Source organism: Hyperoodon ampullatus (genome assembly GCF_949752795.1).
Source record: "Hyperoodon ampullatus genome assembly, chromosome: 4".
NCBI classification, from domain to species: Eukaryota; Metazoa; Chordata; class Mammalia; order Artiodactyla; family Ziphiidae; genus Hyperoodon; species Hyperoodon ampullatus.
The window spans coordinates 4882765-6036197 of NC_136917.1; the positions used below are offsets into that span (position 1 = coordinate 4882765).

The 1153433-nt window shown below is 41.9% G+C and overlaps 12 protein-coding genes and 3 long non-coding RNA genes across 16 annotated transcripts in view; 8 read left to right on the forward strand and 7 right to left on the reverse strand.

The window, feature by feature from the left end:
• The window catches only part of PWWP2A (PWWP domain containing 2A), a gene marked incomplete at both ends in the record, with an annotated part of 20104 nt that extends 9096 nt beyond the window's left edge, over positions 1-11008 (reverse strand). Inside the window, one exon of the mRNA XM_079703369.1 lies at positions 10422-11008. Coding sequence (XP_079559495.1) covers positions 10422-11008 — 587 coding nt within the window. The remainder of the gene's footprint in view (positions 1-10421) is intronic.
• Positions 11009-99683: 88675 nt separating this feature from the next.
• On the forward strand, positions 99684-105007 carry FABP6 (fatty acid binding protein 6; the record flags this gene model as incomplete). The annotated part of the gene is made up of 4 exons (XM_079702290.1): positions 99684-99750; positions 100881-101056; positions 102391-102480; positions 104954-105007. 4 exons carry the CDS (start codon positions 99684-99686, stop codon positions 105005-105007), a joined length of 387 nt encoding a protein of 128 aa, XP_079558416.1.
• Positions 105008-113385: 8378 nt separating this feature from the next.
• On the reverse strand, positions 113386-167869 carry CCNJL (cyclin J like; the record flags this gene model as incomplete). The annotated part of the gene is given in 8 exon segments (XM_079702078.1): positions 113386-113905; positions 115428-115587; positions 117166-117468; positions 136604-136817; positions 167115-167229; positions 167608-167621; positions 167623-167751; positions 167753-167869. Coding segments are annotated over 8 exon segments (1476 nt in total). The 3' UTR covers positions 113386-113481.
• Positions 167870-196637: 28768 nt separating this feature from the next.
• C1QTNF2 (C1q and TNF related 2) lies at positions 196638-201415 on the reverse strand. 2 transcript variants are annotated; one of them, XM_079703295.1, is made up of 3 exons: positions 201163-201411; positions 197346-197363; positions 196638-197141 (listed from the first exon to the last, which is right to left on the reverse strand). In XM_079703295.1, the coding sequence occupies exons 1-3, from the start codon at positions 201404-201406 to the stop codon at positions 196750-196752; spliced, it is 654 nt and encodes a 217-aa protein (XP_079559421.1). In that variant the 5' UTR covers positions 201407-201411; the 3' UTR covers positions 196638-196749. The 2 variants fall into 2 exon arrangements, with proteins under 2 accessions (XP_079559421.1, XP_079559420.1); XM_079703294.1 differs by having other exon boundaries at positions 196638-197363; positions 201163-201415.
• Positions 201416-246163: 44748 nt separating this feature from the next.
• On the reverse strand, positions 246164-257337 carry SLU7 (SLU7 homolog, splicing factor). The gene is made up of 14 exons (XM_079701416.1): positions 257261-257337; positions 256836-256916; positions 256098-256262; positions 254020-254088; positions 252078-252125; positions 251749-251880; positions 251388-251485; positions 251154-251221; positions 250880-251019; positions 249874-250035; positions 247661-247765; positions 247431-247502; positions 247203-247316; positions 246164-246535 (listed from the first exon to the last, which is right to left on the reverse strand). Exons 2-14 carry the CDS (start codon positions 256863-256865, stop codon positions 246356-246358), a joined length of 1383 nt encoding a protein of 460 aa, XP_079557542.1. The 5' UTR covers positions 256866-256916; positions 257261-257337; the 3' UTR covers positions 246164-246355.
• Positions 257338-265166: 7829 nt separating this feature from the next.
• PTTG1 (PTTG1 regulator of sister chromatid separation, securin) lies at positions 265167-272324 on the forward strand. The gene is made up of 5 exons (XM_079702588.1): positions 265167-265261; positions 265610-265794; positions 267144-267237; positions 271266-271424; positions 272177-272324. Exons 1-5 carry the CDS (start codon positions 265171-265173, stop codon positions 272254-272256), a joined length of 609 nt encoding a protein of 202 aa, XP_079558714.1. The 5' UTR covers positions 265167-265170; the 3' UTR covers positions 272257-272324.
• Positions 272325-351680: 79356 nt separating this feature from the next.
• On the forward strand, positions 351681-380450 carry LOC307052176. The gene is made up of 4 exons (XR_013810855.1): positions 351681-351735; positions 362911-362979; positions 363392-363575; positions 380386-380450. It is a non-coding gene; the product is annotated as an uncharacterized lncRNA (long non-coding RNA).
• Positions 380440-392754, forward strand: LOC307052177. Its single transcript, XR_013810856.1, has 2 exons — positions 380440-380556; positions 392611-392754. It is a non-coding gene; the product is annotated as an uncharacterized lncRNA (long non-coding RNA).
• A 99-nt stretch (positions 392755-392853) lies between these two features.
• LOC307052654 lies at positions 392854-564107 on the forward strand. The gene is made up of 3 exons (XR_013810869.1): positions 392854-392900; positions 532127-532229; positions 563873-564107. It is a non-coding gene; the product is annotated as an uncharacterized lncRNA (long non-coding RNA).
• On the forward strand, positions 423497-425845 carry LOC307052534 (ubiquitin carboxyl-terminal hydrolase 1-like; the record flags this gene model as incomplete). Its single annotated transcript, XM_079703494.1, has 1 exon — positions 423497-425845. The coding sequence occupies one exon, from the start codon at positions 423497-423499 to the stop codon at positions 425843-425845; it is 2349 nt and encodes a 782-aa protein (XP_079559620.1).
• Positions 447264-449612, forward strand: LOC307052439 (ubiquitin carboxyl-terminal hydrolase 1-like; the record flags this gene model as incomplete). Its single annotated transcript, XM_079703365.1, has 1 exon — positions 447264-449612. The coding sequence occupies one exon, from the start codon at positions 447264-447266 to the stop codon at positions 449610-449612; it is 2349 nt and encodes a 782-aa protein (XP_079559491.1).
• On the forward strand, positions 477215-479563 carry LOC307052277 (ubiquitin carboxyl-terminal hydrolase 1-like; the record flags this gene model as incomplete). The annotated part of the gene is made up of 1 exon (XM_079703128.1): positions 477215-479563. One exon carries the CDS (start codon positions 477215-477217, stop codon positions 479561-479563), a length of 2349 nt encoding a protein of 782 aa, XP_079559254.1.
• Positions 564108-565093: 986 nt separating the features above from the next.
• ATP10B (ATPase phospholipid transporting 10B (putative)) lies at positions 565094-903218 on the reverse strand (the record flags this gene model as incomplete). The annotated part of the gene is made up of 28 exons (XM_079703067.1): positions 903132-903218; positions 856133-856199; positions 804559-804678; positions 776565-776628; positions 665139-665433; positions 664017-664211; positions 646352-646556; positions 614144-614229; positions 611894-612000; positions 607649-607780; positions 604087-604214; positions 601864-602183; positions 601578-601642; positions 600603-600841; positions 588168-588359; positions 585857-586457; positions 582766-582917; positions 580727-580853; positions 579963-580251; positions 579463-579514; positions 579133-579154; positions 577250-577434; positions 574535-574584; positions 572043-572109; positions 570208-570529; positions 567320-567396; positions 565848-565973; positions 565094-565225 (listed from the first exon to the last, which is right to left on the reverse strand). Exons 5-28 carry the CDS (start codon positions 665411-665413, stop codon positions 565094-565096), a joined length of 4146 nt encoding a protein of 1381 aa, XP_079559193.1. The 5' UTR covers positions 665414-665433; positions 776565-776628; positions 804559-804678; positions 856133-856199; positions 903132-903218.
• LOC307051466 (ubiquitin carboxyl-terminal hydrolase 1-like) lies at positions 636603-638949 on the reverse strand (the record flags this gene model as incomplete). The annotated part of the gene is given in 2 exon segments (XM_079701837.1): positions 636603-638885; positions 638887-638949. Coding segments are annotated over 2 exon segments (2346 nt in total).
• Positions 734804-737166, reverse strand: LOC307052727 (Krueppel-like factor 10; the record flags this gene model as incomplete). The annotated part of the gene is made up of 1 exon (XM_079703841.1): positions 734804-737166. Exon 1 carries the CDS (start codon positions 736244-736246, stop codon positions 734804-734806), a length of 1443 nt encoding a protein of 480 aa, XP_079559967.1. The 5' UTR covers positions 736247-737166.
• Positions 903219-1153433: the final 250215 nt, after the last annotated feature.

Here is a 1153433-nt window from a genome sequence, read left to right on the forward strand (position 1 = left end):
CTGGGACAAAGTGAGAGAGTGGCTTGGACATATATACACTACCAAATGTAAAATAGATAGCTAGTGGGAAGCAGCCGCAGAGCACAGGGAGATCAGCTCGGTGCTTTGTGACCACCTAGAGGGGTGGGAAAGGGAGGGTGGGAGGGAGACACAAGAGGGAGGAGATATGGGGACATATGTATAGCTGATTCACTTTGTTATAAAGCAGAAACTAACACACCATTGTAAAGCAATTATACTCCAATAAAGATGTTAAAAAAAAAAAGAATACTAGTCTCTTAAAAAGACAAGACCAGTGAAGGCTTCTGATTAAATATAGTGATGAGACCAAAAGTGTACATCACTTCGTTAAAAAGTTTAGCTACTAGTCTGTTCCCACCATTTAATAAGTACAAAGAACACAAAAACATCTTCCTTTCCCTAACTTTGAAGTATGTCATTCTCAAATGTGAGTCCTTCTCAATTATGGGTTTTTTTAAAATATTTATTTATTTGGATGCATCGGGTCTTAGTTGTGGCTTGTGGGATCTCTCGTTGCGGCACGAGGGCTTCTAATTGTGGCGTGCAGGCTCCAGAGCACACGGGCTCAGTAGTTGGTGACCGGCAGGCTCTAGAGTGTTCGTGTGTGGGCTTAGTTGCCCTGCGGCATGTGGGATCTCAGTTCCCCGACCAGAGATAGAACCCTAGTCCCCTCCATTGGAAGTTGGATTCTTAACCACTGGACCACCAGGGAAGTCCCTCAATTATGTTTTAGAAGCATGTAAGAAGCAGAGACTGTAAGGACTAAATTGCCCTAATGAGACTATAACTTTCTCTTCGTGACAAAGCCCAAAATTTCCTCATAAGCCATCTGCCCCAAGGGGTATTGGGAAGAAAAGATTGAGACACATCCCCTACCATCCATCACAAAACTCCTAGTTATCTCATTCCCTCCTAAAATATAAATGTCATCCTTCCTTATTAAAAGGGGAAAGTTATACTTCACCAGTATTACCTGAAGCTTCCACAGACTTTTTCAAGGTATTTTGAAAATGCAGATTATACTGTAGGCCACAATGCATTTAGGTTGAGTGGCTATTCAAGCAAACCCATTTAAGTGACTATAATAGCTGCTGTCACCTTAGTGCTGCCACTTAGTAGCTACTTCATACAAGTATTATTAGTTAACAACTATATAGCATTTACTATGTGCCAGGCACTATTCTAAATATGTACTTATTTGCATCAGATGATTTAATCATCACAATTTATAGCTGATGAAACTAAAGCACACAGAGTGTAATGGCCTTCCCAAGATCACACAGCTAGTGAGCAGCAGAACCAAGACATGAACCCAGGCAGTCGGCCCAAAGTCAGGTTCTTAACCACTACTACTACTATTACTGTTTCCCCTCACTTCAAGTCACTTAACGCCCCTCCCTCCACCTCCACGCCCCACCAAGGAAGTGGAGGAGCTGACAGGTGCACATACTCTCTTCTGAACCCCATGGAGGTGAACAGGCTTCAGAATTCAGAATTTTCCCAGTTTTCAAAAGATAATAAGCACCCTATCATCAAGCATATTACTATTTCAGCAGTAAAATGAAATGAAAGAACATTCACACTAAATGGGACAAATACAATATGCTCACATAATTTCAGCCAGGTTAGGGTCTGCCACCAAAAAATTAACAGGAAGTTCAGTTTTCAGAGCTTTCTGGATATCGGAATTGTGGTTAAGTAACTTGACAGAACTGTCAAGATTAATTAAGAATATACATAATTGCTTACCATACAGCCTAGTACACAGTAAGCAGGCATGATACATGGTAACTATTATTAGAGTAAAATTAAAACATACTCAATTTTGTTAACTAAGTGAATGGATGGTGTTTTTAATTAAAAGCCCCAAGTATTACAAGGGCAATCTGCAGGGACTGTGGGTACCCAAATGGGTGAGGAGGGAGGGAGGATGACTTTATCAACATACAAACAAAACATCCACCAATTATGAACAAGAATGCCAGGAAGTATCTTTCAAAATTAACTGAGGGTGGGCTGCATAAAAGTCTTAAAAGAATATCTCTGTAACCGTAAGAATTTACTCAATCTTTTAAAAAGTCTATGCAATCCCCTTTTATAAATATAGCTTTGCTTTTGGAGGGAGGGAAAAAAGAAGTTAAACCCGAATTAATTCAGATTTTAAGCTCCCACTCACGTACCTTCAAACAATCCTCTAAAAACAACTTACCTGGATATTTTGGAAATAAAGATGGAAACAACTATAGAGAAAACACTGACGCTTCAGCCTTTATAAAAGCAAAAATAGTCACAACACCTGTATGGTACTCATATTATTTAACTCCCTAACAGTAAATTCTTCTTTTAAAATAACCATCCAAGAAAATGATAATGACCACAAAGTGGCAAAATACTTTTAAGAGCAGCCAGATCTCGACTTCACTTTTGTACAACATCACTTAGAGAAAGATACTGGACATTTTCCCAAGAAAATGAACACTGATATAAAAGAATCTTTTTAATTATTAGCATAAATACTCATCACAGCTTTCAAACACTTGAAAAGAATTCCCTTGGTCCTGGCCCTAAGACACCAATAAGCAGTTTTAAGTTCTCTATGTTTCCATTATGATTTCTATGTACTTTTGATATTTCTTTTGTATTATGTCCAATAGAGTCTACCACACAGAGGTCTAAGTTATTTCTCAACAGATGGACTTTTTCTAAAAGGCAAATTATTCACTTTATTTCACTATTTCTATTTTACCAAAAACAGGTTGTCCAGCAACTTACTATATGTTAGTCTTTAAATTCTTTTCCAATTCAATCATCCAGCACTTAATGCTGATCTCGTGCTCAACAAGATTCAAATCTGACATTTTGTGATTCCTCCCATGATGAAGTGGACTCCACTGTTGCCGGGGTCAGGCCAACCAAGGCAAAACATTTAAGACCTAGGACCATATATGAAGAAGAAACCCCATTTTCAAAAATGCCTGAAGAATTCACTAAATTGAACTGAAGAGCAATTCTTATTTTAAAACCAAGCTGCTATTCCTGGTTGAGTGAGGAATAGAGCGCTCTGCCATTTCTACCTACCAGGGTAATTCCCCACCAAAATCATAAGCTACGTGGTAATGGCAAAATACAGAAATGTATTAGAACAGGGTTGTTTTCAAACCTTAGAGAATTGTATATCATTCAGAAAAGCATCTTCAATTTCTCAGTGCTTTCCTCTTCAAATCACAAAATGTAACTCTCACAAACTGCTGTGACTCCCAGCTGTTCATCTTATTCCATAGGCAAAAAGGCATCTCGATACACCTACTAATATCTACCACTTATAGTTTTAGGCAATTGAATCTCTGAGCCTTCCTGTCTTTATCTGTGAAATGGGTATTAATAGAATTTACTTCATTCGATTTTCTAGAGTAAAATGAAACAATGTACACAAAGTGCACAGTGCCTAAAACAGGAGTGGGAAATACATAGTAGGTATTATTAGTTACAAAGTAAAACTTGGCAACCTTCCTAGATGGTGGGAATAGGCAGAAAAGTGAAGTCAAATACTATGGAAGGTATGTGTTTTAAAAAGCTAAAAAAACATTATTCTGTTTTAAGGCCAATTGGTACAAAGGGAGAGAGACAAAAATTATGGACTACTTAAATTTCTAGTGGGCAGCCGGATTTAAGAAACAATTTGCAAGTCTAATTACCAGTTCTACAAAAAGTATCTGGATCTGCCACCCAAGTGGCCCATCCCCATATGTACTGCTTACTTTACAATTACATTCCAATCAAATTACCCAATAACTTAAAAAACGGGTTTAACGGGCTTCCCTGGTGGCGCAGTGGTTGAGAGTCCGCCTGCCAATGCAGGGGACGCGGGTTCGTGCCCCGGTCGGGGAAGATCCCACATGCCGCGGAGCGGCTGGGCCCGTGAGCCATGGCCGCTGAGCCTGGGCGTGCTCCGCGGCAGGAGAGGCCACAACAGTGACAGGCCCGAGTACCGCCAAAAACAAACAGGTTTAACAAATTTACGGTCCCACTATTTTGGCAAAACTATCCCCTAAAAGTCAGTTATCTCCAAATATGCTCTAAGAATCATCTGCATCGGAATCACCTTGTTAAAAACAAACTGGTGGGGGCTTCCCTGGTGGCGCAGTGGTTGAGAGTCTGCCTGCTAATGCAGGGGACACGGGTTCGAGCCCTGGTCTGGGAGGATCCCACATGCCATGGAGCAACTAGGCCCGTGAGCCACAACTACTGAGCCTGGGCGTCTGGAGCCTGTGCTCCGCAACGGAAGAGGCCACAATGGTGAAAGGCCCACGCACCACAATGAAGAGTGGCCCCCACTTGCCACAACTAGAGAAAGCCCTCCCACAGAAACGAAGACCCAACACAGCAAAAATAAATTAATTAAAAACAAGAATACCAATGCCCCCCCCCCAAAAAAAACTGGTGGAGTGGAGCTCAGAAATCTTAAGCACATTCGTTTTGAGAACAACTGCCCAAAAGATGTTTAGCCAAAACATTCTATATTAAATCCACCCAGAGTATAACTTAACCTCCACTTTCCTGCAAGATCTGCCACGAAAGCAAGCTCTGTTCTGCTGGTGTGCCTGAATTAATTTGGGAATTAAGGTAGAACAGGACGAATAAATATCAAGAAATAAGGATGCACTTCAGAGGCACAAATAACTACTAAGAACATCTTTCATTTTTAATCAATGTGAAATTAACTCAGCCATAACAGAGAAGATGAACACATAATACACAAATTCTTTAATGGCCCCCACAGAAAAACTGATCTTAGGAAGATTAAACCTAGTTTCATCAGCTTTGCTTTAAAACAGTACACTGTGAAGTATGGTCTTATTTACACATAAAAGGCTGAAAATTAACCTCATTAGAGACCCAACTCCAATAAAACATGCCTGGCATAATTTGTGTGTAACACATCTACTTACCTAGTTCATGAAATTTATTTAATACTGTGATGTTACACAGATTCTTTACATTCAAACTAGACTTTTAATGTCCAACAACTAATCATTTCCAAAAAAAATAAATCACTGCAGTCCAACAAGTGATCAACAGCTCACTCTCAATACTGTATATACAAGTACAGCAGTAGGTGTCCTAAAGCTGCCTAGGTCAGAAAGTGATTAGCACTTGTCTCAGTGCTATTTCACTGTGGAAACCTTTTATCAACACCTTGGGGTATAAGCAGAATAATCATCAAAAAATATTAAAAGTGTTTTAAATAGGTACAACTCAACACAATCATTCAAGCATACTACTTGAGGGCCTAAATTCTCAACCTGGACACTCAGTATAAGCTACTCATACCACTACTCACTGCTTCACCAGAATGGCTGTATATTTTTCCCACCAAAAGTAGGGCTATTGCACCATACGTTTCATGATCTCTGTAAAGAAAAAAAATCATTGTCTTGGTTTATATTTCCTTAAAAAACAAGTAAATCTACAACTTGTCTTAAGAACTTAGTGAAATCTGAAGATTTCTAAAGAAATCACCTCAATTCTTTTTAATGCAACCCGCATACACACACAGAAAAGGCAGTATTTGTGAAAGATCAATTCTGAAATACAACCAGCTACAACCTTTAATAAGCATGTACCACAAAATTAAAATGCACAAGGGTTTTTAAGCATAAGCATTTACTTCATGATCCCTTAATTCGTATCACGTACCAAACAAATGGAATCAGAAAGGTTTTTCAGGATTTCAAAGCAGCTTTATAACTTTAAAGATGTGGAGAACAGTAACAAACCGTTAAAATGATCCCTCTTGTAGGAAGGAACCACAGGTCCCATTGAATATGTCCCTTCAAGAATAGATTGAGAAGACTGAGAAACTACCATTTCAGAGGACTGGGCTGAAGGCTGGTTAAATTTTTCTACGTTTGGAATTACTTAAGTTGGAGGTGTGTTTAAGGGATAGGCCTAGAAGTTTGCAGGCAGGCAAGAGATATTGTATCATTTCTACTGACCCAAAACAAGGCCCTTAGGGGACTACAGTTGTCCCTTCTGTTTGCTCTTGAGGGAAAAGGCCTATTTTTTTAAAACGTTATGGAAATGCATCCAAGGGGATGCAATCGGAAAAAAATCCAGAATGTGGAAAATTCTACCAAAAAAAGTCTATGGATTAACAAATCAACTGCAAGGAAATAAAAGTAATGGCAGGAGAACTACAGATGAAAAACTTAGGAAACTTCTCAACCAACTGCAATGTATAAACTTTACTTGAGTTCTAATTTGAACAAAACTTAGATGTTAATTTTGAGACACTGCACATGATGATGTAGAGGAATTGTTGCTATTAATTTCGGTGTAACAACAGTAGTACAATTAAATTTTTAAAGTTCTTATCATTTTACAGATCTCTACTGAAATACTTATGGTAAAATTATATGTTTAGGATTTGCTTCAAAATAATCCATTGGAGGTGGGCATATGATGAAACACATTTGGCTAACAGCTGATAAATGTCGAAGCAAGGGACATTCATTTACCATAATATATAATACATGGATGTTCATTTACCATAAGAAAATTAAACAAATATGATACAACCACTGATTATTCTGTCTAAAATAAGACAGTTTAGCAACCTGAAGGAATGCTTATTATATAATGCTAAATGAAGAAACAAATGTACCTATGTCAAAATTTCAAAAAAGGTTAAGGAAGAAAAGAGAATAGGAAGACCAAACTGAATTTGTGAGTTAGTTGATTATCTACTTTATCTACTAGTATTAGACTACTGTCATTAGACATTGCTAATGAATTCAGGAGTAGGCAGGTAATTTAAACTACCTAAGAGGGCTGCGTATAAAACTATAGTGGAGAGGCCTAGAATAAGCTAGAGAACGCATACCTCAACTTAAAGGCATTCAAATAAATACTCCACTACATAAAATCCATTTTTAACCAGATATTCAAATATCCTCATTTTTAGGGTGACCAAGTCATTTATTTGCCAAAGCAAGCTACTTTGAATAAAGAAAGGAGGAGGTAAGAATCAAACCAGGATGGTACAGGAAAACCAGACCACCTGGTCACCCTATTCACTTTATCTATATCAACTGAGGCATTAAGTTTGTTTGCTTATTTGTGTTTAAAGTGAACTGCCTAAACTCAAAATGAATTAGCTTCATACACACTAGAGACTGAAGCCCAGCAAGGCACAGAGATTTGCTCAAAGTCATGGTGTTAATTGAAGAGGCAGGTGCTAGAAGTCAGCACCCGGTACCCTGACACTGTCCAGATCAATCTACTCTTTAGTACCATTTTCTTCTCTTTAGGTTTTGGTTTTTTTTAAATTACATGTGTCCTGCTCCTGTTTTCCACAAAAAGAGTCTCTTCAAAATGTGTTCTTCAATCAAATAATTCTAAAAATAAGGCAAAAAAATAATACAATTAACAGGAAGGTGAAGAATGTCCAACAAATGCTTACAAAAGCAGACTCTTGATCAATCCACATGTATATGAAATCCTGTACTCTAAGATCAAACACTTTTTCTACATGCTGGACAACCCTAAGACATTTCTGTACCGTGCATGTCAGAATAAAAAAATAAAAGCAATAACTGGACCCTTGGAAGACCGGAGAAAAGCACACATACATTGATGCACCTAGTAGCCTCCCAAATGTTAATTCTTTCCTGATGATCTCACTGAAGAGGCAAGAACCAAGACCTCAGAGCCTACTACATTCCCAGTAGACAGCTAAGGAAATGGGGAGTCTCCAGAGCAGCTTCTATGGCTATGAGCTGACTAAAGAATCTCTTTGCCTCCAACACCCATACACAACCTCTGATTATCCCATATAGCTATTAACATCAAGATAAGCACTATATTTCAGAAATATGCAATTCTTTACTTACTGCTTAACAGGAAATCTGCCAGCCCAACTACCTTCCTAATATGAAATTAGAAAAAGCATAGACTTTAGAATCAGATCAACCTACATTTGAGCCCTTACTTTGCCATTTACAAGCTAGCCAAATTGAAGGAACTTCAATTTCCTCCTATATAAATGAAAAATACCACCAGAGTTATGGAGGTTAAAGCATGTGGTACAAAGCCTGGTGCTTAACAGGCACTCAGTAGGAAGCTCTTGCTTTAATTTTTATTGGAGTATAGTTGATATACAATATTGTGTTAGTTTCACATGTACAGCAAAGTGATTTAGTTATACATATACATATGTCTATTCTTTTTCATATTCATTTCCCACAAGAGGAAGCTCTCGTTATTTCTACCTAATGGTTTCATTCAATGGCCAATTCAAATAGGATACAAACTTTTTTTTTTGGCTGTGCCGCCTTGCGGGGTCTTAGTTCCCCAACCAGGGATGGAACCTGGGTCCGGGCAGAGAGTACTGAGTGCTAACCACTGGACCGCCAGGGAATCCCTGATACAAACTATTTTTAAAGCAACTGATGACTACAGTCACGGTCTTGGTGAAGTCTGTAAAGAGTTATCTCCTGGATCATCGGTTAACCCCAAAACTGTGCATGAAAGTATGCAGTCAACGTAAGCACAGATTACAAAACATATTGGCAGATCTATTTTTCCAAATTATATTAAATTATGAAAAAAAAAGATACTCAACTAGTCAATCACTGGTCCAATAATAATTCCTTGAAGTGCTAAATTTTAAAAACACTGCTTTATTTCCTCACCACTTCCACAATGTGTGTGACTCCCATATAAGCTTCTAGAAGGCACAGACTGTCTCATATATATAATATTCAGAATAGCTAGGAGGGTGCCTTATACAGATGTGGTCAATAAATATTTGTTGAATGAAAAGTTGATATGGTTCCCTTAATGGTGTTTTAAAAAATACTTTAATGACAGGATCCTTTCACTTCAAAACATTAAATTGTAAAAGGTTCATAATAAGAGTAGCACCCCCAACAAAAGAAGCTGCTGTTTATAAGCACTGTAGGTAAAACAGACCAAAACTCAAAAAACGAATGGCTTTCCCTATGAAAGAAAATTTTAAAAAACAAAACACCAAGACAATGAGCACCTCAAAACAGGACAGCACTGTCCATTCCATTTCCAGAAACAACTTACCTTTTTGCACCTTCCTTTTGCAGATTTGAAATCCAGATTCTCACACAATCACTGGCCTTCGCTTCTGTTTGATTCAATAGCATACACACTACTGAACATACACATTCTGTCTCTTGCTATTATTAAATACATCAGTACTGGTCTTATTCTGCTTTCTAATTCCGAAAACAAAAGTCAAAAGTCCTAACCCAAAATTCTTTAAAAAAAAAAAACTAATTAAAAAATTTTTTTTGAGATTTAACAATGTTTGAAGTAACTGTAAAGGCTCCCATCTTTTCCCATACTTCAATTATGTATTTTAAATGGCTTTCTTCCCCAAATGAGAAGATTCTTGTGTCCTGATGGGAGGGCAAGCAGTTACAAGTAAAACATACTAAAATAAGCCATTTCTAAACAGGTGAGATACCATCAGTGTGTGCTGTTGCAGGAAACAGAATGGAGAGCCGTGAATGGGAGCCTCTGCACTTCATATCTGCAAAAGAGAATAAAAAGGTTAACTTAACTCTAGACTTAGAACACAGTATCTTCATCTGTTTAAAGCAATGCCCATAAACAATTTAAATTAAAAAATGAAAATGTGCTAAAACAAGAGGTTTGTGGGTGAACTCAACCGTTTAAACTGTATCTACAGTTTTAGAAGTCAGTATCTTAACACTTTTATACCACACCATCTTGATATTAAAGGTTTAAAAAAAATCCCATCTCTTCTTTAGACCTTTCTTAAAGTTATCATTAGCCAATTAGCCAAATGTGCCAGGGGGAATTAGTTCTAACCGTAAGAATAACAGTCGAAGAGCTCATTTTTAATAAATGTTCTTCCCTTTATAAGGAGTGGCAGTTAACCTTTTGGGAACCCCAATGCTCACACCCCTTTCTCCGACCTCATTAAAGTTAAAGGTTAATTTGAGAACAGCGCAATCTCCCCTACCCAGCACCGCGTTCTCTGCGAAAATCCTTCTGCGTTTTGCACTGACCCACCCGCCGCAGTGTGGGTGAGCCAGTGCCAGGTCACGGAAGGAGGCCGGGGTTGGAGGGCGGTGAGACCCGCGAGCCCGTCAAGCACCCGCGCCCCCCCCCACCCGGCGGCACACCTGCCTCGCAGGCGCCCACCTGGGGCAGGGACCGCCCTCTGACAGCCTCGCGCGCCTGCCCCACTCGGAGCGCGCGCCACGCGCCGCGCGGGACCCGAGGGCGGCGCAGGCGGCTGGGCGCCGGAGAGGCGGGAGCCCGGCGTGAAGGGGCCGCCCGGGCTCGCTCCCTCCCCGGGGATCGAGCGGGCCGGGGCGTGCTGGGGGCGGGCGCGGTACCTTTTGGACAGATCCATGAGGACCCCGGAGAAAAGCTTCTCCCCGAGGCGGAACGACACGACGAGCGCGTCCTCAATGATGTGGTCCAGCGTGACCCGCACCTCCGAGCCGGGGATCAGTTGCGACACCGCGGAGTCCCCGCCCGCCGGTGGCACGAGCGCCGGGGCTGAGGGCTGGGGCAGTGGCGGTTCCTGGCGCTCCTCGGGAGCCGCGGGCTCCTCGGGCGGCGATGCAGGGGAAGGTGAAAGGCCAGGCCCTTCCTGTGGCGCGGCTGCCGCCGGCTCCACCACCCGGGCGGGCAGCTTCTCCTCAGGCTGCAGCTCCGGCCCCGCCGCCTCCGGGCTGCGGGCTAGCTCCCCCGGCGGCGGCGGCGGCGGCGGCGGGAACGGCGGCTCGTCGGCCTGAGGAGAGGACTGCTGCCCGTCGGCCTCGCCGTCCGGCACAGATGCTTCAGTGGCCGTGACCGGGAGGGGGTCAGTGCCGGCCTCGCTGCCGGGAATGGGCTCCATCTCCGGCTCGGCCTCGCCGGCGCCCCCCTCCCCGGGGGACGCTGCAGTCGCTGCCGCCTCTGCAGCCACGGCCGCCATTTTCTTCCTGGCTTCTCCCTCCTCCAACTCAGTCTACAGCGGCGGCGGCAGCGCTGCTTGGTTCCCTAGGCCTTCCCCTCCCTCCAGCGAACAGTTTTGTCCCGCCCTTACCCCGATGCTTGTTATTGGCACCGCGCCATTGGTTCTGTCCTACAGCCCTCCCGCACTTGCAATATTCCATTGGCCACGTGGGGACGTCTATCATCCAGTCAGTCCATCCCTCCCATACAGAGTAGGAACTTCTCATTGGCCGGACTAGTTGTCAAATGGAGAATCTTAGAGGAGGAGTGGGGGGCGGGCTCAAAGGGGGCGGGGGGAAGTCAAAAAGCTGAGCCTTATACTTATTGCCTCTTTCTATTGGATGGAAGAGAAAATATAGTCTTATGGTTGGACTATGCTCCTGCCCATTATCAGCCAGGGTTTCAGAGGTGGGATAAAGGAGGGAATCACGTGGCGTGCCTGTTCTTTCAAAGGCTACGGAGGGGAGGAGTAACGAGGTAATGAGGGAGGGGAACCGCTTCCCAAGAATCTCTGCGCAGAGGTCCTTAGAATAAATGTTATTTCTAGGCGCGGACCTGCTTGCAGCCGCGTGTGGGCACGACAGGCTTCTTTGGGAAGGACAACTAAAGTTTGAAGATAATTCTACAAACAGTTTTTGAGCTCCTCCTATGCTAGGCACTGTGCTAGGTGCTGGGGATAGAATGATGTGCAAGACGTTCTCCATAACCTCATGGCAGCCACTTCAGCTCCCACACAAGGGGTGTTTCCTTGAGTTCTCTCCACTTTCTAGGAACAATGCACCTACTTATTTCAAAGTAGGAAAATGCTAATGAAAACAGGAAGGATACCATGCACACTGGATTAAGCTGATGAATGTTCCAGAGAGCAGTACAGAGGCACTGCTGAACTTCCACGTGAACACCAATTTTCAACCCAAATTCACTGGAAAGTGGTCGCACCTGGTTACTTGCTTCAGCCTTTATCTTTCCTTGCCGCTCGTATGCCACAGGTGCAAAAAGCCTCTCCAGCGTCCTAATGCCTCTACTTCTCTATTCCCACTTTAAGTTTCTTGATCTGTTTTGTCTGGAAGAATCTACTGAACCTATTTCTTTCAAAAGGCTCAGAGTGAGCCTTTTCTCCAGAAGAGACTGTAAGCACTGAGAATGCCTGCAAGAGCGAGCAGAGGAAAGTTGCCAACATGAGGGGGAGTAAAAAATGAAATTCTAAAGACTAATTACAGCCAGCATTTATTGGGCACCCCCTATGTGCCAAGCACTAGTACAACTATTTAGTATAACACCTCATTTAATCCTTACAATACTCCTATAAGGCAGGTACTGTTATTATACCCGTCTTATAAATAAAGAAATTGAGGCACAAAAAGGGTGCTCAAGGTCACTCAGCTAGTAAGTTGCATAGTCAGAATTCCAGTTTTGTTTTTTTTGGGGGGGTGGAGATAAATTAGGAGATTGGGATTAACAGATACACACTAGTATATATAAAACTGATAAACAGCAAGGACCTACTGTACAGCACAGGGAACTATACTCAATATCTTGTAATAACCTATAATGGAAAAGAATCTGAAAAAGAATATATCTCTCTATATATATCTGAATCACTTTGCTGTACACCTATAACTAACACATTATAAATCAACTCTACTTCAATTAAAAAATAAAATAGCAAAAAGAAAAAAAATTCTAGTTTCACATTGATAGGACTGAAAATGGGAAAAAGTAAATATCAGCATATGCTCTATTTCAAGCCCTGGGGCTCTTGGGAGAGGCGCATAGGAAATCCCAGTCAGGGCAGGATCAGCATCTGCAAAGTAACAGAAGGAAATAAATTTACTGAGTGTCCACTCTGTACCAGAGATTTTCCCATAAGCTCCCATTTAAAATCCTGTGAGTTGTCTTCTCCCTCTTTTACAGGTGAGGAAACTGATCCTTAGCCAGGTTAAAGGTCTTCTTAGCAGTCACACAGATAGCTAGCAGCAGATCCTATAGAACCCAGGTGTTTCCAAGTGCATGATTGTTTCACTCATTCACTGAACAAATAATTTATCCCCTGCAGGCTAGATGTCTGCAGAAAACAGGCATGGATCCCACCTTACAGAGTTTTTGCCATGATCAATTTTCTATATTTCAACATAATCAATTAATTAAACATAACACTTAGTCCTATGAAACTTGTAGACCCACACTGAGTTCCCACATTGTATAGTATCCCACATGAAGAAAAATACAGTTCAGGTCCTACGACCTGATTACCTCTTGCAGTAATTCATTGCAAGACGCTGCAGTAAATCATTTAAATTAAGGATTTATAGCAGATGGTGGCATATCAAGTCACCCTTCTAAATCACCATTTTCAGCCTGCAACTCAAGATCCTCTACTGGTTCCCTACGTTCACATCAAGTGTATCCTCTTCTGCTTGTCATTCAAGGCCCTCTCTGTTCCTACTTTATCTTTCAAGGTCTGTTCTCTACTATTCTTCAAGCTTTCTAATACTGGGAAGATCTTTCATCGATTTATTCCACAGATAAACATTCAAGGCCTACTATATGTCAGTTACTGGGCTAGGCAGTCAGAAGCCATGCAGAAAGAACATGAAAGCCTCCTTGGAGTTATTTTTCTAGTTAGGGAGCTAGAAAATAAGCAGTGAATAAATAACATGATTCACAGATTATGAGCAATGCCATAAAAGAAATCAACAGGGTGAGGTGATAGGGAATAGCTGGGGGAGGGGCAGAGAGTGTCTCATTTAGATAAGATGGTCAGAAAAGACCTCTCTGAAGACAAGACATTTTAACTAAAATGCAAAGGATAAGAAGGAGCCAGCTATTGACATTGCTGAATGAACACTTGGGTCAAAAGGAGCAGCAATTGCTAAAGTCCTGTGGCGAAAGAGGGCTTGGCTTACTCTAGAAACAGGAAGAGACCAATGTGGTTGAAGAGGAATAAGCAAGAAGATAAGTAGCTGAGATAAGTTTGGAAAGGAAGACAGGAGTCAAATCATATTTTATGTACGGCAAATACAAAAATGAGATTCTGCCCTCGGGGGGGGGTTCCATATATACTGGGACCCCAGCTTTTACATGTGCTGTTGTATCCTAGTCTCCCCTGCCTTCTGTCTCCTCCTGGCATAGGATCAGCATAGAAGAGGCCCCTGGTATTTGTGGAATGGATAGCCACATGGTATTTGGTGCTGAATGGATAGAGGTTTTCATGAATGGTTGGAAGGTTGGATGATGTCTTAGTCCATTCATACTGTTAGAACAAAATGCCACAGACTGAGTGGCTTATAAACAACAGAAATTTATTTCTTACAGCTCTGGAGCCTGGAAGTACAAGATCAGGGTGCCAGCACAGTCAGGTGAGGGCCCTCTTCCAGGCTGCACAATTCTTGTTGTATGCTCATTGGCAGAAGGAGGCAAGGGCGCTCTCTTGGACCTCTTTTATAAGTGCATTAGTCTCTTGGGCTTCCCTGGTGGCGCAGTTGGTTGAGAGTCCGCCTGCCGATGCAGGGGACATGGGTTCGTGCCCCGGTCCGGGAAGATCCCACATGCCACGGAGCGGCTGGGCCCGTGAGCCATGGCCGCTGAGCCTACGCGTCCGGAGCCTGTGCTCCACAACGGGAGAGGCCACGGCAGTGAGAGGCCCGCGTACCACAAAAAAAATAAATAAATAAAAATAAAAAATAAAAATAAATAAATAAGTGCATTAGTCTCTTTCATAAAGGCCCTGTCCTCATGACCTAATCACCTCCCAAAAGCCCCACCTCCTAATAAACACCTGGATGGTTAAGATTTCAGCAAATTAATTTTGGAGGGACACAAACATTCAGACTGTAACAGATGAATAGTTGGTTGATTGGACAAATCGTTGAATGGATGGATGGGTGGATGGAGGGGTGGATAGATGAATGGCAGGGATAAGGAATCCAGCTGACTACCCAAGTGCATCCTCACTGTCACAAGCCGACTTTGATCTCTGAGCTCTGTGGGTACTACAATTTGGTGGCTAAAAACTCAGAAAGTGGAACGAAGGAACCTGTATGTGACTCCTCAGTTGGCCTCTGACTAGCGTATGATCTGGGCATAATCTTAGGCAAGTGGCTTAACTTCATTTATAAAATGTCTTAATAATAACTACCTTCCAGGACTTCCCTGGTGGCACAGTGGTTAAGAGTCCGCCTGCCAATGCAGCGGACACAGGTTCAAGCCCTGGTCCGGGAAGATCCCACATGCCACGGAGCAAGTAAGCCTGTGTGCAACAACGACTGAGCCTGGGCTCTAGAGCCCGTGAGCCACAACTACTGAGCCCGCGTGCCACAACTACTGAAGCCCGCACGCCTAGAGCCTGTGCTCCGCAACAAGAGAAGCCACTGCAATGAGAAGCCCATGCACCGAAACGAAGAGTAGCCCCCGCTCACTGCAACTAGAGAAAGCCCGTGTGCAGCAACAAGGACCCAATGCAGCCAAAAATAAATAAATAAAATTTAAAATAATAATAATAACTACCTTCCTCTAGGGCTTGTTTTTTAAATTATGTAACATATATGAAGTGTTTAACATAGAACCAAAAGCATAGTGAGCATAGCTCAATAATTGTTAGCACCTAGATCTAGAAATGCAGAATTAGGACTTCCCTGGTGGTCCAGTGGTTAAGACTCGGTGCTTCCACTGCGGGGCATGGGGGTTCAATCCCTGGTCTGGAAACTAAGATCCCACATGCTGTGCAGCATGGCCAAAAAAAAAGAAATGCAGAATTATCATTGCATCTGGGGTTGATCATACTCCAGGGGCTCTGACTCCCAATAACCAAACTTGTGAGAGACTAAGTAAAAACCCAGACACTGGGGTGACATGAAGGGGGATAAATGGCTACTTATGGCTTAGCAGTTTCTGGTTTTGTTTTGTGGGCTTGGCCTCTCAGGAAATCAAATTACCGACACACAGAGCATGGGTAGTGGAGACTCAGGACAAAAGGAACTAACTGACAGCACGTGGCTGAGAAGTCACAGTGCCAATAAATCGCTCCTCCTGTTCTAGGCCTATTTTTGTCCAAGTAACCGATATTTCTCTTCTAAAATCAGATCGCCCACTTCCAGACCAAGATTGTGATAGATAACTACTGACAGACATGTCAATCACTGGCTCTCTCTCCATGTGTCTCAGCAGTTCTCAATGTATTGAGGGATCTCTCTGAGAATCCGCCAAAAAGCTATGTTTTACATACTGTGTGATCACATTTATATAAAATACGAAAACAAGCAAAAGAAATTTATGCTGTTAGAAGTCAAGATAGAGGTTATTCTTGGCCAGGGGAGGGGGGCAGTACAGGGAGTGACTAAAAGGGAATACGAGTGGAGTTTTCTGGGATTCTGATAGTTTTCTGTTTTTCATCTACTCACTAGTTATACAGGAAGGTTCAGCTTATAAAAATTCATCAAGCTGTGTACATATGTGCTTTTCTGTGTATAGTTTTGTATTAGTTATCTTTTACTGCTAAGTGTCTTAAACAACATATATTTATTTTATAGTGTCTGGGGGCAGGAATCCAGTCATGGCTTAGCTGGGTCCTCTATTTAGGGTCTCTCTCCAGGCTATAATCAAGATGCCAGCAGCGGGCTTCCCTGGTGGCGCAGTGGTTGAGAGTCCGCCTGCCGATGCAGGGGACACGGGTTTGTGCCCCGGTCCGGGAAGATCCCACATGCCGCGGAGCGGCTGGGCCCGTGAGCCATGGCCGCTGAGCCTGCGCGTCCAGAGCCTGTGCTCCACAACGGGAGAGGCCACAACAGTGAGAGGCCCGCGTACCGCAAAAAAAAAAACAAAAGATGCCAGCAGGGGCTGCAGTCTCTTCTGAAAGTTGGACTAGGGAAGGGCCCACTTCTAAGTTCATTCATATGATCTTGGCAGGATTCAGTTCCTCGGTGGCTGTGCTCAGCTTGCCAAGTGGCCCTCTCCATAGAACAGTTTGTGATTTGGAGCTCGCTTCATCAGAGCAAGCATATGAGAAGAGCCAGAGAGAAATGATGCAAGGAAGAGAGAAGTCACAGTCTTTTATAGCCTAATCTCAGAAGAGGCATCCTGTCACTTGTGCTGTATTCTGTTCAGAAGCAAGTCACTAGATCCAGCCCAAACACAAGGGGAGAAGATCATAAAGGGGCATGAATACCAAGAGGCAGGGATCATTGGGAGCTGAGGGTCCCATCATTTAAAGTTTTTAAAACAAGAAAATGAGAAGTATTCCAGATGTTTCCCCAAACCTCCCCCCACCCCAACATATTCATCCACAGATGCTGCCAAAGCCTCTTGTTCGATGTGGATGCTTTCCACCCCACACTACCTGCTCCCTTGTAACAGACCCTCACTTCAAACTGGCAGGTGGAAGAGGCCATCATATTACAAAAGTAAATCCCAGTATTGAGGACAGTCCCTATAAGGAGAGCCATCATTGACCCAACCATTATTGAGTACCTACTATGTGTCAGGCTGAGACAGCAGCCAGATTAGCCTGGGGGGGAATCAAGCACATCAAAGGTGGGCACGTCCTGAGACATCTTCCTCCAAGGTCTCAGGTGTCCTTTCACATGCTCCCCTCCCCTCTCCGTATATTCTCAACAGCTGCCATGTCAACGTAGTTCCTTAAAAATGGACCCCAAGAGAGGGAGTAGTTCTAGGCTGATCATCTCAGTTTGTCTGGGACTGAAGGGTTTCCTGGGACACAGGATGTTCAGTGTTAAAAGTGGGACAGTCCTAGGCAGACCCTAATGGTTGGTCAGGGTTCATGCTTCATGTTCTGCAGAAATGAACACTGATCTTTGCAACAACCCAGCAAGAAAGGGAGCCTCAGAGAGGTTAAAGAAATCTTCCAAAGCTAAAGACTGGGCCCCTCGGTCTCCAAAGAATGTTCTCTCGGCAACTTTGATCTTTTGGCTGTTTCTTGTATTTCCTTAGCCATCCCCTGGGACAGGATCCTCGGGTAAGTGTGCATTTTTGTGTCTAGTCTTCTAGTTCCAAGCCCACAGGTTAAATCTGACCTTAAAAATAAAAGTAGAAAATTTGAAAAAACAAAAACAAAACCTGACCTTAGATTCTAAACACCCCTGATTGTACCCACCCCATCAAAAAATTCTAAGAACTTGTATTTACTTGACATTCCTCTAGGTTGGGTTCTACCATCATTTCAAATGTGATAGCTATTATTAGATTTTTAGACCCTTGTAAAGTAAGGACTTTATTTTATAGCTTCCTTAGCACAGTGCTCGGCCAAGTAATATCTAATATTTATCAAGTGCTTACTTCACATCAGGCCTTAAATCAATTAAGCCTTTTATATCCCTATGAGGTACATTGCATAATTATCACCATTACAGATTAGGAAGCTGAGGCACAGAGAGGTTAAGTAAGTTGCCCAAGGTCACACAGCTAGTAAGTATAGGTACCAAAGAGTAATATCTATTTGCTCATTGATTATAAAGAGTTCCCTGTGTTTTTTTCTGGAAAGACTATCATTTGTTCTGACAGACTTAAGTGAAGCTTTCTGAAAAATGGGTGGAAACCTCAGCTAATGAGCTACATGTGATATGCCATCCATTCTTGAAAAATCATGAACCCATGATCATTTTGATAGAATTGCTTCTATGTCATCACAGTTTCTCTCTGTCTTGGTTTCCTCATCTCTACATCAAATGATAATAATCATCTCTACCTCAAAAAAACTGGACCAGGTCTAAGAAGCAGCAACTATTCTTATTATCCCTCCCAAAGGTCTAGAGGCCTGGGCGGGAGCATGGAGGTCATTTGGTTCGTCCAGTGTAAATTCTGAGCCAGAAGCTGCAGGCCAGACCCTGGTCTTAGCATTTAGTTCATGGCTATTCACTTCCACGCAGCTATTTCAGTGTTTACGCCCAGTCATTTCTCTCACTACACACTTGCTACATATGCAAATAAAAAATGAACTGAATATTCAGTTCTAAGTAGCTTTGGTTCATTTTTATACCAAATTCCTACTCTCTGTTTTATTTGTATTTGTTTGTTTTTAAAACAGCAGAGATCTTTTAGGAAGGAATGTATGTACAGCTATACATAGAAAAAAACCCTTGTGATGTCTGTCTTGTGCATCATTTGCACCTCTCCTACAGAGCACAGTGCCTGGAGTACAGTAGGCCTTCAAAAATATTTGTAGAATTCATAAACAAATGACTAAATGAATAGTTATTTCTAGGAAGTAGGATCGCTGTGGGTTTTTTTTTCTTTTTGCCCATCTACATGTTCCAGTTATCCTAATTTTCTCATTTTTCTACAATGAACATGTATTTCTTACGGAAAATGTTTAAAATCTTACTTCAGCAAATAAATACATAAATAAGTGAATAAAATGGAGCCTGGGTAGCCTTGTAATAGGAAGATTCCAAACATGGGCTGCCTGGACAGGGTGTGCATGACTCCGTTGCCTGGGATCTGATGGGGAGAAGGAACAGGAGTCCCCATCCTAGAACCCAGAGGCTCCACCAGCCTGCCCTTTCTGTTTTCCTTTGGCCCACAAGACATCGTTTTTTTGCTCTCGTGTGTTTACTGGGTGAAAGCAAGAAGCAAGTCCCCAAAGTGTTTTTCGAGGATTGTAAATGATTCATAGGGAGCTCATAGACCTTGGCTGTCTTCGCGTTGCTGCGTTGGAGGTGGTGCCGCTCCCACGCCCTCCCCCCCACCCCAACAGTCCCTGAACCCTCAGAGGCCACCCTCTTCTGTAAGTGTTGGCCCCCGTGTCCAAATCCGAATTCCTTCCAAACTCAGCCCACTCCACCCAGGTCTGTGGATGCTGACGAAGAAGGGAACAGACAAGCCAATTTAGCTGTCATCCTCTCTTTGTTCCCTTGACCTTGAGGCACTTAACTCAGCAGAGCTAGCAGTGGGGGGAGCCCGGCAGAGTGCGAGGACGAAAGACTAGAAACCTTGAAGGGCTCTTGGAGCCCGCGCTCCTTCTCTCTGCTTTGGTCACCATAGTGGCTTCTCTCTGAAGCCTCAACCCTATGGTTTCTGATGGATATTCATTCATAATAAGGCCACCTCTGCGTTTTCCGCCCACTGCGGAACAGGCACCAAGTGCATTCACAGTCAGGTGGCTGACGCACTGGACCTTTAAACTGCGGTGGCGGGGGTGGGGGGTGAGGAGAGTAGGGGGGTGGCGCATGGCGGGGAGGTGGTCCTCTGCCGTGCAGAGGGAAGGTTCAGAACTGGGGAGGGGTTCAGACCCCTTGTGGTTCTGTCCCCTTGGTTTACAGAGGAGAAAGGACTTGCCCAAGGTTTCTCAGCCCTTCGAGAGACAGCCCCAACTGGAATATGACAGCCCTGACTCCTGGCCAACTGCTCACTGCACTCCATCATCAGGGGTGCGCGTAGGGCCCATGTTCTCACTCCAGATTTTCTAACTTCTTGGCCTTTTGTGCCAAGCACTGGGCATACTTTCTGGGACTGTTACTAAACATTATCGAATTTATGGTAATCAGATCGTGATGAGCCCCTAGTGAAAGGCTAGAACTAGACTTCCTGTAGTGACACAAAACCCTTCCATTTCCAGTACAGATTTGCAAGTAAATTAGCTCATTTAATCCCTAAAATTACCCTGCAAAGTGACGGTTATTATTCCCTTTTAAATTGAGAAATCTGCGTCTTCAGAGTGTGTGAATGGGTAAACTTGGAGTCAGAGGTGAATTTGAATGCTAACTCTGCAATTTACTAATGATAAAGGATGGCACAATAGCTCATTAGTACAGGCAATGACTTCAGATTCACTGAGATCAAATCCTGCCATTTCCCTGCTGTGTGACTTTGGGCAGGTTACTTAACTTCTCTGAGCGTCTATTTCTCCATCTGTAAAAACATGATAATAGAACCTACTTCATAAGTCATTGTGAGGATTAAATAAAGTAATGCATGTAAATCACTTAGCCCTGTGCCTGAGGGTTAATAAGTGGTTTCTGTTATTCCAAAATTAGAAAGTACTCTCTCCTGCTAGAACTTCTGGTCACACACAAAAAGAGAAAATCTACACCCCTCTTCCAGGTTCACCCAGAGCCCAGAGCCTTTCCTTTGTGTCAGCCAAGGAACAGAGCACATGAAAACATGACATTCCAAAGAGAGGAAGGTGAATTTGAAAGATGCTTTTCATAGCTTGATTTCACATTTTTAAAAGATTCAGACAAGGGAAGAGTGGAAATCTGTATCTCTCTATAGCCTTGCTGCTAATACCTCCAGAGTTATGCTGCCCAACACGGTGGCCGCCAGCCTCGTGTGGTTACTGGAAACATGAAATGTACCTGGTCCAAATTGAGATGTGATGTAAATATAAAACACACACTGCATCTTAAAGACTTGGTACGAGAAAAATATTATAAAATATCCCATTGGAAACAACAAGGTCCTATTGTATAGCACAGAGAACTATACTCAACATCCTATGATAAACCATAATGGAAAAGAATATATAAAAAGGGCTTCCCTAGTGGCGCAGTGGTTGAGAGTCCGCCTGCCGATGCAGGGGACACGGGTTCATGCCCCGGTCCTGGAGGATCCCACATGCCGTGGAGCAGCTGGGCCCATGAGCCATGGCCGCTGAGCCTGCGCGTCCGGAGCCTGTGCTCTGCAACGGGAGAGGCCACAACAGTGAGAGGCCCGCGTACCGCAAAAAAAATAAAAAGAATGTATATGTATGTATAACTGAATCACTTTGCTGTACAGCAGTTATTAACACAACACTGTAAATCAACTATACTTCAATAAAAATAAACAATTAAATTTAAAAAGTAAATATCCCATTGATAATTTTTATCCTGATTTCCCATTGGAATGATTTTTTTTTTGGCTACATCATGTGGCATATGGGATCTTAGTTCCCCGACCAGGGATCAAACCCATGCCCCCTGCAGTGGAAGCACGGAGTCTTAACCACTGGACTGCCAGAGAAGTCCCTGGAATGATATTTTAAATAAAACAACATTGGGACTTCCCTGATAGCTCAGTGGTTAAGAATCTGCCTGCTAATTCAGGGGACACGGGTTTGAGCCCTGGTCCAGGAAGATCCCACATGCCACGGAGCAAGTAAGCCCCTACGCCACAACTACTGAGCCTGTGCTCTACAGCCCACGAGCCACAACTACTGAGCCCGTGTGCCATGACTATGGAAGCCCGCGCGCCTAGAGCCTGTGCTCCGGGGCAAGAGAAGCCACCGCAGTGAGAAGCCCGCGCACCGCAACGAAGAGTAGCCCCCGCTCGCCACAACTAGAGAAAGCCCATGCGCAGCAACAAAGACCCAATGCAGCCAAAAATAAATAAATAAATTTTAAAATAATAATAATAACTACCTTCCTCTAGGGCTTGTTTTTTAAATTATGTAACATATATGAAATGCTTAACACAGAACCAAAATCATAGCGAGCATAGCTCAGTAATTGTTAGCACCTAGATCTAGAAATGCAGAATTAGGACTTCCCTGGTGGTCCAGTGGTTAAGACCCGGTGCTTCCACTGTGGGGCACGGAGCAGCAATGAAAACCCAATGCAACCAAAAATAAATAAATAAATAAATTTTAAAAATAAAATAAAATATATTATTAAAGTTAATCTTACCCATTTCTTTTTTTTTTTTTTTAAGATTTTTTGATGTGGGCCATTTTTAAAGTCTTTGTTGAATTAGTTACAATATTGTTTCTGTTTTATGTTTTGGTTTTTTGGCCGTGAGGCATGTGGGATCTTAGCTCCACGACCAGGGGTTGAACCCGCACCCCCTGCATTGGAAGGTGAAGTCTTAACCACTGGACTGCCAGGGAAGTCCCCTACCCATTTCTTTCGATGTTTTTAATATAGCTACCAGAAAATTTTCAGTTATATATGTGGCTCACATTGTATTTTTCTAAGGCTGAGCTAGTATAGAATACTCTAATTCCAGCTCAGCTGACCTATGTAGGACACCTCCTCACATTTCTGTAGTTTAATTATCACAACATTATCTGGAAAGTATCGTTATCTACATTTTACTGGTGGAGGACAAGCTTAGGGATGCCAGCCCTTCATTTTGCCAGGTAAGGTCACCAAATCACTATTATTATGTACTATCATCATTTCATAAAGAAAAGACTTCTTTAATAAGAATAAAATTGAAAATTTCAACTATGTAAAATAAAACAGTACATTGACACCAACAACTGTCTCCCATAAAAAAAAAAAGCAGCGGCATTCCTTAAGAGTTTATTATTTTGCAGGCACTGGGTTAATATATGCTTTATTTTATTCAGTTCTGTAAAATCTATGAGGTCAGTACTATTATCACCCTTTAACAGATGAGGAGACTGAGGCTCTGGCTGTGGGATTGTAAGAAGATAGGTTACAGGGTCCCTGGAGAAAGAGAACCGGGAATGGCTTTCTTGACGTAAGAGAAGCCATTTTGGCCTAAGCCATTTTGTAATCTAAGCCTGGCCACAATGCTTGCCCTTGAACAGGTCTCAGTAATCAATGATCTTCAAGAACAAAGGAATGCAGGAGCAGAGAAAAGGCAGTCAAACAACAGTGCAGTGATAAAGCAAAGTCCTAGTTCCTCCTCAAGGGATATACATAACAATATATCTTTGAGTTCTTCATGAACTAAGGCCTCCACCCAGGTGGGGAATGGAATGATGATGTTGACCCTCCTGACTTCAATCAACTAAAGCTTAGACTCTGTGACCTTGGTCCCAATTCTACGGTGAATCCTCCTTTGCTCAAGACCCTTCATGAATATGTATGTACACTTAGCTTAAAAATTCCCCAATTTTGCTGTTGGGGAGACACTGCTTTGGGAAAGATCCCTAGTGATCGCCTTACTTCCTGCAAGTAATAATAAATCCTTCCTTCTCCCCATCTTTGGCTTGGTGTGTGTCTTTGGTTCAACACCCACCAAGAGGCAAACCCATTTTTCAGGTAACAGGATTTGAACTGTCAAATGACAAAAATAATACAATTTCATAATGAGTATCATGTCCTTTACTTAAGGGAAAACAACCCATGGATTGGGGGAGTACAGTGCCTCACAAGCAGTGGAGCACTCCTTTTGAGGGATTCTGGGCAAAAGCGAGTTTTACAGAGCATTAGATGAGGCAATGCAGAAACAGGGTATGATTGGCTAGGAGGTCAGGGATTCCTTATAAGGCCAGCAGGTCCTGTTTTCTAGGATAAGGTGAACTAGCTTTAGCTGAGGTGGAGGACTGTTACTGGTGTAGTTATGTTTCCTAGACAGTGAGGTGTTTCCAGTCCATGTGGGCTGACTTAGGTTTAGATTTGTAACTTGGGCCAGGCCACTGGGCAGCCTCCTTTTTGTGGGTACCGATATAGGAATATCCTTTATCAATTCCCCACTTTTGATCAATACTCTCAGTTGTACTAGAGTATTGATCAAAATTTAAGGTGTTAACTCAGCTCTGAGCTACTGCTTTTTGTGAATGCTGGTGTCAGGTTGGATCTCTGACTGGAATTCATGCCATTTTTGGCGTTCTAGGCAAAGGGAGATCATTTGTCTGGTCCCCAGCGGCTGCATGCATGCATTTATAGCCTTTGAGAGAACATAGCACACAAGGGAGACTATTAGAATGATTATAAGCAGGATGGTACCCAACATTTGGAGGGCACTCTGAGGCCAAGGTGCCATGACCCAAACCAACTCAGATCAGAAAGATCAAAGAAAGACCCTGTTGAATGAGTCACCTTCCTAAACCAAATGGCTTGCTCAGTGATATGTAGCTGAGTCTCAACTTCCTCAGACTATTAATCCAAGTGTAGAAAGTGGTGTTGGGCACAGAACAGATACCTTCTTGCTCATCTAAAAGATAATCAAGGGCTATCCTATTAACAACAATTTTGGCCAGGGAATCCAGGGATTTTTGTTGGACAGCTATTGCTTCAGCAGCAGATTCTGTGATGGCTTCGGGAGTTAAGGAAAGATTCCTGATCATAGCCTCCTTTGCACTTACTTCAAGCCAGAGGAGGAGGGATCTGCTAAGGGAAAGGAATTCTGAATCATGAATGCCTCCTGGTAATTCCTGTTTTGTTTAATAATGCAAATTGAGGGGAGTTACAAATGTTCAAATGGTACCTTTGGGGGTGGAGCTATTCCCCCAAAACTTGGATGGTTTTACCAGGATTATAAATTTGACAGGTTAAGCACCGATTAAAAACTATAGTTGCAGGCTTATGGCATAATTTGGGCCTTTTTTTCCCCCAGTAAATTAGTTCTTTATTCTAATCAGAAAGGTCTGAATTTTATTTACCTGTTGCGATATTAAAAGAAAACTTTTTAACAGTCAAAAAATAAATATCATAATTTCAATTTTAACTTTATAGGCACTTTCAAGTTCATCATTCCATTTACAGTATCATATCAAAGCTACATTTAAAAACTTTAGAGGGACTTCCCTGGTGGTCCAGTGGTTAAGACTCTGCGCTCCCAGTTCAGGGGGCCTGGGTTCAATCCCTGGTCAGGGAACTAGATACTACCTGCTGCAACTAAAAGATCCTGCATGCTGTAACTAAGACCCAGTGCAGCCAAATAAATAAATAAATACATATTAAAAAAAAAAAAAAAACTTTAGAAAAGTTTTCCTTGTAGAAAAAGAAATAAGTAAATTCTTTTAAAAAAACTTATTCTTTCTCTTAAAAGAAGTGAAGTAGACATGCCAAGTGATTAAACTCCTTAGGGGATGAAGTAAAATAAAAAAGCAAGTTCAGGCACTCAGAACTATTTAAAGTTTAAAAGTCTGCTGCTGTTTGGTACTTTCCTCACTCCTTCCCCCAAATGAAAGAAACGTGCTGATACCTTGTAAACGCTTTTTTCTGTTCCCATGGTGTGTCATGGAACATAAGGTATGGAGAAATGGTACCCTGAGAGATTATGGCAGAACCAAGTGGCCATCCTGACTCTCCCAGAGTTTGGAGGTCTTACTTATATAAGACCCTCTGATTTCCAGTATCGGTATTCCCCAGAAGGTGAAGAAGTGTGTTGTACAATGATGACCTATGATGGTAGAGGTTGAGTTAGAATATTAATGGACCTTTGAACCACGCAGTAAATTTCATCCATCTCTGTGGACGCAGTGGCTTTGGCATGAAAATCTGCCCATGCCTTTCTCTGATATTCAGGCTCAGTTCTTTTAGTGTGAGCCTTGATCTTCATGAGAGCGAGTTTAGAAGGGAGGAGAATGGCAGAGAGAAGTACTTCTACTTATGCCCTCTTCTGAATAGGAGTGCCGCTTGAAGTTGGAAAACCTCTTTGTTTCCATAACATTCCAAAGCCATGTTCCACACCAGAGGCACAGCAGCTATCAGTGTAAAGGTTAACTGATTTTTCTCGAGCGATCACGCATGCTCTTCTGGTCAAGGCAAATAATTCTGCCTGTTGTGCTGAATTACCTTGTGAGAAAGGTATGTGTTCAATGAACTCATATTGAGTAGGGACTGCATCACCAGCTTGATATTTTCCCTGTTTATTTTTGGTATAAGACCCATCCACACAGAGAATTAAATCTAGGTTATGTAGGCCTATGTCCTTTAGATCTGGACGTGGGGTAACTAATTGGAAAGTGACGGTCTCACAGACATGCTCTTCTTCCACATCTGATAAGGGAAGCAAGGCAGGAGGATTAAGAATGTTGCACCAAAAATAAAAAATAAACAAAAATTAAAATTAAAAAAAGGGAATTCCCTTTGGGAGATTGGGATTGACATATATACACTAATATGTATAAAATAAATAACTAATAAGAACCTGCTGTATAAAAAAATAAATAAAATAAAATTCAAAAAAGAAAAAAAAGGGAATTCCCCAGTAGTCCAGTGGTTAGGACTCCATGCTTCCACTGCAGGGGGGAACAGGTTTCATCCCTGGTCGGGGAACTAAGATCCCTCATGCCTCAGAGTAAGGCCAAAAAATTAAAAAAAAAAAATTTTAATTAATTAATTTTAAAAAAAAGAACGTCGCAGAGTTTAAGATGTATGTTAGATGGACATAAAAGCAGGAGTCCAGGACTTCCCTGGTGGCGCAGTGGTTAAGAATCCACCTGCCAATGCAGGGGACACGGGGTCGAGCCCTGGTCTGGGAAGATCCCACATACCATGGAGCAACAAAGCCCATGCGCCACCACTACTGAGCCTGTGCTCTAGAGCCTGTGAGCCACAACTACTGAGCCTGTGCACCTAGAGCCCGTGCTCCGCAACAAGAGAAGTCACTACAATGAGAAGCCCGTGCACCGCAACAAAGAGTAGCACCCACTCGCTGCAACTAGAGAAAGCCAGCACACAGTGACGAAGACCCAACGCAGCCAAAAATAAATACATACATATTACAAACTAAGCAGTTTAAAATATTTTTTTAAAAAAATTGGAGTCCAGGGACTTCCCTGGTGGTCCAGTGGTTAAGACTTCACCTTTCAGTGGAGGGGGTGCGGGTTCGACCCCTGGTCGGGAAGCTAATATAAGTGAGCAGGACCCTATGGGGCCTTCCCAGGACAGTGCTTCCCCACGTCCTCTGCTTCAGCCCTGTTCTGAAGTACCTAGGTAATAGTATTTGATGCACATTTCCTGAGTTGTTTTGCAGATGTGAACCACTCCCCCCCACCAAATGGAAGAACTACTTGATGACCATGAGCACATAGCTCCAGGCCTCCTGGAGCCTAAGGACTGATAATGTTAACCCCTGTGACACCACCCCGCTGCCTCACCACCAGCCAATCAGAGAACTGAGTACAAGCTGGTCACGTACCCTGTGACGCACCCCTCTCCTGGCCTTTAAAAATGCCTTGCCAAAACCCTTCGGGGAGCTTGAGGCTTTACAGGGCATGAGCCACCTGGTCTCCTTGCATGGCCTTGCAATAAACCTTTCTCTGCTCCAAACTCCGACGTTTCAGTTTGTTTGGCCTCACTATGAGTTGGGCACACGAACTCGAGAACTTGGCTTAACACTGAGATCCCACATGCCTGGCAGCCAAAAAAAACCAAAACATAAAACAGAAGCAATATTGTAACAAATTCAATAAAGACCTTAAAAAAAAAAAAAAAAGGAGGAGTCCATAAGTAGTAGGTCTACTTGAGGAAAGATGCTGATCTTAGAACAACAGCAGAAAATGTTGGAAGATAAATACATTTCCTAAGGTCAGATCTGTTGAGGCTTCTATTAACTGAGTTGCAGCTGCAACTGCCTTAAGCTGATTTGGGTCAACTCTGGCTACTGAGTTTGGCGGCCTGCTATAATATTCGGCAGGTCTCATTCTTCCACTGGAGTCTTGAGTTAACATTCCTAAAGCCTGATTATTCGTTTCTTGGACGACTCCTGTCAAAGATTTGTCATAGTTGGGTAGACCCAGTGCCGGAGGATTTTGGAGGGCTGTCTTAAGATCAGTAGGTGCTTGTTTGTGTTTGTCTTCCCACGATGGGGGTTCTGGTGTGGTTTTGGTGAGTTCATAAAGCAGGGAAGCTTTTGAGGAAAAATTAGGAACCCAAAGCCTGCAATATCCTGCCAGGCCTAAAACCTCTCTAAGTTGTTTTTTTGTGGTAGGTTTTGGACAGTTTTGTATTCATTGTATGTACTTTAGAGAAAAGTGAAATCCTCTAGTGCTTTTTTTTTGTAATTTATTCATTTATTTATTTTTGGCTGCCTTGGGTCTTCGTTGCTGTGCACAGGCTTTCTGTAGTTGCTGCAACGTCGGAGTTTGGAGCAGAGAAAGGTTTATTGCAAGGCCATGCAAGGAGACCAGGACTTGTGACCTTTGCTTGCAAACTGTTGGAGTAAATGCATTGAGTCTAATTTAGAGGCTTCCTGTGTGGAAGAACACAGCAACAGATCATCCACATATTGTAAAGGTTAGGGAATGTAGGGTGCTCAGATCTTCCTAGAGGGCTTGGGAAAATGTGTGGAAGTTCCAGTAAGTCCCTGAGGCATTATGGTCCAAGTATCTTGCCGATTGTTCCAGGAAAGGCAAGAAAATGTTGGTGATTTGGGTCCAGAGGGATGCTAAAGAAAGATGAGCTGAAGTCTACCACTGTGAAACACTTAGCAGTTTGAGGGACCTGTGATAATAACGTCTTTGAATTGGGTACCACTGGAAGATGAGGAATCACAATTTTATTTATCGCCCTTAGGTCTTGGACAAATCGCCATCCTTGCCCACTTAGCTTTTTTTTTTTTTTAGTTTTATATTTATTTTTGGCTGTGTTGGGTCTTCGTTTCTGTGCGAGGGCTTTCTCTAGTTGCGGCAAGTGGGAGCCACTCTTCGTCGTGGTGCGCGGGCTTCTCACTGTCGCGGCCTCTCTTGTTGCGGAGCACAGGCTCCAGACACGCAGGCTCAGTAGTTGAGGCTCACGGGCCTAGTTGCTCCACGGCATGTGGGATCTTCCCAGACCAGGGTTCGAACCCGTGTCCCCTGAATTGGCAGGTGGACTCTCAACCACTGCGCCACCAGGGAAGCCCCACCCACTTAGCTTTTTTTTTTTTTTTTTTTTGCGGTACGCGGGCCTCTCACTGTTGTGGCCTCTCCCGCTGCAGAGCACAGGCTCCGGACGCGCAGGCTCAGTGGTCATGACTCACGGGCCCAGCCGCTCCGTGGCATGTGGGATCTTCCCGGACCGGGGCACGAACCCGTGTCCCCTGCATCGGCAGGTGGACTCTCAACCACTGCGCCACCAGGGAAGCCCCCACTTAGCTTTTTAATTGGGAGGATGGGAGTGTTACAAGGGCTGGTGCAGCCAGCCCTTGTAAAATTTAACCCTTGTAAAATTAAAGATTCAACAATGGGGATGAGTCCTTGTGTAGCCTCTGATGTTAGTGGATATTGAATCAATTTAGGCAAAGGTTTGGTGGAGTGTATTTTTATGGGTTCAGCACTCTTGATTTTTCCAATGTCTGATGATAAATTTGCCCACAGATTCTGGAGAACTCCAGATAACTCCTAGGGTGAAACATCTTCGATACTATCTATAGCAAATTGTAGAGCACATAATAATTGTGATTCGGGTTGGTCAGGGAATTCAAGGGTTATTTCTCCATCGGGCATGACCTTTATGTGCCTTTGTAATTTTTTTTGTTCTTTTTTTTGGCCGCTCAGCTTGCAGAATCTTAGCTCTGCAATCAGGGACTGAACCTGGGGCTACAGCAGTGAAAGCTCCAAGTCCTAACCACTGGACCGCCAAGGAACTCCCCTTGTCCTTGTAATTTAGATCAAAGATCTTAGCCCATTAAACTCGAAAGAGGTTGAGTCACAAAGTAGAAAGGTATGATTGCTGGAGATTGGTCCTAGGGTCATCTGGACCAGTTTTGATAGGTATTCTCATTGTACCTTATTTGAAAACCCCACTATTTTATATTGTTTTTCACTCTGAGGGATAGGTTGTTTTTATTTTTTTAATTAATTAATTAATTTTGGCTGCGTTGGGTCTTCGTTGCTGCGCTCGGGCTTTCTCTAGTTGCGGTGCTCGAGCTTCTCATTGTGGTGGCTTCTCTTGGGGCAGGGCATGGGCTCTAGGCACATGGGCTTCAGTAGTTGTGGCTTGTGGGCTTCAGTAGTTGTGGCTTGCAGGCTCTAGAGCACAGGCTCAGTACTTGTGGCGCACGGGCTTAGCTGCTCTGTGGCATGTGGGAGATCTTCCCAGACCAGGGCTCGAACCTGTGTCCCCTGCATTGGCAGGTGGATTCTTAACCACTACACACCAGGGAAGCCCAGGATAGGTTGTTTTTAAAAGATGGGGGCTGACTTAGGTTTAGATTTGTGACTTGGGCTGGGCCACTGGGGCAGCCTCCATTTTGTGGGTCCTGATATATGAATTTCCTTTATGAGAACCCACATCTGGTCAACCAAAGCCTGTTCTCTATCAGTTCTACCTCCCCATAATTGTCCTAGGAAGTGATTGCAGTTTGCATTAGGTTGTAAATTTGATGAGTTTTTGTTGTTGTTGTTGTTTGTTTGTTTAGAATTCCATTATAGATTTATATCCTTTCCCTCCCCACCCCAGTCTGTACTTGAATTTGGGGAAAGGTAATTACAGTTGAAGTGACACATGTACTTAAAAAGAAATCAACACCTCTGCCTTCATCCTGCATGAATATGAAAGAGGGATTTCTATCTAACTAGCCCTTCTCATTTTCCCTTCTGATGAGGAAGCTCTAGAGAAGTCCAGGCTGTAGTTGGGCTGCCTGCCTCTTTTTCACACACGGCTTCATCTGCATCCTTCCAGGCAGAGCCTGAGGCCCTGGAGACCACTCCACTTCAACCCTCTTTCCACCTGACAGGGGATTTAGAAACGAGCTTCCCATGCCTGATCAACAATTGATTTCTAACTTGTCCACCTCCTGGCTTTCAGCTCTCAGAGCTCAGCCCTCAGGGAGATCACACTTGACTTTGAAAGCTGAGGGGAAACCTGCTTGGCATTAACCTCCAAATTCAAATCCTGAAGTTGCAGATTTGCAGGGTAGGTGATTAGGGAGGCTGGCATTTTAAAGCCACAAGTATAAGGGTAGGCCCTTATGTCTTTTAGTCATATTGGGCTTGTGATTATAATGACTATTGCTTGGCAGATGCTTTGCAAACATGGAATCATCATGGAATCATAGCAACTCTTATTCATCATGCAAATGAGGAAACTGAGGCTAAGGGAAGTGAAGTGATTTGCCCATGTCACATAGCTGTTGATGGCTGAGCCAAGACCCCAAACCTGGTCTATCAGACTCCAAAGCTTAGAACTCAAAACTAGTTTACCCAAGGTCATGTCATGGCTAGTAAGTGATTGAGCCAAAATTCCAATTAAAACAAAAATGAGAGACCATGACTTCCCCAGCAAACTTGTAGAGATGAAAGAAATGATGATATCAAATGTGAGTGAAGGTGAGTGAGATGAGCTTTCCTTCAGGCACTCAAGCCTCTGCAATTTGATGTTTCCCCTTTGAATAGCAATTTGATAATATATACAAAGTCCTTAATTTTCTTTTCTTTTTTTAAAAAATTAATTAATTAATTAATTTTTGGCTGCATTGGGTCTTCCTTGCTGCACGTGAGCTTTCTCTAGTTGTGGCGAGCGGGGACTACTCTTTGTTGCGGTGTGTGGGCTTCTCATTGTGGTGGCTTCTCTTGTTGCGGAGCACAGGCTCTAGAGCGCAGGCTCAGTAGTTGTGGCACACAGGCTTAGTTGCTCCACAGCATGTGAGATCTTCCCAGACTAGGGATTGAACCCATGTCCCCTGCATTGGCAAGTGGATTCATTGGCAGGTGATTCACCACCAGGGAAGTCTGATGCAGCTTTAAAAAAAAAAAATTCTATATTTATTTATTTGGCTGTACTGGGTCTTAGTTGCAGCTTGCAGGGTCTTTTAGTTGCAGTATGCAGGGGTCTTTTAGTTGCAGCATGTGGGGTATTTTAGTTGCGGCATGCGGGGTCTAGTTCCCTGACCAGGGATTGAACCCGGGCCCCCTGCATTGGGAGTGTGGATTCTTAGCCACTGGACCACCAGGGAAATTCCTCACTATGTACTTTATTAAAGGGGAGGGAAAAGGAACAACCTAAATTTCACCAACAAGGTTTGGTAAATTAATTATAATATGGCCACTCAATGGTATATTATGCAACTTTAAAAGTTGTATTCATAAAGATTTGCATTAACATGAAATGTGCTTATGACATAAGTCTAAAAGGATAGAAAGTACTACGATAATGTTTAAATGCATAAAAATTCCTGGGAATAAACACTCTAAAATATTAATATTTTACATTTGAATATTTAATATTTGAATGTTAGAAGCATTGTAATTTTTCTTCTTTCTATTTTTCTGCATGATTAAAATTTTTCATAAGGAATAAACCTGACCAAGGAGGTGAAAGACTTATATGCTGAGAGCTATAAAACATGAATAAAGGAAATTAAAGATGATTCAAAGAAATGGAAAGATATCCCATGCTCTTGGACTGGAAGAATTAATATTTTTTAAATGGCCACACTACCCAAAGCAATATACAGGTTTAACACAATCCCTATCAGATTACCCATGACATTTTTCACAGAACTAGAACAAATAATCCTCAAATTTATATGGAAACATTCAAAAGACCCAGGATTGCCAAAGTAATCCTGAGGAAGAAGAACAAAGCAGGAGATATAACCCTCCCAGACTTCAGACAATACTACAAAGCTGTAGTAATCAAAACAGTGTTGTATTGGCACAAAGACAGACATATGGACCAATGGAACAGAATAGAGAGCCCAGAAATAAACCCACACACCTACGGTCAATTAATCTTTGATAAAGGAGGCAAGAATATAAAATGGGAAAAAGTCTCTTCAGGAAGTGTTGCTGGGAAATTTGGACAGCTACATGTAAATCAATGAAGAACACACCCTCACTCCATGCACACACACAAAAACTCTCAAAATGGCTTAATGACTTAAATATAAGACAAGACACCATAAAAATCCTAGAAGAGAACATAGGCAAAACATTCTCTGACATAAATTGTACCAGTGTTTTCTTAGGTCAGTCTCCCAAGGCAATAGAAATAAAAACAAAAATAAACAAATGGTACCTAATCAAACTTACAAGATTTTGCACAGCAAAGGCAACCATAAACAAAACTAAAAGACAACCTACAGAATGGGAGAAAATATTTGTAAATTATGCAAGCGACAAGGGCTTAATTTCCAAAATATGCAAACAGCTCATACAACTCAACAACAACAAAAAAACAATCCATTTGAAAATGGGCGGAAGACCTAAATAGACATTTCTCCAAAGAAGAAATACAGATGGCCAATAGGCATGTGAAAAGATGCTCAACATTGCTAATTTTTAGAGAAATGCAAATCAAAACTACAAAGAGGTACCATCTCACACCAGTCAGAATGGCCATCATTAAAAAGTCTACAAATAACAAATGCTGAAGAGGGTTTGGAGAAAAGGGAACCCTCCTACACTGTTGGTGGGAATGGAAGTTGGTGCAGTCACTGTGGAAAACAGTATGGAGGTTCCTCAGAAAACTAAAAATAATTGGGATCCACCAATCTCACTCCTGGGAATATATCCAGACAAAACTCTAATTCAAAAAGATACATGCACCTCTATCTTTATAGCAGCAGTATTCACAATAGCCAAGACATGGAAACAACATAAATGTCCATCCACAGATGAATGGATAAAGAAGATGTGGTACATATATACAATAGAATACTACTCAGCCATAAAAAAGAACAAAATAATGCCATTTGCAGCAACATGGCTGCAACTAGAGATAATCATACTAAATGAAGTAAGTCAGAAAGAGAAAGACAAATACCATATGATATCAATTATATGTGGAATCTAAAATATGACACAAATGAACCTATATACAAAGGAGAAACAGCCTCACAGACATAGAGAACAGACTTGTGGTTGCCAAGGGGGAGGGAGGGTAGGGGAGGGACGGAGTGGGAGTTTGTGGTTAGTAGATGCAAACTATAACATACAGAATGGATGGACAACAAGGTCCTACTGTATAGCACAGGGAACTATATTCAATGTCCTAGAATAAACCATAATGGAAAAGAATATATATATATGTATATAAACTGAGTCATTTTGCTCTACAGCAGAAATTAACACAACATTGTAAATCAACTAAACTTCAATTTAAAAAAAATTTTTCCATAAGGATATTTTTCCCTTAATGGATAAACATTGGCCATTATAAAGAGTATTCAAAGAGTATGTGGTCTGGTCTTTGAAAGCTATTCCAAGAGAAGGAAATTCATAATGAATAATATCAATATCTTTGGACTAAGTGTAAAGCAGCTCAAAGTGACTAATTTGAAGGAAGCATGATAATTTATTCAGTCTCTGCACCTTCCCCTTTCCTTTCTTTACTTACTCCCCTTCACTTATTTTTTTTTTTAATTTATTTAATTTATTTTATTTTTGGCTGCGTTGGGTCTTCCCTGCTGCACGCGGGCATCTCTAGTTGCAGCGAGCAGGGGCTATTCTTCGTTGAGGTGCACAGGTTTCTCACTGCGTTGGCTTCTCTTCTTGTGGAGCACGGGCTCTAGGCATGCGGGCTTCAGTAGTTGTGGCACGTGGGCTCAGTAGTTGTGGTGCACGGGCTTAGTTGCTCTGTGGCATGTAGGATCTTCCCAGACCAGGGCTCGAACCTGCGTCCCCTGCACTGGCAGGCGGATTCTTAAGCACTGTGCCACCAGGGAAGTCCTGTTTTCTTTTCTTTTCATCACTGATCACTATAGGAAATGATTGTTGTCCCTTCTGTACCCCTCCCCCAATGTCCCCACCCCTGTACCTAGATAAGTCTCTAGCTGTCATTAGGCCTCAGCAAAGATTTGTAGAAGGAATGAATTCACTCTTACCCTGACGTTCCCCTAAGGCCAGAGTGCTGTTATGTTCACTCAAGTCAGGAGTTCAAAGAAGAGAAACTGAGAAGGGAAGGACAGGAACGTAATATAAAAATATCTCTGATCCATCTGGCCACTGGTATACGAACCACTGACAGCCTGCAATGGATCAGGATTTCCATGTCTATTGCCAACCTTAAAAAGAATAATTCATTGTTGGCCAAAAATGTTAATAAAAATAACTCCCGGGCTTCCCTGGTGGCACAGTGGTTGAGAGTCCACCTGCCGATGCAGGGGACACGGGTTCATGCCCCGGTCCGGGAAGATCCCACATGCCGCAGAGCGGCTGGGCCTGTGAGCCATGGCCGCTGAGGCTGCGCGTCCGGAGCCTGTGCTCCACAACAGGAGAGGCCACAACAGTGAGAGGCCCACGTACCGCAAAAAAAAAAAAAAAACTCCCATATTTGGAATGTTTACCACATGCCAAGGACTGTGTTAATAGAAATGTTTCTGTGTATTAATATTATTTCATCTTTATGATAGCCCTATGGGTAGATATTATTATTCTAATTGAAGAAACTGAGTCTCAAAGAGGTTACATAACTTGCCCAAGGTCACCCAGATGGCAGGTGATGGAGGCGGCATCCAAAGTGAGATCATTATGGTTTTCACCCCTTGCTAAGCATGAGGAAACGGAGATTACCAGACCCCACCTGAAGTCACCAACTCAGGATTTCCCAGAGTCTGGCCCTGGGATGTACTGAAAAGTCTCCACAGGTGACCTGAAACCCACCAAAAGTTGAAGACTTAGGCCCAGTTTGGTCTTAATCCAAACTCACCTTTTTAACCACTCACTTGGCTTGGACCCAGTACTAATCATATTTTGTTACTTCCCCAGAAGAATCTTTGGTAGAACCACTGCTGATCTTTGAAGGCTTTGGTCCAAATATCAGCTTTCAGGATGTGACTTTGTCTTTGGAGTAATGGAAACCAGCGCACAAGCTCAGAGGATTCTTAACAGAAAGGGTCTCAAAAACCCAGATGATCTAATAATATCTTTCAAGCCCAGGAACATAACTTTCACTCAGCCTGGAACCCTGCATCCTCCTCCTTGCCTCTTTAGCATATACCCCTCCATCTCTCAGATCACAACTTCCCACAGAACTTTTCCTATTTACTTGTGATTATTATTTTTTTAATGTATTTATTTTTTTATTTTTGGCTGCATTGGGTCTTTGTTGCGGTGTGCGGGCTTTCTCTGGTTGCAGCAAGTGGGGGCTACTCTTCGTTGCGGTGCACAGGCTTCTCATTGCGGTGGCTTCTCTTGTTGCAGAGCACAGGCTCTAGGCGCACAGGCTTCAGTAGTTGTGTCACGTGGGCTCAGTAGTTGTGGCACGTGAGCTTTAGAGTGCAGGCTCAGTAGTTGTGGCGCACGGGCTTAGTTGCTCTGTGGCATGTGGGATCTTCCTGGGCCAGGGCTCAAACCCGTGTCCCCTGCATTGGCAGGAAGACTCTTAACCACTGTGCCACCAGGGAAGCCCCTTACTTGTGATTATTATTTGTTTCCCCCTGCACTGGACCAAAGAGAGCAAGGACTAGGCCTTGTGTTGCTTATCTCCAAACTCTAGCCCCAGGCCTAGCATGTAGTAGGTGCTCAGTAAATTATAGCTAATCTTTATAGACCTCCTACTATGTGCCAGGTTCTGTGCTGAGCACTTCATATATATTAAGTCACTTAATTCTTACAACGACCTAATTCCCATTTCACAGATGAACAAACTGAGGCATAGAAAGACCAAGTGGTCACTTAAGGGTCGAAAAGGCTCAAACACACCATGCTAGTCAATTGTAAAGCCCAGATTCAAACCCAAGCAGTCAAGCTCCATAGTTGAAACTCTTGACTAATTAATATTATGGTGGTTGATTGATTGATGGTTTAATTAATGGCCTGTGGAGCAGCCACACCCACAGTTCACCTGCTGGAGACTAGAGCTAATGCCTGCCTGGGCAGGCCTGAACAGAATATCCAGGCAACATGGCCAAGCACCAGCCGTCAGAGAGATGCAAGTCACCCCTGAGACTACATCCTGGGTCCATCACTTATCCTCTTTGGACTCCAGTTCTCCCATCTGCTATGTAGGCTAGTAATTATCACCCTCAAGAATATTATGAAGATTAGATGACCTGATATACATGAAACAATCTCCCATGATGCATCATACCAGGCAGGAGGCATACAACACAGTGTTTCCTTTCTTTAATCAATCTTTCCCTTTCTGCAATTCAGTCTAAAGACTGTTCCAATAAGGCTCTAGCTTTTTCCGATGAACATTCTCCAGAGGAGATACAAAAGCAGCTGTGGCCTTTGCTTGCGTCTGCCTGCTCCCTCACTGAACACTTCTGCTATTTCTAGCTCATCTCTCATCACGGTCTTTTTCTTTTTCCAAGGTATCTAGGATACAGACTTGCTAGACCTGGCTCTGAATTCCCAGAGGTGGCCAAAGCAGGGCCTTGGACAAGTAGCCACATGGGGAAGCTGTAAAGGACAGAATCAGAAAAAATTTTGCCCTGAGAATGAAGGCAAGGCCAGCCAAGCCCTCTCTTCTGACAGCAGCTCAGAAGCAGAAATGGGGGGAAAAGGGGAGTGTCTTTACTCATTCTTTCCTTCCTCCCTTCATCTCTCTCCCTCCCCCATCCCTCCCTTCCTTTCTTCTTCCCTCCTTCCCTCCCTCCCTTCCTTCCTTTCTTTCTTTCTAGACAAAGGTCTTTTTTTTTTTTAAAGGACTGAATGATCTGGGACTCCAAATGACCTGAGTATTGACTAGGACCCATGACAAGCTAGGAAGGACAGTGCCTTTTTTTTAAAACATTTTTTAAAGAAGTTTTATGTATTTATTTATTTTGGGCTGTGTTGGGTCTTTGTTGCTGTGCGTGGACTTGGCTCTAGTTCCCTCGAGCGGGGGCTACTCTTTGTTGCGGTGCACGGGCTTCTCATTGCGATGGCTTCTCTTGTTGTGGAGCACGGGCTCTAGGTGTGTGGGCTTCAGTAGTTGTGGCATGTGGGTTCAGCTGTTATGGCTCACAGGCTCTAGAGTGCAGGCTCAGTAGTTGCGGCGCATGGGCTTAGTTGCTCCGCGGCATGTGGGATCTTCCCAGACCAGGGCTCGAACCCATGTCTCCCACATTGGCAGGAGGATTCTTAACCACTGCACCACCAGGGAAGCCCAAGGACAGTGTCTTTGTAGGGACAGGCTACTGTGGCATGTTTAAGCATTAGGAAAAATTAGACTCAAAAGCACCGCCCCATGGGTCTTTTGTTGCTTGAGTAAACTTCCGGCCTGGCAGTGCAAACAACTGGCAGAACCTCTCCTGCAAGGGCGATGGACCACTTGTTCTTGAAGTCACTCTCCCGAGTACCAGTGAGAATAGGGGAAGGGGTACAGGAGGGAGTCCACACAAAGATCCAGGTCCATATGTCCCTTTTTTAGGTAGGCCTCCTGATTTCTTCTTTTTTTTTTTCAGATTAAAACATTTTTCCAATAAATACATGCACATAGTGAACAGTTCAGACCACTCAGAAGAATAAAGTGAAAAGTTAGCCTTCTTTCTACGCCAGTTCTCAGGTTCTTGGGTACAACTATTATCTTCCCCTGCACCCCAAGGTGTTACATAGCATCAGATCTCCTAGTCCAAGCATTTTGCTTCCTGTAAATTATTTCCATCACCCAATATGTATGGAGCCCATTCTATATGGCAGGCACTGAGGATACCACGATAAACATAGAGTCCCAGGCTCTGGCCTCAGGAAGCCTACAGCTTAGTGAGGAAGAGCACTAATTAAGTAACCGTGGGAACTCCCTGGCAGTCCAGTGGTTAGGACAAGCTTCCACTGCAGGAGAACCGTGTTTGATCCCTGGTTGGCGAACTAAGATCCTGCAAGCCATGTGGCGTGGCCAAAAACTAAAGTAAAATAAAATAAAATAAACCAGTAACCGTACATGCATAACTGTGAAAAGTGCCATAAAGGAGAAGTACAGGCATAGAACATGCCTGGCCAGGAAATGATATTTAAGCTGGTGTCTGAAGAATTTTAGGAGTTAAAAACAAGAGGGAAAACATCTTTCTGCCAGAGGGAACAGCATGTGCAAAGGCCCTGCAAAGGGAAGGCATTTGCAGGAGGGACTGGGAGAAGGCAGTGTGGCCGTACAGAGTGAGAGGGAGGTGTGAGGTGACGTTCAAGGGCAGTCAGGGCCGGCTCACACAGCCATCTGGCAACTCTGGCAACCAGCCCAAAGCTTTTTAGAGTTGTGACTGTAACAAGGCCGTGTGCCAAGCACTTTGGATAAATCAAAGACCTTTCAGAAATTACTGGAAAAAATATGGACAAATGCAGCAAACAGCAGGAATTCGAGCCTGGTGGGTCGAACAGTCCTTGTATGGGTTTGGAGGCAGGACAGAAGCCTTCACCAGGCTGGGAATGGAGGAGACACCCAAAAGAATTGAAAGTAGGATCTTGAGGAGATATTTGTACACCCATGTTCACAGCAGCAGTATTCACAATAGCCAAAAGGTGGAAGCAACCCAAATGTCCATCGATGGATGGATGGCTAAACAAAATGTGGTCCATATAGACAATGGAATATTATTTAGCCTTAAGAAGGTGACCAATCTGACACATGCTACAATATGGATAAAGCTTGAGGACACTATGCTAAATGAAATAAGCCAGTCACAAAAAGACAAATACTGTATGATTCTACTTATGAGATACCTAGAGTAGTCAAATTCAGAAAGATAGAAAGTACTACAGTGGTTGCAACGGGCTGGGGACTTGTCATTTTATCATCTATATAGTGTCCTATGTCCACACTGCAGACAAGATACAGAATAGCTCCATCACCACAAGGATCCCTTGTGTTGCCTTTTTGTAACCACACCCACCTCCCACTTCATCCCCAACCCATGCAACTCATCCATCCTCCATTTCTAAAATTTTGTTATTTCAAAAATGTTATGTATGCGACTTCCCTGGCATTCCAGTGGTTAAGACTCCACACCTCCAATGCAGGAGACACGGGTTCGATCCCTGTCTAAGAACTAAGAATCCATATGCCGTGTGGAGCAGCCAAAAAACAAACAAAAAAAAGTTATGTAAATAGAATCATACTGTATGCAGTCCTTTGGAATTGACTTTTTTCCCCTAAATTCCATGGAGACTCATCCAGGTTGTTGTATGGGTGAGTAGTTTATTCCTTTATGTTATTAAGTGGTAAGTATTCCATGATATGTACTTACTTCAGTTTGTTTGACCAGTCACCACTGAAATATATCTGGGTTGATTCCAGTGTTTGACTATTACAAATAATGTTGCTATGAGCATTTGTATACTGGCTTTTTGCGTAAACGTAAGTTTTTATTTCTCTGGGGAAAATGCCTAGGCGTGCTGTTGCTGGGCTGTATGCTAGTTGCATAATTAGTTTTGTTTTTTTTGTTTTTTTTTTCTTTTTGTGGTATGTGGGCCTCTCACTGTTGTGGCCTCTCCCGTTGTGGAGCACAGGCTCCGGACGCGCAGGCTCAGCGGCCATGGCTCATGGGCCTAGCCGCTGTGCAGCATGTGGGATCTTCCCGGACCGGGGCACAAACCCGTGTCCCCTGCATCGGCAGGCGGACTCTCAACCACCGCGCCACCAGGGAAGCCCGCATAATTAGTTTTTAAAGAAACTCCTAAACAGTTTTCCACAGCTGTACACTGACACTCTCACCAGTAATATGTGACTGATTCATATTCTCTGCATCCTCACAAGCATCTGGTGTTGTCACTAGTTTTTTTGGTTTTATTTTGTTTTTTGATAAATTTATTTATTATTTTTTAAATTTATTTTGGCTGCGTTGGGTCTTCGTTGCTGCGCGTGGGCTTTCTCTAGTTGCAACGTGTGGGGGCCACTTCGTTGGGGTGAGCGGGCCTCTCACTGTGGTGGCTTCTCTCATTGTAGAGCACGGACTCCAGTCATGCGGGCTTCAGTAGCTGTGGCATGTGGGCTCAGTAGATGTGGTGTGGCTTGTGGGCTCCAGAGTGCAGGCTCAGTAGTCGTGGCACATAAGCTTAGTTGCTCCATGGCATGTGGGATCTTCCGGGACCAGGGCTTCAACCCATGTTCCCTGCACTGGCAGGCGGATTCCCAACCACGGCTACACCAGGGAAGCCTGTCACTAGTTTTTATTTTAGCCATTCTGATAGATATGTAGTGATATCTTGTGTAGTTTTAATTTGTATTTCCTAATAGCTAATGATGTTGAACATGAAAATGTGCTTATTTGTCATCTATTCTTTTTGATAAGCTTTTTCTTCATGTTTTTTTACCCATATTCTCATTAGATTGCTTTTTTGTTTTATTACTGAGTTTGAGGGTTCTTGATATCTTCTAGATACTAGTCCTTTGTCAAATATGTGGTTTGCAAATATTTTCTTCCATTGGGTAGCTTATCTGTTCATTGTCTTCATGTGGGCTTTCACAGATCGAAAATTTTATATTTTGACAAGGTCCAATTAATCAGTTTTTCCTTTTATGAATCATACTTTTTGTGTTAAGTCTAATAACTTTACATAGTTCTAGATACTGATTTTTCACTCTTTTTTTTTCTAAAAGTTTTGTAGTTTTACAGTCTATAATCTATTTTCATTTAACTTTTGTATAAAGTGCGAGGTTTATACTGAGGTTCATTTTTTTTTTTTTTTTTTTGCCTATGGACATCTAATTGGATTTGCTTGATTTTTTTTTAAAGACAAACTTATCCAGCATCATGATCAGACTATTAGATTTAGCCATCAACAGCACAGATGCAAAAACAAACAAACAAAACAAACAAACCCAAACCTACATTAAAACCCTTTGTTAAAACTCCTAGAAGAGATCATAGGCAAAACATTCTCTGACATAAAGTTTACCAATGTTGGGACTTCGCTGTCAGTCGAGTGAGTAAGAATCTGCCTTCCAATGCAGGGGATGCGGGTTCAATCTCTGGTCGGGGAACAAAGATCCCACATGCTGCGGGGCAACTAACCCCACCCGGAGCAACTACTGAGCCGGCGTGCTCTGAGCCTGGGGGGCCACAACTAGAGAGAAGACTGCTCGCCGCAACGAGGATCCTGCGTGCCGCAACTAAGATACCACGCAGCTAAATAAATAAATAAGTAAATAAGTAAATATTGTTTTTTAAAAGTCTATAAATAACAACTGCTGGAGAGGGTTTGGAGAAAATGGAACCCTCCTACACTGCTGGTGGGAATGCAAGTTGGTGCAGCCATTATGGAAAAGAGTATGGAGTTTCCTCAGAAAACTAAAAATAATTGGGATACAGCAATCCCATTCCTGGGCATATATCCAGACAAAACTCTAATTCAAAAAGATACATGCACCCCTATGTTCATAGCAGCACTATTCACAATAGCCAAGACATGGAAACAACATAAATGTCATTGACAGAAGAATGGATAAAGAAGATGTGGTATATATATACAATGGAATACATAAAAAAGAACAAAATAATGCTATTTGCAGCAACATGGATGCAAATAGAGAGTATCATACTAAGTGAAGTAAGTCAGAAAGAGAAAGACAAATACCATATGATATCACTGACATGTGGAATCTAAACTATGACACAAATGAATCTATTTATGAAACATAAACAGTCTCACAGACATAGAGAACAGACTTATGGTTGCCAAGGGGGAGGGGACTGGAGGAGGGACGGAGTGGGAGTTTGGGGTTAGTAGATGCAAACTATTACATATAGAATGGATGGACAACAAGGTCCTACTGTATAGCACACGGAACAATATTCAATATCCTATGATAAACCATAATGGAAAAGAATATAAAAAAAGAATGTATATAAACGTATACCAAAATCACTGCTGTACAGCAGAAATTAACACAAAATTGTAAATCAACTATACTTCAATTAAAAAAAAACAGGGCTTCCCTGATGGCGCAGAGGTTAAGAATCCACCTGCCAATGCAGGGGATACGGGTTCCGGCCCTGGTCCAGGAAGATCCCACATGCCAAAATAAATTAATTAATTAAAATAATGTATTTTAATTATTAGCCAAAAATATAAATAAATAAAAATAACCTCTTGGGTGATGTTCTTCAGTGTCTTCTTTAATGCTGCCAACAAAACCTTTTTCACTGTTAAGCAGGCATCTGGTCATTGAGAATGTTCTCTGGACACAGCCCTCTTTGGTTCCATGACCATGCCATGTGCCTCCATCCACAGCCGTGTCTTCCTCCTCCACAGTGGTGTAGGGGACAAACCTTAAGCCCTGGAGCGCTTGGTGTTTGGACCTCTCCCACCTGCAGTCCGCAAGCGAGCGTTCCCCACAGCTCAAGATGGCTCCTCAGCATCCGTTGTTTCAAAGCAAAAGCCTCTAATGAAGAGCCTAACAGCTGTTGGCCCTCTTTGGGAGCCTCTGACTAAATAGGATGGCAGTGTAGTGATGCTTACTCAGCAGTGACCACCAGGAGAAAGTGAGTTTGCTTCTTTTTTTTTCTTATAAATTTACGTATTTATTTTTGGCTGCCTTGGGTCTTTGTTGCTGCGCGCGGGCTTTCTCTAGTTGCAACGAGCAGGGGCTACTCTTCATTGTGGTGCGCGGGCTTCTCATTGCGGTGGCTTCTCTTGTTGTGGAGCACGGGCTCTAGGCGTGCGGGCTCAGTAGTTGTGGTTCGTGGGCTCTAAAGTGCAGGCTCAGTAGCTGTGGCGCATGGGCTTAATTGCTCCGCGGCATGTGGGATCTTCCCGGACCAGGGCTCGAACCCTGCATTGGCAGGAGTATTCTTAACCACTGCGCCACCAGGAAAGTCCCTTCTTGATTTTTAATCATCACCTCTCTCCTTGTTACTCATTCCCAACACACAGAGATAGCCCCACTCCTGACTCCTTTAGGACATGCGGGGTTAGGTTTTGTTTTGGTCTAAAATAAATTGACATTACCTCTTTTACAGGTATTCACAGGATCTCCCTAGGGTACTAGAAACCTTTCTAGGTGTCCCCCAAACAAGTTTGGGCACATTGCACCAGAAGCTGTTGGGGGTTTGATGTGTTGTTGCTTTTCTGATTTATTCATTGATTTCACATGACAATCATGCTAGTAGTTACCATGTGTGGTGTCCAGCCATATGCCAATTGCTTTGCACTATTTATCTCTTTTTATCTTCACAATATGCCTGCAAGGTACGTATTTTCATGCCTATTTTATGGATAGGAAATTGAGGATGGGAGAAGTTGAGTAACTTACTGATAGGAGAACTGGAATTTAAACCCAATCTTTCTGATTTTAAAACCTGTGTTGAAAGTGAAAACATAACCTGCAGAATGGGAGAAAATTTTTGCAAATCATATGTCTGATAAGGGAGCTTTATCTAGAACATATAAAGAATTCTTATACCTCAATAATAAAAAGACAACCCAATTTAAAAATGGGCAAAGACACTGAGTAGACATTACTCCAAAGATATATAAATGAGCACAGAAAGCACATGAAAAGCTGCGTAATGTCATTAGCCATCAGGTAAGGTAAATTAAAATTAAGAGATACCAATCACACCCACTAGGATGGCTATAATTTTAAAAAGATGAAGAACAGCAGGCTTTGGTCAGGATGTGGAGAGATTGGGACCCTCATACACTCTTTTTTTTTTTTTTTTTTTGCGTTACACGGGCCTCTCACTGTTGTGGCCTCTCCCGTTGTGGAGCACAGGCTCCGGACGCACAGGCTCAGCGGCCATGGCTCACGGGCCCAGCCGCTCCGCGGCATGTGGGATCCTCCCAGACTGGGGCACGAACCCGTGTCCCCTGCATCGGCAGGCGGACTCTCAACCACTGTGCCACCAGGGAAGCCCCCTCATACACTCTTGATGGGAACATAAAAACACATGCAGCTGCTTTGAAGAGATGCATCTGGATGTTCCTCAAAAGGTTAAAACAGAGTTACCACGTGACCCAGCAATTACAATCCTAGATAAATAGCCAAGTGAAATGGAAGCATATGCTCACACAAATACTTGTATGTGAAAGTTCATAGCAGCATTATTATTAATAGCCAAACAGCGAAAACAACTCAAATGCCCATCAACTGATGAATGAATAAAGTGTGGAATATCCATACAACAGAAAACGATTTGGCAATAGAAAGAAATGAAGTACTGGGGCTTCCCTGGTGGCGCAGTTGTTGGGAGTCCGCCTGCCGATGCAGGAGACGCGGGTTTGTGCCCCGGTCCGGGAAGATCCCACATGCCGCGGAGCGGCTAGGCCGTGAGCCATGGCCGCTGAGCCTGCACATCCGGAGCCTGTGCTCCGCAACGGGAGAGGCCACAGCAGTGAGAGGCCCGCGTACCGCAAAAAAAAAAAAAAAAAAAAAAAAGAAATGAAGTACTGATACATAACCTGGATGAACCTTGAGAACATTATGCTAACTGTAAGAAGCCAGACCCAAAAGGACCACATATCATTTGACTTCATTTATATGAAATATCCAGAATAGGCAAATCCATAGAGACAGAAAGTAGATTAGTGGTTGCCTAGGGCTGAGGGCAGTCAAAGGGAAATGGGTAGTGACTACTAAAAGAGGCTTCTTTCTGAGGTGATGAAAATATTCTAAAATTGATTTTGGTGATGGTTGCACAGCTCTGTGAATATACTAAAAAGCACTAAACCATACACTTTAAATGAAGGAGCCATATTTGATTTATATCTCAATAAAGCTGTTAAAAAAATAAGGCCTGGGTTATCACATGGCTTGTCAGGGACTCAGTTTCTCATTCAGTCAGTCATTCAACAAACATTTGTTAAATACCTACCGTGTGTCAGGCACCATTCTGGGCACTGAGCATACAGTGGTTTACAAACCAGACAAGGGCCCTGCGTTTACGAGGTTTATATTCTAATGCAGGGAGACAGAATATAGACCAAGAAATTTTAGAGAGATCAGGACTTCACTGGTGGTCCAGTGGTTAAGACTCTGCACTCCCAATGTTGGGGGCACGGCTATGATCCCTGATCCGGGAACTAAGATCGCGCATGGCGAATGGTGCGGCCAAAAAAAAAAAAAAAGTAAAAAAAAAAGAAATTTTAGAGAGATCATTTCAGATATCGATGCATGCTATACAGAAATGAAATGGGGGGGTGATCATTTTGTAATGAATAGAAATACTGAATCATTAGGTTGTGTACCTGGAACTAACATGGTATTGTAGGTCAATTATATTTCAATAAATTAATTAATTAACTAGCCAGTTAACTGATTAATTCGAAAGAAACTAAATGGGGGTTTTAAGATAGGAAGTGACTGGTTGAAAGGGAAGTGAGCTACTTTAAATAGGGTTGCTAAGAAAGGCTTCTTTGAGGAGGTGGCCTTTAACTGAATTATTCCTTCCTCCCTCCCTCCCTCCCTCCCTCCCTTCCTCCCTTCCTTCCTTCCTTCCTTCCTTCCTTCCATCCTTCCGCAAACATCCCCTGAGCTCCTGCAGGCCCTGTGATACGAAGTCATTCCATGGCCAAATCTCAGCTTCCACCGATGCCTTTTCTGATTGACTAATCTGTTTCCTTGTTCAACTTGGTGCCCATCTGATTTGTGAAATGTTTACATAGCACCTTTCCCTTTCTCTGTCTGGTGGGAGAGAGAGAGATAGCAAAAATTGCCTCCCCTTGGGACAGTGAAATAGAAATCATTCAGCAATTGCAGAGAAAACCAGAAAATAAAGCAAACATTTTCTCAAAATCAGTGCCATGGACTAAACACATTGGTTTTGTTGAAGTCCCTGGCAATTTCCCCAGCTCTTACATAAACCTGGTTGATAAATGAGAGAGTCCTAGAGGATGAAACTGCCAGTTGGTCAGGCTGTGGCCTCTGCTCAACAGTTCCAAGCCCTGCAGTCCAGACTCTGGCGCAGAACAGTTCTTTGAGTTTCTATGTGAGTTCATGGCTTTCCGTGTCAGGACCCTAATCCCAGTCCAGTGATACAGGCAGTGCTGGGTGGCTCTGAGACCCCTGACCCCCGAGGGCTCACCACCCATTTGAATGCCACCGGAAGTGGTATTTCTGACCGCAAGTACAGCGAGCTACCCCTTTACTGGGATCTGCGGCAGAAGGCACAAAAAGCAGACTGACCCATGGAGACAATGGGAAGAATTGGTGGCCCAAATTCTGGTCCTGGTTCTGCACTGACTAAACCTGTACCTTACTTAAATCTTATCACTTTTTTGGGCCCTTGTTTCTCCTTTTGTAAACTGAGAGGGTTGGACCAGTTCTGGAATGAATAAGACCAGATCTGGATTATGCTACACATACCCCTGCCATGCAGACGTCATTAATGGATCACACCACCCTTGAGATTCAGCTACAGAATCCTTCTCAATATAGCGTTCTAATCAGCTACCATACCACCAATGGATCAGAGTTAGCCCATAGCTTAGCACATAGCTTAGCACCTACTAGCCATGTGCCTGAACTGGGTTGTTTCTAATATCCTGATGAATCTGAGCCTCTAAGTTTGCAATCACAGCAGCGGTTGGGCCTGGGAGTGGTAGAAAGGAACATGGGCATTAGAATCAGAAAGTCCTGGGTTTGAATCTCAATGGTGCCATTTACTAGTTTTGCAATCTTGGGTGAGTTAGTTCTCTTTGAGCCTCAGTTTAGTCTTCTCTGTAAAACAGGGTCAGTGTCCCTAACACACACAGGGTTGTACAAATTAAATTAGATAATGCTTGTAATATACCTTTTGCTTGCACACGGAACACAGACACATCCAGCAAATGTGTGCACCAAGAGATTTGTCTTCTACCCTGTTCTGCTCTCCTCTCCATCCCACACAGCAGAGAAGCCCTGACAAGGGGCTCCTGACCTGTGCTGCCTGAAGTCCCCTCCTCCCAGGGCTGTCTCTTCTGTCAATGTCAGATACATCTCTGCCCTTCTAACACTCCCTGGGGCCTGCCAGCACGTCAGGGAGCTCAAAGCAGCCTCACAGTCTTCTGGCCAAGGCAGAAGCTGGAAAGAACCATCAGAGATGAGTGAACTATGGGCTTTCCCTCTGGTTTTCACACTTGGCTTCTGCTTAACAATAGCAGCACCAGATGCTGGATGCAGGTGGGAAGATAGTTTCCTAGAAGCAGGGCTGTAGCTGGGCTATTGTTTTTGTCATGTAGTATAGGTACCCGGGGCCATTGTGGGAAAACTTGGTTTATAATTTCTGTAGGCCCTAGATGGCAAGTTCATGGCCCAAGTACCACCAATCTCTTGCCCTTAGCCCACCCCCCATCACTGTGCTAACAGCTGGATTCTCTGGGAAGTAGACTGTGAGACAGAAATTTACACGTGAAAAATTTACTGAAGATGCTTTCAGAATCAACAGCTGTGGGGAGGGGAGGAAGCAGGATGGAGCACTGGAGAAGTTGAATTATGATGTACATGCAACAAAGGCCCCGGTGCATTCTACAGGGAGCTCAGGAGCTGGAGTGACCTGGGCAGCGTTGCCTCCTATTGTTGAGCCACATTGATCAGTGGGGCGGCGCTCTTCAGCCAAGGGCAAGGCCTGGAGAGGGGTCCCAACAACACTACCCCCTGACGGGCGACTAAATGACTCAGTCCTGGAGTCACAAACCTGTCTCAAGATCCATCACATGTGCTCATGCAGACATCACATTTCATTTCACTTATTTATTTATTTGGCTGAGTCGGGTCTTAGTTGCGGCACGTGGGATCTTCGCTGCGGCATGTGTGATCTTTCATTGTGGTGCGCAGCCTTCTCTCTAGCTGTGGCGCAGGCTCCAGCGTGCTCGGGCTCAGTAGTTGCTGCGCATGGGCTTAGTTGCCTTGTGGCATGTGGGATCCCAGTTCCCCGACCAGGGATGGAACCTGCGTCCCCTGCACTAGAAGGCAGATTCTTAACCACTGGACCACCAGGGAAATCTCAGACATTGCATTTCTTCTCCAAGGCAATATGGGGCTTCAGAATTCTCCTCCAGACTGTGCTCCAGGTAGCCGTCAGCAATCCATGAGGGCTGGCATGCTAGAGGAAACATATGTGTCATCCCTACCCTAATTTTTTTTTTTTTTTTTGCCACGTCGTGAGGCATGCAGGATCTTAGTTCCCCGACCAGGGATGGAAACCACGCACCCTGAAGTGGAAGCGCCAAGTCTTAACCACTGGACCGCCAGGCAAGTCCCCTAATCTTAACCCTTGTGCCAATTTTATTATTAGTCCAGCCATAGAAATCAACAAGGGTAGAGGGAAAATTTTCCCCCTCCCTGACACCCCCCTAATTACTTGGTGAGAAACGGACTGGAGAGCATGGAAGCTGGGACACCTCTGGGGAGGCTGTTGATGGTGGTGGCCATGGAGACACAGAAAAGAAGGTGGACCGTGGAGATTGGTGATGGGCTGTGGTAGAACAGGAGAAGACCTAGCCCTTGTTACAACTGTGATTGAATAACTTGTTGTGTAATTGAAACTGAGCAGGACCCTGCAGGGCCCTCCTGGGTACAAAAGGCCCTCTGTGCCCTGTTCTTGTTTGTAGAAAAAGGCTTTAGTCTCCTAGATCTTCCCTGAGTTCCAAAGAGCAGATTCAAGCTTTTACTAATTAGGGAAGCGAGGAAATGCAGAAACAAAGGAAAAGCAGTCAAGAAACAATAGTTCAGCATAAGAGTCCTAGTTCACCCTCAAGGGATATACACAACCATCTGACACATATCTTTGAGTTGTTCTGATGGAACTTAAGATCCCCCACTCAAGTGGAGGAAGGTGACTTCATGCTGAGCATAAGCACACAGACCCCAGACTGGATGGAACCAGGAGGTAGGTGATTAAGACTTCCAAAACACCACCCTGTTACCTAACCACCAACCAATCAGGAGAAAATCATGCCCTCTGCCACCCTCACCCCAAATGTTACCTTTAAAAACTCTTCTCTGAAAGCCATCGAAGAATTCAGGCCTTTTGAGCACAAGCCACTGGACTCCTTGCTCGGCACGCTGCAAATATGTGCTGTGCTTTCCTTTACCACAGCCTGGTGTCAGTGTATTGGCTTTGCTGCATAGCAGGCAAGTGGACCCAAATTCAGTTCAGTAACATAATTAACTGCTTAATGTCTTTCTTCTCCCCCCTAGACTGAAGCTCCAAGAAGGCAGGGATGGCATAACTTTTAATTCACCTCCCAGACTTGGGCAAATTAATTCTTTTGAGCTTTGGTTTTCTCATCTGTAAAATGCAGGTGATACTGATAACCCTCCTTCTTAACTAAGTATTAGGATTAAATGAACAATCCAGCAATTCCACTTCTGGGTTGTAAAGAAGAAATGTTGCCTGCCATTCCAGTTTCACAAGAGTCAAGCCATTGGCCACTGCAGGCACCCACCTGAGGAGAATTCAGGATGGAGAAAAAAACAGGAAACATTCTGTGCTTTGTATATACTGGCTCCTAGAGAGTTAAGGTGCATATCTAAGGAAAAAGTTCAAATTACCCCATACATAGAAAAGCACTAATATCATTAACTTGAGATGTCTGTTCTTTGTTCTTTGTGATTAGCAGTAATTTTTTCACGCTTGACTACATATTTTCCTGGCAAAAGTTCACAGATATTCTGGCTCCTCCCTTATCTTTTCAGAGCAGTTCCTCATAGCTATCTGAGAGGCTGTATCCCAGGCTAGAGTCCTCAGTAAGGTCCCCAAATAAAACTTAACTCACAGGCTTCCCTGGTGGTGCAGTGGTTAAGAATCCGCCTGCCAATGCAGGGGACATGGGTTCAAGCCCTGGTCCGGGAAGATCCCACAGGCTGCAGAGCAGCTAAGCCCGTGCACCACAACTACTGAGCCTGTGCTCTGGAGTCCGCGAGCCACAACTACTGAGCCCACGGGCCACAGCTACTGAAGCTCACGCACCTAGAGCCTGTGCCCTGCAACAAGAAAAGCCACTGAAATGAGAAGCCTGTGCCCCGAAACGAAGAGTAGCCCCTGCCCACTGCAACTAGAGAAAGCCCGCACGCAGCAACGAAGACCCAATGCTGCCAAAAATCAATTAATTAATTAATTTAAAAACTTTTAAAAAACTTAACTCACAACTTTTACATTACGCATTTTTCTTTCAGTCGATAGGGTATATACCCCAAAAAACTGACAGCAGGAACCTAAACAGGTATTTGTATACCCATGTTCATAGTAGCATTATTCACAATAGCAAAAAGGTAGAAGCAACCCAAATGTCCATCAATAGATGAATGGATAAACAAAATGTGGTCCATACATACAAAAGAATATTATTCATACATGACTAAATGAAATGTTCATACACGCTAAAACATGAACCTTGAAGATGTCATGCTAAGTGAAATAAGTCAGACATAAAAGGACAAATATTTTGTGATTCTACTTTTGTGAGATGCTTAGAATAGGCAAATTCATAGAGACAGAAAGTAGAACAGTGGTTACCATGCACAACAATGTGAGAGTACTTAATGCCACTGAATTGCATGCTTAAAAATGGTTAAGATGGTCAATTTTATGCTACATATATTTTACCACCACCACGACAAAAAGATTAAATGAGATCATTTTATAAGGCCTCTTAGCATAGGGACAAATATTCATTATTATCACTTTTTTCCTAGAAGTGTTCTAATAAAGAGAGGAACCAAGAGCTAGGGGTGCAGAAGCAAGCAAGCTGGCTAACTGGGTGTGGTCTGCCTCAGGGACCGTTCACAGCTGAGATGATACTGGACTGAGACTTTGCTACAGAGTTGGAGGGGGAGGCTCTGAGAGGCCAAAGCTGCAGCTCCTCTGAGCCTGAAACCACCACGACTACCAAGCTCTAGAAGGGGGTTCCGCACGGAGCTGGGGGGCGGGGGGGAAGGGTGCGGTGGTCTGCCTGGGTGAGCCCTTCCCATAAGGGCCTGAGGGCCCATACTTTGTCTTCACCAGGCAGGAATATCTGGGCCTGGGGACATCTGCATTTGGTATCTTGATTGCTGACCTGTCCCAGCAGCTGCTAAACCATGATATGCTTTCTCTGAAACCCAATGGGCAGACAGAAAACAAGTTAGCCTGGCCTTCCCGGCTTTTGTGTCATAATTAGTATTCTAGTCCTTGTGTAGAGAGAAAATAGCCAGAGCACCTGCTCTGAGAGGCGTCAGTTGGCGCCAGATCTCCCCGGGGCATTCTTTATATGTATACCATTTTAGGGGAAAGACTTTTAGGAGCCTTAGTCTAACCCACTCATTTCACAGCGAAGCCAGCACAACGCCAAGGAAGTCGACAGACTTGGAGAGCAAGGGCTATGGTTCAAATCCCAGCTGGCCACTTCCAAACTGTGCAACTTCGAGCAAGTTCTTTAACTTCTGGAAGCCTCATTCCTCCTCAGTAAAATAAAGATAATAATACCTGTCTCTTGGAGATCTTCTGAGGGATGAAGGTCAAGGAGAAGTTTCAACTCGTGGCAGCTGGCTGGAGGGAAGTTTGGCTGCACCTCCTCCGAGAATGCTCTCTGTACCAGCCACATCTTTTCACACTCCATCACTTGCCTGGTGTTATTGTCTCCCTGACATCTATCCTCACCTGAAATTGTTTATGTGTATACTCACTGGTTTTCTTTTTTTTTTTTTTTCTTGCAGTATGAGGGCCTCTCACCGCTGCGGCCTCTCCCGCTGCGGAGCACAGGCTCCAGACGCGCAGGCTCAGCGGCCATGGCTCACGGGCCCAGCCGCTCCGCGGCACGTGGGATCCTCCCGGACCGGGGCACGAACCCGCGTCCCCTGCATCGGCAGGCGGACTCCCAACCACTGCGCCACCAGGGAAGCCCCAACTCATTGGTTTTATTCTTCCCCCTTCCTCCACCAGAAAGTAACTCTGACCCACTCTGGCTCAGCAGCTAGGGCTGGATCTAGCACATTAATGGCATTTAGTAAACGTTTGTGGAATAAATGGCCCTCGAGAGTTACTCTGGGGTTAGATCAAGCCTCGTTTCTTCAAACTGCCATACAACACATGGGCATGGGCACTTTAGGTAAATTATTTCAGTAACTGTTGAGAAGTCATCAGCCTAAGAGAGATACATTTAGCTGTGTGGACCAGAAGTAGTTCATATCTCCAAGGCCTAGACAAGGAGAGTAAATAAAATGAAGGCCTCTGGTACCAGTCCCTCCTTTGCTGGAACCCAGTGTCCAGGTAACGTGGGAGAAACACTGGGATTCTGAGGGTAGAGGTGGGAAGAAGATGGATGTGAGGAGGGTAAGGCTGAGTGGGGGAAATAAGATAACCCAGAGTGGGGATTGGCTTTTCTAGGATTCTGACTCTTGGCTGTGCAGTACATTGCAGAGTTGGGTTCTTAGAAAGCACTGTATTGAACCAGGGCATCATAGTAGTGAAATACGTAGGCTCTGGGTCCAAACCTAGGTTCATCCCTTACCTCCTGTGTGATCTTGTCACCACAGAACCAGTCCCACAGTGGCCCTATTCTGGTTCTAACAAGACCCTGAGCTGTTTTTCAGAGACGACAGAACAAAACCGCAAGTCATGCAGCCAAAGCATGTGCAGAGGAAAAAATTTTGACCTCAAACAAATTTGCTCCCTTCCCCCATCCCCCCACCCCCTCAAGAAACCAAAGGACCTGGGACATGACCAGAACTTGAATGACAGAACCCAGAAGGGAAGGATCCATTGTCCAGGAAGATCTGGTGGTGAAGCCCCTTTCCCACACCTTTTACCCTAAATGGCCAAGTTCCAGAGCCCTCCAATCAGAACCTGCCTGGCCAGACCTTCAACATACCAACCCTCCTCCCCTAATTCATAAAAGTTTGACAGGGGCTTCCCTGGTGGCGCAGTGATTGAGAGTCTGCCTGCCGATGCAGGGGACACGGGTTCGTGCCCCGGTCCGGGAAGATCCCACATGCCGCGGAGCGGCTGGGCCCGTGAGCCATGGCCGCTGAGGCTGCGCGTCCGGAGCCTGTGCTTCGCAACGGGAGAGGCCACAACAGTGAGAGGCCTGCGTACCGCAAGAAAAAAAAAAAAAAAAGTTTGACAGAACCCCAGATGGGGAGACAGATTTGAGCTGTGCCTCTTGTTCCCTTGCCGGCCAACCTCGCAATAAAGTTCTTTCTTTTCTCAAATGCCGGTGCCATAGTACTGGCTTCTATGCATGTAGGGCAGTGAGCCCTTTGCTCAGTAACAATCTGGAGTCAGGTTTGTTTCCTCTCTGGGTTTCAGCTTCCTCATCTGTGAAATGGGATGATAACAATACAAGGTACTTTGAAAATACAAGGTACTTTACAAGTACCTTGGTACAGGTACAATACAAGGTACTTTATCCCCTGGTTAAATGAGATCAGTCACCCAACAGTTAGCATAGTGTGCTACTGAAATACATTTCTAGTCCCAAGATGGAGTCACTCCCACCTGGGGTGCCAAGTCAGCAAACCAAAACTTAGATAACGTTCATGTCCCAGCAAATGCTCCACCTGAACAGGAACGCAGTATACCCAGGCAGCCAATCCCCAAAAGCCGAGCTAACTCTGGGCTCTATACTTATTTCCTTGTTCCTTATTCATCTGCTAATTTGCTCCTCCTTGTCCCTTATTCTTTATCCTATAAAAGCTTCCTGCCTTCTGTCCCAGTTTGCAATTCTTTGGAAACTTGGGAACCGAGACTGCCTGCTTCATGAAGTGTTAAAGTGTTTGCATCACCTGAATTGTCCCCTTTTTTAAAAAAATATTTATTTATTGATTTGGCTGCACCGAGTCTTTGGTGCAGCATGCGGGATCTTCATGGCCACGTGCGGGATCTTTAGTTGTGGCATTCAAACTCTTCATCGCAGCATGCGGGGTCTAGTTCCTTGAACAGGGATTGAACCCGGGCCCCCTTGCATTGGGAGCACAGAGTCTTAGCCACTGAACCACCAGGGAAGTCCCTGAATTGTCTTCTTTACTCGTTTTTAACAGCACTCAGCACAGAGAAGCAGCAGAATCATTCTTAGCTATATTTTCATTCAGATGAAATGCTGAGATCTAGCATAGAGACATGACTCCAGTTGCTGGCAGAGCTTAGAACTCACTGCTCTCAGTTCATGCTCTGTCCTCTATCTGTTGTGGCTGCCATCTCTTGTCCCCAGGGCCTTGGGTCTAAGAGGGGAACCTGAATATGTAAAAAATAAATCTCAGGGGCTTCCCTGGTGGTGCAGTGGTTGAGAGTCTGCCTGCCGATGCAGGGGACACGGGTTCGTGCCCTGGTCCGGGAAGATCCCACATGCCTCGGAGCGGCTGGGCCCGTGAGCCATGGTCACTGAGCCTGCGCGTCCGGAGCCTGTGCGCTTCAGCGGGAGAGGCCACAGCAGTGGGAAGCCCGCGTAGCGCAAAAAAAAAAAAAAAAAAATTAAAAAAATAAATAATAAATAAACAAACAAACAAATAAATAAATCTCAGGAAACTACAAGGATGACAAATGAGGCTTAGTATGTGTAGTCAAGTAGACCCATGCTTTGTGATATTAGGATCTTCAGAAAGAATCTCCTATCCAGAATGATGGTAACTAATACAGTTTATTGAGTGCTTTCTCATATGTACAAGACATAGTTTGAGTGCCTAAAACGACTGTTATTTATTCTCCAGAGCAATCCTAGGAAGTAGGAGCTGTCATGACTCCCATTTTATAGATGTGAAAATTAAGACCATAAGAAGTTTAACTGGTTCAAGGCCATATTAAGAAAGTTCTAGGGAATTCCCTGGTGGTCCCGTAGTTAGGATTCCACGCTTTCACTGCCGAGGGCCCTGGTTCAATCCCTGGTGAGGGAACTAAGATCCCACAAGCCACACGGTGTGACAAAAAAAAAAGATAAATAAAAATTTTTTAAATTAAAAATAAGAAAGCTCTAAGTGGAACTATATGGCATTCCCTCCTTGCCCCACCACAGGTTGACATTCCAGTATTAAAGAGTCCTGCCTAAGGATCACAGCATCTTTTTTTTTCTTATTTTTTGGCCATGCCATGCAACATGTGGGATTTTAGTTCCCCGCCAGGGATCGAACCCGGGCCCTCGGAATTGAAAGCATGGAGTCTTAACCACTGTACCGCCAGGGATCATAGCATCTTATATGCTATACTTGGTATAGTATATAAGACTATACTAAGCCCTGGCAGTTATGGACATATTCAAAATGTATGAATCTGTTCACAGTAGAATCTCAGAGGTGACAGGAGTATTAGCAATAATAACAGCTAATACTATGTCAGCTATTGTTGTAAGTTCATGTAAACTTTAAAAGCAAGACTACAAAGTAGGAACCATTATTATTCTTGTCTAACAGAGGCATAGAGAGGTTAAGAAAGTGGCCACTGGAATGGCGAGGCTGATGGCCAATGAGTGGAGCTGGGAGCTGAACCCAAGCAAACCACAGGCAATCTTGTGTCTGCACTTTGCCCTGTTCTGCCTCTTGGTAAATGACCTGCCCAGTTGCTTGATAACCTGTTGGTAGGCTGTTTGTAGGCTCAGGTGACCCTTTGTGAATCTTAAAAACAAAGCCATAAATACTCTCTTCAGACACATAACTCTCTGTGATTTTAGGGGCTTCCCAAAGCCTCTGTCTGATATGTATCAGAAAACCTCCAAAAAGTAACCTCATTTCAATCCAGACCCTCTAATCTCCCCATAACATGCTCCATCATTGTCCTTTAGCCTGGCTCTACCATCTCCAAGAGTGGGAATGTCCTACCTCCCAGGCAGCTCATTCTTCAATCAGCAAGATTCAATAGATACTTCTCCTCTCTGGTGAGATGATGTTGCCTCCCAGAGCCTGCTGCACAGAGCCTGGAGTCTTGGAGAGCAAGTCAGCTTCCAGCTCCCAGACAGCTCTTCAAAGGACAGCCCTGGGTCCATCCCATCCCACCCCTGCTTCCTGGAAAGCTTCTGATAGGCAGGGAGCCCTGGCCTCTCATCTAGTTGTTTGTCTCCCTCTTGAAGCAAGAGAAGTAGAGATGAGGGTGATGCTGCTTCACAAAGGATGTCCTTGTCCCTGCTGAGAGCAGGTATGGATGGAAGGAGCCTAAAGAGCCCTCCTGATCCAAGAAGTGCAGGTGCGGATACCCTTCTGCTGGCTTGCTATGCACGCTTGGTCAGAGGCTGGACTGCATGTTTCTGGGCCCAGGTTAGTCTTTCTGCAAAACTAGGGGGCGTTGATTAGATTGAGGCTGCAAACCCAAAAGCTCATTGAGGCCAAGCTAATGATAGAAATATCTAGGAATATTCATTTCCTCTACAAAGAAGAAGACCACTCTCTTTTTCTATTTCTGATGGAGCCCTGGAGGCAAACTATCCAAAGTAATAAAGACAAAACTGTCAGCGGTGAAGAAAATGGCAATGAGCACTTGGTCTCAGTGGAGGGGACCAAAGGGGACTGTCGCCCACTTCCCGTCTGCAGGGGCAGCTGTGGGATGCCGATTCTTTGTCTATAGGAGCGTCTGACACTCAGCATCACCAATGTGGACACAGAGACCTGGTGATAGCAGATCTTACCCACTTCCTTTTTTTTTAAATAAATTTTATTATTATTATTATTTTGTTGGCTGCGTTGAGTCTTCGTTGTTGTGCGTGTGGGCTTTCTCTAGTTGCGGCGAGCGGGGGCTACTCTTTGTTGTGGTGCACGCACTTCTCATTGTGGTGGCTTCTCTTGTTGCCGAGCACAGGCTCTAGGTGCGCACGCTTCCGTAGTTGTGGCTCGTGGGCTCAGTAGTTGTGGCTCATGGGCTTAGTTGCTCCATGGCATGTGGGATCTTCCTAGACCAGGGCTCGAACCCGTGTCCCCTGTATTGGCAGGCGGATTCTTAACCACTGCACCACAAGTGAAGTCCCTTACCCACTTTCTAAAGAAGCCAGACACATGAATTTTTATGTGAAACTCCCAATTTTTAGAATGTTGGCTCAAATTTTTCTTAAACAGTGGGAGGGCCCAATACATGTTCTGAATTGTGATCCACCCGTTTGCAATCTCTGGAGCCGGTGTTTTTAAAGCTCCCTTTCTGCTGGAACATTCTGTGGAGGGAGAAGTGAAGAGAGCAGGAGGACAGGAAAGAAGGAGAGATGGCAGGAGCCGCAGGGGAATCTCTCTGAGACCTGGTTTGGCCTCTGCTGAGCCTCTGAACCTCTGCTAGTTCAGCAGAGGGGCGGGGGAGGAGGAGAGGAAGGCCTGGCCCTTCTAGGCCGGGAGGCTGTGTTTAGTAAACCATCCTCTCCATTGCTTTCAGTTCTCACTTGGGAGAAACATAATGGCTCCAGGCCTCAGGGGTGTCTGAGCAGGTCTGAACAGGAGGCCCAGGTCTGTGGCTGGAGAGGCGGTGCCCTGGCTCCCAGGGCTGATGGACAGGGGGAGGGGAGGGAGCACTCAGCATCCTAGGCCAGAGGCGGGCCCTGGGCCTCAGCCTCAGGCTGGACTGCTCCCTGCTCCCTGGCTTGCTTCTAGCTCCCAAGGAGCCCAGGATATCTTTCCAACTGGGCCTCTGTGTCAAGCAGGGAGTTTATAGCCCATGGTTAGCATGGCTGACCGCCAGCCTGGCAGATGGCCAGAGCCCAGAGCACACTGGGAAGGAGCATAAACAAGGCCCCTGGTGGGCAGCTGTGACCCAGAATCTTCCAGCAGAACAGAAGTAAGCAGGGAGGAGGAAGACCAGGGGGACCCTTCCCCTGACCTCTCAGGCTCCCTGGGCTCAGGCATCAGCCAGGGACAGGATGGTGTTCCCTGAGGCACCAGGCAAGCAGCTGTCACAAAAGGGCTGCAGGAGTTCACTTTTTTTTTTTTTTTTTTTTCGTGGTACGTGGGCCTCTCACCGTCGTGGTCTCTCCCGTTGCGGAGCACAGGCTCCGGACGCGCAGGCTCAACAGCCATGGCTCACGGGCCCAGCCGCTCCGCAGCATGTGGGACCTTCCCGGACCGGGGCACGAACCCGTGTCCCCTGCATCGGCAGGCGGACTCTCAACCACTGCGCCACCAGGGAAGCCCAGGAGTTCACTTTTAAGGGGCCTTTCAACCTTCTGAGACTGTGAGTCCATGACTATGATCCAGCTTTTCTCACACTGTAGGTGTCTCTCTGTAGAGAGGACGTCTGTGGTTTCCCCTCGCCTGGAACCCACTTCGCTCCTTTTGTTAGCGTCACCCCAGTTATCCTTCCAGAAACAATCCCTCCTCCACTCTCAGTCCATGTGGATCAGGTGAGGCTAACCTGGCCTTTCTACCTGCCTGGCTCCAGGGTGGAGGAGGGATTGTTTATACGTGCCAGGCCTGGCCTGGCTGATCAGCCGATTTCTACCTCTGCTGGGTCCAATGAGACCACCCGAAGGAATTTTGCTGGAACTCTTGGGAAAAGAGACATTGTCAGCAGTCAGCTTCCTGTACATCTGGAGGTGCTGGAGACCATCTGGCCATGACACCGGAGGAGCTTCCTTGAGGACGACGCCATCACAGAAGGAGACCCCATGGAAAGAGAGGGAGAGAAAGAGATGGAGAGAGAGGGGACCAGATTGATGGATGCATTGATGTGTATAAGAGAGAGATAGAGACCTGAAACTTGATGAAATGGTTTAAGCCCCTGGATCCAGCTTTAACTGATGAAGTATTGGATCCCTGGACTTTTCAGTGAAACAGTAAAGAATATGCCACTGTGGCATAAAAATTACTTGGAGCAGAAGGCATTTGAGTTCCCGATATTTTTTACCTGCTTAAAAGCATAGCTTCTCAAAAGAACTCAATTGTCCTAAATCCCTCCCTGGGGAGCAACAAGGGAGGATTGACTAGAGACGAGAATTACCCACCTAAATAGCCACTGTCATAAAGTGATCGTATCTCCCATCTCGTCTCCTAAGGGCCCATTTCTCTTTCCTCATAGTAATTTGTTTTCCTGTAACTTCCCTTCTCCCTCCTCCCTAGGGACTTCCCTGGTGGTCCAGTGGGTAAGACTCCGCACTCCCAATGCAGGGGCTCTGGGTTCGATCCCTGGTTGGGGAACTAGATCCCACATGTATGTCACAACTAAGTCCACATGCTGCAACTAAGAGTCCGCATGCCACAGCTAAGAGTCTGCATGCTGCAACTAAGACCCAGCACAGCCTAATTAAATAAATTTTAAAAAAAAAGATGGTATATAAACCCCAAATTCTTTTTTTTTTTTTTTGGCTGCACCGGGTCTTTGTTGCTGCGCACGGGCTTCCTCTAGTTGTGGCGACCGGGGGCTACTCTTCGTTGCGGTGTGTGGGCTTCTCATTGTGGTGGCTTCTCTTGTTGTGGAGCACAGGCTCTAGGTGCGTGGGCTTCAGTGTATGCGGCGTGCGGGCTCAGTAGTTGTGGTGCACGGGCTTAGCTGCTCCGCGGCATGTGGGATCTTCCCAGACCAGGGCTCAAACCATGTCCCTGCACTGGCAGGCGGATTCTTAGCCACTGTGCCACCAGGCAAGTCCCTAAACCCCAAATTCTAACCACCTCCTTGAGTCACATTTTTCTGAAAACTTCTGTATATTATGTGATTAAACCTATCTTTTTTTCTTACTAATCTGTCTGTTGTTAGTTTAATCCACAGGCCCCCATTTACATAACCTAAGAGGGCAGAAGAAAAGTCTTTCCTCTCTTACATCAGTTATATAAGCAAAAAAAAAAAAAAAATCTACCTCTGACATCAGCTTCCAGGACTCCAACATTCCACACGAGATTATATAATTATATTATGTAATTATACAGTAAATCTGTGATTTACTGTATAATTTGTTTAAGGAGTAAATTCTACTTTACCTACTTTTTTTTTAGGACATAGAGAAGCCAGCAATAACCCAGGCCTCTGAAATCCTGCCCTGGTTGACTGAAACTAGGGGAATTTGCCCAAGAAGGCTCAAGGATCCTGGCTGCATTCCTGCCCTGCCTGCACGCCCAGCATACACCCTAGACAGCCCTGGTCAGTGCCGAGACCTGCAAAAGAGAATGTCACAGGTCCCAGTGGTGCCCTTTATTCATTCATTTGCTAATTGAACACATATTTATGGAGCACCAACTGTGTTCAGAAATGATGTTCTTATCCTCAGAGATCTCAGAATTTGGTGAGGAAAACAGACCAGTAAGAAGAATTTCATCAGAATGTGATGACTACTATGCTAGAAATAAACACAGAGAAGGGACCTCTAGACTGGGGAGCGTGGCAGGCATGTCATAGAAACTTCCTGAAGGAAGTGACCCTTGAGATGAGTTCCACAGGATGAGAAGGAGTCAGCTGGATAGGGGGTAGAGGAAATGCTTTCCAGGCAGGCAGAAGGAACAGCATGAGGTACAAACTGCAGGGGATGGGAGAGGCTGTGGCCTGTCCCTGGGAGTGACTGGGGTAGAGACGGAGTGGGGGGAAGTGCAGGGGATTCCCATCAGGGAACAGGGCCTGTCTGACAAGCTGGCTTTGATGAGGGCTGCTTCCTGCGCAGACGAGCGCACAGATGGCTCAGACCCGAACCTGAGGCCAGGGCAAAGCCTGACTCGTGCCGCAGGGGAAGAAACAAACTGGAGGAGCCCCAGCCCGGGCCCCAGGTCAAGGGCGTGCAACAGAGCCCTGGCCACAGAGAAAGCCTGGACCTCCCTATTGGAAATGATTGAAGGCAGGGCCTGGAGCCTCATCTTCCATCTCCTCTCCCACTCCGGATTCCTCCCTTTCCCACACATGTCCTTGAGCTCTGCGGGGTCTGTAAGGATGGGAGAGATCATGGGTAAGAGTAGGGACTTTGGAAGTCAGGCAGTCCTGGGCCCCAGTCCTAGCTGTGTCATGAAGCGTGGGCTTCTTCCTCAACCTCTGTGTGTCTGTCTCCTTGTCTGCACAATAAAGCTAGTAATAGTACAGATTCAATAAACTAATGCCTATCTGGTGACGCAGTCGTGCATTCGTTCATTTACTCTTTCTTTTTATGTTGTCTCTTAGCATCCCTTTCTTTGGGGATCCACACCACTCTCTGTGTTTTGTTAAGACTTTCAGGGGACTTCCCTGGTTATCCAGTGGCTAAGACTCCGCACTTCTAATGCAGGGGGGGCGGGTTCGATCCCTGGTCGGGCAACTAGATCCCACGTGCCACAGCTAAGAGTTCGCATGCTGCAACTAAAGATTCCACATGCCGCAACGATAAATAAGTAAATAAATAAACATTAAAAAAAAAAAAAAGACTGTTGGTTACAGAGCCTTGGCCTCTTCTGGGCCACAGGGATGGGGCACAGACTATGTCCAGCCAGTCATGCTATCCCCTTCTTGGCAAAAGTGATTGGTCCCTAGGGTGGACCTGAGATTCAAGCAGGCCAAGCAGAGACTGGATTTCTCTTCCCCGCTGTTACTGAGCTGTAAGAATATGAGTTTGGAGAAAGAGCGCATCTACCTGTGGGTGACGTCGCTTCTTACAAGGAAATAGAGCCAAGATAACGATGGTGATGATGATGATGATGATGATGATGACATCACCATGCTTTGCTTGAAGCCAAATCTGTTCCTGAACTTCCCAGTTTGAAGAACATATTCATTCACGTTTTCCTTAAGCCAATCTAGTTTGGTTTCCTTTATATGCAGCTCCAAGACTCTTAAGCCATTTGGCATGTGAAACCCTGACCACAATATCTGTCCCCATAGGAAGAGCTCAGTGAACTGTCACTACAATGAAGAGGGTGAAAATATCTTAAGCTCCTTCACTATCACCCCTTTCCCTCCCAGAACACAGTCTCAGCCCTTACCTTCTGGCCTGGGGAAGAGGCTACTAGCTGTGTTGGCTTCCGATTTGCAAGAATGGCCTGGAGGTGAGGGATAGGGTGACAGGCAGGCCAAACACCCAGTGCCCACCAGTTAGCATGGGAGCTGCAGCAGCCCCACCGAAGTCCCCAGCTGCCCACTGAATGTGATTTGGATTGACTGCCTGGTAGAGTGGCCAGCAGCTGGAGTCCCACTGGCCTGGTCTGCATCCCGTCACTACAGAAGTGTGTCTCAGTCACTTTATCTTTCTGGGCTTCTGTTTTCTTTTCTATAAAACTGGCACAATAAAAGCCCCTGTCGCTCAGAGAAGTTGTGAGGACGAAATGAAAAAGAACTAATAATAAGCCTAGTCTTGACAGTATGCTCGATATATTCCAGGCATTGTTCTAACCACTTTACAAACTATTAGTCCAATTTACCTCCACAGTAAGCCAAGGGGTTAGGTACTATTATTATTCCCACTTTACAGATGAAGAAACTGAGGCTCGGAGAGGTTAATAACATGCCCAGAGTCTCAAAACTAGGAAGGGGTCGAGCTGGGATTTGAATCCAGGCATTCTGACCTGAGTTCACATCAGTAGAGGTCCAGGCAGGATCAAAACCCACGCCAGAGGGTTGAAGCGAAGGAATTTAATAGGGGCAACTAGTTAGAGAGGGGCTAAAAGAGATGAAAACCAAGGAAAGATGGGGCAACCTAGAGGTTAACAACTGTAGGAAATAACTATTTCCCCAGGGCTGACGGGACAAAGGGAAGAGTCAGTGTCACTGCAGTCCAAGGAGAGCCTTGGCTGCCTGGTAGGAGCTAGGACATTGGAGGAAGGGGCCATCCTCTGGAGTCACTGCCAGAGGCTGCAGGAGTGGCGGCTTCAGGGGTAGGGGATGGGGTGGATACATCTCAACTTCTCCCCACCCTCTGCTCTCTAAGCTGCTGGCACCTCCCATTGGCCAAACTGAAAAGGAAGCCAGTGGGCAGGGGAGCCTGGGAAAGATAGTTCAGCCCCCTAGATGTGAGCCCAGTGGAGGAAGGGCAAGGTATGGGTCTGAGAGCAAACAGTAAATGACCTGCATACCCACCGTGCCATACAGCCTTTTCATCAGACTGCAGGGCACATAAGGGCAAATGCACCCATAAATGGGAATTGTGAGGACAAGAATTTAGGTCTCTGACTCCTGGCTCAATGTTGTGTCTGGTACAGTAGCAGAACCCAACAGTTACCGGCATCCGGTGACACTGAAAAGCAGAGGAAGGGGCAACTGGGGTTCCTGATGGTGCCTCCTGTTCTTGGCCTTTGCACATCTGGAAGCTTCTACAGACGGCTCTACGCAGCAGAGTGCAGATCCGCAACAAGAAGCAAGCACTGTTTTTCTCTTTCAAGGGTATGAGAGCAACCTGAATATCCCCAGCAACTGCTTGGGGATCTGAGAGAAACAGATGCAGCTGCTGCTGAAAAACAGGAGGCAAGTACTTGGGGTGAAGGGCTTCTCAGCTCGCCATGCCCTCCTTTTGCAAAGGCCGTCATCTCTGTCTCTGCGGAGTTCCCTCACTTCCCTCCCCCCTGCAGGCCCCATATAACCTCGGGGAGTAGCTGGGAAGCAGCTGCCACCTGCTGCCCTGGAAGCTGGCAGGATCCCACAGGTGACAGCATGAGCAAGCGCAGAAGGTCCAAGCCAGAGCACAAGAGGTGTGGAGTTGTGCAGGTCCTGCCAGGATGGAGCAGAGATGGTCATGGGAACCCTTCCCTTTGACCAGAATTCTGCCTCTAGGGATTTATCACAGAGATAATCTTACACAAGCGCATAAAGACTTCCGGACAGGGCTATTCACTGCAGTGTGGGTTATGATTCACAGAAGACAAGGGAAAAAAAGCCAATCGGAGGTGATTGGATTAAGCAAATAATGGTGTACTTCAACAATGGAACGCTCTGTGCACTTACAAGGAATGCAACATCTACATATGCTGAAACAGGCTGATCTTCCAGACAGGCTGTTAAGTGAAAAAGGCAAGGGCCAGAACAGAGTGTCTAATATGCTGGGGCGGAGCCAGGGGTCGGGGAAGAAATGTTCTTATGTGTATTTATGCAAGCACCTCTTGCTATCCAAATCTATTTGGTTTCTGAATTCAGATAGCAGGGGTTCAAAGCAAGGGATGCTACATTATTGGAATCTTTGACTCCTGTCTTTTATTTCCGACAGCAAATAGCAAGAGTTCATTAGTAAACAGTTCATCCAAGAGGCTATCTGAATCTATTTTGTTCCTGAGTTGGAACAGCGTTTGGATAACCAGAGTAAACAGTAGGGATATCTGTATATGTAAAGCTCTCACCCTGTGTACGTGTGTATTTTCTCTCTGGGAAGATACACAGGGAATTGGTTAGCAGTGGTTGCTGCTAGGGAGGGTAATTCAGCCCTGGGAGAACGGGGTAGAAGTGAGACTTATTTTTCAGTTTACACATATGTTGTGGTGGTTTTAATACATGGCCCTGCAATTCTTTAAGAGGTGGGATCTATGTCCTGTCCTGTTCCGTCTGAGGGGCTTTGCATCTGCTTAGACCGATGAAGAATGGTGGAAGTGATACTACATGACTTTGAAGGTTAGGTCATAAAAGGTCATGCAGCTAAACCTGGGACACTTTCTCTCAGACCCCAGCCACCATGCTGGGAGAAGTCTAAGGCACGTGGAGAGGCCCAGTGGTCCCCAGTGCCACCTGGGCTCCAGCTCCAGCTAACATCATATGCAGCTATGTGAGTGAGCCATCTTGAAGTTCAGCCCCCATCAAGCATTCAAATGACTGCACCCTCAGCTGCCATGTGACCACATCAATGCCAGAGACCCCAGGTGAGAGCCACCCATATGAACCAAGTCAGCAACAGAACTGCAAGAGACAATAATACATTGTTGTTTCAAGCCACTGAGTTTTGGCGTAGTTCTTTGTATGTGAATATTAACTGGACCATATATATCATCACACATATTACCTATTCAAAATTAAGAACATCAGGCTTCCCTGGTGGTGCAGTGGCTAAGAATCTGCCTGCCTAATGCAGGGGACACAGGTTCGAGCCCTGGTCCTGGAAGATCCCACATGCCGCAGAGCAACTAAGCCTGTGCGCCACAACTACTGAGCCTGCCCTCTAGAGCCCGCCAGCCACAACTACTGAAGCCTGCATGCCTAGAGCTCGTGCTCCACAACAAGAGAAGCCACTGCAATGAGAAGCCTGTGCGCCGCAACGAAGAGTAGCCCCTGCTTGCTGCAACTAGAGAAAGCCCGTGCGCAGCAACAGAGACCCAACGCAGCCAAAAATAATAAATAAATAAAATAAATAATTTTTTTAAAAAATTAAGAATATCTTCCTTGTAAACATACAGGGATGGTGCTAAATGTTAAATGTACAGTATCTCATTTATTCCTCACAAGTTCACTGTAGTTATCTCCATTTCACAGATGAGAAAACTGAAGCTCTAAGGGGTTCTCTGGTTACCTGCCCAAGATCACACCTCACAAAAAGCAGCCCTAGGATAAGAACCCAGGAGGCCTCTCAGTCCCAGGGTAACTGTCCCTCCCGGGACCCTGCTCTCACTCCTTCCCACTGCGGGCCTCACCTTCTCCAGTGACGGGTTGGGAAGAGGTGAGGGGTGGAAACTCATAGCCCACAGGGGCCTGGTCAGTAACACAGAGGGGTGAAGTGGGCGTGGTGGGCTCAGCCCTGGGAAAACCAGCTCAGAGTTGCCAGATCGTTGGATTTTTTGAATAGAATCCAGAAATCAGATTTTTATGTGCACTTTATTTCTGTTTTAATGTTGGCAACTAGTTATGTGTGTGTGTATTGTTATTTTTGTTTTTTTCATTGTGTAGACTGACAGGCAAAACAAAAACAAAAGCCTGCGGATTTGCCTCTTTGGACTAGAAGATCTCCAAGGAGTCTTTGGCGCAGACGTTCTGACTTTCGGCAGAGCCTCTCTGGGGAGACAGCGCAATTCCAATCCCAGGAGGCTCAGATCTGAGAAAGGAGAGGGGTGGTGAAGACGGAGACGCCCCAGCCTCTCCAGCAGTGGGGAGGGGCGGCAGGGGGTTCCGGGAAGCCAGGCCACAGGGACCCACAGCAGTGCTGGAGGGCAGCTGAGCCTGTGGCCAAGCAGCCGCCATAAGCTGCCCGCCTTCCCAGAGCTGTCGCTTTGCTCCCCGGGGCCGCGGAAGGCAGCCAGGGCACCGGGGGAGACTGAATTTAAATCGCGATGGGAAAGCACCGCCGCCCGCCCACACCAGCCATTTTCTCCACCTCTTCTGCTCAGCCCACTGCTTTTCCAACAGGAACGCTGCCCCCACCTCTTCCGCATCGACCCTTCTTAGCGGAGGGGGGGATCGATCCCGACCTCAGCTGTCTCCTCGGGCCTCTCCCTCCCCACTCCCCACTCCCCAGTGTCTTCGATTCCCTCCTGAGCTTGCGGCCCATTCCATTTTCAGCTGACTTGTCTTCCTCTGAGATCCAGCCTGGCAGAGCGCCATGGAGTGATTGATGAGCTAGGGAGCTCTGGCTGGCAGGCGGGTGGGCAGCCAGCCAGAGACGCGGCTCTCACAAGACAGCCCGGCCGCCCAGGGAGAGCCCCCAGCTACTGGGGTGCTGCTCCCTGAGGTCCCCCCGCCGCCACCCAGGTTGACATGGCAGCCGCTCTGGACAAAGCAGATAAGCACAAGGGCCACTGCGTACAGTACCTGGCACACAGCAGTCCCTGAGGCAACGAGAGCGCTCTATTCTCCACTCCAAAAACAGACCCAAGAAGATGAAGACAGTGAGCTCCTTAAAGCTGGGAATGTTCTCATTCAGCCATGCCTCTCAGTCCAGGTATTTATAATTTGTACACTCACTCATTCATTCGTTCATTCATGCAGCATGAGCCTTTGCTCTGAGGTTCAGCACTTCATTACAATTGCTAGTGTGGTCTTGGGGGACAGGGTGGTTTGAATCCAGGCTCCATTGCCTCCTAGCTCCGTAAACTTGGGCTCGTCACTTCACCTCTCTAAGCCGCAGCTTCTCTCTCAGGGTTGCCGCTGTGAGATTGTTAGATAATATGGAAAAAGTGCTTAGGACAGACCCTGGTATATAAAGGGGATCAATAAATGTTTTCAGTTGGGGCTTCCCTGGTGGCGCAATGCTTAAGAATCTGCCTGCCAATGCAGGGGACATGGGTTCGAGCCCTGGTCAGGGAAGATCCCACATGCCACAGAGCAACTAACCCCGTGCACCACAACTACTGAGCCTGTGCTCTAGAGCTCGCCAGACACAGCTACTGAGCCCATGTGCCACAACAAGCCCGTGCTTGAAGCCCGTGCACCTAGAGCCCGTGTTCCACAACAAGAGAAGCTACCACAATGAGAAACCAGCGCGCCGCAACCAAGAGTAGCCCCCGATCGCCACATCTAGAGAAAGCCCGCCTGCAGCAATGAAGACCCAATGCAGCCAAAAATAAATAAATTAATAAATTAATTAAAACAAAACAAAAGAAATGTTTTCAATAAACAGCAAATAAATGAGGGCCTACCACGTGCCAGGTTCTGGGGCTACAGCTCTGAGCGAGGCAGATAAGATCCCTGCTCTCATGCAGTTCACCTTGGAGAGAGTCTGGAAGACCAACAGAAAACAAATAACTGAACGGACAAACAGGAAATAGCAGGTAGAGCTAAAAGGGCATAGGATGGAGAATGGCAAGGAACAATGGTGATGGGGGGATGGCCTGAAGGCCCCTCCAAGGAGGTGACACTGGAGTTGAGTTGGGACGAGGAGGACGGGTGGGGAGACAGCATATTAGGCAGAGGGAACAGCACATGTAAAGCTCCTGAGGCAGGAGCAAAGCTTGGAATATGTAAGAATCAGAAAAAGAAGAGAGAGGGGCCCACGTGCCAAGAAGAGCAAAAAAGAGAATGTAGGAGATGAGCTTGGAGACCTAGAATAGGCCAGAGCAGCAAGGACATGTAGGTCAGGATGATGGTTTTATTTTAAGCACAGTGAAGTGACTATGCTTGTTGTTTCTGTTTTGCTTTTCAGTCTTCACAATTTAAAAAAAGAAAATGCCACAACTAAGTAGCCCGCATGCCTCAACGAAGATCCCGCATGCTGCATCTAAGACCCGGCACAGCCAAAGTAAATAAAAATAAACAAACAAATAAATATTTAAAAATAATAATAAAATAAAAATTAAACAAACAAACAGAAAGGATTCGTTGCCAACATTTTAAGCAGGGGAGTGGTGTGATGAGGGGATAGAAGAGGGAGCTGCCGAGAGGTTCTCATGGTGACTGGGACCAGGGAGGTGGCCACGGCGGGGGCAGGATGGTCTGAGAGGTAGCAGGGACAGGTCTTTTCCTAGATTCCCAGGAGGAGAGAGATTGGACCAGGTGTCCATGATGATTCCTGGGGTTTTCATTTGAGCTGCTGGATGAACGGTGGTGCTGTTTACGGAGGTGGGGCAGCTCCATAAAGCGTATGTTGCTTTACACCATCAGTCAAGAACAGGAGGCACAGCACTCAACCAGAGGTGGTCTCTGTCCTTAGGAACTCGTGGTCTGGACGGGGCATCAAAGAAATGAGCAAGCGATGACGATTTAGCGTGACAGGTACTAGGACAGGGAAGGAGAGGAGGGGCACCTACCCAGACACGGGGGAGGAGCCCAGCTCCCCGAGGAAGGACCTCCGGGCCCATGTGCTCCAGCCCTTTCCTTCATCCTCCCTCTGCTCTCCTCCCTCACTATACTCCAGCCGCACTAATCTTTCTACTCTTCTAAAAAGCCACTTTGGGGACTTCCCTGGTGGCGCAGTGGTTAAGAATCCGCCTGCCAATGCAGGGGACACGGGTTCGAGCCCTGGTCCAGGAAGATCCCACATGCCGCAGAGCAACGAAGCCCGTGTGCCACAACTACTGAGCCTGTGCTCTAGAGCTTGCGAGCCACAACTACTGAGCCCCCAGGCCTGGAGCCTGTGCTCTGCAACAGGAGAAGCCACCGCAATGAGAAGCCTGCACACTGCAATGAAGAGTAGCCCCCGCTCACTGCAACTAGAGAAAGCCCATGCGCAGCAACGAAGACCCAACACAGCCAAAAATAAAAATAAAAATATATAAATTAAAAAAAAATAAAGCCTTTTTCTTTCCTGCCTCTGAGCTGTGCACATGTGGTTGCATCTTCTAGGAGTGCCCACTTCTATCTCGGCCTGTTTCTATCCCCCTCTATGTTCATCTCAACTTAATTTTTTTCCTGCTGAAATTGTTGAATTGACCATCTCCTCCTATAAGAATCTGTAAGGGGATAGGAAGAGATTTGTGTCTTCTTCACTCCTGGATCCCAAATCCTCAGCACAGCCCTGCACACGATAAGTACTCTATAAGTATGGGGGGACTTTCTTGGTGGTCCAATGGTTAAGACTCCACACTTCCAATGCAGGGGGCACGGCTTTGATCCCTGGTTGGGGAACTAAGATACTGCATGCCACATGGCATGGCCAAAAAAAAAAGCACTCTATAAGTATGGGTTGAATGAATGAGTGAACAGATGAATGAAGGTAAGGCCTGAAAAATGAATTGAGCTAGACAGGCAAAGAGCAGGGGAGGTAAGACTAATCCAGGCAGAGGGGATGGCTTGTGGAAAGGCCAGGAGGCAAGACAACACAGTATAATCAGAAAACCAAAAGGACCGACAGATCTGCAGCTACCTGTATTTTCTCCATGCCCTCGGCCTGGCCAGCACACAGGGCGTCCTCAGTAAGCATGGAGGCCTCCCTGCTCTCTCCCGTGTGGTGAACAGAGAAACTGCAGCAGGATGGCCAGAGCCCAGGAGCTCCCAGGGTAGGGACTGTGCCTCATTCTGTGCCAGGCCCAGACCATCACATCGTAGGTTTTGGACGTTGACTGATGCTGAGAGGACATTCACACCTCAGCTGCAAAAGTGACGGGACTTGATAATTCCAGAATGTTAGCTCCAACAAAGTCTTTAGAGCCCAACCTGCCCCTTGTTACCAATGAGGAAACTGAGGCCCAGAAAAGGGAATGGATTTGTGCAAGCTCACACAGCAAGTCAGTCAGATGGGAGCCCAGATGTCCTGACTGCTGGTGCAGAGCCTCTCCCACCCTGTGCCCACTTCTACCAGTCCCCCTCCTTCCCTCTCCATCCTTCTGCCTTTCAAGATGTTAGAAACCAGCAGATTGGAGCCAACAGAAAATCCCTGAGTGCTTTTTACCAGGGTGAAGGCATTGTGTTACAGGGAGGGCAGATGGGCGACCCATTAGCAAGTGAACACTGAGTTCCTGTGGGTTCCATTAGTGCTTCTAATTAACCCATTAGCACCCACTGGAAGCGGGAAGCACAGAGACCCCCAGAGGGGATGAGTAATGGAGTAAGAGAGCTTTGATAAGGCCAAGGGAGCAGAGATGGAGAGACAGGGAAGGGGTCTTTCCTCTTCCCTTAGAAGGAGGCTTTCCTTGGAGAGGGTGCCAGGTACCGTCAGGGATGAAGAAGACCAGGCAGGACTCAGAAGCATGGCATTTCAGAGCTGGAGGGAACCAGCTGAGCTGACCCTTTGTACAGATATGAAAACTGAGCAACAGAGAGGAAGAATTTGTCTCTGAGTCACTCATGGAGAGCCCAGGATTCCTGGCCATCACACTACATTACAGGACTCAAGTGTGTAACAGGAATTATGGCTAAAAATACAGCAAACCATTATTGGAGCACCAAGCTAACTGTTTTACATATTTATCTTATTCTCACAGCAATCCTGGGAGGCAGATACTATTACCTCAAAACTGAGGCTCAGAGTGGTTGAGTAACTGCCCCAAATCACACAGTTAATATGTGGAAGAGCCAGTATTCGGACCCAGGCAGACTGATCACCAAATTCTCATCTTCATCGTCATGCCATCTTGGGGAGCAGCAGAAAGAGACAGAACCACCATTTGATACATTTTCTGCACAGCCCTTCACTCGGTCAGGCTTTTTTTTTTTTTTTTTTTTTTTTTGCAGTACGCGGACCTCTCACTGTTGTGGCCTCTCCCATTGCGGAGCACAGGCTCTGGATGCGCAGGCTCAGCGGCCATGGCTCACGGGCCCAGCCGCTCCGCGGCATGTGGGATCTTCCCGGACCGGGGCATGAACCCGTGTCCCCTGCATCGGCAGGCAGACTCTCAACCACTGCGCCACCAGGGAAGCCCCGGTTATGCTTTTTATTTTAAGCACTTAAAGATGATACTATTGTCCTATTTTACAAGTGGAAAACCCAAGGCACAGTGAGGCCAAGGAGCCCACCTAATGTCACACACACAGATACTGTCAGAATCAGGATGCAAACCCGTTGATCTCACTTCATTGCCAAGGCTCTGGGCCACCCCACTGCATGAGTGTGAGGACCTCTACTCTAGGACAACCGTGTAAATGTGCCTACCTCTCTGCTTGGCATCCAGACTGATCCTTCTACTTACTTGGGGAACCACTGAATGAAACCGCCTGCCCTGGCCAGGCACCATAGTAAGAACTTGTGTGAGTTATCTTAAACAGGCGGTCCTGGTATGGAATGCAGAACTAACAGGCTACCACCAACCAGAAGAATTTGGGAAAGGTCAAAAGGAGAGAGGAGACTCCAATCCTCATGCCTTACCAAGCTCCCAGAATCCTTCTCGCTGGAATCCATCTTGGCTGAGTGACATGCGCACGACCAGGAAGGACCCCGAGTCAGAGTGACTGGCCAGACACAAGCCGGAAACTAACCCTATTACCGTAAAACCTGAGACTGCGAGCCACATGGCAGAGCAGTTCTCCTGCGTTCCCTTACCCTGCTGCTCTCCACCCGGGCCCCCTTCCCAATAAAGCGTCTTGCTTTGTCAGCACGTGTATCTCCTCGGACAATTCATTTCCAAGTGTTAGGCCCACTCTCAGGCCCTGGAAGGGGTCCCCCTTCCTGCAACATACTTGTTCATCTATTCATTCACTCAGACAACAAATGTAATATTGTGTGCCTGCTGTGTCTGCCAGGCCCTTGCTTACGAGACCAGTGGGATTCCAGCACTTGTGCAGCTACCATTCTACTTGGGGGGCAGGAAAGACAGATAGCAATTCCAATAGGGTAGGGATGAGCATTGGGTGTCATGGCATCACCTAGTCCTAGGGGACAGAGAGGGCCGAGCTGAGTCTTGTAGGCCAATTAAGCATTGTCCAGGCAGAGAGGAGCTAGAAGCAGCCCACACAGAGGCCCAGAGGTATAAGAGATCCCCAATTCCAGTAAAAGCTGGGTGGGAGCTTTTACCAGAGGAGCCAGGTGGAACTGGAGAATCAAGAAGTGGCTGGAGTGTGTACTTCACCCCCAAGACAATGGGGAACAACTGTAGGATATTACATGTATCATGAAGATTTGCATTTAGAAAGCTTGACTCTGGAAGAAGGATGTGATGGGCTGTGGGTAGATGTCTAGAGGTGGGTTTGGTGGTGGAGTTTCCAAAGATAAGGAGGACGAGGGTGATTGATTTGATCCAGGAGTGAGAGGCAGGGAAGTGGCCTGTTACTGACTAGGATGACAGGAGAATCAGGGTGGGGGTTGGGAGGATGAGAGACAAGTGCCTTAGACCTGATGAGTATGAGATGCCTAAGGGTGTCCAAGAGACTCTGTCTAGAGTGTGCCTGGACTTACTGGCCTGGATTTCAGGCCTACTGGTCTTAAGATTTTGCAGAGAACTGACTCCAGGCCTTCTTACCCTGTGTCTCAACTTCCTCATCTGAGGACTTCCTTGGTGGTCCAGTGGGGAAGACTCGTGCTCCCAATGCAGGGAGCCTGGGTTCAATCCCTGGTCAGGGAACTAGATCCCACATGCATGCCGCAACTAAGAGTCCACAAGCTGCAACTAAGAAGTCTGCATGCCACAACGAAAGATCCCACGTGCCGTAACTAAGACCGGGCACAGCCAAAATAAATAAATTAATTTTTAAAAATTAAAAAAAATTTTCCTCATCAGTACAATGGGTAATAACATGATCTCATAGAGTTGTGAAGATTAAAAGCATACAAAACATATAATTAGGGCTTCCCTGGTGGCGCAGTGGTTGGGAGTCCGCCTGCCGTTGCAGGGGACACGGGTTCGTGTCCCGGTCCAGGAAGATCCCACATGCCACAGAGCAGCTGGGCCCATGAGCCATGGCCACTGAGCCTGCACGTCCAGAGCCTGTGCTCCGCAACAGGAGAGGCCACAACAGTGAGAGGCCTGCGTACCGCAAAAAAAAAAAAAAAAAAAAAAAAAAAAAAAAATATATATATATATATATAATGTATAAAGCATTTGACACAGTCCCTGGTACATGGGGATGCTTCATAAAGGTTAGTTGAATAAATATGTGAATGGATGATTCTTTGGGCTGTGGCTGCTAGAAGTTATTTGGGAAGAAAGAGTTGATTTAAAAATTCATAGACCTTATTCATACACCATGATCAGGTGGGATTTATCCCAGGGACGCAAGGATTTTTCAATATCTGAAAATCAATTAGTATGATACACCACATTAACAAATTGAAGAATAAAAAGCATATGATCATCTCAATAGACGCAGAAAAGGCTTTGACAAAATTCAATACCCATTTATGATAAAAACTCTCTAGAAAGTGGGCATAGAGGGAACCTACCTCAACATAATAAAGGCCATGTATGACAAATGCACAGCTAACATCATTCTCAATGGTGAAAAGCTAAAAGCATTTCCTTTAAGACCAGGAACAAGACAAGGATGTTCACTCTCACCACCTTTGTTCAACATAATTTTGGAAGTCCTAGCCATGACAATCAGAGAAGAAAAAGAAATAAAAGGAATCCAGACTGGTAAAGAAGAAGTAAAACTGTCACTGTTTGCAGATGACATAATACTATACATAGAAGATCCTAAAGATACTACCAGACAACTACTAGAGCTCCTCAGTGAATCTGGTAAAGTTGCAGGATACAAAGTTAATGCACAGAAATCTCTTGCATTACTATGCACTAACAGTGAAAGATCAGAAAGAGAAGTTAAGGAAACAATCCCATTCACCACTGCAACAAAAAGAATAAAATACCTAGGAATAAACCTACCTAAGGAGGCAAAAGACCTGTACTCAGAAAACTACAAGACACTGATGAAAGAAATCAAAGATGGCACAAACAGATGGAGAGATATACCATGTTCTTGAATTGGAAGAATCAATACTGTGAAAATGACTATACTACCCAAGGCAATCTAAAGATTCAATGCAATCCCTGTCAAATTAACAATGGCATTTTTCACAGAACTAAAACAAAAAAAATTTTCAATTTGTATGGAAACACAAAAGACCTCAAATAGCCAAAGCAATCCTGAGAAAGAAAAATGGTGCTGGAGGAGCAGGCTTCCTGACTTCAGACTATACTACAAAACTACAGTCATCAAAACAGTATGGTGTTGGCACAAAAACAGAAATATAGATCAATGGAACAGGATAGAAAGCCCAGAAATAAACCCACGCACCTATGGCCAATTAATCTATGACAAAGGAGGCAAGAATATATAATGGAGAAATGACCGTCTCTTCAATAAGTGGTGCTAGGAAAACTGGACAGCTGCATGTAAAAAAAATGAAGTTAGAACATTCTCTAACACCATACACAAAAATAAACTCAAAATGGATTAAGGATCTAAATGTAAGACCAGATACTATAAAACTCATAGAGGAAAACATAGGCAGAACACTCTTTGACATATCTTTATGGATCCACCTCCTAGAGTAATGAAAATAACAAAAATAAACAAATGGGACCTAATGAAACTTAAAAGCTTTTGCACAGCAAAGGAAACCATAAACAAAACGAAAAGACAACCACAGATTGGGAGAAAATTTTTGCAAATGATGTTACTGACAAGGGATTAGTCTCCAAAATTTACAAACAGCTCATGTGGCTTAATATCATTAAAACGAATCATCAAACAACCCAACCCAAAAGTGGGCAGAAGACCTAAATAGACATTTCTCCAAAAAAGACATACACGTGGCCAAGAGGCACATGAAAAGATGTTCAACATCGCTAATTATTAGAGAAATGCAAATCAAAACTACAATGAGATACCACCTCACTCCAGTCCAAATGGCTATCATCAAAAAATCCACAAACGGGACTTCCCTGGTGGCACAGTGGTTAAGAATCCACCTGCCAATGCAGGGGACATGGATTCGAGCCCTGGTCTGGGAAGATCCCACATGCCACGGAGCAACTAAGCCCGTATGCCACAACTACTGAGCCTGCACTCCAGAGCCTACGAGCCACAACTACTGAGCCCACGAGCCACAACTACTGAAGTCCACACACCTAGAGCCCATGCTCCACAAGAGAAGCCACCACAATGAGAAGCCCACACACCACAACGAAGAGTAGCCCCTGCTCGCCGCAACTAGAGAAAGCCCACGCACAGCAACAAAGACCCAATGCAGCCAAAAATTAATTAATTAATTAAGGAAAAAAAAGATGTGGTACATATATACAATGGAATATTACTCAGCCATTAAAAAGAATGAAATAATGTCATTTGCAGCAACATCGGCGGACACAGAGATTGTCATACTGAGTGAAATAAGTCAAACAGAGAAAGATAAATATTGTATGATATCGCTTATATGTGGAATCTAAAAAGAAATGATACAAATGAACTTATTAACAAAACAGAAACAGACTCACAGACTTCAAAAACAAACTTATGGTTACCAAAGGGAAAAGGTGGTGGAGGAAAGATAAATTAGGGGTTTGGGATTAACATATACACACTATTATATATAAAATAGATAATCAACAAGGACCTACTATATAGCACAGGGAACTCTACTCAATATTCTGTAATAACCTGTATGGGAAAAGGATCTGAAAAAGAATGGATATATGTGTGTGTGTGTGTGTGTGTGTGTGTATGTATATATATGTGTGTACATATATATATACACATACATATATATAAAACTGAATCACTTTGCTGTACACCTGAAACTGACACAATATTATAAATCAACTATACTCAATATAAACTAGAAATTAAATTTTTAAGAAAGGAAAAAATTAAAATTAAAATTCATGGACATTTTTCCTCCTTCTTTAGTATTCAGGGCTGGGTTGGAGGGTAGGGGAGAGGTATAGTAATGCCACTATTAACCTGGAAACGACTGGGTACGGGAGGGGATGGTTCCATCTTCCATCCTCACCCCTACCCTGGAGAGACACACACACACCTCTAGGTATTGAATAATTATAAACCTATAAAACTGGGGGGAATGGTGGGAGGTGGGGGGTGGAGGACATTACAGCCCTTATAAAGGAGGCTCCAGAGAGATCCTTGTCCACCATGGTAGCACCCTGATCTCTGACTTCCAGCCTCCAAAACAGGGTGTAAGGCTTTGGGACATTGTTTTGGGAGGAAAGGAATGGCCAGGCCTTTTCTGTGCTCTCTCTCAACAGAGCTTGGGATCTTTCTGCAGGAAAGCACTTTTTAAGCTAGGGAGTAGAGAAAAGAGCTCAAGGTAGAGCTCAGAATTGAGTGCATTCATTCATTCACTCATTCATTCATTCAACTAATTAAGTGGTTCTCAACCAGGGGTGATTTTGCCCCTTGGTGAACATTTGTCAATACCTGGAGACATTTTGTCCTAACTGGTGGGGAGGGGGAGGTGTGCTATTGGTATTGAGTGGGTAGAGACCAGGGATGCTGCTAAATATCCCCAAGTGCACAAGATAATCCCCACAACAAAGAATTTTCCAACCCAAAATGTCAATAGTGTGGCATTGGAGAAATTCTGATCTAGTTAGTACTTACTGAGAGCCTGTTGTATGCCTATTAGGAGATACTAGGAAGGGGAGACAGTCAACTTTACTACCAGGTAGGGGAGACACACACTAAACTTATCAGGTGATGATAAGTGTTATCAGGAAAATGTGAGAGATGCTGGGGGCTGCAGCACAGGGAAGGGACGTTGACTTTTTCTTTTTCTTTTCTTTTATTTATTCATTTTTTGGCTGCATTGATTCTTCGTTGCTGCACGCGGGCTTTCTCTAGTTGAGGCGAGCAGGGGCTACTCTTCGTTGCGGTGCACAGGCTTCTCATTGTGGTGGCTTCTCTCGTTGTGGAGCATGGGCTCTAGGCCCATGGGCTTCAGCAGTTGCAGCATGTGGGCTCAGTAGTTGTGGCTCGCAGGCTCTAGAGCACGGGCTCAATAGTTGTGGCGCATGGGCTTTGTTGCTCCGCAGCATGTGGGATCTTCCCGGACCAGGGCTCGAACCCATGTCCCCTGCATTGGCAGGCAGATTCTTAACCACTGCACCACCAGGGAAGTCCCACCTTGACTTTTCAACTGCAAAGAGCTGGAGGAATGGAACTGCTAGGGCAAAGGCCCTAAAGGCTGTGGAGAATCTGGTTTCATTTATTCTGAAACTACTACTGAAGTGCTTCCTGTGTGTTAGGCACTGTCCCAGGTGCAGAGTATAGATCACAGGGCAATACAGATACAAATTCCTTCCCTCTTCGACAGCGCAGCCTCCGGCCCCTAAGGAGACTAAAATAATGAGGAAAAGTGCGTCCTGTGGGCACTGAGAAGGGGACTGAAACAAATATGGGAGGTGAGGGAGTGAGCTTCCCAGGAAGCAAGGACCACCAGTGCAATGGTCCTGTGGTGAGAACACAAGCATGTGGAGGGAATGGGGAAGGCCAGTGTGGCTGACTGGAGTAGCAGGAGATGAGTCAAAAAAGGTCTAGGCTCTGAACGTTCGTGTTCTCCCCAAATTTATATGTTAAAATCACTCAAGGTGGGCTTCCCTGGTGGCACAGTAGTTGGGAGTCCACCTGCCGATGCAGGGGACACGGGTTCGTGCCCCGGTCCGGGAGGATCCCACATGCCGCAGAGCGGCTGGGCCCGTGAGCCATGGCCGCTGAGCCTGTGCGTCCGGAGCCTGTGCTCCGCAACGGGAGAGGCCACAACAGTGAGAGGCCCGCGTACCGCAAAAAAAAAAAAAAAAAAAAAAAAAATCACCCAAGGTGAAGGTAGTAGTGAAACAGGAGGGAAGGGGGCAGGGCACAACCTTTAAAAGAATGACACAGCCATAGGACATGACAAAAACTGGTTAGATCAAACTAGGTCCAAGATGGCGGATGTGAGTCAACGTCCCGTAGACCTTGAGCCTCATTGCAGGCTCACTGTAACGCATCAGTACTCTAAATGACACACCCACAGGCACCATGACAGTGCCAAGGCCGACCAAAGATGGTAAAAAATTGGGTGGTGGCCCCAATTCCTGGAAATCCCCATCCCTTCCCCAAAATATTGATAGTTGGAATAATCCTCCCACTCATTAGCCTATGAAATTACTCACCCCTACAAAAACTGACAACCCCATACCCCGAGGCCTCTCTTGTCTTCTGAGATGGCCCACACTCTGTCTGTGGAGTGTGTTTCTCCCTAAATGAATCCACTTCTTATCTATCACTCTGTCCCTCACTGAATTCTTTCTGTGATGAGACATCAAGAACCTGAGCTTCATTAAGTCCTGAGGCCAGGTGTGTGATCTCAATTAATAGACTGTGGGATTAAAAGACTGTGGGTTCAAGTCCCAATCTGAGTTCCATGGTTTCATTAGGAGGTGGGAGCCTTTGAGAGGTGATTAGGTCAGAAGGGCTCTCATGGAATTAGTGCCCTTATAAGGGAGGCTCCAGAGAGTTCCTTGTCCCCCACAGTGGCACCCTGACCTCTGACTTTCAGCCTCCAGAACTATAAGAAATAAATTTCTGTTGTTTATAAGCCAGTAGTCAGTCTGTAGTATTTGGTTACAGCAGCCCTAACAGACTAAGACAAGAGGTCATGGGGCCCAGATCATTGGGCCTTATAGGTCACCACAGCGATGTAAGCAGATAGGGTAGGGGCAACCCGGAGAAAGAGAACCAGGCGTGGCTTTCTGGACATAAAAGAAGCCATTTGTGGCCTAAGCCATGTTGTAATCTATGCCTGGCCACAAAGCTTGCCCTTGAACAGGTCTCAGTAATCAGCGATCTTAAGGGAAGCGAGGGAATGCAGGAACAAAGGAAAAGCAAACAAGAAACAATAGTTCAGTGAAAAAACAGTGTCCTAGTTCCTGCTCAAGGGATATACATAACAATTTAATACAGTCTTTGAGTTCTGCAGGAACTAAGGCCCGAACCCAGGGGAAGGACAGGAATGATGATGTTGACCCACATGACTTCAATCAACTAAAACTTGGACTCTTATCAATCATGGCCCCAATTCTATGCTGAATTCTCCTCTGCTCAGGCCCCTTCATGAATATGCATGTACCCTTAGCTTAAAACTTCCCCAAGTTTGCTCTTTGGGGGAGACGCTATTTTAGGAAAGATCCCCAAGTGTTATTACTTTTGCTGCGAGTGATAAACCTTTCCTTTTCCTGATCTTTGGCTTGGTTGTATCTTTTTCTGACACCCACCAAAAGGCGAACCCAGTTTTCGGGTAACAACAGGATTACATGAGAAGATGTCTGACCAGTAAGAGCTGCCTGTGAGAAGCTTGTAGAAAAGAGTAACAAGAGGGGTGGTGGGCTGTCTAGACTGGCAGTAATAAGTCCACAGGAAGCAATGTGGAAAGAGAGGGGAGGAAAATGCGTTGCAAGAGCAAGGGAGTGACCGTACCCCCAGACCCTGATCTACGGGAGTACCTGGGAAATTAACAGCTTCCCTTGAGGGGACCGTAAGGGAACAGGGTCCTGGGGGGGTGGGCAGGGGAGGGCAGGTTTCAGGCCAGGAAGGGGAAGAGAACGTGCAGAGAAGAGGCTGAGAATCAGCAGTTTTGTGATGAGGACTGTGGGCTCCTGACATCACCATGGCAGGGTGGTCGCAGAAGGAGTCAGATTAGTTGTGTCCGGGCTTGTGGGAATCAGGGTCTCGGTTATGGAGCACAGATGCCGATGGAAGCTCGGGCTCCTGGTGGGGAAGGATGTAACAGTTCCACAAACGGTTACTCTCACAGCTCCTATTCTGAGCCACACCTTTAATAAATGTTTGCTATTACTTCTATTATTTCGCCAGGAAGCCAGAGGAAGGAGCTTCTGAATTCCTCCGGGGCGGCCCGCCCAGTTCACCCCGGAGGAAAACAGGCTGGGGCGGGTCTCGGATTCCAGCCGCACGGCTGGAGCCACCGCGCACCCCACGACTGCCCTCCGGTGGCTCCTCCCGATTCCTTATCAGCCAGGAGATCCCCCAACCAGAGGCGGATCAGTTGCTGCTTTCAGAGCCCTAGGCAGCTGGGTGTGTCTTCCCTGCTTTGCCAAATCGGGGAGAAAAAGAAAAAGAAATGCCTGGACGAACCTCCTGGCTCAGGCAGCCAGCTGGCTGAGCGTGGGACTCGCCTTAGAACCCGGCGGCAGCGCAGTCGGGGCAGAAGCCGCGTGCGGCACCAAGCGGAGAGCGGAGCGCGGGGGGCGGAGGCCGAGACTTAGGTACCTCCCTTTCCCCGCCAGCTAAGGGCCTCCGCCAGCTAAGGGCCTCCGCCAATCCCCGCTGCAGCCCCGGTCGCGGCCCAACTGAACCCTATAGGCCCCAGGGGCCGAGGCGCCCGCATCCCGGCCCACTGGCCCACTCCTCCCCGCGGGAGGCAGCCCCCAACCTGGCTGTTGGCCACATGCTGAGTGGCCTTGGGCAGGTTGCCTCCAGTCTCTGGGCCTAAGCTTTTCTCATGTTAAAAGAGGACGCTGGGACTTCCCTGGTGGCGCAGTGGTTAAGAATCCGCCTGCCAATGCAGGGGCACATGGGGTCGAGCCCTGGCCCCAAGTCCCACGTGCTGCGGAGCAACTAAGCCCGTGAGCCACAACTACTGAGCCCCTGTGCCACAACTACTGAGCCCCTGTGCCACAACTACTGAAGCCCGCGCACCTAGAGCCCGTGCTCCGCAACAAGAGAAGCCACCGCAATGAGAAGCTCATGCACCGCAACGAAGAGTAGCCCCTGCTCACTGCAACTAGAGAAAGCCCGTGCGCAGCAACGAAAACCCAAGTCAGCCAAAAATAAATAAATTAAATAAATTTATAAAAAATAAATAAATAAGAGAGGACGCTGGACTCAATTTCTCCAAGGTCCCTCCAGGTTGAGGCAGTCCCTGCAATGACCTACCTTCTCCGGATTTGAAACTCTTCCCTCCTCGTAGCCTTCAGGTGGACCCTGGGTTATCTCGGGATGGTATTTATCCTTTCTGCATCCTTGGGGGCAGAACAGTTGCAGTGCAGCTGTGCTTCCCAGCAGAGGTCAGCATACTTTTTCTAAGAAGGGCCAGATGATAAATATTTTAGGCTTTCTAGACCAGGCATTCTCTGTCACAACTATTCTACTCTGCCCTTGTAGCAAAAGCAGCCATGGAGGATAGTAAACTAATGAGCGGGGCTGTGTTCCCATAAGACTTTGTTTATGGCAGCTGATTTGAATTTCTTATAATTCTCAGGTGTCAAGAAAATTTTCTTTTTATATATTTTTTTCTTTCACTTAAAAACACAGAAAGTGTTCCTAACCTAGCAGGCTGCACTAAATCAGTTTGTAACCCCAGGCTTTGTAATGTGGGCTTTGGGGCTGATTCCTTCACTTTTCTGGTGCTGTTTCTCATCTGCAAAACACTGACAAACTTCAGCATGGTTGTGGGGGGTGGGGGGAGATGATGTCAGACCACAGATGAAGCTACTACATAATTGATGTCATTCTCCATGTTGTAGCTGGTACGTGTCTCCAGCAGAAGATGGGGCCTTAGAGGTCAGGATGGTGTCTTGTTGCATCCCACACTCCCCTCATTTCCTGAGTGCAATTATGTGACAGGCACTGTGTTAGCTGCTCAACATGCAAATCTCATTCAATCAGCTCAGGCTCAGGAGATAGAAATTGTAGGCAGATAGGATAAGGGGTCCGGGATAAGGAGAACCAGGCATGGCTTTCTTGACATAAAAGAAGCCATTTTTGGCCTAAATCATTTTGTGATCTAACCTGGGGCACAAAGCTTGCCCTTGAACAGGTCTCAGTAATCAGTGACCTTAAGGGAGGTGATGGAATGCAGAACAAAGGAAAAGCAGTCATGAAACAATAGTTCAGTGATAAAACAGTCCCAGTTCCTCCTCAAGGGGTATAGTAACAATCTGATTACGTTTTTGCATTCTGCAGGAACTAAGGCCCCCACCCAGGTGGAAGAGGGAATGATGATGTTGACCCTCCTGACTTCAATCAACTGAAGTTTGGACTGCCCAGGCCCCTTCATAAATATGCATGTACCTTTGGCTTAAAAATTCCCCAATGTTGCTGTTGGGGAGACACTGCTTTAGGAAAAATCCCCAGTGTTCTCCTTACTTGTAAGTGATAAATCCTTCCTTCTTCCTTTCTTTGGCTTGGTTGTGTCTTTTGGCTCAACACCCACCTAGAGGCGAACCCAGTTTTGGGGTAACAAGATGACATATTCCTACTTCACCGGTAAGAAGGTGAGGCTCAGGGGCTTCCCTGGTGGCGCAGTGGTTGAGAGTCCTGCCGATGCAGGGGACGCGGGTTTGTGCCCCTGTCTGGGAGGATCCCACATGCTGCGGAGCGGCTGGGCCCGTGAGCCATGGCTGCTGAGTCTGCGCGTCCGGAGCCTGTGCTCCGCAACGGGAGAGGCCACAACAGTGAGAGGCCCGCATACCGCAAAAAAAAAAAAAAAAAAAAAAAGAAGAAGGTGAGGCTTAGAGCCCAGATTTGAACTGGGTGTTAGGTCAGCCTCCAGAACCCCTTTCTTTGTTTCCTTGCTTTTTTGTCTGATAAAACTTAGAGTTGCTTAGTCTAGCAATGTGACCTCAAACAGAATACTATTTTTCTAGATATCTGTAAACTCTTTGGTCAAAGGACAAGCTATAATTAATACCCATTATGTGCACCTGTCATTTGCTCCCATTTTTCAGAACAGAAAACTGAGGCTTGAAGAGGTTGAGGATTGAAATCTGGGCCTATCTGACCCCTAAACTGAGGCCTTTCAACTGAGAACAGTTTCCACGTAACTGGTTGCATAGGCTCCAAACCTAGGAGCCCTCTAGGTCTCCTCCCGTCCCTTCCCCCGTGCCCAATACGTTGGCAAGTTGTTTTGATTCATCCTCGAAAATATATCCTGAATCTATCATTTAGGGGAGGGAGAAGAGCTGCTTTGGGGCTACCGTGATCTGTTGAAAATGCATATTAGAACCTTGGAAGCCTTCCTAGTTGACTTGGAATAAAATCCCAAACCTTACCTAGAGGGCCCTGGGCCATCTAGCCCATCTCTCTCCCCTGTCCCCTACTCATGGCCACATTCCCTTAGCTCCAGCCTCAGTGGCTTCCTACCTTCCAGTGTAGCGAGAGACTGCAAGAGATAACGCAGGCGCCGTGTGGTCACAGAGAGATCGCCTGGTAAATGGCAGTGTGATGAGAGTGTGACTGCGATCAAGAGGACAGTCTCTTCCAGGTTCTCAACCTCAGCACTGTTGACTTTTGGGGCCAGATCATCCTTTTGTTGTGGGGGGCCATCCTGTGCCTCGAAGGATATTTAGCAGCATCCCTGGCCTCCACCCACTAGAGGCCGACCCTCTTCAATTATGATAATCAAAAATGTTTCCAGATATTGCCAAATGACCCAAGGAGACAAAAGTGCCTCCAGCTGAGAATCCTGGGTCTTGGGGGAAATGCTGCAGGAGCCGAGAGGGTGGCGTGGAGGCAGCAAGAGCAGGAGGTGGAATGTGAAAGGCAGCAGAGGCTGCCTTCCCTCCTTGCACAACTCCACGGTCAGCTCCTCTGGCTCTGTCCCTGGAGACCCTTTGTCTCTGCTGGAGGCTTCCTTCCCATAAGGCTGCAGTCAACTGCGTGTGTGTGTGTGTGTGTGTGTGTGTGTGCAAGAGCTGGAGAGGGAGAAAGAGAAAGGGAGAGAGAGATTGGGAGGAGACAGAGAGAGACTGCAGATGGAGGGGAAGAGAAAAAAGCTCTTTGAGGCTGGAAGCCCCTCTGGCCCCAGGTCCCAAGCCTCTGAACACACCAAGCTACAGCCCTGGGGGCCTCTGGCAATGGAGTCTAGGGTCCTTTGCCCCTCCACTAAGTGACCTGAGGGAGATGACTCAGTGGCCCCATCCCCAGGCTGGAAGGGGTGGGGGGTGGGGGACGGGGAGGCACCAGCCTGGTCTCCATCATCCCCTCCCCACCACAGACAGCCCACCAGCCGGTCCTGTCCAGCCGGCCTCTCAGGTTCATCAGAACCTGACCCCTCCCCGCCCTGGTTTGGCAACCATCCCTCTGTGTCCGGAGGCCTGGAGTCTCCCCGTGGCTGCCTCCCTGCTTCCACCCTCACCCTTCCTATCGTTTGTGCTCCAAGAAGCAGATGGAATGACCTACTAAAATTGCAATTCAGATCACGCCATCCGGGCTCAAAGCGCTCCAGTTAACTTCCTCGGCCCCCAGAATCAAATCCAAACCCCTGGCACACCTTCAAGCGTATGTGGTCCCCAGCCCCCATCTTTTACCTGAAGTTTCCCCTGCCTGCTCTCCCCAGTCCTGTGTCCTCAGCATTAAGGTGTCCCTTACCAGACAGGCCTTCCTGCCCACCCCGTCTGAAAACAGTCTCCTCACACTCCGGCACCTCCGCCTGTTGTGTAGTCTTCAAGGCACTTTTGACCACTTGTCTTACCTTGTTTCTTTCTTGCCTGCCTCACCTGGAATCTCAATTCCTCGCCTGTCATTAATGTCTGCATCCTCATGTGGCCAGCACATAGTAGAGCTCCATAAATATTTATCAAATAGACAAACGAATGAACAATTCGATAGCCTCAAGAGCCCCTGTCCTTGCTATGGCTCCGTGTCTCATCACAGGCTTTGTGGCCTTGCGCTCAGCGAGGCTCATAGGCAGGGACGGCTCAGCCCATGGTGGTGGGACGGCAGGCGCAAACAGGACGGCCCTGAAAAGGTGCAAAGACGTCAACAGAGGCAAACGCAAGGATGTCCCTGGTCACAGTGGGGAGGACACTTGGGGGACTTGGACATCTTTCCATGACTCTAATGATGAGTCCACGGCTTCAAGAATCCTTTCCCTCCTTTTATCAGTCTCTTTGTGACTCTTTTTGAGGGCGACTCATTGTTACTATTAGTAAGCTGGCTTCCCTCCGCGGAAGGACACTTCCGGGAGAAGCCGCGGGCCCGCTTGGGCCCAGAGACGGTCCTGGTGGAAAGGAGGCGGCCCCTCCTCCCCTGGGCCCAGCCTTCCCAGGCCAGGCTGCGGAGCGCGCCACTAGAGGGCGTTCCAGGCCACCGCATCCCCGTGAACTGGCGGCCAGAGGTGGGCATGGCGGTGCTGGGCTCTGCTGCGTGTCCGCCTGCTGGAGCCTCTCTCCCTGTCCCTCTCTCTCTCCCATTCAGGTCTTCCTGCAAGAAGTGGGGCTGGACATGGCCGTCTCTGTGGAGGGGGCTCCACATCTCCACCCCCACCTGCAGTTATCCTCTCTGATTGAGCCCCTCCCTGCGTAGTCACAGACCACGTGACTTTCTGAGCTGGAAGAGGCTTAGTCAGGGTCTCGTTGCCTTACCTCGCTGAGGGTTAATCCAAGGCCGTGAAACAGAGCGTTGAGTCTGGCTTTATATCCGCACTCTGTCACTTAAGAGCTGGACCACCTTGAGTGGGTTCCCTAACCTCTCTGAGCTCAGGCTGCAGACGTTCCAGCCTTTTAGGGCTGCGGGAGGTGACACATGCAAAGTGCTTAGCACTGTGCGTGGAGAGAGCCATTATCATTATGAAAGTGGCCTGCTGAAGGCCACCTGTCAAGCTGAGGTGGCAGACCTGGGCCCAGGAGCCTCAGACTCTCAGGCTCCAGCTCTTCCTGCTGTGGTGGGCAGAGGCCACCTCTGCTTGCACCCTTACTTGGGGGAGAGGTCTGTGTTACCAGCCGATGTCACAGGACTGTCCCCATGTGCCTCATCTGTGTTTTCCTGCCATGGGCTTCCCTTGGGAATGGCTCCACCCTTCCTCCTGGCCTGGCTACACCTGAGCTCCCTTCAAACCAGCCCAGGGGTGGGGGAAGGGGGAGGCAGTCTCCAACGTGCTGGGAGGTGGCTCTGCCAGGATGTAGCACATACTCTGTCCCAGCCGTTCTACTTCAGGAGACTTAATCCTACAGACAACAGTAAATAATGCACAACATTTTCCACTGCAGCTTTTTTTTTTTTTTTTTTTGCCGTACGCGGGCCTCTTACTGTTGTGGCCTCTCCCGTTCCGGAGCACAGGCTCCGGACGCGCAGGCTCAGCAGCCATGGCTCACGGGCCCAGCCGCTCCGAGGCATGTGGGATCTTCCCGGACCGGGGCATGAACCCGTGTCCCCTGCATCGGCAGGCGGACTCTCAACCACTGCGCCACCAGGGAAGCCCTCCACTGCAGCTTTGTTTGTGATTACAATAGTTGGAAGTAACATAAACGCCCCTTCAGTAGGTGACTGGTCAAATATGGTGGAGTCATAGAATGAAACACTAGGCAGCTGTAAGAAAGGATGAGGACGTCTTTGGTATCAACATGGAACACTCTTTAAGCTGTATTAAATAAAAAATCAAAGCATGACAAAGGGGGGAATATATATACACATAAAAATGGATACATCTTTGTGTATATATGCATCAGATTGCTCTGAAGGACACATACAAAACTGATCATTTTGTTTACCTGGGGTGGGGGGGATCAGGGTGGCAGGAGACCTGCGTGTGAGGGGAGATTTTCTTTTTTCTTTTGGCTTTGCTACGTGGCTCGTGGGGTCTTACTTCCCCAACCAGGGATTGAATCTGGGCCCTCGGCAGTGAAAGTGCAGAGCCCTAACCACTGGACCACCAGGGAATTCCCTAGGGAGATTTTCTTTGCAGCTCCTTTTGTTACTCTTGAATATTGAAACGTGCATGTGTTACCTGTTTTGAAAATTAATTTAAAAACTCTCTTTAGGGACTTCCCTGGTGGCACAGTGGTTGGGAGTCTGCCTGCCAATGCAGGAGACATGGGTTTGAGCCCTGGTCCGGGAAGATCCCACATGCCGCATAGCAACTAAGCGTGCACCATAACTACTGAGCCTGTGCTCTAGAGCCCGCATGCCACAACTACTGAAGCCCATGCACCTAGAGCCCGTGCTCCACAACAACAGAAGCCAACACGATGAGAAGCCCGCACACCACAACGAAGAGTAGCTCCCGCTTGCCGTAACTAGAGAAAGCCCGCGCGCAGCAACGAAGACCCAACGCAGCCATAAAAAATAAGAAAAAAAAAAACCCCTCTCTTTAATGAAAGGAAATGGTGACCAAAGAAAAAATTATGTAATACAACATAATAGGACATGATATAATGTAATATATTTGGGTTGGAGAGAATCCACCTGGGATGCGTCTCCCCTCTCTGTCCCCCTCCTTTTCACTCCTTTCTCCTCTTCCTCTTCCCTCTCTTTAGGAAGCTGCCTTTTCTAGACCAGCTCCCATGGTGAACTGTCTCTGAACTCATTCATTCATTCACTTGTCATTGATTTATTCACCAAATGAGCTCTGGGACGGAAGCAGGATTTAGGCAGACGTAACTACTTTCTGCTGTGTGTGGGGCAGAGAGGTACTGTGAACACACAACTAGCCAACAGTGTCATTACACTTAGCATAAGTGCAGTGAAGGAGACAGCACATGGCAGCACAGAAAAGGGGACCTGACCTAGCCTCTGGGTTGGAAAGGCTTTTCTGAGGAAGTGACTTGTTTTTCCCATTCATTCTTGAACAAGCTCTTGTAATCTCTTATGAAAGAATTCAAACACATACAGAAATAGAGAATATATTATCATGAACCCCATATGCACCCATCAGCTCCCACAGTGGACAACACGGCTAATCTTGTTCTGCCTCTGCACCACACCCACTCCCTCACTTCACCCCCACCCAGTTATTTTGAAAGAAAATCCCAGGCCTCTTATCATTTCATCTGTAAATATGTATCTCTAAAAGATAAGGACTCTTTAAAAAGAAAAATATAATCACAACACCATCAACACGCCTAAACAAAATGAACCTTTCCTTAGGAGAAGAAGTGACATTTAAGCTGAGAGCAGGCCAAGCAGGTGCAAAGGCCTGAGGCAGAGAGGGGCATATATATGGGGCTTCCCTGGCGGTCCAGTGGTTAAGACTCCATGCTTCCAAAGCAGGGGGCAAAGGTTCGATCCCTGGTCGGGGAACTAAGATCCCACATGTTGCGTGGCATGGCCAAAAAATTAAAAAGAGAGGGACATATATATAAGTAGATTTAAGGAATAAAGAGAAGGCCCGGGTGGCTGAAGCAAAGAAGACAAGGGTGGTGGGCGGCGGCCAGACCGTCTGGGGCTTTGTAAGCTGCAATAAGGAGACTGGCTTTAAACGTTATCCTCATAGCAATGAGTAACCCCTGAATGGCTTTAATCAATGTTGAGAGATGATCTGTGGGCAGAAAAAAAATAATTCTAGCCGGATACCTGGCTCCTCACTGAGCCTGAACTGTGCTTTCATGTTTTGCAGGTTGAGGAGTTATTTCTCTCCTTCAAGATGTTTGGACATCTGTGTTCCTGTTTGACAGACTGTGAACTCTGGAATCAGGCCGATTGGAGTTCAAATCCCACCTCTGCTCTTTATAAGGGGTGTGACTGTGGGGAAGTCTCTCTCCCTTTCCAAGCATCCTTTCCCTCATCTATAAAAAGACCCACAAAGCCCTTGCTTCAGAGCTCACTGTGGAGATAGAGTGAAATTCCATAGGGGAGTTGCAGTGTCAGGCCTTTCCCTCCCTGCTTCCTGCCCCCGCCATATTGTCTTTACTGGGAAATGCGCTGTAGAGAGTGAAAGAGAAGCCAAGGGCTCAGGGCCTACCTGGGGTAGGAGGCCTCACCTTGCCAGCAGCCTTGAGCTCCGCTTCCTGGTCTCTCTGAAGTCCGGTCCTGAGGTTTACAGCCCCATGGGTGGGGCTGGGGTGGGGATCACGGAGGGAGGCAGTATGGCAGCTAAGCTTTCCTGTTGGCTATTGGAGACCAGTGGTGTCCCAAGTAGAAAACGGCAGGCTCTCGGGAATCAAAAACTGTGGTAGGTCTCCTCCTCCACTGCCAGCAGTGTGGTTTTAGTTTATGATAAGGCCTGAGTCTTCTGCCTGGCTCAGGACCCAAGACCTTCCAGTCAAGGACAAGTTCCCAGTAATGATTAGATTGTTACCCTTGGCCAGGATTTGCAGTCTCAGGAAGGCCACAGCCCCGGCAGGTCCACCCTATCAACTTTCCCCCTATGTATGCACACATACGCAGGCCCCTGGCTCAGGCGGACGCTTACACCTGCACACGTGTGCACACTTCCTTGTGTGTATGTGCACTTTTCTCCACGCATACTTACCCACCTGCCTGTGCATATATGCACATAAAGAGGCATGCATGTGTAAACTGACACTTACATACACACCTTCACACTAACATACACACTGCCACCTACACATAACCCACAATCCTTAAAACGCACACACACAAGCAAAACTGCACACACTCAGATACACTCACCCTCATGTTCAAGACATACTCCTGCTGTGGTAGATCATTTCTAAAGATGGCTGCCATTAATTCTTTTCTTCTCTGCATGTGCATGCTGCCCTACCTATCAGAAGGTAAATTCTATTCCCTTCCTCTTGAATGTTTGTGGAAGAAGCAACATTCTGAGATTTCTGAATCCAGGCTTTAAGAGCACTGGCAGCTTTTACTTCCTCCTTGTTGGAAGTCAGCTGCCACGAAAGAAGTGCAACGATTCTGAGACTACCATGCTGTGAGGAAGCCCAAGCTGTTCATATAAAGAGAGAGAGGAGCCATGCTGATGTGCACTAACATGTCAGAAACAGGAGGGAAGCCTTCTTAGACCTTCTAGCTCAGCCTAGCTACTAGTGGAATGTAGCTTTGTGAGTGACCGCCGATGATGCCATTTGGTGCAAATGACCACCCAGCCACACCCTGCCCAAATTTCTGACCCACAGAATGATGGTAAATAATAAATAAAACTTTAAATAGTTGTCTTAAGGCATTATGTTTTGTAATAGTTTGTTATGCAACAATAGGTCATTGAAACACCCATACATATTACATACTTATGTTCATGTATACAAACCCATGTACACAAACATGTGTGACATGTGTGCATACATGCACATACCTTTGTACTAGGCACTTCCTTTTTTTTGGTCACACCACGCAGCTTGCAGGATTCCCTGACCAGGGATAGAACCCAGACCCTCAGCAGTGAAAGCCCAGAGTCCTAACCACAGGAACACCAGGAGGTCCCCTGTACTAGGATACCCTTCCTCCAAGCAGCCTTGTGCTTTGAAAGGCTGATACCATCCTCACTTCCAGGAGAGGGATCCTGATGAGTCTAAACCAAACTTGGTGGTCTCATCCTCTCCAAGATGGGTTTAGCTTTGGCAACGTTTAGTTCTAGCCAATGAGACACGGGGGGAGGTAGGATTGGGCTTCTGGGAAAACTTCCTCATTCTTAGGAAAGTCACCCTAGAAGCAAATATGCGTTTATCAGTCGCTGGATTCTTAATGTCTGAGTGTGGGATATGGAAATGCTACAGTTGTTTTGTGACCATGAGGATGCAGAATTAAGCAAAGTGGAGAGGTGGACAGGCCCTTAAAGACATTATTGATCGAGGCAATCAGTCAACTTGAGAGTCCTCCCTCCCCACCTCTGGAATTCCAGTCAAGAGAGATAAAATTTACTTATTGTTTGGGGAGGGTTGTTTGTTTGTTTTTGCTTGAAGTCTAAGGCTTCCAACTAATATCTACCCTCCCTTCAGTAAATAAACACTCTCACGTACCTATGAACAAACAGATCCAGAGGCATACTCAGAAAGTCACAGCTGAGCACATGTGCACTCTGCTTTGCATGTATACACAAGCACATAATAATACTCCACATGTATACACAGTGATACACACCCATACACAAAGGAAGCATATATCCTTCTACATACACAGATACAGGGGGACCTACACATACTTTGTTACACATGCATGCAATTCCTGTGTACAGTACCGCAGACATAAACGCACCTGTGCCATGTGCATTTTTATACAGAGAAGCACAGAGACAAACACTGGTCACGTTAATGTCAACGTGAATTTACCTATTCCTGCCCACGTCTGAATAGCTGTAACAAACATACAGCTCTGAGGGCCTCCTTGGCTGCAGTGAGAAGCCACTGGCAGAGGCCAACAGCACCTCACATGGGACTGACAGAAAGTTCTGAATAGAGATAGGAAAGAGGGACTTGCAGACCAGAACATGGCCCAGGAGGCAGGAGGACAATTCCAGTGTGACCTGGATGTGCAGCCCCATAGTCATGGTTGCTGAACTCAACACAGAACCAAGGAAGGCTGTGAGAAGTTTGTTTCCACCCTCAAAGGGGAAAGAAAACCTCCCCCCACCTGCCCAGCATCTCCTTCTACACTGACACAAAACCTATGCTGTGAGGGAGCCTAAGCTAGTTTGCCCTCCAAGGGCCTCTTCTGGCTTTGCTCATAGGCAAACACTTGACCTGGACATTGCATGAAAGTGAATTTTCACCATTTATGGCAGTGGGCACTCTAGGGAGAGAGACAGTGTATGCAAAGGCACGGAGGTGCAAAACAGCATAGTGAGTGTGGGAGATTCCAGTGACCAGGAGTCTGCAGCAGAGAGTCAGCGTGCGACAGAAAATGAGGCCGGGGAGGTGGGCAAAGGCCATGTCGGGCCCCTGGGTTCATCTCTGCACTCCACAGCCCCGTCCACTCACCCTGACCCCCAGTGCCAAGCGACTCTGCACTTAAGCCTTCATCTTCCATCCACTGGTCTTCTCATGCCAAACTCCTGCATCAGACTGAGAAACAAGATGTTTGGTTTCTTTTTTGGGGGCTGCGCTATGGCTTGTGGGATCTTAGTTCCCCGATCAGGGATCGAACCCGGGCCCCTCAGCAGTGAAAGCGCGGAGTCCTAACCACTGGACCACCAGGGAAGTCCCTAAATGACATTTTCGAAGAAAAGGTAGCAATAAGCAAATTTCCTTTCTGTCTTGCATATGAGGCTTTTTGGACGTTATTCTCTCAATCCCCCTTCTTGTATCTTCCCATAACCCAGAGGAGTTACCAAGGAATTTTTTTTTTTTTTTTTTTTGGCCACACCTGGCGGCACGAGGAACTTCCCTGACCAGGGATTGAACCTTCGCCCCCTGCAGTGGAAGCGCAGCGTCTTAACCACTGGACCACCAGGGAAGTCCTACCAAGGATATTTTTGTTAACTTAGTTTTTATTTATCATCTGATAATGTAAATTCGTCTTCCAGAAATTTCCTATTTCTTTTTTTTTTGCATTTTTGCATTTTATTTATTTTTTATACGGCAGGTTCTTATTAGTTATCTATTTTATACATTAGTGTATATATGTCAATCCCAATCTCCCAATTCATCCTATCACCACCACCACCACCCCAGCTTTCCCCTCATACGTTTGTTCTCTACATCTGTGTCTCTACAGAAATTTCCTATTTCTAACTTTAATGAAATGCAAGTTCTAAAATAGCACATATGATACAATCTCATTTTGGGTAAAAGGTTGGCATGTATATTTATGTGTGCCAATAAGGTCTGGAAGGATACATACACCAACTTGTAAACAATAGTTATATCTGAGTGATGGGATTACAGATGATCCTTATAGTTTTTTAGGCTTTTCTTCCTTTTTTAGAATTTTATGCAAAAAGCATATGTTACTTTTATCAGCAGGAGAAAATGATTTCAAACCAAAAAAAAGACTTTAATCTACATTTTAGCCAAAAGTATGAAGTTGGTTGTAAGAAAGTGAGAATAAAGAGAAAATTTCAGGGAGAAGTGGGGAAAGGAGACATGAAATCAACTTGTGCAGGATGGAATCTTCCAGGTGTCTTCAGGAGCCCTGACCTACCCTTACCAAGGGAGTCTTGCAGCCCATCCTCTGAACCAAGGCCAGTCAAATAGGGGAAGGGGATCATAGAACCAGCTCCCACCTCAAGGAACGTCTGATCTAGGTGGCAGTATGAGTCATGTGCAGGAAAAGCATGCCAGGCAGTAAATGAGAGGCGAGCTGAAGAGCTAACTCACCTGGGGGTGGGAGCCATGGGTTCTGTTCCCAGCTCTGGCACCCAGCGACCTTGGGCAAGTCGTGTCACCTCTGTGAATCTCAGTCTCTTATTTGTCAAGGAGGTATAATGACAGTAATTGGAATGCTGTGATGATCAGATAAGATAACTTACCTGTGACTGCCTCGTGAACTCTGAGGCGTGCCATAGGTCATCTTTCAACCTGCAGCAGGGCCTCTGATGCAAAGGAATCCATCCCTATGATGGAAGTTCAGACCCAAGCAGTAGGCAAGTGGAATAGACCATTTGGGGGCAGGGCCACCTTTGAATGGTCCTTAAAATCCCACCATGCAGGCTGCAGCCTGCACAGCTCTGACATTTCAGAATATAAAGTCGGGAAGGGCACTCATGTCTTAGCTCAAGGACCCACACAGCCCATTCCTCTCTGTAGAGCAGTACACCCCAAGGAGAAAAAAATAGGAGTGGCCACTTCCTGGCCTCCTCTGAATGGCCAATCCTTTTCATAATTTAACTGCCTACTCCGGATAATTACTTTTCTCCTGCTTATGAGCTTAGAGCAATAGTAGTTCCCAATAACTTAATAAGGCTAAATTATAATGAGTGTCCTGCGGAATTACACACTGCATTAACAACAAATGAGTTCATTAGAAATTCATTAGGAGTGATTCCTAGGGCTGCCACAGGAATTAATCACGGTGAGCCTGCGGCAGGAGAAGGGGCAATGAATAATTGCACAGGAACTGGATGAAGAGCTTCCGGCATTTGACTTTGGCCTGAAGCAATATTTTTAAGAGTCATGGGGTGCTCTGGTTGTAAGTTTGGAGGTGAGGTTGTTTGGATGTTGTTGGACCTACCTCCCTTGCGTCCTCCTCCTTGCTGGCTATGGCCCCACCAAGGATCAGACCAGGAGATATGGGGGTGGGCATGCCCAGTTCTGGGGTGTTGAGAAATTATAGAGAGGACTTAGGGTTCTCGCCTGCCCGGCATGCATTTCCCCTTCCTCTGTATGAGCCTTTCCATGTTCTTTCCACGTTCCTTGAAGAGCTACCCCTCCCCTTGCTGCACATGGGTATTCATGGGACTGTCAATCAAGAGGCTCCGCCCACCCCCAGGAGTTGCATACAAACTAGCTAGGCCAATTGACCTTTGTCTCTTGGTACTTTTGTTTGTTTGTTTGTTATGTTTTGTTTTGTTCTTTGTTTTTGCGGTATGCGGGCCTCTCACTGTTGCGGCTTCTCCCGTTGCGGAGCACAGGCTCCGGACGCGCAGGCTCAGCGGCCATGGCTCACGGGCCCAGCCGCTCCGAGGCATGTGGGATCTTCCCGGACCGGGGCACGAACCCGTGTCCCCTGCATTGGCAGGCGGACTCTCAAACACTGCGCCACCAGGGAAGCCCGAAGACAAGTATTTTTATCCCCATTTAATAATGAGTAAATTAAGGATTTGGCTTATTTGCCAATCTCTCACATCCGCCTTCCCTGACCCTTAAGAGGTGATCAGGGTGATGCCTCTGTTTTCCCACAATACCCCAATGTTACAGGCTTTATCTCAGTTATCACACCGTGTTACAATTGCCTGTTTACTAGGCTGGTTCTCTCACAAGATTTGAGGACAGATACTTGGTAGTTCCAGAATCTAGTGAACAGTAGGTACTCAGTATTTTTTGAATGACTAAAGATTGTGTGTCTGAAGTCTCAAGGCTAATACTGTGACTCAAAAGCCCAGGTTTCCCCCTGAGCAATTACAAGCAGCTGGTATACACCTGGGGGATTCCTGTAAAGGACAATCTACAGGTTGGAGTAATCAGAGAAGACTCCCGGGAGGAGGAGGAGTTGGAAAGACAATTCAAATTTGGAAAGACGGTGAAAAGTGAGCAGTCATTCTACGCAGGCCAAGGCATAAAGGTGAGATTCTGCAAAGGGCACACCTCCTCCGAGCCTAGAGACCCCAGGGGATTTCGGGAGACTACACCCCTTTCCCTAAGCCTCCCTAGCCTCCCTAACCATCTTACATCGAACCTACATCCCATACTTCTGTGAAATCACAGGGAGATGGCAAATGGTCTATTGTTTCCCCATGCCCAGACCGGTATGACATGTTTCTTATTAGTGGATTTCTCCATTTGGAAAGTCCCTTTTAAGAATTAATGGGATAGTTTTCAGTTTCCATGAAGAAATAAGATCCATTAATGTCTATGATATACTGCTAAGTGGGGAAAAAAGCAAGACAAAACAGTGTCTTTGGATTTCATTTTTGTTAAAAAGAACAGGAAAAAAAAAAAAAAGGATAAGCACAAATAAGTTTGTGTGCATGTGGGAAATGTCCAGAAGGTTATATACTGAATTAAAGCGCAACTGCTCTGGAAAAGGAGATGTAGGGGTGTGGGTCTTTCACCTTTACTTTACCCAGCTTTGAGCTTTTGTCTCCTTAAACACTGAGTATGTATTAATTTTACAACTGAAAAACAAGACCCCATGGTGGGATTATAGGTAGCTTTTAGTTTATTTGTGCTTTGTTCTTCCCAAAGGATCTACTATGAACATCTATTGCTTTTATAAACAGAAAATTAAAAACCCTTTCCTCCATAAAGATTGTTTAAAGAGGAAAGAAAGAGAATCTCAAGGTGGCACAATTCATGATGTTGGGAAGCAGAATGTCTGGGGGAAAAGAACTAAAGATGTTCTAAATTCTGGGTTCCGAGAACTTCAGCACCCAGGCAATCTGGGGCTAAACCAATTCAGTCTCAACATGGCAAAACATATTAAGAGCTGTAAGAATGTTCCAGATTCCATAACTTTGTAATCCCATCCTGGGGCTTTAGCTCAAGGAACTACTTTAAAAAATTCTCTACATACAAAGAAGCTCACTGTGGCCTCTCATTTAATGGGGTAACCTGAGCTCCCCCTAAAAGTCCAACAGCAAACATTATGCAGCCATTTCTAACAATAAACATGGCAGCTTAATAGAAACATGGGACTGTGTTTACAAACTAATACCGAGTAAAGAAAAAAAGAATGGAATATTGCATTATATAGTGACTATGGCTATTATACACCTGCTATAATTAGAGTCGTGGGAAAGAAAGCAAGGATGAGAGAGGAGAGAGATGAATGAAAGAGGCAGGAAGACAATTAAAAAAGTAAAAATAGTTATAGTGTCAGGGTAATGGGATTATGGAGGACTTTTGGAAATCTGTTTAAATGGTGATGAAAGTTGCCTTGGGAGTAAATACGAACTATACACAGGGGCACTGTGACTTTGAGGAAGTTACTTAACTTCTCTGAACCTCAAGTTTCCTCCTTGGCAAAATGGGGACAATAATGGCACCTACTTCACAGAGTTGTTTGGAAGATTAAATGATATAATTCATATAGAGCACTTAGCACCATGTCCCATGCATGATAAATATTCAGTAAGTGTTAGCTATTATTGTCATTGTTACTTCATCATTATTATCAATTAGGGGAAATTCTCATATGCTCCAGGTGGGAGTGTAAACTGTTCTAGCCTCTGACAAAGGCATTACGGTATAGATATAACTTATATATAAGTTTATATATAACTTTAGATACAAAACCCCTTTGGTTCCAGGAATTGCATGTCTAGGAATTTATCCTTAGCAAATAATCTCAGTAAATAATCTGACATGTATACCAAGAGGTGTGAATGAGAATGTTTATCTCAGAGTTATTTATAATAGAAAAAGACTGGGAACAACCTAAAGACCCGGCAATAGTTACATAAATTATGAAACATACATACCGCAGAATATGTACGATATACCTTTATGTAATGATATACACGTGTACTTACATCATTACATGAAAAAGAAATGACAGAACAATATAATCTTATTTATAGAAGAAAGTATAGGTGTACATTTAAAAGTCTAGAAAGATAGCTACCGACTGTTATCAAGGGCCATCTCTGCCAGAACTGTCACTTGCTCTGAATTATGAAATTTTAATATACATAATTCAGCATCAGAAAATCCACGATGAGGTGTGGGTGAGGTGAGTGCGGGTGTGTGTTTTTGTGTTTTTTTAAAGTGAGACACCTGGCTGGGGTGAGGGATTCTAAGATTGGAGATTGCAGACTGGCAAAATGTGGCAAAGCTGGTTTCACCAGTTCAGAAACCACTCAGTCCCAGGTCTCGGGGGTTAGCAACTGTGGTGAATTCTGCTTTGGATAGAAACGATGGGGATTCTTGGAGAGCCCACTCTGGAAAAGGAGACAGATGCAAAACTTTCCTTAATTAATAACCATAAGAGTGACGGCCTTTGTAAGTGCTTCATACTTGCATGGCCAATCGGTTTGATCCAGAGAGCAGTCCCACAAGACAGGCAGGGCAGGAGTTGTCACCGAGGAGATGGGAGTCCTTAATGTGAAGTGGTGCCAGAATCAGAACAGGGACAGGAAGTGGGGGCTGAATTACTAGCCCTCCCAGTGGTGAAGCTGGAATAGAGTGAAATTCACCACGCTCCCAGCCCATGCCTGGCACATAGCAGGTCTTCAGCGCACCTGGCACTGCCTCCTCTGATTGGCTCCCTGGGCCCTTGGGCAGCTGCTTCCCTTTGCTCGCACCGTCTACACCCATCTCGTGCCTATTCTCCTTCAAGTGCTCTTTGCTGCAGACAACTCATTGTTTCCTTCCATTGTGGCCCTTCCCACCTTCATCACGTTGTTCCCTCAACTTAGAATGTTATCTGCCTACATTCTCAGTCTCTTCCAACCTTACTACTTCTGTAAACATCCAAATTCCTTCAAGACCTGTATTAAATGCCATCTCCTATGCAAAGCTACACCAGCCAGCTGGACACCATCACTCCTTCCCTAGGCCCCAGGCCCCAGATCTGCATGTCTAGGGGTTCTCTGCAGGTGTGTTTTGTCCCTGGACCAGACTGGAGGTTCTTTTCTGAAGGGGGTATGTCTCACTGCTTCCTCAGTGCTGGCCCCAAAATGAGGTACCTGAGGCCCTTTGGTCGACGAATGCAGGGGTGACTGAGTCAATGAGGGAAGATGGAAGCATGGATGGAGGGAGGGCTGGGCAGAGGTGGATGACACCTCAAACCCTGTGGCAGAGCTGGTCCTGGCCTTGCCCATGGCAATGGGATTCCAGCCAACAAGTCCCCAGGGTGAATAACCTCAGGTTTCTGCTGCCTGCCTACATCATAAAATTGCAAGTGCTTCCTCTTCAGGGGTGGGAAGGAGAAGTGAGGTGACTTTGTGGCTGAGCCTCAGCATCTGGGAGGGTTTCTAAGCTGAGGCACCAGACCCCTCAGCACCACAGCCCATCTTCCTCATCCTTCTTCTCCTGAGCCTCCAGCTCTCTGGCAGCATGGCCTTCACCGGCAATTATGAGATCGAGAGTGAGAACAACTATGACGAGTTCACGAAGCGCCTGGGTGAGGGAGCTCCTGAAAGCACCTCCCTGGGGCTGGGCTGTCACGGCCAGCTCTGCACAGGGAACCCAAAGTCTACGAGGCTCAGAGAAGTTGAGTGACTCGTGCAAGGTCACACAGCCAGTAATGGGTGAGGTGGAGAGTTGATTGGTTTATTCATTCAAACGTTTACTGAATGCTTGCTACACGCACGGCCAACCCAATGTTACTGATGGGGCGCCTCAGCAAGGCTTGCCCAAGGTCACACTGTGCATCAGCAGCAGATGTCATTAGACCCCGCTGGACCCGAGGATGAGATGATGAGTGGTGTCACCACATCCTGCCTGGGGAGAGGTGACCAAGGGGTGGGAGCACAGAGATCAGGTTTGACAAGCCACTCATTCCCTAAGTCACTGAGCAAACAGGAGCCTCTTACAGTGCTAGGCACTGTGGGTGGAGATCAAAGGCCCCACTCTTCTGACTGTTCGATTTGCAGCACTGGTTGTGAGGAACCAAAGAGACAGTGGACTTGACAATCCTGCAGAAATCTTGGTGTGCTAGCTAAGTGTGAAGCAGTGCAGTTGTCTAGATTGAGGACAGCCCCAGGGGACCAGGGCTTACTACCTCCTGGTAGGAAATGGGCCCCAAGAGCGGGATCCGTGTGCCCTGGGGCCTTGGGAAGGCAAGAGCCCTTCTGAGTCAATCACTGGTACTGGCCCTGAAGGAACAGTGACTTGGCTTCACCTACAACAGTCTAGATGTGGGAATCTTTATCTGTAAAACAAGAGCATTTCAAGACAGTCTTGAAGGTCTCATTCATTTTAGAAATTTATGAGGTCAGCAAACTTCTGTTCTACTACCATCAGAAGAGCAGCTATTATTTATTCTTAACTATATGCCAGGAGTTTTACCAGACACAATCACTGTAATTTAATCCTTGTAACAGCCCTGGGAAATGGGCCTTATTATCCTCATTTTTTGGATGAAAACACTGAGGCTGGGAGAGACAGTGACTTGCCCAAGCCACATGGCTCACGACATGGGGCTTGTGCTCGACTGTCCGGCTAGCCTGCCATAGGGGAGGCAAGCTCATGTCCAACGCCACAAGTCGTAGGCAGCTCTTACATGGCCACTCTGCTTGTCCCCTAGCCCAGGGCTCCTCAGCGACAGGATTGAAAAGGGTCGCAACCTCAAGATCACCTCAGAGGTGCAGCAGAACGGGCAGAACTTCACCTGGTCCCAGAACTACCCCGGGGACCCCTCCATTACCAACAATTTCACCATCGGCAAAGAGTGCGACATGGAGACCGTGACGGGCAAGAAGTTCAAGGTGAGAGGCAGCTAGCCACCCCTCCCTCCATCGCCAGGACTCTGGCTGACTTCTTCGTCCCCACCGTGTCCCCGGGGGCTGCTCCCCGAGCTGAGGCTTCTTCTCGAGTCCAGCCTCCAGCTTTAACAGCTTGAGTTACTTGGCAATTTAGCCTCTCCTAGTTTTTAATGCTACCGTCAATAATCGACACTATAATGATAGTAAAAATTGTTAACATTTGCTGAATCCTTCACACATATATCCCAGACACTTGCTGGATCTGTCACACATTTTTTTTTTTTTTTTAATTTTTTTTTTTGCGGTACGCGGGCCTCTCACTGTTGTGGCCTCTCCCGTTGCGGAGCACAGGCTCCGGACGCGCAGGCTCAGCGGCCATGGCTCACGGGCCTAGCCGCTCCACGGCTAGATATGGGATCTTCCCGGACCGGGGCACGAACCCGTGTCCCCTGCATCGGCAGGCGGACTCTCAACCACTGCGCCACCAGGGAAGCCCTGCCTCTTCTTTTTCAATGGTGGTACAGTATCCTATGGTATGGAAATGCTATCATTTACTTACCACTCCCTCATTAATAGATTTTTAGGTTATTTACCAGTGGATAATACAGGTTGGATATTTAGGTTGTTCACTATTACAAACAATGCTGCAATCAACACCCTTGGATGACATCAGCATCATTCTAATAATGATGATCATAACTGACTCCATAGTTAACAAGGGGTGCTCAACACCAAGCCAGGCACTGCTCTAAGCACTTTATATATATCATAGTAAATCATTTAATCCTCCCCATAACTCCAGGAAGTAGGTACAGTTACTACCCCTATTTTAGAGATGAGAAAACCGAGGCACAGGGACTTCCCTGGTGGCGCAGTGGTTAAGAATCTGCCTACCAATGCAGGGGACACGGGTTCGAGCCCTGGTCCGGGACGGTCCCACATGCCGCGGAGCAACTAAGCCCGTGCGCAACAACTACTGAAGCCCGCACGCCTAGAGCCCGTGCTCCACAAGAGAAGCGACCGCAATGAGAAGGCCGTGCACCGCAACCAAGAGTAGCCCCTGCTCACTGCAACTAGAAAAAGTCCATGCGCAGCAAAGAAGACCCAACGCAGCCAAAAATAAATAAATAAATAGATAAACAAACAAAAACGAGGCACAAAAGGTTCAGTGACTTGCACAGGTTATCTATGTCTTTGGATATATGTAATCAGATGTCTATAGGGCAAATTAATTCCTAAAGGGGGATTGCTGAGGCTGCAAGCAGGCCCTTCATCCCTGAGGGGCTGGCCTGTGTTTGGGGGCTGCTCTGCAACTCTGTGTTTTGCTTCTCTTCCAGGCCACTGTGCAGATGGAGGGTGGGAAGGTGGTGGTGAACTTCCCCCACTACAACTACACTGCAGAGATCATGGATGGCAAGCTGGTGGAGGGAGTGTCCCACTGGTTCCTGGCAAAATCAATGAGAATGCTTTTCTGCCCCCAGCCACGGCCCCCAAGAGGTGGTCCTCTGGGCAGCTGGTTTTATGGGCAACCTGCTCGCCCAACCATGGGCCAGGCTCTGTGCTGAGTACTGGGTGCACGTGACCTCATTTGACCTTCATAATCACCCTGTTAAGGACTTTTATCCCCATTTTCCTCAGGTGAGGAAACTGAGACACAGGATGGCTAAGTGATTGGCCAGAGGGCACAGAGTTTTTCTGACAGAGCAGGGGTTTGTCTCTGGGCAGTCTGACTCCAGTGCCCACACTCGGCCACCTCAGGGACACACATCTGGACCCCTCCCAGAGTGTGAATGAAGTGCGGAGTCTGGGTGGGCCCTGCAAGGGTAGCCATCACTCCATTCTACTTCCACAAGGGACTTCAGGCCCTTGCTGCTAGATGTTTTGGTGTTTCAAGAGAAGCTGGAAATTGGCACTTCCAAGTGAAATTTCCAGTCTAGCAAACGTTGCCAACTAATTAAACATTTTTTGAAACGCTGACAGGGACAACTCACACACCTGTGGACTGACCCCTCCCACACGCCATTCTCTGTAAACACAGGTTGGAGGTGCTGCCCTGGAAGGCCCTCATCTCACATCCATCTCTTCTCCCTGGGGCTCCAAAGTTTTCCCCAGGTGAAAGAAACGGTGTGAGGTTAAGAGGAAAAGGAAGGCGTTTCTACATGTCATTCCCCCTTCGTGAGCCTGTGTCCTGGGCTAGAGTCCCCCGGGGGGAGGTCTGGTGTGTCCTCCTCAAGCCCCTCCAGAAGGGAAGTGATGAGGGAAGCAGGGTTTGCCTCCCCTTGTCCTCTCTCTCTGTCTCTCCATCTCTCCCTTGTTTCCTTGTTTTCCTCATCTCAAGTCCAGTCTAGAGAAATGGAGCATGTGGCCCAAGAGGCTCAGTGCCCTCCCATTACTCACATTTTACAGAGAAGCCATAGAGTCTCAGAGACACAAGTAACTTGCCCAAGGTCACACAGCTACTTTGTGGTGGAGGCAGATCGCATCAGCTGACTTCTAAATTCTCTGCCTGCTCTTCCCAGGCCAATGGGTCTTCTTTCTCCCCTTCATTTTAATTAAAAAAAAAAAATCTAAAAATAAATAGATGTACAGTGTTTTAAAAATATATCTATGTGTATGTGTGTGTGTGTATATATATACATATATATATGTATATATATGTGTGTGTGTGTGTATGACATAAGTGACTATACATTGTTTTCTGGATGGAAATCGACCTCTTGGAGAATCTGATGAAAGCTAGAGGCAAAGCTCCCCAGCCTGTGATGAGTGCAGGGAGAACACAGGGCAGGGGAATGGAGCACATTTGTGCCCAACTGAACTGATCTTCCCAAATGGAACAAACCCGTTTCCTAATTCCTAGAGGCGCCTGACCATGGAGCCTATAAGGTGTGAGCAGAGCCCAGAGTTCAGGGCCATTATATACACACACACACGCACGTGCACGCACAAACGCAGGCAGGCACAGGCATGCACACATGCACATGCACACACACACAGACTAGGCACCAGAGACAAGCTGTCTTGGTGGCAGATCTCCCATCTCTGGAGGCCCAGAGTCATTCTGGATACCTCCCTTCTTCTCCACCAACATGGGTGCATTTTGCAAGCACCCCTCCTTCCGTCTCCACCCACCACCAGCACCCCTTCTCTCATCGCCTCTCCTGTAGACCGTGCCCCAGCCTCCTCCCCGGCCTCCCCCTCCACTTCATCTTCCATCCATCCCATATGCGAATCACACATCACTTCACACTGCTGCCCTTTTACAAAACTGCTTCCACCAAACTGCATTTGCCACCCACCCCTCCTGACAAGAAAGCTGCTTTCCTCTGCTGGGGATCTGGACCAACTGATGCTATGCACACATCCCAAGACAGCATGTCTTGGCCTGGAGCCCAGGGCACCACACACAGTGGGCCTTGGCTGAAGAGTATCCTCTTGCAGCCTCTTCCACGAACGCTTACACTTCCTGAGGACAGGGAATGTATCTTCCCATCACCAAGCACAGGGGCCCCATAAATGCTAAATGGTGCAGAGGGTGAGCACGGCCCCTCAGACTTAGAGGGGTGACTGATTTCTCTAACCTTCAGTTTTCTCATCTGTACAATGGGGACAAGCTTGGTGTCGTGCAGATGTGCCTGGCATGGGTGAACTGAAATGGACAGACGGGTGGAAGATTATCCCACGAAAAGCCACATCACGCCAACATCTGTTAGCACTTTGGCCACGTAGAGTCCACACAATGAGTCCTGTAACAAATTGGGAAACTGAGGCCCAGAGAAGCAGTGCAGCAGGCTCACTCCCACTCAGGGCTGGGACTGGAGGCTGGTCTACCTTCTCTGGGCCCCATGGTCACCTTGGGGCCCCTGCATTGACGCCCCCTGTTCCTGCTGCTTCTTCCAGATCTCCACCGCTGAAGGTGTGTCCTACGAGCGCGTGAGCAAGAGGCTGGCCTGAGCTAGCAGGCAGGGCTCTGCGGGGGCCGCAAAGCCACCAATAAAGCTGATATAACAACAGACATTCTGCTCGTTCCAGAACCTCTGTCTTTGTTCTCTGGTGTCTTGGGGAAGTTCTGGCTGGTGGGGGTGGGAAACCCCTGACGATGGTTACAGAGGCCACACCTTGGCCCTGAGATCTCTGTGGGACCTGTGTCATGGCAGAGGGAGACGGGTATGGACGGAAGACCCCTGGCCCTGGGGAGAGGGCAAAGGCGGTGCTCAGGATGCACGGCGGGCACACTTCTGTGGACCCCTAGCCCCAGCCTGCCACCCATACTCTGCGTGGAGACCATCCTTTCAAGAGACAAATATCACCTCGGAGGGGTGGCACTCTGACTCTCAGATGGGCCACAGGAAGGTGGGGAAGGGCCCCCCACTGCTGGGCCCCGAGGCTGCACAGACACTGGGATGCACCCACCAGGGCTTAGCCAGGGAAGGTGTTTCAGCATGGCTGTGGCTCTCTGCTAATCTGCTGTGGAGTCGTTCCTTTGGGTCTCAGTTTACCTGCTGGTACAAGAGGGGGCCAGAAGGACCAATGAGGAACTGAGGAGAAATGGGAGTCTATGAGATGGCACAGGGGTTATGGGAGTGCCAGGCAGCAAGCGAGCAGTCAGAGTAGGGCTTAGACAGGGGGGCCTGGGAGAAACTTGGAGAAGCTGCAGTGGGCTGGGAAAGGTGGTCAGAAGGGTCACTCTGATCCCCTGGTAGGTGCCTGGAGCCCTGCATCAGGAAGGATTCTGAGGCAGCATTTGGATTGAGCAGACATCCCTGCCTGATTACAGCGTCTGTCCGGGGCATGGAGGAAGAGGAGGGAGGTCTGCCTGTCCCGTGGCTAGATAGTCGCTAACCCTGATGCACTTTTTTTCATTCTCCTCTCTCCTTGGGAGTGTTCCCCATCTGGGTACCACCCTAACTTCTATTTTATTACTTTTCTTGGCCACGCCATGCAGCATGCAGAATCTTTAGTTCCGGATCAGGGATCAAACCTGTGCCCCCTGCAGTGGAAGCATGGAGTCTTAACCACTGGACAGCCAGGAAGTCCCCACCCTGACTTCTTTTTACCCCATAGTTTTCTCTATGGCAACTCACTTATTTTTACTACAATGGAAACTTTATATCACTTATATACATGGAAAGCCAACATCATTTGCCATAAATAGACTAAGACTATTAAAAAAAGTCAAAGCTGAACAATGTTGACTTCTAGCTGGATTCTGCTGCCAAAGCCATGACTCTGAGGCCTCCCTTAGTGAAAAGGGTAAGAATCTTACAGAAGCCAGTAGCATCAAATGGGAAACTCTCTCCTTCCCTAATCAAAAATCCTTCAGGACTCCTTGAAAAGAGAAGAATGCACTCACTATAAGAGTTGAATTATCTAAGTGTCCATCAGTGGATGAATGGATAAAGATGTCTCTTTCTCTCTCTCTGTCTCACACTCACACACACACACACACACACACACACACACACACACTGGAATATTATTCAGCCATAAAAAAAAGAATGAAATCCTGCCATTTGTGACAACACTGATGGACCTTGAAGGTATTATGTAACGTGAAATAAGTCAGATGGAGAAAGACAAATATCGTATGATTTCAAAATAAAACAAAATAAACTCATAGATGCAGAGAACAGATTAGTGGTTACCAGAAGGGAAGGAGGTTAGGTGGGTGGGTGAAATGGTTAAGGGGGTCAACTGTATGGTGGTGATCACTCTTCAGTATATACAAATATACTGCAAAGTATATACAGATATACAAAGTATAAAAATATACTGCATGGGCTTCCCTGGCGGCACAGTGGTTGAGAGTCCGCCTGCCAATGCAGGGGACACGGGCTCGTGCCCCGGTCTGGGAAGATCCCACATGCCATGGAGCGGCTGGGCCCGTGAGCCATGGCCGCTGAGCCTGTGCATCCGGAGCCTGTGCTCCGCATTGGGAGAGGCCACAACAGTGAGAGGCCCGCGTACTGAAAAAAAAAAAAAAAAAAATATGTATATATACTGCAAAGTTGAATTATAATACTGTATACCCAAAACATATACTACAAAGAGAGCTGAATGATCTAAATTATCTTGAATATACAAGTCCCACATATGGGGTAATAGAAATAAGGTTTGCCCGACACCTTGCGAAGGGTCTGGCACACAGCAGGTGCTTCATAAGTGCTACCTGACCTCAGGTCCTTGTAGCCTGTGTAATCTACGGCCTTTCACTCTCAGGGGCCAGCCTCAGCTTGGACAGACAGCACAGCTCAACTCACTGGCAGCTCAGACCTCGCCTCCCCCCACATTGTGCCCTGAAACTTGTTGCTTTCCAAGCACAGCACTCAGCCTCCCACACCCACCCACCAAGCCAGGACCCTGTGAATGCCATCATTTTGCCAAGACTTATTGCTAACTAAGTTAACTAGGTAAGCATTAAACTAGCAGTGTTGCTGTTTCCCCTCCAGACTGAATAATTACTCATAATGAGCTTGGATAATAAGTCTCTAAATAACAGAGAGGTAACCATAATTAGGCTGAAAATTGAGAGAGAGAGGAGGAAGGGCGAAGAGTAGCAAAGAAAGAAAGAGCTGAGGGGGAAGAGAGATTGTTTATACTCTGGTAACCGATTCAAGGACAAATTCAAACACTGCAGCCAGTGTTACAGAGTCACAAATTCATGGACTAGAAGGACCTCAGAGCTCAACTAGTTTAAACTCTGTATTCCACAGATATAGAAACCAAGGCTCAGAGGAGGGAAGAAATTCATCTAAGGTCACACAGCAGATTAATGGAGGGCTGGGCATCACCGGCTGATGGAGGCTACAGTTTCTCTTTCCAGCTTATGGGGGTAAGTGGAGTAAGGTGAGATGGGGTGAAGTGTCCATGTTGCTGGCATCTTGGAAAAGAGGCTTCCTCAGCCAGTAGAAGGGACAGTGGTTAAGAGCTTCGACTCTGGAGTCACATTGCCAGGGTTCAAATCCCTCTTCTACCACCTAGAAGCTGTGTCACCTCGGGGTACGTTCGTCCATTTCTCTGAACCTCAGTTTCCTACCTTGTCAGTGGGGAAAACAACTGCACTTACCTAACAGAGTCGTCATGCTACAAATTAAATACTAGCCACTGCGACTGCGACCAGCATCACCTCCATTATCAGCACTGTCATTCTCAAGCCAGTGTGATGAAAGTGTAAGGAGTGCCCCCTCCACTCACTTGTAAGGCACATGGGCACGCTGCCGTATTTCTTGGCATCTTGTCTTGTCCATGTGTAAAATAGGCTCATAAGACCTTCCCTTCCCGGGTGACAGAGGAGTTGCAAGGGTAAAAGGTAAAAATCCTCGCTAGTGGCCTCCATAAAGTGAGAGGCGCTTCACCATTTTGCTGTGCTGTTCAAGGTGCGGGAGTGACTCCCTGCTCAGTTCAGGTGCCCTTCACCCTGACCCTTGGAGGTCATCTCTAACAACCATTGCCCTCCTGCCAAGCTCATCTGGTGAAATGGGGGCTTCTCAAAGCATCTTTAAAGACTACCACTAGGTGGCGTTCCACCACACACCTGTGGCTCCCAAGGATACCAAGAGGTGCTTGTATGCTGGGGGTGGGGCAGGGGGGTGAGCAGTGAAATCCCAAGTGATTGGGCCATGGTGTGGGGGTGTGTTTCCTCTGGGGGCGGGCAATGCGGAGGCCACAAGGCTCCTCAGTCCGGTGTATCTAAGTGCCAAACTGAGTCCACACCCCTTGCCCACGGTGAGACCTTGGGCCTCTCTGAACCTCGGTATCCTCATCTGGAACATGGTGATAATGCCGTGAGGACAAAAGAAGAGCAGGGGGAATAAGAGACCATGAGGGAAGTGTCAAGTACAGGGCGTGGAACACAGTAAGTGCTCACTAAACAGGGCCCTTCTTGGAGGTTCTACTGGTGTGACTGGGAACACACTAGGTCAGAGCTTCTAGAGCAGAGAGATGTGGTCAAACCTGGCTGTGCATGTGCATCTCCTGGGGGTCCTATTAAAAGGATAGCCCAGGGCTTCCCTGGTGGCGCAGTGGTTGAGAGTCTGCCTGCTGATGCAGGGGACACGGGTTCGTGCCCCGGTCTGGGAAGATCCCACATGCCGCGGAGCGGCTGGGCCCGTAAGCCATGGCCACTGAGCCTGCACGTCCGGAGCCTGTGCTCCGCAACGAGAGAGGCCGCAACAGTGAGAGGCCCACGTACCGCAAAAAAAAAAAAAAAAAAAAGGATAGCCCAGGCCCCACTGCAGACCTGCGGAACAGAAGACCAGGGAGATGTCACTGTTCTGAAGTGCTCCCTAGCCAGGTGTGACCTTGGAGACCATTCCAGTCCCAACCCTCCCATTTTGCAGATGAAAAAACTGAGATCTAGAACAGGGGACTGACCGGCCCTCGTCCACACAGCTAGGGAGTAACAGAAGGTCTGACTCCAGTATACACTGCCTGCTGTGGCTCTGGTAAGGGCAGGGCCTGAAACATTGGTCCGAGCTGGGCCAGCAGATGGCTGACCACTTGAGTTCTTCCTCCTTTAAAGCTAGAGCTGGGATGGGGGGCGGTGAAGCTCTGGGGCTCATCTGGGCCCCTCCTCCAAAGGGAGAGGCCCACTCATCTACAATATTTGTCACAGAACTCACTGCTGAATAATGATGCCACATATTCCATGCTTTCTTATCATAAACCTGAAGTGCAGCCCAGGCTGACAGCTTTCTCACCTTACAAACGAGAAGACGAGTTCAGAGTGGAAAAGAAGCTTTTCTCAAGGTCATCTAGCTAAGAGCAGACAGACTCGCACCTTCCACCTCTCGGGCTAACGTTCTTGTCCGTACACTAGAAGCTGCAAGCTTCCAGCCTAAGAACCACCTTAACCTGCAGTGTGTTTTATTGGTCTTCTATTGCGTTGCAATTAAAAAAAAATTTTTTTAAATCACAAAAAATTAGATTTCCTAGCAAGTGCAGATATCCAGTTTCTCTGAAAATCTGAAGTTGTGGCAACATAAGGCTTACATCCCTGAAAGGTTGTAATTAGCCAGAGCTGAACAGAAGCCACACCCTCTACAGGGGACACACTGGCTTCATCAGTCCCCATAACCTCACACTGTCTCATTCATCCAGCTGATTCACTCACTATGTTACCTGCCTGGTCCTGGTGGGCCTTTGGATTTGAGACGCCTGCCAAACGCTATGGCCTTTCTGCTGAAATTTGTCACAAATGGCTTCCCTGAGGAACAGAGAATGAGGTTAATGAGATTGGTAAGATTCTTTCCCAGGAACTTGGTGCCAGGGATTACCAGAGGCAGCCCAGAAGTGGGGTCCCCTCCCAGGGGATGCTCTGGGGAAGCCCCAAGCCTGGTCCCAGGTCTTCACCTTCACAGATAGGGCTGGGGGAACCCCTCCCACATCAGAGCCTGTTGGGGGCAGGCAGATGGAGCCGTAAATCCCGTTAGCCTGTGGCAGCTGTGCAAAAGCTATGTTTCTGTACTTTTGTCTGCTGCTGAGCACACTCTGAGAATCCCCCTGACCCCGTCAATCAGCAGCACGAATGCCTGGCCACTCTTTGGCGAACCCATATCCATTATTCTGTCATGTCTTCCTCACCAGGTGAGCAGGATGGCCAGCTGGAGCCTTGCACTTATTCAAAACTCGACTGAGGCATCTCAGGGCGGCGGGGCAGCTCCAGGCTGCCAGGGTTTGAATTGTGCCTCCTTCCTTCACCACACTGTCTTTAGGCAAAGAACTTCTCTGTGGCCGTTTTCTGATCTGTAAGGTACAGCTGCCTTGTAGGGTTACTAGGATGGTTATAGGAAATAATATAAGCAAATTCCTTAGCAGAGTGCTTTACAAACAGCAAACGCTTAATAAACGTCAGCTGGGTGATTAGTGCTACGATCACCAGGTATCTATATATTCTATTGGTTGCAGGTGGTTTAGGGCACAGCCATCAAACCCAGTAAACAAACTAACAAGATCATTCCAGATGATTTAACAGCTATGATGAAAACAAAAGGGGTAAGGAAAGAGACCTGGGGGATGACAGAGACCTCTTTGGAAGGTGACCTTGTGGGCTGAGGTTTTTCAACCATGGCACAGCGGTCATCTGGGGCCAGTCCATTCTTTAGTGTGGGGGCTGCCCTGTGCATTGTAGGATGTTGAGCCGCATCCCTGGCTTCTGCTCGCTGAATGCTAACCAAGTCCCTCTCCCAACTGTGACGACCAAAAAATATGTCCAGACATTGCCAAAAGTCCCCTGGAGGGCACAAATGAGCCCTGCTGAGAATCACTGATAAAAGGGATTAAGAAAGGGGAGCATTCAGATGACAGAATAGATGGCTTTGGAGAGATGGACTTTGAACCCAGAGGGTATGAGGAAGTGGAACCTTAACCCTGACCCTAATCCAGGCATTTGCGACTGTTTAGCCGATTTCCTTCAACTAAATCACTCTACCTCCATAATGGGTTCTGTTTTTCCGGAGAATCCCACCCGATTCAGAGCCGGGATGTCAAGCCTCACTCACTCCCGCTGCCCAGCCCGTGACCCAGGGAGGCCCAGCTCCAGCTCCGAGGGCAGGAGCCCGTCTTGCTGTCACCCAAGTCCACAACCTCTTGGCACGAGTGTGGGTGCCCATCTCCGGAGGCTGACGTGGGGGAGGGAGGGAGGGCTGGCTGAGAGAAGGCCAGGAAGAGAACCCAGAGAGGCCATGAGCAGGTGATGTGTTTATTGCGGGACCACTTTTTTTAGGGGCTGGGCTGGCTGTGAGGTTCTACTGGGGGTGGGGGGGTGACGACGATACGGACAGACGGACCCTCCCAAGCGCCCAGCCCCAGAAAAGACAAACACAATAACTTGGAATCCAAACCAGTTGCACATAAATAGAAGGAGGTTGGCAAAAGAAAAAGAGAACAACAAATGAATGTGCACTTTCCTATGCTAGTGTGACAAAGCGGCCCCGCGCGCCGCCGCGTCCAGGCTCTTCTTTACTCAGCTTCCACGCTGAGGCTCCCATCTGCTCTGAAAACCGCCTTCAGATCCGACTCCTGGCAGCCCCCCTGCCAGTCTCCTGGACTGGCAACCAAGTCAAGAAAACTAAGATGGGTTCTTCTCAAAAAAAAAAAAAAACCAACCAAAAACTGCCTTCGTGGTTCTCTGCACCTCCCAGTCCTAGGGGGTGAATAATGGGACCTCTGACCCTAAACCAACCAAAAAATAAAACACGCTGAGCACAAGCCGTGAGTCAGAATAAAAACATATTGCACATGCTTCCAAGAGTCTTCCTGAGAGCCCTCTCACTGCAGAGACCCAAATACTGGCTTCTGATCCACCCTGTCACTGGCTGTCAGTCATGTAACAGACCCTGCACGCCCCCAAATCCCCAAAGCCAGTTGGCATCAGGCATACAATCCCACATTATGAGCCTCTGCTCTGAGCCAAACTTGAGGCTGAGGCTGGGTTTAACCTCAAGCAGGAGATGCATGCGGTGGAAGGAGGTGAGCATTGCTGGGTTTAAATCTTTGTCTACTTTTCAACAAGCTTTCTCCTCTGGGTGGTTATCGAAGTTCTACAGGTGAATAGAGCATCCAAGACGTGGAATCTTCTGGAACAGAGAGCCTGGAAAGTGGTTCTCCCCAACCATATGCTTTTGCAAAGGGAGCTCTGTGGTTAACCACAGGTCTGCCCCAAGCCGGGTTAAAAACCTACAGCCCTTGCGTGGGACAGGCAGTGTGGCAATCACGATCATTTTCCTCCTAAGGACTTTTCAAGTATCACAAAATCCCTGATACAGCATGTAAACAAGACCTCTTACTGAACAGAAAGCTAGGTCACTTCGGGAAGCAGCAGCATGTGAAATATCTAAAAGGCTGAAGAGGGTTTTAGGTTCCACAACAAAGCAACAAGACAGCTGCCCACTGTGCCTCGGAAGGCAGACAGACACTCGGGCATGAACACACACACAGGCCCCTGTGGATGGAGCCAGGGAAAGAAAAGCACCCCAGATAGCATCTACCGGGGGTCTGGAGACACATCAGGCTGCCCCCTTTTCAGTGGTGTAGCTGCCATCGGCAAAGAATAAAGGAGTCTTTGATGCTAAAACCTGGACGTGCTCGTGAACTGCTGGTCTGCATCCAGTCCCCAGTCTCCTGGCCTCTTCCCAGGTCTTTCTCGACCCGCTGGGCCCCTCTCCAGGGGTTGGCCACCGAGCCATCCCCTTGCATCCCAGCCACATGTGGAAGACGTTTTCCAGAGCAATGCTCTTGGGTGAGGTATGTCACTGCCTGTTTTGCCCCGGGTCAGTTTTATTTAAAAAGAGCATGCACCCTCTCCGTTCAAGGGTCCTGAGGCTCTGCGGGGACAGCCTCCCAGGCGCCTCACTGGGCTGAGCTCCCTTCGTCAGCATCCTCTTCCTCTGCCCAGATCTCCAAGGCCTCCCTGCGTGGCTAAAGGTGCCCTATCTGTCGAAACAGCCCGCAGGGAACGCGTGGCTCCCGCTGAAGTAGCTGCTCCCGTAGGTGGCGGCGAGGCAGTGTCTGGGCTCAGCTGCAATGGCCATGTGCATGCTGAGGGACGTGGGCAGTGGCACGGGACACATGTCCAGGGGCTGGAGGGTGGGGTACAGGGTATGGAGTGATGAGCCGCTGCCCCCTGAGAGCAGGGTCCCCGAGTGGTGGGCCTGCAGCGAGTCCCGATAGGCCACGCACAGGTCCTGCACGGGGGTCTGGAACTGGGCCAGGGCCATCGCTGTCGGCTGGCCGAGGCCGGGATAGGCAGGTGGCTGGCACAGCACCTGGGGGGGAGCTGGGGGTGTGCCGGGCACCATCGCCAGGGCCTGGCTCTTGACCGCGACGGCATCCTTGAGGATGTTGTCATAAGCTCTGAAAGGAAAGGACTTGGGTGAGACTTGGGAGGTCAGAGGCTCCAGCACCAGACACCTGCCTTGCTGAGGGGGATGCCAGGAGACGCATGTGCTGTGACTGCTGGGCCTCTCCCAGCCTGGGCTCACTGCCTGAAGCACTGCCTCAGCTGCTCTCTGACTAAACTCGGGCCTCAGATCTCAGCTTGGATCTGCTTCCTACAAAAACCCTCTTCTGACCCCTCAAGACTAGCCTAGCTGTCCCTGCAGCCCCTCTGCACTGCCCCACCCTGGCGGTCAACACCACAGATGATAACTTCCGGTCACTACCTGGTCCCTCATGCATAGTTCGAGCTTCGAGAGGGAGCACCCATCTGCTTTTGCTCATCACTGCATCCCCACACTGGGCACAGCGCCTGCCCTGAGAGGGCAGAGCTCCCGGTGCTTAGGTGAGCACAACCTCTGCCTTCTAGGCGCTTCCAGCCAGCTCCATCCCCGGCTAAGCTAGCAGATTTCAAGCAGGTTGCCCCCAGGGACCTAAGTGTCTCCATCTGAAAAGGGGGATGGAACAGGTCTTTTGCCATCTCAAAAAAAAAAAAAAAAAGCTTCCCGAAGTAAACCTTTCTGGGAAAACAAATCAATTAGAGGCTTCGGTAAGAAAGGAACAAGTGGAGGCTGCAGCAGGTCTGAGCAGGGGGTTACCCCAGAGGGACAGCCTTGGGGAAGAGGCAGGGCTGGTGGCTCAGTACCCAGGGGCACCCATCCTCACTCAGGCTAGACAGTGTTCTCCAGCTTTGGGCACCTTCTAGAAGGCACAGATTCTAAAATAAGGGCTAGGGAGCAGGACTGATTCCAGAGGAATGGGACAAAGGCAGCTGCACCAGGAGGCTGAGAGGTGGCTCTTCAGGGGCTGGCCCCGTGGTCAGTGGGGCCAGCATCCAGGAGATGCCACCAGCCGTTGGGTGGAAGAGAGACCAGGTGCAGCCAGGCGAGGGCTTTCTGCCCTCTCTGCCCTCCTCCCTGCAGTCACTACTGAGCTCTTTTGCTTCCAGTATCAGTTTCAGGGTGTTCTGTCTATGATGCCTTTAAGCATCCTCTCTGAAACACTGAACACTTCCTCCCCAAGATTCCCAAGGACCCTTGCAAGTAGGCTGTGGCCTCTTACGTGAAGCCACTCTGGGCTTAGCTGGCTAAGAGTCAGCTTTGTGGCCATGTCTGAGAAAAGCAGCTCATAATGAGAGTGTCTCAATATAATCACCCAGAAGACTGACTGATACACTGGGTCAAAGAGCCCAAGACACTCAGAAAGATGTGCACAGAGCCCTTCTGCTGCTGCACTCTTGACCTAAAAATTGCAAACCCAAAGCTACTCAAAATAGGAAGGACCAACTCCCCGAATCCCAATTCTGTCAGGAGTCACCATGGCCCACTTTCCGTGAGCCACCAGCCCACCATAAGCCTCCAGGAAATTGCCTGAAGTGGGTCTTATGAGCAAGTGGAACTTCGGTATTTCCGAAACACAAAGCATCAGGAGAGGAACTTACACCAGCAGGATTTCGATGCATGTGCTGAGATGTTCCAGGGAGTAGTTTGAGATCCTCTGCAGGTCTCTGGTCCAGTAGGGAGAAAGCTGAAGGCAAATCCTAGAGGCCCCGACGCAGGCTGCGGCCACCACAGAAGGCTGGAATTTGTAGAAAATATGATCTGAAAGAGAGTCACAGAGAAGGAGTCAGCATCAGAAAGCCTGGTCCTGGAGTCCTGCCTTGTGCTCCCCGGTAGACAAATGATTAGGTCCAAGGTTGTTCACTGCTCCCGCAAACACACACACACACACGATGAAAAATTAAAACAGCATGAATTTCCATTCTTGAATCTTAAAACACCTTGGCTCTCTGAGTCTGGGATTTCTTATGTCAGCCTAGAGCAGCAGTTTTCAAAATACCATCCCTGGCTTCCAGGGGCTGCAATGGGCTTGCTGATGGGCTACAAGCAGAACTGCCAAACACCTGTTCCTTCCTTTGGCTGTTAGGGGTGACCCACACAGTTTCAAAGGCTTCTTTTTGAGGTTATGACTGAAGGCTACTTAGTAACAAAGCCTGGCCCCCAGTAGACACTCCCTAACAATCTGTTGAAAGAATTAACGAATGAATGAATGCCTATAAGTGTTTGATGTTCTTAACTAAAATTGGAACTTGACTTAGGTTTACTGGGGAATCCTCCCCACCTCACCCCAGCTTTACTGACGTATAATTGACAAATAAAACCTGTACATATTTATGGTGTACAGCGGGATGTTTTGGTACATGTACACACTGGGAAATGATCTGAGAAATCTTTAACGTCCTGCTTTGATATCTGGCAACATGGCAAAGCTGGGACTACTTATGTGCAAAGGCAAACTGTTGAAATTCCCACAATTCTCATGAAGAACAGTCAGTTATCAGCGCATTATGATGCTGTCTTATCCTGTTTATGACTTTCAATGATTTCAACATTTGCCTCTTAAAGTATGAATTAGGCAGGGTGGTACGGTTACAGACACAGTCAGAGTCAGACTCCCCAGGTTCAAATTCCAGCAATGGCCTTGGGTACGTTACTTCACGTCTTGAGTATCAACTAAGGAAACAGATTCGTAAAATGAGAAGAGCACAAATGATTTTCATGTGAAGTCGTTGTGAGGTTCAAATGAGACAATGCATGCACAGCACTAAAATAAGGTGCCTGGTACATAGTAAGTGCTCATGTAATGCTTGATCTTACAATTGTTGATGTTGTTACTGAGATTATTGGTATTTGGTTTGCAGCGGGTTATCAGGTGGTTGTATCAACAGTATTTCTGACCTAGAGTTGTACTTAATATCTAGATCTTTAGACACTTCAAATAAAAGTCCCCCAACAAGGTAAAAGTTTATTGCTAAAGCAGATGTAAACATAATCCTCTCTCGCACCCTACCTGTATGATGATAGCTCTTCCGGAGTGACCTACTTGTGGATTTGCATTGTGTTCCAGATTCGTGTATAAAAAACTACCAGGTGATCAGTAAATAGAGAGGCTACCAGCTGCCTGCATACAAGCTGCTACTTCTCTTTTACACGTTACTGCTAACACAGGGTTGAATCGTCGCTCCTTCTCTGCTGATCCCTGCCAAGGGGAGTGATCTGGTGATTTGGGTGGATGGGCCCCCCGTCAGCAAGGACTCCCTGGGGCAGGTCTCTCAGGGCCCCTGACCCCGGCCCCCGTGTGGTGGGGGAAGGGCGGACAGGCCCTGACATCAGCCCCACCTTGCAGGGTGACCTCTAGGAAGTAGTGGGCGTACTCCTTGAGGCACTCTTTGGTCTTGCGGGGGCAGGTGGTGGGCCAGCTGTGGCAGTGGTGGTCCTTCTGGCTGACGGAGGCCAGGAGGTAGTAGTCGAGGAAGTGGGCGGGTGTGGGTAGGCAGAGGTTCCAGCCGAAGGCCTCCAGCAGCAGCAGCTCTGTGCTCAACAGCTCCTTCTTGGTAAGGGAGAAGTTCTGGCTGCTCAGGATCCTCGTGCTGTTTATCTGTTCCAGCTTGGGGACGTGGTCTTCCCTATCCTCGAACTTACCTGAGGGAGAAGCAGAGGTTACTGGGAGTTTTACGACACTTGCTGTAAAAGCCCACCTTAAAGTACCTGGACGGTGCTGACAGGGAGAAGAGCAAGCCTAAAGGCACACATTCCAGATCTGTCACACCTGGGCTCGAATCCCCAGGTCATCACTTCCAGCTGTGCTGTGTGGTCATGGAAAGGTGTCTCACCCTCCCTGTGCCTCAGTTCTCTCACATGTAAAAGGGAAATTATACGTCCGAAAGCTTTTGTTAGATTCAATGGGAAACCTCACACCAAATGTTCAGACCAGCAATGAGGACCACAACAGTAGTTAGCAACAGCAGCAAGGGCCTGGGGAGTAAGGTGGCCCTCCCATCTGGTCCTCACTAATTCAGCCTCAGGACTGGTCAGGGCGCCATTGTCACGGTGACCTTGCAAATCTGGTCCTGTCCCTCCAGACGTGGAAAAGTCCTTCAGTGGCTCCCCAGTATCTACAATACTGAGTTTAAACTCTGTCAATGGGTTCTTAATTTGGATTCCTCCAGACGCAGTTTGCTTGGGATGTGAGCCTAGGAAAGATCTATAAGGAGGAGAAGACAGGAAAGGGACAAAAGCCAAAAGGGCACTTGATCTTGAAGAGGTTTCTGCACCCCTACGTTCACTGCAGCATTATTCACAACAGCCAAGACAACCTAAGTGTCCCCTTTCAGATGAATGGATAAAGAAAATATGGTATTTATATACAATGGGATATTATTCAGCCATAAAAAGAAGGAAATCCTGCCATTTGGGACAACATGGATGGACCTTGAGGGCATTATGTTGAGTGAATAATGAGAGAGTCAGAGAAAGACAAATACTGTTACGATATCTCTTACATGTGGAATCTTAAAAAAACAAACTCAGATACAGAGAGCAGATTGGTGGTTGCCAGAGGGGGTGGGGGATGTGAAGACGGTCAGAAGGGACAAACATCCAGGTATAAGGTAAATCAGTCCTGGGGATGCAACGTCAGGCATACTGACTATACTTAACCATATTGCATATTTGAAAGTTCCTAAAAGAGTAGATCTGTAAAGTTCTCACTGCAAGAAAAAAAAGTCTAACTATGTGAGATTATGGATGCTAACTTATCGTGGTGATCATTTCACAATATATGCATATATCAAACCACTGTACACCTTAAACTAATGCAGTCTGCCAACTGTATCTCAATAAAACTGGAAAACAAAAAAAGTGGCGTCGTGTAACTTCCAAAGCGAGGCTTTAAGAGGCCTTGCATCTTCTGCCTTTGTCCCGCCTGAGGTGCCATTCCCAGACCTCTGTGCAAGGAATCAAGTCTAGCCTGTTGGAGGTGAAGAGGCCACAAGGAGGAGAACCAAGATGCCCAGGCAACAGCCCAGCCAGCATCGACTCTCATACACATGAATGAGGCCACCCTGGACCTTCCAGGCCAGCGGATCCTCCAGCAACTGTATGAAGGAGTCCAGGTAATACCAGCACAGGAACCACCAAGCGACCCACATCGTTGTTGTCTTAAATCACTTAGTTTTGGGGTGATTCGTTTTGCAGGAACAGACAACTGGAATACATTCATATCAATGCACAGTGGCAAAAAGATGCAAAACCCCGCAGACAGACATGTCACACAGCTCGGGAAGTACCGAAGGAACAATGACCTCAGACTGGAAGGTCCTGGAAATCATCTGCAGGAAATAAATCTGCATGAAGAAATAATCTGCAGGAAATAAATCCGCAAACAAACAGAAATAAAACACAAGCCTGGGGTTATCCCACTCAAGGGTCAAGGAACCGAGGATTTCCATAGCAATGTCCCCCTGGCAGTCATCAGTTGTGGAAGGCCCTAGTGGCAGCCTCTGCTGTGGAGGGCTCTGCAGGCAGGGGGAGTGCAGCCACCACATCCCCACTCGGGGGAACCACGCACACCTGGCTGTAGCCTCGGCCACGGAAGTTCTCTGCAGGCACCGTGCCCTCCCTGCCTACGAGCCTTTGTCCGCGCAGCCCCTCTGCCCAGAGCACCCTTCCCCATCCCCTCTTCACTCCGCCAAAAGCTCACCCCGTCCTTCACCTAGAAGCCACTGCCCCCTGGAAACCTTCCCTGACCATGGTCCCCACGTGCTGCCCGATGCCCACATCGGATGGTGGTGGCCTCGGTCTGGTCACCTTGGCCTCCAAGCCTAACCTCACTGGGTGCAGAACAGCTGCGGGAGCAGGTGTCGGAAGAGGCAGTGGGCGACGAAGTTGAGCTCCGAGCACACATCTGTGCCGATGAAGGCAACAGCCAACAAGTCATCCACACACCTGTGCTCAACTGCCAGCGCCCCCTGACCCAGTTCTCAGCAGACGCTCAGGCTCGCTGAGAGATAAGGAAGTAACCACTTCAGGCAGGCGGCCCTGCAGCAGATACAACACATTCCTCACTAAGGCCTCAAAAGCCGTCACTGAGAAACGAGACACTGAGAAACGAGACACTGAGTCTGGGAAGCCTGCATCCTTCTTCTCAGGGAGCCAGGCCACAGCCCACTGGGTGGGCAGAGCTGGTGACGAGAAGCTCGAGTGCTTGCCACGGAGGAGCAGACACGATGCTGACTGGTCCCGAAGCGGCTTACAGCAAAGCAACCCAGACTCATCTCCTTCCCGAGCCCCATCCACGGCCCCGCCGGCGGAGCACACACCTTATTCCCTTGCCTTGTACCAACCAGGGCAACTCAGGCAGGAAAAGGTGAGGACAGTGCTGCCCCCTCCCCAAGGGGAAGAGGCTCTTGAGCGCTGAAATCCTGGGTAGGGGGGACCCTGCCGACCAGGTCTCGCTGCCTTCCGCGGCCTCAGGGCCCCTCCCCCTCCCCACGCACTGGATCCGGCCACACTTGGACTCTGGCCCCTCCTCCAGCGGGCGTGCTCATTCCCTCACCCCCTTATCACCTGTCCTCCAGAGCTCAGCTCAGAGGCCGCTCGGTGTCATCAACGCACTGCTCACACTCCGACAGTTTAATCTCTAATAGTAGTAACAGTGGCCAGCACCTGACCATTAATAGGTCATTAACAAGTGTGAGCCCCAGAAGGATAGGAACCATGTCCCACATATTCGAAGGTGTGCCCCGAGGTGCCAGCACAGTCCCCGGCACACAGTAGATGCCCAATGCCTATTTGCTGAGAGAATGAATGGTTCTCTCTGGATAGTTGAATTGTCGGCCATTTGAATTGTTCTCCGATGCTCTCTGATTATCTGTATCTGCTATTTTTTTCTCCAACAATTCATTTATTCTTTATGCAAATTAAAAAGAAAGAAAATAATATTTTTCTTGCCAAATTGTCAAGGTTTCCCTGAACCTTGGGCTGACCTGAGCCAATGGCACTCAATAGCTAGAGCTCTTTTCTTCCCAGAGCAGAGGGTGGCACGGTGAAGGTCACCGCTCTGGCAGAAACCTTTGCATCTGGTACCTTTAAAATGGAGAGATCTGGTGTCAGCACCTTAACCAAGCGATCAAAGGTAGCATCGCTCTTGCATCGTGCCAGCGGTGGCACCAAGACCCTTCCATGGTCTTGCTGGCAGCCAGCAATCTATTCCGATGGCAGATGTGCTCAATCAGATTAATTTCTCCCTGCCCTCAGTGCTTTTCAAACCTTTTAGAGTTCTGCCTTTTCCGCAGCCACCAGGCCCAAAAAGGATCACCCTCAAATGGAAGGGGCCATGGATTACTGAGGAATCTCATTCATCTGCTCTCTCTGCTCCCCACACTGGGGAGGCTACATGGGGACCCACCGCACTGCAGAGCAGGGCAGAGCTGGGTCTGAATCCTCGACAAGTTGACCCTGAACCTAAAAGCACTAAACTCCACAGGCTGTTCATTTCTTCTCTAGGAATCCGCCCCACACGGAGAAAGCATGGCTATGCAGGATGCAAAGTGCTGTAAGAAGTACCCAGCACACAGAAATGGACAGAGCTTCCATGCTGGGCCGGGCACCAGCATGTGCTGGACACACAACAGATCCTCCCCGGTAGGTTCTGTTCGGAGCCCCAGAGGCTCAGAGAAAAAGCTCACGCAAGCACTCAGCTCCACACCTAGGAACGACCTTGCAGCCCCTGCTCTCACCGAACAACACACTTCACAGCCAGCAAAGATTTTATGAGTTTCCTGGTGTTGCACGTGCCCGGCAGATGTTTCCTCCCTCCTCCCATGACCGTGAGCCGGGCAGCCCTTTGTCCCCAGCCCGCCACCACCGAGCACCGCCACTCAGCTGCTTGCTCCTTATTGACAAATGGCACAGACAACAGATGCCTGGGAGTCTTTAGGCAGGTCCCCCGGGAGGGGCGGGGGACAGAAGTCCGAGTCTTTGCAAGTCAGACAAGAGCCACAGACTGCCTTCAACTTGTTTGATGTACTTTTTATTTGGAAAAGTTTCAAATCCACAGGAAAGAAGAAAGAACTGAACAATGAACCCAGATGACCCTTCCCCAGATTCACCAACAGCTGACACGGAGCCACACAATTGCCGTGTGTGTGTGTGTGTGTGGTATATAAATATTGGTTTTACTGGACCATTTTTTAATTAAGTTGCAGGCATGACGTGCCACCCCTGGATATATCAGCATCCATTCCTGAGGTCATTTTCCTACTTAATTATAATGTTATTAGCAATTGCAACAACATCAGCATTAATGTAGTTAACATTTTCTAACATTCAATCCATATTTGACTTTCCCCAAGGGTCTCAAAAATGCCTTTATAACCTTTGTTTTTTTGATCCAGATCCAAAAGGCTACACATGGTGTCTGTTACATCTCTTTGGTCCCATTCTTTGTTTGTTTTTCATGACATGGACTCTTTGGATGAATCCAGGCCAGTTGTACAATGTCCCATATTCTGGATTCCCTGATTGTTTCCTCATGATCAAACGGTTTGAGCAAGAAAACTACAGAGGTGACGTTTTGTCCCTCTTAACAGATCACATCAGGAATTCTACAACATCAGTTTGTCCCAGCAATAGCGATGCTACATTTGATCGCTTGGTTAAGGTGCTGACACCAGATCTCTCCATTCTAAAGGTACCATTCTCCTGTGAAATTAATAAGTCATCTGTGAGGTGACACCTCAAGAATAAGTGAATATCCTGTTTCCCAACAGCCTTTAACTCAATGGTTTGGCATCCATGGAGGATCCTTTCCTGAATAAATTATTACATTGGGGTTGAAAAAAAGAATTTTTAACAATTCTACCATTTTATCTACATTTTTCTTTTTGGATATTCACTGTCCCAAATTTGAACAGTGGGAGCACTGTCAACATACTAAGGTTAAAAAAAAAATCCTAAGCCTATCAGAGCACTCACCCTGAATCTGGGAGGCCAGCCACATGCACATGAGCCCTTAGTGTTGGTGGCAGTGGTGAAACATACAAAAAACACCTCTGAGGATGCTCTGCACATCAGCTGACTGATTGCTCCCACACTCCCAGGGGCTGGTGCAAAGAGAGCCTGAGCCACACTTGGCAGGTCACAGAGTTAGTGAGTAGACTGATGACTGTGAGGCCACCAAGTGACCTAAACTCTTAACCACAGACTAGGCCACAGTGGCCAGACACTGTAAGCCAGCAAGCCTCAGGAGTGACACTCACACACTGGCTTTTTTTTTTTTCTCTCTCTTTTTTTAAATGGCATTTAAAGAAATTATAGTAAAATGCGTATAACAGAAAATGTACCATTTTAACCGTTTTTAACTGTACTGTTCAGTAGCATTAAGTACATTCACACTGTTGTGTAACCAATCTCCAGAACTCTTTTCATCTTGCAAAACTGAAACTCTATACCCATTAAACAACTCCCTGTTTCCCTCCACCAACCCCTGATAACCACCTTTCTACTTTCTGTTTCTATGAATTGACTAAAGACTGGCTCTTTCTTCTTCTACCTGCTGTCCTGACAATCAAGCCTTAAAACAGACCAAACAGACTCCTGACTTTTCTGAAGTAGGGTCAAGAGAAGCAGTATTTTTAATTGCTTAAAAAATAAAACAAAACAAAACAGAAACCAAACTCTTTAGTTTGGAAAAATTTAAAAATACCAAAAAAAATATTATAATGAACCCCCACGAATGCATTATGCAGCTCTAACGCTCATCCACATTTACACTGCCTTTAGAAAAATTCTTAAACAAAAACATAAACAGCACAGAATGGGAGTCTATAAAAAGCCAGTGTTGCCCGTTTCTCAAGCCCAGGCCCAGCGCTGCCCATTTCTCAAGCCCAGGCCCAGCGCTGCCCACTCTCTACTAGACAGGTCCCAGTTAATCCCCCCAACAGTCCTTCATGCCTGGCAAGATGCCCATTTACAGACTCATTCAGGATTACCTGCTGCCCATTCAGGAGGTAAACCTAGGCTCAGACATGAGGCCAAAGTTCCCTGGCTAAAGAGAACCAGGTGGGTTTTTTTTTTTGTGGTACGTGGGCCTCTCACTGTTGTGGCCTCTCCCGTTGCGGAGCACAGGCTCTGGACGCGCAGGCTCAGCAGCCAAGGCTCACGGGCCCAGCCGCTCCGCGCCATGTGGGATCTTCCCGGACCGGGGCACGAACCCATGTCCCCTGCATCGGCAGGTGGACTCTCAACCACTGCGCCACCAGGGAAGGTTTTTTTTAAACAAATACATAAATGGCTCCAAAGTCCAGAGCTTTCTATACCACAAGCAGGAAATCTCAGATACAATCAGGAAGATCCCTGCAATTCCAGAAAGTCTCCATAGTGAGTTTATCTACCTGGGTGCAGGAATTCCCATGGATGTGAGTGTCAGGTAAGCTGCAGCCTCCCCATCTAACCCCCATGTTCTCTACAAATACTCATCTTCATCAATCCTCCTATTTACTCCAGAGCCTTTCCACTAAAGATCTGTATGATCAACAAGACTCAGCTTTTATTTCCAATGGCAGAACTGAAGTTGAAGAGTAAATCTCCAACAGGGATACTCTCTGTAATAAAGAACAGCCTCCCCTAGAGGGTGTGGAGAAAAGGGAACCCTCCTACACTGTTGGTGGGAATGTAAGTTGGTGCAGCCACTGTGGAAAACAGTATGGAGATTCCTCAGAAAACTAAAAATAGAGCTACCATATGATCGAGCAATCCCACTCCTGGGCATATATCCAGAAAAAAACATGGTCCAAAAGGATACATGCACCTCAATGTTCAGAGCAGCACTACTTACAATAGCCAAGACACGGAAGCAACAGAAATGTCTATTGACAGATGAATGGATAAAGAAGATACAATGGAATACTACTCAACCATAAAATAGACTGAAATAATGCCATTTGCAGCTACATGGATGGGCCTAGAGATTGTCCTACTGAGTGAAGTAAGTCAGAAAGAGAAAGACAAATACCATATGATATCACTTATATGTGGCATCTAAAATAAGACACACATGAACTTAACTATGAAACAGAAACAGAATCACTAACATAGAGAACAGGCTGGTGATTGCCAAGGGGGAGGGGGGTGGGGGAGGGATGGAGTGGGAAGTGGGGTTAGCAGGTATAAGCTTTTATATATAGGATGGATAAACAATGAAGTCCTACAGTATAGCACAGAGAACTATATTCAGTATCCTGGGATACACCATAATGGAAAAGAAAATATTAAAAAAAGAATGTATATGTATGTATAACTGATTCACTTCACTATAAAGCAGTAATGAACACAACACTGTAAATCAACAATACATCAATTAAAAAAAAAAAAAAAAAAAAAGCTCTGGCTTTTTGTAGTTATTGAGGCCAGCAGCTTGCTTCCTACTCATCCCCAAAGGGGCATGCTCATATGTCCAGCAGACAAGTGTCTTTCCGAGGAAGCAGGGGAAACAGATTTTGAGCAATCTGATGGAGAAGCCAGGAAACTACTCTGGGGACGGCACCCTCCGAAAGGCTGTTTGACTTTGCGATGCAGCACGGAGAGGCAGACCAAGCACGGTGCCGAGGGTCACCCTGGGTTTTCCAGAGGCTCAGCCACTCACGGGCTGTGTGGTCTGGGGCAAGTCTCAAACCTCTGGGGCCGGTGCAAGGGGAGAAACAGAAGGAGACAGAATGTTGGTGAGGATGACACAAGGGCTCGGTGTGCTCAGAACAGGGCCCAGCACTCAACAAACATTGGAACATGTGCTGCTTTATAAACCTCTGCTCGCTTCAGGACCAACTGTGCAGTCACAGTCACAGGTGCAATAACAGCTTAATTTGTGCAGGATTTGAGGTGGGAGAGAGAGAAAGCCAGGGACACAGCAAGAAAACCCTCCAGCTGTAAGACAGTGCTTCGGTGGCGGTTTTCAGGGAAGGCAGGAAGCTGTGAAGACCCTAGCGGGTGGGAAGCGGGGAGCATGTGTCTCCCCCACGCTATCCTGCTGCAGACATGCTGCGTCCAAGAGCTCCAGCCCCTCCAGAGACCTGGAGGTTAGGAAACGTCCCGCAGAAACAAGCCTGTAATCTCAGCCAGACCTGGGTGTCAGGGAGACCCAGCATGAAGGTGAAGCTCGGCTACCTTCCCTGGTTGAGCTCCCTTCCTTCTTCAGGACACAAAGAAAGGTCCTTAAGGAATGTCTACGGTCCCTGTCACTGAAGATGCCTTGCACACACACGTACCCACTGTGTGCTGAGCCTGGGAGGTGGTGGGGCCCAAGACAGATCAAGTCCCCGTCCTCACCCTGCCTTACAGAGTCTCTCCTTCCCTTCCTCACAGCAAGGCTGCATCTCCAGTCTCCCGCACAGAGCAGAGCTCAAAAAATACTGAATGCACGAATGAATGCAAACACATTTACGACAGGCTGACTCAGTTCCTGAGTCCAACTTTGGACCGGGGGTGAGGTTGCAGGTGGTTGTTTTCTCCAGGAGGAAACTGTCTTCGAGGACAGAGGTGGCATTCGGCCAGCTGGGTCAGACACTGGCTTCCCTTCTGGCTGCGAGGACTTCCCCATCTCAGGATGGTGCAACTGGTGGGATGACTTCACACGGTGGCCCCAGCAAAGCCCAGGCTCCTTTGTGCTCCTCTTGTTTTTTTTTTTTTTGCGGCACGCGGGCCTCTCACTGTTGTGGCCTCTCCCGTTGCGGAGCACAGCCTCCGGACGCGCAGGCTCAGCGGCCATGGCTCACGGGCCCAGCCGCTCCGCGGCATGTGGGATCTTCCCGGACCGGGGCACGAACCCGTGTCCCCTGCATCGGCAGGCGGACTCTCAACCACTGCGCCACCAGGGAAGCCCTGTGCTCCTCTTTACAAGGGACCCAAATAATATCATTGACTGTAAAAGCAGGGGCCATGGGATGTGGCCCCTTGTCATGTACACGGCTGGCATCTGGGGCCCGGGTTACATTACAGAGTTCTCCCCTGTAATGAGGGTCACTACTTTGCAGAATGCCCACTCCTGGCTCACCAGGGGCTGCCCTGGACTGGGCCTGACCAGGCTGCCGGCTGCAGGAAGAGCTGAGGGAGAGCTCTTCTAGGCTGCGGTGCTGAAGGCACGGATGGAGGGGTACTGGATCCTTTGTTGTTCCAACCTCTCTGCTTGGAGAAGGGAGGAGAAAGAGGAAGAGGAGAAGGAGGAAGGGGAGGGGGAGGGGGAGGGGAGGAGTGCAGAAATCTCGGCCCTCTCTCTCAAGGTTAGAAGCGGAGCCACTTCCAGACGTGAAACCCGGTCCTTAGGGCCGAAGTTTTCATCCAGGTCAGCTAAAACGCGCTCTGCAGCCTCGGAAAGCAGGGGGGCCCGGCATCTCCCAACAACCTCTCCATTTGCTGGTTTGAGTCTTCTTGCTACAGCCAAGGAAGAAAGTGGTCTGGGACCTCCCTGGTGGCACAGCGGTTAAGAATCTGCCTGCCAATGCAGGGGACACGGGTTTGAGCCCTGGTCCGGGAAGATCCCACATGCCACCGAGCAGCTAAGCCCGTGCGTCACAACTACTGAGCCTGTGCTCTAGAGTCCACGAGCCACAACTACTGAAGCCCACATGCCACAACTACTGAAGCCCACGTGCCTAGAGCCCGTGCTCCACACCAAGAGAAGCCACCGCAATGAGAAGCCCGCGCACTGCAACAAAGAGTAGCACCCACTCGCTGCAACTAGAAAAAAGCCCGCGCACAGCAATGAAGACCCAATGTAGCCAGAATTAAATAAATTTATAAAAATAAATAAATAAATAAATAAATAAATAAATAAATAAAAGTGATCTGCTGTGGGACAAATGCTGCTGTTGTGTAGCAGCTGAGAGCAAGGACTCGGGGGACAGGGTTGGGGGGCGGTGATGGCCACCTGGGTCCCCATCCTAGCTGTGTGCCCATGGGCAAGTTACCCAACTACTGGGCCTCAGTTGCATCCTCTGTCAACCGAGGAAAATAACAGTGCCTACTTCACAGGATTGTTCTGAGGATTAAATGAGCAAACCCACACAAAGAATTCAAAACACTGCCTGGCACAGAAACAATACATATTAACCGTTCCATGATCACGGAGGCCAGGACCTGCCCTCCACCTCCAAATTCTGATTATAGAAAAAAATGCAGTGAGTTTGCAAGTAGTTTTTATTTTATTCTTTATATTTTTTTCTATTTTCTACAAGGAACAAATACCACTCTCCTGCTGAGGAAAAGCAGTTTCAACTTCTCAGAAGACAAGATGCCATGGATGGGCCCCTAGAAGCCAGAACCGGCAAAGTAACTGCCAGAGAAGGTTCCTGAATGTGGATCTGCCCTAGTCCAAGACTAGGACATCGGGAAAGGCAAGGAATGCTCCTTGAAGACCATCTTGAAAATCCACTCCTAACATGAAAATAATCTCATCTCACCACCCAGAGTGGGGACAGGCTGGCATATTTCCTTTGGGCCTGGAAGGGGCTTTTGTTTTTGTTTAGAGGACAGTGATCTTTACTTTTTATTTTAATTTTTAAAAAATAAATAAATTTATTTATTTATTTTACTTATTTATTTTTGGCTGTGTTGGGTCTTCATTGCTGTGCACAGGCTTTCCTCTAGCTGCGGCAAGCGGGGGCTACTCTTTGTTGCGGTGCGCGGGCTTCTCATTGAGGTGGCTTCTCTTGTTGCAGAGTACGGGCTCTAGGCGCGCGGGCTTCAGTAGTTGTGGCTCGCAGGCTCTAGAGTGCAGGCTCACTAGTTGTGGCTCATGGGCTTAGTTGCTCCATGGCATGTGGGGTCTTCCCGGACCAGGGCTCGAACCCGTGTCCCCTACATTAGCAGGCAGACTCTTAACCACTGCACCACCGTATAGTTGATTTACAATGTTGTGTTAGTTTCAGGTGTACAGCAAAGTGAATCAGTTATACATATACACATATCCACTCTTCTTTTTTTTTTTAGAGTCTTTTCCCATATAGGCCATTACAGAGTACTGAGTGGAGTTCCCTGTGCTATACAGCAGGTTCTTATTAGTTATCTATTTGGAAGGGGTTTTAAAACCAACTGAAAGGTGCCTTGCTGGTACAATCGAGACCAATGCTGACCAGGCGGTGGGTGTCCCATGGAGGGCAGGCTGCTGTGACCAGGGGAGTGAACACCCACCACGTGGAGCCCGAGTCTCGTAGGCAAGGCAAGGAGGGGCTCTAATCTGGAAGACAGTCTCTGGGTGTGGGGAACAGTGCCTAATGAAGGACTCTGAGTCTGCCCTCTCAGACTTCAGCACTAGCAGGAGAATGCGTATAATGCAATTCTGGCCGTAAGAGCGGAGAAGGTACTACAAGACACGAGTATTCACTACAGAGAGGGTTCAAGGCTACTGTAAATAAAAAGAAAATAGAGATGAACGCCTAGCTCCCAGCAGCCAAACTGCAGACAGCATGAGGAGCAGACAGGGTGCTCAACGTTGATGTCCGGGTCTTTGTGTGAGCCGGGCTGTCCTCCTAACAGTAAGGACACTTGGATTTTCTCAGAAGGGTGACTGGCTTGTTCTTGGCAGGTACCCAGAGACCTGCTGGTCATGCTTGGCTTGAAGGCTGCTTCTTTAGGACAGGGACTTGATCTGCTTTGTGCCCTACAGTCTCCCAGGCTCAGCGCATAGTAGGTACATGTGTGTGGAATGAACCATCGTCAACGAAAGGGCCTGTAGGCACCCCTACTGTTCACCCCCGTCTCCCCGGGGCTGAACACAGTGTCTGGCATATTGCAGAGGTGGAATAAATGTTTTTTGACTGGTTTACCCATGCAGGGTCAAGGGCTCCTGAACACTGCATGATTAATGAACCCATGCAGCTCAAGACCCCCCGTCCTCTCAAAAAACCTCAGGCCTTGGCCAAACAGGTCTGGGCACTAGAATTGCTAAGGCAAATGGTGTGATTTCTGAATTTCCAGCCCAGCCAGCTATCCAACCAGCACGTCACACAAAATCCCTCCCCCCAAGTAGTTCCAGGCCTGCCAGTCTGCAGAGATGGGAACAGGAAATGGAAAATCCTCACTCACTGCGCTGTAACACTGGAGCCCCGAGCCCGGATCTGCTCAGCGTGGCCCTCACGTGACAGACCACTGTTTTCAGTCCACCCATGCTGTGTGGCCACCGCCAAAATGTCACCGATTAGAAGATGTACCACTGATGTTGCAGCAGCTTTTTGGAGGACATAATAAACTATGGTCATATGAAGCGCACACATCAAAGGCAAGGCCTATCCTGGTCTCTGAAATGTGAAACCATGGCAGGGAGGAAACTGAGTGCTGGCCACTCTTGCACGAGAGGCAGGGAGTGTTAAATTATTTCCTGCACGGGGGCAGCCACATTTCCTCGCAGATTTGGGTTTAATCCTATAAATAAATCTTAGGCTTTGTCTGAAGGACACCCCTGAACAAGGCCACCTGGAAAAATTGCTCCCTTTGCATCTGCTGCGTACAATTAGTGCCCCAGAGGGGTCCCAAGCATTCCTAGCTTTGGGCGGAGCTGGTGTGCCTTCCTTCATCCTTGTCCAGAAGGGAAATCCAGGAGGGATTAGGACCGCTTCCCCCCAGTTTGCTGTCAAAGAAGCTGCTTCTCAGTCCTCAAAGCAGGGGGAGGGGAGGGGAGGGGAGAGATGCAGGGATCAGAGAGGGGGAGTGAGGCACTTTCCTAGGAGAAAGACAGCCCTCTCCTAGCATCGCCCGAGACCCAGAGGCAGTGCCTTTTTTGGTACCTGCCCTAAGACATGAGGCTACTGATTTCTGGCTTAAGGAGCCTTAAAAGCAGTTGGTCTGGGAACCCATTTCTCACCTGGACACCCTGGACAGGACAAGGCAGAAAGGCAGGATGCAAATGTACTCTCTGCTGGGAGCACAGACAGAGCTCTAAGTGGACAGCGAGGGCTTCCCTGGTGGCGCAGTGGTTGAGAGTCCGCCTGCCGATGCAGGGGACACGGGTCCGTGCCCCCGTCCGGGAAGATCCCACATGCCGCGGAGCGGCTGGGCCCGTGAGCCATGGCCGCTGAGCCTGCGCGTCCAGAGCCTGTGCTCCGCAACGGGAGAGGCCACAGCAGTGAGAGGCCTGTGTACCGCAAAAAAAAAAAATAGTGGACAGTGATGAGGGGCCAAGATGGGGGAGGGACAATGCTCCTCTTCTGATGGTGTGTTGCTCTCGTGGAGAAGCACGTGCTTCCAAAGGCTCCCACACGTTAAGTTCAATATAAGAAAAAAGGGATCTGCTCAGCTGTTGGTCAAAACCTCTGCAAGGCAATTCAGTGCCACCCACCAAAATCTTAAATGCACACACCTCTGAGCAAAGCAATCCCACAGACATACCTCAGTGTGCAAAGATGCAGAGGAAAGGACCGCTGTTGTCATATTGTTTAAAGCAGTTAAAAAAAAAAAAAAAAGATGGCAATGTAAACATCCATCGACAGGGAATCATTCTATAAATGTCAGTGTTTATAATATGGAGAACTCTGCAGTCAGTAAAAAGAGTAAAGTAAACCCATACAGACGGGAAAGATGTTCCCTAATGTACCATGAAGAAAACACCTTTGATATTAATCCACTTGTGCAAATGTAATGGATTCTGATTACTCACTGTGCACACTGATCTGGTGAATACAGAACCACACTCCTAGGGGAAGATACAGGGTTAGGTTCCTTTGAGCCTCTGATCACAACCGATCAACACATAACCTTTTTTGTGTATTTCTGTTTACTATATTGTTGACTCATGATCACTGAACTCACAGCCAACAGCACTTACACCTTATACCTGAGCAAAGCTTACCTAACACACACATTTTCTCCTAAGGTACACACACCACAGCCTTCCCAAAGGTAGGAACAAGACACCGCAATTCAGCACGATGGTTAGGGCCCGTTTTACAGAGCAAAAACACCAACAAGCAGAAAAATGAGAAAACATGGCACTAAACAGCAAAAAAAGGACACCTGTTATTAGTATGAGAGTTGAGAAGGCATAGTGCTGCCTTGTTCAACCTCAGCAGGGAACACGCACGCCAGGCGATTCACATCTTCTGCTGCTCAGCATGTGTCCACGAATGATCCGAAAAGTTCCGGGAGTATTGATTTTGGGGTTACAAATAAATTTTAGTGAGTAGGCGAATTCACAAGTATGGAATCTTGGACTCATGAAGGCTGACTGTATGTTTGTATATGCACAGAACATTTCTAGAAAATACACTCGATCCATTTTTGAAAAAGATGTAAGGAACTGTTGCCGGAAGTTACCTCTGGAGAATGAGATGGGTAACAGATTTTTTATTTTATTCTTTGAATCTCATTTACAAGTGAGCACACCATTTCTAATTTTAAAACTCGACAGGAGGGAGACGGGCCTTTCTACAGGTAAGCACAGCAGAGCATGACAGACTCATGCTGGGCTACGGCACCCTGCCCTGCAGGAGGACCCATGTGCAGAGAGGGGTCCTTCCCTTGCAGAGGCCGTGGGACCACCCTCCTGCTTGATGTTTCCCTCTCCTGGGGAGGAGGATGAGGGCTGAGATGAAGGCTAGCATTGGACTCAGGCTCACCTACAAAAATATGGAAGTCAGAACTTTATCCCAAGAAACAAATGGACTTGTCCCCCTGAGCTTTCACAGCTTTTCACAAGCCCGAAGCCAGGAGCACGACAGGGCTCACCAACAACTCAGCACTAAGAAATCTTGTTTTCCCAGGGAGTGGGGTGGGGGTCTGGAAGTCACAATGAAAGAAAACAGAAGTTTGCAAAGAGAAAGTATGACGGAATTGGGATTAGAAAGGAAAAAAAAGAAGAGAAAAAGGAGGAAGGGAGGGAATCTGGCAATTTTGTTTAAGGGCAGTTTTTTTTTTTTTCTTTTGGCCACACCACGTGGCATGTGGGATCTTAGTTCCCTGACCAGGGATCGAACCCGTGCCCCCTGCATTGGAAGCGAGGAGTCTTAACCACCAGACCACCAGGGAAGTCCCTTTATGGGCAGTTTATACGGCTGTTAATCATGATTCATTCCCTCCTCTCACCCCTGGAAATGAAAATTGGTTTGTTTTCCCAATTATGAAAATACAGAAGTACATCTAGATCTGGAAGGATACACCCCAAACTTTGGGAATGGGACTATGGATGTGGGGGGAAACAATTTTTTTACACTAAGTCCTTCTGTATCTTTTGTATGTTTTTAACAATAAAAATGTATCTCATACTTTTTGTATCATCACATTTAAGGCCATGCTACCGTAGCAATACCACCAAGCATGCCTCTTGTCTTTCTGGTTTTCTTTCCCTCCCTCTCTCCTTCCTCAGGCTGGTCCATGTCCTGAGGCTAAGAACTCAGCACCCAGTCATCTCTGAGCAGTGACAACCAGGCAAAAGTAAAACTCCAAGTTTCCGGGGCTTCCCTGGTGGCGCAGTGGTTGAGTCCGCCTGCCGATGCAGGGCACACGGGTTTGTGCCCCGGTCCGGGAGGATCCCACATGCCGCGGAGCGGCTAGGCCCGTGAGCCATGCCCGCTAAGCCTGCGCGTCCAGAGCCTGTGCTCCACAACAGGAGAGGCCACAACAGTGAGAGGTCTGCGTACCGCAAAAAAAAAAAAAAAAAAAATGGTAGAGTCTATGTTGTGATATGAATTCTACCTCAATTTTAAAAAATAAAGCAAAATTCCAAACTGTGTGACCTTGGGCCTCTCTGAGCCTACAGAATGGTCAGATGACAGCATGATCACATGGGCTGATTGTGAGGCTTCCAAGTGATGTGTGTGTAAAGTGCTTGGCACAGGGCTGGGCGTGTAGAGAGGGACCAGTGAGCAATGAAGCTGCCCCCGCCGGGACGACGATTATTATGTGGCACTGTGAAAGCCAACTCACGTGCGAGTGGTGGAGTTTCTGTGTTGTCAAATTGTCCTTTTAATTAAACACCAACAACCAAAAGACAGTTGGGGAGGGGTGCTATGTAAGAGGAAAGACTAAAGAAGAGAGTGGCTCTTCTCTATTTATGGTATATTTGTATTTAGATTATATTTATAGTAGAATTCTCTCCTGTGTTGAGGAAGGAAATGCAGTTAACTTGGTCATAGAAAGGCAAAGGGTGGCTTTGCCAGTGGTGCCCCAAGGAACAACCCACACGCTCTTGCTTTTCTGCCCCCTTCCACAGGCTTGGAGACATGCGTCCTTGACTGGCTCCTGCTTTATGGGGGCAGAAGGGGCTACGTGTAGGTGAGAGGGCTCCACCTATGCAAAGGCCCTTACCTGGAAGCAGCTTTAAAAACCTAAGCATGGACAGGTGGGGGCAAGAAGGACTGTCCCCCTTATATCTGGGAATTAATTATTTGCCACAAAATCAGCAGAACTCAGAACTTCCTGAGGCAAGGTGAACCCCCTTGTGGCTGACAGTCGGCCTGGGGAGAGGGAGGGAGGAGTGAATAGGACTTCAGGCTGTCATGGAAACTTTTCTTTCCTGGGGCCTCTGAGCATATGGCAGGTGTCCTGAAAAATCCGTGCCTGCCGCCCAAGGCTGGCTGCTGTCCTCAGACATGTGGGTGAGGCCCCCTCCCTCTGCCACGGCAGCAGGCACAAAAGAGTCCCCAGTGCGCGCCTCTCATCCCAGCTCCCCAGATAGATGCCGGGAGCCTCGGTGAACCCATGGAAATCCGAGTCCCCTGCCCCCAGGGCCCTCGAGGCAACCCACAGATCACAGACGGCAGCAAGCCAGAGGCCACGGTGCAGACTCCTCGAGGGCCGGTGAAACGCGATGCCTGTCCTGCTCTCCGCTGAAGGGGACGTCTCGCAAACCCCCCAGCTCGTGCTGATTTGAGACTTTGAAGTAGTGAGCAGGCCGGACTCCCAGCAAGACAGGCTCCCCTGTATAACATGGGAAATCCAGCTGGCTCAAGGTAGAGAAAATCACAAGTCAGGAGGCTGTAAACCCAGAGCAGCCAAAGGGATTAAGATAACAGCAGGTGGCAGGTGGCAGGTGCCAGGGCGGAAAACAAGGCAGAATTCTGAAAACTCTAAAGCCATGTGTCTGGACCTGGCTGACTGTGCTGGAGGGTCTGTAGCAGCGTGCCGGGGACAGACAAAGCCACAGGAGAAAATGGGCATGGTGGTCTCAAAGCATCAGAGGGAATCAAGCACTGGGGAATGGGGAAGGGACCCATAAAATAAAATAGGACAATAACATATTGTAGCGGAGAATGTAAGATCTGATTGAATTTTAAGGAGAAAAGACTAGATGTCAAGGAAATGTGACTGCAGCTGGCCACTTTGGGGTGTCCCGCTCGTCTGCATGAAGGGCCACTTGCCCCAGCTCTAAGGGAAACTCTGGCTCCATTCATTTCCTTTAGCCCACAAATATTGTTTTCATTTTATTTCATTTTATTTTTTTTGGCCACACCACACGGCATGTGGGATCCTAGCTCCCCAACCAGGGATACAACTCCCGCCCCCGGCACTGGAAGCACGAGAGTCCACAAATCTTATTTTTTGAGGCCTTACTATGTGTTCCTTTCCCTCCCTGAAACTCACTGCTTAGTGGGGGAGGTGAGTGTCAATCAAAAGTCCATGAGGCCGTGGGGCTGTACCTCAGGGAGGCCTTACGTACACCCCACGTCCAAGGCGGCAGGGGAGGTTTTCTCGGGGATGTGAGGGCAGGGCCCAAGTGCCGTTTAACCAGGACCAGATGGGCAGGGGGAAGGAATGGGAAGTGCTGTGGGCAGAGGGAACAGCATGTGCAAAGATCTGTGACAGGAGGGGCTTGGCTGGAACCCAGGGATGGAAGAGGAGAAAGGCCTGAGGTCAGAGAGGCAGGACACCGACGGACGGTCCTTCTAAGACTGTCGGTAAATCAGGGGGCAATTTTTAGTTGCAGCGTGGCATGGCAGACTGCGTTTTAAGCAGATGACCAAAGTAGTAGCATATTCATTTCCTACCTAGGCAGACAGATGGTCAAAGCCATGCTGTGTTTTGTTTTGTTTTTTAAGATTTTTTTTTTGATGTGGACCCTTTTTAAAGTCTTTGTTGAATTTGTTACAATATTGCTTCTGTTTTATGTTTTGGTTTTTTGGCCGTGAGGCATGTGGGATCTTAGCTCCCCGACCAGGGATCAAACCCACACCCCCTGCATTGGAAGACGAAGTTTTAACCACTGGACCACCAGGGAAGTTCCCATGCCATGTGTTTAGTGAGGCCTCACTGGAAGATACAAACTCCAAGAGGCCTGTGCCCAGGCCTGGAGACTACATAATGGGTCCTGCTTGGGGCCCACACAAACAGTCACATTTCTAAACATGTCCAAGAACAGTGGTTGCTAGGGCTCCCCGCCCCCCCCGCCAGCAATTTCAGAAGCCCTATGTCAGAAAGCAGGTGACATGGGGTTAAGACACAGGTTCTGGCACCATGCAGTTCTGGGCTCAAATCCTGTCTGCTATAGATGAGCTGGGTGACCCAAGGCAAGTTTCTTAACCTCTCCGTGCCTCGGTGAAATGGGGGTACTAAAAGTATCTGTCTTCTAGTGTCACTGTGTGGATTCGTTAAGATCAAGCTGCTAAAGTCCTCATCCCTTGGCCTGGTACATTATAGATGCTACAGAAAATGTTGGTTATTCTTACTATGGTTCGCATTCAGCTAAGGATGAACGCGGAAGATGTGCAAAGACCGTGGAAATGCAGAACGATTCGGGAGCACCCGGGCTCACCAAGTGGGAGGAAACGGCACAGGGAAGGAAGTGGGTTCCACATACTTGCGAGCAGAAGGCAGGAGACTGCCACGGCGTAGAGCTGCTTGGAGGTGGTGATGTTATAGCGATCCAGGAAGTGGTCCAGCAGGTAGACGGCCAGGTGCCGGGCGGCGGGGCAGAGCTGGCAGTGGCTGCTCAGCAGGGTTAAGATGTCAACAAAGAACCGGCGGCTCTTCAGGAGCGGGGAGTGGGCTCGGAAGGTGGGCAGCTTCAGCTCCTGGAACAGGCAGGGCAGAAGGAGGGTCAGGGCTGTCTCCCGAGAGCCTCAGAGGCCCACCTGCTGGCTGGTGAGGAAGCATCGATTCCCTCCACACCCTCTTCGTTTTCCTTCAAGTCCCAGGATGGCAGCCCCTCTATTCTAGAAACTCCTGGACCGTCTTCCACCTGCCCTCACTGAGCATAGGCTCGTAAAGGGTCAAGAACATGAAGACAGAGGCAGGTGAGGGAGCGGGCCATTCCCAGCAAAAGCTCGACTATCTGAGATGCACGAGGCCATAAGACATGTAGGAGGCCTTGAGGTGGAGACCCACATCCAAATTTTGGTTCCTCTACTCAGCCAGTTTGACGGACCTTGGTCAGCCTGCCTTCACCTTCATTTCTTCCTCAACAGCTGAGGATTAAATGAAAAATGGATGTGAAGCACCTATTTTGAAAAAATAAACCATAAAAAAGTTGTTAAAATAACAGTACAAAGAACTCCCAAATAGCCTTCACCCAGATTAATTGTTGACATTTTACATTTTCTCTCTCTGCAGACATACACGCTTTTTTCTAAAAGTAAGCTCTAGACATCGTATGTCCCCCTAGGAGGTGACTTTTCCTTTGTAATTCATACACTGCCGTGTCACCTGAATTTATTTAGTCTAACACAATAAAAACCAACAAGAGAAATGTCACCCAACCAAGATTTTTATGACGGAAAAATTTTTCTTGTATATCTACCATATTTATAATTGAACCAAAGTAGACAAGACACAATTTATTTAGGAAATGTCTTAGCAACATTTTGTCAAATAGGGAAACAAAACTGAGGAAAAACAGGAAAAGAAAAGCTGGCAGAAAGGGAATTGTGAGAGCTCACTAAGGGCACGTTCCCTGGGGGAGGAGATTAAAACAAATTGGTGCCCATCCTCCGTGTAATGCCCTCTCTTAACCCTGGGGCTTTACTTAAATAGCAACAGCTCTGGGATGAGAAGATATCTGTTCATTCACTCATTCAAGAGATATCAATTCATTCATTTCACTCAGTACTCACATCAAGTACCTCCTATACATCAGGCATTATTCTAGGCACAGGATGTACAATCTGGAATGAGATAGACACAGACCTAAATGTAACATTAAAACTATAGAACTCTTGGAAAAAACACAGGAGCAAATCTTCATGACTTTAGATTAGGCAATGGCTTCTCTGATCTGACATCCAAGACAGAAGGAACAAAAAAAGAAAAAAATGCATAAGTTAGACTTCAAAATTTAAAACTTTCAAAAGATACCATCAAGAAAGTGAAAAGACAAACCACGGAATGGGAGAAAATGTTTGGAAATTATGTATCAACAAGAGACTCTAATTCAGAATATATAAAGAACTCTTACAACTCAGCAATAAAAAGACAAACAACCCAATTTAAAAATGGGCAAAAGGGCTTCCCTGGTGGCGCGGTGGCTGAGAGTCCACCTGCCGATGCAGGGGACACAGGTTCATGCCCCGGGAAGACCCCATATGCCGCGGAGCGGCTGGGCCCGTGAGCCATGGCCGCTGAGCCTGCGTGTCTGGAGCCTGTGCCCCGCAACGGGAGAGGCCACAACAGTGAGAGGCCCGCGTACCGCAAAAAAAAAAAAAAAAAAAAAAAAAAAGGGCAAAGGACTGAATAGATATTTCTTCACAGAAGATATAGAAATTGCCAATAAGCACATGAAAAGATTCTCACATTACTAATCATTAGGAAAATGCAAATCAAAAGCACAATCAGATACCACCTCACATCCATTAGAATGGCTATTATAAAAACCAAAACCAAAAGAGAAAATAAACAAGTGTTAGTGAGAATGTGGACAAAATGGAACAAATTGAAAGCCTCAATACACTGCTGGTGGAAAAGTAAAATAGTGCAGCCACTGTGGAAAACGATCTGGCAGCTCCTCAAAATGTGAAACATAGAGTTACCACATGACGCAGCAGTTCCAATCCTTGGTGTATACCCTAGAGATGGAAACACAGGACCACACAAAAACTTGTACTGGAATGTTGATAGTGGCATTATTCATAATAGCCCCCAAATGGAAACAACCCAACTGTCCATCAACTGATGAATGGACAAATATGGTCTGTCCATCCCATGGAATATTATTAGGCCACAAAAACGAATGAAATACTGATATGTGTTACAACATGGATGAACCTTGAAAACATTATGTTAAGTGAAAAAAATCCAGTCATAAAAGGCCACATATCCTATGAATCCCTTTATATGAAATGTCCAGTATAGGAAAATCTGTTCACCAAAACTGCCTGCCTCAGCCAGGCACGATAATAACCACCTGCACGTGTTGTCTCACAACAGGAGGTCCCGATAGGGCCCACTGCCGCTGAAAACTAACCAGGAGAATTCGGGAGGGGCCAAAAGGAGGGAGGAGACGCCAGCCCATAATATGTCCTGCCAACCTCCCAGAAACCCTCACGCTGGAATCCATCCTGGCTGAGAGATGCACACGCCATCAGGAAGGACCCTAGTCAGACCAAACAGGGGCACAAGCAAGATGACTGGCCAGAGACAACCTAGAAAGCTAACCCCATCGCCACAAAACCTGAGACCGTGAGCCACGCGGCACAGCAGTTCTCCTGGGCTCCCTTATTCCGCTGTTCTCTGCCCGGGCGCCCCTTCCCAATAAAGTCTTTTGCCCTGTAAGGATACGTGTCTCCTTGGACAATACATTTCCGAGTGTTAGACAAGAGCCCACTCTCGGGCCCTGGAAGGGGCCCCCCCTTTCGGTAACAAATCCATACAAACAGAAAGCAGATTAGCAACTGCTGGGAGCTGGGGGCAGTTGGGGAGGTTGGTGGCAGGGGGACCTGCCAATGGATATGGGGTTTCTTTTAGGGATGATGAAATGTTCTGAAATTAGATAGTGTGGATGGTTGCACAACTCTGTGAATACCCTAAAAGCAACTGAATGTATACTTCAAAAGGGTGGATGTTATGGTGTGTGACTTATATCTCAATAAAGCTGTTATAAAAAAAATAAGATGGACACATCACCCACTCTCATGGAGTTTATGGCCCAGTTAGAAAGAGATGGACATCAAAGAATAAGGCAACTGCAGAATTCCAAACCATGATCAACACTACGGAGGAAAGCTGTGGACTCTGGGAAAGCTCCTCTGAAAGCGAAGCCTGGTGGAGATTTCATGCTGGGATCTCTTTTCTTCTGGCTTATTCCCCCAGAGCCTTGAGTCCACAACACAGCTCTCTCAGTAGCCCTAGAGCTGTGCTCAAGGAAGATGCCCAAAGCCTGAATCAATTATTTCCTGTTCTTAACATTATACATGAAGAAACTGAGTTTGACAAAGTCCAAAAACCCCAGGGCTTAACTAACTAGCAATATTAGATCTGAGACTAGAAGAATTTTAATGTATGCTTTTTCTCAACCTTTTATTTTTTTTTAATCATGGAGAAAATCTTTTTTTTAATAAACAATGTTTTAATTGAAGTATAGTTGATTCACAATATTTTGTTAGTTTCAGGTGTACAGCAAAGTGATTCAGTTAACATATATATATTTTTTCAGATTCTTTTCCACTATAGGTTATTACAAGATACTGAATATAGTTTCCTGTACTATACAGTAAACAATCCTTATTGTTTATCTCTTTTATATATAGTAGTACGTATCTATTAATCCCAAACTCCTAATTTATCGACCTCCCTCTCTTCCCCTTTGGTAACCATAAATTTGTTTTCTATGTTGGTGAGTCTGTTTCTGTTTTATAAATAAATTCATTTGCATTATTTTTTAGATTCCACATATAAGTGATATCACATATTTGTCTTTCTCTACCGGACTCACTTCACTTAATATGATCATCTCTAGGTCAGTCCATCCACGTTGCTGCAAATGGCATTATTTCACACTTTTTTAGGGCTGAGTAATATTCCATTGTATGTATGTACCACATCTTCTTTACCCAGTTATCTGTCAGTGGACACTTAGGTTGCTTCCGTGTCTTGGCTATTGTAAATAGTGCTGCAGTGAACATTGGGGAGCATATGTATTTTTGAGTTAGAGCTTTTGTCTTTTCTGGATATATGCTCAGGAGTGGGATTGCTGGATCATATGGCAATTATATTTTTAGTTTTTTAAGGAACCTCCATACTGTTTCCCATAGTGGCTGCACCAATTTACATACCCACCAAGTGTAGGAGGGTTCCCTTTTCTCCACATCCTCTCCAGCATTTATGATTTGTAGACTTTTTCCATCATGGAGAAAATCTTAACTTCTTTATGGAAAACATCTGACTTCTCTGTGTATTATTCATCTTCATTGTTTGATGGATTCATGCTGCTCCTTGAAGGCGGGGGTCTGGGTCTGCTCTTGCTCATGTTTGTTTTGCCACCACCCTGGTGTGATGAGAACATGGTCAGGTGCCCGAAACTAAACAGTGAAGGAGTGAAGGGAGGGAGGGGAACAGGAAGGGAGGGACTGCAGTGATAAGCACCAACCACCCGGGGCCCAGAGGAAGGTGTGGCTATCTGTGTAGAGTAGCAGGTCCGTGGGGACTTCAAGGAAAAGAGACCTGTCTAGCCAAATTCTGGAAGGATGTCTAGGAATTAACCTGTTGAAGAAGCAGGAAGGAAAGGAAGCTCAGCAGGAAAAACAGCACCTGCAAGGCCACACTGGTGTCCCGTCTGGGGAATCTGGAGTCCTTGGAACAGCCGGAGAGGAAGGGTATGCTTGAACATAGCAGGCTGCGAGGGTGGGCAGGGTCCCAGCCTGTATGTCCTGCTAAGATATCCGGCCTGCCCTGAGGGCAATGGGGAGCCAGCGAAGGGTTTAGAGCAGGGCGATGACATGGGCGGAACAGCCATGCAGGAGGATCTCTCAGCCAGGCTCGTCCTGGGCTACAGCCAGACAGCTGGTATCAGCAGCCAACGTGTGGCTGCAGCCCCTCAACGACAGGGCCCTCTCCCCACCCTCCAGCAGCCCCCACAAGCTTGCAGCCTACTTGGGCATTTCCTCTAAGCAGAGGGCTCTACGGCTCTTGACAAGAAGCAAGCAGTCACAGATCCTTGGTGTTCCATAGGCAGCAGCTGGGGGAAATTAGCCAAGCGACCTTTGGCCCAGGCCGCGCTGCCCTCATCAAGGCGGTTCAAAGGCCCCAAACACAATAAGTCAGATATGCAATGTCTTGACTTCCCTCCCAGCTCAGCTCAGCCCAGCCAAGCTTCACTCCCTCCCTCTGGATTTTCCCTTGTGTCAAGAGAAACTCAAAGCAATACGCTGTAGGTCTTTTCCTCTGAACACTCCCCTGCGAAAAGGGCCCACTGGCTCGAGCAGATTCTCACAGGAAGCCATCGGTGCATAAAAGAAAAAGCTATGGACCTTCAGAACAGGCAACAATAGCTCCGGAAGGAGTTAGCAGGTAGAGCTTCCTGGAAAAGGCTGGTCTCAAGGGTGGGCAGGCTTCTGAACACAAGAACAGATGCCTGCGATGCTTCCCAGCCCCATTTCTTCTCCTCCCTCAGACACGGGTTTAAAGGTCACTTCCTGAGAGAGGCTTTCTCTGACCCTTCATCATTCCAAATCAGGTGCCCCTTGTTTTATCTCTTAGCACGCTGTTCTTCATGGCCAGGTATTTACTTATTTATGTGTCTTTTCCTGCTAAACACTAGCTTCAGAGAGCAGGAGCCACGTCCATCTTGCTGATACCATCTGCCCAGTGCCCGGAGCCTGGCACAGGGGCAGGTGCTCAAAAAAATATCTGCATGAGCAAAAAGGAATGAATGGCCATCAAAAGTCATGGAGGAAACTTACATGCATATTACTAAGTGAAAGAAGTCAATCTGAAAAGGCTGCATATTATGACTCCAACTGTATGACATTCTAGAAAAGGAAAAACTATGGAGAGAATGAAAAAAGATCAGTGGTAGGCAGGGGTTCGGAGGGGAGGAGATGAATAGGGGGAGCACAGAGGATTTTTAGGGCAGTGAAACTACTCTGTATGATACTATAATGATGGATACATGTCCAAACTCACAGAAGGTGCAACAATGTAAACTGTGGACTTTGGGTGACAACAATATGTCCATGTAGGTTCACTGACTGTAACCAATGGACCCCTCTGGGGGGTTGTTGATAGTGAAGGAGGCTGTGTGTGTGTCAGGGGGCGGCAGGGGTACAGGGGGAATCTCTGTACCCTCCGTTCAGTACTGCTGTGAACCGAAAACTGCCCTAAAAAACAAAGTCAATTAAAAAAAAAAAAGAATGAACACAAGGACATTCCTCCCTGCTCCAAATACACCCATCCCTGCCATATATGGGGGAGCAACTTGGCACAGATTGTAAAGTCAGGCAGTTCTGGGGTGGAGTCTCACCTTCACTATTTACTAACCTTGGGCATGTGAATTCTGCACCCGTGTCCTCATGCAAAAAACGGGGGTCACAGTGCCATAATGTAAAGCATCTGGCACTTCACAGCACTCAAGCAAGCGTCAGTGGCCTTTCCCTCAAACTGGGCAATCAAGTCTCAGGTAAGTTGAGCTTATCTGCCTCTGTCGGGCTCTCATAGAAAGCTGCTTTGTACGGTGGAACGAGACATTCTACCTGAGGGGTTACAGCTGGGCCTGGGGGTCTGTGCAGAAAAGGAAGCCTGACCACTCCACGTGCTCTGCGGAGCCCCGGAACCAAAGGGAATTAGAAGCTCTGAGCCTCTGCTTTTCTCCTGCACCTCAGAGCAGGGCGATTCTTTGGCAAATGAACAACAATGCGGGATGCCAGCATGCCTACCCTGCTTAGTTGAGAGTCCAGCCGATTACTCCCCTAACCCAATTAGCGGGGAAAGGCATTCATTACAAGGGCTTTGCTCTAAGGATCGCATTCCTCCCCAAGCACTCTTGACCTAAGTCAGCTCCGGGTGCACGAAGCCAGACCCTCTGCTGAGTGCTGAGTGGCCTGGATTCCAGAAACCAAAGAGCAGCCTGCTGAGAGGCGGCTCAGGAAGCTCTCCTGGATTAGGCAGGCACTTGGCAGGCACGCAGCAGCTGGCACGGGCGGAAAGGGGGCGGGAACCAGTCAGGCAGGGTGACTTTGCTCGAGCTGGGGCCAGGGGCAGCATCGGTGTGGCCGGCACAAAAGCTGCGGGGAGGGCACTGAGAGGAGGGGAGGAGGGGTGGAGGGGCGGAGGGGCGGGCAGAAGCTTCCTGAAACTCTCCCTCCCCAGTTCTGGCTCTTTATCACCTGAGCCAGACGGGAGAGCACCTGTGCCTGAGGTACATCTAGAGGCGGGAGCACAGGGACAGATGGCCATGATAGGGTGAGGGCCGGGGGATCCACCTTAAAAAAAACCTGCTCTTGTTATCTCAGTAGTTTACCATATTTTAAAAAATAATAACAATGGACTAGGAAAAAAACTATTAGATGTACACCAAAATGTTACAGTGGTTATCTCAGAGGGCTGGGATCCCACATGATTTTTACTTTCACACTTTTCAACACTGCCCAGATTTTTAAAAAACATTCACTGAAAAAAAAAGAAACATTCGCTTTATTATTTCAATTACTGTGTTTCCAGTTTGAAACAAATGGAGAGGGACTAGATACCCACTGTACTAAGGCCCAGCTCAAACCTTATCCCCGAGGATTCCCTGGCAACCCTGCATCATCGCTTTGACAAAATCAGCTCTTTAATAATAGCATCCGGGCTTCCCTGGTGGTGCAGTGGTTGAGAGTCCGCCTGCCGATGCAGGGGACACGGGTTCGTGCCCCGGTCCGGGAAGATCCCACATGCCGCGGAGCGGCTGGGCCCGTGAGCCATGGCCGCTGAGCCTGCGCGTCCGGAGCCTGTGCTCCGCAACGGGAGAGGCCACAACAGTGAGAGGCCTGCGTACCGCAAAAAAAAAAAAAAAAAAAAAAAAATAGCATCCCCCCTGCCAGTGCTGGGCTAAATATCCCGCTTCATCCTCACAAGATGTAAAGACCCCACCAAGGCACTACCCAGAAGTAGTGTTTTTCTTTGTTTCTTCTTTTTACTAATTATAAATTATGTGCTCACTGATACATTTTCTAAAGTAAAAAAGAATAACAGATATCACTGATAATCCCTGGTGCAGCGAGAAGCACTATTAAGTTTCACATGGATTCTTCAGATGTTTCTGTGTGCAAACTTTCACAGAACAGGATCCTCACCTACAAGCACATCCCTTTCACAGGAATCTGTGGTTTCAATGGCTGCCTGGAGTTTCATTGTGAGGTTGTGCTGTGACTTCACCAGACCCCGATTCTGGACGTTTGGGCTGTTTCTCCTATCTTCCTTGGGGTGTCGTCTGAGAGGCCTTCCCTGACCCCCCGCTGCTGCAGCATCCCTACAATCAGTAGTTACTGCTGACTCACGTGTTCCTGTCGCCCCACCCTGCCCCTACCACCCACAATGTGATCTCCGGGAGGGAGGGAGCCACCTCTTTCCGGGTCTTGGTTGTACCCCTGGTACCCGGCACACAGTTAGGGCGAATGAATGTCTGTTGAATGAGTGCATGAATGTATGAATGAATGAATGGACTGTTCTGTGATGAACACAGGTGCGACCCAAGCAAACACCAACTGGGGGACCTTCCCTCCACCTGGGGCCTTCTCTAACCTCCTCCCCCAAGTCTCCCTTACCTGGTCCTGCACCTTTCCCTGGGGTAACCAACGGGGTGGGGGAACGGCCCCCGAGTGGGAAACCCCAGGGACACCAGAGGTGCCATTTTGGGGGAGAGGAAGGCGGCGGGTGTCGAGACAGGCTTGAGCCCTTTAAAAACACTCTCCTTGCTGCCTAAGAGCTCTGCCTGAGGCTTTCAAAGCAGAAAGAGGACTACCTGAGAGGTGCAGGGCTCCAAGAGAGGCCAGGGACAAGTGAATCGTGACCCACATAAAGCCCCAAACCGAGCTACACACAGAGGCAGCAGGGCCGCCCTGTAGAGGCTTTGGAGGTTTCCATGCTTCCCCCTCCCCTTCCCCCAGCACAGAGGCGCTGACCTTGGCAGAGGTTGGCAAACCCTCCGCACCCGTGCTGGGCTCAGATGTGCGTGGGAGCATGGGCGAGGCCAGCCCCAAGTGCACTTCAACAGACCCTGAGCCCGTAGCCAGGACCCCAGCCCATCACTGTTGCAAGAGAGACGGGGAAGAAAATTCAGTGTGTGCCCCTCACACACAGCCTCTGCCGGCATTTTAAGGCCAACCTCAGAGGGCTTTGAAGGTCATGTGCACTGTGAAAGTTCAGCCAGTCACCCCTGGTTACTCATATTAGGGGAGAAAGGGAAGTCTTCATTTGACCCCTTGGTGTCCTGCACTGTTACTTTCTAATTGACTATTAACCCACACTTCCTTCCCATCTCTGCTTAAAAGTCACTTCTGAAAAGTGTTCCCTGGTCATGCCCCTGTCAGTCCCCGAGCATCCAGGACTTTCTATCCATCCATCCGTCCCTCCCTCCCCCCATACAAGCACCATCTTCTTCACCCCTGACTGGGCATCACGAGGGCAGGGGCTGGGTTCATCTTGTTCGGCTCTGTGACCCCAGCACCTGACACAAAAGAGATACTCAATCCTTACCCAAATCTCCAAATTTGGGGAACTGCAAATACTTGGAATGAAAAGGTAAGAAAAAATGAGTCGCTCCTGATCTTAGGTTGCATAAAACTATTCATCTAGTTGAGCAATTCCAAGTACTCACAAAGGCTGGCAGTGTGAGGACAGGGCAGGGGTGGGGGAAATGCTGAATTCCAGGGGAAGAGAAAGCTGTCCTTGCCTTGGGGTGGTGTGTGCCTCAGTCTACTCCACAGCAACACAGGGTAACCGAGGAGGAGGAAGGCCAGTGTTTACAGAGGCCTGGGAGCTTTAAGAATCATAAATTATGCCCTCCACACTTGGTCATTCCAAAGGTAATGCTTCCCAACGTGTGTTCCATGACACCCCAGCCCCTGAAAAAAGGGTTCTCTGGGCCATTAGTTTGGGAAATGCTACATACATATTAGCCCATTAGAGGCCCTGAAACATTTGTCCAGGAAAAAACTTACATAGTCTTGAGAAACTCTCGGTTAAATTTATTTATCCACAGACCACTACCACCCACTGTCCTTTTTCAGGGGCACACTAACAACATCCCAGAGAGCTTGTTTTGTGAAATGGTGCTTTAGGGTGCTGGCAGCTGGGCCCTGGTGCGCTGGGGAAAATGAAACCCCGGCGCATCTGCAAGGCAAGACTCTGGTGAAAATCCTTAGCTCAGTGCCTAAGAATTTGATGATTCGAAATCAAGAGATTAACTGAAAAGCTTGCTGAGATTAAAAACCACAGCTTCCACCTGAAGAATGGCCCCTGGTAAGAATTTCCACATGGCTGTGGTATTAGGGGCCTAGGAGGGGCACAAGAGGCCACAGAAGCCCCGGGCAGCCAAGTGCTGGGTGGGTGCCCTGCCTTGAGGAGTCCAGGGACTGGGCCCAAGATTAAATCTCCTGCCCCGTCCCATCTCTTATATATATATGTATATATATGTATATATTTATAAGTTTGGCAGCTCCCAATTCTCCGTAAACCACAGACCTGGTTCCTCCTTGGTTACCTTCTGTTGCTACTGGATAGACTGAGGCACATGTCACCCCAAGGCAAGGACAGAGCTTTCTCTTTCCCCTGGAATTCAGCTCCCTGAGTTTTATACCTCCCCTATGGTCTTCATGAGTATCTGGACTTGCTCATTATGATGAATGTATCCTATTTATAATTTGAAAGCTTCTATGTATGTATCATGTTATACATACCATTTTAGACATATGTATCATATTTATAATTTGAAAGCTTCTATGTCATTTGCCAGACCCTGCATCCCATGCACTGTGTCCTCTCATCCTCCAACAGGCCCACGAGATGGGGATCATCAGCACCCCAGTATTCCAGACAAGGACGGCTCAGAGAGGCTGAGTAACCTGCCGAAGGCCACCTAGTTAATAAAGGACGGATGTGAACCTGGGCTTTCTGACTCCGTGATCTTAACACTATGTTTTGGGGTCCCCATGGGATAGTTTAGGTTTGTGCTTTCCTTCCAAAATCATGCTATAGTTAACTGATTATAAAATATCTCATCACTACAGAAATTTTAGAAAATACGATGAATACAAAGAAAATTTAAATCACCAGCAATCTCTCCACCAGGAGATAACTGTGAGTATGTATGAGTGTCGATATATGCCCTTCGGACACTGTTTCTCTGCACACAGACACCCCCGACAATTTAACCCAATTTAGGCTCTCCATCCCAACACCCACCCTCTTGACACGGGCCCGGGCAGAGGTACTGCCACTAACAACAGTACCCAGGAGACTGAGGCACAGATGTTCAGTGGCCAAGGCCACATTCCGGGTTAGTGGCAAATCCTGGCTTGGACATCAGAGGAGCTGGCCGGGCCCGGGGTGTGACATTGCTTTGAGTGCGACAGTTGCTTCATACAGCCCAAGGTGCAGAGCATGGCTGAGCCACTGAAAGAAAACCACCCTGGGTCTCCTCCCGTGCTTCCCACCATGCTCATCCTCCCTGCTGCCAACGGCTACCTCCCGAGGGAGGCTGGGCCTCCAGGCTCTGGGCCAGCTGCTTGAGAAACAGCTCCAGGGGTTGAGTCGGCCTGAGAACAAAGAGCAGCAAGACGTGAAGAAACGCCATGGGTAACCAAGGTGACCAACAGGAAGTGGAGACTTGCAAATTGAAAGGGAAAAAGAAAGGGGACGAGGTGCGTTGGTTCTTCAGAGGCCTCAGGAGGACACACCACAGACCTGGGAGGCCCTGCAAAGCCGGAGGATCACTCACCCTCCCCTTCCTCTCTTGCCCGATTGCTTCATAAACCCCGAGGAGACATTTTCCGTAAAGAATCAACTTCTCTGCGGGAACATTATTGCAACATTCTTGAGAGGGTGGCTTGCAGTACATGAAGCCAACAATGCTGGTGACATCCTCTCCTGCTGATATCTGGCCTGCAGCTTCCTTCCAGCAGAGAGAAAGGTCACCCCCAGCCACCCCATCTCTCAAGGGCCCCCTGAACTCTGCAAATGGCAGGAAGACCAGCTCCAAACACACCTCCTCATTCCCAGAACCGAAAACACCCACAACCTTTTTATTAAATGCCCCCAGAGTTCTTCCATTCAGCAGCTTCCTGATATGACCACGTCCCACACCTTCTCGACTGGGGGTGCCCCTCATTCTCCCACACCCTCCATCAACTAGGGGTAGGGGTCATGATGTGCCCCCTTCTACGGTGGTTCTCTGCAACAGGTCCAACCCTTGACTCTCTCTTCCTGTTCCCCTGGGTCACCATTCCTAAGCTGTGGCCTCAAAAGCTCTTCACTCCACACTTCCAGCTCCCCTCCCCAATTTCCAGATTCCTTCTGATGGATTCTCCTGGGCACCCAGACCCTACTGTGCAGCCCAAAACGAGTCAGTTAGGGTAACCACCACTACTAACCCCCAGTCACTCCAGCTGGGACTCCAGTCCCTTGCTGACCTGGGTTTCTGCAACCGTGGTCAGTTGATCACAGGCACTGGAATCTCCTGGGGATCTACTGAAACATGGAGGCTGCCCCCAGGTACTGAGTTGGATAGCATTTCACCCAGATTCATGTCCACCCGAAACCTCAGAATGCGACCTTATTTGGAAAGTCTTTACAGATGCAATCAAGTTAAAATGAGGTCATACTGGATTAGTGTGGAGCCTAATCCAATGACTGGTGTCCTTATAGGAAGAGAAAACAGAGACGCACAAACATACAAAGGGAAGACTAGGCAAAGACAAACATATGCAGAGGGCCAGGTGAGGATGGAAGCAGAGAACGGAGGGATGCAGCTACACGCCAAGGAACGCCCAGGGTGGCCGGCAACCACCAGATGTTGGAAGAAACAAGGAAGGATCCTCCCTGCAAGCCTTTGAAGGGATCGTGGCCCTGAAGACACCTTGATTTCAAACTTTGGGCCTCTACAACTGTGAGGGAATAAATTTCTGTTGTTTTAAGTCACCCAGTTTGAGGCAGCCCTAGGAATCTATTACACTCCCCATTTCCTGACTTACTGAATCAGACGTCCTGGGATGGAGTTGGGCACCTAAATATGCTTTACAAGCACTTCATGTGAGCCTGATGCTTGACTATAAGCTCCGTGAAGACAGAGAATTTTGTTTTATTCATCACTTATATCCCCAGTAGCTAGCAGTGTGTGGCATGTGGTCGGCTGCTAAAAAACATGCGTTGAATGCAAGAATGAACCTGAGCCGATGTGCAAGAACTACTAGTGCCTTGCTTGGTCAGGACATTAAGGCAACTTTAATTATCAAATAAGATAATGTGCAACAAACATTCAACAATGTCTGGCATACTGTGCCCAATAAACACCTACTCCCTTAATTTAGAGGGCAGTGGGAGTCTTGAAAGATTACACAGAAACTAGCAATTAATTGCCGGAAGGAGCTTTCTAAGAACTCTGTTCACCGTGAAAAAGGCCAATCCCTCAGCAATGGAAAATCTCTTTGTTCCAACAAGTAAGAAACATGAAATCTTTCACTGTTTGTTAACTGGTCCTTTTGACCCCATTTCCTAAAACCCTCAAGTCTCCCCACTTCCTGCCCTGGTTCAGAAGCCATCTCCTTGGATCATTACCAATACCCAGGTCTCCAAGGCCAAGATCATTTTCCAGTGATTCAGCCCTCGCTCCTCACAGCTCTCTATGTGTCTCAGAATAAGCGTAAACATCTACGGAGACCTGCATCCCAGAGCCAATGCTCCCGGTGCTTCTCCCACTCCTCTCCTACTCACCGCACCGCCCCTGGCAAGTCACTGATGTGTGACTATCACACGCAGCCCTGAGCCCTGGTAGATGAACTTCCTCCACATCTCACCTTCTCTTGGAAGCTCTTCACACTTCCCTAGGCAATGGGGTGTCACCGCTGGTACAGTGGTTAAGAGTGTATGCTTTGGGGCTTCCCTGGTGGCGCAGTGGTTGAGAGTCTGTCTGCCGATGCAGGGGACATGGGTTCGTGCCCTGGTCCGGGAAGATCCCACATGCCGCGGAGCAGCTGGGCCTGTGAGCCATGGCCGCTGAGCCTGCGCGTCCGGAGCCTGTGCTCCGCAACGGGAGAGGCCACAACAGTGAGAGGCCCGCGTACCGCACAAAAAAAAAAAAAAAAAAAAAAGTGTGTGCTTTGGAGCCAGGTTGCCTGGGTTCAAATCTTGGCTCTGCCATCCACCTGCTGTATGACCTTGGGTAAGTTGTTTAACTCTCTAAACTTTAGCAGGCTCATCTGTAAAGTGGAGATAAAATGAAGATAATTTAGTACTTACTAGAGGGGGTTGCTGGAGGATTTAGATAACAGGAGGGAACATACATCAAGCACACAACAAGCACCCATTAACGGGGAATAGCATTGCTACATTTCACTGGCTTTTACGACCATTAACAAATAGAATGGCCAGGAGTGGTTTGAGATGATTAGCCTCAGCTGTGCTAAGAACAGCCCCCACCTCCCAACCGCCAGGACCGGAGTGGGGCTTGGGGCTGTGGTATCTCCTGGGAGAGCCTCTTAGGGTCTGCAGGTCATACACGGGGTTCAGTAAATGACTGCCTAATGAAGAAGCCATCTGCCAACAAGCCATGGGGATGGTCCAAGGAAATGAGCCAGAACTCTGCCTTCCCAGATTCACGGCCAGGCTACCTGTGGCCACCCGGCTTCCTCCCTCCTGATCCAAATGCTGAATCCCCTTCACCTGAAGCAGGCTTCCAAGGAGGATTCCTACCTGGGAAGGTGTTGCTAGTGGTTTGACACAAGTTCCCCCAGAAAGTGCTTTATGGCCCATCTTAAAAGTAACCATGCAGGGGCTTCCCTGGTGGAGCAGTGGTTGGGAGTCTGCCTGCCGATGCAGGGGACACGGGTTCATGCCCCGGTCCGGGAAGATCCCACATGCCGCGGAGCGGCTGGGCCCGTGAGCCATGGCCGCTGAGCCTGCGCATCTGGAGCCTGTGCTCCGCAACGGGAGAGGCCACAACAGTGAGAGGCCCGCGTACCGCAAAAAAAAAAAAAAAAAAAGTAACCATGCAAAATAAACCCTGAAATATTCAGGGATAATGGAGTATGATGTCTGCATCTTGGTCCAAGAGGGGAAAAAAAAACGCCTGACAGAAAAAGGGGATGATAAGGCAAATGTGTTAAAGTGTTTACAACTGTGTACTGTGCTGGCAACTCTAAGTTTGATAATACTTCAAAATAGAAAGTTAACACAAAAGAAGAGACCAACGAGAGATTTCCACTCCGAGCCAACAGCTCTGTACCACTCGCCCCAGGGTCGCCCCGCCGCTGAAGGGAAGTCCCTGTTACACATGGCTGCCTTCAAGGCTGCGTGCGACGACTCTGCCTTTTCAAAGTCAGACTCCGGACAGCAGACCGTGAGGTTTTAAGGTCCCAGCTCCCCCACTTAATGGGGGACCTTGGCCAAGTGCTGAAGCCCTTGGAGGCTGTTTCTCTCCTAGTAGATGGAGTTACTGGCAGCTGTGCTACCCACCCCACCAGACAGTGAGGTCCAGGAAGGCGATGTGTGTGTGGGCTGTAAGGCACAGACCCCAGACCAGGCATCCGTGATGAGCACACACCAAGGGGCTTGTGGCTACTCTGCTAGGAACTGGGGAAACACAGCCCCAGCCTGCTCTCATGCACCTGCCGTCTAGAGAGGGAACCAGATCCAAATGGAACAATCCCACTAAGAAGTGTACAATTACAAGTCATGCTGGGTGCTGAAGGAATAATCGAGGGTAGTCTGAGAACATCACAGGGGTGCAGACTGACCTTGTGTGCGAGTGGGAGAAGGTTCCTCTGAGGAAGTGATGTTTGACGGCCAACTAGAGAACAAGGAGATTGCAGCATATTCTAGTCCCACAGAGTAGGGAAGTATACAAGCCAAACTGTTAACAGTGAACTCAAGTTAAGGATACCATGAGGAAGTAATAGGCCAAATTAAGAACAGGGGGTGTCCCTCAGGACAAATGACCTGGTTTCTCCAAAACCCAGTGGCATGAAAAAAACAATTTTAAGGAGCTGGGAGACAGGGAGACCATTACAGAATAAAAGACTTAAGAGTAATTTTTAAAAACCTACTGAATAGAAGATATTTGCAAATGATATGACTGATAAGGGGTTAATATCCAACATATATAAACAGCTCATACAACTCAACATCAAAAAAACAAACAATCCGATTAAAAAATGGGCAGAAGAACTGAACATTTTTCCAAAGAGGAAACGAAGATGGCCAACAGGCACATGAAAAGACACTTAACATCACTAATCATCAGGGGAATGTAAATGAAAACCACAACGAGATAGATTATCACCTCACACCTGTAGAATGGCCATCATCAAAAGAGCACAAATAACAAATGTTGGCAAGAATGTGGAGAAAAGAGAACCCACCTACACTGTTTGTGGGAATGCAAACTGGTGCAGCCACTGTGGAGAACAGTATGAGATTTCCCAAAAAACTAAAACCAGAACTACCATATGACCCAGCAATTCCACTCCTGGGTATACATCTGGAAAAAAAAACCCCAAAAAACAGAAACACTAATTCAAAAAGATACAGGTACCTCCATGTTCACAGCAGCATTATTTACAATTGCCAAGGTATGGGAGCAACCTAAGTGTCCTTCAACAGATGAATGGATAAAGAAGATATGGTACATATATACAACGGAATACTACTCAGCCATAAAAAAGAATGAAATTTTGTCATTTGCAGCAACATTCCTGGACTTGGAAGGCATTATGCTAAGTGAAATAAGTCAGACAGAGAAAGACAAATACTGTATGATATCATATGTGGAACCTAAAAAATACAACAAACTAGTGAATATAACAAAAAAGAAGCAGACTTACAGAGAACAAACTAGTGATTACCAGTGGGGAGAAGGAAAGGGGATGGGACAATATAGAAGCAGGGGATGTAAAAAAAGGGTTATTACAGGATTATATGAAATCATGTATGTGAAACTTCTGAAAATTATAAAGCACTATAGAATTTAAAGAAACTTACATTCAATTAAAAAAATATAATGCATGGATCTTATCTGGATTGTGATTTTGAACAATGCAACTATAAGTGTCATTTCTGAGACAGCTGTGAGAACTGAATTATGGACTGAGCAATAGATTATTAATGAATGATGGTGAGTTTGTAATAAAATAATGGCATAGTTGTTATGTCAAAAAAAAAGAGGCTTTTATTGCTTAGTAGATATTTATGGGTGAAATGACATGCTGTCTGGGGAAGATGAAACAGGTACTGAAGCTGGGTAGAGGGTACATGGGGATTCATTCCACTTTTCTTTCTACTTTTGTGTATCTTTTTAAATTTCTATAATAAAAAGGAAAGCACAGTGGTTCACTCCAAAGAGTCAGGAGTACTGAGTTACTTGTATTTTTTTTTACAAGGATCAGGAAATTAATTGTTATTAAGCAGAAAGTTATCTACCTCATCATATTTGATAACTCCACCTATTTTAGTCTATGCATGAACCACAGTGAAACCAATTCCCCTCTGATGGGCATTTAGGTTTTCTCCAAGTTTTCCTTACAATAACTGAATCCATCCAATCCCTGATGCTTTTCTCTGTTCTTATGATCCTCCTCACTCCTTGTCAACCCAACCCACCCAGGCAAGTCAATGGATGACCATTTTTGGACTAAGTAGCTGGTGCTACCAGGGGAGATGTCCCTAGAACAAAGAAGGCCCAGGCCCTGGTACCATCTGCTCCAGTGACCTGCAAGGGAGCCAGTGCCGCAGGACAATTCAAATTCCACCTCAAGATTCAAGTTTCCAAGTAACTGCCACTTGGGGGTAGAGGGAAGCACACACTGCAACAATGGGGCTCAGAGGGAGCCTGGGGAGTTTTCTGGCCAGGGCCAAAGGTCAGCAGCCCTCACCCAGCCTGACACAGGTCTCAGGCTGGTTCCCTGCTGCATATGGGCCTCCCCAGATCCTGGAAAGTATTCAGAGTTCTGTACCCCTTCCTTTCCACCCATTAGTGCTTTTCCCATTCTGGGTTCCTGATTCTTTTAAACACAGCCAAGAGACACCATTTTGACCTACTGAAATGGCATGGACTTTTTTAAAAAAATAAGTTTATTTATTTTATTTATTTATTTTTGGCTGCGTTGGTTCTTCGTTGTTGCGTGTGGGATTTCTCTAGTTGCGGTGAGCGGGGGCTGCTCTCCGTTGTGGTGTGTGGGCTTCTCACTGCGGTGGCTTCTCTTGTTGCAGAGCATGGCCTCTAGGTGCACGGGCTTCAGTAGTTGTGGCTCACGGGCTCTAGAGCTCAGGCTCAGTAGTTGTGGCGCACGAGCTTAGTTGCTCCGCAGCATGTGGGATCTTCCCGGACCAGGGCTTGAACCCGTGTCCCCTGCACTGACAGGTGGATTCTTAACCGCTGAGCCACGAGGGAAGCCCAGCATGGACTTTTCTTTTTTTTTAAAGGCTAATATCCAGGGTTAGCAAAGTTACTGGGAAGCTGACACCCTCCCACACCACTGGTGCAAGTGCAGGCTGGTGCAACTTTTGATAATTTATTAACTGGTGAAACTCAAAGTTCTTAAAATCACACCCCAAGACCAGCAATTCCATTTTAGGCATTTATTCTCATGAGCACACTCGCAGACAGAAGAATAGGATCACCACTGTAGTGCTGTGTAAAATCAAATGGTACAGGAGAAATGACCCAAAAGACCATCAAGAGGGGGATGAATGAACAAATTATGTAATATACATACTGTGGAATATTACTCAGCAATAAAAAAGAAATAAACTCCTAATAGATACAACATAGGTGAATCTCAAAAGTGTTCTCAAAAGTGAATCTCTAAGTTAAAAAAGGCAGACAGAAAAGAGCACATATATGTAACTCCATTTATATGACACTCTGGAAAACACAAACTAATCTACACAGACAAAAAAGCAGATCAGTGATTGCCTGGGGCTGGGAGCATGATGGGGTGAGTGACTGAGAAAAGGTACCTGGGAACTTTCTAGGTTGATGGCAATGTTCTGTATCTTGACTATGGTGGTAGTTACATGAGTATATACATTTGTCAAAACTCACTGTATACTCGAAACTGCATATGCACTTAAGATCTGTACATTGTATTGTATATAAATTAACTTCAATTAAAAAAAATGAATAAGCAGCTCCATCTAAGTATCTAACAAAGAAATGAGTTAAATCATGGTATATCCATACAATAAAACATTATGCATGATACCGCAGAAAAAATAGTTAATGACATACCAAGTTACTTAGTATATGCAGTTAAGAAAAAAATTGTTATGAAACTATAATATACTATGATAACATTTATATAAAATAAAATGTATATATTTGGATAAAAAATTACCAAAAAGAAATATTTCATTCATTCATTCAACACAAATATATTGAGTATCTACACTATACCTTTATTGTTAAAATGAGCAGAAAAGATCCAAAAAAAATCCCTTCTCGTCATGGAGCTTCTGTTTGGTCGTTTCATAAAAAATATTTAAATTATTAAACTGTAAACATTAAAAAAAATCAAATGGTACAGGGAAGTGTGTAAATGCTACTACCACTTGTGTTAGAACACACACTTGGTTTGTTCATGCAGAGAACAACTCTGGAAGGATTCATGAGAAACTGGGATCAGTGGTACCTTTCAGGGAGGAAAACTAGAGCCTCTTCACCATCCACCCTTTCATATAACTTGGGTTTTTTTCCCTTTTTACCATGTTCTTTTTTTTTTTTTTTGCGGTACGCGGGCCTCTCACTGTTGTGGCCTTTCCCGTTGCGGAGCACAGGCTCCGGACGCGCAGGCTCAGAGGCCATGGCTCATGGGCCCAGCTGCTCCGTGGCATGTGGGATCTTCCCGGACCGGGGCACGAACCCGTGTCCCCTGCATCGGCAGGCAGACTCTCAACCACTGCGCCACCAGGGAAGCCCTACCATGTTCTTATATTGTCTATTCTAAATAAACACAATCGTTTCTAATTTTTTGCTAAAGTCCAATAATCAGGAATTGGGTGGAGAAGAATGATATGGAAATGTGAGCATGACATACTACAAAATCAACAAAGTGTTCTGAGAAAAGATATTTTCCATTTTTACTAAAAAAAACCTCCAAAATAAAAATGTATTGTAATGACAGGCACACAAAGGAACAGAAGAACCTACACCAAAATGTCAACAAATTACTTCCAAGGGGTGGGATTGTGGGGGGGAATTTTACTTTCTTCTGTGTGCTTGTATTTACTTTTGCAGTTTCCTAAACAAACAAACAAACAAAAACTCCACTCTGTGTGTTTAATAACTTTAAAAAAAAAATGAAGGGACTTCCCTGGCAGTCTAGGGGTTATACCAGATTCCATGCTTCCACTGCAGTGGGCATGGGTTCAATCCCTGGTCAGGGAACTAGGATCCTGCAAGTCAGGCGGCATGGCCGAAAAAAAAAAAAAAGAGAGAGAGAGAAAATAACAGACCAAAATTGTCACCTCTTTCTGCCAGGTTCTCTCAGAGAGAACTGTTGGCTACACTCTCTACCCAAGGGGCTATGTGGTTTAGGAAGACAAAGAACAAGTCAAGGGCAAGGGCACAGGGCCAACCCAAAGCCTTAACTGTCCTCCCCTCACTTAGGGAGCACAGGCTTTCCCAACCATCCAGGGTGCCCACCAAGACCCTTCCAGAGGCCCTGGAGACTGATGGAGGACACCCATTTTCTCCCAGGATACCTGGGAGGCAGAGGGCAGGGATCACTCTCCTGGTTTATAGATGAAAGGGAGGCTCCAAGATAATCTGCTTCTTCCACAGATCAGGTGCAGAGACCAGGTCTCAGCTGAGTGTTGAGGGCACACTGAACACTTCCTTATCCTAAGGCGTGTAGGACTCGAGAGAAAACGCCAAGTTCTGATTCAGTTTTGTCCCCAGCTTCCTACAGAACACAGGTGAGGCAGTGGAGTCAGGGCGTCTCCAAGCTAGACACCACTTTGAATGACATCTCATTCCACCTACAAACCCCATTTCTCAACCCACCTTCCATCCTCTGTCTGCACACACCTTGGGAGCAGCCCAGATCATCTCTTGAGGATGCATGCAGGAAACTCCTGCTTATACTAAAAGCCTCACCATTACCTCCAGGAAGGGGCCCTGAGGGACGGCTGCTTAGGGTCTCACTTGAAGACCATCACCATGTCAGTACCTAAGGGTTTGTCAAAACCAGCATGTGGGTCTGAAAGGCCTGAGTAACACATTCCTGGAACGAAGCTGGGCAGACACATCCCAGTGTCTGGAACACTTTCTTATGGGTGGATCTGGGTGTGCCTCATGATTTGGGAAGAACTGTTCCCTGGGGGTGTAGAAACCCAGAGGGAGGAGAAGGGAATAGAAAAACCAGTTAGGGGGTGACCTAGCCAAATGGCTGAGCATGGACCTGAGTCACCACCTTCTATGAGGAGACAGATGTTCAGCCTTGCAGTGGGGAAATTCAAGGAATTTAAGGGGAGGGGTGAGAAGAGAGAGTATTGATGTTGGAAAAGAGAAATAAAAGAAGCTTTAGGGGTCACTAGAAAATGGTGCAGTTTTAACCCAGGTGAAGGACAGAGCAGGGATGAGATTCTACCACATGCAGCTGTCAGAGTTCGGGCAAGAGAGGAAGGCCCCACAGCATCTCTCCCTTTCCCCAGTCAGGAGAAACAGGAACAGCCCACCAAGGACGCCCCAGGGCAGGCAACAGCAGAGGCCAAATCACTTCAAGGTGAGAAGCACCACGCACAGCTGAAGCACCAGGACCCACCAGGACCAAACAAGGGAGGCCCCGGCCGGGCAGTCAGGCTTCTCAGAATGGTTTGGGGAGAACCTAGCTCTTGGCGAACCACTGTACCATAAACTAAAATACAGAGCCTACAGTATCATGGAGGGCAGAGCCTCAATTGTTCCCTGCCTTGGACTTCCATTCTTGCTAAAATGGATGTTTTTCTCCCCAGATTTATGTTCAGACTCTGACACAATCAGGGATTTGATCTCAAGAGAGTGACTGACACCCTCTGAGTCTTGTAGTTTCCACCTATCACACGGGGTCAATCCCAGCACCGGGGCAGGTATGAGGAGTGAGATACTACACAGGGGCGTGCTTGGCACACTGCCTGAAATACGGGACGTGCTCAGTAAATAGTAGCCACTAACATCATCACCACTAAGCATCATTTTTGTTGGTGGTGTTTTAGGTCTTTGTATAAATTCAGTCCCAAATCAGTAAAAATGTCCTTTATCACTCCATTGGTTCAAAAAAACATGGTCTCACACAGCTAAAGACCTTTAAGTGTGCAAGGAGCTGGCTTCAGTAGGGAAAACACATTTGGTGGCTGGTTGCTCTGCAGATCTCAAATCTGGGGCAATGGGGAAGACCCCCAAGGTACCAGGCGACTCCGATCCTGGGAGAAGACGAATGCCCGATGGAGGAGAAGCGAGCCTCGGGTACGCGGGCTCCCCAGAGCCCCAGAAGATAAAGCTACTAGGTCATGCTAAGCAGGGCTTGTCAACGTGGCTTTGGGACGGTGGGGTACTCTTTCCCCATGTACCCACCCCAAACCCTTATATTCACAGTCTTTCACATACCCAAGAAGCCTTAAATCACAGTGATGGATGAGGGTCCTTAAACAGACTCTTTGCTTCACTAATATAAGCACTTCTTCCTAACTGGAGGGACGATTATGTGTAAAATGGACATAAGTCAAAAGGAGACCAGAGCAAGCTCTATCTATTGCGCTGCTCATTAGAAGATAAAATTCAGGAAGGAAAATGGAACTTCCTGACATAAGTGTGGGAGGAATGATCTAGACTTCTATTATCCGGGCTTAACCTGTACTTCTTTTCCTAAGATCCTGAGGCTGGACTTCGGTCCAGGTCAGTGGATCTGCCCTTGTGGGAAATTCTTTTTCTAGCCCCTCCCCTATTCCTCTCCTCCCCCCACATTATCCAAGGAAAGAATGAGACTGCCTACTATCTAAGTCTGTAGGAGGCCAGGAGGCAGCCTCTCCCTGGTCCTGTGCCTGGCACTGCAGCTGCTCACACAGACTGCCCCAGCCAGGCCAGGGGCACCTCCTGGGACATGCCCAAGACCCAACGGAGGGTCCCTGGGAAGCATTCCTGCACCACCATTCCACGTGCCCCCGCAAGTCCATCTGAGCCTCGTCCTTCCATTCTGTGCTCCCCCAGTGGCTGTGTCTGCAGCAGGTCAGGGGGTGGACACCCCGTGCCCTCCCTCCACACCTCATCACACTGGTCTGGGAATCCCGAGCTATCACGCATACTTCATGCCTGCGAGGGGCTCACAATCTAGCGAGTAGGACAAGTTACTACACAGGTGACAAGGACAATGAGAGAAGCATGAGGTTGGGGCCAGGACACATGGGGGAAGGGAGAGAGGCTTGAAGAACCAGGAAGTTGGCCCTCAAGCTGACAGCCATCCCATGACCTCATTTCATCATGTGTACCCAGAACCTGCTAATTTTAAACTTGGGTGGATGCATCTTTTCGCCAAAAAAAAAAAAACAAAAAAAATTGGCTGTCAGTCTAATCTGAACACTCCTTGGGGCATACAGCTGGTTACTAGAAAAACATCACCAACAGCCTCAGTGTCACCACCAGCATGGTGGGGATGATCTGCCCCTCCCCCCATGTTCAGTGAAGAAGTTCAAGGGCACAGGTGTGATGAGGAAGAATCCTGACTCCCCTGTACTGGCTGGCACCCCCACCCCCAGCAGAAAAGTAGTCAAAGGAGGGGGACTCTAGCACTGCTCCAGTAGAAGCAGTAAGGCCAGGTAGGATGATCAAAGGAGTAATTTAATATTTGAAAACGATGTGACCTACAAGGTCTTAATTTCCAAAATATACAAACAGTTCAGACAACTCTATAACAAAAAAACAAACAGCCCAATCAAAAATTGGGCAGGGCTTCCCTGGTGGCGCAGTGGTTGAGAGTCCTCCTGCCGATGCAGGGGACATGGGTTTGTGCCCCGGTCTGGGAAGATCCCACATGCCGCAGAGCGGCTGGGCCCGTGAGCCATGGCCGCTGAGCCTGCGCGTCCGGAGCCTGTGCTCCGCAACGGGAGAGGCCACAGCAGTGAGAGGCCTGCGTACAGCAAAAAAAAAAAGAAAAGAAAAACAGAGTCACCATATGATCCAGCAATCCCACTCCTGGGCATATATCTGGAGAAAAACATGGTCCGAAAGGGTATATGCACCCCAATGGTCACAGCAGCTCTATTTACAATAGCCAAGACATGGAAGCAACCTAAATGTCCATCAACAGAGGAATGGATGAAGAAGATGTGGTACATATATACAATGGAATATTACTCAGCCATCAAAAAGAATGAAATAATGCCATTTGCAGCAACATGGATGGACCTAGAGATTATCATACTAAGTAAAGTAAGACAAAAAGACAAATACCATATGATATCACCTATATGCAGAATCTAAAATATGATAGAAGTTGATTTATTTAGCAAACAGAAACAGACTCATAGACGTAGAAAACAAACTTATGGTTACCAACGGGAAAAGGTGGGTGGGAAGGGATAAATTAGGAGTTCGGGATTAACATATACATACTACTACATATAAAATAGATAAACAAGGACCTACTGTAGAGCACAGGGAATTATATTCAGTATCTTTTTTTTTTCTTTTTTTTGACTGCACCACGTGGCATGCGGGATGTTAGTTCCCTGACCAGGGACTGAACCCACACCCCCTGCAGTGGAAGCGTGGAGTCTTAACCACTGGACCGCCAGGGAAGTCCCTCAATATCTTGTAATAAACCATAGTGGAAAAGAATATGAAAAAAAAAAAAATATATATATATATATAAAACTGAATCACTTGGTGTACACAAGAAACTAACATAACATTGTAAATCAACTAGACTTCAATAAAATAAATAAATAAATAGGAGTACTTTAAGGTTGAGCACTGGATAAAGGGGGCCTACAAAGAGAGGAAAGGGAGCCATCTCTCCATAGCAATTTGGGCGGGAAGAGGGTTCCACCCTCCCATTCACTAGTCAGAAAGCCTTCCCGGGGCTGGGTAGAAGATCTTGCAGATGGGGTCTAGTTCCTGTGTCCTACCCCTCAGCAGGCACGTGACTTCTGGCCCACTGCTCCCCCTTCCCAGCCTCAGCCCCAACACCATCCAAAGGTCCAGTGCTGCCTTTCTTATGAAGACCCTGTCACACTTGCGAACCCCTCAGAGAGGGTGGTCACAAACTCCAAGCCTTACCCTAACCACGCATGTCACAAAAGGGGCTATTGGTCTCCCCCCGAGTGGTCGTTAAGTGGAAAAGCATAGAAAAGCACAGCACCTGTCAAGTAGCCACCATGTGCCTCACACGGCTCTCAGGTTCTCTCACTGAATCCTAACATTCCTAGAAAACATTTCCCCCAGTTTACAGAAGAGGAAATTAAAGAAGATTCACTCGCCTCATCATTCTGCAAAGGTCGGCTGTGTTCTGGACACTGCGGCCCCGCACTGAACAAGACAAACACAGGCTTGTTCTTCTGGAACGTACATTCTTGTGTGGGGGAAAAGATAATAAGCAAACAGAAAATAATCCCAGACACTCGTTAAATGCTATATAGAAAACAAAACAGGATGATTTGATTGAGGGACACAGAGGAACAGTTATAGAGAAAAGGAGACTCCAGATAGAGGGAACAACAGCCCGTGCAAAGGCCCTGAGGCATGAAGGAGCTTGACTTATTCAAGGAAGAGAAAGGAGGTCAGAATGGGATGGGGCAGGAGACAAGGCAGGAGAGCAGGCCAGGGCTGGACTGTGTCAGGTAACAGAGGTGGTGATAAGGACTGGAAATTATAACTGCAGTGGGATGACGGGAGAGGTCTTTAAGCAGAGAAGTGACACAATCTAAGTTCTGCCTGTTGTGGGAAGAATGAACAATGAGGGCCAGGTTTAAAGAGGTTTAGAGAGGCTAAATAAGCAGCTCAAGGTTTCACTGCCATTAGTAGCTTGCATTCAACACCAAGGTTTGTTTCCTCAGTGTCACATTTTATACACTGTAGTATAACACTATACTGGAATCTCGTATCTGACAAAGGGGGGTGGGCTCCCACTATCTCTGTCATTCCAGGCTTGCTTCCTGCACCAGTCAAGTGAGGATAACTGCTCCTGGTTCTATGATGCCAATTCAACAGCCTAGATGGAAACATACTTTGTATTCATCTGGCAGCATTCAACAAACAAAGAGTATGACATTATAAGCAAGGAAAGCCGTGGAGAAAAGGGAACCCTCCTACATTGTTGGTGGGAATGTAAATTGGTACAGCCACTATGGAAAACAGTATGGAGGTTCCTCAAAAAACTTAAACTAGAGTTGCCACATGATCGAGCAATCCCACTCCTGGGCATATATCCAGAGAAAATTCTAATTTGAAAAGATACATGCAGTACTTCCCTGGTGGCTCAGTGGTTAAGAATCTGCCTGCCAATGCAAGGGACACAGGTTTAATCCCTGGTCTGGGAAGATCCCACAAGCCGCGGAGCAACTAAGCCCACGTACCACAACTACTGAGCCTGCGCTCTAGAGCCCACGAGCCACAACTACTGAAGCCAGTGCACCTAGAGCCCATGCTTCCTCAACGAGAAGCCACCACAACGAGAAGCCCGCGCACAGCAGCGAAGAGTAGCCCCGCTTGCAGCAACTAGAGAAAGCCTGTGCGCAGCCACGAAGACCCAACGCAGCCAAAAATAAAATATTAATTAATTAATTAATTTAAAAGAAATGAACAGAAAAGACACATGCACCCCTATGTTCACAGCAGCACTGTTTACAAGGAAGCAACCCAAATGTCCATCAACGGATGAATGGATGAAGATGTGATATATATACAATGGAATACTACTTGGCCATAAAAAAGAATGAAATAATGTCATTTGCAGCAACATGGACGAACATAGAGATTATAATACTAAATGAAGTAAGTCAGAAAGAGAAAGACAAATACCACATATCACTTATATGTGGAATCTAAAATATGATACAAATGAACTTATTTGCAAAACAGAAACAGACTCACAGACACAGAGAACCAACTTATGGTTACCAAAGGGGGAAGAGGGTGGGGAAAGGATAAATTAGGAGTTTGGAATTAGCAGATGCAAACTATTACCTATAGCGTAGATAAACAACAAGGTCCTACAGTATAGCACAGGGAACTATATTCAATATCTTGTAACAAACCATAACAGAAAAGAATATGAAAAAGAATATGTATATGTATGTATAACTGAATCACTTTGCTATACACCAGAAACTAACACAACATTGTAAATCAACTATACTTCAATTAAAAAAAAAAAAGAAACCCAGGATTTACCCTAATAAGACCAGCTTCGAGTCACAGGTGACTCCGAGTATCAACCCGAGTGAGTTTTCTATCTCTAACCTGAAAAACCTGGACAAACCCGTCCTCCTTCAAGGTAGGCAGCCCAACAGTGAACTAATACAGCATTATGGCATGCGTGAGGCACAATTAATGGGGAACTGCCTAACCTGCTCTTTTTTTTTTTTTTTTTTTTGCGGTACGCGGGCCTCTCACTGTTGTGGCCTCTCCCGTCGTGGAGCACAGGCTCCGGACGCGCAGGCTCAGCGGCCATGGCTCACGGGCCCAGCCGCTCCGTGGCATGTGGGATCCTCCCGGACCGGGGCACGAACCCGTGTCCCCTGCATCGGCAGGCGGACTCTCAACCACTGCGCCACCAGGGTAGCCCTGCCCTGCTTCTTTGAGTGGCTGGAGGAGAGATTAGAACAATCTTGCTTATATACAGAAGGCTGAGGATTCTCAGGTAGTTGAGCTGGTTGAGTTTATACTGCTCTCAGAAATCCTTCCTGCTAGAAAGGACCAATGAGGTCAAAGCCATTCCTCCTAAGCTATGAGCAGAACTAATAACCACTCGAGCCTACAATGAACAAGGAAGCCCAATTTCCACGGCAGGCCTCACTAATTTATTTAGCCACCACCTCCAGAAAAGGACCAAGACCTTACTGCCTGGTCCACCATCCCACTGCCCCAGCTTTTTAATTGAACCATCAAGACCTGGATTTCTTCTCCAGATGCCTAAAATGTGCTTGCACCTTGGGCCATTCTGTTCTGGGAAGAAGACCAAGGGAAGCAGAGGAAAGCCACAGCCCAGACAAGCAATGCAAGATGGAGATAGACTAGGTACAGGAAAAAAGAAAAAATAATTTTACTAGAAGACAGCTACCTCCTGATGAGGAAAAAACCCTGTGGTGACTTTTTAAGCAGAACTCCATAGACATCGGGTGCAAATGCACTGGATATGAGACCTGTTTGTGTAGGGAGCCAGGTAATCCACTAAGACCTTTCCCTCCCTGTATTGGGTTGAATGGTGTCCCCCCAGAATTCATGTCTACCCAGAACCTAAAAATGTGGTCTTATTTGGAAATAGGGTCTTTTCAGATGTAATTAGTTAAATTAAGATGAGGTCACGCTGGATTAAAGTAGCCCCTATTCCAATGACAGGTGTCCTTATAAGGAGAGAAAATAGATACAGATAAAACACCATGTGACAACAGAGACAGAGATGGGAGTGATGCCTCATGAGCCAAGGAATGCCAAGGAGTAGCATGGCCTTGCCAACACCTTGATTTTGGACTTCTAGCCTCCAGAACTGTGAGAGAGCATATTTTTATTGTGTAAGTCCCCAGGTTTATGGTACTTTGTCCCAGCAGCCCTAGGAAACCAATACACACCTTTATTTCACACCTGTTCCCCAAACCACCCTTCCCAGTCTCAGCCCAGGGGCAGGAGACAAGACACACAGGCCACATCTCTAATCCACCTGGACTCTTCCACCTTCCCGGAGCCCATCAGCACTTCTCCTTTTGAGGTGAGGGGGAAAGCAGAGATCACATTTCAGGTGCCTCCACCTTCTGCCACCAGCGGCAAACTAGCAGGGGAGTGTTTGTTGTCTCCCCACATTCTCTTAGTTTTGTAGCCTCTCCTTTATTTATTTATTTTTAAATTTTTTTAAACATCTTTATCGGAGTATAATTGCTTTACAATGGTGTGTTAGTTTCTGCTGTGTAACAAAGTGAATCAGCTATACGTATACATATATCCCCATATCCCCTCCCTCTTGCGTCTCCCTCCCACCCTCCCTATCCCACCCCTCTAGGTGGTCACAAAGCACCGAGCTGATCTCCCTGTGCTATGTGGCTGCTTCCCACTAGCTAGCTATTTCACATCTGGTAGTGTATATATGTCGATGCTACTATCACTTCGCCCCAGCTTCCCCCTCCCCACCATGTCCTCAAGCCCATTCTCTATGTCTGCGTCTTTATTCCTGTCCTGCCCCTAGGTTCATCAGAACCATTTTTTCGTTTTCTTTTTTTAGATACCACATACACGTGTTAGCATATAGTATTTGTTTTTCTCTTTCTGACTTACTTCACTCTGTATGACAGACTCTAGGTCCATCCACCTCACTACAAATAACTCAATTTCGTTTCTTTTTATGGCTGAGTAATATTCCATTGTATATATGTGTCACATCTTCTTTATCCATTCATCTGTCGATTAGGTTGCTTCCATGTCCTGGCTATTGTAAATAGTGCTGTGTAGCCTCTACTTTAGTGTTTCTTAAATCTTATTCAGTCCCATCCTAGATATATTTGGGGTAGGGGCATTAACTACGTATGCCTTAAACTATCATTTACCTAATTATTCTTTATGTAAAGTCACTACTTTTACTTAAATTTATTTTAAAAGGAACTACATCGTTACAGTATATGGAAAATCATCATCAGTTAGCCTATGCAGAACTTGCTCGATATATGTTTTTAAATTGCACATTAAAGTAAATACACGATGATTATTTTTTTTAAGTTCATTCATGTACCCTTTAAAATAATCTCGGGTGACAGTACTATGGGAAATACCACCTTAAGAGGTACAGTTTAGTTGTCTGAGAACTCTGGGCTCCTAAGCAGAAAAACCAATTTAAGCTCTCCAGTCTCGTTTCTCACCTCACGACTGTCCCAGGAGGAGGATAAGAGCAGGAGGGAAAAAAAGCACCGGGAGTTTCTAGTTCCCACGCAGGGCGACCTGAGGATACTGAGTCGAGGGCGAAAGGGACTTTCTAAATACCCAGCCCTGCGAGTGACAAGGGAGGGGACAGACTGACCTTCTCGCGCAGGGTGCAGTGGACGTCCGAGGCGACACGCCCTTCCCACCACGGCTCATCCATCATCGAGTCTACAGCGCCGCGACGCGAGGCTACCGGGCTCTCGGGGCGCACCCTGTGTGGACACGGACAACTTCAGCGGCCGCAGCGCGCCCCCCGGCATCCCATCCTCTCTCGTCCTCGGCCGGGGTCTCTGCCGGGCGCCCCCTCCTGTCCCGCTCAGCGGAGCTGGCGGTCGCCTCCCATCCCGGGAAGGTTGCAGTGCCCCCTCCCCTCTATTCGCGGAACCTGAGGCGACCTGGAGCTGTGCAACAACTTGCAGAATTTTTATCTTCCCTTTTGCAAAAGTTGCAGAGAAAGTTGCCGACTTCGCTAGCTCTCCAGAGGCCAGGGCTCTGGCAGCGGCCACCGGCTCGCTGTCCCCAACTCCTCCCCCGCCGCCCAGCCTTTGTCCTGCTCCCACATCCTGCCCTCCAGCCGGGGCGAAACTCACACATCCCTCTCCGGGCGTGGGGGGCTGCGGGCGCCAGGCCCCCCCGGCCCAGGGCCGAGCTGGCTGTGCCCTGGGGTGCCTGCACGCGGATGGGCCGTAGCGCTGGGCGCTCCACGCTCTTGACTGCCGCCTCCGTAGCCCGGCTAGCCCCCGCCACCGCCGCGCCCCTGCGTGCGCTCGGGTCCCTCCGCGGCTCGCAGCCTCGGGGCCGCCGGGGGCCTTCCTCCCTCGCCGGGGGAATTGGGGGCCGGGCCTCGCGCATGCGCCGCCGGCCCCCGCACCCCGCGGGGCGGGGGGCTGGGAACTGGAAGTCTTTCTTTCGCCGGCGCTGGCTGCGTTTCCTGTCAGCCCTCCTCCCCCGCCTCGGTGGAAAGCTTCCTCTCACCTTCGCGTGGGCGCCGGGTGGCCTCCTGGGCACCCCGCGGACTCACGCGGGCAGCGCTGGGACCGCGGCGCCAGGACCGCGGCGCCACCTGCGCGCGCCACTCGTGAAAGGCGCGGACAGAATGCCCCCAGAAAGTTCTCTCTCCCGCGTGCGCTGTTCTAGCCAACCTTTCGTCGGTTCCACCTGGTGGTTTTTTTTTTTTTAATTTCTTTTTTTTTTTTTAACCGGCCCTGCAATGGGGAGGTGAATTTCCAAACGGACAGTTCTCACGAAATCGCCAGAAAATCCGCTCTTGATTATTCACGAGTCCCTGATTCTAAAGGAGGCTCAGTAAATCAGCGGATATTTTTTTGTGCTCCTGCAAGGTATAAATTGTACGCCTTACATTGGGAGAAAGCCAGTCCTTTTGGAGGGTCCGCTGGATGGAAGGCATTGTCTTTTTGATTGTTTTCGGAAAGGCACGCCCTTTAATCAGCTCCTCTGATGGCACAGAAGATTGATTGGTTTTTGTGATTCTTCTGGACGTTCACAGATCTGTTTCAAATCCAGCTAGCAGCTGGGTGACTTTTGCCATGTTCCTCAGACTCTGTAAGCTTGGAACCCTCGTATGTAAATTGGGAATAAAAATTGCACCAACCTGCTGGAGATACTGTATCATTAAATAAGATACTTCATATAAAGGGATAATCGCCATGCCAAGTATAAAACAAATAGCTGCCACTAAAGAGCCTTTGGTTTCTGACTGGTACCCAAGTACCCACCTGGAAAAAAAAAATTTAAATCAGCTTTGATAAGCTTCAGTAGGTGCTTAAAGAGAAGTTTTAATATAAAAAATAAATTTAAAAAACTACTGTGAAAGTGAAAAATATCTAAGAATAAACAATAAGTGCAGGCCCTTAATAAAGAAATTATAAAGGTTAAACATAATAAGAAAGGCTTGAAGAAATAGAAATAGGTGAAAATATCAACTTTACTCAAATTAACTCAATAAAATTCTAACGATTGTGGGTAGATGGGGGTGGGGAAGGGATGACAACACTTTTCTAACACTCAAATGGAGGAATATCTATGACAAAAGCTAAGATTTTTATATTTTAAAAACGGGGTATAGATCTATATATTGCCAAATCTTAAAACATATTGCAAAGCTATAATTCAAACAGTGGTGTTGACACAAGAATGGATGGATAAGTATCAGTGGAATAATTGAAAGTTTAGAAACATATCCTACATACTTAAAAATTAACTGTGTGATAAATGTGGCATTTCACTTTTGAGGGGAAAAGGATAAATTCTTCAATAAACTGGACAGAGGAAATTAGTTAACTTGGGGGAAAAAAGTAAAACTAGGGATTTATTTAAAGCATCATCAAAATAAATATAAGAACTTGTCAAATGACAAAACTAAAACAATTTAGTAATGAGTTTGATGTTCTTTATTTAAGGGAAAACAATTCATGAATTGGGAGAGTGCAGTGCCTCACAAGCGGTGGAACATTCTTCCCAAGGGATTTGGGGGAAATCGAGTTTTATAGAGCATTAGAAGGGACAACGAGGAAACAGAGCATGATTGGCTAGGAGGTCCTGTTTTCTAGGGTAAGGTGAGCCAGCTTTAGCTGAGCTGGAGGACTGTGATTGGTGTAGTTAGGTTTCCTAGACAGTGAGGTGTTTCCCATAAATGCAGGCTGATTTAGGTTTAGATTTGTGATGTAGGCCAGGCCACTGGGGCAGCCTCCATTTGGTGGGTCCCAACATACAATTTAACTTTTTCAAACCCAAAGAACTGCAAAGAAATATCAACACACACTCCCTAAAAAAAAAAAAATCACAAGAGAACTAAAAGAAAATGCAGGTTATTTCAGAGGAGAAGACCTAGAGCTTAAGGCATAGGAAGAAACAAAAGGCCAGGATGAGTATATATATTTTAATAAATATGTAAGCCTTAGACATCAAATATCACCAAAAGGGAAAATGACAAATTGAAGAAAATGTTTTTAACAAATGTGGTAAAGGTTGATCTTACTATATAGACCTCTTGTAAATCAATACATATTATAAAATGCTAATACCTGAAATGCAGAAAAGGATGAACAGGCATGCATGATAGAAGAAATTCAGGGACTTCCCTGGTGGTCCAGTGGTAAGGAATCCACCTTCCAATGCAGGGGATGCAGGTTCGATCCCTGGTCCGGGAACTAAGATCCCACATGCCACAGGGCAACTAAGCCTATGTACCACAACTACTGAGCCCAAGCACCTCAATTAGAGAGCCGGTGTGTCGCAAACTACAGAGCCCATGTGCTCTAGAGCCCCTGCACCACAACTAGAGAGAAGCCCACATGCCACAACGAAGATCCCACGTGCCTCAACTAAGACCCAATGCAGCCAAAAATAATAAATAAATATTTTTTAAAAAGAAAGAAGAAATTCAAATGGACAATTATCATTTTTTAAATGCTCATACTAGTAAAGACATTAAACATGTTTTAGAAACAAGGTATATCTTTGTCAAGAATTTTTAAAACACAATACACAGGATTGACACATATACAGTGTTGGTGGGAATATAAATTAATACCATCTTCTGAAAGACAATATCACTCAAAAACCTTAAAAATGTATCATTGTATCCAACTATTCCACTTCTGGAAATTTATTCTAAAAAAATAAGCAGATGAGTACAAAGATTTCTTTACAAGGGGTTTCATCAACAAATGCTCTTTTATCATAGTGAACTATTAGAACAGGGACTGGTTAAATAATAATTTGGCTCTTACCATTTTTTAAGGAATGAATAATGACTTGAGAAAATGTTCACAAGACATTAAGTGAAAAAGGAGATAAGAGTATGATCCCAATTGTATATTACATTCACACACAAACACAAGAGAAACAAAAAAAATCTGTAAAAATATTAACTGTGTAATCAGAGTGGTAGGATTATGGTTAATTCTAATTAACTTTTTATTCTAGTATATCTGAATTTTCTAAATTTCTATAAGAAACATGCATTACTTTCACAAAAAGGAAAAAAGAGTGAATGTTATTTTTAAGTAATCACCGATATATTTACTAGACTGGCCTTCCATTGAATAACAATTCACAGTGTTGTTTTGTTTTTGGTTTTGTTTTGTTTTTTTCATAGCAGTATTATTTCTTTCTCAGGCTACACCAAAAGAGGACAGACCTTTATTATTCACTGATTTGGAGTCTTCTTTTCCTAAACTTCAGCTCTCAGTTATCTGGAGTTCCAATAGGTGAGAGGGAGACAGAATCTTGTGGCTTTTCTCCCAGGGTATTTTAAGAAGATACTAAACATCATTCGTATTCTGCAGTCCTTTTTGTATCATTCTCAGGAGTCTCTCATTTTCCCAGTGTCTCTGAAAGATAAAAACATGTTGCACTGATGGTTTTGGTAGTGAGTCCTGTCCACAGGTAGAAATGATGTTGGTGCCCTTAGCAGAAGAAGCTTCCTCCGGTGCACAGCAGGGGAACAACACAACTGGAGTTACTTCTCCCACCCACTCCATCCCCAACTAAGCTAAGAAGTATCCATTCATTTATTCATTCATTCACTCAAAAACTAAAACTGTATCAAGTGCTTACTATGAGCTGATTACCACCCTCCCACTTCCAATCTCTGAAGCTCACAGGTTCGGAACCAAAGATTTAGAGCAAGGCCATCCTACCTCAAACTTTACCAGGTATAAAATGAGAAAAAAAAATTTTTTTCTCTGACCTTTCCAATCTTCCACAGAGGACAAATCAATCTAATATTATAAACTGTTCACTTTAATTTTCCTTTGTCTTTTTTTTTCCCCATAGGCTATAAGCTCTCACATTAAAAATATACATTTACGGTGAAATGAACGTGTTCTCATCCTGGTCCTAGGCCTTGTTCTCCTCCCCAAGGATAAGCAACGCCTTGTGTTTCCTTCCAGAAGTGATCCACACATTTACCGACATGAACACCCATGTCTTTCCCCCCTTTACACAAATGGCAGCATACGGAATGGATCCTTCTGCACCTTGTTTTTCCCTCTCGGTTGTTTCATGGCAGTGCCCGCAGAGCTGCACAGTTATCCCATAGTCCCATAGTATGGATCCATCATGATGTATGTAACCAGTCTTCTTTTGCTGGATACTTAGGTTGTTTCCAGTCTTTTGCTGCCATAACCACACTGCAGTGAATATCCTGGGTGGCAGGATGGTCAGTGACATAAATTCTTCAGGCACTCAGCTTTACAGGTCCTAAGCTGAGGCAAAGACTTTGAGTAGTATTTCCTTAGGGTCTTAATGGTTTGCATTGCTCCATTTAGGACCAAAGGCATGAAGCCTGGCTCAGTTTATAGGACAGAAGGAAGACATCTGGGCTATAAACTTTGAGACATAAGCCTTGTTTACCACTTTGGTCTTTAACCAAAAACCAAGCCAACCCCTTTAAACTCTTTCTAACTCTGCGCTCTACATAGTCTAAAGGACATTGGCCAAATCCTTTATGATCCTTGATTAGAAATTCTTGAGATATATTTCTACAGATTAGGTCTGAGACCCCAGCAGGAAGAATTTTAAAAAGCAGCATTTTGGAAACAAAACTCAAAACCTAGGATATTTATAAAGCTGGTCCATACTAATTTTTTCAATTAAAAAAATAGTATGAGGGGACTTCCCTGGTGGTGCAGTGGTTAATTTAAAAATCTGCCTGCCAATGCAGGGGACACGGTTTCGAGCCCTGGTCCGGGAAGATCCCACATGCCTTGCAGCAACTAAGCCCATGCGCCACAACTACTGAGCCTGCGCTCTAGAGCCTGTGAGCCACAACTACTGAGCCCTCATGTCAAAAATACTGAAGCCTGTGCACCCTAGAGCCCAAGTGCCCCAACAAGAGAAGCCACAGCAATGAAAGCCCACACACACCACAAGAAAGAGCAGCCCCGCGCTTGCCGCAACTAGAGAAAGCCTGCATGCAGCAGTGAAGACCCAATGCAGCCAAAAATAAATAAATAAATTAATTAATTAAAAAAAATAGTATGAGATCAAAAAGACACAAAAGGAATAAGAAAAAAATAAATTTCCCTCTCGCTGGGCCAGTTCCTGGGTTGAGTTGTACAGGCTCAAGCTCAGGAGGGCCTTGTGCTTGATTTTAATGTTCTACTGTCACCACCTTGAAATTCTTAAGAGTTTTGTCTTTGAACCCGTGTTTTGTAAATGAAATTCAGGAGGACAGAGGAGCATGCATATGAGCAGATGACATCCGTGACACAGGTGTCTGCTGTTCCTTGCTGCCCCGTGAGCATGGAATTCTAGTGGACCTCCTAGGCATGGGAGTTTAGTGAAATCCAAAGAAGTAGAAAGTAAGAGTGTTACCTCTCTACCTGGAGGGCAGGAGGAACTGACAACCCCGAGAGGCTACACTTTCCACTGCACTAGACTTGCTTTGAGTGCAAAAGAAAGGTGTGACCGTTTCCTAAACGCTGCTGTTAACAAAATACCACAAACTGGGTCGTTTAAAACAACAGAAATTTATTCTCTCACAATTCTGGAGGCTAGAATCAAAGTGTCAGTGGGGCTATGCTCCCTCTGAGACTCTGGGTAGAACCCTTCCTTGCTTCTTTGAGCTTCTGGTGGTGGTCGTCAATCTGTGGCTTGCGGCTGCATCACTCCACTGTCTGCCCCTATCTTCACAACATTCTTATAAGGACAGTAGTCAGCCATCTAGGATGAAGGGCTCACCCCACTCCAGTAGGATCTCATCTTAACTAACTATATCTGGAATGACCCTATGTCCAAATAAAATATTAGGACTTCAACATATTTGGGGGGGAGGACACAATTCAACCCATAACAGAAGGCAATAACATTCTGAGAAATATGAATGACCCAGGAAGCTTATCATAGCCTTTCTTACTGGTGTTGCTTCCTTGTATTAAGCTACCATGTATCATGACACAGAAGGAAAAGAAAAGGTGGAGCAACCTGTCATTGCTTTTCCTTTCCTCTCTTCCCGACTCATGAGTAAGCCAGAGGTAGAGAGTATTGATAAGATGTGCACATCTCAAGAAGTTCATTGCAACAGTATTCACAATAGCCAAGACATGGCTAAGTGCCCATTGATGGATGAATGAATAAAGAAATTGTAGCATTGGGCTTCCCTGGTGGCGCAGTGGTTGAGTCCGCCTGCTGATGCAGGGGACACGGGTTTGTGCCCCAGTCCGGGAAGATCCCACATGCCACAGAGCGGCTGGGCCCGTGAGCCATGGCCGCTGAGCCTGCGCGTCCGGAACCTGTGCTCCGCAACGGGAGAGGCCACAACAGTGAGAGGCCCGCGTACTGCAAAAAAAAAAAAAAAAAAGAAATTGTAGTATATATATACAATGGAATATTATTCAGCCTTAAAAAAGAAGGGAATCCTGTCATGTATAACAACATGGATGAGCCTGCAAGGCATTAAGCTATGTGAAATAAGCCAAACACAAAAAGACAAGTACTGCATGGTATCACTTACACGTGGAAGCTAAAAGACTGGAATTCATAGAAGCAGATAGTAGAACAGTGGTTATCAGGGGTGGGGAGCTGGGGAAAACGGGAAGATGTTGGTCAAAGGGTACAAAGTTGCAGTCCTGTAAGATGGGTAGGTTCTGGGGATCTAATGCACAGCACAGTGTCTGTAGGTAGTCAGACTGCATTGTAGGGACTTCCCTGGTGGTCCAGTGGATAAGACTCCATGCTTCCAAGGCAGGGGGCACGGGTTCCATCCCTGGCCAGGGAACTAGGATTCCACAAGTGGGCGGCCAAAACAACAACAACAACAAAAACAAAAAACAGGTTACTATGTACAATGATGGGGTGATGGATATGTTAATTAGCTCAACTGTAGTAATCATTCCTCTATGTATATGTATGTCAAAACACATGTTGTACACCTTAAATGTATACAATTTTTATTAGAAAACAGAAACAAACAAAAAAAAACCAAAACAAGAGCAAAAAGGAGTGAAATAAAAAGTTGCATTAGTTGTGTGCAGCATTTTCACTGCTATTATATAAACTAAATACATATGAACATACAAACTGTGAAATATAAATTGAGTGATTTCAGGGATCCTGCATATGAGTTAAATACTTTTACTTTTGCATTGAAAAGTGGCAATGCACAATATGAAGATGAATGATAAAACTCACAGGGCTTCCCTGGTGGCGCAGTGGTTGAGAGTCCGCCTGCCGATGCAGGGGACACGGGTTCGTGCCCCGGTCCGGGAGGATTCCACATGCCGCAGAGTGGCACGCCGTGAGCCATGGCCGCTGAGCCTGTGCGTCCGGAGCCTGTGCTCCACAACGGGAGAGGCCATAACAGTGAGAGGCCAGCGTACCGCAAAAAAAAAAAACCCAAAAAAACCTCACAGTAATATTTAAATTTTTCTTCTCTTTTCTTTTTTTAAATTTTTGGTCATGCCATGTGGCTTGTGGGATCTTAGTTCCCCGACCAGGAACTGAACCCACGCCTTGGGCTTTAGCAGTGAAAGCACAGAGTCCTAATCACTGGACTGCCAGCGAATTCCCAATTTTTCTTTACTTAGAACATTAAATAGCAAATAAAACAATGACAAGTTGAGAGATGGCAGAAGATAGGAAAAAAACTTTATATTTTAATAACTTTAATAGCACTTTTCCCTGCTTTTTGAACAAGGAGCGCCATGTTTTCATTGAGCACTGGGCCCTGCAAATGGAGCTAGCCCAGCCCCCACCTCTGGTCCCTCTGAACTCTACCCCAGAGGAAGCCCATTGCTATGGTCTGAATGTTTGTGTCCCCACCATCTCCTAAATTCATATGCTGAAATCCTAACACCCCAAGGTGATGCTATTAGGAGGTGGGGGCTTTGGGAGACGATTAGGTCATGAGGGTGGTGCCTTATAAAAGAGACCCTGGAGGGACCCCTGGCCCCTTCCGCCATGTTGAGGACACAGCAGGAAGGTGCTGGCTATGAACCAGGAGGTCACTAGAATGTGACCATGCTGGCATCTTGTCCTTTGTGTTCCCAGCCTCCAGAACTTCTGAGAAATAAATTCCTCTTGTTTATAAGTGACCCAGTCTGTGGTATTTTGTTATAGTAGCCTGAATGGACTAAGACACCCCTTTATGTTTCCTCCCAAAGATATTCTATACCTTATGGTTCTTAATCTGAACTCACCCATCCCCCTCCATGGGCAATCCTTGGGGCAAAAATTTCTCCTTCTCCCCACCATTACAATTTACCCTCACACCATTTAGGCCCCTTGAAGACAAGGACAGTGCCTTATGTAAAGGAGGTGGTCAATAGAGTTTTCCTGCATTAATAGATAAATGAGGGACATATGGGTCGCAGAGCTAATGGAGTCTGAAGGAATCAGCTGGCTCAGACTTCAGCTTGATAAGGCATTATCCCCAGTTTTCAAATGAGACTCAGAAAGTTGTAAGACCCTGGACACTTACGCTCTCTGGTAGTAAAAAGGAGGAACTATTATTTCCTTAAAAGACTGTTGTGACTATGAAAAGAAGAAAGGTGCATGGAAATACAAACTGCTTTCTAATATGTGTCACTCAAAACATGCCAGAACCTTCCTAGGACATTGCTTTTTTTAAAAAATATTAATTTATTTATTTGGCTGTGCCAGGTCTTAGTTGCCATGTGCTGGATCTTCATTGCGTCACACAGGATCTAGTTCCCCGACCAGGGATCGAACCCGGGCCCCCTGCATTGGGAGGGTGGAGTCTTAACCACTGGACCGCCCGGGGAAGTCCCAGGGTATTGCTCTTTAGAGCCTAAAACAAATGCTGTGTAAACTCACTGTGGGGAGTTGGCAAGCAGCTCTCCTTCCATAGGGCTCAGTTCCTCCTCTGTCAAAGGAGGGGATGGGATTAGATCCCTAGGGTGGGAAACAAACCCAGGGGGACCAAGGGGTCAGGAAGACAACGTGAGAGAATCTTGCTGGGTGGAAGAAAGCTCTCACAGCCCTCCTGTGTAACTTCCCTACCCCCACTTCCCACTCTGAAGGAGACACAGGGATAGAGAAGTACTCTTCTCTGTGAGGAAGACAACAGCACCTCCTAATAGCATGTTCAAGGGCCATGCAGCCGAGGCGCCAGGGGACAGCAGGGAGTGGTGAGGATTGCGGTGAATGAGACAGCTCATGGAGCATCCCAAGTGAGGTGCCCGCTGTTCTGCTCTGAGTGTTCCAGCTCCAGAGTTTGGGTCCATTATTCCCAGTTTGTTAGATTTCTCAGAGAAAGAGGAAACCAAGATATCTCCTGATTTTTAAGATACTGGCTTTTTTCCCTTTCTTTTTCTTCTTCTTTTTTTTTTTTTAAATGCTTATAGCCACCCTCAGCATCAGACCCATTTTGTGAACGCTGGACTAGGTGTGTGATAAGGAACATTCCAGCCTGACTAGGAGTCTGTGGGGAACAATGGAACAAGAGCCTAAGAGCTCCCCAGACTCCAGGAGGAAATAAAAGCAGCCATTAACTTAAAAGCCCCTGAGCCTGCCAGACGCCCCTCCCCTGACAGACAATGAACAGGAAGGAAACTGAGACTGGACAGTAAAAAGCAACCAGACAAGCCTGCTGGGGCCTGCCGGTAGGACCCTCAAGCTGAGGAGGTCCTCACCGCCAGCAGCCGGCTGCTGATTTCCTCAGGCCGTGGGATGCCAAGAGGTCACCTTCTATGAGGGGCTTCCAAAGCTTGCAGGTACCCAGGCTTGAAGAGCCAAGTATTAGGGCAGCAGCTGCTCAGCTTGGGGGGCCTGAGGCTGGGGGTTAGGGGAGGGCGCTGGGCAATCTTCTATTTTGACATTTTTGGATCACACGGGTATCACTCTCCTTGTAACACTATTCAAACTTGATTAAAATATGTTGAAGATCCTGAACAACCCCACTCTCCTACCACCATTAGGCAACTATGTGATATCAGTGTGATGGTATCTGGGGCTGGGCACATGGAAGGTGGGGGGCATATACCCTGAGAAAACCATAATTCAACAAGAGTCATGTACCACAATGTTCATTGCAGCACTATTTACAATAGCCAGGACATGGAAACAACGTAAGTGTCCATCATCGGATGAACGGATAAAGAAGATGTGGCACATATATACAATGGAATATTACTCAGCCATAAAAAGAAATGAAATTGAGTTATTTGTAGTGAGGTGGATGGACCTAGAGACTGTCATACAGAGTGAAGTAAGTCAGAAAGAGAAAGACAAATACCGTATGCTAACACATATATATGGAATTTAAGAAAAAAAAATATCAAGAAGAACCTAGGGGTAAGACAGGAATAAAGACACAGACCTACTAGAGAATGGACTTGAGGATATGGGGAGGGGGAAGGGTAAGCTGTGATAAAGTGGGAGAGTGGCATGGACATATATACACTACCAAACGTAAGGTAGATAGCTAGTGGGAAGCAGCCACATAGCATGGGGAGATCAGCTCGGTGCTTTGTGACCACTTAGACGGGTGGGATAGGGAGGGTGGGAGGGAGACGCAAAAGGGAGGAGATATGGGAACATATGTATATGTATAACTGATTCACTTTGTTATAAAGCAGAAACTAACACACCATTGTAAAGCAATTATACTCCAATAAAGATGTAAGAAAAAAAAAAAAGAGAGAGAGAGACCGGGTCAGAGGCTCCAGGTGGAAGCGGTGGAGGAGGTAAGAAGGGGCCAGACTGAGCATATGTGGAAGTCAGAGCCGACAGGGTCTGCTGATGGCACAGATGTGGAGTGTGAAAGAGGGGAATCAAGATGACCCCAAGGTTTTAGGTCTGAGCACCTGAAGGTGGTAGTTCTCATTTCCTGAGACCTTAATCCCATGACCCAGGACATTTTTGATGTCTTGCCCTCCCCTGACCCTGGCCTCTCTACCTCCTGCCAGCTCAGTGCTTAAATCAGGGCTCTGAGAGAGACTGCCCAGACTGCAGTCTTGACCTTGCTTCTTTCTAGTTGATGATCTCAGGCAACTTACTTAACCCCGGATTCTTCATTTGTAGAATGGGGATAATAAGGGGTAGCTCCTTTATAGAGTTATATGAAGATCAAATCATATCATGCCTGCTATGCAGAGGGCACTGAGTGTGAGTGCTAATTTCTATATAATCATGGAGTTGTAATCACCTGAATGCAGCTTTGTACCCTGCTGCTTCTAAGTCCCAAATTATCTCATGAGCATTTTTCATGAGATATCTCAAAAATATCTTTCAAAACTATTTTCAGGGAGTTCTCTGGTGGCCTAGTGGTTAGGATTCTGGGCTTTCACTGCAGTGGCCCGGGTTCAATCCCTGGTCAGAGAACTGAGATCCTGCAAGCTTCACAGTGAGGTTAAAAAAAAAAAAAAAAAATAGTAATAATATTTTCAGTGGCTGCATAATATTCTATCATGTTGCTAAATCATTTATTTAACCAGTCTTTTATTGCTGGATATTTTAAAATACGACTGAGGGTTATTGGTAACACATTGTGTTTTATCTGTGCATTATAAATAAAATCCTAAAAACATACTTTAAAAAAAATTTTATTGGGGTATAATTGATTTACAATGTTGTGTTAGTTTCAGGTGTACAGCAAATTTTAAGTGCCTTGCATGTAATAAGTCATTTTTTCCTCATAACAATCCTATAAGGTACTATCATCATCATCCCCATTTTCAAGATGAGAGCATGGAGGAACAGCAAGGTCAAGATCACAAAATTAAGTGGAAGAATTAGAACAGAACCCAGGCGGTTTGGCTCCAGAATCTACATTCAGAACCACTACACCAGCCTCTGAGGTCCACGAACCTCCTACGGCTGCTAATACCCAGCCATTATATCATATTGAAGTAGGCTGGACCTTCTCAGATCAGACCAGGCAGCAGATGCAACTGGAGGGCTTGTTAAGCAGATGGCTGGCCCCACTCCCTGGGTTTCTGAATCCCTGATAAGAAGGGGTGGGCCTGATCGTTTGCATTCCCAACAATGCCCAGGTGATGCTACTGTGCTGGTCTGGGGATCCGACCCGTGAGGACCAGTCCCAAGTCCATTCCCCCCTCTCTTTCATAAGCCACCACTTCATACCTTTTCTCAGCCTCCAACACTTTGTCCCCATCCTCACTCTTGACTGATGACCTTCCTTCTACCTCACTGAGAAAATAGAATCTGTCAGAAGGGAACTTCCACAAGCTCCCCCAACATATTTCCTCACCTTCCTGCTGTCCTCCCTCCTGTTATTACAGATGAAATGTCCCTCTACTGGATCATTCCCATCAGTATACAAACATGGTCTAACTTCTCCCAGCTTAAAAAAAAAAAGTACTTTAAATCCCACGCTTAGCTACCTCTCTCTGCTTTACAACTGAGCTTCCCAAAACAGTGGTCTCTACTCACTGTCTCCAATTATTCACCTGGTGTCTCTTTTTATTTTCTAAGAAAATTTTGTGATAAAATACATAATGTAAAATGTGCCCTTTCAACCATTTTAAAGTGTATAATTCAGTGGCATTAATTACTTTCACCCTGTTGTGCAACCATCACCACTGTTTTCAAATTTGTTCCTATATATAGGAAATGCCAAAGAATCCAGAAGAAAGCTACTAGAGCTAATAGCCAAGTACATCAAGTTTGCAGCTGCCTATTGTCTCTCGAATGATCCCCAACCATGTTTTTCCTCTATTTCTCCTCCCAAACTTCTCTTTCCAAAATCTCCTCTGAGCTCCATCTCACTAAAGCAATGGTCAACACTCGATCCTAATTTAATTTTTCCTACTGCATCATCTGATATGATTGTTTCTTCCTTTCTGTAACAGTATCTTCACTTGGTGCTACAGACTGAAGTTGTGTCTCCCACCCCCAAATTCATATGTTGAAACCTGAACCCTGATAGTATGGTATTTGGAGGTGAAGCTCATGAATGGGATTAGTGTCCTTATAGAAGAGACCCCAGAGAGCATCGTTGCCCCTCCACCATGTGAGGACACAGCAAGAAGACGGTTATCTATGAACCAGGAAGTGGGCTCTTACCAGACACTAAATCTGCCAGCATCCTGATCCTAAAGTTTCCCGCCTCCAGAACTATGAAGTATAAATTTCTGTTGTTTATAAGATAGCCACTCTATGGCACTTTTTTTTTTTTTTTTGCCCACGTGACATGAGGGATCTTAGCTCCCAGACCAGGGATGAACTCACGCCCCCTGCAGTGGAAGAGCAGAGTCCTAACCACTGGACCGTGTATGGCACTTTGTTATAGCAGCCCAAATGGACTAAGACACTTGGCTTCCAGCCCCACGGTCCCTTGATTCTCTCCTACCTCTGTAGGAGAGAGGGAATGAGACCAAAGAGGCAGAGGTTGGGGCAATGCAGCCACAGGTCAAGGAATTGCCATCAGCCCCCAGAAGCTAAAAGATGCAAAGAATAGATTCTTCCCTAGAGCCTTCAGAGGAAACATGGCCCTGCTGACACTTAGAGCTCAGACTTCTGGCTTCCAAAACTGTGAGAGAATCAATTTCTGTTGTTTTAAGCCACCAAGTATGTGGTAATCTGTTACAGCAGCCCTGGGAAACTAATAGAGTTGTCTAGTAGACATCTCCAACTCAACATGTCCAAAAACAAACTCTTCTTTTATTCACCTCCCACTCCCACCCATGAACTTGCCCCTCCCACAGTATTTCCCATCTCAGTAAAGGACAATTTCAGCCTTAAAGTCACTCAGGCAAAAACCTTGGTGCCCCTATTGAGCCTTCACTTTCTATCACATCCAAATCATTGGCAGACCCTGTTGGCTGTACCTTCAAAAATAGCCAAAGTCAGATCACTTATAACCTCCTTCCTTGCAACCACCTGGGCCCAAGCCACCAGCATCTCTTGCTTGGATTATGACAGTCATCTCCTGTCTCCCTGACTTTGTCCTTGCCCTTTAAACTCTTCTCAAAATACTAGCCCGAGTGATGCTGTTAGAATCTAAGTCAGACTTTGTTACTCCTTTGTTCAAAACCTTCCAATGGTTTCCCATCTTACTCAACACAAAAGCCAAGTCCTTACAATGAGTACAAAGGCCCTTATGATCTGAACCTGCACTTCCCTGATGTCACCTCCTACTACTCTTCCCCTCCATCACTTGGCTCCTTGACCAACCATGTTGGTTCCCACCCAAGGAACTTTTCATTGAGAATGCTGGGGGTTTGGGAGGGGAGCTGATAGGATGACCAGGCTACATTTTGTGCCATTTGAGACTGTGGACGTGAGTTTAAAGTGAGATCAATTGACATAGTTGTTTGTTCTCTTTAACATTCAGTTGGGAATGAGTGAATGGAGAAGGAAGAGGGTTGGGTTTGGCCAGATTAAGGTTTTGCTAGGGAAGGATGATGGAGAGAGAAGAGGGAGGGCATTATGGCCATTTATATGAGGAAGTGATTATAATATTGGACCATGAAATCTAAGCTGGATAAGAAGGAATTAAGTTAGGCAATGCATATAAAGCACTTACTACAGGGCTTGGCACATTGTTAAGGCTCAAGAAGCATGAGCTGTTACTATCACAAGCATTCATCTTAAGTACACTAAAAGAACTCTTAAACCTAAAAAGACCTGGCAAAATTAATAGCAGTACCACACTCTATCCCAGCACTTGTGATTAAATCTCAATCCCTATAAACAAGAGATGGCTTTTAAGATAGAGCAATAAAATTCAAGATAAAGATGATACTTAACAAATATGTATGTGTCTTGGGTATAACTAAATAAAAGGTATATTTTGGACTTCACTACCACCAGAATGAAAAGTCATAATTGCTTTCTAACTCTAAGAAATTATACTGGGCAACATCCAAACATATCCTTCGATTTAAATACATAAAGACTTGTTACCCCTCCAAAGATTTCAGCCTGATGATATGGTGGTTTTCTCTTAAAGGTATGCTTCATCTTACAAATTGTCACTGACTTGCTTTCAGTGATACATTAATACTGACATAGAAAGTACCTTTTCATCTGTTACCCATATCTGCCAAGAGGAAAGCTGTGGTTGACTAATTGGAAGCACACAATCAAATGGATCAACTTTATCAATGTGTTCTGGGTACCCAAGGCCATGGCTCATTTCCTGTCAAACTTAAATATTATTCAAAGATTTGGCTAAGAAAAACATACTATTTCTGTGTTCACACAAATAGAGATGTTAATGAATAGAATGTCAAAGTCATATATTTTAAAGATTAAAACATATCAGCAAAATTCAGGAGCTGGGCCATGGAGCAAAAAATCAGCAGATGGGTACTGTGATAGGAGGCTCCATCTGCCAAGGTCCTGCTAATTTAGGATTAAGACGAACCCTTTGTGTTGGCACTGTGTTAGAGGGAATGTGGTGGAGGACGTTTCTGAGCTAATCACCTAGGTGGATGGGGTTGCCCGCTACTGAATGAGGGAACTGGGGTTGGAACCAAGGGTTGCATGTTCAAGTCTCTGGTTTTACACTTCTAACTGCAAGAGCCTCAATTTCATTATCTGAAATGGATGTGGTAACTCCAAAATGCCTCAGTTCTAACATTCACGTTTTGACATTTCTAGTATTGAGAATGTGTCTCAAAATTAACCCATTTGAAGGGGTAGTGTTCGTCTTTAAGTGGATAACGAATAAAGCGGAAGGCAATTCTTTTTCTGGGTGTTGATTTAAAATGTAATGAAGCAGAGAGGCCCCAGCTCATAAGGCTGTTGTGAGGATTAAGTCAGTGGAAATGAGATGCTGTAGGTAAAGCATTTAGGGGAGCGTCTGGACCTGGGGTGGAGGGGGTTGTGAAGGAGGGGCAGCTGCAGCCCTCCGATGTCCCCCTCCCCAGCCCAGAATGCTGCTAAGATTTCCATGTCACCTTATCTGCGCAAAGACCTGGCAGAGTAAGACAGAAAAAGAAGAGGGAAAACATCCCTACCCTGCTCTGCAGGGTTACTTCTTATCTATAATTTGTTCCAACTAGGTTCAAGGACTTGGATTTCTCTGATGCTGTTTCCTGCCTCCCTCCCTTTATTTTGTTAATCACCATGAATTCGATTTCAGAACACGGTCAGATTTGGCTCACCCGTTCAACACCTCTGCAGGGGGACCTGGAGCCTGCATTTATTTCCTGTTTACATGCACATCATTTATGTAAAACCATTGTTCAAAACACTCCAGGGGCTCTCCATCTGCGTGTTAAGCCCATGTCGGGTCAATGGCCCTTAATGCCATCCCTGATCACCCCGCCATTGTTTCTCTAGCCACGGGGCCCCCTTGGCTGTACCCACGCACCCTGCGAGCTGCTATCTCAGGACTTTGCGATTATTGTTCCCTCCACCTGAAATGCTCCCCCGCCCCCTCAGCACCCTCAGATAGTCGCATCTCACTATCTGAGGGTCTTTACTCAAGTGCCACCTTTGCAGTGACACCTTTTTTGGACCCCTCGCTGAAGTCGTAACCCACCCCTAACAAGCCCCCTACGCTCTCTCCTACTTTATTTTCTCTCCATAGTAGCTAAGACCATGCAACATACTATTTTACCTTTTTACCTGGTTTATTGCTTCTCTCTATTAGAGCATAAGTTCCATGAAGGCAGGAATCTTTCTCTATTTTGTTTGCTGCTTTATCGCCACTGTCCAGAGCAGAGCTAGCACATATAGGTACTCAGTAAGAACTAGTCTTTATGTATTTAGCATATCCCTTCTTTAAGTTGGAACTGAAACAGGAGGGAAGGGGGCAGGGCACAACCCCTGAAAGAATGACATAGCCCTTGAGGCTACAATATAACCTGGTTAGAACCAACTAGGATCAAGATGGCGGAAGATTGGACTTCCAGTAGACCTTGAGCCTCATTATATGCTTCTTGTAATACATTAGCATGCTAAATGACATACTCACAGGCACCATGACAGTTCCAAAGCTAACCAAAAAAGGTCAAAAATTGGGCAGTGGCCCAATTTCTGGAAATCTCCGTCCCTTCTCCAAAATAGTTGGAATAATCCTCGCACTCGTCAGCCTATGAAATTACCCAGACCATATTTCGGGGGCTTCTCACCTTCTGCGATGGCCCACACTCTGTCTGTGGAGTGTGTTTCTCCCAGGACCATTCTCACCTTTTGAGACAGACTGCATTCTGTCTATGGAATGTGTATCTCTCTAAATAAATCCACTTCTTACCTATCGCTTTGTCTCTCACGGAATTCTTTCTGTGACTAGATGTAAAGAAGCTGAGCTCCGTTAAGTATTGAGACCAGGTGTGTGATCTCAATTAAAGGACAGTGGGTTCAAGCCACAGTCTGGGTTTTAGCTGGGTTCAAGTCCCAATCTGAGTTGTGTGGTTTCAGAACTATTGGGCCAAAGGGATGAATATTTTCTATAGTTCTTCACTTTAGTTTTTGCTTGTACCAGTAGTTTGCCCCTTTTAACCGCTGAGTAGTATTTCATAGTGTGGATGTACTGCACTTTGTTTAACCATTTACCCATTGAAGAACATCTTGGCTATTTCCAGTTTGGGGCTACTATGAATAAAACTGTTATAAACCATTGTGTACAGATTTTCATGAGACCTTAAGCCTTCATTTCTCTGGGATAAATGCCTAGGAGTGCAATTGCTGAGTTGCACTGAGTGGTAGTTGTATGTTTTCTTTTTAAAAGAAACTGCCAAGGGGCTTCCCTGGTGGCGCAGTGGTTGAGAGTCCGCCTGCCGATGCAGGGGACACGGGTTCGTGCCCCGGTCTGGGAAGATCCCACATGCCGCGGAGCGGCTGGGTCCGTGCGCCATGGCCGCTGAGCCTGCGCGTCCGGAGGCTGTGCTCCGCAATGGGAGAGGCCACAGCAGTGAGAAGCCCGCGTACCGCAAATAAATAAATAAATAAATAAAAGAAACTGCCAAATCATTTTCCAGAGATGCTGTACCATTTTACATCTCCACCAACAATGTAAGAGTGATCCAGTTTCTCCACATCCTTGTCAGCATTTGGTATTGTCACCCTTTTTTATTTTAGCCATTTTGATATGTGTTCAGTGAGGTCATGCATTTAATTTGCATTTCTCTGATAGTTAATGACCTTGAACATCTTTTTTCCCTGCTTATTTGCCATCTGTATGTCTTCTTCAGGAAAACGTCTCTTTATGTCTTTTGCCTATGGTCTGATTGGATTGCTTGCTTTTTTAATATTGAGTTTTAAAAATATGTTCTAGGGCTTCCCTGGTGGCGCAGTGGTTGAGAGTCCGCCTGCCGATGCAGGGGACACGGGTTCGTGCCCCAATCCGGGAAGATCCCACATGCCGCGGAGCGGCTGGGCCCGTGAGCCATGGCTGCTGAGCCTGCGCGTCCGGAGCCTGTGCTCCGCAACGGGAGAGGCCACAACAGTGAGAGGCCCGCGTACCGCAAAAAAAAAAAAAAAAAAAAAAAAAAAATATGTTCTAGATTTAATCTTTGTCAGATATGTCGTTTGCAAATATTTTCTCCCACTCTGTAGGTTGTCTTCTCATCCTCCTAACAGACTAAAAGTTTTTAGTTTTGATGAAGTCCAACTTAAACATTTTTCCTTTTAAGGTCATAGTTTGGTGTCAAGTCTAAGAACTCTTTCCCTAGTCAGATCCTAAAGATATTCTTCTATTTTTTTTCTAAAAGTTTTATAGTTTGAGTTTAAATCTATGATCAATTTTGAGTTAGTTTTTGTATAAAGTGTGAGATTAGGGACTTCCCTGGTGGCGCAGTGGTTAAGACTCTGTGCTCCCAGTGCAGGGGGCCTGGGCAGGGTACTAGATCCCACATGCATGTCACAACTAAGGAACCTGTGTGCCTCAACTAAGGAGCCCTCAAGCTGCAGCTAAGGAGCCCGTCTGCCAGAACTAAGACCCAGTGCAACCAATTAAGTAAATAAATAAATTTAAAAATAAAAAAAATAAAAAATAAAGAATAAAGTGTGAGATTAGATTGAGGTTTTTTTTTTAAACCTATGGATGTCCAATTTGGAGCCTGCATTTTAACAAATCTTTAGAAACACCAAGGTCTGAGAACTTCTGGGGAGGGATTTGTAGGATTTACTTGGTGATGTGATGGTAAATGTTTCACAACCAGTTCTTGGTGAGGGAGGGATAATTTCCATGGTATAAATACAGCCTTTATAGCTGATTGCAAGCAACTGATATGATGCCCCTGAGCACAGAGTTGGGAAGAGATTCACAGAAGCACACCATTATGTAATATACCCACACTTACAGGAGATGCATATGACCTAAAGTATAGATAATAAGTATAGATAATAATAAAATGTGGAAGGAAATGATGAGTTTTGAGTATTTATCAACTTTGTTTTAAATATAACTTATTTAATTTTAAATTTATGTCAAGAACTTTGGAGGTTCTAAGAGTTTACCCTACTTGCAAGCTACATTGTCAGTTTCATGGATGCTGGCAGAAGACATGAGACTCCTGGATTAGAGACAAAGGACTTTATTACTTACAGCAACTGCAGTAACTAGAGTGTCAGCATTACCTTGTACTAGTTCCCTGAGCCCCAATTCCCAAAGGGTGATGCAAAATGGCACTTATCCATGCAGTGGGTTGTATATAGGAGAGGAATTCTGAGTTTAGGGATCCGAATGCTAAGTTATCATCTTTTATAATGCTCAAAGGCAGACATTATCTTTATTACTCTGGCCAATAAGAAAACTGCCCTTTTTACCTTGAGGGAAACACTATACAAACAAGTTTGAAAAGGTAGTCCTGAACAAAGATAGTCAGTGCTTCCACTCACAGGACCAGCTGAAATGAGAGAGACTCATGAAGAATTGACTCCAAACAGCTTATATAATTTATTTTTTAATAATGGCTGTGTTTAACAACCAGCCCACAAAGTTCCTGAAAATGGAACAATAGGCCCTCAGAAGCCAGTATATTGGCTCCAGTACACTGGCTCCAGTACACCAATGTATTTCGAGGAAAAAAAAAAAGGAAAGACTAAGGGAGAGATTCTCTCTGGATTGATTTCACCAGCTGGGAGCCCGGGAAGCCCCATCCATGGAGGAAGCTGTTTTAATGGTTTGTTTTCCAGAATGGTTATTATTATAATGGAAATTCTAATAATGGTTATTAAAGTAAAAATAGCAACTACTCTTTGTTGCCTGTCAAGTACAGGTCATGTATTTTGGGGGCTTTTTATCTCATTTAATCCTTGAAATTACCTACGAAGTAAGGAGACTATTACTATCCTTGTTTAATAAATGAGAAAACCAAGACTCCTAGGGGTCAAAGAAAACAGCTGGGCTGGGATTGAGCTTGTCTGGCAAACTCTAGCTCTGAGGAGTTGAGAACTCACAGTCTCTCTTTTTTTTTTTTTAATAAATTTATTTATTTTATTATTTTATTTTATTTATTTATTGTTTCCGGCTGCGTTGGCTCTTTGTTGCTGCACGCGGTCTTTCTCTAGTTGTGGCGAGCAGGGGCTATTCTTTGCTGCGGTTCACGGGCTTCTCATTGTGGTGGCTTCTCTTGTTGCAGAGCACGGGCTCTAGGCGCATGGGCTTCAGTAGTTGCGGCACATGGGCTCAGTAGTTGTGGCTCGTGGGCTTAGCTGCTCCTTGGCATGTGGGATCTTCCCGGACCAGGGATCGAACCCGTGTCCCCTGCACCAGAAGGTGGATTCTCAACCACTGTGCTGCCAGGAAAGCCTGAAATCACAGTCTTAAAAGCAACTTTTCCACTCATGTCGACTGGCATTGGGACTCCACTTGCCTTCTCTCTGTGCCTCTCAGGAGCAGGGCTTTGTGGTGTCATGCTGGCAAGGGCCAAGGGCATAGATTTCTGGTCTCTGTTTGCCAGTGAGTTCCAGTGTGACCTTGGGCAGATTATTCATCTCTGCACCTCTATTTCCTCATCTGTCCAATGGGCTGAAGGTACTGTTCTGCCAGTCTTGCAGAGTTATCCGGAAAATCAAAGGTGCATCAAAATGGTCTGGGGTTGTAGTTTAGGTTGCATGACTTTGTACCAGCTATAAAATCTCTGCAACACCCCCCCCGCCACCTTAAAGGGTCTTATTTGTATTATGGGGGCGGGTCATATGTGGTCACCATGAGGCTGTCAGATTCTGAGTCGATAAGTGAGATAATAGCTCCAGAAGGCTCTGGAAAAGGCAGAAAGCAACCCCCAGATGTGAGGTATTGTTTTTCACTCTCCGCTGCCCCATCTCTTTCTAATTTCCTGTGGTTGTGCAGCCACCGGGCTCAGAGAGGGTCAGGTAAGCATTTGTGACCCGAGTCTTTGGACTGCAGGAGTGATGGTGGTTCAGGTGGGGCTGGCCTCCCTGGAGGCAGATAAAGACTCCCCGCCACGTGCCAGGCAGGAGGTGTCTAAGAGGCGCAGGAGCCTTGAGTATAGCCTGCCTCTGAGCCTCTCAGCTCAGAGTCTGTTCAGAGCTCCGTCTGCGCCCCACCTGAGTTCCAGGCCTAGAGTCGCCGAGTGACTGGCTGAGGGAAGGCATTCTAAGCCCAGGGACCGCCAAGTACAAAGGCCTAGAAGGGGGAATAAACTTGGCAGGTTTAAGTGGCAGCAGACCAGCCCGGCTGGAGAGGGAAAGGGGAGGAAGTCAAACATCCACAACCTGCTCCAAGCAGCCGGACCCCCAGGAAGCCAAGGAGCCCCAAGGGGGCAGGTAAGGGATGTTCCCACTACTTGTGAAGGCTCCACGTGCTCTCGAAGGAGTGGATCAGTCCCTGGTAACGGGCCGACAGCCAGCAGCAGCTCTGGCTGTGCCCACCGAGATCACCTGACCTTTTCTCTTCCTCCTGTCAACTTGTTTGCAGGCTGGGTCTGAGCCAGAGGTGAGGGGGCTGGCAGGGCTCAGAGCTGTAGCCTTGAGGGCTTGCCTCTCCCTGCCCAGCCATTAGAGCCAACAAGATGTTACCAAGCCCCCTCAGCCTCCATCTGCCAGTTCCAGAAACCCAGTCCCCTGCGGGCAGGGGTAGGGCAGGGGGAGGCTTCCGGCAGCAGGACTGGTGAGTCCTAATGTCACAGCCTATCTGAGCGGGACAGGAACTCATAACAGACTCACCTGTTTACAAAAATTCCCAAAGTCCAGGCTGCACTCTGGGCTACTTACATCAGAATCTCTAAGGGCGGAGGCTTTGAATATTTACAGCCCACTCAGGAGATTCCACTGTGCAACCCAAGCTGAGGACCAGGGCTGTGGTTCCTTGCAGCTCTCTGGGGCCTCTGAGTTCAGACAGAATTGGATTTGAACTCCAGCTCTGCAACTTCACCGAGGGACCTCAACCAACATTCTGAGCCTCCCTGAGCCTCTATTCCCTCCTCTGTAAAAAGTGCATCGTAGTAATACACCTACCTTATACGTTATCCTCAAGGCCAAAGGTATTAATCCATGATAAACACATGGCACAAAGGGTTCATTCCTAGCAAGAGCCCAATAAATGTGTTTATTGTTATTACTTTCCCAAGGTCAAGCATGCCATTAGAAAGTTCCTCTTTAGGTTAAGTTGAAATGTTCTTATGGCTGCAAGAATGATCTTCTCAAAACCCAAATTTGCTTGCCTCACCCACCCACAAAATCATTCTGTGGTTTTCCTTTATTCTCAGAGTCAACAGAAGTCTTGAATTTGACCTAGCAGCCTTCAAGGCTCTGACCCCCCACCTTCTTTTTTTTTTTTAAGTTATTTATTTATTCATTTATTTAATTTTTGGCTGCATTGGGTCTTTGCTGCTGCACGCGGGTTCTCTCTAGTTGCTGAGAGCCAGGGCTACTCTTTGTTGCAGTGCACAGGCTTCTCATTGTGGTGGCTTCTCTTGTTGCGGAGCATGGGCTCTAGGCGTGCGGGCTTCAGTAGTTCTGGCACGGGGTTCCCCCTCGCAGGCTCTAAAGTGCAGTCTCAGTAGTTGTGGCACACGGGCCTAGCTGCTCCGCGGCATGTGGGATCTTCCTGGACCAGGGCTCGAACCCGTGTCCCCTGCATTGGCAGGAGGATTCTTAACCACTTCGCCACCAGGGAAGCGCCCCCTCCCACCCTTGCCTTCTTATTTTGCAGTCTTTGCTCCCTTCACACCATGACCTGGGGCTCCTTTGATTCCCCCGACCCTCCCTGCTAGTCCCACCACCGGGCCTTTACATATGAAGCTCCCATCACTGCTCCCCTGGAATGCCTTCCCCACTCTTCTTCCTGCTAACTTACCCTGTAGATCTCAGCTTGGTTGTATCACTCTACCAGTAAAGTTCTTTACACTCTTACCAGGACAAATCCTCACCTTGTCATGCTCATGGCACCATCTCACAGCTGACATTTTACATTTATTTCTCTGGTCATTTGTCCAATGCTTGTCACCTGTGCTAGACTCTAAGCTCCAAGAAGACAGAGACCATATCTGCATTTTGCCCCATGCCTAACCCACTGAGTTGAGGTTTGATAAATACCTATGGAATAAATGGCCCAAATGGGCCTCTTGATAAAGTCCTCCAGTTCAAATTTGGCTCCTTGCAACAGTCGGTGCCCTGGACTAGAGCACTGTCCTGCAGGAGTGGGCAGGCACCTTCGGGACCCCCACTCTTCTCTCCTCTCCCTCCTTATACAAGGTGGCTCTTCCAGACTTCCATGTCTTCCTCGGACAGGTTCTGGTTGTACCACACTTGGAGTGGGACTCAAATTAGCCGATGGGGTGCTTTTCAAGAGTGATTTGCCCATAGAGTTCTGCCAAGTGGTGGGGCAGCTGAGAAGTGTTTCAGGATTTAATGCCCTCCTTAGCCTTTCACCTCTGAGGCCCTTGATCTCCATGTAATTAAGCTCATACATTAAATGTGCTTTATGGGATGAGAAAGCCCCACGTGGAACATGGACTTTTCACACCAGGAGGCCATTTTAGGTTATTTTCAGCCTCAGCTTGAAAAATCACTTGGGGTGGGGATGAATTGGGGTTGTGAGTTTACAAGGGCATCAGTGAAAAATTGACTAGACAGGATCCTGCTTTGTGGGAGGGAAATACTTGGGACCCAAACCCCACCACATAGGAGTGCTTCCAAGTCAGAGCACTTGCCCTCATTTCTCTGGCTCCCCTCCACAGGGGGCACACAGGGTGGTGGGGAGGCCTATTGCCCACAGAGGGGCCCACTCATGGCCAATGTAGCTGAAAGTGCAGTCTCTAGATGCACCCGCTTGGTTCCAGTCCTACTGCCTTGATCTTTGTCATTGACCCAAGCTCTCTAGGACTCAGCTTTCCCCATCTGTAAAGTGGGGATGTTGATTGTAGTAGCTGCTCACAGGGGTGTGGAGAAGCTGAGAAGAGACAATACATAACACCCAGCATGTGGCTAATGTTCAGTTAGATAATAATGTTATTATCTTCCAGCTCAGGAAACCTAATACCAGCAACCACTGATTGCCTTCAGTGGAAGCAGAGGGCCAGATGTGAACGTTCAATGCTTCAGAACATGCTGGCCTGATTCATCCAGCTGCTTTAATTTATGTTTCAGGAATTTCAGGCTCTTAGCTCTGCTTTGGAGACAGAAGCATAAATGTTTAGTGCCAAAATGGATTCTGAGACCATCTGATTCAATCCTTCGTTTCACAGATAGGGAAACTGAGGCCACCTGACGTGAAATGGCTTGGCCAAAGCCACACAAGGAATCAGAAGAAGACAGAGCTGGGACTGGAACCCAGATTTCTTGTTTTCCCGGACAACTGCAGTATTCCTGCACTCTACCAGTTGCCTCTGTAATTTAGAATGTGTGTGAAATCCCTTTAACTGAAAATGCTAGAAAGATGTGTGGTTATTGTGTTCTTATTCTTTTTCTTTTCTCCAGCTGAGGGTCATGGTCGAATAATACCACGGATCAGAATCTCTCTCTCTCTTTTTTCCTTTGGCTCAGAATCTAGAAAACAGCCTGGAGAAGAAACCAGGGTAGATCTTCCAGCCTCTAAGCCTCAGGACTGGAGGTTTGTGTGGTAGACGTTCTCCCCCTAGTGGAATGAGTGAAGATGACAGACAGGGAGTGAAGAAGCTTCTGCCTCCAGGACCTGGCTGCCCAGGGGTCCGATGCAGCTTGCACAGCCGGGCCTCCCTTACCTCACCCTAATGCCAGCACCGTCAGATCCCATATTTACTTAAAATTGTGATATTCTGTTCATCAAAACACTTTTTGGTATTAATTTTGATTTATTAAGTCATTGAATTAAAATATTATTTATATTGATTATTTTGGGGGCACCTCCTTTAAATTTTGCACGTGAGGTAAGTGCTCCATTTGCCTCCCCCGATTGTAGTCTTTTTAAAATATTTATTTACTTATTTGTTTGTTTGTTTATTGATTTTCCGGCCATAGTCTTAATCCAGAAGGTGGCCCTGGAAGAACCTGCAGATACTTGATGTGCTGACCCCCTCGCTTGTCGGAGGTGCCCTGAGGCCCGGCGAGGGCTGGGCTGGGCCAGCCTATTAGGGCTGTGTGGTCTGCTGCTTTTGCACTGAAATAATCAGAACTGCAGATTTCCCAGGCTTTCTCCGGAAGCGAACGGTGACAAAGAACCTCTCCTTGCCCATACTCTAGCCAGGCTCCTCTGAGCCCTCTTCTTTACTAGGCCTGTCAACCTGGGCCTATAAAGACTTGAACTAACACTAACATCGTTTCCAACAGCTCAAGGCCCCGTGACCCGTGCCCCCCTTAAAGTGGTTGCCTGAAAACACTCAAGGCAGCCAAAATAATGTACTGTTTGTTCCAGCCAACATCTGAAGATAGCGCCCCTGTTTCCCAGCCTCTGTGGGAGCGTAGGAACCCCATTTTGATAGAGGCCAGTTAGCAAGTCCATAAGGGCTTCACCTGGACCAGTCCCCTCCCCCTTTTCCCTGAGTCTACAGAGCCCCCAGTCAGCCCCATCCCCACTCCCTCATCCTCCCGTTAAAACACCCAGTCACCGCTGAATAAAGCAAAGTGAGCCCAATTCACTCTGGGCTCTTCCAATGCAGTAATATACTACAATAGTATATTACTGATTAAAATCAGTCCTTACCACTTTAACTAGTGTCAGCTTTTCTTTGAAATTTATTTTATTTATTTTTGGCTGCGTTGGGTCTTCCTTGCTGAGCACGGGCTTTCTCTAGTTGCAGCAAGAGGGAGCTACTCTTCGTTGCGGTGCGCAGGTTTCTCATTGCAGTGGCTTCTCTTGTTGCAGAGCACGGGCTCTAGGCGCGTGGGCTTCAGTAGTTGTGGCTCACGGACTCTAGAGCGCAGGCTCAGTAGCTATGGCGCACGGGCTTAGTTGCTCCGCAGCATGTGGGATCTTCCTGGGCCAGGGCTCGAACCCGTGTCCCCTGCCTTGGCAGGCGGATTCTTAACCACTGCGCCACCAGGGAAGCCCGCTAGTGTTCAGCTTTGTTTCTCTTTGATAACGGCTGCCTTTTGAAGTGTGTCCCTTATGAGAAAAGACCCTGGGGCCAAGGGCAATTTTATTGCACAAAGATGCACTGAATTCTGGGTCTTCCTCAATGCCTAAAGCATGAAGGCCTAGGGAATTCCCTGGCAGTCCAGTGGTTAGGCCTCGGTGCTTTCACTGCCAGGGCCCAGGTTCAATCCCTGTTCAGGGAATTAAGATCCTGCAAGCCACGTGGTGTAGCCAAAAATAAACAAATAAAAATAAATAAATAAATAATACTTAACAAAAGACAAAAAAGCATGAAGGCTTAAAGATAGGCCCTATTTGCAGGGGCCCACAGTAAATAGCTAGACTAGGAGGAGGGTGTGGTGCCACCTCATTGGAACACCTTCCTCAACTGGGCCTACATCCTGCATCACCTGCTGGAGGACTCCAAGTATTCAAGGCACCAAGGAGTCAGCCACCCTCAGACGTGTTAGGGGACACACCAGCCCTCCTCCTTGCCATCAACTGGCTACCAGAGACCCCCCTCAACTGTGTCACCTACTTCTGCCCACCTGCCACCAACCCAGCGCTCCCACCTCACCACTTCCAGCAGCCCTGGGCCACATCCAAGGAAGACGAGACCCCAGAACTTTGTCCTGCAAGGCCTCTGCCTCCACCTGCCCGATCCCCTACAAAGAGTGCTAAGGCTCCCCCCACTCCATTATCCCCACCACCTTCCCTGGGGATTCCCTGGCAGGCTGCCAAGGGGACATGGGTTTAGGTCAGGCCCAGAAGTGGCAACCACAGAGCTTCGGGGTCCTGCCCATCTTGCTCAGGCTGCATTTATTACCCAGGCTTCACAGAGTTGAGTCAACTGCCTTCAAATGCTTGAATCCCTGGGGGTAGGAAGAGGAAGCGGCTAAAGGTGCTCTTTTTAAGAATGTAAAATAAAGAAGAAGAAAGGGAAAGACAAAAGAATTGTTCATAGACAAAAATGCCTCGAGCTCAGAAGCGGGCCCTTTCCTACCGGGGTGCTGGGCAGGACCCCAACCACACACTAATCTGCTTGGGCCCCAAACTCCTTCCTGGGTTTCTCAGACCCATCCCAAACTCATATGTTTTGTGGCCTAAAGAGAATGGAATTATTTTAAGTAAACTCCATTTCATTTACGGAGGGGTCCACCCCTTCCAGGACCACCTCAGGCAGTGTTTCCTTTCCTTTCCTTTGCCCCCCGGCCCCACTTTTCCAGCTAGAAGATGGTCAACCCAATCTGCCAGGGACCTGCGGCTCCATCAGAAAGTTCTCTCCAGCAATCAACCTGGGAGGCTTCTCAGCACCAGCCACTCAGATCCCTGCACGCTGGAAACCCCTGGGGTGGGGGAAGAGATTCATCTGTATGCTACTCACGTCCGCCCAGTGGTTCTCAGGCATGCTGGGTAACCCAAGTACCTCACTGATTGAGAAGCGGGCCTGCAGGTGATTTGTAACTAATAATGAAGGGCTTAAGTGTGACACTGACATGCCTCACGCGTGGAGCAGATTCAAGGTCATCCCTGTATGACTGTCACGCTCACTCTTGCTTTCTTGAGCTGAATGAACTCTTTGCCACGACCTGTGAGGTTCCGTGTAACCTTCCAGCCTCGCGCCTCAGGTCCCTGTCTCCTTTCTCACTCACCCATCCCTCTGGCCTTCAGCCAGTTCCGCAGGTGTGCCAAGCTCTATTCTCCACACCTGCTGCTCTTTCTGCCAGGACACCCCTCCCCGCTTTTGCCTTGCTGTATCTCCTGTTTTAGGGCCCAGCTTAAAAATTAACTTCTTCTTGGTACTGACTTGGAGGGGACTTCAGAGAGCCTTGAGGAGTTGGGGGGCTGGAGATATTCTGTTCTTGATCTACATAGAGGTGACAAGGTGAAAATTCATTGAGCTGTCCATTTAAGATTTGTAGACTTCATGTAAGTAAACCCAAAAAGATGATATCTAAAAAAACAATTTCACCCTTTTCTCTGTCTCCTGTTCTTTCTATTACTCTCAACCATGGCATGTGCATTTCCATCTTGCCACAATAATTATACTATTTGTTGGTTTGTTTGTAAATTGTTTCTCCCATTAGAATGTAAGCCCCATGAGGAGAGAACCACTGTCTGTCTTGTTCACTGAGGTACCTTCTGGAGTGTAGCACAGTGCCCGCCACAGAGTACATATTAAGAAAACTAGCAAATGGATAGATGGAAGGATGAATAAAAAAGCTTGGATTTAATGATGGAGGGGCAGAGGAGGTCAGCCAGAGGTTAGAAGCTCCCGACTTTCAGTCCCCAACAGACAGTTTAGGGGTCTTGCTCTGGAAGCCCAAGTTCAGGAGCTGGTGCCCTCCTTGGTGACCCAGCACTGGCCTGTCTACACCTCATTGGGGTTGTCCTGGTCGGCGTAGATGAGGAAGCCCGTGAAGAGGCTGTCGGTCCAGTATGGGTCATAGAAGAGCCCATTCTGCTCAGAGTAGAAGATCTGCAGCCAGACCTCGTCACCCTGCTTGAGAGCCAGGATGGTGGAGCCTGAGGCCACATCGTGGTTGCCCGTGTTGGCGTCGAAGGTCCGGATGCGGTACTGGCCGTTGTGCACCAGGCCGATGGCCAGGTGCTTGTTGGCCAGCGTGATATCATAGGTGAAGTAGTAGATCCCTGGCACGCCGCAGACAAACTTGCCGCTGGACGTGTTGTAGTGGCCGCCCTCATTCATCAGGATCTTGTCGAACTTGATGGGCAGCCGTTCCCTTGGGTAGCTCTTGGTCACTGCCACGGAGAAGGCTGACTTGGCGTGGCCACTGCCGCAGCTGCAGGGGCCCGGGAGGCCGGGCTCCCCTTTCTTGCCTTTGGGCCCCTTCTTGCCCGGTGTGCCATGCTTTCCTGGGGCACCACTGACCCCCTTGGGGCCGCGAGGGCCGGCCCGCCCAATGGCCCCTGCTTTGCCCTTTGGTCCTGGCTTTCCCCGGTTACCTGTCCGGCCAGGTGAACCTGGAAGACAGAGCAGCTGGTGTTATGGGGGGGACCTCAGAGAACTAGGCAGAGGCCGATGGCCTGGGCTTTCCATCCTTAGAGCACAAGCCTTTGGATAAGGGAAAGAACATGAAGGCTGTGGAGTCGCATAGAAATGGGTGCAAACCCTGATGGTACAACCAGGGGCACTTCTCCCTTCTTATCTGGAAAATGCGAATGTGACACACACCTTCCAGAATCATGTGGATCAGGGCAAAAATAACTTGTAACAATGCACACCCTCCCCTCCTCCTGCCTTCTAAGGAAGAGTCTGATTTGTCTGTCAGGTCAGTCCTTCCCCCTGCTGTGCTGGTAATAGGTTGAGACAAGAATTGCAAGAAGCCTCTTGACTTCAAACCACTGACCTTAGTGAACTCCCTGCCCAGTGTCCAAGATCCCTGCCCACATGGGCAAGGGTTTTTACAGCAGCATTGCTTACAATAGCAAAACACTAGGAACAACTAAATGCCCAACCAAAGGGAGATAACGAGAAAAATCATGGTCCATCCATTATGTGCAATTCTCTGCAGGAGTTTAAAAAATGAGGCAGATTTACGTGCACTGTTTGAAAACTTCTCTAAACTACACTGTGAAGAGGAACAAGCAGGTGGCAGAAACTTCTTTTTGCTCAGAGGAAACCACAACGCTATTTCTATACCCATTTAAGTGCCTGGCACATAGTAAACACTTGCTAAATACACTTGGTATAGCCTGCAGAATATTTTCACAGTATTACATTTTCACAGTAATATGTGCCTGTAGAACACCTCTGGGTTTTTAATACCCATACTCTAATAATGTGCATTTCTCTCAATACAATATTTTTTGGCTGATGATTATGTGGGAAACATTTATATTTATGTCCCCCAAACTCAAGACAACATTTTAAACAAACTGTATCTGGGTCACGACTGGAGTCACGTGCAAACACAATGGTGGTATGGTTGATACAACTGGCAGACTGGCAGAGCTGTGGGTAGATGTTTTGGAAAGCATGCCCGATGTCAGTCAGGGAGCCTGCTGCTGGAGGGGTTGCCAGGTGCTAAGCAGTGTCTTAGCATCACAGCACACAAAGCAAGTGTTCGTTAACCATCCTACAAACTGGGTGATCAGCAGGTAATGTTGCAGATATTTTACATCCTAACAAGGTACTTGGCTCCTTACAGGGATTTTTCTGTGCTTTAGAGTTTTGTGTTAACGTGTAATGCATTTAAATTTTTCCTATTTTAAGTAACCGGGAAATAGATTTCCAAATAGCATTTTCTCACTGAACATCTAGTTTCCAGGAACGGATTGCTTATGCTGAGTGCCTGGAAGTGTTTGGTATTATTATACATACATGTAAATATATGAAAGAGGCCAGGGAGGATATACATTTAACCAATTAATAGTGGTTACCTTTGGAGGTTGAACGGAGGATGACGAGGGGTAAGAATTCAGAAGAAATCTTGCTTTATTTATACTGTTTGAATATATTACAATGAAAATGTATCGTGTATTATACATGTAATTAAAAATAAATAAAAGGAATGGGGAAAAAATAAAATGAAGAAAGGTCAAAAAGCTGTTCTTTGAAAAAATCAAAATAAATAAAAGGTGGGAGAAAGGACCGTGAGAAGAGGAGGAATAAAGACAGGGTCATTTTGGATTGGAGTTGTTTGGGAAGACAAATAGATAAGGAAGCTTATTGGGAAGTTGTATGACGTGTTATGGTGTGTGCTTCTTTCTTGATTTCCTTTTTTGAGAAACTTCTGGAAAAGCTGACTTTTACTTGTCAAGACCTTTCTGGAGGTGGGTTTGTATGTGTATGTCAGGGGGAGGGTGGTCGGAGATTATCCTGTCCTATGACTGGTCCCAGGATGACCCAGCTTTATCTGGGTTATGTGTGTCAGGACTCTGCATCTGTCAACACTGCCTTCCTTGGTGTGTTGGCTTAATGCTCAGCAGAGACTCAATACGTGGCAGAAGAGACAGCCAAAACAGCCCCAAACCTACATCCTCGGAGTTCTTAATCAAGGTGGAGAAAGTCAAGAGCAGAGATATCCTGTTTCTCTTAGGGTTCATAAGGATGATGGATCACGTCATAAAATGTCATGCAAACTCTGGCTGGCTCTGCTTGGAGCACACGCTCAGACCCGAATTGACCACTGTGGTCAGGAAATGGGAACTATGTTGTCCAGTGCCTGACATACTCTGACCCCCCTTTAGTCAAAGCCATTATCATTATTTTTATAGTTCTTCTTCTGGAAAGGAGGTGCTTTTGGAGGAATTAATTTGATCCGGTAGGAAAGGGCCTGGATTTGGAGTCTGCTACCAGCCTGTGGTGTGAGCTCAGCGAGTCTATTAAGGGACAACTACCATTTATTGTATGTCTACTCTGAGACAGGTGCTTCACATGTTATTTTATTTCATCTTCACTGCACCCGTGTGAGGGAGGTCCTGTTATAATCCCAATTTTAGAGAAGAGGAAACTGAGGTTTGGAGACAGGCGAGGTAATTTGTCAAAATTGGTATCCAGGTTTGTTACAAAGTTTAAGCTCTTGCAGCTACGACGTGCTGTTCTCAACTTAATCATTCTGACTTTGTGTCCTCATCTGTAACATGGGGATAATAAGAATACCTCATTCATAGGATGGTATTGCTGTACCAGCAAATGAGCAGCATACTCAAAAGTGCTTTGTCCATGTTAAAATGCCATACAAATAAAAATTATGATTTCACTAATGCTTCAAATGTACATTTTGGGATGCCGCTGACACTGAAAAGTGCTTGGTGACTGGGGTGAGCGTTCAGAGATATAAGGAATGTCAAGGATGAGAAGGCCTGTAGACAGTATCCAACTTGTCTGCTGCCTGCCTGGCACCCCTTCCTTCGGGAAACTGCCCTTTACTACTTCACGTGGTCCTAGGGAGGCTGTCAGTCACAGTGGCCAACTGCCCTCACCACACACTCACACGCACCAAGGGGTGGGCACTTGACCCAGTCCTAGCAAATGGTGGTACCTCACCTCCATAGTCAAAGGGATTGGTCCAGGATGCACGTGTGATCAAGGAGACTCAGTCATCCTGAGAATTGCTCTGTGGATCAAGCCATGAGGAGGTAGGCTTGAGCCCACCAGTGGGCATTTCATAACTTCCAACCTTTTTTTTTTTTGCGGTACGCAGGCCTCTCACTGCTGTGGTCTCTCTCACTGCGGAGCACAGGCTCCGGACGCGCAGGCTCAGCGGCCATGGCTCATGGGCCCAGCTGCTCTGCGGCATGTGGGATCTTCCCGGACCGGGGCACAAACCCATGTCCCCTGCATCGGCAGGTGGACTCTCAACCACTGCGCCACCAGGGAAGCCCAACTTCCAACCTTTGTGAGAACAAAACCAACACACAGAGAGAAGCAAAGCCTGGACAACAATATTTAAGCTCCTAGACCCAGCTATTCCTGAAGCTCAGCTCTTGGACTTTCTAGTTGTATGAGCCAATAAATTCCATTTGGGGCTATAAATTGGGTTTCTGTCGCTTGCGACAGAAAGAGTTCTGAATAATATTTCAGGAGACTTGCTTAAAGTCACTCAGCAAATCAACGGTGCAGCTGGGGCAGGAACAGAAGATCTGATGCTCACTGTTCCTTTCCAGAGAATATACTGCTCTGTTTTTTAAAGACACATTAATTTGGTTTACAATGAAATGGGATTCACATCAGTTTTCATAACTTTGCAAACCCCTTTCGTGTCAGATGTTGTCAACCCCAGGTGGGAACAGGAGAGACAGGCACTGGGCTTCTTACCTTCCTCTCCACTGTCCCCCTGGTCCCCATCCTGGCCATCCTGGCCATCTTTGCCTGGAAAGCCCATTCTTCCGACCATTCCTGAGGTTCCTGGGGATCCTGGGGGGCCCGGTGGGCCCTGGGGGCCAGGCAGGCTGCAGATGAGTTGAGGGGAGCCCTTCTGGAAGTCCCTGCGGGCGAAGGCACCAAGCAGCGGGTCGGCCGCACAAGGAAGGGCACAGGCCAAGAGCACCCAGGGGATCATGGTGGTCACCTATGGGAGGCAAGAGAGCTGTGAGCTCACTGGGGGTCAATCAGAAAGGCATCAAGAGGAGGAAGAGGAGGAGAGGGCATCTGGGAGAGACACAGTTACATTTCTGATCCTTCCTCTCTCCCACATCACATACAAGTAGCTGGCCAGTGTCATCACATCTTGAGGACATATTTGGATGAGCTGAGTCATGGACTCAGAATACACTTGGGAGGGCTCCTGCGGGGGAGGCACACATCCTCACACTGTCGCGCTCCAGAGTGGCAGGACTGACAGCCCAGTGACAGCTGCTGGGGAGGAGAGAAACGATCCATGGTTTCATTCAAATATGTGGCATGAATGGAAAGTTACAAGGACAGAAATATCAATACTTCCAACTGCAGGAGGTGATTTGCAACTAGGCTGCCTCTCCCAGAGAATTTGGGGCAGCACATTGGTGGGTGAGAAGTGAGGTGTCAGCTCTGAGCGAAGGTGCGCCAAGCCTGAGCAGCACTGGTGGGCCGTGGGCACAGCTCCTCTGTCATGGGCTCCCTGTGCACCAGGCCTGGGCTAACAGCTTTCCACACATTACTTAATCTCACAGCATCCTTACCGAATAGATACGGAGAGGAAATGGGGGCTCAGAGAAGTTCACAATGTGACTAAGTCAGGCAGTTAGTAGTTGGCAAGGCTGGGATTTGAACGAGGCTGTGCAAATCCAGAGCTTGTGTGCTTTGCTTCAGGCTACACTGCTTTTTTTTTTTTTCCTCCAGTTAAAAAATAATAAAAATGATACACTCACATTGTTATAAAGTCAAATAATACCATAAAGCTTATAATGAAAAATTGTGTGTGATCTTCATACCCACCCCTCAACCCCACCCCCACCCCCGCCCCGCTCCAAACTCTTTTGGGTATTTCTTCTGGCATTTATTGACATTAAAAGATAATATGCTTACATGGTTTCTTTTTATCAATTTTGGACAATTCCTTTTGAATTCCTATTATGACAGATGAGGATTCAGCCCTCTTCCATCACTCTAGGACCCTGTTTTCTCTTCCTCATGCAGTTCAGATATAATTTTTGACTGAATCAAAATTCATTCTGAATTATTATGTCTTATTTACTGCTAAGCTAAGCACTGTACTATAATTATACTTCCTTTCTTTCTTTATTTTTTTTTTGTTTTTGCGGTACGCGGGCCTCTCACCGTCGTGGTCTCTCCCGTTGCGGAGCACAGGCTCCGGACGCACAGGCTCAGTGGCCATGGCTCACGGGCCTAGCTGCTCCGCGGCATGTGGGATCTTCCTGGACCGGGGCACGAACCCGTGTCCCCTGCATCGGCAGGCGGACTCTTAACCACTGCGCCACCAGGGAAGCCCTATACTTCCTTTCTTATACACACTTTTCTTACTGGAGATATTAATAATTTTATTTGCTTAGTTCTCTACGCCACTATTTTCTACATTATCAAATGTATCAGACAATTTACGTCTTCCAGTTATTTTCTTAAAGACATAAGTCCTGGAGTCCTCCATTCTCCTTTTCCAACCTTTGTACATGCTAAGCTGTCATCCCAGGATTTTCCTTTATAACCATCATAGCGATTGTCTTTGCCTCTCTCCTGTGTTGTATCTCCTGCTTTACGAATCCCATGTCTTTCTCTTATTTTATTTTATTTTTTCACTCTCTCATTTTGGTGGCACATTTGGTGTAATAGCTTCCTGGAAAAGGCGTGTGTGCTGTAATTTTTTGGGACAATTTGCAAGCCTCAATATGTCTTAATTTCACACCGTGTCCTTAAGGCTGGGGCATGATCACACCAGAGACCAGAGTGTTATGTGCCCAGAGATTATCTACCCCCAGCCCCTCACTGGGAAGATGCAGAAGCCAAGGGCCAGAGCAGAAATAAGCCACTTGTTCAAGATCTCTCAACAAACTGGCTCAGTCACTTTATGACCAACAGCCTCTCTCCCTGGAATGAAACCAGGAGAGAGAACATTCCAGGTACGACTTCTTGCCTCTAGGATGAGCTCTGAAGTGGTAACTGGCTTTGTGACTTTAGGCAAGCCCCTTTCCCTCTCTGGGCCTCAGTTCCCCCCCTGAAAAATAAGGGGTTGGTTTCCACACTCGAGCATGCATCAGATCCACCTGGAGGGCTTGTCCAAACCCAGACTGCTGGGTCCCACCCCCAGAGTTTGTGATTCGTTAGGTCTGAGCTGCGGCTGGAAGATTTGCATTATTATGTGGTATGTGAGGGACACTGATGCTGTCGGTTCATGGGCCCATTTTGAGGACCGCTGGACTAGATGATTTCTAAGCCCCTTCACCTCTGATGCTGACTGAGGCTTTCAGACTCCACTTGGCCCTCTCTTACTAGATATGAAGTCTTGCTGGCTTCTCCGTTCCCGCACAGTCTTCAGCTGCCTCATCACAGCCTTCAAGCATGAGGGGGCTCCCCGCAGCCGTGGCGCTGGCAGTAGGGGAGGACCACTGCTCAGGTCTCACCCTTGGAGCTCACAGTTCCCTCCTGGGCCCTCAACCTCCCTTCCTTTCACATGCTGCTTTGCCTGAGGCCTGGGAGCCTGACCAGACCACTGGGCCACCTCTGGAAACAGGCCGATTCTACCTTTCCTCCTGACCCCTCCAAATCTTTAACTCTGGGAACAGATGAAGGGGAGAGAAGACCAGGCCTCCCCCGCCAGGGAGAAGAGGGGAGACCGCAGCACTGCACTGCGCTGCCACTCGGGGGCCTGGTCTAGTTCCAGCTCCAAGGCTCACCAACCTGGTGACATTGGATAAGTTACTTTCCTTCTCTGGACCTCAGAGAATAAATGTCCCAGAGGTGTCCCTGGCTAGGTAGAGATGATCTAGTACCAGATACTGCCTTAAATAACACGACATCATACAGTAACAAAGTTATTGTCTTTTCAGTTTCTGTAATCCTGATGAATTGAAGAAAAAACAGTTTCAGCTGGGTGATAGTACATTTTTCATGCCTCTATACCCCTTTCTAATATCCCTTTTCCACAAAGAGCAGTGTCTTCTGTGGCAGTGCACACCCATTATTAAAGAATTTTGAGCAAGCCTCCACAAATAAGCATGGGAACCTTGGAGACCCCCAGACAGGACGACAGCACCAGGGACCCTGGGACAGAGCATCTGCTAGGATGCAAGGAAGGCCTGTGGCACAATGTAAAGAAAGGGACTTGATAGGGGCACAGGTCAGCTCTGGGTATCTAGCCCTTGGGAGAGGGTGCAAAGAAAGACTTAGTGGGTCAGGGAAGGAGGGTGTTAAAATCGAAATTCTCACCTGAGCACCAGGACACACGAGAGGCTGCATGTTCAATCGAGAGGTCAGGCCAAAGTGAAGAAATGACAAAGGAATAGTTTGAGAGCTCATTCCATGACTCTGGGCACTCTTGGATTTTACTGAATAAAATGCAACCTGTGTGGTGGGGTAAGGGAAGGGGCGTGGAAATGAATCTGAGGCCTGCCTCTGGAAGCTGGTGGGTGGGAAAGTGGCTGGTTGCTGCATGAAAGGGGGAAGAGAGAGCTCTCAGCTGCACAGAAAGGGGGCTGACTGCCTTCTCACCTTCTCTGGTAAACAGAAGATGCCAGACATTCCGCAGCCCCAGCTGGCCTGAGCTGGAGGCACCAGGACAGAAAGTGAGGGGCCCAGCAGTGATAACCATGCAGGGTGGATGCCCGAAAACCAGAAGCTGAGGGTGAGGCCTGGACTTGCCTGCAAAAAAAAGTGTGGTGGCCCGCTTCATGGCTGTTACAGTCAGAGGGCTCAACCTGGGAACCGCCAAGGAGTCCACAGAAGGCCTCCAACAAAAGAGACATCATCTGTGTCTGCCAGGCCCAGACCGGCCGAGGAGCTTAGCCCTGTTCCTGCCAAGAAACAAGAATTCCCCTGCTGTCTGTCCCTTTACTTCTCCTTCCCCTCGTTCCTTCAGCCTGGAAAGAGGTGAGCTGAGAAGGGAGGCAGGTGGTCCAGCCAGCCTTACACCTGCGCTGGGGGACAGGAAGAAGTCTCACCTTTTTTTTTTTTTTTTTTTTTTTTTTTTTTTGCTGTACGTGGGCCTCTCACTTGTTGTGGCCTCTCCCATTGCGGAGCACAGGCTCCGGACGCGCAGGCTCAACGGCCATGGCTCACGGGCCCAACCGCTCCGCGGCATGTGGGATCTTCCCAGACCGGGGCACGAACCCGTGTCCCCTGCATCGGCAGGCGGACTCTCAACCACTGCGCCACCAGGGAAGCCCAGAAGTCTCACCTTTGAACAAAGATTGAAGAGCAGATTACCTGGGAGTGGATTCCCTAGTGGAGGGGGCAGCGCCCTCATTGGCTAGATCATAAAGGGGGAGAGGGAGGCAAAAATAAAGTTGCAGTTTGCTGTCTCTCTGGTGCCACCTGGGCTCCACATGGGCTGCGTAAAGGATGGTGGGAGGTGGGAGGCAAACTCAGTGGAAGTTACATGCATGATGGACTTTGGAAAACTGTCCTAGGCACTCCCCAGGCCCCAGGAATCTCCATCTCCTTCCCTTGTCTACTTGATGAGAATCTTACGAAACTGGTCTTAGTGTTACTTGTGAGCTGGGACGCATCTGGGGCCCCAGACGAGAAACCGACTTCTCAAAGCAGGTTTGAAATAGTTTGGAAAGTTGCAACCTGTGAATATTTGGGACAAGGGAGGGAGGGAGGGAGGGAGGGAGGAAGGAGGAAGTGAGCTGAGAGGGGGCCTCACTGAGTGATCCCGCTCAGGGATGCTGGCCCAGGGTGGGCCCCAGTGGCTGGGCGGAGGCTCTGGAACACGCAGGGAGGAAGGGATTTCTCAGAGCTGGAGCCTGGAGGTTCCCTAAGCAGCTCCAGCCAGGAACTGTTTTGGAAATAAAGGCGGGGAGACTAGGTTCTGGCTCCCAACCTAGAGGGAGGGAGCAGTGTCTCCTTGCCTCCGGGGCACCTCGGAAAAAACCAGCTCCAAGTAACCCTGCTCCCAGCCTACCCTCCACACCACAGTGGTGGAAAAACCTGGGGATGAGGGCTCGGAGGGGGGCCAAGGCCCCAAGGCATCCAGACAGGTGAACTCTTGCTGGGGCTTAAAAATAAATTTAGAACGACAAACTTGAAGAGAGCCCCAACAGGCCATTTAAGTCAACCTCATTGGTTACAGACAGGGAAACTGAGGCAGAAGCACACTGACTTAACTGGACACTTACAAACTTCCAGGCACTGTGCAAACCTCTTTATTGGAATTATTTTATTTGAAGTTTACAATAAACCCTATGAAGGCAGTAAATTATTGTCCCGTGTTTCAGAGGAAGAAACAGAGGCTCGGGGACTTCCCTGGTGGTCCAGTGGTAAAGAATCTGCCTTCCAATGCAGGGGACGTGGGTTTGATCCTTGGTCGGGGAACTAGGTTCCCACATGCCGCGGGGCAGCTAAGCTTGCACGCCACAACTACTGAGCCCGTGAGCCTCAACCGCGAGCCCACACGCTCTGGAGCCCGCGCGCCACGACTAGAGAGAAGCCTGCATGCTGCAACGAAAGATCTCGCATGCCTCAACGATGATCCCATGTGCCACAACTAAGACCCAATGCAGCCAAAATAAATAAATAAGTAAATAAACAAACAAACAAATAAATAAAATATTAAAAAAAAAAAAAGAAACAGAGGTTCTGAGAAGTGAAATGATTTTACCCCAAATCACACAATTCGAGTACTGGGGAGAACATTCGAACGTGTGTCTGAGGGGCTCTGAAGACTATATGTATTGTACTATGCCTTATTCCTTTCTCTGCTATTTTTTTTCCCTGTTTTATAGAAGAGTAAACTGAAGCTTGGAGAGGTTAATTTGCTCATGTTTATACAACTAGTTCATGGCAGAAGTTATATGTGAACTTGGGTTTGGCAGACCTTAACGCCCAAATGCTTTCCATTATGTCAGTGTTTTTTGGATTTTTCTTCCTAAATATCCCAAATTACAGAAGAGACCTTGAAGCATAGGCCAAAGCCACACACAGCAACAGAGAAATTTCTTTGATGTCTCATCTTTTATTATAGCATATAAAATACATGATTAAGAAAATGTAAAAGTGATGCTTTTTCTCCTTCAGGGTACTTGAGATTGATGCTTGAGGAAACCTCCTGTCCTTTGAGAGGCCCACACGTGGTTTAGCCAAGGTGATGGGGGCAGCCTCTGAGCCCTGACATCCCACCATTGGGATGCCCCTTTGGAGTATTAATGGGGTGTCCCCAGGGGCTGAACCAAAAGACCAAGGTGCACAAAGCACCTCCCGTTCAGCCCCATCACCTCATTCCTTGCTTAGAGCTGGCAAGAGCCTCCAGCCTTGTCTCTTGCTGCCTGCATTGGCACTCTCCAAGCCCAAGCCAGAGAGATCCTTTATAAACATAACTCAGCCACATCACTTCCTGGACGGTCTTACTCCAGTGGCTGCTGGCTGAAAATAGCAAACCCTTGATGTGGCCCTAAAGGAAATGCCCCCCTGCCTCCATCCTCACCCTGGTTCTTCCCCTCTCTTCCTGCACTTCCCCCCCTTTCAGGCCAAGCTCCATTTCACCCTTTTGCCTGCAACCTGGGGGCCCACCCTCTTGGCATGCTGGCTCTTTATCCATTGTGTTTCAGCTTAAATGTCACTTCCTCCAAGGCCTTCCTCTCAGACAGCTCTCCCTTTGGAGCCCAGCTCCTTGTCCTGTCTTTCCAGCCCTTACATCTCACCCGTATTCACTGCATTTGTCTGCTTGCCCACTTACTGGGCTCTCTCATTAAAATGGAAGCCCCATGGGAACAGGGACACCAGCTATATCCCTAGGGCTTCCAACTTCTTTGCTCATAGTGGGTATTCAAGAAATATTTGCTTGGTTAATGCGTGTTTGAGACCCAGACTCCGCCCTGAAGAAAATTCACGGTGAAGAGAAAACAGGGCTGTCGCCTAAATCCAAAAGGGCCCTGATACCCCTGGATTCAAAGAAGTTTTCTCCTTTCCCCAGTTTTTCTAACCCAAGCCCGATCCAATTCTAATCCCTCCTTCCTTTGACCTCCTAGAGCACAGGGCCCCTACCCCCATTCCAGGGAGGGGGCTTGCAGAATATTTTACATACAGCAGGTACTCCATAAATGTCTGTTCAATTGATAAGAAAAAAATAAGCATTAGTCCTTCTTCACCTTTAAAAAAACTATCTTAGTTCCTAAATTGTCCTTGCTGGTGTAAGTTGACCAGGGAAGGCTGCATGGTTGTCTTCCTGCTGAAGGGAAAAAAATGTTAGTTGGTTCAACCCTCAAAATGGAATCATGAGGTGCTGAGCTGGGATGAAGTTCTTCAGTCTGGTTTTAATTTACCCAGTCCCTGGGCTCCTCATCTCTGAGTTAAGTAGCTCATGATTCGTAAAGACGTGTTCTAGGGAAACACTAGGTGCTTAAAGGGCCCCAGCCTGAGGTCTCCTGTCAGGGGTGGAGACTTCCTCCTCCTTGCTCTTTCCCTTAGCTCTCAGGACATGAACCCCTGGGTCCCTCCCAAGGGCCCTCTATTCAGACTGTGATGTGAGAAGGGTCAGCAGTGCGGATATGGGTCTCTCAATGCCTCTACCTGAATGTGGAAACTCCAGGGACACTTGTCTGGGCCTTGAGCAATGCGGCTGAGCCTGAGTTCTGCACAATCTCCCTTGGAGACCGGAAGATATAAATTGTGCTCAAATAAATTTGACCTGTTGGTTATGAGGTTGTGACACACTGACAGGTAGGGATGGTGTTTCACTCAGTGACTAAGAGCTGTGGGAAACACAGCCACTTAAGTTTCCTCAACTATCCAATGGGAATAATAGTATACCTACCTCACAGAGTTCATCCAGGAATAATGAGATAATGTATTCAAAGCTTCTAGCCCCGAGTGTGACACAGTAACCCTCTCCCTCAGAAGCCGTCAGATAGCTGCCTGCCCCATGTTTCAAGTCTCAGGGCTAATACCTCCTCAGAGAGGCCCACCCCTGCCTGTTTGCTCAGACCACCCTGGTCCTCCTTCCAAAGCACTTGGCCCGAGTTGTGATTATATATTTTTTGTTCCTTGGCTCATTAACTTTCTGTTGTCTGTCTTCCCCCTGGAGTGGAAGGTCCAGGAATGCAGAGGCCCTGACTGTCTTGCTCTCTGTTACGAGCACAGCTTAGCACGGGGTCTGCCCTGCCCACAATAAGAGCTCAACTCACAGCTGTTCAACGGCCTTGAATGAAATGGTCACTCATGTAACAAAAGAGCAAAGGGAGCAAAAGGATGACAAAACCACACTTGGCTGCTGAGGGAAACCCAAGGAGAACACTGGTCTTGGATTCAGAACATGTGGGTCCCAGACCTGGTTTTATAACTCACTGGTCATGTGGAAAAAGTCATTTCCTCCTAGCCAGGCCTCATTTTCTCACCCGTAAGATGGAGATCATAACCCTCACCCCATCTGCCTTACAGAGTTCTCCTGAGAATCAAACTAGATAACCAATGTTGAAAGCAGAACATGATACAAAAGTTAGAGCCTTGTTTAAAATCGTAACTGCCACCAACTGCAGCGGAACTAACAGCGTGCAGTCCTGACCTCCCACTAGGAGCCCCTGGAGTGTTTCAGGTGGAGGACACCTGAGCCTGACGGAGCCGGAGCCGGGCAATTCTCCCTGTGTTTGCAGTTAAAAGGAAAGGGCTGGTGATGGGATTGGGGTGACGCTTGCTCGCAGATGAAGCTCGCTGAAAATTCGCTTTGATGGGAGTGAAATTTCCATGATGAAAACACCCCATGCCCTCCCTGAATTCCAGGAAGCAAATTGGAAACAGCTTCTCTGAGAAGCTGACAGAGGCCGATGGGAGGAGAAAGGGTCTGGCTGCCGTTCCTCCCGCAGTGCTCACGGAACCAAGCCCCCTTTCCTGGGAGCTGGAGACCGATGCCCATTTGGAAACACTCCAGCACTGAGTCTAAATACAGAGGATTAAAAGTCATGGGGCCCACTTGTCAAGAGGCCTCCGAAAATATTTGATCTGCTGTTTTCTCCTCCCCCACCCCTGTACCCCTGTTTTTGGCTCAGTCTAGAGAAAGAGGTCCAACGCCAAAGCAAGACCTAATGACGGAGCAGGAGCCAGGATCGCGCGAGGTTTGTCTCAGCGGGAACTCGGACGGCACCGCGGAAGTCAGCCTGGCGGGTCCTGCGTTACCGCCACCGAGTTCTAGCTTCTGACAGATACGCCGAAACACTTACACACCAACACGCGTGGCATGTGATGTGGTGGGCGTGGAGCCCACCCTCTGGGTCCCTGGCTGCTTCACGTGGGACTTCAGCTGTCCTCTTAAGTGAGGGCCAGAGCCAGGCTCCCGGGCGGCTGAAGCCAAAGCCGTCAAGCTTTGGACCTGCCCACAGCTGTTTTCCGCCCTGGAGACCAAGGACCGCTGTGAGAGAAGCAGGCAGCTGACGTGTGGGGTGTGAAGACGGGCGAGGAGGCCCGAGGGTGTTCAGAGCCCTGTATCCAGCTTCTCCTGAGGGCCGACCTCCAAGTGGCCGACCAGAGCGCTGCCCAATAGGAGGAGGATGTGAGACGCATGTGTCATTTTAAGCGGTCTCACTGCCACGTGAAAAAGGTAAAAAGAAGGTGAAATTAATTTTCATATGTTATTTCACCCAGTACATCTCAGATATCATCATTTCAACATGTAATCAATGTAAGCATTGTTGAGGCATTTTACATTCTTTAAGTACCACTAAGTCTTCGAAGCCCAGTGTGTATCTCACACTTGCAGCACTGGCCACGTTTTAAGTGCTTGACAGCCACACGGTGGCTATTGTAGTAGATGGAAGCAGAGTTGCTGGAGTTGAAATCCCACCAACTAGCTGTGGGACCTTCTACAAGTTACTTATCCTCTCTCCCTCATCCTCTTTCTCTCCAAAATGGGGACAATAATAATAGTACCTACCTTAGAAGGTTTTTATGAGGATTTAACTTTCCTAGAGTAAGGCCTGCCATATGGAAGAGGTATAAAAGCATTAGCTATTATTTGTCCTTCTGAAAAGCAAACAAGATGATGGATATTGAAAGCCAAACATGATACAAAAATTCAGACCTTGTTTAAAATTGTCACCAACAGCAGTTCAACCAACGGAAAATCACCCTGACCTCCTCCATGAGTCCTGTGGCATTTCAGGTGGAGGCCCTTGTAGGCTCCTAATAAATTCTCCATTCTCAGGTAAGATGGTTTGAGTTGTATTTCTGTCTGTTGCTACCAGAGGCGATTCCTACGGAGGCTTGGCCTTCACTCCTGCCGTTCCGTCCTGAGGAAAGGATGCGGGTGTCTGGCTTGGCCCTATACCCCTGATCCACCTGGCACGTTCAGGCTCCACAGTACAAAGATAGGTGAATCAATGGGAGAGTGTTTACCTCATCAAGTGACAGGAGGCCAAATGGGCTATAACGTATGCAGGTACTTGGTACCATGGCTTGGAAAGGCTGCCTAATAAATGGTGTGGCTTATTCTTATTGCCTTGGAGGCCAGATACTGGGGATCTGAAGATGAAAAGATGTGGTTGCTGCTTTTATAGGGCACACCATCTGGTTATACTGAGGGTCCCACCTGGCCTACCTATACCAGGAGGGAAAGCAAGCCTTGCTCCTCCTTTCTCTTTGATACAGGCTCCCTTGAGGAGCATCCAGGGCCATACAGAAGGCAGGGGAAGGAAATTTGGGGGCTAGATGATTCCTTGGAAAGATGTAGAAAGGACTGTGCTTGAAGATCCAGGAACTGAGGGAGAGGAACAAAGTCTGAACTCTGAAGGGTTGGGGAGAAAAAGCTAAGTTTTCCTTGACTTCCCTGGGCTTGCTGGTTTCCATGGAGTCACTTCCGGTCAGGCTGTAATGGGCATTCAGGGTAACTCTAAAGATCTGACACAACGCTAGCCTTCGAGAGCACAGAGCTGAGCTGGTGGTTAAGTAATGGTTAAGAGTCATTTTTTAGCTGTTTGACCTCTTAAGTTATTTAATCCTTCAGTTTTCTTGTCTGTGAAATGGGAAAAGCAATGCGTATCGTCTTATTTGAATCATTTGAATTTGAAATAGCATGGTATAAAAATATTTATTGTTTCACTTTATGTGTGAACGTTTGTCAAGAACCTTGCAAGGCTATTCTAATAGGTAAGCAGAAATTCTCATGGGTAAACAGAAATACCTGCCATCCTTCAGCTGTATTGAATTACACCAGTTTGAATTATTTGAGGTCTTTAGGAATGTCTCCATGAGTAATTTGATTGCTCATACTTCCATTATAGAGTAACTGTGAATATTAAATAGGATCATTCAGTAAACAGCCCACAGTAAGCACTCAGTAGTAGTAGTGTTATTCTGATATAATTACACTATATGAAAACAATGAGAGATATAATGGGAGAAGGAATAATGAGCAGACCTGGGTCTGCTGTTTCCTCATCTGTAAAATGGTGAGAACAGTGAGCTTGTGAGGAGTTGAACAGTTGTGAGCTTTGGGATAAATGGCACTGAAGGCAGTTGTAACAGCTGAGGTGATTTTACAGTGTGGCATGAATGCAAAGGTGCAGGATTTCTATGGGTGTGCCCTACTTTAAACAAGGATGTAAAATTGGAATTTTGTCATTCAGAGATCAGATTTTTGTTAAGATTGCAATGTGCAAGGACCTCTGGCTGAGAACTATGGAAGATGGTCCTGCCACCGAGGAAGTTATAACCTAGACAAGGGGTGACCAGCTGGCTTATCAATGGCCCTATGCAAACCATAGACTGCACCATGCTTCTGGTTTTGTTGTTCTTGTTGTATTTTTTTTTTTTTTTTTGCGGTATGCGGGCCTCTCACTGTTGTGGCCTCTCCCGTTGCGGAGCACAGGCTCCGGATGCGCAGGCTCAGCGGCCATGGCTCACGGGCCCAGCCGCTCCGTGGCATATGGGATCCTCCCGGACCGGGGCACGAACCTGTGTGCCCTGCATCGGCAGGCGGACTCTCAACCACTGCGCCACCAGGGAGGCCCTCTTGTTGTATTTTTTTTTAACGTTTGATATTGTTGCCAATGTAAAATTTGGGAGATTTTATGTTAAAATCAAGATTTCAAAATAACATACCTAGAATAAATCTAACCAAGGAGGTAAAAGGCTTGCACTTGGAAAACTGTAAGGCACTGATGAAAGAAAACAGATGGAAAGATATACCATGCTCATGGATGAAAGAATTAATATTGTTAAAATGACCATACTACCCAAGGCAATCTACAGAGTCAGTGCAATCTCTATCAGAATACCAATGGCATTTGTCACAAAACTAGAACAAATAATTCTAAAATTTGTGTGTAAACACAAAAGACCCCAAAACAGTAGACAAAACAATCTTGAAAAAGGGGGACAAAGCTGAAGGTATCACGCTCCCTGATTTCAAACAATACTACAAAGCTGCAGTAATCAAAACAGTATGGTTCTGGCACAAAAAGAGACACTTAGATCAATGGAACAGAATAGAGAGCCCAGAAATAAACCCACAGTTGTATGGTCAATTAATCTATGACAAAGGAGGCAAGAATATACAATGAGTCAAAGACAGCCTCTTCAATAGATGATGTTGGGAAACTGGACCACTGTCTCATACCATGTACAAAAACAAACTCAAAATGGATTAAAGACTTGGAATCATAAAACTCCTAGAAGAAAAGATAGGCAGTATGCTCTTTGATATTGGTCTTCGCAATATTTTTTTTAATATGCCTCCTCAGCCAAGGGCAACAAAAGTAAAAATAAACAAATGGGACTACATCAAACTAAAAAGTTTCTGCACAGCAAAGGAAACTATCCACAAAATGAAAAGACAACCTACTGAATGGGAGAAGATATTTGCAAACAATATATCTGATAAACAGTTAATGTGCACAACATACAAAGAACTCATACAACTCAACAGCAAAAAGAAAACCTGATAAAAATTGGACAGAATACCTGAATAGACATTTTTCTAAAGATGGCCAACAGACACGTGAAAAGATGCTCAACATCACTAATCATCAAAGAAATGCAAATCAAAACCACGATATCATCTCACACTTGTCAGAATGGCAGTTATCAAAAAGACAACAAATAAGCCAAAATGTGGGCCAAAATGTGGAGAAAAGGGAACCCTTGTGCACTGTTGGTGGGAATGTAAATTGGTGCAGCCACTATGGAAAACAGTAAGGAAGTTCCTAAAAAAATTAAAAATAGAAATTCCATATGGTCCAGAAATTGCACTTCTGGGAAAATGCACATCTGAAGATTAGAACACTAATTTGAAAAGGTACATGCACCCTTATGTTCATTGCAGCACTATTTACAATAGCCAAGATATGGAAGCAACCTAAGTGTCCATCTATAGATGAATGGATAAAGAAGATATATATAATGGAATATCACTCAGCCATAAAAAAGAATGAAATCTTGACATTTGTGACAACATGGATGGACCTAGAATGGACCTAGAGAGTATTATGCCAAGTGAAATAAGTCAGACAGAGAAAGACAAATACCATATGATTTCACTTACATGTGGAATCTTAAAAACAAAACAAATGAACAAACATAAAACAGAAGCAGACTCATAGATACAGAGGACAAACAGATGGTTGCCAGAGGGGAGGTAGGGGAGAAGATGGGTGAAACAGATGGAGAGTGAGAGGTACAAACTTCTAGTTACACAATAAATAAGTCACAGGAATGTCATGTACAGCACAGGGAATATTGTCAATAATATTGTAATAACTTTATATGGTGACAGATGGTAACTAGACTTATTGTGGTGATTATTTTGTAGTGTGTAAAAATATTGAATATGTTGTACATTCGAAACTAATATCATAACTCAGTTATACTTCAAATAAAAAAAAAGATTTCCAGCTTTTCTTGAGAATCTGGAGGATCTGGCAGCATTCTGGCAGGGCACCAATTGGCTACCTCTTGGACAAGGTGTTATGGGCTGAATTGTGTTTCCCCAGAATTCATATATTGAAGTCCTAACCCCCAGAACCCCAGAGTGGGACTGTATTTAGATATGAGATCTTTAAAGAGGTAATTAAGGTCAGACAAAGTCATATGGATGGGCCCTAATCCAATATGACTAGTATATTTATAAGAAGAGGAGATTAGGACATGACACCTAGACCAAGGGATGACCATGTAAGGTCACAGTCAGAAGGTGGCCATCTGAAAGCCAAGGAGAGAGGCCTCAGAAGAAACCAAATCTGCCATCCTCTTAATCATGGACTTCTAGCTTCCAGAACTGTGAGAAAATACATTTGTGTTGTTGAAGCCACCTAGTCTTTGTTACTTTGTTATGGCAGCCCTAGCAAACTAATACACAGGACCTATATTCTTCAGTGTCCAGTCCTCACCACTCCTAAATGTCATGCATCCTGTTCACTTATATATCATGCACAGCCTTTGTTGGCATATGATCTAGAGGAAGAGGGTATTCTCCATGTGTTTGTTCTGCATGTATGTTGTGTGTTCTTATTTCAAAGCTCTGATGTTCGTTTTCTCCTTTAATTCTCCCCACAGTTCTAAGAGGCTAATGCTATCATCCCCATTTGGCAGGAGAGAATACAGAACTCAGAAAAGTGAAGTCATTTTTCCCAGGTCAAAGCTGGGATGTAACCGAAGCCTGTTGATTCAGGGCCCAGGGCTCCTGCCCCTCTATCACGGCCCCTCTGCTTGGGCACAAGACCCACGCACATAAAGCCTTAACTAACAGGGCAGCTGCGTCTGTGTGTTATAGAAGTAAGCCAGTTACAGCAATGCACAAATCCAAAGGAAGATTATTTCCTTGAAAAAAGATTTGGCATAGAATTCCCTTCAAAAGTAAACCTAGATTAGAATTTTTTTTTTTTTTTTTTTTTTTTTTCGGTACGCGGGCCTCTCACTGTTGTGGCCTCTCCCATTGCAGAGCACAGGCTCCGGACGCGCAGGCTCAGTGGCCATGGCTCACGGGCCCAGCCGCTCCACAGCATGTGGGATCCTCCCGGACCGGGGCACGAACCCGTGTCCCCTGCATCGGCAGGTGGACTCCCAACCACTGCGCCACCAGGGAAGCCCATAGATTAGAATTTGGTTAACAGAAATCTGACTTATGCAGGAGTTCACCTCATGGAGGTAAAGCCAGCTTGGCAGGCCTCTGACCTGGAGGAAGGAGTGGAGGAAGCTGTGAGTATATACAGGGTCTGTGTTGCCCCATGATGAACATTCAGGAGTAGAAAGCACCAGACACTGGGACTGTAGGAAAGAAGGTCCAGTCATCTGTGTCCGATCTGCAGGTGAAGATGAGAGGAGGAATAGGAAGATAGGGAAGAATGGAGGGATTTGCACAGAAAGAAGTAACTTCTTGAGGAAATTCGCTGAATATTTGATGGAGGCCGAGTGGGTCTGAAGATGCCCCAGACTTGTGAAAGAAATCTCAATTCACTTGTGTAATGACACACTATACACAGGAACAAAGTACACGCACATATGGCAAGATGGCCAATGTACACTGTTAAGTGAAAAAGCAGGTTGCAGCAGGGCATGTCAAGTATGATTCTTCCTTGAGTTTAAACAAGACAGACACAGATACATAGAGGTGTGTATGTAGGTTTGTGGGGGAAATTCCTGAAAGGACACGCATCTTGTTAAAGGGTTCACCTCCCAGAATTGGGAAGGAGTGTGTGACCTTTTACTTTTCACTTTCCACCTTTTCGTACTGTGTGAATTTTTTAAGGTAAGCATTGTCAGTTTTGTATCATTTAAAACAAAAGGTAACCCGAAGGCTTAAGGATTGGAAGACGGTCAAGGCTGTGTCCCTGCTAGGGGATGGGGAGAAGTCAGACATCTGGGAAGAAAGGAAGCCTGTGCTGCACTGGATGTATTAGAATGAAGGATAGTAGTGAGGTTCTGAAAAGTGTGGAAGGTTTGCCGAGCGGCAGTTGAAAGTGAGCGTCCTGGATATGATTACCAGATGACGGAATGAATCAGAGAAAAGCCGTGCAGAGGGGAGGGCAGAAATGGAGGAGCAGAGAGGACTTGGAACAACACTCACTGAGCATCAGCCTTGGATTGGCACATATAGGACACTGTCGTTGCTATTGCTGCTGGTTCGGTGGGGTCTCTGGGAGATGGCCAGTCTAAGGAGGTGACCCTTGAAGGGTTCCACACAGGAGAGTTTTGCAGTCAAAAGGTAGAGGACAATTGCATTGAAGTTATGCAAAGGATTCAGGCTTTAGGGGAGAGACCTGGGCTGGGAGGCTGCAGGGAGCCAATGCAACCGTTTAGTTGAGAGGAACAGCCCTGGAATGGGGCAGTGGCAGTGGGGTTGGAGAAATAAGAACAAAGTAAATAAGACAAGGCTTGGAGGCAAGTCGTGGGGAGGGAGAGTGAAGAGGGTTGTGAAGGATTGGGTGCAAATCCCAGCTTGCCTGCCTGTATGATATATTTGATTAAAGAAATGTTGTCAAGAGTCAATTAGATAATGCACTTGATAAGTAACTATGATTGTTAGCTCGGATATTGGGCTCAGACTTACCAGGCTTCAAATCCCTTTACCACCAACTACTAGCTGTGCAACCTGAGCAAGTCATTAACGTCTCTGAGCCCGGTGCCCCTTCTGCAGGTGGTGATAACCTGTTGTCATGGAAACGAAAGAGCTTAAGTGGAGGGCTGGCAGGGCCTGGCACAAAATAGGTGCAGGACAAATGGTCGAGCTATTACTATCAACGATAAAACCTCTGAGCACAGAGCCTGGCACACGGTAAGCGCTGAATAAATGTCAATTCATGTTGTAATTCATAAGGCTGCCCGGCCTGCAAAGAGGGGGTGTTGGCAGTACCCTCCCTCCCAACCTCCTCCTACCCGCGCCAGCACCGCGTATCCCCCCTCCCCGCCCGCACTTTCCATCCCTGCCGGAGGGTGGCGGGGGTGCGGACTCGGCGGACCGCGCAGACACTTACCCTCAGTGCCGCCGGCCACGTCCAGACGGGTCTGCAGCCACGAAGCTCTGGGCCGTCCCGCCTTCCGTAGCTGCAGCCCAGCAGGCGCCCGCCCCGGGCATACTTTTCCCATCCCGTCATGGGCGGGAGAGCTCTCCGCCCGGTCACGTGGGCCGGCCCGCAGCGAGGCGCGCTCTTTTGGGCATCGGTTGGGAAAAACCTTTCAGCTCCGGTGACAACTTGAGTGTGTCGATGCATCGCCCTGTGCGTAGAACTTGTCAGTGCATTTGAAATTTTCTGTGCACGAGAGTGATTGTTACCCAGGCGTTTGCAAGTGTGTGGGTATGTGTGCATGTGTGTGAAGAGGCATGTGTGTTGCTTGTACGTGAGCATTCATCTCGCTGTGGATCTAGGGGTTGTGCTGTGGGCATGACAGCTTATAACAGAGTACCTCTTCCTGTGTACTGAATGTGCGTGTACTTGAGAGTGATTAGGAATCGTGTGTACGTGTTTAGTTTTGTGTGTGTGTGCATGCATAAGTGCATGTGCCCAAACATATATCAGGGCTGTGTCTGCACATATATACGCACATATCCAAGCTTGCAGCTTGGTGTGCAACAGAAGTGTACTTCAGTTTCAGTGTGTACACAGTAGTTGCTGGATATATGTATTGGGTGCACGTTTAAATGTGTGTATGAGTCGACAGTAACTTCATATCAGTGTATATGTGCATAATGCTGTGTGGCACCTGTTTGTGCGGTGGCTCATTCTGTATGTGTTTATATGTATACGTGCCTTGGTGTGGATTTGGTCCATAATGTGAGTGTGCACATACATAATAATGGACAGGCTCCCCTGTGTCCCAGCCCTCATCTCCCTCCTCCCCAGAAGATGAGGCTTCGCTGGCCTCACTAACTGTCTGCCCAGCCTCAGGTGATTTAGAGACATGTGCCTGCTCGAGGACCCCAGCTCCCAGATGGGCAGAGTGACCATGTTTAGGTAGCAAGCAGACACTAGAGGAAAGAAAAGTCATCAGAGGCCTGGGTTTTGCTTCTCCCTGTTCCTTCCACTGCTCTCTTCCACTAGCTACCAGTATTTCACTTGGCTGCCAGAGCATCAGGTGAACAGATGGTGTATGACCCAAGGTTTATAGTCAGAATTTTAATGCAGATATGCATTAAAATTCTCAAGCTGGTTCCACCACCGTAGACAAGTTAGTTATCTCATAGGTGGTATTTCATTTCTGAAAAGGAGGAAGAATAATAATTATATTACCTGCACTGTCTTTCCCCCTAGAGTTGGGACACTCACTCATAGAGATGTTTGGTAAGTAATCAAACTATGTAGAGAATTATTATTAATATTACATAAATATTATTTGAGGATGAAAGTTAGTGGGCTCAGCAAACATTTAATAAGCATCTATTACGTGTCAGTCCCTGGCTAGGTGCTGGGGATCTAGAGGTAAACCAAATAGGCTTGGTGCCTGGCCTCGTGGAACTTAGAGTCTAGTGAGGATGATACAAGTGGTTTCATGTGAAATAAGTGTTGCAGAAGAGGAAGACACTGAATATGAAACTGGGAGGCCAGGGGAAGGCCTGGGGAAGAGATGTCCAGTTGAGCCTGAGGGAGAGGGTGAGAGCTCTAAACATGACTGAAAGATGACATGTGCATTGGGGTTTAGTGTGTCAATTCACAGGTGGCTGGAAAGGGGACCTCTGTCCACCACCCTCTCTGGGTACCTTGGTCTGTTCCCAGATGTGTCAGGAATGGAAAAGGTGAGGGATCTCGGCTTAGGATGCCAGGAGGCCATTCAGAATCTAAAGGGCTCAGGAAAGCCCCTCTCCTAGGGTAGAGTAAGAATCTCCATGTGTTACCCGTGGGACTCCACTGTGACACAAGTTGAAATCACTGGCATGCCCTTATTGGCAAGAAGATGGTTAATGAACAGTATAGGGAAAGGCAGTGGTGCCACACTCAGCACCCAGTAAATAAATGTTTACTGGCTGGCTGAATGGGAACTGATGTTTTTCCAGCTTTTGGAGCAGTCCTGGAACCCAGATCCCCTGAAGCTCCCCCTTGGGGCCTTGTCCTGTGGATCCTTGCAGTGGTGATGGCATCACAGAGCAGGAAATCCAAAATACTCATGAAATGGCTATTTCAGGAGCTGCTTCAAGCTGGAACGGGGCTCAGGACTTCTTCCCAGTAGCCTGTTTATGTCTTTTATTCAGTCCACAAACATGTATTACCTATTATGAGTGTGGAGACAAGGAGATGAACTTCTGGTCTACAGGGAAAATGAATGTGAGCACGAATTACTGTAAGATGCAAAATACAATACGTGTCATAGGAAAGGTACAGTGTGTTATAAAAAAATGAGAAGTCTTTCCCCCTTTGATTCATTTCAGTTCATTCCACAGTTTCATTCATTTTAGAGAACATGGGTACATTATGACATTGATGGCCACAGAGAGTTTACAGTCTGGCAGGGGCAGCCATGTGCCAGATGGGGTAGATTTGCTTGTTCCACGCCTCTCATTGAGTGTGCCTTCCTATACTGCAGAGACCAAGAGGCTAAAAATCTGTTTTCTAGGCTCCTTGCTGCTGGGTTCCTGTTTAAGATTTAGGTTTAGCTAGTCCTGTGTGCTGTGCAAGACCTGAACTCAAAACTGAGTTAGGAAGAAAAACCAGTTGAGTTAGGTGGAGAGGAGACAGCGGCCTGGGAGGACTCCATTTTGCTGGGGCTGACCCAAAAGGTACAGCACGGCTCTGGAGTTCTGGCAGTAGCTCCCGGTCCTCCGGTTACACCTAAGGTGGTGTGTTCCGGTAGCCAGAGACTGGGCCAGTGGCTCCCTGAGCTCTTGCTTCCAGGTTGTGGGTGGGATGGGGAGGGGAGGTGGTCAGTACTGGGGTGATGTTCTAGGAATCATTCCTGGAGGCCCAGGCACAACTTGCTCTGCCCTGATTCTGAACTCACTTGATTCTCTTTATTAAATCCGTGTCTGCTTAAAAGAGCTAGAAGGGTTTTGTCTCTTCACTTGAACCCTAACTGATATGTCACGCTGTGAACTATAGGTGCCGGAAAAGTCAGAGAAGGGAGATGAGTGCACAGCAGAACAAGCAGGGAAGAAATCCAGAGGACTGCTGTTCTTTCCTCTCTTCCTCTTTCAATTCCACCTCCTACCCTCAGCCCCTCTTCGATCCTATAATCAACCTTCAAATAAATAAATTAATTGATTAAGTATCAAACAACTGCAGTGTACAAGGCACTGTGATGTTGGGGGTCACAGTCATGAACAGATACCCAGGGTCTCTGTCTCCATGATGCTTATGCAGAGACAGATGTTCTACTAGCACTCAAACACAGAATTCAAAATTGTGCTAAGAGTTATGAAGGAAAAGAAGACGAAACTGTGGGAGAGAATGACGCTGTGGAGTCTGCGAGAGAACTTATTTTGATTGGGAGATCTGGGGTGATCGCTCAAATAGGTAACTTTTAAGGTGAGCCGCAAAGGATAAAAAAGGGCCAGCTGTGCCAAGGTGGCAGAGGAGGAGGGGGAGAGGCGTCAGCAGAAGGAGCGGAATGTACGAGAGCTACGTTAACCTATCTCAGCCTCTTCCTACTGCTCCCTGTGTAACAGTCATAGGATAATGCCTCGACTCTGTAGCCTTTCTGTAGCCTCACTAACTGAAAGACCTCTGTGATTTGACGTCTTCCCAGACATGTCTCCTGTTTTTCCCGTGTGACGGCGTTCCTCAGCCTCGGCATTGTTGACATCTAGTGCTGGATGAGTCTTCCTTGTGGGGACTGTCCTGTGCCTTGTCGGATGTTTAGTCTCTACCTCTGGCCTCTACCCTCTACATCAGGGGTCCCCAACCCCCAGGCCATGGACCACTACCAGTCTGTGGCCTGTTAGGAACCAAGCCGCACAGCAGGAGGTGAGCAGTGGGCAAGCGAGCAAAGCTTCATCTGCCGCTCCCCGTCGCTCCCATTCCCGCCTGAACCATCGCTTGCATTACCTCCTGAACCATCCCCCTCTGCCCACTGCCCCGGCCCATGGAAAAATTGTCTTCCACGAAACTGGCCCCTGGTGCCAAAAAGGTTGGGGACCGCTGCTCTAGATGACAATACTAGGCCTCTGCCCCTAGTTGCGACAACCAAAAATATCTTCAGACATTGCCAAATGTCCCGAGAGGGGCAACACCGCCCTCCTTTGAGAACTGCTGCCCCGTGGGTAGCCCTCCTTTGGTCAGGTGGTCTTCTTGCTGGCTCCTGAATGCACCTTTATGTTTCTGTACCTCCCCTTAGGCAGTTCCCTCTAACGATTACCTGCTCTTTCACAAAGCCTTACCCATATGTCTACTAGAAATGCATGGCTTTTCTCTGCCCAGCATCCCTCTGTCCTTTGGGGAATGTGTACTGGATGACTCATGTGTTTTCAGTGGTAGAGGAAGAGTGCTCTGACTGCCCAGGCGTATGAACCAGGTACCCTTTCCTGTGCCCATTTAAGAGCGCAGATGGTGGACGTAAGACCCAAGCAGAGCCAGCCAGTCTTTCCATGGGCTTTCCATGACAGGGCACTCTTTTGTTCTGAATTGTTAACTGTAAGGACAGAGCCCTGGGCTGCCACCGGCAGGGAGCCTGCCATTTGGAGAGAGCCTGCTTATGGCAGGAGACAATGACATCAATACACAAGTCGGAGCAGATTCAAGAAGAACTGAGAGGTGGAGGGAGAGTTCTGTGAGCACATTATTAGAGCCCTTAGTTCAGAGACTTGTGCTAAAGCATTCACATGCTTATATTCTCTCTCTCTCTTTAAGCTAGTTTGGATTGTTTCCGTCAGTTACTATGGAAAGAGTCCTAATGTAATTTCCTTCAATGCTTGGTTCAAATCTCTCCTCTTTCATGAAATCCTCTCAACACAGGACAGTCTGAAGAAAATGCTTGCTTTGAATCCATAATTGTTGGTTTTCTGGAGCCAGAAGCCAATTCTGTGCCTCTCTTCCCAACTTTGAGTTTAGTGACATCATGCTGCCATTTGAAATCATCATAGTGAGAATAATTACACCACGGAAATCCGCAAATGCTACAAATCAAGGCTCTCTTTTTCCCACCTCAGCCTGTTGACCAGCGCGCTACTGTCTAAATCTTCTCAGTTATACCACCCATTTCGATATTAATCATGTACTAATTCATGACATCTTTTGCTTTTTGAATATGGTGAGGTTGGGAAGACAAATGCCCCCAACATACGCTGCATGTGAGTCTTCAGAATCTCAAAGGAGGAAGGGTCCTGAGAAATAATCTGGTCCATGGTCTTCATTTCACACACAAGGACAAAGAGGTCCAGAGACCTTCAGTGACTTAGTAGTCAGTTGTGGAGTCAAGACAAAGTCCAAGATCTTTTGACTTACGTGCATTAGTAAAATGTGGGCCTTCGTAGTCTTCCTGTATGTCTTTTTCAACCTTTCCTTTCTCTGGTTTTGGTACAAAAGAGCGTTTAAAATGATGTTGAATCATTCCAAACTGCTAATGGCCAAGATGCAAGTTGTCAGTGCTTACTTTCAACAAGGGACTTTGGGGCTGTGAAGTCTCCAGAATGAGATAATTCAGATGGGGTCTTACTAATGTGGCAGCACTGGGAGACAGACGTTAGTAGAGAGGACTTGCTGCCTTTGCATGGAAAGAGCATGATGTTGGAGTGAAGGCTGGCTGCTCTGTGTATTATATCACTTAGATTGAAACAAGGTGATAGTTGAACTGTAAAGAAAGTTTTGCAGATTTATAAGAATTTAAAATACACAATTTTGGGTTTTTTTGGCTGCGTTGGGTCTTCGTTGCTGTGCGCAGGCTTTCTCTAGTGGCGAGCAGGGGCTACTCTTCGTTGCTGTGCGTGGGTTGCGGTGGCTTCTCTTGTTGCGGAGCACGGGCTCTAGGTGCGCGGGCTTCAGTAGTTGCAGCACGTGGGCTCAGTAATTGCAGCATATGGGCTCAGTAGTTGTGGCGCTTGGGCTCTAGAGTGCAGGCTCAGTAGTTGTGGCAAACAGGCTTAGTTGCTCTGTGGCATGTGGGATCTTCCCGGACCAGGGAGCAAACCCGTGTCCCCTGCCTTGGCAGGCGGATTCTTAACCACTGCGCCACCAGGGAAGTCCCACAACTTATTTTTTAATATAGCTGTTCTATTTCCAGTAATTTGTCTTGAAAGTGTGCATAAGGATATCCATTGCAACCTTGTTTGAACTAATAAAAGACTGGAAACAATCTAAATGCCAAGTAATAGGGGACTAATTAAATCATTATACATACATACATAGAGGCAGAACTCTTTGTACTATTATGGAATTATCTTCAAGACAAATTGTTTAGTGAGAAAAATAAGAAGCAGAACAGTGTGTATAGTTTGCTAACATTCAAATTAAAAAAAGAAGAGGTGGGGGCTTCCCTGGTGGTGCAGTGATTGAGAGTCCACCTGCCGATGCAGGGGACATGGGTTCATGCCCTGGTCCAGGAAGATCCCACATGCCACGGAGCAGCTGGGCCCGTGAGCCATGGCCGCTGAGCCTGCGCGTCCGGAGCCTGTGCTCCGCAACGGGAGAGGCCACAACAGTGAGAGGCCCGCGTACCGTAAAAAAAAAAAAGAAGAGGTGAGGAAAACACAGACACACATGGATGTATGAACACAATTTATCCCTAGGAGGACATACAAAAAATTGCAACAGCAGATGTTGTCTCTGGAGAGAGGAACTGGAAAACAGCAGTAAGAGAGAGGCGTATTTTTTCGCTTAGGTTTTTTGGAACAATTTGATTTTTTTTTTTTTTTTTAAAGAAAACTGGTGCCATGATTTTTAAAAAATGATTAATTAATTAATTTTTGACTGCGTTGGGTCTTCGTTGCTGCGTGGCATTTCTCTAGTCGCAGTGAGTGGGGGCTACTCTTCGTCGTGGTGCGCGGGCTTCTCATTGCGGTGGCTTCTCTTGTTGCGGAGCACGGGCTCTAGGCACGGGCTCAGTAGTTGTGGCTCGCAGGCCCTAGAGAGCAGGCTCAGTAGTTGTGGCGCACGGGCTTAGTTGCTCCATGGCATGTGGGATCTTCCCGGATCAGGGCTCGAACCCGTGTCCCCTGCATTGGCAGGTGGATTCTTAACCACTGCACCACCAGGGAAGCCTGAACAATTTGATTTTTAAAACAATGGAAATCTTTTACTTACTCAACACTCCTCCCCTCAATAAAATAAAAAATAAGGCAATGCTGTATTGCACTTTTTAGAAACTCTTCCTTTGCTCTGATGGATGAGCCAGATCTGGGGATGTGGCAGAGAGTTTAGGGGGTTAATAAACCCCCAACAATTATAGACTTTCTTTTTAAAAAAACATTTTCAAAGAGCAGTCTCTTGCAGTCTTCCAAGTTTGGGACGAGTATTTTCCCCATTGTACAGTCGAAGGAGCTGAGGCCCAGAAGCAAGGCCATCTTCCCGAGGTTACACAGTGCGTGAGGGGCAAGTTGGAATGAGAGCTCAGACCTCGCCCAGGCATAAGTTCCTTCTTCTAGACAGTGTTTAGCTGGGCAGAGGGCTTCAACAAGCAGAGTAGTTTTCACGGGAAGGAGAAGAAGAACCAGAGAGTTCTAAGGAGCTCTTCTGGCCCGAGGTTTCGGAAGAGTTAAAAGCCTTGAGACAGCTACACTCCCAGAGCAAATGAAGTCAGACCAAAATAGACACCACTTGTATTCTAGGGGAAATGACCCAGAAAAGATCCAACCCGTTTCCAGATGTAGCTTGAAAGGCTTCAGTTGGAGAGACTTCATTTTGGAATCTCATGCAAAAACCTCTCTTGATGAGGTTTCTCAACTCAGTATGTGGGTCAGAAATGAACAGACATTTGATTTGAGGGAGATGCTCTGCTAAGAAGATCTAGAGGCTCGTGCTTTGTAGAATCAAGCTTAGAGAAAGTAACCTATGAATGAGTATAGAAATGAAGGCTTCGCCATGCTTTGCCAGCATAATTTTGGGAGGGGATATGAGAAATGTAGGGTCTATCCCTGCCTTTTGGCTGGGATGAAAAGCAGAAATCCCAGACTGAGGAAATGAGGCTTGATGAAACTGCATAAATAAGATTTAGCTAGTGGCTAAAAGAAATCTTTTATCTGTTAGGTGTTGTGAAGTGGAAGGAGACTAATTTCTCAAAATCTTGTATTTTAAAAGACTTCTACACATTTCTTTTAAATAATACTCAGAAGACACTTAACTCTACATGTCTCATCCACTTAATTTATTATGGGTATGATAAAAAATTAAAAACATTAAAGCATATAAGAGTGTGTCTACCGTGCTACTGCTTATGAAGAAAAAAGGTTACACACACAGACACACACACACGTTTATGTGTAACCACACTTGGAAGACATGTAGCCTGGTAGCCTTGGCTGCCTCTTGGAGAACTGTGGAGCTGAGATGGGGTGGGAGGTACAGCCTTCACTGTACTGTCTCAATTTACCAGATGCCTGTTTTACATATTAAAAATAAAACACACTCTTAAAAAACCTCAAAGGGAAAAACGTAGCTTTATAAAGGAGAGATGTGGCGGCCACTCCGTTAACCAAGTAGGGAAATTTAGCATTACCAAGGGCATAAAACCTGACATTATACAATACATCCAGGGTTTTAACCTGAATATAATTAAGCCTTCACACCTAACCTCTGATTAGCAGAAAGTATAGGGAATAGAGAAACTAGTTAAACAACACAGGAGAAAACAGTCAATTCAGAGAGTGGGACATTCTTTAAAATGTTAAATGTCATGGAAATATTAAAAGGTGGTTCAAAAAATTAGGAATAAAAGATATTTTGGGGGCAATTGGAAGAACTTTGAATATGGTGTGATTATTAGACATATTAGGGAATTATTGTTAATTTTCTTGTGTGTGAATAATGGTTTTGTGGTTATATAGGATAATGTCCTTATTCTTAGGAGATGCATGCTGAAGTATGGAGGGGAGAAGACACATGGTGTTGGGAAGTTACTTTAAAATGGTTCAGAAAACACACATGAATGCACAGACACTCACACACATGAACACCCCCCCACACACACACACACACACAAAACAGAGTTGGTTATTAAGCTATAGTCTTACCTTCAAACTCAGCTATGTGATGTCAGGGCTGGGACTTTGCAAATCACATTTCTCCTTTGCCAGCGGGCCTTCTGTTAGTCTGCCAATAGGGGACATTAGAAGGGAACTGGAAGTCTAGAGGAGCCACAAAGAGCTTGCTTCTTTCTGTTTTGCTTCCTGTTACTCTCAGCCTCGCCAGAGCAACAGTTCCGCACCCTGGGAATGAGTTATTTCCTGTAGGAGCAGCTGGTTTAGGTTTATATTTTTTCCACAGTCTTCAGACATACCTGTATCAGCTGGCAAATGCCTTCTCTAACCCAGCTCCATGGGACCCTTCGTCCAAGCTTCTAAATTCTATTAATCCCGAGCTCTTCTCCCAGCCCTAGGGATGGTAACTGCTTTCTGTGTTTATACAGTATTCCTTTTACCTTTCCAGTTCTCTGATACCTGGTTCACAGTTCTTTATATTAAATTTTCTCTGCAAAAGTAACTGGTAGCATTTGTGTTTCCTGACTGAACCTTGACTGACAGAGAAATTGGAACTAGGAGTCTCAGGAAACAGACCCTGTTTTTGGGTGTTTGGGTTTGTCTTTAGACTTGAACGCAATGTTGAGCTCCTTGTCATGGAAATGGGATGCTAGTAACTCATGGCATGGAGTGGCCCTGATTAATCTAATTATTGGCTGTAGATTATTGTGATAAAGAACCTCCTGAAGCAGGTACCTTGGGGGACCAAGTGGCTGCTGGGAATGATGACTACAAGGACTGTGGGGCAGGATGCCTCCTTCTGAGTGCTCTGGAGTGTGTACAGAAAGAAAACAACACACTCAGCGCTTTAAAGTCTCAGCCCAAGTCCAGGTCAGAGAACTAGAGAGATTCTATGGTAGCTCTAAAAGCATCGCAAATCTGTTAGAGCTGCAAATTCAGACACAAGATTTAATTGTGAAGGTTGTAGAATTTAATGTAAATTGATTTCACAGCCTATGTCTCTCAGTGAAAGTTAGGATGAGGATTGGGAGTGTCCCCAGGACTTGGAATGAGGACATCTGCGTGAACACAGATGAAACTGAGAATCTGAACCCCTAAGTCACTCTGAGCGTTCCATGCCTTCACCTTCTGAGTCTGAGATTAGGTTTCCTTTGCTTGAAGTCCTTGTAATACTCTCACCTGAGGCAGGTGACTTTCAAGGAGATGCCTGTACTCTTCAAGACCTACCCCACCACTCCTTGCTGCCACTAGACCCATAACTAGGGTCAGATCCAGCATATTCCAGGGGAACAAGTACAAAGTCTGAACCTGGAGGGAAGAATTTATAATCCGAAAGAATTGCAAGATTTTTCTAATTTATATAGGCAGAAACCAGGTGAATATATGTGGGAATGGGATTCTAAGAGCATTAGATGGAAAAAGGCAGAATGTAACAAGCCAAATTTACTGATATGGGTGTATGTATCAGGGATTCTGGATTTAATATGTTAGCTCATATAAGAATTTACTTACTTGGGGCTTCCCTGGTGGCGCAGTGGTTGTGAGTCCGCCTGCTGAGGCAGGGGACACGGGTTCGTGCCCGGGACCGGGAAGATCCCACGTGCTGCGGAGCGGCTGGGCCCGTGAGCCATGGCCGCTGAGCCTGCACGTCCGGAGCCTGTGCTCCGCAACGGGAGAGGCCACAACAGTGAGAGGCCTGCATACCGCAAAAAAAAAAAAAAAAAAAAAAAAGAATTTACTTACTTGGATAACTTGAACTCAGCAGTGACCTACATATAATGAGTTTGAGATCCCAGAACTTCCCTGGCACAATGTAGAGAAAGGAATTAAAAGACTTGGGGAGATAGAAATGTTGCTAAGCTTATCACGTGTGACCTTTGAACTTCCCTCACCCACTACCCCCCCCCCCCAACTATATGGTTGAAGAGGGCCCAGAGGACACTCATTCCCTGAGATATTGAGCAATACATTAGTGAGGAGATCACCGATATCCTTGGAAATCTCTGTGGTGGCTTTTCTCTGTGGGCTTGTATGATGGTAGCAGATGCTGCCACTGAGATGAGTTCATTGATTTCAGTGGGGTCGATAGGATCCTGGAGTAGCCGAGGCCAACGTGGCAGTGTTCAGTCATGAGAGAGAAGATGGATGCACTTAGTGCCCAGCAGAGACAAACGGAAATCAGAACGTTTTGATCCACAGGGATTGTTGATAGTAGCTGTGAAGGTTAATTTTGTTGTTGTTGTTGTTGTCGTTTTTGCAGTATGCGGGCCTCTCACTGTTGTGGCCTCTCCCGTTGCGGAGCACAGGCTCCGGACGCACAGGCCCAGCGGCCATGGCTCACGGGCCTAGCTGCTCCGTGGCATGTGGGATCTTCCCAGACCGGGACACGAACCCGTTTCCCCTGCATCGGCAGGCGGACGCTCAACCACTGCGCCACCAGGGAAGCCCATGAAGGTTAATTTTATGTGTCAATTTGACTGGGTCATCAGGTGCCCAGATATTTGGTCCGACATTATTCTGGGTGTTTCTGTGAGGATGTTTTTGGATGAGATGAACATTTAAAGTGGTGGACTTTGAGTAAAGCAGATTGCCCTCCAAAATGTGGGTGGGCCTCATCCAATCAGTTGGAAACCTGAGTAGAACAAAATGACTACCCCCCAAGCAAGAGAGAATTCTGTAGATGGCTGTCTTTGGACTGGAACTGCAGCATTGGCTCTCCTGGCTCTCTGGCCTACTGGCCCACCCTGCAGATTTTGGACTTACCAGCCTCTATAATTATGTGAGACAATTCCTTCTAATCCATCAGTCAATCCTACTGATTCTGTTCTCTGGAGAACCCTAATACAGTAGCTAAATGGTACAGGAGATCTAGGAATGGAATAGATAGGCAGTCTACTAAAACATTGCTTGATCTATGTAACGAAAAACCCTAGGGCTGGTGCCCAGAAATCTGACTGAAGTCACTACAGAGAGAGTCATAACCTCTCCTCCAGTTTCCAGACCTAAGCCAGCTGTCAGATCCAGAGCCCCTTGATTGAAGGACATGCTGAGTTCCCTTAAGAACTCCACGACACTGCCACAAGTATATACTAGAGACTTCCTCCAAGACTTCCCCAGAAACCTGCAGACTTTAATAGATGACTTAGTATTATGAAAAAAGGAAAGCCTCAGATCTTTTAGGGATTAAATAATAGGCACTGGCCCTGAATTGATGTTAATTCCTGGGACCAAAATACTACGATGGTCCACCAGTCACAAAGTGAGAACTGGTGGTGGTCAGATAATGAATGGAGTATTGGCCCAAGCTAAAATTACGGACAGCCTAGTAGGTCTGTGAACCCAGTGGTTATATCTCTAGTTCTTAAATGTGTAATTGGAATAGATATATTCAGTTCCTGGCAGAACCCCCAGATTTGCCCTCTGATCCATGGAGTGAGGCCTATTATAGTAAAAAGGGACAAGTAGAAGTCCCTAGAAGTTCCCTTCCCTACCAGGGTAGTAAACCAAAATCAACACCACATTCCTGGAGGAAATAGCAGGGATTAGTACCACCATCATAGGCTTAATATCTGTCACATCCCCATTTAAATTCACCTGCTTTTCCTGTGCAGAAGGTTGTTGGATCTGGAGATTGACTATGGATTACTGTAAACTGAACAGATAATGACTCCAGTTGCAGCTACTGTTCCAGATGTGTATATCTACAAAAGAGAGTCAGCATAACCCTTGGCAACTCATATACCATTAGTGATCTGGCAAATACTTTTTTCCCCCTCTATATCAATTTCAGTGAATAACGCAAGCAGGTTGTTTTCACCTTGCTGAACCAAGAGATCACCTTCACAGTTCTGCCCTAGGGCTACATAGACTTAATGTCTGTGATAATCTAATCTGCAGAGATTTTGATCATCTTGACATTTCACAGATCATCAAATTTGTCCACTTCACTGATGACATACAGATGGCATCTGATAAGAAGGTAGAAGCAAGTACATTAGATGCCTTGGTAAAATGCGTAAGTCAGAGAGTGGGAAATAAACCTCATAAAAAGTCAGGGACTCATCTACCTTGGTGAAGTTTCTAATGTGCAAAGGAGTGTATGTTAGTCTGCTTGGGCTGCCATAAGAAAATACCATAGACTGGGTGGCTTAAACAATAGAAACTTCTCAGTTATGGAGGTTGATAAATCCAAGATAAAGGTGTGGCAAGGTAGGTTTAATTCTGAGGCCTCTTTTCCTGGCTTGTAGGAGGCCGCCACCTTTCTGTGTGCTCACATGACCTCTTCTTTATGCGCCAGAGAGAGAGCAAGCCTTTCATAAAGGCATTAATCCCACTGGGCCAGGCTCCCACTCTCATGACTCCATCTAAACCTAACTACCTCCTCCCAAAGGCACATCTTCAGATGTCACACATTGGGGCTTAGGATTTCACCATATGAATCTGGGGGTGAACACAGACATTCAGTTCATAACAGAGTGTGGCAACAAACTGACACCTATGGAATTTATTGGTCTTGTCATGTACTTCATCACTCAGAGGCACCTAGTCTGTTAGAATGATAGAATGAGCTACTTAATACTCAGTTACTTGCAACTGGGAGACAAGAATCTAAAAAGATAAAGTTCTATAGTTCTATCTTGTAGGATGCAAATGTGCTTTGAATTGGTAACCTCTGAATATACTTTGTTTTTAATCCCCCAAGCCAGAATACATTGGTCTGGGAATCAAGGGATGGGCACCTAATAATTCACAGAATTTTTGCTTCCCATTGCTGTGACTGTGACTCTTGATATTTTGGAAGTCTCGGTTCCCGAGGGAGGAATGCTTTCACCAAGGGACGTAACAGTGTTTCCACTGAACTGGGAGTTGATACTGCTGCTGACCGTCTTTGGCTTGTGCTGTGGGGTTAATGCCAGTGGGCCTGAAATTGGTCTGGTCAAGGCATGGCATGTCCTGATGAATAGTGTCGCATTCTAACTGTGTATCTGAGGAGTTTCAGGGTGGTATCAATTTGTTATCATTGTTTACTGTAACAGTGAGATAGATGCGACTTACACCTGGAGACTTCTTCTATACCCCCTCAATCCCACAAAAAAAACCCCAAACCTTGGTGGTTGTGGCTAGTCATTAGGCAACAGAATAGTTAATGGCACTGTTACTAAATTTGAGGAGCTGAGACTGTTTTCCTCATTCTGGAGAGAAGGTAAGAGCATCTTTATTTGTACAGAGGATAGTTACCTCTTAAGAGAACCACAAACCTATGTTTATTGTATAGAAATTCAATTATGGATAGAAGGATGACTGGCCAAACAGATGGGCTGTGCTGGTTACTAAACTCTTGTCTTTCAGCCTCAGACCCACCCTCTATATGTCCTGTAGTCTGCTTTGTCATGCTGGGGCTGGGACCTCACAAAGTACATTTCTTTATCACCTAGCTTTCTGTTAGGCTCTGCAAATAAGGGGTGTGAGAGACATGGTGGAAACGTATTGGAAGGACCAGGGATTTACTCCCTCCTCATTTGCTTTCTACTGCTGACAGTATCCTCCCTGCAGTGGTTCTTCACCCTGGCAGTGAGAGTTAGTTTAGGAGCAGCAGTTGGTTTAAGTTTTCAGTGTTTTCACACTTCCAGAGCCACCTCATCCTACATGCTCAGAGACAGCAGCATCAGCAGGCTGGCACCCATTCTTCAGACTTTTGAGCTCCTAAGACAGTAATACCAGTCAGGCAGGGCCTCTTCCTCAGACACTGGAGTCTCACTTCCAAGGGACCCTCATCCAAGCTTTCACATTTTAATAATGCCAGCCTCTTTTCTTGTTCATCTAGCCCTAGTGATGCTGTTTCCTTAAAGCCAAGCTTACAATATTTTGGTATAATTTAATGCTGAAGACTATAATATAACTAAACTATAGTTTAAACTATAAATATCCAGACCCTATCAAAAAAAAACTGAGATGTAATTTATATATCATAAAGTTCACCCTTTAAAAGTATATGTCTATTTGGTTTTGATTCCCATTGGATTGTCTGAAAACACTGACCTATCCATTCACTTCAAGTGGCTTTTGGTGGCTTAGGAAAGCAGCCAAGATGTCAAAAATCCACATGGTCAAGTCAGTTTTAGGCAAAAAGCCCTTTTTATCTTCTCTTTCCCACTGTTTCTCAATGATTTCTTGCAGTCTGGTAGTTACTGGCTCCATGAGAGTTGTCACTAATTTTGTCACCACCAGAGGCTCAGGTGGGGCATTTTATTTTTATTTATTTATTTTTTTTGTGGTACGCGGGCCTCTCACTGTTGTGGCCTCTCCCGTTGCGGAGCACAGGCTCCGGATGCGCAGGCTCAGCAGCCATGGCTCACGGGCCCAGCCGCTCCGCGGCATATGGGATCCTCCCAGACCGGGGCACGAACCCGTATCCCCTGCATCAGCAGGCGGACTCTCAACCACTGCGCCACCAGGGAGGCCCGGGGCATTTTAAATTTGAGCTACTAATCCCTTTTCTAGAGATGTTTAAAATCAGGTATTTGGGAAAATCTGTAATGAGAGTAAGTTTGCTTTCAACCAGTCATGAAATGAGAGTGACATCTGCTGGTCATAAAGATTATTATTTATATTGTCTTGACTCCTTTTTGCAATTTATCGACGACCTCATATTTTGAAAATATAAGAAAAACAATTATGTCTTCCTTGGAAGACATAGAAATGAACACATAGGACTTATATATATATGCCAATATATGTACCACTGTGGGAGACTTTTTTTTTTTTTTTTTTTTTTTTTTTTGCGGTATGTGGGCCTCTCACTGTTGTGGCCTCTCCCGTTGCGGAGCACAGGCTCCGGACACACAGGCCCAGCGGCCATGGCTCACGGGCCCAGCCGCTCCGCGGCATGTGGGATCTTCCCAGACCGGGACACGAACCCGTATCCCCTGCATCGGCAGGCGGACTCTCAACCACTGCGCCACCAGGGAAGCCCGGGAGACTTTTTAAATAAAAAAAAATCTAAGTTTCCTCTTTATTTTATCAGACACAGCAGTCTCATTCATTTGATCAGGGGAAAATGAACTGTTGTAGAATTTGAAAAAGAATTAAAAACTCGGTTAGCCATTTCCTTTAAAGTGTCCTTTGGGTTTTTGTTTCAGAGCAGAAACTAATGAATTCAGTCTAAGAGAAGACTGTAGTGGACCTAACAAAAGACTGGCTATCTCAGGGTCATTTGCTTTTGGCATTTCATCCTAATCTTGCTATTGTATTGTTAGGTCCCAGGTTTCATTCATACCCTTGCTCCCATTCCTACTTCCTTCCTATCTTTAGATATGCATACATATTAAACTTTATACATACTCTTCCAGATTTATTCCCGTATTAGCTTTGGAAATTTCCTCACTGCTCTTGATGTCAGATTATACTGGGAAAAATTAGGACTTACATTTTCTCACTATATTTTTATAGAAAAGAAGGCATGTATTTATATTTATTGATAAAGCATTTTGATGGACAGTGATAAAGTTTAGTTTTGTGTAGGGAATATAAGCTTCAATTTGTGTACTCAAGTGGCATCTAAATTTGATAGTTGGACTTCATTCCCCTTCAAGTTTAAAAAAAAAAATTCAAAAGTGCTATGATTACCCACCTTATAAACTTTGTGGATACCCCTGATTCTTTCCATGTGATAAATTCCTAGAGGGAAAAATCCTCAATCAAAGTGCTATGAAGAATCGAGAGGAATGAAAATTAGTAATATCATAACAAAAAAGTTGGAAGTAGTAGGAGAGGAGATGGATGTTTTATAAATTCAGTCCTTATCTATTACCTAGAGGAGTCGACACATAACTTCTAAATCTGATAAATCAAAACTGGCCTATGTATTTGGTATAACATATTACTTAGATATATGGGTGGGACCACAAAATGTTAAAAGCAGAAATGGTTAAGGTAATTGGGTAGGAAGGGGACTGTGGCTTTTCATTATAGGACTCATTTCTTCTCCAGCCTTGAGCATATTGTACTTGGATAAAACATTAAATTTTGAAATAAAACATGTTAGTTTATTTACATTTAAATATAAATCTAGCCAAATTATCATCCAGGAAAGTATATTAACCTAGATTCCCATGGGGAACTTTTTGGTGGCCCTGAATTACTACAGTGACTTCATGTCAATTTCTTTATTATTTATATTCTGATCCATTCAAAAGTTTTGAACTATCTTAGAAAAATGCATACAGCATAAGGTGTAAAATAAGTGAGGAAACTGGGGTAAAGGAAAAATAAGTGTAGGAAAAATAAGATGAGGTGAGAGGACCAAAGAATCCATCGGAACCATATGGAAAGCTGGTTAAGAATGAAGATCCTTGATCTTGTCCAGACCAGTTAAATTAGAATCTCTCAAATAGGGCTCTGGGATCTCCTCTTTAGCAGCCCTGATGACTTGGAGTCTGGATGTAATTTAAAAGAAGACAAAGAGTGACTGACAGGATATTAGGATGTTTATTAATGTCATGGAATTTAGAGCATAGGAACTAAGAGGAATGGACATTGTGAGACTAACTCCAAAGAATACATTTAAAAATAAATCTTACAAAAAAAAAATCTTACATTAACTAGGACCATCCCTTCTCTCACTATAACATTTCATAATCCTCTTCTGATTTCATTAACCTCCCCAAAACATCCCTCAAGGACATGGGAGGACTCAGTCTGTCATTTCGTCCTTTGACTTTTAACATGAGATGCATGTTCTGGGAGGTCTTTTTCTCTTGGCTCTATTCGTAGCCTATTGTACCATTTAGCTTGGATATTGTGGCGCTCGAGTGTCTTTTTTTATGTATCACATCAAAAGGTTAAACAGATACTTAGAAGAATCCTATGTATCAGCAGCACTTAATCTTTTCTGCTGCTTGTGCTTTTATTCTCAAAACATATTTTCACGTCTTATGTGAAAATTAAAAGTTAAAAATGCTAAACTTTTACAGGATTTGGTATATCATAAATATAAAAGAGACAGAATTATAACTTAATTTTACAATGGAATTAAGAATATATTAAAAATTATACATTAAAAAAGTCTATCAGCTTACAGTGACTTCTGTAGCTGTAGTTTTTGTTCAATGATGTCTGAAAAACGAGGAACTTTTTTTGAAATAGCCACACGGATGTCATCACTCATATTCAGGTAGCTTCTGGACTTTGTTTTAAAATGCAAAAGTGATGAAAATCCCAACTCACAAAGATATGTAGTTGCAAACGGTGTAAGGATTTTTAGAGCTGTCTTTGCTAGGCTTGGAAACACTGTGAATTGAGCACACCAGAAATCCTCAAGCTTCATTGTCTCAAATTCCATTAGGATTTGGCCACTAGCTCGTAATTCAGCAAGATCATTTTTCATTAAATAGCCATCATCGACAAAGTCCAAATTAAAAAGAAATGGATCCAGTATCCATTTACTTGCCTCATCAAGATCTCCAACAGAGAAATATCCGTGGAAGAAGTTGCTCAACTGTTGCAGGTGCACTGTTATTTCAGCTGCAATGCATAATGCTTCATTATCTGAAACAACGATTTCTTCAAGAAAAGGAAAGTTGGTAAAATTTCTTTTCTCAATTCGCTTTAGCCAAAATGGAAACTTCCTAACAAAAGCAGACAACTTCTCTCTAGCTGATACTGTGTTCATTCCAGTCCTTTGCATAGATGCACTAAGTTCATTTAGGTGTTTGAATAAATCTGCAAGGTATGCTAGGTGAATTTTAAACTCTTTGTTTTCAAAGCCATCAACTAAATTGCTGCTTTGGTGGTGAAGAAACTGATTTATTTCTTCATACATTTCAAAAATATGAGTAAGTATTTGGCCTCGGGAAAGCCACCTCATTTCAGTATGGAAAAGGAGAACACTATACTCTATTCCAATTTCTTCAAAAAAAGCCTGAAACAGGCGATGATTTGGAGCTTGCCCTTTGATAAAATTTATTACCCTCACCACAGTAAAAAGAGCATCCCTCAGTTTTGTAGGCAATGTCTTTGTGACAAGTTCATGAGGGTTCAATAAACAATGTGTGATCACGATATGAGGTACCTCTTTTTTCATACAGGAAACAAATTCTGAATTTTCTCCTAGGATAGAAGAGGCACCGTCAGTACAAACAGAGCCACATACATCGAGTGCTATCTTATGCTTCAAAAAGAAGTCTCTGAACAGATTGAACACAGCTTTTCCCTTCACTGTTAACTGCAATGGTTCACAGAATAGGAATTCTTCTACGATCTCCCTTTCCTTTATGTATCGCACAAATGCCATTAGCTGACTGCAGTCATCCATGTCTGTTGTCTCAGCAAGCTGAATACCCACTTTAAGAGGACTGGCTTTGATATCTTCTAGAACTTGCTGTAAGATATCCTGGCTCATTTCATCAATTCTAGAATGGATCACATCATCTGATAAGGATACCTGCTGAAGCTTCTTTTGTGCATCTGGTCCCAAAACTATTTGTGCTATTTCCAGTGCACAAGGTTTCACTAATTTTTCAGCTATCGTATGAGGATTCTTCTCCTTGGCACATAAATACGCAAACTGATATGATGCCTGTAGTAAGGTATCCTCCTGTGATGCAACTCCAAATGCTTTCAGGGTTTCACTCTGATCAGATGGTGCTGGCACATGTTTCAGGCTATTGAGATCGTGCCCACCTATACCACCATGCTGTCTGTTAAAATGGTCAGACAGTTTTGATGGTCGGAGGTCAGCGTTTGAAAATACAGAGTTACACAATACACACTGTGGGCGCTGAGTTCCATCAACCTCCGTTGTACAGGTGAACCAGTAACGAACATAGTCATCGTCCCATTTGCGTTTCTTCGACATGGCACCCCAAAATTCTCACGTAGTATTCCAGAGGTGTCGCAGACTTTTTGCTTTGGAAGTAAAATATAACCCAGACATTAAAAACCAGTGGCTAACTGAATTAAAACAAAGCCACATCACATGCCATCCTGTCATCAGTGTACATGTCAAGAAATATCCTGCAACATGTCAGTTCAAAGTAAGCCATGACAGCATGACAGTCCAACTTAAACCTAGCAAACTCACAGCTAAAGCTCTGGAATAAATACCTTGCCAGCAAGTTATATACGAGAGATTAGGGCTTATGCAAATTGTGATTACCCATAAATTCTCTATTGATGAATTGCAGTTATGGCTTAATTTGTTTTCAATGATGTATGTTCCAAACAAATCTGGTACATTTTGTATCCCCAGAAAAGGCATCTCACTACCACCCCCTTCTTTGCATCTTATGCCAAGGATGTATGCACACCCCCAGTTATGAACTAGTGAATAGAGAAGGGAGTAATTCACTAAATACTGTAAGGAAGGGCAGATTTTGAAATGGTGGCCAGTTCTTTCTAATAGTAATTAAACAGGTCTATAAAACTATTTGATCCTTGAGTGGCTTTGACTCCAACTTAAGCAGAGAATTTCAAACAGGTCTGACCAAGCCACCCTTGACACAGAAGTAGGATACACACTATCAGTCCATGATTCACACTGTCCATATAAAAAAGCAAAACAAGTTGCTCAGGAGAAACACAACTATTCTTGTTACTGAAACTTCAGAAAAAGCTCTCTCATAGAAGAAAAGCCTTAATGACAGTACAACAGGATGTAGAAGGCAGTGGTTCTCTAGTTTAGTAAATGGAGGAATCATATAAGTCTCTTGCTAAAATGCAGATTCTTGGACCCCAACCTGAGATATTCTGATTCCCTAGCTCTGGAGTAGGGGCCCCAAATCTGTATTCTAAATAAGCATTTTAGATCATTCTCATGAATAGTACCTAGAACAGTAATCTCTAACAAGAGATGCCTATCATAATCATTGGGAGCCCCTTTGAAAGTATACATGTCCCTATACCACCTCAGAATTAATAAATCATCATCTCCAAAAGTAGGACAAAAGAATCTAAAATAAAGTTGTCCAGGTGATTCTGATACACATCCTAGTACATAGACAGATTTAGAGAAATGAAACATATCCTCGGGCCAATTCCTAGCTTACAGATGTTCTAGGTTGCTAAGTAAACACTAAATGCTTTAACAGGCAATTATGTTTTCTGAGTTGATGACAACTTCTTACGAAAGTTGAGGGACCTAACATTTCTCCAAAAAAGACATATGGATGGCCAAAAAATACACGAAAAGATGCTCAACATCACTAATTATTAGAGAAAAGCAAATCAAAACTATACCTCACCTTACACTGGTCAGAATAGCTGTCATCAAAAAATCTACAAATCTGGCTTCCCTAGTGGCGCAGTGGTTGGGCGTCCGCCTGCCGATGCAGGGGACACGGGTTCGTGCCCTGGTCCGGGAAGATCCCATATGCCGCGGAGCGGCTGGGCCCGTGAGCCATGGCCACTGAGCCTGCGCGTCCAGAGCCTGTGCTCAGCAATGGGAGAGGCCCGCGTACTGCAAAAAAAAAAAAACAAAAAAACCCCCTACAAATCTGCTAGAGAGGGTGTGGAGAAAAGGGAACCCTCTACACTGTTGGTGGGAATGTAAATTGGTACAGCCACTATGGAGAACAGTATGGAGGTTCCTTAAAAAAACTAAAAATAGAGCTACCATATGACCCAGCAATCCCACTCCTAGGCATATATCTGGAGGAAACCATAATTCAAAAGGATGCATGCACCCCAATGTTCATTGCAGCACTATTTACAATAGCCAGGATGTGGAAGCAACCTAAATATCCATCGACAGAGGAATGGGTAAAGAAGATGTGGTACATATATACAATGGAATATTACTCAGCCATCAAAAGGAACAAAATAGTGCCATTTGCAGAGACATGGATGGACCTAGATACTGTCATACAGAGTGAAGTCAGAAAGAGAAAGACAAATATCGCTTATATGTGGAATCTAGAAAAACGGTACAGATGAACTTATCTGCAAAGCAGAAATAGAGTCACAGATGTGGAAAACAAACTTATGGTTACCAAGTAGGGTAGGGAGGGTGGGATGAATTGGGAGATTGGGATTGACATATATACAGTACTATGTATAAAACATAACTAATGAGAACCTACTGTATAGCATAGGGAACTCTACTCAGTGCTCTGTGGTGACCTAAACGGGAAGGAAATCTAAAAAAAGAGTGGATATATGTATATGTATAACTGATTCACTTTGTTGTACAGCAGAAACACAACATTGTAAAGCAACTATACTCCAATAAAAACTAAAAAAAGTCATAAATGAAACATTAAAAAACTTTTAATTTAAATTAAAAAAAAAAAAAGTTGAGGGACCTAAAAAGAAAGACATGCCTTTTTTTCTTTCTCCCTCCTGAGCAATGAGTAAAGGTGTAATCCACAGGTAGACTCAAATACACCTTAGAAAACATTTCTATCTCCCACGTAAATAAGTGATCCCCTAAATTTCCAGAGTTCTGTGCCACAGAATGTGGCTGAAATAATGTAACAGGAGTACATTTAAATCCAAATGCCCACTTTGGCCATTAAAAAAAAATCACAGTAAGTAAGCCAAGAATATTAAGGCATTAGCTTTCTAGAGGCTCTGCCAAGAATGACTAGTTGTAAAATGCACTTCTATGTAACTAGTAAGTTGATCTGCCATATGGTTGTTATCAGTGAATTTAAAATTGGAAGATGTCTGCCAGTCAGTAAAGACAGTTTAAAGTTTAGAGTTGATCTTAAGCGTTCCTTTATCAAGTGATGAGACTATGGGCCAACTGTGTTTAGAACCTCTCCTAACTGATAACAAAATGATGACATAAGCATAAAAAATGCTTATCTTTCTGTATTCTGTTATGTATATTTTGGGGAACAGAGGGAGTGAAGGAAAAAGCTTTACTTCAAATGATTTCTCACTAGAAATCATTATAGGATGAGTTTAGAGTCCATTGTTCCCCTCTCTGACTATGCTACTCATGCTACTCAAGTATATTCTGATTGAAGATTAACCTGTTTGGAAAATAATTTTTAGAAAAATTCATCCCCCTCAAAAAGGGAGAATAGGTAGCAAGAATTTTCAAGATCCTCAAAGATGAACTTACTGCCCAAGAGGCTTTCTTGTGTTTTAGAAACTCACAATTTTCACTTGCTCCTTTGTGGTATTTAGCAATCACAATATCCTAAAATATGTAAACATTAAAAAAGCATCATCTTATTAAGGAATTATTGTTAACTGAAACTGTGATAATGGTATGGTTGTGTTAAAAAAAGTCTTCATTTGTTAGAGATACAGACTTAGTTATTTACAAGTGAAATGATGTCTGGGATTTCCTCTGAAATACAGTACTTTAGCACACATACACAAACACGCACACACACACAATAGGGTGGAAACAGAACAGGATTGGCCTTGAGTTGGTAACTGCTAAAGCTGGATGATGGGTACACATCATTACACCATTCTCACTCTATGTATGCTGGAAAATTTCCATAATAAACAGTAAAATAAACAAAAAGGTTTACTTATTAAGACAGACATAATTAGTTTTTAGAATGATTCTTTTGAGAGTTTGTTGAAAGCTATCTGAAGATGCAGAATGAAAGACCAGATGTAACAGAGTAAAATGTTTTGCAAATTTATGAAGGGTAGATACGAAAAAGCATCACAATTTAGAGAAAAAACAGTCAGTTACAAGGGAACATTAACGTAACAGAAATACCTGAGGAAGGCTAAAACATCTATTTCAGCAGTGACAATACTAAAGTGCAGTTGTAAACCTAAAACCCCAAACCAAACACAACCCAACTTGTACCTGGCCACCGCCTATGCCCGTCCATGGTAGGTGCCGGTGTCCAGGGAGGCAGAGGACTGAATCATTACATTTTACATCGTTAAGAGCAAAAGCCAAGAGAGAAGTGACGGGAATGCAATAGCTGAGCAAATGCGCCAGAGGCAAATGCCTGGGATCCTGCCTTTGTCACTTAGGCTGGGACCTGTCCAATTCAGTCCCTCAACCGGGGAGGACAATGGTACCTACCTTATAGGGCTGTTGGGAAGTTTAATTATGAGAATGCATGTAAACAACACCAGCTTGTACTGGTAGGACCTGTTGGTGTATTGTAAGGACGGAGCGTTTAGGAGGCGGCCCGGCGAGCTAAGGACGCCGGCGGCGCGGGAAGAAGACTCTGCTCGGTCTCCACCCGACGTCTCCGAGCCAGAGGAGCAGGCCCAAGGGGATGCTCGGGCTTCTTTTAGGCGCCTGTTTCAGGCTCCAGTTCGCTCTCCGCTCAGGCTGGGGCCCAGCCTCCGGGCGCTGGAACCAGTCTAGGTGGCGGTTCCTCGTGTCCGACTCCCGAGCAGGACCCTGCGGGGCGCGGTGAAACAGCAGCGCCTGCGGTGTCCCCCGCTCTAGCCGCCCGGGGTTCCATCCGGGTTCTCGTGGTGGGGGTGGGGGCGCTTCCCGCCCGCAGACCGGGCGAGGCGGATCCCGGCACGCAGGCGCACTGGCAAGCGGCTGAGGGCCCCGCCACCCTGAGTAAGGAGCACGCGCGCTGGTGTTCTTTTCAGATGGGGGACTTGGAGCTGGGGATTTTTTGCTTATTGTGTCTGCCAGAGAGGATGAATCGTAGAATCTCGGGAATGGAAGGCCCTGTAAAGCCCACATAGTTCTACTTTCTAAAGCACTGCATATAAAATTTTATATTAAGTCAGGCTTTGAGCTTGGCGATTGTAAAGCTTCAATAATTAACCATTTTCTATGTGGAATCAATGAGGAAAAAGAGAACGGAGCGCATTCTACTTACCAATTAAACATTCAGGCAAATGGGACAAGCTGTACATTCATTAACATACTAATGGTGGAGGCTGAGCTTGTGTCCTCTGGCCCATGCACGTTGCCCTCCCCCCCACTTCTCATTAATTAGAGCATGTGGATGAATTTGCTAAGAATCATCATTCATCTTAGAGAAACGATTTTAAATTTTATTTAAAATTATTTTAACAACAGACTGCTAGAGAAATAAACCCATATTAGAGAGATTGCAGAGAAAAACCCTGAAGTAGAAATGAGAAAAAGTTGAAAGAAACAAACCTAAATATAGCCCTCTTTCCTATTTTGAAGGTATTTAATGAAATCACATTTTACTCATTTTTGTATAGTTAGTCTTGGGAGAAGCATCCCACAAGGCTGGGGGAGGGGGAAGTGTCAAAGAATGTGGGACAGATACTTTATTTTCAGGTATTGAGGGTGAACCTGATAAAAAGATTGAGAGCCTGCTTAAAGTTTCTGTCAATGAGAGAAATTGCAAAAGACCAGCTTGGTCCAGAAACCTGGGCCTTAAATGCTAGAGAAAGGAGTAGGCTTTAGAGTCAGAGACTTGAGTTTATGTTCTGGCCCCAACACTTTTTACTGTTAGGACTTGAGCAAACCACCTGGACTCATTAAGTCCTTATGCTTACTGTGAAATATGGATATCATCCATTACTCACCCCATGAAATTCTTTTGAGGAGATAACATGTGAAAATTACATTACATAGTTCCAGCACTCAAAAGGCAGCTATAATTGAGATAATAAAATCAAAGTTCATATCTTGAATAATGTCCTAGATATTACCTTTTATCCAAAATGAAACAGAAATAAGACATGATTTCATATATTATAGAATTCTTCCTAAAATCAGAGTAAATTAGGTTTCAAGAAGAGGGAACAGAAGCCCTAACAGAAATGTTAGGTGACACATTTTTTAGAGTTAAAGAGTCCTGAAATTGTTTTAAAAAATAATTTATTTATTTAGGCTGTGCTGGGTCTTAGTTGCAGCACGCAGGATCTTCAGTTGCGGCATGCAGGATCTTTTTTTTAATTGCAGCATGTGGACTCTTACTTGCAACATGCATGTGGGATCTAGTTCCCCGACCAGGGATCAAACCCAGACCGCCTGCATTGGGAGCGTGGAGTCTTACCCACTGGACCACCAGGGAAGTCCCTCCTGAAATTTTCTAATTCAAACGCACAGAAGCTAACCCAGGCTTCCTGCCACTCCTATAGATCACTTGTCTGCCAGGTATTTGTTTTTGTTTTTTTAAATATTATTTATTTAGGCTGTGCCAGGTCTTGGTTGCGGCACGTGGGATCTTTAGTTGTGGCATGTGGACTCCTAGTTGTGGCATGCACGTGGGATCTGGTTCCCGGACCAGAGATCAAACCTGGGCCCCCTGCATTGGGAGCGTGGAGTCTTACCCACTGGACCACCAGCGAAGTCCCCAAATATGGGTTGGTTTTTTTTTTTTTTTTTGTGGTATGTGGGCCTCTCACTGCTTTGGCCTCTCCCGTTGCGGAGCACAGGCTCCGGACGCGCAGGCTCAGCAGCCATGGCTCACAGGCCCAGCTGCTCCGCGGCATGTGGGATCTTTCCGGACCGGGGCACGAACCCGTGTCCCCTGCATTGGCAGGCGGACTCTCAACCACTGCGCCACCAGGGAAGCCTTCCCCAAATATTTGAAATAATGCTACAAACCACTCACAGTTAAGTATTCTCAGTTACACATCTTTATCAACAAAAGATAAATAAAATACAAAATAGACACTAATATCAGACTATGTTGAACCATCCTATGTTAAGGTAGGAATATGAAAATGTAAATTTTTGACATTCTTAAAGTAGGTAAGAATTCGATGTATTTGCATTGCTGTTTTAATTTCATACTGGTCTGAATCTAGATACCATGTATATCCACAGAACTTGACAATTTGATTCAGTTACTCTCCCACCAGCACTATTTCTGAGATGCTAACTTAATGCAATATTCTAGTGGGTTTTGGTAGTTTAGAAAAGCCAGTGAGCTGTTAAAAGTCAATGTCCTTGTGTCAGGGGTTTTAAACAGGCTGTTTTCACTGATCCCACTCTGTCAGTATTATCTTCACAGTGTTCTTAGAAGAAGGCTAAAAATCACAGCAATCTCAGTTACTAATAGCCCTACAAGCTATACTTGTAATTCTTTGAAGAAACCTTCAACTTCAGGTTTTGCTTTTTGCAAATTTTACAAAAAGACACCTGCTGGCTATGAAGGTTAGGTATAAGAGTTATTCTATAGTCTTTTAAAAATCTAATATTCATGATTGTTATATAAAGGCATCACAATTAAAACAGCAATTAGTATCACAGACCATATCCTCTATGCTAAAGGATTTCTGTGTCTAAACGCTCACTCATGTCTAGAATGGTAAAAGACCTAGTACTAACACTGACTCAAGGGTGACAAAATAGTTTTTTTTCCATGCAAAGGCTAACGCATTTAGTTCTGAGTATAAGATACAAGGAAATGTTGTGAAAATCAAAACTTTATAACCAAGTGGAAAACAGAATTATTACTACGCAGACTGACATCAGGGATAAAGTTTTCACACGTTCTACAGTCCTTTCAGTAACCCAGAGCTCAAGATAGGATATTAGCTTCAGGTCAGAAAAATCCGAGAAGGCAAAAAGAAATGATTATCAAATAACTACAGTTATAGTTACTACTAATTAAAAAAAAATGAAGCCCTTGTTTTGAGAAAGAGTAACTAACTGCCTTCAAAATGAGTGCTAACACTAGATAAAGGGCCATAAAAATTGAGGAAATAAAGTTTGAAATTTAATAAATAAATGTTAAGATATTTGTGATAGGTGGAGAGCCAAGACCTTTTTCCACATCACTAATATAAAATTGGAAATAAAATCTTAATCTGCACTTAATATACTGCTTTTTTTTCTTCTCTGTTTCTTCAGTGTGGAAAGGAATGAATTTACTGTAAGTCTTCTGGATGCTTTAAAGTCAGGAAGCAAGGAGAGTAGATACAGATTTTTCCATTGATAATCATCAGCAAGAATCTAAAAGAATGTATCAGCAGAGTCTATCTTCGGTGACCATCTGTGACCAGTTACTACTGTCCGAGGAAGGAGGCCATGGGGTCATCTGGCCTCTGACGCTTCATTCTGTAGGCCTCCATTTCCTCTTCAGTGGGTTCCCGAGTTTCATATATGCTAGTGTAAGGCCACTTCCTCTCATCAATCTGCATGATCTCCTTGACATGAAGAAGACGGGCCTCCTCTGCATTCAGTGCCTATAGTGAGAAGAAAGAAATTAGTACCGTGGCTCTACATCAGATCTCTTTTGTGCAAAGGTGGTAGAGTACCAGAAGACCCCACTGAGTATGAACTACTACATCAAAAACCTAGATTGCCTGGAAGAGCTTGGGAGTCAGCCCTTTCGCTGTCAAGCTACAACTAATCACTATTTGGCTCATACATTTTCACAGAGCACAAAACATTCTATGACATTTTCAATGAAATTTCAAAGAAATTTTATTTAACAACGAAAATTGAATGAGGTTTATTTTACTGACAGAAGCCGGCAACTGATGCTTTTTGGTGGAGACTGCAATTTTGACTTTTCCCAAGACTTGCTGAAACTTACAAATTATAGAGCCAGATGGCAAGTCTCTCTGGTGAACATGTCATAACTCTAAAATAACAACTATACCAGGCATTTTTCTTCTGTGCATTAGTGATATTCAACAAATAGTTCAAGAAGCAGGCAATACCGAGACACACAAAATCTCTATTCGTATTCTGCACCTGATAGGTGACCTCAGCAAATCACCCAGACTAGGGGCTCATTTGCTCATTTTTAAAATGAGCTTGCAAATAGGACTAGATAATTTCCTAAGGTCCCTACAAATAAAGAATGCTGTGGTCACTTTTACTATTTATTTAGCCTTCACAAAGTACCTTTTTCAATTTTTCATGTTTCTTTTCTTCATCATCACTCTCTGAACTGCTCTTTCGATGCTTCCTCTTCTTCTTTTTCTTCTTTTTCTCCTCTTTTAGTTTTTCCTGATGCATCTGATTGCGAGGATGCAAATATAGTGTTGTTAATGCAAAAACAAAGTTCTAGCACAAGTTTTAAAGTCCTCCCTCCAAGACTTAAAAATTCAGGACAACTGATCATGGACTTACCTCCATGAGGGTCTGAGGTTTTTTCACAGATTCTTCTCCAGTTGTATCATTTATAATACACTCCTCTGAATTCTGTGGAAAAATATACGTAATCTAACTTGAGAGTCATAGTTACCAGTCATCTAATAAAAAGTTAAAATTTTAAACATAAAAATATATGTTTCATATAAATTTTGACTTAAGAGCTTTGGCTGTTGTTCACTTTTAAGCACTAGAGGACAATGACTTACAGCAGTCTCCTTCCCAGCTTCTCCAGTACAATAGGAATACTTGAAAAAAGAGTGACAGCATTTGTATCCCCAACGGCCTTCTTTCCAGTAAGAGCCCCAGATATACTGCAGAGAGACAGAGAGAGGTTATTTAAAAATGAACCTGAAACTAGGGTCTCTCATATACTGTTTTTCTTTTTTTTTTAATTCTATCATTAATTAATTTGATTGTTTTTAAAAATTGAAGTATAGTTGATTTACCATGTCATGTTAGTTTTAGGTGTACAGCACAGTGATTCAGTTATAAATACACATATTCATTTTCAGATTCTTTCCTCGTATAGGTTATTACAAAATATTGAGTATAGTCCCCTGTGCTATACAGTAGGTCCTTGTTGGTTATTCTTATATACTGGTGATAAAAGGAGGAAAATTATGGGGATGCTAGGGCTAGCTAACAGGGAGGTGTGGTTACAACGGTCTTACATTCTATGTCCCCCCAAAGTTAAAAAATTTAGGCTATCTGACTTCTCTTGAAAAATTGAGGACTGGGAAATTCTGCACCCACATTCCCACTTGTCAATAATTGGCTGTTGCCGACCAGCAGATGCTCCTATTAGACAGGGCTTGTGTTCTCTAGTTTATAAAATTTGCCTGGCTCATTTCACTCATCTATGATTACTGGCCTAGCTCCTATTAGGTAGCTAGGTTTTTGACTCTTATTTAGAGAGACAAGTGTAGTTTGGGTACTTAAAGTACAGCAAATTATATGCTTTATCATGCGATGCAGTATGACATATACTGTATCACCTATCAAGTGTTCTTGTCAAAATATTTAACTTATATCTAATCAAGTCTTTAGATCTGAATTCCTGTTTATAGGAAATACAGGGAATATAGGAATAAGTTATATGATATCACTAGGAACCAGTCAAATACAGGATATGAGACAGTTTACAAGATAACTGGCATGATCTGTTAGAGTCACTGTCATGATAAAGAGGAGATACATGCTAGAAAAAAGAGAGATAACAACTAATAACAAAATAAACGTAAGCTGTGACTGGATTCTGTGTCTCACACTCGTGCACAAAACAACTATCCCCACTCCAACCAAAAAAACCCAAACAGTTATTTAAAGGCATTTTGGGGTATATTTTGGAAAATGTGGTTAAGGACTAGAGATTAGGTGATATTAAGGCATTAATGTCAATTTTCTGAAGTGTGATAATGGTAATGTAGTTATATAGGAGAACATCCTTAATTTTAGGATACATGATACAGTGTTATGGGTGAAATGTCATGATATCTGTAATTTCCAAATGTTTCAGTCAAAAAAATATACAGTTATACACATACACACACACACTCTCTCTCTCTCTCTCTCTCCTAGACAAAGCATATATGGCGATCTGTAAAAAAAAATTTGAATCTAGATGGTGGGTATATGAGTGAAAATAATAGTATTCCTTCACATTTTGGGAAAATTTCATAAAACAGCAATTGGTGCAGCCACTGTGGCAAACAGTATGGAGGTTTCTCAAAAAAACTAAAAATAGAACTACCATATGACCCAGCAATTCCACTCCTGGGTATATATCTGATAAAAACAAAAACACTAATTCGAAAAGATACATGCACCCCAATGTTCACAGTAGCATTATTTACAATTGCCAAGATATGGAAGCAACCTAAATGTCCATCAACAGATGAATGAATAAAGATGTGGTGTACACATATACAATGGCAAACTACTCAGCCATAAAAAAGAACAAAATTTTACCATCTGCAGCAACATGGACGGACTCGAAGGGCATTATGCTAAGTGCAGTAAGTCAGACAGAGAAAGACAAAATACTGTATGATATCACTGACATGTGGAATCTAAAAAATACAACTAGTGAATATAACAAAAAAAGAAGCAGACTCACAGATATAGAGAACAAACTAGTGGTTACCAGTGGGGAGGAGGGGAGAAGCAGTATATAGGGGTCGGGGAGTGGAAGGTATAAACTACTGGGTGTAAGACGGGCTCTAAGACGTACAATGCGGGGAATATAGCCAATATTTTGTAATAACTGTAAATGCTGTATAACCTTTAAAAATTGTATTAAAAAATAAGACAAAGTTAAAATGCAAAAAACAAAATGAAACACAACGACTTACTAATGAAAAATACAATCCAGAGCAAAATGCTAACAAGGACACAAAAATAATTCTGGTTGAACACATACAGTATGATTGTGGATCTTCACATCCTCCTCATACTTGGAGGAGGCAACAGCCCGCTCCTGTCCTTTGATGACTGTCCCATGTCTTGAGTACTCCACGTAGTCTTCGGTCTGAGCTAAAAGCAGTTCAGCTGGAGGGGCATCCAAGTGTTCTTGGCCACCGTACTAAAAGGACATTGAACATTATTAAGTACATTTTACAAAGATTTGCATTCAAATCTCTACTGAAGGGTTTATTTCCAATCAGAAAGATTAGAGGACTATTCTTCATGGGCTTTGTTATACAAACCACAGTGAAAAAAATGTCACCAAATTTTCATAGGCAAATAAAAGATGTCTCAATTGCTATTCATCTGTTGAGTGTGGTAGATTACAAAATGCTCATAAAATTCCCCTTGTCCTGTGTGCATGCCCATTTGCCACATGACTTTGCTGCTCCTTCCCTTGAATCTGGGCCTTGCCAAGCTGCTTTTTCTGGCCTATGGAACACTGGCAAATATGATGTAAGCAAAGACCTGAAAAACACTTGTGCACTGGGGCACACTTTGTTGCTAGTTTCTGGTATCCTGAGAATGCCATGTAAAGAAGCTGGGCTAGCCTATCAGAGGATAAGAACCCATGTGGGGCAGAGATGAGCTGTTCCAGGTGAGGCCTTCTCAGGACAGATGAGGGCTGCTAACTGCTAGAAACCAAAGTGAGGCCATTCTAGATCATCCAACTTCAGATAGGCAGACTCAGACCAGGAGAGCCAGCTGACATACAAAATGGTGAGAAATAAGAAATGTTTATTTAAACTATTACATTTTGAGGTGATCTGTTTTGCTGCAAAAGCTCACTGATATAGCTACACTGATACTGTATACCAATTGATTGCAGCAGTGGAAGGACAGGACTAAGCCTGATGGATTAAAATAGACTGTATATTGTACTCCAAATGTAAATCAAATGTTTATTAACTGATAATTTCTATTTAAGAAATGTTTTCCTTTAGCAGTTTGGTCAGAATTACCTTTTCCAGGATGCTTTCTTTCTGCTGTTCTTTGAAGTCTTCTTTCTTGACTTTGAAGGACTTATACAACAGCTCTAGTTTTGTAGGATCAGCTTGCAGATGGACTTCAGACCCCTTGTCATAGGCTTCCCAAGCAAACACTAGGGTAATTAAAAGCATTGTAATGAGCTGTCACCTACATTGTTTTCATGCTTCTTGGCAACAAGCTTTAAAAAATGCCCCTAAATTTCTTATGAGCTGATATAAAATACCTTGACATGGAGAAAACACTTACATTGTGTCTGAGCCATTGAAATGGTATCACCTGTGTATCTAACAAAGTTATCCCCCGCGTAGCTCACTCTGTAAACACAAATTAAAAAAAAATACTGTTTCAGAGATTGATTTCTTTAAGGAAATTCTTTTCTGACCTGCCCATAGGTGATGCTCATTTTAATTCAGATTGTGGTTTATGAATAGAAGCTCCCCTCCCCTACCTTGAAATCTTTACATTGAACTTGGCACTTACTCATCTGGATTCTTTCCTGCATTGGCATAGGGATTCTCTCTCATCGCTCTAGTTTTGGGATCATAGTAGGCAGAATTTGGATCTAAATTCCGCAAATACTAGAAGGAAAAAAATATTTTAAGACTGTGTTAATGTTTACTTTCATCAAAGAAGATTTCAGCAGACTAGTAGGAGGAGCCAATTAAATGTGTGTGTGCATGTCTGGAGTACAGGTGAAGAGAAAGAAAACCGGAATGACACCTAACCTTGGAATGACTGACTATATGACCCATATACTACCGAGATACCATATTAGCAGACAAAATTTAGGCTGGGAAGACAAATATTTCTTGAATATGTATGTTGAGTTGGCAAGGCTTACTTTTGCAATATCTTCTCGAATCCTGAGATTCCGGACAGTAATTCGTCTCTTAGAGTCAAAATTCTGTCCAGGCATGTCAATGTCATCTGCATATTTATCTTCATCCTCATCTTCACTGTTATGATCTTTTTCCTGAAAGAGGAAGAGAGAGGGAAAAACATTTTTAAGAACAAAAGAGCAGCATCTAGTTCTTGTTTTCCCTTTAACCAAACCCTTACTCACTGTGTTCTTTAAACCTATTATTATTATGAATGATAGATTACTATTAATATTAGCCATCAGAAATGTAAAACTTTACTGACTATCCACACAGGGCTCGTATTTACTACCGTCTGAGAGTTTGGTTCCTCTTCTCCCCACTGGTGTTTTGGAGAATTCTGTGTCACGAAAGAAGGAAACGAATTTGTAATTGTATTCCACTGAACCAACTGATTATTTAACACTTTAAAAACATAGTTAAAATAATAGAACAAATTTAACTGAACAAATTCTCCTATTGCTCACGTGTAGCGGGCACATAAGTTTTGAATACAAGTATGTCGTTGTGAATAATTTTATGAGGCTGTCTACAAATCCAAAAGTTTCATTGATGATAGGACTATAATCACACAAACGGAAGAGAAAGATTAAAGTTGATCAGTATACCTAATAAATATTCATTTCATATGTGTTCAATTTTCAGACATAACATTTTCATTAAACTTCACTGTTTTTCTGTTAAGGCCAAAAAGAAAAGTTACCAGGATCATGTAATAAGTATCTTTAGAGCCAAAACAGCCTTTGTAAAATTTAGGCAATGAAGAAATCTACTCAGGTGACAACACGCTGTGACTTAAGAAGCGTGCGAAATCCTTGCCTCAAAGACACTCTTTCTTCATTAGCAGTTGGTCACGATATTCTCTAACTCCACAAAATGCCGAGAGCGAAGTGCTCAGTCCTTCATCATGTCCTTTTAAAAAGGCTTCACACGTTCAAAAGAATACCTTATACCATTAGTGGGGGGATGTGGAAACGTGTGTATAAAAAAATATATATATGGTATATTGGTGGAAGCAAAAATTTGTACAGGCTTTCTGAATGCTAGCTAAGTGATAAGTCATCAAATTTTACATATACATATTCAGTGCATCAACAATTACACTTTTAGGAATTTATCATAAAGAAAAAATGTCTATTATATAAAGACTTATAAGAATCTAGTGTTGGGTATTGTACAAATACCCATCTACTCTGTGATACGTATGCTAAACCTCCTGGCGGGGGTAGGTGTTGTTATCTCTGCTTTAGAGATGATCAACTGAGGCTCAGAGAGGCAAATTAATTTTTCTAGGACCACCGAGCTAGCCAGGGGCAGAGCTGGGTTTTAACATTATCTGTCTGTTAACTTGTGCTTTGAACCTGCCTGATAGGTAGCCTCTGTGACTGCTCACTTGGTGATTAACTTACCTAGTTGTGTTTTCTTTGTAATTATACTTGCTAAGGGTCCCTTTTAGAAGTTTAAACTCGACAACGAGAAAACGTTTATTATTTACTTATGCCATTAATTTGTTAAAAGAAATTTTCACAACTCTAATAAGTATAATATACTCTATTAAGCTGACTGACTGGAAGAAAAAAAAAGGAAAAAACCTGTCTGCAATACATCTTTTTTGTTAGTTTGAAAATTTTTTGCCTAGCTATAAAATTATTACATGTTCATTACGGAGAATGTGGGATATACTAAAATAAATAAAAAGAAAAATTCACTAATTCTATATTAAATGAGAACTGGTGTTCTGGTCGTCTTCCCTGTGTGGTAATATTGTAATATTTTACATGTATCATTAAAATGTAAGTGTTAGCCAGTGTTGTTACAAAGTTTTGATAAAAGTCATTTTACATTCTATCATGCAGAGGAAGGATAGCTCATTTCACTAATTCCCTATTAAACTATGTCAATTTCTTGCTGTTGTAAAAAGTGCTGCAATGAACATCTTGGTGCATAATGACTTTTCTGAATACTAGAAAAAATTTAGGATGGATGGATTTACTAATTTAATTCCAGAAAAGGTATATAAATGTTTTATGGCAATATTCTCTCCAAAATGATTGCATCAATTTATAGTCTCATAAACCCTATAAGTCAGTTTTACTCTTTCCCCTCAATAGCACTTCTCTCTCCCTAAAATCTTTTCTAACCAGAGAGATATAAAATGAATTTTTTGGTTCAATCTTCATTTTTTGTTTACTAGGAGTTTGAATTTTTTTTTAATGATCATTTTTCTTACTTACAGCCTGTTCCACTAATTTTCCTGAGGCTAATTCTTCTTGGAGTTTTTGGGCTTTCAGCGTTCGTTTTGCCTAAGAAAAAAAAAACATTTGAAATTTACTTAGTCAAATGAACATTTAATTTTTATATGTGTAAAAAGCGTAAGTTTATTGTTTTCAGTAAAGGTCACTGGACAAGGTCATGTTTTGTAGCTCCAGACCTCTGGCTCCTAAAGAGCAGGAGTTACAAGGAATTCCCTAGTGGTCCAGTGGTTAGGATTTTGCACTCTCTCTGCCGAGGGGCTGGGTTCGATCCCTGGTCTAGGAACTAAGACCCCAAAAGCCATGCGGTGTGGCCAAAAACTAAACAAACAAAAAACCCCCCAACTCTACTGAATGCTCTGTGGTGACTTAAATGGGAAGGAAATCTAAAAAGGAGTAGATACATGTATATGTATAACTGATTCACTCTGCTGTACCTCAGAAACTAATACAGCATTGTAAAGCAACTATACTCCAATAAAACTTAATTTAAAAAAAACATGAATGGATAAAGATGTGTGGAATATATATACAATGGAATATTTAGCCATAAAAAAAAGAAATTTTGTCATTTGCAGCAACATGGATGGACTTGGAGGGCATTATGTTAACTGAAATAGGTCAGAAAGAGAAAGACAAATACTGTATATTACTTATATGTGGAATCTAAAAAAATACAACTACTGAATAAAACAAGAAAGAAGCACATTCATAGAGAACCAACTAGTGGTTACCAATGGATAGAGGAAAGGGGGGAGGGGTAATAGAAGGGTAGGAAATTAAAAAAAAAGGGGGGGTTATTATAGGATTATATGAAATCATGTGTGTGAAACTTCTGAAAACTGTAAGGCACTGTAGAATTTAATGACTCCTTCATTCAATAAAAAAAAACTAAATTAAAAAACAAAAAAACCAGGATGAATTGGGAGATTGGGATTGACATATATACACTAATATGTATAAAACAGATAACTAATAAGAACCTGCTGTATAAAAAAATTAAGTTAAAAAAAACCAAAAAACAAAAAAATCCTCAAAAAAACTCCCCAAAAAGCCCCCAAAAAACAAAAAATGAAAATGAGTTGGATTCAATCAGCCATATTTAAACAGGAGTTACAAACTCCTGTTTGAACCAGGCATTAATGTAAACCGAGTTAGACACCACCAGGGGTAAACTGCAGAGAACAATCCCTGCTGACGAGGTGCCACCTGACTCGAGATGACTGACCCCTCCAGGCTGGCCCAGGATTACCACATATTTCACTGTTCAAGAAAAGATAAAATTCAGATTTTTATGTGAAATCCCATGATTTTAAATGTTAACTCCACTTAAAAACAAAAACAAAAAAAGCAATGTGACTATGGTGTTTAAAAAATGGGAGAGAGTAGGTGAAATCATAACAGAAAAAATTCAGGTTAAATTAAAATAAAATTCAATTTTCTGAAACGACTTCTCCTCTTCCCCTTCCCCCACCCTGAAATGCTATGTGAGACAACTATAAAACAGGCCCATAGGCAAGATATAGCCTGGGGGCCAAGAGTTTATAAAAGAAAGGAGGGCTTCCCTGGTGGCGCAGTGGTTGAGAGTCCGCCTGCCGATGCGGGGGACGTGGGTTCGTGCCCCGGTCTGGGACGATCCCGCGTGCCGCAGAGCGGCTGGGTCCGTGAGCCATGGCCGCTGAGCCTGCGCATCCGGAGCCTGTGCTCCGCAGCGGGAGAGGCTGCGACAGTGAGAGGCCCGCGTACCGCACCAAAAAAAAAAAAAAAAAAAAAAAGGAAAGAGCTTTGGACACTAATCTGTTCTAATGCTTCCAGTATTTTTTTGCAACCTAAGTCATGGAGTAAAGGACAATATAAGAATGAAATAAAAAGAAATTGCTGCCAAATAGGGCTAGCACACTGTTTATTTCACTATTCAATTAGGCTTACTACTACTACAATAATAAAAATGCCATCATTTTTATACTGCTTGAAGACTCAAAAAATAGAGTTGCTAAATTAGAGATACAGCAAAATGTACATTCTTTAAGGATAGCAGGAAAGCAGTGAACTGTGCTCACCAGATCAACTTTCGCATACTCTTCTACAATTTTCATGTGTTCTTCTGGATTGTAGCCATTCCACCGATCCCTCTTCCCATCATAGTCAAACATCAGCTGAGGCTGGACGTGTTCATCTGGAGCTATATTAGTACCTGTAAATTTTGCTCCAACTCGCCTAGGTCTCTGGAAAACAGAATAAGATTAAATCTTTTCCTAAATATCTATAACCCAGAGGAAAATTTCATATAATCTTTACAGAGTGGGTGTGAACATACCATGGGACTTTATGGTTTATTCAATTATCATTTAGTCTTCCAGCAAAAGGTTTTGATGATACTAAACTAATTTCATTCAAATTAATTTTTATTTAACTTGTACCTAAATATAGGTAATTAAAAAAACAGAGGGGGAGGGGAGGACTGGGAGTTTGGGATCAGCAGATGCAGACTGTTATGTATAGAATGGATAAACAACAAGGTCCTACTGTATAGCACAGGGAACTATATTCAATATCCTGTGATAAACTATAATGGAAAAGAACATGGAAAACAATATATATATGTATAACTGAATCACTTTGCTGTATAGCAGAAATTAACATAACATTGTAAATCAACTATACATCAATAAAATTTTTTAAAAACTGAAAAAACAAACAAACAAACAAACAAACACGAACAGAATGAAGCTCTCTGACAGGAATAAAGAAAGAGACTCTCTGACAACAGTTTCCAAAATTCTCAAAGGTGAACTCACCTCAAAGCAGTCTTTCTTTTTGTGTGTCATGGCTCCACAGTTTTCACATGCTCCTTTGCGGTACTTAGTAGTTATGGAATTCTATAAATGGATGTAAAGAAAAACAAGGAAAATTTTTATTTATCTGAATAAATTAAAAATAACTTTGGCTCTCATTCCTATATTGTCTAGTGAAATGATTTATTCATTAAGAGGAAAACCAGTTAGAATCTCCACTTTTATAAATGAAAAAGTTTAAAGACTTCAGCAATATCAAATTTATAAAATATAGATGCTAAAGTAGTATGTATTGTGAATTTTAATACCACATAAAAGGTCATATAATCTGTTTCTACTTTATATAGTATTGCTTTAGAGGTTCTTATATTAAGTTCTTAAAATAAAATCTCCATTTTCACATGCATATATACAAGTTGCATACATACCTCTTTTACACCCCTCTTGTACCAGTCTACAGATGAGCTATACTGCCTTTGTTTCTCTGGCTGTGGTCTCTGGTGCTTTAAAGTAGGCCTTTTTGATGGATCAATATACCATGGCACTGAAGAAATATACTGAGGAATATGAGGATTGATGTCTCTGTAATAAAATAAATTTTTTTTTAACAGAATGAAGTTGAAAAATAATTGATATTACAATTACAAAGGTAGCCTATACAGAATCTAAGAATAGAGATACCGTACTGGGAGGAGAGAGGCAGAATATGCTTGTTATCTCTATAATAAAAAACAATTAAAAATAAAGAAAATAATTTATATTAGAGTGAAAAAAATTCCAACAAAGAAACTAAAAATAGTGATATAACTAAAGCGGGAGGAGAGATGAAGGAATACAGGGACCTATGTTAGTGAGATTAATCTTGTTGAAGGAATATAGGGACTTATGTTAGATTAATCTTGTATCAGAGCAAGAAGTTAACTAATAATGTCTAGAGTTGATTATAATAATGGTATAGGTATGTTATTTAGAGATGTGGAGGTATCAACCAGAAAAACTCAAAACAGAGTGACAAGTACAGTCATCCCTCGGTATCTGAGAGGGACTGGTTCAGGACCTGCCTCAGATACCAAAACCTGCGGATGCTCAAGCTGCACAGTCGGGCCTCTGTATCCATGGTTTGGAATCCGAGCATTCAACTCATGGAAGATTGTGTAGTACTGCATGTAGTTATTGAAAAAAATCTGAGTATAAGTGGACGGACCCACACAGTTCAAACCTGTGTTGTTCAAGGGTCAACTATAGTCACTTGTGTAGAGTAGGACAGGGAGTGGGAAAACTGAAAAGGACTACCGCTATTCATTACAAGTCCTTCGTTATTATCTGATTACTAAACCTTATACATATGAGTTTGATAAAATAAGTAAAAACAAAAATGATGTAAACGTTAAAGATGGCTTCCTGTCAAGGCAAAGGATGAGAAATTGGTAAACCAAGTAGACATGAATTTGAATTCTGATCAGATCTTGCAAAAATATTAAAGTACTTACTTTCCTTCTTCATCAACTTCTGCAGGGGCATTACCCAATTTTCGCTGTTCTTCTAGCTCCTTCTTCTTTCTCCAGTCCTCTCTGGTCATCTTCTTTGGTTCCTCCAAACTCATTTCTTTGGACCCCGAAAGGGTGGCCGCATTACCTGCATCCATGGCTGCAGCTGACATGGTTATCTGGCCTTCTCTATGAAAAGGAAGAAATATCTATTAGTATAAACTAGCCCTTGGTGAATTCAGCAGTGAAACTATCAAAAGTACACTCTAATGACACATACTGTGTGTTATACAGAATGTTTCATATTCTAGACATTATTAACTTCTTGCTCTGATACAAGATTAATCACTACCATAGGTCCCTATCTTCCTAAATCTCTCCTCCCCCTTTAGTTATATCACTATTTTTAGTTTCTTTGTTAGAAATTTTTTCACTCTAATATAAATTATTTTATTTTTAATTGTTTTTTATTATAGAGATAACAAGCATATTCTGTCTCTACCTTCCCACTACAATATCTCTATTCTTAGATTCTGTATAGGCTACCTTTGTAATTGTAATATCAATTATTTTTCAACTGATGTCTTATTCTTCATAGTATCTGTAAGGGAAAGGTCTCTTTCCCCTCCACAAAAGTCTTTATATACTGTTGTAGTTTTTCTCTCAACTCTAAGTTATAAGTGGAGAGAGACATACACATGTATTTAAAATTTCATGAGACTCTTTCTCTCATATATATTCCTGAATTCCTCTCTACGTAAGCGTCTCAAACTTTTCTACCACACTAACCCTTAATGAGTACGTAGGGTCCTATCTCTGTTCCTCTTAAAGACTGGATGCTTTAAGATTTACCTATATTCATCGTCTCTATTTCCTCATCTTCTGCTTCCCTTCTCAATCACTCTGATTTAGCTCCCACACCCCTCCCCCCACTCCAAAGATACCACTAAGTTATCAATGTGCCTAGTCCTCTGGACATTTTTCAGTTCTGTTCCTTCCCCTTTTGATATATTCTTATCCTTTGGCTTATGTGACACTATACTCTCCTGGTTTTTCTTGTACCCCTCTCGCTGCTTCTCCTGAATCCTTTGTAAGTTCATCCATTTCTGCCCAGTTATTTTATTTTGGATTCCACAAGGGTCAATCCTGGGGCCTTCTTCATCACTCTAAACTCCACCAGAGGACAGCTCATCTATTTCCAAGGTTTCGATAGCCACGATATACAACTGCTGGCTCTCCAATTTATTTCTCTACTCCAGACCTTTTGTCTGAGCTTCCAATAAATACATTCCAATTGCTTACTTCAAAGTACCTCCACTTAAATGTCTCTGAGAAACCTGAACTCAACAAATCTTAATTCAAATTCATAATCTTCAACTAAAAAAAAAATTCATAATCTTCTCTATGAAATCTAATCTTTTTCCACTGTTCCCTCTCTTGATGAAAGACACCACCATCCATCCCTTTTCATAAGTGTTCCAGCTAATTCCCACATCTATTTCATCACTAAGTAATGTTATTTTCACCTTCTGAATATCACTCAAATTCATCTACTTCTGTCAATAACCTTAGTGTTAATACTTTTCCCTACCAGTCTCTCCCAATTCCCTCCAATCAGTTTTCCACATTGCAATGTTATTTTTTCAAAACACAAATTTGATCATATCATGTCCACTGCCCAAGCTTAATACCCTCTAATGCAGCGCTGTCCAAGAGAAATGTAACGCCAGCCCTACATGTTATTTTAAATATTCCACAGCCATACTAAAAAAGTAAAAAGAAACAGGTAAAATTATTTTTGCAATATTTAACCCAATATACCCAACATATTATCATTTCAACATAGGAAAACATCTGTTTAGACTTAGAAAAACTAAGTCTTTAAAATCTGATATGGATTTTACACGTATTCAGACTAGCCAACATTTCAAGTGCTTAAGAACCACAACAGTTAACGGCTACTGTACTGGACAGTTCAGCCCCAATGGCATCTTATAATTCTTACTTTAAAAACCACTAAAGACACAGTCCTGGTCTGACTGGGCACAGGTACTATGACTGAGGCCTAGGACGGCGGCTTCCTTCTAGGTCCCCGTTCCCTCCTCAACCTGGCGTTCCTCAGTTTCGTGAGGATATTTGTAATAGTTAGGAACTTCTGGTCCACTTCTCGGGGTTCTTCACCCTCACCCACCTCCCTCTTCAAGTTCTCACAATATTTCCCTACCCGGTCCCGCCGCTGCTGACCCCAAGACAGCCGGACATGAAGGAAGCCGACCCTCTATGTTTACTTCCTGAACTCCTCCCTCTCCCAGCAGTCCCTGCGGCACCTTCCGGACGACCCACACATGCGCGCTAAGAACTCTGAGTCTCAGGCTCCCAAGCGCAGCTGGTCTCGCGAGATGTTGAGCTGTGTCCCTTTCTCTACTGTGGGTCTATAGAGTGGGTTAGCTTTGAGCAGCTTCTTTTCCGCTCTGTTCTCTGAAACTTTTTTTTTTTTTAACAGTCGCCGCATCATACGACGTAAAACAAAACAAACAAAGAAAAACTTAGTAGAGAGCTGACAACAGCTTAAGCTTCACTAGAGCGCTGTGAAATGAAGGGGGAAGTGCGTGAAGTTAAAAAAAAAGTTAAAATTAGCATTAATTAGTAGCCAGGTAGTGTAACACGCTGGGGACAAGGTAAACACAAAGTGTCTTCCTCTCCTCGAATTTACATCATACGGAGTGAGAAAGACACTGAATTATTCAAAAATGTATAGTTCTAGAAAGCCGCTATGAAAGGTATAACAGGTGCTATGAGAACATGAGGCACTATTCCGTAATTGTGATACCTCGCCCCATTGTGATATTGTATTGTACCATTAGGAAAAAAATACTATAAAACGATTTCCATTTTGGGAAAACAGTAATATTTATGACATCTCAACCTTCCTTTAAAGTATAATATGAAATAAAATACTGGAAAATATTAATTTTGGAGTAGAATTCCCCACCCCCACCCCCCTTTTTTTTTTTTTTTTTTTTTTTTTTGGTCCTATCCTCTCTGTTCCGGTCACGTTTTATTTTTCAAAACAGTATGTGTTCCTTTCAAATGTCAGAGTGACATCCTTGCTTCAGTAAGAGATCATCATAATCTATTTTTTCTTATTAAGAATGTTCAGTGCCTAGCATAGGAATGTAAATATTAATTTTGATTTTACAGGGCAATCGTTGAAGGGACAGAAGTTGTCAGAAAATAGTCTGAAAGTGAGTAGTCTGTGAATCACTCACACTTTGCTTTTTTTTAATATATATTTTATTTATTTATTTTTGGCTGCGTTGGGTCTTCGTTGCTGCTCGCGGGCTTTCTCAGGTTGCAGCGAGCGGGGGCTACTCTTAGTAGTGGTGCACAGGCTTCTCATTGCAGTGGCTTCTCGTTGTGGAGCACGGGTTCTAGGCACGTGGGCTCAGTAGTTGTGGCTCGTGGGCTCTAGTGTGCAGGCTCAGTAGTTGTGGTGCATAGGCTTCGTTGCTCCACGGCATGTGGGATCTTCCCAGACCAGGGCTCGAACACGTGTCCCCTGCATTGGCAGGCGGATTCTTAACAACTGCGCCACCAGGGAAGTCTCACACTTTGCTTTTATCTCCTTAAAACAATTCCCAAAATTTGCTTGGAAGTGTTACGGTGTATTTAGTTAAAACTATCAGGCACAAGCCAGGGAGCACATCTCTCAGAGGAATTATAGAATGTGCTGGACAAGAGAGAAGAACCTTTTGTAAGGTTCAGCTTCCCCCTGGAGGATTCTGAGGAGGGTCTAGGGAAGCAGGGATCAATGCTGGATGGGTTGCGGTTTGACAAACTGGGATTGATTAGGATCTAGATGCAGATATAAGGTGAGGATGGTTTAGCAATTGGGTATCTCCAGTAATGGTCTGGGGTATAGCAGTTTGGGGTATCATTAGTAAGGAAACAGTGGTTACTCAGAGAGGGAGTGGTTGTGCATTTTACAGTTACTGCATGACCTTGGGTGACACAGTGCTTTCTGTTGTAGGGGGAAGACTTACCCTAGGGAGATATAAACCTTGCGCCCCAAAACTTCAGGAGATAAAGAATCCCCACTTGGAAGCTGTAGGTGTTGTTAAAGATAAAAGCCACAGGCCCAAAATGGTGTTACTTGTGCTAAAGCCCATGATACCAAACCTAGATGTAACACCTAACCTAATCACAACTTCAAAATGTAATCCCCAGAAATGTAATCCAGTCAACCAGTTTGGAATTTCCTGGTCAGTACTGAAGAGGTAATATGTCACGTGGACCCTTTCTATCATCCTCTCACCCCCACCCTACCTCTCAGAGGAAGAAGAGGCAATCAGCTGTAAAAACCTTGCTGTTCCTTGCCCCCTTCCCCACTCCCCAAAGATGTCCCAGCCTAAAAATAATCCTTTCTATTATTTTGCTAATAGCTCCATGCCCCACCCTTCTTCCTACAAAAACTTTTCAGTTTGTACAACCCCTTGGAGCATGCTTCTGGTTGCTAGGTGGGATGCTGTCTAATTAATGAGTTGTTGAATAAAGCCAATTAGATCTTAAAGTTGACTTGATTGAATTTTGTTTTTTGACAGTGTCGTGCAGATTTGGTTTCAAAATGAACACTTTTGTGTGTTGATGATGTAATATGGAGCTGAGACATTTAGAAGGAGATACAGGGAGGAGATAAGGGGAGGGGTAGGGATAAAGGAGAAAGGACAGAGAAGGGGCAAAGAAGGTATGCATTTTTTTGTCCTACCTCTTTTCTTCTTGATGTCCAGCATTTAATAAGTATTCAGTAAATAGTTGTTGAATGAATGAGTCATTCAATCAATTTTGATCCTGAAATGCCAGGGAAGATGGGACAATGAACTGGCATATATTTCGAACCATATCTATGCCAGGTGTAGTGCTAAGCCTTTTGTGAAAGAGTAATGTAGGCTCAACTCCTCTCTCCTAACTTACCTGCAAGTTAAAAAGTATCTGGTGACCTGTTGGGAGTACGGTTTGGATGACACAGGTCACCCTTGGTCTTTTGAATTGATTCCTTTATCTTGTTCAATATATTTCTATCTACTGTAGAAAGGAAAAGGTCACCAACTTTCTCAAGCACAATTTCTCCCCATATCTTGGAAATTGGAATTCCTTTTGTGTATCTTTATTATTCCTCTGATCTTTTTCTCTTGTTCACCCTCAGTCCTTCCCCCACCAGCTTTGATGAATATATCGTTGAGATGTTAAAAGTTTAAAATAAATCCCTATTGGGACTTGCCTGGCGGTCCAGTGGTTAAGACTCTGCGCTTCCATTGCAGGGGGCACGGCTCGATCCCTGGTCTAGGAACTAAGATCCTGCGTGCCATGCGGCATGGCCAAAAACAAACAAAAGAAGTCCCTATTAAATGATAGAAGTTTAAAGGAAGCCTGAATTGTGTACTCATTAGGTCATTATTTTGTTCCTAAGTCAGATTCTGTATAACAGAGACAGCGTCCTAACCTGAAATATTGATGATAGTCTTGCAATTAGGAAATAATCAGTCCATTTAAAAAAATTGAAGTATAATGGATTTATTATATTATATTAGTTCAGAATCAGTCCATCTTCATCACAAGCACCACAGAACGATACAAACACTGCCGTTTTATCTACCTGTACTTTCATTTCTTAATTTTTAATTCTGCCCTGCTAGTATTCACTAGACCTAATATGGTTTTTTTTCCCCACCTGACTATATATTGACTGTATATGTATTTTTTATATCTCTAATTGAAATACAACTATATGTATCCGTCTCCCTTCGTCATTTTCCCGATGACTACAATGCTTTTCCTCCAGTGCTGCCCCTTCTTTTTGATTTGATCTGCTCTATTTACTCTCTGGAAAAATAGTTGGTTAGTTGAAGACTTTAGGAAAATAGTTCTGTCATCACCCCACCTTGACTTTTTGAACTTCACAATCTTCTCATTTGAAAACGTCTTGGACACCAAAGTGTCTCAGGAAAAAACAAAAAACTCCAAAAACCAACTCTGTATCTTGGTATTACAATAATCATCATAATTATTTATTTCTTGGAATTGGAGACCATATTTACTCCCCTTCTATTTCTGCGGGCAGCAGGTTAAAAAACAACTAGAAATCCGTGATCAAGGTGTCGGCGGGTTTGCTATTTCTCCTCCCAGGAAACAAGCGACAAAGTTGCCGGGGGAAGCTTTCGGGGCGGAGCCCAGGGAGCTTATGTTCCTACCATTGGTTCTTCCCGGGAGCCTCCTGCCCACTCCTGCCCCGCCTCCTGGACGGATGAACCAATAGCGGCGTAAGTTGTGGTTTAAACGCCGAGGCCCGCGCGACCGCTGGAGACCGTGTCTCGGAAGAGTTTGGCAGTTGCTCCCAACGTGGGTGAATGGAGTGGTCGCGAGTGGTTGGGCGGGAGGGGTCCGGCGGGGTAGGAAGCGGGGATGGGGTGGGGGTCTGGGAAGCGGGGTCCTTATGTCTGGGAATTGGGGGCTGGGACTAACCCCGGGACGTCTGTAGCGCCCAGCCGGTTGAGCCACGGCCTTTGGACTGCGTCCGCAACCCACAGCGGTTCGGTTCCGATGGGTAGCAGGGCCTGTGCCAGTCCCAAACCGCCAACTCTTCTGGAATTTAGGGTCCCTGACTCAGGCTTCAAGAGTTAAGAGCTGGATTAAGTGCCTGTCGGCCCAAGATCGGGCTTCTCCCTCTGCTTAGCTCTTGTTTTTGCATAGACGTGCCCAGGGTAGAAAGTTGGGTCTGTGCTACGCCTTAGCTTCTTTCATCTTCCTTAACTCCCAGGGTTTAATGAGTATTTCACACCCCTAGGTAATCCAGAATGGCTACTCTGATCTATGTTGACAAGGAAAATGGAGAACCAGGCACCCGTGTGGCTCCAAAGGACGGGCTGAAGCTGGGGTCTGGGCCTTGTAAGTATACAGGCGGCAATCAGGTACACAGGTATTGTGAATCAGTGGTGGGTGTGGCCTGGAGCTGGGGGAGGCATTTAGTATACTTTGCCGGCAATTGGAGTCAGGTTTACCCAATACTGCTACTGCCAGGTTCTTGTTATGGGTCTCTTTTTCATGTTCAGTATCTTAATGAGATTATTTAAGAGGGTCCTGAACTGAAGTACTGTTAGGCATAGGAACATGCCACTGTCAAGAAGGGGTTAAGTTTGGGTGTGAGAATTAGGCCACGTTTATAGGCAAGGTCAGCCTTCAAGTTGCACAGGCGTTTACTGCTGGAATAATCTCACGGTAAGACTTTTTCTTCAGCAGTGAAAGCTTTAGATGGGAGATCTCAGGTTTCAACACCACATGTTGGCAAAATGTTTGCTGCTCCGCCAGCTTTACCTAAAGCTGCCAGAAAGGCTTTGGGAACTGTTAACAGAGCTACAGAAAAGTCAATAAAGACTAATGGACCCCTCAAGCAGAAACAGACAGCCTTCTCTACCAAAAAGGTAAGTGTTGGCTCTAAATAAAGATGCTGTTTAAACACTTCAGCACTTGTGACTCTTAAAATGACTATTGGCATCCTACCCGACTTTCTCCTGTGTGAATAGAAAGAAATAGAGGCTAGCAGACATAGATTAGCAGAAGAGAATCATCATACTGTCTTTGTGGACTTCCCCTGTAACTCGAGATCACATGTCTCAGTAGCAGCTGGTGAATTTTTTTGGCCTCACCTGCCCTTAATGAGTGTCTTGAAGCAGATTGATTGGTAGAATGTACTTACAGATTAAAAAGTACTGAGAGGGAGGGTATTTTGCAAGAGGTCACGTTGCTAATATAACAGCTCAGGTGCTGCCATCCTTCTCCCCTCCTTCCAGAGCAAGCACCAGTTTTTTAGGTTATAACGTGGTAGCATGTTGACCTTGGTATGTGTGTTTACAAACTGTAGGTTAGGGCATCCTAGACTGAGAGGACTTGGCTATGAAAGATAACTTTAGCCTGTGGATTAACACTTCATTTCACTAACTGTTTTGTTTAATGTGTATTCGGAAAAAACAACTAGTACTTGATCTCAAACTGAGACTTACATGTGTGGGTTTAGGACAAGGATGTCTTTTTAAAAAAACTGAGTTGAGTAAGAGAAATGTTAAAGGCAAGTATTGCAAGGATATAGTAAAAGTGATGAGAATCTGACAGAACTGAAATGTGGGAAACCCTGCCTTAGGGATTTCCTCTAGCCATGCACATGTGACGTAAGCATAAGTCAAGACTATGCAGGCTTCCATTTTGGCCCACCATTGTGGCCTGCCTGCCAATTCCAGACTAGGAGATATCCACTGTGGGCTTCTAAAGTCCTTGGCTGTCTTTGGCTGCCTCTTACTCTGTGTATTTGAGGAACACAAATTGGTTTTTAAAATTAGCCAAGCAAATAATTTAGGTAACACTGATGGACACAGCAACGGAAAATTATATTTCCTACAGCCAAAAATGGCTTCCAGGATTAGCTTCTATTCTGGGTGATTCATGCCTATTTTCTCCTTTGTTAGGTTGGGTGATTGAGTCAATTAGTTCTGAATTAACTCCACTCTGCATTTTGATAACTTATGCTAACAGGTGCTGATACTTATATTTTAGAATTAACTTTTGAGCCATGATATTAGAATTGCTTGCTGAATTGTATTTGTGTGTAATTTTGAGAATGAAGGATTATGGTTTCTTAGAAGTCAGCATGAAATTAAAAACAATTTAAAATGTGGTGAAGCAGTCACATGTCTTAAAGAAGCCCTATGATCTCTTGTACTAATCAGTTGACAAGGCTTCCACTCTCACTAATGTATGTATTCCTGGGTTGTTTTAGATGACCGAGAAGACCATTAAAGCAAAAAGCTCTGTTCCTGCCTCAGATGACACCTATCCAGAAATAGAAAAATTCTTTCCCTTCAACCCATTAGGTAATATCTTTTGGTATCGCACAAATGCTTTAGCCTTGAGTTTCTCTTAGGATCCAATTCAACTGTAACTTGATATAGCTATGAATAAGACATGTGATCCAAGACTGTAACAAGGCTGTCTGAATCTGGGTTGCTTTGAACAAATACACTTGTTGTGAATTTATTTGTAAGGTATAATCTTAGGTCAGAAGAGGAATCCGAGCTAAAATGTGGAAAACATTGTTCCTGTCCTCAAAAGCTAACCACCTAGGGGGAGATTAGACCTGTTCAACGTTAGAGTACAGTCTTCTTAGCAAACCATTTAGAAAGAGGGCTCTATGTCAAATTGAACAATGCCTGAGGGCTTCCCTGGTGGCTCAGTGGTTAAGAATCCGCCTGCCAATGCAGGGTATGCAGGTTTGAGCCCTGGTCCGGGCAGATCCCCCATGCTGCAGAGCATCTAAGCCCATGCACCACAACTACTGAGCCTGCACTCTAGAGCCCTCGAGCCACAACTACTGAGCACGCGTGCCTAGAGCCCGTGCTCCACAATAAGAGAAGCCACCGCAATGAGAAGCCTGCACACCGCAACGAAGAGTAGCCCCCACTCGCCACAAGTAGAGAAAGCCCGTGCAACGAAGACCCAACACAACCAAAAATAAATCAAATAAAAAATAAATTAATTAAAAAAAACACAACAGTTTCTTTCTAAGCTAAAGCATTTAGTCAGCAATACTAACTATATACAAGTTGTGAATCCAACCCTTGCTTGTCCTGTTTCTCCACAAGCACATTAAATATTTCTAAAAAAACCCCCCAAAAATTCCTGAAAAATCCACATAGCCAGTGAAAACGTGCTTTTTTTTTTTTTTTTTTTTTTTAACTCCTTCAACCTGCTACACGTATCTGAAATATTTTCTGTTACAGAGCCAGCTTTTCAAGCTTTAATTTACTCACATTTGAGGAGAGGCTACCATACGCCAGGCACGAATAAGCTTGGGATGCAGTGGTTAACAAGACAGGCCCCACCCTGAGAAGTCCATGATTTGGAGGGAAAGTCAGGCACTGAACAAATCATCTCACTTTGAGTGTGAGCAAGGAGAAACACAGGGCCTGTTAGGGGGACTGAACCTAGCCTGTAAGAGCAGGGAAGAGTTCTCTCAGGAAGTGACACACAGTGGAGTCTTGAAGGATATAAGGAGATAGTTGGGTGAAGAAAGGATAGGGCAGGGCAAGAGCACTGTAGCAGATAAAAGTGTGTGCAAAGATCCTGAGGCAGAAAAAAGGACTGGAGTGGTTCTGGGAAGCTGAAAGGCAGAGGTGAAGGATGGTACTGGTGAGGGGGTGGGGACAAATCACACAGTTCCTTTGAGATTTCTGAGCTGGATTTTTTGCCCTTTGATCCAAAGAGCATTTAATCATTCCACTAGTATACATCTAGGTTGTTTCTGGCTTTTATATATTACAAAACAATTATGCAATTATTGTTGAGAGTTTGTGAGTCTCTCTGGAGAGTAAACTCCAAGAAGGATTGCTGGGTCTCAAAGCTGTGTGATTAACTTTTGATAAAATGTGGTACATCCGTTCTAATAATTACCATTCAGGAAAATGAGGTAGATTTATGAATATTGACCAGGAAAGAGGACTACGATATGCTGCGTTGGAGGAAAGAGATATTGCTAAATTGCCTTCCAAAATAGGAGCATAAATTATTGAAGCCACCTTCAGTGGATGAGGATGGCTGCTTCCCCTGTAATCTAACTGCAAATGTTTTAAAACTCTAATCTTTATCAGAAAGGTAATTGGTATTTTATTGTTTTAAATTGGGGTATATGAGTGTGTCTGAGCATATTTGACTATGGGTCATTTATAGTTTTTTTATCTTCTGTTTGTATCTTTGTTTTCTCTTGATTTTTGTGACTTACACTGTGTGTGTGTGTGTGTGTGTAAGTGTGTAAAGAACTCTGTGGATAAAGGTAATTAGCCCTGTATGTTGCAGACTTATTTCCTCTGGGGTCTTTTGTCTGTTTATGCTTTCCTTTACAATTCAGTGTTTAAATTAAGTAGTCACATATCACTCAATTCCTTTTTGAATTCTGGGCTTTATCAGGTTTGAAAAAGAATAGACTAATGCCTAGTATTTAGGCTTTAGAGAACTTTCGCACTTCAGAATATGATGGTTCTCCCTCCATCTTTGTTCTTAGCTTTTGAGAAAATGCTTAAATTAACCTCTTGGGTAGTTTTGTTAAATTACAAATTAAGTTTTATGACTGTGATTGGTCTGTTCAAATTGTCTGTTTCTTCTTGATTCAGTCTTGGCAGGTTGAATGTTTCTAGAAATTTATCCATTTTTTCTAGGTTGTCCGTTGAATTACCTCTTCGAAAAGAGGCAAGACTCTAATGCTACTTTTGTTACTGTCAAGAAAAATTAGTTTTAAATAATTCCTAATCTGAAAGGCACTTGGATTTTAAGAAGAAATGTTGCCTAAAACAGCGTTTCTTAAATTTGTTTTAGGACTTTTGCACTCTTACAAATTAGTGAAGACCCCAAAGAACTTTTGTATGTTGTTTATGTATTCTATATTAGAAATTAAAATTGAGAAATTTAAAAAGTATTAATTTGTTTAAAAAACAAACCCATTAATGTACATAGCTTGAAACAAAATTTTTTTTACATGTAAAAATTGTGAGAAGGGGCTTCCCTGGTGGCGCAGTGGTTGAGAGTCCGCCTGCCGATGCAGGGGACATGGGTTCGTGCCCCGGTCCGGGAAGATCCCACATGCCGCGGAGCGGCTGGGCCCGTGAGCCATGGCCGTTGAGCCTGCGCATCCGGAGCCTGTGCTCCACAATGGGAGAGGCCACAACAGTGAGAGGCCCACATACCGCAAAAAAAAAAAAAAAAAAAAAAAAAATTGTGAGAAGAATATTTATATTTTTGAAAATTTGCTTAATTTGGCTTAACATAAAACAGCTGGATTCACATGGATTCTGCAGTCTGTTGCATCTTGTTTTGGTTGAAGTATATGAAGAAAATCTGGCCTTATGCAGACATGTAGTTAGGAAAGAGAAGCATTTTAAGTCTTTTAGATAAGTATAGATAGTTTTCTTTGCCATTACACTAAAATTCAACAAGTGGCTGTTTCTGTAGGCATAGTTGCAATGTGGAATCCAAAACCATTTCAGTAAACATTGTGTGCTCTGACAATAAAATCCATTGGTCTGTTTTGCATTTTGAAGGTATCTTTTATCCTGCATTTATCACCATTGATCATTTAGAAATACTGGTACACTGGGAAATGTAGGTCATGTTGAAATGTTTTTATTATGAAGTATCAAAAGCACACTCATTAATACCACCGCTGATCTCATCAGAAAAATCTTCAGTATTAGGAAGGTCTTAAGCTAATGATTACAGATAAGTTTACTGATATTCCAGTTTTTTTTTCCCCTTGAAATTGTGAATTTTATCATTGGCAACAAATACCATTTCCCTTTAAGTGGTAGACTTTTCATTCCTCGGAGAAAAATGTGCAACACATATCCAAGGCTTAGTTACCACAGTTTGTCTTTCAGTTCTTTCAAGTAAATTGTGTCCAGGAATAAGGCCTCTAGTTTAGCTTGCAAATCAAATAATTGCACGAATCTTTTTTTCTTGGAAAACACCATGGTCCTTCAGTATGTGGTAGATGTGTTTTATGGCATACTTCACATCATATACAGAATACTAAAAAGACATGTTCTCAAGGGTTGAGAGCTAATAAAATTAGTACTGTTTACTGCATGTGGTAAAGTAACATTACGTGAAACACATTTTTACTGCAAGTGAATGGCAGCGAGGAATATAGTGACTACTAAGCATAGTTTATTGCCACTGCCTTGATTCGTGCACAGCAGTTTTAAACACCATTGCTTTTGGACCATCATTGTAAATGTCAACACAGTGGAAAAAGGTATTAATATTATTATAAAAAATAGTTTGAGCTCATGGGCCTTGTGAAAGCTGACTACCCTGAGGAATGCTGCCCTGACAAAGTACTTTTCCGTGGCAGATTTCGAGAGTTTCGACCTGCCTGAAGAGCACCAGATTGCACACATGCCCTTGAATGGAGTGCCTCTCATGATTCTCGATGAGGAGAGGGAGCTTGAACAGCTGTTACACCTGGGCCCCCCTTCACCTCTGAAGATGCCTCCTCTACCGTGGGAGTCTAGTAAGTGAACGAGTGCCCTTCTAGAAGGTCTGTAAACAATCTGTGTCATAACACTTCCATTACCATGGGGACAGGTTGTGCAGAAGGTTAGCCTGTAAGTCATTTGTATCCTTCAGACTGCAGGGATAAGGTTTCAGGATAATGAAAACTATTCTCAACTGGTACTGCTTTTTAGTCCCAAATGCCCAGTAAAATTGTCATTCTGGAATCTGGACAGTCTTAGATACAAGCAAAACCAGAGGAAATTTAGTGTGTAACTTCTTAGGTTTTAAGCTGAAGTATAATAAACTTGCTTGGAATGAGAATTCCAAGCTACACCCAAAGCTTGTGTAGGATCAAGACCCACGTAATAGCATCGATTGGCAAACCTTTACTGCAGAAGGTTTGAGGTCTTGGTTCAAACTGGTGGTCAGAAGCCATCATCAGTATGTTTTCTATTTGTTCTGATGGAATACCTCACACTATTTGCTAAATTGCATTAATGATAATTGTTGGCCCTTACTTGGGTCTCTAAGGATGATGGAATTTCGGGTACTTCTGTGATTTATCTCATAATGTAGGTTAATTCTGTGGCCACAGCCACATTCCAAGAAATAAGTGAGAGCGGGTATGTGTGTGTGTAGGTGGGGCGGGGGTAGAGATTCATTAGACAAAGGGAAAAACAAGAATTCATGATTAAGAGTGACAACTAGTGTGTGTGTTGATGGACACGAGGATTTGCAGATATTGAACAAGAAATTCCTGTTTTCTAGATCTGTTGCAGTCTCCCTCAAGCATTCTGTCGACCCTGGATGTTGAATTGCCACCTGTTTGCTATGACTTAGATATTTAAATTTCTTAGCACTTTATAGTCTGTGGGTATGTATTAATAGTTTGTATTAATAAAGCAATTCTTTGTTTAACAAACTCTTCCTAATATTGTGGTTGGTATTGTTTGGAATTTGCTTAAAACAGTATGAAAACTAGTAGATGTGTTTAACAGACAAGAGTCTATAATCTGACAAGAGAAGTTTGTCCGAGTTAAAAAACTTTCCCTGAAAGCCTCTGCTTTGTTTTAACAGCTTATTTTAGAAGCTGCCACTGTTTCCCCTGAAACATATACCCCTCCATGTGTACTTTACTACCTTTTTGTGGCCACTAACTAGTGACAGTTATTAGATCTCTTAATAGGAAGAGCTACTTCCAGCTCATTGTGTCTGTTGCTAGGCATTCTTTATTGCTGATTCTGTTTAGTTTCTAATGCCTTCAATACTCTGTATTCAGTGATCAGAATTTGAAAGGCTCTGAATCTCCTGAGAATTCTGCCTCCTTGAGCTCTTCAATTGGGTTCTTTGAAGACCACAGCAGATAATTTACTGATAGTAAGATCCACTTTCTACCTATAGGAAACTCTATTTATTTGCTAACTCTGTGCTGGGAATTGTTTTTAAGTCTTAAATAAGCATTATCGTGTTTCATGTTCATGACCCTGTTTTTCAGATGAGGACAGTGAAGCTCAGAAGTTCACTGATATATCAAAGACACGAAGAGCTAGAAAATGATAGAACTGGTATTTTGATTCCATAACTGAGATTGGAATCAAAATATCAGATTGCTCATGGATTTTCTTTTTTTTCTTTTTGGGCGGGGGGCTGGATGATGTTAAAAAAAATTAATTGTTGCCACCATTTTAAATTAAAAGTTTCACATATCTTTGGTTTTAGAGCTTCTCTTGGAAAAGCAGACCTGTTTATAGTAGGCCCTTGTTTCCAACACTTGGTAGAGTGGCTGCCTTTTATGTGGCGTGTGGGTTTTCTGTCCTCTGAACCCTATGTGAGATGGTTTGAGGGGAGAACTGAAGTGTATTCCTCTTACTCTCTCTTTTGTGACTCAGCCTATTTAACTCACTTAACGTGCCTGGGCCAGGCAGCCAATTGAATTTGATCCTTGCTAAATACTAACTTACATAGGAAGGCTTTCTCCTGAAACATCTGTAGCATCTATAGTCAAGTTAGAACGTGAGCCTTTTCTTTTCCATCGTTATTAGAGGAATCTGCAAGATATTAGGCATGAAACACTAGGAACACATATAGACTCTGATCCTGAGTTTAAAACTTCTTTTTTTAGTTTTATTTACTTAAGAAAAATGAAAAAAATTTTTTTGGCTGTGCTGCTCGGCATGCAGGGTCTTAGTTCCCTGACCCTGGATTGAACCCATGCCCCTGCATTGGAAGTGCAGAGTCTTAACTATTGGACTGCCAGGGAAGTCCCCTGACTTTCAAACTTTGACCCTGTAAACATAGCTGAACCAGTCTGGATTTCTGAAATGAGTAGAAAGACTTCTAAAAGAGAATAAAGTAAGACAACTCGGCACTTGACTTTAAGGGAGAGGATTAGACCTTATATCCTCAGGTATAATAGGGCCACTTTGAAAAGCAAAGCCTAGTTTTGAGCGACTTTCATACCCTCCAGTATATTTAGAAACTTTGGAAAGTGATTTGTCGTGGTGGAGGGAACAAAGGGCTGGGAGCAAGGCAGCTGGTCAGTCCTTTCCCAGTTAGTTACTGTCCTTGGTCAGACCTGGGCACAAGTGATCTTCTCTTCACTGCTGTTAGTCAGACGCAAAGTGCTTAATGTTTGTTGACTTTGAGAATTTTAAACAGATGATTTTCCATTAATCTAGATAATTCTTTCTGTGGGTATTGTTGCTGTTTGTAAACAGTTTATTAAGTAGCATGTGTTTGGCTTCATTACTTGAGAAAGCTTATAAGAAGCCCTGTTTGGAAATCTAATCTGTCCAAGCGGTAATACCGTAGGGTTAAAGTTTCTTTCAATCACAGTTCCCCTGCACGGGTCTGAAGCATGCTCTTACCTACGTAAGGTTCATCCACACCTAACTTCTTCTTTTAAAAAAAAAAAAATTATTTATTTATTTTTGTCTGTGTTGGATCTTTGTTGCTGCGCACGGGCTTCCTCTAGTTGCGGCGAGCGGGGGCTACTCTTTGTTGCGGTGCACAAGATTCTCATTGTGGTGGCTTCTCTTGTGGAGCACGGGCTCTAGGCATGTGGGCTTCAGTAGTTGTGGCATGCAGGCTCATTAGTTGTGGCTCAGGGGCTTAGTTGCTCCGTGCGTTGGCAGGCGGACTCTTTTTTTTTTTTTTTTTTTGCGGTACACGGGCCTCTCACTGTTGTGGCCTCTCCTGTTGCGGAGCACAGGCTCCGGACGCGCAGGCTCAGCAGCCATGGCTCACGGGCCCAGCCGCTCCACGGCATGTGGGATCCTCCCGGACCGGGGCACGAACCCGTGTCCCCTGCATCGGCAGGCAGACTCTTAACCACTGCGCCCCCAGGGAAGCCCTGGCAGGCGGATTCTTAACCACTGCACCACCAGGGAAGTCCCACACCTAACTTATTCTTGCATTGGCATTTTTCAGGTTTCAAATGCCAATTAACCTTCAACAGGGACACAAAGCCTTTTAAATATATTAATGCTGATATTCTCTATGAGACTAATTCTGAACTAACCTATATAGGAAGGTTAGTCCCTATACCAAGTTCCAGAAGGGTCAATACTATGGCAGAAATGTCCTAAGTTGACTTTGTTCTTTCCAGTAGTTTAATCATTTACATTTATTGAGGCCCCATGTGCTAGGGACCAAGCCTACGCCTACCATGGTTAAGTAACATTGCCTCTGCCCTCAGGTGCCTGGCATCCAGTGGGGAGAGAGGTATCAAATGCCATTGTGATACAGGAAGATGCATGTGGGGGTGGGGAGGACTAGGAGTTGGGGAGCACTCCCCAGCCCAGTCTAGGGAAGGACAGGGAAGGCTTCCTGGGGCGGGACATGTGGATGGAGACTTGATGGAAGAGAAGCATTCTGGGCAGAGAGAACAGCTTTTGCAGATGGCAGGAAGCAAGATAACATAGCTTGTTAAGTGAAAACTGCCATTCTGTTTTTTTTCCTGCTTTAGGTGTGTTTGGCAACAAGGGAGTCTGGACAGTGAAGCAGGGGCAATATGGCTTTTTGAACTGTGCAAGGGGTTTAGAGTTTGTCCTGGGGGTGTTTGGTGCCATGGAAAGGTTTCATTTTGTTTTTCATTTATCATTTATTTAATAGTATTTTCCTGCATAATAAAGCAAACTAAAATGTACACACTTATTTTCAGCAATAGTTATACATATATCTTAAACTGTACACAAACTTAGAAATATTAAATATCATTACAGAAAAATTTGAAATTATGACAAGATATATAGCAAAAACCACTTATTGAAAAGAGCATACATGTGGTAGTTAGTTGGTAAATGCTGCCCCTGTATCAGTATACACACTTTGAATATCATCCTTCTGTGCTATTGATGTGTTTAATTTTTTTCTTGTATCTGCAAATACAAATTTCACTAATATTTTCCCCTTGAAATAGAGAAAAAATTCTGCACTGTTCCAGGGACCCATATTGAGAAATGCTCTTTTGTATATACCATCTCAAGTCCTTACAAGCTCTTTATGCTCTTAGAGAAATCATATATACTGTTTCCAAGGTGCACCATAAATTAAAAAAAATTTTTTTTGTTTTATATTGGAGTATAGTTGATTAACAATGTTGTGCTACTTTCAGGTACACAGCAAAGGGATTCAGTTATACCTGTATCTACTCTTTTTCAAATTCTTTTCCTATGTAGGTTATTACAGAGTATTGAGCAGAGTTCCCTGTGCTATACAGTAGGTCCTTCTTGGTTATCTATTTTATTTTATTTATTTATTTATTTTTTTGCGGTACGCGGGCCTCTCACTGTTGTGGCCTCTCCTGTTGCGGAGCACAGGCTCCAGACGCACAGGCTCAGCGGCCATGGCTCACGGGCCCAGCCACTCCGCGGCATATGGGATCTTCCCGGACCGGGGCACGAACCCGTGTCCCCTGCATCGGCAGGCGGACTCTCAACCACTACGCCACCAGGGAAGCCCAGGTTATCTATTTAAAATATAGCAGTGTGTGCATGTCAATCCCAAACTCCCAATCTATCCCCACCCCCCATCTGTAACCATAAGTTCTCTAAAACTGTGAGTCTGGGGCCTCCCTGGTGGCGCAGTGGTTGAGAGTCCGCCTGCCGATGCAGGGGATGCGGGTTCGTGCCCCGGTCTGGGAGGATCCCATATGCCGCGGAGCGGCTGGGCCCGTGAGCCATGGCTGCTGAGCCTGTGCGTCCGGAGCCTGTGCTCCGCAGCGGGAGAGGCCACAGCGGTGAGAGGCCCGCGTACCACCAAAAAAAAAAAAAAAAACTGTGAGTCTGTTTCTGTTTTGTAAATGTGTTCATTTGTATCATTTTTTTAGATTTTGCATATAAGCGAAATCATGTGATATTTATCTTTCCCTGTGTGACTTATTTCACTTAGTATGGATCTCCAGGTCCATCCATGTTGCTGCAAATGGCATTATTTCGTTCTTTAAAAAAAAAAGGGGGGGGGCTTCCCTGGCGGCGCAGTGGTTGAGAGTCCGCCTGCCGATGCAGGGGACACGGGTTCGTGCCCCGGTCCGGGAAGATCCCACATGCCGCGGAGCGGCTGGGCCTGTGAGCCATGGCTGCTGAGCCTGCGTATCCGGAGCCTGTGCTCCACAACAGGAGAGGCCACAGCAGTGAGAGGCCTGCGTACCACAAAAAAAAAAAAAAAAAAAAAAATTAATTTGGTTGCACCGGGTCTTAGTTGTGGCAGGTGGGCTTCTTAGTTGCGGCTTGCCTGCTTCTTAGTTGCGGCACTTGGGCTCCTTGGTTGTGTCAGGCGGGCTTCTTAGTTGTGGCAGGCAGGCTCCTTAGTTGCAGCTTGCCAGCTTCTTAGTTACAGTACTTGGGCTCCTTGGTTGCAGCAGGTAGGCTCCTTAGTTGCGGCATGAGAGGCTTCTTAGTTGTGGCATGCAAGTGGGATCTAGTTCCCTGACCAGGGATGGAACCCCGCCCCCCTGCATTGGGAGCGCAGAGTCTTAACCACTGTGCCATCAGGGAAGTCCCTATTTCATTCTTTTTAATGACTGAGTAATACTCCATTGTATATATGGACCACATTTTCTTTATTCATTCATCTATCGATGGACATTTAGGTTGCTACCATGTCTTGGCTATTGTAAACAGTGCTGCAGTGAACATTGAGATGCATGTATCCTTTCGAAACATGTTATTCTCCAGATATGTGCCCAGAAGTGGGATTGCTGGATCATATAGTAGCTCTGTTTTTAGTTTCTTAAGGAACCTCCATACTATTTTTCATAGTGGCTGTACTAATTTACATTCCTACCAACAGTGTAGGAGGGTACCCTTTTCTCCACACCCTCTCCAGCATTTATTGTTTATAGATTTTTTTTTTTTTTGGTACGCGGGCCTCTCACTGTTGTGGCCTCTCCCGTTGCGGAGCACAGGCTCCGGACGTGCAGGCTCAGCGGCCATGGCTCACGGGCCGAGCCACTCCACAGCATGTGGGATCTTCCCGGCCCGGGACACGAACCCATGTCCCCTGCATCGGCAGGCGGACTCTCAACCACTGCACCACTAGGGAAGCCCAGTTTATAGATTTTTTTTTGATGATGGCCATTCTGACTGGTGTGAGGCAATACCTCATTGTAGTTTTGATTTTCATTTCTCTAATAATTAGTGATGTTTAGCTTCTTTTCATGTGCTTTTTGGCCATCTGTATGTCTTTTTTGGAGAAATGTCTATTTAGATCTTAGGCTCATTCTTTGATTGGATTACTATTTTGTTTTTGATAGCGAGCTGCACGAGCTCTTAGTAACGTTTAGAGATTAATCCCTTGTTCGTTGCATTGTTTGCAAATATTTTCTCCCATTCTGTGGATTGTCTTTTTGTTTTGTTTATAGTTTCCTTTGCTGTGCAAAAGCTTTTGAGTCCCATTGGTTTATTTTTGTTTCTATTTCCATTACTCTAGGGGATGGATTGAAAAAGATATTGCTGCGATTTATGTCAAAGAGTGTTCTGCGGGGGCTTCCCTGGTGGCACAGTGGTTGAGAGTCTGCCTGCCAATGCAGGGGACACGGGTTCGTGCCCCAATCAGGGAAGACCCCACATGCCGCGGGATGGCTGGGCCCGTGAGCCATGGCCGCTGGGCCTGCGCGTCTGGAGCCTGTGCTCCACAACGGGAGAGGTCACAGCAGTGAGAGACCCGCGTACCGCAAAAAAAAAAAAAAGAGTGTTCTGCCTATGTTTTCCTCTAAGAGTTTTATAGTATCTGGTCTTACATTTAGGTCTTTAATCCATTCTGAGTTTATTTTTTATTTTTCATTTTTTTGGGGGTACGCGGGCCTCTCACTGTTGCGGCCTCTCCCATTGCGGAGCACAGGCTCCGGATGCGCAGGCTCAGCGGCCATGGCCCACGGGCCCAGCCGCTCTGTGGCATGTGGGATCTTCCCGGACCGGGCACGAACCCGTGTCCCCTGCGTCGGCGGACTCTCAACCACTGCGCCACCAGGGAAGCCCTCATAACAGTCTTTATTTTAAAGTCTATTTCGTCTGATATGAGTATTGCTACCCCAGCTTTCTTTTGAGTTCCATTTGCATGGAATAACTTTTTCCATCCCATCACTTTCAGTCTGTATGTGTCCCCAGATCTGAAGTGGGTCTCTTGTAGACAGCATATATACGGGTCTTGTTTTTGTATCCGTTCAACCAGTCTGTGTCTTTTGGTTGGAGCATTTAATCTGTTTATGTTTATAAAGATAGTTATCTATATGTACCTCATTGCCATTTTGTTATTGTTTTAGAGGTCTTTTTTCATCCCTCCTCTTTTGTTCTCTTGTGATGGGATGACTAACGTTAGTGTGGTGTTTGGATTCCTTTTTCTTTTTTGTGTGTGTATCTACTGTGGATTTTGGGTTTGCAGTTACCATGAGGTCCTGTTAGAGAAGTCTGTGTATACACGAGCTTGTTTTCAGTTGCTGGTCTGTGAATTTCAAGTGCATTTCCAATGTCCTGCACGTGTGCTCTGCTCGTCTCACAATGGCTTGTTTTGAGATCATATTCGTGTGCACATGATTTACTACCTTTACTGTATATTTGCCTTTACCAGTGGTCTTTTCCACGTGTAATGTTCTTGTTTTCAGTTGTGACCTTTTCTTTTCCACCTAGAGAAGTTCCTTTAGCATTTGTTGCAAAGGTGGTCTGGTGGTGCTGAATTCTCTTAGCTTCTGCTCGTCCGTAAAGCTTTTGATTTCTCTGTCGAATCTGAATGAGAGCCTCGCTGGGTAGAGTATTCTTGGTTGTAGATTCTTCTCTTTCTTCACTTTTGTCACTCCCTCCTGGCCTGCAGGGTTTCTGCTGAGAAATCAGCTGATAACCTTATGGGAATTCCCTTATATGTTATTTGTTGCTTTTAATCCTTTTTCTTTGTCTTTAATTATTGTCAATTTGATTACCCTGTGTCTCGGCATGTTCCTCCTTGGGTTTATCCTGCCTGGGACTCTCTTTGCTTCCTGGACTTGGGTGGCTGTTTCCTTTCCCGTGCTGGGGAATATTTCAACTATTAGCTTTTCAAATATTTTCTCAGGTTCTTTCTCTCCTCCTTCTGGGACCCCTATAATGCGAATGTCGGTGCATTTAATGTTCTCCCAGAGGTCTCTGAGGCCATCCTCATTTCTCTTTGTTCTTTTTTCTTTATTCTGTTCTGTGGCAGTGATGTTCATCGTTCTGTCTTCCAGCTCACTTATCCATTCTTCTTCCTCAGCTATTCTACTATTGATTCCTTCTAATGTATTTTTCACTTCAGTTATTGTGTTGTTCATCTCTGTTTGTTTTTTAGTTCTTCTAGGTCTTTGTTAAACATTTCTTGTATCTTCTCGATCTGTACCTCCATTCTTTTTCCAAGATCTTGTATCATTTTTACTGTCATTACTCTGAATTCTTTTTCAGGTAGATTGCCTATCTCCTCTTCACTTAGTTCTTCTGGGGTTTTATCTTGTTCCTTCATCTGGGACATAGTCTTCTGCCAGAAACGTTTTAAGGAGGGAAGTAACAAGGTCAGGTTTGTGTTTTAGAACCTCGTTCTGGAGACAGGGAGACCAATTTGGAGTCTGTTGCAGATTAAGAGGATGATGATGAAATGACCTTGAAGAGATGACAGTGGAGAAAAGACTAAGGCTTCAGGAGGGATCCAGGCATTGGAATTGGCAGGATGACAAATGATGGGGAGAAGGCACAGGAAAGATCAACAGTACGTGGGGAAATGCCTCATACAAGTGTCCCCAATAATTAAAGACAAAGAAAAAGGATTAAAAGCAACAAATAACATACAAGTGTCCCCAGGTGTGTTTACAAAGCTGTTTGTTGCTGCATAGTTTATAATGGGAAAACATGATACAGTTAAACACTGGAGTAAAATGTGCTCATTAAAAAGGACAAAGTAGATCTACATATGTAGACATGGAAAGACATGTAGACATGGAACTTTTTTGGTGTACAATGTGGGTCATAGAACAGTCTTTAGGATCACTTTTATTTAAATACATATATGCTTACATGAGACAGGAAAGCATAGTGGTGAGGAGTATAGCCTCAAAAATCAGATCCTGGCTCAGCAACTTATTCTGTGACCTTGGGCAGGTTTTCAGGAGGATTATATGAGCTAATGCATGAACACCCAAAATAGGTTCGTCAAGGAGTAAGCCTCTGTGAGTTTTAGTTACTATTACAGTTAGGTTTATTTGGGGGTATAAAAATTATCTGTAAAGCTATGTGTTCATCTCTTATTAGGATTATCCTGTGTGTGTATGAATACGGGAGATTAGCATAGTTTAAATTTATGAAAATTTGTATATTAATAGGATTATACCATTTAAAGAAAGAGAAAACGCCCTTCCCTCTGGTACCTTGAGAGCCTGGAGTCTGGAGAGATTGCCTTCCTCTTGCTAATTCCCCACAGACCTCATTGTGGAGTTGTGGGCATCAGGTTTTAGCCTTACCTTGATACCTGCTCCTAAGATATCTGGATACTTAAGGATGTCTGAATACCTGGTTTGTGACTTGAGTTGGGGATCGTGCAGCTGATTCTGAAACAGCCTCAAAGGAGGCTAGGGGTGGGATGTGGTACTTGTTTTTTTTTTTTTCTCTAATTTATTTATTTATTTATGGCTGCGTTGGGTCTTCGTTGCTGCACGCGGGCTTTTCTCTGGTTGTGGCGAGCGGGGGCTACTCTTCGTTGCGGTGCACGGGCTTTCTCTAATTGCGGCGAGCGGGGGCTACTCTTCGTTGCCGTGCGCAGGCTTCTCATTGCAGTGGCCTCTCTTGTTGTGGAGCACGGGCTCTAGGCGTGCAGGCTTCAGTAGTTGTGGCATGCGGGCTCTAGAGTGCAGGCTCAGTAGTTGTGGCGCACGGGCTTAGTTGCTCTGTGGCATGTGGGATCTTCCCAGACGAGGGCTCGAACCCGTGTCCCCTGCATTGGCAGGCGATTCTTAACCACTGCGCCACCAAGGAAGTCCTGGTACTTTGGTATTAGTGCCTTTTGAGAAATGAAGATCATTCCTGGAGAAAACCCCACCCTCTGGGCCAATTGGCATCCCTAAGATTCAGGATCAACTAACTTTAGGAGCTGACCTGGGCACACAATACTGCCTGACAGTTTGACACTCATATTCATTCTCCCACTTTGAGTCAACTGTTTTCATACCTTCTCTACTCTCTAAACTTGTACCTTTTTCCCCAGCACCCCTGCCTCTTGGGTACTGTACCTCCTCCTTGCAGAGACTGGCTCCTGCCAACAGTCAGGAATGCTCTCATCTTGCTATCATTTATTCTATAAGCTGCCTGCATCTTGCAAAAGAAGTGTCCCTTCACTTGTGCTCTGCGTCAGTTATCACTGTCTTCTCCTTTTTATTTTATTTTTTGCAGCTTCTCTAGTCTCAACTCCATCTCTAAAAATCCTTATCTCCACATCTTTCTTAAATGTCAGATTGTAAGGGCTCAGTGTTGGCCTCTTTTCTCACTCTACAAACCCTCCCCTGTGATCTTATCTACTGCTGTGGTTTAGAATCCCACCTCTGTACTGCGTTTGTATCTCTAACCCACGTTTGTGTCTCTAACCCAGGTCTCTCCCCTGAACTCCAACACCCCTATCTATAGTTGCTTACTTGAGATCTCAAATCTAACACGTTTAAATTAGAACTCTTGGTTCTCCCCTCCCAAATCTGCCTTTTGCTAGCCTTCTCTATCTCAGTAAATGGCATTTACTCATCCCAAACCAAACCTGATGGTTCTGCTTCTACTCTATGTTTCTAGTTTGCTCACTTCTTTCCCATCCCTCCAATGCAAGCCGTTATCTCGTATGCTGACCAGAGCCCTCTAATTGGTCATTCAGCTTTTGCTCATGCCCCTTCCAGTCCATTCAGATCATTGACCAGAGTGACATTTGAAAAGGCAAATCTAATTGTGAATCCCCTGCTTAGATTGTAATCTAAGTAGATTCCCATCATGCCTCAGGTGACATCTGAACTTGTTTCCCTGGTCCTGGAGGCTCTGCCTGATCTGGGCACTGCCTGACCCTCCAGTGTCCCCTGTTCCGCACTCCTTCCCCCCTGAAGCCAGCTACACTCATCCTTCAGTTCTTGAGTGCACCACTCCTGCCCCTGGTGTGGCCCCTGCAGGACGCGTTGCCTGGTTTCATGGCAGGTGCCTCCTGGACTGCATTTCCTTTGCCCATTGCTGGTTCCATCTAAGGCATGGTTGATGCTCTCTGACCTCACCTCAAGTGGAGGAGGTGCTTGCTTCCCTTCATCTTACATCTCACCTCGTCACCTTCAGCTCCCGCACTTCACACGCCTGAGCAGTCACCTTATCCTGCCAATTCCACCTCCTAAATGTTTCACAAACTCCTGATTCTTCCAGTGCTTGTCATTCCTATTCAGACAGCCATCATTTCTCACCTGGAATGTTCTAATAGCTTCGTATTTCTACTTTAATATTATTTCCCCAAAGCCATTCTCTAGGCGGCAGCCAGGATGAGGTTTCCCATTCAGCAAATGTGATGGTATCATTTAACTTCAGACACTATAGTTTTCACCTCCAGGAGTTTGATTACAGTCTTTTCTTTTTATATCTTCCATGTCTCTTATTAATGTTTTGAATATATGGAATACAGTTATAATCTGTTTTAATGTTTTTGTCTGTTCATTCTGACATCTATGTCAACTCTGTTGGTTTCAATATGTTTGTTTTTTCCCCTCATTACGGTTCATGTTTTCCTACTGCTTTGACAATTTTTAATTAGGTGTCAGATGTGAATTTTACCTTTTTTTTTATGCTGGGTATTTTTACAATTCTAGAAATGTTCTTAAACTTTGTTCTGGGATGTAGTTAAGTTATTTGGAAACAGTTTGATTCACTTGAATCTTGCTTTTAAGGTTTTTAGGCGGGGCTAGGGTTAATTTCCCCTTAGTACTGAGGTAAAACTCTTTTTAAAATTATTTTTTTAAATTTATTTATTTTATTTTTGGCTGTGTTGGGTCTTTGTTGCTGCGCACGGGCTTTCTCTAGCTGTGGTGAGCAGGGGCTACTCTTTGTTGCGGTGCGTGGGCTTCTCATTACGGTGGCTTCTCTTGTTGCAGAGCATGGGCTCTAGGCGCGCGGGCTTCAGTACTTGTGGCCCGTGGGCTCTAGAGCACAGGCTCAGTAGTTGTGGCTCATGGGCTTTGTTGCTCCACAGCATGTGGGATCTTCCCGGACCAGGGCTCAAACCCATGTCCCCTGCATTGGCAGGTGGATTCTTAACCACTGCGCCACCAGGGAAGCCCCGGTAAAACTCTCTTAACATGTGTTCTTCCATTTATCTTTACAACAATCAAATGAATCCTTATATTACAGATGAGGAAACGAGGCTTCCAAAGTTTGTGACACAGCTGGCAGGTTGTTGGAGCCTGGAATCAAACTCATATCTGTCTGGCCCCAGTCTCTCTCTCTCTATCTCTCTCTTTTTTTTCTTCAGCTTTATTGAGATTACCACTATAGTGTTAGCTAACACCTCCATCACATCACATGATTACGCTTTTTTTTTCTTGTGGTGAGAACATTTAAGATCTACTCTTAACATATAATACAATATTATTAACCATAATGCCATGCTGTACATTAGATCCCTGGAACTTATTTGTCTTAAAACGAAGTTCATACCTTTTGACCAACATCTCACTCTACTCTGTTTCTATAAATTTGGCTTTTTTAGAATCCACATATAAGTGATACCTTACAGTATTTGTCTTTCTCTGGCTTATTTCACTTAGTATAATGCCGTCACGGTCCATTCATGTTGTCGTAAATGACAAGATTTCCTTCTTTCTCACAGATGGATAATATTCCAGTGTGTGTGTGTGTATTTATGTATGTATATATGTATATATGTATATGTGTATCACATCTTTTTTATCCATTCATCTGTTGATGGACACTTAGGTTGTTTTTGTATCTGTGAATAATGCTGCAGTGAACACGAGAGTGCAGACATCTCTTCGAGATCCTGTTTTCATATCCTTTGGCTATGTACTAGAAGTAGGAGTGCTGGATCATATGGTGGTTCTAGTTTTAATTTTTGAGGAATGATAAGACTTAGTAGTCTACTCACTGTTCCCTGAATTCCGAGGTTTTACAGTCTGTCTGTTGGGAGCAGATGCTATTCCTAGCCCTTGTGAGCTCTGGGCATTCTTCCCTCTAATCTTTTCAGGTAGTTTTCTTGCACGCACATAGTGGACACTGGAGGGAGACCCTCTGCAGATTTCCAGGGTTCTTTCTCCCCTCCAGGGCTCTGCCCTGCAGACTCTAGCTGCCGTGATATTCCCTGACTTCTGCTCGGTCTCTTCAGCTCAGAGAGCTGGCTTGGCTCTCCTTTCTTCCCCACTTTGTGGCCTCAGAAGTCTCAAAGCAATACACTGGGGCAATCCTAGGGCTCACCTCATTTGTTTCCTGTTCCTCAGGGATCACTGTCCTTTGTTGCCTGATGTCTGTTCTCCTGGAAACCATGTTTCATAGATCTGTCTTGGTTTTAGTTGTTTCAGGCAGGAGGGTAAATTGGTCCTTGTTACTCCCTCTTGGTTGGAATTGAAAGTTCCCTCCAGGTGTCTTTCCCCCCCGCCCCCACCCCGCCTCAGGTAAAAATTAAATGGTGAATTAACCATTTTAAAGTGTACAATTCAGTGGCTTTTAGTACTTTCAGTGTTAGGCAGCCATGACCACTACCTAATCTCAGAAAATTTCATCACTCCAAAAAAAGAAACTATGCAGTCATTCCTCATTTCATTTACTTTTTAATGATGCCCTACTGCCCTCTGGATAAAGTCTACGTGGCTCCCAAGGCTACTCGGTGGCTCCCAGGGAGATGATGGTGCGACTCCTCTCCTGGAAAGCGCTTCCTGTTTGCCTGGCTCACGCCTATCCATCCTTTAGCTCTCCACCGAGATACTCCTCTTACCAGATGCCTTTCCTGATACCCTAAGATTGAACTAGGTGCTCAGTTGGCCCCAGACTCTTAAATTTCTGGCACTTACCACGCTAAGCTGTGTCTGTCTGTTTGGCTGTCTGTCTCTTCTGCCACCCTGGGAGCTGGCTGATGTCTGTCTGCTGTTGTGTCTTGCCTGGCACGTGGTAGGTACTCAGGTATTTGCTGATATGAATATGTCCTCAGTCCCCGATGCTTAAGAGTTCCGGTGACCGCAGCGTGTCCAATGTTAGCGTCCTGCAGAGTCAGGGCTGAAGAACCTAACCCCATCAAAGTTTTCTGCAGAGAGGCGGTGGCAGAACACAGGTGTGGGGGCCCCACCCCCACCCCCCCGGCCAACATAGGCAATCATTTGTGTTCTGAGAAGTTCCCAGCCGTCAGGGTGGAGATGTGAACCCGTTTGCCTTCTTCAGTAATTACTACCAGTGGTGTTTTGTTGACCTCTTCTCCTGGCTGGGTGTGATGGGTGAGGCTTAACAGAATCTCAACAGATTCCTTAGCTCTCTCGTTACTTTTGGTTAAAATGAATTTGGGGCTTGGAATGTAAGCCTCAGTCCTGTTCGTTTCAAAACTTCAGTTTCAAACTCATTTTGAGCTCTTCTCCCTGTCCCCCAGCACAGGCTAGAGCTGGGACTCAAGCACGTGCATGTTCAGCTCTCCTCCCACCTCCCCTCCCCTGAAGCTGCCAGGCCCCTCAGGGGCCTTCTGCAGCCCAGTGCCAGGGTGGACAGCGGGAGGGAGAAGGGACTCTGCTCGTGGGACCGGATGCATGTTGGTTATGAACAGCGTCCTGGCTTTGCTCTGGGTGTGGGGCTGTGTGTGATCACACAGTTCTCTGTGGCTGTGGACCCCCGTCCCTCCTGAGAAAGGCAGCCATGCCTCTTCCCACACTTCTCCCAGGTGGGCCTCCTATTGCTTGGTCCAGGGGCCACCCATGGCCTCTGCCCTTCTGTTAATAACCTCCTGGGTCCTTTCCACAGGAAAGGGCTACAGAGAATAGGATGAGGTGAAGGTTTCCCAGGCACACCACGTCAGAGGCTCTTCAGACCCTGTAGTCCTCGGCTACTCTGGCAGGTGAGAAATCTCTGGGCCAGGTGCAGGCACCAGTGTTTGAGTTCAAGTCCCCACCCGTCAGTGAGCCCCCCTCCCTCCCCACAGTGCAGTGAGAAGACAGAAAAAGACACCCACCATATTCTCAGACACCCAGAATGCTCCCCACCATGCTTGGCTCTGCTGGTGGCACCAGGGGCGCCTATAATTTCTGCAGCTCAGCAGGTGTGCACCTGGAGGGCAAGATGCCACTTTCTCTTTCTTGCAGGTCCCCCAATCTTCACATGTGATTTGTTTAGAGGTACTCTTAGCTACGGGGGGTGGGGCGTGGGGGTGGGGAGGAACCACGCCCTCCCACCATGGACATGGGTTTTCCCTGCAGACACCCAAAAGCTAACTCTTTTCTTTTTTTAATAAATTTATTTATTTACTTATTTTGGCTGAGTTGGGTCTTTGTTGCTACGTGCAGGCTCTCTCTAGTTGCAGCGAGCAGGGGCCACTCTTTGTTGTGGCCCGCAGGCCTCTCATTGCAGTGCCCTCTCGTTGCAGAGCACGGGCTCCAGGCGTGCAGGCTTCAATAGTTGTGGCACGTGGGCCCAGCAGTTATGGCTCGCGGGCTCCAGAGCGCAGGCTCAGCAGTTGTCACGCACAGGCCTAGTTGCTCCGCGGCATGTGGGATCCTCCCAGACCAGGGCTCGAACCCGTGTTCCGCGCATTGGCAGGCAGACTCCCAACCACTGCGCCACCAGGGAAGCCCCCCAAAAGCTAACTCTTATCAGGCTTTCCTTTCCTAATGGTTGACGCTCACCAGGGCTGGTTCTGGCATCTCTCAGCAAGCCCCGAACGAACTTTAGAACATGTTGCATTTTGTGGCTTTTGGGGACCTTAGCCCCATGTGCTCAAGCAACAGGAGCAATGAAATAGCAGATCTTCCATCCCTCTCTAGCTCGAGTGAATGCCTGCTGAGGGGTGGTATATCTTTGCAGTCTCCAAGTCCACAGCCATGCCTGGCATAGACAGACAGTTTATGGGATTCAGTTACTGCAGGAAGCATGACAGCCAAGTGGCTGCCTGTGTCCCTGGGTGCACAGGCTCCCAGGAGGATGCGTGCTTATATTCCCAATGAAGGGGCCTCTTTCCCATAAGAGGAGCCTGGATGGATGAGCCACTTCTCTTCCCGGAGCACAAAGTGGAACAAACTGCAGGCCCTGCCTTCCTCTGGTGCCCGAGGAGTGGGAGGGGGTTGCCACGGCACTGGCATGCACCATACTTCCTGCCCATCTTGCAGCAGAGGTGCGAGCTGCCTACCGTTGGTATGCTGCTCAGACCCCAGGCCCTGGCTGGCTTCTGGTGTCCTGCACACTCGCACTGACACACCAGAGGGAACAGCCCACCGGGGGCACTGTGGGGAGACTAACCCAGGGATGTAGTCCAGGGATGGGACACGTAGTTAAGAAGCATCTTGGTCTTCCTGGAAAGATCAAAAGCTAGTTGAGCACAGTGTTGTGCATTCCTTGGTTGAAAACTGGGCGTGTAACTAGAGCAGTCAAACAAATTATATTTCAATCCTGCAGAAAGACTGAAAGGCAGAGGGGTGAGGCTGGTGTGGGGAGATGCTGAAGGGGGCAGTCAGATGGAGAGAGACAGGGAAGTCCCCAGACTCATACCTTGAAACAGAACTGGGAACTCAGAAGGTAGCAGACATAACACCACACAGGGCTTGGCACCCAGCTGGCACTCACACTCAGGCCTGTTGAATTTTATAGGAGGGATGTGTTCCTAAGACCTTGCATAATTAAAAATTTACATAATTGAAGACTAATCCTCACATGGATGCTATATTAGTGTTCTTGGGCTTCCATAAAAGAATACCCTAGACTGGGGGCTTAAACAACAAAACTTTATTTTTTGACAATTCTGGAGGGTAGAAGTCCAAGGTCAAGATGTTGGTAGGTTGATTCTTCCTGAGACTTCCCTCCTCTGGCTTGCAGATGGCTGCCTGCTCTCTGTGTCCTAGCATGGTTTTCCCTCTGTGTTGTCTGTGTCCTAATTGCCTTAAAGGACACCAGTCATTATTGGATTAAGGTCTACCCTAAGGACCTCGTTTTAATTTAATTAGCTCTTTAAAGGCCCTATCTCCAAATATAGTCATATCCTGAGGTACTGGGGGTTAAGAATTCACCATATGAATTTCAGGTGTGGGGAGGAGCGACCCAATTCAGCCCATAATAGGTATTGTGTGTTTCTATTAAAGAGGCAAAGCTAAGTGGTAGCGACATAAACATAACTTACGCTTCATTTTTAAGCCTGTTAAAACTTTGAAAAATGGTTCTTGATAAATTCTGAAAAATTGGTAGATGCTTTGCAGTTTAAAATTTTATGTAGAAGATGACTTAATAACCTTTTATTTTTAGTGTTGGAAATCTGCATAATCCAGTTTCCTTTTTCATGCAGAAAATATCTATTGAGTGGTCACTGTGCCTCAGGCACCGTTCTAGGTACTAAGGATATAACATTGAACAAAACAGATACAAATCTCTGCCTTCATCCTGGAAGAAACAGACTATCTGCAAAATAATAGTAAGTTACACCATATGCTATAAAGTGGTAGGTGCCATAGAAAAAATAAAGTGGGGAAGAGGGTATGTCCTTTGCGTGGGTGGGTTGAAATTTTACATATTATAGATGGCCACATTGAGAAGGTAATTTTGAAAAAAGATTTGAAGGAAGTGAGGGAGGAGCCCTGAGGACATCCAGGGTTAGGACTGTCTAGGCAGAGGAGAGAGCGAGTGCAAAGGCCCTGAGGTAGGAATGGACTTGGCATGTTTGAGAAAATGCAGAAAGGTCAGAAGGGCTGGAGGGGGGGTTTGAGTAATAAGGAGAGAATTGGGAGACAGTGCCAGAGAGGTAGGCTGGGACTAAATCACGTAGAATCTTGAAAGCCATGGGAATTAGTTTGGATCTTAAGTGTAGGTCCCTGGGGGACCAAAAGATTGTTGGGGACAGGGTAGTGCTGAGCTGGGAAGATGGGGAGTGGGGTGCCTGAGGATCAGGTTACGGAGAGTTTGAAGTTATTGGTAGTGATGGTGTCCAGGAGATGACCACAGGAGTGAGTGACTCAGGTAGGTGGAAGCCAAGCTCATTGTAGGAGAACTGTAAGGGAATTTTGAGAGCAGGGTCTTGGAAGGAATAAACAGAACGAAGGAGTGGTTTTAGAGAGAATGGCAGTGAGCCAAGAGTCAGATTCTTCAAGGGGAGAAGGGTATGACCCAGGTATTTGCAACAAGACAGGCAATGGATGGTGTAGTCTGTTCACGTGAGGTTGCGAGCTGGGGTCTTAGGGCAGAGGGAGGGCATGTGGTCTGGAAGCAGCAGTGGAGCAGCGGCTCTTCACTGATGCTCGTGGGAGGCCTGGGAGGGATGGCAGCTGGGGGCCGCAGTTCCCTCTAGCTGTGAAATGTGATTGGCTTCTAGGATATTGCCCTTGATGACTTTATTTAATACAACCTAAATGGGAGTATCACTTCTTAATAGTAGGCTTCTTAGTCTAGATGAAATTGAGTGAGGATTTTTCAGAAGTTCTTGTCCTTAAAAATGGAATAACAGGAATTAATCGTTTATGCTCCTTGGTCTTCAGATGGAGGTCTTCAGAGCCTCTCTTTACTGCTTGTAGGATTCTGTCCCGAGGTTCATTATTGCCTTGACAGGCTACATCCAGAGCACAGTGGGAGAAAAAGTTGACTTAGAAGACGTGCAGTTGCCAGGAAAAGAGCAAGAATGGAGGGAAAAAGGAAGAAAAGGCATTCGAAAAGTCAGTAGGAATGTTTTGGGTGGAATGAACTTCGGGGAGAAGTGACTCATTTGCCCTACAGATAGGAAGTCACAAAGCAGTGTTCTCCAAGGGTGCCTGGGACCCAGGGGCCCCGAGACCCTATTGGGGTGTGTGAGATCAGGACTCTTTCAGGAATAGCACCAAGATGTTTTTTGCTCTTTTCATTCTTTTTCACAAGCATATAGTGGAATTTTGTAGAAATTATGTGAAGTGTGATATCACAGCTGATTGAATGTAGCAGCAGATAGAAGAATCCAGCTGTCTTCATGTAAGCCAGATATTAAGGAATTCTGCAAAAAGGGGGACTTCCCTGGCGGTCCAGTGGTTAAGACACTGTGCTTCCAATGTAGGGGACGCAGGTTCAATCCCTGGTCGGGGCATTAAAATCCCACATGCCATGCGGCACCCTCTCCCAAAAAAAAATCCTTAAGACATATTTTATTTTATTTTTATTTTTAAATTTTATTTATTTATTTTTCCTGTGTTGGGTCTTCGTTTCTGTGCGAGGGCTTTCTCTAGTTGTGGCAAGTGGGGGCCACTCTTCATCGCGATGCGCGGGCCTCTCACTATCGCGGCCTCTCTTGTTGCGGAGCACGGGCTCCAGACGCGCAGGCTCAGTAGTTGTGGCTCACGGGCCCAGTTGCTCCGCGGCATGTGGGATCTTCCCAGACCAGGGCTCGAACCCGTGTCCCCTGCATTGGCAGGCAGATTCTCAACCACTGCGCCACCAGGGAAGCCCCTTAAGACATATTTTTTTAAAAAAAGTCTGCAAAAATGTATAACAATGTCCGTCTCACTAAATGTTTTTTTATTTGAGAAAATACTTTTCATAAAAATATGTTAATTATATTAACATTAAAAGGGTTATTACAATATTTAAATCAACTAGTAAATATTTTTAAATTCCCATTTAAATTTCTAATGCTGTATATATTGATAGATATAATCCTTATAAACAAAACGAAGGCTCTTTGTGGTCCTTACTTTTTAAGAGTGTAAAGGAATCTTGAGACCAAACAGCTTGAGAACTAGTGGATAAGAGGCCAGGCTCTGGAGTTAGTGTGCTTGGGTAGGAATCCAGGCTTTGTGATCTCAAGCAAGTTACTTAACCTCTCGGAGACTTTAGTTTCCTTGTCTATCAGCTAGGCCACCTTATACAGGTATTGTGAACAAGTGAAATAATGCATTAATACTACTTTGCACAGTTTTGGGTATAAGAATGATCATTTCAAAACTGTTGATTATTACTTCATCAAACAACTGACTGAATGCATAATTCTTTGCTAAGTGCTGGGAGGATGTAAAATGGCATAAGTCACAGCTCCTACTCTGAAGGGGTTTGCTGCCCAGGTAGAGATTTCTGGATTTGTAGTCTGCACCTTTTTTTTTTTTTTTTGCGGTACGCGGGCCCCCCACCGCTGCGGCCTCTCCCGTCGCGGAGCACAGGCTCCGGATGCGCAGGCCCAGCGGCCATGGCTCACGGGCCTAGCCGCTCCACGGCACGTGGGATCCTCCCGGGCCAGGGCACGAACCCGCGCCCCCTGCATTGGCAGGCGGACTCCCAACCACTGCGCCACCAGGGAAGACCCTGTAGTCTGCACCTTTGCGTTCAATTCCCGGCTCTTGACTAGCAACCTCACCTTGAGCGAGCCAGTTCCTGTGGGTAAAGTCAGATAATAAAGGCATTGTGGCAGTTCCCTGGTGGCTCACTGGATAAGACTCTGTGCTCCCAATGCAGGGGGCCCGGGTTTGATCCCTGGTCAGGGAACTAGATCCCACATGCATGCCGCAACTAACAGTTCACATGCCACAACTAAGGAGCCCACCTGCCACAACTAAGACCCGCTGCCACCAAATAAATAAATATTTTAAAAAAAGGCATCCGTGAGGGTCTGCTGAGGAGATGGTGAATTCCTGCTGTATCTTCCAGGCACTGCTGTCCCCTGACGTAGTTTAACACTTGGATTTGTCCTTCTTGAAAATTACGCTGTCCTTCCTGCTTTCCATTTCTGGAACCTGCTTTTCTTCCCGAGATATGTAAATACGCCACTAGAGGGCACCTCCTGCCTTCTTATTCATTCATCGTCTGCTGTTTCTTATTTGGAAACGTTCTTTTAGCTGAGGTGGGTGGCAAGTCCCGATTTTGTCTTCAGGACACTCTCAGCTTGGTGAGTGTGCTACGTTTTGTCTGAAAATCCCGACTCTGTGTTTATCAGTCGATACAGGTTTACTGAGACTTCTTTAAATAAAACTGGAGGGAAGGCGTTGGTGGAAAGGAGATTGTGGGTGTCACCACCACCACCTGACATTACAGATCATGGACTCCATACCAGGTGGTGCTCAGTGCTTCACGTGCATCGTCTCACGGACTCTCAGAGCAACACTAGCGGGCGTAGGTATGGGCACTCGTTTTTAATAGTTGGAAGCCCGGGCTCTGATTGGTTAAGTAACTTGTGCGAAGTCCAGTGTGTTGGAGCTGGTTCAAATCCCGGTGAAGTGTGCTGATAGCAGAGGAGGGTGGCCTGCAGGGAGGCAGGATTTGGACAGAAGAGGACCAGCGAGAGTTTGGTCAGGCAGGGGAAATGGTCTCCAGAGGGACTTGCGCTGCCTGTGAGCCCTGAATGCAGGGAGCAGGTCTTACTGCTCTAGGGTGGTGATTCTCAGCCTTGTCAGACACAAACACCCCTTTCTGTCGAAAGTATTTTACAACAACCATTTTACTACTCTGAAGTGAAATTCAAAGGCAGTATATGTTTACATATATGCTTACATCTAATACGAAGGACAGTACTACCTATCAGTTGAGTATCAGGCTGGCGGGTGTACACAGACCAGACGATGGTAAGTGCCAGCATAAATCCCCAAATGGTCCACTAGGGGGCGGCGTACTTCTTCCACGGCTGTGAGCCGCTCCCCCAGTCGACTCCCCTCGAGTTGCCTTTGGGCCTCTCCCTTCTCCCGTCGCAGTGGCCTCATGTCACACTCCTCCTGGGGTGGCGTGATTGTCTCTCTGAGGGCCCCTTAGTGGTCAGGGGGCAGGCGGGGATTGAAGAGAGGAAGTCACAGAGCATGGAGCTGACCCCCAAGTGGGTGTGCTAGATTTCTAATCACGTGAACGTGCCATGATTAGAGTCATGTGCTTTAAAGTTTTACTTTTGTTGTTGAGTCATTTGCTTAAAAAGTGGTTATGAAGTTACACGTTTGTCTTATTTTCATTAAATGTTTTTTGAGGTTACTTTGTATTGTAGCAAGTGGTAACTATCCATTTAATTTTTTTCTTTAGTGGATTTAATTTTTCTTTAACCTAAATACATTTATTTATTTATTAAATACATATATTTAAATAGAAACCTTAAATGAGTATATAAATGTAAAACTTATATCACGTGGCATAATTAGAGGGTAACCTAAAAATTAAAAAAACCCCAATAAATAAAACAATGTTACTACATTCTTGCTGTACTTATACTTTGGTTTTCCACCAAAGGTCCAGTCTCCCTCTATAAAAAAAAGAAGTTTAATAAGTGTTAAAGACAGAGTCACACCAAACCAAGACTAGCCTTAAAGTAATCAGAGAACTAAGAGAGAAGTGAAAGGGAATATTTTTCTCACTATTTAAGAGAATCCATGTTATTTAAAGCTTTATCTGTACTCCTAAAATCATCTCCCATACAACAGTGGATAAAATGTTTCCCACTCTGGAGACATTGGTACTGCAGATGGCTTCCTGGACTTGGGAGTCCAGGGACCACTTACTAGCTGTGTGTCCTGCACATGTTGCCTGCCCTCTCTGGGCCTCTCTGTCCTCACCTGTAAAATGAGGAGGTTAGAAGAGATGATCTCTGAAGTTCTTCTGGACCTAACGGTCGAAGACTCTGAAGCCCTGATTCTCATTCAGAAGGAGATCCAGGACTTAAGGTGAGCATCCTCTTGTTTTGTGCTTAGAACCTTTGAAGGGGGCTGGGGAAAACCATGGATTCTCAGAAATTCCAACTAGCACCCTCTCTCCCCAGGGCAATTTAGCCTGACATAGCAGAGCCACTGAGAGTTTAGAACCTGGAGTCCAAGAGACCTGGATTTAAATCCCTGCTCGGCCTCCTACAAGTTTTGTGACTTTGAGCAAGTTACCTCTTTTGTCCCCAGTTTCTCTAGCTATAAAATAGGGGTGATAGTATTCATCCTTACTGTGAAGATGAAATTATAATGTCAAGTGCTTACTACAGTGCCTGGCCCATGTCTTAGCAGTGATTCCTGTTTATTATGATAATTCCTAAGATGCATTTGCTCATTTTTAATGAAACTTGGTGGTATCCTGGAAGTAAGCCATTGGGGGAAACTATTTGGTGGCCCTGTTCCCAAAATCTTTAAAACTGATGAAATGAATACTATAGACGCCCAAGAAGGGGAGGCCTTGTCTGAGAAAGGTGAGTGTGAATGCATGAGGCCGTCCCACCTACACATGGCCTTGGTGGTAATGGGAGGGCCAAGCGTATTTGTGTGGGTTTTAGGACTTTGAAAAAAATAGTTTTTTTTTTTTTAAAGCATTAGCTGAGCAGCTTGTGGCTTTCCAGCCCACAGGTTTCCTGCGTCTCGGCCTGGCCCCTTGGTGCAGGTGCCTGTGAGTGTGTGCGTGGGATAGGGGAGAGTGGGGGGGATGGCAGAGCGACAGAGTTTCCCCCTTGTGGCCCCTGATCCACTCTACCACCATGACAGGCCTGTTCTGGCCCACGTGGAGCTGGGCCAGGTGGCTGGGGCAGTGGGAGCCCGTCGTTTGGAAGAGCGGCGTTGCTCGTCCTGGGGACATCTGTCTCTGAGGTCTTGCTGCCACTTCTGGGACATTCCTGACCAGGTGGAATTCTCCTGAGGACATTTTTTGGGGATAATCATGTGACGACTACTCCCTAAAACAGAGAGAGTTCCGTCATTTGAGCTGTGGACCTGGATTTTCACTCTGGCCTGACCACTAACAGGCTCTGCGACCTTTCTAAACACTTCTCTTTCTTCCTTTCCTTATTTGTAAAATGAAAGATTAGATCATACCAGTGGTTTTTAAGTGTTAAGTTGTTTGTGTACGTGTGGGGCGGGTATCACAGAGCCTTTGGACAAGCTGATGAGAGTTATAGACACTCTCTCCAGAAGAATGTAGGTCCCCACACATTTTATATAAAATTTCAGGCTGTTCCAAGACACCCCTGGAAATCCCTCCGTGGACTCCAGGTGGCAAACCACTGATTCTGTGCTTCATTCAGCTTACAAGCTTCTATGAAGCCCATGCCTTCCAAGTTGGCTTTCCTGCTGAACCCAAACCAAATGAAGAACTTGTCCATTTGTACACATGTGTTTAGTACACTCTCCCTCACAATCCAGCAAAGTCAGTCTCAGCTCAGCAGGGCCGTGCAAGAGCTGTGCTACCAGGGCCTTTTCATGTGGCCGTGCAGGTTATTCCCTGCACAAGCCATCCGCAGTTGATGGCCAAGCCTTTCCCTAATTCACACAAAGGTGGGTCATGGGCCAGTAATAGCCTTTGCAACATACACTTGGACACCAAAATATAAGGTCCAGCAGGAGATTCTCCACCCAAGGGCTTGGCCTGAGGCTGGCTCTCCCTGTTTGGGCTCAGTAGACAGTATTAATTAGTGGCTGAAAAGAGGGGTCATCGAGAGGCTAGAAATATGCACTTAAAGAAGACTCAGGTAAGACTGAGACCCTTGAATGAGTTAGGACTCTTGCGGAAAGTAACTGCATTCATTGGAGTTCTTAGTTGCAGACAATAGAAACCAATTCAGCTGACCTAAGCAGGAAAGGAATTTATTGAAAGCACGTCAAGTGGTCCACAGAAATGTCAGGAAAGCTACAGAATAGGCACGAGATACAGAACAGTGACAATGGAGGCGAGGCCTCAGCCAGAATAGTGGTCTGAGTTGATGACGCAGCCCCAGCCTGGCCATGGATGCCACTGCCGTCAAACCAACCCAGCTTATGTTGCTGCCACGGGTGACGCTGGATGGAAGATGCAGCTGTCGCCAGCAACCGTTAAAATGAATCCTCTAGGGCCCCGTTTCATTGCAACATCTGATTGGTTGCACCTGGGCCATGTGCTGGACCATCCAGGCTGCAAGGGATACTGGGAGAGCGAGTGACTGACATTTTCAACTTCTTTGTTTCCCACCAAGACTCTTAATTGGGGGATTTCCCCAAACCAGCCCTCCCAAATCAACAAGCATTCTGCAGACGCAGCAACCAGCTAGAGTTAGCTTCAGTAAAGAAAACTCTTGAAGGCTGTAGGGTGTTTCATGAAAGCAAAGACAGGAGGGAAGCCAGACCATGAATGGCATGGAACCAGGAACTTGAACATCAGCGGAACGCTTCCTCCAGCTCTTATCTCTGCTGCACTGGGCTCCTTCTTCATTTTCTCTTTCTGCTTTCTGACATTTTATTTCCTCAGTCCAGGAGGTAGGATCATGTGGTAAAAATGGGGGGTTTGGAGCCTCCTCCCGTGGCTCTAAGGGCCCCTCCCTGGAAGGAGAGCTTGGCATTTACTACGACGGGTGGCTTCTACCCTCTTCGTGCCTTCATTCTGGCCGCGCAGGATGGGTCTCCGCTGTTCTACACGGTTCTCCCCCTGTGGAGGTCACTTTAGGTAACCTGAGCACACCTCCTGTTTCTCTGAGGCTTTGGTTAGCTGCTCAGATGTTTCCAGAATGTCAGGTCTTCCTCATTTTACTAATGGAGGGTCTAGGTTCTCAGAAATTCAGTGACTTACTCAAGACTCTGACCATCCCATGAGTGAGTGGGTGCATACACACAGTGCTTAGAAGAATGCTTAGCGTGTGGAGAACTCTGCAGGTGTTAGTGACGTCACTAGGATTTCTTTTCTTCTAAAGTACATTTCTTTCCTCTTCCCTCGCTTTCTTTCTTGGTGCTCTCTGTCCTTTCTTTCTTTCCAAAACTATGTACTGAAGGCCTGTGTGCCCAGTACTATTGTAAGTGCTGAGAACTCATCTGTGAACAAGACAGACAAGATTCCTGCCCTTATGAGGCTTTTAGTTCAGTAGACAGCAAGTGAACAAGGTGATTTGTGCTAGTGGTAAGTGCTCTGAAGGAAACAGACAGAAGTGACTGGGGCTGGCTCTCGGGGAGGGCTACTTTGACGTGGTGATGAGGAGGGAAGAGGCCTCTGAGACGGTGGTTGTAAACCAAGATAGGAGGATGAGGGCTGATGGAAGAGGGAGGAGTGTGTGCAACAGCCCCAAGGTGAGAACAGACCGAGAAAGCCAGCCCAGCCCGTCCTGGTGGGAACACGACCGGGCAAGAGTGATGGGAGATGAAGGTGGAGAGGAGGGCAGAGGTCAGATCAGGAAAGGCCTTGTAATGACGTGGTCATGGGAGCCATGTAGGTAGGACAGTGGGAGCCATGTAGGTAGGACAGTGTCGTGATATGATTTAGAGTAAAAAAAAAAAAAGAAGAAAATTAATTTTTATCAGAGAACCACAACCGAACCAAACTAAACAAGAACAATAATAACAAAGATACCCAACTGGCCTGTACTCTTCAAAAATGTCAAGGTCTGCAGACATAGAGAATGGACTTGAGGACATGGGTGGGGGAGGGGGAAGCCGGGGCAAAGTGAGAGAAGCATCGACGCATATACACTGCCAAACGTAAAATAGCTAGTGGGAAGCAGCCGCACGGCACAGGGAGATCGGCTCGGTGCTTTGTGACCGCCTGGAGGGGTGGGATAGGGAGGGTGGGAGGGAGGCTCAAGAGGGAGGGGATATGGGGTATATGTATACATGTGGCTGATTCACTTTGTTGTACAACAGAAACTAACACAGCATTGTGAAGCAGTTATACTCTAATAAAGATGTATAAAAGAAATGTCAAGGTCAGGCAAGACAAAGAAGGGCTGCACGTTGAATTTGCACATTGAAGAGTTATGGCCATTAAATGCAGTGTGTCGTTGGGACGAGATCCTGGATTGGGAAAAAGTTGTTCTAAAGAATACTGTTGGGACAATGATGAAATTTTGAAATGTACTGTTTTTTTAGATAAGAGTATTGCATCATGGTTAAATTTCCTGGATTTGTTAACTTGGCTGTGGTTAGGAGAATGTCCTTGTTTTTAGGAAATAAATACATGTGAAAGTGTATAGGCGTAAAAGGGCATGATGTCTACAATATACTCTCAAAAGGTTCAAGATAAAACATGTAGAGAGAGTGATAGAGCAACTATGAAATGACATTAAAAATTGGTGAATTTGTGTGGAGAGTATCCTTGAGTTCTCTAACTATTCTTGCAACTTTTCTGTAGGGATGATTATTGGTATGGTTAAGTTTAAGTTTATCATCTTATTTTTTTTCTATTTCATGTGTTCTTTGTTCCTCTTTTTCTGTCTTCTTTCGGATTGAGTATTTTTTTTTAAATGGACTTCTTTGTTGACTTTTTAGCTGTAACTCTGTTTTTTTAGTGGTGGCTTTAGAGTTTATAGTATACATCTTTAACTTATCACCGTTTACTTGCAAGTGATATTATATCACTTCACATATAGTGTAACAGCCTTGAACAATATACCTCCATCTCTCCCCTCCCACCCTTTGTGCTATTGTTGTCATAACTTTGTACTTTCTAACATGTTATAAACCCTGTATTACATTGTCATTATTTTTGTTTAAACAGTCAATTATCTTTTAAAGAGATTTAAATAATAAGAAAATATTATTTTTCTTGGTGCTCTTCATTCCTTTGTGTAGACCCGTATTGCCATCTAGTATCTTTTCCTTTCTGCCTGGAGAACTTTAACATTTCTTGTAGTCTGGGTCAGCTGATGATGAATCCTTCCAGCTTTTGTATTTCTGAAAAGGTTTTTATTCCGGATTCGAGGTTGGCAGGTCTTTTTCTTTCCCTGCTTTAAAGATGCTCCACTGTCTTCTCTTCTTGCATTGTTTTTCAACTTGGAGAAATCTGCTCTTATTCTTATCCTTGTTGCTGTGTGGGTAAAGTCTTTTTTTTGCCAGGTGCTTGCACCACTCCTCCCTTATCACTGATTTTGAGTAATTAGGTTATATAATGTGCTTTCCTGTAGTTTTCTTCATGTTTCTTGTGTTTGGGGTTTGCTGAGCTTCTTGGATCTCTGGGTTTATGGTTCTTGTCAAATTTAGAAACTTTTCATCCATTATTTCCTTTAAATAGTTTTTCTTCCTGCCCACCCCCCCACCCCCCACCCTTGGGACTCATAGCTCACTGATGCTCTTTTCATTCTTTCCAGATGCTTATGTGACAGGCCATTTCCAGTCCTCAGCCCCAGAGGTGCAGATTCCATTACTTTGGGTTGGGGTTTGGGAACTAGTATAGTATTTTTAAACCAGTCCCTGGGAGATTCGGATGCATCTGGTCCAGGACCACATTTTTGGGCTTTTTAAAAATTAATTTTGTTTCCTAACTTAAAATGTATTTTCAAACTTAAAGAAAAGTTGCAAGAATAGTTGTAAAAACTTCTGAACGCTCTTTAACCAGATTTACCAGCTGTAAACATTTTGCCATATTTTCCCCCAACTCTGCCAACGACAAACACGCTTTTTTCCCCCAGGACTATTAGAGAGTAATTTACACCAAGCCCCTTTATTCCTAAGTCCTTCAGTGTACATTTCCTAAAATGAAGGCTATTCTATTACACAACCACAGTAGAATGATCAAATTCAGGAAACTTAACATTGATAAAATACTGTTATCTCATCTTCAGTCCATATTCTGATCTCACCAGTTATCCTTATCGTGGCTTTATCCAGCCCGGGACCCTACCTGAGGTCATGAATTCCACTTAATTGTCATGTCTCTTTAATGTCCCAAGGACCAAAATGTGAGAAACATTGTTTTAAAGCTGGTTGGTAGTGGAGGAGAGAGAATAACACTCCCTGAAAGCAGCTGAATCCCAGGAATGGCAGGGCAGAGACCTGAGGGCAAGGACCTCCTGCTGCCGTGTCTGTGGGGCCTCTGTGGACCCAGGGCCAGCGTGTGGAACGCTCCAGCTCTTCCTGCCGCCCCACTGCGGGTCTTAGCTTCCCCTGAATGAACAACCTTATTAATTTCCTTGCCCTTTCTGCCCTATGTCCATTGCTTAAGGCAAACAAGTACATCTCTGTGATGTGCAACTGAGAGTGGGAAAGGAAAGAAAAAGTGAATGGCGAGGAGGAGAATGGGAAAGATAAGTAGAAAAATGGAATAAACCAAACTGCCCTGCCTTTAGATCCACAAATTGCTGGATGACTTTGGGCACGTTAGAAAATATTTTCCAGCATCAGAACCAACGTCAAAATAAAACGGGCTCTTACTTTCTGTGTCCTGAGATTGAGATAATGTTGTAAGGCCCTTGGAAATTGTTATTATTGTCAGATGGAGGGTGGGAGAAATCTGCAGACAAGGTTATATACTTATGGATGTCCCACCTCGTCATACCAGGGTATCCACCTTCACGTGAATTTTGCACAAGTTCTGTCTCTTTTTTTTTTTTTTTTATTAAAGGGAGTGAAAGGGGGAACTCAGTGCACATGACATTGATGGGGCTGAAAAAAAAAAAACCCTATTTAGAAATCTGATACTTTAAAAGCAAAGTCATCATTTTCAAATCCAAACTTGGTTCCGACTCATTGGCCAGACTCGTGCTTCAGCACAGGCTTTGGGGAGACGCTCCCAGGCCCACGTACCCGGACGCAATTCTCCAAAGTGTGCAAACTAGAGCTGCAGGGGCAGGGTTTGCGCTACATCAAGCTGGCACTGAGAAATGCCCGGGGAGTGATACCTGTGCGTGCGAGCCTAATACCTTACATCGTGATCTGGTCCTACTGTGGCTTCCTTTCTCCCACCTCTCCGTCTCCATCCAGCCATGCTCCACCTCTTCAGCGCCTCCAGACCTGGCGACCATCATGTTTGCTGTCTACTCTGCTTGGAATATTCTTTTCTGGATCTTTTTCTTCTTAAATCCTGCCTCTCTTTCTGTTCTCAGCTTTGAAGTCACTTCCTAAGCCTTCACTGCCACCCAAGCTTGGAGTAGGTGCCCCTACCTGAAATCCCAACATGCCATGAACTGACCTAACACAGTTGTGATTGCCTGTTACCGTGCCTGGACTGCACGGTAGATTTTAAGGCCTGTGAGATCAAGCACTGTACTTTCTTTACTGTTAGATTCCTGGCTCATAGCATAGTCCTTGATGTACAATAAATGCTCGATAAGTATTTATTGGATGAATTAAAGAGAAGCTGGCTCAGATCTGATAGTTTGGAAATTAAAAACGAAAGGGTGAATTATGTTTGGCAACATCAAACAAACTCACATGCACCCCCATTTCTCCCTCTAACTGTTACGGAGAGCTCAGATTTATTGCGTTACCTGGGAATCTGGAGTTTGCCTTTAGCTGCTTCCTCATCTTCCCCAGCTGGACATCCAAGTGGTCACCAAACCCTAGATAGTCCACATCCTGGGGTCTGTCAGGGTCCATCTTCTCCTTTCCGTTCTCACTGCCAGTACCCTCGTAACCTCTGTGTTGTGTCGAGAAACTCCCTTGCTCCTCACCTTTCAGTATCTACTTTGTTCTGGAAGCTTTTCATCACAGCGTTTGAAACCTTGCCCTGACGGGTCCACTGGTCTCCAGGGATGGAGTTACTCGCACTGGGCTCTTGGCCATTCCTCAGGCATTTTTCTTTCTTTATTCTTTCACCCATAATGCTTCCTCAGCAAGGAATCTACCCCTACCCCCCATACCTGTTGAATCTGCCTACTTAACCTGCAAGGCTTAGCTTAGATTCTTCTTCTAAGCTGCTGCTTCTTCTTTTTTTAAAAAATTATTTATTTATTTATTTTTGGCTGCGTTGGGTCTTCGTTGCTGCGTGCTGTGCGTGGGCTTTCTCGAGTTGCGGCGTGCCGGGCTACTCTTTGTTGCAGTGTGTGGGCTTCTCATTGGGTGGCTTCTCTTGTTGTGGAGCACGGGCTCTAGGTGCGCGGGCCTCAGTAGTTGTGGCAGGTGGGCTCAGTAGTTGTGGCTTCTGGGCTCTAGAGCACAGGCTCAGTAGTTGTGGCGCACGGGCTTTGTTGCTCTGTGGCATGTGGGACCTTCCCTGACCAGGGCTCGAGCCCGTGTCCCCTGCATTGGCAGGCGGATTCTTAACCACTGCGCCACCAGGGAAGCCCTAAGCTTCTTAAGAATAAGGATATCCCTTACTCTCTGAGTCTATTTCGCTTCTGAGTTCACATAGAATCTTTGGGTAGGGAGGGATAGTGGGTTATCAAGCACTAAGACATTCCTGAGTTTGAGAGAACAAGTGGCTGGAGTTCAGATAGAGAAAGACAGCTGTCATAACCGTGACCTGTGCGCATCACCATTAACAAGGACCAGGGCTGAACATCTCACCTGCCTTATCTCCTTTAGTCTTCATCACAGCTCTTGGGGGTTGAGGGGCGGGGAGTCGGTTCTTTAAATATCCTGATTTTACAGATAAAGAGACAGAGGTTCAAGGAGGTGACCTGATTTTCCCACAGCCGCCCAGCAAGGACGTGGTGGATCCTTGGTGCACCTGGAGTCTATCCCACCTCTCTCCAGAGCTTGAGCTGGTGCCTGTTGCGCGCTCCTAAAGAGAACAGCCACTCCCAGGCATCTCTGCATGGCCAGAGATATCACTTTGCATATCGTAAATGCTCCATCAGTCTTTCAAATGAATGGATGCTTTCTAATTGGTATTGACAGATTATAAACTTTCATTATTTTCTATCATTAACATTGATAACAATATGGTACCTAAATTCAACCCTTTTGTCTGTTTAAATAGAAGCTCTGCATGTGAGTGATAAAAAAAATTAAGGGCTTCCCTGGTGACGCAGTGGTTGAGAGTCCGCCTGCCGATGCAGGGGACACGGGTTCATGCCCCGGTCCGGGAAGATCCCACATGCCACGGAGCGGCTGGGCCCATGAGCCATGGCCGCTGAGCCTGCGCGTCCGGAGCCTGTGCTCCGCAATGGGAGAGGCCACAACAGTGAGAGGCCCACGTCCACAAAAAAAAAAAAAATTAAATCGTACAAGAGCGTATAGAATGAAAATGAAGTTTCTTCCCTCTCAGACCGCCTAGTCTAATCCCCAGAGGCAACCACTGGTAATAGTTTCTTGTTTATCCTTCTGGAGATATTCCACGTATAAATCAGCATATGGGAATATAGACTTCTTTAAAAGAAACACAAATAGAAGCCTACCGTGCATTGCTCTGCATCTTGTTTTCATTTAGAAGTGGGTTCTGGAGGATGTTCCATTCCTCACATGCAGATCTACTGCAGTCACTTTAAGGGCACCTAGTGTTCTGCAGAAAGGATGTGCCTGAGATTGGCTTAACGAGTGCTATGTTGACGGATATTTAGCTTATTACCCCTATTTTGCTATTGCAAACAATGCTGTGAAGAATACCGTTGCAGGGCTTCCCTGGTGGCGCAGTGGTTAAGAATCCACCCGCCAATGCAGGGGAGACGGGTTTGAGCCCTGGCCCGGGAAGATCCCACATGCCGCGGAGCAACTAAGCCTGTGTGCCGCAACTACTGATCCTGCGCTCTTAGAGCCCGCAAGCCACAACTACTGAGCCCACACGCCACAACTACTGAAGCCCGTGTGCCTAAAGCCCGTGCTCTGCAACAAGAGAAGCCACCGCAACGAGAAGCCCGCGCACTGCAACGAAGAGTAGCCCCTGCTCGCTGCAACTAGAGAAAGCCCGCGTGCAGCAAGGAAGACCCAGTGCAGACAAAAATTAAAAAAAAAAAAAAAAAAAAAAAGAATACCGATGCACACACTTCTTTGCCCTCACGGTGAATGATCTGTATCCCCTTACATGTAAATGTGTAAGAGGTACACATTAAGAGGTAACTCTGGGCAGTTTCTCCCCTTTTAAAAATAGGAGAGCAAGGTACAGAAGTATTTAGGAATCTTCTCGAAGGGAGGGAGGGAGGGAGGGAGAAAGGAAGTCAGAATATTCTAGATTTTTAGAACAGGGTCAGATTGGAAGGTTAACATGGAAAGATGTCCCCCGCCGTACACCATTAGTAAAAATCATAACATAAAAAAGTTCAGATGTTTTTCCACAGGGACCACCTAGTGGTTTTTGTTGAAGTATCTTTTGCTTTTAAGACATTCCTTTTTTGGTGTCCCTGCATTTTTCTGAGACCCAAAGCCTGGGCTTAGCCTGCCTGTGACAGTGGCCGGAGTGAGGAATGGGGCAGCACAAAGAACAGGGTCCCCGGACCTGGGATTGACCAGAGTCAGAACTCCGAGTGCAACAGAGCCCAGATTCACAGCCCTTACGCCAACCGCCCACTTGACAGGTGAAAAAACGGAAACCCAGAGAGATGTCATCTGCCTGTCAGAAACTAATTGATATCATCTTGACACAGGTCTACCAACTCTCAGACTAGTGGCGTTTTAAAGTAAGTGAAACGCTAGGCAGATACCCATTAACAAATATAGCCCCAGTGCTTCATTTTTATTTCACAAATGCAAACAGGCAGCATCAAGACACTCATTAGCCTGCTCTGGGTCGATGGCATGTTAAATGTCGGCTACCCCCTGCCCTGAAAGGATGCATCACCCAGATGGAACTATGGTTTACGATGTCCTGGTAGATGTGGAGAGCAACAGTCAGTGGGTCTCAGGGGCCTAATGTGTGCTGACACTGCCCATCATTCAGACCCTTGGATGTTCTGGAGGATGACCGTCAGCCGCCTCTTAGCTAATATTTCACGGCTGGCCCTAGTGTTATCTGTCCTGTGCCCTGTTGATGTGGCTTGGAGAACTCCCAGACACTACACTGATCTAGGTAAGATCTGAGCTGGCAACACTTCCTGTCGAAAGAACCTTGTAAGTCAGAACTTTCCAGAGAGCACACAGTGTGGCTTTGGTGGCTGATGTGAGTCCTTGGGGACAAGGAACCTCCTGGGTGCTCCTTGGTGTTTACAGGCACACAACTCTCCAATTTATTTTTTCTTCATTCTGGCCCAAGTGCAGGCAGTGTCGTGTGGTGCTGGAGGGTAAGCTCAGGAATGAGGAATGTCTGGATTCAAATCCGCTGCACAGAGCAGTTACTTAACGAGTTACTTAAATGTCATTGTGTCTTCAGCCTGGACAAGTGCACGATTCTCTTGATGCTGTGTCCACCTGTGAAAGTAAAGGAGTTTGGACTAGAGTGATTTATTAGTGGCTTTATAGGATTTCACTTGCATTAAAAGGCCACTGGCCTGAGTGGAAATTGGAGTTGAAGCTGGGGAACCAGGCCTCTGCGTTTGGATCCCTGCTGTGAATTCTTTTCCCCCTTCCCTCTGTGTGACCTTAGACAAATCACTGCACTGGTCTGTGCCCAAGTTCCCTCAACCCTAAAAGGGGGTAAGAACAGTACTTAACTCACAGGTCATTGTGAGGATTGCCTGAGATGTGTGTGTAAAGTGACACAAACACATCTCATGAAATATGCGGTAGGTTATATGCATAGGTCCTGTTTTGAAAGAGAATGTCCGTACCTATAACTCCTGCTCCCTCCTCCAAAGACGATATGCCTTTCCTTTCCCCTACACTTTACTTCACTCTAATTGTTAAAAGTATGTGTGTAATAAAAGATGCCCACGCACATGGGCAATTCATTCGTATTTATTCATTCAACAAACTTTTTTAACATCTCTATTGGAGTATAATTGCTTTACATTGTCGTGTTAGTTGCTCTGTATAACAAAGTGAATCAGCTATACATATACATATATCCCCATATCTCCTCCCTCTTGCGTCTCCCTCCCTCCCTCCCTATCCCACTCCTCTAGGTGGTCACAAAGCACTGAGCTGATCTCCCTGTGCTATGCAGCTGCTTCCCACTAGCTATCTGTTCTACATTTGGTAGTGTATATGTGTCCATGCCACGCTCTCACTTCGTCCCAGCTTACCCTTCCCCCTCCCCGTGTCCTCAAGTCCATTCTCTACGTCTGCGTCTTTATTCCTGCCCTGCCCCTAGGTTCTTCAGAACCATTTTCTTTTTTTTTTAGATTCCATATATATGTGTTAGCATACGGTATTTGTTTTTCTTTTCCTGACTTACTCCATTCTAGAGTATGGCAGACTCTAGGTCCATCCACCTCACTATAAATAACTCAGTTTCGTTCCTTTTTATAGTCGAGTAATATTCCATTGTATATATGTGCCACATCTTCTTTATCAACAAACATTCTTTAACTTTGTCCTGTGTGCCAGTGACTATGTTTGAGGCACTGGGGACACATCAGTGAACAAGACAGACACAAATTCCTGCCCTTGAGGAGCTTACACTTTAGTTGGGGAAGACGGATGACAGCTAATATACTAAATAAGAAAGTTATATAGTATGTCAGAAGGTGATGAATGTTATGGAAAAAAATGTTGGGGAGTGGATAAGACAGGAAGCACTGAAGTGTTGGGCTGTTTAAAATGTGGGGCAACTCCTTGAGAAGGCGAGAGCTGATCAAAGCCTTGAGGGGGGTGAGGGAGTGAGCCATGGAGACTGTAGGGAGGAGAGCTCTGAGGAACAGCCAGGAGGCCTTTGTCACCCACTGGAGAGGGCAGGGCTGATGGCAGCACATGAGGTCCCAGAGCTGAGAGGGGGTGGGTTGGGTGCACATTTCCCTGGGCCGTGTAGGCCATTGGATGGATTTTCATTTTTGCTCTGAATGAGAACAGGTTCCACTGGAGATTTTTGAGAAGAGGAGTGCCATGATCTGATGTAATTTTAAAATAATAATTTAAAATAGTCTTTTCAGCATTGGTCATTTGAGCAAAGACAGGCAACAACCTAGATGCCCATTAGTAAGGAGCAGGTTAAATAAACGCACTGTAGAAAAGAAAGCTCGTTCTGTATGGATATGATATGTGCTATGGACTGAATGTTTGTGTCCTTCCAAAATTTGTGTTGAAGCCTAATCCCCAATGTGATGGTATTTAGAAGTGGGCCTTAGGGAGGTAATTAGATCACAAAAGTGGAGCCCTCATGAGATTAGTGCCCTTGTCAGTAGAGGCAGAGAGAGCTTACTTTTCCTCTCTCTGATATCCATCACCTGAGGATATGGCAAAAAATGTCCATCTGCAAACTAGGAGGAGGGTCCTCACCAAGTACCTGACCTTGCTGGTGCCCTGATCTTGGATTTCCAGCCTCCAGCACTGTGAGAACTAACTGTTTGCTGCCTAACCCAGTCAACCTCTGGTATTCTGTTACAGCAGCCTGAGGTGACTGAGAAAATAGAATATACAAGATACATTGTCAAGTGAAAAAATGCAAGATGCAGTGTTTGTACCATGCATTCACACAGAGATCTCCGTTTTTGCGTCAACTATGTCTGAAAGATATGGAGGAAACTGATAGCCCATGGGAACCTGGAGCCTCTAGGGGGATGGAGTGAGGAGGACCCCTTTTATTCTATACGCTTTTGTCTCTTTTGAACCTTGAGCCATATGAATATATTACCTATTCAAAAAAGAATGATCAAAAATAAAAGGTATACACGCTTGTACCAAGTCAGATGATATAATTTGAATATAAAGAAAATTAATAATGGTCCTTTCTGTCTTCCTTTCCTAGCCCCTGAGAAAACCCAGTGATGTATATCTTTTGACATCTTTCTCTATGTTTAAACATGAGTATATAAAACTTATAAATACATCTACATTTTCTCCTTGAAAGCAAGAAAGCAACAAGAAATGGGATTATGTTATACTCTTTAGTCTGTAACTTGCTTCCCCCCAAGCTTCATAAAGCACCGTGGCCATTCTCCTGACCAAGCCAATAAAACTCATGTTTATTATTATTATTTTTTAATAGCAAAAGCATCCATCATATGACTGTGCCATAGTTTATTATTTAACAACTCCCTATTTGGAGCACATTTAAGTTGTTTCCAGTGTATATGTGTGTTTGTGTATATGTGTCTTTGTGTTATGCCACTTCTGACAGTGCTGCAATGAACATCTTTATATGTCTTTCAGCTGCTTTCAGATACTCCATCTGAGCTGTTTTGGGGTGAGGGCAGGTGGTTAATCTTCTTCCCATTTGTTTGTTTTTTTTTTGGCTGCATCACGTGGCTTGTGGGATCTTAGTTACCTGACCAGGGATTGAACCCTGGGCCCATGGCAGTGAAAGCACCAAGTCTTAACCACTGGACCGCCATGGAATTTTCAATCTTCTTCCTATCTGTGAAGCACTGCAGTGGGTCGTATGAAGAGCTGGGCTTTACTCCAGCTCGGCCACTGACTATAACTCACTGTGTAACTATGAGCAAGTCTCTCCCCATCTCTGGGTCTCAGTTTTTCCATCTGTCAAAGGGGGAATTGGACTAGGTGAACCTGAAGGGCCTTTCCATTTTCTAAGCTCTTCATGGGGTTACAAGTTCCACAAGGAGAGGGACCATGTTTGTTCTATTCACTGTTGTTTTCTTTTTTAAGTTTTAAATAACTTTTATTGAAATATAGTTGTTGTGAGTTTTTTTGTTTTTTTGGCTGCATCGGGTCTGCTGTGCAGGCTTCTTTTGTTGCGGAGCACAGGCTCTAGGCACTGGCTTCAGTAGTTGTGGCACACGGGCTCAGTAGTTGTGGCTCGAGGGCTCTAGAGTGCAGGCTCAGTACTTGTGGCGCATGGGCTTAGTTGCTCCGTGGCATGTGGGATCTTCCCCGGCCAGGGCTCAAACCTGCATCCCCTGCATTGGCAGGCAGATTCTTAACCACTGCACTACCTGGGGAGTCCTATTCACTGTTGTTTTCTAAGTATTAAGCACATAGTAGACCTTAACGAGTAATTGTTGATCAAACAAGTGAATGATTCTTTGTCTTGTTTAAGCTCATGAAGTTCAATCATAGCAGAGTAGTGTGAGCTTGTGTTTCTTTTTCCCTCTACATCATGCTTCCTCCCACCTTTCTTTGCCCTTGACCTTTACATCTTGTAACCACATGACCTTTTGGTCTTCTACTGATACTCAGGTGATGTGTGTTTCACTATAATGTGTCTTTTACATATTAGGCCAGGGATCTAATCTTCGTGCCATCATTTACTACTTGCGTGGCCCGGGGACAAATTGACCCTGTCTCCTCCTCTATAAATAGGAATGGAAGTTCACTATACTATGCACATGTGCTTTGAAGTAAATTATCTAAGCCAATATGTGTGAATTGCCTAGCAAATCGCCCGGTGGATAGTAAGTGCTCAAAAAATGGTTGTAGTTGTGGTTTGAGCAAGGTGTAGCCTACACGATGGGCATTTCAATTTGACAAGTGATCATTGTCATCTGTTAGATGGGAGACAATGGCCTGGGTACTGGGGTGATTCAAAGCTGTGTGATAATGTGCCCTGTCCTTCAAGTAGCTCATCGCAAAATCCCAGAAACATCAATTTTGTAGTAGAATTTCGTCAAAATGATTAAGTATGTTACAACATACATATTTCTTGTTTTCCTTCTTGGGTAGTTACCACATTAAAAGATACATATGCACACAACATAGAGTTTCATGCATTTGACTAACTGTTTTTCTTTTTCCAAATGCCTGGACCATTTTTCAAGTCGTGTTGTTGGTTTGGGAGGATACCTTGAAAATTGGGGTGGGTTGAAATAGTTGAGGCAGGAAAGGGTGAAGGCAGCTGAAGGCTTGTTTCCTTTCATTTTCTTCATAGAAAGGGTCTGAGACTCAACTCAAATTTTATTGAAGTAGAGAATGCCTAGAACATGGTTCCAGGGAAAGAAATGCAAAGGATTATTCATCTCAGAAAAGGGAATCAATTAGTGCTTCTTATTTGCAAGTTACAGAAAGCCAAAACAAACTGGCTTAAGTAATAGACAGTTTATTGTTTCACATAACTGAATTGTTTAGCAGTAGGGCTAGCCTCGGGTGAGTACCCATCCAGGGAATCCAGTGATATCATCAAGAGCTTTTTAAATGACGGCTTCATTTTCAGCTTTTACATGTCCCTCTGGCAGCTCCAGACCCCCCTTATGGTAGCTAAATGGCATGGCAGCTGTAGACCCAATATCCATATACTACATCATCTAGGGGGAGAGAGAGGGTGTCTTTTGGAGATTCCTCAAGGAGCCTCAGAATTGCTTCTCTTTCATTGCCCTGACTTGGGTCACGGGCCCTTTCCTGAACCAATCATCGTTGTTCTGAAGTGTGGTTTAAGCCAATCAGTAGCCACTTTTGGAGGGGAGCATAGGATCAGTTCCATTCAAAATAACGGGGTTGAGAATGGGGGAGTGGTGATTTCACAAAGGAGATCTCCAGCAGTGTTTGGAAGGGAAGTGGATGCTAGGCAGCCAGTATATAGTAAGTGCCTACTAGAATCATCAATTATTTATTTATTGAGTACCTACTGTATGTTGGCCATATTTCTAAACATTTTACATGTACCAACTCATTTAGTGCTAAAGAAAACCCTCTGAGGCACTACTATTTTTTCTATCCCTAGGATGAGGCAACAGAGACAGAATGAGATCAAGTAAGTTGCCTACTTGGTAAGTGGAAGCAAACAAATTCAACATAGGCAGTCAGTCTGGCCCTGGACCTGCTGCTTCAACATTACACCATGGTTTTTACCAGACCCAGGTTGGGATCTAGAGTAGTTCTGCTCCACAAAATCACTTCCCTAATTCTATTTGCTGTAATCTGTATTTTTTCTCAGGGTCCTTTTTTTTTTTTTTTTTTTAAATAAATTTATTTATTTTTGGCTGCATTGGGTCTTCATTGCTGCGCGCAGGCTTTCTCTAGTTGTGGTGAGCAGTGGCTACTCTTCGTTGCGGTGCGAGGGCTTCTCATTGCGGTGGCTTCTCTTGTTGTGGAGCACGGGCTCTAGGCATGCAGGCTTCAGTAGTTGTGGCATGCGGGCTCAGTAGTTGTGGTGCACGGGCTTAGCTGCTCCGCTCCGGCATGTGGGATCTTCCCGGACCAGGGCTCGGACCCGTGTCCCCTGCATTGGCAGGCAGATTCTTAACCACTGTGCCACCAGGGGAGTCCTCGGGATGCTTTTTGAAGAAGATGATGTTCCTATATCGCTCTGGATCATTCCACTTAGTTGAAAGCTTTTGGGCAGTTTCAGGGTCCCATCATGCTTTTAGGAGTTCATGAGAAAGACAGTAATTTTTGCTTAAAATTACCCTTAAATTGCATTTATCTTTGATCCATAAATATTTACACTCTGTTAACCCATGGGGTATATATTCCTGGGCTTTTATCTAGCATCTTTTACTAGCAGCATGGCTGGTATTGTTTTTCCTCAGCAGAAGCTTTGAAGGAAGAAGAGCAGAAAGGTTTGCAGACGGGAAGCAGCTTGGTGGGAAGATGTTTATGAACCCCTGCTTGCTGGCCTCCTTCCCTTTTTTCCTTCTCCTCCTCCTTCCTGTTCTTCCTTTCTCTCTCTCTCAAACTAACACTTTCCCTCTTTTTATAAAAGTAATACACTTGGATTATTTTTTAAATGTAGAAGCACAGATGAGAAAATTTAAGAAGCATCTCATGTAGTTCCATCTCCCTTTTGTACGTAACTACTCTTCTTGGTGTGTTGCTTTCACTTTTTCTTATAGAAATTACATGACAACAGCTTTTTGTAGTATTATTTCCCTTTTAAAAATATAAGATCTTAAAAGCTGTGATGAAGCATTCTTTAGCATCATCACTGTGTTTTTAATTTATTTTTTAAAATTAATTTTTATTGGAGTACAGTTGCTTTACAGTGTTGTGTTAGTTTCTGCTGTACAGCAAAATGAATCAGTTATGCATATTCATATATCTACTCTTTTTTAGATTTCCTTCCCATTTAGGTCACTGCAGAGCATTCAGTAGAGTTCCCTGTTCTATGCAGTAGGTTCTCATTAGTTATCTATTTTATATGTAGTAGTGAGTATTTGTCAGTCCCATTCTCCCAACTCATACCACCCCGCCTTCCCTTCTTGGTAACCATAAATTTATTCTCTACATCTGTGACTCTATCTCTGCTTTACAAGTAAGTTCATCTGTACCATTTTTCTAGATTCCACATATAAGCGATATTATATGATATTTGTTTTTCTCTTTCTGACTTACTTCACTCTGTGTGACAATCTCTAGATCCATCCATGTCTCTGCAAATGGCATGATTTCGTTCCTTTTTATGGCTAATATTCCATTGTGTATATATACCACATCTTATTTATCCATTCCTCTGTCGATGGACATTTAGGTTGGCATCATCACTTTAAGTAGAGTGAATACACTTCTTTGGTAGATGCACCATAATTTATTTCGCCAACTCCCTGTTTTTGACAGTTAGACTTGTCAGTGTTTTGATGTTAAGACAGCTTTACTCATGAGCATTGTTTGGCCAAATCTTTGCTACATTATTGATGACTTCCTTCATTTGCTGGGTCCGATTGTGCCAGTCTTCCACATCTGGGGATGGTGATGCTCTACTGCCCTTTTAGGCCGACTGTGTTGTTCCCACCTTAGAGCTGCTTGGTTTTCAGGTTCAGGAACAGCCTCTGAGAATTCAGGAATGCAACGGGCATCATTATTATCTTCCTGCCTGTTTCTGTCACAGTGTAGTACCATTCTCTGCACTGGGCACTAGCTCTCTGGAGGTCCAGCTTGGGGAAAGGCCATACAAGAAATACAAAGCTATTTAATAGGTGATCTTTTTGCTCTGTCATTTTCAGGGCATGCCAAGGACCATGTATTATGTTTGGCACTTTACTGCTTTTTTAAAATAAATTTAAGCTTGAACACACCCCTGTCAGAGAGGAGTTATTCCCAGTTGTGTTAGAAGTCAGTAAAAGCCAAGTGAGTTTTTCTCAGCTGGAGTCTAATAGTCTGGCTCTTTCTACTACTCCCTCTTGTCTTGAAGGGTGTTAAGCTGGTTGGAGAGACCAGTTGTGCACAAATGAAAAGTTAAAAACGTTGGACAAGGGCTTCCCTGGTGGCGCAGTGGTTGAGAGTCCGCCTGCCGATGCAGGGGACACGGGTTCGTGCCCTGGTCTGGGAAGGTCCCACATGCCGTGGAGCGGCTGGGCCCGTGAGCCGTGGCCGCTGGGCCTGCACGTCCGGAGCCTGTGCTCCGCGACGGGAGAGGCCGCTGCGGTGGGAGGCCCGCGTACCGCAAAAAAAAAAAAAAAAAAACGTTGGACAAGGCACACATGCCAGACAGTCCTGCGATACGATGGAGGGATGGGAAGCTGGGGTGTGGCAGCCTGGAGGCCTTCTGCTGCTCACATGCTCTGTATGAGGCACCTGAGCCGAAGGGCACTTGGTGACATTGGGTTTTCCTTTGGATAGAGGCTGTCCACCAGGGACAGCTAACCCTCCCTTGAACTTGCAGAGAGGAGGGTGAGTTGAATCCTCATTCTGGGCTCCAGCTGAACTATAAGCTGTTTGAGGCACCAGCTCTAACCCTCACCCCAACAGAGCCTGTCTTATTGGGGATTTCCTGGGTTCAAGAACCCCAAGCATCTCAGCTACTGAGTGGGCTGGAAACACAAGCATCATCGTGACACTTGGAGGTATTTTTCATAGCTATCTATGTCACAATTTCCTAGTACTGGATCAAAGCGTCTGAGGGCCAAAGAACTCAGGTGGAGACGTCCCTAAAGTACTCAGGGGCACGTTTGAGGTCATCTTTCCAGTATGACCTTTTTGTACCCCTGAGCCCACACTGTGATATTTCAGACAGTGGCAAGATTCTCAAGCTTCGTGTATGTGCGTCATGAACCGTGAAGCAAGGCCATCTCTTAAACATGGAACCAGGTAACATACCAGAGACTCTGGATGTTGCCTATTTGTGCTTTTCCAGGGCTCATTAGGGAAGAACTGGCTGGCTCCAAAATTCAAAAAGAAAACTATAAAATCAAAGCTAATAAATGGTTAATTAAATGCCTCCCCAACATAACATCATAATATTGTATCAATTTATGAACTTTAAGCCAAGTTATATATCAACATTAGTTTCAGTTAACACAGTTTTGTGGAAAATCAAGGACTGCGTTATGTAATATTTCCTGTGGGATATGGATTCATTTAGAAATGTCTAATACAATGGTAGAGGGTGGGGGATGGGTGAGTGAGTTATTCAAAAGGAAGGGTGGCCCTGCTTGGATTTAAAATAAAACAATGCAGGGCTTAAAATTTTTCATATTGATGTTGTACACATTGCCTCCCAAGTAACTGGATAGAAACTAGGTCCAGCCCAGTAATCCTGTTAATTTTTGTGTTTATGAGCACCTGTAAAGAGTGTAGCATGGCATTTAGTTAGTTTGGGGCTCCAAACCAGGAAAGGCAGTGTTCTTGTCACCCAGGAAGATTCATACTCATTCAAAAATTCCCCTCCTCCCAGCATCACCTTTCTAACTGTAACTCTGGGAAGGGATGGAACTTCTCTGAGCCTCAGTCAGTCATCTGTACATTATCACCTGTAGGATGGATGTTAACACCTATTTTATGTGCATTAAATGAGAATGTAGCTAAAGTGCCTAGCACTTTGCCTGGCACATAAATTCCATAAATGGTGTTTAAGTTCACCACCCCCTCAACAAAATAAAACAAAAATGATATAAATTTTGATTGTAAAAGGATGAGGCTAAATTCCTATATTATCCATGAAGACCTGGCTCAAGATTTTCGAGTCTGTTCTTACCCAGGTAATAGACAATGGAGGTGCATACAGCTGGTGGCATGTAGCTATTTAAATACTGGCTCTGCGCATCCACTTGCTTGGTTCTAGAAAACCATACCAAAGGAGCCCCAGGTGTTGTGAAGGAGCCCTTGGGAATGCAGAAGTCAAGTTAACTGACTGGAACAGGGTAATGAACTTGTTAGCAGAAACCAGCCAGGCCTGGGTTCCTTCTGTTTATTCCATTTGCTTCAAGCCCCAGTTAATGGATCCAAATGACTTCAGATTTCTTGAAACAAGATCTCACTAATTGACATGATGTAGCTCTTAACCCTTTGTAAAAGCTTCACAAATAGGTCGTTTACTCCTTACTTCAATGTGGAATGGGTAAGGAGTACACTTAACTCTTCTGGTCACCTTATCCTTCCTCTCATCCATCCAGTGTTTCAGAAAATGCTACATAATGCCTAAAAGTCAGCCCAGAGCTGACTCAGATGCCTGGGGCCAGGCCCATACTCCCAAGGAGCTCCTTTCTCGTGAGAGAGAATCTCCCATAAATACAGAGTTTTGATGTTGGTCGCCTTCAGCGGCAGTGTAATGCAGCACGTGGGGTTCAGAGATCCCAGGAGAGGGAACCTCAGTTCAAACCCTGGCTCTGCTAATTTCTGGCTGTGTGACCTTGGGCAAGTTTTTAATCTCTCTGAGCCTCATTTGTAATCGGGATAATAATAGGATATACTTTTCGGTGTTGTTGGGAGGACTGAATAAGAACCTGTATGTACGCACAGTGTCTGGCGTATAATAAGTGTCCAATAAATATGTGCTTTTTAAAAAGTTACCTATAATAGAAGGGCAAACAAATCTTTTGGGAGCCCAGCAAGGTGAGCAACGAACACCTTCTGGGGAGGTAAGGGAAAATGACTAACTCTGCTTGGAAGCAAAAAGCCAAGCAAAATTGGCTCTTTTCTGTCCATGGGTAAATTTCCAGTGTAGGGAGGGTCTATTTATCTTGTCTGGGAATCTTCATTTGCAATTGTGTATTCCAAGGGTTTAGGAGGGCCTTTCCAGTTTGGGAAAAGAGGCAGCAAACGGTGGTACCCCTGGCAGCAGTTCCTAATTGTGTGACCTTGGGCAAGTCACCCTAGCCTCCTGGGAGATAAAACTCTCTTTTCAGTAAAATGGGGATCATAATACCGGCTCCCTGACATGCTGCTGTGGGATTAGGAAAGCCCTTGCCTGTGAAACATCGAGCAGAATGCCTGGTGCCTAGTAAGAGCCCATTAAAGTTGAGCTATTATTGTTATCTTTAGCTGAGTGAGGCAGCTTTGTATCTCCACATTTCGGAGAAAAGTACTAGGAAAAACATTTCTGGGTCTCCTGCCTGCCAGGTCAGCGCTCACTTCAAGCAGCCAGTTTAAAAGCATCCATTTGTTCAAACAGATTCAGGCCTTGTGTATCTGCAGCACTGATCTTGACCCCAAAGGCTGATTCTCTTTTTTTCTTTTCTTCTCCTCTTTTTCTTTTCTTTCTTTTTAAGTGAATGCCGGCACACGTGTTATTTATTTATTCATTCTTTCTTTCTTTACTTATTTATGGTTAACGTTAAATTGAGGTTTGAACCGAAACTCAAGCTGCGCGTACTTGAAAGGTGGACGGGCTCGTTGGGCAGCGGTTAGAGCTCTCGGGGTTTCCCCACGGGGCTGCGAAGAGTACAGACAGGAAGCCCGGGACCGAGCGCCTGACCAGAACTTCCCCGGGGGAGGCTGGAGCGGAGCACGAGCATCCTGCTCAGAACTCTCCAGAGCGCGCCGGCCGAGCGCGTCGTCGGCTCCCCCAGCGCGCGTGCAGAGGGTCCCGGGCCTCCGCCCGTGGGTCCAGACTCAGCGGGCAGCGGGAGGGAGGTTGAGGCTATTCCCCAGGGAGAGGCTGACCCTGCCAGGCTGGAACCTTCCATTCCGGCCCAGCCTCTTCCCCCTTCTCTGCGCCCAGGAGGGAATCGAGAAGGGACTTTCCAGAGAGCGTTAGCGTGCAGGGTGTGGAAATGGAATAAAAGCATATGCAAATAGGCCCTTGCGTGCCTTCCTCTACCCCTGCGAGCAAGAGCCTTTCTCCAGAAAGATGTTCTTGCTCCAAGACTCTTGACAGCTCTCTTCCTTCCCTGGACGGTGGCAGCAGGGCCGAGTGAAGTGGTAACACCGGGGCAGGGAGCCACTGCAACGCCTGGGTGGGCCGGGTGGACAGGAGGGAGTAGCTAAAAGAGGAGGGGAAGAACGGCCGCTGAGTTGCAAAGACAAAGTAAAACGAAATTTTAGGAGCTTGTTGTGAGTATGAGCTGGGAAAAAGAATCATGGCAAGCTGATTTATTATGTACTTATCCTCTGTCTGAAAGGTAACTGGCTTTTGTACAGTGGGTTATTGCAGAGTAAATGGCACATTAAAGGTATAATCAAGATGTTTAAGACATTGAATGACGTTAAAAAGTAGGGGAGACTTTTGTCATGATCTATAAATATAAAAATGTCAGGGCCTTGGAGAGATTTCCAGTGCTTTAGTTAAGATGTGGCTCCATTTCCACGAGGAAAATATTTTTAACCTTTTGTTATTTTCGGGGTGGGGTGGGATGGAGTCTGGAAGTGGTGCAGAACCTATAGGGATGATAAAATAATACGCTTTAAACCCTGGAGTTGTAGACTGTAACCTCTACTTCGCAAGTCATAAACTTCCTTGCAGTGACAGTAGCAGGAAAATATTACATAGTACATATGGTGCTTTTTATTTTATATTGGAGTCTAGTTGATTAACAATGGTGTGTTAGTTACAGCAAAGTGATTCATTTATACATATACATGTATCTATTCTTTTTCCAATTCTTTTCCCGTTTAGGTTGTTACATAATATTGGATCTTATTCAGTCCTGCCTTTGGGTATAAGAGTTTTTGTGTTTTGAAAATAATCTTTTTTTTTTTTTAACATGCTGAACCTGACTTTATATTAATGGGGCAAATAGTGTAGCTTTTCTTTCTTGAAGGCTTAACTGTATTATTGTATTTTCTTGTCTTTTGGGACCTGCACATTCAGTGTCCATTATTTCACTTGCTTACCCAGAGTTCTGCCTAATTTTTCCCCAAACTCTTCTGATTGCTGTGCGCTGCTGACATTTGCCCCCATGTTGTAAACTATGGATTTGAATAGAGTGGATTTCTCTTCATTTGTTTAATAAAAATCACCTTGCTTTCCTTAGGCATAGCACTTTTGAGAACAGATAAGCAAACTCTTTATGGTGGAGTTCACAGAGGGAGAAGAAGGTAGAAACTTGACTTGGGGGTTTGCTCAGATAGTTTGGAGCTGCTTGGATTGGAAGCACATGGACTGGCTGGGGTCGGAGCCTTTTCTTCAGGATCCCTCCAGGCCCAGGCATGGGATGGGGTGCAGTGCTGACTGGGAAGGCCGGTGATGATTCTTGGTCATCCTCTTATCTCTGAATTCCTATTGTCCCACCTTTTTCCAAGGACCCTGAAGAAACTTAGTGTAGTCTTACCTTCTCAGTGTGGACCTTTGGGCTAAATCTGTAGCAAGTGTTTATTTTTTCTGACTGTCAGCATTTTATAGGCTTGGGTGTGGTCCCGAAAAGCCAGCTTTGGGTACTTTTTAAAATTCAAATGGTGATTCCTCCCTCTGGTTGTTCTACAATCTGGCAAAAGTTCCTTATTTTGGTCCTGACCTCAATCTTTTTTTTTCCTTTTTTTTACATCTTTATTGGAGTATAATTGCTTTACAATGGTATGTTAGTTTCTGCTTTATAACAGAGTGAATCAGTTATACATATACATATGTTCCCATATCTCTTCCCTCTTGCGTCTCCCTCCCTCCCACCCTCCCTATCCCACCCCTCCAGGTGGTCACAAAGCACCGAGCTGATCTCCCTGTGCTATGCGGCTGCTTCTGGCCTCAATCTTAATAACAACAAGACATTCTTTTTATTTTAATGATGACTAATGAAGTATTTTTATGGTTTACAATTTGCAAAGCATTCTCATGGGTCATTTCTTGTAATTCTCCCATAAAATTTGTTAGGTTAGTAGAGACAGTAGAATTGGCATATAATGGGAGCTTATTAAGTATTTGTTGAATGAATGAATTATCCCCATTTTACCCATTGAGACTCAAAGAGGTCAAGCGACCTACTGAAAGCCCCACTGCCCAGGAGGGACTCGAGCTCAGATCTTCTGATTTTTTTTCCACTCCAGATCGGCTCTGATACAGTGTTTTACGTGATATTTGTTGTCTTTTCTCTAGGAAAATGTCTTTGATTCTCAAAAAAAGATACTGAGAAACTGCAAACAGTTGCCTGTACTATCAAAGTGTGGCCAAGAGCTTCCCTACCCCTTTATACAGATTTTTCTTAGGCTCCTTTCTCTGCCAGAAATTTATATCTTTAAGGTCATGACTATTTGGATACATTCCTTATTGGGGATAAGCATTCAAGGTTATGCTGAAAAAATGACTGTTTTGGATTTTTAGTATTTCTTGGAGGTGTGGGCATAAAACCACACAGATCTCAGAGGAAACTAATACCACGGTTTTGCGTGTGTAGCTGAGCAGTTGTCTCTAGCTTTGTCTCCTGAGGTATGGGGAGAGGCATGCAATGCCATCTTTTGGCCGGGGGCCTGGTGTGTGGGGACCAGAGGTTGCCTGGCCTACAGTAGTTGTGACCACTGCTCCCACTGCTTGAGGAACTGTCATCCAGATCCGCTCGGATATTAAAATAACAAGGAAAGAGCCCCTTGTTCTCCCAAAGCCAAGACTTAGGCTCTATGCACCAGTAACACTCCATCTGCTTGCCAGAGACTTGCTTCAAGCCCCGTGACACCAGGAAGGAGAATTTCCCTTCTAAATCTAAAGCTAGTTAGAGAGGAATGACAGCGGGAGTCCACATGGGCCCTTTCCCTTTGACTTCTGTAATTGGAGATTCAGAGCTTTGGCTGTGAAATTTCTCCCAGAGGAAAGTTGAGAAAACAATTCGGATTCCTTCTCTACTGAACTGATACCCCTTCTGTCTTCAGTGTGTGATTGTATGGCCACCTAGGTGGTCTCAAACCTGCCAGTCTTGCCCCTGATGGTTTATGTGCCTTGTTTAGAAAGGCCTTTCTGAAGTGAAGGCTATAAAGATTTATTCTTATACTTATTTTATTTGCAGTTAACTCTTTCATCCAGCTGAAGTGTATTTTTCATAAGGTGTGAGACAGATCTGTTGTTAATATTTTCCGCTATAGATGCCAGTTTCCCCCTCTGCAGTTCGTTCGTTTGTTTGTTTGTTTTAATAGGCTTTTCACTTTAGGATAGCTTTAGATTTACAGAAAATTTGCATAGAGAGTACAGAGAGTTCCTGTATACTCCTCTCAGCTGCTTTTTGACTTGAAAGGATATTTTTGCCTGGTCCTAAATTCCCACATATACACAGGTGTCTTTCTAGAATCTTACTTTTATTCTATTGATGCATTTGCTATTTCTGACTCAACGTCATATGTTTAATTAATATTACTTCTAGAGAGTTCATAGCTTTTGCTAGGGAATCTGAGATCTTACAAGTCTTTTAAGAGGTCATGTCCAGACCTCAGGGAAGGAAGGCAGTATTAGCCCTGTGTATGGGTGTTACTGCTGCTGAGGTGACTGGCCAGGAAGGAACACATGTACCTCCCTAGTACACTGGGAGGGGTCATCACTGGTGACCTGCGTCTTGTAGAGAATGCCCTGTTCCTTGAGCACAAGCCTCGGACACAGTGACACGGACTAGGCTCTGGAGTAGGGTTTTTCCTCCCTAGTACCACTGATATTTTGGGACTGATCATTCTTTGCTGTGGGGCTGTCCTATGCATTGTAGGATGCTTAGCAGCATCCCTGGTCTCTACCCACCAGAGGCGTTAACAGCCCTGACTACTCACGACAATCAAATTATGTTCAGACACTGAAAATATCTCCTGGGGGCCAACTTCCATGCCTCACCCTCACCCCCGCTGAGAACCACCGGTCTGGTTTTAGCTGCCTGAGCGTTAACCCTGGCTCCACCGTTCAGCAGCTGTGTGCCTCTGTTTCTTCCTGTGTAAAAATGCAAACAGTAATGGTGTTTGTCTCCTAGGATGGTCCTAGGAGACCATTTGACCATTTGGGCAAATACACATAAAACACTCAGAACAGGCACTGGTGGGACAGACCCCAGCTCAATGTTAGCTATTACTATTATTTAAAAAGCCCTTTATGTTTGCTCACACTTCTAATAAACACACAGACTTCCCATTTCTCTACTACCTCCATAGCTTCCCCACCACAGAGCAAACGTGTTTAAATCATAACAATATTCTCCCCAAAGTTACATGTTAATGAAATGGAACTCCATTTTCAGGGTTCTGTAACTGCTAATTAATCAGCTCCCATGATAAACTCATCCCAGCTGCCTGTGATTTTTATTTGCAGCTACAGAAGAGCAATTCCAGTTAGTGAACAGGCCTTTCAGTGACAATCCAGCTTTGTGGAACAGCAGAAAGGCCCAGAAATGATTTTCTAAGCCAGACAGTAATGCCAGTGGGAAGAGAGAAATCTGGGATGAGGAGAAGACTGAGGAATTTGCTCGATTCATTCACTTGGTGGCTTTGGGAATGCTGTGTTCATTTACCGTTGAAACACACCATCATCTTGCAGTTCAGAGAGGGCTAGATGGAAGACTTGTCTTCCAGCAATTCATGTGACTTAGTCACCCAGAGGTGTTTTTTTTTCCTTTTGTAGCAGTAGCTTTTGTAAAACCATAATGTTTACTGTTAAGCTTGTCCGAGAACCCCTCTCATGGGGATGATTATTTCCAGTGTGTAAGAAGATCTGGCTGACATGGGGGAGGGGGTGTGGGCTCTTTCTACCTTTGTCCAAAGGGCTCACTTCCTCCAGTGAAACCAGGAGTGGTTTGAAGAGGCAAGGACCGCCCTGGCTTGAGCTGGAGGGGCTGGAGTCTGGGTGGGGCTCATTAGTTTGCTGGCTTCGGTGAAGCTTGGTTAATTCACTTAGCCTGTGCAGCTGGTTTGCTGGGGACCTGGGTTCGGGAATTGGAATGACTAGGTTGAAATCCCAGTTCCTTAACTCGCTGGCTGTGTGGCCTTGGGCAAGTTCCTTGAACCTTTTCTCATCTTTAAAATGATGTTGATGATTGTACCTTCCTCATAGCTTTTTTTTCTGTGAATTTTAAGTAGATAATTCATTTAGCCCAGTGGCTGGTGCATAATAAGCGCTTAATACATCTTAGCTGTTATGGTAATTGTGTAATTATCATTTATTTGAGTGTCCTCTGTGAGCACATTCAGGTCAAAATTCTACAGTTTATGCCTCCGAAGAGTTTAATACTCTGGAAATTAGTGTTTTGACAGGTGAGCATGGAAGGCTGGGGAAGTGGGAGGGAGTCAGAGAAGTCCCCAGAGACTGGTACCTTAGTAACCACAAGGGCATGGACCCTGGATATGGCAGAGCCTATGGATAGAGGGAGAGACAGTCAAGGCCATGGAAACAGGGACAGGGAACTTAGAATCTTCCCCCCACCCCCAATAGGAAACAGTTACCAAGTTTAAAGTGGATAGGCTGGAAGACCAGAGAGAGAAGTATCTCCCACTTCTGCTGAGTGAATCCAGCCATCAGTTTCTGCAGACTTTAAGCCTGTTTTGTAGTAAGCTCTGCCTGATTCCTGGCCGAGTGGGCCCTAGAGCCTAGAGGTGCCTCCCTGACCCTCTTCCCATGCATGGGCTGCAATCAGTTGTTTGGTGAGTTGTGTTTTAAGTCTCTTTTCTCTTCATAGGAACTCACTGCATGTTTATAAGGGGATTTTGTTTTACACAAAGGGCTAGTGAAGTTCAACCCTGGAGGATAACCCTGCAGTTTCTTACTGGCAAAGATTTGTCAACTCAGTTTCTTTAATATGGCCATGTCTGCTCCAGCTTTCCTCCTAAGGCTGTGTGTGGAGACCTAAATGAGATAATCACTCAGACTGTTTAAGATTAAAAAAAAAATAAAGTGCTATGTAAGGGACTTTTTTTAGTAGCGAGCATATAAAGCAATTTGGAAGCATCTCCTTTATACCTTTGGGAAATGAACTGGAAGACCAGGATTCATTTAGCTCTGAAAGGATTTTAGATTTGCAAAGTTATACCAGATGAGTAGCTCTCCTAAAAGCCTCACATACTAGAAACTCATTCCTATATTCTAAGTGTATATAGCAAGAGCAAAGTGCCACAGTAGTAAGTTTTGGGGCGGCAAAATCTTACCTATAACAACTTTTGGGTTTTTTTTTTTTCCTCAAAGAGTGGGGAAAATGCATGAAGGAGAAGGGCATGAATTCTTGGAAACAGAAAAGAATAATTCGTCTATCGTAACACACCGAGACCAAGTCAGGCGTGGGTTTCTTTCAGTAGGATAAATTACATAGGTTTACCCAGCAGAGTTACACCATGGAGTTCTGTCTTAAAAGAGAATTCAGGGCTTCCCTGGTGGCGCAGTGGTTGAGAGTCCGCCTGCCGATGCAGGGGACACGGGTTCGTGCCCCGGTCCGGGAGGATCCCACATGCCGCAGAGCGGCTGGGCCCGTGAGCCGTGGCCGCTGAGCCTGCGCGTCCAGAGCCTGTGCTCCACAGCGGGAGAGGCCACAACAGTGAGAGGCCCGAGTAACGCAAAAAAAAAAAAATAAATAAATAAAAAGAGAATTCAGGTTTTTATTGATTTAATACAACTTTAGCTTTCCTGGGCTCTGTACTGGGGAAGTGCTAATAATGGGTAGAACAGGAGTGTTGATAAATGTGAATAGTCAGTGGTTAAAAGGGCTCTGTATTGTTCTTTTGTTTCCATGTTTTCTGACTACAAATCTCATGAAGTTGATAAAATGTCTCATAGTGTGGAGTATGTCCCGGTAAATAGGAGGTAATTACTTTGCTGAGTTGCTCTGTCCTGTTCTCCATTCCGGCTGAGAAATGGTTCTGGCTGTGCAGTTGAAGTTCACCGTGACCTGGCTGCTTCAGCAGTGCAGGAGCACACTCCTGCCTCATTGGTGATGCAGACTCTGAAGAACTGGAGGTTGGAGCGTCTGGGTGACCCTGTACAGGTGGGGTCCCTGATATCCCCTGTCCAGGTGACGCAGTGACTGTTCAGAGAGCTTGTGAGGAGGTTATCTGAAAGGTGTGGTGGTCTTCAGAACCAGAACATGACAGTTGGGTGGAGGGTGGGAGAGCAACTGGGGACAGGAGGGAATCTTTCAGAGGGCAGAGGGAACGAGTTGTTCATTATAAGAAAGACATAGAATTTGTTATCACAGAACAATTACTTGAAAAATGTTTTCTAATTGTCTACCATGTGTAGTGTACCACTGTTACGGGGAGGGAGGGCGGGCAAAGAGGTTGAAAATATCACACTTGTCTTTGAGAATTTCAGTCTCACAAGGCATGCACTGATGGATACAAGACCCCACAGGATCAAGTGTTAAATTGCATGATGGCTATGCGGGACTGTTCCATGCCCTCCCCACAACTGTTCATCACATCCAGCCAGAATATTTTAAAAATGCAATCAGGGTCACATCACTTCCCTGTTACTTCTGTTTTCCCCTGATTCCTAAGCAAGGGTGATGCGAACTGGCCCTTGGCTGCCTGGGCCTCCTTCACTTCTGTGCCATGGCTGGTCTCAGGACCATCCCCAGAAGAGGGGTCCGTCTCGGTCCCCACTTGTGTGCCTGCTCATGTCCTATCTCAGAGTGTTTGAACATTCTGTTCCCTCTGCCTGGACTCCTGACCACAGCCTATTTTTCCTTCAGGATTTCTCCTTAAATGTCACTTTTTCCTAACTACCAGGTGCTTGGTAGGATCATGTACTTTTCCATTGGTAGTGCTTCTCACATTTGAGCTCACTTGTTTTGTATGATTATGAATGAGACCTCAGTCTTTCCTGCTCTTTGGTCATCTCCAGGAACATCAGGGCAGCAGCCGTGTTCATCTTCTTCCCTGCTGTCTCCAGCATCGTGCTCCAGAGCCTGACACATAGCAGGTGTTCTGTAAATGAGTGGTGGATGAATGGATGGCTGGATGTGGACGGAGAGATTCCACTGTCCTTTAAAAGCGCTTTGTCCCTTCTCCTTCTGGCGTACTTGGTATGTTGTACTAAACATCCTGTCTACCCTCACATGCCTACAGCTTCCAGAGGGCAGGAATTGGATCATAATCATCTTTTCATCTCCAGAGTCTGGCTCACATAGAAACCAGTGAAGGTTTGTGGATGAAGAATGTATTATGCATGAATGGGGTCGGGGTGGGGGGCTTATCTGGGTTTTAAAGCATGCCTGGGGATGAGGGTGAAGGAAAAGTGAATTTAAGCATCCAAAATAGCAGTGAGAGTTGGGATGCAAAATAAGATTAGGGTTAAAAAGAAAAAAAAAAAGCTGAAAACCTGAATTAGAAATATACCGCATAGTCACCAGACACAGCTTGACAGGATGTACTCACACTGCAGATTGGAGGCTTGGGTGGCGAGGTCGCTGGGAATTTCCCCACCCGAACTTAATACCTTGAATAATGTCTGTCTTTCAGCCTGCTGTCCACCTCAGGAGTTTTATCCATTCTACAAATATTTATCAAGCACCTATTCTCTGCATTCCCAACAGGGAAACTGTCACCCCCAAAGGCACAAAAATTGGCTTGCGGGAGGTGAAAATTTTCATTCTTTTTATGTATAAAGCACAGATATACATATAGTACATGAACAGATGTATAGTGTGTCTATGGTATTAAAATTTCATAGTGGAGGTGATTAGGAAAAAATCTCTAAAAAGGCTCTTTTGGGGGATGATAATGAAAAAAAGGTAGAGAACTGACTTGCTCTATGCCAGGCATTATTCTTGTCAAGGTGCCTACCCCCATGGAACTTTCATTCTTGTGGGGCAGGCAGTAAATAAATAAGTAGCCATAACTGTCAAAGAGTAAGAAATCCTGTAAAGAAAAAAGCAGGCATAGAGTGCATGGGGGTGAGTATGGGCACGTCTGTGGCTATTTTAGGTAGGGGGTCAGGTAACTTGGATGAGGTGACACTTGAGAAGACTCTGGAAGAAGTAAGGGGGAAGAGCATCCCAGGAAGAGGCAGCAGTGTGGAGGAATTGGAACGGCAAGGAAGCCACTTGGGCAGGAGTGGATGAGTGAGGGAAGGATGGTGGGAGATGAGGCTGGAGACGGGACAGGGGCCAGATCACACGGGCCTTCTATGCCATGCTAGGGGGTTTGGGTGTTGCTCTGAGCAAGCTGGGAAGCTTTATGCAGGGGAATGACTGACCTGATTTGCCTGGCTGCTGTTTGGAGGGTGGACAGTAGAGGCAGGAGTAGAATCAGGGGACCAGCAAGGAGGCTATTGCTGGAGTCTCCGTTGCAGGTGAATGGCGGCTTGGGTGAGAGAGAGGGGTTTAAGTTCCATTGTACTGTGAAGGTAGAGCTCACAGGCCTTGCAGAGGGATGGAAGGGAGGGTGCGAAAGGAAGAGGAGTCAGGTAAGCCAAGGTTTAGCCCAGGCACTGGGTTCCATTTATGGAGACGAGGTTGACGGTGGGAGGAGCACGCCTTCCCGGGGACCATTCCTAGAGTGAGGTCTTCCTTCTACCAGCTGCAGGCCCCTCTTATTGACGGTAGGCTTAGCATGTATATATATTTAATTTAATATGTATATATTTAATTTTAATTGAAAAAATGTTATTTTTATACAATTTTTAAAGGTTACTTTCCATTTACAGTTATTATGAAATATTGACTATATTTCCCGTGTTGTATAGTACCTCTTTGAGCCTATCTTAGCATATATTATATATTGCCTTCTACAGTTACTTATTTTTCATCTGTATACATCGCTACCTTACCTAGTCTTTAAATTTTTTTTTTTTTTTTTTTTGCGGTACGCGGGCCTCTTACTGCTGAGGCCTCTCCCGTTGCGGAGCACAGGCTCCGGACGCACAGGCTCAGCGGCCATGGCTCACGGGCCCAGCCGCTCCGCGGCATGTGGGATCTTCCCGGACCAGGACACGAACCCGTGTCCCCTGCATCGGCAGGCGGACTCTCAACCACTGCGCCACAAGGGAAGCCCTAAATTTCTTTAGGGAAGGAAACTTTTTTTGTTTGTTTTTGTTTGTTTTTGTTTGTTTTTTTGTTCTTTCTCCAAGAGGCAGGCAGTGGGGCAGAATGGTTACAATTGTTAGTTGTGTGTACTAGGGTAAGTGTTTTAACTGCTTAGCTTTTACCCTCTTTCCCTTTCTCTTCCTCTTTCCCCCCTTCCTCTTCTTCCTCAGTGTTGTTTTTTGTTGTTCAGTGAAGAAGGCAACCGTATCTGCTTCCTACCACCACTCTGTGAAAGCAAAGTGAGACTTGCATATAAAGCCTTGCGTAGGTCTGGCAAGCGGTTGGTGCTTGGTGGTTTTTACGTCATGTGGCTCTCCCCTTCCCACTAGATTACTGTGTTGCTGGCTCTTGTATCTCAGGGTCATCTAAGCTGGGGCTCTTTGCGGTAAGGGTATCCCTTTTCCCCTTCCATGTCTTGGTTTTCCTTCATAAAAAAAGGGGGAAGTGAGACTTACTGAAGCGATGAAACAGTGGAGCCCCTCAAATGCTGGTATTTACTCTGTACATGATGTTGAATCCTAAGTGTGACAGGCTCTGTTGAGTTGAGGATGATGGAGAAGCCTTTCCATGCCACCCGGGGGGAAGTGAGCGCCAAGTGAATCATTTTCAGTAAGCGGAATTGATGCTGCAGCCTGAGCAATACAAGACGTTTATATAGTCATCACCAAATTGTGTGGATCCAACCAGAATGAAAAATGCCTGGAGCCTTGGCTTAGGGCCATGGATGAACAGAGCATGAAGCCTGGCATGGAACAGAAGGAGTGGAAGGCATGGGGGTAGCACAGTGATATAAACAGTTGTACATTTAAGTAGAGATGAAAATACGTCGCTGCCTCTTTCCCTTTCTGCGGTCGTGGCAGACTTCGTTAATCTATCACATCATTCATTCCTGATTCTGAGATAAAGCTAACATTTCTTGAGTGTTTACTGCATGCCAGACACTGTGTTCTGTGCACATCATCTTCTTTACTCCCCACAACAACTCAGTGAGGTGGGTCTATTATTATCCTCCTAGTCCGATGAGAAGACAGTCTCCGAGTGGTCAGTAATGTGCCCAGGGTCTCCAGGCTGGCCAGTGGCAGAGCTGGGATTACAGCCCTGGCCACCAAACTCCAGAGCCTGCTCTCTAATCGTTATGCTTTACAGCCTCTAGCTATGCCCAGATGCTACCTCAGAATCCTTCTATCCCGTAAATTTATTCCCATCTGCTTCATTAAGTTTGTGGGATAGAGGTTCATACTACACGTGCTCATTTGTTCATTCATTCGCTCATTCACTAAACAATACTTTTGTGCGTCTTCCATGTGCCAGGCACAGTGTTAGGTGCTAAGGATTCCGTAGTGAATGAGACACAATCCTTGCTTGGGGGCTACGCTTAGTAGAATCATCACTTCTTGTCTGAGACTCTCTGTAGGTAGGTAGAATATTTAGAATTTGTGTGATTCGGGATACTTCCCTGTGTTGAACCAGAAGGTATCCCGATTGAGGATGGAAATCAGCAACAACCTGAAAAATGCATTATAATGCCCCAGCATGCACCCTGGACCAGAAATTGGGCCACCTGCCACCTTCTTCTGACTTGACTGATTGAGCTATTTGATCTTGGGCCTCAGTTATAACTCATGTTCAAGCAGTGCTTTCTTATGCGTTCGTTCACTTTCTTCCTTCCAGTACCTGAGTGGAAGGAGTTCTCTGATGTGCAGAGAGGTTATGTGACCTGCCTAGTTCTCACAGCTGGTTGGAGACAAGCAGGTTGGAGACTAGAACCCAGTTCTAACTTCTAGCGCCTTGTTCTTACACTCTCATCATACAGTATCTTAATGTCTTGAGGCTTTCAGTTTCTCCATCTACAAAATAGGGAAATCAAACCACATGGTCTCTAAAAGTTCCTCCCTCCCTCTCTCCTCTCTCTCCCTCCCTCCCTCCCTCCTTCCCTCCCTTCCTCCCTCCCTTTCTTCCTCCCTTTCTTTCCTTTCTCCCAAATCACTGCAGTGCCTATGTGATCCAGACATTATGCTAGAAGTTGGAAATAATGTTATGGAGAACACACACACACACACTCACACTCACTCCTCAAAAAAGTTAAAAGCCCATAGAATGGGAGAAAATATTTACATATCATATACATGGGACTTGTATCCAGAACATGTAAAGAGCTCTTACAACTCAATAATAAAAACAGCCCAATTAAGAGCTTGGCAAAGGATATGAAAAGACATTTCTCCAAAGAAGACGTACAGATGACCAGTAAACACATGAAAAGAACCTCCGCATAATTAGTCATCAGGAAAATGCAAGTCAAAACCACAATGAGATACCACTTTATACCCAGTAGGGCGGCTATAATCATAAGAAAGATAATAACAAGTCTTGGCAGAGGATGTGGAGAAACTGAAGCCCTTATACGCTGCTAGTAGCCTTTTAAGATGGTGCAGCCCCACTGGAAAACAGTCTGGAATAGAGTTACCATATGACCCAGCAATTCTACTCCTAGGGATATACCCAGGAGAAATGGAAATGTTTATCTACACATATGCTTGTACACTGGTGTTCACAGAAGCATTGTTTATAATAGGCAAAAAGTGGAAACAATCCATTTGGATTGAAGAAAATGTTTTAAAACTAGTTATGTTGATGGTTATGTAACTCAGTGAATATACTAAAAACCAACAAGTTGTACACTTTAAATAGGAGAATAGTATGATATGTGAATTATATCCCAGTAAAACTATTATATATACTTTAAGAAGCCCTAGCATGAGCTCTGCCCCTGTGGAAAACATAATCTTGTTTGGGAGATAAGTATGAATCAAATAACTATACAAAAGTTTTGTAGTTACCAATTATGGTAAGTGCTATGACGGGAAAGAGCTAAATCTTATGACAGAGACTAGCAGGAAGTTAATGGGGGTTAGGGAATAGATCTTGATATTAGGAAAGCTGTAACATTCCAGTGCTCCAACAGAGATCCGCAAATAGCAGTGGCTTAAACAAGGTAGATGTTGAATTCTCATTTATACAGTAGTGCAGGTGTAAGCAGTGTGGGGCTCATATGGAAGCCCACAATTTCAGGGATCTTCTGGCGTGTTGCTCTTTCTTTCCCCTTGGGGGGCTGCCCTCATCTGCACGGTCCACGGCGACTCTCCATCAAGTCTACAGTCCGGCACTGAGATGGGGAAGGGGGCGCTGGAATGCTCATCATTTCTGCTCACATCCAATGCTCAGTCACATGAGGCTGGGAAAGGAAGTCGTATGCCAGGTGTCCATGTGCCCTTAGGGGCTCTGTTATAACCTTGGAGATTCTATTACTAAAGAAGGAGGAGAGAACAGATGTAGGGTGAACAATTAGCAGTTTCTGCCGTGGATGGCCTCTCTGAGGAAGTGACATTGAAGGTGAGAACCTGAGGATGAGTTGGTAGAGAGAGAGGGAAGAGTTTTCCAGGCAGGGGGAGAGCATGTGTAAGGGCCAGAAGGCAGGAAAGCCCAGCTACAACGTTTAATGGTGTTTAATGATGCGCATGTCTGCGAAGCACATCCTCCAGGTGCTTAGGACTCAGGAGTGCCAGAACTAGACCTGGTCATGGGAAGCAGTGGCTCTGGATTCACCTGGCTTTTCTCCCTTGTATCTTACAGGGCTGGGACAGGCCTGGGCCGTGAGGAGGGGGCTTTGTGCCGACTCTGGAAAGCCTATGTGTATCCCCAGCTCTGAGAACTGAATTCCATGGGTTGTGTCAGTGTCAGACCTGTGAAGTTTAGTTCTTCAGCTGGGATATCTCTATCATCCTGGACTCGAGGGACATTGGAGAGAACACATCCAAGATCGGCTGAAGAACATGGAAGACTGGAGACAGAAGGGCCAAGTCTCAGGCTCTGAAGCAATAGGGAGGATGGGTTCACAGGAGGAGCGCTCATTTAATTGTGAGAAGATTTGGATTCTAGCCGAGCATCGTTCTAACTAGCTAAATGGAGGCTCTAGGCAAGTCAGTTTTGCTGCTGCTGCTGCTTTTACTAGTTTACGTTTATTGATTACTTACAACGTTCCAGGTGCGGTACTAAGTGCTTTCCATGCTGTTATAGGAGCCTCTTGGGAAAAATCGCTTTAGTGAAGCTGACGCTGCCATGCAATGATTTTTTTCCCCCTTCTACATGGAATCAAGACAGAATTAACAGAATGTGACAAGTACTCTTTAGCATGGATTGCTGAGCTAACTGGCTGGTCCCTTTTTAGGATGAGATACATGGATACATCCCTCTTGTGGTCCGCCTCTCCATTTATTTGAATCTCTACTTCCTTGCCTTCTGTAAGTACATTAGGGCTATATAGTGTCTTTGTATTCCAAACTAGGCAAAAGGAGGTTGTGATTAGACCTTACTGTGGCTCCCAGTTTCTCCCAGGGAAAAGGGATACGAGGGTTTTGAAGGCCCCCTCCCTTTGCCAGTATGATCAGCTGTGTGCTGTAGGTCAAGCCCTCTGTTGTCCTCCTGTGTCACTGTCAGCTTGGTCTGCTCTGAGGATCATGCGTTCTATAATAATGATGGTTTCCACCTTTAGGCAGAGGGCTGAGGGCTGCCTAAGTAATATCTGGGCTTTATTAGGCTTTAGATTTGATGGGGAGCCAGGTGTTCCCATCTATTGGAAACTCATCTTTGAGGGTCTTGGTGTCCTGAAACGTCCATCTTCTTATGTCTACAGAATGCAGATGTGGTCTGGCCCAGGGAGGGGAGGGAGGCACAAAGTGGGAGGCCCACAGCACATGCCTTCTCACTGTGACACTGATGTGTATCAAGTGCCCGCTACATGCTGGGCGCTGGGCTCAGTGCATCTTTTACATGATCTCAATGAGTCTCACATCAAGTCTTATCTAGAAATTGAGGACAAATTAACCAAAGGATGTCAAATAAAAAAGTGTAATGATGTTATACGATGCAAAAGGGTGCTTGGTTCTTCTGAAGGCCCCCGGCATGGGTGTTGGGCATGTGTGTGCTCTCTGAGCTGTACTGATGGTATTAAGGGCCTCTCCCACGCCCTCTCAGTCTCCCACTTCTGTCCTTTGCTTACTAGACCTTTAGCCAGTGAATCATTCTAGAACCAGAACACTGGTGAAACTCAACTGAGACCAGAGATCAGTGTCTTTAGTCCTAGATGCTGGAGAAATTCCAGAACTTACTCCAGAAGCTCCAAATGCTCTGGATTTCAGACCATCTCTGTTGTGAACAGGGGCTTAGAGCACAGACTCGTGGTTTACTGCAAAAGGCTAATCCTTAATGCAGGTGAACTCTTCCTAAAGCAAACCTGGTAAATGAAATAATGGAATTCTCTCTCTCTCTCTCTCTCTCACACACACACACACACTTAAAAAAATAACGCAGTAGATCTATGAGGAGTAGGTGAAAATTCACTATATAAGAGAATATTTCATTTCCTAAGAGAACTTTTATTAAGTAAGAGGTGATTCCATTGAGTAATACATTTTCCAAGGATTTTTGAGATTGTTTTTGCTTTATCAAAACTTATTTTATATAAGTGGAAAAAGTAGGTTACAAAATTGCATGGATTATATGATTCAATTCATGTAACATTATAAATGCATAAAGGAATATGTGCATTGAAAAATGTACATCAGTTTATAAACAGGGATGATTTCTTTAGTGGTGGGAATTAAGATGTGTTTTTCTTTCTTTGTATTTTCTTCTAGTGTTTGATTCTTACACTGAGCATGATTAATTAAAACAACAAAGTTATTATTTTTTTAATCAATTTTTATTGGAGTATAGTTACTTTACAATTTTGTGTTAACTTCTACTGCACAGCAAAATGAATCAGCCATACATATACATATATCCCCTCCATTTTGGATTTCCCTCCCATTTGGGTCATCACAGAGCATCGAGTAGAGTTCCCTGTGCTATACAGTATGTTCCCCTCAGTTGTCTGTTTTATACATAGTATCAATACTGTATATGTGTCAATCCCAATCTCCCAATTTCTCCCACCCCAACCCTTTCCCCCTTGGTATCCATACATTTGTTCTCTACATCTGTGTCTTTATTTCTACTTTGCAAATAACGTCATCTGTACCATTTTTCTAGATTCCATATATGTAAAACAGTAAAGTTATTGAAGAAGATTTCACATACAATTGTGATGAATCTAGACAAGTGCTAGTCCTGTGCATTTGGTAGAAGTTATGTTGCACAGGTGTGTCATGGAAGAGTGGATGGAGGTTCCTGATGTGTTCAGTGAAGGAGGTAGGCATAGGGAAATATACAGTGTGATTTTTTTTTCAAGAGGGAAGTGTGTCTGTGTGTCTGTGTGTCTGTGTATGGAGTCCAGTGGATCGTGGGTGGTAAGGTAGCAGGCGATTTTTCTCTCTCCCTTACTTACGCTTTTCTGCCCAAATAAGAAGAAAAAGAACTCTCAGTGTATGTGTGCTCCTTTCCAAGAGTCCATCCATTGTGTAAACCAGTGGTTTTCAAGTGAGTTTCCTGGACGAGCCACATCAGTATCACCTGGGAACTTGTTAGAAGTGTAAATTCAGGCTTCACCCTAATCCTACTGAATAAGGAACTCTGGGAATAGGGCCCAGCAATTTCTGTTTTAACAAGCCCTTCGGCTGAACTGTGGGTATTAATCAAGGGACATCCCCGCTCCACCAAACTGAAACAGAGCTGATATTGATATGAAAGATGCTGGCCGCTCTTACAAGTAGGAGGGTAGGTATTCTGTAAAACTGATATCTGAGAGATGAAGGGCGGGACCACAAACCTCAAGATCCTTACCAATGATCATTCCCTGCAGTGAATAGTAGATCTCTAAGTTTTTAAAGTGCAAACTTTAGGTGCATAAAATCACCTGAAGAGGTTGTTAATTAAGGCAGATTCCTAAGTCATGCCCCTGACCTACAGACTCAGCATCTCCTGAGGTCTGCCATTTCAACCATCACCCCTAAGGGATTCTATCAAGGAAGTTCTAGGACAACACTCTAAGCAACGGTTTTAGGCTTTTTCAGACTCTCTTTCCCCCCCTGTATCCTCCCTTACATTTCTTCTTTCCTTCTCATCCCCTCCCTTGCTGCTGTGATTGGTGGGATCTCAGAGGCAGATTCATCATCCTTTCGGCTCTGTGCGTCAGAAAGAACAGGTCAGATGCTCTTGGGAGAGGTGCCTTGGGAGTAATAATAATAATAATGGAAGTATTGACTTGCCATCCTCAGATTACAGGGGAAGGTCATGATTTATCAGCTCACATTGATGGGACACGGGGGGTAGCTGGACACACTCAATAGTCACTGTCTATCCACATGACAAGGCTGCTGAGACCCAGTGATTTAGGGACACAGTGGTTTCTTAAGTCCTCCCAGCTGTCAAACCCCTGTGTTAGTTAAGGTGAAGATTCCTGTATTAGGGTTCTGCAGAGAAACAGAACCAGTAGGATTATATACACATAGAGATTTATTGTAGGGAATTGGCTCATGTGATTACGGAGTACCACTTGGCAAATCTCATGATCTGCAGGGTGAGTCAGTAAGCTGGAGACCCAGGAGAGCCAATGGTGTCCTTCCAGTCTGAGTCTGCAGCCCTGAGAACTAGGAGAACCAAGGTGTAGTTCCAGTCCAAAGGCCAGCAGCCTCAAGGACTAGAAAGAGCTGATGTTTCAATTTGAGTTCAAAAGCCAAGGGAAAAAATGTCCCAGGTCAGCAATCAGACAGGGGGAGTTCTGTCTTACTCCCAGGAGGTCAGCCTTTTTGTCTATGCAGGCCATCAACTGATTGGATGAGGCCCACCCACACTGGGGAGGGCAATCTGCTTTACTCAGTCCATCAATTCCAATGTTAATCTCATCTGAAAACACCCTCACAGACACACCCAGAACAATGTTTGACCAAGTATCTGGGCACCTTGTGACCCAGTCAAACTGACACATAAAATTAACCTTCACAGTTCCTTTCTCGTGTTTTTTCACATCTAGATTCTCTTGCCCTCTTCTCTGATACTATTTCAGAGCTTGGATGTCTGGTTGGCACAGAGGCTTGAAAAATGCTCTGGGGGGTAGGGGTGGGGAGCCAGGCATCTTGCCCCATTACTCTTTGTTCTTCTTGGCATTAAAGTGCTTTGAGGAACTGTTTTTGAAGGAAGTCCTGCTCCTACCTCCTGGGGCCGCCCTTCCAAGTAGAAGAGCTAATTTCAATTTTTCCTGGGAAAGGCAACAGTATAATTACAACTTTCCTATAGTAGGTGTTCTCAGTGCTCCAGGTGTCTTATATGAAGGAAGATATCATCTCCATTTTCTAGATGAGAAAACTGAAGCTCAGGAAGGTTATGTACCTCGCCTAAATTTCACACACTATTAAGTTTCACAGCCAGGATGTTAATCAAGGCTGCCTCATCAGAGCCTATGTTCTTTTCACTAAAGTTTGTACTGGGCACTTTAACACACATTATTTTATTTGCTGACCGTAGCTTTCCCCAGTGAAGTAGATATTATAACCATAATTTTAGAGATGGGAAATAGAGTTTTCAAAGGTTACACATCTTGTCTATCTCCTGCGTCATGTAGCTAGGAACTGCTGAAGCTGGGCCACAAATCCAAAATCTCAAATAAAAAGATAATTTTTATTTTTAAAAAAATCATAGGGGGCTTCCCTGGTGGCGCAGCGGTTGAGAGTCCGCCTGCCAATGCAGGGGACGCGGGTTCGTGCCCTGGTCCGGGAGGATCCCGCATGCCGCGGAGCGGCTGGGCCCGTGAGCCGTGGCCGCTGAGCCTGCGCGTCCGGAGCCTGTGCTCCGCAACGGGAGAGGCCGCGGCAGTGAGAGGCCCGCGTACCGCAGGAAAACAAATATCATAGGAATACACATAAACTTAGAAGGAAGGTAAGAAAGAAAAAGATCCCCTGCCTCAGTTTCTCTAATGTGACTGAAAACAGAATAGTATACATTGAGGTCCACCCTAATTCCCCTGCCTATGTCTTTGGTAAGCAGGAGTGAGCTCTTATACATGATCAATTCCTCCCTCTGGGGCACAGTTATACTTTAAAATATATTAAAATTACATTGTTGGTAGCTTTTAAGAAACCATAATATATTTTTGCCCTGGGTCTTGCCATATGGCTAAGACTGGTCAGATTCCACCTGCCTCTGGGCAACAAGTGTGTTTTCTTGTTTAAAAAAACTAACATATTTTTATTATATGAGTAATATGAGTTTACTGCAAAAGAATTCTGAAAATGCAGAAAAGTGTAAAAGAGAAAAAAATTTAAACTATCAAAAAAATTTTATTATACAGTAAAGTATTTTTTAACTGGGAATTTGGAAAATTCAGAAAATCATAAAGCAGAAAAACTATCCATAAGATTATAGATGACTATTTTGGCTTATACCTTTTCATTTTCACTTTTTAAAAACACAGTTGGGATCATCATTTAAATGTAATTTGTTTGTATTTGTAATTTGTTTTCCTGTTTTTGTCATAAGCATATCCTCATGTCCTTATATGATCTTTTTCATGCATTTTAAATGGCTGCATATGTAGTTCATGGAGTGGATGTGCATTTGTTTGCATGATCTTCCCCTATTGTTGGACATTTAGAACTTGGATCTCCTGAATCCAAATCTGCTGCTCCCCCACCCACACATATCTGTCTTTATTTCCTTTTAGCTTTTTCCTTTTACATTGATTCAGGTATTATTTGTGATGACCTTAGGAGTGTTCAAAAAATAAAAGCCTAGTAGCTTCTTGTTCATTAATGTGTAATGATGCTAGTGTTAAGGTTTTACCATGTACCAAGTTCTATTTTAAGACTTTGAACAGATTTTCATTAAAGTTACCATTTCTTTTATTATTCTCATCATACAGATGACACCACAGAGGCACAGAGAGGTTGAGATAAGTATCAGAATGTACTCACTTGTACTGAGCAATACAGAGCCTTATACAAATAGGCATTTATTCATTCCGCATATGGGCAGCTATTGATATTGGGTTGGAGGCTCAGACACATTAAGACTGCTGTCACTGCAGTCTTCTTCTCCCGTGCCTCTTGGTTTTAAAATGGCTGCGACTGATCTAGACATCACATCCCAATTCAGGGCAGGAAGAGAGTGAAACAGGTGGTTCTGACTGATCACTTCTGCCCCTTTTATCAGGAAAGCACATTTTCTTCTCAGAACTTCCTTTTTCACTCAGCAGAATTCCCCTCATGAATTATTGTATTTTATATGATCACTGCCAACTGCAGAAGAGGCTGGGGAAAAAACTTACCTCTAGAGGAGAAGTTGACTAGATGAGAGCAATTTGGTTAGGACTGTTGGGTCAGTTAACCTACAGTGGCCACCACAGGATACTTGCCAAGGTCAAGCGTTGGTCTTATTTGACCCAACCAGCCTATTTCATACAGGTGCTAATACCCATTAGCTGGGAATTGCTGTTTCTCACACCTTTAGAAGTGGCTAGACTAGAAGTGGCCTGGAGCCTGCCAAAACTCATCTTTCACTGAATATAACACCATCTAACGCATGCTAACATTTTTTATCAATATTAATGTCACCGCAAAGTGCCATTAAAATAGAAGTGGTTTTCATACATTATTTAACTGCAGTGTGTCCACCAAGCCATTCTTTTGCTGGAGCGCTGTCTCCTTGGCATTTATAAACTAGGTAATAAATCTGCAGCTCACTGGGTTCGTATCCTCAGTCTGTGGCAGAGGGAGAGGAGGATCCACACGCTTTTCGGGCTAAAACAAGTTGCTGCATCGCTTTTCTCTCAGCTCTGAGCGTGTTCATTAAGGGCCTGGTTGCAGTTGAGCTGAACTAGGGGCTGCACAGTGACAATGCTGAAAATGATGGCTGTACCCCACTTCTTGAAAATATGGCTTTATCTAATTAGGAGGGGGCTCACAAAAGATCCGTCATTTACTGGAACCTTTCAATTGTGGTTATTTCTAGAGCAGAAGTCTAAAGTAGCAATTAATAGGAGTGTTTTGTTTAGGGCTGGGACTGGAGTGAGGTGAGTGAGGTGCTTAGGATATTTAAGCAAAATTTAAGGGGATGTTCACTCCCATTGTCGTGTATTGCTTGCATGGCCCTGGTTTTGTTTTGTCTTTACTAGTTGCTAATGTTTAAAAAATTGGAATAATTATTCAACAAAGGTTTTTTGATCACTTCTGTGTGCCTGGCACTATTCTAGTCACTGGGGATACAATAATGAATAAAATAGTCATTATTGTCCTCATGGCACTGATATTTTAGTAAAGAAGAGATTTCATAGAGAAATTTGGATTTTTAGCTCCTTAAAGTATCAGAAGAACTGGTAACTGTGATCTGGCCTTTCCTTATGACAGCCATCACTCACATCTGGGGAGCTGCCGCTTCCTTTCAGTTGAGGCATGAGTTCGTCACACTCGCCATCGCTCCCTACTGTGTTGTTTGATCCTCACGGGATCTCTATGAGTGGATACCACTATTATTGCCAAGTTGCAGATGAAGAAACTGATGCTCGGGCTTCCCTGGTGGCGCAGTGGTTGAGAGTCTGCCTGCCGATGCAGTAGACACGGGTTCGTGCCCTGGTCTGGGAAGATCCCACATGCCGAGGAGCAGCTGGGCCCGTGAGCCATGGCTGCTGAGCCTGCGCGTCCGGAGCCTGTGCTCCGCAACGGGAGAGGCCACAACAGTGAGAGGCCTGTGTACCACAAAAAAAAAAAAAAAAGAAAGAAAAAAAAAGAAAGTGATGCTCAAAGAGGTAAAGTGACTGGCCCGGGGTCTTCTAGCTATAGAAGGCAGAGTGGGATATGAACCCAGTTCTATGCAACTTCCAAGGTTGAGATTGCTGTCACTGTGCAGAGCAGTGATTTAGGAGGCAGGAACCCAGAAGTATCAGCAAGCAAAAACATTCAGCCCATATAAGATCAAATTAGAGAGGGGTATCAGCAGGAAACAGATGGCACCCTCAAATTAGGATAGCTCAAGCAGAGTTTCATAAGCTATTTACAAAGGCGTGGGCAGAGTGTAGGGAAACCACAAGGCATAGTGCAGGACCCCAGGTTAGTTACAGTGGGACTCTACTGCCACTCCTAGACCTCTAGGGGCAGGTGACAGGGTGGGCTACTGGAATCGGGGAGATAGGACCGTAGAGAGGGCTGCACACTTGAGCTGAGAACTTTGGATGCAGCCGGCCCCTTGGCACCCCACGGGGAGGGAACTTGGAGAATAAATACCCCAACCTTACCAAGTTCTCTCTATCTCTTGCCAGTGCCAAACTCAATTGGAAGTCGGAGGACAAGAAGCCCATTGATGCATCCCTCCAGGTTCTGGGGGTACAGAGCAGGGTGGAGAGCAGTGGAGAGTGGCTCAGGAGGGGCAAACAAAGGCAGGGGGCAGGTGAAAGCCAAGGGCATTTTAGGGGGCAGGGACTGATGATGGGTAGGGGAAGAAATTAAGATAATTGTGAATACGGGGTCCAGCTTTGTTTTTTTCATCAATATATTTTTAAATTGAAGTATAGTTTACAATGTTGTGTTAATTTCTGCTGTACAGCAAAGTCATTCAGTTATACATATATATATAAGTACTTTTAAAAAATATTTTTTTCCATTATGGTTTATTGTAGGATATTGAATATAGTTCTCTATGCTATACAGTAGGACCTTGTTATGTGTCCATTCTGTATATAAAAGCTCACATCTGCTAACCCCAAGCTCCCTCTCCATCCCTCCCCTAAACCCCTCCCACTTGGCAACCACTAGGCTGTTCTCCACGTCTGTGATTCTCTTTGTTTTGTAGATATGTTCATTTCTATCATATTTTACTTTTTGTTTTCTGGCCATGCCGCGCGGCATGCGGGATCTTAGTTCCCCAACCAGGGATTGAACCTGTGTCCCCTGCAGTGGAAGTGCAGAGTCTTAAACACTGGACTGCCCGGGAAGTTGCCATTTGTGTCATATTTTAGATTCCACATATAAGTGATATCATATGGTATTTGTCTTTCTCTTTCTGACTTATTTCGCTTAGTATGATAATGTCTAGTGGCACCCACGTTGCTGCAAATGGCATTATTTTGTTGTTTTTTATGGCCGAGTAGTATTCTGTTTTATATATATATATATATATATATATACATATATACACATATATATATATATATATATACCACATCTTTGTCCATTCATTCTGTTGATGGACATTTAGGTTGTTTCCGTGTCTTGGCTGTTGTGAATAGTGCTGCTATGAATATAGGGGTATGTGTATCTATTGTAATTATAGTTTTGTCTGAATATATGCCTAGGAGTAGGATTTGCTGGATCATATGGTAATTCTATTTTTAGTTTTCTGAGGAACCTCCATACTGTTCTCCATAGTGGCTACACCAACTTACATTCCCACCAACAGTGTAAGAGGGTTCCCTTTTCTCCACACCCTCTCCAGCATTTATTATTTGTAGACTTTTTAATGATGGCCATTCTGACTGGTGTGAGGTCATACCTCATTCATGTTTTGATTTGCATTTGTCTAATAATTAGTGATGATGAGCATCTTTTCATGTGCCTCTTGGCCATCTGTATGTCTTCTTTGGAGAAATGTCTATTTAGGTCTTCTGCCCATTTTTTGATTGGGTTGTTATTTTTGTTGTTGTTATTGAGTTGTATGAGCTGTTTGTGTTTTATGGAAATTAAGCCCTTGTCGGTCGCATCATTTGCAAATATTTTCTCCCATTCTGAGGGTTGTCTTTTCGTCTTGTTTATGATTTCCTTTGCTGTGCAAAAGCTTGTAACTTTGATTAGGTCCCATTTGTTTAGTTTTGTTTTTATTTCTATTACCTTGGGAGACGAAAGGTCCAGCTTTGATGGGGCTGGGAAATTTCTTTCTCTTTCTCTTTCTCTCCCCGTCAGCCATGTTTAACCACCTGTCTACTAGAAACATCATTGATTTCATGTCAAAGATTCCTCAAGTTTGTAACACAGGGCTTGAAACTTTTGTTGTGATGACTTTCCAAATGGACAAAATTCTGAACAATGGAGGGAGGTAACTTCTTCCAAGTTTTCAGAAGGGTGACAGAGTTCATTGAACCGTAGCATTGTAGAAGGCTGTATCTTTAAACATCGAAGACTGATCTGTTTTTAAGTTTCTCCTCTAAAATCTATTCAGCTTAATACTTCTTGTCAAACACTGTATATCTTGCTAAACTGAGCCATGTATTACCACCACTAAAAATCATTTACTTGCTTGCTTTCAGAATTCTCAGTTTCTGAAATGAACTGGACCATGGCTTTGGATCTTTAGTGGATTTTAATCAGTATGTTTCAATCATCTTTACAGTTACATTTCCCATATGAGTATCCCTGTCAGCATAGTAACAGTAACAAAATCAGGAGCACTTTAGCTAATATGGTAGCAATGCAAATAGTCATTAAACCTAGTATATGTGGCTCAGAAACAATGTACTTCTGAGAATACATAGCTGCAGGGAGGGACATAGAATGTGGCTGGGTGAGAACACTCATATGAGGAGCATGGTGTCATAATTAACTTAGGGAACAGTTGTGACACCATTGGTTGGGTTCCTATGAGCCTTTCCCCCTCTTTTTCCTTGTTAATAGAACCCCAATATTGTTCAGCGAGTAGGCAAGTCATGTGCCTTGAAAGGGGGCTGGCCTCTCCAGTGCCTAGGAGAAAATCATTTATCCATTCCAGGCTGGATAACCTTGTCCCTTTTACCAGTGATTGGATTAGCAGGGTCATGGAATGCAGTCTTAATAGGATGTGAGAAGTCTGCTGTGGATATTTCTAGAATAGGTTCTTCTTGTTGCTAAAAAGAGTCACATAGGAAGAAATAGTTGCCTCTTCTTTACCAGACAGTATCATAGCAGCTTGTGATGCCTAGAACTGTGGCAGCCAGGTAGTGATGTGAACGGAGCCAGGTCTCATGCTGAGGGTGGCAGAGTACAAAGATGCTCTAGGATGTCATAATTCAGGTAACCACTGAATTCACCGAGCTGAGTCCTAGCCTACCTCAGGTCTTATTATTTGAGACACTGTGTTTCTGATTGTTGACACCACAGACACAGGTGGCTCAGATCTTTATGCATCGTAGAGATGCACGAAATTCAGGAGTTTAAGGGGAGGGTAACTGATGATTTTAACATTTTGTTTTCCTAATTTTTTTGAATCCCAAAAGTAATACATAGATGTAAAAATTCAATCAAAACAGAAATGTTAAGAATAGAAGCCGGAGTAAATCCTGAGTTCTCATCGCAAGGAAAACATACTTTTTTCTTTTTCTTTTGTTTTATATCTATATGAGATGATGGATGTTCACTAAATTTATTGTGGGAATCATTTCATGATGTATGTAAGTCAGATCATTATGTTGTATATCTTAAACTTATACAGTGCTGTATGCCAATAAAACAGGAAGAAAAAAAAAAAGGAAACTATAATTCTCCACCTCCTACCTACCTATGTTAATATAATGTTAAAAAAATAGGATCTTGAATAGACATACTTAAGAGGACATGTTAGATGTCTTTATATGAATAATGTAGATCTACATCATTCTTTTTAGCAATTGTGTAATATTCCTAAGTATGGCTAGATCATACTTTTAATGACCTGATGTGGGTGGTGCTTTTAAAAAATGTGATCCATGGGTAACTATATTCATCTCTGCCCCCAATCTCTGCCTTCAGTCATTTCTGGCAGGTGTTGCTGTCGTTCAGAGAGGCGTGCACAGGGAGAAGCTGTGTGGCGCAGTGAAGGGACACAGGATTTGGGGTCAGGCAGGTTGCGGCTGGGATTCAGCCCTGCCATGTAAACTAGCTGTGCCATCTTGGAAAGTGATTAAACCCTTTATGTCTCCGTTGCCTCACCCCGCTAAAAGGGATAATAAAACCTACCTCTTAGGGCTTCCCTGGTGGCACAGTGGTTGAGAGTCCGCCTGCCGATGCAGGGGACATGGGTTCATGCCCCAGTCCGGGAAGATCCCACATGCCGCGGAGCGGCTAGGCCTGTGAGCCATGGCCACTGAGCCTGCGCGTCCGGAGCCTGTGCTCCGCAACGGGAGAGGCCACAGTAGTGAGAGGCCCGCGTACCACAAAAAAAACCTACCTCTTAAAGTTGTAAGGGTTAGAAATAATGTATTAAATCACTCACAACCTAGAATGATATTCAATGAATGACAGCAATTATTCTATGATAGGAGCTGACTCCATGAACTCGTGTAACTGTCTTTGGTTACCCTCACCGAGCACACAATGGACAAAGATGCACAAGGACTTGTTAGCCTAAAATAATTTCTTGAAATTATTGCGCAATTGTATCCCAAATGGTACAAAGTAGGTCCATGGAAACAAACAATCTAAATTCATGTTTGTGTCAATCTTGTAAAGGAGTTAAACATTTAACCTTCATTTCATGGACAGAGGCCTGCACATACAGTATGAGCAATTTGTCAAATAGGCCAAGAAAAGACACCATAGTAAGAAGGTTTTGGTAGGCTGGAGTGGTAGGCTAAATTAAACAAGGTGAACTTAATTAGGGGAATATGTAAAATTTAACTGTTTGTTTCCTTTTCTTTCTTTTTTTGCACAATACAGAATGGGAGAAATGTGATTTAATAACAGGTATGAAAAAGGCTTAGGTTATATGTGGCTGAGGTTCAATGTGAAGCCATAGTGTGACACAGCTGTCTAATCAAGCAGCTGGAATCTTAGGCCTTATAAAGAGAAATAGGAAATTCAGAATGAGGAAGGTGATGCCTCCACTTAGTTTGCCCTCGTCAGACCACATGCTATAACACTAGGATGGCGAGTAACGGGCATGCAGGCTGAGGCTTCATGTTTGTATGCCATGGCAGATAACACTAACTGATCATATTCCGCTGTGTTTCGATGTAGCCTCTGAATCCTTCTCAACACTGTCTTTAAGGCAGCCAATATTTTTTCCACGGAGTTGGCATGCAAGATGAAACCTGTCGGTAGCCAATGGACTGCAGGTTTCTCCTATGGTTTCCTTCTAAGGATGCATTTCATGCTTAAATCACGTGGTTCAACTTTTTACCAGCCACAAGAGATTGGATATGGGCCCAAGTTCCGCCAACCTATAGGATGCTTAAAGAGCTTTATCCAAACTAGAACAAGTTCCCTCACTTTGATTCTTTTGGGAATTTGAACTGGGAAGAAAAGAGTAAATCAGGCAGTTGCTGGCGGGCTCAGAGTGGAGATAATGAACATAAGAAAAGGGAAGCAAGAATGAGGAAGCAGAGGCTCTGAGGTAGAGATAATCTATGAGGGGACAGGGGATAAGGGATTGGCTGGTGGCAGCAAAAATGGTGGAAGACGAGGTAGAGCGCTGAGGATAAATGTCACCCTGCCGCTGAGAGACCGGCAAGATCTCTTGTCCTCTGGCTGGAGATCCAACTACATCGCCATCTCTACTCTCCCCAGGAGGCCTCATCAGCCTGGGGTTCCTTCAGGCTGGCCAGAAATTTGAGGTTCCTGTTTTTCTTAAGTCCACAATAAACACCCCCTCTTACTTGAGGTGACCGAGGGAATCTTTGTTCCTTGTAACCCAAAACATCTACTTAAGGTTCTTTGTCTAGCTCTGGGCGCCATAGTGGCAAACCAGAGCAGGTGCCAAAGAGAGAGACCAGAATGGTAAAGAAGCCTGGGAATGTCACACAGAAGGAGTTTTCAAAGCTATCAGGGTGTTCAGCCAGAGCAGTGGTTCTTCAAGTGTGATCCCCAAGCAGCAGCAGTGGCAGCAGCATCTCAGAGATGTAAATTTCTGGGCCCACCCCAGACCTACTGAATCTGAAACTCTGGGGGTGGGGCCCAGTACTCTGTGGTTTAGCAAGATCTTCACATCTGATGCGTGCTCAGGTTTGAGAACTGCTGGCCTAGAGAAGACCAAGGCAGAACATTAGTACCATCTCTAGTTATTTGAAGGACTGTCAGGGCAGGTGTGATATGAGACCCCTGAGGGCAGCACGAAAACTAGAGCTTAGACAAAATGTGGAGACAGATTTCAGGGCAATAGAAGGGGGACTTTACAAGCAGTTAGTGTGGTTTGAGAATGGTTTGGGTCTGTTGGGTAGTGAGCTGCCTGTCCCTGGTGGTGTTCAAGGACGGGGCTGCATGACCGTCAGGTGGTAGATATTGTAGAGGGCTGTGAAGTCCACAGGAGGGAGAAGACAAGACTGAAGGAGGAAGTGTGAATTAGGAAGACTCTAAATCAGGAACAGTGATTGAGGACTGGCATCCTGGGTCCCTCGATGCCATGGTGACAGTGGTGGGGTGGGGCAGTGACAAGCCAACTGTGTGTATAGGAGTTTCAGGTGGGGCTTCTTTCCATTAGAGGCAGATCCACAATCCTGGTCTCTGTCAGGAAACAAATCCTAACATCTAGGACCAGGATCCCACTTTGGGATTTGCTTATTATCCCTATCTCTAGATTCTAGCCCTTCATTAAATAATCTTAAGCAAAGGCAGAGACTCTGACATTGGGGCAAACAGGTCGAGGCAATCTGATCACTCACTCACCCAGTCCTCTTTGGACGGGCAGTAGAATAATGAATATTAATATCAAACTGTCATATTGCGCTTAGTGGGTACAAGTTTTGGCTCTGGAGTCAGAAGGCCAGACATGTCATTTCATGACTTGAGCGTACTTCTCTCTGCCTTATTTTTCTTGTCTCTTAAATCGAGGCTTATATGAGTGGCTATCTCAAAGGATTGTTTTAGTGTTGAGATAGTAACCGTGTGCCCAGTCCATGATGAGCACTCAATATGTTTAACCATTATCATTGCTGTTATTGTTGTATCTCATCAAACTCCTAAAGTGCCTATGAGGAAGGTAGGGTAGGTTTTGTCACCCCCATTTTACAGCCCCAGGAGCCGAGGCACAGGATGGTTAAGACCAGGCTGACGTCACACTGCTTCAGTATTAGTGGCAGACTAGAACTAGGACTTAGTTTTCCTGACTTCAGGTGGCCAGGACAAGGGACAGATTCTGTATGTGTGTTCTAGAAAGAAGAGCAGAATTAGTTTTTCGAAAAGGCAATATATGCATGTGAGAAACATTCTACAAAAAAGGCATGTGGTGAAAAGTAAGTCTTACCGTGCTGCTAACGGGCTGGTCTCCTTGTCCCTTTCTGTTGATGGACTCTGCATCGTCCAGGAGCTGGTTCATGCTTGGACAAGCCTGGGGTGTATGGATCCCTGGGCACTATTTCTAAGGCCTGTTGCTGTTTTGGTCTCCGGCTCCAGGTGCGTGCGCGTGTGTATGTGCGTGTGTGTGCGTGCGCGCACGCATGTGCATGCATGTGCGTGTGTGAGTGTGCGTGAGGGTGTGTGTGTATGCATGTGTGTGCGTGTGCGTGTGTGTGTGTGTGTTGTGAGGAGGGTTTATGAGGGCAGAGTGGGGTTTGGGATCTAACCTTGCCCTTGGAAAGAGAGGCCAGTAGGTCTGGGCAGCACCAGAGATAGGCCAGGGCCAGTGCTGGGTGGCCTCCTTCAGCTTCCCTCAGGGCCGGGGGCCTTTGAGTTCTCCACCCTGTTCCAGAAGGCACAGGCGGGTGGCCTGGGGAAAGCTGATGGGGACCCCTAGACCCCTAGTTGCTGGATCATCACACCTGAGGCATAGCACAGGGGTGGGGATGCAGGTCACGGAGGTGCAGGTCACAGGCCAGGGGCCCGCACTCCTTGGCTTTTCCCCTTCCTCCTGGGGTACCTACTCAGCCAGCTCCTGGGGGAAATGTCAGACTCACTCAGCTTTAGTAATCCTGCCACTTTCCCAGCTTAGAGGAACAATCTTAGCATTTATTATTATTATTACTATTATTATTTAACTTCTAGAAGCCACGCTCTGACAAACACAGCATGGCCTTAGTTGCCTGCCATTTTGGCCAGGAGACAAGGGATGGGGCCAACTGAGAACGCTGGTCCTTTCTGGGGTCAGCTGGGCAAGCAGAGAAAGGCCACATGCCGAGACCATCCCCTGTCAAATCCCCTGACAGGCATTCTGGTGTCAGAGCAGATTTCTGTGCTTCCTGGTTTCTGGTTCTCTCCAGGCTTAGTTCCTGGCTTCGCCTTTCCCTGGTCTGGAGTTTGAAAGGTTCTGCGTGAAGGCCTTGGTGTGTTGCTTCTCTGAGCCTCGCTCAGCAGGGTCCTGCCTCTCTGATGACTGGAACTATTTAAAAACATCCCTATCAGTCAGCTCCTTGCCGGCCTATGCAGGCTTGAGTATATCCACTCACGGGGATATAGTCCACCACTTCTGGAATCTCCCATCTCATTCTTAGATGGTTCTAGAGAGAAGAGCAGAACTAGAATTTGTGGCCAGGACTGTTTGGACAGGTACTGGGCTCCTAACCTCAAATTCCTCTTTCACTTAAAAGTCCTATGGGTTCTTAATCTCAGGATGTCTTTGAACATTTCTCTTAGGGTCAAGTTTCCAGCAGCTCATCTAAAACTTGGATGGACTGGGTGGGCCCATTGTTCACCGGAAGGAGTGTAAATGTAGGAGAAATCCATCTGTCACAAGAGAGAATCAGGTGGGGGACGGGCAAAGTGACTTCTAAGGTCTTGTCCTCATGTTGCATTTGGGCTCCACATTCTCTTATTCTCTGAAGGAGCCAGAGTCTGCGGTTTTGGGGCCTTATCCTCGGTGCAAGGAGAACAAGTTGGAGAAGTCACTGAGTCCTGGGATGAGCCCAGCAGCTTTCTTCCTTTTCTCACTTTGCTTCTCTCCTTCCCCCCACCCTTTCCTGCCTGGGGCGGTATGGCCAGCAGCCAGAGCTCCTGAGCCCTGTTGTTTAAAAAAAAAAAAAAAAATTCTGCCATCACCATGGCAACCTTCATCCTGCACCACCTCAACCAGAGATACAAAGAAGCAGTGAAAGGGAAAGTTTAATAAGATTTTTTATTTTTTTTTTATTTTATGAATCTCACTGACAGTGTCTATCTTTTTGGGAAACAGAAATGTTCCATTTTCGTGTCGTCAAAATGCTATTCATTTTCTGCCCCTTGGCTTCAGGAGGGTCACCATCACTGCTTGCTTTCTAAGGGCTCCCTTCAGAATGGGTGAGGGGTCTTTTTTTTTTTTTTTAATTTATTTGGCTGTGTCAGGTCCTCATTGTGGCGTGTGGGATCTTTCGTTGCGGTGCACGGGCTTCTCTCTAGTTGTGGCATATGGGTTTTCTCTTCTCTAGCTGTGGCGTGGGTTCCAGAGCGCATGGGCTCGTAGTTTGTGGCACGTGGGCTCTCTAGTTGAGGCATGCGAGCTCAGTAGTTGTGGCGTGTGGGCTTGGTTGGCCCACAGCATGTGGGACCTTAGTTCCCTGACCAGGGATCGAACCGGCATCCCCTGCATAGGAAGGCGGATTCTTTACCACTGGACCACCAGGGAAGTCTCTTGGTGAGGGGTCTTATTTGGCATTTTGGCTTTTTGAAAGGGTTTGGGGTTGGGCTAATGTTAGAGCATTTCCATGGCTGTATTCTCCCTTCCATTGCCCTGACATCCAATCAGAGTCACATCAGGGTATTGAAAGCTGGAAGAGTCCTTAAAAATCACCTACTCTGCAGTGCCATTTCTGTTTCTGCACATCTAGCAACTGTTCTCCCACATTCCGAGAGTACTTCCTTGATCACCCCCCGGGGTGCCTGGTCTCTGGCCGTGTCAATCCACGTGATTCAGGTGGAGCCCAGAACTTCCCTTGACCACAGCTACTGGCTCATAGATGAGAATGTGGCCCAAAGGCACCTGTGAGGGCAGTCCAGGGCCTTTTGTCTGCTACGGCTAAGAGAAAGCCCCTCTATTTTTCTGCTGTGGGGATGAAAGCCTGGAGCTGCTGGAGACCCCCATATACAAGGAACCTTCCTGCAAGGGGACCAACAGAGAGGGAAGCAGAGCTCAAGGCTGGAGGAGAGAGACCAGGCTCAGAGGAAGTTGCTTGACATCCTGGACTAAGTCCTCAATCCATGGCTTTTCAGTTTCATGAGTAATACGTATCCCCCTTTTACTCCCCTTAAGGCAGTTTAGGTTGGGTTTTCTGACACCTGAAAAACAGTGGTTTTGATGTTACATACCCCAAGGGTTTAGAAATGAGACAACAGAGAGCCGGGGCACGGAGGCACCACCCAAGGTTACAGAGAGACAGCCCCGAAGGTCAGGTGTCCTGATGTCCGTGTAGCCTCTCAGTCTGCTGTCCTTCAGTTCTCAGGCTAATTTCCCCGCCACGGCAGGAACGCAAGCTGAGCTGGTGGGGGCAGAATGTTAACAAGTGTAATTACGGTAAAGACACCTGCCCAGCTACCTGCCCCAAGGGTGATGGTGAGCATTTGCGGTGATATTCAAGGAAGATCTCCATCCTCAGAAGATTTTTGTGCCTTTTATAGGGTAGGAGGGATCCCAAGACATGTCAAGAAAAGCACTAATCACATGACCGGTGCTGCATAGCCAGGAAACCCCAAGACGTAGCTCACCTGCTTTCTCCACTGAGATCTGCTTTTTTTTTTTTTTTTGCCGTACGCGGGCCTCTCACTGTTGTGGCCTCTCCCGTTGCGGAGCATAGGCTCCGGATGCGCAGGCTCAGCGGCCATGGCTCACGGGCCCAGCCGCTCCGCTGCACGTGGGATCCTCCCGGACCGGGGCACGAACCCGTGTCCCCTGCATCGGCAGGCGGACTCTCAACCACTGCGCCACCAGGGAAGCCCCGAGATCTGCTTTTTAACTCTGTAAACAGATATAATTCAGTCAGTAAACCAACACTTGTGATTTCATTAATTCCACGGAAAAGCATTAACTGAGGGCCTCCTATGTGCTAATCACTAGTTTAGAGACACAGATTCAGTAGTCAACAAGTTAGGACAGTGCCTGTCCTCAGGGAACTTACACTTCAGGGTGGGCATGAAAATAATCAGAGAAACACAGACTTAGGGACTGTGAAAAGTCTTATGAAGAAAAAGTACCCAGTGCCATGAAAGCATATGAAGAGGACCCATCTCGTCTGCTGAGGCAAGGGAAGCGCTGAGCAGAGGTGGGCAGAAGGAACAGGTATTAGCTAAGCAGCGTGGGGACCAGTATTTTGAATACTGGGCAGAGCCTGGGCAAAGGTTAGGGGGGCAGGGCTTTGAATTCATTCATGCCAGTGTTTGTTGGGGGCGGGTACCATATGTCAGTGCTCCTCTCTTTTGCTTGCTATTTTAGGTCCTTTTATTCCTGCCATCAGATTCTCAGAGCCCAGGAGTCCTTGAGTCAGTTATATAAACTATTTTCAATCTAGGATCCTTGGTGCTCTGGCCTCAAGGCTCCGCAGGTTCAGATACGCTGCGGGCTAACGTCTAGTTAGTCACGCTTTTGTGTGTGAGGTTAAAAAATTCCGCCATCATAACCAAGCCTGCTCTTTTAGAGAAGGGTGCGGATTGCTTCTATCCCTCCTCAAAAGTGCCTCCTCTCCCCCCCACCCCGCGATTTCCCTTTCATTTGTCTGTAGAAGAATGTGGCGGCAGTGAAGCTTGCTGCCACTAGGGGGCAGGAGCGCCAAAGCAAAGGACTAAGTTCCGGGAAGAAAGCAAATGAAGCCCGCAGGTAGCAGGCAGACAGTCCGACAGGGTTTGCGCTGGTGTAGGCTCCGTCAAGCTCCGAAGCCCAAGCTTTACGTGTCTCGATTCCGATACACCAAGTGTGCTTACAATGATGATTCCCTTCTGCACACTGTTGATTGCTACAGATACTAGTGCCAGCAGAGAAATTTTAAAAAGGAGCTTCTGGTGGGGGTGGTTCTTATTGTCTGTAAAACAAAGGAATGGAGTCTTGGATTAGAATTTAAGCTTGAGAGAGTCCTTCAAAATGTGCAGAGGGGCCAGACGGCCCCAGTCCTGGTTCGCAGTGTGCTGTGTGACCTCGCTTAAGAACATAACCTCTCTGGGCCTAAATTGCTCCTTTATAAAAGGATGAGACAATCTGAAAAGTCTCTTCTGATTCAAAGAATCCAAGTGGTGAAGACAGTTAAGAGTGGAGAACTGCCCCCTCAGATGACTCCTTGTGTAATTTCTAATTTGGGGGGTTCTTTCCCCTGAGGGAGTTCTGTTTTCCTGACTCATACCTCCTTTCATTTTACAGATGAATATACTTTACCACGAAGGAATGAAGAGCTATGGGCGGGGTTCTGGCAAATGGTGAGAGAGATACCGTCGGTTCTTTCAAATCGCACCATGACCAAATCCTCTTTGCCTTTGATAGGGACGAGCTACTTGTCTCTGATGTGGGAGACAGGGTGAATATCTGTGAGAAGCAAGTATCTCCCTGAAACTCAAATTAAACCCTCCGTTATCCTGGAATCCAGAGCCTTATTGAACTAGCTCACAAGGCTGCCGGCTTGAGAACAGCGTGGAAACAGGACTGCTCTGGGACTGAGGGATGATCTTTAAGGCCCTTTTCTGCCTTGTTACTCTAGAATGATAAGACTTATGCCCAGACAAGACTATCCCTGGGAGGCCCCACCAAGAAGTGGAGCTTCGGCCTAAAGCCACAGTCTTGTTCTAAGACGGGCCCCCTGGGACTGGCCCCTGAGGACCTGTGCTGTCCTCACCGCCCACTGCTGCTTTGGGCTGGGGGAAGATGGTGGATCATAACGGAGACAAAACCCCCAAACAAATCAAAAACCAACAACAAAAACCCTATAGAAAAACCTCCTTTCTCTGGCAGCACCAGTTTCTGGGCTTCACAACTTAGACCCAAAATGTAGAGTGGGAGGGGTCAGCAGGGGCTCGGGGAGGCCCCGCTCCGATTCTCCTTCCTGCCTTGGGTGATGGCTCTCTCTCCCTGCCCACCACTGCCTGAGTGACAGCAAGCGGTTGCCTTGCGTGGCTGCGGCCGTTCCCACCGAGCAGGATGTTACAGATACCTTCGCTCTCAGTTAATATAGATCAGCCCTATGATTCGTGTTTCTCTAAAGATTATTTTAATGTTGACGTACATTTTAATGGAAGTTTATTTTTTGGTTGGGCGGCATCAGTACCACAATGTGTAATGATCGCAGAATGTTCCAGTTATGACTGTTTTTGGCTTTTTTTGGCCAGGCCTTGCAGCTTACAGGATCCTCGTTCCCCGACCAGGGATGATGCCCGCTGCAGTGGAAGTGTGGAGTCCTAACCGCTGGACCACCAGGGCGTCCCCCCGCCCCATAGTTTTAACCGGCAACTCCCCACCCAACCCACACACTGCACATCCCCTAGGTTGCCTCTCTTCATCTTGACACCGGGTGGAGGTGGGGAATCACCGCATCTTCGGGATCATCCTGTCTAGCCCTTTCATGTCCCAGAGCAGGGATGTGGCTTCCAGCTGGTGGTTGACCGGGGCTAGAATTCAGGTTTTCTGAATCACCACCCCTCTCAGGATTACTGAAGGTGACCAGGAAGGGAGGAAGAGGAGACTTCACCCTCCAATGCCTGGCAGTTTACAGATTGTTAAGAAGAGTGTCCCCTCTTACACATTTTTATATTCTCTTCCACGTTTCTACAATAAGTGTCCAGAATCCTGTCTGTGGCTGCTTGCTTGTTGGACAAAGTTGGCCTGCCCGTCCTTCCTGTGCCCGAAAGTGGCATTTTAAACCCCTCCTTCCTCTCTCCCAGATCCGTCCCACCTCTGCATCCCCCAGATTGAATTTCCCAAGGGCGACTGCCACACAGAGCTAGCAAGCCATCACGAGATGGCTAAATATAAACCGTACAGACTGCAAATAAGCCTCCGTGCTCATTTGCTCCTTTGTTTAGTTTATTATCCTCCCAAATCAGGCTGGTGAGGAGGCACGCGCCTCGTCCGTGCTGCGCAGGACCCGGTGGGTGTTGGTGTCCCACAGGACAAGCCAAACAAACACACTCTGCTGTGTGCTGAGTCGTTCCCTTCTCCATGGAGCAGGCCCTGCTTTCCAGATAAAGCTGACAATCCCCAGGCTCTGATTTCCAAAGCAAATAACTGTGAATCCCCTCAATATTGGGAACAGATGCAGCAGTCTGGCTGAGAGCTGAGTGCAGCTAGGGACAGAGACGCGTGATGTGCTGTGGAAGTCGTCTTACATCCCTCAGGGGAGGATGGGGAATGGGGGACGATGCCGTGGGAAGGGATCAAGGGTTCAGAGCTGTACCGCCATCCTAGAACATGGCATGTAGGGATAGTGACCCCCAGAGGCCCACATTTTTCAGGGGGGACTTCCGCTCAATTAGTGATGTCTGACGTGGACCCAGGTTTGGTGGGTGTGAATAGGTGTGCCTCACGCTTGCCATTCTGCGATCTAGAGGAAACCAATCTCAGGAGGTAGGATTTCTTGGTATGTAGGGTGGAGCGGTGGTTCCAGAAAGTGACAGGCTTAGCTGAAGCCTCAAACCTTCATGTTGAAAACATTCCTGGAGTTCAGGATCTCATGAATGGTTGGTTTCTCTAGAGAGTTGAGGTCCATTTTGAACCTTGGATTGTCATGGGGACAAGGCACAGGCAAGAATCTGTGTTTGGAAAGGACCCAGAATGGGAGGCTGTCATGAAAGGACACCAAGGACCTCCACTGCTAATCTGATGGATATTTATCTGTCTTCATCTTAAACGACCCTTCTCAGCACTTGGTGCTACTGGCCATTTCTTTCTTCTTGAATTATGCTCTTCCCTTGCTTAAAAGCACTCTTCTGCTTTTCCTTCTGTCTCTTTGATCTTGCCTTAATTTCTCTTAAGTGTCATCCTCCTCTGGCGTTAAATATTATGGTCCCTTGTCCATAGACTTGTCCTAGGTCCCTTTCTTTTCCCACCCTGTGTTCTCTCCCTAGGTGATCTCATCCTAGCCAATTACTTTAATTCCCACCTACATGGATATATTTAACCTTTTATATCTTGAGCTACACAGAACCCCTCAGCTCCAATGGCTTCTTGAGCATATCTGCTTGGGTGCCCCGAGGGCGAGTCAAACTCAACATGTGCAAAAGCAAGTCTGTGATCTCCCTTCTGTGCCCCGCCCAGTTGGATCTCTTCTGGTGTTTCTTATCTCCAGTTAGATAAGCCAGAAATGTCACCCTGAACATACCCCCTCCTTCTCTCTTCCCCGTATCCAATCCATCACCTAGCCCCAATAGTTTTTTTCCCAGTTTTATTGAGATATCATTGACATATAGCATAACGACTTGCTATATAAGGGGTACAGTGTAATGACTTGACATACATATAAATACCATAAGTTTAGTTAACATCTATCTCATATAGTTACAAAAACATTTATTCTCCTTGTGATGAGAACTTGTAGGATTTGCTCCCTTAGCATTTTTCAAATATGTCCTACAGAAGTGTTAGCTGTAGTCATAATGTTGTACATGACATCCCCAGAACTTATTTATCTCATAACTGGAAGTTTGTACCTTTTGAACACCTTCATCTAATTCCTCTGCACCCTGCCCCCCCACCCCCGATTCCAGTAAACACACACCTGTTCTCTTTTTCTATGAGTTTGGTTTCATTTTTTTAAAGATTCTACATATACATGAGATCATACAGCTTTTGTCTTTCTCTGCCTGGCTTATTTCACTTAGCATAATACCCTCAAGGTCTATCCATGTTGTCACAAATGGCAGAATTTCCTTCTTTTTAATGGCTGAATAATATTCCACTGTATGTATATATCCCTCACATTTTCTTTATCCATTCTTCTGCTGATGGACACTTAGCCTGATAATTTTACCTCATAAATATTTTTGTATTTGTCCACTTTTTTCTGTCATGACCACCCTCCTAGATCAAGTTACTAAATACTTTCCTTTCTTGCTCAGACTACAAATGGTCCAAAACACCCCAATTCCTTTCCTTAAATTAATTTCAGCTCCCAAGTTGTCAAAAAAGGTCTTTGGCAAAAGGCACCTTGGATCACCCTCTCTTTCTCCTCCCACTGCTTCTACTCTGATATTGGCCTCTAGTTTACTGCAATGCTCAGAAGGACTGTTAAAATCCCAACATTCACATGGTGCTTTCATTTCAAAGCACTTTTTTTTTTTTGCGGTACGCGGGCCTCTCACTGTTGTGGCCTCTCCCGTTGCGGAGCACAGGCTCCGGACGCGCAGGCTCAGTGGCCATGGCTCACGGGCCCAGCCGCTCCGCGGCATGTGGGATCTTCCCGGACCGGGGCACGAACCCGTGTCCCCTGCATCAGCAGGCGGACTCTCAACCGCTGCGCCACTAGGGAAGCCCCTCAAAGCACTTTTGTTCACATCATCTCATTTTATTCTCAACTAGCCCCGTGAGTGTGTCACAATCACCGCATTTTAGGGATCTTATTTGTCTTCCTTGGAAACAGTCTCAGAGACGTGGATCACCTCTTCTAAGGTCATCACTGGTTAGTGAGCAAGGCTCACGTCTGCTGACTCTCCACACTGACCTCACTGTTCCCCCCACTACTCAAAAGAGGACTTTGGATGAGCCAGATGCCCTTTAAGGCATATTCTAGGGCTAACAGTCTATGATTCTGTGGTTTACAGGGACCAAGAGGAAGTTGCAAAAACATTTCAAAGAGAACTGTAGAGGTGAGGTTGAAAGAAATGGTTCAAAGTGAAACTTGCTTTTCTCCACAAGTGTCAGATCTGAAGCTTACAGACAGCAGATCAGTTCTCTCCGCCTCGTGGCTGCTGCTTCTCTGGCCTCTCAGTGACCATGACTGGAGGTTGGCTTACAGCCTGATGGTGACCCAAGAAGGGTCAAGGGGTTTTCATCTTGCTTGGGGAAAAGATTGAACGTGGGAGGAATGAAAACCTCACTGTTTTGCTAAAGAGGGTAATGAGAAGTGAAAAGAATCCACTGTGAATGAGCCCCTGTGACAACTTGAAATAGAAGCAGGTGAGTGTAGGGATGGAGAATTTGAGGGAAGAAAGAGTCAAAACCATGAAGGGCTAGTGATTTCATGTTCCCAAATGCAATCCACATAGTTTACATCTGAGAACATAGCAGAAGTTTGTGTTTGTGGTATAGAGTGCTATGTCTTCTTGTAGTTATGTGTGAATTAAGGGCTTCTCAAGCTGCAAAAAGATTGTTAATGGACTGAATGATCAGGAGGGACTCCATTGATGAGATACATGGTCATACTTCATGAACTTTTCATTAGGCTGGATACAAAAATATAGACATTTCCTTATCCTGCGTGTGAATATGACAAATGGTGAGCCTGTGGACCATGTAAAGTAGGGATGGTAAACAAGTTTAATTTCCCGTGGTATCCCTGATTGTGTACATGGTTGTGGCTGTCTTTTTTCTTTTTTTCAAATGTATAAAATGTCCAGAACAGGGAAGACAGAAGACAGAAAGCAGATTAGCGATTGCTTAGAACTGGGGTTGTAGGGGAAGGAAGAATTGGAAGATGACAGGTAAAGGTTACAGGGTTACTTTCTTTTAAATACCTTTTAACTCCCTTCACTCATTTCTCCCCCCCACCTCTGGCAACCACCAATTTGTTCTCTGTATGTATAAGCTTTTTTCTTTTTTAAAAAAGACTCTACCTATAAGGGAGATCATACTCTAATTTGTCTTTCTCAGTCTGACTTACTTCATTTAGCCCAATGCCCTTGAGGTCCATTTATGTTGTTACATATGGCAAGGTTTCATTCTATTTTATGGCTGAATAATATTCCATTGTAGATATATAAACCATAATTTCTTTATCCATTCATCCATCGATGGACACTTAGGTAGTTACCAATATCTTGGCTATTGTAAATAATGCTGCATTGAACATGGGGGTGCATGTATCTTTTGGAGTTAGTGTTTTTGTTTTCTTCAGGTAAATACCCAGAAGTGGAATTGCTGGATCATACGGTAGTTGTGTTGTAGTTTTTAATTTTTTTTTAACAAGTTTATTTTCTTTTTCAAAATTTTATTTATTTATTTATTTTTGGCTGTGTTGGGTCTTCGTTTCTGTGCGAGGGCTTTCTCTAGTTGCGGCGAGCAGGGGCCACTCTTCATCGCGGTGCACAGGCCTCTCACTGTCGTGGCCTCTCTTGTTGCGGAGCACAGGCTCCAGATGCGCAGGCTCAGTAGTTGTGGCTCACGGGCCCAGTTGCTCCGTGGCATGTGGGATCTTCCCAGACCAGGGCTCGAACCCGTGTCCCCTGCGTTGGCAGGCAGATTCTCAACCACTGCACCACCAGGGAAGCCCATGTTTTGGTTTTTAAAGGAAACTCCATACTGTTTTCCATACTGGCTGTACCAGTTCACATTCCCACAACAGGGCATGAGGGTTCCCTTTTCCCCATACCCTCGCCAACACTTGTTATTTCTGGTCTTTTTGGTAATAGACATTCTAACAGGTATGAAGGGTAGTGGCTGTCTTGAACACTGGGATGAAGAAGATTTTAAAACCAAGCATGGGCTTCATGGGGAAATGTGTGATGACTGATTAGCAATTTCTGCCATGGTTGAGGAATGAGGCAGTGGGAGTACAAGTGCTGACCTGGATCAGTGCTACTCAAAGTGTGATTTGCAGATGGATGTAGGTCTAGAAATATTTGTTACCCATGAAGAAATGTGTACAGAAACGGTAAGTAAGCATTTAAAAACTTTTATAGCAATTTGACATTGCTGCCTCATCCAAGTATATAATTCCCATTATTTTATAAAGTATTGATCTGTGGCAGGTTGAAAACAAAATTAAAACCTGGCCCTTTACCAGAGACAGTTTGCGAAGCAGTGACCTGATGGACTGTATTTGACCCCATTAGTTCCTATAAAAGACTTTGGACTTGGAAAGCTTACGAACGCAGCCGAGGTCATATACGTGTCGGCATTTACGTGGACTTGTTGACTGAGCATGGGTGTTTGCCAGCTTTCCTCCTCTTGCTTGGCAGAAGGATTAAGGTAATAACTACTAAGAGATTGCCAGAAATGCCTTCATGGACTTCTCTACCCATTTCTACTTTCCATTTATTCCATAAAGCCTTCATTAACATTGGCTTCTTCCAGTGGAGAGTCAGTGAGGCCAGCAGAGAGGTGATGTCATAGAAGGGCCTGGAGGGTGATCAGAGAGAGGTGTCCAACATCAGCTGTTGAACTGGCCTGGGTGGCCGCTGGGATCATACAGGAAATCACCCATTCATCTGCCCATTGATGCATTCTTACTCCTTCATTCTGTCATTCAGCAACTCTTTGTGGAATGCCAACTATAAGCGTCAAAGTGCCAGGTCCTGGAGATATGATGCTGACTAAGGCAGATGCATTCTCTGCTTTCACGAAACTGACAGTTTAGGAGGGGAACAGATATTAAAGCAATAATGTGTATGAGTGGTGATATAAATCCTGGTAGGTAGTCTGATGGAGAAGCATTGGTTTCTCTGAGAATATTTAGCAGGGGCCCTATCCTAGCTAGGGCATCTTGGAAGGCCTCTGAGGAAGTGACACGTCTGCCGGAGTGGCTGGACCATGATGAATGACTGGAGAGCAAAGGAAGTGACTAAGATGATCCTGGGGAGGTGGGCAAGGGACAGATGGTGCAAGGCCTTGCAGGCTGCAAAAGGAGTTTTCACTTGATCCCAAGAACAGTATGGAGCCTAATGGAATTACAGATATGGTTACGACATGGTCTCTGCTCTCAAGAGACCATCAGCACTGTGGGGGAGAAAGATACCTAAACAACTACCTATAATATAATGTGATCTGGGTTGTACAGAGGTGTACCCACAAATGGGAAATAATGGGGTTAGGGGACTGAGAGCCTTCAACAGGTGAAATTTGACCCTGTCATTCTCCTGCTTTAAACACTTCGGTGGTTGCCTGTTGTTCTTAGAATATAGATGAGATCTTTCTGTATTGTCCCACATGGTCTGGTTGCTCCCTCCATCCCCAGACTCTTCTGGGGGCACTGTCTTGCTTCCTCCACTTCTGACCGGCATCCTAACTGATCATTCTTTTTTTTTTTTTTTTTTTTTTTTTTTGCGGTACGCGGGCCTCTCACTGTTGTGGCCTCTCCCGTTGCGGAGCACAGGCTCCGGATGCGCAGGCTCAGCGGCCATGGCTCACGGGCCCAGCCGCTCCGCGGCATATGGGATCCTCCCGGACCAGGGCACGAACCCGTATCCCCTGCATCGGCAGGCGGACTCTCAACCACTGCGCCACCAGGGAGGCCCTGATCATTCTTTAAGTCCCCAGAAACCACACACTTTCTTCCTATAGAGTGGCCTTTACTTATTTATTTAGTTAATTTTTTGGGCTGTGTTGGGTCTTTGTTGCTGCGCGCGGGCTTTCTCTAGGTGCAGCAAGCGGGGGCTACTCTTGGTTGCGGTGTGCGGGCTTCTCATCGCACTGGCTTCTCTTGTTGCGGAGCACGGGCTGTAGGCACGTGGGCTTCAGTTGTTGTGGCACGCAGGCTCAGTAGTTGTGGCTCGTGAGCTGTAGAGTGCAGGCTCAGTAGTTGTGGTGCACGGGCTTAGTTGCTCCACGGCATGTAGGATCTTCCTGGGCCAGGGCTTGAACCCGTGTCCCCTGCATCGGCAGGTGGATTCTTAACCTCTGTGCCACCAGGGGAGCCCTAGAGTGGCCTTTTGTTTGGAATGTTCTCTCCCTAGGCCCCCACTGCACCCCTGTCTGCTTCACTCATTCTCTAATTTTTCAGATCTCAACTTAAATATCCCTAGCTCCCCAGAGGACCTTGTACTTCTCCCTCCAAGTGCTTAGGACAAGTAGAATTCTTTATTTGTATGATTTGCTGTTTAATGTCTGTCTCTCCTGAGGCAGTAGGCATCCAATACATATTGAATGAATGAATGAATGAATGCATAAGAAGACAGCTGGCCTGGCCTGGGAAGATAGCAGTGCTGGTGTGAGAGAGCGGACATGGGGCATGGAGTTTGGGTCAAGGGTGGGGGAGTGGGCATGACTGGCCCCAGAGCACAGCTGTTCCTTCTCTGTTGGCTTTTCCTCTCTCCCAAGCATGTGTGAAATGAGCCACAACATGGTGGGACTCTCTGAAAGGCCACTTTTGAGGGATTATCAGTGCCAATCCTTAGCTCTTCAGGGAAAGCAAGTATCCCAGGTAGATAAACCATGCGTAGTCTTATCTCTGTGAATTATAAGAAAACCCTTCAACCTTAAAGTTGCTCAGGACTACAGAGCTTCTTTTGGGGTGTGTCTTTCAGCAGGTGATGAGCATGTTGGAAGGCTGGGGGCTGGGGCTGTGGTCAGCCACAGCTGAGCCCTCCCTCTTCATTCCCCTCTGCCCTGTGTGAGTCAGTCCCTGCTGGCCTTAAGGTTTTGGTTCAAGAACCAAGTGGCCCATGTCTGTAAAATTTTCTCTGTGAGTCATCTATTGCTGTGTAACAGCTTATCTCCAAATTTCGTGGCTTAAAATAATGCATATCATTGACTATGTCTCATGGTTTCTGTGGGCCAGGAATTCAGAATACAGGGGGCATGACTTGTGTCTGATGCTCCAGGTCTGGGGCCTCAGGTGTGGGAGCGGGAGGGTTGAAGGCTGGGTGCTGGAGTCATCTAAAGTCTCCTTCAGTTATGAGTCTGGCGGGTGATGGTGTTGCTGTCCTGGGGACCTCGCTGGGTCTGTGGGCCGAGACACCCAAGTGTGGCTTCTTCATGTGCTTGGGCTTCCTCACAACATGGTGGCTGGATTCCAAGGGCAAGCATCTCAAGGGAGAGCCAGGTGGAAGCTGAATCTGTTTTAGAGCCTAATTCTCAAGTCACACAGCGTCACTTCTGCTACATTTTATTCGTTAGAAGAGAATCACTAAATCCCCTCATGTTCAAGGGGAAGGAAATTAGACTCCACTTTTTATGGGCATATTTGAAAACTACCACATTCCCTTCAACAAAAGTCCAGAGAGTACCCTGGAATAGCAGTATATGCTCCAGTGTAAAATAATGACGTCCGGGAATTCGCTGGTGGTCCAGTGGTTAAGACTCCACGCTCTCACTGCTGAGGGCTCGGGTTTGATCCCTGGTCCTGCAGCCACGTGGCTGAAAGAAAAAAAGAATGACATCATAGCAAACATTTCATTTCTGAGATTCTTTAGGACCCTATACCCTGGGCAGTGTTTTGACAGCTCCCCACATCCCCCATCTCCCTTAAGAAAGAAGCACTAGTTTCTGAGAAGCTTCTCTACCCCTGGTTAAATAAACGTAGGACAGTCTGATTTTATTCTCTGTGTGTGTGTGTGTGTGTGTGTGTACGTATGGTGGGGACCATCCACAGTTCATCTGAAACTCTGCAGACAGGCTACTCACTATCCTGGAACATTGAGCAGCTTCTCAAGGTTCAGTACACATTTCTCATATTTCAGAGCTGCCCAAAGAGATAAAGAAATAAATCAGCCACACTAATAGTGAAGAGTTACATTTAAGGGAAGGTTCTTCGACTGAACTAGTTTAAATGTTAATTTTGTTACTCAAGAGGACACTTTGGAACTCCCTGTCATTATCAAACAATTAAACTGTAGTTCCTTGTTAATTTTTACTGCTTTCCTAGCATAATTAGTGGCACATAATGTGAATTGCATCCCATTAATGAATAGATTTTTGAATGTGAGTGGGCAGAACCTTTTATTTGGCTATCCAACAAGACAAGGCCCACAAAAGGAAGAAAGGTGGACCCTTGCCAGAATAGAGGGCCTCTGCATGTTTCCCTGAGTCTAGGGTGAAGCCGGGCAGTACCCTTTATAAAACATGTAGTCATCAAGCTTCAGGAAGTGTGATGGTCCCGGCGCCTTCCTTGAACTCAAAGTTGGCAGTCAGAAAAAGGATAGTTCTATTGGAACAAAGATTTGGAAACCAAAACCACGATATGGAGATTCCTGAAGTCTTAAAGGAAGACTCTCACTTGCGGATTCATCTTTTTGGTTTTGTTGAAAGTGCAGTTTATGAAGCACCTACTAGATGCCTGGTACTTTACTAGACAACATGAGTATATTATTTAATTCTCCACACTCCTTCATGAGACCGCTATTATTATCTCCATTTCATAGACAAGGAAAACTCATCTCGGGCTTAAAAACATGAGATCATATAGTAAGTGACAGATCTTGGCCCTGAGGCCAAGTCCAGCTGAGTCTCAAGCCCCAATTCTCAACTACTGTATCACTGCCTGACGGTTGGGCCATATCTTTATTCATATCCTCTGTTGCATCACTCTGATTTATTTTAACATTTTTCTTGTTTGCAGATTCTATAACTAACAAAATTGAGCACAAGTGTTAAAGGACCTTCATGATCCCTTCATCGTTTTTTTTTTCCCCGCTTCATCTTATAAACAAGAAAATTGAGGCCCCGGGAGGAGAAGGGACTGTCGACTGAAAACAAAAGCACAACCTAAAAGTTGAGAATTATGTTTTATTTAGCGGACTTTCTGAGGACCTCAAGCCCAGGACACAGCCTCTCAGATAGCTCTGAGGGACTGCTCCCAAGAGGTAAGAAAGGAGATAGGATTTATAAGGGTTTTTGCAACAAAGACCAGGCTGTTGGAACATTAAAAGATTACCGTTAATTAAAGAAAACCAGAGAGCTCAAGTTAATGAATTTAGCACTTTTCTACGTATGGGAAGATGCCAGAGTCTGGGCCCACTAAAATCATTCCTTTGCTATGCACCTCAGCTCTCTGGGGCCAGTGTCCTGTTCTCGCACATCCTGAGTCCCCTCAGGGTGCACAGGCGGGGATGGCGGCCATGGCTGAGGGCTTGGCAGTGGGCAACCTGGCAGCCCGGAAGCCATTTGTCACCATGCTGAGTTCCTTCAGGGCTCACCACAGGGGCGGCTGTAGTGGATTGATGGCTGAAACACCCTTTATTTACTGACATGGCAGGAAACTTTTTTCATCCACAGGACCATCTGACCCAGTGAGAGGGTAGTGAATCTGGTTCCCTACATCCTAGAGGTGGTCCTGGCTGCCAGCGGTTCCCCTGATTCCTATACTGTTTGCAGAATCTTCAGATAGTAACAGAGAAGCTGACCTCTGGCTTCCTGGGTGGGCTTCTCACCAGCAGTGTCACCTGCTCTGAGAATCTAGGTAAGTCACATTCCCTGTATGGGAAAACCATAGCCAACTCTGTCTTGTCCACTTGCAACCCAAATGTCACCAGCCTGAAAATACAAATTGTGTTGGCACAAGTCCCCACCTGCCTGGCTGACAGCATTCACCCCCTCCTCGGTTGACCTGGGGGTAGGTGGGGGGCAACTGCTGAGACCACAGAAAGCAAAACTGCAGATAAGGGGGGACTACTGTATAGGAGAGCCTGGATCCTGATGGCTTGGTTGAGTTGCCCAACCAAGCCTATGGGTGCCTTCCTCTGGGCTTCTCACTTAAAAACAATCAATGCAGAATGGTTTAAGACATTCTTAACCTCTTTATCAGTTATTTCCGGCTGAAAGCTAGCCTAACAGATAGTAGCATGTTGAGTGACGGGACACAGTCCCTGCCCCAATGGAGCTTACATGCAATCGCTAGATGACAGAGATGCCAGGCAGGGAAGAGAGCGGAGTTGTCAGCTGGGGCAATGCCTGGGTACCAGCTCAGCCATTCTCCTCTGCTTATCAAAGGAGAAGAACAGCATTCCTTGCACACTGTGTCTCCGTTCAGTATAATTAAATTCCATCTCTATTTGCTTTTACTTTTAACTTCTAATTTCTCAGAGTAAATATGAGCCAGGAAGAGCTGACCAAGGAGGCAGCTGCTCCTAGGAGCCTGGCCGGTCTGCAGGTGGCTGTGGTAGATTGCAAGCTCATTTAGAGAACACTTTTGGATCGATAATGATTTCAGTTCCACCAGAGGCAAAGTGTTTGGAGCCGGTGACTCCGGAGGAGGAGTGATGCTTACATTCGGAGCGCTGGGGCCACGGGTAGAGGCTTTTTCCTTCTCGCCTTCTCTGCGTGGGAGAAGTAATCTCTTTTTTGGCTGGAGGGTTGCTAGGTCAGTCAGTCCTGGCAATGGTTGATTCACAGTTCAGATTTTCTCTCGCAGGTGACAAGTTTTGCCAAGGGAGAGGCAGTGGAGGGTGGTGGTTAAGAGCTCCAGCTCTAAGAATCCAGACTGTACCTCTTTACGTGCCGTGTGACCTTGGGCAAGTTACTCAGCCTGGCTGAGCCTGGATTTCTTTATCAGTGCTCTGTGGATAATCACAGGAGACAAGGCTTCTGCTGGACCTCAGCAGGCCTTCCATAAATCTTTCGAGGAGCATGGTCACCAAAGGCTGGAATGGGGAGGGAGTGAATTTGTGGAATGCACAGAAATGAAAACATCCCCAGCAGCTGGGGGTGTAACATCAGTAAAGGCACAGAGGTCAAACAAAACAAAATAAAAACACAAAACAAAACCCAAAACACGTTGAGGGAGGGGTACCCAGGGCATTACTAGGAGGTGTTGATCTGTCTCCCTGCCTAGATCTCGTACTGCCAAGGTCCTGCCCTGTGAGAAGTGCCTCCTGTTAAAAAAGAACTAAAACACTCCCCCAAACATGACATCCATAAACAAATATTTTTAATGATATTCAAAGTTTCTGTGTTTTTAATGGAAGAAACAGGCACCTTTATGCTGCAGGTAGACATGTATTCTATTAAAATATTTTAGTAGGACAATTGTCAATATGAATCAAGAGGTCTAAAAGTGATCACATCGTTTGACTTGGCAGTTCCACTTTCAGGAAATGATTAAAGGAACTAAGATTATGGTTGTGAGAAATTTAGTTAACATGCTTTTGACACAGTGTTGTAAAAATAGAGAGGAACTGTCCAATAATTTCTTAAATTCTGGTGAATCTGTAAGTGGAATACCATGTTACCATTAAAAAATATAGAATATTGCTTTTTAAAAAAATTTTATTGAAGTATAGTTGATTTAAAATGTTGTGTTAATTTCTGCTGTACAGCCAGGTGATTCAGTTTTATATATATATATATATATATATATATATATATATATACACATTCTTTTTCATGTTCTTTTCCATTATGGTTTATCACAGCATATTGAATATAGTTCCTTGTCCTATACAGTAGGACCTTGTTGTTTATCCATCCTATATATAATAGTTTGCATCTGCTAATTCCAAACTCTCAATCCTTCCCTCCCCCAGCCCCCTCCCCCTTGGCAACAAGAAGTCTGTTTTCTATGTCTGAGTCTTTTTTTGTTTCGTAGATATGTTCATTTGTGTCATATTTTAATTCCATCTGTAAGTGATATCGTATGGTATTTGTCTTTCTCTTTCTGACTTACTTTGCTTAGTATGATAATCTCTAGTTGCATCCATGTCACTGCAAACGGCATTATTTCATTCTTTTTAATGGCTGAGTAATATTCCATTCTGTATATTTTTCACATCTTCTTTACCCCTTCATCTATCAATGGACATTTAGGTTGTTTGCATGTCTTGGCTACTGTAAATAGTGCTGCTATGAACATAGGGGTACATGTATCTTTTCGAATTATAGTTTCTTCTGGGTATATGCCTAGGAGTGGGATTGCTGGATCATATGACATCTCTAATTTTGGTTTTTTGAGGAACCTCCATACTGTTCTCCATAGCAGCTGAACCAATTTACATTCCCACCTACAGTATAAGAGGGTTCCCTTTTCTCCACACCCTCTCCAGCATTTGTTGTTTGTAGATTTTCTGATGATGCCCATTCTGACTGGTGTGAGGTGATACCTCATTGTAGTTTTGATTTGCATTTCTCTAATAATTAGCGATAATGAGCATCTTTTTTTTTTTTTTTTTTTTTTTTTTGCGGTACGCGGGCCTCTCACTGCTGTGGCCTCTCCCGTTGCAGAGCACAGGCTCCGGACGCGCAGGCTCAGCGGCCATGGCTCACGGGCCCAGCCGCTCTGCGGCATGTGGGATCTTCCCAGACCGGGGCACGAACCCGTGTTCCCTGCATCGGCAGGCGGACTCTCAACCACTGCGCCACCAGGGAAGCCCCCTGATGAGCATCTTTTCATGTGCCTCTTGGCCATCTGTATGTCTTCTTTGGAGAAATGTCTATTTAGGTCTTCTGCCCACTTTTTGGTTGGGTTGTTTTTTTGTTACTGAATTGTGGGAGCTTTTTGTATATTTTGGAAATTAAGCCCTTGTCAGTTGCATAAAAATTGTAGAACATGAAGACTGGATTTTACTTCTGAGGTTTAAACCTGCTTCTACCACTTCCTAGCTGTGTGGCATGGGACAAATTACACAACTTCTCTGTGTCTAGGATTTTTCATCTGAAATAGGGGTCAGAAATCATAGTTGCTTTATGGGTTTATTATAAGTGAGATAATGCTTGTAAAACTTAGGGCAGTGACAAGTACATGGTAAGTGCCTCATCTATCGTTACGTGAAACTATGAGAACATATTTCAAAAAAAAAAAAGAGGAAGAGAAGCATATGTGCAAAAAAGAAAAAGAATTTATTTATCTATTCAATACATATTTATTGAGTACCTCCCATATGTCAGGCTCTGGAATACAATGGTGAACAGAAGAAGCCCAAATATCTGCATTAGCAGGGTTTACAGTTCCGAAAGGAAGTCATCCTAAGGATTGCTGGGGGTGCCTTACAAAATGCAGATGCTGGGAACCCATCCATACCCAGAAATCTGGATTCTGGAGATGTGCGGGCATGCCCAGGAGTCTGATTTTGTGTATGCACGGGGAGATTCTGCTGCAGGCTTTGGGAGACTGTGCTGGTGGAGGTACCACCGAGCGATGGTTGGAGAGGGATGAGGAGGGAATGATTATTTTCCTTGTATTTTGTAAAGTTTTAATAGTAAGTAAGAATATTTAAAAAATAATTTTATACCTTTGTAAATGTTTTATATATATAAATATTCGGCAGTTCTGCCCCTCCAGTCTGCCTTCCCCCACGTCCAGCACAACCCTTATTTCTTCCCCGATAGCAGAAGCACATTACATAGATTCCAGATTAGGAAAGCCCTCTGGGAATGGATAGTGGGACTGTGATTCTCAGATACCTGCAAGATCACAAAGGGAAGGTGGAAAATTTCTTGCCCAAATCATCTACTTTTACTTGAATCTGCTTCGGAGCAGGCTCTCTTATGCAAAAGCCCTCTTTAAAGATGCATTTCATTTGCTTTCTTTTTCCTGCAAATTCTCCTGACCTTGAGATTTCTCTGGTGGCTCTAGTAATTGGTGCTGTTTCCAGAGTCATTTGTATGGACACTGTGTAATGCGGAGGTAGGGGGAGAAATCTCCGCAGTCATCCTGTGCTTGTATCAGGTGAATTTATATTTTATGGGTTTTGGTCAGACTGATTTGTGTGAAACACCCTGGGGTGTTTGCAAATATGAAAGTTCTTGTAGTGCTGGTCGCTTGTTTGCATTTACAGGAAGAATATAAAGAAGAAAAAAAATTTGCTCTCTCTGCCGACAAACTCCATCGTCCCAGGAGCGTGGTAGACAAGCAGACGAAGGGGTTCCAACAGGAGAGAAAATTAGAGGCAGGGAGATCAGAGATCAGGGTGAGAAGCTGCCAGTGAAGGCTCATCTGCCCCGGGAATTATTGACAGGTGTGGGCTGCATGTTTTTAAGCACTGGGTAGGTCTCACTAAAGAAACAGGTTAAGATAAACACAACTGCTATGATTAAAGGCCTTAAAATCTCTGAACTCTTTTATAAGTGGGCTCTGTGGTCCTACCTTGAGTTCATTCGGCGAAACAATGTCCATTTTGGGCTGATCTTAGTAGTTACAGATACATAGAAGGAGTACCTGTCAGCTTGGTTATATAAATGGAAAAACATATCTTCCCCAAACCAAACCAAACCAAACCAAACCAGAACATCTAACTTCTTGTATCAGTTGGTTCTGATGCCTGAAATACTTTTAGTGTGGTTTCTTTTGGTAAAGGTGGGCACAGTAATTATGTAGCATGCATACGGCTACTTCTTACTTCTGAGCTCATGACAGCCATCACTAATCAATTAGAGTATTCTCTACTGCTGAGGCCAGGTGTCAGCACTAGTGCCTAATAATCTTACTTATAGTCTGGGCAGAACATTCTTTTGGGGTTGGTCTTAAGCATAGATAGGGTTGGTGTTTGACCTAACTAGTAGAAATTATAAGGCCTTCCCCACTCCACCAACCTTACCCCATTAAGCAACTCCATCCCTAAATTTCTCATCGTGATAGCCATCCCCCCTTTTTAATTGGAGTATAGTTCATTTACAATACTATGTTAGTTTCAGGTGTACAGCCAATTGATTCAGTTACATCTATATATATGTATATATATACATATATATATATATATACATATATATATATATATATTCTTTTTCACATTCCTTTTCCTTATAGGTTATTACAAAATACTGAGTATAGTTCCCTGTGCTATACAGTAGGTCCTTGTTGGTTATCTATTATTTAGTAGTGTGTATATGTTAATCCCAAACTCCTAATTTATCTCTCCCCTCTCTTTCCCCTTTGGTAACCGTAAGTTTGTTTTCCATGTCTGTGGGTCTGTTTCTGTTTTGTATATAAGTTTGTTTGTATAATTTTATTTTTTAGATTCCACAAATAAGCGATATTGTGTAATATTTGTCTTTGTCTGACTTATTTCACTTAGTATGATAATCTCTAGGTCCATCTATGTTGCTGCACATGGCATTATTTCATTCTTTTTTATGGCTGAGTAATGTTCGTTTTATATATATATATACCACATCTTCTTTATCCATCATTTGTAGCTGGACATTTAGATTGCTTCCAGGTTTGGGATAGCCATCCCTTTTGGATAAAGCACAACTGGCAAAGACAAAGCATCTGCATTGCTTTTCTTACTGCAATGCCTCCGTGTTTTATCCTTGACAGGCACCAGTTATAAATCACAGCACTCACAATGAGTTCAGGAGTCACCTTAGAATCTTTCTCAACACAGCTTACCTTGCAGCTTCTACCATAGATGAGATTTTGTATAAAGCAGGAAAGGTATTTGCCATCCATGGGTTTCTGAGAGTCAGGCGTCCAGGCATCTGCTTGTGAATTTTCCCATCTGATTAGTGTCACGGGGGAATGGGGGGAAGGGAGGGAATAAGGGTAGGTGTAAACTCTTCAGTCTGGTATTTAAGACCCTTGTGGTTTGGTCTCAGTTTCTATCTCTAATCAAAGAGCCTAGGTTTGCTCAGACAAGCATTCCCACTTGCTTCCATACTTCTTGTTTTTTTCCTTTTTTGGGTCCTCTGTTCACTGTTTCCTCCACTTGGAACACCCTCCCTCCTGTCCATCCAATTCTTGCTGTTATTTGAGGCTTAGCTCATGGTCCATCTCTTTTTGCTAAGTCTTTTCTAAATACTAGCAATGCTTTCTCTGTGGTTTAAAATCCCAGGACGTTTACAATTCATTCTACTCACTTGGCATCAAACATCTTCCCCTGAATCATTTGTTTCCTTTTAATGTCTATGTGTTTGAATTTTTTAGCCACTAGACAATAGACCTTGACAGCAGGGTCTGGGCCCTCTTCTTCCATTGTGCTGAGTGTATATGTTGGGTAAGAACGATTTGTCTGTCCAGGGCTGGTGGAAAGAGGGGATGCTGGTGGAGGGTAAATGAGCCACACTTCTTCTGCTCTGCACTCTGGTTTAAGCCCCTCTCTGTTTCCATTTGAGGCCTTTGAAATAGGATTCAAAACATAGACTAGGATGTCGGTGGGTTTTCCCACAGAAAGCTAATGCAGTATTGAGAGATGATAAGAGGGAGGATCTGGAGGGTGCACAGCAGCGGACTGCCAACTCCAGGTAGTGGGGCGGAGCACTGAAGTAAGTTTCACTTCCCTTTGGTTCTTCCCGCCCTAGTAGGAAGTGATGACAATATCCAACATTCAAGATCATTGAATCTTCAGTCTTGCCATGAGGGAGGAGTTGCATTTTATTAAAGCAACTATCTTCACTGTCACTCTGCCCTGCTCAGAATCCGGTGTCGGAGAAGTAGAGCTCATTCTGTATGTCTGAAATATTTCTTAGTAAGTTTTTAAAATAAAGCTTCAATGCTACATAAAAGTGATATAAAGTTCATCACATATAAATGCTTGCTTTCTGAGTGTTTTCTATATATTTCCAGGATGTTTTATTCAAAATGATTTTCCTTCATTACAATGTCAACACATTTGTATTTTTATTTTACTTAGAGAATAAATTGATAACAAATACACAAGTTCATAAAAATATTCATTGAAAAATTTGTACCAGTCACTGAGCATATAAATGATCATTCTTTTCAGGGTAGTAGATACTAAGGCAGAAATTATTATTATTATTATTTTTTATTAGTTTCTGCTTTATAACAAAGTGAATCAGTCATACATATACATCTGTTCCCACATCCCTTCCCTCATGCATCTCCCTCCCTCCCACCCTCCCCATCCCACCCCTCCAGGCGGTCACAAAGCACCGAGCTGATCTCCCTGTGCTCTGCGGCTGCTTCCCGCTATCTATCTACCTTACGTTTGGTAGTGTATATATGTCCATTCTCAAGTAGGTCTGTGTCTTTATTCCTGTTTTACCCCTAGGTTCTTCATGACATTTTTTTTTTTAATTCCATATATATGTGTTAGCATATGGTATTTGTCTTTCTCTTTCTGACTTACTTCACTCTGTATGACAGACTCTAGGTCCATCCACCTCATTACAAATAGCCCAGTTTCGTTTCTTTTTATGGCTGAGTAATATTCCATTGTATATATGTGCCACATCTTCTTTATCCATTCATCCGATGATGGACACTTAGGTTGTTTCCATCTCCGGGCTATTGTGAATAGAGCTGCAATGAATATTTTGGTACATGTCTCTTTTTGAATTATGGTTTTCTCAGGGTATATGCCTAGTAGTGGGATTGCTGGGTCATATGGTAGTTCTATTTTTAGTTTTTTAAGGAACCTCCATACTGTTCTCCATAGTGGCTGTACCAATTCACATTCCCACCAGCAGTGCAAGAGTGTTCCCTTTTCTCCACACCCTCTCCAGCATTTATTGTTTCTAGATTTTTTGATGATGGCCATTCTGACTGGTGTGAGATGATATCTCATTGTAGTTTTGATTTGCATTTCTCTAATGATTAATGATGTTGAGCATTCTTTCATGTGTTTGTTGGCAGTCTGTATATCTTCTTTGGAGAAATGCCTATTTAAGTCTTCTGCCCATTTTTGGATTGGGTTGTTTGTTTTTTTGCTATTGAGCTGCATGAGCTGTTTATAAATTTTGGAGATTAATCCTTTGTCAGTTGCTTCATTTGCAAATATTTTCTCCCATTCTGAGGGTTGTCTTTTGGTCTTGTTTATGGTTTCCCTTGCTGTGCAAAAGCTTTGAAGTTTCATTAGGTCCCATTTGTTTATCTTTGTTTTTAGTTCCATTTCTCTAGGAGGTGGGTCCAAAAGGATCTTGCTGTGATTTATGTCATAGAGTGTTCTGCCTATGTTTTCCTCTAAGAGTTTGATAGTTTCTGGCCTTACATTTAGGTCTTTAATCCATTTTGAGATTATTTTTGTGTATGGTGTTAGGGAATGATCTAATCTCATACTTTTACATGTCCCAGTTTTCCCAGCACCACTTATTGAAGAGGCTGTCCTTTCTCCACTGTACATTCCTGCCTCCTTTATCAAAGATAAGTTGACCATATGTGCGTGGGTTTATCTCTGGGCCTTCTATCCTGTTCCATTGATCTATCTTTCTGTTTATGTTCCAGTACCACACTGTCTTGATTACTGTAGCTTTGTAGTATAGTCTGAAGTCAGGGAGCCTGATTCCTCCAGCTCCATTTTTCGTTCTCAAGATTGCTTTGGCTATTCGGGGTCTTTTGTGTTTCCAAACAAATTTTGAAATTTTTTGTTCTAGTTCTGTGAAAAATGCCAGTGGTAGTTTGATAGAGATTGCATTGAATCTGTAGATTGCTTTGGGTAGTAGAGTCATTTTCACAATGTTGATTCTTCCAATCCAAGAACATGGTATATCTCTCCATCTATTTGTATCATCTTTAATTTCTTTCATCAGTGTCTTATAATTTTCTGCATACAGGTCTTTTGTCTCCTTAGGTAGGTTTATTCCTAGATATTTTATTCTTTTTGTTGCAAAGGTAAATGGGAGTGTTTTCTTGATTTCATTTTCAGATTTTTCATCATTAGTGTACAGGAATGCCAGAGATTTCTGTGCATTAATTTTGTATGCTGCTACTTTATGAAATTCATTGATTAGCTCTAGTAGTTTTCTGGTAGCATCTTTAGGATTCTCTATGTATAGTATCATGTCATCTGCAAACAGTGACAGCTTTACTTCTTCTTTTCCAATTTGGATTCCTTTTATTTCCTTTTCTTCTCGGATTGCTGTGGCTAAAACTTCCAAAACTATGTTGAATAAGAGTGGTGAGAGTGGGCAGCCTTGTCTTGTTCCTGATCTTAGTGGAAATGGTTTCAGTTTTTCACCATTGAGGACAATGTTGGCTGTGGGTTTGTCATATATGGCCTTTATTATGTTGAGGAAAGTTCCCTCTATGCCTACTTTCTGCAGGGTTTTTATCATAAATGGGTGTTGAATTTTGTCGAAAGCTTTCTCTGCATCTATTGAGATGATCATATGGTTTTTCTCCTTCAACTTGTTAATACGGTGTATCACATTGATTGATTTGCGTATATTGAAGAATCCTTGCATTCCTGGAATAAACCCCACTTGATCATGGTGTATGATCCTTTTAATGTGCTGTTGGATACTGTTTGCTAGTATTTTGTTGAGGATTTTTGCATCTATGTTCATCAGTGATATTGGCCTGTAGTTTTCTTTCTTTGTGACATCCTTGCCTGGTTTTGGTATCAAGGTGATGGTGGTCTCGTAGATGAGTTTGGGAGTGTTCCTTCCTCTGAAATTGTTTGGAAGAGTTTGAGGAGGATGGGTGTTAGCTCTTCTCTAAATGTTTGATAGAATTCGCCTGTGAAGCCATCTGGTCCTGGGCTTTTGTTTGTTGGAAGATTTTTAATCACAGTTTCAATTTCAGTGCTTGTGATTGGTCTATTCATATTTACTATTTCTTCCTGATTCAGTCTTGGCAGGTTGTGCATTTCTAAGAATTTGTCCATTTCTTCCAGGTTGTCCATTATATTGGCATAGAGTTGCTTGTAGTAATCTCTCATGATCTTTTGTATTTCTGCAGTGTCAGTTGTTACTTCTTTTTCATTTCTAATTCTATTGATTTGAGTCTTCTCCCTTCTTTTCTTGATGAGTCTGGCTAATGGTTTGTCAATTTTGTTTATCTTCTCAAAGAACCAGCTTTTAGTTTTATTGATCTTTGCTATCGTTTCCTTCATTTCTTTTTCATTTATTTCTGATCTGATCTTTATGATTTCTTTCCTTTTGCTAACTTTGGGGGTTTTTTGTTCTTCTTCCTCTAATTGCTTTAGGTGCAGGGTCAGGTTGTTTACTCGAGATGTTTCCTGTTTCTTAAGGTGGGATTGTATTGCTATAAACTTCCCCCTTAGAACTGCTTTTGCTGCGTCCCATAGGTTTTGGGTCATCGTGTCTCCATTGTCATTTGTTTCTAGGTATTTTTTAATTTCCTCTTTGATTTCTTCAGTGATCACTTCGTTATTGAGTAGTGTATTGTGTAGCCTCCATGTGTTTGTATTTTTTACAGATCTTGTCCTGTAATTGATGTCTAGTCTCATAGCATTGTGGTCGGAAAAGATACTTGATACAATTTCAATTTTCTTAAATTTACCAAGGCGTGATTTGTGACCCAAGATATGATCTATCCTGGAGAATGTTCCATGAGCACTTGAGAAAAATGTGTATTCTGTTGTTTTTGGATGGAATGTCCTATAAATATCAATTAAGTCCATCTTGTTTAATGTATCATTTAAAGCTTGTGTTTCCTTATTTATTTTCATTTTGGATGATCTGTCCATTGGTGAAAGTGGGGTGTTAAAGTTCCCTACTATGAGTGTGTTACTGTCGATTTCCCCTTTTATGGCTGTTAGTATTTGCCTTATATATTGAGGTGCTCCTATGTTGGGTGCATAAATATTTACAATTGTTATATCTTCTTCTTGGATCGATCCCTTGATCATTATGTAGTGTCCTTCTTTGTCTCTTCTAATAGTCTTTACTTTAAAGTCTATTTTGTCTGATATAAGAATTGCTACTCCAGCTTTCTTTTGATTTCCATTTGCATGGAATATCTTTTTCCATCCCCTTAATTTCAACCTGTATGTGTCTCTAGGTCTGAAGTGGGTCTCTTGTAGACAGCATATATATGGGTCTTGTTTTTGTATCCATTCAGCCACTCTGTGTCTTTTGGTGGGAGCATTTAGTCCATTTACATTTAAGGTAATTATTGATATGTATGTTCCTATTCCCATTTCCTTAATTGCTTTGGGTTCATTATTGTAGGTCTATTCCTTCTGTTATGTTTCTTGCCTAGAGAAGTTCCTTTAGCATTTGTTGTAAAGCTGGTTTGGTGGTGCTGAACTCTCTCAGCTTTTGCTTGTCTGTAAAGGTTTTAATTTCTCCTTCAAATCTGAATGAGATCCTTGCTGGGTAGAGTAATCTTGGTTGCAGGCTTCTCTCCTTCATCACTTTAATTATGTCCTGCCACTCCCTTCTGGCTTGTAGAGTTTCTGCTGAGAGATCAGCTGTTAACCTGATGGGGATTCCCTTGTGTGTTATTTGTTGTTTTTCCCTTGCTTCTTTTAATATGATTTCTTTGTGTTTAATTTTTGACAGTTTGATTAATATGTGTCTTGGAGTATTTCTCCTTGGATTTATTCTATATGGGACTCTCTGTGCCTCCTGGACTTGATTAACTATTTCCTTTCCCATATTAGGGAAGTTTTCAACTATAATCTCTTCAAATATTTTCTCAGTCCCTTTCTTTTTCTCTTCTTCTTCTGGAACCCCTATAATTCGAATGTTGGTGCGTTTAATGTTGTCCCAGAGGTCTCTGAGACTGTCCTCTGTTCTTTTCATTCTTTTTTCTTTATTTTGCTCTGCATCAGTTATTTCCACTATTTTTTCTTCCACCTCACTTATCCGTTCTTCTGCCTCAGTTATTCTGCTATTGATCCCATCTAGAGTATTTTTCATTTCATTTATTGTGTTTTTAATTGATGCTTGATTCATCTTTAGTTCTTCTAGGTCCTTGTTAACTGTTTTTTGCATTTTGTCTATTCTATTTCCAAGATTTTGGATCTTGGAAATAGAATCTTGGATCAGCTTTACTATCATTATTCTGAATTCTTTTTCAGGTAGATTGCCTATTACCTCTTCATTTGTTAGGTCTGGTAGGTTTTTATCTTGCTCCTTCACCTGCTGTGTGTTTTTCTGTCTTCTCATTTTGCTTATGTTACTGTGTTTGGGGTCTCCTTTTTGCAGGCTGCAGATTCATACTTCCCGTTGTTTTTGGTGTCTGTCCCCCGTGGCTAAGGTTGTTTCAGTAGGTTGTGTAGGCTTCCTGGTGGGGGGGACTAGTGCCTGTGTTCTGGTGGTTGAGGCTCGATCTTGTCTTTCTGGTGGACAGGTCCACGTCTGGTGGTGTGTTTTGGGGTGCCTGTGGCCTTATTATGTTTTTAGGCAGCCTCTCTGCTAATGGGTGGGGTTGTGTTCCTGCCTTGCTAGTTGCTTGGCACAGGGCGACCAGCACTGTAGCTTGCTGGTCGTTGACTGAAGCTGGGTGCTGGTGTTGAGATGGAGATCCCTGGGAGATTTTCGCTGCTTGATATTATGTGGAGCTGGGAGGTCTCTTGTGGACCCGTGTCCTGAAGTTGGCTCTCCCACTTCAGAGGCACAGCACTGACTCCTGGCTGCAGCACCAAGAGCCTTTCATCTACCCGGCTCAGAATAAAAGGGAGAAAAAGTAGAAAGAAAGAATTAGTAGAAGAAAGAAAGAGAGAGAGAAAGAAAGGAAGAAGGAAAGAAAGGAAGGAAGGAAGGAAGAAAGAAAGAAAGGAGGGAGGGAGGAAGGATGGGAAGAAAGAAGAAAGAAGGGAGGGAGGGAGGAATGAAAGTAAAAGGAAGAGTGAATGGAAGAAGGGAGGGAGGGAGGGAGGAAGGAAGGAAAGAAAGAAAGAAAGAAAGACAGGAGGGAGAGAGGGAGGAAGGAAAGAAAAAGAAAGAGTGAAAAGAAGAAGGGAGGGAGGAAGGAAAGAAAGAAAGAGCAGGTAAAGTAAAATAGAATAAAGTATAAAATATAGTAGCGTTATTAAAATTAAAAAGTAATTATTGAAAAAAAAACGGACAGATAGAACCCTGGGACATATGGTGGAAGCAAAACTATACAGAGAAAATCTCACACAGAAGGATACACATACACATTCACAAAAAGAGAGCAGGGGGAAAAATCAAAAATCTTGCTCTCTAAGTCCACCTCCTTAATTTGGGATAATTCGTTGTAAAAAGAGGAAAAGGGGGGAAAGTCTGAAATCTTGTCCTCAAAGTCCACTTCCTCAATTTGGGACGATTCGCTGTCCAGTCATGCACTCCACAGACGCAGGGCACATCAAGCGGACCGTGGAGCTTTAATCCGCTGCCTCTGAGGCTGCACAGAGAGATTTCCCTGTCTCTTCTCTGCTCTCACAGCTCCCGGGTCTCAGCCTTGGACCTGGCCCCGCCTCTGCGCGTAGGTCGCCGGAGGGCGTCCGTTCTTCACTCAGACAGGACGGGTTTAAAGGAGCCGCTGATTCAGGGGCTCTGGCTCACTCAGGCAGAGGGGAGGGAGGGGCGCGCAGTGTGGGGCGGGCCTGCGGCGGCAGAGGCCGGCGTGACGTTGCACCAGACCGAGGCGCTCCGTTTGCTTTCCCGGGAAAGCCGTCCCTGGGTCCCGGGACCCCGGCAGTGGCGGGGTGCACAGGCTCCCCGGAAGGCGGGGTGGACAGTGACCTGCGCTTGCACACAGGCCTTGTGGCGGCGGCAGCAGCAGCCCCAGCGTCCCACACCCGTCTCCGGAGTCCGCGCCTTTAGCCGCGGCTCGCGCCCGTCTCTGGTGCTTCTTTAAGCAGCGCTCTTAATGCCCTCTCCTCGCGCACCAGGAAACAAAAGGGAAGGAAAAGTCTCTTGCCTCTTCGGCAGCTCCAGACCCTTTCCCCGGACTCCCTCCGGGCTAGCCGTGGTGCACTAACCCCTTCAGGCTCTCTTCCTGCCGCCAGCCCCAGTCCTCTCCCTGCGCTCCGACTGAAACCCAATACCCGAGCCTCAGCTCCCAGCCCCGCCCGCCCCGGCGGCCGAGCAGACAAGCCTCTCGGGCTGGTGTGTGCCTGAGGGCACCGATCCTCTGTGCGGGAATCTCTCCGCTTTGCCCTCCACACCCCTGTTGCTGTGCTCTCCTCCGCTACTCCGAAGCTTTCCCCCTCCGCCACCTGCAGTCTCCGCCCGCGAAGGGGCTTCTAGTGTGTGGAAACCTTTCCTCCTTCACGGCTCCCTCCCACTGGTGCAGGTCCCGTCCCTATCCTATTGTCTCTGTTTATTCTTTTTTCTTTTGTCCTACCCAGGTATGTGGGGAGTTTCTTGCCTTTTGGGGGGTCTGAGGTCTTCTGTCAGCGTTCAGTAGGTGTTCTGTAGGAGTTGTTCCACGTGTAGATGAATTTCTGATGTATCTGTGGGGAGGAAGGTGATCTCCACGTCTTACTCTTCCGCCATCTTCCTCCGGGGTCCAGGCAGAAGTTACTGAGAACCAAAAGTTCAGTGGAGAAGCTGAAACCCAAAGGGCATGGGACTTGGCTAATGCCCTGGCTTTGTTAATACAACTTGAAAAAATTAGCCCCAATTTTCTTCCACATCCAGTTTCCATGGCTAGTTGGTAGCTTCCTTGATATCAGAGATCCAGCTTCTGTGATCTTTGACAAGCAATTAGACCAGTAAACCCCACAGTCCTCATCTGTAACATGAAGAAGTTGGATGAGCTGTGGTTTACAAACTGTGCTCTGCGATATCCTAGGGTTCCCTGGGGAGGGCAAGAGGACAGCTCTCTACCAATCTCTCCCATTACAGCAGCTCTTTTTAATTACTGTTTTTCAGTGTTACAGTTAAGATTTGATTTGGAAAAAATGGACTGGATGATATCCAAGTTATTTTTCAGCTTTCAAAAATTCTATGTCCAGTCTTTACTCCTAAGGTCTAATTCAGTGAACACAAAAGGGCTTAATTGGGGCTTCCCTGGTGGAGCAGTGGTTGAGAATCTGCCTGCCAATGCAGGGGACACGGGTTCGAGCCCTGGTCTGGGAAGATCCCACATGCCGCAGAGCAACTAGGCCCGTGAGCCACAACTACTGAGCCTGCGCGTCTGGAGCCTGTGCTCCTCAACAAGAGAGGCCGCGACAGTGAGAGGCCTGTGCACCGCGATGAAGAGTGGCCCCTGCTCGCCGCAACTAGAGAAAGCCCTCGCACAGAAACGAAGACCCAACACAGCCCAAAATAAATAAATATTTTAAAAAAGGGCTTAATACATTTTATTGGCTAAGAAAATAAAAGGAAACATTTTGTGAATAATGGCTGACATTGATGGGCTATCTATAATGTGCTAAATGCTTCATAATTATTATTTCATTTATCCCTCACCACAGCCCTGTGAGGCTTAATCCTTATAAAGAAACTGATATTTTTAAGCAACTTGGATAGAGCATATTACTGGTAAATGGAACTACACTGATATTTTAAAAGTATTTATAAAGTAGTTATATTTGGGCTCCATTCTCAAAACCTTTGTGTACCATTGTAGTTTTCCCTTGAGTTCTCTCGTCTCCTTTATTCAAGAGTTCATAGCCCTCCTGAATCAAAGTTTTAAAGAATCTCAGGAAAAAAATGGAAAATCATTTCCCTAGATCTGGGCTCTTGAGGATGCTTTAATCATGCGACCCACGGGAGGCAGAGGACTAGATGAAATGACCCAGAGAGGTTAATTTCCAAGTTCCTCATTCTATGTTCTCATTCAGTGATGGCCAAGATGGCTGTTGCATCGAAGGCCATGTTTCTGAATTGATTTCTGTCTTCAGCATCCAGGGAACATGTGCCCTCTAATCACCTCCCCCCACCCTACCAACCCCCAAATAGAAATTATACACCCTCAGTGGTTCAAGATGGCAATTTTGGAGCTAGGTGGTGAGGCTAGGTTTACGGCATTACATTTGAGTTCCTCCCCTTTGGTACAGCTTTAACTACTGTTTCCAACATGTTCTCTGTAAGTAGCAGGAGACAATAAGGGAGCATCTGGGGTTTCCAGGAGCCTTGGAAAACAACTTTGCATAAGTCCTCTTAGGAATCAGTGTGATAATTTCTTGGGGGTTTATACCAGGAGTAAGATCCGTGAGTGGTAGGTAAGCTACACTGACCCTGGGGTAAGGTCGAGTGGGATACACGGTGAGCACTGGTACAGTGCCCTCTAGAATGACCTTAGCTTTTCACTCCCGTGAAGATCCCATTCTCCCTTATCCTCACCGAAAGTCTGATGAGTCTACAGAGGTTTCTCACTGTCATTTTAATTTGCATTTGTCTGATTACTAGGGGAGTTGAGCAGAGGATTACCTTTCTCTTCCACGAAACAGTGAGTTCCTCTAAGGCCGTGGAATAATCGTGTGTATCCTTGGCCTCTGCTACCCAGTAGGACTTCCTTACTTACATCAGTGCCTGGCTCATCCCTCAGCAGAGGCTTCAGGTGTTCCAAATACAAGCTTTTTCTTGAAATTTCTTGAAGTTGGAAGCATCTGTGTCTAGCTAGTGTCTGCCAGAACTGCAATCAGGATAATGACCAGAGTATTCGTTTCTGTAAAATCAGAGACCTAGTGAACTTCAAGGACACAAAGAGGAATGGTCGGCTAATGAGAGGTCTCACTCAGTAAACTCTGATTTCTTCTCTTGTTTTTCCTCAGTGTGATATGTCATCTTGTCAGCTTACGTGCCGCTCACTTTTGATCTGTTTGAGTTGCTTGCCTGGGGCCATCCGTGGGAAATCGTCTAGTCTGACCCATCCTGTCCCCATCTCTACACCAGTGGTTTTGAGCACTTTGGAGTCATGTGTCCCATTGATACTATGATAAAAGGTATGGACCCATTCTCTGGAAAATTCATGTGTGCACAGAATTTTGCATATAATCTCAGTGGACATGACCACCTAAATGCATATGTGGCAATTGTTTGTACACTCATTTATTCATTTACTTGCTCATTCACTTATTCACTCGTTCATTCATTTATTGTTAGTTCATGCTGTGATCTAGGTGCTGTGTTAGATATTGGAGACCCATGAACAACAGTCCCTACCCTCAAGGAGTTTATAGTCCAAGCTTACAGGTGGTAACTAAACCACCTGTGATGGTAAATTTTGTGTGTCAACTTGATGGGGTTAAGGGATGCCCAGATAGCTGGTAAAACATTATTTCTTGGTGTCTGTGAGGGTTTTTCTGGAAGAGATTAGCATTTGACTTGGTAGACTGAATAAAAATGCCCCCCCCCCACCCCGGCCCCAATGCTGGTGGGCATCATCCAATCTGTTGAGGGCCTGACTAGTACCAAAAGAGGATGGAAGGGCAAGTTTGTTCTCTTTGCTTGGCTGAGACATCCATCTTTTCCTGCCCTCAGAAATCAGCATTCCTGGTTCTCAGGCCTTCAGACTTGGACTGGGACTTAACCCCTGGCTCCCCTGGTCCTCAGGCCTTTGGACTCAGACTGAATTAGTCCACTGGCTTTCCTGGTTCTCCAGCTTGCTTTTTTTATTGTGGTAAAATATATACAACATAAAAGTCACCATTTTAACCATTTTTAAGTGTACAACTCAAGGACATTAAGTACATTTACAATGTTGTGCAACCATGCCACTATCCATTTCCAGAACTTTTTCATCACCCCAAACAGAAACTCCCTATTCCCCACTCCTTTCTCCCCACCTCCTGGTAACCTTTATTCTACTTTCTGCCTTTATGAATTTGCCTATTCTAGATACCTCATATAAGTAGAATCCTACAATATTTGTCCTTTTGTGTTTGGCTTACTTCAGTTAGTGTAATGTTTTTGAGGTTCATCCATGTTGTAGCATGAATTCAGAATCTCATTCCTTTTTAAGGCTGAATAATATTCCATTGTATATATAGACCACATTTGGTTTATCACTTCATCTCTTGTGGACACTTGGGTATTTCCACATTTTGGCTATTGTGAATACTGCTGCTATGAACATTGATATACAAATATCTGTTTGAGTCCCCGCTTTTTTTTTTTTTTTTTTTTTGCCGTACGCGGGCCTCTCACTGCTGTGGCCTCTCCTGCCGTGGAGCACAGGCTCCAGACGCGCAGGCTCAGCGGCCATGGCTCATGGGCCCAGCCGCTCCGTGGCATGTGGGATGCTCCTGGACCGGGGCATGAACCCGTGTCCCCTGCATCGGCAGGCAGACTCTCAACCACTGCGCCACCAGGGAAACCCTGAGTCCCTGCTTTTGATTCTTTTGGGTATATATCTAGGAGTGGATTGCTGGATCATATGGTAATTTTATATTTAACTTTTTTAGGCTATATATATTTTTCTCAGAAATTTTTGAAAGGATTTTCAAATTGTGCTTTGTAAATTACTTGGCTACTTATTTAGTTTATGACTGGTTATTTTAATTTTTATTCTATAGGATTATTATCCTTTTATTTTGGTAATCATCTAGCACAGTGGTCCTCATATTTAAGCTTGTATCAGAGTCACTTGAAGGGCTTGTGCAAACAGAGGATTGAACTCCATTCCCAGAGTTTCTGATTCAGTAGGTCTGGGGTGAGGCCTAGAAATCTTCATTTCTAGCAAGTTTTCAGACAAGGCTGATTTTGCTGTTCTGGGGGCCACATTTTGAGAACCACTGACAATGCATACTCAGGAATTCTTGAGGTAAAAATAGAACTTACCAGCTGTTTTCAAGTGTAATAATTTTATGAATACTAAACCTAACAATTGCTGAAGTTGGCATGATATATTTTATAGACAAACACATTCGTTGCAACTTTGCAGTTTTATTTTTGTATTTTGTAATCAACATTCTTTTTTCAGGTCTTTAACATTTTTATAGGCCTCTCCCAAACGTATAGGCCTTAACTGTGCCCAAAGTATTGATGGAGAGAATGGTTTTTCCTAACGCTTATAGATTTGCCTTATTAAAAAAAAAGAAGACTGGTAATTATCCCATTGTGTAGATGCATCATAATTTAATCACACCTCATCAATAAACTATAAGTTGTTTGCATTGTTTTCCTACTAAGCAAAGCTACAGTGAACACCTCTCTATCCCAGGGGTTCACATTTCTGGCTGCCTGTTAAAATCACCTTTTCGAATCAGTTTTCTATTCCTATCCTTGGACCTCACTACCAGAGGTGCTGATTTTATTGGTCTGAGTTCATGCTGCCCAGGCATGAATATTTTTTAAAAGGTCCTCAGGTGATTTTAATGTGTAGTCAGGGTCGAGGATCATTGTCCTACGTGCAACTTTGACCACGTGCTGTGTCTTGTCTGGGCCAGGACATTCCCTTGAGATCTGATGCTAACCCAGAAGAAGATTCATTGTTATCTTTGTAAAAAAGATGTTCAAATGATTGTCCCACAAGTCAAGACATGCTATGTTATTGCTGCATTGGCAGTGGGAACACCTGTCCTGCTGGTTCGCCTCTGCTCTAAAAACATGCGCACTCCCAGCCTTTTCTGGCACAGATGCTTGTCTTTTAATTGCCAGGGAGGAGGGAAAAAGAGTGTTAAAAAGACAAGCTTCATTTCAGGAATCAGGATGGTAGCTCATCCCTTATCCTTAAGAGTCTCTGAATTTAGTTGTTTTCATTATTTAAATTCTAGCATTGAAGAAACCTTCAGTGTAGAAACATTAGGGCAGATTAATAAGTGAAAAGAAAAATACCTAAGTGTCTATTTTCTATTTAATGAAGAATAATGAGAATCAAGTCTAATCATCTTAATCAACAGCAGTGTTCAAGCGCAAATGTTACATTTTGGGTTGAAGATGAATGACTAGAAACAGATGCAGAGATTTTTGTCACTATTGTACGTACTTGGAGACAGACGTGACTCTATAAACCAAGCCAAAAAAACAAAGGTGATGTTCAAAATATACAACAGCTGGTATGGCATGGGGCCTGATGCTGGTTGGGACACAGTTCTGGTCTGTTTTGACCAAAACCAGCCCTCCAAAAGCATTTGATATGGGGGTATTAAGAGTCCCCTGCTTTCACAAGCCTACCCCACTTGCCTGTCACATTGCCTGAGATTCCACCCCTCACCTGAGTAAAAATTTTATCTTTCTTGTAAGATAAATACAGATATCTTTTGGAGGAGAGTATGTGGATATGTGTGAGAACTTCATTTCCTAATAGCTTTTTACCCTTGCTATTGATTACTTTATAACCTGAGCAGGTTCCCTGTTGGAAATGTTCCCTGGTGGACTGGACATAGGATAGATCTAGATCAGTGTTGGTAGGGAGAGAGAAAATTCAGGACTCTGGGCTTCTGCCTGGGAGAAAAGGCCTCACTCATGTAGTGACATCATTAGGGATGGGGTAGAATGGGAAGAGGCCTTGAAGATCAATGTGGCCTGTTTTTATCATTTTGCCAAGTAATTAACTTTAGCAGAGATGCCTAGATCTGGAAGGAACTGTAGAGATCATCTCTTCCACATGCCCCAATTTATATCTAAGGAAGCTGAGCCCAGAGAGGGAACGTGACTTGTTCAAGGCCACACCGTGGTTTAGTTTGGCCATGTGGGAAGAATTTTAGTGTCGGAACTGGCTTTAAGGTGTGACTCTTCTGCTGTCCTGGGAAATGGGGCATACATGTCAAAAAAGTTAAAACATGTGAAGGGATGAAGAAGTCCAGAGTATGCCATTGTTCCATAAAAATTATTTTGAGCTGAAGGCATTTGAGATCCTGAAATCCCTTATCTGCCTAAAAGCAGAGCATCTCAAAAGAACTCAATTGTCATAAATCCCCTCCCTGGGAGCAACTCTCTAGTCTTCTTGGAGATGTAAAGCTGGCACCACACCAAAACAGACATTGTTACAAAACGATCATGTCCCCCATCTATTCTAAGGGCCCTTTCTTCCCTCTCTTTCTAAAGAGTCATTTGTTTCCCAGAAGTGCCCTTCTCCCCCTTTCTTTCCCCTATTAAGATGGTATATAAGCCCCTTTGGGTCACATCTTTTTTATGAACTCCCATGATTAAATCTGATTTTTCTCTTGCTAGTCTGTCTGTCTGAGTTTAATTTGCAGGCCCACAAAACAGAATGTAAGAGGGTAGAGAAAAAGTTTTTCTCCATGACACATGACTCATACAAAAGACAGTAAACATATAAAGATTTTATTCAAAGAAGATAGAGCTGGTTCAGAAAAATTTAAGAAACACATTTATATAGTATGTTAGTCAAGGGAATGTGGAAATGAATTTGCTAAAAGATACAAAATTGGTTAATGTTCTACAGGGCAATGAAACTGTAACCTTTGGGACAGAAATCTACAAGTTAACATTATTTTCACAATGTCTGTTCTCTAAACAAGTAGTGAATGGCAAAATCATACAAAGTCCTAATTAATAATCCTCTGATGAGTCTGTTAAACAATGAAACTGAAAGGAGGTACATTTATCATGGTAGTTTATTTCCAAGTTTTGGGTAAATTTGGCTTAGTATGGGAATGTGATGAAAAAAATGTCTGAAGTACTCCTCAGTTGTTACTGTTTAGCAGGAAAATGTGCTTCTGGAGTGTTCTGGGTCCTTGATTCTGTAAGAGTCCATCCATCTATATATCTCCTATGTACATACTGCAAGAGGAGGTGATCCTAGGAAAGAGAAAGGCTCATTCTATCAATCCTCCCAGTATCAATCAGCCAAACTGCTGAGGGTTTGAAATCCTGGACCCAGGAGGGGCCTATTCTTTGCTGGAAGCCATAGTAAACAGATTTAGTTGTCAGTTTACCCAAGAATGAATGGAAATAAGTGAAGATTTAAAGTTTTTGGAGCAGAAGGCCTGTTGAATTTGGGGGTAGGGGTTGGACAATGACAGCTCTCCTCTTGTGTTTTGGGAGAGGAGAGCGGTGCCTGAAATCATTTTACTTCCTTTTCTCACCTCAGTGACAAAATCTGTCCACACACCTTGGTGATTCTCCAAGTCCAGGACTTGGCCATGAGGTCTGGTCAGGGCTGAATCTGCCCCAGTCAAGGTTCTCTTGGGAGTGCCTATTTCTTTTTTTTTTTTTTTTAATAAATTTATTTATTTATTGTTTTGGGCTGTGTTGGGTCTTCGTTGCTGCAGGCGGGCTTTCTCTAGTTGTGATGAGCAGGGGCTACTCTTCATTGTGGTGCATGGGCTTCTCATTGCGGTGGCTCCTCTTGTTGCAGAGCACGGGCTCTAGGTGTGTGGGCTTCAGTAGTTGTGACACGTGGGCTCAGTAGTTGTGGCTCATGGGATTAGTTGCTCCACGGCATGTGAGATCTTCCCAGACCAGGGCTTGAACCCGTGTACCCCTGCATTGGCAGGCGGATTCTTAACCACTGCGCCACCAGGGGAGCCTGGGAGTGCCTATTTCTGAATTTGCCTCTGTTTGCATTTCAAATACCTCTGTTGTTTAGTTAAAAACTAGGGTGTTCCTTCTTCTTAGGCTGGCAATGACCCCACTGAAACAGTGTTTGGAAATACCACATATATTTGTATTTCTCAGCTCCTGCCTCTGAGCTGACCTCTGTGTCTACTCTCTCTCACATACCCGCAGAGGCAGGGCTGTCTTTGGCCGCGTTGTGAAATGTTTGGGAAACACATTCCTTCTTGTGCCTTTGACAGCTCCCACCTCAGTCCTCATATCCTCAACACACCCCATCAGAATGGGTGATAAACACACTATTCATTCATACCAAGGCATAAACGACTGATAGCTTTTAATTTCTTAACTATCCCAGAGGTCTCATTTTTTAATATTGAAGTATAATTGGTTTACAGAGATCTTATTTTTTTTTTAATAAGAAAAGGTCTTGTTCATGATGAAAGGCTTAGGAAATACAGAAATGTATGAAGAAGAAAATTTAAATCACCTAGAATACCAGTATCCAGAGATAACAAATGTGGCTAACATTTTGCTATACTTGCTTCTAGATATACACATACTTAAAAACATTGAGATTATAGAGTTTTATTAACTTTTTACTTGTGGTTGAAGGCAGTTCCAAAGGTGGAATTTCATGTATCAGTTAGCGGATTGCAATGCTTTTTTTTTTGATCTGGGGAGGAAGTAAATGGGAGTGAGAGTGGGCAGTGGGAGCTGGTGGATACTCATGAACTAACACCCTAGAGGCACCTCTATCCAAGGAAGCAATTTTCTGTCCACAGGTTGCGCTGGCAGAGGTGGTCTCTGAGACAGAGAAGATTTTTGGAGCTATTTACATTACTGTGTGTGCAGAGAGTAGGTGAACCCTAGACATATTTTTCTCCTGTTTGGGAATGTATGTACTCTAGACTTCCCTGACTTTCTACATGGCACCATTGCCTACCTAGTTGTTCAAGCTAGGACTTGATTCTCACTCTCCCTCCCTGCTTACGTTTTGAAGGTTCTACATTTATTTCTTTATTTTTAATTTTTTAAATTTACTTTTGGGGCTTCTCTGGTGGCACAGTGGTTGAGAGTCCTCCTGCCAATGCAGGGGACACGGGTTTGTGCCCTGGTCCGGGAGGATCCCACATGCCGCGGAGCAGCTGGGCCCGTGAGCCATGGCTGCTGAACCTGCGCATCTGGAGCCTGTGCTCCGCAACGGGAGAGGCCACAACAGTGAGAGGCCCGCGTACTGCAAAAAAAAAAAAAAAAAAAGTCAGATTAAATTTACTTTTGTCTGCACTGGGTCTTCGTTGCTGTGCACGGGCTTTCTTTAGTTGTGGCGAGCGGGGGCTACTCTTCATTGCGGTGTGCGGGCTTCTCACTATGCTGGCTTCTCTTGTTGCGGAGCATGGGCTCTAGGCGCGCAGGCTTCAGTAGTTGTGGCACGTGGGCTCAGTAATTGTGACGCATGGGCTTAGTTGCTCTGCGGCATGTGGGATCTTCCCAGACCAGGGCTCGAACCCATGTCCCCCGCATTGGCAGGCGGATTCTTAACCACTGCACCACCAGGGAAGTCCCTGAACGTTCTCCCCTTAAACTATTTCCTGAATATAATCACTTTTTACTATCTTCACTGTTATCACCTTGATCTAAATCTCCATCATTTCTAACCTGAATGAGTCCAGTTAACGCTTGTGGAAATAAACAAAGACGAACCCAGTGAGAAGAGGCAAAGGCTATTTGTACAGAGCTTGCTGTAACAAAGGAGCCAGCCACCATCACTTGTGTTTTGGCCGAGACTCCAAAGCAGGCAGAGGAATTGGAAAACTTCATAGTGGAGAAAAGGGAAGATTTCAGGTATGTCCCTATTGGAGGCTGTTATTGCGGGGAAGTTGTAGGTGGGCCAATAAGAGGTAGGACATCTTATGTGACTGGTGAAGGCTGCATATTTGGCTTTCTCTGGTTGGTCCTAAGTTGGAAGCTGCCAGTTATTCATCAAGTCCTGCCTGTTTTGGGCTGGTAGTTATAGGAGTTTGGCTTTATGGAATTTTTTCTAGAGATGGTGGTCTGACTTTGTACAAGTCTGACTTATAAATAAGTAGGCTGGCTTCCTGAGCTCCCTAGATAATGGGTTGGTTTCTAGGGCTGGTTGCAGACAGTAGGTTAAAAAGATCAATTTTTACATATGGTTTGGCTGTTGTATATTTAGTCTCTCATGCTGCATTCAAGATTTAATGGTGTTTCTTTGGTGAACACTTGGAACCAACTTGATTAGGAAGTAACTACTATTACTGTCATCTCCATTTACCTAGAAAGACCCTGAGGGTCAGAGAGGTTAATTAACTTGCCCAAGATCACAAGGTGAGAGGAGCCTGGTTTTAAACCTTGGCAGTTTTCACTCCAGAAATCACCACCTTAGACTACCTCCCTCAGCCACTTAGAGACTGGGGTCACCCTGTCCTTGCCAGTGTGTTAGACAAGGATTTAAAATGCAGCCTCTCCACCAGCAGAATTTGCATTTTGCTAATTATCTTCCTGAGGAAGTTAGTCTATTCTGTATGACCTAACTCATCTTATATCTTTTCAGTGAGACTTGACTCCATTCATCCTATTTTCCTTTTAAATACCCAATGGATTATAGCATATAAAGGAGTGAATCTCTGAGAGGAAAATAGAAAGCCTTGGGACATCCCTGTATACGCATTCAGGAGTCATACTGCCTAGGTTTGATTCTCAGCTCCCCCACTTGGTAGCTACAGACCTTGGGCTGATCTCTGAATTTATCTAAGCCTCAGTTTCCAAATCTGTAAATGGGGATGATGATAAAATACTACCTATCCTATGAAGCATAAAGATTCAAATAACAGACACAAAGCACTTGCATGATGCCAAGGCAGATGGTAAGTGCTCAATGTAAATGAAAACACAAATACCCTTAGAAGATTCTTTCCTATGGCCTTAACTAACGTAATATGGAAAGTGGGAATTTTAATTGTCAATAGTTTGGGCTGGAAAGGGAGGAGAGAAAAATCCTAGAGTACTCTTTTTCAAAAATTTTCGGGACTTCCCTGGAGGTCCAGTGGTTAAGAATCCACCTTCTAATGCAGGGGACACAGGTTCAATCCCTGGTTGGGGAACTAAGATCCCACATGCCATGGGGCGACTAAGCCCGCACGCCACAACTACTGAGTTCACGTGCCTCAACTAGAGAGAAACCTGTGTGCTGCAATGAAAGATCCCACGTGCCTCAATGAAGATCCCGTGTGCCACAACTAAGACCTGATGCAGCCAAAAAATAAAATAAAATAAATAAATATTTTTAAAAATTGGGAAAAGTGAAGACTTTTCAAAAAAGTTGACAAAAAGTGGCATTCCCACCCATCCCCACGCACACACATGCTTCTCGCTCCCATACGCTATTCACTTTTGAGATCCTCCAATGATTACAGGGAAAAGACCGAATAAGATTTTATTTTTACTGATTGAATTGAACAATTGGTCTTTGTAAATCCAAGTAAATACACAGCACATTAAGAACTTCAAATCCTATTTTATTTGTCTTCTCTGGGTCACTGTACTTGAAATAAGTAGAAGCCAGATAAATAGGCATTCACTGGAGTAACAATACAGAGATGCCTAGCCTTTTGTTTGTAGAAATAATCGCATATCAAGGGCCTTATCCTCTACTTGGGTACAAAGCACAAAAGAATAATATAAATTTCCAGTTCAAAAGAAAAGCGATCCACACCCTCCAACCACAGTTTATTTTCTGTCTCGGTGGGATCTTCCCATCTAGGGGAGCTAGGGAATGTGGTCAAAGAGGGTAGAGAATTGGCTCAGTGGTGCTGCAGCATCTGGAATCCCTACGTGGCCAGAGGGGAAGGTCTCTGGAGTCCTACCCCGTAGCCATAGTGAGGCGGAGAGAATGTGGGTGCAGGTGCCGCAGAGTGAAGTGAGGTGGGAGCTGGCGGAAGTTCCTATCTGATTGCCTTTATTTTCAAATGATTTAGAGAAGCAAAGTCAAGTGCTGAAAATGGGGACGGGGACTCGAGGTTTGTAAAGAGAGGCGAAAGCAGGAATTGTCAGGGAGAGTGGAAGAGTGAATGGGCTAGCAGCAGGACCCGCTTGAGGTTCAAGGTCACGACTTGACAGTGACCAGTCAGCCCCTTTCTCTAGCCGCTTTCAGCTCTCAGGGTACAGGGGCAGAGCAAGCAGAGACTTGGTTTTAACTGAGAAATATATGGTTTAGCCAAGTGAGTCTGACAAAGTAAGAAGAGGCCAGGGAACTGGGCAAGAGGGAATCAAGGCTAACAGTGGGTTGGGGAATCTGAGCCTCCGTTCACTGTCCCTCCCCCTCCCTCATGCCATGTCCTCACGTGGAGGGTGGGATACTTGAAAGTGAAATTTTGGAGGAATTTTAGTGATCGGTAGTGACATGGTTTAGGACCTGGGGTGAGACCATGGGGGTGATTGGTGAAGTGGGATAGAGACCCAGCTCATCAGAGGTGAGAAAATCAAGAAACTGAGTGAACAGGGTATTGGAAGGGTCGACAGTGTAGATATTGGAATCACCAGTAATTAGGACAGATTTGTATTGGAGAGAGGGACAGTGAGCCAGGAGCTAAATATTCAAGGAATAAAGGGGGTGATGCTGGGAGTAGGACGGTTACAAGGAGCGGTGGGTAGTGGTGTAATCTGATGACAGGAGATTCAAAGCTGCAGGGATTTTACAGAGGAAGGAAGGACAATGCTCTGGAAGAGAGGACAAACACTCCGTCTCCAAGTCTAGTGGACGGGAGAGAGTATAGTTCTTACTCGAGGGACCTTCAGGGAAAGTCACATGCTCAGGGCAGGGCCAGGATTCTCTTAAAAAGGTCTCTTTGGAAATTCAGCAAACAGATTAAGGGGGTAGAGAATGATACATAGTAACCCTAGAATAAAATGTGATACACATGCTGCTTTGATTGCTCAGAGAAGAGGAATGCGGGAGGATTATGGAGAGGAAATGACAGGTGACCTGAGTTTTAGAGGATGGGTAGAAGTTCTCCAGGCAGATAAAGAGAAAGGAAAGAGAGAGAAGAGCAAGGATAAAGGCATGGTGGCATGGTTAGATTTGGGGAACTGCAAAGAGGCTGGTGAGAATAGAGGAGGAGGGATGAGGGGCTGGAGAGCCCGAGGCAGGGGTTCCATCATGAAGGGTCTTGAATGCCATATTTGGAGGCTGAACTTTACTTGGAAGTGGTTATAAGCCATTGAAGGCGTATGAGCAGGACAGTGACTGGATTTTTAAGTAGTATTGAATTCAGTAAAACAACCATTCTGTGATTTGCATTTGTGTTTTTCAGGTATGTATCTATGAATACAGACCTCTGTCTATCTATCTAATCCCAAATATGAAGTGGATTCCAGTTATTACAGCCCAGATTGTTGTCATCTGGACTCAACCAAATAGTGAAGATTTATGGCAGGGGCCAGAGCACTGAGTGGCTTGGGGATGGGCCTAAAGACCCCTAGGGGTTAGGAGTCTTGGCACAGACAAAACCCTGAACTGGATTCTTAGGTTTTCACTTACCATTTTGTGGCCTAGACAAATTACTAAATTTCTCTGACTCTCCTTATTAGTAACATGGGAATAATAGTCCTTACTTGAAAGTTCCTGTGTGAGGTCATGCAGTAATGTACTCAGTAGAGTGACTGTCTCATGGTAAGTGAATATTAGCTTTTTTTTTGTTGTTGTTGTTGTTGTTTTTTTGCAGTACGCGGCCCTCTCACTGTTGTGGCCTCTCCTGTTGCGGAGCACAGGCTCCGGATGCGCAGGCTCAGCGGCCATGGCTCACGGGCCCAGCTGCTCCGCGGCATGTGGGATCCTCCCGGACCGGGGCACGAACCCGTGTCCCCTGTATCGGCAGGCGGACTCTCAACCACTGCGCCACCAGGGAAGCCCAGCTGTTATTTTTATGGTGTATGAACTTCAAGCTCACACATGCGCCTGCCTTACTTCCTCTCTGGTTTGGCTGCACATTGCAATGACCTGGTCCTACTTTTTAAAAACAGGCATAAATTGTTTCCACCCCCAGGGATTATGATGGATTTGGTCAGGGGTACTGCCTGGGTGTTTTTGTAGGCTCCCCAAGGTGATTTTAATGTGCGATGAGGTTGAATCCTGTTGGTTCTCAGAGGGCTACACCCTGAACTGGCAGCATTAGCATCACCTGGGAGTTAGTTAGAAAGGCAAAATTTCCCTGGTCTACTGAATCAGAAACTCTGGGGGTGAATCAGCAATCTGTATTTTAACAAGCTCCCCATGCACACTCAAGCTTCATAAGTACTGATCCAGGGCTAGCCATTCAGGGTGGTCATTTCAGCTGTTGACATCACTTGCACCTGACCCAACGGGTCTCTCAGACCCTCCCCCTCCACTTCCTCTGCATTCCTCTGCCAGCTCTCCTTGTTTTTTTCCCCCTTCAGAAGAGGATGGTTAGATTTAGGGCTGAGATTTCTTTTCTTTTGCTTATTTAATTTTGTATATTTTCTTTTTCTTCTTTCAGGTACGCTTCCATTCTCCCAACAAAATGTCGGTGCTGGCTACTGGGGGTATGGAGCAAATAAGGAAGACACGGTTCCTAATCCCATGGAACGCCCAGCTGTCGTTTTGTGATTTTTAATAAATGTGTACTTGGCCTTTGTCCTCACTTCTGGCACAGACCTCCGAAATTGGAATTTCCCTTGAAATTTTCTGTGATGAGAGCGTTAAAGGTGTCTTTTGTTGTGTTGATGGTGACTTCTGGACCACACCTAAGGATGGAGGCTGGTTGCCAGGAGAGCCCATCATGCGGTTGTAAGTTTCAGTTCAACCCCCGAGCTCGGGTCAGGGGAGAGGGGCTGGCGAATTGCCAATGGCCAATGATTTAATCAATCGTGCCTACGTCATGAAGCGGCCATAAAAGCCCGGAAGGACTGAGTTCAGAGAACTTCCGGGTTGGGGAACATGGAGGTGCCGGGATTGTGTTGCGCCTGGAGAGGGCATGGAGCTCCGTGCTCTTTCCCCACATCTTGTCCTAAGAATCTCTTCCTTCTGGTCGTTCCTGAGTTATAGCCTTTCATAATAAACTGGCAATCTGGTAAGTAAAATGTTTCTTTGAGCTCTATGAGCTGCTCTAGCAAATTAATCGAACCTAAGCAGGGCTTTGTTGGAACCTCCAATTATCGCCGGTCCGTCAGAAAACCTGGGCTTTTGACTGGCGTCTGAAGCAGGGGTGGCGGGTGCAGGGGGCAGACTTGTGGGGCTGAGTCCTTATCCTTGGGATCTGATGCTACCTCTGTGTAATATCAGAAGTGAGTTGAATTGTAGGGCACCCAGCTGGTGCTGGAGAATTTCTTGGTGTGGGAAAGAACTCGCCGCACATTGGAATTGGAGTCAGAAACTTACGAGCATTAGAAAAAAAAAAAGTCGGGCTTCCCTGGTGGCGCAGTGGTTGAGAGTCCGCCTGCTGATACAGGGGACACGGGTTCGTGCCCCGGTCCGGGAAGATCCCACATGCCGCGGAGCGGCTGGGCCTGTGAGCCATGGCCGCTAAGCCTGCGCGTCCGGAGCCTGTGCTCCGCAACGGGAGAGGCCGCAACAGTGAGAGGCCCGCGTACCGCAAAAAAAAAAAAAAAAAAAAAAAAAAAAGTAGCCTACTGGGCGTCTTGGGCAGGGTGAAGGGTGATTTTAGGTCCTCAGCTTGCCTGTTTCATATCCTCCTCTTCCTGTGATCTTGTTCTCTCTGCCCTGCTTGTGTGAAAACCTATTCTCATGTTTGGATTTGAACTCAGTCATTTGTAATTTAGTTTGAGCTACTCTGAGTATAAGCCATGTTTGCCTACCAGACTGCATACACCTGAGGAAAGGGGCTGTGTCTTTATTTCTTTGAATGCACACACTTCTCCAGTTCACATTCCTGTAATAACATGCCACTTGCATTTTTAAGTGCTGAACAGCACTGGCTTTGGCACCACAGATGAGGGTTTGTCTGCAGCCTGCTAGCTGTGTAAACTTGGGCAACTCATGGCGCTTCTTAGCACTTCAGTTTGCCCATCTAAAATGGGCTTGATGATCGTTAACGTCATACAGTTGTGAAGACTGTGTAAGATAACGCATGGAAAGTGCTTAGGTCAATACCCTACTGAGGATATTCACTGAGAGCGCTCAATGAATGGTACATGTTAATGCTCATTATTAAATTTCACTTCCTGCTGGGAAAGGATAGGTTTCATCCAGGGCAATATGGCAAAATGCATGTCAGACTCCAGTGAGCTGTTGGGAAGCTTTTGGGCTGAGTCTCTTTTCCCTGAGGTACAATTTCTCCTCTGACAGCCCCCTTTCCAGGCAGCCCAGAAATGTCACTGCCACCAATGTCTCCAGAAACCCCTCTTACTGAGCCCTTCATACAGTTTCCTGTGGTCTCACCAATGCTGGTGCTGAAGCTGCCTGGAGCAAGTCCTAAATCTTCTCTTCGGGGAGTTTAATACCTTGCAAAAGCCTGAAGCCTATTTTATTTGATTATTTATTTATTTATTTTAAAATTTATTTATTTATTTATTTTTGGCTGAGTTGGGTCTTTGTTGCTGCGCGTGGCCTTTTCTAGTTGCGGCGAACAGGGGCTACCCTTCGTTGCGGTGTGCAGGCTTCTCATTGCGGTGGCTTCTCTTGTGGCGGAGCACGGGCTCTAGGTGCGCGGGCCTCAGTAGTTGCTGCACGCGGGCTCTAGAGCGCAGGCTCAGTAGCTGTGGTGCGTGGGCTTTGTTGCTCTAAGCATGTGGGATCTTCCCGGACCAGGGCTCGAACCTGTGTCCCCTGCATTGGCAGGCGAATTCTTAACCACTGCGCCATCAGGAAAACCCCTCGAGCCTATTTTAATTGAAGTATTTCATTCAGTGTGGGGCTTAAAGAGCGCCCCTACAGGGTCTCAGCTCTGAATGAACGCATTAAAAAATCAAATACTGTAGATGATGGCCTAATCCTCGAGGCAGATATAAATAGAATCTCCTCTGGTGCCCTTTCATTTCCCTGCATTAGTTAATAAACACATTTTTATAGCGTCTGCTTTTCATTTTCCTCCTCTAAAGTTCTTTAGTTGCCATAGTAAGAAAGAGAACAAAGCTCAGAATAAAACAAGATATTGGGGAAGAATTAACTATCTTAATTTTGGGGGCTGGAAGGGATTTTCAACATTACCTGGTCTGACCCTTCACATAATTTACACGGCGTGAGGCAGAGGTCTAGAGAAGGAGGTGGCTTAGCCAGGGTCACAGAACTTCACCTCTGATGAACTTAGCTGAAAAAACACAATCTTTGTTCTGGACGAGCATTGGGAGCCACAGTGGAACATGGTGTAGAAGAATGAGCAGACCAGGGCAGTGATTAAGGGGGGCGCTTTGGCCTCAGACTACCAGGGATTGAATCTTTGTCCACCTCATGCTGTCTGCCTTTGGGTAAGTGATTTAACATTGCTGGGGCTTAAGTTTCCTTACCTCCAAATAGGGATAATAATCGTACCTCCCTCAGAGTGCTGTTGAGCCAGACAACAGTTCACTAAAAAGCTTAGTACTGTACCTGGCACATAGTAAGTGCTCAATACATTTTAGCTGTTATTGTTATTAAATAATTTTTTTAAAAGCTCTCATTGGGATGGTAATGGGCAGGCTCTCCATCTTTAGCCCTTTATGGCAGTAGCTGTGGGCACCCCATAAGGAGTAAATTCCTTATTTCCTCCAGTAGGAGGAAAGTCCCAGAGGTTCTTAATCCAAGGGCAGGCTTTTCTGCTAATGAGAGTATGTAGAAGAAGCACAGGTGTTCAGGGGTCAGCTCCATCAGAGAGGGCTGAAAATGATGCTGTCTGATCCTTTGAGAAGATCAAATACAAAGTGGATTTTAAGTGCTTAAAAAATGTGGGAGCTCAGTGAAAGGGAGGTGTTAGTAACAATAGTAAAACTAATGTTACCAAGTACATTAACAGCCATTATCTCATTTCATTCTCAATTATATATGAATATATAATCTATAGATATTATGTAGTAAGCCATCAACTCTCTTGAATAAACAGATGAGTAGTTGGATAGGCATTATTGTCCCTTTTTTTTTTTTTTTTTTGCGGTACGCGGGCCTCTCACTGTTGTGGCCTCTCCCGTTGCGGAGCACAGGCTCTGGACGCGCAGGCCCAGCGGCCATGGCTCACGGACCCAGCCGCTCCATGGCACGTGGGATCCTCCCGGACCGGGGCACGAACCCGAGTCCCCTGCATCGGCAGGCAGACCCCCAACCACTGCGCCACCGGGGAAACCCTATTGTCCTATTTGAACGAAGAAATAGGGACGCAGTCTTTTCTGTGTAACAGACCACCCCAAAATTTGGTAGCTTAAAGCAACAATGACTCCTTTCTTTTTTTTGTATGTGCATCTTTTATTTATTTATTTTTTCTTATTAGTCATCCATTTAATACACATCAGTGTATACATGTCAGTCCCAATCTCCCAATTCATCACACCACCACCCCCAACCCCCCACCGCTTTCCCCCCTTGGTGTCCATACGTTTGTTCTCTACATCTGTGTCTCAGCTTCTACCCTGCAAACCGGTTCATCTGTACCATTTTCTAGGTTCCACATACATGGGTTAATATACGATATTTGTTTTTCTCTTTCTGACTTACTTCACTCTGTATGACAGTCTCTAGGTCCATCCACATCTCCACAAATGACTCAATTTTGTTCCTTTTTTATGGCTGAGTAATATTCCATTGTATGTATGTACCACATCTTCCTTATCCATTCGTCTGTCGATGGGCATTTAGGGTGCTTCCATGACTTGGCTATTGTAAATAGTGCTGCAATGAACATTGGGGTGCATGTGTCTTTTTGAATTACAGTTTTCTCTGGGTATATGCCCAGTAGTGGGATTGCTGGGTCATATGCTAATTCTATTTTTAGTTTTTTAAGGAACCTCCATACTGTTCTCCGTAGTGGCTGTGTCAATTTACATTCCCACCAACAGTGCAAGAGGTTTCCGTTTTCTTCACACCCTTTCCAGCATTTATTGCTTGTAGATTTTTTGATGATGACCATTCTGACTGGTGTGTGGTGATACCTCATTGTAGTTTTCATTTGCATTTCTCTAATGATTAGTGATGTTGAGCATCCTTTCATGTGTTTGATGGCAATCTGTATATCTTCTTTGGAGAAATGTCTGTTTAGGTCTTCTGCCCATTTTTGGATGGGGTTGTTTGATTTTCTGATATTGACCTGCATGAGCTGTTTACATATTTTGGAGATTAATCCTTTGTCTGATGATTCATTTGCAAATATTTTCTCCCATTCTGAGGGTTGTCTTTTCATCTTGTTTATGGTTTCCTTTGCTGTGCAAAAGCTTTTAAGTTTCATTAGGTCCCATTTGTTTATTTTTGTTTTTATTTTCTTTACTCTAGGAGGTGGATCAAAAAAGATCTTGCTGTGATTTATGTTAAAGAGTGTTCTTCCTATGTTTTCCTCTAAGAGTTTTATGGTGTCCGGTCTTACATTTAGGTCTCGAATCCATTTTGAGTTTATTTCTGTGTATGGTGGTAGGGAGTGTTGTAATTTCATTCTTTTACATGTAGCTGTCCAGTTTTCCCAACACCACTTATTGAAGAGACTGTCTTTTCTCCATTGTATATCCTTGCCTCCTTTGTCATAGATTAGTTTACCGTAGGTGAATGGGTTTATCTCTGGGATTTCTATCTTGTTCCGTTGATCTATGTTTCTGTTTTTGTGCCAGTACCATATTGTCTTGCTTACAGTAGCTTTCTAGTATAGTCTGAAGTCAGTGAGTCTGATTCCTCAAGCTCCTTTTTTTTCCCTCAAGACTGCTTTGGCTATTCGGGGTCTTTTGTGTCTCCATACAAATTTTAAGAATTTTTGTTCTAGCGCTGTGAAAAATGCCATTGGTAATTCGATGGGGATTGCACTGAATCTGTAGATTGCTTTGGGTAGTATAGTCATTTTCACAATATTGATTCTTCTAATCCAAGAACATGGCATATCTCTCCATCTGTTGGTAATCTTTAATTTCTTTCATCAGTGTCTTAAAGTTTTCTGCATACAGGTCTTTTGTCTTCCTAGGTAGGTTTATTCCTAGGTATTTTATTCTTTTTGTTGCAATGGTAAATGGGAGTGTTTCCTTCATTGCTCTTTCAGATTTTTCATCATTAGCGTATAGGAATGCAAGAGATTTCTGTGCATTAATTTTGTATCGTCCCACTTTACCAAGTTCATTGATTAGCTCTAGTAGTTTTCTGGTGGCATCTTTAGGATTCTCTATGTATAGTATCATGTCATCTGCAAACAGTGACAGTTTTACTTCTTCTTTTCCAATTTGTATTCCTTTTATTTCTTTTTCTTCTCTGACTGCCGCGGCTAGGACTTCCAAAACTATGTTGAATAATAGTGGTGAGAGTGGACATCCTTGTCTTGTTCCTGATCTTAGAGGAAATGCTTTCAGTTTTTCACCATTGAGAATGTTGTTTGCTGTGGGTTTGTTGTATATGGCCTTTATTATGTTGAGGTAGGTTCCCTCTATGCCCACTTTCTGGAGAGTTTTTATCATAAATGGGTGTTGAATTTTGTCAAAAGCTTTTTCTGCATCTATTGACATGATCATATGGTTTTTATTCTTCAATTTTTTACTATGGTGTATCACATTGATTGATTTGCATATATTGAAAAATCCTTGGTCCCTGGGATAAATTCCACTTGATCATGGTGTATGATCCTTTTAATGTGTTGTTGGATTCTGTTTGCTAGTATTTTGTTGAGGATTTTTGCATCTATATTCATCAGTGATATTGGTCGGTAATTTTCTTTTTTTGTAGTATCTTTGTCTGGTTTTTTGTATCAGGGTGATGGTGGCCTCATAGAATGAGTTTGGGAGTGTTCATCCCTCTGCAATTTTTTGGAAGAGTTTGAGAAGGATGCGTGTTATCTCTTCTCTAAATGTTTGGTGGAATTTACCTGTGAAGCCATCTGGTCCTGGACTTCTGTTTGTTGGAAGATTTTAAATCACAGTTTCAATTTCATTACTTGTGAGTGGTCTGTTCATATTTTCTATTTCTTCCAGGTTCAGTCTTGGAAGGTTATACCTTTTTAAGAAGTTGTCTGTTTCTTCCAGGTTGTCCATTTTGTTGGCATAGAGTTGCTTGTAGTCGTCTATTAGGATGCTTTGTATTTCTGCAGTGTCTGTTGTAACTTCTCATTTTTAATTTTATTGATTTGAGCCCTCTTCCTCTTTTTCTTGATGAGTCTGGCTAATGGTTTATCAATTTCATTTATCTTCTCAGAGAACCAGCTTTTACTTTTAATTATCTTTGCTATTGTTTTCCTTGTTTCTATTTCATTTATTTCTGCTCTGATTTTTATGATTTCTTTCCTTCTGCTAAGTTTGGGTTTTGTTTGTTCTTCTTTCCCTAGTTCCTTTAGGTGTAACGTTAGAGTGTTTATTTGAGATTTTTCTTGTTTATTGAGGTAGGCTTGTGTAGCTATAAACTTCCCTCATAGAAGTGCTTTTGCTGTATCCCGTATGTTTTGGATCTTTGTGTTTTCATTGTCATTTGTCTGTAGGTATTTTTTGAATTCCTCTTTGATTTCTTCAGTGATTTCTTGGTTATTTAGTAACGTATTGTTTAGTCTCCATGTGTTTTTGTTTTTTACTTTTTTTCCCCTGTAATTGATTTCTAATCTCATAGCGTTTTGGTCAGAAAAGATGCTAGATATGATTTCAGTTTTCTTAAATTTACTGAGGCTTGATTTGTGACCCAAGATGCGATCTATCCTGGAGAATATTCCTTGCGCACTTGAGAAGAAAGCGTAATCTGCTGTTTTTGGGTGGAATGTCCTATAAATATCAATTAAATCTATCTCGTCTTTTGTGACATTTAAAGCTTGTGTTTCCTTATTAATTTTCTGTCTGGATGATCTGTCCATTGGTGTAGGTGAGGTGTTAAAGTCCCCCACTATTATTGTGTTACAGTCGATTTCCTCTTTTAGAGCGGTTAGCAGTTGCGTTATGTATTGAGGTGCTCCTATGTTGCTTGCATATATATTTATAATTGTTGTATCTTCTTCTTGGATTGATCCGTTGATCATTATGTAGTGTCCTTCCTTGTCTCTTGTAAGATTCTTTAAAGTCTTTTATCTGATATGAGTATTGCTACTCCAGCTTTCTTTTGATTTCCATTTGCATGAAATATCTTTATCCATCCCCTCACTTTCAGTCTGTATGTGTCCCTGGGTCTGAAGTGGGTCTCTTGTAGACAGCATATATAAGGGTCTTGTTTTGGTATCCATTCAGCAAGCCTGTGTCTTCTGGTTGGGGAATTTAATCCATTCACGTTTAAGGTAATTATCGATATGTATATTCCTATTACCATTTTCTTAATTTTGGGGGGTTTGTTTTTGTAGGTCATTTTCTTCTCTTGTGTTTCCCAGTTAGAGAAGTTCCTTTAGCATTTGTTGTAGAGCTGGTTTGGTGGTGCTGAATTCTCTTAGTTTTTGCTTGTCTGTAAAGCTTTTGATTTCTCTATCGAGTCTGAATGAGATTCTTGCTGGGTAGAGTAATCTTGGTTGTAGGTTCTTGCCTTTCATCACTTTAAATATATCATGCCACTCCCTTCTGGCTTGTAGAGTTTCTGCTGAGAAATCAGCTGTTAACCTTATGGGAGTTCCCTTATATGTTATTTGTCATTTTTCCTTTGCTGCTTTTAATAATTTTTGTCTTTAATTTTTGTATAGTTGATTACTATGTGTCTCAGTATGTTTCTCCTTGGGTTTATCCTGCCTGGGACTCTGTGTGCTTCCTGGACTTGGGTGGCTATTTCCTTTCCCATGTTAGGGAAGTTTTCAACTATAATGTCTTCAAATATTTTCTCGGGTCCTTTCTCTTCTCCTTCTGGGACCCTTCTAATGGAATGTTGTTGCATTTCATGTTGTCCCAGAGGTCTCTTAGGCTGTCTTCATTTCTTTTCATTCTTTTTTCTTTATTCTTTTCAGCGGCAGTGAATTCCACCATTCTGTCTTTCCGGTCACTTATCTGTTCTTCTGCCTCAGTTATTCTGCTAGTGATTCCTTCTAGTTTATTTTTCATTTCAGTTATTGTATTGTTCATCTCTGTTTGTTTGTTCTTTAATTCTTCTAGGTCTTTGTTAAATATTTCTTGCATCTTCTCGAATTTTGCCTCCATTCTTTTTCCAAGGCCCTGGATCATCTTCACTCTCATTATTCTGAATTCTTTTTCTGGAAGGTTGCCTATCTCCACTTCATTTAGTTGTTTTTCTGGGGTTTTATCTTGTTCCTTTCTCTGGTATATAGCCCTCTGCCTTTTCATCTTGCCTATCTTTCTGTGAATGTGGTTTTTGTTCCACAGGCTGCAGGATTGTAGTTCTTGTTGCTTCTGCTGTCTGCCCTCTGGTGGATGAGGCTCTCTAAGAGGCTTGTGGAAGTTTCCTGATGGGAGGGACTGGTGGTGGGTAGAGCTGGCTGTTGCTGTGGTGGGCAGAGGTCAGTAAAACTTTAATCCACTTGTCTGCTGACGGGGGGGCTGGGTTCCCTCCGTGTTGGTTGTTTGGCCTGAGGCGACCCAGCACTGGAGCTCTTTGGTGGGACTAATGGTGGACTCTGGGAGGGCTTATGCCAAGGAGCACTACCCAGAACTTCTGCTGCCAGTGTCCTTGTCCCTTGGTGAGCCACAGCTGCCCCCCGCCTCTGCAGGAGACCCTCCAACACTTGCAGGTAGGTCCGGTTCACTCTCCTATGGGGTCACTGGTCCTTCCCCTGGGTCCCGATGCGCACACTACTTTGTGTGTGCCCTCCAAGAGTGGAGTCTCTGTTTCCCCCAGTCCTGCTGAAGTCCTGCAATCAAATCCCACTAGCCTTCAAAGTCTGATTCTCTCGGAATTCCTCCTCCTGTTGCCACACCCCCAGGTTGGGAAGCCTGACGTGTGGGTCAGAACCTTCACTCCAGTGGATGGACTTCTGTGGTATAAGTGTTCTGCAGTTTGTGAGTCACCCACCCAGCAGTTATGGGATTTGATTTTATTGTGACAGCACCCCTCCTTCCATCTCAGTGTGGTTTCTCCTTTGTCTTTGCATGTGGGATATCTTTTTTGGTGAGTTCCAGTGTCTTCCTGTCGATGATTGTTCAGCAGTTATTTTCGATTCAGGTGTTCTCAAAAGAGGGAGTGAGAGCATGTCCTTCTACTCCGCCATCTTGAATCAATCTCTCAATGACTCCTTTTTTCAATTTAATTGTATTGAAGTATTGTTTTTTTTTATTTTTTTAATTTTTTTTTATTAGTTTCTGCTTTATAACAAAGTGAATCAGTCATACATATACATCTGTTCCCACATCCCTTCCCTCATGCATCTCCCTCCCTCCCACCCTCCCCATCCCACCCCTCCAGGCAGTCACAAAGCACCCAGCTGATCTCCCTGTGCTCTGCGGCTGCTTCCCACTATCTATCTACCTTACAGTTGGTAGTGTATATATGTCCATGCCTCTCTTTCGCTTTGTCACAGCTTACCCTCCCCCCTCCCCATATCCTCAAGTCCATTCTCAAGTAGGTCTGTGTCTTTATTCCCGTTTTACCCCTAGGTTCTTCATGACTTTTTTTTTTCTTTTTTAATTCCATATATATGTGTTAGCATACGGTATTTGTCTTTCTCTTTCTGACTTACTTCACTCTGTATGACAGACTCTAGGTCTATCCACCTCATTACAAATAGCTCAGTTTCGTTTCTTTTCATGGCTGAGTAATATTCCATTGTATATATGTGCCACATCTTCTTTATCCATTCATCCGATGATGGACACTTAGGTTGTTTCCAGCTCCGGGCTATTGTGAATAGAGCTGCAGTGAACATTTTGGTACATGTCTCTTTTTGAATTATGGTTTTCTCAGGGTATATGCCTAGTAGTGGGATTGCTGGGTCATATGGTAGTTCTATTTTTAGTTTTATAAGGAACCTCCATACTGTTCTCCATAGTGGCTGTACCAATTCACATTCCCACCAGCAGTGCAAGAGTGTTCCCTTTTCTCCACACCCTCTCCAGCATTTATTGTTTCTAGATTTCTTAATGATGGCCATTCTGACTGGTGTGAGATGATATCTCATTGTAGTTTTGATTTGCATTTCTCTAATGATTAATGATGTTGAGCATTCTTTCATGTGTTTGTTGGCAGTCTGTATGTCTTCTTTGGAGAAATGCCTATTTAAGTCTTCTGCCCATTTTTGGATTGGGTTGTTTGTTTTTTTGCTATTGAGCTGCATGAGCTGTTTATAAATTTTGGAGATTAATCCTTTGTCAGTTGCTTCATTTGCAAATATTTTCTCCCATTCTGAGGGTTGTCTTTTGGTCTTGTTTATGGTTTCCTTTGCTGTGCAAAAGCTTTGAAGTTTCATTAGGTCCCATTTGTTTATCTTTGTTTTTAGTTCCATTTCTCTAGGAGGTGGGTCCAAAAGGATCTTGCTGTGATTTATGTCATAGAGTGTTCTACCTATGTTTTCCTCTAAGAGTTTGATAGTTTCTGGCCTTACATTTAGGTCTTTAATCCATTTTGAGCTTATTTTTGTGTATGGTGTTAGGGAATGATCTAATCTCATACTTTTACATGTCCCTGTCCAGTTTTCCCAGCACCACTTATTGAAGAGGCTGTCCTTTCTCCACTGTACATTCCTGCCTCCTTTATCAAAGATAAGTTGGCCATATGTGCGTGGGTTTATCTCTGGGCTTTCTATCCTGATCCACTGATCTATCTTTCTGTTTTTATGCCAGTACCACACTGTCTTAATTACTGTAGCTTTGTAGTATAGTCTGAAGTCAGGGAGCCTGATTCCTCCAGCTCCGTTTTTCGTTCTCAAGATTGCTTTGGCTATTCGGGGTCTTTTGTGTTTCCAAACAAATTTTGAAATTTTTTGTTCTAGTTCTGTGAAAAATGCCAGTGGTAGTTTGATAGGGATTGCATTGAATCTGTAGATTGCTTTGGGTAGTAGAGTCATTTTCACAATATTGATTGTTCCAATCCAGGAGCATGGTATATCTCTCCATCTATTTGTATCATCTTTAATTTCTTTCATCAGTGTCTTATAATTTTCTGCATACAGGTCTTTTGTCTCCTTAGGTAGGTTTATTCCTAGATATTTTATTCTTTTTGTTGCAGTGGTAAATGGGAGTGTTTTCTTGATTTCATTTTCAGATTTTTCATCATTAGTGTACAGAAATGCCAGAGATTTCTGTGCATTAATTTTGTATCCTGCTACTTTACCAAATTCATTGATTAGCTCTAGTAGTTTTTCGGTAGCATCTTTAGGATTCTCTATGTATAGTATCATGTCATCTGCAAACAGTGACAGCTTTACTTCTTCTTTTCCAATTTGGATTCCTTTTATTTCCTTTTCTTCTCTGATTGCTGTGGCTAAAACTTCCAAAACTATGTTGAATAAGAGTGGTGAGAGTGGGCAGCCTTGTCTTGTTCCTGATCTTAGTGGAAATGGTTTCAGTTTTTCACCATTGAGAACAATGTTGGCTGTGGGTTTGTCATATATGGCCTTTATTATGTTGAGGAAAGTTCCCTCTATGCCTACTTTCTGGAGGGTTTTTATCATAAATGGGTGTTGAATTTTATCGAAAGCTTTCTCTGCATCTATTGAGATGATCATATGGTTTTTCTCCTTCAACTTGTTAATATGGTGTATCACATTGATTGATTTGCGTATATTGAAGAATCCTTGCATTCCTGGAATAAACCCCACTTGATCATGGTGTATGATCCTTTTAATGTGCTGTTGGATTCTGTTTGCTAGTATTTTGTTGAGGATTTTTGCATCTATGTTCATCAGTGATATTGGCCTGTAGTTTTCTTTCTTTGTGACATCCTTGCCTGGTTTTGGTATCAAGGTGATGGTGGCCTCGTAGAATGAGTTTGGGAGTGTTCCTTCCTCTGAAATTGTTTGGAAGAGTTTGAGGAGGATGGGTGTTAGCTCTTCTCTAAATGTTTGATAGAATTCGCCTGTGAAGCCATCTGGTCCTGGGCTTTTGTTTGATGGAAGATTTTTAATCACAGTTTCAATTTCGGTGCTTGTGATTGGTCTATTCATATTTTCTATTTCTTCCTGAGTCAGTCTTGGTAGGTTGTGCATTTCTAAGAATTTGTCCATTTCTTCCAGGTTGTCCATTTTATTGGCATAGAGTTGCTTATAGTAATCTCTCATGATCTTTTGTATTTCTGCAGTGTCAGTTGTTACTTCTCCTTTTTCATTTCTTTTTTTTTTTTTTTATTTTTTTATTATTTTTTTATTTTTTTATTTTTTATACATATGTTCCCATATCCCCTCCCTTTTGCGTCTCCCTCCCACCCTCCCTATCCCACCCCTCCAGGCGGTCACAAAGCACCGAGCTGATCTCCCTGTGCTATGCGGCTGCTTCCCACTAGCTATCTACCTTACGTTTGGTAGTGTATATATGTCCATGCCGCTCTTTCACTTTGTCACAGCTTACCCTTCCCCCTCCCCATATCCTCAAGTCCATTCTCTAGTAGGTCTGTGTCTTTATTCCTGTCTTACCCCTATGTTCTTCATGACATTTTTTTTTCTTAAATTCCATATATATGTGTCAGCATACAGTATTTGTCTTTCTCTTTCTGACTTACTTCACTCTGTATGACAGACTCTAGGTCCATCCACCTCATTACAAATAGTTCAATTTCATTTCTTTTTATGGCTGAGTAATATTCCATTGTATGTATGTGCCACATCTTCTTTACCCATTCATCCGATGATGGACACTTAGGTTGTTTCCATCTCCGGGCTATTGTAAATAGGGCTGCTATGAACATTTTGGTACATGTCTCTTTTTGAATTATGGTTTTCTCAGGGTATATGCCCAGTAGTGGGATTGCAGGGTCATATGGTAGTTCTATTTGTAGTTTTTTAAGGAACCTCCATACCGTTCTCCATAGTGGCTGTACCAATTCACATTCCCACCAGCAGTGCAAGAGTGTTCCCTTTTTTCCACACCCTCTCCACCATTTATTGTTTCTAGATTTTTTGATGATGGCCATTCTGACTGGTGTGAGATGATATCTCATTGTAGTTTTGATTTGCATTTCTCTAATTAGTAAAGATGTTGAGCATTCTTTCATGTGTTTGTTGGCAGTCTGTGTATCTTCTGTGGAGAAATGCCTATTTAGGTCTTCTGCCCATTTTTGGATTGGGTTGTTTGTTTTTTTGTTATTGAGCTGCATGAGCTGCTTATAAATTTTGGAGATTAATCCTTTGTCAGTTGCTTCATTTGCAAATATTTTCTCCCATTCTGAGGGTTGTCTTTTGGTCTTGTTTATGGTTTCCTTTGCTGTGCAAAAGCTTTTAAGTTTCATTAGGTCCCATGTGTTTATTTTTGTCTTTATTTCCATTTCTCTAGGAGGTGGGTCAAGAAGGATCTTGCTGTGATTTATGTCATAGAGTGTTCTGCCTATGTTGTCCTCTAAGAGTTTGATAGTGTCTGGCCTTACATTTAGGTCTTTAATCCATTTTGAGCTTATTTTTGTGTATGGTGTTAGGGAGTGATCGAATCTCATACTTTTACATGTCCCTGTCCAGTTTTCCCAACACCACTTATTGAAGAGACTGTCCTTTCTCCACTGTACATTCCTGCCTCCTTTATCAAAGATAAGGTGACCATATGTCCGTGGGTTTATCTCTGGGCTTTCTATCCTGTTCCATTGATCTATCTTTCTGTTTTTGTGCCAGTACCATACTGTCTTGATTACTGCAGCTTTGTAGTATAGTCTGAAGTCAGGGAGCCTGATTCCTCCAGCTCCATTTTTCGTTCTCAAGATTGCTTTGGCTATTCGGGGTCTTTTGTGTTTCCATACAAATTGTGAAATTTTTTGTTCTAGTTCTGTGAAAAATGCCAGTGGTATTTTGATAGGGATTGCATTGAATCTGTAGATTGCTTTGGGTAGTAGAGTCATTTTCACAATGTTGATTCTTCCAATCCAAGAACATGGTACATCTCTCCATCTATTTGTATCATCTTTAATTTCTTTCATCAGTGTCTTATAATTTTCTGCATACAGGTCTTTTGTCTCCTTAGGTAGGTTTATTCCTAGATATTTTATTCTTTTTGTTGCAATGGTAAATGGGAGTGTTTCCTTGATTTCACTTTCAGATTTTTCATCATTAGTATATAGGAATGCCAGAGATTTCTGTGCATTAATTTTGTATCCTGCAACTTTACCAAATTCATTGATTAGCTCTAGTAGTTTTCTGGTAGCATCTTTAGGATTCTCTATGTATAGTATCATGTCATCTGCAAACAGTGACAGCTTTACTTCTTCTTTTCCAATTTGGATTCCTTTTATTTGCTTTTCTTCTCTGATTGCTGTGGCTAAAACTTCCAAAACTATGTTGAATAAGAGTGGTGAGAGTGGGCAACCTTGTCTTGTTCCTGATCTTAGTGGAAATGGTTTCAGTTTTTCACCATTGAGGACGATGCTGGCTGTGGGTTTGTCATATATGGCCTTTATTATGTTGAGGAAAGTTCCCTCTATGCCTACTTTCTGCAGGGTTTTTATCATGAATGAGTGTTGAATTTTGTCGAAAGCTTTCTCTGCATCTATTGAGATGATCATATGGTTTTTCTCCTTCAATTTGTTAATATGGTGTATCACGTTGATTGATTTGCGTATATTGAAGAATCCTTGCATTCCTGGGATAAACCCCACTTGATCATGGTGTATGATCCTTTTAATGTGCTGTTGGATTCTGTTTGCTAGTATTTTGTTGAGGATTTTTGCATCTATGTTCATCAGTGATATTGGCCTGTAGTTTTCTTTCTTTGTGACATCCTTGCCTGGTTTTGGTATCAAGGTGATGGTGGCCTCGTAGAATGAGTTTGGGAGTGTTCCTTCCTCTGAAATTGTTTGGAAGAGTTTGAGGAGGATGGGTGTTAGCTCTTCTCTAAATGTTTGATAGAATTCGCCTGTGAAGCCATCTGGTCCTGGGCTTTTGTTTGATGGAAGATTTTTAATCACAGTTTCAATTTCGGTGCTTGTGATTGGTCTATTCATATTTTCTATTTCTTCCTGAGTCAGTCTTGGTAGGTTGTGCATTTCTAAGAATTTGTCCATTTCTTCCAGGTTGTCCATTTTATTGGCATAGAGTTGCTTATAGTAATCTCTCATGATCTTTTGTATTTCTGCAGTGTCAGTTGTTACTTCTCCTTTTTCATTTCTTTTTTTTTTTTTTTATTTTTTTATTATTTTTTTATTTTTTTATTTTTTATACATATGTTCCCATATCCCCTCCCTTTTGCGTCTCCCTCCCACCCTCCCTATCCCACCCCTCCAGGCGGTCACAAAGCACCGAGCTGATCTCCCTGTGCTATGCGGCTGCTTCCCACTAGCTATCTACCTTACGTTTGGTAGTGTATATATGTCCATGCCGCTCTTTCACTTTGTCACAGCTTACCCTTCCCCCTCCCCATATCCTCAAGTCCATTCTCTAGTAGGTCTGTGTCTTTATTCCTGTCTTACCCCTATGTTCTTCATGACATTTTTTTTTCTTAAATTCCATATATATGTGTCAGCATACAGTATTTGTCTTTCTCTTTCTGACTTACTTCACTCTGTATGACAGACTCTAGGTCCATCCACCTCATTACAAATAGTTCAATTTCATTTCTTTTTATGGCTGAGTAATATTCCATTGTATGTATGTGCCACATCTTCTTTACCCATTCATCCGATGATGGACACTTAGGTTGTTTCCATCTCCGGGCTATTGTAAATAGGGCTGCTATGAACATTTTGGTACATGTCTCTTTTTGAATTATGGTTTTCTCAGGGTATATGCCCAGTAGTGGGATTGCAGGGTCATATGGTAGTTCTATTTGTAGTTTTTTAAGGAACCTCCATACCGTTCTCCATAGTGGCTGTACCAATTCACATTCCCACCAGCAGTGCAAGAGTGTTCCCTTTTTTCCACACCCTCTCCACCATTTATTGTTTCTAGATTTTTTGATGATGGCCATTCTGACTGGTGTGAGATGATATCTCATTGTAGTTTTGATTTGCATTTCTCTAATTAGTAAAGATGTTGAGCATTCTTTCATGTGTTTGTTGGCAGTCTGTGTATCTTCTGTGGAGAAATGCCTATTTAGGTCTTCTGCCCATTTTTGGATTGGGTTGTTTGTTTTTTTGTTATTGAGCTGCATGAGCTGCTTATAAATTTTGGAGATTAATCCTTTGTCAGTTGCTTCATTTGCAAATATTTTCTCCCATTCTGAGGGTTGTCTTTTGGTCTTGTTTATGGTTTCCTTTGCTGTGCAAAAGCTTTTAAGTTTCATTAGGTCCCATGTGTTTATTTTTGTCTTTATTTCCATTTCTCTAGGAGGTGGGTCAAGAAGGATCTTGCTGTGATTTATGTCATAGAGTGTTCTGCCTATGTTGTCCTCTAAGAGTTTGATAGTGTCTGGCCTTACATTTAGGTCTTTAATCCATTTTGAGCTTATTTTTGTGTATGGTGTTAGGGAGTGATCGAATCTCATACTTTTACATGTCCCTGTCCAGTTTTCCCAACACCACTTATTGAAGAGACTGTCCTTTCTCCACTGTACATTCCTGCCTCCTTTATCAAAGATAAGGTGACCATATGTCCGTGGGTTTATCTCTGGGCTTTCTATCCTGTTCCATTGATCTATCTTTCTGTTTTTGTGCCAGTACCATACTGTCTTGATTACTGCAGCTTTGTAGTATAGTCTGAAGTCAGGGAGCCTGATTCCTCCAGCTCCATTTTTCGTTCTCAAGATTGCTTTGGCTATTCGGGGTCTTTTGTGTTTCCATACAAATTGTGAAATTTTTTGTTCTAGTTCTGTGAAAAATGCCAGTGGTATTTTGATAGGGATTGCATTGAATCTGTAGATTGCTTTGGGTAGTAGAGTCATTTTCACAATGTTGATTCTTCCAATCCAAGAACATGGTACATCTCTCCATCTATTTGTATCATCTTTAATTTCTTTCATCAGTGTCTTATAATTTTCTGCATACAGGTCTTTTGTCTCCTTAGGTAGGTTTATTCCTAGATATTTTATTCTTTTTGTTGCAATGGTAAATGGGAGTGTTTCCTTGATTTCACTTTCAGATTTTTCATCATTAGTATATAGGAATGCCAGAGATTTCTGTGCATTAATTTTGTATCCTGCAACTTTACCAAATTCATTGATTAGCTCTAGTAGTTTTCTGGTAGCATCTTTAGGATTCTCTATGTATAGTATCATGTCATCTGCAAACAGTGACAGCTTTACTTCTTCTTTTCCAATTTGGATTCCTTTTATTTGCTTTTCTTCTCTGATTGCTGTGGCTAAAACTTCCAAAACTATGTTGAATAAGAGTGGTGAGAGTGGGCAACCTTGTCTTGTTCCTGATCTTAGTGGAAATGGTTTCAGTTTTTCACCATTGAGGACGATGCTGGCTGTGGGTTTGTCATATATGGCCTTTATTATGTTGAGGAAAGTTCCCTCTATGCCTACTTTCTGCAGGGTTTTTATCATGAATGAGTGTTGAATTTTGTCGAAAGCTTTCTCTGCATCTATTGAGATGATCATATGGTTTTTCTCCTTCAATTTGTTAATATGGTGTATCACGTTGATTGATTTGCGTATATTGAAGAATCCTTGCATTCCTGGGATAAACCCCACTTGATCATGGTGTATGATCCTTTTAATGTGCTGTTGGATTCTGTTTGCTAGTATTTTGTTGAGGATTTTTGCATCTATGTTCATCAGTGATATTGGCCTGTAGTTTTCTTTCTTTGTGACATCCTTGCCTGGTTTTGGTATCAAGGTGATGGTGGCCTCGTAGAATGAGTTTGGGAGTGTTCCTTCCTCTGAAATTGTTTGGAAGAGTTTGAGGAGGATGGGTGTTAGCTCTTCTCTAAATGTTTGATAGAATTCGCCTGTGAAGCCATCTGGTCCTGGGCTTTTGTTTGATGGAAGATTTTTAATCACAGTTTCAATTTCGGTGCTTGTGATTGGTCTATTCATATTTTCTATTTCTTCCTGAGTCAGTCTTGGTAGGTTGTGCATTTCTAAGAATTTGTCCATTTCTTCCAGGTTGTCCATTTTATTGGCATAGAGTTGCTTATAGTAATCTCTCATGATCTTTTGTATTTCTGCAGTGTCAGTTGTTACTTCTCCTTTTTCATTTCTTTTTTTTTTTTTTATTTTTTTATTATTTTTTTATTATTTTATTTTTTATACATATGTTCCCATATCCCCTCCCTTTTGCGTCTCCCTCCCACCCTCCCTATCCCACCCCTCCAGGCGGTCACAAAGCACCGAGCTGATCTCCCTGTGCTATGCGGCTGCTTCCCACTAGCTATCTACCTTACGTTTGGTAGTGTATATATGTCCATGCCGCTCTTTCACTTTGTCACAGCTTACCCTTCCCCCTCCCCATATCCTCAAGTCCATTCTCTAGTAGGTCTGTGTCTTTATTCCTGTCTTACCCCTATGTTCTTCATGACATTTTTTTTTCTTAAATTCCATATATATGTGTCAGCATACAGTATTTGTCTTTCTCTTTCTGACTTACTTCACTCTGTATGACAGACTCTAGGTCCATCCACCTCATTACAAATAGTTCAATTTCATTTCTTTTTATGGCTGAGTAATATTCCATTGTATGTATGTGCCACATCTTCTTTACCCATTCATCCGATGATGGACACTTAGGTTGTTTCCATCTCCGGGCTATTGTAAATAGGGCTGCTATGAACATTTTGGTACATGTCTCTTTTTGAATTATGGTTTTCTCAGGGTATATGCCCAGTAGTGGGATTGCAGGGTCATATGGTAGTTCTATTTGTAGTTTTTTAAGGAACCTCCATACCGTTCTCCATAGTGGCTGTACCAATTCACATTCCCACCAGCAGTGCAAGAGTGTTCCCTTTTTTCCACACCCTCTCCACCATTTATTGTTTCTAGATTTTTTGATGATGGCCATTCTGACTGGTGTGAGATGATATCTCATTGTAGTTTTGATTTGCATTTCTCTAATTAGTAAAGATGTTGAGCATTCTTTCATGTGTTTGTTGGCAGTCTGTGTATCTTCTGTGGAGAAATGCCTATTTAGGTCTTCTGCCCATTTTTGGATTGGGTTGTTTGTTTTTTTGTTATTGAGCTGCATGAGCTGCTTATAAATTTTGGAGATTAATCCTTTGTCAGTTGCTTCATTTGCAAATATTTTCTCCCATTCTGAGGGTTGTCTTTTGGTCTTGTTTATGGTTTCCTTTGCTGTGCAAAAGCTTTTAAGTTTCATTAGGTCCCATGTGTTTATTTTTGTCTTTATTTCCATTTCTCTAGGAGGTGGGTCAAGAAGGATCTTGCTGTGATTTATGTCATAGAGTGTTCTGCCTATGTTGTCCTCTAAGAGTTTGATAGTGTCTGGCCTTACATTTAGGTCTTTAATCCATTTTGAGCTTATTTTTGTGTATGGTGTTAGGGAGTGATCGAATCTCATACTTTTACATGTCCCTGTCCAGTTTTCCCAACACCACTTATTGAAGAGACTGTCCTTTCTCCACTGTACATTCCTGCCTCCTTTATCAAAGATAAGGTGACCATATGTCCGTGGGTTTATCTCTGGGCTTTCTATCCTGTTCCATTGATCTATCTTTCTGTTTTTGTGCCAGTACCATACTGTCTTGATTACTGCAGCTTTGTAGTATAGTCTGAAGTCAGGGAGCCTGATTCCTCCAGCTCCATTTTTCGTTCTCAAGATTGCTTTGGCTATTCGGGGTCTTTTGTGTTTCCATACAAATTGTGAAATTTTTTGTTCTAGTTCTGTGAAAAATGCCAGTGGTATTTTGATAGGGATTGCATTGAATCTGTAGATTGCTTTGGGTAGTAGAGTCATTTTCACAATGTTGATTCTTCCAATCCAAGAACATGGTACATCTCTCCATCTATTTGTATCATCTTTAATTTCTTTCATCAGTGTCTTATAATTTTCTGCATACAGGTCTTTTGTCTCCTTAGGTAGGTTTATTCCTAGATATTTTATTCTTTTTGTTGCAATGGTAAATGGGAGTGTTTCCTTGATTTCACTTTCAGATTTTTCATCATTAGTATATAGGAATGCCAGAGATTTCTGTGCATTAATTTTGTATCCTGCAACTTTACCAAATTCATTGATTAGCTCTAGTAGTTTTCTGGTAGCATCTTTAGGATTCTCTATGTATAGTATCATGTCATCTGCAAACAGTGACAGCTTTACTTCTTCTTTTCCAATTTGGATTCCTTTTATTTGCTTTTCTTCTCTGATTGCTGTGGCTAAAACTTCCAAAACTATGTTGAATAAGAGTGGTGAGAGTGGGCAACCTTGTCTTGTTCCTGATCTTAGTGGAAATGGTTTCAGTTTTTCACCATTGAGGACGATGCTGGCTGTGGGTTTGTCATATATGGCCTTTATTATGTTGAGGAAAGTTCCCTCTATGCCTACTTTCTGCAGGGTTTTTATCATGAATGAGTGTTGAATTTTGTCGAAAGCTTTCTCTGCATCTATTGAGATGATCATATGGTTTTTCTCCTTCAATTTGTTAATATGGTGTATCACGTTGATTGATTTGCGTATATTGAAGAATCCTTGCATTCCTGGGATAAACCCCACTTGATCATGGTGTATGATCCTTTTAATGTGCTGTTGGATTCTGTTTGCTAGTATTTTGTTGAGGATTTTTGCATCTATGTTCATCAGTGATATTGGCCTGTAGTTTTCTTTCTTTGTGACATCCTTGTCTGGTTTTGGTATCAAGGTGATGGTGGCCTCGTAGAATGAGTTTGGGAGTGTTCCTCCCTCTGCTATATTTTGGAAGAGTTTGAGAAGGATAGGCGTTAGCTCTTCTCTAAATGCTTGATAGAATTCGCCTGTGAAGCCATCTGGTCCTGGGCTTTTGTTTGTTGGAAGATTTTTTATCACAGTTTCAATTTCAGTGCTTGTGATTGGTCTGTTCATATGTTCTATTTCTTCCTGAGTCAGTCTTGGCAGGTTGTGCATTTCTAAGAATTTGTCCATTTCTTCCAGGTTGTCCATTTTATTGGCATAGAGTTGCTTATAGTAATCTCTCACGATCTTTTGTATTTCTGCAGTGTCAGTTGTTACTTCTCCTTTTTCATTTCTAATTCTATTGATTTGAGTCTTCTCCCTTCTTTTCTTGATGAGTCTGGCTAATGGTTTGTCAATTTTGTGTATCTTCTCAAAGAACCAGCTTTTAGTTTGGTTGATCTTTGCTATCGTTTCCTTCATTTCTTTTTCATTTATTTCTGATCTGATCTTTATGATTTCTTTCCTTCTGCTAACTTTGGGGGTTTTTTGTTCTTCTTTCTCTAATTGCTTTAGGTGCAGGGTCAGGTTATTTACTCGAAATGTTTCCTGTTTCTTAAGGTGGGATTGTATTGCTATAAACTTCCCCCTTAGAACTGCTTTTGCTGCGTCCCATAGGTTTTGGGTCGTCGTGTCTCCATTGTCATTTGTTTCTAGGTATTTTTTAATTTCCTCTTTGATTTCTTCAGTGATCACTTCGTTATTGAGTAGTGTATTGTTTAGCCTCCATGTGTTTGTATTTTTTACAGATCTTTTCCTGTAATTGATGTCTAGTCTCATAGCATTGTGGTCGGAAAAGATACTTGATACAATTTCAATTTTCTTAAATTTACCAAGGCGTGATTTGTGACCCAAGATATGATCTATCCTGGAGAATGTTCCATGAGCACTTGAGAAAAATGTGTATTCTGTTGTTTTTGGATGGAATGTCCTATAAATATCAACTAAGTCCATCTTGTTTAATGTATCATTTAAAGCTTGTGTTTCCTTATTTATTTTCATTTTGGATGATCTGTCCATTGGTGAAAGTGGGGTGTTAAAGTCCCCTACTATGATTGTGTTACTGTCGATTTCCCCTTTTATGGCTGTTAGTATTTGCCTTATGTATTGAGGTGCTCCTATGTTGGGTGCATAAATATTTACAATTGTTATATCTTCTTCTTGGATCGATCCCTTTATCGTTATGTAGTGTCCTTCTTTGTCTCTTCTAATAGTCTTTATTTTAAAGTCTATTTTGTCTGATATAAGAATTGCTACTCCAGCTTTCTTTTGATTTCCATTTGCATGGAATATCTTTTTCCATCCCCTTACTTTCAATCTGTATGTGTCTCTAGGTCTGAAGTGGGTCTCTTGTAGACAGCATATATATGGGTCTTGTTTTTGTATCCATTCAGCCACTCTGTGTCTTTTGGTGGGAGCATTTAGTCCATTTACATTTAAGGTAATTATTGATATGTATGTTTCTATTCCCATTTCCTTAATTGCTTTGGGTTCGTTATTGTAGGTCTATTCCTTCTGTTATGTTTCTTGCCTAGAGAAGTTCCTTTAGCATTTGTTGTAAAGCTGGTTTGGTGGTGCTGAACTCTCTCAGCTTTTGCTTGTCTGTAAACGTTTTAATTTCTCCATCAAATCTGAATGAGATCCTTGCTGGGTAGAGTAATCTTGGTTGCAGGTTTCTCTCCTTCATCACTTTAATTATGTCCTGCCACTCCCTTCTGGCTTGTAGAGTTTCTGCTGAGAGATCAGCTGTTAACCTGATGGGGATTCCCTTGTGTGTTATTTGTTGTTTTTGCCTTGCTGCTTTTAATATGATTTCTTTGTGTTTAATTTTTGACAGTTTGATTAATATGTGTCTTGGCGTATTTCTCCTTGGATTTATTCTGTATGGGACTCTCTGTGCCTCCTGGACTTGATTAACTATTTCCTTTCCCATATTAGGGAAGTTTTCAACTATAATCTCTTCAAATATTTTCTCAGTCCCTTTCTTTTTCTCTTCTTCTTCTGGAACCCCTATAATTCGAATGTTGGTGCGTTTAATGTTGTCCCAGAGGTCTCTGAGACTGTCCTCTATTCTTTTCATTCTTTTTTCTTTATTTTGCTCTGCATCAGTTATTTCCACTATTTTATCTTCCACCTCACTTATCCCTTCTTCTGCCTCAGTTATTCTGCTATTGATCCCATCTAGAGTATTTTTCATTTCATTTATTGTGTTTTTAATCGATGCTTGATTCATCTTTAGTTCTTCTAGGTCCTTGTTAACTGTTTCTTGCATATTGTCTATTCTATTTCCAAGATTTTGGATCTTGGAAATAGAATCTTGGATCAGCTTTACTATCATTATTCTGAATTCTTTTTCAGGTAGGCTGCCTATTACCTCTTCATTTGTTAGGTCTGGTAGGTTTTTATCTTGCTCCTTCACCTGCTGTGTGTTTTTCTGCTTTCTCATTTTGCTTATGTTACTGTGTTTGGGGTCTCCTTTTTGCAGGCTGCAGATTCGTAGTTCCTGTTGTTTTTGGTGTCTGTCCCCCGTGGCTAAGGTTGTTTCAGTAGGTTGTGTAGGCTTCCTGGTGGGGGGGGACTAATGCCTGTGTTCTGGTGGTTGAGGCTCGATCTTGTCTTTCTGGTGGACAGGTCCACGTCTGGTGGTGTGTTTTGGGGTGCCTGTGGCCTTATTATGTTTTTAGGTAGCCTCTCTGCTAATGGGTGGGGTTGTGTTCCTGCCTTGCTAGTTGCTTGGCATAGGGTGACCAGCACTGTAGCTTGCTGGTCGTTGACTGAAGCTGGGTGCTGGTGTTGAGATGGAGATCCCTGGGAGATTTTCGCTGCTTGATATTATGTGGAGCTGGGAGGTCTCTTGTGGACCCGTGTCCTGAAGTTGGCTCTCCCACTTCAGAGGCACAGCACTGACTCCTGGCTGCAGCACCAAGAGCCTTTCATCCACCCGACTCAGAATAACAGGGAGAAAAAGTAGAGAGAAAGAATTAGTAGAAGAAAGAAAGAGAGAGGGAAAGAAAGGAAGAAGGGAAGAAAGGAAGGAAGGAAGAAAGAAAGGAGGGAGGGAGGAAGGATGGAAAGAAAGAAGGAAAGAAAGGAGGGAGGGAGGGAGGAATGAAAGCAAAAGGAAGAGTGAATGGAAGAAGGGAGGGAGGGAGGAAGGAAAGAAAGAAAGAAAGAAAGACAGGAGGGAGGGAGGGAGGAAGGAAAGAAAAAGAAAGTGGAAAGAAGAAGGGTGGGAGGGAGGGAGGGAGGAAAGAAAAAGAAAGAAGGAAAGGAGGAGCGGAGGGAGGGAGGGAGGAAGGGAAGGTAGGAAAAAAAGAAAGAGCAGGTAAAGTAAAATAGAATAAAGTATGAAATATAGTAGCGTTATTAAAATTAAAAAGTAATTATTGAAAAAAAACACAGACCGATAGAACCCTGGGACATATGGTGGAAGCAAAGCTATACAGAGAGAATCTTACACAGAAGATTACACATACACATTCACAAAAAGAGAGCAGGGGAAAAAATCAAAAATCTTGCTCTCCAAGTCCACCTCCTCGATTTGGGATAATTCGTTGTAAAAAGAGGAAAAGGGCGAGAAGTCTGAAATCTTGCTAAGTCCACCTCCTTAATTTGGGATAATTCGTTGTAAAAAGAGGAAAAAGGGGGGAAAGTCTTAAATCTTGTCCTCAAAGTCCACTTCCTCAATTTGGGATGATTCGCTGTCCATTCATGCACTCCACAGACGCAGGGCACATCAAATGGACCGTGGAGCTTTAATCCGCTGCCTCCGAGGCTGCACAGAGAGATTTCCCTGTCTCTGCTCTCACAACTCCCGGGTCTCAGCCTTGGACCTGGCCCCGCCTCTGCGCGTAGGTCGCCGGAGGGCGTCCGTTCTTCGCTCAGACAGGACGGGTTTAAAGGAGCCGCTGATTCAGGGGCTCTGGCTCACTCAGGCAGAGGGGAGGGAGGGGAATGCCCTCTCCTCGCGCACCAGGCACCAAAAGGGAAAAAAGTCTCTTGCCTCTCCGGTAGCTCCAGACCCTTTCCCCGGACTCCCTCCGGGCCAGCACTAACCCCTTCAGGCTCTCTTCCTGCCGCCAGCCCCAGTCCTCTCCCTGCGCTCCGACTGAAAGCCGATACCCGAGCCTCAGCTCCCAGCCCCGCCCGCCCAGACAAGCCTCTCGGGCTGGTGTGTGCCTGAGGGCACCGATCCTCTGTGCCAAAATCTCTCCGCTTTGCCCTCCGCACCCCTGTTGCTGTGCTCTCCTCCGCTACTCCGAAGCTTTCCCCCTCCGCCACCTGCCGTCTCCGCCCGCGAAGGGGCTTGTAGTGTGTAGAAACCTTCCCTCCTTCACGGCTCCCTCCCACTGGTGCAGGTCCCGTCCCTATCCTATTGTCTCTGTTTATTCTTTTTTTCTTTTGACCTACCCAGGTATGTGGGGAGTTTCTTGCCTTTTGGGGGGTCTGAGGTCTTCTGTCAGCGTTCAGTAGGTATTCTGTTGGAGTTGTTCCACGTGTAGATGAATTTCTGATGTATCTGTGGGGAGGAAGGTGATCTCCGCGTCTTACTCTTCCGCCATCTTCCTCCGGCTCCCTGAAGTATTGTTGATTTACAATGTTGTATTAGTTTCTGGTGTACAGCCAGGTGATGCAGTTATACGTATATATGTATTCTTTTTCATATTCTTTAACTTTATGTTTTATCACAAGATATTGAATACAGTTCCCTATGCTATACAGTAGGATATTGTTGTTTATCCATTTTATATATAATAGTTTGCATCTGCTAATCCCAAACTCCTAATCCGCCCCTCTGCCAAGCCCCTCCCCTTTGGCAACCACAAATCTGTTCTCTATGTCTGTGAATCTGTTTCATAGATAAGTTCATTTGTAACGATGACTCCTTCTTCATGCTTCTGTAGATTGGCAGGGTGGCTCCTCTGCTGGTTTTGCCCAGACTCAAAATGCTGGAGGGTCTATTGGGTTGAGGGTCCAAGAGAGCCTCAGTGGTATATTTGGCAGTTGATGTTAGATGTGGGCTATGATGCCTTGCTTCTCCCCACGTTGCTCCCCCCCACCCCCATAGACTAGATTAGCTTCCTTCCATGGTGGTCTCAGGGAAGCATTCCAAGATGGTGGAGACAGAAGCTGCAAGGCTGTTGCTTCCACCATATTCTATTTGTCAAAGGAAGTCTCAAGACCAGCACAGATCCTAAGCTTGGAGAAACTCCCTCTGTCGATGAAAGAAGCTGTAAGGAAAATATAGTTATATTTAATTTCTAGGAGATTAGCAGATTTCATCTTTCATCAGCATTTGGCCAGGGTCCCAGAGCCTATACGAGTCAGGGTCATGGCTTGAGCTTGGGTTCTGTGACTCCAGGCTTGTGGCGTTTCTGGTTTGAACCAGGATTCAACGCCAAGTTTGTCCAGTCTCAGCACTTAAGGTTTGCAGTAGCTCATCTCCCTGGTCCTTTGACTCTCACCCAGTCTTTACCCAGAATTGCTTACTTGAAAACACACATTTATCGTTTTCAATATTCTTTCCACATGTAAGTAACAAGCAGCAGGAAGAATAAAAGCAGGCCTAGCCAGCTCCCTGGGGAGGAGGAATTTTAGCTGCTCTTTGCGATCTTGCTTCTCCCTTATGTCTTCAGTGCAAAAAGATTTCTGAATATGGACAGAATTCTCTTCTGACTAACTCTATATATAATATTTCTCAAATGTGTTGAACAAAGATGTTGATGAGAGTTGCAAGAAAAATACATGTTGCACTGTCATATAAGATCAGAAGGCAATAGGTTACAAGTTTTCCAATAGTGTGTACTGCAGAACTTCTCAGATACTTTAATAAAGGGGAAGGGAGGGGGAGGGAGGTACTAGTATATAATATTTCTAATTATTTAACCACAGAAACCTTTTATTCCAAGGACCATATCCCAGGACTACTACAGGAGAGGTGGGATCACAATTTAGAAATTTGCCTTAAACGCATTGAAGGTGTTTTGGATGTATCATAACCATCACAGGGAGAAACTTTTTCACATATACATGCATCCTTCCCCATTATTATCACCAAATTATGATTCATGGGGACTGAGTAGTGGTCTGGGCATGCATATTTTTTAAATGTTCTCCCGGATGATCTTAATATGAACCTACCACTAGTTCATCAAAAACCTGTGTAGGGCTTCCCTGGTGGCGCAGTGGTTGAGAGTCCGCCTGCCGATGCAGGGGACACGGGTTCGTGCCCCGGTCTGGGAAGATCCCACATGCCGCGGAGCGGCTGGGCCTGTGAGCCATGGCCGTTGAGCCTGCGCGTCCGGAGCCTGTGCTCTGCAATGGGAGAGGCCACAACAGTGAGAGGCCCACATACCGCAAAAAAAACAAAAAAAAACCAAAAAAAAACCTGTGTAATAAAGGGAAGGTGTTACTTCCAAAAAACACTCATCATAATAATGGGAATAAAGCCACCATCTACAGGAGTCTTACATGTTTTGCCCATATTGTCCTTTGTCCTCATGACCACCCTGTGAGGGGGACATCACTACTCCATTAGACAGATGAAAACCCTAAGGTACAGAAAAGGCAAAATTCACCACTTGTCTCAGAGAAGATTTTGAACACCTGCAAATGTGGTTTGTTTGTAAATTTAATACCTTAAATAATTAGTATTAATGACTTTTTTTAGCTTGTTATTCCTATTGGCTATGAGACTTTTATTTTGCCAAAAGGGGGTTTTTACTCACCTCAGAGATTTCTAGAAACTCCCAACCCCACACCATATACCCACAACCATTTTCACTGCTGTGTTCTGTTCATCCAGAGTCAGTAAGACAAACTTTGTCCCAGCTCCTCTAGATCAGCACTTCTCAAGGTGGAGTCTGCCAAACCCTTATCTCAAGAGATAGTTCTTAAAAAAACAAGGTCTGTGGTCAAATCTGATTAGGAGGCCGGAGTCCTGTGGACCCCTGTTGGAGGTTCCAATGTCCATGAACATTTTAAGGTCTCGGAGAAGACCTAGAGGAAGGAGGCCAGTTAAACTTTCTTTAACCCTGAGCTTTCCAAACTTATTTAACCTCAGAACCATTTGGGGCACAATAATTTTTCACCTTCATATGGAAACTTGAACACATTAATCTACATTGTGTGGAACACAAGTGATCACAACAGGTGAGGAATGACCGAGAGGCTGACCATCCTCATGGCTTAGACAGCTCATCCTTGCCTTTCCTGTCTAGGTTCAGAGGAAATTATAAACATGAGAGAGCTTCTCAAAAGGATCTTTCCCCTGTGACACAGCACATCATTCTCAAGGTTGCCAAAGAGTTAGTTTCAAAATCCATTTCCCAGAATGCAACTTGGATCAAGTCAGGTTTCGGGGGTTTTTTTTTTTTTTTTCAATTGGAAATTTTATCATGATGGGCCATCTTTAGTTTCACAACATTATTGACCTGTTCTTGAAATATTTATTCCTACATCCCATTGCTGGGAAAAGGACAGAAAAGGAAGGAATACAAAATTAGGATTATGCCGGGGTCTGCAGAACAGGCAAGAGGACTTCATTAGAGAATTAAATTGTACAGTTTTCTCTTTGGGGACATTTTTGACACCTGAAATCACTTCTTTTTAAAAAAATTATTAATTGAAGTATAGTTAATTTACAATATTATTTTAATTTATGCTGTACAGCAAAATGAGTCAGTTCTACACATATATACATTCTTTTTTCATATTCTTTTCCATTATGGTTTATCAAAGAATATTGAATCTAATTCCCTGTGCTATACAGTAGGACCTTGTTGTTTATCAATTCTGTATATAATAGTTTGCATCTGCTAATCCCAAACTCCCAATCCATCCTTCTTCCACTGCCCCCGGCTTAGTAAAATCTCTTCTTTAAAGGGGTTCCAAGATGGGCACTAGAGATTTCACACCTGAAAATAAGTATGTGCCATTTATTTTGGTAGATGGAACATTTACCAAAGCCAAAGAATCAGAAATGAATTCTTCCAATTAGTATTTCAGAGCAATTCTCCTAGTTATCTTTTATCCAAACCATTGAAGCCCAAATCCTACTGAAGTGTGTGTCAGATCATTTCCCAGTGACAAGGAATTGGAGACACCAAGTTGACATGGACTAGCCTCTTCAGCATCACCCGAAAGCTTGTCAGAAATGCAAAATTTCAGGCCCTGCCCCAAACTAAACCAGACTCTGCAGTTTAAGAGATCCCCAGGTGATTCATGTGCAATTGAAGTTGGAAAGTACTGGCCTAGAGCACCATTGATTAATGTAATAATTGTGCCTATCTGTTTTATTGCCCACGTGAAAGATTCTTAATTGACTCTGCCTTTTAACTAGCTTGAATTCCACTGACGGTTAGTGCTTTTAAGCCATTTGCTCAACTACAAAGAGCCATTGTAAGCTGGATCCTCCGCAGTGAATGTGTGTGCTGGTTTAACATATTTAGACAGGAGAGCACTTTACCTACGGAGTTGAGGTGGGATGGGGAATTATCTGTCACCATCCCAGTTCAGTGATGATGCATCTTGAATGAAACAAAAAGTCTCTGCCTGTCCATTCAACTTGTCTGCCCTGAGGACCAGAGAAGAATCCTCTTTCCTGGTGGATTTGATAATGGGACTGCCCCTAGTGGGCTGTTACACATTCTTGAAGAATGATACTTAGGGCGAGGTGCCCGTGACGTTGCCTGCGCTGTTTGAAACTGCAGAACCCGTTACCAGCTTGGGGCAACTACCGTTCTGGCTGGTTCCGGAGCCCGTGCGTGCCAGGAGGGCTAGTGGCGGTCGGGAGGTGGCTCTAGCCTTTCGCGTCTCTGCAGCCTGGAGACTAGAACCGGCACTTTGGTAGGACGCCACCTCCAATCGCAGCGCTGGCGCGGGCGGAGGCTAAAACACACGAGTCCTGAGACTGAGGAAAACGCGCCAAGTTCCCGTCGGCGGTGTAGTGGGGAAGACCCCAGCGGTTCGGGCGCCGGGCGAGCGGAGCCGCTTCTGGCGCTCCTTGCCGTCCCGGGGCGGGGATGGGGGCGGGCGCGGTCGGGCGCCGCTTCGGGGATGGGGGCGGGCGCGGTCGGGCGCCGCTTCGGGGATGTAGTCGGTGCCGGCGCCCAGGCAGGACCGAGCCGCAGCCCGGGTTCCCGCTCTTGAGAGCGAATGGTCACTCCCCTGCGGGGAGGGCGATCCGGCCAGCTTTTCCGTGGGTCGCGGGCCCCCGCAGGCTCGGGGCAGGGGCTCACCTGTCGCCCCCGCCCTCAGCCCGGTTAGACTTGTCGGCGTCACCGCCACGGACCTCGCTCTGGGCCATGACCATAGTTACGGGAGAAACATATGTGATGTCACAACCCCCAGTGATAAGGACAGCCAGGAGCGAGAAATGGTATAGCAGAAGATACGGCACCTGGTCAAATGTTATATTCTAGATATGCTTGGTGATTACAGGCTCCCTGTATAAATGAATTCTCGTCAACTCCTTGGGATTTGAAGAGAAAATGCCCCGTGTCATACCTAGTAGTGAAAGTAATAGGCTTTCAAGAGGTAGTCCCTCAAAAAAACCCAGACGTTCCTTGAAGTTTTTTCAGAAAAAGGAAACCAAGAGAGCCTTGGATTTCACAGATTCTCAAGGAAATGGAGAAAAAACTTCTGAATATAGAGGATCTGAAATTGATCAAGTTGTTCCTGCAGCACAGTCCTCACGTGTCAACTGTGCGAAGAGAAAAAACTTGTTACCGTTTGTGGGACTGAATAATCTCGGCAATACTTGTTATCTTAATAGTATACTTCAGGTATTATATTTTTGTCCTGGCTTTAAATCTGGAGTGAAGCACTTATTTAATATTATTTCAAGGAAGAAAGAAGCCCTAAAAGATGAAGCCAGTCAAAAAGCTAAGGGAAATTGCAAAGGAGATTGTTCAGTAAGTTTTGAACTAATATGCAGCTTACATTCCTTGATCATTTCAGTCGAACAGCTTCAGGCTAGTTTTCTCTTACATCCAGAGAAATATACTCGTAAACTTGCTACTCAGCCAAGGCGACTACTTAACACACTCAGGAAACTCAACCCTATGTATGGAGGATATCTACAGCATGATGCACAGGAAGTATTACAGTGTATTTTGGGACACATTCAAGAAACATGCCAACTCCTAAAAAAAGGAGTAAAAAATGTGGCAGAGTTATCTACTAAGGTAGAAGAAAAACATCAGAAAGAGGAAATGAGTGGTGATAACAGCATGGAGATGGCCAGTATGAGGCATTCTGAAGACTATAAAGAAAAATTGCCAAAAGTACATGGGAAAAGAAAAAGTGACACTGAACTTGGTAACATGAAGAAAAAAGTTAAAGTCTCTAAGGACCACCAGTCTTTGAAAGAAAACCAGAGACAAACCAGATCAAAAAGAAAAGCTACAGTTGATTCATCAGATATTCCTGCTAAAATAATCCGCAAGTACATTTCTGAAAATGAGAGTGCAAGACGCTCACAAAAGAAATCAAGAGTTAAAAGAAACTGGTTACAGTCTACAGCTAAGCAACTCAGCATTATTTCTAAATTCTTTAGTCTGGGTACAATAACAACAAACCAAGAATCCAAAGGACAATCTAAAGAAAATGAATGTGGTCTTGAAGAGGACATGGGGAAGTATGAGGACGATAATACAGCTGATGGTTGTGGACTTGAATCTCCAGGGAAGAACGTTATGCCTGTTAATGAAGTTAAGCCCATAAACAGAGGCGCAGAGCAAACTGGGTTTGAGCTCGTGGAGACATTGTTCCAAGGTCAGCTGGTCATCAGGACTCGTTGCTCAGAATGTGAAAGTTCAACAGAAAGAAGAGAAGATTTTCAAGACATCATTGTACCAGTGCAAGAAGATGAGCTTTCCAAAGTAGAGGAGAGTCCTGAAAGTTCTTCAGAGCCAAAAACAGAAATGAAGACCCTGAGATGGGCAATTTCCCAGTTTGCTTCAGTGGAGAGGATTGGAGGAGAAAATAAATATTTCTGTGAAAATTGCCATCATTATACTGAAGCTGAACGAAGTCTTTTGTTTGACACAATGCCTGAAGTTCTAACTATTCATTTGAAGTGCTTTGCTGCTAGTGGCTTGGAGTTTGATTGTTATGGTGGTGGACTTTCCAAGATCAACACTCCTTTACTGATACCTCTTAAACTGTCACTAGAAGAATGGAGCACAAAGCCAACCAATGACAGCTATGGATTATTTGCAGTTGTGATACATAGTGGCATTACAATTAGTAGCGGGCATTATACTGCTTCTGTTAAAGTCACTGACCTTAACAGTTTAGAACTAGATGAGGAAAATTTTGTGATCGACCAACTGTGTGAAGTAGGTAAGCCAGAACCATTGAATGAGGAGGAAGCAAGGGGTGTGGTCGAAAACTATGACGATGAAGAAGTGTCGATTAGAGTCAGTGGAAATACCCAGCCAAGTAAAGTTTTGAACAAAAAAAATGTAGACGCTCTTGGACTTCTCAGAGGACAAAAGACTAAAGCAGATGATGAGTTATACAACAAAGCATCTCATCCTGATGAAGTTGCCAGTACAGCATTTGCTGAAAATAGAAATTCTGAGACTAACAATACTAATGGGACCCATGAATCTGATAGAAACAAGGAATCCAATGACCAAAGAGGCATTAACATGAGTGATTTTGAAAACAAAATTTCATATGCAGTGCAAAGCTTAAAGGAGTATGAGGGGAAGTGGTTGCTTTTTAATGATTCTGAAGTGAAAGTTACTGAAGAGAAGGACTTTTTGAATTCTCTTTCCCCTTCTACATCTCCTACATCTACTCCTTACTTGCTATTTTATAAGAAATTATAGAGTGAGTGTATTTTCCTTGTGTGTGTATTAAACATTGGTAAATTGATTACATCAAAAAGTCTTTAGCTTATCTTTTGAAGCTATTGGATATTATTGGTCTCTCTAGGTTTTTATATAAATAGTGAAATCTGAGTTATTGAAAACCATGTTAATTTTTAGAATTCCTTTTCCTTAGTGGAGACTAGTGATTGATGCATTAGCTTCTGGGAGCAAACTTGTATAGGTTCTTAACTGAATTATTCAAAATGGAAGCATTTAAACGCTTTGAATTTACACCTATCTTTTGTGTTTGCTTTTTCAAATAAAGTGCTTGTATTTTTATGTCCATATTTTGGAGTAATTATCTACATGATGTTTATAGGTTCTGTGGTTTTTCAGCTAAGCAGCAGAATCTCATTTCAGTACATTTAGTTTTGTAAGTCATGAAGCCAGATCTTTGATGGGCTGTATTAGAGGCACGTGTATGTATTCACAATAGTGCACATTTTGTGCCTTCAGTCACTTTGAAAAGTGTCTCAGGAAACCTGAAGAGTCAGTCCTCTTCTATCTTCAAAAGAATTTTATATGTATTTATGAAAATGATCCTGTACCCTAGTAAATATTTTTCAGTGTGGACTAATTTGTATCTCTTCATAGTCATACTCTGCACGATCTGTATATAATGCAACGAACTTAGAGGTGTGACCTTAAATTTAACTTTTCTAAAAAAACCAGGAGGTCAATAAAATTTAAACTGCTTAACAACTAAAAAAAAAAAAAAAAAAAAAAGAATGATACTTAGTCTTTTTACTTTTGGACCAGTGATTAAATGTTGAGCAGAGATCACATTTTCTATATCTTTTAATATAAGATCTACATAACAGTATACAATAATACTACTACTAATAAACAACAGTATCAATAGATAACTTGGTTGAGCACATACTCTGTGCTATAAGCAGCTCTTCTAAGTGTTTCATACCTATTATTTCTTTCTACTCCTTCTGAAAAACCCTATGAGAGAGGCACTTTGATTATCCCCATTTGACAAATGAAGCAAGAGCAGTTCAATAACTCTGCAAGCAAAGGACTGAGCTCAGCTTTAAACCCAAGCAGAGTTCTTTTATTTTAACTTTTCATTATGGGAATTTTCAAGTATATACAAAAGTAAGAATAATATGATAAATTTTTATGTGCTCATCACCAAATTTCAACAATCAGCTCATAACCAATCTTGTTTTATCTAGATCCCCACCCTCTTCTCTCTGTTAATTATTTTGAAGCATGTCTTTTCAATATCCAGCATTGTATCTGTAAATATTTCATTATCTATCTGTCAAGAATAGGATTTTTTAAAATATACCATTCTATCTTTGTCATGCCTAAAATGGTGGCAATGATTCCTTGATCTCAACTTTCAGGTCGGTGTTCAATACTTCCAGTTTGTTTGAATACGGATCAAAATAAGGCCAAATACTAAGATTACTTTCTTAAAACTCTTTTACTCTGTAGGTTCCCTATTCAGTTTTTTTTTTTTGTTCCCTTGCGTATTTAGTTTTTGCTGCTAAATAAACCAAGTTGTTTGTCCCGTAAAATTTCCCATAGTCTGGATTTTGCTGACTGTGTTGTTTCCTTGTGGCTCCATTTTATGTTTTCCTACCCACTATATTTCTGTAAATTGGTGGTTGGATCTAGTGCCTAAATCAGACTCAGACTAGACTTGTGTTTGTGTGCATGTTTATGTCAACATTACATCATAGGAAATAAAGTGTGTTACCATCTTGAGGTACAAAATGTCTGGTGGTCTTTTTTCAGTGTAAGCAGTCATTGATGATCATTGTTTAGATCCATTAATTCAGTGGGGTTTGCAAAATGGTGACACTCTTAACTCATGTATAAAGAGGAATTTCCCCTCATCAAGTATTTGGTTACTGTGCACTACCCTCTATAAAGGCAGGATAAGTGTTTGTTCCTTTCCTTTTATTTACCAGTTTTAAAACAATGACTTGATTCCCTAACATCCCCCAAAGTTGACCAATGAGTTTTTCTTTCTTAGTATCAATATGAACTCCTGGATTTAAACATGTTTGATGTATGTCAAATCATTGCAGTTATTATCTTGATTGACTATCCCATCTTTAGCCAGCGGGGACTTCTTCAAATTGGCTTCCAAGTTCTTTTGCCATGACCTCAGTAGTCTTTGATAAGTCTAGTCCCTTTCGATAGAAAAATGGCATTTAGAAATCATAGTAAGTACATGCTGGAGGTACTTTTTGCTATTGGGTTGATCATTGTTTCTAAGCCATTTAAGTGAACAGAACTAGGACTTTTTTTTTTTAGGCTTAAATACATCAAGAATTATGCTGATACTTCAATTCAAATTCAGGGCTAGAGGGTTTTACTCAACCTCATCAATATCGAGTATGTAAATCCTTCTCCCACATCAGGCAAAGTCCTTAACCACTGTACTACACAGCTCCCTTTTTGATATTTGACACTCAATATTGGACACTCACCATTAGAAATAGAATGAACAACATTTTCAAGATGAGAAAACTTAATTTCAGAGAGACTGAACCTTGTCAAGGCTTACCTAGCTAATATAGTACGGACACAGAATTGGAGCTAAATTCTGATGTACCTGATTATTTCTCCCACTGCTAAAGTAAATTTTAGATTCTTTTGTATGTATTTTCCATTTGTCAAATAAATACAATTTTCATATATATGAAAATATGAAGTTTTATAAGTTTTAGTTATAATTATGTACAGTAATACTTAGTATGACCATGATGGACACAACCCTACAAAAAGCTGTTATTTTTATTTTTATAGCCCCCTGACTTCCTTTTTTTAAAAAATTCAAACAAAAAGTCACAAAAATTATAATCATCCTCATCAGTTCACTCAGTCCCATGTAATTAATTTGTTTTTTCATCTTGATCTTTTGTTAGCACTTTTATGAATTCATCAGTTTTCCATTAGAGTTCTGAAAATGCTTATTCATTCAGTTCAGCACTGTAGTCAGTTACCAGAAACCTGTACTTGTCAGAGTCTTTTCCAGGAATTCCTTGAAGATGAAACCCTTTTGTAGGATCATTTTTGCAAAAGCATCACAGTACACCCAGAATGGTCTGTAAATGACAAAAGACTTAAAAATAACCACGGTTAAAGATTTGATGAAAGTTCATATAATGCAATTGACAAGAAAATATAGTTATTTCTGAGATATACATTTAAAGTAATAACTAGAATTATGACTTATAACATTATACCAGAACATATAAGATTTTTAGAAATTTCATGTAATGTCTGAAACATTTATATTAACATATTTCCATACAAATAACCCAAAGAAAGTTTAGTATTACTTGTTTTTTGTTTGTTTGTTTATACTGCAGGTTCTTATTAGTCATCAATTTTATACACATCAGTGTATACATGTCAATCCCAATCGCCCAGTTCAGCACACCACCATCCCCACCCCACCGCAGTTTTCCCCCCTTGGTGTCCATACATTTGTTCTCTACATCTGTGTCTCAACTTCTACCCTGCAAACCAGTTCATCTGTACCATTTTCTAGGTTCCACATACATGGGTTAATATACGATATTTGCTTTTCTCTTTTTGACTTATTCACTCTGTATGACAGTCCCTAGGTCCATCCACATCTCTACAAATGACCCAATTTCATTCCTTTTTATGGCTGAGTAATATTCCATTGTATGTATGTACCACATCTTCCTTATCCATTCGTCTGTCGATGGGCACTTGGGTTGCTTCCATGACCTGGCTATTGTAAATAGTGCTGCAATGAACATTGGGGTGCATGTGTCTTTTTGAATTATGGTTTTCTCTGGGTATATGCCCAGTAGTGGGATTGCTGGGTCATATGTTAGTTCTATTTTTAGTTTTTTAAGGAACCTCCATACTGTTCTCCAGAGTGGCTGTGTCAATTTACATTCCCACCAACAGTGCAAGAGGTTTCCGTTTTCTTCACACCCTTTCCAGCATTTATTGCTTGTAGATTTTTTGATGATGACCATTCTAACTGGTGTGTGGTGATACCTCATTGTAGTTTTCATTTGCATTTCTCTAATGATTAGTGATGTTGAGCATCCTTTCATGTGTTTGATGGCAATCTGTTTATCTTCTTTGGAGAAATGTCTGTTTAGGTCTTCTGCCCATTTTTGGATGGGGTTGTTTGATTTTCTGATATTGACCTGCATGAGCTGTTTATATATTTTGGAGATTAATCCTTTGTCTGATGATTCATTTGCAAATATTTTCTCCCATTCTGAGGGTTGTCTTTTCATCTTGTTTATGGTTTCCTTTGCTGTGCAAAAGCTTTTAAGTTTCATTAAGTCCCATTTGTTTATTTTTGTTTTTATTTTCTTTACTCTAGGAGGTGGATCAAAAAAGATCTTGCTGTGATTTATGTTAAAGAGTGTTCTTCCTATGTTTTCCTCTAAGAGTTTTATGGTGTCCGGTCTTACATTTAGGTCTCGAATCCATTTTGAGTTTATTTTTGTGTATGGTGGTAGGGAGTGTTCTAATTTCATTGTTTTACATGTAGCTGTCCAGTTTTCCCAACACCACTTATTGAAGAGACTGTCTTTTCTCCATTGTATATCCTTGCCTCCTTTTTCATAGATTACTTTACCGTAGGTGCATGGGTTTACCTCTGGGATTTCTATCTTGTTCCGTTGATCTATGTTTCTGTTTTTGTGCCAGTACCATATTGTCTTGCTTACTGTAGCTTTCTAGTATAGCCTGAAGTCAGTGAGTCTGATTCCTCCTGCTCTGTTTTTTTCCCCTCAAGACTGCTTTGGCTATTCGGGGTCTTTTGTGTCTCCATACAAATTTTAAGAATTTTTGTTCTAGCTCTGTGAAAAATGCCATTGGTAATTTGATGGGGATTGCACTGAATCTGTAGATTGCTTTGGGTAGTATAGTCATTTTCACAATATTGATTCTTCTAATCCAAGAACATGGCATATCTCTCCATCTGTTGGTATCATCTTTAATTTCTTTCATCAGTGTCTTATAGTTTTCTGCATACAGGTCTTTTGTCTTCCTAGGTAGGTTTATTCCTAGGTATTTTATTCTTTTTGTTGCAATGGGATATGGGAGTGTTTCCTTCATTGCTCTTTCAGATTTTTCATCATTAGCGTATAGGAATGCAAGAGATTTCTTTGCATTAATTTTGTATCGTCCCACTTTACCAAGTTCATTGATTAGCTCTAGTAGTTTTCTGGTGGCATCTTTAGGATTCTCTATGTATGGTATCATGTCATCTGCAAACAGTGACAGTTTTACTTCTTCTTTTCCAATTTGTATTCCTTTTATTTCTTTTTCTTCTCTGACTGCCGTGGCTAGGACTTCCAAAACTATGTTGAATAATAGTGGTGAGAGTGGACATCCTTGTCTTGTTCCTGATCTTAGAGGAAATGCTTTCAGTTTTTCACCATTGAGAATGTTGTTTGCTGTGGGTTTGTTGTATATGGCCTTTATTATGTTGAGGTAGGTTCCCTCTATGCCCACTTTCTGGAGAGTTTTTATCATAAATGGGTGTTGAATTTTGTCAAAAGTTTTTTCTGCATCTATTGACATGATCATATGGTTTTTATTCTTCAATTTTTTAATATGGTGTATCACATTGATTGATTTGCATATATTGAAAAATCCTTGGTCCCTGGGATAAATTCCACTTGATCATGGTGTATGATCCTTTTAATGTGTTGTTGGATTCTGTTTGCTAGTATTTTGTTGAGGATTTTTGCATCTATATTCATCAGTGATATTGGTCGGTAATTTTCTTTTTTTGTAGTATCTTTGTCTGGTTTTTTGTATCAGGGTGATGGTGGCCTCATAGAATGAGTTTGGGAGTGTTCATCCCTCTGCAATTTTTTGGAAGAGTTTGAGAAGGATGCGTGTTATCTCTTCTCTAAATGTTTGGTGGAATTTACCTGTGAAGCCATCTGGTCCTGGACTTCTGTTTGTTGGAAGATTTTAAATCACAGTTTCAATTTCATTACTTGTGAGTGGTCTGTTCATATTTTCTATTTCTTCCAGGTTCAGTCTTGGAAGGTTATACCTTTTTAAGAAGTTGTCTGTTTCTTCCAGGTTGTCCATTTTGTTGGCATAGAGTTGCTTGTAGTCGTCTATTAGGATGCTTTGTATTTCTGCAGTGTCTGTTGTAACTTCTCATTTTTAATTTTATTGATTTGAGCCCTCTTCCTCTTTTTCTTGATGAGTCTGGCTAATGGTTTATCAATTTCATTTATCTTCTCAGAGAACCAGCTTTTACTTTTAATTATCTTTGCTATTGTTTTCCTTGTTTCTATTTCATTTATTTCTGCTCTGATTTTTATGATTTCTTTCCTTCTGCTAAGTTTGGGTTTTGTTTGTTCTTCTTTCCCTAGTTCCTTTAGGTGTAACGTTAGAGTGTTTATTTGAGATTTTTCTTGTTTATTGAGGTAGGCTTGTGTAGCTATAAACTTCCCTCATAGAAGTGCTTTTGCTGTATCCCGTATGTTTTGGATCTTTGTGTTTTCATTGTCATTTGTCTGTAGGTATTTTTTGAATTCCTCTTTGATTTCTTCAGTGATTTCTTGGTTATTTAGTAACGTATTGTTTAGTCTCCATGTGTTTTTGTTTTTTACTTTTTTTCCCCTGTAATTGATTTCTAATCTCATAGCGTTTTGGTCAGAAAAGATGCTAGATATGATTTCAGTTTTCTTAAATTTACTGAGGCTTGATTTGTGACCCAAGATGCGATCTATCCTGGAGAATATTCCTTGCGCACTTGAGAAGAAAGCGTAATCTGCTGTTTTTGGGTGGAATGTCCTATAAATATCAATTAAATCTATCTCGTCTTTTGTGACATTTAAAGCTTGTGTTTCCTTATTAATTTTCTGTCTGGATGATCTGTCCATTGGCGTAGGTGAGGTGTTAAAGTCCCCCACTATTATTGTGTTACAGTCGATTTCCTCTTTTAGAGCGGTTAGCAGTTGCGTTATGTATTGAGGTGCTCCTATGTTGCTTGCATATATATTTATAATTGTTGTATCTTCTTCTTGGATTGATCCGTTGATCATTATGTAGTGTCCTTCCTTGTCTCTTGTAAGATTCTTTAAAGTCTTTTATCTGATATGAGTATTGCTACTCCAGCTTTCTTTTGATTTCCATTTGCATGAAATATCTTTATCCATCCCCTCACTTTCAGTCTGTATGTGTCCCTGGGTCTGAAGTGGGTCTCTTGTAGACAGCATATATAAGGGTCTTGTTTTGGTATCCATTCAGCAAGCCTGTGTCTTCTGGTTGGGGAATTTAATCCATTCACGTTTAAGGTAATTATCGATATGTATATTCCTATTACCATTTTCTTAATTTTGGGGGGTTTGTTTTTGTAGGTCATTTTCTTCTCTTGTGTTTCCCAGTTAGAGAAGTTCCTTTAGCATTTGTTGTAGAGCTGGTTTGGTGGTGCTGAATTCTCTTAGTTTTTGCTTGTCTGTAAAGCTTTTGATTTCTCTATCGAGTCTGAATGAGATTCTTGCTGGGTAGAGTAATCTTGGTTGTAGGTTCTTGCCTTTCATCACTTTAAATATATCATGCCACTCCCTTCTGGCTTGTAGAGTTTCTGCTGAGAAATCAGCTGTTAACCTTATGGGAGTTCCCTTATATGTTATTTGTCATTTTTCCTTTGCTGCTTTTAATAATTTTTGTCTTTAATTTTTGTATAGTTGATTACTATGTGTCTCAGTATGTTTCTCCTTGGGTTTATCCTGCCTGGGACTCTGTGTGCTTCCTGGACTTGGGTGGCTATTTCCTTTCCCATGTTAGGGAAGTTTTCAACTATAATGTCTTCAAATATTTTCTCGGGTCCTTTCTCTTCTCCTTCTGGGACCCTTCTAATGGAAGGTTGTTGCATTTAATGTTGTCCCAGAGGTCTCTTAGGCTGTCTTCATTTCTTTTCATTCTTTTCAGCGGCAGTGAATTCCACCATTCTGTCTTTCCGGTCACTTATCTGTTCTTCTGCCTCAGTTATTCTGCTAGTGATTCCTTCTAGTTTATTTTTCATTTCAGTTATTGTATTGTTCATCTCTGTTTGTTTGTTCTTTAATTCTTCTAGGTCTTTGTTAAATATTTCTTGCATCTTCTCGAATTTTGCCTCCATTCTTTTTCCAAGGCCCTGGATCATCTTCACTCTCATTATTCTGAATTCTTTTTCTGGAAGGTTGCCTATCTCCACTTCATTTAGTTGTTTTTCTGGGGTTTTATCTTGTTCCTTTCTCTGGTATATAGCCCTCTGCCTTTTCATCTTGCCTATCTTTCTGTGAATGTGGTTTTTGTTCCACAGGCTGCAGGATTGTAGTTCTTGTTGCTTCTGCTGTCTGCCCTCTGGTGGATGAGGCTCTCTAAGAGGCTTGTGGAAGTTTCCTGATGGGAGGGACTGGTGGTGGGTAGAGCTGGCTGTTGCTGTGGTGGGCAGAGGTCAGTAAAACTTTAATCCACTTGTCTGCTGATGGGGGGGCTGGGTTCCCTCCGTGTTGGTTGTTTGGCCTGAGGCGACCCAGCACTGGAGCTCTTTGGTGGGACTAATGGTGGACTCTGGGAGGGCTTATGCCAAGGAGCACTACCCAGAACTTCTGCTGCCAGTGTCCTTGTCCCTTGGTGAGCCACAGCTGCCCCCCGCCTCTGTAGGAGACCCTCCAACACTTGCAGGTAGGTCCGGTTCACTCTCCTATGGGGTCACTGGTCCTTCCCCTGGGTCCCGATGCGCACACTACTTTGTGTGTGCCCTCCAAGAGTGGAGTCTCTGTTTCCCCCAGTCCTGCTGAAGTCCTGCAATCAAATCCCACTAGCCTTCAAAGTCTGATTCTCTCGGAATTCCTCCTCCTGTTGCCACACCCCCAGGTTGGGAAGCCTGACGTGTGGGTCAGAACCTTCACTCCAGTGGATGGACTTCTGTGGTATAAGTGTTCTGCAGTTTGTGAGTCACCCACCCAGCAGTTATGGGATTTGATTTTATTGTGACAGCACCCCTCCTTCCATCTCAGTGTGGTTTCTCCTTTGTCTTTGCATGTGGGATATCTTTTTTGGTGAGTTCCAGTGTCTTCCTGTCGATGATTGTTCAGCAGTTATTTTCGATTCAGATGTTCTCAAAAGAGGGAGTGAGAGCATGTCCTTCTACTCCGCCATCTTGAATCAATCTCTCAACGACTCCTTTTTTCAATTTAATTGTATTGAAGTATTGTTTTTTTTTATTTTTTTAATTTTTTCTTATTAGTTTCTGCTTTATAACAAAGTGAATCAGTCATACATATACATCTGTTCCCACATCCCTTCCCTCATGCATCTCCCTCCCTCCCACCCTCCCCCTCCCACCCCTCCAGGCAGTCACAAAGCACCGAGCTGATCTCCCTGTGCTCTGCGGCTGCTTCCCACTATCTATCTACCTTACGTTTGGTAGTGTATATATGTCCATGCCTCTCTTTCGCTTTGTCACAGCTTACCCTCCCCCCTCCCCATATCCTCAAGTCCATTCTCAAGTAGGTCTGTGTCTTTATTCCCGTTTTACCCCTAGGTTCTTCATGACTTTTTTTTTTTTTGTTTAATTCCATATATATGTGTTAGCATACGGTATTTGTCTTTCTCTTTCTGACTTACTTCACTCTGTATGACAGACTCTAGGTCTATCCACCTCATTACAAATAGCTCAGTTTCGTTTCTTTTCATGGCTGAGTAATATTCCATTGTATATATGTGCCACATCTTCTTTATCCATTCATCCGATGATGGACACTTAGGTTGTTTCCAGCTCCGGGCTATTGTGAATAGAGCTGCAGTGAACATTTTGGTACATGTCTCTTTTTGAATTATGGTTTTCTCAGGGTATATGCCTAGTAGTGGGATTGCTGGGTCATATGGTAGTTCTATTTTTAGTTTTATAAGGAACCTCCATACTGTTCTCCATAGTGGCTGTACCAATTCACATTCCCACCAGCAGTGCAAGAGTGTTCCCTTTTCTCCACACCCTCTCCAGCATTTATTGTTTCTAGATTTCTTAATGATGGCCATTCTGACTGGTGTGAGATGATATCTCATTGTAGTTTTGATTTGCATTTCTCTAATGATTAATGATGTTGAGCATTCTTTCATGTGTTTGTTGGCAGTCTGTATATCTTCTTTGGAGAAATGCCTATTTAAGTCTTCTGCCCATTTTTGGATTGGGTTGTTTGTTTTTTTGCTATTGAGCTGCATGAGCTGTTTATAAATTTTGGAGATTAATCCTTTGTCAGTTGCTTCATTTGCAAATATTTTCTCCCATTCTGAGGGTTGTCTTTTGGTCTTGTTTATGGTTTCCTTTGCTGTGCAAAAGCTTTGAAGTTTCATTAGGTCCCATTTGTTTATCTTTGTTTTTAGTTCCATTTCTCTAGGAGGTGGGTCCAAAAGGATCTTGCTGTGATTTATGTCATAGAGTGTTCTACCTATGTTTTCCTCTAAGAGTTTGATAGTTTCTGGCCTTACATTTAGGTCTTTAATCCATTTTGAGCTTATTTTTGTGTATGGTGTTAGGGAATGATCTAATCTCATACTTTTACATGTCCCTGTCCAGTTTTCCCAGCACCACTTATTGAAGAGGCTGTCCTTTCTCCACTGTACATTCCTGCCTCCTTTATCAAAGATAAGTTGGCCATATGTGCGTGGGTTTATCTCTGGGCTTTCTATCCTGATCCACTGATCTATCTTTCTGTTTTTATGCCAGTACCACACTGTCTTAATTACTGTAGCTTTGTAGTATAGTCTGAAGTCAGGGAGCCTGATTCCTCCAGCTCCGTTTTTCGTTCTCAAGATTGCTTTGGCTATTCGGGGTCTTTTGTGTTTCCAAACAAATTTTGAAATTTTTTGTTCTAGTTCTGTGAAAAATGCCAGTGGTAGTTTGATAGGGATTGCATTGAATCTGTAGATTGCTTTGGGTAGTAGAGTCATTTTCACAATATTGATTGTTCCAATCCAGGAGCATGGTATATCTCTCCATCTATTTGTATCATCTTTAATTTCTTTCATCAGTGTCTTATAATTTTCTGCATACAGGTCTTTTGTCTCCTTAGGTAGGTTTATTCCTAGATATTTTATTCTTTTTGTTGCAGTGGTAAATGGGAGTGTTTTCTTGATTTCATTTTCAGATTTTTCATCATTAGTGTACAGAAATGCCAGAGATTTCTGTGCATTAATTTTGTATCCTGCTACTTTACCAAATTCATTGATTAGCTCTAGTAGTTTTTCGGTAGCATCTTTAGGATTCTCTATGTATAGTATCATGTCATCTGCAAACAGTGACAGCTTTACTTCTTCTTTTCCAATTTGGATTCCTTTTATTTCCTTTTCTTCTCTGATTGCTGTGGCTAAAACTTCCAAAACTATGTTGAATAAGAGTGGTGAGAGTGGGCAGCCTTGTCTTGTTCCTGATCTTAGTGGAAATGGTTTCAGTTTTTCACCATTGAGAACAATGTTGGCTGTGGGTTTGTCATATATGGCCTTTATTATGTTGAGGAAAGTTCCCTCTATGCCTACTTTCTGGAGGGTTTTTATCATAAATGGGTGTTGAATTTTATCGAAAGCTTTCTCTGCATCTATTGAGATGATCATATGGTTTTTCTCCTTCAACTTGTTAATATGGTGTATCACATTGATTGATTTGCGTATATTGAAGAATCCTTGCATTCCTGGAATAAACCCCACTTGATCATGGTGTATGATCCTTTTAATGTGCTGTTGGATTCTGTTTGCTAGTATTTTGTTGAGGATTTTTGCATCTATGTTCATCAGTGATATTGGCCTGTAGTTTTCTTTCTTTGTGACATCCTTGCCTGGTTTTGGTATCAAGGTGATGGTGGCCTCGTAGAATGAGTTTGGGAGTGTTCCTTCCTCTGAAATTGTTTGGAAGAGTTTGAGGAGGATGGGTGTTAGCTCTTCTCTAAATGTTTGATAGAATTCGCCTGTGAAGCCATCTGGTCCTGGGCTTTTGTTTGATGGAAGATTTTTAATCACAGTTTCAATTTCGGTGCTTGTGATTGGTCTATTCATATTTTCTATTTCTTCCTGAGTCAGTCTTGGTAGGTTGTGCATTTCTAAGAATTTGTCCATTTCTTCCAGGTTGTCCATTTTATTGGCATAGAGTTGCTTATAGTAATCTCTCATGATCTTTTGTATTTCTGCAGTGTCAGTTGTTACTTCTCCTTTTTCATTTCTAATTCTATTGATTTGAGTCTTCTCCCTTCTTTTCTTGATGAGTCTGGCTAATGGTTTGTCAATTTTGTGTATCTTCTCAAAGAACCAGCTTTTAGTTTGGTTGATCTTTGCTATCGTTTCCTTCATTTCTTTTTCATTTATTTCTGATCTGATCTTTATGATTTCTTTCCTTCTGCTAACTTTGGGGGTTTTTTGTTCTTCTTTCTCTAATTGCTTTAGGTGCAGGGTCAGGTTATTTACTCGAAATGTTTCCTGTTTCTTAAGGTGGGATTGTATTGCTATAAACTTCCCCCTTAGAACTGCTTTTGCTGCGTCCCATAGGTTTTGGGTCGTCGTGTCTCCATTGTCATTTGTTTCTAGGTATTTTTAAATTTCCTCTTTGATTTCTTCAGTGATCACTTCGTTATTGAGTAGTGTATTGTGTAGCCTCCATGTGTTTGTATTTTTTACAGATCTTTTCCTGTAATTGATGTCTAGTCTCATAGCATTGTGGTCGGAAAAGATACTTGATACAATTTCAATTTTCTTAAATTTACCAAGGCGTGATTTGTGACCCAAGATATGATCTATCCTGGAGAATGTTCCATGAGCACTTGAGAAAAATGTGTATTCTGTTGTTTTTGGATGGAATGTCCTATAAATATCAACTAAGTCCATCTTGTTTAATGTATCATTTAAAGCTTGTGTTTCCTTATTTATTTTCATTTTGGATGATCTGTCCATTGGTGAAAGTGGGGTGTTAAAGTCCCCTACTATGATTGTGTTACTGTCGATTTCCCCTTTTATGGCTGTTAGTATTTGCCTTATGTATTGAGGTGCTCCTATGTTGGGTGCATAAATATTTACAATTGTTATATCTTCTTCTTGGATCGATCCTTTTATCGTTATGTAGTGTCCTTCTTTGTCTCTTCTAATAGTCTTTATTTTAAAGTCTATTTTGTCTGATATAAGAATTGCTACTCCAGCTTTCTTTTGATTTCCATTTGCATGGAATATCTTTTTCCATCCCCTTACTTTCAATCTGTATGTGTCTCTAGGTCTGAAGTGGGTCTCTTGTAGACAGCATATATATGGGTCTTGTTTTTGTATCCATTCAGCCACTCTGTGTCTTTTGGTGGGAGCATTTAGTCCATTTACATTTAAGGTAATTATTGATATGTATGTTTCTATTCCCATTTCCTTAATTGCTTTGGGTTCGTTATTGTAGGTCTATTCCTTCTGTTGTGTTTCTTGCCTAGAGAAGTTCCTTTAGCATTTGTTGTAAAGCTGGTTTGGTGGTGCTGAACTCTCTCAGCTTTTGCTTGTCTGTAAACGTTTTAATTTCTCCATCAAATCTGAATGAGATCCTTGCTGGGTAGAGTAATCTTGGTTGCAGGTTTCTCTCCTTCATCACTTTAATTATGTCCTGCCGCTCCCTTCTGGCTTGTAGAGTTTCTGCTGAGAGATCAGCTGTTAACCTGATGGGGATTCCCTTGTGTGTTATTTGTTGTTTTTGCCTTGCTGCTTTTAATATGATTTCTTTGTGTTTAATTTTTGACAGTTTGATTAATATGTGTCTTGGCGTATTTCTCCTTGGATTTATTCTGTATGGGACTCTCTGTGCCTCCTGGACTTGATTAACTATTTCCTTTCCCATATTAGGGAAGTTTTCAACTATAATCTCTTCAAATATTTTCTCAGTCCCTTTCTTTTTCTCTTCTTCTTCTGGAACCCCTATAATTCGAATGTTGGTGCGTTTAATGTTGTCCCAGAGGTCTCTGAGACTGTCCTCTATTCTTTTCATTCTTTTTTCTTTATTTTGCTCTGCATCAGTTATTTCCACTATTTTATCTTCCACCTCACTTATCCCTTCTTCTGCCTCAGTTATTCTGCTATTGATCCCATCTAGAGTATTTTTCATTTCATTTATTGTGTTTTTAATTGATGCTTGATTCATCTTTAGTTCTTCTAGGTCCTTGTTAACTGTTTCTTGCATATTGTCTATTCTATTTCCAAGATTTTGGATCTTGGAAATAGAATCTTGGATCAGCTTTACTATCATTATTCTGAATTCTTTTTCAGGTAGGCTGCCTATTACCTCTTCATTTGTTAGGTCTGGTAGGTTTTTATCTTGCTCCTTCACCTGCTGTGTGTTTTTCTGCTTTCTCATTTTGCTTATGTTACTGTGTTTGGGGTCTCCTTTTTGCAGGCTGCAGATTCGTAGTTCCTGTTGTTTTTGGTGTCTGTCCCCCGTGGCTAAGGTTGTTTCAGTAGGTTGTGTAGGCTTCCTGGTGGGGGGGGACTAATGCCTGTGTTCTGGTGGTTGAGGCTCGATCTTGTCTTTCTGGTGGACAGGTCCACGTCTGGTGGTGTGTTTTGGGGTGCCTGTGGCCTTATTATGTTTTTAGGTAGCCTCTCTGCTAATGGGTGGGGTTGTGTTCCTGCCTTGCTAGTTGCTTGGCATAGGGTGACCAGCACTGTAGCTTGCTGGTCGTTGACTGAAGCTGGGTGCTGGTGTTGAGATGGAGATCCCTGGGAGATTTTCGCTGCTTGATATTATGTGGAGCTGGGAGGTCTCTTGTGGACCCGTGTCCTGAAGTTGGCTCTCCCACTTCAGAGGCACAGCACTGACTCCTGGCTGCAGCACCAAGAGCCTTTCATCCACCCGACTCAGAATAACAGGGAGAAAAAGTAGAGAGAAAGAATTAGTAGAAGAAAGAAAGAGAGAGGGAAAGAAAGGAAGAAGGGAAGAAAGGAAGGAAGGAAGAAAGAAAGGAGGGAGGGAGGAAGGATGGAAAGAAAGAAGGAAAGAAAGGAGGGAGGGAGGGAGGAATGAAAGCAAAAGGAAGAGTGAATGGAAGAAGGGAGGGAGGGAGGGAGGAAGGAAAGAAAGAAAGAAAGAAAGACAGGAGGGAGGGAGGGAGGAAGGAAAGAAAAAGAAAGTGGAAAGAAGAAGGGTGGGAGGGAGGGAGGGAGGAAAGAAAAAGAAAGAAGGAAAGGAGGAGCGGAGGGAGGGAGGGAGGAAGGGAAGGTAGGAAAAAAAGAAAGAGCAGGTAAAGTAAAATAGAATAAAGTATGAAATATAGTAGCGTTATTAAAATTAAAAAGTAATTATTGAAAAAAAACACAGACCGATAGAACCCTGGGACATATGGTGGAAGCAAAGCTATACAGAGAGAATCTTACACAGAAGATTACACATACACATTCACAAAAAGAGAGCAGGGGAAAAAATCAAAAATCTTGCTCTCCAAGTCCACCTCCTCGATTTGGGATAATTCGTTGTAAAAAGAGGAAAAGGGCGAGAAGTCTGAAATCTTGCTAAGTCCACCTCCTTAATTTGGGATAATTCGTTGTAAAAAGAGGAAAAAGGGGGGAAAGTCTTAAATCTTGTCCTCAAAGTCCACTTCCTCAATTTGGGATGATTCGCTGTCCATTCATGCACTCCACAGACGCAGGGCACATCAAATGGACCGTGGAGCTTTAATCCGCTGCCTCCGAGGCTGCACAGAGAGATTTCCCTGTCTCTGCTCTCACAACTCCCGGGTCTCAGCCTTGGACCTGGCCCCGCCTCTGCGCGTAGGTCGCCGGAGGGCGTCCGTTCTTCGCTCAGACAGGACGGGTTTAAAGGAGCCGCTGATTCAGGGGCTCTGGCTCACTCAGGCAGAGGGGAGGGAGGGGAATGCCCTCTCCTCGCGCACCAGGCACCAAAAGGGAAAAAAGTCTCTTGCCTCTCCGGTAGCTCCAGACCCTTTCCCCGGACTCCCTCCGGGCCAGCACTAACCCCTTCAGGCTCTCTTCCTGCCGCCAGCCCCAGTCCTCTCCCTGCGCTCCGACTGAAAGCCGATACCCGAGCCTCAGCTCCCAGCCCCGCCCGCCCAGACAAGCCTCTCGGGCTGGTGTGTGCCTGAGGGCACCGATCCTCTGTGCCAAAATCTCTCCGCTTTGCCCTCCGCACCCCTGTTGCTGTGCTCTCCTCCGCTACTCCGAAGCTTTCCCCCTCCGCCACCTGCCGTCTCCGCCCGCGAAGGGGCTTGTAGTGTGTAGAAACCTTCCCTCCTTCACGGCTCCCTCCCACTGGTGCAGGTCCCGTCCATATCCTATTGTCTCTGTTTATTCTTTTTTTCTTTTGACCTACCCAGGTATGTGGGGAGTTTCTTGCCTTTTGGGGGGTCTGAGGTCTTCTGTCAGCGTTCAGTAGGTATTCTGCTGGAGTTGTTCCACGTGTAGATGAATTTCTGATGTATCTGTGGGGAGGAAGGTGATCTCCGCGTCTTACTCTTCCGCCATCTTCCTCCGGCTCCCTGAAGTATTGTTGATTTACAATGTTGTATTAGTTTCTGGTGTACAGCCAGGTGATGCAGTTATACGTATATATGTATTCTTTTTCATATTCTTTAACTTTATGTTTTATCACAAGATATTGAATACAGTTCCCTATGCTATACAGTAGGATATTGTTGTTTATCCATTTTATATATAATAGTTTGCATCTGCTAATCCCAAACTCCTAATCCACCCCTCTGCCAAGCCCCTCCCCTTTGGCAACCACAAATCTGTTCTCTATGTCTGTGAATCTGTTTCATAGATAAGTTCATTTGTAACGATGACTCCTTCTTCATGCTTCTGTAGATTGGCAGGGTGGCTCCTCTGCTGGTTTTGCCCAGACTCAAAATGCTGGAGGGTCTATTGGGTTGAGGGTCCAAGAGAGCCTCAGTGGTATATTTGGCAGTTGATGTTAGATGTGGGCTATGATGCCTTGCTTCTCCCCACGTTGCTTCCCCCCCCCCCATAGACTAGATTAGCTTCCTTCCATGGTGGTCTCAGGGAAGCATTCCAAGATGGTGGAGACAGAAGCTGCAAGGCTGTTGCTTCCACCATATTCTATTTGTCAAAGGAAGTCTCAAGACCAGCACAGATCCTAAGCTTGGAGAAACTCCCTCTGTCGATGAAAGAAGCTGTAAGGAAAATATAGTTATATTTAATTTCTAGGAGATTAGCAGATTTCATCTTTCATCAGCATTTGGCCAGGGTCCCAGAGCCTATACGAGTCAGGGTCATGGCTTGAGCTTGGGTTCTGTGACTCCAGGCTTGTGGCGTTTCTGGTTTGAACCAGGATTCAACGCCAAGTTTGTCCAGTCTCAGCACTTAAGGTTTGCAGTAGCTCATCTCCCTGGTCCTTTGACTCTCACCCAGTCTTTACCCAGAATTGCTTACTTGAAAACACACATTTATCGTTTTCAATATTCTTTCCACATGTAAGTAACAAGCAGCAGGAAGAATAAAAGCAGGCCTAGCCAGCTCCCTGGGGAGGAGGAATTTTAGCTGCTCTTTGCGATCTTGCTTCTCCCTTATGTCTTCAGTGCAAAAAGATTTCTGAATATGGACAGAATTCTCTTCTGACTAACTCTATATATAATATTTCTCAAATGTGTTGAACAAAGATGTTGATGAGAGTTGCAAGAAAAATACATGTTGCACTGTCATATAAGATCAGAAGGCAATAGGTTACAAGTTTTCCAATAGTGTGTACTGCAGAACTTCTCAGATACTTTAATAAAGGGGAAGGGAGGGGGAGGGAGGTACTAGTATATAATATTTCTAATTATTTAACCACAGAAACCTTTTATTCCAAGGACCATATCCCAGGACTACTTACAGGAGAGGTGGGATCACAATTTAGAAATTTGCCTTAAACGCATTGAAGGTGTTTTGGATGTATCATAACCATCACAGGGAGAAACTTTTTCACATATACATGCATCCTTCCCCATTATTATCACCAAATTATGATTCATGGGGACTGAGTAGTGGTCTGGGCATGCATATTTTTTAAATGTTCTCCCGGATGATCTTAATATGAACCTACCACTAGTTCATCAAAAACCTGTGTAGGGCTTCCCTGGTGGCGCAGTGGTTGAGAGTCCGCCTGCCGATGCAGGGGACACGGGTTCGTGCCCCGGTCTGGGAAGATCCCACATGCCGCGGAGCGGCTGGGCCTGTGAGCCATGGCCGTTGAGCCTGCGCGTCCGGAGCCTGTGCTCTGCAATGGGAGAGGCCCACATACCGCAAAAAAAACAAAAAAAAAACAAAAAAAAACCTGTGTAATAAAGGGAAGGTGTTACTTCCAAAAAACACTCATCATAATAATGGGAATAAAGCCACCATCTACAGGAGTCTTACATGTTTTGCCCATATTGTCCTTTGTCCTCATGACCATCCTGTGAGGGGGACATCACTACTCCATTAGACAGATGAAAACCCTAAGGTACAGAAAAGGCAAAATTCACCACTTGTCTCAGAGAAGATTTTGAACACCTGCAAATGTGGTTTGTTTGTAAATTTAATACCTTAAATAATTAGTATTAATGACTTTTTTTAGCTTGTTATTCCTATTGGCTATGAGACTTTTATTTTGCCAAAAGGGGGTTTTTACTCACCTCAGAGATTTCTAGAAACTCCCAACCCCACACCATATACCCACAACCATTTTCACTGCTGTGTTCTGTTCATCCAGAGTCAGTAAGACAAACTTTGTCCCAGCTCCTCTAGATCAGCACTTCTCAAGGTGGAGTCTGCCAAACCCTTATCTCAAGAGATAGTTCTTAAAAAAACAAGGTCTGTGGTCAAATCTGATTAGGAGGCCGGAGTCCTGTGGACCCCTGTTGGAGGTTCCAATGTCCATGAACATTTTAAGGTCTCGGAGAAGACCTAGAGGAAGGAGGCCAGTTAAACTTTCTTTAACCCTGAGCTTTCCAAACTTATTTAACCTCAGAACCATTTGGGGCACAATAATTTTTCACCTTCATATGGAAACTTGAACACATTAATCTACATTGTGTGGAACACAAGTGATCACAACAGGTGAGGAATGACCGAGAGGCTGACCATCCTCATGGCTTAGACAGCTCATCCTTGCCTTTCCTGTCTAGGTTCAGAGGAAATTATAAACATGAGAGAGCTTCTCAAAAGGATCTTTCCCCTGTGACACAGCACATCATTCTCAAGGTTGCCAAAGAGTTAGTTTCAAAATCCATTTCCCAGAATGCAACTTGGATCAAGTCAGGTTTCGGGGGGTTTTTTTTTTTTTTTTAATTGGAAATTTTATCATGATGGGCCATCTTTAGTTTCACAACATTATTGACCTGTTCTTGAAATATTTATTCCTACATCCCATTGCTGGGAAAAGGACAGAAAAGGAAGGAATACAAAATTAGGATTATGCCGGGGTCTGCAGAACAGGCAAGAGGACTTCATTAGAGAATTAAATTGTACAGTTTTCTCTTTGGGGACATTTTTGACACCTGAAATCACTTCTTTTTAAAAAAATTAATTGAAGTATAGTTAATTTACAATATTATTTTAATTTATGCTGTACAGCAAAATGAGTCAGTTCTACACATATATACATTCTTTTTTCATATTCTTTTCCATTATGGTTTATCAAAGAATATTGAATCTAATTCCCTGTGCTATACAGTAGGACCTTGTTGTTTATCAATTCTGTATATAATAGTTTGCATCTGCTAATCCCAAACTCCCAATCCATCCTTCTTCCACTGCCCCCGGCTTAGTAAAATCTCTTCTTTAAAGGGGTTCCAAGATGGGCACTAGAGATTTCACACCTGAAAATAAGTATGTGCCATTTATTTTGGTAGATGGAACATTTACCAAAGCCAAAGAATCAGAAATGAATTCTTCCAATTAGTATTTCAGAGCAATTCTCCTAGTTATCTTTTATCCAAACCATTGAAGCCCAAATCCTACTGAAGTGTGTGTCAGATCATTTCCCAGTGACAAGGAATTGGAGACACCAAGTTGACATGGACTAGCCTCTTCAGCATCACCCGAAAGCTTGTCAGAAATGCAAAATTTCAGGCCCTGCCCCAAACTAAACCAGACTCTGCAGTTTAAGAGATCCCCAGGTGATTCATGTGCAATTGAAGTTGGAAAGTACTGGCCTAGAGCACCATTGATTAATGTAATAATTGTGCCTATCTGTTTTATTGCCCACGTGAAAGATTCTTAATTGACTCTGCCTTTTAACTAGCTTGAATTCCACTGACGGTTAGTGCTTTTAAGCCATTTGCTCAACTACAAAGAGCCATTGTAAGCTGGATCCTCCGCAGTGAATGTGTGTGCTGGTTTAACATATTTAGACAGGAGAGCACTTTACCTACGGAGTTGAGGTGGGATGGGGAATTATCTGTCACCATCCCAGTTCAGTGATGATGCATCTTGAATGAAACAAAAAGTCTCTGCCTGTCCATTCAACTTGTCTGCCCTGAGGACCAGAGAAGAATCCTCTTTCCTGGTGGATTTGATAATGGGACTTCCCCTAGTGGGCTGTTACACATTTTCTTGAAGAATGATACTTAGGGCGAGCTGCCCGTGACGTTGCCTGCGCTGTTTGAAACTGCAGAACCCGTTACCAGCTTGGGGCAACTACCGTTCTGGCTGGTTCCGGAGCCCGTGCGTGCCAGGAGGGCTAGTGGCGGTCGGGAGGTGGCTCTAGCCTTTCGCGTCTCTGCAGCCTGGAGACTAGAACCGGCACTTTGGTAGGACGCCACCTCCAATCGCAGCGCTGGCGCGGGCGGAGGCTAAAACACACGAGTCCTGAGACTGAGGAAAACGCGCCAAGTTCCCGTCGGCGGTGTAGTGGGGAAGACCCCAGCGGTTCGGGCGCCGGGCGAGCGGAGCCGCTTCTGGCGCTCCTTGCCGTCCCGGGGCGGGGATGGGGGCGGGCGTGGTCGGGCGCCGCTTCGGGGATGGGGGCGGGCGCGGTCGGGCGCCGCTTCGGGGATGTAGTCGGTGCCGGCGCCCAGGCAGGACCGAGCCGCAGCCCGGGTTCCCGCTCTTGAGAGCGAATGGTCACTCCCCTGCGGGGAGGGCGATCCGGCCAGCTTTTCCGTGGGTCGCGGGCCCCCGCAGGCTCGGGGCAGGGGCTCACCTGTCGCCCCCGCCCTCAGCCCGGTTAGACTTGTCGGCGTCACCGCCACGGACCTCGCTCTGGGCCATGACCATAGTTACGGGAGAAACATATGTGATGTCACAACCCCCAGTGATAAGGACAGCCAGGAGCGAGAAATGGTATAGCAGAAGATACGGCACCTGGTCAAATGTTATATTCTAGATATGCTTGGTGATTACAGGCTCCCTGTATAAATGAATTCTCGTCAACTCCTTGGGATTTGAAGAGAAAATGCCCCGTGTCATACCTAGTAGTGAAAGTAATAGGCTTTCAAGAGGTAGTCCCTCAAAAAAACCCAGACGTTCCTTGAAGTTTTTTCAGAAAAAGGAAACCAAGAGAGCCTTGGATTTCACAGATTCTCAAGGAAATGGAGAAAAAACTTCTGAATATAGAGGATCTGAAATTGATCAAGTTGTTCCTGCAGCACAGTCCTCACGTGTCAACTGTGCGAAGAGAAAAAACTTGTTACCGTTTGTGGGACTGAATAATCTCGGCAATACTTGTTATCTTAATAGTATACTTCAGGTATTATATTTTTGTCCTGGCTTTAAATCTGGAGTGAAGCACTTATTTAATATTATTTCAAGGAAGAAAGAAGCCCTAAAAGATGAAGCCAGTCAAAAAGCTAAGGGAAATTGCAAAGGAGATTGTTCAGTAAGTTTTGAACTAATATGCAGCTTACATTCCTTGATCATTTCAGTCGAACAGCTTCAGGCTAGTTTTCTCTTACATCCAGAGAAATATACTCGTAAACTTGCTACTCAGCCAAGGCGACTACTTAACACACTCAGGAAACTCAACCCTATGTATGGAGGATATCTACAGCATGATGCACAGGAAGTATTACAGTGTATTTTGGGACACATTCAAGAAACATGCCAACTCCTAAAAAAAGGAGTAAAAAATGTGGCAGAGTTATCTACTAAGGTAGAAGAAAAACATCAGAAAGAGGAAATGAGTGGTGATAACAGCATGGAGATGGCCAGTATGAGGCATTCTGAAGACTATAAAGAAAAATTGCCAAAAGTACATGGGAAAAGAAAAAGTGACACTGAACTTGGTAACATGAAGAAAAAAGTTAAAGTCTCTAAGGACCACCAGTCTTTGAAAGAAAACCAGAGACAAACCAGATCAAAAAGAAAAGCTACAGTTGATTCATCAGATATTCCTGCTAAAATAATCCGCAAGTACATTTCTGAAAATGAGAGTGCAAGACGCTCACAAAAGAAATCAAGAGTTAAAAGAAACTGGTTACAGTCTACAGCTAAGCAACTCAGCATTATTTCTAAATTCTTTAGTCTGGGTACAATAACAACAAACCAAGAATCCAAAGGACAATCTAAAGAAAATGAATGTGGTCTTGAAGAGGACATGGGGAAGTATGAGGATGATAATACAGCTGATGGTTGTGGACTTGAATCTCCAGGGAAGAACGTTATGCCTGTTAATGAAGTTAAGCCCATAAACAGAGGCGCAGAGCAAACTGGGTTTGAGCTCGTGGAGACATTGTTCCAAGGTCAGCTGGTCATCAGGACTCGTTGCTCAGAATGTGAAAGTTCAACAGAAAGAAGAGAAGATTTTCAAGACATCATTGTACCAGTGCAAGAAGATGAGCTTTCCAAAGTAGAGGAGAGTCCTGAAAGTTCTTCAGAGCCAAAAACAGAAATGAAGACCCTGAGATGGGCAATTTCCCAGTTTGCTTCAGTGGAGAGGATTGGAGGAGAAAATAAATATTTCTGTGAAAATTGCCATCATTATACTGAAGCTGAACGAAGTCTTTTGTTTGACACAATGCCTGAAGTTCTAACTATTCATTTGAAGTGCTTTGCTGCTAGTGGCTTGGAGTTTGATTGTTATGGTGGTGGACTTTCCAAGATCAACACTCCTTTACTGATACCTCTTAAACTGTCACTAGAAGAATGGAGCACAAAGCCAACCAATGACAGCTATGGATTATTTGCAGTTGTGATACATAGTGGCATTACAATTAGTAGCGGGCATTATACTGCTTCTGTTAAAGTCACTGACCTTAACAGTTTAGAACTAGATGAGGAAAATTTTGTGATCGACCAACTGTGTGAAGTAGGTAAGCCAGAACCATTGAATGAGGAGGAAGCAAGGGGTGTGGTCGAAAACTATGACGATGAAGAAGTGTCGATTAGAGTCAGTGGAAATACCCAGCCAAGTAAAGTTTTGAACAAAAAAAATGTAGACGCTCTTGGACTTCTCAGAGGACAAAAGACTAAAGCAGATGATGAGTTATACAACAAAGCATCTCATCCTGATGAAGTTGCCAGTACAGCATTTGCTGAAAATAGAAATTCTGAGACTAACAATACTAATGGGACCCATGAATCTGATAGAAACAAGGAATCCAATGACCAAAGAGGCATTAACATGAGTGATTTTGAAAACAAAATTTCATATGCAGTGCAAAGCTTAAAGGAGTATGAGGGGAAGTGGTTGCTTTTTAATGATTCTGAAGTGAAAGTTACTGAAGAGAAGGACTTTTTGAATTCTCTTTCCCCTTCTACATCTCCTACATCTACTCCTTACTTGCTATTTTATAAGAAATTATAGAGTGAGTGTATTTTCCTTGTGTGTGTATTAAACATTGGTAAATTGATTACATCAAAAAGTCTTTAGCTTATCTTTTGAAGCTATTGGATATTATTGGTCTCTCTAGGTTTTTATATAAATAGTGAAATCTGAGTTATTGAAAACCATGTTAATTTTTAGAATTCCTTTTCCTTAGTGGAGACTAGTGATTGATGCATTAGCTTCTGGGAGCAAACTTGTATAGGTTCTTAACTGAATTATTCAAAATGGAAGCATTTAAACGCTTTGAATTTACACCTATCTTTTGTGTTTGCTTTTTCAAATAAAGTGCTTGTATTTTTATGTCCATATTTTGGAGTAATTATCTACATGATGTTTATAGGTTCTGTGGTTTTTCAGCTAAGCAGCAGAATCTCATTTCAGTACATTTAGTTTTGTAAGTCATGAAGCCAGATCTTTGATGGGCTGTATTAGAGGCACGTGTATGTATTCACAATAGTGCACATTTTGTGCCTTCAGTCACTTTGAAAAGTGTCTCAGGAAACCTGAAGAGTCAGTCCTCTTCTATCTTCAAAAGAATTTTATATGTATTTATGAAAATGATCCTGTACCCTAGTAAATATTTTTCAGTGTGGACTAATTTGTATCTCTTCATAGTCATACTCTGCACGATCTGTATATAATGCAACGAACTTAGAGGTGTGACCTTAAATTTAACTTTTCTAAAAAAACCAGGAGGTCAATAAAATTTAAACTGCTTAACAACTAAAAAAAAAAAAAAAAAAAAAAGAATGATACTTAGTCTTTTTACTTTTGGACCAGTGATTAAATGTTGAGCAGAGATCACATTTTCTATATCTTTTAATATAAGATCTACATAACAGTATACAATAATACTACTACTAATAAACAACAGTATCAATAGATAACTTGGTTGAGCACATACTCTGTGCTATAAGCAGCTCTTCTAAGTGTTTCATACCTATTATTTCTTTCTACTCCTTCTGAAAAACCCTATGAGAGAGGCACTTTGATTATCCCCATTTGACAAATGAAGCAAGAGCAGTTCAATAACTCTGCAAGCAAAGGACTGAGCTCAGCTTTAAACCCAAGCAGAGTTCTTTTATTTTAACTTTTCATTATGGGAATTTTCAAGTATATACAAAAGTAAGAATAATATGATAAATTTTTATGTGCTCATCACCAAATTTCAACAATCAGCTCATAACCAATCTTGTTTTATCTAGATCCCCACCCTCTTCTCTCTGTTAATTATTTTGAAGCATGTCTTTTCAATATCCAGCATTGTATCTGTAAATATTTCATTATCTATCTGTCAAGAATAGGATTTTTTAAAATATACCATTCTATCTTTGTCATGCCTAAAATGGTGGCAATGATTCCTTGATCTCAACTTTCAGGTCGGTGTTCAATACTTCCAGTTTGTTTGAATACGGATCAAAATAAGGCCAAATACTAAGATTACTTTCTTAAAACTCTTTTACTCTGTAGGTTCCCTATTCAGTTTTTTTTTTTTGTTCCCTTGCGTATTTAGTTTTTGCTGCTAAATAAACCAAGTTGTTTGTCCCGTAAAATTTCCCATAGTCTGGATTTTGCTGACTGTGTTGTTTCCTTGTGGCTCCATTTTATGTTTTCCTACCCACTATATTTCTGTAAATTGGTGGTTGGATCTAGTGCCTAAATCAGACTCAGACTAGACTTGTGTTTGTGTGCATGTTTATGTCAACATTACATCATAGGAAATAAAGTGTGTTACCATCTTGAGGTACAAAATGTCTGGTGGTCTTTTTTCAGTGTAAGCAGTCATTGATGATCATTGTTTAGATCCATTAATTCAGTGGGGTTTGCAAAATGGTGACACTCTTAACTCATGTATAAAGAGGAATTTCCCCTCATCAAGTATTTGGTTACTGTGCACTACCCTCTATAAAGGCAGGATAAGTGTTTGTTCCTTTCCTTTTATTTACCAGTTTTAAAACAATGACTTGATTCCCTAACATCCCCCAAAGTTGACCAATGAGTTTTTCTTTCTTAGTATCAATATGAACTCCTGGATTTAAACATGTTTGATGTATGTCAAATCATTGCAGTTATTATCTTGATTGACTATCCCATCTTTAGCCAGCGGGGACTTCTTCAAATTGGCTTCCAAGTTCTTTTGCCATGACCTCAGTAGTCTTTGATAAGTCTAGTCCCTTTCGATAGAAAAATGGCATTTAGAAATCATAGTAAGTACATGCTGGAGGTACTTTTTGCTATTGGGTTGATCATTGTTTCTAAGCCATTTAAGTGAACAGAACTAGGACTTTTTTTTTTTAGGCTTAAATACATCAAGAATTATGCTGATACTTCAATTCAAATTCAGGGCTAGAGGGTTTTACTCAACCTCATCAATATCGAGTATGTAAATCCTTCTCCCACATCAGGCAAAGTCCTTAACCACTGTACTACACAGCTCCCTTTTTGATATTTGACACTCAATATTGGACACTCACCATTAGAAATAGAATGAACAACATTTTCAAGATGAGAAAACTTAATTTCAGAGAGACTGAACCTTGTCAAGGCTTACCTAGCTAATATAGTACGGACACAGAATTGGAGCTAAATTCTGATGTACCTGATTATTTCTCCCACTGCTAAAGTAAATTTTAGATTCTTTTGTATGTATTTTCCATTTGTCAAATAAATACAATTTTCATATATATGAAAATATGAAGTTTTATAAGTTTTAGTTATAATTATGTACAGTAATACTTAGTATGACCATGATGGACACAACCCTACAAAAAGCTGTTATTTTTATTTTTATAGCCCCCTGACTTCCTTTTTTTAAAAAATTCAAACAAAAAGTCACAAAAATTATAATCATCCTCATCAGTTCACTCAGTCCCATGTAATTAATTTGTTTTTTCATCTTGATCTTTTGTTAGCACTTTTATGAATTCATCAGTTTTCCATTAGAGTTCTGAAAATGCTTATTCATTCAGTTCAGCACTGTAGTCAGTTACCAGAAACCTGTACTTGTCAGAGTCTTTTCCAGGAATTCCTTGAAGATGAAACCCTTTTGTAGGATCATTTTTGCAAAAGCATCACAGTACACCCAGAATGGTCTGTAAATGACAAAAGACTTAAAAATAACCACGGTTAAAGATTTGATGAAAGTTCATATAATGCAATTGACAAGAAAATATAGTTATTTCTGAGATATACATTTAAAGTAATAACTAGAATTATGACTTATAACATTATACCAGAACATATAAGATTTTTAGAAATTTCATGTAATGTCTGAAACATTTATATTAACATATTTCCATACAAATAACCCAAAGAAAGTTTAGTATTACTTGTTTTTTGTTTGTTTGTTTATACTGCAGGTTCTTATTAGTCATCAATTTTATACACATCAGTGTATACATGTCAATCCCAATCGCCCAGTTCAGCACACCACCATCCCCACCCCACCGCAGTTTTCCCCCCTTGGTGTCCATACATTTGTTCTCTACATCTGTGTCTCAACTTCTACCCTGCAAACCAGTTCATCTGTACCATTTTCTAGGTTCCACATACATGGGTTAATATACGATATTTGCTTTTCTCTTTTTGACTTATTCACTCTGTATGACAGTCCCTAGGTCTATCCACATCTCTACAAATGACCCAATTTCATTCCTTTTTATGGCTGAGTAATATTCCATTGTATGTATGTACCACATCTTCCTTATCCATTCGTCTGTCGATGGGCACTTGGGTTGCTTCCATGACCTGGCTATTGTAAATAGTGCTGCAATGAACATTGGGGTGCATGTGTCTTTTTGAATTATGGTTTTCTCTGGGTATATGCCCAGTAGTGGGATTGCTGGGTCATATGTTAGTTCTATTTTTAGTTTTTTAAGGAACCTCCATACTGTTCTCCAGAGTGGCTGTGTCAATTTACATTCCCACCAACAGTGCAAGAGGTTTCCGTTTTCTTCACACCCTTTCCAGCATTTATTGCTTGTAGATTTTTTGATGATGACCATTCTAACTGGTGTGTGGTGATACCTCATTGTAGTTTTCATTTGCATTTCTCTAATGATTAGTGATGTTGAGCATCCTTTCATGTGTTTGATGGCAATCTGTTTATCTTCTTTGGAGAAATGTCTGTTTAGGTCTTCTGCCCATTTTTGGATGGGGTTGTTTGATTTTCTGATATTGACCTGCATGAGCTGTTTATATATTTTGGAGATTAATCCTTTGTCTGATGATTCATTTGCAAATATTTTCTCCCATTCTGAGGGTTGTCTTTTCATCTTGTTTATGGTTTCCTTTGCTGTGCAAAAGCTTTTAAGTTTCATTAAGTCCCATTTGTTTATTTTTGTTTTTATTTTCTTTACTCTAGGAGGTGGATCAAAAAAGATCTTGCTGTGATTTATGTTAAAGAGTGTTCTTCCTATGTTTTCCTCTAAGAGTTTTATGGTGTCCGGTCTTACATTTAGGTCTCGAATCCATTTTGAGTTTATTTTTGTGTATGGTGGTAGGGAGTGTTCTAATTTCATTGTTTTACATGTAGCTGTCCAGTTTTCCCAACACCACTTATTGAAGAGACTGTCTTTTCTCCATTGTATATCCTTGCCTCCTTTTTCATAGATTACTTTACCGTAGGTGCATGGGTTTACCTCTGGGATTTCTATCTTGTTCCGTTGATCTATGTTTCTGTTTTTGTGCCAGTACCATATTGTCTTGCTTACTGTAGCTTTCTAGTATAGCCTGAAGTCAGTGAGTCTGATTCCTCCTGCTCTGTTTTTTTCCCCTCAAGACTGCTTTGGCTATTCGGGGTCTTTTGTGTCTCCATACAAATTTTAAGAATTTTTGTTCTAGCTCTGTGAAAAATGCCATTGGTAATTTGATGGGGATTGCACTGAATCTGTAGATTGCTTTGGGTAGTATAGTCATTTTCACAATATTGATTCTTCTAATCCAAGAACATGGCATATCTCTCCATCTGTTGGTATCATCTTTAATTTCTTTCATCAGTGTCTTATAGTTTTCTGCATACAGGTCTTTTGTCTTCCTAGGTAGGTTTATTCCTAGGTATTTTATTCTTTTTGTTGCAATGGGATATGGGAGTGTTTCCTTCATTGCTCTTTCAGATTTTTCATCATTAGCGTATAGGAATGCAAGAGATTTCTTTGCATTAATTTTGTATCGTCCCACTTTACCAAGTTCATTGATTAGCTCTAGTAGTTTTCTGGTGGCATCTTTAGGATTCTCTATGTATGGTATCATGTCATCTGCAAACAGTGACAGTTTTACTTCTTCTTTTCCAATTTGTATTCCTTTTATTTCTTTTTCTTCTCTGACTGCCGTGGCTAGGACTTCCAAAACTATGTTGAATAATAGTGGTGAGAGTGGACATCCTTGTCTTGTTCCTGATCTTAGAGGAAATGCTTTCAGTTTTTCACCATTGAGAATGTTGTTTGCTGTGGGTTTGTTGTATATGGCCTTTATTATGTTGAGGTAGGTTCCCTCTATGCCCACTTTCTGGAGAGTTTTTATCATAAATGGGTGTTGAATTTTGTCAAAAGTTTTTTCTGCATCTATTGACATGATCATATGGTTTTTTTTTTTTTTTTTTTTTTTTTTTTTTTTTTTTTTTTTTGTGGTACGCGGGCCTCTCACCGTTGTGGCCTCTCCCGTTGCGGAGCACAGGCTCCGGATGCACAGGCCCAGCAGCCATGGCTCACGGGCCCAGCCGCTCCGCGGCATATGGGATCCCCCCAGACCGGGGCACGAACCCGTATCCCCTGCATCGGCAGGCGGACTCTCAACCACTGCGCCACCAGGGAGGCCCGATCATATGGTTTTTATTCTTCAATTTTTTAATATGGTGTATCACATTGATTGATTTGCATATATTGAAAAATCCTTGGTCCCTGGGATAAATTCCACTTGATCATGGTGTATGATCCTTTTAATGTGTTGTTGGATTCTGTTTGCTAGTATTTTGTTGAGGATTTTTGCATCTATATTCATCAGTGATATTGGTCAGTAATTTTCTTTTTTTGTAGTATCTTTGTCTGGTTTTTTGTATCAGGGTGATGGTGGCCTCATAGAATGAGTTTGGGAGTGTTCATCCCTCTGCAATTTTTTGGAAGAGTTTGAGAAGGATGCGTGTTATCTCTTCTCTAAATGTTTGGTGGAATTTACCTGTGAAGCCATCTGGTCCTGGACTTCTGTTTGTTGGAAGATTTTAAATCACAGTTTCAATTTCATTACTTGTGAGTGGTCTGTTCATATTTTCTATTTCTTCCTGGTTCAGTCTTGGAAGGTTATACCTTTTTAAGAAGTTGTCTGTTTCTTCCAGGTTGTCCATTTTGTTGGCATAGAGTTGCTTGTAGTCGTCTATTAGGATGCTTTGTATTTCTGCAGTGTCTGTTGTAACTTCTCATTTTTAATTTTATTGATTTGAGCCCTCTTCCTCTTTTTCTTGATGAGTCTGGCTAATGGTTTATCAATTTCATTTATCTTCTCAGAGAACCAGCTTTTACTTTTAATTATCTTTGCTATTGTTTTCCTTGTTTCTATTTCATTTATTTCTGCTCTGATTTTTATGATTTCTTTCCTTCTGCTAAGTTTGGGTTTTGTTTGTTCTTCTTTCCCTAGTTCCTTTAGGTGTAACGTTAGAGTGTTTATTTGAGATTTTTCTTGTTTATTGAGGTAGGCTTGTGTAGCTATAAACTTCCCTCATAGAAGTGCTTTTGCTGTATCCCGTATGTTTTGGATCTTTGTGTTTTCATTGTCATTTGTCTGTAGGTATTTTTTGAATTCCTCTTTGATTTCTTCAGTGATTTCTTGGTTATTTAGTAACGTATTGTTTAGTCTCCATGTGTTTTTGTTTTTTACTTTTTTTCCCCTGTAATTGATTTCTAATCTCATAGCGTTTTGGTCAGAAAAGATGCTAGATATGATTTCAGTTTTCTTAAATTTACTGAGGCTTGATTTGTGACCCAAGATGCGATCTATCCTGGAGAATATTCCTTGCGCACTTGAGAAGAAAGCGTAATCTGCTGTTTTTGGGTGGAATGTCCTATAAATATCAATTAAATCTATCTCGTCTTTTGTGACATTTAAAGCTTGTGTTTCCTTATTAATTTTCTGTCTGGATGATCTGTCCATTGGCGTAGGTGAGGTGTTAAAGTCCCCCACTATTATTGTGTTACAGTCGATTTCCTCTTTTAGAGCGGTTAGCAGTTGCGTTATGTATTGAGGTGCTCCTATGTTGCTTGCATATATATTTATAATTGTTGTATCTTCTTCTTGGATTGATCCGTTGATCATTATGTAGTGTCCTTCCTTGTCTCTTGTAAGATTCTTTAAAGTCTTTTATCTGATATGAGTATTGCTACTCCAGCTTTCTTTTGATTTCCATTTGCATGAAATATCTTTATCCATCCCCTCACTTTCAGTCTGTATGTGTCCCTGGGTCTGAAGTGGGTCTCTTGTAGACAGCATATATAAGGGTCTTGTTTTGGTATCCATTCAGCAAGCCTGTGTCTTCTGGTTGGGGAATTTAATCCATTCACGTTTAAGGTAATTATCGATATGTATATTCCTATTACCATTTTCTTAATTTTGGGGGGTTTGTTTTTGTAGGTCATTTTCTTCTCTTGTGTTTCCCAGTTAGAGAAGTTCCTTTAGCATTTGTTGTAGAGCTGGTTTGGTGGTGCTGAATTCTCTTAGTTTTTGCTTGTCTGTAAAGCTTTTGATTTCTCTATCGAGTCTGAATGAGATTCTTGCTGGGTAGAGTAATCTTGGTTGTAGGTTCTTGCCTTTCATCACTTTAAATATATCATGCCACTCCCTTCTGGCTTGTAGAGTTTCTGCTGAGAAATCAGCTGTTAACCTTATGGGAGTTCCCTTATATGTTATTTGTCATTTTTCCTTTGCTGCTTTTAATAATTTTTGTCTTTAATTTTTGTATAGTTGATTACTATGTGTCTCAGTATGTTTCTCCTTGGGTTTATCCTGCCTGGGACTCTGTGTGCTTCCTGGACTTGGGTGGCTATTTCCTTTCCCATGTTAGGGAAGTTTTCAACTATAATGTCTTCAAATATTTTCTCGGGTCCTTTCTCTTCTCCTTCTGGGACCCTTCTAATGGAAGGTTGTTGCATTTAATGTTGTCCCAGAGGTCTCTTAGGCTGTCTTCATTTCTTTTCATTCTTTTCAGCGGCAGTGAATTCCACCATTCTGTCTTTCCGGTCACTTATCTGTTCTTCTGCCTCAGTTATTCTGCTAGTGATTCCTTCTAGTTTATTTTTCATTTCAGTTATTGTATTGTTCATCTCTGTTTGTTTGTTCTTTAATTCTTCTAGGTCTTTGTTAAATATTTCTTGCATCTTCTCGAATTTTGCCTCCATTCTTTTTCCAAGGCCCTGGATCATCTTCACTCTCATTATTCTGAATTCTTTTTCTGGAAGGTTGCCTATCTCCACTTCATTTAGTTGTTTTTCTGGGGTTTTATCTTGTTCCTTTCTCTGGTATATAGCCCTCTGCCTTTTCATCTTGCCTATCTTTCTGTGAATGTGGTTTTTGTTCCACAGGCTGCAGGATTGTAGTTCTTGTTGCTTCTGCTGTCTGCCCTCTGGTGGATGAGGCTCTCTAAGAGGCTTGTGGAAGTTTCCTGATGGGAGGGACTGGTGGTGGGTAGAGCTGGCTGTTGCTGTGGTGGGCAGAGGTCAGTAAAACTTTAATCCACTTGTCTGCTGATGGGGGGGCTGGGTTCCCTCCGTGTTGGTTGTTTGGCCTGAGGCGACCCAGCACTGGAGCTCTTTGGTGGGACTAATGGTGGACTCTGGGAGGGCTTATGCCAAGGAGCACTACCCAGAACTTCTGCTGCCAGTGTCCTTGTCCCTTGGTGAGCCACAGCTGCCCCCCGCCTCTGTAGGAGACCCTCCAACACTTGCAGGTAGGTCCGGTTCACTCTCCTATGGGGTCACTGGTCCTTCCCCTGGGTCCCGATGCGCACACTACTTTGTGTGTGCCCTCCAAGAGTGGAGTCTCTGTTTCCCCCAGTCCTGCTGAAGTCCTGCAATCAAATCCCACTAGCCTTCAAAGTCTGATTCTCTCGGAATTCCTCCTCCTGTTGCCACACCCCCAGGTTGGGAAGCCTGACGTGTGGGTCAGAACCTTCACTCCAGTGGATGGACTTCTGTGGTATAAGTGTTCTGCAGTTTGTGAGTCACCCACCCAGCAGTTATGGGATTTGATTTTATTGTGACAGCACCCCTCCTTCCATCTCAGTGTGGTTTCTCCTTTGTCTTTGCATGTGGGATATCTTTTTTGGTGAGTTCCAGTGTCTTCCTGTCGATGATTGTTCAGCAGTTATTTTCGATTCAGATGTTCTCAAAAGAGGGAGTGAGAGCATGTCCTTCTACTCCGCCATCTTGAATCAATCTCTCAACGACTCCTTTTTTCAATTTAATTGTATTGAAGTATTGTTTTTTTTTATTTTTTTAATTTTTTCTTATTAGTTTCTGCTTTATAACAAAGTGAATCAGTCATACATATACATCTGTTCCCACATCCCTTCCCTCATGCATCTCCCTCCCTCCCACCCTCCCCCTCCCACCCCTCCAGGCAGTCACAAAGCACCGAGCTGATCTCCCTGTGCTCTGCGGCTGCTTCCCACTATCTATCTACCTTACGTTTGGTAGTGTATATATGTCCATGCCTCTCTTTCGCTTTGTCACAGCTTACCCTCCCCCCTCCCCATATCCTCAAGTCCATTCTCAAGTAGGTCTGTGTCTTTATTCCCGTTTTACCCCTAGGTTCTTCATGACTTTTTTTTTTTTTGTTTAATTCCATATATATGTGTTAGCATACGGTATTTGTCTTTCTCTTTCTGACTTACTTCACTCTGTATGACAGACTCTAGGTCTATCCACCTCATTACAAATAGCTCAGTTTCGTTTCTTTTCATGGCTGAGTAATATTCCATTGTATATATGTGCCACATCTTCTTTATCCATTCATCCGATGATGGACACTTAGGTTGTTTCCAGCTCCGGGCTATTGTGAATAGAGCTGCAGTGAACATTTTGGTACATGTCTCTTTTTGAATTATGGTTTTCTCAGGGTATATGCCTAGTAGTGGGATTGCTGGGTCATATGGTAGTTCTATTTTTAGTTTTATAAGGAACCTCCATACTGTTCTCCATAGTGGCTGTACCAATTCACATTCCCACCAGCAGTGCAAGAGTGTTCCCTTTTCTCCACACCCTCTCCAGCATTTATTGTTTCTAGATTTCTTAATGATGGCCATTCTGACTGGTGTGAGATGATATCTCATTGTAGTTTTGATTTGCATTTCTCTAATGATTAATGATGTTGAGCATTCTTTCATGTGTTTGTTGGCAGTCTGTATATCTTCTTTGGAGAAATGCCTATTTAAGTCTTCTGCCCATTTTTGGATTGGGTTGTTTGTTTTTTTGCTATTGAGCTGCATGAGCTGTTTATAAATTTTGGAGATTAATCCTTTGTCAGTTGCTTCATTTGCAAATATTTTCTCCCATTCTGAGGGTTGTCTTTTGGTCTTGTTTATGGTTTCCTTTGCTGTGCAAAAGCTTTGAAGTTTCATTAGGTCCCATTTGTTTATCTTTGTTTTTAGTTCCATTTCTCTAGGAGGTGGGTCCAAAAGGATCTTGCTGTGATTTATGTCATAGAGTGTTCTACCTATGTTTTCCTCTAAGAGTTTGATAGTTTCTGGCCTTACATTTAGGTCTTTAATCCATTTTGAGCTTATTTTTGTGTATGGTGTTAGGGAATGATCTAATCTCATACTTTTACATGTCCCTGTCCAGTTTTCCCAGCACCACTTATTGAAGAGGCTGTCCTTTCTCCACTGTACATTCCTGCCTCCTTTATCAAAGATAAGTTGGCCATATGTGCGTGGGTTTATCTCTGGGCTTTCTATCCTGATCCACTGATCTATCTTTCTGTTTTTATGCCAGTACCACACTGTCTTAATTACTGTAGCTTTGTAGTATAGTCTGAAGTCAGGGAGCCTGATTCCTCCAGCTCCGTTTTTCGTTCTCAAGATTGCTTTGGCTATTCGGGGTCTTTTGTGTTTCCAAACAAATTTTGAAATTTTTTGTTCTAGTTCTGTGAAAAATGCCAGTGGTAGTTTGATAGGGATTGCATTGAATCTGTAGATTGCTTTGGGTAGTAGAGTCATTTTCACAATATTGATTGTTCCAATCCAGGAGCATGGTATATCTCTCCATCTATTTGTATCATCTTTAATTTCTTTCATCAGTGTCTTATAATTTTCTGCATACAGGTCTTTTGTCTCCTTAGGTAGGTTTATTCCTAGATATTTTATTCTTTTTGTTGCAGTGGTAAATGGGAGTGTTTTCTTGATTTCATTTTCAGATTTTTCATCATTAGTGTACAGAAATGCCAGAGATTTCTGTGCATTAATTTTGTATCCTGCTACTTTACCAAATTCATTGATTAGCTCTAGTAGTTTTTCGGTAGCATCTTTAGGATTCTCTATGTATAGTATCATGTCATCTGCAAACAGTGACAGCTTTACTTCTTCTTTTCCAATTTGGATTCCTTTTATTTCCTTTTCTTCTCTGATTGCTGTGGCTAAAACTTCCAAAACTATGTTGAATAAGAGTGGTGAGAGTGGGCAGCCTTGTCTTGTTCCTGATCTTAGTGGAAATGGTTTCAGTTTTTCACCATTGAGAACAATGTTGGCTGTGGGTTTGTCATATATGGCCTTTATTATGTTGAGGAAAGTTCCCTCTATGCCTACTTTCTGGAGGGTTTTTATCATAAATGGGTGTTGAATTTTATCGAAAGCTTTCTCTGCATCTATTGAGATGATCATATGGTTTTTCTCCTTCAACTTGTTAATATGGTGTATCACATTGATTGATTTGCGTATATTGAAGAATCCTTGCATTCCTGGAATAAACCCCACTTGATCATGGTGTATGATCCTTTTAATGTGCTGTTGGATTCTGTTTGCTAGTATTTTGTTGAGGATTTTTGCATCTATGTTCATCAGTGATATTGGCCTGTAGTTTTCTTTCTTTGTGACATCCTTGCCTGGTTTTGGTATCAAGGTGATGGTGGCCTCGTAGAATGAGTTTGGGAGTGTTCCTTCCTCTGAAATTGTTTGGAAGAGTTTGAGGAGGATGGGTGTTAGCTCTTCTCTAAATGTTTGATAGAATTCGCCTGTGAAGCCATCTGGTCCTGGGCTTTTGTTTGATGGAAGATTTTTAATCACAGTTTCAATTTCGGTGCTTGTGATTGGTCTATTCATATTTTCTATTTCTTCCTGAGTCAGTCTTGGTAGGTTGTGCATTTCTAAGAATTTGTCCATTTCTTCCAGGTTGTCCATTTTATTGGCATAGAGTTGCTTATAGTAATCTCTCATGATCTTTTGTATTTCTGCAGTGTCAGTTGTTACTTCTCCTTTTTCATTTCTTTTTTTTTTTTTTTATTTTTTTATTATTTTTTTATTTTTTTATTTTTTATACATATGTTCCCATATCCCCTCCCTTTTGCGTCTCCCTCCCACCCTCCCTATCCCACCCCTCCAGGCGGTCACAAAGCACCGAGCTGATCTCCCTGTGCTATGCGGCTGCTTCCCACTAGCTATCTACCTTACGTTTGGTAGTGTATATATGTCCATGCCGCTCTTTCACTTTGTCACAGCTTACCCTTCCCCCTCCCCATATCCTCAAGTCCATTCTCTAGTAGGTCTGTGTCTTTATTCCTGTCTTACCCCTATGTTCTTCATGACATTTTTTTTTCTTAAATTCCATATATATGTGTCAGCATACAGTATTTGTCTTTCTCTTTCTGACTTACTTCACTCTGTATGACAGACTCTAGGTCCATCCACCTCATTACAAATAGTTCAATTTCATTTCTTTTTATGGCTGAGTAATATTCCATTGTATGTATGTGCCACATCTTCTTTACCCATTCATCCGATGATGGACACTTAGGTTGTTTCCATCTCCGGGCTATTGTAAATAGGGCTGCTATGAACATTTTGGTACATGTCTCTTTTTGAATTATGGTTTTCTCAGGGTATATGCCCAGTAGTGGGATTGCAGGGTCATATGGTAGTTCTATTTGTAGTTTTTTAAGGAACCTCCATACCGTTCTCCATAGTGGCTGTACCAATTCACATTCCCACCAGCAGTGCAAGAGTGTTCCCTTTTTTCCACACCCTCTCCACCATTTATTGTTTCTAGATTTTTTGATGATGGCCATTCTGACTGGTGTGAGATGATATCTCATTGTAGTTTTGATTTGCATTTCTCTAATTAGTAAAGATGTTGAGCATTCTTTCATGTGTTTGTTGGCAGTCTGTGTATCTTCTGTGGAGAAATGCCTATTTAGGTCTTCTGCCCATTTTTGGATTGGGTTGTTTGTTTTTTTGTTATTGAGCTGCATGAGCTGCTTATAAATTTTGGAGATTAATCCTTTGTCAGTTGCTTCATTTGCAAATATTTTCTCCCATTCTGAGGGTTGTCTTTTGGTCTTGTTTATGGTTTCCTTTGCTGTGCAAAAGCTTTTAAGTTTCATTAGGTCCCATGTGTTTATTTTTGTCTTTATTTCCATTTCTCTAGGAGGTGGGTCAAGAAGGATCTTGCTGTGATTTATGTCATAGAGTGTTCTGCCTATGTTGTCCTCTAAGAGTTTGATAGTGTCTGGCCTTACATTTAGGTCTTTAATCCATTTTGAGCTTATTTTTGTGTATGGTGTTAGGGAGTGATCGAATCTCATACTTTTACATGTCCCTGTCCAGTTTTCCCAACACCACTTATTGAAGAGACTGTCCTTTCTCCACTGTACATTCCTGCCTCCTTTATCAAAGATAAGGTGACCATATGTCCGTGGGTTTATCTCTGGGCTTTCTATCCTGTTCCATTGATCTATCTTTCTGTTTTTGTGCCAGTACCATACTGTCTTGATTACTGCAGCTTTGTAGTATAGTCTGAAGTCAGGGAGCCTGATTCCTCCAGCTCCATTTTTCGTTCTCAAGATTGCTTTGGCTATTCGGGGTCTTTTGTGTTTCCATACAAATTGTGAAATTTTTTGTTCTAGTTCTGTGAAAAATGCCAGTGGTATTTTGATAGGGATTGCATTGAATCTGTAGATTGCTTTGGGTAGTAGAGTCATTTTCACAATGTTGATTCTTCCAATCCAAGAACATGGTACATCTCTCCATCTATTTGTATCATCTTTAATTTCTTTCATCAGTGTCTTATAATTTTCTGCATACAGGTCTTTTGTCTCCTTAGGTAGGTTTATTCCTAGATATTTTATTCTTTTTGTTGCAATGGTAAATGGGAGTGTTTCCTTGATTTCACTTTCAGATTTTTCATCATTAGTATATAGGAATGCCAGAGATTTCTGTGCATTAATTTTGTATCCTGCAACTTTACCAAATTCATTGATTAGCTCTAGTAGTTTTCTGGTAGCATCTTTAGGATTCTCTATGTATAGTATCATGTCATCTGCAAACAGTGACAGCTTTACTTCTTCTTTTCCAATTTGGATTCCTTTTATTTGCTTTTCTTCTCTGATTGCTGTGGCTAAAACTTCCAAAACTATGTTGAATAAGAGTGGTGAGAGTGGGCAACCTTGTCTTGTTCCTGATCTTAGTGGAAATGGTTTCAGTTTTTCACCATTGAGGACGATGCTGGCTGTGGGTTTGTCATATATGGCCTTTATTATGTTGAGGAAAGTTCCCTCTATGCCTACTTTCTGCAGGGTTTTTATCATGAATGAGTGTTGAATTTTGTCGAAAGCTTTCTCTGCATCTATTGAGATGATCATATGGTTTTTCTCCTTCAATTTGTTAATATGGTGTATCACGTTGATTGATTTGCGTATATTGAAGAATCCTTGCATTCCTGGGATAAACCCCACTTGATCATGGTGTATGATCCTTTTAATGTGCTGTTGGATTCTGTTTGCTAGTATTTTGTTGAGGATTTTTGCATCTATGTTCATCAGTGATATTGGCCTGTAGTTTTCTTTCTTTGTGACATCCTTGCCTGGTTTTGGTATCAAGGTGATGGTGGCCTCGTAGAATGAGTTTGGGAGTGTTCCTTCCTCTGAAATTGTTTGGAAGAGTTTGAGGAGGATGGGTGTTAGCTCTTCTCTAAATGTTTGATAGAATTCGCCTGTGAAGCCATCTGGTCCTGGGCTTTTGTTTGATGGAAGATTTTTAATCACAGTTTCAATTTCGGTGCTTGTGATTGGTCTATTCATATTTTCTATTTCTTCCTGAGTCAGTCTTGGTAGGTTGTGCATTTCTAAGAATTTGTCCATTTCTTCCAGGTTGTCCATTTTATTGGCATAGAGTTGCTTATAGTAATCTCTCATGATCTTTTGTATTTCTGCAGTGTCAGTTGTTACTTCTCCTTTTTCATTTCTTTTTTTTTTTTTTATTTTTTTATTATTTTTTTATTATTTTATTTTTTATACATATGTTCCCATATCCCCTCCCTTTTGCGTCTCCCTCCCACCCTCCCTATCCCACCCCTCCAGGCGGTCACAAAGCACCGAGCTGATCTCCCTGTGCTATGCGGCTGCTTCCCACTAGCTATCTACCTTACGTTTGGTAGTGTATATATGTCCATGCCGCTCTTTCACTTTGTCACAGCTTACCCTTCCCCCTCCCCATATCCTCAAGTCCATTCTCTAGTAGGTCTGTGTCTTTATTCCTGTCTTACCCCTATGTTCTTCATGACATTTTTTTTTCTTAAATTCCATATATATGTGTCAGCATACAGTATTTGTCTTTCTCTTTCTGACTTACTTCACTCTGTATGACAGACTCTAGGTCCATCCACCTCATTACAAATAGTTCAATTTCATTTCTTTTTATGGCTGAGTAATATTCCATTGTATGTATGTGCCACATCTTCTTTACCCATTCATCCGATGATGGACACTTAGGTTGTTTCCATCTCCGGGCTATTGTAAATAGGGCTGCTATGAACATTTTGGTACATGTCTCTTTTTGAATTATGGTTTTCTCAGGGTATATGCCCAGTAGTGGGATTGCAGGGTCATATGGTAGTTCTATTTGTAGTTTTTTAAGGAACCTCCATACCGTTCTCCATAGTGGCTGTACCAATTCACATTCCCACCAGCAGTGCAAGAGTGTTCCCTTTTTTCCACACCCTCTCCACCATTTATTGTTTCTAGATTTTTTGATGATGGCCATTCTGACTGGTGTGAGATGATATCTCATTGTAGTTTTGATTTGCATTTCTCTAATTAGTAAAGATGTTGAGCATTCTTTCATGTGTTTGTTGGCAGTCTGTGTATCTTCTGTGGAGAAATGCCTATTTAGGTCTTCTGCCCATTTTTGGATTGGGTTGTTTGTTTTTTTGTTATTGAGCTGCATGAGCTGCTTATAAATTTTGGAGATTAATCCTTTGTCAGTTGCTTCATTTGCAAATATTTTCTCCCATTCTGAGGGTTGTCTTTTGGTCTTGTTTATGGTTTCCTTTGCTGTGCAAAAGCTTTTAAGTTTCATTAGGTCCCATGTGTTTATTTTTGTCTTTATTTCCATTTCTCTAGGAGGTGGGTCAAGAAGGATCTTGCTGTGATTTATGTCATAGAGTGTTCTGCCTATGTTGTCCTCTAAGAGTTTGATAGTGTCTGGCCTTACATTTAGGTCTTTAATCCATTTTGAGCTTATTTTTGTGTATGGTGTTAGGGAGTGATCGAATCTCATACTTTTACATGTCCCTGTCCAGTTTTCCCAACACCACTTATTGAAGAGACTGTCCTTTCTCCACTGTACATTCCTGCCTCCTTTATCAAAGATAAGGTGACCATATGTCCGTGGGTTTATCTCTGGGCTTTCTATCCTGTTCCATTGATCTATCTTTCTGTTTTTGTGCCAGTACCATACTGTCTTGATTACTGCAGCTTTGTAGTATAGTCTGAAGTCAGGGAGCCTGATTCCTCCAGCTCCATTTTTCGTTCTCAAGATTGCTTTGGCTATTCGGGGTCTTTTGTGTTTCCATACAAATTGTGAAATTTTTTGTTCTAGTTCTGTGAAAAATGCCAGTGGTATTTTGATAGGGATTGCATTGAATCTGTAGATTGCTTTGGGTAGTAGAGTCATTTTCACAATGTTGATTCTTCCAATCCAAGAACATGGTACATCTCTCCATCTATTTGTATCATCTTTAATTTCTTTCATCAGTGTCTTATAATTTTCTGCATACAGGTCTTTTGTCTCCTTAGGTAGGTTTATTCCTAGATATTTTATTCTTTTTGTTGCAATGGTAAATGGGAGTGTTTCCTTGATTTCACTTTCAGATTTTTCATCATTAGTATATAGGAATGCCAGAGATTTCTGTGCATTAATTTTGTATCCTGCAACTTTACCAAATTCATTGATTAGCTCTAGTAGTTTTCTGGTAGCATCTTTAGGATTCTCTATGTATAGTATCATGTCATCTGCAAACAGTGACAGCTTTACTTCTTCTTTTCCAATTTGGATTCCTTTTATTTGCTTTTCTTCTCTGATTGCTGTGGCTAAAACTTCCAAAACTATGTTGAATAAGAGTGGTGAGAGTGGGCAACCTTGTCTTGTTCCTGATCTTAGTGGAAATGGTTTCAGTTTTTCACCATTGAGGACGATGCTGGCTGTGGGTTTGTCATATATGGCCTTTATTATGTTGAGGAAAGTTCCCTCTATGCCTACTTTCTGCAGGGTTTTTATCATGAATGAGTGTTGAATTTTGTCGAAAGCTTTCTCTGCATCTATTGAGATGATCATATGGTTTTTCTCCTTCAATTTGTTAATATGGTGTATCACGTTGATTGATTTGCGTATATTGAAGAATCCTTGCATTCCTGGGATAAACCCCACTTGATCATGGTGTATGATCCTTTTAATGTGCTGTTGGATTCTGTTTGCTAGTATTTTGTTGAGGATTTTTGCATCTATGTTCATCAGTGATATTGGCCTGTAGTTTTCTTTCTTTGTGACATCCTTGTCTGGTTTTGGTATCAAGGTGATGGTGGCCTCGTAGAATGAGTTTGGGAGTGTTCCTCCCTCTGCTATATTTTGGAAGAGTTTGAGAAGGATAGGCGTTAGCTCTTCTCTAAATGCTTGATAGAATTCGCCTGTGAAGCCATCTGGTCCTGGGCTTTTGTTTGTTGGAAGATTTTTTATCACAGTTTCAATTTCAGTGCTTGTGATTGGTCTGTTCATATGTTCTATTTCTTCCTGAGTCAGTCTTGGCAGGTTGTGCATTTCTAAGAATTTGTCCATTTCTTCCAGGTTGTCCATTTTATTGGCATAGAGTTGCTTATAGTAATCTCTCACGATCTTTTGTATTTCTGCAGTGTCAGTTGTTACTTCTCCTTTTTCATTTCTAATTCTATTGATTTGAGTCTTCTCCCTTCTTTTCTTGATGAGTCTGGCTAATGGTTTGTCAATTTTGTGTATCTTCTCAAAGAACCAGCTTTTAGTTTGGTTGATCTTTGCTATCGTTTCCTTCATTTCTTTTTCATTTATTTCTGATCTGATCTTTATGATTTCTTTCCTTCTGCTAACTTTGGGGGTTTTTTGTTCTTCTTTCTCTAATTGCTTTAGGTGCAGGGTCAGGTTATTTACTCGAAATGTTTCCTGTTTCTTAAGGTGGGATTGTATTGCTATAAACTTCCCCCTTAGAACTGCTTTTGCTGCGTCCCATAGGTTTTGGGTCGTCGTGTCTCCATTGTCATTTGTTTCTAGGTATTTTTAAATTTCCTCTTTGATTTCTTCAGTGATCACTTCGTTATTGAGTAGTGTATTGTGTAGCCTCCATGTGTTTGTATTTTTTACAGATCTTTTCCTGTAATTGATGTCTAGTCTCATAGCATTGTGGTCGGAAAAGATACTTGATACAATTTCAATTTTCTTAAATTTACCAAGGCGTGATTTGTGACCCAAGATATGATCTATCCTGGAGAATGTTCCATGAGCACTTGAGAAAAATGTGTATTCTGTTGTTTTTGGATGGAATGTCCTATAAATATCAACTAAGTCCATCTTGTTTAATGTATCATTTAAAGCTTGTGTTTCCTTATTTATTTTCATTTTGGATGATCTGTCCATTGGTGAAAGTGGGGTGTTAAAGTCCCCTACTATGATTGTGTTACTGTCGATTTCCCCTTTTATGGCTGTTAGTATTTGCCTTATGTATTGAGGTGCTCCTATGTTGGGTGCATAAATATTTACAATTGTTATATCTTCTTCTTGGATCGATCCTTTTATCGTTATGTAGTGTCCTTCTTTGTCTCTTCTAATAGTCTTTATTTTAAAGTCTATTTTGTCTGATATAAGAATTGCTACTCCAGCTTTCTTTTGATTTCCATTTGCATGGAATATCTTTTTCCATCCCCTTACTTTCAATCTGTATGTGTCTCTAGGTCTGAAGTGGGTCTCTTGTAGACAGCATATATATGGGTCTTGTTTTTGTATCCATTCAGCCACTCTGTGTCTTTTGGTGGGAGCATTTAGTCCATTTACATTTAAGGTAATTATTGATATGTATGTTTCTATTCCCATTTCCTTAATTGCTTTGGGTTCGTTATTGTAGGTCTATTCCTTCTGTTGTGTTTCTTGCCTAGAGAAGTTCCTTTAGCATTTGTTGTAAAGCTGGTTTGGTGGTGCTGAACTCTCTCAGCTTTTGCTTGTCTGTAAACGTTTTAATTTCTCCATCAAATCTGAATGAGATCCTTGCTGGGTAGAGTAATCTTGGTTGCAGGTTTCTCTCCTTCATCACTTTAATTATGTCCTGCCACTCCCTTCTGGCTTGTAGAGTTTCTGCTGAGAGATCAGCTGTTAACCTGATGGGGATTCCCTTGTGTGTTATTTGTTGTTTTTGCCTTGCTGCTTTTAATATGATTTCTTTGTGTTTAATTTTTGACAGTTTGATTAATATGTGTCTTGGCGTATTTCTCCTTGGATTTATTCTGTATGGGACTCTCTGTGCCTCCTGGACTTGATTAACTATTTCCTTTCCCATATTAGGGAAGTTTTCAACTATAATCTCTTCAAATATTTTCTCAGTCCCTTTCTTTTTCTCTTCTTCTTCTGGAACCCCTATAATTCGAATGTTGGTGCGTTTAATGTTGTCCCAGAGGTCTCTGAGACTGTCCTCTATTCTTTTCATTCTTTTTTCTTTATTTTGCTCTGCATCAGTTATTTCCACTATTTTATCTTCCACCTCACTTATCCCTTCTTCTGCCTCAGTTATTCTGCTATTGATCCCATCTAGAGTATTTTTCATTTCATTTATTGTGTTTTTAATTGATGCTTGATTCATCTTTAGTTCTTCTAGGTCCTTGTTAACTGTTTCTTGCATATTGTCTATTCTATTTCCAAGATTTTGGATCTTGGAAATAGAATCTTGGATCAGCTTTACTATCATTATTCTGAATTCTTTTTCAGGTAGGCTGCCTATTACCTCTTCATTTGTTAGGTCTGGTAGGTTTTTATCTTGCTCCTTCACCTGCTGTGTGTTTTTCTGCTTTCTCATTTTGCTTATGTTACTGTGTTTGGGGTCTCCTTTTTGCAGGCTGCAGATTCGTAGTTCCTGTTGTTTTTGGTGTCTGTCCCCCGTGGCTAAGGTTGTTTCAGTAGGTTGTGTAGGCTTCCTGGTGGGGGGGGACTAATGCCTGTGTTCTGGTGGTTGAGGCTCGATCTTGTCTTTCTGGTGGACAGGTCCACGTCTGGTGGTGTGTTTTGGGGTGCCTGTGGCCTTATTATGTTTTTAGGTAGCCTCTCTGCTAATGGGTGGGGTTGTGTTCCTGCCTTGCTAGTTGCTTGGCATAGGGTGACCAGCACTGTAGCTTGCTGGTCGTTGACTGAAGCTGGGTGCTGGTGTTGAGATGGAGATCCCTGGGAGATTTTCGCTGCTTGATATTATGTGGAGCTGGGAGGTCTCTTGTGGACCCGTGTCCTGAAGTTGGCTCTCCCACTTCAGAGGCACAGCACTGACTCCTGGCTGCAGCACCAAGAGCCTTTCATCCACCCGACTCAGAATAACAGGGAGAAAAAGTAGAGAGAAAGAATTAGTAGAAGAAAGAAAGAGAGAGGGAAAGAAAGGAAGAAGGGAAGAAAGGAAGGAAGGAAGAAAGAAAGGAGGGAGGGAGGAAGGATGGAAAGAAAGAAGGAAAGAAAGGAGGGAGGGAGGGAGGAATGAAAGCAAAAGGAAGAGTGAATGGAAGAAGGGAGGGAGGGAGGGAGGAAGGAAAGAAAGAAAGAAAGACAGGAGGGAGGGAGGGAGGAAGGAAAGAAAAAGAAAGTGGAAAGAAGAAGGGTGGGAGGGAGGGAGGGAGGAAAGAAAAAGAAAGAAGGAAAGGAGGAGCGGAGGGAGGGAGGGAGGAAGGGAAGGTAGGAAAAAAAGAAAGAGCAGGTAAAGTAAAATAGAATAAAGTATGAAATATAGTAGCGTTATTAAAATTAAAAAGTAATTATTGAAAAAAAACACAGACCGATAGAACCCTGGGACATATGGTGGAAGCAAAGCTATACAGAGAGAATCTTACACAGAAGATTACACATACACATTCACAAAAAGAGAGCAGGGGGAAAAATCAAAAATCTTGCTCTCCAAGTCCACCTCCTCGATTTGGGATAATTCGTTGTAAAAAGAGGAAAAGGGCGAGAAGTCTGAAATCTTGCTAAGTCCACCTCCTTAATTTGGGATAATTCGTTGTAAAAAGAGGAAAAAGGGGGGAAAGTCTTAAATCTTGTCCTCAAAGTCCACTTCCTCAATTTGGGATGATTCGCTGTCCATTCATGCACTCCACAGACGCAGGGCACATCAAATGGACCGTGGAGCTTTAATCCGCTGCCTCCGAGGCTGCACAGAGAGATTTCCCTGTCTCTGCTCTCACAACTCCCGGGTCTCAGCCTTGGACCTGGCCCCGCCTCTGCGCGTAGGTCGCCGGAGGGCGTCCGTTCTTCGCTCAGACAGGACGGGTTTAAAGGAGCCGCTGATTCAGGGGCTCTGGCTCACTCAGGCAGAGGGGAGGGAGGGGAATGCCCTCTCCTCGCGCACCAGGCACCAAAAGGGAAAAAAGTCTCTTGCCTCTCCGGTAGCTCCAGACCCTTTCCCCGGACTCCCTCCGGGCCAGCACTAACCCCTTCAGGCTCTCTTCCTGCCGCCAGCCCCAGTCCTCTCCCTGCGCTCCGACTGAAAGCCGATACCCGAGCCTCAGCTCCCAGCCCCGCCCGCCCAGACAAGCCTCTCGGGCTGGTGTGTGCCTGAGGGCACCGATCCTCTGTGCCAAAATCTCTCCGCTTTGCCCTCCGCACCCCTGTTGCTGTGCTCTCCTCCGCTACTCCGAAGCTTTCCCCCTCCGCCACCTGCCGTCTCCGCCCGCGAAGGGGCTTGTAGTGTGTAGAAACCTTCCCTCCTTCACGGCTCCCTCCCACTGGTGCAGGTCCCGTCCATATCCTATTGTCTCTGTTTATTCTTTTTTTCTTTTGACCTACCCAGGTATGTGGGGAGTTTCTTGCCTTTTGGGGGGTCTGAGGTCTTCTGTCAGCGTTCAGTAGGTATTCTGCTGGAGTTGTTCCACGTGTAGATGAATTTCTGATGTATCTGTGGGGAGGAAGGTGATCTCCGCGTCTTACTCTTCCGCCATCTTCCTCCGGCTCCCTGAAGTATTGTTGATTTACAATGTTGTATTAGTTTCTGGTGTACAGCCAGGTGATGCAGTTATACGTATATATGTATTCTTTTTCATATTCTTTAACTTTATGTTTTATCACAAGATATTGAATACAGTTCCCTATGCTATACAGTAGGATATTGTTGTTTATCCATTTTATATATAATAGTTTGCATCTGCTAATCCCAAACTCCTAATCCACCCCTCTGCCAAGCCCCTCCCCTTTGGCAACCACAAATCTGTTCTCTATGTCTGTGAATCTGTTTCATAGATAAGTTCATTTGTAACGATGACTCCTTCTTCATGCTTCTGTAGATTGGCAGGGTGGCTCCTCTGCTGGTTTTGCCCAGACTCAAAATGCTGGAGGGTCTATTGGGTTGAGGGTCCAAGAGAGCCTCAGTGGTATATTTGGCAGTTGATGTTAGATGTGGGCTATGATGCCTTGCTTCTCCCCACGTTGCTTCCCCCCCCCCCCATAGACTAGATTAGCTTCCTTCCATGGTGGTCTCAGGGAAGCATTCCAAGATGGTGGAGACAGAAGCTGCAAGGCTGTTGCTTCCACCATATTCTATTTGTCAAAGGAAGTCTCAAGACCAGCACAGATCCTAAGCTTGGAGAAACTCCCTCTGTCGATGAAAGAAGCTGTAAGGAAAATATAGTTATATTTAATTTCTAGGAGATTAGCAGATTTCATCTTTCATCAGCATTTGGCCAGGGTCCCAGAGCCTATACGAGTCAGGGTCATGGCTTGAGCTTGGGTTCTGTGACTCCAGGCTTGTGGCGTTTCTGGTTTGAACCAGGATTCAACGCCAAGTTTGTCCAGTCTCAGCACTTAAGGTTTGCAGTAGCTCATCTCCCTGGTCCTTTGACTCTCACCCAGTCTTTACCCAGAATTGCTTACTTGAAAACACACATTTATCGTTTTCAATATTCTTTCCACATGTAAGTAACAAGCAGCAGGAAGAATAAAAGCAGGCCTAGCCAGCTCCCTGGGGAGGAGGAATTTTAGCTGCTCTTTGCGATCTTGCTTCTCCCTTATGTCTTCAGTGCAAAAAGATTTCTGAATATGGACAGAATTCTCTTCTGACTAACTCTATATATAATATTTCTCAAATGTGTTGAACAAAGATGTTGATGAGAGTTGCAAGAAAAATACATGTTGCACTGTCATATAAGATCAGAAGGCAATAGGTTACAAGTTTTCCAATAGTGTGTACTGCAGAACTTCTCAGATACTTTAATAAAGGGGAAGGGAGGGGGAGGGAGGTACTAGTATATAATATTTCTAATTATTTAACCACAGAAACCTTTTATTCCAAGGACCATATCCCAGGACTACTTACAGGAGAGGTGGGATCACAATTTAGAAATTTGCCTTAAACGCATTGAAGGTGTTTTGGATGTATCATAACCATCACAGGGAGAAACTTTTTCACATATACATGCATCCTTCCCCATTATTATCACCAAATTATGATTCATGGGGACTGAGTAGTGGTCTGGGCATGCATATTTTTTAAATGTTCTCCCGGATGATCTTAATATGAACCTACCACTAGTTCATCAAAAACCTGTGTAGGGCTTCCCTGGTGGCGCAGTGGTTGAGAGTCCGCCTGCCGATGCAGGGGACACGGGTTCGTGCCCCGGTCTGGGAAGATCCCACATGCCGCGGAGCGGCTGGGCCTGTGAGCCATGGCCGTTGAGCCTGCGCGTCCGGAGCCTGTGCTCTGCAATGGGAGAGGCCCACATACCGCAAAAAAAACAAAAAAAAAAACAAAAAAAAACCTGTGTAATAAAGGGAAGGTGTTACTTCCAAAAAACACTCATCATAATAATGGGAATAAAGCCACCATCTACAGGAGTCTTACATGTTTTGCCCATATTGTCCTTTGTCCTCATGACCATCCTGTGAGGGGGACATCACTACTCCATTAGACAGATGAAAACCCTAAGGTACAGAAAAGGCAAAATTCACCACTTGTCTCAGAGAAGATTTTGAACACCTGCAAATGTGGTTTGTTTGTAAATTTAATACCTTAAATAATTAGTATTAATGACTTTTTTTAGCTTGTTATTCCTATTGGCTATGAGACTTTTATTTTGCCAAAAGGGGGTTTTTACTCACCTCAGAGATTTCTAGAAACTCCCAACCCCACACCATATACCCACAACCATTTTCACTGCTGTGTTCTGTTCATCCAGAGTCAGTAAGACAAACTTTGTCCCAGCTCCTCTAGATCAGCACTTCTCAAGGTGGAGTCTGCCAAACCCTTATCTCAAGAGATAGTTCTTAAAAAAACAAGGTCTGTGGTCAAATCTGATTAGGAGGCCGGAGTCCTGTGGACCCCTGTTGGAGGTTCCAATGTCCATGAACATTTTAAGGTCTCGGAGAAGACCTAGAGGAAGGAGGCCAGTTAAACTTTCTTTAACCCTGAGCTTTCCAAACTTATTTAACCTCAGAACCATTTGGGGCACAATAATTTTTCACCTTCATATGGAAACTTGAACACATTAATCTACATTGTGTGGAACACAAGTGATCACAACAGGTGAGGAATGACCGAGAGGCTGACCATCCTCATGGCTTAGACAGCTCATCCTTGCCTTTCCTGTCTAGGTTCAGAGGAAATTATAAACATGAGAGAGCTTCTCAAAAGGATCTTTCCCCTGTGACACAGCACATCATTCTCAAGGTTGCCAAAGAGTTAGTTTCAAAATCCATTTCCCAGAATGCAACTTGGATCAAGTCAGGTTTCGGGGGGTTTTTTTTTTTTTTTAATTGGAAATTTTATCATGATGGGCCATCTTTAGTTTCACAACATTATTGACCTGTTCTTGAAATATTTATTCCTACATCCCATTGCTGGGAAAAGGACAGAAAAGGAAGGAATACAAAATTAGGATTATGCCGGGGTCTGCAGAACAGGCAAGAGGACTTCATTAGAGAATTAAATTGTACAGTTTTCTCTTTGGGGACATTTTTGACACCTGAAATCACTTCTTTTTAAAAAAATTAATTGAAGTATAGTTAATTTACAATATTATTTTAATTTATGCTGTACAGCAAAATGAGTCAGTTCTACACATATATACATTCTTTTTTCATATTGTTTTCCATTATGGTTTATCAAAGAATATTGAATCTAATTCCCTGTGCTATACAGTAGGACCTTGTTGTTTATCAATTCTGTATATAATAGTTTGCATCTGCTAATCCCAAACTCCCAATCCATCCTTCTTCCACTGCCCCCGGCTTAGTAAAATCTCTTCTTTAAAGGGGTTCCAAGATGGGCACTAGAGATTTCACACCTGAAAATAAGTATGTGCCATTTATTTTGGTAGATGGAACATTTACCAAAGCCAAAGAATCAGAAATGAATTCTTCCAATTAGTATTTCAGAGCAATTCTCCTAGTTATCTTTTATCCAAACCATTGAAGCCCAAATCCTACTGAAGTGTGTGTCAGATCATTTCCCAGTGACAAGGAATTGGAGACACCAAGTTGACATGGACTAGCCTCTTCAGCATCACCCGAAAGCTTGTCAGAAATGCAAAATTTCAGGCCCTGCCCCAAACTAAACCAGACTCTGCAGTTTAAGAGATCCCCAGGTGATTCATGTGCAATTGAAGTTGGAAAGTACTGGCCTAGAGCACCATTGATTAATGTAATAATTGTGCCTATCTGTTTTATTGCCCACGTGAAAGATTCTTAATTGACTCTGCCTTTTAACTAGCTTGAATTCCACTGACGGTTAGTGCTTTTAAGCCATTTGCTCAACTACAAAGAGCCATTGTAAGCTGGATCCTCCGCAGTGAATGTGTGTGCTGGTTTAACATATTTAGACAGGAGAGCACTTTACCTACGGAGTTGAGGTGGGATGGGGAATTATCTGTCACCATCCCAGTTCAGTGATGATGCATCTTGAATGAAACAAAAAGTCTCTGCCTGTCCATTCAACTTGTCTGCCCTGAGGACCAGAGAAGAATCCTCTTTCCTGGTGGATTTGATAATGGGACTTCCCCTAGTGGGCTGTTACACATTTTCTTGAAGAATGATACTTAGGGCGAGCTGCCCGTGACGTTGCCTGCGCTGTTTGAAACTGCAGAACCCGTTACCAGCTTGGGGCAACTACCGTTCTGGCTGGTTCCGGAGCCCGTGCGTGCCAGGAGGGCTAGTGGCGGTCGGGAGGTGGCTCTAGCCTTTCGCGTCTCTGCAGCCTGGAGACTAGAACCGGCACTTTGGTAGGACGCCACCTCCAATCGCAGCGCTGGCGCGGGCGGAGGCTAAAACACACGAGTCCTGAGACTGAGGAAAACGCGCCAAGTTCCCGTCGGCGGTGTAGTGGGGAAGACCCCAGCGGTTCGGGCGCCGGGCGAGCGGAGCCGCTTCTGGCGCTCCTTGCCGTCCCGGGGCGGGGATGGGGGCGGGCGTGGTCGGGCGCCGCTTCGGGGATGGGGGCGGGCGCGGTCGGGCGCCGCTTCGGGGATGTAGTCGGTGCCGGCGCCCAGGCAGGACCGAGCCGCAGCCCGGGTTCCCGCTCTTGAGAGCGAATGGTCACTCCCCTGCGGGGAGGGCGATCCGGCCAGCTTTTCCGTGGGTCGCGGGCCCCCGCAGGCTCGGGGCAGGGGCTCACCTGTCGCCCCCGCCCTCAGCCCGGTTAGACTTGTCGGCGTCACCGCCACGGACCTCGCTCTGGGCCATGACCATAGTTACGGGAGAAACATATGTGATGTCACAACCCCCAGTGATAAGGACAGCCAGGAGCAAGAAATGGTATAGCAGAAGATACGGCACCTGGTCAAATGTTATATTCTAGATATGCTTGGTGATTACAGGCTCCCTGTATAAATGAATTCTCGTCAGCTCCTTGGGATTTGAAGAGAAAATGCCCCGTGTCATACCTAGTAGTGAAAGTAATAGGCTTTCAAGAGGTAGTCCCTCAAAAAAACCCAGACGTTCCTTGAAGTTTTTTCAGAAAAAGGAAACCAAGAGAGCCTTGGATTTCACAGATTCTCAAGGAAATGGAGAAAAAACTTCTGAATATAGAGGATCTGAAATTGATCAAGTTGTTCCTGCAGCACAGTCCTCACGTGTCAACTGTGCGAAGAGAAAAAACTTGTTACCGTTTGTGGGACTGAATAATCTCGGCAATACTTGTTATCTTAATAGTATACTTCAGGTATTATATTTTTGTCCTGGCTTTAAATCTGGAGTGAAGCACTTATTTAATATTATTTCAAGGAAGAAAGAAGCCCTAAAAGATGAAGCCAGTCAAAAAGCTAAGGGAAATTGCAAAGGAGATTGTTCAGTAAGTTTTGAACTAATATGCAGCTTACATTCCTTGATCATTTCAGTCGAACAGCTTCAGGCTAGTTTTCTCTTACATCCAGAGAAATATACTCGTAAACTTGCTACTCAGCCAAGGCGACTACTTAACACACTCAGGAAACTCAACCCTATGTATGGAGGATATCTACAGCATGATGCACAGGAAGTATTACAGTGTATTTTGGGACACATTCAAGAAACATGCCAACTCCTAAAAAAAGGAGTAAAAAATGTGGCAGAGTTATCTACTAAGGTAGAAGAAAAACATCAGAAAGAGGAAATGAGTGGTGATAACAGCATGGAGATGGCCAGTATGAGGCATTCTGAAGACTATAAAGAAAAATTGCCAAAAGTACATGGGAAAAGAAAAAGTGACACTGAACTTGGTAACGTGAAGAAAAAAGTTAAAGTCTCTAAGGACCACCAGTCTTTGAAAGAAAACCAGAGACAAACCAGATCAAAAAGAAAAGCTACAGTTGATTCATCAGATATTCCTGCTAAAATAATCCGCAAGTACATTTCTGAAAATGAGAGTGCAAGACGCTCACAAAAGAAATCAAGAGTTAAAAGAAACTGGTTACAGTCTACAGCTAAGCAACTCAGCATTATTTCTAAATTCTTTAGTCTGGGTACAATAACAACAAACCAAGAATCCAAAGGACAATCTAAAGAAAATGAATGTGGTCTTGAAGAGGACATGGGGAAGTATGAGGACGATAATACAGCTGATGGTTGTGGACTTGAATCTCCAGGGAAGAACGTTATGCCTGTTAATGAAGTTAAGCCCATAAACAGAGGCGCAGAGCAAACTGGGTTTGAGCTCGTGGAGACATTGTTCCAAGGTCAGCTGGTCATCAGGACTCGTTGCTCAGAATGTGAAAGTTCAACAGAAAGAAGAGAAGATTTTCAAGACATCATTGTACCAGTGCAAGAAGATGAGCTTTCCAAAGTAGAGGAGAGTCCTGAAAGTTCTTCAGAGCCAAAAACAGAAATGAAGACCCTGAGATGGGCAATTTCCCAGTTTGCTTCAGTGGAGAGGATTGGAGGAGAAAATAAATATTTCTGTGAAAATTGCCATCATTATACTGAAGCTGAACGAAGTCTTTTGTTTGACACAATGCCTGAAGTTCTAACTATTCATTTGAAGTGCTTTGCTGCTAGTGGCTTGGAGTTTGATTGTTATGGTGGTGGACTTTCCAAGATCAACACTCCTTTACTGATACCTCTTAAACTGTCACTAGAAGAATGGAGCACAAAGCCAACCAATGACAGCTATGGATTATTTGCAGTTGTGATACATAGTGGCATTACAATTAGTAGCGGGCATTATACTGCTTCTGTTAAAGTCACTGACCTTAACAGTTTAGAACTAGATGAGGAAAATTTTGTGATCGACCAACTGTGTGAAGTAGGTAAGCCAGAACCATTGAATGAGGAGGAAGCAAGGGGTGTGGTCGAAAACTATGACGATGAAGAAGTGTCGATTAGAGTCAGTGGAAATACCCAGCCAAGTAAAGTTTTGAACAAAAAAAATGTAGACGCTCTTGGACTTCTCAGAGGACAAAAGACTAAAGCAGATGATGAGTTATACAACAAAGCATCTCATCCTGATGAAGTTGCCAGTACAGCATTTGCTGAAAATAGAAATTCTGAGACTAACAATACTAATGGGACCCATGAATCTGATAGAAACAAGGAATCCAATGACCAAAGAGGCATTAACATGAGTGATTTTGAAAACAAAATTTCATATGCAGTGCAAAGCTTAAAGGAGTATGAGGGGAAGTGGTTGCTTTTTAATGATTCTGAAGTGAAAGTTACTGAAGAGAAGGACTTTTTGAATTCTCTTTCCCCTTCTACATCTCCTACATCTACTCCTTACTTGCTATTTTATAAGAAATTATAGAGTGAGTGTATTTTCCTTGTGTGTGTATTAAACATTGGTAAATTGATTACATCAAAAAGTCTTTAGCTTATCTTTTGAAGCTATTGGATATTATTGGTCTCTCTAGGTTTTTATATAAATAGTGAAATCTGAGTTATTGAAAACCATGTTAATTTTTAGAATTCCTTTTCCTTAGTGGAGACTAGTGATTGATGCATTAGCTTCTGGGAGCAAACTTGTATAGGTTCTTAACTGAATTATTCAAAATGGAAGCATTTAAACGCTTTGAATTTACACCTATCTTTTGTGTTTGCTTTTTCAAATAAAGTGCTTGTATTTTTATGTCCATATTTTGGAGTAATTATCTACATGATGTTTATAGGTTCTGTGGTTTTTCAGCTAAGCAGCAGAATCTCATTTCAGTACATTTAGTTTTGTAAGTCATGAAGCCAGATCTTTGATGGGCTGTATTAGAGGCACGTGTATGTATTCACAATAGTGCACATTTTGTGCCTTCAGTCACTTTGAAAAGTGTCTCAGGAAACCTGAAGAGTCAGTCCTCTTCTATCTTCAAAAGAATTTTATATGTATTTATGAAAATGATCCTGTACCCTAGTAAATATTTTTCAGTGTGGACTAATTTGTATCTCTTCATAGTCATACTCTGCACGATCTGTATATAATGCAACGAACTTAGAGGTGTGACCTTAAATTTAACTTTTCTAAAAAAACCAGGAGGTCAATAAAATTTAAACTGCTTAACAACTAAAAAAAAAAAAAAAAAAAAAGAATGATACTTAGTCTTTTTACTTTTGGACCAGTGATTAAATGTTGAGCAGAGATCACATTTTCTATATCTTTTAATATAAGATCTACATAACAGTATACAATAATACTACTACTAATAAACAACAGTATCAATAGATAACTTGGTTGAGCACATACTCTGTGCTATAAGCAGCTCTTCTAAGTGTTTCATACCTATTATTTCTTTCTACTCCTTCTGAAAAACCCTATGAGAGAGGCACTTTGATTATCCCCATTTGACAAATGAAGCAAGAGCAGTTCAATAACTCTGCAAGCAAAGGACTGAGCTCAGCTTTAAACCCAAGCAGAGTTCTTTTATTTTAACTTTTCATTATGGGAATTTTCAAGTATATACAAAAGTAAGAATAATATGATAAATTTTTATGTGCTCATCACCAAATTTCAACAATCAGCTCATAACCAATCTTGTTTTATCTAGATCCCCACCCTCTTCTCTCTGTTAATTATTTTGAAGCATGTCTTTTCAATATCCAGCATTGTATCTGTAAATATTTCATTATCTATCTGTCAAGAATAGGATTTTTTAAAATATACCATTCTATCTTTGTCATGCCTAAAATGGTGGCAATGATTCCTTGATCTCAACTTTCAGGTCGGTGTTCAATACTTCCAGTTTGTTTGAATACGGATCAAAATAAGGCCAAATACTAAGATTACTTTCTTAAAACTCTTTTACTCTGTAGGTTCCCTATTCAGTTTTTTTTTTTTGTTCCCTTGCGTATTTAGTTTTTGCTGCTAAATAAACCAAGTTGTTTGTCCCGTAAAATTTCCCATAGTCTGGATTTTGCTGACTGTGTTGTTTCCTTGTGGCTCCATTTTATGTTTTCCTACCCACTATATTTCTGTAAATTGGTGGTTGGATCTAGTGCCTAAATCAGACTCAGACTAGACTTGTGTTTGTGTGCATGTTTATGTCAACATTACATCATAGGAAATAAAGTGTGTTACCATCTTGAGGTACAAAATGTCTGGTGGTCTTTTTTCAGTGTAAGCAGTCATTGATGATCATTGTTTAGATCCATTAATTCAGTGGGGTTTGCAAAATGGTGACACTCTTAACTCATGTATAAAGAGGAATTTCCCCTCATCAAGTATTTGGTTACTGTGCACTACCCTCTATAAAGGCAGGATAAGTGTTTGTTCCTTTCCTTTTATTTACCAGTTTTAAAACAATGACTTGATTCCCTAACATCCCCCAAAGTTGACCAATGAGTTTTTCTTTCTTAGTATCAATATGAACTCCTGGATTTAAACATGTTTGATGTATGTCAAATCATTGCAGTTATTATCTTGATTGACTATCCCATCTTTAGCCAGCGGGGACTTCTTCAAATTGGCTTCCAAGTTCTTTTGCCATGACCTCAGTAGTCTTTGATAAGTCTAGTCCCTTTCGATAGAAAAATGGCATTTAGAAATCATAGTAAGTACATGCTGGAGGTACTTTTTGCTATTGGGTTGATCATTGTTTCTAAGCCATTTAAGTGAACAGAACTAGGACTTTTTTTTTTTAGGCTTAAATACATCAAGAATTATGCTGATACTTCAATTCAAATTCAGGGCTAGAGGGTTTTACTCAACCTCATCAATATCGAGTATGTAAATCCTTCTCCCACATCAGGCAAAGTCCTTAACCACTGTACTACACAGCTCCCTTTTTGATATTTGACACTCAATATTGGACACTCACCATTAGAAATAGAATGAACAACATTTTCAAGATGAGAAAACTTAATTTCAGAGAGACTGAACCTTGTCAAGGCTTACCTAGCTAATATAGTACGGACACAGAATTGGAGCTAAATTCTGATGTACCTGATTATTTCTCCCACTGCTAAAGTAAATTTTAGATTCTTTTGTATGTATTTTCCATTTGTCAAATAAATACAATTTTCATATATATGAAAATATGAAGTTTTATAAGTTTTAGTTATAATTATGTACAGTAATACTTAGTATGACCATGATGGACACAACCCTACAAAAAGCTGTTATTTTTATTTTTATAGCCCCCTGACTTCCTTTTTTTAAAAAATTCAAACAAAAAGTCACAAAAATTATAATCATCCTCATCAGTTCACTCAGTCCCATGTAATTAATTTGTTTTTTCATCTTGATCTTTTGTTAGCACTTTTATGAATTCATCAGTTTTCCATTAGAGTTCTGAAAATGCTTATTCATTCAGTTCAGCACTGTAGTCAGTTACCAGAAACCTGTACTTGTCAGAGTCTTTTCCAGGAATTCCTTGAAGATGAAACCCTTTTGTAGGATCATTTTTGCAAAAGCATCACAGTACACCCAGAATGGTCTGTAAATGACAAAAGACTTAAAAATAACCACGGTTAAAGATTTGATGAAAGTTCATATAATGCAATTGACAAGAAAATATAGTTATTTCTGAGATATACATTTAAAGTAATAACTAGAATTATGACTTATAACATTATACCAGAACATATAAGATTTTTAGAAATTTCATGTAATGTCTGAAACATTTATATTAACATATTTCCATACAAATAACCCAAAGAAAGTTTAGTATTACTTGTTTTTTGTTTGTTTGTTTATACTGCAGGTTCTTATTAGTCATCAATTTTATACACATCAGTGTATACATGTCAATCCCAATCGCCCAGTTCAGCACACCACCATCCCCACCCCACCGCAGTTTTCCCCCCTTGGTGTCCATACATTTGTTCTCTACATCTGTGTCTCAACTTCTACCCTGCAAACCAGTTCATCTGTACCATTTTCTAGGTTCCACATACATGGGTTAATATACGATATTTGCTTTTCTCTTTTTGACTTATTCACTCTGTATGACAGTCCCTAGGTCCATCCACATCTCTACAAATGACCCAATTTCATTCCTTTTTATGGCTGAGTAATATTCCATTGTATGTATGTACCACATCTTCCTTATCCATTCGTCTGTCGATGGGCACTTGGGTTGCTTCCATGACCTGGCTATTGTAAATAGTGCTGCAATGAACATTGGGGTGCATGTGTCTTTTTGAATTATGGTTTTCTCTGGGTATATGCCCAGTAGTGGGATTGCTGGGTCATATGTTAGTTCTATTTTTAGTTTTTTAAGGAACCTCCATACTGTTCTCCAGAGTGGCTGTGTCAATTTACATTCCCACCAACAGTGCAAGAGGTTTCCGTTTTCTTCACACCCTTTCCAGCATTTATTGCTTGTAGATTTTTTGATGATGACCATTCTAACTGGTGTGTGGTGATACCTCATTGTAGTTTTCATTTGCATTTCTCTAATGATTAGTGATGTTGAGCATCCTTTCATGTGTTTGATGGCAATCTGTTTATCTTCTTTGGAGAAATGTCTGTTTAGGTCTTCTGCCCATTTTTGGATGGGGTTGTTTGATTTTCTGATATTGACCTGCATGAGCTGTTTATATATTTTGGAGATTAATCCTTTGTCTGATGATTCATTTGCAAATATTTTCTCCCATTCTGAGGGTTGTCTTTTCATCTTGTTTATGGTTTCCTTTGCTGTGCAAAAGCTTTTAAGTTTCATTAAGTCCCATTTGTTTATTTTTGTTTTTATTTTCTTTACTCTAGGAGGTGGATCAAAAAAGATCTTGCTGTGATTTATGTTAAAGAGTGTTCTTCCTATGTTTTCCTCTAAGAGTTTTATGGTGTCCGGTCTTACATTTAGGTCTCGAATCCATTTTGAGTTTATTTTTGTGTATGGTGGTAGGGAGTGTTCTAATTTCATTGTTTTACATGTAGCTGTCCAGTTTTCCCAACACCACTTATTGAAGAGACTGTCTTTTCTCCATTGTATATCCTTGCCTCCTTTTTCATAGATTACTTTACCGTAGGTGCATGGGTTTACCTCTGGGATTTCTATCTTGTTCCGTTGATCTATGTTTCTGTTTTTGTGCCAGTACCATATTGTCTTGCTTACTGTAGCTTTCTAGTATAGCCTGAAGTCAGTGAGTCTGATTCCTCCTGCTCTGTTTTTTTCCCCTCAAGACTGCTTTGGCTATTCGGGGTCTTTTGTGTCTCCATACAAATTTTAAGAATTTTTGTTCTAGCTCTGTGAAAAATGCCATTGGTAATTTGATGGGGATTGCACTGAATCTGTAGATTGCTTTGGGTAGTATAGTCATTTTCACAATATTGATTCTTCTAATCCAAGAACATGGCATATCTCTCCATCTGTTGGTATCATCTTTAATTTCTTTCATCAGTGTCTTATAGTTTTCTGCATACAGGTCTTTTGTCTTCCTAGGTAGGTTTATTCCTAGGTATTTTATTCTTTTTGTTGCAATGGGATATGGGAGTGTTTCCTTCATTGCTCTTTCAGATTTTTCATCATTAGCGTATAGGAATGCAAGAGATTTCTTTGCATTAATTTTGTATCGTCCCACTTTACCAAGTTCATTGATTAGCTCTAGTAGTTTTCTGGTGGCATCTTTAGGATTCTCTATGTATGGTATCATGTCATCTGCAAACAGTGACAGTTTTACTTCTTCTTTTCCAATTTGTATTCCTTTTATTTCTTTTTCTTCTCTGACTGCCGTGGCTAGGACTTCCAAAACTATGTTGAATAATAGTGGTGAGAGTGGACATCCTTGTCTTGTTCCTGATCTTAGAGGAAATGCTTTCAGTTTTTCACCATTGAGAATGTTGTTTGCTGTGGGTTTGTTGTATATGGCCTTTATTATGTTGAGGTAGGTTCCCTCTATGCCCACTTTCTGGAGAGTTTTTATCATAAATGGGTGTTGAATTTTGTCAAAAGTTTTTTCTGCATCTATTGACATGATCATATGGTTTTTATTCTTCAATTTTTTAATATGGTGTATCACATTGATTGATTTGCATATATTGAAAAATCCTTGGTCCCTGGGATAAATTCCACTTGATCATGGTGTATGATCCTTTTAATGTGTTGTTGGATTCTGTTTGCTAGTATTTTGTTGAGGATTTTTGCATCTATATTCATCAGTGATATTGGTCAGTAATTTTCTTTTTTTGTAGTATCTTTGTCTGGTTTTTTGTATCAGGGTGATGGTGGCCTCATAGAATGAGTTTGGGAGTGTTCATCCCTCTGCAATTTTTTGGAAGAGTTTGAGAAGGATGCGTGTTATCTCTTCTCTAAATGTTTGGTGGAATTTACCTGTGAAGCCATCTGGTCCTGGACTTCTGTTTGTTGGAAGATTTTAAATCACAGTTTCAATTTCATTACTTGTGAGTGGTCTGTTCATATTTTCTATTTCTTCCTGGTTCAGTCTTGGAAGGTTATACCTTTTTAAGAAGTTGTCTGTTTCTTCCAGGTTGTCCATTTTGTTGGCATAGAGTTGCTTGTAGTCGTCTATTAGGATGCTTTGTATTTCTGCAGTGTCTGTTGTAACTTCTCATTTTTAATTTTATTGATTTGAGCCCTCTTCCTCTTTTTCTTGATGAGTCTGGCTAATGGTTTATCAATTTCATTTATCTTCTCAGAGAACCAGCTTTTACTTTTAATTATCTTTGCTATTGTTTTCCTTGTTTCTATTTCATTTATTTCTGCTCTGATTTTTATGATTTCTTTCCTTCTGCTAAGTTTGGGTTTTGTTTGTTCTTCTTTCCCTAGTTCCTTTAGGTGTAACGTTAGAGTGTTTATTTGAGATTTTTCTTGTTTATTGAGGTAGGCTTGTGTAGCTATAAACTTCCCTCATAGAAGTGCTTTTGCTGTATCCCGTATGTTTTGGATCTTTGTGTTTTCATTGTCATTTGTCTGTAGGTATTTTTTGAATTCCTCTTTGATTTCTTCAGTGATTTCTTGGTTATTTAGTAACGTATTGTTTAGTCTCCATGTGTTTTTGTTTTTTACTTTTTTTCCCCTGTAATTGATTTCTAATCTCATAGCGTTTTGGTCAGAAAAGATGCTAGATATGATTTCAGTTTTCTTAAATTTACTGAGGCTTGATTTGTGACCCAAGATGCGATCTATCCTGGAGAATATTCCTTGCGCACTTGAGAAGAAAGCGTAATCTGCTGTTTTTGGGTGGAATGTCCTATAAATATCAATTAAATCTATCTCGTCTTTTGTGACATTTAAAGCTTGTGTTTCCTTATTAATTTTCTGTCTGGATGATCTGTCCATTGGTGTAGGTGAGGTGTTAAAGTCCCCCACTATTATTGTGTTACAGTCGATTTCCTCTTTTAGAGCGGTTAGCAGTTGCGTTATGTATTGAGGTGCTCCTATGTTGCTTGCATATATATTTATAATTGTTGTATCTTCTTCTTGGATTGATCCGTTGATCATTATGTAGTGTCCTTCCTTGTCTCTTGTAAGATTCTTTAAAGTCTTTTATCTGATATGAGTATTGCTACTCCAGCTTTCTTTTGATTTCCATTTGCATGAAATATCTTTATCCATCCCCTCACTTTCAGTCTGTATGTGTCCCTGGGTCTGAAGTGGGTCTCTTGTAGACAGCATATATAAGGGTCTTGTTTTGGTATCCATTCAGCAAGCCTGTGTCTTCTGGTTGGGGAATTTAATCCATTCACGTTTAAGGTAATTATCGATATGTATATTCCTATTACCATTTTCTTAATTTTGGGGGGTTTGTTTTTGTAGGTCATTTTCTTCTCTTGTGTTTCCCAGTTAGAGAAGTTCCTTTAGCATTTGTTGTAGAGCTGGTTTGGTGGTGCTGAATTCTCTTAGTTTTTGCTTGTCTGTAAAGCTTTTGATTTCTCTATCGAGTCTGAATGAGATTCTTGCTGGGTAGAGTAATCTTGGTTGTAGGTTCTTGCCTTTCATCACTTTAAATATATCATGCCACTCCCTTCTGGCTTGTAGAGTTTCTGCTGAGAAATCAGCTGTTAACCTTATGGGAGTTCCCTTATATGTTATTTGTCATTTTTCCTTTGCTGCTTTTAATAATTTTTGTCTTTAATTTTTGTATAGTTGATTACTATGTGTCTCAGTATGTTTCTCCTTGGGTTTATCCTGCCTGGGACTCTGTGTGCTTCCTGGACTTGGGTGGCTATTTCCTTTCCCATGTTAGGGAAGTTTTCAACTATAATGTCTTCAAATATTTTCTCGGGTCCTTTCTCTTCTCCTTCTGGGACCCTTCTAATGGAAGGTTGTTGCATTTAATGTTGTCCCAGAGGTCTCTTAGGCTGTCTTCATTTCTTTTCATTCTTTTTTCTTTATTCTTTTCAGCGGCAGTGAATTCCACCATTCTGTCTTTCCGGTCACTTATCTGTTCTTCTGCCTCAGTTATTCTGCTAGTGATTCCTTCTAGTTTATTTTTCATTTCAGTTATTGTATTGTTCATCTCTGTTTGTTTGTTCTTTAATTCTTCTAGGTCTTTGTTAAATATTTCTTGCATCTTCTCGAATTTTGCCTCCATTCTTTTTCCAAGGCCCTGGATCATCTTCACTCTCATTATTCTGAATTCTTTTTCTGGAAGGTTGCCTATCTCCACTTCATTTAGTTGTTTTTCTGGGGTTTTATCTTGTTCCTTTCTCTGGTATATAGCCCTCTGCCTTTTCATCTTGCCTATCTTTCTGTGAATGTGGTTTTTGTTCCACAGGCTGCAGGATTGTAGTTCTTGTTGCTTCTGCTGTCTGCCCTCTGGTGGATGAGGCTCTCTAAGAGGCTTGTGGAAGTTTCCTGATGGGAGGGACTGGTGGTGGGTAGAGCTGGCTGTTGCTGTGGTGGGCAGAGGTCAGTAAAACTTTAATCCACTTGTCTGCTGATGGGGGGGCTGGGTTCCCTCCGTGTTGGTTGTTTGGCCTGAGGCGACCCAGCACTGGAGCTCTTTGGTGGGACTAATGGTGGACTCTGGGAGGGCTTATGCCAAGGAGCACTACCCAGAACTTCTGCTGCCAGTGTCCTTGTCCCTTGGTGAGCCACAGCTGCCCCCCGCCTCTGCAGGAGACCCTCCAACACTTGCAGGTAGGTCCGGTTCACTCTCCTATGGGGTCACTGGTCCTTCCCCTGGGTCCCGATGCGCACACTACTTTGTGTGTGCCCTCCAAGAGTGGAGTCTCTGTTTCCCCCAGTCCTGCTGAAGTCCTGCAATCAAATCCCACTAGCCTTCAAAGTCTGATTCTCTCGGAATTCCTCCTCCTGTTGCCACACCCCCAGGTTGGGAAGCCTGACGTGTGGGTCAGAACCTTCACTCCAGTGGATGGACTTCTGTGGTATAAGTGTTCTGCAGTTTGTGAGTCACCCACCCAGCAGTTATGGGATTTGATTTTATTGTGACAGCACCCCTCCTTCCATCTCAGTGTGGTTTCTCCTTTGTCTTTGCATGTGGGATATCTTTTTTGGTGAGTTCCAGTGTCTTCCTGTCGATGATTGTTCAGCAGTTATTTTCGATTCAGATGTTCTCAAAAGAGGGAGTGAGAGCATGTCCTTCTACTCCGCCATCTTGAATCAATCTCTCAACGACTCCTTTTTTCAATTTAATTGTATTGAAGTATTGTTGATTTACAATGTTGTATTAGTTTCTGGTGTACAGCCAGGTGATGCAGTTATACGTATATATGTATTCTTTTTCATATTCTTTAACTTTATGTTTTATCACAAGATATTGAATATAATTCCCTATGCTATACAGTAGGATATTGTTGTTTATCCATTTTATATATAATAGTTTGCATCTGCTAATCCCAAACTCCTAATCCGCCCCTCTGCCAAGCCCCTCCCCTTTGGCAACCACAAATCTGTTCTCTATGTCTGTGAATCTGTTTCATAGGTAAGTTCATTTGTAACGATGACCCCTTTTTCATGCTTCTGTAGATTGGCAGGGTGGCTCCTCTGCTGGTTTTGCCCAGACTCAAAATGCTGGAGGGTCTATTGGGTTGAGGGTCCAAGAGAGCCTCAGTGGTATATTTGGCAGTTGATGTTAGATGTGGGCTATGATGCCTTGCTTCTCCCCACGTTGCTTCCCCCCCCCCATAGACTAGATTAGCTTCCTTCCATGGTGGTCTCAGGGAAGCATTCCAAGATGGTGGAGACAGAAGCTGCAAGGCTGTTGCTTCCACCATATTCTATTTGTCAAAGGAAGTCTCAAGACCAGCACAGATCCTAAGCTTGGAGAAACTCCCTCTGTCGATGAAAGAAGCTGTAAGGAAAATGTAGTTATATTTAATTTCTAGGAGATTAGCAGATTTCATCTTTCATCAGCATTTGGCCAGGGTCCCAGAGCCTATACGAGTCAGGGTCATGGCTTGAGCTTGGGTTCTGTGACTCCAGGGCTTGTGGCGTTTCTTCTACAGCACGACCACCTTTGCTGCAAGATTAAATGCAGCTCAGGGATGAGGCAAAGATTTTCTTTCCTTAGACGTTTTAGGGCACTGGGCACTTGCTGTGTCTGTTGAAAAATGTCATAATCCTGAAACATTGTGGTTTAGACATAACATAGTTCTTTATTTGTACACAAAAATACCCACAATATGTTTATATGGTATATTTCAGTGTAGGCTTCTTAAAATGAGAACCTGAGAGAATGGCTTGCTCTTCCAGGAGAACTAATGTGCATGTGTGTGGCTTAAGAGAGATTTGTTTAGGTTTCATCCTCTCAGTTATTCACAGAAATGTAGGCCTAGGAAAATAAGCTCTTTAAAAATGGTGAGGTTTGTGTGGTGGTCACATGGTTCCCAAGCATTTGGCTAAAGCTTGAGAAGATGAAACAAGGGTGACTGAAAACAAAAAAGAGATTAAATTACAAGCCAACAGGGGCTCCTTTAAAACCTTAGAAAGAACAGAGCAGTCTGTTGAATAGAAAACCTATAGGAGAATCTGCCCAAATAGATTCCCAAACAGTAGTGATCTGTTTTGAGTAGTAGAAGAAAGTGTTTCACAAAATAGTTTGATTTTTTTTTTTTTCTTCAGTGCTTGGGATGGCGACCTTTAGAACTGTACTGTGGCCTGAAAAATGTACTTAATGGCACTCAAAATGGTTTCTTAGAAGAGAATGCAGTAAAGTATAAATACTTGGTCTCCCATTCCTGCCTGCTAAGGGTGAGGAGATTGCTGCTCAGCGGCCTGCTTCTGCAGTGCTGGCTGGGGCAGCGGACAGAAGAAGGTGCCAGGAGGTGGGCAGCTTTGCAGGAGGAAGGGACCCAAGTCACCAGGGAGAAAGGACCCTGGATGGGATGCTGCTGAGAAGCTCTGAAGGAAGAGAAGGACAGCAGTGCACAGGGCACCTTTGGGGAGAAGGAGGTGTGCTTGTGAATCACCTGGGAGGAGTTTTAGGAAGTTCAATCTTGTTCTCTAGTGCGGGGTGCAATTCCCTGTTTGTGCTTCAAGATACCTTCCCTAAAGTCTTTGCTGCTTCTTGAGACTTTTGGGGTCCAGTTTGTGTTTATTTTGAATATGACCCCACATGGAGAAGCAGGAGCTAGAAGACCTAGTTTCATTTGAGTTATGCTAATTTTCTCCTAATCTTATTTTCTAGGCATTTTCACCTTTCCAACCATGAATTTTTTTCCATTGGTGGGGGGTTTACCAACCCTACAGGTGGTTTTTTTTTCCTTTCCTAATTTTGTTGTTGGCTTTCGCTAGTGGTGAGTTCTGATGTCTGTCTACAAGGCTCTCGCTGAAAAGTGCTCCCTGGGCCAATAGTGAGAGTTCAAGATATTGCTGATGCAACAGCAGGCATTTTCAGGGCCCAGCGCAGGCTTCTGTGAGCTGCACATCTGAGTGCTGGCCTGCTTTCCCTAGCACAATTTTGCAAGTAATTTAGCAACTATGATGCTGCCCCAGGGCCACCCTGGCATTGGAGCCAGCAGGCATTCAAGTCATGCCGTTTGTATTCCGTGGTGTTTCTAGACAAGCTTTGTTACTCATATGAAAATCAGTTGTCATTGTGTTCCATTTCCCACTTCCGGCCCTTTCATGTTCCTTTTGTGACTGTGGGAGAGGGCATCTGAGTAGGGGGATATTTGGGTTAAGATGAAAAAATAAGAGTCTTCCCTGGGGTAGTGTCAAAACTATAATGATAATAATGAGAGCACATACATGCATAGGTGTGTTGACTCTTACAGCCTTAGGAAGTAGGAGTGTCTAAATTTTGCAGGGGCTGGGAAATTATTATTTTTTAAAATGGTATTTTATATTGGAGTATAGTTGATTTACAACGTCGTGCTGGTTTCAGGTGTACAGCAAAGTGATTCAGTGATACATATACATGTATCCCTTCTTTTTCAGATTCTTTTCTCATAGGTTATTACAGAGTATTGAGTCTAGTTCTCTGTGCTATGCAGTAGGTTCATGTTGATTATCTATTTTATATATAGTAGTGTGTTTATGTTAATCCCAACCTCCTAATTTTCCCCTCCCACCCACCTTTCCCCTTTGGTAACCATAAGTTTGTTTTCTAAGTCTGTGAGTCTGTTTCTGTTTTTAAGTAAGTTCATTTGTATCATTTTTAATTAGATTCCACATATAAGTGATATCGTATGATATTTGTCTTTATCTGTCTGAAGGGCTGAAGGGCTGAGAAATTAAACAATTTACTTAGGGTTACACGCCAAGTAAGTGGCAAAACTGACTTTTAAAAAATATCTTTAATTTTTTAAAAAATTAATTAATTTTTGGCTGCGTTGGGTCTTCGTTGCTGCATGTGGGCTTTCTGTAGTTGCGACGAGTGGGGGCTACTCTTTGTTGCGGTGTGTAGTCTTCTCATTGCGGTGGCTTCTCTTGTTGTGGAGCACGGCTCTAGGCGCATGGGCTTCAGTAGTTGTGGTGCATGGGCTCAGTAGTTGTGGATTGCAGGCTCTACAGTGCAGGCTCAGTAGTTGTGGCTCACGGGCTTGGTTGCTCTGCGGCATGTGGGATTTTCCCGGACCAGGGCTCAGAACCATCTCCCCTGCATTGGCAGGTGGATTCTTAACCACTGCACCACCAGAGAAGTCCCCCAAACTGACATTTGAACCCATATCTTGGCATAAGTTCCTAACCCTTAAGCTACAGTGTACCTCCTAGATGAGGGTCAGGAGGTCTGAGTTCTAACATAGCTGTTTGCTCTTGTGCAAGTCAGTTCCCCTGCCCAGATCTCAGTTTTTTTCAGGTGTAAAGTGAAATTTGGCTATAATCTTTTTTTTTTTTTTTTTTTTTTTTTTTTTTTTTTTTTTGTGGTACGTGGGCCTCTCACTGCTGTGGCCTCTCCCGTTGCGGAGCACAGGCTCCGGATGCACAGGCTCAGCGGCCATGGCCCATGGGCCTAGCCGCTCCGCGGCATGTGGGATCTTCCCGGACTGGGGCACGAACCCATGTCCCCTGCATCGGCAGGCGGACTCTCAACCACTGCGCCACCAGGGAAGCCCTTGGTTATAATCTTTAAAGTCCATTCCAGCTGTATGAGTTTGTGATTCAGGAATTTACAGACACTTCTTATGTGCCAGGATGATGATCTTATGATAGAAGGGAAGGCATTCCTGCCTTCTGGGTGGTCCATGGAACCAGTTATAGTCTAACAGGAGTAAATAAGAGTATAACGGTCCTGGCACGTAGCAGGCAGAAGTCATGCTCAAAGTAGTTAATAACTTGTTTGGTAATGAAAACCAACATATAAAATAAACTAATTTGAAAAGCCCTTTTAGTTTATATACTATCTATCTATATTTTAAAACTGCTTGGCAAATAATGTAAGTTGTGATGCATATCATTGGTCAAATCATTCTAATTTCCAAGTCATTTGTTGAGTTCTAGATTTTTTCCAGTTTTATTGAGATATAATTGACATATTTAAGATGTACAATGTGTTGATTTGATACATTTATATATTTCAAAATGACAACTACCATAGCATTAACTAACACCTCCATCACATCACAGAATACTTATTTTTGTGGTGAGAACATTTAAGATCTAGTCTTTTAGCAACTTTCAGGTATATAATGCAGTATTATTAACTATAAGCACTATGCTGTACACTAGATCCCCAGAACCTTTTCATCTTATGACTGGAAGTCTGTATTTTTTGACCAACATCTCCCCTTTCCCCCCAGACATTTGTAACCACAGTTCTAGTCAGTTTCTATGAATTCAGGTTTTTTGATTCCAAATGTGTGATATCATAGTATTATTTGTCTTTCTCTGTCTGACTTATTTTACTTAGCTTAATGACCTCAAGTTTCATGCATGTTGTCACAATGGGCAGGATGTCCTTCTTTCTCATGACTGAATAATATTCCATTATGTATATACATATATACTCTACATCTTTATCCATTCATCTGTTGAATAACACTTAGGTTGTTTTGATATCTTGACTATTGTGAATAATGCTGCAATGAATATGGGAGTGCAGATAGCTCTTCCAGATCCTGTTTTCATTTCCTTTGGATATATACCCAGAAGAAGGATTGCTGGATTATGTGGTAGCTCTGTTTTTAATTTTTTGAGGAGCCTCCATACTGTTTTCCATAGTGGCACCACCAATTTACATTCTGGTCAACAGTGCACAAGGGTTCCCTTTTCTCCACATCCTCCCCAAAACTTGTTGTCTCTTTTCTTTTTCAAGGCAGCGATTCTAACAGGTGTGAGGTGATACCTCATATGGTTTTGATTTGCATTTTCCTGATGATTAGTGATGTTGAGCACCTTTTCATGTACCTGTTGGCCATCTGTATGTCTTCTTTGGAAAAATGTCAATTCAGTTCCTGTGCACCTTTTAAAATTATATTGTTTATTTATTTATTTACTTTTTTTGTGGTACGTGGACCTCTCACTGCTGTGGCCTCTCCCATTGTGGAGCACAGGCTCCGGACATGCAGGCTCAGCGGCCATGGCTCACGGGCCCAGCTGCTCCGCGGCATGTGGGATCTTCCTGGACTGGGGCACGAACCCGTGTCCCCCGCATCGGCAGGCGGACTCTCAACCACTGTGCCACCAGGGAAGCCCTATATTGTTTATTTTTGAATTGTATGGGTTCTTTATATATTTTGGATATTAAACCCTTATCACATAGGTGGTCTGCAAATGTTTTCTCTCATTCAGTAGGTTGCCTTTTCATTTTGTTGATGGTTTCCTTTGCTGTGCAGAAGCTTTTAATCTGATGTAGTCCCACTTGTTTGTTTTTGCTACTGTTGTTTTTGCTTTTGCTGTCAAATCCAAAAAATCATTGCCGAGACTGATGTCAAGGAGCTTACCTCCTATGTTTTTTTTCTTTTGTTTTCTAGGAGTCTTGTCATTTCAGGTCTAAATCTTCACACCATACACAAAAATCAACTCAAAATGGATTAAGATAGGGGTCTGGTTTCATTTTTTTGTATGTGGCTTTCCAGTTTCCCAGCACCATTTATTGAAGATACTATCCTTTCTCCATTGTATACTAATGGTTCCTTTGTTGTAAATTAATTAGCCATATATGTGTGGATTTGTTTCAGGGCTCTAAATTCTGTTCTGTTGATCTGTGTCTTTATTTTTATCCCAATACCATACTGTTTGATTACTATAGCTTTGTAATATTGTTTGAAACCAGGAAGTGTTATACCTCCAGCTTTGCTCTTTCTCAATATTGCTTTGGCTATTGCGGATTTTTTGTGGTTGCATACGCATTTTAGGATTGTTTGTTCTATATCTGTGAAAAATGCCATTGGAATTTTGATAGAGATTGCATTGCATTGGGTAGTATGGACATTTTAACAGTATTATTCAAATCCATGAGCATAAAATATCTTTCCATTTGTGTCTTCAATTTCTTTCACCAATGTCCTATAGTTTCCAATGTACAGACCTTTCACCTCCTTGCTTAAATTTATTCCTAAGTATTCTTTTGGGTGCTATTTTAAATGACTTTGTTTTCTTAATTTCCCTTTCTGGATAGTTCACTATTATTGTATAGGAATGCAATCGATTTTTGTATATTTTTACTGAGTTTGTTTTCGTTCCAACAGGGTTTTTTTGGTTTTGATCCTTTAGGGTTTTCTATACATGATAGGTCTTCTGCAAATAGAGAAGATTTTACTTCTTCTTTTCTGATTTGAATAACTTTTCTTTATCTTGCCTAACTGCAAGTCTAGGACTTGCAGTGATATGTTGAATAGGAGTGCTAAGAGTGGACAGTCTTGTCTTGTTTTTGGTCTTAGAGGAAAGGCTTTCAGCTTTTTACCACTGACTATGGTGTTAGCTATGGGCTTGCCATATATGGCTTTTATTATGTTGAGGTACATCCCCTCTGTACCCAGTTTAAGTTTTTATCATTAAAGGATGTTGAATTTTATCAAATACTTTTTCTTCATCTCCTAAGATGATCATACAACTTTTATTCTTTATTTTGTTAATATGGTGTATCACATCAATTAGCTTATGTTGAACCATTCTTGTATCACTGGAATAAATTCCATCTGGTTATGGTATATGATCCTTTTAATGTACTGTTGAATTCTGTTTGTTTAATATTTTGTTGAGGTTTCTTGCATTTATGTTCATCAGAGATAAGAGCCTGTAATTTCTTTTCTTGAAGTGTCATTGTCTGGCTTTGGTATCAGGGTAATGCTGGCCTCGTAAAACGGGTTTAGTAGTGTTCTCTCCTCTTCTAAGTTTTAGATTCTGTTGTGCTCTTTCAGTGCAGCTGCCATTGGCTGAAAGATGCCTGTCTGAACCACGATTTGACATGAGGCACTACATCAAAGCCTTTCAGTGACTTCCCCAATATATGGATGGTATTTAGGGTACCAGAGCCGTGCACTGTGCTCTAGCAGGAGAGTGCTCAGGAGCATTTCCCATGAGTCAGGGGATGGGTACATCCATGGATGCCAATAGTTCCCATATGGATTTGACCCTGAAGGCAGAGACAGAGGCACAGGCTGACTATACTGTCTGCCTTGATGCCTTCACCAATGCTGGGTCTCTGCAGGGTAGTAGGTGGAGCTGCATAACCTTGCTACCACCACCCTTGCCCATTACACAACTGCAATGACATGTTAGACATCCAGACAGGAAATCAATAAGGAAACTTTTACTTTAAATGACATGTTAGATCAAATGGACTTAATAGATACATATAGAATGTTTAATCCCAAAGCAGCAGAATACACATTCTTTTTAAGAGCACATGAAATATTCTCTAGGATAGATCACATGATAGGCCACAAAACAAGCCTCAGTAAATTTAAGAAGATTGAAATAATATCAAGCATCTTTTCTGACCACAGTGGTATGAAACTAGAAATCAACCATAAGGAAAGAAACTGCAGAAAAACACAAATACACGGAGGCTAAACAATATGCTACAAAATGACAAATAGGTCACAGAAGAAATCAAAGAGGAAGTAAAAAATACCTGGAGACAAATGAAAATGGACACACAATGATCCAAAATCTGTGGGGTGCAGGAAAAGCAGCTCTAAGAGGGAAGGTTATAGCAATACAAGTTTACCTCAGAAAACAAGAAAAATTTCGAAAAACCTAAGCTTTCTAATCTTTCTAAAGTAACTAGAAAAAGAAGAACAAACAAAACCCATGGATAGTAGAATAAAAACCATAAAGATCAGAGCAGAAAAAAATGAAATAGAGACTAAAATAAAATAAAATAGAAAAGATCAATGAAACTAAGACTGGTTCTTTGAAAAGACAAACAAAATTGAGAAAACTTTAGCCAGACTTATCTAGGCAAAAAGAGAGAGGGCCCAAATAAATAAAATCAGATATGAAAAAGTAGAAGTTACAACCAACACCACAGAAATACAAAGGATTGTAAAATATTACTATGAACAAATATATGCCAATAAAATGAACAACCTAAAAGAAATGGATAAATGCCTAGAAACATATAATCTCCCAAGACTAAATCAGGAAGAAATAGAAAATATGAACACACAAATTACCACTAATTAAATTGAACCAACAAACAAAGTCCAGGACAGGTTGGCTTCACAGGTGAATCCCACCAAACATTTAAAGAAGAGTTAATGCCTATCCTTCTCAAACTATTCCAAAAAATTGGAGAGGAAGGAATGTTTCTGAACTCATTCTATGATCCTAGCATAGAATCACCCTGGTACCAAAACCAGACAAAGGCACCACAAAGAAAATTACAGGCCAATATCACTGATGAACACAGATGCAAAAATTCTCAGCAAATATTAGCAAGCCAAATTCAATAATACATTAAAAGCATCATGTAGCATAATCAAGTGAAGTTTATCCCAGGGTTGCAAGGATGGTCAATATCTGCAAATCAGTTAATGTGATACACCACATCAACAAATTGAAGAATAAAAATCATATGATCATCTCAACAGAAGAGAAAAAACTTCTGGCAAAATTCAACATCCATTTATGATAAAACTCTCAACAAAGTGGGTGTAGAGGGAACATATCTCAACATAATGAAGGCCATATATGACAAGTCCACAGCTAACATCATACTCAATGGTGAAAAGCTGAAAGCATTTCCTCTAAGATCAGGAATGAGATGGGGAAGTCCACTCTCACCACTTTAATTCAACATAGTATTAGAAGTCCTAACAACAGCAATCAGTCAAGAAAAAGATATAAAAGACGTCCCAATTGGGAAGGAAGAAGTAAAACTATCACTGTTGGCAAATGACATGATACTATATATAGAAAACTTAAGACACCACCAAAAAACGATTAGAACTAACAAATTAATTCTGTAAAGTTGCAGGGTACAAAATTAATATACACAATTCTCTTGCATTTCTATACACTAAAACCAAATTGTTAGAAATTAAGAAAACAATCCCATGTACAGTTTCATCAGAGAATAAAATGCCTAGTAATAAATATAAGCAAGGAGGTTAAAGACCGTTACTCAGAAAACTATAAGACACTGTTGAAAGAAATTGAAGATGACACAACAGTTGGAAAGATACACAATGCTTATGGATTGGAAGACTTAGTATTGTTAAAATGACCATACAACCCAAGGCAAACTACCAGTTTGACAAGCAATCCCTATCAAAATACTAATGGCTTATTTTACAGAACTAGAACGACTAATTCTAAAATTCGTATGGAAACACAAATACCCCGAATAGCCAAAACAACTTTGAGAAAGAAGAACAAAGTGGGAGGTATCACACGCCTTGATCTCACACTATACTACAAAGCTACCATAATCAAAAGAGTATGGTACTGGCACAAAAGCAGACACACAGATAAATGGAACAAAATAGAGAGCCCAGAAATAAACCCATGCTTATATGTTCAATTAATCCATGACAAAGAAGGTAAGAACATACAATGAGGAAAAGACACCCTGTTCAATAAATGGTGTTGCAAAAACTGGATAACTATGTGCAAAAGAATTTTACTGGACTACTTTCTCACACTATGTACAAAAATAAGTTCAAAATTGATTAAAGAGCTAAATGTAAGACCTGAAACCATAAAACTTCCAGAAGTAAATGTAAGCAGTGTGCTCTTTGACATTGGGTTTAGAAATATCTTTCTGGATCTGTCTCCTCTGGCAAGGGAAACAAAGCAAAAATCAACAAATGGGACTACATCAAACTGAAAAGCTTTTGCACAGTGAAGAAAATCATCAAAAAAATGAAAAGCCAGCCTACTGACTGAATGGGAGAAGATTTGCAAGTAATATATCTGATAAGAGGTTAATATCCAAAATGTACAAAAAACACACACAACTCAACATCACTAAAACAACCTGATTTAAAAATGGGCAGAAGACCTGAATAGACATTTTTCCAAAGAAGACATATAGATGGCCACCAGATGTATCAAAAGAGGCTCAACGTCACTAATAATCAGGGCAATGTAAATTGAAACCACAATGAGATATAATCTCACACTTGTCAGAATGCCTATTAGCAAAAAGATAACAAAATCTCAACATAATAAAAGCCATTTATGACAAATCCACAGCCAATATAATACTTAATGCTGAAAAGCTGAAAGCCTTCCTGCTAAATTCTGGAACAAGACAAGGATGCCCATTCTCACTACTTCTCTTCAGCATTGTATTGTAAGTCCTAGACACAACAATAAGACGAGAAACAGAAATATGTAAAAGGTACCCGAATTGAAATAGAGTAGGTAAAATGATTCAGTTATACATATACATGTATCTATTCTTTTTCAAACACATTTAGGTTATTACAAAATATTGAGCAGAGTTCCCTGTGCTATACAATAGTTCCTTGTTGGCTCTCCATCTTAAATATAGCAGTGTGTACGTGTTAATCCACTTTCACTTTGCTGTTTACCTAAAACTAACACATTATTAATCAACTATACTCCAATATAAAATAAAAATTAAAAAGAAGAAACAGAGAGCATTGGTCACTAAACATAATTTTTACTGTTTCTTAGAATGGCAATAGATTAATAAAATATGCAAATAAAAAATAAAAAAACAAACAGAAATAGAAGAGGTAAAGTTGTCATTATATGCAGATGACATGATACTCTATATAGAAAACCCTAAAGACTCCACACAAAAGCTATTAGAACTAACAAATGAATTCAAAAAAGTATCAGGATACAAGATCAATATACAGAAACTTGCTGCATTTCTTTACATTAACAATGAAATCAGAAAGAGAAAGTAAAAAAACAATCCCATTTAAAACTGTGTCAGGGCTTCCCTGGTGGCGCAGTGGTTGAGAGTCTGCCTGCCGATGCAGGGGACGGGGGTTTGTGCCCCGGTCCGGGAAGATCCCACATGCCGTGGAGCGGCTGGGCCCGTGAGCCATGGCTGCTGGGCCTGCACGTCCGGAGCCTGTGCTCCGCAACGGGAGAGGCCACAGCAGTGAGAGGCCCGCGTACCGCAAAAAAACTAAGAAAAATAAAAGTTCTGTTGGGGCTTCACTGGTGGCGCAGTGGTTGAGAGTCTGCCTGCTGATGCAGGGGACACGGGTTTGTGCCCCGGTCCGGGAGGATCCCACATGCTGCGGAGCGGCTAGGCCCGTGAGCCATGGCTGCTGAGCCTGTGTGTCCAGAGCCTGTGTTCTGCGAAGGGAGAGGCCAGGACAGTGAGAGGCCCGCGTACCGCAAAAAAAACAAAAACAAAAAACAAAACCTGTGTCAAATAAAAAATACCTAGAAATAAGCCTAACCAAGGAGGTGAAAGACCTATATGCTGAGAACTGTTAAAACATTGATAAAGGAAATAGAAGATGATGCAAAGAAATGGAAAGATATCCCATGCTCTTGGATTAGGAGAATTAACGTTGTTAAAATGGCCATACTACCCAAAGCAATCTTCCAATTTAATGCAATCGCTATTAAATTACTCATGACATGTTTCACAGAACCAGAAAAAATAATCCTCAAATTTATATGGAACCACAAAAGACCCAGAATTGCCTAAGCAATTCTGAGGAAAACGAACAAAGCTGGAGGCATAACCCTCCAGACTTCAGAGAATACTACAAAGCTAAATAATCACAACAAAAACATATAGATCAGTGGAACAGAATAGACATCCCAGAAATAAACCTGCACACCTCCAGTCAATTAATCTTCAACAAAGGAGGCAAGAATATACAATGGAGAAAAGTCAGTTTCTTCAGCAAGTAGTGTTGGGAAAGCTGGACAGCCTCATGTAAATCAATGAAGTTAGAATACTCCCTCACACCATACATGAAAATAAACTCAAAATGGCTTAAAGACTTAAATATAAGACATGATACCATAAGACTCCTAGAAGAGAACATAGGTGAAACATTCTTGCATGTAAATTGAGTAATATTTTCTTAAATCATCTCCCAAGGCAAGAGAGATAAAAGCAAAAATAAACAAATGAGACCTAATCAAACTTAAAAGATTTGCACAGCAAAGATAACCATAAGCAAAATGAAAATATAACCTATGGACTGGGAGAAAATATTTGCAAATGTTGTGAGCAAAAATGGCTTAATTTTCAAAATATACAAACAGCTCATATGATTCAATATCAAAAAACAAAAAACAAAAAATACAAAACCAAAAAACTGCAACAACCCAATCAAAAAATTTGTAGAAGACCTAAATAGACATTTTTCCAAAGACATACAGATGGCCAACAAGCACATGAAAAGATGCTCAACATTGCTAATTATTAGAAAAATGCAAATCAAAAGTACAATAAGTTATCACCTCATACCAGTGAGAATGGCCTTCATCAAAAGGTCTACAAATAATAAATGCTGGAGAGGGTGTGGTGAAAAGGGAACTCTCCTACACTGTTAGTGGGAATGTAAATTGGTGCATCCACTATAGAAAATAGTAAGGTGGTTGCTTAAAAACTAAAAATAGAGTTTACCATATGATCCAGCAATCCCACTCCTGGGCATATGTCCAGAAAAATGAAAACTTTAAAAACATACATGTACCCCAGTGTTCATAGCAGCACTATTTACAGTAGCCAAGACATGCAAGCAACTTAAGTGTCCATGAATGGATAAAGATGTGGTATATATATACATCAATATATACACATACATACAATGGAATATTACTCAGCCATAAAAAAGAATGAAATAATGCAATTTGCAGCAACATGGATGGACCTAAAGATTATCATACTAAGTGAAGTCAGACAGAGAAAGACAAATATTATATGATATCACTTATATGTGGAATCTAAAAATAATACAAATGAACTTATTTACAAAACAGAAGCAGACTCACAGACATAGAAAACAAACTTATAGTTACCAAAGGGGAAGGCAGTGGGGAAGGGATAAATTAGGAGTATGGGATTAACAGGTACATACCACTATATATTAAAAAAAACAACATGGATTTACTGTATAGCACAGGGAACTATATTCAAAATCTTGTAATAACATATAATTGAAGACTCTGAAAAAGAATATATATGTATGACTGAGTCACTTTGCTGTATACCTGAAACTAACACAATAGTGTAAATCAACTATAGTTCAATTAAAAAGAGAAAAAGACAACAAATAACAAGTGTTGGAGAGGATGTAGAAAAAAGGGAACCCTTATGCACATTGGTAGGAATGTAAATTGGTACAGCTGCTATAGAAAACAATATGGAGTTTCCTCAAAACATTAAAAATAGAACTTTCATACGATCCAGCAATTCCACTTGTGAGTATTTTTCTGAAGAAAACAGAAACACTAATTCAAAAAGATATATGCACTCCTATGTTCATTGCAGTATTATTTGCAATAACCAAGATATGGAAGCAACCTAAGTGTCCATTAATAGGTGAATGGACAAAAAGAAGATGTGATATACACACGCAATGGAATATTATTCAGCCATTAAAAAACAATGAAATCAGGCTTCCCTGGTGGCGCAGTGGTTGAGAGTCCGCCTGCCGTTGCAGGGGAAATGGGTTTGTGACCCAGTCCGGGAAGATCCCACATGTCGCGGAGCAGCTGGGCCCATGAGCCATGGCCGCTGAGCCTGCGCGTCCGGAGCCTGTGCTCCGCAACAGGAGAGGCCACAACAGTGAGAGGCCCGTGTATCGCAAAACAACAAAACAAAACAAAAAACAAAACAAAAAAACAATGAAATCTTGCCATTTGCAACAATGTGGATGGACCTAGAGGGTATTATGCTAAATGAAATAAGTCAGCCAGAGAAAGACATATACCATGTGATTTCACTAATACGTGGAATCCAAGAAAACAAAACAAATGAACAAACAAAACAGAAAAAGACTCATAGATACATAGTACAAACAGGTGGTTGCCAGAGTGGAGACGGGTAGAGGTATGAGTGAAATAAGTGAGGGAGATTAAGAAGTGTAAACTTCCAATTACAAAATAAATGAGTCACAGAGATGAAGAGTACAGAAAGGGGAATATAGTCAATAATAATGTAATATCTTTGTATGGTGACAGGTGGTAACTAGACTTACTGTGGTGATCATTTTGTAATATATAGAAATATCAAATCATTATATTGTACATCAGGAACTAATTAAAATTTTCTTTTTTTAATTCCAAGCAGCCAGAATGAAAATTTAAAGAATTTGGCTGCAGCTATTTAACCTAGGGGGTAAAAAATGTTTTACTTGTAGAGAATATCTGCCAGCCAGTTTTTTTTCTTCTTCTAAGTTAGAAATACAAGGAAAGAGACAAAAACTGCAGCTTGAGGGAATGAAGCTAGGAAAAAAAAGATCCCTGACAGTGTTGTGATGTTTCTTGGACATTGGAATTGGTTACCAAATATTTGATCAGACTGAGGTTTTGCCTAAAGGTGATCCTATCTGTAAACTGCTTGAGAGGTGAGAGTTTAGACAAGGTAATTTCCACAGCCCCTTGAAAACTGTGTTTGGCAAAGAATGTTCTGAGGCCACATATATCAAAATTGCCTGGGGTGCTTCAATTGAGCTTTTGCATTTTTAACAAGTTTCCTTTATCAGTTATGATCCAGTCAGAGAAACAGCAATGGAGGAGAGATTTAATGAAAGGAATCAATTATTACATGAATTATCTGTTGTGGGGTTATAGAACACCCTAAAACTAGTAGCGTAAAGGAACAATTGTTTGTTATTGCTCCCCAGTCTAGTGGACAACTGGATTGCTCTTCTGATCTTGGCTGGTCTCCCTCATGTATCTGTGATGGGTGTCAAGCCAGCTAGGTGGCTCTGATTCTGTGGTCTGACTGATTGCTGGCTGGGGAACTTGCTTCTCCGTGAGGTCTCTCATCCTCCAGCAGGCTAGCTTAGGCTCATTCACACAGAAGATTAGTGAGATTCCAAAAGGAAGCATGCAAGGTCTTTAGGTCTAAAATCAGAACTGGCATATTGCTTTTGCTACTATTTACTGGCTTAAGCAAGTCATAAAGCCGGCCCAGACCCAAGAGATGGAGAAACAGATTTCACCTGTTGATGAGAGGAGCTTTTTTCTTTTAATAAATTTATTTATTTATTTATTTTTGGCTGCACTGGGTCTTCGTTGCTGCACGCGGGCTTCCTCTAGTGTGGCGAGCGGGGGCTACTCCTCGTTGCCGTGTGTGGGCTTCTCATTGCTGTGGCTTCTTTTGTTGTGGAGCATGGGCTCTAGGCATGTGGGATTCAGTAGTTGTGGCACGTGGGCTCAATAGTTGTGGCTCCTGGACTCTAGAGTGCAGGCTCAGTAGTTGTGGCGCACGGGCTTAACTGGTCCACAGCATGTGGGATCTTCCCGGACTAGGGCTTGAACACGTGTCCCCTGCATTGGCAGGCAGATTCTTAGCCACTTCACCACTAGAGAAGTCCAGGAGGAGTTTTATAGTCACATTGCCAAGGGGAATAAATAGTCAGAAGGGATTAATTGGGACAATTTTGCCTATATTCTGTCATGGTAATAATGGTGTGAGGAGGAGGAGGAGTAAAAGGAACAAGGGATGTGCTGAGGATGAGCACTTCATTAGTAGGATTTTAATGGGGCTGCTCCTTTTTAATAGGTGGAGTCTATCCCTCCATCTCTTGAGTCTGGGCTGGCCTTATGACTTGCCTTGGGGAGTGTGGGGCTGCGAGCAGACTGGAAAACAACTGCCACGCCCCTGTGGAATTCTTATCACATTACAGTTTTGAGATCTATTGCTCTAATATGCTATGATTCTAGGTGGGTAGTGAACTATAAGCCCCATCCCAAAGATGAACACTGGCTGGGTCAACTGTGGCTTGGTGAAGAATTCTTGGGAAATTACTCTTGCTGATTTCGATCTATAACTAGGCTGGAGGTAGGGGTGTAGACAAGATAACTATGCTGAATGGGCAAGAAAGTCAGAGTTTGGTCTCATTCATTATTATCTCAAAGGAGATTATCTGTATGGAGAAGCAAGAGACACAAAAATCTTGATGTTTGTCATCTGGTAAGTTGCTTGACCAATGGTTTTAGCCAGCAGCACAGAGGATTTGCATGACGGTGTGAGTGAGCGGGGTATAGAGAGGCAGGCAATCAGCATGAAAAAGTACAAGAATATTAATCCACTCAGTCTGTTAAAGGTCTGTAAAAAGTCACAATTCTGGATCCTCTAATGAGAAGAGGGAATTTACATATTGTTAGAGAAATCCAGTAGCTTCCACTTAAGAGTCAGATAATGACTAACTACCACAGCTGAGGGGACATCCAAAGGATGGGGCAAGGAGCAGGAAGACAGAAGGCAGGGTGACAAAAGGTACAAGGATGACTGCTATTGGGGAGTTTACAAAAATTCCACACTGAACACCGCAGAAGCTTAATTATGGATCCCGAAGACAATTCAATATGTCGTGGACTGATCTGGCATGAAAGTGTTTTAAATATGCATTACTTTTCTGTAAGAACTATTTACCAGTGATTATTTATACCAAGGCTTAATCAATTAGTGTTTGAAACTGGCCTGCCAATGTGAAAGAAATAACTCCATAACCTGAGCTCTGTAAGACACTTTAGAAAGCATCCACTCCTTCTCCCTCATTGTGTCTATAATGAAACTGGGGCCCAGAAAGCTGCAGTGGCTTGTCTCAGGTCACACAGCTGATTAAAGACAAAATCAGGACTAGAACTTGAGCTGGGTGATTCCGAGTCAAATGGGTTTCATAATCTCTACCTTGTATTTTGACAGAGGTGAGGCCTGTATCTAAATGAAACTTGAAGACAGTGTTTTCTAGATTCATCAGAATCACCCATGAGTGCTTTTATACATCTGCCTGGAGCCTAAGCCAGAACTTCAGAGGCAGAATTCTGGGACAGCAGAACAAAACCTTAGGAGTGTGTATTAAAAACAACAACTCCCTTATGCGTTTTTGATGTCCTGTCTCCCTTTTCCCTTGCCCAGCCCTGGGTAAGGATATGGTTTTAGACATTGATTAGCAGGAGAGAGAATTCTTTCCAGAGGTCTACATACTTTCAGTTAGGTAAGGCCTGAAGCCCCTTCTTGACTGAGCGACTTCCTGAGGGGCTCATGTGCCGTACACCCTCACTCATCAGAGATTTCCATGGGCCCATCCTTTTTTTTTTTTTTTTTTGCGGTACGTGGGCCTCTTGACTGTTGTGGCCTCTCCCGTTGCGGAGCACAGGCTCCGGACGCGCAGGCTCAGCGGCCATGGCTCACGGGCCCAGCCGCTCCGTGGCATGTGGGACCTTCCCGGACCGGGGCACGAACCCGTGTCCCCTGCATCGGCAGGCGGGCTCTCAACCACTGCGCCACCAGGGAAGCCCTGGGCCCATCCTTTGTACAGGGAGTATTAACACTGAAGGTGCAGCATTGGCTATTGACAAGTTGGCTCCCCCAAGTACATTCAGAAAATTGTAGGATGACATCCAGTTCAGGCCACCTCAAGTATTGATCCCCAGGTGCCATGTTGTTGGTGTGTTTGGCCAATAGTGAGTGTGAGTTAACAGGGAGGGAAGCCAGCTCTAGGGATAAGTGAGTCTTTCTTGCCCATTGTGTTATCTGCAGTTTCTAAAACAGTACTGGGCATATGTTAGGTGCTTAGTTAATATTTGTTGACCGACTGAATGAAATGGAGCCCCTTACTGGGTGCCAGCTGTGAAATAGCTGTACTTAATGTATCTTGAGTCATTAAGTGTCCTCTTTCCAGAAGTGTGGTTGGATTCTGAGTGTAGTTGGGGTTCATCCTGTAAAGCTCCACAGGGCCTAATGGATGATGATAAATCATAACCCTCCTAGGTGTTCAGAATCAATTTCACACCTCATCTGTTATCGTGAGCACAGTGTGTGAGAAAGTACCCTCATCGTGGTAATACATCAGTTTGCAAAAATAAAAAATGCCTGAAGATCAGAAAAGGGAACACCATTATAGTCCATGGTGCTTAATCAGCTACCCAGACATTGATGGATTTCAGGGGATATTTACATTTGAATCATGGCATCTAGAATGTCTCAAGTACAACCCATAGTTTATGGAAAGCATGGAAGCAATTTTAAGAAATCATTTCTCATTATCTGTAGTTAGAAACAATGTCTCTCTTTGTAGAAATATTCTTTCTACCAAAAAACAACAACAACAAAGGATAAATCCTATCTAGAGCAATGATAGCCTGGGCTGCCGGAATCCTCAGCGTGTCCCTGACAGACATCACTAACTGATCACAATATATTTTCCTGCTGTGCCCAGTACAGTCTCATTGCTTCTCCATCCAAGGCTCTAAGAAACCATTACTGATTGATCTGAGGTGAACGGAAACTCACTCACTATCGCTGATCTAGAGTTTGTCTTTGACTGTTATTTCTCTGAAAAGCTAATATTAGCAGATAAGAGGATGAAGGGAAAAGCAAAGGAAATGCTATAGGTTTGGAAAGCGTCTTGAATTGGTCAGCTGGTCCACTCCCTTGCTTCTGGACAGGATCATATTCAAAGCCATGGGCTGGGGATGATTTCCTCGCTGGCAGTGTTTCACCAACTGAGATGTGGGGGCCAGGTGCATCAGAATCACTTGGGTGATATTGTAGGTACTAGTGCCTCACTCAAGACTTACTGGATCAGAACCTCTGGATTTGAAGTCCAGTACACTGCATTGGAACAAGTATCCAGGTGTGTCGTAGTCACTCTAATGCTGGAGAACCACTGCCCTATGGAGATCTGGGGTCTAGTCTCAGCTCTTGCCATTCACTTAGGCCCATCCCTTACTAGAGCCTCAGTTTTCTTGTCTTAAGGAGAAATAATAACATCTGTGCCATCTACCTCATAGGGCAGCCATGAAGCTCACTTGAGTTGAGACACCTGAGAATGCTTTGAGGCAAAGTGACGGCTATAAACATGGAGTATATTGTTGTCCACCTATTAACCTTGGTGGGGAATTGGGGTATATTTTCAAAAGCTAATTTTAACTTTACCAGGAGCCAGTGATCTACTAAAAAACAGAATGACATAGGAGAAAAATAAAACAACTCTGCTGAAGAGACCTGAGCAGTAGTTCTCAGCCATGCTTACAAATGAGAATCATCTGGGAAAGTTTTAAAAACTGCCTAAGCCAGATCCCCATCCAGGACAGAGTTACAAGAATCCAGGGAGTGAGCTTGGGACTTGGCAACCCTTGTGGGATCTATTCTGGTTTCCAGCCTTCCTGAAGAATGGCTGACCTGTTTCTCTTTCAAGCCTATCGGCATTTCAGTATTTCGCTAACACATTTCATTTTATTTAAGTTACTCAGGCTCACACTTGTTGCTTGCAACCAGGAAACCTTAATTGACATCTCATTAGCTGGTTAACCCTCAAAGCTAGGGACTGTGTCTGTCTCCTTCACATCTGGATCCTGAGTGACTCACGCAGTTCCTGACATACAGTGGAGATGAAAAATTGGCTTAAGTAAATTGAGAGCTACACAAGTGCTGATCCTAATTTGGACGGAGTAAATCTAGGTGTCCTCAAAGTGAAGAGACAATGCATGTAAGGTTCCCGGCTTTTATATGTGGACACTCAACAAATGATTGTAGTGGTTGCTTTTGAACACTGTGGAGATACAAAGGTGGGTAAGACGTAAATGAGTTTGTGGTAAACAAAATTTTATAAATATAGAATGAAAGTCAAATGTTACTGAACACAGTCATGCTCATTCATTTGTGTTGTCTATGACAGATTTTGTGCTATGAATACAGAGTTAAGTAGTAGCAACAGAGACCATGTGGCCTGCAAAGGCTAAAATATTTACTTTCTGGCTCTTATAAAAAAGGTTTGCTGACCTCTGGTCTAGCGGTGTAGACTGGATAAATGAGTGTGCGCTGGATATTCTCCTTTTGCCCCTCAGGATCAACTTTTCACCCCTTCCACCATGTTCTGTACCCTAGGAGGCTGGCCTCTAGGGTAGGGTTTCTGGCAGTTGTTCTCAATGTCTGGTCCTGGAGTCAGCTTCATGCTAACATTGATGGTGATCTTGTGACAGATTCTTGAGCCCCATTCACCCCAGACCCATTGAATCAGAAAATCTGGGGGTGGGGGCCCAGGAATCTTTAACAGCCCTCAGGTGATCCTGATGTATGTTAACATTTGAGAACCACCGATCTATGAGTTCCCTTGCTCTTCAGCTTCCTGTTGATTTCTGCCAGGTAGGAGCATCAGCAAAAGATGGTTGGAGGGAGGGAAGAAGGAGAGCCAGGCAAGGTATTTGATCACTGTCTCTCACCCTGTGGAGTGATTTGTGTATGTATGTCTGTATGTATTTATGTCTTTCCCCATCTGGGATTCTTTTAAATTGAAGTATAGTTGATTACAATATTATGTTAGTGTCAGGTGTACAGCAAAGTGATTGTTTTATATATATATATACTTTTATATATATTTATACTTTAAAAAATTATTTTCCATTATAGGTTATTACAAGGTATGGAATATAGTTTCCTGTGGTATACAGTAAATCCTTGTTGCTTATCTGTTTTATGTATAGTAGTTTGTGTCTATTAATTCCATACTCCTAATTTATCCCTTCCCTTTCCCCATTGGTAACTGTAAGTTTGTTTTCTATGTCTGTGAGACTGTTTCTGTTTTGTATATAGATTCATTTGTATTATTGTTCAGATTCCACATGTAAGTGATATCATATAATATTTGTCTTTCTCTGGCTGACTTACTTCACTTACTATGATAATCTCTAGGCCCATCCATGTTGCTGCAAATGGCATTATTTCATTCTTTTTTAATGGCTGAGTAATATTTGTGTGTGTGTGTGTGTGTGTGTGTGTATCTCACATCTTCTTAAGCCAGTTGTCTGTTGGTGGGCACTTGGGTTTTTTCCATATCTTGGCTGTTATAAATAGTGCTGCTATGAACATTGGGATGCATGCATCTTTTTGAATTAGAGTTTTAGTCTTTTCTATGGAGTTATTTAATTCCTCAACTGATAGTCCCAGCTCCTGTAAGGCAGCCCTCTCCAGGCAGCCTTCTTTGTATTGGGTCCCATTAGCAACAACTGTTTCCTCTTCTCATCCTTTTTCAGGCCTGCGAGTGGTTATAGGGGCCTCTATTGCCAGACTTGGGGCTCACACTAGCTGCCATAGTTTCTCTCGAGACTTCCCACGCCTTTGTAAACAGTCCCTTTATGAAAAACAACTCAAATTATTCTAAAGTGAATGTGCTCTGTGCTGGGACCATGATACATACAGTACATAAGATGCTAACTTGTAAGGTGTCATACTATAAAGGCAAAATGACTGATACTCAGTAAGTGTTTGGGGAGCCCAGAGGACAGAAAATCATTTCAGAAACTTTTAGGTGCTAAAGTCCTCACAGAAGGCTTCAGAGGAGGTGTGACCTTGGCTGGTCTCTTAAAGATGGATAACATGCACCTAAATGTAGAAAGCGTTCCAAGAGTTGGATAGTATGTGTGACTCTCTAGGCAACCATGAGTCGTTGAATTGGATGAACATATAATGTTGGGTTGAGAACCACTGTTGTAGGTAGTAAGGTGCCATTGAAACTTTCTAAGTAGGTAAGTGATGTGGAGATAGTTTAAGAATGAACAATCCAGAATTTGGTAGTTAAGCAGACAGGCTATGGGATCAGAGGGACTAAAGTTAAAATCCAGGCCTGCCTCATATTAGCTGTGTGTCTATTAGTAAATAATTTAATATTTCTGAACCTTAGTTTCCTCTATAAAACAGAAATGGTGATACCTTGTATAGATGTCATAAAGGTTAAGTGAAGGGTTGTATGTAGAGCATTAGTACTGTGCCTGGAATACTGTAAATGTTCAATAAATCGTGTCATTAGTATGGTCACTCTTATTATCCTTCTCAACCCCAAGAACTTACCACATGCCCAAGAGCTGTGAATGTTAGACGGGAGACCAGTGGCCTGGGCTCCGACAGCTAGAGGATACATCATCGTTGTGACTTAGCGTCATCTTCCAACATGGTTCTCCTTTCTCTGATGGCCTTCTGGAGAAGTTGCTGTGCACGCTCCAAGCAAGCTACTATCCCTACAGCTATCTCTAAGGGACACAGGGCCAAAAGGGTTCTCATTTAAGGGTGTCAGTACAGAAATCACTTGCACATTCTTAATTTTTAAAATTTTATTCAAGTGTAGTTGATGTACAATATTATATGTTACAGGTGTACATCATGGTGATTCACAATTTTTAAAGGTTATACTCCATTTATAGTTACTACGAAACATTAGCTATTTTCCCCATGCTGTATAAATATATCCTTGCTTCTTATTTTATACTTAATAATTTGTACCTCTTACTCTTGTACTATTTTGTCCCTCCCCTGTCCCCTCTCCCCACTGATAACCTCTAGTTTGTTCTCTATATCTGTGAGTCTGCTTCTTTTTTGTTATATTCACTCGTTTGTTGTGTTTTATTAGATGCCATATATGTGATATCATACAGTGTTTGTCTTTCTCTGTCTGACTTATTTCACTTAGTATAATGCCCTCCAAGTCCATCCATGTTGCTGCAAATGGCAAAATTTCATTCTTTTTTATGGCTGAGTAGTATTCCATTATGTGTGTGTGTGTGTGTATCTATATAGTTATATGTATATCACATCTTTTTAATTGTTTTTGTTGAAGTATAGTTGATTTACAATGTTGTGTTAATTTCTGCTGTACAGAAAAGTGATTCAGTTATGCACATATATACATTCTTTTTTAATGTTCTTTTCCATTATGGTTTATCATAGGATATTGAATATAGTTCCCTGTGCTATACAGTAGGACCTTGTTATCCATCTATTCTGTATATAATAGCTTACATCTGCAAACCCCAGCCTCCCACTCCATCCCCTCCAACCCCCTCCTCTTTGGCAACCACAAGTCTGTTCTCTATGTCCATGAGTCTGTTTCTGTTTCATAGACCTGTTCATTTGTGTCATATTTTAGATTTTACATATAAGTGATATCATATGGTATGTGTCATTCTCTTTATGATTTACTTCACTTAGTATGATAATCTCTGGTTGCATCCATGTTGCTGCAAATGGCATTATTTCATTCGCTTTTATGGCTGAGAAGTGTATATACGTAACATCTTACAGGAAAACCTGAACGAACTTTTTGGCCAACCCAATATATCATCTTTTTTTTTTTCTTTTTCTGGAAGGATGTATAGTTTTTTTTTTTTAACTTTTAATTTTATACTGGAGTACTGTATAGTTGATTAACAATGTTGTGTTAGTTTCAGGTTTACAGCAAAGTGATTCAGTTATCCATATACATGTATCTATTCCTTTTCAAATTCTTTTCCCATTTAAGTTCTTACATAATATTGAGCAGAGTTCCCTGTGCTATACTGTAGGTCCTTGTTGGTTATCCATTTTAAATATAGCCTTGTGTACATGTCAATCCCAAACTCCATAACTATCCCTTCTGCTGACCCTTCCCCCCTGGTAACCGTAAGTTTGTTCTCTAAGTCTTTGAGTCTGTTTCTGTTTTGTGAATAAGTTCATTTGCATCATTTTTTTTTAGATTCCACATATAAGCGATATCATACAATATTTCTCTTTCTCTGACTTACTTCACTCAGTATGACGATCTCTAGGTCCATCCATGTTGCTGCAAATGGCATTATTTCATCCTTTTTAATGGTTGAGTTAATATGTACCACATCTTCTTTATCCTTTCATCTGTAGATGGACATGTAGGTTCCTTCCATGTCTTGGCTATTGTGAATAGTGCTGCTGTGAGGATAGGGGTGCATGTATCTTTTAAAATTATAGTTGTCTGGATATATGCCCAAGAGTGGGATTGCTGGATCATATGGTAATTCTATTTTTAGTTTTCTGAGGAACCTCCATACTGTTCTCCATAGTGTCTGCACCAACTTACATTCCCACCAACAGTGTAGGAGGGTTCCCTTTTTTCCACACCCTCTCCAGCATTTGTTATTTGTAGACTTTTTAATGATGGTCATTCTGAATGGTGTGAGGTGGTACCTCATTGTACTTTTGATTTGCATTTTTCTAATAATTAGTGATGTTGAGCATCTTTTCACGTGCCTGTTGTCCATCTGTATTCTTCTTTGGAGAAATGTCTATTTAGGTCTTCTGCCCATTTTTTGATTGGGTTTTTTGGTTATTGAGTTGTATGAACTGTTGTATATTTTGGAAATTAAGCCCTTGTTGGTCGCATCATTTGCAGATATTTTCTCCCAGTTCATAGGTTGTCTTTTTGTTTTGTTTACGGTTTCCTTTGCTGTACAAAATCTTGTAAGTTTGATTAGTTCCCATTTGTTATTTTTGTTTTTATTTCTATTGCCTTGGGAGACTGACCTAAGAAAACACTGGTATGATTTATGTCAGAGAATGTTTTGCCTATGATCTCTTCTAGGAGTTTTATGGTGTCATGTCTTTTTTTTTAAAATTTATTTTGGCTGCACCAGGTCTTAGTTATGGCATGTGGGATCTTTAGTTGTGGCATGTGGGATCTGCTAGTTGCAGCATGCAGACTTCTTAGTTGTGGCATGCATGTGGGATCTAGTTCCCCAAACAGGGATCAAACCAGGCCCCCTGCATTGGGAGTGTGGAGTCTTACCCACTGGACCACCAGAGAAGTCCCAGTGTCATGTCTTATATTTAAGTTTTTAAGCCATTTTGAGTTTATTTTTGTGTATGGGGAGAGGATGTATGCTAACTTCATTGATTTACATGCAGTTGTCCAACTTTCCCAACACCACTTGCTGAAGACTTTCCCCATTGTATATTCCTGCCTCCTTTGTCGAAGATTAATTGACTGCAGGTGTGTGGGTTTATTTCTTGGTCTCTATTCTGTTCCGTTGATCCATATGTCTGTTTTTGTCATACCATGCCATTTTGATTACTGTAGCTTTGTAGTATTGTCTGAAGTCTGGGAAGGTTATGCCTCCTGCTTTGTTCTTTTTCTTCAGGTATATCACATCTTCTTTAACCATTCATCTGTTGATGGACACTTAGGTTGCTTCCATATCTTGGGTATTGTAAATAGTGCTGCTGTGAACATTGGGGTGCATGTATCTTTTCAAATTACTGTTTTTAGTTTTTTGGATATACACCCAGGAGAGGAATTGCTGGGTCAAATGGTAGTTCTATTTTTAGTTTTTTGAGAAACCTCCATATTGTTTTCCACAGTGGCTGCACCAATTTACATTCCCACCAAGAGTGTATGAGGTTTCCCTCTTCACCATATCCTCACTGACATTTGCTGCACATTCTTAATTTAAATGCAAGAAAAAGGTTAGAATTTTCTCCTCAGAGAATGCAAAAATGAATTAAGTTACACTGCATGCAAAGACATTGGGGTGTCCTTGGTGCTTATCTGCAGGCGGTTTCATTTGAGGGGGTGGTCTTTTTAGACCATTTTTAAAATGAGCGATTCTCAACTAAGACATGCTGGTGGGATGCAGACAAATAACTGGATGTGGCAGCCTCTGTTCTTTCCTGATGCCCCTTTGAGGTAGGACATGGAAGTTTGATCCATCTCCAAAGTAGATACAGTCCAAGGAGTGTCCAAGAGAAGTGAAATTTAACTACAGATTGTGTATGGGGATTAGAAGAGGGACCTACCTTTATACATCTTGTCCTTCTCCCTAGAGTAGTTCTTCCTTGCAAGCCATCTTTTGTATCCCTTCTTTTTTTTTTTTAACATGTTTATTGGAGTATAATTGCTTTACAATGGTGTGTTAGTTTCTGCTTTATAAGAAAGTGAATCAGTTATACATATACATATGTTCCAATATCTCTTCCCTCTTGCATCTCCCTCCCTCCCACCCTCCCTATCCCACGCCTCTAGGTGGTCAAAAAACACCGAGCTGATCTCCCTGGGCTATGCGGCTGCTTCCCACTAGCTATCTATTTTACGTTTGGTAGTGTATATATGTCCATGCCACTCTTTTGCTTTGTCACAGCTTACCCTTCCCCCTCCCCATATCCTCAAGTCCATTCTGTAGTAGGTCTGTGTCTTTATTCCTGTCTTACCCCTAGGTTCTTCATGACATTTTTTTTTCTTAAATTCCATATATATGTGTTAGCATACGGTGTTGGTCTTTCTCTATATGACTTACTTCACTCTGTATGACAGACTCTAGGTCCATCCACCTCATTACAAATAGCTCAATTTCGTTTCTTTTTATGGCTGAGTAATATTCCATTGTATATATGTGCCACATCTTCTTTATCCATTCATCTGATGATGGACACTTAGGTTGTTTCCATCTCCGGGCTATTGTAAATAGAGCTGCAATGAACATTCTGGTACCTGACTCTTTGAATTATGGTTTTCTCAGGGAATATGCCCAGTAGTGGGATTGCTGGGTCATATGGTAGTTCTATTTGTAGTTTTTTAAGGAACCTCCATACTGTTCTCCATAGTGGTTGTACCAATTCACATTCCCACCAGCAGTGCAAGAGTGTTCCCTTTTCTCCACACCCTCTCCAGCATTTATTGTTTCTAGATTTTTTGATGATGGCCATTCTGTCTGGTGTGAGATGGTATCTCATTGTAGTTTTGATTTGCATTTCTCTAATGATTAATGATGTTGAGCATTCTTTCATGTGTTTGTTGGCAGTCTGTATATCTTCTTTGGAGAAATGTCTATTTAGGTCTTCTGCCCACTTTTGATTGGGTTGTTCGTTTTTTTGTTATTGAGCTGCATGAGCTACTTATAAATTTTGGAGATTAATCCTTTGTCAGTTGCTTCATTTGCAAATATTTTCTCCCATTCTGAGGGTTGTCTTTTGGTCTTGTTTATGGTTTCCTTTGCTGTGCAAAAGCTTTTAAGTTTCATTAGGTCCCACTTGTTTATTTTTGTTTTTATTTCCATTTCTCTAGGAGGTGGGTCAAGAAGGATCTTGCTGTGATTTATGTCACAGAGTGTTCTGCCTATGTTTTCCTCTAAGAGTTTGATAGTTTCTGGCCTTACATTTAGGTCTTTAATCTATTTTGAGCTTATTTTTGTTTATGGTGTTAGGGAGTGTTCTAATCTCATACTTTTATGTCAAGTTTTCCCAGCACCACTTATTGAAGAGGCTATCCTTTCTCCATGGTACATTCCTGCCTCCTTTATCAAAGATAAGGTGACCATATATGTGTGGGTTTATCTCTGGGCTTTCTATCCTGTTCCATTGATCTATATTTCTGTTTCTGTGCCAGTACCATACTGTCTTGATTACTGTAGCTTTGTAGTATAGTCTGAAGTCAGGGAGCCTGATTCCTCCATCTCCATTTTTTGTTCTCAAGATTACTTTGGCTATTCAGGGTCTTTTGTGTTTCCATACAAATTGTGAAATTTTTTGTTCTAGTTCTGTGAAAAATACCAGTGGTAGTTTGATAGGGATTGCATTGAATCTGTAGATTGCTTTGGGTAGTAGAGTCATTTTCATAATGTTGATTCTTCCAATCCAAGAACATGGTATATCTCTCCATCTATTTGTATCATCTTTAATTTCTTTCATCAGTGTCTTATAATTTTCTGCATACAGATCTTCTGTCTCCTTCAGTAGGTTTATTCCTAGATATTTTATTCTTTTTGTTGCAATGGTAAATGGGAGTGTTTCCTTGATTTCACTTTCAGATTTTTCATCATTAGTGTACAGGAATGCCAGAGATTTCTGTGCATTAATTTTGTATCCTGCTACTTTATGAAATTCATTGATTAGCTCTAGTAGTTTTCTGGTAGCATCTTTAGGAATCTCTATGTATAGTATCATGTCATCTGCAAACAATGACAGCTTTACTTCTTCTTTTCTGATTTGGATTCCTTTTATTTCCTTTTCTCCTCTGATTGCTGTGGCTAAAACTTCCAAAACTATGTTGAATAAGAGTGGTGAGAGTGGGCAACCTTGTCTTGTTCCTGATCTTAGTGGAAATGGTTTCAGTTTTTCACCATTGAGGATGATGTTGGCTGTGGGTTTGTCATATATGGCCTTTATTATGTTTAGGAAAGTTCCCTCTATGCCTACTTTCTGCAAGGTTTTTATCATAAATGGGTGTTGAATTTTGTCAAAAGCTTTCTCTGCATTTATTGAGATGATCATGTGGTTTTTCTCCTTCGGTTTGTTAATATGGTATATCACGTTGATTGATTTGTGTATATTGAAGAATCCTTGCATTCCTGTAATAAACCCCACTTGATCATGGTGTATGATCCTTTTAATGTGCTGTTGGATTCTGTTTCCTAGTATTTTGTTGAGGATTTTTGCATCTATGCTCATAAGTGATATTGGCCTGTAGTTTTCTTTCTTTGTGACATCTTTGTCTGGTTTTGGTATGAGGGTGGTGGTGGCCTCATAGAATGAGTTTGGGAGTGTTCCTCCCTCTGCTATATTTTGGAAGAGTTTGAGAAGGATAGGTGTTAGCTCTTCTCTAAATGTTTGATAGAATTCGCCTGTGAAGCCATCTGGTCCTGGGCTCTTGTTTGTTCGAAGATTTTTAAACACAGTTTCAATTTCAGTACTTATGATTGGTCTGTTCATATTTTCCATTTCTTCCTGGTTCAGTCTCGGCACATTGTGCATTTCTAAGAATTTGTCCATTTCTTCCAGGTTGTCCATTATATTGGCATAGAGTTGCTTGTAGTAATCTCTCATGATGTTTTGTATTTCTGCAGTGTCAGTTGTTACTTCTCCTTTTTCGTTTCTAATTCTACTGATTTGAGTCTTCTCCCTTTTTTTCTCGATGAGTCTGGCTAATGGTTTATCAATTTTTTTTAATCTTCTTAAAGGACCAGCCTTTTGTTTTATTGATCTTTGCTATCGTTTCCTTCATTTCTTTTTCATTTATTTCTGATCTGATCTTTATGATTTCTTTCCTTCTGCTAACTTTGGGGTTGTTTTGTTCTTCTTTCTCTAATTGCTTTAGGTGCAAGGTTAGGTTGTGTTTTTGAGATGTTTCCTGTTTCTTAAGGTAGGATTGTATTGCTATAAACTTCCCTCTTAGAACTGCTTTTGCTGCATCCCATAGGTTTTGGGTCGTCGTGTCTCCATTTTCATTTGTTTCTAGGTAGTTTTTGATTTCCTCTTTGATTTCTTCAGTGATCACTTCGTTATTAAGTAGTGTATTGTTTAGCCTCCATGTGTTTGTATTTTTTACAGCTCTTTTCCTGTAATTGATATCTAGTCTCATAGCATTGTGGTTGGAAAAGATACTTGATATGATTTTAATTTTCTTAAATTTACCAAGGCTTGACTTGTGACCCATGATAGGACCTATCCTGGAGAATATTCCATGAGCACTTGAGAAAAATGTGTATTCTGTTGTTTTTGGATGGAATGTCCTATAAATATCAATTAAGTCCATCTTGTTTAATGTATCATTTAAAGCTTGTGTTTCCTTATTTATTTTCATTTTGGATGATCTGTCCATTGGTGAAAGTGGGTTGTTAAAGTCTCCTACTATGATTGTGTTACTGTCGAGTTCCCCTTTTATGGCTGTTTGTATTTGCCTTATGTATTGAGGTGCTCTTATGTTGGGTGCATAAATATTTACAATTGTTATATCTTCTTGGATCGATCCCTTGATCATTATGTAGTGTCCTTTTTTGTCTCTTCTAATAGTCTTTATTTTAAAGTCTATTTTGTCTGATATGAGAATGGCTACTCCAGCTTTCTTTTGACTTCCATTTGCATGGAATATCTTTTTCCATCCCCTCACTTTCAGTCTGTATGTGTCCCTAAGTCTGAAGGGTCTCTTGTAGACAGCATATATACGGGTCTTGTTTTTGTATCCATTCAGACAGTCTATGTCTTTTGGTGGAGCATTTAATCCATTTATATTTAAGGTAATTATCGATATGTATGTTCCTATTCCCATTTCTTAATTGCTTTGGGTTTGTTATTGTAGGTCTTTTCCTTCTGTTGTGTTTCTTGCCTAGAGAAGTTCCTTTAGCATTTGTTGTAAAGCTGGTTTGGTGGTGCTGAACTCTCTCAGCTTTTGCTTGTCTGTAAACGTTTTAATTTCTCCATCAAATCTGAATGAGATCCTTGCTGTGTAGAATAATCTTGGTTGTAGGTTTTTCTCCTTCATCATTTTAAATATGTCCTGCCACTGCCTTCTGGCTTGCAGAGTTTCTGCTGAAAGATAAGCTGTTAACCTGATGGGGATTCCCTTGTGTGTTATTTGTTGTTTTTCCCTTGCTGCTTTTAATATGTTTTCTTTGTATTTAATTTTTGATAGTTTGATTAATATGTGTCTTGGAGTGTTTCTCCTTGGATTTATTCCTGTATGGTACTCTCTGTGCTTCCTAGACTTGATTAACTATTTCCTGTCCCATATTAGGGAAGTTTTCAACTATAATCTCTTCAAATATTTTCTCAGTCCCTTTCTTTTTCTCTTCCTCTTCTGGCACCCCTATAATTCGAATGTTGGTGCATTTAATGTTGTCCCAGAGGTCTCTGAGACTGTCCTCAGTTCTTTTCATTCTTTTTCTTCATTCTTCTCTGCAGTAGTTATTGCCACTATTTTATCTTCCAGGTCACTTATCTGTTCTTCTGCCTCAGTTATTCTGCTATTGATCCCTTCTAGCGTATTTTTAATTTCATTTATCGTGTTGTTCATCATTGCTTGTTTCCTCTTTAGTTCTTCTAGGTCCTTGTTAAATGTTTCTCGCATTTTCTCTATTCTATTTCCAAGATTTTGGATCATCTTTACTATCATTATTCTGAATTCTTTTTCAGGTAGACTGCCTATTTCCTCTTCATTTGTTAGGTCTGGTGGGTTTTTACCTTGCTCCTTCATCTGCTGTGTGTTTTTTTGTTGTCTCATTTTGCTCATTTTACTGTGTTTGGGGGTCTCCTTTTCACAGGCTGCAGGTTTGTAATTCCCGTTGTTTTTGGTGTCTGTCCCCAGTGGCTAAGGTTGGTTCAGTGGGTTGTGTAGGCTTCCTGGTGGAGGGGACTAGTACCTGTGTTCTGGTGGATGAGGCTGGATCTTGTCTTTCTGGTGGGCAGGTCCACATCTGGTGGTGTGTTTTGGGGTGTCTGTGGCCTTATTATGATTTTAGGCAGCCTCTCTACTAACGGCTGGGGCTGTGTTCCTGTCTTGGTAGTTGTTTGGCATAGGGTGTCCAGCACTGTAGCTTGCTGGTCGTTGAGTGAAGCTGGGTCTTGGTGTTGAGATGGGGATCTCTGGGAGATTTTCGCCGTTTGATATTACATGGAGCTTGGAGGTCTCTGGTGGACCAGTGTCCTGAAGTTGGCTCTCCCACCTCAGAGGCACAGCACTGACTCCTGGCTGGAGCAGCAAGAGCTTTTCATCTACACGGCTCAGAATAAAAGGGAGAAAAAATGGAAAGAAAGAAAGAAAGAAAGAAAGAGGATAAAATAAAATAATGTAAGATAAAATAAAATAAATTTATTAAAATAAAAAATAATTATTAAGAAACAAATCTTTAAAAGTAAAACAAAACAAAAGAAAACAAAAAAAAAACGGACAGACAGAACCCTAGGACAAATGGTGAAAGCAAAGCTATACAGACAAAATCTCCCACAGAAGCATACACATACACACTCCCAAAAAGAGGAAAAGGGGAAAAAATAATATATCTTGCTCCCAAAGTCCACCTCCTCAATTTGGGATGATTCGTTGTCTATTCAGGTATTCCACAGACGCAAGGTACGTCAAGTTGATTGTGGAGGTTTAATCTGCTGCTTCTGAGGCTGCTGGGAGAGATTTCCCTTTCTCTTCTTTGTTCGCACAGCTCCCGGGGTTCAGTTTTGGATTTGGCCCCGCCTCTGCGTGTAGGTTGCCGGAGGGTGTCTGTTCTTCGCTCAGACAGGACTGGGTTAAAGGAGCCTCAGATTCGGGGGCTCTGGCTCACTCAGGCCGGGGGGAGGGAGGGGTACGGAGAGAGGGGCAAGCCTGCGGCGGCAGAGGACAGCGTGACGTTGCACCAGCCTGAGGCGCGCCGTGCGTTCTCCCGGGGAAGTTGTCCCTGGATCCCGGGACCCTGGCAGTGGCGGGCTGCACAGGATCCCTGGAAGTGGGGCGTGGACAGTGACCTGTGCTCGCACACAGGCTTCTTGGCGGCGGCAGAAGCAGCCCCAGCGTCCCACGCCCGTCTCTGGTGTCCGCGCTTTCAGCCGCGGCTCGCGCCCGTCTCTGGCGCTCCTTTAAGCAGCGCTCTTAATCCCCTCTCCTCGCGCACCAGGCAACAATGAGGGAAGAAAAAGTCTCGCCTCTTCGGCAGCTCCAGACTTTTCCCCGGACTCCCTCCCGGCTATAGCCGCGGCGCACTAACCCCTTCAGGCTTTGTTCACGCCGCCAGCCCCAGTCCTCTCCCTGCGCTCCGACCGAAGCCCGAGCCTCAGCTCCCAGCCCCCACCCGTTCCAGCGGGTGAGCAGACAAGCCTCTGGGGCTGGTGAGTGCCGGTCGGCACCGATCCTCTGTGTGGGAATCTCTCCGCTTTGCCCTCTGCACCCCTGTTACTGCGCTCTCCTCCGCTACTCCGAAGCTTTCCCCCTCCGCCACCCGCAGTCTCCGCCCGCGAAGGGGCTTCTAGTGTGTGGAAACCTTTCCTCCTTCACGGCTCCCTCCCACTGGTGCAGGTCCCGTCCCTATCCTTTTGTCTCTGTTTATTCTTTTTTCTTTTGCCCCACCCAGGTACGTGGGGAGTTTCTTGCCTTTTGGGAGGTCTGAGGTCTTCTGCCAGCGTTCAGTAGGTGTTCTGTAGGAGTTGTTCCACGTGTAGATGTATTTCTGGTGTATCTGTGGGGAGGAAGGTGATCTCCACGTCTTCCTCTTTCGCCATCTTCTCAAATCTCGTATCCCTTCTTTTTTAACTCACAAATCTCCAATATTAAAAAAAAACCACTCTGCTCTCTCATTCTGTGGCATTTCACCCTCGCCCTGTGTTTGTAAACCTCCACTCAGCAAAACCTACCATAATAAGGTATGTTACTGATTTCCCTCATCACCCCCCCCAGCCCCCTGCCAATGAAATGGGGTAGATTCGATTAAAGCCTCCATTCACCATACTCTAGGCAGAGTTCAGCTAATGGTGGTGGCGGTGGAATTCCAAACAGAAAAGTGTTGGGTTGTGTCTCTCTAGGGCAGAGGGAAACAGTGGGTCTTGAACACAGTTTGCTTTTCAAATGATGACCCGCCTGCCTTCTTTTTTTATTAAATTATTATTTTTTATTTTTTATACAATTTTAAGGGTTACTGTTCATTTACATTTATTATAAAATATGGGCTATATTTCCCATGTTGTACAACACATCTTTGAGCCTATCTTACACGCAATAGCTTGTACTTTTCACTCCCCTACCCACCTGTTGCCCCTCCCCACTTCCCTCTCCCCACTGGTAACCACTAGTTTGTTCTCTATATCTGTGAGCCTGCTTCTTTTTTGTTTTATTCACTAGTCTGTTGTGTTTTTTAGATTCCACATATAAGTGATATTGCACAGTATTTGTCTTTCTCTGTCTGACTTATTTCACTTAGCATAATGCCCTCCAAGTCCATTCACGTTCCTGCAAATGACAAAAGTTTGCTCTTTTTTATGGCTGAGTAGTATTCCATTATGTATGTTTATATATACCACATCTTCTTTACCCATCCATCTGTTGATGGACACTTAGGTTGCTTCCATGTCTTCTGCCTGCCCTCTTTTGAGGGTAGTACCCAAAAATCTCTTCTCTTGGGCTAGTCAGCTTACCAAAAAGAGTTCTCCAATCTCCTGTTTGGGAGGGGCCTTGGCTTTGGGGCTGCCCACATTCTAAGAGCTGAGGGCCTAACCTTTCGATCAGGGAGGAGCTTGCTCTCAGCCTGTGCTCTGCTCATGGTACCTCCTGCAGAATCTTCATTTCAACCTCCTACCTGGTTTGGGGAATGGAGGTTCCATGTCTGCACTGGTTGGGGTAGGGGAGCTGGCTCAGGCTTTGAAACACCTTGTTTTCAGCTCTAATCCCTGGATCCCCATTTTCAGAGTTACCTGGTGCTTCTGATTCCCAAACCTCTGAGGTCTGTTGGTAGGCACTGTCGGGATTCGTGTTGGTTTCTCACCCTGCAGGTCCTTTGCAGAGAGAAGACGGCTGAAGTGTAATCCAGTTACCCTTCCTTTATTTCTTTTCCATTTTCCTAAGTTTTTTTTTTTTTTTTTTTACTCCCCTTTGTCTTTAGTTCTCTCCCTTTCTCTTTGTTCTTGAGGATTTGTACCTTTCTACTCCCTTAACTCATATTCTAGTGGGATTTTAGGAGAACGTGGAGATAAATGTGTATGTCAGTCTACCTCATTTAACTGGAAGTTGAGCTGATGTTCTCTTTTTCTGTTTCAAAAGTTAACTTTTTCTGTTGTTGCTGGTTGTGTGGGTTTGCCAGCCTTTCATTAACCAGAGTCATTTGTTTTCATCCTGGAATACCCATGGAGATTTCTTTTAGGTTTCAGAATTTGTCTTTAGAAGATGTTCAGCCAAGGAGCTGATATATGCCCTATTTTCAAAGCTTGCCTGGGTGAGCAATGCATCCATTCAAGAGAGAAGTGGCCGAAGGTCTTCTCAGTCTGGACCTGTCAGCCTGGGTAAAGGGGCTTCCAGCTTCCCAGGAAACCTGCCACAGAATGATGCCGAGGTGTCTTAGTTATTAGAGAAAGCCTACACATCACTCAAATCAGTTCTCAGCTCCCCTGTGCTCTGAGTTTGTATCTACAGTCATTAGTGTCATCTCTGGGTGTTTTCTCTGCTTTACTGGGATTCTGTGTTAATCTGCTTCTTCCTTGGCCCTCGTGTCTCCTTCATCACTCAAAACATACAGCTGCTCTGTCCTGGCACGGTGGGTTCCTTACACCATTTCAGTTCTAACTACTTCATACGCTCCAGAGCTATGAAGGATTTTAGAGATCACCTAGTGGCTTCAAACTTGCAGCCTACAGATCAAAAAGAAGAGTTTTAACCAATCTTGGGGGAAAGCCTGGTACATGAAGCAGGTAGAATGAGAGCTGTTCTGGGTAATGTAGGGAAGGGAACCTACCCCATCCTGATCCCATCTCCCCAAGGAGATGGATTAACCACCACTGATCCCATTTAACTCTCATCTTGAACGTGAGAGGCTGAGTCCCTGAGTTGGGAAGTTATTTGCAGAAGGGCATGTAGTGGACTAGTTCAGGATTTGAATCAAGTCCTCCTTATACTTTACCGTTTCCTCTAGATCCACAAATGATGAAGTCAGAAGGGCGATTGTGGAGACTTTCAAGTGAGTGATCAAACAGTGGCTGCGTCCTATGAGCCCGACTGCCCCTTTTCTCAAAGGCTCCACTCATCCATAGTCTTGTATGAAAAAATCATAAATAATAATTCTCACTGAAATGGCCTCCTTTCTGCCCCAGAACTGGTGTCCCACTGGCTTGTTAATTTTAGTTTGGGAGTCAGAGACCTAGTGACAACTGCTATCGTGCAGGGCTCCTTGGCTGTTCAATAAATGCTAATAAACCATAAGCTGCAATCCTAACAATCCCTGCCGCCCGAACCAAACTGCAGGGGCAAAGATGACTTTGGTCTGAATTGGATTTGGAAAGGCTGAAAGAACAGGCTTTGAGTACGCAATGGAAATGCCAGTCGAATATTAATTACAGTGGCAGTGCCGGCCCGTGGAAGGCGCATTGGTTCAGCCACAAGAACGAAGAATGGGAGAGGGATGATGAATGCAGATGAGATGCTTCTGCCTGTGAAATCCAAGTGTGGCTTCACAAAGAAGCCAGGGAGCCTCCGGTGGTTTTCTGCAGCTCTCCTGGTGTTCAGAGAGGTCTTTCTGGTCTTCTCATTTGCCCGTTTTATTTATTCCTCAGAATCACCAGGGTGACGCGGCCATGAGCTATCTTAGGGGCAGGTTTTAATTAGTGGCTTGGGGATTCCAAAAGTGGCAGCGAGGTAGATGGGGGGTCCATAACCTCTTTGCCCCAGTGATTATTTACCACATTCCAGGAATGGGCTGTTCTGGTCCACAGTGAACCAGACACATAATTATAACCGGTCCCTTTATGCAGCAGGCGTCTACACACAAACGCGCGCGCGCACACACACACACACACACACACACACACACAGCATTAACAGCATCGGGCTGTCGGGTGGGCAGGGATAGAAGTTTGCTTATGAAAATAGGGAGTCATAGGTAAGAGATAATTTCCATATATCTCAGCCCCTGGCAAACTCTTAAATTATGTATACTGAAGAATTTCCTACGGCTCTAACTGCCCAATGGCTTGTATGACTAATTGTTTCCTTCCACTTAAAATGAGAGCCTCCTGGTAGGCTGTATGTTTCTGTGCAGTTATGTCGCCCCGACCAGGGCCGAGGCCATTTTAGCCACCTGAGGGGTGTGCTAATTGTTCTGAAGTGTGCTGCCTGGAGTGCGCCTCATTGCTGTAGTGGTTTTAATGGAACTTCTAATTAAGAATAAGAAATGAAAAGGGGCTGGGTGCATTCCTCCCACATCAGGGGTTCAGGCAGGGCGCCTTTGAGCACAGCAGTGTGAGCATGCCCATGGTGGGAGCCAGCTAGGGCAGAAATTGATGTGCCTCAGGTGTGGTTTGTCTACAGGCTTGCTGCAGGCTGTTGGAGCTGTAATTAGAGCTGGGCCAATGTCAACGTGGTGTCCGGGGTTCCAGTCTTCCCAGGCGCTGTGTCAGTGTTTGGAGGGGGTGCCTGTGGAGGAGCTGAAGGGGAGGAGGCTGGAAAGTTTAAGTAGCTGGAAATACAGCCTGAGGGAGTTGGTGAGACAGGACTATTCTGGCAAATCACATGCCCTGACGCTTCCGTAGGACCAGCCTGCCCTGGCTGTTAACTACAGTGGGCTGGGAATCCCACCGGGGTTCGGAACACTAGTTTTGTCTCTTGTTAACCGAACACCTTTGGGTAAACTGTTTAACTTTTCCGAGTCTCAGTTTGCTTTACCTGTAAAATGGGGATGAAAAATATGAATTAAGTTTGATGTTATTTTGGCATCATGGACTTAGAACTCAGGAATGTCTGCATCCCACATGGACAATCATTTCTCCCCTCTGTGGGACCCCACTTCCCAATTCCCCTTACTCCGTTCTTCCCAGACTAGTACCACAAGGAACATTAGCAGAATGGGAACAAAAATAATTTATTTGTAACTGAGCCCAGCGAACCAAAGTAGGAGAAAGAAAAGGGAACGAAAGAGAGGTTGGCTTTCTCCATGAGACGAGTCTCAGCTTCGTGTGCTGACTGACCTCATGGAAGGAGGAAAGAGAGACACAGGAGAGCTCAGATGTGTCTGGAACTCTTTTAAGATATAGGCCATCCAGAATCACTGATTTTCCTGGCACTCTGACCATTGGATCATTCTCTGGTCTTTGTCTATAGGGAAGAGAAGAGTGGGAGGCTGAGACAGAGACCTCATGGTATGAGGGAGGCAGAGGAAATGCCTCTCCCCACCTCTGTCTCCTAGATTTGTGGTCAGGACTAGATGAAAGAACATTCTTATGAGCCAATCTGCTACTATCATTGGCCAAGGCTTGGTTCTAGCCCTGGAATAACCTGTGATTTCAGGCTCTGGCATTCTATCAGGAGTGATTAAAAAAAAAAAGACGCCAGTCTCTATTGAGTTCCGTAAGTGGCGTGCAGAGGGGTTTGAGAGTTCAGTGACCAGGGAAAGCTTTATGGAAGAAGTGGTCGTTAGAGGTCTGAATGTGAGATGTGGGCTTCGATCAGGCGTTCTAGGCAGAGGAAGTGGCCCAACCAAAGGAACAGAGGTTGGAAAGTGTAAAATGTGTCTAGGATGGCAAGCAGCCTGATTCCCTCAATTGCAGGCTCTGAGCTCGGCAAGGAAGGTCAGGGTCAGGCGATGAGGGCTCAGTGAACACCTGGTTCAGGAGTTGGGTCATAAATAGAACACACAGCTCTTGCTTCTCTCCTTTGGGAGTTATTTTTATTTTTTTACAATAAATTTATTTATTTATTTTTGGCTGCCTTGGGTCTTCATTGCTGCGTGTGGGCTTTCTCTGGTTGCTGCGAGCGGGGGCTACTCTTCGTTGTGGTGTGCGGGCTTCTCATTGTGGTGGCTTCTCGTTGGGGAGCACGGGCTCTTGGTGCACAGGCTTCAGTAGTTGTGGCTCGTGGGCTCAGTAGTTGTGGCACGTGGGCTCAGTAGCTGTGACTCACGGGCTTAGTTGCTCCGCGGCCTGCGGGATCTTCCCCGACCAGGGCTCGAGCCCGTGTCCGCTGCATTGGCAGGCGGATTCTTAACCACTGCACCACCAGGGAAGCCCGGGAGTTATCTTAATATCCTTCAGATTCCTTCCCTGCCACCTGCTTACTCTCCCTGCCCACCCGCCACCTTCCAACTATGTTTGTTGTTTGCTAGTGCTTAGCCAGTCAGCAGGTTTTCAGTTGACTTAGTAGTGGCTTTAATTATCCTTTTGAAAAGCTGATTAGTCTGGTTTCAAACACATGTACTGAAAAAAGATTTCTTACTGATAGCTTGAGTGGAAGCTTCAAGGGCATTTAGGAGTCAACTGAGTATGTGTTCTTACAGAGGAGAATCATGAATTCAGAAAAATGTGGTGGCCTTAGTGGTCTCCAGGCCAACCTCTTCATTTTACATAGAGAGAGAGGAAAAAGTCCCACAATAAGAAATTTGCAGATCTCCTGACTCTTAATTCAGTCAGGTCTCTTTTCACTGCATTGTGGAAGGAGTGTAACCTAGAGGTTAATATTTTGGGCCCTGGATTTGGGCTCCTCAATGTTGAATCTTGGCTCTTAGCCACATAATTGCCTGTTGACTTTTGGGAAAGGTATTAAGCCTCAGTTTACCCATCTATAAAATGGGACAAGGAAGCCAAGTGGAAAAATACATTATCATTTTCAGGGAACAAAAAAAAGGGCGTATATTGATATTTCCTATTTGTACAAGAGCTGCCTGATGTGTAGGCAGTCATGTCCAAGGGGTGAAGCAAGGGTCTTCTAAAGAAAGGGTCTTTTGGCCAAAGATGTCGATATCCTCACTCTGGCCTGCTACCCTTCCTGCTTTATCTTCGGGATGAAGGACCCCAGGACCTCTTAAAATAGATGAATTACCAAGATGGGATCTCACATTAGATCATGATGTTCATTAAGATCGTGCTTTGAATGACATCCTCTGGTTTATCCTGAGCCGATGGTGAGGCCAGGAGGGTGACATGAGGTCCTGCTTGGAAGGGTACCCATGGGCCCATTTGGTAAAAGCACCTATTGAGGGTACCTCAGAGATTCCATTTTCTTTTTTTTTTTTTAATATATATATATATTTATTTTATTTATTTACTTTTGGCTGCATTGGGTCTTCGTTGCTGCGCGTGGGCTTTCTCTAGTTGCGGTGAGCGGGGGCTACTCTTCCCTGCAGTGCGTGGGCTTCTCATTGTGGTGGCTTCTCTTGTTGCGGAGCACAGGCTCTAGGCGTGCAGGCTTCAGTAGTTGTGACACGCAGGCTCAGTAGTTGCGGCTTGCAGGCTCTAGAGCACAGGCTCAGTAGTTGTGGTGCACGGGCTTAGTTGCTCCGTGGCATGTGAGGTCTTCCCGGACCAGGGCTCGAACCCGTGTCCCCTGCCTTGGCAGGCGGATTCTTAACCCCTGTGCCACCAGGGAAGCCCCTCCATTTTCAACATGGAACAGATCTTCTACATCTCTGTCCTCTGGCCAGCTGGGGCAATTGAGGGTAGCAGAGGTGACCCTCAACCTCCAGTAAGTTCACATCCCCTCTTTGGGCCCTTTATCCCTTCTCTGGTTCCTTGCTCCTTAAAAAGAGGAGGACTTGGCTAGAAGCCTAGCAATCGTTAAGCTCTCAGGGTTTCTGTACTCCCTTCTTGAACGAGAACGCTCACTGTCCAACATAATAGTCTGTTACAAATGGGGAAAGCAAACGTGTGCTGGTCTTCACACTTTTGTCTTTTGCATCCAGTAAAAGGGACAAATGCTGCTTTTTCGTGTGTGTGTGGGGCGGGGGGAATGGTGGGTTGTCTTAAAGGCAAGATTGGAGGTTCAGAAGAAGCAGCTAGGGGACCTTCAGAATTCTGTTCCGCCTCTGCAGACCAGAGAACTCCAAGGTGACTTTAAAAAAAAAAAAATTTAATTAATTAATTAATTATTGGCTGCATTGGGTCTTCATTGCTGCGTGTGGGCTTTCTCTTATGGCGAGTGGGGGCTCCTCATTGCGGTGGCTTCTCTTGTTGCGGAGCACGGGCTCTAGGCGTGCGGGCTTCAGTAGTTGTGGCACATGTGCGGGCTCAGTAATTGTGGCTCACGGGCTCTAGAGCACAGGCTCAGTAGTTGTGGCGCACGGGCTTAGTTGCTCCGTGGCATGTGGGATCTTCCCGGACCAGGGCTTGAACCCATGTCCCCTGCATTAGCAGGTGGATTCTTAACATGTGCCACCAGGGAAGTCCCCGAGAGATGACTTCTTACTAGTATAGCCCCACCCTTCACCCCCCAGGCTGCCCTTTTGCAAACAGGGCGATATGAATTTCATAGTCAAACAGATCTATGCTGGCTCACCTGCCGTGTGGCCTGATATTTTAAAATTTTACCCTTTTGGGTTAATCTTCTCATTTTTAAATGTGCAAGCAGAGCTGGAAGGGACTGCCAGTTCATCTCTAGCTGATGAGATGGTTGAAGAGTCCTCCTTGGGGGGTGTCAGCAGACCCCAATTCCAGTCTCTGCTCTAACTCCAAATTACTGGGTGACCGTGCGCACAGCCACTTACCTCTCACCTCAGTTTTGTCGTCAGCATCTTAAGGAATATCTCCCACCTCAACCTGTGGGAACATAGGAGAGCTGGGGTAGACATCTGGGACCCGGGAAGGGATGGGTGGGGTGGGCTCAAGACACGGAAGAAAGAACACTTTTCCTCAAAGTTCAGTCAAGTGTCTGTCAGGCAGCCTCCCTTTGCTGCACTGGGGTCTGAGAACAGGCTCTGAGGATACTGTGCCTCCCAGGTGGTCTGGGGCTTTGTTGTGCCTGAGTTTACCTTCCTCCAGCCCTGATCTGTGAGGGGCTGGCTCCTCCGATAGCCTGGGAGTCAGGGGAGAGATGGTGGCTGTTTAAATTTGGGGTCACTACCAAACGTAAGGTAGATAGATAGTGGGAAGCAGCCGCATAGCACAGGGAGATCAGCTCGGTGCTTTGTGACCGCCTGGAGGGGTGGGATGGGGAGGGTGGGAGGGAGGGAGATGCATGAGGGAAGGGATGTGGGAACAGATGTATATGTATGACTGATTCACTTTGTTATAAAGCAGAAACTAATAAAAGAAAAAAAAATAAATTTGAGGTCAGAGGAGGGGCTTAGGGGCGGTGATGTGCATGGTATTGGAGCTGGTCTTGGTGTTTTATTTACACAGCAAGCAGCCACGTTTCCGGAGGGGTGTGGAGCTATTGACAGAGATTATAGGAGAGTGAATTTCCTATTCGTCCACCCCTTCGCACCTGGAGCGAGCTGACCGTGTGTGAGGGAGAGGCGTCCTGGCTCCGGCTCCCTCCTGACAGCTGGAAACGCCGGCTGCCCTGCCCGCTCCTGAGGTGTTTGTAATTCCTTAATACCTACTGATACCAGAAAGGCAACGTGGCGCCTCCCCGGGTGCATTATCTTCCCAAATAGGGTTGCCGCCCTCCTGCCTTCTCTACTCTCTCTGCAACCAGCCCCCATCTATGATTTTCTTCAATAGCAAGAGTCACCATATTGCTGAGCTCTGACATGTGCAGGGCACTGGGAACACATCAGAGAACAAGACCACTGGCTCCCTCCCTTATGGGATCGTTCTTGTGTGTGGTGTGCGCATGCGCACGCGCAAGAATCAAACAACTGTGCGAACAGTACATTGATTTACCAGAGGTCCTTCCCCCACTGTAACCAGCCTCCCCAAAATAGCTTTCAGAATCACAGAACGTTAGAACCAGGCCAATTCCCACCCTGAGTGTTTGGGGAATCTGAGTGAACCTCAGTTTGAGGTTGAAACCCCGGGAAGGGATTTGTCCAGAGTCAGAGCAGAAACTGGGCAGGGCCAGAGTTGAAACCTGGCCTCCAACTCCTGGCTCGGCTTCCCCTGCGACTTGTTATTCCTGCTTCAGCTGCAGGAGGAATCCTCAGGTGTGGCAGCTCCTCCACCGATGCTAGATGCTAGGTGGCACCAGCACACCTTGGAACAAAAAGGCTCCCAATCTGGCTGCCATCTGAAAATGCCTGAATCCTCACTGCTGGCAGCCTGAAGTCCGGGCTGGGTGCTGTCTCCTCCTAGTGCCCTCACAAGGCCTGCCTGCTCGGGGGGCTGCCCCTGATCACAGTCCCACTTCCTTCATCCCTTCCCGGGTCCCAGATGCCTTGGGGACCTGTTCGCTGGTTACCTGGAAGAATTCACTCCTATGTGATTGATTTCTTCTTGGGGCTCTCTGTGCAGAATGGAGAGTTCTGGCTGGGGAGCTCAGGGGAGCTATTTTAGGGCCATGCAGGCACAAATTCCCCTTAGGTGCTGGTATCTATCTTACTTACTGAAGCTTCTGTCTGGGTGAACAACCCAGCTGAACATGGTGTGGTCTCTCCCCAGGTCACATTGCCAGTCTGTGACAGAGGGGGGATGGAGTCCAGGCTTGCTAAGCACCGCACTACTTTGTCTCTCAAGAGAATGTCCAGAAGACAAGACCCTCTGTCACTTGGTCCCTACCTGTCCCTCCAGTGCCATCTCACAGTTGTGGAGCTCTGTGGCTAAGAGTATGGGCTCTGGTTTCAGACTCCTGGGATTGGAATGGCGTCTCCCCAGTTGTTAATTGTGTTACCGTGCCATGTTTATGGAACATTTCTCTGCCTCAGTTTCTCCCTCTGTGAATGGGATGGGGTAGATTACATAGGATCTCAAATTTCTTTGCAACTTCCCCCACTAAAGGTGGAGTATACTTTCCCACCCCCCTGAAACTGAGCTGGCCTTGTGACTTGCTTCCATAGGAATGTGGTGGCAATAATGTGTGAGTTCTGAGCCTAGGTGTCAAGAGGCTTTGCAACTTCTGTGCTTTCAGGACATTGCTGCCATGTGACAAGCCCGGCTGATGCCATTGAGGATGTGAGGCCACGTGGAAGGAGATCCCAGCCATCCAGCCCAAATTGCCCACTCACAGCATTGTGAGTACATGAATTATTTTGGGGGTGGTTTGTTATGTTGCTGAAGCTGACTGAAATAGGGGAGAATAATAGTACAGTAGTCTCTCCTTATCCATGATTTTGCTATCTACAGTTTCAGTTACCTGTGCTCAACCATGGCCCAAAAATACCAAATGGAAAATTCTAGAAAGAATTTGTAAGTTTTAAGTTGCATGATTTTGTGAGTACTTTGATGAAATCTTGTGCCTTCCCACCTGGGACATGAATCATCCCTTTCTCCAGCATATCCGAGCAGTATATGCGACCCCCGTTACTCACTTAGTAGTGCTCTAGTCTCAGTTATCAGATCGATGGTCCTGGTATTTTGCAGTCCTGGGGCAGGTAGGGACCAAGTGACAGAGGGTCTTGTCTTCTGTCCAAGTCACCCTTACTTCACTGAATAATGGCCCCCAAACACAACAGTAGTGATGCCAGCAATTTGGATATTCTCTTACTGTGCCTGATTTATAAATTTTATCATAGGTATGTATGTATAGGAAAAAACATAGTGTATATAGGGTTTGGTACTGTCTGTGGTTTCAGGTATTTACTGGGGGTCTTGGCGCATAATCTCCTAGAATAAGGGGGACTGCTGTACCTACCTTGAAGGGTTGCGGTGAGGTTTACATAATAATGGGAACTTAGATCAGCGCCTAGCACACATGAAGAAAATAGTCGTTACTACTAACATCATCATGGGGCACTTCCTCTTGCTTACTGCATTCTAGTCCCACTGACCTCCTTTCTTCTTATTCTTCTTTCTTCCTTGTTCCTTCTTTCTTCCTCCTTCTCCTCCTCCTCCTCCTTCTTTTTCTAAAAAAAAATTATTTTTATTTTTTTTTTGCAGTACGCGGGCTTCTCACTGCTGTGGCCTCTCCCATTGCGGGGCACAGGCTCCGGATGCGCAGGCTCAGCGGCCATGGCTCACGGGCCCAGCCGCTCCGCATCATGTGTGATCCTCCCGGACCGGGGCACGAACCTGTGTCCCCTGCATCGGCAGGTGGACTCTCAACCACTGCGCCACCAGGGAAGCCCTTCTTCTTCTTTTAAATATACCAAACTCTTCCTTTTTCAGGGCTTTCATACTTAATTCTCTCCGTTTGGAATTGTCCTTCCCTGCTGTCTTGTTTTCATGGTTGTGGTCTCAGCTGAAACGTCTCCTCCTTGGAGAGGTCTTCTCTGAATCTCCCTCCTCCCTTCCTCTCCATTTTTGCTTCCTTTCATTGTGTCTGATCATCACATTTATTGATTTCCTTGAATGTTGTCTGTCACCCCTTCTAGATTTCAAGTCCCTTGAGGGCAGGAGCTGGGCTTTTATCCTTTTTGCCCACCACGGTGCCGTGCACAGCAGGCACTCATTTGGTATTGGCTGAATGAGTGGATGAAAAGAGGCATCTAATCAATAGGAGTCTGAGGTTGGTGTCTGGTTTCCAGGAAGAGGGGAGTATCCAGGTTGGAGTTTCAGAGAGAGGAGACTATGTGTGCTGCTTCTCATTCTTACAGCCGTTTAGGTTTTTGTCACACTCTTTGTTGGATCAGTTATGTTCCTGATATTCTATGTCCAACAAGGCTATGGGCTTCTTTAGAAAGAGATTGAGTCCCTCACAGCCCCAAGCACATTGTCAGGCATCTAGTAGGGGCTTAACAGAAGTTTATTGGATAGATAAATGGATGGACGGGTGGATGAATAGATGAATAAATGAGTGAATGTAAAGAAGGATGGGTGGACAGTAGTACTCAGACTGCAGGCAACCATGGAAAACCATGTTTATTTTTTCCTTCTAATAAAGGACAGTACATTTCCAGTCAATCTGTAAAATGTCATGAACGTATAAAAATGTATTAAGTACAGTCATTAGCATTACATTGCAGAGAAATAGTTGTTAGAACCCTTTCCCCTAAGATGGTACTTGGATGGTCACTGTTGGTTTGCTTTAACAAAAAAGGGCAAGAGTAGGTGACCAGTTGGCCTGGTTGGCCCAGGACTAAGGAGTTTCCCAGGATGTGGGGCTTTCAGTGCTAAAACTGGGAAAAGCCCAGGCAAACTGGGATGGTTGGTCATGCAAGAAAGACAGCAGCACGAGCATGTCGGGTGTGCTTTGGCATTTAGGTACAGGGGTCCGATATTTTCTCAACTTCCCATGACCTCGCCTCCTCTTAGCTCTGGAATAAAAATCCCTGTGTTATTATCAAGGGTGTTACAGCTTTCAAAGGGTTTTAACAACCCCGTGTAATTTTGACTTGCTCTTTATGCCAAGCCTGGCAGGTGGGGCAGTTCTAACGTGATTTGCAGGTGAAGCATGCTACGTCAGTGCTCCTAGCTCCTAGCTCCTAGAGAATACGGGGCAGAGAAAAGACTCCCACCCCCATCTCCTGAGGCCAGTGTTCTTCCCACTACTCTGTTCTTTTCTGAAACATCCTACCTGTCTCATCTGGCTTTCAGGAGTGAGCAGGAATCATATGGGGGAAAGGAAGGACCCTGAGATCCAGGCTTTGGCCCAGTCCCCTCATTTGGGACAATTTATATGATTACTGCTTTGCCTGATGTGTTTACCTGCTCCTACCCTAGCAATCCCCCTGAAGACCCACCAGCTGGTCAGTGCTGGCATCATTATGTGGCAAAGTCAGTGAAAGAGATCCAGTATGTTTGGGCCATGTCCCAAATGGCCCTTCCAGTTAAGGTTTGCCAGCAGGATGGTCAGAGGACCAGCTCAGCCTGCCATGTGCCAGCTTGATTGTTGAGCTCTTTTTGGGTACTTCTGCTGAGGAGTTACTCAAGTGATAGGTCAATTCATGGGGTGGCTGTCACTTGCCACACTTGTTCCCTCCCTTGTACTTTTTGCCTGACATATATGGGCACCACCTTAAGGCGGGAGGGTTCAGTAATCCTCCCTGGCTCACCTTAAAAGACTAGGGACAGGCTATCCTTGCCCATGGTAGACCTCACTTCTCTTGACAGTGTATTAGAATCCTATCATCCATTCTTTTATTCCAACACTGTTTTGAGCTCTTTTGCATTTTTGGCATTTATGACCTCTAGGGATAAGAAGTCTATGTAATCCTTCTTTTCCCTGTGAAGTGAGACTTCCTCTGGCTCTCCCTAATTCAACTGAAGCCTGTGATATTCTGGGATAAGCTTAATACATGGGGTTTGACACTGGTCCTACTCTTTCAGATGTTGTTGTTTGGGCTCAGAGTTGCTCTGTCATGCGGGTCGTCTATTCTGGGTGCAGCTGTGTAAAGGTCTGATCTTAGAGTTTTCCTTTTCTGAGAGTTGAATGAGTAATGGATACAGGCTTCCCCTGCTATCTGAAAGTAGGGCGTTAGTATGAAACTTTTCATAAGCTGAAATGGCGTAAACAAAGAAGCAGTTACCTTAGGACACATCTTGCTAATGGATGCACAGAATATCTGGATAAATCCAGATAAAGCACAGCTGCTTAGACACAGTTCAAAGCTATGGCGGTTTGATTCTGAGATGCTGAGTGTGGTCCCTGGGGAAGGAGTTGCGTGGTGCCACTCAGTGCTCAGCGCTCTGTAACCGCTGGCTGCAAAACAAATGCTGAATGCTATTGTCACTTTTCACCTTTTCTGGGGGGTAAAAGCAGAAAGAAATTCAACTCTTTGGATTTCTTTCGGTTAGCAACAACAGGTACTGACGTAGGTCTTTGGTAAAAGTGAAATGGCTTAAGGCAAACTTCTGAAAAGTGGGGCATATTTGTACTTTTATTTAAAAATAAATAAAGTAAATATCTTTCAAAGAAGAGTGCTGGCCATGCCCTCTTGGTAGAGTCCCCAGACTGTGGGACACGTAGCCTATTAGCTGAAGCGTGGAGTTTCTGCTTCACGTACTTACGTCCATTCGCTTTCACGTGCTTATGTTCTTTCTGCCTCTTAAAACTAGCTGCGGCCTTATGACCCTCAGAAGTGTCTCTGGCTCCTAGTTCAAATCTGATTTTAGGGCTTCCCTGGTGGCGCAGTGGTTGAGAGTCCGCCTGACGATGCAGGGGACACGGGTTCGTGCCCCGGTCTGGGAAGATCCCACAGGCTGTGGAGTGGCTAGGCCCGTGAGCCATGGCCACTGAGCCTGCGTGTCCGGAGCCTGTGCTCCGCAACGGGAGAGGCCACAAGAGTGAGAGCCCCACGTACTGCAAAAAACACACACAAATCTGATTTTAATCTTTAGATGTGATTTTCTTTGGTTTAGAGCAGACCCAACTCTGAGAATGGAAGGGATGTTAACCCCGACATGACCATCCCTGCAATACACTTGAGATGAGGCACTTGTGTGTATGAGACTCTTCTGAAACTTGAACTCTTGACTCCGAGGGCTGAGGTGATGGTTTGACAAGCCCAGAAACTTCCAGATCTTGAGATATTGGCTGGCTCGCTACACTTCTTGGCATCTGGGAAACTGATGGCGCAGTTGCCTTGGGTTGTAGGCTGTACTTATCTAGAGGGTCAAAGAATGTCTCTGGGTTAAAAAATGAAAAAAACTCAATGCAATAGAAATATAACTTCCTTATAAAAAACCTTTTGCAAGAAGTGCTGCCTGGCAGCAGGAGAAAACTAGAGGTCGACTGGTTTCCAGTCCTTTTTTGTCAGACCCCTTGGGGCCAGCACTTCCTCTAAGAAAGTCAAGCCTGGTGGGGAGAAGAGGGTAAGACGGGCACATTCTTCCCTTCATGAAGAGGAAGAGTCGTGGTTAAGTAAGCCAGTGATTAGGCGGCCTCCTCTGAGTTTGTGCAGATCTCTGCAGGCCCCTCATATGGTCAGTGAACTCTGGGATCGGCGATGGCTGCCCTGGCTGAAGGGCCGGTTCGAGTTAGTCTGTCCACTCGAGTAGGCTCCGGACGCCATCATCCTACTAGGCTCCAGGAGAAGGTGCTCCCCAGATGAGAATTTAGCCCAGGAGTCCCGTGAGCATGGGTCATCCCTTATGCGGTCTCCACTGGATCTCTCTCCGGGCAGCACCCAGTCCTCTTTGTACTTGCACTCCACAGGGCTCGAGCTCTTTGGGGTGCTGGCTCTGAAGCTCTGTTCTGGGGCAGGTGGCCCTGGACGGTGGGTGGGCTGGGCCTCTCCAGGGACAGTGGCAGGCCTCTGTCGGCTTCTCCAGCTCTGGATTTCCAGCTCTCTTTTGTCCATGGGGAGTTTGTCAATTTTCTGAGCTTTTAAGATCGGAGACTTCCCATATGTCCCTTGTAGAGCCAGGAAAAAGTACCTGGTGGGAAATAATAGAATAAAGATATTTTCTGACTTCTGACTTCTTGAATTTCAGCATTGAAAGGGTCCCTAGAATCCAACTCCCTACCCAGGGAAAGATCTTTTTTTTTTTTTTTTCAAACAATGGTAATTTAATGTTAGTTATTATAAAGAAAAGGTTACCATGTATTGGCCTTTAATGACTGCATGAATCATGGGGTACTTCCTTGGGGAAGCCTTTTTTGATTGAACTTCCTTCTCATAAATGCTTGTACCACCTCTTAGTTCGTAATGATGGCACTTAAAAAATTATTTAAAAAAATTTTTCATTTATTTATTTTTAACATCTTTATTGGAGTATATTTGCCTTACAATGGTGTGTTAGTTTCTGCTGTATGACAAAGTGAATCAGCTATACATATACATATATCCCCATATCTCCTCCCTCTTGCGTCTCCCTCCCACCCTTCCTATCCCACCCCTCTAGGTGGTCACAAAGCATCGAGCTGATCTCCCTGTGCTATGTGGCTGCTTCCCACTAGCTATCTATTTTACATTTGGTAGTGTATATATGTCCATGCCACTCTCTCACTTCATCCCAGCTTACCCTTCCCCCTCCCCGTGTCCTCAAGTCCATTCTCTATGTCTGAGTCTTTATTCCTGTCCTGCCGCTAGGTTCTTCGTAACTTTTTTTTCTGGATTCCATATATATGTGTTAGCATACGGTATTTGTTTTTCTCTTTCTGACTTACTTCACTCTGTATGACAGACTCTAAGTCCATCCACCTCACTACAAATTACTCAATTTCGTTTCTTTTTATGGCTGAGTAATATTCCATTGTATATCTGTGCCACATCTTCATTATCCATTCATCTGTCAGTGGGTACTTAGGTTGCTTCCATGTCCTGGCTATTGTAAATAGAGCTGCAATGAACATTGTGGTACCTGACTCTTTTTGAATTACAGTTTTCTCAGGGTATATGCCCAATAGTGAGATTGCTGGGTCTATGGTAGTTCTATTTTTAGTTTTTTAAGGAACCTCCATACTGTTCTCCATAGTGGCTGTATCAATTTACGTTCCCACCAACAGTGCAAGAGGGTTCCCTTTTCGCCACACCCTCTCCAGCATTTATTCGGGAAAGGTCATCTTTGCCACTCTCTTGACTGATGGATCAAATCTATGCCTGTACGCCTCTGGTACTGGGGAGTTCAACAACAAAATATAACAGCTAACATTTGTTAGGTACCAGGACTATTCTAAGTGCTTTACATATTATTAACTCATATTATTCTTCCCCAAATCCCATGTGGTTGGTACTTTTGTTTCCCGCTATGTACAGACATGGAAACTGAGGCACTGAGAGATTGAATGATTTGTCCAGAGCCACAGAGTGGTCAAGCTGTGGTCAAGACCAAGTGCCGTGGATTCTGAGGCTTTTCTCTCATCTACCATGCACGAGGCAGTCCATTCTATTTCTGAGCTGTTCTAATGTAGGCAAATTTACTTGCTTTGGAACGTCAACTCTTCGTGGAACTTAATAATTTCAAAGTAGTTTCCCAATACGTTCTTTTCTTGAATCCACAGGCTATGCTAGCTTCACAGCATCAGTGTATTATCACTCTTTTCCAGATGAAGATACTGAGGTCCCAAGTGATGAGATGGGTTTCCTAACGTCTCCCGAGAAGTTGATAGATCTCCTTGATGGTTAACTCAAGGTTCCTTTCCCCTGCCAAGCTTTCTGTAGCCTGTAGTGGACTCTGGAATCAGGGGTTTCTATATGTGCCTAGAATATTTTCCTGTTCCCAGTTTAGGTAAGAAGGTAACTAAAACTATGTGATCTGTGGAGAAGCATATACCATCTTGTGATGCTGGGCAGCTCATACCCCCTCTCTGGGTGTCAGTTTATCTAAAACATAATCCAGTTGGTCCAGAGGACATCTAAGGTCTTTTCCAAAAATAATCCTTAAATGTTTTTGTTTTTTATTTCTAAAGCCTTATAAGCAGAGAGGCTCCCATCCTTCTATTATGTCTAAAAGATTCAGGATGATCTCAAAGTGAGCAGGGGTTTCTGAAGACCACAGTAGATCCTACGGAATCAGAAACTTTTCCCCATTCTTTCTCATCTCACCCAGGGAGGCAGTGCAGGTGGCCATTACATATGTGTTTCAGGAAAGACCCAACTTCTTGCGGGAAACTGGAATTTTCTCAGTTTAAACATTCCCCCAAGCTACCAATTTCCCTCTCTGTCCATTTAGTGAACAAATACCTGGCAAGTTCCTACAATGGGCCAAGCCCCAAGGGACTATTAAGCTGGGAACCAGACTGACAGGAATTTTGCTGTCAGGAAGCACAGGAACCGAGTTAGAAGCCGCAGGAGCAGTGAGAGTGTCAAACACGTGATCTGGTGCAAGAAATCTTCCTTGAGGAGGAAACGTTAAAGGTGAGGACTGAGGGATGCATAGGAGGAAGCCAGGCAAAGAGGGGGTGAGAAGCAAACCCTGGGCTCAATGGCTGCAGTGTGGAGAGTGAGGGACTCGGACACAGAGGGGTTGGCAGGGTCAGAGCAGGCAAGGACCATGGGGAATGTTTTGGGTTTTGTGCGTTACTGTAAAGGCCTTGGGAAGGCCTTGGAAAGTTATGAACATGACACGATGACACTTTGACACAATGATAATGGATTAGAGTAAAACCCAGTAGGAGACTATTGAAGTAATTCAGAGTGAAAGTCTTATAACCTATCCATGGTGGTGGCTGTAGAAATGGAAATAGCAGATGGAAATACCTACTGAGAAATAGGTTAGCAGATAAAATTGTCGGGTCTTGGTGGTGGGTGAGAGAGGGGCATGTGGTGGGTGGTATCAAGGATAAGTCTCATGGGCCTGCCTGGATCCTAAGTGGTCACAGTGGATGAAAGGAACTCGGGAAGAGAGCCAGGTTTCTGGGATGGTGGTGGTGGTGACAGAAAGTAGATAGTGAATTAAATTATAGATGTCTCCCACTTTCCTCAGATGTAGCAGGCCCAGTGCTGGTGAGGCATAGGTAGCTAGAAAGATGTATCTGGGATTCCGGAGAAGGATCTGGGCTGGGAGTTTATATTAGAGATTCATTTGTGAAAAATGATATTTAACTTTCACAATAGTGGTTGCTATGTTTATGGAAAGAGTTAAAGTGAGAAGACAAAAGAACCTAGGACAAAGGCTTGACAATACACCATGTCAAAGACATGAACCAGCAAAAGAAACAAAGAAGAAGTAGGAGAAAAACCAAGAGAGTTCTGTGTTACTGAAGCTAAATGAAGAGTGTCCAAGGGCTCTATTGTAGTGAATTACGATGCTGCATTGTGTTTTAAAGTTTGTATGTTAGTTATTTAAGAGATAAAACAAAAGAAACTTACTTTCTCTTAGTTTAAGAGAATCCATATAGTTCCTTTATACTGGTTGAAGTAATTAGACCGAGATAAGTGAGGTCACAGTTAGTGGCTAATTATCACAAGCTTGGTGAGTGAAATCAATCTTATTATAAGTACAGCTTACATCTTTAAGTGAACAAATAGAGTTTTCTGTAGCAAACATTCTATCATGTAGATTTCTGTAACAAAAATTAATTGTTCTAAGGTAACAAGTCAACAGTCCTTGGAGCTATTAAAGTAATCCTTTCTCTGTCAAAGGAACTCTCTTTGCCTTTCTTAGGCAACAGAATTAAACAGTAATTTAAGTTTATGATGATAATCTAGAATAAGCAGAGATTTAACTTGTGCACTATGGTAACTGGCAAGAAAATATTTGCCTACTTTCCCCTAAGTTGTCCCTCATTTGTTTAACAAGCTGTAATGTTGAGTGTTTGTCTTTTCCAAGAACGTTCATACTTCTCAACAACCCTCATCAAGCTGGTAGCCTCTGGCTCCAAATGTGTCTTCTAACCAAGGGTAGGACAAGAATCCTCAGCTGATGATTTGCTCTTTCCATACGCCAGATAAGACACAGAACAGAGGAGGTCAGTCCTTGGTCAGAGGTGATCATAACCATGTTTAACCCCAAAAGTGTGGACAAAAATATTTAACCCACATATTTGATGCCCTTTTCCAATGAGGGCAGGACCTTCATGGTCTCTCCCAGTCTCCGTCTCCCAAGGGGTTGGGCTGAGAAAGGGGGTGGGTGGGTGGGAAATAATGTCCTCTGAGGCTTGTGCTTAATTGCTTCCCACTCCTCAGTCCTAGGGCCCTCTTTTAATACTAGTTACTTTCACCTATATTACGATCAAACTTCTGTCTGAATTGTCCACTGGGTTGTAGACTTCTTGAGAGCAAGAGTTCTGTTTTATTCATCTTTCTGTTTCTTTAGCATCTTTTTCTCATTTATCTCTGAGGGTGGCCTACATGACAAGAACTCTGCTAGCTGTGGGTTATATAATAATAAGGAGATACCTTCCTTCCCGGAGTTAACGGTCAGACCAAGACAAACAGATGAAACAGATAATGTGGGCTAAAGGTAGTAGTGACAGATAGACCCAGGTCATGGGAACACATGAGTGAGGGGGATCTGTTTCAGCCTGAGGGAGGCAGGTGAAGGGTTCTGGAATTGCTCATGCCTGAGATGATGTCAAAGGGTGAGGCGGTCTGGTAACGAGGGGCATTTTGACTAGAAGGGACAGTATGAACACAGGCAGGAAGGGGTGAGGGCAGGGAGCCTTTAGGGAAGTCCAAGAAGCTTGGTGATGTGGAGCCCAAAGTTTGAGCTTTGGGAGCAGGGGGATAAGGCTGTAGAGGCCAGTAGGGGCCAAGCAGGGAGGCTGCGTCCACAGTGCATACTCAGCCGTTTGCTGAGTTCACAGTAGTGTTTGTCATATCGGTATCTTCAGCCTCTAAACGCTGCATCAGATGTCAAGGTTCTGAGGTGGCTTACGAAGAAGAAAGGGAGCCCAAACTAGTTTAAGCAAGCTGCCAAACTTATTAAAGGAAGCAAAGCACGCTAATGGCTCTCTGCCTAATTTTGGATTAGAAAAAGCTCTACACAATGTTGCAATGGTTTCTTGACTGTGGCTTATAATGATAAAGTAGCTGAATTTCAATGTTCAGAGCAGACGAGATCCTAAGGATGGAGAGAGGCTGAGTCTTGCCTCTGGGTACAGCATCATTAAGGTCACCGAATGTTCTGACTGGAGAGTGTGGGATGGAGAACAGAACACTGGCCTCCGAGTTGGGAGAACTCAGCTCTCACTGTGACCTGCGGTGGGCTGGAGGACACATTCTGGTCCCTCATAGGACTTAAGCTGTTCCATGAGCAAGTAGGACTACAACCACAGCTTTGCCTAATTTCTAGGTGATTTTGCAGAAGGCAAATGAGGAGCTAGATAGAAAAAGCACGTGTTTAGAGTAAATTATAAGGACACACCAGGCGTTGTTGTCGCTGTTGCTGTTTTTCGGGAAAAGGCGAATGTAGAGGATTTAGGCTGGAAATGTTAGAAATAGTCCCTCTGCTTGAATGATTTATTTGGCAAATACAGGGTGTGTGTTTTAACAAATTTGAGTAGTATTAAAAAGTTGGCTATTTCATGCAAAATTTGAATGTCTGGGAAAAATCTAAAGCTCTGAAATGCTAGTCTTGATCTTTCCCCGTGACAGTGATAGGCTGAAGCTTAGAAGTTCCTTCTCCTAATGTCTGTCTGTACTTCACCTGGTTTGCTGCTGTTGCTTACCTGTCCCTGTAGGCATTTGAGAGTGAGACTCCTGGGCTAAGGAATAAAGGACTATAGAGCTTTTCAAAATAATTCTTTTTACACAACAAAGTTTGTATGGCAGGAGGGTAGGAATTAGTACTCTTCTTTTACAGATGTTATAACAGAGGTTATGCCAGATTTGGTGACTTTGCTGCTCTGTGGCTGAGCTGGGACCAGAGTCCATGCTATTTGCCTCCAAGTTCATTATTCTTTCTGTCCTAGCTCCCTATCTTTGAAACAATAGCCTCAAGCATCCCAGCTGGAGTCAAACTCCTGACTCTTGGGCTATGAAAATGGCTGACTGAGGGGAGAGTGGTAGTTCTAGGAAGAAAATAGCACCCCCTGTTCAAACCTTGGGAGAAGAGCCACGACCGGTGTGAGGAAGCAGACGAGGTAGAAAGTGGGGTCCGAGAGCTGGCCTTCCATCACCCAGTAGGGGTTGATGGGACTGTTGCAGATGACGCAGGTGGCGTTGTACACTAGGGATACCACAAAGTACATCAGGAAGCTGCCTGAGAGAACAAGCCCATGGATGATGGTCTGTGGAAGGAAAGAAGTAAACACTGTTGAAGGGATAGCTTAGATTAGGGGGGAATGCAGTCACGCTACTTTAACTTGTTTTAAACTTCTTTTTTTGGGAATGCCACATACCTATAAACAATTTTAAAAAGTGTGCCATTTAATGGCTTATGATAAAGTAAACACCTATGTTGCTACCACCCAGAATTTGAACACACATACCCCGGAAACCCCTAAATCACCTTGACTTTGGTGATAATTTTCATGATATTCTTTAGTTTTACTACCTATGTTTCTCCCTTGATAGTCTGTTTTTAAAAATTAATCATATTTGATGTGACTTTTGTCTTTTTTCCTCAGTATTATGTTTGTGTGATGAATTCATGTTTTCTACACGTGGCTGTTATTCATTTCCAAAGCAGTGCCGTCTTCTGTAGTCTGATCTCATTTTGCCCTGTTTTATGCTGCTTTCCTTCCAATTCTTGTCCTCTTTTAAACTTACCGACGATTCCATATAATTTCATTTCCCTGTCTACTAGTTTGAAAGTTATATATTTCATTTCCATTCCTTAGTGATTACTCAATAAATGCTAATAAGCAGTTTTAACTTACTGTGGTATAAAGTTTCTATGTTTCCCTCCTCCTGAATACATTAACTTTAGAACACATTAACTTTGTTTACCTCCCTCCTGATTCATATCTCATTGCTACTGTGTATTTAAATTCTATCATCTTTTTAAATCACATAAGTCATTATTACAGTTTAATATGGTCAATATTCATTAAGATTTACTTACATGCTTGACACTTTCTATGCCTTCATTCCCTCTTGCATTTTGGACTTACCATCTGAGCTTTCTTTCCTTATACTTTTTAAAAAAACTTTATATTACAGTGTAGTTGATTAACAATGTTGTGTTAGTTTCAGGTGTACAGCAAAGTGATTCAGTTATGCATATACAAGTATCTCTTCTCTTTCAAATTCTTTTCCCATTTAGGTTACTACAGACTATTGAGCAGAGTTCCCTGTGCTATATACAGTAGGTCCTTGTTGGTTACCTATTTTAAATATAGCCGTGTGTACATGTCAATCCCAATCTCCCAATCTATCCCTCCCACCCTGCTTTCCCCCTGGTAACCATAAGTTTGTTCTCTAAGTCTGTGAGTGTTTCTGTTTTGTGAATAAGTTCATTTGTGTCATTTTTAAAGATTTTGCATAGAAGTGATACCATATGATTGATATTCGTATTTCTCTGACTTACTTCACTTAGTAATGTAAGTAATGGACCTGGATAATCTCCAGGTCCATCCATGTTATTGCAAATGGCATTATTTCATTCTTTTTAATGGCCAAGTAATATTCCATTGTATATACGTACCACATCTTCTTTATCCATTCCTCTGTCGATGGACATTTAGGGTGCTTCCATGTCTTGGCTATTGTAAACAGTGCTGCCATGAACATTGGGGTGTCTTTCCTTATACTTTAAATAGAGTTGACCTTTGAACAACATGGGTTTGAACTGTGCGGGTCCACTTAAATGTGGATTTTTCTCAACAAATACTACAGTATTACCTGATCTGTGGTTGGTTGAATCCACAGATACAGAGAACTGATTATGGGACTAATGGGATTATGGGAGCATCCACAGATTTTGGTATTTGCATTGGGTCCCGGAACCAATCCCCTGTGGATACTGAGGGATGGCTGTACATCCTTTAGAATATCCTTTCGTGAAAGTCTGCTGGTGATGCATTCTCTGATCCATTATTTCATTCTCATTCTTAAAAGCTATTTTTGATCTTGTTGGGAAGTTATTTTCTTTTAGTATATTTAAGATAGCATTTCACTATCTTCTGGCTTCTGTTGTTGCTATTGAGAAGTTAGCAACTCTTTATCTGTTATTCCTTAGAAGGAAATCTCTTATAACATGGCTGCTTTTATGATTTTTATTTCGTCTTCAGTGTTCTATAGTTTCCTTATCTTGCTTGGGTTTTGCTGATCTTCTTGAATTCGTGGATTGATGTCTTTCATTACTTTTGCAAAATTCTCAAGTCACTATCTTTTCAAATATTGCCTCTGTCTCATTTTCTCCTCCTTTCCTTCTGAGACTCTAATCAAATGTATGTTAGATCTTTTAAGATACCACCATATCTTCTATATATCTCAATATCTGTTCTATAATTTTCATTATTTTACTTTTGTTTTATATTCTGGATAATTTGACCAGTTCACTAATTCTCCCCTCAGCTGTGCCTAATCTGCTGTTAATCCAGCCATTGAAACTTAAATTACAGTTATTGTATTTTTTAATTTCTAAGAGTTTTATTTGGTCTTTTTTCACATCTTCTAGGTTTCTTTGCATGGTTTTCCAATTCTTGCAGATATTTTAAAGCTTAATCTTTAAACATAGCAAACAAACCTTTTCTATGATTTATATCTGATAATTCCAATACCTGAGATATTTGTTACTGATGTTTGTGCTTGTGATCCTCATTGAGTTCTTGTTTCATTTTGAGCTTCATTATTTATCTTTTTGTGTGTTTTTGAAAATTTTATTTTTCTTACTCATTTGAGAGTTATTGAAATTTCTTAATGCAATCTGTTGTTATATAGTGCAAAAATCTTAAAGTCTATTTTTTATTATATATATTTTAATTGAAGTATAGTTGCAGTGATTCAGTTATATATATATATATATATATATATATATATATATATATATATACTTTTTCAGATTCTTTTCCCTTATAGGTTATTACAAAATTGAGTATCGTTGCCTGTGCTCTACAGTAGGTCCTTGTTGGTTATCTATTTTGTATATAGTTGTGTGTGTATGTTAATCCCTCCCCCTCCCCCACCCCTTTCCACTTTGGTAACCATAAATTTGTTTTCTATGTCTGTGGGTCTATTTCTGTTTTGTAAATAAGTTCATTTGTATCTTTTAAAAAAATTATGATATAAGTGATATCATATATTTCTCTGTCTGGCTTACTTCACTTAGTATGGTAATGAGCTTCCTTATCTTTGAATATGTGATGCTTCTTGGCCTTGGAAAATTAGTGGGGATCCTTTGAGGCTTAGGAAAACTTTCCCTGGAGAGGGTGTGTGTGTGTATTTTGTAATATCCTTGGGCATTGTCAGTTACTTTAAACTGAATTCATACGTCAAAATTTGGCTCACCCAGGTGGTACAAAGAATCTGGGCTGCAAATCTGTGTGAGGCCAGCCCATGGTCCATTTCCCAGGATAAGTCCTTTTTACTGATTCTCCCTGCTCTCTTCAGCACAGTGGGAACAATCCCTACAGTCCCTGCTGGGGAGGGGAGTGCAGGTAGGTCCACTTTTGGGTATACTTTTACTCTGAAGGTAGAGCCTTTGGGGTCCTAATTTAATGTGATCTCTTATTAGACTCCCACTTTAGCAGCCTGGGTTTTAATTTCTGAACTTTATGCTCAATGAAGTCTGCCAAAAAGTTCATTTTGGGCAGGGTTGCAAACGCTTTGAAGAAAACAGAGGCTTTGGCTCAGCTTGCTTCTCTACAAACCCACTTTCCCAGAGGGTTTGGTCTTTATCCTGTCATCTTTTTCATACCTTTAGCATATGTATACATATATACTTGTGTGTGTATATATATTTATATATATATATTATATGTGTGTATACATATATATGTTTATATATGTATACATATATTAAATAAATAAATACACACACACACACACACACATACACACATTAATTTGTTTTCAGTGGAAGAGGTGGTTTGAATATCCTAGCCCCTGTTCCTGAAAAAGAAAGCAGTTAGCTAACTTTTTAAATCACTTTGGTGGGGACTGTGAAAGCTGACACAGCTATTAAAATTCATGTTAGATTTCTACCCAGGGAAGAAAGACATTCTCCCTCTGCTTCAAGCACTTTAAAAAGGGAAACAGGGCTTCCCTGGTGGCGCAGTGGTTGAGCGTCCGCCTGCCGATGCAGGGGAAACGGGTTCGTGCCCCGGTCTGGGAAGATCCCACATGCCGCGGAGCGGCTAGGCCCGTGAGCCATGGCCGCTGGGCCTGTGCGTCCGGAGCCTGTGCTCCGCAACGGGAGAGGCCACAACAGTGAGAGGCCCACATACCGCAAAAAAAAAAAAAAAAAAAAAAAAAAAGGGAAACACTTTTTTCATAATGATTCTAGTAGCTAACTAACTCCTTTCCCAAGAGCAACAGAAATCACCAGTAACTACCAGGATACCTGGTCTAGAGATGCATTAGGTGGATTAATAGTGCTGAATGGTGAGTGAAAGGAACAGGTTCTGTCTTTTAAAGCAGCTGAATGCAGTGCTCTGAGAAAGAGGGCTGAATGACCAGTCATTACCCATTTAATATATTACACATTGAGGCCTGATTATTTACAGGGCAATTTTGAAAGGTTAATAAGATACCTAATGGTTAAGAGGGTCATGGAGAGCAGAGATCCTCTTGGGAAATACCTTGTGCTGGTGTTTTAAAAAAAGTAATTAAATTATTGTGAAATATTTCAAGCGCATAGTCAACAAATCTCATATACTTGACATCCAGCTTTATCAATTTTAACCCTATGCCATATAAAGGGGAGCAGAATATATCACCCCCAAATAAGTCTCTGGCATAAGGATTATCTTGAGCTGGTTATTTTTAAGAAACAGCAGACAGAGGAGGAGCTCTGGAAACTGAAAAGAAGTTATCTTTTTGTAAGAGACATTTACAGTTATAAGGGAAAATCTCCATTTGTAAGGGTGTCTCCCTCTCTGTACCTGGAAGAAAAGGACAATTCTCTATTTCTAGGAAATCTTTATCAACTCCAATATCTGGCCTCCCCTAGCCGCAAAACTTCTTTTGTCTTTAGCTAGAGATGGTATTTAAGGTGGTGGCCAGGGCCATTTCAGAAAGTTACTCAGTTTCCTGGCCTCTCCCATGTGTATAGGAAGTATTTATTAAACTTTTGTTTTTCTCCCATTAATCTGTCTTTTATTACAGGAGTGTCTAAGCTGAGAACCTAGAAGGGTAGAGGGAAAATTATTTTTTCTTCCTCTACACATATTTGCCTCAGATTTTATTAAAAGATTAAGCCTTACAGATACAGTTCAAGCACCCATGTATCCCTTGCAAATGCCTTCTCATTAATCTTGAAAATAAACTCAGTGTTCATCATTCTTCTGTGTATTTTATATATACATGTTTATGTATCCATGTTAATGGATGCTTTTTAATTTTATCATGTATAGGTATCCCTCTGAATTATGCTTTGGACCTTTATTTTTGTTGATAAATGCTATTCTAGTTTATTCATTTTAACTGTTCTAGTGTATGAATATGCCACTATTTACTTATTTTCCTGTTAATGAACATTTTAATGAACATTTAAGCTGTTTCCGATTTCTTGCTATTAAGAACAATGAAGAAACAAACATTCTTGTACATGTCTATGTATATACATGTGCAAAAGGATGGCCCAGGGTGCATATTTAGCAGTGGAATTGTGTCATAGCATATAGTGAGTACTTAAACTCCTCTAGCTATTTTCAAGTTGCTCTCTAGAATGGTGGTGTCAGTTTATAGTTTACCAAGAGAATATGAAAGTTCCTTGGTTGGGCTTTATTATGGTTAACGTGCTACTGAATTAGTGTGGCAATATTTTATTTAGAATTTTTTACATTTATGTTCATTGAACAGATTGGTCTGTAATTTTGTTTTCTTGAACAATGCATGCTCATTTTCGTATCAGAATTATTCTAGCCATGAATATTGAATTGCCTATATTTTCTATTTTTTTGAATCCATGAAACAATGGGTATGAGAGAGGAATTATCTATCCCTTATAAGTTTGGTCAAACTGATCTTTATAATCCTTTGGCTTGGTGTCTTTAGGAACAGGGTTACTGATTCAATTTCTGTAATAGTGATTGGTTTATTCATGTTTGCTGAATGATTTTGACTATCTTTTGGTAAAATTTACATTTAAAGGAATTATTTTTATTATTATTTTTAAAAGGTCAAGTCTTGGGACTTCCCTGGTGACGCAGTGGTTGGGAATCTGCCTGCCAATGCAGAGGACACGGGTTCGAGCCCTGGTCTGGGAGGATACCACATGCTGCAGAGCAACTAAGCCTGTGAGCCACGGCTGCTGAGCCCAAGTGCCGCAACTACTGAAGCCCGCGCACCTAGAGCCTGTGCTCTGCAACAGGAGAGGCCACCGCAATGAGAGGCCCGCACACCGTGGTGAGGAGTGGCCCCTGCTCGCCGCAACTAGAGAAAGCCCGCACACAGCAGAAGACTCAACACAGCCAAAAATAAATAAATTAATTTTAAAAAGCCAAGTCTTTATTTTTATTTGGCTGCATTGGGTCTTCGTTGCTGTGGGTGGGCTTCTCACTGCAGTGACTTCTCTTGTTGCGGAGCACGGGCTCTAGGTGTGTGGACTTCAGTAGTTGTGGCACGCGGGGTCAGTAGTTGCAGCTCATGGGCTCTAGAGTGCAGGCTCAGTAGTTGTGGCGCATGGGCTTAGTTGCTCCACAGCATGTGGAATCTTCCTGGACCAGGGCTCGAACCTGTGTCCCCTGCATTGGCAGGTGGATTCTTAACCACTTCACCACCAGGGAAGTCCCCATTTAAAGAAATTATTGACTTGCTTTAAATTTTCAGAAAAATATTTACATGGACCTTTGTGTATGCAAGTTTCACATCTGTAGATACGAAGGGCTGAATATTCTATGCCATTTTATCTAAAGGACTTGAGCATCCATGGGTTTTGGTATCCATGGAGGTCCTAGAACCAGTCCCCCACAGGTATAAGAGATGACTATATATTCATAATTGCAGTCTTTCTTTTTCATTCCTAGTAGTATTTTTGTGGTCTTCTCTTTCAGTGTCTTCCCCTGGATCAGTTTTGTCAGAGATGTGTTTTCATTAGGGTTTTGAAGAGCTCAGTTTTGGTCTTACTGATCTTTCCTATTGTTTCCTTGATTCTTCTCTAATCTTTTTTTCTTTAGGTTTATATGGTAACTTTTTTAAGTTCCTTGAGTTGAATTTTTTAACTTACCTCTTTTTCATCTTTTTGTTTTTCATAGTAAAAGCTTTAGGTGCATCCCACAAGTTTGCATATGTAATATTTTTATAGTTGTTCAGCAGCAATAAGTATAATTTCCATCATGATTTACTCGACCTCATGAATTGCATATTTAGATGTGCTTTTTGAAGTATCCAGTCATGTTAGGCTTGTTTGGCTATATTTTTATTACTTGTTTTTAATCTAAATGCATTGTTGTCAGAAAATATGTTCTTTATGATGATTCTTTCAGAGTCCTTTGTGATTTAGAATTTGGTCTTTTTCTTTAAATTTTTGGTATATGGACCAGGTGTCTTTGAAAGATGCATGTTTACTATTTGTTAGAGCAGGATTTTATATATTAGCTCTAACTACATTAGGTCAAATGTGGTAATTTATTCAAAGCTTGATCTACATCTGTTTCTGATAGAGTTCTATAAAAAACTCATACTAGAATTGTTGAGTTTTTCCATTTCTCTTTATATTCACTGGATGAAAAAAGTCCGATCTGATAATTTTTGCTTTTAGTAAGCAAATTAAATCCATTTACATTTATTATGAGTACTGGTATATTTGGCTTTATTTTGAACATATTTTTTATTTTTACCATCATTTTCTTTGCTATTACCTTTTCCTCTTCCTTACAGCCTGGAGAATTGATAGTTTCCTATATTCCTCTAATTTCTTTCCTCTCCTTTATGCTTAATCTTAAGTTTTAGGAGATACTAAATAAATGTTGACTTTTCTGGAACAATTTAAGTGTGTATTTCTATTTTCTTCCTATTCACAATGAAGTCTTCAGCATACGTTAATTACCTATTGAACAGCCCTTCCTGGCCATTATGTGTTTCTTGTAGTTTTAGCTTTTATGTTCTTGCATGTTTCTTTCTTCCTTTAGTGAGGGTCTATGGGTGGTAGACCTTACAGTTTATCTGAAAATGTCATTTATCACTTAGTCTTAAGCGATAGTGTAACTGTTTGTTATTTTGCCTCAGGTCTTTGAAGATAATTACTCTGTTGTTTTTTTGGTTTCTACTGTTTTTTTAACTGCTGTTAAATTTCAAGTAATTTGTGCATAGTCTGTCTTTCACACTGTACAGTTTTACTATGATATACCAGGCAATATACCCGGGTTTATTTTGATTAATCGTCATTCTCAGTGATGATCTCTTCAGATACTGCTTCTCTACTATTCTTTGCTTGTTCTTCTGTGACTCTGACTCCTATTATGTAGCTGCTGGAACCATTTATTCTAGCCACCATTCCTCTTGATTACATTTTCATATTTGTGTGGCATTCTGGATGGGTACCCATACTACCTTCCAATTTGGTAGTTTACTTTTAGCCAGTGTCCAGTCTAATTTCAATGACAAAATTTTTCTATTTTTCAAGAGTTCTAAATGTTTCCTTAGCTTGGCTCAGTTCTCAGTATTAAAGTTATGACTCTTGTCTGCCTTCCTCACAGCTTCTAAGTGGTTTTTCTGGTGGTTCTGAAAGAAATTTATCCTGTACTTAAGCTTGGCTAGGCCTTTTCGTTTTCATCATTTTGGTCCATCTGTCATTGGCATGAATTGGAGCAAAGGGGTTTTCCAGATGGGAACTCCGTGATCTGGAAGCTCCCTTGGGAGGCTCTTATCAGCCACTGCCCAATGTCAGGGCCTGGCCTAACTTGTGATAGTAGGGCATGGGGAGGAAGTCCCATTGCAGAATGCTGGGAACACACGGAGCCTACTTGGGGAGGTCTTCTAAATGGTTAATACAAATGCTTTCAGAAAGAGCCATTTCAGCTTGGCTAAAGACAAATCTTTCTGTCAAGTGGTCTCCTTGCACCAATCAGTCTTACCTTCTCACACTATTAGCACAGAGTCAGCTGGCCAGGGTTCAAACTAGCTTCTGTCTTGAACTACTTAGGGAAAGTTTCCTAACCTCTTTATATTCATTTCTATATCTATAAAATGGGAATTAAAAACAACACCTAACACATGCGTATATTGCAAAAGGATTTCCACAGTAAGTTTAGCTAACATTCATCACTTTGCAATACTCTTGAACAACACAGGTTTGAACTGCACGGGTCCACTTATACACAGGTTTTTTTCACTAAATACATACTATAGTACTACACGATTGAAGCTATGGATGTGGAACTGCAGGTACGGAAGGCCAACAGTAAAGTTATGTGTGGATTTTCCCCTGCGTGGAGGGTTGGCGCCCCTAAACTCCAAACTGTTCAAGTGTCAACTATATATGTACGTCAAGTCATTATGTTGTACAACTTAAACTTATACAGTGCTGTATGTCAATCATATCTCAATAAAACTGAAAAAAAAAAAACAGAACAAAACGCTCCAAATACCATCTAACACGAAGGGCTCTGGGAGGTTAAGTAAGATAATACATTAAACCATGTAGATATGTACCTGGCATATAATTTTAAGCTCTTTGTTTTTGTAATTATCATTGACTAGTCGTATTTAATGAGAAAGATAGTGTTACCTTTTTTTTTTTGCGGTACACGGGCCTCTCCCGTTGCGGAGCACAGGCTCCGGATGCGCAGGCTCAGCGGCCATGGCTCACGGGCCCAGCCGCTCCGCGGCATGTGGGATCTTCCCGAACCGGGGCACGAACCCGTGTCCCCTGCATCGGCAGGTGGACTCTCAACCACTGCGCCACCAGGGAAGCCCTAGTGTTACCTTTTTAGATACTAAAATGTGATATTTGGACATGCTTGAGATATGCTTACATGGAGACAGTCTTCTAATCTTTTACCCCCAAGTTAAATGGGGAGCATACCTCCCTAACACAGCCTCAAGTACGATCAGTCTAATGTTTTCCTTTGTCTCTCAAACACCCCTGAATTTTTAAATCAAAAATATGCATTTTGGCAACAAATTATCTCATTGTTCTTTATGAATTAGTTTTTTCATCCTGGCTAGATGGTTACAAAGTTGAGGCCAGCAATTTTATCTTCTCTACCTCTTTATCCCTGTACAAGTGGAACACAGGTAGGGGTTCAGTATGTATTTATCCAGTGGATCAATTATATGGAGTAAAGCAGCTCAGAAATCTGAAGGTGGTTGATGAACAGGAACACAATTTTTAGGCCATAAGGGCTCTGGGGCACTTACCCAGGTCTTCACTTCCATTGCCTGGTGCAGGAGGATTGTGGCGAGGGAAACGGTGTTGATGGGTGTCCCAAAGGTAAAGATGTCGATATCAGAATCCTTGTAGGTCTGCAGAGGAGGAACAAACAGGCACTGGCAAATGTGCCCATGGACTGAAGGCCTTAGCTTTGACAAGTGATTGTAAAACATCAGTGAAGGCAGGTGTCAAGGGAGGGGCAGGCTGGGGAGAAGGCATCCAGCTGCCATCATGTGGAGCTGACCCAAGGGACAGACAAGAGAAGGAGTGAGTTGACAGGACTAAACTCTTTAAAGAACATTTGCAAAGGAAGCCATGATGGGTATTCCAGAACATTGCAGAAGGGGTCAAGAAAGAATTTACTGAGTACCTACCAGGCACAACACCAACTGCTAAAGACACTGCTGTGTCCACTTTCAAGTAGTTTAGAGACCAGCTAAACCCAGGCAGGGCAAATGTGGTACAATTTAAGGGTATAAATGCTATAATGGAAGCAAGTACAAGGAACGCTGGGAGTAGAGAAGAGGAATCAGCTGAGACTATAATAAGAGGAGTTAGTCTCTTGAAAAGAGAGAGGAAAGGCAAAGGCCAGAACTGAGGGTGAAAAGTCCAAATCGTCCTAGATGGTAGGTCTGTTGAGCACATAGTAAGGGCAAAAGATGAAGCAGGAAAGGCAAGCAGAGACCTGACCAGGGAGGGTATTGTAAACCAGAAAATTCAAAGAAAGCACAAAATGCCCACCTCAACACTCATCGTGTTGCTATTTGCAAACGAACACGAGCCAGAGACTAGACACCACTGGTTTCCTGGGAGCAATTACCCCACACCTGAGTTCCCTGTCTAGGATGAATACAGATATCCTATGCTATATAAATTCTCACTCTTTAAACTGGGGAACCAAATTGAGATGGGGCTGGAATCCCTTACTATCTGCATTCTTGTTTTTATTTCATATAATGTAGTATCGCTTATTACCAGAACTTCCTGCCTTGACTTGGAAGCACAAATCTAAATATAAACCAAGGGTTGCAAATCCAAATACCTTCAGTGCTCAAGTAAGAAGCAGCAAATGAGTGAAGAAGGCCAGGCATGACACAAAAGGGCATGGTGGGGACTATGGCAAACTGGAGCACATGCCCCCCATCTAAGCAGGGCAGTGAGTCAACTCTGGATTCTCGCCACGAGGGAAAAATGACCCAGTGTAATAATAGCTTTCAGTGTTTCAGAAGCTGGCAGAAATTAAGACGTTTTGGTAAAATATTCTGACTTTTTGAATACCTAGGGTAGGGTGGAGTCTGCAGGCGTCCTCTTTGGAGCCCCTGCTCTGAAGATGCTATTAGGAAACTATTAGTCTGGGATTTCCTATAAACAGGACCAGTTCTACACTACTATTTGTACGGTTAGAATGGGACCATACAACTTACCAGGTAGGGGATAAAGAAACAGACGAGGCTCTGGTAGAACGCATCCGCCATGGAAATCCAGAAAGTCAACAGGTTATAGCCCTGCCAGGAAATAACAATATCGACAGTAACCACCATCAAAGCAAGCCTCTGTTCTTTGTAAGCAACTTTCTTGTGCATGGCCGGACTAGACAACACGGCACTTACAATGCTTCTTATCTTAGAAGCAATAGAATGGAACGATTAAGAGCATGGGCCTGGGGGTGACAGACCTCAGGTCCAGCTCCAGCACTGTGTGACCTTAGTGAAAGTCACTAAACTTCTTTGAGCATTGTTTCTTCTTCCTTAGAAAGTAGAGAAAAACACCACCAACTATTTCCTTGGGTTTCAAGAGGTCTAAATGCAATTGTGCTTTGGTAGCTAGTAAAGGCTCAGCTACCAAATATATTACCAAATTATTACCAAATGATAATGAATGATTATCATTCATTAGCACATTGTTAGTGCTAATACAGACTTGGTAGGTTTAGAGATTCTGAGGTTTCTAAATGGCATCTGAAAGAGAACCCTCAATCACAGCCCAGGGTCACAGGTTCCCAAGATCTCAATGGCTTCAGAGACAACCTTTCTTGTTTTGTGCTTCACTCTTCTTGCCTTCCCTGGGAAAAGTGAAACTGTTTACATTGTATGTTTTTGCCACATTCACTTCTTTTAATGTTAGTTACTCAAGGAAGACATTACGCAGCTAGCTCGCCTCTGGGAAGGAGACAGTTAGAAGGGCCCAGGATGTATGCGTGCCATTGCCACGTCTCCCTTGCTTGAAGTGCTGGGGTTGCTGTGTTGCTCTCCACCTGTCTCTGGGTGAGGATGGGGCTTGGTTCTTCACTGGCTGTCCCCAAAATATCACCAGCTCTCAAGCACCACATCTGGCTTTGCCCTCCTTTTCCCCAGGTGCAAAGGTACCCTCGTGCATATCAACATCCCTTTTCCCAGAGCTTCCTCTTCGAGGCAGTCAGGTCCCCTCTCTGCCTCCTGCATCCAAGCTCCTGGCCCATGTCTGTGCTAGTCAGGCTGCCTGCTGTCTGACTTCTCCAGATCATTTAGGGCATCAGTGTGGCCTCTGTGCCTTGTTAGAGACTGTTCTGATGGTTTTAGTCCAGGGGTTCCCAAACAAAGCCTTGGGCATTCTGTTGAAAGCCTACAGACAAAGACCAGATAAGGATGATGGGCTCTTTCTGTAAGCCCTCTTCCCCTTTAACTAGGGCAGTCCCATATTAATGTGTGATGTAATTAAGAAATAACTGAAAAGAAAAATACCCACTGGTCTGGTCCATCACCTTCAACAGCAAATGAGAAACAGGCCAGAAACAGGGAGCAGCGTTTCTGGGTCACATGGGAGGTAAGTGGCAGAGGGGTGACCAGAACACAGGACCGCCAGCCCAGCACTCCTTCTCTGACACCTCAAGGGAGGAGCTGGAGGTCACCTCCCCGCCTGCCCGAGCCCCTTACCTCAGAGTTCTGGCCACTCTTGTACAACTCAGGCAACGCCAGGAGTGTTTCCATAGAGATGTCTTTATCGAGGACTCCGAAGACAAGAGGAGGCAAGGAGGTGAAGAAGAGATTGAAGAAGATCAACTGCCAGTAATCGATCATGGTGGAGCCAGAGAAACCACAGAAGAACTGGTACCAGAAGAGCAGGTTGACGTAGCTCTGCAGGCAGAGAGTGCGGCCTTGTGACTGAGGACCCACGGGCAGCCGGGTCACCAGATGCTCCTTGGAGCTCTGACAAGTCCCTACTCAGACTTGGAGCTTCAGTTTCCTTGTTTGTGACAGGCAAGGTTGTATAAGGATTGCAGGTAATTTTCATCCCTTAGATTCTACCATTACCACTTCTAATACTACTACTAACCTTCCTTAGGACCTGAAAGGAATTCGACCGATTTGTTAAGTATACGTTGTTAAGAGCATAGGTTTTTGGAGGCAGAGAGGACTGGTTTTGAATCCCCAGTTGGGTAATGTACTAGCTTGAGTCACACCCCAGTTGGGTGTGAACTTGGTCAAATTGCTTAGCCTTTCTGAACGTCATCTTGCCATCTTTTGGATACGATTAGTAGTACCTAGACCATGACATGTGATACCAAAAGGTAGTAGTTGTGCTTAGTAGTATGGTAAGAGGAAGGGACACTAGAAAGACTTGACTGCAGGCAGGAAGGCTGGTGGGAGGATGACTTCGTGAGGAGGTTGACCTCACAACACTTGCCTCATGGTCACACAGCTCAAAAGGTGAAGAAGAAAATCTTGTGCCTAAGTTGCTTTACGCTTTCAAAAGATCTTTCTACCCAAGACCTCCTCACCTGAGAAGGGCTGGGTCACTATTACTATCTAACATATTGTGATGTGGTTTGGTGACTTGACCAAGGTCACAGAAGCAGCCGGTCCTGGGATTAGAACTAGAACTTCTCAGCTCTGCATGGCTGGGGCACAGAGGGGTGAAGGATGTTGTAAGGAATCTTTCAGTGGATTTGTGTTCAAGCTAGAATTCTCATTCCCTAATTGCTGGGCCCATGTTATTTTTAAGAGCCTCTCTGTTTAGTATTTTAATACTACTAGTAATATTAACATTCATATTAACACCACGATTGTTATTTGAGCTTCTATTTGGGATAGGTGTGTGACATACTACATTAGTATATACCACATTAGTAGATGTGAAATATACATAATTTGTCCCATCAACCTAGCAAGATTAATGTTATTGCTAATAATATCATACTACATTTATGTATTATTAAATATTATAACTTGATAATAATGTTAATATTATTTAACATTATCTACAGACAAGGAATCTGAGGCTCTGAGATACTCAGTTACTCCTTGCCTGTGTTCACAGCCAGGAAATGGCACAACCAGCCCCTGGGTTTTCAAAGCTTCCTCCTCAACCACACCCAAGACTTCTTAGTCCTGTTTTTGGATTATATAATAACAATGCTGACCGAGATTCTTCCAGCCGAGGCACTCCATCCTTTGGCTTTTCTGCCAAGATGACTAATGGGAGGTTTCCTGGCTCTGAAGGAGACCCCGGTGCTCTGAGACACCCTGGATGGACCTTGAATCTCTCTGTCTGAGGGCCGGGCTCCCCTCCATTGCTGCTCTGGGGCTTCAGGTCACCCTGCTCCCACTCCAGTCCCGTGATGCTGTGAGGGCTTTTCTCCTATGAGTTTTGGTGAAGTTATTTCTCAGAGGAGGAGATTTGGGAAGGAGAGGGCTTGGTCTGTTTCCTGTGCTGTAGGTAGGTTTGAAATATACTATGGGCAGACATTGAGTCCCCACATCAACATCACCCACTTGTGCACTTGACAGGATTGGTTTAAGAAGAACCAAAGTGCTAAAGTCTCCTTGATACTAGGGTTCAGCAACTGCATGAGGCTTTGACTGCTTGTTTTTTTTTTTTTAGCCCTTTGAGCACCTTGCCTTGCTTCTTCCTCCCCAGCTAGCTGTGTAAGACAATAACTCTTATCTCCATGTATGCACAGGCAGCTTGAGTGGCTCAGATGGGGTAAGTGACTACACCAAAGTCCCTCTGCCAGTTGGGGCTGGAACTGTGACTTGAGGTTGTAGAACCTTAGGACGCCAGGGCTGGAAGTGACGCCATCTACAGACGAGGCCAAGAATAGCAACGGCAGCAAACAACAGCAACACAGACTCCTAAAGCGCATCTTATGTGCCAAACTCTGTTCTGACCCATCAGTCCATCTACCAGCCTTATGAGTATATCACTACTGTCCTCATTTTACAATTGAGAAAACCGAGCCTCAGGGAGGTCAAATCATGGGGCTGGGGTTACAGACTAGTAAGTAACAAAGCTGGAGTCCAGACCTAGATGTTCTGGCTAAACAATATGCTACTAAACAACCAATGGATCACTGAAGAAATCAAAGAGGAAATAAAAAAAATACCAACAGACAAAAGACAACGAAAACATGATCATCCAAAACCTATGGGACACAGCAAAAGCAGTTCTAAGAGGGAAGTCTATAGAAATACAATCTTACCTCAGGAAACAAGAAAAATCACAAACACCTAACCTTACACCCAAAACAACTAGAGAATGACAAACAAAACCCAAAGTTAGTAGAAGGAAAGAAATCTTAAAGATCAGAGCAGAAACAAATGAAATAGAGATGAAGAAGACAACAGAAAAAGATCGGTGAAACTAAAAACTGGCTCTTTGAAAGATAAAATTGATAAACCTTTAGTGAGACTCATCAAGAAAAAAAGGGAGAGGGCTTGTATCAATAAAATTAGAAATGGAAAAGTTACAACGGACACCACAGAAATACAAAGGATTGTAAGAGATCACTCTACACCAATAAAATGGGCAACCTAGAAGAAATGGACAAATTCTCAGAAAGGTATAACCTTCCAAGACCCAACCAGGAAGAAATAGAAAATATGAACAGAACGATCACAAGTACTGAAATCGAAACTGTGATTAAAAATTTCCAACAAACCAAAGTCCAGGACCAGATGGCTTCACAATCGAATTCTTTCAAACATTTAGAGAAGAATTAACACCTATCCTTTTGAAGCTATTTCAAAAAATCACAAGGAAGGAACATGCCCAAACTCATTCTACGAGACCACCATCACCCTGATACCAAAACCAGACAAAGTTACCACACATGAAAAAAATTACAGGCCAATATCATTGATGAACATAGATGCAAAGATCCTCAACAAAACACTAGCAAACCAAATCCATACACTTAAAAGGATTGTGCACCCTTATCAAGTGGGATTTATCCCAGGGATGAAAGGATTTTTCAATATCCACAAATCATTGTGATACACTACATCGACAAACTGAAGAATAAAAACCATATGATTATCTCAATAGATCCAGAAAAAGCTTTTGACAAAATTCAACACCCACTTATGATAAAAACTCTCCAGAAAGTGGGCATAGAGGGAACCTACCTCAACCTAATAAAGGCCATATATGACAAACCCACAGCAAACAACATTCTCATTGGTGAAAAACTGAAAGCATTTCCTCTAAGGTCAGGAACAAGACAAGGATGTCCAGTCTTGCCACTTTTATTCAACATAGTCTTGGAAGTCCTAGCCATGGCAATCAGAGAAGGAAAAGAAATAATAGGAATCCAAATTGGAAAAGAAATGTAAAACTGTCACTCTTTGCAGATGACATGATACTATATATAGACAATCCTAAAGATGCTACCAGAAAACTACTAGAGCTCATCAGTGATAAAGTTGCAGGATACAAAATTAACACACAGAAATCACTTGTATTTCTGTACACTAACAACAAGAGATCAGAAAGAAATGAAGGGAACAATCCCACTTACCATCACATCAAAAAGAATAAAATATCTAGGAATAAACCTACCTGAGGAGGAAAGAGACCTGTACTCTGAAAACTATTAGATGCTGATGAAAGAACTTGAACATGACACAAACAGATGGAGAGATATACCATGTTCTTGGATTGGAAGAATCAACATTGTCAAATGACTATACTACCCAAGGCAATCTACAGATTCAATGCAATCCCCATCAAATTACCCATGGCATTTTTCACAGAACTAGACCACAAAGTTTTACAATTTGTATGGAAACACAGAAGACCCCATATAGCCAAAGCTATTTGAAAAAGAAAAATGGAGCTGGAGGAATCGGACTCTCTGACTTCAGACTATGCTACAAAACTACAGTTGTCAAAATACTATGGTACTGGCACAAAAATAGAAATATAGATCAAAGGAATAGGCTAGAAAGCCCAGAAATAAACCCACACAGCTATGGTCAGTTAATCTATGACAAAAGAGGCAAGAGTATACAGTGGAGAAAACAGTCTCTTCAATAAGTGGTGCTGGGAAAACTGGACAGCTACATGTAAAAAAATGAAACTAGAACATTCTTTAACGCCATACACAAAAATAAATAAACTCAAAATGGTTTAAAGACTTAAATATAAGACATGACAGCATAAAACTCCTAGAAGAGAACATAGACAAAACATTCTCTGACATATATCATACCAATGTTTTCTTAGGTCAGTCTCCCAAGGCAATAGAAATAAAAGCAAAAATAAACAAATGGGACCTAATCAAACTTATAAGCTTTTGTACAGAAAGGAAACCATAAACAAAATGAGAAGACAACCTACGTACTGGGAGGAAATATTTACAAACAAAGCGACCTACAGGAGATTCATCTCCAAAATATACAAATAGCTCATGCAGCTCAATATAAAACAAACAAACCAACCAGTCAAAAAATTGGCAGATCTAAATAGACATTTCTCCAAAGAAGACATATGGATGGCCAAAAAGCACATGAAAAGATGCTCAACATCACTAACTGTAAGAGAAATGCAAATCAAAACTACAATGAAGTATCACCTCACACTGGTCAGGATGGCCATCATCAAAATACCTACAAACAACAAATGCTGGAGAGGGTGTGGATAAAAGGGAACCCTCTTGCACTGTTGGTGGGAATGTAAATTGATATAGCCACTATGGAGGTTCCTTAAAAAACTAAAAACAGCTACCATGTGATCCAGCAATCCCACTCCTGGGCATATATCTGGAGAAAACCATAATTTGAAAGGATATATGCACCCCAGTGTTCATTGCAGCACTATTTACAATAGCCAAGACATGGAAGCAACCCAAATGTTCACTGACAGAGGAATGGATGAAGAAGATGTGGTACATATATACAATGGAATATTACTCAGCCATAAAAAGAATGATATAATGCCATTTGTAGCAACATGGACCTAGAGATTGTCATACTGAGTGAGGTAAGTCAGAGAAAGACAAAGATCATATGATATCACTTATGTGGAACTAAAAAAATGATATAAATGAACTTACAAAATAGAAACAGACTCACGGACTTTGTAAACAAACTTATGGTTACCAAAGGGGAAAGGTTGGGGGAGGGATAAATTAGGAGTTTGGGATTAACATATACATACTATATAAAATAGATAATATAAAATATATAATCAACAAGAACCTACTATATAGCACAGGGAACTCTACTCAATAATCAGTAATAACATTATTACTCTTATTATTACTAATAACATATATGGGAAAAGAATCTGAAAAGGAATGGGTGTATGTATAACTGAATCAGTTTGCTGTACCCCTGAAACTAACACAACCCTGTAAATCAAGTATACTCTTATATAACACAAAAATTAAATTAAAAAAGGAATAATCCAATTAAAAAATTGAAACTGTATTAATCCTTAAAAAAAAAAAAAAAAGAATACAAGGTTCCTGACCTCCAGTCTTGAGCTTTTAATACCACATCATTATACTGCTCTTCCTCTTCTGCTTTACCAGGGATTTTCAATTAGAGACATATGTATACCAGTGCTACTCCAAGTGTTGTGCATGGACCTGGGTTGACCCAGGAATGTTTGTTACTGGTCCATGATGAGACAAGTAAAGAAATTGAAAGAAAGCATTTAGAAACTTGTATAAGCAATTTGACAGAGTAGTTTATATCTGTTGAATGTAACAGTAAACAATTTGGACTTGTGTTAAAAAAAAAAATAGTGTCTTATCCCAGGTTCCTGGTGCGACTAAACTCCTCCTTTTTCTATGTCCTGATCTACACTCTTATGTTTCCTTTATAACTTGCCTACTGCCTTTGTGTTTTTACTGTAAATCTCTTACAGTTGGTTTTGGACTTAGATACAATGTATGCTATAAAATGATGCATAAACTTCCTGAAATATTTCCTGTAAGGACTCAGGTTGTCAAACATCTCCTCCTTGGCCAGGAAACTGATTAACTCATAGTTAAATATCCTTGTCTTTCAGACCATGGTTTAAATGCTATTTTCTTCTGGATTGATAAGAATAAGAGTCTCCTGGCGATATGTCCATAGCACCCTGGCCTTACTCTAGGGAGATGCACTGAAGAAAATGTTTTAAAATTTTTAATTTCTTTCCCCCATAGGAGGGCTTGTCAGTCTTTAATGTTCATATGGATCACCTGGGGATCTTATTCACAGTGAAGATTCTGAGTTAGTGGGCCTGGCGTGCACCCTGAGGATCCCCATTTCTAATAAGCATCGAAGTGAGCTAATGCTGGGGGTCCAGGAACCACATTTTGAGATTTATTGAAACCAGGAGGTGACAAACTACATTCTGCATGTCAAGTCCAGCCAAAAATAAGGTTTTACTGGGACACAGCAACAACGATGCATCGGCATATTGTCTATAGCTGCCACAGTGGAGCTGAGTCGGTGCGACAGAGGCTATACGGCCCACAAAGCAGACAATATTTATGAGCAGGCCCTTTGCAGAAGAAGTTTGCCGAGCCCCGACTTAGACCGTAAGCCTCATGAGAGTGGGGACCACGTGTGTCTAGATCTCTGCTCTATACCCAGTGCCTGATAATGTTCCCGACACGGCAGATGTTCAATAATTATTTGAACAAACTAAGTACATCTTGGTGGTTCTACTGTCCTCACATGCATCCTGGAGTTTTAACATGAAAGTGTGTTTCCTTCCACAGGTCGTGTTAGGATCTTGTGCGTTTCCACTTGCTCTGCCTGGCTGGAATCTCTGCACCCCGGGGAGACCGTATTGAACCCCGTGATGGCATCGCTGAGACTGGGCGCCTGTTTTTCCTCCCAAGAAGCTACAGTGCAGTAATTAATTCATTGTTCACGTTTCAGAGCAGGCAGGGTTTTAATCCCCTCTGAAATTGGTTTTGGGTATGGAAGTCATAGTACTCCACCCTCTAATTGCAAAGGGGAGATAATACGGCATCAATATCACAATTTTGATCCCGGTATTGAGCTGGAAATAAATATCATTTAAGCTCTGAAAACATGGCTGGCTGGAAACGTTTCCTTTTCTATTCACAAATTTAATGCAGAGAAGAGGTTGTGCTTATTCAAAAGAACGATTCTTTTGGAGGCAAGGAAAAAACATTAAACGGGGGCATTTTGAATTCTAACTACACAGTCTTTCTGGTCAAATAGAGACTTATTTGCATGGACTTGCTGAAATAATGGTACCATCCAGTGTATAGAATTTACATTATTTTTTGTCATGCTGTTTATTTACATATACATTGAACTTTGCACAGAAATGCTTATTTCCGAGTCAGGGTAACTGTGACACTGCCTGAAAGCAGGCCTGGGAGAATGGAGTGAGAGGAAAAAATACATGCCATTTTGTAGCTGCTACTTGGCTACTGTGTTTCCCTTCCATCACTCTGGTCTTAATCCTCCCTTTTTCCTTATGCAAAAAGGAATTGGATTCTATTTGGAGTCTCTTGGGGATTATTCAAAGGTCCTCAAGCTAGATAATGAAAAACGCAGGCCCTGTTCTCTCCCTTAGTACAGCAGTGCTCTGACTTCTTCCTAGGCCCATTGTTAATCAAGGGCTTTGCAAGCAAGAGCCTCTGACAGTTTTAATACCTCAGTTGGTGTGTGCCTGCTTTGGGCCCTTATCAACAAGACAAAAACACATATATCTTTCAGAGAAACAATAATACCTTCAAATGACTGTATAGTGCTACGTGCAATCCAGAGCTCTGATGCTAAAACCTCTCGATAATACTTCTAGGGACAGAGGGAGTCCTAGTCTCCCCATATTATTGATGAGGAAACCAAGGCTCAGAGAGTTGAAGTAACTCTTTCAAGTTCACAAAGCATACTAGAGTCAGGCAAGACTAAAACCCAGATGATCACCCTGCTCTAAACATTTTTGCTAATATATGTTTTATTTAGAAGTCCTTGTTGGGAATGCTGGCGATGTTGAAGTGATACACAGGGTCTTGGGTGGAAGCCCAAGATCCTAAACCTTCCCCTTCACTCTCCTGAGGGTCAGGGTGCTGCTCTTGAATATCCGGGTGACTCTATCTGGGGAGGAAACCTAAGCTACAAGTTAGGCGAGTTGTTCTTCAAATCCTTCTTCCTTGCAGTCAGATAAGAAATCTCATTTATGGAGGCCCTCTAAGAGTTATGACAGCAGCAACAATGATAAAAAGAAGAATGGCTAACTTTATAGGGTGATCACTAAGCGCTAATCACTTTCTACACAAGCTGTCAATTCATCCCCATGGCAAGTGTGTGAGAAAGGTACTATTACCATCCCCATTTTAGAGATGAGGAAACTAAGGTGTGAAGCCATTACCAAATACAGGAGCCTCAATTTGAACCAAATCTGATCTGACTCCAGAGTACTCACGCTGCCTCCTATGTGCCAGGTGCGTGCCAGACAGTATGGCCAATGTTGACGATAATCTCACCAAATAGTACTAGCCCATTTTATCAAAGACAAAATTGAGGCCCAGAGAACTGAATTATCTTGCCCAAGGTCACCGAGCTAGTAAGGGACAGTTGCAGGATTCAAAATCCAGGTTAGCCTGACTTATTTCCTTACACAGAGATGCTTTGTCTATTTCAGTGGGGAGAGCTGGCTTTCCCCTGGCCAGGACTCCCAAGGCTTCGGTGGGAGGTTACCGCAGGGCTACTCACCACGTTCTTGTAGAAGTAGTACGCCACCATCCTGGCCAGGCGTGAGTAACACCAGTGTCCGTGCACAAGCAGCAGCTTCTTGAGGTGTCTGAAGTGGGAGATGGCAAAGTCGCTGGACATGACGGCCTGAGAGGGCAGAGCAGACACATCAGCTTCCATTCACAGCTGCCAGTGCACCAAAGAGGCTCCCTTGAGGGTGCCGCTGTGTTCTGGGTCCACAGCTGGTAGGGCCTAAAAGACCCTTTGTCACGTGTAGCACCCTTGGGTGGCTTTATGGACTCTGACACCCCACCCTCTCCTCTGGGAAATGCAAACCCCACTAGAATCCAAGGAGGGCAGGTCAGAAGGGACCAGTGGTCTGGTCTGGCCCTTCACCTCCTTCCACTTATCCAATAAGCATTTACTGTGAACCAGTGTGTTTTGGGCACCATCTAGGGATGTGGTGGTTGATCAGAGAGTAGGGGCTTCCATGCAAGTGATCCTCAAACCTCTCAACACCCTTGGCCACCCACCAAGGCAGGCCATTTGCTTCAGTCTCATGTGGAGCTGATGGATGGATAGCTCTTCCTTTCCATGGAGCTGAAATGTGTCTTTTGTCCTTGGGATGACTCAGAACAAGGCCCAGTTCATATTAATTTCTTAGAGTATGAGGTTTGGACGTGCCTGGTTATAAATCCTGGTCCGAGTCTTGGTCAGGGCGTTTAACCTCTCTCAGCCTCAGTTTCCTCATCTGAAAAAGTGGAATAACAATCCCTAACACACAGGGTGGTGGCTGCTGAAATTAATTGGGATAATAAGCGTGAAGTGCGAATAGAGTGCTGGCCTATGATAGACACTCAGAAGGTGACGGTGTTCGTTCCTCCCCACCAACAAATTTAGGCACCACCTAATGTCTGCACTGGTGGTGGGAATACAATTGTTAATGGTTCAAAACCCCAAGGTGGGGTCTGTCTTAATGGGGGACATCAGCAGCTCAAGTTAGTATGCTTGTTCCAAGCTGAATTTGAGTAATTTTGGTACACTTTTAAGGTATACCAAGCAACTTATAGGTCCATCTAGCCATCACGACTAAAATGGCAATTGAAAAATATTTTCCGATGTCCTTACATCTGTCACTGCTCACAGAGGGCATTGCAAACTTGGATGTGGGTGGAGGTTACAGGGAGGAAGCATGGAATCGTGAAGGCTTTGTTTTCCCTGAGTGGTTGGGTACTATTTGGCTTTAGAATATGGGTATCGCCAGCTGTCTATAAGAAGCCAAGCATCTTTGATCACTCTCTTTATTCTGAAGGACTGGGCAGTAGGGATGTGGTGATGGAGGTTTTGTATAGGCAAGGATATCTGCCTTTCAGATGATAATTCTGCAAAGCTCTTCAGTATAAATTCCTCCAACACTGTGGGGAATTGCTTAACTCACTAATAATGATAAAGGAGAGTAAGAAAGTAACAAGTAGAGTTGAAACAAATGATACCTGCATGCCTTCCTGTCCAGATATTCCAATCCCAATATCAGCAGCTTGAATCATGCTTACGTCATTTGCTCCATCACCTGAAAGGAGAGAGGTCATGAGATCCTGGTCCAACTGCTATGTGACAATGAGAAGTTTTATACAAGTGGCCCTAAATTGTCCCTATTTTGTGCATAAGTGAATCCTTTTAATGTTGCTCTGAGTAGTCCTATAGGAAGAGTCATTGCTACAGGCATTTAGCCTGAGAGATCTTTTCTTCTTTGGACAAGAAGCCCTACTCTTTCTTTATCATTTACCAAATATTTATTGTGTCTTTTTCTTAGGTACAATATTAGGTATTGGGAATACAATGGTATGTGAGCCTTGGGCAGTGCTTTACAGTTTGCCAAAAAGGCCTTCTCAGGTGTTCCAGTGGGCTTCACTGAGAAGCAAATGGAGAATTTGAGCAACACAGGGACTCGGCAAGGGTAATCCAGGTAGTGAAGGGACCCAGAAGCACTGGAACTAAGATCTTTCTCTTTCCATGGCCAGCATACCTCCCCTCACTCAGTATAACTTATACTGACACCACATCAAGACAACTGGAATGCTGGACAGCTAAAACATCAGAGATTGTCAGTGGTGTCCAAGGACCGAGACAATGTTCAGTGATGTTTCTAAATATAGGAACATGGGATTGACTCATTTTTTAGGTTGAGGTACATTGAGTCACTTTGGGTTCCCAGTCAATGAGTCAGTTGTTTCAGGAAACTGGAGGTTAGGGCACGGAAATACATACACACACATGCCACCTTTTATACCAGCACCGTCAAACAGATTTTTCTGTGATAGAAATGTCCTATATCTTTACTGTCCAATTTGAAAACCATTAGCCCCCTATGACTACTGAAATGTGGCTGGTGAATTTCTCTTTAATTTTAAATTTAACTTTAAATAGCCATATATAACAGGTGGCAACCATGTTGGACGGCACAGCTCTAAACAGTGAGGTCTTCCTCACAAGCCTGGCTTTTCCAGACTATGATGCCTTATCCATCAGACTAGAGTTTAGCAAACTTTTTCTGTAAAGGGCCAGATAGTAAATATTTTAGGCTTTGTGGGCCAAGAAGCAAAACTGAACAACTGTTCCTGCTGAGAGGCAAATCATTTTTACACATTTTACTATTAAAAACACAAAAACTATTCTTAGCATCTCTACAGAAATATGCAGTGGGCCAGTCTCAGCTTGAGGGCCATGATTTGTAGACTGAACTGCCTTCATCCTTCTCTTTCTCCTGGCACCACCTGTTTTTCCAGTGGGTTCTCATAATAATCTGCAAGTCAATTTATATGAGATATTAGAATATGGATTTGGGGGAGAAAATTTTCTTCTCCTAATTATCTGGCAACAAAATTCATTAAGCTCAAAAATGTTGTCAGTATAACTTGCTGTTATTCTTCTAACGATGATTTTTTTTTCCTTGATAGCACAGCAGTGCATGATTTTCATCTTTCCCATGGCAGAACAAATCTACCCTTTAACTTCTTCTGTTAGCAAGGCAGTGGAAGCAGAGGTGTGGAATCCTGCTATTTCTTGCGCCGCTGGTTTTGTTTCTGCTGCTGTGGCAGTGAAGCCAGTCCCTTACCTCTTGGAATCAATCCCGGGCTATTGCCTTGAAGAGGACAATTCAGGGAATAAAATTAGGATGCAGTTGCTAAAGCTCTGCTTCCTCTATTCTTTCTGCCCACTCCTTTTTTTTTTTTTTTTTTTTTTCTGGTTTTGAACTGCTTTTACCTGAAGACCAGGAGAAAAGGAAAAAAAAAAAAAAACCCACCAATGTAAAGTAGACCCCTTATTTGAAATGCCAGGAAAGAAAATCTCTTTCCATGTCTTTGTAGGAGGAAGAGAACCTGAACCATCTGTAAAAATGTCCTTACACAAAAGCAACGTTGACCATGTGCTTGGTATGCGCTGGGCACGGGATGGAACTGAGTAAGACTGACATTGCCCCTCCACTCAGGAAACTTCTGGTCTCCTGAGCAGCCTAGCACTGAAGGCATAACAGTGCTGTGGAGCTCTATGGGAGCCCATGGAGTAAAGGAATATTAGGCGGGGTTGGAGGAGGTTTTACAGAGGAAACGGCTTGAGCAAAGGTCAGGAAGCGAGAGAGGACGAGGCTCCTGGAGAATGGAAAGCAGCTTCATGTGGTTGGGACATGGACTGCTGAATGTTGTGGGGAGGAAGGTGGCTGGAGAGAGAATGGAGCCCAGATCGTGAAGGTTCTTGTAAACAAGCTTTGGTTGTTCCTGGAAGGTTTGAAGTAAGGACACTTAATTTCTCTGCCTCAACCATGGATAAAATTTAATCCCCTATGAGAAATTCTTCAACAACCAACATGCCAGCATTTATGGAGGGTATGCTTTGTGTGGAGTCTTATATTTAGAAATGAATATACAACACTAAACGTGGGACAAGCTTCACTTTTTAGATCTCCCCACCAGCCATCAACACTCGACAGAATATCAAGTCCACAGGCACCTGAGGTGCGTGATATTGTGCCATGTGTTGAGTATTGAAGGGCACATGGTCGGCATCCCAGAAGTGAGTGGGCCTGAATGTATATTGAGCTACCTGGATATTCTGAACTTGAGGCCCCTCTTGGCTTTGGCCTCCATCCAAGTCCTGACTTTTCCTTAGCAGACCTGTTCATCCTGAGAACTTGGATTTGCTTTCTCACCCTGCTTAGCTTCTGCTCACCTGCTGACTGCCACATCCTGATTGTCACTTTGAACTCTCTCCCTCTAAGACAATGACCCTCAGCTTGAGCATCCTGACGGTGATACGTGACCCCTCACCTCTGGTCCAGAGTGGGCTTGCCCAGCTTCCCCCCACATCTCCACATGACGGGTACCTATGGAAAGGGTCATGACTCTTAGCCTGTCTCGCACCAGCTTGACGAGCATACTCTTCTGGAGTGGGGTGGAGCGGCAGCACAGGACAGACCGGCAATACTGGGTCAACTCCAGAAATTTATCCTCCAGTTTCCCCTGGAAAATGGCATTCAACGTCTTCCCATCAATGACCAATCCAACCTCTGGAACTGCAGCTCCTGAGGTGGGGGGTGGCGTCGCAGAAGGTAGGCGGAACCCAGAGAGCTTGTGGTCCGGCTTCTGTGGTCCATGAGATTGCTTTACCTCTTCCAATACCAAGTTGAGGATGGATTCACAGGTTTCCTATAAAGAGCAGAATAATGAATTTTGTGTCAGTAACCAACATTGGAAACAGGTTAAAAATGTCACTTTATGCTTTAGTTAAAGAGTTATAAAACTCTACCCCCATAGAGATGACCCAGGATTTCACTCTCTGATTTTGACATTTCTCTGCAATATTTCAAACAGCATCAAAGCAATAGTAATTTGGAACCAAATTAATGGCCAAAATAGGAGAGACAGCTTGGGAATGGGAGTGGAGATAGCTCAGCAAGATGGGGGACTTTTACAGGGATGATAGAATGTAGTAAATGATACTGATATGATGGCAAACGATGACACTGTGTCATGCTGGTGTCCTGCTTCCCATTTCTCACAAGTCACTTCTGTTCCCCTTTGTTCCTCAGGACATTCCTGTGTGGTAGGTAGGGTGAGTATTACTGACTTTAGTTTCGAGATGAGGAAACTGAAACAGTGAAATCCTTAGTAACTTGCCCAAGGTCATCTCGAATTGTGGCTTCTTAACTGAAAAAATACATTGACTGCGTGTTTATCCGTTTGTATAAATGTATTGGTCGTACTGGTTAAAACTGACCATGTATGTGAGTCTTACTGAGTTTTTCTGATGTTTACCTTGAAACATGGTGAAGAAATTGTTTCCTCTTATCAATTCTCCTCCATTACTGTTGATTGTATCAAAGATAAAGACAGATCTTGGATCTAAAGATATCCTTAATACCTCTTTCACTTGTTTAAACATCACTTTTAAATGAAGATAGAGAAAAGTGGTGGCAGTCAGCTGTATTATCAATTTTAATTTCATTGTTCTGTTCACAGGGTCTTTATTTAGCAGTGTTCTTTTATCTGTGGCAAGGGATGATGATTCTTCATTTACTGTAGTGCTAAAAAATTCTTCTAAAACTAAGTTTTGAAAAGTTCAAAGTGAGTCTATTTAAATGAAATCATTAAATAAACAACAGTGTAGATAATATGTGGATTTAGGCAAAAATCGTGAAGGTTGTTCTGAAATGACAAGTTTGGAGACCCCTGATCTAGAAGCTTCTGAGAATATTTGGAATAATTCCTTCTGGAGTGAGTAGGACTGCAGTTCATTATTCTGGAGGCTTCCTTTAGGGGATGCTAAACTGAGCACTGCAAGCAATAGGTTGTGCACAGGACCTAGCGGGGCCACAGCAAGTAGTTCAGGAGCAGGTGGTTATACCCGAAGCACTTTTCTGGGAAAGAGATCGAGGTAGTCCTTGCTGGAACTTGGGGTTGGCACACAGTATATACAGGCATACCTTGGAGATATTGTGGGTTTGGTTCCAGACCACTGCAATAAAGTGAATATTGCAATAAAGTGAGTCACATGAAATTTTTGGTGTCCCAGGGCATATAAAAGTTATGTTTAGTAAGTATACAGTAACATTATGTCTAAAAAAACTGTACATATGTTAATTAAAATACTTATGGCTAAAAAGTGCTATCATCTGAGCCTTCAGCAAGTGGTAATCCTTTTGCTGGGGGAGGGTCTTGCCTCGATGTCCGTGGCTGCTGACTGATCTGGGTGGTGTTTGCTAAGGCTGGGGTAGCTGAGGCGATTTCTTAAAATAAGACAACAATGAAGGGTGCTACATCGATGGACTCTTCCTTTCATGAAGGATTTCTCTGTAGCCTGAAATGCTGTTTGGTGACATTTTACCCACAGTAGAACTTTCTAAATTGGAGTCCATCCTCTCAAACCCTGCTGCTGCTTTATCAACTGAATTTATGTAATATGCTAAATCCTCTGGTGTCATTTCAACAATCTTCACAGCATCTTCACTAGGAGTAGATTCCATCTCAAGAAACCACTCTCTTTGCTCATCCATAAGAAGCAACTCCTCATCCATTAAAGTTTTACCCTGAGATTGCAGCACTTCAGTCACATCTTCAGGCTCCACTTCGAATTCCAGTTCTCTTGCCATTTCTGCCACATCGGCAGTGACTCCCTGCACTGAAGACTTGACCCCCTCAAAGTCATCCATGAGGGTTAGAATCAGCTTCTTCTAAACTCCTGGTAGTGTTGGTATTTTGTCCTCTTCCCATGAGTCACAACTGTTCATAATAGCATCTAGAATGGTGAATCCTTTCCATAGGTTTTCAATTTATTTTGCCCACAACCAGCAGAGGAATCACTGCCTATGGCAGTTATAACCTTATGGAATATATTTCTTAAATAATGACTTGAAAATTGAAGTTTCTCCTTGATCCATGGGCTGTAGAATGGATGTCATGTTATCAGTCATGAAAACAACATTAATCTCGTTGTCCATCTCCATCAGAGCTCTTAGGTGACCAGGTGCATTGTCTGTGAGCAGTAATATTTTGAAAGGAATCTCTTTTTCTGAGCAGTAGTAGGTCTCAGCAGTGGGCTTAAAATATTCAGTAAACCATGCTGTAAACAGTTATGCTGTCATCCAGGTTTTGTTGTTCCTTTTATAGAACATTGGCAGAGTAGATTTTAGCATAATTCTTAAAGGTCCTAGGATTTTCATAATGGTCAATGAGCATCGGCTTCAACTTAAAGTGACCAGCTGCATTAGCCCCTAACAGAGTCAGCCTGTCATTTGAAGCCGGGCACTGACTTCTCTCTAGCCATAAAAGTCCTAGACTGCATCTTCTTCCAATATAACACTGTTTCCTCTACATTGAAAATTTGTTGTTTAGTGTAGCCACCTTCATTAATGATCTTAGCTAGATCTTCTGCATAACTTGCTGCAGCTTCTACATCAGCACTTGCTGCTTCACCTTGTACTTTTATGTGATGGAGATGGCTTCTTTCCTTAAACCTCATGAACCAACCTCTGCTAGCTTCAAACTTTTCTTCTTCAGCTTCCTCACCTCTCTCAGCCTTCATGGAATTGAAGAGAGTTAGGGCCTTGCTCTGGATTAGGCTTGGCTTAAAGGCATGTTGTGGCTGGCTTGATCTTCTATCCAGACCACTAGAACTTTCTCTGTATCAGCAGTAAGGCTGATTCACTTTCTTATCATTCATGTGTTTATCGGAGTAGCACTTTTAATTTCCTTCAAGAATTTTTCCTTTGCATTCACAACTTAGCTAACTGGCACAAGACACCTAGCTTTTGGTCTGTCCCAGATTTCAACATGCCTTCTTTACTAAGCTTAATCATTTCTGGCTTTTGGTTTAAAGCTAGAATTTCTAGCTTTTGGTTAAAAGCTAGAGATATGCAACTCTTCCTCTCAAACACTTGGAGGCCATTGTAGGGTTATTAATTGACCTAATTTTGATATTGTTGTGTCTCAGGGAATAGGGAGGCCTGAGGAGAGTGGGGGGAGACGGAACAACCTGTCCGTGGAGCAGTGAGAACACCGACAACATTTACCAGTTAGGTTCGCTATGTTATATGGGTGCGGTTCGTGGTACCCTAAAACATCAAAGAACACTAGTCACAGATCACCATAACAAATACAGTAATAATAAAGAAGCTTGAAATACTGCGAGAGTTACCAAAATGTGACACAGAGACCCAAAGTGATCAAATGCTTTTGGAAAGATGGCGCCAACAGACTTGCTCAATGCAGGGTTGCCACGAAACTTCAATTTGTAAAAAACAGTATCTGCAAAGTGCAATGAAGTGCAATAAAATCAGGTATGCTGTCAATTCTTCCAACATGTGACTGCAGCAAGTCATTGGAAATATAAGCTTCAAATTAAAATCTCTGAATTTACTTATTTCAAATTTTCTATGTAATAATCACAATCGTTACCATTCATTTAACATTCAGTATCTGTCAGGTACTGAGGCAGGCAGCCTCTAAGATGGTTCTCAGTGATCACCACCTCCTGGTATTCATGTCCTTCCTTGTGTAACCTCCAACCCTTGAGTGTGGTTATGACTAATGACTCCTTTCTAATGAAGAGAATTCTGCAAAAGTGATGGGATGTCGCTTCCCAGGTCAGTTTATCTAAAGACTGTGGCTACCAATTTTGGCAATCTTTCTCACTCTCTCTCTTAAATGGCTTACCCTGGAGAAAACCAGCTGTCATGCTGTGAAGCAGCTCGGTAGAGGGGCCCCTGTGGTGAGGAACCAAAGCCTGTCAATAATCATGTCCTTGAGCTTGAAAGAAGGACTCCTCTCCATCATCAAATGACCCAACCAGTTGAGCCTTCAGATGAGCTCACATCCCTGACTGCTAGCCTGACTGCAACCCCAGGAGAGACCTTGAACCAGAGGTACCCAGCTAAGCTGCTCCTGGACTCATAACCCACACATACTGTGGGATAATAAATGTTTACTGTTTTCAGCTGCTAAGTTTTGGGGTAATTTGTCAACTCATATAAATACTGTGCTAGTAAGTATTGTTCTTCTGTGAACTTATTTAACCCTCCCAATAGCCTCTGAAATAAATCTTTTTTTTTTTTTTGCGGTACGTGGGCCTCTCACGTCGTGGCCTCTCCCGTTGTGGAGCACAGGCTCTGGACGCGCAGGCTCAGTGGCCATGGCTCACGGGCCCAGCTGCTCCGTGGCATGTGGGATCTTCCCGGACCGGGGCACGAACCCGTGTCCCCTGCATCGGCAGGCAGACTCTCAACCACTGTGCCACCAGGGAAGCCCTGAAATAAATCTTTTTAATCCCTATTCTACAGATAAGAAGAATGAAGTTCAGAGAGATATGGTATTTGGACCATATTAAGCCTTCAATATATGTTGTTAATAATAACAATAATAGTTGCTATTACCAGTTCCTATCTAATACTATATAGTCCCTTCTAAAATTCCTTGACAGATCAACATTTCCAGTGGTGGGTTAGTAATTTTCTCATGTTATGGATGAGAACCCTGAGTTCTAGACAGGTCCCATGGCTTGCTTATAGCTTTAAGATATATAACAAAAAAACCATAGCCCTAAATCAATTTATATTGAATCAGGCAGATTAAAACCCTTAGAGGAAATATCCACCAAATATGTAATTACATTAAACTGGGGTTTAAATAAGTCTGAGATTTAGAATAGGTTTCCCCAGTTTCTGTCTTAACATATCTCTGCACCTACTACTTTCCCAAGGGGATGAGAAAGCCTAATTTTCCAGGTTTAGTGGGCCTGGGGGTGTAGGTAGGGCCCAACATTCAGGTACCATCTTGGAGGGTTGTGGACAGCTTTAAAATTGTTGACAGTGACTGAGCTCAACTTGGAACATGGCCCACAGTTCCTTGGGAACTTTGGCTAATTAATCAAGAGACATCTTCCGCTTCCTACAGGAATGCATTGCATTTAACAGAACCCACAGAAGCCCACTCTATCCCCCTCAGGAGCACTCACAGGCTTGTTGATATCCTCCTCCTGGAATCTGCTGGAGTGAAATGATTGCAAATGGAATTTCCATTGCAAGTGGGGCAGGCAGATATCCACACTATTGCAGGGATCAAGCACTCAAGCAAGCTGCAGATTATTTTCTTTCCTAGGCATAATATTAACGCCAAGATTTCCCTGAGAATAGTTTCATTTTGAAAATTCATTGGGGTTTAATCTAATCATGGCATTATCTGTTCACCTGACAAGAAAGTAAGTGATTTTCCCAATTCATCTAAAAGGCCTCTGGCACTTTTATTAGGATTCACTACCTCTTTAAAAAACATATGTGTACGTGGATTCTTCATGGAATGAAAACCAAATTGAAACCTGTAAACGTCTATTCTGGGTCCAGTTCAGCCTCAGGCAAAAGGGAAGGCGTGAGATCCCATCACCCTTCCTGCCTCTCTTTCTGCGCTGCTCATTCCATCTTCCATCTTCCTCCCGCTCTCCATCCTTTTCCCCATGGTATGTTCTAGGTCTCCAGGTGCCCGTCCCCCCCAACAACCCACTGCTTTCCTTGTTACAACCGCACATCTAATCCAGTCCTGCTGCCTTTGATAGGAGCACACAACTCAATGCCTACTTCCCATATTCATCAGCCAAGGAGATAGTGGAACTTTACATTCTGCAGTTTGCATCATGAAAATAGATTTTTTCCTCCTAAATATAAAACTGTGTTATGACTTTAAATACGCTTCTTTAGACTTTATACGGTCCTCTGTCTCCAAACCTTGCTCCCTGCCACTCACAACCTATTCAGGCTGAAAATTGCAGTTTTCAAACTTGGCTTATCTTTCTCTCTCTCCTCCATCCCATCAAAACATACTGGTCTCATGTATCATTTCCTTCGGGTTTTATTCTGTGGCAACAAATTGCACATATGAATTGGAGCTGAAATTTTAAACTCAGAATCATTTCTATTTAATTGGGGTTTTTCAATGGATAAGTTAATCCAAAGTATAAGAAACAATTGAGGATCTGTGAGCAAACAGTCTGGTATAATGCAAATAGTGCTGGCCTGGCCGGAGAAGAACATTTTAGACTTAGTCCATCAGAAACTACCAGGGTGGTCCTGGGCAAGTGACTTAGCTCCAGTGGTCCTCAGTTTCTCATGTGTAGAATGGGGAGACTGGGCCAAGGATGAGATTCGAGAGAGGCACAACTTGCTACTAGGTACTGTTAGATGTAATATAAATAGACTGGTCAACCATATGTGGGGATGGGGTCAAGGATATTGGGCTGGATGCCTTCTAGGGCCCTCAGAACTCCAAGATTTGGGGGTAGGGGTGCTTCTCCTGTGTACCCAAGTCCCACCCACAATCCCGTCTCCTGTTGGCCTAGAAGCTGCTCCGCACTTGGACATTTGAGCTCTACTTTGGCCTCACCTGACTTTCTGTGTTAATGGAATAAACGGTGTCCGTCTGGTCTAACAGTCTGCAGGCATGGGCAATATTGACTGCCGTCTGCTGCTTATCTCCAGTCAGGACCCAGAGCCGGATCCCAGCCTCCCGCAGAGCAGCGACTGTGTCTGGAACTCCTTCCTGCAGCCGGTCTTCGATCCCAGTGGCTCCTGGAGTGATTAGAGACACCAGAACTCACATTCATGTTGAGCAAGTAGCTGCTTAATTTCCCCAAAGCCCTATCAAGCCAGGCAATGATTATTAACTTATGTCTCATGTTCTAGGCTGTGCTAAATGCCCAGGATACAGCAGTGAAATAGACAGAGCTGGTCCCCACCCTCTCAGTGCTCAAAGGCCTGTTGAATAAGGATTTATAACTGAGCTATGTGAGGAGAGAAGCCCAGGGTGCCGGGCAAACATATATCAGGAGACCTGAACTTCATTTGGAAGGTCAGGGAAGGCCTTGCTGAGGAAGGGCCACTTAAGCTCAGACCTGGGAGATAAACCCAAAAGGTGGGGAAGGAGGGGGAATTCCAGGCAGAGGGATCAGCATGTGTGAAGTCCCAGAGGTCAGAGTAGAAGATGACACAGAAAGGCAGGCAGAGCAGGGAGAGAGACGAGGCCAGGCAGGGAGGGGTGGAGCTGGATCCTGTAGAGCCTGTCAGGGCATGAAGGGATTTGGCATTTATTTGGTAGAAAGAAAGCTATTAAAGGGAGTTAAGTTGGAGAGTGATGGGATCGGTCATGAATTTTAAGATCATTCTCGAGAATGGATTGGAGGGTGGAGGAAGCAGGATGAGATTCAGGGCTAACAGTCAGAGGAGAGCTGGTGTGGCTGGACTGGCATAGCGGCAATAGCAGTGGAAAGATATGGAGAGACTGGAATCTTTGCTCTGCAAGCGCTCACCACAGAATTAACAGAGACTTGGGTTTTTGATAACATTCTTGGAGGGCATTAAAGATGCGGATTCCATCATTTTTTGAATGGTCTCAAGCTTTGAGCCAAACTTGATGATTATATACCCAAATATCCAATAGCTGCTCAGTGATTAAGCAAAAATAAATCTGCATTTAAATTGAGATTCATTTCAGACCACAGACTAATGGCTACCCATCTCACTCTGGGCAGGAACAGGCGTGCCATTTCTTTTAATAATCCCGAGTGACAATAGGTTGGCAAAGCAGTTACATTAGATGCATATTGAAAAGTTGATTTAATATTGTGGGACTCGGTGTGAATGCATGGCAGCTTTTTTTTTTTTTTTTGCGGTACGTGGGCCTCTCACTGTCGTGGCCTCTCCCGTTGTGGAGCACAGGCTCCGGACGCGCAGGCTCAGCGTCCATGGCTCACGGGCCCAGCCGCTCCGCGGCATGTGGGATCTTCCCGGACCGGGGCACGAACCCGCGTCCCCTGCATCGGCAGGCGGACTCTCAACCACTGCGCCACCAGGGAAGCCCTGCATGGCAGCTTTTTAATGGCATGGCAGTTTCTTCGTGGCAGGATGAATTCTCTTCCCAGCCCTAGTCCTCTCCATCGCAAGCCATCTTGAGGGAAGAAAACAAACCTCTCTATCGTGAAATGTGCCTGTTTCGTATTTCAGGCCCAAGTGCACAGGTAAACCAACCCATGAAAAGTGATGCCCGATCGTCGTCTCTTCCGCCAAGCGTTAGCCTTGGAAGGTGAGACTGAAAATGATGTGTGTTCCCGGGAGGCAGGGTGAAGGAGAGAGCAGGAAAAACACATTTAGTTGTGTGAAAGAGAAAATGAAACAGGAAGGTGGTGAGAGCCTTTCTCAGCCAGGGGAGCCGACGACGGGTCCTGACAGGTGTGTTCTTTCATGAACTACCGGCTCAGGGGCATTTCTCACCAGCTGAGGCCAGAAGGCTCCCCTGAAACAGAAGAAACCGCAGGGGAGAGGGTGTGAAGGGGGGTCAGGTGCCCTCATGGGATGACATTCCAGGGGTGGCCCGGGGTGCCGGATGGAGCTGTCTGGACTAGCTACCCTCTAGTTCCTGTTAAAATGGGTTCTCGAGGCCAGCTTTCAAGGGGGCCTTGTGAGGCAGCAGACAAAAGCCCCTGCAGTCCAAACACAGGAAACAAAAAAGCCAAAGGACGTGGGGAGCAAACCTGTCTCCCCCTGTTTTCCACCCATCTGACCAAATCTTGCTGGTACCTTTTATATATAAAGAGGTATTACCGTCTCCTTACAGCGACCCTGGGTCTTCCCGCTTCCACCCTGCTTGGCTGAGCTTGGTGATTTAGCCAGAGGAGGCACAAAGGCTCAGAGGGGTATGGGGATGTGTCCCTGAGCACACAGCAAGGTCTCCACAGGGCCAAGATGTGGCCTTCATCCCCAGGCCAGCACTGCCTCCCAAGATGAAAGAAGCCTTTTGCCACATGGCCAGTATGTGCATGCTGTTCAGGCATCGCCTTTCCTGGATCTTATTCCCGAGCTGTGAAGAGATTAGTCTGATACATAAAGCCTCCCCCTTCTCCCTGGGCAACGCTCTTCCTTCAACAGAAATCCAACGCTGTCTCTTAGCTGGTGTTTTCCATCTTTCCCCCGAGAGTATCTATCTAACTTCTATACGTCTTTACAGCAGCAGAGTGATTTTTGTAAAACACAAATCTGTCCCTGCTTTGATCCCCGTCCCCTCTCCAAACCTTTAGCCTATGATCTACACGGCCCTTCATAACCTGCATCCTGCTGATCTCTTGCGCCTCGCCTCATCCTGTTGATCTCCCCCGCGCTCTGGGGTCCAGACGTAGAAGACCTCTGAGTCTCCAGCTAGCCCAGGCTTTCCTGCCTCCAGGCCTTCATTCGGGTCCTGCCCTCTCCTGGAACACCCTCCCCCTTTGACCGGCTCCTTTTCTCTGCTCAGTTCTGGCTGCGCTGCACCCTTCTTGGCTCCACAGTAGGTTGCCACCTTCTCCTTTGTGCTTTCATCCCACCAGGTACATCTTCCAGCCCACCTCTCATCACACTCTGTTGAAATTACTTGTTTAATCATCCAAGTGTCTTTGCTAGACTCTGAGCTCCAGGAGGGCAGGGTCTGTGTTGCTTTTTAAAAAATTTTTATGGGAGTATAGTTGATTTACAGTGTTGTGTTAGTTTCAGGTGAGGGTCTGCGGCTCTTGTTCCCTGTTGTAGCCATGATACTTAGCATGCTACTTGGCACATAGTAAGTGCTCAATAAACACTTGAACGACTGGAGGAGAAGCAACCAGGCTTCATCCAGCAGGGAGTGCAGGAATGCTCCTGGGGCATCCTCGGGAAGCTGCGTGTGGAGTCTGGGTTGGATATCGGCACAGCCCATTGGCGTCAAATGCCTGGAAGGGCACCCCAGGGAGGTTCCTAATCGAGACACATTTGTAGCAGTGTCAGAATCAAGGCCAAGAACTCCTTTTCCAGCTTGCAGTATTCCTTTTTAAAAATGTAATGATAACTTATTTTTACCTACCGAGTAAGGTGAGTTGATTCTCCAGGTGCTGTGCTGTCTCCATGAGAAGCTCATCTCTGTTGTTGAGGGACGCCTCAGCCTCACGCCGGAAACTGGCCCATGTCTGGAAGTCCTCTTCACTTAAGATCTATGCAAAACGAAGAGGCTTGTTCACAGCTCTGGGTGACTCCCTCCCCCGCCCATGTGCTGGGCCTCCTACGGGCCAGTTGGAGCTTCACTGTACAATTAGATGGGGCTTTTCCCTCTATATATATATATAGTCTTGAATTGATGAAGTATTGGTTCTTCGTGTTCCATTATCATCAAACTTCCGTTGAGCCCCTGTGATGCTCTGGTCACCAGAGACATACCAGTGATCAAGACAGACAAGAATCCTATAGGCCTGAGCTTATATGCTAGTGGAGGGTGAGAGACATTATCCAAGTGAATAATTTAAAAGAATGGATCATGTCAAGGAGTTCCATACAGAAAACAAAGAAGGTGATATGATGGCGCATGACAGGGTAGGGGGATAGTTGTGGGAAGAGGGGTTATTTCATTTGGATCGTCAGGTCCCTGAGACAAGGTGACATGTAGGCTGAGATCCAATGACAAGAAGGGTTCTGTCACGGGGAGGGGTAAGTTCAAAGGCCATGAGATAGCAGTGGACTTGGCTTTCTTTCTGTCCCTTGAACATACCAGTTGGCTTAAGGATGGAGAGCCAGGTGGAGAGGACCAGCAATGAGGCTGGAAATGTGAGGAGCAGCCAGATCTTGCATAGCCTGGTAGACCATTCCACCAGCTACTGGGGGTGCCCAATGGCTGAAAGAATCCAACTAGAGGGCATATCTGGAGTCCATAGCACTTTTAGACCCCTCTGTTGGCATTATATCCTTACTGTCTCTTATAGTAATGAATGACTCTTTTCTTCAAGCATCAAATATTCTTTAATTTTCCCTCCGTGCATGGCACTGTAGGGAAAACCAAGGGGACACAGGTAGGCCTTTTGCTCTCAAGGAAGAACAGTCTCATCAGAGGAGGCCAAATAGGAATAGATCATGTCAATAAAAAATAGAAGGTGGTAAGGATATAATGACAATTTATAGAATAGTAATGCTGGTCACTGTCCCAGGTGCTGTACCTGTGTTATCTTAGTTAATGTCCCTGACAATTATATGAAGTAGGGAACACTAGCACCTTTTTACAGATAAGAACATCCCCAAACTCAGAGAGGTGAAGAAACTTGCCCAAGGTCACACCACGATTGGGATTCGCCCCCTGGTAGGTCTGACTTTAAAGTGGGTGCTCTTAAACTTTATGGTGCACTAAGCACCTACAAAAGAGATGAAGAGCTCTGGGGATTTATGGAGAAGAAGTCCCTTCTAGCCATCTTGAAATGTATGCCCCCCATCTGATTTTAGGTGCCTCATTAGATGCCCCAGCTCTGGGATTCATAGCTCTTTGCCTCCTTTCCTGTAGGGGCAGCAAAGTGAAAGACCTGAAGGGCATAAGGTGGGTAATCTACTTGACTATAGCTGGGACAAGGGCAATGCAATCGGGAATGGTAGGAGCCATGACCAACCTCAGAACACAACAGAATATATCCTTCACCAAAGGGATCAGCTGTTACATGGCTCTAGCTATTTGTAGCTATTCAAGAATGGAGATCCAGTTTTCCAGGTCCTCTGCATTTTCAAGAGAAACCAGAAATCTAGATTTGTATGTGATCACATAAAAGCTCCCCAATTCCAAATCTAGGCAAATAATGCAAATGTTCAAAGGATATTTGAAGGCAAAATTATAACATTAAAAGATGATGAGTTATAGGTTATCGGTTACATAGACAATGGAAAGCAAGGAACCACAAAGCCACACTAATAAGGAACCTTGCCACTCAGATTTTTGTCCCAGCAAAATTGTCAAAGTCATGGGTCTCTGTGGTCAGAATAGATAATTTTGAAAGTATTAAAACAACCAACATTGAGGATCTTCTAAAAAAGAAATAGAAAAGACAGAAGCAGGGTTGAGGCCTTTCAGCCACTAAGCGTGGAATTTCTCACCTTCTTGGTGATGCACAATGTTCGAAGGCCATCTCTTGCATACAAGTCTAGATGCCTCTGGGTCTGGGCTCGGATTTTCCTCATCTTCTTTTCCACATCAGCGTGAGTCGCTGTCAAATAGTCATTGTCCCCCATGAGGTCGTGGGCAATTGCTTAGGGATCCCGTTCCTAACACTCAGGCATCTTTAGAGGAGGAATTCCCTCATACCCCCGCCCCCCGTAAACATGGAACAGCTCTCCCAGGCTGCCCTGGAAGGCAGTAACTCCACGGGTCCTTAAATTGTCTGCTCTCTATATCTGATCATCCAAAGTCTGGCTGAGAGAAGTACTATTTAGGGAAGGTAGGTGGTTCCAGGTATTGTTCCCAAATGCCTGTTTGCAGGAATTCCCTGGCGGTCCAGTGGTTAGGACAACGTGCTTCCACTGCAGGGGGCATGGGTTTGATCCCTGGTCAGGGAACTAAGATCCTGCATGCTGTGAGGCCAAAAAAAAAAAAAAAAAAAAACATGGATAACCCAAACATCTGTTTGAATCAGAACCACCAGGGAACTTAAACCAATAATAGAGATTCACAGGTCAGGTTGAAGGCCTGCTGAATCAGGGGACCAGAAGTCTGAGTGTTTCTTGTTACCTAAGGAGTTTTCCATGTGGCCAGTTTAGCCCTGGATGACCAGTTTGCTAAGTCTCAGACATACTATCCATCACCTTCTCTGTCATCTACTTTAGTCCTTATAGCAAGTTGCTTCCAAGGTGGCTACAGACCTGAATCTCATTACTAAGTTCCTCACCATACTGGGTTTGCTGAGTTAGGCTTAGAAAAAATATTTTTTGGATTCCTATAAATCTACTGTGAAAAATATTTCATTGTGTTGCTCAAAGTCCCCCTTTTGAAGTCCTACATAATACGATTCTCTTAGAAGAAATTTATCTTTTTCTTTTGAAATTCCAGTACTTTGATCTATCAGAGAAAAAAGAATTTTTCAGCCTGGGCTGGTGGTTATGGGGCAGGATTGATGCAATCACCACTTCCTTTATCTAAGATGTGACAGCCATCACTAATCAGTGGCAGCACTTTGTAAATCTGAGCTTGGAAAAAGCTTCTGAATCCTTCTTTACCAGGGCTGGATTGAGATCTTTAGAAGCCCTAAGCGGTAAACAGATTTTGTGCACTTTGTCCATCCCTCCATATAGTGCAAAATTAAAAGTACAATTCTTAACAGTAAGATAAGTATAAGGAAGTCCAACAAAGCTCTGACTTTCTCCATGATACTATTCTAAGGCTGCTTTTATGCAGTATAAAAATCCCTTCAAAGATTATTTTCTCATTTTTCAGATGCTACTGGTTTCCTGGTACCTTAACGACAGTCTTTGTACCTTATCTTTTTTTTTTTTTTTTTTTTGTGGTACACGGGCCTCTCACTGCTGTGGCCTCTCCCGTTGCAGAGCACAGGCTCCGGACGTGCAGGCTCAGCGTCCATGGCTCACGGGCCCAGCTGCTCCGCGGCATGTGGGATCTTTCCGGACCGGGGCACGAACCCGTGTCCCCTGCATCAGCAGGCGGACTCTCAACAACTGCGCCACCAGGAAAGCCCTGTACCTTATCTTTTTGAGCACTATCCACAATATTTTATTTTCAAAGACATCACCTCCTGAGATTAAACACCTTTTGCCTTCTACCTGTGTGCCTTTGAGTTTACATTTTTGCTCAGGCTACCAGGAACCTCAGGGTCAAATTGAATGTTCAAACACTGTAAATATATTAAACCCTGAGGTTATTTTTTCCCCCTCCTCTTGAAATCTTTGCTTCACAAATCTTTTTTTTTTTTTTTTTTTTTTTTTTTTTTTTTTTGCTGTACGTGGGCCTCTCACTGTTGTGGCCTCTCCCATTGCGGAGCACAGGCTCCGGACGCGCAGGCTCAACGGCCATGGCCCACGGGCCCAACCGCTCCGCGGCATGTGGGATCCTCCCAGACCGGGGCACGAACCCGTGTCCCCTGCATCGGCAGGCGGACTCTCAACCACTGCGCCACCAGGGAAGCCCCCACAAATCTTATAGTAACACTGTCTATGTATTTTTTATTGGAGGCATCGGTAATCCATTTTGGAATCAGGTGAGGAACAGAGAAAGAAACATTTCCAGGGCAGTGTGGAAGGCTGTTGCCTGGGGATAGAATGCCGTGGCACCCTTGACTCGGAAACACTGAATCCACTTGTCTGCCAGAGTCTGGGGATGAAGAGACTTAATTAGCTCCCTTCCCATTCAAAACACTCATCTATCCCCATGAACCTCTTGGCTCTGATCCATAGCTGATAATTCAGGAGGAACAGGGCTGCCTGGGCAATTCTAAAGCTTGGCTAGAATCTACTACCCTGGGAGAATCACAGCCCCATAACTGTCTTCTCCTTGCTAGCAATCAGGAAGCGGCTGCACACTAATTCATGCTGTTCCAAAATTGGACACTGATATGTAGAGACTTTGGAACATTTTTCTGGCTTGGAGCAAGTTTATGAAAATCTATTTGGGGGAGGCTGGGGAAAGGGATGATAAAGAGGACCACCTGAGGCTTCCCAGAGTGAACCGAGCCTGATGCAGAATTCTGGTAGCACGGAAAGAGCTCTGAACTGGGATTCAGGATACCTCCACATAGGATTTACCACTAGTTAGCTGGGGCCACTTCTTTTAAGTCACTTCCCTCTTTGGGTTCAGTTGGCTTCTCTCCAAAACTAAGAGTTAGGACCACAGTGTGTTCTAGGGTATGTTAATGGGTGTCCTGGTGAAAAAAAATTGTGTATGGAGAGTCCATCTTTAAATGAGTTTGGAAAACTAGAAACTGGGATAAATAAAGTTAAAGAAGTTCCTCTATGACAAGACTGCCCAAACAAAGCCTTTAATAAGTTAATAATGAGCTCTGTAATTCTGCAGGTCGTGGAGACGTGTAAAGCAAGCTGCTTTGTGGACAGCATCTTGAGGGTTTGTGTTCCAGTTGGGACCTGCCGGACTGAGTGACACTATAACCTGAGCCCCTGGTTACCGTCCACGCCGCCTGTTAAATAAGCCCTCTCTTCTTGGAACCCAGTGAGGTGGACTCACCGCAGGCTGGGTCTTCCAGCAGGTCCATGATAACGCAGTCGGCACCCTTGGTGTAGACGACGATCTCACCGGTCAGCGGGTGCCTCACGACCACGGACATCCTCTTCCTGACAGAGTCAAACTCCAGGGTGCAGAGGATGTCGAAGGTGAGGCAGGTGCCCTGGGGCAAGCGCACGGTCACCTGCTTGGGCGTCCGGGACACCAGCGTGAAGCTGTAGGCACGGGCAGCGTGCACCAGGGCAGCCTCATCGGGGCTCTCAGCCTCGTAACAGACTTCGGGGCCGGCCAGGCTGAGGGCCGGGGCCTGCAGCACCTCCTCCAGGGAGGCACCCGGAGCTGCACCCAGGATGTCGGTCTGCTCCCATGTGCTGCTCCTGTAGCCGCCGTCGGTGGAGTAGCTGCCGCTGCTCACAGACATGTTGTCTCTCTCTTCTGAGTCCGTGGTGGGCATGTTGGCCCCCAAACTCTCCCCCAGGTCCATGTCGGAGGGTGCGGTGGTCGAGAATGACTGGCTGAGGCTCGAAAGCTTCAACCTGTGGAACAGCTGCTGAATCTTCTCCAGGGATGTCACCAGAGTCTTGGTCGAGGGTGGCACTGTGACCTTGTGGTAGAGGAGGGAAGGAGACCATGACTCTCCAGGTTGGGAAAACTATCAAGCTGTCTTATGAATCTCATTTTGCAATCAGTGAATTAGGTGGGCCTTCAGTGATGGTGGGCAAGTCTTCTCCCCTCTGTGAGCCTCGGTTTACCCACCTATAACATGAGGGAGTTAGGCCATTGGTTTCCTTCCAGCCCTGACATCATAGGGATTGGCGATACTCATTTTCCTCTATCTTATGACCATCCCACTCTGATCATGGGCAAAGCAAAGCAAAGCAAAGCAAAAGAGACAAAAGCCAGACTCATAGTAGGGGTTCACATGCCCTGCACCCTTACCATCGCCTTGTCTGCTTTATTTTTGCACGCAGCTTCTCACTTCATCCTCCCAGCAATGCTAGGGGAGCCTATCATTATCCCAATTTCTGGATGAGGCAACTGAGGCATAAAGAGGTTAAATTGGCTGTGATCACCCAGTGTGTAGATAGCAGCGCTGGGTCTCAAATCTGGGTCTGTCTGACTCCAGGGATTGGGCTCTTGAGCTACCTGCCAGCTAAAGCCTCCCCATTAACGTGCAAATTGAGAATTGGATGCTGTCCTTCCACAAATGGTACTGCTTTCTCTCTTGAAAATAGGGAGAATTGCTCAGATAATGCTTCCTGCATTCCCAAAACTCCCTGAAGACTTCTGATTACTTGCCAACTTTTCAGGGTAGTTTAGAATCTGGGTGTAATAATGGGGGCTCTGGTTTGGTGCCTGGATGAACGCCTCTTTTTCTTGATTTTGTGGCCACATGTTGTATAACACCCAATTATTCTTATTTTTCACTTACAAGGGAGCTTGGGTGAGAGGATGTGGATAATCAAAGATAAATCTATCTTTGTACTGAAAAATAATTCAGAGTATAATGTCCTATGAGTGGCCATCCAGGTGCATTATCTCCAAACTGGCAGAACTTCACACATGGTGTTAATTATTTTTTTAACCCTCCATTAAAACCAGATACCACTATACCGTGATATTATCACAGAATCGTACAGATCATTCTGCCGTGTATTCACCATACACCCTTCCTTAAGTTCCTCTAGCTCTCTGAGCCACGCCACTGTTTCTTCACGTGTGAAATCCAAAGACATACCTCCTAGGACTGTTGGACTGTGAGGATTAAATGATAGTGCAGGTGACATGTTTGGCATGGAGCCTGGCACACCGCAAGCGCTCAGTAAATATTAACTTTTAACATCTACCCTGCAGACAGACAGACACAAAAATGTGAAACCTATCTAGAGAGCTCATATGGAACTTTTTTTTTTTTTTTTTTTTTTTTTGCGGTACGCGGGCCTCTCACTGCTGTGGCCTCTCCCGTTGCGGAGCACAGGCTCCGGACGCGCAGGCTCAGCGGCCATGGCTCACGGGCCCAGCCGCTCCGCGGCATGTGGGATCTTCCCGGACCGGGGCACGAACCCGTGTCCCCTGCATCGGCAGGCGGACTCCCAACCACTGCGCCACCAGGGAAGCCCATGGAACTTTTAATATTTTATTTAAAAAATGAGATTGAGGCCCAGAGAGGCTAAGAGCTCTGTTCAAGGTCTCACAGTGACGAAATGGTGACAGTGTGGCTAGGACCCAGGTATCTCGTCCCCCTGTGCAGGGCTTCCGCCCTCGCTCCTCCCCCTCCCCCCATCCCTCCCACCTTACCATCCGCGGTCCTTACCTTCTCACAGGGCTCTGCGGTCGTGGACACCGTGACGGAGTTGCAGATGGTTAAGGCCAGGAAGAAGTCAGCAGTGGAGGAGGTGGTGGAGAGGGAAGGCTTGGCAGGTCTGCTGTCTGACAGGGTTTCCAGCCACAGGGCTGCATCTCGTACCTTGGTCAGGAGGTTTTTATCCGGAGTCACATCTTTTTCCTGGGAGAGAAAAGCCCAGGTCAGAGTCTTCCCTGAAGGGACTGGGGAGGAAAGCCCCCTCCGGCAGATTCTTTCACGCCTGGGAAAGGCTGATACAGTCGCCCCCTGCGATCCTGCATCCAGCACGTCTCCCCCCTCCCCTGGGCCTGGTCATTGTAGAGTGTGATTTGGTTCCTCCCTTTCCCTCTACCCCACATGTCCAGCAGTTATAGGCTCTGGTAGTTCTTTCCCCACAGGGTCTCCCCACCATTTACCCCTCATTCCTGATGTTTCCAGCCAAGCGCAGACCCTCTAGCCCTCCAGCTTGGATTTCTGCATCAGCCTCTAAAGTGAAGTGGCTGCCTTTCACCTCTCTTCTTTCAAACCCTTCATATGTATCACCCATTCATCCTCCTAAAATACTATTTCCCTCAAGGTATTCTTGAGCGTGAAAAAATTCCAGGAGATCTTCATTGTAAACACGATCAATTCAGTCTGGCATCTAAATTCTTTCCCATTTGCATTTCCACTCTTGATTCCCACCACTCTGCACTGTGGACCCTCAGCTAGGCCAGGTGGTCTGTTTGCTGCCTCCTGGGGGTATATTCCCCTCCTATGCCTCTGATCACACCCTGTTTGAAGTCGTCTCCTGTCTACCCAAATCCTACCTAGACATCAGTAACCATGAAAACTCCACGGGTCCATGAGATCTGATCCAGCCCACAGTGAGTTCTCTGTCTCTGAGCCGCAGTAGCAGGCTCCTGAATGCAGAATGTGCACAGGAGGCAGGGTAAGGTGAATGAGGGAAGCTGGCCAAGGTACAGATGAGGACACTATGGGATGGGGGGCTGTGAGACCTGGCAAACCCCACCCCACCTAAAAGGGGGCAACTGCTCTGCTACTAACATGCTCCAGGGCTGGTACATTTTGCCAAATCTCTGGATTTTTCAAGATAAAGTAGAGATGATGTGAGAACTGTTTTTTTCTTTTCTTTTCTTTTTTAAAAAAACTGTGGGCTGGATCTGACTCATGGATTTCCAATTTTTCCACATCTTTGTAGAAATTGCCACTTCTACCATCCCTCTAGAATTCACTACATATTGACCTATATTTTAAATTCAATTTTCTTATGTCCATGTTTAATCTCTCTAGAGATAAACCAAGAGCCTGAAAGAGAGAGACTGCCTTTTCCATGAAGTTGTATCTTCTGTAACTCCAAAGGTTGCTTTGTTTGAAGCAGAAGTTCAATAAACACTAGCTCTTCATAGATATGACAAAAGCCATTCCGCAAAAAGCCATTTCTATCAATGTTCAGAGCTCACAGGTTAATTAAAGTTTAGAAGAGAGTCAATGATTGGAAGCGATGAACTGAGGGAATCTTGACTGATTCGTGCAGAGTGAAGACTGAGGGCCAACACGCTAGCAAGTTTTACAAACAAGAACCCACGTTGAGATGAAAAACATCCTGTGGGGAAAGAGTCCTCAGACTGTGTCTTCTCTGACTACCAACTGCAGTGACTCCAGAAGTCAGATTCTAACCTCCCTGGGACTGCTGGCACAGGCGTGAGCCACAGCGGAGGAAACCCAGACTGATGTGGAGGTGGTGTATGGCTGGAGGGATGAGAGTCAGGTTTTCCAACAGCACAGCTTGCTCAGGTAAGTGGACTGCGGGTGGAGCTCACACTGTAAAGGGTTCTGACCTTCATTTGGAGGGCTTTCCCAGAGCCAACACCTACACTTCCAACTTGTTTATACCATCTTAAGAGGACAGTGTCCAGAAAAAAGCCTTTTTATTAAGAGGAAGAGTGAGAGTAAAACCACATTAAGTCTGCATTTCCTTTCCTTGCCCTGTAGCAAGTAATGGTGGGCCATCCATACCATACAGTGACCCTATTTTCAGAAAGCTTAGGAAGGAGCAGGAACCATCCATCCTCCCTGCCTTTGAGTACAGTTGTCATAGCAGGAGCTCACAGTGACGGAGCTAATCCTACCTTTCCAACAATGTCAGTTATGTGATCTCACTGGGTTCTCACAGTCCCAAGTTGAGATGAAACTAGCCCCAACTTAACTGAAACCCAGAGAGATGTCTGACTTGACCAGTGTCACCCAAGGAGTCATTGTAAAGCCAGAATTGATGTCAGACCCCTTGATTGCGAGCCTAGGGTCTTCCTTTCTGTGGTCGTGGTAAAGTAGCTATGTTCCCTTATTAATGCTCCCGTGCGTATTCCTCTAACCAGATTCCAGGGTCCATCCAGTTTACCAACATCACTCACGGGACTCTGAGCCAATTTCTGATAATAGTAACGACAGTTCCATTTCGTGGGGTGTTTCTTATGTTCCGGGTACATCCATTATCTCACTGCATCCCCACAGCACACTATCTACTGAGTACTATTACTCTCCCAGTTACCTCTGTACTTCAAACGAGGAAATTGCTGCCCAGGGAGATTAGGTGTCTTGTCCAAGGTCTCACAGCAAGTTGATTCAAGATAGTCCGACTCTAGAATTCATGTTATTTAACCTCCATGCCAGGCAAGATCTCCCATGAGAAGGAAGTGGACTTTGATACTTGCTGACAGCTGGCATCTTTAGCGTCTGGGATCCCAAATACAACTGACGGGCTTATATATCTAATCCTTAGGGCTCAGCAGGGAGTCCATGAGATTATAAAGGGGATTATGGGGATCTTTTTCAGAAAGTAGATTTCATTTTTTTTTTTTTGGCAGGGGTACATGAATGGGATGCTTTTAACCCTTACCAAAGATACCCAGACTTGGGAACAAGCTTGGAGGTCATCAAGGCCAAATCCCCTATTTTCCTGATGCTAAAACTGAGTGCCAGGTAGGATAGTGAACTCCCCAAGATTGCACATTGAAGCAGGGTCAGAACTAGGACAGTTTTCACACCACCTGACTCCGGCCTCTGACAGCACACCGCTTTGCTCCAAGCTATGCATTGTGTATTTCCAAACGGTGACACAGTTAAAATGATTTAACGGTTATGTATTGCATGTCCATTACTCTCTAGTCTCTAAGTGCCATGAGGGCAGAGACTGTGATGTGTCCCCGGTGCCTGGCAGCCTGTAGGCACTCACTCAAACCTTTGTTGCCTGACTCCTATCTAGGACACCATGCTACCTCAACACTGATTAACCCATGCGGGTTCTTTTTTAAAACTCTTATTTAGTATATTTCTACCCAATCATATAGCAATGCACAAAAAAAAAGTTCTGCAAAGGGCCTGCTTCTCTCTGGCATTGGCAGCAGGCCCAGCCTGCAGGTGTCAGCGGCAGATGTCAGCAGCTTTAGCCAGGCACGCAAACTTGTTTCTGCAGGGCAAGCTTCTTCGTGGTTCCCTTCATCCACAGCCCATTGGTTTGCTGTCCGGTTCATTAACATTTAGGAACTTGGCATGTAGGACGCTTTTAGAGAAAGCAGTGCCCCCAACCCCTTCCAGGCCCTTTGGCTAGTCTATTTCTCTGAAGGAAAAGAAATATACATTTGTGGGGCTACCAGTTGCTCAGATTAGAGCTTTGTGGCAGCTGGGCACCCAACTGGTTGGATTTCTTTCTATTGCAGAACACCTGAAGCTCAGATAAACCCTCTTTGGGGAAGGTGATCTCTGACCTCACACCACACCCTCAAGGATCCTCTCATTATCATCAGATTATATCTATTGACAACTTATAGCAAAGTCAGGGGCTTTGGTAAGTGCTTCCATGTACATCATGTAATCATTATTACAGCATCAATATAGCTACTATCATTCTCCCATTTTATTTATGAGGCAAATGAGGCTCACTGAAGAGAAGTAACTTGGCTAAGCTTCCAAAATCAATTAAAAAGCTGGGTCTTGAATCCAGTTCTGCTGATGCCAAAACCCAAACCCTTAAGCACGATGCCAGCACTTCCCAAACTCTAACATATACACAAATCAGCTGGGTGTATTATTTAAATGCATATGCTGATGCAGCAGGTCTGGAGTGGGGTCTGAGCATCTGCATTTCTACAGGCTCCCAAGCGGTGCTCCTGCTGGGGGTCCGAGGACAAGAGTTTGAGTAGCAAGGCTCTAGGCTATAGGGTTGCCCTATCACTCCCACTTCCTCTCTGACTGGGGAGTGCTTTGCATTGAAGGCTGGGAGAAGAAGGCCAAGCCCCATTCCATTACTCTCCTCTCGGTTTTAGTGACGGCTCACTCATGGTCACATTGATGACTATCACTAATTGGGTGCAGCAGATTGTTGCTATGGGAACCCACAGAGCCAGCGGTGGAAATGAACAGGAACCCTGGTGCATATAGGCCTGGAAGCAAACTCTGTGGCTTGGTTCCTCCCACGCCTCCATCTCCTCCTTCACCTCTCTCCGACCTGTGCCTCTTATTCCAGCCATTCCTTGGAACCCCAAGTCTCCATTTGCTTGTGCAGAATGTCTCCCCTAAAACAACCTGCACTCTCCCCACTAGATGGTCTCTTCTCTTTGCTCTGGTTAACCTTTAAAATTTTGTCTCAAATTCAGCTCTGATGCTAACCCTTCCAGGAAGCCCCCTGATGCCTAGTTTGATGGAGGTGCACCTCTTCTGGGCACCTATAGAACCTCTGCATCCATACACCCCAGCACTGAGAGCAGTGTCCTGTAGGCACTGGGGTTCTTGCCCCTTCACTGGGCTGTAAGTGCCTGAAATCAGGGACAATGCCCCATTAGACTTTACATCCCCAGTGTCTGTAACAGTACTTGCCATATTATTTAGTATTTGTTGACCGACCGACAATAAATGAAAGGCTATTCTAAAGAAATGTAGACACTGAGAATACAAAGACTTGGGAGACGGGGAGGAAGCAGACCCTTCTGTTTGCTTTGGTGAGTGTCTGAACTCGTACAACCATGTGAGAAGTATCGATCAACATTTAAAAAATGCACACCATCTCAATTTAGCAGTTATGCTCTAAGAATACCATAGAAAAACTTACATACATGTATAAACATGTGATGGCTCGACCATCCAACAAAGTCTAACAGCCATTAAAAATGGGATAAGCGGCTCTCCATTGAATATCTGTCAGTTTGTTTACATCTATGAAATATTCCCCAAGATTCATTAGGTTAAAAAAAAGTCCAAAGTCCAAAACAGTGTGTATGCTATGCTTCTGTTTGTGGGAAAGGATGTGTTTCTGTGTACACCCCTCTTGCCTGCTTCTATATAGATACAGCACCTCTGGCAAAGACACAGGAATATACAAATAATGGTTGTCTCTGAGGTGGTGGGGAATAGAGGAGGGAGGGAGGCTTACTCTCTTCATTTGACTTTTGGTTCCTTTTGAATACTTAGCCACGTAGTTGTATTGCTATTGTGGAAACAAACTTTCCCAGTTGCTGGGAAGCTGAAGGCTGAAGTCTTATTTAGGGCAGTCATGTTGTTGCCCTTGATGAGGTTGTGGCCTTGATGATATTGAGTTTGGTTCAAGAATGGGGAGAGCTCAGTATTAGTAAATATTTGCTTAAATAGAAGCATGTGGATTATTAAGGTAAGCTTTTCCCAAATGGGACAGAAGCCCCAAGGAAAAAAACTCAGTGGCCTAATCCAAGAAGAGAGTTTCCCATAGCATCCATTCATGATAAAAACCCTTACCAAAGTGGGTAGAGCGGGATCATATCTCAGCATAATAAAATCTACTTATGACAAACCCACAGCCGACAAAATAATCAACAGAGAAAGTCTTCCTGCTAAAATCTGGAATGAGACAAGGACGCCCACTCTCACCTCTTCTATTCAACATAGTACTGGGAGTCCTAGCCACAGCAGTTAGACAAGAAAAATAAAAGATATCCAATCTGGAAGGGAAGAGGTAAAATTGTCATTATATACAGATGACATGATATTATACATAGAAAACCCTAAAGACTCCACACAAAAACTACTAAAACTGATAAATGATTTCAGCAAGGTAGCAGGATACAAGTTTAACATATAGAAATCTGTTGCATTTCTTTACATTAACAATGAAATATCAGAAAGATAGAGTAAAAAAACAATTCCTTTTAAAATTGCATCAAAAAACCCCAAAACTACAACCAAACTTAGGAATAAACCTGACCAAGGAACTGAAAGACTTATCTGCTGAGAACTATTAAACAATGATAAAGGAAATTGAAGATCATACAAAGAAATGGAAAGATATTCCATGTTCTTGGATTTGAAGAACTAATATTGTTAAAATGAACATACTACTCAAAATAATCTATAGATTTAATGTGATCCCTATCAAATTACCCATGACATTTTTCACAGAACTAGAACAAAGAATGCTAAAATTTGTATGGAGCCATGGAAGACCCAGAATTGCCAAAGCAATTCTGGGGAAAAACAGCAAAACTGGAGGCATAACCCTCCCAGACTTCAGACAATACTACAAAGCTACTGTAATCAAAACAACATGATAGGGCTTCCCTGGCGGCGCAGTGGTTGAGAGTCCGCCTGCCGAAGCAGGGGACACTGGTTCGTGCCCCGGTCTGGGAAGATCCCACATGCCATGGAGCGGCTGGGCCTGTGAGCTGTGGCCGCTGGGCCTGCGCGTCCGGAGCCTGTGCTCCGCAACGGGAGAGGCCACAACAGTGAGAGGCCCGCGTACAGCAAACAAACAACAACAACAACAGCAACAACATGATATTGGCACAATAACAGACATATGGATCAATGGAACAGTAGAGAGAGCCCAGAAATAAACCCACACACCTATGGCCAATTACTCTTTGACAAAGGAGGCAAGAATATACAATGGAGAAAAGACAGTCTCTTCAGCAAGTGGTGTTGGGAAAGCTGTAAATGTAAATGTAAATCAATGAAGTTAGAACACACCCTCAAACCATACACAAAAAATAAACTCAAAATGCCTTAAAGGCTTAAATATAAGACATGACAACATAAAATTCCTAGAAGAGAATATAGGCAAAACATTCTCTGACATAAATCGTACCAATGTTTTCTTAAGTCAGTCGCCCAAGACAAAAGAAATAAAAGCAAAAATAAACAAATGGGACCTAATCAAACTTATAAGCTTTTGCACAGCAAAGGAAACCATAAACAAAATGAAAAGACAACCTACAGACTGGGAAAAAATATTTGCAAATGATGTGACCAACAGGAGCTTAATTTCCAAAATATACAAACAGCTCATACAACTCAACAACAAAAAAACAAAAAACCCAATCTAAAAATGGGCGGAAGACCTAAATAGACATTTCTCCAAAGAAGACATACAGATGGCCAATAGGCACATGAAAAGATGCTCAATATTGCTACTTATTAGAAAAATGCAAATCACAACTATAATGAGGTATCACCTCACATTGGTCAGAATGACCATCATCAAAAGTCTACAAATAACAAATGCTGGAGAGGGTGTGGAGAAAAGGGAACCCTCTTATACTGTTGGTGGGAATGTAAATTGGTGCAACCACTATGGAAAACAGTGTGGAGGCTCCTTAAAAAACTAAAAATAGAGTTGCCATATGATCCAGCAATCTCACTCCTGGGCATATATCCGGAGAAAACTCTAATTCAAAAAGATATATTCAGGGGCTTCCCTGGTGGCGCAGTGGTTGAGAGTCCGCCTGCCGATGCAGGGGACACCGGTTCGTGCCCTGGTCCAGGGGGATCGCACATGCCGCGGAGCGGCTGGGCCCGTGAGCCATGGCCGCTGAGCCTGCGCATCCGGAGGCTGTGCTCCGCAACGGGAGAGGCCACAACAGTGAGAGGCCCGCGTACCGCAATAAAACCCCCAACAAACCAAAAAGATATATTCAGCCCAGTGTTCACAGTAGCACTATTTACAATAGTCAAGACATGGAAGTAACCTAAATGCCCATCGACAGATGAATGGGTAAAGAAGGTGTGTGTGTGTGTGTGTGTGTGTGTGTGTGTGTGTAAGTCAGCCATTAAAAAGAATGAAATAATGCCATTTGCAGCAACATGGATGAACCTTGAGATTATCATACTAAGTGAAGTAAGTCTGACAGAGAAAGATAAATACCACATGATATCACTTATATGTGGATCTAAAATATGATACAAATGAACTTATTTATGAAACAGAAACAGACTCATGGACATAGAAGACAAACTTATGGTTACCAAAGGGAAAGGGGATGGGTAGGAATAAGTTAGGAGTTTGGGATTAGCAGATAGAAACTACTATACGTAAAACAGATAAACAACAAGGTCCTACTGTATAGCACAGGGAACTGTATTCAATATCCTGTAATTAGCCATAATGGAAAAGTATATGAAAAAGAATATGTCTGTATCTATCTATCTATCTATCTATCTATCTGAATCACTTTGCTATACACCACCACAAACTAATACAACATTGTAAATCAACTATACTTCAATTTAAAAAAAAAAGAAAAAAAGAAAGAAGTATCCCAGATCTTGTAAGACCCAGTTCTGTGAAAAGGGTCACCACAGCTGTATGCCCCCATTTGGGACCCTGGGAGCTAAGGGAAGCAAAGCTGAGACAGGCTTCATCCATTTCTTGCCCTGTGTGGTCACATCACTTACTAAAAGATTTTGCGTGCTTGACTAGTTAAATCAGGACTCTTACCTAACCTTGCCGTGGGAGTCTGTGCATGTTGGCTGTCCCTGTCAACCCGGAGCAGACTATAAGTATGGCACAAATATCTTCCCAAGAATGAAAGGAAGACCAAGTTTCAAGAAATGAGGCAGAGGGCCAAAGACATTGCCTTTACTTCCCTCTATTGCATTCTTTCTTGACAGGTGGGAGGGGTCGTGCCCACAGAAGGGAGAGGTGGTGGGATTTGGAACCTGAACGGCCCTGATGCAAACTTTATGATTAGGAAAATAGTCTTTGGTCTGATGACACAAAAATATATTTCCAAGTGGCATGTCTAAACAAAGACTCTCTACTCCAATCTTGGCTGCTTACAGACCAGGGGTGAAAAGGCATTTCATTTTCCCTCTGGCAGGACTATTAAATGCTGGCTCAGAACTCACCACTTTCCTAAGAATATTACCCCACCCTAAAGCCACAGATATTAGAGCAGCCAATTAGACAACAATAACAGATGCTTCCTTGATCTTTGTAGTAAAAGGAAAAAGCCAGCTTTTGTTGTAGTGGTTGTTATTGTTGATGCTCATTTTATTTTTGGTTCAGAGCAATAGGCTTCTTTGGAATGGGGTTGGGTGCTCCGCCATGACCTGGCATCCCTGGGGCTTCAGAGGCAAGTTCTGGCTGAGTTTACAAAGGAAAGGTAAAGCACTGGTTTTGCCAAGAGATTATCCAACGAGGTTGGCTGCCAGACGGGCGGGTGGAAGAGGAGGCAACACAAAAAGCCTGCCAAGGGGTTGGGGGGAGCGGGAGCCAGGAGCCAGGGCATCCCCCTGGGGCTGCCACAGACGTTCTCCATGGACTTACTCAAGGGTCTGCCACTTAGCCACAGAGAGTTTACAGGTTAGTGCCAGAGCCATTTAAGACAGCATAAATCACCCCCTTTAGCCAATGCCTCCCAAGCTGTACAAGGCGCCTGTCTGAGCCAAATGAAGACTATTTTCCAGTGGGGTGATGGTATGCTTAGAGCGTTTCTCAATCTTGGTTGCTCACTGGAATCATCAGAAATAAAAACATGAATGCTCAGGCCCCACCCTAGACCGAATATCCCAGAATCTCAGGGGAGAGAGCTTGACATTGTGTTTTATGAAAACTCCCATTTCCCCTCCCTGTCATCAGTTATGTGAACGTTTGCCCAAGGCAGACATCCTTCCTTTAGAAAAGTCATTTAAAACTTCTATTAGTTATCCATCTGTCTAGAACACATGAGCTTTAAGAATTAAATCCTCAAAATCAACTCACGAGGCATAACAATAATCCCTTTTCAAGATGAGAACATCGAGGCTTCCAGCTCAGTGAGTTGACCGAAGTCACAGAGCTAATACACGGTGGAGCAAAGATGAGAACCTGGGACATTTGACCCCAAATGTGCTTAATTCATAGCTGGCAGCGACCTTGCAGATCAGCACAAGCATCATGGTATTTGACTTTTAGAACAGCCAGTCAGAGTTGTAAGCAACGTATTTTCAGGTGATGAAACAGGGATAGAGAGAAGTTTAACGTGTTGCATAAGGCCACCCAGCGAGCCTCAGCAGAGTTGAAACCAGAGCCTATGTTTCCTGACCCTTGGCCCAGTGCCCTCCCTAACAAATAGCCAGGATGCTATTGTCCCACTGACCCCAGATTTTCAGCCTGACTTGTAGAACAGCATATTTAGCAGCTCACAAAGAGAACACATCACCATCCTCTCCTGCTCAGGCAACAAGAGTTGGGTCCTACTCTATGTGTCAATTTCCTTATTGTTCCTAAATGCATTTAGTTAGAACTGGACTTGGAATGTGCCAGCCAGGCAGAACGGTACCATCCAGGATCTGGAGACAGCTCATAAGTTAACATGTCCCTTTCACTGACCGTCAGCTAAGGGCCCCGAATAAAAGTTATACTGACTGACTCAGGGCTGCAATTTCTCTGGGCTGCTGAGATCTGTCAGGCTGGGCAATGAATCTGTGTATCCCAAATGAGATCTACACAGGAAAGCTTCCTTTTTTCCCCCATGTCCTGGGGGAGACGTTCTCAGATACACGGGATGCCCATGGTATCTAGAACTGGAAGATGCCAAAAGACACCAGTAGCGCAAGACTTACTACCTGTGCCCAATGAGAATTCACTGAATTCATTGTCCAGATATTTAGGTAAAGAGCTGAGGGGAAGGGCATTCCATTCAGAAGGGACAGAATTATATTAAAGAAGGAAAGACTTGACAACATGCATGTCTCGTTGTTACTTCATTTGGGAAAATCAAAAAGAAAAATAAAACCCAAAATCTTCCCAAAGGCATCAATGGATCATTCTTCTTGTAGGTTTATAAGCATCATATGTCTTACCACACTGTTATTGTTTTCTCCTTGCTACTATTGCATTTCTGTGCATGATAATAACATAAGAGAGCTAAACCTGTACTTACTTAAAGTTAGATAAACAACAACCCAGAACATACAGACTCACAGCATTTCTTGTCACAGTCAGAAAACAGAGTCCTGGGTAATGAACACTAGGTAGCAATGTGGAAAAGGCTCTTGATATCGTGTCAGATTAAAAAAACCCAGCAGCTATAACTTATGTGTACTATGACTGCAAAAATGTTAAAATATGTAGTTTGTGTGTGTGCGTGTGTGTGTGTGTGTGTGTGTGTATTAGTGCGGGAAATAAAAGACTGGAAGGAAATTCACCAAAATGATCATTTTGAAAATCTAATGTTCTAATAATGGTATAATAGCACTTTCAGTCCCTCTGTATGTGTGTCTTGTTCAAGATACCTGGGGCTCCCTGAGGCCTTTTCTGTAAGTGCAGAAGACTCTGGATGATGTGTTCCCCAGAGGAAGAGCCTGGTGCAGAGGAAAGTGGGATGAGACAGGAGTCAGAGGCCCTGGTTCTGGCCTTGACTTTTTGGGCATGCTGTGTCATCTCGGGGAAAGAACTCAGTTTCTTCACCTGCTGCCTGGACGTCTAGTGGTAACTATCCCAATGGATCAAATGTGAGGGACCAGATGCAGAAAGCCCCACAGTTGCAAAGTTGAACATCCTAGGGGCCTGGCAGTTAGCCTAAGGGAGTGAGGTGGACTGAGGAAATTTGACAGAGATGTTCTTTGCATCATAACAATTTAAGACTCTTTATCACAATAAATACATTCTCCCATTTTTCTTGAAACCTAAGCCTTACAGGCTCATCTTTTGTTTTTCCACTTTATAGAAACATGGGCATGTCAGATATTTCTTTTTCCTCTTAACTGTATTTTGGAAAAAATGCATAATGAACATGCTGCTGGGCCTCAGCTCAGGGATGAGGATAAAGAGAGAGGGAGTGAGGGACAGTGATGAACTGAGGACGGCACGCCCAGGCTGAGGAGCGCCGACTTCTTCATTCAAACCACTTATTGCCACAAGGAAATGCCGGCTTAGTGGGGACACTTTTTTCAATTCCATTTAGAAATCCCCCAATTTCTAAACATTGAACATTTGAAATTAACAAGACTCGTACATGCCCCCCAAAACCTGTGTAGATTACATACAAGACCAAGAGCTGCCATTCTGAGAGCTCTTCAGGCTTTATACACCCTTTTCTCTTTCATACCCCAGAGCCCTCCCCCTTCTCTCCCGAGACAGGCCACTAGCAATTCAAAGAGGAAAAGGCAGGGACTTACTATGGAGCTGCTGAAGGCCACAGGGGGCTGTGAGATTTCACAGCGCCCCATGGACCTTTGTCGCAAGTGGCCCTGGATGCATGCCTGGGCACTCTGGCTCCTTCTCAGAGGCTGGGACCCTCCTTGGCCCCTTTTTGTTGCTGGTCCCTGGTCCCTTCGGGCTGGGAAGGACAAGCACTTGTATTGGGTCCACTCTTCACTGTCTGAGTCCAGCTCCTTTGGGGTCTCTAGTCGCTTAGCTGCAGGAAAGAAACCCCGTTATTGCGCCAGTCATACCTTGGCCAGATCATGGTTGGGGAGATGCCAGACTTTGGGGGTGGAGCTAAGAGTAGGCAGCTGGCTACCCTAGCTGGTGAAAGAGGGGTGCAACTAAGTTGCACAGGTTCAAATCCTGGCTCTTCTACCTCCTAGCTATGTGACTTTGAGCTTCGCATAACCTGTGCCTCTCTTTCCTCAATTAGGGGTTATAAAAAAGTACCTAACTCACAGGGTTGTTTTGAAGACTTAATGATATAATGATATAAAAGTGATTAGCAGACTCTAAGGGCTGGTAGTGGTAGCTGTATTATTATTAAGAAGAGATTAGAAGCTCCATGTAAATGGTGACCACTGTGGCAAAGGGGGTTGGACCGCCTATAATATCCCCTCTTTTCTCTTTCTCCATCCCTCCCACTCAAGAGAATGAATGCTGCTCTTGTGAGTTTCTTCTCCTAGTTAGGAAGCGTGTGTGTGTGTGTGTGTGTGTGTGTGTGTGTGTGTGTTGTCGGGGGAGGGAGCTGAGGGGATCAGTCAGCTCTGTCGGCCACCTTCAGTCTATGCAAGATGACAGTCCAGGCATTTTATAGCCACATCCCCTAAGGCAAAGCTTTGTGTCAGTGAAAATCTAAGAGATCAGTTAGCATGGAGGGCATTTCCTGGATGTATCACATCTCACCATGTGCCTACACCTGGGCCTGTCCTGTCAGGTAAGGGGACCTGAGAAATTCTTAAACTTTGGCTGCATGACTGGAACATAATTTGGACATTTCCCCAGTGCGTTCCTGACGGATAAAAATCCTGTGTGTAAATGGCACCAGACAAAGATCAACCGACTGGAGGGCTCCCACACAGGAGATCACTGATAGCTTTTGTGAACAAATGAAAGTTTACAAGTGATAAGAACAGCATTGATCTGTGACAAGGAAGCCACAGGGATGCAGGAAGCTACTTCCCACAGAGCCACCCAGCCTCTGCTGGGAGCCAGGATAATGGTTTTTATCACCATTCTCTCAGGAGAGCAGGGGCAATTCCTTTAGAAGAGGGGTGGGAGCCCCTGGAAGCCCTCGTACCATTTTCTTGGTGAGAATACTCATGGCCCATGATGGTACAACGCCTGAACACCATCTTGTTCTCGGTCAGCGTCCCCGTCTTGTCAGAGAAGATGTGCTGGATCTGGCCCAAGTCCTCAGTGATGTTCAGGGCTCGACACTGAATGGACAAATAGGTCTCTTCATCATACAGGTCAAGGTCATTGTGCAGGAAGAAGACTTGCCCGAGCTTCACCAGCTCAATGGACACGTACAGGGAGATTGGGATCAGTATCTGTGGGGAGATCAATTCCCATCGTATCAGAAAACGGGCCGGTCCCCCATCTCAGAACCTTCACTGGGTGATGGGAGTAGCAAAGGGATTTCATGGAAAGCTCAGGTCAGCTCACATGATGGACTTTCTCTGAGAAATTAAAGATTAATGACCTCATGCCTCCCTTGGCATTCTTAGGGTCATCTGAGAAAGAGATACGCCTTCTTCAACCAGAGATATCCAGTACGGGGTAGGCACTCACCATCGCTTGTTTAATGACTGAGCCAGAAGGAGGTAAGGAGCTCTAGCTACCTCAGTCCAGAGTCTCCTGATGCCCCTTGGATCTCTATGCCACCAAAGACTGCTGCCCATTTTGACGGGTATTCAGACTCATTTTCTTTTTAAGGATAGTTAACTTGCAATGCTGTGTTGGGTTCAGGTATGCAGCAAAGTGATTTAGTTTTATGTATGTAATATACATAGATATATATTCTTTTCCATTGTCGTTTATTACAAGGTTTTGAATATGCTACACAGTAGAGTCTTGTTGTTTTATCTATTTTATATATAGTAGTGTGTATCAGCTAATCGCAAACTGCTAATTTATCCCTCTCCCCGCCCCCTTTTCCCTTTGGTAACCATAAGTTTGTTTCCTATTCAGACTCATTGTTGATCACTGCCCCCTGATCCAATACCTAGTACCTATCAGGTGCTTTAGGTGTCACATGCCGTTCTAGGTCCTGCAAATGGCAGTGAGCAGAACAAAACCTCACATTCTAGTAAACAAACAAAGAAATAGATACTGGGTAGCGGTAAGTCTCATGAAAAAGAGTAAAGAAAAGTGAAAAGGGTGAAGGCTGGGAGGGAGTGGGTCATAAGCCATGACCTTTGTGCAGAGACCTGAAGAAATGAGGGTGTGAGCGTGAGGTTATCTGTGGGAAGAGGACGGTTCCGGGCAGCGCATGGGTGGCTGGGTGCTTGCAGGGCGGGCGTGAGAGTCAGCAGGCCTGTGTGTGAGTGTGCAGGAAACAGCTCGGAGACGTGGTCCAGGAGGGAGTCGGGGTCCAGATCACCTAGGACCTTGTTGGTTGCAGTCAGAACTTCAGTTTTCACGTTGAGTGGATGTGAAACCACCAGAGGGTTCAGTGCAGAGGAGAGCATGACCCGACTCACATTTTAAAAGGATTACTGTGCTCAATGAATGAACGAACTCATGAATGAAAAAGGATCATCAGTAAGAGGACAGTGAATCACCCTCAAATACTGTAAGAACTCAAACATAGATGGGGTTTTGTTAAAACAAAACTACAACTTGCCTTATCTTTTCATAGACTGTGGTTACTTATAGAGCCTGAGGATCTTTAAAATCTGTCTCTTTATACTTCACTGCAGCTGTTTACCTACAGTAATTGCCTTTCTTACCTCTCTCGTAGGTGCTCTATGTTTTTGTTTTTTTCCTCCTATATAGTGCCAGTTCTCTTTTTCCATCTCAAACTTTCAAATGAGAAAACACTAACCTGTGGTTTCTTTCTCTCAGTGCTTGGGGTCTGAAAGTTCTCTGTAGTTCTCTGTGCTGCATTATCTTTTGTTGTTCCCAGGTCACTAGGGTTTACCTGTTTAGATCTGGCAGAGGGACAGGCACACGTGGATCACTGCTATAATCTTACTTTTAAATGGAAAATCCTGATAAATATTTCCCTCTGTTATTATCTGAGGCCAAGGTCCCCTCCACAAGGCAGGGCTGGTCCTGGCATAATCCCAGTTGTGAATACTTTCAAAGACCCATAAGAAAGTGACAAATATTTCCCCATCTCAGTCCAGTTAGTTCTTTCACGGGGCCAGCGCTGATTTTTCTTTATTTTGCAAAGTTGTGCAGATATTGGCCACGGGTCTTCTGAGTCCCAAGTTACAGAGGGCCTCCTACCTGGAGCAGAATGATCATGGTGAGGAACATGTAGAAGCCTCCAAGCGCAAGGGGAAGGAAGTTGCCCTCGGCATCCGGCACATCAAAGGGAGGGTGTTCTGCAAAGGTTCCATTCCAGAGGCTGTGACCTAAGAGGAGGCAAAGCCAGGTATGAGGCAAAATCTCCAACTAATCCTAAATTGGTCAATTACATCAGCCCTTCCTTGACCTATTGCCAGAAATGAGTGTGCTTTGCAGGAGCCCATCCTTATTCTATATAACATAGGTGTGTGTGTGTGTGTGTGTGTGTGTATTCATTATGTCTAAAGTGGTCCTTCATATGTACTACATTTCAATCTCTTGATAGGCATTAAGTCTGTCCTCCCAGAGGAGACTAGCATGGGGATTACTTACATTTTGTTGAAATCCTGTTATTCAGGGGTTGGAAAACGAGAAAGTGGCATGAGTTTTTTTTTCAGTTGTGTGGTAGAAAGTACATGGCTGGGAAGTCTTGACAGACCTGAATCCTAGTCCCTCTTTCTCTCCCATGCACATACCCATCCACCCATCCATCCATCCAGTCAATCATCCAATTACCTATCCATCCATTCACCCTTCCACCCGTCCATGCATCCATACATGCATCCATCTATCCACCCATCCGTCCATCCATCTGTATCTCTGTTCACTCACTCCTCCCTGCCTCCTTCCTTCCCTCCCTTTATCCAACATTTTTTAATTCAAGAAAGAGTCGGTCCTACTTCTTGTCTTTGAGGAGTTCCCTACCAAGTCAGGGAGTACGATGTAAAGATACAAATCCCACCTAGCATGAGGTGTGCTATGCCAGATCCTGGAGCACTACAAGAGCCCATAGTGACAGCACCAGATGCAGACCGAACCCTCTGTTTCCTTAACTGTAAATGGGGATAACAACACCCATCAAGTGAGGATTGATAAGTGCACCTCGCACTGAGCTCTCTGAATCTCAGCATCCTCATCGGTCAATTAGTAATAATACCTTCTCCATGGGGTTGTTGTGAGAACAGGATAACCTAATGTGTGTGATGCTCTTGGCCCCAGGGCAGGGACTATAGAGAATAAAAGGCATAGGGGTTCCTACCCTGCCCCTAAGATACTTCTTTGCACAGGAGGTTGGGTCACATACCATCAGATACAGCAGAAGAAAGGAGACTTACCGACGTGAAGTTAAGGGCCAAATGTAAGGCACAGAGTAAGGGTTACTACAGACCATGAAAGAAGTCGGAGCAGGCTGCATGGAGGAGGAGGCCTGAAGGGGTTCTGAAGCCCAGGTGGGTACTGGGTGATCAGAAAAACCTGGGGAGGACATTCTGGGCAAATAAAAATGAAGCACCATCTTCACACAATTAAAGCAAACATGTGATAAATGACCCTGAATGGTGCTCATTCGAGAGCTTTCCTCTCCCGCGGGAACTGTGTTTGATATGGTGCCAGAAGCCGCCTGTGTTATTCTCAGACAGAATAGAATCCTGCCTCTCCCAATTACTTTCTCCATGTATTTATTATTTTGGGCAATCTACCAAGCTGCTTCTGGTTGGCCTGTACCTCACCTAACTCTGTGACCTTTTAATCATTCACTTCCTTTCCCTGGAGATGCAGTGAGATGATCTCCGATGTCCTTTCCAGGTCTGACGTCCCCTGAAAAACCTGTCCTGAAGAAGAGCTGACAGTTCTCCAGAATTTCCGGGGACACGGGGATGGCCCACAAAACAAACAGTTGGTTTTCTTGTTTGCCTGCTTCCCTCGCATGCAGGTGCTGCTCTTCCAGCCATGAGCCCCTCACATGGAGCGCCATTAGACACATCTGGGAAGCATATTCACTCAAAACTCCAGGCCACGCACAAGATTGAATCCCACTGTCCTCACTGTCGTGACACAGAAAATCTCTGTGGGCCTAGGAAGATCTTAAGCTTTAGACACTGTCTTTTTTTAATTTTGTGCCTCACTGGGGCTTATTTCCGCACCTCATGTCTTGCAGGATCTCAGTTCCCCTGCCAGGGATTAAACCCGGGCCACAGCAGTAACAGCACTGAATCCTAACCTCTAGGCGACCAGGGGACTCCCTGGACACTGTCTTTTAAAAACAGTGATGGGTGCGATTTCGGACAAAAGCAAGTAAAGCGCAAACGCTATAGCTGCTCACTGGCGTGGGGTTGGCAGGGGGTTCTGGACTCAGCATCCGAGTTCTTCCTTCTGATCCTCCCTGCTTCTTTTTGGGGTCTCCTTTAGGGTCCTGAGAACCATCCTTAGTGTTAAGCCATAGAGGGGGAGAGTGGGTAAGAGTGAGGGCCTCTCTTCCCCTACCCTCCGAGGATCTACTGAAATGGCTCCGGATCACTCGTGTCTATACCTCCCACAGCTGTCTACACCTGGCCGTTGTAGAACCTGGCCACAGCCCAGTTCTAATCAGGTCTCCATCCTTGGCCTTGCTCTTGGCACACCAAATGGCCAAACACTCCTCTGCTTAACATGGCTCTCCTTCCTGCTGCTGTGCTTTGCTTGTGCTGTCCCTGGGGTAAAGTGACCTCTCTCTTGCCTTTCACAGCTGCCTGCCCCATCCTGTTCCTGTCACCACCCTCCTCCGGGGAGCACCTACTGCATCTGGAATCAGCTCCAGCAAGACTTTCTTCCTTGATGTTCCCATAATCCCGGTCGTGGGCTGAATAATGGCCCCCTAAGGTGTCCACGTCCTCATCCCTGGGTCCTGTGAATGTGCTACCTTAGATGGCAAAAGGGACTTTGCAGATGTGATTTAGTTAAGGATCTTGAGATGGGGAAGAGGAGCCTGGACTATCCAGGTGGGCCCAGTGATGGAACTACAAGTGCCCTTATAAAAGGGAGGCAGAGGGCCACACTCCCACAGACAAGGAGAAGGAAGTGTAAGTGGAAATTGGAGCAATGCGTTTTGAAGACGAAAGAAGATGCTTCAAAGGGAGCAACACAGGCAGCCAGTAGAAACTGAAAAAGACAAGGGACCGATTCTCCCCTCTGGAATCTCCAGCCCTGAGGACACCTTGGTCTTAATCCAGTGAAACTGACTTTGGACTTCTGAACTCCACAGCTATAACAGAATCAACTAGCATTGTTTTAAACCACTTAATTTGTGTTGACTTTTGACAGTGGCACTAGGAAACGAGCACAGCACCTGGTACCGCCCTCACTGAGTGGGACAGATGGTGTTACTGATTCTGCTCTCAGGTTGGACTTCCTCCTACTAGACTATGAGGACCTTCCTGCTCTTTGAGGACCGGTCCTGTGATTGATTCATCTTGTTACCCTTTCATGATAAGGGGGTGCCTGGGTTCAGGAAGTATTTCTTGGACAGATACATGATAGATGATCTTCCTAAGATTTAGAGTGCATACTACTTTCAGGAGAATGTCATCTGCATTTGTACTTAATTGGCACCCTGTTCGAGTACAGAGTAGGCTTTCTTTGAGGCTTTTCTTTCTTTAGATGAGGAAACTGAGGCTCCGAGTTGCAGCAACTCGCCCAAAGAAACAGAAGATGATTGTGGGGTTGTCCTTTCCAGAACCTTCCATACCTACAGCCCCAGTGAGGCACATGAGGAAGAGGATCCCGATGCAGAAGAAGATGTCTGTGTTCATGCGCCGCTCGATCTTGCTGCGTTTGTACCGTGGGCCACTGTTGTTCAGCATGGCTTTTGTCTCATGGCCTTTGAGAGAAAATGAGATCATCAGTCCTTGGCCCCTGTTTGCCTCTGGCTCTTTTCCCATGAGATTTCGATACAAGAGAAGCTTCATTCTCTAACCTGAATCTGTCCTGCTGCAGGGAGGTTCTGGGAACGGCCGAAGAGACCTCACACAACTTGTCAGCAGGTTTTTACTGAACATCCCCTACCTGCCAGGCACTGGTGGGTATGGACAGGGCTACTGTGCACAGGCTGTGCCCTGCACAACTCGAGAGGTGGCCCTCGTTTTGTAGCTGTCACAGATTCGTAAGTCCATTAGGACACACTTGTAGCAAATGACAGTAAGCTGTCTTGAGGAAGGGCCATCTTTTCTAATTTGCGCAGAGATGCTGTTATGGGCTCAGTGGTGGGATACAGTGGTGAGACAGATGATTCACAGTCTGGTGAAAATATACAGGGAAATAAGTAAATAAGGTAATTACAGTTAGCCATAAGTCCCATGAAGTAAACAATAAGTAAGGGGCTAATCAATAAGAGAGGGTGTTACAGAGTGTGGTCAGGGAAGGCTTCTCAGAGGAGGTGACATTTGAAGGAGACCTGAAGGGAGAGAGAAGATTGGGAGAAAAGGGTTTTAGGCTGGGGAACAGTATGTGCCAAGGCCCTGTGGCAGGACTGTACTTGAGGCCAGTAATTATCATGCTTGCTTCTTTGCCTAAGGTGTTGTCGTGCTCGTGCAAGAGTGGTAGCGGTCAAAGGTCTCCACCCCAGCATTAACTCTGGGCAGCTACTCTCCTACCCTGGAGTTCTGCATAAAGTTCTGTTTAAAGAAAAGACAGTAAAATTTAAAAACTACTGAGCTCATTCAGGCACCGCCCCCTCCTTTTTTCTTCCAATTAGAGAAATTCAGGACCAAAACGTAGAACGGACCCGCTCCAAATGAAAGAATAAATTGACCCCAGAGCCACATGGAGAACCCAGGGTTCTGGCTCCCAGTCTATTTCTCCTTCCAGTAACTCCTGGAAACCACCCAGCTAAGAGGTGAGAGTCATACTGAGCCTTTGTCTTTAGAACAGAACCTCCCCCTTTGGGGCTACCAAATTGTATTTACCACGCTGTACCCCTCAGCAGTCAAATTAAAAGAGACCCGTCACATATTTTCTGTGCAAAATTAGAGAAAACCAATATATCAGCTCCAACAGTGCGTGGTTTAATGCTACTTAGCTGGTGGCCTTGTGGATTTAAAGCAGCAACAAAACTGTAGGAGTGAGCATGCTAGGCTTATTAAATTAGACTCAAGTTGCTGCAGCTGTGCAGGGGCTGACACAGCTGTGGTTCCTGCGTGCCCCAGGCTCACCCCATAAAAGGGGTCCTCGGACCACTCCCTGCACCCACCTGCTTCCTCACTTCCTAAGATGCCCCTGTTCTTTTGGCAAAATTTGGGCTCAAGGGGGAGGCAGTATGGTGTAGTGGGTAGAATGTGGGCTCTAGTGTCCGACAGAGCTTGGCTCTGCAGGTACCTGACCTTGGGTTATAGGGAATTAATCTCAGGAGACATGTGACCTTGGGGGAATTAATCCTTCTGTATCTCAATCCCTCATCTGCAAAATGAGATATAATCGTTGTGTGTTTTGGGGTAGGGGAGTGAACTGATATACATAAAGTACCTAAATTAGTTTCCGGTACACAGTAGGGGCTCAATACATGTTTGCTGTGATGAACGCATACCTCCACACTGAATCTCTTCCTTCTGGAAAGCTCACTTGTCCATTTTCTGGCCTTTGACTCCGAGGTGCTCCTACTTTGTCCATCTGTATTATCAAGGCAGAGAATGTAGCTCTAGGCCAGTCATTCTCCCCAGGGGACACCTGGCCAAGTCATGAGAAATTTTTGGTTGTCACCTTTGAGGAGGTGGTGCTAATGACATCTAGTGAGCAGAAGCCAGGGATGCTGCTAAACACCCTATAGGATGGCCCCCACCACAAAGAACAATCTGGAACAAATGTCAATGGTGCTGAGGTTGAGAACCCCTGGTCTAGACAGTAACACTAAACACAATTTGTACCATTTTTGCTCACATTTTTTGAGACCCTAATGTGTGCCAGGCATTGTGCACCTTATAACCCTAGGAGGCAGGGGTTATCAGTGTTCCTTGTGCTGAAAACTTAGCCAGCTTCTTAGGAACTTGCAGCCAGGCAGCGATTCAGCCCCAGGCAGCCTGAGTCCCCAGTCACGATTAATTCTCCCTCCATCTGCCTCGCCACACACCACTCCCATCACCCACTCTGACCTTTGTTTCTGATTAGGCAGAGAAGTAAATCCATGTCTATGCAGGTTTTTTTGGTGCAGTAGGGATTGTTGAAGCGTTCATGTCTACTAGGTCTACCAGATGGCATTGAACTCCATTGCCAAAGACCCTTGAAAGCAGTGACCTGTGCTGACAAATATAACATCCCTCCCCCAAATTAGGGAAAGCCAGCTACACTGTGACACAACTTTTTAAAAAGCATTTTTCTTTTTTTAAAATTTAATTTGATTAATTTATTTTTTATACAGCAGGTTCTTATTAGTTATCTATTTTATACATATTAGTGTATATATGTCAATCCCAATCTCCCAATTCATCCCACCACCACCACCACCCGCCCTCACATTTCCCCCTTGGTGTCCATACGTTTGTTCTCTACATCTGTGTCTCTATTTCTGCCTTGCAAACCGGTTCATCTGTACCATTTTCTAGACTCCACATATATACGTTAATATACGATATTTGTTTTTCTCTTTCTGACTTACTTCACTCTGTATGACAGTCTCTAGGTCCATCCATGTCTCTACAAATGACCCAATTTAATTCCTTTTTATGGCTAAATAATATTCCATTGTATATATGTACCACATCTTCTTTATCCATTCATCTGTCGATGGACATTTAGGTTGTTTCCATGACCTGGCTATTGTAAATAGTGCTACAGTGAACATTGGGGTGCACGTGTCTTTCTGAATTATGGTTTTCTCAGGGTATGTGTCCAGTAGTGGGATTTCTGGGTCATATGGTAATTCTATTTTTAGTTTTTTCAGGAACCTCCATACTGTTCTCCATAGTGGCTGTATCAATTTACTTTCCCACCAGCAGTGCAAGAGGGTTCCCTTTTCTCCACACCTTCTCCAGCATTTGTTGAAAAACCTATTTTTCTTTCACAGTCCCCCAAAGGGAATCTTAGGGTGGATTGATGTTTTAGTGCTCTTCTATGTCTAACAAAAGTGGGAGTCTACTCAGACCAAAACAAATCAAATCAAACAAAATAACAAGCAAATGAAATACTACAAGGTGTCCCAGTGAGTGGAACATCCAGGGAAACGTATTCTGGAGACTTCTAGGGAAGGTAGACACTCCAGGGAGACTGTGTTTCCTCTACAGAAGAAGTCTGCAGTTGTTCACGTAACAATAGACACGTACTGAGTACCCACGGAGTGCCAGGTGCTAGGTACTGGGGATACAGCAGTCCCAAGACCTCCCTCCAATACTTCAGGTATCATTGTGAGAAGTGCTGCTGTTACCTTTTTTCAATGGGAAGCAAAATCAAAGTGCAAAGGAGAGATAGACCACCATATATGGAGCCACAAAATGAATAAAGATAATAATAAAAACAATAACTAAAACCCATCCCGCCCTCACTTGCTACACACAGTACTGGGTTCTTTCCATGTGCTGGGTCACTGGACCCTCATGGGGGACCTATGGGGCAGATACAAATATTCTTCCTGTCGTATAGATGAGGACACTGAGGCACACAAGGTGAAGTTGCTAAGTTTGGTGAGGTTATTCCTCAGGCTCAAGAAGATACTCTTCATCCCACCTGTGGTTAGTGTCAGAAAAGTGTTAGGGATACATGAGCATGAGTCCCCCTCCCTGTCTTGTCTGGATGAGTGACAGTAACTTGGAACTGAATTATGTCTCTGTGGACCAAGTGAACTGCTGTGATTCCAGCCTCAGTTTGCTTAGCTGAGAAATGGGAAGTCACATGATTCTACTCCTTAGAACTGATATGAGTTCCCACTGTCTGAAGATAAATTTGGAGGAGGTTTTGGAGGAGAGAGGGTAAAGGACAGGGACATAGGAAGCTGTCCAGGGACAGTCACCTGCGTAGATGACAATGCCAACAGCCACTTTGGTGTTTCTGATGGTGCAGCCTCGAAGCAGAAGACTCTCACTGCCAAAGCCGGTTCTGCTCTGGTCGGGATGTTCCCTGGGGATGAGGAAAGAGAGGGAGCTGTTTGGTGGCCTCTCCACGCTGTCATGGGTTAGTGTCATAGAATTAGAGTGGCGAGTAACAAGATCCCTCTTCTCTCTCTTCTTCAGAAGAGTGATGTTAACTCAGAATCGAATCCCCATGTTCAAGTGCAACTCTTCATTGCTCCTGGGATGTCTAGTGGGGGCTGGACCATTAGAAGGGAATTACCCATCCCTAAGGACGTAATCATTTACTCACCTAAAAGGCAGAACTCTGCTGAGGAAGCCTTAAAATAAACAGACCTCACAGGAGGTGGACCAGCGACCCTGTGCAACATCCTGCAAGGCAGCTTCTCAGAAGCGAGGTACGTGGAGTATTTCCCTTTCTCTAGCCTCTGGAAGCATTGCAATTTTCCACCTCACACTAGAAACTCCTGAGTCCGTCCACATTAGTGATCACTCAGCGTCTGGCTCTTATTCTATCCTGATGCCCTCCATTTGGGTTTTTCAGGAAATTGAAATATAACTTTCCCACAACATTGGGGAGAACAGAAAAGTAATAATCTGGACTGACCAACTGGACTTTCAGGGCTCACCCATGAGGCCCGGGCAGGTGGGGAAAGACAACTCTAAGGGCAGCAGCCAGGAAGAGGAGGTGCTGGGGATCGAAGGGAACTGGGAAAGTGCTGTCTGAGATGAGGGGCCAGAGACCAGGATGAAGCTTAGAAAGGCTGGGTGCTGGCATGAGCTGTTTGGGGGAGAAAGGATTACAAAGAGAAACCCAGAGATGAGGCTGCTCTCTAAGAGGAAGGAGAATGACTCAGGGGATGGGTGACTTGGGAGGAACCAAATCCACAAAACTCGGGCACGAGGGTAGACTCCTTGCCTGGGCAGGTGGCAAGCTCTACCTTGCCAGGTGACTGTGACGAATCCCCTTCTCCCCCAGGAGCTCGTGCCTTTCTCGCCTGTCTCCGTCTGCTCTCTATGAGCTTTTAAAAAGTAATTTGCGTTGAAAAGCTGCTATTTCTCTTGTACTGTTCTTATGCTTTCCCCTCTTATCTTGCTCCTCAAGATATCTCATATGGCCTGAGAAAATGTGGATGGAGGGAAAGCATTGACACCTGCCTCCCAAGAAGCCTTCTTAAGCTTCATTGCAGGGCACATTGGTAGAGAAGTTGCTATAACATGTCTGAGCTGTGTGTGCAGACAATGGAAAACACACCGGGGTTGGAGTGGAAAGACCCGGCTGTAAGTCCTGGCTTTGCCTTGAAGCTGCTGTGTGCCTCTGGGAGAATCCTGAAAAATCTTATCATCAGATCTCCCATCTGAAAAATGGGAATCACAATTCTCACTTCCCTGGGTTGTTTTGCAGATTAAATGAGACCATGGTCTGTGAAAGTCCTCTAACCCTTAAAGCCAGAATACGGGCATTTATTCACATCTGTTACTCTTTTTTTTTGGTCTTTTTTTTTTGCAGTAAGACCGGCAGTCAAATGTGGGAGCAAAATTACAATAAAACTCTTAGGCTGAACCAGAGGTGAGGAGCAATAGCAACAATAATTCCAACAGCAGCAGTCGCATTAACTATCTACTCTGTGCCAGTTTCTGTGCTACGGGCTTTGCATATGATCAGTTCTTAGACAAGAAAAATCCTGTGATGTAGATATAATCTTTATTTTACAGATGTGGAAATGAAGGCCCAGAGAGGTTAATTAATTTACTCAAGGTCACACAGCTTGTAAGTGATGGAGCCTGGTTTCGAACCTAGGTCTGTCCAACTCCAAAGTCCCCGTTCTTACCTACAGGGCAGTAAAGGCCCCTTCAGAAATCTGATCTAAATTCAATCCTACTTGCCTCCCCTGAATCAGAGTGTGGTCTCGATTTTGATGCTGTTTCACCAGAGTTCTGAAAAAACTATTAGTGAATTTAACCCTGTGAGATAATTAAATATCACTCCAGCAAAAAAAAAAAAAAAAAAAAAAAAAGAGACTAGAAAAGTTTTCCCAATTTAGTTAGTTTTCTCTAGCCCTTTTTTTATGATAAAAAGAAATAAACTTCCTTAGGATCCAGATGCTTATCTGTTTGGCCATTTCAAGAAAAAATGTTTTCTAGCTGCAGAGGAGATATTTACAAGCAGCATACAGGCGGCACATACTTACATATAACCCTTAAACCTGTTAAGGTGGTTGTTAGGCTTCTCACACACGATGATGTTGTGGAAACCTTCTGGTTGGAACTGTACCTCCTGTGAGAGAGAGGACGCTGTGAGGTTATTAAGTCAGAGGGATCTCGTTTTAATAGGATCATCAGGAGAGCTAATCACTGTTAGAACCACTGCAAATAAGGTAATCTCCGCTTTGTCACACTGTGATAGTTGTAATGTGTTAAAAGAAACAGTTAAATCCTCATTAAGAGGGAGAGAATAGATGCAGATGAAAAGTTGGATGTGCTGCAAAGGGAGGGCCCTGTCCTGACCACTTTTCCCTGGCCTGGGTTTGAGTCTCTAGACTCAAGTTGCCCCATAGAATTTACTGTAATGATGGAAATGTTCTATGTCCACACTGTATAATGTAGAAGCCACGCATTGCATGTGGCTGTTGAAATATGGTAGTATGACTGAGGAACTGATTTTTAAATTTTATTTAATTTCACTTAACTAATTTAAATAGCCACATGGCGGCTAGTGGCTACCAAACTGGGCAGCACAGAAATAGATGATCAAAAAAGTAGAGATTATAAATCACACGACCTACAGCTAGCAAATATTCGTGTGTATACAGAACTTCCAGGCTTTAAAAAATATATGCATACACCTACATACACATTTATGTATGGACAAACATACACATTTATGCATTTCAACAACGAGATTTAGTGTTCGTACAACTTGAACATTTTTACATGTTACCTGGATAGATACCTATTGCATGAATGTCGCCCTATTTCATTTAATCCTTTCACTACTGAACATTGACATGGTTTCAATTGTTTGGCTGTTGCAAAAATGCTGTGAAAATAGTAGCTAATAAAACAAAATAAGTAGGGACTTCCCTGGTGGCACAGTGGTTGGAAGTCCGCCTGCTGGTGAGGGGGACATGGGTTAGAGCCCTGGTCTGGGAGGATCCCGTGTGCCGCAGAGCATCTGAGCCCGTGCACCACAACTACTGAGCCTGTGCTCTGGAGCCCGTGAGCCACAACTACTAAGCCCGTGAGCCACAACTACTGAAGCCCACACACCTGGGGCCTGTGCTCTGAAGCAAAGAGAAGCCACTGCAATGGGAAGCCCGTACACCGCAACAGAGATTAGCCCCCGCTTGCCACAACTAGAGAAAGCCCACAACCCACAAGACCCAACGCAGCCAAAAATAAATAAATAAAATAAAAATTCCCAAAAAACAAACAAAAAAACACAAAACAAGTAGCATTTACTGACTCTTATTTCTGTCAGATGCTGCAATGAGAACTTAAGAAATGCTTTTTTTTTTTTCAAGCTTTCAATCATTTTATGAAGTAAGAACTTTGATTAGCCCCTCTTTAGAGATGGAAAAACTGTGGCTCACAAGGGTTAAGTGGCTGTCCGTGGTCATATCAAGACTGGGATTTGAATCCAAGTCTGAGTGCAGACCCTCTGTTCTTTACTTGCACAGCACACTGCCCCCTGGTGAACATTCTTATGGCAAAGCATTTAAAACACATTCTCGGCTCTTCACTTTTCTCTTTCATTCAGTATTTTAGTTGTACAATCTCTTTACGTTCAATGAGGGGGAAAACATAACTAGGGGTGGGGAGATCTTGCTTTCTAATTCTACCCCACATTGGCTAATAGTACATTCAGCTCTTGAGCCTCAGTTTTCTCCTCTGTAGAATGGGGCTAACACCACCTCCCTGTCCATCTCACTTGTGCTCCACAAGATAGAATCCATGTGGGAAAGTTTTGAGAGGTATAACATGCTATGCATATAGAATGAAGGAGTACTAAAGGCGGGATTGGAAGTGGTTCCCAGGGTAGAGCTTTTAGCACCGGGAGTGAATTTATCACTCCAAGCTTCAAGGTACAGCTGTTCAAAGGAGTAAATTGATTAGAAGAAATGATAGCATTTTCTGGCTTCGTGTAAATATACTGTCCATTGGTTCTGTGGGGCGCCAACATAAACTCTCCATTCACTTGAAATAAATTACCCCTCCAGGAGTTTCTAAAAATACAGCCCTTTTCCCTCCAAGTATTGATTCTTTCAGGGACAAACACTTGCCGAGTTCTGAGATGATGACAAATCACGCTGTAATTTGTCAGCTGCTTTCACGGCCCTGATTAAGCCGTGTGCTTCCCTCCTGATCTGTACCACTCAGCTCATCGCTAGCTTTCTAAATCCAAACTTATTTCAGATGTGAGTGGCAGCAGGGTCTGAGAGCTAATGATTCTGCTGCAGTGAGTCCCTGTCAGCTGTTTAATCATACCAGGTGGATCTCTGGCAGTGTTGAAGTCTCTTGTCCCTCAGTGGGGCTTCCCAATGACCTTCCTCTTGAAGCATCCCTTGTTCTTTTATTCTTCTGGGCACTGGCCTTGGGTGCTTTGTTTCCCTCTCTACACGGAGAGGTGATTTCGCCCTTTCTAGCTCTCTGACCTCGGGCCCCTTCTGTTCCTCCCCGCGATAGACTGTGGAGAGGGCCACACAGCCCTGCTGTCTCCAGAGAACCCATCAGCATTGCTTGCTTTTTAGGCTTTCCTGTAACTCACTCCAGGGAGCTGCTAGGAGAACTCAAGGACAGCAGCGGCGGGGGCATTGCCAAGCCCTACAAATCTGTCAGGGTCCTTATTTTTTACCTTGTTCAGGAATTTCTGATTCACTTCTGACTCACTACCCCTTAGCTTTTCTTAGCTTGGGAATGAAGCCCACCTAACCACCTTTTCTTTCTGACCCAGGCTTTTATCTAAGGTGTTGTCCTTATGAAAGGAACAGTCATCAGGGTATAGGAAAAGGCAAACCCTTTCCAGAGAGCACAGTGTATTTGTGGTTCTTCAGGCCAGGCCTACCGATCTGGAGTATTTACTATGTGCCAGGCACATAAGTTCATTAAGTTCTCACAGTAACCTTAAGAGGTGTGGATAGAAGTGCAAATGCAGATTCAATAAAACAATTGACTTCTGGTTGGTAAGTAACAGAGCCAGCACTGCAATCCACATCGTCAGACTCCAAAGCCAATCATCATTACTGTCACTTTCATTGTTATCATCGTCATCATCATCAATACATTTCTTCCACTTTCTCCCCTCATTGTTATTATTATTACAGTACTTACTGAATGCTTATTGTGTGTCAAGTATAACTAAATATTTTATACATGCTTTTCTCTTGAATTCACACAATAACTCCATCAGGTAGGTACTATTATTACCCTATTTTACAAATGAAGGACCTAAGGCTTAGAGAGATTCAGTGAATTTTCCCAATGGCACACAGCTAGCAAAGCAGAAGACAGGCTTTAACCTCAGGACGTCTGACGCCACACAGACCGCTCTCTTAAACCACAGTGTTATTTTGATGCACAATGAAAGATTATTGTTTAAGATCTCCTCTTGGCTCTATTTCCTTTTCTATATTCCTTTTCCACTTCCTATGACCGAAGTACAATAAATGAGGTCTGTATATAGTCGACTCTTGAACAACATGGGTTTGAACTGTGTGGACCCACTTATGCAGGTTTTTTCAATAGTAAATACTACAGTGCTACCCGATCTGTGGTCGGTTGAATTGGTAGATGTGGAACTGTGAGTGCAGAGGACTGGCTATAAATTATATGTGGATTTTCCATGGTGTGGATGGTTAGCATCCCTGACCCCAGTGTTATTCAAGGGTCAACTGTATGTGGAAGCTAAATTTAAAGAAAAACCTTATTGCCAGAGGCAGGGAGTTGTGGGTGGGTGAAATGGGTGAAGGAGGTCAAAAGTTACAAACTTCCAGTTAAAAAATGAATAAGTCAAGGAACATAACAGACGCAGGGCAACAATGTTTCATAATACTGTACTGCATATTGGAAAGTTGTTAAGAGAGTACACCTTAAAAGTTCTGTTCATAGGAAAAAAAGTAACTATGTATGATGACAGGTATTAACTTAGACTTATTGTGGTGACCATTTCACAACATATACAAATATAAACTCATTATGTTAGACACCTAGAACCAATATAATGTTATATGCCAGGTGTATCTCAATAAAAAATGTAAGCAAACCCCAGTGTCTAGAAACCATCATCATTATCACCATCACTACCACCCTTCTTAACTTGGGTCAGAGAAGGAAGAATCAAAAACTAAATTATGTAATATTGTCATGTTGACCTTTGATTTACTGCTATTAAAATGTTTTTATTTCTTTGATTGTTTCTAAAAGATTTGTATTTATGTTTCATGAAAGGTTTTGCACTGGCTCACTTTCATTTTTTCTAGTGTCTGCACAGACATCTGGTTGATTGGCAGCTCAAGGCATTTTTAGACCAGGGTAGCTCAACTTGCCACTCTTGACATTTTGGGCTGGATAATTCTTTGATGTTTAGCAGCATCCCTGGCCTTTATCAGCTTGATGCCAGTAGCACCCTCCCCTTCTCCCCCTCAGTTGTGACAGCCAAAAATGTTTACAGACATTTCCAAATGTCCCTTGGGGGAGGGGGAAGAACAAAGAATTGCTCTAGAAAAAGTTCCAAGTTAACATGAGATAAATTGCCGAGATTGAGAATACCCTCTATCCTACCAGTCCATTAGGAAAGGACACAGTCCAAATTTTTCTATTTTCTTCTCTTCAGTTGGAAAAAAGTTAGGTTTTATGACTGGGGGTCATAATGACTTGTAATAAGAGAAATCTGTATATATCACTCGTCTACCACAGAAACTACTGCATAAGCATGGTGGAGGTTCCCGGCAATATATGTACTATCCTACAGTTACAAATAAAAAGGCAGGGTGGGGGGCTTCCCTGGTGGCACAGTGGTTAAGAATCCGCCTGCCAATGCAGGGGACATGGGTTGGAGCCCTGGTCTGGGAAGATCCCGCATGTCACAGGGCAACTAAGCCTGTGCACCACAACTGCTGAGCCTGCACTCTAGAGCCCGCAAGTCACAACTACTGAGCTCGTGTGCCACAGCTACTGAAGCCCGCACTCCTAGAGCCCATGCTCCGCAACAAGAGAAGCCACCACAATGAGAAGCCCATGCACTGCAATGAAGAGTAGCCCCTGCTCACCACAACTAGAGAAAGCCTGTGTGCAGCAACAAAGACCCAACGCAGCCAAAAATAAATAAATAAATAAATAAACAAAAGGGGATTTGTTATGAAAAAAGAATTCATTTTTAACATATAGTAGAAAATATATAAAAATTACTACAACTAATAAGCAATGTGGTGTGTTACCTCTTCCAAGTATAATTTGCATTTTAAAGTAGGGTACCTTCAAAGGGTAGAGGTTAAGATACTAAATTGCCTAGACAGAGAACATTCTTTTGAGAATTATTACTTTATATATATTTTTAGCATTTGAGAGTTTTTTTATTTGCCACCTCCTCTATGAAGCCCACCCATATCCCCACAGACTGTTTCACCCCAGCCAACAAAAATTGCTCTTTTAACATGTTTCCACATCAACTCTCATGCCTCCATTTAACACTGATGTATCTAGATCTCTGCTTCCTTGAGTAAACTGTCATCTTCCTCTAGAGCATCTCCTGTGTTAACAGGCACACTATAAAGACTTGGAGAGGTAAGGTTAGTGCTGGGGAGATGAATATTATAAATATTAATACTGAAAGGTGATGGATGAGGAGGTAACAAAGAAAACCTCTCTGTAAAGACTGCTCCACACAAGTACGAAAAGCCCCAGGTACAAATCTTAACTTTGATTCATGGGAATAAGATTGCTTCTTGCAAGGAAATTCTTTGGCTCAACTAATAAAAAAAAAAAAGAAAAAAAGTAGTCAAAATCCTAGATCCCAACATGGGCCAGACTAGTCTCCCATCCATCCATGCATCCAACCATCCATCCATCCATCCATGTATTCAAGTATTTATTGAATACTCATAATGTATGAGCCATGGAAGTGAGAATTGGAGAGAAGGCAGAGGTTATTGACACAAATCAATTATTGCAGCCATAAAACAATTCAAAGTTCCCAGTTTAGCCGGGTGTGTCAATGGTGGTATCAGTGAAAGCAAAGGAAAGTGAGCCAAGTGTTAGTGTGTAATGACCGTCCAGGATTAATGTACTCCTCACTGACCTATGCCCTAGATACAGTAAGCTGTATCCTCCTGGGGCAACCGGGAAGGCCATGGTGAATCAAAGAGGTTGAGATATATTCCTGTATCTAGAATAGGCCATTTCCCTTGAATTAGCCTCAACTTTTACTTTCCTAGGCTTACTTTTCACTATTATTCAAAGTTGATCAATAAATATGATTACATTAATGTATGGATGATCTTTTGAAATTGTCTGTAGTGGACAGTTGTTTTCTGCTGACTCACTCTCTATTGTGTTCTCCTTTCTTTAACAATCCTTTAACTTCCTTTTGGAAAACTACCTTTTCTCCCTGGTTCATAATCTTAATGAGACTATAAATCACGATGCCCTGCCCACTAAATTCATTCACTGTGGGACTTTGCCTTGAGTAGAATAACTCAGGGAAGAAAAAACAAAGGAGAACATTAAGTAATTGCTGCTACCAATATTCTCCTGCTGAGCTGAAATTTCCTGGTTCTTGTTTCTGAGCCTGGTTCTTCAGATTTCCTTAGAATCTGTGAGTCATATTGTGTACTTCATCCCTTCCACCTCACCCCCCAGCACGTTTTTTTTGATAATTCTGTCTTGTTTAAGTGAGCCAGAATCATTTCTGTTCCTTGAAAACAAAGAATCCTAATCAACACAGTGGTCTACTCAGTCCATTGGACATCTCTAGGCCTTTAAAAAATAATGATGTTTATTTACTTGGTAAAATCACACTTCACAAAATGCTGCCCCTTATTTATGTGACCTTATTTGATCTTCCCAACTCTACTGTGAAGTGTTCAGGACAGGTTAGTCCCATTTTATAAGAGAGAAACCTGAGTGTTGGTGATGCTAAGTAAGTTGCCCAAGGTCACACAGCTCATGAACACCCACGTTTGTCTGATTCTAAAGCTTGTGCTTGTTCTTTGCTGGATGTAAGCATTTAATGCTGTCTTCTTATAGAGCAAACCCTCTGAGCCTTTTTCATGATTTCTTTGCAAGTTTTTCACATTGACAATTCCCTTAAACCTTCATTGCCAAGCTCAAGGGTTTACCTCTTAAGGATCCATATGTCTACCACAGATCATAGCAAATTCTCCTTCCTTTGAGCCTAGACAATTTGTAATATCCACAACACTCACTTGGAACTTGAAATGTTTTACACTTTTATTTGTCAAATACCAAGCTGTTTCTATAAGCCAATTGGTAGATGAAGCATTGCAACTTGTCTATACATCCCCATGTGCACCAAAATGCTGTCTGTAGACAGAGTAAAAATAACTCTCACACATACATGGTTTTCAAATTTCTGTAGGAATTCCTGAGATCAATAAATACAAATCCATTTAAAAAGGTCACCAAATTCATGGTAGCTTTTTGTTTTAATTTATTTTCTTAACTAACGGACACTGATAAGACAACCACTTTCAGGGAGGAAGGATGGGGGGGGTTAGGATTATCAAAATTTTTTGATAGTCACTGAGGGTCTTTATGTTAAAGAAAAATAGGGACCCATAGCTCTAGGCTCTTACAGGACAGGAAGTATGTCTTAGACCATTCTGAAACCCCTCTAGAGCCATTAGGAAATATTCAAGAAAGATTCTGCTAGCCAGATGGCAGAGTAGGAAAGCCATGAGCTCAACTCCTCCCATGGGCATATCAAATTATAACTATTTACAGAGCAACTATCAATGAGAATGACCTGAAGACTAGCAGAAGAGAGTTTTCAAAACTCTCTCTATAATGAAGGAACCACAAGGAGATGGGTAGGAGGTACAGAGACATGGTAATAGTCAAGATCCATACCCCCAGGTAAGCAACCCACAGATGGGAGGGTAATTCTCAACTGCAACGGTTCTCCCCAAGGAGTAAGTTCTGAGCCCTACATCAGGCTCCCCAGCCCAGGAGTTCTGCATGAGGAAGACAAGCCCTTAGACTACATTGTTTTGAAGGCCAGTGGGGCTTGTGTATGGGAGAGCTGAAGGAAACAGAGACTTCATTCTTAAAATGCACATGCAAAATCTCACACACTCTGAGACCCAGAACAAAGGCTGTCATTTGAAAGGAGCCTGGGTCAGACTCACTTACTAATCTTGGAGAGCCTCCCAGAGAGGCCAGAGGCAACTGGGACTCCCTCTGGGAGATGCTGGTGGAAGTCATTTTCAGAAGCTCATTCTACCACGAGGACTCTGATGTTGCCAATTGCCATCCTGAAGTCCTCTTTCTAGCCTATTAGAGCTGGGGCCTGGCCCCACCCACCAGCCTGTGAAACACAATGATTCAAAATCTATGCAACACAACAAAAGCAGTTCTAAGAAGGAAGTTTATAGAGATACAAGCTTACCTCAGGAAACAAGAAAAATCTCAAAAGAACAACATAGCCTTATACTTAAAGTAACTAGAAAAAGAAGAACAAACAAAACTGTAAGTTAGTAGAAGAAAAGAAACAGTAAAGATTAGAGTGAAAATAAATGAAATAGAGACTAAAAAAGCAAAAAAGAAAGAACAATGAAATTAAGATCTGGTTCTTTGAAAAGACAAACAAAATTGATAAAGCTTTAGCCATACTCATCAAGAAAATGAGAGAAAACTCAAAAAAGTCAGAAATGAAGGAAGCTACAACTGACACCACAGAAATACAAAGGATCAGAAGAGATTACTATGAACAGTTATATGCCAATAAAATGAAAAGACAGGAGAATGGATAAACTGGTAGAAACATATGATCTCCCAAGACTGAATCAGAAAGAAATATAAAATATGAACAGACCACTAATACCACAAATGAAATTGAATCAGTAGCCAAAAAAGCTCCCAATAAGCAAAACTCCAGGACCAGATGGCTTCACAGGTAAATTCTACCAAATACGTAAAGAAGAGTTACTTCCTACGCTTCTCAAACTATTCCTAAAAATTGAAGAGGAATGCTTTCAAACTCATTCTATGAGTTCAGCATCACCCTGATTCCAAAACCAAAGACAAAAAAAGAAAAATTAGATATGGGGAGGAGGAAGGGTAAGCCATGACAAACTGAGAGAGTGGGATGGACATATATACAATACCAAACGTAAAATAGCTAGCTAGTGGGAAGCAGCTGCATAGCACAGGGAGATCAGCTAGGTGGTTTGTGACCACCTAGAGGGGTGGGATAGGGAGGATGGGAGGGAGGGAGACGCAAGAGGGAAGAGATATGGGAACATATGTATATGTATAACTGATTCACTTTGTTATATAGTAGGAACTAACACACCATTGTAAAGCAATTATACTCCAATAAAGATGTTAAAAAAAGAGAAAAATTATAGGCCAATATCAATGATAAGTATATATGGAAAAATCCTCAACAAAATATTAGCAAACCAAATTTAACAATACATTAAAAGGATCATTTACCATGATAAAGTGGGATTTATTCCAGGGATGCAGGGATCATTCAATACCTGCAAATCAATGTGATGCACCATATTAACAAACTGAAGAATAAAAAGTCATATGGCCATCTCAAGAGATGCAGAAAAAGCTTCTGACAAAATTCAACATCCATTTATGTAAAAAAAAAAAAACCTCTCAACAAAGTGGGCATAGAGGGAATACAACTAAACATAATAAAACCCATGTAAGACAAACCTGCAAGCAACATCATACTCAACAGTGAAAAGCTGAAAGCATTTCCTCTAACATCAAGAACTAGACAAGGATGCCACCTATTACCACTTTTATTCAACATAGTATTGGAAGACCTAGCTATTGCAATCAGACAAGAGAAAGAAGTAAAAGGCATCTAAATAGGGAAGGAAGAAGTAAAAGGTCACTATTTGCAGATGACATGATACTACACATAGAAAATGCTAAAGACGCCAACAAAAAACTACTAGAACCCATCAGTGAATTTGGTAAAGCTGCAGGATACAAAATTAATACATAGAAACCTGTTGCATTTCTATACACTAACAATGAACTATCAGAAAGAGAAATTAAGAAAACAATCCCATTTACATTTGCATCAAAAAGAATAAAATACCTAGGAATAAATCTAACCAAGGAGATTAAAGACCTGTATTTGGGAAACTGTAAGATACTGATAAAAGAAACTGAAGACAACACAAACAAATGGAAAGGTACACCATTCTCATGGACTGGAAGAAATAATATTGTTAAAGTGACCGTACTACCCAGTGCAATCTATAGATTCAATATAATCCCTATTAAAACACCAATGGTAAATTTTACAGAACTAGAACAAATAATTCTAAAATTTAATTAGAAGCACGAATGATGCAGAATAGCCAAAATAATGTTGAGAAAGAACAGAAGAACTGGAAGTATCACACTCCCTGATTTCAAACTATACTACAGTCATCAAGCCGGCATGGTACTGGCATAAAAAATGACACATAGATCAATGGAACAGAATAGAGAGCCCAGAAATAAACCCATGCTTATAGTCAATTAACCTATGACAAAGGAGGCAAGAATATACAATGAAAGACAGTCTCCTCAATAAATGGTGCTGGGAAAACTGGACAGCTACATGTGAAATAAACTGTACTACTTTCTCATACTACATACAAAAATAAACTCAAAATGGATTAAAGACTTAAATCTGAGGCCTGAGACCATAAAACTCCTAGAAGAAAACATAGATAGTACATTCTTTAACATCAGTCTTAGCAATATTGTTTTGGATCTGGTTCCTCAGGCAAGGGAAACAAAAGCAAACTTCCAGTTACAAAATAAATGAGCCATGGGGATGAAATGTACAATATGGGGAATATAGTCAATAATAATGTAGTATCTTTGTATGGTGACAGGTGGTAACTAGATTTGCGGTGATCATTTTGTAATGTATAGAAATATCGAATCACTATGTTGTGTACCAGAACTAACATATTGTTGTAAGTCAATTATAGTTTAATACTGGCCAAACAATCAAACAAACTCATAGAAAAAGAGATCAGATTTATGGTTACCAGAGGCAGGAGGTGGGGGTAGGGGGAATTGGATGAAGGCAGTAAAAGGTACGAACTTCTAGTTATAAGATAAATAACTATTAGGTAAGGAATGTACAACATGATTAACATTGCTGACATGAATTAACATTGCTGTATGTTATATATGAAAATTGGTAAGAGAATAACTCCTAAGAATCCTCATCACAAGGAAAAACATACTTTTTCATTTTCTTTTATTTTGTATCTATGAGATGATGGATGATCACTAAACTCATTGTGGTAATCATTTCATGATGTATGTCAGTCACATCACTATACTCTACACCTTAAACAGAAACAGTGCCGTATGTCAATTATATCTCAATAAAACTCAAAGAAAATGAAAAGCAAAACAAAAAAATAAAGAGCTAAGCTCATTAAAAAAATAAAACTAAAGATTCTGTTCATTGAAGAAAGAGAAATCAGCTAAACTCTTTCCTCCAACAGAGAAAGCACTTACATATTGAGCTTTTATCATAAGCTGGTGATGTATGTGAAAAAGAAGAGTTGAACAAGGGATTGCCAAGCTTCTGCAAAGCTCTCAGTGTGTGTTTTTACACAACCCTCAGGTTAGACGACTAGAAGAGCCATCTCCACTCCATGCCAGGAGGAGGATGACAAAGCAGCATTTGTAAGTCATTTGTGGACTCTGCAAGGACTCACAGGCTCACAGGGACTCTGCAAGGACCGGGGTTACAGGGTACACAAACCACACCAACCTGGGCAGCTACACAGGAGATATAATGTGACCTTAGAAGAGTACTACTTAAAGTGGTTAAAAAATATATATTTTTTTAGCATACTAGTTTGGATAAATGGTAGAATTAAATGTTCTTCATGCCCCAGCTGCTGAGTCAGGTGACTGAGGTTTCCTCCCTGACATGCGACATGCAAATCAACCCGGTGATTTCTGAGAATTCTATCTGAAAACTGATGACATTTACCAGAACTTGATAACCTTCCTGCTTTCTGGTCAGAGTTCTTTTCAAGATAACCTGCAACAGCGACTGGCAGATACTTTCCTCTCTGACCCTGGATGAGGAAATTGTCTGCGTGTGTAAGTACCTGGGTCTCCCTGCCTGCCCCAGTGATTCCCACAAAAGCACACAGAGTGGGCTGGAGGGCTGTGGGAGGAGAGGTCTATTTAAGTATTCCTTATAGTCTGTGTTCCCTTTTTTATAAGTGGATAAATATTCTGATTTTTATTCAGGGCGAAGACTAAATTTAATCTTGAAATCTTCCCATGACATTTTTCCAACAAAAAGGCGTGGGTTTGGCATGTGAAGCTAATACTGAAAAAAGAATGATTTCTTCTGTCATTCCTAAAAGGAATCAATTAATTATTGGTGGAATTGTTTGTTAACAATTGTCTGTTTAATTCCCTCTTAGAGCCTGTATCTCTCTTGTTTACACCTGGACCCCCAGAGCATGCTACAGTACTTGCCATATAGAAGGCATTCAGTCAATATTTGGTGAATGAATGCATGAATGCATGATGCTGGAAATATGAGCAGCTGCCACCAGATGGGCAGTGGAGCCTTAAGGGAGTGTTGCAAAGACATTCTTTTCTGTACACATTTTTATTGCTGTGGATAACTGAGACGCAAGAAAATGACATGAGATCCAATGTTCTGTACCTCATGTTTTGGCAAAAGAGGTGACAAAGAAGAGAGTAGGAATTCCAGTATGAGAAAATCTATATTCAGTTATTTCCAGAAGAGATGATCATAATGAGTCACCCCTGTGATAACAACAACAGTGACAAATCCTAACACAGTGTCTGGCAACAGAAGGACCTCATCGGGGGCTGGTTGAGTAAATGAATTTATCGAATGAACTACAAAGAGGTATGTGCAGTGGTTGAGAGTGGCAAGAACGAAGTCTATGGGAGCACAAAGAAAGGAGGGATTCATCACAGGTACCTGGTGCCTAGGCAGAGAAAGGGCAGATGGGAAAGGGTTTTTGGGGAAGAGGAAATGCCACTGGGACTATAGGAGAGAGGACACTGGACCCCCCTCCTTAAGCATAGATGACCTTTGTTGTACCTAAGTTAGGCTTATATAGCCCTGATGCAGAATAGATGCAATGGATATTTATTGATATGCTGCTCAGTACTCTCCTGCGTCACAGGCCAATTTCAAACATGAAGTTGAACTAGAGGATGCCAAGGACAGAATCCTTCCCCACTGGCCAGAGTGAATTGGTCTAGGGGTGGGCACATGACACCAGCCAGGCTAATCACTCCCTCTCCCTGGGATGCTTTTCAAGCTGGACAACAGGGAAGGTCTCCAGTCCCTTTCTGGGGGGTAGGGCGTAAATGCAGTTTTATTGCTGCCAATTTTTCTTCCACATGAAACAAACTGGTTTGAGAGATTGAAACCAAACATGGAGAGAAATGTAGACAAAGGAGATGGAGATTGTACTGATGGATAGAAATTTCGGGTCCACATCACTCTGAGGCCCACCTCACCCTGTATCCTTCCAATAAGATTCCTTTTTGTCCAAGCTACTTTGAACTGGAGTTCTGTCATCTGCAACCAAGAGTCCTGACTAATCCATATACTAGAGTGGTATGTCTCTCCTTTGAGATACCAAGTATTTCCCACATTGGCCTGAAATATCCACAATTATCCATAGTGTTTAAGACAGTGAAGGCAACTATTACAACATAAATATGTTATCATGGGGTATGGAGATAGTGGGAGGGAGAAAAACTTTAAGATGTTAAAGATTTCATCTGTTTAACACCTTAATGAGATTATATCTTTCACACAACATGGCAGAGCTTCCTAATGAGGCCCTTAAGGGGTAAAAATGGAAAAAGAATGTTTAATAGAAGTGGGCAAACCATTGGGAAGGGGGCATCCCATGTCTGTGTGCGTGTGTGTGTGCACCCATGCCCCAGCAGAACTCTGGAGGAGAGATTCACCAAAAGGAAGTCAGAGAAGCAAGAAGAACTACAATCCTGCAGCCTGTGGAACAAAAACCACATTCACAGAAAGGTAAACAAGATGAAAAGGCAGAGGGCTATGTACTAGATGAAGGAACAAAATAAAACCCCAGAAAAACAACTAAATGAAGTGGAGATAGGCAACCTTCCAGAAAAATAATTCAGAATAATGATAGTGAAGATAATCCAGGACCTTGGAAAAAGAATGGAGGCAAAGATCGAGAAGATGCAAGAAATGTATAACAAAGACCTAGAAGAATTAAAGAACAAACAAACACAAACAAACAGAGATGAACAATACAATAACTGAAATGAAAACTACACTAGAAGGAATCAATAGCAGAATAACTGAGGCGGAAGAATGGATAAGTGACCTGGAAGACAGAATGGTGGAATTAACAGTTGTGGAAGAGAATAAAGAAAAAACAATGAAAAGAAATGAAGACAGCCTAAGAGAACTCTGTGACAACATTAAATGCAAGAACACTCGCATTATAGGGGTCCCAGAAGGAGAAGAGAGAGAGAAAGGACCAGAGAAAATATTTGAAGAGATGATAGTCGAAAACTTCCCTAACATGGGAAAGGAAATAGCCACCCAAGTGCAGGAAGTGCAGAGAGTCCCATACAGGATAAACCCAAGGAGAAACATGGCAAGTCACATAGTAATCAAACTGGCAAAAAATAAAGACAAAGAAAAATTATTGAAAGCATCAAGGGAAAAATGACAACATACAAGGGAACTCCCATAAGGTTAACAGCTGATTTCTCAGCAGAAACTCTACAAGCCAGAAGGGAGTGGCACGATATATTTAAAGTGATGAAAGGGAAGAACCTACAACAAAGATTACTCTACCCAGCAAGGATCTCATTCAGATTCAACGGAGAAATCAAAAGCTTTACAGACAAGCAAAAGCTAAGAGAATTCAGCACCACCAAAACAGCTCTACAACAAATGCTAAAGGAATTTCTCTAAGTGGGAAACACAAGAGAAGAAGAAAAGGACCTACTAAGACAAACCCAAAACAATTAACAAAATGGTCACAGGAATATACATATCTATAATTACGTTAAATGTGAATGGATTAAATGCTCCAACCAAAAGATACAGGCTTGCTGAATGGATACAAAAACAAGACCCATAGAGATGCTGTCTACTAGAGACACACTTCAGACCTAGGGACACATACAGACTGAAAGTGAGGGGATGGAAAAAGATATTCCATGCAAATAGAAATCAAAAGAAAGCTGGAGTAGCTATACTCATATCAGATAAAATAGACTGTAATATAAAGAATGTTACAAGAGACAAGGAAGGACACTACATAATGATCAAGGGATCAATCCAAGAAGAAGATATAACAGTTATAATATATTATAAATATATTTGCACCCAACATAGGAGCACCTCAATACATAAGGCAACTGCTAACAGCTATAAAAGAGGAAATCGACAGTGACACAGTAATATTGGGGGACTTTAACATCTCACTTACACCAATGGACAGATCATCCAAAATAAAAATAAATAAGGAAACAGAAGCTTTAAATGACACAATAGATGAGAAAGTTTTAATTGATATTTATAGGACCTTTCATCCCAAAACAGCAGATTACACTTTCTTCTCAAGTGCGCATGGAACATTCTCCAGGATAGATCACATCTTGGGTCACAAATCAAGCCCCAGTAAATTTAACAAAATTTAAATCATATCTAGCATCTTTTCTGATCACAACGCTATGAGATTAGAAATGAATTACAGGGAAAAAACCTAAGAAAAACAAACAGATGGAGGTTAAACAATACGTTACTAAATAACCAAGAGATCACTGAAGAAATCAAGGAGGAAATGAAAAAATACCTAAAGAAAAATGACAATGAAAACACAACGATCCAAAACCTATGGGAGGCAGCAAATGCAGTTCTAAGAGGGAAGTTTATAGCTATGAAAGCCTACCTCAAGAAAAAAGAAAAATCTCAAGTAAACAATCTAACCTTACACCTAAAGGAACTAGAGAAAGAAGAACAAAGAAAACCCAAAGTTAGCAGAAGGAAAGAAATCATAAAGATCAGAGCAGAAATAAATGAAATAGAAACAAAAAAACAACAGCAAAAGTCAATAAAACTAAAAGCTGGTTCTTTGAGAAGATAAACAAAATTCATAAATCATTAGCCAGACTCATCAAGAAAAAGAGTGAGAGGACTCAAATCAATAAAATTAGAAATGAAAAAGGAGAAGTTACAACAGACATTGCAGAAATACAAAGCATCCTAAGAGACTACTACAAGCAACTCTATACCAATAAAATGGACAACCTGGAAGAAATGGACAAATCCTTAGAAAGGTAGAACCTTCCAAGACTGAACCAGGAAGAAAGAGAAAATATGAACAGACCAATCACAAGTAATGAAATTGAAACTGTGATTAAAAATCTTCCAACAAACAGAAGTCCAGGACCAGATGGCTTCACAGGCGAATTCTATCAAACCTTTAGAGAAGAGCTAACACCCATCTTTCTCAAACTCTTCCAAAAAATTGCAGAGGAAGGAAAACTCCCAAACTCATTCTATGAGGTCACCATCACCCTGATATCAAAACCAGACAAAGATACTACAAGAAAAGAAAATTACAGACCAATATCACTGATGAATAGAGATGCAAAAATCCTCAACAAACTACTAGCAAACAGAATCCAACAACACATTAAAAGGATCATACACCATGATCAAGTGGGATTTATCCCAGGGATGCAAGGATTCTTCAATATACACAAATCAATCAATGTGATACACCATATTAGCAAATTGAAGAATAAAAACCATATGATCATCTCAATAAATATAGAAAAAGCTTTTGACAAAATTCAACACCCATTTATGATAAAAACTTTCCAGAAAGTGGGCATAGAGGGAAACTACCTCAACATAATAAAGGCCATATACAACAAACCCACAGCAAACATCATTCTCAATGGTGCAAAACTAAAAGCATTTCCTCTAAGATCAGAAACGAGACAGGGATGACCACTCTCACCACTATTATTCAACATAGTTTTGGAAGTCCTAGCCATGGCAATCAGAGAAGAAAAAGAAATAAAAGGAATCCAAATTGGAAAAGAAGAAGTAAAACTGTCATTATTTGCTGATGACATGATACTATACATAGAGAATCCTAAAAGTGCCACCAGAAAACTACTAGAGCTAATCAATGGATTTGGTAAAGTGGCAGGATACAAAATTAATGCATAGAAATCTCTTGCATTCCTATACACTAATGATGAAAAATCTGAAAGAGTAATTAAGGAAACACTTCCATTTACCATTGCAACAAAAAAGAATAAAATACCTAGGAATAAACCTACCTAAAGACACAAAAGGCCTGTATGCAGAGAACTATAAGACACTGATGAAAGAAATTAAAGATGATACAAACAGATGAAGAGATATACCATATTCTTGGATTGGAAGAATCAATACTGTGAAAATGACTATACTACCCAAAGCAATTTACAGATTCAATGCAATCCCTATCAAATTACCAATGGCAGTTTTTACAGAACTAGAAGAAATCCTCGTAAAATTTGTATGGAGACACAAAAGACCCTGAATAGCCAAAGCAGTCTTGAGGGAAAAAAACGGAGCTGGAGGAATCAGACTCCCTGACTTCAGACTATACTAGAAAGCTACACTAATCAACACAATATGGTACTGGCACAAAAACAGAAACATAGATCAATGGAACAAGATAGTAAGCCCGGAGAGAAACCCACGCACCTCTGGTCAACTAATCTATGACAAAGGAGGCAAAGATATACCATGGAGAAAAGACAGTCTCTTCAATAAGTGATGCTGGGAAAACTGGACAGCTATATGTAAAAGAATGAAATTAGAACACTCCCTAACATCGTACACAAAAATAAAGTCAAAATGGATTTGACACCTAAATGTAAGATCGCACACTATAAAACTCTTAGAGGAAAACATAGGAAGAACACTCTTTGACATAAATCACAGCAAGATTTTTTGGATCCACCTCCTAGAGTAATGGGAATAAAAACAAATAAACAAATGAGACCTAATGAAACTTCAAAGCTTTTGCACAGCAAAGGAAACCATAAACAATATGAAAAGCAACCCTCAGAATGGGAGAAAATATTTGCACATGAAGAAACGGACAAAGGATTAATCTCCAAAAGATATAAACAGCCCATGCAGCTCAATATTAAAGAAACAAACAACCCAATCCAAAAATGGGCAGAATACCTAAATAGACATTTCTCCAAAAAGACATACAGATGGCCAAGAAGCACATGAAAAGCTGCTTAACATCACTAATTATTAGAGAAATGCAAATCAAAACTACAATGAGGTATCACTGCACACCAGTTAGAATGGGCATCATCAGGAAATCTACAAACAACAAATGCTGGAGAGGGTGTGGAGAAAAGGGAACCCTCTTGCACTCTTGGTGGGAATGTAAATTGATACAGCCACTATGGAGAACAGTATGGAGTTTCCTTAAAAAACTAAAAATAGAACTACCATACGACCCAGCAATCCCACCACTGGGCATATACCCAGAGAAAACTATAATTCAAAAAGACACATGCACCCCAATGTTCATTGCAGCACTATTTACAATAGCCAGGTCATGGAAGCATCCTAAATGCCCATCGACAGACATATGGATAAAGAACATGTGGTACATGTATACAATGGAATATAACTCAGCCATAAAAAGGAACAAAATTGAGTCATTTGTTGAGACGTGGATGGATCTAGAGATTGTCATACAGAGTGAAGTAAGTCAGAAAGAGAAAAAGAAATATCGTATATTAACACATGTATGTGGAACCTAGAAAAATGGTACAGATGAAGCAGTTTGCAGGGCAGAAGTTGAGACACAGATGTAGAGAACAAATGTATGGACACCAAGGGGGGAAAACTGTGGTGGGGTGGGGATGGTGGTGTGCTGAACTGGGCGATTGGGATTGACATGTATACACTGATGTGTATAAAATTGATGACTAATAAGAACCTGCAGTATAAACAAACAAACAAAAAACAAGTAATACTAAACTTTCTTTGGGTTATTTGTATGGAAATATGTTAATATAAATGTTTCAGACATTACATGAAATTTCTAAAAATCTTATATGTTCTGGTATAATGTTATAAGTCATAATTCTAGTTATTACTTTAAATGTATATCTCAGAAATAACTATATTTTCTTGTCAATTGCATTATATGAACTTTCATCAAATCTTTAACCGTGGTCATTTTTAAGTCTTTTGTCATTTACAGACCATTCTGGGTGTACTGTGATGCTTTTGCAAAAATGATCCTACAAAAGGGTTTCATCTTCAAGGAATTCATGGAAAAGACTCTGACAAGTACAGGTTTCTGGTAACTGACTACAGTGCTGAACTGAATGAATAAGCATTTTCAGAACTCTAATGGAAAACTGATGAATTCATAAAAGTGCTAACAAAAGATCAAGATGAAAAAACAAATTAATTACATGGGACTGAGTGAACTGATGAGGATGATTATAATTTTTGTGACTTTTTGTTTGAATTTAAAAAAAAAAAGGAAGTCAGGGGGCTATAAAAATAAAAATAACAGCTTTTTGTAGGGTTGTGTCCATCATGGTCATACTAAGTATTACTGTATATAATTATAACTAAAACTTATAAAACTTCGTATTTTCATATAAATGAAAATTGTATTTATTTGACAAATGGAAAATACATACAAAAGAATCTAAAATTTACTTTAGCAGTGGGAGAAATAATCAGGTACATCAGAATTTAGTTCCAATTCTGTGTCCGTGCTATATTAGCTATAGTACTATATTAGCTAGGTAATCCTTGACAAGATTCAGTCTCTCTGAAATTAAGTTTTCTCATCTTGAAAATGTTGTTCATTCTACTTCTAATGGTGAGTGTCCAATGTTGAGTGTCAAATATCAAAAAGGGAGCTGTGTAGTACAGTGGTTAAGGACTTTGCCTGATGTGGGAGAAGGATTTACATACTCGATATTGATGAGGTTGAGTAAAACCCTCTAGCCCTGAATTTGAATTGAAGTATCAGCATAATTCTTGATGTATTTAAGCCTAAAAAAAAAAAAGTCCTAGTTCTGTTCACTTAAATGGCTTAGAAACAATGATCAACCCAATAGCAAAAAGTACCTCCAGCATGTACTTACTATGATTTCTAAATGCCATTTTTCTATCGAAAGGGACTAGACTTATCAAAGACTACTGAGGTCATGGCAAAAGAACTTGGAAGCCAATTTGAAGAAGTCCCCACTGGCTAAAGATGGGATAGTCAATCAAGATAATAACTGCAATGATTTGACATACATCAAACATGTTTAAATCCAGGAGTTCATATTGATACTAAGAAAGAAAAACTCATTGGTCAACTTTGGGGGATGTTAGGGAATCAAGTCATTGTTTTAAAACTGGTAAATAAAAGGAAAGGAACAAACACTTATCCTGCCTTTATAGAGGGTAGTGCACAGTAACCAAATACTTGATGAGGGGAAATTCCTCTTTATACATGAGTTAGAGTGTCACCATTTTGCAAACCCCACTGAATTAATGGATCTAAACAATGATCATCAATGACTGCTTACACTGAAAAAAGACCACCAGACATTTTGTACCTCAAGATGGTAACACACTTTATTTCCTATGATGTAATGTTGACATAAACATGCACACAAACACAAGTCTAGTCTGAGTCTGATTTAGGCACTAGATCCAACCACCAATTTACAGAAATATAGTGGGTAGGAAAACATAAAATGGAGCCACAAGGAAACAACACAGTCAGCAAAATCCAGACTACGGGAAATTTTATGGGACAAACAACTTGGTTTATTCAGCAGCAAAAACTAAATACGCAAGGGAACAAAAAAAAAAACTGAATAGGGAACCTACAGAGTAAAAGAGTTTTAAGAAAGTAATCTTAGTATTTGGCCTTATTTTGATCCTTATTCAAACAAACTGGACGTATTGAACACCGACTTGAAAGTTGAGATCAAGGAATCATTGCCACCATTTTAGGCATGACAAAGATAGAATGGTATATTTAAAAAAATCCTATTCTTGACAGATAGATAATGAAATATTTACAGATACAATGCTGGATATTGAAAAGACATGCTTCAAAATAATTAACAGAGAGAAGAGGGTGGGGATCTAGATAAAACAAGATTGGTTATGAGCTGATTGTTGAAATTTGGTGATGAGCACATAAAAATTTATCATATTATTCTTACTTTTGTATATACTTGAAAATTCCCATAATGAAAAGTTAAAATAAAAGAACTCTGCTTGGGTTTAAAGCTGAGCTCAGTCCTTTGCTTGCAGAGTTATTGAACTGTTCTTGCTTCATTTGTCAAATGGGGATAATCAAAGTGCCTCTCTCATAGGGTTTTTCAGAAGGAGTAGAAAGAAATAATAGGTATGAAACACTTAGAAGAGCTGCTTATAGCACAGAGTACGTGCTCAACCAAGTTATCTATTGATACTGTTGTTTATTAGTAGTAGTATTATTGTATACTGTTACGTAGATCTTATATTAAAAGATATAGAAAATCTGATCTCTGCTCAACGTTTAATCACTGGTCCAAAAGTAAAAAGACTAAGTATCATTCTTTTTTTTTTTTTTTTTTTAGTTGTTAAGCAGTTTAAATTTTATTGACCTCCTGGTTTTTTTAAAAAAGTTAAATTTAAGGTCACATCTCTAAGTTCGTTGCATTATATACAGATCGTGCAGAGTATGACTATGAAGAGATACAAATTAGTCCACACTGAAAAATATTTACTAGGGTACAGGATCATTTTCATAAATACATATAAAATTCTTTTGAAGATAGAAGAGGACTGACTCTTCAGGTTTCCTGAGACACTTTTCAAAGTGACTGAAGGCACAAAATGTGCACTATTGTGAATACATACACGTGCCTCTAATACAGCCCATCAAAGATCTGGCTTCATGACTTACAAAACTAAATGTACTGAAATGAGATTCTGCTGCTTAGCTGAAAAACCACAGAACCTATAAACATCATGTAGATAATTACTCCAAAATATGGACATAAAAATACAAGCACTTTATTTGAAAAAGCAAACACAAAAGATAGGTGTAAATTCAAAGTGTTTAAATGCTTCCATTTTGAATAATTCAGTTAAGAACCTATACAAATTTGTTCCCAGAAGCTAATGCATCAATCACCAGTCTCCACTAAGGAAAAGGAATTCTAAAAATTAACATGGTTTTCAATAACTCAGATTTCACTATTTATATAAAAACCTAGAGAGACCAATAATATCCAATAGCTTCAAAAGATAAGCTAAAGACTTTTTGATGTAATCAATTTACCAATGTTTAATACACACACAAGGAAAATACACTCACTCTATAATTTCTTATAAAATAGCAAGTAAGGAGTAGATGTAGGAGATGTAGAAGGGGAAAGAGAATTCAAAAAGTCCTTCTCTTCAGTAACTTTCACTTCAGAATCATTAAAAAGCAACCACTTCCCCTCATACTCCTTTAAGCTTTGCACTGCATATGAAATTTTGTTTTCAAAATCACTCATGTTAATGCCTCTTTGGTCATTGGATTCCTTGTTTCTATCAGATTCATGGGTCCCATTAGTATTGTTAGTCTCAGAATTTCTATTTTCAGCAAATGCTGTACTGGCAACTTCATCAGGATGAGATGCTTTGTTGTATAACTCATCATCTGCTTTAGTCTTTTGTCCTCTGAGAAGTCCAAGAGCGTCTACATTTTTTTTGTTCAAAACTTTACTTGGCTGGGTATTTCCACTGACTCTAATCGACACTTCTTCATCGTCATAGTTTTCGACCACACCCCTTGCTTCCTCCTCATTCAATGGTTCTGGCTTACCTACTTCACACAGTTGGTCGATCACAAAATTTTCCTCATCTAGTTCTAAACTGTTAAGGTCAGTGACTTTAACAGAAGCAGTATAATGCCCGCTACTAATTGTAATGCCACTATGTATCACAACTGCAAATAATCCATAGCTGTCATTGGTTGGCTTTGTGCTCCATTCTTCTAGTGACAGTTTAAGAGGTATCAGTAAAGGAGTGTTGATCTTGGAAAGTCCACCACCATAACAATCAAACTCCAAGCCACTAGCAGCAAAGCACTTCAAATGAATAGTTAGAACTTCAGGCATTGTGTCAAACAAAAGACTTCGTTCAGCTTCAGTATAATGATGGCAATTTTCACAGAAATATTTATTTTCTCCTCCAATCCTCTCCACTGAAGCAAACTGGGAAATTGCCCATCTCAGGGTCTTCATTTCTGTTTTTGGCTCTGAAGAACTTTCAGGACTCTCCTCTACTTTGGAAAGCTCATCTTCTTGCACTGGTACAATGATGTCTTGAAAATCTTCTCTTCTTTCTGTTGAACTTTCACATTCTGAGCAACGAGTCCTGATGACCAGCTGACCTTGAAATAATCTCTCCACGAGCTCAAACCCAGTTTGCTCTGCGCCTCTGTTTATGGGCTTAACTTCATTAACAGGCATAACGTTCTTCCCTGGAGATTCAAGTCCACAACCATCAGCTGTATTATCATCCTCATACTTCCCCATGTCCTCTTCAAGACCACATTCATTTTCTTTAGATTGTCCTTTGGATTCTTGGTTTGTTGTTATTGTACCCAGACTAAAGAATTTAGAAATAATGCTGAGTTGCTTAGCTGCAGACTGTAACCAGTTTCTTTTACCTCTTGATTTCTTTTGTGAGCGTCTTGCACTCTCATTTTCAGAAATGTACTTGCGGATTATTTTAGCAGGAATATCTGATGAATCAACTGTAGCTTTTCTTTTTGATCTGGTTTGTCTCTGGTTTTCTTTCAAAGACTGGTGGTCCTTAGAGACTTTAACTTTTTTCTTCATGTTACCAAGTTCAGTGTCACTTTTTCTTTTCCCATGTACTTTTGGCAATTTTTCTTTATAGTCTTCAGAATGCCTCCTACTGTCCATCTCCATGCTGTTATCACCACTCATTTCCTCTTTCTGATGTTTTTCTTCTACCTTAGTAGATAACTCTGCCACATTTTTTACTCCTTTTTTTAGGAGTTGGCATGTTTCTTGAATGTGTCCCAAAATACACTGTAATACTTCCTGTGCATCATGCTGTAGATATCCTCCATACATAGGGTTGAGTTTCCTGAGTGTGTTAAGTAGTCGCCTTGGCTGAGTAGCAAGTTTACGAGTATATTTCTCTGGATGTAAGAGAAAACTAGCCTGAAGCTGTTCGACTGAAATGATCAAGGAATGTAAGCTGCATATTAGTTCAAAACTTACTGAACAATCTCCTTTGCAATTTCCCTTAGCTTTTTGACTGGCTTCATCTTTTAGGGCTTCTTTCTTCCTTGAAATAATATTAAATAAGTGCTTCACTCCAGATTTAAAACCAGGACAAAAATATAATACCTGAAGTATACTATTAAGATAACAAGTATTGCCGAGATTATTCAGTCCCACAAACGGTAACAAGTTTTTTCTCTTCGCACAGTTGACACGTGAGGACTGTGCTGCAGGAACAACTTGATCAACTTCAGATCCTCTATATTCAGAAGTTTTTTCTTCATTTCCTTGAGAATCTGTGAAATCCAAGGCTCTCTTGGTTTCCTTTTTCTGAAAAAACTTCAAGGAACGTCTGGGTTTTTTTTGAGGGACTACCTCTTGAAAGCCTATTACTTTCACTAGGTATGACATGGGGCATTTTCTCTTCAAATCCCAAGGAGCTGACGAGAATTCATTTATACAGGGAGCCTGTAATCACCAAGCATATCTAGAATATAACATTTGACCAGGTGCCGTATCTTCTGCTATACCATTTCTCGCTCCTGGCTGTCCTTATCACTGGGGGTTGTGACATCACATATGTTTCTCCCGTAACTATGGTCATGGCCCAGAGCGAGGTCCGCGGCGGTGACGCCGACAAGTCTAACCTGGCTGAGGGCGGGGGCGACAGGTGAGCCCCTGCCCCGAGCCTGCGGGGGCCCGCGACCCACGGAAAAGCTGGCCGGATCGCCCTCCCCGCAGGGGAGTGACCATTCGCTCTCAAGAGCGGGAACCTCTGCTGCGGCTCGGTCCTGCCTGGGCGCCGGCACCGACTACATCCCTGAAGCGGCGCCCGACCGCGCCCGCCCCCATCCCCGCCCCGGGACGGCAAGGAGCGCCAGAGGCGGCTCCGCTCGCCCGGCGCCCGAACCGCTGGGGTCTTCCCCACTACACCGCCGACGGGAACTTGGCGCATTTTCCTCAGTCTCAGGACTCGTGTGTTTTAGCCTCCGCCCGCGCCAGCGCTGCGATTGGAGGTGGCGTCCTACCAAAGTGCCGGTTCTAGTCTCCAGGCTGCAGAGACGCGAAAGGCTAGAGCCACCTCCCGACCGCCACTAGCCCTCCTGGCACGCACGGGCTCCGGAACCAGCCAGAACGGTAGTTGCCCCAAGCTGGTAACGGGTTCTGCAGTTTCAAACAGCGCAGGCAACGTCACGGGCAGCTCGCCCTAAGTATCATTCTTCAAGAAAATGTGTAACAGCCCACTAGGGGCAGTCCCATTATCAAATCCACCAGGAAAGAGGATTCTTCTCTGGTCCTCAGGGCAGACAAGTTGATTGGAGAGGCAGAGACTTTTTGTTTCATTCAAGATGCATCATCACTGAACTGGGATGGTGACAGATAATTCCCCATCCCACCTCAACTCCGTAGGTAAAGTGCTCTCCTGTCTAAATATGTTAAATCAGCACACACATTCACTGCGGAGGATCCAGCTTACAATGGCTCTTTTTAGTTGAGCAAATGGCTTAAAAGCACTAACCGTCAGTGGAATTCAAGCTAGTTAAAAGGCAGAGTCAATTAAGAATCTTTCACGTGGGCAATAAAACAGATAGGCACAATTATTACATTAATCAATGGTGCTCTAGGCCAGTACTTTCCAACTTCAATTGCACATGAATCACCTGGGGATCTCTTAAACTGCAGAGTCTGGTTTAGTTTGGGGCAGGGCCTGAAATTTTGCATTTCTGACAAGCTTTCGGGTGATGCTGAAGAGGCTAGTCCATGTCAACTTGGTGTCTCCAATTCCTTGTCACTGGGAAATGATCTGACACACACTTCAGTAGGATTTGGGCTTCAATGGTTTGGATAAAAGATAACTAGGAGAATTGCTCTGAAATACTAATTGGAAGAATTCATTTCTGATTCTTTGGCTTTGGTAAATGTTCCATCTACCAAAATAAATGGCACATACTTATTTTCAGGTGTGAAATCTCTAGTGCCCATCTTGGAACCCCTTTAAAGAAGAGATTTTACTAAGCCGGGGGCAGTGGAAGAAGGATGGATTGGGAGTTTGGGATTAGCAGATGCAAACTATTATATACAGAATTGATAAACAACAAGGTCCTACTGTATAGCACAGGGAATTAGATTCAATATTCTTTGATAAACCATAATGGAAAAGAATATGAAAAAAGAATGTATATATGTGTAGAACTGACTCATTTTGCTGTACAGCATAAATTAAAATAATATTGTAAATTAACTATACTTCAATTAAAAAATTTTTTTAAAAAGAAGAGATTTTAGGTGTCAAAAAATGTCCCCAAAGAGAAAACTGTACAATTTAATTCTCTAATGAAGTCCTCTTGCCTGTTCTGCAGACCTCGGCATAATCCTAATTTTGTATTCCTTCCTTTTCTGTCCTTTTCCCAGCAATGGGATGTAGGAATAAATATTTCAAGAACAGGTCAATAATGTTGTGAAACTAAAGATGGCCCATCATGATAAAAGTTCCAATTGAAAAAAAAAAAAAAAAAACCCAAAACCTGACTTGGTCCAAGTTGCATTCTGGGAAATGGATTTTGAAACTAACTCTTTGGCAACCTTGAGAATGATGTGCTGTGTCACAGGGGAAAGATCCTTTTGAGAAGCTCTCTCATGTTTATAATTTCCTCTGAACTTAGACAGGAAAGGCAAGGATGAGCTGTCTAAGCCATGAGGATGGTCAGCCTCTCGGTCATTCCTCACCTGTTGTGATCACTTGTGTTCCACACAATGTAGATTAATGTGTTCAAGTTTCCACATGAAGGTGAAAAATTATTGTGCCCCAAATGGTTCTGAGGTTAAATAAGTTTGGAAAGCTCAGGGTTAAAGAAAGTTTAACTGGCCTCCTTCCTCTAGGTCTTCTCTGAGACCTTAAAATGTTCATGGACATTGGAACCTCCAACAGGGGTCCACAGGACTCCGGCCTCCTAATCAGATTTGACCACAGACCTTGTTTTTTAAGAAATATCTCTTGAGATAAGGGTTTGGCAGACTCCACCTTGAGAAGTGCTGATCTAGAGGAGCTGGGACAAAGTTTGTCTTACTGACTCTGGATGAACAGAACACAGCAGTGAAAATGGTCGTGGGTATATGGTGTGGGGTTGGGAGTTTCTAGAAATCTCTGAGGTTAGTAAAAACCCCCTTTTGGCAAAATAAAAGTCTCATAGCCAATAGGAATAACAAGCTAAAAAAAGTCATTAATACTAATTATTTAAGGTATTAAATTTACAAACAAACCACATTTGCAGGTGTTCAAAATCTTCTCTGAGACAAGTGGTGAATTTTGCCTTTTCTGTACCTTAGGGTTTTCATCTATCTGTCTAATGGAGTAGTGATGTCCCCCTCACAGGATGGTCATGAGGACAAAGGACAATATGGGCAAAACATGTAAGACTCCTGTAGATGGTGGCTTTATTCCCATTATTATGATGAGTGTTTTTTGGAAGTAACACCTTCCCTTTATTATACAGGTTTTTGATGAACTAGTGGTAGGTTCATATTAAGATCATCTGGGAGAACATTTAAAAAATATGCATGCCCAGACCACTACTCAGTCCCCATGAATCATAATTTGGTGATAATAATGGGGAAGGATGCATGTATATATGAAAAGGTTTCTCCCTGTGATGGTTATGATACATCCAAAACACCTTCAATGCATTTAAGACAAATTTCTAAATTGTGATCCCACCTCTCCTGTAAGTAGTCCTGGGATATGGTCCTTGGAATAAAAGGTTTCTGTGGTTAAATAATTAGAAATATTATATACTAGTACCTCCCTCCCCCTCCCTTCCCCTTTATTAAAGTATCTGAGAAGTTCTGCAGTACACACTATTGGAAAACTTGTAACCTATTGCCTTCTGATCTTATATGACAGAGCAACATGTATTTTTCTTGCAACTCTCATCAACATCTTTGTTCAACACATTTGAGAAATATTATATATAGAGTTAGTCAGAAGAGAATTCTGTCCATATTCAGAAATCTTTTTGCACTGAAGACATAAGGGAGAAGCAAGATCGCAAAGAGCAGCTAAAATTCCTCCTCCCCAGGGAGCTGGCTAGGCCTGCTTTTATTCTTCCTGCTGCTTGTTACTTACATGTGGAAAGAATATTGAAAACGATAAATGTGTGTTTTCAAGTAAGCAATTCTGAGTAAAGTCTGGGTGAGAGTCAAAGGACCAGGGAGATGAGCTACTGCAAACCTTAAGTGCTGAGACTGGACAAACTTGGCTTTGAATCCTGGTTCCAATACTTCCCAGCTTAGTGACCTTGGGCAAGTTACTTCACGTTTCTGTGCCTCACTTACCTTATATGTATAAGGGCTTTAAAAAAGTGCATTATTATTAGTACTATTTATCCCTGTTCTTATAGAACTGGAAAAGCACACTTAAGCAAAGTGAGGGGGAGAATCAAGAAGTGAAATAGAATAGAGAATTCTGGAAACTTTCAAAATCAAATAAATCTTGTTCCCTTTACAAGTGAATTTATTTATTTTGGTAAATCATTACACCAAGTACCCTATTAGAATTTAGGGTTAGAGTTTGGGAGATGTGATTAACTTGAATTAGCTGGTTTATAGCAGTGGAGCGTGAATGACCCTTTCATCCAGCTCTTCATTCTAGTCAAATTCCAAACTATCAGACTAATTAATATACAAGAAACAGCTTGGGAGCCACTGCCAATGGCAAAAAAGAGAAGGGACTGGGTGAACCTCAACAGTGCCGAAATAACTGCCTGAGAAAGAGTAAAAGACTTAGAGTTATGGTGAGGATGTTGGGGTGGGCCAGCTGAAGGGTAGATTTACAAACGCACACACGTTTTGCTGCTCCTAGAACTTAAAACAACAACAACAACAAAAACCGGGGCTTCCCTGGTGGCGCAGTGGTTAAGAATCCGCCTGCCAATGCAGGGGACACAGGTTTGAGCCCTGGTCCGGGAAGATCCCACATGCCACAGAACAGCTAAGCCCGTGCGCCAAAACTACTGAGCCTGCACTCTAGAGCCTGCGTGCCACAATTACTGAGCCCACACACCACAACTACTGAGCCTGCAAGCCACAACTGAGTCCGTGCACCACAACTATTGAAGCTCTAGTGCCTAGAGCCCGTGCTCCACAACAAGAGAAGCCCCCACTCACCACAGCTAGAGAAAGCCTGTGCACAGCAATGAAGACCCAACACAGCCAAAAATAAATAAATAAATAAATAAATTAATTAAAACAACAACAAAAACCAAAACCTGATAGAAGAGAATAGAAAGTTTCAGAGTCCTTTGCATGTAGTATGACTGAGGTGGCAGTCTTACACACTCACACACATACCCACATGTGCATGTGGATAGGTGTGTGTGTGCAATATGTATTTCTTTTTTTTTTTTTTTTTTTTTTTTTTTTTTTTTTTGCGGTACGCAGGCCTCTCACTGCTGTGGCCTCTCCCGTTGCGAAGCACAGGCTCCAGACGCGCAGGCTCAGCGGCCGTGGCTCACGGGCCCAGCCGCTCCGCGGCATGTGGGATCTTCCCGGACCGGGGCACGAACCCGTGTCCCCTGCATCGGCAGGCGGACTCCCAACCACTGCGCCACCAGGGAAGTCCCTGTATTTCTTATCGTGACTTATGGTGAAAAAAGCTTGAAAACCTTTGCTCTAGAGGGCAGCCCACAGGGCTCTGAGCCAAGAAATAGATTATTTTGTGTCTAGAATGGCTTTGTGAGCTTACCCAGATCCCGCCCTACATTTTTGTAAACACTGGGATGATTGGGTGAGTGTGACAAGGACAAGCAAAGGAGAGAAAACTCAGACGCCAAGCCCCAGGGCAGTGATTGACTCAACAGAGCCTGGACACCAATGGGAGGACTGAGCCACTATCACAACCACAAAGCAAGATGACGGCGTGGTGGTCATGGTGGTTTCCATTCCCATTGTAGGAACTGTAGCTGAGGTAGCAGCAATAGACCATTTATTGTGTATCTACAATGCAGCAAACCCTCTATTTTGTTCTTTACTTTCCTTATCTCATTTGAATCACACAGCAAAACTTTAGGAGAGCTATTATTATTATTCCCATTGTAAGGATGAGAGAACAGAGTTCAATCATAGAAAAGCGATTTTATGAGAACTGTTCATCTGGGGCTTTGAGAGAGGCAAAGTGAGGTATGATGAGTGGCCTTCTCTTGAGAAGTTTCTATCTAGATAACGGAACGTTAGCTCATGAGCATCTCTGAGGAATGAACCACTTGCCTTCTTTCTTCTAAATCCCCTGATTCATTCGTTTTCTCCCTAGCCACAGGCTGTCAGGATGAAGAGGAGTGATAGAATTTTATTCTTTTCCATGCATAGAGCAAGGTACCAGATGGGAAATCAACACTTTCAAGGGGAATTTTAATTGAAAACTGGAATATCACACCCAGTTTTCATCAGACAACGCATATTGCCTATGAACGCCATTGATATTTACTGCCAACTATTTACTGGTCTCTTACTTACTATGTGCCTAGCTTCATGCTAAGTAATTCATGTACATATTATTTTATAATCGAGCAGGACCTTATGGGGCCTTTTTGGGGCTGACCTCTCCCCCATATTCCTTGCTTTAGTTCCTTTCTGAAGTACCTAGATAATAGTATCTGATGCACATTTCCTGAGTTGTTTGACAGACATGAAAACCCCCATCAAATGGAAGATATTAACTATTTGATGACCATGAGCCCATAGCCCCAAGACCTAATGGCGCCTGTGGATTGATAAACCCTCTGACACCACCCTGTTCCCTTACCATCAACCAATCAGAGAATTGTGCGTGAGGAGATATCACATAGCCTGTGACCCCCCCTCCCTTAGCTGGCCTTTAAAAATGTTTTCCTGAAACCCATCAGGGAGTTCAGTCTTTTTGAGCACTAGCTGTCCCAGACTATTTGTATGGAGCCTTACAATAAATGCTGCATTTTCCTTCACTACGACCCAGTGTCAGTAGACTGGCTTTACTGCACATGGGCAAAAGCAGAACCAAGTTTGGCTCAGTAACAATTCAGTCTTCAGAAACACCCTATGGAGAGGGTGCCCATTTTGTGCCCATTTTCCAGATGAGGGAATGAAGGTGTGAGAGGGTAATAACTTGCCTTAGGTGAGACAGCTAATAAATGGTGGGGTTGGGCTTTGGGTTCAGCTCTGCCAGACTCTAGAGCCTGGGCGCTTAACCACCAAACAATCATGATTCCTCCATGATATCCAAGGTATCACACACATAAAGTGGGGATTAAATTAAAATGTTGATGATCACTCCCTGTCCTTAAAGAGGTTTCAGTACTGTTGAGAAGGTAAGACCTACACAAATGGAAAAATAGTTAATGATACCTTGCTGCTTTTATGCTGCGGTCAAAGGAGTACTAGAAAAAATTCATGGAAGGAGAAATTGCTGAAGCTGAGCTGGGCAGGATGAGCCAGGATTGGATAAGCACAGAAAAATGGGTTGGTCTTGAGTAATTGAACAGATACTAGACTCCTCGGTTTAGAGCAGAGAGCACAGTTTCTTCAGTTGAATGGAGGGGGTCCCCATTTAAGGATTCTGAGGCCTTCAGCAAGTTATTTACCTTTCCCAAGCCTCAGTTTCCCCATCCATGAGAAGGGGATGATATCCATCTCAGAGAGTTGGTGGGAAGATTAAGTGTACCGAAGTGCCTGGGAAAAGGAGGCATCTACTACATTCTCCTCTACACAACAGATTAAATAAAGTTTCCCAGTAGAACTGGCTGGCATCTTCCCTTCGCCATTCCAGTTGAAGATCTTAGAAAGAGCCCTACCTGCTGTGTGAAGCCCTTTACAACACGCCTCTGTTTGAGGTTTGTCTCTCCATCCAAGTTGGAAGTTTCCAGATGACAGATCCCACTGGGGTCCGAGGAAAAGAGGAGGAGTATGTCGGCTGGGACGATCTCATTGCATTGCATTTGGATGAAGTCCCCCACTTGCACATCCTTCCAGCACTTCTGCGTGTAGCTCCGCTCTTTTCTGGGGTTGGAGAAAGACAGGGGTCAGAGTGAATGTTAAAGCTCTCCAGAACATGAATGAGTGAATTGAAAAGGTCCCCCTGCACCTAACATCCTCCAGTCAGCCTGTCACAGGACGGCTCTGTATTCTACCTTGCCCCAAATGACCACTATCCTCATCTCTAGAAAAGCTAAGCATGATCTATAGAATCCCACTAGTAAAGATCCCTCCTTCTGACCATGTAGACTTTTGATTGACTGTCGGCTATTGACTGGTTGCTGTGCTCAGCCCTTGCTTTCTAGCAGGAGAAAAAATTTAAAGGATAAGGTGATTATATAGTCATATTAACATAGTATTCTTAATATACATCACTTCCTAGAATACCCAGTTATCACTGTAGAAAGCAGGGTCACAAAAGAATAGAGTATAGGAAAGACTGCTGCTGGTTGTGGGTGGAGAGCGGCAGTGGGAAAGGTGAGAATATAGACCATTGTCTAGGAAGATCTGGAGTGGTGCTGAAATAGGAAGCAGGGAATTAGGAAGATGGCACCAGGAACTTTGATAGGATGGGCCCCACAGTGACCACAGGATCAGAGGGCTAAAGAAATCTGAGAAAATGATGTACTTTCTCTTCCTATCCAATTTATCAAGCTTGGGTAATAACAGGGGCAGCAACAATTGTGAATTTAACATTTCTACCGTGCCAAGCACTAGGGTGAATTAATACTTCATTTACTTGCATAATAACTCATTGGAGGAGATGTTATACCCATTTCATAATGAGGAACTTGAGGGTTCAAGAGAAATTTCCCAAGGCCTTACAAAAACAGAGCTGGACCCCAAGTCTGGGTCCAACTTGACACAAAACCCAGTTTTCACTGCTTGAGTATCCTACCTCCTGGAAATCATTCCCCTCTTTCCTCTCCAGTGGAATGGCAGCATCAGCTTTCTAGCCCTGGCAGAAGGACTTGCTACTCCCCAAGGGAATACATTCCATTTCTAAGAGCCCTCATTTTGCGAAATTCTTCCTTCTGATTAGCCAAACATTGAACTAATTCTGCTCTCCCAGGCAATCTGATTTACTTCATCTTCTACCATAAAAAAAAAAATATATATATATATATATTTAATGAATTTATTTTATTTTTGGCTGTGTTGGGTCTTTGTTGCCGCACGTGGGCTTTTCTCTACTTGTGGCAAGCAGGGGCTACTCTTCGTTGCAGTGCGCGGGCTTCTCATTGTGGTGGCTTCTCTTGTTGCGGAGCTCAGGCTCTAGGTGCCCAGGCTTCAGTAGCTGTGGCTCATGGGCTCTAGAGCGCAGGCTCAGTAGCTGTGGCGCACGGGCTGAGTTGCTTCCAGGCATGTAGGATCTTCCCGGAGCAGGGCTCGAACCAGTGTCTCCTGCACTGTCAGACGGATTCTTAATCACTGTGCCACACAGGGAAGCCCTAAAAAAATACTTTAAAGTATCCATCAGGTGTCTTTTGAAGCCTTTTGGACTTGCCAAGTCAAATTTAACTTTCCAAGTGCCCTCAATTATTCTGTGTGACACAGATTCAAGGTCTGTCTTAGAGGAGAGGGCTCTTCTGACTAAGGCTGTGTTTGGAAATGTTCCTCTTTAAATGTGGGATCTGGGACCAAACCAATATTCCACACGTGGTCTTTTAAACTAAGTCCAGCTGGCTTGCAGCTGGATGCCTCTGAGCCCATCCAGGCCTGGAGAAGCAGGCTCTCTTTTGCTATTTTTCTCCACTGATGCTGAGCCTCTCTGGACATGTTACTGCTTCTGTATTTTTTGGAATCTGAGCTGCCCTGGGCATGACAAGACCACTCTTCCACAGAGAAAGAGATGTGACAAATTTCACTTTTCTCCTCTGAGTTCGTAAAAGCCCTTGAGGAGGATAAGGGTTTGACGCCTTCCTCCTTTCTTTGGGGGCCCTCTAGAGAACCCCAAGCAAGCCCTCCTAAGACCCCATTTTCCTTGTCAAAAAGATCCTTGCAAAGGACTCCCCCAGTTTCCTGAAATACATGCACATCCATCTGGAAGACTTTTGGAAGGCCAACCAAGGGAAGATCGGATCAGAGTCTATAAAATAATCAGGGATTACAATTAGGGAGCAGTCTTGTAACTCTAAAGACCCACAGAGTTCTGTGGAAGTGCCCATGCTCTAGGGAGCCCAGTGCAGCAGCCACTGGTTAACCGTGGGCAGTATCACCCAAACGGGGACCACTTCTGAGCATTTTGTGGGCAGTGCATCTGTAGCATTTTAATAATAATTCTTTTAATGGAAAAAGGATGTAACAGGTTTCTAAGCACTTTTTCATTCCCTCAGCTTATTTTAGAGCAGACTCTCATCTGCTCTACCTTATTTTTTTATTTTTATTATTTTTTACCATGAAAAATAGAGACAGTCCCCCCAGATCTGTTTCTTGCTGTCATTTCAGAAAAACATTTACCTGTTGATTCAGGGAAGAATTGTTTTTTTTTTTCTTTAGAGCAGCCTTGGGAACACCTGTTAAATGTCCAAATATAAAGCTACTTAAAGAAATTGGAATGGCAGATACTCTCCATTGGAAAAGGAATCTTGTATGGTGAAGGAGGGAGGCTTTCTCTATTGCTTTTTTTTTCCTTTTTGAGAGGACACTTAAAAAAAAAGGATCCTTGAATATTACAGCAAAATTGCTCCAAGGAATAAAGGATTATCACTCAACTTGTCTTTACACTTCTGCCCTTTGACTTCTGCCCTATTGGGTAATGCCTTTGGGGATGGCCCACCATTGGTTGCTTGCTGTAATCTCAGCAATCTGGCCGGTATTGAGATTAGATTTAATGAGCACACCTTTGACTGTGAACAATATCCTGACTGCCAACACTTCCAGAGCACACTGGTTCAAACCAGAAGGTTTGCAAAAGCTAGTTGGGAGCGCTACATACATAGACATACCGAAGGCAAGGCCAATGCACCTCCACCCGTGAACACTGATATTCATTCTTCTTCCTTCTAATAAAGGGCTCCACTGCATATTATGGGATGTGAATTATTAATGGTCTGGACGATGGATGTTATGCAGATGAACTTATGAAATATATGTGTGTGTGTATATGTGTATATGTGTGTGTGTGTGTGTGTGTATGTATATATATTTATGAGCAGTCACTTCTGTGAGTTTGGCTGGAGTGCTGTCTTGTCAATTCCCATAATGATGATAGGTATCGCAAGGTCAATGGAACCACACAAGAAGCTATAAGTCAGACTGGTCTCTGTTTTCTTTCTATTATTCTTTGGGTCCCTGGGAGGCCCTGTCCAGTACTGCTGTCCTGTTAATAATCGCCTGTCTTTCCTTTAGATGTCATCTTCTCTTCCTTAGGATGACATGCAGTGGTGAAGGGACACACTTCATCCCTGTTGTAGGCTTACCCTCCCCAAAACAGAGACTGCCCATCTCCGGGTCGTGCTGCTCAAACAGAGGCACATACACCTCCAGGCACACATCTTGTTGTGTGTGTCCAGGAGCACTGAAGTTATGGGAACAACATGATTTCTGGGGTGTTCAAAAATTTTTTTGGGGGGGACATAATTTAGTAATTTAGCTGGTACAAAATTTGAAGAATTTTATATTTATATTGACCCAAATGTAGTAATATTATAGAATCAGAGTCAGATTTTATAGGAATTTTGGAATAAGAAAAGGTGACATCAGGGACATTTCCTTCTTGCACTGGGTTATTCTGTGCTGGTTTCCTGATCCTCTGGGGGCCCACTTTGTCTCCTCAACTGTGGAAAAGGCAAGGGTGCATAGCTCCAGGGTTGGGGCGTCCAGCCCGAGGAGGTGCTGAGTGGCTGAATCCAGCTGAGGCAGAAAAGCGGCGTGCTTCTGCATTGAGGGCCGCCCAGATGCGGCCACAGGTGGCTGGGGGCCACCTTCGGGAGTCATTCCTGGGTTAATCCAGCCCGTTCAGAACAGCTGCCCCGGGTGGACACATGCACACACTCCTGGTCATTTCCCTGCTCAGTGAGTCCACACCTGGGAACTGATTGCTATTTTAGTTTTGTGGCATGTTCACTGCTGCTTAAAAATAAGACAAATCGACGTGGCTGGGGACGAAGACTCCATCTGGCAGATTCTGCCTTGGGGAGAAATTAAGTGGTGCAGTGCTAAATGGCTTTCTGAGAGGAGATAGGGCTTATTAAGAGGTAAATAAACAGCAAGAGAGGTTTATAACCAACTGGATCCTGTGGGGAAGCAGGTGAAAGGGGGGGAATGGAGGAGGAGAAGGTGCTTAAGCTTCCATTTCTCAAATACTATGTGGGTTTTGTGAAAAGGGTTTCAAGGAACTAGAGTAAAGTGGATTTATCAGGAAGCTTAGTTGTCTGTGGGATTTCCCATTCAGTGTAAGATGATGAGCTGACCTGGGCTGTCCTTCAGGAAGCTGGAATGTCAGGCCCAGGATGGTCAGCATCACTACCCCAGGGTGAAAGGGGAAGCCAGTGAGAATGAGTGCAATCTAGGGATTAAGAGTGGGTTTGAATCTCAGCTTCACCACTTACTACCTGTGTGACTTGGGGAAGTTACTTAATCTTTCAGAGACTCTATTTCTTCAGTTGAAGGTAATACGTGTATTTGCCTCAGAGGGTTATTGGAAGGATTAGTGACATGACCCATGTAAGGGACTGAGATCTTGGTTTTGCACTTAGTAAGTACTTGATGAATACAAGCTTCTTTTATGATGTTGATGACAATGAATGTTAATGCTATGGTGAGGGCTAACCACCACCGCCAGCCCCAGCATTTTCTTCTTCATGCTATTGGGATGCCTGCTTTATGTCTGTGATTACATTTCATGAATTGGGCTCAGGCACATAATGTGCAAACACAAGGAACTTAAAAAATCCAAACATTTTCCCCAAGTCCAGAAAAGAAGGACCCAAATTCAGCCTACTGAAAACTAAGGGCTCTGGATGCTGGCTACTGGGCAAACTCCCAGAAAAATACATTGTTAAAATCAGGGCTGCCCATCAAGTTCTTTGTGGATGTTGACAAACTAGTTCTAAAGTTTATATAAAGAGGCTAAAGACCCACACTAGCCAACTCGATAATTGAAGGAGAGGATTGACACTACCTATCCTCGAGACTTACTATAAAGTTACGGTAATCAAGACAGTGCGGTATTGGCAAAAGAAGAAACAAATAGATCAATGGAACAGAATAGATAGCCCAGAAATAGATTCACATAATTATAGTCAACTGACTTTTGACAAAGGAACAAAGGCAATACAACCGAGCAAAGACAATCTTTTCAACAAATGGATGTCCACATGCCAAAAAAAAAAAAAAGAGAGAAGAATCCAGACACAGACCTTACACTCTTGACAAAAATTAACTCAGAATGCATCACAGACCTAAATGTAAAATGCAGAACTATAAAACTCCTAGAAGACAACATAGCAGGAAACCTAGATGACCTTGGGTATGGCGATGACTTTTTAGGTAAACACCATAGGCACTATTCATGAAAGAAGTAACTGAGAAGCTGGACTTCATTAAAATTAAAAACTTCTGTTCTGTGAAAGACAATGGTAAGAGAATGAGAAGACGAGCCACCATCTGGGAGAAAATATGTGTTTTGCAAAAGACACATCTGATAAAGGGTCATTATTCAAAATATAAAAAGAAAAAAACAAACTCAAAACTCAACAAGAGAACAAACAACCCAATTAAAAATGGACAAAAGATCTGAATAGACATCTCACCAAAGAAGATATACAGATGTCAAATAAGCATGAAAAGAGCTCCACATCACATGTCATCAGAGAAATGCAAATTAAAATAAGATACCACAAAATACCGATTTGAATGCCCCGAATCTTGAACGCTAACACCACCAATTGCTGGTGGGGAGGTAGAGCAAGAGGCACTCTCACACACTGTTGGTAGGAATGCACAATGGTACAGCCCCTTTGAAAGACAATTTGGTGGTTTCTTATAAAATTAAACGTATTCTTACTATACGATCTAGCAATCACATATCCTATTTACCTAAATGAGTTGAAAACTTATGCCATGCAAAAACCCACACATGTATGTTTATGGCAGCTTTCTTCATAATTTCCAAAACTTGGAAGCATCCAGATGTCCTTCAGTAGGTGAATGAACGAACTATGGTACATGCAGACAATGAAATATTATTCTTAGCTAGAAAGAAGTGAGCTATCAAGCCATGATAAGACATGGAGGGAACTTACATGCATATGGCTAAGTGAAAGAAGCCAATGTGAAAAGGCTACACACTGTATGATTTCAACTGTAAGACATTCTGGAAAAGGCAAAACTATGGAGACAGTAAAAATAACAGTGATTGCCAGGGGTTGGGAGGTGGGTAGGGATGAACAGATGGAGCACAGAGGATATTTAGGGAAGTGAAACTACTCTGTATGATACCGTAATGGTGGATACAGGTCGTTATACATTTGACCAAACCCATAGAATGTATAATACCTAGAGTGAGCCGTCTTGTAAACTATGGACTTTGGGTGACTATGATGTCTCAATGTTGGTTCATTAATTTCGACAAACGGACCACTTTGGTGAGGGATGTTGATAATGGAGGAAGTTGTGCGTGTGTGAGGGCAGAGGGTATATGGGAAATCTCTGTACCTTCCCCTCAGTTTTACTGTGAACCTAAAACAAGGCTGGAGGAAATTTGATAAATCTCCAGTTTGGGTGAGGAAACTGACCTGGCCAAGGTGTATAGCAACAAAACTTGGGTTGGAACCTCTATTCTTTCCATGGCTCCAAGAAGAGTCAAGCGTCCTGAAGCTGGTTCAGGAATACTTGAAATGCCCAACTGTCTTTGTCTTGACAGCGGTGTGCTCACGTAGAGACAATATCGTGGGGGTGGTTAAAAGCTCTGGAGTCATGTGAGCCTGACTAAAACCCAGAACTACTACTTACTTCTTACATACAAGGTAGGGTGACCCTGAACCCACTACTTGACTATATGACCCTCAATTTATTCATCTATCAAATGGACAAATAAAATCTATTCTACAGGTTAAAGTGAGAGTTCAATAAGATAATACATGAAATGACCTTAGAGCAAATGGCATTTACTGCTGCTATTATTATCATTAGTTATTATTAGCTTGGAGCAAACAGGGTCACTGCTGTGGTGATAGGAGAACAGAATCTGTGTGGTTGTCTATTTTCATGAGCTGTCGTGAATGAGGGGTGGGCTTTGTGGTTGGAGGAGGAGCTTAGTAAGGGGGAAGGAACTGGAAAGGGAGGAAGGGTCCTGTGGCTTCTGTCCTGACCTGGTCCCACAAAATGGAAATGGAACAGCAGTTAAAGGTTTAGCATTAAGTTAAAGTTACGCTAAAGACAGTGTGGGCCTGGGGCAGAGGGCAGTGAGTGCAGCTGTGTCCCTGCACCCACCTGTTTGCTACAGACCACGATGACAGGGGCTTTAGACTCAGGGAAGCTCCAGAAAGAAACAGCTGAGGCCAGAGGAGTGGGTAGGAGACCTGGACCCCTGGCTTGGATGGAAATATTGGGGGACATGAACATATTAACTATACCTGAGGATGCCCAGATATACCTGGGGAGGCCTGAGTATTAGGGCGGGAAGAATGAAGACCCAAATCAGCAGCTTGGGGCATCTGTATTTATGTGAATTCATTAATACCCAGAGGCCTAATTGTTTCATGTGTCTTCTACTTTCAACTATGTAATAAGCTTGCTGAGAGCTGGGATGACCCTGAGTCTTATATTTCTGTACCTACACGGAGTCCAGTATGGTGTCTAGCACACAGGGGAGTGTTCAGTAAATATTCAGTAGTTGATTCCTTGTAGATTTGTCTTGAACATGAGGCAGTAGAGGAGAAGCTTTTCCTAATCTTAAGTCATTTTGACATCTTTTTGTTATGGACACACTAATGGAGGCTTCCCAAAATGACATCATAATAATATGATGTATGATATGATGAGATATGATGAGATGATATAATATAATATAATGTATTTAATGTAATGTAATAGAATAAACTTACTTGTATTAAGTGCCTATAATAAGCCCAGCATTTAACCAACGTTACCATTTAGCTGCCTAATAATGACACAACTTTTACTATTACTGTTATCTCAGTTTCATAGATGAGGAAACTTAAGCCCAGAAAGGTTATCTAACTTGTGTAAGGTCACATAGGTGTGTCTGCCAGGACATAGGAGTGATAGCTGTGGGGACTTCATGGCTCAGCGTGGTCTCTTGGTCCTGTTCAAAAGTGCAGTACTAAGCAGACGATGCCTCAGAAGCTGGTGACATAAACATAACTGAGGCTGGGTGGGGAACAGGAGCCTCAGCTTTTGGAATTGTGAGCTCCACAATGGCAAATCAGAGGCTATAAATGCTCACCTGCTCAGATACAAATCAGGCCTGTTGACACAAGTGCAGAGCTTCAGGGACACCTGAATTCTTGTTTTATGATTCTTCCACCCATTGAGTTTGGGGGAGAACCTAATGCATTCTATCCTGAAATGACAAGCTGAATTGGCCAACATAGTTTATGGCCTTCTCTGAGCACAGGGCGAGGCCATGGGAGTCGGGTGGGCACTTGCAAAACTGACCCTTTAGAGAGGAGGCTACTTGGCTGGTGCCAAATGCAGAGCAAAGACCCGCAGAGTGGGTGCAGGGGTCTGCTGGTCTGTCAACTACAGCCAGTGGCACTTTTCATATTCATGCTTCAAATGACACTATGATCCTCTGTTTTGTGCACTTTCAGATTCTTTCCCTAGGCCTATTTTGCTATGTTATTATAGCTTGGCGTCAAGTTCTATGGTAAAGCGTTTGTCTTCTTCCATGTGGTTCAAAACCCCAGCCAATGATCTGTCTTTCTTACTTCCCTTGAGTCAAGCTCATGGTGACTCTTGGCTATCAGGGTTATAGAACTCTCCTTAGTAATATTTTAGCCAATATTTTCTGAGGGCTACTGAATGCCAGAAACTATACTAAGCATTTTACATGCATTACTTCATTTAACAGCTGCAGCAAACCGATGGTACAGCTGTTCATTTAACAGCTGCAGCAAACTGAGGATATAGTTTTAGGGTAAAGAATACATTGTATTTCGATGTTAGGATGGCCCTGGCAAAGCCTAAATTCTACCCTGTCAATCATCTCATATCCTTTGGGTTTCCCAGAGGGATGATATATGGAGGAAAATGATAGTAGAATGGGGATCAAATAGCTACTATATTAAGAGTCACACAAATATGATATTTGAATGTACATTCTATGTTAGAAGCTGGGTTGGGAGAAGTGGCTTAGGCTCCGGGCCAGATGAAGCCACCTAAATCCCTCACCTAAATCTAAATCTTGGTCTGGGTGTGCTCAGGAGTGCTGTGGAAACGGAGTTAGGGGAAAGAGGTCCAGGCTCTAGAAGGGTTTCCCAAATTCAGATTTTAAATCCTGCCACATAGAATAGAAGAGAAATGAGAGAACAGAGCATAAGTTTTTGCTTTGAAAACACTGTTACACTGCCCACTGGTAAATGTGGCGCAGTGAATGTCCATGACTTTTGCCAATAAAATAAACAATTCCTCCCTTGTATGGGTGGGAAATGTAGCAAGAAAGATGAAGGCTGAGGTTGGGCCTGACATTGAAAAAATTAGAGTTGAAGTGACTGGAAATTTAAAAAATTACGTAGTGCTAATTATGGTGCAGACACTGAGTTAACGGTTTATAAGGATTATTTCATTCAACCCACATGCCCCTGGGAGATACTGGCCCTACTTTATACAAGTTGAAATGGAGGCTGTAGTGATCAAGCAACTACAAGTGTCCACACATTTAGTAAGTGGCAGTTCTGAGACAAGCCCAGGTGTAATACCAAGCATCCAGTATGATGTCACATTTTAAACATCCTTGCTGAGACTGCTTTCTGCACTCTCCTTTGGCACTGCATTGTATAGTTGTTTCTATAGCTCTGCTACGTTCAAGCCCTCTGACATGTCATCTCACATCTTTTCACAAAATTTACCATAGAGAGACTATGACCACTATTTAAAGATGAGACAAATGGGGACACAACTGCCTAAGTGGCTTCATTTAGGTCATGTAGATAATTGGTGACAGACCCAGGATGAGGACCTCTGGTTTCCTCATTCTCAGGCTTTCCTATGGGGGCACCGGCGTGGAAGGAAACTGACATACAAATAAAAACAGGCTGCAGGCCAGGCATCTGCCTTCTCCAACAGAGCTTTCCACAGCTGGGAAACCAGGCCTTCAGTGCCATGCTGTCAGAAGACTGGCTGCGATCCTGTAGCATCTGGAATTCTTTTTATGTTATAGCAGCCACCTGACTTACAGAAAAGAGAATCTTCAAGTCTTGGTAAAAAGTCAGAATTTAAACGCTTCTAGGGAATTCCCTGGCGGTCCAGTGTCTAGGACTCGGAGCTTTCGCTGCCAGGGCCTGAGTTTGATCCCTGGTCGGGGAACTAAGATCCCCCAAGCCATGCGGCGAGGCCAATAAAATAAAATAAAGTTTTTCATCGGAATCATTTCTCTCTTAAGCTCCTGATATCTCTTGATCCTGGTCTTTTTGATACCAGCATAAATCACACATACAACCTTTAGGTGACACATGAATAGGCTGTGAGCTGACCTGTTTTCTTTACCTATTTGAATGCTGCTCGTCCTTCAGTGCCCTCCTGAAATGTCACCTCTTCAGAGAAGGCTTCCCTCGGCTGGCTCTGATGTTTCTGGCAGGGAGCTGTGTCACTGCGGCCCATGCATGACTGTGACCCTTTGTCCATAGGCAAGGGACACTGTAGCTGTTTACAAGTTCCTCATGCTCTCTGGACTGAGAGCCCCTCGACGGTACATGGGGCCTTCCATGTTGATATACACGTCCTCGGTCCAGACGTAAGACTTGCTGAACAGATGAATAATTGTGTGCTCAGCTGCTGAAACAGTGGAAGGCTTTTACTGCATTACAATATGGGAACAAAAACCTTCATGGATTCCCTTGGTTCCCACTCCTGCTTCCTTGTTGCCTGTTTTCTGAATACAAATAAAAATATATGAAGTTGGATGGAAAAATACAATTCTCTTGCTGGGTATGGTTTCTAGATTCATTAAATTGAGCCCTGGGAGAAACTAATCTAATACAATTCTGAAGCTAATCTCTCCTTGAAGTCATTCCATAAATCTGATTAATGGGTCACCTTTAGACCACAAGCACAGTTGCTATCTTAAAAGAAAATGCTCTAACAGGATTGTAATTCTGTAAACAAGGCTTCTGCTGTTTGCAAAAAGATTCTCTCACAGTATAAACAAGTCTAGTATGGATGATACATGGGATTAAGGTGAGCACAATTCTTAGGGTCCTAGTACTCAACTGTACAAAAATGAGGACATTTGACATCAGTTTCTCAAATGTGTGAATCTGAGACAAAATGGATAGAACTAGTGCTTGAGATATAAGCTTTTATGCTGCTTCTCAGAAAAAAAAAAATTGTCCTCTCAGATCTTGTATTCTTTGCCTGACATCCCGTCATGTATTTTGTTGGCCAAAAAGTTCAGTCGGTGTTTCCAGTAAGATGGGATGACAAACCCGAACAAACTTTTTGGCCAACCCAATATCTTCAACGTTTGGCAAAAGGAAATGTTCCCTCAGCATCATCACTTAAGATAATAATAATATCTAGCATTTTCTAACTTCCTATTCTGAGGTTTTTCATAGAATTAATCCACTTCAGGGTTAGAAGAACTTTAAGGATATATATTACAGAATGTCCCAAAGTGTGTCTGCCCCTGTTAATATGTGGAAAGCAATTCACAAGGAGTTGAGGCTCAAAACTATTTTAAGGTGATGATGTTGAGGACATGGTGGTGGCCTCTCCAACACGTGTTTCTCCTTCTCTTGGAAATACCTCATTTTTTAAATTTGGATTTTTCACCTTCCCTGTGTAGCCCATATGCTTTCAGGGAAGTGAACCTCATGCTGGGCTCTATGGCTCAGGTATAACCTAATTAGCATAATCTCACCTCCTGCTCAGAGGGATTGGTTCAGGAATGGGCATGTGACCCACTGGGGTCACTGAGAGATGAGGAGGATCTGGGGAGTAAGCTTCCTGGACCTTCCAAGAATGCTTCTGGAAGTGCTTTTCTTTCTCCCTTTGTGGGTTATTATATGTAGATGTGAGGGCTGGAGCTGCTGCAGCCATCTCATTGCCATGAGGGAAATCTACCTGAGGGTAAAGATGACACAGAGGGGGACTGAATGAAAAGGAGAGCTAACTGCTGCAGCTAGAAGGCTGATTGGCTGAATGAACCATGCCTGATCACCTGCCCACCTCAGCATATTTGTAGTGACTTAAGAAACAAAGTCTCTTCATTGTTAAAATTGTTTAAGTTGAGGTTTCTGCTTCTTGCAGTAGAGAGCATCTCAACTGACACAACAGAATATATATAAAACTGAATCACCTTGCTGTATACTTGAAATTAACACAACATTGTAAATTAATTATACTTCAGTTAAAAATATGAATTTGTATATCCATTATCAATAACCATAAAGTCTTCCCAAGTACATATTGCATGATATGTGCTTTTCTTGTTTTAAAAATTAATTAATTAATTTATTTTTGGCTGTGTTGGGTCTTCATTTCTGTGTGAGGGCTTTCTCTAGTTGCAGCGAGCTGGGGCCACTCTTCATCGTGGTGCGCGGGCCTCTCACTGTCGCGGCCTCTCTTGTTGCGGAGCACAAGCTCCAGACACGCAGGCTCAGTAGTTGTGGCTCACGGGCCTAGTTGCTCCGCGGCATGTGGGACCTTCCCAGACCAGGGCTCGAACCCGTGTCCCCTGCATTGGCAGGCGGATTCTCAACCACTGTGCCACCAGGGGAGCCCGATGTGTGCTTTTCCAAGATAATTTTTCCGTCCTGACAACTATGATAATCAAGTATTGAAATAAACTGAACTTAGAACCTGGTTTTCAAATACTCTCTTTGTTAAACTATGATTCACCAAAATAGTGAAGAATGATCAAACCCATTATTATCACTAAACTTTTATCTATAATAATTTTAGAATGATTTCTCTGAAATTATATTATTAAGAAATAAATAATATTATTTGTTTAAAAAACAAACAAACCTGTATGTCCCTCCCTGCCAGTGAGCCTGGGGATAAATGTCTCTTTTTTTCTGGATTGTTATCTCCTCAGTTTTCTGCCATTTTCCTGGAAGCTATTTTGAGAACAGAATGACAACAGCCTGGCCTGTATCAGGCCAGCACCCAGCACAGGTCAGTCTGTGGTCTGATTGACACTGAGATTATCCCCAAGAACAGGCCTATTTTTCTGGGATGCTCAGGGCAGAGGATTTCTGGCAAAGCAGGGAGAAGAGAACCAGCCTCACTGAGGTCCACCTGTATCCCTCCCCAAGGAACCAGCCTCACTGTGCATCTTCTATGAGAAAAACAACAAAGGAGAAAGACAGAAAACAAAAAGTGATGGGGTGGATTTGTGACAAGAGAAAAACAATGTTTTCTTAAAAAATCAGTCTCTTTAGGAAAAGTGGCACACTCCAACAGTTTTTTTTTATTTTGTCTCTTTATGATTTCCTTACTCAAAGGTGAGGAATGACTCAATCTCAACTCTAGGTATTCAGTGGGCTAACAATACTCAAGACAATTAGATCCAGCTGAAAAAAAAAAACCCCAAACCTTCAGATTAATATTTTTAGATGTGCAATTTTGGTCCTGTAGGCAAACAGAACAGAAGCTCATTTTTGCGAGGAGACGGTACAGAAGTTCTCTTAGGGGTGCCCTGGAGACAGCTGAGTCCCTTGCATTACATGATCTCCTTAGAAGCTTCCCCAGGCTACAATTTTCCGAGTGGAGTCTGGCTCATAAGCTATCATCAGCCAGCTCCAAGTCATAAGCTCCATGTTCTCCCCCAGGGAAGAGAACTTCTTAGAAAGAAGCAGCCCTTAAACAGCTGTAGGGCACACATCGGAGCAAGCCCCTTTCACTCTAAGAAGGACCCGAGCAACTGCAGAACATCTTGGGGTCCGTAAGGTCAGAAGGAACAAGTCAGAGGGATGGTGCTTCTTGAGAGAGATGGACTTTTCCCCTTACTTGGCAGGAAGTCAAGCCCCTACCTGCTGTATTCATCTAAGTGACTGACTCATCCAAAGTTTCTTATTGCCAGCCCAGAAAGCACTCTTTGTCACCGCAATCTCACTGCAAGCCCAGCCTCCATTCCCTTGCTTCTTTCTGGGCTACATGAATTGTCACAAAGTTGAGACGCACGGTAACTCTGTTTTCTTCCCTTACTGATAGAGAGCATGTCCTTTTCCTAACAACCCAGTTTGGTTTTTGACTCAATGGAGTCTTTCTAAGACAACGACAGGTATAAAATTATGTTAAAGAACATGGCAAGACAGGTGGTGAGCCATTTTTGTTTGGGTTGGGATATCAGAGAGAAAGCTTAAGGACAGTCTTGATCGAGCTAATTTGAGTTTTACATTCTAAAAATAAAGCAACTACAGTTTGCATACGGAGTATTTATCATACATCAGGAGCAGTGCTAAGTACTTTCCAAGGATTATCACATGGAATTCTCACGACCACCTCAGGAAGTGTTCCAATTTTACGAAGGACAAAATGAGTCTCAGAGAGGTTAGGTCACTTGCCTAAGGTCACAGAGTTAACGACTGATCGAGACAGCGTTCAATCCAGGCAGTGTGTCTCCAGGGCTGGTTCCCCTAATACACTGCCTACTGCTTCCCTGAAAAACAGTGATGCCACTTTTCTCCAAGGGTCTCCAAACCTGCTCCAATGTGCTCATGGCCACACTGGACCTAAAATGGTTGTGAATTTATGCAAAACTCTTAAGTGTCTAACACATTTGAAACAGCAAAGAAAATGTTACATAATAAAGACCTCATAATTTTAATGAACGATTGACTCAAGCCTCAATTTCTTTTGCTTTGTGTTTTTCGGTTTTAAACCATAATCCCCATTGTGGAGAACTGAACAGCTTCACTGCGATAAAATAATGCAATCTCCCTACCCCATCCTTCTATAAACAGCACCTGCGGTAGCAGCAGCCACAGAAAGATCAGAGATGGGGCCGAGACTTCCCTGGGTGTTTCGTTTTACCTGCTATAGACGAGGCATTCTCGGTTATTGATCACTGTATCGGATTTGTACCTCCGGAGGTCTTCCCAAGCATCCTTGATGGCAGTGACCGTCAGGATGATACAGATTGGTATCATGCTCACCTCAGGCTGGAAAGCATTGACTACGGGGATAAAATTCAGAACCACAATGCCCACAAAATAGAAATTGGCAAACCGGTGTAGCTGCTCAAAGATGTTCTTGGGTATGAAGGACAAGAGAGTGTACTTGCTGGTCTTAATTTGATTCCCATGATAATGTCTGTTGGGGTTCTCTTTGTGGGACCGTCCTTCAAAGGGCAGGTTGGAGGCCACCACTCGCTTCTTGTCTTCTTTCCTTTTAAGCCTTTTCTTGCCTTCCTTTCTCATCTCTTCTCAATCCCGTCTCTTTAATTCTCATAGCAGGACACTTGAGCTCCCCATAAAAGAGGCTCTTCCCTGATCAGTTCCATTGTTCAGCTGTCAGCGAGTGATGTTCCTGACATCTTTTGCTCGCCTTCTCTGCTGAAAATTTCTCTCTTCTTTCAAAAGGAAAACTAAAAATAAAAAGCCGGTGTATAAACACTAGGGGAGAAGTATGACAAGGAAAGAGCTTGCAGAGAACAGGTGTGTACCCACCAGGTCACTTCCTTCTATTTGTTGAGACTCCACCTGTTGGAATGCAGACGTCACCCACAGGTAGCTTCCTTTTCCACCCCAGGCAACCAAGAACAGGTGTGCCAACTCTGGGTCCTAAAACCTACCTGGCTAAGTTCTAAAAGCAAGGATTTTTAGCCAAGAGCCACAGATGCTTTAAAAACAGTATACCTAATCCAAAAATGGGCAGAAGACCTAAATAGACATTTCTCCAAAGAAGATATACAGACTGCCAACAAACACATGAAAGAATGCTCAACATCATTAATCATTAGAGAAATGTAAATCAAAACTACAATGAGATATCATCTCACACCAGTCAGAATGGCCATCATCAAAAAATCTAGAAACAATAAATGCTGAAGAGGATGTGGAGAAAAGGGAATACTCTTGCACTGCTGGTGGGAATGTGAATTGGTACAGCCACTATGGAGAACAGTATGGAGGTTCCTTAAAAAACTACAAATAGAACTACCATATGACCCAGCAATCCCACTACTGGGCATATACCCTGAGAAAACCATAATTCAAAAAGAGTCATGTACCACAATGTTCAGTGCAGCTCTATTTACAATAGCCCAGAGATGGAAACAACCTAAGTGTCCATCAACAGATGAATGGATAAAGAAGATGTGGCACATATATACAATGGAATATCACTCAGCCATAAAAAGAAATGAAATTGAGCTATTTGTAATGAGGTGGATGGACCTAGAGTCTGTCATACAGAGTGAAGTAAGTCAGAAAGAGAAAGACAAATACCATATGCTAACACATATATATGGAATTTAAGGGGAAAAAATGTCATGAAGAACCTAGGGGTAAGACAGGAATAAAGACACAGACCTACTAGAGAATGGACTTGAGGATATGGGGAGGGGGAAGGGTAGGCTGTGACAAAGCGAGAGAGTGGCATGGACATATATACACTACCAAATGTAAAATAGATAGCTAGTGGGAAGCAGCCGCATAGCCCAGGGAGATCAGCTCGGTGTTTTGTGACCACCTAGAGGGGTGGGATAGGGAGGGTGGGAGGGAGGGAGACGCAAGAGGGAAGAGATATGGGAACATATATATATGTATAACTGATTCACTTTTTTATAAAGCAGAAACTAACACACCATTGTAAAGCAATTATACTCCAATAAAGATGTAAGAAAAAAACCAACCAAACAAACAAAAAAACGGTATACATTTTCCTGTTTGGGAGACATTGCCTGTCACTCTCCAGAGAGCTGTTCCTGAACTTGGTCTCCTGAGATGATTCAGTCAATTTTAGAGTTTAATTCTCGAAGTTTCAATGCTGCTCTTATGGCATTTACATGAGTTAAATTAAGGTTTCTAAATCTCAGCACTATTGACATTTTGGGCTGGATCATAATTCTTTGTTGTGGAAGGTTGTCCCGTATATTGTAAGATGTTTAGCATCATCCTTGGCTTTTACTCACTAAATGCCAGTAGCAACCCCCTTCCCGAAATGGCAACCAAAAACATCTGCAGACATTGTCAAAAGTTCCTTGCAGGGCAAAATTGCCCTGGTTGAGTATCACTGAATTAAATGAATTGAAGAAAATTAATGTGAGAAGAGAGACCAATTTTTTGAAAACACTGATAAGTTTGCCTAATCTATTTGCCACAGAGAAAACAGAGGAATGATTTCCCTTACCTTTCATATATCTGGATGTTGGAGCAGTTTATCTCTCTATCAAGGCGGTGTCTCTTGAAGTCCTCTATGCCATCCTTGACCATGGTGATGAACAGGACAATGGCCAATGGTAACATGGTGATTTCCCTGTGGAAGACTTCCATGGAGGGCATCCAGTTCAGAATCACCAGGAACAGGAAATAGAGGTTAGCCCATCTGGAAGGGGCAAGCAAGGTATGAATGAAAACCGTGGAGAAGAGAAATATACTTGCCGCATTACTGCTTCCCTACTATTAGCCCTTGCCAGCTAAAAATGACAGTCTCTTTCAGTGTCACCTCGAACATCATGGTAAGGGCTTTAAAGTCAAATCAATTTAAAATGGGTATAGTACTATCTACTTCAAAGGGCTCCTATAAATATTACATGGGATGAATATTTGTTATGTATGCAATGGAGGGTTCCAGAGTATAGTAGTTGCTCAATAAATGGTAGGTGCTAATAATTACAAAACTTAGGATAATGTCTAGGTGCATATTTTGTTTTATAATTAAAAGATAATTTTGCATATATTATCTCAAAAGAGTGGCTTGCACTTCTACATTTTCCAAGTGCATCTTTCTCCCTCTTGCCACAGTGCTTTTGCACATGAAGGTCTGTTTGAAAGAACATTCTTCTGGCTCCCTTCTGTGACTTCTCTCTGCCTCTTTCCACCTAGTTAACACATTCTCTTCTTTCATATTAGACTTCCACAGTTACTTCCTCCTAGAAGTCTCCCTTGACTTTCCTAACTAGGCCCGATTTCTCTTGTACTCACTCTAATAGCACCATATACTTCTCCTTGGAAGTATCTATCTGAATTATAGCTTACGCCAATTTACATAATTCCTAAAATTAATATCTGTTTCTTTCACTAGCCAATATAGTCAGGACAATGTGTCTTTTTTTTTTTTTCGCTCGTGTATCTCTAATACACAACACATGACTTAACACAGAGTAGAATCTGATAAATACTGAATGAATGAATGAATGAATGAATGACAAAGCTACCACGCATTTGGCCCAGAGGGTAGCATTTCTGAGTTCAAATGAGTGGCAAATACTTGGCTATAACGTGTGTACTGTTCAGCCAAGTGGTCGTATACCTGTGAAACTGCTCCAAGAGATTCTGGGGCAGGAAAGTGAAGAGGGTATACTTGGTGGTACAGATTCTGTTGCCAGAGTATCTCCTGGAGGCCTTGGCCCAATTCTGGTGGAATACGTTGTTGTTGGGGAACACGACCCGCTGCTGCGCCAGGTTGTAGTTCTGCGCCCCCTCCTCTGGGGACAGCAGTGGTGTGGCTTCTGATGGAGACTGTGGGAGGCCATCTCTGACTCGCCACTGCCACCGGTACCAAGACGAGTCCACTGAGAGGGCCATGTCTGGCAGCAAGCTACGACCTGAGAAAGGACATGAAGTCACCATGGTCAGGAGAAATATGAGGCGTGTCAACACAAGGTGTGGCTATGTTTAGGATACACGGGTGGCATATTGGCTCATCCACTTGTCCACCCAACCATCCAAGGTAGACTGTGGCACACGAGGTGAGAAACATATGTTCAATCCCTATAATCCATCCATTCTAGGGTGAGAGACATTAAACAAATGACCATATAAATAAAATACAACTAACACTCTGATAAGTGCCATGAAAGCATTTCAGCTGGTGGATGGTATGGAGAGGTTGTAGATGACCTTGTTGGGGCAAAAGTGTGGCCTGGAGGACTGTGAACCCAGGGCTCAGAATTCTAGCTCTGGTTCATTCCTGACTCCAAACTGCCCCTTCACCTCGCTGGGGTTCAGTGTCCTCACCAGAGTATGAGGAGACCTAGTCTTACTGTAATTTTTTTCACAAGCCTTTTGTGAGGAACAAATTGGACAGTATAAAGAGTAAGTGGAGACATGTCTTAAAGGGAAAGCTGTTTATTCTCTAGGTTTTCCCTCGCTCTAAAGTTTTCTGATACTGATGATATTTCAGAGAAGCTCATTTGTGGTCAGAACCTCACGTGAGAGTGATTGGTGAAACAGGAGAAAGTCTCTTTCCTAGGAAATTTGGGCCTGAGGTGACTGGACTGCACTGAATGTGGTTCCATGAACGCCGTGGGCTTTTCCTGATCTGGTTGTCTGTGGGTGAGGGTTGGAGACCCCTTTCTTTCTTGCTATTCCATTTGGTGGTTTCTGAAACTGAGCCCTTAACCTAGATGGAGGAAGGAGGCTGCTTTATCTAGGATATTCCAGTTTCTGAGCTCTTTTAATAGAACCTATAAGCAAGCTCTCAAAGTTCCTTTTGGCCAAATCTTGCTTAGAGACCCAGTAGAATTAATTCAAATACATACTTTATAAGGTTAGAAGTTGTAGATAGTTTGCTTCTCACCTAGTAGGCTTGCAGGATGATTTTCTTTTGAATAAATGGATGAGTGAATGTCAGGCATTATTAATCTCACAGTGAGCAACCCCATCTGTCATTGAAAATGTGATTCACTAAAGGAGAAGTTCCATTTCTCGTTTAAATGGTAATATTTTACCTTCCTGATGCTCCTATGATCTGACCCTTACCCTAATTCTCCTCATGACTTTAATGAATCCAAATGATTTCTAATGCACAGACCCCAAGGCTGAAAGAAGCTCTTCAGAGTCTTAAGTGAGCCCTTGTATCAAGCATGAAAAAAAGTAAATGCAATGACTGACACCCATCATAATGAGACAAAAGCAATATTATGACATGTGGTAAGCCCGAAATAATAATGTATATCTTCTTTCTCATTATTAAAATAAATGCCCCTTTCACGGATTCTTTTTTTAAAAATATTATTATTATAAAAGAAAAGGAAATGAAAATATCATTCATGAATAGAGTGGAAAATGCAAACAAGAAATCTTGCCTTGACTAATGCCATACATATCAGACGTCTGTCAATTTTATGTGATAAGGTCTTCATAAAGGAAGATTGGATTGACACGGGAGATGCAGGTATGTTAGGTGGGGCAATTGAGAAAGTCCACTTATCATATTTTTTTCTTTTCTTTTCTTTATTAACAATGTAAAATGAGCTTCCTTAAAAGCAAAGCAGGTATAAAGTGGATGCCAAACAAGTGGATGAAGTTTGATGAGGAACTGAATATTTGCATAGTTTCAAAGTATCTTTCCTTCAAATTATTAATTACAATGGTTAAAGGAAAAAAAAAAAAGAATCTCTTTGTAGTGGAGAAATGTGGCAGACACCACCTTACCCAAGAAATCAAAGCAAACATCACCCATTTTGGGATAACTGGATATGTTGGGTCTCCTGATACGATATACTGAGAAGAACGTCACTTCTGTGGTAGTCACAAGGAAACACTGAAAAATCCCAACCTGGGGGCTGGTCTACAGAATTACTGGCTTAGGTTGTTCAAATGTCAAAGGTCAAAGAAAAGCAGAGGAACTGCTTTTGATTAAAGAAGACTAAAAAGGTATGACAGCTAAGAGTAATGTGTGATCCTGGGTTGGCTCCTGGACAGGGGGAGATAAAATAGGTATAAAAGACATTATTGGATAATGGGAAAAATTTAAATATGAAATGTGGATTAGAAACAGGATTTTAATAATGTTAAATCTTCTGATTATGATAATTACACAGTGGTTATATAAGAAATTGTTCTTAACATATGGAAACCAAGAGGGGAAGGGGGTGGGGTGGGATGAATGCGGAGATTGGGATTGACATATACACAGTACTATGTATAAAATAGATAACTAATGTATAGCACAGGGAACTCTACTCAGTGCTCTGTGGTGACCTAAATGGGAAGGAACTCCAAAAAAGAGGAGATATATGTATATGTATAGCTGATTCACTTTGCTGTATAGCAGAAACTAACACAACATTGTAAAGCAAGTATACTCCAATAAAAATTAATAAAAAATAAAAAGCAACAAAGAGGTCAGCAAGAAGAAGCTAAAGGAAAATAAGGGGAGGAAGGAAACTGATTGACTTATTTAGCTAGATTATATTTAAGTATGGTTAGAGGTAGGTACTCAGATGATGTCAACAGTAAACCATCTCAGCTCTGCTTTCCCTTACGTTGCCTTTAGTGTCATTTCCTAACTCTTGCACGCATTGAAATCTTACTTCTTGTCCCCGCGCATACATGTATTACCTGATCCAGCCTCTTAGGCAGTTGGCTATATTTAGTCAGTACTTAATTAAATAATAATATATATGAATTTAGTAAATAAGCTCTTTTTCATTAGTCATTTGAAACAAAGAATCTTAAGGAAGGGGCCATATATCGTGTCTTTTGTATTATCTGTAGCAGCTTGCATACGACCTTTCACAAAGCAGATGATCAATATATACTAAAAAAAAAAAAAAAAAAAAAGGAAAAAAAGAAATTGCTCTTGTTTGCAGGAAATCCATCCTAAAGTAGTTATGGGTTAAGGGGCAAGACACTTCAATGGTTCAGACAATAATATGTTTGTATATGTGTGTGTATACATATATGCGTATGTGTATATATACACAGTTAGCTAGGTAGGAGGTTGTGGAAGGGTGTTCCAGGTAGAAGAACTGGTTCTAGAAACAGAAAGTTCATAGGTCTGTTCTATAGGGGCCATGAAGTAGGGGACAAAGAGTAGCAAAAGGTGAGAGTGGAGAGGCAGGCAAGGGCGAGGTGGCCTGTTAGAGCTATTTATTATGCTGAGAGTAAGAAGTCCTGGAGGGTGTTGGGCAGGGAAGCAGCATCGAGCAGAGCTGTGGGCCCCAGGCCGCGTGAAGCGCACGAGAATGGGCTGGAGGGACCAAGACGGGGAGGCAGCTCTGTAACCCACTGCTTCCCCTTTGCTCCAGAGAAGCCACTTCTTTCCAAAAGTAGAACAGGAAACAAAAGGGGATTGTGCAATTCTTTTATCTGAGGTGTGGTTTATTACTGCTTTCAGAAAGGGAGGGGAATATCTGAAGCAACTCTCCAAGGTCCTTCCGATTGTAAAATCTCTCTCTCATTCTAATTTTTCCGAAATGGCACCTTCCACTAACAATAAACTTGGGGATTATCTTATTTTGCTAATGAACACTCAGATCACCTCTGGCTTGAGACAGTAATCTTCTCCGGCACCAATATCACTTTTCCACTGGGTAGAATGTCCCCTAGATGGGGTGTGTGTGGGGAGTATTTCTATACGGTGGACCATTAGTCTGGGTTAATGAGAGTTTGCTAAGAAATTCTGTTCTTATTCCCACACTTTCTCTATCCTGCCTGGCTCACGTTTTCCACTCACCCTAGTTCTTTGCTTTTACATTGTAATGAACTCAACTAAACCCCATCTTTAGCAAATTCCATTTTTATCGTTAGGGGTCAATTAACCAGTTATTCATTGAATCAAAAAAATACTTATTGAACCTTTGTCAGGATAAGTGTCACAAAGGAGAAGAGGGTGCAATGTGATTGCAGGACAGAGGGATGTGGCCCCATCCCTGAGGAGGTGGGGTTCACTGAGCTGAGATCAAGAGATGAGAAGTAACTGGATAAAATTGTGTATGTGTGTCTGGATGTAAGTGAGCAACCTAGGAAGAAGCCACATTTGCAGGCTTCCTGTGGCTACAGCAAACATGTTGACTTTAAAAATGGGGGCTAGAAAGCAGGACAAAGTGGTGAGTAGAAAATTATTTTCCCTTCATGTACAGTTCTCTGAAAACGATATCAGTTGGTCAGGACCGTGGGAGCAGGGGGACCCTAAAAAATTAAGTTTAATCTACACTTAGATTCTTGAAGAATAGTACACTGTCCTGATATTAGAATTAATTAGCATCTAAGAAAGTTTGGTCTTCAGTTAACCACAGGGGTTTTTAAAGCACTCCACCCTGAGGACAAAACGTGTAAATCTTACACAAAAAATTTCCTGTTAGACACTGAGTTAAACAATAAACACCTTAGAAGAAATAGTCTGGGGTTAGCGTGTCCTCAAATCTATCAATTATATCAGTTTTCCCCAAATTGCAAGCATTCTAGAGTCATCTTTCCAATTCTTGCTATACCCTAATAACATTTGTTTTATTAAATGCAGTATATTTTATTTCAAGTCAACTCACTTTTTAAAAGCTTAATCAACTTTGGCTTTGTGCTAAAGCACTGATATCTGAAATGAGGAGTTTGACACACATTATTTTTTTTAATAGGCACTAACAGGTCTGACTTTTATTAAAATAAAAACTGTTGGCCTGTTACTACAACATTTGTCCTAGACCATTTATAACTCTATTTGCTATCTGGAAACCAGGTTCAGAAACATCACCAATCACCCAGAAAGTATCCGTCATTTTCATTATTTGAGGTATTTCCAACGACTGCAGGAAAGACTGCTAACACATTTTGTAAGATTTTTGTTTGCTTCTCACAGAAGTTTCAGAACAACAGACGCAACAGCAACAAAAGGTTTTTCATCAACCCTGAATTAAAGCAAAAGTCCAGTGACCACATTCCTATCCATTCCCCAAGCATTTTACTAGATCAAGGAAAGATTTGCAATAAAACAATCTTATCATCAATTTCTTATTCATTTTGCTTTTTCCATTTATGTTGATTGGATTTGCTTAAGGAAATGGCCATCACGTTTATGTAGTCTTTTACCTATTTTACCCATACTCATTTTACAGATGAAGAAACAAAAATAAGGGAAATAGAATAATTTCTCTGTAGAACCTGTCACTTCTTCCTACTCCATTTCAGGAAAACCTATATTTACTAGAATCTGAGGTATACCTTTTTTTTTTTTAATTTATCTGGCTGTGTTGGGTCTTTGTTGCTGCACGTGGGCTTTTTCTAGTTGAGGTGAGCGGGGGCTAACCTTTGTTGTGGGTGCGGGCTTCTCATTGCAGTGGCTTCTCTTATTGTGGAGCATGGGCTCTAGGCACACAGGTTTCAGTAGTTGTGGCATGCAGGCTCAGTAGTTGTGGCTCGCGGGCTCTAGAGTACGGGCTCAGTAGTTGTGGCTCACGGGCTTAGTTGCTCTGTGGCATGTGGGATCTTCCTGGACCAGGGATTGAACCTGTGTCCCTTGCATTGGCAGGTGGATTCTAAACCACTGTGCCACCAGGGAAGTCCAACTTTTTTTTTCACATTTGTTTTGAACCTAGGATATGTCACGTTATTGATACGGTAATGTTTCTTTTCTTTTTTTTTTTTACCCTCATAACATTACTAAGAGTCTCATGCTCTACCAACTGAGCTAGCCGGCAGGCTTCCTCACAACATTATTAAATTGATAGCATTTTAGATTCAAAGAAATGTCTTTGGTTGCAGGCCAGAAAACAGAAATCATAGTTTGAGAGCCGCTCACTAAGGTTTCTAGTTCTGGGACCTGTCCAGGAAAGTTCAGTAAGGCTTCATGAGAAAGGAATGGTCAAAGGGGAGACCTTTTCCTGCAGTAGAGTTCAGCTCGGGCAGAAGCCTTGTGGATGCCTCAACTTCAGAGTCTTCATTTGCCTTGAATTCAGTACAGGAGTCTACATAGAGCTGCTATGTGCCATCAGTTCCTGTAAGTACTAGACAGTGCTCTGTCCTTCCCAAAGGGAAGGACAAAAGCTGTAATTGTGCCTCATTCACAGACCACAAAACGTGTCCTATAATTAGGATGCCAGATGCTGCCTTCCTCTAGAGAGGAAGAAATACTGAATAAGAACCGAGTCTGCAGGCCCTTGCACAGGGTGGGGTGAGGATGGCTGCTTTTAGAGGTTGGTGAAAGTGGGAGTAGTGTGAAAGGTGGGGGGAGAGTGAGAACGAAACAGCAATCACCTTAAATAAAATTAACCAAAGGATGCAGTTCTGCAGAAGATAATGAAAATACCTGACAAATGAAATCCTATAGGACCTTTGTGGGAAAGGAACTATCAAAAGATAGATTTTTATAAAACTTACGCATTATCAGCGTGCCACGCTCAGTGTCCATGACGAGTCTAGTTAATGTTTCTTACCCGATTGATTTTCTCTTAGTTCCTCAGTCCATAAAAGACTTACTCCAACAGATTTTCAAGGACAACTATTTTTTAAACAGATGAGAAGATATTTCTGTAGTCTGCCATGTTAAATGTCATTATCCTCCGAGTTCATTAGCACTTGGGCACCACCAGTTATCCAGCAAGCTTATCTCTCATTCAGTGTATTTGGAGCTCAAACCTCACTCATGGAGTATTGGACCAAGGTAATCCCCCTGCCTACCTGCCATCTCTACTTCTTTGCTGAGTACCTCAACTTTATCATTTCTAGAACTCCTGGATTCTCTCCAAAATTCACTTTGGCTCCAGTAGTCCTTATTTCTATGAATAGCATCTCCAGTTACCCAAATGACCTAGTCATTACCTTTGATTCCTCCTTCATGTGATACAGCCGATCTATCTTTGTGTTCTATCCATTTTTGTCTTCTGAATATTCTTCAAATCCATCAGCTTCTCAACATTTCTACTGCTTCCATTTAAAAAAGGCATTAGCATCTCTTGTCTTGGATGTGACTGCAACAAACTTTTAACTGGTTCCTACATCCTTGCTTGTTCCCTTTCCAATCTAGCCTTCACATAGCAGCCAGAGTTATTTTTCTAAAGTGTAAGTTAGATCATGTCAGTTCTCTTATTAATGCTCTTTATGATTGCCTTTGTACAAAATTGAGACTTCTCACTGTGGCCTACATTTCTTTATAGGATGCAGCTCCTGCCTACCTCTTTCTTTGCTGCTCAATATTCTCAAACACTCCAAGCTCTCTCGCTCTCTCTCTCTCTCTTTTTTTCTTGGTGCATGGATCTAGGCATTTAGTAGTTCCTTTCCTTAAAAGCTCTTTTTTCACTTTTAAGCTAGGCTAGGCTGTGAAACAAATCTCCAAATCTCAGTGGTTTAGCACAACCTATGAAGAGTTTGCAGGTCCAAGTAACTCACCTCCATCCAGTGACTCAGGGATCCAGGCTCCCTCCACCCCATGATCTCAACATGTGGCTTTAAATATAGCCATGACAAGGACCCAGAAGTGAATAACATTACTTTGCTCATAGTCAAATGGCCAGAATCAGTCACATGGCCTCATCTTAACTGCAAGGGAGGCTGGGCTACGTGGGAAACACACAGAATCTTTGGTGGGTATTGGCTGTCTCTTCCAGGTCGCAGATTAAAAGACGTTTCTTCAGAGAGTTAAATAACAGATTAATCCAGTGAGTGCTACTGGAATAATGTGGCAGCATGACGACAGGACATGGTCAGAACGTCATTATTGCCATTAGCTGAAGAAAGAGTTTACATTTTCCAAATACTCTGACACCTTCTACTTGTGTGTCCTACTTCAAATTTGAGGCCAAGAGAGTAGCTCCTAAACTCTGACCCTTCAAAATTGCCCTTGAGGTAGACTGCTGACAGCAAGAGGTCAGAGAATTCCCATGGGCTCCTGGCACAGTCTGTAGATGGCACACATTATATGCTGCATACATATGTGAGCCCCTATTTTAAAGCGTGGCAGATACTTTTAAGATAGATATATTGTAAATTTGTATAAAGGCATTACCAAATACACAATCGGATTTAGCTGCTATGCATTTTTTCAATTAAAATTATAGTAAATTCCAGGTGGAGGTTGTCATCAAAATTCTTTGATGACAAAAGAGATCTTTGGGCTCTGAAAGGCTGGAAACACTGGTGTAGTAGAGGGAGCCCAGGACTGCACGCAGGGTGTTTGGCCGAGAGATTGATCTGTAATGCACAGTTCCTGACCTAACAAAATAATTGCAGACATGAGATGTATACACAGGAAAGGTAACTGGATAGGCTATCAATGGGGAATTGAATAAATGCAGACATCAAAGAGTGGTGGTTGTCAGAGATGGAAGAAAACCTGGATGACTAGGAAGGATGAGGCAAGTTCCTGGGGAAGCAGAAGTGGCCAATTAGTGAATATGAGGACTTGGGTATCCAGAAGCAGGCTTGGGTCCAGAAAGTATAAGAATAGGCAAGTGAGAAGCCCCATCTGTTGTCCCCACCTCTCAGACCTATTAGTCAGAAAGCCTGGGGCTAGGGTGGGGAATCTGCTCTCTTAACCAGTTCCCAGATATTCTATGGCAGGGGTTGCCAAAGAACCAACCTGGAGAGGCCCTGCCATATGCGCTCACATATCTGCTCTCCATTGAAAATGACCTCTTCTCATTTTCTCCCCTCCACTCCAAGCCTGATTTCCCAAGTCTTTTCCTTAATGAAAGACAAAAGGTCTTGGGAAATACAAAGACAATGTGGGCAATCCTGTCTTTGTAAGAGGCAGGTAAAATGAGATGCGTAATTTCATTTTTTATATCTCTCCAGGCAGAAATGTGATTTCACTTAAAAGTTGTTTTATAGATTCTTTTGGGTTTTTTTACCGACAAAATAAATAAGTTGGGTCTAATTAAAAGTGAATAAATTGCTCGTAGAAGCTGAATAAATCAGTGCTGAGCTGAGGGTGAAGAAAGTTGTTCAAAGTCTGCAGGGCTGAAAGCAATTAAAAGACAATAGTACACACTAATGGCCTCAGTTCACGTCACTCAAAACATATGCGTGCTTATGTGAGTTTCATGCTGACTAACAAGCCCAGGAAAGCCTGAGGTGGAGACAGGCAGGGAGCAGGACCTGGGAAATTTGGGAGGACCTTTCTACAAGGTCAGATGGATGAGTCACCTGGCTTAGTGCAAAGAGCGTAGGACCAGATTTGTTAAGTGGGGTGAGAAAAATGGATATTTTAGCAGGTACCTCCAGAGTTTCTCTAGGGAGGGAATATCCTCTGATTAGTACTTGGGATGAAAGGCAAGGGGACAAGAATTAAGGGGAAGAGGAAACAGGAAAGGGAATGGGAGAGAATCAGTTGCCAAAAGCATGAGAAATGAGATTAAGATGGGAGCAGGTTGGTGCTTGTGTTGTCAAAAAAGGGCAGAGGGGCTATTTTTAAAAATTGAGGTATAATGGACATATAACATTATATACGTTTCAGGTGTATAACACAATGATTCTATAATTGTATATTTTGCAAATGATTAGCACAAGAATTCTAATTAATATCTGTCACCATATACAGTAACAAAATGTTTTTTCTTGTGATGAGAACTGTTAAGATCTACTCTCTTAGTAACTTCCAAATCATTATTAACTATAGTCACCACGTTGTACACTACACATGACTTAATTTTATAACTGGAAGCTTGTACCTTTTGACTCTCTTCACACATCTCACCGCCCACACCCACCTCTAGCAACTACTAATCTGTTCTCTGTATCTATGAACTTGTTTTTTATTTGTTTTATATTCCACATATAAGTGAGATCATACAGCATTTGTCTCTGTCTGGCTTATTTCGCTTAGCATAATCCATCCTTAGGATACATCCATGTTGTTACAAATGATAAGATTTCCTTATTTCTTTATGGCTGAATAATATTCCATGGTATAAATGGTACTTTAAACAATATTTACTTACAAATATGTATGATATTATAATGTGATATAATATCCATCCATGTTACTTTAAAATTGTTAGTAAAACTTTACAACACAGAGTGGCCTTGTCTGATTGGTATCGTTTGATTGGGGGTAGAAGTCTAAAAGTCAAGAAGGAGGCGTCCCCATATTTGGCTCAATGCCAATGGGAGAAGCTAAAAGAAGAGCCACAAGAAAAAGTAGAGAGTGAGAAATTTGGCAAATGCTGGGAATGAGAACCAGAGATGACTGGCAGAAACGTTAGTCCCACAGGAATTCACAGAAGTTGGGGGCAGGGGAAGTGGTGGCATGGGGTTTTCCATAGGATATGGGATGGGGGCTCAGGTTGATCTCATCTGGATTTTAAAGGGCAGAGTAAGACACCAAGCTGATATCTGGCCTACACATCCCACTGACCAGCTGTGTGACCATGGGCAGGTCAGTCACACTCTCTGGGTCTTAGTTCCTTTCTCTATAAAATGAAGGAATTGGACCAGGTAATGGTGAAGGCCCATGTATGTCTCTCACACTTTCACTTCAGCTTTAATTCACTGACTTTTCTGAAATCAAGGGGATGAGTGCCCCTGATGAGGGATATTGCCAGAGGGCAGATTATTTCCTCCCCAGATGCCAGCCTTTTCATAAAAGGTAAGTGATCTCACAGCACATAATTGCTAAGTGGCTGATCTTTTCTCTTTTCAGAAATGCAGATTTTTCATCCATCCATTTTGGTTGAGTTACTCTCTCACACATACTTTGGACTGAACATTCTCTTATTTCCAAAGAAATAACTTACTCTCTCATTTTGATTTCTCCTCTTCTATTAGAATAATATATTAATAACAAGGTTCTCAAAAGGCCTCCATATGTTCCAAACTTCTATTCTCAAAGTGGAGAGACATTTCAGGAAAGATCCAACTGTCTATTGGACATCACCACTTGGACATCTCTTAAGAATATCAAACTCAGTTTGCCTCCAAGTAAACTCATTATCTTTACTCCTACATCTGCTACTACCCTCCTCTTTCCTATCTCCATGGGATGGCAATGCTACCCTTTCAGTTACCCAAGCTTTTGATTCTTCTCTCATCCAGTGTATCCAATCAGTTACCAAGTCCTGTTTATTGTAACCTCTACATATCTGTCAGTTCTGTTGACTCTCTTCTGGGCCCATTGCCACCACCCCAGTCCAGGCCACTCACATCTCTTGCCTTGATTACTTGAACAGTTTCATAGGTTGTCCTTCTGCTTCCAACACCCCCCACCCACCTCGCCCAATCTGTTTTTCCACAGTAAAGTCAGAAAGACGTCATCAAATTGTCCATCCATTTATGCCATAACCTTGCTCAAAACCCATTCTGGGGACTTCCCTGGTGGCGCAATGGTTAAGAATCCACCTGCCAATGCAGGGGACACGGGTTCGAGCCCTGGTCCGGGAAGATCCCACATGCCGCGGAGCAGCTAAGCCCGTGCACCACAATTACTGATCCCACACACTAGAGCCTGCTGGCCGCAACTACTGAGGCTGCGCGCTGCAACTACTGAATCCTGTGTGCCTGGAGGCCGTGCTCTGCCACAAGAGAAGCCACCGCAATGAGAAGCCCGTGCACCAAAACAAACAGTAGCCCCCCGATCGCCACAACTAGAGAAAGCCCGCGTACAGCAGAGAAAGCCCGCGTACATCAAAGAACGCCCAATGCAGCAACAAATAAATAAATAAATTTATTAAAGCAAAACAAAACAAAAAAAACCCATTCTGGCTTCAGTTTCCCTCAGACAGGATAAGGAACAAAACTTTAATATAACTGACAACTCCTTCCCTCCATGATCTGGCGATGGCCTCTCTTTCCAGCCTCATCTTTTGTTAATCTCTCGTTCATGCTCTATTTTAATCATAGGAAATTATTTTATTTCCTTTTGTGTCTGTCTGTCACAACCAACACCACCAGCACTCCCTAGCTCCCATCCCCCCAAAACCTAGCTAATTTCCATTCATTTTTTTTTTTTAGGACTTAGATGTTACCTCCCCCAGAAAGCCTTCCTTTGTCCTGAAATATGATTGAGGAGCCACTCATGTGCCTCGTAGTTCTCTGTCCTTATCCCGTTTTAGCTCTTAGTTCTGTATATTAAGCCTATGTACTTGTCGGGATTGAGGGTTTCTACAGGGTAGTCACTACTCTACCCACCAGTGTCTCCTGGGAACAGTTAGCACTTTACGCCTCCTTTCCCAGTGCAATGATAGGCACCAAGACATGCTTGATTTCTCTGATGAATAAAAAATGTGTATATCGGGCTTCCCTGGTGGCACAGTGGTTGAGAGACCGCCTGCCAATGCAGGGGACACAGGTTTGTGCCCCAGTCCGGGAAGATCCCACATGCCGCGGTGCGGCTGGGCCCATGAGCCATGGCCACTGAACCTGCACGTCCAGAGCCTGTGCTCCGCAACGGGAGAGGCCACAACAGTGAGAGGCCCGCGTACAGTTAAAAAAAAAAAAAAAAAAGTATATACCAATATTATTTTTAAAAATTTCAAAGGGGCTTCCCTGGTGGCGCAGTGGTTGAGAGTCCGCCTGCCGATGCAGGGGACACGGGTTCGTGCCCCGGTCCGGGAAGATCCCACATGCCGCGGAGCGGCTGGGCCCGTGAGCCATGGCCGGCTGAGCCTGCGTGTCCAGAGCCTGTGCTCCGCAACGGGAGAGGCCACAACAGTGAGAGGCCCGCGTACCGGGGGGGAAAAAAAAAAAAAAATTTCAAAGAACTTCAACTCTATTACAAGCATACCCTTAGAGATATTACAGGTTCAGTTCCAGACCACCACAATAAAGTGAATGTTGCAAAATAAAGTGAGTCACATGAATTTTTTGGTTTCCCAGGGCATCTGAAGTTATGTTTGCACTACATTGTAGTCTATTAAGTATGCAAGAGCATTATGTCTATGGCTGCTGACCGATCAGGGTCGTGCTTGCTGAAAGTTAGGGTGGCTGCACAAGTTTCTTAAAAAAAAAATGAAGTTTGCTGCACACAATTTCTCTGTAGCATGAAATGCTGCTTGATAGCATTTTACCCACAGTAGAACGTCTTTCAAAATTGGAGTCTGTCCTCTCAAACCCTGCCACTGCTTTATCAACTAAGTTTATGTAATAACAATCAAGTTCAATGTCTTATATGGGTGTGGTTCGTGGCGCCCCGAAACAAATACAATAGTAACATCAAAGATCGCTGATGACAAAGTGAAAGAGTGGCATGGACGTATATACACTACCAAACGTAAAATAGCTAGCTAGTGGGAAGCAACCGCATAGCACAGGGAGATCAGCTCGGTGCTTTGTGACCACCTAGAGGGGTGGGATAGGGAGGGTGGGAGGGAGGGAGATGCAAGAGGGAAGAGATATGGGAACATATGTATATGTATAACCGATTCACTTTGTTAAAGAGCAGAAACTAACGCACCATTGTAAAGCAATTATACTCCAATAAAGATGTAAAAAAAGATCACTGATCACAGGTCACCATAACAGATATAATAATAATGAAAAGGTTTGAGATATTGGGAGAATTACCAAAATGTGACACAGAGACACGAAGTGAGCAAATGCCATTGGAAAAGTGGCATCGGAAGACTCGCTCGAAGCAGATGTGCCACAAACCTTCAATTTGTAAAAAACTCAGTATGTGAGAAGTGCAATAAAATGAGGTATGACCGTATTCCACTTTACCCTCCAAATAATTCTTTGAGGTAGGCTGTGTCTGTATTATACTGGTTCTCCCCAGCTGTAGGTGTTAAGTTCCTCAATATGCCCATTTAGGAGAACCTGTGGTTAAGGAACTTCAGAACTCATAGTAGAAGTTCTTCTTCCTTGTGACCAAGTTTGCGAGTGTAATAAAAAATATTTTGAACAAAGCAATCAAGGTAGCATGTCAATATCAATGACATTTATCTTTTAAAATAACCATAGGTATGGCACAATTTCACTCAGAATCTGCTCCCTGGAATATTTTAATGCTTGCCTCAGCTAACACGAGAAACTTGAAATTAATTTTGTTTGTCACTAGCATCTGTTATGAAGCATGAAAACAAAATTGCTGATTTATGACTCAGAGCTTTTGATTTCTGGCTCCTCGGATCTCAGAGACTCTGAATGACTGGATTTTTGATATGGGCAAATTATTGGGGTGCTTCTCAAACTACCTTCCCGTAACACAGTGTTACATGTCCTTCACTCTGCTCAGAAGGAATTCTGATCAGAGTGCTTGTGACAAAATGCTCTCATACCTCTCAGCAAAGACTTTCCCTACAGAACCAGGGTGTGGTTCTAAGATCACAATTCACATGCTTTCAGTATTCTTTATCTTTCAGTATTATGTCACTCCCATCTCTACTTCCAATGTACCATCTTCTTCCTCTTTAGTTCCTTGTTCTGTTAGAAATGACGTGATATTTGCATATACCAGAACTGATATTGCCTGGGTCAACTAGATGTGCAGAAGTAAATCTGCTGCTACTGAATTTTCATATTTGGTGAAATCATGCCTTGGAGGGGATGGCTGTGGATAATTCTGAACTTTTCCATATTTTGCAGATCAATCTGATTGCCCTTTTTCTCTGGAATAATAAATAAAAAGAAGAGAGGTTAGGTGACGTGCTTAAGGTCACACAAATAATCAGCGGTAGAGCTGACATCAGTTTCCTAATGTATAGGCTGGACAAATGGCTTTTGGTTTTTCTATGTCAATGTGAGCCATTTATGTTTATTCCTATAATTTTAGACATCTGTGATTGTTTGTTTGAAAATAAACTTTTGATTTTGGAATAATTTTAGGTTTACAGAAGAGTTGCAAAGATAGTACAGAGACTTCCTTTACCCGAGATTCTCCTAACGTTAAAAAACCAGGATACATTTGTCAAAATGAGAAATTAGTGTCCGTACACTACAATTAATTAAACTACAAACTTTATTTGGGTTTTACCTTGGCATTTTACAATTTCTCAAGTTACAAAGCATTTCAAATTAGAGAAAAAGACAGAGCTTGACCCCAGGGCCACAATACTTGATCACTGGCAGCAAGAGACTCAATGGGTTAAATATTTGTTGGTGGATTGTTTGTTTTCATATCCTTCTATTCCTATCTGAAATGATACTAAGTGACTTTCTCATGAGACCCACACTCCTTCTATCTCTCCCACTATGGCAGAGCCCTGAGCTGGTGTGGGTGGGCAGGGGGCTAGCTCTTCAGGGCAGTAACTTTGGACTCTTGAGAAGAGCTAATCACAAGCTTCTTGCCTTATTTCAGACTCTGAAAGGTTCTCTGGCTATTTTAAGACTCAGTAAAATGCAAGCAAGCAAATTTCTGGACAGAGACTTTGCATTGGCATGTGACAACATCACATACTCTTTTTCCTTTTCTGTAATATGCACAATTTACCTTCAGAATAGGGGCACACAGATCCACATACAGCTTTGTGAAGAATAATAGACCACAGTTGTTAATGTTTGTTTCCCACGGTAAAGAAAATTTTGTTAATATCGGGTGAGTGAATGGAGGTCTACAAGATTGTAAAGGAGAATATGACTGTGGTTTCCTATGGTGAGATCATAAACCCAGAGACAGAAGGAGAGAGAAAAGAGACAAAAAAGAAATGGGAAGAAAGTAGGAAAACAGGTTTCACCATTTAAATTCTCTTTTGCCTTAAATGGCAAAGGCCCATGGAGATAGGGGAGAAGCAGCACAGTGATAAATCAATCAGCCATGATCAGCTTGAAGGAGAATGGCAGAGTGATGTTCCCTGGCTGGACTGCTTGATGGAGCTTGGGGGCTGCACACGTCTCCAGGAAATTTACCCCTTCTGAAGACTTGGTCCCCGAGGCCCAATCCTCCCCTCTTCATTAAACCTCAGTCCTTGGTGAGAGATCCTGGATGTTTAGAAAAACCACTGGGCCTTGCTTTTTATGTTCTTGTCTGATTGAATTCTGATTGAGGCTGCTGAAGCAGACCCACTGACATTTCCTGGTGCCCGGGGGTGGTTGGCAACCATTTAAACATTTACTTAGGGTGTTGCAGGGGTTTTGTTACCTGATTAATAAAGCAAAATCAGCATTCTCTCTGAGGCACTTTGTTTGGCCTATTATTCTGATATAGAAAATTGAGATAAAAGCAAATTAACACATGTAGGTAGCTACACTCACTCTCCTTCCCACCTCCTAATCACTTCATTCTGTCCTTTTATGAAAGAGCCAAGGAGATAACACTCCATCTGGTAAGCAGATAATTTATTTCTAATTTTCTCAACCTTTTTAGAGTTGTGCATGTGGGGATTTGATGATGTTTTACATCTCCAATATAATGGTTCCTGTCCCAGGTGCTTCATAACTATCTGGCTATAAATATTGCATCTAGGCACCTTTCCCTTTCTTTGGACCATTAGAAAGACAAAATGGCTTTGTTATCAAGTAGAGTTGGGGGGTACTGTTGAGTACAGCATCATGTAGAGTAAACTCTGATGGTGGCAGGATGCACGTATGGGTTTTGGAGTCTGAAACACCACAGGGTATATACTGAGAAGAGAGAGAAGATGCACGTTTGAGTTAAACCTATTTTTCCCTTCTGCTGTGTCCCTGTGGCACTGAGACTTGTCCTACATAAAGCTGGAAGAGCTGTCTGAACAGGGGAAAATCCATCCTAACTATGATTTGATTTATCTGCACGAGGCCACAAAACCAGGGTTCTCGTGGACTAAAGACCCTTTAGAGACTGAGATTCAGGCAGTGTGCACTGGCACTAGGATAGCAAGCAGACAGATGATACACACCAGAGAGCTGGGCAACAGACTCGTGTACATATGGGGACTCAATAAGTGACAGAGGTAGCCTTACAAATCAGTGTGGGTGGACGGACTGCTCAATCAATAGTGTTGAGATCACTGTTAACTCATACAGAAGCAACCGATTTCTACTTAACACTGCACGTACAAAAAACAATCGCAGGTGCAGTCAAGACTCCCCTCCTGGGGAGAGGAATTTAAAACAAAATATAGGAGAAAATCCCTACGACCTTGAGGTTGAGAGGGAACTCTTAAGGCACAGACATCAATAATTAAAGTTTGATAAATTTGACTATATTAAAATTTCTCCGCCCTAAAGAATGTGGAAAGACAAGTCACAGATTGGGGAGATATTTTTGTAACATTATTATAGATACAAATTCAAAAAGGAAAAGGTAAACAACCCTGAAGAAAAATGAGAGATGATAAGAACAGGTTGTTCACAGAAGAGAGCACCCAAACGGCTCCAAATCACATGAAATTATTTCCAGCTTCACTACTGATCAGGGAAATACAAATTTAAACAACAACAAAATGACACCTTGTTACAACAACATCAGATGGGCAAAAAATAAGAAGCCAAATTACATTGGGATTTGGGGAAGATGAGCTGTAATGGACACTTTCTTAGAGAGATTGTTATGACCACTTGGGAAAGCAAATTAGCTTTATCAAGCCAGGTGGAAAGTGCATATGGCCCTGGACTGAGCATTTCCACTTCTAGGTAGATACCCAGGAGAAACTCACACACGTGTACAGAAGGAAACATATTCAGAAATGTTCAATGCACCATCATTTAGTAAAAGTTAAAAACTGGAAACAACTTAAAAATCCATCAAACATAGAATAAAAAAATAAATTATAGCATGTTTATAAAATGGAATATTATATGGCAGTTAAAATTGAACTATATCACCATCAATAAGCTGCAAAATAATAGTTAATAAGTCTCTACAGGTGTACTTATCATGTTGCTGTAGGTACAACTGTAAGCACTTTGCATGTGAATATTAACTCATTTAATTCCCTTGCCAATCCTGTGATAAGGGTACTATTATCATTCCCATTTTATAGATGAGTAAACTAAGATACAGAGAAGTTTAAGCAGTTACCCAAGGTCTCATAGCTGTCAGTGCCGGAGGTGGGCTGTGACCCAGCCTGTCTAATTCCACAATGGGTGCTTTAAACCCTATACCTGTCTTGTAAAATAAATAGAATGCTGAGCAATGAAAATATAATGTTGAACAAAAATTCAGTTTGGAAGATGATACATACAGTATGATTCTCTGATTCTCTGGTTAGTATGATTAGGCTTAGCTTCAACTGCATTTAACCACAGTAACAAAACGTGCCTTAACCAGGGTATTTAGTCATGACACAAAACAAATCTAGAGGTAGGTCTCCAAGGCTGGCTGATACACAAGCTCCAGGGTAATGAGGGACGCAGGCCTTTCTGCTCCACCATGTTTAGCACTGGCGTCCAACCTCCAGGTGTGTTATAAACTAAAGAGCTACTGGAGCTTCATCCACCTCACTCAGATTCCAGGTAGGAAGGAGGAAAAGGGGAGGAAGAGCAAGGGTGCACCTGGCAGCTGAGTCTCTTCAAAGGGTCATTCCAGAAACACTGGCCAATGACCTTCACCTTCATCTCACTGGCTGCCTCTCTAGCAGCAAGTGAAGGTGGGAAATGTAGGCCTTTAGCTGGATGCATTGTTGCCCAGAACAAACTACTTGTTCTGCAACGAAGAAAAGTAAATATTGAAGTACGCCGACTAATAAATAAATACTGAGTAGGCAACAAAGAGTTTCTATCGGAAGTGCCACTTATATAGGGTTTAAAAGAATGTGATATACTGTTTATAGATATATACATACTTATTATGATATAAAAACATGCATGGGAATGATTAATACCAAATTTAGGACAATAGTTATGTTTGGAGAAGGAAGGAAGTGGGAGGATACACAATAAACTTCAACTGTATGTCAACTTCAAAAAAAAAATCTGAAGCAAAAATGACGGTTAAATTGCAATAATTTGGGTGGAGGGTAAGGCTGGGTGTGCGTTTTGGGCAGGTATGTATGTTTTCAATGCTCTCCTTCTTCTTCTGTGTGATTCATTCACTCCTTCTCATTTTCCTCTCTTTTTCTAGAGAAGGGGAGAGATCCCCCAGAGCCATGTCCCCGGTCGAAAGCTCAAGCCCTCACCGAACTTATGGCAGTTTGTTCCAAACTGCAGCATTTTTGGAGTGCGCCTGCTTCAACAGGAAAAAATTGGTTGAGGGCTTATCAAATGTCAAACACTCAGCTATTGCCTTGGCAAGCATTAACTTATTTAATCCACAAGAGCCCTGGCAGCTAAGAACTACTGTTATTTCCATGTGACAGAGGAGGAAATAGGGCTCAGAGAGTTTGTATATCTTTCCAAAGATCCCATAGTCCACAGGGGCAGAGTCCAGATTGGAAGCCACACCTGTCTGGCCTCTGGATCTGGGCTTGTAACCAGCTCTTCTGATGTCCAATCACCCCCCTGCCCCATCTCCTGCTAGAACTTCTAAGAAGGGTTCTCTGGGATGTAGCCAAAGCAAGATGCCAAGGATAAGATGGATGCTACGATCCGGATGGAAAAACAGTCTGGGTTTTCCTATGGTTGATAGGGGTCTCAGTTTGGAAAGGCCATGGAGGGCCAGGCTGAGATGAAGGAGAAAGCTAAGTGCTCAGAGCGGGGACTTGGTCTAGACGCCAAAGAAATAAGGGGACTTCTCAAGAGGCTTTCATTAGTCACAGTGTTGCTGCCACAGGGTAGGAATCAGCCAGGCACTCAGGGTGGAACCCTGGCCAGGAAGAGTGTACCTACACTGACGGCCCCACTGTCATTTCTCCCTGAGTTTTAAGCAGGGCACAGTACCAATGACTTGTGCTCTCACTGCCTGTTCCCTCTGCTTCCCCTCTAGAGAGCTCCTTGAGGAGACTGTCTGGTGCAAGATCTGAGATGGTGCCGGCATACGGTAGGAACATAAATGTTTGCTGAATAAACAAATGAATGAACAAACAAACAAGTAAACTCAAGAGGACTGAGGTTTGCTGGTGTCCTCTGAGTTGGGGCTGAACACTCAGCACAATAAACACAAATTTAGTTTAAGTTCCTTGAGGACAAGGCATTATTCGTGTTTGCACACTTTGCCCCAGCATCATGCCCACAGCTGAGCAGAATTGAGATGAATTACAAAATAAAAACAGGGATTTATAACAATGCACTGGAATCGTATGGCGTATTCCAGAGATCCACAGGTAAAGAGCCAGGGGGTTGTTTGAAAATGATCCCAAACCTCTAATAAAAACATCATGAATCTCATCATCAAAAACAAAATAACTATGGCCACAATTTATTTGGTCTATCTTATGTGTCAGGTGTTGTTAAGTATATTATCTCTAAAACTTACCATCACCTTGCAAGGTAGGTATTATCCTTACCATTTCACAATGAAGAGGCCCAGTCCCAGAAGGTTAAGTGGTCTCTTGAAGATCAAACATATCACATAGGAGCCCAGTTAGGATCCCAGTTAGGATTTAAATGCGGTTCTCTTGGGCTCCAAAGTCTATACTTCCACTACTGAGGTGGCCAGACTTTTCCCCTTTCACCGACTGAGTTGCAACATCAAAAAATGGCAGTAAAGAAGTTACATTTCTCCTTCAGGAAAGATTCTGGCATGTTCCCATAACTCCTCCCAAGGCACAGGTGATCTTATGGCTACTCTGAATATACTTAAGCTGCAGCTCCTAATCTAATTGTTTTCTGCTGGCAAATCTAGTTGACTTAATGTAAATCCTTATTTCCCATAGGAATGACGCTGTGAATTGGTATTACCCTATGGAAACTTGGTATACCCTAAAAATACCAACATTAATCTTGAACATAAACGAAGGAAAAAGCAACCCCCAAATGCATGCTTTTGCAAACATTTATTAAGAAGCAAAAATCAAATAGGGAATGTAAAGGCTACATTGTATTTTCTTCTTTCTGTTCTTAAAGAGACTTTATAAAAATCTGAGAGCAACGAAGTCTGAAATGCAAGCGCTGGCTTCCTTTTTTGGCAAATATCCCTCTAACAAGCTTCCTAAGCACTCTTTTTTGCTCCAGGGTCCTTTGAATTGAATTCAAATGAAAATCAACTCCAACTTTTCTTATGAGTCAATATGCCTGAAAACCTCTGCAATCAGGCTTTGACCAGGAAATCTTGATCCTTGTTTTTTGATGTAAAATACTCTGCAATGACTACCCTCTTCAAGAGTTTCAGCTCAGTTCTCTTGAAGATTCTTCTTTTGCTTCTTTTATGCATTTATATTTTCCCCCTGAGTTTATAGCCTTGAAATCTCAAACTATCCTTAAACTCATGCTAGAAACTCGTCTTTGATATCTCATCACATGTGCTGTTAGCTTTTCAGAGAGATACTGTCTTGGTAAAAATTGTTGCTTTGGTGGAAAAGTATATGATTTGCATGTCTGCACATAAAGCCATGCGATCAAAAATTATTCCACCTCATGACTTAGCTCATTGCTTTTTCTTTTTTTCCCCCCATATTCTTTTCCATTATGGTTTACTACAGGATACTGAATACACTTCCTTGTGCTACACAGTAGGACCTTGCTATTTATCTATTTTATATATAATAGTTTGTATCTGCTAATTCCAAACTCTTAATTTATCCCTCCTCCACCTCCTTTCTTCTTGGGTAACTGTAACTTTGTTTTCTCTGTCTGTGAGTCTGTTTCTGTTTTGTAAATAAGTTCATTTGTGTCATGTTTTAGATTCCACATATAAGTGATATCAGATGGTATTTGTCTTTCTCTTTCTGACTTACTTCACTTAGTATGATAATCTCTAGGTCGATCCACGTTGCTGCAAATGACATTAATTCATTCTTTTTTATGGCTGAGTAGTATCCCACTGTGTATATATACTACATCTTCTTTATCCATTCATCTGTTGATATGGACACTTAGGTTGTTCCCATGTCTTGGCTACTGTAAATAGTGCTGCTCTGAACACTGGGTTGCATATATCTTTTTGAATTAGAGTTTTCTCATGCCCAGGAGTGGGATTGCCAGATCATATGGTAAATCTGTTTTTAGTTTTTTAAGGAACCTCCATACTGTTTACCATAGTGGCTGCACCAATTTACATTCCCACCAACAGGGTAGAAGGGTTCCCTTCTCTCCACACCCTCTCCAGAATTTGTTATTTGTAGACTTTTTAATGATGGTCATTCTGACCCATGTGAGGTGATACCTCATTGTAGTTTTGATTTGCATTTCTCTATTAGTGATGTTGAGCATCTTTTCATGTGCCTATTTGCATCTATCTGTATGTTTTCTTTGGAGAAATGTCTACTTAGGTTTTCTGCCCATGTTTTTTTTTTTTTTTTTTTTTTTGCGTTACGCAGGCCTCTCACTGTTGTGGCCTCTCCCGTTGCGGAGCACAGGCTCCAGACGCGCAGGCTCAGCAGCCATGGCTCACGGGCCCAGCTGCTCCTCGGTATGTGGGATCTTCCCGGACCAGGGCACGAACCCGTGTCCACTGCATCGGCAGGCAGACTCTCAACCACTGTGCCACCAGGGAAGCCCTCTGCCCATGTTTTGACTGGGTTTTTTTGCTGTTGTTGTTGAGTTGTATGAGCTGTTTTTATATTTAGGAAAGTAAGCCCTTGTTGGTTTTATTACTTGCAAATATTTTCTCCTATTCCATAGGTTGTCTTTTCGTTTTGTTTATGGTTTCCTTTGCTGTGCGATAGCTTGTAAGTTTGATTAGGTCCCATTTGTTTATTTTTGCTTTTATTTCTTTTGCCTTGGGAGGCTGACCTAAGAAAACATTGGTATGATTTATGTCAGAGAATGTTTTGCATATGTTCTCTTCTAGGAATTTTATGATGCCATACCTTATATTTAAGTCTTTAAGCCGTTTTAAGTTTATTTTTGTGTATGGTATAAGGGAGTGTTCTAACTTCATTGATTTACATGTGGCTGTTCAGCTTTCTCAACACCACTTGCTGAAGAGACTGTCTTTTCTCCATTGTATATTCTTGCCTCCTTCAAAGATTAATTGACCATAGGTGTGTGGGTTCATTGCTTTTTCTAATTATTGTTCTTCCAATTCACTCAGCTGATAATTGGCATGAGTGACTACATTGGTATAGTAAGTAGGCCAGTTTTAACACAAGTTGTGGGTGCTAAGGAGTAAGAGTGTGTGTGTGTGACTTGTGATAAGAACAGTATGAATGTGGAAAGTTGCCAGTTGGGCCTTCTAAGTTGGGGACAGCGCACACACAGTGATCTCTTTGAATCTCAGGATAGGATGCATCAGAACACCTAGGGATCCATGGACAATGGTGCTCGCTCCTTATGGAACACGTAGTGGTGGAAAACTTTCCCCTTCTTCCTTTTTAGGTTCTTCGGCTGGTCTAATAATTAAATTGACACATGACAGATTAACAGGCGAAAAACAAGTTTTGTACATATGAGAGGCCTGTAAAGATGAGACTCCCCAGCAGTCAGGTGATTGAGGCTTACATACCATCCTGAGCTAAGGAGAAGGGGTAAGGGATCTGGGGCTTTAGAAGGGAGGAAGACAATTCACAGGAAGATGAGACGAGAAAATGTTTGGTAAACAATGTTTGCCCTGCCATCCAAATGAGTCTTTCTGATATAAAAATTTATCTCTGGTAATAGTTCTTCTCTTCCTGGTACAGGCCCTCTATCTAAAATTCTTTTAGGCGGTTAACGGGGAGGTAAAAAGCTCTTTCTGAGTTTGCTGGGCCCAAATTGTCTTCAGCTCAAAATAATCCACATGCCAAAGTGGCACATTCTGGAGATGATGTATTCTGCTCCCCACCAAATGTTAACACTTCCTGAGCAATGAGCTTTCATAGGTAATTATGGTGATATTGACCTAATTCATAATACTGATTGAATATTGAAATGAGGTTTTAAGATATAAAATGGGTTCTGCTAGATCTTCAACACAGTCATCCCTGGGCTAAAGCTCACACTTTTGCCTCTTCTTGGCCCAAGTCCATTGCCATGAGTATGATAGCATGAAGGAAGGAACATGGAATGGGGAGTTCCGAACAGGCTGCTACAGTGCAAATCAAGATTTCCAATGAAGCTTCTGGAGCTTAAGCTTAAGAAGCTCAAGCTGCGTTTTATTTTATATTTTATTTTATTTTTTTTTGCAGTACGCAGGCCTCTCACTGTTGTGGCCTCTCCCGTTGCGGAGCACAGGCTCCGGACGTGCAGGCTCAGCGGCCATGGCTCATGGGCCCAGCCACTCCGTGGCATGTGGGATCCTCCCGGACCGGGGCATGAACCTGCATCCCCTGCATCGGCAGGTGGACTCCCAACCACTGCGCCACCAGGGAAGCCCTCAAGGTGTGTTTTGATCAGCTATAATGAGTCATGTTCAAGCTGATGGATGGGTTCATAGGACAGTCTTGCAGAGAAAACACACAGAAACTCTAAGAGACCAGATAGATGGCTGCAGAGCTTCCTGATGACTTGACCTCTGGTTCTAATCTCTGTGAGGGTAGCTGCTTTCTTGCCCTTGGAGTCTATGAGATGCTCTGATTTCTTTCAATATACCCTCCTTTATAAAACAAAACTGAAAAACAACTCCACATCCATGCTTTCTCCTTGACCTATCATGACATCATGTATACAATTTGATCCAGACTTCCTGAGTTAAAACCCCAGCTCTGCCACTCCCTAGCTCTAAGTCCTACTTATCCTTTTAGTATCTCAGTGACCTTATTTGTGTGGAGATAGTAATAATATCTACCTTCTAGGGTTGTAGGGATTACATGAGAAAAAGTTTCTAAAACATTCGAGCAATGACTGCCCATACTAAATGTTTCTTTTTTAAGTGGTTGCTAACTTATATACATAAATATATACATTTATATTTCATATGTAAATATATATACACAAAGACAGTTTGTGGATACTTATAAGTCCATTGACCTGAGTTAGAAATATTCCCTGATTTGGATTAAAATTTGTGTTTATAATCAGAATGGGTTATTTACTTGAAGATTATATTCCATGGAATATCATCTATACAAAGACTAAATTCCTTAGACCAACAACAGAAAGACTAAATAATAGAATTTAGGTTACTTCCTCTCCTCTCAGCTAAAATCAGAGGAAATAATTTTTGAGGCTTCACTCATTTTCTCACTCATTCATTCATTCAGTACCCCAGTTGCTCTATATTATCCTTCCCAGTGGGTTGTCTTAGCACCATGTCAGTTGATCACGGGCACCCTCACTGAATTTGACTGCTATTTCAGCTGCTCCCAAGAATATGAAATATTCATTACAGACCAAATAGCCTTTCTGCGGACAGCAAACATGTCAAAACACAGAGAAAAAGACTCAGGGATTAAAAAAAAGAAGGCAAGAAGAACAGGACTTGCCATGCCAAATGGACCAAATCTTATTTACAAATGACCTCTAACCTCTGAGATCAGCTCAAATAAAGAAACATCTGTCATCTTTGGGAACATCCAAAACTCTTTACCCTAACAGGGACCTCCAAAGACCAGATTCCATTTCAATCTAATTGGCTCCTTGCCCTTTTCCTGCCTTCCTCAGCCATGCACAGAGAGCTAAACCATCTTGGGACAGGCAGCCAGCCCAGAGATGTGCGACATCTTGACAGCAGAAACGGGATAGAGGCAGGGCAACAGCTCTGCTAATTAAAGAACTGGATGCATTGATTTCAGCTTCAGAAGGAGCAGCGTAGATTGTGGTGCCTGGAATCTCGGAGCTCCTGTAGATGGCAGCACTTAGGTAGAACTTTTCTCTTCATCAAGGCATAGTACAGAGACTTCTCTGAGTGAACTATTTAGCCTAAGCGTGATCCACCTTTTAAAAAGGCCCTCCTTAGTGCCATTTTCTAAGCTGCAAACGGACAAGTGTGAGTGCATGAAACAGACAGATGTCAAGCAGAGATATCACGGGAAATGCAGGCTGAGTGTTATAGCCTTTCGTGCTTCTACACGTAAGTATTTACCAAGCATATATTAAAGTTGAAACAGTGTTGTAGAAGCTGACGACATGGCATGAGCTTGGCCGATGAGATCTTTCCCCTCATGAGGCTTCTATTTCGGTGGAGGGGATAGATGACAAAGAAAAGTAAACAAGATCATAGCTGACTGTGCTTAGTTCTCTGAAGGAAGTAAGCATGGAAAGGAGGATAATCCTGAGATTCATAGCTAACACTTGATTTTTACATACCAGGAATAATTCTAAGCCATTTGCTTGTAACAACTCATTTACTTTTCACATTTTAATTAATTGACCCATTTGGCAGATGAGAAAAAGGAGGCAGAGAGAGGTTAATCATAACTTGTTCCCAAATTACAACTGCATCCTTCCAGTTGTTGGCCAAATACTTTTGTGTCATTCTTACTTCTCTCGATCTTTCTGTCTCTCTCTATTGTACCCCATTAACCAATCATATATAATCAATCAGGAAACCTCTACCTCAATATACAATTGACCTTTGAAACAAAGCAGGAGTTAGGGGCAGTGTCCCTTCACGCAGTCAAATCACCAGCCCCTGGGGTGCGTAATTCCTCTGTAATTGTGTTTCTGTATCCATACATCCAACCAGCTGTGGATGGTTTAGTACTTTAGTATTTACTATTGAAAAAATTCCACGTATAAGTGGACCCACACAGTTCAAACCTGAGTCATTCAAGGGTCAGCTGTATTTACAGAGTCTGACCACTTCTCTCCACCTCCTCTGATATACGCTGGTCTGAGCCATCGTCACCTCTTAACCGGCTTGCTGCAATAAACTCCTAACTGGTTGCACTTCTACCCTGGCTCCTTGGAGCCTGTTCTTTTTTTTTTTTTTTTTTTTTTTTTTTTTTTTTTTTTTGTGGTATGCGGGCCTCTCACTGTTGTGGCCTCTCCCGTTGCGGAGCACAGGCTCCGGATGCGCAGGCTCAGCAGCCATGGCTCACGGGCCCAGCCGCTCCGCGGGAGCCTGTTCTTAACAGAGTAGCTATAGTCATTCTGAAAAACTAGAAATCAAGTGATTTCACAACCCCTCTCAAAACTCTCCAATGGGAGCCGGAGGAAGATGGCGGAAGAGTAAGACGCGGAGATCACCTTCCTCCCCACAGATACATCAGAAATTCATCTACACGTGGAACAACTCCAACAGAACACCTACTGAACGCTGACAGAAGACCTCAGACCCCCCAAAAGGCAAGAAACTCCCTACATACCTGGGTAGGTCAAAAGAAAAAAAGAATAAACAGAGACAATAGGTTATGGACGGGACCTGCACCAGTGGGAGGGAGCCGTGAAGGAGGGAAGGTTTCTACACACTACAAGCCCCTTCGAGGGCGGAGACTGCAGGTGGCGGAGGGGGAAAGCTTCGGAGTAGCGGAGGAGAGCACAGCAACAGGGGTGTGGAGGGCAAAGCAGAGAGATTTTGGCACAGAGGATCGGTGCCCTCAGGCACACACCAGCCCGAGAGACTTGTGTGCTCGGCCGCCAGGGCGGGCGGGGCTGGGAGCTGAGGCTCGGGTATCGGCTTTCAGTCGGAGCGCAGGGAGAGGTCTGGGGCTGGCGGCAGGAAGAGACCCTGAAGGGGTTAGTGCTAGCCCGGAGGGAGTCCGGGGAAAGGGTCTGGAGCTACCGGAGAGGCAAGAGACTTTTTTCCCTTTTGTTGCCTGGTGCGCGAGGAGAGGGCATTCCCCTCCCTCCCCTCTGCCTGAGTGAGCCAGAGCCCCCGAATCAGCGGCTCCTTTAAACCCGTCCTGTCTGAGCGAAGAACGGACGCCCTCCGGCGACCTACGCGCAGAGGCGGGGCCAGGCCCAAGGCTGAGACCCGGGAGCTGTGAGAGCAGAGACAGGGAAATCTCTCTGTGCAGCCTCCGAGGCAGCGGATTAAAGCTCCACAGTCCATTTGATGTGCCCTGCGTCTGTGGAGTGCATGAATGGACAGCGAATCATCCCAAATTGAGGAAGTGGACCTTGAGGACAAGATTTAAGACTTTCCCCCCCTTTTTTTTCCTCTTTTTACAACGAATTATCTCAAATTAAGGAGGTGGACTTAGCAAGATTTCAGACTTTTCGCCCTTTTCCTCTTTTTACAACGAATTATCCCAAATCGAGGAGGTGGACTTGGAGAGCAAGATTTTTGATTTTTCCCCCTGCTCTCTTTTTGTGAATGTGTATGTGTAATCTTCTGTGTAAGATTCTCTCTGTATAGCTTTGCTTCCACCATATGTCCCAGGGTTCTTTCGGTCCGTGTTTTTTTTCAATAATTACTTTTTAATTTTAATAACGCTACTATATTTCATACTTTATTCTATTTTACTTTACCTGCTCTTTCTTTTTTTCCTCCCTTCCCTTCCTCCCTCCCTCTCTCCGCTCCTCCTTTCCTTCTTTCTTTTTCTTTCCTCCATCCCTCCCTCCCTCCCACCCTTCTTCTTTCCACTTTCTTTTTCTTTCCTTCCTCCCTCCCTCCCTCCCTCCTGTCTTTCTTTCTTTCTTTCTTTCCTTCCTCCCTCCCTCCCTCTCTTCTTACATTCACTCTTCCTTTTGCTTTCATTCCTCCCTCCCTCCCTCCTTTCTTTCCTTTCTTTCCATCCTTCCTCCCTCCCTCCTTTCTTTCTTCCTTCCTTCCTTACTTCCCTTCTTCCTTTCTTTCAATCTCTCTTTCTTTCTTCTACTAATTCTTTCTTTCTACTTTTTCTCACTGTTATTCTGAGCCGGGTGGATGAAAGGCTCTTGGTGCTGCAGCCAGGAGTTAGTGCTGTGCCTCTGAAGTGGGAGAGCCAACTTCAGGACACGGGTCCACAAGAGACCTCCCAGCTCCACATAATATCAAGCAGCGAAAATCTCCCAGGGATCTCCATCTCAACACCAGCACCCAGCTTCAGTCAACGACCAGCAAGCTACAGTGCTGGTCACCCTATGCCAAGCAAATAGCAAAGCAGGAACACAACCCCACCCATTAGCAGAGAGGATACCTAAAAACATAATAAGGCCACAGGCACCCCAAAACACACCACCAGACGTGGACCTGTCCACCAGAAAGACAAGATCGAGCTTCAACCACCAGAACACAGGCATTAGTCCCCCCCACCAGGAAGCCTACACAACTTACTGAAACAACCTTAGCCACGGGGGACAGACACCAAAAACAACGGGAACTACGAATCTGCAGCCTGCAAAAAGGAGACCCCAAACACAGTAACATAAGCAAAATGAGAAAGCAGAAAAACACACAGCAGGTGAAGGAGCAAGATAAAAACCTACCAGACCTAACAAATGAAGAGGTAATAGGCAGTCTACCTGAAAAAGAATTCAGAATAATGATAGTAAAGCTGATCCAAGATTCTATTTCCCAGATCCAAAATCTTGGAAATAGAATAGACAATATGCAAGAAACAGTTAACAAGGACCTAGAAGAACTAAAGATGAATCAAGCATCGATTAAAAACACAATAAATGAAATGAAAAATACTCTAGATGGGATCAATAGCAGAATAACTGAGGCAGAAGAACGGATAAGTGAGGTGGAAGATAAAATAGTGGAAATAACTGATGCAGAGCAAAATAAAGAAAAAAGAATGAAAAGAACAGAGGACAGTCTCAGAGACCTCTGGGACAACATTAAACGCACCAACATTCGAATTATAGGGGTTCCAGAAGAAGAAGAGAAAAAGAAAGGGACTGAGAAAATATTTGAAGAGATTATAGTTGAAAACTTCCCTAATATGGGAAAGGAAATAGTTAATCAAGTCCAGGAGGCACAGAGAGTCCCATACAGAATAAATCCAAGAAGAAATACGCCAAGACACATATTAATCAAACTGTCAAAAATTAAACACAAAGAAATCATATTAAAAGCAGCAAGGGAAAAACAACAAATAACACACAAGGGAATCCCCATCAGGTTAACAGCTGATCTCTCAGCAGAAACTCTACAAGCCAGAAGGGAGTGGCAGGACATAATTAAAGTGATGAAGGAGAGAAACCTGCAACCAAGATTACTCTACCCAGCAAGGATCTCATTCAGATTTGATGGAGAAATTAAAACCTTTACACACAAGCAAAAGCTGAGAGAGTTCAGCACCACCAAACCAGCTTTACAACAAATGCTAAAGGAACTTCTCTAGGCAAGAAACACAACAGAAGGACTATACCTACAATAACGAACCCAAAGCCATTAAGGAAATGGGAATAGGAACATACATATCAATAATTACCTTAAATGTAAATGGACTAAATGCTCCCACCAAAAGACACAGAGTGGCTGAATGGATACAAAAACAAGACCCATATATATGCTGTCTACAAGAGACCCACTTCAGACCTAGAGACACATACAGATTGAAAGTAAGGGGATGGAAAAAGATATTCCATGCAAATGGAAATCAAAAGAAAGCTGGAGTAGCAATTCTTATATCAGACAAAATAGACTTTAAAATAAAGGCTATTAGAAGAGACAAAGAAGGACACTACATAACGATAAAGGGATCGATCCAAGAAGAAGATATAACAATTGTAAATATTTATGCACCCAACATAGGAGCACCTCAATACATAAGGCAAATACTAACAGCCATAAAAGGGGAAATCGACAGTAACACAATCATAGTAGGGGACTTTAACACCCCACTTTCACCAATGGACAGATCATCCAAAATGAAAATAAATAAGGAAACACAAGCTTTAAATGATACATTAAACAAGATGGACTTAGTTGATATTTATAGGACATTCCACCCAAAAACAACAGAATACACATTTTTCTCAAGTGCTCATGGAACATTCTCCAGGATAGATCATATCTTGGGTCACAAATCACGCCTTGGTAAATTTAAGAAAATTGAAATTGTATCAAGTATCTTTTCCGACCACAATGCTATGAGACTAGACATCAATTACAGGAAAAGATCTGTAAAAAATACAAACACATGGAGGCTAAACAATACACTACTCAATAATGAAGTGATCACTGAAGAAATCAAAGAGGAAATTAAGAAATACTTAGAAACAAATGACAATGGAGACACGACGACGCAAAACCTATGGGACGCAGCAAAAGCAGTTCTAAGGGGGAAGTTTATAGCAATACAATCCCACCTTAAGAAACAGGAAACATTTCGAGTAAACAACCTGACCCTGCACCTAAAGCAATTAGAGAAAGAAGAACAAAAAACCCCCAAAGTTAGCAGAAGGAAAGAAATCATAAAGATCAGATCAGAAATAAATGAAAAAGAAATGAAGGAAACGATAGCAAAGATCAACCAAACTAAAAGCTGGTTCTTTGAGAAGATAAACAAAATTGACAAACCATTAGCCAGACTCATCAAGAAAAGAAGGGAGAAGACTCAAATCAGTAGAATTAGAAATGAAAAAGGAGAAGTAACAACTGACACTGCAGAAATACAAAAGATCATGAGAGATTACTATAAGCAACTCTATGCCAATAAAATGGACAACCTGGAAGAAATGGACAAATTCTTAGAAATGCACAACCTACCAAGACTGACTCAGGAAGAAATAGAAAATATGAATAGACCAATCACAAGCACTGAAATTGAAACTGTGATTAAAAATCTTCCATCAAACAAAAGCCCAGGACCAGATGGCTTCACAGGCGAATTCTATCAAACATTTAGAGAAGAGCTAACACCCATCCTTCTCAAACTCTTCCAAACAATATCAGAGGAAGGAACACTCCCAAACTCATTCTACGAGGCCACCATCACCTTGATACCAAAACCAGGCAAGGATGTCACAAAGAAAGAAAACTACAGGCCAATATCACTGATGAACATAGATGCAAAAATCCTCAACAAAATACTAGCAAACACAATCCAACAGCACATTAAAAGGATCATACACCATGATCAAGTGGGGTTTATTCCAGGAATGCAAGGATTCTTCAATATACGCAAATCAATCAATGTGATACACCATATTAACAAGTTGAAGGAGAAAAACCATATGATCATCTCAATAGATGCAGAGAAAGCTTTCGACAAAATTCAACACCCATTTATGATAAAAACCCTGCAGAAAGTAGGCATAGAGGGAACTTTCCTCAACATAATAAAGGCCATATATGACAAACCCACAGCCAACATTGTCCTCAATGGTGAAAAACTGAAACCCTTTCCACTAAGATCAGGAACAAGACAAGGCTGCCCACTCTCACCACTCTTATTCAACATAGTTTTGGAAGTTTTAGCCACAGCAATCAGAGAAGAAAAGGAAATAAAAGGAATCCAAATTGGAAAAGAAGAAGTAAAGCTGTCACTGTTTGCAGATGACATGATACTATACATAGAGAATCCTAAAGATGCTACCGAAAAACTACTAGAGCTAATCAATGAATTTGGTAAAGTAGCAGGATACAAAATTAATGCACAGAAATCTCTGGCATTCCTGTACACTAATGATGAAAAATCTGAAAATGAAATCAAGAAAACACTCCCATTTACCATTGCAACAAAAAGAATAAAATATCTAGGAATAAACCTACCTAAGGAGACAAAAGACCTGTATGCAGAAAATTATAAGACACTGATGAAAGAAATTAAAGATGATATAAATAGATGGAGAGATATACCATGCTCCTGGATTGGAAGAATCAATATTGTGAAAATGACTCTACTACCCAAAGCAATCTACAGATTCAATGCAATCCCTATCAAACTACCACTGGCATTTTTCACAGAAGTAGAACAAAAAATTTCAAAATTTGTTTGGAAAAACAAAAGACCCCGAATAGCCAAAGCAATCTTGAGAACGAAAAACGGAGCTGGAGGAATCAGGCTGCCTGACTTCAGACTATACTACAAAGCTACAGTAATTAAGACAGTGTGGTACTGGCATAAAAACAGAAAGATAGATCAGTGGATCAGGATAGAAAGCCCAGAGATAAACCCACGCACATATGGCCAACTTATCTTTGATAAAGGAGGCAGGAATGTACAGTGGAGAAAGGACAGCCTCTTCAATAAGTGGTGCTGGGAAAACTGGACAGGGACATGTAAAAGTATGAGATTAGATCATTCCCTAACACCATACACAAAAATAAGCTCAAAATGGATTAAAGACCTAAATGTAAGGCCAGAAACTATCAAACTCTTAGAGGAAAACATAGGTAGAACACTCTATGACATAAATCACAGCAAGATCCTTTTGGACCCACCTCCTAGAGAAATGGAACTAAAAACAAAGATAAACAAATGGGACCTAATGAAACTTCAAAGCTTTTGCACAGCAAAGGAAACCATAAAAAAGACCAAAAGACAACCCTCAGAGTGGGAGAAAATATTTGCAAATGAAGCAACTGACAAAGGATTAATCTCCAAAATTTATAAACAGCTCATGCAGCTCAATAGCAAAAAAACAAACAACCCAATCCAAAAATGGGCAGAAGACTTAAATAGGCATTTCTCCAAAGAAGATATACAGACTGCCAACAAACACATGAAAGAATGCTCAACATCATTAATCATTAGAGAAATGCAAATCAAAACTACAATGAGATATCATCTCACACCAGTCAGAATGGCCATCATCAAGAAATCTAGAAACAATAAATGCTGGAGAGGGTGTGGAGAAAAGGGAACACTCTTGCACTGCTGGTGGGAATGTGAATTGGTACAGCCACTATGGAGAACAGTATGGAGGTTCCTTAAGAAACTAAAAATAGAACTACCATATGACCCAGCAATCCCACTACTAGGCATATACCCTGAGAAAACCATAATTCAAAAAGAGACATGTACCAAAATGTTCATTGCAGCTCTATTCACAATAGCCCGGAGCTGGAAACAACCTAAGTGTCCATCATCGGATGAATGGATAAAGAAGATGTGGCACATATATACAATGGAATATTACTCAGCCATAAAAAGAAACGAAACTGAGCTATTTGTAATGAGGTGAATAGACCTAGAGTCTGTCATACAGAGTGAAGTAAGTCAGAAAGAGAAAGACAAATACCGTATGCTAACACATATATATGGAATTAAAAAAAAAAATGTCATGAAGAACCTAGGGGTAAAACGGGAATAAAGACACAGACCTACTTGAGAATGGACTTGAGGATATGGGGAAGGGGAAGGGTAAGCTGTGACAAAGGGAAAGAGAGGCATGGACATATATACACTACCAAACGTAAGGTAGATAGATAGTGGGAAGCAGCCGCAGAGCACAGGGAGATCAGCTCGGTGCTTTGTGACCGCCTGGAGGGGTGGGATGGGGAGGGTGGGAGGGAGGGAGATGCATGAGGGAGGGGATGTGGGAACAGATGTATATGTATGACTGATTCACTTTGTTATAAAGCAGAAACTAAAAAAAAAAAAAAAAAAAAAAAGAGTAAACATCCCAGCACAGGTATGGGAACAGTAAAAATGCACAAAATTAACATTCTATAACCAAAAATAAAATATCTGCAATAAAATATTCACTGGATGGATTTAACTGAAGAATGGAAATGATAGAGGAAAGAGTTAGTGAATCTTAAGATAGATGAATAGAAATTATCCAATGTGAAGAACAGAAAGAAGATGAGTAGAGGCTCAGAGGCTTGCCTGATAATATAAAAGAGTTTAACATATATTTTATTGAAACTCCAGGAGGACAAGAATGAGATATTAGAGTATAAAAAATATGTAAATAAGCAGTGACCTAAAGCTTCCTGAATTTGATAAAAGACATAAATGTACATATTCAAGATGCTCAATAAACCACAAGCAGAATAAATATGAAAAAGGCCATAGACACACACATGTGTCAGTGACTATGAAAAGCCAAGGAAAAGAGCAAATCTTGAAAGAAATCAGAGAAAAATGACACATCACCTATAAAGGAATGATGATTTGATTAAAGGTCAGAAAAGATTAAAACATCCTTAAAGAGTTTTTAAAAAGTCAACAGAATTATATAAGCAGCAAAAATAATTCTTCAAGAATAAAGCAAAACAGACATTTTCAGATAAAAGAAAACTATGAAAATTTGTTGCTACCAGATCTGCACAACAAGAAACACTAAAGGAACTTCTTCAGGCTAAAACAAAATGACACCAGATGGAAACTCAAATCCCCAGAAAGGAATAAAAGTATCAGAAGTGGTGAATATATATGTAAATGTATAAAAGACTATTTTTTTGCCTTTTTCTTCTTAATTTGTTTATAATACATGTGCCTGTATAGAGAAAAAACAACAACGTTGTCTTCTGGGATTTTTATGTAAGTAGATGTCATAAATATAAAAACAGCATAAAGATGTAAGTAGGAGAATAAATGAAATTTCAGGATTTTAAAGCTTTTACATAGTTAAAGAGGAAAACAGACAATTCCACAATTATAGTTAGAGATTTAATAACTTTCAGCAACTGGCAAAGATAGACAAAAAATTAGTAAAGATATAGAAGATCTGAACACTATTATCACATTTATCTGATTGACATTTATAGAACTATACCTAACAACTGCTACATACTCATTCTTTTCAAGGGTATGTGCACACCAGAATATGTTAGGCTGTAAAACAAATCTCAATAAGTCTTAAAATTCTGAAATCGTACAGAGTATATTCTCTGACCAAAATGGAATTAAGTTAAAAATCAATACAAATAAGGTATTCAAGAAAGTCTCAACTATTTGGAAATTAAATAATGTACTTCTAAATAATCTGTGGGCTAAAGAAGAAATCAATAAAGAAATCAAAATTATTTCAAACTAAATGATGATTAAAAAAGGAAAAAAATTTTTAAAAATCAAGGATCTAGGTTTCTACCTTAAGAAAATGACCAAATTAAAGCCAAGGTAATAGAATGAAGAAGACAATAAAGATAAGTCTAGAAATCAATAAAATAAAAATTGGGCACAAAACAGGAAAAAATGAAACCAAAAGGTCAATTTTAAAAAGGTCAATAAAATTAATATACCCTATTTGATTGCTGAAGAAGATACAATACACAAAATATGAATATCACTAAGCACTGCACATCTTACAGACATGAAAGGATAGTAATGGAATGTCATGAACTACTTTATGGTGATAAGTTTAATCACTAAAAATGAGCCAATCCTTTGAAAGACATAAATAATTAAAATGAACACAAGAAGAAACAGGAAAAATTGAATAACCTTAGGTCAATTAAAAAGTTGAATTAAAATAAAAATCTCCTTACAAAGAAGAACCAGGCACAGATGGGTGCACTAGTGGATTCTAACATTTAAGGAAAAATAAGAACAATCTGATACAATCTTCTTCAGAAAACAGAAGAAAAGGGAATTATTTTCAAATCCTTTTATAAGTCCAGTATTACTAGGTGAACACATCACAAGAAAAGGAAACTACATACCAATTTTCTTCATGAACATAAGTTAAAAATCCTTAACAAAATGTTTGTAAATAAAATCCAGTAACGTATAAAAAGGGCAGTGTATTACAACCATTTAGGATTTATTCTATGAAGCAAAGGTTGGATTTAACATACAAAATCAGTTTGACTCCTCATATTAATGGAATAAAGGAGAAAACACATGTGATAATTTTAGTAGAAGCAGAAAAAATTATTTGATGAAATTCAACTTGCATTTATGATAAAAACTCTCAGAAAACTAGGCATAGATAGGATCTTCCTCAACCCAATAAGGATATCTACACAAACCTTACAACTAATGTCATACTCAATGGTGAAAGACTGAATGCTTTCCCCTAAGATCAGAAACAAGGCAAGGATATCCACTCTCACAACTTTTATTCAATATTGTATTAGTAGAACTATGTAGGTCAATAAAGCAAGAAAAATAACTAAAAGTCATACAGATGCAAAAGATATAAAAATATCTTTGTTTGCATACAACATGATCGTATACATATAGAAAATCCTGAAAGGCAGTAGAATTAATAGGTGCCTTAAAAGGTTGCAGAATACAAAGTCAATATGCAAAAGTCAACTGTATTTCTGTTCATTATCAATGAACTGAAAAATAGCATTAAAATAACACACCTATTTATAATGCCATAAAAATACTAAGAGCAAATCTAATGAAAGATGTATAAGACCTGTACACCGAAAACAGCAAAACACTGCTGAGACAAATTAAAGAATATCTAAATTAATGGAGAGCTATACTATGTTCATAGATTGGAAGACAATATTGTTAGGATGGAATTTTCCCCAAGTTGATCTACAGATTCAATGAGATCACAATCAAAATCATAACCAGATATTTCTGAAGAAAGTGTTAATTTCTTCAAGTTAATTTAAAAAATTTATGTGGAAGTGCAAAAGTCCTGGAATAAATAAAACAATCTTGAAAAAAAATATCAAGTTTGAAGGACTTATGCTGCCTGAATTCAAGACTTACTGTAAATATAAAGTAATTAAGACAGTGAAGTATTGGCATAAATAGAGACAGCTAGATAAATGGAATTGAAAAGAGAGCCTAGATATAGACTCATATGGTCAATTGATTTTGACAAAGACACCAAGGTAATTCAATGGGGAAAGGATAGTCCCTTTGACCACTGATGTTGGAATAATTGGATATCTGTGTGCAAAAAAGTAAAACTTGACTATTACTTTACATTATACATGAAAATTAATTTGAAATGAATTGTATACCAAAATGTAAGAGCTGAAACAACAGCAACAAAATACCACAAGAGAAAGTAGGAAAAAATATTATGATCTTGGGTTATGTAAAAATTTCTTCGGATTCCAAAAGCACCAACTATAAAAGAAATTAATTCATAAATTAGATTATAGCAAGGGTAACATCTTTTGTATTTTAAAATACATAGAGAAAACCAAAAGGCAAGCTATCCTCTTACAGGAAATGTTTGCAAAACATATATCTGACAAAGGAGTGTATCAAGAATACAAAAACTCAATTATAACAAGAGAAACAACCTAATTTAGAAAGTCTACAATATATTTGAACAGATACTTCACAAAAGAAGATAAAATGAATGGCCACTAAGCACATGTAAATGTGCTTGATACCATTAAGTATCAGAGGAATTAAAATTGAAACCACTTACACGTACACATTAAGTTGGCTAAAATTAAAAAGAGTGACAATATCAAGCGTTGGGAAGAATTTAGAATAAGTGGGACTCTCATACAGTGCCAACATGAGTGCAAAATAGACAGTTGGCTTGTAACAGTTTGGCAGTTTCCTGTAAAGTTAAACAGGTACTTGCCATAAAACCATACAAGCCCACTTCAGAAAACTAGTATTACCCAACAGAAAATATTTGTTCATCCAAAGGCCTGTATTTACCCAACAGAAAAGAAAAGATGTGTTCATCCAAAGACTTGAATATGTATATTTATAGTAACATTGTTCATAATAGTCAAAAACTGGAAACAGCCACTATGGAGAACAGTATGGAGGTTCCTTAAAAAACTAAAAATAGAGCTACCATATGATCCAGCAATCCCACTCCTGGGCATATATCTGGAGAAAACCATAATGTGAAAAGATACATGTACCCCAATGTTTACAGCAGCATTATTTACAATAGCCAGGACATGGAAACAACCTAAATATCCATCGATGGAGGAATGGATAAAGAAGATGTGATACATATATACAATGGAATATTACTCAGCCATAAAAAAGAATGAAATAATGCTTTTTGCAGTGACATGGATGGACCTAGAGATTGTCATACTAAATGAATTAGTCAGAGAAAGACAAATATCATACAATATCACTTATACATGGAATATAAAAAATGGTACAAATGAAACTATTTACAAAACAGAAATAGAGTCACAGATATAGAAAAGAAACTTATGTTTACCAAGTGGGGAAGGTGAGGGAGGGATAAATTGGGAGATTGGGATTGACATATAGACACTGCTATGTATAAAACAGATAGCTGAGAGAGGAACAAAGATGGTGGAGTAGAAGGACATGCTCTCACTCCCTCTTGCGAGAACACCAGAATCACAACTAGCTGCTGGACAATCACTGACAGGAAGACACTGGAACTCACCAAAAAAGATACCCACATCCAAAGACAAAGGAGAAGTCACAATGAGATGGTAGGAGGGGTGCAATCACAGTAAAATCAAATCCCATAACTGGTGGGTGGGTGACTCACAGACTGGAGAACACTTATACCACAGAAGCCCACCCACTGGAGTGAAGGTTCTGAGCCCCACGTCAGACTTCCAAACCTGGGGGTTTGGCAACGGGAGGAGGAATTCCTAGAGAATCAGACTTTGAAGACTAGTGGGAATTGATTGAAGGACTTCAGCAGGACTGGGGGAAACAGAGACTCCACTCTTGGAGGCCACACACAAAGAAGTGTGCACAAAGGGACCCAGGGGAAGGAGCAGTGACACCAGGGGAGACTGAACCAGACCCACCTGCTAGTGTTGGAGGGTCTCCTGTAGAGGCGGGTGGGGGCTGTGACTCACTGTGGGGACAAGGACACTGGCAGCAGAACTTCTGAGAAGTACTCCTTGGCATGAGACCTCCCAGAGTCTGTCAAGCCTCACCAAAGAGCCCAGGTATGCTCCAGTGTTGGTTGCATCAGGCCAAACACACAACAGGAAGGGAACCCAGCCCCACACATCAACAGTCAAGTGGATTAAAGATTTACTGAGCTCTGCCCACCAGAGCAACAGTCCACTCTACCCACCACCAGTCCCTACCATCAAGCCTCTTAGATAGCCTCATCCACCAGAGGGCAGACAGCAGAAGCAAGAAGAACTACAATCCTGCAGCCTGTGGAACAAAAACCACATTCAAAGAAAGATAGACAAGATGAAAAGGCAGAGGGCTATGTACCAGATGAAGGAACAGGATAAAAACCCAGAAAAACAACTAAATGAAGTGGAGATAGGCAACCTTCCAGAAAAAGAATTCAGAATAATGATAGTGAAGATGATCCAGGACTTCGGAAAAAGAATGGAGGCAAAGACCAAGAAGATGCAAAAAATATTTAACAAAGACCTAGAAGAATTAAAGAACAAACAAACAGAGATGAACAATACAATAACTGAAATGAATACTACACTAGAATGAATTAATAGCAGAATAACTGAGGCAGAAGAATGGATAAGTGACCGGGAACACAGAATGGTGGAACTCACTGCTGTGGAAGATAATAAGAAAAAAGAATGAAAAGAAATGAAGACAGCCTAAGAGACTTCTGGGACAACATTAAATGCAACAACATTTGACTATAGGGGTCCCAGAAGGAGAAGAGAGAGAGAAAGGACCAGAGAAAATATGTGAAGAGATTATAGTCGAAAACTTCCCTAACATGGGAAAGGAAATAGCCACCCAACTCCAGGAAGCACAGTGAGTCCCATACAGGATAAACCCAAGGAGAAACACGCCGAGACACATAGTAATCAAATTGGCAAAAATTAAAGACAAAGAAAAAAATTTTTAAAGCAGCAAGGGAAAAATGACAAATAACATACAAGAGAACTCCCATAAGGTTAACAGCTGATTTCTCAGCAGAAACTCTACAAACCAGAAGAGAGTGGCATGATATACTTAAAGTGATGAAAAGGAAGAACCTACAATGAAGATTAATCTACCTGGCAAGGATCTCATTCATATTCGATGGAGAAATCAAAAGCTTTACAGACAAGCAAAAGCTAAGAGAATTCAGCACCACCAAACCAGCTCTGCAACAAATGCTAAAGGAGCTTCTCTAAGTGGGAAACACAAGAGAAGAAAAGGACCTACAAAAACAAACCCAAAACAATGAAGAAAATGGTCATAGGAACATACATATCGATAATTACGTTAAACGTGAATGGATTAAATGCTCCAACCAAAAGACACAGGCTTGCTGAATGGATACAAAAACAAGACCCATATATATGCTGTCTACAAGAGACCCACTTCAGACCTGGGGACACATACAGACTGAAAGTGAGGGGATGGAAAAAGGTATTCCATGCAAATGGAAATCAAAAGAAAGCTGGAGTAACAATATTCATATCAGATAAAATAGACTTTAAATTAAGAATGTTACAAGAGACAAGGAAGGACACTGCATAATGATCAAGAGATCAATCCAAGAAGAAGATATAACAATTATAAATATATATGCACCCAACATAGGAGCACCTCAATACATAAGGCCACTGCTAACAGCTGTAAAAGAGGAAATCGACAGTAACAAAATAATAGTGGGGGACGTTAACACCTCACTTACACCAATGGACAGATCATCCAAAATGAAAATAAATAAGGAAACAGAAGCTTTAAATGACACAATAGATGAGAAAGTTTTAATTGATATTTATAGAACATTCCATCCCAAAACAGCAGATTACACTTTCTTCTCAAGTGCACACGGAATATTCTCCAGGATAGATCACATCTTGGGTCACAACTCAAGCCTCAGTAAATTTAAGAAAATTGAAATCATATCAAGCACCTTTTCTGATCACAATGCTATGAGGTTAGAAATCAATTACAGGGAAAAAAAAACGTAAAAAACACAAATACATGGAGGCTAAACAACACGTTACTAAATAACCAAGAGATCACTGAAGAAATCAAAGAGAAAATCAAAAAATACCTGGTGACAAATGACAATGAAAACACAATGATCCAGAATCTATGGGATGCAGCAAAAGCAGTTCTAAGAGGGAAGTTTATAGCTATACAAACCTACCTCAAGAAACAAGAAAAATCTCAAGTAAACAATCTAACCTTACACCTAAAGGAATTAGAGAAAAAAGAACAAACAAACCCAAAGTTAGCAGAAGAAAAGAAATCAGAAAAATCAGAGCAGAAATAAATGAAATAGAAGCAAAGAAAACAATAGCAAAGATCAATAAAACTAAAAGCTGGTTCTTTGAGAAGATAAGCAAAATTGATAAGCCATTAGCAAGACTCATCAAGAAAAAGAGGGAGAGGACTCAAATCTATAAAATTAGAAATGAAAAAGGAGAAGTTACAAGAGACACCTCAGAAATACAAAACATCCTAAGAGACGACTACAAGCAACTCTATGCCAATAAAATGGACAACCTGGAAGAAATGGACAAATCCTTAGAAAGGTAGAACTTTCCAAGGCTGAACCAGGAAGAAATAGAAAATATGAACAGACCAATCACAAGTAATGAAATGGAAACTGTGATTAAAAATCTTGCAACAAACAGAAGTCCAGGACCAGATGGCTTCACAGTTGAATTCTATCAAAACATTTAGAGAAGAGCTAAGACCCATCCTTCTCAAACTCTTTCAAAAAACTACAGAGGAAGGAACACTCCCAAACTCATTCTGTGATGCCACCATCACCCTGATACCAAAACCAGACAAAGCTACTACAAGAAAAGAAAATTACAGACGAATATCACTGATAAATATAGATGCAAAAATCCTCAACAAAATACTAGCAAGCAGAATCCAACAACACATTAAAAGGATCATACACCATGACCAAGTGGTATTTATCCCAGGGATGCAAGGAGTCTTCCATATATGCAAATCAATCAATGTGATACACCATATTAACAAATTGAAGAATAAAAACCATATGATCTTCTCAATAGATGTAGAAAAAGCTTTTGACGAAATTGAACTCCCATTTATGATAAAAACTCTCCAGAAGGTGGGCATAGAGGGAAACTACCTCAGCATAATAAAGGCCATATACGACACACCCACAGCAAACATCATTCTCCATGGTGAAAAACTAAAAGCATTTCCTCTAAGATCAGGAATGACACAAGGACGTCAACTCTCACCACTATTATTCAACATAGTTTTGGAAGTCCTAGCCATGGCAATCAGAGAAGAAAAAGAAATAAAAGGAATACAAATTGGAAAAGAAGAAGGAAAACCGTTACTGTTTGCAGATGACATGATACTATACATAGAGAATCCTAAAGATGCCACCAGAAAACTGCTAGAGCTAATCAATGAATTTGTTAAAGTTGCAGGATACAAAATTAACGCACAGAAATCTCTTGCATTCCTATACACTAGTGATGAAAATCTAAAAGAGAAATTATGCAAACACTCCCATTTACCATTGCAACAAAAAGAATAAAATACCTAGGAATGAACCTACCTAGTGAGACAAAAGACCTGTATGCAGAAAACTATAAGACACTGATGAACGAAATTAAGGATGATACCAAAAGATGGAGAGATATACCATGTTCTTGGATTGGAAGAATCAATATTGTGTAAATGACTATACTACAGATTCAATGCAATCCTTATCAAATTACCAATGGCATTTTTTACACAACTAGAATAAACCATTTTAAAATTTGTATGGAGACACCAAAGACCCCGAATAGCCAAAGCAGTCTTAAGGGAAAAAAACGGAGCTGGAGGAATCAGACTCCCTGACTTCAGACTATACTACAAAGCTACAGTAATCAAGACAAGGTGGTACTGGCACAAAAGCAGAAACATAGATCAATGGAAAAAGATAGAAAGCCCAGAGGTAAACCCACGAACCTATGGTCAACTAATGTATGACAAAGGAGGCAAATATATACAGTGGAGAAAAGACAGTCTCTTCAATAAGTGGTGCTGTGAAACCTTGACAGCTACATGTAAAAGAATGAAATTAAAACACTCCGTACCACCATACACAAAAATAAACTCAAAATGGATTAGAGACCTAAATATAAGACCGGGCACTATAAAACTCTTAGAGGAAAACATAGGAAGAACACTCTTTGACATAAATCACAGCAAGATCTTTTTTGATCCACCTCCTAGAGTAATGGAAATAAAAACAAAAATAAACTAATGTTACCTAATGAAACTTCAATGCTTTTGCACAGCAAAGGAAACCATAAACAAGACAAAAAGACAACCCTCAGAATGGGAGAAAATATTTGTAAATCAATCAACGGATAAAGGATTAATCTCCAAAATATATAAACAGCTCATGCAGCTCAATATTAAGGAAACAAACCACCCAATCCAAAAATGGGCAGAAGACCTAAACAGACATTTCTCCAAAGAAGACATACAGATGGCCAGGAAGCACATGAAAAACTGCTCAACATCACTAATTATTAGAGAAATGAAAATCAAAACTACAATGAGGTAACACCTCACACCAGTTAGAATGGGCATCATCAGAAAATCTACAAACAACAACTGCTGGAGAAATCGGAACCTTCTTGCACTGTTGGTGGGAATGTAAATTGATACAGCCACTATGGAGAAGAATACAGAGGTTCCTTAAAAAACTAAAAATAGAATTACCATATGATCCAGCAATCCCGCTACTGGGCATATACCAGGAGAAAACCATAATTCAAAAAGACACATGCACCCCAATGTTCATTGCAGCACTATTTACAATAGCCAGGTCATGGAAGCAACCTAAATGCCCATCGACAGACCAAGGGATAAAGAAGATGTGGTACACATATACAATGGAATATTACTCAGCCATAAAAAGGAACGAAATTGAGTCATTTGTTGAGATGTGGATAGATCTAAAGACTGTCATACAGAGTGAAGTAAGTCAGAAAGAGAAAAAGAAATATCGTATATTAATGCATGTATGTACAACCTAGAAAAATGGTACAGATGAACCAGTTTGCAGGGCAGAAGTTGAGGCACAGATATAGAGAACAAATGTATGGACACCAAGGGGGGATAACCGCAATGGGGTGGGGATGGTGGTGTGCTGAACTGGGTGATTGGGATTGACATGTATACACTGATGTGTATAAAATTGATGACTAATAAGAACCTGCAGTATAAAAAACAAACAAACAAAAAAAACAACTAATACTAAAGTTTCTTTGGGTTATTTGTATGGAAATATGTTAATATAAATGTTTCAGACATTAAAAAAATAGATAACTAATAAGAACCTACTGTATAGCACAGGGAATTCTACTCAATACTCTGTAATGACCTATATGGGAATAGAATCTAAAAAAGGATATATGTATATGTATATGTATATCTGGTTCACTTTGAGGTACAGCAGAAACTGACACAACATTGTAAATCAACTATACCCCAATAAAAATTAATTTAAAAAATGAAAAAGAAAACATATGTTCATCCACAGACTTGAATGTATATATTTATAGGAATATTATTTATAATAGTCAAGAAACTGGAAACCACTGAAATGTCCATCAACAGGTGAATAGATAAAAAAGTTGTCAGGGAGGAGGGAGGGATAAATTAGGAGGTTGGGATTAACATATACACATTACTATATATAAAATAGATAAACAACAAGGACCTACTCTATAGCACAGGGAACTGTACTCTATATTTTGTATACCTATACCTACAAGGGAAGAGAATCTGCAGAAGAATATATATACACACACACACACATATACACATATATATATGTATAACTGAATTGCTGTGCTATATACCTGAAACTAACATGATACTGTGAATCAACTATAATTCAATAAAAAAGATCTAAAAATGAAAGTTGTCATATGCTGATACTGTGGACTCTTAGCCATAAAAAAGGAACTATCGATAAACAACAATGTGACTGCATCTCAAAACATGCTGAGTAAAAGAAGTCAATCACAAAAGACTGTTAGACATCATATGATTCCATTTACATGCAATTTCAAAAAAGGGAAAACTGTAGAGACAGAAAGCAGATCAGTGGTTTCCAATGACTAAGGTTAAGAGGAAAGGATTGACTTTAAAGAGGCCTGGGCACAAGGAAACTTTTGATGGTGATAGCAATGTTCTATATCTTGATGGTGGTGATGGTTACAGAACAATATGCAATTATCAAAAAATGGGTGGAAGACCTAAATAGACATTTCTCCAAAGAAGACATACAGATGGCCAAGAGGCACATGAAAAGATGCTCAACATCACTAATTATTAGAGAAATGCAAATCAAAACTACAATGAGGTATCACCTCACACCGGTCAAAATGGCCATCACCAAAAAATCTACAAACAACAAATGCTGGAGAGGGTGTGGAGAAAAGGGAACCCTTTTGCCCTTTTGGTGGGAATGCAAATTGATACAGCCACTATAGAGAACTGTGTGGAGGTTCCTTAAAAAACTAAATATAGGGGCTTCCCTGGTAGCACAGTGGTTGAGAGTCCGCCTACCGATGCAGGGGACACGGGTTCGTGCCCCAGTCCGGGAGGATCCCACATGCCGCGGAGCGGCTGGGCCCGTGAGCCATGGCCACTGAGCCTGCGCATCCGGAGCCTGTGCTCCGCAACGGGAGAGGCCACAACAGTGAGAGGTCCGTGTAATGCAAAAAAAAAAAAAAAAAAAAAAAAAAAAAAACTAAATATAGAACTACCATATGACCCAGCAATTCCACTACAGGACACATACCCTGAGAAAACCATAATTCAAAAAGACACATGCACCCCAGTGTTCACTGCAGCACTGTTTACAATAGCCAGGTCATGGAAGCAACCTCAATGTCAATCAACAGAGGAATGGATAAAGAAGATGTGGTATATATATATACAATGGAATATTACTCAGCCATAAAAAGGAACGAAACTGGGTCATTTGTTGAGATGTGGATGGATCTAAAGACTGTCATACAGCGTGAAGTAAGTCAGTAAGAGAAAAACAAATATTGTATATTAATGCATATGTGTGGAATATAGAAACGTGGTCCAGATGAGCCTGTTTGCAGGGCAGAGGTGGAGATGCAGATGTGGAGAACAAGCATATGGACACCAAGGGGATAAGGGGGGATGGGATGAGTTGAGAGACTGGGATTGACATATATACACTGCTATGTGTAAAACAGAACCTGCTGTGTAGTGCAGAGAGGTCCACTCAGTGCTCTGCGGTGGCCTGAATGGGAGGGAAATCCAAAAAGGAGGTGATGTATGTATACATATAGCTGATATATTTCACTGTACAGCAGAAACTAACACAACATTGTAAAGCAACTATACCCCAATTAAAAAATGCAATTATTAAAAATCAGATTGTACATCTAAAATGGATAAATTTTGTTATATTCAAATTATACCCCAATATATCTGGGAAGAAAACCTCTGATATGTAAGACAGAGATAGGAAGAGGCTTTGAAATTATAGCAAAGATGGGTGGGCCCAGATTTCACCCCTGCCCTCATCCTGTGAGATTCATAAATAAGCAGCATATCTAATTTTAAATTGGCACACTCAACCGTAAGTGCCACACCTCATGTACACAGAAAGGTACATTAAGTTAAATAATGTAGGTGGTTCCTCTTGCATTCCACCCACTCACTGAGCACGTGCCCTGATGAGAGAGGTGAACAGCTGTGATTCCTCCAATCCTCAAGCACCTCACCCCACTGAAAGTGATTCCAGTGTGTAAAGACCCATTTTCAACAACATGGTTTCCAGAGGCAACCCAGCCTTAACTGTCCAAGGTGAAAAATAAAATTATATTTATATATAGCTTTTCATGGACAATTTAAAGGATTCTCAAAAGTTTTTTTTTTTTAATTTTATTTTTGGCTGTGTTGGGTCTTCGTTGCTGTGAGTGGGCTTTCTCTAGTTGTGGTGAGCGGGCTTCTCACTGCAGTGGCTTCTCTTGTTGCGGAGCATGGGCTCTAGGTGTGCAAGCTTCTGTAGTTGTGGCTCACAGGCTCTAGAGCACAGGCTCAGTAGTTGTGGCGCATGGGCTTAGTTGCTCTGTGGGATCTTCCCGGACCAGGGCTCGAACCCGTGTCCCCTGCATTGGCAGGCAGATTCTTAACCACTGCGTCACCAGGGAAGCCCTCAAAAGTAATTTTGACCAAGTATCATTTTTGTTCAGGGCCAACTTCAATGCTAATGTCTACACCGGCTGTGACTTTCTTGAACTTCAAGAGAACCTTAAGGCTACACAGAATAGTTTGTAAACCACTCCGTGCCTGGACACCTCAAGTGAGGAACTTGTCACCTCACAAAGCATTCCACTCCATTTTGGACCACTGAACTGTCAATTTTCCAAACGTGGGTCATCTTACCATGATCTCTACTTATTGGCCCTGGCTCTGCTCTATGGAGCCATGTTGAAAAATCGTCTTTTCCTTGAGAGTTCCTTCAAATACCTGATGGGTATTGAGTTCACCTCTGGTCTTTTTTTTTTTTTTTCCTAATACTGAACAATCCTAGTACTAGATTGATTTTTCCCTTCTGTAATCAGTATAGCAATGGCCTGTGGCCTCAACCCAAAACAGATGCTGAATTAGGCGATGGTACCTTGGCACCGCCTGTCCTCAAGTGACTTAACAACTTCAGCAACTGCCAAGTACTGGAAGCCTGGGAATATCAAGAGTTCCTGCACTCAATACATTTTCCCAGCTGAGCTCTGCAGAAGGAGTAGCAGTGGTGAAAGTCTTTGGACCTTTGCTGACCTCCATCCCCAGACATGTCACTGATCTGCTTTGGGAGGTCACCATCCCTGGCCAGCTCTGTGACTCGGCTCCCATCTCAATGGGACTTTATAAAGTCATGGAATGGAAACGACCTCCCCTGTCCTCACTTCCCTTACCCCAGCCCCCGTCAGGGAGCTATTCAATGTACAGTAATGACCATTAAGAAGCTGCATGTTTATTTTGCAGGCAATCTCGGCTGCCTCCATTGCTGGACTGAGCCCTCTACCAGGCTTGCACAAGCAGCTTTCCTGGGAGCAGTCACGCTTATGAACTGTTCGTGGGGTAAGCCCATCGCTGGCTGTCAGCAGCTGAACACTCTTTACCCTGAAGAGACAGAAAAGGAAGGAAAGACAAACAGCCCTGAAGAAACGCTTCTGTAAAGTTAGCAATCAGAAGGGCTACACAGAATCATCGAACGCCTCTCACTTTGTGAATGCCATTAGTCAATATTTCTAGCCTCCGTACAAGGTCCAGTACTCTGTAGGACCTCTCCCACTCCGTGAGTGAGAAAGAAACTAGACTGAAGTCACAGACTTGGGTTCTAATTCTGACTCAGCCTTGAGTTAGCTTCAGCAATGGTTTCTGGCAGTCTCTCCTTGTCTAGGAATGTGCTAGAAGAGCTTATGTGTAGTGAGCCTGTCAAATGCCACTACCAGGATCAAAGGCAACCATAACAACAGAAGCATGCAAAGAATGAGAACGTTACTAGTGGTTAAATCTGTTCTGCACTTTACATTTTTCGAGGTTCCTTTCTTCCCTAAAGCTCAGTCGAGACTTTCACCATTTTTCAAAGCAATTAGAGGCAAATAATAGTAACTCCATTTTAGCCTGATAGGAAACTATGCTGCAGAGTTTGAGATAGTCACTCAAGATAACATTTAGGGACAGATCTGGGGACTTAGGTCTCCTAATTGCTACTGCTGGGCTCTTTTCATATACTCTCTGCATAGACCCTAATTATTGTCATCTAAATAGCCATTATTTTCAGAACTATTTATTGAATACCTATTAGATGCCAGGGTTTGAGCTAAGTATGTCACACTGTTTACAAACTGAATCATTAGAACAACCCTATGCAGAAGAAATACAGATATGAAAACTGAAGCTCAAACAGATCAAATAACTTGCCAGAGTTATTCTCCAATCCACTACAGACTGATAAGTAATCTCGAGCAACCGGCAACCTCTCTGACTCTGGGTCCAATGGGTTTAATGATATCTCCTCCTGGTCTCCCAAGGCTTAGCTAGCATGGGGACCATCTGTGCTAATGGACAGGAGAATGTCTTGAAACATGTGAAGTGACAATCCTTTTCTCACAGCTAGTAAACAGCCAAGCTGGGATTCAAACCAGGCATGTACATTTCCAGACTGAGGGTGTAAGCACAATGTTATATGTCATACTAAGTATACGTAGAAAAACCCATTACCCAGACCACTCACTGCTGGTCACCTCCACAGAAAAAAGAGGACTCCATGATAAACACTTCAATCTGTGTTGATTAAGAAAAAAGGTCAGGGACTTCCCTGGTGGTGCAGAGGTTAAGAATCTGTCTGCCAATGCAGGGGACATGGGTTCGAGCCCTGGTCTGGGAAGATCCCACATGCTGCAGAGCAACTAAGCCCATGCGCCACAACTACTGAGCCTGTGCTCTAGAGCCCGCGAGCCACAACTACTGAAGCCTGCATGTCTAGAGCCCGTGCTCCGCAACAAAAGAAGCCACCGCAATGAGAAGCCCACGCACCACAACGAAGAGTAGCCCCCACTCGCTGCAACTAGAGAAAGCCCGTGCACAGCAACGAAGACCCAACACAGCCAAAAATAAATAATAAATAAATTAATTAAAAAAACAAAAGAACAAAGGTCAGTAAGTCTTTTGAACCCTTAAATCCCAAAGGGCTGTTCCTTTCATTCTGGACACAGGCAGCAAGGAGTTAATGCTGGGTGATGAGAAAGGGGCTATAATTACTTTGGCTGCACCAGAGATTCACCTCTTTCTTGCAAGTCTTTGCTTTTCACCTGCTGAGCAAGTAAGTATCACCAAGGAAACAATATCTTTTCTTTCCTGTCATTCTGAACTCAAGTGTAGCCACTTCAAATAATGGCAGGAACTACTTTTGGAAAAGGAAAGGTGGAGGGAGTGAGGGGGAGGTCCTACGTAGGTGGCTATGAAAAGAAAGAGGGAAGAGTGATTTGGAGGACTTCCGGGGGTGGGGGTGTCTTTTGGGACTTCCTGGTTTCGGGTTCTGGCTGCGTTCATTGTGGATATCCTATGGCCTTCTTGGCTGGTGGTCTCAGAGTGACAGAAAGGTATGGCGGGATAAGTTTTAATTGCTTTTTAAAAATGTTTATTTCTTCAAAAGCTCCTGAAGCAATCCCCTGACTGCCCGAAGTCATTACTTCCAGATACTTCTAGTGGAAACTGGAGGATAGGGAATGAAGTGATCATTAAAAATAATTATAATGGTGATGATGACAGTGGGAAGAGCGTGTACTGAATGCTTGCTATATGCACAGCATTTTGCTGAATACTTCACATACATATTTTATTAAATTCTCACAGCCACCATGTGGAGCCAGCACTACTACTGTCTCCATTTTGTGGATAATATACTGCAGCTATGAGTCTCAGGAAATTACCCACCATCCCGAAACTAGTGGGTGGATGGATGGGCCGGTCGGTATTCAAACTTGGGCTGTGGTCTGATTATGGGGTTTGAACTCTTAACATCCACAATTACATACAGGGTGTGACTTAAGCTCTTAAATAAATAAGTAGTAATTACCAGAGAAAATTGTTTAGAAAAAGACAATGGAAAAAGACAAAGTAAGAAATAAATAATGCCCCTTGATATGAGAAAGGCTGTCTGGGTGGGTTACACTGACTCAGCCAAGATACTTGACATTTATTTTCATTTGTCTTCTAGTTTCGCATTTGTGGGAAGAGGAGATATGATGAGAGAAGGGAGTTGGAAGCAACAGGAGGTGGTGAGAGAGGCTGATCTCTGCAGGATTATTAAGCTATATGCTTTTAGGAAATAACTTGAGGTCCGGTAGCCAGGAGCAACTGGAGTGAAGGCAAACCACTATGATGCTGGCCTCGACATATGAACCAGGACCTCCAGACAACGGACAAGCTTAGCAGTAGGAAAAATATATTGAGCTAAACTTTTCTTTTTTTTTTTTTGGCCACGCCCCATGGCTTGGGAGATGTTAGTTCCCTGACCACGGATCGAACTCACGTCCTCGGCAATGAAAGCATGGAGTCTTAACCACTGGACTGCCAGGGAAGTCCCTGGGCTGAAGTTTTCATTTAAAACTTATCTCAAATATCATAGGGATCATAGGATGATAACTAAATGGCATCTCTGAAATCACCTAATTCAGTGTTCTCACTGGGATTTATTTTGCCCTCTGGGGGTTATTTAGCAAAATGCAGAGGTATTTTTGCTTGTCAGAAACTGGGAGAGGGAAGATCATGCTAGTGGCCCGGCAAGCATAGAGGCCAGAACTACTTCTAATCATCCTCCAGTGCCCAGGACAGCTCCCACAGCAAAGAATCATCCAGCCCCAGATATCAATAATGCCAAGGTTGAGAAATCTGTTCTGGTTCAACTCTCTAGAAGCTTAATGGTTAAGATCCATGTTCTATTTAAAAGTTACATTTTATTAGTGAAGTGTAAAGAAAATAAAGCTCCGGAGAGGTTTAACCTATCACTAATTGTACCATCAGCCCTGGCCTAATCATGCAAATTAAACAGCTTCTGTGTTGTCCCAGGCAAACCAGAGAGCAGACCAGTAAGTTTCTTCCTGGCTAGTGGCTTTCTTTTCTGCCTGGGTTCCCAGAGCCTGAGGTTCCCTGAAGAGGCCTCGTGGGCAGGTAGGCCCCTTTCTTCCTGGGATCACTGCAGATCCTCTTTTATGTATATAAATCCAGTGGATTGGGGTCTGTTTCTAACCACTCTGGACAGATTTTCACCCAATTTGGAGAGTCACATTGGGGATATTCTGACTTCTAATTTATATTTTGAGGGAGACATAACTATCTCTTTGAAAGACCCACTGAAACACCTCAAAGACAGATTAGCTAAGACTGAGGTACAATGACAGGCCTAGTAACTGTCAGTTAGAAGAGATGTTTCCCACGGATGAAGTCCACGTGCATAGTAAAATCAAACTGGGGTTTCAATATGACTTGGAATCATAAGTGGCAAAGGTATGGCTCTGTATCACTGTGGCTCTCATCTGCAATAAGCTGCTCCTTCCTTTTACCCAGGCACGTCTGGAGTGGACTGGGTTGGAGAGCAGAGTAGTAGAAGGGGAAAGGCTGTGGGCCTTGGAGGCAGCCTCAGGCTAAGCTCTGTGACCTTGAGCAAGTTACTTAACATCTCTGAGCCTCAGTCTCCTCCTAGAGTTGTTGTAAGGCTTCCATAAGTTACTGAGGGTCCGGTCTTAGAATAAATTGTGCCTGGCATGCGGGACGTTCTCAGCAAGGATTAGCTGCTGCGTTCTTACCTTCATCATCATTATTATGCCGGAGCAGTACATCATGGACACCAGCTGATGCTATTCTATATGCTGGCATTCTATGTAAGGTTTCATTCTTTTTTAAAAAAAGGTTTTCTGCTAAAAAATAAATCTAGGGACTTCCCTGGCGGTCCAGTGGTTAAGACTTCGCCTTCCAATGCATGGGGTGCTGGTTCCATCCCTGGTCAGGGAGCTAAGATCCCACATGCCTTGCGGCCAAAAAACCAAAACATAGGGCTTCCCTGGTGGCACAGTGGTTGAGAGTCCGCCTGCCGATGCAGGGGACACGGGTTCGTTCCCCGGTCTGGGAGGATCCCACATGCCACGGAGCGGCTGAGTCCGTGTGCCATGGCCGCTGAGCCTGCGCATCCGGAGCCTGTGCTCCGCGACGAGAGAGGCCACAGCAGTGAGAAGCCCGCGTACCGCAAAAAAAAAAAAAAAAAAAAAAAAACAACAACAAAAAAACATAAAATAGAAGTGATATTGTAACAAATTCAATAAAGACTTAAAAAATCAATCAATCAATCAATCAATCAATCTGAAAAACCACTGGGCAGCTTCATTTTCATATCAAAAGCTTTTAAGACTCCTCTTATTTTGAGGCATGAATCAAAAGTGTCACATGACTGAGGAAAAAAAAACTTAAGGATGCAATCTTAGGCCAAATGATGCATAGCTGAGAGAGGGCCTTCCTACCTCTTGTTTGCCCTTCACATTTAAACAAGTCTATGCAACTCTTCACTTACTTAATTTCATTCTTATTTACTGTCCATCACTGGAGTTTGTTAAAGATATCAGCCAACGCAAATAGGGCGCCATCCTGTGTCTCACCTAGATCTGGTAGCTTGGTTGGTGGAGGGTCTTAGAAGAGTAATGGAAACACATATTAAAGATTGTTTACATTTACAGTGATTACATTTCGTGACCCTGAACTGACTGGGTTCAAATCCTGAGCTTTGCCACTTATAAACTCTGTGACCTTGGCAAGTTATTGAGCATCTCAACCATGGTCTGGAGAGAGTATGTGACTTACCCAAGGTCACACAGAGAATGGCAAAGCTAGAACTGGAATCCAGGGCTCTTTTTTAAAAAAAAATTTAATTAATTTATTTTTGGTTGCTTTGTTTCTTTGTTGTTGTGCAGGGCTTTCTCTAGTTGCAGCGAGCGGGGGCTACTCTTCATTGCAGTGCATGGGCTTCTCATCGTGGTGGCTTTTCTTGTTGTGGAGCATGCGCTCTAGGAGTGCGGGCTTTAGTAGCTGTGGTACATGAGCTCAGTAGTTGTGGCTCGCGCGCTCTAGAGCACAGGCTCAGCAGTTGTGGCACATGGGCTTAGTTCCTCCGTGGCATGTGGGATCTTCCCAGACCAGGGCTCGAACCCGTGTCCCCTGAATTAGCAGGCAGATTCTTAACCACTGCACCACCAGGGAAGCCCATGGAATCCAAGACTCTTGACCAAAGATCACAAAGTGGCTGCCCATGGGCTGGGTTCAGTTTGCAGATGGTCTTAGTTTAGACTGCACAAGGTTTTGAAAAATATTTGATTTAGCTGCCACAAGGAACTGGGAGATTTCTCCCGAAACTCTGGAGTTCCTGCTTCTGTTTCCTCAATGAAATAGAAGTCATTATAACATCTACCTCTCACGGTTGGCGTGAGAACTGCAAATAATCCATGGCATCTCTTAGCACAGTGCCTCGTGCATAGAATTTGCACAGTGAGCTATTATCATCAGCAGCGTTAAAGTTGGGATTGGAAGATTTCTGTCTCCACTCTGTGAGGCTCTCTCCTAGCAACTCAGTTATATCTGCCTCACATCTCTGCATTTGGAACCCCTGCATTTAAAACCATTAAAACAGCCGCTAAGTCTGACTCACAGAGGAGCCCTGAAAGGGGTTAGCATGAGGGGAGGAATTAGTCAGCGGGAGGCTGGGGCAGGCACTTTCTAGTGGCTTTAAATTGATCCACTTATATAATCTTCAGAACAACTGCAGGCCACTCAAGTTTCCCAATGTGTAAGTCTTGTTTCTTCAACTACTCTGTAAGTACCTCCAGCACACATCTGGCATCCCATACCTCGAAATAGTCACCATCACTCACCGCCATGCTCTCTGGGATGATCGAGGCTGCCTCCTGCCCCACTAGGAAACTGTGGTCCAGAGATGCGAGAGGAATCACTGAAGGTCACACGGTAAGTGGCAAGCCTGGGACTTGAACCTAAGGCTCTTTACTAGTGGGGGCAGATTGGCTACTCATGACTGTTCTTAGTTTGCAGAGGGGCTTAGTTTGGGCTGCACTGCATTTTGAAAAAAAAAATTATTTGCCAAAGTTAAAAAACATTTGTTAAATTTTGCATATAATTCTGGATTCTTGCCTCCTTGGAGGGTCTGGCCTCCTTGAGCCAGTCCTACAGGGCAACATGGGCTGGAGCCGAGCACCCTTTGCCCTTATCTGGGGCAAGAACTCTAGTTCACCCTCATCCCAAGGTCTTGGGCTAAGGAATAACCACCATTTTCCTATTCTGCAGCCTGTTATGTTACTTAACAAATTTTATTATGTTCTTAACTATGATATTACATTGGAATTTGTGACTCTGAAATCCCTACTAGTGCCTTTCCAGCCTTTCCCAGGGCCTTCTACAGTACTGGACTAAATTTATCAGACAGCAGCCCTCTGAACAGCCTCTAATGGGTTGAATTGTGTCCCCCCGCAAACATATGTTAAAGTTCTAACCCCCAGGGCCAGTGCATGTGACCTTACTTTGACCTTCTTTGCAGATGTCATCAAGTTAAGATGAGGTCATACTTAATTAGGGTGGACACTACTTCAGTATGGTGTGTCGTTATACAAAGAGGAGCCGAGACACAGATACAGACCCAGAGGGAAGATGGCCATGTGAAGCCAGAGGCAGCTGACACAAGCCAAGGAACATCTAGGACTACAAGTAGGTGGAAGAGGCAAGGAAAGACCTTGCCCCAGAAGCTTTGGAGGGAGCATGGCTCTGCAGACACCTTGATTTTAGACTTCTAGCCTCCAGAACCGCGAGAGAGTAAACTTCTGTTGCTTTAAGTCCCCCAGGTTGTGGCACTTTGTTACAGCAGCCCTAGGAAACTAATACACAGCACTGTCACGCATCCCTTTCATTTCCGGTTCTTATAGCCTGCTTTTACCTTTGTCCTTCATTTCTGCTTCCCTGTCTCTCTCACCCATCCTCCAGTACAACTCTATCTTCCTTCTCCCTGTCTGCCTCAGGTCCACTATGGACTTTGAACCTGACAGATGTCTCCCGGGATGAAAAGGGCCCTGGACCCACTTCCAAGTTTGGCAAATAGGGAGGTAACACAGGGGAGCAATTATTTACACGTGTTGATATGGTTACTGCTGGGTGGCACGGTTGCCAGGCTGCCAGAAACAGCCGCCTGAAATCTCAGTGCCGATCACTGCAGTACCACCTTTGGGGGCTGCGAGAACAACAAGCTTGCCAGGGACTCGGTGTGAATTGGCCCAGACACCTCTTCTCCCTCCACAGCATCTCAAAATCGACTCCAGTAGCTTCTTAGCATTCAGTGCAGCCCTCGCTGGTGAAGCTTAGACAGGCCGTTCGGTCCCTGCAAAGCAGGGCACTGACAGCTTTTTCCCTTTTCTCTTCCTCATTACCTAATCTGTCCACTTCCTGATACTAATGGCTTTTTAAATGAGCCTAGGACAATTGATAGCATTTCCCAATTAAACCCAAATATCCTTCATCCACCCTTTACGCAGCCACTGGGTGTGAAGGAGTGCCGTGGAGCAGGGGCCCAGCCAGACATATTTTTCTAGCTGTCCTGCTCTGACCCTCTCCGCCTGCAGAGATGCCGACGCCCCTCTCATGGGAGCTGGTTATTGCAAAGTTTCTCTGAGATGCAGGAGTGACTTCTAGATGCCAGAGGGAGGAGTGCTGGCTGAGATTTCTGAGCAGACACAGTGATAGTGATAGAGTCAGAGACAGGATTTTTCCCAATCCTCTCTGTTGTCAACTGGTTTCATAACCACTGAATCCAGATGCTGCCCTCTGAATGGGGAGAGATCCTTGTACAGCCATAGTAATTGATAGAAAGTTTGAGAGACAGTGGGCTGAGGGTCTGCAGAAGTAGATCCTCTTATTTTTTATTATTATAAGTGATTATAAATAAAAGAATGGAGCTACTGCTTATTGAGTGCTTGCTGTGGGCTAGACCCTGTGATTGGCACCTTACATAAATTATCTCTAATCTTTATAAGACCATTTGAGAAGGATAATCTCTCTTTGTTACAAATGAGGAAATAGAATAGACACTCACAGAAGTTAAATGACTTAACCAAGGCTGCACATCTAGTAAATGTCAGCACTGAATCTAGGTAGTCTGAATCCAAAGCCATGTTCTTTCTGTTACTCTAGGAGAGACTTACTGCTACTGGCTGCAGGAAGCATAAATTTAGTAACTGTATTTGGGGACTGTGCTCAGGGCAACCTTAGAGGGTTGATATACGGTGAAGGTGCAGTGGAGAGTTTATTTACTTACTGTCTTATCGCGGGAGAAGAAATGCCTGGGAGTGATAGCCCCACTGCCTACATAGAATTCTATCTTCTCAGACCTCAGGCCCCTCCTACAGAAGTTTCAAGGTTACCCTGAGGGGATGCCTCCCAGAGAGTCCTAGACGTGCATGGCAGCAGGAAGGAAGGGGCGGGAGGTTCGCTTTTCCTATTTCTACAATCCAGCTGCCCTCCCCATGCTCCGAGAGTCAACCCCCAACTCCTGTTTCAGTTCCACACCTCTTTCCCAAGCCTTGTTTCAGCTATTCCTCACTGCCACCAGGTGGGATGGGGCCCTCTCTTGTCACTATTATCCCTGCAACACAGAGAAGGAAACTCTGAGAATGAAGAAACTTGCTCAGGATAAACACCTCGGCTAACTGTGGCACTAGGTCTCAAATCCACATCCTCTGACTTCGTGTACACTCCTGGCAGTTAAAATGGCAGAAGCCAAGATCTTGCATGGCTGTGTGCAGGAACGAGTTCTGCCTTTGGAACAAGACTGTGGACCCCTGGAAGAAGAATGAGTTCAGCGTCGGGTTTGCTGGAAGAGAGAATAGAGTGTAAGTGAGCACACGTGAGGGTCACAGATGGAATCCTCTAGCCAGCCAACTGGCCAACTACCACCAGAGACAACTCAACTAGGCCACATTCTATCTCATTTCAACATGTCCCACCTTTGGCATTCTCCAAACCTGACTAAGGCTGTTGAACTCCACAAAAGCTAAGTTCCTGGATATCAGGGCAAAGAGCAATAGGGGAATTAAACGGCCTTCCTTCTCCAAGGTTAAAGATGATCTCCAATCTTTCATATGCAGGTAGCAGTAATGGAGATTGCAGAAGGAATGTAGCTTGTAATTAAAGATGGAGAGTAAGAAGATGTTCTGAATTATTCTGCTGTGGTTGCGCTTATGCACCTGACGGTGGAGTCTACACAAGATCTCATTCTAGAATCCCTCGTCATGTTCTAAGCTAAATGTGTAATCTCCTCATGGTGTTCCAGACCTATTTCAAACTCTGGGCAAACCCACATACCAGTCTCACACAAAAGCTCAACAAGTGCCCTTCTAGAAACTTAACATGACTTAACCAACTTGGCTACTTTGTAACCAACCAAAATGGTGCCAAACCTGTGGCTCCATCATTAACCATCATTTAGCAAATGGCTATGCCATTCACTCAGTTGTCCAACAAATTGGCTTCATTTTTCAATTCTCTCTCTTTCATGTTCAATAACTTCTGTTGGTTCTAACTTATAGAATTTCTAGAATCCATCCACGCCTCTCCACTGCCACTCATCTTATCTAATCCATCACCCATGCTCTTGTCTTTAGAGTGTCTCCCTCATTCCCTCCACCACTACTGTTTGGCTCTAGAACCATCCTGTACTCTGCTGCCGGCACAACTTTATGTTACAAACCTGCTTAAAACACTATCATAGGGACTTCCCTGGTAGCGCAGTGGTTAAGACTCCGCCCTCCCAATGCAGGGGTCCCGGGTTTGATCCCTGGTCCGGGAACTAGATCCCACATGCATGCTGTAACTAAGAGTTCATATGCCATAACTAAGGATCTTGCCTGCCACAACTAAGACCTGATGCAACCAAATAAATAAATAACCAAAAACTACAATGAAAAAACCACTATCATGGATCCTCATCATCTTCCAGATAAATACAGATGAGGAAATAGACACTCTCAGAAGTTTAATGACTGAACCAAGACTGCATACCTAGTAAGTGTCAGTGTTGAATCGAGGTAGTCTGAATCCAATCCATGTTCTTTCTGTTACTCTACGAGTACTTTACTGCACTGGCTGGAGGGAGCACAAGTTAAGTAACCATATTTGGGGACTGTGCTTATTTATTCATTATCTTATGTGAGTGGGAAAAGAAATGCCTGGGAGTGGTAGCTCCATTACACACAGGGAATTCTACCCCCTTCCCTCTTCCTGCCCCCTAAAAAAACACCAGTGTCAGTGCCACCTGCCACACACTCCCATTGCCCCCGTACTTGTGCCCTGGAATAATCTGCCCCTTATATTTTAATTGCTTGTTTAGTTGTCTTTCTCTTTCAGACAGAGAGTTCTGGGAGGTTGCAGACTGTTCATTATTAAGCACCACACCAGGCATGTGGTGGGCACTCAATAAATATTTATTACTTTCTTTTCCTTCCCTCTCAGTTTCATTGGTACTGAACACATCAGTAAACAGCTAGCTCCTCTCAAACACGTCCCCGGAGTCCTCCAGGCTTTGAATTCCGCCTTTATCTCCCTCTCAGGTTCTCCTGTCCTTTCTTCTTAGAAAAAGTTGTTTCAGGCTCATGCCATGAAATGTCACTTCAAAATATTTAACAAAAAACAGAGAGAAGCTTGGTGTTATTTTCTTTTTTCCCTCAAGTCTTCTACAGTGACAGGATGAACTGAGCAGTAGTGGAGCTGTGTTGCCATGGTAACTGATAACGGTCTAGTCCTTTCACTTTCTTTGTAGGCGAAAAATATATCTCTTTTTCTATAACTAGCAAAAGATGAGGATTTATCTTACCATCTACTAGATACCTAATAGCCCAAAGGACTCATTCTCAATTACCCAGTGCTTGCATTCCATTCTAGAGACTCTTTTCTGCTGATCAAAATGATCCATCAGAACTGACACTGTCACTGGTGCCATCCTCTTGGTTGTCACTCCGGAGCCCTACAGAGGCTCAGCAGGAGGAATTCTGAATTGTTTGATACAAGGGGTCTGGAGAAAGAAGTGTTTGTGTACATGTGTGCACACATGCCTGTGTGTCTGTTTGTGGTAGGAAAGGTGTGTTTCAAATTTTTTCGTGGTTGAACTAGGTCATTCCATCTAATAATTCAGGGACCCTCTGTACACAAAGTCTTTGCTGTAAAGATCAGAAGAAGATGCTTCGAGGCCCAGGATCAGTGTGCATCCTCTAATTGGCTACATGTGTAGGAGTTAAAGACGGCTGTTCAGAGACAGCTTAAACTCTAAGTAGGGCAGCCACATATCCAATCTTAAATTAAAAAAGAAGATCTTCACATAAAAAGTCATTTGTGCATGTAAGAGAAAGGGAAAGATAAACTAGAGCCAATTCCAACTCCACGGGGATAGGTCCCCCTCGTTTTTTCTTCCAGAAAAAAGAAAAAATACGATTCCTTCCTTTAGATTTCCCTGGGTCATTTCTCATTTGGGCTGCCAATGCTATGATGTGGGCATGGTGGATTACCCTGATGTCCAGAGAGGCTAAACGACCTGCCAAAGGTCACAGAGCAAGTTCATGACAGGCTTCATGAAAATTCAAGTTTTCAAACTTGAAATCCAAGACTATCCTACCCACCATGAAAGGACTCCCTCTCAAGAGACAGCTGGGCCTTCTGATATTAGCCACCTCCTTTGCATCCTACCTCCAATGGCCATAATATAAATATTCATGGAAAAAGCCTCTGAGGTTAGACATTTAAGTGCAAGAAAGCTGGTAAGTATTCTAGAAGATTCTCTGTACGGAGTCCATACTCATACTGTGAATCGAGTTTGCTGCTGCTGCTCTAATCCCATTTACTTTCCACAGCAAGCCAGTTTGGTCAGTACTAATGTGATTCTTGTTTTAAAAATGAAGAAAGAAACTCAGAAAGGTTAAGCTCCTTGCCCAAGGTCAAGGAGTTAATAACTTGTAGAATCAAATATGAAGAAAAGAGAAAGGGGAAAAAGGAAGGGAAGGAAAGGAAGAAAGGAAAACTCTTCCAGGTAAATATGTACCTATGATGTTCTGGGCCCTGTGCTATGCACTTTCACATACAGAATCTGATTTAATCTCAGAGCATTTAATCTCAGAATCTGATTTAATCTCAGAGCATCCCCGTGAGGTGAGTATTTGTCCTATGCAGGAGGAAACTGAGCTTCAAAGAGGTTAGACTGCATTCTGGATATCATGCAGCAAGTAAATAGCAAGGCAGGAACAACAGCCTAGTTTGAACTGGTCAGGCAAAGCCTGTGCTCTTAACTTTTGCAAGATGCTGCCTCCAATATCTGGCATTACTGACATAAATTCTGAAAAGCTACAGGGGAACAAACACTGTGAAACAACTTTAGGACTGAAAGAAAGCTAGGAGATGCTCTTAGCTCCCTATATATGGACACAGGGGGTAAGAACACAGGAATTCTCAGAGCTCAACAAGTGTTTTAGTATGTTCAGTGTAATGGACTGAGAGTTGTGTTGGTGAAAGGGCATGGCTATCCACCACTAATTAGCTGTGTGATATTGGGCAAATTGTCCACCCTCTGGGCTTCTATTTCTATAAGTGAAATCTGGTGGTTGGGCTAGATCAGTACTGATCAGCAGAGAGACTTCCAATCACATGCCAATGCTGATTAATTAATATGTAATTGTTGCCTGGACTGCTGTGTTGTGAAGGATTCTGAGGCTGCACCTATGCTACAATCATCAGGGATCTTTACCTTGGGCATTAGAGGTGGGAGTGGGGGCATACATGTCATAGTTTTGCCATTGCAAGACTGATGAGTAATATACATTTGTAGTTTTATCATCTTTGTTTAGTCACTCAATCTCTTGTAAAGCAATTTCTAGTTTTGAGCTGTAGTTGCCTCAGCAATAAATTCTCCTACTCTGCGTGTATCTCTATGGTCAAGCTTCAAGACCCCACCCCCCAATAAAAAGATCCATTAGTGAGGAATTTCCAGCTCCATGATGATTTCATGGACTTCAATCATCCCAAAGTTTTGCTTGTCTCTTTCCAGAAGAAAGAATCTTGAAAACGTCAGTCTATCTCCTTCTTCTTAATCATTACCATGATGAGGAGAATGATGGCAGGAGAGGAGGAAGCGCTTTTTGGTTGGTTGAAACATGTCAGCTTTATCCCTTTGGAAAGGAGGCAGCTTAAAGGCAACGTGATGGAAATGGACAGAAGCCCAACCAGGAAAATCAAAGGAATGGTGGGTTTTTCGTGAAATACACAAATACAGTGATGAAGAAGTGTTTTGGAAAACTTAATGAAAAAGTGTACTTTAGGACCGAAGATTCCAAAATGTGATCTGAAAAACATACGGGATTTCTTGGAAGTACTGCCAGGGCAGGTGTAGGGGACAGGAGTGTGTGTGGGGTTTGGTTGGGTGGCCACTGGTTTGTGTTTTCAACCTACACTCCTCAGCTCCTCTCATGGTCTGCTTTATGAATTATGTTTCCATGCAAGACTTAGTTGTGAGTAAACATTGTAAGTTTGAAAACCATGCATTTAGATAAATAAAGTACCATTTCACATAACAGCCAAATAAATAACTGAATCCGTTATATGAAGGAGTGCGTTAAAGGATTAAGACAAAATCATTGATTCAAAAAGTTTGGACCATTTTCTGAAGGATAAGGCCAAAAAGTGCTGCTGGAGGAGGCTGTGCCCTGTCTAACATAGTGAGGAAACATCTTGCCCTTTTCTGGGAAACATACCTTAGGTGGAACTCAGTATAAGTCTAAATTCCCAGTCTTGAAATTGCTCTTGTGGAGATGGCACCCTGCTTTTTCTGAATACCCTTTCTAGAAGAACCCTTGTTGTTGACACAGAAAATAGCACACTTGCTCCTGAGCTGGTAGGAGGACTGAAGAAGTAGCAAGTACTCAGAATTAATTAACTCTGATTTACAAAGCAGCATCACTGACACACATGGTAATTAAAATCTCACATTAGGCATTGTTTTATTTGCTTTGCTAAGCAACACATGCGCACACACAGAAAAAAGTGTCATTCTTACTGTAATCTGAAGAATGTTTGGGTTTTCTTGGGAGCACTTAAGGGATGGCTGTAGGACAGAGAAATTGTTTTGAAAACCAAAAGAGACAGAGGATTTTAAATGAATGAAGCCTACCATTTATCCAACACCTATTATGCGGCACAGATCATCACAAATAACTGAATAATGCTGATGGCAGATAATATTTATTGAGTTCTCGTCTTGTGTTGATACTGGTGTAAACATTTTATATATATGTATTAATGAATTTAACCCACATACCAGCCTTAGGAGGTAGGTGCTCTTATGATTTTCATTTTTACAGATGAAGAAACTGAGGCATAGAGTACTACAAAAGAAGTGGCAAGGTCAGGATTGAAATGTAGACTGCCTGGCTTCAGATTCCGTGATCTGAATGACTATACTATGGTTTCTTAATTTATAAAGTTCCGTAAAGAAAATATCTTACTAAACCCTTACAAAACAATCATCTCACTTTACAAAAGAGAAACCTGAAGTTCACAAAAGATAAGAAACTTGCCATAAGTCACACAACTAGGAAATTATACAAAGGGGCTTTGGGTTCAGATTTGAATCCAAAGTTTGTGGTAATTTCTATGGTAGTCTCTCACATATAGTATATGTTACAGCCATTTTCTGTTAAATATATACAGACATAGAGAAAACTGACAGCATGATGACAAAAATCTGTCAAACAGCATCATCATCTTCCCGAACACCATCCACATAAATTTCTAACTCTCGATTGCTTGTTAAACTTAGACCTGAGAAGAAGGTTGCTGGGAAATAAATGTTTTGATGAATCACAGTTTTTATGTGGCTCAGGATTTTATTGTTTCTTGGTTAGGAAAGAGGCGATGAAAAGTCAAAATAGATAAGCTTTCAAAGACATGTAATCAGGGCTACAAATAAAGATGTGAAATGAAACTCCAGGATGTGTTGTAAGTTCCTGTGGAAGTGAAAGATGTGTTCAGACACTATGTTTTAGCAGATTGGGTCTTATGTGACCTCCAGGCTATGCCTTGACTTTAAAGTTATTGGTGTAACTCAATCCGTACTTAATGATGAAGATTACCCAAGATGAGGCCACTATTGTCACTGATGTGAAAATTCTAAGTAAGTGTTGATTTTCAGTTTTTTGTGGATGGGCTGACCACTGAATGACTGTACCAGCAGAGACTTCCTAGAGATGACAGAGGCCAGGAGGCCACACTGAGTTGTCACTGAAGGAAGCAGGCAGTCCTGTGGCCACTGCAGTTAGCACTACAGAGTTAGAAGCAGATGCTCCCCATTGGGTGGCAACCCCTCACATGGGAAAAGGGAGCTAAAGGACATAGAACTGAAACATCTTATTCACTTAATTTTTCTAAAGTTTTACTGGGATTTAATGTGTAATAAACTATGTATATGTAAATTATACAATTTAATGAGTTTGACATACTATACATTCATGAAAGCATCACTGCAACCAAGATGATGAATATATCATCCCCAAAGCTTCCTTTTGCCCCTTTTTAAGTCCCCATCCCTTATCCACCCCTGTCCTCTAGGAAACCACTGATTTGCTTTCTGTCTTATAGGGGATTGAGTTTTTAGAATTTTATATAAATGCAACCACACAGTATAGATGTTCTTTTGTTTTTTGATGGTGGGTGATGTGTGTCTGGCTCCTTTTACTCAGCATAATTATTTTGATAATCATCTATCTAGTGTGTATCAGTAATTTGTTCCTTTTTGCTGCATGGATATACCACAATTGGTTTATTTACTTGTTGATGGATGTTTGGGTGGTTTCCAGTTTGGGGCTATTATAAATAAAGTTGCTCTGAATTTCTCTACATGTGTGGATTCATGTTTCTCTTTTCTCTTGGGTAAATACTGTACTTACGAGGGAGTAGCTCGGTCAAATAGTGGGTGTATGTTTAATTTTTTTTTTTTTTTTTTTTGAGAAACTGCTGGAGTTTTTACTAGGAGATTTTTCCATTTTGCATTCCCAGCAGCAGTGTAAGAGTGTTCTAGTTGCTCCACATTCTTGACAATACTTCTATGATTAGTCTTAAAATTTTTTCTTCCAATAAACTGCAATCTGTATTTTTTTTAACATCTTCGTTGGAGTATAATTGCTTTACAGTGGTGTGTTAGTTCCTGCTTTATACCAAAGTGAATCAGCTACACATATACATATATCCCCATATGTCCTCCCTCTTGCGTCTCCCTCCCACCCTCCCTATCCCACCCCTCTAGGTGGTCACAAACACGGAGCTGATCTCCCTGTGCTATGCGGCTGCTTCCCACTAGCTATCTATTTTACATTTGGTAGTGTGTATATGCCCATGCCACTCTCTCACTTCATCCCAGCTTACCCTTCCTCCAGCCCGTGTCCTCAAGTCCATTCTCTATGTCTGCGCCTTTATTCCTGTCCTGCCCCTAGGTTCTTTAAACCAATTTTTTTTTTTTTAGATTCCAATATATCTGTTAGCATATGGTATTTGTTTTTCTCTTTCTCATGTACTATACTCTGTATGACAGACTCTAGGTCCATCCACCTCACTACAAATAGTTCAATTTAATTTCTTCTTCTGGCTGAGTAATATTCCACTGTATATATATGTGCCACATCTTTATCCATTCATCTGTCGATGGACACTTAGATTGCTTCCATGTCCTGGCTATTGTAAATAGAGCTGCACTGAACATTGTGGTACATGACTCTTTTTGAATTATAGTTTTCTCAGGGTATATGCCCAGTAGTGGGATTGCTGAGTCGTATGGTAGTTTTTTTAGTTTTTTAAAGAACCTCCTTACTGTTCTCCATAGTGGCTGTATCAATTTACATTCCCACCAGCAGTGCAGGAGGGTTCCCTTTTCTCCACACCCTCTTCAGCATTTATTGTTTCTAGATTTTTTGATGATGGCCATTCTGATGGGTGTGAGATGATATATCATTGTAGTTTTCATTTGCATTTCTCTAATGAGTAAAGATGTTGAGCATCCTTTCATGTGTTTGTTGGCAATCTGTATATCTTCTTTGGAGAAATGTCTGTTTAGGTCTTCTGCCCACTTTTGGATTGGGTTGTTTGTTTCTTTAATATTGAGCTGAATGAGCTGCTTGTAAATTTTGGAGATTAATCCTTTGTCAGTTGCTTCATTTACAAATATTTTCTCCCATTCTGAAGGTTGTCTTTTCGGCTTGTTTATGGTTTCCTTTGCTGTGCAAAAGTTTTAAGTTTCATTAGGTCCCATTTGTTTACTTTTGTTTTTATTTCCATTTCTCTAGGAGGCGGGTCAAAAAGGATCTTGCTGTGATTTATATCATAGAGTGTTCTGCCTATGTTTTCCTCTAAGAGTTTTATAGGGTCTGGCCTTACAGTTAGGTCTTTAATCTTTGAGTTTATTTTTGTGTATGGTGTTAGGGAGTGTTCTAATTTCATTATTTTACATGTAGCTGTCCAGTTTTCCCAGCACTACTTATTGAAGAGGCTGTCTTTTCTCCATTGTATATTCTTCCCTCCTTTATCAAAAATAAGGTGACCATAGGTGCATGGGTTTATCTCTTGGCTTTCTATTCTGTTCCATTGATCTATATTTCTGGTTTTGTGCCACTACCATACTGCCTTGATTACTGTGGCTGTGTAGTATAGTCTGAAGTCCAGAAGCCTGATTCCTCCAGGTCCATTTTTCTTTCTCAAGATTGCTTTGGCTATTCGGGGTCTTTTGTGTTTCCATACAAATTGTGAAACTTTTTCTGCTAGTTCTGTGAAAAATGCCATTGGAAGCTTGATAGAGATTGCACTGAATCTGAAGATTGCTTTGGGAAGCATAATCATTTTCACAATGTTGATTTTCCAATCCAAGAACATGGTATATCTCTCCATCTGTTTGTATCATCTTTAATTTTTTTCATCAGTGTCTTACAGTTTTCTGCATACAGGTCTTTTGTGTCCTTAGGTAGGTTTATTCCTAGGTATTTTATTCTTTTTGTTGCAATGGTAAATGCGAGTGTTTCCTTAATTTCTCTTTCAGATTTTTCATAATTGGTGTATAGGAATGTAAGAGATTTCTGTGCATTAATTTTGTATCCTGCTACTTTACCATATTCATTGACTAGCTCTAGTAGTTTTCTGGTAGTGTCTTTAGAATTCTTTATGTATAGTATCATGTCATCTGCAAACAGTGACAGCTTTACTTCTTTTTTTCTCATTTTGATTCCATCTATTTCTTTTTTTCTCTGATTGATATGGCTAAAACTTCCAAAAGTATGCTGGATAGTGGGGAGAGTGGACAACCTTGTCTTGTTCCTGATCTTAGTGGAAATGGTTTCAGTTATTCAACATTGAGGACGATGTTGGCTGTGGGTTTGTCATATATGGTCTTCATTATATTGAGGTAAGTTCTCTTTATGCCTATTTTCTGGAGGGTTTTTACCATAAGTGTGTGCTGAATTTTGTCAAAAGCTTTTCATGCATCTATTGAGACGATCATATGGTTTTTATCCTTCAGTTTGCTAATATGGTGTATCACATTGCTTGATTTTTATATACTGAAGAATGCTTGCATTCCTGGGATAAACCCCAGTTGATTATGGTGTATGACCCTTTTAATGTGCTGTTGGATTCTGTTTGCTGGTATTTTGCTGAGGATTTTTGCATCTATGTTCATCAGAGATATTGGCCTGTAGTTTTCTTTCTTTGTGACATCCTTGTCTGGTTTTGGTATCAGGGTGATTGTGGCCTCGTAGAATGAGTTTGGGAGTGTTCCTCCCTGTGCTATATTTTGGAAGAGTTTGAGAAGGATAGGTGTTATAACTTCTCTAAATGTTTGATAGAATTCACCTGTGAAGCTGTCTGGTCCTGGGATTTTGTTTATTGGAAGATTTTTTTTTTATACCAAAGGAAATTCTTTATTGTAAACAAGATATAAAGTACAACAAAAGAAATATTGTGCAAATTGTAAATCACAAGGATTTTTTTTATTAAAAGAAAATTCTTTTTTGTTTTCCAAGGGTCCAAAATTTTGATGGCAGGAATCTACACCCAATATAGAGAAAAATGTTAAATGGAAAGACATAATCACATTTTTCACTATATATTTTAAACAACTGACTTTTGTTTCACCACTGTATATATCATCCACTATACAAAACAGAATATAACAGAAATACTGCTAACAAAAGTGAATGTCCTAATTATTTTTCTACCTATCTACTTCGACATTCCCCCCCCTCAAAAAAAACTCCTATAAATTAACAGGACATTTGTCCACTTGTGAATAATGTTCACTCACTTTCTAATTCAATAAAGCACATGTTATATCCTCATAACATAAGGGTACTTTACTGATGACCTAAGGCATCTTTTTGAAGGAGTTATCTAAAATCCTTAATATCCCTTCTTTACAATATGTGTTTTCGTCTTCAATTTTTTTTCGAAACAAAGTGCAGTGTATTTTAGAGTCTACGGAAAACACATTGGTATACAATTTTCAAATCTACACAGGGAACTGCAGCCAACTAAGGTTCAAAGCATAATAAAAGTCCTAGTTATAGTCATTTGTTAAACTTTTAAAACAAAAACGCAAAAAAGAAACCCTGAAGCTACACTTCAAAGCAATTAAATTAATGAGGATTCCAATTCTTTGGGACCTCTTCAGCAATATACAGTTGCTCAATTCCAAACGTCAGCAATTAGTGTAAAAATGCTAGTTCTAGATATATTTAACAACTATGTCCACGAAGTTGAATGGAAAGACTAAGAATAGTAAACAAGATAACTCTAGGAAAGGATAATAATATTCGCGATAATACAAATCAATTTTACATCTCCATCTCTGTACCGTAAAGTTTACTTCCAGTCTCTACACTCTTGAAACCAGTGCTTTTGAAGAATCACATTGAAAAGTTGGTCTCAAGTATAAATGGTGAAAGTAAAGTAATAAATTGTGCACACAAATTCAAAATCTGTGCTACCTGTGGTTGGGCTGACCTCACCTGAAACCTTCAAAAGATATTGAAAGGAATAAAAACTTTCTCATCTCTCTTACGTGGTAAGAAATGAGTCCTGCCACTCTTTGAGCTGCCTGAGGCCATAGCACTTCTTACCATCTAACCCAGGCTGGGCCTTCTCCCCAGGCCGTGGGGCTTCTGCTTGCAGCCCGCACTGGAGGGCCACAGACTTGCAGTAGAAGCATTTTTATATCACCACTGGCTTCTGGCTGTGACCAAAGTTAGTCTGATTCTTCGCCATCCGTCTGTCACTGTGTGGGAGCAGGGGTTGGAGGTAGGGTAATGTCATTTAACTTGCTCACTTCCATCTGCCAGTTTGGTAGCTTCCTGGCTGACAGATGGCGCCGGGCATGTTTGGTCAAATGGTCGCTCCTCATGAACCGCCGGTCACACATGGGACAGGCGAATTTCTTCTCACCTGTGTGGGTTCGTCGGTGTCTGGACAGTTCATCTGAACGGGCAAACCTCCTTTCACAACCTTTCCAGCTACAGCTAAAAGGTTTTTCTCCTGTATGCGTTCTCATGTGGGCCTTCAGATGAGAACTTTTAAAGTACGTCTTGCCACATCCTGGATGGCTACAGATGTGACTTCTTATCCTTGATGAGTCAATCTGAGGAGTGACTTTTGCTGCTGAAGGAGAAAACCCTGGAGCAGGGGCAATGGGAGAGAGTCTGGTGCCATTTGGGCTCACCACTGGAGGCTTTGGGTTCTGAACAACGGGCTGGGGTACAACAAACATGACGGCGCCATTGGGCACCTGAGTGCCCATGAATACAACAGGTGGGCAGACGGCTGGCGGCTGACTGGGTGGAGTGCTGGGTACGACTGTTGCCACAGCTGGGTTGTTTGCAGGGAAGGGAACCATCTGGCAGATGACGGGCATAGGTGGCACTCCCCCTGTTGATACTGCAGGTGGAGAGACTAAGACCGACTTTTGTTGTGGGGACATGGGGACCGGCTGAGATCTACAGATTACTGTCTCTGAGGAAGGCACAGAAAAGTCATAAAGTGCAGCACTTGCTTTCTCTTCAACACCTGCTACTGTGTCTCTCTCACGTTTGGATCTGTTTGGTGACACAGCTGCACAAGGTATGTTTTTTCTTGCAGCCTCAGCATTTAGGTGGGTTCTTCTTCGAAAAGAATTGTCCTGATAGTTAAGGATGCTGGCTGCTTTCACTGGGCAAGATCGGTGGTTACACAGCTGGGCATCAGCTGTATGACGAATCACACTTGTTGCCTGAGCCTTGGGGAGTTTGGGGGCAGGTACTGGGCTCTTCTCCTCTTTGAAAGGTGCAGCAGCAATGTGAGGCTTGGCAGTATCTGACAATGATTTGAAGTGTCCAGTAGATGGCGCTGGTGCCATCAGATTTGACACTTGAGAGGGTTCAAAGTCAAAGGGACTGTAAGGTGGAGTCAAACAAAACGCTGGGACTGTATGAAAATCAGGTGTACCAGGAAGCAGATTCTCTTCTTCTGACATATCAGACACTGGAGTAACGGATCTGCTTTCAATGTATTTCTTAAAATCAGACTTCCAACTGCAGCTCATTGACATAAGTGCTTCTGTGGCTTCAAAGTCACTTTTCTCTACAGTTTTGTTCCAGGAATACACACTCTCTTTTGATCTTTCAGAAATCATTTCCATTCTTTCCTCTGTAGCCTGCTGGAGAGAAGCGCCGAAGTTGAGCATGGTTGGCTGCCTGGCCGCCGGCGGCGAGCTGACTGGCTGCTAGGCTGCTTGGCTGCCTGGCCACAGAGGGGCAACCGGAGACACTCCACGCCGCTCCCGCCACCGCCGCGCTCCGCGCCGTCTATTGGAAGATTTTTAATCACAGTTTAAATATCAGTGCTTGTGATTGGTCTGTTTATATTTTCCATTTCTTCCTGGTTCAGTCTCAGAGGGTTGTGCTTTTCTAAGAATTTGTCCATTTCCTCCAGGTTGTCCATTTTATTGGCATATAGTTGGTTGTAGTAATCTCTCATGATCCTTTGGATTTTTGAAGTGTCACTTCTTACTTCTCCTTTTCCATTTCTAATTCTGTTAATTTGAGTCTTTTCTGTTTTTTTTCTTGATAAGTCTGGCTAATGGTTCATCAACTTTGTTTATCTCTTCAAAGAACAAGCTTTTAGTTTTATTGATCTTTGCTATCATTTCTTTCATTTCTTTTTCATTTATTTCAGGTCTGATTTTTATGATTTCTTTCCTTCTGTTAACTTTGGGTTTTTTTTGGTTCTTATTTCTCTAATTGCTTTAGCTGTAAGGTTAGGTTGTTTGAGATTTCTCTTGTTTTTTGAGGTAGGATTGTATTGCTATAAACGTCCCTCTTAGAACTGCTTTTGCTGAATCCCATAGGTTTTTGGTCGTTGTGTTTTTATTGTCATTTGTTTCTAGGTATTTTTTGATTTCCTCTTTGATTTCACCAGTGATCTCTAGGTTATTGAATAGTGTATTGTTCAGCCTCCATGTGTTTGTATTTTTTATAGATTTTTCCTGTAATTGATATCTCGTTTTACAGCACTGTGGTCGGAAAAGATACTTGATATGATTTCAATTTTCTTAAAATTACCAAGGCTTGATTTGTGACCCAAGATATGATGTATCCTGGAGAATGTTCCATGAGCACTTGAGAAGAAAGTATATTCTGTTATTTTTGGATGGAATTTCCTAATAATATCAATTAAGTCCATCTTGTTTAATGTATCATTTAAAGTTTGTGTTTCCTTATTTATTTTCATTTTGGATGATCTGTCCACTGGTGAAAATGGGGTGTTAAAGTCCCCTGCTATGATTGTGTTACAGCTGATTTCCCCTTTTATGGCTGTTAGCATGTGTCTTATGTACTGAGGTGCTCCTATGTTGGGTGCATAAATATTTACAATTATTATATCTTCTTCTTGGATTGATCCCTTGATCATTATGTAGTGTCCTTCTTTGTCTCTTATAATAGTCTCTATTTTAAAGTCTATTCTGTCTGATATGAGAATTGCTACTCTAGCTTTCTTTTGATTTCCATTTGCATGGAATATCTTTTTCCATCCCTCACTTGCATTCTGTATGTGTCCCTGGGTCTGAAGACAATCTCCTGTAGATAGCATATATACGGGTCTCGTTTTTGGATGCATTCAGTCAGTCTATGTCTTTTGGTTGTAGCATTTAATCCATTTAAGTTAATTATTGATATGTATGTTCCTATTACCATTTTCTTAATTGTTTTGGGTTTGTTATTGTAGGTCTTTTCCTTCTCTTGTGTTTCCTGCTTAGAGAAGTTCCTTTAGCATTTGTTGCAAAGATCGTTTGGTGGTGAATTCTCTTAGCTTTTGCTTGTCTGTAAAGGTTTTAATATCTCCGTTGAAGCTGAATGAGATCCTTGCTGGGTAGAGTCATCTTGGTTGCTGGTTTTTCCCTTTCATCACTTTAAATATGTCCTGTCACTCCCTTCTGGCTTGCAGAGTTTTTGCTGAAAGATCAGCTGTTAATCTTATGGAGATTGCCTTGTATGTTCTTTGTTGCTTTTCCCTCAGTGCTTTAAATATTTTTTCTTTGTATTTAATTTTTGATAGTTTGATTAATATGTGTTTTGGCATGTTTCTCCTTGGATTTATCCTGTATGGGACTGTCTGTGCTTTCTGGACTTGACTGACTATTCCCCTTCCCATATTAGAGTAGTTTTCAGATATAATCTCTTCAAATATTTTCTCAGTCCCTTTCTTTTTCTCTTCTTTTTCTGGGACCCGTATCATTCGAATGTTAGTGCATTTAACATTGTCCCAGAGGTCTCTGAGACTGTCCTCAATTCTTTTCATTGTTTTTTCTTTATTCTGCTCTGTTGTATTTATTTCCACTCTTTTATCTTCCAGGTCATTTATCTGTTCTTCTGCCTCAGTTATTCTCCTGTTGATTCTTTCTAGAGAATTCTTAACTTCATTTATTGTGTTGTTCATCATTGTTTGTTTGCTCCTTAGTTCTTTTAGGTTCTTGTTAAATGTTTCTTTTATTTTCTCCATTCTATTTCCATCTTTAGTATCATTTTGGATCATCTTTAGTATCATTACTCTGAATTCTTTTTCAGGTCGACTGCCTATTTCCTCTTCATTTGTTTGGTCTTGTGGGTTTTTACCTTGCTCCTTCATCTGCTGTATATTTCTCTGTCTTCTCATTTTGCCCATCTTACTGTGTTTGGGGTCTCCATTTTGCAGGCTGCAGGTTCATAGTTCCCGTTGTTTTTCTTGTCTTCCCCCAGTGGTTAAGGTTGGTTCAGTGGGTTGTGTAGGCTTCCTAGTGGAGGGGACTTGTGCCTGTATTCTGGTGGATGAGGCTGGATCTTGTCTTTCTGGTAGGCAGAACCACATCCGGTGGTGTGTTTTGGGGTGTCTGTGACCTTATTATGATTTCAGGCAGCCTCTCTGCTAATGGTTGGGCTTGTGTTCCTGTCTTACTAGTTGTGTGGCATAGGGTGTCCAGCACTGGAGCTTGCTGGTCATTGAGTGGAGCTGGGTCTTAACGTCGAGATGGAGATCTCTGGGAGAGCTTTTGGTGTTTGATATTACATGGAGCCAGGAGGTCTCTGGTGGGCCAATGTCCTGAACTCAACTATTCCATCTCAAAGGCTCAGGCCTGACAACCTGCTAGAGCACCAAGACCCTGTCAGCCTCACAGCTCAGAAGAAAAGGGAGAAAAAAAGGAAAGAAAGAAAAAAATAAAATAAAGTTATTAAAATGAAAATTATTAAAATAAGAAAATTAAAAAGTAATAAAAAAAGAAAGAAAGAAAAAGGAAGGAAGAGAGCAACCAAACCAAAAAAGAAATCCACCAATGATAACAAGTGCTAAAAACTATACTAAAAAAAACAAAAAATGGACAGACAGAACGCTAGGACAAATGATAAAAGCAAATGTATACAGACAAAATCACACAAAGAAGCACACACATACACACTCACAGAAAGAGAAAAAGGAAAAAAATCTATATATATAAAAAAAGGAAGAGAGCAACCAAATCAATGAATAAATCTACCAGTGATAATAAACTCTAAATACTAAACTAAGATAAACATAAAACCAGAAACAAATTAGATGCAGAAAGCAAACGCCAAGTCTACAGTTGCTCCCAAAGTCCCCCACCTCAATTTTGAGATGATTCGTTGTCTATTCAGTTATTCTAAAGATGCAGGGTACATCCAATTGATTGTGGAGATTTAATCCGCTGCTCCTGAGGCTGCTGGGAGAGATTTCCCTTTCTCTTCTTTGTTCGCACAGCTCCTGGGGTTCACCTTTGGATTTGGCCCTGCCTCTGTGTGTAGGTCACTTGAGGGCGTCTGTTCTTTGCTCAGACAGGACAGGGTTAAAGGAGCAGCTGATTAGGGGGCTTGGGCTCACTCAGGCCAGGGGGAGGGAGGGGTACGGGATGCAGGGCGAGCCTGCAGTGACAGAGGCCAGAGTGACGTTGCACCAGCCTGAGGCGTGCCGTGCCGTGCCTTCTCCCGGGGAAGTTGTCCCTGGATCATGGGACCCTGCCAGTGGCAGGCTGCACAGGCTCTGGGGAGGGGAGGTGTGGACAGTGACCTGTGCTTGCACACAGGCTTCTTGGTGGTTGCAGCAGCAGCCTTAGAATTTCATGCCCGTCTCTGGTGTCCGCTCATAGCCGCGGCTCGTGCCCGTCTCTGGAGCTCATTTAGGCGGTGCTCTGAATCCCCTCTCCTCACGCACCCTGAAACAATGGTCTCTTGCCTCTTAGGCAGCTCCAGACTTTTTCCCGGACTCCCTTCCAGCTAGCTGTGGTGCACTAACCCCTTCAGGCTCTGTTCACACAGCCAACCCCAGTCCTCTCCCTGGGATCCGACCTCTGAAGCCCAAGCTTCAGCTCCCAACCCCTATCCGTCCCGGTGGGTGAGCAGACAAGCCTCTCAGGCTGGTGAGTGCTGGTCAGCACCAATCCTCTGTGCGGGAATCTCTCCACTTTGCCCTCCATACCTGTTGCTGCGCTCTCCTCCGTGGCACTGAATCTTCTCCCCCCCGTCCCCCGTCTCTGCCAGTCAAGGGGCTTCCTAGTGTGTGGAAACCTTTCCTCCTTCACAGCTCCCTCCCAGAGGTGCAGGTCTCATCCCTATTCTTTTGTCTCTCTTTTTTTCTTTTTTCTTTTGCCCTACCCAGGTACATGGAGGAGTTTCTTGCCTTTTGGTAAGTCTGAGGTCTTCTGCCGGTGTTCAGTAGGTGTGCTGTAGGAGTTGTTCCACATGTAGATGTATTTCTGATGTATTTGTGGGGAGGAAGGTGATCTCCATGTCTTACTCCTCTGCCATCTTGAAGGTCTCTCCAGTCTTTTAAATTTTTAACCATTCTAGTGGGTTGTTGGTATCGCATTGTGGTTTAATTTGCAATTCTTTAATGACTAAAGATTGCACAGCTTTTCATGTGTCTTTTACATCTGGAAACTTTTTTTGGGGTAAAATATCAGTTTTCCTTTTTTTAAAATGGATTGTTTGTCTTATTTTTAGGTTAAAGGAGTTTTGAACACATTTTAGTTATAAGGTCTGTGCTGGATATACGTCATGCAAATATCTTCTCCCAGTCTATAGCTTGCTTTTTAATTTTTGTAACAATGTCTTCTGGAGTGCAAAGTTTTAGATTTTATGAAATCTGAATTATTGGTTTTCTTCTTTTACAGTTCAAGCTTTTGTGTCATATTTAAGAAATCTTTCAAGCCCAAGGTCACTAAGATGTTTCTCTTATTTTTTTCTAGAAGTTTTGTAATTTTAGATCTTATATTTAGGTTTATAATCAATTATGAGTTTTTGTTTAGGGTGTAAGTAAGATTGAAAGATCATTTATTTTTGCATACGATGATCCAATTTTTTCTAGCACCATTTGGTGCAAAGATTATCTTTTTCCCATTGAACTGCCTTGGTGCTTTTGTCAAAATCAATTGACTATGTATGTAAGTCCATTTCTGGACTCTCTTCTGTTTTATTGATCTATATGTACAGACTCAAATTTGACATGAAAGTAGTCATGCTTTCCTAGAGGGCCTTGATTGTTAGAATCTTTTTATTTGCTTTAAAAGTAGACATGACCAAATCAAATGACAACAAAGGGGATGATTTATATGTGGGTAGGGAACATATTGGGCTGATGTTCACTGGAGTATAAACTTTGTGAGAATAGAGACAATGTATCATTCACACTTATTCCCAATGAATGAATTGAAAGATTAGACATGATATCATTGGAAGATGGTTGAAATAGCAACCAGGAAATCTGGGTCTAGTTCTGGCCTTGTCATGCACTAGTATTTGATCCTGGGTAGCTAATTTAATCTTCTAAGCCTCCATTTTTGGAAAAGGAGATTGTTAAAAACAGGTAAGTAACAGAACACTGGAGAATCACTGTAGTAAGGATGGGGCTGTATATAAGGTGGGGGGGGCTAGACCTGACATTATTGCTCTCTCCACAATCTAATGGCTAACGTGGAAAGTAGTTCAGTTTGCTTTGTGTGGCAACAGAACAGGATTTCTCAGTCTTAGCACTACTGACATTTTAGGCCAGACAATTCTTTGCTGTGGGGGCCTATCCTGTATACAATAGAATGTTTAGCAACAACACTGGCACTCTACACAGAGGGCCTGTAGCACTCCCCTCCCAAGTGTGGCAGCCAAAAATGTGTCCAGACATCATCAACTGTCTATGAGGGCAAAATCAGCATGGTAGGGAACCACTGCTATAGAAGGTACAAATGGTATTTAGTATAGTAGGCTGTAGGGAGACAACATTTTCAATAGCAAGGGGACTTAATCATGGTCAGAATTACCCATGGGAGACTCAAGCTGTCTGTGGTGGATGTGGTGGTGAATGTGAGTTTTCTAAAATATGTCAACAGTAGGTGGCTACACATCACAGTGGGTACTTAGATAAGCAGCAGATGCCCAAACTAGGTAAAGCCTTTCTAAACCTCAGTTTTCTCCTCTGTAACATGGATAAAATTATGTCACCACCACAGGGTTTTATAATGATTAAATGAGATGTCAACCATAAAGCCCTTGGAACAGCACCCAGCACAGAGTATATGCTTAATACGTGGTAGATATTGTTGTTGTTACTATTGTAGAAGCAGAAACTCCTGAACTCCAGAAATACTTTCCTACATCAGAAAGCTTTGGCCCCTGTCCATTCTCTTCCCAGTACTTCTGTGAGGGAAGAGAAGATGATTACCCGACTGATCAAAGCACTGACAAGGAGATAACTAGCAGTCAAGGTCTTGTACCTTGACAAGCTTTAGCCTCATTCTTGAACTTCTGTCTCCCGGTTTCTGCATGGTAAGCAGATACAGGCAGGCATGGTCCCTGTCTGCAAGCCTCTCTTTTTCTGATTCAGTGTCCCCAGATAGGTGAATGGACTTGGGCCTCTCTTGGGGCCCAATCATCTCTCTTTTCCTACCAACATATTTTGGAATACTGGGTCAAGATTTAGATGGGAAGGAGAGAGAGAGAAAGCCAGATAGACACAGAGACAGACAGAGACAGATTAGGTAAGAAAAATAATAGAGTTCTCAGTAAGCCCTGTGATTTAACCTACCCTCTTTATTTACCAGGGCTTTGCAACGTTCCCAATGCTATCAATGATGTAGTCCTTTGCATACCTTTTATTGTTAGCTATTGTACATGATTTTCTTGAGAAACCTATAAAGTGGTAGGATAATTAGTAGAGCTGGATTTGGGTCTCTTAGAGTCCCAGACTGCAGAATAACCATCAAATCAGCAATCCAGTCTATAATAACTTAAACTATAATTTTTAGATTTCCTTCCACCAATAAAAATTTTTTGTTTCAAGAATCTGGAAAAGAATGTTAGACTTGCCTTTCAGAGTCCTTTTAAGCTCTAATTATTTTCTCTGAGTTTGTTTTATCTGACATGCATAAAATTCTAGGCATGCACCGTTAAATATTTTGCACGCTTCATGATAAGGAAAGCTCTGCCTGGTACTGGTCTGGCAGATCAATCTATATTATAATTTTTTTCAAAGCCTCTTATGGGATGACAATTCATTTTTTAATAACACCTTAGTCTTTAAATTGTATCATGAAGGAAACACAGGTGAGCATGATAGCTTATTCAAAGACTCTAAACATGATAATAAGAGGATAATTTTGTCACCCATGAATGATGTGTCTGTAATCATCTTGTTGTAATGTACAACAAGAAAATAAAACAGAACTAGATTTTTTTTTTTTTTTTAAGATCGTGGCTTCTCTTTGTGTTTTACTGAACTCAGTAAGGCATGGGTGAACATCTGAGTTCTTTCTACACTTAGACTTTCCAAACATCATAGTGTACGTTTTATAGACACCTATGGCAATAAGCTGTGTAATAACAGTCAATATGTCTGCACACAAAGGAGTATCCAGCTGTCTGCTCTTTCCTGCATACTCTCCTCCCATCTCTATTCACGGTCTGCATGCAAACATTTCCTTCTTCACCCTCCATCCTCTCCAAAGGCAGATTCTTTTCCCTTTAGAAGCATCTTCCTCCAGAGTGGAAATCCACATGTTATACCTATTTTCTTAATTCTATTTCCTGTGCGAATACAGTTACGCAACCCCCATACTTGCTCTGGCTCTGTCCCGGAATTTGCTTGTTCGTAGGAATTCTGGCATCCTTGGGCATCCACTGACTTTACTACCATAGCCATGACTTCAGAGACCGCATCCGGGCCACACTCAGATGTGCTCAGACTCAGTCTGCAGCTGTTTCATGAACATTCTCAGAGTTGCATCCTTCGATAACAGAAGACAGTGCCAGCAGTTTGAGGATATGATTCCCAAAGTCTAAACATCAAGGCAGAGATCAACTTCCATGCTTATCCTAGGCAAATCAGGCAACCCCAGCACCTGCTACCCTCAGCACATTAAGTCAACACCTCCACTTACATACTGCTAACAGGCACTTTGCAAACACTTAGAACAGCAGTGTTGGTATTCCAGTGAAAGGAGGTGTGACCGGGTTTTAAATCGTGTGCTTGCAGCTTCAAATAATCAATAACCGAGCAGGCTGGAGTCCTTCTTTCCCAAGGAATCCTTGCTGCCTACATAAACCCAAAGACACAATGTCCCTGGATAAAAGGTACTGTGATTGCCTCTCATGTCCTGGTCAGCAAAATGAGGATTTTCCGATTTCCCGGTTAGGGTCCCCATCCTTTTGGATTATATGATATGACATTTCCAAAGAAATTTTGGGAGCTGATCTATGATTGTCAAGATTTTACTTTCTAAATTAAGTCAAACCGAAACCAAAAGCCAAGCTACTTTTACTCTCATCATGCTTTTACTCTGTGAAGCATATTAGGAAGGACATACTCTTAGAATAAATGCAAATCCTTTAGTTAACTAAATTTAACTTTATAAAAAACATATTACATGTTCTTAATTTTTCTCATTTTGCTGAAGACTGATTTGAGGGCAACATTTGTGCTGTTTCACACACACAAACACATTCACTCAGAGCAAGGTAAAAGACAGCTTGAATTTGACACCTGCTCCCCGCAGACTCTGGGGGGTTTTCCAAGCTAACCTGGGAAGTACCAGGCCCCCAGGATATTCTGGGTTAATATTCTCACCATCAAATGATCTTCCCTAAAGTATGGGGGCAAGCTGAGGAAGCACTGCTTTGAGCAATGTGCGAAGACCAGCTTTCTCTGACTGAACACTCCTGTGTCAGGCACTGTGCTGACTGCTTATTTTAATCCCTAAATAAGAAAAAAATAGAGGTATTTTTATCCTTTTTCTTTCTACAAATGAAGAAACTGTGCTTCTGAGAGACGAAGGAACTTGCCTGAATTCACAGTGCTACCGAATAGTAATTCTGAGATTTGAACCTGCGTCTGTCTTCCAAATCGTTAATTTGGAATTAAATATCTGTAGCCATGAAATGGATTACAGCTCTTACTTCACTAGAATAAAAAATGGGCACTTTCTTTCCGCTATGGGGGAGGGGGGACCTCATTCTCAGAAAACCTCCAAGGTAACAGGTTACTCTGACTGGTTTTTGTCCTCAAAATATCAGAACCTTGATTATTTCACATAAACTTGAAACCCTAACAAACCAATTTAAACCCAGATGTTGCTAAGCTGATGTCTGTGGAAATGTCCTGACCTTTTTATATACGGCAATCGCACGAGTGAGTTACTGTTTTTCCACCATGAACAGACAAGCGTAAACATGTCATCCCTGGTGATTTGGGCATACCTTCCAGTAAACACGTGTGTTTTACATTTAGTGAACCTGACCTTCAGAGGTCTGACTTCCTTGCATTCTTTGCAAGTAAACTTTGTTCTTTCTTGTCCTGAATGTCTGTTTCTCAGTACTATGTCCCTCCCCAGTTTCCCAGGTTTCCTTATATTGGTTCCCAAACCCTATCTGGGGATGTTAGTCACCCAAGTTCCCTCCCCAAGTACCTGAGTCTCTTTCCTTTTTTCCAGTCAGGCCAAGCTTCTACTTTGGGATCTTAATTACTGTTGACATCATCATTTTCTTATTTCCCTTCCTCCCATCATCTTTGTTATTTATTAAACATTTACTATGTGAAATTTTATAAATCCTGTATCCATACTGCTTCCTTTAATCCTATTTTTTTTTTTTCTGGCACACATGCGGCAGAGTTACAATTATTCCCATTTTTTAAAAATATTTTATTTTTTATTTTTTTATATCTTTATTGGAGTGTAATTGCTTTACAATGTTGTGTTAGTTTCTGCTGTATAACAAAGTGAATCAGCTATAAGTATACATATATCTCCATATCCCCTCCCTCTTGCATCTCCCTTCCACCCTCCCTATCCCACCCCTCTAGGTGGTCACAAAGCACCAAGCTGACCTCCCTGTGCTTTGCAGCTGCTTCCCACTACCTATCTATTTACATTTGGTAGTGTATATATGTCAGTGTTACTCTCTCACTTCCTCCCAGCTTACCCTTCCCCCTCCCTGTGTCCTCAAGTCCATTCTCTACATCTGCGTCTTTATTTCTGTCCTGTGCCTAGCTACTTCAGAACCATTTTTTTTTAGATTCCAAACATATGTGTTAGCATACGGTATTTGTTTTCCTCTTTCTGACTTACTTCACTCTGTATGATAGACTCTAGGTCCATCCACCTCACTACAAATAACTCAATTTTCTTTCTTTTTATGGCTGAGTAATATTCCATGGTATAAATGTGCCACATCTTCTTTATTCATTCCTCTTTCGATGGACACTTAGGTTGCTTCCATGTCCTGGCTATTGTAAATAGAGCTGCAATGAACATTGTGGTACATGACTCTTTTTGAAATATGGTTTTCTCAGGGTATATGCCCAGTGGTGGGATTGCTGGGTTGTACGGTGGTTCTATTTTTAGTTTTTAAGGAACCTCCATACTGTTCTCCATAGTGGCTGTATCAATTTACATTCCCAACAACAGTGCAAGAGGGTTCCCTTTACTCCATACGTTCTCCAGCATTTATTCCTTATAGATTTTTTGATGATGGTCATTCTGGCGGGTGGGAGGTGATACCTCATGGTGGTTTTGATTTGCATTTCTCTGATGATTAGTGATATCGAGCATCCTTTCATGTGTTTGTTGGCAATTCACATATCTTCTCTGGAGAAATGTCTATTTACGTCTTCTGCCCATTTTTGGATTGGGATTTTATTTTGATATTCAGCTGCATGAGCTGCTTGTATATTGTAGAGGTTAATCCTTTGTCAGTTGCTTCATTTGCAAATATTTTCTCCCATTCTGAAGGTTGTCTTTTTCTCTTCTTTATGGTTTCCTTTGCTGTGCAAAAGCTTTTAAGTTTCATTAGGTCCCATTGTTTTTTTTTTGTTTTTATTTACATTTCTCTAGGAGGTGGCTCAAAAAGGATCTTGTTGTGATGTATGTCATAGAGTGTTCTGCCTATGTTTTCCTCTAAGAGGTTTATAGTGTCTGGCCTTACATTTAGGTCTTTAATTCATTTTCAGTTTATTTTTGTGTATGGGGTTAGGGAGTGTTCTAATTTCATTCTTTTACATATAGCTGTCTAGTTTTTCCAGGACCACTTACTGAAGAGGATGTCTTCTCTCCATTGTATATTCTTGCCTCCTTTATCAAAAATAAAGTGACCATATGTGCATGGGTTTATCTCTGGGCTTTCATCCTGTTCCATTGATTTATATTTCTGTTTTTGTGCCAGTACCATACTGTCTTGACTATTGTAGCTTTGTAGTATAGTATGAAGTCAGGGGTCCTGATTCCTACAGCTCTGTTTTTCTTTCTCAAGATTGCTTTGGCTACTCAGAGTGTTGTGTTTCCACAGAAATTGTGAAATTTTTTTCTCTAGTTCTGTGAAAAATGCCATTGGTAGTCTGATAGGGATTGCACTGAATCTGAAGATTGCCTTGGGTTGTATAGTCATTTTCATAATGTTGATTCTTTCAATCCAAGAACATGGTAAATCTCTCCATCTGTTTGTATCATCTTTAATTACTTTCATCAGTGTCTTATAGTTTCCTGTATATAGGTCTTTTGTCTCCTTAGGTAGGTTTATTCCTAGGTATTTTATTCTTTTTGTTGCAATGGTGAATGGGAGTGTTTCCTTAATTTCTCTTTCTGATCTTTCTTTGGTACTGTATAGGAATGTAAGAGATTCCTGTGCATTAATTTTTTATCCTGCTACTTTACCAAATTCATTGATTAGCTCTAGTAGTTTTCTGGTAGCATCTTTAGGATTCTTTATGTATAGTATCATGTCATCTGCAAGCAGTGACAGCTTTAATTCTTCTTTTCCGATTTGGATTCCTTTTATTTCTTTTTCTTCTCTGATTGCTGTGGCTAAAACTTCCAAAACTATGTTGAATAAGTGTGGTGAGAGTGGACAACCTTGTCTTGTTCCTGATCTTAGTGTAAATGGTTTCAGTTTTTCACCATTGAGGGCGATGTTGGCTGTGGGTTTGTCATATATGGTCTTCATTATGTTGAGGTAAGTTCCCTCTATGCCTACTTTCTGGAGGGTTTTTCTCATAAATGGGTGCTGAATTTTGTCGAAAGCTTTCTCTGCATCTATCGTGATGTTCATACTGTTTTTATCCTTCAGTTTGTTAATATGGTGTATTACATTGTTTGATTTGCATATATCAAAGAATCCTTGCATTCCTGGGATAAACCCCAGTTGATCATGGTGTACGACCCTATTAATGTGCTATTGGATTCTGTTTGCTAGTATTCTGTTGAGGATTTTGCATCTATGTTCACTAGTGATACTGGCCTGTAATATTCTTTCTTTGTGACATCTTTGTTTGGTTTTGGTATCGGGGAGATGGTGGCCTCTTAGAATGAGTTTGGGAGTGTTCCTCCCTCTGCTATATTTTGGAAGAGTTTGAGAAGGATAGGTATTATCTCTTCTCTAAATGTTGATAGAATTTGCCTGTAAAGCCATCTGGTCCTGGGCTATTGTTTGTTGGAAGATTTTTTTTTTTTTTTTTAATTTTTTTTTTTTATTAGTTTCTGCTTTATAACAAAGTGAATCAGTCATACATATACATCTGTTCCCACATCCCCTCCCTCATGCATCTCCCTCCCTCCCACCCTCCCCATCCCACCCCTCCAGGCGGTCACAAAGCACCGAGCTGATCTCCCTGTGCTCTGCGGCTGCTTCCCACTATCTATCTACCTTACGTTTGGTAGTGTATATATGTCCATGCCTCTCTTTCCCTTTGTCACAGCTTACCCTTCCCCTTCCCCATATCCTCAAGTCCATTCTCAAGTAGGTCTGTGTCTTTATTCCCGTTTTACCCCTAGGTTCTTCATGACATTTTTTTTTTTTAAATTCCATATATATGTGTTAGCATACGGTATTTGTCTTTCTCTTTCTGACTTACTTCACTCTGTATGACAGACTCTAGGTCTATCCACCTCATTACAAATAGCTCAGTTTCGTTTCTTTTTATGGCTGAGTAATATTCCATTGTATATATGTGCCACATCTTCTTTATCCATTCATCCGATGATGGACACTTAGGTTGTTTCCAGCTCCGGGCTATTGTGAATAGAGCTGCAATGAACATTTTGGTACATGTCTCTTTTTGAATTATGGTTTTCTCAGGGTATATGCCTAGTAGTGGGATTGCTGGGTCATATGGTAGTTCTATTTTTAGTTTTTTAAGGAACCTCCATACTGTTCTCCATAGTGGCTGTACCAATTCACATTCCCACCAGCAGTGCAAGAGTGTTCCCTTTTCTCCACACCCTCTCCAGCATTTATTGTTTCTAGATTTCTTGATGATGGCCATTCTGACTGGTGTGAGATGATATCTCATTGTAGTTTTGATTTGCATTTCTCTAATGATTAATGATGTTGAGCATTCTTTCATGTGTTTGTTGGCAGTCTGTATATCTTCTTTGGAGAAATGCCTATTTAAGTCTTCTGCCCATTTTTGGATTGGGTTGTTTATTTTTTTGCTATTGAGCTGCATGAGCTGTTTATAAATTTTGGAGATTAATCCTTTGTCAGTTGCTTCATTTGCAAATATTTTCTCCCATTCTGAGGGTTGTCTTTTGGTCTTGTTTATGGTTTCCTTTGCTGTGCAAAAGCTTTGAAGTTTCATTAGGTCCCATTTGTTTATCTTTGTTTTTATTTCCATTTCTCTAGGAGGTGGGTCCAAAAGGATCTTGCTGTGATTTATGTCATAGAGTGTTCTACCTATGTTTTCCTCTAAGAGTTTGATAGTTTCTGGCCTTACATTTAGGTCTTTAATCCATTTTGAGCTTATTTTTGTGTATGGTGTTAGGGAATGATCTAATCTCATACTTTTACATGTCCCTGTCCAGTTTTCCCAGCACCACTTATTGAAGAGGCTGTCCTTTCTCCACTGTACATTCCTGCCTCCTTTATCAAAGATAAGTTGGCCATATGTGCGTGGGTTTATCTCTGGGCTTTCTATCCTGATCCACTGATCTATCTTTCTGTTTTTATGCCAGTACCACACTGTCTTAATTACTGTAGCTTTGTAGTATAGTCTGAAGTCAGGCAGCCTGATTCCTCCAGCTCCGTTTTTCGTTCTCAAGATTGCTTTGGCTATTCGGGGTCTTTTGTTTTTCCAAACAAATTTTGAAATTTTTTGTTCTACTTCTGTGAAAAATGCCAGTGGTAGTTTGATAGGGATTGCATTGAATCTGTAGATTGCTTTGGGTAGTAGAGTCATTTTCACAATATTGATTCTTCCAATCCAGGAGCATGGTATATCTCTCCATCTATTTAAATCATCTTTAATTTCTTTCATCAGTGTCTTATAATTTTCTGCATACAGGTCTTTTGTCTCCTTAGGTAGGTTTATTCCTAGATATTTTATTCTTTTTGTTGCAATGGTAAATGGGAGTGTTTTCTTGATTTCATTTTCAGATTTTTCATCATTAGTGTACAGGAATGCCAGAGATTTCTGTGCATTAATTTTGTATCCTGCTACTTTACCAAATTCATTGATTAGCTCTAGTAGTTTTTCGGTAGCATCTTTAGGATTCTCTATGTATAATATCATGTCATCTGCAAACAGTGACAGCTTTACTTCTTCTTTTCCAATTTGGATTCCTTTTATTTCCTTTTCTTCTCTGATTGCTGTGGCTAAAACTTCCAAAACTAGGTTGAATAAGAGTGGTGAGAGTGGGCAGCCTTGTCTTGTTCCTGATCTTAGTGGAAATGGTTTCAGTTTTTTAACATTGAGGACAATGTTGGCTGTGGGTTTGTCATATATGGCCTTTATTATGTTGAGGAAAGTTCCCTCTATGCCTACTTTCTGCAGGGTTTTTATCATAAATGGGTGTTGAATTTTGTCGAAAGCTTTCTCTGCATCTATTGAGATGATCATATGGTTTTTCTCCTTCAACTTGTTAATATGGTGTATCACATTGATTGATTTGCGTATATTGAAGAATCCTTGCATTCCTGGAATAAACCCCACTTGATCATGGTGTATGATCCTTTTAATGTGCTGTTGGATTGTGTTTGCTAGTATTTTGTTGAGGATTTTTGCATCTATGTTCATCAGTGATATTGGCCTGTAGTTTTCTTTCTTTGTGACATCCTTGCCTGGTTTTGGTATCAAGGTGATGGTGGCCTCGTAGAATGAGTTTGGGAGTGTTCCTTCCTCTGATATTGTTTGGAAGAGTTTGAGAAGGATGGGTGTTAGCTCTTCTCTAAATGTTTGATAGAATTCGCCTGTGAAGCCATCTGGTCCTGGGCTTTTGTTTGATGGAAGATTTTTAATCACAGTTTCAATTTCAGTGCTTGTGATTGGTCTATTCATATTTTCTATTTCTTCCTGAGTCAGTCTTGGTAGGTTGTGCATTTCTAAGAATTTGTCCATTTCTTCCAGGTTGTCCATTTTATTGGCATAGAGTTGCTTATAGTAATCTCTCATGATCTTTTGTATTTCTGCAGTGTCAGTTGTTACTTCTCCTTTTTCATTTCTAATTCTACTGATTTGAGTCTTCTCCCTTCTTTTCTTGATGAGTCTGGCTAATGGTTTGTCAATTTTGTTTATCTTCTCAAAGAACCAGCTTTTAGTTTGGTTGATCTTTGCTATCGTTTCCTTCATTTCTTTTTCATTTATTTCTGATCTGATCTTTATGATTTCTTTCCTTCTGCTAACTTTGGGGGTTTTTTGTTCTTCTTTCTCTAATTGCTTTAGGTGCAGGGTCAGGTTGTTTACTCGAAATGTTTCCTGTTTCTTAAGGTGGGATTGTATTGCTATAAACTTCCCCCTTAGAACTGCTTTTGCTGCGTCCCATAGGTTTTGGGTCGTCGTGTCTCCATTGTCATTTGTTTCTAAGTATTTCTTAATTTCCTCTTTGATTTCTTCAGTGATCACTTCATTATTGAGTAGTGTATTGTTTAGCCTCCATGTGTTTGTATTTTTTACAGATCTTTTCCTGTAATTGATGTCTAGTCTCATAGCATTGTGGTCGGAAAAGATACTTGATACAATTTCAATTTTCTTAAATTTACCAAGGCTTGATTTGTGACCCAAGATATGATCTATCCTGGAGAATGTTCCATGAGCACTTGAGAAAAATGTGTATTCTGTTGTTTTTGCGTGGAATGTCCTATAAATATCAACTAAGTCCATCTTGTTTAATGTATCATTTAAAGCTTGTGTTTCCTTATTTATTTTCATTTTGGATGATCTGTCCATTGGTGAAAGTGGGGTGTTAAAGTCCCCTACTATGATTGTGTTACTGTCGATTTCCCCTTTTATGGCTGTTAGTATTTGCCTTATGTATTGAGGTGCTCCTATGTTGGGTGCATAAATATTTACAATTGTTATATCTTCTTCTTGGATCGATCCCTTTATCGTTATGTAGTGTCCTTCTTTGTCTCTTCTAATAGCCTTTATTTTAAAGTCTATTTTGTCTGATATAAGAATTGCTACTCCAGCTTTCTTTTGATTTCCATTTGCATGGAATATCTTTTTCCATCCCCTTACTTTCAATCTGTATGTGTCTCTAGGTCTGAAGTGGGTCTCTTGTAGACAGCATATATATGGGTCTTGTTTTTGTATCCATTCAGCCACTCTGTGTCTTTTGGTGGGAGCATTTAGTCCATTTACATTTAAGGTAATTATTGATATGTATGTTCCTATTCCCATTTCCTTAATGGCTTTGGGTTCGTTATTGTAGGTATAGTCCTTCTGTTGTGTTTCTTGCCTAGAGAAGTTCCTTTAGCATTTGTTGTAAAGCTGGTTTGGTGGTGCTGAACTCTCTCAGCTTTTGCTTGTGTGTAAAGGTTTTAATTTCTCCATCAAATCTGAATGAGATCCTTGCTGGGTAGAGTAATCTTGGTTGCAGGTTTCTCTCCTTCATCACTTTAATTATGTCCTGCCACTCCCTTCTGGCTTGTAGAGTTTCTGCTGAGAGATCAGCTGTTAACCTGATGGGGATTCCCTTGTGTGTTATTTGTTGTTTTTCCCTTGCTGCTTTTAATATGATTTCTTTGTGTTTAATTTTTGACAGTTTGATTAATATGTGTCTTGGCGTATTTCTTCTTGGATTTATTCTGTATGGGACTCTCTGTGCCTCCTGGACTTGATTAACTATTTCCTTTCCCATATTAGGGAAGTTTTCAACTATAATCTCTTCAAATATTTTCTCAGTCCCTTTCTTTTTCTCTTCTTCTTCTGGAACCCCTATAATTCGAATGTTGGTGCGTTTAATGTTGTCCCAGAGGTCTCTGAGACTGTCCTCTGTTCTTTTCATTCTTTTTTCTTTATTTTTCTCTGCATCAGTTATTTCCACTATTTTATCTTCCACCTCACTTATCCGTTCTTCTGCCTCAGTTATTCTGCTATTGATCCCATCTAGAGTATTTTTCATTTCATTTATTGTGTTTTTAATCGATGCTTGATTCATCTTTAGTTCTTCTAGGTCCTTGTTAACTGTTTCTTGCATATTGTCTATTCTATTTCCAAGATTTTTGATCTGGGAAATAGAATCTTGGATCAGCTTTACTATCATTATTCTGAATTCTTTTTCAGGTAGACTGCCTATTACCTCTTCATTTGTTAGGTCTGGTGGGTTTTTATCTTGCTCCTTCACCTGCTGTGTGTTTTTCTGCTTTCTCATTTTGCTTATGTTACTGAGTTTGGGGTCTCCTTTTTGCAGGCTGCAGATTCGTAGTTCCCGTTGTTTTTGGTGTCTGTCCCCCGTGGCTAAGGTTGTTTCAGTAGGTTGTGTAGGCTTCCTGGTGGGGGGGACTAATGCCTGTGTTCTGGTGGTTGAAGCTCGATCTTGTCTTTCTGGTGGACAGGTCCACGTCTGGTGGTGTGTTTTGGGGTGCCTGTGGCCTTATTATGTTTTTAGGTATCCTCTCTGCTAATGGGTGGGGTTGTGTTCCTGCCTTGCTAGTTGCTTGGCATAGGGTGACCAGCACTGTAGCTTGCTGGTCGTTGACTGAAGCTGGGTGCTGGTGTTGAGATGGAGATCCCTGGGAGATTTTCGCTGCTTGATATTATGTGGAGCTGGGAGGTCTCTTGTGGACCCGTGTCCTGAAGTTGGCTCTCCCACTTCAGAGGCACAGCACTAACTCCTGGCTGCAGCACCAAGAGCCTTTCATCCACCCGGCTCAGAATAACAGTGAGGAAAAGTAGAAAGAAATAATTAGTAGAAGAAAGAAAGAGAGATTGAAAGAAAGGAAGAAGGGAAGTAAGGAAGGAAGGAAGGAAGAAAGAAAGAAAGGAGGGAGGGAGGAAGGATGGAAAGAAAGGAAAGAAAGGAGGGAGGGAGGGAGGAATGAAAGCAAAAGGAAGAGTGAATGGAAGAAGAGAGGGAGGGAGGGAGGAAGGAAAGAAAGAAAGAAAGACAGGAGGGAGGGAGGGAGGGAGGAAGGAAAGAAAAAGAAAGTGGAAAGAAGAAGGGTGGGAGGGAGGGAGGGATGGAGGAAAGAAAAAGAAAGAAGGAAAGGAGGAGCGGAGGGAGGGAGGGAGGAAGGGAAGGGAGGAAAAAAAGAAAGAGCAGGTAAAGTAAAATAGAATAAAGTATGAAATATAGTAGCGTTATTAAAATTAAAAAGTAATTATTGAAAAAAAACACGGACCGAAAGAACCCTGGGACATATGGTGGAAGCAAAGCTATACAGAGAGAATCTTACACAGAAGATTACACATACACATTCACAAAAAGAGAGCAGGGGGAAAAATAAAAAATCTTGCTCTCCAAGTCCGCCTCCTCGATTTGGGATAATTCGTTGTAAAAAGAGGAAAAGGGCGAAAAGTCTGAAATCTTGCTAAGTCCACCTCCTTAATTTGAGATAATTCGTTGTAAAAAGAGGAAAAAAAGGGGGGGGAAAGTCTTAAATCTTGTCCTCAAGGTCCACTTCCTCAATTTGGGATGATTCGCTGTCCATTCATGCACTCCACAGACGCAGGGCACATCAAATGGACCGTGGAGCTTTAATCCGCTGCCTCGGAGGCTGCACAGAGAGATTTCCCTGTCTCTGCTCTCACAGCTCCCGGGTCTCAGCCTTGGACCTGGCCCCGCCTCTGCGCGTAGGTCGCCGGAGGGCGTCCGTTCTTCGCTCAGACAGGACGGGTTTAAAGGAGCCGCTGATTCGGGGGCTCTGGCTCACTCAGGCAGAGGGGAGGGAGGGGAATGCCCTCTCCTCGCGCACCAGGCAACAAAAGGGAAAAAAGTCTCTTGCCTCTCCGGTAGCTCCAGACCCTTTCCCCGGACTCCCTCTGGGCTAGCACTAACCCCTTCAGGCTCTCTTCCTGCCGCCAGCCCCAGACCTCTCCCTGCGCTCCGACTGAAAGCCGATACCCGAGCCTCAGCTCCCAGCCCCGCCCGCCCTGGCGGCCGAGCAGACAAGTCTCTCGGGCTGGTGTGTGCCTGAGGGCACCGATCCTCTGTGCCAAAATCTCTCTGCTTTGCCCTCCTCACCCCTGTTGCTGTGCTCTCCTCCGCTACTCCGAAGCTTTCCCCCTCCGCCACCTGCAGTCTCCGCCCTCGAAGGGGCTTGTAGTGTGTAGAAACCCTCCCTCCTTCACGGCTCCCTCCCACTGGTGCAGGTCCCGTCCATATCCTATTGTCTCTGTTTATTCTTTTTTTCTTTTGACCTACCCAGGTATGTGGGGAGTTTCTTGCCTTTTGGGGGGTCTGAGGTCTTCTGTCAGCGTTCAGTAGGTGTTCTGTTGGAGTTGTTCCACGTGTAGATGAATTTCTGATGTATCTGTGGGGAGGAAGGTGATCTCCGCGTCTTACTCTTCCGCCATCTTCCTCCGGCTCTGTTGGAAGATTTTGAATCACAGTTTCAATTTCAGTGCTTGTGATCGGTCTGTTTATATTTTCTATTTCTTCCTGGTTCAGTCTTGGAAGGTTGTGCTTTTCTAAGAATTTGTCCATTTCTTCCAGGTTGTCCATTTTATTGACATATAGTTGCTTGTAGTACTCTCTCATGATCCTTTGTATTTCTGCAGTGTTAATTGTAACTTCTCCTTTTTCATTTCTAATTCTGTTGATTTGAGTCTTTTCCCTATTTTTCTTGATGACTCTGCCTAATGGTTCATCAATTTTGTTTATCTTCTCAGTGAACCAGCTTTTAGTTTTATTGATCTTTGCTATCGTTTCCTTCATTTCTTTTTCATTTATTTCTGATCTGATATTTATGATTTCTTTCCTTCTGCTAACTTTGGGTTTTTTTTTTGTTCTTCTTTCTCTAATTGCTTTAGGTGCAAGGTTAGGTTGTTTATTTGAGATATTTCCTGTTTCTTGAGGTAGGATTGTATTGCTATAAACTGCCCTCTTAGAACTGCTTTTGCTATATCCTATAGGTTTTGGGTCATCGTGTTTTCACTGTCATTTGTTTCTAGGTATTTTTTGATTCCCTCTTCGATTTCTTTAGTGATCTCTAGGTTATTTAGTAGCATATTGTTTAACCTCCATGTGTTTGTATTTCTTACAGCTTTTTTTCCCTGTAATAGATATCTAGTCTCATAGTGTTGTGGTTGGAAAGGATACTTAATATGATTTCAATTTTCTTAAATTTACCAAGGCTTGATGTGTGACCCAAGATATGATCTATCCTGGAGAATGTTCCGCAAGCACTTGAGAAGAAATTGTATTCTGTTGTTTTTGGACGGAATGTCCTATAACTATCAATCAAGTCCATCTTTTTTAATGTATCATTTAAAGCTTGTGTTTCCTTATTTATTTTCATTTTGGATGATCTGTCCACTGGTGAAAGTAGTGCATTAAAGTCCGCTAGTATTACTGTGTTACTGATTTCCCCTTTTATGGCTGTTAGCATTTGCCTTATGTATTGAGGTGCTCCAATGTTTGGTGCATAAATATTTACAATTGTTATATCTTCTTCTTGGATTGATCCCTTGATCATTATATATAGTGTTTTACTTTGTCCTTTTAATAGTTTTTATTTTAGTCTATTTTGTCTGATATGAGAATTGCTACTCCAGCTTCCTTTTGATTTCCTTTTGCATGGAATATCTTTCCATCCCCTCACTTTCAGTCTGTATATGTTCCTGGGTCTGACGTGGGTCTCTTATAGACAGCATATATATGGGTCTTGTTTTTGGATCCATTCAGTCAGTCTATGTCTTTTGGTTGGAGTATTTCATCCATTTACATTTAAGGTAATTATCGATATGTATGTTCCTATTACCATTTTCTTAATTGTTTTGGGTTTGTTATTGTAGGTCTTTTCCTTCTCCTGTGTTTCCTGCCTAGAGAAGTTCCTTTAGCATTTGTTGTAAAGCTGGTTTGGTGGTGCTGAATTCTCTTAGCTTTTGCTTGTCTGTAAAGGTTTTAATTTCTCCATCAAATCTGAATGAGATCCTTGCTGGGTAGAGTCATCTTGGTTGCAGGTTTTTCCCTTTCATCACTTTACATGTCCTGACACTCTCTTCTGGCTTGCAGAGTTTCTGCTGAAAGATCAGCTGTTAACCTTATGGGGATTCCCTTGTATGTTATTTGTTGCTTTTCCCTTGGTGCTTTTAATATTTTTTCTTTGTATTTAATTTTTGATAGTTTGCTTAGTACATGTCTTGGTGAGTTTCTCCTTGGATTTATCCTGAATGGGACTCTCTGTGCTTCTTGCACTTTGTTGACTATTTCCTTTCCCACATTAGGGTAGTTTTCAGCTATAATCTCTTCAAATATTTCTTTTTTCTCTTCTTCTTCTGGTACCCACATCATTTGAATGTTGGTGCCTTTAGTGTTGTCCCAGAGGTCCACAATTCTTTTTATTCATTTTTCTTTATTCTGCTCTGCGGTAGGTATTTCCACTCTTTTATCTTCCAGGTCATTTATCCATTCTTCTGCCTCAATTATTCTGCTATTGATTCCTTCAAGAGAATTTTTAATTTCATTTATTGTGTTGTTCATCATTGTTTGTTTGCTCTTTAGTTCTTCTAGGTCCTTGTTAAACGTTTCTTGTATTTTCCCCATTCTATTTCCAAGATTTTGGATCATCTTTACTATAATTACTCTGAATTCTTTTTCAGGTAGACTGCCTATTTCCTCTTCATTTGTTTGGTCTGGTTGGTTTTTACTTTGCTCCTTCATCTGCTGCATATTTCTTCTCATTTTGCTTAACTTACTCTGTTTGGGGTCTCCTTTTCACAGGCTGCAGGTTCATAGTTCCTGTTGTTTTTGGTGTCCGCCCCCAGTGGGTGAGGTTGGTTCAGTGGGTTGTGTAGGCTTCCTGGTGGAGGGAACTGGTGCCTGTGTTCTGTTGGATGAGACTGGATCTTGTCTTTCTGATGGGCAGGACTGCATCCGCTGGTATGTTTTGGGGTGTCTGTGAACTTAGTATGATTTTAGGCAGCCTCTCTGTTAATGGGCGGGGTTTTGTTCCTGTCTTGCTAGTTGTTTGGCATGTGGTGTCCAGCACTGGAGCTTGCTGGTTGTTGAGTGTAGCTGGGTCTTAGCTTTGATACAGAGATCTGGGAGAGCTCTTGCTGACTGATGTTGCGTGGGGCCGGGAGGTCTCTGGAGGACCAGTGTTCTGAACTCGGCTCTCTCACCTCAGAGGCTCAGGCCTGACACCCGGCTGGAACACCAAGACCCTGTCAGCCACACGTTTTTTTTAAGTCTGATGTCTTCTGCCAGCATTCAGTAGGTGTTCTGAAGGAGTTGTTCCACATGTAAATGTATTTTTGGTGTATTTGTGGGGAGGAAGGTGATCTCCATGTCTTACTCCTCCACCATCTTTAAGGTCCTCCTCAAGATATTTTAGACATGCCCATCTTTTGGGGCCACCAACGTAGGTGAAAATAAACGTGGAGTCTGAGTATCTGAAATCGGGCAGGGCATGGTCTTGGCGGGGCCAGTGTTGCTCAAGGTGCGGGGGTTCCCGACAAAGCAGGCTTTGCCCTTGCTGCGTGTTCTATTCCCATTTTTAAAAAGAGAAGACTAAAGTTTAGACAGATTGTGCTATTTACCTAAATTCATTTGACTGGAGAATGGTGAAGCTAGGAATGTAAGCCAAATCTGTCCATAATCCATGCTGTTAGCTGCTTTATACGTCCTTTCCTCTTTATCTGGAAGACTTGCCACAATTTCTCTGAATACCCACACTCAAGTCCTAATGCAAGGTCTGTCTCATTTTCCTGGGCCACAGGAATTCTCTCTCCTCTGAACTCCTCCAACACTGAATCAGTGCTAATACGTTAGGCATTACTCTGTTTTGTATCGTTTGTCACTCAGTTATAAGTGCCCTGTCTCCTCTGCTGCACTGTAAGCTAGCTGGGATTCCAAAGGCACTTAAGAGATTATTAGCAAAAAGTGTAAGCCAACCAAGAACATCCCTGTTTTTTATAGCCAGTGAACCTACTGACAGGTGCAATTTTCTAACAAGTTACACAGGGTGGGCCCAGAGATTTGACAACATGCAGAAGGATGCATTCAAGAAGTTAGTGGGTCTCAGTGGTCTGGCAATAATACCTCAGCTGGCTTATTATTTATTCTTTCTTTCCACCACTGCTTAGTGAGCACGTGCACTATGTTGGGCACCGGGACAGGTATTGGAGATACAGTGGAAAATAAAACAGATGTTACAGGTGAGATTCCATAAAACTGAAGCCTGAGGCTTGAGTTGGCACTCCATCATGGGGAAGTAAGAAATCATCCCCAAAGTCACAGAAACACATGTTCACGAGACCCCACTCTGAACATCTCCTGTCACATTTGCCTCTGTCTCAGTGTAAGATGTGCACTTCCTGGAGCACCTGGTAGAGAGAGGCTCATTAGATGAGGTTGGAGTGGTACACAGCACATTTGCTTAACAGAGGAGGCATGATGATAATTTAAATCCTTGGCAAATTTCATTGTCTTTATAAATCAAATTCCTTCCCTTGAGCCCCACCTCTATTTCCTCTCCCTCAAAAGGTTTCCAAGACTGCTTGGTTGCCAAGCTCCTCTTCTAACTGACTGTATTTGTTATGGAGATTGACAGAAGAGGTGACATGTGCATTACAGAAGGAAAAGCTCAGAGTACCTGGAATTGAGACCCGGGGCCCACATTTCACCATGGCGGCACATTCTACAAGGCTCACACAAATGCTCTATTAAATTAAATGACTGCCGACTCCATCTGCACTAGTAATCTCCAGATAGGCTGGACTCTTTTCTAGCCAATAGCCTGCAGGTGTGCAAATAAGCACTCACAGTCCATACCAGATGTCAGGGCCTAATTAAAATATAGAATGAAAGTGCTCTTCCCTAGGTACTGAGCAGTGAGTACCTCAGAGCTTCTTGGGACAGCAAGTGGCAAAGGCAGAAAATTTAATTCCAGTTGTTGAAGCAAATAGCTGCAAGAAATTCACCTCCTGAGAGCCACTTAGCAAGGAGTAGAAAGTGAAAAAGCAGCACTGAAACCGTCTCATTCTCATGTTCAACAGCGTTTTCAGTTGGTTACCATAATATAATTAGCGTGGTTATTTTTAGACCAAGGAGAGAGACTCAGAGTTAAGGATCCCAGCCTGACTTTCAGATCCTGGAGTCACAGTGCCCTGATTAGGAACGTGTTTCTACAGTTGACAATTTTGCCCTAGTGGGCAGCCATATCGTGTGGATTCTGAGAGGGTTCCTAAAGTCTTAAGAGAAAAGAAAGCTGAAGAGCTGTCAATCACCTAAACAACATACAAAGAAAAATGATAAGAGGTAACTCTATTTTAAAATCCATAGGAGCCCAAACATGGAGTTACAAGAAAGGTTTATAATCACTTAAGAATTTACCAAATCCTTTCCCCTCCCCAGTTTCCTAAAGTTCCCTGTCTCTCTCTTACTCTCTCTCTCTGGATGCCAATTTGCCAGTCACTCTTCCTCTGTATTTTTATCTTTCTTCTTACTCTCCCCACTCCCCACCCCCTTCCCATTGCCTCTATTTTTGGTTGTGATGCAAAAAAAAAAAAAAAATGTGGGCCTTAGAATTAGAAAGATCTGAGTATGAGTTCTGGACCTTGCCTACTTTAATTTTGTTGTAACTAAATATGACTTTTTCTATTCCCTAGGCATATTTTAAACATCAGATAAATTCAATTTCAAGGCACTTTCTCAAAAAACAAAACTAAATTGTTTAAAATCTGGGTAGCTCTCAATTTACTTCCTCAGGGACCTCAGTGGGCCTTGTCTTTCATTGAGACAGGGCCTTTCACATCCTCACTGCTCAACATGCATCTCAAGGGATGCACATGGCAATTTTGCTCAGTGCACTTTTAACAGTTATGCACTTATTTTAACATGAGCTTAGGAAAAAAGTGAAATAAGCACATCAAAACCATGACCTCAAGGGTAAGAAATAAAGTTGATTTACAAGAATATAGGATATGCAGGTAGGACAAATAGATGGCATGCTTTTAGGGCAAAAAATATGAAGGAGGTGCTTGAATAAATGCAGTTTTAGAAGCAGAGTTATTACCATAGGGTCCATATTTACATGCTTGCCATATATTGGATGGATGCCATAGGCTAGGTCCACACTTATGTTGTTACCATTTTCTACCCTTTATTATTATCCATGATCTATCCTTTTTGTTACTACTCTAGATCTAAAGTTATTGAGGCTCTGAGCAGTTAAAAATTCACCCAAGCAGATAGTGCTGGGATTGAATCATGGCTTTGGCCTCAGTTCTGGAGCCACACACCTTCAGTTACAACACAATGCCTTGGAAGCATGTGCAATGCCTGCACCTGGTCAGCTTGCAAGAAATGACAGCTGTTCATCAGCATAATCGTTTATGTAAAACAGATCCTTAAACTCTCATATCAGCCCTGTGAGGTAAGTATTCATCTCTTTCTTTTACAGGTGATCAAATAGGCATAGAAAGGTTACGTGACAGCCAGTATTGAGGAATATTTGGGATTATTCTAAGGAATCTAATAATACACTACCATTAACATCTTTAACCCTCATTCCTGCTCAGTGCCGGCCAAGGGGCTTGGGTGTCCCACCTATGGGGTGTGATTATAAAACAATGAGAATAATCTTTAAAGAATTATTTTTACAAGCTGCACGTTAAAAGGAAGTCACTCTCATTATTTTATAGTCCCATCTTATTTTGATTTAAGCCAGAGTTGATGAGAAAATGTATCTGTGGTAGGAAGACTTATAAGATGGCCCCCAAGAGACCTGGTCCCAGGTCTACACGTGCCTTCGCCCATCCAATCAAATACTATCCTAGGGACTGTGGAGAAAAGGCTCGGCAGTTATAATTCAGGTCCCAAAGCAGTTGACTTTAAGACAGATTATCCTGACCATCTGACTAATAAGATGAGCCCCTCAAAGGGACTGGGCTCCTCCTGGCAAGAGAAATTCAAAGTGTGAGAGGGATTTGATGAGGAGAGGTTTTTCACTGCTGGCTTTGAAGTTGGATAGAATGGGGACACAAGGCAAGGAATGCATGTGACCACTAGGAGTTCTGACAGTTTACAAGGAAATGGGGAACCACAATGCTACAACTGCAAGGAACTGAATTTAGCTAACAATATGAATAAGTTTGGATGTAGATTCTTTCCCAGAACCTCTGGAAAGGAACACAGCCCAACTGATGCCTTGACTTCAGCCTTGGAAGACCCTGAGGAGAGAAACCAGCCAGGTGAATCCAGGCAAGTCACCCTTGCCTGGACTTCTGACCTAGAGAAACTGTGACATAATAAATGTGTACTGCTTTAAGCTAAGCTTCTGGGAATATGTTACCTAGCAATTAAAACAAAACAAAACAAAACAAAACTAATACTGTAACTAAAGCCTTAAATGGTAGCTGTATTCTATAAATATAGTATTATAATATATATATAAATGCACTCAACTGAATCATCCACTGTACTTTCTACTCTTAGATTTGGGTAAATTTTACTGCTTATAAAAACTAAATCCACAGTCTAATAGTAATTACAACAATATCTAACATTCATTGAACAATTATGACATGTTCATTGCGCTAAGTGCTTTTTATGCATTAAATCATTTAATCTTTACAATCTTAGGAAGTAAGCACATTATGAATCCATATTTTATAACTGAGGAGATTGGAGCTAAGAAAAATATCAAGGGCAACATAAATTCTATTATTTAAAGGAAAAGTCATTATTATTATTATTATTATTATTATTTTTTTTTTTGTGGTACACGGGCCTCTCACTGTTGTGCCCTATCCCGTTGCAGAGCACAGGCTCCAGACGTGCAGGCTCAGCGGCCATGGCCCACGGGCCCAGCTGCTCCGTGGCATGTGGGACCTTCCCGGTCCGGGGCACGAACCCGTGTCCCCTGCATCGGCAGGCAGACTCTCAACCACTGCGCCACCAGGGAAGCCCCAAAAAGTCATTATTAACAGTTATGGCATTAAAAACAAATTTTGCTTGCATTAGTAAAGGTAGGAATATTCCCTCTTTCTTTTTTATTTGCCTTTATGCTCATCTCAGACCTGTGATACCCACCCACCCCCATGTTCACAATGATGATCCTCATCCTTACAATGATGATAAATAAATCCTCACCAAAATAATAGCAAATCTTATCTAGCAATGTATAAGAGTAACAATACATCATGATGAAGTGGGGTTTATCGGAAGAATACGTCTGGTTAACATCAATATAATTCATTATATTAACAGAGTGAAGAAGAAAAATGATATGGTCATCTCAATGATACGAAAAAAAGAAGCATAACATCTATTCAAAAATAAACACTCTCAGCAAACTAGGAATAGAAGGAAAATCTCTTAACCTTTAAAGGATGTCTAAAAAACATACAACTTTTATCATAGCTAATGAAAGACTAAATGCTTTTCCTTTAAGAGCAAGAGCAAAGGAAGAACAAGGATGTCTTCTCTCACCACTGCTATTCAGCGTCTTACTGAAAGTCTTGGGCACAGCATTAAGGCAAGGAAAAAAAATAAAAGCCATATAGATGAGGGATTGGGAATTATGAGATAAAACTACACACCTATTAGGAAGGCTAAAATTTAAAGATCAGTCATACGAAATTTGGGTGAAGATATGGAGGAACTGGAACTCTCCAGGGAATGTGAGAATGTTAAAATGATATCAGCCCTTTGGAAAACAGTTCGTCAGTTTCTTTAAAAAGTTAAACGTACACACCTATAGTAGGATCCAGACATTCCATTCCTAGTTGTCTTTACAAAAAGGAAAGAAAAACTATATAGGCTCTTACAAAGATTTATATACAAATGAGCAGCTATATTTGTAATAACAAAAAACTAGGCACAGTACAAATATCTATCAATGATGAAGGGATAAACTATAAATGCATGTATACCCATACAATGGAAAATTCACAGCAATAAAAAGAGAACTATTCATATATGTAACAAAATGGATAAAATTAAAATGATCATACGGAGTGAAAGAAGTCAGACCAAGAAATAACAGAAGTACGAGGGGTTGAGGAGGAGTGGGAAAAAACTTCTGGAGACTATGGATATGTTTGTTATTTTGATTGTGGTACAGTTTCACTGGTATATAAATATGTCAAAATCTATCAAATTGTGCATTTTAAATAAGTTCAGTTTATGGTATAGCAATTAGAACTTAATAAAGCTATCTTTAAAAAATACAAACTATGAAGCAAGGATAAATAAGAATAAAGGACAATCAGGAGTATTACACTCTTAAGACTGTTCACTAAGTTATCTCAATACTTGGCACATGGTCAGCTCTCTGGGAGAAGTAGGTCTTCTCAATATTATCCTCAGGCTATGTGGGCAATACATGTTGCCCCCTACAGGTTTGCATGCCAGGTTTGCTTCTGATTGGCTTTTCCTGCTGTGCACAAGGTCTATCATCCAGGAAGCCACCTGGCAGTGGTGTCTGTGGGATGGAGCGCAGATGCCTGGGCTGTGACCTTGTGTCCTAAAGAGCCAGCCCTCCCTGGGGGAAGTCAGTGATGCTTTAACAGTCAGATCCTCAAATCTCCCGGGGTTTGTGGTTCTGACTGAAATACACAGTGAATCCTCAGGAAAAAATCAGTTGATGGCTCTAAACTGTTGCTAGCACATCAGCAACCAGGACCTCATGGACCACACTTGAGACAATCAACCATGAAAACCGTCTTTTAATTTTGTTGTACTGATTTGGTGAGAAGGTCATTAGACTAGAAATCAGAAAAACTGAGGGTGTTTGTTGTTGTTTTTGTTGTGGTTATTACTATTAGCTAATTAGTTCCATGGTGCTGTGACCTTCAGTTTTCTTAGCCTCTCTATGGCTTAGGTCAATGGCTCCCCGAGATTGTTCTAAGGACTCATGCTCAACCGACTGCTTAAGAATCACTTGAGGAGCTTTGAAAACTACAGAGGCCTGGTCCCTATCCTCAGATTTTGAAAAATAGTCTTTGCTCATGGAAACACTGTACTTTTGTCCTAAACAGACTCTGTAATTACATATCAAAGGACCAGGGAGGTCTACGAAGTTAGAGTGTAAAAGCAGGCTGTGTGGGATAGAAATGTCTGTGGTCCAGCCATGTGCGTTTTTACATATTTCAAAAACACCTCACTTGATGCTGATGCTCAGGCAGATTTGGGAACCTCTGGGGGAGGTCATTTCTGGAGTCATTTCTGGAGTCATTTCCAGCTCTATTAGAATGGTACTTCTACAGCTTCCGAGATGGCCCATTTATTCAGCTAAATACCATATGTGCCATTTGTTAGGTTACATTAGCGGTTCCATCTTATAGTTGAGAAATCCTAGGCTCAGAGCAGTTAATATTTTTCCAGTATCACATCACTAGAAAGTGGCACACCTCAGCCTCCAATCCAATTCTGAGTCTTGCCCACCTTGCTACAGTTTATTGTTCATCAGTGTAGTGGAAAGTTCTGGCTGGGAGGGTTTCAGGGTGCCAGTAACATCTGCCTCTGTTTGAGCAAGCAATCACATGATGGGCAGTCAGACATTCTCATCCCATGCAGCCTGACCTCCCAGCTCGTTTGATGGTTAATTGCAGAATCCATTAGCAATGGATGCCGTTAGCAATGACGAAAGCTACTTTACAAAAACCCAGTATGACGGGTCTGAAGTCTCTCGGGCCATTTGCCATTGTAAAGACTCCTGTTAGCCTGTGGATCATCACATATATCACTTTTTCTCTTGTTTATTCATATACAGACTCTCGATTCAGTGTTTTCCTCCACAGGTAGGAAGACGCAGCAGACTTTCTTAAGGGCTTTAATTGAGAAGGATGTGTTCTTCCACTGTGGTTCATTAGAAGCTTCGCCAGCATAACCCCAGGAGGTGGACATACCAACTAAATAACACTGGTCTTCATTTTGGCCCCATGGGAAGAGCAACTCGAGGTCCCGGCCACTTAAGGCCAGCTAATCAGGACTGAGGGCTTCCGGGGTTGCACCAGCGCCCCGTCTGCGTCCCCACCTCTTCCCTGGAGGCACAGCTGAGGTCTTAGTGGCATCAGGAGCAGAGAGAGATCAGAGTTCCGGCTCCATTTCTTCCATCAAATTGCTGTGTGGCTTTATGCAGATCTCATAACCTGTCTGGATATTCAGAGTTTGCATATGCATAAAACGAGTGAAAATACTGTGTCCCCCTCCTGGAGCCGCAAGGCTCAAATGAGACCCCTAACCAGCAAGGCCTCAGGAAGGGATAAAATCCTTGGTCGATATCTGGCTCTATCAACTCTTCTCGGCTTCCTTGGCACTACTGGGCCATTCTTTATGTTTTCCTGAGCTGAGTATCCACCTTGGGAGGCGGGGTGGGGGTGGGGGGTTGATCTATGAAGGACTAATTGCTTTAGATTTCTTAATTCCAGGATGGGAACAAGAATACAAATCTAGTATGTTTTGGCTGGGTGTTCTCTTTTGTAAGTAACGCAGTCCTGAGCTCAGGCTCCAGACGTGTTTGGCTGTGTCTGAAGGGCAAGGCCTCTTTGTTTTCTGCAGGGAGCCTCTCGTCCCTGCCTGGTTTTCTCTCCTCGTCAATAATCTTACAGTGCCTTAGAGGTGTGCAGAGCCTCCCTCTCTGGCTGGTAACTGTGAGCCGTGAATAAAGTGAGCAAATGGGGGAAAATCGTGCTGGCGGCATTTTACTTATTACTGGCACCTCTGGCTCCCTGGACCCACCAGGCGCGTGTGGAGACTCGGATGAATCTTCTGAATCAGGGAGGCAGAACTGAAGTTGGTTAGACTTCTCTGAACACAGCCCTCTCCACGACCTGCAGCAGCTCTGCGGAAATCAGTAGGCTGTGGCCGTGGTTATCATCCAGACTCCAGGGCTCCGCCCCTGCCCACGTCTCCTCAGGCCACGCCTGTCTGCATCTGGCCAAGTCAAGCTCCATTCCCATGGGCTGAAGGGGGCCAGGATCTGCCACTGGCTGACCTAACAGAGATTCTCTCTTGATGCAGGATCCTTGAAAATGCAACTAAATAGAGATTAGGAGAGCAGAGTTGGTTTAAGTCCCACTGCCTGATTTGAATTAGACTGCACTTGATTGGTTTCATGCCTAAATATAAAAACTTCTAGTACTTTTCATCCTCAGACGGTAACTACAGGAGCTCAGGGCACAAAAAAGGGGACACCCCTTATATGTGATTAGATGAGGGCTGCATCAGTAACATCGCTTTCAGCCCTAGCTCCAATCCCAGTCACAAGTCAGCTTGCCTCCTTGGAAATATGATGAACTGTGCTAGGATGCTGCCTGGGTTTCCATCCCAGCTCCACCATTTTTGAGCTACATGACCTTGACAAGGTGTTCTGCCTTCTGCAAGCCTCAGATTGCTAATTTGTAAAATGCTGATAATAGTCGTATCTACCTTCCAGGGCTACTGAGGAGATTAAATGAGCAGCCAATAGCACCCAATAAATATGACCTATTTCAGTTACTGTCAAGAGTATCCTGGGGCACCTTTGCAAAGGCAGTGAGTGGGAGGTAGGTGAAGGAGCTCCACGGCATCCCATTAGACGGTCAGCCTCATGAGGACCAGCACCGTGACTTGCTCACTCGTCGCTCTATCCCCAGTGCTTGTAACATAGAAAGCACCCAATAAATATCTGAAGAATTAATGAGGCAGATGGACCTAAGTTTAAATCCCAGTTCTGCAACTTTCAGTCTTGGACAGGTTTTTTACCTTCTCTGCTTCTGGGTTTGCACATTTATGAAATGAGGAGAAACAATCTTTCAGGGACAGCCAGCTGGTACTGTGTGTTTATTATGCACCAGGTACTGGGCTAAGTACTTTCCATGGGCCGCCTCGTTTGATCTTTCCAACAGCCCTTTCGAGGTAAGTGTGGTTACTGGTGTTTTTCATTTGTTTGTCTATTTGCTTTCACAGATGGTGTAACCGATGTTCAGGGTGGTCAAGAAATGTGCTGAGTGACACAGCTATTGAGTGATGGAGATGGAGGCCCAAACCACTTAGGCTGATGCCAGGCCCTGTACTGTCCATCACAATGCTCCGTGTCTCATACAGACTTCAGGATAAAATAGGAACTCAAATGCAGCTGCTGCTGCTCTCGTTATTATTAAGGATTTTCCCTCTGTGACACTTGGTGGAAGGGAAGGATACAGTCAGCCTAGTCATCCGTATGCTTATAACAATTTGTCCACACGTGAAAAATCTTGCTCAGTCAGAACGCAGAGGCTGAGATTTCAGTGTGTGTGTCTGTCACCCTGGCCAGAATACTGATTTGAAAATCAATGCAAACATGTGTCTTCAGAAGGCATTTCAGTTGGGCGACTGTAAATAATTCCCATATGCAGCTGGCGAGGAGGGCAAGAGAAAGGGGAAGATTCCCACAGCTGGTGAATTCTGAGTGATCTGAAAAGATGGGGGTCAAACAAAATAAAGGCAGGTGCCTGAGCCTGACTTCTCCCCCTATATGTGATGGCAAATCACAAAGCTGGGGAAAGCCTGAGATGGATGACCTCAGAGGTCATCTAGTCTTGCTAAGGAAAGAGGACCAGAGAGGCAGAAAGGATTAGAGCTACAGAAGGGATGGTGACAAAGGGTCGCTGATGAAGGGTCTGCTTGAACAACCCCTAGAGTGGGCATCTATGGTTTGTGCCTGGCTAGTATCCAATCCATTTTTTGGTGACAGTATTTCCTGGGGGAGTTCATCAACAAGACGAGTCCACCAGTTTGACCTGTGAACTGGCCCCGAGCAATCAGACGCTCGTTACTCCTACCCCTGTCCTTGGAATGTGTGCTGTTCTTGCCTTCCTCCTGATAGAAGCTGTCCAGGGACACAGCCTTGAGATAATAATGTGCTGCTGAGATCATTTGGACTGTGCATGTACTTGAACCCAGATAAGGGCTCTATATAAACTCTTCAGATCTGGCAGGTGGGTGAGGAAATCCATTAGTTTTGTGACCACCCAAGACAAACCTCATAAATAAATTCTCTTGCTTATTTAAACAGCCACCTACCAATCTGGAGTCGTCTGCCTTTTTCTTCAATTTCTCCCTGCCCTCCACGTATAGGGTCGTGACCCAGCAGTAGCTTGACTTGGGCAACCACCCACGCAGTCCAAGTGCACTGACCTCAGAACTGGCACTCTCCTACCACACCGTCCTGCCACTGGCCAAGGCCACTCATATCTCCCTGGATAAATCCTGGTAGCTAGTCTGAAGCAGAGTTCTTATACTTGTTTCCCAGGACTGCATTGGGAAATCCAGAGATGGAAGGTGGACCCTTAGTTTCTCTACTCTTCCAGGAAAGCCACATAAGACTTTTCTCTGAGCAGCACGGTGGGCTTATTCACTAAGGCACTAAGTACTGGAGCAAGGGGAGTACTGCAATTCAGAGAAATACATTGGAAGAATCCGGAAGGTGGTTATATGTCCCTGATATCCAACCTGGCTCAAACAATGACTTCTTGGTTTTTAAGTGGTCAGAAAAAGCTATGACACCAACATTAAAAGCCAAACGCTTTCCAAAGCAATTCTCTAAACTCTGTATCTATCACAGTTTTGTTTATAAGAGCAAAAGATTGGAACCAACCTAAGTATCCATCTATAGGAGACTGATTACATAAATTTTGATTCATTCATACTACAAAATGTTACATGCCCATTAAGAAGAATAAGAAAGCATTGTGTGCACTAATGTAACACCATCTCCAAGAAACAATAAGTGAAAAAACACCATGGTGTAGATCAGTGTGTATACCGTTAGGGTTACAAAAAAACAAGGTGCATCCATATATGAATAGATAGAGACTCTTACTGGAAGGATGCACTCACACGAAGTGGTTATTTAAGGAGAGGAGAGCAGAGAAGTTGAATGAAGGCTGTGCAGAAACCTTAATTTTTGCTAAATATCCAAAATGCATTAAACATGTTTTTACTGTGTGCATGAATTTAAAATAAACATAATTTTTATGCAATAATAAATAGGTCTTTATAAAATTTAGAGCCTCTCTTGGAAACTGCATCTGAATTTTTCTCTATCCTTCAAACTTGATTAGGAGGCAGATTTAAAGGCATTTATTTTCCCCCCTGCAGTGAAGCCCCAGGGCTCTGAGGCTGGTAGAAAGCTGCTCCAATCCTGCAATATCCTTCCTTAAGTGACTTGATGACACCACGTGAGAGGAAGCAGTTGTTCAAACTCCTCATTCACTATTCTCCATAACACTCATCATGGGTAGGGGAGGAGGAGGCTGACAACCAGTTTCTCCCTGTTTTTGGTGGTTGAGCAGTAGAAGCTTTCAACTGTATCTCCAATCAGCCCACTTGATGTCCACTAGGGAGCCAGGGATCACAGGATGCTGCAGCCAGAAGGGGGTTAGCTCGGTAGTCTCCAACGCGGGAGAGACCCCAGGGGAAGGCAAGACAATCCACTGTAGTGTGGATAAAAGAATTTCTATTCATAATCACTTTCGGAAGTAAGCTTAACTCATATTTAATTACAGATTAAGATGCACTTTATAAACACATATGCATATAGTGAAGGTGTATTCTGAAAGTGTTTGCTAATAGGGGTTCATGGTCAAAATATTTTGAGACCACTCTGTAGTGTAATTCTAGAGATAGCAAAGGGCACAGTGACAAGAACATCAGTTTTAAAGCTAATGGACCTCGGTCAAAATCCCACCTCTGCCCGTTATTAGCTATGTCCTCTGAATAAATGACTGCCTTTCTATGCCTGCTTCCTCACTTGTAAAAAAGGAATAATAATAGTACCTATCTTAAGAGGTCATGGTGAATATTAAATGCAATAAACTATGTATGGCAGCCTGATTGTAAGGTGGCTCTGAATGATTCCCACCTTCTAGTATTCAGGTCCTGTGTAATCCCCTCCCCTTGAGTGGACATAATGACTTACATTTAATTAATACAATAGGCAAAGGTGATTGGACAACACTTCTATAACTAGGTGCAAAAGACTGTAACTTCCCTCTTGCTGACATCCTCTCTCACTTTTCTTGCATCTTTGCCCTGTGGAGTGGGCAATCTGTCAAGGAACTGCGGGCAGTCTCTGGACAATGGCTGGTGAGGAACTGAGACCCTAGTGCAACAGTCCTCAAAGAATGCGATGCTACCACGTGAGCTGGTCAGTGGATCCTTCCCCATTCAAGCCTTTGAGTAAGACTGCAGCTCAGGCCGATACCTTTATTGTATCCCTGTGGGAAACCCTGAGACAGAGAACGCAGGAAATCTGCTCAAAGACTCCTGATGCAGAAACTGTGAGATAATAAACATTATTCTTTTAAGCCATTACATTTTGGGGTAATTTTTTATTTAGCAGTAGATAACTAAGACAGCATGTGAGTAGCTTGACAATGTATGCCATACAAAGATTTAGTAAATGTTGGTAGGAAACATTATATGGCTGATGTATGGCTTTATCCCACACCCACAGCAGACATCACAAAATATTTTTTCCTGGTGAACCCAGATATAGCCTCAGAATCCTTCTTAACACAGATCTCCAGGAAGCTATCAATTGCTCAGATGAAGCTTTTGGCCAACTCTGATCTGATTAATACTTCTTACCTCTTTACGCTTCCTCTTATGTAATATTCCTTTAATGGAAACCCAAGTCTTTCTTTCATCATGAGAGAGATGACTAAAAGTTATCAGAACGACTCTATGAACATACCTAAAATATAAAATGGTTGGCATCCTATGTTGTCCCAAGAATAGATTTTTCTTGAGGGAAGGGTTGAAGAGAAGGTGATAGTACCTGAAATCTTAAAAGAACAGAGGAGATAAGCTCAGAAGGAGGACCTAGGAGCACCAAAGGTCACTTTATCCTATCTCTCATTTTTGCCATGATTTGGTCTTATTGTAGGGCTGCCATTTTGAAAAAACGAGAGAATAGAGGGCAAATTGTTTTGAAAAATAATGAAATGCTCTGAGGAGTAAATAATTGTTTTTAAATATAGAAAGTGTCCTTCAAATGATTATGAAAGTTTGTTTTTCTGCCTAACTTGATAATATTATGAGCTATGGAAATAATGCACTTTTAATAATACTCTACTTCACATGTGCTTCATTTCGTGGGTTAAAACACACATTCATTTTGTGGAAAAGGTATCAGGGAGAATGACCACAAAAAGTTGTCTTTTAGATCTGTTATGTGCACACCAAAGTACATGAGGGTCTTGAGAAAATGTATATTATTACTCACTAGGTCTGGGGTGGAACCTGGGATTCTGCATTTCTAAGAAGTGACCACGTGATGCTAATTCTTGTTGGTCTCCAAACTTCACTGTGAACAGCCAAAGAGCAATCTCTCTTCCTCCTTGGAGATAGTTGAAGGATTTCTAGACTTGGTTTTCCATTAAAGGAATATTATACATGAGGAAGAATGAAGAAATAAGAAGTATTGACCAGATCAGAGTTGCCCAATAAGTTTCATCTGAGCAACTGATAGCTTCCTGGAGAACTGATTTTGATACTCTCAGCCCAGGAGCCAATGGAGTTGTCAGTTGGCGATGGGTGTAGGGTGTCTCTGTTCAGCTAGCTCTTTTGCGGGGCACACAGACAGTAAGTGACTTAGGGAACAGGAAAACCACCCTTGCTGCTCTGGGAAGGATGACAAAAATTCAAGAAACTTAGATAAAGCCTTGAATGACATGAAACATTTTTGAAAATAGAAAAAGCAAATAAATATCATTTATGGAAAGAAAAAAATCTCATCTTTCTTATGTGTTTTGGAGCAAATCAAACTGGTACAACATTACAGAACCCGTTCATTTTGCAATGGGATAGAATTTCATATAAAGTCACATCTCTAAGTCCATCATTTCTTTGGTTTTCATAAACTCACCGAACCACATCTTGTTTAGGAAAAGAAAGGTAAAAATAAATGAAATGCTGCTCATAAAAATAGGTTGACCCCTGAGGTCATTTAGTACAAGCTGCCCCTTACACAATACTTCCTGAGGCAGAACTGTCTTTTGCCCTAAGATCCTGGAGTACCACCTGGAGCTGTATAGTCTTTCCATTGTTTAGGGATGTAGATTATAATAAACAAGTGATAGTGAGAGCTGGATGAGATGATTAAGAAGAGCATAGATTCTCTATAGACACTTCACTCTTTAGGAACTTCCTTCTTTCCATCATGAAATATTTTCTATATAATTCATTCACTCTTTCACCCCAAAATTACATCCACACAGCAATGTAAATAGGTTGGGTATTTGGTATGTATTTGTGAACAACAAAAGAAAACCAGACCTGGCTCCTACCCATAGGGAGTTTACAGTCTATACAAAGGACAGACAGACCATTACTCAAGTAAACACAAAAATAAATATAATTGCCTATAATAACAGTAATTCCCTTACTGTTCTATAGTAGGACAAGATAAAAATGTGGCATTTAACAGAGTTCACATTTGATGCAATTTGCCCCCATTTTCTTCTTCCTGTCATTTAACCTCTCCCTCGTGCAGGAGCCCAAAGCACAGGCATATCCAGAGCCCCCAAAGGGCCCATGCTCTGCTGGTACATGGTTGTGCCGAGATTCTAGTCTTTTATGGCTCTGCCCTTACACAGCCACGGGTCTCTCACTGACCCAGTGATCACCCTTCTAGAATCTTGACCAAAGACATAACCATAAGTGTGGAGAAGAATATCTGTGCACATGAATATTTGGTATAGTTTAAAACAGTAAAAATATTAACTAGTAATGACAGATATCTTTTAATAGAGGATTGAGTAAATAACTTACCTTTTATTCCTGAAATGCAATATTAATCAATGGTAAAAATTGATGTGTATACACACATACATGATGCAATGTTAAGATATCTATAATGTATTGTTGAGCTTAAAAAGCAGGTCATAGAATAGCTTGTATAAAAGTAACTCATTTATGTAACATTGTGTGCATGTGTGTTGTGTGTGTAAATGTAATACACATCTCCATTACATATAAATACACACACACACACACACACATATATATATATATATATATATATATATATATAATTTTTACTATAGGTCCAGGGGGACTTTTCTCTATGCATAAACACATTGGTATCCTGTGTCTCAGTCATCACTGGTGCTAAGGGATAAACTTAAATTGAGGTGTGTAAGAATAGCTTAATATTCCATCTTGGCTATTTGTACTGCAGCTGAGAACTTCAAGGCCCAAGACAGGGACTGGTGTGGACATTTTAGGCAGATCAATAAGAGAGAGAGAGTTGGGGGCAAGAAAGTTTTTCTGCACCTCTTCAATCACTTCCTATAAATATTCAAATTTTAGACCACACACAGCTCACAGGTGACTCAAAACCCAATGAAGACATCTGAGGGAATGTTATCTTCCTATGGCTGCACAGAGCAATTTCCTGGACATGGATGATGGTAGTCAATGCACAGAATAATGAATTTGAGAGCCAATTTAATAGGATGAACTCCTACTGGTAATTTTCAGGCATCAACTCAAATTCTTTAGCTAAAAAAAAATTGGGTTTTAGCTTTATTTTTTCTGTTGAGTTCTTTTAGGCAGGTAGAAGGTTTTATTAAGCACACAGTATCTATAGAGTTGTGCACACCTCTGTGAGATCCCAGACAAATTAAAAAGTCAAATTAGCAATGCATATTTAATACTGCTTTGTAGTTTGTTTTTTTTTAAGTTGGCAGCAATGTTTACTCTTTGAGGGGGAGTTTATAATTATGCAAATTGGAGAAACAGTCTGCATACGGTACAATGATAATGCCTTGGGTTTTATATCCAGAGTCAAAAGTATTTCTAAATATTTCTTCAATTTTATCCACAACTTGGGGGAAGGTTTGCCAAGGCTGGGGGCCTGCTTTTTCTTCAGTGATGGAGTATATGATGCCTTGGAACTTAGGTACCTATACAAGTTTTCATCTTAAATGTGCACAGTATCACCTTATAGCCTTTACAATAAACATTCATTCTTCCTTTCTCCTTTTAAACAAGACTTTAATTTTGTTCAGATATTCACTTTCCTCTATGTGACCACGTGCTTCAGAGGATGTGGATCCCATCCCTAGCCCCAAGAAGAGATTAATGATTGGTCTAAGCTAGTCATGGTGGTCACATCTTGCTTTGCCAGGGATTGATTTAAGCAAGGGTATGTGACACAGTTCTGGCCAATGAATGTGAGTGAAAGCCTGCTGGAGGACTTCTGGAAAAGCTGATAAAAAAATAAATGAAAGAGTCCACTGAAGATGTTAGAACTCAGATCATGGTGACATTTTTGAACTATTCAATTAACCAACTATGGACCTATCCTACTTTAGGACATCTTGTTATGATCGCTAATAATCTTTTTCTTATTACTTAAGCCATCTTGAGTCTGTGTTTCCTGTTACTTGTAGCCAAGAATTTATCTTAAGTGATCTGTACCTTGAGAGTTCCTATGTTGCTCTGGGGAACATATATATATATATAATAGAGAAAAGTTAAGCCATATACTTGGCATCTGATTTACTAATGAGGCCAGTGGATATTTGTTTAAATTGGTTGGAGGAAGGAATGGTAGTTTAATAAATCTCATCTTGGTACTAGAAAGGAGTTCACATTCTATAACAAACAAATAGGAAAAAGTACTCACTATTCACAGTCCTCCTTTCACTGAAACAAGTGTCACCGGTCCTGATCCTCCTGTCAAACCAAGCCTGCAAGATGCAGGAGAGAAAATCAATATAAAACATACAATCTCATTTTGGCATCATCCGGTCATCAAATATCTTGCCCTTTTCTCTCCTACTGGATGGCTCCAGCTTTAAACTTCATGGATCAGGCTGGACATTTTCCCAGGAAGTTGTTTCAGTAGGAACAGTTTATTCCTACCAGAGAGGAATAAACTGTTATCCTCCGGGTGCACGACCTGTTTCCATAAACTATAGTTAAATGCCTAATTGCTCTGAGAAATGCATATTGGTCCAGCCACCCAGTGCATTCCATCTTCTATGCCACATTCACTGGTTCAGGGATGGGCATAGGCCCCGATTCAGGCCAATTCATGTCAGTCTTGACACTCACGTTGAAAATGTAGGGGAAGAGAAGCTCTCTTTCTATTGCACTTAGGATGGTGAGGATGCACACCTGAAGCTGCTGGCAGCCAACGTGGGAAATCACAACTGCAGTTTTGAGTAAGAGGTACCAAGCCTTTAAGTTATTTGGGCACTAGCATCTAGCTATGATCGGAATGCTTGAACTTTCCAGTTGCGTGAACCAATACATAATCCTTTTTTGCTTAAGCCAGTTGGGTTTTCTGTCTCTTCCAATCGAAAATCCTCACTAAAACAGAGGAGGGCAGGTATCATAAATCTCACCTTACAAGGTATAAAATGGAGGCTCAGAGAAAGGTTAGGGTGAGAAGTCCAAGACCTCCACTCAAGGGCTCCCGCCATGCTAGTCTGCTGCCTACTCATTCAGCGATTCATTGCAGCAAAGTGGAAGGGATCAACACACCCACTGCTATCTTAACTGACTTCAAATATTTCTGGTTTAGAGAAAATGAAGGAGTCTTCCACTGGATTACTAAGGGAGATTATCTACATGACTTTTGCAAAGTAAAGATTGTTAACACGTGTGCACATACACCCACACCTACACTACAAAAGGCCACAGTAGGTGCCTTAGATTTGCACAGAAGATCATCCCCCCACCCCAAGGATCTGCCCAGGCTGCAGGGTGGCTCTGGTGGAAGCCCTCTTTCCCCAGGTGATAGCTGCCCTAAGTCTACGGATCTTCTCTGCTGCCTGTCTCGTCGTCCTGACCCTGTCATCTCCATGCCCTTGTGTCTGCTGGTCTGTGACTGGACTGATCACAAGCAAACTCTCCACCCAGTTGACTGACTTGCCCAGTGACTGGTCCACTTACAGTGAGTCACTAAGCAGAGGTCACAAAGGAAGGCCACAACCCAAATCCTGCTCCTTTGTGTGTTCTAACACACTTTTAAAAAAAAAATTGAGCTACATTTAAAGATTGAAAATTTTTACATAAACACTTAGATTTTATGCTTCACTTGAAAAAAATCAAAAGGACAGTCAACACTACATGTATCCCCACACAGTGACATGGACTGAATCCAAGTGTCTGAGTCCTTTAGACATATTTTCTTTCTTCACTGTATTATCCATCTGGCTTTTTTCTTTCTTCTTTTGTTTTTTTTTAAACACATTTCTTCCACCTGCCTGGCCACTATGAACGCATGCATTTTCAACCCCTGTCTTGACTTTCCTACACCTATTGGCACTAACCCAACTGAGATGTCACCTTGCCCTCCAGTGGTTGTGTCTGGAAGTAGCCTGTTTCTAACCAGGTTCCCACCCTAGGCTCCAGTCTCTCCAGGAACAAAAGCACAGTGGCAGCAGTGTGTGATTTTATTTTATGTTTCCTTGGATTTGGACCTTCCAAATCCTCTCCCCAAAATAAGAATCATTTATTTAAATCAGAAAAAAAGTTTTATACTCTGGTAAAACGAAGCTGCCCTGTGTCTTGTAGGGGACAGGGATTTAAGGGAGGCTGTGTGGTGTAATCAGCTAGGCACTTGATGAGAAGTCTGAAGATTTTGTCATTCTGTGACCTTTTATGAATGATTTCCTTCTCTCTACCTCAGTTTCTTCATCTATCAATAAAGGAAGTTGAGCTAGATCAGAAGTTTTAAGCTGGTGGCCCACAAGCCATATCAAGCCAATAGATGGTATTTTCCTCTTTTATTAATTATGTGCCAACAGCTAAAAAGAAGAATATTTCAAGTAAGAATCCAGATTATACAGATGACAGACTTCTCAGAACTATCTAACAATGATCAACAATGGACCAGCATCCCTGAATGACCATGATGGTTAGATGGGGGCTCTGAGTTCACCCCAATCCTCACCTACTTCCCAGTGGGCATATACACACACACCCTCACCACCTGATCTGTTCGTTTATGTCCCTGTCTGGCCTCATAGGCATTTGCTCTTGCCACCTTTGATTAAGATGACCTCTAGGGACCCATCAGCCCCAATTCTGTGAGTGGAGATTAGTGATCTAAGAGTTAGAGATGACTCAGAGAAAAGAAAAAATGTTCTGAGCAGACACCATGCTGCAGCATTCCAGCAAACCTTAATGGGTCACCTCCTCCCACTTGGCCCAGAGTTGAAACAGCAAGACGCCCAAGCCTTTGTGGTCCCACTACATGGTTAATCCTGAAAGGACAACAGCCGGGTTTTGAAAGTAGCAGAAATATTCTTCCGTTGGGGTTGCTGGCTGATTCTCTAAGTAATTTGCAATTCAAGTGCCTCTTTGTTTTGTATGAAAATTTGCTGCTATTTGGAAAGTGGGGAAGAGCTAAATTGCATCCTGCTGGTTTTACTTTGACTATATCAAAAAAGAAACTGTTAATCTGGTTCCATAATTAACTTTCCTGTTCTAAAACGGCCCTGGGATAGAGTTCAGAGAGTGGCTGTCAACTCCCTGCTTCTCTTCTCAACAATGTCTTTCAACAGGACACCCTGAAAGAAGAATGAATCCAGGTGGGCACTGGTCTTGATTTTCACTTTTTCTGATTTTCCTTTCCTTTTATCCCCATCCAACCAACATTTAGTGAGCCCTTACTGTAGGTAAGGCACTGGGCTGACCCGGGTGAGTATGAAGATACATAAATTCCTGTGGAGCTGCCAGAGACTATAAATTAATTTTCCATCGATCCATCCATCCATCTATCCATCCATCTATCCAACCAAGTGTTTTAGGTTTCTATGTTATATGCCAGACATTGTGCACAACATGCTAGAGAGACAAGATAATTCATACAAGCAAAGGCATGTAGGCTGGAGATTAAGTTTGACGATCAAGGGGAGACCACTTTGGTCTGAGCAGAGGGCTCAGACTAACATTAAGAACTAATACTCATTGACTACTGAGAACTATACTATGAAGTTTTTATCTGTGACCTCAATGAGACCTCACAATGTAGTAATTTTTTGGTTACATGCTACAGACAGGAAACAGACTCAGGTAAATTCCCAGGGAACACACTGGTGGGATAAACAGCAGAGGTGGGACCAGGATCCACGTGTGACTTCAGAGCATAAGCTTTTAAGTACGAAACTGCACTGCCCAGTGGGAAAATGACTAAAGAAGGACTTGGATTCCCACCAATTACTCATTCAATCATTCAGTAATGCATTAATTCACTGATTCATGGAAATACATATTTGTTAGTACTCTGTGCAGAAGAGTACTCTGAAAGCTGGGACTAAAGAAAGCATGACAGACAAGGTCCTTGTCCTCCTGGAGTTTACATTCCAGTGACCTCACACTGAAGTTCTCCAAATTGCACAAACTGCACGTTCCCCAAATTGCAACAAGGCAGAAAGTACAAAGATCAAGCCATAATGGTTCTTTAAGGAGAACACTACTAATCAGGTGACCTTTCCCCAGCTCCACTTAGATAATTTGGATGTTACCCCATCTCCACATTTTCTTTGAGGGGCATTTGTTCCCTCTTTTCTTTTCTCTTCTCTCTATTCTCTTCTCGCCTTAGGTTTGTTACAACCATTTTCCAATCGTATCCTCAAATCTAATCTGAAAGAATCTGTAAAGAACTTGCTCTTTGCAACTCGCTGAACAGACCTAAATCCTTTTCCACAGTCGCTCAGGCTCTTTCAGGTTCTGGCTTTGAGGAAAGGTAGACACAGACCTAGTTTTACTCCTGGTCCCAACCCCACACCTACCTGAGAAAACTCCCAGCATTCACCAAATTTGGCCTGTAACCTGGCCCTACAAACATAGATGTTTGTATCAAGTTAATGTATCATCCCAAATTTTTCTTGAGATCAGGCAGAGACACTGCATTATTCCTGAGAATTAGAGGAGGACGGGACTCCTGACTGTGTCAAGGCTATAATGGACCTCAAGCATCCAGGACAAATTGCCCCTTGGGTCATTACACCAGTAAATGAGGAGGACAGCTGAAACAAGATCTCAAATGGACAGGAGAAGGAGGGTGCTGAGGTAACTTCATATTCTCTGAATGTGGTAGATAGACTAATACCCTCCTAAAGATGTTTATGCCCTAATCCCTGGAACCTATGAATATATTACATTACATGGCAAAAGGAAATTTGCAGATGGAATTAAGGTTACAGCCCTTAAGATAGAGAGACTATCCTGGATCATCTGGGTGGGCCCAATGTAATCACATGGATCTGTAAAGGTAGAAAAGGAAGGCAAAAGAGTTGACCAGAGATATGCAATGACGCAAGGAGAGGTAGATGAGATTTGAAATGTAGGGACTTGATCTACTGTTGCTGGTTTGATGATGGATGGTGGGCCATGAGCCAAGGAATGTGGGCAGCCTCTAAAAGCTGGGCATAGTCCTTAGCTGAAAGCTAGCAAAGAAATGGGGGTCCTCAGTCCTACAACTGCAAGAACTCAATTCAGCCAACAACCTGAATTAGAAAGGAGATGGATTTTCCCTTACAGTCTCCAGAAAGGAACACAGCTCTGCTGTCACATTGAATTTATCCTAGTGAGACCCATGTTGAACTTCTGACTTATAGAACTGCAAGATAAATAAATAAAGTTCTGTTGCTTTACATCTCTAAGTTTCTGTTAATGTGTTATGGTAGTAAAAGGAAACTAATAAGCTCACTTTTGGTTTAACCGCCCATCCGTTGTTAAGTTTAATATAGCACCAGGTGGGGTTTGAAAGCTAGTTAGGACTTGGTGTGACCGAATGTAGCATACAACCTCAAATAACAGTGGCCTAAACACCTAAAGTCTTATTTTTTGCTTTAAAGAAGTCTGGGGGTAGTCAGTCCAGGGCTTCCCACTAAGGTGCTTCTATAGAGTCATCAGAAAAGTGGGCAGATTCCAACTTTCTGTTCTGCTATTACCAGGGTTGGTTCTCATTCTTCTGATGCGACCTGACTACCAGAGCTCTAGCCGTCACATCTGAATTCCAGGCAGCAGGCTGGAGGAAGTGTGAAGGAAAGCTATTTCTTTGAGAACACTTTTCAGTAGTTGCATACAATGCTCCCCTAATATATCCTTGGTCAAAATTTGGTCACATGATCACATATAACTCTAAAGAAGTGTGAGGCGGACAATATGCTCAACTAAAAGTTAGAATTGTCATTAAGGAGACAAGAGAGAATGGATTTGGAGTGAGAACCAACAATATCCGTCTTCATTTTTTTTTTTGGTGATTGGTGGATGGTTCTCAAAAGGCTCCAGCTACACAGATGACTCTGGCTGGGATGCCAGCTCTTCCCTCCACACTGACTATAGACCCTTCTTTCCCTCTTCTCAGTCTTGTTTCCTAACTTTAATTTCCAGTCTGCCCTAATCTTATCCAATCTTAAAGGTCCATTTCAAATGTTACCTTCTCTAAGAATTTTTCCTAAGTTCCACTCAGATGGAAATAATTGTCACACTCCACGTAATGTGAGAGTTATTGCTATATGTGAGAGTGTCTCTTGCCTTCCGGAATGCAGGCCATCATCTTATTCACAGTTGAAAGTCTCAAACACAGCATGAACTCAATATACACACGACACAGCAGAGACTGCTAGCTTGTCCCCCAGGATCCATAGTCCTCTTTTCCTATTAGAAACAGCCACCCTCCCTGGCCCTAAGTGTTGTCTGTGTACATTGCCATCCAACTAGATAGTTCAGTGCTGTGTCTCCCTTGGGGTTATGTGTGACCATGTGACTACATCAGGACCAATGGAATATGAATTGGAGTGGTATTTGCAGATTCTGGGTCATCTCCATAAAGATAAATCTACTTGCCAGGACTCTTCCTCCTACTCTCTTCGTCTTGGCTGGAAAACAGTATAGCAGTTTCCTTGGAACCAGAGATGGAAGCCACATGTGGAGGATGGCAGAACCAAATTGCCAGCCTGTGACTCACAGTGACCACGTGGAGCTGCCTACCTGCCCTAGCCTGCTCGCCTACTTTTAAGTTGGGAGGGATACACAAACTTGCTCTTCTAAGCTGCTGTATTTGGTTTTCATGACAGCAGTTTATCTGTGCATTAGCTCGTTCTCATGATGAATAGAACTGGTCTCTCTCCCTATGGACAGCAGTCTGGCTTCCTTTCCACTTGTCTTTTAGCAGGAGGCTGACACTTAGCATAAAATAATGAGACCTAAAGTACTGAACGTACTTATGCCAAGCCTTAAAAGCAGCCAGGTGTATTTGATAGGAGGTGTGAGCCTGGCTCTCTCATTCGGGTTAGCTAGGAGAACTAAGTGAATAGGTTTGAGCCTAGCATTTTATTATTTCTGCTGGAGTCACTCTGGAAAATATCTTTAATCAGAAGTTTGTCCAGACTTCCTAAATAATGTTTTGCACTGACATTCACTGCTGATTCATTCTTCTCAAAACCATCATTTTAGAAAATTGTCTTTTGCTGGCTAAGTATTTCTTGCCATTTGAAACTTTCTTTACAAAGTCCCATTTTTCGCCATACCCCTTTAAGAGCCTATTTAGACAATTCCGCTGAGCCTTCATTTTCTAGTTGACTATTAACAACAAAATGCCTTATATTTGTATGTTGTTTAAAACTTTTTGAAACACTTTCACAGTAATAATAGCATTTAATCATCAGGGAAGCCTGGTAAGCTATGCAGCCTAAGTATTAGTATTCCCACTCCCTAGATCAACAGTCCTCAACAGTGGTGTGGTATAAAAGTAATATTTAGTTATCCATTGCGAAATTTGTTATAATGAAAATCATGTGTTTTTTTTTTCAAATAAATAAAACGTCATTCTTTTAAAGTCATCATATAAACACAATAGACAGTTTTGAGGAGTTAATGTGTCCTAGGAACAGTCTTCAGCATGGGGAACATAATGGTGAGCAAAACAGACAATATCCCTGTTCCCGAGAATCTGACGGGCAGTTGATGAGTCAAGCTGGTGAACATCTATTGTCTCATGTATATTGCATCATCCCCCTCCTCTGGCCAACTCTTCCCCTGCTGCTCCAACCATGTGATTCTTTTTTTTTTTTTTTAATTTTTATTGGGGAACCATGTGATTCTGATGGGGTTGTTGACCATAGAGGGAGGCAAGAGACCTAGGCCTGCATTTCTGATTACTGTGTTCCTTTGGCCACAGTGATTGGTTCAAGAGAAGTCACATGATCCAAACCTAAGCCAATCAAAGTCTTTTCTGGGATTTACAATTTAGGAAACAGGAAGAGAGAGGCTCTTCTTTGATTTGTCATTACTGGGCTGGGATGATGTAATCTTGGAGCCAACTGTGGCAGTATTTTTTGCCATATGGAGGACACCTCTTGCAACAGAGAAGTAGAACCAAGAACAATAGGTGATGGGGAGGTGGAGAGGCAGGCATTAAGGGACAGGCAGTCACAACAATTTGGAAGGAGACTGATTCATTGGAACAGATACTAAAACAATGACTAGTTGGTGCTCATTACTTATTTTTGAAATGGCAAATGGAAAAAGGGAGGTGAACATTACTTTTGAGCCCCTTTGTCTGGACATTCCTATCACCTAGTACAGTGTGTTGAGTAGAAAAGATACACAGGACATATTTCTTAAATGAATGAATGAATAAATAAATGAATGGCACTATATTGACTATGACTTTGGCTAAGAGGAAAGGCATTTAAGATTGAAAAATTTCCCACCATCTTATTTTATCATAATGTTCATCCATTTTCTCAAAGTATTGTGAAGCAGAAGACTTAGAAAGAAAAAGAGCTTAGATCTCAGGCAGGCCTGGCTTTGATTTCTGGCTTCAGCAGCAACCAGCTGTGTGATGTTGAAAAATAATGACTACTCCCTCATAGGGGTTTTTGATGAGGATATAATGAGGTAAGAGTAAAGCTTTAATAAGAGCAGCTGATAGGAGGGATAAATTGGGAGATTGGGATTGACATATACACACTACAATATATAAAATAGATAATAATAAGGACCTACTGTAAAGCACAGGGAACTCTACTCAGTACTCTGTAATGACCTATATAGGAAAATAATCTAAAAAAGAGTAGATATATGTGTATGTATAACGGATTCACTTTGCCGTATACCTGAAACTAATACAACATTGTAAATCGACTATACTCTAATAAGAAGTTTTTTTATAAAAGGATAAAAAAATAAATAAAATATAGTAATATTTTAAAAAATAAATTACAAATAGAATACTAGATTTCTAATTAAGTTCACTCAAAAGATAAATTTTAAATGCATCATGGAATTAAACACAAAAATAAAATCATTTACCAAAAGAAAAGAAGCCACTGACATATAGTCAAAAGCTCTAATGCTACCTATATTCATTAAATCAGTTTTTATTGAGTGAGTGTCTTTATATGCCAGGACTGTCTTAGTCCTGGGGATATAGGAGGATGAGACAGATGAGGACCTTATCCTCAAGGAGATTCTGTTTGAGTGGAGGGAGGTGGTAACAAAATAAAAAACAAATAAATGATTAAGTCATTTGAGGAAGTAGTACAGGTCATGGATAATAAAGTAGGGATAGAGATGAACAGAGCCTCTTCTAGACTGGGTGGTCAGAGAAGACTTCTAAGGGAGATGACATTTGAGCTGAGATCTGCATCTAAAAAGGAGCCAGCCATATGAAGACAGAGGAAAGAGTGCTCCAGACAGAGGGAACAGCAAGAGCAAAGGCCCTGAGGTCAGAATGAGCCTAGTGTATTTAAGAAACTTAAAGAAGGCTGTGTGGTGGGCTATAAAGAATGATGGAGACCATGGTGGGAAGAGAGGTCAGGGAGGGGCCCTTAATTTCCCAGCCATTCAGACTGACTTGTACTATGGGGCAGGCTCTATGTTGGGAACCAGGGATACAAGCATGAAAAGGCAACAGCTCACTCAAGGAGTTCTCAATCTATCTAATCTCAACAAATATTAAGGGAGGTTTCAGATGAACTGAATTTTGTAGAGCCACCTTTTGACTATCTTATACCTGCTGGCATCTGTGTCTTTACCATTATAACTGGGTTGGAAGTAAGGGATAGTTCTGTGTCAGGCTTTCTTCATGAAGCAAGCAGGAGGCAGTTAAATAGTAAACATGAATTTGCCCACAGGAGAGAATTCAGTGTATTTCATGTCATTACACCTCATCAAGGACAAATCCCATCTCTGTGAACCCATGCAATGTTCTGGAGGAGAGGAAGTGATGGTGACACTCATCAGAACCCCAAGTGGTGGGTTAAACTATTCTTGTGAAGGATTGCACTACAAGTCATGCCCAAGCACTTTCCACACTGTCCACATTTCTGATTTCTCTATGTTAAGTCATTTGTACGTATTGCTATGTTTTATTCATTAGCACTTTGAGAGTCTAGAGGGCTCGGAGCAGCAGAGGGAAATTTATTTATAAACTAGAAAAGAGAGAGTACAAAACTGATCAGACCTCAGGCTTAAATCAGGGCAAAGCGAGATATCAATCCATTTCCTGCAAGAGTACCTTGTTCTTCTCTCCCTGGGTGACCTTGTCCTTTCCCATGACTTTAAATACCATCTATAGGTTTTTGATTCTTAAATTATATCTCCAGCTTAGACCATGCTCTTGAGCTCTAGACTCATGTATTCAATGTCTGGTTTGATATCTTCACTTAGATATTTCATAGGCCTCCCAACTTAATGTGGCTCAACAATAGCTCTCCAGAATCTGGTTTGCCTTGCCCTACCCAGCATTCTGTTACTTCTTAACTCTTCATTATCTCTCTAAATGGCACCATCGTACACCCATTGGCTCCTGATTTATTTTTTCTCCAGATGCCCAATATCTAGTACATCAACCAAGTCTTGTGGGGTTCACCTCCAAATGATATCTTAGACCTATCTTTTCATTTCTATAAGCACAGTCACTACCCAAGTTCACATCTTCCCTATCTGCTGCCTAGAACAGTGCTATAGACTCTGAAAAGGTTCTTGCTTCATTCTTACCTTCCCATAATCTGTCCTCCACAGAGAGAACTTGAAAAATGCAAATCAGATCCCTCCCCCTGCACACACACACTTAAATCACTTCAATTTCATTATACTTTGAATTTTATTCACACCTTTTCCCTGGACTACAAAGTGAAAAATGGCACCTGCCCACCTCTGCAATCTCACACCACTCACCTTCCCCATCCAGCTCTAAGTTCTGGTCATAAGTGACTTCCAAGAACGTGGCAAGCTCACTGGCCCCTTAGGGCATTGTGTTTGAAATGGAACACCTTTTCTAGCCTAGTGGGCTTCTCCAAATCTCACCTAAATTTCACAGAGACCTTCTCTAATTCCTCTACCTAAAGTAGCATCATCAGCAATAGACTCTCTCACAGTACTCTATTTCATTCACAGCAATTTTCAAATTTCAAAATAACACTCCTTTGTTTTATTATTGTTGTTGTCTGTCTCTCCTATATTGTGTTGAATTCCATAAATACAAGGAGCATATTCATTTTGTTCATTATTGTCTCCCTAGCCCTAAGCACACTGCCTCAAAAGGGTAGGTCCTCAATACTTGTTAAATGAATAAACAAATGAGTGCATGAATAGATAAATGTTTCTCACTGATGGTAATGATGGAGGTCCATGTTATACAGAAATCATCTCCCTTTGTATTTCAACATTGGCATGGTTGCATTGGCCATTCCATTCCTTTATCTTATTACAAACCATCTTTTCTTATCCTCATAAAAAAAAAGATTTGAGTCTCAGATTAGATATCTCAATAGCAAAATATTCTCCCTTAAAGTTTCCCAGTTACCCAGACAAAAAGGTCTTCTAAGTATTACAGAAAATACCCCTATTACTCATACCTTTGGGTAAAATCATTGAAGACTGGTGTAGAAAGAAGACTTGACTCTGGTATCTACCATACTATCTTGGGTAAGTCACTTCCCATCTCTGACCCTCAGATTTCCACATTGGGCTCCTTTGTTTGCTAGTGCCAAGATCTTCAGCAAGTCACCTAACCTCTCTCAGCTCCAGGATACTTGTAGTGGGCTGAATAGTGAGCCCCTAAAATATATGTTTCTATCACAATTCCTGGAACCCACAAGTGTTTCCTTGTTTGGAAAAAGGTCTTTGCAGATGTTATTAACTTAAGGATCTTAAGATGAGGAGGTCATCCTGGCTTAAGAAGATGGGCCCTAAATCTAATGACAAGTGTCCTTTTAAGAGAAAGGCAGAGGGAGATTTGAGACAGAGGAGAAGGCAATGTGACCACAGTGACAGAGGTTGCAGCCACAAGTCAAGGAATGCCAAGAGCCACCAGAAGCTGCAAGAGGCAAATAATAGATTTTTCCATCAAACCCCTAGAGGAAGTGTGGCTCTGTAGGACTTTGGACTTCTGGCCTCCAGAACTGTGAAGGAACACATTTCTGTTGTTTTAAGCTACCAAGTTTGTGGTATGGTGTTATGGCAGCCTTAGGAAATTAACAAAGTATGAATCTGTATGATAGGTGTGGCTGAGGGTCACTGGGCCTCCTTAACCCAGAACCCTGTTTCTAATCTCACCATATTTGGTAACCCCACCAGGCCCACTCTAGAAACCTAACTGATGTGTAGTCCAGTAAAAAGAGATCCGGAAGATCATCTTATCCACATCACACCACAGTCTCCTTAAATAGTCAATGAGCCCCTTCTGCTTCCCATGGCAGCTATTTCTCCCTCTTTTCTGTGACCTGTGTCCTCCAGCCACCTTCAGCCACATGGAATCTCCTCTCTTCTTGAACCTCACTGCCTCTCCAAGTCCTCTCAGACAATACATCAACAAGTGTTTAAGGAGGGCCCAGTCTTGCCCTAGGTTCTATGGAGATTTCCACTTCCACAAGCGATGTGAAAACATTAATATTAATACTAACAGTAATGAGTGGTAATAGTAGCTAACAGTAACGGGTTGTTTACCCTGTGTAACCATGGTGCTAAGCACTTTTAAGGTATTATTTCTTTCAGCCTCCAAAAACAGGACCTCCTAAATGAATTCCCTAGTAAACATAGTCAGGGTACAAGGCCCACTATGGCATCCTCAGGACCCTTATATAGTGTTGTCTGGCTTCACATTTGCATGTGCCCTTTGGAATGATCTCCTTCCTCCAGAAAGACATTTGATTCTAACGAGATCGCAAAGGAAATTACATTTTACGTTTTCTGCACGTTAAGGGATTGCCTTTTCCTCTGACACGTTGTCTGTTGAAGACTCTTATGGGAAGTGAGAATCGCGAGAGTGAACACTTCATCCAGGCACTAGCCCCTGCAGCTGGAGGACCAGAAAGGAGCATAGAAAGAGTAGGAGAAAAGGCAGGAAAGGCAGTTCTTTCTAAGCTAGCTCTCTCTTGTAGTAAAAATTGGGTGCCATTTACTCCAGGAGTATCGGGATTTAATTTCACCGGGAGCTTAAACAAACAATCTTCTTAGGTTGGAAACTGGAGGGGAGGGAGGGAGGGCAGGCAGGAACCTAAGGAAAACTCCCAGGTAGAACTTGCCCCAGCTGCCAGGGGTACCCAGGCGCGGGCAGCAAAATCTTGCCCTGAGTCGCCAGTGTGTGTCAGAACTCATTAAAAACATATGGGGGCTTCCCTGGTGGCGCAGTGGTTGGGAGTCCGCCTGCTGATGCAGGGGACGCGGGTTCGTGCCCCGGTCTGGGAGGATCCCACATGCCGTGGAGCGGCTGGGCCCGTGAGCCATGGCCGCTGAGCCTGCGCGTCCGGAGCCTGTGCTCCGCAGCAGAAGAGGCCGCGACAGTGAGAGGCCCGCGTACTGCAAAAAAAAACAAAAAAAAAAACAAAAAAAAAAACATATGGCTTCCAGGCCCCTTGAGGCCCAGGAACCAGGACCCCAAAACCCATAGCTGGGAAAGGCGTCATTCGCTGCACCTTCCCCTTGACTGCCTTGCCTGCCGCAGCAGCTGGGTTCACATACCTATGCCACATGGCTCCACTGTGCCAGGCCCACAGACGCACCAAATGCCCTGGGGGTTACTCTTGGTTACGTGCATCCTGAATTACTATCACTTTTTGCATCAATACCAGCTCCCTTTTGCTAAGTCTCTCCCTACCTGTGTCCCCCTGTTCTCCTGAGACTGCCAGCTTTGCTAAATTGTTAGTTTTTCCTACAGCACTTTTCAGGCCCTCTCTGCTTAAACTTCACACATCCTATTTTAGAATTATTTGTGTCTACCTCTGATTTCACCCCCAGCCTAAGTTCTTTGAGGGCACAAATTATATTTCACATACTCCATGTCCTCCAAGTGCCCAGCAACTGGCCTTGCATAGAATAGATACTCAAGTTGTTTCTTTAATAAACAACTATCCACTTTGTACATGATCTGTGACAGGAACTTTACTGATGCTGGAAGAACAAGCTAGAAGGGAACAAGCTAGTTGTGGACAAGCTGACTTTTAGTGAGAAAGCTAGAAAATATTGATACACACACACAGAGCACTGGTGTGATGCTAAATACAAGAAAAGAAACAAGTATGGCGACTGAGAACAGTTGATGGGATCAAGGAACTTCGACAGAGTGGGCAAGGGAAGGTTTCTTTGAGGCGGTGACATTTAAACCAGGGGAAAATTCTCGGCTGAGAGGACTTGGAAGTTCAAAGGGTGGGAAAGAGTGTGACATATTCAGAGAATTGAGGGGAGGCCACTAAGGCTAAGTCTCAGCTGGTGAAGGTGGAGAGTGGAAGGGGTGTGAACTGGGTTGAAGTGTCTCCCTAAAATTCATGTCTACCCAGCACCTCAGAATGTGGTCTTATTTGGAAACAGGGTCTTTGCAGATGTAATTAGTTAAGATGAAGTCACATGGAGTAGGGTGGGCCCTATTCCAGTGACTGGTATCCTTTAAGAAGAGAAAACGGACACAGAGTGAGAGACACACAGGGAAGGGGGTCATGTGAAGACAGAGGCAGAGATTGCAGTGATGCATCTACAGGGTAAGGAACACCCAGGATCAACGGTCATCACTGGAAGCTCGGGAAGAAGCAAGGAAGGATCGTCCCCAAGATCTTGACACCTTGATTTCAGGCTACTAGTCGCCAGAACCGTGAGAGAATAAATTTCTGTTGTTGAAGGCCACCAAATATGGTAATTTTTTATGGTAGCCCTAGGAAATTAATACAGGGGGCAAGGGAAAGACTGTTTATTAGTGAAATGGAGATTCATCAGAGAATGTTAGGTCGTAACAAGAACTGATTTTTTTCAGATTTGTGTTTTATAAAGGTACAACAAATGAGTGAAAAAAGTCCTCATGCTCAGAACACTTTCCTATATCTTTCCTTAAGGCTGACTTGCCCATGACACCAACAATGCAGCTGCCCACTGACCATACATAATGGGGCATTCTGAGAGATTAGTCATCTGGTTTTACCATATCCATCATTAACCACTCGAGTTCTCTAAACATTTCCCTTTTATTTTTAAGCAAACAGGAATCTACTTCTGCATTCTGAATTTAGCTCCTTTTCTCTCTGGTCACGTGGTGATGACATGTGTTGTCTTTTCTCCTCCTCCTCTCAGATCTAATGGAAAACATCACACATTCCGAAGTCACTGTTAATTAAAGCTGATCTTTGCTTTGCTGACACTGCTGTCAAAAGTGCTTATTTAAGGGATGAAGGGTTCTTCTAATTCTGAACACAACTTTCAGTATGTGCCTAAAAATCAACGCATGACTGGATTCAGGTGCCCAATCACAGCTTGAATTAAGCAATTCATGAGTGCTGGCTGGCTGACGCTTGTGGAAAAACACATAACTTGGGGGTGAGAATGGTCAAATGGGAAAATGGGGCAGAAAGCAGAAAGTTCTGGAGTCCACAGCTTTATGCAACCTGATAGGATTTGGAGTTCTCAGTTTCTTAGAGAAACTAAGAAAAGAATTTTCCTTTTTCCTTACAATTGATGGGTTCAATCATAATTCTCCCTCACTCAAGATGCCAAGTATCCTGATTACGAATTTGAACCTTACTCCTTGCCAGGTGGAATAAGGCCCTTAGAGTTGGAGCACTAACTATGTGCCAGTTATTGAACCAAATGTTGTATATACATTGTCTCATTTAAGGAGGAAATTGTGCACCATTGATAATGATGAAAATGCCCGTAACTGTCATTTATTAAGTGTCAAAAATCTTGGTTGGTACTTCATATACATTATTTCTTATAATCCTCTCATTGTAGGGTAGTGGTTGGGAGTATGAACTTGGAGTCCAACACCCTGGATTTAAAACCTGGCTCTGAAACTCAGTAGCTGTCACTTAATTGCTTAGTCTTTCTAGGCCTCAGTTTCCTCATTTTGGAAACAAATGGAAATAATAAAACTGTGTATCATATAAGGACTAAGTGGAATCCTGTACTACAGTCAATATAGTCTGGCCTATTAAGATGATGATGATTAAAAATTACAAAGACAACAGTAACAATTGTATAGCATTTTCTATATGCCAAGCATGCTTCTACACACATATATTATTTCTATATTATAGATGAAAAAATTGAAAAGTAGAGAGGTTAACAAACTTGCCCTTTATCACACAGCTAAAATGTGGTAGAGCTAGGATTTGATCCACTGATGGTAGCACTGTGACCTAGAGTTCTCACTACAGTGGCTTGCACAAAGTACATGCTGGATAAATATTTGTAGATTGATAAATTACAGGCAATACATTCCTGCCAGAGAAGACTCTTGGATCTTGCTTAATAGTTTCCATTTTTACTTGATTAGCTCCTAATACAACTGGTTTCTTTATTTCCTCCACTGGATTCAGCAGAGATAGGCCATTGCCCTTTGATTCTCAGTAGTTCTTCAGTCTGAGCAGAAGGTACTTCCTGGATAATATTTGGGAATGATGACATCAGCTTAGGAAACAAATTTAAAACATTCATACTTCAAGGCTCAAGTAAAGGCCTACCTCTTCCAAGAAGCTTTGAAACTTCCCTGTCATCTGGAGGGCCCTCCCCTACAGGGCCCTCACAGCTTAGGCCTTCTTGTGCCTCTTATTAAATAAGTTTGTAATGCAGCGTTTGCAGACTCTTGGTTCCACTTTGATGCTGTAAAACCCTTGCTTAGCCCTCAGAATGTCCTAGAGTTACTTCCAGGAATTCTTAGAGGAGTTTCACAGGAACTTGTGTAATTCTGGCCCCTCCTCCTTGATTTCTGTGGCTCAGGAATCCACTGGGATATATTCAACCACCACCCCAACCCCCAGGGTCCTCTCTGTGAACACATTTCCTGCCCAGGGAACTTTCTGGCCACAAACCCCACCAGGAACTAAAATGGTGCTGCTTCCCCTACAGAAATGCAACTCGCTATTTCACTGCCTCATTGGTTCTGCAGTCACTCTGCTTATACTCTTATCTCACAAAGTCCTTCATGTTAACGGCTCCTTTAGCCTCTGCTTGTAGCACCTTTCCCATCAGTCTCAGACTGCAGCCAGGCTCAGAGACAGGGGGACACCTGATCTTTTCCTTTAGAGCTCTTATTACTAGTGGCTATTACACATTATTTTGTGACATTTCTGCCTAATGTCTGTCTTCCCTTTTAGATGGTAAGCTATGGGGGAACAAACTGAAGATGCTTTGATCACCATCTCATATTCAGAGTAGCACAGTCTTGAACATAACTGTGCTGAGTAAATATGTACTGAGTGAATCAATGACTATCTGTTCTCCTGAGCCCATGCTTTTCCAAACCAGGGATCCAGGCAAGAAAGACAGAAGTTCTAATGCAAATCAATGTCTATGAAGAGCTCAAACACCCATCCTGGCTCCTGGCAATATATACCCCAAATTCACCAGTTGATCAGATAGAATCCAAATCTGGATTCCAACTGCAGGTCTTGAATTTAGAAGATATATAGCCCACGTGGTCCTTCCAAATAGATTGGAAGCTTTGGAGTTGGGGACAATGCCTTCTTCATCTCAGCACCTTCCACCTCATCTGGCACAATGCCTAGCACAGGAGATCTGCCCAAGAAATATTTGTTGCATAGGGCTAAGCATGATTTTCAGGATGAATGTTTGCTAGCTTGTTACTGATATGCTGCTGTCTTCCAGCCATGTCTGTGGAGGTGGAGGTGGAAACATGGCAGGGATTTCTGTAACAACTTTTTCCTTCAGGAAACATCTCTGGAAATGGTTCATACCACCTCATATCAAGTGCTGAGAAACTATTTCCTAAAAATATAGGTGTGCCTTAGAAAGCTGAAAATAAGCTGAGGAAGATGAGCACCTCATGACTGCTTCCTCCAGGAAGCCAAATGCTTCCTGATTTGCCTCAATTTGCAAAGACAGAATAAAGATATCTAGCCTTGTGGTGCAGGACTTTTTCTTCAGGTAATGTCAGGCCGCAAACTCTTGTCTCTGCCCTTAAATGGGGCCAGGAACATGCCTAACCTATAGCCAAGATCCGTTCGCAAGTCAGATGTCAAGTCCTAGTACTCAGCTGGGGGCAACTTTGTCCTTGAAGACATCTGACCATGTCCAGAGACATTTTTGGTTGTCATACCTGAAGACTTTAATCGATATCTAAATGGAAAGATATCAGTAAAAATATCCCAGGGCTAATGTTAAACATCTACAATGAATGCAAAGAACAACCCCTTAGAGGAAAGAATTATTCAGCTCACAAAATCACTAGTGCTTAGGATGAGAAACCCTGGCCCAGATAAGACCAAAACACAGGGCTAGTGACACACTGAATTCACACAGAGCCTGCTGTCTACTGCTTAAGGCACTGGAGTCCTTTCCCTTTCTTCCTGCCTTCCGTTGGTTGCTCATAGCTACAGCATCTCTGATCCCCCAGCTGCAGCCTCCTGGATGTGGCCTGTGCACATTAGGGGGCACCTTGGGTTCAGACTTGCAGCCACTACTGTGGCAGGATCCAGAGTCCCAGGCAGAGAGGGGGATGCCTTTGTCTGGCTTCTCACCTTTCTCCTGCTGAGCTCATGGGAGAGGAATCTGTCTCTCTCCAGTCCCACAATTCTGCATCTTTCACTCCACTCCAGAAAAGGGAAGGAGGGGAAAAAATTGGGGCTCAACATAAGCTGTGCCTTCAGCTCAGAAGGAAGGAAGTAGTTTCAGCTGACTTCACGTTTCTGTGCACACTCCCTGAGAAGCGTTTCTCTTTGATGCTTTCCCAATGGCACAGTCCTGCTCTAAAGGCTTCTGTTGGTTCACCTGGCTTGGTGGGTTTCGATCCTGCTGACCTGGGTTTGACTAGCTGTGTAACCTTAGACCCCTGAAACTCAGTTTTTCCTTTTACATAAAAGGAGAATGCTATGACCAATCGTTTTAGTTGTGTTACATGGATTAAAAAAACATATATCACCTGCCACGGACTACTATGTCCATTAACACTGCTATGAAGATTACCATATGCCAGCAACTGTGCTAAGTGTTTTACACACTATAGGATTTAATTATCACCATAACCCATTTTGAAGAGGAGTAAACTGAGGCATGGAAAGAGATGCCTTGCTCAAGATCAGGCAGCCTGTAGGTGGTGGAAGAATTTAAACCTGGTAGTCTACACTAAGCTCTACATTAGTGTTGTAGAGAAAAAGCTCTGAATAATGTGAGGTACTCTATAAATCTCAGAATTTCCCGTTTGTGCTCTGTATTTGTACTTTATACTTTCAACTAATGTGTACTGAGCAGTTCTTGTGTGTTAGAGACTGTGTCAGAGAAAGTCACACTGAGGTTTCTCCAACACCATCCCTGCAGGATTCCCGGGGAGGCAGAGATCAAATTTTTGACACAGTCCCTGACCCAGCCTACCGTTCTCTGATGGACTCCTGAGTTCAAATGATCAGATTCACAGCAAATAAACCATCTAATGTCCTACACCCATGCCCATGCATAAAGACAATTAGATCTGTTTGGCCAAATAGCTACTTCTATAAAGGATGAAGTTGCAGGTGTTCATCATCTCCTCAGGGAAACCATTGTTTTGCCTGATCAAAGTTCCCTTTATACAGACTCACAGTAGCACGTACCTCCCTGCTCAGCACTGTCCAGACTGCATTACATGCTCATTTATGTGTGTGATAAGGTGAACTACATTGAACAGCCTTTGCTCATCATTTTTGCCCTGTGTCTACCACAGTGTTGTATATATAACAGTATTCTAGAAATAAGTCAAGGGAGTAAACTCGAGTTTGTGCTACGTGCTAGGCCTTGTAGCATCATCTTACCATGCATTCTGCATGTATTATCTCACCATGTGACCATGCATTGGTGCTGACAATTTGCAGATGAAGAAACAGGCTTAGGAGTCCACCTTCACACAGCTAGTAAGTGTGGAGTCAGGATGCTAACCCAGGCTGATCTGGATCTAAAGCCCCATGTTCCCTCAGTATTAGACTAGAAATTTGCAAACCAGATATTTAGAAACCTGCAGTCATTTGGGAGAAGATGTTATGATCAGCAGTTAAGCATGTGGGCTCCAGAGTCAGTCTGCTTGGGTTCAAATCTGGGCTCCATCACCTTCCACATAAAGGTGTTTGATCTTTGCTCCTGTATCCATTCTGTGCCTCAGTTTATTTATATGTAAAACAGAGATAAAAAAAATAGGAGTACCTCATGGTGTTATTGTGAGGGTTAATTGTATTATTTGTAAGGTTCTTAGAATAGAGCTTGGCATCTATGTGGCCACATATTAGTTTTATTCTCCTTCCGTGAAGAAAGAAGGGCTTTACAGACCATTTATCACTGCTTATATATTATATTTAGGATTCTGCACATAAGTATCCCAATTTGATGAGAAATGTTGAAATTTAAATGCTGCTGATTAAAATCACTTAGCAGTAATTAATACTAATTTGCATTTCCTACAAGGCAGCACCTCCACATATTCATTTAAACAATCACTGGTATTTAATAACATCTTGTTAAATTGAATTGTCTTGCTAAGTGTATCTTGAAGAAACCATTTAGATCATCACTGAAGTTTTAACCTGTCTGCTCCTTTTAGAAGTAGAACCAAAGCTGCCTTCCATGCTGCTGATTTGAGGACTGGAAGCACACACGAGCATTTCTGGGTGACTACACTAACTGGGTCATACCCACCTAGACAGGCCACCTGGGACCAACCCATGTTTTCCAAGCCAGAAATCTGTCTCGCTGCCTGCGAAGGCCCTGGTACAGTGCGGTAGAAGGCACTTAAGAGCATTTGCATAGTGCTTGCCATGGCCCTGAGTGACTCAGAGGATCTCTCTTGGTCCTTGGAGTCTGTAGCAGTGTATGTGAGCAGATGCCCCAGGTTTGAGATGGGGGGATTCTGTGGGAAGATCGTTGCAAGGCAAATGACATTCTCCTGACACAGACCAAGGTCAACTGCCTTTGTTGCCAGTAAGGACAAGATCTGAAAACAAGCTACCAGGCAGACTAGTAAAGGGTAACCTGGCACTGCCATATTTCCTTAATAAGTGTGCATACACCCACACAGAATTATTCCTTACAGCAGAGGAGATAATGTTCAAGAGACAGAGATGCAAGCTGAGAGCAGAGGTTTTCCTTCACTGTGTGTGTTTTTCTCTCTGAGCATTGTCCGAGAGGTCTTAGGAAGTTGATCTTTATCCACTAAGGAAGATGGAAGCTAACAACAATTAGCATTGATTGAATTTTTTACCATGTGCTAGACGTTTGACAAACATCATGTAATCTACTCAACAACTCTATTTGCCTGGGTGCTATTATTATTCCCATTTTCCAGTTGAAGAAATTGAGGAGACAGAGAGTTTGAGGAACTGGTCCATGGTCACTTAACTGTAAGTGGCAAAGTCCAGATTTGAACATAGCCTGTCTTCTTAACCAATATCTACACTGCCTTCCAGAATTCACCATCACTTCCATAACTATTTATGGCAGGAGAGTACTCTATCAGACTCTGTGTAGTACAGGGAAACTTTCCTGACTTCAAGCAGAGTACAAGTGGGATTAGCTCCATTTTCAAGGGCTCCAGAAAACAGACAGATGAGGAAAAAAATAAAGAGATGCAGAGTTCAATTCTGTCAAAGAGAGAATCTAGCAACATTAGAACCACAGAAGAAAACCATACATACAGCTGTTAAGAAAGAACAGTTCTCTAGTTACCGATATGGAAGCTACGAGAGAAAAACACCAGGCAGGAGGGTGTGTATAATTGCTCTGATTGTGTTGCTAAAATAAAATATTCATATATGTTTATAAACACATAGACTTTGCTGGTAATAGTGATTCCTTCTGTAAGGGAAACTGTTTGGAAGGGAGCAGGGAAGGAGGGAAATAATTTTCACTGTAAACCATTTTTTATCTTTTAAACTTTATGCCATGTGTTTATATTACCTAGTCGAAATGAACTTCTAAGAACTAAGAAACAGAATGGGCTGTGCTTTGAGGTGGTGAGTGGACAGGGAATATTCAAATAGACTGTGCAGATATCAGAGATGGTGTAAAGATACTTTGGAATAACCTAAATGGGAAAAGAATTTGAAAAAGAATGGATACTTCTGTGGGTATAACTGAATCACTTTGTTGTACACCTGTAACTAACACATCATTGGAAGTCAACTATACTCCAGTATAAAATAAAAATTTTTTTAAAAAAGGTACTTTGGAGGGCAGATTGGGGCTTGGAGTTAATCTAATGAATCTGAGATTATATTATACTCACATCCCTGGAAATGGTGCTTTCACCATACTCCCTATGGGGATAATACCTTGAGGATGGCATGTTGTCTCGGTCTGAGGGTGGTCAGGGGATCCTGTAAGGTGACCATGGCCTTGGAGACCTCCAAACAGATGAGGACAAACTTGACTTTGAGTGTTCTGCTTTGGGTCATAATTCATCCTTCAAAAGGCCCAAGAACCTATATTTTATCATCAATTTCTGCTACTGCTCCCGCAATCATGTTCCCTTTTAATATGTTGTAAATAAGCTTTTCTCTACCTTAGCTGGCTCAGCCACATTGTTCTCTCTCACCGGGATGTTCTTCCCCAAACTCCTGGCAGACTTGTAACCTTCTTATCCTTCCAATGTCAGCTTAACTAATTCTCAGGAAGACTTTCCTTGACCATTTATCTAGGCAGATCCTCCATTCTTCTCCAATACGTTACCTCATTTATTATCTTTAAAGAAATGTGTATTAGTTTGTCACAGCTGCTGTAACAAAGTACCACAACCTGAGTGGCTTAAACAGTAGAAATGTATTGTCTCACAGTTCTGGAGGCTAGAAGTCCAAGATCAAGGTGTTGGTAGGGTTGGGTCCTTCTGAGAGCTGTAGGGGATGGAACTGTTCCATGCTTCTGTCTTGGTTTCTGGTGGTTTACTGACAATCTTTGGAGTTCTTTGGCTTGTAGAAGCTTCACCCTCATTTCTGTTTTTATCTTTACATAACATTCTACCTGTGTGCCTGCTTCTGTATCCAAGTTTCCCCTTTTTATTAGGACATCACACTGGATTAGGGCTCACCCTAATGACCTTACCTTAGCTAATTACATATGCAGTGACACTATTTCCAAATAAGGTCATATTGTGAGATACTGTGTTAGGACTTCAACACATGAATTTTGGCGACACAATTCAATCCATAATAAAATGTATTCAACTTGATTTATCTATTTGTTTACCTGTTTATTGTTTCTTATCCCCTCACTATGCTGTGAGCATCCTGGGGGCAGAGATTACATCTATTTCCTTCCCTGCTGTAAACTTAGTATTCACCATAGCGCTTTGCACATAGTATAAATTGGCCTTCATTTCTACTAGCTTGTCTTTTACTGTTGATTTGTGAGCTTTCTTTTTTTTGTTTTGTTTTGTTTTGTTTTTTTGCGGTACGCGGGCCTCTCACTGTTGTGGCCTCTCCCTTTGCGGAGCACAGGCTCTGGACGCGCAGGCTTAGTGGCCATGGCTCACGGGCCCAGCCGCTCTGCGGCATGTGGGATCTTCCTGGACCAGGGCACGAACCCGTGTCCCCTGCATCGGCAGGCAGACTCTCAACCACTGCGCCACCAGGGAAGCCCCCTGTGAGCTTTCTTAATTGACTCTAGATAATAATGCTCGGTCGGTTAGATGAAATTCAAATATTTTTCCAAGTCTGTGACTTGTTTTTTAACCTTTGAGATGTCTTTTCAAAACCCACTGACACACACCATTGTAAAGCAATTATACTCTAATAAAGATGTTAAAAAACAAACCCACTGACAGTTTTAATTTATTATTTTATTTCAGATTTTCCGTCTATGTTCATTTGTGAGATGGCCCATGATTTTTCTTTCTTCTTTTGCTTGTCTGATTTTGCCTTCAAGGTTATATTAGCTCTAAATATGACTTGGAAGTGTTCTTTCCTGTTCTAGAACTGCTTAACAGTGATATTATCTATTCCTTGAACATACAGTCAAACTTACCTGAAAAACTGACTTGGTATGAGTAGAAGGGGCTGGGGATGGGGAAAAGAGATAGTTTTAACTATTAATTCCATTTTCTTTAGTGGTTAAGATCTTTCTTTAGTGGTTAAGATGTGTATTAGGATTTTTAATGAACGTTCAGCTTTTCTATTCTTTTTTCTTGACTTAGGTTTGATAAATTACATTTTTAAAGAAACTGATCATGTAACCTAAAACCTTCACAACTATTGACCTAAAGTTGTAAATAATATTCTGTATTTCTTTTTAATCTCTACAGTATCTTCTATTTCTTTTCCTGATTAACTTTGCCAGGAGTATGTACGGTTTATTACGGGTAAATCTTTTCTAAGAACCAACTACTGACTTCTTTTTTTTCCATTTCTTTTTTAGTTTATCAGCTGTTTTAAAATTTTTCTTATTTTCCTTCTATTGCACTAGCTCTTCTGTTAGCTGATTAATTGCCTCCTTTTTCATAATATGAAAATTTCAGGCGTTAGTTTTCCTTCTTACAAGGTTAACAATTCGATATGTAGCATTTTCATTACTTTTTAGCTCTAAATATTTAAAAATTTCTATTATTCTTTCTTCTTTGACCTACTTATTTGTTTGTTTCCAAATACAAAAATTTTAAACTTGTCTTTTTGTAAGTGCTTAATTTCTAATTAAATTGTTTAGTAGGATACCAATTGTTTAGCATTTATTGAGATTTGTTTTGTGTTTACTGCATGGAAAGTTTTATAAATAACCATGTGTCCTTAAAAAGAATATTTATTATCTAAATAGGGTGTTGGGTTCTCTGTGTGTTCATTTCATCAAGCTTGCTAAATGTATTCTTCAAATACATATATGTTCTTATTAATTTCTAGCTGAAGCACATGAAAATTTAATCAGAAAGCAATGATGATCTCCCATGAAGATTGTGGTTTTACTTCCTACACTGTTGGTGGGAATGTAAAATGCTATAGCTACTATGGAAAATAGTATGGAGGTTCCTCAAAAACTAAAAATAGAGTTATCATATGATCCAGCAATCCCACTCCTGAAGAAAACTCTAATTCAAAAAGATACATGCACCCCAATGTTCACAGCAGCACTATTCACCACAGCCAAGACATGGAAGCAACCTAAATGTCCACTGACAGATGAATGGATAAAGAAGATGTGGTACATATATACAATGGAATACTACTTAGTCATAAAAAAGAATGAACCAATGCCCTTTGCAGCAACATGGATGGATTTAGAGATTATCATACTAAGTGAAATAAGTCAGAAAGATAAAGACAAATACCATATGATATCACTTATATGTGGAATCTAAAATATGACACAAATGAACTTATCTCTGAAACAGACTTATAGACATAGAGAACAGACTTGTGGTTGCCAAGGAGGAAGGGGAATGCTGGAGGGATGGATTGGGAGTTTGGGATTAGTAGATGCAAACTATTATGTATAGAATGGATAAATAACAAGGTCCTACTGTATAGCATGAGGAACTATATTCAATGTCCTGTGATACACCATAATGGAAAAGAATATGAAAAATAAAGTATATATATGTGTAACTGAATCACTTTGCTGTACAGCAGAAATTAACAACATTGTAAATCAACTGTACTTGAACAAATTAAAACAATAGCAACAACAAAAAGATCATGGTTTTATAATTCTGTAAATCTGTTTATACCTATTATGAGGTTATGCCCTTAGGTGTATGAAAATTTGAGATTTCCTGGTGAACTGTAACTTTATCAATGTTGTGAGGCTCTTTATTTCTAATAATTTTGCTTTAATGTCTATTTCATCTATTTCATGTGATGTTGATCCTGATGGGCCAACTTTCTTTTGGTTAGAATCTCTTCATATCCTTCTACTTTCAGCCACTTTGTGTCCTTAATTTAAAAATTAAGAGCTTCAGATTGGTTTGTGTAATTTTAATCCAATATGCTAATCTCTGTCTTTATAGGCAAGTTTAACCTATTGATGTTTTTGTGATTTGACACATTTTCATTTTGCCATTTTATTCAGTACTTTCTAGTTGAACATTTGCTCTTCTTGTGTCTCTGTCTTCTGCCGGTTTAGATGTTATTCAATGTTTTTTTATCTTTTTTTATTGATTATCCTTAACAATTACCACAGACACCTAAAAAATTGAAATTAATTATATCTTGACTTCTTCTGTGGAACTTAGATTTCTTTAACTCTGATCATTTCTGTGTCCTGCCTCGATCCTACCTGTCTTACCAGTTGTTACCCGGAATTTAATTCTACCTTTGTCTTTATTACTTCTAAATCAAACATTATTATTGTTCTCTCATATGGTCAGTATTTGTTTAAAATTCTTGAAATGTTTAAACTTTTATTTTTTTAATTTTTATTTTATTTTTTTGCGGTACACAGGCCTCTCACTGCTGTGGCCTCTCCTGTTGTGCAGCACAGGCTCCTGACGCGCAGGATCAGCGGCCATGGCTCACGGGTCCAGCCGCTCCGCGGCATGTGGGATTTTCCCGGACCAGGGCACAAACCCATGTCCGCTGCATTGTCAGGCGGACTCTCAACCACTGCGCCACCAGGGAAGCCCTTAAACTTTTATTGCTCGGCATTCTTCTGTTAATTCATTTTTTCCTACTGGATTAATTTCTCTACTAATTGCTTTAGTGGAGTCTCTTACTAGTTCTTCTAGTCTTTGTCTGAAAACGTCTTTGTTTTGTTCTAACTCTTAAATACTACCCTAGCTAGATATATATTCTGAGGTTAAAAGTTATTTTTCTGTAGCACTGTTTTCTTTATACTCTATTTTACAATGAGAAGCCTGTCAGATTATTTCTTTGCAAATAATATACCTACTTTATATGTTTTTCTGAGATTTTTGTCTATTATTCTTCTGTTTTACTCTGTGTCTAGGTATTGCACAGACTTTAATCTCTGAATCTCATTCTAGTTAATGTGAAATATCAAAACAATAGTTTTAGGGGTTTCAGTCTCATTTTATCTCTCTCTGTCTTTCCTCCATATGTTGTTGTTTTTTTTTTTTTTTTTTTTACCCTGCAGTTTCTATCTCATTAACTCACTAACTCACTGTACTGTTTTTGGGTAATGTCTTCATAACTATATTCTAGTTCATCACTTCTCCATTCCAGTTCAACCATCAATTAGTTTTAAAAATCACTGACTGTTTTTTTTTAATTTTATTTCCAGAAGTTCTATTTGGTTCTTTTTATATTTGCCTGGTGTTTTATTTATATATATATATATATATATATATATATATATATATATATATATACACACACATATATATATACACACACACACACACATATATCAGTTCCTTCTTTTATGTTTTTCCTCAATCATATTTTATAACCTTTGCCATTTCTATTATCTGAAGTTCTTGTCTAATTCTGATATTTGTTGTGTTAATATCCATTATTCTTGATAAATCATTTTCACATTTTTTTAAGCTTTAACATTCCAAACAAAGAAGAATGTTTCCTTCAACGTTTTTATAGGTTTAGATCTGATGTGAGTTCATTTTATTCAAGTTCATTTTTCAAAGTTTGTTATTTTCTTGTATGGATAGCCATATTGTTCAAGCACCATTTGTTGAAAAGACAGTTTTTTCTTGTTGAATTACCTTGGCTGTTTGTCAAAAAACAATTGATCATCTATTCTGTTATATTGGTCTGTATGTTCACATGTATGTCAATACTACACTATCATCTTGAGCAAAACAATTTTATAGTAATTCTCAAAATCAGGTAGTACACACTCTCCAAACTTATTATTCATTTTAAGAGTTTCTGTGGCTATGTTAGTTCTTTGTATTTCCATAAAAATTTTGTGATCACTTTTTAAATTTCTACAATAAAGTTTGCTTGTATTTTCATTGAGATTGTGTGGAATACATACACAAATTTCAATAGAATTGACATCTTAGCAACACTGAGTCTTCTAATCCGTGAATTTAACATGTCTTTCTATTTATTTAGATTTTTTAAAATTTCTCTCAGCAGAGTTTTTAGGTAACAGTTTGTTTAATTTTTTTCTGATGGTTGTGAACAGTATTTTAAATTTCATTTCTAATCATTTTTTTCAGTTTTTAAAAACACAAATGAGTTTTGTATATTTACCTGTGACCTTCCTAAATTTACTTATAGTTCTAGTAGCTCTTTTGAGGATTTTCCAGTACATGATCATGTTTTCTATGAATAATTAATAATTCTTACCTTTATTCCTTTCTTGGTAATGTGTATTTTTTCTTCTTGATGTTTTAAGATTTTCTTTTTTATCACTGTTTTTTCGAAATTTAATTTTGATGTGCTGTAGTGTTGTTTTCTGTATATATCCTACATGGATAATTAGATTTTTAGTTCATTGAGTTAATTGGATTTTTAGTTTTAGAGTTTTCATCATTAAAAAAAAATTCAAAACACTTTTTTGCTGATTCTCCCTTCTAGAACTCTAAGTACACATGGTTATTTGACTTATTATTGTTCCACAGGTCACTGAGTCTCTCTTTTTTTCCTTCACTATTTTGTTTCTCTCTTTGCTTTAGTTTGGATAATTTTATTCTTTTGTCTTTAGGTCCATAATCTTTTCTTCAATGTAGAACGGGCTGTTAATTACACCTAGTGAATATTTTATTTAAATATAATGTATATTTCAGCTATAAAGTTATGCTTCTTCTTTATATCATTTATCTCTCTCCTCACTATGTTCAAATTTCCTTTAGATCACTGAGAATATTTATAGCAGCTAGTCTAAGGTCCTTGTCTATTAATTCCATTATCTCTGTCATTTCTGGATCTGTTTCTACTGACCGATTTTTCTTCTGGAAATGGGTCACATTTTCCTGCTTAATTCTAAGTCTAGTAGTAGTTTGAGTGCTCGACATTGTGAATATTATACATCGTTGAGTATCTGGATCATTTGTCTCCCTTTGGACTTTGTTCTGGCAGTCATCTAAGTTATTTGTAGGTCACATTACTCTTCTGAATTATATTTTTAAAATTCTTTAAAGTAACTTTTACTCTAGTGCTAAATTATCCCACCTGCTAAAATGTGTAGGGTGTGGTCTTATGGAGTTGCTATCAAGTGCTCTCACTGTCTAATGTTTACTCTCCACCAACTTTTCAGAACACAATTATCTCCCAGCCCTGTATGAACTCTGAATGGGCCAGCTAACAATGCCCAAGTTTTTCTTTGGTTGGTCTCACGCAGTTTCATCCTGCACATGTGCACTTTAATATTCAGTAACACAAGCAAAGGGACCCCATGACATTTTCTGGAACTCTTTCTTTGTAGAGTTTCCTCTTTTCTGGTACCCTAGCCCACAAATTCCTTTCACCTTAGCCTTCCTGAACCCTTATTTCAGTCTTCTCTAATCATTGAGTCTGTTGAGCTCTGCTTGGGTTTTCCCTCCCTGCGGTGTGGTCTAGAAAGTGCCTACAAGCAGAAGTTAGGGCAATCAAAAACTTACCTAATTATCCCCCCTTCTCTTAGGGACCATAGGCCTACACTGCCTTGTGTTCATCATTTGAAAAGAACTGTTTCATATATTTTGCTTAGTTTTTTAATCATTCATGGAGAGAAGCAACTCTAGTCCAGTTACTCCATCATGACCAGGAGCAGAAGATCCCAGGACCATTTGTGTATGTGCATTTTACAGCTTCCTATTTCCTGGACCAAGCAGATGATATAAAAATCAAACTCCAAACACAAGTAAAGACAGATTCATTATGAATTTTCAGAGATTTCTTTATACCTTTCCTTGAGCTTAGGACATTGTATATAAGATTCTAATGTCCCTTTGCTCATAGGCAGATTTTTTTTTCTTCAACTCTAGTCTTTCAATGAATTCAGAGTCCTTTGAAATTTTTGCTTTTATATAGACAACTTAGTTCAAAATTCCTCAAATAATTGAGACTCAAGATTTTGGTTCCTGAACACTAAAAATCAAGTTCTTATGTTATAGGGGACTACCAGTCCTACCTGCCATCCCTCAAATTCACTTCAGTCACTCAGAATAATACCCCTAATAGTAACAAAAAATTTTTGTTTTTGACCCCTTAGGATTTTCTTTACTTTCTTGGGTGCTTAGCTAGCACTAAAAGGATGTTTGTTATATTTTCATTTCTAGGTGGCTTTCAGAGTATGTAGTCAAATTGTCTATATGATTTTTAGCTTATTGGCCATCATGACAGAAAACAAACATTATGTTAAATAATTTTCCATGAAACTATATAGCTATTCATTAGTATTTTTAGTGGCTTTAAAATGTTCTAAAATTGATCTAACTTACCACTATTCAATATTTAAGGTGTCTGCATAATTTGTACTATTATTATTATAACTAGTTCTCTTAAAAGTTAGTTTAATACAATGAATGTTTTCTTCTTTTAGTAAACTTTCCAGATAAACTCTAAGAAGTAGAATTCTGGGGTTGAAATAATGAACCTGTTTAATAAGATTCCTGTCTAGTTTCTACAAAACTTTCTTGCCTCTGTGTCTTGTAGTACAATGACTAAAACTGAAAGGAGATTCAGACTGGATATTGGTTTTCCACTTTTCATTATTTTATGAATAATAAAGAGGGTTAAACTAATTCCTGGAAAATATAGTAGCTTTTAGCAGTCCAGAGGTACATCCAACACAAACAAGAGGTACTTTAACAAACCTCTGATCAGTGACATTGCAGAAATAGAGCAGCTGCTTATTTTCATTCCAGTTATGCCAAGAGGGGGCAGGTTTCAGTAAACACCAGCAGTTCCCACTTTGCAGGTGGTTCTACCGTAAAATAGTTTGCAAGAAAGTACCCTCTGTCACATTTTGTAATGAAAACTTTTATTTCAAACTGTCTGCATTTTCGTTTGGTTTCGGGTGAGTACTTGGGCATGCTCACAAATGACTGCCCCAACCTGAGAAAATCTGCAGTAGAAAATCAGTAGATAGAGCAGCTTCCCAAGTGAGAAGTGTGCCAGAAAAGGTCACGTGTCTTCTTTGAATATCTCTAACAAAGTGTGCTGAACACACTAGCCTGGGGGTCAAGGGTTTTCCTAGTCCCATTCTACCGATTGCTAGCTTTGGGCAAGCCACCTTCTCCCTCTGTGCCTTGTTTTCTCTTTGGTAAGAGAGGGCATTTACTTGTGATCTCCCCAGTTTTTTCTAACATTTCCAAAGACTAAATATGACATGTCAACTAGCTTTATGCATTTTCATAAAGGTTAATTCTTTGGGACTTTTCTTCCTTTTTTTTGTTTATGCCACTATTATACCTCTTAATAAAAGTTGTGTGGTTATTATCTTTATTTGGTCTCTCTTGCCCACTGAGTTGTAAGCTGTTGGGGGTCAAGAACTGTCCTATGCGTCCCCCACCTTCCCCAAACCCAGCATATACCTAGCATGTAAGAGTTGCTCAGTAAATATTTGTTGGATGAATATAAGATTTCTAATGTAAAACTTTATTTCACTAATGTCATTTAAATTATTTCCTGCTAATGCTTATTCTTATGGCAAAAGTTAGTAGCATACATTTTAATATTTTCTTTTATCTTCCATTTTTTATAATCTTACCAGATGCACTCAAGCAATTCATTTCTTAATTTTTTCCAACGACTGTGTGTGTGTGTACATACTGTGACAGTTGACATGGTGCTTGGGTGTGAAGTGCTTGATACACTTTGTTGAATAAATATGCTTTTTGCATGTGACAGAATGTAATCATGACACCAGATCAAATAGGCCTAAGGTTTTTTGAGCTTTGAAAACCCGTTCTTTGCTTTCTCAAGTGTGACTCCAGCTGCAGATTAAGCCAAGCCTTCTTTTGTACTTGATTGGTTAGGCACAGAGGAAACAGTGTTGACGTCACGTCATCCAAAGTTGTTAGGAATGGAGGCAAATTTCTATATGCGAAACTCTCTGGACTGGTTTTTTCTTAGCGCAGAGATCCTCTGTAGTGCCTTTATCTGCAGCGCAGATTTCTACTGCATATTCTACAACTGACGTCAATGGAAGCTCCAGAGGAGAAATGAGGACAGCATATGGAATGGGATCCAGAGGGATGGTTGACAAGTAGAAATTTTACCCCTGCTTGGCCTGTCCTTCAATCTCTGACTCTCACTGTAGTTAATCTGACACATCAGAACAGCCACTTTGGCTAGTTTCATTTTCATTCTCCATCTGTGTCTCCCTTTCTCCCTCTGTGCCTCTGTCTCTCTTTCTCACACACACATCCACACTCTCAGCAGACAGACTAGTGTAGTGGTTGAAGACAGACTTTGAAATTAGTCAAACTTAGTTTACATCTCAGCTTTGCCACTTGTTTTTCTTTTTCTTTGTGACTTTAAATGAATTGCTGTTGTTTTTTTGCTTTTAGTTTCAATGGTTCCAGCATTCTTTATCTGTTCAATGGAGATAAAAATAGTATTTTCGTGGTCTGTTGTTGAGTGAAGTCAATAAGATGATTCAGGTAAACTTCTTAGCATCACGGCTAGCATTAAGTCTAGAGTTAATGGTGACTACCTAGCATATGGTCTCTCTTGTTTAACTGCACAGCTTTTTTCTGATACCTTATTATGAGTAAGATTACTGAATTTTCCTACTTTTCCTCTTCTGTTGGATACATGCACCCTACTTAAGCCTTCAAAAAGCAAGAGAATTCCCTAAATCAGGAATTCAGGGGATAACAAACTACATCATCCTTCACTTATGGGAAAATACAGATGACTAACTTGAAAGAAGAAAAGAAGAGTTATGGGAAGGCCAAATGAGTTCAATAGAGTTCTGGCATTAAAGGTCTCCTTATTGACTCGTGGGAGAGCTCATCTGGACCTCTGGTTTTAAAGTCTTCTTATATCTATTTATAAACAAATCTAACAAGTATTAACCTTCCTCATCTCTAAGGGGGAGTAGTCTTTCTGGACTAGGAGATTCAGAGATTAGGAGATTCAGAGATTAGGAGAAAAGGGTAATTCATTGTGAAAAGTGCTGAAAGTCTAATCACAAGGGAAGAGATAGAAGAAACAGGAATATTTGGGTTTATTTTTAAAGGAACAAAATTACTTACAGCAGCATTTCCATACTGTGTTTTTTCTATAGGGTGTCAATATATAATAGGCAATGAGAGCTACTTGATCAGTGTGCAAAACGCTGGGTGAGATAAAATTAAATAGATCGCCATTCTTCTTCATGGCTTTACAAGCTCTTTAGTATATTGAAGTATACTCTGAATCTCTAAGAAAGAAGGATTATGGCTAGTTTATACTGGGCTTCCCAATCTAACTTGACCACAGAACCACTTTTATGGAATATTCATATTATTAGTGTTCCACAGAACCTACTTTGGGTTATTCTGGTCCCAGGCTTTTATGCAAGTACAAGACTATTGGTCAAATAGTCCAACACTTGCCCAACAAGTGATCAGGGAATCACAGCAATAGAGTGATAGAGTCATAATGATATCACAGAGCCATTTGGAAAAATTAGATTGGGTTTAATGTCATCTTTTAGATAAAGGAAACACCTGCAAAGTAGTTATTTTAGTTTTAGGAATTCAACCTAAGGAACGCTCATAAAACTCTGCATACCTTTTTAAGATTGTTCATGAATACATTATTTACCATATTAAAACACTTAATGACTAAACGTCCATCATTAAGAAATTGCCTGGGTAAATGATAGTTCAGCTAATATGATGGAATGTTATACAAGTGTTCAAAAGAATGTGGCAATTCCACCTGTATTGGCATGGAAATATACACCCAACACATTGCTGGAAAAAAGGAGAACGTTGTAGGGAGAAGGTATGGCAGACTAAATATTTATTTTAAAAGTTAAATATATATGACACAGAGAAAGAAATGAATGAATGAATGAATAAAAGTGTGTGTGTTTGTGTGTACAAGCACACACACATGGATTCATCTGTGGAGCAAGAAAGATGACTTTCAATTTTTAATGTATGACTTCTGCTTCCAGTTAGAATAGAAAGTGTTGTAAGAGACTGCTGCTCCCACCCTGACAATAAGATGAAACTAGATAGGTCACAAAGTCATACTTCTAAAAAAGCCATTGGAGAGCTGAGGATACAAAGATATCTAAATAAAACAAATAGGATGGGGTAAGCAATTCTTAGGAGACAATAATGCCACCACTCCTTTCACTCCTGAAGGCATGGCAGAAAAAGAAGCAAACATGCCATAGATGGGGGTAAGGAGAAACCAGCCCAATGTGTAACTATCTTTTCATGGCTAGGTAGGGGATGGCATGACAGATTAGAATCCTGAGCAAATCCAAAGCCAAGCAAGAACGCTCTCACCTGCCAGCTCTTTTCCACAGGACCTTAACCAAGTGCACAGGGTTAGAATGCCAAAATCTGTGGTGGGCCAAGAGATCTGATAGAGATTTACTTTAAGGAGGATGGGCCTTCATCAGGTATAAGGCATCCTCCTTTTCTTTTTTTTTTTAAGGTATCAGTCTTCCAAATGGCAGGTGGCATCTGCTACCAGGTGGCGACCTGGTGGCAGGGTAGTATGATGGGTAGATTTCACAAGGCACAAAAACCTAAAAGACTGATGGCTGTGTCATAAAGAAGAGAGATCTCCCACAATTTTAAGAGCTGACAGCTTGATGGTAGAATATAGAGGAAACTCAAGATTCTCACTAGTAATGAGGTCCCTAAGGCCTGATGAAAGCAAAGCTCTGATCCTGCCCTCAAATCCGTTGAGGTCAGTGGTGAACTGAATTTAACAAGAGCTCCAACAAACCCCAGATCCAGCTCAGTTATAGATTAGTTGATCCGATTGACTCAAATTTCCACATCAGCAGTCTGAAGATAAAGGTTATGCTCTTTTCAAGGAGTTAATATTTGTTTCATTCTATGGTTCTTTTTACATACAATGTCCAGCATGAAACCAAAAATTATGAGATGGGCAAAAAAGCAGGAGAAGATGATTTACTGGGTTGGCCAGGAAGTTTGTTTGGGTTTTTCATAAGAGCGTACAGAAAAACCTGAATGAACATTTTGGCCAACCCAATACAATGAAGAGAAAAAGTAGTCAATAGAAGCAGTTCAGATGTTGGAATTAGAAGACAAAGACTTTAAAATAACTGTGATGAATATGTTATAGAATCTGGTGGAGGAAAGCGGACAATTCACAAAGAGTGGAGAATTTTAAGCAAAAAATGAAGACTGTAAAAAAGAACCATATTTTTACATTGTATGATTTTTATCATTTATATTTGAGTAGTGAGAAGATGTTTTAAAAATTTAAAAAGTGACTTTAAAAACAATTTCCCAAGTCTTTCCATGTGAAATGGCTAAAGTATAATTCAAATACTTTACAGGGAAACCTCAACTCTATGGAAAAAACTTTTATGTAAATCTATGCACTCTCTGAAGTTTATTGGCAATAATGGTTCTACCATACCTGGAGGCATCAAACAATCAAGGTCTCCAGATGCGCATCTAGACATTACAACAGTGATCACATCAACAGTATTTCTAAAAGTCTATGTGTGGGAGGTAGACTTTACTATCCCAGCAGTATGATTTCAGGATAAATAATTGTCCCTAGGGGAGAGGGAGAAGCACTGTTTTCTCTGGGAAGAACTTCTTCACTTTCATCTTTTCAAGGAGCAACAACAGATTCTTTTGCTTGTCATGGTCATAATGCTGTTAAAAAGTAATGGACATGCTGTCCAGGATGGTCAAGTTCAGTCTCAGGCTGGATGTGACAGAAACCAGTGTGTGTTAATTTCTAAAAGATAGATTTGATTAATCTGTACAAAAGGGTGTTGCATTTTCAGGGCAAGACTCTTTATAAAATGCTATTGGTGGAGATAAACATGGATGAAACTGAAAAAAGCAGAGAGATGTGTCAATAGGATGAACCATATTTAAAATTTAATGAAATGAAATCTTAATCAGGGGGCTTAGTGATGGTGCATCTTCTCAGTTTACAACGTGCATTGAGATACTCACATGAATTCTCATCAAGCAGAGAAGCTCTTTGGTTATGATCCTTGTAGTATACATTTTAGAAGTTTTTATATATGTTTCCTAGTCCAAACATGGATTAGTTATCATGATAAATATTTCCCTGAGGATTAAGGTTCTGAAAGACCTCAGCATCCTCAATTCTTCTCAGTAAAGGTAATAGCCAGAACAACCTTAGTCTGTAGGTATCTCACTGCATTATTATTATTATTATTTTTTTGCGGTACGCGGGCCTCTCACTGCTGTGGCCTCTCCCGTTGCAGAGCACAGGCTCCGGACGCGCAGGCTCAGCGGCCATGGCTCACGGGCCCAGCTGCTCCGCGGCATGTGGGATCCTCCCGGACGGGGGCACGAACCCGCGTCCCCTGCATCGGCAGGCAGACTCCCAACCACTGCGCCATCAGGGAAGCCCTTACTGCATTATTGACAAGAATTTGTGGCTGCCTCCTACTCCCACTCCCCACAAGATTTTGTGTGTTCTCTAGGAACTGAAAAATCAAAGTTTTCCTTAAAAAGAAGCGACAGCTAAGATACAGATTACTGATGAGGTGAGAAGTCCCTCTGAACACATGCTCAGTGGGAGAATATCCAAAAAAGACGTTGTAGAGCCGAGAGACAGAGAATTCCTCAGCAAGACTTCTTTCATTCTATAAGAGTCCTGTTTCTTACACCCTGGATTAAGATGTGGCCAAAAAATAATATGTGACTGAGGGAGAAGGGAGGAAAATTCCTGGGTTGAGTTGTCACTTCTAACTCCAAACACTGGCTCAGAAACAGGCTGTGCTTGCTGAAAAACAACCCGAGATGTATTGCTTGTGGTGGTTTTTTTTTTTAGAAGGAATACGAAACGTTTGTTTGTCAGTCACTTGTAGGGGGAAGGGGAGTGGAAAATGCCAAGTAGAAGTGGCAGGAGGAGCATATGGTCACCCCTCTCTGCTGCCCAAGGTTTTATGGAACATGCTGTTTTCTGGAACCTCCTACCTGCATCAGGAATAAGCTTATGTGCTACACTGGATCTTGACCCACTGGCTTGAATCCACTTATATCTCTCCTCAGGGGTTAGGATGAAAGCAAGCCTGGAGCATACTCAGTATTATCAGGATAAAGACTACCATTATATTTTCAACCGGAAAGGCTCTTCCTCTTTCTGATTCCAAAGTCCTGTCTGTCAAGTAGCTATTGTCTATGCTATACATATTTGGCTAATGTCTAAGAAGCAAGTGGGACATTGGCTTAGGGCATTTGGCTTCTAGATAGGTATTTTTCTTCATGCACTGGAATCATACAACCCCACACCAAAACACACACACACACGCAGACACACAAACACACACACACACACACAGACAAACAGGTTTTCATAGGGTTCCTGATGGAATCTGTACTCAGATCTGATATTTTCTGTTTCTGGTTACCTAGATATCATTTCAATCTCAGTGGGAAAAAAACCAGTAAGAGCAATATGGAAATATAACAGGGAGCTAAGTTTGTTGTTTGTTTCATGCAATTTATAATCTTTTGTTTAACTAATTCTTGAAGTTTGGTCCTGAGTACTGATATCCTGGAGAGTGGAATGCAAACCATTTCAAAACAGTTGGGCAACTGAACCTTGGAAAGCCCTCAAAACCTTGTAAAATCATGACGAATCAATAAAGATTTTAAGTTTCTAGGAAACAATGGAACGGTTCTCTATTTCTCTAGCCTCCAGAGATGCTTATATGAGGTAGACATGCTGTAATTCAGTGCTGAGTGAATGAAATATTTGTGGAAGGCCTACCATGTGCTCAATAATATGCTTGTTATTTGTAGAGAACAAACTGAGATAGAATCCTCGTGCTTCTCCTTTCTGGTCTAGACAACTGTCACATGTACTCTACTTGTCCTTTACATTGTTCCATCAGATTTATCTTTCTAAAACCCTAATCACATCACATTTTTCTTTACATCCTACATTTTCTTAATTGCTTATTAAATCAAGTTCAAATGAACACTCTCTGTGAACTAGTTGCAAACTATCATTGCTTCTTTAGCTCTTACCAACCCAACAGACAAATAATTTTCCCTCACAAGATTTCTAGCAAACTCAGATATTCATGTGTTTGCTCACTCTCGTTCCTCTGACTCAGTCCTTCTTTCCCATGGACTTGACCCAACCATATTCTTCAAGCTGAAATTAGCTGTCACCTCCTTCAGGGATCCTTCATTATACTCCATCTCTGGCTAGCATTTCCTCCTCCTCATTATATTACATAACATTATTACTTCTTGCAGCTCTTCCATGAACTATGAGGTCCTGACAACAGACCCTCCTCCTGGAGTTATCAAATATTCCCTTGCTCAAGCTGAAAATGCCTTCTTTAATGTCTCAATTTTCTTTTTCTTAAGAGTTTTGAAGTATGACAACCCTCTGGAAAAATCACTATTTGGCTTCTGGGCATATGGATTCACTATCTTATCATATATCCAGGCATTCAAAAGTCTCTCCACCCCATCAGTCAGCCCAGCATGTTTTCTCATCACTGTTGATTACATTTGTCTAAAGCTGCTAAGTTGTTTGGCCGTTCTAAGAAATAATTTTGTGGGGTTTTCTTTTTTCAACTAGAAAGGACTTTTTGAATCAGGACTAAAAAAATCAGCTACTGTAAATGTGGGTGAGGAGGGTCATTTATATACTGTTATTATCTCTTATCATACAATTCAGAAAGTTTAGCTCTTGGAATATTCTTAGCAAAATTACAAATGCTTTGAGGTGAAGGGATATATTTTATTTCTCTTTATATCCTCTTGGTACCTAGTACAGTGTCATGAACATAGCAAGAGCTTGTTAAACATTCGTTGAAATGAATATTTTCTAAAAGGGAAATCCATGTTAGTGTTTCTCTTCCTAAAGTGTTGTTACTGTCTTATTTCATGAGAAAGCCCTAACAGAGCTTCTAAAATATGATCAAGGTTTCTTTACCAAGATATATTTTTTTCTGAGAAATCACAGCAAAGTAGCACATTTTTTTATGCTATTAAAATATCATTTGGTGGTAGTTCTCCCCTCAAGTTAATAGTCCTTAGCAAAGAAGCCCTCTTACAGAAAACACAAGCTTTGCCTTCAGAGAAGAAATGTAAATAGCTATAATTTGTTCTCCCCCATTTTTCAAATACAGTACCATCTGGTTTATCCCTTAGCCCTGGAGAACCATTTTAAAAATTATTTCCCCATGATCCATTCTCCATCCTATCTTTGTCCTGGAGATATTCCTGTACTTATCATTAGCTCACCTGTATACAATAACCACTCCTGTTTATAAAGGTATTCATTACCTCACAGAAGTTTGAGCAAAGTTATAAGAACCAAATTCTTCCATGCCCGGGTTCTACAATGTAGCCACAAATTGTAGGCATCATTTGGGACTGGGCTATCTTTCACTCACAAACTTTTGCCAGAATTATAAGATTATGCTGGTACTTAGAATCCCACTCCAATTGCCTTCTCATGTGGCACACATTTTGAAGCCTTGGGTTACTATGCTATACCTCATCAACTCCCCATGCCTCTCTTCTCTGCATTATGTAGCGTGAAGTTGGAAAACTGCATAGGGCAGCTAGTGCTAGACTTCCATTCTGGAGGGTCTCACACTGTAGAGTTATAGGGTTCAGAATGGACCCTTATCCTAGATTCCTTTTAGAATGGCCCTGGGAATGTAAGAAAACAGGCTCATATGTACCATCAAAACAAGATGTGGATGAAAATTCCAATTTGTGATGTGGTAACAGCCTAGAGAAAAACCTCAACAGACAGGGCTGTCATCTGGCTGTCAGGCAGCCTCAAGCCATTTACCAAATACCTTTTCAGTACTGTTGTCTATTTGAGACCCTCAATATACTTGACCCAGGTTTTCAAGTTTTAGAATTTTGGCCGGACAGCATTTTAACCATGCCAAGATGCCATGAAAAATATGTTCTTTAATTGAAGGGACCATTCAAATATTTTCTTCGGCCTTCAGTATCTGTGACTTTTATTAACATTGGCAAGTCGTGACACGTGTTTTGAAGAGAAATCATGTAGGACAAGGGTCTAGAGAGTGACATAGCAGTGATTTATAAATATGGGGTCAGGGACTCTTTTGATGATGAGATAAAATTTGACTGCAGACTTGAATGAAGTGAGAGAGTAAACAGTATAAAAATTTGGAGGAAGGACATTCAGATAGAAGTAACCCATCTGCAAAGGCCTTGAGATGGGAACACGTTTGAGAAAGACCAACAAAGTCATGATGCTGGAGTTCAGTGAACGAATGGAGAGTCATAGGAAACAACTTCAGAGGAATAGTGAAAAAATGGGTTATGGAAGCCTCTGTGGGCCATAGCAAGGATATTGGATTTTATTCTGAGATGGGGGCGTCAATGAAAGTTTTGAGATAATAAAGGGTTAAATAAGACAAAGGGAATCAAGAATACTATAAATACCAAGCTAAACACTAAAAAAGAAACACAAAACTTCATAAACAGCCAAAGGCAAAAAATAAAGGCAAAGAAGACACAGTGAATAAAGACAGAAAGTAAATACGATGCCCACAGAAATTACAACAAAAATGAGACTGGGCACCAAACATAAGTCATCAATAAACATGAATAAGCTTAACTCATCTATTAAAATAAAATGATTCTCAAATCTATTCATCAATGAAAATCTAAATTCAATGTTGTATATAAGAGATGCAGCTAAAATGCAGTGATTCAAGGCTAAAAATAAAGAAATGCACAGATTTACCACAAGCAAATGAAAACAATAAGAATGCAGAAATTGAAATTCTCATACCAGACAAAGTAGAATTCAAGCCCAAAGCATAAACTGAAGCCAAAGACATTTTATAATTCTAAAAGCCATACTTCTCAATGAAAAATATAACAAAATTCAATAGCATTCATATACACAAATGATAGTTGGAAGATAATGAATAAGAAAATCTTATTTATAATAGCAATAAAAAAGATAAAATAGTTTTCTGTGCCTGGAGACCACCCTCACCATTTCCCTGTGAAGCTGTGCACGGTGTGGGGTTCTCTCTTTTCCAGAACTGCGCAGAGAGAGGTGCTGGAAACACAACAAACAAGCAGCCACTGACGGTGCCTTCACAGAGCTGATACTTTTGGTGGGATAAAATTAAGGAAGAAGTGAAATCTGTGGCCTTGAACCAAGATGGCAGAGTAGAAGGACGTGTTCTCACTCCCTCTTGTGAGAACACCGGAATCACAGCTAGCTGCTGGACAGCCATCGACAGGAAGACCCTGGAACTCACCAAAATAGATACCCCATGTCCAAAGACAAATGAGAAGCCACAATAAGATGGTAGGAGTGGTGCAATCACAGTCAAATCAAATCCCATAACTGTTGGGTGGGTGACTCACAGACTGGAGAACACTTATACCACAGAAGTCCACCCACTGGAGTGAAGCTTCTGAGCCCAACATCAGGCTTCCCAACCTGGGAGTCCAGCAACAGGAGGAGGAATTCCTAGAGAATCAGACTTTGAAGGCTAGTGGGATTTGACTGCAGGACTTTGACAGGACTGGGGGAAACAGAGGCCCCACTCTTGGAGGCCACACACAAAGTAGTGTGCACATCAGGACACAGGGGAAGGAGCAGTGACCCCAGGGGAGACTGAACCAGATCTACTTGCTAGTGTTGGAGGGTCTCCTGCAGAGGTAGGGGGTGACTGTTGCTCACGGTGGGGACAAGGACACTGTCAGCAGAAGTTCTGGGAAGTATTCCTTGGTGTGAGCCCTCCCAGAGTCTGCCATTAGCCCCACCAAAGAATCCAGGTAGGCACCAGTGTTGGGTTGCCTCAGGCCAAAAAACCAACAGGGAGGGAACCCAGCCCCACCCATGAGCAGTCAAGCAGATTAAAGTTTACTGAGCTCTGCCCACCAGAGCAGCAGTCAGCTTTACCCACCACAAGTCCCTCCCATCAGGAAACTTGCACATGCCTCTTAGATAGCCTCATCCACCAGAGGGCAGACAGCAGAAGCAAGAAGAACTACAATCCTGCAGCCTGTGGAACAAAAACCACATTCACAGAAAGATAGACAAGATGAAAACACAGAGGGCTATGTACCAGATGAAGGAACAAGATAAAACCCCAGAAAAACAACTAAATGAAGTGGAGATAGGCAACCTTCCAGAAAAAGAATTCAGAGTAATGACAGTGAAGATGATCCAGGACCTTGGAAAAAGAATGGAGGCAAAGATCTAGAAGATGCAAGAAATATTTAACAAAGACCTAGAAGAATTAAAGAACAAACAAACAGAGATGAACAATACAATAACTGAAATGAAAACTACACTAGAAGGAATCAATAGCAGAATAACTGAGGCAGAAGAACGGATAAGTGAGCTGGAAGACAGAATGGTGGAATTCACTGCTGTGGAACAGAATAAAGAAAAAAGAATGAAAAGAAATGAAGACAGCCTAAGAGGCATCTGGGACAATATTAAATGCAACAACATTCTCATTATAGGGGTCCAAGATGGAGAAGAGAGAAAGGACCCGAGAAAATATTTGAAGAGATTATAGTTGAAAAATTCCCTAACATGGGAAAGGAAATAGCAACCCAAGTCCAGGAAGCACAGCAAGTCCCATACAGGATAAACCCAAGGAGAAACATGCTGAGACACATAGTAAATTGGCAAAAATTAAAGACAAAGAAAAATTATTGAGAGCAACAAGGGAAAAACAACTAATAACATACAAGGGAATTCTCATAAGGTTAACAGCTGATTTCTCAGCAGAAACTCTACAAGCCAGAAGGGAGTGGCATGATATACTTAAAGTGATGAAAGGGAAGAACCTACAACCAAGATTACTCTACCCAGCAAGGATCTCATTCTGATTCCATGGAGGAATCAAAAGCTATACAGACAAGCAAAAGCGAAGAGAAATTAGCACCACCAAACCAGCTCTACAACAAATACTAAAGGAACTTCTCTAAGTGGGAAATACAAGAGTAGAAAAGGACCTACAGAACAAACCCCAAAAAATTAAGAAAATGGTCATAGGAACATACATATTGATAACTAACTTAAACGTGAATGGATTAAATGTTCCAACCAAGAGACACAGGCTTGCTGAATGGATACAAAAGCAAGACCCATATATATGCTGTCTACAAGAGACCCACTTACGACCTAGGGACACATTCAGACTGAAAGTGAGGGGATGGAAAAACATATTCCATGCAAATGGAAATCAAAAGAAAGCTTGAGTAGCAATACTCATATCAGATAAAATACACATTAAAATAAAGAATGTTACAAGAGACAAAGAAGGACACTACATAATGATCAAGGGATCAATCCAAGAAGAAGATATAAAAATTGCAAATATATATGTACCCAACATAGGAGTACCACAATACATAAGGCAACTGCCAACAGCTCTAAAAGAGGAAATCGACAGTAACCCAATAATAGTGGGGGCCTTAAATACCTCACTTACACCAATGGACAGAACATACAAAATGAAAATAAATAAGGAAACAGAAGCTTTAAATGACACAATAGATGAGATAGATTTAATTGATATTTATAGGACATTCCATCCAAAAATAGCAGATTACACTTTCATCTCAAGTGCACACGGAACATTCTCCAGGATGGATCACATCTTGGGTCAGGAATCAAGCCTCAGTAAATTTAAGAAAATTGAAATCACATCAAGCATCTTTTCTGAACACAGCGCTATAAGATTAGAAATCAATTACAGGGAAAAAAACGTTAAAAACGTAGAAAACTCAAACACATGGAGGCTAAACAATACGTTACTAAATAATCAAGAGATCACTGAAGAAATCAAAGAGGAAATGAAAAAGTACCAAGAGATAAATGACAATGAAAACACAACAATCCAAAACCTATGGGATGCAGCAAAAGCAGTTCTAAGAGGGAATTTTATAGCTATACAAGCCTACCTCAAGAAACAAGAAAAATCTCAAATAAACAATCTAACCTTACACCTAAAGGAACTAGAGAAAGAAGAACAAACAAAACCCAAAGTTAGCAGAAGGAGAGAAATAAAGATCAGAGCAGAAAAAAATGAAATGGAAACAAATAAAACAATAGCGAAGATCAATAAAACTAAAAGCTGGTTCTTTGAGAAGATAAACAAAACTGATACACCATTAGCCAGACTCATCAAAAAAAAGAGGGAGAGGACTCAAATCAATAAAATCAGAAATGAAAAAGGAGAAGTTACAACAGACACCTCAGAAATACAAAGCATCCTAAGAGACTACTACAAGCAACTCTATGCCAATAAAATGGACAACCTGGAAGAAATGGACAAATTCTTACAAAGGTAGAACCTTCGAAGACTGAACCAGGAAGAAATAGAAAATATGAACAGAACAATCAAAAGTAATGAAATTGAAACTGTGATTAAAAATCTTCCAACGAACAAAAGTGAAGGACCAGATGGCTTCACAGGTGAATTGTATCAGACATTTAGAGAAGAGCTAACACCAATCCTTCTCAAACTCTTCCAAAAATTTGCAGAGGAAGGAACACTCCCAAACTCATTCTATGAGGCCACCATCACCCTAATACCAAAACCAGACAAAGATACTACAAAAAAAGAAAATTATAGACCAATATCACTGATGAATATAGATGCAAAAATCCTCAACAAAATACTAGCAAACAGAATCCAACAACACATTAAAAGGATCATACACCATGATCAAGTGGGATTTATCCCAGGAATGCAAGGATATATGCAAATCAATCAATGTGATACACCATATTAACAAATTGAAGAATGAAAACCATATGATTATCTCAATTGATGCAGAAAAAGCTTTAGACAAAATTCAACACCATTTATGATAAAAACTCTCCAGAATGTGGGCACAGAGGGAACCTACCTCAACATAATAAAGGCCATATATGACAAGCCCACAGCAAACATCATTCTCAATGGTGAAAAACTGAAAGCATTTCCTCTAAGATCAGGGACAAGACAAGGATGTCCACTCTCACCAGTATTATTCAACATAGTTTTGGAAGTCCTAGCCATGGCAGTCAGAGAAGAAACAGAAATAAAAAGAATACAAATTGGAAGAGAAGAGTGAAACTGTCACTGTTTGCAGATGACATGATACTATACACAGAGAATCCTAAAGATGCTACCAGAAAACTACTAGAGCTAATCAATGAATTTGGTAAAGTTGCAGGATACAAAATCAATGCACAGAAATCTCTTGCATTCCTATACACTAACGATGAAAAATCTGGAAGAGAAATTAAGGAAACACTCCCATTTACCATTGCAACAAAAAAGAATAAAATACCTAGGAATAAAGCTACCTAAGGACACAAAAGACCTGTATGCAGAAAACTGTAAGACACTGATGAAAGAAATTAGAGATGATACAAACAGATGGAGAGATATACCATGTTCTTGGATTGGAAGAATTAATACTGTGAAAATGACTATACTACCCAAAGCAATTTACAGATTCAATGCAATCCCTATCAAATTACCAATGGCATTTTTTTACAGAACTAGAACAAAAAACTTAAAATTTGTATGGAGACACAAAAGATACAAAAGCCAAAGCAGTCTTGAGGGAAAAAAACGGAGCTGGAGGAATCAGACTTCCTGACTTCAGACTATACTACAAACCTACAGTAATCAAGACAATATGGTACTGGCAGAAAAACAGAAATATAGATCAATGGAACAAGAGAGAAAGCCCAGAGATAAACCCACACACTTGTGGTCAACTAATCTATGACAAAGGAGGCAAGGGTATACCATGGAGAAAAGACTGTCTCTTCAGTAAGTGGTGCTGGGAAAACTGAACAGCTACATGTAAAGGAATGAAATTAGAACACTCCCTAACACCATACACAAAAATAAATTCAAAATTGATTAATGACCTAAATATAAGACTGGACACTGTAAAACTCTTAGAGGAAAACGTAGGAAGAACACTCTTTAACATAAATCACAGCAAGATCTTTTTTGATCCACCTCCTGGAGTAATGAAAATGAAAACAAAAATAAACAAATGGGACCTAATGAAACGTCAAAGCTTTTGCACAGCAAAGGAAACCATAAACAAGATGAAAAGGCAACCCTTAGAATGGGGGAAAATATTTGTAAATGAATCAACAGACAATGGATTAGTCTCCAAAATATATAAACAGCTCATGCAGCTCATTATTAAAAAAATAAACAACCCAATCCAAAGATGGGCAGAAGACCTAAATAGACATTTCTCCAAAGAAGACATACAGATGGCCAAGAAGCACATGAAAAGCTGCTCAACATCACTAATCATTAGAGAAATGCAAATCAAAACTACAGTGAGGTATCACCTCACACCAGTTAGAATGGGCATCATCAGAAAATCTATAAACAAATGCTGGAGAGGGTGTGGAGAAAAGGGAACCCTCTTGCACTGTTGGTTGGAATGTAAATCGATACAGCCACTATGGAGAACAGTATGGAGGTTCCTTAAAAAACTAAAAATAGAATTACCATATGATCCAGCAATCCCACTACTGGGCATATACCCAGAGAAAACCATAATTCAAAAAGACACATGCAGGGCTTCCCTGGTGGGGCAGTGGTTGAGAGTCCGCCTGCCGATGCGGGGGACACGGGTTTGTGCCCCAGTCCAGGAAGATCCCACATGCCGTGGAGTGGCTGGGCTCATGAGCCATGGCCACTGAGCCTGCGTGTCTGTAGCCGGTGCTCTGCAATGGGAGAGGCCACAACAGTGACAGGCCTGTGTACCGCAAAAAAAAAAAAAAAAAAAAAAAGACACATGCATCCTAATGTTCATTGCAGCACTATTTACAATATCCAGGTCATGGAAGCAACCTAAATACCCATCGAGAGATGAATGGATAAAGAAGATGTGGTACATATATACAATGGAATATTATTTAGCCATAAAAAGGAATGAAATTGGGTCATTTGTTGAGACGTGGATGGATCTAGAAACTGTCATACAGAGTGAAGTAAGTCAGAAAGAGGAAAACAAATATCGTATATTAACGCATATATGTGGAACCTAGAATAATGGTACAGGTTTACCAGTTTGCAGGACAGAAACTGAGACACAGATGTAGAGAACAAATGTATGGACACCAAGGGGGGAAAACCGTGGGGGGATGGGGGTGGTGGTGTGATGAATTCGGAGATTGGGATTGACATGTATACACTGATGTGTATAAAACTGATGACTAATAAGGACCTGCTGTATAAAAAAATAAATAAAATTCAAAAATTATAAAAGAAAAAAGATAAAATATTTAGGAACCAACATAACAAGAAATAACAAAACTTTATATGAAGAAAAGTATAAATACTCATGAAAAACATAAAAGTACACATGAGCAAGTGGAAAAATAATCCTATTCTTGCTTAGGATCCCTCAACATAATCAGGATCTCATTTTCACTATGTTAATTTGTAAATTTAATGTAACCCAACGGAAATATTGACACACTTTATTATCAAGCTAGATATATTGCACCTAAAGTTCACATGAATGTATATCAAATCATCACATTGTATGCTTTAAACATCTTATAATTTTGTCAGTTATGCCTCAATAAAGCTATGAAATAAAAAATAAATATACAAGTGTAGGTAGGAAAAGAGTAGGTAGGAAGAGCTATGGGTGGGGGGAGGGGTGTAGTCCTCTGGATGTTAATACTACTAAGCCTCTATAATTAGAACTGTGTAGTACTGGCTCATGATGAGACAAATTGCAGTGGAATAGAAGTCTATTATAAATGTGTTATCTAGACTTATTGGGGAAAAGATGATCTTTTTAATGAATAATGTTGGAACAAATGGATGACCATTTTTTTTAATGAAGAAAAAAGGATCCACTCCTCATGTCATAAACAAGAAGAAACTCTAAATTGATCAGGAAAGTAAATGTAGGAAATAAAACTTTACCAGTACTAGAAGAAAATATGGGTGAATTACTCTATAATCTATATTTAGGAAAATTTTTTAAATTGTGGCTAAAAAATTCCAGATTATAAATAAAGAATTGATAAATTGAATATACAAGGCAACAAAACAAAACACCATAAGCAAAGTAAAAATACAAATGACAGGCTAAGACAAATGTTTGCAGTGGATATCACAGAAAAAGGGCCAGTGTTGTTAATATATTATACACAAACCTTTAACACTTGAAGAAAAAAGAAATACTAATAATTCTATAGAAAATGCATAAAAGACATGAAGAGGCAATTTACAAAAACATAAATTTGAGCCTTGGACATATCAAAATATATTCAACTTCACTCATATGAAGATAAATGCAAGTTAAAACTCACTGAAATACTGTATCTCACTCATCAGATTGGAAAAAACTCAAAAGCTTGACAATACACTTTGTTTCCATGGCTGTGGAAAGACAGACACTCTCATACATTGTTGGCAGGAATGCAAAACGGTAGGAATGCAAAACCCTTATTGAGGGGAATTTGGCACCAGCTAATAAAATTACTTAGGCATCTATCCTTCAATATAGCAATCCCACTTCTAGGGATTTATCCTGGAGATATACCCCACAATAGTACAAAAATACATATGCACAAAGCAACTAATTACAGTATTATTTTTAGGAAACTACCTAAATGTCTAAGCACGGGAGATTGATTGAATATATGGCCCCTATATTCAGTAGAGTACTATCCATCTGTAAACAAAGAATGAGGAAGATCTCTATAAACTGATGTGGAGTGATCTCTGGGAGACATTGTTAAATGAAAAAGGCAAATTGTGAAAGAGCTCACATGCTATCCTGCATAAAAGAAAGAAGAGGCAATAAGATAACACATATACATCTACTTATCTTTTAAAAAAACACAGGAAGAATAAGTTACCAAACAATAATGTTAGTTACCTAGATGGAGATAGGTAGAAGGAATACAGGAGGAAATGGTGCTTTTCTGAGTATACCTGTGTGCCATAGCTTTGATTTTTAGAAGTATGTTAATGTTCTTCATATTAAAATATGAAATTGATAAGGATGGGAAGGAAGAAAACTTCTAAGTGAAAGCAAATTGAAAACAAATGAACCCAACTGCATTTCAAATAAATAATATAACCATGCTAAAGGGAAGGGGAGGAATAACTTATCTAATTAATTTATGAACAAGAGTATTTAATCATATACATTTAATCTGGCACAGAATTTCAAGTGCATGTGGAACATTTTACCAAAATAGACCCCACGCTGGCCACAAAGCAAGTCTCAACAAATTTCAAAGGATTTTTTTAAATTGGTGTATAGTTGCTTTACAATGTTGTGTTAGTTTCTGTTGTACAACAAAGTGAATCAGCTATACGTATATATATATATCCCCTCCCTCCCCACCCCCATCCCATCCATCTAGGTCTCCACAGAGCTCCGAGCTGAGCTCCCTGCGCTATACAGCAGGTTCCCACTAGCTATCTGTTTTATACATGGCAGTGCCCATGCTATGTGTGTCAATCCCATGTGCAAGTGCACATGCACAGTGTGTCAATCCCAATCTCCCAATTCATCCTCACCCCCCACCATGTCCACACGTTTGTTTCTTACATCTGCATCTCTATCCTGCCCTGCAAATAGGTTCAGCTGTACCATTTTTCTAGAGAATATATTCTTAGACCACAATGAATATAAACTAGAAATAAATAACAGAAAGATAACTAGAAAAGATTTCCCCAAATCTGAAAGCTAAGCAATACACTACTAAATAACCCATGGAACAAGAAGAAATCATTATGGAAGTTTAGAAAATATTTTGAACCGAATAAGAAATATAGCTTATCAAAATTTTTGAGATACAGATAAAGCCATGCTTAGAGAGAAATTGTGGCCTTGAGTGCACATACCAGAAAAGAGGAGACGCTAAAAATCAATTATCCAAGTAGCTTTCTCAAGGAAATAAGAAAAGAGCAAATGAAACCCAAAGAATCCAAATTGAAGAAAGTTAATAAAATTTTAAAGTGTACAGTAGATAGAATTTTAAAAATCCAAAAGGTGGCACTTAGGAAAAACTAACAAAACTGATATACCCCTGGAAAGCCTAATCAAGAGAAAACAAAGAAAACACAAAAAAAACCCCAATAACATAAAGGAAATTAAGGAATATCATTAAAGATTTAACTGACAAAAAATATCATTGGAAGATATTATGAACAACTTTATATCAATAAAATTAAGAATTTAGATGATATGGATACATTCCTAAAAATAATAAACCTACCAATTGACATATGAAGAAACAGGAAATCTGAATAGTCCTATGGCTATTAAAGAAATTGAACTCAGCAGTTAAACCATTCCCATAAGAAAATGGAGGGACCCTGGCTTCCCTAGTGGTTTCTTCTAAAATCTAAGGAATACATAACACTGATTTCATAAAAACTGTTCCAAAAAATAGAAAAATAGCGATCACTTCCCAATTTGTTTTATGAGGTCGGCAGAGCTTTGATACCAGGCCCAGATGAACACCTTATGTAAAATGAAACAAACAAATGGAAGATTATTATTGGAGTTCTGATCCAAGATGGCAACATGGGAGCCTCCTGAACCCACCCCCTTCCCTGGGCACACCAGATCTATAGGTTTACAATGGAGCAATTCCCTCTGGAAGAAATCCAGAAACTAGCTGAGTGACTCCTATACATTAAGCACAAGAGGAAATACCCATATGACCCACATCAAAATGGGTAGGAAAGGTTGAGACACAATTTTGCCATAAACCTGACCCCAGGCATAGTCCCGTACAATTGGGAGAGAACTCCCAGCTTCTCCCAGGGAAGTGAAGGGTTTGAACCCCACATCTAGTGCCCCAACTTTTAAGACTCCCACCTGAGGGAAGGGCCCCAAAACACCTAGCTCTCAAAGCCAATGGGACTTCTGCCCATAAGACAAAAGCAAACAGTTTCTAAGGGGCTGGTGACTCTCCCCAAGCTCTCAACACAGAGGGAGCTGGCGGAAAGCTCCCATTTCCTACAGATTTTTTTCCCTGAAAGAGGCTTTTTTGCATACTTTAAAGCTGTTGCCTGAAGGTCAGGTTTCTAGGTGCTGACTATAATCTTCCCCCCCTGGATCAGGGAAGCCAGCAATACCACCTTCAGTTTCTCACTTGAGCCTTCTGCAAACTGCCAATATCTCCCTGGAAGCTTACGCACATTTCTGGTGCTCCTGCTGTTGTAGTTGTTGTCCAAAGGACAAACCCGCAGGACTGCCTGGCTCTGAGAGCCCCTGGGGCTTATATTCAGAAGTCCAAATGGACTATAGTAAACAAAGACATAATAGTTACCTGGCTGTCCTTCCAGGGTTCACTACAGAGGGAGCAAACAGAAACATCTATTTCCCAGTCTCTCCCTGAAAGAGGCCTATTTGCATACTTTAAAAGTTGCTGCCCGAGGGCCTCACTTTTAATTTAGCACACATCTAGGGCCTGACTGTGACCCATTCTGGGGAACAGGGAAGACTGTGGACACCTTTTAGCTTGCTCCAATTTTCCTGTATCTCCCTGGAGGTACTGGCACACATGTCTGGCACCCCAACTCTTGTGAAGGCACCCAAGGGCTGGGCCCTGCATCACGTGGCTCAGAGAGCCAAGGGTGTTTGCATTCAAAAGTCCCACAGGGCTGTAGCAAACAAAGAAGCAGTCACTAACAGGCTCAGGGGTAGTACGCACAGCTATACACCCAGACCCAGCACATGTACGTACGTACGTACGTAAGTAAGTAAGTAAGTAAGTAAATCAATCAATCAATCAGCCAAAAAGGACCATCTCCAAGTTTCTCCCTAGCAGGGTCCTAAACTATATACTCTCCCAGCTGCTACCTGAGGATCCATCAGCCTTATCTAGCTGTTGCCTGTTGTGGACAAAGAATGTCACCTGCCACTTCAGTAAATGACAATGTTGGCCCAATCAAGCTATCAGCCACTACAGCTGCCCCCAAAAGTAGGCTCTGAGGGGGATTCAGGATGGTTAAAAACAGGATACTGGCCCTAGGTAGTTAAGATGCCTATCTAAGGAAAAATTTTAAATGACCCCAGATTCTTATATCCAGCCATACATAGAAAAGCAGTAAAACAATTAACTTGAGATGTCTCTTCTTTGTGATTAGCAGTAATCTTTCTATGCTTGACAAGATGTTTTCCCAGAAGAAAAGTTTACATATATTCTGGCTCCTCCCTACTTCTTCAGAGCAGTTTCTCAGAGCTAGCTGAGAGTCTGTCTCCCAGGCTAAAGACTTCAGTAATAAAACCTAATTCTTAAATTTTAGGTTGTGATTTTTTTTTTCTGTCGATACTGTGATCCTCCCTTTGGGACATGCACTGGTCCTGGCAGACCCTCAACTACTGGGAGCCACTAAGAATAAAGAATGAGGCTTGGACAATTACAAAGGTTTGAGTAACGACCAAAAGCTTGGGCTGGGCTGATTGACAATTCATCTCCTAAACAAGACCACTCCATCAAGACTAGGAGAAGTGGCTATTTTATCTAATGTGCAGAAACTGAAACAGAGACAAGAAAAATGAAGAAACAGAGAAATATGATCCAAATAAAAGAACAAGATAAAACTCCAGAAACAGATCTTAATGAATGAAAAGGAGATAAGGGATCTACCTGGTAAAGAGTTCAAAGTAACAGTCAAAAAATACTCACTGAGGTCAAGAAGAAATGTACGAACAAAGTGAGAATATCAACAAAGAAATAGAATATATAAGAAAGTACTAAACAGAAATCACAGAGCTGAAGAATACAAAGATTGTTATAAATACAAGCTCTTTCATGTAAGCATCACAGTATCCACAAAGCAAAAACCTATAGTAGATATACAAAATATAAAGAGAAAGAAATCTATGCATACCATTTCAGCAAATTATCAAAGCACAAAAAAAGAGTAAGAAGAGTAGACAGGAAAAAAGGAATTACAAAAATGTCAGAAAACAAGAAAATAGCAATAGTAAATCCATACCTATCAATAATTTAAGTGTAAATGGACTAAAATCTCCAATCAAAAGACAAAGGCTGATATACTGAGTTTCCAAGATGGTGGAGTATAAAGAACCTCCATTCACCTCCTCTCATGGGAACACCAAAATTACAACTATTTTCAGAACAATTATCAATGAAAAAGATGAGAAGCTACCAGAAAAGATCTTCTACACTAAGGATATATAGAAGGAACCACAATGAGATGTGTAGGAGGAGTGGAGTGGTGGTATAGTCAAGACTCACACCCCCAGGTGGATGACCCACAGACAGGAGAATAGGAGTAAGGGGTCTCAGCATGACATCAGGCTCCCCAGCACAGGGGTCCTGTACCGAGAAGATGAGCTCTCAGAGCATTTGGCTTTGAAGACCAGTGGTGCTTACTTTCAGGAGTTCCAGAAGGCTGGGGGAAACAGACATTTCACTTTCAAAGGGTGCACACAATATGCTCTGGGACCAAGGGTGGAAACAGTAATTTGATAGGAGCCTGGGTCAGACCTACCTGTTGACCTTGGAGAGTGTCCTGAAGAGTCAGGAGGCAACTGCAGCTCACCCTGGGGACATGGACACTGGCAGCAGCCATTTTTGGGAGCTCCTTCTATCACACGGACCCTAGTGCTGGCAAGTGCCATTTGGAATTCTTCCTCTAGCTTATTAGCCCCAGGACCCAGCCCCACCCTGGCCCAACAGTCTGTAGTCACCAGTGCTGGAAAGTCTCAAGCCAAGCAACTAACTAGGTGGGGACCCAGTCCCACCCATCTGCAGACAGGCTGCCTTAAGAACCCCTGAGCCCAGAGTTGCCCCTGGACATGGCCCTGCCCACCAGAGGGCCCAGGACCCAGCCCCACACACCAGTGCAGAGACACTAGACATGGAACCCCCAAGGCCCTCCAGCCAGAGACACTGGGACACAGCTCCACCCAACAGTGGGCAGGCACCAGCCCCAGAACGTGGGCTGGATGCAGAGAAGTTAGAAGTTTTTAACAAAGAGTTAGAAAATATAAAGAACAACCAAACAGAGATGAAGAGTACAATAACTTAAATGAAAATTACACTAGAAGGAATCAACAGTAGACTAAATGATACAGAGGAATGGATCAGCGAGCTGGAAGACAGAGTAGCAGAAATACTAATGCTGAACAGGAAAAAGAAAGAATGAAAAGAAATGAGGACGGCTTAAGAGACGTCTGGGGCAACATCAATCACATTAATATTCACATATTTACAGGGGTCCCAGAAGGAGAATAGAGAGAGGAAGGGACTGAGAACATAATTGAAGGTATAGTAGATGAAAACTTCCATAACCTGGGAATGGAAATAGACATCCAAGTCCAGGAAGAAAAGAGTCCCATACAGGATTAACCCAGAGAGGAACATGTCAAGACACGTTGTAATTAAAATGGCAAAAAATAAAGATAACAAGATAATATTAAAAGCAGTAAGGGAAATGCAAGATGTTACATACAAGGGAACTCCCATAAGGCTGTCAGCTGACTTTCCAGCAGAAACTCTGTAGTCCAGAAGGGAGTGGCATGATACATTTAAAGTGATGAAAGGGCAAAACCTACAACCAAGAATACTCTACACAGCAAGGCTCTCTTTCCAATTTGATGGAGAGATGAAAAGTTTTACAGACAAGCAACATTTAAGAGTTTAGCACCACGAAACCAGCTTTACAAGAAATGTTAAAGGAACTTCTCTATGTGAAAAAGAAAAGGCCACAACTAGAAACATGAAAATTACAAAAGGAAAATCTCATCGATAAAGGCAAACATAAAGTAAAGGTAGGAAATCATCATGCACAAAGCTAGTAGGAAGGTCAAAAAAGTAGTAAAATCATCTATATCCACAATAAGGATGTATAAAAGTATGCACAAAGCAATTAAATGTAAAATATGTCAAAACAGTAATTGTGAGGGGGAGGAGAGTACAAATGCAAGATTGTTAAAATGCATTTGAAATTAAGAGATCAGCAATTTTAAAGAATCTCTCTCTCTTTGTCTCTCTCTCACTCACACTCACACACACACACACACACACACACACACTGCCATATATAAACATCATGGTAACCACAAAGCAAAAATCTATACTAGATACACATAAAAAAAGAAAAAGGAATCCAAACATAACATTAAAAATAGTCATTAAATCACAAGAGACAGGTATAGGGTATTAATGGGTACAAACTGCTATAAATAAAATAAATAAGCTATAAGGATATATTGTACAACACAGGGAATATAGCCAATAGTTTATAATAACCATAACTAGAATATAACCTTTAAAAATTGTGAATCACTATGTTGTACAACTGAAACATATAATATTGTACACCAACTATACTTCAATAAAAATAAAGATATTCCGTGTTCATGGATTGGAAGAATATTGTTGAAATGTCCATACTAATATAAGTGGTCTACTGATTCAATGCAATCCTATCAAAATTCCAATGGCATTTATCACAGGCATTTTTAAAAATTCTAAAATGTGTATGGAATTATGAAGATGTGAATAGTCAAAGCAATTTTGAGAAAGAAGACAAAGCTGGGGCATCATACTTCCTGATTTCACACTGTATTACAAAGCTGTAATAATCAAAACAGTATAATTTTGGCATAAAAACAGACATATAGGTCAATGGAACAGAATAGAGAGCCCAGAAATACACCCATGTGTATATGATCAATTAATTTATGACAAAGAAGCCAAGAATATACAATGGGTAAAGGATAACCTCTTCAATAAATGGTCCTGGGAAAACTGCACAGCCACATGCAAAAGAATGAAACTGGATCCCTATCTTCCACAATACACAAAAATGAACTCCAAATGGATTAAAGACTTGAACGTAAAGCCTGAAACCATAAAACTCCTGGAAGAAAGCATAGGAAAAAATCATCCTGTTACTGGTCTTGGCAATGATTTTTGGATTAGATACCAAAAAAGCAAAGGTAACAAAAGCAAAAACAATTGGGACTACCTCAAACTAAAAACCTTCTGCACAGAAAAAGAAACCATCAACAAAAGAAAAGGCATCCTATCGAATGGGAGGAAATATTTGCAAATTATTTATCTGATAAGGGGGTTAATATTCAAAATGTATAAAGAACTCATACATATAACTCAATAGCAAAAATAAAAACAATTTTATTTAAAAATGGGCAAAGGAACTGAATAGACATTTGTCAAAGAAGACATACAAATGGCCAACAGGTATATGAAAAGGTGCTCAACATCACTAATAGTCAATGAAATGCAAATTAAAACCACATGGGTTATTACCTCACACCTGTTAAAACAGCTATAATCAAGAAGACAAGAGATAAGTTTTGAGGAGGATATGGAGAAAAGGGAACTCTTGTGCACTGTTGGTGGGAATGTAAATTGGTGCAGCCACTATGGAAAACAGTATGGTAATTTCTCAAGAAATCTAAAATAGAATTACTATATGATCCAGCAATCTCACTTCTGGGTATATATCCAAAGGAAATGAAAACTGAATCTCAGAGAGATATCTGCATTCCCATGGTTACTGTAGCATTGTTCACAAAAGCTAAGATATGGAAACCACTTATGTGCCCCTTAAAAGATAAATGTATAACAAAATGAATCAGCTACATGCATAGGTATATCCCCATATCCCCTCCTTCTTGCATCTCCCTCCCACCCTCCCTATCCTACTCCTCTAGGTGGTTGCAAAGCACCGAGCTGATCTCCCTGTGCTATGTGGCTGCTTCCCAGTAGCTATCCATTTTACATTTGGTAGTGTATATAAGTTCATGCCACTCTCTCACTTCGCCCCAGCTTACCCCTCCCCCTCCCCGTGTCCTCTGTAAAGCAATTATACTCCAATAAAGACGTTAAAAAAAAAAAATAAATGTATACAGAAAATGTGTTGTATACATATTCAATAGGATGTTATTCAGCATTAGAAAGAAGGACAGCCTCTAATCTGTGACAACATGGATGGACCTTGAGGCCATTAGGCTAAATGAAATAAGCCAGACCAAGAAATATATACAAATACTGCATGTTATAATTTACATGAGAAATCTTGAAAAAAGCCCCTCAAAGTCAGAAACGGACAGTTAAAAAGTGGTTGCTAGAGCCTAGGTGGTAGGCGAAATAGGGAGAGGTTGGTAAAATTGTATAAACTTTCAGCTGTTAGATCAGTAAGATCTGAGGATCTATAGATCTGAGATCTAAAGTCTTAGATCTAAGGTCTGATCTGAGGTCTCAGATCTAAGATCTGAGGTGACTATAGTTGATAACACTGTATTGTATAATTGAAATTTGCTAAGAGAGGAGAACTTAAATGTTCTCATCTAAATAAAATGAGTAAGTAAAGTGATGGAGATGTTAATTAACCAGATAGGAGCAATCCCTTCACAATGTATTTGTACATCAAATCATCACGATGTAAACTTTAAGTATCTTACAATTTTATTTGTTAATTGTCCCTCAAGAAAGTTGGAAAAAAGTAAATATTACTGGCCAATCTTTTATGAACACAGAAATCATAATCTTAAACCAAATATTCCCAAACAAAACCTAGAGATTTATAAGAAGGATGATACATCATGACCAGGTTGCATAGGAATGCAAGGGACATTTTAAGCTAGAAAAGTAACTGGACTATTTCAACATATTAATGGGGGGATGGAGCAGAAGAAAAGTCACATGGTCACTTCAACAGAAGTAGCTGTGGGTGTATGTGAGCTGTGGTTAAGTTGAGGGTACCTCTAGTTTGGATTTAGTGGTATATGTTTATGTGGCTTGTGGTCACCCCCAGGGACAGTTAATCGATTGCTAGCTGTTCTAGGGTAGGAATGGTTTCCAGGTATAAACTATTTCTGCTGTGCTGATTTCAATAGCAATACTAAACAAAGGGGAAGATCTAATTCAATACATAAAAAATCACCACAACCAGGACATGGATGACAAAGAAGCTAAGTTTCACCAATTCAAAGAATATTTAAGACTACCTAGGGACTTCCCTGGTGGTGCAGTGGTTAAGAATCCATCTGCCAATGCAGGGGACATGGGTTCGATACCTGGCCCAGGAAGATCCCACATGTCACGGAGCAACTAAGCCCGTGGGCCACAACTACTGAAGCCCACGCACCTAGAGCCCATGCTCTGTAACGAGAAGCCTGCGCACGGCAACAGAGTGGCCCACGCTCACTGCAACAAGAGAAAGCCTGTGCGCAGCAACGAAGACCCAACACAGCCAAAAAAATAAATTAAAAAAAAAGACTACCTACTGTACAACCTGCAACATCCTAAAAAATTGTAGTTCATTTTAAAAAAAAAAAATCTATAGCAATTCCCCAAATTTGACAAATTTTTGAACTTAAATATACTTTTCTAAACTACCTGTATTAAAAAAAGTTTTTATCAAATTATAAGAAAAGCTGAATTGTCTATTTTCTCTAAAGAAAGTGATAATGTAAAATTGTTACCCTATGAAGGGGTAATCCAAGAATAGACAGCTAAAAAGTGCAGAAATGGAAAATTGTAGGGGGTGTGATGGGCAGTGAATTCATATCATTTTTCTCAAGTTTTCTTGATTTAATGGTATTTAGAGTTATTTCTTGTCTTTAAAATTTTATAACCTGCTGGGATTTATTTTCTTCTAGTCAATAATTATTCATTCTTAACTTTGTATTTATATTTTACTATTTTTTTCTTAGCTCACACCTCCCAAATTGAATTAAGCTTTAAGCAGTACAAAATCTGAATCTGCCTGTGCCCACTAGAATTGGTTTGTATTAAAATACTAAAAATAGTAAAGGTTAGTAGGATGTGGAACAACTGATAACTCTCATACAACCCTGGTGGAAGTGTAAATTGGAATGACTGCCTTAGAATACTACTTAGCAGTATCTAATAAGGTTGAGATAGCCATACCCTATGACTAAGTAATTCCACTCCTAAATATATACCTACCAGAAACACACATATGTGTACTAAAAGCTATGTTCGAAACTATTCATAGGAGCATTATTGATAATAGCTCCAAACTGGAAATAGCACAAATTTCCATCAATAGTAGAGTATATAAATAAATTGTGTGCTCACACAGTAGAAAACCAAACAGAAATGGAAATAACCGTTACATGTAACAGTACGAATGAATTTCATAGACCAGACTTTTCTAAACTTTCTCAGGTCGTTATTGTCTCAGAAAAAATTTTAAAGTGCCACTACACCAAAAGAAAAATATAACAGTCCCAATTAAGTAGTTATGTCACAACTTAATAAATATTTATGTCCTAACAACTTAGCAGTCATGTTAAAACCTACACATAAATTGAAAGAAAAAACTAATATTTTAATTTCATCCTTAAACAACCACAGTAACTTACTAAAGGGATGTGTATTCCTGCAAGGCACTGCACAGCTTCTCAAATCTTGGAATCAGATTGGACACTGCCATCCTCAATTTTTGTTCCACAGTGATTTCTGTACACGCTTGCTTTTAATTACAGCTTGAATGTTCCTTTGAATGTTTGCAAAGATATGACACCAAGAAATGTAGTACAACTTAATGTGGTAACTGAACTGTCATGAAGTATTACTTTGTTCACTGTCTGACAGATGTTGAGCATTATGATGCTTCTGTAAAATTTACAAATACCCTGCAGTGCCCTGAGATGCATTGCTACACAGTTTGGGAACCACTATTGTAGACATCACATTCAGCAAAAAAGCCAGACACAAAGCCATGTATATAAGTGTGATTCCATTCGTTTAAGATTTCAAGGACAGGCAAATTTAATCCTTGATGTTAGAAATCAGGATCTTGGTTACGCTTGTGAAGAGGAAGAGGTCCATAATTGGGAAAGGGCATATCAGGACCTCAGGAAAGCTCGTAAAAACATTCTATTTCTTGACCTAGTGGTGGCTTCCTGATCAAGTGACTAAGTAGGAGTGTTCATCTTGTTATAATTCATGGAGCCGTATATGCAAGGTTAGTGTACTCTGTGTGTGTGTGTGTGTGTGTATAAATTATACATGAATAAAAAGGTTTTTTAAAATAGAAAAAAAAATCTAAACAACAAAATATAAGAAATTACCCCTTAAGGGTGAAGCCCCTTCTGATACCCTAGCCAAATCCTTTGTTTTCCTTTAGAGCTTTATCTCCTAGTCTACATTTTTTTTTTTTTTTTTTTTTTTTTTTTTGCGGTACGCGGGGCTCTCACTGCCGTGGCCTCTCTCGTTGCGGAGCGCAGGCTCAGCAGCCGTGGTTCACGGGCCCAGCCGCTCCGCGGCATGTGGGATCTTCCCGGACCGGGGCACGAACCCGTGTCCCCTGCATCAGCAGGCGGACTCTCAACCACTGCGCCACCAGGGAAGCCCTCCTAGTCTACATTTATGTGCTTATCTGTGGTATCTCTGGCTAGACTCTGAGCTCCTAGAGGATAGGGGCCATGTCTCATTTATCTCTAATTTCCTAGTGCTTCAAACATGACAACACAGAAGGTGGTTAATTATTGTGAAATAAAGAACAGTTGTTCAAAATAAACGTACAAACTCTCGTCTTTTTCTCTATCTGCTGTCTTTTCTCTGTCTTATTCAAATGCCCTGAGTGATGTTCTGTGTATGACACATCTGTGACTTTCCTTTTTAAAATTCCCTATTTTTATGATATTCATTTCTCATCTCCAAAGAATACATTTTTAAAGGGACAGAAACACACACCCACACACGCCGACATACCCACATTCCCTTTTAAGAATTTATTTATATACAGTATAGACTTCTAATGTTACTCAGTACAGTCCATGGACCAGTGCCAGTCCATGAACGGTTGATTACTGGTTTACAGCAAGTTAAACACAGAAATTGAGTATATATGTTTAGAAACGAGTACATCAACTTAACCCTACTAAGATATCTGAACATGTGATTGGGAAACTTGCCTTACGTATGACATGAGTTATGTTCTTGTCATTCACAGTAGAACTAGTTATTGGTTGAATATGGATTGGACAAAAAAAAAAAAAACAGTGGTCCTTTTCCATGAATAGTTGTTAAAGCTCTGCCATTGACTATCAGAGCTGGAAAAGACCAACCCCATTATTTTACTAGTGGGGAAACTAAGACCTAGAGCTTACACAGTTCCTGATTGCCAAGCTAGTGGTCTTTATACTCTAATGCCATTCATATTCCTTATATTAACAAAAAGATTCAAAGATAAAATCAACACTATTACTGCTATTGTTACTAGCAGTAGCAACTGTAGCTACTGTTTACCCATATTCAATGTTTATTAGCTAGAACCACATGAAATGGTTATTTATATATGTAAAAACTGTCAAGTGTCTATAATTTCACATGGTTCAACTCATATGAAACTCTGACATATGAAACAATGCCAAGTGTTTTTAAGCCTTAAAGAAGAGGCATCTGGAGCCAGAGTACGTGTTGCTTGGCAAGTTAGTGGAGTTTTTTCTGCGGCCTGTTCCCACGTCCCTAACCTGAAGCTAATAATCATACCCACTTCAGATATTTATTGAGGCTTAAATGATCCTAGCCCTTGGAAGAGCACCTACCTGGCGGGAAGTAAGTGCTTACTGAGTGTTAGCTCTTCTGATTAATCAAGGAGATGATGTTGAAAATAATCTAAGAACAATCTTGTGAAATAGAAACATATTATCCTCAGTTTATAGATGAGGAGACCAGAGCTTTAAGAGACGATAGTAACTTGAACCTTTGTCCATCTGAGTTCAAGCACATGCCCTGTGTCTTAAATAGTGATTTTCAATTAAGTGACAACTGAATCAAGTTGAATAACCTCATTAAGGTGTTTCATCAGAATTGCCAATATTTGAGCAGATCAACCTTCTGGGACTCTTTAATAGTTATATCAAAGACAGTGCAAGCTTTATTATATTCTGATTAAGAGAAGCTAATTTCAGCATTTTCCCTCATTTTTAGGTCTCCTGATGGACAGGAATGTTGTAAGCAATAAACAAGCTAATGGTTACCACCTCTGATTTCCTAATAGTTCAATCCTGTAGTAACCCCTTAGGTATTTCCTTCACCTTCCAGTGGTCCCCCAAATCCCAACAGCACCATCCCCTGGATGCTGAGAAGGGAAAACTCCACGTGGCACCTGCTGCCTGGAACCCGAGATGTTCAACTTGGTCAGCGTTTTATACAAGACCAAAGAAACACTGTCATCTCGTTTTCTCCTTAAATAGAATAACTAGTCAAGAAACTCCTTTGAGAAGCAACAAGATATGATTGAATTTTTCAGGATTTTCTATTATTCTATCAAGTTCACCTGACAGCAAAGGACAAGCTGCCTTTCACATAAGCGAATGCATCAGCAATTCAGAAGGAAAAACATGGGTTATTAGTAAGTAGGAACAAGTTTCTCTGAATGTATTTATACCAACTCATAGAAACCATTCTCTTCAGAAACCTCTGTGACGATCTGTTTTCTAGTCTCAGTATTGCTTTAAGGTTGACAGATGATAATAAAATACAATGAAATTACCTCTGAGTTCTGAAATGTACATCAGCTTGTACATTCCCCATGACTTGATTTTTTATTTTTCCAACATGGCTCATCCATGAGCCATAGTTTCAATACTATTCCCAAGCACTCAAGGTTTATATCTGTGTAATACAGCTACTTATACCTACACCATGTTTATATAAAGGTAAAGAATACAGAATTTATTATATATATATATGTGTATATATATATACACACACCTATACAATGTACATGTATATACCTATTAGCTAAGAGCTAGAAGGGGCCTTTGAAATCATCAAGTCTCCTTTGTTGTCTTATAAATGACTCTGAAACCCAGAAAGCAATGCTATTCTGAAGGCTACACAGCAAACTGGCTTCTAAATAAAGCTTGAGGGAACAAGTATGTAGCAAGCACCTATCATATTCTGAGGATTGCAGCAAGCATTTTCTATACATAAGTTCTCATAACATTCCTGTGATGTCGGTATCATCATTCTCATTTGATACACAAAAAAATTGAGACTATATAGCTAATAATTGCCACAAGTGGAATTAAAGCACTGGTGTAATTGAGTTCTTTTCAGTACACCAGTGTTTCTCCAGATGCACTCACGCCCACATCCCGGTTTTTTGCCATATCCACACACCAAATGTATTATTGTTTTCTAAACCTTTTCTTTAAATAGACTAAACATTTATAAAGGAAACTTTTTATCACCACTTAAGTGTAAAACAAATATAATGTGCCATAAGTAGAAGACATTTGTAGAAGTAAATACAAACCAACCAAAATATCACTAAATTTTAGTTAGACTCTGCTGCTCCCTACATTGGACTTGCATCCTACTCTTTGTTGACAAAAGAGATTAGCAATGGTTAGAGAGGTACTAAAGGCTTGTCAACATCAAACTGAGATTTAAGGATTGACAGAGAAGACAGGGAAAACTTTCACTATGTGATTCAGCTGTTTGATGGCACATCAGAGAGTGACCTAAAGTCATCTGTTCCTATCTCAGATAATTTTGAGTGCTGTCCTGGTACCTACTCCTCACTTTGAGAAACACTGACGTACCTAAAGCACCTGGGCAGGTTCTCCAGGTCATGGTTCTCTAACTCCGGTCAATATCAGAATCACCTAGAGGCTTCTTAAAAACTCAGATTTGAGTCTTCCCAAGTTTCTGGCTCAGCATGTCTGCGGTAGAGCCTGAGAAATGGCATTTTTAATGAACTCCTGAGTAATGCTGAAATGATCTGGGCAGAAACAACATCTAGAGAATCACTGCTCTGGGTTTTACTTGGGGTTGGGGGAAAGAGGTGGAGAATATACGCTGGCATGTATGTGAAAATTTCACCATCAAGTTTGATAGTAATTGCATGGATCTGGTAGTTTTATTGAAACAGGCAGATACAGCAAAGAAACCATGTATTCTTGTGTTCCTGTGTTTTCTTCAATCTAGTGAATTCAAATTGATACCACACCACATCAGAGCAGCCTGCAGTAACTTTGGTTGAGGGATAGAAGTGCCTCTTCCAGGTCCAATAATTCAGGTCATTTCCAGGTGGCTTACTATCTGCAAGGCTCTTTGCTGCTCTTAACAGCAGCCAGTGATCATTAATCCCAAAAGCAGAAAATGAGACTCTCCTCTTCTTTCTTCCACACATTAAGACATTATATAACACTAATAAATGCCATGACAGTTACTCTTCCCTCTCTTCTGGTTCCAATTAATAGTAATGACTAATAATTATAAAATGCCTTTGTGAGCCAGTCATTGCATTGTACTAGGTGATTATACACACACACATACACACTCTCAATGTGAGGGTTTGAGGAGCAAAGTAACTTATCTAAGGTCACACAAGAAGTAGAACAGTGATTCAATTCTAATTTTGATGACTATTTTTTTTCTACTAAGCCACCCCACTGCTACTGTTACTACTCATTTGCTCAATCTTAATATAATTGTATTTTATAGAGAACTAAAAGATAAGGAGGAAAAAAGGCTCCAGATGCTTGAAACTTTTGAAAGAAAATTTTAAAACGATGCCACTGAAAGGGAGAAATCAGTGATATGTAATCAGCAATGGAGGTAGAGCTCCCTAGGTTCAAGGGTGGAGGGATGTCTGACAAAGCCTTATTTTTTGGAGAGGGAATAAGTGAGTAAAACCAGTCTCAGGGGCTTCCCTGGTGGCGCAGCGGTTGAGAGTCTGCCTGCTGATGCAGGGGACACGGGTTCGTACCCCGGTCCAGAAGGATCCCACATGCCACGGAGTGGCTGGGCCCGTAAGCCATGGCCGCTGGACCTGCGCGTCCGGAGCCTGTGTTCCGCAACGGGAGAGGTCACACGAGTGAGAGGCCCACGTACAGCAAAAAAAAAAAAAAAAAAAACAGTCTCAGAAATCCAACCTGTCTTAGCTTACTCTTGAGTCAAGAAGGAGATTTTTATTCTCCTCTGGAATGTCAAGGGCCATTTTGGAGAACAAGTATGGTGGAATGTCAAGGGCCATTTTGGAGAACAAGTATGGTAGAATAACCAACACTGAATTGAGAGCCATGAGCCTTGGCTGTTGTTTTGTCTCAGTAACTCAGACTTTATTTCCCTCAGTCCCAGGTTCACCATCTGTAAACCAGACAGCTGGCCTAAGTTCCCTTCTCAGTTCTGCCTTTCAGAATGGCAGACTCCTTCAACTGGGTTTACTAGCACCATATGCCTCAAAATGACAATGTCCATCTTTTAGCATAAGGGCAATATGGTTTGATTGCAAACTCAGCAGTGTGTTTCAACCTTCAGTCTTTCTATTAATCCACCCATATGTGATACCCTGCTACCTTCTTTGGAAGATACATGTTAACAACTGGAGGAGGGAATTTGAACCCTCCGAGGTAGAAATACAATTTAAATCCATATAAATAGAATTTAAGAAATGAATGATCTGATAAATTTTTAAAAAGTCACCAATGGCAATGAAATGGCAAATTCAGTAGTAGGTGTTGTTAGGCATAATTATAGTAACATCTGAAAAGAAAACAACATCTGTGATTTGCCCTATTAATGGCTTAATGTAACAGTGCATCTGTTACTGGAGTAACACTCCTAGCGATCTTAACTGTCTGTTTGCAAGATCTGGAAATAAAGAAAGGACTGTCAGAGAAGAAAGGAACAGGGTGCCAGATTGGCTATTGGTGGTCAAATTCCTCCCCAGAATTTTGAATTCCCCTCCAGCTACCTCGACCAGAAGTGTGTAGAAAATTCAGAGGACAAGTGAGTTCCACCTTGTATATGAACTCCTGCAGGCTAAACAACTAGCTGCTCAGAGTGATTTTTAAAAATTTACTTTTTACCTTGTGGTTAGAGTTGTGTTACCCCAGCCGTAATGGCATGCCACTGTAGAATTTTGCTAAAGGTACTCATCATGACTCGTATGCATGAGGCTTTTTTTTCTGGGGGGAGGAGTTAACACTCAGGGAGTAAACATATTTTCTTTAAACATCAATTTTCTCCTTAGAACTCAAAGGAAATCCAGAAGTTCCCACCTATAGTTGAAATCCACTGCAATGTGCCAGCTTCAGGGTGTATCGAGATGAAATTGGGAAGCCATATAATAGTCACACTCTTTTCCTCAAAGCTGTATTTTCTCTCTGCTTTGAGAAACAGACACTAACTACATCTCTTTCTTCAGCCTGCAATGCCTGCAATGGATGAGTGGAGGATGGATTCTTTATCGTAAAACGTATCCAGGTCCATTCAAACTGCAAGCTCTATTGCATGAGGAAGCAGCATTTGCCAAAAGCTTACCCTAATGAAATCAACTGAAGAAAAATACAACATTCTGTTACAAAAGAAATGTGGATCTCACACTCAGCAAGTCAAATACAGTTTCAAATGTGGTATAAAGAAAAATGGTTATGTGCTGTGCCTGATTCAAAAGTTAGAATCAGTGACCAGAGGAGGCAATGATTCCTCTATTATATGGAAGGGACAAGTTGCTGTTACTCACCCCAGCAAAGATGACGTCTCTCCTGAGCGGGCTCCATTAGGAACTACGGAAAACAGGGCTTGAAAGTGGCATATTTCTCTTGTGCTGCTTGGCTAAAATATCATTTTTCTCTCCTATGGTATTTTTCATTTCTCTGATTATATCTGATGGTGTCAATGCGAGGCCTTAAGCTAACACTCTCTTGGAAACTCAAAGAAGAAGAAGGCCTGGAAAGAAACAACTCTGACCAATAACGGAGAAGGGACAAATAAGCTGCCTCACTAGAGCCCTGTGAGAAAGAAGAATAGCCTGACTGAGAGCATGGAGTCCAGTCCCAGAACAGTGAAGGCAGTGTTCTCCGCTGGGCTGAGTGTTTACATAGCACCATCGCTGTTAGACATGGTTCTTGCATAAATTTCTACTTTCTGTGAATCAGTGAGCCAGCAATATCAAAATTTATAAGTGATTGTATTCTCTGTATATGGTACAAAAATGACTGTCCATTTACCTTTTGCAATGCATGTAATTAAGTGTGAGACAAATATAACCTTTGTTATACCTTTGTTTGGGGGCCTGGAATATAATTTAGTTGCTGGGTTTCAAGGGCACTTAAGAAAGAAAAGACTCTCTGCAGTGACTTTTATATGCATGCTGGTGATGAATTTGCCCTCAGAGCTTCAGAAGTCCCATTCTGTAGTAGTCATAGTTCTTACTGATTACTGTTTGATTATACAAAATAAGGGAAGTGGGACCAATATATTGTATTTATGGATTATGTGAATACTTCAAACATACAGAAAATCAGAATTGTTTATGGGCTGATTGAGAACTTTGAGTCATACCCTTAAAATGAAATTTTCACGTATGATATATATTTTTTTACTGAGTTGTCTGTTACTCAGCTAATTGGGGTAAGTGTTATGAACAAGTTGCCATATTGATATATGATATATTGATGGATAGTTACCGGTGAGCCCATTAAAAAAAAAAGAGAGAGAGAAGGTAAAGCAAGCAACAAGCCTATTTTGAGGGTAGCAAAAGGGAAATATTAACAACCTTGGGAATAAAAGGAGGTGAAAAGAAATGAACATACTATCTAACTTCATGAAAATCTTTCCAAATGACCTTGGTTGGTTGCTATGTTAACTGTGAACTTACATGTATGGTTGGATCCTATCAGACTACTAAGTAGAAGCATGGACATAAGAAACATCTTAGAAGGGATGAAACATCCATAACATCTAAACTTTGAATAGCTGTAAGGTACAAGGTAGGAATTTTTAAGAACATAAAGTTTGCCTAACAATTTGGACAGTCTAGAAGTTTTTCAAAAGGCACTTGGCATTTCACAGACATCCATCTGCTAAAGAGAAGAGTGCTTTGCAAGTCCTAGTTTCTTTCTCTCCCTTTTCTCAGAGTCCTCTGGTTTCTTGGCACTAGTGTGACCTAGAATCACAGATCTGGTTCATCACAGAGTGTTAGCATCAGAATTGAAGGTTGTTTTGCACAGTTTGCATGTGCTGTGGGAGAGAAGTTAATAAACCTGCTCAAGGCCACACAGGAAGTTGGTGGCAGAGATGAGACCACAAACCACATCTCCTCACTCATAAAACCAGTGCTCTTTCCCTCACCACTTCCTCAGTAGAGAGAGGTGCATACAATTCTGGGACAAGAGGGTCTAGGGTATCTCTTGGACTATTATGCTGACTAAGGGATAGAGAGTCCACAAAGCATAAGCCCATTTTCCAAGCTATTTAGAAACTGTAAATACTAACAGGCATTTGCCAAGTTATTTGCACGATGAAGTTGGAATTAAAAATATCACTGTCTGGCTAATTAGAACCCTAAAAACAAGTAATAGATAGCAAACGCTATGTCCAGTTTTTGCTAGAGAGGCCATGTTTCTTTTGTCTGGCTGTTGGAATTCCCTAATAAATCGTGTTCAAAGATCACACATCACAGAACTGTATGTAGTTCCCCTTTCCTGCCATCAGCTTTTCTACACTTAAGTGAATCAATCATTTTGTACGTATTTGCATTTCTCATTGGCTGCATCATGCTCTTCATGTATGATTTTTAGAGTTTTTCACGGTAGGCCTTTATATTCTTGCTGCCCCCAAATTGCCAATGAAGAAGCCATTTTTGACAGAAACTTTTGCCCCTTCATCTCCCACCCACCCATACCATATACCCAGGATAAACTTCATAAGCTTAAGACCAGTTATTTACTAGAGGCTGTGCAAATTTTAGTGGTACTAATAATTATAACTCTTGTTGAGTGGTGATTTTGTGCCAAGCACTGGGGTGAGCACTCTACATAATGTGACCCATTTAATTCCCCAACAACCTTAACAGATTGACGTAATTATTTCCATAAAAAAAGTTGTAAAATTCTTCAAACAAACTGAAATAGCAGTAGTTGTGGGGAAAAATCTTATGGTTACTTTGATAAGGCAACGCTTGTTTGTCTTCACTTTACTCAGGAGAAGGGCAAGGGTCTAGACTAATCTTCCCTGAACAAACAAAATTATGTTTTAAGTACCTGGAATGGAAAATAACTTGAGGCCTTTTAGCTGGTTAGCCAAATGCAAACACTGGTATAGGATTAATGAACAAAGGTTGGAAAAAGAACTGAGCAATAACAAAAGCATGAGGAGGAGTTAGTAATATGAGAGATTAGCCATAAAATTAGTTCCTTCAGGACCGAGGCAAGGGGATGGACAGTGGGGCAGTAGTCCAGAGCATCAAACATCTCTGGAGATGTAACATGATGGAAAAACAGTTCATTTACCAGATTTTCCCTTAGGAAGAATACGCAGCATGAGAAGAGGTAAGATACCCTCAAGGGCCATGCATGAACAGCCCTAAATCACTGTTTCTCAACAAGGGATGACTTTGCACCCCAGTGGACTTTTGGCAATATCTGGAGACATCTTTGATGGTCACACCGCAATGGAGAAGTCACTGACATGTAGTGGGTAGATCCCAGGGATGCTGATAAACATCCTACACTGCACAGAACATCCTCTCATGACAAAGAATTATCTGGCCCCAAATGTCAATAGTGCTGAGGTTGAGAAATCCTGCCTTAAATGTTCCCTGAACTCCTGAGGTGCTGGGTTAAGCTAAACGCAGAAACGAATCACTGAGTAAATGAGTTTGGCGAGTCTTGGTTACCTTTCCCCAACCTAAGCTTTGCTCTTTCTCTAGATACTTGTTGAACAAGCTTCTAAAGATGAGCAGTTTGAAGAAGTGTGAAGTCTCAGGCTGGGCCTCTATCAATTAATTTGATTTCTGAAATAATTTTAAAAAGCAAAGACAAAGTGATGATGAAGAGCCTTTATAGTAAGGAATATTGAGCAGACACAGGCTCAGCTGAAAAACACCAGCAACTACAGAAAACCTCAGTAGATGATAACTTCTTGGTCGTTTGTCATCAAGTAATTTCTGTGATATTCAGGGTTCCTAAACCAGATGTGACACAGTGGTAATTACCTGCACAAATATTTCATTTGGCCTGCGCACACTTAAATTTTAGATTCACTGGCAGCATTAAACACTTTGATGCTCCTCATAATAATGTAGATTCTTTTTTGGTGGAACTCAACTAGCCAAACAACTGACAGCCATGGGTACACTTTCCCACCAGTCAAGAGTTGTCCATTTCTGGGACTTCCCTGGTGGTGCAGTGGTTAAGAGTCCGCCTGCTAACGCAGGGGACACGGGTTCGAGCCCTGGTCCGGGAGGATCCCACATGCCACGGAGTGACTGGGCCCTTGTACCACAACTACTGAGCCTGCGCTCTGGAACCTGTGAGCCACAGCTACTGAGCCTGTGAGACACAACTACTGAAGCCCACATGCCTGGAGCCTGTGCTCCACAGCAAGAGAAGCCACCACAATGAGAAGCCTGTGCACTGCAGCGAAGAGTGGCCCCTGCTCGCCGCAACTAGAGAAAGCCCACATGCAGTGACAAAGGTCCAATGCAGCCATAAAAATAAATTAAAAAAAAAAAAAAGAGTTGTCCATTGCTGAATAATGCCATTGTGGACAGGGCATGAGTCTCCCCATTCCTCAACTGGACTGATTCAGGAGGTTCGATTACCTGCCTGGTCCCTGTAGCAACCTTAGTTTGCAACTCCTGTCTTAAAAGATTATACTTGTAGTAGCCTCTTATAATCTTTTGTATTTCTGCAGTGTAAGTTGTGATTTCTCCTTTTTCATTTCTAATTTTATTGATTTGCATCCTCTCCCTTTTTCTCTTGATAAGTCTGGGTAAGGGTTTATCAATTTTGTTTATCTTCTCAAAAGAACCAGCTTCTAGTTTTATTGATCTTTGCTATTGTTTTCTTTGTTTCTATTTCATTTATTTCTGCTCTGATCTTTATGATTTATTTCCTTCTACTGACTTTGGGTTTACTTTGTTCTTCTTTCTCTAGTTGTTTTAAGTGTAGGGATAGATTGTTTGAGATTTTTCTTGTTTCTTGAGGTGAGACTGAATTGCTATAAACTTCCCTCTTAGAACTGCTTTTGCTGCATCCCATACGTTTTCAGCTGTCAAGTTTTCATTGTCATTTGTTTCTATGTATTTTCTTTATTTCCTCTTTGATTTCTTCAGTGATCTTTTGGTTATTTAGTAGTGCACTGTTTAGCCTCCATGTATTTGTGTTTTTTACAGTTTTCTTCCTGTAATTGATTTCCAGTCTCATAGTGTTGTGGTCAGAAAAGATGCTTGATACGATTTCAAATTTCTTAAATTTTCCGAGGCTTGATTTGTGACCCAAAATGTGATCTATCCTGGAGAATGTTCCATGTGCACTTGAGAAGAAAGTGTATTCTGCCACTTTTGGGTGGAATGTTCTATAAATATGAATTAGATCTATCTGGTCTATTGTGTCATTTAAAGCTTGTGTTTCCTTATTTATTTTGTTTGGATGATCTGTCCATTGGTGTAAGTGAGGTGTTAAAGTCTCTTACTATTATTGTGTTACTGTCAATTTCTCCTTTCATGATTGTTAGCATTTGCCTTATGTATTGAGATGCTCTTATGTTGGGTGCATAAACATTTACAATTGTTATATCTTCTTCTTGGATGGATTCTTTGATCATTATGTAGTGTCCCTCCTTTTCGCTTGTAACAGTCTTTATTTTAAAGTCTATTTTATCTGATACAAGTATTGCTACCCCAGCTTTCTTTTGATTTCCATTTGCATGGAATATCTTTTTCCATCCCTTCACTTTCAGTCTGTATGTGTCCCTAGGTCTGAAGTTGGTCTCTTGTAGACAGCATATATATGGGTCTTGTTTTTGTATCCATTCAGCCAGTCTGTGTCTTTTGGTCAGGGCATTTAATCCATTTACATTCAAGGTTATTATCGATATGTATGTTCCTATTACCATTTTCTTAATTGTTGTGGGTTTGTTTTTGTGGGTCTTTTTCTTCTCTGTGTTTCCCCACTTAGAGAAGTTTCTTTAGCATTTGTTGTAAAGCTTGTTTGGTGGTGCTGAATTCTCTTAGCTTTTGTTTGTCTGAAAAGCTTTTGACTTCTCCATCGAATCTGAATGAGATCCTTGCTGGGTACAGTAATCTTGGTTGTAGGTTTTTCTCTTTCATCACTTTAAGTATATCCTTCCACTCCCTTCTGGCCTGTAGAGTTTCCACTGAAAAATCAGCTGATAACCTTATGGGGATTCCTTTGTATGTTATTTTTTGTTTTTCCCTCACTGCTTTTAATACTTTTTCTTTGAATTTATGGGCAACCACGAAGAAATGGACAAACTTTTGGAAAGATACAATTTTCCAAGACTGAACCAGGAAGAATTAGAAAATATAAACAGACCTATCACAAGGAATGAAATTGAAACCATAATTAAAAATCTTCCAACAAACAAAAGTCCAGGACCAGATGGCTTCACAGGCAAATTCTACCAAACATTTAGAGAAGATCTACACCCATCCTTCTCAAACTCTTCCAAAAAGTTGCAGGGGGAGAAACACTCCCAAATTCATTCTATGAGGTCATCATCACCCTGATACCAAAACCAGAAAAAGGTATCACAAAAAAGAAAATTATAGACCAATATCACTGATGAACATAGATTCAAATATCCTGAACAAAATACTAGCAATCAGAATCCAACAGCACATTAAAAGGCTCATACACCATGATCAAGTGGGCTTTATTCCAGGGATGCAAGGATGATTCAATATATGCAAATCAACCATTGTGATATGCTGCATTAACAAATTGAGGAATAAAAACCATATGATCATCCCAATAGATGCAGAAAAAGCTTTCAACAAAATTCAACATCCATTTATGAGAAAAACTCTCCAGAAAATGGGAACAGAGGGAGCCTACCTCAACATAATAAAGGCCATATATGACAAACCCACAGCAAGCATCATATTCAATGGTGAAAAACTGAAAGCATTTCCACTAGGATCAGGAGCAAGACAAGGATATCCACTGTCACCACTCTTATTCAACATAGTTTTGGAAGTCCTAGCTACAGCAACCAGGGAATAAAAAGAAATAAAAGGAATGTAAATTGGAAAATAAGAAGTAAAACTGTCACTATTTGCCAATGACATGATATTATACATAGAAAATCCTAAAGATGCCACCAGAAAACTATTAGAACTAATCAATGAATTTGGTAAGGCTGCAGGATACAAAACTGATGCACAGAAATCACTGACATTCCTATACACCATCAACAAAAAAATCAGAGAGAGAAATTAAGGAAACAATTCCATTTACCATCACAACAAAAAGAATAAAATACCTAGGAATAAACCTACCTGAGGAGGTGAAAAACTTGTATTCAGAAAACTATAAAACATTGATGAAAGAAATCAAAGATAACATAAACAGATGGAGAAATATACCATGTTCTTGGATTGGAAGAATCAATATTGTGAAAATGACTATACTACCCAAAGCAGTCTACAGATTTAATGCAATCCCTATCTAACTACCAATGGCATTCTTCACAGAATTAGAAAAAACAAACCTTACAGTTCGTATGGAAACACAAAAGACCCCGAATAGCCAAAGCAATCTTGAGAAAGAAAAAAGGAGCTGGAGGAATCAGGCTCCCTGACTTCAGACTATACTACAAAGCTACAGTAATCAAGACAGTATGGTACTACCACAAAAAACAGAAATATAGATCAATGGTACAGGATAGAAAGACTAGAGATATGCCCACACACATATGGGCACCTAATTTATGACAAAGGAGGCCACAACTTACAATGGAGAAAAGACCACCTCTTCAATAAGTGGTGCTGGGAAAACTGGACAGCTACATGTAAAAGAATGAAATTAGAACACTCCCTAACACCATACAGAAAAATAAACTCCAAATGGATTAAAGACTTAAATGTAAGACCACACACTATAAAACTTTTAGAGGAAAACAGGAAAAACACACTTTGACATAAACCACAGCAAGATCTTTTTTGACCCACCTCCTAGAATAACAGAAATAAAAACAAAAATAAACAAATGGGATTCATTAAACTTAAAAGCTTTTGCACAGCAAAGGAAACCATAAACAAGACAAAAAGACAACCCTTAGAATGGGAGAAAATATTTGCAAATGAAACAACAAAGGATTAATCTCCAAAATATACAAACAGCTCATGCAGCTCAATATCAAAAAAACAAATAATCCAGTTAAAAAATGGGAGGAAGACCTAAACAGACATTTCACCAAGGAAGGCATACAGATGGCCAAGAGACACATGATAAGATGCTCAAGATCACTAATTATTAGAGAAATGCAAATCAAAGCTACAATGAGGTATCACCTCACACCAGTCAGAATGGCCATTATCAAAAAATCTAGAAACAATAAATGCTGGAAAGGGTGTGGTGAAAAAGGGAACCCTCCTACATTGTTGGTGGGAATGTAAATTGATACAACCACTATGGAAAACAGTACGGAGTTTCCTTAAGAAACTAAAAATAGACCTACAATATGACCCAGCAATCCCACTACTGGACATATACCCTGAGAAAACCATAATTCAAAAAGAGACATGCACCACAATGTTCATTGCAGCACTATTTACAATAGCCAGGACATGGAACCAACCTAAATGTCCATTGACAGATGAATGGATAAAGAAGATGTGGCATATATATACAATGGAATATTACTCAGCCATAAAAAGAAACGAAATTGAGTTATTTGTAGTGAGTTGGATGGACCTACATTCTGTCATACAGAGTGAAGTACGTCAGAAAGAGAAAAACAAATTCCATATGCTAACAGATATATATGGAATCTAAGAAAAAAATATGTCATGAAGAACCTAGGGGCAAGACAGGAATAAAGACACAGACCTACCAGAGAATGGACTTGAGGATATGGGGAGGGGGAAGGGTAAGCTGTGACAAAGTGAGAGAGAGGCATGGACTTATATACACTATCAAACGTAAAATAGATAGCTAGTGGGAAGCAGCCGCATAGCACAGGGAGATCAGCTCAGTGGTTTGTGACCACCTAGAGGGGTGGGATAAGGAGGGTGGGAGGGAGGGAGACACAGGAAGGAAGAGATATGGGAACATATGTATATATATATAACTGTTTCACTTTGTTATAAAGCATAAACTAACACACCACTGTAAAGCAATTATACTCCAATAAAGATGTTAAAAAATAATATATTTATTGCATGTTAATATATAACATTTTAACAAAAAATAACTATATTTCCCAACACAAAAAGTTAGTGAGAATTTTTCTAAATCTCATTAGCATTTGGATTAGAAGACAGCTGGATTCTCATATCTGTTTATACATTCGTTCTGTTGCATCATGTTCTTGTGTTGAAATACCTGAAGAAAAATCCAGCTTTATACATAGTTATAAAAGCGAGGACTCATGGATACCCCAAAAGACCTTTGAGAACTGTGATTAGTTTTATGTGTCAACTTGGCTATGCTACAGCCCCCGGTTATTCAATCAAGCACTAGTCTAGGTGTTGTGAAGGTATTTTGTAGGTGTGATTAAAGTCCATAATCGGTCCACCTAAAATAGGGCCTGATTTGATCAGCTGAAAGGCCTTGGAAGCAGAGTTGTGTCTTCCCTGAAGAACAAGAAAAAATTCCGTCTGTATATAGCAGTTGCAGCTCATGCTTGAGAATTCCAGCCTGGCCTGCCCAATGGCCTACCCTATGGAGGTCACACTTGCGTAGGCAGCCCAACAATCATGTAAGCCAATTCCTTGCAATAAATCTCTTAATATATATCACCTACTTGTTCTGTTCGTCTGATTGAACTCTGATACAGGGACCCCTAGGGATCCTCAGACCACACTGTAAGAATCACTGAGAGAAGATATATTTCATAAAGCCTTTGATGTCACCTACCTAACTGGCTTAACAATAATTCTATGAAGTCAAAAAGGCAGAAATCATCACTCCTATCCTCAGAGAGTATATTTATCAAATGGCACACATCCATCAAAGGCTCTTAGTCTTTTTTTTTTTAAATAAATTTATTTATTTATTTATTTATATTTTTGGCCATGTTGGGTCTTCACTGCTGCATGCAGTCTTTCTGTAGTTGCAGCAAGTGGGGGCTACTCTTCATTGTGGTGCATGGGCTTCTCATTGCGGTGGTTTCTCTTGTTGCAGAGCATGGCCTCTAGGCATGAGGGCTTCCGTAGTTGTGGCTTGCAGGCTCTAGAGCGCAGGCTCAGTAGCTGTGGTGCACGGGCTTAGTTGCTCTGTGGCACGTGGGATCTTCCCGGACCAGGGATCGAACCTGTGTCCCCTGCATTGGCAGGCGGATTCTTAACCACTGTGCCACCAGGGAAGCCCAATGGCTCTTAGTCTTGATCCTTAAATTCCTGGTTCCTATTGCAGTGCTCCTATCCTTCAGTACAATAACCTTCAATATATTTGCAAGTATACACACAGATCTAGACATTCATCTTACTTAATACACTCATGCCACAAAGAATTTCCTTAGAAAAAGTAGGTAGGACCTACTTTAAGTGTATTTCTTAAGAGAAAGTGATACCGAAGAAACACAGGGCTTTGTTTTATGCTCAAGCAGTTTACAATTTACCTGGGAGAAATAAGATGACTCACCCCTGAATACATGAGATTTAATGAAGTAATTAGGACTTTGATTCTTTACCAATACTTTTTTAAGCACTAGACACTGGAATGGGGTTACTTTCATCTTTTTCAGCTACTTCTACTGTGGAATGGACCCCCCCACCCCGTATTTGATGCTCCCACTGGTCAGTGAGTTTATGGAAGACAGGGATAGTGACTGACCAGCAGGTGCTTAGTGATAACGACCTGTTCATTGAATGACTGAGGATGCCAAGAATGGGTGCAATACATAAAGGTGAAAAGAAAGAGCAAAAGTGGAAAAGTTGGGAGAAATGGAAAAACCAAAGAGCTGAAAGATGGAATATGACTTTCAGAAAAAGAATAAAGAGGAAGCTGAACTGGAGAAAAGGGTGTGTCTCAAAGAGTAACAGATTTATGAGAACAAATGAAAGGCTTCCATTCTATGAAAGACTGGCCAAGGAGTCTGGGCTTCATTAGGAAGAAGAGGCAGAATAGTATCATGGCTGAAAGTATAAACTTCAAGCAGACAGATGTGAGTTTAGGTCTTAGTGCCATCACACACTAGCTATGTGATCTTGGATAAATTACCTAACCTTTTTGGGCCCCAGTTTCCACAACCATGAACTTTTAGAGAGTTATTATGAAGATTAAAGGGGAAAGTATATGTAAAGTACATCACATAGTGCCTAGCACAGAGTAAATCCAGTGAGTGTTGGCTCTCATAATTATTAATGTTACTACTGCTATCATTATTAATTCTAGGGACAGCAAGCAGCCCATGGGAAGTTTTCAATTGGGATGGTGATATGGAGGCACCTGTCAATTTTGAAAATATATTTGATGTTAGTTAGAATGAATCATTAAGGGGAAATACCGGAGCCAGAACAATCAGGGGGTTACCTTAATAGTCCAAGCACAAAGAAGTGAGAGAGGTAAGGAACATCCTAGCCCAGTGCTCCTTCCACTGGCTCATCCCATACACAACAGATTGGACCTCTGCAGCTTATTATTCTAAATAGGAGCAAAAGGTCTCTTAAGTATAACTGGGAAAAGAGAAATGGTATAAAATTTTGCAAGTGTATTTAATTTCAATACACTGTTGATCAGATTTAGGGGAGAATTTTAGAATATCAAAGTTGCAACTTTTAGAGATTGTCAAACTCTCTGACATACTGAGGCTTTCAAGTTCCCTCTGCTTACATGGCAAATTAACTAAAGGTTTCCAGAAAACAAATTGCTAAGGAGGCACCAGTCTAGGCTAATAATAATTTTAAAAAACTGCTTTAAGTCACATAAACATCTTTGTGTATGTCTAGGATCTTTTTTTTTTTTTTTGCGGTACGCGGGCCTCTCACTGCTGTGGCCTCTCCCGTTGCGGAGCACAGGCTCCGGACGCGCAGGCTCAGCGGCCATGGCTCACAGGCCCAGCCGCTCCACGGCATGTGGGATCTTCCCGGACCGGGGCATGAACCCGTGTCCCCTGCATCGGCAGGAGGACTCTTAACCACTGCGCCACCAACGAAGCCCTGTCTAGGGTCTTTTAAGAGTTATGTATAGCTAGATACGTAAGTATCTACAGAGCTTACACATGGTGACTATTCACACTGAATGAAACCCATCTGTTAATATCTGGGTACGCTGGCGGTAAAGTCCATTGATGACAGGTAGGTGTAACAGGAGCTGACTAGGAGAAATCACTTGCCAATCTACAGCACTGGTCTTGTTATGTCTGTATCCAGTAATTATGACATCTTTTAATTTTCAAGTAAGTTCTTGGTCTTAGTGTGAGGTTTAATCTTTATTTTCAAACACAGAGAACTGGGATTCTTCCTGAGCAACTTGAAGCATAGCAGAATGTCAGTAGGCTGAATCTCAGGGTTTCCTAAAATTGGACAGTTTTAATAATGTGTACACACTGAAATCCAAAGACATGCTGATCTCCACGTCTAACACTTCTGACTTAGTATGGGAGGTCAATGACAAATAGTACAGAACATTCACCAGAATTATGATTTAGCTACTAGTTTAAAGTGGAATTTCTAGTCTCAGTTGATTGAAACACATGTGCCTATTTTCAGTGTAATAGATGTGAATCCCCCTTTCAAAAGAATTATAAGTTTGCATTGTGCAGTTGTGCAGAAATCATTGATTGGAATAGGTATTCCATGAGTATAAAGGAAAAAAAAAAGACATTAAGTAAGAGACATCTCATAATGGCCTTTGTACATGATTTTCTCTCCATCAAATGCTAGTACTCAAGTTGACCTTCCAGGTAGAAGGGATGGATTGTCTCAGAGCCAAAAATGCATTGTTGTGCAGGCCCTGTGGTTGTCTAACAATACACATTTGCAAGATAGCTGCTTGGGACAGAGGTGGAGTGAGACCTGGGAAGAGAGAGATGTGATCTTCATCTAGAAATAAAAGCCTTGCGTTAGCTAAACGTACTGATAAGCAGTGTGTGTGGCTCACCACTTCCTATGAATTCTAGGTGAGAGGTAACTAGGAACTCATGGAGTTAAAGCAACCAACTTGGAATAACAGCTTAAGATGAAATAGGGCCTCAGATTTTAAGTCTTCCAATATTAGCATATCACAGATAAAGGAGACAGAGACTCAGGAAGGTTAAGGAGGGTCATGAGTCAAGGTCACCACCAGGACTATTTTAGAACTTCTAATCCAGTATATTCTTGCCACTTCACACTGTCTCAGTGAGGTCACCATGATCACTGTATTTCTACCCAACTGTTTTCTACCCATTTACTTTAGCAAAATGGGAAATTTATTGGCTCACAGAACTGGAATGTTCAGAGATCCAAGGGCTCTAATAATTGCATGTTTTAGTCTGGCTTTTTCTGTGTGGTGGGCCAGATGGCCTTTGGAAACTCCAGACACACATACTGACTCAGCCTATAAGCATCATTAAAAGGTCTTTCCTGACACATTTTATTTTGCCAAAGTCCTGGGAAAACCTCTAACTGGTTCACTCTGGATTAGGTACCCATCCACACCAGCCCATGACATACTCTGTGCCAAAGTCTTTTAACCACATTGAATATATTATTCACAAGAAAAAGGGGTTACCTAATTAGAAGGAAGTCAGGGATTCTAAACAGGCACAAGCAACTAACATATATCATAGTCATATTTCTAAAATAAAATATCATGGAAGGAAATATCTAAAAATAGAAACTTACCAAACAATGGAATACCAACTATGGAAATGGTGTTGCTTTTCTTCTTTAAAATAATTTGTGTCAATATCTGTAATGACAAAGATAAGGAAAAATCTTATTTCAGTAGATGAAAGGTTGATTCACTATGGCTTACATCACAATAATTGCTTTCATACACACCCAACATAAAATATTTTATAGTCTTTGCACAGTGTCTGGCATTTAATGAATGCTCATTCCCATTCTTTGCACATGTACAATTGTTAGCCTGATTTGTGCCAAGGCCACTGTCATTGTCTTTTTTCACCATGGACTGTCAGTGCCATTCATGTTATGAAGTCTCAGTTAAAAGACAAAATGGACTATAAGCTGTTCCATATTTTTGGTTTCCAACATTTGAGTTTTTGAATGCCATGATTCCCAGAATGGCCTACCATTTGCTCTGTGACTTCATAGCACATATTCCCACCCTCCTTACACTTCAGTGGGGCTTGCATTATTCTGATATTCTTTTTAATTTCAATCCACATGAACTTTGGTTATTATGTCTTTGAGAATTTCATGATATAGCTGGAATTGTGTCATCTGGTAAAATTAGGTTTCTACAATGTCACTCTGGAGGATAATCAAAGACTTAAATGCAGCACAAATTGTTCAGAACTTATCACCTGTCTAATTTCAGTAGAGACCAAAGAGGTAGTGGGTGATCATGGTTAGGAGCCAGGGCTTTTAAGTTAAGAAGTTCTGGGTTCAAATCCTGATTTCTTACTAGTTGGTTTCTTAAGCAAGTTACTTTGCCTCTTTAAGACTTAATGACCTCACCTATAATGTGGGACAATACCACCACCTAATTCATAGGTAATGCCTGTAGAGTGTGTGGTACTCTTTGAACTCTAAATACAGATTAACCATTATTATGACAGTCGTAATAAAAAAATTTATGTGTGGGCAATAAAATAAAGAACAGAAAGAGCACCTGCTGCAGTTGCAAGTACAAAATGAGAACACATACATACATTTGTGAATGGTGATTTTATCAACAGACATCTTTTACATTTTGTTCTAGAAGCCTACCCACATTTCTTTATTCTCATTGGTCCACCTCCTTTTGGATTCTTTATAATCACAACTTTTAATCAACAGCTTTGAGGTATAATTGACAAATAAAAATTGTATATATGTAAGGTGCACAAAATGATGGTTTAATATATGTATACATTGTGAAATGATTACCACAATCAAGCTAATTACCACATCCATTGCCTCATGTAGTTATCATTTTTTTGGTGTGTGATGAGAACACTTAAGAGATACTTTCTTAGCGACTTTCAAGTAAACAATTCTATGTTATTAACTATAGTCACCATGCTGTCTGTTAGATCCTCAGAACGTGCTCATCTTATAATTAGAAGTTTGTACTCTTTGACAATCATCTTTTCATTTTGCCTGATTACTATTATTATTATTTTTTGCGGTACGCGGGCCTCTCACTGTTGTGGCCTCTCCCGTTGCGGAGCACAGGCTCCGGACGCGTAGGCCCAGCGGCCATGGCTCACGGGCCCAGCCGCTCCGTGGCATGTGGGATCTTCCCGGACCGGGGCACGAACCCATGTCCCCTGCATCGGCAGGCGGACTCCCAACCACTGCGCCACCAGGGAAGCCCTGCCTGATTATTTTGATTGTTTTTTGTTTGTTAGTTTTTTAAGATAAAAAATTAGGACAGATACAGAATTCTGTGTGACTCTTGAATGTCTCTCAAATCTATTCATTTCTTCCATGTCTTTTTTTTCTGTGAATTTTTTATTTTTATTTTACTTTTTTATTAATTTTTATTGGAGTATGGTTGCTTTACAATGTTGGGTGAGCCTCCACTGCACAAAAAATCTTCCATTTCTACTGCCTGAGTCCAGGCTATCTCTTCTCTTGCCTGCTCCCTCTTGTTCTCACTGCTTCTGTGCTCACATCCTGTGGTGGTCATTGCTCCTGGTCACCAACAGTCATCCCTCCTCTACTTCTGGGCATTTAGGAGGATCGCCCTTTCTTGTGCCTTAGAGAAATGCATGGGGCTTCCCTGGTGGCACAGTGGTTGAGAGTCCGCCTGCCGATGCAGGGGACACGGGTTCGAGCCCTGGCCTGGGAGGATCCCACATGCCGTGGACCAACTGGGCCCCTGAGCCACAGCTACTGAGCCTGCGCTTCTGGAGCCTGTGCTCCGCAACAAGAGAGGCCGCGACAGTGAGAGGCCCACGCACCGCGATGAAGAGTGGCCCCCGCTTGCCACAACCAGAGAAAGCCCTCACACAGAAACGAAGACCCAACGCAGCCAAAAATAAATAAATAAATTTAAAATAAAGAAAAAAAAGAAATGCATGGCCATGTGACCTGCGGTGGCCAAAAAAGTAAGAGTGGAAGTGACGTGTGATGCTTCCAGGTGGAAGCATACTGATGTGTGTCGTTCTCCATGTTCTGTCCTTGTTGACATGACCACCAACCTTCCAAATGGCAGACCTTTTGTCAGCCAGTTACAGAGTGAGGATGATGTGGAACAGAGTGACAAATGATGCATGAGCAAAAAATAAAGTTTGTTTCACAAACACAATTTAACTGCTAATTAAAGACTGCTTGGAATGTAAACTGTTGCATAGTATTCTCTCCAACTGCAATTTAGGTAACTCTTCTGCAGGAATTACACCTTGCTTCTTATACAGTCTTTGTGTCACCAACCTGAGCTTAATATAAGGAGTCAGTAAATACTTGTCAATGGACTGACCAGGGAAAGAAACTTCATTCTCTCCTCCAGCCCTTTTAAATCAATTGATTGTTTTATATAAGTTAGCAGCAGACTTACATACAGTTACCATAGGTATATGGACCGGGATGAGAACCCCTCTTAAAATGTTCTAAGACTCCTCAAGCTGTCCTTTTGTATGGATATGTCTAAGGCCCATAAATCGCAAATCATTATTCACTCACTAACAGGAGCCCAAATAAACCTATGCCTTATTTCTATTATCTTTTAATATTCTTCTATTATCAAAGATATGGACGGAGGATGGACTTTCTGATAACTTTTGTGTCATCATGGTTTGGCCAAAGGCTGGAACATTCAAACCATGATTATAAACAGTGGTATATAAAGTGCCTCCTGGGACTTTGGTCCAAGATCAGTCTACAGTTTTAGTAGACTCAAGTATTTGATTTGATGTCTCCTTGATGCCTTTCCTGAATAGAATACTGGAAGCAGGGGTATCAGATGTGAGGGTATCTCAGACTGTGCCTCAACAGGAAGAAAAGTCCAGGCACCAAATGTTTTGTTAGGGAGAGTTTTTATGTAAATAGCCTTGGGAAAGACTTCCAAAACCCTTGTTGAAAAACTCCATAATTTTTCTCCATTCTACTACTTTAATAGTCAGCAGCCCCGAATTCTTGCTGTCACTTCATTGCCTCTTCCATTTGTTGTCTCCTTCACTTTGTCTTCTGTATATCCTATTGATGTGAGTCTTGTTTCTGAGTTCCAGGATCTGCCTTGACTTTTGGTGACTGTGTAGGATACAAATCCCATCTCTGCAGTCACATCAGTAACATCAGATAGAGACTCCTCAACTGTATGTCCATAAATGGCCCTCCCCACAATTCTCCATTGTAACTAACTTTGAATTGGGCCAAAGAGTATAGGATGACAGGTCCATGTTTGATTTTCCATTAACCTCAGCAGTGACTAATATTCCACTATCCTTCGTATTTTTATTTTCTTTAAATCTTTGGAAAGTATCCATTCAGATTAGTTTCATAAGATCAAAGCTCATATTACTATATATTCTTACTTTTTCACATTCTAATGTTTCTGAAATTGCGGTACCTCTTACACTTGATATTTACCTTTAATGATATATTTTTAATCTCCAAATGCTATTATTAAATTTACAATGCAGTGTATAATTGATAGCATCTTAGAACTCAAGGTATATGCTAATATTACTCCTCGTATTAGAGGTTCTCAAGTACACTTTATGACACTGGCTTCTTATTTCACTGCATACAGGCAAATTAACAGAGCTAAAGGGTTATATCCCCAAGAACTGTGAAAGCCAACCAAATCCTGAGCATCACAGGCTAGAGGAGTGTTGAGCCTTGCTTGCACAGATGTGTCTGGTCTGCCTTCTGAAACTTCTGTACATAAATAACAACAACCTTTCCTCATCAAAAGAAATTGCCAGACTATCACCACATCTGGGGTGGAACAGCAGCTAATTTTACACAAAAAGTCAGTAATTATTTGACTTTTTGCTCAAATTCTCTGGTTTTCCAATCCACCTGAACATGTTGACTAGCTGGTTAATATTTCTCAGGGAAAACTACATTTAATTTGATCCCATTTACTCTTTTTCTCATACTTAAATTTACAAGTAAACATCATCACAGAGTTCACAATGAGGCTTTACTTAATTTCCCTATCTGCACTCAACATTTCACTTGCTGAAACCACTGCTATGAAGTTTATGCTTTTCTTTAGACAAAATCATGTACACCAACCCCCCCCCACTAAAACCCTGCATCTTCTCCAACAACCTCATTGAAAGGCATACAAGCATATGATAACATATTCACATTTCTAATATGAAAACACACCACCTAAAATTTGTTGTTTTACTTATATAAAAAAGGTGGGCTTCCCTGGTGGCACAGTGGTTGAGAGTACTCCTGCTGATGCAGGGGACGTGGGTTCATGCCCCAGTCCGGGAAGATCCCACATGCCGTGCAGCGGCTAGGCCCGTGAGCCATGGCCACTGAGCCTGCGCATCTGGAGCCTGTGCTCCGCAATGGGAGAGGTCACAACAGTGAGAGGCCCACGTACCGCAAAAAACAAAACAAAAACAAAAACAAAATGCATAACTATCTCTCTCTGATCTGGAAGTCAGATGTTGAATTATCATAAGTTTATAAAGAAATGTTTTTCTCCTCAACAAATCAACTACATGATACTACCCTAAGCTTTGGGAAGATAAGTGACTTTTTCTAAGACCTACAAATTGGTAAGGACTAGCATTTATTGGGATTAAACATTAGGCATGGCTTTAAATTCCCAGGAATACTTGGTGAGGAGAATCCTGGAATTCATACCACTATACCTATACAAATTAAGAGAATCAAGATTTGGGGCCCTCAGCAGTAGATGAAGCCAGGGATATATTAATACCCATCCAATCTATAATTATTCAATTCTATTAATTAAGTAGGGAAGCCAAGTGATTTCTTTAAGGGTTAAAAATGTATCAACTACTGTGGAGTCAGTGAGGTTATGAATGTGCATTGAGATTGATTCATACAGTCCTGGTTCTAATTTTACTTCTGCCACCTTTTCCTGGTTATTTGACTTTGTAAAACTACTTAATCTCTTAGGCTTAAGATACTAGCCTTACGTTTCTTCTTCTGAAAAAAAAAAAGCAAAATAATAGCTATTTTACATGATTATAAATTTCCTCTCTCTCTAGATCTCTATCTCATGTGTGTGTATATACCATATCTGGCATAATGAATACTGAACAGCAGTTGTTGTTAACACTATACTCTACCCAACCCAACTGTAAACTCAAATACCCTACCTAATAGCTCTCATTTTCCCCTACCAATATGAGAATTGGACAATCTAATTTAACTTCTAGGCTACCATCATTTACCATCTCACTCTCCCTTCCTGTCTGGCTAAGAGAACCTGAGAGAGTAGGACTAACAATAAAAATCATACAAATGCCTAATTTCAAAGAAAAAGTGCCGTGGGACAGGAAATAGTCCTATAATTGCTTATTTTTTCAGCTGGAAAAAGAAAAGTCTGAACAAACTTACTAACAAAACCTTCCATTTAAAATTCTTCCTAGCACCTCCTTCATAAAAGCCTCCTGCAAATAATTGGGACAGAAACAAGGAATCTTATTCAAATATGGGTAATCACAAAGAAATCTTCATAAAAGTTGTCACTTTTATAGATAGATACTATGAAGAGCAAAAGGGGAATGGAACAGGAAAAACAACTGAAAATAATGAACACAATAAAAAAAATATTGCCACGGAGAAGATCAAGTTGTGACTGAGTTTTCACTATGAAAACAGCACAACAAACCACCTCATGAAACAATGATCACTAAAATTCAGAGATCAAGTCAGACCTCTAGGACCTAGAGAACTACTGTAAGAATACAAAAGGAAAAAAAGAAGAATAGAGCTGATTGGTCTAAGGAAAGAAACAGAAGATAAAACTGAAGCCAACACAAAAATGAATCTGAACTGGGAAGCAACACAAGGGAGATCAAAAACTGCTATAAATGCAGTAAACCACAGAATACTAGAATGGGAAAAGTTAAAAAGAATTAGTGAGAGAAATTAATGGTATCAAAGACAGATGTGGTTATAAAAGATGTGTATAATTGGAGCCCGTGATGAAGAAACGGTAATAGGCAATTAAAGCAAATGTTAAGAATTATAATTAAAGAAAACTTCTCACACATAGAAAAAAACTTGAATATCAAGTTTGAAAGGAAACTCTAGAAAACTAGGGCACCTACCAGGCACTAGTGGGGGACCACAGACACCTAAGGGGACTGGAAAAACCCCCAGCAACTGGCTTGCAGGATCTTGGTTCCCAGGCCAGAGGTCAGGCTCAAGCTCCTGTGGTGGGAGCTCCGAGTCCAAACCACAGGATTAACAGAGAACCTCAGACCCCAGGGAATATTAATTGGAGTCAGGCCTCCCGGAGGTCCTAATCTCAGCACCAAGACCCAGCTCTATCCAACTGCCTGCAAACTACAGTGCCTGACGCCTCAGGCCAAAGAACGAGTAAGACAGGAAAACAGCCCCACCCATGAAAAAAAAAAAAAAATGAAAGGACAAAAAAATATGTTACAGATGAAGGAGCAAGATAAAAACCTACAAGACCAAATAAATGAAGGTGAAATAGGCAACCTACCTGAAAAAAGAATTCAGAGTAATGATAGTAAAGATGATCCAAAATCTTAGAAACAAAATGGAGAAAATACAAGAAACATATAACAAGGATCTAGAAGAACTAAAGAGCAAACAAACAATGATGAACAACCCAATAACTGAAATTAAAAATACTCTAGAAGGAATCAATGGCAGAATAACTGAGGCAGAAGAATGGATAAGTGAGCTGGAAGATAAAATGGTGGAAATAACTACCACAGAGCAGAATAAAAAGAATGAAAAGAATTAAGAATTTCATGCCAACATGAAAAGATTGTCAACATCACTAATCATTAGAGAAATGCAAATCAAAACTACAATGATGTTTCACCTCATACCAGTCAGAATGGCCATCATCAAAAAAATCTGGGGCCAACTATACTGCAACAATTCTTTGTTGATAACAAAGCCTGTAGGAGTGGGCGGCTTGAAGTTCTACCTGTTGAAATCAACTTAATGTGCAGAGGAACAAAGAGCTTTCCTATTTTTCAGGCAGCAAAAAACCTCTGTCTCACAAATTTCAGCTTCACTTAATTGACCAATGTTTTCCTAGGTCGGGGAATGCTACTTAAAAGGGTTTTGGGCAATGTGAGATAATGCAGGACGCTACCTAAAAGTGGTAATGTAACACTGATATTCATAATGAGATTTTTCTTTTTTAGTTCCATTTCGTATTGAATAATCAAAAGAATTAGCTACCTCAATTTGGTGCTAGTGTGATTTTAATCATTAATACATCCTAATCTCCCTTATAACACAAAGGAAGATACCACAGCTCCAAGTTTTAGTTTTGTTCATTTAGAATATGATGTTATTTTTAATTATATTTATTTTATCATTACTATCTAGTTATGGTGTTTGATATAAATATTTCCTTTATGAAAGGGACAAGTATTTTTAAAATAAATTGAAAAGTCAATTTTTAAAAAAAACTACAAAATAATAACAGTCATGGAGTTAGGCAAACATTTGAAAGGTAGCATGCAAATAACGAAAATTTGCGAACTAATGAATTAATTCTTTCATTTATTCTGAAGGCATTTGCATACAAGAACAAAGCACTCCACTGGATGCTCAATAAATGTATTTAGTTGCAGGAAAAAGTTATCTTCTGCACCCAAATTTGCATGTTTTGGCTGGGCAGAAAGGAAAAACACAGAAATCCAGCAAATCTTTTTTTTTGCTATAATAGAGCAAGGGCTGAATTCCAACCACCTTTGGAGCTGGTGGCAATGCCTCCTCCTTCCTTTCTGTTCTTATCCCCAGCTTCCCTGCTTTGCATTATGTTTGATCCCACAAGCCACCTCTGATCCTTTTGGGAATAGGCACAGTATATAAAAAGGGAGGGGATTAATCATTATTTGTTGAATAAATGAATACGTAAGTGAATGAATAAGCAAGCAGAGAACTGAGGGGGAGAACTGCAAAGCTCTGATGATTTTTAGCTCTCCTGTTTTAATAAGGAGGGTTGATTCAAGGAGCACACTGTGATTCTAACAAGGAAGGTAGCACCCTGCCTGACCCAGATGGGGACCCCGGAGTCTGAATAGGCAGGAAATTAGAGAAAACACTCATCAGTGAGTGTTTGTCTTCTCTCCAGATGTATTGGAGGGCTGGCTGATAACCCCAGATGGACCCAGAAATGACTTCTCAGGCAAGTCAGAGCAAATTGAAGCTTACGGTCACCTTGGCTAAACCTCAGATTAAGTGTGTCAGTCCTAATTCAGAGGAATCATGAAAAAAAAAAAGGCCTGGTTGTTAGTGTAAAGGAAAGTTGTAAAACTACCTTTGAGAGGGAATCCAGCCTGAATTAGTAAGAGAGAGAAAACCTGCCATGTCTTTGTTCTCTGCCCAGGAAGGCCATCAGTGTGACCCTGACAGCTCTTCCGGGGGACAAGAGAAAATCCCTGGTGGCCTTGTGGAAATTGTTTTCATCCTAGGTGACAGGATGATTCACAGGCTGTTGGAGAAAATATCTGTCGCAAAGAGAAACATGAGTGAATTTAACCTGCTGTTCTTGACTCTCTAGGTTTTAGCACTTCTTCCTTTGTAATACAGCACTTTACATATACGTCTTCCCTCTCCTAAATTGGACTCCGCCCAAAGGCAGGATTTATTTCTTGATTCATTTTTGTAGTCTTCATGGTACCCATTATTTGAGACTCAATATGTGCTTGGTATGTATTGGTTAAATGTATGAATGAAAGTAGGCATTTGAAAATTGCTACAGCTGTTATTTAAATCCTTCTCCATGAATATTTGAGTGTTTACCATGAACCAGACAACTTTTCATCGCTGGGAGAAATTTAAAAAGTCAGTACGCCAGCCTCACTTCTAAAGATATTTGTAGACCTGAGGCTGATGTAGCCATGAACATTAGTAACATTTATACAACTGAGATCATAAGAAACAAAGTGAGAGGGGGATATGGCAAAGGGATGTGAGTGCACAGAGAAAGAGGAATCAGATTTGGGGACTGCTTAGTGCCGAGATTGGGGAAGGAGCATTTGTTGAAGGCTTTGAAGGATGAAATTCAATAGGTGTAGCTAACTCTAGAGAGGACGTCCGAAGGGAAAATTATACCACAGACAAAATCTTGAGATGGGATAGAACAGAGTTTGTTTTGGGGTGTTGGGTAGTTTAGAGGGGCTATGGTAATGTTCACAATGTAGGGGTGTGTATGTATGTACGTGTGTGTGTGTGTGTGTGTATGTGAGAGAGAGAGAGAGAGAGAGAGAGAGGAAAGGGGGGAGAAAGGAGGAGGAAGAGAGAAAGAATCAAGGAGTTAAGACCATCTGGGCACAGATGTCACAGAGCCTTAAAAACTGGGTGAAGCCATTTGGATTTAACTAAGTAATGAAGATCATGGAGCAGGGACATGGCACAATCTCAGCTGTTCTTTAGGATCTGGATGCAACAATTAGCTCATCTAACCAAGAAAGCTAGGCAAGGGTTACTGATGCCCCCTCCTCCAGGGTCATTCTTTTCCTCCCTGGTATCAAGGGTGCACCACCTAAAAGGAGACTCCAAACGATGACAGCTAACTCAAGGAATGGTTTCCTGCTGGAATGTCGTCCCCAAAAGAAAGGACGAGGTAACAAGGAAACAGTGGGAGAGTCCTTCTAAAGCACAAGGCACATTTGTCTCTATTTGAGGGGCTATTTAAAAAAAAAAAAAGCCTCCCTTGAACATATGTCCTTAAAGGGAATGACCTAAGTGTTTATTTTTACTTTTCAGCAGGAAATGTATTCCTGTGCAATCAAATACCTAGAATTGTTGAGAGAAAGCTCTATCTCACAAAGGAATGTCAGCTGGTAAGCACAGAATGAGTGACAGAATTAGAAAAAGCATCTGCCAGCTCTAACGTAATTGATTCAGGCATGAATTTTCAATTGGTGTTTAAACTATTAGGTGAATGGAAATATAAGCACGTAATGAACAAAACACAAGTGAGATCTCATCACTCCTTTGATCAAAGCTCAGCACTGGCCCCCTTTCACTCTAAGAGCCCAATTCCTTACAGAGGCCCCCAAGATCTCACACCATCTGCCTCCATTCCTTTTCTAAATGCAACCTCACTGTGATCCCCTTGTTCCTGTAACTTCAGCCACACCAACCTCCTTAGTCACGCACCCTCCTTAAGGTCTTCTGGTCACTATCCTCGAAGTCTGGATTCCTCTTCTCCCAGACGTCTGCATGGCTAACTCTTTTCTGATACGAGTCCCTATTAACAGTCAACTTCTCAGCACCCTGTTTACAAATACACCCACGCTGTTGCCACCCTCGAACACTTGAGTCTCTGTCACTCCACTCTCTGCTTTTCCCTACTAGGCATCTACTAAGTGCTAACCTATGATATAATTTACTTATGTGGGGAGACAGAGATTTTTGTCTTTTGTTTTCTGCAAAAATCCCAGGTATCTAGAATAGCACCTGGAATGCAGTAGTTGCTCAAATATTTGTATAATGCATTGAATAAAAGCCTATAGGCAAAGGAGTCTTCTGTGAGTCACTTTTGATAAGTGGCTCCTGCACTGCCCATGCATAAAGTGGGAGCACAGATCGCAAGTGGGGACTGGCCTCTGCGTACATGAAGGGGCAACCCTTGCCTGTGGACATTCACTACCATAAATAGCTGAGAAGTGTTGCCTAATTAGAGGATAAGGAAAATATATTAGTGCTGAGAAATTAATGAGCTTAGGGAACAGAAAATCAGTGCCTCTGACAAAGGAATCTGTTAGCAAAACAAACACAGCAGAGGCCAAGGGAGAGCAATACCAACTTCTAGACTTGGACCTTTCTGCCTCAAAGATCCAGAAGTTTCGTCTCTGATAAACTTCATTAAGAAGCCAACAGCATTCTCTCAATACCCAGGCAGCTTCTTTGAACTTGCCTCATTTTGTGAGCCGTTCTAGAAACCAGCCCAGGATCTGCATGCTGGGGAAAGAAACTTTCATCTGACCAGGGACTAAGGCAATCTGCTTCTTCAGTCTGGGGGCACTTTTCTCCCGGGGGCCAGGGGATTAGGTATAAGCAGCTGTCTGGAATCAGGGAGCAGACGGAAGGAGGCGGAAGTACACAGTCCAGTCTCAGCACAGGCTGTGAGCCATTCCACTTTCTCTTCTATAATCAGCTTTGCTTTCCTTTGTTCCTGCGATTATGATCTTTTATGTTTTTCATTCCAGCTGCTGCTAATTCATGAAGCCATGAAACGGGTGTCAAGGGTCTGAAAATTTGTGAGAACTAGACGTTATCGTTAGAGTGAATAAATATCAGATTTTTGTGTACATGTATGTACTATTTTTGAGCTGTAGGTGTTCCTGGGAGCAATGAAATATAAAAAATGCTATTAAAAGTGTTGCTGGGGCTTCCCTGGTGGCGCAGTGGTTGAGAGTCCGCCTGCCGATGCAGGGGACACGGGTTCGTGCCCTGGTCCGGGAAGATCCCACATGCCGCGGAGCGGCTGGGCCCGTGAGCCATGGCTGCTGAGCCTGCGCGTCCGGAGCCTGTGCTTCGCAACGGGAGAGGCCACAACAATGAGAGGCCCACATACCGCAAAAAAAAAAAAAAAGTGTTGCCGAATTCATTGAATGGCTTGTTATAGTACTCCTAATACAGTAACCTTTTGTCACAACGGCTCAAACAAACATGAATTGCTATTATCACAACATCAGACAAAATCTTCCGTGGGAAAAAATATGGTAGGGATAAGTCATCTAGGTCAAGTTCATCACTTACTTCCTTAATAGTTTGGAGGACCATAGAGAGGGAGACGTTAAGGTCTCATGGTGAAATAACAGAAGGCTGAGGCAGAATCCTGGTCCTTGGACAGGACCCAGCACAATGCTCTCAACAAGGGCTCTAACCTGCCAGCTGACTCCAGCCTTCCAACATTCTTCATTGAATGGACATTCCCCTACCCTTGACCTCTGACCATTTAAACTCCTGCTAGGTGGGTCAGAATCAAGGGGCCAGAGTGGTCAGCTGACAAGAGGATCCTTCTCTAGAAGGTAAGACCTGCTTTTTGCAGAACCAGATACTTCTCACCCACTGGCAGTGCAGCTCACACAGGGGTTCTCGGGAGAGGTACCCCAAGCCTGACGCTCCTTTCTACTACAGATCAAGCAGCTGGCTGCCGCCCCTCTCCTCCCACCCCAAACCAACACATTCTCCACATTGCAGTGTGAATGAAAAAGATTGCCTGCCATATCAGTAAACAAAGGATCTTGCAGTCATCAAGCTATCACATTATAGCTTCCCAGCCGGTGAACCCTGAGGGAACTCACAATGGAGACAAACGGGCTGCCCACTGCCAAGCCCTCAGCCACTGCAGTCACCCCCACCTGTGAACTCTGAGGAGATTCAGCATGGAGAAAAGCAGGATACTGGCCCCAGATAGCTGAGGTGCATATCAAAGGAATGATTTCTGTGAGCCAGACTCTTGCATCTTCCCTTATATAGAAAAGCGCTAAATTCCTTAACTTGAGATATCTGGTTTTCTTTAATTAACAGTAATCCTTTGATGTTCCGACTACCTGGTCTTTGTTACAAAAACTCCTATATATCCTGGCTTCCCCCCCCCGCCCCCGGCTTGCCTCTTGAGAGCAGTCCCTCAGAGCCATCTGAGAGTCCTGTCTCCTGGGCTTAGTCCTTAGAATGCTGGCCAAATGTCCTTAGAATGTCTCAACTTTTAGGTTGTGCAATTTTTTTCAGTCAACAGCAGCGTGAGTGGTATTTTCAAAACAGAAATCTATGTCTTGATTCAACAAGTCTTTGACCATCCAGCACTTACCCTTATAGAGCTTACGTAGAAGTGGGAAGTGAGACAGGTAGCAAACAAAGACATGTCAGGGGTGGTAAGAGCTATGAGGACAGGAAGTGGAGGGGAGAGATATGGTGTGTATTTGGTGGGTAATTTTTACTCTTCTGAGGACTAGAAACAAACTCCTGAGTGTGGCCAGTAGGGCTCTACCTGATCTGGCCTGGGCTGCCTCTCCAGACTCGTGTTATACTGGATGTCAGACCCTGACTTCTACCGTGAAATTTGCCACTGGGCCTTTGCACGTGCTCTTCCTTGTCTACCTCAGACTGCCTCCTTTTCCCTAGTAAATTCCTTTAGAAGATTCTTCAATTGCCACTTTACCAGGGACGACTTCACTGCCGCCCTCTGGCACCATGGAGATTCTCCTTCAGAGCATTCATCCCATTCATGATTTAATTCTTGTGGTTATTTGACTAGTGTCTGTTTGTAAACCCCATGAAGGCAAAGTCCATGTATTATTGGGCTCATCCTAACACTAACAGGTGTTTAATAGATATATATGGAATGAGTAAAGCTTCTCTAGAGACTCTCTCTGTGGACTTTTAAGGTCTTCTCACCTGGGGATTTTAGTTGCTCCCCGTGACTCTACTAAATTGTTTTTTTTATTGAGGTAAAATTTACGCACTGTAAATTGACCGTTTTAGAGTATGCCAACAGTAAGTTGGTACATTCACAATGCTGGGCAACCGTCACTCACGTTGGAACTAGATAATTCCAACATTTCCCTCACACCAAAGGGAAAGCCCATACCTAGTAAGAAGTCACACCCCTCCCACCTCCCACACAGCCCGTAGCAGCTACAAATCTGTTTTCTACATCTACAGATTTGCCTATTCTGGGTATTTAATATAAGTGGACTCATACAACATGTGACCTTTTGCATCTGGCTTTTTTCACTTAATGTTTCACAGTTCAACTGTGTGGTAGCATGTACCAGAAATCCAGTTCGTTTTATGGCTGACTAACATTCCATTGTGTGTGTATGCCAGTTATACCTATCCATTCGTCATTTGATGGATATTTTGGTTGTTTTCACATTCTGAGTTTTGCAACTAGGGATGTTATGATCCTAAGTTTAAGATTTCCTCCCTCCCTTCCCTCCTTTATTTTTACTTTTTTTTTTTTTTTTTTTTTTTTTTTTTACCATTTTTGGAGCATACTAAGGGGGTGGAATTGCTAGGTCCTAGAATAATTTTATAGTTAATGTTTTGAGGTCTCTTGTGTATGAAGAACAGATACTATGTTTGTGCAGTTGCTGAGGTTTCTCCTCTTTGCCAGAACTGTCTGGTTTCCATGACTTTGGCAGGTGGCCGAGCAGCCTTGTGCATGTTCTGGGTGACCATCGTGGGCACTCTGTCCCTTGTGCCAGAATCCCCCCAGCCTGTGTTCTTCACTTCCTCCAGTGATTTTCTCCATTACCTCTTCCTTTCAATACATGACCTATTTTTCTTTCCAAAAGCCATTAGCCTCCATGGAACCTAGGAAACAGGTTTAAATATGCCCTTGCAGCCAAAAGTTGCAGATGAGTTTTGACAGAAAAAGACATTTCCCTTGGCCCTATTCATTTACTTCAGCGAGCTAGTCTCCAAGTTTTGTCAACTTGGGAAAATTATTTAACCTCTGAGTCAATATTCTCATCTGTAAAGTAGGAATGATATGTGTTTTGTAGAGGTAAATGAGAAATATAGGTCAAAAGCTTGGAGCTGTGCCTAGCAGATAGCATATAAAATACTCATTTGTTATTTTTCTCCAACCTAAGATGCCATAGTATAGAGGGAATTTCATTATTATAATTATTTAAAGTATCATTTTTATAATGATTCCTAATTATTTGTTTTAAGCAGAAAGTTGACGTTTTCTTAATGTATGAGTCCTTTAGTGAGAAGCTGCGATCTTCAAAGAATTAAATGTGCTCCTTCTCTGACTGAGACCTTCCTATGGCTTCTCATTGTGTTTAGAATAAAACTCAAACTTCTTCCAAGGCCTTCATGATCTCTTCTGATCTGGCCCCTGTCTTCACCTCTAGCTGTATTCTCCCACCTCTCTCCGTTTCTCTCAAGCTCCAGCCTTGCGGGTCTGCTGTTCCCCCAAAGCCCCAGTTTCTTTCCTGCCTCAGGTCCTTAACGTCTGCTGATGACCCAGGTTCCAACCTTGTCTCCCAGGCTTTCCCAAGCTTTTGGGTGAGAAAGAAACTGCTGTCAACTTCCTTAACTGCTTTCCTTCCTTCTGCTTGACGTTTAGAAGGAAAACAGAACCACAATTTTTTGTCACTGCATGCTTTCTGATAAATATTTATTTGTCTCCCTAGAGGTGGTCAGTCCCCGCTTCTGAGCTGTGAGCTTCATGAGGCAAAGAAACTGGTGGGTTTTGCCCTCACTCTTCACACACAAAGCATCTCGACAGAGGAGCCTCCCCTTTGTTGAATGAATGAAACCACGATTTCTCTTCTACCTTGGTGCCAAAATCATCTCCAGTGAGCCTTATTTCCAATCCATAACGAGATCAAAAGTGATAGTAAGGGTCGATATTCAAAGCGTTCCTATTTGCAGTAACATATACAGAGAGATGCAGCTGCCTTTACAGAAGCAGCTTTGACATGGGGTGGGAGTGGGTGTCAGGGTTTTTACAGGGATATTGAGAAAAATACGGTGAGCACCCACTCCCAAGAAAAAGGAACCACAAGGATACCATAACATCAAATTGTCTAATTATTGGAAATAAGAAGATGGGAAAAATACTATGGTCATGTATAAGGCTTTGGGGGGCAGGGGTGGTGGGAGGGACTACAAAGGGGCACAAGAAAACTGGGGGTGATAAATATGTTTACTGGGGTAGCTGTGGTGATGGTTTCACAGGTGCATCCACATGTCATAACCTGCATTCTGATGTTTCAAATGTGTGGTTTATTGTATAGCAATGATACCTCAATAAGGCTATTCAAAGCATGAACAAAATTAGGGGGAAAACAACAGTAACCTCCACGACAAAATAGCAGTCATGAATTTTCTCGGGCTAATTAGACCAGAATCTAAGTTTCTGAAGGTGGAGCTAACGCATCCTACTTGTTCTGGGAATTCTGGGATGGGACACTGGTGAGGTCCCTTTTGCAGAGGTGAGAAGGACGAGCCCATGTGGGGCAGTTGTTGCCATCCAGGCCTCACCCACATCCTCAAGGGGGCGCCCCTTCATGGGGAAGTAAAAGTCAAGAATCTCTCGTGCACCAGCACTCAGAGGGAAGCTTTCCAGCAAGGACAAGAAGGAGGTCGTGCTGTTACCGTGTTTTCTTTTTGCCTAAAGCAGTGAGGAGCTTAGACACCAGACCAGCAACTCCTGTAGAAAACCCCCCTACAGCCATTGACCTTTCCTTTCCTAAGGCTGCCTTCCGAGTCCCAGCCTGCCCTCGACTACTGAATCCCTCCAGTTTATGGACAGGGCATCTCTTCCCCTCACATTTTTTTCTTTCCTCCATTTTCCTCTGCTTACATTTCCTTTCTCTTCTTGTTCTCTTCCTTTTTAAAATATGAAAGTAAATTTATGCTGGTTGGACACTATGTGGCCAACTTCTCACTAACCTTATTCTATTTTGTCCTTTAAGCCAGACCAGGGAACAGCTGCCATCAGTGTTCCTATTTCACAGGAGAGGAAAACGATACTGTGACAGGTTCGGGGCTCACAGATGTTCTGCCTCCAATAAATGCAGAGCCAGGATTTGAACCTGGAATACCTCCAATGCCTGAGCTCTTAAGTTCCAGACACAGCCCCTTTCCTGATCTCCAAGATTTCCCTCTTTCTTTTCCCTTTACACAGGTATTAATGTGTGATTACTCCATTAGATGAAGTATTCTATATTTCTAAAGAATAATGTGGTAGAGCATATTAAATGGCATGGAAATAATCCTCGCATACCCTAAAGCATAAGAAACACATTTAATAATTAAGTACTCTATGTCAGTGCATATGTATATAGTAAATCAGAAGTATATACACCAAATTCAGCAAGGTAGCAGGATACAAGATCAACATACAGAAATCGGCTGCACTTCTTTACACCAGCAATGAAATATCAGAAAGGGAATGCATAAAAAAGAATACCTTTTAAAGTTGCAGCCCCCAAGATAAAATATTTAGGAATAAGCCTCACCAAGGAGGTGAAAGCCTTACACACTGAGAACTATAAAATGTTAACAAAGGAAATTGAATATTGTATTATTAAAATGGCCATACTACACAAAGCAATCTACAGGTTCAATGCAATACCTATCAAATTCCCCATGACCTTTTTCACAGAACTAGAACAAATAATCCTAAAATTCATATGAAACCATAAAAGACCCAGAATTGCCAAAGCAATCCTGAAGAAAAAGAACAAAGCAGCAGGCATAACTGTCTCAGACTTCAGACAATACTACAAAGTTACAGTAATCAAAACAGCGTGATATTGTCACAAAAACAGACATATGGATCAATGGAACAGAATAGAGAGCCCAAAAATAAACCCACACACCTATGGTCAATTAATCTTTGACAAGGGAGGCAACAATATACAATGGGAAAAAGACAGTCTCTTCAGCAAGTGGTATTGGGAAAGTTAGACAGCTGCGTGTAAATCAATGAGGTTAGAACACATCCTCTCCCCATACACAAAAATAAACTCAAAATGGCTTAAAGACTTAAACATAAGACATGATAAACTCCTAGAAGAGAACATAGGCAAAACATTCTCTGACATAAATCATACGAGTGTTTTCTTAGGTCAGTCTCCCAAGGCAATAGAAATAAAAACCAAAATAAACAAATGGGACCTAATCAAGCTTACAAGCTTTTGCACAGTAAAGGAAACAACAAACAAAACAAAAAGACAACATACAGAATGGGAGAAAATATTTGCAAATGATGTGACCAACAAGGGATTAATTTCCAAAATATACAAACAGCTCATACAACTCAACAACAAAAAAACAAACAACCCAATTGAAAAATGGGCAGAAGATCTAAAGAGACACTTCTCCAAAGAAGATATACAGATGGCCAATAGGCACATGAAAAGATGCTCAACATTGCTAATTATTAGAGAAATGCAACTCAAAACTACAATGAGGTACCACCTCCCACTGGTCAGAATGGCCATCATTAAAAAGTCTACAAATAACAAATGATGGAGAAGGTGTGGAGAAAAGGGAACCCTCCTGCACTGTTGGTGCAGCCACTGTGGAAAACAGTATGGAGGTTCCTCAGAAAACTAAAAATAGAATTCCTATATGATTCAGGAATCCCACTCCTGGGCATACATCCAGAGAAAACTATAATTCAAAAAGATACATGCACCCCTATGTTTATAGTAGCACTATTCACAATAGCCAAGACATGGAAACAACCTAAATGTCCATCGACAGATGAATGGATAAAGATGTGGTACATATATACAATGGAATACTACTCAGCCATAAAAAATAACAAAATAACGCCATTTGTAGCAACATGGATGCAACTAGAGATTATCATACTAAGTGAAGTAAGTCAGAAAGAGAAAGACACATACCATACGATGTCACTTATACGTGGAATCTAAAATATGACACAAATGAAACTATATATGAAACAGAAACAGAATCAGGGACACTGAGAATAGACTGGTAGTTGCCAAGGGGGAGGAGGGTGGGAGAGGGTTGGATTGGGAGTTTGGAGTTAGTAGATGTGAACTATTCCATAGAGGATGGATAAACAACAAGGTCCCACTGTATAGCACAGGGAACAATATTCAATAACCTGTGATAAACCATAACGGAAAAGAATATGAAAAGGAATGTATATATATGTATAACTGAGTCACTTGGCTGTAGAGCAGTAATTAACACAACATTGTAATTCAACTCTACTTCAATAAAAAATAAAGTAAAGAAAAGTAAAAGAAAAAATAAAGAAGCATGTACATCAAAATGTGTCATTGGTCATTTGCCTCATGAGATGGTGAATTAGATATGCTTTCTTCTCTTAGCTTATCTGCATTTTCTTAAATATTCATGATGAGCATGTTACTTGTGTCATTGACAAAAGTACAGGAATGCTCTCTAAAAAGTAGCAGTCCTTTAGAGGGGAGGGTTATATTTTCCTTTTTTTCCCTTATAATCTTAGCTCTGACTAGTGAGTGGCATCCCTTCTCTCCTAGGAGAGCCACGTAATGAGCTTGCCCTAAGATTGCAGGAAAATCAAAGGTGCAAACAGAAACATGTCTAATGCAAAACTCAGTTCTCCACTCAGAATGGGAGCTTTCCTCTGAAGAGTGACCACAGCTAAACAGAGGGGCTCCGTCCTGGGAATGCTCTGCAAATATTGTGGACTTTCATATGCTACCTTCTACCCAAGATTTCCAAGTCTCTCACCCCACCTAACTCTTCCCTTCCTCTTCTGGTCTTGGCACTTCCATCTATATCTACCTTATAAAACCTACCACTTTCTGCCCTGAGGTAGAAAATTCATAGTCCTAACAGAAATAGAGGGGTTTTAATAATGTAACTAAAATGTCCTTACACTTCCTCATTTGGTTGTGAATCAGATCAAGGAAAGACCCATGGCTGCTTTGTTTTCACTTAGGATTTATTCATTCATCTGATTAAAAATAGAGTGTCTACTTGGTCCCAAGCACTGGGCTGAAGGCTGGGGATTTAGTAATAAAAAGACACAGTCTCTGCATCCCCCAGCTTATGGGGAAGGAACAGCCAATAAAAACTGAAACCAAGAAAACACTGTTATACTGTGAAGGCAGTATACAAGGTGACATGATGAAGAGTAACTAGGGGCTGATTGTAGATATGGAGGAAGGGAAGGCCTCTCGGCAGAGATGATATTTGAGCTGAGACTTGCAAGTACAGGGATTGGATAGGAAGCACATGATAGGTACATATCAGACCTTTGCTTTGGGAATGAATGAGTCATCTAGGTCACCTTTCTCTGCATCCCCCAACAGGTCCCTGTGCACAGCAGGAGACCAATACACTGTAGAACTTGATTCAGACAAGTTATTGAGCTCCAATTATTGGCTAAGCATTCTGTTTTTTTTGTTTTTGTTTTTGTTTTGCAGTACATGGGCCTCTCACTTTTGTGGCCTCTCCCATTGTGGAGCACAGGCTCCGGATGCGCTGGCTCAGCAGCCATGGCTCACGGGCCCAGCCGCTCTGCGGCATGTGAGATCTTCCTGGACCGGGGCATGAACCCGTGTCCCCTGCATCGGCAGGCAGACTCTCAACCACTGGGCCACCTGGGAAGCCCAAGCATTCTGTTTTATAGACTCCACCTCACTCAATCTTCCCAAACAAAACACATGAGATAGAGCTTTAAATAAAGGACCCATTCTACTGAAGAGAATGTTCATTGAAGTTAACTTGCCCAATGGCTGGTGAGTAACAGAAGCAAGATCAAAGCCCATATTTACTGGACGGCTCCAAAGTCCACCTGCTTTCACTCATCCTTGAGGGAGTACAGGTATGAAATCATGTCCAAAAGGGTTTAATGAGAGGACTAACTAAAAATGAGCACATTACTGCTTACATAGTGGAAATCTAAAATCAAATGTTAGTTTTACAGAAGTCATTTGCCTCTTTAAGTGTGAGGTCAAATTTTAGGGGAAAAAAAGGCCATTTTTTTTTATAAGAAAAAAAGTCTCATTGTCTCAGTAGCACTTCAGATGGATGTTAAGACTTTCAAGAATATTCCTGTGGGCAAGAGACTTGAAGAGCATGGACTGAGTGTGCCTGTGTCCTGGGTTGGCCTTGTGAGTAATTTGTTGCATAATCTTAGGGAAACAAATCCACCACTCTCCATTTTGGAGTTCTTGATGACACCCTTGCTAGCAAACAGCAACGTGACAAATTGTGGCAAACACGTGGGTGAGAACTAGTGGGTCAAAGTTCCCTGAAAATAGAGAAACCCTAGGCATTTGAGGAGATTAAAAATGGCAGAGGAGAACCTAGTCTTGATGTCTGCTCTGGGAGAAAGGAATAGAGCTCATGATGGAGGTAAAAAAGAATAACAGGGCAAGAACTGAAGGTGACAGAGAGAAAAATGAGAGCGTCTTTTCTTTTCCTAAATAGCCATAGACTTCTTGATGGCAGTGCCTACTTCCTAATTTGTTTTTTCCCTATAGAAAAATGCCCTAGCACACAGTAGGTAATTAGTTAACTGATTGGTTAATAATTTGGAACACTCTGAGAGCTGGGAAAGGACACTGTTACTACAAAGACATGCTGACTAATAAGCGATAAAAAGTAAGAAGAAGGAACCAAAGTCAGATGGCTAAAGGGATCCACTGTGTAAGCTTTAGGAATTTGTCACCAGCACCAGCTGAGAAGAGAAATTGGACGTATCCAACTATCATCCATCTGACATTTATTAAACACTCACTCTGTGTGAGGCACTGTGGGACCACGGAGATAGAATCTTGGACAAAACATACCTGCCCTCTTGGAGCCAAGAACCTAGTAGATCAACTACCTTTCCTCAAAAGTTAATAATACAAGTAACTATTAACAACAGCAGTGAATAGCTGAGAGGTTGTTGCTTTGCCATGTGACCTTTTAAGACCATCCAGTCTAAAGCTTCTATCTTATAGACAGGAAGGCTGAGGCTCAGAAAGGCCAACTTGCTCAGGGCTACGTAGCTTGTTGATGGAGACCCAAAACCAGAACCTGGTCTAGTGACTCTAAGTCGCTAGGCTGGGTCTCAGAGAAGCTTGTCCCTGTTCTTAAGGAGTGATGCTGAGGTCGTGGCAGGCATCGGGGCTTGAAGGCGCTCACATGTGGTCCTCAGCTCACTGTGCCTTGCACACGGAGAGAGAGGGGCTTCCACCAGGCCATGGCGGACAGACTGTCACAGGCCCAAGCACACTGCATTGTCTGCATGGCAAGTGGGCTTCACAGAGCCATCAAGGGACAAGAGCCGTGGAGCATCTCCTTGGTAAATGGAAAACTTGTAACAACATGAATCTGCTCTTTCCCATTACACAAAATGCTAAGTACCCAAGCGTTTGATGGTCCACTGCAAATGAAATATTACAGAAGCCTGGATACCATTTTAAAATCCTATTTGTCATCCCACTTAGCTGACTGCAGAACAACTCCAGTTGTCATTTAAGGAGTCTCTGTCACATGCTTGACAAGGTTTATCCTGGCTGCTCTCTGCAGGTTTCACACATCCAGCAACAGGAGAACAGGACAAGAGCCTGGCCTGCCTGCCCGCCCACCAGCCCCATATTTTCCTTGTTCAGAAAGGCGTGCAGGTGTGCTGAGTGGCTGGAAGCTGCAGCTCTATGCACAGCCCCGGTCAGGGAGGGCAGAACGAGGCCCTCTGGACCAGAAGGTCATCCCTGACTAGTGGCCCAGCGGTTAATGTCTACCTGGTGGCCTACAGGAGGTCAGGATATCCATGGGGGAAGCTCCCCTGATAGTTTCCATCACCAAAGGTTTTAGGACTGAGGGCCTCCGCTCCCTGCTGAGCATGTCACCCCTATGCCCTTTTCCCCAGGACCAGGAAAAATCCCAGGACTTTAATATTCAGGAAGCTGGAAATGGTTTCCTGTTTGTTTTTTTTTTTAAAGGGGCTTAAGTTCAGAAACTATAGAAGATTCTGAGAGTGGTGGTTGATAGTACCAAAGCTCTGGAGTTACACTGTAGGGTGGGGATCCCACTTCCTAGCTGAGCAAGCTACTTCGTCTCTCTGAGCCTCATGTGTTTATCGGTTAATAAAGATATCCATAGTACTTTTACAACAGGGTTCCTGTCAGGGGTGGATGAGGCAGCCCAGGGGAAGTGTTTCTAGCAACGCCTGGAACTTAGCTGTTACCTAATACGTGTTAGCTCTTCCTGTTCTGGGTCTTTACCATCTAGGCTGAGGCAGGATGGGCAGACAGTCCTGACAAGGGAATCATATTAGCCTCTCTCTCTCTCAGTGTTTATGTGTGTGTGTGTGTATGTAGGTACATGTGTGTGCACTCACATTACCATATAATATATGGCATATATATAATATATATTATATTTAGATAACTTGGTCAAGCCTGTCTGCCCAACTTGTAATATACAACATCAGCAAGAGAGAAGGAAAAAGATGAACAGATTCTTCAATTACATACACTAATGCATCTATAATGTTATAAAGAGCGGTTGGCATGTAGCAAGCCCTCCTGGAATGAGAGCTATTATAATCCTAAAATCTGGGAGCTGCTGGCAGTCCTGTTGCCAACAGTAACCTTGTGCTTATTCTTACGGAGACCTCATGCTTCCCTTAGGCATCCTGTGAGACAATGTAGCTGCTCTTGGCACCTGACTGAACTGTGAAAAGTGTGGGATGACAGACAGAAGGAAACATGGAGCATATTAACTTCTTCCTATCTCACAAATGGGGAAACTGAAGCCTGGAGGGAGGAGACAATTCCTCAAGGCTATACAATGAGTTAGAAAATGGATCAAATCCAACAAGGTGGGAGAAAAAGCTAACAGATATTGAACAGTAACCCTTGGATTGAATATGATACCAAGTGCTGCCAACAAACCTATAAATTAGTCACTACTATTAGCCCCATTTTACAGAGGAGTAAGCTGAGGCTTAGAGAGCTTAGGAAACCTGCCTCACGTCAGAGAGCTAGTTTGGCTCCAGAGTCCACGTTCTTGACCAGTTCACTACCCGGTGTAATAAATCTTGATGGCGGAGTTATGGGTGGGGAGTTAACGCACTACGTATGTTCGGCCAAGAGGAAAACGCCTTATGGCGTTGATAGCCCAGCTTTGTATCTAAGACTCAGATGGGTCTCGCTCGGTTCAATCCCAGCTCTGCCATTGAAGAGCTCTGCAGTTGACCTTGGGCAAGTCACCCACCTCCTTGAGCCCTGGGTTCCTCAGGAGTAAAGTGAGACAATCTGTGTCCCACAGGGCTGCTGAGAAAATTCTACAGCAGCACAGCTTAGTGATTAAGAGAGCAAGTATGACCCACAGCTGTACCCCTTGAAAGTGTGATATCTAACATATTTCTTAACTTGCCTGGATCTTCAATTTCCTTATCTGTAAAACAAGTTAAGAGATAGCACCTTTCACCTGGCAGGTTTTTTGCGATGCGTCAAGATCATTTATGTAAAGCCCTGGCACTGAGCCTGGGGCTCAGTGAGCACTTCCTAAAGGTCAACTAATATTATTATTACAATGTATATGAAACCCCACTAGAGCACGGAACACACTGCTGACATTTAATAAAGTTTGGCTGTTAAACGGATGATAAACTGAGCTGTCTCATTAAAACATTAAAAAGCCTAAGCGTTGATGCCTAGGCTTCTGTCTCAATCTTACCTCATTTCTCTGGTATAACAAAACGTGTTTGTGGGTTACAGCTGGAGTGGGAAAAGGGTTAAGAAAGAAGTGGGACAATTGTACTTACCTGAGGACTTGTAACTCTCCACGATGTACCCTTCCCTCACTGCCTCTGCCCCCCCACCCCCTTTTACTGTTATTCTGTTGGAATCCTGCCGCAGGAGGTTAACTGCTGCCTGGAATTGTGTCAGCACCTGACTTTTAGATTTAGACTTTTAGCTTTTGAACATTGAAAGCATGGAAAGGTAATTTCTGAAGGCACTTGGAAAATAGCCTCTATTTATTGAGAAGTTAGAATGGGTCAGACACGATGCAAAGCATGTTAAAGTTTTAAAACGTTTTTCCTCCTACCTTTCTTATTAATGTGTGACCACAGAAATGGATTGTCCTGGGATCTCTGAGACATTTCACTAGAGAAGGCGCTTTTTTTTTTTTTCTTTCCAGTTTAATTGAGAAACAATTGACCTATTATAGGAAGAGGTTTTAACCAAAGAGGCCTATCCAGAAACAGCCTCTGGGAAAACATCTATCAACCAGTTTACTCTCCATATCCAGTGCTACTCAGGTTTTCCTGAGTCAGGAAGGGGTTCTGTAGACACCATGGAACAATTTTCACATCTTGCATAAGCACCATGGAAGGAAGAGTCAGAGAAAGGAATTCTTCAGGTTCAGGCCGGTTGTTATCTCCTCCCTACTCCCTGTGTAACACTGATGTTCAGCTGTGGACATCTGACAGACATGGTAGGTTAGCACATCTGTACTTCCAGGACCAACTTCTCCTTTGCTTAAATCTACCAAAGTGTACTTAAAAACCTGAATTTCCCAGGTTCCCTTGCAGCTAGGATTAGCCCTATGTCACAGTTTTGTCCAGGGAGATGGAATGGAGGTCTTCTGGTACCACTCTCCTTCCTCATATTGTGACTATAAGGTATGAGGAGGAGAAGGCAGTGTGCTAAGCAGGCAGAGAGGAAGGACAGGGAACATGGGCCTGTGAGGACATCTTTGAGTCCATGCATCAGCTGTGGACTGCTTCCGTCTACACTTCTTGTTTAAGCCACTGTAATTGGATCATATTTGTAAATGACTTATTCTTAACCCATATAATGAATGGATATTTGTCATTTGTGGCTACTCAGGCTCCACTCCCTCTCTTCTGCAGCAGCAGCCAGATTTCCTTGTAAAGAACTACTTATTCCCCATATGGAGCCTTGGGCAGAGGGGGACTGTGAAAATGCCTAGCCCTGGGTTTGCCAAAGGGGTGGCACCAAGTCGAACAGTTTCCTGTGCTTCCTACCATGAAGGCCCAGGTGCCTGTCTTTTACAACATGGTTCTTCAGCTTTCACTTAGATTCTAAAAGTTACCCCAAATCCTTCCAATAAATTCCATATGTTCTGAAGTTAGTTAGAACCTGTTCGTGTTGCCTGCAGCTCAGGCATTAGATTTAGACTTTTAGCTTTTGAACATTGAAAGCATGGAAAGGTAAACTATTTAATGAGCATCTACTGGATGCTTTGAACTGTACCATGTATACCAAATCAATCAATATTTAGGAAGTGTCTACTAAGTGCCCATCACTGGACCAAACATTGTGAAGTCTTTAGAAGATACAATGAGACATAGTTTCTGTCCTAAAGCGCTGAACAATTATAAGGACAATTTCCCGCTAGACTATTCTTTAGGATTTTGTATTTTCCAATACATTATGATGTATAGAGCAAAAAAAGGCAGATTGATCTGGGACACAAAGGGCCCTTGATTCTAAGTGGTGCTGTGGAAAGAGAAGGGACACTATGGTGCCAGATACTTTAATAGGCACTTTTGTGTACTTTAGTACACCAGATGCTTTTGTATACATTGTCCAGGTTCATTATGATAGCAACCTTCTGAGTTAAGTACTATACTTGATCTAATAGATGAAGAAAATTAACATGGCACTGGAGAATGATTCAACTTCAAATGTGACACCAGAGCCTTGGTCTTATGATGAAACACACTGGTTCTCCCACTAGGCAGGCCTAATAAGGGATGGTCTTTGATGATACCTGTCCCGGTTCCAGATCAGTGTTCTACAAGGAGTGAGCAGAGGAAGCTGGCAGAGGCTACGAATGGCATTACCAGAACCATCTTGAGACAGTGTCCTGGACCAAGAGCAGGATCTTGTTAAATGCGGTGTGTCAGAGTACCCTTCCCAGTGGAACCACCAGAGAGACCACTCAGATAAGCTGGTCTGCAGAGTCACCCATTAGGTTCTTGTCTCCATCTGGACTATTTCAACATTTGGATACCTGAAGTTAACATAAAAGGTTTGGAATCGCTTCTGTTTTTGCTTTTGTTTGTAAAACAGCTAAGTGATAAGAATTTATTCATCTCTAATTAGGAGGAAAATAATAAATTAGAAAGAACCTGGGAAAAATCACAGGAGTGCAGACGAGTGTCAGATTCCATCTCAAAGGCCTTAGATGACCAACAACTGCTGCTTTCTGCAAGCAGCTCAGTAAAGCAGAACAGCTGTCAGCAAGTGAGGCGATCTCAATTCCAAAACCATCCAGTGTTTCAATGACCTTGAACAAGTCACTTCACCTTTGGGCTTTAGTTCCTGAGTTTGTTAAAAGCAGGGGCTGAGTAAATTAAAATCCAAACTCATTCTCATAGCCTGAGATGCCATGTATGATCTGGCCTTTGCTCATTTCTCTCCTTCCTGCCCGCCCACCCCGCTTCCTCCTCATCCACTGTGCTCCAGCCACTCTCTCCTCTCATCCTTGACAGGCTTGCATGAAGGCCTTTGTGTTTGCTCTTCTGTCTGAAATGTTTTCCCATACTCTTCCTTTCAAGATGAGACAGATATCTTTTTGATATTCGGGTTTCAGCTCAGACCGACTTTTCCTGACTCTCTTAGCTAAAATGGTCCTCCACAAAGTACTGTCCCATTACCTTGTTTTTTTTCATAGTATCCACCACTTTCTATCTCCCTTGTTTGTGTGTATATTCTCATTCTCTTACTAAGAGAAAGAAAGACTTCATGAGAGCAGGGACTTGGTCAGATTTTTTTTTTCCAGTGCTCTAACCCCTAGACTGAGAACAAGTTCTGGTACGTAGTATATGTTCAGTAAATATCAAGTAGCCAATTGAGCCATAATAATGTGTTTATCCAGATATATGCCCAGGAGTGGGATTGCTGGATCATATATCTGGAGAAAACCATAATTTGAAAAGATACACGTACCCCAATGCTCATAGCAGCGCTATTTACAACAGCCAAGACATGGAAGTAACCTAAATGTCCACTGACCGAGGAATGGATAAAAAAGATGTAGTACATATATATAATGGAATATTACTCAACCATAAAAAAGAATGAAATAATGCCATTTGCAGCCACATGGTTGGACCTAGAGAGTATCATACTAAGTGAAGTAAGACAAAGACAAATACAATATCATGTCACTTATATGTGGAAGCTAAAAAAAAAAATGATACAAATGAACTTATTAACAAAACAGAAACAGACTCACAGACTTTGAAAACAAATTTATGGTTACCAAAGGGGAAAGGAGGGGGGAAGGGATAAATTAGGAGTTTGGGATTAACAGATACACACGACTACATAGAAGACAGATAACCAACAAGGACCTACTGTATAGCACAGGGAACTCTACTCAACATTCTGTAATAACCTATATATGGGAAAAGAATCTGAAAAAGAATAGCTATACGTATAACTGAATCACTTTGATGTACACCTGAAACTAACACAACATTTTAGATCAACTATTTACTCCAATATAGAATAAAAATTGTTTTAAAAATAAGCTGTGAGAGCAAGTAAACAAACAGGAATAAAAAGTTTTTCTATAAGAATATTTAGTTGAAGCTCAGTATTTTTCACCCTATATAAATATCTTGAAATCATAAATTTGATATTGTTCATTGTAAAAAATAATGTTTATATATGTCTCTATAGTTTTCAAAACTGTACTACCAAGTTTAGTCTCACTCAGACTTCACTATCCTGTGAATTAAGAATTATTCTATTTCAATGGTTCTGATGAACCTAGGTGCAGGACAGGAATAAAGGCGCAGACTTAGAGAATGGACTTGAGGACCAGGGAGGGGGAAGGGTAAGCTGGGACGAAGTGAGAGAGTGGCATGGACTTATATACACTACCAAACGTAAAATAGATAGCTAGTGGGAAGCAGCTGCATAGCATAGGGAGATCAGCTCGGTGCTTTGTGACCACATAGAGGGGTGGGATAGGGAGGGCGGGAGAGAGACACAAGAGAGAGGGGATATGGGGATATATGTATATGTATAGCTGATTCACTTTGTTATACGGCAGAAACTAACACAACATTGTAAAGCAATTATACTCCAATAAGGATGTTAAAAAAAAAAAGAATTATTCTATTTCAGGACCAAGAGGATTTGTATGTGTGTGTGTGGGGGGGGTAAGATAATCAATTTAATAATTTGGGGGATTGTTACAGGGGAATGGGAAAACTACAACAATGAATGTGTTTGCAATTTATAAGGCTGAATCTGCTTAAGAAACATTCACGACAAAAAAAAAGAGTGTAACTTAGAATCAAGGAAATATCATTATAAACATTTAAAAAATGAGGAAGTAACTTTCCCAAAAGTGGTAGAAGCCGACTTTTAAACTTCTTCTGGTGTCTTTTGCATTTCAGGCTTAACACCCAAGACTAGCATCATCTGGTCCTAATACATTTTCAAGGCTTGGAGGACAAAGGAGATACAACTCAAAACTAACTTTTGTGCTGACTCTTAAAAACCTTTAAACGATTCTACAAACATTCTCCCTCATCCCCACCTCCTCACACCCCAGCGTTAAGACAGTGCCTGAGAACTAAAAACGAAGAAAGTGAGCTTCAACTGACCTAAAAAGTGAGAGAAAAGGATGAGCTGAAATGAATTACAAGGAAAGATTGAAGCTTCCCCTCACCAAATGTGGCCAGGGTACTTAAGTACAGAGCTGGCTGGGAGTAGGAGGCTGGACTAAATGCCGTTCAAGGTCATTTCCAATCTTTACACATTATTTTGGATGACAGAGGAGTACCCATGCTCATATACATTGAAACTTTACCCCAAGTGTATGAGAGTCTGAGGCATGGATAGCCCGGTGAGTTTGATTAAACAGTTAAGTCTTCAAAAATGTTTCTCTTTAGGAGGTCAGAGAGAGCAGTTTTCACAGAATTATACTCTCAGGGATGAAATTCACCTCAAGGGACCATGTGACCCATCCTGGTTTCTTTAGACACAAAAAAATATGGTAATATTTTTCCCACGTCATCTGTGAAACAATAATGACCTGCTTGCTAAATGTGATGCACGTAGAGATCTCAGCTCTATGTCTGGCAAATAGCAAGAGTGAAGACATTTTGTTCAGCATCACGATTATTAATCTATTTTAGTGGACAGAAATTTAAATAAACATTATACTATGCGTAAAGACCCAAGAGGAAGACAAAGTAGCCACTGCCAAGGAGCTTTGCACCCAGTAAGGAAAGACATTACTTCCACTGGTGTTGAAAGAGACTAAGTGAGCATTGGACAGAGATGGGAACAGGTAGGGCAGAGCCTGTGTGCTTGGCATAGCACCTGAACATGAGTTCTCACATGAAGAATAAGTTACCCAAAGAAATATGGGACTTTTGTGGGATGAGGACAGTCCTTTGTAATTATCTTTTAAGATCCTAGGTGTTATTAAATAATTATGCTTTCCCTATCTCTTGAGACCCTGAGAATACCAGGTAGGATGGCTCAAGGGGGGGCAATCTAACCTGGCCTGCCACACTTCCCTGTGCTCTCTGTGATCTTCAAGAGTAGAGTTTGCATAATTCAGAAAGTCCATTCCCCTGCTTCTTTGAGAAATGGGTCTTAAAAAAGGCAGTACTTCAGGTAAGGGATGGCTGTTGAGGCCACTGGCTCACTGGGGGCGAGAGGACAAGATGGCTGATGACACAATATCTGAGTCCTTCATATAACAGCGGTACTGCAGATTGTGACAGAATTCAATTTGATTGAAATATTTAGCTCCCTTAAACAAGGCAACAAAGCCAAGACATAGAAGCAATCTAACTGTCCCTTTATGGATGAATGGGTAAAGAAAATGTGGTTATCTATCTACATACATATACACATATACATGCACACACACATATATAAAGATGGAATACTATTTAGCCATAAAAGGAAGGATTGGGCTTCCCTGGTAGCGCAGTGGTTGAGAATCTGCCTGCCAATGCAGGGGACACGGGTTCGAGCGCTGGTCTGGGAGGATCCCACGTGCCGCAGAGCCACTAGGCCCGTAAGCCACAACTACTGAGCCTGCGTATCTGGAGCCCGTGCTCTGCAACAAGAGAGGCCGCGATAGTGAGAGGCCCGCGCACCGCGATGAAGAGTGGCCCCCGTTTGCCACAACTAGAGAAAGCCCTCGCACAGAAATGAAGACCCAACACAGCAAAAATAAATAAAATCAATTATAAAAAAAACAAGAAGGATTGATGGACCCTGAGGACATTACACTCATTGAAATAAGTCAGACTAGAGAAAGACAAATGCTATATGAGCTCACTTATATGTAGAATCTAAATAAACAAAAAACCCAGCTCGTAGGTCCAGAGAACAGAATGCTGGTTGCCAGAGGAAGGGGTGGAGGTGGATGAAGGGAATAGGTGAAGGTGACCAAAACAGGACAACTTTTCCAGCTCTAAAATAAGTCATGGGGAGGTACTGTAAGTGTGGTGACTATAGTTCATAATACTGTATTGTGTATCTGAAAGTTGCTATGAGATGAAAAAACATTTTTTGTAGCTATGTATGGTGATACATATCTTATTCTGGTGGTGATAATCTTGCAATATATACAGATATCAACTCATGTTGTATACCTGAAACTAATATGTCAATTATATCTCAAGTTAATAAAGAAAACACACACACACACACACACACACACACACACAGCAACAAGAACTCCTCCTAATAGATCTCCAGGTAGATAGACAGGTAAGAGATCTTTTCCTCATCTTTCTATGAAACTAGCACCAGAATGGGAATTAAGAGATACACATTTCCAGCCCCAGCTCTACGTTTTTTGTACATTTTGGCAGGACTCTTAACCACCTTATAAAACTCAATGGGACTCGCTGCTCTCTGGTGCCCTTCTCCTTCTGAAATCCCAGGAGCCAAGACTGATGGAGAAAAGGGACGCTAGGGGGATTTCCTTCTGCCTCCTTTTATTTCCTCCCCACCCTCAGAACTGTGTTGGATCATGGAGGCTGAGTTGGCACCAGAGGCGTCTGTCCTGAGTCTGCAGCCTCATAAAACTAGCTTCGGGAAAATGAAAGCTGCATGTATATACCTAGTGTTTGTGTTCACAAGTTGGCCTCTCTGAGCTCATTATCCCTGTCCATCCATTATCTAATTCACCTCAATCCTCTAGGCCCAAATCTCCCATACTAATTTGGTTATGCAACTCATTTCTTTCATTTCCCCCATCTAAAGGCTCCTAAGAAGGGAGAGCTGGCAAAAAACAAACAAAAAGAACCAAAAATCAAAACTGAACAAATGTAAAGAACCTGCGTGTTCTGTCTCCTTTACGTATCCTTTATGCTGTTGCACCTTTTACAGGGTCGGAAGCCTCACCCTGATAGTAATGAGTTATTCAGGGCATGCCGTGTTACTAGGCCTGTGTGTAATGTAAACGGAATTATTTGCCATGGAAATACCCTGTCCAATCTCTTAGCAAATTGCAATCCCTGAAACTAGGTCCCTTTGGAAAGTGCTTAAATAAATGTATACCTTGCTGGAGAGATTTGCAGCAATTTGAGAGACATACCAGGTTCTTTCTAATATAAAAATTGATAGTCTCTGCTCCATTTATCATAAAATTTAATGAACAATCATTTATCAGAACCTGTTAATTACCTGATCGTTCATTGTTTGACAGGTTCAGTTGAATCATCAAAATAGTTCTCCAAAAAATGCAAGCTATGTGCCACTTAAATATACATGTATGTATATATATGTCTGTATTTGTTGATTTATGAAGGAAAATTAAGCAGGCTTTTGTATTTTGCTTTGTTAAAAAGCAGTTTTGTTAAATTAAGTTTTCTTCTAGGTTCAGAACTCACCTGGACCCAAAGGCAAAGAGGTTATACAACACAACCCTACTCTCAAGGACACTTTACAAATTTAACTAGGGAGTTAAGACTTATAAACATGAACTAGATGAAAAAAGCAAGACTATAAGCAGCCATGACTATATGCTCAGGTACAAATTATACAACTGGTCAGGGAAAGAAGTTTCTAACATGGGATGGAAGTTGCCCAGTGCTCCTTTTCAAAGGACCATGAAAAAGACTCCTTCCAGGGTTCAGACCTGGGAAACAGCCTGTCTCTGAGAAACAGCATGATGACCACCATCCCGAGCAGGAGTAGTCATAGGTGTTTCATAAAGCCTGGAATGGAATCCTGTTGAGTCTGGTACCCAAACACAAGCTGGAGACCAGTTTAGGGGCCCAGAGGTGGGTTCTGTGAGAACACGGTGCCTGCTAGAAAGGAAGGGTCCTGAATTCAGCACCAGGAGACCTGGGTTCTCCTGCCAGCCTCCCTTTTTGAACCAAGCACTGAACCTTCTTCAAATCATATTAAATTATGCCTTTAAAAGCTTTTTCAAGTATGATGAAATAACATCTTAGGGTGGAAAGGGAAGGTTTTTTGGAGGTTGTGTTCTAGAAGGAACCAAATTCCTGGATATCTCAGGAAAGGGAAGAGACATAAGGAGAGATTTCTCTCTCCACACGTTAGCCTGGGACTCTCCCTGAAGCGCACCAGCTGACTTCCCAGAACCATCACAGATGTTGAAGATGAGACCCTTCCCATTCCCTTAGCCCGCCATCTGTGTGGAGGGGAGTCTTCACTTCCCAGAACAGCCTTTCTGTTACCATAGAAACAGAGTAGGAACAGGTAGTTCACCTACTCTGTGCTCCCATAGAGGTGAGCAATTTGTAACAACCTGTGAGATACGGTGTATCCCTATTGCACAGACAAGCAAACTGAAGCACAGAGATATTCAGAAACTTTCCAAAGTCATACAAACAGCAGGTAGAAGAGCAGGGATGGAATCCGAGTCTACATGACTGTCTTCGTATGTCTGCACTGGGGAGGAAGTATGCACGCCCTGAAGACACCAGGCTGGGGCCTGGGAACTTATGCTCCAGCCTTGCTCCACTGCTACTTCATTACAAGATCTTGGGTGAAGCCCTTGCCTGTTTTGGGCCTCAGTGCTCAACTGAGGACAGTGAGCTCACTGCTCTCTCAATTGAAGGCACAAGATGTTTTGGTATCTAGTTTTCCAAGAAAGACTCCATAGCTTTATGGATTCTTTATGGAGGGATCCATCATTCCTCAATACGTTAAGAGCCACTAGTCTAGTAATGTTAAGCTCTAAAATTGTAACTGCCAATATTTATGAATACATGTTTATGTTCAGTATTATTCCACACATTTTGCATATTTAACTCATTTAATCCTCATAAAAACTCTGCGGCAGGTACTCCTTTATACTCCTTTTAGAGATGAGGAAAGAACAGCAGAGAGAAGTTAAGTAACTTTCCTAAGGACACACAGTAAGAGGAAGAAGCCAGATTGAAACCCAGGCCATCTGGCTCCAGAGCCCATACTCTTAAACCACTACACTTCTGTTACTTTCTAACAGACACCTGGAACAGGACTGTGCCTCCCAGTGTTAAAGCTGAAGGTTCAAAGGGCTGAAAGAGTTCAGAGATCATCTGGTTCAGTGGCTTCCAAACTTTTTCGTACTCAGCTGGACCCTATTTTCTTATCACCTACGGTGTCATGTGTCCTTTAGTGTAGGCTGGTGCATGAAACAGATGAGAGCTTCTGAGAAGAGAGAAAGAACGTGAATGAACGTGTGAGTGTGTGTGACAGTGTGTGCCTTTGTGTGAGATGTAGGGGTAAGTGTGTGGGAAATGTAAGTGTCTCACAGTCCTTCTTTGTCCCCCGTGGTGGCTCTACATCATGTCCTCTGAGCTCTACAGCTGCAAAGAGAGAATGGGAAGATCGCTCATCTTGTCCCACCCTTCTGTCTTGCAGGTGGTAAAAGGAGGCACAGGGAGCAGGTAGCTGGGTGTGGACCCAGGCTCCTGGTCCCAGTGCTCAGTTCTCTTTCTGTCTGATCTCCTTTCTGTAACCAGGCTACTGCCCAACTCATGGCCAAAGGGCTAGCACCAGTCAAGGACAAATGCACTCCGTACATACCTTCCAAGCCTTTCCCTGGGCTGCCTGGATGTTTGAATGCTTCTAACCTTCCAGCTGGCTGGGGACAGTCACCTAAAGGCTTTCTAGGACAGGACAAATGGAAGAAAAGCTTTGGAGTTGTTTGGTAATAACAGGAAAGTCAATGATAGGAAAATGGTCAGCTCCAAGTGGACGGGGTAGGGGGTCACCTAAAAAGATCCTTATACTCAAGTCACATCACACCACGTGTCCATTTTGAGTGAGGCAGCCGGTAGAGGAGGGAGCGAACACCTCTTCCCCCACCTGCCCCCAAAATCTGGTGAGGCTCGTTCTTCCAGACAGAACATGTCTGGGATGTCATACCTACTTAGAAGACAACTTTGCTGTCCGCCCTGCCACCTGCCTTCCCTTCTGGGTTTGCCATCATGCCCCTCTGTTGCCTCTGCAGTTGGCCGCTGGACCTGGCTGAGTGTTCCAAGGAACAAGCTCGCAGGAGAGCTGTGGCCTGATTTAAACAGGGAAGGAAGCACCATGGGGCAGGGTGGGAATCAGTGGCCACAATGCTTCCCAGCAAGTCCCTGTGATGTTGAATGACTGGGCGGGGTCTCTATGCATAGGCAGCGGAGGAACACCCTCCAGGACCACATGGAGGAAGGGAGGCAGGGCATCCTCATCTTCCTACTTTCTCTTTTCACACTCAGGGTTCTAGTAAGGGCTGCAGATGATCGACTATTCATCCCAGAGAGCATCTACAGGGTACTGGGCATGATGCTAGATGCTGCGGGAAAACAAAGATAAAGACAGTCCTCATGAGGCTTCCAGTATAAAGAGGGAGGCAAACTGACAACAGATAATAAAGTTGATAATTATAATTGGTAGTAAGCTTCATAAAGGAAACACAAGGAGCTAGAACATATAGCAGTGGGTCTGACTGAGTCTATAGGTTAGGGCAGGGAAAACTTCCCTGTGGCAGTGATATAACTGAACTGAGGTCTGCAGGGCAGGTAAAATGACTAGGAAGAGAGGCAGGAAGAATATCCAGGTGGAGGGAACACCAAGTGCAAAAGCACTGAAGCTACCAGACATACTTCTTTATCCACCATGATATCAGTGACATATTGACATACACATATATTCACAAACATACATCCATTTTACTCATCACCTGCTATGCCACACACTTTACATTTTCTCATTTCTTCTTTCTCAAGGTGTTAGAGAGGCAGACACAAACATGGAACAGAGTTACGTGAAATGAGAGGTTATATAGGTAGTATAATGGGGACAAAAATGAGGGCCATAATAGCTTAGAGGGCTGGTGAGTCAAAGGAAGTTAATGGGAGGAAAAAAACTCTTGTGTAAGAGTATGATTTCCTACACAAAGTGAGTGAGGAATACAATGATATCTTAGGCAGGGAGGCCCTGCCTCCCTTCCTCCATGTGGTCCTGGAGGGTGTTCCTCCGCTGCCTATGCATAGAAACCCCGCCCAGTCATTCAACATCACAGAAGGTAGAACACAGCCTGGTGCCTATATAGGTAACTTGCAGCATTTCAGTGTTACCCAGAGAAACACTGCAAAGCAGAGTGGGGCAGATTAGGCAGGAAGCCCTTGTATGACATCCTTGCATGTGTTTTGTTTTTCTATGACTATTTATTGAGCATCTGCTACAAGCTAGACCCTAGGGCAATGATACTGCACAAAATCAGACTTAGTCTACGGCCTTGGAATTGGGACTCACACAAAACAAGAACTCAATCAGGTGAAAAAGACAGCCCAATAATTAGACCAATGGGAGTTGGGGAGATGACTGGGGGAAGTATCTAGAAGCCAAATTCTGTAGACCCCGTTAAGAGTGTTGGTCTTTATTTGCAAAGTAGTGAGAAGCTCCCATAGGGTTTTATTTTTTTGGAAAAAAATGTATCTTTACTTTCACTCATCACTAACTGCAATGTAGCATTCTTTGAGTTTTAAACATAGTCAACAAACCACAGTACTATTGGCAGTGCATGTGCCTTTGTCACAAAATCACAGATATTTTCAAATTAAATCTCATAGGGTTTTAAACATCAGTTTTAAGCATGTTCAGATTCATGTTTTGAAAAGATGACTTTGGGTGCTGGGGGCAGGAGGAGGGCATCTATTCTGACTTGGACACCTTATCTCTCTCCTAACTCGCATCTATGTGGCAACAGAAGGGAAGCTTGGAAGCCACTCTCCAGCGTCATCTGGCCACACAGAAATGCTAGCGGCTTCCACTAACTCTTTGCTTTTGCAGCCATCTCGGGTTACTAACCACGACGCCTTGCTGACTTCCTCTGAGGCCAACTGCAATGTCTCGGCAACAATTATATTAATATTAGAGCTAGGAATGAGCTGATGGAAAGGTGTTCATGCACGTAATGAGGTTTCAGTTGCATTTTAGAGAAGTGTCAGATAATTTGCTGAGAGACGGCAGCGTTTTTACTGTTTGTCAAGAGATGGGGGGAGGTGGAACTCGAGCTCCTCAGCTTCAACTACAATGTGAGAAATGTCATCTGTACGAGAGACGCTCAAGGCAGAATAAACAAATGTGAAGGCAACAGTGACAGTGAGAGGGGCGCAGGAAAAGAGGGAGGATAGGAGGGGAGGGGGAGGGGAAAAAAACATAATTATCACCTAATATTGATCAAGCATCATCTGCACCATCTTATTTAAACACGGCAGCTCTGTGGGGCAGGTATTAACCCCATTTGACATAGGGCTCAGAGTGGCAAATTCAAAGCCCTATTTTTTTTTATTTATATATTTTTTGCGGTACGCGGGCCTCTCACTGTTGTGGCCTCTCCCATTGCGGAGCACAGGCTCCGGACGCGCAGGCTCAGCGGCCATGGCTCACGGGCCCAGCCGCTCCGTGGCACGTGGGATCCTCCTGGACCGGGGCACGAACCCGTGTCCCCTGCATCGGCAGGCGGACTCTCAACCACTGTGTCACCAGGGAAGCCCCAAAGCCCTATTTTTTAAACTCCAAAGTCTTATTTTAAAAAACCTGACATTATGCTCCATCCCTAGATAAAAAGGCCTGTAACCGTTATGTGTCTTGGTGTAGAATTGTGGTCTATTTTATATGAAGGGGAAACACTTTCCACCTAAGCTCAGGTGAATGTCAATATTGTATGTTCCTGTGTGACATTCACGTGATCTGAGATAGTCATCCTGGCCAGGCTCCCACGTGTGGGACACGTAATGATTTCCAAGGGACACATAGAGCCCACATTAAATAAACTGAATCACATAGTAAGAAGACTGGGAAAAATGAAATGGTTGATATAGAACAAATTACACTAAGTCTGTAGTTGGTACATCAAGTGCCCCGGTGGGGTCACCTGGGAGCCTTAATCAATGCCCAGTTTCAAACCCCACCTCAGAGATTCTGATTCAGTTAGTCCTGTGCAGTACTTCGTACACTTTAATGTCCTGTGAGCCACTTGGGGACCTTGGTAAATGCAGATGTGGATTCCCTGGGTGTGGGTAGGCTTGAGATCCTCTATTTCTAACAGGCTACAAGCTCCCAGGGATGCCAATGCTACTGGTCAGGGGACCTGACTTGGAGCAGCTGGTGTCTAGGTGTACGCAAGGGTGAGAACCACTACTTGAAGCAGATGGTTTCATTTTGGTGCTTAGCTTTATAAGGGTTTAAAAAGCTGTCAATTAGAATGAGTTATACATGCACACAGAACACAAATTAAATAGCAATGACCCTCCCTCCCTCTCTATTTTCAATTGCCAGAAGCCTGTTCCCTCTACAGAATCAAATACTGACATCCTTCCAGAGGGATCATTGCATACACAAGCCTAGATGCATGTGTATATACATATTCCTTAAAAAAAAAAACAAAACCCACAAATGGCAGCATTCAGGTCACACTGTTCAGCACTTTGCTTTTTTCACTTAATGCATCTTGAACATTGTTTCTTAACTGTATGTAAAGAGCAGCCTCATTTTTTTTTAATGGTTAAATATATATAAGTGTATTCACATTGTTGTGTAACCATCACCACCGCCCATCTCCAGAGTATCCCAAGCTGAAACTCCACACCCATGAAATGGTGCCAGGTAATTGGCAACTCTCTTTTGAAACAAAGCAAGAGCTGGTCTCAGAGCCAGAGCTTTCAGTGGACAGCCGTGTAAGGCTAGAGTTTACTCATGGTGCTGTGCATTCATTGTATTTAATTGCAGTTACCTTCTGTGATGAGCAATACTGATTTTCCACTTACAGTAGTTCCCTTTTAAATAAAATGAAGTTCCATCGAAATAATGATGTCTGGTGAGCTTTAGTGAAGGTTGCCCCTGGCTGTGCCACAGGTGAGAAAGTTGCAGTTCAAGAAGAACCAAAGCACTGGACCCTCGTCCCCCTTTCTGAGCTGCCAGCTGACCTTCTTCTCCACACACTGAGCTGGGAAAACAGCCTCATGACTTGTACCCAACGGCAGCCTTTCCTAGGCCATTTTCTCTACGTCAGACCACATAGCAGACCCTCCTGTCATCCTTACCAGAATGCTAACCAAGAATGAAGGTTCAGGTCCCTTACGGGATTTTGTGTCCCCTGATGGAAACAGGGAACCCAAACCCAGGCTCCTTACACCAAAGCAATGGGAGATTGCCCTTCTAGAAAATGGCACCCTTCAGTGGGTGGGTATCTGGCTTGAGAGCAGTCAGAAGGACCAGCATCCCTCTCACACGGGAGGGGTGCCTAGTGGACCTGGGCTGAAGGCAGAGGTAGGTTTTGCTGAGCAGCCCACGATGGCGAGAGCTCAGGTTGGGAGCCCAGAGTCCCAGCACAGAGACCAGGGCTCACCACCCACCAGCTCTGTGACCTCTGGTGGGTCATTTCACCTTGCCAGTGGCAGGGTTTTTTTCAGTGCAAAATAGTGAGGTGGAGGTCTTGTGATGGTGAAATGAGGTAGTATAGGGAAGTGTTTAGCACTGAGCCTGGCACATTGTTAGTGCTCAATAAATGGAAATCTTATCATCCTGGACTCTTCCTGAAGGGGAATTCAAGAAAGGAGGAGATATGGGGAAGAAGTAGTGTCCAGGAACACTCACATGGTCGCTGCCCAGCCAGGCTTTCACCTGTGGTGGAAAGAGGTGGAGTGTGTGCGACGGACCTCCCAGTGTAGCCGTGGCAGGAGAAATGGCATTATTAGATGGGATGGAAATGACGAACTTCACCCCGAAAAGAGAGCCCGGACTAACTCAGAAAGTAGCTGAGCAGAGAAATACTGAGAAGCTGATAGAGGAAAATGTGCTTCCAAATGTAATAATTCTAATACCCAACATTTAACCCTCTCCCTTCTTTGTTTCTTCGTAAGCAAAACAAACAAGTAGCTGAAAAATCTGCAATAAACATGTACTTTTTTTTTTGAAGCTCACACAATGATCCAGGGAATAAACGCTTGAGCCTCTCTTATGTGCCCGGCACTGCTCTAGGGGTCGGGGAACAGTGACACGGGAGCGGGCCCTTGCACTCATGGGTGTACATCCTACTGGGTCCCCTCCCAGCCCCTGACTCTGTGACCCATTCAACTTGCCAGTGTACAACCCCTGCTTCTGAGTGTCCTGGAAAGGCAGCCGTATCTGGTGGTCCTTTGCCATGCAGAGGGAGGGAAAATGGATGGTTGTATTCTCAGAGGTAAGCACAAGCATTTGTTTGGAAGCTCTCTCAGTTGTTAGGAAACTAAAAAGATTTACACTTATCCATGAGGTATCTTCTGTGACGAGGACAGCAAATGCAGCAGCAGGGGTAATGAGTAATGGCCAGGCCTGGGTTGGAGCTGCTCGGGTCACTGATCAGGAGATGGGCAGATAAGGAGCAGTGCATTGAGGCCTGGAAAACATCCTTAGCATGAGCTGCAAAAGCAGACTGCATGCAAGGGAAAGACTTGTGTGTGATCTCTTGGCAGAAAAGGAAGAATTTCACATCGAACCATCAGCCAGTGCATTATTCTGGTCAGGGGTATAGATTTTTACTTTGAAAGAACTGGTTCAAATCCCACCTCCACTACTTAAAAGGTGCTTAACCTTCACCAACTTGAGTGTCCTCATCTGAAAGTGATGAGCGCAATGCTTACCTCATTAGGTTGGTAGATGAATTCAGGGAAATGGTACACATAAAGGGGTCAGTATAGGGCCTGAGACACTGTAAGAAATCTTATTACTAGATGTATGCAGAGTTGAACAAAATGAAAGCAGTGTTATGCTACTGCAGAAAATAAGTAATGTGTGCAAGATCACATAGACAGTAAAAGGGCATGGTGTCTAAGATTTAACTAGATTTCCCCGACTCCTTTCTGCATTTACACCTGGTAAGAGCCCAGCTGAGTAAGCACTGCTTTCGAGGGATGACACTTTCTTGACAGGCAGCCACGATGCAGCCCACCATTTTGTCTGCTTTTGTAAATAACATAATTCACAGTCCAGTCACCAGGCTAAGATGCCAATTACTGAGTTACCTCACAGCACTGAAAATATGCTTTATAATCTGATCAAATTCAGCTTGCTCTTAAACCAGACTGAAAAGTGAACAAAGAAGGAAAGAAAAGTTCGAACAGCTTAGAAGGGTTCCTGTTCAAAAGGGTAAGAAATAGGCTGAGGGTGCCTTGAAGAGACAGAAACTCTGCCGTCTTTCCTACTGTGATATTCCTGCGACTACAGGGTTATGGGGAGAAAGCCACGTTGGGTCATTAAGGAGTTCAGCTGTGTCTGGAGAAGTTGGAGCAAAAGGAAAACAGCTCACGGTCCAGGGCAGGAAGGACCAGCAAAACCAGGTGAGGCAGGTTTGTCTACACACAATGTGGGCCTGGCCCAGCAGGACTGGTTTTTCCATGGCTAGTTGGGAATGTGCTATCACAGCACCTCAGAGAGGGTGTCTCAGGCAGGAGGAGTTTGGGGTTGATGAGCACAGAGGTGAAGAACACGTGTTCAATCACATAGGTTTGGGTATATGTCCTGGCGGCACCGCTCAGTTGGGTGTCCTTGACCATGTCTGTGACTTCCCCTGAATGTCATCTTCCTCTTCCCTAAAATAGGCAGGATAATACTGGAACCTACTTGAGAGTATTGTTGTGTTAAGATTCCATGAACTAGTTAAATAGACGCACACATAGCAAATACTCAATAAAAGGAAGCTGTTAATTATTAATTACTATCATGATTTGGGAGGCATCTCAGAGCCATGCACACTTAGTGCTGGCAGCAGCAAGATGGGGGCTTCCTGGGGATCCTGGTGCTCTCACATTGCATGCTGGGATCCTGCAGAAGCAAGTCCCCGCCCAGGCAGAATGAACCCCTACAATAACTCCAGTATCCAACTGGGTACCATGACCGAAAGAACACAAGTGCTGGCATCTGTCTTTGATCAGCCCAGGACACACCCCCGGACAGCTTCTTCTGGTCACTTACGCCAACATAGATGCTAACTCAAGAGACCGTATCAACAGATTTCAGCCAGCCAGCACAGGACGATGTTATCACAGAGCTGAAAGAAGGCCCCTAACCGCTCAGGTAAGCACTCTGTCTTGAGGAAGAGGAGTGCTACTGATTGCTTTTAATGAGCAAACTTATCACCACAAGGCCAGTGTGGTTGCCTGCCCACAGACAGAATCCTGAATAGAGGAGAGAGTTCTGGCTGGTTTGATGATAACCTAGAGGCACAGCTTAAGACATTTCAATAAGATACTTTAGTTACCAGCCTAAAAATGACACAAGTAGGTACGTGCACAGAGAGAACGTAGGTTGGGTCTTGGAGTGTGAACTCCTGTCAAACTGAGTTCCCAGAGGAATGTGCATTTCCTTTAGAGTTTATAGAGGAAATAACAACATAGAAGAGGGAAGGCTTGGGATGACCACAGTCGGAGGTTTGCATCCTAGCCCTATGACCTGACTCTTCATCAGTTTCTGTACTTAGGAGTGTAGGATGGGAGTGAAAAGACCTCGCTCATAGGAGGGTTGAGGGAAAAGCAGCAGTGGCAGCAAACATTTGAGTGGACGTTATATACCAAGCACCATTTCAGCCCCTTACACGTATCCACTTAGACAATGCTCACAACACCACTAGGGGAAAAGTTCAGCAATATCCCCATTTATAGATGGGGAATCTGAAACAGAGTGGTTAAGAAACTTACCCAAGTTCACACAGCTAGCATCTAACAGAGCCAGGCACCCTAAACCACAAGCCCACGACTTTACCACTGTGAGTGACTGCCTGTTGCACATGTGTTAACATGACGACAATGCTTCCATCAGTACCGAGTAGCAAGAAGTAGTTAATAAATGTTGACTATCATGATTATATCATTAACCCCTAGCATGGCATGTAGTATCTGCAAATTCTCCTGAAGATTTAAAGAATTTAAAACATTTTGGGTTCAGCCTTCCATCAAACTTATGCTCCGGGTTAGGGCTGATGATTTTCATGTTTCCTCTTGGTGAGATGCACCATTTTGCTTTCATTTTGAAATATGTGTCATTTTCTTCAAAGGTCACTTTGAGAAAAGGAGTATCTGTAGAACATTTTTCTAAATCTTGGTAAACAAGATGTATGGAAAATGGTGAAATAAACCTGCATCATTTCAATGAACCATCACTGGCATCTTCTCATTGGATGACATGCTGTGAGGATGGCAGTCCCAGGGATGTCGAATTGTATATGAAGATCCTAGCATAGTGTGGCCCAGTAGACAGCAAGGCACCTGGTACATAAGTGCACGTGCTCTTAAGTCAACCAGCACGTGTTCAAATCTGGGTTCCATCTCTCCCTACCTGATGACCTCCTACCCTCCGAGTCTCACATTCCCCATTTCCAAAAACAGGAATAGTCAGCATGACCATGAAATGAGATTATCCAAGGAATCGTTTTAACATTTACTAAGTTCTCAGTAAAAGTCCACTGCCAATATTGCTATTATCCCCACCATGGCCCAAGGAGTTGGGAGAGGATTACTGAGAAGCCTGGCCAGGATTCAAGTCGAGGTCTCTGGACACTTAATGTCATTCTCTTTCCCTGATACGACTTTGCTTACGGACGTCTTCCTCCTCACAAAATCCTCAGGACTCTGGCTTCACTCCTAATTCAAAAATATATTTTCTTTCAAAAAAGGCCTATTTTAAAATCTGGAAATCAAGAATAGTACAAGAGAGTAGAACAAGATAAAGAGTGCCTTAAGAAAAGAATCACAGAACCACCTGAGGATCAGATATAAAATCAGAAGGCCTTTAAACCAAATAGGGCCAGGGCTGATGCCAGAAAGGCTTACCACACATTACAATGAAGAACACATAAGAGCAAGAAGGGGTCCATAAAAACCACCAGCGTGTGACATACTGCCAAGCACTGCGTGCCTGTCATTAGGCTGGATTCTAATGCTGATCACTGCAACGCAAATCATCTGGGTGTTAATTAAAGTGTGTAAGTCGATTCTTGAGGTAGCTGCCTAGGAGAAGGAGTCCTGCAGAGAAGTCTCTTCCTCTGATCGATTTCTTCTGGAATTGTGGATTTTCTGCAAGTGAAATTCTCCAAAACAAACACAACTCCCTGTGTATTCTCTGCCCCTCACTGCTTGCAGGGCCAGGTGCTTGTAAAGCAAGAGATATATCGCACTGGTTTCTACATCACTGTCACCCCCGAATACTCTGAAACCTCACCGGCTGTTGAGGGCAGCAATTCTCAGGCCATTTTACAGAGGAGAAACACGAGACATGGAGGCACTAAAGGGACGTGCCCACAATTGCAGAGAGCAGTAGAGTCCCTAGAAACTCTTGGGACTCCATGTTCCTAAGCATGGGCCTCTTCCCATCCCACAAATGAATGACACCCAAAATAGCAAAAGGTATGTGAGCAAAGGCTGGTGGGAATTTGAATGAGAGGCTTGATGAAGCAGGGCTGGAAGCCTGCACTCTCAGCTTTCTGAAATTGCATTGGCATGCCAAGTACCCCAGGCATGGCCAAGGTCAATACCCTGTGTCCAGAAGGGCGTTGCTGGGCTGAGTCATAGGCAGTGTTGCTTATCAAGACTGGCCAGCAGAGCCAGCCTTATCATACCTTGCTCTTTCTCAGGGAATGAAATCCACTTGATAGATTTCGGCCTTTTTCCCTGTTACTCCAAAAATGCAATCAATTACCCCTTGAGCACTTGAAAACACAGATGCTCTTCACTTCAGTTTCTAGACCAAGATGTTTGCCTTCCCAAGGAAGATTGAGTCAAGGTGTTGGATAAGAAGGAGGCGATGATACCTCCTGATCCCTTCTATTATTTACTGACTTGATAAACTTTAACCCAGCCCCTGTTACTGGGAAATATAAGCGCTGGGGACCCAATAGTGTCCAGCAGGCAGAGGACATGTACGGTCCCTACCCTCATGGAGTTCTACTCGGGAGACAGACAATAAAGAAGAGGATAGACTTTCAGATTGTCCTCACCATAATGACTATAATCAACACTATAAGGGTGTATACCTGGGGATGGCAGTGGTGGGTCTACTTGTATTGCTGGGGTCTAGGAAGCCCTCTTAAACAGGCAACATCTGAGCTGCAGCCTTATTGAAGGGAGAGACCTAAACACAGGAAGAGCCCAGGGAAATGTGTTCCAAGCAGAGGGAAAACCACAGGTCCTAAGGAGGGAAAGAACAGCTGGCTCACCACGAGCTGAGGGACCCCGTATTATGTGAGGTTGGGGAATGGGCAAGGGTTGGAGTCATGAGAGGCCTGGTAAATTGTGTTGGGGGTGTTGGATTTAATTCTAAGAGGTCACAGGGCACTGGCCCAGTGTCCAGCTCTCAAAGGCATTCCTTTCCTCTGGTGGTTTTTTTTTGCGGTACGCAGGCCTCTCACTGATGTGGCCTCTCCCGCTGTGGAGCACAGGCTCCGGACTTGCAGGCTCAGCGGCCATGGCTCACGGGCCCAGCCGCTCCGCGGCATGTGGGATCCTCCCGGACCGGGGCACGCACCCACGTCCCCTGCATCGGCAGGTGGACCCTCAACCACTGCGCCACCAGGGAAGGCCTCTTCTGGTGTTTTAAAGACCAGCTCCACTGCTCAGCTGTAATCTTTGAATTCTTAATGGCACAGACCATGGGGATTACATCTTGCTGACAGTGAGCTCTTAACGGTTTCTGAATCCACAAGAAGGGGCTATTGAGGCCTGAGAAGCAGAGACCCAGGTCTAAATTAATTCCTGAACGTGGCAGGGGGAGATGGAGGCTATCAGCTTTGTTCTGCTTGGAGAAAGCCTCTTTGCAAAGCCTCTTCACAGGTGGTTGCCTCTCACCTCCGTACACTTTGAATCTGAAAGACACTTGGCTAAATGTGACCTCATGGATATAAATCAAGAGTGTGTACTGAGACCAGCAAACCCTGGTTTGCCTCAGTTAAACTGCCTGACCTTCAGCCTCCTCATCACTAATTGCAGATAATACCAACACCTGCCACACGGGCTGCAACAAGATGAAAAGGGCTTCGCCGTCATGCTTTGCAAATCATAAGCTCTCAATAAGCTCTTACCCTATTTATTCATTACCACCAAAAATCCAACTCTCTGGCTCACTCTTCCTCTTCCTCACACAATGTACATCTTTCAAAATCCTGCACAATGGTTTTGTAAGCTTTTGGAAAGAGCCCCTGAAATAGTACAGGTAATGACCAATGCCTGTATATCATGGACTCTCCATACGGGTAATTCATTCCAAGCTATCGACAGCAAAGGCAGAGGCTGTCTGCTCATCAGCGCATGGAAAACGCGGGGACCACATCGAGGGACCACTATCACCGTCTGCAGCTACCCTCATGACCCAGTCAGCTGCACTCACGGGGCCTTCCATTGTGAACAGAGAGCTCCCCAAATAGAGCACTGAGGTGCCATGGGAGCCCGGAACTGCAGGTGGCTGGCGGTAGACACGGCTGCAGCACCCAGAATACAGAGGGTGAGGCCTGGAGCAGCCTCAGAGGTTCCCTTGGAAGCAGCATCCCTGCCCCAGGCCAGCAAGCAGTGGGGAGAGCTGAGAAGAAAAGCTCAACCCTTCCCCACAGTCTTAGCATCAAGCAGGGTCCTTACCTCCTCTGTCCTTGGTGTAGGGTCCACAGCTATGAGAGAGGGAGTCAGCACGCCTTGGGCACTCCTTGGGTTTTTCTTCTGGTGGGGAACTGTAGTGGGGGAGACTGGGTTGCACCCCCCTCCAGTTACCCCATCAATGGGGTAACACAGCCACGAGAGAGCTTCCTTCTCATCCCCGGCTGGAGCAGGCAGGCCCAACTGCTTCTGAAGCCCAGCCTTCAGTGTCACACACCTGAACACAATTCCTCCACCTTATATCCTCTCCCGGCCCTGCTGCAGAAACCTGCTTAGCCCCGCCCTCTCCACAGCCTGGCCGTGACCTGATCTTTACCAGCCCGGCTTCTGCCCCTGAAATTTATTTTGAGAGAGAGCCCCTGGGTTGGAGCCAGAATTTAGGACTTTAATCCAGGTGAGGGAAAATGGGAAGTATCAATTTTCTGGTGATTCATTTTTAAAACTGTAGGAATTTGAAGGTCAGGTGTCAGGGGATGGGGGCACTGTCCAGCTGCTTCAATCCAGGCCAAGGAGCTACATCTCTCTGCCTGAGACTTGGCTATATCGCATCCTAACTTCCGGGGCCCAGCTTTTCCCAGGACCGGTGCAGCAACTACCTGTATTCTCAGTAGAAAAGTGGGAGAGAGAACTTGAGATACAGGTTGAAATCTGCCCACCAGGCCAAAAGAGATTCTATTTCTTCCTCTGTGAAGTATTGGGGAGATCAGTAAAGAAAGTTTAACAATGCACCCCATGTCTGTTATTAAAAAGCACTTCGTCATCCTAGCTAATTGCTGTTCCACTGAATCCACAGGTGGTCTTAACATAAGGAGTTAAATGATCCTTGAAAAAAGACATTGTTACTCAGGTGCCAAATCTAAGCATTTGGGATTTTATTTCCCTACCCTGACAAGTATTCTGTCTCTCCAGATGAGGGGTTTGCAGACTTTAGGATCCATAGAAATTATCCAGGTATTAAAAATGCAGACTTCTGCATGAAACTTTCAGATTCCTGGAAGGCTCAGGAAACCATATTTAAAAACTTTTCCCTAGGTGATTTTGATGTGGGTGGTTGGTGCCTGGACTTTAAGGAATACAACCCTAGAATAGGCCTAAGTTCTCCTATCCCAGCCTGGCATTTCTAGGTGGCTTTTCAACTCAGCCTAGGACCAGCTGTTCTCCATTGTTTTCAATTCACTCTTTTGCCCCTGCCCTCAGGAATTTTCCAGCTGACTCCAGTATCTTCCTCCTCCCTTTAAAAATGAGCTTTGTCAGAGGAAAGAGTGTTAGCTTCACCAATACTGCAGCTATGAGAGGCCTTAGAAATGACATCGTTGAAGTCTTTATCACACCAGCAGTCACCAATGACATTAAGCCTTAGTTCTGCCCTTTCTCCCACTGGAGGCCCAGACCTCACACTACAATCACCTTCCTGGAGCAAATCCCCCCAAGCCGGCCCCTCCCCAGGTGCACTCTCTCTCATAGTACTTCCAAGGAGAAGCCAGGTGTGTGGGCCTCACAATCAGTTCCTCTCCCTGCCCTACGGCCGACACAATCCGTGTTCAGGTTCCTTGTTTCTTGAGTCAAGTTTAGTTTTTGAAGGAGATTCTCACATCCAACCTGCTCTCCTAAATGGGGGTTTTATACAGGCAACTAGATCTCATGTGACTGCTTGTCCATGCCAAACATTTTAATCCTAAGGCAAGAACTACAAAGCACATTTACTAAGCACCTAATATGGGCAGAGGCCTGTGCTCAGCTCAGCAAGGGGTGTGAAACTATAGGTAGCTCAAGTAATCCATGGGATACAAAAGGGAAACTAAATAAAAATGTTTTCTTGCCTTGTCAAGGCAGTTCTGCAAGACTTTCCCAATACTCATAACCTTCAGACCAAAAGAAAGGCAGCGTAGTCCAGTGGTTACAAACACAGACTTTGGCTTGGATTCAAACCCTTTCTCTATCAGCTCCCAGCTGTGTGGTTTTGGGCAAAGTACTGACCTTCCCTCTGGAATATTAGTACTTATTTCACAGGGCTGTTACCAGGATGATATGAATTAATATGTATAAAGTGCTTTTAACAGCAAAAGTGCTTAAATATTATTATTATTATTATTCAGGAGATCCTGACCACTGTTACCACATATTTATTCACGCTATAGAAGATTCATAATGTTTTCTCACCTAAAGACCAATAATGCCTTCCAAACATTTGCTCCATTTGATTTATGCTTCTCAACTCTATGTTCAAGGTTCTTTAATTAGTTTTTCCATGGTTCCTTCATGTATTTACTTAACTTTTTCTATTGAGGATGTACTACATGTCAAGAACTGTGCTAGGTCCTGCAGATACAATCGGTGAACAGATAGTCATGCTCCCTGTTCTGAGGAGTTTACAGCCCTGTGGTGTACCGGATATTGACTGAAGTCACACAAAAATTGTGAAATTAAGATCGTGACAAGTGTTGAGAGGGAACAGTGCCTGGTGCTGAGAAAGCACCGGAGAAGGGATTTGACCTGGTCAAAGGGTTAGAGTAGAACTGGGCTGTGAAGGAAGAGATGGAGTTGGCTACGTGGAGTGGGGGCGACCAGTCAGAATGTTACGGATAGAGAGACACCATGTGCCAGGTGTACTAGTCAATTTTGCTGCAGTAACAAATGACCTCCATGTCTCAGTGGCTTACACCATAAAGGTGTATTACTTGCTTATTTTACAGGTAGGCTATGGGTTGACTGCACCTCTGCCCAGGCTATAACTCTGCTTCTCATTCAGGGACTCAAACTGCAGGAACAGTCCCTATGTGAGATATGGTATTCTTGTAGCCTAAAGAAAGGTCAAGAGCACTGGTGGAAATGTGCCATGACTCTGAGGGCTTCTGTTGGGCGTGGCCTTGTTCTGTTTACATTCCTTTGGCCAAAGCCCAAAGTCAATGGGACAAGGATATATGGTCCTCAACACTGGGGACGTAGCAAGGTACAGGGCAGTTGACAGGAATGTGACCCTCCTACAGGGAAAGGGATGGGAATGAATAACTGCAAAAATAATATAATTTACTACATTAAAGCTCTGTGGTAAGAGGCCTGTGTGGCTAGTGGTGAGAGAGTTGGTAGGAACATAGAAGAGATGAGGGTGGAGAAGGAGGTGGGGACATGCCATGGAAAGAATCTGAACTTTACACTGTGAGCAATGGAGACACTGACCTTTACCCGTTCAATCTCTTTCCTTAGTTGTGAAAAAACACTTTCCATGTTTTTCTGGTTTCTGAAGTTACACACGTTTATTATAGAAAGTGTGGACATGGCAGATAAATTTTTTAAAAAGTCACCCTTAACGTTACAAGTCAGAGAGAACCATCATAGACTGATATTTTATTGAATATATTTCTAGACTTTTTGATGCTATTTAAATGTACATAAAGTATTCTTACAATCAAAATTGGATCATATTCTCTATCAGTTGTTATGAATACTCTCCAAGTTATTAAACAGTCTCCCCACTGCTTCATCATATGGATGCACCATAGTTTAACCAGTCCCCAACTATTGGACATATAAGTTTTTCTAATTTTTCCATTTTATAAAAATTTCTAAAGAATTCTGCAGTGGAGTTGTTTAGATTCAGCAACATCCATATCATTTGGTAGATGTGGCATTTTTATCTTAAAGGGTATAACAAATTTAAGGCCACTGATACATATTGCCAATTGTCCCTTGAGAAAAGTCAGAGCAAATCACACACAACCCTAGAGCAGGATTTGCCAACTCGGTTGAAAATTATTTGATTTTGCCAACTTAATCAGTGGAAGATACTGTCTTACTTTAATTTTGCCTTTATTTGATCATTCAGGACAGACCTTATTTTCTATAATTCCCAGTGCTTTCATCAGGGAAGGACTTACCTGATTAAGATGCTGGGCCGTTTGCATTTTCTTCTTAGAATGGTTTCTCTTCAGCAAATTATGACTACTTTGTCCCTTACAACTCTGCAAGATTTTCTTCTGCTTCCTATAAGAAGACTTCTTTGCCTCCATCTCTTTACTGTGGAAGCTGCCAGGAGAGATGTGGACAGTTGGTTTTACATATATGAGAGGAGGTCATTGTTCCATACACCTCGTCTCCCCATATGGAGAGGGTGTTTCCGTGATTGAATTTTGTTCCCTCCTATAGTGACTCACTCTGTCATCTGCATGCCTTATAGTCCATAAACATTTGTGAATGACTGCTAAGAAGAGCCATAATGGCACAATGGGTGGGTAAGTTTTGACCTGATGAATGACTCACTTGTGGAGACTGGCACATGGCTATATTAATAAAAGATTATGGACCATAGATCATTGTGAATGCCGCTCAGGAACTCTTTTTAGATTATAATCTAACATCAATCTTTCAACTTTCATAACAGAGGTTAGCAACAGCACATCTGATTTGATAGACACCCAATTACTTATATCTCTCTCTGATATATATACTTTTCCTCCTAGTCAGAGTCAAAGGACTTTTACCCATTTGATATGTGGTGTGATTTCCACTTAACTTTTAATAGAGATTGGATGGTTTTTCCCTCCTGTTACAGGTTGTGCTAATGTCTTGTCAAGCTAGTCTGACAATGTAAATTGCACCTTCACACTCCCCTTCTCATGTTACAGAGGGGCCAAGCCTTACAACATGGAAAGGCCATTAACGGAGCATCGGATTGTGTCAGTAAGGAATGTGGAGAAAAGGGCAAACCTTGTTGACATGGTCTTGCTTCCTGGGGTGGTGGATTAAGTGCTTGCAAGTCTCTCAGAGGCCTCGGCGGATTGGGTTTATGATGATTTATTTCTACACTGGCATCGCTTGCACCCCGTCTTGAAGGAGTGGGGACTAAAGCTTGTCAATTCTTTGTCCCATCATGTCACTCCTTCTATGCTCATTCTGTGCCACTGAACCCAGAAGTAATTGTAGGCTTGTTCTCTCACATAGCTCCACATAGCCCCCCTCAGTGACAAGAATGGTTACATGACATCAGATCTATTTGCTTTCCCTATATGTTTCAATATTATCAGATGGTGTTTGACTATAGTATACAGTCTACCATATAGTCTTGCTGCTCTCTCCCATCTCACAAGTATTACCTATGCCTTCAAACAGATGCCCATCTCCTTCCAGAAATAGTGAGATTTTGGTTTTTAATCATTGTTTTCCAAATAAAGCCAAGGCACCACCTGAACAGGTGTTCTGTCCATGAATTACTTCATTCAAACAGCTCCCTGAAGGCCGCTGAAATACCAGAAGAAAAGAGCAAAGCACAGAGACTTGATTTTGAGTAAATCCTTTATTAAAATGGAAGGAAAGACAATCTGGTCTACTTCAACTTAGGTGAATGCATTAAAACATGCATCGGCAGAGAATGACGCCTTGTAATAAAGCAGTGTTTCCAGAGTGGGGTATGAAGACCACCTATGTTAGGATGCTTTGAGGAATGTGTGAAACATTCAGGTCCCTGGTTCTGCCCCAGACCTACTGAACTCGCTGAGGGTGGAGCCTGGATCTGCATTTTAACACCCACCGTGCCAGATGATTTCTTCGTACACCAAACTTTGAGTACCAGTACAGGGCTTAGTGATCTTCTGTGGGAGAAGTCTGAATGTGATGTGGTCTTCGTAAAACTCTGTGTGTTGGAACATTGTTTAATGTCTCCCTTCTAAATGAAATGGTGTGTCCGGTGAAGACAGGGACCAGTGACTTCACTCCCATATTCCCAGAGCCCAGCATGGTGCCTGGCCCATTCCTTACCTACTGGATCAGAAACTCCAGGATTCAGGCCCATCTTTATTTGAACAAGTCCTGCAGGTGAGCCTGATTCGTGCTACCGTTTGAAAAGCCCTGGCATAAAAGAATCTTTTCAGAACAACTATTTGCTTCTTAAGAGTAGGAACCTACTGTCCTTCCCACTCACCCACCCACTTCAAATGGGATATTCTTCGGTCTATATGATACCATATATCTTTTAAGACAGAATATATTACATGATCCCAGGCAGAGTTTCAAGGAAAGGAAATATTTCCATTTGACAACAGAGGACAGGGAGGCACATTGAATGGAGGTGACTTGTGTGAGGTTGCGCAGCTGATAAGGGACAGACTTGGTGTTTAATTCAAGGTCCCTTAGAAACTTATGCCACATTCTTCCTTATTCTTCTACTAATTGCCTAGGTTCTGGCTTATGTTTCACTGGGCTGCATGAGGACTCTTGTGAGAGTTTTTTAAGGGGAGAAATAATACAGTCTCTTCTTGCATCACTAATAGCATCACCCTGAGGACAGCTGCCTTGTGGTACCTTGAGATCTGAGTAGTTTCCTGAACATATCATCCAGAGGTGATTTGGAGGGATTCACTGGGACTTCTAGGCTGGAGAGGCAGCCTGATTATTGTGGAACTGTCCCCTCTCACATCTACCAAACAGTCCTTAAAAGCTATGTATTTTTAAAATTCTGTTCCAGAAACCAAATTAAGTCATATTTCTACAGACTGGAGGAGATCAGAGTAGGCCTAATGGAAGAATATTCATTGGGAATAAATAAACAATTATGCTGAAGACAGATCTGTGCTTCTTAAAAAAATAAGTAGTGAGTGAGGTCATGCTTGATTGGTCCAGAGCAAAGTAGGTAACATCATCCATTCATTCATTCACCCTCTATGCCCATTTGAACTCATGGTTGTGTGAATACAAACAACAATGCCATTTCAAATACAGCAAGATGAGTGCCATGACAAGCAAAGGCAAGATGCTGTGGAAACATGTAAGAGGGCAAACCAATCAGGTATGGGAGTTAAGGAAGGCTTCCTGAATGTAGTGAGCCTAGGACCAGAAGATTTTATAGGCATGGCCAGCTGAGGAGTGTGCAAGCAGAGAAATATAGGGAGAAGGAAGGGGTTTCTCAGCAGAATGAACTACATGTAGAGAGTATACTGCAGAGTCAGGTCATCTAGACCTTGTAACTATACCCCAACTTATCTCTGTTCTTGGGGGAATCTAAACCAAGATAGAGACTGGAAGACAGACTTTAGTCCAGTCATTCAAAATCTTGGCATCCTCTTAATCTTATTTATCACCACCATCATTATTATAACATTATTATTAGAGCTAATAGAATGGCAGACTATATTAATATAACTCCGTATTCAGAACAGGGAGGATGGAGAATCCTCTTCCCTTCTTCTCAGTTTAGATACATCTGGGGTTCATGTTTGATGCCCCACTTAAAAGGACCCTGATAAACTCCAGTGTGTTCAAGTGTAGGAAAGGGGACATCTCTCATGTGAGGAAAATCTAAAGAACTAGAAGGCTTAGGTGAGGCGGGAGAGCTATCTTTCAATTCTCAAGTGCTATTATTGGGGGAGAACTCTTCCCTAACATCTAACTCTAGGCTGTCTCCCATGAAACTGTCATGGCACCCTTTAAATTGTAAGTTTCATTGGGGATAAGGACGAAGTTTGTCTTACTACTGCTTCCTCAATGCCTAGCACAGTGCCTGGTAAATAACAGGTACTCAGTAGATATTTGTTGAATGAATGAATGACTGGGACAGAAGCAGTCTCAGGCCAACTGCAGGGATTTTCTAGGCTCTGTATTATTCCCACGCTTTCCAAAGATTACAGATTGGCTTTACGCCCTTTTGACTAGAAATCTGGCCCATTTAAAATATCCAAAGCATATCACATCATTGTGTCTGGTTTCCATGGTGTATGTACAGACAAATCTTTTAAAAAACTTAACCAGTGGATGAGATGCCATGTCTAGTAGTTCTGCAGTACAGCTTGGAGAGTTTATTTTTCACAATCTGTTTTATGCATCATAAGCCAAAATATACAATTGAAATCGTTGCTGAGAAAGTGACACAACTTTTTTCAGATCCTGGGAATTGACCCTTCTGCCTAATCTACTGCTAAGTGTCCTGAGATTGCACAAGAGGAAAGAGGGTATAAGTTAAGATTTTAATCATAGAGCTGATAGGTTCAAAGCACCCCAAGCAGTTTTCTGAACTTCTCAAGCACCAGAGCATCCCTCCAAGGGACTTTAGAGACCATTTGGTCCAACATCTTCATTTTTCATATGGGTCAACTTGGGTTCCAAAAAGTAAACTGTCTTTTTTCCATTAAAGCACCCTATTAGTGGCAGAGCAGGTGTCTTTACTCAAAGACCTGCTTTCTACACCATGCATTGCCACTTTTCTGCTATTCTTTCTTTTCCATCTGTGTTAAGCTCAGTATTCATCTTCCCTTAAAAATCAAAGATGGGCTAAAACATTAAGCTGACTTTTTTCAGTTTCCTCCACCTAGAATCATGTCCCTCTCAGCTACCTCTTTTCATATGGAGCGTATAGCAGAATTTTTTCCCTTATCTTCCCTTTGGGTTTTCTTTTTTGCAAAAAATAGTCTATTTAACTGGTAATGATAACTTACATCTTGGCATTCTGGCAGGCTACAGCAAAATAACAGATGCAGGAAAACCACATGGAGGAGCACACTCTGAAGATCTGGACTTTCAAAGAATAAGAAAACACTCAGCTTTCCTGACTTCTTGTTCAGTTTTCTAAGATTAATGCATTTAAATACATAAAATACAATACTCATAGTAGGCAGCTGCTCCTTTATGAGGATTTTGGCACCAGTCATCTAAAATTGCATTTTTAAAATGGAATGATTGATGCTCTCTGTGATCTCAAATTTTCATATTCATTGTACGAATGCTTATTCCTAACTAGATCTAGATTGCAGGCTGAGTGATATGAAGACTAGAAAGCTTCTTCACTTCAGATTCTATTTCCATTGGCCTATTAAACAATCTAGAATTAGACATATAATTCTTTTCGTGAAGGCATTTCTCGCTAGGAACCTCCTATAAAATACAGTTAGGACTGGGACACTCGGGGTACGAGGAGTCATCAGCTGTTGAATCATAGGTAAGTTTACCAGGCAGTTAGTTTTTACCTTAAAAATATGAAAATATTATTCCTTTCATGAATGGGAAGCAAGACAGCTAAGTTTGATACATGTAAGCTTGGAACATATATCATATTGACAGTGAAGGAAGCAGGCAATGTGGGGGACACTGCATGGGAAAAGTGATGAGTATAAGGACAGTTACGAGATACTTTAATAAAACTCACGCTTCCCCCTTATTTTGCAGAGAAACAGACAATAGAAAAAAACTGGGAAACTTTGAAAATTCCACTGCATTCACCTATTTGCATTTTTACCAAATACCTCATCAACAACTAAAGTTAAGATACTCAGATTCCAGAATTTTTTTAACGTTTTTATTGGAGTATAATTGCTTTACAATGGTGTGTTAGTTTCTGCTTTATAACAAAGTGAATCAGTTATACATATACATATATCCCCATATCTCTTCCCTCTTTCATCTCCCTCCCTCCCACCCTCCCTATCCCACCCTTCTAGGTGGTCACAAAGCACCGAGCTGATCTCCCTGTGCTATGCGACTACTTCCCACTAGCTAGCTATTTTACATTTGGTAGTGTATATATGGACATATATACACTACCACTCTCTCACTTTGTCCCAGCTTACCCTTCCCCTTCCCCGCGTCCTCAAGTCCATTATCTAGTAGGTCTGCATCTTTATTCCCGTCTTGCCCCTAGATTCTTCATGACCATATTTTTTTCTTTTTAGATTCCATATATATGTGTTAGCATACGGTATTTGTTTTTCTCTTTCTGACTTACAATAGCCAGGACATGGAAGCAACCTAAGTGTCCATCGACAGATGAATGGATAAAGAAGATGTGGCACATATATACAATGGAATATTACTCAGCCATAAAAAGAAATGAAACTGAGTTATTTGTAGTGAGGTGGATGGACCTAGAGTCTGTCATACAGAATTCCGGTTTTTAACTGTTTCACTCTATTCCCTTCCAAAGGAGCCCCAGATGGAAACATCTGGTCCCAAAAGTCTTCTGCTGGATTTTAATGAATAAAAACCTCTTCTGAAAAAAATAAAATAAAACAAAACCCTCCACTAACACTCACCTCAAGTTACTGTTCTAACTTTATTTGGGCAATTTGAGTTTTTAGTCAAATCAAGCAAGTGTTGAGGTTGTATTGAGTTGAGAGGTAGCTTTTTTCTTAGCTTTCTGGGGTCTAATATTAGGATAAAAATTTCTCATCTAGATCAAAGGTTTTCTAGAAAAGTCTGTCTCTGAGAAAGAGTAGTTGCTTATCTTGAGGGAAGACGATGTGGAACAGGGTACAAGCATCGTCTCCATAGATCAACACTTAGTGGCTCCTCTTGTTTTCTCTCTTGGGTTGTCTTTTCCCTTCTCATCTCACTCTTCATTTTGGGTGTTTTCTTTGTCCAAAAATATGTAAGAAATTGACATTGGTTTTCTGGGCATTAGGCTCAGGGTTTCTAGAGTTTGGTTTTCTACCTCAGAGGTGATTCCAGACATTACACTTGGAGATGACCACAGTGGTCACTGTTATATTCATTAGTGGGAAAATGTATTTCAGTTGAGGAGAAGAGATCTTTAACTCTGGTGCTTCTAAGGATGATAGGTGAAAAGGGCTGTCCTATGAGTTGAGAGTGTTGAAAGATGAGACATGAAAATAAATCTTGTTGTATTGCCATGGAAAAGCTTGTTCCTCATGTTTGCTTTGCAATAGAGCTTGGTTTTAGTTTGAAAACTATTCAACCTTGATGTTTGAAATATTAACATTTTATCCACAAATCTGTTTACAAGTCACAAATCATGCTGGTAAATATTCATGGACCATTCTCTTTTGCTTCCTGGGAAAGTATGGAGAGTAAAAAAAAACCTTATGGGGTCAGAGCTTGGGGTGTGGTGGGAGATAAGATTGAATATCAACAGAGTTAAGCTGGCAATAAATTTGGGTTGCTGTTTGTGGATCTTGGCTGCAAAATAACCTCAAGCACTTTCAAAGATGAATGATGCTGGGGAAAGGCAAAGCGAAATTTTCTGGCCCCAATCCCGCACACACAGGCTGGGATGCTGGAAAAGTGACAGCAATGGTGCCTCATACAATACCTTCCCTTGCACTGTGTAGAATGCTTTAGAATTTACCAGTCACTTGCACATATATTTTGTTACCTGATCCTAGGAGATGTATTATTATCCCCATCTCAAAGATGAAGAGACTGATGTTCTTTGATTTTAAATGACTTACACATGTTTTATAAGACTAACAACTCAAAAAATTGGACCTGGATCCCAGATCCATTGACTTCTGGTCCAGGATTCTTTCAGGTACATCTTATCATTCGGGACTCAGGTTAAGACACCTCTCCCTCTGGCAAACATTTCTGTCTACCAAAATCTGGATTAAGTAAACATCTCTGGGCTAAAAAAAAAAAGAAAAAATAAAGATACACTATAACAGCCTAGTTCTCATCACATTGACTTCTAATGAATTATTTCCTTGACTTTATTGTTCACTGGACAATGAGCTCCATGAGAAAAGTGACTTGTTTACCATGGTAATTACAACACATTGGGCCTGGTAGTAAAATATTCTCTAAGTCTTTGTGAAGTGAACTGAATTCCAACACTTATTTTACAGGGAGGATAGTAAAGACCTGACTTTTAACCTGACAAGTTCCAAGTCTGTCTAGAATGGGTGTTTTCAAGGAAGAGCTAGTTACTGGTGTTGCCCTCTGGAAAATCTCATTGCAGATGCCCAAGAGAGGACTTGGAAATTCTTTCTAACATAGACCATGGTTCTGCTTTAGGAATTGCCCCTGTTTCAGTTTCAGTTGAAGGGCATTTCTGCCCAGCTGTGAAATCAAGATGGCGAAAGAATGAGAAATTCTAAAAGTTCTCTTGGTACAAGGAACATGTCCTGTTGTTTCCTCACCAATGTCCACAAACCTGCAGAAGAGGGATGTGTATGTTTGACTCTCTAGAGAAGCTGTATCTGTTCTCCAAAGCAGCCATCCTCTGCCAGGCAGATAATTGTGATGATGAGGCTGGCAGAGGTGCAAGATGATGTCTCATCATCCCAGATGAAAAGGAGCAAACGCTAAGTGAAAATAAACAATGAAAAGGTCCATTTAAAACTCATAACCTGCATAACTCAAAATTGGAAGTGGGACTTCGGATCTCTGTCCCCTTTGGAAATTTGTAAATTCCACCCTACTCTGTGAGATTCTCCAATGTGGCCAGCACAGCCAGAGTTGGCTAGACTCCCAGGTGCAATGCAGAGTCCATCTGTTTGGTCACTCTGTCTGGTGTGGATTTAGAGAATGAGTTGTGTGCATGGGACAGGTTCCAGATAAATTTGAATTTCCAAAATATATTGAAAATCCGGTTGTGAGTTCTAAGAGTTAGAGATTCCCACTGTGCCTAGCCCCCACCCCACAACTGTTTCAGTCCATATACAACAGAGGCTTAAAGGAACATAGGATATACTCTGCTGTAAGGCTGATAAATCTAGTTTAGCAAAATGCCTGGCTTAGAGTAGGTATTTAATAACCATTTCTTTAATAATAATATTAATAGCATATTTTTACTATTTTTATGCATCAGGTGATATGCTAAGTATTTTCCTTCTCCTTTGTCTTCTAAGAGCTAGGTCTACTAGTGAACAAGTGACATTATGCACCTTAATTTCTAGTTGGAGGGATACTATTAATAATCAAGGGAACAAACAATAAAACTTCAGACAGTGATACATACTATGGAAACATTAATAAAAGAGAGTAATAAAAGTGACTGGGGATGCAGGGCATTTCCTTTGGGCATACAGGAAAAAACTTCTCTATGGGAAAGACATTTGAGCTGACATTCTTTCAGTGAGTAAGAAAGAATTTGTCATGTAGCAGTCTGTAGGGGCAGTTTTCTAGGCAGATGAGCATTCCAAGGTAAATGTCCCAAATGAATCAGACTTGTTTGTGGAATCAAAAGAAGCCAGCATCTCTGGAGCAAGATGCACAATGGGAGAGAGTAGTATAGACATGAGGTTGGAGAGGAAAGCAGATGGCAGATCACGTAGAGATGTTGTAGGCTACGGTGAATAAGACTTCAATGCATTACCTTCTTTAACCAACACAATAACCCTATGATGTAAGAGTTATTTGTATCCCCATTTATAGAGGAGAATGGTGAGACATAGAGAGGTAATGCAGAAAGGTCAGGGTCACATCACTGGCAAGTGGCAGAATCCAGATTTGAAAACAGGACCCCTGGCTCCAAAACTCAATCTACAAATCCCAATATAAATCCAGACATTATCAATGACATCTTAGAATCATCTCCTTTCCCACATCCAAACGCTCATCAATCCATGTTCCCATCAACAACACAGAATACTGGGCACCAGCATGAATATGGGAGTCAGAGCCAAACAAACCCAGCTTAAGATCTTAGCTCTGCTTTGATGGGCTATGTGATCTGGGAAAGTCATCTAATTCCTTAGGGCTTCTGTTTTCTTGTCTGTGAAATGAGACACTAATAGTACTTTCTTCCTACCTCTCAGAGTGTCGTGAGAATAAAGTGTTATCATAACTGCCCATGTTAAGTCCTCAATAAATTCTTAACCTCAAACCAAACCAAACCAAATCCCCACCACATGTATCATGTACCACAACTCATCTGTCCTTCCTCTTTCTTTCCCCACTGTTATCGGGGTTGCAGATCACTGCTGCTACCATCCAGTCCTTCTGAGTCAGACGCCTCAGGTGGAGTCAGAAAGTTGCATTTTAACATAGTCTTCTATTGTTTCTAATGCAAACCAGAGTTTAAGACCACAGGAAAAGACCATCAACCAAGATACAAGAGGATCTTGGTAGATCTCAGTGTCAGCCTTAGACATTGCAACTATATTTGTAAATATAGAGTGTTAAAGATTAAATGGGATTTAAGGTCTTTTTGATGCTATTTTGATGGTGTGACAGTCAGAGTTTTGGTAGTACATGAATCCTGTCCTGCTCTTGCCCATCTTCCATATTCTCCTGCTCTTACAATATTCCCATGTGAATTATATGCAAGGAATAATTGCCAAATTGTATTTAAAATACAACGTGTAACAACTCGCAGCACACAATTATGGTAAAGGCTAATCTGATTCGCCTGTTTAGGTTCAATCTGACAGTTAATTCCAATACTGACATCTCAATGTGAGTCTTCAGTAGGCATTTCAAATGTAATATTTAATTTCAGATTTACTATATAACCATACTCATTATCTTTCCTCTAAATCTGCTCCTTCAATAACCTTTCCCATTTTGGAAAAAGCCTATCTATCCTTCCAGTTGCTCAGGATGAAAACTTGGAGAAATCAGTTCCTCTTCTATTTTTTCATGACCCATATCCACAAACCATGTTGATTTTGTCTTCAAAACATATCTAAGATAAGACTTCTCAACCACTCTGCTGCCATCACCCTGAACTAAACCACCATCATCTTTTGCCTGAGGTATTGCAAGAGCACCTAATAGGTTTCCTTGTTTCTGCCCTTGCACTTCCAAAACTGTTCTTAATAGAGAAGTCAAAGAACACTTTAGAAACCTAAATCAGAGCAAGGTATCTGTGGTAGAGTGAATAATGGCTTCCCAAATATGTCCAGGTCCTAATCCCCAGAACCTATGCATGGTATATGGCAAAAGAGGTGTCACAGGTATGATTAAGTTAAGGATTTTGAGAAGAGGAGATTATCTGAGTGGGGACGGGCATGGGTCTGATGTATCAATAACTATATTGGTCTTTATAAGGGCATGCTAGAACAATCAGAGTCAGAGTGATGTGATGATGGAAGCAGAGATGGGAACAACGTGCTTTGAAAATGGAAGACGGGGCTGCAAGCAAAGGAATGCAGGTGGCCACTAGACCCTGAAAAAGGCCAGGAAACAGAGTCTCTCCTCCCAGCCTCCAGAAGGAATCATCCCTGCTGACACCTTGACCTCAGTCCAGTGAAACTGATTTCAGACTTCGGACTGCCAGAACTGTAAAGAATACATTTGGGTTGATTCAAGCTGTTCAACTTGTGGTCATTTGTAACAGTAGCAACAGGGAATTAAGACAGCTCCCCCTATATTCCCTCTCATCCGGAGTAAAATCCAAAGTCATCACAATGGCCTACAAAGCCCCACACAATCTGAACCCCACCATCCACCGTGTGACTCTGACCTCACCTCCTACGATACTCCCCTTTGCTCACTCTTTCCAGCCACTTGGCCTCCTTGCTTCAGATACCCAAACATGTCCCCCTGCTCTTGGCCTTTGCTCCTTTCCGTACCTGGACTGCTCTTTCCCCAAAATAGTCTCATGACTTGATCCTCACTTCCTTGGGTGTTGCTCAGCTGTCACCTTCTCAGTGGGGGCTTTCCTGACCATGCTACTTGAAATCAGATCACATCTCCTTTGCACCCTTCTATTCCTTGTCCCAGTTGCCTGCTTTATTTTTTCCAAAGAACTTTATCACCATCTGGAGAACTCTAGTTTTGCTTATTTATTTCCTAGAATGTAAGATCTATTTTTCTTTGCTTTGTGCAGTGCTATAAGCCTACCACTTCCATGATGCTTGCACACAGTAGGTACCAGAAATATTTCTGTTAATTGAAAGGAAGTGAAGTGAATGAGTTGTTAACCCAGTGCAATGTCCAGCATGGCTTGGCATGCAGGCAGATGGTAGGGCTCCAAGGAGAATCCTGACTCAGCTGAGTGAGTGTTTCATGAAGTTTGAGAAGAGGAGAGGCAGGTGACATGTCCTGCCAAGGACAAGTCCTAATTTGACTTACTAACCAAGCTGTGTGTAGTGGAAGGCATGGAGAGAGGAGCAGAATATGGGCTAAGATCCATTAATGCCGTGGCCCTACATATTAAAATTCATGGCACAATTAATTCTTGATCACTGACCAATTATATTAGCTATTCTTCCCCCCTTCCCTTGAAAGGAGACCTGGAAAGAGAGTGGACAGAGAAGAGAGTTAAACTTTCTTTCCCTTATATTGGGTTACTTTTAAATTTTTCAGAAAGTCTCAAGAAATGATTTAATGAGGAAACCACCAATTGCCAAACTTTCTCTCAATGACAGACGATGATCCACGAGGAAAGTTTAGCTTCCGTTTCAGCATAAGGATGTGTTCTATGTAAATTAAAAGCTCTTCAGCAGTCATCCATTAGCAATGGTGCCATATACTACACCACACACACGTCACACTGCACAAATGCAAGGGAAATTGATACCGCTGGGACCCAAACCATGGATACAATTCAAAGCAGAAGCCTGGCTGGAGCAGCTTCAAGGGTGGCAGATAGTCTAGATCACCTGTCAGTTCTAAAGCAGTTGGCTGAAGCTCTGAGGCCTCATCTAGAAGCAGTAGGAGGGAGTGCTGTTATGCTGAATGAGTGATATGGGCCCTGGGCATAGGAAAGCCACACATGTCACAGTCTTTCTTGCTTTAGATGAGAGAATATATTTAAGAGATTAGGATTTGCAAAACAATCTCAAATGGGAACCACTAAGTATTTTCCCTTTCTCATCCATGGATTGCCAATCCTGCCTAACATCCTATGTTAGGAAGGAGAAAGCAAGTTAGAAAGAGGTTAAAGGATCTGGTTGAACTTGTACAGTTAATGTAGGAAACAGCAAAAAGTCCCAAGGTTTCAGCAACTCTGCTTATCTTTAAGCAATGACATGTGACACCTTGAAGGACAGGTACTTACAGAACAGTACAGTGAGTGTGTGGAAGCTTCCATGGGTGAACAAAAGCTTATTTTCCTCATCCTGATCGATCATTTCTCACCACATGTGCTATTTATCAGAAAATGGCTCACTAGCCACCAAATAGGTGATAGTTATTGATAAGACAAGAAGACAAAACTGAAAGGAAGGGCTTCCCTGGTGGCGCAGTGGCTAAGAATCTGCCTGCTAAGACAGGGGACAGAGGATTGAGCCCTGGTCGGGGAAGATCCCACATGCCGTGGAGCAACTAAGCCCGTGCGCCACAACAACTGAGCCTGTGCTCTAGAGCCCGTGAGCCACAACTACTGCCTGTGTTCCACAACCAGAGAAACCACTGCAATGAGAAGCCGGCGCACCACAATGTAGAGTAGCCCTGGTTCACTGCAACTAGAGAAAGCCGGTGTGCAGCAACGAAGACTCAGTGCAGCCAAAAATAAATAAGTAAAATAAAAAAACAAAAAACAACTGAAAGGAAAAAGTCAGGCATCCAGAAAAGCATGCTGCTACTAGTCTTCTTCATTACTGTAGTGGATTGCCCAATCCATTCTGCTCTTGAAGTTGGCTTTGAGTCAGCTTCCTCTGGAGACCTGCTGATTGTGTTACAAATATGAGTTTGACATGTAGCAGATGAGGGTTTTTCAAAACACATGTTCAGTGAAGAGGGAGGTCACAGCTTAAGTAAAATCCATGTGGGTTCTTGGCCTGGCTCAGATCAAAGAACATGGGGAGTAAAATCCCCTGGAAGGTCATGTAAATACACCTGGTAATAACCTTCCATTTCCTCATCAACCTCCAGGTCTTTAGAGGTTCCTGGTTATGGGGGCCCTTCCTCAGGTACTCCCATCATCTTTCGGGGTTTTGGCCTCCTATAGCATTCTCAAGTATTTTTCTATCATTCTCCCCATCATCTCTCTGCCCTGAAATTGTCTTGTGGATAATCCTGGCAGCTGGTCCCATACAATGCTGCTCTCAGTAGCTTCAGAGCTTTCGGAGGTAGAATCTTTTCCTGCAGCTTTTATCCCTGATGGTGGGAAGATTATGTGCCAGGTGACAGCAGGGAGGACAGGTGGCCTCATTTTTTGCCTGGTTCCTATTTAAAGTCAGGTTCTTCTCCTCTGATGTCATATATATCAAAAGTCACTCCTCCTAAGCAATGATATTTACTAATATTAATTATTCCTGGACTCACATTTGCATTGAAAGAAAATTTAGATGTCACTAAATTTTTTTAATGGATTTTTTCCTATAAATTAAAAAGGCACACAGTAAAATAAATTCTAAAACTGTACAGAAAGGCACCTCTCCTAAAGGACACTGATAAAATTTCTTGCATATCCAGTCAGAAATATATTTATACCTATATCTATATCCAGCTGTCCCTTTTCTAATTCTCAGAGTTGTGGTAACACAACATATACTATTCCTCACTCAGCTTTCTATTTTTATTAATAATTTATCTTAGAGATAGTGTCATATAAGCAATATAATCTTACATTCTAGTCTTTTTTTTTTTTTTTTTTTTTTGCGGTACGCGGGCCTCTCACTGTTGTGGCCTCTCCCGTTGCGGAGCACAGGCTCCGGACGCGCAGCCTCAGCGGCCATGGCTCACGGGCCCAGCCCCTCCGCGGCATGTGGGATCTTCCTGGACCGGGGCAGGAACCCATGTCCCCTGCATCGGCAGGCGGACTCTCAACCACTGCGCCATCAGGGAAGACCAACACTCTAGTCTTTTTTAAATGTACCAAGATTTATCTCATTAGGTCCCACAGATGAACACCTGGGTTATTTCTAGTACCTGTCATGAGTGTTGCTATTATAAAACATTGAGTTGTGCTCATCCCTGTACTCAGCCCACTTCTGCATACATCTAATAGTTTTGTAGACTCTGCTCTCCTCTTCCATGTTCCTAGTAATTCTTTAGTACCTTACCCTGCTTTATTTTCTAGCATTTGGTGTGTCTAAGCTAACCCATCTATTTCTACTTGCTTCCCATCTCCCCAAATTAGACCATTAAGTGTAATAAGAATAGGCAGTGGTGTCTTCTTCACCTCTCTATTACCGGCACCTAGAACAGTGCATGGCATCTAGTGGGTGCTCAATAAATACTTAAACAAAATGAGCCTCAACATATCTGCTAGAATGAATTTTCCTGCATGGAACCAAAAACTACAATGCAAACTGGCTTAAGCAAAAAGAAAAATTATCTCGCGAAACTGGATGTCTAGCAATGTGGCAGGTTCTAGGCATATTTGATCAGTGCCTCAATAATGTCACCAAGGATCCAAATTCTTCCCTTCTTTTTACTCTGTCATCTTCAGCCTGGGCTTCATTTTACGGATGGTTATGTGTGCAAAGATAGCTGCAGGATTTACAGGCCTCACCATCAGACATGATAACAGCCAGAGAAAGAAGCTAAACAATTTCTTTCTGTGTTTCTTTCCTAGGGATAATAAATCTTTTAATAGAAAGCCCCAGCAGACTGTCCTCTAGCATTTTATTGGCCAGATAGGTCACACGCATATTTTAGAGTCACTCATAAGCAAGGGATGTTGAAGTACCCAGCCTGGCTTAGACTAGTACTACACCTCGAGTGGAACCGAGACAGAGGAGTCATCCATAAATGTACACCACCCTTGAGTTCTGGAGTCAAATCAACAGCCCTGGTCTTCCTGGATTCTAAACCTGGCCACAGGCAAGGTAGCAGTTAATTATACAGTATAAGTGGGACCAAAATAGTGGGCAGAAAGGTGGAACTGGGGGATCGAAGGAGCTAAACTGCTCTGTAATCACAGAAAACTTTTTCCGTGTTGTAGGCGAAGATGTGTATTTTCAGGCTACATTCCTTTGGGGGACAACTTTACTTTCTAGGTCTGGGTTTAGAAATATATGTGACTAAAATTGCTGACTTGCTGTAGGGTGAAGTGTGCATTTTTATTTGCTCAGTAGCCCTTCAGGAAGGCTGTGTGAACATGGTTTTCACCACAGGCCAAGGCAGCTCACGGGGAAAACCAAGATCCTGCTAGTTCTAAATATGTCACGTAACTGAACCATGCTCATCATTTCCACTCATGCACATTCAGCTGGCGCTCCCTTCATCTCCTGCCTGGACCGCCACATTACCTGCCTGGACCACTCCTCCCAGTGTCTTGGCCTTCTCTTTCTTCCCATCAGTTTGTTCTCCCCATAGCAGCCAAGCGAGCTTTTGAAAACCAGTTCTCCTTTCCCTGGCTCAAATGCTCACCTCACTAAGAATAAAACACCCTCTCCTTTTTGGATACTACGTATAAAGTAGGTAACTAACAAGAAGCTACTGTATAGCACAGGGAACTCTACTCAATGCTCTGTGGTGACCTAAATGGGAAGGAAATCCAAAAAAAAAGGGGGATATATGTATATGTATAGCTGATTCACTTTGCTGTACAGCAGAAACTAACCCAACATTGTAAAGCAACCATACTCCAATAAAAATTAATTAAAAAACCACTCTCTTTTTGGCAAGGGATAAATTAGGAATTTGGGATTATACACATGCATGACTGTATATAAAATAGATAACCAACAAGGACCTACTGCATAGCACAGGGAACTCTACTCAATATTTTGTAATAACCTATAAGGGAAAATAATCTGAAAAATAATACATATAGTACATATATATTTAAATATATATAAATTGTACCTAAATTTAAATATATATAAATATATATTAATAATATATACAAATTATACATTTAAACATATAAAAATATATAAATTTTATATATTATGTATAATGTATATAAAACTGAATCACTGTGGTGTATACTGTTACGAATCAACTATACTTCAATAAAACGTAAAAATAAATAAATAAAATGCACTATCCACTTCATGATAGTTTTGAAAGCCAAAACGTAAGTGTTCTATTGACTATTTCAAAAACAAAACAAACAACAACAACAAACCACCCTCTCCTTACTTTACACCTTCTGCCCCCCGCTATAAGGTGATACACCATGGCTCTCGCCCTCGGTCACCGCACTCCAACCCCAGGCGATGCTGTTCTTTCCCCTTGAACGTGCCAAGCTGTCGCCTTCTGAAGGTCTTTGCCCTGGACTTCCAGTTGGTCACATGGTTGCCACCTTCAGCTTTCTCAGGTCCCAGCTCCCATGTCACATCCTCCTTAGGTCAACCCTGAGCACTGTAGTGCAAGTGACTCCACCACAAGTCCTAGTAACTCACTGTCACATGTTTTATTTTAATTTGTTCAGAGTTTTATTACTATGTAATATCTTAAATATTTATTTGATTACTAATTAATGTTCAGTCTCTCCCAACCGGAAGGTATACTCCTGGAAGGTAGGGTTTTGTTGGGCACTTTATTGCTAGCGTCTAGGTCAATGACTGGCTCAATTAATATTAGATGGTTTAATACTTGTTAACAATAATGCCAAAGTCTGTTCTTTTAACCAACCCCTTCTACACAGTATTTTCACATCATATGTCACATAGGAAGGCCCAGAGAAGAAATCACTCCCTAGCAGGCATGGTTGGTTTGGACGACACAAAAGAGAGTGGGTACAGGCTTACAAACCTTTGGTCAAATATTTAAAGCACTGTCATGTGGAGAAGTGGCTCCGAGATCAAGTCACTTCAGCAGGACCAGTAAATAGGAATTGGGAGATACTGACACAGGCTCACCCAAACTACAAAAGAGAATCGTCAAATTGCCAGATCAGTTTCTCCCTCTTGTAAAAGGAATGATTCTCTCTTGCTGAGAGAGATGCTATGTCAGTCTATATAATACAGGTCTTGGGGAGAGAGGGTAACGGAAGGGAGAAGGAGAGAAGAGCTGCCTTAGTGGGAACAGAGGAGAAAGTTTTGAGGGGGAGGATGGTGCTGAAACACAGCTGCACATTGAGAGAAAAGGAGGGGAGAGGAAAGAGGATTTCTTACATCTTTCTGTGGACCCTTTATTTGGGTCCCTTTTAAAGCTGTTGAGTGGAGAATAGAATTCCTTTCTCATTACTTTTGGATACTGACTATACTTTTTGAACATAAAGTCCCTCTGAGATTGAACCACCTGCGTCTCTGGATTATAATGGTTACATTAAAAATGCAACTTTAAAACAATTGACTGAAAATGGAAAAAAAACTGCTTGATAAAGAAGTTAGTAGCTTGTCATTTGAAATTTAAGCAGAACGTCAAAGACAATTTTCTGGAGACTGAAGTATAGGTTATTTGCTAAAGTCTGTTCCAACTCTCACCAGACAATGACTCTAGTCTACTGCCAAGTAGAAAGAGCTTCTCTGGGTAGAACAGAAGGGACCCTTTACATGTTCTTACAGATACCCTCTTGGATGAAAGTTGGCCAGTTTGGGTTTGGAAATGGGTACAGTAATGGGACATTGTTTCTGTTTTCCCATCTAGAATTTCCTGCTGAATGACTTGCAGAGTGGAGAAAATGGAGGTGTCAGGGGACTGTGGAGAAATGAGGAACATGGTATCAGTTCTGGCCAGGGTTGGGTGTGTGACCTCAGGTTGGCTACCAACCTCTGTGTGCACGCTCTCCTGCCACTTGCATACAGGGCTATGATACTCTCTGTATGTACAGAAAAGATGGTCTGTTTGGGGAGCTATTCTCTCACCTCAGCAAAAATGGTCCCTGGAATGAGTTGAGCAGGCAAAAAGGTGATGGACCAAACACAGGAAACAGGTGAGAACACTGGACTGCAAGGGTGCCTGTGTGACTTTGTGAGGGTCCCTTCCCTCTCTGGGCCTCACTCTGTTTATTTGTGAACAAAGAGGACTAGACAAATACTCTGACAGCTCTCCTCACCCTGATATGCTGATTAGCAAATTTGCAGGTCAGTATGTTTTTGCTGTTGCATAATCCTCAGAAAGTTAAAACTTAGAATAAAATTGGGATACAGAAATAAGGCAGAGGAATGGCATCAAGAAAGAAACAAAAAGAACTGGGCAAGAAAGGCACCAATTAGAGTATGGAAAATCATAAATTTGCTTAGACAAAGTAACGTTACAAGTGGCCAGGGAAAGAAAGTACTGTTAGAAATTCTTAGCAGATTCTCTTTTGCTACAGGTATTTCTGAGATGTGAAGAACTATAGTTGAGAAATCTCTTTTCTTCCCCCTTTTATCTTACTATTCATAGCTGGTCTGAAAATTGACCTTCTTTAATGACACACAAGGCTCTCCGTCATCTGCCCTATCTGTCTTTGCTACTTTATCTCTCTATAATCCTCCCTGACTTTTCATTACGGTGGCCACTCTGGACTCTCACAAAGATTTTGTACTTTGCTATCTGTATTAGTTTGCTCAGGCTGCCACAGCAAACTACCACAGATTGGGTGGCTTAAACAACAGAAATTTATTTCTCACAGTTCTGGAGCTTAAGAGGCTGGAAGTCCAAGATTAAGGTGCTGGCAGGTTTAGTTTCACCTGAGACCTTTCTCCTTGGCTTGCGGTTGGCTGCTTTCTCAGTGTGTCCTCACATGGCCTTTTCTTGGTGCACAGGAATCCCTGATGTCTCTCCCTCTTCTTATAAGGACACCACTCATATTGGATTAGGACCCCTACCTTAAGTTAAATGGCCTCATTTAACTTAATCATCTCTCTAAAGGCTCTGTCTCTAAATACAGTCACATTTTGAGGTACAGGGGGTTAGAGCTTCAATGTATGAATTTTGGGACACAATTCAGCCCATCACACCATCTCATCAACTTGGTTTAATGTCTTCTCCCCTTTTCTATCTTTCAAAATCCTATGCATCCTTTAATTCCACCTCAAAAACCCTTTCCTCCTTTTCTTCCTTCACTTATCACTCCCCCTCTCTGTAACTAGCTTTTCTTTTAATTGAAGAAGTAACACTTGTACCTGGTATACTAATAAAAACACAGAAGTGCTATCTTGTAAATGATAAAACTCTTGCACACCCCAAATCCCTCATCCAGAGTGCCCCTCTGCAAGCAAATGGTTAATACCAGTTTTGGGAGTCTCTTATCTAATCCACAGTACCCACATCCTGGCCATTAGCCCACACTGCCTAGAGGGAAGGGCTAATTCTAAGTGAGGGATGGACAAAGGTATCATAGACTGTTGTATATCCTCTCATACAAGGTCTTTCCCAATTCCTGATGATTAGGTCTTTCTCTAGGCAGTGGGACAGAGAGCAACCTTGGGCTATATGCCTCACACAGATTTGGATTTGAATCCAAGCACTAGAACTTGCTGGTTGTATACTTTGGACAAAGTGTTTCATCACTTTGGGCCTCTGTTTACTTATCTACAAAATAGGGACAATAATTACAGTAAGTCCCCTACATATGAAAGAGTTCTGTTCCGAGAGTGCATTCATAAGTTCGATTTGTTCATTAAGTCCAACAAAGTTAGCCTAGGTACCCAACTAACATAATCGGCTATATACTGTACTGTAATAGGTTTATAATACTTTTCACACAAATAATACATAAAAAACAAACACGAAAAATAAACATTTTTAATCTTACAGTACAGTACCTTGACGAGCACAGTAGTACAGTACAACAGCTGGCATACAGGGGCTGGCATCGAGTGAACAGGTAAGAAGAGTTAGTGACTGGAGGAGGGAGGGGAGGTGGGAGATGGTAGAGCTGAAGGATCGTCAGCAATAGGAGACGGAGGGCAAGTTGCAACTGCACTAATGCCTGACCTTGATGGCACAGGTTCTGGTTCCTTGCTGGATTCAATTCTATCTGCCCTCTTGAAAAAATGATCCAGTGATGTCTGGGTAGTAAGTCTTTTTTTCTTGTCATAGATGACACAGAAGCACTGGACTGCATTCTGAATGGCTGCTGCAGCTTTTGTGTACCGTTCTACATTTGGGTTCTGTGCTTCAAAAACTAACAGTGCCTCCTCAAATAAAGAAAATCCCCTTGTCATTTCCTGTGTCGTGAATCTCTTCTGTTCTTCAGTTACTGAACGAGGGACGTCTACCATCCTTTCACCTCACTCTACTCTCTCAGTTATTTTCACTTTTGTTTCCATCGTTATCGCTTGGCACTTAGCAGTACTAGCTACATCACTGCTGCTTTTATGCTTGCTTCTGGACATTCTGGGTTTGAAATAAAAATACTATACTACTGTACTCTATACAGTACTGTACAGTAAAGTACACAAAAGCACAACCACTGGTAGAGGAGGCATGCACGTGACAATGTACGCCAAACATGGGAACTAACTTATGTAATTGGACATATGAACGCATGTTTGCATCATTGAAAGTTTGCAACTTGAAGGTTCGTATGTAGGGGACTTACTGTATACTTTCTCTAGAGAGTTTTGGGATGAAACAAGAGGTTGCTTGTGAAATGCCATGGGAATGGCATGCAGTAGTGCTGCAGAAATGTTCTTCCTTTTCATCACCCTCTGTGCTTCTGCAGGACTCTATGACTACTTCATGGCTCCTGCAGGATGCTTTTCTCTCAGCCTGTCCTGTGGCTCCTTTGAGAGCAGGGCCCAGGTAGGTGCCGCATTATATCTTTGAAGAGCCCACTGATTCTAACTCAGTACCTATTTAGGCAATAAATATACATTAAAATCAATTTAAACATGGATCTATCAGGCATAAAGAAGGCAAAGTATTCTGTTTTGTGGTGTAAAGATGTGGGAGAGTAACCCAGTTCTGTCTTAATTGAGTTGTGGCCGTAGGCAAATCATTTAAGTCACCTTCATCCTCAGGTTTCTTATCTGTAGTATGTGGGTGGCCATCTCTACCTCATGGGGCTGTTGGGAGGGAAACTCAGAGAATCACCAGAGCTGTTGCAGGGCAGTTACATAGAATTATGAGGATCTTTCTTACTGCTTTCCGTTTTCCCTTCCATGTGAAATTTTCCCTTTAGGTACACAGTTCCCAGTTCCTCCTATTCTATCCCCTCCTCATCCTGAGAGCTCACCACAAGCAAGGCCTGGAGGGAAGATAAGAAACTAAGGTGTGTGCAAATGTTGTCAGAGTTATTCTTTTCCTCGGTTTTGATAGTTTGAAACTGCATTGTTGCAATTTTGTTCCACTGACAACCTGACTTGCATGAGTCATCTCTATGGTAATCATTAGTGAAAGCCTCACATGATAATTTATTTAATGATGGAATCCACATTGTGCTGCACATGTCTGTCCTCTTAAAATACAGTCAGTAGCTGGCCAGCAGGACATCAGTCAATTTGTGATCCATTTGGTGTCACTCAGCATCTTCCATGCAATTTCTAACTATAGTGTCCAGTTCTCTGGTACCTCATTTGATATTTCAGAACCTCCCATTTGACTGTCTCTAAGGGCAAAGCATACTGTGTACTTATTCTCTGATCCCATCCCATGTCCCCATCTCCAAGATTGTATCCTGAGTAAAAACAGGGAGAGCAGCCTTGAAGTAGAGGTCAGGAAGGTCACCAGGCAGGCTTGTGGTAAGAGTGCTGGTGGGCAAACAGATTTAGAAGGAGAAGACAAAGTTTGTCCAGGTCAGTTGTTCTCAAACATTTTAGTCCCAGGATCCCTTCACATTTGTAAAAATTATTGAGGACCCTCAATAATTTTTTTGTTCATGTGGATTATATCTACCAATAGTTATTGCATTAGCAATTTTAAAAAGGTTAAATTTTTGTGACTTTAAAAAGAAATAGCAATAATAAGCTGTTAACAACAGCACAGTAACATCAATACACGTCATGTAGCCTCTGGAAAACTCCATTTTATATTTAAGAAAGAATAAAAGTGAAAAGTCAGTATTATTATAAAAGTAATTTTGATCTCATGGACCTCCAAAATGGGTCTTGGGGACCTTTGAGAGGCAAGGACATTGGAGGTTAAAGGACAGAGAGAGAGAGAGCGAGAGAGAGTGAGAGAGAGAGTTTGTGTGTCTGTGTGATATACATGAATCTCTATCTCTTTTGGTAATAATGATAGCACATTAGTGTTTACTGCAAATTAGATACTCTGCTAATTCACAGTTATTATTTAATTTCATCCCCATAACAACTCATGAGAGGCGTTACTATTATTATTCACATTTTACAGATTAAGAAACAAGGCAGGTTTAGAAAGAGAGGTTAAAACTCAAAGTGAGGCCAAATTTCCATGACAAATACCAGAAAAGGACAAATCAGGTTTCTAATGCAAACTATTGTGGGGTGTATTCTAAAGCATGTAGATAGAAAATGAAAAGACTTGAGGAACACTCTTCTACAAAAAAACCCTCCAGGTTAAGGGTTATTTAACCTAGGAGGATGACAAGAGTAACTTCCTGGTTAGCTTCTAGAGAGATGGGGAGAGCTGGCTGTAGTGGATGCTGTTGTGTGCTGTCCACAGCCCCTTCAGAGCTGAGTCACTCTGGTATTGACTGCTGACTGCTCTCAGTGAGTTCCTCTCTGGGAATTATTCTCAAAAAGAGGGCTGTTAATCCAAGGTCACAACTCTTCCCCTGGGGTAGCCCAAAGCCAGGACTAGTTAGTAGGTATATACAAGCCCTTATCCCAAGGCAGGACAGCTCTGAAAGGCCATTCAATCACAGACCTCCCCACAGGATCTGAGGAGGCCTTTCCTGCTTGTGCAGTACTGCTCAATACCTCCCTCGGACCAGGCCTGCTGCCTTCATTTCCCTGAAGGTGTTGATCCTGAAGGCACTTCTCAATCAACATCCTGTTGCCAAATCTCCTTCTCAGAGTCTGTTTACCAGGAGAACCAACCTAAGACAGATTCCCAAGTCTTCCACCATTCGAAACAGTTCATTCCAATTCCTTTTAAATATTAGGTCTCTGTAGGATTAAGCCTCTTGACAATCAGCAACCAGTGGAATAGTCCTGATTTATGCTTACCCAGCCTTCCAGCAAAAGGCTTTTCATTCCATGTTGGACACTTGAGATTTTTGACAATTTTTCCTCCTACTGAGTGGAAATCAGCCTGCCTGGTACCCATCCACTGTTCTTAGTTTTCCATGTGGAGCTTTTCAGATCCACCCATTCATTCTTCTGTGAGGGCTGTGTCCACATTACAATCTGGGTGGATAGATGAGAACCTGACCAGTCAGAGAGCTGGACCAAACAACATTTTAGGTGCTTCCTAGTCCCAAGGTTTTCTGATTCCAGGAAGGTTTTTCTGGTAGGCTGTTCATAATAGAAGGTTCCCTCTTTCCAATCTTCACCTTCCATGCAGACTTGGATGCCTCATGCCATGGAAAGGTGGTAGTCTAGCAAACTTCCTTCTGATTCTTCTTTTGTTTTCTGTTATAGTCAAATGAGGGTGAAGGTTTAAGGCCCCTGAGTTACATGGTTTTCAATTTGCCCCCAAATACCTTCTTTCTTGTGAACCAACTTACCTTTGTGCAGTCTCATCTTCCCTGCTGTGCTCTGGAAGTAGGACAATTTTCAGTGTTATTTTTAATCATGTAGTACTCAGGGAGATAATGATATTGATTAAAATGTGAACTTAAGCAAGGTAATTCTCTTGGAGAAGGATGAATGGAAGAAGTGTGTCTTGCCTGCAAAGCTCCACTAGGTGACATTTCATTAAAGCAGTATAGCTATTGTGCTTATTAGAGGTAATTGCTCATGCTATTATTCTTAAACGTGTAAACTCCTCAAAGATTTAAATGTCCACATTTCCACGGTGGAGTGAAGATTCTAAAACAAAGGCTTGTCATATTTTTTAAGATAAAATATCCAGATCTATGCCTGGCAAATCTAGCTTAGCCTAAAGAGAGAATGAGGACTCAAGACAAGATTTCTAACCTGGATTCCACCACTAACTTATTTATGTGACCTTGGGCAAATCACTTTCCCTCTCTGGGCTGATTTCTTCTTTGATCTGAGTGGGGAGAGCAAACTACACAATCTTCTAAGGTCTTTTTACTTCTACTATTTATAATTCGATCTCATTCATTTATGTGTTTAAATGACAAGTTTTTTTAACACCCTCATCACCGAATTTGTAATGAAGACGAAATTTGACCATCGGTTTGTTGATAAAATACTTACTGTGAAACATTACTGTGATTTTAGGCAATTCTAATTTTTATTGTTGAAGAAGACCTGTTAGGGGCATTTTTTTCTCATATTGAGTTTTAGAGTCTTTTATTTCAAGTCAAACAATTTCAGCGGTCGACAACCTCTTTACTTTTTCAAGCCCTGTGGAATGAGCGTCTTTGAAACCTAGAGAAAGTCGTCTGGGAGAACAAGAGAGGTCTTCACAGATAATTATCAGCATTAGACACAAGAAGGGCACTCAGCACTCTTGTCCTGTTCTGCCAAAGAAATCTCTTTAAAGTTTCTATTTTCCAGATTGCTTTTATCTGAACTATAACAGATGCCACTGAACAGAGGCTTGTAATACTTTACAATGTCATAGAATTTTTCCCCATCTTTCTATCCCTAAGCCTTAATAAAATAGAAGGGATAGTGCCTTCAGCGCTCAAGCTCCTCTGGACCTGTGGATTTGGGCCCAGGGGAAGGCAGTTTTAACTCTTTGAGAGCATTACTTCTCTCCTGTGGACATCGAATAACGAATGCTACATTGATTCTGTGGTTTGAAATCTGCTTCTCCCTTGCTTTCACTGCTCTCCTTACCCACAAATTCACAGAACCTAGGGCTATCAATGTCAGAAAGGACTTGGCTGGTTGCCTGGCTTGATGTTTTTCAAAGGGTGTTCCATGAAACAAGAGCCACTGTGGGAAAAAGAAATGACTCTTTCTTCAAAGAAGTTTCAGGAAGTTTGCAAAGAACTGTCACAGTGTACATTAGCATTTTAACTCTCTGGAGTTTTCTACAGTAAAGCAACCTATTTGTACAACCCATTGTTTGGCAAACCTATGAAATGGTTTGGAGAGACACAGCTAATTTAACAATTTTATGTTATAAATAATGAAGAAACAGAGTTTTGTCAAGAATAAAGTCCAGGAAAATACTCTAACTTGAAAAGATACATGCACCCCTATGTTCATAGCAACACCATTTACAATAGCCAAGACATGGAAGGAACCTAAATGTCCATTGACAGATGAATGGATAAAGAAGATGTGGTATATATATATGCAATGGAATATTAGTCATAAAAAAGAATGAAACAATGCCATATGCAACAACATGGAGATAATCATACTAAGTGAAATGTCAGACAGAGAAAGATAAATTTCATATGATATCACTTATATGAGGAGTCTAAAACAATGATAAAAGTGCAATGATTTACAAAACAGAAATAGACTCACAGACATAGAAAACAAACTTATGGTTACCAAAAGGGAAAGGGATAAACTGGAATTTAGGATTAACAGACACAGACTACTATATATAAAATAGATAAACAACAAGAACCTACTGTATAGCACAGGGAACTATATTCAATATCTTGTAGCAGCCTATAATGGAAAAGAATCTGAAAAATTATATATATATATATGTGTGTATAACTAAATCACTTTGTTATAATCTGAAACTGTAAATCAACTATATGTCAATTAAAAAATAAAAATTAAAAAAATAAAGTCAAGAGTTTAGTCACAATAAAAATGTAGGGGAAGCACTGGATTCAGAACCCTGTATCTTCTGGCTTTCAGCCCTGTTCTTTTTCCACCATACATTCTAGTTGCAGATCCAAATCCAGAATATCCTCTACAATTTTTCAAAATGTAATATGAATTACATACAATTTAAAACAAAAATGGACCTAGACAATGTTGCTTAGTGTTATTTTACTAGTGAGCAAAGCAAGACTCAGAGAGGATAAGTGACCTTCTCAAGGTCATACAACTAAGTACAAGCAGAACTAGAGATAAAAGGTGAATTTGCTTAATGTCTGTCTAGGTATGGTGCCCATACTTATGTCATTTCTCCAGTTTAACCCATGCCTTAGATATAATCTCCATTCTTAACTCAAAGTCATTCTGTACATGTGTCATTATCAAATTCAGTTGAATAGGGTTGTTCCATTTGCCTTCACAGAAGGTGACAATAGGACAGATAAAATTTGATGACACTTTCGACAAGAGAGAGCCAATAAAAATAAGGATCAGAATGAAAAATGTCAAATGCATAACTTCGAACATGAACCCATCTTCTTTAAAGTTTGGCTTAGTCTAGTTTAGTGAGAAATTGTGCTCTTAATTTTTTTTTAAATCTAATTATAGCTCTGGGTAGCAGTGACAAAGAGCCCAAATTATTAAAGATAATAGTTATAGAAATACAGATAGAGAACATTTACTAAGTGTTTATGGAGTACCAGGTACTGTGCTAAAGACTTATATATACTTAACCTTTGCAATAGCTCTACAAGGTAGGTATGCCCATTTCATGGATGCTCAAGCTAAAGCTCAGAGAGATTGGTTAAGAGATTGGTTAAATGTCATGCAGTAGCAAATGGTAGAAATAGGATTTGAACCTATGAAGTTAGTTTCTAGAGTCCTTAAACAGTTTACAATATTAAAATACCACATTGAAAACCAAATCTGAAAATATCATATAAAAATGTGCTCCTCCTTTGAACGCCCTCCTGCCCAGCAGGAAGCATGGATCTCCATTCTTTCATCCATTCATGTCAGTGAGTTCATTACTAGCCACACCCTAGATAAGGCTGTGCTGCCTTCTATTTGGAGAACCTCTTAAAGGATGAACATAAGCACTCCTAGTTTCATATGTAATGGAATTACATGATTTGGAGAAGGAACTGGGCTGAAGGCAACTTTTCCTGCTCTGGGAAGGAAGAGTTTGCCAGAGAAAATAATGATGTTGATAAAATGACCTGAAGTGTAGTCTGCATAAGAAAACTGACCTAAAGTAAGTTGGCAGCCTTGCAAAATGTGCTCATATTCAAGATGCTGGTCCATCTAAATATATTCTGTAACGACCTTTGTTTGCTTTCTCTTATGACCAAGGTGATAGTAGTGGCTTTCTTGCCTTGTGGAGAATAGCCTTTGTTTCAGTGGCTGGTTCCATGGCTCTGGAAAGACTGAAGTGTCACCAAAATTTCTAGGGGCTCCTAGGAGCTTGCTCCCTCCTGATGACTTCTGTCTCTAGATTGGCAGCCATTGTGGTGTTGGCCTCTTCTTCTGTTTCTGGGGAGATAAAGCTACTCCCATTTTGTGAGTTAGATCACCTCACTGAACATTTGGAGGGTCAAGGGGGAGAGCAAACATTATGCCCTGCAGAGTTTTCTGCCACCCCTGCCCTCCCCTGCTCTCCCTTCCCTTCTCTCCTTCCCTCCCCTCTCCTTTTCTCTCCTTCCCTGTTAGGAGAAAAGTTCCCTTCCTACCACTAGCACATAGCTCTGCCTTTCTCTGAAGGCTCCCTGTAAGCTGACGTGCATTCCCCACAGCCTCTCAAGCCTCTCACGGCATTCTTCCAAGCTATATGGTTTGCTCCATAAGAAAATTCTGTAGCATACCCCCGAGAATAAATGTTTCTCTACTTGTTATAACCATATGTGCTTGAAAATAGCAAAATTGTGTCTTTTCTTTTAAATTCTGTGCTTCTGACTTCTCACCAATGTAGTCAACCTGCCTCCCTGGTTATTTAATGCTAATACTTTACAAAGAAAAATGGTTCTATTTTTTTAAAAAAATTATGTCTCTAAGTCATATCTCATGTCTCCTCACCTCTCTAATAGAAGGAGAGTAGGGAAGATGCTGCTTAATTTTCTTTAAAGATGAACAAAAATTGAGGCCCAGGAAGGTGAAATGAGCTGTCAAAATTCAACCTGCACCTACCTGGCACCAACACTCATGTTCTTTCTTGATGTACTCCATTACGTCTGGTACGCATCCCCCAAAACGTAGTTTAGAGCATCATCGGTTTCATCAGCATGCACCCACGGTGGCAAGCTCTGCAGTACAGTTCTGGGGCTGCAGGCCACCAGAAAGAGAGAGAAAGACTAGACAAAGGGAACAAAGACAAAGAGACAAAGAAAATTTCCATCATTACTGGTCCTTCTCGAGTTTTGCTCGTTATCTGGGAGCACCTTTTCTCCAACCTGCAGGAGGAATGTGCTTTTAAATTTAACTGGATCATGATTCAAGTTTAAATAGCTTCCTTTTCTCTTGGGTCAAAATCCAAACTCCTGAACATCTTCTTGAGTGACCTGCCCCCGTCCTCTTTTTTTTTTTGTGGTACGCGGGCCTCTCCCATTGCAGAGCACAGGCTCTGGACGCACAGGCTCAGTGGCCATGGCTCACAGGCCCAGCCGCTCTGTGGTACATGGGATCTTCCCGGACTGGGGCACAAACTCGTGTCCGCTGCATCGGCAGGCGGGCCCTCAACCACTGCGCCACCAGGGAAGACCCCCCGCCTCTTTTCTATCCTCATCTGAGTTACCTACTCCCTCCTTTGATCAGCTCCAGACAACAGGCCTCTTTGCAGTTCTACAAAAAAGCCAGGCTACCTTCTGTCCTAGCCTCCCTCCACATGCTTGTCTCCCAGCCTAAAATTACATCCCCCCATCCCACCTGCCACCTTTCCACCTGGTCAACTTTTTCTGGTTCTATGGTTTCCATTGATTTGTCTTCTCTTTGAAAAGCTCTTCCCACTAGCCTGTGCTGAAGAGCCTTCCGCCCATTTTGCCCTATGTATTGACATTATTTTTTATGGTCTCTTGCTCCCACAAGCCCTCATTAAGCTCTGAGGTCAGTGCTTAGTGTAGCTCCTGGCACATAATAGGCTTTCTTTCTTTTTTTTTTTTTTTAAACATCTTTATTGGAGTATAATTGCTTTACAATGCTGTGTTACTTTCTGCTTTATAACAAAATGAATCAGTTATACATATACGTATGTCCCCATATCTCTTCCCTCTTGCATCTCCCTCCCTCCCACTCTCCCTATCCCACCCCTCTAGGTGGTCACAGAGCACCGAGCTGATCTCCCAGTGCTATGCGGCTGCTTCCCACTAGCTATCTATTTTATGTTTGGTAGTGTATATATGTCCATGTCACTCTCTCATTTTGTCACAGCTTACACTTCCCCCTCCCCATATCCTCAAGTCCATTCTCTAGTGGGTCTGTATCTTTATTCCTGTCTTACCCCTAGGTTCTTTAAGACATTTTTTTCTTTAGATTCCATATATATGGGTTAACATACAGTATTTGTTTTTCTCTTTCTGACTTATTTCACTCTGTATGACAGTCTCTAGGTCCATCCACCTCACTACAAATAACAGTTTCGTTCCTTTCATGGCTGAGTAATACTTCATTGTATATATGTGCCACATCTTCTTTATCCATTCATTTGTTGATGGATATTTCGGTTGCTTCCATGTCCTGGCTATTGTAAATAGAGCTGCAATGAACATTTTGGTACATGACTCTTTTTGAATTATGGTTTTCTCAGGGTATATGCCCAGTAGTGGGATTGCTGGGTTGTATGGTGATTCTATTTTTAGTTTTTTAAGGAACGTCAGTACAGTTCTCCATAGTGGCTGTATCAATTTACATTCTCACCAACAGTGCAAGAGGGTTCCCTTTTCTCCACACTCTCTCCAGCATTTATTGTTTGTAGATTTTTTGATGATGGCCATTCTGACCGGTGTGAGATGATATCTCATTATAGTTTTGATTTGCATTTCTCCAATGATTAATGCTGTTGAGCATTCTTTCATGTGTCTGTTGGCAATCTGTATATCTTCTTTGGAATAATGTCTATTTAGGTACTCTGTCCATTTTTGGATTGGGTTGTTTGTTTTTTAAATGTTGAGCTGCATGAGCTGCATGTAAATTTTGGAGATTAATCCTTTGCCACTTGCTTCATTCACAAATATTTTCTCCCATTCTGAGGGTTGTCTTTTCGTCTTTTTTATGGTTTCCTTTGCTGTGCAAAAGCTTTGAAGTTTCATTAGGTCCCATTTGTTTATTTTTGTTTTTATTTCCGTTTCTCTAGGAGGTGGGTCAAAAAGGATCTTGCTGTGATTTATGTCATAGAGTGTTCTGCCTATGTTTTCCTCTAAGAGGTTGATGGTATCTGGCCTTACATTTAGGTCTTTAATCCATTTTGAGCTTATTTTTGTGTATGGTGTTAGGAAGTGTTCTAATTTCATTCTTTTACATGTAGCTGTCCAGTTTTCCCAGCACCACTTATTGAAGAGGCTGTCTTTTCTCCACTGTATATTCCTGCCTCCTTTATCAAAGATAAGCTGACCATATGTGCATGGGTTTATCTCTGGGCTTTCTAACTAGTTCCACTGATCTATATTTCTGTTCCTGTGCCAGTACCATACTGTCTTGATTACTGCAGCTTTGTAGTATAGCCTGAAGTCAGGGAGCCTGATTCCTCCAGCTCCGTTTTTCGTTCTCAAGATTGCTTTGGCTATTTGGGGTCTTTTGTGTTTCCATACAAATTGTGAAATTTTTTGTTCTAGTTCTGTGAAAAATGCCAGTGGTAGTTTGATAGAGATTGCATTGAATTTGTAGATTGCTTTGGGTAATAAAGTCATTTTCACAATGTTGATTCTTCCAATCCAAGAACATGCTATATCTCTCCATCTATTTGTATCATCTTTAATTTCATTCATCAGTGTCCTATAATTTTCTGCATAAGGGTCTTTTGTGTCCTTAGGTAGCTTTATTCCTAGATATTTTATTCTTTTTGTTGCAATGGTAAATGGGAGTGTTTTCTTGATTTCACTTTCAGATTTTTCATCATTAGTGTACAGGAATGCCAGAGATTTCTGTGCATTAATTTTGTATCCTGCTACTTTACCAAATTCATTGATTAGCTCTAGTAGTTTTCTGGTAGCATCTTTAGGATTCTCTATGTATAGTACCATGTCATCTGCAAAGAGTGACACCTTTACTTCTTTTCCAATTTGGATTACTCCTATTTCTTTTTCTTCTCTGATTGCTGTGGCTAAAACTTCCAAAACTATGTTGAATAATAGTGGTGACAGTGGGCAACCTTGTCTTGTTCCTGATCTTAATGGAAATGGTTTCAATTTTTCACCATTGAGGATGATGTTGGCTGTGGGTTTGTCATATATGGTCTTTATTATGTTGAGGTAAGTTCCCTCTATGCCTACTTTCTGGAGGGTTTTTCTCATAAATGGGTGTTGAATTTTGTCGAAAGCTTTCTCTGCATCTATTGAGATGATCATATGGTTTTTCCCCTTTAATTTGTTAATATGGTGTATCACGTTGATTGATTTGCATATATTGAAGAATCCTTGCATTCCTGGGATAAACCCCACTTGATCATAGTGTATGATCCTTTTAATGTGCTGTTGGATTCTGTTTGCTGATATTTTGTTGAGGATTTTTGCATCTGTGTTCATCAGTGATATTGGCCTGTAGTTTTCTTTCTTTGTGACATCATTGTCGGGTTTTGGTATCAGAGTGATGGTGGCCTCGTAGAATGAGTTTGGGAGTGTTCCTCCCTCTGCTCTATTTTGGAAGAGTTTGAGAAGGATGGGTGTTAGCTCTTCTCTAAATGTTTGATAGAATTTGCCTGTGAAGTCATCTGGTACTGGGCTTTTGTTTGTTGGAAGATTTTTAATCACAGTTTCAATTTCAGTGCTTGTGATTGGTCTGTTCATCTTTTCTATTTCTTCCTCGTTTGGTCTCAGAAGGTTGTGCATTTCTAAGAATTTGTCCATTTCTTCCAGGTTGTCCATTTTATTGGCATACAGTTGCTTGTAGTAATCTCTCATAATCCTTTGTATTTCTGCAGTGTCAGTTGTTACTTCTCCTTTTTCATTTCTAATTCTATTGATTTGAGTGTTCTCTGTTTTTTTCTTTATAAGTCAGGCTAATGGTTTATCAATTTTGTTTATCTTCTCAAAGAACCAGCTTTTAGTTTTATTGATTTTTGCTATCGTTTCCTTTATTTCTTTTTAATTTACTTCTGATCTGATCTTTAAGATTTCTTTCCTTCTGCTAACTTCTGGAGTTTTTTTGTTCCTCTTTCTCTAACTGCTTTCCGTATAAGGTTAGGTTGTTGATTTGAGATGTTTCTTGTTTCTTAAGGTAGGATTGTATTGCTATAAACTTCCCTCTCAGAACAGATTTTGCTGCATCCCATAGGTTTTGGGTCCTTGTGTTTTCATTGTCATTTGTTTCTAGTTATTTTATTTCTTCTTTGATTTCTTCAGTTATCTCTTGGTTTAAGTAGTGTGTTGTTTAGCCTCCAGGTGTTTGTATTTCTTACAGATCTTTTCCTGTAACTGATATCTAGTCTCATAGCATTGTGGTCAGAAAATATGCTTGACATGATTTCATTTTTCTTAAATTTACCAAGGCTTGATTTGTGATCCAAGATATGATCTATCCTGGAGAATGTTCCATGAACACTTGAGAAGAATGTGTATTCTGTTGTTTTTGGATGGAATGTCCTATAAATATCACTTAAGTCCATCTTGTTTAATGTATCATTTAAAGCTTGTGTTTCCTTATTTATTTTCATTTTGGATGATCTGTCCATTGGTGAAAGTGGGGTGTTAAAGTCCCCTACTATGATTGTGTTACTGTCGATTTCCCCTTTTATGGCTGTTAGTATTTGCCTTATGTATTGAGGTGCTCCTATGTTGGGTGCATAAATATTTACAATTGTTATATCTTCTTCTTGGATTGATCTCTTGATCATTATGTGGTGTCCTTCTTTGTCTCTTGTAATAGTCTTTGTTTTAAAGTCTATTTTGTCTGATATGAGAATTGCTACTCCAGCTTTTTCTTGATTTCCATTTGTATGGAATATCTTTTTCCATCCCCTCACTTTCAGTCTGCATGTGTCCCTAGGTCTGAAGTGGGTCTCTTGTAGACAGAATATATACGGGTCTTGTTTTTGTATCCATTCAGCCAGTCTATGTCTTTTGGTTGCAGAATTTAATCCATTTACATTTAAGGTAGTTATCAATATGTGTGTTCCTATTACCATTTTCTTAATTGTTTTGGGTTTGTTATTGTAGGTCTTTTCCTTCTCTTGTGTTCCCTGCATAGAGAAGTTCCTTTAGCATTTGTTGTAAAGCTGGTTTGGTGGTGCTGATTAGCTTTTGCTTGTCTGTAAAGGTTTTAATTTCTCCCACAAATCTGAATGAGATCCTTGCTGGGTAGAGTCATCTTGGTTGTAGGTTTTTCTCCTTCATCACTTTAAATATGTCCTACCACTCCCTTCTGGCTTGCAGAGTTTCTGCTGAAAGATCAGCTGTTAACCTTATGGGGATTCCCTTGTGTGTTATTTGTTGTTTTTCCCTTGCTGCTTTTAATATGTTTTCTTTGTATGTAATTTTGATAGTTTGATTAATATGTGTCTTGGCCTGTTTCTCCTTGGATTTATCCTGCCTGGGACCATCTGTGCTTCCTGGATTGATTAACTATTTCCTTTCCCATATTAGGGAGGTTTTCAACTATAATCTCTTCAAATATTTTCTCAGTCCCTTTCTTTTTTTCTTCTTCTTCTGGGACCCCTATACTTCAAATGTTGCTGCATTTGATGTTGTCCCAGAGGTCTCTGAGGCTGTCCTCAATTCTTTTTTTTTTTTTTTTTTTTTTTTGCGGTACGCGGGTCTCTCACTGTTTTGGCCTCTCCCATTGTGGAGCTCAGGCTCCGGGTGTGCAGGCTCAGTGGCCATGGCTCACAGGTCCAGCCGCTCCACGGTATGTGGGATCTTCCCGGACCGGGGCACAAACCCGTGTCCCCTGCATCGGCAGGCAGACTCTCAACCACTGTGCCACCAGAGAAGCACCCTGTCCTCAATTCTTTTCATTCTTTTTTCTTTATTCTGCTCTGCAGTAGTTATTTCCACTATTTTATCTTCCAGGTCACTTATCCGTTCTTCTGCCTCAGTTATTCTGCTATTGAGCTCTTGTAGAGAATTTTTAGTTTCATTTATTGTGTTGTTCATCACTGTTTGTTTGCTCTTTAGTTCTTCTAGGTCCTTGTTAAACAATTCTTGTATTTTCTCCATTCTATTTCCAAGATTTTGGATCATCTTTACTATCATTATTCTGAATTCTTTTTCAGGTAGACTGCCTATTTCCTCTTCATTCGTTAGGTCTGGTGGGTTTTTGCCTTGCTCCTTCATCTGCTGTGTGTTTCTCTGTTTTCTAATTTTGCTTACCTTACTGTGTTTGGGGTCTCCTTTTCACAGGCTGCAGGTTCGTAGTTCCCGTTGGTTTTTGGTGTCTGTCCCCAGTGGCTAAAGTTGGTTCAGTGGGTTGTGTAGGCTTCCTAGTGGAGGGGACTAGTGTCTGTGTTCTGGTGGATGAGGGTGGATCTTGTCTTTCTGGTGGGCAGGTTCACATCTGGTGTTGTGTTTTGGGGTGTCTGTGGCCTTATTATGATTTTAGGCAGACTCTGTGCTAATGGATGGGGTTTTATTCCTGTCTTGCTAGTGTTTTGGCATAGGGTGACCAGCACTTTAGCTTGCTGGTTGTTGCGTGGAGCTGGGTCTTGGCGTTGAGATGGAGATCTCTGGGAGATTTTTGCCATTTGATATTACGTGGAGCTGGGAGGTCTCTTGCGGACCACTGTCCTGCACTTGGCTCTCTCACCTCCGTGGCATAGCCCTGACACCTGGCTGGAGCACTAGGAGCCTGTCCTCCACACAGCTCAGAATAAAAGCGAGGAAAGAAAGAAAGAAAGAAAGAAAAAAGAAGATAAAATAAAATAAAGTAAAATAAAATAAAGTTATTAAAATAAAAAATAATTATTAAGAAAAAAAATTTTAAGTAAAAAACATACAAACAAAAAAACGGATAGACAAACCCTAGAAAAAATGGTAAAAGCAAACCTATACAGACAAAATCACACACAGAAGCATACACATACACACTCACAAAAAGACAAAAAGGAAAAAAAAAAAAATATATATATATATATATATATATATATATATATATAATTGTTCCCAAAGTCTACCTCCTAAATTTGGGATGATTCGTTGTCTATTCAGGTATTCCACAGATGCAGGGTACATCAAGTTGATTGTGGAGATTTAATCCACTGCTCCTGAGGCTGCTGGGAGAGATTTCCCTTTCTCTTTGTTCTCACAGCTCCTGGGGCTCAGCTTTGGATTCGGACCCGCCTCTGCGTGTAGGTCGCCTGAGAGTGTCTGTTCTTCGCTCAGACAGGACGGGGTTAAAGGAGCAGCTGATTCGGGGGCTCTGGCTCACTCAGGCCGGGGGGAGGGAGGGGTACAGATGTGGGGCGAGCCTGCGGCGGCAGAGGCCAGTGTGACGTTGCACCAGCCTGAGGCGTGCGGTGCGTTCTCCCGGGGAAGTTGTCCCTGGATCCCGGGACCCTGGCAGTGGCGGGCTGCACAGGCTCCCCGGAAGGGAGGTGTGGAGAGTGACCTGTGCTTGCACACAGGCCTCTTGGCGGCGGCAGAAGCAGCCCCAGAGTCTCATGCCCGTCTTTGGGGTCCGCGCTGATAGCCGCGGCTCGCACCATCCCTGGAGCTCGTTTAGGCGGCTGTCTTAATCCCCGCTCCTCGTGCACCAGGAAACAATGGTCTCTTGCCTCTTCGGCAGCTCCAGACTTTTTCCCGGACTCCCTCCCGTCTAGCCGTGGCGCACTAGCCCCTTCAGGCTGTGTTCACGCCGCCAGCCCCAGTCCTCTCCCTGCGCTCCGACTGAAGCCCGAGCCTCAGCTCCCAGCCCCGGCCGCCCTGGCGGGTGAGCAGACAAGCCTCTCGGGCTGCTGGTGAGTGCTGGTCGGCACCGATCCTCTGTGCAGGAATCTCTCCGCTTTGCCCTCCACACCCCTGTTGCTGCGCTCTCCTCCGCAGCTCCGAAGCTCTCTCCCTCCGCCACCTGCAGTCTCCACCCGCGAAGGGGCTTCCTAGTGTGTGGACACATTTCCTCCTTCACGGCTCCCTCCCACTGGTGCAGGTCCCGACCTATTCTTTGGTCTCTGTTTTTTCTTTTTTCTTTTGTCCTACCCAGGTACGTGGGGGAGTTTCTTGCCTTTTGGGAGGTCTGGGGTCTTCTGCCAGCGTTCAGTAGGTGTTCTGTAGGAGCTGTTCCACATGTAGATGTATTTCTGATGTATTTGTCCGGAGGAAGGTGATCTCCGTGTCTTACTCTTCTGCCATCTTGAAGCTCTCCCCCCCATAATAGGCTTTCGATAAATAATGTTGAATGAGTGAATGAATGAATGAGCAAGGCAGCATGGAAGAGTTTTCTTTTCTTCCTGTGCTCAGCTCATATATTTGCCCATCCTACAAATGCCTAGTAGACCTTCCTCCTCATTGTATTAAAGGGACCCAGGGTTTGAGATGACAGAGGCCCTGCCATCTGACACTTAAAACTGAATAGGAAGCTGTCTGGGAGGCAAGTTTGGAGCTCCGTAACTGAGCACAGACTTTGTCTTTGTGAAACCTTCTTATCTACAACCTTGCAGAATCTCCTTAAGTCTGCCCAACATGTTGTGCACCCAGTACATCATGATGACCCTTTAAGCTGTCAGGTCAGCAGTATTAAAAACAAGCATGGCTCCTCCACCCGGCTGCAGTCCCAGTGATTTCTAGGCTCTGGTTTTGCAATTTCTGAAAGAACTGCAAGGACTCTTAGGATTAATAGCTGAATTTAATCTGTTTGTTTATCACGAATTGGGAAGGCCAGTCTGCCTATTTCCTCCTAAAAGGGAAAACATTTTTCAATTACATGTTAGAATGCTTACTCCAGTTCCCCTCAAACTTCAGAACCCACACAAGCCTGAAAAATCCCTGAACTAACCTGGTCTTATTGTTAATTTTCTGTATATATTCTCTCTACATTTCATTTTGCCATGTAATCACGCAAATTCACATATTTTCACGTAAATAATGTTGCATTATTACTTAGCTATTTTAGGGGTGTGTGTGTGTATTCTGTCTCCCTATGGTGTTCCTTGAGTACAAGAACTTGTGTACTTCCTTTATAAACCCCATAATATTTAGCATGGTTCCAGGCATTCCTTAAGAGGTCAAGGATGTAGGTCAAGAATGTAATAACATGCCACAGGTTGAGTTCTCCAGAAGCAGACATAGTGATGAAGTTCGGTTTGCAGGATATTCGTTAGGGATCAATGCATGAGGGAGGAAGGAAGGCAGGAGAAGGACTGGGCAGGTGGAGAAGCCCAACTGAGCTGCAGACCCTACAATGCCTCAGCCAACCCCACAGAGTAGTTCCCTGAAGTATCAACATGACAGGCCCTCCTCCAGCCTACATGACAGGCTACATCCTCCAGCCTATGCCTTCATCAGTCATTCTAAGGAGACTCTCTCAGAAGGGCAGGCCCTTGGCGGTCTTCCTGCCACTGAAGCAAGGCCCAGAGAAGCTGTCAGCTAAGGCTGCCTGCTGATAACCAGGGCAACAAGTTCTTCCATGAAGGGGAATCTGGGTGGCACATCACCTTGTCTACCATGAAGTAGGTGACACCATTCACTAAAAGCCATATGAGATTAAAGTTGATAAATACCTGTGGAACTGAATCCTATTGGCCAGACCTCTGGCTAAGGTGAAAGACCACCCCACGAACCCAGACTATACTTAATAAGGGAAAAAGAATAACTGTACCTTGGTCTGGAAATGATGTGGGGCAGATAATGCATCCCCCTAAATTTAAAAGGTTCTTGAACACATAGGAAAACTTACGTTTCCAAATCCATCCAGGATGGTTCCTTTTCACAGATGGTTCTGATTTAATGAGTACAGAAATGCTCCCCACCTAACTGCATATTCAATTGAAAATATTTCCCCAACAGTGACTGAAATCTCTACCATTTTAATGTACGTGACAACATGACATCATCTGACTCACATAAAAGCCTATGAAAGAGCAATAGCTGCTCCCTATTGAAAGCTCGCTATGTACTAGGCATTTTACACATCTGTTTCTTAACATTTGTGGGCTTACAAGCCTGATCCTGTGCTAAGCCCTTTTTTGGTATCATCTCATTTAATCACACACACAACATTATAATGTAAGTTCTCTGATTCCTATTTTAGAGACAGGGAAATTACAATTTACCAAGGGGAAACAACTTGCCCAAGATCACAAGGTAATAAACTGCAGAATCAGAATTTAATCTAAGCAGTCTGACCCCAGGGAGATTTTAAAATTTTCTTTACAACAAAGGACACGATTTTCTCATTAAAGACACTTGCCTATTTTTTGAAATTTGTTTTCATAAGTCCTTTAGGACTTCAGAGCCTCAGGGGCTAGACCCCAAGGATTAGAGGGTGGAAAATTATTCTACATAACTATGACAAGGGAAGGAACTCAATTCCCCAAGCGGGAATGAGAGGGGCCAGGCAGACTGGTCCCTCTGTGCCCGAAGGGTTGAAAAGAAGAGCATTGTTTCCCTCATCATACTTACGACAGCTCAGCTGAAGCTCTTTAGGAGAGCAAAAAACAAGTAATGAGAGCTGAAAAAAAATCATGTATGTAATATAAACTTCCTTTTCAATCTTGCAAATGCACAGCAAAATTGACCTTGCTCATGAAGACACTTGTGGGAGTGGGTCCTTTAGAGGAGCTTGAGGAGGTGCTGAGATCTGCATCTGACTGGGTGCTGGGTGATCACAGAGGCAGCCCAGAGAAACAAAGGATCCCCAAGACAAGAGGACAACTGAGAGCTGGATTTCCCTTTCATTTAAAATAACCCATCAGGTGAGTTGATATTTCCATCTTATGGCTGAAGAAATAGTGACCATGAGACATGACCTTGCGAAAGGTCACACAGAGAATAATGACAAACCAGACTGTCATGACAAACCAGGTCCCATAGCCTGAGCTTATTTTCCTATGACCTTAAACTGCCATCCGAAGAGGACAGGGGAAATAGTAAAACAAACAAACAAACAAAAAGCTGTTAATATTTTGATTCCTCTCTTAGGTCCTTAATTTTAATCTCTTTGACTTGAGCAGAAGAAGCCAAATGAAAAGTGAAAGCCACAAATAAGACTCCTTCTGAGTCTCTGTGTGTGTAATACCAGGCGGCTCTGATCCCTCATCCTTCCCCACGAAAGACAGTCATCACTGCATAATGAGGTTACAGCTCTTGGAGGAGATGCAGGGAGCCAGGGTATTTTTAGCCTCAGGGAGCTGGAGAAGCTACACATCACAACCCCTCAAGATCAGGGATCCTGTTGCTACCCATGACATCTCTGCAAAGCAGTCATGAAATTTAAATTCGGGGAGATCCACATGCAGCTGCAGGATACAGGTACCTAGCCCTCCAAGGAACAGCAATGTTTATACAATAAAGAACCTGAAACATGAAAGCTGGCTAACAGTGTGACATCAAAAACCCAGCCAGAGGGCTCTCCTCTGGTTGTTTCACTTGCACTGAGACAGGCATACCTGCCAGTATGGATTGCAGACCGAGATGTCCTCATTTGACTCACAGTTGGGTGGGTAGAAAGAAGCAGACCATCAGGCAAAGGTTCTAAACTTTGAACACTTACTCCGTTCCAGGCTGTTCTTGGTGCAGGTGACAGAATGGAGTATAAGAGAGATGAGATCCTTTCCTCAGGGAGCTCACTGTCTCATGGGCAAGATGGGTAGGACAATCTGGAATACAAGACAGAGGAGCAAGGGAAGTTCTCAAACTTAGGAGACCAGCCTCTTGGTTACTTAAACCAAGCTGCAAAGGGGTTTTGGGGATAAGAAATAAGCAAAGACTTACATATTAGAACCATTTCTTTCTAGGCCTATGATTCATTAGGTAGGACAAAGTGAAGGCATTAGCGTGGCCCAAGATGCCCCTGACTTGTTCACCTCTCTGGGCATGAAGACCAACAGTGGTCTCTCAGGAGGGCCCGGGACTTCTTGTACAACACCATCCATGAGAACGTCCCACAAAACTTCTGCTCCTTTGTTTGGTGTCTCCCACCTCTTTGAAAACTTCTTTTCCAGCAGTCATTACCCTAAACTGTTCATTGCCTTTGCCCCAGACTACATGGGTGAACATGAGAAGCATTTGATGCTTTTGCCCACACCGACTTTGGTGGGCTGAGTAGGAGCAACACTTTCCCCCCGAGAAGCCTGAAGGACCCTCCTGTGCAGCATGAGGTGAGGGTGTCCCTGAAGGATCCTGTCAGGGCTGCACCAAGCTCATGAAGACCACAAGGCAGGAGTCTCAGTTAAGGAAAATAGGGACATTCCATCCCTTCCAACCAGACGGTTGATCCTTTCTCTTCTTCATTCAGTTTCTTCATTTCTCACTCACGGTCCCCACACCTTTCTTCACCCTGTCTCATTTTCCCCGTGTAGCTGCACTGTGGGCATTCCCACCACTGATGGCTGGGTGATCCCTTTGCCTGCAAAGAAGATATGCAGCCAAGCACCAGGCAAAGATTTCAGGAGGACAGCATTCTTTTCCAAAAGGAGCCCATCCCCATCATGGTCAAGTTCAAAGTTTGTTTCTGGTACTTTCAGGAAAATGTTCCCATCCCTGAATCACTTAACAGTTGGGCTATCTTGTCAAGTGGGGAAGGTGGGGAAACCTGACCTAAGCCTGGGGTCCATTTCTATGTTCCCACTTTTGAATCCAGTTCCTGCCCCAGGGCTGGAGACAGAACTGAGAGGTCCCTAAATATGTGAAAAGATGTCCAAGCTGATGAACTGCATGTCCTAGTGCTTCTTCTAGTTTTGCTAGGAAATTCCTCTGAATCTTTCCCCCACCTCCCCTCTGCCATTCTCCCATTTGGGGGAAAAAGAACACTGAAGGGAAACTGCTTTATGCCACCACCCCATCCCCAGCTCCCCTTAGGTCCACTGTATCCAACAGTCAATAGCCAAGGTCACCCACCCAATAGCTCATGGTCCACCCATTGAGCTGTTTGCACCCTCTCTGGCCTTGAGACAGGAAGTGAAGTTACATAAATGATAAACATTTTCATTTGTGCAGAGAGGGAGACAAATCCCCCAGCTGCTGTCCCTACAGCTACGCACACACACACACACACACACACACACACACCTGGAAGTCCAGCTCTTAGAGCATGTGCCAGGTGGGTGGGGGGCAGTCATTGACTGCTCTCCACCTCACCAAGGCCAAGCCCAGGGCCTGTCTCCCCAGTCTTCATAAGGAAGGGAAAGGCATCTGGGTAAAAGCGTCAGTTTTTCCCACCAAGAGACTGAGAAACACAGATTTGTCCCCACTCTTCCAAACTCAGGGCCCAGCCTCCCCAGACTGCAATTCTCACACTGGTGATACATGAGGCCACTTGTCTTTCATTCTTCATGGAGGATTTCTGGCCATAGCAGGCCCATGTGGCCCCATCCACCCCACCGACATGTAAAGTTCAGGAGAGTGAAGGCTTAGGGAAAAGGGCTGCTTGAGCCAGTACCTGGGCTTAGGACTTTATCACATTTCTCACCTTCACAGCAATTAGAGACTTTTATAATAATTTTGTTGTTTTTTTGGTGCAACTTTTAAATTATAAAATCAAGAAAAAATATTTTAAAGACTCTCTGAGTAGATGGAAATGAAGAAATGCTGGATGGTAGTGGATATGCAATACCACTGTCAACTTCCCTCCATGAACAGGCTCTTCTGGAGGTGTTCCCTAGGAGGTGGTGCTCCCCCTTTATCCAAGCATGAGCTACTAGTATACCCTAAACCTTAACCTCAAATGTGGCAGACACAGAGGACATCACTGTCCTATTTGAACAAGTATTTTTTAAAGAACATTTTCTATGGGTAGGAAAAACAGATTATCCCCTTTAGAGAAGGTTCTGCATGGATGGAAGGAGACTTTAGGGCTCAGTGGAGGAGGCATACCCCATAATACAGACCAGATGGCAGTGGTGACAGCAGCCTGTGGGACCTGGCACCCTTGCTACCTGCTGGTGGGTCCTTATGGGAGACACAGACTCACCAGGAGGGATGGAAGGAGGATGCCTTGGATACAGTTGCTGGGAGGCTGACACTGACCTAGTTGGTTTCAAGGCAACTTGCTGTCTTTTCCCTTTTCTCCTTGGACAAATCCACCTTAGCAAATAGCTCATCCTTTTTGGTGGGAAAATCCTCATCCTGGGAAAGGTGGCCCATCACCTCTCTGATGAGGGAGGTTCCTCTGCCTGCTCACTGAGTTCCTAAAGGGAATGTCCCCATCTTTCCCTAAAAGGCCCAAACATTTTATTATTCAAAACTGGTAATGTGATAAAAGTAGAAGAAAGTCTGGGGAACTTTTACAAATTAAAGACACTCCAGACATGATAGCTAAATATAATATGTGATGCTAGATGGGATTCTGTATTGGAGGAAAAACAATGCAATATGAGACATTATTGGATAAATTGACAAAGAATGCCATCAGCAGATTAGATAAAATTTCTATATTAATGTTCAATTCACTGAAGCTGAGAACTGTATTGTGGTTGTAGAAAAGAATATCCTTCTTAGGAAATGTGCACTGAAGTAGTTAGGGATAAATGGCAATAATGTATGCAATTTACTTTCTAACGTTCAGGAAAAAGAGTAGTCATGCATATGGACAGAGAGAAGGCAAATGGAACAGAACGATAAAGCAAGGTGAATCTGGGTAGAGAGTATGCTCTTTACTATTCAGGCAGCTTCTCTGTAAGCTGGGAATTATTTTCAAGTGAAAAGTTTTATAAAATGACCCATGACCCTGCCCCCTAAATTTTACCCCCTCTTCAAGATGCTCTAACTTTTGCCTTCTGCAACTGCCCCCATCACACAAGGCCCCCAGAGATGTGGTAACCCAGCTGTACATCCTTTGAGTTAGGAGCTGCCTCAGGCAAACACCCTAGGGTGCGATTATCACAGCTGATGTTCAAACAGTTCAAGCAGGGTTTTACAAAGTACGGGCAAAGAGCAAAAAACAAATGGAATTAAAAAGTCTAAACACAAACAAAAATACAAAATAAATACAAAACTTCAAAGAGGAGACTGACACCCCTGAGATCCAACCTTTGCTTTGACACACACCTGGGGAAAGACATTGCATCTCATTGCTCTTCAGTTTTCTGATCCAGAATGTGGAGATAAATACATTTGTTTAAGTGGTAAAAAACAAAAACAAAAACAAAAACAAAAAACAGATAAGCCACACGAGAAAGATTCATGAAAAGAAGTGTATCAAAAAAAAAACTGGGCTTCCCTGGTGGCGCAGTGGTTGAGAGTCCGCCTGCCGATGCAGGAGACACGGGTTCGTGCCGCGGTCCGGGAAGATCCCACGTGCCGTGGGGCGGCTGGGCCCGTGAGCCATGGCCGCTGAGCCTGCGCGTCCGGAGCCTGTGCTCCGCGACGGGAGAGGCCGCAACAGTGAGAGGCCCGCGTACCGCAAAAAAACAAAAAACAAAACAAAAAAAAACTAACCCTATCAGGAAAATGGAACAACAAGCTACTGTAGTTGAAACAGAATGGTACCAATACAGGGCCGGGCAGGAAAACAATGAAACAGAACAAAGTTCAGAAATCAATCTCAGCTCCCAAAGAAATTGTGTGTTTGAAACAGAAGGCATTTAAAACTGTTGGGAGAATGTTACAGTCAATATATTCTGTTGAGAAAAACAAGGAGCTGAGGAGAAATGGATTTTTACAGTGTTGGAAAACAGGAAGCTGAGATGCTCAGAAACATCTGGGCACTGTCCTCACTTTTCAGTCTCAAATGCTAATACGGAATGCTGGCAAAGAGCTTATTCTGGAGAAAACTGTGAACAGCTAGACACCAGATGAGCAGGTACAGAGCTGAGGTAGTTTTCATTCTTGTCTGAGTTCACAGAAATAGTCCAATTTTTTGTTTGGGGGATACACCTTTTCCTGTGCACATGCTTTCAGTCTACAAGAATCAGGGTGGGTGTGTGCAGCTGAAATCACACATTGAAGGAAATCAGCTGGAGCAGGAGATGGCAAGTTTTTTCTGTAAAGGGCCAGATAGTAAATATTTTAGATTTTGAAGACCAAGAGGCAAAATTGAGGAGATCATGTAGGAGGCAGGCAGAATTCTAAGATAGCCCTGAAGATTCCTGCTTCTTGATTTATACCAATGACATACTGCCCTCTTCTTGAGTGTGGGTAGGGCCACAACTATGATGAGATTTCACCCCTTGATCAGGTTTAATTATGTGACAAAGGTAATGGGATTGTCATTTCTGTGATTATGTTATGTTATACAAGACTTTGTCATAGCAGACCGAGATTCTCTTGCTGGCTTTGAAGAAGTAAGTTGCCAAGTTGTGGTTAGGACCTGAGGGCAGCCTCCAGGATCTGAGAGAGAACTTTAGCCAGACAGTTAACAAGAAAACAAAGACCTCAGTCCTACAGCCAAGGAACTGAATTCTGCCAACAATCTGAATGAGCTTGGAATAGGACCTCAACTCCAACTGATAATGTAGCCCAGCTGACGCTTAGATTTCAGCCTTGTGAGACTGAGCAGAGAACTCAGGAATACCATACTAAGACTTCTGACCTGCAGAACTTTGAGATAATAAGTGGGTACTGTTTTAAGCTTCTAATTTTGTGGTAATTTGCTATGCAGAAATAGAGATCTAATATGCATACTTATTTAACAAGACAGAAAACAAATTTCTGCAATGTTTTTGTTGACAAAATACAAATATAATATTAGATAATTTTTTTCTTTTGTAATAGAGGTCTACTAATGAAAAGAATGGAATGGGGGGGTAACATCTCTTTTTCTTTTTTTATGGTTATCTAACATTCCTTTTATTTATTTTTTGGATGACCACAACAAAAGCAACAATGATTGCAAATACCAGACACGAAACACACTCATACTATGTCATAATATTGACATTCAGTCCAGTAATCCTCCACTGTAACAGCTCCTTTTCTTTGCAGTGAAAATTGATCTGTATATTTTTTGCCTCTGAGGCCTTGTGGGATTTTTTAAAATTATTTGAACAGAAAGCCACAAAAATTATAATCATCCTCATCAGTTCACTCAGTCCCATGTAATTAATTTTTTTTAATCTTGATCTTTTGTTAGCACTTTTATGAATTCATCAGTTTTCCATTAGATCTCTTTTTCCATTAACATCTCTTTTAATTGGGGTCAAATTCGTATTTCCAATAATCAAAATTGATTGTAAATACTCATCTGGTAATACTCATCTGATCTGTGACTAAAGTTTATATATTTCATCTTTGAAAATTTCTTTTTGCATAGGTAGGTCTTATCAAACAAATAATATCAATCCATGAGCATATGAATTTTTTTAAATTGAGGTAAAACTCATATAACATAAAATTAGCCCATTTAATATGGCATTTAGTGCATTCATAATGTTTTGCAACCATCACCTCTATCTAGTTCCAAGCATTTTATCACTATAAAAGCAAATCCTGCACTCGTTAAGAAGTTGCATTCCATTTTCCCCTTACCTCCGTCCCTGGCAACTATCAGTCTGCTTTTGGACTCTGTAGACTTCCCTATCTTGATTATTTCATATAAGTGGAATCACACAATATCTGACCTTTTCTGGCATATTTTACTTAGCATAATGTTTTCAAGTTTCATCCACATTGTAGCAGTACTTCATCCCTTGGTAGATGTATATATCATAATTTGTCTTTTATGGTATATATGTACCTATTATGTTTATGATAGACACTTCAGAGGTTTCCACCTTTGGCTATTGTGAATAATGTTGCTATAAATATGTTTATACATGTATTTGTTTGAGTAATAGCTTTCAGTTGGGAGTGGAGGTGGTATATACCTAGGAGTGGAATTGCTGAGTCATATGGTAATTCTATGTTTATCTTTCTGTGAAACTGACAAATTTTTCCACAGCAGTTGTACCACTTTACATTCCCACCAGCAATGCACAAAGGTTCCAATTTCTCCACATCCTTGCCAACACTTACCATGTTCTTTGTTTTTGTTTTTTTGATAATAGCTCTTCCTAATGGGTGTGAGGCAGTGAAGTGGTAGTTCATTGTTATTTTGATGTGCATTTCCCTAATGACTAACAATGAGCATCATTTCAGGTACTTATTGGCCATTTATAAATCTTCGTTGGAGAAATGTCTGCCTAATTCCTTTGCCCATTTTAAAATTTGATTGTTTGTTATTTTGTTGTTGGTTGTAGGAGTTCTTCATAGGTTCCAGATACTAGACCCTTATCAGATATATGATTTACAAATATTTTCTCCCATTCTGTAGATTATCTTTTCACTTTGTTGATAGTGTCCATTGATGCATAAAAGTTTTTGATTTTGATAAAGTTTAATTTATCTATTTTTCTTTTGTTTTTCATGCTTTGGGTGTCATATCTAAAATTCATCATGAAATTCAAGGTCATAAAGATTGCCTCTGTATTTTTTTGAAGAGTTTTATGGTTTTACCCTCTTTATTTAGGTTGGCTCATTTCAAGTTAATTTTTGTATGTGGTATAAGATAGGGTTCTAACTTCACTTTTTTGCATATGAACATCCAGTTGTCACAACACTGGATTGAAGAGACCCTTCTTTTCCCATTGAGTGGTATCATTAAGTATATGATTTTAATTGGAAACATTCATTGCTTAGAAGGCATTTATAGAATTCTATTAGATCCTTCTGTTAATATTTTCTTTTTACCATGTCATTACATTGCTGATTCATCATTTTCATTTGAGGATTAAGTGGAAGCTCCTCAATTACAGTAACATGAGTTTTGAAATTTGACAATTTTCTTCTCACTTTCATTGAGGTCTGAAAAATGTTGCTAGAACTGAAGTTTTAACTCAGAAAAAATATATATGCTACAAATTCACATGGAAATGAAAAACTCACTTCTTGTTTCAGCTTTTACGGCATGGGAAGTGCATAATACAGCTTGCCATTACTAGTGATTAAAACAAGTTGACATTGAAATTACTTAGCCACAATGTATGGTACATTGTGGTATCATACACTACTTTGTCTTGTAATTTTAGGTTGAATTTAATCAGAAATATTATGAAGTCTGAAGCAATAGCTAATTTTCAAAGCTATCTAGTACTCAATATTTGTTGACAGCAATTCTTCTAGTTCAGAAAAATTTCACTCTTGGCCCTCCACTCAAAAAATTTACAATAAAACTTTACCACTGCTAAGTTATTGAACTTCTGGGTGGTAGGGAATTATTCTGCTTATATTTCTAACTAAAATTCATGAAACTGATGATGCTTAAGTCCACAAGGTGAATGAAGTCACTGCTGGCATGCTAGTTCAATAACATGATAGAGTCAAGTATTTCCTGCAAACTACCTGCCAATGAATAATGCAATGAATAACCACAGGCTTTAAATATCTTCCATTTCCATAACTTTTATAAATTTGTCTGTTTATATATTTTCCTTTCCCTCATACATTTTTACCACCATCAGTTGTAATACATCTTAGCAGATTCCACATCAGTTTTCACTGAACAGTGTTTTCAAATCACTGAAAATATTCTCCCCTATAAATATGCCATGCAAATTATTTATAGAGGCTAATTCTCTAGTCACTTCAAATTTGGCATTGACCCTTCAAATAAACAACAGAAAAGTATTGGTAAAATCTGTCAACTTAAGAGCAAGGAAGATGATTCAAAATCATTTGCCTTGTTTTTAATTGACTATTGGTGTTGTTCCCAATGTCCTCAATACTTTAAGCCACTGTTTTCACTAAAAGCCTAATAGTTTAAACAAATTAATTTTCTTCTGAATGTATTTATTTGGAGGCTGCATTTAAACATGATTTAGTTAACTCACCATTGGTAAATTTCTCTTGCTTGGCTAGCAAATGGGTCCATCTGACACTTACTTTAATTGTAGTTTGGTTCATTTCTCTTCTAGGTGTAAAGACATTTTGCTGTGATGAGATAATCCCTTTAAATTATCTAATTTTTCTAACTGTTGTTTTCCTGTGAGTTGGGAATATTGTAATGAGCTCTTCATCTTATGATGTTGAAATGAATTATAATCCCTTAGCACAGCTAGAGTGCCACTGCATAATGAACACAATGCTTTGCTGTGTAATTTCATAATAAATAGTTAACATCCCACTTTGCATTAAAAGCACAACATTCAAGGTCCTCTTTTTTCTTCATTTCTTGTTTTGACAAAAATTAATTTTTAATTAATTAAAAAAGATATTGTATGGTGATATGCATGACATTTGAAATACCCTCAAGTTATAACTGCATGATTGTGATTAGTAGTGCACCAAGCAGCAGTGAGATAAGAGTGCTACATACAGGTCTGTGTCCTAACTACTCAATTCTGTGGTTCAAGCATGAAAACAGTCATAGGCAATAAACAAATTAGCAACACTGAAAATTTGAATGCCAAATAACTTTTATGTACCACAAATTACTTTTCTCCCTTTAGTTTTTCTCCAAGTATTTAAAAATATAAAACTATTCTAGCTTGCAGACAATTTAAAAACATTAACGAGCCAGATTTGATCTGCTGGCCAACGTTTCTGGTCCCTGGCATAAACCAACAGATAACAAAATAACCAGATAGAATCTACAAATGAACTCTGAGGAGAATTCACATACAGGGGTTGCTTTTCATTCCTTTTGTAAAATCTGAAGATCCAGCAACAGTAGGCCCATGTGCTGATATTCCCGTATGGCAATAATTGGCTGCTTTAGATAGACCACGTCCTCTCCACCTGGCCTACTTCACTCATTTGAGGTCCACTCATGTTGTTGCATTTATCAATAGCTCATTCCTTTTTATTTCTGAATAGTATCCCATTGTAGATACACAGAGTTTATCCATTCACCAGTTGATGGTCATTTTGATTGCTTCCACTTCTTGCCTGCTACAAGTAAAGCTTCTGTAAACATTCACATACAAGACTGTGGGACATATATTTTCATTTCTCTTGGCTAGACACCTACAGTGGACTTGCTGGATCATATGGTAAATCTATGTTTAGCATTTTGAGATACTTTTCAAGGCTGGCTTTTTTTTTTTAATTGGGTTGTCTTATTATTGACATGTTCTTTATATATTCTAGATACAAGTCCCTTATCAGATGTATGATTTGCAATTATTTTCTTCCAATCTATAGCTTATTTTTTCATTAATGGTACTTTTGGAAGTACTAAAGTTTTTGATGACAGTCAATTTATCTTTTTTTCTTTTATGGATGTGCTTTCGATGTTGCTTTATAATTTTAGCTCCTACATTTAGCTCTATGATCCACTTTGAGTTAATTTTGTGTATGGTGTGAAGTTAAGGTTCTAATTACGTTTTTTCATGTGGATATCTAATTGTTTCAGTATCATTTGTTAAAAAGCCTATCTTTTCTCCCATTGAATTGTCTTGGTGACTTTGTTGAAATCGATAGGCTAACCATAAGTGTTTTCCTAAATTCTCAAATTCTCATTCTATTCCATTTATCTATATATCTATCTTTATGCCAACACCATACTATCCTGATTATTGTAGCTTCATAGTAATTTTGAAATTCGGAAATGTGAGTCTTCCAATTTTGTTTTTTTCAAAATTGTTTTTGCTATCCTGAGTCCCTTGCATTTTCCACATAAATCTGAGGTCAGCTTGTCAATTTCTGGAAAAAAAAAAGCCCTCCTGATTTATTGATAAGGATTGTATTTAAGCTACATATCAATTTGGGGAACATTTCCTACTTAACAGTACTGAAGCTTCCAATTCCAAATGTAGACTGTTTCTCCATTTGTTTAGGTCTTCTTTATTTCCATGATGTTTTGTAAATATTGCACTTCTTTTACTAAATTTATTTGTAAATACTATATTCTTTTGATGGTATCATAAATGGAACAAAAAATCATTTCTGGATTGTTCAGTGTTTGTATGCAGAAATGCAATTGATTTTGTATGTTGATCTTCTATCCTATGACCTTGCTTAATTCATTTATTAGTTCTAGTAGTTTGTGTGCATGTGTGTGTATGTGTATTCCTTAGATTTTCCACACACAGGATAATTTGGTTGTGAATGTGTAGAGTTTTACTTCTCTCTTTCCAAACTTGATGCTCTTTGGTCTGTTTTATTGAGTGATTTCACTAGATAAAACTCACAGTGTTGAATAGAAATGGCAAAAGTAGACATCTTTAGCTTGTTCCTGATGTTAGGGGAAAGAATTCATATTTTCATTATTACATTTAATGTTATTATATAAGTTATCTGTAACTGCCTTTTATCACGTTGGGGAAATTCCATTCTAAATTTGTTGAGCACTGGTTTTTTGTTTTTTTAAAATATTAGTGGGATTTGGATGTTTTAAATGCTTTTTCTGTATCTGTTAAGATGATCTTGTGGATTTTGTCCTTTTATTAATATGATGTATTACGTTCATTGATTTTTAGATGCTAATTTACCCTTGCATTCCTGGGATCCATCCCACTTGGTCATTGTGTACAATCCTTTTTATATATTGTTGAAGGGGCTTGCTAATGTTTGCTGAGGAATTTTCACATCTATGTGCATGATGAATATATGTCTGTAGTGGGTTTTTTTGTTTTGTTTTGTTTTTGTTTTTTGTGAGTGATATCTTTATCTGTCCTTCGTATCATGCTTTGTAGAATAAATTGCTGTGTTCCCTGATCTTTGTTTTCTGGAAGAGTTTGTGGAGGATTGCTATTATCTCTTATTTAAATGTTTAAAAGAATTTACCAGTGAAACCATCTGGCCTTAAGCTTTACTTTTAATTATTAATTCAACCTTCTTGCTTATTATAGGTCTATTAGATTTTTAATTTATTTTTGAGTCAATTTGGGTAATTTGTATCTTTCTATTAAATTTTCCTTTTCATCTTAGTTGTATAATTTGTTGGCATGAACTTATTCATAGTATTTCTGAAAATTCTTTTAACTTTTCTAAACTTGGTTATGATGTCCACTCTTCCATTTTTTTACTTTGGTAATCTGTGTCTTCTTTTTTATTCTTTGTCAGTCTAGATATAAGTTTGTCATTTGATTATATTGATTTTCTTTATTTTTTTTTCTGATTTCTACTTCATTGATTTCTGCTCTAACATTTATTATTAACTTCTGTTTTCTTGCTTTGGCTTGGGGTTTAGTTTACACTTCATTTTCTACTTTCTAAATATCAAAAGTTAGTTTACTGACTTAAGATATTTCTTCTTTTACAATATAGGCATTTAAAGCTATAAATTTACCTCTAAGTACTGCTTTATTGACATCTCATAAATTTTAATATGTTGTGCTTTCATTTTCATTCATGTCAAAATATTTTCTAATTTTCTTTATGATTTCTTCTTTGACCCATGGGTTATAAAAAGTTTGTTGTTACATTTTCAAATACTTAGGGATTTCCCACATTTCCTTTTGTCACTGATTTCTAATTTAATTCCATTGTGAGGACATACTTTGTGTGATGTCCAAACCTTTCAATATATTGATACTGCTTTATGGCCTATTATATGTTCTATACTAGAGAATGTTCCATGCGCACTTGAAAAGAATGTGCATTTTTCTGTTGGGTGAACTGCTTCCTAGACGTCAATCAGGTCATTTTGGTTGAAAGTTAATAGTGTTGCTTAAGTCTTATATATTGTTGCTAATTTTCTGTCTAATTTTGATATCAATTTTTGAGAGAAGGGTTTTTAAATCTCTAATTATTATTGTTCAATTGTTTCTCTTTTCAGTTCTGTCAGTTTTAGTTTCATGTATTTTGGGACTCTGCTGTTATGTGCAAATATGTTTATCATTGTTATATATTCCTAATTAATTCTTTTATTATTATCAAATACCCCTCTTTGTCTCTACTAACATTTTCTATCTTAAAGTATATTTTGTCTGATATTAGTATAGTTCCTCCAGCTTTCTCCTTGTTACTGTTTTGCATGGTATAGCTTTCTCCATTCTTTTGCTTTAAACTAAAGTCTTTGTATGTAAAGTGTTTGTGTCTAAGTGTCTTTGTATTTAAAGCTCTTGCAGGTAGCATATTGTTGGATCTTATTTTTGTTTGTTTATTTTATTCAGTTTGATAGCCTCTGCATTTTGTTTGGAATGTTTAATCTATTTATATTTAATGTTTAATATGGTTGAATTTATTTCTAATTTTGCAAATTATTTTCTATGTGTTTTATACTTTTTGTTCCTATGTTCCCTCTTTACTGCCTTTTTATGTTAAATAAATCATTTTAATTTCTTTGTTGATATTTTAATTATATATTTTACAAGTTATTTTCTTAGTGGTTGCTCTAGGGATTACAATATGCATCTTTCTTTATCAAAATTGACTTGAGATTTATACAAACTTAAATCCAGTGAACAATAGAAACATTTCTCCAATATATTTCCATTCTCTTCTTAAACTTCGAACATTTATTTTTATATATATTATATAGTCCTATGTTATAAACTCAGTAATACAGTTTTTCACTGATTATTATTTTTCAGTGTTTCATTGTTTTTCAGATTGCATAGTATTTATTGTTCTATTCTCAAGTTTGTTGATTTTTCTGCCAGTTCAAAGAATCTATTGAGTTCCTCTGATGTATTATTTAAATTTCAGTTATTGTACATTTAACTCAGAATTTCAATTTTGTTCTTTTTTATATTTTCTGTCTCTTTACTGATATTCTCTAGTTGGTGATTCATTGCTGTTATATTTTCCTTTAATTTTCTAAACATTATTTTCTTTATTTATTTGAATAAATTTATTACATAGCTGCTTTGAAGTCTTTTGTCTGCTAAAGTAAACATCTGGATGCCCTCAAATATAATTTATATTGATGCTTTTCTTTTTCTCTTCATTGGTCAAACTTTCCTATTATGTTGTGTTTTTCATAATTTTTTTTAAACTGAACATTTTTAGCATTAAAATGAGCAATATATTGCAGCACTCTGGATTCTGATTTCTCTACTTTCAAGAGATATTGTTTTAGCTGTTTACTGGTTTAGTGACTTGGCTGGACTAATTAGTGACTTGGCTGGCTGGTAGAATCTGTCTAACCTGCATTGTGTGACCACTGATGTTACCACTCAGGTTTTTTTTTTTTAATCCTTTTTTTAAAAACAATTTTTAGATCTGGCTTTCTTCGGTTTGCCCCTAGGTCAGCACAGCTTAGTGGTCAGGAGGCTGTTCAGAAGTTTTGCTTAAACACCTTGAGATTTTAACCTTTTGCTGATGGCTCTGTGTGTAAATTGCAGAATGCCTTCAAAGCTCAGACAGTTAACAAACATGCCCCATCTTTTACTTTCTGCTTGTGCAAGACCTCACATTCAGTCAGAGAAGAGTAGATATCTAAGGGCTTCTCTTGTCTTTCCTGAGCAGACACATGCCTTCTAGACCACCAGAAACATCTGGGTTATTATCAAAACCTGTCATGCCTGCGTTGTTCCTTGCATTTCCCTACCACATTTCTGGCTAACCTGTTGCTTGGCTCAGTCAGTAGTACAGCCTTAGGCAGATGTGTTGTTTGCCTTCCTAGACTGGCACTGAGATCACTGTTATTTTTGACAAAGCTCTTGGGCATGTGGCTTTTCTCCACTCTGCTCCAAATCAAGCCAGCCCTCTATGGTTGTAGAACTGTTTGTTCTCATACTCTGCCCAGCCATGGTAAAACTAACATGCCTGGTAGCTGGGGATAGACACAGACTAAAAAGTCACAGACTCTCGCTGTCCTTATAGATGTTTAGTAGTTTTTCTTGAATAAACACTTCTCTATTGTTTGCCTCTGGTCATTTTACAGAGCCCTACAATGATTGCTTTTAACAATTCTGTCCAGTTTCATCATTGCCTTTTGGGATTTGGATTTGCCAAACCTCTTCTCTGACATTTTGTAGTTCCTTATCTAAGCATATACATTTTATAAAGAAAATTCTCTTATTTATTTAAACAGTACCTATAAATGTAATCAAGCTCACAGGCTGAATCCCCAAACCATCATGTGGTACTGTTCAGCATCTCACAGCAACCCATAACAAAATTTTAATCTTTTTCTTACTCCCTCTGAAATTTCATGAAAAGTACATATTTTTAATAATATCAAGATCAAAAGACATAGAGAATATCTATCTTTGATTATTGGTAAGGAGAGAGATGAGGGAGAAGTCTGAGACTCATTCTACTTCCCATGTAGAATCATTCCTAATGTGAGGAATTGAGGACCTAGAAGGAATAGGATGGTAGAGTTGTCACAGAACTAAACCTCATTTATTTGACTCCCTCATTTTACAGATGAACAAACTGAGTACCAGGGAGACTAGCTGTGGGAATAAATTTTGTCTTGTTACTTTTTAGAGACTCAGTTATGTGTGTGTAGCTATTCTTTTTTAGCAGTGGTAGAGTTGGAAGAATTGAAAAACTGTGTGGAAGACTGATGTTGGTTACTTGGCAGGATAAAAGTACTCCCAGTAATTCCTTTTACTTTCTTTCTAAGGAAAAGAATATGCTTTGTTGTGACAGCAAAGGACTCTTTCTAGAGAAAAAGAAAAATCAATTTCTACAGATGCCAGCTCTGCATTCTCTAGTTATGTGGTTAGAAGTATGAAATTGAAATATAATGGTCAGAGATTTGTATTAGGACTCACTTGGGAATATGTGCTGGGGAGAAGACATGATGAACTCACGCTGCATTGCTTCCATACTCACAGTATAGAATCAGACATCTGTATGGGTCACCAATATCAATGCTCAAAGTATCACCATTGCCTATCATCTCTCATAAGATTCCAGACTGAAATAAGACTTCTGCTTTCAGAAATAGGCCAGATATGAACAAACAGAACTCTTTAAGAGGGGTATCAGTTTCCAGTGGTTTGTCTAACGTCCTCTATACTTAATGGCAGTGACTTGTAGTTAATGCTTGACCCTTTATATTAGATGCTCTGTTTGAATTGAGTCATGCTTTTTACCTTCTGTACCAAATATCTTGCATTGGGGTGCAGATGTTCTGTAATCATGGAACTGGCTTTAAATCAGACACTAGGAAAAGGGATTTTTTTTAGTGAAAATAACAGGTAGCTTTTAAAGAGAGGGAGGGATGACTAGGGGAGTGGTATTTTGAGGTTTGCAGATTTCAGGATTTGTAATCATCTCATGTCATTAAGTAGCAAAGAGTGTTGGTTAGAACTGTTTTCACGTAGGGATAAATATTGTTGCCTTGATGTAACACTGACCACAAGCCATGAGGTTAGAAAAGACTGATGCCATGAGGAAGAAGAGAGAGGCAGCAGGATGGAGAGGAGGAAAGGATAGAAAAAAGGAGGAAAAAAAGGAAGGGAAATTAGGAACTCAGAGGAGGACTTAGCAGAAAGGGAAAGGAAGACAGAAACAAAGGAAGAAAAAGAAAGTGGAAGATGAGGAAGAAGAGAACCGGGAAAGATGACAACAAAAGCTCTATTACACATTATAAAACCTGAGCACTAGTCTTCTTAGGCTACTGCTTAAGAGAAATCTGTTAACCTCTCTAGGTTTGTGGTTTTATATCTGTTGAGTGAATGGATTGGATTAGATGATTGATAATGGTCCTTGGTGGCTTACTATCCTGTGAGAATAAAACTGTTCCATTATGGACTACTTTTCAGTGTGCTTCTGTCTGTGTGATCTTATTTGCATCTACCACTCTCCTAACTAGCTCACTCTGTTCCAGTCATGCAGACCTTTCTGCTGTTCCTCCAACATTCAGACTCCACTCCTTACTCTCTGACACCCCCCTAGGCCTTTTGCATTGTCATTACCTCTTCCTGAAGTTTTCTCTCATCAGCTCTTCACAAACCGTGCTCTTTTACATCACTTAGGTTTCTGCCTAAATATCACCTCCTTGGAGAGTCCTTCTCTGACCTTCCTGTATTTTAGGAGACCTCACCTGCACCCTTCCATTCCTCTCTATCACATTATTCAGTTCTACTTACTTGCTGTGTCATGTAATATAGTATAACATAAATGTATTTAATTATATACACACACACACACACACACACACATATATTTTATCTGTGCCTTTGTGAGGCAAGAATTTGGTCTTGTTCTCTGATGTATCCTTAGCACCTTAGTACCTGTCACCTCATAGGCACTCAATAAATATTTATAGAATAAGGTTCACACCAGGCTGTGGTGGTAGACGAGTCAGGTTTTAATATCTACTTTTTATAGATTAGGACACAACAGTGTAAAATAGAGAATCAGCTTAAAACTTCCTGTGTATTTTTGTCTTATTCCATTGTCACTCTGTGCCCTTGCCTGGCATTTATACTAGACTTCAGGACTGTGTATCATTCACGTCCCCAACCCTCAAACTCTGTAACATCCTGCTCTGATTAATAAATTGCAATCAATTGCAATGCCTTATTATCTCCTTAGGAGGTCTGAAAAGAATGTACTTACTGCTCAACATGGGAGGGGAGCTATGGCTGGGTAACCCAGAAAAAAATACTTCAAGAAGAAAAATATATATATAAGAGAGCAAACGAAAAGTTGTTCTAGGTAGAAATAACTGAAATGTATTTGCTGCTTCCAAACATCAAATTTAATAAAAGTTGCTTGGTTTGATGCCTGGAGTGCTTAAAGCAGCATTTCTCCAAGTGTGGTCACCACCTGATTCAGATACAACCAAGGTGCTTGGTAAAAATGCAAATAACTGGGAAAACTCCAGATTGATGGAATCAGAATCTCTGGGTGTGCTTCAGAAATATGCATCTTTACTAAGTTCCCTGTGATGTTTTCTGACACACACTAGAGTTTGGAATGAAACTGACTGAATGATTATTCAGTTTTATTTTGTGTTTTAAAGCTCAATATCAAAAATATAAACAACCCAGTCAGAAGATGGGCAGAGGACCTAAATAGTGATTTCTCCAAAGAAGACATAGAGGTGACCAACAGGCATATGAAAAGATGCTCAACATTGCTAATTATTAGAGAAATGCAAATCAAAACTACAATAGGGTATCACCTTACAGTGGTCAGAATGGCCATCATCAAAAAGTCTACAAATAACAAATGCTGGAGAGGGTGTGGAGAAGAAGAAACCCTCCTAGAACATTGGTGGGAATGTAAATTGGTACAGCCACTATGGAGAACAGTATGGAGGTTCCTTAAAAAACTAAAAATAGAGTTACTATATGATCCAGAAATCCCACTCCTGGGTATATATCTGGAAAAGATGAAAACTTTAATTTGAAACGGTACATGCACCCCAATGTTCATAGCAGCAGTATTTACAATAGCTAAGACATGGAAGCAACCTAAATGTCCATCAACAGATGAACAGATAAAGAAGATGTGGTATATATATATATATATAATGGAATATTACTCAGCCATAAAAAAGAATGAAATAATGCCATTTGCAGCAACATGGATGAACTGAGAGATTATCACACTGAGTAAAGTCAGACAGAGAAAGACAAATATCATGGAATATTACTTTGTGTGGAATCTAAAAAAATGATACAAATGAACTTACTTACAAAACAGAAATAGATTCACAGACATAGAAAGCAAACTTTCAGTTACCAAAGGGAAAAGTGGATGGGGGAGGGATAAATTAGGAGTTTGGGATTAAAAGATACACACCACTATATGTAAAATAAAAAACCAACAATGACCTACTGGATAGCACAGCGAAATATACTCAATATCTCATAATAACCTATAATGGAAAAGAATCTGAAAAGTTTTATATATGTATGTATATACACACATATATATACATGTCTATATATAACTGAATCACTTTGCTGTAGAGCTGAAACGAATGCAACGTTGTAAATCAACTATACTTCAATAAAAAAAGAGTAATACACTTGGAAATAGGAACTCTTTCCTTCATTTATCACAGACATTTGCTGGGTGCCTACTATGCATGAGACACTATGCTGGATGCTTGGATACAGAGATGAATGAGATGTGAGCTTTGCGGTAAAGGCCTCTGTCTTTTAAAATCACTAAAGGTCAGAGAGAGAAGAGAGTGCAGTGCAATGGAGGGGTCCCATTCTGTAGTCTGGGTGGGAAGGCTACTGTCAGATCTGAAGGGTTATCATGTGGAAGGGAGAGAAGCCTTGTTCTATGTGACCCAGAGGACAGAAATAAGGCAATGGGTGGCTGTTTCAGGAAAGTTAATTTGAGTTCCATATGGAGAAGAATTTCCCTGTGATCACAGCTGCCCAGTTGGGGAGCCAATAGTCACTGGCTTCATCCAAGTGGGTATTGGAAGACCATCTGTTAAGACTTTGGAAACAGGGATTCCTACATTTAATGGGAGGTGGAGCTCCATTGCTTCTGACTCTGAGATTCACTGATTCACAAAAACACTATATTAATCATTATTTTACAACAATTTATGGACCAAAATTATTTTATGTCTAGACGAGACAGGCTCACCATTCTTATAGAATAAAGAAGAAAACATATACTGAGATTGATAGCTAGCATTGCTGGCATGCTTACTATGTGCTAGACCTCATGTCAACCATCTTCTATGTATTACTTCCTTTTGGCCTTAGAGCAACCCTATGATGTGGGTACCATTATCATCTCCATTGTACAGGTGGACCCAATGATATTTTAACCCAGTGACCTTCCCAGGAAGAGGGGTAACTTGATTTTGCAGATTTTAAAATGTTAAGACAAAGTTAAGACAAAGGCTAATGTGTACTCAGGTCTCAGATCTTGACTTCAGTGTCACTTCCTGGGGACAACCTTCTCACCTCCCCCAGATTAAGCTAGGTCTCTTGATCATCTACTTCCACAGTACCCTGTGACTCTCTTTCTTAGTTATTGCCATGAACTATTATAAGGGGAAGAAACAGCCTGAAATTTCATTTAAAAGAGATTCACTTTATTCATTTGAAACTATACCTCATCTTATTCTATAATGGCAACATGGTTACCGAACCCTAAATCCTCCAGGGTGGTTGCTCAGCCTGGAAGAGAAATATAGGATTTCATTTTTAGTATAGGCTGCATCTGTCGCATAAAAACTCAAAGGCTCTCTGGCCCAAAGTCAGTGGTTTTAGGTTTGCATACAAAGCCCTTCTGTCATGGTCTCTGACCACCACTTCTGCTGACTCTTCCTCCTCTACCCTGCCCACGCCCACCATAAATGCCTAATGAGCCTTGCTTTTTTTTTTTTTTTTTTTTGGTACGCGGGCCTCTCACTGTTGTGGCCTCTCCCGTTGTGGAGCACAGGCTCCGGATGCGCAGGCTCAGTGGCCATGGCTCACGGGCTGATGTGGGATCTTCCCGGACCAGGGCACGAACCCGCATCCCCTGCACCGGCAGGCGGACTCTCAACCACTGCGCCACCAGGGAAGCCCGGCATCAGTATTTTTTAAAAAGCCCCCAGAGGGGAGTCTAATTTTTTGTGGAAGTTCAACACAGTGGTTAGAGCTCAGGCGTCTGGGAGAGAAAAGGATGGTTTCATGTCATAGCTTCCCACATACAACGTGACCATGGGAAAGTGGCCTAACTTCTCTGTTCCTTAGCTATTTCATCTTGTTCAATGGGGCTAATAGTAGTCCCTTCCTCATAGGGTTATTGTTATGGAGAACAGATTAAGACAGCATATGAAAAGCACTTAGAAGAGCATGTAGCACATGGTGGGTTAGTAATAAATATCAACTATGATGGCTAGTGAAGTTTTTGTTCTTTTTATTGTGGTGGTTATGATTCTTATTGTTGATATGATTATGATGATGATGGTGTTGACTACAAATTGGCACTTGCCATCTACCTCTACAAGGATTAAATCATGTGTTGCTGCAGCTGCTGATTTTCAACACCCCCTGAAAGGAGTTCAGCGTGGAGAGCAGAAATGAGGCACTCTGTGCTCTGGGAAAAACTGGCAGAACAGGTCTTCAGATAGTTAGATATTTTCAGGAGCCGATTTTATGAGCCCAATTCTTGTATCTCCTCATATCTAGAGAAGCACTAAAATCCTTCATGGTGATGACTGCTCCTTGTGACTAGCAGAAACCTTCAGAAGACTAGCAGAAAACTTCTACAAAAATATGTGCTGGATTGCATGTTTTCCCCCTTCACCAAAATCACATGTATACTGTCCTTCCCCCCTACCTCTTTGGAGCAGTTTCTCAGAACCATATGAGGTGCTGTCTCCTGGGCTACAGTCCTCATTTTGCCCCAGATAAAACTTAACTTGCAACTTTCACGTTGTGCATTTTTTTTAAGTCGACAACGGTGCTGATCACCAGTGTGATATACACACTTTATTTGCCTACTTGTGTACCCCTGTGGTTACTCCCAGGCACAACAAAAAGCTAATTTTCTATTTTTGCTTTTCCATCCTATAGCAGGCTACATAAACACCTACAGAACAGGAGTCTAGAACTAGTCAGGAGATCTAGGTTCAAGAACCCAGTTCTGCCATATACTAGCTATGTGATCTTGGGTAGCCTTCTAGTTTTCTCAGGTATAATTAAGGCAAACCAATATATACACACAAAAGAACAGTGTTATTCCCTGAGAGGGAAAACATTTATTCTTCTCTCTGTGCATGCTATACCACTAAGAAGACCTGTAATGTGTTTCTTCTTGATTCTTCTTATAGTGTAATCCTTTTACTCTTTTAAGAATGAGCCAAAATTCTACCTTCTTGCTTAAGAACTTATGGAGAACATCATTTTTACTTTTATGTTTTCCCAGCATATTATTGGTACTTCTTTTGGCACCTACATTTTACTTTGTCTTGAATTATGACTAGTTGTTTATTTCTAGTCTCTCTTACTATGAGGTCACTAAAGGTAGAGGGTAATTTTTTTTCACTTATAGCCAAATATTTTCTAGGATAGAACCTAGCATGTTAGATTAATCAGTCATAGCTGCATAACAAGCAACCTCAAAATCTCAGAAGCTGCAAAACAGGCATTGATTTCTTAATTGCGCGTTGCTGGTCAGCTGGGGAAGTCCTGCTTCAGGCTGTAGGTGTGTGGGTTGGTCGGGGCTGCTCAGCTCTATGTTTCTCTCATCCTTTTTCGGGGATGGGTGGGTTAGCTGGAGCATGTTCTTTTCATGATCATTGCAGAAGTGCAAGGGGACAAGCTCAACTACGCAAGCCCATTTTAAGCCATTGCTCATGTTTAGTCTGTATATACCATTAGCAAAGCAAATCACATGGTCAAGAGCAAAGTCACCTTTTATGAGAACTGAAATTTACATGGCAAAAGTTATGGATATAGAAGTGAGGAAAATTTGTAAGCAATAATTCATTCTAGCGCATGTATAGTAGGGTTGAAAAAAGGCAACAAACAGCAAATAAGCATTTTCAATGAATAAAATTCATCTTGATGCTGGGAAAACATTTCCTAAAATATTCATCATGAAACACTAATTTCAGCAGACATGACTAAGTGTTTCATCGAAAGGAGGGATGGGGTGGGATTCTATGGTAGAGTAAGTATGGGAAATACAGAGTTACATTGAAATGATTTTTTGTTTTGTTAACTGAGACACTTTCAGAGCTTTTGATTTGTTAACTTGTGTCATGAATATGCTAAAGGATGACTTAGTAGGGAGTTTTAGCAAAACTTACAGGAGCATGAAACTTTCCTTTTAGGAGCTTCTTGTTGAATTAGAGTTGTAGGGGACCCATTTCAGGACATACTGTGTGAAATCATGGGAACACAGTTTTCTTAATCTTTCACTTAGAAGAGCTGCTTGAGGAGTTGATGAAGGATTAAGGCAGTAAGGGCAGAATGGCCAGTGAGAAAGTTGCATGAAGACTCTGATGATAGAAAGTGGACATAGTGAGGCAACTATTTTGAAAAAACATGCTCTTGGGAAACCCAAATAATAAATAAATATAGAAACTGAGAATTCTATGAACACCTTTCATATTGCAAGTCACTATAATGTCAAAGCAGAACCTGGTTGGTTGATGAATCAGAGAGCTAAAACTTTGAATCAAAATTACATCTATTTAAATATGATGGGATTGGCTTGGCTGGACACCTCCTGTCCTCTGGGGTGCCATGTTTCAGACTGCAAAGCTGGAACTGATTTTCAGGGTTAGGGGACCAGCCCACAGAGGGGGTGGATTATCGGATCACACTGGACACTCCTGCTCTCCAGTCGGTGTCCATCTCCCATCTTAGTCCTTTGTCCTTTCCTTTTCAACTCCTTCACTGAACTCTACTCTTGAGAACATGGAGTTGAAACTCCCTGGGCTCTGTTGACAAATAGCTGATGCATTGATTAGATAGATGGAACTGATAGAAGCAAAGTGATTGTTGGGAGTGGAATGAGGAGGGTAGATAAGTGCAGGGAGGGAGGAAACCAGGAAAAGAAAAACTAGACAATTGTGGAGTTGGAGAGCTCTTCTGTACCCATGGGGGTCCGGCTGCAGGGAAATGTATTTAGATGGGTTTGTGAATCAGGATTGAATAATAAAACTCAGGTGAAAGATAGAGGTGAGAAGCACAAAATTCGAAGATGCACAAAGCGTATTAGTCTCTTTCTGACAGCTTCAACAAATAGATGTATTTCTTTGATTTCCTAAGGACTATAACAAGTTTGCAGAGCAAAATGTTGACTCTCCCTGTCAAGAAATAAGATAGTGGAGATAGCTTTTATAGTAGAGGTGATAGATTCAAATGCCTAGAGGGCCTCCGTAAATGATGTCAATGGGTGAAGTTGGACAGGGTGAAGTTGGAACTGGGGAGACAGGGATAGTGGTGACTGAACCGGAAAGCATATGCCCCATCTAAAGCATCGAAAGCTGGAAACAATCTTCAGGCAATTGTTGCCTTGCTAGAATAGAGATCCAGATTTGCCAGATGTTCTGATTGATAAAGAAAGGCTATGCACGCACATTTAATGTGTAAATTAATATCCTTTGGGGAATGCTGCGTGGGTATAATCCAACCCACCACTCAGGGGTTTGTGAACCCTTCCTTAGAGGGCTGCAGTGAGGTGAGATTGGGAAGGCCAGCCTTGGAATCTGACACCTGGAGTTAGATCCCAATGACCTGGAGGTTACTTACTGACTGACTTGAAATGTCCTTGTCAGTAAAAAGGGGGATGATAATGCCTACCTCATAGATTTAAGGTAGATTAACAGTTGCAGTCAGTGTAGCAAAGACAGCTGTCCACCAAACTTCTGCCATCCTTCTTTGGGACATAGTCATTTCTAGGTAGTGTCTTCCCAGCAATGACTACATTTCCTAGGTCCTGCTTACAGCCAGATGTGGTCTGGTGAGTTGTTCTCCACAATGGACTGAGAACACAAGTGATATATACCACTTTTGGACCAAAGCTTTCAGGAAGCAGGGATGCCTTCTTTCTCTTCTCTCTGTCAGCTAAATACATGTGATGATGAGGGGGACTGAACCACAAGAGGAAAGGAGACTGGGTCTCAGCATCTCCACGTGGAGGACAGCCAGCTGCCAACGAGGAACATCACCTTGCCCTGTTAGATGAGTGACAGATGAACTTCTATTTTGTTTGGGTCACTGTATATTTTGAGATCAATTTGTCACTGCAGCCTGATCCAGCCTAATAAAACAATCAGCCTAATAAAACACATGGCAGGTGCTATGTGAAGGTGAGTTCCTTTCCCTTGAGTTATAGTTATGCTCAGTTACCTTCTCTTTTACACTTATGATGCGTACAGCCCTCTCCTGGGCTCTTTGCCTCCACGATGTCATTCCTCACCACAGTACTGCCAGATAGATATTATCACTTACATTTTACAGATGCAGAATCAGCAGCTCTGAGAGGTGAAGTTATGCACTCAGGGTGACCCAGCTACACCCGCTTACATGTAAGCGGTAGAGCTACATCATGAACTAGGTCAGTCTAATTCCATACCTGGGCTTTTTCTAGTGAGCCACACTGTTTTCCTGTCCTGACACTGGGGGCATGATGGAAGAAAGATTCCACATGGCTCTGAATACTCTGCTAGATGCTTTTAGTCCATTTTCCTTCTTTATCAACAAATAGAGCATAGACAGCTTCAGGTAACATTTCAATAATTTAGAAAGATTTGTGTGACTCCCCGCTGGAACCTAAAAGTATTTTTGCTTATCCAAACTGGATAAAGGATGTGATTTTCCAAAGAAACTTCACACTGAATTATTCTATGACAATAGTATCAGACTGGACTTGCTCAGCTGCATTTAAGATAAGTGAAGGGAAAAGACTTTTCAATGTAGAAGAGACAGTAGAATCTAATCTCAAATTTATCTTTGTATCCCTAGGGCCTATGTCATCTCTAGAATACAGTGGGCATGGAATTATGGTTTGGAAGGAAGGAAGCAAGGAAGGGAGGGAGAGAAGGAGCAAGGGAAAGTGACAAGAGGAGGAGAGGGATCAGAAATCGACTAGGAAAGGAAGGAGAGAAAGGAAGAACAGGCAAAAAAAGGAAGGAAGAGGTATCAGATTACTGTTGTGAAGTCCTCTCTTCTATTTTTGGTTGAATTCCTAGCACTTGCGGTCACCAGCTGTTTAAATATCTAACATAAATTTAGAATTGAAAGTCACCTTGGGTATTTACTCTGAGTCCTCTCCGGGAAGATGAGGAATTTGAGATTCAGAGGTTAGACAAACTTAACAACATTTCTCAGCTGGTTAATTGCAGGACCAGGATTAGAATCTAGTTCTCTTGATTCCCAATTATACCACATTTAAAAATTTTTCACCATACAGTTGTGGTAAAGATAAATGCAGCTAAGATGGAAGCACAGAAGCTGCTTGGTAGAGAATTCACCAAAAATAAGTACATGTGCGTATATATGTAGCTTCATTATTCTGAGCCACTGATTTATGTTAAGTCACACATACATTTAATTGTGGCAAACTGAACTCCAGGAACTCAGCAAAGAAAGGAAGAAGCAAAGAGCGGGTAAGAGTTTAAACAATGCAGGTGGCTGGCCAGTCACTCCTCTCAAACATATGGCCCAAGGCAGCCGGACATGGGAGCCGCAGACCCGCTGTTCCTCCCTTGCTAGCAAGTTTTCTCTTGCTTCCCATGGAGTGAGCATTTCACTCTGCTGAGTGTTTAGTGTTTAAAGATACATATTTTTCTTACAACATTGCCCCTGGATGCAAGCCAACTCACCACTTCATCTGGTGCTCAACCGAAGAAAGAGCTATCTGTTCCAAAACTGGAGCAAATGCAGTCTGAGTTGGCTAGCCTGAGAGTTCATATTAGATCGCCAGTGTGGTGCCTTCTCAGGGCTATTGCAAGGTGATTTTTCACTAGTTGTGGTGTTTGCTTTAGAAGCTGACTTGCGATCTCAATCCCCTGTTGAGATATGAGGTTTCTGTGCTATTGATTTCTACACTGTACATTCAGCGTCCTATCTGCTTGCCTCTCTGAATTTAACATGGCCAAGCATCGTGCACTTTCATTGCAATTAGTGACTTTGTAGCCTTGACTCAAAGTGTATTATCAGGAAAATACATGTCTGGATGATGAACAATATTTAAGATTCCTGTAATACTGGGGACCCATAACACAAAACTGGCAATTTTTTAAAAACGGCAATATTTAAGATTCCTCTAATTATGAGGACCAACAACAAATATTCTCCCAAAGACAGGAATTCTATAGACTTCAAAGAGCAGTGGATAAGAGGTTAAAGGTCCTGAGTTTGAATCTTAGTCTGCCATTGATGGATGGGTGGCACTGGGCATGTCACTCACAGTATCTGAGATTGGATTTCATCACTCAAAACAAGTGCAGGTAGTAATTATAACCTCAAAAGCTGCTTCCAGATTTTATATTGTTTCAATCTATTAAATATATTTCCATTTCTTGTGTGCACAAGGAGAAGAGAAAACAGCTCTTTAGAATCCTTTTGCCCTCCTGCCACTTGGTAGATCAGAAGGCAAGGACTGAATTAAGACTATAATTTGTCTCATTCCCAAATTAGAAGTTTGAAGCTGTCTTAATTTCTCCTACAAGATTTTTTTTTTTACTTTGCTGTTGCAGGTGCAATCACTCACTGGATTCAGTTTCACTTTTTATACTGAACATTCAAAATATAAGAAACCCCAATGTGTGTCTCCCTGTCTCCCACTGCAGCCTCATTCCAGTGAATCTGGGCATTGCTGACTGCTCAGGGTGGTCTCCTGGACTCTGACCTTCTGGCTACTAATGCTGTCTTATTTTGATGTCACCAAAGGCTCACTACCTGAGAGATCCTGCCCACCTCTATCTGGTTCTTCTAAGAAACCATGACCAAGAAGAGTGGATATCTCTTCAAAGTTGGATACAAGAACACTCCATGAAGGTGAACTTGTCTTTTCTTCCTACCAACCATGAATAGCAATGAAAAACTCTTGTTCCAGTCAAAGTATAACACAACCCCACAACGTGTTACCACCTTTTGAGTTGAACAAGGAAAGCACGAGCAAGGAAGGGACTAAGATGAGAGGACACAACCATTAACGAGTGAAAAGGAAAAATAAAAGGTATCCATAGTTGAAAGTGTCAAAAAGGAGGACAGCACTTCAGATGAAGGAAACGACCTCCTTTTTTTTTTTTGGAAGTCCTCCAAAGAGATGAGTGTGATCACCAACTGAAAGACATTGAATGCTCGGGGAGGGAAAAAAGTTGCAAAAATAGTGGATTCTAATGAGAAGATATATTCAGAGATTTCTGAGCCTTGCTGAGCCACTGATGGGCCAAGACATGGATGTGCTGTCTCATGTCATCATGGAGTGCGTTCTTCATGTCTGTCTGTCTGTCTTCCTTAGCTCACTGTGAGGACTTCAGGGCTCAGACCAGGCAGTCAGTGCCTGTTTTCCTGTATTAAACATTCTCTTAGAACATCTCTGCTTTCATTGCCCTCATCTTGAAAAAGTGTCCCTAATTTTTCTTTTGCAGGCAGAGGAACAGGATGGAAGGGAAGGGGAAGTTTATATGAGTCATCTGTAAATGGAAAATCCAATACAGACAGAAGTGATGATTATAGGGGCGGCTGAGGAAACTAAATGGAACGATACAAAGTTAGAATATAAGCAAGATCTAAACAATTCCATGTTTGATACAGAGCATAATAAGAATTCTGAGAAGGGGATGATGACTGTGGGTTGGAGCCTCATGTGGCATTCAGCTACCAGAGTCATGTTTAGAAGGGAACATCCTACAAAACAGTAGCTGGATTTGTAGTGTGGGAAGCTAGGAGAGCTCTTATTATTTGCATTGCCCCTTTCCTTTCATCTGCATCAAAAGAGGACCCAAACCTCCTTCATCCAGCAGGGGGAGCCATGTTGCCTGAAGAGACCATCTCTGCTCTTTGGCCATTGGAGTGTGGAGGGGAAAGTATGGGGTCATTGGAGAATAAGGTACTTACTTGCTATATTTAAAAGCCCTGATGCTCCAAAATAACTAATGTATCAGAAAGAACTTCCACCATTTGTTTTTTAACAATCCAGTGCAAGTGATATTCTAGGGATGAAGGCGAGGTATGGCAATAAAAGAACAATAGTGGTAATAAGGAAATATTTAGTTCGCTAAATTAAAAAGAGAACCAAAAATGCTTCTGAAAGGCTGAGAAGATTCAGATGGTGTGTAATCTTTCAGCTTGTCTGAGTTTAGCTTCTGATGAGAAGACCATGGAGAATTGTGTTGAAGTTTACTCTGTGTGACAGACACTCTGCTCAGCACTTTTTTATGGCTTCTCTCACTCAACCCTCACAGCAACACTATATATTATAGACTATCACTGGAATCATTTTAAAAATACATAAATGTTATACAGTGAAGTTACAGAAAACTACCAGTAGGTGCTGGAGCCAACACAAAACCCCAGAGAGTCTTGAGTTCAGGGTCCACATTTTCAGGGGTTCTCTCTCTTATTGTGACAGATATTATGTTGGATGCTTAAAAAGTATCTTATTTACACAGCTCCCCCCAAAATACTAAAATGGAGGGAAGTTAAGTGACTTGCCTAATACCACATAGCTAGTAAGTAGCTGAGACAAGTCTGTTGATTTCAAAGCCACACTTTTTGACCTAGGGACTGGGTCAACTGTAGAAAAAGAATAGATCTTGACACCTTCCCTCCAGAGTCTTACACTCTTATAAAGGATACAGAAGGCAATGGACAGAAAACAGCAAAAATTGAATTCAAATTCTGGTTCAAGGTATGAGGTTAGTAATTGACTGCTCTGAGCCAGGAGGAATGGCATCCAACCTTTTGGCTGCAGAGGCCTGAAGTCTTGTAGGGGAGTGTGGTTAATTCTGGAATTTGCAGGAAGACTTGCCCGTCTTTCACTTTAATCATCATCCCATCTATCTGTTTCTTCTCCATGGATCTTGAAATAAACCCCTTGTCTATTTTCAGCTGAATGATGCCAGGGAGACGGGCCTGGTGTCCAGGAAGCAGAGATCTCAGCGATCTGTCCCAGAGTGTCTTATGACTCCCAATCCAGGGCAGGGGCACAGCTGCCTCTGCTGTGGGGGCCCAGCCTGTGGATGGTGGGAGGTGGCTGTGCTGCCATGTGGGTGGCAGAGCCAGGTCTCAGGTGGAAGGTGTTACAAATTGGAAATTACAGCTGCCAATCACTAACATTGCACCTGGGGAGACTTTTGCAACAAACGTGTGCAGGAAAATGTATTCAGTGCAGTTGTGTGTAGACAGATGGGCCAAGGAGATGATCTTAGGAGAGAAGGAAAAGACATGTCTATTGTATATTTTCACAAATGTCTGACTTTCATAGAGAAAACACAAAGAGCTACCTTGTGTGGGGTGCTGGCTATGTACCAAGTGCCCTGTATACCTGATCTGTCCTTGGAGGGACTCCTATTTAACAAGGGCTAGAGATGGAGAATTTAAAGAGGTTAAAGTAAAACCACACAATTTTGAGCCCAGAGTGGCCAGAAACCAAAGCCCATGCCTTGGGACCCAACAAGCAGCTATCCTTCATGTGCTCAGAGAACCCATGCCTTAGATAAAGCTCAATCCCAGACATTCCTCTCACATCCAGGAGTGGGTCTGTGTTGTGGTTTCTGTATTTGTATGTGGGAAATGAATTAATACACAGTGGGAGCTCTACACACTAATATTGGTTCTTCTTGCAGATGCAATGGTGGAGGCTCTTCTGGGGCAGCTGGGCTGAAACTTCTGCTCTCTCTCCCTTGCCTTTGGTCCAAGTTGTGGGTGACATCTGCAGTGAAGCCTCCACACAACAGCCCATGGGATGACTGAACATTTCTCCTAACTGCCCTTGATCCTGGCTAAATAGCAGCCCAATGTTTTTCCCAGAAATCATGTCAGATTATAATAAATCATTTTCTGTTTGAACTAACCAGAGTGGATTCTGTGGTCTGCAAAAGTCCCTCTGACTTATGTCACCCCATTTGACAAATGGTGAAACTGAGTCTCAGAGGATGTGACTTGCTTATAAGGAAGGAAGCATTCCTTCCTTCTATCATATTCTTTTTGCACAGGACACATTTTCTCATTAAAGTCTTCAAGGGATGATGTTTATTTGTAAGAAACAGGAGCTTAGTCTGTTCACGTGGTTTCACTCTCAGGGCTTGTTATCATGTGGCATCAGTTCAAGTAACATGGAATTCTCTTTTTGACCGGACTTTAAAGGAGTAAGAATCCTTAAAAACACCATAAACAGGAGATAATATCTGGTGCACTAAAATGAAGGCTGTGTAGATATATGTTGCTTTGGCCAATTCAGGTGACTTCTCCCTTTTGTAGTAAGAGCCTCATGCTTTTCCTTTCGAGAACTGTTATCCCTCCCTCCAAATGAAACTGAATCCAAAAGGCCCCCTCCAAAGAGCAGCACGTGACTCGGATTGGCCAGATTATCAGTGTGGTCCACAGGCAGGCACATAACCCGAGGGAGGTCAACCAGAGTCAGCTTTAGAGGTTTGTTTTGACTTCTGTGAGAGAGAGATTTCCATTATACTCCAACTTTCTGTAAGCATGGAGGCTCGAAACTTCAAGGGACCATCAACTACCACATGGAGCAAACCGATATGAGAATGAAGCTTAAAAAGAAGAAAACAGGGCTTCCCTGGTGGCGCAGTGGTTGAGAGTCTGCCTGCCGATGCAGGGGATGCAGGTTTGTGCCCCGGTCCGGGAAGATCCCACATGCCGCGGAGCGGCTGGGCCCGTGAGCCATGGCTGCTGAGCCTGCGCGTCCGGAGCCTGTGCTTCGCAACGAGAGAGGCCACAAAACTGAGAGGCCCGCGTACCGCAAAAAAAAAAAAAAAGAAGAAAACAGAGCTGATAACTGATAGAGAGAAGTGCTAGATGGGGAGAAACATCTGGAGAAAGAGAGACAGAGAGAGATGAGCAGAGAAAGACTGAAAGGAAAAGGCAGAAAGAGACAAAAACAGAGAAAGAAGAGTTACGTGTTAGGTACATGTATACACAGACACACAGAGCGGGAGCAACACACACACCTAGACACTTACAGACACACACACACACACATGCATACAAAGATACATGCGAAGAGGACCAAAGGGACTCGATGCCACTGACACTTGATGGTATCATTTGAATTCCAGCAGCCATCTGTGCCTAAAACTGTATCTCTTCATGGGACTTCCTGGTTCTAAGAGCCAACACTGCTTCAGCCCATTGGGCTTGGTGTCCTAAAGAATATAGACTTAAGAATCTGGTGTTTCTGGTTCCATTTTGGTCACTCAACCAGCTCTGGGACCTAACTATGTCTCAGATTCTCAGTTTTCTCATTTTTTAAGAAGGCAGCAGTTATACCTGCTTTACCTCCTTCCAATGTTGTAAGAGCTGAATCCATCAGGCTACGGAAGGAATTTGAAAGTAAAAACAAATGCTCTACAGATATATGGACATCATCATGGAACATCCATCTTGAAAAAATTGCCCTGGCAGGAGTTTGGTGTCATTTTCCAATGCTGTGGTTCTCACAGTGGACAAGGCTGGTGGAAAAAGTCCTCTACCCAAGGGATGCTTTTTGAGGTAACAGAAAGCAACTATTAAAATGTATCAAACGTTCGGGGAGCCGATGTATCTAATGGGAGGGAACTGCTTTGAACAGAGATGACTGCTACTTTTAAAGACACCTCGAGGGAATGACCCAGGAAATTAGCATGATCTCCTGCTTCAAAATGGTTGTCCCATCTCTCTTTGCATTCAGCTAGAAAGGAAATGGGGGGGAGGGCAAGTAATCCTGATCTTTCAAATCTGTGTTTTACTGCTTTTACAGAGTTAAATCTTCAGGTAAAAAGAAGAAAAACATTTCACTCATTTTTTTCCTCATGCCCCTCGGATGGGAGATGTTTTGTTTGTGATGCGTTGGGTTCTTTTAGCAGCAATACTGCTGTAACTACCTTGGGTGGTAAAGAAATAATAGTTGGTAGTTATGATAAATAGCTTGCCTCTTAAAAAGCAAGGTGGAATCTTCTGGAGGAAATCATCTCAAAAGTATTCATTCAAAGAGAATATCTAATATGTATTGAGTGCAGGACAATGAAATAGATGTTTCCCATCCTTCGTCTTCTTGAGAACTCATATGTGGGGTAGATATTTGAACCACAACTTCTAGGTGAGGAAATTGAGTATGGAGAATTTAGATGAGAGGCTCCCAACCCTGGTTGTGCATCAGCACCATCTAAAGTGCTTGTTTAAGAAACTGATTCTTTGGCTGAAGCCCAGATGATTCTGATGTGTGAGATCAGGTGTGGGAAACATTGTGTTCAATAACTTGGCTAAGATTATACTGACTGCTAGTTGATCTAGGTCTATAGGAACCGGAATTCCACATTCTTTTTGTTTCATCATCTTTATTGAGGACCCTTCAGGGTAACTTAAACAAGCAAAAAACTCAACCACCCACATCCTTTGCATTGCTCCTTATCCCTAAAATAGTCCATCAAAGATAGGAAATCACAAATCCTATTGAGTCTACAGTTCTGGAAAACTATTTTCCCTCTAGTGACTGTTGTCTCTATTTTGGACCTAACACAGAGCTAGATGCACACTGTCCTATGCCAGGTTTGGCGAGTGACACTGGATAGGTTATCTGCTTGCTGGCAAAATTAAGAGAACAAAACACATTCACTAGAGTGTGGAAGGTCAGCTCTCCTTAATAAAGGGTTTGCGGCTATGTGAAACTAGAAAAGAAATGATGTATTCTGAAGCTATTTTCATCCCATTAACTTAAGTCAAGAAGAATAAAGGCAAATGTACTTTCAAAGATGAGTCTCCAAATCTGATGTGCATTGAAGAGGCATAACTGACTTTTTTCTACCACCTCCACTGACCCTTTCCCCCTCAGCTTGGAAACATGGTACTGGAACATTCACAAACACTGAAGGCATACATGTACTTTTCAAGTTTTTCTATGACAGGACAAACATTTTCTGAGCTCAGGGTCTGCAAATCTACTGATTCTTAGGGAAGAAATAAATTGTTTCCTTCTCTAAGGCCAGGCAGGACCACCACCAACTGTCTTCTCTAGAATAGAAAGTGAATAAATATTGGATCCTGATGCCTTTAATTCAGAGCTGGTGGCAAACTAATTTTAATTCAGTGTAATCATGTTTCTCCACTTGGTCTGTGTTATGATTTGGGGCATTTTCTCCTAGCAGTTTTGGTTTTTTGAGAGTACCAAGATAACTTAGAAAAGGGAATTGGAACTAGAGAAAGCAAGGTGATAGCTTAAACCCTTCTCCAAAGAGTAGAGACTGTTTCTGGTATACATAAATCGCATAAACCCTTTCACCCAGAGAGGCATTTCCAGAGTGTTTTTCTTTTCCAAAGTAATAAACAAACAAAAACAGATATTTTGTCTATACACAATCTTTCTCATATTCACTGTAAACCACAATTCAGGATTTTTCCAACTATCCCAGATATTCTGAAACAAAGACTGGCATTTCACTTTTAAAGATCCCATGTTGTCTATCTAGCACAGGGAGATCAGCTCGGTGCTTTGTGACCACCTGGAGGGGTGGGATAGGGAGGGTGGGAGGGAGACGCAAGAGGGAGGGGATATAAGGATATATGTATATGCATAGCTGATTTACTTTGTTATACAGCAGAAACTAACACAACATTGTAAAGCAATTATACTTCAATAAAGATGTTAAAAAAAAATCCCATGTTGTCTAGTTTTTTATACGAGAAGTAAATCTGGGTCTTCATCAGAGCCATGAAAATTTTGAGGTAAAAGGGTGGGAGAGATGAACAGGGATGCCCTCAAAATACACAGATGGGATTTTGAACCATCTGCCTTTAACAATGGAATTCTTAGTGGGAAATGGAGCCTGAGGGGGTGGGGAGAGCACAGCACTATAGAGAGTGCTGTTTGTCCATATGCTCCATAAAAATGGGCACTCCGATGGTTATCGTCATGGAAACTCTCTCTTCACTTCTGTGCATTCCCCTGGCTTCTCACTTTGTCTTGGGCTACGTGGAAATTTTCTCCCATGTCCAACCACCTAAGTTAGGCAGATTTGATTTTTTCCAGGTTGCTCCTCTTTTCCATACAACCTACACTTGACCTCTGACTTTTCCCACAGTAGGCCATTCTGGGAAACCACCCGGTTCACTCCAACCCCAGCCTCTGGGATGCTTCCAGCCGTAACAGCAGATTTAGCTGGCATCCCTTTGTTCTTTCTGAGTTTTCTGTGGGAAGCATTATTTCATTCCATCTTCTACCAGTTAACCAGATAACCAGACCTCAAACCCATCTGACTGACTTGCATTATGGCAAATGCCTGACAGAAATGAATCTGAAATAAAATAGTGTTGGGTCTTTAATGGTGAGATCCTAAATCACCCAGTGCATGATGATTTGTCAAACACAGCCCCTGTTAACCCTGACATCCTATCTCCCTCATCCATAGAGGGAGATATTCAGAAGTTAATTCAGGCAATTACTCTTTAGTAATACTGTTCAGGGTCTGGTTCCATCTCCTTTATATTTTATACATCTGCTAAACCGGCCTGAAACAAATGTGACCCAATAAAGTAGCCTTTACCTGGATTAGTGGCTGGCTATGTGTTCCCTTCAGTTATCACCTGTTTCCTGTTGGCTTTCCAAGTTGAGAGGAAGAAGTCCTCTAGACTTCTAGGAGGAGGAGCTGAGTCTCTAACTTCACAGAACCAAAAGAATGAAACAAAACCCAAGGGGAAAAAGGCCAAGAGAGATTTCCATCCCACCTTTAGTTCAATTCACAGTCTCTTTATCTCCTCTATTCCATCCATTTTGTTCTTAAACCTTACCATGACCCCTCCTTTACTTTGATGGTGAAGCGAGGTGTGGTAGGGAGTGTGTGTGTGTGTGTGTGTGTGTGTGTGTGTGTGTGTGTGTGTGTGTAAGTAGGGAGCTCTCGCTTGGGGTTAGAACGTGCAGCTGATAATGACCTTGAGGGCATTTGATGAAAAAGAAGTGGAGAGGGAAGGTGTGGGGAAATCAGGCATTCTCAAACTCCACTGGCTGGAAAGGCAAATTGGGAAAACTTTGTTTGAGGATATTCTGTTAATATTTATCAATCGTCTTAAAAACGTACATTCTCTCCTTTAGGAATCTATTTTTTTTTGTTTTTTTTTGTGGTACGCGGGCCTCTCACTGCTGTGGCCTCTCCCGTTGCGGAGCACAGGCTCCAGACGCACAGGCTCAGCAGCCATGGCTCAAGGGCCCAGCCGCTCCGCGGCACGTGGGATCTTCCCAGACCGGGGCATGAACCCGTGTCCCCTGCATTGGCAGGTGGACTCTCAACCACTGAGCCACCAGGGAAGCCCAGGAATCTATTTTTATAAAATAGATTTTTTATAAAATATATTTTTACAAAAATAAGCTCAAAATGGATTAAAGACCTAAATGTAAGGCCAGACACTATCAAACTCTTAGAGGAAAACATAGGCAGAACACTCTATGACATAAATCACAGCAAGATCCTTTTTGACCCACCTCCTAGAGAAATGGAAATAAAGACAAAAATAAACACATGGGACCTAATGAAACTTCAAAGCTTTTGCACAGCAAAGGAAACCATAAACAAGACCAAAAGACAACCCTCAGAATGGGAGAAAATATTTGCAAATGAAGCAACTGACAAAGGATTAATCTCCAAAATTTATAAGCAGCTCATGCAGCTCAATAACAAAAAAACAAACAACCCAATCCAAAAATGGGCAGAAGACCTAAATAGACATTTCTCCACAGAAGATATACAGACTGCCAACAAACACATGAAAGGATGCTCAACATCTTTACTCATTAGAGAAATGCAAATCAAAACTACAATGAGATATCATCTCACACCAGTCAGAATGGCCATCATCAAAAAAATCTAGAAACAATAAATGCTGGAGAGGGTGTGGAAAAAAGGGAACACTTGCACTGCTGGTGGGAATGTGAATTGGTACAGCCACTATGGAGAACGGTATGGAGGTTCCTTAAAAAACTACAAATAGAACTACCATATGACCCAGCAATCCCACTACTGGGCATATACCCTGAGAAAACCATAATTCAAAAAGAGACATGTACCAAAATGTTCATAGAAGCCCTATTTACAATAGCCCAGAGATGGAAACAACCTAAATGTCCATCATCGGATGAATGGGTAAAGAAGATGTGGCACATATATACAATGGAATATTACTCAGCCATAAAAAGAAATGAAATTGAGCTATTTGTAATGAGGTGGATGGACCTAGAGTCTGTCATACAGAGTGAAGTAAGTCAGAAAGAGAAAGACAAATACTGTATGCTGACACATATATATGGAATTTAAGGAAAAAAAATGTCATGAAGAACATAGGGGTAAGACAGGAATAAAGACACAGACCTACTAGAGAATGGACTTGAGGATATGGGGAGGGGGAAGGGTAAGCTGTGACAAAGTGAAAGAGCGGCATGGACATATATACACTATCAAACGTAAGGTAGATAGCTAGTGGGAAGCAGCCGCATAGCACAGGGAGATCAGCTCGGTGCTTTGTGACCACCTGGAGGGGTGGGATAGGGAGGGTGGGAGGGAGACGCAAAAGGGACGGGATATGGGAACATATGTATATGTATAACTGATTAAATTTGTTATAAAGCAAAATAAAAAAAAAATTGAACTACAAAAAAAAAAACAAATAATAAAAAATGTAGAAAAGGATTTGCATCTGAAGATCTGAATCTCAGCATTATTTATACCAATGAAAAAACTCAGGGATTTGTTAGGTATGTATAAAATATCCACACAGTGGGATTCCATCATTAAAAATACTGTTTCTAAAGAGCTTTTAGTGATAGGGAAATGATTATGCTGAGTGAAAAGGACAGATATAAAACCATGTGACTGTAATAGCAGTTCTGCCAAAAATGAAGTATTGAAAAAGACTGTACAAAAATGTTAATTGAATTTTGGGTGATTTTTTTTCTTCTTTTTGTTTTCTGTATTTAACACACACACACACACACACACACACACACACACACACACACACACCTCCAAAACAATAACTACTAGGGAACAAAAGAAGGAAATATAAGGCATAGGGGTTTATTAGACCAAATGCAGACAAACGTTCTGGGAGGTGCCCACAGTTGCAAACACAGAAGCTGACCTTGACCCAACAGCAAAAAGGGATGGTTGGAAAGATATGTGGGGCTTATAGAATTGGGGAGAGCCTGAAGATAAAGCTGGAGAAAGGCAGGTAGGATACCCGGAAAGTTCATGGCACCAGAGCAAATGGACAAATGGAAGCCCATATACTATATGTTTAACTATTTATGAGTTATAAATCAAACTAACAAACTATTACATGAAATATGTTCTATTCTTTTCTCTTGACAAATACATCTTCAGAACAACAACAACAAAAATATGTGCAAAGCAACAGTTACTTCCAAATAACTGCAGCTAGCCTGCACATTTGCCCTGGGGATTTGCAGACACAGCAGAAGCCAGGCAGGAATAGAGAGGACAGAGAAAAACTTTCCCTGGCTCCTGGTCCTCTAACCTCAGTTTCTTCTTCTGATGGCTCAGGAAATCCATCAGAAAATCTCTTGTGTTTTCTTTTCTTTGAGGTGTCTGGGGTGGAGGGGGGCTCTTAATTCTCATAAGGCTGCTTGACAGCTAAAATCCTCCTTCCCCCTCTTCTAGGCACTTCATAAGCTATAAGACTTCTTACCCTACACAGTTCAAACTGGGCAACCTCTGCCCACAAGGTGCCCCCTGCCACACCATCCTCTGCTTTTATTGCACTTTCTGGTTTCTCAAAGGAACCTCCTTTGAGAAAGGCACATTCATATGTGCCAGTGCACATATGAATACCCCAAGGCAAGTTTCATTCACACCCTACCACCGTCTTGCAATCAGCCATCCCTTGGCCAGCCTCACATCCTAGGGGTGTGGGCATCAAAGGCAGTGTGGTCCACCCTTAGGAGCAGAAATATGGGGGAAGGCTGGATGTAAGTTGGGGCATATGAGCAGGGAATTCAGGGACCCTGGGTATCCAAAATGGGGTGGGAGAGCTCCAGGTGGGGACACCTCCTTGGCCCCACTGGAAAAAGGAATAGGGAAGCCCTGGAAGACCAAAAAGAAGGAAGCAGGGAAAAAAGGCTCTCTGGTCACCAGAAGAGCCTGGGCAGAACGGACTTCCCATGGTCACTGCTATCTCTGCTGGTAGTGACAGGTCAAGTTTCAAGGTCTAGGAAGAGGTCTTTTGGGCCACTCTTGGGTCTCCTGACAGCCTTTAACTGGACTGCATAGCAGATAGAATAAATATCATGCTACTACAGTTGGAGGGGCTGGGGTGGGTAATGGAAAATCTGCCAAGACAATATAAATACAATGGAAGAGGAAGCTTTGAAATGGATATAAGGAGGCCATTAGGAAGGGGAATGGATTCTGGGGAATCACTTATAAAGGAGTAAAAACATTTATCTATAAAATATCCTACTCGTGCAAGAGAAGGACATGGCTGCAACTATTCTCTGAGAAGACTAATCTCATAACAGTGTATGCTATGGTCTGAATGTTTGTGTCCCAAATAACATTCAAAATTTTATGTTGAAATCCTACCCCCAAAAACAATGGTATTAGAAGGTACAGCCTGTAGGAGTTTCTTAGGTTGTGTGGGTGGAGCCGTTATGAATGAGATTAGTGCCTTTTTGACCCAGAGAGATCTCTTGTCCCTTTTATCATGTAAGGACACAGAGAGAAGGTGCTGGCTAGGAAGCAGAAAGATGGTCCTCACCAGAAAGCCACCAGGCTAGTGCCTTAATCTTGGACTTAATCTGAACTAAGAGCAATAAATTTCTGTTGTTTTTAAGATAACCAGGCTACAGTATTTTGTTACAGCAGTCCAAACAGAATAAGACAGCGAAGATAAATTGGAGACAGGAAGACAAATTAGGAATCATCTTTGCCTCGGAGTAAATATTAGTGGTTGCCTCTGATACCAGTGGTCACTGAAAACAATGACTCTCAGATTGCTTTTGTGGGCTTGGACTCTAGGTAACTCCTTCCAACCCTCCAACCCTGTAGGTTATGGAGTGATGTCCTGCCCAACTGATTAGACTGTATGTGATGCTGGGTGAAGTAAATAGCTCTCTGCTTGTTCTCAGCCAAGAAATATATTTGGAGGCACAAAGGCAGACAGGCTGTTTTGTGTTTGGAGGAACTACCGCTGGATTGAGGTAATCACGCTGAGACCCACTATGTCTTGGAATACTTGTCTATGAAGTATGAAATGAGTCCACTGGGGAATATATATGTCACCCACACGCATACCCACACCCACACACAGAATGTTGAAGGGACCTAGTCATGTATAACTGCAATAGAAGAATTTATGTGTCAGATTCCTCTCATAACAACTGATCTCATTGCTTTTATGTGAACAAATGTGGGGAGAGGGCTGGGGGAAAAAACCCTTATTTTATATCTCAACTTCTGAGTTGAATGCCTAGCTTCCGGTTAAATGCTTCTGAAAATCACAACAGAAGGTCTCTGGGATTAGGGATTACAAATTGTCCCACATGACGCATTATTTCAAAAGCTCTCACTTAAGTGTGTAAATGCCTGTGCTTCTGGGCTGAATGATTCATGGCCGTTAGTACATATTTTCTCCTTTGAAGGTTGAAGTGACGATGATATCTTGCAACTTATTAGTTTCTTCTGCCCTCTTAGTTTCTCTTTGTCCTTCCATCCAAGGCTTCCCTCTCTCTCTTTCTCTCTAGCAACTGTCTTGGTCCAAATTAGCCACCTTCTCTGTCTGCCATTTCTGTCAACAGCACAATTATTGTTTGTCTTATTCAGAACTGATACCCAGGCAACCTCATTATCTCCTCCACTTTCCTCACATCTAGTCAGTCATAAGCTCTGTCAGCCCTGTCAATGTGGCCTCTATGACATCTTTTATATGCCCACCATCCATTCATTTCCTGCTATCCCATCAGGCCTCCATTATTTCTCATCTTTTTATACAATATATTATGTTCACAGTCCAAATTTTAAAAATAGTCTCCTTTTAAACAATTGCTCTCTCTTCATACAAGTCTATATTCTATTAGAAAATTAATACACTGTTACTAAACACTATTTTAAAACTTTCCAAGGAACTTCCCAGTCTTAAGTATAAATTACAAATTCCTTAACTCCGCATTCAAGGCTCTCACTCCATTGGGTACCTACCTTCTTTTTTTTTTTTTTTTTTTTTGCGGTACGCAGGCCTCTCACTGTTGTGGCCACTCCCGTTGCAGAGCACAGGCTCTGGACGTGCAGGCTCAGCGGCCATGGCTCAGGGGCCCAGCCGCTCCACGGCATGTGGGATCTTCCCAGACAGGGGCACAAACCCATGTCCCCTGCATCGGCAGGCGGACTCTCAACCACTGTGCCACCAGGGAAGCCCCTACCTTCTTTACATCTCTCCTCCTACAGCATTTGCATCTGGACTGGTCCACTAAGCATTCCTGACAACATAAAGCACATTTTTACCAGACTATCTTTGTTCCTACTATTCTACCTGCCTGAAATTCTTTCCCTTCCTCTCTACCTTTGCCTAGTTCTAGTGCATCTTTTAAAGTCTGTCTCAAACCTGACCTCTGCTATGGGACCTTTTCTGATTTATAATATTTTATTCTTCTCTAATAAACTATAGGAACTTACCCTCTCTACCACTCTCTCATTTTAATTTAATGCTAGCTAGCTAGCTGTAATGTTATTTCTCTATTAGTAGAAATATCCTGTCTTCCAGCTAGCTTGTATATTCCTTGAGTATATAACCTTCCTCTTATGTTGTTTTGACTAGAAATTCTAACAACAACAATTAATGAAAAGAATAATAGCTACATTCATTGGGTGCTTACTATGTACCTGGCACTGTGCTAAGAGTTTTATGTTTATGATCTCCCCTGAGTCCTTACTGTCAATGAAGGAGGAAGGCACTGTTAACCTATCCCTTTGCACATAAGGAAGCTGAATCTTAGAGAACCAAAGTAACTTGTCTGAGGTCACAAAACTAAAAAGTTGTGAAATCAGCATTTGAACCTTGGTCTTTCTTGTGGCAGAGCCTAAACTTATAAACCCATTTTCTACTGAATCTTTAGTTTTCACTCAGCTACATTCAAAGAGTTTCCAAGGGCCAACCAAATACACAGCATCATCCTTGTGACCTATTCATTGATATGACAACTACAAATAACTAAAAGTAGTTTAAACTAGCCTATCCCAAATTGGCTATTTCTGTGGAGGCACACAACATTCTCAGGGAACCCAAGTGCAGCCAGCAGAATTAAGGATGATGCTGTTTCCTTTCTAATCGTTTTGTTGCCAGAGCTGCTCCAGGTCTTTGCTCAAAACCTGCCAATCCCCACCTTTAGCCAGAGTTAACATAAATCTTTAAGTTAAAGGGTCAAAAGATAAGAAAGGAAGCTAAGAACAAAAACAACAAACAACCCCAGATGGAACCAGCTGGGACAAAGATGGCTACAAATCTGACCTCCAACAGACCCTGCATCTCATTATAGGTTGATTTTACTACATTAGCATATTACACGATATACCTACCAGCAGTCATGACCAGACATTAAGTACCAAAAATAGGATAAAAAGGGGGTGGCACCCTACTCCCTCGAAAAAACACTGTCCCTTCCCCATAGACTAATGCATATGCCTCCGCATCAATGGTCTCACTTCTCCACCCTTTGTCTTTATTTTTAAAATTAAATCCCTCTAGCCAGGTGGGTGAGAAGTTGATCTGTGAACTTAGTTACTGCTTCTCCATTCTTTGGCCACTGAATAAAGCTTGTGCTGTGTCCATCTCAGCTTTAGTTTTATTATTTGCCTACTCAGAACTGAAGGGAAAAAGAACCCGCCCCTGCAGAGGCAGAGAACCTTGGCCGGACTAGGGCCCAAGCAGGGTCTATATGACTTAATTCAGTAATATTTTCATTGAGAGGTCAGGTCTAATTCTCCTCCCCCTTGAATCTAAACTGGACTTAATGAATTGCTTGACTAATAGAATTGGAGCAGAAGAGAATGCAATGCCAGCTTCCAGCATGGGACCTTGAGAGACCGGAAGCTTCCATTTCCTCTCTTGGAATATTTTCTGGAGGAATCCTGAGCTGCTCCGAAACAAGTCTGAATAGTCTGAGACCGCCATGCTACAGAGGTCACAGGTACATGGTCAGGTAGACATTTCCAGCTGAACCAAGCCTTACTGCCAATCTCACCAAGGCACCAAGCATATACGTGGAGACATCATGGGACCTCTAGACCAGTCTCTCTGCCAGATGAATACCAGTTGGTAACTTCGGCCAATGACATGAAGTGGGAGACCCACCCACTCAAGCTCTGCCGTAATTCTTCACCCATAAAATCATGGGATACAATGAAATGGTTGTCACTTAAAGCACAAACTTTGAGTTAGTCTGCATAGCAAATGGTAACTGAAACTAACTAGAACTAGGAACTATTAACCATAAACTTCTCTATGAGCCTACAGGGACTTTCATCCTCTTTCCTTGCTATATTCTTGTGTCATTCTTCTCCCTTTCTGTCAACTAACTTCCGGTTTCCTGTGCAGATAGGAGGAATTAGTCATAGCACAGCACCCTATTTTATATGTCCTTCTAGTTCAAGCGATGACAGAAACTGAATAATGTCACATGTTTTAATTCTAAATTTCCACAGGATTGATTTTTAAACTGGGCAAAACTTGAGCTGGTTTTCAACCCTGCTATAAAAACAACAGCTAAGGAGAAGGGGTCACATAATACAAATAGGGCTTCCAGCATCCACAGCAGTGTATGTGTCATGGGGAATGATTAGTTCTCAGAAAGATATTAAGTAATGCTTCACTTAAAAGCCTGCCTTCCTTATTTCTGGTCCCTCACATGACTCTGCTCTCCACTTCTACACTATGAAGTGTGTCAGCCTCCTGAAGGGTTTTCACATGCTCATGAGCCCAATACTGATCTCTGGAGTAGCCTCCATTACTCAGTCTCCTCCAGCAGTTCTTTAGGCAGCACAGGAAATTGGCACCCCAGGCATACTCAGCCTCCATTAGTTAAACATTCTCCCCAGTAGCTGGATTGGGATGCTGGTCTAGAGGCAGAGTAGCAGAGTGGTTAGGAAGAGTCTAATATATACAGGAACACCTCTGAGATATTGCAGGTTCAGTTCCAAACCACCGCAATAAAGCATATGTCTGAACATTGCAATAAAACGAGTCACAAATTTTTTGGTTTCCCAGCGCATATCAAAGTTATGTTTACACTATACTGTAGTCTATTAAGTGTGCAATAGCATCATGTCTAAAAACACAATGGGCATACCTTAATTAAAAATACTTTATTGCTAAATCATGCTAACCATCATGGCCTTCACTAAGCCACAATCCTTGTGCAATAGTAATATCAGAGATCACTGATCACAGATCACCATAACAAATATAAATGAATAAGTCTGAAATATTGCAAGAATTGCCAAAACAGTGTGACACAGAGACACAAAGTCAGCAAATGCTGTTGGAAAAATGGCACTGATAGACTTGCTCAATGCAGGGCTGCCACAAACCTTCAATTTGTAAGAAACATAATATCTTGAAGGGCAATAAAGTGAAGTGTAGTAAAATGAGATGTGCCTGTGTATACATGTTGCATGAGCAACATTTTCCAGATGTTAGTCTTTCATTACCACATTTTTGGATTTGGGGCCATTTCCATTTACTATTGATACTAATATTTACTTTATAGTTTTCTTTAAATAAATTCATTTGTTTGAAATATAAATGTGGGCTTTCCTGGTGGTTCAGTGGTTAAGAATCCACCTGTCAATTCAGGGGACATGGGTTAGAGCCCTGGCCCAGGAAGATCCCACATGCCACAGAGTGACTAAGCCCGTGCACCACAGCTACTGAACCTGAGCTCTAGAGCTCGCAAGCCACAACTACTGACTCCACATGCCACAACTATGGAAGCACACGTGCCTAGAGCCTGTGCTCCACAACAAGAGAACCCACTGCAATGAGAAGCCCGTGCACCGCAATGAAGAGTAGCCCCTGCTTGCCGCAACTAGAGAAAGCCCGCACGCAGCAACAAAGACTCAATGCAGCCAAAAATAAATAAATTAATTAAATTAATTACTTTAAAAAATATAAATGTATTCATTTAAAAAGTAACTATCAGGATTTCTGGATTCTGTGTCAGCTTATAAGGAGCTTGGAAGTTACCACTCCATCCTAACAAGTAAAAAGCCTAACAGATTGAAAAGTCATCAACTCTTCTTGGATCCATAAGAGAGGTGAGACACAGGACAAATTGCTGCCCTCAAGATTGGAGACAGAGACAGGTGAATACAGGGAGTCTCCGCTGACCAGAGCAGAGAGTCATGAGTGGAAGTTGCCTTGGGAACCAGTGTCAGGGTAGGAAAACCTGAACTGTAATTGACAAACATCTGAAGGCTCAGTGTGGCCAATTCTTAGGGTTAAAAACACCGGGAGAGGGCTTCCCTGGTGCTGCAGTGGTTAAGAATCCACCTGTCAATGCAGGGGACACAGGTTCGAGCCCTGGTCCAGGAAGATCACACATGCTGCGGAGCAACTAAGCCCGTGCACCACAACTACTGAACCTATGCTCTAGAGCCTGTGAGCTACAACTACTGAGCCTGTGTGCCACAACTACTAAAGCCTGCATGCCTAGAGCCCGTGCTCCACAACAAGACAAGCTACCACAATAAGCCGGTGCACCGCCATGAAGAGTAACCCCCGCTCACCACAACTAGAGAAAGCCCACGCACAGCAACGAAGACCAAATGCAGCCAGAAATAAAATAAATAAATTTATTTAAAGAATAAAAAAGACACCAGGGGACCAAGTCATGGCCGAGGGAGGGTTTGTGGGTGTGTTTCCACATTTTTGTGAGTTTTACCTCCTGGAGCTCCACCAGGTTCTCACAATAAACATCAGGGAAAAAAATCCCCTCATGACTCTAGCAGTGGGAGGGAAAAAGAAACCATTTCCAACTACACCAGAGCACTCTGTTATTCTTAACAAGGGTTACCCTCAGGAGAAACTAGTCAGCCAGAACCTAACCTGCTGAAGTATTATCGGAACCTACCTGACTTAGGGAAAGTGAAATACCTAACTCCAGTCTGTTTTAACCTTCCATGTGAAAGAAAGGAAAAACTCAGCTCTTGTCCACCTTCACCTTCTATGTGGAAGGAGGAAATGCCTAACTCCAGCCCTCTCTAGGCATCCTGTTCCAACTAAGAGGGGAGGAAAGCTGAAATACATGTGACATTCCCAGGTTCACTAAAAGACTAACCACATTACTAAAGGCCTATTTACAGCAATTCCTTTTACCCAGTACCTCAGGTCTGGCTATCAAGAAGATATTACAAGGCATACTAAAAGGCAAAAAACACAATTTGAAAAGACAGAGCAAGTATTAGTACCAGATAAGGTAGGGATATTGGAATTATTAGACAAGGAATGTAAACAAGGATGATTAATATGATAAGAGCTTTAATTGATAAAGTAGACAGCAATGTAAGCAGGGAGACAGAAATCCTAAAGAAGAAACAAAAAGAAATGCTAGAGAACAAAAAACACTTTAACAGATATGAAGACTGCTTTTGATAGACTTACTTATAAGCAGGTCACAGCTGAGGAAAGAATCTCTGAGTTTAAGGATTTTTTTCAAAAGATACCACCAAAACTGAAAAGCAAAGAGAACAAACAGAAAATAACAGAAAAATAACAGAAGAGAATAGCAAGGACTGTAAGACAACTCCAAAATGTGTAACAAATGCATAATGGGAATACAGGAAATACCAGAGGGAGAAGAAAGAAAGAAAGGGACAGAAGAAATATTTGAAAAATATTGAGAATATTGTTGAAAAATACTGAGAATTTCACCCAACTTAATGGCAGATACCAAACCACAGATCCAGGAAGCTCAGAGAACACTGAGTAGAATAAATGTCAAAAGAAAACTATACCTAGGCATATTATTTTCAAACTATATAAAATCAAAAATAAAAAAAAAAAACCTTTCCTATAGAGGAACAAAGATAAGAATTACATCTAACTTCCCAGAAACCATGCAAGCAAGAAGAGAGTGAAGTGAAATATTTAAAGTGCTATGAAAGGCTTCTGTCCAAACAGACAGGAATTATTATTTCTCCCTACATCCCTAAGAGAAATTCAGAACCACTATCAAATCTGTGCTCTGTATCATGGAGAGTCTGTGATCCACTGCTAGGCATGTCCTCCCTTTACCGGCCTTATCAAGGGCAGGCTGAACCACCTGGAAGAGAGGACCTGTGATTGTTACTTTGGGTTAGATGCTAATAAACTTGCCCAAGTCAAACTGATTAAGGTAATCTAATAACATTCATTGTGTATTTGCTTATCTCCAAGGAAACTACCTTACTTTGTGAAATAAACTACCCAATAGAAATCTAGAAGCTAGGTGCACACTCCTCCCACAGAGTTGGTGGAGGCTTTTATGGAGCTGTGTTGGTGGGAAAACTTGGAGCTTCCCAGGTGAAATCTGAAACTGGACTGCTGTACAAGAAGGGCAAGGAAAGACAGAAAAAGAGGCAGCCTCCCAGATTGCTGTGTGACTGAGAGGGTCTAGATGCACTGGCATGGTGTCAGGCCTGAGCCTCTGAAGTGGGAGAGCTGACTTCAGGACACTGTACCACCACAGACCTCCTGGCCCCATGTAATAACCATTGGCGAGAGGTCTCCCAGAGATCTCCATCTCAAAGCTATGACACAGATCCACCCAACGGCCAGCAGCTCCAGGGCTGGAAGCCCCGTGCCAAACAACTAGCAAGACAGGAACACAACCACACCCATTAGCAGAGAGGATACCTAAAATCATACTAAGTTCACAGACACCCCAAAACACACCACTGGACGTGGCCCAGCCCACCAGAAAGACAAGATCCAGCCCCACCCACCAAAACACAGGCATTAGTCGCTTCCACCAGGAAGCCTTCACAAGCCACTGAACCAACCTCACTCACTGGGGGCAGACACCAAAAACAATGGGAACTACGGACTTGCAGCCTGAGAAAAGGAGACCCCAAACACAGTAAGTTAAACAAAATAAGAAGACAGAGAAAAATGCAGCAGATGAAGGAACAAGGTAAAAACCCACCAGACCAAACAAATGAAGAGGAAATAGGCAGTCTGACTGGAAAAGAATTTAGAATAATGATAGTAATGGAGATCTAAAATCTTGGAAAAAGAATAGAGAAAATACAAGAAATGTTTAACAAGGACCTAGAAGAATTAAAGAACAAACAAACAATGATGAACAACACAATAAAGGAAATTAAAAATTCTCTACAAGGAATCAATAGCATGATAACTGAGGCAGAAGAACAGATAAGTGAGCTGGAAGATAAAATACTGGAAATAACTACCACAGAGCAAAATAAAAAAAAAAAGAATGAAAAGAATTGAGGACAGGCTCAGAGACCTCTGGGATAACATTAAATGCACCAACATTTGAATTATAGGGGTCCCAGAAGAAAAAGAGAAAAAGAAAGGGTCTGAGAAAATATTTGAAGAGATTATAGTTGAAAACTTCCCAAACATGGGAAAAGAAAGAGTCAATCAAGTCCAAGAAGTGCAGAGTCCCATACAGGATGAATCCAAGGGGAAACACGCCACAACATATATTAATCAAACTATCAAAAATTAAATACAAAAAAAAAATTAAATTAAAACCTTTAGAGACAAGCAAAAGTTAATAGAATTCAGCACCACCAAACCAGCTCTACAACAAACGCTAAAGGAACTTCTCTAGGCAGGAAACACAAGAGAAGGAAAAGACCTACAATAACAAACCCAAAACAATTAAGAAAATAGTAATAGGAACACACATATAGATAATTACCTTACATGTAAATGGATGAAATGCTCCAGCCGAAAGACATAGATTGGCTGAATGGATCCAAAAATAAGACCCATATATATGCTGTCTACAAGAGACCCACTTCAGACCTAGGGACACATACAGACTGAAAGTGAGGGGTTGGAAAAAGATATTCCATGCAAATGGAAATCAAAAGAAAGCTGGAGTAGCAATACTCATATCAGATGAAATAGACTTTAAAATAAAACTATTACAAGAGACAAAGAGGGGCACTACACAATGATCAAGGGATCAGTCCAAGAAGAAGATATAACAATTGTAAATATTTATGCACCCAACATAGGAGTACTTCAATACATAAGGCAAATGCTAACAGCCATAAAAGGGAAAATCAACAGTAACACAATCACAGTAGGGGACTTTAACACCCCACTTTCACCAATGGGAAGATCATCCAAAATGAAAATAAATAAGGAAACACAAGCTTTAAATGACACATTAAACAAGATGGACTTAATTGATATTTATAGGACATTCCATCCAAAAACAACAGAATACACTTTCTTCTCAAGTGCATATGGAACATTCTCCAGTATACATCATATCTTGGGTCACAAATCAAGCCTTGGTAAATTCAAGAAAATTTAAATTGTATCAAGTATCTTTTTTTTTTTTTGTTACGCGGGCCTCTCACTGTTGCGGCCTCTCCCCTTGCAGAGCACAGGCTCCGGACGCACAGGCTCAGCGGCCATGGCTCATGGGCCCAGCTGCTCCACGGCACATGGGATCTTCCCGGACCGGGGCACGAACTCATGTCCCCTGCATCGGCAGGCGGACTCCCAACCACTGCGCCACCAGGGAAGCCCTATCAAGTATCTTTTCCAACCACAGTGCTATGAGACTAGATATCAATTACAGGAAAAACTGTAAAAAATACAAACACAAGGAGGGTAAACACTACACTACTTAATAACCAAGAAATCACTGATAAATCAAAGAGGAAATAAAGAAATACCTAGGAAAAATTCACAATGAAAACACGATGACCCAAAACCTATGGGATGCAGCAAAAGCAGTATGAAGAGGGACGTTTATAGCAATACAATCCTACCTCAAAAAGCAAGAAACATCTCAAATAAACAACCTAACATAACACCTAAAGCAATCAGAGAAAGAAGGACAAAAAAATACCAGTTAGCAAAAAGAAAGAAATCATAAAAATCCGTACAGAAATAAATGAAAAAGAATAGAAGGAAACAATAGCAAAGATCAATAAAACTAAAATCTTGTTCTTTGAGAAGATAAACAAAATTGATAAATCATTAGCCAGACTCATCAAGAAGAAAGGGAGAAGACTCAGATCAACAGAATTAAAAATGAAAAAGGAAAAGTAACAACTGACACTGCAAAAATACAAAGGGTCACGAGAGATTACTACCTGCAACTATATGCCAATAAAATGGACAACCTGGAAGAAATGGACAAATTCTTAGAAAAGCACAACGTTTCAAGACTGAACGAGGAATAGAAAAAAAAATTTCACAATTTGTATGAAAACACAAAAGACCCTGAATAGCCAAAGCAATCTTGAGAAAGAACCACAGCGCTGGAGGATTCAGGCTCCCTGATTCAGACTGTAGTACAAAGCTACAGTAATCAAGACAGTATGGTACTGGCACAAAAACAGAAATATATATCAATGGAACAGGATAGAAAGCCCAGAGATAAACCCACACACATACAGTCACCTCCTTTATGACAAAGGAGGCAAGAACATACAATGGAGAAAAGACAGTCTCTTCAATAGTAGTGCTGGAAAAACTGTACAGCTACATGTAAAAGAATGAAATTAGAACACTTCCTAATACCATACACAAAAATAAACTCAAAATGGATTAAAGACCTAAATGTAAGGCCAGTCACCATGAAACTCTTAGAGGAAAACATAGAACACTCTATGATATAAATCACAGCAAGATCCTTTTTGACCCACCTCCTAGAGAAATGGAAATAAAAATGAAAATAGGGCTTCCCTGGTGGTGCAGTGGTTAAGAATCCACCTGCCAATGCAGGGGACATGGGTTCAAGCCCTGGTCCATGATCCCACATGCCTTGAAGCAACTGGGCCCACATACCACAACTATGGAGCCTGTACTCCACAGTGAGAGAAGCCACAACAATGAGAAGCCCGTGAGCAACACAAGGAAGAGGAGCCCCTGCTTGCCTGAAGAACCAATGCAGCCAAAAATAAATAAATAAAATAAATAAATTTATTTTTAAAAAGATTAAAAAAATAAACAAATGGGACATAATGAAACTTATTAAAAGCTTTTGCACAGCAAAGGAAACCATACACAAGATGAAAAGACAACCCTCAGAATGGGAGAAAACATGTGCAAATGAACCAACTGACAAAGTATTAATCTCCAAAATATACAAGCAGCTCATGCACCTCAATATCAAAAAGACAAACAACCCAATCCAAAAATGGGCAGAAAACCTAAATAGACATTTCTCCAAAGAAGATATACAGATTGCCAACAAACACATGAAAGAATGCTCAACATCACTCATCATTATAGCAATCCCAATCAAAACTACAATGAGGTATCACCTCCTACAGGTCAGAATGGCCATCATCAAAAAATCTACAAACAATAAATGTTGGAGAGGGTGTGGAGAAACGGGAACCCTCTTGCACTGTTGGTGGGAATGTAAATTGATACAGCCACTATGGAGAACAGTATGGAGGTTCCTGAAAAAACTAAAAATAGAACTACCATATGAACTACTGGGCATATACCTTGAGAAAACTATAATTCAAAAAGAGTCACGTACCACAATGTTCACTGTAGCTTTATTTACAATAGCCAGGACATGGAAGCAATCTAAGTGTCTACTGACAGATGAATGAATAAACAAGATATGGCACATATATACAATGGAATACTACTCAGCCATAAAAAGAAACAAAATTGAGTTATTTGTAGTGAGGTGAATGGACTTAGAGTCTGTCATACAGAGTGAAGTAAGTCAGAAAGAGAAAAACAAATATTGTATGCTAACACATATATATGGAATCTAAAAAGAAGAAAAGGTTCTGATGAACCTAGGGGCAGGACAGGAATAAAGACACAGACGTAGAGAATGGACTTGAGGACACAGGGAGGGGGAACAGTAAGCTCGGATGAAGTGAGAGAGTAGCACTGACATATATACACTACCAAATGTAAAATAGCTAGCTAGTGGGAAGCAGCTGCATAGCACAGGGAGATCAGCTCGGTGCTTTGTGACCACCTAGAGGGGTGGGCTTTGGAGGGTGGGAGGGAGGCTCAAGAGGGAGGGCATATGGGGACATATGTATGCATATGGTTGATTCACTTTGTTATACAGCAGAAACTAACACAATATTGTAAAGCAATTATACTCCAATAAAGATGTTTAAAAAAAAAAAGAAAAGAAAACTAGAAAAATTATAGACACATTAAGTAAGACTTTTAACTGGAAAAGCTTTTATGACAATGAATGAAAATTAGATGGTTAGAAAAACAAAAAAACAAACTAAAAAAACCCCAAAACAAAACAAAAGTGCTGTGGAAAAAAACCCATTGAGCTAGAATTCTGTACCTTCAAAAGTAAAGGAGAAGTAGACTTTCTCAAACAAACAAAACCTGAAGAACTTTGTTGCCATTATATCTGCCTTGCAATAAATGTTAAAAGAACTTCTTTAGAGAGAAATAATATAATATAGGTCAGAAGTACATTTGTTGTATAGTATCTAATACTGAAAAAGTTGGAGGACTGACACATACCTGACTTTAGGACTTACTATAGAGCTACTGTAATCAAGACAGTGTATCCTGGACCTACATAAGAAAGGAAGAGCATTGAAGAAGGAATAAGTGAAGGTAAATGATCACTTTTATTTTTCTTACTCTTAACCGATCTAACAGCTTGTTCAAAATAATAACAGCAACAATTGTATCTTTCGGTGAAAGACTAGACAAATAGATCAGTGGGACAGAGTAGAGAGCCCAGATAGACTCACATAAATATAGTCCACTGACCTTTGACAAAGGAGCAAATGCAATAGAATTGAGCAAATATAGTCTAACTAATGGTCCTGGAATGACTGGACATGTACATGCAAAAAATAAATAAATAAAATAAAAAATTTAAACACAGACCCTATACCCTTCACAAAAATTTATGCAACATGGATCACAGACCTCAATGTAAAGTGCAAAACTATAAAACTCGTAGATGATAACATAGGGGAAAACCCAGATGGTCTTGGGTATTATAGTGCCTTTCCTTTTTTAATACTGAATATTATTCCATTGTATGTATACACCACACTTCATCCATTCTCCTGCCAATGAACATTTCAGTTGCTTCCATATCTTGACTATTATAAATAAAACTGCAATGAACATAAGAGTATTCATCTCTTTGAAATCTTGATTTCAATTCTTTTCAATATATATCCAGATGGGGGACTGCTGGATCACATAGTAATTCTACTTTTTTTTTTTTGAGAAACTGTCATACTGTTTTCTATAGTGGCAACACCATTTTACATCCCTACCAACACTATTTGTAGGTCCAATTTCTTCACATTATCATCAACACTTACTTTTTTTTTTTTATAATAGCTATCCTAAAAGGTATGAGATAATATCTCATTGTGGTTTTAATTTGCCATTTTGACCTCAAATTTACTACATATGTAAAGACGCTATTTCCAAATGAGGTCACATTCACATTTCAATATACCTTTTTGGGGGACACGATTCAAGCCATAAAACCATCTATAACTGAGAACCACTGTCTTAAACTTGAATTTTGCTGTTTTACAAAAATAACAATGATAATTATCACTAAAATCATCATCACTTATTGAACAATTAGCAAAGTTACCTACTTCATGTGATATTATGTTACTCTTATCCCCATCTTATAGGTGAGAAAACTGATTTATGATGAGGTTTAATAACTTGCTAGTTAGGGCTGAAGCCAAGATTAGAACTCAGGACTCTAGATTTCATTCTTCCTCAGGGAGAGCCACAAAGACCATGAAATTTTCAGAAATCCCTACTTTCTCCTGGTGAGCTATTCCAAAGTCAATGAAGATAAGGCTGGAATCCCATCCCCAAATATTTCAGCAGATAATGAAATGAGTTGGAAAGAGTCCTTGACTAGAAGACCAATGTGTTTCCATCTCTGCCAGTAAGTCACTTGCTCCCTGGGGCCCAAGGCAGAACGAGGAAGTGATGTACACTGCATGTTATTGGATACATACTGCAGTTTCAATAAAAGTCGTTCACTTTTTAATTTTTTTTTTGTATTGGAGTTACATCTAAGATTTCACTTAGAAATAGGATAGTACTGCAACAAATATGTTTGTAAACAACTGATTTAAACAGTGGTTAAGCAGAAAGACACACACATTCATTAGCCATCCTATGCTATTTGATGTGAACTGCTTTCTTTTGCACCATTTAGGCTTAGATGTGATAGTTATTCAGCTTCAGTCTCTTTCAGAATTCACTCTACTCCAGACAGATAAAGGTGCTTTGGGGACTATTCTTTTCAAAAAGTGGGGGTTTCTTATCATTAAGTGTGACCATAAATAAATAATTTTAATTAAATATCCTAATAACATGAATAAACTTCCTGATATGGCAAAGAGTGACAAACATGTTTTCTATATGTAAATGGAGACTATGAGAATCGATCGATATTTACTAGGCACCTGACCTGTATAAAAAGGAACACTTATTCTTTTATTACTATTTCCACTGCTATAGAGATCACCCCACTACTCTCCAAAAGAGAAACCAGCAATTAGAAAATCACTTCTAGCATATGCACAGGGCAACGGGTGACTTTTCTGATTAGTAACATCCAGGAAAAAGGTGAGGAGGAATTTTTTATCAGAAGTTATCACTTCACATTCTTGAGTATGTATGTCTCTCTCACTCTGGGCGATTGGCCACTTCATGTGTTTGCTCTCTCTCTGCTTTTCCTGAGAAAATACATGGAGGAAGGAAATGTTCTCAAGGGTGAGGCTTGCACGAGTCCTGCTTATGATGAGTGGGTGGGAAAATTCAGTTCACTACACAGTGAGTGGGAAACCCATTTTAACCTCAGATCAAAGCCCCATGATTCAATCCAGCTTATACCTGTGAGGCAAGGGGGAAAAGCTGATATTTGCATCCCTGTATGCATCCTGTATCTATTTCTCAATTGGTTCAGAACTTGAGGGTAGAGGGGTGGGATTATCATATTCAAAACCCCAATAGAATGTCTAATAGTTTGGGATATAACAAAAGTAGTCAAAAGAGCCTATGCTCATGGGTAGATACTCAAAAATAGCATATGATCAATTTCAAATAAATTGTGTTCTGAATTGAGCCAGAGGGAAGAATTCATAGACTTTATCGGTATGAGAGCTTGAAGCAGTCTTAGAAAAGATTTGATGTGATTCCTTCATTTGGCAAAGGAGGCAATCGGTGCTAGAGATGGAAACTCTCATCTAAATTAAACCAGACAGATAGAGGATAGCAGATGTTCCAAAATCCCTAATCTTTGTGCTTGCTCCTTCAACATGCTGTCATAACAGACCTGTGTGTACCAGGTTTCAGTGGTAGCTGATAATGAAATAATAGGTACCTACTGAACATGAGGCCACTGCATTGTGACCTTGACAGTAGGCATTTCACGTATCTATGTCACTTGACCCACACTGTGAGGTACATACCACTGTAAACCTATTTTTCAGATGAAATTACTAAACTCAGAGAGTCTAGCTTCCTAGCTTTGAAGGATTGGGAGTCAGGATTTCAAACCATACCTAGCTGATTCCAAAGTCATGCTTCAACTACTTAACTATACTGGTTTTCTTTTTTGTGCTCATATCATCATTAATTCCTCCCTTGTTTTAAGTCCCAGAAACAAATAAGAACATGGTCATCATTAAATCCGACCCCCAGGAGTGGCTCTGCGATGGTTGGGGAAATCTTCAAAGGTCACAGAATGAAAACGACCAGAATTCATTCACATCTATAGCACCTGTTCTGATTCCAGAAATAATTGTAATGGATCCTTCTCAGTAAGGGAATGTTCTTCTCATCCTTAAGAAAGGAGGATGTGGAAGGGTTTTTGGTTATAGCTGTGTGAGTAGGTCATCAAACCCTCTCCCCAAAAAATGACTGTAGAGAGGGCAGACAGCAGAAGCAAGAAGAACTACAATCCTGCAGCCTGTGGAACAAAAACCACATTCACAGAAAGATAGACAAGATGAAAAGGCAGAGGGCTATGTACCAGATGAAGAAACAAGATAAAACCCCAGAAAAACAACTAAATGAAGTGGAGATAGACAACCATCCAGAAAAATAATTCAGAATAACAATAGTGAAGATGATCCAGGACCTTGGAAAAAGAATGGAGGCAAAGATCGAGAAGATGCAAGAAATGTTTAACAAAGACGTAGAAGAATTAAAGAACAAACAAACAGAGATGAACAATACAATAACTGAAGTGAAAACTGCACTAGAAGGAATCAATGGCAGAATAACTGAGGCAGAAGAATGGATAAGTGACCTGGAAGACAGAATGGTGGAATTCACTGCTGTGGAGCAGAATAAACAAAAGAGAATGAAAAGAAATGAAGACAGGGCTTCCCTGGTGGCGCAGTGGTTGAGAGTCCGCCTGCCGATGCAGGGGACACGGGTTCGTGCCCCAGTCCGGGAAGATCCCACATGCTGCGGAGCGGCTGGGCCCGTGAGCCATGGCCGCTGAGCCTGCGCGTCCGGAGCCTGTGCTCCACAACGGGAGAGGCCACAGCGGTGAGAGGCCCGCGTACTGCAAAAAAAAAAAAAAAAAAAAAAAGAAATGAAGACAGCCTAAGAGACCACTGGGACAACATTAAACGCAACAACATTCACATTATAGGGGTCCCAGAAGGCGAATAGAGAGAGAAAGGACCCGAGAAAATATTTGAAGAGATTATAGTTGAAAACTTCCCTAACATGGGAAAGGAAATAGCCACCCAAGTCAAGGAAGCGCAGTGAGTCCCATACAGGATACAACCAAGGAGAAACATACCGACACACATAGTAATCAAATTGGCAAAAATTAAAGACAAAGAAAAATTATTGAAAGCATCAAGGGAAAAATGAAAAAAAACATACAAGGGAACTCCCATAAGGTTAAAAGCTGATTTCTCAGCAGAAACTCTACAAGCCAGAAGGGAGTGGCATGATATACTTAAAGTGATGAAAGGGAAGGACCTACAATCAAGATTACTCTACCTGGCAAGGATCTCATTCAGATTCGATGGAGAAATCAAAAGCTTTACAGACAAGCAAAAGCTAAAAGAATTCAGCACCATCAAACCAGCTCTACAACAAATGCTAAAGGAACTTCTCTAAGTGGGAAACACAAGAGAAGAAAAGGATCTACAAAAACAAACCCAAGGGCTTCCCTGGTGGCGCAGTGTTGGGAGTCTGCCTGCTGATGCAGGGGACACGAGTTTGTGTCCCAGTCCAGAAAGATCCCACATGCCGCAGAGTGGCTGGGCCTGTAAGCCATGGCCGCTGAGCCTGCGCGTCTGGAGCCTGTGCTCTGCAACAGGAGAGGCCACAACAGTGAGAGGACCACGTATCGCAAAAAAAAAAAAAACAAACAAAAAATAAAACAATTAAGAAAATTGTCATAGGAACATACATATTGATAATTACCTTAAATGGGAATGGATTAAATGCTCCAACCAAAAGATACAGGTTTGCTGAATAGAAACAAAAACAAGACCCATATATATGCCGTCTACAAGAGACCCATTTCAGACCTAGGGTCACATACAGACTGAAAGTGAGGGGATGGAGAAAGACATTCCATGCAAATGGAAATCAAAAGGAAGCTGGAGTAGCAATATTCATATCAGATAAAATAGACTTTAAATTAAAGAATGTTACAAGAGACAAGGAAGAACACGACATAATGATCAAGGGATCAATCCAAGAAGAAGGTATAAAAATTATAAATATATATGCACCCAACATAGGAGCACCTCAATAAATAAGGCAACTGCTAACAACTGTAAAAGAGGAAATCGACAGTAACACAATAAGAGTGGGGGACCTTAACACCTCACTTACACCAATGGACAGATCATCCAAAATGAAAATAAATAAGGAAACAGAAGCTTTAAATGACACAATAGACCAGATAGATTTAATTGATATTTATAGGACCTTCTATCCAAAAACAGCAGATTACACTTTCTTCTCAAGTGTGCACGCAACATTCTCCAGGATAAATCACATCTTGGGTCACAAATCAAGCCTCAGTAAATTTAAGAAAATTGAAATCATATCAAGCATCTTTTCTGACCACAATGCTATGAGATTAGAAATGAATTACAGGGGAAAAAACGTAAAAAACACAAACACATGGAGGCTAAACGCTACGTTACTAAATAACCAAGAGAGCACTGAAGAAATCAAAGAGGAAATTAAAAAAAACCACCTAGAGACAAATGACAATGAAAACTCGACAATCCAAAACCTATGGGATGCAGCAAAAGCAGTTCTAAGAGGGAAGTTTATAGCTATACAAACCTACCTCAAGAAATAAGAAAAATCTCAAATAAACAACCTAACATTATACCTAAAGGAACTAGAGAAAGAAGAAGAAACAAAACCCAAAGTTAGCAGAAGGAAAGAAATCATAAAGATCAGAGCAGAAAACAAATGAAATAGAAACAAAGAAAACAAGAGCAAAGATCAATAAAACTAAAAGCTGGTACTTTGAGAAGATAAACAAAATTGATAAACCATTAGCCACACTCATCAAGAAAAGAGGGAGAGGACTCAAATCAATAAAATTAGAAATGAAAAAGGAGAAGTTACAACAGACACCGCAGAAATACAAAGGATTCTAAGAGATTACTACAAGCAACTGTATCCCAATTAAATGCACAAACTTTAAGAAATGGACAAATTCTTAGAAAGGTATAACCTTGAAAGACTGAACCAGGAAGAAATACAAAATATGAACAGAGCAATCACAAGCAATGAAATTGAAACTGTGATTTAAAATCTTCGAACATGGGCTTCCCTGGTGGTGCAGTGGTTGAGAGTCCGCCTGCCAATGCAGGGGACACAGGTTCGTGCCCCAGTCCGGGAGGATCCCGCATGCTGCCAAGCGGCTGGGCCCATGAGCCATGGCTGCTGAGCCTGCGCGTCTGGAGCCTGTGCTCCGCAACGGGAGAGGCCACAACAGTGAGAGGCCCACGTAACACACACAAACAAACTTCCAACAAAAAAAGTCCAGGCCCAAACGGCTTCACAGGTGAATTCTATCAAACATTTAGAGAAGAGCTAACACCCATCCTTCTCAAACTCTTCCAAAGAATTGCAGAAGAAGGAACACTCCCAATTTCATTCTCTAAGGCCACCATCACCCTGATACCAAAACCAGACAAAGATACTACAAAAAAAGAAAATTACAGACCAATATCACTGATGAATAGAGATGCAAAAATCCTCAACAGAATGCTAGCAAACAGAATCCAACACATTAAAAGTATCATACACCATGACCAAGTGGGATTTATCCAAGGGATGCAAGGATTCTTCAATATACACAACTCAATCAATGTGATACACCATATTAACAAACTGAAGAATAAAACTATATGATCATCTCAATAGATGCAGAAAAAGCTTTTGAGAAAATTCAACACCCATGTATGATAAAAACTCTCCAGAAAGTGGGCATAGTGGGAACCTACCTCAACATAATTAAGGCCATATACGACAAACCCACAGCAAACATCATTCTCAATGGTGAAAAACTGAAAGCATTTCCTCTAAAATCAGGAACAAGACAAGAATATCCACTCTCACCACTATTATTCAACATAGTTTTGAAGTCCTAGCCACAGCAATCACAGAAGAAAAGGAAATAAAAGGAATACAAATTGGAAAAGAAGAAGTGAAACTGTCACTGTTTGCAGATGACATGATACTATACATAGAGAATCTTTAAAATGCCACCAGAAAACTACTAGAGCTAATCAATGAATTTGGTAATGCTGCAGGATACAAAATTAATGCTCAGAAATCTCTTGCATTCCTATACACTAATGATGAAAAATATTAAAGAGAAATTATGGAAACACTCCTATTTACCATTGCAACAAAAAGAATAAAATACCTAGGAATAAACCTACCTAAAAGACAAAAGACCTGTATGCAGAAAACTATAAGACACTGAGGAAACAAATTAAAGATGATACCAACAGATGGAGAGATATACCATGTTCTTGGATGGGAAGAATCAATATTGTGAAAACGACTATACTACCCAAAGCAATCTACAGATTCAATGCAATCCCTATCAAATTACCAATGGTATTTTTTACAGAACTAGAACAAAAAATCTTAAAATTTGTGTGGAGACACAAAAGACCCCAAATAGCCAAAGCAGTCTTGAGGGAAAAAAACGGAGCTGGAGGAATCAGACTCCATGACTTCAGACTATACTACAAAGCTACAGTAATCAAGACAATATGGTACTGGCACAAAAACAGATACATAGATCATTGGAGCAAGATAGAAAGCCGAGAGGTAAACCCTTGCACCTATGGTAAACTAATCTATGACAAAGGAGGCAAGGACATACAATGGAGAAAAGACAGTCTCTTCAAAAAGTGGTGCTGGGAAAACTGGACAGCTACATGTAAAAGAATGAAATTAGAACACTCCCTAACACCATACACAAAAATAAACTCAAAATGGATTAGAGTCCTAAATGTAAGACCAGACACTATAAAACTCTTAGAGGAAAACATAGGAAGAACACTCTTTGACATAAATCACAGCAAGATCTTTTTAGGTCCACCTCCTAGAGTAATGGAAATTAAAACAAAAATAAACAAATGGGACCTAATGAAACTTCAAAGCTTTTGCACAGCAAAGGAAACTATAAACAAGACAAAAAGACAACCCTCAGAATGGGAGAAAATATTTGCAAATGAATCAACGGACAAAGGATTAATCTTCAAAATATATAAACAGCTCATGCAGCTCAATATTAAAAAAAACAAACAACCCAATCCAAAAATGGGCAGAAGACCTAAATAGACATTTCTCCAAAGAAGACATAGAGATGGCCAATAAGCACATGAAAAGCTGCTCAACATCACTAATTCTTAGAGAAATGTAAATCAAAACTACAATGAGGTATCACCTCACACCAGTTTGAATGGGCATCATTAGAAAATCTACAAACAAGAAATGCTGGAGAGAGTGTGGAGAAAAGGGAACCCTCTTGCACTGTTGGTGGGAATATAAATTGATACTGCCACTATGGAGAACAGTATGGAGGTTCCTCAGAAAACTAAAAATAGAATTACCATATGACCCAGCAGTCCCACTACTGGGCATATACCCAGAGAAAACCATAATTCAAAAAGACACATGCACCCCAATGTTCATTGCAGCACTATTTACATTAGCCAAGCTATGGGAGCAACCAAAATGCCCATCGACAGACAAATGGATAAAGAAGTTGTGGTACATATACACAATGGAATATCACTCAGCCATAAAAAGGAACGAAATTGGGTCATTTGTAGAGATGTGGATGGACCTAGAGACTGTCATACAGAGTGAAGTAAGTCAGAAAGAGAAAAACAAATATCGTATATTAATGCATATATGTGGAATCTAGAAAAATGGTACAGATGAACTGATTTGCATGGCTGAAATAGAGACATAGATGTAGAGAACAAATGTATGGACACAGATGGGTGTAAAGTGCTGGGGGGGGTGGTTTTGGATGAACTGGGCAACTGGGACTGACATATATACACTAATATGTATAAAATAGGTAACTAATAAGAACCTGCTGTATAAAAAAAAATCTGTATGAACATTAAAGTTTGAAAAGCACTGCTCTAACCCACTGGTTCTCTAACTTGGCTGCACATTGGAATCATCTGAGGTATTTTCAAAAATACGGATTTTTTTTAATCTTTTGGGGTTTTTTTTTTTTTGCCATTACCACACTGTCTTGATTACTGTAGCTTTAAAATAAGTCTTGAAGTTGGATGTGTCAGTCCTCCAACTTGTTCTTCCCCTTCAATATTGTTTTGGCTCTTCTGGGTCAGTTCTAATGCTCTGAATTCTGATTTAAGTTGTATGGGTAATGGTATGAAAAAAAAAATTCACCAGGTGATTTTTATGCAGCAAAGCGAGAACTGCCATATTGCATGGATTACATTGACAACACTGATTTCTGTAAATAAACTTTAAGTCATATGCCTATATTCGCAGTAAAACTTGGAGATCAGTGGGTAGGTTATTAATATGCCCATTTCACAAATGGAGACAACAAGATTCAGGACAGGTAAGTTACCTAGGAGGAATAATATGATGGGGTCTACCCTATGTCTTGCTTTTCTGATGCTTTTTCTCTAGTTCCACATTGTCTCTTACATTAGCAAGGTACAAAGTACGATTTTCAAAGTTTAGACTATGTATACCACAAGCATACTTTTTCAAACCTATCACCAAAAGCCACCTTTATTAAAACAACTTGATTTTGCTATAGATTGTTCTAGAAGGTTTGTTAAGTTGGAATAAAAGGAATACCCACATGATCTCATCATTACTTAAGTAATTTACTTGTTATTGAAAAAAATAGAGATCAAAGTTGTTGAAACCCACTGACTAAAAGCCACCAAGAACGCCCAGAAAAAAATGTTTGGTTTATTTAGCTTGCTGCAGCAAAGGAAAACACCTTCCAGTGAATCCATGGGAACATCTTAGTAAGGGAAAAGGAGACTAGGAAGGGCTTCTTGTAGGATTTAGGCTTGTGCTGGATGATTCTCAGGAGGGATTAAGAAAGCCAGGGCTGGTTCTTTACTGGAAGCTCTCAAGCAGCAGTGATTGTATCTTAGTGCATTTTATCTAGGAGGTGGGAGGATTATAGGGGCTAGAGCTGTCATTGGTAAAGCAGCATCAGAATCATGCAGGTCAGTCAGAGGAGGCTGTGTTTAATCATTTGTGGTTGCAGAGTGGCCTTGCTTCTTCCATGTTCCAAATGTGATCCTAATGTGATCTTGCCTGAGCCTTACTCTGAAATCTCACAGTCTGCTTACAAGATGGATTTTTTTTTTAAACTTTATCAATCAAAGTATGTCTTAAATTCTGGTAACTCTTTTGAAAATTAAAAAAATAAAGAAAGGAAAAGGAAGGAATATAAATTCCTGTGTCCTTATTACTATTGGGCCCAAAAAATAGACACAGTAGGAATTCCCTGTGAAGTTCTAGACTCTAAAATATTATTACTGTAGACCAAAAAAATAATTATCATTTATAACTCAATGGCTTTTTAAATGGGGTAGATTTTGGTAGCTAGGAAGGGTTTTTTGGTTCTGTCGATTAAATTCTAGGTTAAGTATTCATGGGAAAACGTTAAGGGTAAAAGAATAGAAATAGACTATCATTGCCAGAAAAGTGAAAGAGGAGAAATAGATATGGAAAACATATAACTATCTTAGTCAGTCAGTCAAGAAAGATTGAGCATAAAGGAGATAGAGTAAAAGTCATAGAAAAAAGAGAAAAAAAGCATAAAATAAGATGATAGAAAACAGTTCAATTATATTGATATTAGTAGTAACAATTACAATGAATTATGCCTATCAGCTGGGAGACAGACTATCAGATTAAGTTTTTAAAGATCCAACTCTATGATATCTAAAAGACACATTTAAAACATTAGACTGTGGGAAGATTGAAAGAAAAATGATGGAAAAAAGCATATCAGGCAAGTACTAACCAAGGGAAAGCTGAGTAATAAGGCGAATTGTACTTTAAGATAAATAAAGAGCATGATTAGTGATAAAGTAAATCACTATTAAATAGTGACATAATGATAGGTTTTATTACCAGGAAGACATAATAATTCTGAAATTATATGTATCTAATAAAATGTTATATCTATACGTATCTATACATATATAGACACACATATAGATATAACATATGATGGAACTACATGGGCACATTGGTAGATCCACCATCATGGAAATTTTCAATATATCTTTATCAATTTTAAGACAAGCAGATAGAAAATTAGTAGGATACAGAAATTTGAATACACACATAACGAGATTGATATAATAAATGTACAGAAAATTCTGCTTCTAACAACTAAAGAATAATATTTTTCTTCAAGCATTTATGGAACATTCATAAAACAGACCTAATACTAGACCGTAAAGCAAATATCAATAAATTTCAGAATATGTTCATTATTAGAACACATATAATCACAGTACATTTAGAAATAACCTTTTAAAAGGGATAGATTTAAAGAAATAAAGGAAACAAACAAAAAACTTTACATCTTTTGTCTTGAGACCAGAAAAAAATCATAACGGAAATTTAAAATACAACTGAATGATAATTAAACTACTGAGAATATTGTGGTATAGTCATATAATGGTATACTAGAGTAATGAAAATTGACAAACTGCTTTATGCAATCACATGGGTGAATCTCACAGACACAATATTTAGCAAAGAAGCCAACTAAAAGCTTACACAATCAACGGTTTCATCTTCATAAAAAAAGAGGCAAAACTAATGGATGGTAATAGATGTCATAATTGTTCTTACTTTCAGGAAGGGATAGTGGCTGGGGAGGTGCATGAGAATGTGTTCTGAGGTCCTAGTAATGTTCTGTACATTGGTGGGGGTAATACCCCTGCCACCACCCAACTACTACCGCTAGTACTGCTTTTATTCTGTAAACATTCAGTATGCCGCAAACTTATGGTTTGTGCACTTCTCTGTGTGTACTTCAATAAAAAGTTTCCTTTAAACAAAGCAAGCAAAACTATATGAAATATTGCAGATGAATACCTATGTGCCAAAACTTTTTTCTTAGTAAGTAAGATAATGGTCCACCCAAATTTTAGAATGTTAGTTACCTCTGAGAAGCAGTGGGAGGCTGGCATGTGATCTGGGAGGAATGTAGGACATCAGTAGAACTGGTGATGTTCTAAGCCAGGCCAGGGTCAGAAGACTTTTTCTGTCAAAGGACAAATAGTAAATGTTTTCACCTTTGCAGGCTATAAAGTCATTCTTGCAACCGTTCAAATATGCCATTGTTGCCTGAAAGCCACCACAGACAATATATAAATGGATGGGTTTGACTGTGTCTCAAAACAACTCTATTTACAAAAACAAGTGGCGGAGTGGATCTGGCCCACAGGCCATAGTTTGCTGGTTCCTGTTCTAATGCTTCACAGAAGGTCAAATAGCCTCACTGACAGTTATTCTCTGCATTTCTATGCTTTATAATTTTATCTGCCTCACTTATATGGTTTTGCACATTTCAGAAAATAGACACCCACCAAACTCATGTGGGATGGTATGAGGGAATCCAGTGTGACAAAGCCTTTAAATTGGGGTTGCTATTCTATATTATCAGTTGAACACACTCTGCAAATACTATAGTGTCATTACTTGGCTAATTGACCTTGAATGAACTATATAATCTCTGTTTCTTTATCTATAGATGAGGATAGAAATAATGTCTGTTTTTCATAGTCATTTGTGAAAACTAAATGTAATAGTGCAAATAAAGTGCATAGCGTTCTGTCCAGTTCATAGTGAGCATTCAATGCTGCTGCTACAACCACTCTGACTGTGGCTGCCACTACTGCTTTGACTACTACTACTGTACTGCTACTATTAACCTCTAGGAGACCAAGGTCTTTCATGGAAAGTGAAGGAGGTAAATAAGGTAAACTCAAAAGCTACTTCTATCTCAGTGTCATAGACAGGAACTGACTTAGGATGGACACGTGTTTGCCCAGCTGAGGTGACTTGATTTAATGAGTAAACAAAAACAATGATACTCAGGGGTGCTTGAGGACATTTCACTTCCTTAAATAGTGTTTTTTTGTTTGTTTGTTTGTTTGTTTTTGGCTGCATTGGGTCTTTGTTGCTGTGCACTGGCTTTCTCTAGATGTCGCGAGCAGGGGTTACTCTTCATTGCGGTGCCTGGGCTTCTCACTGCAATGGCTTCTCTTGTTGCGGAGCACTGCTCTAGGAGCACGGGCTTCAATAGTTGGCACGTGGGCTCAGTAGTTGTGGCTTGTGGGCTCTAGAGCACAGGCTCAGTAGTTGTGGCGCATGGGCTTAGTTGCTCCGCGGCATGTGTGATCTTCCCGGGCCAGGGCTGGAACCCGTATTTCTTGCATTGGCAGGTAGATTCTTAACCACTGCGCCACCAGGGGAGCCCCCTTAAATAGTTTAAACATACCCATAGCACCACTCTTTTACGCTGGGTATGAAGCAAGTGGTTCCTGAACAACGTGCAGTGGTGGTAGCCTCAACATCAGAATGCTTACAAATCCCAAATGAGTTAAGATTTTACTGTAGAAAAGATACTGAAAAGAGGTCAGGAAGAGTGGAAAAAAAAAAGCATAGGGATAAATGAGGTCATGCAGCCTAGAATTCAGGGTAGGTGAAAAGTACAGTTGTTGAGTGTTTTGGCTCTCCTGGTAGACCTGGATTCCATCCTGATTCTGATCCTTCCTAACTAGGTCACTGATGCAGTTACTTAAAGCTATAGCTTCAGTTTCTTACTCTGTAAAAAGGAGGCGATAATGAAATGTACCACTTAATGTTGGATACATGTCAATCACTTGGCTTCGTGCCTGCCTATAGTAAATGTTCAATAAAGGGCCTTAGTATCACTTAATACCCAAGTTTGAGAGTTCCTTTTAAACATGGAGGACAGAGGACAAACTTTAAAACCTGAAACACTTTGAAGAATCCCCTTTTCCCCAGGAGGACTCAAGAATGAAAAAAGCGACCATGTATTTGTCAGTGCTGTGTGCCAGAAATCAGTCTAGGGATTTTCTGTATATTATCTCACTTAATCCACACAAAACCCTGCTGAGGTAGACATTAGCATCCCTGTTTATAGAAAAATAAGCTCGTATTGAGAGAGGATGGATAACTTATTCCAGATCCCACAACTAGGAGCTTAATCAAGGTCTCTCTGATTCTAAACCCAGGACTTTTTTCTGTTCATCACCTTGTCTTTTATTTTATTTTTTAAAATAGACCCCTTTGTTTTGTTACAATGTTTCAGTGGTTCAAATTATAGGTATGTTACTGCATCTGTAATTTGGGTATTGGCCTCTGACTTACTAGGCTTTCTTGTGCCAGGGGTCTGAGGTTACCACATTCCTCTCTTGGCCTAGAAGTTAGTTTTTGAGAAGAAATCTGCCTATTTCCATTTCCCTCATGTGTGCTGACAGCTCTTGGAGGGAACAGCTGTCCCTGTGTCTCTTCAGAATAGACTTCCTAGAGAGGGCTACAGAAAGATTCTGCCATGTGTTCTGCAAATTCCAGCCCCCTTCTCCTGAGGGCCATGACAACTACATTTTTATACAAACCCAGCATGGAAACTTTTTTTTTATACTTCGCAAGAGCTATAATTACCTATTCCTAATTGAAGAGTAAGTCAAATAACTTTACGTTGAAGAAGAAAAACAGAACTGACAAACAGTGGGAAGTATTTTGTCAATTGTGGGAACTTGAGGTCCTGGTACAAAAGCCCTAGTTTGGGAAGTGCAGACACAGCAGGCCACCACTTGCCCCCAGTGAAGGAACTTGGCCTTAGTGTGTCCCTTATTCCAGCTTACCAAATTCAAGAGAAAAATTGCACTACTTGCACACACAGAACCAGCAGGCTGTGATAGTAACTGCTCACCAGCATTCATGAGCTGTTTTGGGACTGCGGGTTGACACCAGGCAACTACACCTTTTTGCTCAGTCCCGCTTCTGACTCATATACATTTGTGTTGCTGAAGTCCACAACTCATAACTATAAAAGTTGGGAGAAGCTAATAGGTCTACAAATATATTAAACTCACTGAATTCCTGAGTGATGTTTATGTTCATCAACCTAATTAATATTCTTTTCTCTACTAACGTGATAACATCATCTAGTTTACGTGTGAGTGCAAAAAAAATTAAGGAATTAAAATACGAATATGTGTCAACAGAGAGAGCTGTGCTAACCGAGCAAGAAGTCTGTGGCAGTTGCTGCTCTAGGCGTTTTTAATACATTATCTCATTTAGTTCTTCACAACAACCCTCAAAACAGTGTTATTATTCCCACGGACAGGTGAAGAACATGGACTCACAGACACCGGGTGACTTATTCAGTGTCTTGAAGTCTCAGAGAAAAGATTCAAAAGCACATGTATTCTCACAATCCCATGCTTCCTCTCCCCGGTGAAGTTTACATTGTAATCCTCATGGAAACCTTTGAAGAAAGTACTATACCACCTCCATTTTACAGATGAGGACACCAAGACTCAGAGATGTTAAGCAAATTGCCTAAGATCGCAGAGTTTGTATACGTAAAAAGCAAAAGTCTCATTCAAGTCTGTCTGACCGCAACAAATTTTAAATATAAGCAGTGGTACCTGGTTTTTGGCGTTTCAGTGTTTTCAATAAAATACTATGTCCAACTGAACCAATTGACCGATGCCTTTCAACTTCCAAATTCAAAGACTGGGACTTGAGTGGAGCCAGAGTCAGCATGAGATAGAGGAGACGGTAGTCTCAAAAGAATGCTCTGATTGGTTGCTCATCAAATCTCTTTCTACCACTGTGTAAATCACACCTTCACAGCTTGGGTCAGGACCATTGCACTTTGAGCAGTGGGATTACATAACTGAGAAGGAAAAACACGGCAGAAAGCATCTTGCTTGCTAACTCATTACTACATTTCAGAATGCCTAGCGATACTTGGGCTGTGGAAAACAGGGCAATGGGAAGGGATTAGGAGACCTAATGGTAAATTCTCATGCTGAGGTGAGATCTGAACAAGTCAAATCCAATTGTGCTATACTATCCACCTGCTGGATAACTGGGGGCAAGTTATTCAAACTCCTGGGGTGCTGTAAAGATTAAATAAGTTTGTGCAGCTGATGTATTTGGCATCGATCCTCATATAGTAATAAGCACAGCATAATTGTTCGTTAGTTTATCATGATAGCATCAGCCAGGGCAAAGGGATGACAGTGGGTTCCCACCTCCCTTGGTTGAGTTGGTTGCAGTCCAGACTTAGGTCGATCTCAGTTCATTTAAGGTTCTGCCACTTTCTCTTCACTTCTCTCTGAGAAGCAGAGGGACGGGCAGGGGATACGGGTGGGCACACCAGATCCTCTTGAGATGCTGCCTGCAGCTCTGCTCTGCATCCTGCTCTGCAGACCAGGTGTTCCAGGCACCTAATATTTGCAGGTATTTAGCAAATCAAAGCCAACAGCAGGAGGCTGTCAGCCTGACATATGATAAACACCCTCTGCAATTTAGCGCATTCACACAGAGTGTGCTAGCAGGATGAGTTAATTGCCAAGCTAGCAACCAAGCTGATGTTTCTTGAACACCCTGAAAAGCCAGCTGAGAACTGTCTAAGAAAGTCTGGGGTAGTGGGAGGTTTTCCAAGCCTGATGAAAAAATTGGGTGGGGGTGGTAGGTGAGGAGATTGGCAGGTAGTAACACAAACTATATTAACCAACTCTTGAAAATATAATTCTCTACAAACGGACAGGAAAAACAAGAATAGGACTCAGAAGGAGCCCTGGAAATTGTGTAATGAAAGCCTTTCATTTTACAGGTAGAAATTGAGGCTATGGGTGAGGCAGGGGTTGAGGGGCAAGAAATGGACTAAAGGCTACAGTCTAGTGACAAAGCCAGCACTGGAATGCCCATATTTTGAGTCCGGATTCAGTTCTGGGCAATCATGATTTTACTATTAAATTTTCTTCTCAAGTTCATAACGGGCAGCATAGTGTAGGCTCTGGTGTTATCTTCGCTTGACCAATTACTAGTTCTGTCAGCTCAGGCAAAGTATTTTTTCTTTCTGTGCCTCAGTTTCCTTAGCTCTAAAAAGGATTAATATTGGTATGTATTCCAAAGGATTATTAAGACAAATGAGATAATGTTAATGGTTTGAAAGATTGTGAAGGTGTCAATAAAATGCACCTAATATTATTACTATTGGCTCCAGAATACTCTTTGATTTACTCGGTGATGAGTTTGGCTGGGACTTTTGTAGTGACTGAGGACATGGCAGAAACATCAACTTTCTGATAATTGCCTCTCTTGTATTTCTTATACACACACCGAAGGAGGAAAGCTGTATACTACTACAAAAAAAGAGCTCTGGACCAGTACAGGCGATCTCCAATTAACAATGGTTTGACCTGCAATTTTTTTACTTTACAATGGTGTGAAAGCAATACACATTCAGTAGAAACAGTATTTTGAATTCCAAATGTTGATCTTTTTCTGGGCTAGTGGTAAGTGCTACAATCATCTCTTGTGATGCTGGGCAGCAGCAGTGAGCCACAGCTCCCAGGCAGCCACGTGATCAGAGTAAACAACTGATATCCTGCAACCATTCTGTACCCATACAAACACTCTTTTTCATGTTCAGTACAGTATTCAATAAATTACATGAGATATCCAACACTTTATTATAAAATAGGCTTTGTGTGAGATGCTTTTGCCCAACTGGAGGCTAGTATAAGTGTTCTGAGCACATGTAAGGTAGGCTAATCTAAGCTATGATGTTCTGTAGGTTAGGTGTATTAAGTGCATCTTCAAATAACCATATTTTCAACTTAAAATGGATTTATCAGGATGTAACCCCCATTGTAAGTGGAGGAAGATCTGTACTATAGAATTTGGTTCTGGTCTCAGCTGTGGGTTAATTACTAGATTAACAGCAGACAGTCCACATGACTCCTTTGAACCTTCTTTGTAAAAGGGATAATAATGTTGATCCCATTGTGTTACTGTGGCAATCAAATCAGATAATGCATGTGAAGTATTTTGGAAAATCTACATAAACAAAATATAAGCTTTTATCTTTTTAAAGCCAAAACTTTTCATAACTCCTTTTCTCTCATTTCCCTGTTTATTCCATGGCCAAGTCCTACTGATTCTACCTTTAAAATATATTTCAAATCCAATCAATTATTTACCTTAACAGCCACCATCCTAATCCAAGTCATTGTCATTTACCATGTGAACACTTTCAATAGCTTCCTAACCCATCTACATGTGTTCAGTTTTACTCTTTTCCAACACATTCTCCACAGAGCAAATTGGCACTTCAGTCCTTAAAACCATTCAGTGAATAAAATATAAGACCTTAACTGATCATAAGGCTTTAAATGACCTAGCATCTCTCCTAGCAGGCTCCTTCTCACTCAAGCTTGCATGGTTTCCAATGCTTGATAAAGACAGCATCTGTATTAGAAAAACTCAGTCTTCCACCTCCTGTGTCTCCTTTACTGCTCACACAGAACTCTCCATTTCTGATACTTTTGGTCACCAAATATGAGGTTTTTTTCCTCCACACTAAGCAATGCTCTGAGATACCAGCTGGGTGCCCTACAATTTAACTCAATGCTGTTTGGAGATAGCATCAGGTCCCACAGGTTAAGGGCTCAGTCCTACAAGTCTGCCCCCTGCTCCCACCCCTTCAGAAGCCAGTCACAAACCCACTTTATCACCGGAGCTTCTGACCAACGGGCCATAGATCAGAGGTTCCAATAACTCCCTCCTTGGGTTTGACTAATTTGCTAGAGCAGCTCATATAACTCAGAGAAACATTTTACTTACTAGATTGCTGGTTTGTTGTAAAGGGATATAACTCAAAAACAGCCAGATGGAAGAGATGAATAAGGCAAGATATGGAAAAGGTCATGGAGCATCCATGCCCTCTCTGAGCATACCACGTGTTTGCCAACCCAGAAGCTCTCCAAACCCACTCCGTTTGGGTTTTTATGGAGGCACAATTGATTAACTCATTGGCCATTGGTGACTGAACTCAATCACCAGCCCCTCTCAGTTCCCTGGAGGTCAGGGGGGTGGGACTGAAAGTTCCAATCTCTAATCACTTTTCTCAACATCCAGCCCCCATCCTTAGGTGTGGCACAAAAGTCACCTCATTAACATAACAAAAGACACATTTATTGCTCTTATCACAGGAAGTTCCAAGGGTTTTATCACAGGAAGTTCCAAGGATTTTTGGAGTTCTGTGTCAGAAATGGGGACGAAGACCAAATATATATTTCTTATTACAAATCACAATATATTTTCCAACTTTACACTATTGCATATAACGTTTATTCTCTCTGAAATGATCTTGTTTCCATTCTTCTCTGGTATAATTTCTTCTTATTTTTCAGGTTGAAACTGAGCAGGACCCTGTGGGGCTCCTGGGCACAAAAGCCTTTCTGTGTCCCCCATTTCTTTTTTGCAGGGAATAGGCTTCATTCAGCCTCCATGACCTTCCTTGAGTTCCAAAGGGCAGGTTCAAACAGTTGCTAATCAGGGAAGACAGGGGGTGCTGGGACAAGGGAGGAGCAGTCTAGAAACAATAGTGCAGCCTTGGGACAGGGTCCTGGTTCCCCCTCAAGGGGTATATATAACAATATCTTTGAGTTTTTGCAGATACTAAAACTCCCACCAGGTGAAAGAAGTTAACTCTATGCTGCCCACAAGAATGTAGAACCCAGACCAGTTGGAACCAGAAGATTGATGATGCTGACTCCCAATTACAACACCACCAAACAATCAAAAGAATTGATGCCAAGCAGGGCCCTGTGGGGCTCCCGGGCATGGAGGCCTTTTTGTTCCCCATTTCTTGTAGGCAAGACTCCAGCTTTCATGACCTTCCTTGAGTTCCAAAGGGCAGATTCAAACAGTTGCTAATCAAGGGGGGAGCAGCCAGAAAGCACCTGAGGCAAGAGTAAAGGGACCATTGGAGAAGCTCATCAAGATTAGGAGACCTGACCCCCTGAGACCATGCACACACCTTAATCTTGTCAGCAACCCCACCCTTTTGAAACTTTGCAGAAGAAAGAAGAAATCAAGACTGTTACTGCCTTGATCCTTATCACATACCTCTTACTGAGTCCTGACTGTATAACCTCTCCCTATTCCCAAGGAAGGGGGACACAGTTCTTGAGGTGCTAGCCTACTGTGTTCCCTCTTTGCCTGGCAAAGAAATAAAACCCCTCTTTCTTTCTCCTCCATAACTCTGTCTCCATATTTCTCTTTGGCATTGGTGCACAGAGAGCCAAGATTTTGGCAACAGAATGTCAACGAGTTGACCATCCCTTCCTCTTTGAACCATTATGATAAAACTCCTCACTACCCCCTCCAGGTCGGGGACACAGAGTTTTGAGGGCATTAGCCCACTCTAGCTCCCTTTGTCTGGCAAAGCAATAAAGATATTCTTTTCTACTTCACCCAAAATTCTGTCTCTGAGATTCAATTTGGTGCCAGTGCATAGAGGTGGGATTTGGGCATCAAGGTCTCAATTTAATTGTCACCTAGGAGAGGATTTACCTGACCCTGCAATCTAAGTCAGTAGTCTCTTGGAATCTTTTACCTCATGCTATTCCTTTATAGCACTTAACTTTTTAAATTGTATGCTGATTAAAAAAAAAATTGTAGCTCTCTCACTCAATTGCAAGCTCTATAATGGCAAGGGCCATATATGCATTGTACATGTTTATATCACTTGAAATTCTTAGTACAGTGTCTGGTCGTATTTAATAAGCACTGGGTGTTTGTGATTTTCAAGATGGAGACCTGGTGAGGGAAGTTATGGGGAAATTTCTCACGTCAAATTCAGTGTAGAAATTCCGTTTCCAGGCAGGATAAATTAAGGACATGTATTAAAAAGATTTTGCTTCTATGCAACAACCACACATAACAAAATCAATATTTAGAAGTATGATTATTAAAAAGACTTTGAAGAGGTATGGAAGCAAATATAGATGGATTATTAGAATTCCTTAGAGGAAAGAGCCCCTTCTAGGGAAGCTGGGATCAGAGTCCTTTTCTTTTTTCCTGGAGGAATTTCCAAGTCTGGGAGTAGGCTCTCAGACTAGCTTGCTATTGCCAGAGCGGCACTTCCAGGAGAAGGAGAAACCAGCAGAGCTTCTGATGGTTGTATTTGCTACTGTGGCATTGTGAAATCTAGAAGACTTCCTATTCCATGGCTTGTTTTGCCACCTGGACATTTTCCCCCAGCTTTATTAAGGTATAATTAACAAGTAAAAATTATATGTATTTCAAGAGTACACTGTGATGTTTTGATACATGTATACATTGTGAAATGATTACCACAATCAAGCTAATTAACATATCCATCATCACCTCAGAAATTACTTTTTTTTTTGCAGTGAGAACACAATATCTATTCTTTTAGAAAATTTCAAGTACATGATACAGTATTATTAACTGTAGTCACCAAGTTTTATGTTAGGTCTCCAGGGCTTATTCATATTATAACTGAAAATTTATACCATTTGATCACAGCTCCCCATTCCCCCCCCCAAGCCATTGGTAACCACTATTCTACTCTGCTACTATGAGTTTGATGTTTGTAGATTGCACACATAAGAGAGATCATGCGGTAACTATCTTCCTGTGTTTGGCTTATTTCACCAAGCATAATGTCCTCCAGATTCAACCAAGTTGTTGCAAATGGCAAGATTTCCTTCTTTTTTAAGGCTGACTGATAGTTCTGGGTGTACATGGGTGTATCTCACATTTTCTTTATCCATTGTTTCCAGATCTTGGCTACTGTGAATAATAAACATGGGAGTGCAGATATCTCTTCAAAATACTATTTTTTTTTTTGGATATATACCCAGAAGTAGGATTGCTGGATCATATAATACTTCTACTTTTAATTTTTGGGGGAACCTCTATTCTGTTTTCCATAATGGGTGCACCAATTTTCATCCCCACGAACAGTGCATGGGATTCTCTTTTCTCCATATCCTCACCAGCACTTGTTAGCTCATCTTTTTGAGGATAGCCATTCTAACAGGTGTGAGGTGATACCTCATTTGGTTTTGATTTGCATTTCTTTGATGAGTACTGATGTTGAGTACATTTTTATGTACCTATTAACCATTTTTATGTCTTCTTTTGAAAAAATGTCTATTCAGTTATTCTGCCTATTTCTAATTAATTAATTGTTATTATTATTTGCTCTTGAGTTGTGTGAGTACTTTATTTATTTTTGATATTATCCCCTTATCAGATGTATGATTTGCAAATATTTTCCCCCACTCCATAGGTTGCCTTTTCATCTTGTTAATAGTTTCTTTTGTGCAGAAGCTTTTTAGTTTGATTTAGTCTCAAATTTTGATTTAGTCTCATTTATTAAATTTTGATTTCGTCTCATTTATTAAATTTTGATTTAGTCTCATTTATTAAGTTTTGCTTTTGTTGCTTGTACTTTTTGTGTCATATTCGAAAAATTATTGTCAAGGAGATTTTTTTCCTGTTTTCTCCTAGGAGTTTTATGTTTTCAGGTCTTATGTTTATGATGTAGATCCATTTTGAGTTAATTTTTGTGAGGGGCATAGGAAATACCTATACCACTTTCATTCTTTTGCATGTGTATTTGTATTCTTTTCCCAACACCATTTATTTAAGAGACTATCCTTCCCCATTGTATATTCTTTGTGCCCTTGTCATAGTTGACCATATATATGTGGGTTTATCTGGGGGCTCTCTATTCTGTTTCATTGGTTGTTGTGTCTGTTTTTATGCCAATACCATACTGTTTTGAGTACCATAGCATTGTAATATAATTTGAAATCAGGAACTGTGATGCCTCCAGCTTGATTTTTTTTGCTAAAAAATGCTTTAGCTACTCAGGGTCTTTTGTGGTTCCATACAAATTTTAGGATGGTTTGCTCTATTTCTGTGAAACATGCCATTGGAATTTTGATAGGAATTGCATTGAATCTGTAGATTGCTTTAGGTAGTATGGACATTTTAATAATATTAGTTCTTCCAATCCATGAATGTGGGATATCTTTCCATTTATTTGTGTCTTCTTCAATTTCTTTTATGAATACTTTATAGTTTCTAGTGTACAGATATTTTACCTCTGGTTAAATATATTTCTAAATATTTTATTCTTTTTGATACTAATGTAAATGAGATTGTTTTATTAATTTTGATAATTAATTGTTACTGTATAGAAACGAAACTGATTTTTGTATGCTGTTCTTGTATCTTGCAACTTTATTGAATTTGTATACTAGTTCTATCCATTTTTTTGGTGGAGTCATTAGGATTTTCTATATGCAGATTGTGTCATCTGCAAACAGAGACAATTTTACTTCTTCTTTGCTTGTTTGGATGCCTTTTATTTCTTTTTCTTGTCTGACTGATCTAACTAGGACTTCCAGTACTATGTTAAACAGAGTGGTGAGAGTGGGCACAACTCTCCACAAGTGTTTTTGTTCCTTATCTTAGAGGAAAGGTTTTCAATGTTTCACCATTGAGTATAATGTTATCTGTGGGCTCGTCATATATGGCCTATATTATTTTGAGGCACTTTCTGTCTATACCCTATTTGTTAAGAGTTTTATCATGAATGGATGTTGAATTATGTCAAATGCTTTTTCTGAATCTATTGAGATGATAATGAAATTTTTATCTTTCTATTAATATGATATGTCATATTTATTGATTTGTGTACACTGAACCATCTTTACATCCCAGGGATAAATCCTATTTGATCATGGTATAAGACTTTTAATATCCTGTTAAATTCAGTTTTCTAGTATGTTGCTAAGAATTTTTTCATCTATATTCATCAGTGATATTGAGTTGCAATTTTCTTTTCTTGTAGTGTCCTTGTTTTGCTTAGGGTAATGCTGGCCTCGTAAAAAGGGTTTGGACATGTTTCCTTCTCTTTAGTTTTTTGGAAGAATTTGAAAAGGAGTGGTTAATTCTATTTTAAATATTTGGTAGAATTCACCAGAGAAGCCATCTGGTCCTGGGCTTTTCGTTTTTAGGAGGTTTTTGTATTCCTGATTCAGTCTTCTTACTCATAATTTGTTCAGATTTTCTATTTCTTCATTACTTGGTAGGTTGTATGTTTTTAGGAATTTTTTTCTTCTAGGTTATCCAATTTGTTGGCCTATACTTGTTCACAGCAAACTCTCATGATTCTCTGAGTTTCTGCAGTCATAGTTGTGATGTCTCCTCTCTCACGTCTAATTTTATTTATTTGAGTTTTCTCTCTCTCTCTCTCTCTCTCTATATATATATATATATTTGGTTAGTCTAGCTAGAAGTTTGTCAATTTTGTTTATATTTTCAAAAAGTCAGCTTAGTTTCATTGATATTTTCTATTCTTTTTCTGGTATCTATTTCATTTATGTCAATTCTGATCTTTATTATTTCCTTACTTCTGCTAACTTTAGGCTTAGTTTCTTCATTTTTTAGTTCCTTGAGTTATTTGAGATAAGTTGCTTATTTGAGATTTTTTTCTTAATGTAGGCATTTATTATAAATTTCCCTCTTAGAATTGTTTTTGCTGCATCCCATAGTTTGCTATATTCTGTTTCCATTTTCAATTATCTCAAGTTTTTTTTTTTAATTCCGTTTTTTTGTTTGTTTTGTTTTTTGTGGTATGCAGGTCTCTCACTGCTGTGGTCTCTCCCGTTGCAGAGCACAGGCTCTGGATGCGCAGGCTCAGTGGCCATGGCTCACGGGCCTAGCCACTCCCGGGCACGTGGGATCTTCCCGGACCGGGGCACAAACCCATGTCCCCTGCATCGGCAGGCGGACTCTCAACCACTGAGTCACCAGGGAAGCCCTTAAATTCCCTTTTGATGTCTTCTATGACTCACTGTGTGTTCAGTAGTGTGTTATTTAATTTACACCTATTAGTGAATTTCTCAGTTTTTCTCCTGTTATAGATTTCTAGTTTTATACCATTGAAGTTGAAAAAGATACTTGATATGATTTCAATCTTCCTAAATTTGTTAATGCTTGTCTTGTAACCTAACATATGATGTATCCTTTAGAATGTTTCACATACAATTGAAAAGAATGTGGTTACTAATAGATGTACTGTTCTATATATGCTTATCAGGTTCTTTTGCTCTAAGTATAGTTCAAATCCAATGATTCATTATTGATTTTCTGTCTGGATAATTGATCCATTGTTGAAAGTGGGATATTGAAATTCTCTATTATTATTATATTGCAGTCTATTTCTCCTTTCAGATATGTTAATATGTGCTTTATGTATTAATAGGTGCTCCAATGTTGAGTGCATATATATTTACAGTTGTTATATTCTCCTGATGATTTGACACCTTTTGTCATTATATAGTGGTCTTCTTTGACATTTGGTATAGTTTTTGACTTTAAATCTATTTTTTCTTATATAGGAACACTTAGTTCTCTTCTCTCTTAGTTTCCATTTGTATGGAATATCTTTTTTCTATCCCTTCATTCAACCTATATGTGTTGTTAAATCTGAAGTAAGTTTCATGTAGGCAACATAGAGGTGCTTTTCAGCCATTCAGCCACTCTGTCTTTTGATTAAATAATTTAATCCATTTGTATTTAAAGTAATTATCAATATGTAAGAAGTTATTATTGCTATTTTTGTTAATTGTTGTTGGCTGTTTTGTAACTTCTTCATTCATTTTTCCACTCTTACTATCTCTCTTTGTGGTTTTATTACTTTCTATAATTATATGCTTCCATTCCTTTCTCTTTTGATTTTGTGTATCTGACAGGATATTTGTAGCAGTCTGAAGTGACACAAAAGACCAGGGAAATTAGCAGGAAAGGAATAATACAATCTTGAACAGTCTTGCAGTGCTTAGGAGGAAAAAGTTCCACTAACAGGAGGTATTTATAATGAGCACACAATGAGTTTCACCCATGAGACATTAAAACCAGAGATAGATTGTAACTAAAGCTGCAGCCAGTCCTGACCCTGCTCAATTCTTAATTGGGTTGAGGTGATCAGCCCTTTAGCCTGTTACTCAAAGAGGAAAAGGAAAACACTCTTTGGGGAAAAATAACATCAACCTAAGTGTCTATAACTCTTTTAAACATAATATCTAGTATATAATAAGATATTACTACACACTTGAACTATCAGGAGAATGTGAGAGATAATCAAGAGAAAAAGCTATTAACAGAAGCAGACTCACAGATAAAGCCAGATGTTGGAGAAGGCCAACCAACAACTTAAGTATTACAAATAAGTCAAAGAGTATAGAAGACGGAGAATATAGATAAAAAGAGAAAAATAAAACATTCAACAGAGATTTTTGATCTATAAAAAGTCAATATTCTAGAATTTAAAAAAAACACTTGAAACTAAGAATTCATTGGATGGATTAAACAACATCCAATTGGGAGGTAAATAGCAGAAGACTGCCTTTTAGTTTCCTATTAGTAAATTCAAAACAGGTCAATAGAAAATATACAACTAAAACTTGGAGGTAAAAAAGATGAAAGAAGCATGAACAGAACACAAGAACACAGAGGTTTAAGTTTTTTTTTTAACATCTTTATTGAAATATAATTGCTTTACAATGGTCTGTTAGTTTCTGCTTTATAACAAAGTGAATCAGTTATACATATACATATGTTCCCATATCTCTTCTCTCTTGCATCTCCCTCCCTCCCACCCTCCCTATCCCACCCTTCTAGGTGGTCACAAAGCACCTAGCTGATCTCCCTGTGTTATGCAGCTGCTTCCCACTAGCTATCTATTTTACATTTGGTAGTGTATATATGTCCATGCCACGCTCTCACTTTGCCCCAGCATACACTTCCCCCTCCCCATATCCTCAAGTCCATTCTCTAGTAGGTCTGTGTCTTTATTCCCATCTTACCCTTAGGTTCTTCATGACCAATTTTTTTTTTTTTAGATTCCATACATATGTGTTAGCATACGGTATTTGTTTTTCTCTTTCTGACTTACTTCACTCTGTATGACAGACTGTAAGTCCATCCACCTCACTACAAATAACTCAATTTCCTTTCTTTTTATGGCTGAGTAATATTTCATTGTATATATGTGCCACATCTTCTTTATCCATTCATCTGTTGATGGACATTTAGGTTGCTTCCATGTCCTGGCTATTGTAAACAGAGCTACAATGAACATTTTGATACATGACTCTTTTTGAATTATGGATTTCTCAGGGTATATGCCCAGTAGTGAGATTGCTGGGTTGAATGGTAGTTCTATTTTTAGTTTTTTAAGGAACCTCCATACTGTTCTCCATAGTGGCTGTATCAATTTACATTCCCACCAACAGTGCAAGAGGGTTCCCTTTTCTTCACACCTTCTCCAGCATTTATTGTTTGTAGATTTTTTGATGATGGCCATTCTGACCGGTGTGAGATGATATCTCATTGTAGTTTTGATTTGCATTTCTCTAATGATTAATGACGTTGAGCATTCTTTCATGTGTTTGTTGGCCATCTGTATATCTTCTTTGGAGAAGTGTCTATTTAGGTCTTCTGCCCATTTTTGGATTGGGTTATTTGTCTTTTTGATATTGAGCTGCATGAGCTGCTTGTAAATTTTGGAGATTAATCCTGTCAGCTGCTTCATTTGCAAATATTTTCTCCCATTCTGAGGGTTGTCTTTTGGTCTTATTTACGGTTTCCTTTGCTGTGTAAAAGCTTTTAAGCTTCATTAGGTCCCATTTGTTTATTTTTGTTTTTATTTCCATTTCTCTAGGAGGTGGGTCAAAAAGGATCTTGCTGTGCTTTATGTAATAGAGTGTTCTGCCTATGTTTTAGAGCTTTAAGTTTTAACAATCATGTCAGAGACCCAGAAAAATGAGAAGAAAGAGACAAAGGGGTAGAAGCAATATATGAAGAGAAAATAATTTTAAAGTTTCCACAAGTAGTTAAAGACTTCAACCTACACATTCAAGAAGCAAATCCCAAGTAAGATAAAATAACTTGCAATTTGGTTCAAATCATTCCAATGCCGAAAATCAAAGACAAAAGAAAATGTTTAAGCAAGAAGAGACAAAAATAAAACAAAGCAAAACAAAACTATAGTAACTTCACAGTGAGAAATATGTAAGCCATAAGACATGGATTAACTTCACACTACATAAAAAGAAAAAAAAAAGCTTTATCCATCAAGAAATCTTTCAGCAGCACTATTTACAATAGCCAGGACATGGAAGCAACCTAAATGTCTATTGACGATGAATGAATAAAGAAGGTGTGGTACATATATACAATGGAGTATTACTTAGTCATAAAAAAACAACAAAATAATGCTATTTGCAGCAACATGAATGGACCTAGAGATTGTCGTCCTGAGTGAAGTAAGTCAGACAGAGAAAGACAAATATCATATGATATCACTTATAGGTGGAATCTAAAAGAAATGGTACAAATGAACTTATTTATAAAACAGAAATATAGTCACAGATGCAGAAAACAAACTTACGGTTACCAAGGGGGAAAGGGTGAGAGGAGGGATAAACTGGGAGATTGGGATTGACATATCCACACGACTATATATAAAATAGAGAACTAATAAGAACACACTGTATAGCACAGGGAGCTCTACTCAATACTCTGTAATGACCTATATGGGAAAAGAATCTAAGAAAGAGTGGATATATATATACGTATAACTGATTCACTTTGCTGTACAGCAGAAACGAACACAGCATTGTAAATTACTTATGCTCCAATAAAAATTAATTTTAAAAGAGGAAGATAAAAAAATATTTCAAAAATAAATGTAAAATTTAAAGATATTAAAAAAAAAAAAAAGCTAAGAGAATTTGTTACCAGCCATGACACTACAAGAAATAATGAAGGAAATTCTTCAGGATGAAGAAAAATTACCCTAGAGGAAGCACAAAACTGTATGAAAGAATTAAGAGAATTAGAAAAGATAAATTGATGTGAATATCAACTGTTTAAGCAATAATAATAATTGTGTTGTGGAGTTTATATACAACACATAGAAGTAAAATACATGAAAACGATAATTCAGAGGATAGAAAGGAGTAAAAAAGTTAAACTGTTGTAAAGTTCTTGCAATATTTGAGAAGTACTAATAATTAAAGTAGTATATTTAAGTTCAGGATGCATAGTCTGAACTTTAGGGTAACTATTAAAGTAATAAGGCAAAACAGCAATAACCAAAAAAGCTTATGGAAGAGAGAAAATAATATGAAACATTAAAATGATATGAAATAATTAAAAATAATCAGTAAAAAATGAAGGACAGAAGGAATAAAGAAACAAAGAACAAATAGAACAGAAAGAAAATGAAAGCCAAGATGGTAGACTTAAACCAAATTATAGCAATAATTACATTGTATGTAAATGAACTTAGCATTCTAAGTAAAAGACAAAGATTGTCAGACTTGCTAAAAAAACCCCACAAAAACCAACAACTAATCTGTTTACAAGAGCTACATACTAGGGCTTCCCTGGTGGTGCAGTGGTTAAGAATCCGCCTGCCAATGCTGGGGACACGGGTTTGAGCCCTGTTCCAGGAGGATCCCTCATGCCATAGAGCAGCTAAGCCCATGCACCACAACTACTGAGCCTGCATTCTAGAGCCCACAAGCCACAACTACTAAGCTTGCGCTCTAGAGCCCACGAGCCACAACTACTGAGCCCACGTGCCACAACTACTAAAACCCACGCACCTAGAGCCCGTGCTTGGCAACAAGAGAAGCCACTGCAATGAGAAGCCCGCGCACCGCAATGAAGAGTAGCTCCAACTCACCGCAACTAAAGAATGCCACACGCAGCAACTAAGACCCAACACAGCCAAAAATAAATAAATAAAATTAATTTTTTTAAAAGCTACATACTAAATATAAAGTCATCAAGAACTTGGCATTAAATACATGGAAAATGTATACCATGTGGAAATTAACCAAAAGAAACTATGTGTGGTTATAATATTACTTTCAGACAAATAAAGCTTTAAGACTAAAGGTGTTACTAAACATAGAAAAGGATGTTTCATAATAATAGAAAAGTTAATTAAACAAACATAACTACTCAAATTTTCTATGCACTTAATAACATAACTTTAAAATATATAAAGTAAAAGTGGACAGAACTAAGAGGAGAACTAGGCAAAGACGTAATCTCAGTTGGAAATTTTAGCACACCTCAATTAGTAAGTGATAAAAAAAAAAGCAGACAAGAAACTAAGATATAGAATCAATGTTTGTAAAACATATCCAATCAGTGCAGAATACAAATCCTTTTTAAGTGGATTTAGAACATTTATCAAAATAGACCCTTGCCTGGGCCAAAAGCAATACATTGCAAAAGATTGAAATGATAGAGTGTATGTTCTCTTTCCACAATATAATTAAACTAGAAATCAATAACAGAGAGATAACTAGACTATAACCAAATGTTCAGAAAATAAGCAGCATACTTTTTAATAGCTCATTGGTCAAAGAAGATGTCGTAATGTAAATTAGAGAATATTTTGAAACTGAAGATAAAGAGAAAAATGACATAAATTAATTTAAAATTACTTTATAAGCAGGGTCTTTGTAGTTAAAGATTTTTCAGAAGTACAAGTAAAGTTGAAAAAGCCTGTGGTCAGATGGCATACTCATTTGCTAGGGCTGCCGTAAAAAAGTATCACAGATGGGGTGAGTTATTAAACAAAAGAAATTTATGTCCTCATAATTCTGGAATCTAGAAGTCCAAGATTAAGGTGCTGGCAGGCTTGGTTTCTTCTGAGGCCTCTCTTCTTGCCTTGCAGATAACCCTTTCTGGCTCTGTCCTTACATGGTCTTTCCTTTGTGTAAGTACATCCCTGTGTCTCTTCCTTTTCTTAGAAGGACATCAGTCATGTTGGATCAGGGACCAACCATATGACCTCAATTAACCTTAAATAGCTCTTTAAAAGCTGTATCTTCAGATACAGTCACATTCTGAGGTATTGTGGGTAAGGACTTCAACAAAAGTATTTGGCGGGGTAAATGTGGAGATATAATTCAGTCCATAACAGATGGAAAGGTCCTGGCTTGTCCCCTCCACATCATTAAGGATGGGACAAAGAGAAAAGGTAATGCTGAAGAACAAAAGAATACTTGGAAAAACAGAGGTTTGGGGAAACAAAAAACCCTAAAACATAGCAAATTGTCTGTAGTTAAAAGGCCACAAAAAGTAGCAACGGTAATATTACTAACCAGTAACATTCGTTCTATGTGTATTATTCAGATTTTATTGATGATTAAGTAAGGTAATCAAGTAAGACTTGAGCAAAATTCAGAGCATAAAACAAGCATTCAATAAATGTTACATACTGTTATTATTTCTGAGCTGTGTTTTTGCTTCTGGAAGGAGGAGGCAGGCAGTGGCTCAGGAGCTGAATTTTGTTTAAAATTATTAAAAATATATGGTGCTATTTTATTGTTTGTTTCAAGAATTATAATGGCAAATGGAGGTTAGAAGGAGTCTGCTGAATATGTAAGAGACAGTATTGGTTGTTATGGTGAATCAAGCCTTGGAAGAAGCAGAACATGTTTCATTTTATTTTGATGCTTATCCCAATGTCTATGAAAGTCTTCTCTCAGTTGGAAAAGAATACAAGTAAGGTATAAAAAATTGATTTCTCACCAACAGGACATTTGCAAATATGGTGGAAATATGTGTAAGCAAGAAGAGAAAAAATGGTTTTCAGTTCTGTTTAGTTGAGAGTAAAAGGAGATGATAAAATTGTACCATGGACGATCTTCTCGATAGGGCCCTCCAAGGTCTCTGCTACCCTTCCATTCCACGGGAACACCTGTGATACCAATAATCACAACTGCCCTCTGCTGCACACCTACTATATACCATACACTGTAAATCTCTTTTCTTTCTCCCAAAACCCACTAAAATAGGAAACTGAGTCTCAGAGGGGTTATATGACTTGCCCAAGTTCACAGAGCTATAAATGGATGAACTGAAATACAAATCTAAGTTTGTGGAATTGAAATCTCATTCTCTTTCTGCTAAAGATGTGTTTATTTATCCAGTAGTTATTGGGTAAAGTAAAGAAACAGGACTTAAGGAAATGACTGAGTACAGACTTGGAGGCTCACAGCCTGTCTTCTTTAAGGAGCTCTCAGAACTGGCACTTTGTCCTCTGCAGAGGAAGCCAGCTGGGTACCCCACCCATGACCCTCTCATCCATGCATCCTCCCTTGCTATCCCCTGTGCCATTCCCTCTATTCAAATCTCTACTTCCTTTTACCGGACTTTAGTAACCACCTCCTAACTAATGTCCTTATCTGCAGTCAGCCCCTAGTCCAAGTTCTCCTCTATATACACTGCTTGTCAGACTTAGGTTCTCTCAAGCACAGCTTGGAATGTGTCACTTCTTTGCTAAAACTGCCGCTACAACAAAATCATTCCCCTGTGTCACATTCAGAACAAAATCTCAATTAGCCCCAAGTTGTTTTTCTTATCTTCTCTTCCACTCTGTGTCCACACTTACTGGTGTTCAGACATGCTGAGTTTACTACCCTATGTTACTGAAGTATGTCCTCTAATTCCTCACTTCCCTACCTTGGCTCATGGTACTCTGTGTATTGTCCTCCCATGCAAGTATATCCCCATCTATCAAAATTCCTCTCTACACTTTGAGGCCAACATCAATGCAGCTCTGCTATGAAATCTTTCTAGACACCCAGAGTCACATGTCTCCCAGAGTACCATCTGTCTTCACTGTCACAGCTGAAATGGCTGCCTTATTGGTCACAGAGGATAAGCAGTTTGAAGATAGTGACCATGGCCTATTTTTCTTTTTTTGTCTCCACTGCTTGACAAATAGTCTCTCCTCAGTAAGTGTTTGCTTTGGTTGAAGAGATAACGCTGTGATACATGTACTGATACTCCACAGTCATACTGACTGTTTACTGGCTGTTTATTATAGAATTTGGGCAGAAAGGGAGATTAAGTGGCTTGGTTTTAAAATCCTATTTGCTTTAGTTTTGCATAACTTCAGAACTTTTTGTATCTTCAGAGTCAGAATTCTTTTTCCTGTTGAAGGAATATCTAAACAATTTAATCAGAAAGGTTGTATTTGGACATCAAAGTGAAAATTACAGACTCATTCTTCCTCTCTAATAGAAAACTAACAACAACAAAAAATATCATGGCTGAAATAAACAAAAAATGGGGGGAGAAAAGGCAAATGTGGGAACCACAGAATGTTACAACTCCCATTTATTTCTCCCATAGGGAAACTGAGCCATATGAAATGACTGACCTAAAAATCAGTCTTTTATCAAATACTTGAATTTTATAGTCTAGGTAGAGTGTACGAACAAGACTAAATCTTGGCCTGGTACCCAAGTCTCCACTTGTCAGCATTTTGTCCATAATTACTTTTTGGTTGTGGTTGAGAGAAATGGCTCTGAAGTCAGGGAAAACAGGTGTTCACTACTTGCTAGTGATGACCTTGGATGAATTAATTAATTAGTCTAAGGCTCATTTTCTCATTTGTAAAAAGAGAAAATTATCAGCGTCCACCTCATAGAGATGTGAGGATACAGTTGGATAATGCTTATAAAGGGCTCAGCTCAGAGCCAGGCACACAATGGAGTACTCAATGAATATTAACTGCCACCACCACCATTAGCATTATATTTTTATTGTCAATATCACTGCACCATACTTCCTTTTGTGAGGTCTTGGGCATACTTCCTCTTAACAATGAATGCAATGTAGGAAGATGCTGCCAGTATTTTCCTAATTTCTGTGATGATCAGAATTACCTTCTATGCTGTTAAAACAGGCCATCAGGTCCTCCAACCCTTATCCTTATACTGGAAATTCTGGTGCAGTAGATCTGGATTGGGGACCAGAAGCTTGTTTTTAAAAAGTGCCCTATGGCTGCTTACAGAGAGGTTTGCCTGTCAAAAGCCTGTCTTATCTATCACCCTTTTGACAAGTCCATGATCAAATCTGATGGAGGAAAAGAAAGGAAAACAGAGTAGGTGCTGCTTTTGAAAGAAGTGTGAATGGGTGTAACCCCACTGCAAAATCACATACAGAACGGTCCTGACATGTCAGACACTCTTCAGGACAGAAGCTCTTAGAATGCCTCCAACAACTGTATGAGGTTGATGTTCTTACCTCATTTTATAGACGAGGAAACAAACAAAAAAAACTTGGTAAGTCATTTGCCTAACAAGATCATACAGTCAATAAGTCAGTAAATGTCAGAGTTAGCATCTGAACTTATATATTTACTGTTATGAACCTCTTTCTACCATTCCTTCAACTTCTCTGAAAGGTAATGAAAATCTGGGGATGAAGAGCTATGAGATGAAATACTTTTTAAAGCAGGGGGTATGTATTAGATATGACTAGATCCTCTGTACCTAATGATATCTTGCTCATAGTAGGTGCTCAATAAACATTTAGTGGATGAATAAACTTGGCTCTTTACACATTGAAGCAATGATACATTGTAGCTTTTTAAAGACAAATTACAAAATGAGTGATATTTATTGTGGGTGCTCTCATGTTTTCCTTTTTCTATCCTTCTATTCTAAAGGTCCAATGTCCTTGGATTTGTCCTACTCAGATCCTGACTCTTCAAAGAGGTGGACCCATGTTTTCAAGCTCCTCTGTAAATTATATTGGTTTGAGAAATGTTTTTCACACATAAATTTGTTTTTTTAACTAGAAGGTTGTTGTCCAAAACAACAATTAAAAAAAAAAATCAGGGAGGGTATGTTTAACAGGTGAAGTACAGGAGATATTTTTAGGTGGTGGCAATATTCTGTATGATACTGTAATCATGGATGCATAACACTATGAATTTGTTGAAGTACATAAAACTTTACAGCACAAAGAATAAACCTCAATATATGCAAATTTTAAAAAATTAGAAGGTTGGGGGAATCTCAAGATGGAATATAGACTATGACAAAATAATTTAACTGTGTTAGAAATACATGAAATAGCCTTCCTTAAGGGGGTAGAAGGAAATGGTCTTGACCTAACTAACTTTGGGGATGGGTAGGGTATATAAGACTAAACGCAAAAGAAACAGCACATAAGCACCACACTCCAGCTGATAAGGTTGTTTCCCATGGAAGCATGGTTTAACAATTTTGAAACCACTTTATACGTATACTGAAACTGAACAATTAAATAAATGGATGGTCAGTAGTAGGAGCCAGGTTTCTCACTGTTGGAGTGGCAGGTTACAGACAAACAAAATAAGAAAGCTAGAGTGATACATGTGGTAATGGATTAGAGTTGGAAACATAAGTATAAACTCATATTTAGCTTAATATAGGTAGGTACTAATGGTTGCATATAGAAATACCTGTAGATATGTGTACATACATATATGAGTTAGTATACACACATATTTTCCTGTTCAGTCAGTTGAGAGGGCCTACAAGAAAGCACACACTCATAGAAACCAGCAAAAATACTGCCCAGATACTGGTTTCTAACACTGTTTTTCATATAGATCAATGGAACAGGATGTAAAGCCCAGAAATAAACCCATGCACCTATGGTCAATTAATCTATGACAAAGGAGACAAGAATATACAATGCAGAAAAAACAGTCTCGTCAATAAATGGTGCTGGAAAAACTGGATTGCTACATGTAAAAGAACTAAATTAAAGCATTCTTTAACACCATACACAAAAAATAAACTCAAAATGGATTAAAGACCTAAATATAAGACCGGATACTATAAAACCCTTAGAGGAAAACATAGGCAGAACACTCTTTGACATAAATTGCAGCAATACCTTTTTCAATCCATCTCCTAGAGTAATGGAAATAAAAACAAAAATAAACAAATGGCACCTAATTAATCAAAAGCTTTTGCACAGCAAAAGAAACCATAAACAAAACAAAAAGACAACCCACAGAATGGGAGAAAATATTTGCAAATGATGAAACCAACAAAGGATTAATCTCCAAAATTTACAAACAGCTCATGCAGCTCAATATCAAAAAAACAAACAACCCCATCAAAAAATGGGCAGAAGACCTAAACAGACATTTCTCCAAAGAAGACATGCAGGTGGCCCAAGAGGCACATAAAAACGATGCTCAACATCACTAAGTATTAGAGAAATGCAAATCAAAACTGCAATGAGGTATCGCCTCACACCAGTCGGACTGGCCATCATCAAAAAATCTACAAACAATAAATGCTGGAGAGGGTGTGGAGAAAAGGGAACCCTCTTGCACTGTTGGTGGGAATGTAAATTGATACAGCCACTATGGAGAACAGTATGGAGGTTCCTTAAAAACTAAAAATAGAGCTACCATATGATCCAGCAGTCCCACTCTTGGGCATATATCCAGAAGAAAACATGGTTTGAAAGGACACATGCACCCCAATGTTCACTGCAGCACTGTTTACAATAGCCAAGACATGGAAGCAACCTAAATGTCCATCAACAGATGAATGGATAAAGAAGATGTGGTATATATATATATATATATATACAATGGAATATTACTCAGCCATTAAAAAGAATGAAATAATGCCATTTGTAGCAACATGGATGGGCTTGGAGATTATCATACTAAGTGAAGTAAGTCAGACAGAGAAAGACAAATATCATATGATATTGCTTATATGTGGAATCTAAAAAAAAGTGATACAAATGAACTTATTTACAAGATAGAAACAGACTCACAAACTTAGAGAATGAACTTATGGTTACCAGAGGGGAAGGGTGGGGGGAGGGATAGATTGGGGGTTTGGGATTGACATGTACACACTGCTATATTTAAAATAAAGTGCTTTTCCATGAAAAAAAATATGGGCTCATGAATTATGGAAACTAAGATTTTTAAAGAATAGATCTTGAAATTATTAAAGTCTTTTGAGGCAGCCCCTCCCCTGTGCCCACACATACACAAGCATTCATGCTCATGCCTTTTGCTGAAGCATACCTCTAAACTTCCTGTCCTGAAATCACTTTCAGAAGTCTTATCCTAAGGAGTTTTGTGTTTTTGATTGTGCCAACCTGCTTTCCTTTCCTGATTTGTTTCATTTTCTGGGACTAGCAGAAGCTACACAGTGACAGTATGATGCAATGTCACATTGTTTATTCACTAAAATGTTCTAGATGGTTAGTAACACATGCCAGGGCTCATCGTCATGACTGGAGCAGTTTTCAACTTTGCCACTTCTCTGGTGAAATTTCCTCCCTCAATCATTTCAGGTCTTCTGTGTAGAAGGGGGAAGTTAATAATAACATAAGAAGGAATGAATTCTGAGTGAAGAGTTTCCCTAATGTTGAAAATGCCCTGAGCATTATCTTCACAGCACTGTCAATTACTGGCTTCTCAAAATGCCACATTTTCAAAGAAAGGAACATGTGCCAACCTAAATGTGGCTTTTCATGCACAGTGGAGTGGGAAAATCAGTAAGGGGTTAATATACATGAAAGCATGGCTGAAATTTCCCTACCCCATGCATGTGTTAGTGAGTTCACTATCTGAATCTCTCTCTTTCTCAAGAAGTCATCTCACCAGATCCATTTTCAGTTAAATCCTCAGTGCTTTATCCAGTGGACAAGTTTCTCTTCCTCACAGAAGATAGATGGCAATGTACAGGTACAGAGTAACTTTAATAAAGAAATGTAAGGAATCTGGGGATAGACAAACCATTAAGAAATAGAGGAGAAGCTAAGGGAGAAAACAGTCAAAATGGAGAAAAGAGAACTTGTGAGAAAAATATAGAAATTGGGACTTTAAATCATTTTTGGTAGTAGAAAATTATGCCCGTCTTTGCTCAAAGGAAACTGAAGACTCTACAAGTTCCTTGGACATCAAATACCATTTTAATACTTCATACTTCAATGAGGGAGAAACGTGCTGCTTAAAGTTCCTTTGAAATTTATATCTGATCTAAAACTCAAGTCTAAAAATGTTCTTAGCATAAATAAATTTATAGGCTCCCAGCTCTAGAAGAACCTGCAAATAGATCAAAGCACAACCCCATGGCACCCCAATTTTCCCCCTCTCTGCTATCGGTACAGAGAATATATTTTAAGTTTTTATTTAAATAAAGGAGCAGTGGCTAAAAAGAGGCACTGAGCACAGATTCAGATGAACAAAACTGATGAAGTACAAATGAATATGCTTGAATTAATCATAACGCTTTAATCAGGGTTTTCTAATGCTAGTTAATTGCATCCACAAAATATAGCACAAAATGAGTTTGGTGAGTTGTAAAAGGGAGACTTAGAGACCCCAAACAGGGTCCTATTTTGAACAAGGGTGATGTGGAAAAATTGACCAATTGCCACTGAAGCCGTTGTGTGCCCAAGTGGCTGAATAAGCTTGGCTATCAGTCAACTCAATTAAATTAGAAGCAAAAATTGAACATATCATAGACCTACCATATTCTATTTCATTTGTTTTCCTGAGTAATTCCATTCCCAAGAGACATTAGACATTTCCCAGGACTGAAAATAAATTATATATTTTTTCCCAACGTGGTTTCCATTAATTTAATTCACTGTATAATAGTTAGAACAGTTGGGCCCCTGTGGCATTGGGATGTCTACGTGTTCATTGTGATTGTACTCCCCCCAAAGAATCAAAGTAGAAGACTCTATGAACTCCACCCTCACTACCCCCCCCACCCCGCCTTTAGAAGCACCTATTTGGTCTCTCTGACAGTACCAAGCATTTTGATCACTAATTCCCCTCTTTGGGTTAGCACATAAATAATTTTTATTTTACCTGCCTGTGCGATATAGAGCACTATATCTTAAGCACTGTATGTGTTATTGCCAACAAACCATTTTAATAATAGAAACCAGTGGGTTTTTTTTTTTTTTCCCCTCACAGCATATTCACTCAACTCCACAACAAAGACCCTCTGGTAAAAATACGTGTCATTAGCATTTATAAGCTGCAACCCCTTTCTCCACACTGAGTTATCTCAATATCTGAGTTCATGAGAGCCAGCTTATTCTAAGAAAAGCCAATTCTTATGTAGGACATGAAGATGAAGTTTTTATCAACAAACATCTAATCTTTCCGATTCCCTTACAAATGTTAAGCCTTCACATCTCTGAGGCTGACACCAGTAGTTTGATACCCCAAATTTCTAATATATTGCTTTGTCTTTTTTTGAGTCTCTGAGGAGAGGCCCTCTGCTTATATACTTTTCTAGTTTGATAAGTTAGATGCTATCAGGCTCTGAGAGTAAATAGACAGGCAAGAAAGTGAAATTACAGTGGAGGTGGGATGGGGTGAGGAAATGCATGGTGGGTGAAGAGAAAGGACATAATTCAGTGAAGATGAATTGTGTGAAGCAAAGCAATCCTTCTCGCATCTACATTCCTGGGCTATTGAGGTTTATAATTCCAAACGTACCCATCTAACTTCTCTGAAAATAATCCAAACAGATTTGTTTGCACTTTTGTTTACAATATCTGCTGTTTTTGTGCACTATCCCTTCAGAGCTAGGACACTTGCAGACAAGTGTTTGTTGATCAATGGTATTGAACTAGTTACTTTATAAGTTTGGCTGGGTTACATTGACTCATTAATTGGTCTGCAAAAGCCTAGGCTTTGTGTTAAAGGAGATGCCTAGTTTCCTCCCAATCAGTAATCCTTTATGCTAAAAGGCAGAGTGGGCTCAAGTCAAATCATGAAATGGGCAGACTGCTTCCTTAACGACCCATCTGCTTTCTCTAATCTCTTCAATACATTTTTTTTTTTGTCACTTCTCTTTTAAACAGCTAAGAATCTTTCACTGTGATGCCCAACAGTTTGGGACAGAATTCTATGAAGGGGAGTTTTCTATGAAGTGGCCGGGAGAGGTAACAGGTTATCCTCTCTCTGTCTTAGTTTCCTCATCTGAAAACTCACCCCTAATATATCTCTACACAGAAAACTCATAAGATCAAAAATAAATAAGATTTTTTTCATAATACACCAAAAGAACAGACCAAACAACTTCCTCTTTTCCATTTCACCCATATATATTTTGTTTTGTAGCAATAGATAACTGATAAAATTATTGTGGTAAGCATTAGTGGTATACAACAGTGGCATACAACCTTGCTTAATAGATCTATATTCTAGTCTCAAAGACTACAAAAATTGTATTATAATTAAGACATATCTTACGTGTTTTTCCTTTATGTACATAGGGGGATGGTATGTAGAGGCATGTGTTTAATAACTTGCTGATGGTTATCTGTGGTGCTTAGTAGGAAACATGTAGTTAATGTTAACTTGCTTAATGCTTACTATATAACATGGCACAGAGACATTTACATGTATTCAGTCATTAAACATGCATAATAACTCTATGTGATATATACTATTACTACTCCCACTTTGCATAAAAAGAACCTGAGACACAGAGAGGATAATAGTTTTACCTAAGATCACATAGATAGTAAGTACTGGAGTTGGAGTTTCTACTCAAGCAGTCTGATTCCAGAGTCTATACCCTTAACTTCTGCACACTGTTGAACTAAGACAACTGCTGTAGCTGCATAGATATTTTCCCACCAAAAGTCCTTAGGTAATTTGGGGAAGGTTAATTTTTATTATGAGGTATGAGATAAAAAGTAAGGCAGATTAGGTCAGTAAATCTCTTACTATCCACATTGAATTTTCCCAAAGATGAATATAGGAATTTTTTAGTTTTTAAAACATCGCTCAGACTCTCCCTCAAGGTAGTAAATAAAGCAAAAATTTTTTTCACTTAAAACAGGAAATTTGCACTGGACATTCAGTTATGCTAGAGATCAAATTAATTAAATTTTTCTTCTAAATAGAGAATAATATCTAATGCTTTTATTTTGCTAACTAATACTTGGTAAACCTATAAAATTAACACACAGTTTATTTACATTGTAATCTATTGGTCCCTTTGATTATAGAACGAGTAGTTATTTCTATTGTGAAGTATGAGTTTTGTTGGAATTTCGTTCCCTGAATTTTCTTTTTTCTTCTCTACAAAAATATTTACTTTCAGCACCATGGAGAGAAATTATCTCCCATCTAGGCTGATGATTTGCCTGTACCAACTTGCTAAACATTGGAATCTACTGTGGCCCTTGCTAGGGAAAAAGAAAAACAAAACAAAACAAAACCTACTGATTCATAATCTTTGGAATTGGGGAACATTGAGTAAGTGGGCATAATCCATAGGTAATTCTGAATATTAGCTAAGTATGGAACACCTGACCTAGTTTTATCACAGAATCTTAGAATAATACTTTAACTATACAATGCTTCCAACCCTCTGAAGCTGTGGGGTTGCCACAGACAGCAATTATTCTTTAATGTAATGATGGACTTAAAAACAAAGGAAGTTCTTGAGGTTTATATTCAGTGTCCTACTTTCCAGTTCACGGTTCTTCCTGTTTGGTTATCATTTTCTCCTGACTTATACCCATGATATATCCCTCTATGTTAACCTACTCCTGGAATATAATAAGATGAGCAATTCATGAACAATTGATATAAACTGAAAATTCATAGACGAGAATAACAAATGGCCAACGTGTTTTTAAAAATAAATAAGATGTTGGGCTTCCCTGGTGGTGTAGTGGTTAAGAATCTGCCTGCCAATGCAGGGGACATGGGTTCAAGCCCTGGTCTGGGAAGATCCCACATGCCGTGGAGCAACTAAGCCCATGTGTCACAACTACTGAGTCCATGTGTCACAATTATTGAAGCCTGCATGCCTAGAGCCCATGCTTCACAACAGGAGAAGCCACTGCAATGAGAAGCCTGCGCACCTCAATGAAGAATAACCCCTGCTCGCCGCAACTAGAGAAAACCCACGCATAGCAACAAAGACCCAACACAGCCAAAAATAAATAAAAATAAAAAATTTATAAAAATAAAAAAGATGCTCAACCTCATAGATTATTAGGTAAATGAAAAAATTTTAAATCAGATATCTCTTTCAGTAAACCAACAGATGGGTAAGAAGCTTGAGTTTTCTAGTGTTGGCAAGGATGCAATAAAATGGGAATTCTCAAACACTTCTGTGTGTTTAATAAACACTGATATTTTGCTAACCCACACCCATTTTCTGCCACTTTCTCCCTTGTTTACCTTAACTTTAGAGACCAAAAATGTAAACAGTCATTTCCCAGCCTTCTTTGCAGCTATGGTGGTCATATAACAGAGTTCTATCAATAAATATACGAAAAAGTCTGTGGTGGAGGTTTATGAGAAAGTGAGTATTTGTTGAGAAGAAAGTAGAGTTGTAGAAGGTACCTCCTTGTCTTGGCTTCATTATGTTTTGAATGCAGATGTGATACCTGCAGCAATGGCTGTCATCTTGTCATCATAAGGGAAAGGCCAAGGATGTCACAGATATGCAGCTATAATATTATTGAACAAATGCCAGTAGCTGTATGCCTCCACACTTACTATTTTGTGAGAAAAATAAACTTCCTTTTATTTATATTACTTTTAATTAAGATTTTTCATTACTTGCAGAATTCCTAAAATACACAGTGGGGTTCTAGATTGATGAAATGTTTTTGGAAGGCAATTTGACATATCTATCAAATTTTAAATGCACTAAGTATTATTATTATAATTTTATGTCTGGAGATATGAATTTATCCTAAAAATATAGTCACCCACATACACAAATACATATATGTATAAAATAACATTAATTTCAGCATTTTTTGCAATAGCAAATAATTGGAGATAACCTGGATATTCACCATTAAGGAGAATGGTTAAATAAAACATGGGTACCATGCAGCTATTAAAATAGTGACCCTACACACACAAACACAGAAGGGTCATCAAAACGCACAGCTAGTTTAAAAAATACATATAAAAACAGTATGTAGAATATGGCACCATTTATATAAAAAATATATGTGTGTAGGTGTAAGTGTGTATGTGAAGCTTTGACAATTGTTTATTTTTTGCATGGAATAAGAATGAGAGTTTCAGTGTTCTTTCCAATCCTCACTACTGTTTGAATCTTGGTCAGTGAACATATAATTACATATTAACATGCTAATAAATTTATTCATGTCAAAATATAAACACTTGATAACAGCTTAAGTGTTTACCTTCCTCATGAGAATTTGAGTTAAAATACTAATTAAAGTAATTAACTGAACTTCCAGGTAAGCAAGGGAGAAATATGATATGTGTAACCTCTTTGGCCTCTAAAATTATATAGTATAGGTGGCTACTTTTAAGTTATTTCTAAAACTAATCTTTTCCCAATTCATAGTTTGATATTAAATGGGTAAAAGATCTTCAGAAAAAAGTAAAGCATTTATGAATATAGTAATAAAAATTTTATGTATATACTTTAATTCTGAATGAATTAATTTAGAAATTGGTAAGTTAAGGATTACCTTAAATTACTCTTTTCTTCTAGACTGTTCAGTTTTTGAGTAAGAGTAATATCGTTTTCATTGAGACAACATTTTGAGAATTAAAAGTATTATTTAGGGACAGATAATTTTATCTTGTCTTTCTAATGATTGCTAGTGCTTATCTTATTAAATGTTATGTGTTTTATTTGATTTGTTTATTATCAATATCTATGCAAAATTAAAAAATGGAAAACACTTAAAGCAATCAATCTTTTTTTTTTTTTTTTTTTTTGCGGTACGCGGGCCTCTCACTGTTGTGGCCTCTCGCGTTGTGAAGCACAGGCTCCGGACGCGCAGGCTCAGCGGCCATGGCTCACGGGCCCAGCCACTCCGTGGCATGTGGGATCTGCCTGGACCGGGGCATGAACCCGTCCGTGTCCCCTGCAGCGGCAGGGGGACTCTCAACCACTGCGCCACCAGGGAAGCCCCACTCAATCATTTTCGTAATTTAGCTCACACTTTGATAGCTATTTGATAATCCTGATGAAGCCAAGTTTATAGATTGGGTCTACTGCTCTTCTACTGATCCCAAAAGATGGGTGTTCTTTCTTTCATTATATTTTGTTCATAACCAGATAAGTTTAAAAGATGTACCAATGGTTGTGTAGGAACAGGTACGTGGGAGCAAGGATGAAATCTGTTATTTGAGTGAGCTCTTACTGAAAAATTGAGGATGAGCAAGTAGTGTGTATTTACAAGAGGCATCATGCTTGTCATAATTATAATATCTAACACTTACTGAGCACTTGCTATGTCCCTGGCATGATGATAGTCTGTTTACATGCTTTATCTCACTTAATCTTTAAAACAAGATATTAGATAGATCCTATGAATTTCTTCATTTTACTGATAAAGTAGCTGCTGCTTAGAGAAATTAAGTAATTTCCCCAAGACCATATAACTAGTATGGGATTCTATCTCAAGTCTATGTGACTCTGAAATTCAAACTGTTAATTATTATTCTGTATAGACTCCAAAGGCATTAGACAGGGACTTGTGACATATATATATATATATATATATATATATATATATATATATGTCCCATGTTGACAAATACATTATGTTGTTCAATACTATGTGGCTAGGGCCAAGAATAAATTAGATACTCAATATATATTTGTTGAATGGGTGAATAAATATATGCATGAGTGAAAGGCTAATAATCTGAATGACAATAGAATCAACTCCTTTTTTGTTCATAAAACCAGATCCCCTCTTAGGATGCTACTTAGTGGTTTCCTTCTCTGGGTATTTGGCTGGAAAGACCTCTAAGATGCCTCCTGTTTAGTAATATTAACAATTTAGGAAATACTGTTTATTAGTCCTAGAGAAATAGCTTTAAACTGGAGACTAACTGAATTTTCCGTCCGTGGATGGAGAGAGTCCAGATGGAACAGTGCTTGTAACAACTCCAAACAACATGTCCTTCTTTGCTTCCTCCTCTCACTGGGTCATAAAGAAACTCGTGGAGAGGGCTGGGTTTGAAGAGCTCCCAAGATAGCTTTCCAGATGACCTCTTGGTCACAAGGGCCTGCTATTTTGAAAGGCATAAGTACCATGGAGAGAGAGCAACGGGAGTGCGTGACATTTCCTTCCTTGATTATTATTCTGGAAGTGCTGATGCAGATTATTCTGCCTCAGAGGGAGGGAGCCTGAGGTCCTGGCTTTGCCTAATTTACAAATCCAGGAACAAATTTATCTTTTAGAACTCTATCAAACTTCTCAAATTGAAGGAACTAAGAATAATTTTTACAAATGTGATAAGAAAAGAAGCAAAAGAAAGCCTGGGATCTGTGTTATTCCATATAGAGATCATGGGTAGTACCTGCCTTTTTTTGTGTGTGTGTGGTACACGGGCCTCTCACTGTTGTGGCCTCTCCCGTTGCGGAGCACAGGCTCCAGACGCGCAGGCTCAGCGGCCATGGCTCACGGGCCCAGCCGCTCCGCAGCATGTGGAATCTTCCTGTACTGGGGCATGAACCTGCGTCCCCTGCATCGGCAGGCGGACTCTCAACCACTGCGCCACCAGGGAAGCCTAGTACCTGCCTTTAATCCAGCCCATCCCCTGCTGCTATCAGATTACTTTTCTCGTGCATATTTGGGGGAACATTAAACCATTTCCCTGCTTACGTACCCTGTATCACTCTCACTGTCTAGACTCCTTAGCACTGAATTCTGAGCCCTCTACTTAGCTCTGTCATTATCTCCCACTACTGTCCTATGTGAATTCTTTGCTCCAGACAGAGTGATTTATTAGCCTCTATTCTAAAATGAGCTTCCAGTTACAACATTAACATCTAGCATTTAACAAGCATGGGCTTGGTGCTAAATATTCTGCTAAATCCTTTGTATAAATTATCTTATTTAACCTCACGATGCTATGAGGTAAATACCATTTTATAGAGATATTGAGGTACAAAAAAAGATAAGTAAACTGTCCAAGGTCACACAGCTGTTCATAGAAAGCTAGAGTTGGAACTTAAGCTGTTAAACTCTGCATTGCTTTAACCACTAACTCTCTGTCATAGAAATAAAATGGTCTAGACCTTTAGTTTTGTCCTTTAGCCAAGATTTAGGATCACAATCATTAAATGAGTAGAATATCCTTTTTCTACCTCAAGAAGTTGGAAGACGTGCAGATATCTTATGCATTTGGTTCATCTAGTCATTCAGTGGGTGTTCATTGAGTACCTCCTATGTGTAGGCACTGTTTCAGGCCCTGCAGATATGGTCAGTAGTGAAGAAAACAAACGGAAATCCTTGTCCTCATGGAACTTATATTCTAGTACATTCTAGTTTCTCGTATTTTATCAATAGGGACCTAAGTCAGTCTGGGTGATATAAGAAAGTTTTTGTCCCTGGCAAGGGACACACAGGCATGTAACTTTGCTTTTCTCTTGGAGGCTGATCACTCAGACAAAGGGACATATAGTTTCTGGAGGTGAAAATGAAGTTTGTCCACCAAGATTAAATTTTCATATTATAGTGGCCAGCCAGGAAATGTAACGAAAGTGGGTCAGGAGCTGACTTTAGTGTATTAAAGCGACCTAGCCAGTCTATAATGGCAGGCCCCTCTCAGCTCTCATGGGCTGTCCCCAGACTGGAATGTGAGCCATTGTTGTAAAGCTACCAGTATTTCAAGAGAAGGCAGAAATCTCATTTTTTGGTAAAATATTCAATTTTGTAAATTTTGGGAAATTAATTAAAAGTAAAAAACAACAAAATATAAAGCCCCAAACTCTGTGCCAATTAAAATATATCTATTTTAAGGCTGAATAATATTTCACAAATAATGCATGATTCCACTTATATGAGATATCTAAACTAGTCAAACATAGAATTAGAGCATAGGATTGTGGTTGCCAGGGACTGAGGGGAAGGGGAAATGAGAATTATTATTCAGCAGCCATAAAATTTCCGCTATGCAAGAAGACGATGTTCTACAGATCTGCTGTACAACACTGTCTCTATAACCAACAAAATCGTATTGTACGCAAAATTTTATTAAGAGGGTACATCTCGTAGTAAGTGTTCTTACCAAAATTAAAAAGAAAACAACACATCTGTTAGAGTATATCCATGTGCTATCAGTTGTATCTTCCCCTTTGTGTGTGTGTGTGTGTGTGTGTGTGTGTGTGTGTGTGTGTGTGTGTGTGTGTACGCATGCTGAGGTGGGACAATTAGAAACACTCCAGCAGTTAGCATAGTGATCGCACTGGAGGATCATATCACCAGGGGCCTCCACTCTAAACCTAGTAGAATATAAAACGAAGGAGGCCAGGGACCTTGCAAAAGATCCTTGTAAAGGAAAGGAGGAATTAAATCACCAACTGCGGGAGATACAAGGGGAGTTTGACGAAAGAATCAGGAGCAGTGTCAGAGTCAGCATGTCCTGCAAAAACATCACATAAAGTTTATTTCAACCAATGTCACTTCCCTCCAAGCTCCGGGCAGCTCACTGACTTGCTCTGAGCTGCAGAACAGGCAGGTCATTTCTTCTTTGTCCTGGAGCTTTGGCAGAAAGAAACTTTTCTTCTGAAGCTTCAGAGGCAGGGAATAAAGAAAGCCTAGGCATCCCAGAGGACTTTCTTGCAAGGGAGATGAAGTTTTACCTCACTCAGGTGGTCATGCAGGATCTGGGTACTGCTGTTCTCTAGCAAGGTTGATTTGTTCCTTGCTTGTTTATTGTGGTAAGAACACTTAGCATGAGACCTACTCTCTACACAAATGTTTAAGTTCATCATGCAGTATTGTTGACTATGGGTACTATGCTAAACAGCAGATCTCCAGAATGAATTCATCTTGCATAAGTGAGACTTTATACCAGTTGAACAACTCCCCATTTCCCCTCCCCTTGCCTGTGGTAACCACCATCCTCAAGTGGAACCAAGCAGTTTTGTCCTTCTAAGGCTGCCTTATCTCTCTTAGCATCATGTCCTCCAGATTCATCCATGCCGTTACAAATCTCAACGTGTGTCTCAACTCAGTTCCCCACTTACACAGGCATGGATGAATTTGAATTCAAATGTAGCAGACTCATGTTCTAGAATCATTCAGCAGAACACTTTACTTGGAAATAGAAGGAAAAATATTATTCACATGACTTTGAATGACTTTGTAAGTACAGAGGAAAATTGAGAAATCAATTCTCCTGTGGGATTTTTGAGTTTCTGGTAGAAGGTAGACTCCCCAAGAATATGGGAAAGAATAAAAATGTTTAGCTAAATGTCTGGTGCATGGTAAACATCTAATAAAAGTCAGCAATTTTTATCATTATTCAAGTTAATAAATATTTTGTCCTCTACTGAAATTACAGTTAGTGTAAATTTTTTTCATTAATTTAATTTAACTGAAACACTTATTTTTATGAAAACTTCAAAAATTGTCCCAAAGCTACGTGCTTTGACTGAAAAAAAAGGGGTCTTGTTTAAAACATATTGTTAGTTATTGCCTTGGCCCAAAGTTCTAATGTTCACAAGCAGTAAGGCTACTGACGAATGTCTTACTGAAATATAAGCAGTAATCATGATCACCCAGGGTCTGAAAAGATTCCCTGGCAGTTTGTAAATTTCTATCCTTTTAGGCTTTTGATTTATTACTGTAGGTGCATCATTTTTGACAGAAAATAATCAGTGGATTGTATTCACAGGGAGCAAAAGTCACATCTGACATCAGCTCAGCTGCTCATACAACCCGCAGCTGAAATAGACTTCTATCCTGGTAGCTACCCTTTGTGTTTATTGTCATATTTAGGGTTTACTCAGTGTTCTCAAGTATATGATCTCATCCAAACCTTATGTTAGTCTGGCAGGTATACTGTACCTCCTTGTGAACATAAGGGAATTGACTTTGAGGGGCAAAAGGACTTGCATTGGGCCACCTGTGTGGCAGAGTTAGATCATGAACACATGACTTCTGACTCTAGATTCAGGACTATTCTCATTGCCCCAGGTTGTTGTGAGACCTAATTTATCTTTTCAGCCTGGGACACTGCCTTTTGCCTATCATCATGTGTAAAGCTATAGTACATTGTGCCATGAAAATCACTTGAAAATGTACTAATGTGCTTTTAAATACTATTTATAGACTCGGATCACTTTTTATCAGCTAGAAGCTAAGTAATGAAAATATAAAAGCCAATAAGCACTTGGTTAAGACTCCAGCATACTTATGGATTATAATTTAGTTGGGATGTACACTATTCTCTAGTCAGCTAAGCAATGTCAAGTGATTAAAATAACTGATTAAATGATAAACATGTTGGGGTTTTCAACTTTTTTACTGACTGATCTAGATTGAGTGTTTGGCCTAGTCAGAGTGCAGCAATCATTAAAATGCTCACTAAAATTCTAACAGAAAATGTATGCAATGATAGATTTGTGTCTGGCCAAGAGGAAATTATGAAAACTTTGTAGAGCAGATTAAGGAAATGTTTAAGAGCAGAAACTCTGGAGTCACGGAGACTTGGGTTTGAGTCCCAACTAAGCTGTGCCATTTACTAGCTGTGTGTCTTTAGGCAGGTTGCTTAACCTCTCTAAACCTCGGTGTCCTCATCCATAAAATACAAACAAGTTCCCCTACCTCAGATGTCTATTATGTGAATTAAATGAATCAGTTCAAGTAAAGGGACTGTGGTACTGGCTAGCATATCAAAAAATTCAGGAAATAAATATTAACTACTATTATGGTTATTATTATCTGTTTAGTGTCTCTAACTTAAGTTCCCTCATTAATTTCTTTAATCATAAAAACTGGTTAAAGAAGTCTATTCAGCTCATTGTATTGGTATCAAAGTCAGTGGGATAATGCGGAGAAAGCATTTCTCATTCAGTGATGTGTACAACCTAAGCACTCAATGAGTAATACGTACTATATTGGACACCTCTTGTGCACTGTCTCAGATCCTCTTGGTCTGCCTTCTGCTCCTGACATTGCTATAGGCAACTCACTTCATGTCTGAGCAGCCCGATAGCTCTTCACCCACCTCACCACAGCTGTACTGTGTTTCTCAGTTTCTGAGCCTGGATTTTCTATGTGGCTGAGTTGGAGAATATATAAGGAAATTCTTTAGCACTGGTGCATGTGCAAATTTGGAAATTTAAGGGAACTAATACCCTATGGGAGACTTTCCCAATGAAAGACTGAAGCTGGTGGATGAATGCCCTCTTCTTCCATCCCTCAGGTGGACAGTGCAGTTGCATTTACTCAGCAATTTGGGGCTTTTTGTTTGTTTGTTTTTCAGGATTAAGCCCCAGTTTCCCATAGCAAAGATCAGCTGGATAACACATCCTTTTTCTCATACCTTATCTCAATCTTTCCAATCTCCCACTGCTGTTTTCTAGGATTACTTCCCAAATAAACTACCTGCACACAAGTACTTGTCTTCAGTTCTGCTTTCAGGGGGACTCAGGATGTTATAATATGTAGCTATAAGCCAAAGTGAAGTAAATATATTTTGTCTTTTAGATTCTGTCTCCTAAGAATCATACTGAGGCATTTTTATGGTATTAGAGGAAGATTGCTGAAATATATCTTGAAGATAATTTACACTAATCCATTGAATGCTTCTAGTCTGCCTTAAGTTGATCTTAAGTGATATTCTGGTCCAGGGGTTGGCAAACTTTTTCTGCCAAGGGACTGACAATGAATATTTTAGGCTTTGAAGGGCAGGTAATCGCTGTTGCAACTACTTGACTACTGTTGCATCATGCAAGCAGTCAAAGGTAATAAGGTAAATGAACGGGTGTGGCTGTGTTTCAATACGTCTTTATTTACATGTGGCAGGTCTATACTTGCAATATAGATGTGATATATAAACTCAGACATTTTTCAGGCAGATATGTTAAAAAGATAGTAGTTCTAATTTTGTATTCTAAAGATATTTTCTCAAAACATTTACTTTATAATAAACAATTATTTCTCCATATGTTCCTTTCTGCTAACCCCCATGCAGATGAACTATGATGACCCTAGGAGGGTTCAAGATGAGTGTCTAAGGATTCATGGGTTAATGATAGTCAGCATTCACTGAGTGCCTACTCTGTCCCAGGTGCGTACTAAGTGCTCTTCTGCTTAGCTTATTTATTTCTGAGAGAAACTGAGGTTATAGAGGCTATGCAACCTGCCCACATGCTCATCCTCAGCAAGTAAACCACTGAAGTGAGATATAAATCCAATCCATCTCCTTAATTTGCCCTCTTAGGGCCATAGAAGTTCTGTAGTAGTTTTGTAAAGCTAATGATTCTCTTCTATGGCACAGCAAGTTATATTTCAATATATGGAGGCTAAACCAGGAGTGGAGAGAAACTTGTGTGGTTGTCTAAGGAGGCTGCATCTACCATTCTTTGTCAAAATATTTTTGGAGTAAATGACCAATTGCACAGCTTTAAAAACTTCTAAAATCTTTTGGTGCTGTCATGTAGAACATGGTCTTAGTTATGCTATAGTAATTTTTAAAACTGGATTTTCATAGTTTATTGGGATTGGTCCAAGAAGGAAGCAGAGCCTGAAGCTTCATATATTGACAATTAAATCATTTATATCCGTACTAAGAATATACTTACAGTGGTTGATAACTGTCACTGAAACAGCAGCTAATTAGAAGGAAAATAAATTTTAAAAAATAAGAACAAGCCAGAGTTCAAGAGGACTTAGCTTCATGCACAAATTTTGATGTACATTTTCCTTAGAATGGTATAAATGATATATTTTCCAGATAAGTAACAAAAAGGTATTTTTGAACACTAAATAAGAGCAGGTTTTAACCATTATCTGACTAAAAGAAAGATAGCAATAATGAGATGGGGTCATGAATCTAAGGTGACAAGCCATTGTTATTGGATTTCTATTGGACTGTGCTTTCAATCTATGTTGAACTGATGTCCTGCTAGACCAGATACATGACTGGGATGGGAGTCCATCATTCATTCTAGAAAACAGTGAGTCCAGCCACGGGATAGAGAAGCTGAAGGCAAATAAAGAGCAAAGCAGATGCTCCTTTGACATTCAACCTTTGGTCTTTGAAATGGAAGAAAGATGAGCTAACAATTAAATGGCATTTGAGGTTAGATTTGAGCTGAGAGTTTGAATAAACTCCAAATCTCAGAATAACAGCAAAATTAGTGTGTGGCAGGATTCAGTCACATTATGATCAGAAGAATAGGGGTTAAATATTTTCTTGAAAATGACGATATGCATGTAGAAGGGAACAGAGATTGGGAGAGGATAAATTGGTCTGAAGAAATATAGAAATATGGATAATTTTTCTCTGAATGACAAAAAGATTTTGATACTGGTCTGCCCTCTTAGAAATTATCCAAGAAATAATCTTTACCTTCCCTAGACTGTATTTGAAGACTTGGTTCTGTGGTAAGGCATCTAAAATCATTATGAACTCAATTGTTCATTCATTTATTCAACAAATAGAAATTTCTATTCAACAAATAGAAGTCTTTAGTTTGCTGTTTTTCTCCTTGGCATAACTTTAAAAATCTTCTTCAGCACCCATATTCTCTTTGGTTCACATTCCCAGGTGGCATGGGTGGGCCCCACCACCATCCCCTGACATCAAGAGTGTCCTGGTTCAGTTTAAATAAGTATAGTCCACCTCCCTTGACACCGAGGTTGCTTCAAGGTTAGGCACATCACAGCCAGTTTAAAACAAGAAGAAGCTACTGGGCTTCCTCTGTCTTCCATGGAAGCAACTAAAACAGATTCTCTCTTTCTCCCTCTGATGGTGTGATATGAAGATGTGGAGCCTGGAACCACTGAAGCCTTTATGCTGCCAAGAGAAGTGTCTTGGGCCTTGGTAATTCAGTGGGTTTAAACCACTGAATCAGCCTTTCATGAAGTCAGAACATATTCTGGACTTTTTGGTTTTGTGAGTTAATGAACTCTCTTTATTGCTTAAGCTTGTTTGGTTTGGGTTTCTTTTTGTCACTTGTTTTCAAGAGTCTTTGTAGAGTAAAAGCACACTGTGTCAGGTTCTGGGGAACCGAGACAAATAATATTATCTTTTGCTTTCAGGAAACTTCCTGTATCATGGAAATACAACCTCTGAGCTACAGGTTGATGGAGACCTGGCTACTTTCATGCACAACACTGGAGCACTAGGAGAAATTGACTGGATTAGAGATTTTAAAAGGGAAATTATTAAAGGAAGGAAAAGGAAGAAATATTACACCAGGGGAGCCAAGGTACAGAAACAGACAACAAAAGCTTGTTCTACTCCTATGCATAGATTGAAGAATGAGCCAGAAGATCACCTGAAAGTCTGCAAAGTTTGATCTCAATGCCAACAAACCAGTTTATATGAAAATCACTTAAATATCCTAAAAGCTTGTACAGAACAGAGACACTTTGGGGAGGATCCACAGCCTTTGAGAGCAAAGAGCATATTCTTTCCTCCTACAAATAACTGGAAACAAGATATCTGTCTAGAATTAATCATATTGGTGTCAGGAATGACTTACAAAGCAAGCAACATCTAAGAGATCAACTGTGTTATCTTTTTTTTTTTTTTTGTGGTACGCGGGCCTCTCACTGTTGTGGCCTCTCCCGTTGCGGAGCACAGGCTCCGGACATGCAGGCCCAGCGGCCATGGCTCACGGGCCCAGCCGCTCCGCAGCATGTGGGATCCTCCCAGACCGGTGCACGAACCCGTGTCCCCTGCATCGGCAGGCGGACTCCCAACCACTGCGCCACCAGGGAAGCCCAACTGTGTTATCTTTAAGAACAGTTTAAGCTGTTAAAAATAGATTGATTGTATTTGGAGCTCATAGCTACATTTAATTATATCCTCTTTTATAGGAAAATTGGCTGAGATTTTTAACCTTTCCTTTTCAAAAGAGTTACAGCAGCCCTCTGGCTTGACTAGGAATGTCTATTTTTACTTAACACAGAATGGAAATTTATTGTTCTGGGTTATGTAAAAGAAAAAGGAAAATAAATGCATTTGTCTTCCAGCTATAAAGAATGATCTTTTGTGGATTTAGCTTTGGACTTCTACATACAAAATGGGATGTGATGTAGAAAAGTAAGACTCTGACTCTAATGTGAATACAAGTTACACTGGAATCTTGTGGAAATGAAGATTCAGATTCGGGAGACCTAGGGTGAGCCTTAGATCTGTGCTTTTCACAAGATCCCCTGTGATAGTGATGCTTCAAGGACCATGGATCACACTTTGAGAAGCAAGAACATAGAGCAAAGAGCTGGGCTGTGTAGGAATCAAGAAGTCTGGGTCTAGTTTCAGTTCTATCATTAATCAGTTGCAAGACCTTTTTTTTTTTTTTTTTTTTTTTTTGCGATACACGGGTCCCTCACTGCTGTGGCCTCTCCCGTTGCAGAGCACAGGCTCTGGATGCACAGGCTCAGCGGCCATGGCTCACGGGCCCAGCCGCTCTGCGGCATGTGGGATCTTCCCAGACTGGGGTACGAACCCGTGTACCCTGCATCGGCAGGCGGATTCTCAACCACTGCGCCACCAGGGAAGCCCGCAAGACCTTTTTAATGTCACTTATGCTTTGAATGTTCCTCATCTATAGAATGATGGGGTTGGACTTAGTCATCTCAAAAATCCCTGCCAAATCTAAGCCAACAGGAAAAAGAAACTCTATATGTTTTGCATCGTGTTTTACAATCTTCTCTATACATTTTCCCTTGTTCCTTTTCTTCTTAGAAGGTGTCCTCTGCCATGCCAGCTATTTGAATAGTCTCCTTGGCTCTTCTCTCTTCATCACCTCCCTGGATTCAATGGTCATCAAGTCTCAACCAGTTCCTTGAAAAGAATTCTAGACTCTTTGGTTTGTGTGTCTCTACTCCCACTGGGACAACTAAAATTCAAGTAACCATCATCTTCCTCTTGACCACATTATTCCAGCCTCCCAAAAAATTTCTACCCCTTTATGCCTCTTTCCAATCCATTTTTTCCTTCATTTATTCAGCAAGTGGATATCTTTAATAGTCTGGTTAGCAGCTTTTTCTGTCCTCTGGACACAGTGTTTCCTATACCCTGTAGCACACCTCCCCTCCTGTCCTCTCAGCCCTGTGTTAGGTGGGTTCCACCTACCTTCCTATCCCAATATCGAATTTATATCTAATCGTTTCCTGCCCGGTATGAAATCCTTCAGGGACTTCCTACTTTTTATAAGGATGTGGACTGAGGTCTCTGTTATGACATAGGCTGGGCATGATGTCACGCGTGTCCACTCTCCTCTTCCCTTCTTGTTTTCACATTCTAGTCCTACCGGACTCCTCTGAGTTCTGCAGAAGCACCATGCTCTGTCTCATCTCCGCTTCCTTGCACCTGTCATTCCTTGAGTGTGGCATATTCACTCTCCCCCTCTCTAATTCACTGAGTCCCTGCTGGTGAATTATTTTGCTGGGCTCAGCTGAAATGTCACTTCCTGATTCCCATAGTTAAGTTAGGACTCTGAGATTAAATGTGCCAGGGCTACTTTGCACTTGACCTCCATAATACTCAGTGACACATTTTTAAATATTTGCTCAATGTCTGTTTTCTCCAGTGGACTATATGCTTGATGAGGACAAGGTAACCCATTTGCCTCACACAGGACTGGCTCTGAGAATACTTTCAATGATCACTAACAGAGCTCAAATGGAAAAATTGTAGATACCAGTTTGTCTTTCTTCATCTTTAATGTCCAGGTTTTATAGACTATTGGGTAACTCTTGGATACTCTGGTCTCTCTGCCTTTCACTTCTCTTTATGTCAATCTTTTCTTCACATGGCTAGCATTTACTTCAAACCAGAGCCCCAGCCCACTCCTCTGCTCAAAAATTATTTTATGTCTTCTCACTGCCTATGGAGTAATAACACACTCACAGACTTCATTCAAGTTGCTCCATAATCTGTCCTAAGAAATCTTGGGGACACCATGCACTGTCCCCATGTCATAATTATGACATTATGGCAAATATCATACTATCCAGCCAAATGGGATTATTAGCTGTCTCCCAATCCTCTCTCACGTTTCCTGGTTCCATGATTTTGTCGCTAATGTTCCCTTTTCATAGACTATTTCTAGAGCTCAACATAAATGCTCTTTTGTTGTTAGTCATTTTTACATACACTGGATTAAAAATAATCTCTTCTTCCTCTGTATGCTCTTAGTAGTTCATCTGTTCCTTCATGCTGGAGGTTCAAAGGACCCTAATCGCCCTTGTCCTCTTGTTCCTGTTCTAGCCATTGAAATGGATGCAAGAAGCCAAAAGGGGTAATTAATAAATGAGGATTAAAACTCATACATGACAAGTCTTCCTAGATTGTTAAACATGGCTTAGACCTAAGGGCTTCCCTATTCCTCTACCCCTCCCGAACTCTACATTCCATGTGGGAAAAATCAAGTCTATTGAGAAAATGCTTATATGGACAGCTAATTGCAAACTTATAGCTTCCTTCACAAACTCATTCAGGAAAATGACTTAGAGCAATACTCTGCAATAGAGATATAACGCAAGACACATATACAGTTTAAAAAAATTTTCATAGCCACATATAAAATTTTAATGGGAAAAATTAATTTAATAATATTTTTTATTTAACCCAGCATATTCAAAGCATTATCATTTTAGCATGTAATCAATATAAAAATTATTGATGAGATACTTTGCCTGCTTTCTTTTGTCATACTAAATCTGGTATGTATTTTATACTTAAAAGACATCTCCAGTTCTCAGTAGCCGCATATAGCTAGTGGCTATTCTATCAGACAGCAAAGCCTTAGAGAAATACAGAGACTACTATTATATTTCCTTTTTAAAATAAATTTTTATTTTGAAGTAATTATAGACTGAAGAAGTTGCAAAGAAATGAAGAATAAGGTTCCATGAACCCTTCAGCCTGTCTCCTTAAATGCTGATGTTTTTAAAAATTACAACAACAAAACCAGGGGATTATACTGACCCAATACTGCCTTTAAAAAACAGTGGCCTTTCCTCACTATATAACCAGATTTCTCTGCGATCACCAGTGGATAGTTTCTTCTTTTTCCTATGGGGAGAAATTCATAATAAAATGGAGATATGAGCTAAAGTTGTTCAATCTAATATATTGCTTTTGTCTGGAGAGTGGATCAGATTTCTTTCTACCCATGAAAGAAAGAATTCTTTCCTACACCCACCCCAGTATATTACACTCTGCCTTATTTTAGAGTTAATTATTTCTAATTCTACTTTTATTGAAGAGGTAATAAGATCCTGGGATATAGGGGAATATTCTTTTCAATATCTTCCACACAAACATTGGTTTGCATAGAGAAGATGCTCAGTGAGTATTTATTGAGATGGTTTCTTGAAATAATCCAATTGTTATGTGACAGGCATTCACTATGTACATTTTCAAGCTACTCAACTGTTGCACGCCTAAAAGGGAAATGACATAACCTTTGAATAGGTCTGATGAAAGGTTTTTCTCAGGCAAGAAGGATTTAAGGGGACACAGTAAACTAACCAGTAGGGACTATTCTATCCGTCTAGAGATACAAGCCTCTTTTCCTTAATTTGGTTTTAATTGGAATTAAGTCTTTGAGATATTGTCATCCACTTTGTGGATAGTTTTTATTGAGTTTACCATATCCACACTTCAAAAAGAGAAAAACAGAGATGTAAAGGCCTCCCAGGCAAACTGACATACAGGATTATTCAGCTAATAATTGGTGCATGGATACAAGCCATTGTCTTTCCTGTCCAATTTTTTCACTCTAGATGTATTGAATCAGCTCCAAGAGCTACTGACTTCAAATAGATTAAAACCCAAACACCTCAGCTGTATGATTAGCTATATTTCTAGATCCAGCACAGGGTCAGGTACATGGCAGAGATCAGTAAACATCTGTTGAATGAATGAGTAAATGAACTGATGATGTTCTCATTCAGTGTCACTTTTTCATGTTTGTACAATCTAAGAATAGATTGTCTTAGTTGGAAGGGTATTGAATAACTTATAGGGAGCTGTCAAAGCTCACCAGGAAATGTGACCAGCTGCTCAGGATCACCTGGCAATAGCCCTCCTGGGGCCTGTGGCAGAAAACCTGAGCATACCTAGGGCCAATCATTATCACTTTCCCTTCATTTATCCAGGCATATCTATACGGTAGAGCCTGGAGTTCTGGTGATTACTGTCTTCTAGGCACACTCAAAGTCTATACAGTCAACAGCAGTGTGTCTTCAGATCTTTGCTTATCATTTATCTACACATGTCTCCCAACTGCCAACCAGCCCTTTGACAGTAACCAAAACATCACCTTTTATTTATGCCCCACATCCAATTTAAAACAAAATCCCATTGATTAGGATTCTAAAACATCTCTGGAATCTGGCTCTTTCTTTTTCATGCAGCCACAAGCTACCTCTAATGTTGAAAATTGCAACACTGCCCAGGGTGGGCCCCATATTTCCTTCCACTCTTGCAGCTGTCCATTTGAAGGGTGCAGATGCGTCCACGTTACTTTCCTGTTTCAAATCTTTCAGTGTCTTCTCACTAGTAATGAGGTATGTCTCTAACATGGCTTCAAAGGTCTTGGCTGATTGGGACCCCACCTGCCTCTCTAGGCTCATTTCTGCCCCTCTCTCCTCACATACTATGCTTGAGCCACACCAGACCTCTTCGGATCACCGCAAGCGACATGGTTTTCCTCATGTCCTTTACACACATTGTTCCCTTTGACTGAAGCACTGTCTTTCACTCCACTGCCCCACCCTCTTTCATTAGCTCATTCCTATTCATCCTTCAAATTTCATTTTAAATAGTACTTTGTCAGGAAGCCTTATCTGACCTCTAAATTAGGTTAGAACTCTGTTTTATGATTCCATTCGCATGTCACATTTCTTCTTTATGATATTCATTGTAATTATAACTTCTTGTTTAACGTCTTTTATCCTTGTTCAACTGTCATTTCCAGGAGCTCAGGGTCTGTGTCTTAGGAACCATTACTACGTTAATGCCTAGCACAGTGCCTGATAGGTTTTGGGTGCTCAATAATTATTTATCAAAGGAATAAAATATATGTGCTCATCATTTCCATTCCTCTTTATTTCTTTCTTTCACAGATCACACTTTCCTTCATCCTATGACTCTTCTATCTTCATAAATAAGTTATTAATGATCATCATCTTTATGTGTGGTACAGTGGGAAATGTGAGCCTGCTGGGAGCTGGAGAGTTTGCCTGCGGAGACACATCTGTCTGGTGTAACAAAAAAGGTACTTAACAGGAAGTTACAACTCCAAGTTTTAGCTTCAGGGTCTACCATAAACTTCAGCTAGTTCCTTCCTCACTTCAGGTCTTAGTTTACCTTTGTGTAAACTGCACAGTAGCATAACTTGATATGACCGCCCAAGGCTAATGTTCTATGTCTCATCCTCCCCAAAAAAACCATGATAGCTGACTCTTCAATTACAAAGTGTTGATGCCACAAAACCTTTAAAAAATAAAGTATAACTGCCTTTTAGAGAATCTAAGAAAAAGTGTTGAACTTCTTTCCAGAAAAATGCACGTATGTGCAGGCATGATCCTGACATTTTGCTTAGAATTTTAGGTTAAGAAGTATTTCTTCAAATTAAATTTACATATTTCTAAGACCACCTTTAGGCATATTTTTTAAGTAGCTGAAGTTTGATTTTTATTTCTTTTCACCCTTCTGTTTACTTTCTCTTTGTTCAGTCACTTATCGGCACTTAGGACTACTCTCCATTTAGGTGTAAAATCTCAAATTTTTCAATTGCCATGAGATACTACTTCTCCATCAGACAGAGAAACTCCAAAAGAAATTAAAAGGCCTACTAATTTACTAATTATGTGATAATATTCATGATAGTTCATTGTTTGTATGTACCAGAGTTTATTTATACACTCACCTATTGATGGACATCTTGGTTGTTTCCAAGTTTTGGTTCTCATGAATAAAGCTGATATAAACATCTAGGTGCAGGTTTTTGTGTGGACATGTTTTCAGTTCATTTGGGTAAATGTCAATGCTGGATCATATGGTTAGAATATGTTTATTTTTGAAAGAAATGACCAAACCGTCTTTCAAAGTGGCCATATCACTATGCATTCCCATCAGCAGCAATGCATGAGAGTTCCTGTTGATTTGCATCCTCGCCAACATTTGGTGTCGTCAGTATTCCAGATTTTGGCCATTAAAATAGGTGCATAGTGGTGTCTCATCATTGTTTTAATTTGCATTTCCCTGATGACATATCATGTGGAACATCTTTTCATATGCTTACTTACATGCCATGTGTATATCTTTTTAGTGAGATGTCTGTTAATGTCTTTGGCCCATTTTCTTTCTTTTTTTTTTTTTTTTTTTTGTGGTACGCGGGCCTCTCACTGTTGTGGCCTCTCCCGTTGCAGAGCACAGGCTCCGGACGTGCAGGCTCAGCGGCCATGGCTCACGGGCCCAGCCGCTCTGCGGCACGTGGGATCCTCCTGGACCAGGGCACGAACCCGTGTCCCCTGGATCGGCAGGCAGACTCTCAACCACTGCGCCACCAGGGAAGCCCCTGGCCCATTTTCTAATCAAGTTGCTTGTTTCTTTATTGTTAAGATCTAAAAGTTCTTTGTTTTTTTTTTGTGTGTGTGTGGTATGCTGGCCTCTCACTGTTGTGGTCTCTCCCGTTGCGGAGCGCAGGCTCCGGACGTGCAGGCTCAGCAGCCATGGCTCACAGGCCCAGCCGCTCCGCGGCATGTGGGATCTTCCCGGACTGGGGCACGAACCCATGTCCCCTGCATTGGCAGGCGGACTCTCAACAACTGCGCCACCAGGGAAGCCCTCTTTGCATATTTTGGATAATAGTCCTTTACCAGATGTATATTTTGCAAATATCTTCTCCAAGTCTGTGGCTTGCCTTCTCAATCTCTTGACGTTATCTTTTACAAAGCAGAAGTTTTCAAGTTTTATGAAGTAAAGCTTATCAGTTATTTCTTCCACAGATTGTGTCTTTGGTATTGTATTTAGAAAGGCCTTGCGATACTCAAGGTCATGTAGATTTTCTCTTATGTTATCTTCTAGGAATTTTATAGTTTTGTGTTTTACGTTTAGGTTTACACATTCTGGTTTGAGTTAATCTTTGTGAATGGTGTGATGTCTATCTTGATTCATTTTTATGCATGTGGATATCCATTTGTTCCAGAACTATTTGTTGAAAAGAGTATCTTTGCTCCATTTTACTGCCTTTGCCTCTTTGTCAAAGATCAGTTGTCTATATTTATGTGGGTCTACTTCTGGGTTCTCTGTCCTGTTCCATTGATCTATTTGTCTAGTCTTTTGTCAATACCACACCGACTTGATTACGTAGCTTTATAGTAAGTCTTGATGTCAGAGATTAGTTTTTTTTTGCTTAATAAATACTTATTGCACACCTATCAGGTAAACACAATGGTGAACACAATGATGAACAAAACACAAACACAAAACATTAAATTTCTCCTTCATGTGGTGAGGCAAATATTAATCAAATAATCAAACAAATAAAAATTGACAAACTGTGATCAGTGTGGTTAACAGAAATTGTAGGGATTTATGAGAGATATTAAATAGGAAATGGATCTCTATTAGGGCATCAAAGGTTTACCCAATGTAAGACCACTTTAGTTAAAGTGTAAAGGATATAAAAAAGTCAAATTATATTAAATTAAGGGTGTGTATGTGTGTGTGTGTATGTGTGTTTAGGAGAGATGTGAAGGGAAATAGCCTGTTTGAGGAAGTAAAAGAAAAACAATATGGTTTATACATGAGGAACAAAAGGTAGAGAAATGCTTGAGAGGATTGAAGAGGAAAGCAGGGCCCAGACCCTATGCAGCTTTGTATGTCACACTGAATTTCTGACTATTTCTCTAGAGGAATGGGAAACCATGCTGGGGTTCCAAGTAGGGTAAGTGACATGGTCAAATTTCTCTTTTTGAACAATCCTACCAACTGACTTGGGAGAATGTATAAAAGTTGGCAAGACAGGATACATAAGAGTCGAGAAAGAATTGCTTGCAATATTCCAGACAAGATATCATTGTAGCTTTGACTATGACTCATAGATTGTTGGAGCTCAAAGGAATCTGTAAGGTCAAGTATTCAACCCTGCTATTTTACAGATGAGGAAATTAAGGCTCAGAGAAGTTACTAATTGTACCTAAATTCTACCCTTTCTTCAAAGGCTTCCTCCTTCTGTTTTCTTCCTCTCCCTCCTCCTCTGCTTCTCCCTCTCTTCTTCTGCCTCATCCTCACCCTCATCTTTCTGTTCCTCCTCCATGAAGTCCTTTTTGCTATGCACTCAGGGACAAAACCTTCTTCCCAATTACCACAGTCCTTAGAGTCATGCTGGATGCCCCTTGAAAAGGCATTTTGTTCGTCATTTTTAGGTGTCAATGTCCCTGCAAATAGATTGTAAGACCTTCACAACCAGAGGCCAAGACACACACATGCTTCTTAGCCTGCCCAGCATGTTGGGTTTTTGCTCATAATAATAATCCTTCCAAACATTTACAGGATAATGCATGAAATGAACAGAACCTTATTAAAAGGGAGACAATGCAGAAATTCACTTCTAGAAGCAATCTGTGAAATGAGAGAAGGCCAGGCATATTCTGGATTCTAATTGCAAAGGCCAACCCTCTGCCATTACACCAAGAGATGTAAGAACAGAGGCCTGGATTCTCATCTCTCCTCTGCCATAAACTGGCTTGGGCAAGTAACTTTATTACTGAATCTAGGATGCTCCTTTAGCAGGAACAATCTGTAGCTAAAGATTAGGTTGGATTTCAGTCATTTATTTTTTTTATGGCATTAAAGAAACCTACAGAAGGCAAGAAAAGCACAACACAGAACTGATTCGTAAGTGACCTTGTGACATAAGCAGATATTCTTTGTTATTCTCAATCACAAAAGCCTGTAAATATCTTGTAAATCATAAATCACAATGTGCAAATATTTTGTTTTTTTTGTTTCCTCATTTATTGTCTATTTTCTCACTGGACTGTAAACTCCATGAGGGCAGGGACCTTGTCTTTCATGTATTATGTTATGTCCCCTGATACAATACATGGACTGGTCTATAGCTGGTACACTGTCACAGTTTGTTAAATGCATACATGAATGAAATGGTTACATTTTTTCAACATACATATTTCAGTCCAGTCTCAACACACCACCGTAACCACCTGTACCTCATAAGAATGAGGTGAAGTAATATTGGCAAAGCATTCTGGGGAGAGGAATCAGAAATCTTTGCTACCAGTTCAGAGATGTTTATCTTTCAGTGTCTCTTTCTAGTTTTTCAGTTTGCCTTTGACATCTCCTGATTTTTAGCACTTGCTGATAAACACTGATGGATTGGGCTTGCCCAGATATCTTGATGTCTAAATCATAGTCTGGATCCTTCTTCATTTTCAGCTTTAAATTGCATAGGTCCTACATATCAGCCAAGGGTAAAGCACTTATTTTTGAAAGCATTTTAAAATAAGAAGAGCGTGCTGACTCTCCCTAGGTATCCCAGACAAGCCTAATAGATAAGACAAGATAGAGGACTGAAGCTCAGAGCAATGCCTTCGTCCTGGAGAACAAAGAGAAGAGAATTTTCATCCAAGTAGACTTGTCACCACTTCAAAAGGGAGCACATTATAGCACCTCAGTTCCAATAGACAGCTATCTTTTTGTTATTTAAGCTCTCCAAAAGCTTTCCCCTGGCCTATGTTTCTAAACTGTGGTGGAACCAGACATTCTATTCTACTAACATTCCATGCAAGTCAAAGAGGTAAAAGTTCTCAACTGTCCCAACTTCTCCTGCACAGTGTATTAAAGGAGGCTGTTTTCGCCCACCCTCACTAGCCTTTGAGCTCCACAAAGGCAGGCACCAGCATCTTCATGTTCACTAATGTATTCCGGGCACCTATTATAGTGACTGACATATAGGAAGAAATCAGTAAATATTTGTTGAATTGTTGAAATTGATTGTACAGAGCCTTTAGTCTCCATAGCAAGTACACATAAGTGATCAATTAACAGAGTCATAGGTTCATTGCAGCACTATTTACAATAGCCAGGACGTGGAAGCATCCTAAGTGTCCATCGACAGGTGAATGGATAAAGAAGATGTGGCACATATATACAATGGAATATTACTCAGCCATAAAAAGAAACGAAATTGAGTTATTTGTAGTAGGTGAATGGACCTAGAGTCTGTCATACAGAGTGAAGTAAGTCAGAAAGAGAAAAACAAATACTGTATGCTAACACATATATATGGAATCTAAAAAAACAAAACAAAACGGTTCTGATGAACCTAGGGGCAGGACAGGAATAAATACGCAGATGCAGAGAATGGACTTGAGGACACAGGGAGGGAGAAAGGTAAGCTGGGATGAAGTGAGAGTGGCATGGACATATATACACTACCAAATGTAAAATAGATAGCTAGTGGGAAACAGCCGCATAGCACAGGGAGATCAGCTCGGTGCTTTGTGTCCACCTAGAAGGGTGGGATAGGGAGGGTCAGAGGGTGATGCAAGAGGGAGGGGATATGGGGATATATGTATGCATATAGCTGATTCACTTTATTATACAGCAGAAACTAACACACCATTGTAAAGCAATTATACTCCAATAAAGATGTTAAAAAAAAAAAAAGAGAGCCATAGGACTTTACTACTGGAAAGAATTTCTTGAGATTTTCTAGTTGAACTCCTTAACTACACTACACAGGAAGAAATTGCATAGAAATAACTAAGCATTTAGAACAATTGTCTCCCACACCCAGGAAGTGATTGATTTGGCCTACGGTGCTGGTTTTCTATTCATAAACACCAAAACTTAAGAGAATATATTTAACAATACAATCACAGTAAATATAATAGTATCTTTTCTCAGTAATTCTACAGCCCTGTTAGTTCTTGCAGTTTATCTGGGTCTTTGAGGGGCAGAATAATTCTCATGGAGAGATGTGCCAGTTAACGGAGATCACTGGTTTTTTAGAATGTCAGATGATAGGGAGCTTGATTTGTTTCTCTGAGTCAGCAAAAAATGCCCCTGGCTTGAGATGTAGCCAGTGTTTCTGAGTTAATAGACTTAATCCCTGCGAATATTTATTTTGTACTTACTTTATGCCAGACACTTTTCAAAATGCTTTATGTGAATTAACTCATGGAATCCTCATGGCCACCTTGTAGCGTAGGTTCTATTATTATCATTTTCATTTTGCAGGTGAAGAAATTGAGGCACAGAGAAGCTAAGTAACTTCCTCAAGGTCACACAGCTAGTTAGTGGAAGAGTCAGGATATGAAACCAGGAAACGTGTTTAAAGATGACAGAGAAAACAAAAGTATTATTATTCTAGATGGAGGGTATATCTCGCTTCCCCATTCACTTGCAAAAGTGAGTTAGCCTTCTCATACCTAGGATATACCTTTAAACTGTTGAATTACATAAGCTCATAAATTCTCTATTGTAATGAAGTCTGTTGGAGCTGGGTTTTCTATTACTTGCCACCTAACTATTCCTAGCTGATATAGTTTGCATGTCAATTAAATGAGTCAACGTGTACACAGAGTTATGCTTAATACCTGGTACTTATCAAGTGTTCAATAACTTGTATCCAACATTATTTTAACCAGAAGTTTCTCTCTATGGTTTTCAGCACTTTCTGCCTTTATTCCCATCCCCAAGCCTCTTTCTCAGGTTCTTAAATCCCTTTTGAGCCCACCTCAAGTTCCTTCTCTCCTCCAAAGCCTTTGCCCAGATCCCTGGTTGAAACAGGAGGGAAGGGGGCAGGGTACAACTTTTTAAAAGAATGATATAGCCATAGGACATGACAAAGACTGGTTAGAGGAACTTCCCTGGTGGTGCAGTGGTTAAGACTCTGCGCTCCCAATGTGGGGGGCCCGGGTTCGATCCCTGGTCAGGGAAGTAGATCCCACATGCATGCCACAACTAAGGAGCCCAAAAGCTGCAACTAAGGAGCCTGCCTGCCATGACTAAGACCCGGTGCAACCAAATGAAAAAAAAAAAAAATTAAAAACCAAAACAAAACTGGTTAGAACCATTTGGGTCCAAGATAGCAGAAGATTCGACTTCCAGTAGAACTTGAACCTCATTATAAGCTCATTGTAATACATTACCATGCAAAATGACACACCCACCAGTGCTATGACAGTGAGGCCAACCATAAAAGGTCAAAAAGTGGGTAGTGGCCCAATTCCTGGAAATCCCCACCTCTTTCCCAAAGTAATTGGAAAAATCCTCCCACTCATGAGCCGATGAAATTACCCAGCCCATAAAAACTAACCATGCCGTATCTTGAAGTCTTTTGCCTTCCAAGATGGCCCACACTCTGTGGAGTGTGTTTCTCTCTAAATAAATCCACTTCTTACCGATCATGAACCTTAAATTCACCGGGAACATGGTCACCTGTCTCTAGCCAGCCTAAAAGAGATGCTCAGGGCCTTGCTTTCTGTGCTCACAGAGTGCCTTCTTCCTCTGTCACTTAACACATGACGTTGTGATTCTTTGTCTTCTGCTCCTTGAGGGCAGGGACTACTTTCTTTGGCTCTATACGTTTACAGCCTGAGAGATAGTAGGTACTCAATAAATGCATAAATGATCAAATGAGGTTTTATTAGGTAAGCTTATCTTAGCAGTGATGGCCCTGGCAAGGGGACAGGAAGTATATCAGGAAACCTCGTATATGTATATATATATCATATACCTCTGGTATATCAGAGTCACATTAATAATTTATCATCAGGAAACAGAGGAACAATAAAGCAGAGAAAGCTTTCCTAGCTACGTACTCCTGAAAAGCAAGAGGGAGTCGTTGACTGGGAACTACTTATAAATGTATAGTTTATTGGAGTTTTGGGTAATGGTTTGTAAATATCCTTGACTTTTTTCAGAGAAATATTTTCTCATCTTTTCATCCTAATGCCTCATATTTAAAACTCATTTCTCAAATATTGTCAAGTTGAAAATCCAACCAGAGGCTCTGAACTCACCCGTGAAGCTTTCTCCCCCCCTGTTTTTGCTAGCCATCAGCCAGAAATTTTAGTTTAAGAGTGGGGTGAGGGAGGGGATCTCATTGCCTTGGCTGCCTCAGTGGAGAAAACTTTAAGTCAATTTGTTTCTTTAAATCCTCGAGTTGAAAGTAAGTTCCACATTCTGTGAAAGGACTGGAGATAAGACTGAAGGGTGGTGACTGTGAAGGGGAATGTCCAAGGAGACTGATTAGGTCTCTTACACTGTTCAAGAGGAAATAGAGCAGAGAGGGGTTTGATGCAGAACTTGAGCAGAGCCTCCCTGGGATGGAAAACGCTTCTATTCATCTACTCTGGCTGTTGAGGTCAATTTCAAAACTTTATTTCCGGACAGAGAGGCTCAAGTAAAGGCAGCTCTTCTTTCCCATGTCCTGTGGCAAAGTTGGACAGCCTGGAACAGCCTAGTTTTTACGTAACAAATATATTCTCTGCACAGAGCGAGGGCTCAGGAATGAGAAGCAAGGACAGTGGCACCTCCCAAATCTAGGGAGCATGAGAAGGTCATCAAATAGAAGCATTCCAGTCCCAGATGATTACCATTTAGTTATGACCCTCTAAGCCAATGCTCTTGACCACTACATGCAATCTCTAGCCTTAGCAAGGCAGCGTGTGTTTGGTTTTCTTTTGGTAGTTGTTGTTCTTATGTTTTTTAATACTGTGCTCTCTCTCGGTCCTGTCCAATGCACAAACAGAAGAGTGCTTGCTACAGGGCCAGGAGGGGCAAAGGCCCTACTGTCCTCAAGGAGCAAGGAGGTATATAGAGGACAGCAATTAGGAGTTTCAATTAGAGAGTCATCATCTAGACTAGGGATTGCATTCTGATTCTGTCTCTTAATAGATATGTGGCCCTGGGCAAATGACTCAGTAATATTCACCCCATGGTTTTAATGTGAACATCAAATGACATGTTGGTTTATATACAATATTGTATATAAAATTGTACATTTTATATATGATAATGTATAAAATTGTACACTTTATATATGATAATGTTTAAAATTGTACACTTTATATAGGGTAATGTATAAAATTGTACACTATATAGGGTAATGTATAAAACTGTACACTATATATGATAATGTATAAAATTGTACACTTTATATATGATAATGTATAAAATAAGCAGTTTCTGATGCATAGTTGCACACAAGTAAATGGTGAGCCCAGTGATGATTCCCATCAAAGTTTAGACTGCATTCTTTCTAGAAAAAAACTCATTACACTGGTCCTTGGGCCCCATAATATCACCATCCTTTATCCCACAATTACCTTCTGCTTAATAGTAATTCCTACCAAAGGACAGTCTCCTTTCCATTGTGAAGACAGAAAACTGTGTACATGTGTGTGGTAGGGAGGGGAAGAGTGGTTCTTAGGAAAGGCAACAAAACAGTTAGTGAGTAAGAATGTGCAAGGGAAAAAAGTTAAAAGGTAAGTGCCAATCCCTTTTGCTGGGCCCAGATGCTATGTATATTGGCTGCTAATGGCTCATACTGCATACTCAGCTGCTCAGCTGCATACTCTTCCGTGAAAATTTGCCCTGGGCCAGTGGAAGCCACCTTGCTCAGAGATGCCTGGAGGATACACCACGCCCCCTTCCCCAATCACCTGTGCAGCTCTCAGCTAATGCCTGACTGAGAGGAATAAAAACCTGCTCCCTTGCCCCAAGGTGGGACGTTCTGATGCTGCCATTCCTGCTATAGGGCAGGCTGAGTCTTTGCATAGGGTCTTCCCTCATCTGTCTCCTCACTCCCAAACTGATTTCACTCGAGAGCACTCTCTTAAAACTCCCTTGTGTAAGAACCCCCATCTCAGGCTCTGCTCCCAAGGAATCTAACCTAAGATAATAACTACTCTCAAAAAATTTTACGGAGCTATTCCCCCTCACCTGTGTCATGCCTCTCAGCTTAGAGGGGTAGTCCAGAATCAGCCATTTGTTTGGCTTTCAGCTGGCAGATGCGAAAACAAATTGCCAAGAACACAGAAATGAGCTAGGTGTAGCAGACCTGTGAAGTCTCGGTGCTGTGAAGATTGGGGACATAGCAAGGGAGGGAACAAATCATCCTTTAGTTGCAGACACTGTGTTCAAAACTTATGTTACTTCATCTTATTTAAATTCTAATAAACCTAGCACAATGTCCCCCAGGTTCATCCACGCTGCTGCATGTGACAGGATTTCCTTCTTTTATAAGGCTGATAATATTCCATTGTCTGAACATACCACATTCTCTTTATTCATCCACTGATGGACATGTAAGTTGTCTCCCTTTCTTGGCTGTTGTGCAGTAATGTTGGATGAACCTGGAGGACATTATGCTGAGTGAAATAAGCCAATCACAGTAGGAAAAGTATTGCATATTTCTATTTATAAGAGGTATCTAAAATAGTCAAAGTCACAGAAACAGAAAGTAGAATGGTGGTTGCTAAGGGCAGCAGGGAGGGTGGATGGGAGTTGTTCAATGGGTATAAAATTTCAGTTTTGCTAGATAAATAAGTTCTAGAGATCTGCTGTACAGCATTGTGCCTCTCGTTAACAGTACTGGATTGTACACTTAAAATTTTGTTAAGAGTGTAGATCTTATATTAAGTGTTTTCTTACTACAATAAAAAAATAAACACATTCCTTTTTAAATTAATTAATTAATTTTATTTCTGGCTGTGTTGGGTCTTTGTTGCTGCGAGTGGGCTTTCTCTAGTTGCAGCAAGCAAGGGCTACTCTTCATTGCGTTGTGCGGGCTTCTCATTGAGGTGGCTTCTCTTTTGTGGAGCACGAGCTCTCAGTGTGCGGGCTTCAGGAGTTGCGAAACGTGGGCTTTAGCAGTTGCGGTGCGTGGGCTCAGTAGTTCTGGCTTGCAGGCTCTAGAGCACAGGCTCAGCAGTTGTGGCGCATGGGCTTAGTTGCTCCGCGCCATGTGGAATCTTCCCAGACCAGGGATCGAACCTGTGTCCCCTGCATTGGCAGGTGGATTCTTAACCACTGTGCCACCAGGGAAGTTCCAACACATTCTAATAAGACTAAAAGATGGTTTAATATTTTTATCCAAGTGATTTGCCCAGGGTTGTATATGATTGCATAAGGTTGAAGAGGAAATAAAACCTATTTTATGTTTGGTTAACAGGATTCTTTCTAAATATTGATGTAGCTCTTTTAATTTATTTTTTTTAGTGAGCAGATTTTTTTTTTTTTACACTGCCTGTTATCACTCAAAACCAAGAACTTAATGGTAAGTTAAAGAAAAAAATTGGAGCAGTAAACCTAGTTAAGAATCTCTGCTTATCTGGGACTTTCTTATCTTAAATGCAGGGTTTTCAGCAATGTCAGTTTCAAATCCAGCATGCATGGTTTCAGGGAGGCCTCGTGATTTGGAATAATTTTATAATATTACCATAGCAACTTACGTGATTGCACAGACACTGAGAATAGAAATCCACAACAAAACTGTTAGGAAGGAATTTTTTTAAACACATATACAGTTAGAATTAAATAAAAACCAAATTGTGTTTTTGTGGGGTGATGGTACAGAAATTGGTTAAATGAATCTTATTTTATTTTTTTAAATATGAGAAACTTGGTAAGGAAAATTCAATGCAATATGACAGCTGTAAAAAAAAATCCTGATGAAAGTAGTGCTTGTGTAGCAATGCATGACAGAGGGCTGCAGGAAGAATCTGTATGTTAGAAACTGGTTGAAAGTGTATTGAATAGGTATAGCTGGTGAATATTTCAGAGGATTGATGATAATCATCAATAATATGACTATGGAATCATTACTGTTTCCAGCCAAAGGTGCCCAATTTGAGAGTTCCAAAGCTAGGGAATTAAAGATTATTCAAATGGAAAAGTTCTTAGGGGTCATTTATGATGTTTGACTCACCCTCGCAAATTTTATTCGTTTTAAAGTTGTTTTTTTTTAATGTGGACCATTTTTAAAGTCTTTATTGAATTTATTACAATATTGCTTCTGTTTTCTGTTTTGAGTTTTTGGCTGTGAGTCATGTGGGATCTTAGCTCCCCAACCAGGGATTGAACACACACTCCCTGCATTGGAAGGTGAAGTCCTAACCAACTGGACCACCAGGGAAGTCCCTTGCCCTTGCAAATTTTCCAGTTATTGGTATGCCAATAATATACAGTGGTGGATACTGGCTGTTTTGCCCAGTTTCTATTCCTCCTTCACATGGCAAATTATATTATGCTTTTCTTTGGGAATCCACCCTCCCACATCATATATTTGTGTTTGATGGGGCTGAATCCATCACAACACAAAGCTCCTGGGGAGGACACACAGCCCAGCTAATCGGAGCACAACATCCCCCCAAACACAGAAATGAGATAAAGTCTGAGCAAGGACTGAAGTCCAATAGGTGAGAGCTCACTCAGATTTTTATTGGAACCCTTGGGAAAGCAGCTTTCTTTCCATTGGATTTGCTAAGGCGTTAGATTGAAAATAAAGAGAAATGGGTATCCATTGGCACAAACAGGGTTAAGCCTACCAGAGAATGAAGGCAAAATCCAGAAATGTGACTGCAAACCTCAAGTGGGCCCTTGGCAACACCTGGCAATTCTAATATATTTTCCTGGTCAATCTACTCTCTCATTCTCTGAGAGGTCCACTTCAAACCTTCTCCTTTCTCTTCAAGCTTCCAGTATGCTCCCCTCACCATCCACTTGCACCTGATGATCCTGCTTTTTATTTCAGTGAGAAAATAGAAGCAATCAGGAGAGAATTCCCAATGTTTCCACTGGCAAATCTATCAACTTTCCAGCTTCTGGAGCCATATATATTTTGCTCCCCTTATATTACAATAGGGTTCAGTCCCTGCCTGTATATACTGTCAACCCTCTCCTCTGTGTACTGGATCTTGGCACCTACTACTCAAGGAGTTTGCTTCTTTACTTACCCCTTGCTCTCCTTCATTATCCAAGTTCTCTTTACTATGTTATTGCCACTGGTTTATGAACTTTCCGTGACTTGTCCCAACTTAGAAAACTAAATCATTCCTTCCCTTAACTCACACATCCTTCTTCAGGTTCTGCCCTATTTCTCTATTGTCCTTCACAGTGAACTTTCTTCAAAGTATCTATGCTCCTGGTCTCCTCTTTCTCCTCCCATCTCTCTTTAACCCTCACCAATCAGAATTACCATCCCATCTTCCCAGTGAAATAGCTCTTGTCATGTTCTAACTTTATTCAGTGTCTCAGTAGAATCTGGTACTACTGATCACTCCTACATTTTGATGTATTGACTTCAGTTGACTTTGAGAACATCTGTTTTCCCCTTGTCATTTGCTCTTCCTTTCTCATTTTTGTGGCTGGATCTTTTCCTCTTTTAGAATAGAGCTGAGTCCTAGATCCACCTCTCTCCTCTATTTATATTTGCTGTCCATGGCTTTAAATATCATCTTTTCACTCATGGATACCTCCCATGTGTTTATCTATAGCCCATACTTCATCTTTGAGATGGCCTAATATGCATCTCTGTGAATCTTAAAATATACATGCATGAATATTTTTCTGTCTAGATCCCAAAATATCAATTTTTACTTCTCTTTTTCTCTTATACCACACATCTAGTCCACCATTAAGTCCTGTCGGTCACAAACCTGACTGCCTCTTTCCATCTTTGCAGCTTTACCTTAGTCCAAGCCACCACCATCTATCTCTCACTTGGATTAGAACCTGAGTCCCCTAACTGGTTCGCTGCTTCTTGGAGTGTCTTGCCCCTGTTAGATGACACTTTACTCAGCAGGTAGATGAGTTCTTTTAATGTAGAAATCAGATCATGGCACTCCACTGCTCAAAACCTCCAGTGGTTTTGCATCAGCCTTGTAATAAAAGCCTAGCTACTTACTCTGGTTTCAAGGTCATATACGTCCTGGTCCTTTCCCCTGCCAAACTCCTTTCCTACAGCTCTTCCTCTCACTCACTCAGCTCCAACCCACCTGAACTTCCTGACACTCCACAACTCAAATATGAAAGCATGTTCCAGTCTCAGCACCTGTGAACTTGCTGTTCACTGTAACTGACATGCTCTCCCCTGGTTATTCACATAGCTCACCTCTTGATTGTCGTCACCTCCCTGACCAACCAGTCTGTTCTAGTCCCTCCTCAAACCCAACCATCATTCCTTATTCTTTAGGTAGGCTTGTTTTTCTTCATAGCACTTATCACTCCATATGGTATTATAGATTGATTGATTGTCTCTACCCCTAGAACTGCATGAAGGCAGAATTGTGTCTATTCTACCCCTGTATACTCAGCACTCAGAATAGCGCCTGACACAGAGTGGGTATTCAATAAATAGATGTGAAGAAACCAATGAATCAATGAATGAATGAGAGCAGCCAAATTCCTAACACAACTTTTGAGCATATGAACCGAGCAATGCAGGATATGGTCTTCTCCCAGTGCTGTGCTAGAGTTGTCTTACACCAGCTAATGTGAATGGAACGTGCTCATGTCTTCCCAACTCTACTTTTAATGGTGTTAGTTTGAAGTCAGGAATGATGGGAGTATTTACACTATGGAAATCAGCAAACTCAACAAGTCAGGGATTTTTTTCTTTTTTCCTCTTTACCATCTCTGGAGAGTTCGCATTAACATGTGCCAGCACACCACCACATGCCTACAGCTATTCTTTGTAAAGTTTCAGTAATAGGGCTCTCCCTACTCGCTAAAACAGCTAACCCAATGTGTGACAGCTTCACCATTGCAAGTACTTAGTGACAGTGTAGTTTCTGAAATCTGCCTGTGAGCCATTTCCCCTTTTAGTTCTCATTCTGTTTTCTGCAGTAACACAGAGCTAGTCTCATCACTCTCCCATGTAATTAACCCCCAATATTTGAATAAAACTCTTTGTACATCACCCCCTCTCTTAATCTTCATCCCCATGTATTTCCAGGCTAAATATCCACAAACTTTTCCCTTTTTTCCCCCCTCTTATTGGCCAACCCCATGTTTTAAAGAAAGCACTTATTTTTATGTATACTGAAACACTGAGTATTTTATATATACTCAAACATGATAGGAACTCAACTGATGTTTGATGTAAATTTATAAAAAATTCTGCAAGACAAATTATCTTGATTATAAGATTTTTAAAATGTCAGTATTGATGTATATTCAGAACTTCTATATATAAACACATACTCAGGTTAAAATAAATTTCTTATTTAATTTCAGAAAGATTAAGGCAGACATCTTTCATGATATTTGTTCTCATAGTTTGTTATGTCAAATATTTTCATAACATACAAGGAAACTGAGTCTGAGGTGTTTTTTTTAAATTTATTTAATTTGTTTATTTAGTTTTGGCTGCGTTGGGTCTTCGTTGCTGTGCATGGGCTTTTCTCTAGTTGCAGCAAGTGGGGGTGTGGGCTCAGTAGTTGTGGCTTGAGGGCTTAGTTGCTTGGCATCATATGGGATCTTCCTGGACCAGGGCTCAAACTGTGTCCCCTGCATTGGCAGGTGGACTCTCAACCACTGCACCAACAGGGAACCCCGAGTCTGAGTTATTAGAAGACTTGACCACTGGTATTAGCAAACTAAGATCTTCCAACTCAAATCCCAGTCTTTTTTTCCCATTAACTCCTAGACTCATCTCTTAAGAAATATTTTTTTTCTTAAAATGGCTATTCCTTTATGTTAATTAGTATTTACTGTCTGTGAAGTCTCACTCAGGCACTAGATGAATAATTTTAATTAGCATCTTTAACTACTCTGAGTCTTATTTGCCCCATTGCCAAATCTAGATAATATTACTCTATCATCCCAAAGACTAATAATCATTTATGAACTTGTTCTCATCTTTCTTATTAAGATGAATGTTTAATGAAAAATACCATTGATTTTTATTTTCTAGGTGCTCATTCAGTCAGCAAATCTTTATTGGGGATATTTTATTGGACAGATAATCTTCTGGGCTCTGAAGGTACAAGGATGAACAGGATGAACAAGTCTCTGATCTCATGGAGCTCATATGTTAATGAAGAGTGAGGACAAAGTAGACAATAAAGAAGAAAAATAAACAGAACTGTGGATAGTGATAAGCTGTTTATAAAAAAGAAAACAAGATTAGGTGGGAGGGATGACTTCACAGGGGAGGTGGTTGATTGGTCATGGCAAACATCTTTAAAGAGGAGACTTCTGAACTGAGGCTTTAGAAATGATAAGGAGACAGGTATGCCAAGTCCTGGAAGGAGAGAGCATACAGAGCAGAGGAAACAGTGACAGTGAAGGCCCTGGACAGGAATGAGGCTCTATATGGCCAATGTGGCTCTAAGGTACAAAATGATGTCACAGAGGAAGTCAGGGGCCAGATCATGAACTTTGTGAACAATAATAAAATTGTATTGTATCCTAAAGGCTATGGGAAGCCACTGGGTAGTTTTAAGTAGTAGAGTAACATGATATGGTTTATATTTTAAAATATCTCTCTGATTGCTTGGTGGAGTGTAGAAGGTCAGGATCAAGCATGCAAACAGGGCGACCAATTGGAAATGGTCCAGAAAAGAGCCGTAGAACAGTGTCATCAGTAGAGATAGCTATATTTTCAAGGGTATATTTTGAAGATGGAGCCAATAGGATTTGAGGATGAGTTGAATGAAAGTATTGAGGAAAACAGAGAAATAAGAAATGAGTTCTTGGTTAAAGATTTGTGTAACTAGATATATGTTGATGACATTTACCAAGATGAGAAAGCAGGGGGTAAAACTGACTGGAAAAGGACCTGGGTCTCTAGTGTCAGATGGTGTAGCAAATCCTTGAAGATGGCTGTAGTAGAGGCAAAAGAGCAATGCATTGGGCATTAGAAGAACAGATTTCTACCCCTTGGTGTCTCGCTGATCATATGAGTGATCCCAGGCATTCTTCCCAAACATGCCCAACAAAGTCTTAGATTTTTCATTCTTTATGTGAGTGGTTTAGTCTAGATTGTTTCTAAGGTTCTTCCCAGCTCTTCCCTTCTCTGATTTACAGCAACACCTGCTTCTCCACAGCCTGATACTCACAGCCTGTTTTCCCACAAGAAGAGAAGTCCTTGTTCCCAAAGTCAGAGCTGGGTCTTCTAGTTCTTTTCCCCTCACTTTAACAAAATAATTTTGCATTTTCCTGGCTTTTCCAGGTAACAGACTGAAAAAATAGTTCTTATTTTTATCTTTTTAAGCTGCTTCAGTTCATTTCTTTAAAACATAGACTCGAAACAGCTTGTTTTTTTCAAATTGGTTATCAACTGGAGAAGTATGTTAGCAGTACATGTGTATGTATGAGGGAGTCATATGTATTTCTTATTGTAGATCTCTGTCTACTGAAGAGTCTTTCTTGTGGTCAACTTCATCCAAATGAAAGACATCCCAGCAATGGTGTAGGTAGCCATTTATAAAGAAGGAGGGTGAAAATAAACAAAGTAAGAAAGATTAACGTGCCCACCTTTAGGAATAAGGTGCTGTCTGCCTGAAAAAGAACCAAGTACTGTTGTCTCCAATAATGCTTCTATTAATCAAAGCCTTGAAGTAACTGCATAATGAAGCAAAGAAGTTAATGGATATTAGCATAATGCTGTACTTTCTCCTTTGCTGGCATGAGTGGCAAACTCAGGGTCTGTACAAGTGTCAGTCTGTTTCAAAATATTATAGATTGGTAAAAAGAAATGACGACTATAGCAACTCCCAAAGAGGGTCCTGCAGACAACTCCCTAGTATTGAAAGCTGCTCCAAAGATAAAACAGTTTCTCAGTTAGTACAGGGAGAAAATTTTGCATACTCTTCACTTGTCCTGGAGATATACAAAATGTATCACAAAGCCTCACAGTAAAGAAACCTGTTTACCTCTGTTGAATTCAAAGTTTCTCAAATTACTTTGCTCATATTATAATGATCTGCAATATACTCTCTTTTAAAAGAGTCCCTACAGTTTCAATTACTTAATTACTAGAATTGTCCAACTCTGGCTCCACAAGGCTCTCTAGCATGGCTTTTATGCTGTCTTTATCTGGGCATAGTGCCTGGTACAGATCTATGCCAGGTTGGCCTCAAAAATATTAACTCAATTTGAATTACATTTAGTCTAACATTCTGCCTATCGGTGATATGCACTGTTTATCTCAGTTTCGGTCAAAGTGTGAAGCCATTTCCCCAAAGCCTAGCTGATCTACATTTGGAGTCCATCTTCCAGAATATGTTTTGAACGTATTTAGAGGCTCAGCTTCAAGAAAATTCCATATATTCTATTCCATATACTGTATTCTATTCTCACTTTCTATTCCCAGTTTCTATACATGTTTAAAACCTACTGCTTTTCAGACTCACAGATATAGAGAACAAACTCATGGTTACCAGCAGGGAGGGGGAGAGGGGCAGTATAGGGGTTGGGGAGCAGAAGGTACAAACAGTCGGGTACAAGATAGGCTCAAGGATGTATGGTACAGCATGGGGAATATAGCTAATATTTTGTAATAACTGTAAATGGAAAGTAATCTTTAAAAATTGTATTAAAAAAACCCTACTGCTTTTGAGCTTCATGACTTTCTCTCTGGTCTTGTTATAAAATGTTTATTTGGTTTACAAGAAAAGCTGCCATTAAAATGTTTCTGGCTACTTTCTTTGAAGATGGCAAATCTTCTTGGAGCAGTTTTCCTGTCCTGGGAAGAATCTGACTGGCTCCTTGGAGGTGAGAGCTAGATGGAGAGGTCCACAGTATTTGAGAGAACCATGTGTCATGAGCTGAACTGGGAAGGAAACTGGTTGATTTCTTTGGCTTCAGATGAGACTTTTGGAAGGAAAAGGATGGAAAGCAACCATTTTCCTTTCAGATAAGTAATTAGAAATTCACTGATAAATTAAAATGATTCTAAAAAAGATTTTCTGTCAAACAAAGGGCATCAAAAATGAATTCATCATGAGGAAAGGGAAATTTAATGTGGTGAGGAACAAGGTAGTCATGGTGGGAAAGCTAGTTTGGGCAAAGAATAAGTGGCCCTTGAGACTAGTGTTCTAATGCTTAGGGCAAGATTAGGGACAAAGTCTGAGCTGGTGAGTGTAATCTAGAGGGCTCACCCAGGGGCAAGAAACTGCAGAAACAGCAGCACAGCACAGAATCCAGGCATATTATGCTGTGCCAGGCTAATTTTCAAAACCAGACTGTGTGGCAGAAATAGAAGCAACTGCAAGTCAAAATCTGGGATCCTTTAGTAGAAAAATAACATTCTCTAATTCTTTTTGTCTGGGATAAACTGACCCATTTGGTGTGGGTAAGTCCCTAGGGAGCTTAAATGGGAAGCAACTGATTGGGGTGATCAATAGGCTTTTAACAAGTCATGTGATTTTTAAAAAAATAAATTTATTTTAATGAATTAATTTATTTTTTGGCTGCGTTCCTGCATTCCTCCATTTTTTGTTTCCAGAGTTGTCCTTATCCTTATCCAGAGTTTTCAGAATTCTGACCACTTGGCTCTGTACTCATTGACCCTGCCTTCTTCTTTGAATTATTTAAATTAAATACTTAAACATCATATGTCCTATAGAAAGAATGTTTGCCTTATTTTCAGGGGGCAAGTTACTTGCTAAAAAAAAATGTGATATAGCACAAAGAGGAGGATAAACTTTTCATTGAAATGTTTCCTTCTTGGTAAAAATGAGGAAAATCTCCAAATTCTTCCCTAGATTATTGAATGTAAAAACTTTTTTAGTTACCAAAGGAATAATCCATCTTTGCCATTTTCTCCAATATCTAGCAAAAATCTGTGCATATTTTAGGTGTTCAAAAAGTACCTGCTGTTTGATAAGAGGGCAGGAAATTTGGCAGTAACAGGATGATGTTCATAGAGAAGCAAAGACAAGCCAATCAAGGCAGGATGGGTAACAGAATGGAGGGACATACATCCACACCCAGTTTTACTCTGTGCCAGGTGCTATGCTAACTGTTTCTTCATGTATCTATCCAGGAATTCACACAACAAAGCTATGACAAGGTGCTATTATCCCCATCGTGCACACTAGTGTGGTTATATGGCTCCATATAACAGAACTGGGAATTTGGACACAGGACCATTAAAATTCAGAACTCAAGTACTTAACTTCATATAGTGAATATATGATATTCATGTAATACATCATATGATACCTCTCTTATAACAATTGAGATTATCCCTATCTACTTCACAAATTGTCTAAATAAAAAAAGCTTTCAAATGTATTTATTTATATGTAGATACATAGATATCAATATTTTTAAATCAAATTATCAAATTTATAGGTCCAACAATAGGTTGCTCTATCCTATTTCTTCCCTCTCCCATGACTCTGGGAAGTTACTCTCCTGTTCATTTTCCAGCAATGATGGTAGATGATGCAGATTTTCTATATTACTCTCTAAGGAATGAGCAGAAAAAAGCACAGATTCCTAGCCAAGTGAATCAACACTATCTGAAGATGGTGCCTCCTTTTCAAACAAGTTGATATCTATTCTAAGGGAAAAGCGTCATCTTCTCCTTCAAATGCTACCACAGTTTGGCAAACTGTCCTAAGACCATGATGAATCTAGCCCCTGAACACCCAGGTAAGTCATTCAGGCTTTTATAGCCTCACTTTCCCCTTCTCCAACATGATGGTTGAAACCAAATTCTGAAATTCCATCTAGTACTGAAATTTTGAAGGCTTAGATTAAGCATAATGTTACTTAAAGGATTTATATTTAGTTTATATTAGGACCAGTTTCTCTGCTATTACCATATGATAATTCTAATTAAAGATACAGTCCTTGGTTATTAGAAATGTGTTGATTTCCATTTAATTTCATTATTGTGCAGAGAACATGCTTTGTATGATTTTAATTTTTAAAAATTTGTTGAGATTTGTTTTATGGTCCAGAATATGGTCTATGTGCACTTGAAAAGTTTGTGTATGAGTATTAGGTAGAGTGTTCTATAAATGTTAATTCGGTCAAACTGGTTGATAGTGTTGTTCAGGTCTTCTATATCTTTATTGATTTTTCGGTCTACTTATTCTACCAATTACTGAGAAAGGAGCATTGAAGCCTCCAACTATACTTGTGGTTTGTCCATTTCTCCTTTCAGTTTTATCAGTTTTTGCTTCATTTATTTTGAAGATCTGTTGTTAGGTGTATAGCATTTCTGAGGTTTTGACTTCTTGTTGAATTGACCTCTTTATGTAATTATGCCTTTGCGTAATGCCCTCTTTTTTTTCTGGTATGCTTTTGCTTTGAAGTCTACTTTTCTGATGTCAAGATAGTCATTTCATATTTGTTTTGATTAATGTTTTCGTGGTGTATTTTTTCCATCCTTTTATTTTTAATCATAAGTATTTACAATTAAATTGTGTTTCTTGTAGACAGCATATAGTTAAGTATTTTTTTTATCCAGTTAACAATATCTGGGACTTCCCTGGTGGCACGGTGGTTAAGAATCTGCCTGCCAATGCAGGGGACATGGGTTCAATACCTGGTCTGAGAAGATCCCACATGCCACAGAGCAACTAAGCCCGTGCACCACAACTACTGAGCCTGCACTCTAGAATCTGCGCACCGCAACTACTGAGCCCATGTGCTGCAACTACTGAGCCCACATGCTGCAACTACTGAAGCCCATGTGCTGAGAGCCCGTGCCCCACAACAAGAGAAGCCACCACAATGAGAAGCCCATGCACCACAACGAAGAGTAACCCCTGCTCGCTGCAACTAGAGAAAGCCCGCATGCAGCAATGAAGACCCAAAATGCAGTCAAAAAAATTAATTAATTAAAAATATGTGCTTTGGGCTTCCCTGGTGGCGCAGTGGTTGAGAGTCCGCCTGCCGATGCAGGGGACACGGGTTCGTGCTCCCGTCCGGGAAGATCCCACGTGCCGCGGAGCGGCTGGGCCCGTGAGCCATGGCCGCTGAGCCTGAGCGTCCGGAGCCTGTGCTCCGCAACGGGAGAGGCCACAACAGTGAGAGGCCCGCATACCACCAAAAAAAAAAAAAAAAAAAAAAAAAAAAAAAAAAAAAAAATATGTGCTTTAAAAAAATCTATCTTTTAATTGCTGTGTTAGAACAACTATAATTATTGATATTATTGGATTTAAATCTATCATTTTCTTAGTTCTTTTCTATTTGTTCCTTTTTCTGTCATTTCTGCTGGATTTTGAATGAAATATTTTTTATTATTCTATTTTATTTCCACTATTGGCTTATTAGTTATACCACTATTTCTGATATTTTTAGTGGCTGCCTTAGGATTTACAATATGCATCTTTAAGTTATCATGGTATGCATTCAAATAGTATTATATGACTTCACACATGGAGTAAGAACCTTACAGAAGATTACTTCCTGTTTCACTATCCTATCATTTGTGTTTTCATTTTATTTTACTTTACACATAAAATAAAATACATTTTTGATATTTTTGCTTCATACAGGCAATTATAAAAATAAGAAAAAAATATTTTATATTCACCTTCATTTTAACTGTTTCTAGGTCTTCTTGTTATGTGTAGATCCAAGTTTCTTTATGGCATTCTGTCCTTTTTCTTGAAGAACGTTAAGATTTCTTATAATATGTATCTGGACAGTGAATTTCCTTAGCTTTCTTAGTTTTGTTTTAAAACAACTTCATTTCTTTTTAAATTTTTGAATTATATTCTCACTGGGTATCAAATTCTGGGTTTTTTTTGTTTGTTTGTTTTCTTTTTTTAGTAATTTAAAGATGTGATTTCATTACCTTTTTTCCTCCTGTGTAATGTATACTTTTTTCTCTACATGTCTTCAATACTTTATATTGGTTTTCAGCAGTCTGAATAATTTTATCTTTTTTTTTCCTACTTAGACTCTTCTCTACTTCTTGGATCTGTGGTTTGATGTCTTTCAGCATTTTTGCAATGTTCTTGGCCATTATCTCTTCAAAAGTTTCTTCTGCTCTAGTCTCTCTTTCTTGTTCTTCTGGAATTCTAGTTACATGTATGTTAAATAATTTGATATTGTCACATGATTCTTAGAGCTTTATTCTATTTTTTTCCACATCTTTTTTCTCTTTGTGTTTCAATTTGGGTAATCTCTATTGACCAATCTTAAACTTTACCAATTATTTCTTTGACTATGTTGAATCTATTTTTAAACGTATTGAGTAAATTCTCTATGTCCAATGCCCTGTGTATTTAGTTTTCTACTGCTGCTGAACAAATTTCTACAACTTAGTGGTTTAAAACAACACAAATTTATTATGTTACAGTTCTGGAGTTCTAGAATGGGCCACCAGGACTGCATTCTTTCTGGAGATTCTGGGGAGAATCTATTTCCTTGTTTTTTCCAGCTTCTAGGGTCTGCCTGCCTTCCTTAGCTCATAACCCCCTCTTCCACTTCCAAAGACAGCAGCGTAGCATTTTCAAATCCCTCTATCTCTTTCTGACTTCTGTTTCTGTCATCACATCTCCTCCGACACTGACTCACCTCCCTCCCTCCTATAAGGACCCTTGTGATTACACTGAGTCTGTGTGGAAAAGCCAAGATGATCTCTCCATCTCAAGATTCTTAACTTAATCACATCTGCAAAGTTCTGTTTGTCATATAAGTTAACATATTCACATATTTTGGGGGCTGAGAACATGGACATCTTTGGAGGAGACCATTAATTTGCTTCCACCCCCTATTTTTGATTTCTAGCATTTTTATTTAATTCTTTTTTATTTCTCTCTCTCTGCTGAAATTCTATCTCTTTCTGCACATGTCCACCTTTCCCATTATATACTTTAACATGTTAATCATATTTGCTTTAGAGTCTGTATCTGATAGTTGCAACATCTGGGTCATCTCTGAGTCTTCTTGTTTTGTTTGTTTTGTCTTTGGCAATCAGTTGTTTTTGCCTTACCTTTTTGTGTGCCTCATATGTTTGATTGAAAGTCGGGCATCCTGTGTGGAACAGATGAGTTAAATAACATTTACACTTGGAGATAAACATGACTCTTCTCAGGCTGTAAGTATGGAAGATTGAATCAATCTAATCAAGAGTTGAGTTCATGTGGGGTTTGTTGTGGCCACAGTTTCCTTTAGAATTTTACAGGTTTTTAATGCCCTAATGATGCCTTGGGCTAGGATAAGCCTAAGGTTGCCAGAGGGCTTTTTCTTAAATTTTTTGCTCCAATATCAGCTTTCAGTCTTCCCTATATGTCAGTGTCCCAGAAGGGGCCTTTCCATGCTCTTATCACATCCCTACTGGTAAAATCTGTTTGCTTTACTTGATTCTTGTCAGACTGGTGGTTAGCACCAGGGTGTCTCCTGTGGTCCTATTATTGCTTAGATAGTCTTAGATAGACCCTATGTGCCTAGGCCTTGAAAATGAGGTTTTCTCATCAGTTCTGTCCTTCTACCCAGTTGCCAGCAACTAGTAGCTCTCTTGTGTCTGTAGTGTGGCAGAGTTACCTTCTGCTTCTCAGTGGTATGAGACCTCTAATATTATTATAACTATGGGATTGTGCACTTGGGATAATTTCTGGATCCTATCTCATGGGTAGGCTGTTGTTTTCCATTTGTCCCCCAGTAATACTGGCTCTTTACTCTGTGCTTTCAGAGTTAACAGAATTTGATGTCCCTTTCCTGGATGCTTAAGACTTGAGTGAAGAGCCAGTTAGAGGTTCATTGAAAAGAACCTGTAAGTGTGCCTGAACTCCCTTTTCATCTGTGGCCATCACGAGTTCTACACTGCACATTAGTCCATATTTGAGCTTCAGCAATTTGTTAAAAATTTAACTAATATCTTTCTACCTGCTTTTATGGTGGACCCATGTTTTTCTTGTAGTCTGTCAGAGAAGAGTTAAGCCATGAGTCCCATTTCTCCTAAGGGATGAGTTGGAAAGATTTTCCTTGAATTTCAGGCTACTTGGTTTCTCTGCCACCTCAACTTTCTGAGATGTAAGAAAAAGAAAAGTTCTGATTTTCCACTTTATCCAGCTTTTATTCATTGTTTGGATGTGAGTAACTTTCCAGATTTCTTCATTCTATGTAGAAACCGAACCACCTAGTAAAGTATTTGTTCACAAATACATTGGTGTTGTCCTTTTCCAAAAGGGAGAAAAGTTTTGGTGAACCATGTTATCTTATTCTTTAATATTAACACTCCTAAGTAATAATAAAAATGATGATAATGATGGTGATGAAGATGCTCTTGATGATTATGGCAATTACCTTCCATTAAATGCTTACTAAGTTCCATATACTGAGCTAAATATTTTATATACATGGTTTATTGTTTAAATGTTTTTTTTTTTTTTTGCGGTACGCGGGCCTCTCACTGTTGTGGCCTCTCCCGTTGCGGAGCACAGGCTCCGGACGCGCAGGCTCAGTGGCCATGGCTCAAGGGCCTAGCCGCTCTGTGGCATGTGGGATCTTCCCAGACCGGGGCAAGAACCCGTGTCCCCTGCATCGGCAGGCGGACTCTCAACCACTGCGCCACCAGGGAAGCCCTATTGTTTAATTTTTTTCAAAAAACCTAGGAGGCGGATACTATTATGATTATCTCCAGTCTATAGACTGTAAAAAAATGTTTAAAACTTTTCCAAGCTACTGAGCGGAAGACCTGGCACTTAAAACAAGGAAGCCTGATATCAGATCCCACCTTCTAACTTAACCCATAATATAGCATTTCCCCCAACTTTCTTTTCTTCTTATCTAATAGTATTTTTCCACTGTCATGTCTTCTCTTCTTTTTCTTCTCTTCTTCTCTTCTTGCCAATCAATCACCTCTAACTAATTTTCAGAAATTTTGAGAGAGGTTACTATACTTTTTAAGCTATTTGACTTAGCAGAACAAATAAGACATCTGATAATGTCACACATAGCCTAGTCCTGCTTGGACATCTTTAATAGTTGCTGTAGAATGTAAAGGATCCATCCATAGGGTAAGAATTTATCATCTCCCACTTCCCAACTCCCCAGTATGTCCCACCACCAAAGTGTGCTCCTCCTCCAATTTTCCTGTCAAAGTAAAAGGCACCATCAGCCATGCTGTATCAAGACAGTAACCCCAACATAATCTTTGTCTCATATGTTTCCCTCCTCCACCTACCACATTCAATCTAGGACAAAACCCTGTAGATCCACGCTTCCATGTAACCCTTGAATTACTCTCTTCATCTCTCCTAATATTACCCAAGTCCAGATCACTTTTACATACTGCTTCATTTGGGGCAATATCTTCCCAGCCAGTCTCCCTGCCTCCAGAGTTGACTCTCACTAAGACTCCTCACACATCAGAGAGATAATGATCTTTCTCACATGCTAATCTGATTCTGTTACTTAGCTGCTTAAAACTCTTCAGTGGCTCCCCACTGATTTAGAAAAAGGAACATACTCCTTAAGAAATGTTCTAGCTGCTATTGCTGCAAAACAAACCACCCAAGATTAGAATTTCAGATAGAGCATGGTGGGGACAGCTTGCCTCTGCTCCACAAGATCTGGGAGCTCATTTGGGAATATTTGCAGACTGGGAGTAACCTGACAGCTGAGGGCTGGTATCCTCTAGAGGAGAATTCACTCACATGTCTGGTAGATAATGTTAGCTGTTGGCCATTACCCCCAAATACTGATATGTAGCCTCTCTTTGTGTTCTTTTTGCATGGACTAGTTAGGGCTTCCTCACTTCACTGGTGACTGAGTTCCAAAAGCAAATGTCCTCAGAGAATAAGACAGAAGTAATAGCATTATATAATCTAGTCTCAGAAGTCAAAATGTCCACCCAGTTCAAGGGGAGAGAGCATTGACTCCACCATTTGATGGAAAAAATGTGGGAAGGTCACATTTTAGAAGAGTATGTGAGATGGGAGATATTGTTGTAATCATCTTTTGAAAAGAGAATCCACCACAATTTACTTAAGGCCTTTTATGATTTGATCCCTGCTTACATCTCTGTAGCATTGCCGTCACCTGTCTTGAACTCTGCTGTCTAGACATACTGACCTCTTTCCCCTAAATCTACCATATTTACTTGCTTTTGATCTTGTTCACAAGACTACCCCTCTCTCTGAAATACTTTCCCATCACATCCTCCCATCCTCCCTACCCTTCCTGGCTAGCTTCCTCTTAGATGTTTTCCCTTACTGCTGACCTCTCCTCCAAATCTGGGTTGTGCCACTTTTTTATCATTTCCAGATAACCCAACACAGTACATGGTAAGTGGTCAAGAAATATTTGTTGAATAAATGGATGTCTCTCCCAAACTAGGGACTTATATCCAAATCACTATGGTTTCCCCTAAGATTTGGACAGTACTGACCCATTGTAGGTATTCAAAAATATTTGTTGAAGGAATGAAGTTGTGTGTTCTCTTAGTGATCTATAGAGGATTTTTTTTGTGTGAATTCATGGGGCTAGGCAAAGCTCTTAGAAGAAAGATTCATGTTGAGCCATTGCTATATCAATTGCTAACAGAACTCTGCAGAGAGAAATCTTCAGTCAATAGTGCTGGCCTCCCAAATCTTCTTCCAAGTTAATTCTTTCCACTTCTCACTCAAATCAACAGTGTCTCCACTTAAAGGAAAGAAGCTCAATTGTCACCTAAGAATTTACTAAGCAAAGAGCATCCTAAAATTGCTGCCAGAATCTCCAGTGGGGATTGAAAGGAAGAAATTATGCGGGTTTTCCACTATCAAGATGGGTTACAGAGATATGTGAGCATCTTAGTCTTCCTGTAAACATTGCTATGGTAACTGACAGGTAATTAGCTGTTTATTCTACACACAGACACACACATGCATACACAGTTTCAAGCTGGAGGCTGCAACAGCCTGTAAGCATAAGGAAAGGAAATCCATTTGTGGACTGTTCTTAAAATTACATTTTTGGAAAGCTTTCCCATTGTGCACCTTCTAGGGAAAGAAAATATTTATGGTATGGACAAGCATTACTAAAAATGATCATATTTTCAACTGTCTCCTTTCACATTCTTCTTTTCATTCCTCTCTTAAAAAGAGAATTCGAGTTTAGAGATCTATCTTAAATTTTGAGTTGAGAAATTGACAGAAAAGATGGCAAAGCAAAGAAATGGAGATATTAATAGCAACACTAACAATGAACTCACCTGTTAAGGAAATATACAGAGTCCAAATTTCCTTCCAGCTAGAGGTCAAAATGACTAATTATTTTCTTTGTGTTTTCTAACATGCTCCACGGTGCTAATATGAAAAGGGAATAAAGGTGGATACTAAAAGAGAGCAAATTGCTTATTTTGGCTGGAATTTGTATTATTTTATGAGAAGACTATTAAGGTCTATTGCACATTTTATTCACATAATTTCTGAGCATATTTGTATATAATAACTTTCCACCCATATGTAATTACATCTTATTTGTGCATAATCAAAAGAGGCAGTTGGAAGAAAAACAAGTTCATCATAAGATCTGAAATAGAGATTAAGAAGGGCCTAATTAATACTTTTAAGGAGGAATAAATTCTATCTCAACACACACTTTATAATTATGTCATTTAAGTGTCTTGAATCACAACTTTAATTTGATAAAAACAAAAAACTTGGAAGCAATTATCAGAGTATCTGTTTTGTCTTGCTTAAAGGAGCATGGCAACAGATGTTTCTAGTACATGTAGACAGAACCTCAGCTAGCCCAATATTTATTAAATGATAACACATATCATAGATCAATGAGTCTAAAGAGCACATTTTAGAAATTGTGCTACTGTGTTTCTCAGCAAGAGGCCTGTGCTCCTTGATTACTTCTCTCCAGGAAGCCAAGCCTGGTGTCATACATTAGCAAGGAGAGAGTCTGAAGAAAAGTCAAAGAGACAGAGGCAGGAAAGCTACCTTGTAAACTCTTGAAAGGAGTCATCATCGGAAATCTCAAAGTGTAATGTTCCTCTCACTAAACTCTAACATCCTGGGTTATAGTTTTCCAGAGGCATATTTAACAGAAAACTGTTAAAAAACTGTGGCTTCCTCCTCCTGAGTATGGCACTTGAGAATCAGCTTGGTGGTTAAAGTGAGAAACTAGGGCTATCACCTCTCTTCACATCATTTTGTTCCAGATTTCCCAGTCCCAGCCCTTGCCTCCAAAGAGATGAGACTGCTCATGTGGGTTTCCTAGACTCAAACATATGTGGGGAGGGGAAATAATCAGTACCTGCAGCAACTCTTGTGGCTTATAGTTTGCTAAGAAGAGGACACACACACACACACACACACACACACAACACACCTATTAAGCTGACCCTGGCACAACTCTCATTAGGGGAGAAGAGCAGATGCAACATAACTTAGCATCACTTTTCCCTTGGCCCCTGCTGTGGACTGAATTGTGTCCCCTCCAAATTTATAGGTCAAAGCCCTAACCCCTCCCCACCATGTGACTGTATTTGGAGAGAGTACCTATAAGGAGGTGACTAATATTAAATGAGGTCATAAGGGTGGGTCCCTGATCCAATGGGATTGGTGTCTTTAGAGAAGGAAACATCAGAGAACTTACTCTCTCCTCCCTCCTCCCTCTTCCTTTCCACCCACCCTCCTGCCCCCTGTCCTCATGCCAATGAAAGGCCAGCCCAGGAAGGAAGTGGCCTTTCATCAGAAACAATAGGCTGACACCTTGACCTTGGGCTAACCAGCTTCCAGAACTGTGAGACATATATTTCTGTTGTTTAAGCCTCCCAGTCTGTGGTACTTTGTTACAGAAGCCCAAGCAGACTAATATAGCCCTGAAGGTCTCTGATGGAGCCACATCTGACAAAGACGCTGTCCATGCATAAGGGATCTTGCTGGAGCAGAGAGCCCCAGTCTTGCTACATCACTGCTCTTTTATACTTAGGGTTCCGTAAATTAGCCCTTCTGACTTAAGGCAAATTTACAAACACATAGTACTCCTTTTTCTCTAGCATCATTGCAACACTTGGTTGTGGTGGGCCAGGGAGGTATGAGGAGAGAAAAGGAGAGTCAGGTGCCCAGAATCCATAAACAATATCTCTGCCTCCAGCTTTTTCACCTCCAGGAAAAGCCATTTCCTTGTACTACCTTTTGCTTGGGGACAGTTCATCGCTGTCCACTGTGATGGCTAAAACAAGGATTGTTTCTTATCCTTACTGTAATTCTGACAAAACTGCGTAGGGTTATTAACCTTATTCTTTCAGCTGAGGCATCTGAGAAACGCAGTCATCTCCTCAAGATCACTGGTCTAGATTCAGGATTTGAATCCAGGTCTGGTTGACCTCAAAGTTCAAACCGGTGATTCTAATAAATTCATCCAAAGTGTTCTATGGAGTGGATGAAACTTTACGAAATATTGAACCAACCTGATAAACTAATCCAAGATTAGCTATTTGCTTAATAAAGTACTCTTCACTGGTGATATTCTTAAATCTTAATAAATACCATTTAGCTATAGAGATCTTTTCAAATTAGGAAGTGAGGTTTTGGCCTTTATAGTTAGATGTGTAAGAAGACTTTTCTGTAGGAAAAGAGTATTAAAAGCTCTTGGTCATGTTTGTGGTTACTCCAAACCATGAAAAGCCTCCAGAAGACAAAATTCCATTTTCAAAGGTTAGTACACTACAATGAAAAATACCAGATGTGGGTTAGGGTGTTAGGATTATGATTGTGTGTTTTTTAAATTTTTTCATGATTTCTGTAATGTTATTAATTGCCTTTGTGATAAAAATTTCACCACAACATTTACTGAAAACTTACTATTAAGGTCTAAATACTTAATGCATAGTTAGCTCATATAATCCTCATAACAGTCTTGTGAGTTAATTTCTATCATTTTGCATTGTTACTTTACAGAAAAGGAAACTGAATCCCTGAGAGGTTTAAAGCTAGTAAATGGCAGAACCAGGATATAAAGCCAGGCATTCTTTCACCAGGGACCATGCACTGAACTCCTCCAATAAGCTGTTTCTTGAATGGGTGAATCTAGTGAAAGAGAGAGGTCCAGAGCATTCAAATTTGGAGGTCTAAGATAGGGGAGTTGGGGAAGGAGGCAGGACAGGGCAGCTAAGAAGCTAGACAAAGACCTCGGATTCAGATGAGGTGGCAGAAAGAGCTTTGCTCTGTGGCAGTCTTTCTGAAGTTAACATATCATGTGAAATTAATTACCAGTTCTAAAATAAATGAGTGGCTTTATATCCTTATATCCTCAGCCACAATAATCATATTCTATGCTTTGTTTCACTCAGTCTCTCAGCACACAATTACAAGGTAAATGCCTTTAATGGGTATGCTTTAGCTTCATAATTAACAATCTTACATAACAAATTATTTTTTAGGTAATCCCATCTGGAAAGGGCAACAGCTATAGTATTACAGTGGTTTGTAAATAATAGAAATAGAATGCATTGCCTAGAAGCCAGGGAGCTAAATACTCAGGTCAAGCAAAATGACTCCCTGATATTTTGTATTACCCCATTACCATCTCAAAAATAACCACATAAGTAATATTAGTTATACTCAATGTGTAGCTACAATAATACAAATCAGTCTGGGAGAGCAAATATCTACCTACTGCTTAATGGTTTCACATGGACAATGAATTTCATCTTATCTGAGGAAAGCTGTTGTGGTGATGTTAGCAAGGTCAACATTTAGTTCATCTACAAAGAAAAGGAAAGTGATTTCCTTCATCTATATAGTCAAACATTTATCCATCATTCTATTCTATCTACCCACACAGCCACCCATCCATTTATCCATCCATCCACTCATCGATCCATCCGTCTATCTTCCCAGCCACCTACTGATCTAATGAGTATCCGTTGAACACCTACAATGAGTGTGTGTCAGTCAAGAAATGCACATCTGCTGCTGTGGATCTTGTTTGGGCACTTTCTCTTCTTTTGTTCCTAGTCCATTATTTTTTTTTCTAAGTGTAGTCTGTGCACCATCTGCCACAGAATATCCTAGGGATCTTATTAAAAACATGTACTCCAGGCACCCATCTACTTTCCCTAGTTTATTAGAATTACTGGCAGGGATATTTTTTAAATTCTGAAGATAAATTTAATCCATTATAGCTTAAGAAACACTAACCTGGACCAATTCTGTTTCATAAGAATTCTTCTAAAAAGGGTTCAGAGAACAGAATCAACTATAGCCATTCATTCAGAGGTATTTATTAGTTTCTAGATGCAAAGAGCTAATGATCTAGAGATAAAGAAGTGTGCATAGGATACTCAAGACCTTGAAGGGACCTTTGTAGGGGCTGACTTTCCTTAGTCTGACCTCTAAGGAGGCAAGAGCTGAGATTGAGAGAGGGTAAAATCAAAGATCTTTGAGAGGGCTTCCCTGGTGGCGCAGTGGTTGAGAGTCCGCCTGCCGATCCAGGGGACACGGGTTCATGCCCCGGTCTGGGAAGATCCCACATGCCGCGGAGCGGCTGGGCCGGTGAGCCATGGCCGCTGAGCCTGCACATCTGGAGCCTGTGCTCCGCAACGGGAGAGGCCACAACAGTGAGAGGCCTGCGTACCGCAAAAAAAAAAAAAAAAAGATCTCTGAGAATTCTCAGACAATCGTGGCTGTCCATTTATTTATATTTGATGACCTTTTCTGGCCTCTGACCATTTAACTTTCATTTCAGAAGACTGCATCCCTGACTGTCTTTGAATTTGGAATCAGGATCCCAGACTACTTGTATGATCATAGATATGTCACGTAACTTCTCTGATCTTTAGATTCTTTAACTGCAAAATGGGAAGAATTATACCATGTGACCCTCAGGGTGTTTTGAAACAAATGTTGATATTACATTCCTTTTGTTTCTGTAGCTTTGCTCATCACTGAATTATGCTGTGGATGGTCCTCAGCTCTCTCCCACTCCCTAACCATGCTAGACCTGTGTACTGTATATTCCTTCCATTGAATTCCTCTCCATCTATCTACCCCAAATAGCTCAAGCCTCTCCTTTACATTCAAATTTGTGTTGAATATGGAGAGTGGTCTATTCATGTACCTGCATGTTAGGAGCTAACAATCCAGTTGTGCCCAAGAAGTTGAATTTTGAAAAATGTAAAACAGGAGTTGCTCCCATAGATACGTACAAAACAGTGAAGTAGCAACCAATGTAGAATTTCAGAGGAGATGGCATTCCAAAAAACCAATGGGAATCCACACCAAATATGAATAATAAAATTCCAGAAATGCTTCCTTTACAAATTTCATCATCAGAACATCATTCAGAATCACTCAATCACTTATTAATTCACTTATCTACTGATTGATTAATTTTCTATGTTTCACACAATATGTTGAGGGCTGGGGTTTTGGCAATGAATGAAAAGAATTAGGATGCCTTCTCTCACAGAGCTTATAGTCTAGGAGGAGAGTAGAACCATGTTATTTTATACATGTGGACAGACAGACAAAACAAGCCCTTGAGAATGAAGACTAGTGATATTCCAGCAAGTCAGAATTGTCTGTAGTTGGAAATCAGACTTGAATCACTACGTAGATCTATAGGGGATGGAAAAAGGATTGGGCAGGGAGAAATATTGGAAAGAGAGGTTTATATTTTCATGAGAGTAAAGGTGATAAATTTTTAGGACTCTATATCTGGGACTCTATCTCTGTTTCCTAGCTCTAAAATGATTACCTTTGCACTGCCCATGATCATATCCAAAATTCCTCCCACTAGGTAGTTTTGATACATCAATAAAGTGGTGGGTGACCTCTCAGAGGCAGAGGTATTTGGTGCTAATGGATGTGTTGGAATGAAGTGGTCCATGAACTTGATCTTTCTTTTCTGAAGCTAAAGTGACAAACAACACAGAATGAAGGTCAGAGGAACTGGATGAGAAGAAAAAAACACCCATAAACTTGCCCTGGTTCTATATAGGGGCTGATTCCTGGAAGCACAGAGGTACACACAGCTGACAAATATCACCTCCAAGATCATCAAGTAGTCATGTCCAAAAGAGGGAAGTGGTTTATCCAAGGTCATGAAGGATGTTGGCAAAAGAGTCAAGGTGACAGTACAGGTCTTTCAATTTTTATTCTAGTGTTCTCTTGGCCGACCACATCACAATATCTCCATGAACTGAAACTTTATACGGCTGTCTGAGAGGCCACTCATCTCTCTCCAGAAGCTACTGACAAAGAAACCATTTTTCACTGTATATGTCACATGCAGGTGAGAGAACCATAGCAGATGCCCCATGATCTCGGTAACCAGCACATCAGTCAATTTTCATCTTCCATGGTGAGGAGGCACTGCACAGAGCAAGACACTCTGAATCTGGGGCTGCAGCTCACATCAAGAAAGGTTCCACTCAAAAGGCTTTGTGCCATAAAACTGACACCTATTATCCTCCTCACTGTTGTTAGTGTTAAAATCACCAGCCTTGTCCACGCAACTAACATAACATGTGCCAGACACTTCAGGTGGTAAAGAATTCAAATGGTGTAATGGCATGTTGATACATTCTTACTTACTATGCATGAATTAAGCTCTGCACTGTTCTCCCCACTACTCTCCCCCCACAAAAAAATTGTGTAGGGGGAGAGAGAGAGAAGTAGGAGAGGAACACAGAGAGAAAAAATGTGAAGAATACTGGCAATTTTCTTCTCCCATTCCCAAATATCTTTGCCACTTGGCAGAAATAACAGTTAGAATAAATAAATTCTAACCATTATATTCTTCTCTTCAGGTAGAACTTCTGGCAACTTGTCCATTACCTGGCATGAGGGAGAGATACTAACATTGGGCATTGACTTCCTGCCAGGTAGTCTGTGAAAAGCTCTCATACACATCGTCCCAGTTAATCTTTCCAACAGCCTTACAAGCCAACTGATATCTTGCATACCAAGGGTTCTGGAATCCTGACACAGAAAAAAGGTTTATATGACAATATTACCTTTCATTTGTGCTAGGATTTATGGTTTTCAAAGTATATCCACATGCATAATCTTACTAAACGCAATTATTTTTAGATGAAAAAAATAGTAGGAACATTGGTTGTCTTTCTGGTAAGCATCCTTTCCTTTGGTAAATATCTCCTTCCCCTTTTCAGTGGTCTTAGGGATGTCAATCATGGGGCTCATGAGCAACTGCTCTGTTCTACCATACTGCCAACACACAAGGTTGAGCATACTACCAGCCTGACTTCTCAGATGATTGCATTCTCCTGGTTCCTTGAGTTTTAATGTATGGACCAGGGAGAAATGGTGAGATCCTTCTTCCTTTTGGATAGTGAGTCAATGCAAAAAGCTTGGGGCAACCAATGGTCATACTTATTGTCACATGGAAAGAGTCAATATGAGAAAACGTCTAATTTAAAAACAAGGGTTAGAGTTTGGATTAGGTTGAAAGAAGGAGGGTTGAGAGAAGATGTTGTCATTGATAAACACTTGGATCCAGCAAAGCCTGAAGTCTTCACCTCCCTTGAACAACAATTATGTAAGCCAATGATTTCTTTCTTAAGCTAGTTTGATCTGTGTTTCTGTAATTTTCATGACTAATACACCTACAGGAGAGAAACCAGAACCAGAATTCTGGTCTTTTCTGATGTCTACTCCAGTGCTCTTTCTCCTAAACTATGATGTCCAGGGAAACCTGGTGCTTGTGAAATCATCAAGAGAAGGCATATCACATGGGGTAGCAGAGTTGAAAATACTCTGCTTTTAAAAGGAAGAAGAATAAGTGTGAAACTCATGGCTCAAATTAGGAAAGAGCAAAATGAAGAGAATTAGTTCTCTTAGGAAGTTAGTTAGAAGTTAGAAGAGAATTAGTTCTTCTTAGGAAGTAACTGCAATGAAGACAAGTATATTTCTTTCCTAATTTTGTCAGTAACTACCGCTAGAAATTAAACCCAGCTGCCACCACTTCTGACTCCAAGGCAATGATCCTTGTCAAGGAATTCACAACTTCATTACTTAGGCATGGTAACTTAAAATAGGGGTGGTTTCACCTTTCTTTCCATCTTTACCACTGTTTTCTACAACTGGCCCTTCTGACCTGCTTAGAATATGTTAATTTACAGAATGTAGTCATTTCCCTTATCAGCCCCTCCAGGCAGTTGGCAAGAAGTATTTTCAGATACAGACCTTGCAATCAGCCACTCAGACCTGCTGGCTTCCTGTGCCCTGACAGATAGACCTAATTAGCACTCAGAAGCTTTTAGGCATTATCTCTGGCTCCAGAACATCCCCATAAATGAGGGGCAGACCTGTCTCCACCCCCAAAGGACAAGAAGAAAGTCTCAGATATTTGGAGGTTAAACAACTTTCTAAAAGTTCCTCCCTGTCTCTGAATTCCACTTACCCTTTCATGGTCATCTCATATCCCATTGTTCTGAGCAGCCTTAGGAGACTACATCAACCTTTGAAAATATTTCTGTCATGTAGATTTGTATATCATTTTCTTACCACACCATCACCATATACAGTACAACTGGTGACATAATCCTCATCCATCTATCCATCTATCCATCCATCCATCCATCCATTCATCCATCCATCCATGTAGTCAACCAGCCTTTATTGAGTGCCTACTCTATGTCAAACACAAGTGGATTCATAAAACCAAGCAGAAAGAGAGCTTAGTTAAATATTAGTTGGGAAAGAAGGGTAACAGATATGTAAATGTATAACAGATTCACTTTGCTGTACACCTGAAACTAACACAACACTGTAAATCAACTATACTCCAATAAAAATTTTTTTAAAAGAAAACAAATTAGCAAGATAATTATATAGCATTATGAGAACTACTGAGTTACTAAATCAAATCATGGTATGTAGAGTGAAGGGAGGAATGAGTAATTAGAGGATGCTTCTCTAAGGAGGTGACAGGCAAACTCAGATGATGAAGAGTCAGCCAAGCAAAGATGCAGGCATGGGCATCTTCCAGGAAGAAGGAAGCACTAAGTACAAAGGCCTTGGTGTGGAAATGAGGCCTGTGCATTTCAAAAAGAGAAGGAAGTTCAGTGTAGCTGGAGCAAAATGAGTGAGGGAGGGGATGGCTTCCAAAGAGGTCCAGGATTCAGCCCTTCTTTGAATTTCCTTCTGACTACAGTGGATGGTCATTGGAACACTTTTATACCATCATGTAACAGGAACTGAATTAAGCTTTGAAAAGATCACTCTGGTTGCTAAGTGGAGACTGGACTGGGGGGCAGCAGACAAGCATGGTAGCATAGAGCAGAGTCACTAGCACATTCTTAGTATGTGCCTGCCTCTCCACTTACGTGCTGAGCGCTCCACCTCTATTCCTGCTGGATCCCTTTAGAGCCCAGACACTGGTTATTTTTGTATTCTATAAATGAAGAACCAGTTGGGAATTTCCCCAATATCATAATTATTAAGTGGCTGAGCTGGGACTGAACATCCAAATAACTCCAAAGCCTTTGTGCTTAAATGCTTTATTTATTTCATCATACTGTGTCATAAACCCTTGACCTTTATAAACTTAATGATCAAGGTTTTGATTAATTTTAAGAAACCAATGTCCCATGATGTATTAACTTTAATTTGGTGGAAACACCCACTTATGTGCACTATAAGGGTGGTGTGTAACAGGGAGGCACTTAAAGAGTGAGTGGTGGGCTTCCCTGGTGGTGCAGTGGTTGAGAGTCCGCCTGCCGATGCAGGCGACACGGGTTTGAGCCCTGGTCCGGGAAGATCCCACATGCTGTGGAGCAACTAAGCCCACGCACCACAGCTACTGAAGTCTGTGCACCTAGAGCCCCTGCTCTGCAACAAGAGAAGCCGCTGCAATGAGAAGCCCGTGTACTGCATCGAAGAGTAGCCCCCGCTCACCACAATTAGAGAAAGCCCATGTGCGGCAACAAGGACCCAACGCAGCCAAAAATAAATACAAATAAATAAATAAATAAATTTATTTTTTAAAAAAAGAGTGAGTGGTCCTTCAGCCATATGCAGTATCTCTTGTGGAATGTCTCTCTAGAGGCTGAGCATACGAACCATATGATTCTCCAGGGAACTGTGAATCAGGAACAATTTTTTCTGATATATAGATGTAAGAATGTGAAGAGAATGCTTACATTTTTTAAATATTACTGCTCTTTTGAAAGAATTTATATGCCATGGAAATATATGCAAATTGGGAATTTTTGAATATCTGTGGATATACTCTTCCAAATGTCAAGGGTCTAGAGCGTATCCATAAAGGAAGGTTTAGGAACATCCATCACCAGGCCCTTTCAGTCAGGCTGCCAGACTTTGTTCTGTCCTGTCAATCTCACTTTATAATTTACACATGAAAACCTAACTTTGACTCCAGAATTCAATAGCCATAAACTCCATGATGAAAGTAAATAAGTTAAGCCATGCAAATTTTCAAATCTGGTACCAAGATCTTGGAAGCATCAAAATATTGGGGGAATTTTCTTTTCAAAGGGAAGAATGGCAAGTTGGGGTGAGGTTCAACTTAGAGGTCACCGGGTAGAAAAGAATTCTTTTCTGGATTTTCAAGGGAAATAGTAGAACACCAGTCTCCAGCTACCCTGTGGGGTTGGAGGTGTTCAGAGGAATCATCAAAACCCACATAGTCTCTCCTAAAGTGGAGAGAGTACCATCCCATTATGCACCCTTTGTACCTGTCCAAGCCTCTTTTCCTCCTCTTAGAACATACCTGCATTAGGTCTTTTCCTTTTTGGGGTCCAAGGATTCATCTAATTATCTGCTTATACATCTCAGAGTAATATAATCACCCCAGCTAAGGCAATGACATTTTACCAGTGACTTTATTGGGACAGGACCTATCCCAAAGACCCAGATGCTAGAGCAGATCTGTGTGTAAGAAATGTCTGGATATCCAGGCCCCATGGTTCCTTAACTACTTTATTTACTCATGGACTCCAGTTACTTATTAAGGAAAATGTCACAGATATGCCTCAAACACAAGATAGTGGTAGACTGTAGTGTCTAAAGAATGGAAAAATCATCCAGAAGGTTCTAGGATTAGCAAATAGCCTCCACTTTGCTCTCTATATTTCACTTAGTTAACAAACTTTTACTGAATATCTACTATGCAACAGGCACTGTTCTAGATGCTTGGGAAACATCAGTGAACTAAACAGACAAAAATCCCTGCCTCCCATTCACAATACCCAAGAAGTGAAAGCAACCTAAATGTTCATCAGTGGATAAAAAAAAATGTGGTATACACATACGACTAAATACTGTATGGCCTTAAAAGAAAGAAAAATACCATATGATCCAGCAATCCCACTCCTGGGTGTATAGCCACAGAAAACCATACTTCAAAAAGATACATGCACCACAATTTTCACTGCAGCACTATTTACAATAGCTAAGACACAGAAGCACCCTAAATGTCCATCAACAGATGAATGGATAAAGAAGATGTGGTACATATATACAATAGAGTATTATGCAGCCATAAAAAAGAATGAAATAATGCCATTTGCAGCAACATGGGTGGACCTAGAGGTTATCACACTAAGTGAAGTAAGTCAGAGAAAGACAAATATCATATGATATCACTTAGATGTGGAACCTAAAAAATGGTACAAATGACCTTATTTACAAAACAGAAACAGACTCACAGACTTAGAAAACAAACTTATGGTTACCAAAGGGGAAAGGTGGGAGGGATAAATTAGGAGGTTGGGATTAACATATACACACTGCTATATATAAAATAGATAATTAACAAGTATCTACTGTATAGCACAGGGAACTCTACTCTGGATTAACCTATTTGGGAAAAGAATCTGAAAAAGAATATATATATGTATAACTAAATCACTTTGCTGTATACCTGAAACTAACACAACATTATAAATCACTGTACTCCAATATCAAATGAAACTTTACAAAAAATAATAAAAAAGAAAGACAGTCCTGTCATTTGTTACAATATGGGTCAGCCTTGAGGACATTACACTAAGTGAAATAAGCCAGTCACAAAAGGACAAACACTATATGATTCCACTTATATGAGGTATCCAGAATAGTCAAATTCATGGTAATAGAAAGTCAAATGGTGGTTACCAGGTGCTGGGAGGAGGGAGATAAGGGGAGTTGTTTAATGGATATAGAGTTCCAGTTGAGTAAGATGTAAAAATTATGGAGATCTGTTTCACAACCAATGTAAATATTCTTAACACTACTGAACTGTATGCTTAAAATTGATTAAGATGATAATTTACGATATATGTTTTTACCACAATTGAAAATATATTCCAGCCTCATGGAGCTTATATTCTAGTGAGACTAGGGGTGCAGTGGGGCTAAACGAAAGTATACACTAAACATAATAAGGAAAGAATATAGTCTGTTAGAAGATAAGTACTCGAAAAAAGTAAAGGATAAAATAGATAGGGGAGGATTTGAAGGGCCAGTTGCAGAGGGAAGTTCATTGTTAAATAAATAGCATATAAAACCTCATTAAAGGTAATATGTGAGCAAAAGCATGATACAAGTGAGTGAGTTAGCTAAATAACCATGGTGGGGATGGGGGAAGGTGGGGTTGGTGTGGTGGTGAAGGCGAGCATTTAAGGCAAAGGGAACAGGTAGAACAGACCCAGTGGTGGGAATGTGCCTGTTATATTAGAGGAACAGCAAGAAAGCCAGTAGATTTTCCCTTTCCAGATACTCATCATGCCTGGGGCCATTCAACAAAGCAGAGGTCAGTGTCTTTGTGGGGATGGTGATTAGAATTTTACTCTAAGGCCCACTGATATTTTGTGCATGTTTTAATAATCATAAAGTTCCCAATATTGTACAAGGGGCTAAAGATAAAAAGGTAAGCAAGATAGGCATTCCCTTGCTGCCAAGAAGGAAGAGGGGAGAGTTAGTCCACAGGCAATGGCAGTCACTGCAGTCAGTATCTGATAGGGATAGAAGAGGATTAGCTTCATAGGGGAGGTCAGAGAAGGTCTCCCTGAAATGGACCGAACGTTCTAGCCAAGATGTCAAGAAGTGGAAGTTAGCCAGAAAATGAGCAAGGAGAACAGTGCTCTGGGTGATGGGGTAGCATGTTGGAAGGCCTGGAGGCAAGATGACACAGAGCATATTGGGAACTGAAACAAGTTTAGCATGAATAGAGTGTAGGAGAAAAGGGTACATAACGAGCATAATGGGGGAGAAAGATGCTGGGAGATATCGTGGGGGCCTTAAACAGCTTAAAAGTTGTTATAAGAAAATTTTTTAATTTAAGAAAAATATTTATAAATTGTTTTAAAGTGGGAACCTGTGTAACTAAATTTTACCCATTTTCTTTTTTTTTCTTTTTTGGTACAAAATTGGTCTCTTCATACTTTTTGGCTCATTACCATATTCCCATCATTGACCCATGTATGGTCTGCTTTTCCTGATTATTTAGTTATTTTTAATAATTTAATAACACCTTTGGACTCACTACCCATTATGAAAGCTATGAGGCTTTGACAAAAGTCTTTATCTCTTTCCTCCAACCACACTGTCCCATAGCCCTGCCCTTCCCAGTTCAAGGTAACAATTACCCTAAATTCTGAGTTTATCCTTCTCTTGTTTTCTTTTTTTGTTTGAAGTTTTACAACCCTATGTATTTTTTAACATTGTGAATTGTGGTAAAAAATATATAACATAAAATTTACCATCTTAATCACTGTTAAGTGTATGATTCAGTAGGGTTACAAATATTCACATTGTTGTGAAACAGATATCCAGAATAATTTTATCTTGCAAAACTGAAATTATATCCATCTGACATCAACCTTCCATTTTTCCCTCTCCCTACCCTTCTCAACCACCATTCTACTTTCTGTTTCTATGATTTTGACTGTTTAGTTACCTAGTATAAGTGGAATCATACAGTACTTGTCTTTTTATGACTAGTTTATTTCACATAGCATAGTGTCCTCAGGGTTTATTCGTGTTATAGCATGCAACAGAATTGTCTTCTTCTTTAAGACTGAATAATATTCCATTGAAAAAAATATATATCATATCACTTAAAGTATTTTTTTATTAGTTTCTGCTTTATAACAAAGCACTTAAAGTATTTTTAAAAGGTATACTTTATTTTGGCAAGAGCACTCTGGCTGCTCTTGGTAGAGTTTGGAGGGAGATGAAATAGCCCACAGGAGTGGACTATGATGGAGGCTATGATGTCCAAATTGCACTAGTGGAATTAGTCCCTGTATTCCAGGCATTCCCACATGCAAGGAAAATTAACCAGAGTTCCCAAGCTAGGGTACCACATGCTTTGGGCATGAAGCTTGGTGCCTGGGAATTATCTGCCTCTTGGCGAATCTGTCATGATTCTTGGAAATCTACTCATGCCTCACTGTGTGAGAGTAGATCATCCATATTAGCTGACATCTGCAGAGTTCAAAAGGCTGGCAGTGGGCAGGAAGACCCCTATTCTTCCTCAAATGACCAAAGCATTTTCTCCCATTTTCTTTCCCAACAGAAAAATCCTTAGGGTAAACAACAAGATCCTACTGTGTAGCCCAGGGAACTATATCCAATATCCTGTAATAAACCATAAAGGAAAAGAATATAAGAGAGAGAGAGAGAGAGAGAGTGTATATAAAACTGAATCACTTTGCTGTACAGCAGAAACTAACACATTTTAAATCAACTGTACTTCATAAAAAAAAAATCCTCAAATTGAGTATCAGACACAGAAATGAGAATTTTGAACAGTATCTTCCTTTCCTTCTCATTAATTCATGCATGACCGCTTTCTAGAACACTTGTGAATAAACAGAAATTTAATGGGGTCAGAAAGGATTAAGATGGAACTCTTATAGACCAAAATAGTGGGATGGGAGGGTGGGGAAAAAGGCAGGAGGGAGAGAGAGAATTATGTGAGACCAGAAAAGGAGTCAGTCAATGAGATGCAGAAGGAAGTATGCAGGGGAGTATGTTTACTGGGGCATAGAATATTACACAAGCTACAAAAACAAGTAGAAGAGGAGCTGGAAGAGGCCGAGGGAGGGCAGAGAAAAGCGGGGGGCCAGAGGTGGGAATCGGCCCAGTGAAATGACGCCAACTCCCAGAGAGATTGCTGAGGGCTTCCAACCTGCAGACCCATCTGTCACCTCGAATTCTAGGGCAAACCTCATTAGTGTGAGGGGCACCCCACGGCTCAGTCCCTACCCCCGGGACCTCGGATCCCCATCTGGCAAGCTAACAGAACAAGGCTGCCATGGGTTTGCATTCTCTCACACACTCCTTTTCTGATAAGAAAAATGAACGTTTTCCACTATTTATTTGGTATTATTGGTTGTGCCATGCTGTTATTCTAGTCTTAGGAATCACACTAACTTGATTTTAAGCTGACTGCTGAAGAAAGCTAATAACTTAACTCTTTGTGTAATTAAACTCTGAAAAGCAATCCTCATTCCTAGTCATCCTACCTGGCAGGTGGTCGAAGACATCCACCAGACTTCCAAACTGTGGCAACTGGGATGCAGGCCAGATGCTTCAGGGCTGGGGTTACTCAGAAGGCCAAAGGGTCACATGCTTCATAAGATGTTCTATTTCTTCCTGGAAAGAAATGGGAGGAGTTAGGGGGATACTGCAAATCTAGAGATTTACATTTCTAGTGGTGAAAAATGCTACCCATAGGAACCACAAAGAAAGTGAAATATAACAGACACTTATTCAAGGAACATCCATGCACATAACCAGGGCTTACTTGAGGATAGTTAAACACTCTCATAGGTGAGGGTCCTCTGCCAAAGCTGTAAATTCATTCTTATTAGGTATTTGAGGGCTTGGTACTCTCTCCATCTACTTAATTCTTTTATTTATTCAACAAACCTGTATCAACTGCTCACTCCATGCCAGCACTGTGATAAGTGCTGGGGCTATAGTCAGTCATGTAAAAGACAGATTTTTTTTTTCTTGTCCTCATGGTGCTTACAATTTTGTATGATGATTGAGGATGCATAATGGGAGGGAAATTGTCAAGTTCCTTTTCAGAAGATACAAATATACTCTTCCACTTTGGGATAGTTGCAGACATCATCTCTCCAGGTTTCTCCCTGTCCTCTATGCACTTGAGAATGGAACAAGGGAAAGAGGGGAGATGGGACCCCCGATAATTGCCTTGTGTTCCCACCTTCTCTACTTTGTTGTGTGACCTTGGGCATGTCATATAACCTTTCTGAGACTCCATTTCCCTTGTTTGTAAAATCCAACCTGCCATATTTACTTACCTCACAACCTCTGTGAAGTTGGAATAAAATCAAATATGGAAGCCCTTTGTAAAGTGTCACACAATGAAATGTTCTCTTTTGCCCCATTTTCCCTTAGGCTTTGGTGTCAAGACATGGGGTGGTCAAATTTCCCTTCTGCATATCCAGTTGTATGGCCTTGGGTGTTTTCTTAAGACTTTCTGAGCCTCTGTCTCCTAATCTGTAGAGTGGATATCATAGCATTGAACACATATGATTGCAAGGATTAAAAAAAGCTAATAACATGAGGTCCTACTCTGCTTGGCAGCAAGTGTGCTCTTGATAAAGGTTAATTTATTATTTCCCTTCTTTCTTCTTGTTCTGCCTTCTTTCTTGCATTCTTTCACTTTACCTCTGAAGACCACTGAGGAAGCAAGATCAATGTTATTGTGGGTGGAGGGGAAACTATATGAGCTAGTTTTTCCCCTCAGTAACAATTCTTAAGCACTTAGCATCTTCCTTCTCTGGTAAAGCAGTAGTCATTCTAATAGGGTAACAGTTAATGAGATAATAACAATAGCAGATAAAAATTAGTGCTAACTATGGAATTAGGATCAAAGCACTTCATAAGAATATCTCATTTAATCCTCTCTGCTCTGAATTAGGTACTGTTGTTATGAGGAAAATAAGGCACAGAACGGTTAAAAAACTTGACCAAGGTCATGGTGCTGGAGCCAGGACTCGAGCCCACAATGGCTGACTCCAGCATGTACTATATATTCTTTTTTTTTTTTTTTTTTTTTTTTTTTTGCGGTACGCGGGCCTCTCACTGCCGTGGCCTCTCCCGCCATGGAGCACAGGCTCCGGATGCTCAGGCTCAGCGGCCATGGCTCACGGGCCCAGCCGCTCCGCGGCATGAGGGATCCTCCTGGACCGGAGCACGAACCCGCGTCCCCTGCATCGGCAGGCGGACTCTCAACCACTGCGCCACCAGGGAAGCCCTATATTCTTTTTTTAAAATAAATTTATTTATTATTTTGTATTTATTTTGGTTGTGTTGGGTCTTCGTTGCTGCGTGTGGGCTTTCTCTAGTTGTGGCGAGAGGGGACAACTCTTCTTTGCGGTGCACGGGCTGCTCATTGAAGTGGCTTTTCTTGTTGTGGAGCACGGGCTCTAGGCATGCAGGCTTCAGTAGTTGTGGCATACAGGCTCAGGCTCAGTAGCTGTGGCTCGCAGGCTCTAGAGCACAGGCTCAGTAGTTGTGGCGTACGGGCTCAGTTGCTCTGAGGCATGTAGGATCTTCCTGGGCCAGGGCTCGAATCCGTGTCTCCTGCATTGGCAGGCAGATTCTTAACCACTGCACCACAGGGAAGTCCCTACTATATACTCTTAACTGCCTGATGTTCTGGGCTCCGGATCACCATATTTTATAAGGCCTGAGCTACTCAAGGTAAACTGGCACTGCTTCTGGCTTTTTCATCCAAGTTCTGTAATGAAGCTGTTTGTTAAGATAGAAAAATAAGTATTGAACAAAAGGATGGATGGATGGATCAATGAATGGATAGATAGACAGTCCCTGAGGACTTCAAAGAATATGTGGTTCTTCTAGACTCTAAGTGATTTTCAGCTCTCTAAGTGAAATCTGTTATGTTCCAGCATTCCTGCTGTATTGCTCATTTTTTCTTATTCTTTCTTTGCTTTTGTTTCAAAGAACTACCACCTTCAACATCCTTTCTCCTTACAGGAAGTTACTATCTGCTGCCATTACAGCTTCAGCTGTTAATCTCAGGTAGATTATTCAGGTCCTTCAAATGAGTTTAGTTCAAATACTACAAATCACTACTGCTTTCTTGTTCATCTCTAATGTCCTGATTAGGAATAGCAGAGGGGCTGCAGATATTGTTAATTGTTATATAATTATATATGTAATTATAACATAATTGATAATGTAACCATCTGGTAGTCTTATTATTTTGGCACTCAGGACATAATAAGTGTACTGGCTATCAGGACTGTACTCTTGGAAATTTAGACCCTGTTCTTTTGTATTCACTCTTGGTAGCTATCAAATATGATCATCATTTGAGTTTTGATGATTCTGAATGATTTTATGTGATTCAGATCCAGGGCCAAATTATGCTTATTTTATATATTTATGTTTGAAAAGAAGTTAAAGTATCTTTGGATTCAGAAAAATTTAGTTTGAAAAGACCTCAGGATTTCAAAATTGGAGATGTGGATGCATAAACCTGTAGAATAAAGCCCTCTGTAAGATATAGGTGAGATGAGAGAACTGGATTGGTTGAAAAACTTTGTATCTCACTTCTTCACAGTTTGGGAAAAGAGAGAGTCAAATAACTCAGTTAGCTACCCTAAAAATGCCTTTGATTCCAGCTTTCATTTTCATTAGGAGGACTGAAGAAATCTGATATTTTGGGATTTTTTTTTGGTAGATATAGTTAATAAATGAAAATGGGCAGTGTATTAAAATTAGGCATAATGCATTCTTATTCTTTTTTGTTTGTACTTGTTTTATAGGAATTAAAGAAAAAAGGAAAGGTGTGCTATTATGTCAGCATAAGGATTTAAAACTCTATACAGTATATTACCATTTAAAAATTCAGCTAAAATTCACATAATGCAAAATAACCATTTTAAGGTGCATAATTCAGTGAAATTTAGTACATTCACAATGTTATGCAGCTATCATCTCTATTTCTGAAAACTTTTCATCACCACAAAAGGAAAACTCATACTCGTTAAGCTGTCACTCACTTCCATTCATTTCTTCCTCTCCCCTCAACCCCTAGTTGGCTTTCTGTCTCTATGAATTTACCTATTTGGAATATTGCATATAAATGGAATCAATCGTACAATACATGACCTTTTGTATCAGCATTCTTTCATACTGTGGCATGCATCAGTACTTCATTTCATTTTATGGCAGACTAATATTCCATTGTATGTATACACCACAACTTGTTTATCCATTTTTCTGTTTATACTTAGGGGTTGTAGTGAATAGTACTATTATGAACATTTGTGTACAAGTTTTTCAGTTATTTTGGGCATATTCCCAGGAGTGGAATTGCTGATCATATGATAATTGCTGATCATATGATGATCCACCAAACTGCTTTTTACAGCGGTTGCACCATTTTACGTTACTACCAGTGATGTACGAAGACTCCATTATCTCTACATCTTCAGCAAAACTTATTTTTCACTTCATCTATTTTTTAAAATTATAGCCTAGTGGGTGTGAGGTGGTATTTCATTGTGATTTTACTCGCATTTCCTTAATGGCTTATGATATTGAGCAACATTTCATGTGCTTCTCAGCCATGTGTATATCTTCTTTGATAAAATGTCTCTTCAATTACTTTGCTCATTTAAAAAAAATGGGTTGTGTAGTTTTCTGTTGTTGAGTTGTAAGAGTTCTTTATATATTTGACCTTTAAATATATATACATATATATGCAAATATCTTTCCCCTTTCTGTATGTTGTCTTTTCACTTTCTAGATGGTGTCCTTTGATGTGCAAAAGTCTTTTTTTTTTTTTTTTGCGGTATGCGGGCCTCTCACTGTTGGGGCCTCTCCCGTTGCGGAACACAGGCTCCGGACGCGCAGGCTCAGCAGCCATGACTCACGGGCCAAGCCGCTCCGCGGCATGTGGGATCTTCCCGGACCGGGGCACGAACCCGTGTCCCCTGCATCGGCAGGCGGACGTTCAACCACTGCGCCATCAGGGAAGCCCCAAAAGTCTTTTTTGATGCACAAAATTTTGATAAAGTCCAATTCATCTATTTTTCTTTTGTTGCTTGTGCTTTTGGTGTCATATCTAAGTACCCATTGCCAAAATAAAGTACATGAAGATCTACCCCCATTTTTTCTTCTAAGCATTTAATAGGTTTAACCCATACATTTTGAGTTTTGAGTTAATATTTGTATATGAATTAAAATATGGGTCTAGCTTCATCATTTTGCTATTAGATATTCCTTTATTGAAGCACAATTTGTTAAAGAGAATATTCTTACAACATTGACTGGTCTTGGAACATTTGTCAAAAATCAATTGACCATAAATATATAAGGTTAATGCATTTTTGTTCACCAATGTTTTTACACTCATAAACATTTCTTTGCTCTTGGATAATGAAAACAAGACATGGTTGTTTTAATTTGCATACTTTGTTTTTAAAAATCAGTACAACCTGCATTTTACTTATTAGAGTAAATATTGACATTCTGCACTATAGTATACTACACTGTTCTTTTGTTCCAGCATTTATTACTCTCACTATAAAATTGTGGTTTTCCCACAGAAACCGAAGTTATTGACAGGCTTAGTTTCACATTTCTTATTTTGGTTCTTAAATTTTATTAAATGTTAAAGGAAGTACTTAAAACACCTACCATGAATATTAGTCTATTATAAAACAGTTATTAAGATGGCTCTAGGAAATACATTTAATATGGAACATATTGACTTTCTTATATTTTCTTTATTATCAGCTTTTAAATTTTCTACTGAAATTGATGTCTTTTTAAAAAATTTTTTAATTTTATTTTTTATACCACAGGCTCTTATTAGTTATCCTTTTTATACATATTAGTGTATATATGTCAATCCCAATTTCCCAATTCATCACATCCCCCCCAAAATTGATGTCTTTTGATTACAATTTATACACTCATTTTGACTCAATTCCATTATGTTAAGATAAAATGGATAATTTTCAACTTAAAGTCTCATACTGAACACAAATAAGTGTTTGTGTAACTGATATTTCATGAAATAAGGTCTACAGATGCTCTTTTTGATTCTAGCTCTAGTGAAGAAATGGCTCTAAATGCATTAGAATTTGCAATCTAAAAGTAGTGTGAAAAATGTAGGAATATTAAGGATATTGTATTTCTAAATGTTTTTCTGCATTTACTTCAATTTTTGATAATATGATTGGCTGGATATCTGATCACGGCCTTCTGCTATGTGCATGCATATGCATACACACAAGCACACACACACACACGTATAAACATATACTAGTGAAGACTAACAAAGAGGCAAAAATTTATCAGACAAATATCTAAGTCAGAGGTTGGCAAACTACAGCTCTGAGCCAAGTCTGGGCTGCTGACTGTTTTTGTATGTTCCCTAAGCTAAGAATGTTTCCCATAGTCTTAAATAATTGCAAAAAGAAGTGTCACATGAAAATTACATGAAACTCAAATTTCAATCTTCATAACTCAAGTTTTATTGAACCACAGCTTCCTCATTCATTTACCTATTGTTCACTGCTGCTTTTGAACTAATATACACTACCATGTGTAAAGTAGACAGCTAGTGGGAACCTGCTGTATAGCACAGGGAGCTCAGCTCAGTGCTCTGTGGTGACCTAGATGGGTGGGATGAGGGGCTGGGAGGGAAGTCCAAGAGGGAGGGGATATATGTATACATATAGTTGATTCTCTTCACTGTACAGCAGAAACTGACACAGCATTGTAAAACAACTATACACCAATTAAAAAAATATACCAGGGGTGAGTAGTCATGATGGAGATGTTATGACTGCAAACAATGCCTAAAATGTACACTATCTAACCCTTTACAAAAGAATGTTTGTTCATCTCTGCTTTAAGTGAAGGCTAGAATCTAGAGCAGTAGGCAAAACACTGAGACTGCTTTTGACCTAAGGGTATTTTTAAAACTGGTGAATTTGAGCTTCAGTTTTCAGGGTCTTCCTGGCAAACTGAAAAAAGGAGGTTCTAATAGGAGATTTTCACTGTATAAATCTGGCAGACCAAAGGGCAATACTTTTACTGTGAATTATGAATCAGGAATAAATGGCTCCTCCAACCCCTAGGGACAACAGTGAATGTTGCCTTGATGCTAAGCATGGTACAGGAATCCCTGAACTGTTTAACAATATACCTTCCTGGAACAGGCTTTGAAACACAAATTAATGTTATTTGGGTAGTCCAAAAAGTTTCCTGTTGTAAATTAAAAAATATATATATATTGTCCCTAAATACTTCTAGGTTTCTAGCAAAAGTAAGTAAATGTACGTATTTTTATTATTATTTTTTTACTTACCTTATTTTAATATGTATATAAAAAGTAGAATTTAGAAAGCTGGCTTGCTCTCTGTTAATATTCAATATTATTTGTTTTCTATTTTATTAATTTCTGTCTTTATATTTAAGTTTTTCTTGTTTCTATTTACTTTGAGTTGGATCTGTTTCTTCTAACTTCACAGGTAAAAATTTCAATCATTGATTTTAAACCCTTTTTCTTTTCTAATGTAAATATTTGAAGTTATAAATTGCTATATGCCACAAACTTTAAACACTGTTTTAATGCATTCTACAATTTTTTAAGAAACTTTTTACTTTGAACTAATTTTAGACTTAAGAAAATATTTTTAAAAAGAGTACAGAGTTCATGTATACCCCTCCCAGCTTCTCCTAATGTCACCATCTTACATAACCTTTGTACGGCTATCAAAACCAATAAATTAATATTGGTACAACACTATTAACTAAACTGCAGACTTTATCTGAATTTCACCCATTTTTAAAAATATTTTTGTTGTTTTTCTGTTATTTCTCCTTATTCTTATACAATCTTTGACAGTTCCTCAGTCTTTCCTTATCTTTTGTGACCTTAACATTTTGAAGAATACTGGTCAATTATGGTTTAGAATGTTTCTCATATTGGGTTTGTCTGATATTTTCACATAATCAGCATAAGGCTATACATTTATTTTTACAAGAGTGCAACTGAAATGATATTTGGTACATTTTATAAAATATATCGTGGGCTTCATATCATTATGTCTTATTTTATTTTAACCTCGTTCACTTTATATGATATACTATACATTTATTCTTTCAGATGGAAATATTCTTTAATATTCTTTGTCATTTCTTATTTAACCCATAGATTATTTAAAGTGTGCTTTGTTTTATTTATAAGTTTGGGGCTTTCTGAACATCTCATTTTTATTGATTTCTAATATATTTCATTTTACTCAGAGGATATACTTTGTAAGACTTTAATTATTTTGAAATCAATTGAAACATTTTTAGCTTAGCTATGGGTTTAGAAAGTATAGCTATGGGTTTAGAAAGTATGTGCATTCTACAGGTCAGGTGAAGTCTGTAGAGGTCAATTAGCTCAGGGTGTTAAATCTCCAACTATGATTGAGGATTTATCTCTTTCTTCCTTTAATTTTGTAAGTTTTCCTTCATATATTCAAAGCTTTGTTATTAGACCTATAAAGGTCAATACTTCAGAGATACTGTGGGTCTGGTTTCAGACAACCACAATAAAGCGAATATGCAATAAACTGAGTCACAAATTTTTTGGTTTCCCAGTGCATATAAAAGTTATATATATACTATACTGTAGTTTATTAAGCGTGCAATAGCATTAGGTCTAAAGAAAAAATGTACATACCTGAATTTAAAAATACTTTATTGTTAAAAATGCTAACCGTCATCTGAGGCTTTGGCAAATCATAATCTTTTTACAATAGTAACATCACAGATCACAGATCACCATAACATATATAAAAAATAATGAAAAATTTTGAAATATTGTGAGAATTACCAAAATGTAGCACAGAGATGTGAAGTGAGCAAGTGCTGTTAGAAAAATGGCACTTATAGACTTGCTCAACACAGGGTTCCAAAAACCTTCAATTTGTAAAAAACGCCTTATCTGTGCAGAGCAATAAATTGAAGGACAATAAAATAAGGCCTGCTTGTATATATTATTATTACATTTTTTGGTGAATTAACCTACCTTTTTATCATTATGAGATGTTCCTCTTTATTTCTAATAATACTTTTTGTCTTTAAGTCTATTTTTTGTAATGTTAATATAGCCCTCCACGTTTCTATGCCTACTCTCTACATGGCATTTCTTTTTCTATCCTTTTAGTTTTTCCTATCTATGTCATTAAACTTAGAGTGGGGTTTGTAGACAACATATATTTGGGTCTTAGATTAAATCCAATCTAACAATCATTGACTTTTAACTGGGGTGTTTAGTCCATTAAAATTTAACTATCAATATGGTTGAATTTAACTACCATTGTGTCATTTGTTTTCTATTTTCCTGCCAGTTTTTGTTCATTTCTTCCTTTAGTACTTTCTTAGGGATGTTAGTAAACGTTTTTAGTGTTACATTTTAATGCCTCTGTTGACTTTTTAGCTAAACCTATTAGCATTAGTTTAGTGGCTGCTCTAGAGTCACAATGTCTATCCTTCCCACACACCTATGGTCAACTAATCAATGACAAAGGATGCAAGGATATACAATGGAGAAAAGACAGTCTCTTCAATAAGTGGTGCTGGGAAAACTGGACAGCTACATGTAAAAGAATGAAATTAGAACACTCCCTAACACCATACACAAAAATAAACTCAAAATGGATTAAAGACCTAAATGTAAGACTGGCTGCTATAAAACTCTTAGAGGAAAACATAGGAAGAACACTCTTTGACATAAATCACAGCAAGATCTTTTTTGACCCACCTCCTAGAGTAATGGAAATAAAAGCAGAAATAAACAAATGGGACCTAATGAAACTTAGAAGCTTTTGCACAGCAAAGGAAACTATAAACAAGACAAAAAGACAACCCTCAGAATGGGAGAAAATATTTGTAAACAAATCAATGGACAAAGGATTAAACTCTAAAATATATAAGAGCTCATGCAGCTCAATATTAAAAAAACAAAAAACCCAATCCAAAAATGGGCATAATGCCTCAATAGACATTTCTCCAAAGAAGATATAGAGATGGCCAAGAGGCACATGAAAAGCTGCTCAACATCACTAATTATTAGAGAAATGCAAATCAAAACTACAATGAGTTATCTCCTCACACCAGTTAGAATGGGCATCATCAGAAAATCTACAAACAACAAATGCTGGAGAGGGTGTGGAGAAAAGGAAATCCTCTTGCACTGTTGGTAGGAATGTAAATTGATACAGCCACTATGGAGAATAGTATGGAGGTCCCTTAAAAACTAAAAATAGAGTTACCATATGACCCAGCAATCCCACTACTGGGCATATACCCAGAGAAAACCATAATTCAAAAAGACATGCACCCCAATGTTCATTGCAGTTCTATTTACAATAGCCAGCTTATGGAAGCAACTTAAATATCCATCAACAGACTAACAGATAAAGATGTGGTACATATATACAATGGAATATTACTCAGCCATAAAAAGGAATGAAACTGGGTCATTTGTAGAGATATGGATGGACCTAGAGACTGTCATACAGAGTGAAGTAAGTCAGAAAGAGAAAAACAAATATTGTATATTAATGCATATATGTGGAACTAGAAAAATAGTACAGATGTACTGGTTTTCAAGGCAGAAATAGAGACACAGATGTAGAGAACAAATATATGGACACCAAGGGGGGAAAGCAGGGTGAGGTGATGGTGGTGGTGGTGGGATGAATTGGGAGATTGGGATTGACATGTATACACTAATATGTATAAAATAGATAACTAATAAGAACCTGCTGTAATATAAAAAAGGTTCAAAAGAAGAAAAATCTATCAACTTATCACAGCACTGTTAGAATTAATTTGCACTACACATAGTAAAATATAAGAATGTTGTGACAGAATAATTTCAATTACTCTCTGGCCTTTGTGCTATTGTTATTTTATATATTATATAGGTATATGATAATAACTCACATAATACATGTTATATATTTTTTCAAATATTCATATATGTTTTAAAGGAATTAAGAGTAGAAAAAAATCATATATTTATTATATTCAGTGTCCTTTCTTTCTTCTTATAGATACAAGTTTTCATACACTATTTCTCTGGTGTCATTCTAGCCTAAAGAACTTTCTTTAGTATTTCTTGTGGTGGAGGTCAGATGGTGATAAATTATTTAAGTTTTTATTTACTGATTCTTTCATCTGCCAGCCAACCTACCTGCTGTCATTTCTATATAGCAAATTTTTCATTGCAGGTATTTTACTTTATAATTCTAAAATCTCCATTTGCTTCTTATAGTCTCCATTTCTGCTCTGGCTTTTCACATAATTTCTCTCATTATAAGCATATTTTCCTTTGAATCTTTGAATGTATTGGGAATAGGACTCAACATCCAAACTCTGTCTTCCCTGTGGTGAACAGCAATCGAAATTGTTCAACATTTTTAGTCTTTCATCTGTTGCTTTACACTGAGAAATTTGGTGCTTCCTTGATTCATGAGCAGTTCAGGGATCACCAAAGGATTTGGGCAAGTTTATTTGCAGATGTGGGGCATCTTTTGGCACCTTCTTTTCCAAAATTGCTGCCTTTATTTTACAGACTCTGACTGCACTGATTTTCATTGTCTGACTCCTTGAGCTAGTAAGACTGAGCCTAGCCATGCCTCTTCAGATTTGGAGTTTTCAGTTACATGAAGTAATAAATCCTCCATACACTTCATTTTGTCTTAAGTTAGTTTGATTAGGTTTTTCATCTGTTGCAACTGAAGAAGGCATAATATAAAGGCTTTTACTAATTAGTAGAACCTCTGGCAAAAATGGAGCTTTTTCAGTGGAGAGTCATAGTTTCCAACCCTCCAGTTCATGGCAAATTCAAATTAGGAAAAAACATCTGTACCTTCCCTTGGGTAAAGTCAAACTGTAAATGATTTGTTTACATTTCTGCATTTTTCTCTAGACTGTGAGATTCTTTATGGCCCAGGCAATATCTTGTTTGTCTCTGTATTCCCAGTGCATAGCATGGCATGCTCAACAAATATTTGTTGAGAGAATGAGTTTTGGCATTTGGATTTGGTAATTGAATTGCAAGATGCTATCTAACCAAGCAGTTATTAAGTCCGGGATTTATTGATCAACCCACCCTCTACACTGAAGCCAAAATAACCTATTAAAGAATTAAAGTAAGCCATTTCACAGACTACTTAATACCATCTAATACTTTCCCAAACATTCAAGACAAGTGTAGTTTGGTTTCCAAGGTTTAGAAAGTATACCATGTCCTGGCCCTTTTCTTTCTAATTTAGTTCTTACTACTCTCTCACTTTTTCATTATGCTCCAGCTTACTGGTCTTCTGTTTCAAAACTTTATTCTCTGTAAGCTTATTTCTGACCCAGAGCTTTTTCACTCGGCTGTTCACTCTGCCTAGAATGTTCTTTCCACAACTTTTCAGCTGGTTCCTCATCATTCAGATCTCAAAAGGTCACCTTTTCAGAGAACTTTTCCCAAATCTCCCTATGTGCTTGAGTACCACCTATCAGACATAAACAGTTTAGTGCATTACTTTACTTTTATTATTTATAGCATTACTACATTATGAAGTCATCTTGATTATTTGTTTTCTTCTTTATGGTCTTTCTCACATCAAAATAGAATCTCATGGGAGCAAGAAACTTACCTGCCTTGTTCACTCCTGTATCTTCAGTGCCTATAACAGTGCTTGCTGGTTGCCTAGAAAGAATTCAATAAATATTCGATAAACAAATGAATTTAATCATAACAAACAAACCAAAAGTGACTGTAAATAATCTGTTTTAAAAATGGTCAATTCACCAGAAGTCAAACTACTTATTTGGAATCATGAGGTGAAACTGTTGTCCCTCTGGTTTTGCATGGCCAGGAATTAGGGTGAGTCACAAAAATAGAGCTGTCATGTAAGAAAAATAATAAAGGGCCAGCCTAAATTGTTTTATTACTCTTTAACTCTTTTTGAAGTAGAATTTATACATAAAAAATGAGAACTATTGAAGTTAATGCTCTCACACAGACTGGCCATATTGATTTTTCTTCACAATTGATCTCATTCATTCTGGGCATATACTATTAGCTAGATATTCATTTAGGGGCAAGCATTGACCTCTATATTCATTGTGATCCTTTTTATTGTTCATTTTTTTATGCTATTGCTCCAAACACACCCACATGAATATATTTGGTAATTTTTCCTATAGAAATTGCCATTTCTTCTAATGAAGATCTCTTCTCAGCATATTTATTTATAAACATGATGGCCAGTATATTAACACTGTTTGAACATTTGTGCTACTTATCATACAGTTGTGTATGCAGATGGCATATATTAGCAAGTCTTCAGTAATGTTATGGAGGAATCAAGACAGACATAGTTCACCGACTCTCTCCTACCTGCTTTGCAGAATTTCCAGCTCTAGATATTCTACTTGTGGATTCCACATCCACAGAAATGACTAATGAACAGGTTTGGTCAATTGTCACCAAAAAAAGCACTGTGTTTTCTCCACTTGTTCTGGCTTCCTTCTAGGGAAAGTTCTCTCTCTGAATCTTTACATCTTCTAGGCACCACAGGTGTTGCTATATGTTCTACTGCCTGCTTCTCCTAAGCATTACTACGTGCTGTTGCTTCCTCCACTGTCACTCTTGCTGCCTAACAGCCTCACTACTCACCACAGCCCCCAAGATGACAAAGCCACTGTATTTCAGGAAGAGGGAAAAGGATTGATTCCCCCTCCTTTTTTCTGTAGTCCACTTTGTTACATGGACTACAACAAAGAGGCTAGGGTCTTCCTAAGTTTCCTGGTGAGTTAGTTGCTTCTGATATCACCCAAGGTTCTTGATCCTCAGCTCTATTAGTATTTTTGCCCAAACACATAGCAGAATCTATATGCAAGTAACAATTATGTACTAACTGCATGCCTCCTCTGATGACTAAGTCTTCCTTACTGAACCATACTGAACTGCCTGACTCAATAACAACCACTAACATTGACTAGTCATGTGCTTGTCACTGTGCTAAGTGCTTTATGTCTTAATCCCAGCTAAATCCTTTAAGGTAGATTTCTGTCACTATCTCTAGGAGGGCAGAGAGATTTGCTTGTTTTGTTTCCTGCTATATCCTCAACCCCTAGAACAGAGGCTGAAAGAGAGTAATTGTCCAATAGATATTTGTGAGATGAATGAAACTTCATTTTATTCATGAGAAAACTGAGGTTTAGCAAAAGGTAAAGTAACTTGCTCAAGGATTGGGCAGCACCAGGATTCAAAATTAACCTTATCTGACACCAAAATCCTCACTCAGAACCTCCTGAAGATTCCTTGGTCTCAAGCAGAGACCTCTGTCAGACCCATCTCATGTCAGACCCTTGTCTAAATCTCAGCATGGAGTGTGAACCAGGCTCCAGTGAGGACAGTGCCACACTCATTCTGTGAGGAAAATTGAGAAGCTGATATTGAGTGCATGTTTTTGAAAAATCAAATATTCAAGTTTAATTAGAGAGAAACAGATATAGCAATTCCAAATCATACTCTCCATCCTTCCAGTCTAAGTTCCTTTACTTTTGGCCTGGACCCAAAAACTGTCATTTCTTCCACTAATCCCTCACCTGGAAAGGTTACTCCTTCTCTACCCAAATCCTTTCCATCCTCAATGATCCAACTCAAAGAGGATCATGCCCATACAATCTTGATTGCCTTAGTGAGAAATTAGCTCTCTCTTCTAATTGAACTTAGTCATTGTTTGGCTAAGGTTATAATAAAGCTGCTGAATGAACAGTAACTATTTATATGAATTGAGTAGCTCAAAGTGAGGAGAATTTATTTATCACTCATTTGTTCATTGCATACTGCCTTGAATTTCATTTTTGCACATTTTCTCTCTTTAGCCAGATCTCAAGAACCTTGAGGGCAGGTTCTGTGTCCTTTTCTGCTTCATACTGCACACAGTGCAGAGACTATTGTTAGACACTAACCCTTTGCTGCTGATTAGATTGATTGGCCAATACGGTGATTACAACTAGGCAGGGCCTTGGCAAAGGGCACAAGGTCCTTGGCATTTCTGTGTTTACCTTAAGCTCCATTCTGTTGATCCATAATGTCTACATAACTGACAGCCAGAGTATAAGATTCCCAATTAGAAAGTTTTGCATGTAAGTGGTTTTATTCACTTGAGATTTTGATTTCCGATGAACCTTGTGCTGCTCAGTTGTTGGCAGTCTTTCCTAAGTACCCAAGCAGTTCATAAGTGACTGTGGTTAGGCTTTTTGGAGTAGAGGAAATATGTAGACAGACATTTTGTCCAGAGAAATGTAGACACTGATTGTTTTCTTCCCTGGATGGGGACTTGGCCTTGCTTAACCAATCACAACTCAAGAGTCAGACGAACCTAGAATGTGTCAATACTCCCTTATATAGAAGTACAAATACAGCTAATTTAAGTTCTTCCTGAATGGTGATATAACTTACCACAAACTGGATCTTTCTCAAGTCCAACATGACCTTATCCTGCAAGAACTACCATCAACATCTAAGCCTTCCACTAGGGGTCCACATGCCTAGTGAAAGCTAGGATGAAATATGTTGTATCTACATGTACTGCTGAGTTTTTATATCCTTGACTGGACTAAACATAAATTCAAGTATCTGTGTGTTTCTATAGACTTTTTCAATCAATCAATAACATATCTGAAATACTCGGGGATGTCACTTGTATGTCTAAATCTGCAAAGAAAGGTATTATCTATTAACTCTTTATATCAACTCTCTGCTTCATTTAAATCAATCTATTCTCCCTTGCATATTTTCAATAAGAATATGGAGTTCTTTGGTCCTGGATTATCTGAGTGATTTCCTATTTTTCTAAATTGTTTTCTTTCTTGAGCACAGTCAAAATGAGAAAAAGATATTCCCCCCCTCCCCAATTTTTATAGGATATGACCTTAACTGGGACTTTGTATCTATTAAGACATTTTAAAGTTATAATTACTGGCTGCCAGCACAGACCTTAATCTCAAATTGCATTATCTCAAGACGTCCAAAAACACTGCCGGCTCATCAGTGACAGCTCTGAAATAACAGACTTAAAGGCAGACCAAAATGTGTTATCTCAAGCAGATCACCTCAGCCGGGTCCCAGTAGAGGAAACACAGATTAAAAACTAAATGACAAATGCAAAAGTACACAAAGATACTAAAGAAAAAGTACAGCTTCAGGATTCAGCAGAAGGACACTGAACGTTCATATTTTTAAGCATCCAATTCATGGCCATCTGGTCGAATAAAATACATAGAGCTTATACCTGTCTTAAACCTTATATACTTGCTAAAATACACCACAGTTTACAGATATATTTTACACAAGCTATTGAATTTGATCTTCTTAACTAACATGTAAAGCTGGCAGGATTATATCTGTGTCAAGATGTAGAAATTGAAATCTGGAAAGCTGAGCTTCATGTTGAGAACCAGGTTTGAAGTCTGTCTCTGTCAGAGACCTTTTCTAGTTAATAAGTGAGGTCAAGTAAGCTAATCTCAGTGGCAATAGCTTCCTCATCTATTAAATAAGGACAAGTCCTACACACCTGATTGTTGTGAGGAGTCAACAAGGTAGGGTGTGCAAAGTGCTTACTAAACATACTGTTTGGCACATTGTACGTGACCTGATATTACTGACATTTTTCAAAGTTACTAAGCTAATAAATCACAGAGCCAGCCCCAAGATATCAAACCTTATTGAGAAGAAAATAGTTTGCATAGTGAAACTCAGTATAATATTATACACTCATTTACTCTTGAAGACTTTTTGAAATCAATGTCGGTGACTTCTACTACTAGGGCAATGCTAGAGCTGGAAGCTTGCATTTCCATTAAATTTGACGTTTTAATAAATGCTTCGTAGGGATAATTCTATTTTTTCTTTACAATAATCCTGTGTAATCAGGATAGACCATATACCAACTTTACAGTCAGATCAGGAAATGAAAATCCAGACCCATCATTTTCTCTGTCACTGGCACTCAGTGGCTCAGTAATGGCACCAGATGATACCAGAGGGGCAATGGGGCAATTTCTCAGTGCCTCTTCAAATGTGGGATTGTGGTTCACTGGACCCACTTTCCCTCACCTTTCCCTTGTCTACAGGTAAGTATTTTGGATTTTTTTTTTTTTTTTTTTTTTTTAATTTCAAATCCATCTCTCTCTCTTCATCCAGGTCAGAACACAGGACGAAGCCATGGTTCTCTGTGGGCACTTGCAATAGCCACCTAAATGGACTCCCTGTTTACACACGTTCCCCTCTAATTTGTCTGTGGTAATTTTCTTTTGACAGTGGAAGAGCTCTATGATTGATATCTGATTTCTGGAAAAAGAAAGTACCTGGTGAGTTCACCAGTTCGCTGCATAACAGAGATGACTGCTAACCTCTTTCTTTGAGGGCAACATTAAGTGCTCTTCTGTTTGATAATGAACAGTTGTCATATTGCATAGGCTAGAGTTCCTGTTATCAATCATTTAAATGTTTTCAGCCTGGGGGCTTAGATCCTCAGTGAGGCCATATCAAAGGTTGTTTGCTAGACCAAGTAGGCTGTTAAAGAATACAGCTCTTTCCTTCCAGAACTGTCCAAGATCTACAGTGTAGACAAGGGTAGTCCCTGTAGGCTTGTTGTGAGGTTCAAAGGTGAAGATGTAAATAAAGCACTTAAGCACAATGCTCAGCAATTAACATATGCTCACTAAACTTTATAGGCCATTATCATTCTTAAAATGGTATTGATTCTCGTTAAATAAAAATATAGAAGCTAAGAGGTCTGAAAATACACTGTTAACACATTGAGAATTCCTCTAGTCTATTCTTAGCACCCAGCACAGGGTTTGGTGTTCCCTAACCTTACATGTAAACTGTTATTGTACACACAAATATTTATTAAATTTATTAAATGAGAGAATGTTAGAAGAACACCACATTCAGGAATCTTCCTAATTTGTTAATTAGTTGAGTTCTTAACAGCTTCACTAATTTTTCAGGTTCTTATGAGTAAAGTACTAGAAATTGTAGAGACATTATTTCTCTTCCTATTAGCATTGAAACATTCTTGTTGATACGTCTTTGATGATATCAAAGATTCCACTGAAGTAAAAAAGAAAGGAGATAGGTATTTCATACTTAGGAGAGATAATATAAGAAAGGAGAATACAGGCCCATTTTACACTGATAGATCATGAAACACCACTACTACTCTGAAGGCTTTAGTATAAAATGGAAAACACAGGTGGTGGAGACACAGTGGTTAAGCTGTTTAGCAGCATTTAACTACCCTCACTGCCTGGACACATATAGAAAGGCATATATTTAAATGTCTAAACAATAAAAGAAAGTATATTAAACCAATATATCAACAAAGGAGCAACAATTATGTCTTTCTGTACAGTGGTGCAGCATTACAAAGATACAGTTAGCATCTGTGTGGAAAATGTTTCCTTAAAACTGGACTGTTTAAATTACATAATATATACTAGGATAATAAATTCATCACACTGAATTTTAAACCAGGAGCTTGAGGTATGAGTCTGGTGGAGACCTGAATTCTACTCCCTCCCTCACTTCTAAGCAGGAATACATCTCTCTCACACATCCGTTTTCACCCCTCCCATCTTTTCCTCTTTCCTTCCTTCCAAATTATCAGATAACTGGTTGTGGGTAGGAGGACACAGTCCTCAGTCTTTGAAACAGCCCAGTCTGCCCAGTCACAGGGATCCCCTTAACTGGCCCTTCATCTAAGCAGGTTTCCCTGATGGCCATGTTACACAATGTGACCTCATCATTCCTGTATCAGAAGTGGACACTTCGCTCAAGTAGGACCAGGGGCTCATTCACCACAATTTGGCAAGAGGTGAAGTGAAGAGAAGGAGAGAAGGAAGGGGAGGGAGGAGGAAAGGAGAGTGTGATGGCTTCTTCTCTTCAGTCAGGTCTCTGCTCATGTGTCCCTCAGGCCTTTCTTGACCAACCAAGCTGAAGATGCACCCCTCAGCCACTCTCTGTATAACATAGCTCTGTTTTACCTGCTCTATGTCACTTATTAATATGAGGAATGATCTTGTTCTTGTTTCTGTGTTTTATTGATCTATCTTTCCTCTCTGGTGATAACTGTACTAGCAGGGACCTTGATTTCCTTGGTCCCTGTGTCTTTGGAGCCTAGAACAGTACTTGACACACACAGACACTCAAATATTGAATGAGTTTATAAAAAGGAAAACAGACATATGATTTTTGTTTCAGTGTCAGAAGCTACAGACTAGTAACTCTTTGTCCATTTAGGATAACTCTACCTGATATCATAGGGAGAATTCGATTCACAATGTCAACAGTTAAATTCCTCCAAAGGTCTTCTCCCCTCCTCCTCCCCTAAATTATACTCCCCATTTTTATTCACTCTCTTAGTGAAAGATAACACTCAGGGTATAAGAAGCACCTTCTAGAATAATTTAAGCCAAGTCTCTAATGACTACAAGAAGCTCCTTGTGCCACTTTACTTTCCAAATTTCATAGACAAAAAGAAACATCACTTAATTTTCCAATTCTGGACAAGGAAAAAAGTCCAGAGAAGAAAAGGAATCATTCATCTCAATTAAATTTTGCAAACTCTTGGCCTCTTTTATCAAATAACTTTGAGCTTTAAAATAGGTAAACTCTCTCCTGTAGGATATGAACTACCTAGAGCTTAGAGGATAATTTACTCATCATTGAAGTTAACTTTTTTTGAGAGCCACCATGTTCAGAAAATTATTCCAAATAAGATATACAAAAAAGAACAAAGACATGTTTTTCTTCAGGAGCTGATAATCTAATCATGTATTCTAGATGAGCACAAAACAGTTACAAAAGAACACAGGGTTAAGTACCCAACATATAAGAGAACCTAAAGGAGCTATGGACACTTGTAGTTACAAGTGCTCACTTTGGGTGGTAGGGTAGAACACATGTATTTGTGAAATTAATATTTGCCTTTAAGCAATAATTATGTACTAGTCCCTGGGTGGATAAAAGAGAGTTGGTCTCATGGAGCTTATTATTTAGTAGAGGGGACTGAGAAGTAAAGAAATAAATAATTACAAACTGTGATAAATACCGTGATAAAAAAAAAACAGGGTAGTATGAGAGAAGTATCTTAGGGGACCTACTTTCAGCAGGAGGCTGGGGCAAAGGGATTTTGAAAGGCTTGTCTAAGAGGATGACACTTAAGTTTAGACCTAAAGCAAGGGGATGACATGGTCAAGAAAGGGATGGGATGATGCAGGTAGAGGAAACACATGTGTGAATTCCCTAGAAACGTCATCACCTTGGCATGTTAAAGGAAATGGAAGAAAGTCACGTGACTGGAGTAAAGCAAGCAGAACAGCCTGAGATGAGTTTGGAAATGCAGGCTGATCAGGCAAAGCTTTGTAGGTTATTGTAGGGAGTGTGTTTACTTGGGTAAGATGGAAAATTACCTAGGTATATCACAGCTTCTTTTTATTTAGATCTCAATCACCTAATAATTACTGACTAGGCACAGTGCTAGGCACTGCTTCATGGCAAATTGAAATGGGTAGACCTCAGAGGAGTGACCCTGAAATGGACTATTGCAACTTATTTTTTTTTTTTTTTTTTTTTTTTTTTTTTTGTGGTACGCGGGCCTCTCACTGTTGTGGCCTCTCCCGTTGCGGAGCACAGGCTCCGGATGCACAGGCTCAGCAGCCATGGCTCACGGGCCCAGCCGCTCCGCGGCATATGGGATCCTCCCAGACCGGGGCACGAACCCGTATCCCCTGCATCGGCAGGCGGACTCTCAACCACTGCGCCACCAGGGAGGCCCCTATTGCAACTTATTGATAAGGAGACCCAGGGCTTGGCTGAGAATACAAAGTCTTCATTCCTATGTGCAGTCCTCACCCTTGGTCTCATCATAAGCATTCAGACATATGAATAGCCTTATCTATTCTCTGTTCATCATTAATAAGAGGAAATTACAAAAGGGAAAAATGCCTTCATCAGAAGAAACTTCTTTAACCTAGTTATAACTAGATAATGTTTTACATCTGCTTCTGAGGCATCCCAAATGGAGGCCTTTTATTATTAGCATCGCCAGAGTTGTGCTAAGTCTGCTGTATGCCAAATGTTTCGGAAAATCCCACTGACAGCCATGGCTGTTGTGATGGTTGGAAATTACAAGCCGTGATAAGATGTCAGGAGTCCCACCTGCTCCAACGAGTCGGAAGAGGCTAAAATAGTACGTAGAGGATGATAAGTGTGAAGAAGAACGTGCAGCCTTTCTTTGATCCCGAGAGTGGGAGGGAAAATTCTAAACATTTCTATAGCCAGCCATTTCCTATTTTGTCTGGGATGTTACATTTTAAAGGATTGGGAGAGCAACACATGGCTTAGATTTCTCTAGACTGCTAGAGTCTTTAACCTTTTAAAAATGGCACATGGGCTTCCCTGGTGGCGCAGTGGTTGAGAGTCCACCTGCCGATGCAGGGGACATGGGTTCGTGCCCCCGTCTGGGAAGATCCCACATGCCGTGGAGCGGCTAGGCCCATGAGCCATGGCCACTGAGCCTGCGCGTCCGGAGCCTGTGCTCCACAACGGGAGAGGCCACAACAGTGAGAGGCCCGCGTACCACAAAAAATAATAATAATAAAAATAAAAATGGCACTTTTTTTTTAAATTGAGGTATAATTTACATATAACACAATATTAGGTTCAAGTATACAATGTAATGATATGATATATGATTGATCACCACGATAATTCTAGTTAACTTCTGTCACCATACATGGTTACCACATTTTTCTTGTGATGAGAACATTTACGATTTACTCTTTTTAGCAACTTTCAAATATGCAGCACAGTATTATTAACTATAGTCACATGTTGTACATTACGTTCTCATAACTTATTTATTTTATAACTGGAAATTTGTACCTTTTGATGCCCTTCACCCATTTTGGCCACCGTCACACCCTACCCCTGCCTCATTTTTTGGTCTTTGTTTTACTTTTATGTTTTTTAGATTGCGCATATAAATGAGATCAGACAGTATTTGTCTTTCTATGTCTGACTTATTTAACTTAGCATAATGCCCTCAAAGTCTATCCATGTTGTCGCAAATGTCAGCCTGCTAGAATCTTTGCAGAACTCTCCCAACTTTAATGTTCATGTGACTCATCTGGGCATCTTTTTAAGATGCAGATTTTGCTTTGGGAACTTACAGGTGGGGCCAACATCCTGCATTTCTAACAAGCTCCTGGGGATGCAGGAGGTGCTGGTCCATGAGCCAAAATTTGTAAGGAGCTATAAAATCTATTTTAAAGTTAGGGTGATACAGAGCTGATGAGAGATACTGGTAAGACAACTTTGTTTTAAATATATTTTCCTACTTAGGAGTCTTAGAGCCCTGAATGCCCATAATGACTGGTTTCCTCCTGTGTGTTTTCCCCTCTTGTTTTCTCTTTCAAAATGCAAATAATTTATAAGCTGAAATACATCAAAGTTTAACAAATTCTCTTGAGTCTACTTCCAGATACCTTTATCACAGCTCTTAATGTTCTATGCCTTTTCTTTTTGTGCCCTTATCATTTTCCCCCGGATTGCTCCAGGAGCACCTTAATTAGACATCTTAGACATCTCGCCTTTTATCTCCATTATGGCTTTTCATATAGAAGACAGAGCTATTTTTCCAAAATGCAAATCGTATGTCATGACCCATCCTAAAATCCTTGAATGGCTCCATATTTCCTTCAGGATAAAATTTAACAGGATCCTGAGAGGGATTTTCCCTGTTATTCTGAAATTATAGTAAGACCCAAGTTGAGGATAAAAGGCAATAATTTTTTCACATCCCAAATTCAATTAGCTGCTAAGAGAGCTTAACAAGATATAAACAGATAAAGGGATTTTTAACAGGGAATTAGCTGTAAGCAATTGTGGAAGCTGGTTAAGCAGTCTCTGTGAAGACTGTTGTTTCTGTGTTTGGCTGGAAGGGAAGATGGATGTAAAGCAGGGGGATCAAGAGCAACCTTGAAGACACAAGCTCAGCCTGGAACCCCACTGAAACCCTGTCAGTTTGTGCCTCTGAACTTGTTGACAACAGTGCCCTGTAGAAGCCAGAGTCCTTCATCACAAAAGTAATTACATATACCTCGCCCAGAAGTTGGAGAAGCTAAAAAGGATTCATGAAAAGGTAGAGCAATTTCAGATCTAGCTCCTGCTTCATGAAAACAAAGTGTCCTCAGATCAGCAAATATGTACATGAACTAAATAATGGATGTTGCTTCCCTTTCATCCTCCAAATCTCCCAAGAATATTCCCTGTAGCTCAACCTAACCAGAAACATACCAGAAAGTGAGTACTGGAAAATGTACTTTGGTCTAGTCAAGTTGACACATTACACAGTCATCACAGTTGGTTTATTTTTAAAAACAGGCTCATAGGACCATATTACTTTTCTTAGAGTATTTATCTTAGAACTTGGAAATATATTTCTCCTTCATTAGTCAATGAGACTCATTAAAGCAGAAGATGTACTTAGTTTTGCCTGTCACTAAATTCATAGTGACCAGCCTAAAACATCACAATTAATAGACCCTCCTATTTACTCAATAATGAATGAATGCATGCATGGATGAATAAAAGGCAATAAAAATGTAGGAATAAAAATATATTTGGCTTGTGTCAAGTTTCTGAAATGTGGAGGCCCTGGGCCCATGGGATGTTTGAAATAATATCCAAAAGAAATTCTTTTCAGATGTAAACTGATTCCAGCCAATATGGTATAGCAGGAATCATATTTACCCTCACCCATGAAACATTTAAAAATAACCACAGAAATATAGGAAACAGCAGTGTTCAAAACACTGAATAACAGTCAACGAGGAACAGTGATCCTTGGGAAACAAGAAACGAATGAGATGAACCAATGACTGCCTCAGCTTGTTGCCTTGAGAAAGTTTCTAGGCCATGGTGCAGTGGGGGAAAACACAAGCAGAATACAACAGATTCCCTGAGTTGAGGGAACAGAGCTGAGAGTCCAAGGAAACCAAGACAATTAGAGTTCACAGGACAGAGTACTGGAGAGGAGAAAACCTACAGAGAGATAATCACAGAGATTTGCATAGGGTCTTCATAGAGTATACAGCAGAGGACTGATCAGAGCATGAACATGAGAAAATTACCTGAGATGAGAGAAGGAACCATACAGGATTAAAGTGCCTGGCACTCACACAGGGAGGGTAGTATTGACACAGAACTGACACAGATTTTTAAATTAGCAGACAAGGACATTAAAACAATAATTATAATGTAAAATTTCAAAAAGTTAAGTAGACATATAAGATACAAAAATCAATCAAATTAAATTTCTAGAAATAAAAACAGTAGTAACTAAGATGAAAAATATCCTGACTGATTTCACATCAGATCAAATAGATCAGTATGGGGTACAGAAATTGAAGATGTATCAACAGAACCTATCCACAATGAAACACAGTAAGAATAAAAAATAAACAAGAAACAAAAAGAGTATTAGTGAGCAGTGGGAATACGTCAAGCAGCCTAATATACCTGTAATTAGAGTATCCAAAGGAGAGAAGGCACAGAAAAATTATACCAAGAAACAATGACTAACAACTTTCCAAATTTGATGGAAATTATAAACAAATGGATCTAAGAAACTACAAGCAATCTCAATTACAGAAAACATGATGAAAACTATACTGAGGCACATTATAATCAAATTGCTCAAAACTAATAATTGAGAAAAATCTTATGTACAAGGTAATAAAATTAAAGATAATAGCAGAATTCTCCACAGAAACAATAAAACTGTGCAAGTGAAAACATCTTTAAAGTACTGGAAGTAAAAAGTGTCAGCTGATAACTTTACACCCAATGAAACTATCTTTTAAAAATGAAGGTGAGGGACTTCCCTGGTGGTCCAGTGGTTGAAACTTTGCCTTCCAATGCAGTGGGTGCAGGTTCGATCCCTGTTCAGGAAGCTAAGATCTCACATGCCTTGGGGCCAAAAAATCAAAACATAAAACAGAAGCAATATTGTAACAAACTCAATAAAGACTTCAAAAATGGTCCACATCAAAAAATCTATTATAAGGGAATACTAAGGATGACTGCATATCAACAAATTAAGTAACTTACAGAAAATGGACAAATTCTTAGAAAGACACAAACTATTAAAAAATAATAAAGAAAAAAATCTGAATAGACCTATAATAAGAGACTGAATTGGTAATCAAAAATTTTTCCACAAAGAAAAGCCTACAAATAGATGATTTCAATAGTAAATTCTGCCAAATATTGAAAAATGAATTAACACTAGTCTATCACAAACTCATCCAAAAAAAATTTAAGAGAAGGAAACCTCCTTCCCCCTTCCTTCTATGAAAAAAGTTCTACCCTGATACCAAAGGTAGACAATGACATTACAAGAAAACTGCAGACCAATATCTCTCATGAATACAAACTCAAAAAGCCTCAAAAATAATAGGAACAGAATTTGGTAAGATATACCAAAAAAAAGAGCATATACCACCACCAAACAAGATTTATCTCAGAAATGCAAGATTGGATCAATATATGTAAATCAGTCAATGTAATATAGCATATTAATAAAAGACAAAAATGACATGATCATATCATTTGATGAAGAATAAGCATTTGAAAAAAATACAACTCCCTTTCCTGATAAAAAACACTCAACAAACTAGGAATAGGAGTAAACTTCCTCAACCTGATAAAGGGCCCCTATTTAAAAAAAAAAAACCCAAAGACTGATAGCATCATTCTTAAAAGAGAAAGATTGAAAGCTTTCTCCCTTAGATCAGGAATACAGCAAGGATGCCCACTCTTGCCTCTTATATTTAAAACTGCAATGGAGGTTCTAGCCACTGTAATTAGGAAAGAAAAAGAAAAAAGGCATCAAGACTGGAAAGGAAGAAATAAAATTATTTCTATAAAAAAGACCTGAGGAATAAACACAAAAAAACTATTACATCTAATAAACAAGTTCAGCAAGTTTACAGAATACAAGATCAACACACAAAAATCAATTGTATATCTATACACTAGCAATAAGCTCTGAAAATAAAATTATGAAATAATTCCACTTAAATTCAAAAAGAATAAAATATTTAGGTATAAATTTAACTGAAGATGTATACTGTGAAGACTTGTGCACTGAAAACTACAAAACGTCACTGAGAGATGCTAAAGAAAAACTGAATAAATTGAAAGACAGCCCGTGTTCACAGATTGGCAGACCTAATATTGTTACAATGGCAATACTGCCCAAATTAATCTACAGATTTAACAAAATCCCTATCAAAATTTCTGGTTTTTTTGGAGAAAGTGACAAACTGATCCTAAAATTTGTATGGAAATTAAAGAGACCCAGAATAGCCAAACAATCTTGAAAAAGAAGAACAAAGTTGGAGGACTCATACTTCACACTTTCAAAACTTACTACGAAGTTACAGTAATCAAGACTGTGGGGTACTGCCATAAGGCTAGACCTACAGGTCAATGAAGGAGAAATAAGAGTACGGAAGCAACCTATTCATTTATAGTCAAATGATTTTTGAAAAGGATTCCAAATCAATTCAATTGGAAAAGAATATTCTTTTCAACACATCATGTTAGGACAAATGGATGGTGGCATGACAAATGGTTACTATGGACCTCCCTACCTCACATCACATTTAAAAATTACCTCAAAATGGAACAAAGACCTAAAAGTAAGCACTATAACTATGAAAGTCTTAGAAGAACACATATAGGGATAAATCTGTGTGACCTTGGTATCGGTTTTGGTTTCTTAGATATGACACCCAAAGCACAAGCAATCAAAGAAAAAATAGATAAATTGGACTTCATCAGGATTAAATAATTTATGCTTTAGAATGTATTATTAAAATAAAAAGGCAGCCCAAATAACAGGAGAAAATATTTGCAAACCATATATCTAAGGATTTAGCATCCAATATTCTTTTTTGTTTGTTTGTTTGTTGTTGTGTTCCAGGAATCTTGTGTGCACCATGAAGTTACTGTCCTCCACCTGGTGGGGAACTTTGTTCCTGCAGAAGAAGTCAAAGATATATTGTTTCATATATCCCTTGAGGAGGAGGCAGGACCCTGCTTTATCACTGCACTATTATTTCTTGATTGCTCTTTTGTTTCTGCATTCTTTCCTTTCCCGAATTAGAAACCAAATCTACCCTTTTGAACTCACGGAAGGTCTAAGAGGCTGAAGACTTTTTCTTACAAACAAGAAATGGGGGGATACGGAAAGGCTTTTGTACTCAGGAGGGCCCCACAGGGTCCTGCTTAGTTCCAATTCCCCACTTTTCTTCAATATTCCTCAATCTTGAGGAGAACAAATGTTGGACAAGAAAGGGAATAACGTTTTGGGTAGACAGGTTAGTCATAAACCCTGCAGAGGAATTTGGTTTTAAGAGGACTCAGTTTCAGTCCCCAGTTCTGTTTCAATCTTCTCCAAATCTTTCAGGGCATGGTATGATGCCCACTCTGGCTACGTCCTGCTGAAACAGGGGATAGTGCTGCCTCAATTTGGGGAATGGACACCAAGTTCGAAATATTCCCGAATTCCAAGACTTGGATCCACATCTTGTATGATTAAGATCTCAGTCCCTTAGTCCACCATTTTGGTGCAACAGACCCAATTAGAAGTAGTTCAAGTGAAAGCAGTTCTTTTGCCTCTTTTCTGTTTTCCCATTTCTGTTTCTCTCTAATGTTAAAAGAATCTAATTATAGGAATGAGATCATTAGGCAATTTAACCTAACTCCTGACTTATGCACACAATGCCTTGCATAACCTGTTGATTCTTTTCCTAGATTAAAAGAAGTAAGAATGAAGAATTAAGTAGTTGAAGAATGACTAGCTCTCTACCCACAAAAGCTCCCTTAGGAATCCTGCAGGCAGATCATGCAGGCAAGATAACTTCTGAAGAAAGAGTCAACTAGTCTGCACACAATGGAGAATGATGCAGAATCCAACTTCCTGCCTTGAGTATTCACTGAGATTCTTCCCCCTTTTTCCCCTTTAAAAACTGTCATGGCTGAGCAGAATCTTTAAAGTTGGTCTCAGGACATGAGTCTACTTTCTCCCCAGAATGCTGGCTTTTCTGAATAAAGGATCTTTCCTTTCTACTGACACTTGCCTCTCAATTATTGGCTTTTGAGTGGGGAGCAGCCAAACTTGAGTTCAGTAACTAGAGAAATGACAACCTGAACTTTAGTAGACAAAACAGATCTCATTCCCTGCAGAATTCAGGAGAATAAACCTGAAAACCTGTCTGGATCTGGCACTTCGCAGGAGACTTGCTGTAGCCAGGTAGCCAGATGTCTAATTTTATCTAAGTAGGTTTTAATCTCTGATAGCTTCCAATATTCTTACACCTCAACAATAAAAAGACAAATAACCATAAAAATGAGTGAATAATTTGAATAGACATTATTCCAAAGAATATATACAAATGATCAATAAGCACATCAGAAGTGCTCAAAATCATTAGCCAGTAGGGAAATGTAATTCCAAATCACAATGAGATACTACTTTATATTCATTAGGATGGCTATTAAAAAAAAAGTCAAAAACAAGTGTTAGTAAGGACATGGAGAGATTGGAAATCTCATACACTGCTGGTGGGATTATGTAATGATGAAGCCACTGTGAAAAACAGTTTGATAGGCTTTCAAAATATTAAACATGGAGAGACCTATAATGATGAACATAATTCTACTCTTATGTATATACCCCAAATAATTGAAACCATATATACACAAATGTTTATGTGTTATTCATAATAACCTAGTAGTAGAAAGAAAAAATAAATGTCCATCAACTAATGAATGGATGAACAAAATATAGTATATTCATATAACGGTAGATTCTTCAGCCTTAAAAAAGAATTAAATACTCCTACATGCTACATGGAATGACCCTGAAAACATTAAGCCAAGTGAAGGAAGCAAAACCAAAATGCCACATATTATAAAATTCCATTTATGTGTAATGTCTAGAATAGGCAAACCTACAGAGGTAAGAAGTAGATTAGTAGGGACCTGGAACTGGGGGGAGGGGATAATGGGTAGTGACTATTAATGGGAATGGATATTCTTTTCAAGGTGATGTAAATATTCTAACACCAAATACCTCTACCCAAGGACCATCAATATTATTGATGAAGTATTCTATGTATACATGAAAATATATGAATGTGTACCCTCTAATGTTTTACATAAATATTAACATGTTATAAACTTTGTTGATGACAAAAAAGCACAAGAAAAGATGTCAACATATTAGGCATTGGGGGACTGTAAATTAAAACCGTAATGATATATCTCTCCACACCTATTAGAATGATTAAAATTAGAAAAGACTTGACTATACCAATTGTAGGGGAAATTGGGGAGGAAATAAACTCTCATACGTTGCTGCTGGGATTGGAATATCATGCACACACCTTAGAATAGATTTTGTCAGTGTTTTAAAGTGTTACAAACATGCTTACCATCTTGTACAACCATTTCACTCTCAGATATGAACCCAAGAGGAAAGAAAATACATATGTTCATGCAAAAATTTGTATATGAGTGCTCATAGCATGTTTGTTTGCAAGAGCCAAAATCTGAACCCAAACCAGATGCCTATCAATAGGGGAAGAGATAAACAAATTGTGATTATCCACACAATGGAATAATATTCCACAGTCCAAAGGAAAAAGATTATTGTTGTACACGTCAGATTACTCTCAAAATTACTATGCTAAGTTAAAGAAGCCAGACAAAAGTTCCATACAGTGGAATTCTAAATATATAGAACTCTGGAAAATATAAACTAATCCATTTTGATAGAAAGTGTGTGATGGGTTGCTTGGGGAATGAGGAGATATAGTGGTAAAGAGGGTTAACTGGGTAGATGAGGAAACTTTTGAGGGTGATGGTTATGGTCAATATCATGATTGTGGTGGTGGCTTCCTGTGTGTATACATATGTCAAAATTTATTACACTGCATACTTTAAATTTATGTAGTTTATTGTAGGTCAGTTATTTACTAATGATAATAAATTATATAAATAATTTTTATTTTAATGAAAAACAAATACAAATTAAACAGTATAAAATGACAAATATATAAATAGTTCACTTTGATGTTTTTTCAAAACTAATATTTTGAATGATTTGATGATAATAATTGATTTTAAGTGTCTGAATTGCTTACTGAGATAAATCAATGATTAAAAAATCTTTGAATAAGTCTGAACAAATACAGTATCTTCTGCTTTATTTAAGCAGAAAAATAAATTTACACAGACATGAGCACACACACACACTGAGTAGTGAATCTGAGGGTCAGTGTTTTTGTAAATAGGAGGAAAAAAATGAATAAATTTTTTGACATTTTGCTCTAAGTCCTGAGTAATCATGGATGAATAATATATATATATATATATGTTAATTATTAGCTCTTTTTGACTATTCATTTACTTGAATAAGTCCTCAATAAACATACTGCATAAATCAAAATTTGAAAAAGGTGCCCAGTAAAAATTGTCTCCCTCTTAGTCCCGGTCCCTGGTATCTAGTATATCTACCTAATGATCATCAATGTTATTGGTAAGTTTGTCTATGTATAAAGAAAATAACCGTTTAATATTTAACGTGAATTTTAATATAACTATAAACATTGCTCTTCACTTTGCTTTTCTTATTTATCATGAAGGTCATATATCAATACATGAAAATTGCTCAGTTCTTTTAAACGATTGCCTTGTTTTACATTGTATTGATGTGGATTATATATTTTTGACAGGTGCTTATTAATGGATATTTCAGTTGTTTCTACCCTTCTGTTATCACTAGGATGCCTTGATGAAATTATTATACATAATATGCCTGTGAGTAAATCTTTTGGATAAATTTCTAGGAATTGAATTGCTGATAAACGTGCATGCATGTTTAAATTAGAAATATTGTGAAGTTTTCCTACATGTAGGTTGAACCAGTTTACCATCTCACCAGAGAAGAATGTCACTGTTGACCCATAACTTCACTAATAGTAATTTATTAAACTCTGGTTTTTGTTAGTGTGACAAGTGAAGATTGTAGTTTATAGTATTAAATTCATTTTTTATATGATGAATATGGGTAAAAATTTTTTTGAAATATTTAGAGAAATATTGTATTTCTTTTCTGTGAACTGTATTCATGCCATTTCTTCATTTTTTTAAAACCAGGACTTTATACAAAATCATCTAGGAAGTCAAAGAGGAGGGAATACTTCCCAACTCACTCTGTGAGACCAGTTACTAAGATCAGGCAAAGACATTTTTAAAAAGGAAACCTGGCAGTCCTGCCTCTGGGTCAAGTCTGCAGCAGTTCAGGCTGTACTGAGGCTTTGGTTTTGCTAAGACTGGTATCATACAGGTGACCCCTTCGACCTGTCTTCCCCACTTGAAATCTCGATAACATGCAAGAGCCAGGTGAGAAGAGGGCAGTGCTACAGGAGGACAGACCACTGGAGTTATACCAGCCTTTAAAGTTATGTTCACCTTGGAGACCTTCAAGATGGTGGAGGAGTGAGACGTGGAGATTGCCTTCCTCCCCACAAATACATCAGAAACACAACTACATGTGGAACAACTACAGAACACCTACTGAACGCTGGTAGAAGACCTCAAACTTTCCAAAAAGAAACTCCCCACGTACCTGGGTAGGGCAAAAGAAAAAAGAAAAAACAGAGACAAAAGAATAGGGATGGAACCTGCACCTCTGGGAGGGAGCTGTGAAGGAGGAAAGGTTTCCACACACTAGAAAGCCCCTTAACTGGTGGAGATGGGGGGGTGGGGGTAGGCAGGGGGGAAGCTTTGGAGTCATGGGGGAGAGGACAGAAACAGGGGTGCAGAGGGTAAAGTGGAGAGACTCCCGCACAGAGGATCGGTGCTGACCAGCACTCACCAGCCTGAGAGGCTTGCCTGCTCACCCGCTGGGGTGGGTGGGGGCTGGGAGCTGAGGCTCCAGCTTCAGAGGTCAGACCCCAGGGAGAGGACTGGGGTTGGCTGCATGAACACAGCCTGAAGGGGGCTAGTGTGACACAGCTAGCCAGGGGAGAGTCCGGGAAAAAGTATGGAACTGCCTAAGAGGCAAGAGAACATTGTTTCAGGGTGCGTGATGAGAGGGATTCAGAGCACCACCTAAATGAGCTCCAGAGACGGGCGTGAGCTGCAGCTATCAGCGTGGACCCCAGAGACGGGCATGAAATGCTAAGGCTGCTGCTGCAGCCACAAAGAAGCCTGTGTGCAAGCACAGGTCACTATCTACATGTCCCCTCCTGGGAGCCTGTGCAGCCTGCCACTGCCAGTGTCCGGTAATACAGGGACAACTTCCCCAGGAGAACACATGGCATGCCACAGACTGTTGCAACATCCCACTGGCCTCTGTGGCAACAGGCTCACCCCGCATTCCATACCCCTGCCTACCCCCCGCCTGAGTGACCAAAGCCCCCTAATCAGCTGCTACTTTAACCCCATCCTGTCTGAGACAAGAACAGATGCCCTCAGGCAACCTACACACAGAGGCAGGGCCAAATCCAAACCTGAACCCCAGGTGCTGTGTGAACAAAGAATAGAAAGGGAAACTTCTCCCAGCAGCCTCAGGAGCAGTGGATTAAATATCCACAATCAACTTGATGTATCCTGCATCTCTGGAATACTTGAATAGACAACGAACCTTCCCAAAATTCAGGTGGTGGACTTTGGGAGCAACGATATAAATATTTTTTCCCTTTTTCTCTTTTTGTGAGGGTGTATGTGTATGATTCTTTGTGTGATTTTGTCTGTATAGCTCTGCTTTTACCATTTGTCCTAGGGTTCTGTCTGTCCATTTTTTTAAATTACTTTTTAATTTTTTTAATTTTTAATAGTTGTTTAAATTTTTTTATTTTAATAATTTTATTTTCTTTATTTATTTCTTTATTTCTTTTTTTCTACCTTTTCATCTGTGCTGTGTGGTTGACAGTGTCTTGGGGCTCCGGCCGGGTGTCAGGTCTAGGCCTCTAAGGTGGGAGAGCTGAGTTCAGGATATTGGTGCACCAGAGACCTCCCAGCTCCATGTAACATTAAACAGGGAAAGCTTTCCCAGAGATCTCTATCTCAATGTTATGACCCAGCTCCACTCAACGACCAGCAAGCTACAGTGATGGACGCCCTATGCCAAACAACTAGCAAGACAGGAACATAACCCCACCCATTAGCAGAGAGGCTGCCTAAAATCATAATAAGGTCACAGACACCCCCAAAACACACCAATGAATGTGGTCATGCCCACCAGAAAGACGGGATCCAGCCTCATCCTCCAGAAAACAGGCACCAGTCCCCTCCACCAGGAAGCTGAAACAACCCACTGAACCAACCGTATCCACTGGGGGCAGACACCAAAAACAACAGCAACAAGAAACCTGCAGCCTGTGAAAAGGAGACCCCAAACACAGTAACTTAAAGGAAATAAGAAGACAGAGAAACACACAGCAGATGAAGGAGCAAGGTAAAAACCGAGCAGACCAAACAAATAAGAGGAAATAGGCAGTCTACCTGAAAAAGAACTCAGAGTAATGATAGTAAAGATGATCCAAAAACTTGAAAATAGAATGGAGAAAATACAGGAAGCATTTAACAAGTACCTAGAAGAACTAACGAGTAAAAAAACAATGCTGAACAAAACAATAAATGAAATTAAAAATTCTCTAGAAGGAATAAATAGCAGAATAACTGAGGCAGAAGAATGGATAAGTGACCTGGAAGATAAAATAGTGGAAATAACTACTGTAGAGCAGAGTAAAGAAAAAAGAAGGAAAGGATTTGAGGACAGTTTCAGAGACTACTGAGACAAAAATAAATGCATCAACATTTGAATTATAGGGGTCCCAGAAGAGGAAGAGGAAAAGAAAGGGACTGAGAAACTATTGGAAGAGATTATAGTTGAAAACTTCCCTGATATGGGAAAGGAAAGAGTTAATCACATCCAGGAAGCACAGAGGGTCCCATACAGGATAAATCCAAGGAGAAACACGCCAAGACACATTAATCAAACTATCAAAAATTAAATACAAAGAAAAAATATTAAAAGCAGCAAGTGAAAACCAGAAAATAACATATAAGAGAATCCCCATAAGGTTAATAGCTGATCCTTCAGCAGAAACTCTGTAAGCCAGAAGGGAGTTACAGGACATATTGAAAGTGATGAAAGGGAAAAACCTACAACCAAGATTACACTACGCAGCAAGGATCTCATTCAGATTCAACAGAGAAATTAAAACCTTTACAGACAAGCAAAAGCTAAGTGAATTCAGCACCACCAAACCAGCATTACAACAAATGCTAAAGGAACTTCTCTAGGCAGGAAACACAAAAGAGGATAAGACCTACAATAACAAACCCAAAACAATTAAGAAAATGGTAATAGGAACATACATATCAATAACTACCTTAAATGTAAATGGATTAAATGTTCCAACCAAAAGACATAGACTGGCTGAATGGATACAACAACAAGACCCATATATATGCTGTCTACAAGAGACCCACTTCAGACCCAGGGACACATACAGACTGAAAGTGAGGGGATGGAAAAAGATTCCATGCAAATGGAAATCAAAGGAAAGCTGGAGTAGCAATTCTCATATCAGAAAAAATAGACTTTAAAACAAAGACTATTACAAGAGACAAAGAAGGAAACTACATAATGATCAAGGGATCAGTCCAAGAAGAAGATAAAACAATGGTAAATATTTATGCATCCAACATAGGAGCATCTCAATAAATAAGGGAAATTCTACCAGCCATAAAAGGGGAAATCGACAATAACACTATCCTAGTACGGAACTTTAACACCCCACTTTCACCAATGGACAGATCATCCAAAATGAAAATAAATAAGGAAACACATGCTTTAAATGATACATTAAACAAGATGGACTTAAATGATACTTATGGGACATTCCATCCAAAAACAACAGAGTACACTTTCTTCACAAGTGCTCATGGAATATTCTCCAGGAAGGATCATATCTTTGGTGACAAATCAAGCCTTGGTAAATTTAAGAAAATTGAAATCGTATCAAGTACCTTTTCCGACCACAATGCTATTAGACTAGGTATCAATTACAGGAAAAAAAATACAAATACATGGAGGCTAAAAAATACACTACTTAATAACCAAGAGATCACTGAAGAAGTCAAAGAGGAAATCAAAAAATACCTAGAAACAAATGACAAGGAAAACACAATGACCCAAAACATATGGGATGCAGCAAAAGCAGCTCTAAGAGGGAAGTTTACAGCAATACAATCCTACTTCAAGAAACAAGAAACATCTCAAATAAACAACCTAATCTTACACTGACAGCAATTAGAGAAAGAAGAACAAAAAATCCCAAAGTTAGCAGAAGGAAAGAAATCATAAAGATCAGACCAAAAATAAAGAAATGAAGTAAACAATAGCAAAGATCAATAAAACTAAAAGTTGGTTCTTTAAGAAGATCGGGCTTCCCTGGTGGTGCAGTGGTTGAGAGTCCACCTGCTGATGCAGGGGCCACGGGTTCGTGCCCCGGTCTGGGAAGATCCCACATGCCGTGGAGCGGCTGGGCCCGTGAGCCATGGCCGCTGAGCCTGCGCATCCGGAGCCTGTGCTCCACAACGGGAGAGGCCACAACAGTGAGAGGCCCACATACAGAAAAAAAAAAAAAAAAAAAAAAGAAGATAAACAAAATTGATAAACCATTAGCCTGACTTATCAAGAAAAAAAGGGAGAAGACTCAAATCAATAGAATTAGAAATGAAAAAGAAGTAACAACTGACACTACAGAAATACGAAGGATCATGACAGATTACTACAAGGAACTATATGCCAATAAAATGGACAACTTAGAAGAAATGGACACATTCTTAGAAAAGCACAACCTTCTGAGACTGAACCAGGAAGAAATAGAAAATGTGAACAGACCAATCACAAGCACTGAAATTGAGACTGTGATTAAAAATCTTCCAAAAAACAAAAGCCCAGGACCAGATGGCTTCACAGGCGAATTCTGTCAAACATTTAGAGAAAAGCTAATACCTATCCTTCTCAAAATCTTCGAAAACATAGCAGAGGGAGGAACACTCCCAAACTCACTGTACAATGCCACCATCACCCCAATACCAAAACCAGACAAAGATGTCACAAAGAAAGAAACTACAGGCCAATATCACTGATGAACATACATGCAAAAATCCTCAACAAAATACTAGCAAACAGAATCCAACAGCACATTAAAAGGATCATACACCATGATCAACTGGAGTTTATCCCAGGAATGCAAGCATTCTTTAATATACACAAATCAATCAATGTGATACACCATATTAACAAAATGAAGGATAAAAACCATATGATCATCTCAGTAGATGCAGAAAAATCTGACAAAATTCAACACCCATTTATGATAAAAACCCTCCAGAAAGTAGGCATAAAGTGAACTTACCTCAACATAATAAAGGCCATATATGACAAACCCACAGCCAACATTGTTCTCAAAGTTGAAAAACTGAAACTGTTTCCTTTAAGATCAGGAACAAGACAAGGCTGCCCACTCTTACTGCTATTATTCAACATAGTTTTGGAAGTTGTAGCCACAGCAAACAGAGAAGAAAAAGAAATAAAAGGAGTCCAAATTGGAAAAGAAGAAGTAAAGCTGTCACTGTTTGCAGATGACATGATACTATACATAGAGAATCCTAAAGACACTACCAGAAAACTACTAGAGCTAATCAATGAATTTGGTAAAGTAGGGGATACTAAATTAATGCACAGAACTCTCTTGCATTCCTATACACTAATGATGAAAAATCTGAAAGAGAAATTAAGGAAACACTCTCATTTACCACTGCAACAAAAAGAATAAACTACCTAGGAATAAACCTACCTAAGGAGACAAAAGACCTGTATGCAGATAACTATAAGACACTGATGAAAGAAATTAAAGATGATACAAACAGATGGAGAGATATACCATGTTCTTGCATTGGAAGAATAAACATTTTGAAAATGACTATACTACCCAAAGCAATCTACATATTAAATGCAATCCCTATCAAACTACCAATGGCATTTTTTGCAGAACTAGAACAAAAAATTTCACAACTTGTATGGAAACACAAAAGATCCCGAATAGCCAAAGCAATCTTCAGAAAGAAATATGGAGCTGGAGGAATCAGGCTCCCTGACTTCAGACTATACTACAAAACTACAGTAATCAAGACAGTTTGGTACTGACACAAAAACAGAAATATAGATCATTGCAACAGGATAGAAAGCCCAGAGATAAATCCATGCACTTGTGGTCAACTAATCTATGACAAAGAAGGCAAGGATATACAATGGAGAAGAGACAGTCTCTTCAATAAGTGGTGCTGGGAAAACTGGACAGCTACATGTAAAAGAATGAAATTAGAACACTCCCTAACACCATACACAAAAGTAATCTCAAAATGGATTAAAGACCTAAATGTAAGGCCAGACACTATAAAACTCTTAGAGGAGAACATAGGCAGAACACTCTATGACATAAATCACAGCAAGACCCTTTTTGACTCACCTCCTAGAGAAAGGGAAATAAAAACAAAAATAAACAAATGGGACCTAATGAAACTAAAAAGCTTTTGCACAGCAAAGGAAACCATAAACAAGATGAAAAGACAACCCTCAGAGTGGGAGAAAATATTTGCAAATGAAGTAACTGGCAAAGGACTAATCTCTAAAATTTACAAGAAGCTCATGCAGCTCAATATCAAAAAAGCAAACAACCCAATCCAAAAATGGGCAGAAGACCTAAATAGACATTTCTCCAAAGAAGATATAGAGACAGCCAACAAACACATGAAAGAATGCTCAACATCACTAATCATTAGAGAAATGCAAATCAAAACTTCAATGAGGTATTACCTCACACCAGTCAGATTGGCCATCATCAAAAGTCTACAAATACTAAATGCTGGAGAGGGTGTGGATGAATGGGAACCCTCTTGCACTGTTGGTGGGAACATAAATTGATACAGCCACTCTGGAGAACAGTATGGCAGTTCCTTTAAAAACTAAAAATAGAACTACCATATGACCCAGCAACCCCACTACTGGGCATATACCCTGAGAAAACCATAATTCAAAAAGAGTCATGTACCATAATGTTCATTGCAGCTCTATTTACAATAGCCAGGACATGGAAGCAACCTAAGTGTCCATCGGCAGATGAATGGATAAAGAAGATGTGGCACATATATACAATGGAAAATTACTCAGCCATAAAAAGAAATGAAATTGAGTTACTTGTAGTGAGGTGGATGGACCTGGAGTCTGTCATACACAGTGAAGTAAGTCAGAAAGAGAAAAACAAATACTGCATGCTAACAGATATATATGGAATGTAAAAAAAAAAAAAAAAGTTTATGAAGAATCTAAGGGCAGGAGAAGGATAATGATGCAGATATAGAGAATGGACCTGAGGACATGGGGAGGGGAAAGTGTAAGCTGGGACGAAGTGAGAGAGTGGCATGGACTAATATATACTACCAAATGTAAAATAGATAGCTAGTGGAAAGTAGCTGCATAGCACAGGGAGATCAGCTCAGTGCTTTGTGACCACCTAGAGGGGTGGGATGGAGATGGTGGGAGGGAGGAGATATGGGGATATATGTATAGTTGATTTACTTTGTTATAGAACAGAAACTCACACACCATTGTCAAGCAATTATACTCCAATTAAGATGGTTTTTTTTTTTTAATGTTATGCTCACTTTTGGAAAAAAAAAAAGTAACCTATAGACCAGTGGCCTCATAAACATAAATGTATACATTCTAAACAAAATTTTAGCAAATTAAATTCACTATTATTTTAGCAAATTAAATTCACTATTATTAAAGCTTAACACACTGCAACCAATGGGGTTTATTCCAGGAATGCAAGGTAGGTTTAACATATAAAAATCAATCAATCAATCAAATTCACTATATTAACTATAAAAGAAAAAATACAACCACCTCAGTGGACTTAACAGAATCTAAAATCTATTCTCGACAGAAACTCTCAGTAAAGTAGAAGCATAAGAGAACTTCTTCAGCCTGATACAATGTATACTTTTAGCTAACAATTTATGCAATGGTGAAAGACAATGCTTTCCCAGTAAGATTAGCAGCAAGACAGGAATGTTAACTCTCACCACTTCTATTGGACACTGTACGGCAGGTTCTATGCAGTTCCATCACGTTAAAAATAAGAAAAGAAAAGGAATAAAAGGCATCCAGTTTGGAAAAAAAAAAAAGTAAAAGTGCCTTTATTTTTAGTTAATATGAGTCTATGTAGAAAATCTGATGGAAGTTACAAAAAAGCTACTAGAACTAATAATTAAGTTTATTAAGTCTACAGGAAAAAAGATCAACAAACAATCAGAAACAGAAATTAAGAAAATGCTACTATTTACAATAACATAAAAATACGACTACTTGGGATTAATTTGACTAATTATGTCAAAACTTGTTATATTGAAAACTGTAAAACATTTCCAGGAGAAATTTTAAAAGACTTGAAAAATGAAGACCTTGTTTACAGGTCAGAAGACACAATACTGTTCAGATATCAACTCTCTCCAAATTGACTGTAGGTTCAATTCCAATCAAAATAACAGTGGACTTTTTTCTAGAAATTGACAAACTGATTCTCATATCACTATTGAAATAAAGAGGACCAAGAATAGACAAAACAACTGAAAAAAATGTTAGAGAAATCACATTATCTTGTTTCAAGGCTTATTATAAAGCTATAGTAATCAAGACAGTGTGGTTTTGGCACAAAAATGCATCAATCGAAAAAAAGACACATAAGTAAATTCACATATAAATGAATAACTGATTTTTGGCAGTGTTGCAAAGAAAATTCAGTGGAGAAAATACCGTTTCTTTGACAAACTGTGCTTTAACAGCTGGATATCCATATGCAAAAAAGCCAACTTTGATTCATTCCTCACACCATATACAGAAATTTATCTCAAAATGGATTATAGATCTAAATATAAAACCAAAAATTATAAAACTTCAGAAGCAAACATGGGAGAAAGTTTTTGTAACCTGAGTTAGGCAAAGATATTTTTTAGATACAACATCAAAAACATAATCTATAAAAAAATTAAATTTTTATTGAACTTCATCAAAGTAAGAAAAAAAACTTTTGCTTTTCAAAATAATATGTTAAGAGAATGATAAAAAAGCCATTGGGAGAAAATACTTGTGAATTATATATCTGATAAAGAATTAGCATCCATAATATATATAGATCTCTAAAAACTCAGTAAGAAAAAGAAACATCCAATTTTTTAAACTGGGCAGAAAATTTGAATCAACAAATACATAAAAAGATGCTTAATATCAGCTGTCATTAAGGAAATGAAAATTAAGAGCAAAATGGGAAACCACTACACATTTTTCAGAATAGCTAAAATTAAAAAGACTGACCATACCAAGTGCTGACAAGGATGTAGACCTGTAACTCATACACTGCTCCTGAGATAGTAAAATGGTACAGTCACTTTCTAAAACAGTTTACAGTTTCTTAGAAAGTTAAGCATACTGCTAACATATGATCTAGCCATTCTACTCCTGGGTGTTTACCCAATAGAAATGAAAGCATATTTGCCTATAAAGACTTTTATGATGATGTTCATAGAAGCTTAATTTATAAAAGCCAAAAACTGAAAACATTTAAATATCCCTTAATAGCTGACAACCGTAGAATATCCATTTAATCAATAAAAGGGAATGAACTCAACACATGCGACATGAATGAATCCCAATTATGCCGAATGAAAGAAAACAGGCAAAAAAGAATACATACTGTATGATTCTATGATTGCATTTGGAAATGCAAGTCAAAGTACAGTGACAGAAAACAGATTAGTTATTGCCTGGGGGAGGAGTAAAGGGAGGGATAAAAATAAAGCATTTCAAGGGAGCATCAGGCAACTTTTGTGGGTGATGAAAATATTCGTTATCTGATTGTTGTGATAGTTTCATGGGTATATAGATATGTCAAAATTTATGAAATCATACACTTTAAATATGTGTAGTGTATTGTATACAATTATCCCTCAATAAATCTGTTTCTTTTATTTTTTAAGGATCAATTTCATCTTTCCAGGTACTGCACATTTTGAATGATTCTGCCATTTGTCAGTCACAAAACTTCTAAATCAGCACTAGGACTGACACTATGGAAACAAAGGAGCTCAAAATGTTTGTGATGTCCCATAAATGCTCTACAGAAGCTATATGGCAGTTTCTCTTAGAAGTTTTTTATTCAGTTAAATGAATTTCCCTTACCTGAAACAAGGAGTAAAACCTGGCAAGGATTTGAAAAGTTGTTAAACGTATTTCTGCAACTTCATTTGCAGTCGTCATGCTTATATGAAGTTCTTTCCCAGTTAACATTTAAATCCAAATCTTTCAATATCAAAATTTTCACAATACCTATTAATTTCTCATATGCTATTATTTGAATGATTGGAGCATTACAAATATCATTAAAATAATGGAAAAAGTTATCACTGCACAGGATTTGTATTTATATATATTTCAAACTTGGGCTTCTCATATTACTAAGTCAGTCTCAAACTTTTGTGATTTAAATAATAATAATAATAATAATAATAAAGCAGAAACAACAAAATAAGCCATAATGATTCTGTTTTCTACAATAGCACATGTTCAACAAAGAGATGAACAGGTTGCTCCCTATAGAAATGACCATGATGGTACCATTAGTCAACGTGCCAGCCTTTTATTTGATCTATGTTTATTACTTCCATACCTAAATCATATCAAAATGATTTATTGTACAAGCTTCACTACTTATTATCTTGTCTCATACATTTTTCAATAAGGGATTGATCATAATTCCTTTAAAAATAAAATAAAATAAAGGTATTAAAATAGTTTTCTCTGGAGACCATTTAAAGTTCATAATACATGGATAACTTAAGTGATTTGTGGATTGCTAGTTATGGAGGAAAACCTGAAGGTAAGTTCCCAATTTGAAATTTCAGTTGTGGGTGAGACTGCCTTGTTACCACACCATAAAGTCAGCTAATTCACTGAGGCTTTGAAACAGGGATTGAAGGTAAGTTTGAAGCAGAGCAAGAAAAGTCCATTTTGTAGTTGTACCAGTCTTATAGTTCAAGGCTTTATCTACTCTTTGTATCTTTATATGATTTAAATAAAAACAAGTCAGTAATTTCTTTACATATATAATTTTCATGATATGTACTCATTAATTCATTTATCAAATAGTTACAAAGAATCTACATTGTACTAAGTGCTAGAGACATAGCAATGGACAAATCGGATAAAGTCCCTGTCAAGAAGTCACCAGAGTAAGACAGCTCAAGTATTTCTGTCTTGGAGAACAATTAAGAGGCTTATAGAGTAGTATGATTTTCAATATCTATCTCTCCATCTATTCTTCCTTCATTCTTTCTTTCTTTCCTTCTCTTCCAGATAAATGGGAATATCTTCTCAGTTCACATTCCCAATTGGATGTTATCTTTTTCTTCAATAAATCGTGGAAATCAACCTTCCCTGTGAGAATCACAACATAGTCACTAGTTCTTCATATCAACAGGAAAAAGTTGCAGCATCAACCCGGAATCATTCCTGGGTAAGGAGGAATTAAATAGGGTTTTGCACAACAGATAGATAGGGAAAAACAAACAAAAATATTTGCCATATCCATGATAAAGAATATTACCTAAAGAGATTATAAGCAATGTCATGAGTGTATGAACTTGGAGCAATATAGAATTGGATTCCAGTACTGGTTTGATCACTGACCCCAACCCATCCCATCACAGACTCCAAGCTGTGGGGCTATGGGCAATTACTTAACCTCTTAGAGTCTTGGTTTCCCTTCTATAATTTCATAGAATTATTGTAAGTATTGAATCAAATGACCCATGAAAACTGCTTAACACTGTGCCTAATAGTAAGACTCAGTAAATATTTACTGAATGAATGGTATCTGCTAGAATAATCACACAAAAATGAGTAATAAATATAGAATATCTGAACACCAATACTTTTGATTCTCACTGCCTATATATATATATATATATATATATATATATATATATATATATACACACATACACACACACATCTATGTAGATAGATTTAACTGTTTTACTTTCAGGCTAAATGACCCAATAGTATTATAGATGTTCTTTTTTTCTTTCTGTTTTTTTTTTTTTTTTTTTTTTTTTTTTTGCGGTACGCGGGCCTCTCACTGTTGTGGCCTCTCCCATTGCGGAGCACAGGCTCCGGACGCGCAGGCTCAGCGGCCATGGCTCACGGGCCCAGCCACTCCGCGGCATGTGGGATCTTCCCAGATCGGGGCACGAACCCACGTCCCCTGCATCGGCAGGCGGACTCTCAACCACTGCGCCACCAGGGAAGCCCCTTTCTGTTTTTTTGAATATCTTTCTACTTATTTTCATTTATGGTCCATAAATACCATTTAAAAAACACACAGCATTCTACTTGCTAACATTCAAAGTAATTTATGGGTAAGACCAAAAATCCCAGCCTAGTGTCAAGGTTTATCAAAAAGAAGCACTGAATTCAAATACAATACAGATAAGGAATAGAACCAGTGCCCAATGTGGAATGGCACAGAAACTAAAGATGACCAGCAGGGCTCAATTCTTCTATTCAGAGAAAAGAAGGTGATTTTTTTCAAAAAGACAAGAGTAAACACCCAGCCAGGTATTCAATAGTGAGCTTACATGAGACCAAACAAATTTCTTTCACTCAACAAATATTTACTGACCAATAACTCTTTGTCCAGGATTGAATTAGTCATTGTGAATTTGGCAGTGACCAAAACAAAACAAAGTTTGTTTTTGAAGCTTGTATTTTAGTAAGAAAGTAAAACAATATGCAATTAAACACACACACGTGTGTGAGTATGTGTGTGTATATATACATATATATGACATCAAATATAAGTGCAATAAAGAAGAAGAAAGCAGGGTGTTGGGTAGAGAGTGAATGTAGAATGACGTTAATTTACAAAGGTCAGTGAATGCTTCTCTGATACACCCTGGAATGCTTTTGCACAGCAAAGGAAACTACCAACGAAACGAAAAGGTAGCCTACTGAATGGGAGAAGATATTTGAAAATGATACACCCAATAAAGGATTAATATCCAAAATACAGAAGAAACTTATACAACTCAACATAAAACAAAACAAAACAAACGAACAGCCTAAAAATGGGCATAGGACTTAAATAGACATTTTCCAAAGAATACATACAGATGGCCAACAGACACATGAAAAGGTGCTCAACATCTCTAATCATCAGGAAGATGCAAACTAAAACCACAATGGGATACCTGTCAGATGGCTATCATCAAAAAGACAAGAAATAACAAGTGTTGGTGAGAGTGTGGAGAAAAGGGAACCCTTGTGCACTGTTGGTGGGACTGTAGATTGGTGCATCCACTATGGAAAACAGTATGGAGGGTCCTCAAAAAGTTAAAAATAGAACTGCCATATGATCCAGAAATTTCACTTTGAGGTGTTATCCAAAGAAAACAAAAGCGCTGATTCTAAAAGATACATGCACTCCAATGTTCATTGCAGTATTTATCTACAATAGTCAAGATATGGAAGCATCGATAGATGAATGGATAAAGACTAAAGAACATTACTCAGCCATGAAAAGGAAATCTTGCCATTTGTGACAACATGGATGGATCTAGAGGATATTATGCTAAATGAAATAATTCAGACAGAAAGACAAATACCACATAATCTCACTTATATGTGCAATCTAAAAAATAAATAAACAAACAAAACCAAATGAAAACAGATTTATAGACATAAGAGAACAAACCAGTGGTTGCCAGATGGGAAGGAGTTGGGGGAGGTGGGTGAAATAGGTGAATGGGATTAAGAGATAAAAATTTCCAGTTATATAAATAAACAAGATAAATAAGTCATGGGACTATAATATACAGCACAAAAAATATGATCAATAATATTGTAATAACTTTGTGTGGAGACAGATGTTTACTAGATTTATTGTGATCATTTCATAATGTATGCAAATATCAAATCATTATGTAGTATACCTAAAACTAACATAATATTGTACATCAACTACATTTCAATTAAAACTGTAATTTTTTTTCCTAAAGGAAAAAAGTGTCTGACATTTGAATGGAAGCATCAGTGAAGTGAGGGAACTAGCCACATGGATATCAAGGGGAATATTGTTTAAGCAGAGGAAAGAGAAAGTGCAAAGACCCTGAGGCAGAAGCTGGGTTGACATATTCAAGGAACACTGAGAAAGCCAGTGTGGTTGGAATGGGGTAAACTCGGTAGAGAGTTGTAGGAAATAAGATAGGAGAGGCCGCGGGGAGAGGACTTAAGCTGACTCTAAGGTCTGAGCCTGTTACTACATGGATTTGGATGGAAGACTTCCAAATGCTATTTAAACACAGTAATACTTTTAATAAACAATAGCAAATACAGAATATTAAAAAATGAATTGAAGTGAGATTTTTAGGTTCATGTAGAAATTTTGAGTTATTTGCAATCTTTCACTATTATAAATTAATGCTTCCATGAGCCTAGTCCTGTGGATACATTTTCTTTTTCTTGTTAACAGCTTAGTATTACATTTTTTTCTTTTGTAGGAGTTCACATATTAGCCTTAAATATTACTTTTTAATGGGGACAAAATAAAGGAGGTATTTTTCAGGGAAGCCAAGCTTCTATATATTGAAAAGAAAAAAAAATCTACATATGTCAACAGTATACCATCTTTAAAGCTGAGGGATAGGATATCACTGGATTCAATTTATCACTTGAACAAGTATTTAATGAAAGTCTATTAGGCTCACAGATCTTTTGGAGATACAAATATGATCGAAAAACAGATGGCTCCTGATTCCTCAGTGTTTTACACAGTAGTAACCATTACTAAAGTGATCCCTGACTAGAAATGGGAGCAAAATTATTTTAGGATTTTTACTAGGGTGATAAAATTAGGATCACATTAGAGTCTGAAGATCTGGGTTCCATCCCCATCTCCATCACCTCCTAACTGCACGTGACCTTGAGCAACTCAGGTATCTTCTAAGTTTTCTCATCTGTAAAATGAGGCTAACGATACCTTCCTCATGGATTTAATCATTTAAATGACGAGGACTGGAAACACTGATCTAGCACTAGGATAGCATAAGGTAAAATGATTAGAAATAATAAAGTTTGTTAAGGAGTGAGGAAGTAGAGGAATAAAATCAATGATGCCACTATTATTATTAATGGAAACAGTACAGAATGAGAATTAAAAGTGCTTGAATTGAGATCCTAGCGTTCATGCTTATTAACTTTGACCAAATTCCTTAACTGCTTCAAGCTTCAGTTTTGTCAAAAGTAAAATGAGGATAATTATGGTACCTACCTCTCAGAACAGGTGAAAGACCATTTTTGCTGAAAGTGTTGTTTGGGATAATGCCCATGAAGTGTTTAGCAGAGTACCTGGGCACATCTTAAATGAACAGGAACATCTAACTATTAAGTATGATGAAGATGATAATGATGATGGTGATTGCCCTGCTCATGAGCCATAACTGTAAACAAGAGAAACCACTTCTGGCTGATTGAAGCTGGAAAGGAACTTATTGAAACAATATTGGTAGCTCACAAAGACACAAGGTAAAAGACTGGAAAATCAGTTCTGAAAACAGGCAAGAATCACCAGAATCCAGGTAGCTAACATCAGAAGCATCATACAGAACCAGGTGGTAGGGACTGCAGTGAACATACAATGCCATGCCTTGCACTGAAGCTGAAAAGCAGAGTTAATGGTAATTTTGCCACCGGTGCCCATGGAAACCTGTTACTGCTACAGCTCCCTTGTCCCTCTTTCTTTGAGCCACTAGTTTCTTTTTCAGGTTATTGCTTTTGACAGACAAAGCCTACATCACCTTTATACCTAAGCTTCAAGGGGCCTGGGAAAGTCCTCACCTAGACCTTGTTTCTCCCACAAAGCCTCACAGGATGGAAAATTTCCTGTAACACAGGACAGAGTTTCCAATTATGGACAGCCAAAAAAGAAAATGACCAGTAAAATGCTGAGGTTTTGAAATAGTGAAGAGGACATTTAGAGATGGCCCTGAATGAGAGCATAAGTGAACCACCTGTTTGAACCTTGCTTGCTATTGTTTGTTCCACTGCCTGGCTGATGCTTTTTACTCCCTGCTTCCCTAAGGACCATGTTGTAAATATTCAACAGAGAGGCTTTTGGATACTGGGTGAATCCCGTACTATTTTCTTGTGGCAGCAGATGGCATAGAAGGGGCTCCTCAATATAAATCATAGTTTATGAAGAGTATCATCATTTGACAGAATTCAGGAGCAGCAGTCCAAATAGCACATCTATGTTTCATAGCTAATATCGATAGGAAATGACTTTAAATCAAATATTTAAAAAGTTAAAGATACTGCTTTAGCGTAATCTGAAGCAATAATTTTTGAAATCTTGTGTAGATTATTATATTTCCCACAAAATTCTCCTCTGGATCCGAGCACATAAACATTCCTTTTGTGGCTGCCTACAGTATTCCCTAGCCTTCAATTTCCACTTTTTGGAAGAACAATACACAGTGGGTAACTCATCATTACCATTCAGAGGTGGCCATGGAGACCTCTTAGTTTCTGAATGAGTAAGCAGCAAAGTCTGTCACTCAGGGAAAAAAAAATTCCCGATAGCCTACAAATATCTTACTTGTCTAGAAAGAGAAAGACAAACTTAAGCCACACTTACCAAGAACATATCCTAAAAAAAACATACTTCACATACCCCAAATATATATGGTTTAAGCAATTAAAATAATTTCAGGGGAATTCCCTGTTGGTCCAGTGATTAGGACTCCATGCTTTCACTGCCAAGGGCTGGGTTCAATCCCTGGTCAGGGAACTAAGATCCCACAGGCCACGCGGCATGGCCAATAAATAAATAAATAAGCAAACAACAAACATTTAAACAAATTTTCAGTAGTTTTATTTTAACCATGTTACACTTTTGCTACCAACATGTTTCCTCTATTAATCAGACTGGTGTTTGGGCCATTCTTCGTCTGTTTGTTTTGTTTGGCTTTTTAAAATAAAAGTTGTTGTTTCTGAATTTGGTTTGCTTTGTTTTTCTGATTCCAGAGATGCCACTGAGATCCTGATAGTCTAATAGGCTAGGAGAACAGTATTTGGAGTCCAAGGTCTCCCAAGTGTTCACAGCTCTGCTGAACCCCCTCACTTTGAGTAGGGTCTCCAGAAGCCGGCAGACTTTCATAGCTTTTATAGATATTGCATCTCAAAATAGAATGATCTCAATTCCTGAAGTTAGATTGAGGTGAGCCCAGGGTGCCAATGCCCCCAGGCATTCTGGAGTATTAGTTCTCATAGGTCAAATGTAAGTTCTTCCTAGAGGAAGATAATATATTTCTAGAACTCAACACATTTGTACACATACTTTCTTAATACAATGCCAAGTACACATTACAAAACAACAAAGCACACTAATAGACCATACAACATTAATGACATGACGGAAAAAAAGACAGACACACACTCCAGTTACAGGAGTCTTGAAATACAGACATTTAAGTAATCATGCTTTCTCTGTAGAAAAAAAAAGAAAAAAAGGCAGGAAGAAAGAAAGGGAGGGAGGGAGGGAGAGAAAGGAAGGGAGTAAGAGAGAGAAAGGAAGGTAGGAAGGGAGGGAGGGAGGGAGAGAAAGGAAGGGAGTAAGAGAGAGAAAGGAAGGAAGGAAGGAAGAAAGGGAGGAAGGGAGGGAGGGAGGAAGGAAGAGGCAGTTTTTGCAGAGAACTAGAAACCATAAAACATAAAAATTCAAGAACTAAAAAAATTAACTATGTGAAATATAGGATCCAAAGGGTAGGTTAAAATAAGAATTAAGAGACAACCAAAAAAGAAATCAGTATACCAGAAGATATGTAAAAATAAATAAATAAAATAACCAGAATGAAACACAAAAATAAATGATTAATAAAATTGAAAAGAGGTAAGAGAAGGTCATTTGCATGCTATGAATGTCCCCGGAGAGAAAAAAATAGGACAAAAACAGTATTTGTGAAGATAATGGCTGAAAATGGATGGATATTAAGCCACAGAACAGGATCAAGATTCTTAAAAAGTTTTTACCCAAGCTATTAACTCAAGAGAAATAAAGAATATGTGTATACAAACACTTGTACTCAAACATCCATGGGACTTTGTAATAGTTCCAAACTGAAGAGAAAAAAACCCCTAAAAATCCATAAATTAAGTGAATGGATAAACAAATTATGATATATTCTTGCAGTGGAATAGTACTGAGCAATAAAAAGGAGTGGACCATAGATACACATAATAACATGAATTAATCCCAATATTATATTTTGAACCAGAAAAAAGTAGCTAAATATTTTAATTTTATTTATATAAAATTGTAGAAAATTAAAACATTTGTGGAGACAGCACATCAGTGGTTGCTTGCAGTCAGAGCTGTACAGCTTACAAAAGGGCATGAGAAGACTTCTGTGAGTGGTAGAAACATTCATGTTCTTCATTATGGTGTTGTATATTTTAGGTGTATTTGTGATATGTAAAATATTTTTCAAAAAATTTCTCTCTCTATATATATATATATACAGATATATGTCAGATATAGATCAGAAGTACCTAAAAGTTAATACAGCTGTATTATATCAGAAAGTAAATTTTAAAGCAGAAAGCATTGTCAAAGAGAGATATTTCCTAATCACAAAAGTTTCAATTCACCACGACAATATAGCAATTCAAAACTGTATACGAATTTTGACATAAGTAAAACAAGAAATAGCCAAATCCACAATCACTGTGGGAAATTTTCATCACTTGTATCTATAGAGAAAAAGTAGACAAAAAATCAATAAGAACACAGACTATTTGAATGGCACAATCAGTAAACTCAACCAACAGAACACAGTAACATATGCACATTCATTCCAAAAACAAAAGTATAATTTCAAAAACTGACCAAATGCTCAGCCAAAAAGCAAGTCTTAAAAAATTTCAAGGGATTAAAATTTATACTAATGTTTTCTGTTCATACTGCAATGCAAACTTAAAACTACAAATGTGGGGCTTCCCTGGTGGCACAGTGGTTGAGAGTCCGCCTGCTGATGCAGGGGACACGGGTTCGTGTCCCGGTCTGGGAAGATCCCACGTGCCGTGGAGTGGCTAGGCCCATGAGCCATGGCCGCTGAGCCTGCACATCTGGAGCCTGTGCTCCGCAATGGGAGAGGCCACAACAGTGAGAGGCCTGCGTACCGAAAAAAAAAAAAAAAAAAAAAAAAAAAAAAAAAACCTACAAATACCTCATATGCTGGAAATTAAAATATTCTTTTTTTAAATAATTTTTTTTATTTTTTATTTTTATTTTATTTTAGGCTGCATTGGGTCCTCATGCTGCACGCAGGCTTTCTCTAGTTGCGGCAAGCGGGGGCTTCACTTCGTTGCACGGGCTACTCATTGCGGTGGCTTTTCTTGTTGCAGAGCACAGGCTCTAGGCGCGCGGGCTTCAGTAGTTGGGGCACGCAGACTTAGTTGCTCCGCGGCATGTAGGACCTTCCCGGACCAGGGCTTGAACCCGTGCCCCCTGCTTTGGCACGCGGATAGTTAACCACTGTGCCACCAGGGAAGCCCAGAAATATTCTTCTTAATAAGCCCAAGTGTTAAACAGAAATAACAATGGAAATTAAAATACATCTTGGAATGAATGAGAATGGATATATGACAAACCAAAACTTGTGGGGTACAGCTAAAGCCATGATTACAAGGAAAATTATGAATATATGAGCATATGAATATAGGATAAAATCAACAAGCTAAACATCCATCCCAAGAAGTAAAATAAAAAACAAACCAAGTCAAAACTAAAATAACTAGAAAGAGGAAAATGATAGAAGAAACTACTAAGCATAAAATAGATTGGATTAGCACAGTTAAAACTTGATTATTTAAAAGGACAAACAATATTGGTAAATTCCAGATCACAGTAAATGAAAGGAAAAAAAAAAGTCTTACTGTATTTTGGATTTTCACTTTAATCAGAGGTGTTTTAATACAGATGTTTTATTTTTGTTTTATGTTGGATTTTGTTTGTCCGATTCTAGGTGGTAAGTCCTCTTGTGATTTGTTCTGATTTCAATCCTGTTATTAATTTCTAACTTTATTGCATTATGATTATACAATTTTTGTTTGCATTACATTCTGGGGGAAATGTATTAAAATTAATTTGTGGCAAAATATACAATCAATTTTTACAAATATTCTGCTTGTACTTAAAAAGTTATAATTTCTATTATTAAGGTTCATATTCTTATTTACATCTATTATGTACACTCATTGATTATGCTGATTAGGTCTTATATATTATTAGTGATATTTGCCTTACTTGATCTTAGACCAATGGATATGTTATATTATTATTAGTCTATTTTGTCTATTTATCTTCACATTGCCTATAGTCCTCTTTATGAAATCTGTGGCTGTATTATTTGGTGCATAGGTATTAATAATTCATATATCTTCTGCATATTGTGATTTTCAGTATTATAGTCTTTCTTGCCTGATTTTATTTTTAGGCCTGATTTATCTATTGTTCTATATCAAGATAATAACCACAGTTTTCTTTTCATATGAATTTCCCTAGTATATCTTTGCTCTTCTTTTATTTTTATCTTTTGGGATACCCTTTAAGTTGTGCATCTTCTACCTAATATCGAATTGTATTTTGCTTTGTTAGTCAATGTTTTTATTTTAATGAAAAAATAAGCCCACTAACTGTACTCATGTGACATAATATTTGTTCTTGGTTCCAAATTTTTTAAATGATTTAGAATTTATATAGTCTTTTACTGTGGTCTATTTTCCTTTCTATTTTTTTTTTGAATTCAAAAAAAATTTTTAATTTTTTTATACAGCAGGTTCTTATTAGTTATCCATTTTATATATATTAGTATATATACGTCAATCCAAATCTCTCAATTTATCACACCACCACTCCACCCCGTCACTTTCCCCCCTTGGTGTCCATACGTTTGTTCTCTACATCTGTGCCTATATTTCTGCCCTACAAACTGGCTCATCTGTACCATTATTCAAGGTTCCACATATATGCATTAATATACGATATTTTTTTTCTTTCTGACTTACTTCACTCTGTATGACAGTCTCTAGGTCCACCCATGTCTCTACAAATGACCCAATTTCATTCCTACTTATGGCTGAGTGATATCCCATTGTATATATGTACCACGTTTTCTTTATCCATTCGTCTGGCAATGGGCATTTAGGTTGTTTCCATGACCTGGCTATTGTAAATAGTGCTGCAATGAACATTGGGGTGCATGTGTCTTTTTGAAATATGGTTTTCTCAGAGTATATGCCCAGTAGTGGGATTGCTGGGTCGTATGTTACTTCATTTTTAGTTTTTTAAGGAACCTCCATACTGTTCTCCATAGTGTCTATATCAATTTACATTCCCACC

Bases quoted from the DNA above. Each gene is read 5' to 3' on its own strand.
- C1QTNF2 (XM_079703294.1), bottom strand. From the start codon at position 201,406: ATGATCCCCTGGGTGCTCTTGGCCTGTGCCCTTCCTTGTGCGGCCGAC. The intron at 197,364-201,162 runs GTAAGAAGCCCA...TCTGTCTTCCAG, and splicing joins GGGGGACAGTGGAGAGGAAG to GTTCACCTGGCCGGACAGGT.
- SLU7 (XM_079701416.1), bottom strand. From the start codon at position 256,865: ATGACACACAAAAAGAAAGACTGCTTTGAG. The intron at 252,126-254,019 runs GTAAGTAAGAAA...TTCGTGACACAG, and splicing joins GAAAATTAGTGGAACAGGCT to AATTCTCCAAAACACCAGTG. The intron at 251,222-251,387 runs GTAAGTGCCAAG...TTGTGTTTACAG, and splicing joins GCAGGAAAGAATCCAGATGA to AGTGAGCTACGCGGGGGATA.
- PTTG1 (XM_079702588.1), top strand. From the start codon at position 265,171: ATGGCTACTCTGATCTATGTTGACAAGGAAAATGGAGAACCAGGCACC. The intron at 265,262-265,609 runs GTAAGTATACAG...CTTTTTCTTCAG, and splicing joins GAAGCTGGGGTCTGGGCCTT to CAGTGAAAGCTTTAGATGGG. The intron at 265,795-267,143 runs GTAAGTGTTGGC...GGGTTGTTTTAG, and splicing joins CAGCCTTCTCTACCAAAAAG to ATGACCGAGAAGACCATTAA.